Below are 1,059,767 nucleotides of genomic sequence, written 5' to 3' on the forward strand. Positions count from 1 at the left end.
AATTTCAGCTTTTATTTCTTACATCACATTCCCAGTGGGTCAGAAGTTTACATACACTCAATTAGTATTTGGTAGCATTGCCTTTAAATTGTTTCACTTGGGTCAAACGTTTCGGGTAGCCTTCCACACGCTTCCCACAATAAGTTGGGTGAATTTTGGCCCGTTCCTCTTGACAGAGCTGGTGTAACTGAGACAGGTTTGTAAGCCTCCTTGCTCGCACACGCTTTTTCAGTTCTGCAAACAAATTTTCTATAGGGTTGAGGTCAGGGCTTTGTGATGGCCACTCCAATACCTTGACTTTGTTGTGCTTAAGCCATTTTGCCACAACTTTGGAAGTATGCTTGAGGTCATTGTCCATTTGGAAGACCCATTTGCGACCAAGCTTTAACTTCCTGACTGATGTCTTGAGATGTTGCTTCAATATATCCACATAATTTTCCATCTTCATGATGCCATCTATTTTGTGAAGTGCACCAGTTCCCCCTGCAGCAAAGCACCCCCACAACATGATGCTGCCACCCCAGTGCTTCACGGTTGGGATGGTGTTCTTTGGCTTGCAAGCCTCACCCTTTTTCCTCCAAACACAACGATGGTCATCATGGCCAACAGTTCTATTTTTGTTTCATCAGACCAGAGGACATTTCTCCAAAAAGTACGACCTTTGTCCCCATGTGCAAACCATAGTCTGTTTTTTTTTATGGCGGTTTTGGAGCAGTGGCTCCTTTCTTGCTGAGCGGCCTTTCGGGTTATGTCAATATAGGACTCATTTGCTGTGGATATAGATACTTTTCTACCTGTTTCCTCCAGCATCTTCACAAGGTCCTTTGCTGTTGTTCTGGGATGGATTTGCACTTTTCGCACCAAAGTATGTTCATCTCTAGGAGACAGAACATGTCTCCTTCCTGAGCGGTATGACGGCTGCGTGGTCCCATGGTGTTTATACTTGCGCACTATTGTCTGTACAGATGAACGTGGTACCTTCAGGCATTTTGAAATTGCTCCCAAGGATGAACCAGACTTGTGGAGGTCTATCATTTTTTTCTGAGGTCTTGGCTGATTTCTTTTGATTTTCCCATGATGTCAAGCAAAGAGGCACTGAGTTTGAAGGTAGGCCTTGAAATACATCCACAGGTGCACCTCCAATTTACTCAAATGATGTCAATTAGTCTATCAGAAGCTTCTAAAGCCATGACATAATTTTCTGGAATTTTTAAGGCACAGTCAACTTAGTGTATATAAACTTCTGTCCCAGTAGAATTGTGATTCAGTGAATTATAAGTGAAATAATCTGTCTGTAAACAATTGTTGGAAAAATTACTTGCATCATGCATAAAGTAGATGTCCTAACTGACCTGCCAAAACTATAGTTTGTTAACAAGAAATTTGTGGAGTGGTTGAAAAACGAGTTTTAATAACTCCAACCAAAGTGTATGTAAACTTCCCACTTCAACTGTATGTGTATTAAAGTAGTAAAAAGTGAAGTATTTGTTACCATATTCATAGCAAGCAATGACTACATCAATCTTGTGACTTCAAATTTGTTGTATGCATTTGCTGTTTTTTGTTGCATTTGCTTTTTTTTTTGCAAAAAAATCTACAAAACTGTTTTTTCTTTATCATTATGGGGTATTGTAGGTAGATTGATGACTATTTAAAAGAAAATGTAATCCATTTTAGAATAAGACTGTAACGTAACAAAATGTGGAAAAAGTCAAGGAGTCTGAATACTTTCCGAATGCACTACATGGTGTACTACCATGCACTGTTTTGTTTCATAACTTCAAAGTTAAGACTGTGTTGTACAGAACTCACTTCTGACTATGATAGGCACAGTCTTATCCAGACTCTTAAGAACTCACTTATGTGATGTGATGCCATTCTTGTCATTACAACACTGGAACTCTGTACCATGAGAAAAAGGGACACTGCACCATGAGAAGTGAATGCCACAACTATTTTACCTACATACAAGGCCGGTTGAAATGTACAGAATCTTAAAAGCCTACACCTAACCCATAATATCAGACCATTTTATATTTTAAATTAGATTTACAGGTTTACCTTGTATGAACATTTTATTATCCAAAAATGGAGATGTTGCAAATGCCAATAGTATAACATTGGTTAACCATGCATACACACTGAGAATAGCCTATGTCTATTGGAGCCTGTTTGGTTTTATAGCCCCACAGTAAAAAAGAGGCCCACTTTGAGTAGGAGTAGGGTGGGAGGGGACTGTTTGCTCAAGCATGTCGCTCCTTCCCCAGTCTCCATTCCCTGGGCTGAAATGATTTTGATTCCATATAAAAAATAAGGTCTTGTTCAGTGCAAAAAGTGTAAAAAGAAAACACTCAAAACGGACAGTTTTATCTCCATCTTTTTATTCAAAGACTCCATCATGGACACTCTTACTGATGCTTGTGACTTCTTCACGTGATGTATTGTTGTCTCGACCTTCTGCCCTTTGTGCTGTTGTCTGCACCCAATCATGTTTGTACCATGTTTTTTGCTGCTACCATGTTGTGCTGCTGCCATGTTGTGTTGCTACTGTGTTGTTGTGATGTTGTGTTGCTACCATGCTGTGTTGTCATGTGTTGCTGCCATGCTGTGTGGTTGTCTTAGATCTCTCTTTATGTAGTGTTGTGGTGTCTCTCGTCGTGATGTGTGTTTTGTCCTACTTTTTTTTTTTATCCCAGCCCCCATCCCCGCAGGAGGCCTTTCGGTAGGCTGTCATTGTAAATAAGAATATGTTCTTAACTAACTTGCCTAGTTAAATAAAGGTTAAATAAAAATACATTTAAAAAGTTGGATCTGGCTTTAAACATTTTTCACCTGGTATTTTTGGTTGTCTTTCATTTAATGTGCTAGCAGGGTTAAGAGGTTTGTCTAATGGTCTACAAGGCATTTCGCTTTAACTGGCCAACACAGTAAAATGCGTTGAGGGACCTCTGTGTATTGGATAGGTATCATTTTGACAAGCCTCTATGGAAACTTCTGTTTTGTAGAACTTGCAGCTTCAAAACAATTCTGCTTGTTTTATGCAAAAAATAAATGGCAAATGGGACTATTGTAGGCTACTCATACACCTTGGCATGACAATTTACTTTGTGTAGTTCATCTTGCCTTGAGACAAATTTGGGATAGAAATTTGAAGGTAATTTCCAATTAAGCCGACATATGCAGAATTTACCTTAAATGCAGTCTCCGCTAATGCGGGAACATTGTCTTTACATTCATATCGCTCTGTAGTGCAGATCTCCACCGCTTCGGATTGAATCGAGCCCGTTTAGTCTTTGAAACAGTAGCATAACGTTATAATGTTCACTTACATTAATGGCCTGTGTAAATTAAGTCCCTGGACATTTATACCAGTTTCATTAGCTGTATCATTCTAAAACTCAAACATCAGCCACTGCAGCTCTGAGGACTCCATTACTGTTCTTATAGACTGGTTTCAGTAACAGCTTATTAGAATAATCTACCTTCACCAAAAAACTGCATGCAAACCAACATATGAGTTGTTAAGAGGCAGGAAAACATAGAGCTTCCTCCTCAGCTCTTAACACTTAAGACTCTTTGGACAACTCGTGCCTGATAAAGAACCGTTGAGTTAAGTGGGGGTTCTTGGCGTGACATCTACGGTTCTTCAGAATTCTCTTTCATAACACAGACCAAATTGGCAAGTGTTAACTAGTGTTGATTTTTCAGTGTAACACTTATAGTGTTGATTCAGGAGTGAAAAATAAACTGTAAAGAGTTAAATTAAAACTCAGTAGTGTAAAAGAACCCCAGTGTTGGTGTTAATAACCAGAGTTGAACCAAAACTATGCCCATTATTATCATATTTCCCAGCATGTTATATTGCAGGTTCATTTTACAATTGTTTGTTTCAATATCTATGTTTTGCATGGACATTGATTGTTAAATTAATCTTATGCTACTCAAAAATAAATAACGTACATTTTCTAAACTAATCTAATCTGTTACTTGGATTTATTGCACCCGTTACTGAAATGGTTGTTCCAGTTAATTTCAAATCAAATGTATTCAGTCACATACACAGTTTACATTAGGTATAAAAGGTGCAGCGAAATGCTTATGTGCTAGCTCCCTCAACAATGCAGTACATTAATCAACAATCAATTATAACAAAAACATAACAAGTCGTAGAAGTAATATAAGAAGTAGTATGCATAGTAATAGTAGACTGTATTTACACAGTATTTACAAATATAAAGCGGGTTGTGGAATCAATATTATATAATACAATACCAGTGTTGACTGTGTGTGTGTATGAGTTCTGAATGTGTCTGCCTGCTTGTGTGTGTGTGTGTGTTTATGGGTGTTTGTTTGTAAATGTGTGTGTAAGGGTTGGATGTGTGAATAGTCAGTGCAAATAGTCTCTAAGGTGCAGGTTTGTGCAGGGAGACAGCTAGGTTTAGCTTTTCAGCAGTCTGATGGCCTGGTGTTAAAAGCTGTCTTGGAGCCTGTTGGTCCGAGACCCGATATTGCTTGCCGGATGGTAACAGAGTAAACTGTGCTTGGCTCGGGTGACTGGAGTTGTTGATGTTCTTTCAGGCCTCCCTCAGACACCGCTTGGTGTAGAAGTCCTGGAGGGCAGGGAGCTCGCCCCAAGTGATGTATTAGGCTGTCTGCATCTGTCACGTTCACTGTCCTCAAACTCCCTGTCATAAATAAACCAAGGCGCAGCGTGCATGGAATTCCACATCTTTTTAATGGAAAGGAAACTCACCAAAACAACAAACAGGCGAAAACGGGACGTTCTGGGGCTGCTCAAAGGCAGCTACACAAAAACAAGATCCCACAACTCAAGGAGGGAAAAAGGGCTGCCTAAGTATGGTTCCCAATCAGAGACAACGATGGACAGCTGCCTCTGATTGGAAACCACACTCAGCCAAAACAAAGAAATAGAAAAACTAGATTGCCCACCCCACATCACACCCTGACCTAACCAAACTCGAGGAAAAGAAACGTTTCTAAGGTCGAGGCGTGACAGTACCCCCCCCAATGGTGCGGACTCCCGGCTGCAAACCTGAACCTATAGGGGAGGGTCCGGGTGGGCATCTATTCTTGGCGGCGGCTCTGGTTCGGGGCGTAGCCCCCACTCCGCCCGCTGATCCCCCCACTTCTGTGTCGCCGGAGGAACCAGACCGTGGATCATCGCCGGAGGCTCTGAACTGCCGACCGCCGCTGAAGACTCCGGACTGCCGACCACCGCTGAAGACTCCGGTCTGCAGGCCGTTGCTGAAGACTCCGGACTGCAGGCCGCCGCTGAAGACTCCGGACTGGGGGATGTCGCTGGAGGCTCCGGACTGGGGACGTCGCTGGAGGCTCCGGACTGGGGAACATCGCTGGAGGCTCCGGACCGGGGGACTTCGCTGGAGGCTCCGTGCCATGGATCATCACTACAGGTTCCGCACCATGGATCATCACTGGAGGCTTCTTGCGTCTGATACTTGAACTCTGTGAAGCATTTATTTGGGCTGCAATTTCTGAAGCTGGTAACTCTAATGAACTTATCTTCTGCAGTAGAGGTAAACGGGTCTTCCTTTCCTTTGGTGGTCTTCATGAGAACCAGTTTCATCATAGCACTTGATAGTTTTTGCAACTGAACTTGAAGAAACTTTCAAAGTTCTTGACTGACTGACCTTGATGTCTTAAAGTCATGATGGACTGTCGTTTTTCTTTGCTTATTTGAGCTGTTCTTGACATAATATGGACTTGGTTTTTTACCAAATAGGGAAATCTTCTGTATACTACCCCTACTTTGTCACAACACAACTGATTGGCTCAAATGCATTAAGAAGGAAAGAAATTCCACAAATGAACTTTTAACAAGGCACACCTGTTAATTGAAATACATTCCTGGTGACCTCATGAATCTGGTTGAGAGAATATAAGAGTGTGCAAAGTTGTCATCAAGGGAAAGGGTGGTTACTTTGAAGAATCTCAAATATAAAATATATTTTGATTTGTTTAACACTTTTGGTTTTGTGTTATTTTATAGTTTTTATGTCTTTACTATTATTCTACAATGTAGAAAATAGTAAAGCTAAATAAAAACCCTGGAATGAGTAGGTGTGTCCAAACGTTTGACCGGTACCCTATGTATTTTATTGTCTTGAAGAACTTTATTTTGATGATATCATATTCACTTAGGAGCTCACTTGAAGGCCACATGACTGAAAATGAATGAATGCAACAACTACTGTACCAGTCATGTACTGGTAACAAAAATTCACTCAAAAGGCCCCCTGGAAAATATGCAAATAAGGCTTAACCCTACAGTGTTAAAACAACACTCCAAAACCATCCAAAGAACCATAAACATATTTTTGTATAACCTTTTATGACGGTTCCCTGTGGAACCAATAATGGCTCTTTGAAGTTCTTGATTTTTGGCATGGTTCTTCAAAGAACCATCCCATTTAAGGATCTTCAGAGAACCTAAAATGGTTCCCCTATGGCATCGCTCTGAAGAACCTTATTTGGTTCCGACTGGAACCTTTTATTTTTAAGAGTGTACAGCTACCAGTGAAACTGCCAAATGCCCGTATGGATGTCACATTCTTGAGTGACAAACTCAGAACAGAACAGCTGCGGGAGAGTCCTGTGAAGATGGGCCATTGAGTTAATTTCATATACTGTAACTTCATGAAAACATGTAAACAACGTTGCATTTTGTTGTTGTTAAAGATGCAATATGACATGACATACATAAGAAACTATAACTAATTATGATGACAGTGATGTTAGTAATGGATGATCTGAGCTATAGTTCCATTGAATTAGTTTAATCTAACCATGTAAAGGCCATAGAACTGAAGGTGTCTTGTTGTGTATGGCCTTACATTCCACTAGACCTGAAGTTTATGTGTTTATGCTGAAAATATATACTGCTCAAAAAAATAAAGGGAACACTTAAACAACACAATGTAACTCCAAGTCAATCACACTTCTGTGAAATTAAACTGTCCACTTAGGAAGCAACACTGATTGACAATAAATGTCACATGCTGTTGTGCAAATGGAATAGACAACAGGTGGAAATTATAGGCAATTAGCAAGACACCCCCAATAAAGGAGTGGTTCTGCAGGTGCGGACCACAGACCACTTCTCAGTTCCTATGCTTCCTGGCTGATGTTTTGGTCACTTTTGAATGCTGGCGGTGCTTTCACTCTAGTGGTAGCATGAGACGGAGTCTACAACCCACACAAGTGGCTCAGGTAGTGCAGCTCATCCAGGATGGCACATCAATGCGAGCTGTGGCAAGAAGGTTTGCTGTGATTGTCAGCGTAGTGTCCAGAGCATGGAGGCGCTACCAGGAGACAGGCCAGTACATCAGGAGACGTGGAGGAGGCCGTAGGAGGGAAACAACCCAGCAGCAGGACCGCTACCTCCGCCTTTGTGCAAGGAGGAGCAGGAGGAGCACTGCCAGAGCCCTGCAAAATGACCTCCAGCAGGCCACAAATGTGCATGTGTCTGCTCAAACGGTTAGAAACAGACTCCATGAGGGTGGTATGAGGGCCCGACTTCCACAGGTGGGGGTTGTGCTTACAGCCCAACACCGTGCAGGACGTTTGGCAGTTGCCAGAGAACACCAAGATTGGCAAATTCGCCACTGGCGCCCTGTGCTCTTCACAGATGAAAGCAGGTTCACACTGAGCACATGTGACAGACGTGACAGAGTCTGGAGATGCCGTGGAGAACGTTCTGCTGCCTGCAACATCCTCCAGCATGACCGGTTTGGCGGTGGGTCAGTCATGGTGTGGGGTGGCATTTCTTTGGGGGGCCGCACAGCCCTCCATGTGCTCACCAGAGGTAGCCTGACTGCCATTAGGTACCGAGATGAGATCCTCAGACCCCTTGTGAGACCATATGCTGGTGCGGTTGGCCCTGGGTTCCTCCTAATGCAAGACAATGCTAGACCTCATGTGGCTGGAGTGTGTCAGCAGTTCCTGCAAGAGGAAGGCATTGATGCTATGGACTGGCCCGCCCGTTCCTCAGACCTGAATCCAATTGAGCGCATCTGGGACATCATGTCTCACTCCATCCACCAACGCCATGTTGCACCACAGACTGTCCAGGAGTTGGCGGATGCTTTAGTCCAGGTCTGGGAGGAGATCCCTCAGTAGACCATCCGCCACCTCATCAGGAGCATGCCCAGGCGTTGTAGGGAGGTCATACAGGCACGTGGAGGCCACACACACTACTGAGCCTCATTTTGACTTGTTTTAAGGACATTACATCAAAGTTGGATCAGCCCGTAGTGTGGTTTTCCACTTTAATTTTGAGTGTGACTCCAAATCCAGACCTCCATGGGTTGATAAATTGCATTTCCATTGATTATTTTTGTGTGATTTTGTTGTCAGCACATTCAACTATGTAAAGAAAAAAGTATTTAATAAGATTATTTCATTCATTCAGATCTAGGATGTGTTATTTTAGTGTTCCCTTTATTTTTTTGAGCAGTGTATGTTGTTACCCTGGCCTTTTCCAGGGTAATCCCTGACACTAAGGTAAGACAACCCATCAATCCTTCAATCCTTCATTTGGATGCATTTCATGCACCTTCAATGGGAAGCTCGCTGGCAGAGCCCAGTCAGAGGCTCCAGATGGGTAAATATAGAGAGTTCTGCCAAAAGAGTGCAAAAGTAACCTAAGAAAGTAAGCAGTGACAAGAATGTAAGAAGCCTATCATATTTCGTGCACCAGACACTAGCGCGCAATTAGCCTGGGAACCCTGATGCAACTGACTGAAAAGGTTTCACAAAATCTTTAATTTCCAATGGAATGCTATGCAATGGTAGAACAAAGTACTTGCCTAAATGTAAAGTATCAGACAACAACAGATGAGAATAGACTATAGCTGATAGATATGAGTTTGGAGATAGATATAAGAGAGACTAAATATAGATGGTTAGGAGTTGGCAAAGGTAGTGGCCAGAAATGTAGTTATTAAGCAATGGACAAAGTCGACTGACTCACGACCATGAATCAGTGTTGAATGAAGTTTAAATCATTTAAGGTCCCAAAGGTCACAACAAGCATGACGTGCACATGGCCTCTCAAAAGTCCAATCTATAGACAGCAGCAAATCAATCAAGCTGCTAATAGCTTATATACTTTATCTGGTAAAGTAAAGTCCTATAAGTGTGACATTGGTTTTCTCTACTGAAATAAGTATACTTGATGTGAGAGCTAACCTTGCCTTAACATCAATGAAAGGGTCATTTGTCCTTTCTTAAAATAGATAGCTATAGCTTTACATATTTCATCCCCCTACATTTATTTCAGTTGACATATTTTGGGGAAAGATATGGACCACCTGCCCACCTGCCCTTCTGTGTGGATGGTGACATTTGAGAGGGGAGCACTATTTTTGTCCATGACTGAGGATTGGTCCATGTGTTACTGACTGCAGCCATTCAATGCCCATGCTTTCTGGGCATGATCAACTTCAAATTGAGGTAGGAGAGAGGGACGGAGGGAGCAGGAGATGGTGGGAGACGAGGGAGGTGTAAAAACAGTCTTAAAGAGGAACACAGGGCTTGCAATTTAGAATGTTGTTATACAGGCTTTCAAATTACTGTACATGGAAAAGTTATGTCTACCTCAATTCTGTTGTCATTGTGGAAAAGGTACAGCTTGTTTTCCTTTCCATCAAGCATCAGGGGAAATGTGAGGACAGAGAAGAGTGGAATTTGGAGTAACCCTTCACAAAAAACAGAGGCCATGAGAGTCTCATCAAATCAAATCAAAGTTTATTTGTCACGTGCACTGAATACAACAGGTGTACATTTTACATTTTACATTTTAGTCATTTAGCAGACGCTCTTATCCAGAGCGACTTACATTTCATTTCATTTTCATTTCATACATTTTTTTCCCCGTACTGGCCCCCCAGTGCTTACTTACAGGCTCTAACCAATAGTGCAAAAAAAGGTATTAGGTGAACAATAGGTAGGTAAAGAAATAAAACAACAGTAAAAGACAGGCTATATAAGTAGCAAGGCTACATACAGACACCGGTTAGTCAGGCTGATTGAGGTAGTATGTACATGTAGATATGGTTAAAGTGACTATGCATATATGATGAACAGAGAGTAGCAGTATCATTGAAAGAGGGGTTGGCAGCTGGGACACAATGCAGATAGCCCGGTTAGCCAATGTGCGGGAGCACTGGTTGGTCGGCCCAGGTAGTACAGTGGGGGGAAAAAGTATTTGATCCCCTGCTGATTTTGTACGTTTGCCCACTTACAAAGAAATTATCAGTCTATAAATTTAATGGTAGGTTTATATGAACAGTGAGAGACAGAATAACAAAAACAAAATCCAGAAAAACGCATGTCAAAAATGATAAAAAATGATTTGCATTTTAATGAGGGAAATAAATATTTGACCCCTCTGTAAAACATGACTTAGTACTTGGTGGCAAAACCCTTGTTAGCAATCACAGAGGTCAGGCGTTTCTTGTAGTTGGCCACCAGGTTTGCACACATCTCAGGAGGGATTTTGTCCCACTCCTCTTTGCAGATCTTCTCCAAGTCATTAAGGTTTCAAGGCTGACATTTGGCAACTCGAACCTTCAGCTCCCTCCACAGATTTTCTATGGGATTAAGGTCTGGAGACTGGCTATGCCACTCCAGGACCTTAATGTGCTTCTTTTCGAGCCACTCCTTTGTTGCCTTGGCCGTGTGTTTTGGGTCATTGGCATGCTGGAATACCCATCCACGACCAATTTTCAATGCCCTGGCTGAGGAAAGGAGGTTCTCACCCAAGATTTGATGGTACATGGCCCCGTCCATCGTCCCTTTGATGCGGTGAAGTTGTCCTGTCCCCTTAGCAGAAAAACACCCCCAAAGCATAATGTTTCCATCTCCATGTTTGACGGTGGAGATGGTGTTCTTGGGGTCATAGGCAGCATTCCTCCTCCTCCAAACACGGCGAGTTGAGTTGATGCCAAAGAGCTCCATTTTGGTCTCATCTGACCACAACACTTTCACCCAGTTGTCCTCTGAATCATTCAGATGTTCATTGGCAAACTTCAGACGGCAAGTATATGTGCTTTCTTGAACAGGGGGACCTTGCGGGCGCTGCAGGATTTCAGTCCTTCATGGTGTAGTGTGTTACCAATTGTTTTCTTGGTGACTATGGTCCCAGCTGCCTTGAGATCATTGACAAGATCCTCCTGTGTAGTTCTGGGCTGATTCCTCACCGTTCTTATGATCATTGCAACTCCACGAGGTGAGATCTTGCATGGAGCCCCAGGCCAGTTCTTTTGTGTTTCTTCCATTTGCGAATAATCACACCAAATGTTGTCACCTTCTCACCAAGCTGCTTGGCGATGGTCTTGTAGCCCATTCCAGCCGTGTGTAGGTCTACAATGTTGTCCCTGACATCCTTGGAGAGCTCTTAGGTCTTGGCCATGGTGGAGAGTTTTTAATCTGATTGATTGATTGCTTCTGTGGACAGGTGTCTTTTATACAGGTATCAAGCTGCGGTTAGGAGCACTCCCTTTAAGAGTGTGCTCCTAATCTCAGCTCGTTACCTGTATAAAAGACCCCTGGGAGCCAGAAATCTTTCTGATTGAGAGGGGGTCAAATACTTATTTACCTCATTATAATGCAAATCAATTTATAACATTTTTGACTTGCGTTTTTCTCGATATTTTTGTTGATATTCTGTCTCTCACTGTTCAAATAAACCTAACATTAAAATTATAGACTGATCATTTCTTTGTCAGTGGGCAAACATACAAAATGTGGGGCACACAATGCAAATAGTCCGGGTAGCCATTTGATTACCTGTTCAGGAGTCTTATGGCTTGGGGGTAAAAACTGTTGAGAAACCTTTTTGTCCTAGACTTGGCACTCCGGTACCGCTTGCCATGCGGTAGTAGAGAGAACAGTCTATGACATTCTGTGACAACAAAGATGAGAGGGGCACACTCCTCACCCCAACCCGCCTTGAGTGGACAGCCGTTACCCCTCACTGGCTACATTCATCTAAATATGCACAACACAATCAGTGTTCAGAACTTGCTGACATAACAAACATTAATATATTGATACTGACCCTACTTCCACTCTTTTGTTTTCTGTCATATACACATGTTCACCTGTCCTCCAAGGGTCAAGATGCATTTAGAGCGTAAAATGTTGGACGGGTGTACAGCCCAAAAACAATCAACAATGTAATCTGTCTCTTAACACACATCCTCTGTACTCCAGTCCCCTATAGCAACTAGGACAGGCCTAATGTTCACATGGCCTGTTGAATGAGAGGAGGTTGAATGGACATGAAGAGCATGGCATTTTGGCTAAAGGGGAGAGTGGAAAGCCCTGCTCAGCCAGAACATGCAGTTGATCTGCCTGGTGCAACCTGACCACTCAGGGCTGTGCAATAGTAACGGGCAAGAGTCCAACATGGTGGGCTAAGGTGACCAACCCTTGGCTTTAATGATGAGGTGTACACTGTCACTTAAACAGGGGGCAACTGTAGATCCATATTGTCTTTATTCAACTTATAACCATGGAATTGGCTATCTAGTGTATTAAAATGTATATAGGCTGAATTGATGCATGCAGAATATTGATATAGTCTATTCAGTATAATTTTGTTCAGCAATGTCCAGCTAATTTTCAGCTCTCTAGCATGTAACCAGGCACCCCCGTTGATACCTAGCTAGCCATGCTTTGCAGGCTTACAGTGCCACTATAGTATAGCAGCTGTCTGTCAAAGACACAAGGCTGGAAAGGAGACCAACGGTGCCAACTGACATGGCAAATATATTCTCTCAATCCAACAGATACCACAGCCAACATTTTGGTACAGCATGCAAGCCAATATATAACAAGTTCCAGGTGATTTAATTTGTGTGGTTATATCAGGTGTTTGATAAAACATGGTCTGAATGGTTACCAGAGATGACACTGGGCACCTGTATGGCCGCATGAGTATGTTCAGGGCAGACTTAAATAATAAGTGGACAAAGACAGTGTTATATTGCAGTATGTGGTGACGATGTTTTGTAGGCTATAGATATTGCAGACAGGTCCTCTGTATTGTTGAGCTGCTTCATTTGGTATGTGTGCTGCCGCAGCTTGATCAGTGTGTCCCTCACAGGAAAGTATCAGGTATAAAAATAGCTTTCTGGGGTCATAATGACACTGAGCTTCATACTTTACAGTATGATATTCCAGCCTGGTTCTCATAGACTAGATTTAACATAGTAAAGTAAATCCAAGAACATCAAATAAGTATATGTTACAATTGGCATGGTTACATAAGACAGATGGTTACTGAAGGCAAGAACAAATGTTGGGTAATTGAGGGGGAATTGATCGTGGTGGATTTGGTGGTTGCAAGTTCAAATCTCATTCGAACTAGCATTTTAGCTAATTAGCATCTGTTCAAATACTTAGCAGGTTAGCTAACCATTCCCCTAACCCTAACCGTAACCCTTTTAGATAACCCTAACCCTAACCCATAGTGCTCGCTAACATTAGCTACTTAGGTTAAAGCCTTATGTATTAAATATAAAAAATTTAAATCAACACACAATGCCCCATAATAACAAAGCAAAATCAGGTTTTTAGAAATGTTTGCAAATGTATTAATGATAAAAACAGAAATACCTTATTTACATAGGTATTCAGGCCTTTTTTCAATTTGACTCAAAATTGACCTCAGGTGCATCCTGTTTCCATTCATCATCCTTGAGATGTTTCTACAACTTGATTGGAGTCCACCTGTGGTAAATTCAATTAATTGGACATGATTTGGAAAGACACACACCTGTCCATATAAAGTCCCACAGTTGACAGTGCATGTCAGAGCAGAAAACAAGCCATGAGGTCGAAGGAATTGTCTGTAGAGCTCCGTGACAGGATTGTGTCGAGGCACAGATCTGGGGAAGGGTACTAAAACATTTCTGGAGCATTGATGGTCCCCAAGAACACAGTGGCCTCTAACATTATTAAATGGAACAAGTTTGGAACCACCAAGATTCTTCCAAGAGCTGGCCGCCCAGCTAAACTGAGCAATCGGGTGAGAAGGGCCTTGGTCAGGGAGGTGACCAAGAACCCGGTGGTCACTATGACAGAGCTCCAGAATTCCTTGGTGGAGATGGGAAAACCTTCCAGAAGGATGCCCATCTCTGCAGCACTCCACCAATCAGGCCTTTATGGTAGAGTGGCCAGACGGAAGCCACTCCTCAGTAAAAGGCACTTAAAGGACACAGACCATGAGAAACAAGATTTTCTGATCTGGTGAAACCAAGAGTGAACTCTTTGGGTTGGAAATCAAGCATCACATCTGGAGGAAACTTGGCATCACTTATCACCTGGCCAATACCATCCCTACGGTGAAGCATGTTGGTGGCAGCATAATGCTGTGGGGATGTTTTTCAGCGGCAGGCACTGGGAGACTAGTCAGGATCAAGGGAAAGATGAGCGGAGTAAAGTACAAAGAGATCCTCGATGAAAACCTGCTCCAGAGCACTCAGAATCTCAGACTGGGGCAAAAGTTCACCTTCAAACAGGACAACGACCCTAAGCACACAGCCAAGACAAGGCAGCTGTGCAGCGACGCTCCTCATCCAACTTCACAGAGCTTGAGAGGATCTGCAGAGAAGAATGGGAGAAACTTTTACGTGCCTCCTAAGAGAGGTAGGTGCAAGAGTCAGGAGCAGGAGAGCAAGGATTTCCAGAAGCACAAACGTTTATTAGAACGTCCCAAACATGACAACAACAGGTGGGGAAACACACCCAACGAAGTCGCCACACACAGGGAAATAAACGTAACACACGGAGGAGAAACCTCTACTCCTAAATGAACTACAACGGTACAACACGACCGTGAGAAAAAAAACCCTGTGGCGCAAACACGCACCCCTATCGTAGCAACAACAGCAAATAATCCTGCACAAAGAATAGCAGGCAGCGGGGGTTAATAAACCCACCGAAATTAACTAATAGGACACAGGTGTAAAACAAAAACAGACAGATACAAACGAAAAGGAAAAATGGATCGGTGGCAGCTAGTAGGACGGCGACGACGACCGCCGAGCACCGCCCGAACAGGGAGAGGAGCCACCTTCGGTGGAAGTCGTGACAGAAACTCCCCAAATACTGGTGTGCCAAGCTTGTAGCGTCATACTCAAGGCTTTAATTGCTGCCAAAGGTGCTTTAGCAAAGTACTGAGTAAAGGGTCTGAATACTTACGTAAATGTGATATTTTTGTTCATTTTTTTAAAACCTATTTTTCCTTGTCATTGTGGGGTATTGTGTGTAGATTGATTGGGGGGGGGGGACAATTTAATCAATTTTAGAATAAGGCTGAAATGTACCAAATTGTTGAAAAAGTCAAGGTGTCTGAAACTCTGGGGTTTCTAGGGCAATGAACAGCATAGCAATGGAGCTTTGAGGTTGTCACTTCGTACTAATCATCAATCCTGTCTTGTATTTTGCATCAGAAGGGAATTTGGTATAATCTGAATCCCCTAGTCTGTATTATTCCTAATAAAATTAAGTAATCAGGAGACTGATTAAATGACAATGAACCTTTTTAACCCTTTACATCCGTTCCCATTACGGGTTGAAAATGTCAGATCTGGGCAGTGGAGTGTATTTATGGATGCCAAGGGAAACCAGGCTTCCCCAAGTATTTGACCAATAAAAACATATAACTTATAAAATGGCTCTTTCGTCTCTCTGTTTTCACAATTTTCCAAGTGGCTGAATCTCATGGGAGAAATCATCCGAGCGAGGGAAACCGCTCCCCTCTGTCTCAGTATGTGTAGCCAATATATCTTACACTGTCTGGAACAAAAGAGAATGACATGTTGCCGCTGTAATATTTGATTGATTGATGCCAGCAAGTGTTTGGCCACCCTTGATAATTTTTTAAATACAATTAACTGGGTCACTTGGCCAATCAGCGTTGAGTTGAGCTCAATTGTGGGTTGTCCTGGCACAGCAAAATGCCCCCCAATGGAGGTCAGTTTGGATTTGACTTCACATCAATCAAATCACATCCTAAACAAAACGTCATTGTTGTCCGAAAATGGTGTCTGTTTCTAGTCTGCTTGTGTTGATGTCCTGCAGTAGTTAGTTTTCTAAATCGTCCCTTTCCTACGCCATTGATAGAGATGGGGGATTTGAACTAGTTTTGACTTAATTATCTGTACAGGCCAATGATTATGACAGCGATTCTGATCTAAGCATAAATTCATATGTTGTGCCTCATATATTGAATTGAAGTTCAATATGTAGCCTCGTAGGCTCATGTTAACTAGCTAGCTAACTTAGCTGGTTCATTGTTACCCATGTGAGTAAGTTAGGCTAGCAAGCGTTTTAGCTAGGTAGCCTATGACAAATAAAACTAAAAGCGTACTGGATGACAAAGCCATAGACCGTTTTGCCAACATGAGGAAGTGAGGAGGATGGCATTGGCGTTCATCTAGTCTACAAGTAGGGTGAGTCAACCATGGTTGTTTTACTTACGCGCACACACACACACACACACACACACACACACACACACACACACACACACACACACACACACACACACACACACACACACACACACACACACACACACACACACACAGAAAACAGCATATATAGTTTTGTTGTTTAAGTGTAAATGGTGCTGGAATAGCGGAGCCAGTGCTCCTGTTGTCTTTGTGCTGACTTGCAGTAATTCCATGGTTCTAAATTTATAGTTGTTTAGTAAACTGTCAAACATTAACTTGCTTGACCATGATGCAGGTCATATAACTGTTTGTTACATGCAACATTTGCTTGGTGGACTTCACCAGACAGACGTTCCTCACTGGTTTTGTGATTGAATTTATTCCACCACTGTGTGACTTTTTGTTGTCACGGCCTTATTGTATATCATGGTGGTGTATGAAAGAGTGGGTAATAGAGCAAACAATGCAATTGTCACAATATTGCTTTTATTACTGGCTTGGCATTACCCACGCACCGCTACTGGATTGGGGTACTGATAAGCACTTATATTGGAACACAGTAGCTGTACAGTAACATGCTAATGACCTCAGAGCTCAGGCTCTGCACTTCACAGCGCTGTATGGTTTTATGGATTTTTGAGTGACAGCTGTTCTGAACTTCAGCACTGCACATGACAAGAAGTTGCCCCCATCCCTCCCGCTAATTGGAAAGTTTTTTATTTTTCTTGTCTGAGGGAATGAAATGCTGTCCAAATGTGCACTTGACATTTCCATATGATAAAACTCATGTCATATAAAGTGTCAACGTTTATGATCACTATGTTTGATGTACAGTTACAAGATGACATGGTGTCATACCTCGGGTTGTTATGAACAGATTGAGCCTATTTGTCTATTTTGAAGAAATGCACAATAGAACTACAATCTGCTTCTCTGAATTGCCCTGTGAAAGCCTAACACTGTAAGATCATATTTTATAACTTAGCTAGCTAGTCATGTTGGAAATAGAACAAGCTTGTAGATTATGCCCACCTGACCCAGATTGGGATTTTTAATGGGCTGTTTTCGGACTGCATAAAGAACAACAGTAATTGTGTGATGTGGGGATACAGGGTTGTGTTCCAAAGAAAACAACTACAAGTGTGCTTGCTCTAGTTCCTCAATGGTTCAGCTAGGAGAGCTAAAAAAAGCACATCATAGTTAAAAACTACTCGTTGAAGTTACTTAGGAACTGTGCACACTTTGGAGAGGTGCATGGCCACTTGAAGACACCAGTTAGTCCTCTCACTCAAACCCCTGTCATTTTTTTGTCTTATGTTGCACCTACCCCACATTTTCCAGGAATATTCTTATCATGTTACTGAATGTATCCAGAGTATTTTCAGATTTCGTTATCAACAAACGTCCAACAAATGCGGTGAAAAGTACAGTAAATGTAAAATTCACATAAAATCAACATTGTAATGTTTGGATTCAGTCTTGGGTCAGGTGAAACTTTAGTCTAATAATTTTCCCATGATCTCCAAACTGTTCCCTTTCAATTTCTAACATGCTTACGCATTTCATATTTATTCTGTAAGAAACATTTAAATTTAGCCCTAACCATATAGGGTGTAAAGGGTTAAAGGTCCTAGGCATATTCACAAGCATGACCTACCTACCAGTGATACAATTCATAAAAAAGCTCAGGTGAAACCTAATAATTTATCTTGCACACACTTTATTGACTTCATCATCCATGTGAACACACAGCAATGGTGGAGCATGTTTAATGCTCCTTATATAAGAGTTGTCCCTGCTTGACATTTTTTCACCAATCAAGTACATCACTGAAACACCCTTCCAACTGTGTGGCAAGATTTTTCATACCTACAAACAAAGCCAGCTTCATATTGCTGTGGTAGAAAGTGGTGATTGGGAACAGGAATTATGCTGGTTTAGTGTGTGTGTGTGTATGTTTGTGAGAGAGAGAGAGTGCGAGGGGGTAGAAGTCATGTTGAATACACTTGGTACAGACAAGGCAGGAAGAAGAAGGTCATGCTATAGCAAACTAATTGCTTTCCAGCAATGAATTGTGGGTACTGATTTGAGGTCAGATACTACACGATCACTACCGAGCAAAGGTTTTATAAACCATGCGCATGGCAAGGAGGAAATCATATTCCTGGGACTTAACTCTATGCTTTATCACAATAATGTGGGGTTAGACTGCATCATGTGAGAACAACCCATTTGGATGTAACAAAGTCACGTTAATAAGTAATTGTCTAGTTGTTCTATGATTATTGTGCATAGTGTGTGGTTATTTCAAAAGTTGTAATTTTTTTTAACAATGCACTTTAACATCTAAATGATTCATCCATGTTAGCACAGATGGTTACTTGCTGCTAGACTTAGGTCAGGCTGCAGGGACATACTCTTCTGCAGCAGCGTGTAAACTTTGTGTTGACCTACCCCCTTCCATCACTCTCTCCTATCGCTCTTCCTCTATATGACACTGGTTTACAAGCCACTAATCAACAGGCTTTACTTGTGTGTGTGTATGTATCTATATATCTTATCTGTATATATTATCTCCTATCTATCTATCTATCTATCTATCTATCTATAATTTTTTGCTTGGTTGTTAACTTTAGCTAGCGCAAGTCGGGTGTACCTGGGCCAAAATTCCAGTATTTATCATCCTATAGCTAGTTCTCCATCTCCATGTTTTAATGGTGAGTCAACATGTTTGTAATTTGTAACTCGTTTCAGGAAACTAGGCGTATGTTGTGCATCACTACTTCACAGGAGAGCCATTTGAACGTAAACTGTTTTTAAAACAGAAATGTCTTCTGGAACATATGAACTTTCATGTGCCTTACTAACAAACGTGTATGCCATTTGTAAATACAATTGTTAAATTATGAGACTAGCCTGTTTAGCCACAAAAAAAGAAAAGAACCTTCCCGCTAGCCATGATTCGCTGAGATAATGGGTGGGCTGGACATGCCAAGAGATGAGTTTGGATTGGTCTGCCATGTATCTTCTGTCTATAACATGAGCTGGTCAGTATCACATAGTAGAACTGCAAAAGTGTTGCTCTCCACTTTCTGGAGGACCGACTTTTGAAATCAGTGGAATGCCCGGTGGAATTAGAGTATGACAGCTAAGGAGATGGAAAGAATTCTGGCATTTGATTGCAAATAAGCAGAGGGAGTCGAAAAGAGAACACACAGAAGGGTTTAAAACCCATGTCTCCGAGTTACATCTTCAAACTAAGGGCAACCATGGCATCCGTGACAGAGAGGGAGAAGCGTCCATCCATGTATATGGGTAAGATAGTCTGGTTAGCTACATTTTCAGATATTACACGTTTCTAATTTTGTCAGAAGTCATTTTCATTTCAAGTTAAAGCATACTGCTAGCTAGCTAGCTAACGTTAGCTGGCTGTCTCGCTAGCAAACATTAGGTGTATGATCTATGTAGTAATATTATTTGTATCTCAGAGCCATTTGTATTGCTAGTTATATCCTAATGTTAGCTAGCTAACATTGAACCTGGCTGGTTAGTTACCTGCAGATTCAGGCAAAGTAGTAACATTATGAGTTGGGATTATAGTTCATTGTTTAGCTAGCTAGCTACATGTCTAAACAAAAGACTCCACTATGCAAGTAACCATTTCAATAAAATGTTCATGTCACTGTGACAACTATCGATAGACGTAGCTAATAAATTCACTCTGGCTATCTACTCCGATTTCAGAGCACTCTCATCCAAGTGTGCCAGAGCGCAGAATAACTGACACATTTATGAACGCTCAACACCCGTTGAATATGGCCGGTGTCAGTAAACATTGGCAAAAAATTGCCAGCAGCCAAGTTAGTCACCAATGCTCTGGATAACATAAAAACAGCCTAACCAGCTCTGCTAGGGAGAGTGAAATGGTCAGAGTGAGCTGTTCTCTCATTTGTGTCTGGAAGTAGCTAGCAAGCTAGCCAATGTTAGCCAATTGGCTTTGGTGCTTGACTGCTTTAGTTAGGTCTGAATGCTCGGATCAACCCTACTGCTCAGCCAGAGCATCCAGTGTATGCTCCGAGAGCAATCTGACAACACCCAGAGCACACTCTGTCACTCCAGACTGAATTTACGACACACCCATAGTATAAATTAGTCTTTAGTCTTGACATTTTTGGTTGTTTAGTTCATGGCCTCCCATGTGAATCCTTAAAGAGATGGGTTGGGCTAAGGCTTAAGAGGGTGTGAACGATGCTGAATGGGTGTAGACAAAGAGGTCTCCTGTAGCTTTACCAAAACATTCATGGGCCATTTTCTCAAAAGTGAGGTTACAAAGTTATCAACTTATCAACTTTCAAAGCAGAATTACTTTCCCATTGTTCTTCAACTGTAGTATATGATATACCCTTTTCTAGCTCTGTCTCTACTTTTATCCAACGTAAAAAACACAATTTCAAATTTTGCTACATAAGACCGAATAGAGCCGGTCAGTCACATTTTCTCATGGCTTTCTCCTGTCCCTCTGCAGCAGACATACAGTATATGAGCAATATGTTTGGAACATTGAATCTCAAAATCACAGTATTTAATTGCAATACATATAGAATCTTGATACATATAGAAAAATATAATCAAATGTTATTGGTTACATACACGTGTTTAGCAGATGTTATTGCAGGTGTAGCTAAATGCTTGTGTTTCTAGCCCCAACATTGCAGTAATATCTAACAAGTAATATCGAACAATTGTCACGGTAGTCGTAAGGATTAGACCAAGGCACAGCGGGTTGCGTGCTCATCATTATTTTATTTATAGGTGAACACGAAAAAACAATAAACAAAGAACGACAGTTTCACTGGCTATACACAGCAGTGCAAAAACAAGCTCCCACAAAGGGACAGGTGGAAAACAGGCTCCCTAAGTATGACTCTCAATCAGAAACAACGATGTACAGCTGTTCCTGATTGAGAGCCACACCAGGCCAACAAAGAAATACACAACATAGAAACCCTAGAATACAAAACAAGAACATAAACCAAAAACCCTGGAACACATAAATCCAACACCCCTCTACATACACACACACACCCCGAACCATATAAAACAAATACCCCTCTACCTAAATACATAGCCCAAACCACATGAAACAAACACCCCCTGCCACGTCCTGACCAAACTATAATAACAAATAACCCCTATTACTGGTCAGGACGTGACAACTATTTCCCAACAATACACACAATACACACAAATCTAAGTAAAGGAATGGAGTTAAGAATATATGAATAACAAAAAAAAGGTCTGCGCTAATAATAACGCATAAAAAAATGAAATACTGCAAAGTTGCCAAGAAGCCAGAAGCACGATATCTATCGCCGCCATTTTCATTGGCAATACATATCATATTGGCACCTAAGTATTGTGAAATTGTTTTGTGGCAATTCCCAGAACCTAGTACTACTGTGTCCTATGACCCTGGCAGTGGTCAGACTGCAGGACCTGACCCAGTAGTAAAAATGACAGCTTGTTCCTCTACCCGTCTCTCAGGGTGTCAAGTTCTTCTCCTGTTGAGGCAGGCCATTCTGACTGCTTAGATTATGGCTTGTGGGGCTATAGTTCAAACTCAGATATGGTTGTGTGAGGCTGAAATACAGATATGGGGTATTACTGTAAGTTAAAGTGTGCTTTCCCTGGATGGAGCCACAGCTGACACAAGTTTTGCAAAACAGACGCCTGATAACATGTACCTGTGAGTATCTTTGGCATATTCACTTTAGAGATTTTGCCAAACGGAATCGATCGTGGACATTTAACCTGGCCCTGCACTCGTTCAAATTCACAACAAAGATTTTCCATCAGACACAGAACTAAATTTGTGAGAGTAAATACCTCAAAAAGGAGAAGTTTATTGCTTCTGACAAGACAGTAATTCTCACAAATAAATAGAAACACAACATAACGTTATCAACAGTTACATTACACATCTGAACTGTAACCTGATGTCTCATCATAGACTTGCTCTACAGATCTACAGTATAGCTGTACATTCGGAATAGAGAACGCATTTTCAATAATTCATGTGACAGACTATGACATTGATTTACTGTATGATTAGTTAGTTTGTAAGACAAGAAAGTTATAGATTCACTTCTATTATCAGATTAGTATAGTATAACAAACACAAAAAATATATATACTGCTCAAAAAAATAAAGGGAACACTTAAACAACACATCCTAGATCTGAATGAATGAAATAATCTTATTAAATACTTTTTTCTTTACATAGTTGAATGTGCTGACAACAAAATCACACAAAAATAATCAATGGAAATCCAATTTATCAACCCATGGAGGTCTGGATTTGGAGTCACACTCAAAATTAAAGTGGAAAACCACACTACCGGCTGATCGAACTTTGATGTAATGTCCTTAAAACAAGTCAAAATTAGGCTCAGTAGTGTGTGTGGCCTCCACGTGCCTGTATGACCTCCCTACAACGCCTGGGCATGCTCCTGATGAGGTGGCGGATGGTCTCCTGAGGGATCTTCTCCCAGACCTGGACTAAAGCATCCGCCAACTCCTGGACAGTCTGTGGTGCAACGTGGCGTTGGTGGATGGAGCGAGACATGATGCCCCAGATGTGCTCAATTGGATTCAGGTCTGGGGAATGGGCGGGCCAGTCCATAGCATCAATGCCTTCCTCTTGCAGGAACTGCTGACACACTCCAGCCACATGAGGTCTAGCATTGTCTTGCATTAGGAGGAATCCAGGGCCAACCGCACCAGCATATGGTCTCACAAGGGGTCTGAGGATCTCATCTCGGTACCTAATGGCAGTCAGGCTACCTCTAGCGAGCACATGGAGGGCTGTGCGGCCCCCCAAAGAAATGCCACCCCACACCATGACTGACCCACCGCCAAACCGGTCATGCTGGAGGATGTTGCAGGCAGCAGAACGTTCTCCACGGTGTCTCCAGACTCTGTCACGTCTGTCACGTGCTCAGTGTGAACCTGCTTTCATCTGTGAAGAGCACAGGGCGCCAGTGACGAATTTGCCAATCTTGGTGTTCTCTGGCAAATGCCAAACGTCCTGCACAGTGTTGGGCTGTAAGCAGAGTCTGTTTCTGACCGTTTGAGCAGACACATGCACATTTGTGGCCTGCTGGAGGTCATTTTGCAGGGCTCTTGCAGTGCTCCTCCTGCTCCTCCTTGCACAAAAGGCGGAGGTAGCGGTCCTGCTGCTGGGTTGTTGCCCTCCTACGGCCTCCTCCACGTCTCCTGATGTACTGGCCTGTCTCCTGGTAGCGCCTCCATGCTCTGGACACTACGCTGACAGACACAGCAAACCTTCTTGCCGCAGCTCGCATTGATGTGCCATCCTGGATGAGCTGCACTACCTGAGCCACTTGTGTGGGTTGTAGACTCCGTCTCATGCTACCACTAGAGTGAAAGCACCGCCAGCATTCAAAAGTGACCAAAACATCAGCCAGGAAGCATAGGAACTGAGAAGTGGTTTGTGGTCCCCACCTGCAGAACCACTCCTTTATTGGGGGTGTCTTGCTAATTGCCTATAATTTCCACCTGTTGTCTATTCCATTTGCACAACAGCATCTGAAATGTATTGTCAATCAGTGTTGCTTCCTAAGTGGACAGTTTGATTTCACAGAAGTGTGATTGACTTGGAGTTACATTGTGTTGTTTAAGTGTTCCTTTTATTTTTTTGAGCAGTGTATATCGGTATGATAATTTCGAACCGACAGGTTGACGAGGACTGATACAGATGTAGGATCTTATTTCAGCCAGTTTGCTACAGCAGTAAATAGTCCTATAGCAAAAGGAAATGTGAATTAGTATGTGGATTATAATGAATGGACATTTTTGTAGGGGTTGATGCATTAAGTAAGGGAAAATCAAATCTGAAATTTCAAAATAGAAATTACAAACTTCAGAAGCTTTTTCAAACATCAATTACACTACAAGTTTTAAATGTTCTGCATTGCAGGAAAGTTCTCCTTCAACAGGGTGATCAAATTAAGATCCTAAGATCCTATATCTGTACTGTTTATCAGTCTTCGAATGAGATGCTTTTAGTCACAGGCTACTTCTATGATAAATGTGTCAAACATCTATTGTTAGCTTCCTGAAAATTGTTAAAGGCAGGATTGTGTCAAGTTACTGAATTACCCAACCAATCTGGGTTTGATTTACATTTAATACTGTTAGTTTAAACAATATGTATGTGGATTTACTTTTCAGGTTTATGTTGATAATGTTTTGTCTATCCAAAGATCCTACACAACGTTTCTGACCAAAGGTTTCTCTTTAAATCTACCAGGCAGGCAGAAATAAGGCCACAAAGCTATTTACCTTAATAGTCAGAGATAAAGATTCCAACATACAACCTGACAGTCATGGTCCCACTGCTACCATAGAAACAGGTGCTCAGATTTTCTATTATTACCAATCCAGTGAAAGAGCTATAATTCTGCTGTGCCTAGAAATAGACAGCAATGTTAAATATATATCCAAGACCTCACAAGACAATCTATATCTCATGACAAAAGTAACATTCTTTAACCAGCAAAGCCTTAGTTTTGAATACTTATGTAACAGTGTACTACAAATCAAGCAAAGAAAATACACATTGTGACCTCACAAAAATATATCTGAATCTATTGAAGCACATTTGAGAAGTTTGAGAAATCACCAACACTCATCTGTGAATCTCATAGCTGCAGACTAAGTCACTCTAAGCCAAAGCCCTCTGCGTTGGAGATGGTTAACTTCTGCTTCAGTTCCTTCCTACTTTTATAAGGTGGGAGGCAGATCTGGTTGAAGCAGGTGTGTGATATGGGTAACCTGAAAAAGACAAAGATAACATGTCAGCAATGAGCTCTCAAATTACTGTAAGGGCCCTTCTGTTGCCAAAGCATTAAGCAGCCTGCATTATAACAGATTAGAGAGTGACACCACTATTTGTCTACTCAAACTATACAATACTGTAGCAATACTGTATGATGCTCAACATACAGTGAGGGAAAAAAGTATTTGATCCCCTGCTGATTTTGTATGTTTCCCACTGACAAAGAAATGATCAGTCTATGATTTTTATGGTAGGTGTATTTGAACAGTGAGAGACAGAATAACAACAAAAAATCCAGAAAAACATATGTCAAAAATGTTATAAATTGATTTGCATTTTAATGAGGGAAATAAGTTTGGACCCCTCTCAATCAGAAAGACTTCTGTACTCAAGGGTGTCTTTTATACAGGTAACGAGCTGAGATTAGGAGCACACTCAAAGGGAGTGCTCCTAATCTCAGTTTGTTACCTGTATAAAAGACACCTGTCCACAGAAGCAATCAATCAGATTCCAAACTCTCCACCATGGCCAAGACCAAAGAGCTCTCCAAGGATGTCAGGGACAAGATTGTAGACCTACACAAGGCTGGAATGGGCTACAAGACCATCGCCAAGCAGCTTGGTGAGAAGAGGTGACAACAGTTGGTGCGATTATTTGCAAATGGAAGAAACACAAAAGAACTCTCCCTCGGCCTGGGGCTCCATGCAAGATCTCACCTCGTGGAGTTGCAATGATCATGAGAACGGTGAGGAATCAGCCCAGAACTACACGGGAGGATCTTGTCAATGATCTCAAGGCAGCTGGGACCATAGTCACCAAGAAAACAATTGGTAACACACTACGCCGTGAAGGACTGAAATCCTGCAGCGCCCGCAAGGTCCCCCTGCTCAAGAAAGCACATATACATGCCCGTCTGAAGTTTGCCAATGAACATCTGAATGATTCAGAGGATGTTACGCACGCCTCTAGAAAGAGGGAACGCAACACCCTGCTACAACTTAACTCTCCGTGTTGTGAAAAAGGTAGGGAAGTGTAGGTGTGAGCAAGGATGACAAATAGGCAGAGAATACCGTTAACAGGGAATTTATTCCTTCACGCGGTAAGGTTGGGGAAAAGGGGCTGGACGGAACCAAAGCAAAGAAACCAAATATCAAAGCCCCCTCTCCTACCTTACCTGCCTACCCACTACTTACCTAACTAGCACCACCTGGTGCACTAACCAAAATACAGGGGATGGTCCGCCCAGGTCTTTCCTAGTGTGCATAGACAAATTACTACGGGTATATGTATGCCCGCGGGCCTCTTGCCTAAGCACTGCCTAGGTGCCTTCCCCTTCCCCCTGGGAACCAAGGAAACAGAATAACAAACAATTTCACAACTAAACTGAGAAAAACTCAGGACATTAAAGAAGCTCTCTCTCTCTGAGCAACACACTAACACAGAACATAATAAGGTTTCTCAGCAACAACTAACTCAGTACATACCAAATTATCTTTCTGAGAAACAACCAACATATATCTATCTATCCCTCTGCCAACAACCTCCTCTCTCAGCAAATATCTCTCAGCAAATATCTCTCAGCAAATATCTCTCTGCAAATATCTCTCTGCAAATATCTCTCTGCAAATATCTCTCTGCAAATATCTCCCTGCAAATATCTCCCTGCAAATATCTCCCTGCAATCATCTCTGTGTGTGTCTCCTCTGAGCAACAGCACACTGGCTTATATAGCTTTAGGTGGGGTTGTTAATTGGAGACAGCTGCGTCCTGACGAGGGGGCGGGGTCAGCTCTCCAATCAGCAATGGGGCCGACCAATCAGCTGCTTGGAGAACTTCAGGAAGCCATTACCTGAAACACAAACTACAACAGAGAAACTGGGGAACGTAACAGAGAACAACTGGGTGAAAGTGTTGTGGTCAGATGAGACCAAAATGGAGCTCCTTGGCATCAACTAAACTCGCCGTGTTTGGAGGAGGAGGAATGCTGCCTATGACCCCAAGAACACCATCCCCACCGTCAAACATGGAGGTGGAAACATTATGCTTTGGGGGTGTTTTTCTCCTAAGGGGACAGGACAACTTCACCTCATCAAAGGGACGATGGACGGGGCCATGTACCGTCAATTCTTGGGTGAGAACCTCCTTCCCTCAGCCAGGGCATTGAAAATGGGTCGTGGATGGGTATTCCAGCATGCCAATGACCCAAAACACACGGCCAAGGCAACAAAGGAGTGGCTCAAGATGAAGCACATTAAGGTCTTGGAGTGGCCTAGCCAGTCTCCAGACCTTAATCCCATAGAAAATCTGTGGAGGGAGCTGAAGGTTCAAGTTGCCAAACGTCAGCCTCGAAACCTTAATGACTTGGAGAAGATCTACAAAGAGGAGTGGGACAAAATCCCCCCTGAGATGTGTGCAAACCTGGTGGCCAACTACAAGAAACGTCTGACCTCTGATTGCCAACAAGGGTTTTGCCACCAAGTACTAAGTCATGTTTTGCAGAGGGGTCAAATACTTATTTCCTTCATTAAAATGCAAATCATTTTATAACATTTTTGACATGCGTTTTTCTGGATTTTTTTGTTGTTATTCTGTCTCTCAATGTTCAAATAAACCTATCATTAAAGTTATAGACTGATAATTTCTTTGTCAGTGGGCAAACGTACAAAATCAGCAGGGGATCAAATACTTTTTTCCCTCACTGTATAGCATTTGCAGTCAACTAGTGAATTAAAATGACCTATGATAGCCATTCCCTTTCACTCAGTCAACTTTGGTAGAACATACTATTGTGAGTTGCACTCTCGTGACAGTTGAAGGATCTACGAGGCCAATGAAATCAGTGTCTTGCTGAAGCCCCGCCTTCCACTTGTGATAAGGTTGAGGCTCGGATTCATTCATTCAATTATTCCGCTATTCAGGGTGAAGAGGAACAATTTATGCTACTAAAAAAGAAATTGGAAAACAAGTGTCTTACGTTACGCCAACTAAACTGTCCCATAGTGGTAGACTGTGCTCACCCCATGGATGTTGTGTGCTGAAGGTTGTACTTGTTCTCATAAATTAATCTTATGAGATCACAAACAATTAGTTATTCTTCAATTTGCTGGTGCCATGACTAAGATGGCTAAGAAAACAACCGAGAAGATGATAGCTAAGCTGAGTTCGGGGATGAATCATGCCCCCAGTCATGTAGTTAAAGCGTTTCTCTTAAAGATAATCAATTCAAATGTTATTTGTCACATGTGCCGAATACAACAGGTATTCACCTAACAGTGAAATGCTTACTTGCAAGCCCTTAACCAACAATGCAGTTTTAAGAAAATACCTAAAAAAAGTAAGAGATAAGAATAACAAATAATTAAAGAGCAGCAATAAATAACAATAGCGGGGCTATATACAGAGGGTACCGGTACAGAGTCAATGTGCGGGGGCACTGGTGTCGAGGTAATTCAGGTAATATGTACATGTAGGTAGAGTTATTACGTCTTACATCTACACGTTCCGCTAGCGGAACGTCTGCTCCAATATCCAATGATGGGCGGGGCGCGAAACACAAACTCCTCTAAAATCCGAAAACTTCCACTTTTCAAACATATGACTATTTTACAGCTATTTAAAGACAAGACTCTCCTTTATCTAACCACACTGTCCGATTTCAAAAAGGCTTTACAGCGAAAGCAAAACATTAGATTATGTCAGCAGAGTACCCAGCCAGAAATAATCAGACACCCATTTTTCAAGCTAGCATATCATGTCACATAAACCCAAACCACAGCTAAATGCAGCACTAACCTTTTATGATCTTCATCAGATGACACACCTAGGACATTATGTTATACAATACATGCATGTTTTGTTCAATCAAGTTCATATTTATATCAAAAACCAGCTTTTTACATTAGCATGTGACGTTCAGAACTAGCATTCCCAGCGATCACTTCCGGTGATTTTACTAAATTACTCACGATAAACGTTCACAAAAAGCATAACAATTATTTTAAGAATTATAGACACAGAACTCCTCTATGCACTCGATATGTCCGATTTTAAAATAGCTTTTCGGATGAAGCACATTTTGCAATAATCTAAGTACTTCCATCAGCCATCAGGGGCTAGCTATTTAGACACCCAACCAGTTTAGCCTTCACCAAAATCACATTTCCTATAAGAAAAATTATTTTACCTTTCCTGTTCTTCGTCAGAATGCAGTCCCAGGACTTCTACTTCAATAACAAATGTAGGTTTGGTCCCAAATAATCCATCGTTATATCCAAACAGCGACGTTTTGTTCGTGAGTTCTAGACACTATCCCAACGCTAAATCTCGGCCACGAGCATGGCGCAGAATGTGACAAAAAATGTCTAAATATTCCATTACGTACTTCGAAGCATGTCAACCGCTGTTTAAAACCAATTTTTATGCAATTTATCTCGTAGAAAAGCGATAATATTCCGACCGGGAATCTGCCTGTCTGTATACTGAGGGAAAAACCGAAAGCCGGGGGCGGGGCGGGTCGCGAGCGTAAGGCTTAGTCCACTGAGTGACCACTTAGCTTTTGCTCTCCTTTGTTTCAGCCAGGGCTTTGAATTACGTCATTCCTGTTTTTCCCGGGCTCTGAGACTCCATTGGAGATGTGGGAAGTGTCACGTAACAGCAGAGATCCTTAGTTTTTGGAAGAGATGTCAAAGAAAGCAAATAAATGGTCATACAGGGTACTTCCTGAACAGAACCATCTCAGGTTTTTGCCTGCCATAGGAGTTCTGTTATACTCACAGACACCATTCAAACAGTTTTAGAAACTTTGGAGTGTTTTCTCTCCAAAGCTAATAATTATATGCATATTCTAGTTTCTGGGCAGGACTAATAATCAGATTAAATCGGGTACGTTTTTTATCCAGCCGTGAAAATACTGCCCCCTAGCCATAAGAGGTTAAAGTGACTATGCATAGATAATAACAGAGAGCAGCAGCAGCGTGGGGGGGGGGGGGGGGCAATGCAAATAGTCTGGGTAGCCATTTGATTTGCTGTTCAGGAGTCTTATCGCTTGGGGTTAGAAGCTGTTTAGAAGCCTCTTGGACCTAGACTTGGTGCTCCGGTACCGCTTGCCGTGCGATAGCAGAGAGAACAGTCTATGACTAGGGTGGCTGGAGTCTTTGACAATTTTTAAGGCCTTCCTCTGACACCGCCTTGTATAGAGGTCCTGGATGGCAGTAAGCTTGGCCCTGGTGATGTACTGGGCCGTATGCACAACCCTGTGTAGTGCCTTGCGGTCAGAGGCCGAGCAGTTGCCATACCATGCAGTGATGCAACCCGTCAGGATGCTCTCAATGGTGCAACTGTAAAACCTTTTGAGGATCTGAGGACCCATGCCAAATCTTTTGCCAAATCTGAGGACCCATGCCAAATCCCCCGAGGGGGAATAGGTTTCGTTGTGCCCTCTTCACGACTGTCTTGGTGTGCTTGGACCATGTTAGTTTGTTGGGGATGTGGACGCCAAGGAACTTGAAGCTCTCAACCTGCTCCACTACAGCCCCGTCGATGAGAATGGGAGAGTGCTCGGTCCTCCTTTTCCTGTAGTCCACAATCATCTCCATTGTCTTGATCACATTGAGAGAGAGGTTGTTGTCCTTGCACCACACGGTCAGGTCTCTGACCTCCTCCCTATAGGCTGTCTCATTGTTATCGGTGATCAGACCTACCACTGTTGTGTCATCGGCAAACCAATTGATGTGGTTGGCGTCGCGCATGGCATGACTGAACAGGGAGTAAAGGAGGGGACTGAGCATGCACCCCTGAGGGGCCCCCGTGTTGAGAATCAGCGTGGCAGATGTTTTGTTACCTACCCTTACCACCTGGGGGTGGCCCTTCAGGAAGTCCAGGATCCAGTTGCAGAGGGAGGTGTTTAGTTCAAGAGTCCTTAGCTTAGTGATGAGCATTGAGGGCACTATGGTATTGAACGCTGAGCTGTAGTCAATAAATAGCATTCTCACATAGGTGTTCCTTTTGTCCACGTGTGGAGTGCAATAGAGATTGCATCATCTGTGGATCTGTTGGGACGGTATGCAAATTGGAGTGGGTCTAGGGTTTCTGGGATAATGGTGTTGATGTGAGCCCTGACCAGCCTTTCAAAGCATATCATGGCTACAGACATGAGTGCTACGGGTCAGTAGTCATTTAGACAGGTTACCTTGGTGTTATTGGGCACAGGGACTATGGTGGTCTGCTTGAACCATGTTGGTATTACAGACTCAGACAGTGAAAATGTCAGTGAAGACACTTGCCAGTTGGTCAGTGCATGCTCGCAGTACACGTCCTGGTAATCCGTCTGACCCTGCGGCCTTGTGAATGTTGACCTGTTTAAAGGTCTTACATCGGCTGTGGAGAGAACGTGACCACACAGTTGTGTGATGCTCTCATGCATGTTTCAGTGTTACTTGCCTCAAAGCAAGAATATAAGTTATTTAGCTCATCTGGTAGGCTGGTGTCTCCGGGAAGCTCTCGGCTGTGCTTCTCTTTGTAGTCTGTAATAGTTTGCAAGACCTGCCACATCCGATGAGCGTCGGAGCCGCTGTACGATCTACAGAATGTGTAGTTTGTCTCATCTTGGAGCAAGCTCAGGGGGTCCGCGCTCAAAACAATCCGTTGCATTGCCACGTACTGCGTACAAACTCGTGTAGCATTCTTGAGGAAGCTTGTAATTACTGATGGTGACTTTCCTTTCCCAGATGCCAGTACCTCTACTGGGACCGAGGCGCAAAAAGCGGAGATGTATTGGACAAATGTTTTGTCTGCCGATCTGTAGCCGGTTAAGGGAGGCCCCCACTGCCTGTGTCTGCTTTGCTAAAGCACCGCTTGCCTCTCTTCCCAGACTTGTTGATGAAGGGTCCAGTCCCACCTCAGTGATCTGGCCCTAGGTGGACTTTCAATACCGGGCTAGCAAAACGAGCAAGGGATAGTGTGCTTGTCAGGTTGGCTAACTCGCCAAGGTGAGCTACCTACTACTAGCTATACCTCCCTCCCCACATGGAGTTGCTGGGTTAGTTATCTTTTTTAGTACACGTAGCGTTAAGTAAATTGGTTATTCTAAACGGACTGTGCTGCGGTCAAAGAGGCTATCTAGCCGAGCTTATGCTAAAAAATCCTCCTGGCTAATGTGGGCTAGCATGCTTAACTTGTGGCAAGTGAAACTTACTAGGTTTCCCCAAGCGTTATGGCAACCCCATTCCTATTTTCAGTTGCTGTAGATGGAGGGTGTGAAGGAAATGGGGTTTGCGTGCAGCCCCTTTGCCCGTAAAGGGGCTGGGCTTCATGCAGGCTATACAGTCTCATGGAAGCAAAACGTATGTTGGAAGTTTGTCTGTGTCAACCTGGCCAACATCCTGTGAAATTGCAGAGCGCGAAATTCAAACTACAGTATTATAAATATTTATCTTTCATAAAATCACAAGTGTAATACATCAAAATAAAGCTTAACTTCTTCTTAATCCAGCCGCGGTGTCAGATTTCAAAAAGGCTTTACGGCAAAAGCAAACCATGTGATTATCTGAGGTCAGCACCCCGCATACAAACACATGAAAAACATATTTCAACCAGGCAGGTGTGACACGAATGTCAGAAATAGCGATATAAAAAATGCCTTACCTTTGATGATCTTCTTCTGCTGGCACTCCAAAAGGTCCCAGTTACATCACAAATGGTCCTTTTGTTCGATAATGTCCTTCTTTATATCCATAAAAACTCAGTTTAGCTGGCGCGCTTCAGTCAATAATCCACCCAGTTTCCCACCATCAAAATGCATAAAAAATGTATCCCAAACGTTACTAATAAACTTTTCCAAACAAGTCAATCAACGTTTATAATCAAACCTTAGGTACCCTAATACGTAAATAAACTCTAAAATTTCAGACGAAGAATTGTTATTGTCTATACCGGAGAAAAATACCAAAGAACGCTTTCTCTTCCACACGCTTGGAAACACTACAGCCAAAATGGGAGCCACCTAGAAAAACTACAATTTCTGGCTCATTTTTCCAAAAACCAGCCTGAAACTCTTTCTAAAGACTGTTGACATCTAGTGGAAGCCCTAGGAACTGCAATCTGGGAGGACTTGGCCTTATAATTAAAGTGATAACCTTTGAAAATGGAGGTAGGCAGAATTCTTTTGGGGAGGGATGGTTTTTCCTCTGGGTTTCGCCTGCCATTTCAGTTTTGTTATACTCACAGACATAATTTTAACAGTTTTAGAGTGTTTTCTATCCAAATCTACCAATTATATGCATATCCTAGCTTCTGAGCCTGAGTAACAGGCAGTTTACCTTGGGCATGCTTTTCACCTGGACGTCAAAATACTGCCCCCTACCCAAGAGAGGTTAATGTTGCCCCCTCCGTTACCACGTGTTCCACATTGTTCACAGGGTTCAAGGAGTATATCAATCTCCCGAGGGTGAGTGTGACAAGTTTAGTCATTTTAGGCAAACCTTGGCACAAATCGTTTTTTCAACCGAGTTCCAGTATTCAGGGGTGTTAAGTGTTGTCTCCCGAACGTGAGTTCGATGAAGAGTGTGGTGGAAATGGAAGAACCAATCTCTCCCAATCCACATGGTGGCATCACGCCCATTGAGATGGCACTTCACGGGAGTCGCGCTGGCTGCGCCAACCAATGGCCCGCAAGTGGAGTGTCGCCCTGGATCATGCGAACAGTGACGTCAGGTTACAGGCTGAAATTTGTTATGCAACCCCCACCCTTCTGCAGCATCATCATGACGACTGTTGCAAGGCATCAGTGCCTGTTTTGAGGAAGGAAATATCTTCCGGTCTCCAGAAGCAGGCAATCCGAGTGGTTCCTGTGTCCAAAATACGGGACTGCTGGTACTGTCGGTATTCCTGGTTATGATGGGACGGAACAGTGCATCCCATTCTAGACCTATGTGATCTCAACAAGCACCTCAGAGTCTCGGAATGCTCAAGAGCCGCCGGCTATTACAGTGATTGGCTGGTGGCAATGGAGTCGAAGGGGCAAGCAGTGCTACACACATCCATGCTACTGTCCCGTATTCAGTCTCTAGGCTTCATAAGAAACCAGAAATATAGTTGTTTGACTCCATCTCAGCGCATTCCTTTTCTGGGTGTTGAGCTAGGCTCACTCGCGTTTCACGCTTTTTTATCCCCATGGAGGGTGTCCGGGTTCCAGCTCTGCTTAGCCAAATTTTGGCTGGGTCACACGTTTTTGCCAGTGCCTATGCCTACTGGGGATGATGGCTTCTATGATGGAAGTCGTTCCTGTGGGGTTAATATGGCCCTTCCAGTACTGAGTGCTAGCAACTCACCTGGACGCATCTCTCAGCCTAAGTCGATCACGTCGGAGGTCCCTGTCAGGCCTACAGGCCATGGCCCAGTGGTGGGACCCTCTACTATTGTCAGGGAGATCCCGTGGGCTGAATTGTATCCCACAAGTTGATCATGACAGATGCATTGCAGACGGACACTCCCTATTGCTGGGGAGCAGTGTGGACATGCTTTTGCTTTGGGATACGCATGTCCCCGGTTGCCTCAACTCAGGTGCAGATATTTTATCCAGGTGGTTACCTTCTGTTTCAGCAGTGGAGGCTCTCCAAGGTATGGGACATTTTTTGACAGGGCCAATATAAATATTTACACTTCACTAGAAAAAACAGTGTTTATTTTTCGTGATGAGGGACACTATCACACCAGTGGTCTCACACCCTCCTTTACGCATTTCCACCAGTGGTTCTGATTCAGCCCACGGTGGAGTGGGTGTGCTGGGAGAGGCTTACCATGGATTGTTGTGGCTCCTCGTTGACCCAAGCAGCTTTGGTTCATGGAGATCATTCGCCTTTTAGATGGGGACCCATGGAAACTTGCAAACTCCCAATCCCTGTTGTCCCAGGTGCATGTGCAGGTTTGGCAAGTGAGGCCAGAGACTTGGTTCCTATGGGCCTGGTCCCTAAGCGGGCCATTGTGATGGCTAGAGGTTTACCTCAGAATATTATTGCTACCATTCAGTCTGCAAGGGCGCCCTCCACGAGAGGGCTGTATGCGTATAAGTGGCAATCGTTTGCACTCTGGTGTCAAGATAAGGGCCTTGTTTTTTTTCAGTGCTCTGTGAGGGACATCCTTATGTTCCTACAGGAGCTTTTCAAGCATTCTCCACTTTAAAAGTGTACATGGTCGCTGTCTCGGCGTGTCATGTGGGAATTGACGGTACCTCACCGGGGGCTCACTGGTGGTGCGGTTCCTGAAAGGTGTATGTCGTCTCAGACCGGTCTCTTAACCAACTAATTGCGCCCGCTTGGGACTTGGCGCTGGTTTTGGAGACACGGTGTGTCACCCCTTTGAGCCTCTGGAGTCAGTGGATCTGAAGATCCTCTCCTGCAAACCTCCCTGCTCAGGGCTTTGGCCTCCACTAAATGTGTTGGGGTTGTCCATTATCTATACACCCTTCCTGTACTCAGTTCGCCCTGTGTGACTCTAAGTGGTCGTTGCATCCAAATGCGGCCTTTGCCCCAAAAGTAATGGCTATGTCCCTTTTCGCCTCCTACTTTTGCTTCCGGAGAGCAACATTGGTTACATGCCCTGTGTCCAATGCAAACTTTAAACAAACATGGGATATCCATAACTTTTTGTCTGTCTTGCTAATCCAGTTTATAAGAATATTTTGAAGATAAATACACAATGCAGAGGATGAGAGGACAAGAGTACTAAAAACTAAATAGAGTACTAATGGTCAATAGGGAATTGTCAGAGCTATAGTTGTTTCTCAGTTCAAATGCTGTTTAGAATCTGTGGAATGTCAGTCCTGAACTCAGAGCTATGTGTGCTACGTTCTGTACATTGAGTCTGGAGCAGGATATTTGTTATTTGGCCATTGGCCCAGTTGTACTGCAAGGACTTCTGATTGGTCAACCCCAGGCTAGGGTGGGGGGTTATAAATGACATCCTGTTTCTTTGTTCTGGGGAGAAAAGCTGAGGACAGGGATGACTGAAAATCTACCTCCCAGCATAACATCTATGATTTGTCCTTTTCAAATAAATACATTTTTCTCCCCTTGATTTGCTTTGGGGTTTGTGTTTAGGAAGAATAACATTAACTGCTAACACTTGGTGCCGTGACCTGGATGAATTGGTCTGAATAACAACAAGAAAAACTTATGAACTGTGTGGTGATCCGGAGGAAAGAGAGAAGGCTGTGCGCAACCCACTTTGGGGAGTCAACTCTTAATCTCCTGATTGATGGCATAGTTGCTGGGTGAGTCTAGACCAATATAATTTTAAATAACCAAATCAGGTTAAAATAGTGCATGCAATGAGTGGTACGTATCTGTGATGTATAAGGTTCAAGTCCTTTGTTCTCTATTAAAAGGTTCAAGTCCTTTGTTCTCTATTAAAAGGTTCAAGTCCTTTCTCTATTATAGGGGTTCGAGGCTTTTATTAAAAGGTTTGAGGCCTCTGTTTTTGTGAAACCTTGTTGTATGGAAGTGAGTTGCTAGTTGAGTAGCAATTGTTAAACATGTGGTAAATGTAAACCTTGTAAGCATTCAACAAGCCTTGAAGTGAACACAAGTTTTTATGGATAACCAGGCCCTACAGAAACAATTTGTTCTAGAAGAGGTTTGAGTCCTCAAAAGGGGTTTTATATATATACACATACATATATTTTGGGGTTAAATAAATATATGAACATAGAGATATATTATACAACTATTGACGTTAATGTAATGCCATTGTTAAGTGAGAAAACCACTCTGAAAAAGGGTGGATCAGATGTTAAATTCACTGTCTAGTGATATAAAGAACCATTTAAAAGTAGAGGAGGAGACATGGGTGAAAAAGTCAGAGGTGACCCCCACCTGTGGCCTCTCTGTTCCCTCTGTCTATCCTCACACTGAGTTGTGCAAGGCAGATCAGGTTTCAAGCATCTGGTCAGCATTGCCTGGCTTTGAGTCAACAGATTTTGACAGCAGGCGACGAACGATGTCTTAGGCCAACCAGAACACAGGCTGTAAAAGATAGTAAAGATAAACCTCTAGTGACAGTAATCACACATAAATCAGCACCCCCAAAACAGTTGCATGAATGGTCAAAAACGTTTAAGCATCCACGAGATGAGGGTATCAGAGTTGTGCAGATTCCGAGTGAAACCAACAACATTATTCGTTCAATAGATGAGAAACCTGGTGTATGTCATAATTTCGGGATTTCTGGTCACTGGCAACAAGACTGTTGGAAAATAAAATGTGATTTCATGAGAAGTGGCCAGGAGAAGCAGGGTCGGTCTAAAGGAAAATGGAATCAAGACAACAGCCCCAATGACACAATGCTGGTGCAGAAATTTAAGAAGCTCTCTCTGGCTCAGCAGCAGAGTTTGCTGGATGCTTTAGAGGTAAACTAACAGCCCCTCTCTTACATCCCATCTCAGCTGGTGTACATATGAAATCGGTTGGAATATTTGTGTACATGATGGTTAACAACTTTGCAGTATATTTTTTAGTAGATACGAGTGCTGAAGTCACTGTATTGCCCATATCTTATGCAAAACATATATAGTGGCAAGAACAAGTATGTGAACTCTTTGCAATTATCTGGGTTTCTGCATAAATTGGTCATCAAATTTGATCTGATCTTCATCTAAGTCACAACAATATACAACATAGTGTGCTTAAGCTAATAACACACAAATTATTGTATTTTTCTTGTCTATATTGAATACATCATTTAAACATTCACAGTGTAGGTTGGAAAAGGTATGTGAACCCCTAGGCTAATGATTTCTCCAAAAGCTAATTAGAGTCAGGAGTCAGCTAACCTGGAGTCCAATCAATGAGACGAGATTAGAGATGTTGGTTAGAGCTGCCTTGCCCTATAAAAAACACACACAAAATTTGAGTTTGCAATTCACTAGAAGCATTGCCTGATGTGAACCATTCCTCAAACAAAAGAGATCTCAGAAGACCTAAGATTAAGAATTGTTGACTTGCATAAAGCTGGAAAGGGTTACAAAAGTATCTCTAAAAGCCTTGATGTTCATCAGTCCACGGTAAGACAAATTGTCTATAAATGGAGAAAGTTCAGCACTGTTGCTACTCTCCCTAGGAGTGGCCGTCCTGCAAAGATGACTGCAAGGGCACATTGCAGAATGCTCAATGAGGTTAAGAAGAATCCTAGAGTATCAGCTAAAGACTTACAGAAATCTCTGGAACAGGCTAACATCTCTGTTGACGAGTTTACAATACGTAAAACACTAAACAAGAATAATGTTCATGGGAGGACACCATGGAAGAAGCCACTGCTGTCCCAAAAAACATTCCTGAATGTCTGAAGTTTGCAAAAGTGCACTTGGATGTTCCACAGTGCTACTGGTAAAATATTCTGTGGACAGATGAAACTATAGTTGAGTTGTTTGGAAGGAACACACAACACAATGTGTGGAGAAAAAAAGGCACAGCACACCAACATCAAAACCTCATCCCAACTGTAAAGTATGGTGGAGTGAGTATCATGGTTTGGGGCTGCTTTGCTGTCTCAGGGCCTGGACAGCTTGCTATCATTGATGGAAAAATCAATTCCCAAGTTCATCAAGACATTTTTCAGGAGAATGTTAGGCTATCTGTCCATCAATTGAAGCTCAGCAGAAGTTGGGTGATACAACAGGACAACGACCCAAAACACAGAAGTAAATCAACAACAGAATGGCTTCAACAGAAGAAAATATGCCTTCTGGAGTGGCCCAGTCAGAGTCCTGAACTCAACCCGATTGAGATGCTGTGGCATGACCTCAAGAGAGCAGTTCACACCAGACATCCCAAGAATATTGCAGAACTAAAACAGTTTTGTAAAGAGGAATGATCCAAAATTCCTGACCGTTGTGCAGGTGTGATCCGCAACTACAGAAAATGTTTGGTTGAGGTTATTACTGCCAATGGAGGGTCAACCAGTTAAATCCAAGGGTTCACATACTTTTTCCACCCTGCACTGTGTATGTTTACACAGTGTGTTCAATAAAGACATGACAACATATAAGTGTGTGTTATTAGTTTAAGCAGACTGTGTTTGTCTATTGCTGTGATCTAGATGAAGATCAGATCAGATCAGATTTTATGACCAATTAATGCAGAAATTCAGGTATTTCCAAATGGTTCACATACTTTTTCTTTCCACTGTATGTCCTCAGTACATGGGCAAAAAGATGAGAGCAACAGGAGTGGGCGGGGGGGGGGGGCTTCAGAACCATGCTATTTGGACTACGAAGAGAAATGAGTGAGGAACTTTGCATATGGAACCAGTGTGCTTGACAGGTGTTGCCCCACCTTGCACAAAACTACATCCCAGTAGAAAGGAAGCTATGGACGCTACTAAAGTAGTGATTAAAGATCTACGGGACATGGGTATAGTTGAAAAGACACCATGTAATCCAGCTACTCTGATGTATCCTCCAGATACCACATTACTTGAACACAACTGTTGTGAGTTGTTTTGGGTCAGCGCTCTGATGAGTTTATAGAGTAATTTGTTGGAAAACCCTGAGTTTATCTTATACACAGACGGTTCAAGCAGTGAGGAAGGTAGGCTGGGCAGTGACTACAATGGACAATGTCCCTACCAGGCATGTTAGATTTGAGAAAATCAGATATTCACTTTGAGCGAAACAGTACTTAACTATTGCATACAACTTTCTAATGGGGAATAACTCCAGAAGGGGGTCATGACGTGGTGCCAGGACAGTGGGTGATGGTAAAAAAAATATGTGACAGACACATTAGGGCCAAAATGGGAAGGTCCTTATGAAGTTTTGCTGATAACGAGGTCAGCAGTAAAGGTCCAGGGAAAATCACAATGGATACATGTCACTCATTGCAAGGTTGTCCATTTTGATGACAAAGCGGAGCCTGGAGAATAAAGAACTGATGGATTAGCAATTGGGGCTCAATCTCGGGTGAAGAAGCATAGTAAGATGATCAGAACCTGATAAACTTCTATGTTATATACTGCAGTCGTCAAGTTAGGGATATCTAGGTGAAATGTACAACTTTTTCTTGAAAATCGGGACATGCTTACTTAGGGAAATATATGTGAAATATCAATTTCTCTTAACTTTTTTGTTTCCTTCGTTACAAGTTATGAGAATCTATCATCTGAGGCTGCAGCAATATCCCTTGACTGTACCTGAAACAATACAAGATCACCGGTGGAGTGCAACCAGTGGAATGGAAGAAGAATTCCTCACACCGGCAGACTGTCAGAACATAATTTATAATAGTTATCTATGGGACTGATACCAGTGTGGAAGAGCTGGTCACTTTTAAAGGACTTTGTGAATGATTACCTTGACAATAGGACGATTGAATATTATTGTCTTGCAGACAAGTGAAAGATGTTAGAAATTATTTTCCTTTTGAGTTAATCCTAATACAGGATGTGGGTGGTGTTTCCATTTCTAACACAGAGATGCATCAGCAGGATGAGGGACACTCGAGCGTCAATACGTTTCTAGCTCTCTCTCTACACAATGCCACAGTAGTCAAAGTAGTTGTTGGGTTTGTATGTATGCACCATTCACATCAAGGGCAGGTATTCCATTAGAGCCTATTCCTTTTAACCAGAGTGAAATGTTGGGTGGTTATGTTTTAATAGGTCAGTCTCTCGGAACTTGTCTCAACTGCACCAGGACGGGTTTGTCAAAGGGTTGACTATAGGAGATATTTGTGCTACGGCGAGTTAGGCATCATCACACACTTTTGGATGTCACTGCTCCCAGTGTAGCACACAGTGTGCTTACGGTTGGGACAGGGGAAAGTCACTAAGCAGCACGCCATCTGCACAATACCCAGACTGCCTCATCTGGCAGGGTCAGGTCTGGCTGGTGTGCCAAGGGCCATTTCATTTAGCATCCGTTGGGGTCGGCTTGGGGCACGATTATATTTCCCCATAGTATTTTGTATCGAAGTTGATTGACATAACAGGAACGTAGCATTACGACTATACTGAATGGCCCCCTACCGCCCGTTCCTGGGCTCAGTGAAGAGCGGTATTAAATCAAAGGAATTAATCCGAGCCTCACGCTTGTCAGAGAGACATGGATTTCATTGGCCTTGTCAGGCGTGATTACAGATCCTTCAATCGAAGCCTTGAGAGTGTGATTCCCCATAGTATGCTGTACCTTGTTTCCCTCCTTGAACAGTATTGTTAGTCAATGTTACAGTCTATAATGTTTATTTGTGTTTGGATATTGTTCTAATTATATTGTTGGATATATCTGAGAGTAAGAGCCAATGAGTGATGAGATGACTACAGTACCAGTCAGTGGACACGTCGATCTTGGCTATCTTGAAGTTTAGGTCAACCAACCCTCCCACGGGGACACGGTCACATCCTGTGGCGAAGTGGAGCAGCTTCTTCTGCAGCTCCAAAGGGAAAGCCAGTACCACATCCCAGAAATGGCTAAACACACACACAAACAGGTGGTGTCAATAAAAAATTCCAGACAGGCAATGTAAAACACAGCCAACGTGACTATTCTGTTATGGCAGCATGTCAAGACCTAAATTTAGACGGCTGTTGTAACATCACTCACGATTGCATGAAATGGATAGTGAACTACACTCTGAGAAAAAAAGGGTTCCAAAAGGGTTCTACAGCTGTCCCCATAGAATAACCCTTTTTGGTTCCAGGTAGAACTCTTTTGGGATCCATGTAGAACCCTCTGTGGAAAGGGTTTTACCTGGGACCAAAAGGGTTCTACCTGGAACCAAAAAGGGTCCTTCAAATGGTTATCCTATGGGGACAGCCGAAGAACCCTTTGAGGTTCTCGATAGCTATTTTTTTTCTAAGAGTGTACAGCTCCTTGAGAAGTTATGTTGCATGACACTGCATTGACTCGTGTAATAGGAAAAGTCAATGCATAGACTTGTGTAATAGGAAAGGCCGAATGAAGAGCTATGTTATGGTTGACTTTCAAATTAAAGCAAGTGGTTGGTCCCCCAAGGGGAAAGGGGAGGGAGTGCAGCTAGAGTAAAACAGGCCTGAAAGGGACTGGAAACGCATGCAGCTGTAAAGTGGCACAGGTTGGCTGCAGGGATCCAGAGAGATGAGACAGTCAGCAGAGTGGAGGTGGTATAAAGAGTTCAGCTCTAGGTTCCTCCAACAGAGTGAAAGAGCATTGCATAATGGGTCTGTCATAATGGCTTGTTGCTAAAGGCTTTGTGGTACTCCACGGCAAGGTGAGGGGAGGATCTGGGGATCTGGGGATATTTGCCAGGTGAAAGATTGAAAAACAATGAACAGTTGTATAGATTGGGTGCACTGGGGTTTTTATGTGCATGACACTTACCGTACTGTGAGGTCAGATTTGCTGTAGCCCTCATACTGAGCTGCTTTCTGCAGGGCACTCATGCCCAGCTCTGGAGTCCCACATACCAGGATCTCTACCTCCTCAGGTCTCAGAAGCTGCATCTCCACAACACAAGATGTGTCTAGGGCTGTTACTGTGACCTTATTACCTCCACACTGGCAGTCCGGTGTCATGACCACAGACAAATTCCAGTGATGATTGAGTCACGGTAACTAGGCTTCTCCAAAATAGTTCTCTGATGCCTTTGATGGTCATTAGTAGCATACCAAACTTGCCAGTTGCTAATGGCCGGTACTCATGGCTCTATTGTCCCTCTAATCACTCTGACATCAATGCAAATAGTTTTGAAAATCAAATGAAACACTTAATGAGAGCTCTGGCATTGAGTTTGAGTGAAATCGGATAACCTGTTGCACAGCGACAGCCAGCTCCTCATAGCTAGTTGATGCATGGAATGAAATAAGTGTTCCAGTTGCTCAACATTTCTATGGGCTATGCAACCGTGTGAGAAAACAGAGTTTTGATGGCCTCTATTAAAAATCGGATGATCCCTTCAGCTTTCTTATCACTAGGCCTCCTATATTTATTTATCAACTTACCTAATATTAAGCACATTGCTTCGCTTTACAACTGGAGTAGCCTACCTTGCTGGCATGAAAATGAACCGCAGGAAAAGTGTCCTCCATTTGCTATTCAAGTGCATATGGTCTTTTTTTTTACCATGCCCCTGTTCCGACAGGTGCATGATAATGGCCCATTCTAAATGAAAACTAATTTCACACATATTATTTAGTATATGTCAATTTGTAAATCGGGAGGTACTGGAACAAAAAGTGAGCTGGAGTGGGGTGACCTGGTGAGCTCTGAGGTACAAGAACGCATGAGAAATAAAATCCCCTTAAAAGGCGCTGCATGGTCATTCCGACGTCTGCATTGGCCATGCGTGCAGCATTTACGGTGATGCGGCCTCTGCAGTAGTCAGTGCATTCAGCAGAGCTGTTGTGAAGGAATTGTCAAGGAAGTGAGTTTGTGTTTATACAGGACCTCCCGCCACCACCTACCATCAACCAATCTTGTCAATGCGGAGCTATACGGAGCCTTCCGCATTGTTACAAAATTTGGGAGGCACACAGTGATGCGGTATGGAGCTCAATTTGGCCTCTGCGTGCCTCCGGAGGATCTGTTATGTCACACCCTCCATAAATTGACTCTTCTAATAAAGCATCGCATGCATATCATTGCAGTAGGGTTGTGGAAAATGTTTTGTAGCCTAGGATCTGGGAAAAAGTGTACTTTTATAAACGCATGCAATTTTAAGTAATTTTACATGACTGGAGACTGGCAGAATATTTTTCTATATCACACAAATTATCGAAATGACAGGCTACTTTGACACTGACAAACTGAGAATCTGAGATCAATAAAAATGATCTTGTCTTGAATCCATCAACAGCCTAGGCCTAGCGTTGTGGAGACGCACATATTATAGGCTACAAAATGAGGAGGAAATTATAGTCCTAAACATGCTTTTCAGTTTCACTGACTCGACCAATGTTATGCTCACTTGCCGGAGATGGCCGAAGCATTTGTGCCAAAAGCCTATCTCGCTCAATATTTGCAAAGTTGATCATATATTTTGGTAGCCTACAGCATACAGATTAGAGTCTTCTCTTTCCAGCAGGAGCCATTTGCTTTCCAACCTTTGTTTTCAGCGATTGTATTTGAAATATTGCCAAAGGCCTGTATTGTCTACACGCTGTTCACTGACAGATTTGCCGCATGTTCCCGACTGTATGTATGTGTGAATATATATATATATACAATACCAGTCAAAAGTTTGGACACACCTACTCATTCAAGTTTTTTTTTATGTTTACCTTTTTCTACATTGTAGAATAATAGAGAAGACATCAAAATTATGAAATAATACATATGGAATCATGTACAGTATGAACCAAAAAAGTGTTAAACAAATCTAAATATATTTTATATTTTAGATGCCCCAAAGTAGCCACTCTTTGCCTTGATGACAGCTGTGCACACGCTTGGCATTCTTTCAACCAGCTTCACCTGGAATGTTTTTCCAACAGTCTTGAAGGAGTTCCCACATATGCTGAGCACTTGTTGGCTGCTTTTCCTTCAATCTGTGGTCCAATTCATCCCAAACCATCTCAGTTGGGTTGAGGTCGGGTGATTGTGGAGGCCAGGTCATCTGACGCAGCACTCCATCACTCTCCTTCTTGGTCAAATAGCCCTTACACAGCCTGGAGGTGTGTTGGGTCATTGTTCTGTTGAAAAACAAATGATAGTCCCACTAAGTGCAAACCAGATGGGATGGCGTATCTGCATAATGCCGTGGTAGTCATGCTGGTTTAGTGTGCCTTGAATTCTAAATAAATCACTGACAATGTTACCAGCAAAGCACCCCCACACGATAACACCTCTTCCTCCATGCTTCACTGTGGGAACTACACATGCAGAAATCATCCGTTCCCCTACTCTGCGTCTCACAAAGACACGGCGGTTGGAACCAATAATCTCAAATTTGAACTCATCAGACCAAGGACAGATTTCCCGTGGTCTAATGTCCATTGCTCATGTTTCTTGGCCCAAGCAAGTCTATTATTCTTATTGGTGTCCTTTAGTAGTGCTTTCTTTGCAGCAATTCAACCATGAAGGCCTGATTCATGCAGTCTCCTCTGAACAGAAGGAAAGAAATTCCACATATTAACTTTTAACAAGGCACAACTGTTAATTGAAATGCATTCCAGGTGACTACCTAATGAAGCTGGTTAAGATAATGCCAAGAGTGTGCAAAGCTGTTTAACACTTTTTTGGTTCCTACATGATTCCATATGTATTATTTCATAGTTTTGATGTCCTCTCTATTATTCTACGATGTAGAAAATAGTAAACATAAAGAAAAACCCTGGAATGAGTAAGTGTGTCCAAACTTTTGACTGGTACTGTATTTCATTGTGCCCTACAATGCATGATTCACAGTGATCAGAATATACAGTGAGCATACAAAATACTAGGAAAACCTTCCTAATATTGAGTTGCACCCCCTTTTGCCCTCAGAACAGATTCAATTCATTCTCAATCCGTCGGGGCATGGACTACAATGTGTCGAAAACGGTCAACAGGTATGATGGACCCATGTTGTCTCCAATGCTTCCCACAGTTGTGTCAAGTTGACTGGATGTTGTTTGGGTGGTGTGCCATTCTTGATCCACACAGGAAACTGTTGAGCTTGAAAAACCCAGCAACATTGCAGTTATTGACACACTCAAACCAGTGCGCCTGGTCTACAGATAGCCTGGAGACACAGAATTACACCCAGGCTCATGATACAGTATTTCTCTATGGCCTCTGTCAAAATGCAACAGCCCATGTGGGTCACCCCCACCCCAATATGAGACTACCCCACTGACGAAGTCTGGGTCGGGGTGAACCTAAGCTTTTCTGTGTCTCTGGCTGATCAGTATTCAACGGTAGCCAACAGTGTTAGATTTGTACTGCTGTAACTAGATGTTAACACATTTGTCCCAGGAGGCCTTGATCCCTATAGTCTGTCTTAATGACTAACTCATCACCTCTGTTCTTGACCCACTTAAAACTGCCCTTTTTTTGCAATTTAGGAGGGCTGTAGTATAATGTAAGCAATGTCAGTCAGTGCAACCTATACCCCAGGAGAGGGGGTCATGGGGAACAGGAGGGGGCACGTGGGTAGAAGTGTTGTATATTTACATTAACAGTCATAAGGGACTCACATAAATCACACAGCTGTGTGTGTCAGATACACACACTATGATATTAGCTTCTCTCCTACTTTTACTCAGAACTGCATGAGTTCTAAACCTGTATCAGAATGTTCAAGTTATAAACCTGGATCAGAATGTTCATCTGGAGGTTTTCTGACCACAGTGACGTGAATAACTCTTATTGTACTTTACAATCTGAAAGACCTCCAAGAGCCTGAGGAATTTTACCCCACCCCCCACTGAACGCAGAGAGAAGTCCTGACTCACCATCATAGCGTCTGATGCACACACACACTATGGAAGCCATGATAGAAGGCTGCAAACTGCTTGTAAATTGACTTCTTCAGTAGGAAATCAGTGTACAGCTGAACATATTCTGCAGAGAAAGAAAATAATTTAATAAACCACTCACGCCCACAAATAGAGGAGACATATACTCAAATACAAAGAGGAGCCTTGTGACATAACATGTGGAACAGAAAAAGACACACTAAGGGGAATTAGATTCAAGTGAATGGCATGTCTGTTTTTCAAACAGAAATGTAGTCCTGGAGGTTCAAAGCTTGATTTCATTGTAATGTGTTTAAATTGACAACCATGACCATTTGATTCGTTGAATAAGCTGTGTTAGAGATGGGATGGAACGAAACGAAGCACATCCTGTGGCCCCATGTATGTCTACCTCTCATATTTTAGCCCACAGTATAGGCCTACTCACCCTTTCTGTTCTGTTTGTTGACTAGGATCTTGTCACCTCCAGGTTATAGGACTTGACCACACCAAGCTCCTCTTGGAAAACCTAGATACAATGACACACTCATTATCTTTAAAAAAAGAGAGTGGATTTCCTGTGAAAGGCATAAGCTTATATTAGTTAATGGTCAACATTCACTTACAGTAAGCATGTGGGCTTAAAAAAATAGCCTACTGTAATCAGTAACCAGGGGTATAGATAATGTAGTTGCTCTGGTGTTTAACTCAGCTGGTGAGAGAAGGATATAGAAGCAGTTGTTTAGAGGGGTAATGGATGATGGTGGGTGTCAACTGTAACGAGGGTCGTACAAAGGGGACCAAGGTGCGGCGTGTGAAGTGCTCATATTAACTTTAATAAAACACTAAATAACAAAAGCAACCGACAACAGTCCCGTCAGGTGAAACATACACTAAACAACTACCCACAAACCACAGGAAAAAACACCCCTACTAAATATGACCTCCAATTAGAGGCAATGAGGAACAGCTGCCTCCAATTGAAGGTCATGCCCTGACCACTGCCATAAAAAATAACTTATATTAGTCAGGACGTGACAGTATCCCCCCCAAAGGTGCAGACTCCGAATGCAAACTAAACAACAAAAAAAAAACACAAAACCAACCCCAAAACAAAACACAAAGGGAGAGTAGGGTGGGTGAAAAAATGTCTATGGCGGCGGCTCTGGTTCCGGGCGTAGTACCCCCACCGCCCGCTGATCCCCCCGCTTCTGTTTGTCCGGAGGAACCAGACCATGGATCATCTTCGGAGGCTTCGGACCGCCAACGAAGGCTCTGGGCTGCAGACCACTGCCGAAGGCCCTGGGCTGCAGACCACTGCCGAAGGCCATGTGCTCACAGCAGGCACTGGCTGTACCAGGTTATGGATGCGCACTAGAGGGAGAGTGCGAGGAGCAGGAATCGGTCTCACCAGACTGGGAAGACGCACTAATGGCCAAGTGCTCACAGCAGGCACTGGCTGTACCGGGTTATGGAGGCGCACTGGAGGGCGAGTGCGGGGAGCAGGAACAGGATGTACTGGGCTGGGCAGGTGAACTGGAGGCCTGGGGCTGGCTTTGGAGGCGCCAGTCTAGAAACACGCACCTCAGGGCGAGTGCGGTGAGCAGGGACAAGACGTACTGGACTGGGCAAGCGCACTAGAGGCCTGATGCGTGGGGCTGGCTTTGGAGGTGCCAGACTAGTAACACGCACCTCAGGGCTAGTGCAGGGAGCAGGAACAGGATGTACTAATGGCCGAGTGCTCACAGCAGGCACTGGCTGTACCGGTTTATGGCTGCACACTGAAAGGAGAGTGCGAGGAGCAGGCATAGGACATACTGGACTATGAAGGGGCACTGGAGGCCTGGTGCGTGGGGCTGGCTTTGGAGGCGCCAGACTAGTAACACACCTCAGGGCTAGTGCGGGGAGCAGGAACAGGACATACTGGATTATGGAGGCATACCGGAGAGAGAGTGTGAGAAGCAGGCATATGCTCACCACAATAAGCACGGGGAGTTGGCTCAGGGCTCACCCCTGGCCCAGCCAACCTACCCGTGTGCCCCGCCTCTCGTTCTTCCCCGGTAGGCTCCTATATCTATCAATGACTTGGCCCCAAGACCAGTTTCTCCTCTCTATCCATTCCATATATAACCAAGTGTCCATCTCTGCCTGGGCACGCCACTTGATCCAGTCATTGTGGGTAGTTCTGTAACGAGGGTCGTACAAAGGGGACCAAGGCGTGGCGTGTGAAGTGCTCATATTAACTTTAATGAAACTAAATAACAAAAACAACAAACCGACCGACAACAGTCCCGTCAGGTGAAACATACACTAAACAGGAAACAACTACCCACAAACCACAGGGGAAAAAAAAAAACACCCCTACTAAATACAACCTCCAATTAGAGGCAACGAGGAACAGCTGCCTACAATTGAAGGTCAACCCAATGACCCCCAACCTAGAAATAGACAAACTAGAAATCCAACATAGAAATAGAAGACATAGAACAAACACAAAAACACCCCCTGTCACGCCCTGACCACTCTACCATAGAAAATAACAACTTATATTGGTCAGGACGTGACATCAACTGAATACGGTTCAGTGAGTACACTGTACCTCTGCCTCAGTAAGAGTGAAAGACACTAACCCAGTAAAATGGTGAAAGACAGTGAAACATTGGGCCTTGACTCATAGGCCGAAATGCACCTTACAAAGACCTTTATCTCAGTATCATAACTTAACTCATGATAAGTGGTGATAGAATGAAGATAGATTGATAAAAGTGTACTGACTGAATTTGACCTCATACGTTCTAACCTTACTAATGCAGACAAAGCATAGAAATGTAAATAAAGAATATGCCAGGCTGTCTAAAATCACAATAATGACATATTCACAGTCAGTTGATTAGTTATTGTTGCTCCAATATTGAGATTATGGTTCAAATCCAATGATGAAAATCAAGGCCTCGCCCAGGTAAGAGTTCAGAACTCTTAGACATTGCCTTCGGAAAGCATTCACACCCCTTGACTTTTTCCACATTTTGTTGTTACAAAGTGGGATTAAAATGGATTTAGTTGTAGTTATTTATTAATGGGAAATAAAGCACTAATATATTTTGATTAGATAGGTATTCAACCTAGTAAGAAATTCCAGTGAATATTTGGCCTTGAGTTTTAGGTTATTGTCCTGCTGAAAGGTGGATTTGTCTCCCAGTGTCTGTTGGAAAGCAGACTGAACCAGGTTTTCCTCTGGGACACTGCCTGTGCGTAGCTCTATTCATTTTTTTATCCTAAAAAACTCCCTAGTTCTTGCCAATGACAAGCATACCCATAACATGATGCAGCCACCAATATGCTTGAAAATATGAAGAGTGAAACTCAGAGGTGTTGTGTTGGATTTGCCCCAAACATACTGCTTTGTATTCAGGACATAAAGTACATTTCTTTGCCACATGTTTTGCAGTATTACTTTAGTGCCTTATTCCAAACAGGATGCATGTTTTGGAATATTTCTATTCTGTACAGGCTTCCTTCTTTTCACTGTCATTTAGGTCTGCATTGTGGAGTAACTACAATGGTGTTGATCCATCCTCAGCTTTCTTCTATCACAGCCATTTAACTCTGTAACTACCTTGAAATCTCCATATATTTGCAATTCCCTTATCCAAATGGATTATTAATTTACCTACTTCTTATTAATAGCTCTAATCAAGTTGTAAATTACAGTGCTTGGAGAATGGGGTTATTTCTAACTGAAAGTAGATGCTTTTTCCACTTGGAACCAGTATGTTCGCTAGACCTTATTCATGGTTTCCTCATGTATAAAGGTGGTGGAATTAGGGAATTAAGTCAAGGACAGAATACAGTGTATCTGTAGACACCTCTGCCACACCTTCATTTATTCGATCTACACCCCCAATGAATCGCTGGTGAATAGCATGCTATTCTCATGCTTAAATTCAAGGTCAGAATACGCATGGCGAGAAAAGTGCATAAAAAGGTAATTATGTTACATTTACGCATGCTTAATTCGGGTCGGAATCGACACCCTGGTGCACTGTTGCCCTTGCACAGGTAATAAATAGGAAAGGAGATCAAATCAAATCACATTTATTTGTCACATGCGCCGAATACAACTGGTGTAGATTTTACAGTGAAATGCTTACTTAAACTTCTTAGAGCTAGGGTCTATTTTCCTGAATTTCTGCCTGACTGACGTGCCCAAAGTAAACGGCCTGTTACCCAGGCCCAGAAGCCAGGATATGAATATAATTGGTAGCATTGGATAGTGTTATTCAGGCCCAGAAGCCAGGATATGTATATAATTGGTAGCATTGGATAGAAAACACATTGAAATTTCTAGAAATGTTAAAATAATGTCTGACTATAACACAATTGATATGGCAGGCGAAATTCCAAAGAAAAACAAAACATAATTTTTTTTGTTGATCCCAGGCTTTTATAATGGAAAGCTATGGGTTCTATGTAATTCCAGCTCCCAGATTGCAATTCCTATGGCTTCCACTAGATGTCAACAGTCTTTGTTCATTGTTTCAGGCTTGTTTCTTCAAAAACAAGCAAGAATTTTGAGTTTCTGTACAAAGACTTCCAGTTCAAAATCAGTCTGTTGGCACGCGCTTACTTACTAATTTTACATACTTCTTTCCGTATTAAATATTATAGTTTATTTAGATTTTAGGATACCTGAGGATTAGATAGAAATGTAGTTTGACTTGTTTGAACAAAGTTTAGCAGTAGCTTCTTGGACTCCTTTGTCTGCATGTTGAACGAGTGGATTACTGAAATCGATGGCGCCAACTAAACAGACTTTTTGGGATGTAAAGAAGGATTTTATCTAACAAAACGACCAATCATGTTGTAGCTGTGACCCTTGGGATTGCAAGCAGAGGAAGATTTTCAAAAGTAAGTGATTTATTTAATCTCTATTTGTGATTTTATGAAGCCTGTGCTTGTTGAAAAATATGTTGATGTGGGGCACGGTCTTCAAACAATCACATGGTATGCTTTCGCTATAAAGCCTATTATAAATCAGGCAGCGCAGTTAGATTAACCTGTTAGGGCTAGGGGGCACGGCCGGATAAAAAATTTACCCGATTTAATCTGGTTATTACAACTGCCCAGAAACTAGAATATGCATATAATTATTGGCTTTGGATAGAAAACACCCTAAAGTTTCTAAAACTTTTTGAATGGTGTCTGTGAGTATAACAGAACTCATATGGCAGGCAAAAACCTGAGAAGATTCTGTACAGGAAGTGCCCTCTCTGACCATTCCTTGAGCTTCTTGGCTCTGTTTATTGAAAACTTAGGATCTTTGCTGTAACGTGACACTTCCTACGGCTCCCATAGGCTCTCAGAACCCGGGAAAAAAGCTGAATGATGTAATTCCAGGCCCTGGCTGAAAAATACTAGCGCCTTTGGTAAGTGCTCTATCAGAGGACCATCAGACTGAGGCGCGTGCACGGGGCGACACCATGTTTTTATTTTCTCTCTCTTTGTACTAAAACACGATTTCCCGGTCAGAATATTATCGCTTTTTTACGAGAAAAATGGCATAAAAATTGATTTTAAACAGCGGTTGACATGCTTCGAAGTACGGTAATGGAATATTTAGATTTTTTTTTGTCACGAAACGCATCGGGCGCGTAACCCTTATTTACCCTTTCGGATAGTGTCTTGTAACCCTTATTTACCCTTTCGGATAGTGTCTTGAACGCACGAACAAAACGCCGCTATTTGGATATAACAATGGATTATTTGGGACCAAACCAACATTTGTTATTGAAGTAGAAGTCCTGGGAGTGCATTCTGATGAAGAACAGCAAAGGTAATAACATTTTTCTTATAGTAAATCTGACTTTGGTGAGGGCTAAACTTGGTGGGTGTGTAAATAGCTAGCCCTATGATGCCGGGCTATCTACTTAGAATATTGCAAAATGTGCTTTCACCGAAAAGCTATTTTTAAATCGGACATAGCGAGTGCATAGAGGAGTTCTGTATCTATAATTCTTAAAATAATTGTTATGTTTTTTGTGAACGTTTATCGTGAGTAATTTAGTAAATTCACCGGAAGTTTGCGGGGGGTATGCTAGTTCTGAACGTCACATGCTAATGTAAAAAGCTGGTTTTTGATATAAATATGAACTTGATTGAACAAAACATGCATGTATTGTATAACATAATGTCCTAGAAGTGTCATCTGATGAAGATTATCAAAGGTTAGTGCTGCATTTAGCTGTGGTTTGGGTTTATGTGACATTATATGCTAGCTTGAAAAATGGGTGTCTGATTATTTCTGGCTGGGTACTCTGCTGACATAATCTAATGTTTTGCTTTCGTTGTAAAGCCTTTTTGAAATCGGACAGTGTGGTTAGATTAACGAGAGTCTTGTCTTGAAAATGCTGTAAAATAGCCATATGTTTGAGAAATTGAAGTAATAGCATTTCTAAGGTATTTGAATAACGCGCCACAGGATTCCACTGGCTGTTACGTAGTTGGGACGATTTCGTCCCACCTACCCTAGAGAGGTTAACAAGAATTTACATTTTTAAATTATACAAGATACTTGTATGTTCATGATTGTTTAATATTATGATTATTTATTTGAATTGCGTGCCCTCCAATTTCACCTGATGTTGTCGACTGGTGTCCCGCTGGCGGGACGCCTATTAAACAACAATACAGTTCAAGAAATAGAGTTAAGAAAAAATGTACTAAATAAACTGAAGTAAAACAAATACCTGGAAGGTCAGATAGAAGTCTTCCTCCACATTGCCCTCATAGCTGAGCAGCTCTCCAAGCCCATGTGCCAGGTCCTGAAATGGAAAATAATGTATGTCACTTTTATTGCTTACTGTCAACGGACTGCACACGGGTGATATATTACTATGTGTGCCTGCATGAATGTGCACATTATGTTGCCAAGCTTCTATTTGAAAGCTAATCATCTGTGTCTGGAAAAATGTATATTCAGCAAACCATTCAACACAACAGAATTTTCAGATGGACTGTACTGCAAACAACTTTTAACCGTCTTCTTATTCAGCCCAACTGCAAATGAATTACATAAATTGAGGGCATGATTTCTGATCGGTTGTACAGTGTTATGGCTATGCCTGCCTGTCACACCCCAAGGGAGCCAGTGCTGAATTATTGTGGCAGTTAGACTATGCCAGGCCAGCCACCCTGCTTCATTGAAGCCACAGTGTTATTAAAAAAAGTTTTTTAGGAAGATAGGGGAGAGAAAAATGCTCCACTCTTATGTAACTGTGAACAAAGCCAAAATATAAATTAAAAAAAGAGGCAGGAATCTGGCACAGTTTAACAATTAAAACCAAACCAAAAAACACAATGTCAGCAATGGTGACCTGAGAGCTGTTTCACATTGGACAGATTAAATGAAAATGTTAATTTATTCAGAGGAGTTTCAGAGGTTGGATCCAGTCCAGAGGAAAACGTTTGGGAGTAAAGACAGAAAGCTGAACGGTTGGTCCCCCTGATGGTTAACTGGGGTTTTGTGATCCTCACTTTAACTCCCTAAAACCCACACTGGCCTGCAGGCTAATTTACCTATATTAATGAGGATGCCTATCCTCAGAGAAAGTGTACTACTCTAAATGGTGTGCTTGAGATGAAGCAATCGTAGGAGACGAACTGGCATACATGAGTATTCTGGTCACATGGCACGATGTGTGGAGTCAAGAGCTTGTTGTAGCAGTATGGAGGGAAGTGGATGTCCAGACAAATGCTGTTGTACACAGCGAGACCGATGAGCTGACACACAGAGTTAAGGACAATACACTGATTTACAGACAGTTTAGACCGTTTTAGGTGATCGGTTTTTACCAAAGCAGGACCAGTGTCTTTTGTCAAAAATCTATCCTGAGCCATCTAACAACGCCCAGACAATATGAAATCACTGCACATCACTCAGTGACAATGAATATATTAGTGCAACACAATAACACAGGAAATTTGAACATAACGTACGGTACCATACAACTGTGAATGTTTGGGCTAATGCCCAGTAACCACAGTGTTTCTGAACTACACCAGGACAGAGTAAATTACTATATTGTGTTACTGTGTGTGTTCGGTCTACGTCAGCCACCGCCCCTTTCCTACAAAACCCAGCAGGTGCATAGAACATTTAGTCCATTAATTCTCCATCACCTACACACACACACACACAAGCAAGCACACGCACACTCACGCATGCACACACACACACACACACACACACACACACACACACACACACACACACACACACACACAAGCAGTAACGCATGCAACCTTGCACGCACACACAGGCAGAACATTTCCCCAGCTGTCTAGTCTCCATATGGTCTCCGTATGAGGGAGCCACTTTGGCTATATTTCAGAGGAATAGCACACAGATCCCTTTATAATGTGTAACTGCAGGTAGAGTGGGTGCCTTGATTCAAGAGTACACACACACACACACGTTTGTGCACACTTACACACATTTAAAGACCATTGGAAATTAAACACAAATTAAAACCTACTACAAAACTCAATGTCATTGATTATTTCCATGGTTGATTCTTGGCCTTACATAAGAATCAGATTCTCACTTTACAATGTTAGGCCATACAAAGGGAAGGAGCTTCACACGTGTTTCTTTCGGGGAGTTTGAGGGCCAAGATATAATATTAGGCTATAGGGAACATACTGTATTACAAATAAATGTGCTGTACCATGTGCTTTGAGAGAGTGGTATAGTAGCGTGCCAAGCTATATCAGTACAGGAGCTGACAGACTGACTTCTTGACATTGAGTCTCTGACCCCAGGGCAATCAGAGAGGTAATGCCAGGGCAACCGGCTGCCTTCAACTGTCTCTATATTTCTCTCCCTCTCCCTCTGTGTCCGAATAGCTCTCCTCTGATTTTCTCGCTGTCCCTGTAGTCTCATTTTGCAACGTGTCTCTATCCATCTCATTGGAAGTGATTTAAAAAATATATATATATTTAACCTTTATTTAACTAGGCAAGTCAGTTAAGAACAAATTCTAATTTACAATGACGGCCTACACCGGCCAAACCCGGATGACGCTGGGCCAATTGTGCACTGCCCTATGGGACTCCCAATCATGGCCGGTTGTGATACAGCCTGGATTCGAACCAGGGTGTCTGTAGTGACGCCTCAAGCACTGAGAAGCAGTGCGTTAGAAAGCAGGCTCAATTCCAGCACAACACTATTGCAACGTGTACAAATTCCAAGCAACATGTACAAAGTAAGAACGGCATGCTGCGTGCACAGTCTCTGCACTGTGCAAAACGTAACTGTAACATAACACAGAGCTTTGACAAGCCCCAGCTGTAGGTAGGAATGAACTGGATATGCTCAACTTCCCAAGTAATACATCACTCCCTTGAAACACACATAAGGGAAAACTTATTCACTCTATTTATTTACCACTTTCTATTGCCATCTCTTGAAAACACACTCAACTAATTTACTTTAATTAAATGACACCCTATGGTGGTTCCTCTCTAGGTTTCTTCCTATGTTCCAGCCTTCCTAAGGAGTTTTTCCTAGCAACTGTGCTTCTGCATCTGCATTGCTTGTTGTTTGGGTTTTTAGGCTGGGCATCTACAAAGTAAAGCACTTTGTGAAAACTGCTGATTTTAAAAAGGGCTTTATAAAATACTCTTGATTGATTGATTGTGACATCCCACTAGAAGGCAGACACACACCGGGCCGACCAATCGCAGCACAGTGGTTTCTGTGTTGGCGCTACGGTCACTCGTGATCAGTCCTAACAGCACTAAATCCATACCCATGGATTACATTTTTTGTATCGACAGTAAGTCTTCTTCAGGCAGTACAACCATGTAGACAGGTAGATCAAGTCGAGAGGACAACCCTATAAATTAATGTATTGTTAGACGAGGTCAAAGTTTGTAAGTCATGAGTACTCCAGGAAAGGCTTTACAGACAAAGGACTATCTACAGGCTGTTTACAATGTAAGTATATGTTACCTAAATATGTTATGTTAACTAAAATACAAGAGTCAGCTGAATGGACTTAACCTAGATAGAATCTAGCTCGTAGATAAATAGGAAGGTACAGTGGGTCAAGTGAGGACAAAAGACTTGGTTGGTATACCGTGTACCGGGGAATTTGGAAATAGCCACAGGATGGTTTTTCAATACAGTCAATACCACTGAAACTATTTATTTTAAGTTTTGTAATAAATTTGAATATTTGTATCTACTTTTTAAGTAAATACCAGCAGTGAACTTGTGCAATACATTAGGAGATAAAGATCGTGTTTCATTTCACCTGTCACATCATTTTTCATTATGTAGATCACCAGTAGTCCCCAGTCATATGGTATGTGTTTACAAGCACACAACGAGGAAAGAACATAGCCTTGTGAGTCCCTCACTGTTGTGCAGCACGCGCCAGGTGATCTAGTTACATTATGTAATTCACAACAAAATGTTTGCCAGCAAGATACTTTTGATATTTTAGTGTATGTGGACAACCATTTAAATGAGTGGATTCAGCTATTTCAGCCACACCCCTTGTTGACAGGTGTATAAAATCTTCGATCACACAGCCATGCAATCTCCATAGACACACATTGGCAGTAGAATGGCCCTTACTGAAGAGCTCAGTGACTTTCAAGGTGGCACCGTCACAGGATGCCCCCTTTCCAACAAGTCAGTTGGTCAAATTTCTGTCCTGCTAGAGCTGCCCCGGTCACCTGTAAGTGCTGTTGTGAAGTGGAAACGTCTAGGAGCAACAACAGCTCAGCCACGAAGTGGTAGGCCACACAAGCTCACAAAACGGGACCGCTGAGTGCTGCAGCATGTAAAAATCGTCTGTCTTAGGTTGCAACGCTCACTACCAAGTTCCAAACTGCCCCTGGAAGCAACGTCAGCACAATAACTGTTTGTCGGGAGCTTCATGAAATAGGTTTCCATGGCCGAGTAGCCTCACACAAGCCTAACATCACCTTGCACGATGTGAAGCGTCGGCTGGTGTGGTGTAAAGCTCACTCTGGAGCAGTGGAAACACGTTCTCTGGAGTGATGAATCACGCTTCACCATCTGGCAGTCCGACAGGACAAATCTGGGTTTGGCAGATGCCAGGAGAACGCTACCTGCCCCAATGCATAGTGCCAATTGTAAAGTTTGGTGGAGGAGGAATAATGGTCTGGGGCTGTTTTTCATGGTTCAGGCTAGGCCCCTTAGTTTCAATGAACGGAAATATTAATGCTATAGCATACAATGACATTCTAGACAATACTGTGTTTCCAACTTTATGGAAACAGTTTGGGGGAAAGCCCATTCCTGTTTCAGCATGACAATGCCCCCATGCACAAAGCGAGGCCCATACAGAAATGGTTTGTCTAGATCGGTGTGGAAAAACTTCACTGGCCTGCACAGAGCCCTGACCTTAACCCCATCGAACACCTTTGGGATGAATTGGAACGCAGACTGCGAGCCAGGCCTAATCGGTCAACATCAGTGCCTGACCTCATTTATGCTCGGGGCTGAATAGAAGCATGTCCCCAGAGCAATGTTCCAACATCTAGTGGAAAGCCTTCCCAGAAGAGTGGAGGCTGTGATAGCAGCAAAGGGGGCAGCAACTCCATATTAATGCCTATGATTTTGGAATTAGATGTTCGACGAGCAGGTGTCCACATACTTTTGACCATGTAGTGTATCTTATAACTATTAAGTTAACTCTGTAAAAGTTGCTAAATGCTCTGTCATTGTGCATTTGGTTTGCTAATCACACAGTGACAATGGCAGCTTCATTAAATAGTACAGAACATCAGTCTCAATGTCAACAGTGAAGAGACGACTCCGGGATGCTGGCCTTCCAGGCAGAGTTCCTCTGTCCAGTGTCTGTGTTTCGCCCATCTTAATATTTTATTTTTATTGGCCAGTCTGAGTTATGGCTTTTTCTTTGCAACTCTACCTAGAAGGCCAGCATCCTGGAGTCGCCTCTTCAAGGTTGACGCTGAGACTGGTGTTTTGCGCATACTATTTAATGAAGCTGCCAGTTGAGGACTTGTGAGGCGTCTGTTTCTCTAACTAGACGCTCTAATGTACTTGTCCTCTTTCTCAGTTGTACACCAGGGCCTCCCACTTCTCTTTCTATTCTGGTTAGAGCCAGTTTGCTCTGTTCTGTGAAGGGAGTAGTACACAACGTTGTACCAGATGTTCAGTTTCTTGGCAATTTCTCGCATGGAATAGCCTTCATTTCTCAGAACAAGAATAGACTGACGAGTTTCAGAAGAAAGGTCTTTGTTTCTGGCTATTTTGAGCCTGTAATCGAACCCACAAATGCTGATGCACCAGACACTCAACTAGTCTAAAGAAGGCCAGTTGTATTGCTTCTTTAATCAGAACAACAGTTTTCAGCTGTGCTAACATAATTGCAAAAGGGTTTTCTAATGATCAATTAGACTTTTAAAATGATAAACTTGGATTAGCTAACACAACCTGCCATTGGAACACAGGAATGATGGTTGCTGATAATGGGCCTCTGTACGCCTATGTAGATATTCCATTAAAAAAAATCCCGTTTCCAGCTACAATAGTCATTTATAACGTTAACAATGTCTACACTGTATTTCTGATCAATTTGATGTTATTTTATTGGACAAAATGTTTTCTTTTCTTTCAAAAACAAGGACATTTCTAAGTGACCCCAAACGGTAGTGTATGTATGTATGTATGTATGTATGTATGTATGTATGTATGTGTGTGTGTGTGTGTGTGTGTGTGTGTGTGTGTGTGTGTGTGTGTGTGTGTGTGTGTGTGTGTGTGTGTGTGTGTGTGTGTGTGTGTGTGTGTGTGTGTGTATATTATTTTACTGCTCTAGGGATATAATTATTGTTTGGATAAACTTATTTACTATTATGTATTGATTTTTACCTTACATTTTTTCACTCTTTATGCAATGTGCACTGCAGATAACACCAGAAGAAGAATTATCACTGAATTACCACAGTGAATTATTGTATTGTTTGTTTGTGTCAATTAATCCCAAAAGTGATGGGTTGCCAATTGACGATTTGACACAAATAAATGTTCCATTCATTCATTGTAGGAAGGGGTAAAGTGACTATGCATAGATAATAAACAGCAAGTAGCAGCAGTGTAAAAACAAAGGGGGATTAATTGTTCAGCAGTCTTATGGCATGTGGGTAGAAGCTGTTAAGGTGCCTTTTGAACCTAGACTTGGCGCTCCGATACCGCTTACTGTGCGGTAGCAGAGAGACCAGTCTGACTTGGGTGACTGGAGTCTTTGATCATTTTGGGGGCCATCCTCTGACACCGTGTCATGTTGGTATGAATGATTCGGGAGACAGGCGCAGGAATGCATAATAGTTATTTTTATTACACCCAATTACGTCGTGCCGTGTAAAGGAACGGGGACGAAGACCAAACAAACACGTAACAAAACACACGGTTGAACCCCAAACAAAAGAGCAAGGAGTACACGCGCACAATGATTAACACACGCGCACAATGATTAACACACGGGACGAGACCTGTAATCATCTGCGCAATCCACAAGGGCAAGAAAGCCCAAAACACACAGCACAGGTACTCACACGCACCAACGGACATTATAACAATAATCGACCCCCAATGGAAACCAAAGGGCACATATATACAAATACTAATCAGTGGAAATAGGGGACAGGTGTGCGTGATGAAAGTTCCGGAGGAATCCGTGACACACCGCCTAGTATATAGGTCCTGGATGGCAGGAAGCTTGGCCCCAGTGATGTACTGGGCTGTACACACTACCCCCGGTAGCGCCTTACGGTTGGATGCTGAGCAGTTGCCATACTAGGCGGTGATGCAACCGGTCAGGATGCTCTCGATGGTGCAGCTGTAGAACATTTTGAGGATCTGGGGATCTGGGGACCTATGCTGTCTAATATTTGTTTTGTGTGTGAAGCAAACTGTGAGTAGCATTTTTGAGTTACTTGTATAACTTTACGAGCTTGGATGTTTGTCTTGCAAATAGTTTAGGTCAGAGACTATAAAATGTTCGCAATGCGCTCATTAGCATTTAGTTAGCATTCCCTATGGGATTTTAAATATACTTGTTTACATAATATTGCTAACCTTAGGATTACAAAGGCTCAGTAGGGTTTTAAAATAGTGCCCCTTGTGTTCAGTTCTGGTATTACCAAATATATCTTGGTATGGCACAAGGTTGGTATGAAGGTATGACAATCTGGATACCGCCCAAGCCTAGAGGACAACCCTAGGAAAGTTATGTCAGATAACGTTGGCTTACAATGACATTACATGTGAATGATTGGGTCAATATAATGATTATGTGGCCACTGCCATCCTAATATGCAGACAGACCAGCAGTCCAGATCAGCTTTATCTTCGGAGGGTTAGGGATGTTATGTTCAGTGGTTTGAAATGTAACTTTTTTGTATCTCTTACTTATTAATCGCAGGAAATATCATGCTTGACATTATATCATGAAGATTCTGTTATTGTTCATGTCTCGCAAAAGTGGTTTACATACGTCCTATGAAATATAGATAGATAATAAGCACATATTGGATGGTTAGACAGATTTATGGCATCAAAATTACATGAAATTATCTGTTTCTCCAGTGTGGTTTTCAAGCACTGCCTCATCTGTTGTCTGTGTGTGTGGTGCAGATTGCTGTATATCTGAAAACGTTGACACAGTAATTCCTAGGTTGGGAATGAAAGGATACAGTCCCGACCAATTGAAACTCAAGAGTAGTTGTCACACTTCCAGCTGCTGAACCAATGACAACAGGAATCCTTCAACTAAGTGAACATGCCTGAAAAAACAAACAATTTTGATATTTAATCCAGTGAAAGGGCATAAATGCGACTGCGAAAACCCCTCCATAGGCCTAATGTAACACAAACGTCTATTCGATGACTACTCTGATAATATTTATATAGTAGTTTTCTAAAAGTAGACTGAAAACATTCCCAGGAGCATTCAGCAACATTCCTTAACCAGATGAAAACACTGACCTTCAAACATGAAACATTATTGTGTCTTTCACAGCTCGGCTATGAAAAGCTGACATGAACTTTCTGGCACAAAAAAAGCAGTTTTAATGAGCGGGCCACAGTTTTCATTAAGTCTAGGCAAGCAGCCATCACTTCTGAAAATGTATCTATGAAAAGAATAACTCAGCTTGGAGGACTGTGAGTGAAGGAGAAAGAGCGACTCCGTGCCTCCGAAAGCAACAAGCACACTCACAGTTATTGTGTTTTTATTGGCAGTATGAGTGTGGCTTAATGGCTAGTATTCGAATTCTGTTGAGATTTCAATGAAAGCTGATTTACTTTCCATTGCATTGCATACATTATCTAAAATGAGAGAGAGAAACACTTGAAAAATCTTGCATGGGTTTTAAGAAATATATGGATTCTATGTAAATTTTGATTAGCCATGGCAAAATGTGTATAATTGCAAGAAATAAGAATTGAAACTGTAATTTGTCTCATCAGCCCCATGACAAACTTGTAGAACTGCAGGAAACTAGCTTTACAACTGTAAAATGTTCTCTCTGCCCCATGAATGACAAAATGTGGTAATTATCTTTAAAACAGCAAATGTGCGTCCAAGAGGGCCTCTTTACCACCCTGACTATGTCTCACCATAGTCAGTATGAATAATCTGTTGAAGCAGCAGCAGGAACCACTCCTTGGTGAGGCCTCCCATGTCGAGCCCTGCCTCTCCTATGAAGGTCACCTTGAGCTTTTTCTTTAGGTCCACTTTTTTCCTGCTCAGCTGGACAGGGCGACAGAGGGTTGGAGAGGAGGGGAGGAGGGGTGATACAAACCCTGCGTTTTACAGCCAGGCAGATTTTTCAAATTAAGCCATGGTGACAGAATACTTCCCAGAGCAAAAGACCAGATGGGCTTTAGGGGGGGAAGGAATGGGCCCACTAATGGCTCTGTGCTTTAGTGTTATGTATCACCATTAGAAGACAGAGTGCTGAATAAGCTGTCAGACAGTTATAGTGCTCATGGGACCAGACAACTTCATAAAGAAGAGCATACTGAGTGGGAAATATTTTTTTTTACAGAGGACAGCGTCTCAACAATGTCTCGACCATACCCAACGCTTGGGCCACCCAGGCTTGGTGTGTTAGGTCTTACCTCATCCAGTGAGTCGTTGAGTAGCTGGGCCCGTCGTACCTTGATGTTAAGGAACAGCAGGTTCATGTTCACTCTGCCTGCGGGAGACCTTGTTCACCAGGCTTTGCTGGAAAAACACATACTGAAAAAAAATAAAAATGAAAGCAGGTCATCTCAGTTTATGCACAGCTCAGAGTCAATGGTGTCGATGATAAAGGAAAGTTGACAGAAGACAACAGGCTGTGTGTCTCACTCTGGCCATGCTGATCATCTGCTGTTCTGAGTCCCTCTGGATGATGGCTCTCTTCACCATTGTTGACAGGATAAATGGGAACTGGCATAAAGAAAACTTGAGGATGAGAAGAGAGGAGGAAATAATGGACTTGGGAAAAATAACTGCAAATATGGAAGCAGGAAGATTTCCGTGAAGAGGAAGAGAGCAACCCACAGTCTCTGGTCTGATCCAGATCGATAATAATTTCCATCTTTAGAATGAGGAATGATTGTGCAATATCCTTCTCTCTCCATAACATGTGTCCCTTTACGGTCACACTTCATATGGAGGCGTGGTGCTCTGTTTTGAGTTTCGGCTCTGACTCACAGAGCTGTTCCACTGAGGGTAGTCACAGCGAGAGAAGAACTGGGGGAGGCTCACCTTCTGTAGCGCTGCATTAGCACTTTGAACTGTTCATATGAGGTATGGCACACAAGAGGGAGCTCTATCATCAAAAACGTGGAATGGACAAGCAGGGAGAGAGGAAAACGTGAAGCTTATGAGAAGTACAGAGCATTCGGAAAGTATTCAGACCCCTTCACTTTTTCCACATTTTGATACGTTACAGCCCTATTCTAAAATGTATTAAATTAATTGTTATCCTCATAAATCTACACACAATGTCCCATAACGACAAAACAAAAACATGTTTTAACATTTTTGCAAATGTATTAAAAATAAAAAAACAGATACCTTATTTACATAAGTATTCAGACCCTTTGCTATGAGATTCTAAATTGAGCTCAGATGCATCTTGTTTCCACTGATCATCCTTGTGATGTTTCTACAACTTGATTGGAGTCCACCTGTGGTAAATTCAATTAATTGGACATAATTTGGATAGGCACACACCTGTCTATTTAAGGTTCCACAGTTGACAGTGTATATCAGAGATAAAACCAAGCCATCAGGTCAAAGGAATTGGCCGTAGAGCTCCGAGACAGGATTGTGTTCACAGATCTGGGGAAGGTTCAGAAAACATTTCTGCAGCATTGAAGGTTCCCAAAAACACAGTGGCCTCGATCATTTTTACATGGTAGAAGTTTGGAACCACCAAGACTCTTCCTAGAGCTGACCGCCCAGTTTTCAGCGGCAGGGACTGGGAGAATAGTCAGGATCGAGGGAAAAGATGAATGGAGCAAAGTACAGAGAGATCCTTGATGAAAACCTTCTCCAGAGCGCTCAGGACTTCAGACTAGGGCAAAAGTTCACCTTCCAACAGGACAATGACCCTAAGCACGCAGCCAAGACAGCGCAGGAGTGGCTTCGGGACAAGTCTCTGAATGTCCTTGAGTGGCCCATCGAGAGCTTGGACTTGAACCCAATCGAACATCTCTGGAGAGACATGAAAATAGCTGTGCAGTGATACTCCCCATCCAATCAGACAGAGCTTGAGAGGAATGGGAGAGAAGAATGGGAGAAACTCCCCAAATACAGATGTGCCAAGCTTGTAGCATAATACCCAAGAAGACTCAAGGCTGTAATCGCTGCCAAAGGTGCTATTTTATTTTTTTTACTGTTTTTGCTTTGTCATAATCTGGTATTGTGTGTAGATTGATGAGGGAAATTGTTTAAAATCCATTTAAGAACAAGGCTGTAACAAAATGTGGAAAAAGTCAAGGGCTCTGAATACTTTCTGAATGTGCAGTGTACAGTCCAATTCTTTAGATTAACATTTAGCAAAAGAATAAGCCTAAACTTAAAGATAGGAAATTGAATACAAAACAGAATTGTGGTAGCCTATCTTTTTTACAATTGTCATACACTGTCGGTTACAGCAAGTACAGATTTATTCTGTGGAGTTAAATTATTAATGACCACCAGCATTTTCCTTAGGTGGAGTAGGGTTACTAGATTTTAGGTGAAGTGAAATCAACGACTCTAGTAACACAGCTAGCTCAGGACACAGAGAGTAACTGTTGCAGTACTGCTGTGCACTGACTGACTGAGATATGACTGGAGTCAATGGGCTGTATGGAAGGGGAAGAGGCCTAAGGATTCCAGCGTGTCTTGCTTGGCCTGGCCCATTGTAATGTAAAGCTAGGCATTAGACCAACAGACAGAACTACTGCTGCAATAAAACATACTCAGGTGTAAGAGGACAGAGACACGGTGTACTGTAGGGATTAAATGAACATCCACTGCCACAGTACACTGAAACGAAACATTCTGAACCAACAAGACTACCAGCTGATATAAGCACCTAGACATCTGTCTCACTATAAAAAACACAGACATTTAGACCACAAAATAAAGCAGAGACTCACTACACTACAGCCAGAACTATCTTCAGAACTGATGCGAGAGCATACAGTAGTCCTGCCAATGAATCTAGTGAGCAAGAATGGCTGCGTACTCTGTAACCCAGAGGCTAGAATACTACAGAGTATATGGGACCCTTCCAGTTTCTTTAGGCCTGTGGCAGTGGTGGTTTGGAAAGCACAAAATAACCCACTTGCCACAGGAAATGACAGGGATTAATGGACACCAAAAATCTGATGATCGGAGCAGTATAGCCATTTTATTTCTGTCCTGAAATTAACGGTTTAACAACATAGGGATTTACTGAGCATTTTTCAAACGGAAATTAGACACAAAAAACAAAGCATGAAATACAAAACATTATTTTATACTTATAAAATGACAGTATTACATAATTTTAAATACAAAACGTACTAGTGGATATTCAGTACTTAGTAAGATGTTCAGTTAAGGAGTAAATGTTACCTGAGCTAAAATGAAGTATGCCCTCAGGTCATCTTTCGTTCTGGGTCTGATAACACAACAAATCGTTTTCGGTGAAAGGAGGAAAATAAAATGTATACAGTCAGCCAAATGAGACATTATATTTCATTATTTAGACCACCCCAAACTGGCACAATGTGACAACGAAAAATGGCAAAAGCTTAACATTTTTTTATTTAATTAGATGCCTAAATATTACAAGGACGCGTACTCCGAGCATGCACTGTGCCCAAGAATGCCAAGGTAACCTTTCTAAATTACTACCACCCCACCGTTAAATGCTTTGAAAGGCTGGTCATGGCTCACATAAACATCATCATCCCAGTCCCCTGGACCCATACTAATTTGCATACCACATCAGAAAGACAAAGGAGTTGATCGTGAACTACAGGAATCAGAGGGTCGAGCACGCCCCCATTCACATCGACGGGGCTGTAGTGGAGTGGGTCGAGGGCTTCAGGTTTCACGCTGTCCACATCACTAAGGATCTATCATGGTCCAAACACACCAACACAGTCGTGATTAGGGCATGACAACACCTCTTCCCTCAGGAAGCAGAAAAGATTTGGCATGGACCCTCAGATCCTCAAAAAGTTACACAGCTACACTATTGAGAGCATCTCGACTGGCTGTATCGCTGCTTGGTATGGCAACTGCTTGGCATCCGACCGCAAGGCGCTACAGAGGGTAGTGCGCACTGTACAGTACATCACTGGGGCCAAGCTCCCTGCAATCCAGGACCTCTCTATCAGGCGCCAGGACCTCTCTATCAGGCGGTGTCAGAGGAAGGCCCTAAAAATTGTCAGACTCCAGCCAATCATAGACTGTTTTCTCTGCTATCGCATGCCAAGCAGTACCGATGCACCAAGTCTGGAACCAACAGGACCCGGAACAGCTTCTACCCCCAAGCCATAAGACTGCTAAATAGTCCGGGTAGCTATTTGGTTAACTATTTAACTATCTACTTTGACCCTTTTTGCACTAACTTTTTTAACTCATCACATACGCTGCTGCTACTGTTTACTGTCACTTTGTTCCTAAATATAAAAACATATCTACCTCATTTAGCTCGTACCCCTGCACATCGACTCAGTACTGGTACCCCTTGTGTATAACCAAGTTGTCGTTACTCATGTTTATCTATTAATACTTTTCTATTATTTCTCTATTTTCTTTCTCTCTGCATTGTTGGGAAGGGCAGTAAACATTTCACTGTTAGTCGACACCTGTTGCTTACGAAGCATGTGACGAATAACATTGGACTTCATTTAACCTCTACGGGCTAGGGGGCAGCATTGAGAATTTTGGAAAAAATATGTGCCCATTTTTAACTGCCTCCTACACCAACTCAGAAGCTAGAATATGCATATTATTGTTCAGGTTTGGATAGAAAACACCCTAAAGTTTCTAAAACTGTTTGAATGGTGTCTGTGAGTATAACAGAACTCCTATGGCAGGCAAAAACCTGAGAAGGTTTCATGCAGGAAGTGGCCTTTCTGACAAGGAGTCGTTCTTCTTGTCTCTGTTTATTGAAGAGTGGGGATCTTAGCTGTAACGTGACAATTCCTAGGGCTCCAATAGGCTCTCAGAACCCGGGAAAAACCTGAACGATGACGAGGCAGCCTCAGGCTGAAACACATTATCGCCTTTTCCAAGTGTCGCATCAGAGGACAATAGAATTAGGCGTGTGCGCGATTCGACCCCGTGGAGTATTTTCCTTCGGCTGTTTAGCTCATTGCAGATTCCCGGTCGGAATATTATCGCTTTTCTACGAGATAAATTGCATAAAAATTGATTTTAAACAGCGGTTGACATGCTTCGAAGTACGGTAATGGAATATTTAGAATTTTTTTGTCACGTTCTGCGCCATGCGCACGACCGTGATTTAGCATTCTGATAGTGTCTAGAACGCACGAACAAAACGCCGCTGTTTGGATATAACGATGGATTATTTGGGACCAAACCTACATTTGTTATTGAAGTAGAAGTCCTGGGAGTGCATTCTGATGAAGAACAGGAAAGGTAAGACCATTTTTCTTATAGGAAATATGATTTTGATGAAGGCTAAACTTGCCGGGTGTCTAAATAGCTAGCCCGTGATGGCTGGGCTATGTACTTAGAATATTGCAAAATGTGCTTCATCCGAAAAGCTATTTTAAAATCGGACATATCGAGTGCATAGAGGAGTAATGTATCTATAATTCTTAAAATAATTGTTATGCTTTTTGTGAATGTTTATCGTGAGTAATTTAGCAAATTGTTAGTAAATTCCCCGGAAGTTTGCGGGGGGTATGCTTTTTCTGAACGTCACATGCTAATGTAAAAAGCTGGTTTTTGATATAAATATGTACTTCATTGAACAGACATGCATGTATTGTATAACATAATGTCCTAGGTTTGTCATCTGATGAAGATCATAAAAGGTTAGTGCTGCATTTAGCTGTGGTTTGGGTTTTTGTGACATTATATGCTAGCTTGAAAAATGGGTGTCTGATTATTTCTGGCTGGGCACTCTCCTGACATAATCTAATGTTTTGCTTTCGTTGTAAAGCCTTTTTGAAATCGGACAGTGTGGTTAGATTAACGAGAGTCTTGTCTTTAAATAGCTGTAAAATAGTCATATGTTTGAGAAATTGAAGTAATAGTATTTCAAACGTTTTAAAAATCGCGCCACTGGATTCAACTGGCTGTTACGTAGGTGGGACGAATTCGTCCCGCCGGTCCCATAGAGGTTAATTTGTATGATTGTCCTTAAAACCTGTTGAGGACCCCTTCCCGCTCTGATCCCGGTATTGGGATTTATTGACAAGTGACCATGGCGGGAAATTCAAAACTGCAAGAATCTAATAATTTCAATTTCTCAAACAATCAACTATTTTTCACCATTTGAAAGATAAACGTCTCCTAAATCCAACCACATTGTCCGATTTCAAAGAGGCTTTACGGCGAAAGCATAAAGTTAGGTTATGTTAGGAGAGTACATTGAAAATAGCTGTGTGTAATGTTTTGTCAATTCAAAGACAGGCGTCACCAAAAGCAGATAACCAGCTAAAATGATGCACTAACCTTTGACAATCTTCATCAGATGACACTCCTAGGACATTATGTTATACAATACATGCATTTTTTGTTCCATCAAGTTCATATTTATATCCAAGAACAGCATTTTACAGTAGTGGTGAAATTCAGATTTTTTTTCCCTCAAATGCTTCCGGTGAATCAGCGTTACAATTTACAAAATGACTATTCGAAAACATTGGTAAATGATAATATTGTCATTCAAAGAATTATAGATTAACATCTCGTAAATGCTACCGCATTGCCAGATTTCAAAATAACTTTACTGGGAAATCACACTTTGCAATAAACAGGGTGCTATGCTAAGAACAATAGGCTAGGATATACAGGTTAGCACCATCTAATATCAATAATACTATTGTAAATAATCCCTTACCTTTGATTATCTTCATCAGAAGGCACTTCCAGGAATCCCAGGTCCAAACAAATGTGGTTTCTTTCAACAAAGTTCATAATTTATGTCCAAATAACTCCAAGTTGTTCCATGTTGTTAGGCGTTCAGTAGGCTCCTCAAAATGTAGGGCGGGGGGGGGAAAGTCAAGACGAAAAGTTAAAAAAAAAATCTATTTACATTCGTTCAAACATGTCAAACGTTGTTTAGCATCAATCTTTAGGGCCATTTTTAACGTGAAACATCAGTAATATTTCAACCCGACCTCTCCTGTCTTGAAAAACGTTTTAGAAAAATGTCTCGCCTCACATGCACGCGCAGGTGCGCACAATAATGAAGTGACGACATCCCAGGGACGTCAACTTCCCTGCATTATAATTCGGTCTCTGTTCATCATAGACGCTTCAAACAACTTTATAAAGATCGGTGACATCTAGTGGAAGCCGTAGGAAGTGCAAAATGAATCCTTTGTCACTGTGTGATCTATTAGCAATGACTCAAAAATAGTACAGCCACAAAATTCTCATTTCCTGGTTGTATTTTTCTCAGGTTTTTGCCTGCCATATGAGTTTTGTTATACTTACAGACACCATTCAAACTGTTTTAGAAAATTCAGAGTGTTTTCTATCCAAATCTGTTAATAATATGCATATCCTAGCTTCTGAGTTGGTGTAGGAGGCAGTTAAAACTGGGCACATATTTTTTTCAAAATTCTCAATACTGCCCCCTAGCCCGGAAAACTCCACCCAAAAATGATATTTTGGTATTTGTTTCATTGGTCCACAGGTGATATAGTCCCAAAATGTTTTGAATGTCAGCAATCAAGTTTTCAAGATACTTTCATATATCTTGAAAACTTGATTTGCTGACATGCAAAACATTTTGGGACTATATCAACAATGGACTAATAAAATAAATACCAAAATATAGTTTTTGGGTGGAATTTTCGGATTAGTGGGACGCTACCGTCCCATTTCGACAATTTCAGGTGAAATTGCAGAGCGCCAAATTCAATTTATATTACTATAAATATTAAACTTTCATGAAATCACAAGTGCAATGCATCAAAGTAAAGCTTAACTTGTTGTTAATCCAGCCAAGGTGTCAGATTTCAAAAAGGCTTTACGGCGAAAGCAAACCATGCGATTATCTGAGGACAGCGCCCAGCACACAAATGCATAACAAATCATTTTCAACCAGGGAGTTGCGACAGGAAAGTCAGAAATAGCGATATTAAAAATGCCTTACCTTTGAAGATCTTCTTCTGTTGGCACTCCAAAAGGTCTCAGTTACATTACAAATGGTCCTTTTGTTCGATAATGTCCTTCTTTATATCCATAAAAACTCAGTTTAGCTGGCGCGCTTCAGTCAATAATCCATTCGGTTTCCCTCCTTGAAAATGCAAACAAAATGAATCCCAAATGTTACCAATAAACTTATCCAAACAAGTCAATCAACGTTTATAATCAATCCTTAGGTACCCTAATACGCAAATAAACAATCAAATTTAAGACAGAGAATTGTTATTGTCTTTACCGGAGAAAAATACCAAAGATTGCGCTCTCAGTCACGCGCTTGGAAACACTACAGCCAAAATGGGAGCCACCTAGAAAAACTACAATTTCTGGCTAATTTTTCCAAAAACCAGCCTGAAACTCTTTCTAAAGACTGTTGACATCTAGTGGAAGCCCTAGGAACTGCAATCAGGCACGATTTTGCCCTATTATAAAAGTGCCAGCCATTGAAATCAGCGGTAGGATTAATTTGTTTTGGGGGGGAATGGTTTGTCCTCGGGGTTTCGCCTGCCATTTCAGTTCTTTTATACTCAGACATTGTTTTAACAGTTTTAGAAACATTTGAGTGTTTTCTATCCAAATCTACCAATTATATGCATATCCTAGCTTCTGGGCCTGAGCAGCAGGCAGTTTACTTTGGGCACGCTTTTCATCCGGACGTCAAAATACTGCCCCCTATCCCAAAGAAGTTAAGTACACATAAGCAATGCTCTATGTATGGTAAACAGTTTCTGCAGTGTAGCAACAGTTATCATAGTAACAGTAAATGGTAGTAGAGGTGTAAATTGAACGCAGCACTCACCCTTTCCATTCTCTCAATAAGCTGTTAATGATTCCCTTCAACACGGATTTCTGGATGTCTTGGGGCTAAAAGAACATAAACAAACATGAGTTAACCTTTAAATCGGGTAAATATGACCCAAATGCTGCTAGTTTCAGGAAGAACTTTCAGGGGAAAAAATCTGAATATGATTTAATTCGGGGTTTTTTGCCATACGATATCCTTTTCCCTAGAAATGTCATGTACTTACATGTACTTACAGTGCAGAGTAAAGCATCATAAACAGCATTCACACATTTTGAGTTGACTCCAGAATCCTCTATTGTGTTAAATTTTTTTAATTTTTTTTATTTCACCTTTATTTAACCAGGTAGGCAAGTTGAGAACAAGTTCTCATTTACAATTGCGACCTGGATGGGCCATTAGCTTCTAAGATAGGAGGAAAAGAGTGTTTCCCGCTGTTGTATGGTTTTATTTAAGGGCTTTTTAACGAGGGAGGGAGGACATATGTGTGTGTGTTGAACTATTCTCGCATGACGCCAACAAAACAAGGCTTGGACCGTTATGAGCAGTATGGATTACAGATTTTTTAACTCTTACATTATGCACTGTTGGTTTCCTCATTAATAACACTTTCCAGAACGAGTACATGCTGTTCTGTATGCTTTACATCTTAAGAGAATTCACAACAGAGAAACAGGTGCTGCAAATATCAATAATTTAAGAAATGGAACTAATGTAAACCAAAGGACTTAGAATATTATAAAATTAGTAAGGTATCTTTTGGAAAAGCCAAAACATAAAACAAAAAGCCAACATGAACCATTTGAAAATCCATTACCTTGAAGGCAGCATTGATCTCTAGAAAGGAGTCAAAAGTAGTCAGGTAGAAATCCCACACATCCCTCCAGTCCCCTGAGATTGGGGCTCGCTCTGTCTTCCCTCCAGCTATGAAGTGCTTTGAAAGGTTGGTAATGGCTCACATCAACACCATTATCCCAGAAACCCTAGACCCACTCCAATTTGCATACCGCCCAAACAGTTCCACAGATGATGCAATCTTTATTGCACTCCACACTGCCCTTTCCCACCTGGACAAAAGGAACACTTATGTGAGAATGCTATTCATTGACTACAGCTCAGCGTTCAACACCATAGTACCCTCAAAGCTCATCACTAAGCTAAGGATCCTGGGACTAAACACCTTCCTCTGCATCTGGATCCTGGACTTCCTGACGGGCCTCCCCAGGTGGTGAGGGTAGGTAGCAACACATCTGCCACGCTGATCCTTAACACTGGAGCTCCACAGGGGTGCGTGCTCAGTCCCCTCCTGTACTCCCTCTTCACCCATGACTGCATGGCCAGGCCAGGCACGACTCCAACACCATCATTAAGTTTGCAGATGACACAACAATGGTAGGCCTGTAGTGGAGCAGGTTGAGAGCTTCAAGTTTCTTGGTGTCCACATCAACAACAAAATAGAATGGTCCAAACACACCAAGACAGTTGTGAAGATGACAAAGCCTAATCCCCCTCAGGAATAAAAAAATATTTGGCATGGGTCCTGAGATCCTCAAAAGGTTCTACAGCTGCAACATCGAGCAAATCCTGACTGGTTGCATCACTGCCTGGTACAGCAATTGCTCGGCCTCTGACCACAAGGCACTACAGAGGGTAGTGCGTACGGCCCAGTACATCACTGGGGCTAAGCTGCCTGCCTGCCATCAAATCAAATCAAAATCAAATTTATTTATATAGCCCTTCGTATATCAGCTGAAATCTCAAAGTGCTGTACAGAAACCCAGCCTAAATCCCCAAACAGCAAGCAATGCATGTGAAAGAGGCACGGTGGCTAGAAAAAACTCTCTAGGAAAAACTCCCTAGAAAGGCCAAAAACCTAGGAAGAAACCTAGAGAGGAACCAGGCTATGAGGGGTGGCCAGTCCTCTTCTGGCTGTGCCGGGTGGATATTATAACAGAACATGGTCAAGATGTTAAAATGTTCATAAATGACCAGCATGGTCAAATAATAATAATCATTGTAGTTGTCGAGGGTGCAACAAGCACGTCCGGTGAACAGGTCAGGGTTCCGTAGCCGCAGGCAGAACAGTTGAAACTGGAGCAGCAGCATGGCCAGGTGGACTGGGGACAGCAAGGAGTCATCATGCCAGGTAGTCCCGAGGCATGGTCCTAGGGCTCAGGTCCTCCGAGAGAAAGAAAGAAAGAGAGAAAGAGAGAATTAGAGAGAGCATATTTAAATTCACACAGGACACCGGATAAGACAAGAGAATACTCCAGATGAAACAGACTGACCCTAGCCCCCCGGCACATAAACTACTGCAGCATAAATACTGGAGGCTGAGACAGGAGGGATCAGAAGACACTGTGGCCCCATCCGATGATACCCCCGGACACAGCCAAACAGGCAGGATATAACCCCACCCACTTTGCCAAAGCACAGCCCCCACACCATCCAGGACCTCTACACCAGGCGGTGTCAGAGGAAGGCCCTAAAAATTGTCAAAGACCCCAGCCACCCCAGTCATAGACTTTTCTCTCTACTACCGCATGGTAAGCGGTAGCGGAGTACCCAGTCTTGGACAAAAAGGCTTCTCAACAGTTTTTACCCCCAAGCCATAAGACCCCTGAACAGGTAATCAAATGGCTACCCAACCCCTCTTTTTACACTGCTGCTACTCTCTGTTTATCATACATGCATTTTCACATTAACTATACATTCCTGTTCATACTACCTCAAATGGGCCGACCAACCAGTGCTCCCGCACATTTGTTAACCAGACTATCTGCATTGTGTCCCGCCATCCACCACCCGCCAACCCCTCTTTACACTACTGCTACTCTCTGTTCATCATATATGCATAGTCACTTTAACCATATCTACATGTACATACTACCTGAATCAGCCTGACTAACCGGTGTCTGTATGTAGCCTCGCTACTTTTATAGCCTTGCTACTGTAAATAGCCTCTTTTTACTGTTGTTTTATTTCTTTACTCACCTATTGTTCACCTAACACCTTTTTTGCACTATTGGTTAGAGCCTGTAAGTAAGCATTTCACTGTGAGGTCTACAGCTGTTGTGTTCGGCGCACGTGACAAATAAACTTTGATTTCATTTGAACACCGTGGAAAGAATACATAAATCCTTGTCATAGCAAATCAAAGGTCATGGTGATCATAAGAGGGGAATAAGGTAGGCTACTCACTGTTACACAAGGTCAAAGGAAGGTCATAATGTAGGTAATTGGGAGAGGTGGTGTTACTCACTGGAACTCTTTGGTGGTTTTAGTGCGGAGAGGGATGACAGGGTCAGAGGGGAACGGGGCCTTCACCTCGTGGGGAATTGTGTCGATGGAGAACCTCTGTTTCTGCATCACATCACAGCAAATAGGAGGTAACTCCCTCCCTGGGAAATTACAAAAGACACACATAGTTCTCTCTACATAAAGTGTAATACACATGACTAATGTGTACTGTGGCAGATATGTAAATTGTTTTTTCACTGCTTGCAAAGACACAGATGGGATACATACAGTAGTTCCACAATGCATATGATTCAGAAGTCTTTGATAGCGAGATCCTCAGACATCGACTCGTTCAGATTAAGAAAACCAAGTCATTAACCACAACCCAATCAGTCAGTGTAATCATTTAGTACATTCACTGCATGACATTCAGTTGACCCGGCTGACCTTCCGTTAAGTGTGGACACACATTGTCTCTACCCATCTTTTTCACAATCTAACAGGCTCTACCCACAAAGAGAATCAATGCAACGGTTGGGATAAACATTTCTCCCCCACGCTACAGACGGCTATATCCGTCAGTTAATACAGGACTAGCAAAGACCCAGTGCACTAGTTTTTTTCGTTTTTTTTCTTCTAATATGTATTTTATTAATATATACAATATCAGTCAAAAGTTTGGACACACGTACTTAATCCGGGGTTTTTCTATATTTTTACTATTTTCTACATTGTAGAATAATAGTGAAGACATCAAAGCTATGAAAAAATACACATGAAATGAAGTTCTAAGCAAAAAAGTGTTAAACAAATCCAAATATATTTTATATTTGAAATTCTTCAAAGTAGCCATCCTTTGTCACCTCTTGAATGTCTCATCCCGTTAGCGGGATCATTTTCCAGCGAAAACTCCTAGCGACATTAGCATAACGAAATTCAATATTTTTTTTTTTTCAAATATAGGGCTGTCTCATATCGTTTTATAGATACACCTCTCTTGAATCGACCCTCGTTGTCCGATTTCAAAAAGGTTTTACAGGAAAAGCACAATATTAGATTATGTTAGAGGAGTACTTTGTAAAAATCGCATCATATGAATTTTCCAACCAAGCACACGCATCACATATAGGCAAAAAACAGCTAAATGCAGCACTAACCTTTTACAAACTTCATCAGATGACACACCTAGGACATCATGTTACACACAGCATGCAATCTTTTGTTCAATAAAGGTCATATTTCTATATAAAAACAGCATTTTACATCGGCACCTGAGGTTGACTAACTATTTTCCCATATAATGCGTCCCGGTAAACACTGCTACAATTTTATAAATTACTATTCGAAAACGATTTTTTTAATATATATTGTCAATCTAAGATTTATAGATGAATATCTCTTGAAAACACCAGTCAAAACAGATTTTAAATTAACTTTACAGGGTAATCACACTTTGAGATCAAATGGGATGCGATACCCAGAAATTGAGCTCGAAAACCTAACTCGGCGCCATCTTTGAACATTTGAACACGTAACATCTGATATTGTATAATATCGCCAATAATCCCTCACCTTTAGTTGTCTTCATCAGAAATCCCTTCCCGATGTCCCAGGTCCATGACAAATGTATTTTCGGTCGAAAAAGTCCATGCTTTATGTTCCATTAGCTTCCTCTTGTTAGCGCGTCCTAAGGCTGTAATCAAAAGTCGATCCGTGGGCGGCAGCTGTCTAACGCAAAATGACTGTTTACGGTAAGTTAGGGTCGTTCAAACATGTCAAACGTTGTATCAAGACATCGTCAGGGCCTGTTTCAACAAGAAAGCCAATCAGATTCAAGTGGGACGATTTCATTGTGTTTCAAAAAACTTCCAAAGGTGGGGGCAGACACGGCCGCCAACGTCACAATGCTCATGGCCCTCCGACTGTGACCAATTGCCACATCGTCTCTTTCACTGAGTTTCTACCGTAGAACCCTCAAAACACTTTGTAAAGACTGGGGACATCTAGTGGAAGCACTGGAAAGTGCTCAATTTTCATTTTTTTACGTTGTGATTTATAGGGAAGGCTGTGAAGTCGAGTCCACAATTCAGATTTCCACTTCCTGGTTCAATCGGTCTCGGGGTTTTGACTGCCATACGAGTTCTGCTATACTCACAGACACCATTCAAACAGTTTTAGAAAATTTAGGGTGTTTTCTATCCATATAAAATAAGTATATGCATGTCTTAGCTTCTGACTTTGATTAGTAGGCCGTTGAAAATGGGAACGATTTTTTTCCAAAATGCGCTGTGGCGCCCCCTATCCTAGGGGAACGGCAAGAAGATTTAATGACAGCTTTGCACAATCTTGTCATTCTCTCAGCCAGCTTCATGAGGTAGTCACCTGGAGTGCATTTCAATTAACAGGTGTGCCTTGTTAAACATAATAATTTGTGGAATTTCTTAACTTTTTAATATGTTTGGGCCAATCACTTGTGTTGTGACAAGGTAGGGGTGTACAGAAGATAGCCCTATTTGGTAAAAGACCAAGTCCATGTTATGGCAAGAACAGCTCATATAAGCAAAGAGAAATGGCAGTCCATCATTACTTTAAGATTAAGAAGTGAAGGTCAGTCAATACAGAACATTTCAAGAACTTTTAAAGTTTCTTCAAGTGCAGTTGCAAAAACCATCAAGTGCTATGATAAAACTGGCACTCATGAGGACCTCCACAGGAAAGGAAGACCCAGAGTTACCTCTGCTGCAGAGGATAAGTTCATTAGAGTTACCAGCCTAAGAAATTGCAGCCCAAATAAATGCTTCACAGAGTTCAAGTAACAGACACATCTCAACATAAACTGTTCAGAGGAGACTGTGTGAATCAGGCCTTCATGGTTGAATTGTTGCAAAGAAACCACTACTAAAGGACACCAATAAGAAGAAGAAACTTGCTTGGGGCAAGAAACATGAGCAATGGACATTAGCCTGGTGGAAATTTGTCCTTTGGTCTGGAGTCAAAATTTGAGATTTTTGGTTCTAACCTCTGTATCTTTGTGAGATGCGGTGTGGGTGATGGATGAATACCGCATGTGTGGTTCCCAACGTAAAGCATGAAGGAGGAGGTGTGATGGTGTGGGGGTGCTTTGCTGGTGACACTGTCTGTGATTTATTTAGAATTCACACTTAACCAGCATGGCTACCATAGCTTTCTGCAGCGATACACCATCCCATCTGGTTTGCGCCTAGTGGGACTATCATTTGTTTTTCAACATGACAAAGACCCAACACACCTCCAGGCTGTGTAAGGGCTATTTGACCAAGAAGGAGAGTGATGGAGTGCTGCAGCAGATGACCTGGCCTCCACAATCACCCGACCTCAACCCAATTGAGATGGTTTGGGATGAGTTGGACTGAAACTCCAAGACTGTTGGAAAAGCATTCCAGGTGAGGCTGGTTGAGAGAATGCCAAGAGTGTGCAAAGCTGTCATTAAGGCAAAGGGTGCCTATTTGAAGAATCTAAAATAATAAATGCATTTTCATTGGTTTAACACTTTTTTGTTTATTACATTATTCCATATGTGTTATTTAATAGTTTTGATATATTCACTATTATTCTACAATGTAGAAACATAGTAAAAAATAAACACCCTTGAATGAGTAGGTGTGTCCAAACTTTTGACTGGTACTGTAAGTATGTACACTTAATGGCCAGTTTATTAGGTACACCCATGTTGTACCGGGTCGGAACCCCCTTTGCCTCCAGAACCCCCTGAATTCTCCGGGGCGTTATTCAAGGTGTCAGAAACGTTCCACAGGGATGTTGGTCCATGTTGACGTGACGGCATCACGCAGTTGCTGCAGATTGAACGTTGCTACACTCGTGCTGCAAACAGGCTGTTTCATCTCATCCCAAAGATACTCTATTGGGTTGAGGTCTGGGGACTGCGCAGACCACTCAAGTAAACTGAACTCGCTGTCATGTTCCAGTCAATATTTTTCCACTGCCCAATTGTCCAGTGTTGGTGATTGCGTGCCCACTGGATCCGCCTCTTCTTGTTTTTAGCTGATAGGATTGGAACCCGGTGTGGTCGTTTGCTGCCATAGCCCATCCGTGACAAGGATCGATAAGTGGTGCATTCCGAGATGCTGTTCTACACACCACTATTGTACTGCAACATTATTTGTCTGTTTGTGACCGGCCTGTTAGCTTGCACTATTTTTGCTATTCACCTTTGACCTCTCAACGAGCTGTTTTCGCCCACTGGACTGCCACTGACTCAAGTTTTTTTGTTTCTCGCACCATTATTGGTAAACCATAGACACTGTCGTGTGTGAAAAGCCCTGGAGTGCGGGCGTTTCTGAGATACTGTATCCGGCTCGCCTGGCACCAACGAGCAAACCACGCTCAAAGTCACTTAGGTCATTTGTTTTTCCCATTCTAACGTTCAATCGAATAGTAACCGAATGCCTCAATGCCTATCTGCCTGCTTTCTATAGCAAGCCATGGCCACATGATTCGCTTTCTGTATGTGATCCATTTTCATGAACGCTGTGCTGTACCTAATAAACTGAAAGTGTATTATAATACATGAGTTTTCAGTATGGGTGTGTGTCTGCCCAGTGTTGTTAACTCACCATGTCTTCCTCATGGTAGACCCGGGTGTATGCCCAAGCTGCCGTTGCCTCCCGTCTCCCTCCTCTGGTTCAGGGAGGAGATAAATGTGCTGAGATAGGGAAAGGCCTGCTTGGCTCCATGCTTCAAACCCTGTCACAAGAAGATGACACCATCATGGGAGGAAAACTGAAAACAATGTACAGTGTAAACATGCAATCAGGGTGGATCCAATCAAACATGGCCAAGAGAGCTGATGTCACTAGAGACTTACAGCCATAGACTGTCTTGAATGTTGACTACAGTGACAGTTCAATGAAAGGCTATGAATTGAGTTAGACCTCTTAGTCTGTGAAAATGTTTTCAGGAGGTCAAGAGGCAAAGGATAAAGTGCTTCTTTTTTATTATTCACTAAATAATGGTAGTGGTAGTAGCAGTGGTTAGGATAAATAATGTTGGCAAAAATGGAGTTACAAAAATAAACAAATGATGAACAAAAATCTACTTCTAAGAAATTGAACTCAATCCAAAAATCAGGATTTGCCCTAAGGAAACAGGCTAGGGGTACTGTGAAGATAAAATGCAGCCTAACCACATGGACACTCCCCAACAGAGTTTACAGAACACATTTCTACAGAACCAGGTAGAAATTCCTAGTGCCACTTTGCTAAACCACAGCCACAATGAGCATGGGTGCACAACACTGTGGCTATATGTCTAAAAGCAGATTAGTCTATCATAGTATCACATTATTCATAGAAGTTCAATTGAACCGGTAGGCCTACACATTTCAATAGCAGAGCTCTCAACAAACAAAATAGTAAATTGACAAAATTAATGAAACCACAGGAAATGGGGTGCGTGCTTCTCAAGAGTCCACGTGTGTACACACACACATCCACATGCATGAGTACAGCTCTGAGAAGCGGCAACAAAAAAGAACAAACACACAGTAAGCACCCATAATAAATGCACAAGCTGGGGGAAAACAACTTCACTTCATTTACAAAAGATTAGGCTAATGACATGATTCAGACATTACATTCTCAAGAAAGTGTGGGCAAGTTATTGTTAAAGGCCCAGTGCACTAAAAATTATGTTTTTCTTGAGTTTTGTATCATATTGTACAACAGCTGGTGAAACTAACACTGTTAAAGTCTGACAACATTTTATCAGTGTTATTTGCTGACAGTTTCTGGTTTTGCATGGGTGGAGATTTGGCTTGCCTGGTGACATCACCAGGCAGTGTAAGGTAATAGACAATTATACAATGGGTGGGTCTAATTCTGAATGATGATTGGTTTAAACCGCATTCCAGCCTGTGTCTATTCCACAAGTTAGCACCAACTAAATCTATAAAGTTAAAATGCCTATTTACTCTGTTCCACCTTACTGTGTCATCAGCCCAGCCAGGCAATTTAGACATTTTTCTTTTAGACTAACATTTAGTTTTAAACAGCAGAGCTTTGTATAAACCTTGCTGTCTGTCTCTCCGTCATTTGCAACATTGTTTCAATATTCATATTCGATCTCCAACTGTCTCACAGTAATGAACATGTCGGGAGTCGGGACGAGACAGACAGGCAGGCAGTGTTTCTCAGCCAGTCGTAATCATACAACGAAATGTCAATTGAAAAAACTTACAACTGAACAAAGTGCAGCTACTTTGCAATCTTTCTAGCTTCAGTTTGAAGTGATTGTGTTAGCTGTGTTGTTGGCTAGCTCCTCTGAACAATAGTGTCCTGACGAGTGAGCACATTTTCTATGCCAGGCGAAATCGTGTTTCATTAGCTCATTGTTATGGATGTATCCAAATAAATGTCACAAGAAAACAGCTTAAACAAATATTATTCTGACTGCACTTTTAGACGTGACTGTAAGTTAGCCATAGTTGGCTAGCTAACAAGCAAGGGATAAGAAAGTTGCCAAACAGTATGGCAATGGAACACTTAGAATGAACGACTGAGTCACATCCATAGAAACAGAACAAAAAGACTAAATGACTGGGTCACATCTCTGACAACTGAACCGATAGAACGAGCGACCAGCCGGTCTATATTTGTGTGGTGACTATATCTTGTGGAAGGATGAAATAATATGAATGAATTCATCAAAATACTTTTTTTAATGAAAATATGTCAATCATTATTTTATTATGTTGGTAACCCATTGTATAAAAGTGATAATGCACTCAAAACCGGTGTTTGGAAGAGATATTGGCACGGTATTACTGTGCTAACTACACCCGTGCCAATACAGTGCACTCGGAAAGTATTCAGACCCCTTGACTTCTTTCACATATTGTTATGTTACAACCTTGTTTTAAAATAGATTAAATATTTTTTTCCCCTTCATCAATCTATACACAATGCCCCATAATGATCAAGCTGTCACGTCCTGACCATAGTAAGATGTTATTTTCTATGGTAGAGTAGGTCAGGGCGTGACAGGGGGTGTTTTGTGTTTTTCTATGTTTTCTATATCTATGTTATGTTCTAGTTTTCTATTTCTATGTTGTTGTTTTTTGGATGATCTCCAATTAGAGGCAGCTGGTCCTCGTTGTCTCTAATTGGAGATCATACTTAAGTAGGGTTTTTTCCACCTGTGTTTGTGGGTAGTTATTTTCTGTTTAGTTATCTGTTACCTGTCAGAACTGTTGGCCATTCGTTTGTTATTTTGTCTTTAGTGTTCTGAGTTTAATAAATATTCATCATGATTAATCAACACGCTGCGCTTTGGTCCCCTCTACGACAGCCGTTACACAAGCAAATACAGGTTTTTAGAAATGTTTGTAAATTTATAAAAATTAAATATAACATTTACATATAAGTATTCAGACCCTTTACTCAGTACTTTATTGAAGCACCTTTGACAGCAATTACAGCCTCGAGTCTGACGTTACAAGTATTTGGGGAGTTTCTCTCATTCTTCTCTGCAGATCCTCTCCAGCTCTGTCAGGTTGGATGGGGAGCGTCGCTGCACAGCTATTTTCATGTCTCTCCAGAGATGTTCCATTGGGTTAAAGTCCAGGCTTTGGCTGGGCCACTCAAGGACACTCAGAGACTTGTCCTGAAGCTACTCTTACGTTGTCTTGGCTGTGTGCTTAGGGTCATTGTCCTGTTTGAAGGTGAGCCTTTGCCCCAGTCTGAAGTCCTGAGCGCTCTGGATCAAGGATCTCTCTGTACTTTGCTCCGTTCATCTTTTGTAAAAACTGACTAGTCTCCCAGTCTCTGCTGCTGAAAAACATCCCCACAGCATAATACTGCCAGCACCATGCTTCACCGTGGGGATGGTGCCTAGTTTCCTCCAGACGTGACGATTGGCATTCAGGAAAAAGAGTTAAAACTTGGTTTCATCAGACCAGAGAATCTTGTTTATCATGGTCTGAGAATCCTTTAGGCACTTTTTACTGAGGAGTGGCTTCCGTCTGGTGGAGTCCTGAAGAGATGGTTTTCCTTCTGGAAGGTTCTCCCAACTCCACAGAGGAACTATGGAGCTATGTCAGAGTGACCATCAGGTTCTTGGTCACCTCCCTGACCAAGGCCCTTTTCCCTCGATGCTCAGATTTTTGCTCTGACATTCACTGTCAACTGTGGGACCTTAAATCGTCAGGTGTGTGTGCCTTTCCAAATCATGTCCAATCAATTGAATTTACCATAGGTGGACTCCAATCAAGTTGTAGAAATATATCAAGGATGATCAATAGAAACAGGATGCATCTGAGCTCAATTTCTATGTGAGCTGCTCTGGTAGCTGGTGCTTAAAGCCAAAGAGGGAAATATAAGACTCCAGCTTCAGTGATTTTTTTTGCAATTTGTTCCAGTCATTGGCAGCAGAGAACTGGAAGGAAAGGCAGTCAAAGGAAGTGTTGGCCTTGGGGATGACCAGTGAGCGCGTGCTACGGGTGGGTGTTGTTATGGTGACCAGTGAGCTGAGATAAGGCGGGGCTTTACCTAGCAAAGACTTATAGATGACCTGGAGCCAGCGGGTTTGGCGACTAATATGTAGTGAGGCCCAGCCAACTAGAGCATACAGGTTGCAGTAGTGGGTAGTATATGGGGCTTTGGTGATAAAACGGATGCCATTGTGATAGACTACATCCAGTTTGCTGAGTAGAGTGTTGAAGGCTATTTTGTAAATGACATTGCCAAAGTCAAGGATCGGTACGATAGTCCGTTTTACGAGTGCATGTTTGGCTAAATAGGAAGACAATTCTAGATTTGATTTTGGATTGTTGATGCTGAATGTGAGTCTGGAAGGAGAGTTTACAGTCTAACCAGACATCTAGGTATTTGTAGTTGTCCACATATTCTAAGTCAGAACGGTCCAGAGTAGTGATGCTAGTCGGGCAGGCGGGTGCGGGCAACAATCGTTTGATGAGCATGCATTTAGTTTTACTTGCATTTAAGAGCAGTTGGAGGCCACGGAAGGAGTGTTGTATGGCATTGAAGCTCGTTTGGAGGTTTGTTAACACAGTGTCCAAAGAAGGTCCAGATGTATACAGAATTGTGCCGTCTGCGTAGAGGTGGATCAGAGAATCACCAGCAGCAAGAGGAACATCATTGATATATACAGAGAAAAGAGTCAGCCTGAGAATTGAACCCTGTGGCACCGCCATAGAGACTGCCAGAGGTCTGGATTACAGGCCCTCCGATTTGACACACTGAACTTTATCAGAGAAGTAGTTGGTGAACCAGGCGAGGCAGTCATTTGAGAAACCAAGGATATTGAGTCTGCCGATTAGAATGCGATGATTGACAGAGTCGAAAGCCTTGGCCAGGTCGATGAAGACGGCTGCACAGTACTGTCTTTTATCGATGGCGGTTACGATATCATTTAGGAGCATGGCTGAGGTGCACCCATGACCAGTTCGGAAACCAGACTGCATAGTGGAGAAGGTACGGTGGGATTTGAAATGGTCGGTGATCTGTTTGTTATCTTGGCTTTTGAAGATTTTAGAAAGGCAGGGCAGGATGGATATAGGTCTAAAACAGTTTGGGTCTAGAGTGTCTCCCCCTTTGAAGAGGGGGATGACCGCGGCAGCTTTCCAATCTTTGGGATCTCAGACGATACGAAAGATAGGTTGAACTGGCTAGTAATAGGGGTTGCAACAATTGTGGCAGATCATTTTATAAAGAGTTGCTGCAGGGGGTGCTGAGCTGTTGCCCAGGGTAGGGGTAGCCAGGTGGAAAGCATGGCCAGCTGTAGAAAAATGATTATTGAAATAATCGATTATCGTAGATTTATCGGTGGTGCAGTGGGCAGCTGGGAGGAGGTGCTCTTATTCTCCATGGACTTTAGTGTCATAAAACTTTTTGGAATTAGTGGTGCAACTTTCTGTTTGAAAAAGCTAGGCTTAGCTTTCCTAACTGACTGAGTATATTGGTTCCTGACTTCCCTGTAGGGAAGCCAGGAAGTTATATCGCGGGGGCTATTCAATGCTAATGCAGAATGCCACAAGATGTTTTTGTGCTGTTCAAGGGCAGTCAAGTCTGGGGTGAACCAATGACTATATTTGTTCTTCGTTCTACATTTTATGAATGGGGCATCCTTATTTAAGATGGATTGAAAAGCACTTTTAAAGAACAACCAGGCATCCTCTACTGATGGAACGAGGTCAATATCCTTCCAGGTTTCCCGGGCCAGGTCGATTATAAAAGCTTGCTTGCTTTAAGGAGCATTTGACAGTGATGAGGGGTGGTTGTTTGACCGCGGACCCATCACACACGCAGGCAATGAGGCCGTGATCCCTGAGATCCTGGTTGAAGACAGCAGAGGTGCATTTAGAGGGCAAGTTGGTCAGGATGATATCTAAGAGGGTGCCCATGGTTACGGATTTAGAGTTGTACCTGGTAGGTTCCTTAATAATTTGTGTGAGTTTGAGGGCATCTAGCTTGGATTGTAGGATGGCCGGGGTGTTAAGCATATCCCAGTTTAGGTCACCTAACAGTACAAACTCTGAAGATAGATGGGGGGCAATCAAGGCACAGCTGGGGGCTGAAGGGGGTCTATAACAAGTGGCAATGGTGAGAGACTTGTTTCTGGAAAAGTGGATTTTTAAAAGTAGAAGCTCGAATTGTTTGGGTCAGCGGGGCTCGGTGTCGGAAGTAAGGGATCCAGGCCAATTGGCAAAAGAGGTATTGTAGCCCAAGAATTAGCTGGTGGACCTCTTTGGCTAGCTGGGAGATGGGCCTAGCTCGAGGATTCTTAATGTGTTTGAGCCAATCAGTTGTGCTGTGTTGTGACAAGGTAGGGGTGGTATATAGAAGATTTGGTAAAAGACCAAGTCGATATTACGGCTCAAATAAGCAAAGAAAAAATGACAGTCCATCATTACTTCAAGACATGAATGTCAGTAAATATGGAACATTTCAAGAACTTTCTTCAAGTGCAGTCACAAAACCATCAAATGCTATGATGAAACTGGATCTCATGAGGACTGCCACAGGAAAGGAAGACCCAGAGTTACCTCTGCTGCAGAGGTTAAGTTCATTAGTCAACTCCACCTCAGATTGCAGCCCAAATAAATGATTCACAGAGTAACAGACACATCTCAACATCAACTGTTCAGAGGAAACTGTGTGAATCAGGCCTTCATGGTCAAATTGCTGCAAAGAAACCACTACTAAAGGACACCAATAATAAGAAGAGACTTGCTTGGGCCAAGAAACAGGAGCAATGGACATTAGACTGGTGGAAATCTGTCCTTTGGTCTGATGAGTCCAATTTGAGATTTTTGGTTCCAACTACTGTGTCTTTGTGAGACGCAGAGTAGGTGAATGGATGATCTCCTCATGTGTGGTTCCCACCGTGAAGCATGGCGGAGGAGGTGTGATGGTGTGGGGTGCTTTGCTGGTGACAGACCTCCAGGATGTGTAAGGGCTATTTGACCAAGGAGAGTGGTGGAGTGATGGATCAGATGATCTGGCCTCCACAATCACCCGACCTTAACCCAATTGAGATGATTTGGGACGAGTTGGACCACAGAGAGAAGGAAAAGCAGCCAACAAGTGTTCAGCATATGTGGGAACTCCTTCAAGACTGTTGGAAAAGCATTCTTCATGAAGCTGGTTGAGAGAATGCCAAGAGTGTGCAAAGCTGTCATCAAGGCAAAGGATGGCTACTTTGAAGAATTTAAAATCTAAAATATATTTCAATTTGTTTAACCTGTTGGGGATAGGGGGCAGTATTTGCACGGCCGGATAAAAAACGTACCCGATTTAATCTGGTTACTACTCCTGCCCAGTAACTAGAATATGCATATAATTGTTTGATTTGGATAGAAAACACCCTAAAGTTTCTAAAACTGTTTGAATGGTGTCTGTGAGTATAACAGAACTCATTTGGCAGGCCAAAACCTGACTATTTCTTGGCCTTCTTGATCATCTCTATCCAAAACAGGGGATCTCTGGCATAACGTGACATTTTCTAATGCTCCCATAGGCTCTCAGAAGGCGCCAGAACGTTGAATGGTGACTTTGCAGGCCATGGCTGAAAAACAGTAGCGCATTTGGATAGTGGTCGATCTGAGAACAATGAGACTGGGGCGCGTGCACGAGCCGACACCATGTTTTAATTTTTTCGTCTTTGAACTAAAACAGGGTTTCCCGGTCGGAATTTTATCGCTTTTTTACGAGAAAAATCGCATAAAAATTGATTTTAAACAGCGTTTGACATGCTTCGAAGTACGGTAATGGAATATTTTGATTTTTTTTTGTCACGGAACACGCCGGGCGCGTCACCCTTTTTTACCCTTCGGATAGTGTCTTGAACGCACGAACAAAACACCGCTATTTGGATATAACTATGGATTATTTGGAACCAAACCAACATTTGTTATTGAAGTAGAAGTCCTGGGAGTGCATTCTGACAAAGAACAGCAAAGGTAATCCAATTTTTCTAATAGTAAATCTGAGTTTGGTGAGTACCACACTTGGTGGGTGTCAAAATAGGTAGCCTGTTATGGCCGGGCTATCTACTCAGAATATTGCAAAATGTGCTTTCACTGAAAAGCTATTTTAAAATCGGACACCGCGATTGCATAAAGGAGTTCTGTACCTATAATTCTTAAAATAATTGTTATGTTTTTTGTGAACGTTTATCGTGAGTCATTTAGTAAATTCACTGGAAGTGTTCGGTGGGAATGCTAGTCACATGCTCGTCACATGCTAATGTAAAAAGCTGGTTTTTTATATAAATATGAACTTGATTGAACAAAACATGCATGTATTGTATAACATAATGTCCTAGGAGTGTCATCTGATGAAGATCATCAAAGGTTAGTGCTGCATTTAGCTGTGGTTTGGGTTTATGTGACATTATATGCTAGCTTGAAAAATGGGTGTCTGATTATTTCTGGCTGGGTACTCTGCTGACATAATCTAATGTTTTGCTTTCGTTGTAAAGCCTTTTTGAAATCGGACAGTGTGGTTAGATTAACCTCTCTAGTGTATGTGGGACGAAATCGTCCCACCTAGTCAACAGCCAGTGGAATCGAGTGGCGCGATATTCAAATACCTTAGAAATGCTATTACTTCAATTTCTCAAACATATGACTATTTTACACCATTTTAAAGACAAGACTCTCGTTAATCTAACCACATTGTCCGATTTCAAAAAGGCTTCACAACGAAAGCAAAACATTAGATTATGTCAGGAGAGTACCCAGCCAGAAATAATCACACACCCATTTTTCAAGCTAGCATATAATGTCACAAAAACCAAAACCACAGCTAAATGCAGCACTAACCTTTGATGATCTTCATCAGATGACACTCCTAGGACATTATGTTATAGAATACATGCATGTTTTGTTCAATCAAGTTCATATTTATATCAAAAAACAGCTTTTTACATTAGCATGTGACGTTCAGAACTAGCAAACATACCGAAAACTTCCGGTGAATTTACTAAATGACTCACGATAAACGTTCACAAAAAACACAACAATTATTTTAAGAATTATAGATACAGAACTCCTTTATGCAATCGCGGTGTCAGATTTGAAAATAGCCTTTCGGCAAAAGCACATCGCCATCACGGGCTAGCTAATTTGACACCCACCAAGTTTGGCGTTCACTAAACTCAGAATTACTATAAGAAAAATTGGATTACCTTTGCTGTTCTTTGTCAGAATGCACTCCCAGGACTTCTACTTCATCCACAAATGTTGTTTTGGTTCAAAATAATCCATAGTTATGTTCAAATATCCTCTGTTTTGTTCTTGCGTTCAAGACACTATCCGAACGGTGACGCGCGGACGTGTATCGTGACAAAAAAAATTCAAAATATTCCATTACCGTACTTCGAAGCATGTCAAACGCTGTTTAAAATAAATTTTTATGCGATTTTTCTCGTAAAATAGCAATAATATTCTGACCGGGAGACGTTCAAAGACTGAAAATGTAATATGGCCTCTTCACGTGCATGCGCACTCCCCTCTCATTGTTCTCAGATCGACCACTATCCAAATGCGCTACTGTTTTTCAGCCAGGGGCTGCAAAGTCATCATTCAACGTTCTGGCGCCTTCTGAGAGCCTATGGGAGCATTAGAAAGTGTCACGTTACAGCAGACATCCTCTGTTTTTGATAAAGAGAGTGTAGAAGGCCAAGAAATGGTCAGAGAGGGCACTTCCTGTACAGAATCTTCTCAGGTTTTGGCCTGCCATATGAGTTCTGTTATACTCACAGACACCATTCAAACAGTTTTAGAAACTTTAGGGTGTTTTCTATCCAAATCAAACAATTATATGCATATTCTAGTTTCTGGGCAGTAGTAATAACCAGATTAAATCGGGTACGTTTTTTATCCGGATGTGAAAATACTGCCCCCTACCCTAGAGGTTAACAGTTTTTTGGTTACTACATGATTCCATGTGTTATTTCATAGTTGATGTCTTCACTATTATTCTAAAATGTAGAAAATAGTAAAAATAAATAAAAGCCCTTGAATGAGTAGGTGTATCCAAACTTTTGACTGTATAATATTTTGGAATGTTCATTCATATTGCCACAGGCTTTTTAATTCAGCTGTTTAGAAATATGAGTCAGAAACATAGGCTTCATCGAGTGGCGTGTATTCATGGATTCCAAGGGAATTTCTGTCTTGACCAAAATAGCATAACATGTTGCCACGTTAGCATTTGATGATTGATGCAAGCAAGCGTTTGGCCTACCTTTGATAAAACATTTTATCAAATCACTTCCTAAGCTAAATGTCATTTACAGAAAAAAGTGTCTGTTTCTGGTTTGCTTGTGTTGATTTACTAGCTAGTAAGAATTTTGTCATTATGACATAAGCGTTATTAAGTATGCTATTCTTAAGCGATCCGAGGGAAATGAAGAGGGCTGCAGCTTAACTTTTCATGGCTTGGGGGCAGTATTTCAACGTCTGGATGAGAAGCGTGCCCAAAGTAAACTGCCTGTTACTCAGGCCCAGAAGCTAGGATATGCATATAATTGGTAGATTTGGATAGAAAACACTCGAAACACTCTGTTGTCCCTCTAAACCCCACTCCTTGCCAAAGAGTCCAGTTGCATGGGTGCTATGATCTAGCTGCTTGGTGCTTGGCTGCATGCTGGAGTTTCCTCTTCACCAAGAAGCCAATACTTTGCCAACCCTTAATTAAGTTAGAGCAATAATAACATGACATGGTGAAAGTTCCCTTTACCTCTCAATACCTGCCATGTCTTCCTGAGTGCACGTGTGGTCAATTAGAAGGGATTGACAGCCTTATCCCCAATCCCCTCCGAGACGGGGCTTGATGGGGTTTGGTAGACTCATACACAGTGTTAGTGTGTTGGTTTATCGTTCCTTTCGGGGGAGAGGGAGAAAAAAGAGAGAGAGAGGGAAAAATAAATGGCTTGTGTTGAGGGTGAGCAGATTTGAATTTGTTGCTCAGCCTGGCTTTAGAAGCAAATTACTGTTTAATTTGCCCAGTGTTGTAGGTAATTGTTCTCATTCACTTGATTGGGGCTAATCTGAAAGTGACTGGAGGCTAATTGATCCATCTTAAACCAGGGTTGTGTGTGTGTGTGTGTGTGTGTGTGTGTGTGTGTGTGTGTGTGTGTGTGTGTGTGTGTGTGTGTGTGTGTGTGTGTGTGTGTGTGTGTGTGTGTGTGTGTGTGTTTCCATGCATGATTCAGAGGGAAATTTGAAAAAATAAAGCAAAATAGAAAGGGGTCAAGAGATATTTCACTTTAGGTAAAGAGAAGTTCAAGTCAAGGCACTGAGTCCTAGAGGATTGTGGTCAGTACGAGCGAATCGTCAGAAATAACCTTGGGGCAAAAGCTGGAGCATGTGGCGAAGAAAGAATGTAAATGTGAAGCAGCAGGACTGAACTTTCTGGACTCCTTAGAACTGCTGGGCTGTTGGCAGTGGTGCTCTGCTCTCCCTAGTGGTCAACTTCACCCAACTGGAAGCCCTTGCAGCATGAAGAAACCATATGCACACAGAGTGTGGAGCCGAGCGCTTGACATGCATTGAAATATTGATGAAGTTGCAGACGGTTCTCTAATAGCCTTCCTTTACTATTTGCTGACAGGCCATTATTGCATCTCTCCCGTAGCTGCAGGCAAAAAAATAGTTTAACAACCACACATATCCCCTCAGAGCTGACATCTTCATCTCCTTTGCCTGTCATTGGTCACATGATATCTCCCCTTTGGATTTAATTGCATTAACTTCTTATGGCTTGGGGACAGTATTTCGACATCTGGATGAGAAGCGTACCCAAAGTAAACTGCCTGTTACTCAGGTCCAGAAGCTCGGATATGCATATAATTGGTAGATTTGGATAGAAAACACTCTAGTTTGCAAAACTGTTAAAATAATGTCAGTGAGTATAACATAACTGATATAGTAGGTGAAAACCTGAGGAAAATCCATCCAGGAAGTTGGATTTGTTGGTATTTTCAATTGAATGCCTATAGAGTATCTAATGGGTTAGGACCCAGATTGCAGTTCCTATGGCTTCCACTAGATGTCAAGTCTTTAGACATTGTTTCAGGCTTGTTTTCTGAAAAATGAGTGGACTGTAGAATCATGCAGTGCTGGTTTGCGCGCGTTTCTATTAAATACGCTATTGTCCGGTTTAAATATTAACGATTATTTAGACAATTGACAACCTGAGGATTAATTATAAACATCGTTTGACATGTTTCAACGAACTTTACGGTACTATTAGGGTGTATTCGTCTGCATGTTTTGACCGCCTTTGAGCCAGTGGATTACTGAACAAAACACGCCAACAAAATGTAGTTTTTGGGATATAAAAAGGGACTTATCGAACAAAATGAACATTTATTGTGTAGCTGGGACTCTTGTGACTGCAACCATATTAAGATCTTCAAAGGTAAGTGATCAATTTTATCGCTCTTTCTGACTTTTGTAATTCCTTTACTTGGTTGTAAAATGTTTGTATGCTTTTGTAAGCGGGGCACTGTCCTCAGATAATCGCATGGTATGCTTTCGCCGTAAAGCCTTTTTGAAATCTGACAAAGCGGCTGGATTAACAAGAAGTTCATCTTTAAGCCAATGTATAACACTTTTTTTGGATGTTTATTATGACTATTTCTGTATTTTGAATTTGGCGCTCTGCAATTTCACTGTTGTCGATGTGGGTGTTCGCTAGCGGAACACCTGCGCCAGAAAGGTTAAAGACGAGAGAACACTGGGACAGAAATGCCCGGCAAGATCCTGGATCTCCAGCGTAGCGCTCCTGAGTTGGTAAGCATGGTTCTCAGCCATGCTGCTGCTCCAGTTTCAACTGTTCTGCCTGCGGCTACGGAACCCTGACCTGTTTACTGGACGTGCTTGTTGCACCCTCGACAACTACAATGATTATTATTATTTGACCATGCTGGTCATTTATGAACATTTTAACATCTTGACCATGTTCTGTTATAATATCCACCCGGCACAGCCAGAAGAGGACTGGCCACCCCTCATAGCCTGGTTCCTCTCTAGGTTTCTTCCTAGGTTTTTGGCCTTTCTAGGGAGTTTTTCCTAGGGAGTTTTTCCTAGCCACCGCGCCTCTTTCACATGCATTGCTTGCTGTTTGGGGTTTTAGGCTGGGTTTCTGTACAGCACTTTGAGATTTCAGCTGATATACGAAGGGCTATATAAATAAATTTGATTTGATTTGATTCTTGGGAAGCCGGAGTAGATTGGGGAGAAGTGTCGCTGGTAGTGGGGTAACTGACAGTCTGGGGGTGTTACTGTAGTGGCGGGCTGCCTAACAGACAATCTGCGGAATTGCTCAAGCAATGTATTGAAGGCACGGTCATGGCGTTCCCGCCAAGGTCTGGAATCCTTCCATAAGACCTTGGAGTAGCTCGTCGTGTCTTCCAGTGGTGACTCCTTGGGAGGAGACGACGTTGTGGAGCTGGTCGAGTTTGCTGGGTCAGTCATGGCCAGTTTGTGCTATCAGAACTCAGGCTAAGACCCAGATGCAGACACAGGAGGCAGATAGTATGAGTCTCAGAGTTTATTATAGTTCAAGGGGCAGGCAAAGAGCCTTAATCCAATTCAGAGTCAGGCAGGTACAGGACGGCAGACAATCTGTAGGTCAAGGTAGGCAAAGAGCTGCATGTCACGGGTGTCGTAGGGTGTAGACCAAAATGCAGCGGGAAAATGTATACTCATCTTCTTTTTATTGGTGAAGAAGGAAAAACACAAACAACGTATACAAAAAAGAAAAACGAACTAGACAGTCTCGTCAGGCATACTGCAAAACAAGAAACAATCTCCCACAAAATCCCATGACAAACACATACCTATTTATAGGACCTTCAATCAGAGGCAACAATAGACAGCTGCCTCCAACTGAAGGCCCCAACACCAATTAGCTAAACATAGAAATACAAATGACTAGACTGAACATAGAAATAAACTAACATAGAACAATAACCAAAACCCTGGACTAATAAATCAAATACCCCTCTACATACACAACCATCCCGAACAATATAAACCAAATACCCCCTCTACATGAACACATACACACCCTGAGCCACATAAAACAAATACCCCCTGCCACATCCTGACCAAACAATAAGAACAAATAACCCCCTTTATTGGTCAGGATGTGACAGTACACCCCCCCCCCCAAAGGTACACACCCCGGATGCACCTTACAAAAAAACTACAAAAATAAACCCCTAAACTAAAGGGAGGGAAGGGAGGATGGCTGCTGTCACTGACGGCTCCTGTGCTACACCCCCCCTCCCCAAACCTCCTACAGTGGAGGTGGCTTAGGCTCAGGCCTTAATCCCCTACCTGACCAAACCACCCCCACTGCATACCTCTGCCTGAGACTAGTCACTAAATACCATGGACTGTACTCTGAGAGCTCTAGACTGTAGGGCGACTCTAGGAGCTCCGGGCTGTAGGACGACTCTGGGAGCTCCGGGCCGTAGGACGACTCTGGGAGCTCCGGGCCGTAGGCCGTCTCTCTTGGTTCTGGACAGTGGGCCGTCTCTCTTGGTTCCGGACACTCTGGACGAGGCACTGTTACCGGACACTCTGGACGAGGCACTGTTACCGGACACTCTGGACGAGGCACTGTCGTCGGAAACTCTGGACTGGGCTGACGCACTGGAAGCCTGATGCGTGGGGCTGGTAGTGGAGGTACCAGACTGGGTACATGCACCTCAGGGCTAGTGCGGGGAGCAGGAACAGGACGAGTTGGACTGGGCTGATGCACTGGAAGCCTGGTGCTGGTTTAGGAGATGCCAGACTACGCACCTCAGGGTCAGCACGAGAAGCAGGAACTGGATACACCGGGACATGGGTAAGCACTGGAGGTCTGGAGCGCACCTCTTGCACAACTCGTCCTGGCTGGATGGAAATAGCAGCCCTGCACGAGCGGAGTGCTGGTACAGGGCGAACTGGGCTGTGCAGAGGCCTGATGGTTGCCGTGCATAGAGCAGGCGTAGGGTAGCCTGGGCCTAGGAGGCAAACTGGTGGCCAGATGCGCTGTGCAGGCATCCTCCTTCCAGGCTGGATGCCTACTCTAGCACGGCACTTGCGAGGGACTGGGATCGCTCGCACCGGACTGTGCGTGCGCATGGGCGAGATCATGCGCACTACCGCATACTCCGGCGCTCTCCACTCCAAATGCTTCCCATAATAAGCACGGGGAGCTGGCTTAGGGCTCACCCTTGGCCCAGCCAAACTACCCGTGTGCCCCCCCCAAACAATTATTGGGGGTGCCTCTTGTGCTTCCCCATCGGCGTGTACAAAGCTTCATACCGGTGCCGCTCCGCCTTGGCTGCCTCTATCTCCTCCGGTGGGCGACGATATTCCCCAGCCTGGTGCCATGGTCCAGCCCCGTCCAGAATTTCCATGTCCATGATTCCACTGGGCTCTTTTTCTGCTCCCTCCTCCGCTGCTTGGTCTGTGTTTGGTGGTAGATTCTGTCACAGATGTCGTAGGGTGTAGACCAAAACGCAGCGGGAAAATGTATACTCATCTTTTTATTGGTGAAGAAGGAAAAACACAAACAACGTATACAAAAAAATGAACTAGACAGTCTCGTCAGACATACTGCAAAACAAGAAACAATCTCCCACAAAATCCCATGACAAACACATACCTATATATAGGACCTTCAACCAGAGGCAACGATAGACAGCTGAAGGCCCCAACACAGCTGAAGGCCCCAAAACCAATTAGCTAAACATAGAAATACAAACGACTAGACTGAACATAGAAATAAACTAACATAGAACAATAACCAAAACCCTGGACTAATAAATCAAATACCCCTCTACATACACAACCACCCCGAACCATATAAACCAAATACCCCTCTACATGAACACATACACCTACACAAACACACCCTGAACCACATAAAACAAATACCCCCTGCCACGTCCTGACCAAACTATAAGAACAAATAACCCCCTTTACTGGTCAGGACGTGACACTGTAATCCAAATCAGAGTCAGGCAGGTACATGACGGCAAGCAGGATCAGGGTCAGGACAGGCAGGAAGGAAGATTAAGAAAAACAAAAACTAGAGCACTGGGAACACGGGAACACACTGATAGGACTTGACAGGACAAGGCGAACTGGCAACAGACAAACAGAAAACATAGGTATTCCAGACCTTGGCGGAACGCCATGACTGTGCCTTCAATACATTGCTGGAGCAATTCCGCATTTGCCTCAGTCTGGGGAGTTCATGGCGGAGGGTACGTAAAGTGTTCGATTCGCCGTTGTCCAGGAGAGAGGCAGCTCATAAGCTGCTCCAACTACGTCAGGACTCCCTTTGTGTGGCAGACTACATAGTGGATTTTCACACGTTGGCTGAGAGTGCCTGGAACCCGGAAGCCCTGTTCAACGCGTTCCTTCACGTTCCTTCATGATTGTCTGTAGACCCTGCCACATACGTCTCATCTCTGAGCCGTTGAATTGCGACTTCACTTTGTCTCTGTAATGACATTTTGCATGTTTGATTGCCTTACGGAGAGAATAATTACACTGTTTGTATTAGACCATATTCCCAGTCACCTAGCCATGGTTATATGCAGTGTTTCGCGCTTTCAGTTTTGCGCGAATGCTGCCATCTATCCACAGTTTTTGATTTGGGTAGGTTTTAATAGTCACAGTGGGAATATGAGAAACCAGCATGGCAGTGTTTGAGTTCCACCTGTTCCCTCGACTCTGCTACAACCAGCCAATCGTCCTGATAGGCAAATACTCTGAATCCCTGGTACCGCACCGGTGCCAAAGCCGCCTCCACCACCATAGAAAAGGTGCGGGGCAACAGGGAGAGCCTGAAGGCTGGACCAGGAACATGTAAGCCAGACCCTTGAAATGAAACCTCAGAAACCTTCTGTGGGGAGGATGTATAGCCACATGAAAAAAAACGCATCCTCAGATCGATGGATGTGAACCAATCGCTAGGATGCACCGACTTTATTAGCAGCTGAAGCGTGAGCATTTTGAACTTACACATTGAGGTGCTTGTCCAAACCACACAAGTCTCTGATGGGATGCAGTGTTTTATTGCTATTAGGCTGTACTAACCACTTGACCAAAACACATTCCCTTCGCTCCGCTAGGCTATTTGTGACAAAGTCAACCAGAGATGACAACGATCCACCGGAACCAGCCATGCTCTCTTCGGGAGCAAAGGACTAAAATTATTCTCTCTGTTAGCCTCCGAGACCAGGTGGCTAACTAGCTTCCCATTCTGGCGTGCAAGTTATCCGCGCCCCCTCTTAAATAGTTCCACATTCATGCAACTTGGCTGAAATAGTTATTCCAGGTCAAAAACCAACAACAAAAAACAGAACCAGTCAGAGACACCACGTCCTTTCCAAAATGAGGTTCCTGAATACCTTTTGGGAAGCATATATCCCAGCCAGCTAGCCATTGCTTGGCTGGGATGCCCATCAGGAATTGAACCCCTGTCCCCTACATGATCGGCGGGAAACGACTATGACGACAAACAGCCCTGAGGCCGCTGTACACAAAAAAAAAAATTCAGAGAGGGCCTTCTCTAGTAACTCTAATCTTCCAAAGAAGTCAGCATACGTGAGAGTCTGAACTCAGCTGGTGACACCGGTTACACAAACTGGTCCGGGCCAAGGCAGCCTGAGTGTATTTCCACCCCAGGCAAACAAGACAGCACTTGGGAGTATCTTACACGGTCGGAGTTTCAAATCTCTTACCACTGCCATCTTACTCAAGCAAGGAAGCACTGGCTACACAAGCAGAGCAGACAGTTGTTCGCTTTTAGCAAACACAAAAAACAATTCCAAGACCCAAAACTCTCAACATCTAGGAGAATGAGTACTCTCTCCCAACTAACAGACACCTACGTCGGAGCCAAATCTTGTAGCCTTCGTGAGCTTGAAATTTTTTTTTAATTGCGCTACACGTTCTCCTTCAGGTGAGCTGAAGAGCGAACAGTTAAGGAAATGAATGCAAGCCTATGTGTTATAGCCAGAAAGGCATGGCTTCCGAGGGTGGGCTCTGAATTCATTGGCCTGTTGGGCGTGTTTTTAGTTTTCTTCAGGTGAATATGATTGGTCGTTGTCTCCCCATAGTATGTTATACTGAATGACCGACTGAAAGGGAACAGTAAATGTATTTTCTAAATATAGTTGCCTTCTCAAAACATAAATACACTAATCAAAACTATATTATACCATTAAAATTGCTAATAAAGTAATCAAAAGAACACAACTGCCTGAAAAAAGATAATAAAGTTTTAAGAATTTTCTTTGCATTCACGAAATCATGATGATCAAAATTGGAAGTACAGATATCCAAAGGTGCAGAATTATGGGCAATTAGTCACATTTTATGCATATTTCACCAAACAATTTCATTCACTTTAAATCAAACATTATTCCTGATAATTTTTTTATAGAAAACAGGCACATTGTATGCAGGATTTTAATTCATTAGTATCATCACAATCCTATGTATTCAATAAAAAGATTGGTTTCTCAGGGTTGTGTAGACTTTCCATTGGCACACAAACAAACAATCCACAATAGAAATAAGGAAAGGTGAATACAATGGAGGAACACAACTGATCTGAATGTATAGGCCTAAGTCCACACCAATGACCTATAATGGAAGGTCACAATGTTGGAGATGATGACTTAGGAGTAACCAATTACATTTTCTGCATCTCTGCGTGTCCACAATATTGTAAAAAATCATCATAACAATTATAGAACCCCTATTGCTTAAATCTGTCCATAAATTGTAAATGGTATGACACTGATGGGGTGATTTTGAAATGTGTGCAGTAGTATTAACTGATTGCTGGAAACAGTGAAGACAATTGCACACATTTCTCTAACTGATGAAAACAATGTGTTAATAATCTGTGAACAAAACACTTAACAGTGAAATTTGTATTCAAAGATGACATTTGTATTTAACATTTTGCAAAAGGTGGTGTAAGATATTGTTGTGTCTCTACTATGGTTAAATGAGATGAAAAGCTATTTTCAAATCGATTACCTAATGTTTAATTGATTACTTGATTGAATTAAACCATGCAACAATTAAACCATTAATAACCTGGGGAACCGGGGAAGCATTAGTTTATATAGAGCGGCTATCTCCCGAATCCACTATTAAAGATCTGAAGATCTTTTATATCAATAGGTGTCAATCATTATTCTTTACCTTCTATCAGTCTCATCTGAATGTTGTAAAATTCTTGGTTATCTGCACGAACCCTAATTTCCATAATGAATCAGCAATATACAAATTGGCTTAATTATTTATTTACTAACTAACTAAATAATTACAGAAATGCATAACAAACAAACAGTAGATATTGGTTACTAACAATGATAGGAAAGTCCCTAGTGGGCTAAGCTGATATGACAGCTTGGCAGACAAAAGGAAAAAGGTGGGACTGAGAAAGAACGGGAAAAACAAATGGATTCATTACACACAGTCTATAATTATATTACTTGAAATGCTAATCATTTGCCCATGAATGGCCACTCATTCGAAAAGAAATTGCAATTCATATTTACGCCCGGATGTCGTTGTTGTCTTCTATGTTTGTGGTTAGATGGATACTTCAGAGTACCATTCAGAAATGTTCTCATAGAATAGATGCTTCGGCGGTTGTCTGTATTGTCGTCCTAGACTCACGTGATTTCTAGCTGCAGACTAGTAATTATACGTCTAAGATTTGCTCTTATTCTGTAGGGATCGAAAGTCTCAGAGTTTAACCATTTCCATCCGTGTAGCCAATGCTCCACGTGGTATAATCTTGTCCTTTGGTAGAGTTGTACTTGGGGGCGGAAATCCCGGGGGACACGGGGGGACACGACCCCCCCCATCCTGGGAAAAATATGATTTGTCCCCCCAATATATCACGCAATGAAAGCAATTGTGCTGATTATAGACACTTAATAGCGCGTTTTTAAGTTTCAAAAGATTGCGACCCCCCCCACACCCTTTGCCTCACAATGGCTTGATCCACTGCCAGTTCCTTAGTTGGCAAGGTAACAGAGGGGTCGTGTCTACTGTCTGAAAGGCACTCAATGCACGTAACTGACGTGAGGTTCATCCAGTCAATCGTGCCAATGCAATGTTTTGTTTTATGTTGGCAGGGTTCACACACACACTAGCTGAATATGCAGAGCTAGCGCGCAAATATTAACTATTAAGCTAGCTAGTACCTATTCCATTTATGTGGAGTCGTCAAAGATGGAATCTTTGCTATCGTCAATTTATTCCAAGATCAGCATGCAGATGATGTAAGTTAGTGCTTCAAAGTCCCTGTGATAAGGTTAGCGATAAAAAGTCCAAACTGAACAGAATTACACTCTCTTCTACCATTGTCTTAAATATATTTAATGGTCTCGTTGCAAAAGCTAAATTGTCGCAAGGGAACTTTTATTTATTTTATTTCACCTTTATTTAACCCGGGTAGCAAAGATTATAGCAAACACCACTGAAACGGAATTGGTGCTCGCTAGCTTTGCAAATTCAGCTATTGTTGGAAGCCAGCCAATATGAAACAAACTATTAAAATTACAAAAGGTTGCAGCATATGTTGTGTAAATGGTGAACTCATACAGCTGTCAACACTTGTCACTGCAATCCGTTTCACATGTGCTAGCTACCTTTTAGATCGAAGCCCAAATAGAATGATAGAAGATAAGATGATAGAAGCCCATCTCCTACTGTAAATAACCTACACACTGTGTGTATGTGTAGCCAGCCAGGTAGAAAAATGGCAGAAAAATAAAAGACGGACATCAGAGTATTTTTCAGTACACCAAAACGCAAAGTAAGAACCCTAGTAGCCTAATATCTCAAAGACTAGTTGATAAAATGTTCATAAGAAAGAAATTAAATTCTAATGGAAATGTTTCACAATGATGTCATTAGGCAGATGGCACACAGACAGCAGAGTTGGGGACAGATATGCAGGGACAGACTGGCAGAGACAGGGAGTCTCAGGTAAGTTTGCTGAGTCTTTGTTTGGCAACATTATGAAAGGTTCTCAATTTTGTAAAATAGGAACATAATTGGAAAATGCCATGGATACCCCCACTCTCAACTTAAACTGGTGACTGAACTAAGATTTGTTAAAGGCAATGATATTGCTGTTGTGATTAGTTGTGTAATTTTGGGTACCGGTAGTTAGGAGTACGGCAAACACCTTATTTCTTTGGTTCCTCAATATACATTTACCATATTACAATGTAGGCTATGTGTTACAGCACTACTTTTGGTGTCCCCCTCAGGAATTGCTCTTGAGAAAATTTCATGTAATTGTCCCCTCCAAAGTTGATATCAGATTTTCACCCCTGGTTGTACTTTAAACCACTTCACACACCAGCGTCACCCGGCATGTTTTGGTCTTAGAAATTCAACCATTTGCAACCTTAGCTAACACCTGGGTTTGCGTGGTCTGAACCATTTGCAACCATAGCTCACGTTGGGGTTTGCTTAGTCTGATGTGAATTTCATCAGCAGTGGGTTTTATATGTAACAGTAGAAAAGTGATGTCTGGGCTCATGGGGGTGTGGCCACTGACTAGTTCATCTTTATACGAAAATCCATACTCTCATTTAGAAGGTTAACATGACATTACATCTTTTCACAAATAATTCCATGTTTAATCACATACTTTTCACAATATTTAGACGTAAACCTGACAGCTGGGAAATGTACACTTAATAGATACCATTATGTGCGTTTCCTGTTCTTCATGCTATCACCAAATGAAACACACTCGTCATAACTGTCCCTTAAGTGTCCACGGACTATTCCCACATTCTCAAAAGTAGCAATATTGTTTAATTCTCCCATTTTGGGGATTAGGAGTTTAGCCAAGGCTCTGTTCTGGGAGACTCTCCATCATTACTGCATGGTAGTTTCTACCTGGTATTTACAACCGGAGGTAGAGAGTTTATTTTAAACATTTTATTTAACTAGGCAAGTCAGTTGAGAACAAATTCTTATTTACAATGATGGCCTAGGAACAAGTGGGTTAACTGCCTGGTTCAGTGGCAGAATGACAGATTTTTACCTTGTCAGCTCAGGGATTTGATATAGCAACCTTTTGGTTGCTGGCCCAGCACTCTAACCACTTGGCTACCCAGAAAGGGCCACATCCGGACAATATGCAAGTCAGGTAATGCAAGTCAAGGTAAGAAAATTCTCAGAAGTTCTGTAAATGTATTTGAGCATTTGATCATTGCTTTTCTGCTATAGATACGTTTTAACACAAATCCAAAAGTTGCTTGTACGCGATTGAGAAAAACTGTAATAAACTAGTTAAACATCTCCTTTCTCAAGCATACTCAGAGAGTCCAATAATGTTTTTGTTATTGAGGAAAAACAGGAATAATGTGTTCTGTATTGTGAGGCAAGACACATGGAGTCAGTTGCTGTGTTCAGCATTGCGTGTAAGGACACACAAACAGGGCCAGACCAGACAGGACTAACTGTGTGTGTGTGAGTGTAGAGCAAAATAATTGGGTAAACTGCCCTGTTTCAGCTGTTATGGGCAGCCTAGCAGGAGAAGGTGCTTTTTGTCCTTGCATCAACAACCTTTTAAATGTTTGAATCCTTTATGATATAATGTGATTAGTGGATTCAAATAAAATGTGTGTACTTCTGTATGCATGAGAGAGAAAAAAAGAATAACACAGATCATGGGCTAAGTGATTCTTGGTGTAACTCTGGATCAACACAGGGCTACATAACTATCCTCCTTCCTCCTCTCCTCCTCACCCCCTCCCTCCTCCTCTACTCCTCTCCTTCTATTCTGTTCTTCAGGGCCATTCCAAAATGCAGCACTTTATGAGAGAATAACCGTCTATGTCTGTGGAAAAGTCTGCTCCTAAATCTCTTCCCATGTTGCTCTTCCAGGACGTTTAGTATCTGCAGTTGAAGTCGGAAGTTTACATACACCTTAGCCAAATACATCTAACTCAGTTTTTCACAATTCCTGACATTTAATCCTAGTAAAAACTCCCTGTCTTAGGTCAGTTAGGATCACCACTTTATTTTAAGAATGTGAAATGTCAGAATAATAGGAGAGAGAATGATTTATTTCAGCTTTTATTTCTTTCATCACATTCCCATTGGGTCAGAAGTTTACATATGCTGAATTAGTATTTGGTAGCACTGCCTTGTTTAACTTGGGTCAAACGTTTCAGGGAGCCTTCCACAAGCTTCCCACAATAAGTTGGGTGAATTTTGGCACATTCCTCCAGACAGGGCTGGTGTAACTGAGTCAGCTTTGTAGGCCTCCTTGCTCGCACACGCTTTTTCAGTTCTGCCCACACATTTTCTATAGGATTGAGGTCAGGGCTTTGTGATGGCCTCTCCAATACCTTGACTTTGTTGTCCTTAAGCCATTTTGCCACAACTTTGGAAGTTGCTTGGTGTCATTGTCCATTTGGAAGACCCATTTGCGACAAAGCTTTAACTTCCTGATTGATGTCTTGAGATGAGGCTTCAATATATCCACATAATTGTCCTTCCTCATGATGACATATTTTGTGAAGTCCACCAGTCTCTCCTGCAGCAAAGCACCCCCACAACATGATGCTGCCACCCCTGTGCTTCACGGTTGGGATGGTGTTCTTCGGCTTGCAAGCCTCCCCCTTTTTCCTCCAAACATAACGATGGTCATTATGGCCAAAAAGTTCTATTTTTGTTTCATCAGACCAGAGGACATTTCTCCAAAAAAGTATGATCTTTGTCCCCATGTGCAGTTGCAAACCGTAGTCTGGCTTTTTTATGCCGGTTTTGGAGCAGTGTCTTCTTCCTTGCTGAGTGGCCTTTCAGGTTATGTCAATATAGCACTCATTTTACTATGGATATAGATACTTTTGTACCGGTTTCCTCCAGCATCTTCACAAGGTCCTTTGCTGTGGTTATAGGATTGATTTGCACTATTCGCACCAATGTACGTTCATCTCTAGGAGACAGAACGCATCTCCTTCCTGAGAGGTATGACGGCTGCGTGGTCCCATGGTGTTTATACTTGCGTACTGTTGTTTGTACAGATGAACGTGGTACGTTCAGGCATGAACCAGACTTGTGGTCTACATATTTTTTTCTGAGGTCCTGGATTTCTTTTGATTTTCCCATGATGTCAAGCAAAGAGGAACTTAGTTTGAAGGTAGGCCTTGAAATACATCCACAGGTACACCTCCAATTGACTCAAATTATGTCAATTAGCATATCAGAAGCTTCTAAAGCCATGACATCCTTTTCTGGAATTTCCTAGCAGGTTTAAAGGCACAGTCAACTTAGTGTATGTAAACTTCTGACCAACTTGAATTGTGATACAGTGAATTATAAGTGAAATAATCTGTCTGTAATCAATTGTTGGAAAAATTACTTGTGTCATGCACAAAGTAGATGTCCTAACCGACTTGCCAAAACTATAGTTTGTTAACAAGAAATTTGTGGAGTGGTTGAAAAACAAGTTTTAATGACTCCAACCTAAGTGTATGTAAACTTCCGACTTCAACTGTATATCAACGCAATGATTGTGTGTGTGTGTGTGTGTGTGTGACCAAGTGGAGAGGGAGGAAGAGAACATCTGCTGGAGGCCCCCTGAGCTCAATCATACAGGCAGACTACTGATAGAGAAATCCATACTCCACTGTCCTCATCCCATGCACTCTAGCTCCTCAAAACCTCTTTGTGCCATATTAGCTTCTTGCCACACCCAGAGACAGCAAGTGGATTTTTATTTTTTTTACCAGGCAAGAGAGATAAAACCTGTCTGGGCTAGGGGGCAGTATTGAGAATTTTGGAAAAAATATGTTCCCATTTTTAACTGCCTCCTACACCAACTCAGAAGCTAGAATATGCATATTATTGTTCAGGTTTGGATAGAAAACACTCTGAATTTTCTAAAACTGTTTGAATGGTGTCTGTGAGTATAACAGAACTCCTATGGCAGGCAAAAACCTGACAAGGTTTCAAGCAGGAAGTACCCTGTCTGACAAGGAGTCGTGCGTCTTGCATCTTTTTATTGAAAAGTAAGGATCTTAGCTGTAACGTGACAATTCCCAGGGCTCCAATAGGCTCTCAGAACCCGCGAAAAACCTGAAGGTTTATGAGGGAGCCTCAGGCTGAAACACATTATCACCTTTTGTAAGTGTCGACTCAGAGGACCTTTGAATGAGGCGCGTGCGCGAGTCGCTCCTGAGGAGAAATTTTATTCGGCTGTTTAGGCTCAATGCATACTCCCGGTCGGAATATTATCACTAATCTACGAGTTGAATGGCATAATAATTGGTTTTAAACAGTGGTTGACATGCTTCGAAGTACGGTAATGGAATATTTAGACATTTTTGACACGCCAAGCGCCATGCGCGAGACCGTGAAGAAGCATTCTAGAACTCACGAACAAAACGTCGCTGTTTGGATATAACGATGGATTATTTGGGACCAAACCAACATTTGTTATTGAAGTAGAAGTCCTGGCAGTGTATTCTGATGAAGAACAAGCAAGGTAAGAACATTTTTCTTATAGGAAATGTGATTTTGGTGGAGGCTGACCTGGGTGGGTATCTAAATAGCTAGCCCTGTAATGCCGGGCTATGTACTTAGATTATTGCAAAATGTGCTTCATCCGAAAAGCTATTTTAAAATCGGACATATCGAGTGCATAGAGGAGTAATGTATCTATAATTCTTAAAATAATTGTTATGCTTTTTGTGAACGTTTATCGTGAGTAATTTAGCAAACTGTTAGTAAATTCTCCGGAAGTTTGCGGGGGTTATGCTTTTTCTGAACGTCACATGCTAATGTAAAAAGCTGTTTTTTGATATAAATATGAACTTGATTGAACAGACATGCATGTATTGTATAACACAATGTCCTAGGTGTGTCATCTGATGAAGATCATCAAAGGTTAGTGCTGCATTTAGCTGTGGTTTGGGTTTATGTGACATGATATGCTAGCTTGAAAAATGGCTGTATGATTTTTTCTGTCTGGGCACTCTGCTGACATAATCTAATGTTTTGCTTTCGTTGTAAAGCCTTTTTGAAATCGGACAGTGGGGTTAGATTAACGAGATTCTTGTCTTTAAATAGCTGTAAAATAGTCATATGCTTGAGAAATTGAAGTAATAGTATTTCTAACGATTCAAAAATCGCGCCACTGGAATTTCAGTAGCTGTTACGTAGGTCGTCCCACATACCCGAGAGAGGTTAAGAACAAATTCTTATTTTACAATGACGGCCTACTCCGGCCAAATCCCCTCTAACCCAGACGACGCTGGGCCAATTGTGCGGCGCCTTATGGGACTCCCGATCACGGCCGGTTGTGATACAGTCAAACCAGGGTCTGTAGTATCACCTTTAATACCGAGATGCAGGTCGTTAGACCACTGCGCCACTCTGGAGCCCAAATGACCAACAAGAGCAATAACTTTGCTACCTGTGCTTTTCTCCCTATTTCATTATTGTCCTCTTTAATTTCTTACTGTAGTGTCCAGTTAATTGTTACTCCACATTGAGTATTATAATTTTTCCTATTATCTATCTGCGTCATCATTGATTTGATGTCTATTTTTGCTTTGGCAATGTATGTGGTAACACTTTCCATGCCAGTAAAGCCATTTGAATTTGAGAGAGAGAGAGTATGCAGGTAAGATAGGGGACATGTGCCCCTCAGATTTGCCCTGCTTTAAATGTATATACAATACCAGTCAAAAGTTTGTTTCACTATTTTCAACATTGTAGAATAATAGTGAAGACATCAAAACTATAAAATAACACATATGGAATCATGTAATAACCAAAAAAGTGTTAAACAAAAAGCTTTTTCAAAGTAGGCAGCTTTTGCCTTGATGACAGCTTTGCAAACTCTTGGTATTCTCTCAACCAGCTTCACGAGGAATGCTTTTCCAACAGTCTTGAAGGAGTTCCGAAGTATGTGACTCACCACCTGGATTCGGTCTTATGCCGTGAAATTGTGTTTTTTACATTGGATAAAAGTAGAGACTCAGAGCTACAAAATTGTACCATACACTGCATTCGAGGAACAATGGGAAAGTACTTCTGCTTTGAAAGTTGATCAACTTGTAAACTCACTTTTGAGAAAATTTATGTTTGAATGCCTTTGAATGTTTTGCTATCTAGTGAAGAGCTCTTCTTTGTCTACACCCGTTCAGCAACGTTCACACCCTCTTAAGCTTTAGTCCCACCCATCTTGTTTCGTTCTCAGAGCGTACACTTGACGCTCTGGCCGATGATTTGTTTACCGCTGGATAACATGAAAACAGCCTAACCAGCTCTGCTGGCAACAATTTCAATATGCTTTTTTTTGCAGACGTTTACTGACACCGGGCATATTCACCTGGTGTTGTACACACGTCACGTAACGTTAGCTAACAAGACAGCCAGCTAATGTTAGCTAGTTAAACAACAATAAACAAAGAACCAACCATGTCTAAAAAAAAAAATTAAATGAAGAAATATTTATTTAACCAGGTAAGCTAGTTGAGAACAAGTTCTCATTTACAACTGCGACCTGGCCAAGATAAAGCAAAGTAGTGCGACAGAAACAACACGGAGTTACACATGGAATAAACAAGCGTACAGTCAATAACACAATAGAAAAAAGAAAGTCTATATACAGTGTGTGCAAATGGCATGAGGAGGTAAGGCAATAAATAGGCCATAGTAGCAAAGTAATTGCAATTTAGCAGATTAACACTGGAGTGATAGATGAGCAGATGACGATGAGCAGATGATGGTGTGTAAGTAGTGATACTGGTGTGCAAAAGAGCAGCAAAGTAAATAAAAATGGGGATGAGGTAGGTAGATTGGGTGGGCTATATACAGATGGACTATGTACAGCTGCAGCGATCGGTTAGCTGCTCAGATAGCTGATGTTTAAAGTTAGTGAGGGAAATGTAAGTCTCCAGCTTCAGCGATTTTTGCAATTCGTTCCAGTCACTGGTAGCAGAGAACTGGAAGGAAAGGCGGCCAAAGGAGGTGTTGGCTTTGGTAAAAGTTCATTTGTGGAATTTCTTTCCTTTTTAATGCATTTGAGCCAATCAGTTGTGTTTTGACAAGGAAGGGGTGGTATACAGAAGATAGCCCGATTTGGTCATATTTGGCAGTGGCTTCTGATTAAATAAAATGTTCACAGAACCGCTTGTTGCAATTTCGATGGGTCTCTCTTGTTCAGATATCGGTAATTGGACTGGAGGCAGGACATGAAAGGGATAACGAATCCAGTTGTTCATTTCGGGAAAGTACCTGCATAATTGCGCACAAAGCTCACTCAGGTGCTTCACTATATCACATTTGACATTGTCCGTATGCTTGAGTTCATTTGCACACAAAAAATCATACAATGATGGAAAGACCTGTGTATTGTCCTTGTTAATGCAGACAGAAAAGAGCTCAAACTTCTTAATCATATCCTCAATTTTGTCCTGCACATTGAAAATAGTTGCGGAGAGTCCCTGTAATCCTAGATTCAGATCATTCAGGCGAGAAAAAAGATCAACCAGATAGGCCAGTCGTGTGAGAAACTCCTCATCATGCATGTGGTCAGACAAGTGAAAATGATGGTCATTAAGAACTTTAAGCTCGTCTCTCAATTTAAAAAAACATGTCAATACTTTGCCCCTTGATAACCACAGCACTTCTGTATGTTACATGGTCGCTGCCCATATCATTGCATAATGCAGAAAATACACGAGAGTTCAGGGGCCTTGCTTTAACAATGTTAACCATTTTCACTGTATTGTCCAAAATGTCTTTCAAGCTGTCAGGCATCCCCTTGGCAGCAAGAGCCTCTCGCTGGATGCTGCAGTGTACCCAAGTGCTTGCATGTGCGTTACCACTCCACTATGTTTCCCTGTCATGGCTTTTGTGCCATCAGTACAGATACCAACACATCTTGACCACCAAAGTCCATTTGATGTCACAAAGCAGTCTAGAACTTTAAAAATATCCTCTCATGTTGTCCTGGTTTCCAGAAGAGTATGTCTTCCTTAATTGACCCCCCATAAACACGTCTGTTGACTCATCCAGCTGTAACAAATATAATTCACTGGCTTGTATGCAAAGCAGTAATAGTTTCAAAACATCTCCTGCCATGTCACTGATGCGTCGTGAAACAGTGTTGTTTGATAAAGGCATTGTCTGCATAGTTTTTTTGGCCTTTTCCCCCAGCATTGTCCCAGCCATATCCGCGGCAGCAGGAAAAATTAAGTCCTCCACAGTAGTATGGAGCTTGCCTGTCCTAGCCACTCGGTAGCTCACCATATAAGATGCTTCTAGCCCATTCTTATTAATGGTATATGTTGCTTTTATACATGTCTTACTACTCGAAAGTAGTCTTTATTCTCGCTCAAAAAACTCCTGTGGCTTATTTTTCAAATTGTCATGGGCCGTTTCAAAATGTCTGCGCAAGAGTGAAGGTTTCTCACGAGAGAGTAACGGTTAACATGATTGGATGTTAATTACTTGACAAGGCTACCTGTATTTGACATTGTTGTTATTTCGCTGAACACTAGATGGTTTCATTTTATTTTTGGCAGTGAAATAAGGCTTCTCAGGTGAGAGAAAAAAAATCTCTGTTGGAAAATATAAATGTACTGTTTGAAAATGTGAAGATCTCATTTTTTTATTTTGTATAATATTTTTTCAAATGTAAAAAAAAATGTGAATCACATTTTTATTTGGCGTACCCCCGACAGCATTGCGCGTACCCCTGGAGGAAAAGCATTCCTCGTGAAGCTGGTTGAGAGAATGCCAAGTGTGTGTAAAGTTGTCATCAAGGCAAAGGGTGGCTACTTTGAAGAATATAAAATACCTTTTGGGTTACTACATGATTCCATGTGGGTTATTTCATAGATTTGATGTCTTCACTATTATTCTACAATGTAGAAAATAGTAAAAATATAGATCAACTCTTGAATGAGTAGCTGTGTCCAAACTTTTGACTGGTACTGTATACTGTATGCCTTGAAAAAGTATTCACCCCCTTGGCGTTTTACCTGTTTTGTTGCATTACAACCTGTATTTTTATTTGGAATTCATGTAATGGACATACACAAAATAGTCCAAATTGGTGAAGTGAAAAAAATAACTTGTTTCAAGTGGTGCATACTGTCACGTCCTGACCAGGGTAAGCTGTTATTTTCTATAGTAGAGTAGGTCAGGTGTGACAGGGGGGTTTATTCTATGTGTTCTATTTCTATGTTGTTAGGTTCTAGTTTTTGTATTTCTATGTTGTTTGTTTGGGATGACCTCCAATTAGAGGCAGCTGGTCCTCGTTGTCTCTAATTAGAGATCAGACTTAAGTAGGGGTTTTTCTACCTGGGTTTTGTGGGTGATTATTTTTGAGTAGTGTTTGTTTCTCCTCTGCGTCACGGTTTGTTGTTTTGTTTATTCAGTTTATTTATGTATTGCATAGTTTCACAGATTAAATAAAATGTGGAACGACACACACACTGCACTTTGGTCCTCTTCTCCTTATGACAACCGTGACACATACGTATTCAACCCCTTTGCTATGTAGCCCCTAAATAAGATCTGGTGCAACCAATTACCTTCAGAAGTCACATAATTAGTTAAATAAAATGCACCTGTGTGCAATCTAAGTGTCACATGATCTGTCACAGGATCTCAGTGTATAAATACACACCTGTTCTGAAAGGCCCCAGAGACTGCAACACCAAGGGGCACCACCAAGCAAGCGGTACTATGAAGACCAAGGAGCTCTCCAAACAGGTCAGAGACAAGGTTGTGGAGAAGTACAGATCAGGGTTGGGTTATAAAAAAATATCAGAAACTTTAAACATCCCATGGAGCACCATTAAATCCATAACAAAATGGAAAGAATAGGGCACCACAACAAACCTGCCAAGAGATGGCAGCCCACCAAAACTCACGGACCAGGCAAGGAGGGAATTAATAAGAGAGGCAAGTAAGAGACCAAAGATAACCCTGAAGGAGCTGCAAAGCTCCACAGCGGAAATTGGTGTATCTGTCCATAGGACCACTTTAAGCCGTACACTCCACAGAGCTGAGATTTACGACAGAGTGGCCAGAATAAAATAAGCAAATATGTTTGGTGCTCGCCAAAAGGCATGTGGGAGACTCCCCAAACATATGGAAGAAGATACTCTGGTCAGATGAGCCTAAAATGTAGCTTTTTGGCCATCAAGGAAAACATTATGTCTGGCGCAAACCCAACACCTCCCATCACCCCGAGAACACAATCCCCACAGTGAAGCATGCTGGTGGCAGCATCATGCTGTGGAGATGTTTTTCATTGGCAGGGACTTGGAATCTGGTCAGAATTTAAAGAATGATGGATGGCTTTAAATACAGGGAAATTCTTGAGGGAAACCTGTTTCAGTCTTCCAGAGTTTTGAGACTGGGACGGAGGTTCACCTGCCAGCAGGACAATGACCCTAAGCATACTGCTAAATCAACACTCGAGTTGTTTAAGGGGAAACATTTAAATGTCTTGGAATGGCCTAGTCAAAGCCCAGACCTCTATCCAATTGAGAATCTATGGTATGACTTAAAGATTGCTGTACACCAGCGGAACCCATCCAACTTGAAGGAGCTGGAGCAGTTTTGCCTTGAAGAATGGGCAAAAATCCCAGTGGCTAGATGTGCTAAGCTTATAGAGACATCCCCCAAGAGACTTGCAGCTGTAATTGCTGCAAAAGGTGGCTCAACAAAGTGTTCACTATGAATAGTTATGCACTCTCAATTTTTCAGTTTTTTTTGTCTTATTTCTTGTTTGTTTCACAATAAAAAAAATATTTTGCATCTTCAAAGTACTATTCATGTTGGGTAAATCAAATGATACAAACCTCCCAAATATCCATTTTAATTTCAGGTTGTAAGGCAACAAAATAGGAAAAATGCCAAGGGGGTGAATACTTTCGCAAGCTACCTACTCATTCAATAGCTTTTCTTTATTATTACTATTTTCTCCATTGTAGAATAATAGTGAAGACATCAAAACTATGAAATAACAGTGCATTTGGCACAATTAAGGTATAATCATGTAATAGATATAGACCGTCTTGAAAATAAATTAACACTTTTTTATATATATATATATATATATAACATACACTATGCATTCGTAAAGTATTTAGAACCCTTTATATTCCACATTTTGTTACAATATAGCCTTATTCTAAAATGAATTAAATGTTTTTTTCCATCAATCTACACAGAGTACCCCATAATGAAAAAGCAAAAACTGGTTTGTAGAAATGTTTGCAAATTCATTCAGACCCTTTACTCAGCACCTTTGGCAGTGATTACAACCTCAAGTCTTCTTGGGTATGACGCTATAAGCTTGGCACACCTGTATTTGGGGAGTTTCTACCATTCTTCTCTGAAGATCCTCTCAAGCTCTGTCAGGTTGGATGGGGAGTGTCGCTGCACAGCTATTTTCAGGTGTCTCCAGAGATGTTAGATCGGGTTCAAATCTGGGCTCTGGCTGGGCCACTCAAGGACATTCAGAGACTTGTCCTGAAGTCACTCCTGCGTCGGCTTGGCTATGTGCTTAGGGTTGTTGTCCTGTTCGAAGATTAACCTTCGCCCCAGACTGAGGTCCTAAGCGCTCTGAAGCAGGTTGTCATCAAGGATCTCTCTGTGCTTTGCTCCATTCATCTTTCCCTCGATCCTTACTAGTCTCCCAGTCCCTGCCGCTGAAAAACATACCCACAGCATGATGCTGCCACCACCATGTTTAACCTTAGGGATGGTGCCAGGTTTCCTCCAGACGTGATGCTTGGCATTCAGGCCAAAGAGTTCAGTCTTCATTTCATCAGACAAGAGAATCTTGTTTCTCATGGTCTGAGAGTTCTATAGGTGCATTTTGGCAAACTCCAAGCGGGCTGTCATCTGCCTTTTACTGAGGAGTGGCTTCCGTCTGGCCACTCTACCATAAAGGCCTGATTGGTGGAGTGCTGCAGAGATGGTTGTCCTTCTGGAAGGTTCTCCCATCTCCACAGAGGAACTCTGGAGCTCTGTCAGAGTCACCATCGGGTTCTTGGTCACCTCCCCAACCAAGGCCTTTCTCCCCCGATTGCTCAGTTTGGCCGGGCAGCCAGCTCTAGGAAGAGACTTGGTGGTTCCAAACTTCTTCCATTTAAGAATTATGGAGGTCACTGTGTTCTTGGAGATCTTCAATGCCTCGACACAATCCTGTCTCGAACCTCTACGGACAATTCCTTCGACCTCATGGGTTGGTTTTTGCTCTGACATGCACTGTCAACTGTGGGACCTTATATAGACAGGTGTGTGCACTTCCAAAGCATGTCCAATCAATTGAGTTTACCACAGGTGGACTCCAATGAAGTTGTAGAAACATCTCAAGGATGTTCAATGGAAACAGGATGTACCTGAGCTCAAATTTCGAGTCTGATAGCAAAGGGTCTTAATACTTATGTAAATAAGGTATTTCTGTTTTTTGCAAATGTTTCTAAAAACCTGTTTTTGCATTGTCATTATGGGGTATTGTGTGTAGATTGAGGATTTTTTTTTATTTAATCAATTTTAGAATAAGGCTGTAACATAACAAAATGTGGAAAAAGTCAAGGGGTCTGAATACTTTCCGAATGCACTGTACTTGTGCCCCTCAGATTTTTTGTGGTGCATGATGCCCATGTATGTATACAGTGCCTTGCAAAGGTATTCAGACTTTTTGGATTTCTTCAAATTATATTGTGTTACAAAGTGGTATTAAAATGGATTGAATTGTAATTTTCTGTCAACAATCTACAGAAAATACTCTGTAATTTAATAAATAAAAAATGCATTAACAAAATAGTGATTGCATATGTATTCAGCCCCTTTGTTTTGACAAGCCTAAATTCGTCCAGGAGTAAAATGGCTTGGCTTAAACAAATCACATAATATGTTACATGGACTGTGTAAAATAATCGAGTTGACATGATTTTTGAATGACTAATCCATCCATTGTCCCCAATACATACATCTGCAAGGTCCCTCAGTCAAGTATTGAATTTCAAGCACATATTCAACTACAAGAAGGCCAATGATTTGGTAAATGGCTAACAATAACTAATCAGACATTGAATATCTCTTTAAACATGGCCAAGTTAATAATTATGCTGTGGATTATATATTAAACCACTCCGATACATCAAAGATATAGCCGTCCTTCTGAACTGAGCTGTAGGACAGGAATGAAACTGCTCAGGGATGTTACCATTGGTGATTTTAAAACTGCTACAGAGCTCAATCTGGTAGAAAGCTAAGGATGGATCAACAACATTGTAGTGACTCCAGAATAATGACCCAAATGACAGTCAAATGAAGAATACAAATACACAACATGAAAATATTCAAAAAATTGCATCTTGTATGCAACAAGGTAATAAAGTAATACTGCAATCAAACACAGCAAAGGAATACATTTTTTGGCCTAAATGCAAAGCCTTATGTTTGGGTCAAATCCAACAAGACATCACTGAGTAATGGCTCCTTATTTCCAAGCATGGTGGTGGTGACATCATGGTATGAGTATGCTTGACATTGGCAAATAATTTGAAGTTTTTCAGGATAAAAAGAAACAGGATGGAGCTAAGCACAGGCAAAATCAACTTCAGTCTGCTTTACACCAGAGATTGGGAGAGGAATTCACCTTTCAGCAGGACAATAACCTAGAACACAAGGCCAAATCCTCACAATCCAGGTGTGCAAAGCTCTTACAGACTCACCTAAGAAGGCTCACAGATTTAATCAATGTCATTGGTGTTTCTAACATGTATTGACTCAGGGAGCTGAATACTTATGCAACGACTATTTTTTGTAACAGTTCATTTCTATTAATCTGTAAAAAAGTTAAATAATAATAGTAATCTTCCACTTTGACATTACAGATTATTTTGTGTAGATTGTTGACAAAAAATGGCAATTAAATCAATGTTAATCCCACTTGGTATCACAATAAAATGTTAAGAAATCCAAGGGGTCTGAATACTTTACGAATGCACTGTATCTCTTCTATGTCTTCTCACTTTTCATCAAGATTCTAATTCAGGCCTCTCTCTGACACATATGGACTTTTTATTATGCCCTAATAGACATATTTTCTCCCTTTATGCCTTGTATTGCATAACTGCAGATGTGCCCAGTCATGAGTTGAGCCTGTTGACTTGTGTGGGCATCGAGAGCAGGGAGGGGCCACTGAAAGGAGCTACCAAAACCACTGTTTCCAGATGGATGAGTCTGTGGCAGGGTTCCTACTCCATCCTTCCTCCCTCATTCATCCCTCCCTTTCCTCCCTCCCCTCCCAAAACCACTGAATCTCTGGCACATGACTTGGCCACTGTTTGCAGACCAGGTGTGAAAACAGTGCAGGCATGGAACCAATCAAAAGGAGCGGCAGCCCTGGCCATAACTACACATATGTGTTACTTAATTTTTCTCATACCTTTTTTTTCCTCCTCATTCAGATACTGCTAAATAAATGCAGTTCATCACTGAGTTGTCCAGATGGAAAATATAGGCTACAGTGTATTTTACACCTCAAATATATGGAAATGGCTTGAAAATAGATGAACTTCTGTGGAAATACTAAAGTTATCCCAAATGTGAGTAATACAAGATTTACATTTGGGGAGGAATGGACTTCCACCCACTGCAGATGGAAGAAGTACCTTCATAGTTCCAATTTAACCCCTGAACATAGGCACACATTTTATGGTAAATTCTATACCTTCACTTCACCTATACACCTATTGTTTGAGCACAAACCCTATTTTAATTTGAATACTGAGGGAAAGTTGATTTGTAGCTAACACCATAAGACATTGTCCAAGCATGACAGTGGCACAGATAAAAGCAAGGCCTAGGAATGTTATAGCCTAGGTTTAGTTTTGTGGTTACAAAGTGTTACAAATGCCTATCTGTATACTTTTCTGAAGTCCATGGTACTGCTGTGAGCGTTTGCCCTAGTCTCTGCACTCCACTCCTGGGTGGGTTGGTTGTTAGGAGTAATATTTAATTTCATTCATAGTAACCCAAAAAACATGGGAGTTTGGTCTCTTTACAGAGCCTCCAATTATATTTTCTTACAGCATGCTTCATTCATCGTGTTGTGCACACAAGCACAAGGTTACTCCAGTTCATAGCCTGGGTGTGGCTGTTTGTGTTTAAGTGAAATAGGCCGACATACAGTGCCTTCAGAAAGTATTCAAACCACTAGACTTTTTACACATTTTGTTGTGTCACAGCCTGAATTTGAAATGTATTAAATTGAGATTTTGTGTCACTGGCCTACAAACAATACCCCATAATCTTTTCAACAAATTAATTAAAAATGAAAAGCTGAAATGTCTTCAGTCAATAAGTATTCAACCCCTTTATTATGGCATACCTAAATAAGTTCAGGAGTAAAAATTTGCTTAACAAGTCACTTAATAAGTTGCAGTGATAGTGTTTAACATGATTTTTGAATGACTACCTCATCTCTGTACCCCACACATACAATTATCTTTAAGGTCCCTCAGTCGAGCAGTGAACTTCGAACATGGATTCAACCACAAACACCAATGCCTCGCAAAGAAGGGCACCTGTTGGTAGATGGTAAAATAAAAAAATGTTAAAGCAGTCATTGAATATCCCTTTGAGCATAGCGAAGTTATAAATTAATCGCTGTGATAGGAGAAAACTGAGGATGGGTCAACAACATTGTAGTTACTCCACAATACTACCCTCACCTATAAGTCTTCGCTAGGTAAAGCTCTGCCTTATCTCAGCTCACTGGTCACCATAGCAACACCCACCCGTAGCACGCACTCCAGCAGGTCTATTTCACTGGTCATCCTCAAAGCCAACATCTCCTTTGGCTGCCTTTCCTTACAGATCTCTGCTGCCAATGACTGGAACAAATTGCAAAAATCCCTGAAGTTGGATACTTACATTTCCTCACTAACTTAAAGCATCGGTTGTCAGAGCAGCTTACCGATCGCTACAGCTGTACACAGGCCATCTGTAAATAGCCCATCCAACCAACTACCTACCTCATCCCCATATTTGTTTTTTTTCTTGCTCTTTTGCACACCAGAATTTATATCAGTATTTATACTTGCACATCCTCATCTGCACATCTATCATTCCAGTGTTAATTGCTAAATTGTAATTACTTCACCACTATGGCCTATTTATTGCCTTACCTCCTTACTTCATTTGCACACACTGTATACAGATTTTCTATTGTGTTATTGACTGTACGTTTGTTTATCCCATGTGTAACTTTGTGGGGTTTTTTGTCGCCCTGCTTTGCTTTAACTTGGCCAGTTCGCAGTTGTAAATGAGAACTTGCTCTCAACTGGCCTACCTGGTTAAATAAAGGTGAAATAAAAATAAATAAATGACAGAGTGAAAAGAAGGAGGCTTGTACAGAATAAAAACATTCCAAAACATGCATCCTGTTTGCAATAAGGCGCTAAAGTAAAACTGTAAAAAACGTGGCAAAGAAATGTACTTTATGTCCTGAATACAAAACATTATGTTTGTGGCAAATCCAACACAACACACCACTGAGTGCCACACTTCCTATTTTCAAGCATGGTGGTGGCTGCATCATGTTATGGGTATGCTTGCCATTGGCAAGGACTTGGGAGTTTTTTGGGATAAAAAGAAATGGAATAGAGCATAGCGCAGGCAACATCCTAGAGGAAAACCTGGTTCTCTGCATTCCAACAAACAGTGGGAGACAAATTCACCTTTCAGCAGGGCAATAACCAACTGGAGTTGCCTACCAAGATGACAGTGAATGTTCCTGAGTGGCCTAGTTACAGTTTTGACTTAAATCAGCTTGAAAATCCTGTAGGCTACAGAAAAGGGCACATACTCTTTCTGCCATATGCTATATCTGCTACATGATCTGTATGTTAGGTGTTTTGGGGGTGACAGAACATTGGTGGAGGGCTACAGAGATGTGTCTCTCCAACAGCACCCTGGAGAGGCACGCTGGGAATGGACAAGCAAAATATGTTGTGCCCCTGCCTTTGACAAAGTGGGCATTGCTTACCAAAGGGCGACATCGACGCTCCCCTAAGAAGCACATATGCCACTGGTTGAGAGAGATTGTTTTTGGGCAGAATTATATGAGATTTTGTGTTTTTGTTGGAGGTGCGTCTTGGCCAGTTTAGCTCAGAAAATGCCGCCCTCGTCAATCTGCCGCCATAGTCGAGCAGTGAATTTCAAACAAGGATTCAACCACAAACACCAATGACTCGCAAAGAAGGGCACCTATTGGTAGATTGTAAAACTTTTTTTTTTAAATAGCAGACAATGAATATCCCTTTGAGCATGGTGAAGTTATTAATTAATCGCTGTGATAGGAAAAAGCTGCCTAATGAGCAGGCTGGCCATGTAAACAACCAATTTGACTGATCTTGAATATTTATTTATTTTTGTATTGACTCAGGAGTGTAAAATACTTATGTAAAGGAGATAATTCTGTATTTCATTGTCAATATGTTTGCAAATATTTCTAAAAACATGTTTCACTTTCTCATTATGGGGTATTGTGTGTAGATGGGAGAGACATTTTTTATTTAATCCATTTTGATTTCAAGCTGTAACACAAGAATGTGAAATAAATCAAGGGGTATGAATATTTCTGAACGAACTGTGTTATGTATTGAACGTGCTGGTTTTTATTCTCACAGCACAAAGGAGCTTGTTGGTCAAGAATAAGTAATGAAGAGTTGCTTTTAATTATGCAAATATAGAGAATATAGAGAAGTATTCTAATTAACCTAGATCATTTTAGTGACATTTCTGGGGGAAACAATAAAAGAGTCTACAATAGAATAAAGATGGCAGTTAATTTATTGTCCGTATTACCTGTCCTTTCTGTAGGAGAGTAATGCTTACTCAGACTTGCCCCATGCAAATCTAGTCCATGGGTCTTAGAAAGAGACAGAGCTGAGCCCAGAAGAGAGCCTGTGGTACCTCTTCATTCCTTTGTGAGTCACTATGGTCAACAACTCCTGTGATTCCCGGTCAACAAGCATCTGTAGATCGACTCATGTCAGACCGATCTTGTCTGTTCTCCAGCTAAACCTCAAAAAGTAATCCATGAGAATGAGATGACGGTGAGGTTTTCTAATGAATGCCAGCATTTATTAGATCACATCACCTTGGACTACTATAGATCCTGAACCTGACTCAGTCAAGTTCCATTATGCTATACATTGTCCTCAGTAAATCACATTTTTTGGAAAACAGCTACACCTGCTGAATTATTGCAGATATTACTGATATACTGTAGGCTTATGCAGACGCTAGTCTCAAGGGCCTTTCCAAAATGTTGAATGCGATTCATAAAGAGTGTGATGCCACAGCAAGACTTTTCTAATGCAACACATTTCTAATGTATTTTTTATGCAAAATATCTCACACTATTGTATGAATGCCTAATAAGGAACCACCACATGCTTGAGGCAGATCGCTAATAGTGATTTATTTTTCTATTCCCATCAGCCCATTCATTGTAGCAGAAGTGCAATTCATCAATAAGCATATCCTGGACACATTTGTAACCCCAGTCACACAAAGTTCATGCTCACAATGGTGTTGGAGACAAGAATATTATTCAATGGAGGGTCATAACTCTTTTCAAGGTCATGACTTTTCCATGGAACTGCAAGGGAATGTCAGGAGATCAACACAACAGCATATTCTCTCATGACCCCAAACTCACATTGGAATTTTATTCAACGTATCTGCTACTGTTTTGTATCCTCATGATTTCAGTGGAAGATAATTATAGTGGTCAGTAGATCATTTTGGCCAATCTTACTTAACTGTTTAAGAATCTTACACTTTAGTTGCAATTAGAGATTGCACATATTGCACTCAATCCTTCAAATAGTTAGTAAGTGCATAATAGTGCAGAATGATGTGTGGATAGTACAATGCCAGCAGATGGCAGCAAGCTCCAGATATGATGAGAAGTCATCATTTCATTATCAGCTGATAGTGTAGCCTAAACTATTAGATATATTGCAATATGTATCGTATATATACATTATATATGTGCCAATAGCCAATATGTCTGGCTGTGAGAAAGCTTAATGGAACTGACATGTCTTTTTTTTGCATGATACCCTTGCAAAGTGTGTGTGTGTGTGTGTGTGTGTGTGTGTGTGTGTGTGTGTGTGTGTGTGTGTGTGTGTGTGTGTGTGTGTGTGTGTGTGTGTGTGTGTGTGTGTGTGTGTGTGTGTGTGTGTGTGTGTGTCAATAACTGTATGTATGTGTCATGTGTATAGACCCTTGCAGTGTGTCTACAGCAGGACATCTACAGCACCCAGTGTCACAGGCAGGCAAAGAAGTTCATCAAGGAGCTCAACCACCTGAGCCACGGCCTATTCACCCCACTACCATCTAGAAGTCAGAGACAGTACAGGTGAATCAAAGCTGGGACAGAGAGACTGATAGAATATGTTTATCTCCAGGCCATCAGACTGTTAAACAGTCATCACTAGCCGGCCTTCACCCAGTACCCTGCCCTAAACCTTAGACACTGTCACTATCTGGCTACCAGCCGGTACTCTATCCTGCACCTTAGAGACTGCCCTATGTACACAGAGTCACTGAACACTGGTCACTTGAATAATGTTCACATACTGCTTTACCCACTTTATATGTATATATTGTATTTTAGTCATGGCTAATCCTATATACAGTGCATTCCGAGAGTATTCAGACCCCTTGACTTTATCCACATTTTGTTGCATTACAGCCTAATTCTAAAATGGATTGAATTAAATAGAATCCTCATCAATCTACACACAATACCCCATAATGACAAAGTGAAAACAGGTTTATGAAATGTTTGCAAATGTATTAAAAATAAAACAACTTATTTACATATGTATTCAGACCCTTTGCTATGCGACTCAAAATTGAGCTCAGGTGCATCCTGTTTCCATTGAACATACTTGAGATGTTTCTACAACTTGGAGTCCACCTGTGGTAAATTTCATTGATTGAACATGATTTGGAAAGGCACACACCTGTCTATATAAGGTCCCACAGTTTACAGTGCATGTCAGAGCAAAAACCAAGCCAAGAGATCAAAGGAATTGTCCGTAGAGCTCCGAGACAGGATTGTGTTGAGGCACAGATCTGGGGAAGGGACCAAAACATGTCCACAGCATTGAAGATCCCCAAGAACACAGTGGCCTCCATCATTCTTAATTGGAAGAAGTTTGGAACCACCAAGTCTCTTCCTAGAGCTGGCTGCCCGGCCAAACTGAGCAATCGGGGGAGAAAGGCCTTGGTCAGGGAGGTGACCAAGAACCTGATGGTCACTCTGACAGAGGTTCCGAGTTCCTCTGTGGAGATGGGAGAGCCTTCCAGAAGGACAACCATCGCTGGAGCACTCAACCAATCAGGCCTTTATGGTAGAGGGGCCAGACGGAAACCACTCCTCAGTAAAAGGCAGATGACAGTCCGCTTGGAGTTTGCCAAAAGACACCTATAGGACTCTCAGACCATGAGAAACAAGATTCTCTGGCCTGATGAAACCAAGATTGAAATCATTAGCCTGAATGCCAAGCGTCACGTCTGGAGTAGACCTGGCACCATCCCTGTGGTGAAGCAGGTGGGCTGTTTTTCGGTGGCAGGGACTGGGAGACTATTCAGGATCGAGGGAAAGATGAACGGAGCAAAGTACCCAGAGATCCCTGATGAAAACCCACTCCAGAGCGCTCAGGACTTCAGACTGGGGAGAAGGTTCACCTTCCAACGGGACAGCAACCCTAAGCACACAGCCAACGCAGGAGTGGCTTCAGGACAAGTCTCTGAATGTCCTTGAGCAGCCCAGCCAGAGCCCGGATTTGAACCCAATCAAACATCTCTGGAGAGACCTGAAATAGCTGTGAGCAATGCTCCCCATCCAACCTGACAGAGCTTGAGAGGATCTTCAGAGAAGAATGGGAGAATCTCCCCAAATACAGGTGTGCCAAGCGTGTAGCATCATACCCAAGAAGACTCGAGGCTGTAATTGCTGCCAAAGGTGCTTCAACAAAGTACTGAGTAAAGGGTCTGAATACTTATGTAAATGCGATATTTAGCAAAAATGTCTAAAAAACGTATTGCTTTGTCATTATGGGTTATTGTGTGTAGATTGATGAGGGGGGAAAAAACAATTTAATCGATTGTACAATAAGGCTGTAACATAACAAAATATGGATAAAATCAAGAGGTCGGACAACTTTCTGAATGTACTGTAAATACTGGTGTACATCCCTTTTCTATTCACATACTGTCTATACACACTATTATCATACATTTATACTCTGGACTCAGGAAGCTAATTTACTGCAATTCTATCCATTTTGTCATGGGGTTTTGTAAAGTACTGTGTATTTATATACTGGACATAGCTCACTAATATATCTACTGCTGTGCATATCATTCATTCCTCTCATCTGGTGTAGGCTATATACATACAGTTGAAGTCTGAAGTTTACAATCACCTTAGCCAAATACATTTGAACTCAGTTTTTCACAATTCCTGACATATAATCCTAGCAAAAATTCCCTGTCTTAGGTCAGTTAGGATCACCACTTTATTTTAAGAATGTGAAATGTCAGAATTAATAGTAGAATTATTTCAGCTTTTATTTCTTTCATCACATTCCCAGTGGGTCAGAAGTTTACATACACTCAATTAGTATTTGGTAGCATTGCCTTTAAATTGTTTAACTTGGGTCAAACATATCAGGTAGGCTTCCGCAAGCTTCCCACAATAAGTTTGGTGAATTTTGGCCCATTCCTCCTGACAGAGCTGGTGTAACAGTCAGGTTTGTAGGCCTCCTTGCTCGCACACGCTTTTTCAGTTCTGCCCACACATTTTCTATGGGATTGAGGTCAGGGCTTTGTGATGGCCACTCCAATACCTTGACTTTGGTGTCCTTAAGCCATTTTGCCACAACTTTGGAAGTATGCTTGAGATCATTGTTCATTTGGAAGACCCATTTGCGATCAAGCTTTAACATCCTGACTGATGTCTTGAGATGTTGCTTCAATATATTGACAATTTTCCTCCCTTATGATGCCATCTATTTTGAGTGCAACAGTCCCTCCTGCAGCAAAGCACCCACACAACATGATGCTGCCACCCCTGTGCTTCACGGTTTTGATGGTGTTCTTCAGCTTGCAAGCATCCCCCTTTTTCCTCCAAACATAATGGTCATTATGGCCAAAATGTTCTACTTTTGTTTCATCAGACCAAAGGACATTTCTCCAAAAAGTGATCTTTGTCCCCATGTGCAGTTGCAAACCGTAGTCTGGCTTTTTTATGGAGGTTTTGGAGCAGTGGCTGCTTCCTTGTGTAACCGATGTGAAATGGTTAGCGGGGTGCGCGCTTATAGTATTTCAGTCGGTGACGTCACTCGCTCTGAGAGCTTGAAGTAATTGTTCCCCTTGCTCTGCAAGGGCCATTGCTTTTGTGGAGCGATGGGTAACGATGCTTCATGGGAGGCAGTTGATGTGTGCAGAGGGTCCCTGGTTCGAGCCCAGGTAGGGGCGAGGAGAGGAAGCTATACTGTTACACTTGCTGAGCAGCCTTTCAGGTTTTATCGATGTAGGACTCGTTTTACTCTGGATATAGATACTTTTGTACTGCTTTCCTCCAGCATCTTCACACGGTCCTTTGTTGTTGTTCTGGGATTGGTTTGCACTTCCTCGCACCAAAGTACGTTCATCTCTAGGAGACAGAAAGCATCTCCTTCCTGAACGTTATGACATCTGCGTGGTCCTATGGTGTTTATACTTGCTTTGTACAGATGAACGTGGTACCTTCAGGCGTTTGGAAATTGCTTTCAAGAATGAACCTAAAAAAAATTCTGAGGTCTGGGCTGATTTCTTTTGATTTTCCCATGATCAAGCAAAGAGGCACTGAGTTTGAAGTTATGCCTTAAAATACATCTGTTACACACGCCTCTTGGAAGAGGGAATGCAACACCCTGCTACAACTCAACGTGGTGTGAAAGAGGTATGGGACTGTAGGTGTGAGTAAGGATGACAAAAGGCAGAGAATACCGTTTACAGGGAATTTATTCCGTCGCACAGTAAGTTTGGGGGAAAAGGGGCTGGACAGAACCAAAGAAAAGTAAATATCAAAGCCCCCTCTCCTACCTACCTATCTAGCACCACCTGGTGCACTAACCAAAATACAGAGGATGGTCCACCCAGGTCTTTCCTAGTGTGCGTAGACTAAACTACTACGGGTTATGTATGCCCGCGGGCCTCTTGCCTAAGCACTCCCTAGGTGCCTTCCCCTTCCCCCCTGGGAACAAATGAAACAGAATAACACAAACAATTTCAATAAATCAAAACACGGCATCCTATTGACACAAGACATAACCAATCAGCTCCTACACGATACTTAACCAAACTCTAAACACAGAATTTACCAATCAGCAACAATCAACACAGGACACACTCATGTCTGTTAGCAACCACCAACCGCAACCACCATCTACTTTCTGCAGCAACAGAACACTGGCTAATATAGCTGGATAAGGAGTCTGCAATGGGATACAGCTGTATCCTGACGAGGGGGCGTGGTCAGCTCGCCAATTAGCAATGGGGGCCGACCAATCAGCTGCTTGGGGAAATTCAGGAAGCCATCCTGAAACACACATACAAATACACAAACCACAACACAGAAACTGGGGAACGTAACACATCCACAGGTACACCTCCAATTGACTCAAATTATGTCAATTAGCCTATCAGCAGCTTGTAAAGACATGACATCATTTTCCAAACTGTTTAAAGGCACAGTCAATTTAGTGTATGTAAACTTCTGACCCACTGGAATTGTGATAGTGAATTATAAGTGAAATAATCTGTCTGTAAACAATTGTTGAGAAAATGACTTGTGTCATGCACAACGTAGATGTCCTAACCGACTTGCCAAAACTATAGTTTGTTAACAAGAAATTTGTGGAGTGGTTGAAAAACGAGTTTTAATGACTCCAACCTAAGTGTATGTAAACTTCCGACTTCAACTGTATAAATTGCATTTGGATTGCTGTGCTATTTGGCTTGTTAATTGGATTCGTTGAACATATCTTGATTTCAGTGTTATTTCTTTTAATAATTAAATTATTTTTCTACTTGTTTGACATTTTACTGCATTGTTAGGCGCTGGAAACATAACCATTACGCTGCACCCGCTGTAACATCTGCTAAACGGTGAAAGTGAAAAATAAACTATTTGATGTATCAGTGTCATTTATTGACCATATTAATTCGTGATGCTGAGTGTTTTTTTTATTTCCATAAAGTTGATTTGTTGAGTTTGCATAGCTAAGTGCTAGCTAAAGTTGATTTGTTGAGTTTGCATAGCTATGTTGCTAGCTAAGTGATAGCATTATAAACATGTAGCTGGATAAACAAATAACGTTATATTATTACTACCCAATCAAATATCAATTAAAGTTCTAACGTGTAACCTTTCGGTAACACGAAAACAAAAACGTATGAGGAAAATTGGGCGTGGCCTGCTGCCCTTACAGGAAGTGGAGTAAAAAGTCTGCAAAGAGTTTTCGAAACTCAATCAAGATATATTTTTGGACAACAGCGCTAAACAAAGCCGCGGTGAGTTGTTGATAATGGGAAAGTTGATAGGTAGCAACGAATAAAATAAATATAAAAACTTAGTTTTTGTAACGTAGCTACTTTATCTATATTGAACATGTGAAGTTTGCCGAATATTGCATTTTTTGAGCAAGATAGCTAGCTAGTTAAACGAACACTGTCTTAATCGCTACGCTAGCTAGCAACGAAGCTGACATTGAGTCCTAATCTTTGACTAACGTTAGCTAATTTCAGTAACTAGTGAATGGCTTCTGTTTACGAACATATATTTATTTTCCGGATAGCCACTATGGCTAGTACTTAGTTAAGTTAGCCGTGTTTCCATCTGTATCATAGTATCTAGTGATAGCCAGCTAGCTGTCTAGCCACCGTATAAATGAATTGTGTTGACCAACTAACGTTAGCTAGCGACATTCACGTTAACTCTGCTAATAGCTATTGTTATCTAGCTCTTGGTGTTCTGACAGTGTGCAGCAAATCGGATGATGGTTAGTTAGCTAGCTGTTAACTAGTTAGCTAACTAACGTTAACGTTAGTTTGGCCAGCTAGCTGGCTTTTTCTGGCCAACAACAGTCAGTTGTAGCTACCATTTCAGTCTTTGATTCAGTGTTTCAGATGAGCTAGCTAACGTTAGCTAGTGAGCGAACTATGTTGCTAGCTAAGTGATAGCCTTATGAACATGTATCTGGATAAACAAATAACGTTAGATAATTATCTAGCTAACGTTAGTAGGTCAACCTTTAGCACACAGATGGGACAAGATGTTAACTGTCATTGTCTCGCTCCTGTCTCTCAACACAGGGGAAAATATGCACTACTATCGTTATGAAAATGCAGAAGTCAGCTTCTGTTACAAGTACCTCATGTTCAGCTACAACATCATCTTTTGGGTAAGTAGCACAAGCAGTAGGTAGCCCTGTAAACCATGAGTAATGCAGACATGCTGTGACACCCCGTTTTCTCATTTGGTGCTATGCTATGAATGCAGTTATGCATATGCTGTATAGTTGGCCTGAGTTGGCCTAGCGGACTAAACTCCACTCGATGGTGGAGGAGGTTTATGAAGAAATTTACCAAGAGACTGGAGCAGAGACCAGACTTTGTGGAATCTAGCTCAGACTACATCGATTTGCCCAATACTTAAAAAAAGGTAAATCCTGAAATGCCTACATTGTACCAATGTTTGACCTCTAGTTGCGTGCCTTTCTTTTATTGCTGAAATTCATACCATTTCAATGAACAATCAAATGCAGCCACCGACTTTTTGCTTGTTTCTGTGTCTCGAAGATGGCAACTTCCATCAATTGAATCTCTGACATTTGTAAATTAAATCTAGGCTATTAAACAGGGGTCGCCAACCATTTCTAGCCTGAGAGCTACTTATAATAAATGAACATGTCTTGAGCTACTCATTCTTCTCATCTCGCCTGCAATTCTTCCCCAGGCCCTTAGTGTACAAGAGAAAGTAGTACACTACTTGTTTTGTTTTTTTACTCTAAAATGTAGAATTGTTCATAGATAAACAACAACATTGGATGTCCTGAGTCAATGTGAAGACCATTTTTTTAGGGGGGGGGGTGAACAAATATACATTTGAACAAATATACATTTTTTGTAATTCCCATTTTATTGCACCTGACCCTTTACTTGCACATCTAGCGAAGTGAGGAATGTGCCATCTAATGTGCTGGTCTAGCCGTGGTTCTGTACTGCTGCTGCTCATTTCATGGCAAAGTAAGCAAATAATAAATACAAATGTTATAATTAAGCTATACGGCCCGATGGGGTGTGGTATGTAGCCTATATACCACGGCTAAGGGCTGTTCTTAAGCACGACACAACCCCCGAGGTGCCTTATTCTATTATAAAGTGGTTACCAGCATAATTAGAGCAATAAAAATAAATGTTTTGTCATACCCATGGTATACGGTCTGATGAACCACGGCATTCAACCGATCATCATTCAGTGCTTGAACAACCCAGTTTATAATTACTCATAATATACTTCTGCCATGTACACCTACTTTGCAGTTAACATTTAATTGAGACGGTTTTGGGGAAAGTATTTCTTTCAACCCACAAGACCGTTACCACATCAACTGGCTAAACACAAAGTGATAAACAAATGTGCGCACCAGACAGACGGGCAATGTTGCTGGAAATTATTTGGCAGATATTGTTAGGTTTGGCTTTTTAAGCCAATAGTCGCTATCCAGGGTTGGGATAATTAAGCATTAAGGCCCGAGGAGGTGTGGTATATTGGCCATATACCACAAACCCCCGAGGTGCCTTATTGCTATTATAAACTGGTTACCAATGTAATTAGAGCAGTAAAAATACATGTTTTGTCATGCCCATGATATACGGTCTGATATACCACATCTGTCAGGCATTCAGGGTTTGACCCACCCAGTTTATAATGTTGTGTTGATTAGACAGTAGCAGGGAGCTTACAGTATCTGATACTTGTTAGATTGCAGTGGAACACTTGAAAATGTAATGTACTTTCAGAATTGTTTGCCGAGCTACTCATAGGTGGGCTGCGAACTACTGGTAGCTCGCGATTGACCTGTTGTAGACCCCTGCTGTAAAATGATTGTAATATGTAAAATAAAAGTATATTTTTATGATATCTCTCGTTATTTCTCAGTATCTCTGGATAGAAAATGCACCAAGTCAATAAAGTAATGTGCCAAATTTTGAGTTTACTGGCACCTGCAATGATCTGTGAAATTCGATTGGTCGGCACACCATCTGTAGATTGTGTGATTTTGATTGGACAATGAGTATTTGGAGCACTAGGTTTACGTCATCGGAGAATCAATTGACACATGCACATTCGTGCTAAATTGCCATCTTTTGAGAAACAGACATGAGCAAAACGTTGGTTGTATTTTATAAAAAAAAATTGAAAAAGTATGGATTTCAGCAAACAAGGCCCGCAACTACAGAGGACAAACATGGGTACAGGTTAGGCGTTTCATGATACAACATTTTTTTAAAGTTTTGCCCGTGAGTGAATTGACGTAGTCGGAGCTAGATTCCAAAAAGCCTGGTCTCTGCTCCACTCTGTTGGTGAAGTAAATCATAAACTTCATTCACCTTGGAGTTTGGTTTGCTAGAGTCAGCCATGAGCAGTAAATCAGATACTCAAGAATACTGCAACTTTAAAGCCAGGCGTACACTGCATGATTTTGACCCCGAATTAGCTGTCCCAGACAAGTTTTTGAGATTGGAGACAAAATCACCATGTTGTTGCCTACGTGGCTGTCACCGACGCAATCTGAGGGCTATCGATCCTGTCTTTGAGCCATCCCAGATGCTCCCATATTTTCAAACACATTTTATCAGCACAAATCAGCAGTGCTCTTGTAGTGAGATGTGCAATGGCACGTTTTGAGAACGCTGATCAGCAATGAGAGCTTGCCAGAGAAGAAGCCATTCAACTCTGTATGGCAAGCGTGAATTTCTGATTGAATGTGTTTGTGGCTGCTTTTAGCCACTGCTTGTTCCAGCTACGTTTACAATCTAATCAGTCATTATTTTCAGGAGACGGCGTGGTATCGAGAATCCTCACGACCAAGTGAAGAATCTTGTAGTGTGTGACCCCCAGTCTGTGCCTCATCGTTTAGTGTGTGCACCACTATGTTGGCAAGAAAAAAAAAAACTACAAGAAAGACGTTTGTTTAATGTGCGGCTCAGCGATGTTAGGATTTTGAAAGTCGTGTAGTTTACGCTCGGCATGAGGTGGGGCATATAGCAGTCCCTCCAGGATTCTGTAATCACAACATACTTAGCAAAATCAATAATTTCCTGATTTATTATGCGAGGGCTTGCAGATTTGACCAATCACTGCACTATTTCTGTCAGTCAAATCATCACAATATTATTGCATAAAACTGACCCATCACCCCTGTACAAAAATAGAGCTCGAAATTTCAACCAATCACTGCACATTTTTGCCTGCAAATATCACAAATTCCAGCAAAATCCTGGAGGGACTAATATGGTGATCTTTTAAGGCAAGAATGTCTGGGAAGCCCATGTAGAGAACACATTGATTTACTAAAACCATTTTCTACATCTGAGGGCAGATGGCAGCCCCTGTTGGCTGACCTGGTGCCCCCTGCCACCATCTTTCTACACAGAGCACTTTTTCAATAGCCATTCCCTCTGATAACATCCTCCACTGGTAACAGCCTCTATTTCTGTTTATCTCTAAATTAAAGAAGAGTGTGAGCATTTATTTTGTTGCTTTAGCCTACATCTCTAATGTCCTTCCAACATCCAGAGTTAAGAAATAACCTTTAGAGCCTACTTCCTGTTTTAGCGAGTGAACAGGAGACTCACTAAGATATTTGCTAGCTTCCTCTCTTGGTCTGTGTCAACAGGAAATGTAGAAACGCTTCTTTTTTGGATTTTGGTTAAGCTCGTTAATTCATCTCTTGATAGGGCACTTGTATTCTGAGTTCAAAGATACGCAATAACCACTTATGACCCATCTCTTCCTGTTTTTTTTTTTTTTTTTTTTTTGCAATTTCTTGAGAATTTTGGTGCCCTTTGAAATTCTAGACATTGTCAGTATTTTTGTTATTAGCAGGCTCCCTCTTTTTTATACCTAGTTATGCTTTAATATTATTTTGTGGCAGAGTTTTCCCTAATGCCTATGTGAAAATGTTAAATATAAAAGTAAACAACTGAACACACCAAGTAAAAAATGTAAACACGCCAGAAAAAGTCGGTCTGCTTCCTTCCTCAGCTGGCTGGAGCAGCATTCATCGCCATTGGGTTCTGGGCCTGGAGTGAGAAGGTGAGGGAGCAGCTTCTCCCATTGTCCTGTAAATGTTTCACCACCGTACAGACAGCTAATCTCTACTCATTGACTCTGTTTGTGTAATTGTGTTTGTGCCAGACCATCACATCTTTTAAAACATTCACAACCATCAAATTCACAGTTAATTTCCCCTATTGTTACACACAGCTTGAAGCTGAATACACATTTTAATCAATGTCTGTTCTGTAGGGTTGAACCGCTAGATTAGAGGTTATTCAAATGTGTATTGGAGATATTAATGTTACAGGATAACACGCCAGCTTTTAATCAGATACGCTATGTAATTTATTCAATGTATTAAATAATTGAATTCTTTATGTGGCATTCATTCTCGGAATGACTGTCTACTTGCATGTTGATGCTTTGCTTGAAATGGTATCAGCTTCTCATCCATGTCTGAAAGGTCATACAGTATTTTATGTAATTCACCTGTCGGCCTGTGTCGCCATGCACAATACCCTGGGGATCTGTTAGCTCAACGGTTAACTCAACTGTTCTCACTCCTGTAGGGAGTACTGTTGGACCTGACACAGGTGACACGGCTGCATGGCTTTGACCCCGTGTGGCTGGTGCTGTTGGTGGGAGTGATCACCTTCATCCTGGGCTTTGCAGGATGTGTAGGAGCACTCAGGGAGAACATATGCCTCCTCAAGTTTGTGAGTACTGCACCACCACAACAATACTCTTTCTATTTCTCTTGCTCTTTCTCTCTCTCTTGGGGGTCTCATAGCATACCGATAGAATACTGGTACACATTTTAGCTGCTCTTACAAGTGGGGCTGTGACGGTCATGGAATTTTGGGTGACGGTTATTGGTCAGCCAAATGACCGAGGTCACTAATAACCGTTTGAGTAGAAAAAAGTAATCATTCTCCTCTCCTCTTGACTGTATGTGCTGTCGTAGAAATATCATGAATAGAAGGGGCATCCCCATTCAAGCGTGCTGGTATATGGGGTGGACTGGTGGCCATTGCGAGTTCACCCATAGTAGCAAGGCAGGAAGTATACCCATCAACGTGTTGTGGTTTGTTGATTCAACTCAAGTGACTTTACAAAAAATGTATTCCATTGTATGAGCCAAATCAGTTATCATACATTCTACTTTACCATGGGAGTTATTGCATGAATATACCAGGCAACCATGTTTGAGTTCATGAAATTACCAGTCAAAAATGCCAGGGATAGAACTTCCAAGCACGTTTTATTCATTCTATTTTTCTGTGCTGCTGGTGCAGGGAGGGGGCATTACCTAGGCAACGCCTTGCTAGAAGCAAAAAAGTTTCATCATGTTAAGAGTCCATGTTACCACAGAAACGGCCTCAAACTGACTCTTCAGTCAGCTGTTCGTTTCACAAAAACATTTTTATATACACACACACACACACAGTATCAGTCAAAAGTTTGGACACACCTACTCATTCAAGGGTTTTTCTTTATTTTGAAGACATCAATTATGAAATAACACATGGAATCATGTAGTAACCAAAAAAGTGTTAAACAAATCTAAATATGTTATATTTGAGATTCTTCAAATAGCCACCCTTTGCCTCAATGACAGCTTTGCACTCTTGGCATTCTCTCATGAGGTAGTCACCTGGAAAGCATTAATTAACAGGTGTGCCTTAAGTTAATGTGTGGAATTTCTTTCCTCCTCAATGCGTTTGAGCCAATCAGTTGTGTTGTGACAAGGAAGGGGTGGTATACAGAAGAGATATATATATATATATATATATATATAGCTAGCAAGAACAGCTCAAAGAAGCAAAGAGAAATGACAGTCCATCATTACTTTGTAAGACATGAAGGTTAGTCAGTACGGAACATTTCAAGAACGTTGAAAGTTTCTTCAAGTGCAGTCACAAAAACCATCCAGCGCTATGATGAAACTGGCTCTCATGAGGACCGCCACAGGAAAGGAGGACCCAGAGTTACCTAAGCAGCACAGGGTAAGTTCATTAGTTACCAGCCTCAGAAATTGCAGCCCAAATAAATGCTTCAGAGTTCAAGTAACAGACACATCTCAACATCTGTTCAGAGGAGATTGTGTGAATCAAGCCTTCATGGTCGAATTGCTGCAAGGAAATCACTACTAAAGGACACCAATAATAAGAAGAGACTTGCTTGGGCCAAGAATCACGAGCAGTGGAACATTAGACGGGTGGAAATTTGGTCTGGAGTCCAAATTTGAGATTTTTGGTTCCAACTACCGCGATGATATCCGCATTTCCCATGCAAAGCATATTTTAGATTTTTCAAAGTAGCCACCCTTTCCCTTGATGACAGCTTTGCACACTCGTGGCGTTCTCTCAACCAGCTTCATGAGGAAGGCTTTTCCAACAGTCTTGAAGGAGTTCCCACATATGCTGAGCACTTGTTGGCTGCTTTTCCTTCACTCTGTTGTCCAACTCATCCCAAACCATCTCAAATGGGTTGAGGTTGGGTGATTGTGGAGGCCAGGTCATCTAATGCAACACTCCATAACTCTCCTTTGTCAAATAGCCCTTACACAGCCAGGAGGTGTGTGAAAAATAAATGATAGTCTGACTAAGCGCAAACTAGATGGGATGGAGAATGCTGTGGTAGCCATGCTGGTTAAGTGTGCCTTGAATTGAAAATAATCACAGACAGTGTCACCAGCAAAGCACCATCACACCCATCATGCTTCACGGTGGGAACCACACACGCAGCGATCGTCCGTTCAACTACTGTGCGTCTCACAAAGACACGGCGGTTGGAACCAAAAATCTCCAATTTGAACTCATCAGACCAAAGGACAGATTTCCACCAGTCTAATGTCCAGTGCTTGTGTTTCTTGGCCTAAGCAAGGCTCTTCTTTTTATCGGTGTCCTTTAGTAGTGGTTTCTTTGCAGCAATTCAATTATGAAGGCCTGATACACGCAGTCTCTTCTGAATAGTTGATGTTGAGGTTAACTCTGAAGCATTTATTTGGGCTGCAATCTGAGGTGCAGTTAGCGCTAATGAACTCTGGTTCTTCCTTTCTTGTGGCGGTCCTCATGAGAGCCAGTTTTCTTCATTCACCACATCCTTCATTGATTAGGGCATGCAATTGTTTTATCTTTAAGCAGTTTTTTCTACCCATGCAGAACACTACCAAGCCATACTACCAAGATTACTATATTCCTGTTTTTGAGTCTCTTGTCTCTGACTCTGATGCTTCTCTATCAGTCTCCCACCACGTATAGTTAACTTGTTTTTCTCTTCTAGTTCTCAGGGGTGATCGGGTTAATCTTCTTCCTGGAACTGACTGCGGCCGTGCTGGCGTTCGTCTTCCAGGACAACGTTAGAGAGTGGATCAACGACTTCTTCCTGGCCAACGTCAAGGCCTACAGAGAGGACATCGACCTGCAAAACCTCATTGACTCCCTGCAAAAGCTGGTGAGCGAGGCAGAGAACGAGAGCTATGCGGTGTGTTGCTGTTGGGGGTGGGTAATGGGATATAGAGGCAGGGAGAACGTGAGACACGAAGTTACTTAATAACCTTCTGTCCCTCACATCGGTTCCGTCATGTTGTTTCCTTCCTTTCCTCCTAACCCCTTCCCGAGATGGTTCATACATCCTAGTGTTGGTGTGTAATTGTGTGCTTGCTTTCACAAGCCTTGCTACGATGGCCTGTTCTCTAGGGACCTGATGATACTTGAACTGCTGTCCACTAAGTGACTGTGTGCTCAGTCCTACACTGTCAGATGTATGGTATGGAAACACACTTCAGGAGTTGGTGTGTGTTCGGGTTCGTTTAGAACCATCTGACTCAAACTTCCCTCTTGTCTGTCCTAGAACCACTGCTGCGGAGCAAAGGAGCCTGACGACTGGAACCTGAACGTCTACTTCAACTGCACCAACAACAACCCCAGCAGAGAGCGGTGCGGAGTGCCCTTCTCCTGCTGCCTTAGTGACCCTGCAGTGAGTAATCTGCCTGCCCTTATCTCCATGTCTCTCTTGGTGTCATTGCTCCTTCAGTATGTCTCTGAATAAGTCACTCTACTAGTTGTTATAACTGCCACTGTCATGCTCATTTTTAGGTTTGCCTCTTGTTAGTCCTTGACACTGACCGGACTAATTCGAGCCGTTTATTTCTCTCTCTCCACAGGACTCAGTTTTAAACACCCAGTGTGGCTATGATGTCCGTAAACATCTAAAGGTATGACCCTATCCAGTGCACACATCACATATACAGTTGATGTTGGAAGTTTACATACACCTTAGCCAAATACATTTAAACTCAGTTTTTCACAATTCCTGACATTTAGTCCTAGTAAAAATTCCCTGTCTTAGGTCAGTTAGGATCACCACTTTATTTTAAGAATGTGAAATGTCAGAACAATAGTAGAGATTTATTTCAGCTTTTATTTCTTTCATCACATTCCCAGTGTATCAGAAGTTTACATACACTCAATTAGTATTTGGTCGTATTGCCTTAAACAATTTAAACTTGGGTCAAACATTTCGGGTAGACTTCTACAAGTTTCCCACAATAAGTTGGGTGAATTTTGGCCCATTCCTCCTGACAGAGCTTGTGTTATTGAGTCAGGTTTGTAGGCCTCCTTGCTCGCACATGCTTTTTCAGTTCTGCCCACAACTTTTCTATGGGATTGAGGTCAGGGCTTTATTATGGCCACTCCAATACCTTGACTTTGGTGTCCTTAAGCCATTTTGCCACAACTTTGGAAGTGTGCTTGGAGTCATTGTCCATTTGGAAGACCCATTTGCGACCAAGCTTTAACTTCCTGACTGATGTCTTGATGTTGCTTCAATATATCCTCATAATTGTCCTCCATGATGCCATCTATTTTGTGAAGTGCACCAGTCCCTCCTGCAGCAAAGCACCCCCACAACATGATGCTGCCACCCCTGTGCTTCACGGTTGGGATGGTGTTCTTCAGCTTACAAGCCTCACCCTTTTCCTCCAAACATAATGATGGTCATTATGGCCAAACAGTTCTATTTTTGTTTCATCAGACCAGAAGACATTTCTCCAAAAAGTATTATATTTCTCCAAAAAGTATTATATTTTTCCCCATGTGCAGGTGCAAACCGTAGTCTGGCTTTTTTTATGGTGGTTTTGGAGTAGTGCCTCCTTCCTTACTGAGCGGCCATTCAGGTTATGGCGATATAGGACTCGTTTTACTTTGGATATAGATAGTTTTGTACCTGTTTCCTCCAGCATCTTCACAAGGTCCTTTGCTGTTGTTCTGGGATTGATTTGCCCTTTTCGCACCAAAGTAGGTTCATCTCTGTAGGAGACAGAACGCGTCTCCTTCCTGAGTGGTATGGCGGCTGCGTGGTCCTATGGTGTTTGTACTTGCATACTGTTTGTACGGATGAACGTGGTACCTTCAGGCGTTTGGAAATTGCTCCCAAGGATGAACCAGACTTGTGGAGGTCTACAAGTTTTTGGCTGATTTCTTTTGATTTTCCCATCATGTCAAGCAAAGAGGCACTGAGTTTGAAGGTAGGCCTTAAAATACATCCACAGGTACACCTCCAATTGACTCAAATTGATGTCAATTAGCCTATCAGAAGCTTCTAAAGCCATGACATCATTTTCTGAAATTTACAAGCTGTTTAAAGGCACAGTCAACTTAGTGTATGTAAACCTCTGACCCACTGGAATTGTGATACAGTGAAATAATCTGTCTGTAAACAATTGTTGGAAAAATGACTGGTGTCATGCACAAAGTAGATGTCCTAACCGACTTTCCAAAACTAGCTTGTTAACAAGAAATTTGTGAAGTGGTTGAAAAACAAGTTTTAATGACTCCAACCTAAGTGTATGTAAACTTCTGATTTCAAATGTATGTGTACATATAGTAATATATGCTATTTAGCAGACACTTTTAGCCAAAGCGACTTTTGATATCCACACATAATCTGGAGAAATCACTATTTGTCTTTACGATAGCCTACTGCATGTCCTAACTGTATGTTTATATGGCCTATATATGCATCCATGTCTATTGTTTGCAACAATCCACCTCTGTACTAGCTGTAGTAAGACTATTTCTGTGAAAGGGAAACATTGCAAAGTAATAGATTAGATTTCAGGGCAATTTCAGTGCAGAAAGTAAACTTCCATTTCTTCTTAAGGGTAGATAATACAGGCTTTAGTGTCAGGTCATTTAAGCTGTATCGACAGTGCCTTTTCTTCCCATTACCCAAATGGGAGAAACACAAATTTGGTGTTATCACTGCTGAACGAAAGGCAGGCTCCCTCCTGTCCCTGTTAATCTCTTGTCACTACGAAGAACGGCAGGCTGAAAATAAATTATCCTTTATCTATATTTTGGCCTAGTGTTCCAGTGGTCGCTCTCAAAGCTGGGGCTTAAATTTGTTTTTCTGCAAATCCACCCTGTTTTACATCGGTTCTGGTCCCTTGGCTCAGAATGAACTATTAATCTTCATTGTTATTCAAACTTATGAGGCAAACTGATTTGTCTTTTTTGTTTATCATGAAAAATGTCTTAGACACAGCAGATGCTTCTAGATAAATGGGAGTTTTTATGTTGAAATGGAAGAGCTGAGTTTCACTATTCATCATAGATGACTCATCAATTCTTCATATTATTTGTTTGTCACGTGCAGTGAAATGTGTTGTTTTGCAGGGTCAGCCATAGTAGTACAGCGCCCCTGGAGCAAATTAGGGTTAAGTGCCTTGCTCCAGGGCACAAACATATTTTTTGCCTTATTGGCTCGGGTATTCGAACCAGCGACCTTTCTGTTACTGCTGCCCATTAATTGCAGAAGAACTATCTATTTGCTAATTTTGACCTTTCCCCTCTGCCCCTTGTGATGGTCAATATTAATTTCACTGAGATATTGCCATAGGCTGTCATGGATAATAGCTACACAATAGCAGAATGCATCCTTTTGACTTAAAAAAAATATTTATTCTAATTCGGGAAACTTCTTGACAACAAACTCTTGGTGTCAAATCTACTTCGGTATTTGAAAAAACAATCAGTTTGGTCTATCCCTTCAAGATACACTAGGTACAAGTCTTGGTGCACTTAATGTAAGGTGATTTGAGTAAGCCGGTATATACAAAGGTAGGGGAAAGCATTCCATATAGCTCTCATTTCCTTTTGCAGGGGGACTGGATCAACTATATTTACATCAAGGGCTGCATCCCAGCCTTAGAGGAATGGCTTCCACGGAATCTCTACATAGTAGCTGGAGTATTCATCATTATATCTCTGCTTCAGGTAAATATATCTATATTGAAATGAGAGTACATGTTTATATGCTGATGGGATTCGTATCTATTGTTAGCTAATGCTGTGAATTCTTCCCCCTTTTCAGATGATGGGCATCTTCTTGGCTCGGACACTGATTGTCGACATTGAGAAGGTCAAGTTTAACTACTAGTGAGGGGTGTGGTGGAATGCATAGGCCTACAGGGTACTGTACTGAGAGAGAAACTATCCACCATCCATTCCGCCCTCTCTCTGATCTCCCTCTCTGAGGCCCGGCAAGGGATGAGAGAAGAGGGCAAAAATACTTCCATACCTATGGCTCGTTATCTTTGGACTGTTCTGTCAGTCTCTGGAGACTGATACCTCTGCAGAGCCTGCACAGTGGACATGAAGCTGCCTTATTCAACTAGACTCGTATGTGCCTTCTCTCACAGGATTGCAGTCAGACTTCAACGAACCACTTAAAAATAGCCTCTGGGTTTCCCTTTAAATATGTTTTTGAATTAGATACATTCTTGTATTGTTTGTCTCAGACACTGAACATCTTTCCCGGGAACAGTGTCTTAACCAATACACCCAGGTAGAATCCTGGGTGAATTCATCATACCTCAACAATGATCAAAAAACAACAATGAAGTCGTTGCAAGCGTTTAAACGGTGTGCTCTCTGGCCTGCAGCATTCCATGACTACAATTGTAGAATATCAGACTGTGCGAGCAGTAAGAGTTGTTTACCACAACAGTGAAGATGTAATTGCTCCAATATGAGACTTTGTCCTTTGTCCTAGAGCTCTTTCTGAATCAATAGGATCTCAGCACTGCATTGTGTGACGGCTAATCTCGTCCACCAGCCGGCTCAGTCGAACCATCTGGTTTCACGGCGCCTCAGAACTTGACTCGACTGGAGGTCTATGGCAGGAGTGGACTAAACAACCATTGTTTTAATTGGCTAATCTATCACCATCTAGCATAACCCTTAGAACCTCCCCCACCATTGAGCACTTTAAAGCTTGAGCAGCACAGGTGATTTAAACAAGTGAGTACAGAAAATCTGAAAGTACACTTCGAGAAATATTTTTTCAGATATAAACTTTAAATCCTGAACTCCGAATCAATTGAGCTCCTCAAAAATAATATGGCAATGTGATAGAACATTTATATTGATTGGCTATTTTTGCCATATTTCAGTCTCATCTGTTACAGCTGTATCAGGCGCTCTGTCTCCCACCTCGATTTTATCCACACCCCTTTCAAATCCCACTTTGTTGCTCAGTGTTACCAGGCTCTATGCAACAGCAATTTGACCCTGGGGACTAGGTTAGGACAGGCTTTCAACTGGAACCACCATTGTCTCTTACCTCTCAGCTAAGCAATGGGAAAATTCTGCTAGCTCTTAACCATTTGAATCAGTCTACAGCTGTTCAAACCCATATGTGCACTGCTGAACCTCTGACTTGTTGTCAGTCAAGCCATGTCTTTTCTATAAGTCCTGTCTCATAACTTGTCATACAAACTTGTCAGTCCACAACGTGCATCAAATGCTTCTGAGCAGAAGTTGGGTATTGATCATTCAGATACATACTACATTCCTTAAGGGAAAGTGAATTGTGGATGCAATGTGTATGTAGATAGTTGACATGTTTTATTTTGATCAGTGTTAGATGACCCGTAAGTGAAGTATTAGTTAGTTGTTAGCCCTCAGAGTAGCGGAGTTTGATTATTTTGCTGTTGTGTTGATGGGGCTGCCCGATGGAACTTTATGGAGAAGATATACAATTACAACTGTACTTGATGCCCAACCCACCAGCGTCTCTCCTCTCAGTCCAGACTATATACCTCAACAAGGCACCGAGCTATCATCCAAGTGACCCCTGGCTTAACATTATTCAAAGCGTTCTGAATGCATATTTGGCGGAGGTGTTTGCGTCATGCCAGTTAACTGCCAGTCCTTCCACACATTGAGTTTGCTTTACTGCCATCCTGTCCAAAGATACTCTGCTCCTTTCCCCTACTCTGCTGTCCTCGTACTAGAAAGGGGAGTTTTACAGAGTAATCTATGGAGGGTTATGGAATGTTGATTGAGGATGTATTTTATGGGGTTTTATATCTCATGAATGCTAGAGTTGAGCTATATAAGTTACAAGATAAAAAGAAGCAAATGAAAGCAATGGAGTTGACGGTCATTCATGCCTTCAACTGCAGATCTGCTGGTGAATGTCTGTCATGTAGTTTGACAATTTTTTTTTTGTGTTACTGATTGTTTCCATGTAATCATGAGTGTTTTTAACAAAAGGGATGTTATCTGTTTTATGTAATGACATTTTGTAAATGTGAATTTTCTTAATTCTGGATAGGTTTTTATAAACAATAAAGTATGTTTGTCCATTTTGTTAAACTTCCCAGTGTTATTAATCATCACAGATGACATAATTTAGTCACATTACCTTCACCAGGCATACACTTACAAGGTGGTCGTTGGATATTCTGAAAAGTGCAAAGGCTACTACTTGTTTTTGTGCCTCCTTGGTCGAAGGATTTGACATATTCTAAAGTAGTACTGATTTAGCTGTGTTTTAGAGCCCTCTTGTGTTCATTGTGGGAAGTAAATAGAAACCCTGAACAGCCTTCATGGCTAGCAATAGGTCTATTGCAACATTGAGACAGTCTTGCAACTTTGATGGGGGTGGGGGCCACAAAGAATCTGAACTCATCACGAGGGGCCGAAGTGGCTTCCGGGTCTGCATACACACATGCAGTCAGTGCTGGTCCTGAAGAGAAATGTTTGCAGTTTATAATATGAGGGACTAACAAAATCAATGGGGGGCCCCTGGGAGATAGCTGGCTAGACTAACTTACCAATTCGATTTTTTTTTTTTTTGACATTGGCTAATTGAGTGACTGACAACGAGATCAAAGCTGCTGATGAGTAAGTTAATAAGTTAAACAAATATGCCGCTCCATTCTTTAAAATCCTCATTTAACCATCTATTTCTGTGACTACCTGGATCTACCATTTGGTATTGAAATCAAACCATATGATTTGAATGTAAAGTATTTTTAATAAACAACATGAAAAGGTGACTGTAAAGGCGTTCTCATGCTTCCCAAAGTTTAGAGTTTGTGCTTATGTTATTTTGTGAAGTTTTGGACTTCGGCTGTTCTGGCACAATTGTTTCTGGAGGCTACACCCCTTCGTCAGTGATTGGTCAACAGTAGGGACTCTTCAATAAAGTCTTTCCTGTCATTCAACGAAGACGACTCGTTGTCAAGCAAATTTATTTTATACAAAAATACTGCACAAAACAGAAAAATGGCGCCTCTAAGATCTCTTCATTAAAAACGTCAAAATGAATGACAGATTTCTTGAGTAATCTTACATTCATTCTGAATATTTTGAGGAAGTGGCTATGGCATCTCAAAATGGACAAACAATACGATTGGTGCTTTTTTTTCTTGTTTTTAAAGCAAATGTCTTTTAAGGGAGAACGGGAGCACAATCATTCGGTTCGGCAAGGCGCCAGCCGAATTTAAGCACGCTGAGGTCTTTAGAAGCGCTCATTATTTCAAACAGGCTACATCTATTAACTGCCCCCTAGACTATATTGATGCACCCATGCATCAATCTAAGTAACATAATAAAAACTTATCCATCAAAATCTGTCAGTTTAAGATAGAGATATGTTATTTTGCATCCACTGCATTCGCCCATGCCAGCTATATGCGGTGGAAGGTAGACGAGCTACAGCAGTGTTTGTTAGACCATGAGTCATCCTGAAACTTGGTCTTCTCATGAAAAGGTCTGTCGCGTCCGAATGGTCTAATGTGACTTGTCTGAAATCGGTAACGCTGATGTGTCAATTCTGTCTGTAGCATCTGAACCGTTTGGGCTAAAAACTAATATGACCCCACTGTGAAAACGGGATACTCTCACGAACACAATGTCGTCCTTTTCTCCTGTCACAGGACTCGTCTGAAGGTAACCCATACAAATTAATGGAAGTATAGAGGTAGTTTTGTGCCAACAAAAATAAGGGGTTAAATATGTGCCCCCCAAAAATAAAACATTTCTGAAATGTATTTTTTTGACATTAATGAACTTGTCATTCAATGTGTTTCTGTTGGCTATAGTAGTAAATGCCAAATTCTATATTTTATCAAATACAGTGGGGGAAAAAAGTATTTGATCCACCGCTGATTTTGTACGTTTGCCCACTGATAAAGAAAGGATCAGTCTATAATTTTAATGGTAGGTTTATTTGAACAGTGAGAGACAGAATAACAACAAAAACATCCATAGAAACGCATGTCTAAAATGTTATAAATTGATTTACATTTTAATGAGGGAAATAAGTATTTGACCCCCTCTCAATCAGAAAGATTTCTGGCTCGCAGGTGTCTTTTATACAGGTACGAGCTGAGATTAGGAGCACACTCTTAAAGGGAGTGCTCCTAACCGCACCTTGTTAACTGTAAAAAAAGACATCCTTCCACAGAAGCAATCAATCAATCAGATTCCAAACTCTCCACCATGGCCAAGACCTAAGAGCTCTCCAAGGATGTCAGGGACAAGATTGTAGACCTACACAAGGCTGGAATGGGCTACAAGACCATCGCCAAGCAGCTTGGTGAGAAGGTGACAACATTTGGTGCGATTATTCGCAAATGGAAGAAACACAAAAGAACTGTAAATATCCCTCGGCCTGGGGCTCCATGCAAGATCTCACCTCGTGGGGTTGCAATGATCATGAGAATGGTGAGGAATCAGCCCAGAACTACACGGGAGGATCTTGTCAATGACCTCAAGGCAGCTGGGACCATAGTCACCAAGAAAACAATTGGTAACACACTACACTGTGAAGGACTGAAATCCTGCAGCGCCCGCAAGGTCCCCCTGCTCAAGAATACATATACATGCCCGTCTGAAGTTTGCCAATGAACATCTGAATGATTCAGAGGACAACTGGTGAAAGTGTTGTGGTCAGATGAGACCAAAATGGAGCTCTTTGGCATCAACTCAACTCGCCATGTTTGGAGGAGGAGAAATGCTGCCTATGACCCCAAGAACACCATCTCCACCGTCAAACATGGAGGTGGAAACATTATGCTTTGGGGGTGTTTTTCTGCTAAGGGGACAGGACAACTTCACTGCATCAAAGGGACGATGGAGGGGGCCATGTACCATCAAATCTTGGGTGAGAACATCCTTCACTCAGCCAGGCTCATTGAAAATGGGTCGTGGATGGGTATTCCAGCATGACAAATGACCCAAAACACATGGCCAAGGCAACAAAGGAGTGGCTCAAGAAGAAGCACATTAAGGTCCTGGCCACTCCAGACCTTAATCCCATAGAAAATCTGTGGAGGGAGCTGAAGGTTCGAGTTGCCAAACGTCAGCCTCGAAACCTTAATGACTTGGAGAAGATCTGCAAAGAGGAGTGGGACAAAATCCCTCCTGAGATGTGTGCAAACCTGCTGGCCAACTACAAGAAACGTCTGACCTCTGTGATTGCCAACAAGGGTTTTGCCACCAAGTACTAAGTCATGTTTTGCAGAGGGGTCAAATACTTATTTCCCTCATTAAAATGCAAATCATTTTCTAACATTTTTTACGTGTTTTTCTGGAATTTTTTGTTGTTATTCTGTCTCTCACTGTTCAAATAAACCTACCATTAAAATTATAGACTGATCATTTCTTTGTAAGTGGGCAAACGTACAAAATCAGCGGTGGATCAAATACTTTTTCCCCCCACTGTACATGTTTATAAAATATATATTTTTAATACCTAAAAGGGTCCTAAAATTCCAAATCAAATAGCTAAATGTATGTAAATTTTAAAACAATTCCATATGTTAGCTTAGTAGACCCCCCCTCCATACTTTTCTTTAAACACATTTGTTCAGCAAGATGCAATTTGAAGCGTGGTAAATTTACTGTTGAAGGAAAAAGCCCCTTTATAATAAAGCCATAATAACGTTTGCCATGTGGCATAAGCTACAGTTGAACAGAAACGTTTTCCGAAAAACAATTGACCATTTAAAAGCACATTTCATGCAATTCTTTGTTTACATGACAGAATACATTATCTGAATCTTTTTTAATACCACACAAATTATCTAAATGAGTGGCTACTCTAACACTGACAAACTGAGATCAATCTGGTCTTGATTTCAAACAAACAATAGCCCAGGCCAATGAAGCAACACACAGATTGTGCAATATTAGGGGCAATATACTATGTACTGTATACAGTATATATATCATAGGCTACAGTAGGCTACTAAATACAATTTCCAGTGGAACACTGACTCACCTAATGATGAAGATGAAGCTCTCGGCTACTCACGGTGATGGCCGATGTGCTCTTCGTGGCAATAACCTCAAGATCTCAAGATGAACAACTGCAAAAGTGCTGCTGTTAGCTACACATTGGGAGTTGTTGAAATTGTGTTTTTTTCCTGTGATTGTATTTTGAAATCTGCAAAAGGCAAACTGACAGCCGCAAGCAACCATAGAAAAATTATCCATAGATGGCAGTTCCCAGTCAAGTCAGGACTGGCATCCATTGCTAGTGTACCCATGAGGGCTTGTAAGTAAGTATTTCACTGGAAGGTCTACACCTATTGTATTTGGCTAATGTTACAAATAAAAGTTGATTTGATTTTGTTTAACAGTCAAATTGCCAGGGTAAACGGTTAAAACATCCTTCTATGGATTATATGGTTATGGCTTAAACACAACAAGCTGTAACCTATATTTGGCGCACATGCTGCCCAAACTGCAGCCTTCCCGACTGTAGGCATACCCCTTGAATATTTCCACATTTTGTTTACGTTACAGCCTTATTCTATAATGGGTTAAATATATACAAATCCTGAGAAATCTACACACAATACCCCATAATGACGAAGGGAAAACAGGTTTTTAGAAATGTTAGCACATGTATTAAAAATAAAAAACAGAAATACCTTATTTATACAAGTATTCAGGACCTTTGCTATGAGACTCAAAATTGATCTCAGGTGCGTCCTGTTTCCATTGCTTATCCTTGAGATGTTTCTACAACTTCATTGGAGTCCCCCTGTGGTAAATTCAATTGATTGGACATGATTTGGAAAGGCACACACCTGTCTATATACGGTCCCACAGTTGGCAGTGCACGTCAGAGAAAAATCCAAGCCATGAGGTCAAAGGAATTGTCCCTAGAGCTCCGAGACAGGATTGTATCGAGGAACACAGGTCTGGGCAAGGGGACCAACAAAATGTCTGCAGCATTGAAGATCCCCAAGAACACAGTGGGCTCCATTTCTTAAATGGAAAGAGTTTGGAACCACCAAGTCTCTTCCTAGAGTTGGCCACCCAGCCAAACTGAGCAATCGGGGGAGAAGGGCCTTGGTCAGGGAGTTGAGTTCCTCTGTGGAGATGGGAGAACCTTCCAGAAGGACAACCATCTCTACAGCACTCCACCAATCAGGCCTTTATAGTAGAGTGGCCAGATGGAAGCCACTCCTCAGTAAAAAGCACATAACAGCCTGCTTGGAGTTTTCCAAAAGGCACCTAAAGACTCTCAGACCATGAGAAACAAGATTCTCTGGTCTGATGAAACCAAGATTGAACTCTTTGGCCAGAATGCCAAGTGTCACATCTGGAGGAAACCTTGCACCATCCCTACGTTGAAGCATGGTGGCGCCGTTTTTCAGCGGCATGGACTGGGAGACTAGTCAGGATTGAGGCAAAGATGAACAGAGCAAAGTACAGAGAGATCCTTGATGAAAACCTGCTCCAGAGCACTCAGGACCTCAGTCTGGGATGAAGGTTTACTACCTTCCAACAGGACAACGGCCGTAAGCACACAGCCAAGTCAACGCAGGAGTGGCTTCGAGACAAGTCTCTGAATGTCCTTGAGCGTCTCAGCCAGAGTCCGGACTTGAACCTGATCAAACATCTCTAAAGAGACCTGAAAATAACTGTGAGCGACGCTCTCCATCTAACCTGACAGAGCTTGAGAGGATCTGCAGAGAAGAATGGGAGAAACTCCCCAAAAACAGGTGTGACAAATTTTTTGCGTCATACCCAAGAAGACTCAATGCTATAATCGCTGCCAAAGGTGCTTCAACAAAGTACTGAGTAAAGGGTCTGACTACTTCCGTAAATATGATATTTTAGCAAAACATTTTAAAAACCTGTTTTTGCTTTGTCATTATGGGGTGTATTTTGAACATTGATAGGAATTTCTGTGGTTGGATAAAAAATGTGAATAGTATAAAAAAAAAGAAAAAAGAAAAAAGAAATGCCTCTTGGGCCCCCTACGAGCTTGGGCCCCCTGTGGGCTTGGGCCCAGCCCCTGACTCACACAATTGACCAGTCACATTTATTTATTAGCAGTTTTTTGTATTAATCAGTTACCCAATCAAGTTACCCAATGTTGGCCCCCTACTTCCGCTCCTCCCCCTATCTGATGATTAGCAGAGCGGCAGCAACAGGTTGTCTACTGTACATTCATTGAGAGTGGACTCCTGAGTGTTCCTGTGGTTAGCGGATACAGTGGATTTTCTTTTTATATATACTACATACAGTATATAATATATACTGTATATATAATACATAAAGTATATATTTCCTGAATATAATTATTTTTCTGCCTCTTGGACCCCCCATGGGCCTGGGCCCAGGGGCTTCCAGCCCCAGTAATCCCCTGCATTAATCTGGCACTGCATGTGAGACAAGAAGGACAATCCAAACCATTGAGAGCAGAGACTGGCAGTAACTCTTAAGGTGGAAAATTACAAGATTATGTTTTAATACTGTTTATGCATCGAATAAGGTTTCTCATTACTCTCTTATCTGTGTCTGTGGTTCTGAGTTGGGCCTCTGGGGCTCGGTGCTGGCAATTGATTTATGATGGCTTGGTGATAACCTACAGCCTGCATTCCATTGAATGATTAGTGTCTGTGAAATGCTGGACTGTTTGCCAGGGACAGGTGAACCCTCCCTCCAGTTTCTCTCCCACATGCAGATGAACACTGGACTTCAGAAATTGTGACGACCCAGTGTCCCATGTTGCATTAGTATCTGTGTGTTAAGGAGTGTGAAACTGAGAAGATATACCTGTATAAACATACAGTAAATTACCTAGAAACAGAAACCTGACGCAATGTAAATCTTGCTGTCTGTTGTTTGATATCACAATGTACCTTTGTATAATTTTACACATCTGTTGTTTGTCAAGAACATTCAGGAGGATGTACTTTGCTATAAAGAGCTGTAACACAAATCTGCTCGTTGGGCTCTCAGCGAACACCTGGTCGTTGACCAGCTCCATTATTGCAATAATTAATAATAACGTTTGATTGTTTTGAAAGAAATCTAGAAGTCTCTCTCCTTTGAATCAGAAATATTCCACGTTAATTTGGCGATGAGGATAATGGGTGACTAACTCTATTTTGTTGCTGATAGATCCCGGGGAAATCCTGGAGGGAGTTTTGGCGAATGGATACGTCATTTCGAACAAATAGATTAAGGGTGAGACTGATTTATTTTAATAATTAAACTTGAAAGGTCACAGAACGAATAGTACTAATTGAACATTAATTGAATATTGTTATTGTTGAGTGGGTATTTTAGGTGAAAATGTTTAGTGGGCAAGAAAAACTTTCACATAGCTAATGATATATTTATTTCTTGAGAGAAATGTTACCCTTTTAAAATCCTAGATTGTGAGGTTGGAAAAGAGAATTTGGTCTCTTGTTTTTACCAAGGTAGGAAGTGGGCAGTTTGGTGAAAATGTTGTTCATTGTCTTTAAAGAATTCCTAAAAGAGGTTTGGAAAAGAGAAATAGGTATCTTATTATGAACCCGAGGAATAAGGAGAATAAGTGTCCTATGCAGTTACATGGTGTAACCTAGTGAGTAGTAGATTAAAGTTTTAGAACACCTCATTCAAGGGTTTTTCTTTATTTTTACTATTTTACATTGTAGAATAATAGTGAAGACATCAAAACTATGAAATAACACATATAGAATCATGTAGTAACCAAAGTAGTGTTAAACAAATCTAAATATATTTAATATTTGAGATTCTTCAAAGTAGTCACCTTTTGCCTTGATGACAGCTTTGCACACTTTTGGCATTCCCTCAACCAGCTTCACCTGGAATGCTTTTCCAACAGTCTTGAAGGAGTTCCCACATATTCCGCGACGCATATAAGGCCCTCCCCGGCCCTCCTTTAGAAAAAGCTGACCACGACTCCATTTTGTTGCTTCCAGCCTTTTGACAGAAACTAAAACAGGAAGCTCCTGCGCTTAGGTCTGTTCAACACTGGTCCGACCAATTGGATTCCACGCTTCAAGATTGCTTCGATCACATGGACTGGGATATGTTCCGCATTGCGGCGAACAACAACATTGACGAATACGCTGAGTCGGTGAGCGGGTTTATTAGCAAGTGCATCGGCGATGTCGTACCCACAGCGTCTATTAAAACATTCCCAAAACAGAAACCGTGGATTGATGGCAGCATTCGCGCAAAACTGAAAGCGCTAACCACCGCTTTTAATCAGGGCAAGGTGACCGGAAACATGACCGAAGACAAACAGTGTAGCTATTCCCTCCGCAAGGCAATCAAACAAGCTAAGCGTCAGTATAGAGACAAAGTAGAGTCGCAATTCAACGGCTCAGACATGAGAGGTATGTGGCAGGGTCTACAGTCAATCACAGACTATAAAAGGAAAACCAGCCCCGTCGTGGACCAGGATGTCTTGCTCCCAGACAGACTAAACAACTTCTTTGCTCGCTTTGAGGACAATACAGTGCCACTGACACGGCCTGCTAGCAAAACCTGCGGCCTCTCCTTCACTGCAGCCGACGTGAGCAAAACATTTAAACGTGTCAACCCTCGCAAGGCTGCAGGCCCAGACGGCATCCCCAGCCGCGTCCTCAGAGCATGCACAGAACAGCTGGCTGGTGTGTTTACGGACATATTCAATCAATCCTTATCCCAGTCTGCTGTCCCCACATGCTTCAAGAGGGCCACCATTGTTCCTGTTCCCAAGAAAGCTAAGGTAACTGAGCTAAATGACTACCGCCCGGTAGCACTCACTTCCGTCGTCATGAAGTGCTTTGAGAGACTAGTCAAGGACCATATCACCTCCACCCTACCTGACACCCTGGACCCAATCCAATTTGCTTACCGCCCCAATAGGTCCACAGATGACACAATCACAATCACACTGCCCTAACCCATCTGGACAAGAGGAATACCTATGTGAGAATGCTGTTCATCGACTACAGCTCAGCATTCAACACCATAGAACCCTCCAAACTCGTCATCAAGCTCGAGACCCTGCATTCTCAGCCCTCTCCTGTACTCCCTGTTCACCCATGACTGCGTGGCCATGCACGCCTCCAACTCAATCATCAAGTTTGCAGACGACACTACAGTGGTAGGCTTGATTACCAACAACAACGAGACGGCTTACAGGGAGGAGGTGAGGGCCCTCGGAGTGTGGTGTCAGGAAAATAACCTCACACTTAACGTCAACAAAACAAAGGAGATGATCGTGGACTTCAGGAAACAGCAGAGGGAGCACCCCCCTATCCACATCGATGGGACAGTAGTGGACAGGGTAGAAAGTTTTAAGTTCCTCGGCGTACACATCACGGACAAACAGAATTTTTATTTTTTTTATTTCACCTTTATTTAACCAGGTAGGCTAGTTGAACAAGTTCTCATTTGCAACTGCGACCTGGCCAAGATAAAGCGTAGCAATTTGACACATACAACAACACAGAGTTACACATGGAATAAACAAAACATAGAGTCAATAATACAGTAGAACAAAAGAAAACAAAAAAAGTCTATATACAGTGAGTGCAAATGAGGTAAGTTAAGGCAATAAATAGGCCATGGTGGTGAAGTAATTACAATATAGCAATTAAAACACTGGAATGGTAGACGTGCAGAAGATGAATGTGCAAGTAGAGATACTGGGGTGCAAAGGAGCAAGATAAATAAATAACTACAGTATGGGGAGGAGGTAGGTAGATAGATGGGCTGTTTACAGATGGGCTATGTACAGGTGCAGTGATCTGTGAGCTGCTCTGACAGCTGGTGCGCGAGATATGAGTCTCCAGCTTCAGAGATTTTTGCAGTTCGTTCCAGTCATTGGCAGCAGAGAACTGGAAGGAAAGACGACCAAAGGAGGCATTGGCTTTGGGGGTGACCAGTGAGATATACCTGCTGGAGGGCGTGCTACGAGTGGGTGCTGCTATGGTGACCAGTGAGCTGAGATAAGGTGGGGCTTTACCTAGCAGAGACTTGTAGACAACCTGTAGCCAGTGGGTTTTGCGACGAGTATGAAGCGAGGGCCAACCAACGAGAGCGTACAGGTCGCAATGGTGGGTAGTGTATGGGGCTTTGGTGACAAAACGGACGACACTGTGATAGACTGCATCCAGTTTGTTGAGTAGAGTGTTGGAGGCTATTTTATAGATGACATCACCGAAGTCGAGGATTGGTAGGATGGTCAGTTTCACGAGGGTGTGTTTGGCAGCATGAGTGAAGGATGCTTTGTTGCGATATAGGAAGCCGATTCTAGATTTAATTTTGGATTGGAGATTTTGGAAGGAGAGTTTACAGTCTAACCAGACACCCAGGTATTTGTAGTTGTCCACGTATTCTAAGTCAGAACCGTCCAGAGTAGTGATGCTGGACGGGCGAGCAGGTGCGGGCAGTGATTGGAAATGGTCCAGCCACACAGACAGCATGGTGAAGAAGGCGCAGCAGCGCCTCTTCAACCGCAGGAGGCTGAAGAAATTTGGCTTGTCACCAAAAACACTCACAAACTTTTACAGATGCACAATCGAGAGCATCCTGTCGGGCTGTATCACTGCCTGGTACGGCAACTGCTCTGCCCATAACCGTAAGGCTCTTCAGAGGGTAGTGAGGTCTGCACAACGCATCACCGGGGGCAAACTACCTGCCCTCCAGGACACCTACACCACCCGATGTCACAGGAAGGCCAAAAAGATCATCAAGGACAACAACCACGCGAGCCACTGCCTGTTCACCCCGCTATCATCCAGAAGGCGAGGTCAGTACAGGTGCATCAAAGCAGGGACCGAGAGACTGAAAAACAGCTTCTATCTCAAGGCCATCAGACTGTTAAACAGCCATCACTAACATTGAGTGGCTGCTGCCAACATACTGACTCAACTCCAGCCACTTTAATAATGGAAAAATGTATGTAATAAAATGTATCACTAGCCACTTTAAACAATGCCACTTCATATAATGTTTACATACCCAACATTACTCATCTCATATGTATATACTGTACTCTATACCATCCACTGCATCTTGCCTATTCCGTTCTATACCATCACTCATTCATATATTTTTTTTATGTACATATTCTTATTCATTCCTTTACACTTGTGTGTATAAGGTAATTGTTGTGAAATTGTTAGGTTAGATTACTCGTTGGATATTACTGCATTGTTGGAACTAGAAGCACAAGCATTTCGCTACACTCGCATTAACATCTGCTAACCATGTGTATGTGACAAATAAAATTTGATTTGATTTTCCAACTGTCTTGAAGGAGTTCCCACATATGCTGAGTACTTGTTGGCTGCTTTTCCTTCACTCTGCGGTCGATTCATCCCAAACCATCTCAATTTGGTTGAGGTTGGGGGATTGTGGAGGCCAGGTCATCTGATGCAGCACTCCATCATGCTCCGTCTTGGTCAAATAGTCCTTACACAGCTTGGAGGTGTGTTGGGTCATTGTCCTGTTGAAAACAAATGATAGCCATACTGAGTCAAAACCAGATGGGATGGCATATTGCTGCATAATGCTGTATTAGCCATGCTGGTTAAGTGCCCTGAATTCTAAATAAATCACAGACAGTGTCACCAGCAAAGCACCCCCACACCATTACACATCCTCCTCCATACTTTACGGTGGGAAATACACATGCAGAGATAATCTGTTCACCCACACCGCGTCTCACAAATACACGGCGATTGGACTCCAGACTAAAGGACAAATTTCTCGTGTCGCTCGTGTTTCTTTCCCCAGGCAAGATTATTCTTATTGGTGTCCTTTAGTAGTGCTTTCTTTGCAGAAATTCAACCATGAAGGCCTGATTCATGCAGTCTCCTCTGAACAGTTGATGTTGAGATGTGTCTGTTACTCTGTGAAGCATTTATTTGGGCTGCAACTTCTGAGGCTGGTAACTAATGAACTTATCCTCTGCAGTAGTGGTAACTCTGGGTCTTCCTTTCCTGTGGCGGTCCTCATGAGAGCCAATTTCATCATAGCACTTGATGATTTTTGCGAATGCACTTGAAGAAACTTTCAAAGTTCTTGACATTTTCCGTATTGACTGACCTTCATGTCTTAAAGTAATGATGGACTGTCGTTTCTCTTTGCTTATTTGAGCTGTTCTTGCCATAATATGGACTTGGTCTTTTACCAAATAGGGCTATCTTCTGTATACACCGCCCCCCCCCCCCCACCCACCCCTTTTCACAACACAACTGATTGGCTCAAGCGCATTAAGAAGAAGAAGAAATTGCACAAATTAATGTTTAACAAGGCAAGGCACACCTGTTAATTGAAATGCATTCCAGGTGACTACCTCATGAAGCTAGTTGAGAGAATGCCAAGAGTGTCCAAAGCTGTGATCAAGGCAAAGGGTGGCAACTTTGTTTAACAGTTTTTTGGTTACTACATGATTCCTTATGCGTTATTTTATAGTTTTGATGTCTTCACTATTATTCTACAATGTAGTAAATAGTAAAAATAAAGAAACCCTGGAATGAGTTCGTGTGTCAACCTTTGACTGGTAGTGTGTGTGTGTGTGTGTGTGTGTGTGTGTGTGTGTGTGTGTGTGTGTGTGTGTGTGTGTGTGTGTGTGTGTGTGTGTGTGTGTGTGTGTGTGTGTGTGTGTGTGTGTGTGTGTGTGTGTGTGTGTGTGTGTGTGTGTGTGTCTGTGTCTGTGTGTGTGTGTGTCTGTGTGTGTGTGTGTGTGTGTGTGTGTGTTTGCGTGCGTGCGTGCGTGCGTATCCGGAAAGTATTCAGAGCCCTTGACTTTATCGACTTTTTGTTGCGTTACAACCTTATTCTAAAATGGATTAAATAAATCACGTTTTTGGAACTGTGGTGTGAATGTGATATGAGAGTTGTGTGAATGTGGAAATAAGTTTTAATATAAAGGTTGGACAATAAGATATAGAATGTGTATAATAAGCTCAATTACATTTTTATAATAAGTTTCGATATGTAACGTTATCTTGGGATTCCGTCCACCACTGCCCATCATATTCCCAGACTACTAGTAATATCGCGGGATGTTATTTTAGAAGGTAGCGGTAAATATATAGGCTTTTCTGGGAGGCCAGGGAGTCCTTTAAGACCACCGGGGTCTTTGGATTCCGCTGGGAGTATGGTTGCACAGCTGAAACCTTTTAGCTGTTTATTTTTTTTTCAACTTTATTTAACCAGGTAGGCTAGTTGAGAACACGTTCTCATTTACAACTGCGACCTGGCTAAGATAAAGCAAAGTAGTGCGACACAAACAACAACACAGAGTTATTCATGGAATAAACAAGTGTACAGTCAATAATACAATAGAAAAAAAGAAAGTCTATATACAGTGTGAGCAAATGGCTTGAGGTAGGCAATAAATAGGCCATAGTAGCAAAGTTATTCACAAATTAGCATATTAACATTGGAGTGATAAATGAGCAGATGATGATGTGCAAGTAGAGATACTGGTGTGCAAAAGAGCAGAAAAGTAAATAAAAACAATATGGGGATGAAGTAGGTAGATTGGGTGGGCTATTTACAGATGGACTATGTAGAGCTGCAGCGATCGGTTAGCTGCTCAGATAGCTGATGTTTAAAGTTAGTGAGGGAAATGTAAGTCTCCAGCTTCAGCGATTTTTGCAATTTGTTCCAGTTACTGGCAGCAGAGAACTAGAAGGAAAGGAGGCCAAAGGAAGTGTTGGCTTTGGGGATGACCAATGAGATATACCTGCTGGAGTGTGTGCTACGGGTGGGTGTTGTTATCGTGACCAGTGAGCTGACATAAGGCAAAGCTTTACCTAGCATAGACTTATAGATGGCCTGGAGCCAGTGGGTCTGGCGACGAATATGTTGCGAGGGCCAGCCGACTAGAGCATACAGGTCGCAGGGGTGGGTGGTATAAGGGATTTTGGTAATAAAACGGATGGCACTGTGATAGACTGCATCCAGTTTGCTGAGTAGAGTATTGGAAGCTATTTTGTAGATGACATCGCCGAAGTCAAGAATCGGTAGGATAGTCAGTTTTAATAGGGTAAGTTTGGCGGCGTGAGTGAAGGAGGCTTTGTTGCGAAATAGAAAGCTGATTCTAGATTTGATTTTGGATTGGAGATGTTCAATATGAGTCTGGAAGGAGAGTTTACAGTCTAGCCAGACACCTAGGTATTTGTAGTTGTCCACATACTCTAGGTCAGAACCGTCCAGGGTAGTGATGCTAGTCACTAGACCCTAACTGTTTGGGTCTAGAGTGTTATCCCCTTTGAAGAGGGGGATGACCATGGCAGCTTTCCAATCTTTAGGGATCTCTGACGATACAATGATCGCTGAGATCCTGGTTGAAAACAGCAGATGTGTATTTGGAGAGCAAGTTGGTCAGTTTAATATCTATGAGGGTGCCCGTGTTTACGGATTTGGGGTTGTACCTGGTAGGTTCCTTGATGATTTTTGTGAGATTGAGGGCATCTAGCTTAGATTGTAGGACTGCCGGGGTGTTAAGCATATCCCAGTTTATGTCACCTAACAGAACGAACTCTGAAGATAGATGAGGGGCAGTCAATTCACATATGGTGTCCAGGGCACAGCTGGGAGCTGAGGGGGGTCTGTAACAGGTGGCAACAGTGAGAGACTTATTTCTGGAGAGAATAATTTTTTAAATTAGAAGCTCGAACTGTTTGGGCATAGTCCTGGAAAGTATGACAGAACTTTGCAAGCTCTCTCTGCAGTAGATTGTAACTCCTCCCACTTTGGCAGTTCTATCTTGACGGAAAATGTTGTAGTTGGGTATGGAGATCTCAGAATTTTTGGTGGCCTTCTCAAACCAGGATTCAGACACGGCAAGGACATCAGGGTTGGCGGAGTGTGCTAAAGCAGTGAGTAAAACAAACTTAGGGAGGAGGTTTCTGATGTTAACATGCATGAAAGCTAGGCTTTTTTTATTACAGTAGTCAACAAATGAGAGTGCCTGGGGACACGCAGGTCCTGGGCTAACCTCCACATCACCCGAGGAACAGAGGAGGAGTAGGATGAGGGTACGGCTAAAGGCTATCAAAACTGGTCGTCTGGTGCGTTGGGGACAGAGAATAAAATTCTCCTAAACTTGTTGATTTAGATTTCCTAACCTTTTACATAAATTATCCTAACCTTTGTCCTTAGTTCACCTAACCACCAACATAAACTCTCCCTATAATTATCCTTTGTTGTTATGAGCAGCAAGCAACCTGGTCTCAGAGAAAGACTTATAATACTATACATCCTCCAAGATGTATGATAAGGTAGACTACATGAGTGTGCGGCTTTCCTTTATTTTCTAGTGTTCTGCTCCGCTAGCCAGCACCTCGCCTTTATAGGTGTGCGTTTCTTTTTTCTAGAAGGTAGACTACATGACCAAAAGTGTGTGGACACCTGCTTGTCGAACATCTCATTCCTAAATCATGTGCATTAATATGGAGTTGGTGCCCCCTTTCCTGCTACAACAGCCTCCACTCTTCTGGGAAGGCTTTCCACTAGATGTTGAAACATTGCTGCAGGGACTTCCGTTCAGCCACAGAGCATTACTGAGGTTGGGCACTGATGTTGGGAAATTAGGCCTGGCTCGCAGTCAGCGTTCCAATTCTTTCCAAAGGTGTTCGATGGGGTTGAAGTCAGGGCTCTGTGCAGGCCAGTCAAGTTATTCCACGCCGATCTCAACAAAACATTTCTGTATGAACCATGTTTTGTACACTGGGATATTGTCATGCTGAAAAAGGAATAGGCCTTGCCCAAACTGTTGCCACAAAGTTGGAAATCATTTCTAGAATGTCATTGTCTGCTGTAGCATTGAGATTTCTCTTCACTGGAACTAAGGGGCCTAGCCCAAACCATGAAAAACAGCCCCAGACTATTATTCATCCTCCACCAAACCTTACAGTCAGCACAATGCATTGGGGCAGGTAGCGTTCTCCTGGCCTTCGCCAAACCCAGATTCGTCCATCAGACTGACAGATGGTGAAGTGTAATTCATCACTCCTGAGAACACATTTCTACTGCTCCAGAGTCCAATGGCGGTGAGCTTTACACCACTCCAACCGACGCTTGGCATTGTGCATGGCATTTTGTCCATGGCATTTTGTCCGGCTTCTCGGCCATGGAAAGCCATTTCATGAAGCTCCCGACTAACAATTATTGTGCTGACGTTGCTTCCAGAGGCAGTTTGGATCTCAGTAGTGAGTGTTGCAACCAAGGACAGATGATTTTTACGCACTTCAGCACTCGGCGGTCCTGTTTTGTGATCTTCTGCGATCTACCACTTCGCGGCTGAGCCGTTGTTGCTACTGGACATTTCACTTCACAATAACAGAACTTACAGTTGACCGGAGCAGCTCTAGCAGGGCATAAATTTGATGAACTGACTTGTTGGAAAGGTGGCATCCTATGACCGTGCCATGTCAGTAAGGGCATTCTACTGCCAATGTTTGTCTTTGGAAATTGCATGGCTGTGTGCTCGATTTTATACACCTGTCAGCAACGGGTGTGGCTGAAATAGCCAAATCCAATAATTCGAAGGGGTGTCCACATGCTTTTGTATATACAGTTGTTGTGGCGTGAACTAAGCATTAATCTGATGACTCATGTATCGAGTCAACTAACTAGGTTTAATTGTTACTCAATTAAATTAATCATGATTACAATTAATTCATTAGGATTTGGGGCAACACGGAAGAAGTTGTTTAACAAGTTACCATCTTCCAAATTAAACTCTAGATGATATATAAGATATATATTGATAACAGTCATTTATTAATCATTACCTCAGATCAGTCTCATAATTCTGAACATTGCATACTCCTCGCATCTGGACAAACCCCAGCTTTACTGATCATTCCATACCACAAAAATTGATTTAATTATTTATTTACTAACTAACTAAATAATAACACAGGATACACACACACACTGTATAGGTTATTGATTAGAAACTTAATACAATGGAAACAGGTCCCTAGCGGACTAAAGACAACATGACTGCATGTTTATCAAAAGAGGGAGGAGTAGAGAGGGGAAACGGGAGAAAGAAAAAGAGACAACACTTGTAACTATGCTCACAGTAATTCTAATACTTAGCCCCAGAACCGCCGACCATTTGGGGTAAGAAATAATGAATATATTTACGTGTTTAAATGTCTTCCTTCATCATTAATCTCTGTTGGACCCAGGCCTTCGTGAAAAGGGTTCAGTTGGGCCTTCTCCCAAGCTCTTAAGTGTAAGGCTCTGATTGTCCACAAGAAGTCACAATGTCCTTTTTCTTAGTTGGCCGTGGCTTCAATGCCTTGTCCTGTTGTCTGATGCAGGACTAACAGGGTGGTGTTTACTTTCACTCATTCTGGAAGAGTGGTCCTCTGAAGACAGCTAATCAGCTGTCGATGATCCCCAGTGGGGTGATGAGGGCAGTGTAGTCAACAATAGTTTGAAGAGAGTAACAGGATGGTCCTACTTAAATTCACTTTCTTAGATACGGTACTTAGAACAGATACTCAGCCATGACATTGATTGTTAGAAAGGCTACTTTGTCGTCTTCACCTCGTGTTGATTTTCAGGGTTGTAAACAATGGAGACCTAAGCTGCAGCTTGAGTCTCAACTCATCCTTTATACACTCTGGTAAAAAGGGGGCGTTTCCGTCATTCTGACACTCTGAGCTCCCTCGGGCCTGGCTACTTACTGGGGCAAAGTATCATCAAAACTATAGTTTCATTAGAAAACTAAAATCCCATTCCTTTCTTAACAAAAATACTCTCATTATCTTTGATATTTCCTACACAATGAAAAGGATGAACACCTGATATATACAATGTGTATACTGTTCAAGTTACAATATTTTCATTATAAAAATGTTATACAATTTTTTATGACATCACAAAATATACATTCGTTTTCCATAGACCATCTCTCATCATTCCCCACATTCGGATGTTAGGAATATTGTTCCAGTGTTCACTTTTGGACTTTAGAGTTTTTGGGCAGCAAAAAGTCTCTGTAACAAAGCTACATTCCAATCACCAATACTAAAGGGTAAAAAAGAGTCCTCTGCTGCATACAATTTACAACCGAGCGAGAGGTGTCACAAACCCCCCCCACATCAATCCCTCCTCCCCTCTACGGGTGAAAGGGGTCTGGTAGAAGTTGATCTATTTTAAACCTTATCTTTGGATCCTCAAAGGAGAGTCATGACACACTATAGTGTACCTCATCCAACTGGTATGCTATTGTATGTAGACGTATGATACTATACGTCCTATCATTTGTGTGATATTGTACGACTGCTATTCCATTCATAATGTAACCCAACATAAGCTATTATAACATATTAAATGGAGTTTCACAGTTTTACGTAGAGAATAATACTAATTGCCCTGAGACCACATAGATATTTTTGGCAAAGTAGTATAAAAAACTCCATCCATCTCTCCGATGACCTTTTGTTTCTGTTTTTGATGAGGTTGATGTTAAGAGTGATGCTTTAATGTAACTTAATGGCTGTGTGGCTGTGGCTGACTACTGGCTGCTCTAAACAGACTGACTGCCTGGCTCACTGACTCATGGTGGACCTGCTGCCAGTAAACTGATACCTAAAGCTGTACAAATCGAGCTGCCTGCCACACAACAATCTCTCATGCTGCTTACTACAGCAGCACATCTCTACTAGCCAGGAAAATGCATTCTTTACAGTGTTGTGGAAACCTGAGCATATGATTGAATGTGTGTCTGTGTGTGTTTTTGGGGTGCGTGGGGGTGTGTGCTGATGATGTTAACAAAACTATTGGCTGTCTTAACTGCTGAATGATACTGGCTGTTGGAAAAGAGGAGCTCTGGTTACCCGCTCGGGATCAGTGAGGCTATCACTTGCATGGAAAAAGCTGTCAGTGCTACTGCAGCAATAGTCTTATATCCTGAACACTTGCACCATTCATTCTAGAGATAGGTGGATCTCAGTGAATAATTGCACTGTTTGCATTATGATTAATTCCTTCTCATAGTAGCTGTAACCTATGGGAGGAGGATGTGCATTCATTCAATACACGTAGTTTGATTTCTTTGCAAATGTTCTCTTTCAACTGCAGTCTGGCCCAGGAACAAAGCCCTATCAGGATGACAACAGATTCCCTATAGGGATGAGTGCACAAAAACAAGTTCAAAGTTCTCTATGACTCTACGTTAAAGCTGTAGAACTCCCTGAGACTTTTGTTTTGTCTAATTGTGTTTAGCATCTTACCATACATTTGCTTAAGTACAAAGTCAGAATCTTAGCATTCAAAAATAAATTGTATCAGTTGGAGTATTTGACAGATGCTAGACACTTTTATCAATCCACCTCTGTTCCCTGTTGCCTCCGGTGTCTGGGTGTCTGTCTGCTTACCTGTGTACACAAGTCTGCTCTTTCCCTAAAAACTGGATCTTGTCCTGAATCGCACTGTTGCTAATCATTTGTGTAACTCCCTAAGGAGAAACGATATATATCTCAATGGCTCACTCATCTTTTGTGTTACACAGTCCTCACTGCTATACAGCTGGGGGTGAGGCATGTGAGATGCTACTGGGGGAATGGATGTCTATGGACAGTCCTGTGGTACGGTTGGAGTCTGAAGAGCTCTTGAGCTCCCTCTGTGTGAATCCAAGGGGGTGAGGTCAAAGTGACATCACAGGGAGCACAAAGGGGTTCATAGTGAACTGACAAGGTGTTGAGGGGGTCATTGGAAGAGTCCCCATAGCCCGTGGCTGAGTCTGTCCGTTTGCATGCCTCCTGCAGAAGCTCTCCTCCTGATGTGGTGATCATCTCTTCCTAAAGAAAGACAGACAGGTCATCAGTACATAGCCTACAGCTGCCTGGTCTTAGATATGCTTGTGCTCTACATTCTTATCAACAGCTGTTGTTTTGTCTGTTGTTGTATACTGCATGCATGTTATGTAGCTCTACAGTAATATGATGGTTTCATGTTACGATTTTCCAGATCCAATGTGGTGATCTGTGGTGAATTATATTCACACTGTTTATCAGCATCCTCCCCCCCAGCAGTCTCCCGATGCTTTTTATCTGTATTTGTACACTACACAATGTTATACTGTATGTGTAATGTCAAAGAGACATGTGAATTCTTGCAAACCAAGATGCATCCTCCTTTTCAAATTAGCATATAACTAATGTCACACATTCACACACACTTCAAACAGTCAGTTCTGTCAGCCTCCGCATATCATGTTTCCATGGTTACATCAGTATTATTGAAGATAACGCAGGTCAGCCGTGTATGTGATTTGTTGCTACATCAGTTGTGATATGAAAAGAACACTGATGTACTGTATATCCAGCCACACACACTAGCATGCCCGAACAGACTCACTTTTTTTCAATGCTCCTTTCCTGAGGAATACTTTTGAGTTAGATAGTTTGCCTGTGGTAAAAGTAGTGAAGAGAAGTAGTTTGGTGCAAGAGGGGAAGCTAGGAGGGATCCATGTTTGGTCAAGACAACATCCCAGTACTGACCGTGGAACCAGGAGGCAATGGTGGTGCTGTTGCACTCATAGCCAACCTGTTTGGGCATTTGCTCCTCTTTGAACCAAAGCAGAACACATTCTCTGGAGCTGGGCCGGGGGGCTCTCACCCAGGCGAGACTGGAGAAGATAGAGAAGTGAAGCATGCATAATCACATGATATTATAATAAGAAATAAATACATAATATATAAGATTGCCCAAAGCTTTTTAATGGTGCCGTGATAAAGGTGCATCATGCTTTAGATGAGTTCCAGGCACAAAAAAAAGCCTTGCGGGTCTATCGGGTCTGCTTCTGTGTATCTCTCAATATATATTATATACTTTTTTTACTTCACCATTCTATGCATCTTATCTGTATATGGATTGGGTGCTGCATAGTAATTTTGCTATATCTATCCATGTACATATTCATGAGTAGTAGGCCAATTCTGTATCTGTCCTGTACATCAGTGGCTGTGTAACAGTGAGGCTGTGTCTTCGAGCACTGTCCGCGGCGGTACAGTGGAGGAGCAGCAGGCTGGAGGCTGGGGCAGTGGGTACGCTCTGTGCTGTGGGTGGTGGAGGAGGATGACTCTAGCACGGTGCTGTGTCTCCTGAGGGAGGCTGCTGTTTGTCTGTTCCCCACCACAGGGCCCTGCCAGAACAGCCAACTGAGCACCGCCACACAGCCCTTCTCTATTGCCCACAGGGACTGCCGGGTTTTACTCGACACGTGTCTACAACTTATGAAGGCTTTATAAACAGTAGATACATGGGTCATAAATCATCTGTAACCGTATTTCCTTCTCTAGAATGATTCATAATGTGGCATAACTGTGTGACATAAGCATCTCATTTATTTGTTCACATGTTTTGATCCTTTATAGAGCATGAAATAAGGTTATAGATGATTTGCGAGCCATTTATGTAGTGGTTATAAAGCATATATGAATGCTTTATGAAGCCTTCATAAGATGTACTTCAAATAAAGCAGGACCGTGTTTTTTAAACAACTGCATACTTCAAGGAGTAGGGCTTTCAAATAGTTGGTTTGATGGGAAGTTGTGATGTCATCGGCCTCCCCCCTTGCTTGAAGAACAATAGAGAACAAACGAGGAAAGGCCCAGCTCCCCACTTGTGGTATGTCATGACTTATCTGAACCACCTATTGAGATGTGACTTTTGTTATGTAAATCAGGTTTAAATGAGGTAAAAAGGAGACTGGATTCACCAATTTTGAATGTTATATATTATTTGTGCATCTATGAGTGATGTTCTATCGATTGCCGGGGTCATTTCATGTTTTCAGGTGTAGGAAAGTTTGAGGATTAACAACAAAAGTTTTGGAGTTGACATTTAGGGAGAGACAGAAATGAATAAAAGAGGTTCATGTAAAAATGAGGGATGGAGAAGGAGGTGATCAATGGAAAGGAAAACAGGTGTAGAGAGAAAAGTCAGGGAAGACTTGACTTACGTTGCGCCTCCCATTCCTTCTCATCCTTCTCACTCCTTCTTTGTTCCTGCTCTAGGGAGATATACAGCTCCCTCGCTCTCTTCTCCTCTGCACGTTTTATCTCCTCCTCACCTTGATGTCTCTCCTCCTCCTCGCGTTTCTGTCAGAGGAGAAATATGTGAGGAATTGTGAACAAAAGACAGGTGGGCGTACACATTTGCATAACATTTCGTAACAAAACACAAAAATAATTGTCCAGGACTGTCGGCAGTAAATACAGGACCTGTATGTCCCTGACTGTCATGATTACTGCATCTTCTAATGTACCCTGGCCTGCTGAGAAATGTAGGCCTATTATAATATTTAGGGTTTGCTCCCTTCCACTTCCTTAGTCCAACTTGGCTACCTTCTAATTGACTTCATTAATGACCTAATTCTCCAGTATGATATTCCATACACACTGCTTGTGATGAACACAAGCATTCAGCTCATCATCTGTACTGAAGTGGAAATAATTTACTGAATAATTTATTTCTGGGGAAATAAATTGGCCTTGTAATTCATTGCATGGAGCAATTACCATTTAGTTGTAGAGTGAAAACAGGCATCTTTTCATCGGGACAATTGTTAGCTGTTATGTTTTGTTGTAGCTAAAATGCTTTTTTCCCTGCTGGAGACTGGTGAGTGACAGTTGTGACAGCAAGATAATTGGTGTTGTTTGATGCTGTAGAAAGAACATACAGTGTATAGAACCTCAGTGAACATATTCAGAGTTTCAGACGACACAGGGTTATTTTTTGCAAAGCAAGCATTCACCACATGTGAACAGCAATTGGGTTTCTCTAGGTCAAAGGCTACTCTTCTGTGAATGTAACCAATAGGGAATGTAACCCATCAAATTATTATTATTATTATAACTACTTTTTTTGTGGGCTCTATCAATGTATTTGTCTGCATCATTTCCAATCCCCCATATATTTTTTTTCTCATTTAAAAAAAAATATATTTTCCTTCTGTATTATTTTCCCCTAACCCTAACACCCCTCCCCTAATTGTAGTAAACCAACGGACAACAACACTTAGGCTTTTACGCCCATCTTTTACATATTATATACATTTTATGGACATTGTACACGGACAAGGTATATTTTACGTTATCTTTTTTAGTTTTTAGTTTTTTTGCTACCCTTTAACCCTCCCAACTATCTCTGAAAGCCATCCAGTTTTGAAAATCATCCATTTTTCTACTTGCCATATATTTTTCAATTGTGCTGTGATGTTTCACGAAGGTTCTGAACCTTTGTATTGTCATAGTTTCTACAGATTGTAAATTAGATCTGAAAATATTTACTAAGAGTATTATTATAATATTGATTGATTGACTATGGCTTTTCAAACCACCCAACAGTGCTATTTGCAGAGATAGCTTTAAGGAAATGTTGTGATCTTTAAGCCATACCTGCACATGCGACCAAAAACAAGCTACATTGCCTTCCAAAAGTATTCATACCCTTTGTCTTATTCCGCACTTTGTTGTGTTACAGCCTAAATTCAAAATCTACACACAATACCTCATAATGACAAAGATAAAACATGTTTTAGAAAAGGTTGTTAATTTATTGAAAATGAAATACAGAAATATCACATTTACATAAGTCTTTCTGGGTAAGTCTAAGAGACTTGCACACCTGGATTGTACAATATTTGCACATTGTTCTTAAAATAATTATTCAAGCTCTGTCAAGTTGGTTGTTGATCATTGCTAGACAGCCATTTTCAAGTCTTGACATAGATTTTCAAGCTGATTTAAGTCAAAACTGTAACTAGGCCACTGAGGAACATTCAACGTTGTCTTGGTCAGCAACTCCAGTGTATATTTGGCCTAGTGTTTTAGATTATTATCCTGCTGAAAGGTGAATTTGTCTCCCAGTGTCTGTTGGAAAGCAGACTGAACCAGGTTTTACTCTAGGAATTTGCCTGTGCTTAGCTCTATTCCATTTATTTTTATCCCAAAAAACGCCATAATCCTTGCCAATGACAAGCACACCTATAACATGATGCAGGCACCTCCAACTCAGTGTTGTGTTGGATTTGCCCCGAACATAATGCTTTGTATTCAGGACATACAGTTAATTTCTTTGACATTTTTTTTGCAGTTTTACTTTAGTGCATTATTGCAAACAGGATGCATGTTGGCACCACGTACATCTCTCTTCTTCCTGTCCTCTGGGAGATTGTCTCGGTGTGTCAGACAAGAAAAGCCACTCAGTTTACATCGAGTGTGGTGCTTTCTACATAAACACAGCTCTCTAGCATCAGTTTGATTAGGAGGAGGCTCCCAGAAGCCATTAAAAGTCCATTTCTCCCCTCTGTGTTTGTTTGAAGACACTCTGCCATTTAGGTTAGCATTGTGGAGTAACTACAATGTTGTTGATCCATCCTCAGTTTTCTCCAATCACAACCATAAAACTCTTTTAAAATCACCATTGACCTCATGGTGAAATCCCAGAGAGGTTTCCTTCCTCTCTGACAACTGCTTAGGAAGGCTCCTGTATCTTTGTAGTGACTGGGTGTATTGATACACCACCCAAAGGGTAATTAATAACTTCACCATGCTTAAACGGATATTCAATGTTTGTTTTTACATTTTTTTTTTACCCATCTAGCGATAGGTGCTCTTTACAAAGCATTGGAAAACCTCCCTAGTCTTTGTGGTTGAATCTGTGTTTGAAATTCACTGCTCGGCTGAGGGACCTTACAAATACATTTATGTTTGGGGTACAGAGATGAGGTAGTGATTCAAATCATGTTAAACATAAAAGTCATGTTAAACACTATTATTGCAACTTATATTGTGACTTGTTAAGCACAATTTTACTCCTGAACTTATTCAGGCTTGTCAAAATAAAGGGGTTGAATAGTTATTGACTGAAGACATTTCAGCTTTTCATTTTTAATTATATATATAGAAAACATCTAAAAACATAATTCCACATTGACATTATGGGTTATTGTGTGAAGGCCAATGACACAAAACCATTTAAAATTCAGGCTGTAACACAACAAAATGTGGATAAAGTCAAGGGGTGTGAATACTTCCTGAAGGCACTGCATATAGGCATTACCAAAACAAGTGATCTAATGATTCTCTTTCTTCGGAGGCAAAATCTGCAGACCCATCATATTAGTATTATTATTATAGACAGGACCCTTTATCACATTTGAAGGTAAGACCCAGGTGCAGACAATGTCGAAGTAACAAAAGTTTATTAATTCGAACAAGGGCAGGCAAAGGTACAGGACGGCAGGCATGATTAGGGTCAGGCCAGGCAGAGGTCGGTAATCCAGAGTTGTGGGGCAAAGGTAGCGGACGGCAGGCAGGCTCAGGGCAGGCAGAAAGGACAAAACCGGGAAAACTAGAAAATAACCAAGGCAGGAGCAAGGGGAAACCCGCTGGTTTGAGGAACAAAACGAACTCGCACAGACAGACAGAAAACACAGGTGTAAGTACCCAGTGGATAATGGGGAAGATGGGCGACAACTGGAGGGGGGTTGAGACAAGCACAAGGACAGGTGAAACAGATCAGGGCATGACACAGTTCAATTGTCACGAATCCCACCGAAGGTGGCTCCCCTCCGCTCGGCGGTCGTCGTCGCCGGCCTACTAGCCGCCGCTGATCCCTTTTTCCTTTTCGTTTGGTATGTCTTATTGTTTGCACCTGTTCCTTATTTGTGTCTCTTGATTTATGGTTATTTAAGCCTGTTTAGCCCGCCCAGGTTTGTGCGGGATTATTTTCGTCAGAGTGTTTTTGTTGTTGGATGTGCTGTCGATCTGCTTGTGTTGTTTTATATGCGTACTGTGGACCCGTTGTATTTGGGCACTTCGCTATTCACGCCGGTTGTTGGCGTTGACCGTTTTTTTGTAATTAAGGAATAAACACATTTTTCCTTACCTCTGCTCTCTGCGCCTGACTCCTACCACCACACCTAGCAATCGCTGACATAAATAGTATTTTTAGATTTTGTTGTAGAAGCCAGGGTTGTGAATTGACTGTATTGAAAACTGAATTGGTGGAAGACTAATGACCTCATTTTGATACAGATAGTCTAGTGATGCAACTTTGACCTCTTCCATTTTTCATATCTTTGTCTCAGTTTTTGTCTGTCTTCCTTTTTCCAGAGTTTCAGACAGGGAAACGTTTAATGACTAAGCCCTTTTCCTTCAGGTGAGCTCAACAGAGGAGGGCAATGATAAACGAGCTCTGCCGAGTTTCTTTAGTAGGTCTCATTCGTCCGGGTTCTACATCATCCAGGACTTTCGATGCTCCAACAGGGCTCTATGGTACAACAGTGATCTCACCCCCCAGAGATTCCCATCCAGCTCCCCTCAGACTCCCCATTCTACGTTGAAGGTATAAGATTATTACATTTCATAGAGAACAAATCCTTTTCCATAATCCATCCTCATATACATATATGCCATCTCTACACGCACGCACACACAAACACACAAACACACACACACACAGTGTTGGTCTGTGCAGTGCGCTCCCTGGCAAATACTTTGCCCCTGTCCCTCAATCCCTCTAATACGGATGATTCTCTCTCTGCTAGTGTGCTTCCCAGATTTAGTATTGATCGTCCAATCCTGCTCTCAAATTTCTCCCTCCTGTAGAGCAGGGGAGCTGGGATGCAGACTGAGGGGACGCCCTCTCTAACAGTAGTGTGGCGTTGCACCATGCAGCTTAAATACTTACATATTTAATGGGACTGATCTGGCAAGCAAGTCCAGCAAATAAATGTTTGGCCCTCAAGGTGGGCATCAACACAATCTCTGTAGAAGACATTGACCACTTGGATTGTATGGGGAAAGTAATCTGACTTTCCAAATCACACCACCAAAGATCCCCATCACTTTGCCCCACAGATCCCTCCCACACAAACAAACACACTGCCTTTGCCCTACTTTGAGCTTTTCCTGGATGCGTTCCACTTCCTGCTTGGTAGCCTTCCTGTCCTCTGTTTCTTCCTTCCACTTCCCTGCCACAAAATGGCCATTTTCCTTCGGCATAGCATCCCGGAACTTCTTCTCAATCTCAGCCTCTTTGGTTTGTCTGAGCAGGAGGGTTGTTGAAAGATACTTTGTCGTGAAGCGAAGGGGTGGGAAACCTACCCAAAGCACAAATTGACATGGGTCTTTTTGCATCAAGGTGCATGCTGTTATGTATAAGACATGTTTGGAGAGTTTCTGTCTAGTTATGGCTCTATAACACACAACAGATATCTCCTTATCTGCCCCTCTCATCCCTCTTACAATATAATCTCTCACTGGCACATTTTCCCTTCCTTCTATAACATTTAACACAATCATTTACCTTTGGCATTCAAATCCCTGCACTGGGTTATGTGGGCATCCTTTCTCCTCCCCAGTCACCAGAACTCCTTGGCCTCCTGCTGAGCCTGCCGTCTGGCTTTCTCCCCCCATCAGCTCCTTGATGATGTCATCATAAGGCTCATCTCCAGGGGCGTCGCCCATCACCCACACACACCCCCATCACTGCCCTGCAGCTACTGGATACTTCTCCTGCTGCATGAGCGGGTACAGTGAGGTAAGCATGTCAGCATCACATTTGACTGTCTATGACAACAACAAAAAACACGGCAAACACAACCTCTCCAGTTTCTTTTGGGAATATTGTATTTAACCATACTTACCAGTACCAATATCAAACATCCCTGTGAAATCATGATTTAGACACAGCTAAAATCATGTCTAAATCTACACTCCGCGATTTCAGTACAGTACACCCAGACTCACCCTACTTGGCCTGGTCCTGGTTCTGGTTCTCCCTCTCATCCCAGCGCCTTTCCTGCTCCTTATAGAACATGATATGCTTCTGCTCCTCGTTGAGCTCTGCCAGCAAGTCCGGATCGATGTACATGTCCCTCAAAATCTGCTGCATCATCTTGTCAACACACAGCTTCCAAACACCCAAGATATCTCAGGGTAAACCTGAGGTTAGAGTTTTGGGGCCATGAACCCCTTTTATCAGTTCGCTACATGTTTGGCAGATGTAGTTCTCATCTTCCTCTCTCCTTCTATTTTGTCCCGCCACCTAATATCAGATGAGTGTCAGAGTGATCCAGAATTGCACATTGGTATCTGAGTGAGTCTGACAGTCAGCTCTTCAGCCTCCCCCTTCTGTCATTCACTCCGCCGATACTCCTGTCACTGGGCTGTAGAGTTCAGATCCTTGTTCCTCTTCTATCACCATCATACTGGATCCAGCACCAGAACAAACACAGGGGCCGTCTTCCTTCCCTCTGCTCTATGTGCTTTGAAGTGAGGGGTTTTAACCAGATCTCTGGTACGTGTGTGTGTGTGTGTGTGTGTGTGTGTGTGTGTGTGTGTGTGTGTGTGTGTGTGTGTGTGTGTGTGTGTGAGCACAGATCCCTTTACCTGATGTGTAACATGATAAGTCTTTACTGCAGGAGAGGGAAAGAATGAAACTCATGCCCATCTTCCATGTACAATAAATTGACATTTTAACACATGCTTTTAGTATCAGATTAGTGTTGTTTTCTTTCCATTCTTCCTGATATCTTGTAATTAAGTTTCTGTATGCATGTTTTATTTATGTTCAGAGCTAGACAACAGGTTATTCTATATTATAATTACATTTTATAAACAGCCTAACGCCAGTCAAATGCCTTATTCATGATAGTTATTATACCATCCATATGTACTGTAATCTGCCTTGGATTTATAACAATCCCTTTGATTTAATTTAGCAACAACATCTCCTCCCACCAGCTAAATAAACCATCCACAGTACTGTAAATAGGGCAGACAAAGTTTACCTCTCCCCTAGTTCTGCTCTGTTTCACAGAGATGTAATTAGGAGAATGACTTCCTCTACCATTCCCTGTGCTGTTAGTCTTCCTGCCTGCTCCTAGTCATTTCAGACAACACTCACACACAAAGCGGATAGGGACCCTGTTCAGGGGTGAACAGGGCGGTTTTATCGTCATAGGCCAACACTAAAAATGGATACTGCAGCAAACACCAGGTGGCCATGGCTGTCAACTGTGTGCGTGTGTGTGTGTGTGTGCATCAGGGTCTTAGTATTCAGAAAACATACAGCCCAACATAATATGCTCTGCTGGGGACTGCCATCCACAAACTGCTATGAGGCGCATTTCTCTTTCTCTCGATCTCTCTCGAACACACAGAACATTAGGCAGCTTGATTTATGAAGGCATCGGGAGCTGTGAATATGGAGCCACCTCCCCAAGCGGCAAGCATCTGAAGCATAATTCCACAGCAGTATAGTGAATCAAACTTTGGATTTCACCTGCCATTTTAGTGGAGAAGACACTGCTGGTGTGCATCCTTAAACACGTGAAAGTGTAAAGACACACAGATATACAGTACATGGCTCATACAAGCATACATACTGTATAAATCATGGGTAGTAAAGCATGCACACATATGCACGCACACACACGATTTATTGTAAAATGTTTTCACAAATAAAAAAAATCACAGGCAGACAATAAAACTTCCTAGCACTTTGTTTCCATAAGGCTTTGCTTGCTGTTGTTGCCTGTATGTACAGAGTGGTTTTCAATCTGAATGGAAATGCATCCTTTGTGTAATTGCAGACATTGTAAACAATATAAAGCATGGAAACAATACCAGCATAGACTATAGGCCTTCTGGTTTCAGCTCCTGTGTTAGGAACACATTGAATGTGGATGTGATAACTGAAGAGTCTGTGTGTTGACTCTTTAGTAAGGGCATTGGTGATCAGGAATTGTTGTCAGCTGGTTATTGTCATGCAAAAGACTGCTGGTCTCATTAGCATTTCCAGGCCTCCACACACACACAAGCCGCAGATGCGTGCCTTTCAAACATCTACATTTAAAAAAGTCTAATAAATCAATTTAATATACACCATCACAATAGAGCCATTATTTATTTCAGGCAGGTCTAAAGAAACATTATGAAATGAAGAAAATGTATTTCAGAAGAACAGAATATGAGTTGACCTAATATATGTTATCTGGCTATGCGCCATGCCATAGGATGTAGACTTGTTCATTTAGCAGACAAGTTGTGTTTGTAAGTCCCATGCCATTATTTTAAATTATATGATTTTATAGTAAGAAGAATATAATTGAACTTAGCAAAGTGAAATAGAAAGGATATTATTCCCATTCCCTAGCCAGTGTGCATATGAAGTGGCTATGTTGAGCATTAAAGTGATCATTTGAAAAAGGTCATATACACTAGATTTACAGCTATTTGGCAACTTTAGTTGTGAATGATGAACCTTAAAATGTCTTAGAAATCAAAACGTATATGGGATGCATGACGCGACTATAGCTTTTGATGATTTGAGAAAGTAGTATAAAACGCTTGCACTCTATTCATGGCCTCTGGCTGCACAGCTGTTCTCTCATCACATGACCATATTTTCACCCATCAGACTATTCTCAATTTAAGCTTATCTTTAGTAATATGTAAACATTTGTTTAGGTCATGGCAAGGGAAAAAACGACGTCATCCATATGCACTCGAATAGCGAATGGAGGTCACTTTCCCGCTGGTGTGTTTTTCAATCATGTTGGCTACTCCGGTTTAATAGCAGAGCATGTGCTTCAAATGAACAGCTGGGAATTAAATACAGTAGCAGCTGGGATCCTCCTCTTTTTAGTGGCAACCATCAAAACTTTTCTTTCATGGATGAGTCTATTTTGCATATCACATACATGTGTACTTGTGACATAGTACATCACATATGATTGTTACACTACAATTATTTTACACTACACAATGAAACAGTGTGCACGCTACATGCAAAAGACTAGCATAGGCTACCTCTCCACTGTTACATCATGCACTGCAACTGTCACGGCAGGCTGATGTAAGTATAATTTCATCCTGAACTACAGTACTGTATCTGCCGTGGGCCACAATATAATATTTTGCTGGTCTATTCTATGGGGGAACATCAAAGCAGCTCTCTGTGTAAACCTGATTAATAAAGACGGTTGATTTTCTTTTATACACTATGGATGTGGACACCTGCTCGTCGAATATCTCATTCCAAAATCATAGGCATTAATATGGAGTTGGTCCCCCCTTTGCTGCTATAACAGCCTCCATTCTTCTGGCAAGGCTTTCCACTAGATGTTGGAACATTGGTGCAGGGACTTGCGTCCATTCAGCCAGAAGAGCATTAATGTGGTCAGGCACTGATGTTAGGCGATTAGGCCTGGCTCACAGTTATCGTTCCAATTCATCCCAAAGGTGTTCGATGGGGTTGAGGTCAGGGCTCTGTGTAGGCCAGTCAAGTTCGTCCACACCAATCTTGACAAACCATTTCTGTATGGACCTCGCTTTGTGTGGCCAACCACTTCGCGGCTGAGACATTGTTGATCCTAAATGTTTCCCCTTCACAGTAACAGCACTTACGATTGACTGGGGCAGTTCTAGCAAATTTGATGAATTGACTTGTTGGAACGGTGGCATCCTATGACGGTGCCACATTTTGTCCACTGGGAAGTCCTCACTAAACAACTCCTAATGCTGAGGAGAGAGATGATTCTGGCAGACGACACCACCCTGCCAACCCAGAATTAGGAAGAGACATGGCATAAGCCTCAAGAGCCTGATATACTGAGAAAACAAATTGTGCCATTGAAGAGAGAAACAAAGAGGGAGAGAGAACAGAGAGAACTAAGGGGTTAGAGAAAACTAAGAAGAGTGTGCAGAAAGAGAGGGAGAAAGAGAGAGAGATGGAACTGCTGGCTAGAGGAAAGAAACAAAAACACAAAGGAAGGAATACAAGATCAAAGGATGAGGAAAAATTAAGAAATGGAGTGGCAAGGTGGCAGAGATGAAAAGGGACTTTTGAATACGAGATAGATAGCGAGAGAGAGAGCTCTACGGCTGAACGAGTGAAAGGAGGGAACAGATAACAGGAGAGAGACTTTCATTTAGTGGGAGGACCTCTCTGTCTTTCTCTGGGCCAGATTTAAAAGAACCTTTGGTGTGCTACCACACACCCTGGCTGAATACGAGAATGGCGCCGGAGGGAATGGCGGACGTTTTACGGGTTCCTGGCCAATTGTGCTATTTTGTGTATTTTTTTTGCGTTGATCATAACTTTTTTTGTACATAATGTTTCCACCATCGTTTCCTATGAACAAAACATTAAAACAGCTATCACTAACCTTGATTTGGACGAGGAATTATACTTCAATGAGTCGGAGGCGAAAAACCTATTGATTATCTTGGACCGGGCCCTAATCCCAGACACTCATAAAAGGCGAAGTAGGTGCCCTCTGTTCTATTGACGAATGTGCAATCTCTGGAGAATAATCAAATCAAAGTTTATTTGTCACGTGCGCAGAATACAACCTTACAGTGAAATGCTTACTTACAGGCTCTAACCAATAGTGCAAAAAAGGTGTTAGGTGAACAATAGATAAGTAAAGAAATAAAACAACAGTAAAAGGACAGGCTGTATACAGTAGCGAGGCTATAAAAGTAGCGAGGCAACATACAGACACAGGTTAGTCAGGCTGATTGAGGTAGTATGTACATGTAGATATGGTTAAAGTGACTATGCATATATAATGAACAGAGAGTAGCAGTAGCGTAAAAGAGGGGTTGGCAGGTGGTGGGTGGCGGGACACAATGCAGATAGTCTGGTTAACAAATGTGCGGGAGCACTGGTTGGTCGGCCCAATTGAGGTAGTATGTACATGAATGTATAGTTAAAGTGACTATGCATATATGATAAACAGAGAGTAGCAGCAGCGTAAAAAGAGGGGTTGGGGGGGCACATAATGCAAATAGTCCGGGTAGCCATTTGATTACCTGTTCAGGAGTCTTATGGCTTGAGGGTAAAAACTTTTGAGAAACTTTTTTGTACACTTGCCATGTGGAAGAAGCGAGAACAGTCTATGACTGGGGTGGCTGGGGTCTTTGACAATTTTTAGGGCCTTCCTCTGACACCGCCTGGTGTAGAGGTCCTGGATGGCAGGCAGCTTAGCCCCAGTGATGTACTGGGCCGTACGCACTAGCCTCTGTAGTGCCTTGCAGTCAGAGGCCGAGCAATTGCCGTACCAGGCAGTGATGCAACCAGTCAGGATGCTCTCGATGTTCTGTAGAACCTTTTGAGGATCTCAGGATCCATGCCAAATCTTTTTAGTTTCCTGAGGAGGATTAGGCTTTGTCGTGCCCTGTTCACGACTGTCTTGGTGTGTTTGGACCATTCTAGTTTGTTCTTGATGTGGACACCAAGGAACTTGAAGCTCTCAACCTGCTCCAATACAGCCCCATTGATGAGAATGGGGGCGTGCTCAGTCCTCCTTTTCCTGTAGTCCACAATCATCTCCTTAGTCTTGGTTACGTTGAGGGATAGGTTGTTATTCTGGCACCACCTGGCCAGGTCTCTGACCTCCTCCCTATAGGCTGTCTCGTTGTTGTCGGTGATCAGGCCTACCACTGTTGTGTCATCTGCAAACTTAATGATGGTGTTGGAGTCGTGCCTGGCCATGCAGTTATGGGTGAACAGGGAGTACAGGAGGGGACTGAGCAAGCACCCCTGTGGAGCTCCAGTGTTGAGCATCAGCGTGGCAGATGTGTTGTTACCTACCCTCACCACCTGGGGGCGGACCGTCAGGAAGTCCAGGATCCGGTTGCAGAGGGAGGTGTTTAGTCCCAGGATCTTTAGCTTAGTGATGAGCTATGGTGTTGAACACTGAGCTGTAGTCAATGAATAGCATTCTCACATAAGTGTTCCTTTTGTCCAGGTGGGAAAGGGCAGTGTGGAGTGCAATAGAGATTGCATCATCTGTGGATCTGTTTGGGCGGTATGCAAATTGGAGTGGGTCTAGTGTTTCTGGGATAATGGTGTTGATGTGAGCCATTACCAACCTTTCAAAGCACTTGATGGCTACGGACGTGAGTGCTACTTGTCTGTAGTCATTTAGGCAGGTTGCCTTTGTGTTCTTGGGCACAGGGACTATGGTGGTCTGCTTGAAACATGTTGGTATTACAGACTCAATCAGGGACATGTTGAAAATGTCAGTGAAGACACCTGCCAGTTGGTCAGCACATGCCCGGAGCACACGTCCTGGTAATCCGTCTGGCCCCACAGCATTGTGTATGTTGACCTGTTTAAAGGTCTTACTCACGTCGGCTACGGAGAGCGTGATCACACAGTCATCCGGAACAGCTGATGCTCTCATGCATGCCTCAGTGTTGCTTGCCTCGAAGCGAGCATAGAAGTTTCTCTCATAAACTGGACAAGCTCCGTTTGAGACGATCCTATCAAGGGGACATTAACCTCTCTAGGGTAGGTGGCACCAAATCGTCCCACCTACGTAACAGCCAGTGGAATCCTGTGGCGCGTTATTCAAATACCTTAGAAATGCTATTACTTCAATTTCTCAAACATATGACTATTTTACAGCATTTTAAAGACAAGACTCTCGTTAATCTAACCATACTGTCCGATTTCAAAAAGGCTTTACAACGAAAGCAAAACATTAGATTATGTCAGCAGAGTACCCAGCCAGAAATAATCAGACACCCATTTTTCAAGCTAGCATATAATGTCACAAAAACCCAGAAGACAGCTAAATGCAGCACTAACCTTTGATGATCTTCATCAGATGACACACCTAGGACATTATGTTATACAATACATGCATGTTTTGTTCAATCAAGTTCATATTTATATCAAAAACCAGCTTTTTACATTAGCATGTGACGTTCAGAACTAGCATACCCCCCGCAAACTTCCGGTGAATTTACTAACAATTTACTAAGTTACTCACGATAAACGTTCACAAAAAGCATAACAATTATTTTAAGAATTATAGATACAGAACTCCTCTATGCACTCGATATGTCCGATTTTAAAATAGCTTTTTGGTGAAAGCACATTTTGCAATATTCTAAGTAGATAGCCCGGCATCACAGGGCTAGCTATTTACACACCCAGCAAGTTTAGCCTTCACCAAACTCCGATTTACTATTAGAAAAGTTTGATTACCTTTGGTGTTCTTCGTCAGAATGCACTCCCAGGACTTCTACTTCAATAACAAATGTTGGTTTGGTCCCAAATAATCCATTGTTATATCCAAACAGCGGCGTTTTGTTCGTGCGTTCAAGACACTATCCGAAAGGGTAAATAAGGGTTACGAGCACGGCGCATTTCGTGATAAAAAATGTCTAAATATTCCATTACCGTACTTCGAAGCATATCAACCGCTGTTTAAAATCAATTTTTATGCTATTTTTCTCGTAAAAAAGCGATAATATTCTGACCGGGAATCTGCGTTTAGGTAAATAAACGAAAGAAAATAAAGCACAGGGTCGACTCGTGCACGCGCCTAAGCCCATTATCCTCTGATCGGCCACTTGCCAAAAGCGCAAATGTGTTTCAGCCTGGGGCTGCCTCGATATCATTCAGCTTTTTCCCGGGCTCTGAGAGCCTATGGGAGCAGTAGGAAGTGTCACGTTACAGCAAAGATCCTAAGTCTTCAATAAACAGAGACAAGAAGAACAAGATCTTGTCAGAGAGGGCACTTCCTGTAAGGAATCTTCTCAGGTTTTTGCCTGCCATATGAGTTCTGTTATACTCACAGACACCATTCAAGCAGTTTTAGAAACTTTAGGGTGTTTTCTATCCAAAGCCAATTATATGCATATTCTAGTTACTGGGTAGGAGTAGTAACCAGATTAAATCGGGTACGTTTTTTATCCGGCCGTGTAAATACTGCCCCCTAGCCCTAACAGGTTAACCCCCTAGAGTCCAGGGCCAGCCTGATCATTAGGCAGAATTTGGTGGGAGATTGATGAGGGCTGCATTTTCTAAGTTACACTGACCAAGACGTACCTCCAACAATACATAAAACCTCACATAATTCTGCCCAACAACAGTGACAATTTCTCTCATCCAGTGGCATATGGGCTTTTTAGGTGAGTGCTGATGCCGCCTTATGATAAGTTGTGCCCACTTTGTCGACGGCAGAGAAGTAAAATATTTATCTTGTCCATTCCCAGCCAGTAGCGGCGTGTGGGTAAAATCACTGAGTAAGCCAAACCAAGCCAGTAAAAAAAGCGATATTATGTTGTGATAATTACGTTGTTTGCTCTATAACCCATTCGTTCATACGCCACCGTGACAACAAAAAGACAACAGTCACACAGTGGAGGAATAAATTCAACTACACAAAACAGAAAGCAACATCTGTCCAGTGAAGTCCACAAAGCAAATACTGCATACAAACAGTTATATCATCTGCAGAATGGTCAAGAAAGTTATTGTTTTCGATAGTTTACTGAACAACTACAGATTTAGAACCACAGAATTATCGCAAGTCAGCACAAAGACAACAGGAGCACTGCCTCCGCTATTCCAGCATTATTTTAAATTAAACATTTAAACATCATCAAATCAACATGACTATATATACTTGGTTTAATACACTGAAAACAAACTTCAAGATACCAAAAACAATTTAGTCCAATCAACGTTGCTAAATATCATGTGGGTGTCCATGGTCCCGATGTGTGTGTGTGTGCGCAAGCGCGCAAGTAAATCAAAATTTTTTGACAAACCCTACTTGTAGACAAGTTGAACATCAATGCCATCCTTCTCACTTTCATGTTGGCAAAACGGACTATGGCTCTGTCATACAGTAAGTACAATTTTACCTAGCTAAAATGCTTTCTAGCCTAACTTCCTTGCATGGGCAACAATGAACCAGCTAAGTTAGCTAGCTAGCTAGTTAATGTCAGCCTAAAAGGCTACATATTGAACTTCAGTCATCTCAGGCCAGTGGCACAACATACACTGGCTTGCGAAAGTATTTTTCCTATTTTGTTGCCTTACAACCTGGAATTAAAATGTACTTTTGGGGGGTTTGTATCATTTGATTTACACAACATGCCTACCACTTTGAAAATGCAAAATATTTTTTGTGAAACAAACAACAAATAAGATACCAAAAAAACAGAACTTGAGCGTGCATAACTATTCAACCCCCCATAGTCAATACTTTGCAGAGCCACCTTTTGCAGCAATTACAGCTGCAAATCTCTTGGGGGATGTCTCTATAAGCTTAGCACATATAGCCACTGGGATTTTCGCCCATTTTTCAAGGCAAAACTGCTCCAGCTCCTTCAAGTTGGATGGGTTCCGCTGGTGTACAGCAATCTTTAAGTCATACCACAGATTCTCAATTGGATTGAGGTCTGGGCTTTGACTAGGCCATTCCAAGACATTTAAATGTTTCCCCTTAAACCACTCGTGTTGCTTTAGCAGTATGCTTAGGGTCATTGTCCTGCTGGAAGGTGAACCTCCGTCCCAGTCTCAAAACTCTGGAAGACTGAAACAGGTTTCCCTCAAGAATTTCCCTGTAATTAGCGCCATCCATCATTCCTTCAATTCTGACCAGTTTCCCAGTCCCTGCTGATGAAAAACAACCCCACAGCATGATGATTCCACCACCATGCTTCACTGTGGGGATGGTGTTCTCGGGGTAATGAGAGGTGTTGGGTTAATGCCAGACATAGCGTTTTCCTTGGTGGCCAAAAAGCTCAATTTTAGTGTCATCTGACCAGAGTACCTTCTTCCATATGTTTGGGGAGTCTCCCACATGCCTTTGGCGAACAGTAAAAGTGTTTGCTTATTTTTTTCCGGCCACTCTGTCGTAAATCCCAGCTCTGTGGAGTGTACGGCTTAAAGTGGTCCTACGGACAGATACTCCAATCTCCGCTGTGGAGCTTTGCAGCTTCTTCAGGGTTATCTTTGGTCTCTTTGTTGACTCTCTTAATTCCCTCCTTGCCTTGTCCGTGAGTTTTGGTGGGCGGCCCTCTCTTGTCAGGTTTATTATTCTTTCCAGTTTTTTTTATAATGGATTTAATGGTGCTCCGTAAGAAGTTCAAAGTTTCAGATATTTTTTTATAACCCAACCCAATCTGTACTTCTCCACAACTTTGTCCCTGACCTGTTTGGAGAGCTCCTTGGTCTTCATCGCACCGCTTGCTTGGTGGTGCCCCTTGCTTAGTGGTGTTGCAGACTCTGGGGCCTTTCAGGACAGGTGTATATATACATGTGACACTTAGATTGCACACAGGTTGACTTTATTTAACTAATTATGTGACTTATGAAGGTAATTGGTTGCACCAGATCTTATTTAGGGGCTTCATAACAAAGGGGGTGAATACATATGCACGCACCACTTTTCCTTTTTTAAATTTATTTCACTTCACCAATTTGGACTATTTTGTGTGTGTCCATTACATGAAATCCAAATAAAAATCAATTTAAATTACGGGTTGTAATGCAACAAAATAGGAAAAACGCGAAGGGGTTGAATACTTTTTCAAGGCACTGTATTCATTTGTGGTTTGATCAGAATCGCTGTCATAATCATTGGCCTGTACAGAGAATTAAGTCAAAACCCCAAGTCCAAATCCCCATGTCCATCCATGGCTTAGGAAAAGGCCGATTTAGCAAGCTAGCTACCGCAGGACATCAACACAAGCAGACCAGAAACAGACATCTTTTTCTGAAAAGGACGTTTTGCAAAGGAAGTGATTTGATTGGTCTTAAGCCAAATCCAAACTGGCTTCCGTTGGGGGGAATTTTGCTGCACCAGGACAACCCACAGTTTAGCTCGGCTCAACGCTGATTGGCTATTTATTTTATACTTTTTTTTATCAAGAGAGGCCAAATTGTCACGGGTGTCGTAGGGTAGAGACCAAGACGCAGCGGGAAAATGTACACTCATATTTATTTGGTGAAGGAAAACACAAAACGTATACAAAACAAAACATGAACTTGACAGTCTCGTCAGGCAAAACAGCTAAACAAGAACAATCTCCCACAAAAACCCATGAAAAACAAACTCCTAATTATAGGACCCTCAATCAGAGGCAACCATAACCAGCTGCCTCCAATTGAAGGTCCAACCCCAATTAACTAAACATAGAAAATATACTAACATGGAACAATCTAACAAACCTGGGACTAATAAATCAAATACCCCTCTACCTAAACACATACACAAAACACACCCTGAACCACTTAAATCAAAAACCCCCTGCCACGTCCTGACCAAACTACAATAACAAATAACCCCTAAACTGGTCAGGACGTGACACAAATGCTTGCTGGCATCAATCAATCAAATGCTACGGCGGCAACATTTTATAATCTTTTGGTCCAGACAGCATCAGATACATGGGCTACATATACTTAGACAGGAGTTTCAGGTGAAATTCAACCACTTGCGAAATGACAGAAAATTATGAAAACACAGAGAGAAAGATGAAATATAAATGATTTATTTATTGGTAATGTTACGAACCGGCTCAGAGTTCGCAACAAAAGGGAGACAAGGAGTATCAAAAATATATATTTATTAGATACCATAACTAGCACAACCAAAAACAAAGTGTCTGCATGGAGAGAGTCTTCCCAATGACTGTGGAAGAGGTGTCTTTATCCTGGGACACACCCGAGCCCAGGTGTTTCCCATCTAGCTGACAACCCTTCCAACTCCGCCCACTGGCATCCTAATGAGGAACAAGAGCAAAGAGAGAAAATACAGCAGACAGAGTGGGAGGGTCGTCACACACCCCCCCATAAAACCGGGGACCAACAAGGGCCCCGGAACAACGTACCAGCCTCTGCGTCCCAAATTGACACAGGCCTCTGCGTCCCAAATTGACACAGGCCTCTGCGTCCCAAATTGACACAGGCCTCTGCGTCCCAAATTGACACAGGCCTCTGCGTCCCAAATTGATGAGAGGTTACATGTTCACCTTCCACTTGCCCCAGCCAACCTCCTTCTCCCCAGACCTCAGCAACCTTTGCGCACAGGAAGCAACGTTTAAGAGGAAAGGAGAACACAAGACCAGGAGGGAACAGACAGGAAAGTTAGAACATGACAAAACCAACCAATGGTCAGTCACATAACACTCAGGAACAGGGCACACAAGAGACCGTATCTCCCAACGGTTCATAGTCACTTCTCAACGGTTCAGTCATTTCCCAACGATTCATAGTCACTCCAACGATTCATAGTCACTCCAACGATTCATAGTCACTCCAACGATTCTGCTGAGCACACCAGATCACAACAAGAGAAAATACAATCACACCGGGCACCACAGAAAAGAGATGAGAAATGGAGCTTCCCCAAAACCTACAATAACTCAACCCTAGTCTTCATGCAGATTTGCGGTGGGTAATTATGCACTGTAGCCCGCTGGCGAGGAAGTAACCCCCCAGCACGCTGGTAGATTCCACCAAGCCACAGATGTGCTCCCGAGACAACTGCTCAGTCCACAGACACCACACAAAAATAACATTAACAATGCCCAACATATTCCAAAAATGAAACACGTCGCTAAGCCCATCAGGGGAAAAAGGCTATAGCTCCGGGTAGTAAGTTTCACGACCCTATCCAAATCTCCCACCAAGGTACACAGCTGATTGTACTCACCTCAGACCAATGTTCCAACAGCGAGTAGAACAAGCGTTTCCAGGGTGGGCAGGGCCTGGAAACTAACGAATGTACTCTCTCCAACACAGCACACAAACAAAGGCAACCAGTACTGAGCATCAAACTCAAACTAACAAAATATACAAACAAAGCACCTCAATTTAACATACCTCCACGTTTTCTCCCAAACACAAGTTCAAGATCCCAGATGAGCTCCCACTTGTTACGAACCGGCTCAGAGTTCGCAACAAAAGGGAGACAAGGAGTATCAAAAATATATATTTATTCGATACCATAACTAGCACAACCAAAAACAAAGTGTCTGCATGGAGAGAGTCTTCCCAATGACTGTGGAAGAGGTGTCTTTATCCTGGGACACACCCAAGCCCAGGTGTTTCCCATCTAGCTGACGACCCTTCCAACTCCGCCCACTGGCATCCTAATGAGGAACAAGAGCAAAGAGAGAAAATACAGCAGACAGAGTGGGAGGGTCGTCACAGTAAAATATTTGGGGAAGCCTGTCTTCCCTTGACATCCATGAATACGCACCACTGTCCCCAGCGCACCTCTCCAGGGTGCTGTTGGAGAGACGCATCGCTGTGGCACTTGTCAAAAAACGTGATCTAACATAAATCATGTAGCAGAGATAGCATATGGCAGAAAGAGTATGTGGCCTTTTCTGTAGCCTACAGGCTGGATATCAGATGTATGACAATGTAATGAAATGTAAACTTTTTACATCATGCAGGTTTCTCCAGACAAATAGCCTAACCTAAATGGCACCCAATCAAATAAAAAAGGCGCTGACATGTTATCAAACAACATATCCTAAAAACAGGACAGGTCGAAGTGAAATGGACAATATGGAATGGACAATCAGGCTTCTCACAACTGCTGTCAAGGAGTTTCATCCCAAGGTCTAAATTGTCATGATCAGTGGTTTTAAGTTTATATCCGTCAATTTTCCACGAGCTGATCATAGTTCTGTATTTACCGCTTTGTAAACACGTTGCAAATAGGCTCAGGATAACTCCTCCTATTAAAGTTGGGTAGCTGATATTCAGAGCTTAGATAGCCAAATTGATGAGTCACAGGAATCAGGAAACATAGATTGGCATTCCTAATATTACATTTCAGGGGACACTGTATGCCAGAGATGGGCAACTCCAGTCCTCTGGGGCCTGAGCTATCACATGACACCAATAATCAACTAATCATGATCTTCAGTTTAGAATGTAATTAGTTTCATCAGCTGTGTTGACTAGGAATGAGGAAAAGGTGTGACACCACTCCGGCCCCCGAGGACTGTAGTTGCCCATCCCTGCTGTAGGCTATACCTCAGTAAGCACTTTCATTCAGAACTGAAAATGAACCTGATTTCAACATTCGGAAAATACCTATTTTCAACTTTCATTCAGAACCGAAAAGCAACTTGATTTCAACGTCCGGAAGATACGTCTTTTCACTTTTCATTCAGAATCTAAATTGAACCTATCACCAACGTCTGGAAAAATACCTATTTTAGACATCTTTTCAAGGTAATTTTGCTTACTGGGACTATTCTTGTAGCGTGTCAATTTTTTGTCTCGCCTAGGGCGGTATAACGGCCAGGACTGGCCCTGCTAGAGTCGATTGATGCACCAGATGCATCTTAATCCGCCGCATCCGCCAGTGTCACATTTCTGCATCTGCGGTGAAAGATGGCAGAGCTAGAGCGGTGTTTGTCAGACTATGAGACATCCCGAAAATCAGTCTTAGACTAAAGAATTGAGAGCTGTACAGTGCATTCTGAAAGTATTTTGTTACGTTACAGCCTCATTCTAACATATATTTCCACCTTTCGTCAATCTACACACAATACCCCATAACGAGAAATCCAAAACAAGTTTTTAAATTTATTTTGATGAATTTATAAAAATAAAAAAAACTGAAATATTACATTTACATAAATATTCACACCATTTACTCAGTACTTTGTTGAAGCCCCTTTGGCAGGGATTACATCCTCTAATCTTCTTGGGTATGATGCTACAATCTTGGCACACCTGTATTTGGGGAGTTTCTCCCATTCTTCTTTGCAGATGTTTTCAAGCTCTGTCAGGTTAGATGGGGAGCGTCGCTGCACAGCTATTTTCAGGTCTTTCCAGAGATGTTCCATCGGGTTCAAGTCCCGTCTCTGGCTCCTCCACTCAAGGACATTCAGAGATTTGTCCTGAAGCCACTGCTGCATTGTCTTAGCTGTGTGCTTAGGGTCGTAGTCCTGTTGGAAGATGAACCTTCACCCGAGTCTTAGGTCCTGAGCACACTGGAGCAGGTTTTCATCAAGCATCTCTCTGTACTTTCTTTCGTTCATCTTTCCCTTGATCCTGACCACAGCATGATGCTGCCATCAACATGCTTCACCATAGGGATGGTGCCATGTTTCCTCCAGATGTGACGCTTGGCATCTTGGTTTCATCAGACCAGAGAATCTTGTTTTACATGGTCTGAGAGTCACTTTAGGTGCATTTAGAAACAGTCAAGGTGTTTGAATACTTTCCGAATGCGCTGTACTTTGCTTCTCGGAGTCATGGCTGAACATGGAAATGGATAATATACATCTCACTGGTTTTTCTATGCATCGGCAGGACAGAACGGCAGAGTTCGGTAAGATCAGGGGTGGTGGTGTGTCTTTAATATTAAGGAAGTCTTGAGGTTTTGCTCGCCTGAGTTAGAACACCTCATGATAAGGTGTAGACCATACTATTTAACAGTTTTCAACTGTATTTTTTGTAGCTGTCTATTTACCACCACAAACCGAGGCTGACACTAAGACCACACTCAACTAACTGTATAGGGCCATAAACAAACTAGAAAATGTTCATCCAGAGGTGGCGCTTCTAGTGGCCGGTGATTTTAATGCAGGAAAACTGGAATCCATTTTACCTCATTTCTACCAGCATGTCACCTGTGCACCTAGAGGGATAACAACTCGAGATCAGCTTTACTCCACACACATAAATGTATACCATTTTCTCCCCCGCCCTCTATTTGGCAAAAACGGACCATAACTCTGTCCTCTGGATTCTTTCTTACAAGTAAAAACTCAAACAGCAAGTACCAGTGATGCGCTCAAAACGGAAGTGGTCAGATGAAGCGGATGTTAAGGTACAGGACTGTTTCGCTAGCACAGACAGGAATATGAGGAGTTTACCACATCAGTCATCACAGGATTCCTTAATAAGTGCATCGAAAGGCCTCCCGAGTGGTCAAAGGGACTGCATCGCAGTGCATAAGGCATCACTACAGACCCGGGTTTGATCCCTGGCTTTGTGACAATCGGCCGTGCCGGGAGTCTCATAGGGCGGCGCACAATTGGCCCAGTGTCGCCCTGGTTAGGTGAGTGTCGCAGCGTTTTAAGGCGTCACTACAGACCCGGGTTCAATCCCTGGCTGTGTCACAACCAGCCGTGACTAGGAGTCCCATAGGGCAGCGCAAAATTGGCACAGCGTCGTCCGGGTTAGGGGAGGGTTTGGCCGTGGGGACTTTACTTGGCTCATCGCTCTAGCAACTCCTTGTTTAAGACACATTGTTGTGGCTGTCTTCTGGGTTAAGTGGGCGGGTGTTAAGAAGCGCGGTTTGGTGGGTCATGTTACGGAGGACGCATGACTCCTGAGCCCGTTGGGGAGTTGCAGAAATGAGACAAGATCGCAATTGGATATCACGAAAAATACAAAGAGGAGGATGTCAGAGACCTGGCAGTGTGATGCCACGACAACAATCTGTCCTTCAACATGAGCAAGATAACGGAGGGCCAAAAACGCCCCCATTCACATCGACAGGACTGTAGTAGAGCGGGTCGAGAGCTTCAAGTTCCTCGGTGTCCACATCACTAAGACCTACTGTAAGTCACACTTTATTCTTTTTTATCTTTGTTAGTTTTTTAAATGTAGGCCTATATATTTTTGTTTCAACATAGTGATGGAAGAACCTTTTATGTATTTTTAAACGCATGAAGGTGCGCGCACACACACAAACACACTGAGGTGATAAAAAAACACACACACACACACACACACACACACACACACACCTGTTGTGAGCTTAGTGAAGGAAAATGTTTATCTACACACGCCAACACACACAGAAGGAGAGTGTGACTAGGAGATTTCAATTAAGATTATGGCCGACACTCCAGCTGTGTCTGTATATCTTGTGGGGGCCTCCATCCTACATCTCAACCTCTCTCACCCCCAACACGCACACACGCACGCACGCACACACACACACACACACACACACACACACAATATCAATCATATCACTGCTTGTTAAGGTTCATTAAATATCTATCATAGCTTGGTCAGTGAATAAGTGGACATGCAATAGAAGTTTTAACCTACTGGAGTTGATTGACGCACCCTTTCATCAATCTAATTAACATAATAGAAAAACATTCTGTCTCTTTAAGCTAGATATATCAGTTTTTTTGCATGGGCTCAATCCACCGATGTCGGCCTTCCGCATCTGCAGTGGAAAGCGGCAGAGCTACAGCATTGTTTGTCAGACCAGGAGACCAAAAATTGGTCTTCTCATGAAAAAATCGTCTGATCACTTTATGGACCACTCTATTGAAAGAGGAGTCTTTCATGAACGTATGGTGCTCTCCGTTCTGTTCTACGACCCCCACAAGCCTCATCTAAAGTCAGTACCACTGATATGCCAACTTCTGCCAATAGCGTCCGAACCATTTGGGCTACAAACTAACCCACCATAGAAAGGGGAGCCTCTCATAAACACGATGGTGTTCTCAGTTTTGTTCTAGGACCCCCACAAGTCTCACAGGCCTTGTCTAATGGTAACCCTGTACTGGTTAAAATGAATGGAAGTATGGATATATATATTCCTGAGCTTTCTTATGTCTCCTAGATATAGGACAGACACTTCAAAAACGTATTCCTTATGATTTATTTTTTGACTGTTTTGACATTTATGAATGTGTTAGACTAACGACTTAGAGTTTTAGAGGAGGACATGCAATAGTTTAGAAGTTTTAGTGCTCATGACATCTCCTGAGAATTTCCCATCCCTAGATAGTCAATGTTGGCTGAAAGGGAATGCGGGGACACATTTGTTGGAGTACACCGTAAAAATATAATAGCACATTAAGTGCAGCTGTAGCATGAAAATATACTTTCTTCTCACTCCGACTGGCCTCATCTATCCCTCTTAGGGCATCCAATGCAATTCTGAGAAGTACAGGTATACAAGTATAATGAGCCATCATGAGGATTATAGTGTTTGGTTTAGGCTCAGAGCCTTTTTCCAGCTCATCTGCACACATCATCTTTCTTTATGCCCATTGGGTTATTTATATAGATAGACTGAGAGTGTCCGTCTCTTTCACAATATCAGGATTTCTTCCTCAGCCTTCCCTTAAGGCTTGTTGTTGTTATTTCCACTTGAGATGATTCACTTACACTAACTTCATTATTTATATCTTTCTCATGTTTATTTGACATACTGTATCATTACAAAAAGACTGGAGCGTGAATTTCATTTCGGTCATCTCCGTGACAGGCTCTCATTCACTGCATATTGCCATGGTGACTTTGGACATAGCTGTGAGAGGCTGACATACGGAGGGATCCCTGTGTAATTGCAGTTTTGGGTGCCTTTTACAGATATCAGTTGCAATTACTGTATAACTTCAAATTACCATCATTTCTCTGAGGCTAGCGGAGACTGTCTGAATGAGTGTAGCAGTGGCATCTCAAACAGTGTGGCTGCACTAAGGTAGTGTTTTAACACTGCTGGAAACCCAGGCATGGCTCACGTCAGTCAAGCCCTTCAGGAATAATGTTGATGCCACATGTTCTCTATGTGATTTCTAAAGCATGTACACAATGAAATCCCTTATTTGTGTCAGTAGATACAGAGGAAAAGTTCAGCACTCTGATTTATGCAATGAACATTTTGTCATGAGACAATATTTACTTGCAAAACTATATAGCTGCCCATCAACAAGGTGAGTACGCTAAAGGAGCTACCATCCACCTGTTGGCCTCTATGAAGACCGCTCTATAATTGAACATCAATGCACCTTACTATGCTCCTTTTAACACTTACTCCATGCATATAATTTACATAAACAGGAACCCCAGAGATCCTGTTCACTGTGATGTACGTATAGAGGTGAGGGCAGATTATTTCACTTATAATTCACTGTATCACAATTCCAGTGGGTCAGAAGTTTACACTAACTAAGTTGACTGTGCCATTAAACAGCTTGGAAAATTCCAGAAAATTATGCCATGGCTTTAGAAGCTTCTGATATGCTAATTGACATCAACTGAGTCAATTGGAGGTGTACCTGTGGATGTACTTCAAGGCTCAGTGCCTCTTTGCTTGACATCATGGGAAAATCCAAAGAAATCAGCCAAGACCTCAGAAAAAATATTGTAGACCTCCACAAGTCTGGTTCATCCTTGGGACCAATTTCCAAACACCTGAAGGTACCATGTACATCTGTAAAAACAAAAGTATGCAAGTATAAACACTATGGGACCACGCAGCCATCATACCGCTCAGGAAGGAGACTGTTTCCTGGCGTTGAACGTACTTTGGTCTGAAAAGTGCAAATCAATCCAAGAACATCAGCAAAGGACCTTGTGAAGATGCTGGAGGAAACAGGTACAAAAATATCTACATCCACAGTAAAACAAGTCCTATATCGACATAACCTGAAAGGCCACTCAGCAAGGAAGAAGCCCTGCATACTTCCAAAGTTGTGGCAAAATGGCTTAAGGATAACAAAGTCAAGGTATTGGAGTGGCCATCACAAGGCCCTGACCTCAATCCCGTAGAAAATTTGTGGGCAGAACTGAAAAAGTGTGTGCGAGCAAGGCCTACAAACCTGACTCAGTTACACCAGCTCTGTCAGAAGAAATGGGCCAAAATTCACCCAGTTTATTGTGGGAAGCGTGTGGAAGGCTACCCAAAACGTTAGACCCAAGTTAAACAATTTAAAGGCAATGCTACCAAATACTAATTGAGTGTATGTAAACTTCTGACCCACTGGGAATATGATGAAAGAAATGAAAGCTGAAATAAAACATTCTCTGTACTATTATTGTGACATTTCACATTCTTAAAATAAAGTGGTGATCCTAACTGACCTAAGACAGTGAATTGTTACTTGGATTAAATGTCAGGAATTGTGAAAAACTGAGTTTAAATGTATTTGGCTAAGGTGTATGTAAACTTTCAACTTCAACTGTATGTACACTACCGTTCAAAAGATTGGGGTCACTTAGAAATGTCCTTATTTGTGAAAGAAAAGCACATTTTTGTCCATTAAAATTACATCAAATTGTTCAGAAATACAGTGTAGAAACAGATGCCTCACAAGTCCTCAACTGGCAGCTTCATTAAATAGTACCCACAAAACACCAGTCTCAACGTCAACAGTGAAGAGGCGACTCCGGGATGCTGGCCTTCTATGCAGAGTTCCTCTGTCCAGTGTCTGTGTTCTTTTGCCCATCTTATTCTTCAATTTCTATTAGCCAGTCTGAGATATGAATTTTTTTTTGCAACTCTGCCTGGGAGGCAAACATCCCGGAGTCGCCTCTTCACTGTTGACATTGAGACTGGTGTTTTGCGCATACTATTTAATGAAGCTGCCAGTTCAGGACTTGTGAGGCGTCTGTTTCTCAAACTAGACACTCTAATGTCCTCTTGCTCAGTTGTGCACCGGGCCTCCCACTCCTCTTTCTATTCTGGTGAGAGACAGTTTTTGCTGTTCTGTGAAGGGATTAGTACACAAAGTTGTACGATATCTTCAGTTTCTTTTTTTTTGAGCCTGTAATCGAACACACAAAAGCTGATACTCCAGATACTCAATTAGTCTAGTTAAATAAAAGGTAAAATGAAAATTAATTTAAAAAAGTTGTATTACTTCTTTAATCAGAACAACAGTTTTCAGCTGTGCAATTGCAAATTGCAAATTGCAAAAGGGTTTTCTAATGATCAATTAGCCTTTAAAATTATAAACTTGGATTAGCTAACACAACGTGCCATTGGAACACAGGAATGATGGTTGCTGATAATGGGCCTCTGTACGGCTATGTAGATATTCCATTAAAAATCAGCAGTTTCCATCTACAATAGTCATTTACAACATTAACAATGTCTACACTGTATTTCTGATCAATTTGATGTTATTTTAATGGACAAAAAATGTGCTTTTCTTTTAAAAACAAGGAGATTTCTAAGTGACCCCAAACTTTTGAACGGTAGTGTATGTGTATATATACAGTGTATGTATGTATGTATATTATTTTACTGCTCTAGGGATATAGTTATTGTTTGGATAACCTTATTTACTATTATGTATTGATTTTTACCATACTTTTTTTTCACTCTTTATACAATGCGCAATGCAGAGAACACCTGAAGAAGAATGATCATTTTATTACCATAGTGAATAATTGTAATGTTTGTTTATTTATCAATTAATCCCATAAGGGATGGGTTGCCAATTAACGATTTGACACGAACATAACACTTCATTCATTCATTCATTCATTCATTCATTCATTCATTCATTCATTCATTCATTCATTCATGGTGTTGTTACTATTCATCCAGTTGAATTGTCAAAGATGTCAAAGACATGAATACTGTAGCAACACCAACGTGGAGTACTTAGAAATATTTGATTCCAGAAGAGGACTCTAAATCATCCAGACTGGTCCAACATCATGTCTCCCACCCTGCAGCTGTGTTCTCTAAACACTCTTCAGGGCCTCTATGTTTCCTGCTTTGGAAGTGGAAAATAGGGCCTGAGATACGCATGGAACAAATTGGTTCATCACACTGGACTGTGTGACTGTCATCATGGCTGCATCCCAAACAAGCTTGGCTCTTTATTGGAGGGTAGATGCTGTGTTGTTTCTGTGTGGCCAGACAGACCCTCTACACTCAGCCGGACTAAACATTCCCTCTTTTACACACATCTGGGGAAAACCAAAAGCTGCATGGAAACACGACATCACAACGCTCAATTAAAACCCACTGGCCATAATCCTGCCCAGATTAGTTTGTGACTATCGCAGCCTTATCTAAATAATGCTGTGCTTTGAGTAAATAAAGTTCTCTCAGTCTGGAGATGGGCTGTGGCTGCAGTGAGTGGTGTTGGCCACTGGGAGCTGCTGTTTTAAAGGCCATAAGTGCTGGTTCTGCAGTCAGTCCCTGCTCAAGGAGTGGTTGTAGAGACTGCGGTGAACTCTTTTTCTGCCATTGTGGGTATTCTCTCCCCCCTGTATTAAAAGGTTTGCTGGTCCTCATTAAAGTTCCGTAGATCACTTCATTACCTATTTACAAAGCTCTACTACACAAGCTTCTGACCTACCTCACTTCTTTGTTAAAATGTAAAATTACGAGACAACATTCCCGTTCATAGGGATGGTTAACGCTCGAGGTTACAGTACTATGTACCGATCTAGGTAAATAAATTTTTGGAGTAGCCTACAAAACTCTCTACATCTTGACTTTCCGGTGCCTCTAGGGTAGTTTAGGACTTTAATGTTGAATGAATTTAATGAGAATTGCAACTGTTTGGATTTAATGTAAATAGTTGTATTTGTGGTTTTGAAACTCTAGTGTTGATTTGTAGTTGATTTGATTTTTATTGATCATTTTGAATTTGTTGTTAAGTAAATAAAAAATCTCTCTCTCTCTCATAATAATTAACCAAGAAAACAGGGCAGTCTGTCACGTCCTGACCCTAGTAAGATGTAATTTTCTATAGTAGAGTAGGTCAGGGCGTGACAGGGGGTGTTTTGTGTTTTTCTATGTTTTGTATTTCTATGTTTATGTTCTAGGTTTCAATTTCTATGTTGTTGTTTTTTGGGTTGATCTCCAATTGGAGGCAGCTGGTCCTCGTTGTCTCTGATTGGAGATCATATTTAAGTAGGGGTTTTTCTTCCTGGGTTTTTGTGGGTTATTATATTTTGAGTAGTGTTTGTTCCTCTCTGCGTCACGGTTTGTTGTTTTGTCGATTCAGTTATTTATGTATTGCAAAGTTTCACGGATGTAATAAAATGTGGAACTACAACCACGCTGCACTTTGGTCTGCTCCTTTCGACAGCCGTGACACAGTCAGAAAACCCCTTGTTTATCAAGCTCGTATAGAAATATCACTGTGGCTCTGAACCACGAATGTGCTGAATGTTGTAAAATAAAACGGTGTGCAAGAAAATCTTTCAACACTTGGGAGAATAAGGAAGAACAGAGACACAGAAAACAGCTGAGACTGAGGAACTGGGAAGCTGGTGTTCCCTCTGCCTCTCCCCTTCTCTCTATTCCTCTTCCTTCTCACCCTCTGTATATCTCTCCATCAATGCATGTGGCCATGAATTATCTTAAATAACTAGAGAGGGAGACCTTGGCAATGTCACATAAGGACCATTGTTGTAAAATAATCTATACACCAGCAAGCTACTGATCTTACATCGCCAACCACCTACAGACCTGAAAAACTTGTCTGCTGGTTATGCCAAATATAATCCAATGAGAGTAAATTTGCATTGGTACTAAAGGACTAAAGCCAAGAGAAGAGAAGACAAGCGTACAACCAATGTATCAACTACAACTTCTTAATCCTCCCAAACCACAGTATTCCAATTGGTGCTTGCTTTGATAGAGCTGAAAGCAAGAAGCTATACAAATATAAAGCCTGTAGCCATTTAGATGAAGTAAGGGGTACTCTCCTAAAATCAAATCAAATGTATTTGTCACATACACATGGTTAGCAGGTGTTAATGCAAGTGTAGCGAAATGCTTGTGCTTCTAGTTCCGACAATGCAGTAATATCTAACAAGTAATATAACCTAACAATTCCACAATAACTACTTCATACAGACAAGTGCAAAGGAATGAATACGAATATGTACATACAAATATATAAATGAGTGATGGCCGAACGGCATAGGCAAGATGCAGTAGATGGTACAGGGCACAGTATACACATATGAGATGAGCAATGCAGGGTATGAAAACATATAAAGCGACATTGTTTAAAGTGGCTAGTGATACATTACATCAAGATGGCAAGATGCAGTAGATGGTATAGAGTACAGTATATACATGTGAGATGAGTAATGTAGGGTATGGAAACATTATATAAAGTGGCATTGTTTAAAGTGGCTAGTGATACATTACATCAAGATGGCAAGATGCAGTAGATGGTATAGAGTACAGTATATACATGTGAGATGAGTAATGTAGGGTATGGAAACATTATATAAAGTGGCATTGTTTAAAGTGGCTAGTGATACATTTAATTACATCAAGATGGCAAGATGCAGTAGATGGTATTGCGTACAGTATATACATATGAGATGAGTAATGTAGGGTAAGTAAACATTATATAATATAAAGTGGCTAGTGATAAATTGTTTACATAAATTTTTCCATTATAAAGTGGCTGGGGTTTAGTCAGTATGTTGGTAGCAGCCACTCAATTTTAGTGATGGCTGTTTAACAGTCTGATGGCCTTGAGATAGAAGCTGTTTTTCAGTCTCTCGGTCCCCGCTTTGATGCACTAAACACATCCCCTGCTGGGTTGCTTCTGTTGCCTCTCTGCTCCTCCAGCTCTCCTTGTATTTAATGGCTAAAAGCTAGCACCACAACCATAAGGATCTGTGGATATGATGAAGGCCACACAGGAGGGTAAGGGTACCTCTGAAGCCCTTATGTAAAGCCTTTTGGGGGCCCTAAATGAGATATGCTTGTGTCCGTAATGTGATGCATGTTTGAATTTTTGTAACACATTTACTTGTTTCAGCATATTAATTTTACTCCAAATATCTGAACTATTTGCTTTGATTGTATTGTTGTTGTGGGAACATAGAGACCTAGCATAGGCATATCTGAGAGGGAGAACAAGGGGTGAATGGAAATGTAGGGCTACTTGCGTAACCCCAGTTCTATGATAATATGAGTGAGATGTCTCACATTGGGATTCTCTTGGCGGATCTCTGGACTTGTGGCAAATGAGGTGAGCCCTTCTCCTCCTAATAAGGTGCCACTTGCCCACCCACTGGTCATTCTCAAACATGCCTCTCTTCCTTGAGCTCTCTCTTCCTTGAGCTCTTGTGAGCAGGGAAAAAAGGTGAGACATCTCAGTCATATAATCATTGAACTGGAGTTACCAAAGTAACCCTAAGTTATATTTCAAATACTTGTTTCAATGTCTCACATTGGATGTGGCCAACTGCCGTATCGCAGACATGCTCTCCGAAGCCAGGGTAGTGACAACAACATCACCCCTGAGACTGGGTAGAGGTTTTCTCAGATCCCAAAATTCAGATCTGAATTCCTACCTGACCTTAATAGGATCCTTTAATAAAAATAAAACATCTAAATCCAATCCAATTGAAATACGAGGTGGACCAGATCTGTTAGTTAGAGAACATTGAGGTTTTCAGAAATGTTTTCCTTATTTCTGTTAACTAAATATTTCAGTAGGAGGATTTTTTCATGTGATGATCATCGCGTGCTAGAGTGAGAGCAGCGAATAGTTCACTTTTGTCTGTAACCTAATACTCTGTAGGCCTATTCATCCAAGCAAATGTGAAAAACGCATATTGGACACAATCTGGGGCAAACTGTAGGCACGAACATTGGACTGACTGTTTGCAGCCCACTCACTCACTCACTTTGCAGGCTTAAGGGCAGATGGTAAAGCGATAAAGAAGGAGAAGTATATCTCCTCGCTTTCCAGCAGCTCAAGAGACTGCCGCGAGGAAGCCTCAAGCACAATAGACAGGTCCCAATGACAAGGCTTGGAGTGATGTGCACCCTTCATCAATGGCATAACAGAGGGTATTACCCTACTGAGTAACGGTCAATAATAGTGGCTAAATGGACCTTACAGTGGAGATCTTCCCCCTGTCCAAAAAGGTCCTGAAGTGAAGCATAGCAACCTCAGATACAGAGCATTTAAGGAATTATCTGTGTAGGTCACACCCCTTTTCGAAAATGCCTATTTTTCCAAACAGTGAGCATGTAGAAGGCTCACTGGCACTCTAGATTGTCAATGATCTTGAGTGGCAGGCTTGTCACATTCAGAGGGCCATTGTTACTGGGTGAGGGCAAATCTCCCGCTATGCTTGGGTCAGAAGATCCCTGTGTAACGGTGGCTACAAGGACTGGTTGTAAAGCAAATAAAATAGTATTTGTCACATGCTTCGTAAACAACAGGTGTAGACTAACAGTGAAATGCTTACTTCCCAACAATGCAGAGAGAAAGAAAATAGAAAAATAATAGAAAAGTAAAACGCGTAATAATAAATACACAATGAGTAACAATAACTTGGCTATACAGTATACACACAGTACCAGTACCTAGTCGAAGTGGAGGGGTACGAGGTAACTGAGGTAGATATGTACATGTAACTTGGAATGAAGTGACAGATAATAAACAGTAGCAGCAGTGTATGTGATGAGTAAAAGAAGTTAGTGCAAAAGGGTCAAGGCAGATAGTCCAGGTAGCTATTTGGTTAACTATTTAGCAGTATTATGGAATGGGGGTAGAAGCTGTTCAGGGTCCTGTTGGTTCCGAATTTGGTGCATCGTTACCGCTTTCCGTGCAGTAGCAGAGAGAACAGTCTATGACTTGGGTGACTGGAGTCTTTTACAGTTTTTAGGGACTTCCTCTGACACTTCCTGGTATAGAGGTCCTGGATGGCAGGGAACTCTGCCCCAGTGATGTACTTGGCCATACACACTACTCTCTGTAGCGCCTTACGATCGGATGCCAACCAGTCGCCATACCAAGCGGTAATGCAGCCAGTCAACATGCTCTCAATGGTGCAGCTGTAGAGCTTTTTGAGGATCTGAGGGCCCATGCCAAATCTTTTCAGCCTCCTCAAGGGGAAGAGGCGTTGTTGGGCCCGCTTCATGACTGTGTTGGTGTGTGTGAGCCATGATAGATCCTTAGTGATGTGGACACAGGAACTTGAAGCTCTTGACCTACTCCACCACAGCCCTGTAAGTTTGAATGTGTTCCAAGATCAGCTCCTTTGTCTTGCTGATGTTGAGGGAGAGGTTGTTTCCCTGGCACCACACCTCCATGTCTATGACATCCTCCCAATAGGCTGTCTCATCATCGTAGGTGATCAGGCCTACCACCATCGTGTCGTCGGCAAACTTAATGATGATGTTGGAGTCATGCGTGGCCTCGCAGTCGTCGGTGAACAGAGAGTGCAGGAAGGAACTAAGCACACCCCTGAGGGGCCCCCGTTTTGAGGGTCAGTGTGGCGGATGTGTTGTTGCCTACCCTCATCACCTGGGGGCGGCCCACCAGGAAGTCCAGAATCCAGGTGCAGAGGGAAGTGTTCAGTCCTGGGGTCCTTAGCTTATTGATGAGCTTGGAGGGCACTATAGTTTTGAATGCTGAGTTGTAGTCAATGAACAGCATTCTCATGTAAGTTTTCCTCTTGTCCAGGTGGGAAAGGGCAGTGTGGAGTGCAATAGAGATCTGTGGATCTGTTGGGGCGGTATGTGAATTGGTGTGGGTCCAGGATGTCTGGGATGATGGTAATGATATGAGCCATGGCCAGCCTTTCAAAGCATTTCATGGCTACATATGTGAGCGCTACAGGGCGATAGTCATTTAGATACTCTCTGTGCCCAAGAATGCGAAGGTAAGCTATGGCGGTCTGTTTGAAACATGTAGGTGTAACAGACGGGGTTGGGAGAGGTTGAAAATGTCAGTGAAGACACACGCCCTGGTAATCCGTCTGGCCCTGCAGCCTTGTGAATGTTAACCTGTTTAAAGGTCTTACATCAGCTACGGAGAGCACGATCACAGTCATCCAGAACAGCTGGTGCTCTCATGCATGGTTCAGTGTTGCTTGCCTCAAAACGAGCATAGGAGGCATTTAGTTCATCTGGTAGGTGCATGTCACTGGGCAGCCGGCGGCTGGGTTTAACTTTGTAATCCGCCGAGTGTCAGAGCCTTTGTAGTAGGATTCTTGCCTCTTTGATGGTTCGTCAGAGGGCGTAGCGGGATTTCTTATAAGCATCCAGATTTGTTTCCTGCTCCATGAAAGTGATAGCTCTAACCTTTTGATCAGTGCGGATGTTACCTGTAATCCATGGCTTCTGGTTGGGATATATACGTATGGTTACTCTCGGGACGATGTTGTTGATGCACTTATAAATGAAGCTGGTGACTGATGTAGTAAGCTCCTTAATGCCATCGGATGAATCCCGGAACATATTTCAGTCTTTTTCGAGCGAAACAGTCCTGTAGCTTAGCATCCGCTTCATCGGACCACTTCCGTATTGAGCACCTCACCGGTACTTTCTGTTTGAGTTTTTGCTTGTAAGCAGGAATCAGGAGGATAGAGTTGTCGTGTCTTTGGCATCATTAAAACTGAAGACATATTTTTCAAATAACTCTCTAATTATTATTACGCGATTAAACTGATTAATCGTGTAACTGTAATTAACTAGGAAGTCGGGGCACCAAGGAAAATATTCAGATTACAAAGTTATCATTTTCCTAATATAACTTTGATATTTTAATATCTGATCAATTTGTCTTCTGATTAATGACGTATTCTTTACCTCACGTCAGTCTCATTCCAAATGTCGTAAATTGTTGGTTATCTGCACGAACCCTGTCTTCACTATGAGTCAACCATACATCAATTGTCTTAAAATCATTTATTTACTAACTAAGTAATTCACAGAAATGCATAACAAACAGTAGATATGGTTACAAGGAAATCATAGGGGAATGTGCCCTAGTGGGCTAAACCGGCATGGGGGCTTGTTAGACAAAAGGGGAGTGGGGGTCAACTGAGAAGGCACTACAGAGTTGATAATTATAACAATTGAAATACTAATCCTTTGCACACTCATTCGGGAACAACTGCAATCAATATATATATTTATGCTCAGTGTGTCGTCGGGATCTCTGTTGAAAAGTTTGTTTCTGTTGGAGAGTCTGTCTGCCCTCTCTCTCTCTGTCATGGTTAGAATGGATAATTCAGAGTAACATTCATTCATGTCATTATAGGAGAGATGTTTCGGCGGTTGTCGGTCTTCGCGTTCAATGATACCAAATTCCTAGCTAAAGACTAGTAATTAATATCAAAGACTTGTTCTTATTCTGTCGGTATCGATAGTCTAAGAGTTTAACCACGTAGTATGGTTAAAAGTTCAGCAAGAGGAATGCATGGTCAAACCTTGGCCCTCTCGTTATCGAGGTAAGCTGGTCTCCAACCTTTAGCCATCTCGTAATTGAGGTAAGCTCGGTCTGGTGATAGAAAACCTAGGTGGGGGTTTTATTCGGAAGAGCAGAAAAGGGCCTGTCCCATGATGCCAGACCATAACTGTGCTCATGGGCGGTCCTCTGATTTAGTTAGACTCCAAAGGGAATTGGAGTTTCCTTCATTAACCTGTTAGGGTATAGGGGGCAGTATTGAGACTTTTTTGAAAAAAGATGTGCCCATTTTTAAATGCCTCCTACACCTACCCAGTAACTACAATATGCATATACTTATTATATATGGATAGAAAACACCCTAAAGTTTCAAAAACTGTTTGAATGGTGTCTGTGAGTATAACAGAACTCATTTGGCAGGCAAAACCCTGAGACAGATTCTGACAGGAAGTGGATACCTGATGTGTTGAATTGACTTTGAGCCTATGCCATTGAAAAACAAAGGGGGTGAAGTATATTCTGGCACTTCCTATTGCTTCCACAAGATGTCCCCAGCCTTTACAAAGTGTTTTGAGTGTTCTACAGTGAGATCTGACCGAATAAGAGCCATGGAACGTGATGGTCCATCATTCACCCTGGCGCGCGATTTGATGGTGGGTACTCTCATTCCGAAACGTTTTAAAAGAAAACCCAATGGTCCGCCTTGAATTTTATTCATGTTCTGGTTAAAAAAGGCCCTAATGATTTATGCGATACAACGTTTGACATGTTTGAACGAACGGAAATATATTTTTTCCGTTCTTGAAGTGAAGTGAAGTCCGGCTGGCTTAGATCATGCGCTACAACACGGAGGTTTTTCGACATAAATGATGAGCTTTTTTGAACAAAACTACATTCGTTATGGACCTGGGACTCTTTGGAAGTGACATCTGATGAAGAGAATCAAAGGTAATGGATTATTTATATAGTATTTTCGATTTTAGATTCCTCCAACATGGCGGTTAGTCTGTATCGCGATGCGTATTTTTCTGGCGCAGTGCTCAGATTATTGCAAAGTGTGATTTCCCAGTAAGGTTAATTTAAAATCTGACAAGTCCATTGCGTTCAAGAGATGTAAATCTATAATTCTTTGAATGACAATATAATATTTTAGCAATGTTTTCTAATATTAATTAATTATTTTGTCGTCATGACTTGACTGCCGGTATTGGAGGGAAACGATTTCCTGAACATCAACGCCATAGTAAAACACTGTTTTTAGATATAAATATGAACTTGATAGAACTAAAAATGCATGCATTGTCTAACAAAATGTCCTAGGAGTGTCATCTGATGGAGATTGTAAAAGGTTAGTGCATAATTTTAGCTGATTGTATGGTTTTGGTGACGCATGTCTTTGAATCGACAATGCATTGCACACAGCTATTGTCAATGTACTCTCCTAACATAACCTAACTTTATGCTTTCCCCGTAAAACCTTTTTGAAATCGGTAAACGTGGTTAGATTAAGAAGATGTTTATCTTTCAAAGGCTGTAAGTTAGTTGTATGTTTGAGAAATTTGAATTTGTACATTTATTTGGTTTCAAATTTGCCGCTCTTGAAATGCACCTGCTGTTGATAGGGTGCGCCACAGGTGGCACGGTAACGTCCCAGGTAGCCTCAAGAAGTTAAACAGTCCAAAATCACATTACTCAATTTCACAAACAGTTCCATCCTTATTCATTCATTTTATACAACCATTTAGATGTAAGTCTCATAGCTGAGGCTATTGTATAAACATGATTATGGTAATGTGGCGGTATTGTCTCTCATGAGTTTCACAAAATTGTACCAAACAGACCAGTTCGTAGCTGGATTCTTCACCGATCTTTTATACCTTCTCCAGAACATAAATGTTGTTCGGTTCTCCAGTTCTGTGAGGTGGAAGAACTCCTTTGTTCTCTCTATACTGTGGCCATGAGGAGAGGGTCTCCTTGTAGGAATTTAGGACCGCTCTTACAGAGCCTGGTGTCAGAAGTATAGAGGTCAGGGGATGGTGCATAGAAAAGGCCTGGTGCAGAGGGAGGGGGTCAACTGTGCTCGCTGTACCCAAAGAGGGCAACGTCATGACAGAGTTATGGTCAGATTTGACAAATGAAAGGGGAAGGTTAGCTTTGTATGCATTTTTGTGTGTTGAGTGAAGTTGATCTAGAGTTTTTTTGCCTCTAGTTGCACAGGTGACATGCTTGTTGAAATTAGATTAAACTGATTTTAGCTTTCCTGCATTATAATCCAATGGCCACTACAAGTGCCGTTTCTGGATGAGCATTTTGTTATTTAATTATGACCCTATACAGCTTGTTGAGTGAGGTCTTAGTGCAAACATTGATTTATGGTGGTAAATAGACAGCTACAAAAAATATAGATGAAAACTATTGCTAAATAGTACAGTCTACACAGCTTATCATGAGGTATTCTAACTCAGGTGAACAGAACCTCAAGACTTCCTTAATATTATATATCGCTCACCAGCTGTTGTTAAGAGACACACACCTCCCCCTTTGAGCTTACCCGACGCTGTCGCTCTGTCCTGCTGACGCATAGAAAAACCAGCTAGATGTATATTATCCATGTCCTTGTTCTGCCACGACTCCAAGAAACATAGAATATTACAGTCCTTCAGGTCCCGTTGATAGGATAGTCTCAAACAGAGCTCGTCCAGTTTGTTCTCCAGTGATTGTACGTTGGCCAATAGAATAGAGGGTAAAGGCGGTTTATGTACTCAACGACGTAGTTTTGTCAGGGTGCCCGCGCCTGGGCCTCTCTTACGCCACCTTTTTCTTTTTAGAATCTCTGGGTTTAGGGCCTGGTCCGGGGTGAGCAGTATGACTCGTTGAAGTAGAAATCATCATCCAAATCTTGCGTGTACCAGATAGCTGTCTGGGGCTTCAACTGACCAAAAAGTAATAGTAAAGAAATATTGTACTGACTGTCCTCTAGCTCAATAGAAAGGGTTTTCAAAGTTGCCATGAGATTACAAAAAAAAGCTGTTTCTCAGTTTATTGTTTATGAACGGGGAATTGTGTCAGGTCTTTTTCCTGCCTCGCTCACCTAGATAAGTGTTTCCCAACTCCAATCCTCGAGTATCCCAAACTGCACAAATTTTTGTTGTTGCCCTGGACAAGCACTGGAGTTAGGTAACACAGACCTAGGTTTATGGCCCCTCCTGGTGGTAGTTCCGAGGAGGCGCACTTGTGAGCCTGTTCTACTGACTTGCTTGCACATAAGACAGAGGCAATCGAAAGGGGCCATGAAGGAAGATGGCAAATGGCAATCTGTCATCCTGCTCCATATGCCATAAGAGACCGGAGGGAGAGCAGACATGCTGAGTTTCGTCCCTGGCTAGAAGATGAGAAGGTGCAGAGGGGAGAGTCCAAGGGAGGATGGCACTTGGGGGTAAGAGTGCATATCCTCCAATTTACCATGTGAGCAATGTCATGAAAGTGCGCTGCTATACAAGGAATATTTATTTCAAAAACGTAGACGTGCCTCCCCATTGAAGAGGGGATGGATGGCTGGCTCACGTTAAACCCGAAAAGAGGGTCGCTTAGGGCTGTGCCCTAGATTGGCCGACCCTTCTTGCCCCCCTTAGGGGGGTTAAGAGGGCAGAACCTTGCTGTGGCCACAGCAAAGGACTGTTTACCTTCAGGTTTGCTTTGGTTCAAGAGCTTAACATGGATATTGGCAGTCTAATGTGTTGCCGGGGGTTTTGGTCCTACAAGGCCAGCTTGTTTCCCCCTCCCTGCTGTGAGGCTGGGCAAGTTGCAGTGACCAATGGGCTGCCACGGGGCCCGGGTTTGGTGGGGACTTTTGTCGAGTCACTGTTGGTTATTGAAATAGAACCCAGTAGAAAATGGGTGATTTCATAGTGAACTGAAGCTTGCATCTCCTTGTAACAGTAGACAGCACTTATGCTGGGCGTACACCACACGACTTTCAAAATCCTAACTTTGCTGAGCCTCTCACATTAGACGACAGTCTTTCCTGTAGTTTTTTGTATTTTCAACGTAGTGATGCACACACTAAACGATGTGGCACAGACAAGATTCTTCACTTGGTCATTAGAACTCTTGATATCGCCTTGTGATTAGATTGTTAAAGTAGCTAGATCGAGCTGTGACTCAAAGCAGCTTTATAAACGTTTTCAGTCAGACATTCACTCTTGCCAGACAGAGTTCAAATATCTTGCCAACATTTTGAATTTAATAACACCGCTTGTGAACTTCAGAGCTGTAACAATCTGACAATTTTGGCTTTAGTTAAAGGCAAGTACAAACGCATACTAGTAGTAGTCATCGCTCCTGATCAAGTGTCTACACATTCTGGATGATGTGAAACAACGTCATCATCTCACTAGATTCTTCTCTTGTGATCTCTCATTGCCAAAAAATAAGATGGCGCAGCAGTGGATAGTAGCCATTTTATGGGCTCTTACCAATTCTGATATTTTGTGCGTTTTTTTAAGCTAATCTTAACTTTTTTTGTACAGTAATGTTTCCGCCATCATTTCCTACAACCAAAAACAGCTTCTGGACATCAGAACAGTAATCACTAACCTCGATTTGGATGAAAATGTATCGTTCAACTAGCTGGCAGCTCTGGACGTTCTGCTTACTCCTGACAATCGGGTCGTGAGCACGGCCCAGTACATCACTGCGGCCAAGCTCCCTGCCATCCACACAGCGCAAAATACCCCTTTATCAAGATCGGACAGGTCTTGACACACATCCAACACAGCATACACCGAGGTCACAAAAGTTGCAAAAGTTGAGTTGCACCCCCCCTTTTGCCCTCAGAACATCCTCAATTCGTCAGGGCATGGCCTCTACAAGGTGTTGAAAGCGTTTCATAGGGATGTTGGCCCATGTTAACTCCAATGCTTCCCACAGTTGTGTCAAGTTGGCTGGATGTCTTTGCGTGGTGGACCATTCTTGATACACACGGGAAACTGTTGAGCGCGGGAAACTGTTGAGCGTGAAAAACCCAGCAGCGTTGCAGTTCTTGACACAGTGTGTGAGCAGTTGAACGGTCAAAATTTCTGCTCACTGCACCAGTGCTCCACATCCTTTCCAACTGTTCTGCTAAAACCAGTCCTTGCTCACAGAAAACAAACTGCATAGGTCAGGTACCAGACAGGTAGAAATTCATTATTTAGGCTATATGATTAGCCTGTTATTTAAATTATTTAAAGGTTATAGCCTACAAAGAAATCAATTATGAAGCATTTTCAAGTGCGAGACATTAGGCTGGCAGGAACATTAATTAAGCGCTCAGCATTTGATAAACATTTCGTTGTATTAAATTATTATAGTCTATAAATTGCCCATATAGGCTGTGAGAATTTATTTATTTACAAAAAATGCCTTATTAGGCTCAGTCTACAGTGCCTTTGAATTCCCTTTTAGAAACACGAGTCTGTGCCTTCAGGGTCATGCGAATGTGCCTGGAGAGCAGGTCAGAAGTGGAGAATACCCTCTCAGCGCTTGGAGAGCCACTGGGGATGCTAAACACCCTTTGGGCCACTATTATCAGGCTACGCAGGGATGCAGATGTAACCGATGTGAAATGGCTAGCTAGCTAGCGGTGGTGCGCACTAATAGCGTTTCTATCGGTGACGTCACTCGCTCTGAGACCTTGAAGTAGTTCTTCCCCTTGCTCTGCAAGGGCCGTGGCTTTTAAATATCAGATTTTTTTGTTTTTAAATACTTTGCTACAATGACACACTTAGCTAGCTACCCATCTCATTCCTTTCTGTTAGCATGTGCATGTAGTACATCATCATGATTTCGGGATATGCGTCTTTTCAGATTCCATTGTGATTCTTTAGTTGTGGACATTACATCACTGCACTCTCTCTTTTGTTCTTGGTCCTCCTCATCTTTGTAAGTCACCTTGATTTTGCACCTGTGTGTTTTAACTGTTTCTTTATGAAAATATTTAGCCAATTCAACAACAGTAGCTAAAGCAAATGGCTATAGCAGCACACAAGTAGTCTACAAATGCATGCTGGGCCGGGCATGTCCTGAGCAGGTGAATCAAAGTAAGCGCTACTGGAGAGATTGCTGCCCATGAGAAGACCAATGCTCCAGCCTTTGGGAAACTTGTTCTGTACTCCAGTCAAATTGGGCATGCCTAGCTCCTCGCTCTGCTCCAGCTCCGCTCACATACTCTGCCTACTACCATACCCCATTCAAAGGCATTTCAATCCTTTGTCTTGCCCATTCACACTCAGAACGGCACACATACACAATTAAGGTCTCAATTGTCTCAAGGCTTAAAAATCCTTCTTTAGCCTGTCTCCTCCCCTTCATCTACACTGATTGAAATAGATTTAACATCAATAAGTGACATCAATAAGGAATCATAGCTTTAAACTTGATTCACCTGGTCAGTCTATGTCATGGAAAGAGCAGGTGTTCTTAATGTTTTGCACACTCAGTGTATGTCCATGAGTATCCAAATGGTCCGATACAGACCATATCAACATTTGGACACACCAATAAGCGGACAACCTTGTGTCAGACTCAATTAACACATTCTGACCCATCTAGGATACATGCTGTGTCAAATGCTTCGATCCACCTTGGTACAGCCCATCCCTGGCCACTTCATATTCATTGAAACATCATAACACCTCAAAAGTAAGCATTTGATCCCTTATTGACTGATTGTATTATATATGTACTGTATCTTTCAATTAAGGGTGCTCAGTGCTGTCACCATGAAAATAGTGTCTGTTCCACCCCCTATTAGAAATGTAATAGTGGGATACAGTAGAACCTAGACAAGGCGACCCCACAAAATTCACATAGAAATGTGAGTTATAGATCTCAAATGAAATTGTATTAGTCACATGCGCCGAACACAACAGGTGTAAACCTTACAGTGAAACGCTTACTTACAAGCCCCCAACCAACAACACAGTTTCAAAAATACAAATAAGAAATAAAAGTAACAAGTAATTAAAGAGCAGCAGTAAAATAACAATAGCGAGACTAAGTACAGGGGGTACCGGTACAGAGTCAATGTGTGGGGGCAACGGTTAGTCTAGGTAATTGAGGTAATGTACATGTAGGTAGAGTTATTAAAGTGACTATGCATAGACAATAACAGAGAGCAGCAGCGGCGTAAAAGTGGGGGTGGGGGTGTAGGCAATACAAATAGTCTGGGTAGCCATTTGATTAGATGTTCAGGAGTCTTATGGCTTGGGGGTAGAAGCTGTTTAGAAGCCCTTTGGACCTAGACTTGGCGCTCCAGTACCGCTTGTCGTGCGGTAGCAGAGAGAACAGGCTATGACTAGGGTGGCTGGAGTCTTTGACAATTTTTAGGGCTTTCCTCTGACACTGCCTGGTATAGAGGTCCTGGATAGCAGGAAGCTTGGCCCTAGTGATGTACTGGGCCGTATGCACTACCCTCTGTAGTGGCTTGTGGTCGGAGGCCGAGCAGTTGCCATACCAGGCAATGATGCAACCAGTCAGGATACTCTGGTGCAGCGGTAGAACCTTTTGAGGATCTGAGGAACCATGCCAAATATTTTCAGTCTCCTGAGGGGGAATAGGACATTCTCATTGAAAGCAAGTCTAAGAAGTGATAGATCTGTTCTATGTGTGCTATTTCTATGCATCCCGTTTTTTTGTTTTGTTTTTGCGTCTTTTGCTTTCGGTTTTGTATACCAGGTTCAAATAGCTGAAAATACAATATTTTTGATTATTGAAAAGATATTTCACAGCGGTTTAGATGGTACAATGATTCTTTACACTATTGTTGCTTGTTTTGTCACATAATCTGAAATTAGGCGAACTATTAGAATTTTAAGAACTAGGAAATGGCGGAGCGATTTCTGCATAGTGCATCTTTAATTAAACGTATAAACAGTTCTAAAAATAATCAATTAAATGTTCACATGTAGAGCAGTATCATATACGCCATGTGGATTCACAATGAGGTCTTTAAAAGGAGAAAATATTAAAGTTCATACCTCTTTCAATCAAATTACAACATTTAAGTCATAGGCATACTGTACTTGATGCATTGACACTACACAATCACATTTAAAGCCAACAATTGTATTATGTTGACTAATATTGCATTTGTTTACAATAACAAAAATGTTTTTCACAAATGAATCTATACCTCCAACAACCCAAATAAAGAAGGAAAAGGTGTTGCCTAAATAAAATCTAAATACATTTATTTACAGAACAAAATACTTAATTTGGTATTGAAGGAAAGGAAAGGGCAATACAGGAAAGGGCAATACAGTGTTAACGCTTAAATGGAAATGCATCAACTCTGGTCTAGCTCAAGCAGTCAAACAAAGTCATGTTTTTTTCCTAAGTAATGCCAAGACGTGGAGTCTTCCGGTCCAGGTTCATCTTCAGAGATCCTTTTCTCTTTCTCAGCTTCTGGTCATGAGCTGTGTCGTGGAATTATTCTAACCAAAAGACAGAGTTTTAGATTTCTTCAGAACCATCAAACTTAATTAATAATTATTGCAATAATGGAGCATTAACGGTCACCCAATGGTGATTGTTAAAAGCCCTACGTCTTCCTGAGTCTTCGTGACAAACAGATGTGTGGAATGGGTCTAGAGGTGAAGTTTTGTATGTAAGAAAGGAGTAACCGCCCAGCCAGATAACAGTCTTCACAGCAAATTCTCTTATTGTATAGAAACCAGGGTTTGGCCCCAAAGACAAGGTTCTTCTTATCAGCTGTCTATACCAGAGACATCTCCTCATAGTACACAAACACCAACTCATTCTATGGAATGCAGGCTGTAGGTTTTATTACAAAATCATAATAAATCAATTGCCAGTGCCAAGCCCCAGAGGCCCAAGTCCACGCAGACACAGATGAGAGAGTACTGAGAAACCTTATTCGATGCATATACAGTATTAAAACATAACCTTGTAATTTTCTACCATAGCTGTCAGATGTAAATTACAGAGTTAATAGTGTGTAGGCCAGGGGTATCCAACACTGATCTTGGAAAGCAACTCGGTGTAGGTTTTCTTTCCTGCCCCGCAGTAACACACTTGATTCAGCTTATCATAGACCAGACTTAAAAAGCCACTGAACACGCTGATTGGCACGTATGTTTTTCCGTTGCTCATTAGAAAAATGAGATTTCAGTCTTGGAGGTGTGTTTCCTGACCAATTCCTCGTTTGGTTAATAAAATTTGTCCCCCATGAGACACTGTAGACACTGAAACCCATTTAATTTCCTCAAAATCCCCAGAATGAATCTAAGATCAAATTAATTACAGATTTCTTGAGTTAACGTTTTTGTCGAAGATGTTTTAGTTATACAATTTTACATCTAACTAAGATGTTTGGTGCACTATTTCTCAAGTTCAAAAATATGCAACATATTGTCATATGTTAACAAAGTCGGAGCTGCTGGACAGGTCTGTCTCTATATCTATGCTATTGGATAGAGGGCAATCACTGCAGCTGTTCACCCCATGTTATTGGGCAAATGGACATCATCAAATCAAAACCTAACCTACATTTACCTGCTGTGATACACGGATGTTCCAAACTCTGTTTAAGACGAGACTGACTTTATGACCAAAATTATCCTATTTATACTTTGTAGTTCATTTTGACAGTAGAATAACTGTTTCTGACTCGAATCGATGCCACACAGGCTGTTTTCAAAGGGATTCATTGCTTTTTAAAGGCAGTTGCTCTTTAAGACCATGATTCTTTGAATGTGTGTTAGTGATGGGCTGGAGCAAAAGCCTGCACACATTATCTCTCTAGTACCAGAGTTAGTTTAAAACTTTGGTTTAGAATTTAACTTACAATATATTGCTGCAGGGTAAGTGTAGATAGGGAATAAAACAATATGGCAGAAAATAAATAGACTTCTTGATATGAAGCAGTAATGTGAAGAGAGGAAAAACTCACATGATTCTAATCCTTCCCTCCACTTCAAAGCCAGCAAAAGTATTTCCCCTCATGATGCATGGACATGTCTGAAGCACCTGATAAAAGCACATTTATAACACTGTATTAGTCATTGATCTAAATTTGACTATTTCCCCCCCGCAATTATTTTTTTTGTTTGTCAAAACATACCCAGTACGTTTGTGCTTAGTCAACACTATTCTCAGTTGAATAACTTACCTCACATTAGTTAGAAAAAAATGGAACATAAGACATGAGGAAACATGAGGAAGGGAATGAGAGACAAACCATGATTATGTAACTTATCCCACTGTGCCTCTTTCCTCCAATTCGTGTATCCATTTGCTGGTGTAACTGCCTAGTTCTTCCCTCTGAAGGAAACAGGACAGAAAGCACATGATGATGTAATGTGACCATCCTGGTCCTGTCCCTCATGTCAGTAAGTTGACACAGGGAGGAGCAACGGATGGATAGTTAATTTATTTCCAAAGCTGCAATGATGGGACACACACAGTATGGATGAATGGTCAGTAGTCGACGGGATATAAATAGCACTCCCACAGCAATTCTCCATAAATCTGCTGTATAATATACCTACAAAAAAACCAATTGAAATGTCTATCAAAGTCATTGCGATCTGATAATGGTTGCCGGAGGGGATGCCTGCCATTTTACGGGCTCCTAGCAAACTGTGCTATTTTCTTTTTTTTTGCATTGTTTGCGAGAAACAAAAAATGTTTGCGAACTGGATGAAAAAAAAATGTATGAGTCCCATGCGAAAGATATACTGCTTTGTAAAGACAAGGCCCAAAACCCCGTCATCAGCGTAGGAACGGAGGAGGAAAAGGGGGAGGAGGGCGGGTTGCCATGTAAGAATTTGCAGACGAGTAGGTAAATCACCAGTTCCCTCCATATTATTGGCCAACGTACGATCATTGGAAAACAAACTACACGATCTACGATTAAGACTATCCTACCAACGGGACGTTAAAAACTGTAATATTTTATGTTTCACCGAGACGTGGCTGAACAACAACACAGATAATATAGAGCTGGCTGGCTTCTCTGTGCGTCGGCAGGACAGAGAAGCCACATCTGGTAAGACGAGGTAGACAACCTCATGACAAACTGCAGACCACACTATCTTCAAAGATGGTTCTCATCTATTTTATTCGTAGCTGTCTATTTACCACCACAAACCGATGCTGGCACTAAGACCGCACTCAACGAGCTGTATAAGGCCATAAGCAAGCTAGAAAATGCTCATCCAGAAGCGGCGCTCCTAGTGGCCGGGAACTTAAATCCGTTTGACCAAATTTCTACCAGCACGTCACACGTACACCAAAACATTTTTTTTTTTTAACTCTAGACTACCTTTACTCCACACACAAAGCTCTCCCTCGCCATCAATTATGGCAAATCTGACCAAAATTCTATCCTCCCGATTCCTGCTTACAAGCAAAAACTAAAGCAGGAAGTACCAGTGACTCGCTCAATACGGAACTGGTCAGATTATGCGGATGCTACGCCAAAGGACTGTTTTGCTAGAACAGACTGGAATATGTTCCGGTATTCATCCGATGGCATTGAGGAGTATACCACCTCAGTCACCGGCTTCCTCAATAAGTACATTGACGACGTCATTCCCACAGTGACCGCATGTACATTTCCCAACCAGAAGCCATGGCTTACAGGCAACATCTACACTGAGCTAAAGGCTATACCTGCCACTTTCAAGGAGCAGGACACTAATCAGGACACCTATAAGAAATTCAGCTATGCCCTCAGACGAACCATCAAACAGGCAAAGTGTCAATATAGGACTAAGATTGAATCCTACAAAACCGTCCCTGACGCGCGTCAGATGTGGCAGGGCTTGAAAAATATTACGGACTACAAAGGGAAACCCAGCCGCGAGGTGCCCAGTGACACGAGTGTACCAGACGAGCTGAATGCCATTTATGCTCACTTTGAAGCAAGCAACACTGAAGCATGCATGAGAGCACTAGCTGTTTCGGATGACTGTGTGATCACGCTCTCTGTAGCCAATGTGAGCAAGACCTTTAAACAGGTCAACATTCAAAAAGCCGCAGGGTCAGACTGATTACCAGGACGTGTACTCAAAGCATGCGCGGACCAACTGTCAAGTGTCTTCGCTGACATGTTCAACCTCTCCTTGATCGAGTCTGTAATACCTACATGTTTCAAACAGACCACCATAGTCCCTGTGCCCAAGAAAGCGAAGGAAACTTGCCTAAATGATTACCACCCCCGCAGCACTCACGTCGGTAGCTATGAATTGCTTTGAAAGGCTGGTCATGGCTCACATCAACCCCATCGTGCCGCAAACCCTAGACCCACTCCAATTCGCATAGTAGGCGGTGTCAAAGGAAGGCCCTAAAAATTGTCCAAGACTCCAGTCTTCCAAGTCATGAACTGTTCTCTCTACTACCGCACAGCAAGCGGTACCGGAGTGCTAAGTCTAGGACCAAAAGGCTCCTTAACAGCTTCTACCCACAAGCCATAAGACTACTGAGCAATTAATCAAATGTCCACCCAGACTATTTACATTACCCCCCCCCCCCCTTTGTTTTTACACTGCTGCTACTCGCTGTTTATTATCTATGCCTAGTCACTTTACAAATTACCCCCCCACACATTGACTCGGTACCGGTACCCCACGTATATAGCATTGTTGTTGTTATGTAATATTGTTCTGTTACATTTTGATATAAATATTTTTCACTTTAGTTTATTTTGTAAATATTTTCTTAACTCTATTTCTTGAACTGCATTGTTGGTTAACCTCTACAGGATCGGTGGGTCCCCCGCTGGACGTTTGAGCTAATGTAGGCTAATGTGATTAGCATGAGGTTGTAAGTAACAAGAACATTTCCCTGGACATAGACATATCTGATATTGGCAGAAAGCTTATATTCTTGTTAATCTAACTGCACTGTCCAATTTACAGTAGCTATTACAGTGAAAGAATACCATGCTATAGTTTGAGGAGAGTACACAGTTATGAACTTGAAAATGTATTAATAAACCAATTAGGCACATTTTTGCAGTCTTGATACAACATTTTTAACAGAAATGCAATGGTTTATTGAATCAGTCTAAAACTTTACACATACACTGCTGTGGCCAAAATATAAATTGTGCCTGGGCTGGCATAATACATTATGGCCTTTCTCTTGCATTTAAAAAATGATGGTACAAAGGAAATAAATGTTTTTCTTTGTATTATCTTTTACCAGATCTAATGTGTTATATTCTCCTACATTAATTTATATTTTGCACAAACTTCAAAGTGTTTCCTTTCAAATGGGATGAAAAATATGCATATCCTTGCTTCAGGTCCTGAGGTACAGGCAGTTAGATTTGGGTATGTCATTTTAGGCGAAATTTGAAAAAAGGGGCGGATCCTTGTAGGTAAGCATTTCACGGTATTTGGCGCATTGACAAGTACACTTTTATTTTATTTGATTAGTGGATTTAACAATAAATAATAATTACTAATTTACTAAAATAAAAATAAAAACATTGTTTCCATGTGTAATCTCATATTTACAACATCAGAATAAACTATCATTCATTTTAATATTCAAAATATATGGCCAGACAGAAGCCACTCCTCAGTAAAAGGCACATGACAACCCGTTTGGAGTTTGCCAAAAGGCACCTAAAGGACTTTCAGACAATGAGAAAAAAGATTATTTGGTCTGATAAAACCAAGATTAAACTCTTTGGCCTGAATGCCAAGCGTCACATGTGGAGGAAACCTGGCACCATCACTACGGTGAAGCATGGTGGTGGCAGCATCATGCTGTGGGGATGTTTTTCAGAGGCAGTGACTGGGAGACTAATCAGGATCGTGTGAAAGAAGAATGGAACATTGTACAGAGATCCTTGATGAAAACCTGCTCCAGAGTGCTCAGGACCACAAACTCGGGCGAAGATTTACCTTCCAACAGGACAACGACCGTAAGCACACAGACAAGACAACACAGGAGTGGCTTTGGGACAAGTCTCTGAATGTCCTTGTGCGGCCCAGCCAGAGCCCAGACTTGAACTCGATCGAACAGCTCTGGAGAGACCTGAAAATAGCTGTGCAGCGACGCTCCCCATCCAACCTGAAAGAACTTGAGGAGATCAGCAGAGAAGAATGGGAGAAACTCCCCAAAGACAGGTGTGCCAAGCTTGTAGCGTTATACTTAAGAAGACTCGAGGTTGTAATTGCTGACAAAGGTGCTTCAACAAAGTACTGAGTCAAGGGTCTGAATAGTTATGTAAATGTGATTTTTCTAAAATGTCTAAACCTGATTTTGCCTTGTCATTATGGGGTATTGTGTGTAGATTGATGAAGGGGAAAAAAACGATTTAATCAATTTTAGAATAAGGCTGTAACGTAACAAAATGTGGAAAAATACATTCCGAATGCACTGTATGCTGCTGCTACTACTGTCTTATCTATGCTGTTCCCTAGTCACTTTACCCCTGCTTACAGTATATTTACAGTACATAGCTACCTCAATTACCTCGTACCCTTTCACATCGACTCGGCACTGACACTCCCTGCATATAGCCATGGTATTTTTACTCATTATTGTTATTTATTATTCAGTGTGTATTTATTTCTCAAGTCACTATTTCAATGTTTACATTTTTTATTTTTGTCTTTAACTCTGCTTTGTAAAAGGACCCATAAGTAAGCATTTCACTGTTAGTCAACAGCTGTTATTCTACACTAATTTGAATGATTTGATTTTGATTGCTGATCGCCGTTTTCAAAACTTGTCATTGTACAGTGCCTTGCAAAAGTATTCAACCCCTTGGCGTTTTTCCTATTTTGTTGCATTACAACCTGTAATTTAAATAGATTTTTATTTGAATTTCATGTAATGGACATACACAAATACACCAAAAAGTAAAAATCGGAAAAGTGGTGTGTGCATATGTATTCACCCCTTTTGCTATGAAGCCCCTAAATCAGATCTGGTGCAACCAATTACCTTCATAAGTCACATAATTAGTTAAATAAAGTCCACCTGTGTGCAATCTAAGTGTCACATGATCTGTCACATCATCTCAATATATACTGCTCAAAAAAATAAAGGGAACACTTAAACAACACAATGTAACTCCAAGTCAATCACACTTCTGTGAAATCAAACTGTCCACTTAGGAAGCAACACTGATTGACAATACATTTCACATGCTGTTGTGCAAATGGAATAGACAACAGGTGGAAAGTATAGGCAATTAGCAAGACACCCCCAATAAAGGAGTGGTTCTGCAGGTGGTAACCACAGACCACTTCTCAGTTCCTATGCTTCCTGGCTGATGTTTTGGTCACTTTTGAATGCTGGCAGTGCTTTCACTCTAGTGGTAGCATGAGACGGAGTCTACAACCCACACAAGTGGCTCAGGTAGTGCAGCTCATCCAGGATGGCACATCAATGCGAGCTGTGGCAAGAAGGTTTGCTGTGTCTGTCAGCGTAGTGTCCAGAGCATGGAGGCGCTACCAGGAGACAGGCCAGTACATCAGGAGACGTGGAGGAGGCCGTAGGAGGGCAACAACCCAGCAGTAGGACCGCTACCTCTGCCTTTGTGCAAGGAGGAGCAGGAGGAGCACTGCCAGAGCCCTGCAAAATGACCTCCAGCAGGCCACAAATGTGCATGTGTCTGCATGGGTTGATAAATTGGATTTCCATTGATTATTTTTGTGTGATTTTGTTGTCAGCACATTCAACTATGTAAAGAAAAAAGTATTTAATAAGATTATTTCATTCATTCAGATCTAGGATGTGTTATTTTAGTGTTCCCTTTATTTTTTTGAGCAGTGTATATATATATATACGCCTGTTCTGAAAGGCCCCAGAGTCTGCAACACCACTAAGCAAGGGGCACCACCAAGCAAGCGGTACAATGAAGACCAAGGAGCTCTCCAAACAGGTTAGGGACAAAGTTGTGGAGAAGTACAAATCAGGGTTGGGTTATAAAAAAATATCCGAAACGTTAAAACATCCCACGGAGCACCATTAAATCCATTATTAAAAAAATGGAAAGAATAGGGCACCACAACAAACCTGCCAAGAGAGGGCAGCCCACCAAAACTCATGGACCAGACAAGGAGGGCATTTATCAGAGAGGCAAGTAAGAGACCGAAGATAACCCCGAAGGAGCTGCAAAGCACCACAGCGGAGAAATTAGTATCTTTCCATAGGACCACTTTAAGCCGTAAACTCCACAGAGCTGGGCTTTATGGCAGAGTGGGCAGAAAAAAATAAGCAAACATGTTTGGTGTTAGCCAAAAGGCATGTGGGAGACTCCCCAAACATATGGAAGAAGGTACTCTGGTCAGATGAGACTAAAATTGAGCTTTTTGGCCATCAAGGAAAATGCTATGTCTGGTGCAAACCCAACACCTCTCATCACCCCGAGAATACCATCCCCGCAGTGAAGCATGGTGGTGGCAATATCATGCTGTGGGGATGTTTTTCATCGGCAGGGACTGGGAAACTGGTCAGAATTGAATGATGGATGGTGCTAAATACAGGGAAATTCTTGAGGGAAACCTTTCAGTCTTCCAGAGATTTGAGACTGGGACGGAGGTTCATCTTCCAGCAGAACAATGACTCTAAGCATACTGCTAAAGCAACACTTGAGTGGTTTAAGGGGAAACATTTAAATGTCTTGGAATGGCCTAGTCAAAGCCCAGACCTCAATCCAATTGAGAATCTTTGGTATGACTTAAAGATTGCTGTACACCAGCGGAACCCATCCAACTTGAAGGAGCTGAAGCAGTTTTGCCTTGAATAATGGGCAGAAATCCCAGTGGTTAGATGTGCCAGGCTTATAGAGACATACCCCAAGAGACTTGCAGCTGTAATTGCTGCAAAAGGTGGCTCTACAAAGTTTTGACTATGGGGGGGGGGGGGGGTGAATAGTTATGCACGCTCAAGTTCTGTTTTTGTCTTTTTTGTTTTTTGTTTCACTTTTCAAAGTGGTAGGCATGTTGTGTGAATCAAAAGTCTTCCCTGTGTCTCAGTTGGTAGAGCATGGTGTTTGCAACGCCAGCATGGTGTGTACAATGCCAGGGTTGTGGGTTCGATTCCCACGGGGGGCCAGTACAAAAAAATGCATGAAATGAAATGTATGAAAATGTATGCATTCACTACTGTAAGTTGCTCTGGATAAGAGTGTCTGCTAAATTACTAAAATGTAAATGATACAAACCCCCCAAAAATCCACTTTAATTCCATGTTGTAAGGGAACAAAATAGGAAAAATGCCAAGGGGGGTGAATACTTTCGCAAGCCACAGGTACATCCCACACTACAAGTGCATTGCAGATTTTGTGCCGATAAAATCAAAAAAATATCTGTAGCCAATCTCAAAAACTTGTCTTGGACAGCTCAATCGGGCCAGCTTTTATGAGTAACTGTATATGCGCATAAATTCTCTGTCATGAGAAAGAGCTATCCACAAGCCTCGGGCTCACCAGAGATAGTGTGGTGGCACTCTCTGGTGGCGTCAAAGAGAGCCACTTATATCAAAATAACACGGCCCTGTGCCCCTGCTTTTAAGGAGACAGAGAGTGATATATTTCTGAAGGCAAAGTGCCGTCAGGCACGGTGTGCCGTCAGTGCATGCTGGCAACTGACATTTACTTGTCCAGCCTCGGCTTGAACCTCAAAAGGTGCCAAAGTGAGAGTTTTAACTTGGAGGGCACTTGGGTAAGTGAGCGCAAAAGCGACTGAACGCTATGTGAACAATGCCAGAGAGCCAAGCTATCAGTGTGCTGGATGGCTTAAGCGTAGCACATGTGGTAAAACCTTACAACACTCGCCGGACTCGTTCGAGAAGTGCCTGAGCATGATTGTTTCCCATGGGGTACGGGTGCCCACAGAAGCTCCGGGGGGAAAGCATTGCTTAACTGGGTTATGAGTGTGCAAGTCAACGCTTAGCCATGAGGATTTTGGTGTTAGCTAGCTAGTGTTCACCTAGTTAAATAATAGTCTAGCTAGCTAGTACCACGTTAAACGAAGGCAACTGTGAATAGCATTGGTTCTTCGATCTTGAGAGTATCTTTTGACCATAGCACCATGAGGTGTAGCTGGTCAGTTTAGCCAATGATTAACAAGTGAACATTAGGTGTACAAGAGAAGCAAGCTGGCCAGTCGTAGCTGGCTTTTCAGCATTGCTGCAAATTAGCCTTGTGGGGCGTGAGCTAGCTCATTAGATGCCTCGCGGCTACACTATAGGTGTGAGGCTAGTGTAGGCATTAGCTAGCTAGCAACCACCTTGTGAGGCAAAGGTTAAGCTATAGCTACAACAGTACTAGCCGATGGGAAAAGCATTGGTGCGTTCTTCTAATTTTGGCTGAAAGTCTACCTTGACCCTAATGCCTTGAGGCTTAACTGGTTAGTCTAGTCAACACAAACGAGTAAACATAGGTTGTGCTAAACTAGAGAAGGGAGCTAGCAACACTACCATCTGGGCAGGTAGAGAACTTGTTTATGAGTTATATAGCTATGCTTATGCAACCGTATGTGCGGGTAGGAATGCTAGTGTGGTTAGCTTGCTTTCCAGCAAGCCATCCACCGTAAGCTAGCTAGTTAGAAAGCCTTGCGACTAATGCTAGCTAGGGTGTGCACAGTGAGAAAACTACAGCCGCAAGGCTAGTAATGTATTAGCTAGCTAGAAGCTACCTCGCTGTAGCTAGCACAGTGCTAGCCAAAGGGAACCACGTGGGAGCAGTTCGACTTTGTTTAGGTATTCTCCCACAACCGTAGAGCCGTGAGGCTAACCAGTCGGTCTAGTTAACAGACCGACTGGTTAAACTAGATGAGGGAAGGGAGCTAGCAATATTACCGTGGGCTAACCAAGTATTGATAGTTAGCCATGTGATGCTAGCTATCACCAGAGACAGGAGTAGAAACATTTTTTTACTCGAAGCAAAATGTTCCTTTCGGTCAGTACTCAACATTATCGACATGAGCTGAGGTCCTACATTCGGCCAAAAATAACTGAGGTTGCCAAAAAGAACTAACTGAAAGCCACACCCCTAATAAGCCACAAATATGACTGTATTGAGGCACTGTATTGCCAGTTTATTAGGTAGACCACCCCATTCACGAAAATGGTTCGCTCCTACAGACAGTGAGTCACGTGGCCGTGGCTTGCTATATAAACTAGGCAGACAGGCATCGAGGTATTCAGTTAGTTTTCGATTGAATGGGGAAAACAAGCGACTTTGAGTGTGGTATGAATATCGGTGCCAGGCACACCGGTTCCATTATCTCAGAAACAGCCGGCCTCCTGGGCTTTTCATGCAAGACAGCGTCTAGGGTTCAGTGGCATGGATGCCAAGGGAAGGCAGGCTTCAATTGTTTTACAAAAATACAAAATAAAAAATCCAGTTATTCATCTTTCATCTCTCTGTGTTTCATAATTTCCCTTCAATTCGCAAGAGGCTGAATGTATCGCACCGGAGAAACCATTAGAGCGAGGGAAACAGCGCCCTTCTGTCTGTATGTGTAGGCCTATCTATCTGATTCTGTCTGGTCAAAAAGAGTATGACATTGTTGCCCACCCGTAACATTGAATGCAAGGGAAGCCAGCGAGCTTTTAGTCCCCCTTGATAAAAAAGTATAAAATAATAGTCAATTAGCATTGAGCTAAACTGAGTGAGCTCCACTGTGAATGGTCATGCTAACATTCAAGGGAAGCCAAGGGAAGCCAGTTTGGATTTGGTTTCAATCTAATTTAATCACATCGACAGCAATACGTCATTGATAGAAACAACTTGAATTGTTGCTTCTCTTTGGGTTCTTGTCCTCCAGTGGCTAGCTAGCTAAAATTGTCCCTTTCCTAAATTAGCCATAGATGGAAATAAGGATTTGGACTTCTGGTTTTACTTAATTCTCTGTACTGGCCAATTAGTATAACGGCGATCCTGATCCAACTATACATTCATACATTGTGCCCCTGGCAAAACAGGATTGAAGTTCAATATGTAGCTAGACGTAGAGGGCTAATGTTAAGTAGCTAACGTTGCCCATGAAATTAAGTTAGGCTAGCGAGGAAGCATTTAAGCCAGGTAGCATAGGACAACACAAAATAAAAGCATACTGAATGACAGAGTCATAGACTGTTTCATTAACATGAAAGAGAGGAGCATGGCATTGGCGCTTCTCAAGAAGTAGGGTGACTCAACATGTTTTTTCCACTTGAACGAATGAATGCACACACACACAGAAATCAGAACCAGTGACAGCCACATCATATTTAGCTTACGTTTATTGGACTAAATTGTTTTTGGTATGTATTAGTTGTCACTGTATTAGAGTAAGCATTGGTGATTTGATGATGTTGAAATGGTGCTTTAGTTTAGTAGTCTAACCATGCTGCAGGTCATGTAACTGTTTGTTACATGACTGTGGAGTTCAATGGACAGAGGTTGCGCTCTGGTTTTGTGATGAAACAAAGATGTGGTTGAATTTCTTCTTCCACGGTTTTATTATTGTCTCGGCCTTAGACTTAAATATCACGATTGCAACTTACAGGTTATAGAGCAGAAACAACACAATTAACACACAGGTTGCAATGTAGCTTTTTTTCTGGCTTCGCCAGGGATTTTACCCACGCTAGGGTTTACCGAGAATGTTGCGACAAAGAAATAACATCCGCTCAGAGGCAGTCCTGTAGGTGAAAACAGCTTGTTGATGAGGAGTCAAAGGAGAGCGGTAAGAATTGTGCAAGCTAACAGACGGGCCACAAACAGGCAAGTAATGGCGCAGTATAACAGTGGTGTGCAGAATGGCTTCTTGGAACGCACAACCCGTCAGTCCTTGTCACGGATGAGCTATTGCAGGTGACGACCACACCAGGTTCCACTTCTATCAGCTAAAAACAAGAAGAAGTGGCTCCAGTGGGCACTCGAGTGTTGAGGAGTGGAAAATAAAATTGCCTGGTCTTACAAATCCTGGTTCCTATTGCATCATGCTGATGGAAGAGTCAGGATTTGGAGTAAGCAGCATGAGTCCATGGCCCCGTCCTGTCTGGGGGCAACGGTACAGGCTGGTGGCAGTGGTGTAATGGTGTGGGGAATGTTTCCCTTGCACATGTTAGGTCTATTCATAGCAATTGAGCAACGTCTCCATGACCCGAAGAATTCAGGCTGTTCTGGAGGCAAAGGGGGGCCTGACCCAATACTAGATGGGTGTACCTAATAAACTGGCCCCTGAGCGTATGCCACTGCTTCTAAGGCTATATGCACCATGCCACTGCCTATTTAATTTATTAATTTAGAAAACAAGACATCTCATAATCCAGTGCCTTTATCACAGTCAACACATATATACACTGCTCAAAAAAATAAAGGGAACACTAAAATAACACATCCTAGATCTGAATGAATGAAATAATCTTATTAAATACTTTTTCCTTTACATAGTTGAATGTGCTGACAACAAAATCACACAAAAAAAATCAATGGAAATCCAATTTATCAACCCATGGAGGTCTGGATTTGGAGTCACACTCAAAATTAAAGTGGAAAACCACACTACAGGCTGATCCAACTTTGATGTAATGTCCTTAAATCAAGTCAAAATGAGGCTCAGTAGTGTGTGTGGCCTCTACGTGCCTGTATGACCTCCCTACAACGCCTGGGCATGCTCCTGATGAGGTGGCGGATGGTCTCCTGAGGGATCTCCTCCCAGACCTGGACTAAAGCATCCGCCAACTCCTGGACAGTCTGTGGTGCAACGTGGCGTTGGTGGATGGAGCGAGACATGATGTCCCAGATGTGCTCAATTGGATTCAGGTCTGGGGAACGGGCGGACCAGACCATAGCATCAATGCCTTCCTCTTGCAGGAACTGCTGACACACTCCAACCACATGAGGTCTAGCATTGTCTTGCATTAGGAGGAACCCAGGGCCAACCGCACCAGCATATGGTCTCACAAGGGGTCTGAGGATCTCATCTCGGTACCTAATGGCAGTCAGGCTTTCTCTGGCGAGCACATGGAGGGCTGTGCGGCCCCCCAAAGAAATGCCACCCCACACCATGACTGACCCACTGCCAAACCGGTCATGCTGGAGGATTTCGCAGGCAGCAGAACATTCTCCACGGCGTCTCCAGACTCTGTCACGTCTGTCACATGTGCTCAGTGTGAACCTGCTTTCATCTGTGAAGAGCACAGGGCGCCAGTGGCGAATTTGCCAATCTTGGTGTTCTCTGGCAAATGCCAAACGTCCTGCATGGTGTTGGGCTGTACGCACAACCCCCATCTGTGGACGTCGGGCCCTCATACCACCCTCATGAGGTCTGTTTCTGACCGTTTGAGCAGACACATGCACATTTGTGGCCTGCTGGAGGTCATTTTGCAGGGCTCTGGCAGTGCTCCTCCTGCTCCTCCTTGCACAAAGGCAGAGGTAGCGGTCCTGCTGCTGGGTTGTTTCCCTCCTACGGCCTCCTCCACGTCTCCTGATGTACTGGCCTGTCTCCTGGTAGCGCCTCCATGCTCTGGACACTACGCTGACAGACACAGCAAACCTTCTTCCCACAGCTCGCATTGATGTGCCATCCTGGATGAGCTGCACTACCTGAGCCACTTGTGTGGGTTGTAGACTCCATCTCATGCTACCACTAGAGTGAAAGCACCGCCAGCATTCAAAAGTGACCAAAACATCAGCCAGGAAGCATAGGAACTGAGAAGTGGTCTGTGGTCACCACCTGCAGAACCACTCCTTTATTGGGGGTGTCTTGCTAATTGCCTATAATTTCCACCTGTTGTCTATTTCATTTGCACAACAGCATGTGAAATGTATTGTCAATCAGTGTTGCTTCCTAAGTGGACAGTTTGATTTCACAGAAGTGTGATTGACTTGGAGTTACATTGTGTTGTTTAAGTGTTCCTTTTATTTTTTGAGCAGTGTATTTGAGCTTTAATCAGCTTTAAAAATTCAGAATTTTCTTTCAGCCTCACGGCAAAATGTGTACAATAGCATGATGAGTTATAAAATTGCACGTTCCTATCTGCCCCATTGCAAAATGTGTAGAATTGCAGGAAATGTGCTTTAAAACAGTAACATTTTCTCTCAGCCTCATGGCAAAATTTGTGGAATAACATGAGCTTAGCTGTAAAACTGCAAATTGTTCTCTTTGCCCCTTGGCAAAATTGCAGGAAGTTAGCTGCTTCCCCCTCCAATTATTATTATTCTTTAAAAAAATTAAGCTCACCCAAAGTTCTGCATGCCCCCCACCAATGAATTTCTGGCTACGCCACTGCCTTTCTCCTTCCATTTCTCTTTCTCTTTGCTGTATGAGAGAGTCCGGTTAATCACATATCTCTCTGTTTTTCTCTCTGTGAATTGGGGACATCCCAGGTACCTCCATCTCTCTGAGGCCCAAAAGAGACAGATAAAGAGCTGGCCACCATGCATGGGATGGGATTTACAAATCCCTCTCGATCTGGATAGAGTGTCCGTTCACTGCCTCTCATATGGAAGATATAGGCTACAGGAGTCCTCATGTGTGTTAGGACACTGATAGATAATGTGTCAAAGAACAGTCACATGTAGCATAAAAGATGGTTAGCATTGTGAATTTAAATAACGTTTTTTTGAGGATCTCAAAGGCCCTTGCCTCCTGGGAAATACTATTCCATCTTAACCACAATTCTTGCAGGAATAGCTGTTGTTGCATGAGACCTGATTGCACCAGCTAGGGGTGAAGCCAAACAACATACAGCAGGGTATCTACATCTCTCATACTGAATGTCACCATGCCACACATCAACTGAAGGCTTCAAACAATAGAGCCATTGGTCAGCTCTGCCATGACCCTGAAACAGAGGCAAGGACTTCCCTGCAGGACACAGTGGGTATAAGTGCTAAGATAAATGTAGCCTATTACATCCATGTATGATTGTACACTACCATCCATCCTCATCTGTAATTTACATTACATTACATTACATTACATTTAAGTCATTTAGCAGACGCTCTTATCCAGAGCGACTTACAAATTGGTGCATTCACCTTATGATATCCAGTGGAACAACCACTTTACATTAGTGCATCTAAATCTTTTAAGGGGGGGGGGTTAGAAGGATTACTTTATCCTATCCCAGGTATTCCTTAAAGAGGTGGGGTTTCAGGTGTCTCCGGAAGGTGGTGATTGACTCCGCTGTCCTGGCGTCGTGAGGGAGCTTGTTCCACCATTGGGATGCCAGAGCAGCGGACAGTTTGGACTGGGCTGAGCGGGAACCGTATCTTTACGTATTACGTATCTGCCCCCTCCCCCCCTTCTTGGCCCCTTGCAGCATGTCATCTCTACAATTTGCCCCCCACCCCATGCCCCTGCCTGTGCACTTAAATACAGGACATAATCTGTCATGCCCCCTTCCACTGTAAATACCCCTTACTACAGCTCTGAGGTAATGTTGTCTGTCATTTATGAGATCATGTGAAACACACTCCATGTCTATAATCAGTGTCTACTCTGTTCCCTATCCCAATTTTTTTTATTTAACTAGGCAAGTCACTAAAGAACTCATTTTTATTTACAGTGATGGCCTATCAAAAGGCAAAAAGGCCTCCTGTGTGGACTGGGACTAAAAAAAACTAAAATAATAATAATATAGAACAAAACACACATCACGACAATGAAGACATCACAACACTACATAAAGATAGACCTAAGACAACAACATAGCAAGGCAGCAACACATGACAGCCCAGCATGGTAGCAACACAACATGACAACATGGTAGTAACACAACATGGTAGCAGCAAAAAACATGGTACAAATATTGTTGGGCACAGATAATCTCACAAACGGCAAGAAGGTAGAGACAACAATACATCATGCAAATCAGCCACAACTGTCAGTAAGAGTGTCCATGATTGAATCTTTGAATGAAGAGATGGAGATAAAACTGTCCAGTTTGAGTGTTTTTTTGCAGCTGGTTCCAGTCGCTAGCTGCAGTGAACTGAAAAGAGGAGCGACCCAGGGATGTGTGTGCTTTGGGGACCTTTAACAGAATGTGACTGGCAGAATGGGTGTTGTATGTGGAGGATGAGGGCTGCAGTAGACATCTTAAATAGGGGGGGGGTGAGGCCTTTTTCTTGCCCGAAAAAGGTTATAACAAGAAAGGTTAACATCAGTGTTCAAAACACCCTTTCTTAACCACGTCTCAGTAATAACCAACACATCTGGATTGGAGCTGTGAACTCACACTCTGCATTAGATGGCAATAAGATAATATTGTAAAGCAATTTCATCAGGTAACATGAATACAAGCCGGTGAGAGGTGGTTAGAATTGGAAAGGAGGCCAAGAGTCTGTGTAACCAATAGAGAGTCAGGGTCCCGAGTGTTGAAACAAACAGTCTGTCCCACGGTTGGGTAAACAAGCAAATTCTTAGTCAACAAAGCATGCAGGAGTCAACAGGCAAATAGAATAAAGCACAAGAAAAAATGATAACGACTTGGGGCTAGCCATTGTAAGTTCAGAGTCACTCGCCCCAACAGTGCGTGTGTGCTGGAGGTGTGGCGGGGGTACCTGTACCAGACAGGGGGATACAGGCCAGGGCAGACGGTGAACAGATTGCCAGGTGGAATCCAAGCAGAAGTAAAAAATCTAATCAAAGTTTATTTGTCACGTGCGTGAAATGCTAACATACAGGCCCTAACCAACAGTGCAATTTTTAAGTAAAAAATTGGTATTAGGTGAACAAAAGATAAGTAAGGAAATAAAAAACAACAGTAAAGAGACAGTGAATAATAACAGAAGCGAGGCTATATACAGATGCGAGCCTATAACAGTAGCGAAGCTACTGTATATACAGGCACCGGTTAGTCAGGCTGATTGAGGTAGTATGTACATGTAGACATGGTTAAAGTGACTATGCATATATGATAAACAGAGAGTAGCAGTAGCGTAAAAGAGGGGTTGGCGGGTGGTGTGTGGCGGGACACAATGCAGATAGTCCGGGTAGCCAATGTGCGGTGGCACCGGTTAGTCGGGCTAATTGAGGTAGTATGTACATGAATGTATAGTTAAAGTGACTATGCATATATTGTAAACAGAGAGTAGCAGCAGTGTAAAGAGGGGTTGGGGGGGGACACAATGCAAATAGTCCGGGTAGCCATTTGATTACCTGTTAAGGAGACTTATGGCTTGGTGGTAAAAACTGTTGAGAAGCCTTTTGGTCCTAGACTTGGCACTACGGTACCACTTGCCATGCGGTAGTAGAGAGAACAGTCTATGATGGGGTGGGTGGGGTCTTTGACAATTTTTAGGGCATTCCTCTGACACCGCCTGGTGTAGAAGTCCTGGATGGCAGGCAGCTTAGCCCCAGTGATGTACAGAGTCGTACGCACTACCCTCTGTAGTGCCTTGCGGTCGGAGGCCGAGCAATTGCCGTACCAGGCAGTGATGCAACCAGTCAGGATGGTCTCGATGTTGCAGCTGTAGAACCTTTTGAGGATCTGAGGACCCATGCCAAATCTTTTTAGTTTCCTGATGGGGAAATAGGCTTTGTTTGTATTAGGGATGTTTTACAGATTTTTCATTCAATGTTTTATTTTAAAATGATCTTATTTAAATATTTCATATATTCTACATGTGATAAGGCCACACAGAGGGCCAGAGATAATTACAGGCCCCTGTGATAATCTGAAGTACCCAAAATGGCCAATAGATGTCACATACAAATTTAAAAGAATTCTGTTAGTTTACTTGCAATCTTAGATCTTTTCCAGTAATATACCCCCCCTTTGCAACCCTAGTCAGTAATTACACAAGGACACAGTCCTGCCAAGATGTCATTTCATATCTATTTTGGTGGACACATTTACATTAAACTAACAAAGGTTCTACTTTTTAGTGCCGATTACACCTGCTGAGATCACAAGTGACAGGGAATCAGAATACGGAAGGAAATAGACTCTGTGGTCAGGTGTGAATCAGATCCCTTTGCATTAGCTGTCTTGTTAAACTGGCTCTCTTTTTATTTTGTATTGAAACATATGATTGATTGCTTCAAAAGGACATAATGTGTTATGTTTGTTAAAATGTGTAATAGGAAATATATGGTAAGCATATGGCAAGGGCATGAAATATGAACGCAATCTTCTGCTGTACACAACTCCCAAGATAGTTGCATCGAATACTTGATGTATTCATTTATTTAAATAATATTCTCCTTTTTGAATAACTTTTAAGTTTAACGTAAACACCATTGAGGTGTCCACCATGGCTGTCCTTGGTGTGCACAGCTCTAAAGGATACAGTAGGAACAAAAGAGTAGTTGATGATCCAAGGGAAAGAGGCTTACCATATAGGATATGTACAGTACCATTTTTATAGAGCTGCTGATGTAAGGTTATTTCATTCTAGGAAACTCTGTGTCTAGCTGCCCTCACATTAAAGGGATAAACAGCAGTAAAAACAATAGCAAAGCATCCTCTCAACCCGTTTCGGTAAAACGCTAAGAGATGGGGCTGGAGAAATGTAACAACTCTCAAATTCATAGACAGAATTATGGATGCAAGGACTCACCATTCATGATATACAAATGATAGATATCGTGTTTGTTTGTTTACATTTACTTTGTTTACAAACAAGCTGTATTTTGGGTTTTGATGGGGTGCGGCAGTTGAACTAAGCCCATGAGACATTTATTGAAAGTTTAATTCTTCAAGAAACAATGGGTACATATCTTTAGTTAATTGTCCAAAAATGGGATGTAGCAAATGCTAATTTCCCCTTTAAACAACTCTAGGCAGTCCCATAGGGTGACAAATGAGAGAACTTTACCACAGTGAAATCTCTAATGATCAACAAAACATAATTACAACTCAATTATTCTATTCTTTGTAATCTCCTTGATGGGCACAGTAGTTTGCCTGTTAACCTGCCCTTGCCTGTGCTGATGTAATACTCTGTAAATGTCAGTTAAGTTTGACTTGACATAGAGCTATTATTGAAAGTCAAAGGACAAGAAGTGCTTCACCTGTTGCAAAGCATCTCTTGCTGGTGTGTTGGCACTGGAGCCAGAACCCTTCAGTCAAGCCCTGCTCTCTGCACTCATCTCGTCAGCAAACTCTCTTCAACGGCCTTGGCTGATTATGTGTAATGGACTCCCATCCTGCTGCCTGATAACGTCCCCTCTTGCTGTTCTTAAATGTTGAGCTTGCTGCCACGGCAGGTTCCTCCCTGGTAGCAGAGACGCGTGACATCCCTAGACACTCTCCCTGTGTGGTTTCTGGGCACAGTGATTAGTTTGCTAACAGGATTATCCTTCTCTCTCTTCCTTCCCCCTCTCTTCATCCCCCCTCTCCTTCTCTCTTCATTTATTTTGCGGTGCTGGCATTAGGCCACCCTCCACAGGTGCTCAAGGTGATGCAAGGGCCTGTAAGATTAGGGAATTCAACAGGGAATTGAACAGCACGGGAAACAAAGGCATGAACGCGAGTGTGAAATGAAGGCTTCAGTAGGGATATGCTGCTTTAATGCCTCAACCACCGTGACCCAATCAGCATAGAAGATTCAGGTTCACATCTCTCTTTCATTCCACTTTTGTACCAAACTAAGCTGGGCCAACAAACAGGTAGTGATGTTTTTCCAATGTATTTTCTTTAAACATTGGAATAACATCACTACCTGTTTGTTGACCCAGCTTAGTTTGTTGCAAAAGTGGAATGAAAGAGAGCTGTGAACCAAAACCTCCTATGCTGATTGGGTCAGGGTGGTCGATATGCTGACTAGTTAGTATCAAACACAACCGCTTCCTGTAGCCCGGGGCAATTTGGTAGGCCAGGTTCCCAACTCAGCTGATGCCAGAGAGACTCTCTATGACTGTAGCCCAGAGTCAATAGGAACCCTTGTGGGTATTCTGGCAAAGGTTATGGTTGTTAAGCCTCTGCGTTATTAGCTTTCACTCAGATTTGATGTGAATTAGCCTGATGAAGTGGGACAAGTGGATCGGTGGTGGAGCGCAGAGTGGCTAACTAGAGACAGGCATCTGCGTGGCGTTGGTGCCGGGCACTGAGGTGGGCAGAGGCGGAGAGAAGAAGGTCATAAAGTCTTCTCTTCACCATGGAGGAGGAGGAGGAGATGCACATATGGCATTCTTATGTGCTAGCTGTTCTCATAGGGCTGAGACATTGGTGAAACATTGTTCCCATGCTCCTTCACGCCTTTAAAGTCACACAGGACAGTTATCATGCTGATTTATCATTATTTTGATGGAACACACCAACCAATACATTTTCTATATAGACACTGTTTCTCAAAATTACACGAGGCATTTCACCCAAGCAGACAGTGAAACAAACAGAAAATTACCCAGAGTTGTGGTATTGAGTAAAATATTTTTCCCATGTTGAGCATGTTGATGCTACATTACGTGTTGTTTAGCATACAGGTAAATACCAACATAATGGAAACACTTGAGTAAATGAAGGTTCTGGCAGCTCTGTTATGGTGTGGGGTGCATTTTCCTGGAAAGGTTTAGGTCCACTCAACCCGCCTTAGAGGGAAAGGTAAACGGCAATAAATACACAGCCATCCTGAGTGATCACCTTCAATCTATTGTGAATAATTTATATCCTGATGGGAGTGGATGACAATGCCCCCATCCACAGAACATGGGTGGTCACTGAATGGTCTGATGAACATGAAAACGATGTAAACCAGATGCCATGTCCATCTCAGTCACCAGATCGCAACCCAATTGAACACTTATGGGAGATTCTGGAATGGTGCTTGAGATGGCGTTTTCCACCACCATCAAAAAAACACAAAATTATAGAATTTCTCGTGGAAGAATTGTCGCATCCTTCCAATGAGTTCCAGACACTTGTATAATCTATGCCAAGGGGCATTCTAGCAGCTTGTGGTGGCCCAACACCCTATTAAGTCACTTTATGTTTGTGTTTCCAATATTTTGACAGTTACCCATGTCTCTGATAGTCAGAGAGCAGCCACTGGCTCTGCCTCAAGGGGCAGATTTGATCAGGACTCACAGTGGATCTGACAGCCATGTATGAGACGTCCTCTCGGCTTATAGATTCTCTCCCCTGCCTGCTGGTGGGTGTTAACTACAGCACGGTGGTGCCTGGTCAGCGTCTGTGTGTTCCCCAAGGGCCCCTAGCAAGCTGAATACATACCAACACAGTTAGGTTTCCTGATTCTTATGCAGAACTTCTTATTTCCTTTGGCTTGAGGTTCTCTCTGCAGTGCATGGTTCGCATTGCTTACAGTGCCAGCCCACAAGCAGTCCACAGGCACAAAAGTATTTGTCATTAATTGGAAAAACCCATGGTTTCTGTATGCTAATGCAAGGTAAAAATTATTGTTAAAACTCTTGAGAGAGTTGAAGAAGCAAGAAGTCATGCCATGCATTACAGTAGTAGCTCAGAGTCTTGCTGGTGTCTCCCAGATGCGTGGCTGGCTAATTTGAGGCATAAGCACCGAGGCAAACAAAGAGAGCCCAAATCCCTCCACAGTCCCGTGGGAGCAGAATGAGTCAGGCAAAAGACCCCCCCACCCCCCACCCCCACCCCCACCCCAAGCACTAACCCATTCTCCACATAAAGTAGACAGTATCTCCTGCTGGGGGTCCACTCCCACTCATGGCCGTAGAGACTATAACATTGTCACTTTAGATCAGTGCACTGACTTTCTCCACAGTAAAACAGCTCTAGGTTGTTTCACCCCCGAATGCCAACCATTCCTATCTCCTACCACTCCTGCTGTCAGCATGTCTCAAACTTGTCAGTTTGTGTTCCAGGATGCAGTCTAGACAGGATTTCTTGACCCCGAACAACCCCACATAAGGAGTTAAACTGAGGGAATTGGCGTTTCCCAGGGCTCTGTGTGATGTCCGCTGTGCTTTGCCTGTCCACAGTGAGTTGAGTTGGTAACCAAGACAGGAAGAATGACTGACAGCAGAAAACACAGCCTCATCTGACCTAATTAACAACACACTGGGGCAAGTCAAGTGCACATACAGTGCATTCGGAAAGTATTCAGACCCTTTTACTTTTTCCACATTTTGTTATGCTACAGTCTTATTTTAAAATGGATGAAATTAAATGTTTTCCTAATTAATCCACACACAATACCTCAATGACAAAGCAAAAACAGGTTTTTAGAAATACCTTATTTACATAAGTATTCAGACTCTTTGCTATGAGACTCGAAATTGAGCTCAGGTGCATCCTATTTCCATTGATAATCCTTGAGATGTTTCTACAACTTGATTGTCCACTTGTGGTAAATTCAATTGATTGGACATGACTTGGAAAGGCACACACCTGTCTATATAAGGTCCCACAGTTGACAGTGCACGTTGACAGTGCTTGTCAGAGCAAAAACCAAGCCATGAGGTTGAAGGAATTGTCCGTGGAGCTCCGAGACAGGATTGTGTTGAGGCACCGATCTGGGGAAGGGTACCAAAAAACTTCTGCAGCATTGAAGGTCCCAGAGAACACAGTGGCCTCCATCATTCTTAAATGGAAGAAGTTTGGAGCCACCAAGATTCTTCTTAGAGCTGGCTGCCTGGCCAAACTGAGCAAAAGGGGGAGAAGGGCCTTGGTCAGGGTGGTGACCAAGAACCTGATGGTCACTCTGACAGCGCTCTAGAGTTCCTCTGTGGAGATGGGAGAACCTTCCAGAGGGCAACAATCTCTGCAGCACTCCACCAATCAGGCCTTTAACAAAGTACTGAGTAAAGGGTCTGAATACTTATGTACATGTTAAATTAGTTTTTTATTTTTAATGTTTGCAAAAAAAATATTTAAAACCTGTTTTTTCTTTGTCATTAGGGGGTATTGTGTGTAGATTGATTAGAATGTTTTAATACATTTTAGATTAAGGCTGGACATTTTTGTGGAAAAGGTCAAAGGGTCTGAATACTAATCTGAATGCACTGTACTGTCAAGCTTTTTTTGAGGTGTTCAAATACATGTAAAAGAAGGGTGGGTTATTTTCATTAACATTTTACATTTTTGTCATTTAGCAGACACTCTTATCCGGAGCGACTTACATTAAGTGTATCAAAGGGGAAATATGAATTGTTTCAAAAGTACAGCCTTTGTTAAAATGTTGCTCTGTGGGAGACCAAAACAGCCCAGAGGCAGGTTCTGGAAGTGGCACTGGTGTAAGACATAAAACAGTTTTTATTTTGATTTGTATTCCCTCACCAAGCTTATTATTTTTACTACCTGATAAGGTAACACTTTACAATGATGTTCAGTAATAAACCATTTTTAAAGGCATGTATAAATAGTTTTCTCACCATAACTTGAAATTAAGATTTTTTTTATGTTGTTACAAGAAAAAGTAGCATTTGCACTTGATGATTTGTAAGTATTGTGTACCGTTTATGAATATTGTATCTTATTAAAAGTTATGATTTTGATAGTTTTAGGGACTTTCAAAATGAAAATGTAATGCAAATTAAAACCATTTTTCCTTGTCATCTTCAGATACAGAATAAATGTGTCTGCTGTACTCCACATGGGTTTGTCTTCCTGACTGATGGAAAATGTCCTTAACCATGAGGAAAAATAGAATTTAGACAATACATCCATTTTGCACATGTGTGGCTGTCCATGAATGTGTTGACATGTTACTGATATGTACTTTACATGGAAGCCACTGATTAACAAACCAAGATTACAAAAGGGGAAAAGGTGACTGCTGTTTATCTTTGCAGAGAACATTAATCTGATAGCAGGGTGTGTGATTAAAGTGTGTAATAATTAAAGAAGCCTGGAGAGCAAAAGACAGGCTGCTTTGATGTGAGGAGAGAGCCATAGAACTCTCTGAAACATTTGTACTTAACAAGGGACTCTCTTTCATGCTGCACTCTGCTTAGGTTACAGTCTTTCAAGGATGCCACATCTGTTGCCCTCAGATATAAGATAAACAAGCAATTAATAAATGGAATCACCCCCAAATAAGCGTATGCATGCACGCGCACACACACACACACACACACACACACACACACACACACACACACACACACACACACACACACACACACACACACACACACACACAGTAGTTGAGGTGGGTTACCCACCTTTGTCATATCAGTTTGACCTCTATCCCAGGGGTCAGCTATTGTCACGCCTTATCTGGTCTTGGTGACACCCTGATAAAGCTTTGGGCGCTGCAGTTCTGTGACCTTTGCATTTCAGTGAGTATGATAATGGATTGTATGCCGGGAGTGTTGTCACAAAGGCCCACTTTTAAAACACCTGCATACAGCAGGCTATTTGTAATTCGTTATAGAGACGGGACATATTATCTCTAGACACAGCCACACTGGTCACACTGTATTCTCTGACAGGACTTGATAATGTCACAAGATACAAACGTCTCCATTTGGCTAGCCCTGCATAGGGCCTGGCTAAGCCACATACAGTGAAATGCTGCTATAAAGCCTGTATGTTTTCATATACTGTACAGCAGTCACAATACACATGATTCATTTAAGTATGATTCTGTAACTGTTCTTCCAGGCAAGCCTTTTATAACAAACCATTGACAGGGCATGACATAATTGTATGTCTAATCCAGGCCCTGTCAATGGCTTGTACAGACCCAATATGTGGGGATAAAAAAAGTGATAACGTCATTACTTTAAGAACATTGTTATAATGTTCCACATGTTCTATACTGACATCCTAAAGACTAAGCCAACATTGGTGAAGGAAATGACCCAACAACAAAAGAGAACATGGCTGGTGTGTTTTTAACCTTAAAGGCCCAGTCCAGTCTAAAACCAGATTCCCTGTTTTTTATATATATTTCCACACTATGAGGTTGGAATAATACTGTGAAAAAGTGAAAATTAAGATCATGCCCTTTTAGTGTAAGAGCTGTTTGAAAAGACCACCTGAAATGTCTGCCTGTTTTGATGGGATGACATCACCAAGTGATAAGAAGCAATTTTTCTTTCTTTTTGACCATTTTAATTGAGAACAAACACAGTATGGTACTTAATTGTTAACCAGAAATAATTTGATATTGAGATAAAAATGCCTGCATTGGAACTTTAATGTATATAAATGGCTTTTCGCCGACTAATGGAACAGAGAACTGTACATTGAGGGTAATCAACTGCTTGGCTGATGTATCAGTAATGGAAAATAGGTTTAGCATCAGAGATGTGTCACCCTACAGGCAGCTGTACTGGAAATGTACACACTGAGGATGCAGCTATTGTAAAAATACTTGTGTTGCAAATGCAGCCACTGTAAGCCTATGTGCAGTGGTATAAATAGGTGTCCCGCTAGCAACTTCCGGCGAAACTGGAGGGTGCGCAATTCAAATAAATTATCATAAAAATTATGGATATTAAACATTTAGGTACATACAAGTGTATTATATCGGATAAGAGCTTCAATTCTTGTTAATCTAACTGCACTGCTCGATTTACAGTAGCTATTACAGCGAAAGCATGCCATGCGATTGTTTGAGGACGGTGCCCCACATCAAAATATTTTTCCACCGGTACAGGTTTCATAAATTCACAAATAGCGATTAAATATTCACTTACTTTTTGAAAATCTTCCTCTGATTTGGCATCCAAAAGGGTCCCAGCTATAACATGTAGTGTTGTTTTGTTAGATAAAATCCTTCTTTATATCCCAAAAAAGTCAGTTTAGTTGGTGACATCTATTTGAGTAATCCACTCGTTCAACATGCCAAGATAGGAACCCAACAATCTACCCCTAAACTTTATTTCAACAAGTCAAAATACGTTTCTAGTTAATCCTCAGATACCCAACAATGTAATCAAACTATAATATTTCATACGGAAATAAGTATGTTCAATAGGAAAACGATATTAGTATGTGCGTGTCCTCTTCATCGCACACACATACACGAATTTCCAAGTCTATGTCCTTGAAGTAAAACTCATATTTCTTACTCGTTTTGGAAGAAACAAGCCTGAAACCTTGAAGAAAGACTACTACCCAGTGGAATCCATAGGAATTGCATACTGGGAGCTATAGTTAATTATTTCCCTATACGTTCCATTGGAAGAGCATGGGCTCTCAAATTTTTTTTTATAATTCAGGTTGGTTTTTCTTGTGTTATAGTCTCCTTCATTATTTTAACATTTACAAACTTCAAAGTGTCTTCTTTCCAATGGTACCAATTATATGCATATCCTGGCTTTACATTTTACATTTACATTTTAGTCATTTAGCAGACGCTCTTATCCAGAGCGACTTACAGTAGTGAATGCATACATTTCATGCTTTTTTTCCCTTTTCTTTCCCGGACTTTACTTTGGGCACGTCAGTCAGGCGGAAATTGAGAAAAAAGGACCCTAGCCCTAACAAGTTTAAGTATTACTTAAGTCGTTTTTATGGCATCTGTACTTTACTATTTATATTTTTGACAGCTTTTTTTGATTACCCTTTACTCCACTACATTCATTAAGAAAATAATGTACTTTTCACTCCATACATTTTCCCTGACACAAAAAATATATTTTTTAAAATCCTTAGCAGGACAGGAAAATGGTTCAATTCACTCACTTATCAAGAGAGCATCACTGGTCATCCCTACTGACTCTGATCTGACAGACTCACTAAACACAAATGCTTAATTTGTACATTTTGTCTGAGTGTTGGAGAGTCTCCCTGGCAATCCGTAAATGCATTTGAAAAACTATCCAATTGTGCAGTCTTATTTGCTTAATATAAGGAATTTGAAATTATTTATAGTTTTCCTTTTACTTTACTGGGGGACTTTCACTTTTACTTAAGTAAATTTACATTAATGCATCTTTACTTTTATTCAAGTATGACAATTAGGTACTTTTCCACCACTGCTTTTGTGAATAAAAACTCCTGAAATTAAATGATGTATGTATCACATGGCTTTTAATATGAAAGGATGTTAGCCACCCAGAGTGGCTCATCTGGCTTCTCAACTTGGCCTAAAACCAGTGTTTTATGTTTTCATAATTTAGGTCTGGGAGAGAGGAAATACCATCTCTTCTGAGATTGCAGTATCAACTGTAGGGGTGAAAGATTTAATTTATTCCCAGTACAGGGATCTCCTATGTGTGCACACACACACGTGTGTGTATAGATTTGTTCTTCAGAAGATAAAGACAAATGCCCCTAGGCAAAATGGCAGACTGAACACAGCGGTGCAGATCGCCTCAAGATAAAAACGTAATATTCAAGATCTGTAAGTTTGACTAAATATTATCACTTCACATACTCGTGGGTAATAACCTTCAATCTGGATAACAACACAAAACAAATTATAAGACTAGAGAAATGTATCAAACAATATTACCAAAACAAACATCAACCAAACATGACGGAGAGTAAACATGAAAATCCAATCCCCAAAACAAAATGTGACTCCTCGACAGACACAGACGATTTATGCTTTTCACCACCCGGAATGGTAAGGGTGGAAACTGATCTGTTGAAGTTGATAAATGATAAACTGGGCTTTCTTGAATTAGTCAGTAAAGATATAAAGAAGTTGAAGGCAAGCCTCAAGATGAGTGACAAAAAAGCTACGACAATGGACAAGGAAACAAAAAAGCTAAAAGGGACAGTTAATAAGATGGAAATGGACGTTAATTAACTTAAAAAGCAGAACATGTTTCTGAGAGAAGTGTTACTTGACATACAGTCTAGATCTATAAGAAAAAATCTGGTACTTACTGATATCAAAGAAAAAAAAGAAAAAAATCCTGAAATCGTGGTGAAGTCCTTCTTACATAGTTACAGATCCCAGGCGATGTTGTCGACACAATCCAACTCGAACGTGTACACCGTTTAGGACAGAGAGGACAGAGATATGAACGTCCAATCGTTGCCAAATTTGCATTCTTTAAAGATAATATAATGGTTAAAAGCCTGGGTAAAAGACTCGCTGGCACGAAAATATGCATGAATGATTAGTTCCCAAAGGAAATTGCAGAACGGCACAAAGTTCTGTACCCACTCTTCAAGGAGAATAGATTAAAAGGGAAATGTGTAGCTTCTCGTAGTCGATAAACTGTATATTGATATCCAAATGTTGAGACACCAAGACTACTCCACGGCTATTCTAAATATTACAAAGTTCCCATAGAGGAGTCGAATAATGGAACACCCAAAACTATCCATGGTAGGGATAGTTATAAAAAAATATATATCTAGGAAAACAATAAAATACAACAATTGATAAAGAAATAAACTACTACTACACCATTCAAGATAGGGAATGTAGTAAATAATTAATATTTGACTTTAAGTTAGTTAAGAACAAATTCTTATTTACAATGCGGCCTACCAAAAGGCAAAATGCCTCCTGCGGGGATGGGAAATGGGAAATATATATAAAAAAATATAGGAAAAAACACACATTATGACAAGAGAGACAACACAACACTACATGAAAAGAGATCTAAGACAACAACATAGCAAGGCAGCAACACATGACAACAACATGGTAGCAGCACAAAACAAGGCACAGACATTATTGGGCACAGGCAACAGCACAAAAGGCACAAAGGTAGAGACAATAATACATCACAACTGCCACAACTGTCAGTAAAAGTGTCCATGATTGAGTCTTTGAAGAGATTGAGATAAAACTGTCCAGTTTGAGTGTTTGTTGCAGCTCATTCCAGTCACTAGCTGCAGTGAACTGAAAAGAGGAGCGACCCAGGGATGTGTGTGCTTTGGGGACCTTTAACAGAATGTGACTGGCAGAATGGGTGTTGTATGTGGAGGATGAGGGCTGCAGTAGATATCTCAGATAAGGGGGAGTTTTAAGAGGGTTTTTATAAATAAGCATTGGTGGCAAGTCTGATGGCCAAATGGTAAAGAAAATCTAGCCGCTCGAGAGCACCCTTACCTGCTGATCTATAAATTATGTCTCTAATCTAGCATGGGTATGATGGTCATCTGAATCTGGATTAGTTTGGCAGCTGGGGTGAAAGAGGGGCGATTATGATAGAGGAAACCAAGTCTAGATTAAACTTTAGCCTGTGCTGAGAGAAGGACAGTGTACCGTCTAGCCATACTCCCAAGTATGAAGTGAATACCTCAAGCTCTAAACACTCAGAGGTAGTAATCACACCTGTGGGGAGAGGGGCATTCTTCTTACCAAACCATATGACCTTTGTTTTGGAGGTGTTCAGAACAAGGTTAAGGGTAGAGAAAGCGTGTTGGACACTAAGAAAGCTTTGTTGAAGAGCATTTAACACAACATCCAGGGAGGGCCAGCTGAGTAGAAAACTGTATCATCTGCATATAAATGGATGAGATAGCTCAAGCAGTAGGAAACTATGTTGTTGATGTAAATTGAGAAGAGTGTGGGGCCTAGGATCGGGCCTTGGTGTACTCCCTTGGTGACAGGCAGTTGCTGAGACAGCAGATTTTCTGACTTTATAAACTGCACTCTTTGAGAGAGGTAGTTAGCAAACCAGGCCAAAGACCCCTCAGAGACACCAATACTCCTTAGCCAGCCCACAAGAATGGAATGGTTTACCGTATCAAAAGCTTTGGCCAAGTCAATAAAAATAGCAGCACAACATTGCTTAGAATCAAGGGCAATGGTTACATCATTGAGGACCTTTAAGGTTGCAGTGACACATCCATAACTTGAGCGGAAACCAGATTGCATACCAGAGAGAATACTATAGACATCAAGAAAGCCAGTCAGTTGATAAACAGGGCAAAATAGAAACATGCCTATACCAGACTGATACCTATCAGGATTATTTGTGAGGATAACATCGAAGAGAGTAGCCTTTTCCGGGTGTTTGGAGTCATACCTTGTGGGATTGGTAATAATCTGATAAAGATTTAGGGAGTCCCTTTGCTTTAGGACTTGGTCAGGTGGTTTAAGCATGTCCCAGTTTAGGTCACCTAGCAGGACAGATTCAGACTTAGTGTAAGGGGCCAGGAGAGAGCTTAGGGCATGTAGGGTACAGGCAGGTGCTGATGGAGGACGATAGCACCCAGCAACAGTCAACAAAAATCTATTTGAAAGTTTAATATTTAAAACCAGCAAATCAAATTGTTTGGGGACAGACTTGGTGGAGACAACCGAGCACTGAAGCTGATCCTTGGTAAAGATTGCCACTCCCCAAACTTTGGAAGCTCTGTCTTGCCCGAAAAAGGTTATAACCAGAAAGGTTAACATCAGTATTCAAAACACTCTTCCTTAACCACATCTCAGTAATGACCAACACATCTGGATTGGAGCTGTGAACCCACACTTTCAATTGATCCATTTTAAGTAATAAGCTTCTAGTGTTAATGTGCAGAAAACCCAGGCTTTTATGACAGCAGAAATCAGTTAATCAGATATCATAGCACACGTCAGAAATGGGGCTAGCAACAGTAGATGGGCCAGGGTGTACATGCACATTTCCAGATATCATCAACAGTAATACAATAAGGGCATGGCATAGGACAGGGAGACTCATAGGACAGGGAGAGCTCTTTGTTGATTTATGACATCTGAATGTGCATTAGATGGCAACAAGATCATATTGTACAGCAGTTTCATCAGGTAACATTTATAGTATTTCATAAATTGATAACGTTTTAGAAGAAAGGAAAGTTAGCTAAATAATACATCTTTAAATATAAGGAACTGGACCACAAATGTACTCACAATCGGGATAAAAACACAGAAAACCGAGGACATAGAAAGCACAGTATGTGGGTATTCACAGGTGTATTGTGATGGAAGGTGAGGTGTGCTTTTGTGTGTTTGGAAAGTGTGGAGTTTAGTGAGTGAAAAAGGAAAATGTTTGTTAACACCAGAGCCCATTTGTGTCTGCAAGCAGAGGTTGTGAGAGAGAGCTTTCAATTTTGTGCAGATATGGGATATACATTTTAAAATAAATGATAAATATAGTTTAGTTATTTATTGTCCTATCATGATGGAACAGTGCCCAAACCCTATACCCTAGACACCCACCTGAGAGACCCATATACTAAGGAGAAGTCCTTATCTGTCTTATGGGCCTACTGTAAGTAGCCTATACACAGCCAAAACAGAAAGATAAATGCAGCAACGCCCCCTCAAGATTCTGAGCCTGCCTGGCAGGGTTGGTTCTACAAAGCCAAAGCCCCCTGATGGGTGAGCGTGATATACAAGGAGTTCTTCAAAGCTGCTAATGAGAACCTTGACAACATTGTACCATTGTATCCCCACCCAGGTAGTGACAGTGCTGGCAACACTAGCTGCAGTAACCCATGAGGAGGGGGTCACACTCAGACAAATCAGAGAGGGGGCAAATTACTGTGGCCCTATTGGCACGGAATGATCAAAGGACTGCACAGAGTTGCTTAGAAAAATGGTCCGGGGACCAGCGTGTGTGTGTTTCAGGGGAAGGGGGTGTACCTGATCTCCAACAGCTAGGATTTGACATTGGTTAATAAAATTACCACATTTTTGCAAATTTTTTGCAAAATTCTCATGCCTTCTCAAACAACTGCAACTATATATACATTCACACATCAAGTCCTTTCTTGAGTTGGGTTCTGGGATGGAACAACTGTTGAACATCTGAGCTTGTGGTTGTTTGTGGGGGAAAGTGGTTGAGTGTGTATGAGTATGTGTACTGTATGTGTGTTTGTATCCCACATCTGTTGCTATGGGGTCATGATGTTAACCTCTCTGGGGTATGTGGGACGCACCTGCGGTACACACTCGCCAACAGCCAGTGAAATAGCAGGGCGCCAAATTCAAAACACCAAAAATCTCATAATTCAAATTTCTCAAACATACAACTATTATATCTCATTTTAAAGATACACTTCTCGTTAATCCAACCACACTGTCTGATTTCAAAAAGGCTTTATGGCGAAAGCATAACATTAGATTATGTTAGGACAGCGCCTAGACAACAAAAACCACACCTCCATTTTCCAAGCAAGGAGAGGCGTTACAAAAACCAGAAATACAGCTAAAATGAATCACTAACCTTTGATGATCTTCATCAGATGGCACTCATAGGACTTCATGTTACACAATACATTTGTATGTTTTGCTCGATAAAGTTCATATTTATATCCAAAAACCCCATTTTACATTTGCGTGTAATGTTCAGAAATGTTTTGCCTCCCAAAACTTCCAGTGAATGAGCACATCAATTTACAGAAATACTCATCATAAACGTTGATAAAATATACAACTGTTATTCAAAGAATTATAGATACACTTCTCCTTAATGCACCCGCTGTGTCAGATTTCAAAAAAGCTTTACAGCGAAAGCAAACTTTGCAATAATCTGTGTACAGGACTCAGAAGCCCTACAGATGCCCGCCATTTTGGAGTCAACAGAAGTCACAAATAACATTATAAATATTCCCTTACCTTTGATGATCTTCATTGGAATGCACTCCCAGTAATCCCAGTTCCAGAATAAATGTTTGTTTTGTTCGATAAAGTACATCTTTATGTCCAAATACCTCCATTTAGTTTGCACGTTCAGTGGAGTAATCCAAATGCACTGTGCTCGCGCAGTAACTTCAGATGAAAAGTCAAAAAAGTTATATTACAGTTCATAGAATCGTGTCAAACGATGTATAGAATCAATCTTTGGGATGTTTTTATCATAAATCTTACATAATATTCCAACCGGACGATTACTTTGTCATCATAAATGAAAAGGAACACACCTAACTGTCATGCGAGTGCGCGAGATTGAGCTCATGTCATTTTCTCAGTCATCTGACTCCATATGCCCTTATTCTCTCCCCATTTACAGTAGAAGCATGAAACAACGTTCTAAAGACTGTTGACATCTAGTGGAAGCCTTAGGAAGTGCAAATGACCCCACAGACACTGTGTATTAGATAGGCAATCACTTGAAAAACTACAAACCTCAGATTTCCACACTTCCTGGTTGGATTATTTTCTCAGGTTTTTGCCTGCCATATGAGTTTTGTTATACTCACAGACATAATTCAAACAGTTTTAGAAACTTCAGAGTGTTTTCTATCCAGATCTACTATATATAATATAATATAATATGCATATCCTACCTTCTGGGCCTGAGTAGCAGGCAGTTTACTACGGGTACGCTTTTCATCCGGACGTCAAAATACTGCCCCCTACCCCGATGAAGTTTTAAGGACAATATAGGATGAATCATAATATTTGTTTGCTAAAATAATAATTGCTTGCCAAACATGTAATCTTTGTAATGGCAATACTGGTTATAGGTAACAATCATTTGCATGAACTGCCTACATTATTAGGCATACTATTTGTGAATATTTTTTTATATATGTTTTGATAACTATATATAAAACTAATCAAGGTAAGGGTGTTGGAAATGCTTTTGATGGTTGATCTGCTTCTGTTCTGTAGGTGGCACTGTATGCTCTTTTCGAAGGATGGGTCCTGGTCTTTCGGGGGCCAAGGGATCCGGGCGAACAGAAGTGGTCTGTTGAAGCACCTTTGGCAGCAATTACAGCCTCAAGTCTTCTTGGGTATGACGCTACAAGATTGGCACACCTGTATTTGGATGAGTTTCTCCCATTCTTCTCTGCAGATCCTCTCAAGCTCTGTCAGGTTGGATGGGGAGCGTCGCTGCACAGCTATTTTCAGGTCTCTCCAGAGATGTTAGATCGGGTTCAAGTCTGGCTCTGGCTGGGCCACTGAAGGACTTTCAGAGACTTGCCCCAAAGCCACTCCTGTGTTGTATTGGCTGTGTGCTTAGGGTCGTTGTCCTGTTGGAAAATGAACCTTTGCCCCAGTCTGAGGTCCTGAGCGCTGTGGAGCAGGTTTTCATCAAGAATCTCTGTGTACTTTGCTCCATTCATTTTTGCCTCAATCTTGGCTAGTCTATCAGTCCCTGCCGCTGAAAAACACCCCCACAGCATGATGCTGCCACCCCCATGCTTCATCGTAGGGATGGTGCCATGTTTCTTCCAGATGTGATGCTTGGCATTCAGGCAAAAGAGCTCAATCTTGGTATCACCAGACCAGAGAATCTTGTTTCTCATAGTCTGAGAGTCTTTAGGTGCCTTTTGGCAAACTCCAAGTTGGCTGTCATGTGCCTTTTACTGAGGAGTGGCTTCCGTCTGGCCACTCTATGATAAAGGCCTGATTGGTGGAGTGCTGCAGAGATGGTTGTCCTTCTGGAAGATTGTCCCATGTCCACAGAGGAACTATCGGGTTCTTGGTCACCACCCTGACCAAGGCCTTTCTCCCTCGATTGCTCAGTTTGGCCGGGCGGCCAGCTCTAGGAAGAGTCTTGGTAGTTCCAAACTTCTTCCATTTAAGAATGATGGAGGCCACTGTGTTCTTGGGGACCTTCAATGCTGCAGAAATGTTTTGGTACCCCTCCCCAGATCTGTACCTCGACACAATCCTGTCTCGGAGCTCTACGGACAGTTCCTTCGACCTATTGGCTTGGTTTTTGCTCTGACATGCACTGTCAACTGTGGGAACTTATATAGACAGGTGTGTGCCTTTCCAAATCATGTCCACTCATTTAACTTTAGCACAGGTGGGCCTCAATCAAGTTGTAGAAACATCTCAAGGATGATCAATGGAGACAGGATGCACCTGAGCTCAATTTAGAGTGTCATAGCAAAGGGTCTGAATACTTATGCAAATAAGATATTTCTGTTTAAAAAAATAATAGAAATATGCAAAAATGTCTAAAATCCTCTTTTCACTTTGTCATTATGGGGTTGCGTGTAGATTGATGAGGAACAATTTTTATTTCATCCCGTTTAGAATAAGGCTTTAATGTGGAGAAAGGGAAGTGGTCTGAATACTTTCCGAATGTACTGTATGTGATGAGAGTGTGTGAGTGTGTGGTGTCAAAATCCATGTGTGAGCATGTTGTCTGTGTGGGCATATGCAGTGTGTGTGTACGTGTGTGTTGGGGTGTCAGTGTAAGTAGGTGTGAGTATGTGGGTGTGTGTCCAGTGTGTGTACACACAGTCAGTGCAAGAGAGTTGGTGCAAAAAAGGGTAATTGCAGGTAGTCTAGGTAGACATTTGATTAGCTATTTAGTAGTCTTGTTTAGCAGTCTTATGGCTTGGGGGTAGACGCTATTCAGTGTCCTGTTGGTTCCAGACTTTGTTATCTTTAATACATTTGCAAAAATGTCTAAAAACCTATTTTTGCTTTGTCATTATGGGGTATTGTGTGTAGATTGCTGAGGATTATTATTTTTCTAATCCCTATTCGAATAAGGCTGTAACGTAACAAAATGTGGAAAAAGTAAAGGGGTCTGAATACTTTCCGAAGGCACTGTATATGGACACTCAATTAAATTGGCACTTTTGAATGGTAAGTTTACAAACATATTATGATAAATAGAATTTAAACTTGTATCTCATTATGGTAAATGGTGAAATAAGTATAGACAGCTATAATTGTAATGATCTAGCGGATAATAAGAAAAAAACTATCAGTATTTAACTGGCTAAAAGACAAAGAATATAATAAAGGAAACTCATTCAACAATTTTAGATGAAGCTGTGTGGAAAGAGGACTGGGGGGGATCCGCAAGGTAGATGGATGATTTTAAGTACGTTATTGGACCTTAAACAGGAATGGCTCCTTAATCTATACGGTCCAAATAATGATGATCCATCATTCTTTGAAAATACATATAACAATTTATCAAACCTACAAGCAATACAAGACTATTATTATGGTGGGAGATTATAATATGGTTTTAAATACCTCAATGGACCGTAAAGGAAATCACACTACAAACTATCACCCTTATGCACTTATTAAGGAAATCACAAATGTCATGGATATATTGGAACTAGTAGATATACGGAGGCTTAAAAATCCTGACCCTCAGGGGTGCATACTCATTCCCCTCCTGTACTCCCTGTTCACTCATGACTGCACAGCCAGGCACGACTCCAACACCATCATTAAATTTGCCAAAGACACAACAATCTGGCCTGATCACCGACAACGACGAGATAGCCTATAGGGAGGAGGTCAGAGACCTGGCCATGTGGGGCCAGGACAACAACCTCTCCCTCAATGTGAACAAGACAAAGGAGATGATTGTGGACTACAGGAAAAACAGGACAGAGCATGCCCCCGTTCTCATCGACGGGGCTGCAGTGGAGCAGGTTGAGTGTCCACATCACCAACAAACTAACATGGTCCAAGCACACCATGGCAGTCGTGAAGCGGGCACGACAAAACCTATTCCCCCTCAGGAGACTGAAAAGATTTGGCATGGGTCCTCAGATCCTCAAAAGGTTCTACAGCTGCACCATTGAGAGCATCCTGACTTGTTGCATCATTTCCTGGTTTGGCAACTGCTCGGCCTCCGACCGCAAGGCACTACAGAGGGTAGTGCGAACGGCCCAGTACATCACTGGGGCCAAGCTTCCTGCCATCCAGGACCTCTATTCTAGGCGGTGTCAGAAGAAGGACATAAAAATTGTCAAAGACTCCAGCCACCCTAGTCATAGACTGTTCTCTCTGCTACCGCATGGCAAGTGGTACTAGGTCCAAGAGGCTTCTAAACAGCTTCTACCCCCAACCCATAAGACTCCTGAACATCTAGTTAAATGGCTACCCAGACTATTTACCTCTCACCTCCTCTTTACAACACTGCTACTCTCTGTTGTCATCTATGCATAGTCACTTTAATAACTCTATCTACTTGTACATACTACCTCAAATAACCGGTACCCCCCTGTATATAGTCTCGCTACTGTTATTTCACTGCTTCTCTTTAATGTTTAAAAAAAATAATTGAAATTTGCAAAAATGTCTTTTCACTTTGTCATTATGGGGTTGCGTGTAGATTGATGAGGAACAATTACCCTTTCTTATTCTTATCTGTTTTTTTTACCTCTCTGGGCCAGTGGGACGCCCACCTAATCAACAGCCAGTGTAATCCCGTGGCGCGATATTCAAATACCTTAGAAATGCTATTACTTCAATTTCTCAAACATATGACTATTTTACAGCATTTTAAAGACAAGACTCTCGTTAATCTAACCACACTGTCCGATTTCAAAAAGGCTTTACAACGAAAGCAAAACATTAGATTATGTCAGCAGAGTACCCAGCCAGAAATAATCAGACACCCATTTTTCAAGCTAGCATATAATGTCACATAAACCCGAACCACAGCTAAATGCAGCACTAACCTTTGATGATCTTCATCAGATGACAATCCTAGGACATTATGTTATACAATACATGCATGTTTTGTTCAATCAAGTTCATATTTATATCAAAAACCAGCTTTTTACATTAGCATGTGACTAGCATGTGACTAGCATTCCCACCGAACACTTCCGGTGAATTTACTAAATTACTCACGATAAACGTTCACAAAAAACACAACAATTATTTTAAGAATTATAGATACAGAACTCCTTTATGCACTCGCTATGTCCGATTTTAAAATAGCTTTTCGGTGAAAGCACATTTTGCAATATTCTGAGTAGATAGCCCGGCCATCACAGGCTAGCTATTTTGACACCCACCAAGTGTGGTAGTCACCAAACTCCGATTTACTATTAGAAAAGTTTGATTACCTTTGCTGTTCTTCATCAGAATGCACTCCCAGGACTTCTACTTCAATAACAAATGTTGGTTTGGTTCCAAATAATCCATAGTTATATCCAAATAGCGGCGTTTTGTTTGTGCGTTCAAGACACTATCCGAAGGGTAAAGAAGGGTGACGCGCCCTACGTGTTTCGTGACAAAGAATTTCAAAATATTCCATTACCGTACTTCGAAGCATGTCAAACGCTGTTTAAAATCAATTTTTATGCTATTTTTCTCGTAAAAAAGCGATAATATTCCGACCGGGAGTCGTTGTTTTCGTTCAAAGAGAGAGAAAGTAAACATGGTGTCGGCTCGTGCACGCGCCTCCAGTCTCATTGTCCTCTGATCGACCATTATCCAAATGCGCTAATGTTTTTCAGCCATGGCCTGCAAAGCCACCATTCATCGTTCTGGCGCCTTCTGAGAGCCTATGGGAGCGTTAGAAAATGTCACGTTATGCCAGAGATCTCCTGTTTTGGTTAGAGATGATCAAGAAGGCCAAGATATAGTCAGAGAGAGCGCTTCCTGTTTGGAATCTTCTCAGGTTTTGGCCTGCCAAATGAGTTCTGTTATACTCACAGACACCATTCAAACAGTTTTAGAAACTTTAGGGTGTTTTCTATCCAAATCAAACAATTATATGCATATTCTAGTTACTGGGCAGGAGTAGTAACCAGATTAAATCAGGTACGTTTTTTATCCGGCTGTGCAAATACTGCCCCCTATCCCCAACAGGTTTTAAACTGCATTGATGGTTAGGGATTAGTAAGTAAGCATTTCACTGTAAGGTCTACACCTGATGTATTCGGCGCATGTGACAAATAACATTTGATTTGATATACATGGAAGAGGCTCAATCAAGCTAGTCGTCTTGATTACTTTCTTATGTCATTCTCTCTTGCACCAAAAGTTTAAAAAAGTGGTGATAGGGGACAGAATGTGGTCAGAACCATCAAATAATTAGCATATATATTACTCTTACAGAATTTCCACATGGAAATTTAATCAAAGCCTATTGGATGATAACTTGTTTTTAACTAGGACAGAATAATTTATGATGGACTTTTTCCTGACATAACATAGGTACAGCATATCCCCTTGTGTATGGGAAACTTTAAAGTGTGCCTTTGGAGGCCATGCAATTCAGTACTCATCTCTAAAACAAAAGCAATTTAGGTCAAAATAGACCATATTAACAAAGGAAATGGAAGGACTAATAGTACAGATAGCAATAAAAACTGTACCATAGAGGCACAGAATAAGTTAGAGGAAAAAGTAAAATAAATGGAGGAATTTATTCAATAAAGATCACGTGTAATATATTATAATAATATAGCGAACTGGATGGAATATCTGGAAAAATGCACAAAATAATTTTTTCATCTTCAACATAGAAATGCAACCAAAAATAATTTACTGACACTTGTTACAAATGATGGAGTCCCCCATGATTCACCAAACAATATTTTGAAAGAGGAAGCAAAGTACTTTAAGTACATGTTTTCGTTTCAGTCTCCGCCATCTCCATTAACTGAAGATAATTGTATGGATTTTTTTCTATTAATAAATGTAAAGTTAACAGCTGTACAGAAAGACTAATCTGAAGGCCAAATTACAAAGGAGGTTTGGATCACATACCAGTGGAGGTACATCAAACCTTTTTTGATATACTCAGAGGACCGTTATTAGCATGTTTTAACCACTCCTACAAATATTTTTGTTTATCAGATACTCAACAAGAAGGTCTGATTTCATTATTACTGAAACAGGATCCAAGTGGTAAACATAAAGTTCCTGTCCATTTAAAAAAATGGAGGCCCCTTACACTTCAGTGTTGTGATGAAAACATTCTAGCAAAATGCATAGCGCATGGAATTAAAAAGGTATTGTCAGATATTATTCATCCTAATCAGACAGGTTTTTTTTACATGAATGATTCATTGGTGATAATATAAGACTTGAAACAATAATAGAACTATGAAAAATCTGGTAAACCAGGCCTGGTATGGATAGCTGACTTTGAAAATGCTTTTGATATAGTACGACTGGAATTTATTTATAAATGCCTGGAATATAAACATTTTGGAGAATCTCTTATAAAATGGGTTCAATTTATTTAAAATAGAAGTAAAATACTAAATAGTGGCTACTTCTCAGAAAGTATTAAACTGTCAATAAGTTTTCCACTATCGGCATATCTATTTATTATGGTCATCAAAATTATTATATTTTCACCAAAATGTTAGCTATTAAAATCAGTACCAACAAGAAATCAAGGGCTTAAAAAAAAATGAGTATGCTGATGATCCATGCTTTCTTTTAAATACACAATTTGGATCCCTCCACAGCCTCGGAGAATCTAGATACTTTTTCTAACCTCTCTGGATTATAACAAAATTATGATAAATTTACTATATTGCGCATTGGATCACAATTTTTTTTAAACTTTTACATTACCGTGTAGTTTACCAATAAAATGTGACCGACCGCCTCTATTCAGTCCTATGTAGCAACATTTTAAATTGTGTTTTTTACATTGGATAAAAGTAGAGGCTCATAGCTAGAAAATTGTATATTATACATTGCAGTGTCTCCGGACCCTCCCGTTCAGTAATTAAAGGTGGAAATTCAAACAATGCAGAATGTAAAATAAATGTTTGATGCAACAAAATACTAATTAGCTACCAATAGACTGCTTTTGAATATACAATTGTTCTGTATAGCCTACCTGAAACTGCATGACATGAGCCATCCTGTGGGGCGTAAAACCAGTCTATTAATATCAAATAATACAGTCAGTCCCTCTCAAAACATTAGCTTATTAGGAATTGTTTCATTATGCAGTGTAGCCTACTATCTATAGCTACAGTGTCTTCAGAAAGTATTAACTTTCTGAAGGCACTGTAGCTAAAATGTGTTGTGTTACAGCCTGAATTTAAAATGTATTACATTGAGATGTGTTATTGGCCTACACAGAATACGTCATAATGTTTTATGTTTTTAAAAATGTTTATAAATTAATAAAATATGAAAAGCTAAAATGTCTTGAGTCAATAAGTATTCAACCCATTTGTTATGGCATGCCTAAATAAGTTCAATAAGTAAAAATGCGCTTAACAAGTCACATGATAAGTTGCATGGACTATGTGTGCAATAATAGCGTATAACATGATTTTTGAATGACTACCTTCTCTGTACCCCACACATAAAGTTATCTGTAAAGGTCCCTCGGTCGAGCAGTGAATTTCAAACACAGATTTAACCACAAAGACCAGGGAGGTTTTCCAATGCATTGCAAAGAAGGGCACCTATTGGTAGATAGGTAAAAATACACCCAGTCACTAGAAAAATACAGGTGTCCTTCCTAACTCAGTTGCCGGAGAGGAAGGAAACCGCTCAGGGATTTCACCATGAGGCCAACGGTGACTTTTAAACAGTAACATAGTTTACAGGTTACAGGATGGACCAACAACATTGTAGTTACTCTATAATACTAACTTAAATGACAGAGTGAAAAGGAAGCCTGTACAGAATAAAAATATCCTAAAACGTGCATCCTGTTTGCAATAAGACACTAAAGTAAAACTACACAAAATGTGGCAAAGAAATTAACATTATGTCCTGAATACAAACTGTTATGTTTGCGGCAAATCCAACACAACACCTCACTGGGTGCCACTCACCATATTTTCAAGCATCAAGGTTGTTGCATTATGGTATGGGTATGCTTGTCATCAGCAAGGACTAGGGAGTTTTTTTTAGGATACAAATAAATAGAATAGAGCAAAGTACAGGCAAAATCCTAGAGGAAAACCTGGTTAAGTCTGCTTTCCAACAGACACTGGGAGACAAATTAACCTATTAGCAGGACAATAACCTAAAACGCAAGACCAAATATACATTGGAGTTGCTAACCAAGATGACATTGAATGTTCTTGAGTGGCCTGGTTACAGTTTTGATTTAAATTGGCTTGAAAATCTATGGCAAGACTTGAAAAAGGCTGTCTAGCAATGATCAGCAGTTTGAAGATTTAAAAAAAATAATAAATGTGCAAATATTGTACAATCCAGGTGTGCAAAGCTGTTAGATACTTACTTACCCAATAAGTCTCACAGCTGTAATGGCTGTCAAAGGTGATTCTAACATGTATTGACTCAGGGGTGTGAATACTTACAACAATTACAGAGGGCACTGTATACTGTAACAGTGAATCATTTTTACTTATTTTGGCTCTATACTGCAAAGGTTTGCATTTGAAATCAATAAATGACTGAGGTTGAAGTGCACTGACAACTTTAATTTGAGGGTATTGTCATCCACATCCAATAGAAATGAATGGAGAAAAAATTATTGTGTCACTTTGGAGGCACTTTTATTTATATTAAAGAACTTGGCAGTAGCTACTCTTCCTGGGTTCCAGCAACATTAAGGCAGTTATCTACAGTACCAGTCAAAAGTTTGGATACACCAACTCATTCCAGGTTTTTTTTATTTTTTTTCTGCTATTTTCTACATAGCAGAATTATAGTGAAGACGTCAAAACTATGAAATAACACATATGGAATCATGTAATAACCAAAACAGTGTTAAACAAATCAAAATCTATTTTAGATTTGAGAATCTTCTAAGCAGCCACCCTTTGCCTTGATGACAGCTTTGCACACTCTTGGAGTTCTCTCGACCAGCTTCATGAGGTAGTGACCTGGAATGCGTTCCAATGAATAGTTGTGCCTTGTTAAAAGTTAATTTGTGGAATTTATTTTCTTCTTAATACATTTTACAAATCAGTTGTGTTGTGACAAGGTAGGGGTGGTATACAGAAGATAGCCCTATTTGGTAAAAAACAGAGTCCATATTATGGCAAGAACAGCTCAAATAAGCAAAAATAAATGACAGTCCATAATTTCTTTATGACATGAAGGTCAGTCAAGCCGGAAAATTTCAAGAACTTTAAGTTTATTCAAGTGCAGTCACAAAAACCATGAAGCACTATGATGAAACTGTCTCTCATGAGGACCGCCACGGAAGGAAGTCCAAGAGTTACCTCTGCTGCAGAGGAGAAGTTCATAGTTAACTGCACCTCAGATTGCAGCCTAAATAAATCCTCCACAGAGTTCAAGTGACAGACACATCTAAACATCAACTGTTCAGAGGAGACCGCATGAATCAAGACTTTATGGTCGGATTGCTGCTCAGAAACCACTAATAAAGGACACCATTTTTGAATGTTAGGACACTATACTGTAGCCAAACATATTTTTTTCTATCTCATGATTGTTTACGTATTATCAGATGGATCAGTGCAGACAGCAGTCACACTACCTGATGTGAGACAATATTCTATTCTCCCAAAGATCATTCCTCTCCACTCCTAAAATAATTCAGGAAGATACATTGTTACAATGCCATACAACTCTCCTTCTGTGGCCTCCAACTGCTCCTAAATACAAGTAAAACTAAATGCATGCTCTTCAACCGATCGCTGCCTGCACCTGCCCGCCTGTCCTGCATCACTACTCTGGACGGTTCTGACTTAGAATATGTGGACAACTACAAATACCTAGGTGTCTGGTTAGACTGTAAACTCTCCTTCCAGACTCACATCAAACATCTCCAATCCAAAGTTAAATCAAGAATTGGCTTCCTATTTCGCAACAAAGCATCCTTCACTCATGCTGCCAAACATACCCTCGTAAAACTGACCATCCTACCGATCCTCGACTTTGGCGATGTCATTTACAAAATAGCCTCCAATACCCTACTCAACAAATTGGATGCAGTCTATCACAGTGCCATCCGTTTTGTCACCAAAGCCCCATATACTACCCACCACTGCGACCTGTACGCTCTCGTTGGCTGGCCTTCCCTGTAGCTCAGTTGGTAGAGCATGGTGTTTGCAACACCAGGGTTGTGGGTTCGATTCCCACGGGGGCCCAGCACAGAAAAAAAATGTATGATATGTATGAAATTGTATGAAATGTATGCATTCACTACTGTAAGTCGCTCTGGATAAGAGTGTCTGCTAAATGACTAAAATGTAAATGTAAATAATCGTTTCCAAACCCACTGGCTCCAGGTCATCTACAAGACCCTGCTAGGTAAAGTCCCCCCTTATCTCCGCTCACTGGTCACCATAGCAGCACCCACCTGTAGCATGCGCTCCAGCAGGTATATCTCTCTGGTCACTCCCAAAGCCAATTCCTCCTTTGGCCGTCTCTCTTTCCAGTTCTCTGCTGCCAATGACTGGAACGAACTACAAAAATCTGTGAAACTGGAAACACTTATCTCCCTCACCAGCTTTAAGCACCAGCTGTCAGAGCAGCTCACAGATCACTGCACCTGTACCTGTCACCCATCTATAATTTAGCCCAAACAACTACCTCTTCCCCTACTGTATTTATTTATTTTATTTTGCTCCTTTGCACTCCATTATCTCTATTTCTACTTTGCACTTTCTTCTACTACAGATCTACCATTCCAGTGTTTTACTTGCTATATTGTATTTACTTTGCCACCATGGACTTTTTTTGCCTTTACCTCCCTTATCTCACCTCATTTGCTCACATTGTACATAGACTTATTTTTCTACTGTATTATTGACTGTATATTTGTTTTACTCCATGTGTAACTCTGGTTGTTGTATGTTGTCGAACTGCTTTGCTTTATCTTGGCCAGGTCGCAATTGTAAATGAGAACTTGTTCTCAACGTGCCTACCTGGTTAAATAAAGGTGAAATAAATAAATAAAATAAAAATTACAATTCACCCAAGACTGTAAGGATTCATGTTTGATGAGGGTCTGTGTTGTGTTTGAGACCACTTAAAGCAAGACTGATCCAAGACCAAGACCCAGAGCAAATCAAGTCAGGATCACGACGGGAGGGGGACCGAGACCTGAAAAAGTCCAATTCATGATCATGACTGTAATTTTGTATTTCTATGTTCAAATATCTGAAAAACATACTGTATGGATTCTTTAGACATTCAGAATAGTGAAGAACTGCAGGCTGAGGGATAATAGAGCCACTCTACAAAGTATTACTAACCCAAACACAGTGGGGAACAATGTGCCTTCTAAGGGCTAAGGATTTCTAAAATTATATAATAATAATAATGATAACGGTATTATTATCTTCACTTATGTTCTGATTTAATTGCTTCAGTTTAACACTGAAGAGAAAAAACCTGAAATCAGGTTCTCTCTTTGCTGGTCTCTGGAGAGATAAATCCAGCTAGCTAAGTCAGCCATTGGCAAGGCCATCAGAAGCTAGATAAAGGCAACTGTATTAGGGCAAACATTATGGAGTGACAGTGTAATCAACCAATCACATTTTGATGTAATGGTTGGTACAGTTTTTACAAAAACATATAGAAACTTTAGAGAGCAGTAGTTTTCCCACGGTCTAGCTAGCTAGCTAGCTTTTGTTGTCGGCTTGTTTGCAGCGACTGCAGCAGGTGTTATCAAAGAGGATGTTGTTCATTAATTTCTTAGCTTGTCCCTTTTCAAGAATAACTTTCAACAAAAATGTACGTTTCAAATTATCATCATTTGGTGAGTGGAACTGTGTTTTTTATTGCACCGCATTTGCTGTGGTTAGCCATCTCTTTGAAAATAACTTGTATGTGAAACATTGTTGCATTTGAAGTGGAACTGAAACCAATGTAGCGACATAAAAATCACACAAACACCCAGGAAGAATGGCACTTTTCTTAAAAACATGTTCTAACAAGCAACCACTTAGATATATAGTCATTGTCATGTTTTCATAAATTCTTAGAATGATTCGGAATTACGCATGCTAAGGCATTTGTGAAAATTATAGAGTGCTCTGAAATTGGAGTAGATAGCCAGAGTGAATATGTGAACACAAGAAATATGCTAACTGGATAGCAGTCATTCAAGTTCTTGCTAGCTAACCAAATGACACCTGCATCTCTAGCTGTGTATAGCCGCCTAAAAACAATATGAGGGGAAAAAGTCAGTCACTCACCCACTCCTCCACTGGCATTACGTTAGGCTCAGTGTTAGGCTCCGTGTTTTTAGCTTGCTACATAAATAGATATGCTAGCCTATTAGCCACGTTATGACTGATTTGTGATCATTGCCTTTGCTAGTTTGAATATATTCACATTCACAGCCTTAGTTACAGTCGTCCGTTTTTGTCTAAAATATTGAGTCATTGAAACTGAAACAGTCCATCCCGAATGGAGGCAGCAAACAATGTACCAGGCCAGCTGTGATTTACAAGCTGATAGCAATATTTTTTGGACTACCAATATTATTATATTAATCATGCATTAAACTGCATCCATCTATTCTGCCAACAATGCCTTAGTGTGTGTCGTGGAAAGTTAAAGTCAAATAGAACCTATTTTTAAAAACTCTTATAAAGTTGGTTTTGTTGCATAAACTGGGATTTGCTATTTTTTACCGGGATTTGCTATTTTTTACTGATATTATGATTGTCTGTTTGTTTCATATCTGCCAAATAGTTAAACGTTGTCAGTTCCACTTTAAACTTCAGGTCACCGGTTACTTTGTGTGCTAAATGTGAAATGTTTTTTTGCAATGGGAAGTAATAGTTGTCAATTACAATTGGGAAATGCTTAATGGTTGTGTTTTTTTATTGGTATGATTGGGACCTACTGGTTTATAATGTCTGTGTTAATTGACTGCTTATCCCATAACATCACGCCGTGTGTGACTGCTGTCTTTCCATCAGCTCTATGCAGTGGTGTAGTGGTGCCTGGAGAAGAGGGTATACTCAAATGTTGCCAAAAAGTTCCCAATAGGCCCGCCTAGCGAAGGAAAGGCACCCTGTGGTTCTTTTATGAGTTTTCATATAGATTTTTCAGATTTTTACTCTCAAAATCACACTATTTTTTTATATAAAAAAATAATACAAAAATGTGATGTCTAAGTCTACAACAATGCTTAAGTCCTCACTGTCCGAGACCGAGTCAAGACCAAGTACAAATGTGTCACTCAATATGTGCTCTTGAGACCGAGAACAGTCTGGAGTACTACAACACTGATTGACAGCTGGCTAGCTATCCTGGCTAGTCCTTTTTCCCTTACCGTTTAGAGTTGTGTCAGAGAGGACTCTCTTGGCCGGTTGAATAGGTTTGCGACAGTTCCGTCTCAATCACGGACACGAATTCAGCTCATGACAATCTACATAACCATCCAATTCAATGCAGTAGGCTAATTACCAAAAAAGTCATGAGAATTAATAAAGAAGAAAATAAATAAGCATTTGCTATCCAGCTAATGTTACTGTGACCAACTTTTTGCTACCAGCTAACGGATTAAAAACACATGTTCCAGAACAAACAATTCACCAAAATTACTCTCTCTTGCGGCTTAGAACTTATAATTCACCAATACCTCGTGGCTAAAAATGGATAATTCAGCAATAATTCTTGCGGGTAATATTAACTATCAAAATAATACATTTAACAGCAAAAAGCAGAGACCAAGACTTTACAATAACATTTTTGATGAAGAAAACGAAGGAAAATCTGCATATAATTTGTAATATGCAGCATTAACACCAACACTTATATTGTATTCAAATATTGTACATTTGTTCATTCTTTGTAACATTTAAACTTCCTGTGAGGTCTGTCATCGAGCCAAACAGTGCCCTGTTGCCAGCTATTAGCAGTTTCGGGAAAGAACAAGGTCGAATAGTGAGAGGTCAGTAAATAAATTAGTTTTGGCATGTTTTTCAAGAAACATTACAGAGGAGCTATCCTTCTTAAGGTCTGCCTCATCTGTGCTTGCACAGATAGGGGAGGGGAGATAGAGGTAAACCTGCTGGAACCATAGAGGTCAAAGATCAGCGATGCAGCTTGCACTAACGTGTTCACCAGAATGACAATGGGGGACGAAGTTATTGTAATTATAATGTATCTCACTGCTATAATAAGACAATCAACTGTCTCTAGCACCAATATCACCATTATTATCTGAAAGCTATTACCTGCCAGTTTATAGCCTATCTCTGTGACCATCCATCTGTAGCATTAACCTCACTTATGACGCGCTGTGTTCCAGAAAGCAGCACAACTGACATTTTGCCCTCTGCCCTCACACAGGGCCTTGATAGCGCTCAACCACAGTAGCTAATGACAACTGGTGGTCTGCTGCTGAAAACTCACAGCCTCTCTCTCACCTTGGGCTCAGTGAATCATTTTGCTGGAAACAAAAGGAGCTGTTATCCTTGTGCTCAGTAAAGGAGAGACTGCCTTGTGTGAGTGTTGAACGGGTGGAGGTGGAAGAAGCAGTAGGAGGCCTAAGTTGATAAACAGAGCCTGCCCCTGTTGATGGATTGACATTGGGATTGAGAGACTGTCTCTAGGCTTGAATGTCTGTTACCTGTGAGGGTTGCAAGGGGGTTTGCACTTGGTTAGTCACCTCCATTCATATGAATTAGAGTCACTTATTAAAAAGGTAGCTATTTATATTCTCCCCTTAGCTGGGAGGAAAAAGAGAGAAAATGTGCCTTGGAAATAATTGATTTTGTGGAATGAATGGAGCCAATTTGGTGTAATATTTATCTCCACTTGATTAACGAGCCACTTGGTGGCAAGTAGGGGCTAGAACCGGTTCAGAAAACAGAACCGAAAACCAGAAAAATAATGACATTTTTCAAGGTACAGAATCAGAACTGGGAACGAAAGTGATATTTACTGTTCCGGAACAGAACCGTTATTTAAAGAGCATGGGAACCTGTTTATAACTTTTTTTTACATTCCAGGCATTTTCTTCCAATCCCACAAAAAAACGCACAACAAAGTGCCTATGCAAAGCCGTCCTTCTGTCATTCAGAAATGTCTTCCAGCATCTGCCTGCCAGCTGAAAATATTTGCCAGTGTGTGTGGGTGTAGTCTACATGCCCCTCCCCCTCCGAAGCATAGCTGTAGTCTACTGACATTGTAAGCGTTATTCAGAAGATAGGGAGAGAGATTTATAATTAGAGAAGAATGTATTCACATTTTCAATGATAGTTTGGGATACTATAGCTTTCACTTTTTACATTGGATTTATGAACTACAAAAAGGTAAAACCCTCTTAGGCCCTTTGAGATACCTACTGCAGCCCTCATACTCCACATATAAACACCCGTTCTGCCAGTCACATTCTGTTAAAGGTCAGCAAAGCACACACATCCCTGGGTCGCTCCTCTTTTCAATTCGCTAAAGCTAGAGACTGGAACGAGCTGAAAAAAAAAACACTCAAACTGGACAGTTTTAGCTCCATCTCTTCATTCAAAGACTTAATCATGGACACTCTTACTGACAGTTGTGGCTGCTTTGCGTGATGCATTGTTGTCTCTACCTTCATGCCCTTTGTGCTGTTGTCTGTGCCCAATACATATTGTACCATGTTTTGTGCTGCTACCATGTTGTGTTGCTACCATGTTCTTGTCATGTGGTGTTGCTACCATGCTGTCATGTGTTGCTGTCTTAGGTCTCTCTTTATGTAGTGTTGTGGTGTCTCTCTTGTTGTGATGTGTGTTTTGTCCTATATTTTTATTTTATTTTTAATCCCAGCCCTCGTCCCCGCAGGAGGCCTTTTGCCTTTTGATAGGCCGTCATTGTAAATAAGAATTGACTTGCTGTCACGACTTCCACCGAAGTCGGTCCCACTCCTTGTTCGGGCGGCGTTCGGCGGTCGACGTCACCGGCTTTCTAGCCACCTCCGATCCACTTTTCATTTTCCATTTGTTCTGTCTTTGACTTACACACCTGGCTTCACTCAAACAATTACTTGTTTATTGTTTAACCCTCTGTTCCCCATGTTGTGTTTGTGAGTGATTGTTTATTGTAATTCGGTCCATCTTTGTGGGCTCTTGATGTTACGTTGTAAATTTGTCTTTTTGAGTAAAGTACGTTGATTACTCATATCTGCTGTCCTGCGCCTGACTCTCTACACCAGCTACACACAGGACCCTTACAGACCTGGTGTTGTTCTACTCATATCTGCTGTCCTGCGCCTGACTCTCTATACCAGCTACACACAGGACCCTTACATTTGCCCAGTTAAATAAAGATTAAATAAAACATTTGTAAAAAAAAATAAAAAAAAATCTGATGTCGCTCTGCACACACAAGCTTGTTACCTCAATTACCTTGACACCGGTGCCCCCACACATTGACTCTGTACCGGTACCACCTGTATATAGCACCGCTTTTGTTATTTACTGCTGCTCTTTAATTATTTGTTATTCTTATCTATTACTTTTTTTAATGTTATTTTCTTAAAACGGTATTGTTGGTTAAGGGCTTGCAAGTAAGCATTTCACTGTCAGGTCTACACCTGTTGTATTCGGCGCATGTGACAAATAACATTTTATTTGATTTATCTAGCTTCTCTGGTCCAACGTTAAATAAATTCTGAAGTTCAAAGACATTCAAAGTTCCTCCATAGAAGCTTTTCTGCAGATATAATTCTGTTGGTCTAATTCAGATAAAGCATGTCATCACAAGATGCCCAGCGCTTCAAGCCAAGCCTCATCCTCCACCCTCTCTTGTTCTTTCGCCACCCATAAAATGTCAGTTACATCTCACGCCTGACAGTTGTCTTTCCATCATGCATGTAAACAACTCACTGAGCTACAAGCTTGCCCGCTCCAAAGCAAGCTGCTACTGAATGATTGGTGAAGTAATTTAAAGTTGAGCTAAATGTAAAGAAAAATATGATTTCAGAGGTTTGAAAAGGAATGATGTAAACCAGTACTTTTTGGAGGTTTGAACCGGTTCAGATCTTTATATTGCTTGTCTGAACAGTGGAACAGAAAAAAATAAATACAATTGTTCCAACCCCTGGTGGTGAGGGAAACTTAATTGAACATCTCCCACAACCCTCTTTCTCATTCTGTTGTTCGCTCGCTATGTGTCGCTTTCTTTCTATACCAGGACTCCCACCTAACAGATGATGCTGGTTCTCGGCTCTCAAAGATGAATGATGATCTCGCAGCAGCTTTGGCAGGTTTATTACAATTGGCATCATATTCTACAGATCTGCATGTTGAATGCTTACCCACTCACATGAAAAGTGACTTTAATGAGCCAGTCAAGCAGCCTCATAAGCCTGTGTGAAGTGCTGCAATGCTGTCTCATCCACTGCAATTCACACACTCCTCACAAAACAATGGCATTTGTCAAGCATATGTTTCTTCTGTCAACAACAGAATGTGTGATAGGTAATAAGGCAGACCCAACCGTGTTATTCTGACTATGCTTTCAAGGAAATATAAATAGTTGTTGGAATAGTTTGGTGCTATATCAAATGTGTTGACAAGTACAGGTTGAGGATTAGTACAGTGCTACATTTCTTAGTCATGACTTGAATACAGTATTTTTTGCCACAATCATGTTTGGTTATCAGATATACTATATATTTTTTTCCTATTGATCAGAATACTGCATCTATTGAATAGCTGCCATTGACTCTGACTAACAACATTATTGTGCAGCCATGCACGTGCGACACTGGTACCAGACTACCCTCCATTTGTCAGCTTAATGAGCAGGGAACCATGATACATTCTGTTTCAAAGCTGAACAATATGCACCTTCACAGGGAGGCTTATTAGGGAGCACACAGCTATTGCAGGACTGACTCAATGATGCTGGGAGAGGGACAGCAGGGGGTCTGAAATGTAGACCTGCCGTGTGGCTCCTCTTTTCCTTGATTATTAGTGTGAGTTAGAGACGCTGCTGGGTACTGGCCGTACACCACTGGCTCCCAGCACATAGAAAACAGCTTGGCCTAGCCCTTCAATAAAAGCAAGCAGGCAGGCCCCCTTTAGTGCTCTGAAAACACATTTCTGACGAGGTCACATTTCCACCACACAAAATGCAGTACAGCTACAGGGTACAGAACTTGTCAATACTAAAAAAAGAAATATAAGCCTACCTCAAATGCTGCACTGTTACTTAGGGTGTTTTCACATAGTCCTCTTTAAAATAACCAATCTCAGTAATCTTTAAAAAGTGAACTCCGGGGTTAAAAAAAGCCAAATAACTCAGTTCCCTTCGTATTCACACTAACCTTGCCTTTGGATGAGGACTCAACTCTTGTCAGTTCACTTCCCCTATTTGCATTCACATTGCTATGTCTAGCCTCTTATTAAAACATACAGTCGTGGCCAAAAGTTTTGAGAATGACACAAATATTAGTTTTCACAAAGTCTGCTGCCTCAGTTTGTATGATGGCAATTTGCAAATACTCCAGAATGTTATGAAGAGTGATCAGATGAATTGCAATTAATTGCAAAGTCACTCTTTGCCATGCAAATTAACTGAATCCCCCCAAAACATTTCCACTGCATTTCAACCCTGCCACAAAAGGACCAGCTGACATGTCAGTGATTCTCTCGTTAACACAGGTGTGAGTTGACGAGGACAAGGCTAGAGATCATGTTGATTGAGTTCGAATAACAAACTGGAAGCTTCAAAAGTAGGGCGGTGCTTGGAATCATTGTTCTTCCTCTGTCAATCATGGTTACCTGCAAGGAAACACGTGCTGTCATCATTGCTTTGCACATAAAAGGGCTTCACAGGCAAGGATATTGCTGCCAGTAAGATTGCACCTAAATCAACCATTTATCGGATCATCAAGAACTTCAAGGAGAGCGGTTCAATTGTTGTGAAGAAGGCTTCAGGGCACGCAAGGAAGTCCAGCAAGCGCCACGACCGTCTCCTAAAGTTGATTCAGCTGCGGGATCGGGGCACCACCAATACAGAGCTTGCTCAAAAATGTCAGCAGGCATGTGTGAGTGCATCTGCACGCACAGTGAGGTGAAGACTTTGAGGATGGCCTGGTGTCAGGAAGGGCAGGAAAGAAGCCACTTCTTTCCAGGAAAAACATCAGGGAGAGACTGATATTCTGCAAAAGGTACAGAGATTGGACTGCTGAGGACTGGGGTAAAGTCATTTTCTCTGATGAATCCCCTTTCCGATTGTTTGGGGCATCTGGAAAAAAGCTTGTCCGGAGAAGACAAGGTGAGCGCTACCATCAGTCCTGTGTCATGCCAACATTAAAGCATCCTGAGACCATTCATGTGTGGGGTTGCTTCTCAGCCAAGGGAGTGGGCTCACTCACAATTTTGCCTAAGAACACAGCCATGAATAAAGAATGGTACCAACACATCCTCCGAGAGCAACTTCTCCCAACCATCCAGGAATAGTTTGGTGACGAACAATGCCTTTTACAGCATGATGGAGCACCTTGCCATAAGGCAAAAGTGATAACTAAGTGGCTCGGGGAACAAAACATCAATATTTTGGGTCCATGGCAAGGAAACTACACAGACCTTAATCCCATTGAGAACTTGTGGTCAATCCTCAAGAGGCGGGTGGACAAACAATAACCCACAAATTCTGACAAACTCCAAGCAATGATTATGCAACAATGGGCTGCCATCCGTCAGGGTGTGGCCCAGAAGTTAATTGACAGCATGCCAGGGTGGATTGCAGAGGTCTTGAAAAAGAAGGGTCAACAATGAAAATATTGACTCTGCATCAACTTCATGTAATTGTCAATAAAAGCCTTTGACACTTATGAAATGCTTGTAATTATACTTCAGTATTCCATAGTAACATCTGACAAAAAATATCTAAAGACACTGAAGCAGCAAACTTTGTGGAAATTAATATTTGTGTCATTCTCCAAACTTTTGGCCACGACAGTAATGTCTAAATTTAGATTTCCGCCTAAATAGACATACCCAAAAGTAAGTGTCCCTAAACCACTCCAAACAGGGATATGTCTGTAAATCCAGTGCTATTACATATTTGCAATCCCTAAATGCTATTTGTTCAGTATAAACACAATTTCTACCATATCAACCTCACTCGTACATTGTGGTGGTGGTATGGGGTATCCAGGGTACATTCAAGTGTCCTTTGTATTGGCCCCACATACAAATGAACTGTCTACAAAAAAATATAAAAGAAACAGAAATACAGTACCAGTCAAAAGTTTGGACACACCCACTCATTCCAGTTCTTTTTAATGTATTTTTTTTTTTACTATTTTCTACATTGTAGAATAATAGTGAGGACGCCAAAACTATGAAATAACATATGGAATCATGTAGTAACCAAAAGAGTGTTAAACAAATCTAAATATATTTTATATTCTTGAAGGAGTTCCCACATATGCTGAGCACTTGTTGGAGGCGTTTCCTTCACTCTGTGGTCCAACTCATCCCAAATCATCTCAATTGGGTTGAGGTTGGGTGATTGTGGAGACCAGGTCATCTGAAGCAGCACTCCATTACTCTCTTTCTTTGTCAAATAGCCCTTACACAGCCTGGAGGTGTGTTGGGTCATTGTCCTGTTGAAAAACAAATGATAGTGGGACTAAGTGCAAACCAGATGGGATGGCGTATCACTGCAGAATGCTGTGGTAGCCATGCAGGTTAAGTGTGCCTTGAATTCTAAATAAATCACCGACAGTGTCACCAGAAAATCACTCCCATACATCACACCTCCTCCTCCATGCTTCACGGTGGGAACCAGACATGCGGAGATCATCCGTTCACCTACTCTGCATTTCACAAAGACACGGCAGTTGGAACCATCAGAGCAAAGTACAGATTTCCACGAGTCTAAGGTCCATTGCTCGTGTTTCTTGGCCCAAGCAAGTCTCCTTATTATTGGTGTCCTTTAGTAGTGGTTTCTTTGCAGCAATTCAAACATGAAGGACGGATTCACACAGTCTCCTCTGAACAGTTGATGTTGAGATGTGTCTGTTACTTGAACTCTGAAGCAATCTTATGTGCAGGTATTCTAATGAACTTTTCCTCTGCAGCAGAGGTAACTCTTGGTCTTCCTTTCCTGTGGTGGTCTTCATGAGAGCCAGTTTCATCATAACGCTTGATGGTTTTTGCAACTGCACTTGAAGAAACTTTCAAAGTTCTTGAAATGTTCCAGATTGACTGACCTTCATGTCTTAAAGTAATGATGGACTGTCCTTTCTCTTTGCATAGTTGAGCTGTTCTTGCCATAATATGGACTTGGTCTTTTACCAAATAGGGCTCTCTTCTGTATACCCCCCTACCTTGTCACAACACAACTGATTGGCTCAAACTAATTAAGAAGGAAAGACATTCCACAAATTAACTTAACAAGGCACACCTGTTAATTGAAATGCATTCCAGGTGACCTCATGAATCTGGTTGAGAGAATGCCAAGAGTGTGCAAAGTTGTCATCAAGGCAAAGGGAGGTTACATTGAAGAATCTCAAATATATTTTGATTTGTTTAACACTTTTTTGGTTGCTACAGGATTCCATATGTGTTATTTCATAGTTTTGATGTCTTCACTATTATTCTACAATGTGGAAAATAGTACAAATAAAGAATATCCCTGGAACGAGTAGGTGTCCATGTCATGCCCTGACCTGAGAGAGAGGGTTTGTTTATCTATGTGGTTAGGTCAGGGTGTGGCGTGGGCATTCTGTGTTATTTTCTATGTTTTGGCCGGGTATGGTTTCCAATCAGAGGCAGGTGTCTATCGTTGTCTCTGATTGGAAGCCATACTTAGGCAGCCTTTTTCCACCTGTGTTTGTGGGATCTTGATTTTGAACTGCTCATATTTAGCCTGCAAGACGTGACGGTCATTTGTATTTGTTTATTATTTTCTTTAAGTGTTCCGATTTAAAATAAAGATGAACACTCACCACGCTGCACCTTGGTCTAATCCTTTGGATGATCGTTACAGTCCAAACTTGACTGGTACTGAAATACATCTCTATCTATATATTTTACACACACACACACACACACACACACACACACACACACACACACACACACACACACACACACACACACACTACAAATAGAAGGACCATAGAAATTGCAAGCTAATAATACTGGCGACCAACAGCTAAAAAAAAGGAAGTAGTTAGACAGAAATAGATCACCATGCCCTTTATTACCAGGAAACACACCCTAACCCTGCCTCCATGTCAAAATATAACTTTTCTCTGCACTGAGTTTTGGTTAAATAAAAATATCTTCCAACTTAACTTTTTTTTAAAACATGGAGTCAAATTGAGATTAAAAATATTTTACAAGAGAGCCATGTATTCATTACAATAAAACATACTGTATATGTGTATAAAACAATATAATTCAGCACACTGACAAAATTAACATATTTAATAAAATAAATCACATTCAACTACATAGAGGTCCTCAATCAATAATTTAAACTGCCTGAGTGGCAACAGCACATATGACTGCAGTGTGTGGGGTTACCTATACCAGACAGGGGGAGACAGGCCAGGGCAGACTGTGAACAGATCATCAGGTGGAATCCAAGCAGCAGTGCAGCAGGCAAAGGACGTAGGTGTCACACCCACTTGGGTCAAGCTTTTTTAGGGAGGCAGATTCCTTGTAGAAAATCCCAGCTAGCTAGCAAGTCTATGTCCGTCTTTTCACATAGAATATTCCAGAAAATGACGTCATGGCTTTAGAAGCTTCTGATCGGCTAAATGACATAATGAGTAAATTGGAGGTGTACCTGTGGATGTATTTCAAGGCCTACCTTCAAACTCAGTGACTCTTTGCTAGACATCATGGGAAAATCAAAAGTAATCAGCCAAGACTTCAGAAAAAAAATTGTAGACCTCTACAGGTCTGGTTCATCCTTGGGAGCAATTTCCAAACACCTGAAGGCACCATGTTCATCAGTACCAACTTTAGTACGAAAGTATAAACACCATGGTCCCACGCAGCCATCATACCGCTCAGGAAGGAGACGTGTTCTGTCTCCTAGAGATGAACGTACTTTGTTGCGAAAAGTGCAAATCAGTCCCAGAACAACAGCAGAGGACCTTGTGAAGATGCTGGAGGAAACAGGTCCAAAGTATCTATATCCACAGTAAAACGAGTCCTATATCAACATACCCTGAAAGGCCACTCAGCAAGGAAAAAGCCACGGCTCCAAAACCGGCATAAAAAAGCAAGACTACGGTTTGCAACTGTACATGGGGACAAAGATCGTACTTTTTGGAGAAATGTCCTCTGGTCTGATGAAACAAAAATAGAACTGTTTGGCTGTAATTATCATCGTTATGTTTGGAGGAAAAAGGGGGAGGCTTGCAAGCCGAAAAACACCATCCCAACCGTGAAGCACGGGGGTGGCAGCATCATGTTGTTGTGGTGCTTTGCTGCAGGATGGACTGGTGCACTTCACAAAATAGATGGCATCATGAGGAAGGACAATTATGTCGATATATTGAAGCAACATCTCAAGACATCAGTCAGGAAGTTAACGCTTGGTTGCAAATGGGTCTTCCAAATGGACAATGAACCCAAGCACACTTCCAAAGTTCTGGCAAAATGGCTTAAGGACAACATTGTCAAGGTATTGGTGTGGCCATCACAAAGCCCTGACCTCAGTCCTACAGAAAATTTGTGGGCAGAACTGAAAAAGCATGTGTGAGCAAAGAGGCCTACAAACCTAACTCACTTACACCAGCTCTGTCAGGAAGAATGGGCCAAAATTCACCCAACTTATTGTGGAAAGCTTGTGGAAGGCTACCCGAAACGTTTGACCCAGGTTAAACATTTTAAAAGGCAATGCTACCAAATATACTGCTCAAAAAAATAAAGGGAACACTTAAACAACACATCCTAGATCTGAATGAAAGAAATAATCTTATTAAATACTTTTTTCTTTACATAGTTGAATGTGCTGACAACAAAATCACACAAAAAGAATCAATGGAAATCCAATTTATCAACCCATGGAGGTCTGGATTTGGAGTCACACTCAAAATTAAAGTGGAAAACCACACTACAGGCTGATCCAACTTTGATGTAATGTCCTTAAAACAAGTCAAAATGAGGCTCAGTAGTGTGTGTGGCCTCCACGTGCCTGTATGACCTCCCTACAACGCCTGGGCATGCTCCTGATGAGGTGGCGGATGGTCTCCTGAGGGATCTCCTCCCAGACCTGGACTAAAGCATCCGTCAACTCCTGGACAGTCTGTGGTGCAACGTGGCGTTGGTGGATGGAGCGAGACATGATGTCCCAGATGTGCTCAATTGGATTCAGGTCTGGGGAACGGGCGGGGCAGTCCATAGCATCAATGCCTTCCTCTTGCAGGAACTGCTGACACACTCCAGCCACATGAGGTGTAGCATTGTCTTGCATTAGGAGGAACCCAGGGCCAACCGCACCAGCATATGGTCTCACAAGGGGTCTGAGGATCTCATCTCGGTACCTAATGGCAGTCAGGCTACCTCTGGCGAGCACATGGAGGGCTGTGCGGCCCCCCAAAGAAATGCCACCCCACACCATGACTGACCCACCGCCAAACCGGTCATGCTGGAGGATGTTGCAGGCAGCAGAACGTTCTCCACGGCGTCTCCAGACTCTGTCACGTCTGTCACGTGCTCAGTGTGAACCTGCTTTCATCTGTGAAGAGCACAGGGCGCCAGTGGCAAATTTGCCAATCTTGGTGTTCTCTGGCAAATGCCAAACGTCCTGCACGGTGTTGGGCTGTAAGCACAACCCCCACCTGTGGACGTCGGGCCCTCATACCACCCTCATGGAGTCTGTTTCTGACCGTTTGAGCAGACACATGCACATTTGTGGCCTGCTGGAGGTCATTTTGCAGGGCTCTGGCAGTGCTTCTCCTGCTCCTCCTTGCACATAGGCGGAGGTAGCGGTCCTGCTGCTGGGTTGTTGCCCTCCTACGGCCTCCTCCATGTCTCCTGATGTACTGGCCTGTCTCCTGGTAGCGCCTCCATGCTCTGGACACTACGCTGACAGACACAGCAAACCTTCTTGCCACAGCTGGCATTGATGTGCCATCCTGGATGAGCTGCACTACCTGAGCCACTTGTGTGGGTTGTAGACTCCGTCTCATGCTACCACTAGAGTGAAAGCACCACCAGCATTCAAAAGTGACCAAAACATCAGCCAGGAAGCATAGGAACTGAGAAGTGGTCTATGGTCTCCACCTGCGAACCACTCCTTTATTGGGGGTGTCTTGCTAATTGCCTATAATTTCCACCTGTTGTCTATTCCATTAGCACAACAGCATGTGAAATTTATTGTCAATCAGTGTTGCTTCCTAAGTGGACAGTTTGATTTCACAGAAGTGTGATTGACTTGGAGTTACATTGTGTTGTTTAAGTGTTCCCTTTATTTTTTTGAGCAGTGTATTAATTCAGTGTATGTAAACTTCTGACCCACTGGGAATGTGATGAAAGAAATAAAAGCTGAAAGAAGTAAAACCTGAAATAAATCATTCTCTGTACTATTATTCTGACATGTCACATTCTTAAAATAAAGTGGTGATCCTAACTGACCTAAGACAGGGACATTTTACTAGGATTAAATGTCAGGAATTGTGAAAAACTGAGTTTAAATGTATTTGGCTAACGTGTATGTAAACCTCCGACTTCAACTGTATATGTTTTCAGTATCAGCGAATGGTCCTTAACGACATCCAAACAAAGTTGTCCTGTAGCTGTTTTATTTTGGGAATTCTGAGGAGGATATCTTCTCTGCACAGATGGAGGGGGCTTCAAAAGTCTCTGCATTTGGGCGGGAAGGGGCTGTGAAACTCTCCTGCAATTGTTATGCTCAAGAATTCACACCTCTCACTTCAAACTTCAGTGCTAATTTCAGTCAGATTCTTTCCTAGCAGCTTGGTAGCCTTATTTATTAATCTTTATATATCAAAATTACCTAGAGATTGTCTTTTACTTTTTGGCTTCAGAAAGTAGGTTCAGACTGAACATTACTCATTCAATTTTGTGTTGGATGGTATTTCCAGGTTCCGCTGTGTTTCTTCTGCAGGTTTTAGCTTGTTAGAAGTTTTTCTTCCCCTTGATAAAAGTCCATTCAGGTCATTTTGTCCAAAATGAAGGTTTTAGGTATGGAATTGTAATGAAGGTTTTGATGTCGAGGTTAGTATCCTGTAAAAAAAAAAAAAAAAAAAGTTTATCTACATTTATAATTCTTTAGTTTTGCATAAGAACTCTGGAGCCCATGCTCTGTGTCTATTCCAGGGCCTAGTTCTCTGTCACTGTTAAATAAATCATGTGGGCTACTGAGCCAACAATAAAGGGAGCTGCACGCTTAAGCAAACCAGGCTCCAAATGATCAGCCCCTGTGGATTTTTTTGTCTAATGTTAGCAAAGCATCCAGGAATTCTTTATCAGTGAATCCCCCCCACGAAAAAAAATAAAAATATTGACCAGCGGTTTCAGTATCATTCAGTAGAGTTTCACCATCAACATCCTAACTACTCTGGCTTGGAAATACATTGCCCGCAGAGATAAAATGGTGAAAAATGCATTAATGATATCACTTTTGTCAGTACTAAGGCCAGAACCTAAATTAATATATTAGGGGAGAGAAGAGGAGAGACAACCCTTCAGTAACGTAACAGCTTTCCAAAATGTAGCTGTGGTCCCTATACATTCAGATAGTGTATTACCATAATAATCTGATTTAGCTTTTTTAACTCGTTTTACACACATATTTCTCAATAATTTTAAAGACTGCCAGTCTGGACCAGAGTCTGCGAATCTAGCTTTGGCCCAGGCAGCATCTAGGTTGTGCACGACTTCAGATAGGTCTTGCCCTTGGTTCAGTCCAGAGCTATTTTTAACTCTCAGTTTTTTAAAGCGAGCATGTTCATCTACAATACAATTGAAAACATTTGAGAAGTTGTTCAGAGTCAACTCTGGGTCAGGTATAGATGCAATACAATCAAAGTCACCAAAATAAAAGGTAATTGAAATGTTTAAAATTCCTCTATAAAATGAGGTTTGGATCTAGACATCTGTATATCCCTGACACATACAATGAGACAGTGGTCACTAATATCCAAAGCAAATACCCCACTCCCAGCATATTTCTCTGGAGTATTTATAAATATGAGGTCAAAGTCGATTTTGTAGGGTCCTTTAAGTTTGGCCGAGCAGGCTTTGTAATCCCTTGAACAAATTTAGATTAGTACAAAAATCCTTTAAAAACAAACAGTCAGCATCCTGCGTTCCCTATGCAAGATAAAACATCTCCAGCGATCAACACCTCTGGGGTTGAAAAAATGGCTATTAAATCAGTGAGTTCGTTTAGTACACACTTCTTGGCGGAGGGTGGACGATAGATTCCTATAACTGTTATTTGAGTTTGAACCCAACTGAAGACTTAAAGCCAACAATTCAAATTGTTTAGGACTGGAGGTAGCATTTTAACAGAGACAAAGAAATAAGAGTATTTGTGTAAATAGCAACACCACCACCTTCGCCTTTCCTATCAGCCCTAAACAGACTGTAACCATCCATAGCAACCTGAGTCCAGAGTTTTATCAGTTAACCAAGTTTCAGATCAAATAACAGGGTCTGCCTGAGAGGCCCAGATCTTGACAAGATCCATTTTAGCTAATAAACTACGAATGTTATGTAAAAATGTCAAACCTTTTCTGCATTTAAAAATCAGAGTTTCAATACAAGTCAGATTACTTTGAGATTTTAGAACAGGAGACTCAAAGATACCTATCTGGAAAATAAAAAGTAGGAAGAGCAATTACATTTCTCTGGTTAGCACCATTAGGTATTTCACCACTTTCAGATACAACATGTGGAACTCTCCCATTTTCACCTAGGTGAATTCTGTTTTCCACAAAGTAGCCAGGCCTATTCCAGAAGGAGTCGACATTTTTGATGAAGCACATGCCCAAGTCCTTGGTCAGACGCATTAACTACTGGTGAAGAGACCAAAGACAGCTAACACACTCAGTTCCGCAATGGCAAAGATATTTGTATGTTCTGCTCATTTCTGAGCAATCTCCAAGAGCTATAAGAAATTGCCTTAGTTTTACAGATTTCACACAAATAATATCATTAGACCAAATATGCAAAAACTTTTCAGAGCAGGAATCTGTTTCTTGATGGTGGGCATGACTTCTGATAACTCCAATACCTTAGCTCCAGGAACACAAAGTGTACGGGTATTTTGGACTTCCACCAATCTAACCACGGAGATTCCCAATATAAAGGTTGACGGCTGTTGTCCATTTAGAGCCAGAGCCCTCAGCGCAACCATAGCACAACCAGGGGCTCCTCTAACTAGCCCCACACAAATGATAGGAATAGCAGAGCCCACCATAGACCCCGGTGAAGCAGAACCCACCTTATACCCGGGCGATGTCATCACAACGTTGGCCGATACGGATGGAACCTCTTGACTCTCCATGAGAAGATGACGCCGGGACATCAGGTTCCAGAGCAGCGAAGCTATTCCATGTCGGCTGTCCATTAATGAATCCCGTCACCGGAGGGGGCTCAGAAAGTGGAGGACGCCACCCTCAATTTCCACGATGAACAGCGACGTGTCTCCCTGTCTGGCCAGCCAGGTCCAAGAGAGGATCATCCCGTGATTCAGTAACGGAGATCTCGCCGACTCCATTCTCCGTCGATGAGCGATCACTTCCAAGCAGGACAAGAAATTAGTGAACATAAGTTTTGACCAAAGAAACTAAGATTGGATACAAACAACTAAATGCTTTGAAAATAATTTAATACATTTTATTTCAGATTTTTTTTATTTCAATGTGCATTATGTCACTTTCACTTACAATAAAACATTTAAGTTTATTTTGGGCCGTTTTTTAAAAACTCAAATTGGCTCCATTTGCTACTCATTAAAGGGAGGTCCTCTAGACAAGTTAACATAGGTCTGTCAAATAAACAACAGTTAATCAAAGTGCCAAGGTGTATTACATTCAAGAGCAATAAAATGCAATTCATACAATTAAATCACTGGTATCCCACAGATTAACGCACACTGGCTAGGACTATGGCTTTAGAGGGCACACAATGAATTCGTAGCAGGGTAAGAAATAGTATCTAAGACTAAGTATCTAAGACTAACTTTGCATGTAAAACACTTCTAGGAAAATATCATGCAAACTTTATCTAAAGTATATTCACACTTGTAAGATAGCAGATATGACTAGTATACTGTAGTATTTACTAGTGTTTTTGCGGATATGACTAGTCTATTGTAGTAACACCTGCCGATTAGGGTTTGCAACTACCACACTATGCCTACTGTTTAATGAGGGGAACACCATACCCAAAACATAAGATACAGGTTTGTGACATGCCACCTGTTGAGTTGGGTCAACAGTTCTGAGCAATGGAATGGACCATCTAAACATTAGACAGGTTCTAGGCCCATTAAAGGGAAACAGAACATAAGCAGCTATAAAGAATAAGCAAAGTTTAAAAAGTTTAGATTAGGTTTGCTTTTTTGACACAACACACATTAACAAGAGTACACCAAAATGACTTCTAGAGTGGTTTCTTCCACTAGATAGCTTTCTCAAATACAACAGTGCTTTCACAGAGATCCAACTGACAAAGCTCACAAGATTACCAAAACAGTGACAAACAATACTGTACTTATGGTGGAAAAGAATAGTTAACCACTACATTTACATAAACAATAGATATTTTAAAAATACAAATTACATTATTAAAGACCGTCACCTTATTGGAGGGCGCTGCCTATAAACTGTCTTGAACTCAAACCAGCAAAGCCTCTCCAACAAACTAATGTGCAAATAATAACAGCAATAATTAATCAGCTGTTATTGGCAATAATCAATGACAATTGCAATAAGCATATACTGTAAATTGGTAAAGCTATGCATAAATATAGCAGAAGTTAACAATGAATGGACAGAAAGGGGGTGCAATAGCATATGGCATGGTAGGCCGAAGCTATAGTAGGCTAGTGTATCAATGGCTACATCGCACGGCAAGCAAACAATAAAAGGTAACAAAAGTAGTAAGCAATCGCCATAAAGCAGGCATCGTTAGCATAACAACGGCAATGTAAAAAAAGTGCAACAATTATTAACATGTGTACCATTAGCACTACAAGTAACAAAGAAAACAGATCAATAGACTCAAAATGGCTGTTTGACTGAGCCGTTAGCATTTCGCAGCTATTAGCGGCCGATATAAACTATACAAAACAATTGTGAGGGAGTTCTCTTTTCCTAAGATGATAAGGTCCACATTTCAATTATGCATACTGGTTGTTGTTTGTGTTTGTTTGTCGTGCTCAACTGCTCAGCTCTGTCTGGGTGAAGGACCCCAATTTAAAGGAACCCCCCCTTCAACCTGCATGTATAAATACCTTGCCATAGAGTTATATAGAGGGCACACCTGCCACAAGTGCCCTCAGTCAGTCACACCTGCCACGAGTTACTTCTGTCCTTATGTGACCAGAGATGGGAAGAGTGCACATCTGCCACAAATGCACTTCCCCACATCCACATCACCGAGCAAGGAATTCTGTACAAAGATTAAAAACCAACTGGCAGTTCCTTTTGACTTTACCTGTATAAATCATCAACAATCATCAGACAACCAATAATACATACCCAGATACTGGCTTGCTCTAATCACACAATCATAAATATGGTAGTTATTTGAAATAATCCTCTTTTACTCTATTATTGGTTGTTGAAGATTTAAAATGGTATAGTATTTTTTAAATGTGGGTTACCTGTAAATGTGCAACATGTTTGATGGATCACATTAGAAACATATTTTAAACTTTGTTGTTTTACTCTCAACAAATGTTTATTATCGACAAATGTCCATATTTGTTGTTGTATTGTGTTTTTAAATAGTCAAATCAAATCATTGGATACTACAGTGTGGAGTATATATAGTATTCTACAGTATACTACAAAATTCTACAGTAAGCACTACACGATCATGGGAAACCACAGAGGAAATCTCTGGCATAAGCTCCCCAAGGACAGCAAGTTCAAATCAAAACAGCATCAAAGCTTGCAGCTAGCAGTAAAGCTAGCTAGCGGTCCAATCTATCAAAACATGTAAAAACACTGTTAAAAACAAATACTGCAGTGTACTACAGTCATGTCCGCTAAAAGACTACAGTAAATACTGCCAAAACACTACAGTGAATACTATAGTATAGTTCAGTCATGTCCGGAAAAACACTACAGTAGTTTTGTATTTATTATGAATCACCATTAATTGCTGCCAAGGCAGAAGCTACTCTTCCTGGGGTCCAGCAAAATTAAGGCAGTTATACAATTTTAAAAACATTACAATACATTCACAATAAATTTCACAACACATTAAGTGTGTGCCCTCCGACAACTACTTGACTACAACACAACATCCATGTTTGTCACGTGGCAGGGTTTTGTGTTATGTGTTAGTTAATTGGGGTTGGACTCCCAATTGAAGGCAGGTGTGTTGCGTTGGCTTTGATTGGGAGTCCTATATAGTAGTGTGTGTTTTTCCTTGGGGTTGTGGGTAATTGTTTCTTGTTTAGTGTGTTTGCACCTGACACGACTGTTGGCTGTTGGTTTTCTCAGTTTGTTTTGTATAGTGTTCTCTTTTGCTTTATTAAATATTTCAGTTGGTCCGTGATGTGTACACTGAGGAACTTAAAACTTTCCACCTTCTCCACTACTGTCCCGTCGATGTGGATAGGGGGCTGCTCCCTCTGCTGTTTCCTGAAGTCTACGATCATCTCCTTTGTTTTGTTGACATTGACATTGAGTATGAGGTTATTTTCCTGACACCACACTCTGAGAGCCCTCACCTCCTCCCTGTAGGCCGTCTCGTCGTTGTTGGTAATCAAGCCTACCACTGTAGTGTCGTCTGCAAAATTGATGATTGAGTTGGAGGCGTGCTTGGCCACGCAGTCATGGGTGAACAGGGAGTACAGGAGAGGGCTGAGAACGCACCCTTGTGGGGCCCCAGTGTTGAGGATCAGCGGGGTGGAGATGTTGTTACCTACCCTCACCACCTGGGGGCGGCCCGTCAGGAAGTCCAGGACCCAGTTGCACAGGGTGGGGTCGAGACCCAGGGTCTCGAGCTTAATGACGAGTTTGGAGGGTACTATGGTGTTAAATGCTGAGCTGTAGTCGATGAACAGTATTCTTACAAAGGTATTCCTCTTGTCCAGATGGGTTAGGGCAGTGTGCAGTGTGATTGTGATTGCATCGTCTGTGGACCTATTGAGGAGTTAAGCAAATTGGAGTGGGTCTAAGGTGTCAGGTAGGTTGGAGGAGATATGGTCCTTGACTAGTCTCTCAAAGCACTTCATGATGACGGAAGTGAGTGCTACGGGGCGATAGTCATTTAGCTCAGTTACCTTCGCTTTCTTGGGAACAGGAACAATGGTGGCCCTCTTGAAGCATGTGGGAACAGCAGACTGGGATAGGGATTGATTGAATGTCCGTAAACACACCAGCCAGCTGGTCTGCGCATGCTCTGAGGATGCAGCTGGGGATGCCGTCTAGGCCGGCAGCCTTGTGAGGGTTAACACGTTTAACCTCTTATGGCTAGGGGGCAGTATTTTCACGGCTGGATAAAAAACGTACCCGATTTAATCTGATTATTAGTCCTGCCCAGAAACTAGAATATGCATATAATTATTAGCTTTGGATAGAAAACACTCCAAAGTTTCTAAAACTGTTTGAATGGTGTCTGTCTGTGAGTATAACAGAACTCCTATGGCAGGCAAAAACCTGAGAAGGTTCTGTTCAGGAAGTACCCTGTCTGAACATTTCTTGCCCTTGTTGATTCTCTCTATCTATTACAAGGGATCTCTGCTGTTACGTGACACTTCCCACGTCTCCAATGGGGTCTCAGAGCCCGGGAAAAACAGGAATGACGTAATTCAAAGCCCTGGCTGAAACACACGAGAGCAAAAGCTAAGTGGGCTATCAGTGGAGAAATGCTTAGGCTCGTGACCTGCCCCGCCCCCGTCTTTCGGTTTTTCCCTCAGTTTACAGACATGCAGATTCCCGGTCGGAATATTATCGCTTTTCTACGAGATAAATTGCATAAAAATTGGTTTTAAACAGCGGTTGACATGCTTCGAAGTACGGTAATGGAATATTTAGAATTTTTTTGTCATGTTCTGCGCCATGCGCACGACCGTGATTTACCATTGGGATAGTGTCTAGAACGCACGAACAAAACGTTGTTGATGGAACATAACGATGGATTATTTGGGACCAAACCAACATTTGTTATTGAAGTAGAAGTCCTGGGAGTGCATTCTGACGAAGAACAGGAAAGGTAAGACCATTTTTCTTATAGGAAATGTGATTTTGGTGAAGGCTAAACTGGTTGGGTGTCTAAATAGCTAGCCCTGTGATGCCGGGCTATGTACTTAGAATATTGCAAAATGTGCTTCATCCGAAAAGCTATTTTAAAATCGGACATATCGAGTGCATAGAGGAGTTCTGTATCTATAATTCTTAAAATAATTGTTATGCTTTTTGTGAACGTTTATCGTGAGTAATTTAGTAAATTCACCGGAAGTGTTCGGTGGGAATGCTAGTTCTGAACGTCACATGCTAATGTAAAAAGCTGGTTTTTGATATAAATATGAACTTGATTGAACAGACATGCATGTATTGTATAACATAATGTCCTAGGTGTGTCATCTGATGAAGATACTCAAAGGTTAGTGCTGCATTTAGCTGTGGTTTTGTTTTTTGTGACATTATATGCTAGCTTGAAAAATGGGTGTCTGATTATTTCAGGCTGGGTACTCTGCTGACATAATCTAATGTTTTGCTTTCGTTGTAAAGCCTTTTTGAAATCGGACAGTGTGGTTAGATTAACAAGAGTCTTGTCTTTAAATAGCTGTAAAATAGTCATATGTTTGAAAAATTGAAGTTTTCGGATTTTAGAGGAGTTTGTATTTCGCGCCCCGCCCATCATTGGATATTGGAGCAGACGTTCCGCTAGCGGAACATCTAGATGTAAGAGTTAAATGTTTTACTCACGTTGGCTGCAGTGAAGGAGAGCCCGCAAGTAGCGGGCCGTGTCAGTGGCACAGTGTTGTCCTCAAAGCGAGCAAAGAAGTTGTTTAGTTTGTCTGGGAGCAAGACATCGTGGTCCACGACGGGGCTGGTTTTCCTTTTGTAGTCCGTGATTCACTGTAGATCCTGTCACATACCTCTCATGTCTGAGCCGTTGAATTGCGACTCTACTTTGTCTCTATACTGACGCTTAGCTTGTTTGATTGCCTTGCGGAGGGAATAGCTACACTGTTTGTATTCGGTCATGTTTCCGGTCACCTGGCCCTGAGTAAAAGCCGTGGTTCGCGCTTTCAGTTTTGCGCGAATGCTGCCATCAATCCACAGTTTCTGGTTGGGGAATGTTTTAATAGACGCTGTGGGTAAAACATCACCGATGCACTTGCTAATAAACTCGCTCACCGAATCAGCGTATTCATCAATGTTATTGTCCGACGCTATGCGGAACATATCCCAGTCCACGTGATCGAAGCAATCTTGACGTGTGGAATCCGATTGTTCGCACCAGCGTTGAACAGACTTGAGCACGGGAGCTTCCTGTTTTAGTTTCTGTCAAAAGGCTGGGAGCAACAAAATGGAGTCGTGGTCAGATTTTCCTAAAGGAGGGAGGGGGAGGGCTTTATATGCATCACAGAAGTTAGAAGAACAATGATCCAGGGTTTTGCCAGCCCGGGTCGTGCATTCGATATGCTGATAAAATTTAGGGAGCCTTGTTTTCATATTAGCCTTGTTAAAATCCCCAGCTACAATAAATGCAGCCTCAGGATGAGTGGTTTCCAGTTTACATAGAGTCAAATAAAGTTATTTCAGGGCCGTCGATGTGTCTGATTGGGGCGGGATATACACGACTGTGATTATGATCGAAGAGAATTCTCTTGGTAGATAATGCGGTCGTCATTTGATTGTAAGTAATTCTAGGTCAGGTGAATAAAAGGACTTGAGTTCCTCTATGTTGTTATGATCACACCACGTCTTGTTAATCATAAGGCATACACCCCCGCCCTTCTTCTTACCAGAGAGATGTTTTTTTCTGTCGGCGCAATGCATAAAGAGGCCGGGTGGCTGTACCGACTCTGATGACGTATCCCGAGTGAGCCATGTTTCCGTGAAAAAAAGAACGTTACAATCTCTGATGTCTCTCTGGAAGGCAACCCATGCTCATATTTTGTCTACCTTGTTGTCAAGAAACTGGACATTGGTGAGTAGTATGCTCGGGAGCGGTGCGCGAAGTGCCCGTCTACGTTGTCCTGTTACAAGGTGAAAGTTCACAACCGGGTTTATACCGCTCTGGAGCAGGTTATCATCAAGGATCTCTCTGTACTTTGCTCTGTTCCCCCCTACCCTCAATCCTGACAAGTATCCCAATCCCTGCCACTGAAAAACATACCCACAGCATGATGCTGCCACCACCATGCTTCACCGTAGGGATGGTGCCAGGTTTCCTCCAGACGTGGTGCTTGGCATTCAGACCAAAGAGTTCAAGCTTGGTTTCATCAGTCCAGAGAATCTTGTTTCTCATTGTCTGTGAGTTTTTAGGTGCCTTTTGGCAATCTCCAAGCGGGCTTTCATGTACCTTTACTAAGGAGAAGCTTCCGTCTGGCCACTCTAACATAAAGGCCTGATTGGTGGAGTGCTGCAGAGATGGTTGACCTTCTGGAAGGTTCTCCCATATCCACAGAGGAACTCTGGAGCTCTGTCAGAGTGACCATCAGGTTCTTGGTCACCTCCCAGACCAAGGCCTCTCTCCCTTCGATTGCTCAGTTTGGCTGGGCGGCCAGCTCTAGGAAGAGTCTTGGTGGGTCCAAACTTCTTCCATTTAAGAATGATGGAGGCCACTGTGTTCTTGGGGACCTTCAATGCTGCAGAACTTTTTAAGTACCCTTCCCCAGATCTGTGTCTCGACACAATCCTGTCTCAAAGCTCTAGGGACAATTCCTTCGACATCAAGGCTTGGTTTTTGCTCTGACATGCACTATCAACTGTGGGACCTTATACAGGCAGGTGTGTGCTTTTCCAAATCATGCCCAATCAATTGAATCTACCGCTGGTGGACTCCAATCAAGTTGTAGAAACATCTCAAGGATGATCAATGGAAACAGAATGCATCTGAGCTCAATTTCGAGTCGCATAGCAAAGGGTCTGAAGACTTATATTAATAAGGTATTTCTGTTTTTTATTCATTTGCAAACATTTCTTAAAACCTGTTTTCACTTTGCCATTATGGGGTAGTGTGTTTAGATTGATGAATTGTTTAAAATATTCAATCAATTTTAGAATAAGACTGTAATGTAACAGAATGTGGAAAAAGTCAAGGGGTCTGAATACTTTCCAAATAAATTGTAGATGAGCTGGAAAAAAAAACTCTGCTGGGGGTATCTGCCAGCCTGGAGAAGGATGCGGACAAATTTGCAGAGCAAGCAGAGTTCAAATCCGGCACCTTGATGGCTCAGCTCATCAGCAAGTCCAACACCCTCAGGAGAAGATATAAGGAGAAAATATTCAAATGAAACAAGTTGAGGCAGAGTTGGAGAGGAAGGCTACAGAACTAAGACCATTACCATGATAAAAGAGAGTGAGAGGAGAGCAAGTCAGAGAGGTTCTATTCTTTTTCCCTCCATTTTGAGCATCTGGTAGGTAGTGGAATGGCATTAGCAATGTTTTATATGTAGCTTACATTGCACTGTTGGTTACCATGAACGTAAAACTGTTGGTTACCATGAACGTTACCATTACGTGAAATGTTTCCATGTTAAAAAACACATTTGGACATAATGTCCCAACACATATGTATGTACAGCACCAGTCAAAAGTTTGGACACTTTCATTCAAGGGTTTTTCTTTATTTTTTACTATTTTCTACATTGTAGAATAATAGTGACGACATCAAAACTATAAAATATCACATATGGAATCATGTAGTAACCAAAAAAAGTGTTAGATCTAATAATATTTTAGATTCTTCAAAGTAGCCACCCTTTTCCTTGATGACAGCTTTGCACACTCTTGGTATTCTCTCAACCATGAGGAATGCTTTCCTAACAATCTTGAAGGAGTTTCCATATTTGGTTAGGACTTGTTGGCTGCTTTTCCCTCACTCAGAGGTCCAACTCATCCCAAAACATCTCAATTTGGTTGAGATCAGGTGATTGTGGAGGCCAGGTCATCTGATTCAGCACTCAATCACTCTCCTTGGTCAAATAGCCCTTACACAGCCTGAAGGTGTGTTGGGTCATTGTCCTGTTGAAAAACAAATGATAGTGCCACTAGGTGTAAATGAGACGGGAGGGCGTATCGCTGCAGAATGCTCTGGTATCCATGCTGGTTAAGCCTTGAATTCTAAATAAATCACAGACAGTCACTAGCAAAGCACCCCTACACCATTATACCTCCTCTCCCATGCTTCACAGTGGAAACTACACATGCGAAGATCATCTGATCACCTACACTGCATCTCACAAAGACACGGTGGTTGGAACTAAAAATCTCAAATTTGAACTATCTGACCAAAGGACAGATTTCCACCGGTCTAATGTCCATTGCTCGTGTTTCTTGGCCGAAGCAAGTCTCTTCTTCTTATTGGTGTCCTTTAGTAGTGGTTTCTTGCAGCAATTCGACCATGAAGGCCTGATTCACCCAGTCTCCTCTGAACAGTTGATGTTGAGATGTGTCTGTTAAATGAACTCTGCGAAGCATTTATTTGGCTGCAATTTCTGAGGATGGTAACTCTAATGAACTTATCCTCTGCAGCAAAGGTACCTCTGGGTCTTCCTTTCCTGTGGCGGTCCTCATGAGAGCCAGTTTCCTCATAGCGCTTGATGGTTGTTGCGACTACACATGAAGAAACTTTAAAAGTTCTTGGCATTTTCTGTATTGACTGAACTTCATGTCTTAAAGTAATGATGGACTGTTGTTTGAGCAGTTATTGCCATAATATGGACTTTGTCTTTTAGTAAATAGGGCTATCACCCCTACCTTGTCACAACACAACTGATTGGCTCAAATGCATTCAGAAGTTAAGAAATTTCACAAATTAACTTTTAACAAGGCACACTTGTTAATTGAAATGCATTCCAAGTGACTACCTCATGAAGCTTGTTGAGAGAATGCCAAGAGTGTGCAAAGCTGTCATCAAGGCAAAGGGTGGCTACTTTGAAGAATCTCAAATATAAAATATAATTTGATTATGGATAGGGGGAAGTATTTTCACGGCCGGATGAAAAAACATACCCGATTTAAACTGGTTACTACTCTTGCCCAGATACGAGAATATGCATATTATTAGTATATTTGGATAGAAAACACTCTGAAGTTTCTAAAACTGTTTGAATGGTGTCTGTGAGTATAACAGAACTCATATGGCAGGCAAAAACCTGAGAAAAAGTTGACCAGGAAGTGGAGGATCTGAGAATTGTAGTTCTTCTTTCTAGTCCCTTTCAAAACTACTGTATCTGTGCTGTTATGTTGCACTTTCTAAGGCTTCCATTGGCTGTCTAAAGCCTTCAGAAAGTGGTTTGAGCCTTCTCCTGTCTCTGGGCAGAGTATAGGAGCTCAGTTACTGAGTGGTCTGCCTGGCAACAAAGGGATTGGATATACGCGTTCCCGCGAGCACGCTGTTTTTCTTTTTCTCCTTGAATGAATACGCTATTGTCCGGTTGGAATATTATCGCAATTTTACATTAAAAAAACATTAATTGATTTTAAACAGCGTTTGACATGCTTCTAAGTACGGTAATGGAACATTTTGACTTTTTGTGTCTCGAATTGCGCTCACGCGTTACCCTTTGGATAGTGACCTGAACGCAGTATTTGGACATAACTATGGATTATTTCGAACAAAAACAACATTTGTTGTGGAAGTAGCAGTCCTGGGAGTGCATTCTGACGAAGATCAGCAAAGGTAAGAGCATATTTCTAATACTAATTCTGAGTTTAGGTTGCCCTGAACTTGGCGGGTGTCTGAATAGCTCACCGTGATGGCTGAGCTATGTACTCAGAATATAAAAAATTGTGCTTTCTGTAAAGCTATTTTAAAATCTGACACAGTGGTTGCATCCAGGGGTAGTCTATCTATCATTCTTTAAATAATTGTTAGATATTTTGTCAATGTTTATGATGAGTATTTTTGTAAATTGATGTGCACATTCACCGGTGGTTTTGGTGGGAATACATTTTCTGAAAATCACGGGCCAATTTAAAAAGCTGTTTTTGGTGATAATTATGAACTTGATTGAACAAAACATACATTGTGTAACAATGTCCTAGGAGTGTCATCTGATGAAGATCATCAAAGGTTAGTGCTTCATTTAGCTGTGTTTGGGGTTTTATTGACATATATGCTTGCTTGGAAAATGGCTGTGTGGTTATTTTGGTCTATGTACTCTCCTAACATCATCTAATGTTTTGCTTTCGCTGTAAAGCCTTTTTGAAATCGGACAATGTGGTTGGATTAAGGAGAAGTGTATCTTTAACCCTTTCACACGTACCATCACACGGGGTGTGATCGTTCTACAGTGGTCCCTGAAGCGTACGATCACACCCCGTGTGATTAGAACACTCATTTAGAATGCTCATTTAGAACGACCAGTTTCGAATGATGCAACAATCAGCATTTGAGCTGGCCACACTTTTTTTCAGAAACTATTTACACAAACACAGTCCTTACAGAGTTATGTCCAGAATGTGAGCAGTTTATTTTTGGATGCAATGTTCAGATATTCACAGAAGTGTGTATATATAGCATAACACAATCATCCTAACCGGAAAAATGTAGGCTACATTTGTCCTAGCGCTAACTGAAGAAAGATTGACCCAACACAAGCAGTCATATTTTCTAACTCTCGGCTGACATAAACTACAATGTGAATTAGCTAATAGCAATTACTATGTATAATTAATCACATCACGGGTGAGCTCACCATTGATCGAAATAATTAGGTAAAACGCTTTCTAGAAATCGACAGTAATCCGACGATTAGTTTCAGCGTGCAGCCATGCATTTTTTTCCTCACAGAAACCGAAGATAATAAAAGACAAGATGAGTTCGGTCTGTTTATAGTATGCATGTTGAAGGGGTGTGTCTACCGTCGTTCACATCCCACCATTCATTTCCAGAAGTCCTCAAAAAATGAGTGAACTCTTACTCACCTCATTTTGTTATAACATCTTTGGTCAAACAGACGATTACGTGAAACCCAGAATGCATTATATGTCAACAAACATCGCTACACAGCTGGAATTAGCTTAGCTCATCATAATCAGTATAACCTTCAAATAAGTATTTTACACACATAACATGTGCCCATTACAATCTATGCAAGAATCGGAATGCATGATTTGTCACCTAGAATTGAAAACATGTGAATAAAACAGTAAATACACAAATAATTACCACACAAAACATTTTCTGATGGTGATTTATTGATACAAGTGACGCATGCCGGCAGTCAATCACGTACCCTCTCACTCTGAGCCATTCAGTGTTGTTGTTTATGTATGTAGCTAGTGAGCTAAGCTGTAGCATTAGCAATGTCTTTCAAAAGGAGACAACTCACAAATGTGGAAATTCTGGATATTTCTTTTAATTCTGACAATGAGTCTAAGTATGAAAGTCAGGAATCAGATTCTGACAGTGACAGTGAGGAGCTGCCCCCCAACCTTGTAGCCATTGAGAACCCTGAATCTGAGGTTCCCTTGTCCACAGACTAAGTACCAGGTCCCTTTGAAGATGCTGGTGGTGATGGAGGCAGACCGACAGTGGATGAAGTACAAGAGTTCTGTGGTAGCTGGAAGGCCGCCAGTCATTTCACCCCTCCTGGCCCTGCTGTTTGCTTTGACGAGTCCCAGTCTGGAGTGCAACGCCCCTTGCCATTTCCAACTGAGGCAGAGTGCTTCAAGTTGTTTCTGACAGAGGAGCTCGTGGGAAACATTGTACATGAGACCAATCGCTATGCCTTGGAGCTACAGGAGAAGAGAGAGCCAGGAGTGAGGGGGAAACTCGCTAAATGGGTGACAACCACAATTAGTGAAATGTATACCTTCCTGGTGACAGTCCTCCTCATGGGGATAGTAAAGAAGAACTCCCTAAGAGAATACTGGAGCACAGATCCTATGTTTGCAACTCCCTTCTTTGCCACCCTCTTTTCCCAAGACCGCTTCCTAATTCTGCTGCGATGCCTGCATTTCGTCAACAATGCTACTGCCATCCTAAGTGACCCATTATACAAAATAAGAATTGTTCTTATCAGCCTGACATCAGCATTTGGTCGGGTCTTTGTGCCATACAAGGACCTATGCATTGATGAGTCCCTGATGTTATGGAAAGGTAGGCTGGCGTTCCGTCAATATATTCCCTCCAAAAGGCACAGGTTTGGAGTCAAGTTCTTTGTCATGTGCGACGTGAAGACAGGATTTGTCCAGGATATTATAGTTTACACAGGGTCCACCACTGACATCAAACATTATGAGGGGCTTGGGGTGTCTGGGTCCGTGGTGATGACCATGCTGGCTCCTCATCTCGGCAAGGGACACACTTTGTATGTGGACAATTGGTACAGCAGTCCCACACTCTTCCAGCATCTGCTCTCCAACAGCACAGGGGCCTGTGGCACAGTCAGGTCGAACAGGAAGGGGATGCCGGCATTCGGATGCAGGAAGATGCAGAGAGGGGAGGTGGAGTTCCAGGAGAACGGTCAACAGCTGGCAGTAAAGTGGCATGACAAACGAGACGTCCATGTCCTCTCCACTGTCCATACAGCAACCATGTCGGCCACAGGGAAGGTGGACCACCTGACGGGAGAGAGAAAGATCAAACCAGATTGTGTGCTAGACTATAACCTCAAAATGGGGGCCGTGGATAAGGCGGACATGATTAACAGCTTTGTGGAATGCACTCGGAAAACGACCAAGTGGTATAAGAAGATATTTTTCCAGCTGATCGACACTGCTGTCCTCAACGGCAGCATAGTTCACCGCCAACTAACAGGTGAGATGATTACTGAACAAGGTATTTTTGTAATTGGATGTACAGTTCACATACAAATCCATTATGCAATTACAGTGACAATATCTCACCAACCTACCCACTGCCTCATCATCCTCTAACTTTCCTCATCCTCCCCACTCCCTCATAGGTAAAGTAATTACCTACCAAAAATACAGAGAGAACCTCATGAGAGAGCTGTTGGAGGAGCACCACACCCCTCGGCGCCCCTCCACTGGGGGTCGCCCTGCTGTAAACAATCCCCTACGCCTCACTGCATGGCATTTTCCCTGCAAAGTCCCTCAAACTGCTGCTCAAGGTAGTCGCACACGGAGGCACTGCAAAGTCTGCCTGTCTGGCGCCAGGAGAAGTAAGCAGAGGAAGATGACAAAATACATGTGTTTAGCTTGTGATACACCTCTATGTATTTCACCATGCTTTGAGGAGTATCACATGCTCAAGCATTATTGAGCACATCTGCAGCAATAAGTGACTGACTGACCTGACAGGTGACTTGACAGGTGACCTGCCATGATACTATGCCTTTAGAGGTGGGGGTGGAAATGCAGTTGTTCAGTCACTGCATGAATATTAAATATGGGTTATGCATATTCAATTTTCTGTCCTCTAGTACAACAAGTTGTTGTTGAACCAACTACCAATACTTCAATAAAATAGACAACTATTACATATTGGCCTATGTGTTTTCTTGCTGTGTTTTCATCCAGTAAAACTGTTAAGGAGTGTACGTTAGTATACAAAAGCTGTCCTCAATCTTCAGCTCGAAAGATGTCCAGTTCCAGTTATGATATTGGCAAATACTGTTTGTGGTTTCTGAAAGTATAGAATAAAGAGGAATTATTAATTAGAATACAATATAAGGATATAGCAATAAAACAATATTACAAATAACATAATAAACACTGCTATAAAAATAGTTTATTGCATTGACAAAATCACAGATTTGAGTTATAACAGTAAGAAACTAACTTTTGAGCTCAACAAGGGGGCAAGGCAGGGCAGAACAGAGCTATGCTGAATAGACCAAATAAACAAACCATGGTCATATGTTTTATTTTATTTAACTAGGCAAGTCATTTAACAACAAATTATTATTTACCTATGATGGCCTACACCGGCCAAACTCGGACAATGCTGGGCCAATTGTGCGCTGCCTTATGGGACTCCCAATCACAGCCAGTTGTGATACAGCCTGGATTTGAACCAGGGTGTCTGTAGTGATGCCTCTAGCACTGAGATGCAGTGCCATTGACCGCTGCGCCACTAGGGAGTCATAAGGCCAGGGTAGCTTCAAAATACAACACAAGCTAATACTTCTCCGACGCAACTAGCATTGTTTTACAGAGCTAATAGAAGAATGTTGCTAGCTACCTAAGCACGATTGAATATAACACCATGAAGGTGGGCCTCCCTGTGGCTCAATTGGTAGAGCATGGTGTTTGCAATGCCAGGGTTGTGGGTTTGATTCCCACAGGGGGCCAGTATGGGAAAAAAAATGTATGAATTGAAATGTATGCATTCACTACTGTAAGTTGCTCTGGATAAGAGCGTCTGCTAAATGACTTAAATGTAAGGTTATAAAATGAGTAACGTCCCCTCGCTTATAAGAAAGATACATTATGCTCGCTACGGCATACGGAAACTATTATAACGTAATAAGGCACTTACTTAGAAACGCAGCCTGGATTTGAACCAGGGAGTCTGTAGTGACGTCTCTAGCACTGATGTGCAGTGCCTTTGACCGCTGCGCCACTAGGGAGTCATAAGGCCATGTAGCTTCAAAATACAACACAAGATAATACTTCTCTGACGCAATTAGCATTGTTTTACAGAGCTGATAGAAAAATGTAGCTAGCTACCTTAGCACGATTGAATATAACACCATAAAGGTTATAAAATGAGTAACGTTACTTCACGTGTCCGCGGTTATAAAGAATATACAAATTTATTATGCTCCATACATACAGTACGCTACAATAGAAACGACATACATAAGCTATTACAACGTAATAATGCACTTACTTTGATAGAAACGCACACATTTCCAAAGTTATTATTAGTAACGAAAACAATGAGGGCAACAGATGGAAAATGTGAACACGTGTGCAGATCCTGTTCTGACGGGAGATTAGCAAATGTCTGCAGACATGAACTGCACAAACAATTGGAAAGTGCTTGGGGAATTTTGTCCGGGTCAGAAATGTCCCAAAAATGAAATTGTCCGCAAAAGTAAAAATGACTATTTTTATGTGAATGAATGAGGAGGCAGAACACACCTAAATTCAAACTGTTCTTAGAAAAGAAAAACTTGTTAGAAAATCATTTGAAATTGAAGTTGAAACAGCCTATAAATAAAAACAGTCTGCGTGCTTTGGTTTGAGGGCAGCGCGGATTAAATGCACTGTTAGGTATCAATCACATTCTGGAATGGAGAGAACATTCTAATATCACGTGCATAAAAAAACTCACGCTGGGGCAACCGTTAGAGATATTTGGAACTCACACGTGAAAGGGTTAAAATGGTGTAAAATAGTCGTATGTTTGAGAAATTTAAATTATTGGATTTTTGAGGTTTTTTTATTTCGCGCCACGCTGTTCCATTGGATATTGGCTAGCGGAACGTCTGTCCTCAACAGGTTTTAACACTGTTTTGGTTATTGCATGATTCCATATGTGCTATTTCACAGTTTTAATGTCATCACTATTGTTCTACAATGTAGAAAATAGTAAAAATAAAGAAAAACCATGGAATGAGTAGCTGTGTCCAAACTTTTGACTGGTGCTGTAATTCGCATCCTTCAGTAGGTTTTTTGTATTTTTTTTGTAGTGAAATTGGTCTATTATTGCATTCCAAGTGGCATTAAAAAGGTCTTAAAACTTTTTAGGGCTAGTCGTCGGACAAGTTCCGGTGAAACTGGAGGGTGCGCAATTCAAATAAATAATCATAAAAATTATGGATATTAAACATTTAGGTAGATACAAGCATCTTATATCGGTTGAAAGCTTAAATTCTTGTTAATCTAACTGCACTGTCCGATTTACAGTAGCCATTACAGCAAAAGCATGCCATGCGATTGTTTGAGGACGGCGCCCCACATCAAAATATTTTTCCACCGGCACAGGTTTCATAAATTCACAAATAGCGATTCAATATTCACTTACTCTTTGAAAATCTTTCTCTGATTTGTCATCCAAAGGGTCCCAGCTATAACATGTAGTGTCATTTTGTTAGATAAAATCCTTCATTATATCCCAAAAAGTCAGTTTAGTTGGCGCCATCGATTTGAGTAATCCACTCGTTCAACATGCAGCGAAAGGAATCCAAAAATCTACCGCTAAACTTTGTTTCAACAAGTCAAAATACGTTTCTACTGACTCCTAAAATGTAATCAAACTATAATGTTTAATCCGGAAAGAAGTATGTTCAATAGGAAACCGATTTTAGCAGGTGCGTCTTGTCTTCATCGTGCACCCGAACACGAATTTCCAAGATTGTCCCATAACTAAAACTAATTTCTTACTCATTTTGGAAGAAACACGCCTGAAACCTTGAACATAGAGGGCTGACACCCTGTGTAAGCCATAGGAACTGCATACTGGGAGCTAGATTTCATTATTTCCCTATACTTTCCATTGTAAAACCATGGCTGAAAACAAAAATATCTGGTTGGTTTTTCTTTGGATTTTCTCCTGCCATATCTATTGTGTTATAGTCTCCTACATTATTTTAACATTTCTACAAACTTCAGTGTTTTATTTCCAATGGTACCAATTATAGTCATATCCTGGCGTCGGGGCCTGAGCAACAGGCAGTTTACTTTGGGCACGTCAGTCAGGCGGAATTTGAGAAAAACAGACCCTAGCCCTAACAACAAAAAGTCTTAAATATAACTTTCTGAAAGCTGCAGATACCCTGAGTATACAGTCATGAGTGCAGCTTACTTTTCTGTGCTCTGGAGAGATCGCAGGTAGTTGGTCAACAAGCTCTGGAGCTCCTTGGAATATTCTCTCTGTAGCACCTGTATAATTCTGCCTCTATTTCTGTTACTTATAAAAGTAATATATTGCTGTAAGTAACTATTACTGGCAACACTTCTCCCAAGTGATTCTCTTGCAATTTGTATATTTTTCCACCTTAAAACTTGGAGATGGAACTTATGCTGTGTATTGTTTTGGTATAACTGGCATCATCATTGCTTAAATGACAAATATGAGAAAGTACAGACATGCTACTGTAAATATACACATTTCTGATATTCTGAGAGTATGGCAACCATGTTCTGGGTGGGTTTCTATCAGAAGCAAAACTACCACCTGGACCATGTTTCGGCAACAAATTAGGAATGTTACAGATAGAAATGCAATGACAATAGCTGACGTGATTCCTTATCAGAGACACATTTGTTCTACGTGGTATATGTGAAGTAGATTTCAAAAAGATGATAGAGTGTTCTCTTGTAGATGCTCATCTATCTAGAATTCTACCGATTCCCATCTTTCAATGAGAAACACATTTTAATTAGATCAGATAGGTGTGTTGTAACTGTTGACAAATAATGACTTTAACATACATTGCTAAGAATGTGTGATTAGGGTGACTCCCTTAACAGGTCTCGAACACTGTCCACCATAACCAATGACTAACACCCTAACCACTGTCCCAATAAGGGATATTTCAGAAGCATGTGCTTATTGGGCCCTGTCCAGAAGAAGCGCTAACCTCCCTTGGCACTTGTGTAGATCTGAAACAACTTGATAGGTGTAAGCAATAGGGTGAATACACTTTAAGTAAATCTCAGCTCTGTTAAAAGTACACTCAAGAAAAACTTGTATTTCTTATAGTGATTTAGGAGTATCATTAAAACAGGTTAATGTGCCCCACCAACATTAGATAACTATACAGAAAGCCCTTAAATTGTTGAAATAAGTGAATCAAATCAGTGATGAGGGCATAGTCAAATTAACTTATAACTGGTGTACAGCAATCTAAGTTATACCACAGATTCTCAATTGGATTGAGGTCTGGGCTTTGACTAGGCCATTCCAAGACATTTAAATGTTTCCCCTTAAACCAGTCAAGTGTTGCTTTATCAGTATGCTTAGGGTCATTGTCCTGCTGGAAGGTGAACCTCCATCCCAGTCTCAAATCTCTTGAAGCAGGTTTCCCTGAAACAGGTTTCCCTCAAGAATTTCCCTGTAATTAGCGCCATCCATCATTCCTTCAATTCTGACCAGTTTCCCAGTCCCTGCCGATTAACAACATACCCACAGCATGCTGCCACCACCATGCTTCACTGTGGAGATGGTGTTCTCGGGGTGATGAAAGGTGTTGGTTTTGCGTCAGACATAGCATTTTCCTTGATGGCCAAAAAGCTCAATTTTAGTCTCATCTAACCAGAGGACCTTCTTCCATTTGCTTGGGGAGTATCCCACATTTTGGCTAACACCAAACGTGTTTGCTTATTTCTTTCTTTAAGCAATGGCTTTTTTTCTGGCCACTCTGCTGTAAAGCCCAGCTCTGTGGAGTGTACGGCTTAAAGTGGTCCTATGGACAGATACTCCAATCTCTGCTGTGGAGCTTTGCAGCTCCTTCAGGGTTATCTTTGGGCGCTTTGTTGCCTCTCTGATTAATGCCCTCCTTGACTGGTCTGTGAGTTTTGGTGGGTGGCCCTCTCTTGGCAGGTTTTTTGTGGTGCCATATTCTTTCCATTTTCAATTAATGGATTTAATGATGCTCTGTGGGATGTTCAAAGTTTCAGATTTTTTTTTAACCCAACCCTGATCTGTATTTCTTCACAACTTTGTCCCTGACCTGTTTGGTGAGCTCTTTGGTCTTCATGGTGTCGCTTGCTTGGTGTTAACCCTTGCTTAGTTGTGTTGCAAACTCTGGGGCCTTTCAGATGAGATGTATATATATACTGAGATCATGTGACAGATCACGTGACACTTAGATTGCACACAGGTGGACTTTATATAAGAAATTATGTGACATGTGAAGGTAATTGCTTAAACCAGATCTTATTTAGGGGCTTAATAGCAAAGGGGGTGAATACATATGCACATTTTGAAACAATATTTTTTTTTTCATTTCAATTCACCAATTTGGACTATTTTGTGTATGTTCATTACATGAAATCCAACTAAAAATCTATTTAAATTACAGGTTGTAACGCAACAAAATAGGAAAAATGCCAAGGGTGTTGCAATCTTTTGCAACAAGGATTCCACCTGGCGATCTGTTCACCGTCTGCCCTGGCCTGTCTCCCCCTGTCTGGTACAGGTACCTCCACCACACTCACCCCTCTGTCCCGAGCTTTCGCTCGCCTCCAGCACACACACACTGTTGGGGCGACTCTGAACTTAAAATGGCTAGCCCCAAGTCATTATATATTTTATTTTTTATTGTGCATTTTGCGATTTGCCTCATGACTCCTGCATACTTTGTTGACTACAAACTTTCTTTACCCAACCATGGGACAGACTGTGTTTGTTCCCACTCTCGGGATTCTGACTCTCTATTGGTTACACTGACTTTTGACCTCCCATCCTATTCTCACCACCTCTTGTCGGCTTTGAATTCATGTTACCTGATGAAATTGCTGTACAATATGTTCTTGCTTCTATCTGATGCACATTCAGATGTCATAAATCAGCACTGCAGAGCTCTCCCTGACCTATGCCGTGCCTTAATTGTATTACTGTTGATGATATATGGAAATATGCATGTACACCCTGGCCCACATACTGTTGCTAGCCCCAATTCTGACATGTGCTCTGATATCTGCTTCACTGATTTCTGCTCTCGTAAAAGCCTGGGTTTTCTGCACGTTAACACTAGAAGTGTATTACCTAAAATAGATCAATTGAAAGTTCACAGCTCCAATCCAGATGTGTTGGTTATTACTGAGACGTGGTTAAGGAAGAGTGTTTTGAATACTGATGTTAACCTTTCTGGTTATAACCTTTTTCGACAAGACAGAGCTTCCAAAGGTGGGGGAGTGGCAATCTTTACCAAGGATCACCTTTACTGCTCGGTTGTCTCCACCAAGTCTGTCCCCAAACAATTTGATTTGCTGGTTTTAAGAATTAAACTTTCAAAAAGCTCTTTTGTTGACTGTTGCTGGATGCTATCGTCCTCCATTAGCACCGGCCTGTACCCTACCTGCCCTAAGCTCTCTCCTGGCCCCTTACACTAAGTCTGAATTTGTCCTGCTAGGTGACCTAAACTGGGACATGCTTAAACCATCAGACCAGGTCCTAAAGCAATGGGACTCCCTAAATCTTTCTCAGATTATCACCAATCCAACAAAGTATGACTCTAAACACCCAGAAAAGGCTACTTTCCTCGACGTTATCCTCACAAATAATCCTGATCAATCTGGTGTTTTCTGTAATGACCTTAGTGATCACTGTTTCACTGTTTTACAGCCTGTGTTCGTAATGGCTGTTCAGTGAAAGGACATGTCTTGAGTTGTCATAGACGCTTGCTAAAAAACATGAACTGGCCTCTGTAAAATGGTATAGAATCAGCTTCATCCCCTCTGTCGAAAACACTTGGACCTTCTTTTTTATATTTTCAATGCTATTGTTAAAAAGCACGCTCCCATAAAGAAAATGATAATTAGAAACAGGTTCAGCCCCTGGTTCGACCGTGATCTTGCAGAGTTACTCCACCTCAAGAATTGCATTTGGCAAAAGGCTCGGCACACGCATACTCAGGCTGACTGGCTATCGTTCAGGCAAATGAGAAATAAGTGCACTCAGGTATATCCGGAAGGCCAAAGTTAATTACTTTAAGGAGCAGTTTTCTCTTTGTGGGTCTAACCCCAAGAAGTTCTGTAAAACGGTTAAAGACCTGGAGAATAAACCCTCTTCACAGCTGCCCATATCCCTTAATGTTGACGATGTGGTTGTTACTGACAAGAAGCACATGGCTGAGCTCTTTAATCACCACTTCATTAAGTCAGGATTCCTATTTGACTTAGCCATGTCTCCTTGCCCGTCCAATATTTCCTTATCTCCCACCCCTTGTAATGTGACTATGCTCGATGCTTCTCCCTCTTTTTCCCCTGTCTCCCTGCAGGCGGTCACTGAGTCTGAGGTGCTAAAGGAGCTCCTTAAACTTAACCCCAAAAAAACATCTGGGTCAGATGGTTTAGACCCTTTTTTCTTTAAGGTTGCTGCCCCTATCATCGCCAAGCCTATCTCCAACCTTTTAAACCTGTCTCTCTTTTCTGGGGAGCTTCCCATTGCTTGGAAGGCAGCCACAGTTCGTCCTTTATTTAAAGGAGGAGATCGAGCTGTTTTGCCCTGTTTATCAAAAGTGTTGGAAAAACTTGTCAATAATCAACTGACTTGGCTTTCTTGATGTCTATAGAATTCTCTCGGGTATGCAATCTGGTTTCTTCTCAGGTTACGGATGTGTCACTGCAACCTTAAAGGTCCTCAATGATGTCACCACCGTTTAGAGCTTGAGGTATTCACCTCATACAAGTACTTGGGAGTATGGCTAGACGGTGCACTGTCCTTCTCTCAGCACATATCAAAGCTGCAGGCTAAAGTTAAATCTAGACTTGGTTTCCTCTATCATAATCGCCCCTCTTTCACCCCAGTTGCCAAACTAACCCTGATTCAGATGACCATTCTTCCCATGCTAGATTACGGAGACATCATTTATAGATTGGCAGGTAAGGGTGCTCTCGAGCGACTAGATGTTCTTTACCATTCGGCCATCAGATTTGCCACCAATGCTCCTTATAGGACATATCTCTATACTCCTCTGTAAACTGGTCATCTCTGTATACCCGTCGCAAGACCCATTGGTTGATGCTTATTTATAAAACCCTCTTAGGCCTCACTCCCCCCTACCTGAGATATCTACTGGAGCCCTCATCCTCCACATACAACACACATTCTGCCAGTCACATTCTGTTAAAGGTCCCCAAAGCACACACATCCCTGGGTCACTCCTCTTTTCAGTTCGCTGCATCTAGCGACTGGAACGAGCTGAAAGAAACACTCAAACTGGACAGTTTTATCTCCATCTCTTCATTTAAAGACTCAATCATGGACACTCTTACTGTCAGTTGTGGCTGCTTTGTGTGATGTATTGTTGTCTCTACCTTCTTGCCCTTTGTGCTGTAGTACGTGCCCAATAATGTGTGTACCTTGTTTTGTGCTGCTACAATGTTGTGTTGCTACCCTGTTGTTGTTATGTTGAGTTGCTACAATGCTGTGTTGTTATGTTGTTGTCTTAGGTCTCTCTTTATGTAGTGTTGTGTTGTCTCTCTTGTTGTGATGTGTGTTTTGTCTTATATTTCTATTATATATATATTTTTTTTTATCCCAGGCCCCCGTCCCCGCAGGAGGCCTTTTGCTTTATGGTAGGCTGTCATTGTAAATACGAATTTGTTATTAACTGACTTGCCTAGTTAAATAAAGGTTAAATAAAATAAAAGAAACATATAAACATCGAAATGTTCTTGCAACGTTCCCATGAAACGTGTCTAGAACATTAATATTTCATATTCTGAGAACCCTGCATAATGGGCAGGGCAGTATCACTGTCTGGAGGGTCTGGCTGCTATGATTTGATAGAGCACGAGCAGCTGATTGAGCGCAATCAGCAAAGCTGCTTCTCTCTTGTTAGTGGACACTGGGCAAGTGGGCATGAATGTAATCCATACCCAACACTACATTAAGTCTTGACAAACTCACTTACAAAACTCAGTTTTGAACTAGAAAAATTATCCTATTTACACTTTGTAGTCAATTTTGACACTAATTAATGTTTCTGACTCATATCGATGCCACATAGGCCATTTAAAACCAGATAAGTTGGTTCTAAGGGGCAGTTGACTTTTAAAGTTGGTAAGCCATACTCTCTCCCGGCTTACACAACCAATAAAATGGTGTCAATGCTGCGTCTCGCAGACAGCGGTGATTAATTCTCAAAACAGCGTTGAACATGTCACTAAAACACAAATTATTGTTTTACATAGCTGTCATATACTTTAGCAAGCGGTAAAACATTCACAGAGGAAGAAGCAAAAGTTAGCTTAGCCAAAGTTCGCCAAACATTCACAAACACAGCCAACGCGTCAACAGGTAATGTGCACCGTTCCCTAACCTCCGGGGCGGAACAAATGTTCAAACCTTTACACCTGAGGTAAATATGCAAACTGCTCACCTCAGATCATAGCAGCCGCTAGGTGCCACTGGCTACAAAATAATGGAGGATCTTCTCTATTGATTGGAAGAAGGGGATGGGCTTGATGTCCCTCTTGAAGTTTTGATGTGGTCCAGAATGTCTGTCTGTTGATTTGTGGCTCACCTAGTAGAGTATAGTATAGGGGTTGTGGAAGGTGTCAGAGTGTGGAAGGTGTCAGAGTGTATTAGGAGTGTGATCTACAGGTAACAACTCTAGCTCTGTTTGTGCCTCTTTTAGAAACACACAATGCCGTGAGGATAAACCTTTCCTTACACTGCAAAGAGCTCTACCGTCCCTGGAACATCTAACCAAATGTTTCAGATTCTGAAAATGATCTTGTTAACAATGACAGTCTGTCTCGTGCTCGCTTTCCCCTTCACACTATGCTCACCTGAGGCCTTACTAGAGCAACAGGTAATATAGTTATCAGTAATCACACTCCTAATACACTCCGACATATTATACAACACCTCTAATATCCTCTACTGCGTGAGCCACAAATCAACAGATAGACTTTCCCTCCATTATCGCCTAGGTAAAAGGAGAAAATATATTGGGTTGATGGGATGTTGGAATACTATTGTATTTAGATTTTACCTGATTAGATTATTGTCAGTTTATGATTTTTGGCAGTATATTAATACCACTCTTAAATCACAGTTTATTCCAATCCTATCTAGTTGCTCAGGTGTGGTCAAATTACTATTTCCATTTGCGGCTTCCCCAGGCTTCCATTGAATGTGTTGATGAGGTGGAAACATCAGAGGGTGAGACAGGTTGACATGTTGTGAACAGAGCCCAGAGAAGAATGCAGACCACACAGTCTTTAATTGAGGGGAGTATCTTCTCTTCTATTGATTTGGAAAAGTAGATGGTCTTGACTGCACCTCCAATTCCATGTCCCTCTGGGAGTTTTGATGTGGTTCAGACTAGTATCCAAAATGGACAACAAAAATACAAAGAAAACTGCCGGTGTTACTTGAACGTGTGAAGAAAGAATAGATACACTACATGACCAAAAGTATGTGGATACCTGCTCGTCGAACCTCTTTCCAAAATCATGGGCACTAATATGAAGTTGGTCCCCGTCCTTTGCTGCTATAACAGCATACACTCTTCTGGGAAGGCTTTCCACTAGATGTTGGAACATTGCTGTGGAGACTTGCTTCCATTCCGCCACAAGAGCATTAGTGAGGTTGGGTGATTAGGCCTGGCAGTCGGTGTACCAATTCATTCCAAAGGTGGACGATGGGGTTGAGGTCAGGGGTCTGTGCAGGCTAGTCAAGTTGTTCCACACCAATCTCAACTAACCCTTTTTTTACACCCTTTTTCTTCCCAATTTCATGATATCCAATTGCAATCCAATTACAATCTTGTCTTATCATTGCAATTCCCCAACAGGCTCGGGAGAGGCGAAGGTCAAAACATGACCCGCCAAACTGCTTCTTAACACCCGCCTGCTTAAACCAGAAGCCAGCTGCATCAATATGTCGGAGGAAACATCGTCCATCTGACAACAGAAGTCAGCCTGCAGGCAACCGGCCCGCCACAAGGCGTCGCTAGAGTGTGAGGAGCCAAGTAAAGCTCCCCCAGCCAAACCCTCCCCTAACTCCGATGACACTGAGCCAATTTTGTGCTGCCCTATGGGACTCCTGGTCACGGCCGGTTGTGACACAACCTGGGATCGAACCCAGGTCTGTAGTGACACCTCAAGCACTGTGATGCAGTGCCTTAGACAGCTACGCCACTTGGGAGGCTCAACAAACCATTTCTGTATGGACCTTGCTTTGTGCGTGGGGGCATTGTCATGCTGAAACAGGAAAGGGCCTTTCTGAAACTGTTGCCACAAAGTTGGAAGAACAAGATTGTCTAGAATTTCATTGTATGCATTATAATTATGATTTCCTTTCACTGGAACAAAGGGGCCTATCCCAAACCATGAAAATAGCCCAAGACCATTATTCCTCCTTCACCAATCTTTGCAGTTAGCATTATGCATTGGGGTAGGTAGCGTTCACCTGGCATCCTTCAAACGGACTGCCAGATGGTGAAGAGTGATTCATCACTCCAGAGAATGCTCCAGTCACTCCTTTCCACTGCTCCAGAGTCAAATGGTGGTGAGCTTTACACCACTCTAGCCAATGCTTGGTATTACGCATGGTGATCTTAGGCTTGTGTGCGGCTGCTCAGCTATGGAAACCCATTTCATGTAGCTCCCAATGAACAGTTCTTGTTGCTTCAAGAGGCAGTTTGGAACCTGTTAGTGAGTGTTGCAACCTAGGACAGAAGATTTTTAAGCTCTACGCATTTCAGTACTCGGCGGTCCCGTTCTGTGAGCTTGTGTGGACTACCACTTGGCAGCTGAGCCGTTGTTGCTCCAAGACGTTTCCACTTCACAATAACAGCACTTACAGTTGACCGGGGCAGCTCTAGGAGGGCACACATTTTATGAACTGACTTGTTGGAAGATGGCATCCTATGACGGTGCCATGTTGAAAGTCACTGAGCTCTTAGGTAAGGCCATTCTACGGCCAATGTTTGTCAATTGAGATTGCATGGCTCTGTGCTCAATTTTATACACCTGTCAGCAACGGGTGTGGCTGAAACAGCCAAATTCACTTATTAGAAAGGGTGTCCACATACTTTTGTATATATAGTGTATATATTAGAGTGTGCCTGCGTGTGTGAGAAATATCAACTACAATGTATGGGCAAGGTAGTATGCTTGTACAATCCATTGTTTTTTTGTAAATACCTCTGCAGTTCCAGCAAATTTAGCAAGTTTGTGCTTGTGCATAAGCAACCCACTTCCTATGACACTACCAACTGTTTGACAGTGAGTCTCCCTCCGTTTTTTGGGAAGTAAAATAAATGTGGTGCATAGCCCAGTCTGACCTCTTAGCTTCCTCAGTAGCTCCAGGTATAAACAGTAGATAAAGCAGTGTCCACAGGGCCTGGCTGTACATCCTGTTTAACAGAGTTCCAGCAGCCTGCTCCAGCCCTGACCCGCAGTGTCGGTCTGTCTATCACCCGACACGGTGAGCTCCAGCTGGGGTCAGCAGTAATAGAGGACACTGGGAAGTCTACAAAGCGCCACAGGAAAGATGACGTAAACATGTCTGGGTCTGATACTTCTGCCACCTTACTAAGCCTGTTCTACCTGTGTGGACAAATGTGATAAACATAAGACTTAGACATAAAACATTTTAGTATCAGTATGGCCAGGAGCGGTGATATTGGAGAAGAGCTTACTATTTTCTTGCAAGAAATGTTGATACTCTGGGCAGTTTTAATCCTAGAAGATATCAATATATGTTTTGCTCTGTAGTTTCTCATTTATGATATAGACTAGAAGGCACACAATAATACAACCTTTGTCATGATTTAATTATGTTTAGAGAGGAGCATTCCTTGTAGCTATTTATGATTGCAAGTCAAGATGGTCATAACAGGGAAACTCGAAATTATAGTTTGGCCTTTCCCATCCTTTTCTCTTCACCAAGTGCAGTTGCCATGCAGATGTAGGATCTTCATTTGATCACCCTGTTGCAGGAGAACTTTCCTTGTACTGTATTTGAGGTTTAAAAAGGCTTCTGAAGTCAGTAATTTCCACTTTGATATGTCTGACTTGATTTCCCCTTATGGAAAATGTATCAACCCCTACAAAAATGCAGATTTAATTATAATGCACATAATAATTCACATTTCATGCTGCTGCAGGATAATTTTCTTTCTTTAGTAAACTGGCTCAAATTAAGGTCCTATACCTGTAGAAACCTTGTATTCTTCAACATAACTTGGTAACTGACACTATCAAATGGTCTCATTAATCATAAGCACCAACAGCAAAAAGAGGTTGACCAACCGGTGTGATTCAACAAAAACAAAAACAATTTGAAAGGGATTATAGGTTGTGTATTACAAGGACATTTGTGGTGTCAATTTGCTCGGACTTCTTGATGTGAAAACACTGTCTTGTGTCTTTTAAACTCAAGGCTCTACCCATCAATCCTCTCATTCTCACAAAGGTGAGACACAGAGACTCTCATGGTCGCAGTCGGCTTTGCCAAATGAGGCAGATACAATAGACTCTCAAGGTATATGTCATAAAATGCCAGGAAGAATGATGGCAGATAAACTGAGATGGAGCTACAGTGTTGACAACATTTCACAAGTATATTTTAATCGTCTATGCTTCTTGCAATTTTTTTTATGTACTCCTATCAGTAATGTAATCATTACAGTGGTGATCAGATCTGGACTGCCTTATTCATGACAATGTAAACGGCCACAGTCTTTCAGAAGGCCATTTTGATTCGTCCTTCCTATTGAGAAGCTGTAGAAGTGCTGGATCTGATGTGTACACAGGACACTTGGGTACGTTGAAGTCATGGAAGCACAACTTTTCATCCTTCAATTCAAACCATAGAAAGAATAAAAGTGTTATAATTCTGTGATTCAACCTGTCTCAGCCTACATTTCAACATTTCAGGGCTACTGTCTCAAAACCATTCTCAGCAGGTGAGGGATACTGAAAGTAACCCTTTTCTCAGTGTTCCTGTGTGCGTGCTTTCACTCATTCATCTGTGAACGACCCCCTACTGGTACAGGCCTGCTTTTAAGAGCTTCTGTGAAAGTCAGACAAATGTCAGGCAGTCAGAGTGGAGAAAAATGTGAGGCTACACTGAACTCATTTATGTAAATACAATAAATACACGTGTCACCATTAAGAAATCCATCCAGACATTCTACTGAACTCAATATGACAACCGATACAATTCCTTTAGAGAGCATTCACAACTCTTGACCTTTTCCACATTTTGTTGTTACAGCCTGAATTTTAAACAGATTAAAATTACATTTTTGGTCACTGGCCTGCACACAATACACCATAACGTCAAAGTGGAATTATGTTTTTCAAAATTTGTATTAATTTAAAATGAAAAGCTGAAATGTCTTGAGTCAGTAAGTATTCAACCCCTTTGTTATGGCAAACCTAAATCATTTCAGGAGTAAAAATGTACTTAATAAGTTGCATGGACTCACACTGTGTGCAATCATAGTGTTTCATTTCTAATATTTTTTTATGATTTTTTTCTCCCCAATTTCGTGATATCCAATTGGTAGTTACAGTCTTGTCCCATCGCTGTAACTCCCTGTGGACTCGGGAGAGGTGAAGGTCGAGAGCCGTGCGTTCTCCGAATCACGACCCCGCCAAGCCGCACTGCTTCTTAACACAATGCTCGCTTAACTTAGAAGCCAGCCGATCAATGTGTCGGAGGAAACACCATAAACCTGGCAACCGTGTCAGCGTGCACTGTGCCCAGCCCGCCACAGGAGTTGCTAGAGCGCGATGGGACAAGGACAACCCAGCCGTCCAACCCTCCCCTAACCCAGGTGATGCTTGGCCAATTGTGTGCCGCCTCATGGGTCTCCTGGTTGAGGCCGGCTGCAACACAGCCTGACATCGAGCCGGGATCTGTAGTGACGCAGCTAGCACTGCGATGCAGTGCCTTAGACTGCTGCACCCTTCTGGAGGCCACAATAATAGTGTTTAACATGATTTTTTATGACTACCTCATCTCTGTACCCACACATACAATTATCTTAACCCTTGTGTTGTCTTAAGGGTCAAAAATGACCCACCACTATGTTTAACAGCAGAGAAAACCCCCTAAATTATATTTTTTCAAAAATAAATTTGATGACTTTTCCTAGAGTGACCCCAACATTAGAAAAAGTGAAACATCGCCCATGTTCATATTTCCTTGAAAGCTGTACAAAACCAGGGTACAAAGATTGTCTTAGGGTCATTTTTGACCCGGCAGTTATAAAATAATGTACTCACCACACACACACACACACACAATGGGAAATTGAGATGCGTGCTACTGATTGAACTTTCTTGTGCATGTGCAGCATCTCCCCTCCATGACCCCACACAACTCAAGTTCACAGACAAAATAAAAACAATTTCTGACAAATTAAAAACAATTTCAGACAAAATAAACATTTCTTGAAAGAATTGTTTACTAATGGGGAATGCAGTCAGAGGCTATAAAGGTGCTGCAGATGACAGTCCCCCCAGTTCTCTCTTTGCTGAAGCCATGAGTGCACGTTTCAGTGCCCAACAGGTCGTAAATCAGATTTTTTTCAGATGTCCAGGAGGAACAAGAGAACAATGATTTAGAAGAGGAGGATGTATCTGAAGAAGATGGGGAAGCATACAACCTAGAGCACGATGCATCATCTTCAGATGAAGAAGCAATCCTCCAAGCTGAAAGAGGGACATTTTTGTCAAAGAACAACAAAATAACATGGTCCTTGTCACCATATGACAACCAGGGCAGGATAGCAGCACAAAATGTCATAAGGATGACCCCAGGGCCCACAAGACATGCAGTTGCCCATGTCCAGGACATCGCCTCATTCTACATGTTCACCACACCAGCCATCGAAAAAATCATCCCGGAGATGACAAATTTGGAGGGTTTCCGTAAATATGGAGACAACTGGAAAGGGATGGATGAGATTGACCTGCGGGCCTACATAGGGCTGCTAATCTTAGCGGGTGTGTATAGGTCCCGAGGCGAGGCTACATGTAGTCTCTGCAAATTATAGCTCTGGGTTTGACATCCTTGTTCCACGCTAGTCACTCACCTATTAAAAACTTCTTAAGGATCGGACCCTTTTTTTTCCTTCAATTTTCGCCTAAAATTACATAACCAAATCTAACTGCCTGTAGCTCAGGACCTGAAGCAAGGAAATGCATATTCTATAGCATCTGAAAGAAAACACTTAATCCATTCTTTATTTAGATTTATGTGTATTTTGGATATATCTTGTGAAACTGTTAGATATTACTTGTTAAGATATTACTGCACTGTCAGCGCTAGAAGCACAAGCATTTCGCTACACCCTCGCAGTAATATCTGCTAAACATGTGTACAGTTGAAGTCGGAAGTTTACATACACCTTAGCCAAATACATTTAAACTCAGTTTGTCACAATTCCTGACATTTAATCCTAGTAAAAATTCTCTGTCTTAGGTCAGTTAGGATCACCACTTTATGTTAAGAATGTGAAATGTTAGAATAATGGTAGAGACAATGATTTATTTCTTTCATCACATTCCAAGTGGGTCAGAAGTTTACATACACTCAATTAGTATTCAGTAGCATTGCCTTTAAATTGTTTAACTTGGGTCAAACGTTTCGGGAAGCCTTCCACAAGCTTCCCACAATACGTTGGGAGAATTGTAGCCCATTCCTCCTGACAGAGCTGGTGTAACTGAGTCAGGTTTGTAGGCCTCATTGCTCGCACACCTTTTTCAGTTCAGGCCACAAATGTCCTATAGGGTTGAGGTCAGGGCTTGTGATGGCCACTCAATTACCTTGACTTTGTTGTCTTTAGGTCATTTTACCACAACTTTGGAAGTATGCTTGGGGTTAATGTCCATTTGGAAGACCCATTTGCGACCAAGCTTTAACTTCCTGGCTGATGTCTTGAGATGTTGCTTCAATATATCAACATAATTTTCCACCCTAATGATGGCATCTATTTTGTGAAGTGCACCAGTCCCTCCTGCAGCAAAGCACCCCCACAACATGATGCTGCCACCCCCGTACTTCACAGTTGGATGGTGTTCTTCAGCTTGCAAGCCTCCCTCTTTTCCCTCCAAACATAACGATGGTGATGATGGCCAAACAGTTCTATTTATCGTTCATCAGACCAGAGGACATTTCTCCAAAAAGTACAATCTTTGTCCCCATGTGCAGTTGCAAACTGTAGTCTGGCTTTTTTATGGCGGTTTTGGAGCAGTGGCTTCTTCCTTGCTGAGCGGCCTATCAGGTTATGTCGATATAGGACTCGTTTTACTGTGGATATAGATACTTTTGTACCTGTTTCCTCCAGATTGATTTGCACTTTTCGCAACAAAGTACGTTCATCTCTAGGAGACAGAACACATCTCCTTCCTGAGCGGTATGACGCCTGCGTGGTCCCATGGTGTTTATACTTGCGTACTATTGTTTGTACAGATGAGCGTGGTACCTTCAGGCATTTGGAAATTGCTCCCAAGGATGAAGCAGACTTGTGGAGGTCTACAATTCTTTTTCTGAGGTCTTGGCTGATTTCTTTTGATTTTCCCATGATGTCAAGCAAAGAGGCACTGAGTTTGAAGGTAGGCCTTGAAATAAACCCACAGTTACACCTACAGTTGACTCAAATGATGTCAATTAGCTTATCAGCAGCTTCTAAAGACATGACATCATTTTCTGGAATTTTCCAAGCTGTTTAAAGGCACAGTCAACTTAGTGTAACTTCTGACCCACTGGAATTGTGATACAATGATACAAGTGAAATAATCTGTCTGTAAACAATTGTTGGAAAAATTACTAGTGTCATGCACAAAGTAGATGTCCTAACCAACTTGCCAAAACTATAGTTTGTTAATAAGAAATTTGTGGAGTGGTTGAAAAATGAGTTTTCATGACTCCAACCTGAGTGTATGTAAACTTCCGACTTCAACTGTATGTGACCAATAATTTAGATTTGATTTGACTTTGAAGTTTGTGGAATTGTGAAATTAATGTATGAGAATATAACACATTAGATCTGGTCAAAGATAATACAAAGAAAAAAATGTGTTTTATTATTATTTTTTTGTTCCATCATCTTTGAAATGCAAAAGAAAGGTCACAATGTACTATTCCAGGTTATGCGCAATTTAGATGTTGGCCACTAGATAGCAGCAGTGTATGCACTATGTTTTAGACTGATTCAATGAACCAATGCCTTTCTGTTCAAAATGTTGTATCAAGACCACCCAAATGGTCCTAATTGGTTTATTAATACATTTTCAAGTTCATAACCGTGCACTTTCCTCAATCAATAGCATGGTATTCTTTCCCTGTAATAGCTACTGTAAATTGGACAGCACGGTTAGATCAACAAGAACTTAAGCTTTCTGCCCATATCAGATATGTCCTGGGAAATGTTCTTGTTACTTACAACATGCTAATCACATTAGCCTATGTTAGCTCAACCATCCCTCAGGGTGGACACCGATCCTGTAGAGGTTAATTATAAGCTGTTTAAGACAAATGTGTGTTATAGTTTCAAGTTAGAGCGGTGTGTGTGCATGCGTTTAAATGTCAATACGCATGTGTTTTCCTTTTTATACCTGTGCTATGTACCTGTGTATGAATGTAAATGGGTGTGTTTAAGTGTGTATAGCTAGTGTGTGGCCACATGTCAGGGCAAGGCCCAGGGCTATGTCAAATAAACCAGTCGCCGACATATGGAGATTTGGTCAGTCTCTGTAATTGGTCCATGCTCCACCCGTGTGATTGGATGAGCTACCATTGGCCGAAATAAGCACATTTAACCATAGGTAATGGAGTCACAATTGACTGCAGGCCAAACACACTTGGGAATGTGTAAATAAACAGAGTGAGTTACAGTAAGTACCCTATGGAGAGTGTATTGTATCCCTTAGTACAGTGGTAGTTGCTTATCCACCTCTCCATTCTCCCTTCTGTCACCCCCATCATCATCATCATCATCATCATCCTAGCTTACAAATTACATCTCATTCCATAAACCCAGACTCTTCAGTGCTTTTGGTCAGAGTTTAATGGGAAATATGCTCATGCAGAACATGGGACTTAATCAAAGATCATTGGATTTAGAATATGAGGGATGAGAATGTCTGATGACATAAAAGAAGGTATGACCAAGTTTAAGAAAACAAGGTAATCCTACAATTCTGAACAATCGCTCTGTCATTCCAGACAATATTGGTCAGTTCTTCCAGCTTCTTTTACTGCTTTTTATTCCTGACTCTTTAGAAAAAGAAATACTTGAAGCATGAAATTAGTTTATGACATCTACAAGACAAAAAAGTCAATTCAGACTGGAGAGAATTACACTAGTAATTTTTATATTATTTAATTTAATTTAACCTTTATTTTGACAGGGAGTCAATGCTGAGACCAAGGTCTCTTTTCCGGATGAGCCCTGTATAGCACCACAATACATATCAAAATCCAATAAACACAATAAAGTACACATTCATATACACAGTAAGTTAGTCTAAGATGTGGGGGGGTGCTAAGATGACGTACGGAATTGTTTTAAGACGGTCATACTATGGATCATTTAGCCATTTGATTTTAAATTTTAGGACGCCTTTAGGTATATAAAAATATATATAGAGACTACCAGTCAAAAATGTAGACACACCTACTCATTCCAGGGTTTTTCTTTATTTTTACTATTAGCTATATCGTAGAATAATAGTGAAGACATTATAACTATGAAATAAAAGATATGGAATCATGTAGTACCCAAAAAAGTGTTAAACAATTGAAAATATATTTTGTATTTGAGATTATTTAAAGTAGCCACCCTTTTCCTTGATGACAGCGTTGCACACTGTTGGAATTATCTCAACCAGCTTCATGAGGTAGTCACCTGGTGTCACGCCCTGACCTTCGATTGCCATTTATTTTTCCTTTTTTGGGGTTAGGTCAGGGTGTGATGTGGGGTGGGCATTCTATGCCAGTCTATGTTTTCTATTTCTTTGTATTGAGCCGAGTATGGTTCCTAATCAGAGGCAGCTGTCTATTGTTGTCTCTGATTAGGAATCATACTTAGGCAGCCCTTTTCCCTCCTTCTGTGTGGGATCTTGTTGTTGTATTGCTCAGTGAAGCCTGCTGAACGTGACGTTCGTGTTTCCTTTGTTTATTGTTTTGTCTAGTGTTCTGAGTATAATAATAAATTATCATGAGCACTCACCACGCTGCACCTTGGTCTACTCCTTTTGACGAGCGTTACACCTGGAATGCATTTCAATTAACTGGTGTGCCTTGTTAAAAGTTAATTTGTGGAATTTCTTTCCTTCTTAGCCAATCAGTTTTGTGACAAGGTAGTGGTGGTATACAGAAGATAGCCTTTAGAGTTAACTGCACATCTGATTGCAGCCCAAATAATTGCAGCCCAAATAAACAGATTGCAGCCCAAATAAACAGAGTTCAAGTAACAGACACATGTCAACATCAACTGTTCAGAGGAAACTACGTGAATCACCTTCATGGTCGAATTGCAGAAAAGAAACCACTACTAAATGACACCAATAAGAAGACAAGACTTGCTTGGGCCAAGAAACACGAGCAATGAATATTAGACCAGTCCAAGTATGAGATTTTTGGTTAGGTGAGTAGGTGAAAGGATGATCTCTGCATGTGTGGTTCTCTCTGTGAAGCATGGAGGAGGAGGTGTGATGGTGTGCTTTGCTGGTGACAATATCTGTGATTCATTTAGAATTCAATGCACACTTAACCAACATGGCTACCACAGCATTCTGAAGCAATATGCCATCCCATCTGGTTTGCGCTTAGTAGGACTATCATTTGTCCAGAATGTCCCCAGACACCAAGTTTCAGTCAATACCAGAATGTCTGGATTCGTCTACATAGCCCAGATCTTTATATAATCTAGTTTCGGAAGTAAGCTCCTAATGTTCAGATGCATCAACCCAAGTCCTTTACGATTTGTAAAGTCACATGGTCTCCAACTCAAACAAGCTATGTTCAATAGGCGGTTGCAGGCCTTGTCTAATGGTTGATATTGATATAGTTAGTATAGCTATACGATTGCATAGAACTGCCCCATTTGGTTTATCCCTATTAGTAATAGAGGAAAGAGTATAAATTGGAATTACTTTTCCAAAGTTGGGAAAGGTCTATGTTGGGTGAATGGAAGTGTTCGTCGGGGTGAAGGAAAGGTTGAAAACAGCCAGACTCCACTCTTCCACTTAAGACCATGGCTAACATGTCTAAAAAGTGTACACACCAATTATTTACAGGAATGACTAATTGCATTATGTAGTTGATATATCGATTTGAATGAACAGGACATTTTGCCATAGAGAATCCCCTGGAGAAGGCCTTATTTCATTCCCTAGGATGTGTACAGAGATTGGATGTTATACAGCATGCCAATTGAATCCAAAAGTACAACAAATTACATTAAACTTGGGCTAGGATTCAATTAGATCAGCGGTAACCTGCGGTAACCGACAAACACATATCTTATCGTTGGTTTCGCTTAGGCGGTGTTTGAGGTGTAACTTCCTTGGAGCTGTCAAATCCACAAGAGGCTCCCGGCGTTATACTGTACCCATCATAGACATTGCCATTGGATGCCATTGGAGATGTATTAGTAGAAATCCCCTCCAGCCGTGTAAATAGAGCGAGATCATTTTTTGTTTGTTAATTGGCAGTTAAGCACTTATCGTCATGTCACTAGCATACAAATGTATATTTATTGTAAAGGAATATCAAGGTCATCACTTTCCCCACCCTGTAGCGGTAGCCTAAACTGTGCAACAATTGGATAATTCATTTTACAGACACAAAGAGATCCCACCATGTCGAACTAACACATTTGACATTTACAAAATTGTACCTACACTTCCTTTTTCCATCACACTTTTTTATATGCCATGACTTACTCGCATAAAAACTAAGGATGGAAAAGGGGCTAGGAACATAAATCTTTCCAGTCTCCACTCACCCTCTACAGTCATGTTTTCTGCCAGAGAAGTCTTAGGCTGTTGAGACAATCTGTCCACCCTAGGACATTAATGCAATGGAATCTGTGTGTGTCACCTCCAAAGTAGGCCTTTGGCTAGGACTGGGGAGCTATTGCTGACACTGCTGCCATTGCAGGGTCACTCAATACAGGGCAAACTTGCCATACCCTTTCTTTCTGGTAAGTCCACGCACTCCAGAATGGGCACAGATCTGGTCCCTCAGGCATTGGGGGCATGTCGCTATGTCACTTATTGATTTTGCACTTCATTCACATTCAAATGAGCACCTAGATCCATAATTGTTCCCCCTGCATCTCTTGGATCAATCCTTATTTTGTAATGGCTCACATGTTTATTGAAGAATAAGCATTGTAATGCCTTAGGATTGTAATCCAAAAGCCTTGAGTCAGAGCGGACCGCTGACAGTGGCAAAGCACGGTAACAGTGCCATGGAAAAATGTATAGATCCATTTTGATTTACTTGTTAGAACTTGGTGTGTTTCATTTCTCAAAAAAGCTTTTAGAAAACAATTTAACACTGCGCTTATAGTAATGTGCTAATGACAGATTATATTATGTTACTGAATCAGGTCTCCATATAAATAATAGAACCAAATGTGCAACTCAGCTCTTACTAAACTGGAGTGAGTGTGTAATGTTTTACTCCACTCATGTGGGTATTACATTTCATGTGAGCACTTAGATTTAACTAGATGCAATAAGCCGGTTGTCGAGTGTTTTCTGTTGGCCAAGGTAATTTCTGTTATGCTGTACAAATGGCTGTGTAGCGATAGAGACAACTGTGCTGATATCCCCAATTGCATTTGGGTTACCATCTGTAAGAGGAAATGGATCAGAGCCTTGGAATCGGAGGCTCATGCATGCCAAACATGAAAACAAGTCATGTGTAACATGCTCCAGTGAGTGATTTGATTGAAATTTCACATGCACAGGGGTCTCATGCCATGCAATGTAATAGATGTTTCACACGTAAATGAGAACTACCCTTGCACACTAACACACACACACACACAAACTAGCCAGGTCCCCGTGAACGGATGTCATGAGATAATGTGCAAACCGTCCACTAGGGGCAACAGTGAGCGCTGTGACTTTCAAATAGGTTTCTGTTTTGCAAGGGTGATGGGGATGGCAGATTGGCGTAAGCATCTGCCTCCGGTGCAAAAGATTTAATGTTTGAATCCAGCGATAAACTTTTGTTTTTGACATTTTTGTTTTAAGCCTATCCAAAACCTTAACCCTTACCTTAACCCTTTGGAGTTAATGCCTAAACTTAAACCTAACCTTAAAAATGTGGAGTTAATGCATAAACTTAACGTTAAACACTTAGAAATTTGACATTTGGAACAACTTAGAAATTTGATGTTTGAGAAACATGAATGAACGTCTAATTCTGACATGAGACTGTGAGAGCTTGTAGCACACACACACACACACACACACACACACACACACACACACACACAAAGACAAATCCCTTTCCCTCTCCTGAGGTGTGATAAAGGTAATCTGATGTTATCCCTAATGACTGTCTCTTAGCTCACGTGTGTCCCTTTCCTTCGCATAGAGGTACTGTATGTGGTGGCGATAGCTGACTGAAGCAGCATGTGTGGGGCCAAAGAGAGCAGAATTAAGTATTTTTTAAAGCCCTGTTTCTGAGATAAATGTCACTGTATCTGTGTCATGTGACCTTACTTGATCCTAGGCTCTCTCCTCACAGTGATGTTTGATAGGCTGTCCTAATTGTGTCTCTGAAGGAGAGTGCAGAACGCTGTCCTGTCACCAACTTGCCCTTTCCCACACGCAAACCCATCTCTCGCTGTCTGGCCATGACCAAAGTCCACAAAGCAGAAGGCATTTTCTTCTCCATGTCTGACAGAGCGCATCAAAGACAATACTGTTAATGCTTTTTGAGTTATTTCACATACAATTCATTTTGGGCTCTAAGAGGAATTTGTCAATGAAACAGGTCTAAAGAAATACCCAATTTCAAGTTATTATTATTCAGCTTTAATGCATTGTCTCCTTTTGTAGCTTCAGTGTGTGCCTTTCCCTTCATTTGTACCAGCTGCCATGCTCTCCAGAGGCTTACAGAATAACACTGTAGTATTGAGTATAGTGGTCAGTTCCATTCCCACGGCACACTTCAGACTGTTAGGAAGTGGCAGTTAGCCAGCTTCATCCTCTGATATTTCCCCCCAAATATGTGATGTCTTTCCAAAAGTATGGTGAGAATTACTTGTTGTCCTTACATTGAACATGTACTAACTTGCACTCTCTGACCTCATTATACACTGCGAAAAAGATCACGATAATATCCTCCACAGGGAAAAACAGGGTATTTCCCTCTAGTTTGGAATAGAGATATTTCAAGCAGTGTGGCATTGCCTTCTTCATTTGGATTGGAGATAAGATGGGATGTATCATAGCCTAAGGGAAGTATACGGCATCACATTGCCTAAGACTCTTATCATCAGCCTGCAGTCCCTCCTGCACTGCAAAATCGATAATAACCTGTTAGGAAGGAACCGGTTCATAAAAAGTGCTGAGTGTGAGTATGTTGCTCATGTGTATTCATGTGTTTGCCTGAATGAAGGCATACACGTTTTGTGTGTGTGCATAATTGGACATGTTTAAATATACTTGTGGGGAACAGAAGTCACCAACTGGGGACATTTTATTAGTCCCCACAAGGTCAAATGCTATTCTAGTGGGTTTAGGGGTAAGGTTAGGAGCTAGGGTTAAGTTAGGATTAGGGTTAAGGTTAGGTTTTGGGGTTAGTGTTACGGTAAGGGTTAGAGTTAGGGTTAGGGGTGTCACACCCTGATCTGTCTCACCTGTCTCTGTAATGGTCTCCACCCCCCTCTACCCCATTATCCCCTGTGTATTAAAATCAAATCAAATTTTATTGGTGACATACACATGGTTAGCAGATGGTAATGCGATTGTAGCGAAATGCTTGTGTTTCTAGTTCTGACCGTGCAGTATCCCCTGTGTATTTATACCTGTGTTCTCTGTTTTTCTGTTGCCCGTTCGTTTTGTTTCGTCAAGCCTACCAGCATTTTTCCTTCTGCTCCTGTCTCTCGTTTGTTCTTGTTTTCCCGGTGTTGAGCCTGCCTGCTGTCCTGTACCTTTTCCCCACCTCTCTGGATTACTGACCCCTGCCTGCCCTTGACTGACATTTTGCTTGCCCTTTTTGGATTAATAAACTGTTGTTACTTTGACGTTGTCTGCATTTGGGTCTTACCTGAAACGTTAGGGAAAATAGGATTTTGAACTGAACTTGTATGTATTAGCATCCGTGTGTGTGTGTTAGAGAACAGCTTGACGCTGAGCTGGCTGAACAGGAGTGCAGGACTAACATCTTGTTATTTACATGCAAATTAGATAAGGCTGGCTCTGAGTAGAGTGCACCTTTCATTTGTAATGCTGCAGCTGAACGCTGTTGCAGTTCAAACTTGAGTGATGGTTTTGGATCCGGTATCAGGTTTTACAAGTTTGGGGGGATACCCCCCCTAAAAAATGTGTCCGAAAATATAAAGTGACTCTGCACTTTGAAAATGTCTGTGTTCCTATTGGAATCGTATTTGAATTTGTGCACATTTAGAGCCAACATCAGGGCAAAATATCAGATTTGTTAAATGTATAATACTTTTGGAACAGTAATTGGTGACATATTTGATTTCAAACCTACTTTCAAAACCTTATGTATCCTATAGAGTTTCCATTTTCTATCGATAATAAATGATCAAATGGTTTAATGTGCTCTGGTGTATGAGTTTAAGCCTGAGTTAGTTTCCCCTAGGGAGGATACTATGTGAGAATGTGGGATCCTCTTGCATGAATGTGTCTTTAATGTAGCACTTTAGAGATAGCATTGTGTAAAGACCAATCTCCCCATGTCAAGTTGTGACTATTGGTGTGTGCATAGTGAGTAATGTGATATGAATTTCTAACTCAACTTCATACCGTCTTTACATTTTGCAGAGGTCTGCCATTGTGCTGGGTGATAAGAGCATAGTGTGTTCAGTGTTATGGAATAGACAGATTATTTATTCTGTGTCTAATATGTTTACCATGAAAATGAAATAAATTAACTACAGAATGCAATTTTTACAAAAGTATTTGAAACTAAACGTTGCTCAACAAGTGCTCGTTTTTCATTAAAGCTATTTGCTACACCCGTAAGAGATTAGCCTTAAATGGAGGGATGTGGATCCCATATGAAGAGCTGATATTCACATAAATGAGCCAACTGGGGAGTGAAAACGACACCCAATCCACACACAAACACCATCTGGAAGCCATCTTTTTAGAGCAAGATGGCTGAGTGGGAAGTATCATACTGTAGGACTAGAAATCAGTGTGGGAGGGGTTGGGCGAGTCTGTCTATGACAGTCTGTAAGAGTCATGAACCCATATATGGATCTCTGAAATGAGAATGAACAAAGGCAGCCCTTGAGAGAGAAAGGAGGGACATTCGTGACTTTTTTCCTGGAATCTGGTCTAAACGTTATCGTATACATTAGGTGGAAGTCCTTGAAGCTCTTCTTATTACCAGCTTTCATATGCTCTAGCCAGACAAACCCCTCACTTTCGCCCTCGCTCCTATTCTCCATCTTTGTATCTCTCTCCCTACACTCTCTCAAATGAAAATACATCTGTCACCAGTTTCAAAAGCCATCCAGAGATTAAATGTGACTCGGATGTCATGAGGAGGGAATGAAAATTCAATGGATTAAAGATAACCTTTTATATGGTGCAGCCATATTGTCCTTCTAACAACATATAAGAAAGGTCTATATCATATCTTAGACCAATTGCTTTCTTCCTGTCCCTGTCCTCATTGTCTCACTTTTATTGGAAACTCATTGTGTATCTTAATTCACATCACAATTAAGTTGTCTGCTGCAATCTCTGTTTATGTAGTGTATTTGCCTGTGATCGATATGGGGCATATGCCTCACCTGAAACAATGAGAAAAGTCATAAATGCCAAAGGCTGAGAGCGAAGAATGAGTGATCAAGAGGCTGGAGAACAGCCTGTCTGTATGAGATTGGCAACTTACCAATAACGTGGAAGGAAAGTATGCAGTGGACTCCTGCTGCAGGAGAAAGTCATATTCACATGTTCCAATTTTACACACATGTAATCCTTTTGAGATTTGTTTTAGGTTGTTAAATATTGTTATTGTTTTAGGTGAAAATTAAAAAAGGGGGCTTTTAAGGATAAGCCCCTTTTTCCCCCATTTTTGCCTAAAATGACATACCCAAGTCTAACTGCGTGTAGCTCAGGCCCTGAAGCAAGGATATGCATATTCATGGTACCATTTGAAAGGAAGAACTTTGATGTTTATGGACATGTGAAAGGAATGTAGGAGAATATAACACAATAGATCTGGTAAAAGATAATACAAAAAAAAACGTTCTTCTGCATTTGTTTTGTACCATCATCTTTGAAATGCAAGAGAAAGGCCATAATGTATTATTCTAGCCCAGGTGCAATTTAGATTTTGCCTACTAGATGGCATCAGGGTATGTGCAAAGTTTTAGACTGATTCAATGAACCATTGCATTTCTGTAAAAAAAAATTTATCAAGACCGCCCAAATTTGTTTATTAATACCTTTTCATGTTCAAAACTGTGCACTCTCCTCAAACAATAGCATGGTATTATTTCACTGTAATAGCTACTGTAAATTGGACAGTGCAGTTAGATTAACAAGAATTTAAGCTTTCTGCCAATATCAGATATGTCTATTTCCTGGGATATTTTCTTGTTACTTACAACCTCATGCTAATCGCATTAGCCTACGTTAGCTCAACCGTCGCGTGGAAGGGACACCAATCCCGAAGAATAGCTCTTTGATGGTTAAGACATTACATGTCACCATGACACTGTCAGATTCCACATTAGCATATATTCATTATTTAGACTGGATGGCAGTGTGGGGTAAGGCAATGCCAGAGTGTGTGGTTACACACATTTCTCCTTTGCCAAGATAATCTATCCACCTGACAGGTGTGGCATATCAAGCAGCTGATTAAACAGCATGATCATTACACAGGTGCACCTTGTGCTGGGGACAATAAAGGCCACTCTAAAATGTGCAGTTTTGAGGGAGCGTGGAATTGGCAGCTGACTGCAGGAATGTCCAACAAAGCTGTTACCATAGAATTTCATGGTAATTTCTCTACCATAAGCCACCTCCAATGTCGTTTTAGAGAATTAGACAGTACGTCCAACCGGCCTCACAACCGCAGAACACGTGTAACCACGCCAGACCAGGACCTCCACATCTAGCTTTCTTACCTGCAGGATCATCTGAGACCAGCCACCCGGACAGCTGATGAACCTGTGGGTTTGCACAACCAAAGAATTTCAGCACAACCTGTCAGAAACTGTCTCATGTTAGCTAAGTGGCTAAGTAATGAATATATGCTAATGTTGAATGTGACAGTGTCATGTCCCATGCATTAGTAGGCAAGTTGTATATGGTGACATGTCATGTCTTAACCATCAAAGAGATTTGCAAGCAGATGATTCGAACTATCATGTCCTCCAGCTTACAGAATGTTGAATGATGACTTCTTAAATTGCAGCGTATCTAATATATCTTCAGTGATTTGTCAAGTTGACAGATATCTGCTTAACATGTACCAAGGTAGCAACCTAGCTTCAGCTCTAGAAATCCATCTGCCTGTAGTGTTTGCCATACATATATGTTGTCCCTGGATACTGTGTCTCAGTGCCCAGCTCTCTATCCCAGTGCCAACTCTTCTAGCTGTGTACAGGATGATGCCACTGAATAATTCAATGTGGGCCTCTGTGAGTCTGCATTCAGACAGTAAAATAGCAGCCCACTGCAGTTCCATCAACATGTAAATAGCACGCCTTCCCATCACTTTTGACTCATTAATCTTAAGCGGGTTACGGCATTTGTGATCAATATCAGCTCCACTTGAGTGTTTAATCAACGTCGCCGCATTACCGGCTTGCATCATTCAGAAAGGCCCCTTGATAGCCCTCCACATTTTTAACCAGAGAGAAGAATCTGGATATTGATGACGTTCCCCTGGTGAATATTCTTCCATAAGAAAACAGACTAATAAATGACGTTAAATGAAAACACGTCCTAAGGTGATGTGTGGTGAGGAATTGGAAGCAGCCCCAGGGTGGGTCCCCTATAGGCAGGCCTTGGTAGGCTAAGCTAGCTGCACTTTATTGAGACTCAATGTAGTACGCTAATACTCAAGTAACAAAGCTATCTACATAACGTTTGACCACATCTAACTTTAATAGCTGTATACTGAAGGTGAAAATCACAACAACACTTCAGTGTGTCATGACATAGTATTAAGGGGGGAGAAAGAATTGGTGGGGGATTGACAGCTCACGCCCTATTGTAAATCAAGGACAGAACATTCAGCTATCTTCCTCTCCAAATTCACCAAAGGAATGTGCCTTTGTCTACACAGACATTTTCCCGCTGGAACTCTAACACGTTCTAAAGCCAATACTGGAACAACATTTCTAACATAGAACGTGTGGAATGGGCAGAGATGACCTAAAAAAAACAATGATGTCGGTTTGGTTGCTATTTTGTGATTTCATAAAAAAATGTAAGTGGAAGTACTGGAACTGAAAAGTATACACACTACATGTACGAATTCATCCTCTACGTTGTGTAAGAAATTATTTCTATAACTTTGTACAAGTAAGTAGTCACCTCCCCTTGAGTGAGGTCAGAGAGAGTGCCAGCCTCAAGCACTGCCCCTTTTTGAACAAACTGTATAAAACGATGGGTTAAGAATTAACATGTCAGACCAGAGAGACGTGGAGCTGCAACTCACGTCCAAAGTGGTTTGAACTCTGAATATCAACACGAGGAAGAGACAATAACGTCACCCGGCACGGCTGACTAGCTGTCCTAAGTAAAGTATCTAGAAAAGTGGGACCATTCTACTACTTTTCTCAAATCACCGTAGTACGCTACTCTCATCACCACAATGGGAACCATCGACACGGCTGGCTAGCCTATCTTCAAAGAGGCAACTTCAGGAGCGAAAGGAAGGGAAATCAACTCTACACGACAAGTCACAGGATACCGGATGATGGCAGACGAGAACAACAGTAGAAGATGGGTGGGGACCCCTTACGAGCAATCAGAACCTTAAATGCATGCCGGGGAAAGTCCCAACACCCTTTCCAAGAAGGCCTGGTTCAGACAGAAATACACGAAGAGCCAAGACATTTACACGTAAATACATTCATGATTTCTTACTCCAAACATGTGCAAAGTATATGATTACTGTGAGAGTAGTTTCTAAATTTACCAAAGTATTATGTCTCTGTCTGTTTATCTCTCGCCCTCTCCATCTCTTCTGTAACAAGCCACCATATTGTGTCAGTCCACTAGGGCCTTGTTTCTAATTTATTAAGTGTGTATGTTTATCCTGTGTTACCACTAGCTCTGTTTTTTGCAGATGCAGGAGGTTACGAATGTTCAGAATGATGATATGATATGAGGTTATTTGATTGATAAAACAGTACATTTATTAATCAAATTTATTCATAAAGCCCTTCTTACATCCACTGATGTCACAAAGTGCTGTACAGAAACCCAGTCTAAAACCCCAAACAGCAAGCAATGCAGGTGTAGAAGCACGGTGGCTAGAAAAACTCCCTAGAGAGGCCGGAAAGTGGATGTGGTAGGTAAAGACCTTAGATTTTAATTCGGGAGATGGTAACTCTTTAAAGAACCACTCTCGTGGTGCCCCAAATCCTAATGAGTTAATTGTTACATGATTAATTTAATTGGGTAACAATTAAACATAGTTAGTTGATTAGATAAATAACATTCATCAGATTAATTAAAGTCACGACAAGACATACCAACAATTAGAGCCACATTCAATAAGACTCATTCTAGAGTATCAGTGCAACCTAACATCAAGACCCAAAATCCTGGTTAACATAGATTTATGAATGCGCGAGGGACCATCGAGACATGGATTCTACAAAAGTCTTTACAGGGGTATGGTTGAGTATCTTTCTTTCAACATAAACTACAAAAAAGATGCCCAATATTTTCCTCACGTTTTAATTCTTAAATTGAAATTAAAAGTCCAATCTAATAACTGTGAACAGGTTAGAAAAATATTTTTGAAGTCAAGTCAATTGGAATTCTATCCAAAGAAGCCCACTACTGCCTTTTACTAAATCAATCAGGGATGGGCAACTCCAGTCTTTGGGGGCCTGATTGGTGAGACACTTTTGTCCCAGCCTCTGTTATCACACCTGATCCCAATCATCAACTAATCTTCAGTTTAGAATGCAATTGGTTTTATCAGGTATGTTGGCTACAGGGCTGGGGGGAAAGTGTAACACCAAACAGTCCCCTGAGGACTGGAGTTACCCATCACTGAAATAAATGATAATAATTAAGATCAACTCGTTTTTGGTATGTAATTCTCACTTGCTGAGTGTGGGTCTTCCCAGTCTGTTTGTGGCTGCTAGAAGAAGCACAACTACACACATTCAATGGAGCGTTGATGGAGCTGCCACTAACATCTTTTTTTCAGTTGGAATATTGATTTTCTTTTTCCTTTTTTCAAATTCCTTTTACTTCAATATTCAGTCACTGTTATAGCCTCAGGCCTTTTAAATAGCAGCTTTATGGCTGTGTTTTTGTTGAACATATTTTATTTAAACATAATCTATTAAATTTCACACAAATGCTGCTTTAGAAGCTCAGGGACATACTTATCAAGCGATGCATTTGAAGCTGCATTTGATGCCACTAATGAGTAAGAGCTTTGGTGATCATTGCGTGCATGTGACAATTCTTCCTTCTTCTCCACATTTGATGCACATGCATTGGTAATGACTGTCCCCACTGCAATTAATTTATTCTCCACCCACAATAAAACATTGTGTAGGTATAGGATCTCATTTTACTGTAAGTGGGGGAAGATACGTGATTGACATAATAATGACTCACTAAATTATATCCGCAATGTCGCTGTCTCAAAAATATGAATTCTACATCTCAGAGGTCACACACGCATGCGTGCACACAGAAAACATGTCCACACACACACACACACACACACACACACACACACACACACACACACACACACACACACACCTGTCAGAGATATTTTTGTCTGAGAACCCAGATGTGTCCCGGTTGGATATCTGTCAATGGAGAGGAAGCTGCAGGTGTCCTCCCTATCCCATCACTTCCATCGACGTGTCGTTCCTCCTGTCACCTGTTCAGAGACTTGCTCAGAGTCTTCCCTGCAGAAACCTGCTTTCTCCCCACTGTCCCCTGAGTGAAAAGATGCATAACAAAGAGTGTGGCGAAATGTATGATGCAGCCCAGCATTGCCCGAGGGCTTGGTGTCAATGACTTTCCCCTTCACTTGGAAGGCATTACCCTGACAGGCAAATATGCAGATGCTGAATTGCACACAAATAATAAATAAGTGAATAAAGGAGAAAAGCCCGGGTAATGTGACCCAGAAATAATAATAGCAAATGTATGACTGGCACCTACTTTCCAGAGACAAAAAATTATGAACCCCCAGCGTTTTTAAGAAGCTGTGGCGGTTTGGATTTCATCAGAAAAAGCAAATTCCCCTCATCTCCTCCGCTTAAGTCTTCACCACAGGGGATAGCTTCAGCGTTTATATCTGATTGAGATTTAGGGCTGGATCCAATCCGTATAGCAAAATTATTGCGGAAGAGCCGCATTATACCTCAATTGAAATTTAAAGACAACGTTCCCGCTGATACAGTACGCAGTGTTTACCTTGAACGCAGTATGTCTGCTCAATCAGAAATTACCTTTACATTTTAACGCTGAACTTCCGCGATACTTCCGCAATACGGATTGAATCCAGCCCTTTGTCACCGTGCTGGTTGAACTTTTCAGGGATGGACGCTTTCTTCTGCAGACTTTCTGTGTGATAGTCAAGGTTGGTGATGCTAAGATTCTCACTGAGAACAGTAAGTACAAATATTTCTTAAACCAATTTATTTACAGGCCTACATTTTCTGATTTAAGTAAAATATGATTGCTTGATTTAACTCAGAGTAAAGCCTGTGAATGACCCTGCTTCTCCAGTTGGTCTACTTACCAAGACAAATCCTAGTTGCCAATTAATTTCTTAAAACCTGAGAATCCCCCAAAAAACACCTAAGCATTAGCTCGTTGTGTTCTTAGATATCTCATTACCTTTTAACTTTTATTCTACCCCAAATCTCAATCAAATGTATATGTTCACTGTTCTCTGCACAATGAAATAGTGACCCTTCTGAAGACCAGCTTAAATCCCATTGGCAACACTCTTGGGTTTGTGGAATGATTGGATATCTGTTGACTGTGTTACTCCTGTAAAGACTTTTTCATCCTTAGTGGACCAGAGTCATTTTGAAGTGACAGCCAGGCCTGCAACACGCAAATCAAAAGGTCTACGTCTGGACATAACAGCAATAACAGGACAGTGAGAAAAGAAACAACAATGCAGAAGAAAAAAAAATCCCATCCTCAAGCTTATCTTTCTTGTTCTGTCAGTGAATTGAAGAGAATGGGGCTGACCTAGCCCATTCATAGACGCTAACTACCTTTAGCGTCTATTCATGAAGGTATCTTCAGACCAGGGGGAGTGTTGTTAAGAGCCCCGACACTCGTTCTGAATGTTAACATGCATTGGGTTTTTTTAAGGTTAAATTACTACACACTTTCATAGGGTTATAGTTCCCACACGGCCATATCTCCATGTTACAGCACTTGTTTACGGAAGACAGATGGAAGACATGCTCGAACACGTGTGTAAGCATAACTGCAGACGAAGTGTAGTTCGTTGGCTGGAGGCACACAGATCCATATGTTTCAAAAACCGTGTCGCAAGCGATGATTATTGACATTTCCAAACGTTAAAACAGTGTTGGGATTCTAGTTCACATGGTCCCAACAATAAGCAGTGATTATAGCTGAGAATCTTTGGGATAAGGCAGAATGTGTTGGTTTCTTGAGAGCAAGGGCTGACCAATAGCTCAACACAATCCTCATCAGGATGGAGGGAGAAATAGCGTGAGTGGACAGGTGGATATGTGGTTGAAATTACAGCTAGAAGAAAAGAGCATCAGTTGAAAAGGGTAAGCTGAGGGCTAAAGCTATAGTAGTCACTGATTTCACCAGACTAACAGACACGGAACAACAAATGCTCATGGCAGGCTGTCAGTCACGACAAGGCATTTCACCTAGAAGACCTGTGGTGATCTTGCCCTGGGCACACACGCATCATGCCAAGAGGGAACATGAATTATATTGCCCATGCTACAGGTTAACATGATTGTCCACACCTCACATTCTGCAAACCAATGATTCTACTCATGTGACGTCTCAAATGCATAAAACTCTCAATATTAGGTAAATTAAATATGTATTAATAAGGACTCATTTATAGCAGTCATTGAGTGAATACTGTAGCTAATAATTTAATCAGTTGGATTAAGTAGTTGGCCTACTTGAAATGCTGTTGTAGGTTAATTTACATTACTCAGACTCTGTCAGGTCTTAACAGCAAGTGGAGAGAACCTTTAACCTGTTGGGGCTAGGGGGCAGTATTTTCACGGCCGGAAAAAAAACGTACCCGATTTAAACTGGTTACTACTCTTGCCGAGAAACGAGAATATGCAAATAATTAGTAGATTTTGATAGAAAACACTCTAAAGTTTCTAAAACTGTTTGAATGGTGTCTGTGAGTATAACAGAACTTATATGGCAGGCCAAAACCTGAGAAGATTCCATACAGGAAGTGCCCTGTTTGACAATTTGTTGTCCTTCTGTTGCATCTCTATTGAAAATACAGCATCTGTGCTGTAACGTGACATTTTCTAAGGCTTCCATTGGCTCTCTAAAGCCTCCAGAAAGTGGAATGGGGTGTCTGCAGTCTCTGGGCGAAGTACAGCAGCTCTGTTTGTGAGTGGTCAGCCTGGGAACAGTGACACTGGAGATGCGCGTTCATGAGAATTCTCAATTTTTTTCTTTCAGCCTTTCAATGAATACAACGTCGCCCGGTTGGAATATTATCGCTATTTTACGAGAAAAATAGCATAAAAATGTATTTTAAACAGCGTTTGACATGCTTCGAAGTACGGTAATGTAATATTTTTTTATTTTTTGTCACAAAATGCGCTCGCGCGTCACCCTTCGGATAGTTACCTGAACACATGAACAAAACGGAGGTATTTGTACTTTATGCAATCTGACACCGCGATTGCATAAAGGAGTTCTGTATCTATAATTCTTAAAATAATTGTTATGTTTTTTGTGAACGTTTATCATGAGTAATTTAGTAAATTCACTGGAAGTTTTGGGTGGGTATGCTAGTTCTGAACATCACATGCTAATGTAAAAAGCTGGTTTTTGATATAAATATGAACTTGATTGAACAAAACATGCATGTATCAACATGTATCAAAAAACATGCATCAAAAATGCTATAACTTCAATTTCTCAAATTTATGACTATTTTACACCATTTGAAAGATAAGACTCTCGTTAATCCAACCACATTGTCCGATTTCAAAAAGGCTTTACAGTGAAAGCAAAACATTAGATTATGTCAGGAGAGTACCCAGCCAAAAATAATCACACAGCCATTTTCAAAGCAAGCATATATGTCACAAAAACCCAAACCACAGCTAAATGTAGCACTAACCTTTGATGATCTTCATCAGATGACACTCCTAGGACATTATATTATACAATACATGCATGTTTTGTTCAATCAAGTTCATATTTATATCAAAAAACAGCTTTTTACATTAGCATGTGATGTTCAGAACTAGCATTCCCACCCAAAACTTCCGGTGAATTTACTAAATTACTCATCATAAACGTTGACAAAATACATAACAATTATTTTAAGATTATAGATACAGAACTCCTTTATGCAACCGCTATGTCAGATTTTAAAATAGCTTTTTGGCGGAAGCACATTTTGCAATATTCTGAGAACATAGCTCAGCCATCACAGGCTAGCTATTCAGACACACGCCAACATCGGGGCAACCTAAACTCAGAATTACTATTAGAAAAATTGGATTACCTTCGCTGTTCTTCATCAGAATGCACTCCCAGGACTTCTACTTCAACAACAAATGTTGTTTTGTTTCCAAATAATCCATAGTTATATCCAAATACCTCTGTTTTGTTCGTGCGTTCAGGTCACTATCCAAAGGGTAACGCGCGAGCGCATTTCGTGACAAAAAATGTGTAAATACTCCATTACCGTACTTAGAAGCATGTCAAACGCTGTTTAAAATCAAATTGATGGTATTTTTCTCGTAAAATAGCGATAATATTCCAACCGGGCGACGTTGTATTCATTGAAATGCTGAGAATGAATTTGTAATTCATGTTGTTTAATGTTTTAGGTACTCCTGAGAAAACCAGCAAACCAGGCTGTCGTCTTGTGAAAGAGTGGATGTAAAGAATCTAGCTAGCTAAAGCATTTTCTGCAAATTGAATGTACAATTGTGTAAGCTTACCTTGCAATGCAGCTGTAGTAACATAGCTAACTATTTACTTGCTTATTGTGTAGTGGAGGATAAAAATAACTATGCCTGTGGATGTGTAGCTAGCTACAGTATATAGCCGATCTGTGTATGGACCCTAAAACGTTTGGTATGAATATTAGTTCTGAACCTAGCTATGAACCTCAGCTATCATAATTGTTTTATCAACTTCAAGCCTGAATGGCATTACTGAAGCCTATCTGTGTGATGATCGTTGTAAGAAGTAGACCAAGGTGCAGCGTGTTGAGTGCTCATGATAAATATTTATTATTATACTCAGAACACTATACAAAAACAACAAAGAAACACGAACGTCATGTTCTGCAGGCTTCACTGAGCAATACAAAAACAAGATCCCACAACACCAGGTGGAAAAAACCCTACTTAAGTATGATCTCCAATTAGAGACAATGAGGACCAGCTGCCTCTAATTGGAGATCATCCCAAACAAAACCAACATAGAAATACAAAACTAGAACATGAGCATAGAAATACAAAACATAGAAAAACACTCCCTGTCATGCCCTGACCTACTCTACCATAGAAAATAACATCTTACTATGGTCAGGACGTGACAGTACCCCCCCTAAACAAAAACAACAAACCCCCCCAAAAAACAAAAGGGAGGGTAGGGTGGGTAACTAATGTCTATGGCGGCTCTGGTGCAGTACACAACCTTATCCCGCTGATCCCTCTGCTTCTGTGCCACCGGACCGTGGATCATTGCCGGAGGTTCTGGGCTGCAGACCGCCGCTGGAGGTTCTGGGTTGCAGGCCGCCGCTGGAGGTTCTGGGCTGCAGGCCGCCGCTGGAGGTTCTGGGCTGCAGGCCACCGCTGGAGGCCGGGTGCGCAGAGCAGGCACAGGGGATACTGGGCCGTGGAGGCGCACTGGAGGTCTGGAGCTTACGGCTGGCACAACCCGTCCTGGCTGGATGCTTACTTTAGTCCGGCAAGGGCGGGTCGCTGGCACAGGACGAACTGGGCTGTGCAGGCGCACTGGCAACACAGTGCGTAGAACTGGCGCAGGATATACTGGGCCGTGAAGGCACACTGGAGGTCTGGAGCTATTGGCTGGCACAACCCGTCCTGGCTGGATACCCCCCGTAGCCCGGCAAGCACGGAGCGTTAGAACAGGTCGCACAGGTTTGTGCTGGCGAACTGTGGTTACCGTGCGTAGAGCTGGCGCAGGATAACCTGGGCCGAAGAGACGCACCGGAGACCAGGAACGCTGAGCCGGCACAATCCTTCCTGGCTGAATGCCAACTCTAGCACAGCAACTGTGGGAAGCTTGCACCGAGCGCACCGGCTGTAGCTGCGCACTGGCGACACAGTGCGCATCCCCGCATAACATGGTGCTTGCTCGATCACTTGCTCCCCACGGTAAGCACAGGGAGTTGGCTCAGGTTTCCAACCTGACTCTGCCAATCTCCCCGTGTGCCCCCCCAAAAAATGTTTTTGGGGCTGGCTCTCGCACTTGCCTCGTGGTTGGTATAGTGCCTCATAATAACGCCGCTCTGCTCTTGCTGACTCAATCTCCTCCCTCGGGCGGCGATACTCCCCAGCATGACTCCACGGTCCTTTCCCGTCCAGAATCTCCTCCCATGTCCAGTTGTCCTGACCACGCTGCTTGGTCCTTTTGTGGTGGGATCTTCTGTGACGATCGTCGTAAGAAGTGGACCAAGGTGCAGCGTGTTGAGTGCTCATGATAAATATTTATTATTATACTCAGAACACTATACAAAAACAATAAACAAAGAACCACGAACGTCATGTTCTGCAGGCTTCACTGAGCAATAAAAAAACAACATCCCACAACACCAGGTGGGAATATTTCTCAACGAGGACCAGATTCCTCTAATTGGAGATCATCCCAAACAAAACCAACATAGAAATACAAAACTAGAACATGAACATCGAAATACAAAACATAGAAAAACACCCCCTGTCACGCCCTGACCTACTCTACCATAGAAAATACCATCTTACTATGGTCAGGACGTGACAATGTGTAACCGGTGTGAAATGGCTAGCTAGTTAGCGGGGTGCGCGCTAATAGCGTTTCAACCGGTGACGTCATTCGCTCTGAGACCTTGAAGTAGTTGTTCCCCTTGCTCTGCAAAAGCCGCGGCTTTTGCGGAGCGATGGGTTACGATGCTTCAAGGGTGGCTGTTGTCAATGCGTGCAGAGGGTCCCTGGTTTGAGCCCAGGTTGGGGCGAGGAGAGGGACGGAAGCCATACCGTTACATATGGATAGAGTAGAATATAATAGCTTTATTGTGCCAGGGATGCAAGTCCTATATACATGTACTGTAGTTATTACCACGCATGAGATTCCCGCATTGTAGCCTGTACATTGAATATATTCACTGATCATGTACTCTTCCTTGGCAAATAAAGGTGCGGTTCAGGTATGAAACTCTGAGACATTCTTTTTCAGTTATATCAAACTCCATTATTTGAATGATGCTGTGTCTGCATGTATGTATTACAATTAAACGCTTCAACAGTGTTTACCACTCCTTCTCCTGGGACATCAATGATTACACATTGTAAATATGCAATAGACTAGAAACATGATTGATTTGTAATTCATATATACAGGGAAAAAAACTATGCATATCAAACTCCCTTGATCTGCATTAATCTGAAGACACGGGGTAGTATTTCAATAGGATACTTAATTTCAACCAGTGGAGAATGTGAAACGCTTTATTGAAAGAAGTTCAATATCCAGGTGTTATAAATACATAATACATGCATTATAATTATGATAATTATAAAATTATTAATATAAGTTGAATCTGTACTTCAATGCACATATGGTGTGCATTATAAAACGAGGAAGGAAGATGAGGTTGGGAGAGAGGTGTAGAAGACAGAAAGGGAAAGAGGTAAGAACAGCAGCAGACAGGATATGATTCATGAATTACAGTGCTACCCTAATATTCTCTCAGTTCATCACAATTCCGGTGTCTCCTAACCAGCCTTGGGCCCCCAGTTGGTCCGAAGGTTATCTTAAGAGTGGTTGAGGTGGCGATGATGGGACTGGCTTCCTCTCTCACATCTAAACATACCTGCAGACGAGTGACAGATGGATAGAGAGAGAGCATTATTAAGCCTTGTTTTTTTCTTATTTTAACACGGTCAGTCACTCTGGGACTACTACATCTCTGTCTGTATTTCAATGTAAAGTATCTCTTTAATAATACTTCCTGTTGACACTCTGTGTCAGCCAGTTCAGATGTGGGAGGGGTTCACCAAAACAGGTGATATAACCTAGAGGATTTAGGGAGAAGGTGGAGAGGAATGAAGTGAAGAAGAGAGACCGTTATTGTGTGTGTGGTCTCACCTGGTGTCCACACTAAGTGGCTACAGTGTACTTTATGCTGATAAACAGACACATGAGGAAAAACAATAGAAGATAATGTCAATAGAAGATACTGTATGAACAGTACAGAACAGTTTATTTACCTCTGGTTATGGACACTTTTTCCAGAAATAAAGCTCAATGTACTCAATGTAATAAAGTAATGACTTTTCAAACAAGTTACCTTACACATTATGTTGGCCGACAATTTGTTAGCTACACTGTCCTTACGAACCACATAGCATATCATTACAGCAGTATGTACCGGTATGTTATCTAGCTACCTAACCTTAGTATTTATACATCAAACTTGCCAGTATATTAACTATAGGCTAACTACCCAACATTTATTGACTTGATTATTCTAGTCATTCTTAGCTTAGCTAAATGGTATAGTTGTTGTGCTTTCTCAAAGGACATCCGGGTGCTTTTGTAAATTTGCTCTGGCTATCTATAGGCTGGACAATAGAACGAGTCAAAATTCACCCTAGGCTGAAAAACGGCTTAAGAGCATTGGCTAAACTGGAACACTAAAGCGAGCTCATAGAAATTTTATGGAATTGAACATTTGCAGAGCCTGTTTTGACTGGAGTGATGCTTAGAATTCCATTAAAATCTTTTTATTTGACCACTACAGTCTGTTCGTCAGACGAAACAGGAAAAAAACTACTTGTGTAGAAAGTAAACATCCGCACCTCGATGGTGTCAACAGTGCTTATGTCTGTGTAATGAAAAAGTATGAAAAAAATGTAAACTTGGACTATTTCTGGTCTAGTGATCGATAACAAACAAGCTCGCTGCCAAGACTTACATAATTACAAAGAGGAGATTCTCCTGATTAAAATGGTGCCCGTGTAACGGTTTTATTTCCGTGCATCTCCTTGCCTCGAACTAGGCACCCTCTGTACACATTGACAACAGCCGCCCTCGAAGCATCGTTACCCATCGCTCCACAAAAGCCACGGCCCTTCTAGAGCAAGGGGAACAACTACTTCAAGGTCTCAGAGCGAGTGACATCACCGATTTGAAATGCTATTAGTGTGCACCTCGCTAACTAGCTAGCCATTTCACACCGGTTACACCCGACTTGAAATAAGACAAAATATACACAGTGAGATATTTGACGAAATAGACCGGCATGCCTCTCCCTAGGAAAACAATGGGGGGAGCTCAGTGAAACATATTTTGGGGCTAGCATTTGATGACAACCGAACTAGCTGCCCAGGCTTACATAATTAGAAAAAGGAGATTCTCATGATTAAAATGGCGTCCGACCTGAAAAAAATCAAAATATTCACATTGCGAGATATTTGCCAAAATAGACAGACATGCCTATATTTCCCTGATAGGAAACAATGGGAAGACCGCGGTGTTCCAATATTTTTTGTTGTTTGCATTTTAACTATAAAACAACGTGAGCAGGTCTCATTGCCAACAATAGCGAAGCAGGCATTGTGACGTTGAATAATAAGCTGGGAATAGAACATTCGGAAGGCGAGTTGGTGGCACGGTGCTCAATAGAACTAATAGGAGCTGGCAGGGTGAAAAATGCACTAAAATAAGGCCTGTTTTTTCGCGATTACTTCAAAACGATGGCAAGCAGCTGGGAAATATGGTCATATCATGAAACTGGGCTCCACGGCGGATGCAATGAACTAGTTTTCATCAGATAAGAACGTTGTTAAAATGTCATGTTTCCAGATTGCTATCTACTTAGATTTCAGAGCACTCTCGTCTAAGTATACCAGAGCACAGAATACCAGAGAAAAGTAGCCTAATAAACAAATAACCACATTTCGTTAATAAAATAAAGATAAAGAAAATACTTTCAAATTTCAAAATGCAAGATGTTGATTTAGTTATGGATCCATCACGAATTACTATGGGATTAAATATCACTATTTTACATAAATATTGGGACAAAGTTGTCTAATGAAGGCAAACAATTTAGAATCCTCCAGTCCTGTAGCCTACTCCTGACAATCACGTTGTACAATGCCATATTTTTCATTCCATCCTAATGGAAACCCTTAGGCTTTCGTTTTTCTCTGAATGGAAACACCATAATATTAATCAAATTAATTAAGCCAAATTTCTTAAAATCATTTCCATATACTATGTTATTACAAAAAAGGTTTTAAATTGTCTGGTAACGCCAACACGGAATACTATAAATATCATTACACAAGGCGAGACCCAGATGTAGACACAGGAGGCAGATGGAGTAGGAGTAGGCAAGAGAATGGTCGTGGACAGGCAAAAGGTCAAAACCAGATCAGAGTCCAAGAGGTACAGAGTGGCAGACAGGCTCATGGTCAAGGCAGGCAGAATGGTCAGCCAGGCGGGTGCAAAGTCCAGAAATAGGCAAGGGTCAAAACCAGGAGGACTAGAAAAAGGAGAAATGCAGGCGAACGGGACAACCGCTGGTTGACTTGGAAACATACAAGACGAACTGGCACAGGGATAAATACACTGGGGAAAACAAGCAACACCTGGAGGGGGTGGAGACAATCACAGGGACAGGTGAAACAGATCAGGGCGTGACAATCAAATGCTTCTCAAAGATGCCCTCTGGTGATCAAACTAGCAGTAACAGAAGAAATGGCTTAGAATTAAATGACGTGCCACAGAATTCTGCAGCAGCACGCAGGGTGTGCCGCAGTATGACACAAGTTTTAAAGGAGGAACCACTGTATTACTTTTTAGCTACTTTGCAACTGCTTAGCATGTTAGCTAACACTAAGCCTAAACTTAACCCTTTTAGGTTACCCTTCCCATAACCCAAATCTTAATCTAACTGGTAAACTTAACCCAAACCTTAACCCTAGCCTAGCTAACGTGAACCAGCTAACTAACATTAGCCAACTAGCTCGAATTTTCAACATATTGTATGTTTTGAAAAATCGTAACATATAATACAAATTGTAATTTGTAACATATCATACAAAATGTGTGCTGGACATCTACAATATAATACATACACTATATATACACAAAAATATGTGGACACCCCTTCAAATTAGTGAATTCGGCTATTTCAGTAACACCCGCTGCTAACAGGTGTAGAAAATCAAGCACACAGCCATGCAATCTCCATCGACAAACATTGACAGTAGAATGAAGAGCTCAGTGACATTCAACGTGGCACAGTCAAATGATGCCACCATTCCAACAAGTCAGTTCATCAAATTTCTGCCCTGCTAGAGCTGCCCCGGTCAACTGTAAGTGCTGTTATTGTGAAGTGGAAACATCTAGGAGCAACAACGACTCAGACGCGAAGTGGTAGGCTAAACAAGCTCACAGAACGCGACTGCCGAGTGCTGAAATGTGTAGCGTCTGTCCTCGGTTGCAACACTCACTACTGAGTTCCAAACTGCCTCTGGAAGCAATGTCACTACAATAACTTTTCTTCATGGCCGAGCAGCTGCACACAAGCCCTAAGATCACTATGCGCAATGTCAAGCTCGGGCTGGAGTGGTGTAAAACTCAGACGGACAAATCTGGGTTTGGCGGATGCCAGGAGAACATTACCTGCCTCAATGCATAGTGCGAACTGTAAAGTTTGGTGGAGGAGGAATAATGGTCTGGGGCTGGATTTCATGGTTTGGGCTTGGCCCCTTAGTTCCAGTAAAGGGAAATCGTAACGCTGCAGCTGCGAGCCAGGCCTAATCGCCCAACATCAGTGCCCAACCTCACTAATGCTCTTGTGGATGAATGGAAGCAAGTCCCTGCAGCAATGTTCCAACATCTAGTGGAAAGCCTTCCCAGAAGAGTGGAGGCTGTTATAGCAGCAAAGGGGGGACCAACTCATACGAATACCCATGATTTTGGAATGAGATGTTCGACGAGCAGGTGTCCATATACTTTTGGTCATGTAGTGTTCCATACGAAATGTAAAATATACCAAATGGAGTGTCTCAGATTTACGAAGCCCCACCTTGAAGGATGAGACTGCACTTTTTTTAAGATTAGATGTGAACCCCCATGTAAGATGTTTTGCAAGTCAAGCTAAAGGTAATGAGAATACTTCCTGTGGTGTATATGATGAACAGACTCATTATTCATTTTAAGGCATGTGAGCAGTGGGAGTATTGGGATTTATCTCAGGGGTTGTCGTGGAATTATAATATACAAACTCCCATTTACCAGAGGAACATTTCAGCACTCCAACAGAGAGAGATCCATACAAAGTTGTTCACATGAGGCCAGAGGGATTGTGATGATTTAACTGTTTGAAGCCCAGATGAGAAATATATTCCTAAAATCTCAACGCTAAGTAAGCGTTGAGGCACCCTGACAAGAACTGTACACAGAGTTTGGTTGTCATCAATATTCTACCACCATTAGGGTTATAATTGAACATGCAGCTTACACTTGGCTGGATTACAACCCTAACCATTGATCCTCTAGCAGTTTGTTATTTAACAAGGATGTAGTGAATGTAGAGGCCTGAGTTTATTTTATTCGGTTTGAAACAGAATATTAAAAAATGTAATTATCCTGGATCCATAAAAGATTACCCCATTCTCTACAATTATACCATACTGATATATGAACTATGGAGCACTCTCCTGTGTGTGTGTGTGTGTGTACGTGTGTGTGTGTGTGTGTGTGTGTGTACGTATGTGTGTTTGTGTACACGCACATTAACACGTACTGAATTTACACTTGTCAAAGTTTGTCTCATTATCCATGGTCATCGAATGTGTCTGATAAAAAGCATCACAAAAAAAGATTGTGGGCAAAAAATACATGCTGATAACGACACGGCTTTGACCTAATCTATCCTTTTAAAATCCTGCTGGGTTGGTTAGACTTGGTTTTGTTTCTATTTCTTTAGTTTTACAGTTGATAAAATCCTGTTATGGGATTGGGTTGTGTTATCCACATTAGCACGATCATTAGCACGATCATGAATACATTGCAGATGTTAATGCCAGAGAAATGATGGTTTGGCCCTTAGTTCTCTTATTAGCTCTGAATAAGATCTTGGCGGCCTGTGACAGATCAAAAGTCTGGCCAAATCTGGCTTTAAAAAGGGATGTCCAGAAATTCCTCTATTCCTCATTTCAAATAAAATTATGCAACGCAATGGGCATGATGCCCCAAGCGAATCAACAAAAATGATGCCATCTGCATTGCTGAGTTACTTCCACCCACTCTGTGTTTTACATGATTAGCCAGACTAATCCCCGATTATGCTGGCTGCAGAGCTCTATCACCATAATGGAAGTTTTGCTGAACAAATGGCTGGAAGAGCCCAGAAGCAGAAGTGGACATATTTTAGGAAAAATGCATGGGTTTTTCTGGTTCACTTAATTCAAGCGTACAGTGTGTAGTCAAAAGTCATGAAAGCAGCTGGAAGATACATCTTTGAATTGTAAAATATAACATCATGGACCATTTATTAAAAGGGTGGCTATTAAATAAATAATACTTTAAATTGAGAGACATTTTGTTTTTTATACACAAAAACCCTGACATAACCATTAGTCTACACTGAGTATACAAAACATTAGGAACACCTGCTCTTTCCATTACATTGACTGACCAGGTGAAAGCTATGATCCCTTATTGATGACACTTGTTACATCCACTTCAATCAGTGTAGATGAAGGGAAAGGGGGATACTTAGTCAGTTGTCCAACTGAATATATTCAACTGAAATGTGTCTTCCACATTTAACCAAACCCCTCTGAATCAGAGAGGTGCAGGGGGCTGCCTTAATCGACATCCACGTCTTTGGCGCCCGGGGAACAGAGGGTTAACTCCTTTGCTTTACCTTGTCAGCTTGGGGATTCGATCCAGCAACCTTCTGGTTACTGACCCAATGCTCTAACCACTAGATGAAGGGGAGCAGACAGGCTAAATAATGATTTTTAAGCCTTGAGACATGGATTGTGCATGTGTGTATTCAGAGTGTAAATGGGCAAGATGTAAGTGTCGTTGAACGGGGTAGTAGGTGCCAGCCACACCGGTTTGTGTCAAGAACTGCAATGCTGCTAGGTTTTTCTGTAGCAAGAATGGTCCACCACCCAAAGGACATCCAGCCAACTTGAAACAACTGTGGGAAGCATTGGAGTCAACATGGGCTAGCATCCCTATGGAACGCTTTTGAAACCTTGTAGAGCAACTCAATATTAGGAAGGTGTTCCTAATGTTTGGTATACTCAGTGTAAAAAAGCCTGAATTCACTACCAGGAGGACAAAAGTGGGCTGTGGCTACACAACCATATTAATCATCAACATTTCTGTTCACTTGAATGAATGTCAATAGACAAGTAATTAACTGAGAGTGGAAAAAAAGGGTTGGGAATGAAATGAAGGAGGCCTAGTACCATTATTCATCAAAATGGATACTTCCGGTCCTGCCTAATTCAGAATTGCAGTTTGATGTCAGAATAGTAAACTGGGGAATGCAAGCAAACACAATGTGTCCACTCCCATCTGGGCATGTCTGTCCTCAGAGCTGCCTGACCTGCCTGCTAGTAAACATTTAATTACAGCTCTGTTGGCTTTTTACAAGCCTTAAAATGATCATTTGTGCATATACAGATGGCTTATGAGTATCAGTTTATATTTACATGTGGTTAAGAGATAGGATATAAGACTCTGGATGAAAATGGTGTGTGGGGGCACATGGTGCAGATACCATTGTTAGTATGAATGTGCCAGCTGGTTAGGTAAAAAAATCACATTCTATGATTCAAATATCTAAATCCACTGAAACGTATTAAAGTTCTCATAAATGGGCAGATTCCTTACTCCATTGAAAACTGGCAATTTCTTGGTTAAAACCTCTTACATCTACACGTTCCGCTAGCGGAACGTCTGCTCCAATATCCAATGATGGGCGGGGCGCGAAATGCAAACTCCTCTAAAATCCGAAAACTTCCATTTTTCAAACATATGACTATTTTACAGCTATTTAAAGACAAGACTTTCCTTTATCTAACCACACTGTCCGATTTCAAAAAGGCTTTACAGCGAAAGCAAAACATTAGATTATGTCAGCAGAGTACCCAGCCAGAAATAATCAGACACCCATTTTTCAAGCTAGCATATCATGTCACATAAACCCAAACCATAGCTAAATGCAGCACTAACCTTTTATGATCTTCATCAGATGACACACCTAGGACATTATGTTATACAATACATGCATGTCTGTTCAATCAAGTTCATATTTATATAAAAAACCAGCTTTTTACATTAGCATGTGACGTTCAGAACTAGCATTCCCACCGAACACTTCCGGTGATTTTACTAAATTACTCACGATAAACGTTCACAAAAAGCATAACAATTATTTTAAGAATTATAGATACAGAACTCCTCTATGCACTCAATATGTCCGATTTTAAAATAGCTTTTCGGATGAAGCACATTTTGCAATAATCTAAGTACATAGCCCAGCCATCACGGGCTAGCTATTTAGACACCCAACCAGTTTAGCCTTCACCAAAATCACATTTCCTATAAGAAAAATTTTCTTACCTTGCTTGTTCTTTGTCAGAATGCAGTCCCAGGACTTCTACTTCAATAACAAATGTAGGTTTGGTCCCAAATAATCCATCGTTATGTTCCATCAAGACGTTTTGTTCGTGCGTTCTAGACACTATCCCAACGCTAAATCTCGGCCACGAGCATGACGCAGAATGTGACAAAACATTTCTAAATATTCCATTACCGTACTTCGAAGCATGTCAACCGCTGTTTAAAACCAATTTTTATGCAATTTATCTCGTAGAAAAGCGATAATATTCCGACCGGGAATCTGCCTGTCTGTATACTGAGGGAAAAACCGAAAGCCGGGGGCGGGGCGGGTCGCGAGCGTAAGGCTTAGTCCACTGAGTGACCACTTAGCTTTTGCTCTCCTTTGTTTCAGCCAGGGCTTTGAATTACGTCATTCCTGTTTTTCCCGGGCTCTGAGACTCCATTGGAGACGTGGGAAGTGTCACGTAACAGCAAAGATCCTTAGTTTTTGGAAGAGATGTCAAACAAAGAAAATAAAAGGTCTGACAGGGTACTTCCTGAACAGAAGCATCTCAGGTTTTTGCCTGCCATAGGAGTTCTGTTATACTCACAGACACCATTCAAACAGTTTCAGAAACTGTGGAGTGTTTTCTCTCCAAAGCTAATAATTATATGCATATTCTAGTTTCTGGGCAGGACTAATAATCAGATTAAATCGGGTACGTTTTTTATCCAGCCGTGAAAATACTGCCCCCTAGCCATAAGAGGTTAAACTCGGTGTCCCGCCCTCGGGACGGTTGAGCTAATGTGCACTAATGTGATTATAATGACGTTGTAAGTAACAAGAACATTTGCCAGGACATAGACATATCTTATATGGACAGAAAGCTTAAATTCTTGTTAATCTAACTGCACTGTCCAATTTACAGCGGGTATTACAGTGAAAACATACCATGCTATTGTTTGAGGAGAGTGCACAGTTATGTACTTGAAAATGTATATATTGACCAATTAGGCACATTTGGGCAGACTTGATACAACATTTTGAACAGAATTGCAATGGTTCATTGAATCAGTCTAAAACTTTGCACATACACTGCTGCCATCTAGTGGACAAAATCTCAATTGTGCCTGAGCTGGGATAGTACATTATGGCCTTTCTCTTGCATCTCAAAGATGATGGAACATAAAAAAATACAAAAGAACGCATGTTTTTTTCTTTGTATTATCTTCTACCAGATCTAATGTGTTATATTCTCCAACATTAATTTCACATTTCCACAAAGTTCAAGGTGTTTCCTTTGAAATGGTTCAGGTCCTGAGCTACAGGCAGTTACATTTGGGTATGTCATTTTGGGTGGAAATTGAAGAAAAGTGTCCAATCCTTAAGAGGTATTAACATGAGACCTTTGCAGAGGATATACTCCGATGACAATGCTGTCAATTCATTAGTGTCTGAATGCCTCAGTCCCTCCTCTTTGTCCTGTTGGTGGGTGTCATGAATCATCCTTTAACCTCTGCCACTTTCTGTTTTAACCCATTGCGTGGGAACTGTACTATTTTCCTTTATAGATTTATAATTATTAAGCACTCCTCTGCAGAATGGTGCTGACAGGATTAGTCATTGGTTGATGCAATAACCTCCCGTTGTCTCCGATAATCTGACAAACACAGAGTTATGTTTAGTGGCGGAAGCTAGCGTCTCCGTGGCAACCTCATCACTTCTCATCTGGACTGACACCATGGTACAGCACCAGGATGAAATGTGAAATTTCCCTTTGCCAATGGCTCCCAGTCCTGTTATTCTACTGAAGGCCTCTACTAGTGATTTCCTCCAAAACATGTCTCCAACTGTTCCCATCTGTACTACTAGACTACAGTAGTCTACCGAGGTCTACAAAGTATCTACCCTGGCCTGTGAGGCATATCATTCCTCTGTATGCCTCCTCAGTACACTGTACTATACTATTAATGTCTTAGCCTTTTCATGAACCTATTGTGTAAGTGTAACTACAGTAGTGTCCCCTTATATATTTGTAAAAGTAAGTGTGGTGACAGGTCGAGGACACTAAGGTTATTATAGGAGCATAATATATAACTGTGTTCCTAGATCTGTTCAAAGTGCATTAGGAAAGTGGATTTGGGTGAGAAACCCTGTTTAAGGGTGCATTTAAAACTGTAGGCAGATGGTTTGAGTCTTGATATTTATTAAACAATCCAAAAGAGGTAGGCAAGAGAATTGTCGTGGGCAGGCAAAAGGTCAAAACCAGTTCAGAGTCCAGGAGGTACAGTGTGGCAGGCAGGCTCGAGGACAGGGAAGGCAGATGGGTACGAAGTCCAGAAAACAGGCAAGGGTCAAAAAAGTGAGGGAAGTGATCACCGACAACAACGAGACAGACTATAGGGAGGAGGTCAGAGACCTGGCCCTGTGGTGCCAGGACAACGACAACTCCCTCAACTTGATCAAGACAAAGGAGATGATTGTGGACTACAGAAAAAAGAGGACCGAACACGCTCCCATTCTCATCGACGGGGCTGCAGTGGAGCAGGTTGAGAGCTTCAAATTCCTTGGTGTCCACATCACCAACAAACTAACATGGTCCAAGCACACCATGACAGTCGTGAAGCGGGCACGACAAAACCTATTCCCCCTCAGGAGACTGAAAAGATTTGGCATGAGTCCTCAGATCCTCAAAAGGTTCTACAGCTGCACCATCGAGAGCATCATGACTGGTTACATCCCTGCCTGGTATGGCAACTGCTCGGCCTCCGACCGCAAGGCACTACAGAAGGGTTGTGCGAACGGCCCAGTACATCAGCGGGGTGAAGCTTCCTGCTATCCAGGACCAGTATATTCCAGGCAGTGTCAGAGGAAGGCCCTAAAAATTGTCAAAGACTCCAGCCACCCTAGTCATAGACTGTTCTCTCTGCTACCACACGGCAAGCGGTACCGGATCACCAAGTCTAGGTTCAAGAGGCTTCTAAACAGCTTCTACCCCCAAGCCATAAGACTCCTGAACATCTAGTCAAATGGCTACCCAGACTATTTGCATTGCCCCTCCCCTCTCCACACCACTGCCACTCTCTGTTGTCATCTATGCATAGTCACTTTAATTAACTCTACCTACATGTACATACTACCTCAACTAACTGGTGCCCCCGCACATTGACTCTGTACCGGGACCCCCTGTATATATTGTTATATTTTATTGCTGCTCTTTAAATACTTGTTACTTTTATCTCTTATACTTATCTGTATTTTTTTTAATTGCACTGTTGGTTAGGGGCTCATAAGTAAGCATTTCACTGTAAGGTCAACACCTGTTGTATTTGGTGCATGTGACTAATAACATTTGATTTGAATTTGATTTGATTTGAGTCCATGGCCCCATCCTTCCTGGTTTAAATGGTATAGGCTGATGGCGGTAGTGTAATGGTGTGGGGAATGTTTTCCTGGCACACGTTAGTTCCCTTGATACCAATTGAGCAATGTTTCCATGCTCCAGAGACTTCAGGATGTTCTGGAGGCAAAGAGGGGTTCGACCCACTCCTCGATGGGTGTACCTAATAAACTTGCCACTAAGTGTACAAAACACAGGGGAAATCAAGTGTTTGACTGCACTGGGCCTTTAAATAAAACCAATAATTCAGTTTTTACTCTCACTCCGTTCGAGCACTGTGGTCATGCCAGTTTCAGTTGAAAACTTTGTAGATCACAATCATGGAAAACACTTCCGCAAATGGTTTCAATATTTGAATGTATGTCCACTCCTGTCTTCTGTGAAATTGGAATGCAAACCCAAGGAATAATGAAAAAAGGGGGACCTTGAAATGTATCTCTACGTTACCTCATCTCAGAGACAATGGGACTATAGAGTTATTGGAAAAGTGAATTATCTTCAGAATATGAATTGGATTCAGCTTAAAAGGATCCTGAGTAAAGGCTCAGTCAGTCTGGAGTATAAAATGTGCTGGACATGATGGCTAGATACAGGGGCGGAATTAGTCATTTGGAGGCCCCAGGCAGAAGCCTGTCTGTATCTGATGCTGTCTGGCCAAAAATAGTGTGACTTGCCTTCTTGGCCAGTGTCGTGTCTTTGGCTATGTCGGATTAAGTGATATGACATGCTATTCTATAAAATCCTTTCTCTGTAATGAATATTACCTGATTAAGCTAATCATGTAAATGTAATTAACTAGAAAGTCTGGGGACCACGAAAGAGTGTTTATAGAGCTGTTATCTTCCGAATAAACTCTTAAAGAACTAGTAATATTTTACATCAATAGTAGTCAATACCTTATTTCAGTCTCATCTGAAAGTTGTAAATTATTGGTTATCTTCACGAACCCTTGCTAACAAGTTGAATCAGCAATACAAACTTTGGTTTAATTATTTATTTACTAAATACCTAAATAATCACACAGAATTACATATACACAGAATGCAAATTATGTCATACAGAAAACGTCCCTGGTGGACGGAGCCGAGATGACAGCTGGTTACACAAAGGAAAGGGGTTTGGGTTTGAGTAAAAGAGCGGGAAGACTGGGGAACAAAGGGAGAAGCTAGGTCTCTATCGGGCCGTAGGCAGCTATGCTATCGTAAATACAGAATCTTATGCATTCTAAATAACTGCCCATTTGGAAAAGGAAAATGCAATAAATATTTACTCTGAGCTGTGCTTCGGTAGGTTGGTCGTAGATGCTGGTCGTGTTGCCCAACAGAGATCTTCCTTGTCCTTTTAAGAGTGTTTCCTGTGGTAAACTGGATACTTGGCAGTGTTTGTTAGAAGAGATCCTTTGGCCGTCCTTTCCTAGCCCACATTTACAGCAGCCGCTGCTAACTCAACGACTAGGAGGTATCACTTCTGTAGTGAATAAGAGTGTAAAGTTCATACCATTCGCAACCAAAGCTCACGCTGAGGTTGGCTTGTTTCTGCAGTTGACATGTTAGTCCTTTAACGTGGAACCGTCGTCCTCACGTCCTCGGAACAGCTTATTATCTGAATCCTTCTGACATCGGACTGTCGCCCTAATGTACCCGGAACAGCAAGTTATTTGCCCTTTTAACGCAGGCCTCGCGTACTCAGAACAGGAGGTTACATTTTCGTCAAGGGCTTCTATAGTGGAGGGAGAGAAGGGTGTGTTTCATAGTTTATAACCAATGTCTCTTCACAGGGGCGGGCCACTGATTGAGCAGAGCTCTAACCTTATGAAAACCCAATTCTCTCACTTGGAAGCTAAGATTACATTTCATATTTTCACAAATAGTTTCATATTTAAACATTTAAATTGCACAACAATTCCATGTGAATCTGATAACTAGAAAGTGTAGACCTTCCCAGATACAGTTTATGTCGTCCTGTCATCAGTCATAATGTCTCAGATGACAACCGAACTGGCATCATATTCATTAAGTACCAACGCATATTCTCCACTGGTTGGATTACCGAAATATGGTTCCTTTCCCCCCCACCGTTTGATGTTCACAGACTCTCTATGTTTAACAAAGGCTATTTAAGAGTCCTTCAGTAGAGTCGAGAGAGAGGGAAGGGAGGGAGAAAGGTATTTATGGGGGGGTCATAAACCTTACCCACAGGCCAACGTCATGACACCAGACAGCATCACATACTGTATATGGGTTACGCTACACATACATGTCCTCTGCCTCTGCCCTGCCTTGACGACGATGGCAGTATTATCTAGTCTTTTTACTAAAGAAATGCTTATCGTATCCTTCTAGAGCAGGCCTGGGAAATTATTTTCCATGCAGGGCCACATTAGAATATAGTTTTACCATCGCGGGCTAGAATCATATTATAGGATTACACATCATGTATGACTGTGTTGACAGATATATCTACTGTAAATCACGTCCAGATATGCTAACTTACTTTACTTTTTTAACATACACAGAAATAAACCACATCCATGGTCTCCTTTTGGTAGGTATTTTCATTATTAAACATGCAATGAACTACACGGAGGGAAAAATACACTGTGCATTCAGCACCATGGACAGAACTCTTGTTAATGGGTATGCACAAAAACACAAGAACGAGAGAGAGCTCAACATTACATTTAAACTACTTAATCAGTGTGAGGAGTGAAGAATCTAATGGGCATTGACTAGAGCAGTGAAGTCAGGTATAATTTCTGACGTTGCTATGGGCAGGATTGCTGAGAGGTGAGAGTCAGTAAGAGATGCTCTATGCCGTGACCTGTTACATTTCATCACTGAAAATGTCTGTTCACATACATAAGTTGACCCAAAAAGTACAAACATCTTCTGAGCATGACTCCTAATCTTTGGAAAGTTTTGTTCATCGAGAGTTGCATCAGTGATACTGTTTTGAATAGTTCTCCAATCCCTGCATCAGACTGAAGATCGATAAACTCAAGTTGCAGGTCAATGGGAGCGTTATCTACATTGAAGGTGAAAGGAGAGGAAACCAACAGCATGTCATTTTCTAACACTTTGAAATCCTCAAAACGACGAGAAAACTCACTGTTCAAAGCATGCAGCAGGCGACGTATACTTCTCTCACTGGTCATCTGATAGGGAACAGACTAGTAGTGTCGGAAGGTGGGTGAGATTGTTGGCTTCTACTTGGCGGGTCAGGATTAGTAATTTTCCCTTGAAGGCTTTGACTAGGCTGTACATCTCAAGTGCAAAAAGGCCCTTCCCTTGTAGTTTGGAATTCAGTTCATTCATGAGGGCCATGATGTCCATGGTGAAGGAAAAATCAGCCAACCATTCTTTATATTGCAGTCGAGAGAAATCCACATATTTTCCTTTCATTTGCAAAAACTTAGCAATCTCCGACTTCAGGTCCCACACCCTTTTAACTTTTTCGGAATCAGAGTCCCTTCCACGGGTCGGTTGAGCTAACATAGGCTAATGTGATTAGCATGAGTTGTAAGTAACAAGAACATTTCCCAGGACATAGACATATCTGATATCAACAGAAAGCTTAAATTATTGTTAATCTAACTGCACTGTCCAAATTACAGTAGCTATTACAGTGAAAGAATAAACAAATTAGGCACATTTGGCAGTCTTGATACAACATTTTTAACAGAAATACAATGGTTCATTGGATCAGTCTAAAACTGCACATACACTGTTGCCATCTAGTGGCCAAAATGTATATTGCACCTGTGCTGAAATAATACATTATAGCCTTTCTCTTGCATTTCAAAGATGCATGACCCTACTCTGTCTCTTCAAACTGCCTGTGGTTTAAAGATTTTGCTCTTACGAAGTTTACCACTTTAGTGACTGTATCCACAACATGGCTCATTTTCAGAACACATTTATATAGCACCTCATGATGAATAATGCAATGCAGGAAAATAATTTTCTGATCTGGGTTCAACTCATCTACTTGATCTTGTATCCTATTCAAAAGGCCAATGTTTTTTCCTGTCAAGTTTGGGCACCCATCTCTGGCCACACTCAATAACTTTTCAAAACTCAGTCCCAGCTTTGCCACACACTTAGTAACCTCCTCCAATAAATCTTTCCCTGTTGTTGTTCTCTTCATTGACTGCACTGAAACAAGCTCCTCTGGAATTTCAAAGTCTAGGGTTATGCCAGTAAGAATATCAACAACTGTGCCGTGTCACGTGCATCACTGCTCTTATCCAGGGCCATGGAGAAATAGGTGAGATCCTTGACCTTGTTCCATATTCCATATTCTCTCCGATGTCCTCAACACGCAGTGTCACTGTTCGTCTTGACAGGGAAACATTTTCAAACAGCTCTTTCTTGTCTGGGCAAAGTATTGCTGCAGAGTCAATTAAACATTCTTTAATGAATTCGCCCTCAACGAATGGTTTGCTGTTTAGCAATTTTGTGGGACAGTACATAGCTACTCTCGCAATTCCATCGTTTGCTGAATGCAGTTTTGTGAAAAGTCTTTACTGCTTTTGCAACTGCGAAATCAACTCTTTTGATGCACTTGCCCTGTGCTCAGAATACACATTCCTATATTTCTCTGCATGCTTCGTCTGGAAGTGTCGGGCAAAGTTGTAGTCTTTGAGACAGCGATGCTCTATTTGCACACTAAGCACACAGCTTTCCCTGATACCTCAATAAATACATATTTCGATGTCCACTCTTGCTGGAACACCCTACATTCATTGTCTACTTTTTTTGAAATCTTTGAAAAACACATTTTTGAACATTTCTAGATAGATACTATTTGTAGCTGAGACGTGTGTCAGCCTGTCAGTCACTGTCTGTCCTCATGCAGTTGTTATTTATACGTGCCTTCAAAATAAATGCCCCACGAGCGATGGGAGTGAAATCATTACACAAAGCCGAGTATTCATTGGGCTTTTAATTTGAATAACAAATATGTTTTTCAAAACTTTATGTGATCTGAGCATGATTCAGCGGGCGGTATTGAATCAGGTTGCGGGGGCTGGGTTTATACTAAGTGAACATATGGAATTGTTTTAAGATGGTCACACCAAGGATAATTTAGCTATTTGATTTGTAATTTTTTGGACCCCCGTAAGTATAAAAAAATAAATATAAAAAAAGTATTTGATGAAACGTTGAATTTGGCCTTGTTGCTCTTAGCCCATCGAAACGTACTGAATAACAGATTCATACATGGAAAAACAGATCGATTAATTTGTCTTTTTCCTTCATTGATCTACACACATTAACTCCATAATGATGACGCAAAACTGTTTTTTTTTTAAATATTTGCACATTTATTATCAAGAAAAAACGGAAATATTACATTTACATAAGTATTTAGACCCTTTACTCACTACTTTGTGGAAGCATCTTTGGCAGCGATTACAGCCTCGAGTCTTCTTTGGTATGATGCTACAAGCTTGGCACACCTGTATTTGGGTCGCTTCTCCAATTCATCTCTGCAGATCCTCTCAAGCTCTGCCATGTCTCAGCGACGTTAGATCACATTCACGTCCGGGCTCTGGCTGGGCCACTCAAGGACATTCAGAGACTTGTCCCAAAGCTACTCCTGCATTGTCTTGGCTGTGTGCTTAGGGTTGTTGTCCTATTTGAGGTCCTGAGCACTCTGGAGCAGGTTTTCATCAAGGATCTCTCTGTACTTTGCTCTGTTCTTTAATCCTGACAAGACTCCCAATCCCTGCCACTTAAAAACATCCCCACAGCATGATGCTGCAACCACCATGCTTCACCGTAGGGATGGTGCCAGGTTTCCTCCAGACGTGACGCTTGGCAGTCAGGCCAAAGAGTTAAATCTTTGTTTCATCAGACCAAAGAATATTTTTTTCTCATGGTCTGAGAGTCCTTTAGGTACCTTTTGACAAATTCCAAGCGGGCTGTCATGTGCCTTTTACTGAGGAGCGGCTTCTGTCTGGCAACAAGACCTGATTGGTGGAGTGCTGCAGAGATGGTTGTCCTTCTGTAAGATTTTCTGATCTTCACAGAGGAACTGTGGAGCTCTGTCAGAGTGACCATCGGGTTCTTTGTCACCTCCCTGACCAAGGCCCTTCTCCCTCGATTGCTCAGTTTGGCCGGCTAGCCAGCTCTAGGAAGAATCTTGGTGGTTCCAAACTTCTTTCATTTAAGAATGATGGAGGCCACTGTTTTCTTGGGGACCTTTTTTTGATACACTTCCCCAGATCTGTGCCTCAACAAAATCCTGTTTTGGAGCTCTATGGACAAATCCTTCGACTTCATGGCTTGGTTTTTGTTCTGACATTCACTGCAAATTGTGGGACCTTACATAGACAGGTGTGTTTCTTTACAAATCATGTCCAATCAATTAAATTTACCACAGGTGGACTCCAATCAAGTTGTAGAAATATCTCAAGGATGATCAAAGGAAACAGGATGCAACTGATTTCAATTTCGAGTCTCATCTCAAATGTCTGAATACTTCTGTAAATTATTATGGGGTATTATGTGTAGATTGATGAGGAAAATGTTTTCTTTAATCCATTTTAGAATAAGGCTGTAATTTAACAAAATGTGGAAAAAGTGAAATGGTCTGAATACTTTCAGAATCCACTGTTTATACAGAAGTGTATGTGGACACCCCTTCAAAATGTGTGGATTTGGGCACACACCCGTTGCTGACAGGTGTATAAAATCGAGCACACAGCCATGCAATATCCATAGACAAACATAACCGTCATAGGATGCCACCTTTCCAACAAGTCAGTTTGTCAAATTCCTGCCCTGCTCGAGCTGCTTGGAGCAGTGGAAACGCGTTCTCTGGAGTGATGAATCCTGCTTCACCATCTTACAGTCTGACACATGGATCTGGGTTCGGCGGATGCCAGGAGAACGCTACTTGACCCAATACATAGTGCCAACTGTAAAGTTTGGTGAAGGAGGAATATCGGTGTGGGGCTGTTTTTCATGGTTCGGGCTAGCTCCCTTAGTTCCAGTGAAGAGAAACCTTACCGCTACAGCATACAATGACATTCTAGACAATTCTGTGCTTCCAACTTTGTGGCAACAGTTTGGGGAAGACCCTTTCCTGTTTCAGCATGACAATGCCCCCGTGCACAAAGTGAGGTCCATACATAAATGGTTTGTCGAGATCGTTGTGGAAGAACTTAACTGGCCTGCAGAGAGCCCTGACCTCAACTACTATATATCAAACACCTTTGGGATGAATTGGAACACCAACTGCGAACCAGGCATAATCGCCCAACTTCAGTGCCCGACATCACTACTGCTTGTGGTTGAATGGAAGCAAGTCCCTGCAGCAATGTTCCAACAATGTTCCAATTGGAAAGCCTTCCCAGAATAGTGGAGGCTGTTATAGCAGCAAAGGGGGGACCAACTCCATATTAATGCCCATGATTTTAGAATGAGATGTTCGATGAGCATGTGTCCACATACCTTTGGTCATGTAATCTCTAGCTTAAACAGACTGATTTTAATAGGGATTTTTTAAATGTATTATCCCTCGAGCAGCGCATGGAGGGGGGCTCAAGCGGAGAAAGTATTTCAATATTTAAAGAAAAAAAAAGAAAAAAATGATTATGTCCAGCTGACGAATACCCTTGATGATGTAAGGCCTGAGGCAATTCCTTATTCTGCCTAATGGGTAATTCGCCAGTGGCTGGATAACATCCATCCACATATTGGTGCTTCAGCTCAAGCCTTTGGCCCGATAAGGGTTACATTTTATCTCTATTTTGAGTTTCCTCTCTTCCTGTTCTTGTTGAATCTGGGGATTGAACATAATGTTCTTGATAAGGGTAGCACTTTCGAAGGGAAATGGTTGGAGCCCTGTAGGGCTAAGGGGAAGGAGAGCTGGGGTGGGGAGGGGGGGGTGTGAGTGTGCTTGTGAAAACTATATGGTTGAGATGGTAACATGCAGAGCCATAAATAGAGATATAATCTAATATACAGTGAGGGAAAAAAGTATTTGATCCCCTGCTGATTTTGTACGTTTGCCCACTGACAAAGAAATGATCAGTCTATAATTTTAATGACAGGTTTATTTGAACAGTGAGAGACAGAATAACAACAAAAAAATCCAGAAAAATGCATGTCAAAAATGTTATAAATTGATTTGCATTTTCTTTGCAGTGAGACAGTGTTAGTTTCTTGGCGGTGAGACAGTGTTAGTTTCTTGGCGGTGAGACAGTGTGCAGGATCAGCTGACTCTGTGTGTGCACAGATGTCTGCACACCTGACCCTGGTGCACTGGGAACCTCATAGGCTGTCGAATAACATCTTGTCATTAGCTGGCTGCTCCATGTGGTTTTTAACAAGCCAGGGTCTGCAATTATCAGTGGCAACCCTTGAGCAATTAAGGTTAAATGCCTTGCTCAAGGACATATCGACAGATTTTCATCTTGTCGGCTCCGGATTACTGGCTCAATGCTCTAACCACTAGGCTACTTGCTGCCATTTGTTTGCTGGCTGTGGTTGCTGGAATTAAATCAGTTGCATTATCATGAACACAGGTAGGCTACAAAGATTATGGAAAAAATACTTGGCAGCCAGATATAATGAAATACATTTCTATTAACCTTAGCTGACTGTTCTCTCTTATTGTGAAATTAATCCATTAAGAAATATAAGCCTGAGGCATTTCCATGGTTTTATGTCAGGGGGTGCAACAGGCAGACTGAGTTGTACATCTATCACCCTGACCTAAACCCTGTATTGACGTGCAACTGATGGAGGCTCAACTGCTGTTATATGTGACCGACCGCCTCAAATCGGTTTTATGTAGCAACATTTGAAATTGTGTTTTTTTTTACAATAAAAGTAGAGACTCATAGCTACAAATTGGTATATTCAACGGGTGTTGAGGGTTCGTAAATTCATCAGTTATTCTGCGCTCTGGCACACTCAGATGAGAGTGCTCTGAAATCGGAGTAGATAGCAAAACTAAATTTACGAAGACACCCGAAATGGTAACTTGCATAGTGGAGTCTTTTGTTAAGACATGTAGCTAGCTAGGTAAACAATGAACTATAATCCCAACTCATGACGTTACTACCCTGCATGCATCTGCAGGTTGCTAACCAACCAGGTTCAATGATAGCTAGCTAACATTAGGCTATAGCTAGCCAAGCAAATGGCTCTGAGATACGAATAATAAGATCATATATGTAACGTTAGCTAGTGAGCCAGCCAGCTAACGTTAGCTAGCTAACTAACAGTACACTTGAACTTGAAATGAAACCACTTTCTGTCAAAATTAGGAACGTGTATTATCTGAAAATGTAGCTAGCTAGACAATCTTACCCATATACATAATTCATGGATGACTGCATCTCCTGTCAGATACCATGGTTGCCCTTAGTTTGAAGATGTAATCCGGAGACAGGTGTTTTCTCCATCTCCTTAGCCATCATACTCAAATTCCACTGATTTCAAAACTTGGTTCTCCAGAAAGTGGAGAGCAACACTTATGCAGTTTTACTATACTATACATTTTTTAACGTTAGACAGGATATCCTAGACATACCAGCTCAAATAGACAGAAACGTGCTATATGGCAGTCCAGTCCAAACTCATCTCTCTGCATGTCCAGCCCACTCAATATCTCAGCCAATCCATGGCTAAAGCGACTAGGCACACTAGGCTCGTAATTTAACAATTTCATTCATATTTACAGATGGCATACAAGTTTGTTGTTAATTAAGGCACATGAAAGTTCACATGTTCAAGAAGGCATTTATGCCAAAAAACACGGCATACACCTAGTTTACTGAAAAGGGTCACATCTGTGCTTCCTTTAACGGAAGCAGTGCCTCCACTTGACAACTCTTCGCTCCAAAATATTCTTAGCTTTGTGGTCGTAGGCGTGAACCTTTTCAAGTAAGTATGTACAGTGGGGGAAAAAAGTATTTGATCCCCTGCTGATTTTGTACGTTTGCCCACTTACAAAGAAATGATCAGTCTATCATTTTAATGGTAGGTTTATTTGAACAGTGAGAGACAGAATAAAAACAAAAAAATCCAGAAAAACGCATGTCAAAAATGTTATAAAATGATTTGCATTTTAATGAGGGAAATAAGTATTTGACCCGTCTACAAAACATGGCTTAGTACTTGTTGGCAATCACAGAGGTCAGATGTTTCTTGTAGTTGGCCACCAGGTTTGCACACATCTCAGGAGGGATTTTGTCCCACTCCTCTTTGCAGATCTTCTCCAAGTCATTAAGGTTTCGAGGCTGACGTTTGGCAACTCGAACCTTCAGCTCCCTCCACAGATTTTCTATGGGATTAAGGTCTGGAGACTGGCTAGGCCACTCCAGGACCTTAATGTGCTTCTTCTTGAGACACTCCTTTGTTGCCTTGGCTGTGTGTTTTGATTCATTGTCATGCTGGAATACCCACCACGACCCATTTTCAATGCCCTGGTTGAGGGAAGGAGGTTCTCACCCAAGATTTGACGGTACATGGCCCCATCCATCGTCCCTTTGATGCGGTGAAGTTGTCCTGTCCCCTTAGCAGAAAAACACCCCCAAAGCATAATGTTTCCACCTCCATGTTTGACGGTGGAGATAGTGTTCTTGGGGTCATAGGCAGCATTCCTCCTCCTCCTAACACGGCGAGTTGAGTTGATGTGAAAGAGCTCCTTTTTGGTCTCATCTGACCACAACACTTTCACCAGTTGTCCTCTGAGTCATTCAGATGTTCATTGGCAAACTTCAGTCGGCCATGTATATGTATTCTTGAGCAGGGGGACCTTGCGGGCGCTGCAGGATTTCAGTCCTTCACGGCGTAGTGTGTTACCAATTGTTTTCTTGGTGACTATGGTCCCAGCTGCCTTGAGATCATTGACAAGATCCTCCCGTGTAGTTCTGGGCTGATTCCTCACCGTTCTCATGATCTTTGCAACTCCACGAGGTGAGATCTTGCACGGAGCCCCAGGCCAAGGGAGATTGACAGTTCTTTTGTGTTTCTTCCATTTGCGAATAATCGCACCAACTGTTGTCACCTTCTCACCAAGCTGCTTGGCGATGGTCTTGTAGCCCATTCCAGCCTTGTGTAGGTCTACAATCTTGTCCCTGACATCCTTGGAGAGCTCTTTGGTCTTGGCCATGGTGGAGAGTTTGGAATCTGATTGATTGATTGCTTCTGTGGACAGGTGTCTTTTTACAGGTAACAAGCTGCGGTTAGGAGCACTCCCTTTAAGAGTGTGCTCCTAATCTCAGCTCATTACCTGTATAAAAGACACCTGGGAGCCAGAAATCTTTCTGATTGAGAGGGGGTCAAATACTTATTTCCCTCATTAAAATGCAAATCAATTTATAACATTTCTGACATGTGTTTTTCTGGATATTTTTGTTGTTAGTCTGTCTCTCACTGTTCAAATAAACCTACCATTAAAATTATAGACTGATCCTTTCTTTGTCAGTGGGCAAATGTACAAAATCAGCAGGGGATCAAATACTTCTTCCCCCACTGTACATACATTTAAAAAATATATATTATTAGCTAGCTATCTAGTTACAGCAGGCCACTGTGTGTAGGCTAATGAGCTGCTTGTTAGCTAGTAGCTAGCTAGCCAACTTTACAAACTATAGATAAGTGATATCATCAGCTACAGTGGCTCGCAAAAATATTCACCCCCTTGGCATTTTTCCTATTTTGTTGCATTACAACCTGGAATTAAAATAGATTTTTGGGGGTTTGTATCATTTGATTTCCACAACATGCCTACCACTTTGAAGATGCAAAATATTTTTTATTGTGAAACAAACAAGAAATAAAACAAAATAACAGAAAACTTGAGCGTGCATAGCTATTCACACCCCCAAAGTCAATACTTTGTAGAGCCTCCTTTTGCAGCAATTACAGCTGCAAGTCTCTTGGGGTATGTCTCCATAAGCTTGGCACATCTAACCACTGGGATTTTTGCCCGTTCTTCAAGGCAAACTGCTCCAGCTCCTTCAAGTTGGATGGGTTCCGCTGGTGTACAGCAATCTTTAAGTCATACCACAGATTCTCAATTGGATTGAGGTCTGGGCTTTGACTAGGCCATTCCAAGACATTTAAATGTTTCCCCTTAAACCACTCGAGTGTTGCTTTATCAGTATGCTTAGTGTCATTGTCCTGCTGGAAGATGAACCTCCATCCCAGTCTCAAATCTCTGGAAGACTGAAACAGGTTTCCCTCAAGAATTTCCCTGTATTTAGCACCATCCGTCATTCCTTCAATTCTGACAAGTTTCCCAGTCCCTGCCGATGAAAACATCCCCACAGCATGATGCTGCCACCACCATGCTTCACTGTGGGGATGGTGTTCTCGGGGTGATGGGAGGTGTTGGGAGGCACCTGACAGAGTTTTGCTTGATGGTCAAAAAGCTCAATTTTAGTCTCATCTGACCAGAGTACCTTCTTCCATATGTTTGGGGAGTCTCCCACATGCCTTTTGGCGAACACCAAACATGTTTGCTTATTATTTTTTTTAAGTAATGCCTTTTTCTGGCCAGTCTTCCATAAAGTCCAGCTCTGTGGAGTGTATGGCTTAAAGTGGTCCTCTGGAAAGATACTCCAATCTCCCGTGTGGAACTTTGCAGCTCCTTCAGGGTTATCTTTGGTCTCTTTGTTGCCTCTCTGATTAATGCCCTCTTTGCCTGGTCCGTGAGATTTGGTGGGCGGCCCTCTCTTGGCAGGTTTGTTGTGGTGCCATGTTCTTTCTATTTTTTAATAATGGATTTAATGGTGCTCCGTGGGATGTTCAAAGTTTCTGATGTTTTTTATAACCCAACCCTGATCTGTACTTCTCCAACTTTGTCCCTGACCTGTTTTGAGTGCTCCTTGGTCTTCGTAGTGTCACTTGCTTAGTGGTGTTGCAGACTCTGTTCAGAACAGGTGTATATATACTGAGATCCTGTGACAGATCGTGTGACACTTAAATAAAGTCCATCGGTGTGAAATCTAACTAATTATGTGACTTCTGAAGGTAATTGGTTGCACCAGATCTTTTTAGAGGCTTCATAGCAAGGGGGTGAATACATATGCATGCCCCACTTTTCATTTTTTCTATTTTTTGAATTTTTTGAAACAAGTAATTTTTTTCATTTCACTTCACCAATATGGACTATTTTGTGTATGTCTATTGCATGAAATCCAACAAAAATCAATTTCAATTACGGTTTGTAATGAAACATAATAGGAAAAACGCCAAGGGGGTGAATACTTTCGCAAGGCACTGTATGAGGCTAAGCATTAGACAGATTTTCTACATTATTTTTCTGACATGAAATTGATTAGTGCAAATCCAACCCTTGTATTCTAGGATTGGTACTGTACCTGAAAATAAGGAGTTGGCAATTTGTAGACTAAAAGGAAAATAATCTGGCGTGGGGAGTGTTGTAATTATATCTTGTTTGTTTGCTGAGAACGATTTTAGAATACCGAGACAAAATCAGAAGGTCAATGGCATGGAGGTGGATTCCAGAGATGTTGATGTTGATTGTGGGTAAATAAATATTTGCACAACAATGTTTGCATGTCAAAGCCACAATTTCCTTTTTGTCAATGTACCAATTCATCTGCATGTATGTCTCGCCCTGGCCATAGAGAGGGTTTTATTCTCTATTTTGGTTAGGTCAGTGTGTGACTAGGGTGGGCATTCTATGTCCTTTTTTCTATGTTTTTGTATTTCTTTGTTTTGGCCTGGTATGGCTCTCAATCAGGGATAGCTGTACATCGTTGTTGCTGATTGGGAGCCATACTTAGGCAGCCTGTTTTCCTTTGGGGTTTTGTAGGTAGTTGTTTTCTGTCTTGTGTGTTCACCTGGCAGAACTGTTGGCTTTCGTTTTCTTGTTTTATTTAAAGTGTTTCATTATAATAAATTATGACCAGTTACCACGCTGCATCTTGGTCCCCTCTTTCAGATGATCGTTACAATATAGGCCCAGGTATTTTACAGGAAATGAGCTATAATCATCACTGTCATGACACAAGTATATTGAAAGAACCATAAGTTATAATATATGTCAATCATAATGTTAAGAGCCAATTGGTAGCATATTACATGGGAAATGAATCCTTAGTGTATAATTTACAATATTATAATATGTGTTACTTGTGATTTACATTTTTTGGTGGGTAAAATTAGCAATTTCATTTACTCAACATGTTCACAAACTATGTTTAATGAACGGAAGATTTTCAAGCAAACATCTGCTCACCACCTGATTGGTTAACGGCAACGGTGGCCGCATGCAATTGACATAAAGTAGAGCAGAGCTGAACTTTTTATATTCCTCCGCAAGCAGGGTACACAATGCTCACCTTCCCACAATCCCCTGCACATTTTTCTGCATGCTCCCAGTGAACATGAACGGGGGCAGAACTTTGTCTGGCGAATTCAGAAGTGGTTGAAACCCTATGTAAGGCAGAAAAGGAACCAGGTGCTACTAATGGAAAGTGATGACTTCTGTTGCCTGCTCCCTGTGGCAAGCTAAAGCTTTGCTAATTCCCTCCATCTTGATTCAGCTCCGTGCACTGCTCGCTGTCTTTAAGATATTTAAAATTGGGTATAGGCAGGTGTTAAGTAGAGAGCCAAGGCTTCAACAAAGCACTGGTGGTCGTTATACAGTACACAGGAGAGGGGCAGTTGGCAGAGTGACAGGGCCAGAAGGTGTCTGTCTTAATGATTCCTCCTCAACGTTAGTGCTGTCTTTGGACAATTCTTATCAGACATTTGTCACCTTTGTTTTCCTCTTTAAATCTTCTCCCTAAGTGGTTAATGTCAGCGTCAACATCGGTCTCTCTGGCTGCTTAGCTGGATTTTGCTGGTGATTTGGAGTGACACATTTAGCTGGTGCCTGTCACAGCAGCAAATAGACACACTCACACGAGTATCAACAGCCCATCCCCCATTCCTCCTCTGAACACCCATCTAAGTTCTCGTCAAGAATTACTGTACCTGATCCACCTTCCTGTGGAGATATTTACTCTAAATGTAGTGTGCTTTTCTTATGAGCTCAGTAAAATAGACTGGAAAAGTTGTGCTACTCTGAGTTAGTCATCATCTCTCTGCCCCTCAGCGCTTCTGGTCTTGGTCTCTGAACAATTATATAAAAAAGAACAAAGGGTCCACAGGGGGGATGGGGAGCTCATTTCAAACTAATCTATTCTGAGGAGCGCCCATGGTCAAATTCTAAGTTGACTTTGTTTGCCTATGAAAATGTATTAATTCAACAGAATTTATTTGTAATCAATAAAAGTAATTTGTATGTTACTAACATGCCTTTGTTGATATGTTCAGGTATATTTTATTTTTATCCAATTCAAAATCTTCAATTGTGTTTGTATTTGTCTGTTACGATTTAATACCCTCCATTTGGAAAGCAAAACATTTTTTTTTGAATTATTGCAAATGTATTTAAAATAAAAAACGTACATATTACATTTACATAAATATTCAGACCATTTACTCAGTACTTTGTTGAAGCACCTTTGGAAGCGATTACAGCCGTGAGTCTTCTTAGGTATGATGCTACAAGCTTGGTAAACCTATATTTGGGGAGTTTCTCCCATTCTTCTCTGCAGATCCTCTCAAGCTCTGTCAGGTTGGATGGGGAGCGTTGCTGCACCGTTATTTTCAGGTCTCTCCAGAGATGTTCAATCGGGTTCATGTCCGGGATCTGGCTGGGCCACTCAAGGACATTCAGAGACTTGTCCCAAAGCCTATCCTGCACTGTATTGGCTGTGTGCTTAGGGTTGTTGTCCTGTTGGAAGGTAAATATTTGTCCCAGTCTGAGGCCCTGAGCACTCTGGAGCAGGTTTTCATCAAGGATCTCTCTGTACTTTAATCATTTCATATTTCCCTCGATCCTGATTAGTCTCCCAGTCCTTTCCACTGAAAAACATCCCCACAGCATGATGCTGCCACCATCATGCTTCACCGTAGGGATGGGGCCAGGTTTCCTCCAGACGTGACACTTGGCATTCAGGCCAAAGAGTTCAATCTTGGTTTCATCTTACCAGATCATCTTTTTTCTCATGGTCTGAGAGTCCTTTAGGTGCCTTTTGGCAAACTCCATGCAGGCTGTCATGCCTTTTACTGAGGAGTGGCTTCTGTCTGGCCACTCTACCATAAAGGCCTGATTGGTGAAGTACTTCAGAGATGGTTGTCCTTCTGGAGGGTTCTCCCATCTCCACAGAGGAACTGTGGAGCTCTGTCAGAGTGACCATTGGGATCTTGGTCACCTCCCTGACCAAGGCCCTTTCCCGGCAATTGCTCAGTTTGGCCGGGCGGCCAACTCGAGGAAGAGTATTGGTGGTTCCAAACTTCTTCCATTTAAGAACGATGGAGGCCACTGTGCTCTTGGGGACCTTCAATGCTGCAGAATATTTTTTTGTACCTTTCCCCAGATCTGTGCCTCTACGGAGTTCCACAGACAATTCCGTTGACCTCATGTGAAACCTTATATAGACAGGTGTGTGCCTTTCAAAATCATGTCCAATCAATTGAATTTACCACAGGTTGACTACAATCAAGTTGTAGAAACATCTCAAGGATGATCAATGGAAACAGGATGCACCAGAGCTGAATTTCGAGTCTTATAGAAAAGGGACTGAATACTTATGTAAAGAAGGTATTTCAGTTTTTTATATTTAATACATTTGCAAAAACTTCTAAAAACCTGTTTTTGCTTTGTCATGGGGTATTGTGTGTAGATTTATGAGGAAAAAAATGTATTGTATTTAATCTATTTTAGAATAAGACTGTAGCATAACAAAATGTGGAAAAAGTCAAGGGGTCTGAATACTTTCCGAATGCACTGTATTGACAGCATCAAATTCAAGTTTAGGGCTTCACTGACAAGGTATCTCTATTATGAAATGTGTGCTGAGTTTATACCTGGTTTCCATCTTTAGTTGGAACAATGATTAGGAGTGTCACACCCTGATCTGTTTCACCTGTCTTGTGATTGTCTCCACCCCCTCCAGGTGTCACTTATTATCCCTGATGTATATATCCCTGTGTTTCCTGTCTCTCTGTGCCAGTTCATCTTCTTTGTTTTTCAAGTTAACCAGCGTTTTTCCCGTACTCCTGCTTCTATTCTCTTTTGCTAGTCCTCACGGTTTTTGACCCTTGCCTGTTTTGTGGACTCCGTACCTGCCTGCCTGACCATTCTGCCTGCCCTGACCTCGAGCCTGCCACTCTGTACCTCCTGGACTCTGAACTGGTTTTGACCTTTTGCCTGTCCACGACCATTCTCTTGCCTACCCCTTTTGGATTGTTTAATAAGTATCAAAACTCAAACTATCTGCCTTCCGTGTCTGCATCTGGGTCTCGCCTTGTGCCCTTATAAGGACCTTAGCTTATCCAAAACGTATCTTCATTGGCCTTCACAGCTTCATGCTCATTATGTAAAGCTCAGATATAACTCAATAATACTCTCAATAACCATTCCATTCAGAGTGAGACATCTATGAAAACAAATATTCTGTCATATCTCTGAAGCAATTCGCACAGTTACTTCTGTCTTTGGATGTTTTGGTCCAAAATGTGTTTTTCTTTTTGACTAGATATTCCTTGCCTAGGTTTTTTTTTACCTCTAGCTGGAGGATTGAAAGGTTGGAGTGGCCCCAGTCAAATAGATTTATGTTCTTGACTAGAATGTTTTATTGAGCTGTGTTTTTTACCTGCTGTGCTGTCAATAATCGGAACTTTTGAAGACTGCCCTTGATTTCCTCACTCCAGTGACATTGCTTTGACCTATTATTAAGAGGAGTGTGCGTGCGTGCGTGTGTGTGTGTGTGTGTGTGTGTGTGTGTGTGTGTGTGTGTGTGTGTGTGCTTGTTTACTTTCCAACTCTCTTTGTGACATGTACATTTCAGCTTTTGTCACATAAAAATGTCAGAGTGCAGTTTTAAATACTGTGTTTGATTGTACATGGAATGGTAATGATGAACTTATGAATCCCCATTGGTAATTACATAGTTGAAACCCCATTAATGACATTTGTAAAAGCAAATGTATTCCACTAGCAACATTTATGCAACATGTTTCATTTCTTTAATCAACTCTAGAAACATTTCTTTAAACTCCTTGTCTTATCATCTTTAACGTCTCTCTCTTTATATTTTACTTTCCCCACCGTTTAGACCCATAGATCCAATACATTCAAACAGCTCGCCATTTCAAGAGTTTGCTACTGATTAATTCAACATTTACAGTAAGTGCAGTAACAGTTTCATATCTACTGTAGTGTTATTGAAACGGACATTCTATACATGTTTTCTGACTTGCCTCTTCCTTCTGTCCCGCTCCTTAAGTGTGTCCATATGTACTCTCCAATCAGCATGCATACCATATCCTGGTTAGTGCCTCTTAATTCCAGCCAACATGGTGTCGAAAATGTAGCCGTTTGGCTAACCTATGTTACACTACATGTATCTGTTCATGCTTGAAACTGATGTTGAAACTTGAATGGGTTAGTCAGTAGAAGTGCATAACATTTTCCAAAACCTAAATGCACGTTGTTCTAATTGTGGCAGGTTGTATGAACACTTCCCTCGTAATTCATGGTCATTCAACGTCACATTTCCATTGGCCTTGTAAACAAAATAAAGACGTTTGTTTGATTCCATTCTGTAGCTGCAGCTTGCCTTCCCCCGCATAAGCCCCATCTATATCTAGTGCTAACATGCGTCCTTTGTCGTGATCTTGTCCACATTCTGATTGTGGCGTTTCTACAGAAATGTTTGTTGATCAACAAGGAATGCTATCAACCGGTTGGTCACCACTGCTATATCATATTTTCACGCAACTACAGCCATTTTGTTAATGGGTTTGGTATAGGAGAGCCGTTCTGGCACAAGTAAATCTTCTCACACCAGACTTTACTATATACATGTCCTCCATAGCTCTGGGTGGTAAAAGATAGAACAGGAGTGTCAGTGACAGTGACAACATGTCAATAGATCACCTGTAGGATGTTGTCCTCCACAGCCCTGGGTGGTAAAAGATAGAACAGGAGGGTCAGTGACAAAATGCCAATAGATCACCTGCAGGATCTTAACGTGCTTTGTAGAAGGAGGGGACAGGCTGTCGTTACTGAAACACCTGGGTCAATGGTGTCAGCAAAAGAAAGAGAGACAGACAGACAAAGGTGGTAGATACGTATTGTACAGTGAGGGAAAAAAGTATTTGATCCCCTGCTGATTTTGTACGTTTGCCCGCTGACAAAGAAATTATCAGTCAACAATTTTAATGGTAGGAGAATTTGAACAGTGAGAGACAGAATAACAACAAAAAAATCCAGAAAAACGCATGTCAAAAATGTTATAAATTGATTTGCATTTTAATCAGGAAAATAAGTATTTGACCCCCTCTCAATCAGAAAGATTTCTGGCTCCCAGGTGTCTTTTATACAGGTAATGAGCTGAGATTAGGAGCACACTCTTAAAGGGTGTGCTCCTAAACTCAGAAGCAATCAATCAATCAGATTCCAAACTCTCCACCATGGTCAAGACCAAAGTGTCACGATTCCCACCGACGGTGGCGCCCCCTCCTGCTCGGGTGGCGCTCGGCGGTCGTCGTCACCGGCCTATTAGCTGCCACTGATTCCCCTTTTTGGTTTTCCCTTTTTTTGGTTTTGTGCACCTGGTTTGAGTGTGGTTAATTAGCGGGGCTATTTATGTGAGCTGGTCCGCTTCCGTGTTGTGCGGGATTATTTCAATGTTAACGTTTCATGTTCGTGTCGGCGCTAGTCTACGCCGTGTGTACTTTCTCCCCTGTGTTTGGGAATATTTTGTTTCAGTAGTGAGTCTACATTAAATACGCCACTACCCTGTGCTCGCTGCTTCCTGTGCCTCATTCCTTCACCACGACTGCCAATCCGTTACAGAATCCCGCACCACCTAAAAAGGCATGGAATCAGCAGGAGCAGCGGCCACCCCTGTCCCCTCGATGGAGGAACGCGTCCTCCACCACACTACGGTCCTCCACCGCATAGGATCCGCGATGGACCAGATGATGGAGAGGATGGACAGATGGGAGAGAAGTGGTCTCCTCTCTCCACCTCCGGCTCCTCCGATGCAGCCACCTCCTCCTCCCACTACGTCTGGCTCAGGCGCGCTTCGTCTGGCGCTCCCGAGGGAGTACGATGGGGCGGCGGCTGGGTGCCAGGGATTTCTGCTCCAGCTCGAGCTGTACCTGGCCACCGTCAGACCTGCTCCCTCGGGAGAGGAGAGCGTGAGTGCCCTCGTTTCCTGCCTGACGGGCCGAGCTCTGGAGTGGGCTAATGCGGTCTGGAATGGCCCAGACTCGGCGAGGGACCATTATCCAGAGTTCACCCGCCGCTTTCGGGCCGTGTTCGATCACCCTCCGGAGGGAAGAGCGGCGGGTGAACGGCTGTTCCACCTCAGGCAGGAGACGAGGAGCGCTCAGGACTTCGCGTTGGAGTTCAGGACCTTGGCTGCTGGGGCGGGGTGGAACGACAGGGCCCTCATAGACCACTATAGATGCAGTCTCCGGGCGGACGTCCGTAGGGAGCTGGCCTGTCGAGATGCAGCTCTATCCCTGGACGAGCTCATCGACATGTCCATTCGTTTGGACAATCTGCTGGCTGCCCGCGGGCGTTCGGAGAGGGTCCTGCCCGTTCCACCTTCGTGCACCCCCGCCCCTACCCCTATGGAGGTGGGGGGGGCCGTGCCAAGGGACACCGGAGGAGCTGGCTCCTCCTGCCCCAGCTGTGGTCGGAGAGGACACACGGCCGACCGGTGCTGGAGGAGCCAGTCTGGGAGTCGAGAGGGCAGGCAGAACACTTCTCGGTCACCCCAGGTGAGTCGGCACCAGATTCACCCAGAACCCCCTGTTGGTCACGTGTTCTTACCTGTTTTGTTTTCTAATTTTTTTCCCTCTTCCCAGCATAGGGCGCTAGTCGATTCAGGCGCAGCTGGGAACTTTATGGATCGTGGACTTGCCATTAAGCTGGGCATTCCGCGGGTGCCGTTAGATTCCCCCTTCCCCGTGCACTCCCTAGATAGCCGACCATTAGGGTCAGGGCTAGTCAGGGAGTCTACGGTGCCACTGGACATGGTAACGCAGGGGAATCATAAGGAACGCATTAGTTTTTTCCTTATTGATTCGCCTGCGTTTCCGGTGGTGCTGGGGGTCCCCTGGCTGGCTGGTCACAATCCCCGTATTTCGTGGAAACAGGGGGTTCTCCAGGGGTGGTCAGAGGAGTGTTCAGGGAGGTGTCTAGGAGTTTCCATAGGTGCCACGTCGGTGGAGAGTCCAGACCAGGTGTCCCCCGTGCGCATTCCCCCTGAGTACGCCGATTTGGCGATCGCCTTCTGTAAAAAGAGGGCGACTAAATTACCACCCCATCGACAGGGGGATTGCGCGATAGACCTCCAGGTTAACGCTGCACTTCCCAGGAGTCACGTGTACCCCTTGTCACAGGAGGAGACAGCGGCTATGGAGACATATGTCACTGAATCCCTGGGACAGGGGTACATTCGGCCCTCCATCTCACCCGCCTCCTCGAGTTTCTTTTTTGTGAAGAAAAAGGAGGGAGGTCTGCGTCCGTGCATTGATTACAGAGGTCTAAACGCTATCACGGTGGGGTTTAGTTACCCACTACCTCTCATCGCTACGGCGGTGGAATCATTTCACGGAGCAAAGTTCTTCACAAAACTGGATCTTAGGAGCGCGTATAACCTGGTGCGTATCAAGAAGGGAGACGAGTGGAAAACAGCCTTTAGTACCACATCGGGCCATTATGAGTACCTCGTCATGCCGTATGGGTTGAAAAATGCTCCAGCCGTCTTTCAATCCTTTGTTGACGAGATTCTCAGGGACCTGCACGGGCAGGGCGTGATAGTCTATATCGATGACATTCTGATATATTCCGCCCCCCGCTCCGCGCATGTGTCCCTGGTGCGCAAGGTGCTTGGTAGACTGCTGGAGCATGACCTATACGTTAAGGCTGAGAAGTGTGTGTTTTCCAAACGAGCCGTTTCCTTTCTGGGTTATCGCATTTCCACCACGGGGGTGGTGATGGAGTGTGACCGCGTTAAGGCCGTGCGTAATTGGCCGACTCCAACCACGGTGAAGGAGGTGCAGCGGTTCTTAGGCTTTGCCAATTACTACCGGAGATTTATCCGGGGTTTTGGCCAGGTAGCGGCTCCCATTACCTCACTGCTGAAGGGGGGGCCGGTGCGTTTGCGATGGTCGACGGAGGCGGAGGGAGCCTTCAAGAAGTTGAAGACCCTGTTCACCGACGCACCCGTGTTGGCGCACCCGGACCCGTCTCTAGCATTCATAGTGGAGGTGGACGCATCCGAGGCTGGGGTGGGTGCCGTGCTATCACAGCGCTCGGGTACGCCATCGAAACTCCGCCCCTGCGCTTTCTTTTCGAGGAAGCTCAGTTCGGCGGAGCGTAACTATGATGTGGGGGACAGGGAGTTGCTAGCGGTGGTAAAAGCTTTGAGGGTGTGGCGGCACTGGCTTGAGGGGGCTAAACACCCCTTTCTCATCTGGACCGACCACCGAAACCTGGAGTACATCCGGGCAGCGAGGAGACTGAATCCGCGTCAGGCAAGGTGGGCCATGTTCTTCGCCCGGTTTAGGTTCACTATCTCCTATAGACCGGGTTCCCTTAACACTAGAGCCGACGCGCTGTCCCGTCTCTATGACACGGAGGACCGGTCCATCGATCCAACTCCCATCATTCCAGCGTCTAGGCTGGTGGCACCGGTGGTATGGGAGGTGGACGCGGACATCGAGCGGGCATTAGTGTTGGAACCTGCGCCTGCGCAGGTTCCCGTGGGTTGCATGTATGTGCCGCTCGGTGTTCGTGATCGTTTGATTCGATGGGCGCACACGCTACCTACGGCGGGTCATCCTGGTGTGGCGAGGACAGTGCGGAGTCTCAGGGGGAAGTACTGGTGGCCCACCTTGGCTAAGGACGTGAGGTCCTATGTCTCTTCCTGTTCGGTGTGCGCTCAGAGTAAGGCTCCTAGGCATCTACCGAGAGGGAAGTTACAGCCCCTCCCCGTTCCACAACGGCCATGGTCGCACCTGTCTATAGATTTCTTGACAGATCTTCCCCCCTCTCAGGGGAACACTGCGATTCTGGTGGTTGTGGATCGGTTCTCTAAGTCCTGCCGTCTCCTCCCATTGCCCGGTCTCCCTACGGCCCTGCAGACTGCGGAGGCCCTATTTACCCACGTCTTCCGGCACTACGGGGTGCCGGAGGACATTGTCTCTGATCGAGGTTCCCAGTTCACATCCAGGGTCTGGAGGGCGTTTATGGAGCGGCTGGGGGTCTCGGTCAGTTTGACCTCCGGTTTTCACCCCGAGAGCAATGGGCAGGCGGAGAGGGTGAACCAGGAGGTGGGCAGGTTTCTGAGGTCGTATTGCCAGGACCGGCCAGGGGAGTGGGCGAGGTACATTCCCTGGGCGGAGTTAGCCCAGAACTCACTTCGCCACTCCTCTACTAACATGTCACCCTTTCAGTGTGTTTTGGGTTACCAGCCGGTCCTGGCACCATGGCACCGGAGTCAGACCGAGGCTCCTGCGGTGGAGGACTGGGTACAGCACTCCAAGGAGACCTGGAGAGCCGTCCAGGACTCCCTAAAGGAGGCCAGTGGACGGCAGAAGAGGAGTGCTGACCGCCACCGCAGTGAGGCACCCGTGTTCGTACCGGGAGACAGGGTCTGGCTCTCGACCCGGAACCTGCCCCTCCGCGTGCCCTGCCGGAAGCTGGGGCCGCAGTGTGTGGGGCCATTTAAAGTCCTGAGGAGGATAAACGAGGTGTGTTATCGGTTACAACTCCCTTCCTATTACCGTATTAACCCCTCGTTTCATGTGTCTCTCCTCAGGCCGGTGGTAGCTGGTCCCCTGCAGGAAGGTGAGGTGCTGGAGGTCCCTCCACCCCCTCTGGACATCGGGGGGTCCCCGGCGTACAGCGTACGGGCCATTCTGGACTCGAGACGCCGGGCGAAGGGCCTGCAGTACCTCGTGGACTGGGAGGGGTACGGCCCGGAAGAGAGGTGCTGGGTGCCGGCGGAGGACGTCTTGGACCCATCCATGTTGAAGGATTTCCATCGCCTCCGTCCGGATTGCCCTGCGCCTCGCCCTCCGGGTCGTTCTCGAGGCCGGTGTCGGCGCGCTGCGGGAGCCGCGCGTCAGGAGGGGGGTACTGTCACGATTCCCACCGACGGTGGCGCCCCCTCCTGCTCGGGTGGCGCTCGGCGGTCGTCGTCACCGGCCTATTAGCTGCCACTGATTCCCCTTTTTGGTTTTCCCTTTTTTTGGTTTTGTGCACCTGGTTTGAGTGTGGTTAATTAGCGGGGCTATTTATGTGAGCTGGTCCGCTTCCGTGTTGTGCGGGATTATTTCAATGTTAACGTTTCATGTTCGTGTCGGCACTAGTCTACGCCGTGTGTACTTTCTCCCCTGTGTTTGGGAATATTTTGTTTCAGTAGTGAGTCTACATTAAATACGCCACTACCCTGTGCTCGCTGCTTCCTGTGCCTCATTCCTTCACCACGACTGCCAATCCGTTACACAAAGAGCTCTCCAAGGATGTCAGGGACAAGATTGTAGACCTACACAAGGCTGGAATGGGCTACAAGACCATCGCCAAGCAGCTTGGTGAGAAGGTGACAACAGTTGGTGCGATTATTCGCAAATGGAAGAAACACAAAAGAACTGTCAATCTCCCTCGGCCTGGGGCTCCATGCAAGATCTCACCTCGTGGAGTTGCAAAGATCATGAGAACGGTGAGGAATCAGCCCAGAACTACACGGGAGGATCTTGTCAATGATCTCAAGGCAGCTGGGACCATAGTCACCAAGAAAACAATTAGTAACACACTACGCCGTGAAGGACTGAAATCCTGCAGCGCCCGCAAGGTCCCCCTGCTCAAGAAAGCACATATACAAGCCCGTCTGAAGTTTGCCAATGAACATCTGAATGATTCAGAGGACAACTGGGTGAATATGTTGTGGTCAGATGAGACCAAAATTGAGCTCTTTGGCATCAACTCAACTCGCCGTGTTAGGAGGAGGAGGAATGCTGCCTATGACCCCAAGAACACCATACCCACCGTCAAATACGGAGGTGGAAACATTATGCTGTTGGGGTGTTTTTCTGCTAAGGGGACAGGACAACTTTACTGCATTAAAGGGACGATGGACGGGGCCATGTATCGTCAAATCTTGGGTGAGAACCTCCTTCCCTCAGCCAGGGCATTGAAAATGGGTCGTGGATGGGTATTCCAGCATGACAATGACCCAAAACACACGGCCAAGGTAACAAAGGAGTGGCTCAAGATGAAGCACATTAAGGTCCTGGATTGGCCTAGCCAGTCTCCAGACCTTAATCCCATAGAAAATCTGTGGAGGGAGCTGAAGGTTTGAGTTGGCAAACGTCAGCCTTAATGTGTGTCAACCTCAATGACTTGGAGAAGATCTGCAAAGAGGAGTGGGACAAAATCCCTCCTGAGATGTGTGCAAACCTGGTGGCCAACTACAAGAAACGTCTGACCTCTGTGATTGCCAACAAGGGTTTTGCCACCAAGTACTAAGTCATGTTTTGCAGAGGGGTCAAATACTTATTTCCCTCATTAAAATGCAAATCAATTTATAAAATTTTTGACATGTGTTTTTCTGGATGTTTTTGTTGTTATTCTGTCTCTCACTGTTCAAATAAACCTACCATAAACCTACCATTAAAATGATAGACTGATCATTTCTTTGTCAGTGGGCAAACGTACAAAATCAGCAGGGGATCAAATACTTTTTTCCCTCACTGTATGTCTCAAAAGTAATGTTTTTCTCAACAAATAGAATGAGCAGAGAGAGTAGATACTTATCTGCTAAGTGGCATCAAAGTATATTAGGTCTGTTTTTTTTGTGAACACTGAGGTGGACATGACATGAGACTGCATGTTTTCTTTCCATTTGGCGGTCTGGCAGATCAACAGATTCTGATTGAACAAAAACTCTAGTAGAGCTTCACGACTACGAGAGAAGAAACATCTAAAGTGTCTTCAAAGAAAATGAAGGTGGCATCAGAAGCAATGGCTAAAGTACCAGCCTATATTGGAGGAGGAGAGTGCCTTTGGGTTCACCTAATGTTTTTCCAGCTGAAAAAACAGCCAGTGCCTGAAACAAAAACAAATAAGTTTCAAACAGAGCTTTTCTACTGAGCCAGGTGGGCAACTCACTCTGAAATAGTTACAGCTATCCTCCTGAAGTTAGTGGAAACAACCAATGTGATGTCGGCCAGACTAAGACAAAGCTTGACTCTGGGTAATAGATTTTAGGTGGTAAGAAATCAAAAGCATTTGTCAACATCAACAGTTGTGATGGCAGTAAAACTAGGCTACCCACGACATGCAGTGTTGACTTAAGATGAGCTCTGCAACACACAGGCCTCTTTTAAATGTTGAGGCATATTTTACAAGTCCTTTTTGAATGCAGAGCAAATTTAGAGAGATTATACCTTACAAAAGCCAAATCGTGTTACGTTTCTGAAATATGGAGGCTGAGGGTGCTGTCCATGGTGCTGGACACTTGCGCTTGAGTGTTTTGAAACTCTGCATATAATAGATATTTTATGGACAGTTGATTTACCACAATTATCACAATTCACAACCTATGTCAAATAATACTAAACTGTGAATTGCTCGGTATGTAGTCATTCTTATTGAAACAATGGACATTTTTTCGAACCATAGCTTAACTTATATGATATTATACTGTATGTAAAGATTACCTCACTGAACAGAGTGTGGATATATTGTTGAGGGCTTATTAAGTTGCAGAAGCCATAAGAGTAGACCATTTGCCACAGCTTTAACCCACCCCAATTACCCACTAGAATATCAGACAGGTCTAGCATTGAACAAAAGTAACATCAATGTGATCCGATTAACAAGGGTTTGCTCAAACGATCTGAATCCTAATTAGGTTTTGTTAAACAAGGTAAAGCTTACATGAAGCTGAAGTGATCAAGATTAATCAAAGACTGATGCTGCCAAAGATGGTGGTGTTTGGGCCTTTTTAATCCAATGTTAAGTATTTTCAACACACTCAAGCATGTGGGAGAGCTAATAAGATAGTATGCTCAATGTGCTAGCTTTCTAATGTGTAAGATGCCCTAGGGAGTGGTGCAAGCTTTTACATAAATGTATTTATTAGAAAAACAGGTTTAGGGAAGCTTTTGAGGATTTTAGGGGGAGCTTTTCAGGCTTGTACGATGCCATTGCCTGATGCCTTCAAATAAATGTGTATTTGTCATATTAGCCGAATACCACAGGTGTAGACCGTACCGTGAAATACTTACAAGACCTTAACCAACAATGCAGTTTTAAGAAAATAGAGTGAAGAAAATATTTACTAAATTAACTAAAGTTAAAAAGACATTTTTAAAGTAACACAATAAAATAACAATAATGAGACTATCTACAGGGAGTACTGGTACCGAGTCAATATGCGGGGGTACAGGTTAGTCGAGGTAGTTTGTAGGATGGGGTAAAGTGACTATGCATAGATAGTAAACAGCGAGTAGCAGCAGTGTGAAAACAAAGGGGGAGGGGTTGTCAATGCAAATAGTCAGGGTGGCCATTTGATTAATTGTTCAACAATCTTATTGCTTGGGGGTAGAAGTTATTAAGGATCCTTTTGGACCTAGAGTTGGCACTCCGATACCGCTTACCGTACGGTAAGAGAGAACAGTCTACGACTTGGGTGACTGGGGTCTTTGACAATTTTATGGGCCTTCCTCTGACGCCTAGTATATACTTAGGTCCTGGATGGCAGGCAGCTTGGCCCCAGTGATATACTGGTGTGTACGCACTACCCTCTGTAGCGTCTTGTGGTCAAATGCAAAGCACTTGCCATACCAAGCGGTGATGTAACCGGTCAGGGTGCACTCAATGGTGCAGCTGTATACATTTTTGAGGATCTGGGGACCCATGCCAAATCTTTTCAGTCTCCTGAGGGGGAAAAGGCATTGTTGTGCCTCTTCACGACTTTCTTGCTGTGTTTGGACCATGATAGTTTGTTGGTGATGTGAACATCAAGGCAGTTGAAACTCTCAACCCGCTCCACTACAGCCTAGTAGATGTGATCACATTGAGGGAGAGGTTGTTGTCCTGGCACCACACTGCCAGGTCTCTAACCTCCTCCCTATTGGCTGTCTCATCGTTGTGATCAGGCCTACCGCCGTTGTGTCATCAGCAAACTTAATAATGGTGTTGGAGTCATGCTTGGCCACGCAGTCATGGGTGAACAGGGAGTAGAGGAGGGGACAAAGCACGCACCCCTGAGGGGCCCCCTGTGTTGAGGATCAGCGTGGCAGATGTGTTGTTGTCTACCCTTACCACCTGGGGCGGCCCATCAGGAAGTCCAGGATCCAGTTGCAGAGGGAGGTGTTTAGTCCCAAGGTCCTTAGATTAGTGATAAGCTTTGTCGGCACTATTGTGTTGAACGCTGAGCTGTAGTCAATGAACAGCATTCTCACATAGGTGTTCCTTTTGTCCAGGTGGGAAAGGGCAGTGTGGAGTGTGACTAAGATTGTGTGATCTGTGGATCTGTTAGGCCAGTATGAAAATTGGAGTGGGTCTAGGGTTTCCAGGATGATGATGTTGATGTGAGCCATGACCAGCCTTTCAAAGTACTTCATGGCTATCGACGTGAGTGCTATTAGGCGGTAGTCATTTAGGCAGGTTACCTTCGTTTTCTTGGGCACAGGGACTATTACAGACTCGGTCACACTCTCACGCTCTCTCTCTCTTGCTGTTTCTCTCTCTCTCACACACTCTCACACACACACATACACACACACACACACACACACACACACGCTCATATTGCACATAGCATGCTTGTACACTATTTCCACCTTCATGCTAAATAAATATTTTTTAAATTATAGATGTCCCTGTGCCTGGGCAATCATCCATTATCCTCTGCATTGTCAATACATTTGGAGGGATTATATATATCGCAGTCAGAAGATCTCTTTATTTTGGCAAAAATTGAGACCCGAGTTATGCATGTGTAAATGCAACATAATTCCCTTTTTATTCTCTCTATACGTATTCTGACCTTAAACTTAAGTATGAGAATATGCTATTCACCTGCTATTTGTTTGAGGTGGAGCTCGAATAAATTAAGTTGTGGCAGAGGTGTGTCTACAGATCCGCCATATTCTGTCATTTATTTCATTCCCTAATAATTCCACCACCTTTACACACGAGGAAACGATGAACAAGGTCTAGCAAACCTACCGGTTCCAAGTGGAAAGAGCATCTACTTAATTTTTTTCTGAAATAAATAACACAATTCTCCATGTACTGTAATTTACATCTTTGATAAGATCTATTGATAAGATCTCGGTAAATGACTAATCAATTTGAAGAAGGGGATTGTAAAGACACAGCAATTATTTTATATTATTTTTCCATATAATCCCTGGAGACAAAGGTGAAACCAGCCATATGGAAACAGGCTCTGTTCGCTGATGGCGACAATGTTGCAGTAGAGGGACAGCATCCTCATGGGGAGCCTCTACATTTTTTATTTTTTATTTAACCTTTATTTAATGAGGCAAGTCAGTTATGAACAAATTATTATTTACAATGACGGCCTAGGAACAGTGGGTTAACTGCCTTGTCCAGGGGCAGAATGACAGATTTTCATCTTGACAGCTCGGGAATTTGCTCTAGCAACCTTTCGGTTACTGGCCCAACGCTCTAACCACTAGGTTACCTTCCACCCCCATGTCCTCAATCTGCTGGACATGGCCTCAATCTGCTGGACTCCCCAGTCCTTCTCTTCACGCCAGTGTGTGGCCTGGTCTGAGGCATGACATGCGGCATGAACTGCATCCTTTCACTAGTGGTCATAGTCCAGGACAATTGCACCTATTCGGATCGAAGGACCATGAAAAAGAGCATCACCATGTTGTGGTCTCTGATAGAGGTGCCGGTTTAGATATATGTGCAACTGTCCCGGCGTCTCCCGGTAAGAGGATGGAAATGACCAGTAGGGAACAGGGATACAATTCACACTTTATTTCCATACATCAAACACACACACACACACACACACACACACACACACACACACACACACACACACACACACAGCAAAGAGAAGGAGGACTGATGGTAGTGAATAATGATAGTAATAGTGGTTTTATGTTCAGTGACGCGCTAACACATGGTTGGGGAAGTCCAGGGAAGGCCAGAGAGAAGGTTAAGGAGAGAGTTTTTTTTTTTGAACACATTTTCTAAAAAAAGTTTGTTCTACTTTTGATATTTTATTCCTCCTTGGAACTAACAGATCTGCAAAACAATTGTAAACCGTAAATACTTAAGCTGTCCCCAAGTATTAAATGATGTGAGAGCACATGTAGAATAACTTTACTGTAGTGCTAATAGAGAGTAGCATGTTAGCACTTTTGATGGGAGTAACCAAATACAATCATTTTTTAAATGAAAGTACTTGACGTTTTTTCATAATATTTTATAAATTAATGATAATCTAAATCCTTCGGAGTAGCTCTCTGCTTCAGCTCTAACCACATGCATGCAGTACTTGCTCAGTAAGGCCACAATCTCCAATCAGATTTTCCCCAAGCCTCATTCGTCTGAGTGTTCCTCAGTGCACAGTGTCCTTCTATTTCATTCCTCCCCCTAATTGTCAATCATCCTTATCGCTCCTGTGAGCACCGAGGCGAGCCGCTACTTCTTCCCCTCCTAGTTTCCTGTGTCTCATTATCCCTATTGCATCTGTGCTTTCATTTGGTTAGATGTGAGGAGGTCTGATTTGTTCTCTTGCTCACTATCTATCTCTCTCTTGCTCAGTCTTAAAGTGTGAGCATGTCTGTCTGTGTATTACTGCTTGCTTGATTCAGTCTAGCCTGAATTGTAGTATTTACGTAGTAGATTTAGGGAAAACTGTGGTCAAATAAAGCCACAAAATGGTTTGACTGTAATAACCTTTTCCTCTTTTCCGCCTCCTCCTCCTCTTCCTCCTCTACAACAAAGATTTCTTAGTGCCCTTAACCTTGTTCTGAACACCTCCAAAACAAAGGTAATGTGGTTTGGTAAGAAGAATGCCCCTCTCCCCACAGGTGTGATTACTACCTCTGAGGGTTTAGAACTTGAGGTAGTCACCTCATAGAAGTACTTGGCAGTATGACTAAACGGTACACTGTCCTTTTCTCAGCACATATCAAAGCTGCAGGCTAAGTTTAAATCTAGACTTGGTTTCCTCTATCGTGATCGCTCCTCTTTCACCCCAGCTGCCAAACTAACCCTGATTCAGATGACCATCCTACCCATGCTAGATTACGAAGACGTAATTTATAGATTGGCAAGTAAGGGTGCTCTCGAGCGACTAGATGTTCTTTACCATTCGGCCATCAGACTTGCCACCAATGCTCCTTATAGGACACATCACTGCACTCTTTATTCCTCTGTAAACTGGTCATCTCTGTATACCTGTCGCAAGACCCACTGGTTGATGCTTATTTATAAAACCCTCTTAGGCCTCACTCCCCCCTATTTGAGATACCTACTGCAGCCCTCATCCTTCACAAGCAACACCCATTCTGCCAATCACATTCTGTTAAAGGTCCCCAAAGCACACACATCCCTAGGTCGCTCCTCTTTTCAGTTTGCTGCAGCTTGCGACTGGAATGAGCTGCAAATAAACACTCAAACTGGACAGTTTTATCTCCATCTCTTGATTCAAAGACTCAATCATGGACACTCTTACTGACAGTTGTGGGTGTTTTGCGTGATGTATTGTTGTCTCTACCTTCTTGTCCTTAATGCTGTAGTCTGTGCCCAATAATGTGTGTACCATATTTTGTGCTGCTACCATGTTGTGCTGCTGCCATGTTGTGTTGCTACCATTCTGTGTTGTCATGTGTTGCTGCCATGCTATGTTGTTGTCTTAGGTCTCTCTTTATGCAGTGTTGTCTTGATGTGTGTTTTGTCCTATATTTGTATTACAATTTTTTTTTTATTCCCAGGAGGACTTTTGCCTTTTCGCAGGAGGCCTTTTATCTTTTGGTAGGCCGTCATTGTAAATAAAAATGTGTTGACTAGTTAAATAAAGGTCAAATAAAAAAATTATAAATACTCCTTCTACTAGCCTACTCATCCTGGTCGTCCTCCTCCTTCTACGACGACTACTACTACTACTACTACTACTACAACTACTTCTTTCAGGTTTCTAAATAAGTGAGTGTACAGTACAAGAGCAGTAGTTTGCAAACAAAGACACTTTGTAAACATTGCTATGATGTGTTCGATTGATTTTCCACCAGAGTGTAGCTGTTGTCCTCTCTCACATATTAAAGGCCATGTTGCAAGTTACATTTGTCAATATAAATATAATATATTGTGTATTTTTTTCCCTGGGGTGCTATGTGTGAAGCACGTGCACTTAAAAGAAACGGCCCTTCAAGTGCATGACGCAGCCTGTGATTTTGACTGTGATGTTCATACAGGTGAAGACTCAGGAGTGGACTGGAGACAACATCTGGTGATGACGCCGGTTCTACAAACAAGTAGCTATTACTCCTCGGTCTTTTATACGTGTACATGATTTTTGTTGGTAAAAGGCATGAACTTGGCATTGCTAGCTGGCTTCTAACTTATTAATCCTACTTTACTAGCACTGGCAAGCTGTATCAGGCAGCTTTAAATAAGAGGGAAACACTAATAGCTATATTTGCTAAGCTATCCATCTGATTGATAACTTTAATAAAAATGCCATTAGCTAGCTAGATAGCTTGAAACTCCTGGGAGAAAGTTAGCCAACTCCCACCATCAGTCTGAGTTCACCACCACTAGCTAAGTGGACTATAGCTTTGTTTCTAGAAAATAACAACTATGTATTTGATAGCTATAATATTGATTTTTGTGAAATGCTTTTTGTCAAACTACTTCGTTCCCCTACCCATTTATTGACGCACTGGTGACTGAAAAAGTTGGCAAGAGAAATGCCCCTCTTGATTTCACTGCAAATAGCTGTTGTTTTGGTGTAATTTGGCTGAATATGCTTGTGCACATTTACATGAGTGTTTCATTAGATAACTACATTACTGACTTACTAGTCTAATTCTTATTCATGTTTTTGGTGTTGTTGCATTTCAGATTAAGAGGAAGTTAGAGCTCTAGAAAGCAGCATGCAGACAGACCAGGGCCCGTATTCACAAAGCATTTCAGAGTAGGAGTACTGATTTTAGGATCAGTTTTGCCTTTTATATCACAATGAATGATTACATTGGCAAGGGGGAGCTTGTCCTAGATAACTATTCCCACTCTGAAGATGCTTTGTGAATATGGGCCCGAGAAGAAAGCTGTTGCCAAATACCTTGCACACCATTCTTTCATCACAGGACCCTAGAGTGGTTCCGGAAGCAAGGGCCTTACTTGAGAGTACAGCAACAGTCTCTGTCTCGCAACTATCCTGTCAAAATGTACTGTATGCAAACACTCAAATTCATACAAACTACTATGGACACAAGCACCGACTTATATTCACTTTGACCCATTGTTTAATCTTGTCTGAGACATACATTTTAGTTGAGACATCTGTATGATATACATTAATAAAAATGTATTCACTCTCAGACTTGCATTTATTTATTTGAAACATAGCTTTCAAGTATTCTATTCAATATGGCACACTCTCAAATCTCACAAATACAATGACTATAATTACTATTTATGATAACAATAATTGTCATTTTTCAACAGGTACAGTGAGGGAAAAAGGTATTTGATCCCCTGCTGATTTTGTACGTTTGCCCACTGACAAAGAAATGATCAGTCTATCATTTTAATGGTAGGTTTATTTGAACAGTGAGAGACAGAATAAGAACAACAAAAAATCCAGAAAAACGCATGTCAAAAATGTTATAAATTGATTTGCATTTTAATGAGGGAAATAAGTATTTGACCCCCTCTCAATCAGAAAGATTTCTGGCCCCCAGGTGTCTTTTATATAGGTAACGAGCTGAGATTAGGAAAACACTCTTAAAGGGAGTGCTCCTAATCTCAGTTTGTTACCTGTATAAAAGACACCTGTCCACAGAAGCAATCAATCAGATTCCAAACTCTCCACCATGGCCAAGACCAAAGAGCTCTCCAAGGATGTCAGGGACAAGATTGTAGACCTACACAAGGCTGGAATGGGCTACAAGACCATCGCCAAGCAGCTTGGTGAGAAAAGGTGACAACAGTTGGTGCGATTATTCGCAAATGGAAGAAACACAAAAGAGTTGTCAATCTCCCTCGGCCTGGGGCTCCATGCAAGATCTTACCTCGTGGAGTTGCAATGATCATGAGAACGGTGAGGAATCAGCCCAGAACTACACGGGAGGATCTTGTCAATGATCTCAAGGCAGCTGGGACCATAGTCACCAAGAAAACAATTGGTAACACACTGTGCCGTGAAGGACTGAAATCCTGCAGCGCCCGCAAGGTCCCCCTGCTCAAGAAAGCACATATACATGCCCGTCTGAAGTTTGCCAATGAACATCTGAATTTTTCAGAGGACAACTGGGTGAAAGTGTTGTGGTCAGATGAGACCAAAATGGAGCTCCTTGGCATCAACTCAACTCGCCGTGTTTGGAGGAGGAGGAATGCTGCCTATGACCCCAAGAACACCATCCCCACCATCAAACATGGAGGTGGAAACATTGTGCTTTGGGGGTGTTTTTCTGCTAAGGGGACAGGACTTCACCTCATCAAAGGGACGATGGATGGGGCCATGTACCATCAAATCTTGGGTGAGAACCTCCTTCCCTCAGCCAGGGCAATGAAAATGGGTCTTGGATGGGTATTCCAGCATGACAATGACCCAAAACACATGGCCAAGGCAACAAAGGAGTGTCTGAAGAAGAAGCACATTAAGGTCCTGGAGTGGCCTAGCCAGTTTCCAGACCTTAATCCCATAGAAAATCTGTGGAGGGAGCTGAAGGTTCGAGTTGCCAAACGTCAGCCTCGAAACCTTAATGACTTGGAGAAGATCTGCAAAGAGGAGTGAGACAAAATCCCTCCTGAGATGTGTGCAAACCTGGTGGCCAACTACAAGAAACGTCTGACCTCTGTGATTGCCAACAAGGGTTTTGCCACCAAGTACTAAGTCATGTTTTGCAGAGGGGTCAAATACTTATTTCCCTCATTAAAATGCAAATCAATTTATAACATTTTTGACATGTGTTTTTCTGGATTTTTTTGTTGTTATTCTATCTCTCACTGTTCAAATAAACCTACCATTAAAATGATAGACTGATCATTTCTTTGTCAGTGGGCAAACGTACAAAATCAGCAGGGGATCAAATACCTTTTTCCCTCACTGAATGTTTTCATTTCCATTATGTCATGCAGAGTTTTCATAGAAATCTGCTCATTTGTGTCTTGTCTCAGCTATTGCCTCGAAATGCAATGGCCAACAATTAATTGTTTAACAATGATCAAAGCTATTTTGTAACTGAATGTACATAGAACACATTTCCTTTGGGGAAGTCTCTTCCATCTACAGAATAAATGTTCACTGCATTCTCTCTTATTGTTTGAGTGTTTGTAACCATATACAGTACCAGTCAAAAGTCTGGAAACACCTACTCATTCAAGGTTTTTTATCTGTACTATTTTCTACAATGTGGAATAATAGTGAAGACATCAAAACTATGAAATAACACATATGGAATCATGTAGTAACCAAAAAAGTGTTAAACAAATCAAAATATATTTAATATTCTTCATAGTTGCCACCTTTTGCCTTGATGACAGCTTTGGACACTCTTGGCATTCTCTCAACCAGCTTCATGAGGAATGCTTGTCCAACAGTCTTGAAGGAGTTCCCACATATGCTGAGACTTGTTGGCTGCTTTTCCTTCACTCTGCGGTCCAACTCATCCCAAACCATCTCAATTGGGTTGAGGTCAGGTGAATGTGGAGGCCAGGTCAAGCAAGTCTCTATTTCTCATTGGTGCCTTTAATAGTGGTTTCTTTCCAGCAATTTTACCATGAAGGCCTGATTCACACAGTCTCTTCTGAACAGTTGATGTTGAGGTGTGTCTGTTACTTGAACTCTCAGAAGCATTTATTTGGGCAGCAATCTTCGGTGCAGTTACCTCTAATGAACTTATTATCTACAGCAGAGGTAATTATGGGTCTTCCTTTCCTGTGGCGGTCCTCATGAGAGCCAGTTTCATCATAGCGCTTGATGGTTTTTGCAACTGACATTCATGTTGTGAAGTAATGATGGACTGTAATTTTTCTTTGCTTATTTGTGCTGTTCTTGTCATAATATGGACTTGGTCTTTTACCAAATAGGGCTGTCTTCTGTATACCACCCCTAGCTTGTCACAACACAACTGATTGGATCAAACTGATAAGAGAATTATCTATTAAAGGTAAATGAATTAATAGACCATGATGAATTATTAGTCATACAGAATGGTTAATGAATAATCAATGTAATGATCAATGTAGGGATAGATAAGTTTGATTAGTTCTGGAAAGTTCAGGAACCATGTGATAGGGAAAGGAATGTGTATATGCAATTAGAGGGACACCAGGAGACACATGGTCCTGGGAGTGAAAGCTTCAAAGCATTTCTTATCTTGAGGGAAAGGAACAGGCGAGCTCGGGAGAGTGATAAAGAGGGTGAGAAGTTTGTGGGGGAGACAGGTCACCAACAGTTTGTGTAAATGCATGTGCGTAAGAAAGCAAGAACTATATAATGACTGTTTTGTTATCCTGACCTCAGAACGTTCTCTGAATAAAAGCTACAGATACCTTTTGCAGAAAGCTGAGTCCTTGCCTAATTATTTTAACCCATTGTCTTACAAACCTTGGGCATTAGTCAAGGCGAATTGATTCTTGATTATTATCATCAAAGATATAAAATTCCTTTTACACAAACGTATTGAGAAGGAAAGGAATTCCACAAATTCCCTTTTAACAAGGCACACCTGTTAATTGAAATGCATTCCAAGTGACTACCTCATGAAGCTGGTTGAGAGAATGCCAAGCATGACTACTTTGAATAATCTCAAATATAAAATATACACTGCTCAAAAAAATAAAGGGAACACTTAAACAACACAATGTAACTCCAAGTCAATCACACTTCTGTGAAATCAAACTGTCCACTTAGGAAGCAACACTGATTGACAATAAATTTCACATCCTGTTGTGCAAATGGAATAGACAACAGGTGGAAATTATAGGCAATTAGCAAGACACCCCCAATAAAGGAGTGGTTCAGCAGGTGGTGACCACAGACCACTTCTCAGTTCCTATGCTTCCTGGCTGATGTTTTGGTCACTTTTGAATGCTGGCGGTGCTTTCACTCTAGTGGTAGCATGAGATGGAGTCTACAACCCACACAAGTGGCTCAGGTAGTGCAGCTCATCCAGGATGGCACATCAATGCGAGCTGTGGCAAGAAGGTTTGCTGTGTCTGTCAGCGTAGTGTCCAGAGCATGGAGGCGCTACCAGGAGACAGGCCAGTACATCAGGAGACGTGGAGGAGGCCGTAGGAGGGCAACAACCCAGCAGCAGGACCGCTACCTCCGCCTTTGTGCAAGGAGGAGCAGGAGGAGCACTGCCAGAGCCCTGCAAAATGACCTCCAGCAGGCCACAAATGTGCATGTGTCTGCTCAAACGGTCAGAAACAGACTCCATGAGGGTGACATGAGGGCCCGACGTCCACATGTGGGGGTTGCGCTTACAGCCCAACACCGTGCAGGACGTTTGGCATTTGCCAGAGAACACCAAGATTGACAAATTCGCCACTGGCGCCCTGTGCTCTTCACAGATGAAAGCAGGTTCACACTGAGCACGTGACAGACGTGACAGAGTCTGGAGACGCCGTGGAGAACGTTCTGCTGCCTGCAACATCCTCCAGCATGACCGGTTTGGCGGTGGGTCAGTCATGGTGTTGGGTGGCATTTCTTTGGGGGGCCGCACAGCCCTCCATGTGCTCGCCAGAGGTAGCCTGACTGCCATTAGGTACCGAGATGAGATCCTCAGACCCCTTGTGAGACCATATGCTGGTGTGGTTGGCCCTGGGTTCCTCCTAATGCAAGACAATGCTAGACCTCATGTGGCTGGAGTGTGTCAGCAGTTCCTGCAAGAGGAAGGCATTGATGCTATGGACTGGCCCGCCCGTTCCCCAGACCTGAATCCAATTGAGCACATCTGGGACATCATGTCTCGCTCCATCCACCAATGCCACGTTGCACCACAGACTGTCCAGGAGTTGGCGGATGCTTTAGTCCAGGTCTGGGAGGAGATCCCTCAGGAGACCATCCGCCACCTCATCAGGAGCATGCCCAGGCGTTGTAGGGAGGTCATACAGGCACGTGGAGGCCACACACACTACTGAGCCTCATTTTGACTTGTTTTAAGGACATTACATCAAAGTTGGATCAGCCTGTAGTGCGGTTTTCCACTTTAATTTTGAGTGTGACTCCAAATCCAGACCTCCATGGGTTGATAAATTGGATTTTCATTGATTATTTTTGTGTGATTTTGTTGTCAGCACATTCAACTATGAAAAGAAAAAAGTATTTAATAAGATTATTTCATTCATTCAGATCTAGGATGTTTTATTTTAGTGTTCCCTTTATTTTTTTGAGCAGTATATTTTGATTTGTTTAATACTTTTTTTGCTTACTACATGATTCCATATGTGCTATTTCATAGTTTTGATGTCTTCACTATTATTCTACAATGTAGAAAATAGTAAAAATAAAGAAAACATTGAATGAGTAGTTGTGTCCAAACTTTTGACTGGTACTGTATGTTGCTGAGCTTTGATATTTGTACAAAAGCTAAATGGATTCAAACACATCAAAAAGGAAAACCTAAAGCATCCTAGTTATGCAACATTTAACACCCTATCAAAGATCATATCTATCATGACAGCATCCAACAATAATAAATCCTGATAACCTTTGAGAGCTGAGCTGTAATTAAAAAATATTTTATTGTGAGATTATCAAGCTTGTCTCTCCTAAAGCCTAAATGTCTATTCTGAACTTGGTTTCACTGCAAAATTGTTTCTTAAAAAGACCTGTGGCTTTATGGAGAGTTGGAAATGAAGTCAGTTGGGATTGTGCTGATCCTGATTACAAGATCCTGCCAAAGTTAAATAATTCAATCATACAACTCGTAATGGCTTTTTTAAGCTCTAAAGCAAACAATACCTTGTTCTTGATTGGTTTTCATGCAAATGGTAGCTAGAAATAGCTATTCTAACATTAATGCAAAACCGGGGCTACTGCTTAAAATGTTCTCCAAACAAGACATCAGCTTAGTATTTGTGTTCCAAATCAGCAAATTAATGAATTGTTCCACAGATTTTTGTCCAGCTTATACATTTTTTAAAGTGCTAATGCTGTCTTTAGACAAGCGAGGAAACAGGACATGGTACAGTGAGGGAGAAAAGTATTTCATCCCCTGCTGATTTTGTATGTTTGCCCACTGACAAAGAATGATCAGTCTATAATTTTAATGGTAGGAGAATTTGAACAGTGAGAGACAGAATAACAACAAAAAAATCCAGAAAAATGTATGTCAAAAATGTTATAAATTGATTTGCATTTTAATGAGGGAAATAAGTATTTGACCCCCTCTCAATCAGAAAGATTTGTGTACTCAGGGGTGTCTTTTATACAAGTAACGAGCTGAGATTAGGAGAACACTCTTAAAGGGAGTGCTCCTAATCTCAGTTTGTTACCTGTATAAAAGACACCTGTCCACAGAAGCAATCAATCAATCAGATTCCAAACTCTCCACCATGGCCAAGACCAAAGAGCTCTCCAAGGATGTCAGGGACAAGATTGCAGACCTACACAAGGCTGGAATGGGCTACAAGACCATCGCCAAACAGCTTGGTGAGAAAAGGTGACAACAGTTGGTGCGATTATTCGCACATGGAAGAAAGACAAAATCAAATCAAATGTATTTATATAGCCCTTTTTACATCAGCTGATATCACAAAGTGCTGTACAGAAACCCAGCCTAAAACCCCAAACAGCAAGCAATGCAAGTGTAGAAGCACGGTGGCTAGGAAAAACTCCCTAGAAAGGCCAAAACCTAGGAAGAAACCTAGAGAGGAACCAGGCTATGAGGGGTGGCCAGTCCTCTTCTGGCTGTGCCGGGTGGAGGTTATAACAGCACATGGCCTAGATGTTCAAATGTTCATAAATGACCAGCATTGTCAAATAATAATAATCATAGTAGTTGTCGAGGGTGCAACAAGTCAGTAACACAAGAGTAAGTGTCAGTTGGCTTTTTCATAGCCGATCTTTGAGAGTATCTCTACCGCTCCTGCTGTCTCTAGAGAGTTGAAAACAGCAGGTCTGGGACAGGTAGCACGTCCGGTGAATAGGTCAGGGTTCCAGCAGGTCTGGGACAACAGGTCTGGGACAGGTAGCACGTCCGGCGAACAGGTCAGGGTTCCATAGCTGCAGTCAGAACAGTTGGAACTGGAGCAGCAGCACGGCCAGGTGAACTGGGGACAGCAAGGAGTCATCAAGCCAGGTAGTCCTGAGGCATGGTCCTAGGGCTCAGGTCCTTCGATAGAGAGAAAGAAAGAAAGAGAAAAAGAGAATTAGAGAGAGCATATTTAAATTCACACAGGACACCGGAAAAGACAAGAGAAATACTCCAGATGTGACAGACTGACCCTAGCCCCCCGATACATAAACTAATGCAGCATAAATACTGGAGGCTGAGACAGGAGGGATCAGGAGACACTGTGGCCCCATCCGATGAAACCCCCGGACAGCGCCAAACAGGTAGGATATAACCCCACCCACTTTGCCAAAGCACAGCCTCCACACCACTGGAGGGATATCTCCAACCACCAACATGCCATCCCGGGACAAGGCCGAGTATAGCCCACAAAGATCTCCGACACGGCACAGCCCAAGGGGGGTCGCTAACCCAGACAGGAAGACCACGTCAGTGACTCAACCCACTCAAGTGACGCATGGAAGAACACCAGTAAGCCAGTGACTCAGCCCCCGTAATAGGGGTAGAGGCAGAGAATCCCAGTGGAAAGAGGGGAAACCGGCCAGGCAGAGACAGCATGGGCGGTTCGTTGCTCCAGCCTTTCCGTTCACCTTCACACCCCTGGGCCAGACTATACTTAATCATAGGACCTACTGAAGAGATATGTCTTCAGTAAAGACTTAAAGGTTGAGACTGAGTCTGCGTCTCTCACATGGGTAGGCAGACTATTCCATAAAAATGGAGCTCTATAGGAGAAAGCCCTGCCTCAAGCTGTTTGCTTAGAAATTCTAGGAACAATTAGGAGGCCCGCGTCTTGTGACTGTAGCGTACGTTTAGGTATGTACGGCAGGACCAAATCGGAAAGATAGGTAGGAGCAAGCCCATGTAATGCTTTGTAGGTTAGCAGTAAAACCTTGAAATCAGCCCTTGCCTTAACAGGAAGCCAGTGTAGGGAGGCTAGCACTGGAGTAATATGATCACATTTTTTGGTTCTAGTCAGGATTCTAGCAGCCGTATTTAGCACTAACTGAAGCTTATTTAGTGCTTTATCCGGGTAGCCGGAAAGTAGAGCATTGCAGTAGTCCAAGCTAGAAGTAACAAAGGCATGGATTAATTTTTCTGCGTCATTTTTGGACAGAAAGTTTCTGATTTTTGATATGTTACGTAGATGGAAAAAAGCTGTCCTTGAAACAGTCTTGATATGTTCTTCAAAAGAGAGATCAGGGTCCAGAGTAACGCCGAGGTCCTTCACAGTTTTATTTGAGACGAATGTACAACCATCCAGATTAATTGTCAGATTCAACAGAAGATCTCTTTGTTTCTTGGGACCTAGAACAAGCCTCTCTGTTTTGTCCGAGTTTAAGAGTAGAAAGTTTGCAGCCATCCACTTCCTTATGTCTGAGACACAGGCTTCTAGCGAGGGCAATTTTGGGGCTTCACCATGTTTCATTGAAATGTACAGCTGTGAGTCATCCGCATAGCAGTGAAATTTTACATTATGTTTTCGAATGACATCCCCAAGAGGTAAAATATATAGTGAAAACAATAGTGGTCCTAAAACGGAACATTGAAGAACACCGAAATTTACAGTTGATTTGTCAGATGACAAACCATTCACAGAGACGAACTGATATCTTTCCGACAGTCAAGACCTAAACCAGGCCAGAACTTGTCCATGTAGACCAATTTGGGTTTCCAATCTCTCCAAAAGAATGTGGTGATCGATGGTATCAAAAGCAGCACTAAGATCTAGGAGCACGAAGACAGATGCAGAACCTCGGTCTGACGTCATTAAAAGGTAATTTACCACCTTCACAAGTGCAGTCTCAGTGCTATGATGGGGTCTAAAACCAGACTGAAGCGTTTCGTGTCCATTGTTTGTCTTCAGGAAGGCAGTGAGTTGCTGCGCAACAGCTTTTTCAAACATTTTTGAGAGGAATGGAAAATTCGAAATAGGCCGATAGTTTTTTATAATTTCTGGGTCAAGATTTGGCTTTTTCAAAAGAGGCTTTATTACTGCCACTTTTAGTGAGTTTGGTACACATCCGGTGGATAGTGAGCCGTTTATTATGTTCAACATAGGAGGGCCAAGCACAGAAAGCAGCTCTTTCAGTAGTTTAGTTGGAATAGGGTCCAGTATGCAGCTTGAAGGTTTAGAGGCCATGATTATTTTCATCATTGTGTCAAGAGATATAGTACTAAAACACTTGAGTGTCTCCCTTGATCCTAGGTCCTGGCAGAGTTGTGCAGACTCAGGAAAACAGAGCTTTGGAGGAATACGCAGATTTAAAGAGGAGTCCGTAATTTGCTTTCTAATGATCATGATCTTTTCCTCAAAGAAGTTCATGAATTCATCACTGCTGAAGTGAGAGCCATCCTCTCCTGGGGAATGCTGCTTTTTAGTTAACTTTGCGACAGTATCAAAAATACATTTCGGATTGTTCTTATTTTCCTCAATTAAGTTAGAAAAATAGGATGATCGAGCAGCAGTGAGGGCTCTTCGATACTGCACGGTACTGTCTTTCCAAGCTAGTCGGAAGACTTCCAGTTTGGTGTGGCGCCATTTCCGTTCCAATTTTCTGGAAGCTTGCTTCAGAGCTCGTGTATTTTCTGTATACCAGGGAGCTAGTTTCTTATGACAAATGTTTTTAGTTTTTAGGGGTGCAACTGCATCTAGGGTATTGCTCAAGGTTAAATTGAGTTCCTCAATTTGACGTCCTTGGGTAGACAGAGGGAGTCTGGAAGGGCATCAAGGAATCTTGGGTTGTCTGAGAATTTAAAGCACGACTTTTAATGCTTCTTGGTTGGGCTCTGAGCAGATTATTTTTTGCGATTGCGAACGTAATAAAATGGTGGTCCGATAGTCCAGGATTATGAGGAAAAACATTATGATCCACAACATTTATTCCATGGGACAAAACTAGGACCTGAGTATGACTGTGGCAGTGAGTAGGTCCAGAGACATGTTGGACAAAACCCACTGAGTCGATGATGGCTCCAAAAGCCTTTTGGAGTGGGTCTGTGGACTTTTCCATGTGAATATTAAAGTCACCAAAAATTTGAATATTATCTGCGATGACTACAAGGTCCGATAGGATTTCAGGGAACTCAGTGAGGAGCGCTGCATATGGCCCAGGAGGCCTGTAAACAGTAGCTATAAAAAGTGATTGAGTAGGCTGCATAGATTTCATGACTAGAAGCTCAAAAGACGAAAACGTCGTTGTTGTTTTTTTGGGGGTAAATTTTAATTTGCTATCATAAATGTTAGCAACACCTCCACCTTTGCGGGATGCGTGGGGGATATGGTCACTAGTGTAACCAGGGGGTGAGGCCTCATTTAACACAGTAAATTCATCAGGCTTAAGCCATGTTTCAGTCAGGCCAATCACATTAAGATTATGATCAGTGATTAGTTCATTGACTATAACTGCCTTTGAAGTGAGGGATCTAACATTAAGTAGTCCTATTTTGAGATGTGAGGTATCATAATCTCTTTCAATAATGGCAGGAATGGAGGAGGTCTTTATACTAGTGAGATTGCTAATGCGAACACCGCCATCCTTCATTTTGCCCAACCTAGATCGAGGCACAGACACGGTCTCAATGGGGATAGCTGAGCTGACTACACTGACTGTGCTAGCAGACTCCACTAAGCTGGCAGGCTGGCTAACAGCCTGCTGCCTGGCCTGCACCCTATTTCATTGTGGAGCTAGAGGAGTTAGAGCCCTGTCTATGTTCGTAGACAAGACGAGAGCACCCCTCCAGCTAGGATGGAGTCCGTCACTCCTCAACAGGCCAGGCTTGGTCCTGTTTGTGGGTGAGTCCCAGAAAGAGGGCCAATTATCTACAAATTCTATCTTTTGGGAGGGGCAGAAAACAGTTTTCAACCAGCGATTGAGTTGTGAGACTGCTGTAGAACTCATCACTCCCCCTAACTGGGAGGGGGCCAGAGACAATTGATAGATGTCGACATATCTTTCTAGCTGATTTACACGCTGAAGCTATGTTGCTCTTGGTGACCTCTGACTGTTTCATCCTAACATCGTTGGTGCCGACGTGGATAACAATATCTCTATACTATCTACACTCGCCAGTTTTAGCTTTAGCCAGCACCGTCTTTAGATTAGCCTTAACGTCGGTAGCCCTGCCCCCTGGTAAAACAAAAGAACTGTCAATCTCCTTCGGTCTGGGGCTCCATGCAAGATCTCACCTCGTGGAGTTGCAATGATCATGAGAACGGTGAGGAATCAGCCCAGAACTGCACAGGAGGATCTTGTCAATGATCTCAAGGCAGCTGGGACCATAGTCACCAAGAAAATAATTGGTAACACACTACGCCGTGAAGGACTGAAATCCTGCAGTGCCCGCAAGGTCCCCTGCTCAAGAAAGCACATATACATGCCCGTCAGAAGTTTGCCAATGAACATCTGAATTTTTCAGAGGACAACTGGGTGAAAGTGTTGTGGTCAGATGAGACCAAAATGGAGCTCCTTGGCATCAACTCAACTCGTCGTGTTTGGAGGTGGAGGAATGCTGCCTATGACCCCAAGAACACCATCCCCACCGTCAAACATGGAGGTGGAAACATTATGCTTTGGGGGTGTTTTTCTGCTAAGGGGACAGGACAACTTCACCTCATCAAAGGGACGATGGATGGGGCCATGTATCGTCAAATCTTGGGTGAGAACCTCCTTCCCTTAGCCAGGGCATTGAAAATGAGTCGTGGATGGGTATTCCAGCATGACAATGACCCAAAACATACGGCCAAGGCAACAAAGGAGTGGCTCAAGATGAAGCACATTAAGGTCCTGGAGTGGCCTAGCCAGTCTCCAGACCTTAATTCCATAGAAAATATGTGGAGGGAGCTGAAGGTTCGAGTTGCCAAACGTCAGCCTCGAAACCTTAATGACTTGGAGAAGATCTACAAAGAGGAGTGGGACAAAATCCCTCCTGAGATGTGTGCAAACCTGGTGGCCAACTACAAGAAACGTCTGACCTCTGTGATTGCCAACAAGGGTTTTGCCACCAAGTACTAAGTCATGTTTTGCAAAGGGGTCAAATACTTATTTCCCTCATTAAAATGCAAATCATTTTATAACATTTTTGAAATGCGTTTTTCTTTGTCAGTGGGCAAACATACAAAATCAGCAGGGGATCAAATACTTCTTTCCCTCACTGTAAATAATATGTTTTTGTTCTCTAAAAAAGCTTGTCAAAATGTAACAAATTAAACTAAAGCCTCCTCATCAAACACAAGTGTTAATTACTGTCCTCTTCAGAAAATCACAAGGTAATTAAGAGCTAAAACATGATGGGAATGCAAAATCAAAATTGAATACATTTCAACTATATCTGACATGGTACAGGGGTCTTCTTTTTAAGCCCATAACCATGTGTATGAGGTGTATACTTTTGTTTCAAAGTAGATTTGTTTAAGACTACCAAGAAACACTCTGTGTGGCTCTGATTTAGCCCACTGCAGTAAAATGTTCATGTGGGAGGCTAACCATCTGCCTAGGGAGACTATTTGCTAAAGTTTACTTTAGCCTAGTATACAGACTGTCTTCATCACATATGTGCCTCTAGAACTGTATCCAGATTAGTGATGTGATTATTAGTGATATGTGAAAGGCATTGGGAAGCCCTTAGGCAGTGATTATGGTAAACAGACTAGTGGCCAGAGAGGGAGTATTGGGAAATGTTTTCCTAAGGCCTGTCATAAATTTCTAGATCGTCCTTCGAGTTAGCTCAGACATGGCCTTTGGGTTGCTCCTGTCGATAAATGGAGGGAAAACGTGTAGTGGGGAACAAGTATAGTGGGGAAACAGATGTATTAACATAGTGAAAAAGGACATAGCAAGGTGAACTAACAATTGAACTTGTGATAGGCCTGCCAGGACGGTAGGTAGTACTTTGTTTGTGTATGTCTGGTAATACCAATGACGCATCTAATTTTTCAATTGTCAAGTTCTGAGGGCAGCAGGTAGCCTAGTGGTTAAGAGCGTTGGGCCAGTAACCGAAAGGTTGCTGGTTTGAATCCTCGAGCTGACTTGGTGAAAAATCTGTAGATGTGCCCTTAAACAAAGCACTTAACACTAATTGCTCCTGTAAGAGCTTCTGATAAATGACTAAAATTTTGATTTGGCTACAAGGACTTTGTTGAGTAATCAATCAGTGTATCTGATTATTTGGCAACTTTTTCATTAGGTTTGGCAGTACGTTTTCCCACTGACGTTCTGAGAATATTGTAGGAACATTAAAACATGACGTTTGGTCGCAGTATAACTTTATAATAACACATTTTAATATCCATTAAGGAACCTTATGAAATGGTTCCTATTTGGTTCTGATAGGACGTTATCCATGGGACATTCAATGAACACAAGGGGACATTTTATGATGGTCAAGGGGATGTCACATGATGTCAAGGGGATGTCACATGATGGTCCCAAGGGAACGTTCTCTGGGGGACCTTTGTCTAGTTCCCTGTAAGTTACCAGAACGTCATTGAGGACCATGTTTGGAGATTTGTAAGATGTTCTTAAAACATTTGTTGTACCAGTCATCAGGACGTCACCTGGTCCCAGGTGTCCCAAACGATTATAAGTAAAGTAATGAAATGGTATGGGGGTTTTATTGAAAATGGTGCACTGTTCAGCTAAAATAGTGTAAACGTCTTTAAAACTTCTTAGGGATAGGGGGCAGTATTCGGAAGTTTGGATGACTGAAGTACCCAAAGTAAACTGCCTGTTACTCAGGCCCAGAAGCTAGGATATGCATGGTAGTATTGGATAGAAAACACTCTCTTAAAATAATGTCTGTGAGTATAACAGAACTGATTTGGCAGGCAAAACCCAGAGGACAATCCATGCAGGATATTTGTTGTTGTTGAGGTCATTGGATTTTCCAATACTTTTCTATGGGGAAGCCGAATTATTAGGATCCAGATTGCAGTTCCTATGGCTTCCACTAGATGTCAACAGTCTTTAGAAATTGTTCGATGTTTTTTTTCTAAGTGTCACTCAGGTGAACTCTAGTCTTTTGGTGCGTATGAATGAGAGCACACTCCGTGTTGTTTTTCTCTAGTATTGGAGAAGTTATTCCGTCTTAAATTTTTTATAAATTATTTACATTTTAGGATACCTGAGGTTGGATTAGAAACGTTGTTTGAAATGTTTGGACCAAGTTTACAGGTAACTTATTAGATCCTTTGTAGGCATGTTGAGTGAGTTGGAACTGGTGTATTTCTGAATCAAACGTGCAAAATAAACTGACATTTTTGGAATATAAAGAAGGACTTTGTTGAACAAAATGACCATTCATTGTGTAACTGAGACCTTTGCAAAAAGATGAAGATCTTCAAAGGTAAGCGATTTATTTTATTGCTATTTCTGACTTTTGTGATGCATCTGTTTGGTTGGAAAATGTTTTTCATGCTTTTGTATGTGGGGCGTTGTCCTCAGATAATTGCATGGTATGCTTTCGCTGTAAAGCCTTTTTGAAATCTGAAAAAGCGGCTGGATTAACAAGAAGATCATCTTTAACTTCTTTGGGATAGGGGGCAGTATTTTCACGGCCGGATAAAAAAAACGTACCCGATTTAATCTGGTTACTACTCCTGCCCAGAAACTAGAATATGCATAGATTTGGATAGAGAACACTCTAAAGTTTCTAAAACTGTTTGAATGGTGTCTGTGAGTATAACAGAACTCATATGGCAGGCCAAAACCTGAGAAGATTCCATACAGGAAGTGCCCTGTCTGACAATTTGTTGTCCTTCTGTTGCATCTCTATCGACATTACAGCATCTGTGCTGTAACGTGACACTTTCTAAGGCTTCCATTGGCTCTCTAAAGCCGCCAGAAAGTGGAATGGGGTGTCTGCTGTCTCTGGGTAAAGTACAGCAGCAGAGTTTGTAAGTGGTCACAAGACTCTCGTTAATCCAACCACATTGTCCGATTTCAAAAAGGATTTACAGCGAAAACAAAACATTAGATTATGTTAGGAGAGTACATAGACACAAATAATCACATAGCCATTTTCCAAGCAAGCATATATGTCACATAAACCCAAACCACAGCTAAATGCAGCACTAACCTTTGATGATCTTCATCAGATGACACTCCTAGGACATTGTTATACAATACATGCGTGTTTTGTTCAATAAAGTTCATATTTATATCAAAAACCAGCTTTTTACATTAGCATGTGATGTTCAGAACTAGCATTCCCACCAAAAACTTCCAGTGAATTTACTAAATTACTCATGATAAACTTTGACAAAATACATAACAATTATTTTAAGAATTATAGATACAGAACTCCTTTTTGCAATCGCTATGTCCGATTTTAAAATAGCTTTTCGGCGAAAGCACATTATGCAATATTCTGAGTACATAGCTCGGCATAGCTATCCAAATCTATTAATTATATGCATATTCTAGTTTCTGGGCAGGAGTAGTAACCAGATTAACCTGTTAGGGTATAGGGGGCAGTATTTTCACGGCTGGATAAAAAAATGTACCCGATTTAATCTGGTTACTAATCCTACCCAGTAACTAGAATATGCATATACTTATTATACATGGATAGAAAACACCCTAAAGTTTCAAAAACTGTTTGAATGGTGTCTGTGAGTATAACAGAACTCATTTGGCAGGCAAAACCCTGAGACAGATTCTGACAGGAAGTGGATACCTGATGTGTTGAATTGACTTTAAGCCTATGCCATTGAAAAACAAAGGGGCTGAGGAATTTTTTGGCACTTCCTATTGCTTCCACTAGATGTCACCAGCCTTTACAAAGTGTTTTGAGTCTTATACTGTGAGATCTGACCGAACAAGAGCCATGGAACGGTGATGGCCCATTAGACACCTGGCGTGCGAGTTCATGTTGGGTACTCTCGTTCCAATACGGTTTAAAAGAGAACGCAATCGTCCGCCTTGAATTTTATTCATGTTCTGGTTAAAAAAGGCACTAATAATTTATGCGATACAACGTTTGACATGTTTGAACGAATGTAAATATATTTTTTCCGTTCGTGAAGTGAAGTGAAGTCCGGCTGGCTTAGATCATGTGCTAACAACACGGAGCTTTTTGGACATAAATGATGAGCTTTTTTGAACAAAACTACATTCGTTATGGACCTGGGATTCCTGGAAGTGACATCTGATGAAGACAATCAAAAGGTAATGGATTATTTACATAGTATTTTCGATTTTAGATCTCTCCAACATGGCGGTTAGTCTGTATCGCAAAGCGTATTTTTCTGGGCGCAGTGCTCAGATTATTGCAAAGTGTGATTTCCCAGTAAGGTTATTTTTAAATCTGGCAAGTCGATTGCGTTCAAGAGATGTAAATCTATAATTCTTTGAATGACAATATAATATTTTACCAATGTTTTCTAATATTAATTAATTATTTTGTTGTCATGACTTGACTGCCGGTTATTGCCGGTTATTGTTTTTGGATATAAATATGAACTTGATAGAACTAAAAATGCATGCATTGTCTAACATAATGTCCTAGGAGTGTCATCTGATGGAGATTGTAAAAGGTTAGTGCATAATTTTAGCTGATTTTATGGTTTTGTTGACGCCTGTCTTTGAAATTACAATACATTACACACAGCTATTGTCAATGTACTCTCCTAACATAACCTAACTTTATGCTTTCGCCGTAAAACCTTTTTGAAATCGGACAACGTGGTTAGATTAAGGAGATGTTTATCTTTCAAAGGGTGTAAGTTAGTTGTATGTTTGAGAAATTTGAATTTTGACATTTATTTGGTTTCAAATTTGCCGCTCTTGAAATGCACCTGCTGTTGATAGGGTGCGCCACGGGTGGCACGCTAACGTCCCACATAGCCCCAAGAAGTTAAATCGGGTACGTTTTCTATCCTCTTGGGGCCCCCCCTTCCCGTTCTGATCCCTGTGACGGGATTGCTTGACAAGATACATGGCGCAAAATTCAAAACAGCAAAAATCTAATAATTAAAATTTCTCAAACAATCAACTATTTTACACCATTTGAATGATAAACATCTCCTTAATCCAACCACGTTGTCCGATTTCAAAGAGGCTTTACGGCGAAAGCATAAAGTTAGATTGTGTTAGGACAGTACATAGACAAAACATTACACACAGCCATTTTCAAAGCAGGCATATAAAGGCACAAAAACCAAAACCACAGCTAAATGCAGCACTAACCTTTGGTGATCTTCATCAGATGACAATCCTTGGACATTATGTTAGACAATACATGCATTTTTTGTTCAATAAAGTTCATATTTATATCCAAAAACAGCATTTTACATCGGCGCGTGACTTCGAGAAAATGTATCTCCCCCAAAACTGCCGGTGAATTTACAAAAATACTCATTATAAAACGTGGATAAAATATTAAACTGTTATTCAAAGAATTATAGATTAATATCTCCTGAATGCAACCGCATTGACAGATTTCAAAATAACTTTACTGGGAAAGCACACTTTGCAATAATCTGAGTACTCTGCTCAGAAAAATACACTACGCAATACAGATAGCCTCCATGTTGGAATCATCTAAAATCATAAATAACATTAGAAATATTCACTTACCTTTAATAATCTTCATCAGAAGGCACTTCCAGGAATCCCAGGTCCACAACAAATGTTGTTTTTTTCGATAAAGTTCATAATTTATGTGCAAATAACTCCATGTTGTTCCATGTTGTTAGCACGTTCAGTAGGCTACTCAAAATGTAGGGCGCGGGAGGGAAAAGTCACGACAAAAAGTTTAAAAAAAAATCAATTTACGTTCGTTCAAACATGTCAAACGTTGTTTAGCATCAATCTTTTGGGCCATTTTAACGTGAAACGTCAGTAATATTTCAACCGGCCCTTTCCTGTGTCTTGAAAAATGTTTGGAACACAAGGTCTCATCTCACATGAACGCGCATGAATGCGCAATAATGAAGTGACGTCATCCCAGGGACATCAACTTCCCTTCCTTCTCATCCGGTCTCTGTTCATCATAGACGCTTCAAACAACTTTATAAAGACTGTTGACATCTAGTGGAAGCCTTAGGAAGTGCAAAATGAATCCTTTGTCACTGTGTGTTCCATTGGCAATGACTCGAAAATAGTACAGCCACAAGATTTTCATTTCCTGCTTGTATTTTTCTCAGGTTTTTGCCTGCCATATGAGTTCTGTTATACTTATAGACACCATTCAAACAGTTTTAGAAACTTCAGAGTGTTTTCTATCCAAATCTACTAATAATAATAATAATAATATGCATATTCTAGTTTCTGGGCCAGAGCAATAACCTTTTCAAATTGGGTAAGTTTCTCATCTGGCCGTGAAAATACTGCCCCCTAGCCCCAACAGGATATTATCCGGCCATGAAAATACTGCCCTCTATCCCAAAGAAGTTAAAATGGTGTAAAATAGTTGATTGTTTGAGAAAATTGAATTGTGGTATTTTAGTTGGTTTTGTATTTCGCGCCGTGCGATGCCCTTGGCTGTTGGCTAGGGGTTCCGCCTTGTATTTTTTATGAATGTTTATTATGACTATTTCTGCATTTCGAATTTGGCGCTCTGCAATTTCACCGGATGTTGTCGAGGTGGGTCGCTAGCGGAACGCCTGCGCCAGAAAGGTTCATCGAGGACACACTCACTAATAATTATTGTATACATAAACATACACAATGTAATCATGTTTGTCAAAGTTTGTCAAATATGTAAGTTGAAAACACTATGTTAAAAGGACTGTGTGTGTGTGTCCTTAACAGAAAGAGCTGTGAATGGATCAGTGGTTTACCAATCAGGGCCTTGATGGCCTTGGCCGCAGTAACAAGGGGCTATGTGTAATAAAACTAAGGTGAGTGTGCCCTGGGACTGTGAACAAGACAAAAACCTCCAGAGGACCATGACAGAATGTTCTAAGAGCGTCCTGTAAACGTCCTTGGGGATGTCCCCGGAACAAATCAAAAACATCCAGTGGACCATGACACAACGTACTGAGAATGTCCTTAAATCGTCCTTGCGGACATCCCCGGGACAAACCAGGAATTAGACAAAACCTCCAGGGGACCATGACACAACGTTCTGACTACTTTAGGCTGCTGACAATTTTTTTTTTTGCAGGTTGGTCACTGTCAAATTCTACAATTTGGACATAAAGGATGGACTTTATCAAACAAAACAAACATTTATTCTGGAACTGGGATTCCTGGGAGTGCATTCAAAGGTAAGTGAATATTTATAATGCTATTTCTGAGTTTTGTTGACTCCACAAAATGGCGGGTTTGGTTTTGTGACTGAGCGTCATACTAAGATTATTGCAAAGTGTGCTTTCGCTGTAAAGCTTTTTTGAAATCTGACACAGCGGTTGCATTAAGGAGAAGTGTATCTATAATTCTTTGAATAGCAGTTGAATATTTTATCAACGTTTATGATGAGTATTTCTGTAAATTGATGTTGTCATTCACCGGAAGTTTTGGGAGGCAAAACATTTCTGAACATTACACGCCAATGTAAAATGGGGTTTTTGGAAATAAATATGAACTTTATCGAGCAAAACATACATGTATTGTGTAACATGAAGTCCTATGAGTGCCATCTGATGAAGATCATCAAAGGTTAGTGATTCATTTTAGCTGTATTTCTGTTTTTTGTGATGCCTCTCCTTGCTTGGAAAATGGCTGTGTGGTTTTTCTTGTCTAGGCGCTGTCCTAACATAATCTATGTTATGCTTTCGCCGTAAAGCCTTTTTGAAATCGGACAATGTAGTTGGATTAACGAGAAGTGTATCTTTAAAATGGGATATAATAGTTGTATGTTTGAGAAATTTGAATTATGAGATTTTTGTTGTTTTGAATTTGGCGCCCTGCTATTTCACTGGCTGTTGAATAGTGTGTCCCGCTAGCGTCCCACATACCACAGAGAGGTTAATCGCTATTTGTGAATTTATGAAACCTGTGCCGGTGGAAAAATATTTTAATGTGTGGCGCCGTCTTCAAACAATCGCATGGCATGCTTCGCCGTAAAGCCTACTGTAAATCGGACAGTGCAGTTAGATTAACAAGAATTTAATCTTTCAACTGATATAAGACACCTGTATGTAACTAAATGTTTAAAATCCATAGTTTTTATGATTATTCATTTGAATTGCGCGCCCTCCAGTTTCACCGGAAGTTGTCCGCTAGCAGGACGCCTAGCCTTGGTTCAAAACAGCAGAGGACAGAAATGACCCAAACCCACTAAAATTATAATGTCATCGTCACGATCGTTGTTGAAATAACTAGACCAAGGCGTGAGGAGAGTTCCACATCTTTTATTACTCGTGAGACTTAAAAAAAAAACATATCTAACGATCGTGCAAAACGTAGTGCACAAAGGCACTCACACAAAACAATATCCCACATCGCAGGTGGGAAAAAGAACATACTAAGTATGATCCCCATTTAGAGGTAACGATTATCAGCTGCCTCTAATTGGGAACCATACACATACACCAACATAGAAATAAACTCACTCGAAATCCCCCTAGTCATGCCCTGACCTAAAACACCATAGAGAACCCCGAGGGCTCTCTATGGTCAGGGCGTGACAGTACCCCCCCCCCCCCAAAGGCAAAGTTGCGGACTCCGACCGCGAAACCTGAAACTAGATGGGGAGGGTTAGGGTGGGCAACAAGCGTTGGTGGCAGCTCGGCTGGACGTAGCACCCGCTCAGACCGCGGATCCGGCCATGGAGCCGGGCTGAACGCCGTGCCCGGACTGGGCACCGGCGCAGAGGAAGGCTCCAGCCATGGAGCGGGACTGGATTCCGTGTCTGGACTGAGCACCGGCGCAGAGGAAGGCTCCGGCCATGGCACCTGCGCAGGAACCCCCGGGCTGTGGACCGTCACTGGAAGCGCCGGGCTGTGGATCGTCACTGGAGGCTCTGAACTGTGAACCGTCGCTGGAAGCTCTGGACTGTGAGCCGGCATGGGACGTACCGGGCTGGGAATACGCACTGGAGGCCTGGTACGTGGAGCTGGCACAGGTTGCACCGGACTGATGACACGCTTTTCAGGGCGAGTGCGGGGAGCCAGCACAGGACATACCGGGCTGGGGAGGCGCAATGTAGGCCTGGTGCATGGAGACGGCACAGGTTGAACCGGACTGATGACACGCTCCTCAGGGCGAGTGTGGGGAGCCGGCACAGGACGTACCGGGCTGGGAAGGTGCGCTGTAGGCCTGGTGCGTGGAGCCGGCACAGGTTGCACCAGACTGATGACACACTCCTCAGGGCGCCTGTGCTGCAGAGTACACCTAACCATCATCTCTCTCCGATATCCTTCCTCCAACTGCTCCATCGACTCCCAGACGGTCTCTGGCTCTCTCCTCGGCTCGGCCGACCGCCCCTTGTGCCCCTCCCTGAAACAATCTTGGGGTTGCCCTTGGGTTGTTTGAGGCCACGGACCCTGAAGAAGCTGGAGAAGTTTCCCAAGGCATTTTAAATTCATGACTACTTTGTGCAACACAATGCCACAAAATCTTCCAGAGATTTTTCTCATTTTCATAGCCTCCTTGCGGGTGCCTAATGTGCCTTAACCAAAGTGGCATTTGAAAACAGATATTTCTATTCACCTCAACCCAAGTCAATTGTATGAGCATGTAATGTTCTGGGACTTTTAAAAAATTTGTTTTTCAAGTTCCAGTATTCATACACTGCTTAATTATTGTATTGTTGCTTTGAAACCTCCCGTTTGGTATTCCAAGATTGAAAGTCTTCTGCGTCCTTTTATGAAATTGTCTTTTACATGATTTTATTAGCTAGCATGCGCTGTCCAATTACCAGCCTGCTCTGTCACTTGAGAGCGGGGATTCCAAATCAAAAAGGCAAAGGAGGCCATGTTGTTAAGCTGATGAATCCAACAAGAGCGAGGCCAATTTCCTAGCCTATCAGACTATCAGGAGAGGGGTAGACAAAGACCCGAAGAGAAAAGGGGGATTGGGGGTTAAATGTGGTTAGATGTGGGGGAAATATAGGCCTATGTACTCTATGATCACTTTCCAAATCTGCTGTTTTTACCCTATGTTTGGTTCAAGTAGCGGGAGTCTCACTGCAGGGAAATTCCCCTCTTAAATTCTGATTTGCCTTCTGGAATGTGCAAGAACAAAATGTGTTTCTTGGAGGACTTTACCGAAGGGTTTTGAAAATTATCCAGCCCTTCACCCCCTCCCTCTCACATGCTGGCAGTTTAGCACCAATCAAGGTTCTCTATCCTCTACCCCCCCACACTCCACCGAGTGTACAACTCAGTTCCCAGTAGCAGGGGGCGTGTGAGCTGCTTTGATGGGACCTCATCACACTCTCTCTGTGTCAAATCATATCCCTGACCTCATTACTCAGTTGCAGTGAGCACACGGAATAGAGGAGTAGGAGGAGGGTGGATTAGAGAGGAGGTGGGATGGAGAAAGATGAGAGAGAGGAGGATAAACCCTCTCTAAACCTAAAACACAGGCATGTCACAGATTCCAGACGAAAGGCTGCATCTCAGCCCATCATCACCCTCTCTTTGACCCAGTCTAGGAGGAGAGCAGACATGGGTGGCCTGGGTGATTATTCTACTCCCTCCTTTTACGGCTGTTTCTGTGACTGGGCTGATGTGGAATGAGAGGGATGCCACATCCAGAGCCAAGAGAGAAAGTGATGGAGGTTGTGATGGCGATGGATAAAGAGGGAACATTGAACAAGGAAGCAGGGAGTGATAGAGAGGCTCCCTATAGTGAGACTGAGTGTCATTATGGCCATTCCTGGGACCCTCGCCTGTAATTACAGCACTGTGGTGTGTGTGTGTGTGTGTGTGTGTGTGTGTGTGTGTGTGTGTGTGTGTGTGTGTGTGTGTGTGTGTGGGGGGGGGGGGGGGGGTATACATTCACAATGTGCCCAAAAAGCTGCCCAAATCATTGATTTCTGAAGATTGATATTTACATAGTCATTGATGTGAGCTATTTACAATTATATACAATGTCACCCTATCAACTGTTTTCATAAAACAGAGGACTAGAATCTTGTAAAATGCTATATGACTGCCAATATGTTTTAACCATTACACATAGTTAGTTTAAATTAAGATGTATTCTTACTATGGGGCCATAGCAGATTGGTATGTTACTAGAATACTAAAAGTATCAAGGGACACACATTATTTGGATAGTCTGAATAGTCCGTCTGTAGATGCTCTACAGATAGTTTGTTGATAGTATGACCATCTGTTGATATGCAACTGCTTGCTAAGGTCACGGTTAGGGTTAAGATTAGAATAAGGGTTAGGGTAAGGTTTAAGGTTAGGGTTAGTGCTAGGGTAAGGGTTAACTTTACGTTTAGGATAAGGTTGAAGGTTAGGGCTAGGGTTAGTAGATAGTTCGTTGAAGTGTTACTGATAGTCTGTAGAGCATCTAAAGATGACTATCCAAAGAAAGTGTTACAATTGGCCTCAACATGCACAACATCAGATTTTACTACATTGCAATGGAATGTAAGGGGCAGGTTTATAGTCCTCATAATGAAAACAGTTAATAGGATAACATTCTATATAATTTTAATCAGTCCATGTATAAATCTATTTTAAATGTTTGAAGATGAAATAGGATTGAAACATATTCAGAAATCAGCAATTCAGACAGTTGTTTGGGCACATTCTTACCACAATTCTGTAAATAATTTAACATCTTTATATATTTGGCACGCCTGTATTTGGAACACTCATTTGGTTGTGTATTCGACATCACTATGAATATACTACAATTATATTTCATACACATATGATCATGCGAAATTGATCCAATAAGATGCACTTGAGGGAGTATTTTTCTCCGCTCGTAATGGAGTAATAAAGGCCTAGTTCACAAATGTTTTTGTTGTTGTTTTTGTTGATATAGTATTACTATTTGATTTATCAGGGGGTGCTGCAGTTTCCCGCGGCTATAGTAGCGTGGAATGGTTTGGGCTACAAACTATGACCCTACTATCGAAAGCTGAGACTCACGAACACACGAACAGTTTTGCTCAATGACACCCCAGAAGCTTCACGGGACTCGTCTGAAGTTGGTACCACCGATGTGTCAACTTCTGTCTGTAGCGTGCAAACGGTTTGGGCTACAAATTAATATGACCCCACTGTTGAAAGCTGAGACTCTCACAAATGCCCATACGGTGCCCACTAACCTAACAAAACTCATTTGAAGGTAACCCAGTACACGTTTAAAACTTGAATGAAAGTTTGGGAAAAAATAGGTAAATATGGGTAAAGAAATACAGTATATAAATAATTTCCTGAGCTTTCTTATATCTCATAGATTTAGGACACACATTTCAAAACATACTTCCTTTTGATTTATTTTTTGATGATCTTTTTTGCCATTTCTATGGGCTAATAGCAGTAGCAGTCCAAATTCAATGTTAAATCAAATATGTATTTTTTTATTTTTTATTTTTATATCGGCAAGGGTCCTAAAATTCCAAATCAAATAGCTAAATGATCCTTGGTATGTCCATCTTAAAACAATTCCATATGTTAGCTTAGTAGAAACCCAGCCCCGGGCCCTTGGGCCCTTAGACTCTGTGCTGTGCTTGCTAATACCTAATTGCTGTAGGCTATGGCATGTTCTAGAATGTATGTCCCTTATTGACTAAGAAAAATGAAGCTACAGCAGCAACGGTGATAAATAAATACATTTTCAACACTAGGTGATACAATTTGCTGATTTCCCATGGCTACCAATGACTGGTTCTTCGTCCTCCATAGGCCACCCCATAAAACAAATCCTAGAATCGCACTGCCCTGCAGATGACAAGGAGCCCACAGGAGTGTTGATTAAGTGATTTTGCTGAACAGCAGCAAACAAAACAGCTCAGAAAGAGGAGCCTAGCAGGTGATAGGATTTTGCAGCCATTATAGCCTAAGCACTGGCAAAGAGAATATTATTATAGATTTTTATCTTGAGTTACAGGCTATTGAATGCCACTACTTGTTTTTCTATAGCTAACAACAGGACTGGGAGCTATCGCTCAGAAGTAATGACATCATTTGCAAGGAGCTTCTCTTTTGCATGGGCCATAAATGCCTTCTTGGGAGGAGATTATCCATCCAAATGATTTGCTACAATGAATGCTGTGTATCATGTTTGTGTATTATGTGATGTGTAAATTAAACACATTTTCCCATCTCTGTCACAATTTAAAAATAGCAACAAAAAAAGTGTCAAGTCTTAATTTATTAAAATACATGAGGATTATGAAAAACATTTGTTGGTGTTGGAGATGTTCTTTTAGATCTGCTTATGCAAGCCCTAACCTGTCCTTTCTTTTCACCTGGCGGATGCTCTTTTGTTTCCCCTCATTCTCTTCCTATTCCCAGAGAGATAATCATGTATCATGTACAATTTCTATTTCAGGAAATGCTTTTCTATTTCCAGAATGAACACATTTAGATTCAACAAACTCTAGGGAGTTTTTCCTAGCTACCGTGCTTCTACACCTGCATTGCTTGCCGTTTGGGGTTTTAGGCTGGGTTTCTGTACAGCACTTTGAGATATCAGCTGATGTAAGAAGGGCTTTATAAATACATTTGATTTGACATTGGAGGTTGTGTAAGCAACAAAAAAAGGATAAAAAAAAGACTGACAACTCACGTGAAATATTTTAGCCCTTATCCCCTGTAGTTGTGTTTCCTGATACCTGTACTATTTTATGTGAATCAGAATGCAGCTTAATAATGAATTCCATCCCTTGAAACACACACAATTCCTCAGAATCCACCTACAGTGCACTTATGAACTGTGTGTGTGTGTGCGCATGCGCATGCATGTTTAAGAATAGTAAACAAATTTTTTTTTACCAACTGGGGACATTTTGTTGGTCTCCACAAGGTCAAATGCTACTTCTAGGGGGGGGGGGGGGGTTAAGGTTAGAATTAGGTTTAGGGATAGGGTTAGGAGCTAGGGTTAAAGTTATGTTTTTGGGTTAAGGTTAGGGTTAGGGTAAGAGTGTGGGTTAGGGTTATGGCTTGTTAAAAAAATTACTATATTTGGGAGATTATTTCATTTTCAAATAACCAAAAGTGAGGGTTTGTAATTGGGATAAAAGGCATTCTTGAACATGGGGTGAGACATACTTACTAATTTGCTAGAGAACCAGTTCGGATTTAAGTATAACTTTTGCATGACTCCTTTAGTAAGAGCTTTAGTAAATGCTTTAATATTTAATCATTTCTGCCCTCCAATGTTTTATTTTCCTTTCCATGGTAGCAAGATTGTATCTATTTTTGCTAACTTTCTATTATAATGCATTGGAGTGAGATCATTTATTTTTTTCGGGATATGTATACCGAGTATGTCCACATCCCCGACAAACCATTTTATTGGTAAACTACTGTCACGGCCGTCGTTGAAGAGAGAAGGGGACCAAGGCGTAGCGGGTTGCGTGCTCAGAATTATATTTATTTTATAGAGAACATGGAAAAAACAATAAACAAAGAATGACAGCTAACAGATTTGCAGGCTAAACAAACAGCAGTGCAAATACAACTACCCACAAAGAGGCAGGTGAAAACAAGCTCCCTAAGTATGACTCCCAATCAGGAACAATGATGTAAAGGCTGTACCTGATTGAGTGCCACACCAGGCCAACAAAGAAATACAAAACCTAGAAACCCAAAACAAGAACATACACCAAAAACCCCGGAACACATAAATACAATACCCCTCTACATACACATAACCCCTGAACCATATAAAACAAATACCCTCTGCCACGTTCTGACCAAACTACCATAACCAATAAACCCTATACTGGTCAGGACGTGACAGTACCCCCCCCCCCAAAGGTGCAGACCCCGGATGCACCTCACAAAAAATAAAAAAAATAAACCCCTAACTAAAGGGAGGGAAGGGAGGGTGGCTGCCGTCACTGACGGCTCCTGTGCTACACCCCCCCCTCCCCAAACCTCCTACAATGGAGGTGGCTCCGGCTCAGGCCTCAGTCCCCTACCTGACCCATCCACCCCCACTGAAATCCTCTGCCTGAGGCCATTCACTGATGACCCTGGACTGTAGGGCGACTCTGGGAGCTCCGGGCTGTAGGACGACTCTGGGAGTTCCGGGCTGTAGGACGACTCACTCGGTGCCGGACTGTAGGCAGACTCACTCGGTGCCGGACTGTAGGCAGACTCACTCGGTGCCGGACTGTAGGCAGACTCACTCGGTGCCGGACTGTAGGCAGACTCACTCGGTGCCGGACTGGACACTGTTGCCGGATACTCTGGACTGGACACTGTTGCCGGACACTCTGGACTGGACACTGTTGCCAGACACTCTGGACTGGACACTGTTGCCAGACACTCTGGACTGGACACTGTTGCCAGACACTCTGGACTGGACACTGTTGCCGGACACTCTGGACTGAGCTGACGCACTGGAAGCTTAATGCGTAGGGCTGGTAGTGGAGCTACCAGACTGGAGACACAGACTTTAAGGCTAGTGCGAGGAGCGGGAACAGGCTGAGTTGGACAGGGCTGACGCACTGGAAGCCTAGTGCGTGGGGCTGGTAGTGGAGCTACCAGACTGGAGACACGGACTTTAAGGCTAGTGCGAGGAGCGGGAACAGGCTGAGTTGGACTGGGCTGACGCACTGGAGGCCTGGTGTATGGTGCTGGTACTGGATATACCAGGCCGTGGAGACGCACTGGCGGTCTCGATCGCATCTCCTGCACAACCCGTCCTGGCTGGAACTAGTAGCCCTGCACAAGCGAAGTGCTGGTACAGGGCGAACTGGGCTGTGCAGGGGCCTGATGGTCCCGTGCGTAGAGCGGGCGTAGGGTAGCCTGGACCTAGGAGGCGCACCGGTTGTCAGATGTGCTGCGCAGGCATCCTCCTACCAGGCTGGATGCTCACTCTAGCACGGCATTTGCGAGGGGCTGGGATCACTCGCACCGGACTGTAAAAAACATGGGGAGCTGGCTTAGGTCCACTACCTGGCCTAGCCAACCTACCCGTGTGCCCCCCAAAAAAAATATTTTTTTGGGGCTGCCTCTCCGGCTTCCTAGCCAGCCGTGTTCCCCGGTAGTGTTCCCGGTCCTCACCAGACTTCCTCCATGGGCCCTCTCCGGACAGAATCTCCTCCCAAGTCCATGACTCACGACAGTCCACCCGTTGCTCCTTCCTCCGCTGCTTGGTCCGTGTTTGGTGGATAGTTCTGTCACGGCCGACGTTGAAGAGAGAAGGGGACCAAGGCGCAGTGGGTTGCGTGCTCATAATTATATTTATTTTATAGCGAACACAGAAAAAACAATAACAAAGAACGACAGCTAACAGATTTGCAGGCTAAACAAACAGCAGTGCAAATATAACTACCCACAAAGAGACAGGTGAAAACAAGCTCCCTAAGTATAACTCCCAATCAGGAACAACGATGTACAGCTGTTCCTGATTGAGAGCCACACCAGGCCAACAAAGAAATACAAAACGTAGAAAACGTAGAAACCCAAAAAAAGAACATACACCAAAACCCCAGAACACATAAATACAATACCCATCTACATACACATAACCCCCGAACCATATAAATCAAATACCCTCTGCCACGTCCTGACCAAACTACCATAACCAATAACCCCTATACTGGTCAGGACGTGACACTACACAGTAATGTAAAAGTTGTATTTTTTTGTTATCCAATTTGTAATATACACACATTATCATTTGGTTTAATCCAGAGAGATTAGAAAAAAGCATCTAGATCCTCTATGAGGCTGTGGAGGGATTCCAATTATGGATTTAAAGAATGCATGAATCATCAGCCTACAATGACACCTTTGTTTTTAAACCCTGGATTTGTAATGCCTTAATATTATTGTTGGATCTGATTTTAACAGCTAACATTTCGATAGCAATAATAAATAGATATGCAGATAGTAGACAACCTTGTTTTACTCCTATTGACAGTTTAAAACTTTCTGAGATGTAGCCATTATTTACTATTTTACACCCAGGGTTACTATACATAACTTTAATCCATTTTATAAGAGATTATCCAAAATTGAAATATTCCAGACATTTATAAACTCCAGTCGTACTTTATCAAAGGCCTTTTCAAAGTCAGCTATAAATACCAGGCCTGGTTTCCCAGATATTTCATAGCATTCCATTGTTTCAAGTACTTGTCTCATGTTATCTCCAATGTATCACCCATGTAAAAGACCTGTCTGATTAGGATGAATAATATCCAACAATACCATTTTAATTCTATGCGCTAAGCATTTTGCTAGAATATTTGCATCACAACGTTGAAGTGTAAGGGGCCTCCAATTTTTTTTAATGGACTGGATCTTTATATTTACCACTTGGATCCTGTTTCAGAAATAATTACATCAGACCTTGTTGAGTGTCCAATAATATACCATTTATATAGGAGGGGTTAAAACATGCTAATAATGGTCCTCTGAGTATATCAAAAAAGGTTTTGTATACCTTCACTGGTATGCTATCCAGCCCTGGAGTTTTCCCGACTTATAGGCTTTAATTGCATCAAGAAGTTCCTCCTCTGCAATTTGGCCTTCACATAAGTCTTTCTGTACAGCTGTTAATTTTACATTATTTAGAGGGAAAAAATCCGTACAATTAGCTTCGGTTAGTGGAGATGGAGGAGACTGAAACAAAAACATATGCTTAATGTACTTGATTTCCTCTTTCAAAATATTGTTTGTTGAATCATGGGTGACTCCATTATTTGTAACACGTTTCAGTAAATGATTTATTATTAAAACATAATTTGGTGCATTTCCCCCATATTCCATCAAGTTCGCTTTATTTTTATAATATATTACACTGGATCTTTCTAGAATATGTTCCTCCATTTCGTTTTGTTTTTCTAACTTATTCTGAGCCTTTATGGGACAGTTTTTATTGCGATCTATCTTTACTGTTAGTCCTTCCATTTCCTTAGTTAATATGGACTCTTTTGACCTAAATTGCTTTTGTTTTAGAGATGAGTACTGAGTTGCATAGCCTCTAAAGGCACATTCAAAAGTGTCCCATACAATATGGGGATCTGCTGTACCTATGGTAGGTCGTAAAAAGTCAGTTAAAAATTACTCTGTCCTAGTTAAAAACAAGTTATCATCCAATAGGCTTTGATTAAATTTCCAATATTCTCGCCCACTTGGAAATTCTGTACGAGTAATATATATGCCAATTATGTGATGGTCCGACCGCATTCTGTCCCATATCAACACTTTTTAAAATGTTGGTGCCAGAGAGAATGACATAAGAGAGTAAGCAAGACGACTAGCTTGATTGAGCCTCAGTTTAACAATGAGGAGCAGGAGAACAGAAGGTTTTCAGGAAAATCAACAGTTTAGTTTGGCGGTTCCGAAAGCACAACGACACACACGGGGGAGAAATCTCGACTCCGCTAGCCACAAGCAAATATGTCCACGGTAAACACATACCGTACAAAACAACAAACAACGCCTGTGGTGCAGGCACGCACCCCTTACATGTAGCCTACAGCAAAATAATCCCGCACACAGCCTAACCTGCAGCGGGGAAATATAAACCCACCGAAATCAGAAAAACAAGACACAGGTGTGTAAAACCAGACAGAACTAAATGAAAAGGAAAATGGGATCGGTGGCAGCTAGTAGGCCGGCGACGACGACCGCCGAGCACCGCCCGAACAGGGAGAGGAGCCACCGTCGGTGGAAGTCGTGACACTCAGCCATGTATATCTCACTAGGTCAGGATATTTAAGCCACCATATATCCACTAATTCCAATATATCTGTCACGGTTGTCGTTGGTGAATGAGGACCAAAATGCAGCAGGTACGTGTATGCTCATTTTGACTTTTATTTAAATTATCCAAAAGAGCACTCCAAAACAACAAAACACGAAAACGAACGAACAACTAAACAGTCTTGCAAAGCCTAGGGCTGAACACAGAACAATCACCCACAAATCACAAACACAAACACACCCTCATATATGAGACTCTCAATCAAAGGCAGATAGACAACACCTGCCTTCAACTGAGAGCCCCAATCAACCAAACATAGAAACACACACTAGATTCCACATAGAACTACCTAGACATAAACCAAAACCCGGACATACTAAATCAAACACCCTTTACACAAACACACCACCCCGAACCACATAAAACAAATACCCTCTGTCACGCCCTGACCAAACTACAAAACAATTAACCTTATATACTGGCCAGGACGTGACAGTACCCCCCCCTTAAAGGTGCTACCCCAGAAGCACCTTAACACAAAAAAATATATAAATACCCCCAAACAATACCCAAAAGAAAAATTCCCCCTTTCTAAAGGGAGGGAAGGGAGGGTGGCTGCCGTCAACGACGGCACTGTGCTACACCCCCCCTCCCCAACCCACCTATATTGGAGGCGGCTCCGGCTCAGGCCGTTCCAGGCTGTCTGGGCAGTCTGGCAGCTCGGGACGGTCAGGGCAGTCTGGCAACTCGGGACGGTCAGGGCAGTCTGGCAACTCGGGCAGGTCAGGGCAGTCTGGCAACTCGGGCAGGTCAGGGCAGTCTGGCAACTCGGGCAGGTCAGGGCAGTCTGGCAACTCCGGCAGGTCAGGGCAGTCTGGCCACTCCGGCAGGTCAGGGCAGTCTGGCCACTCCGGCAGGTCAGGGCAGTCTGGCCACTCCGGCAGGTCAGGGCAGTCTGGCCACTCCGGCAGTTCAGGGCAGTCTGGCCACTCCGGCAGTTCAGGGCAGTCTGGCCACTCCGGCAGTTCAGGGCAGTCTGGCCACTCCGGCAGTTCAGGGCAGTCTGGCCACTCCGGCAGTTCAGGGCAGTCTGGCCACTCCGGCAGTTCAGGGCAGTCTGGCCACTCCGGCAGTTCAGCGCAGTCTGGCCACTCCGGCAGTTCAGCGCAGTCTGACCACTCCGGCGACTGTTGACTGGCGGGCAGCTCCGACGACTGTTGACTGGCGGGCAGCTCCGACGACTGTTGACTGGCGGGCAGCTCCGACGACTGTTGACTGGCGGGCAGCTCCGACGACTGTTGACTGGCGGGCAGCTCCGACGACTGTTGACTGGCGGGCAGCTCCGACGACTGTTGACTGGCGGGCAGCTCCGACGACTGTTGACTGGCGGGCAGCTCCGACGACTGTTGACTGGCGGGCAGCTCCGACGACTGTTGACTGGCGGGCAGCTCCGACGACTGTAGACTGGCGAGGCTGGGTTTACGCACTTGCCGTTTAGTGCGGGGAGCGGGAACAGGACGAGTCGGACTGGGTGGACGCACTTCCGGGTCCGCACGAGAGACAGGAGCTGGAAACCCAGGGCTATGGAGGCGCACAGCCGGTCTAGATCTTACCTCCTGCACAACCCGCCTTGGCTCGATGGAACTAGTAGCCCTGCACGAGCGGAGTGCTCGTACAGGGCAGACTGGGCTGTGCAGGGGCTTGATGGTAGCCGTGCGTAGAGCGGGAGTTGGGTAGCCTGGTCCTCGGAGGCGTACCGGCGACCAGATGCGCTGCGCAGGCATCCTCCTACCAGGCTGGATGCCCGCTCTAGCACGGCACCTGCGAGGGGCTGGAATAACTCGCACCGGACTGTGCGTGCGTATGGGTGAGATAGTGCGCTCCTCAACGAAACATAACGCTCTCCACCCCATACGCTCCTCCATATATCCACGGGTAGCTGGCTTCCGGCTCTTCTTACGCCTAGCCAAACTACCCGTGTGCCCCCCCCAAAAAAATTTTCTTGGGGGTGCCTCTCGTGCATCTCCTTCAGCGCGTCCACTCTGGCCTCGTACCACCGCCTCTCTGCCTTGGCTGCTTCTATTTCCCACTGCGGGCGGCGATACTCCCCAGCCTGATGCCAAGGTCCGGCCCCGTTCAGAACTTCCTCCCAAGTCCACTTCTCCCGCCAGTCCAACTCGAACGCCGTCTGCTCCTTCCTCTGCTGCTTGGTCCTTTTGAGGTGGGTGATTCTGTCACGGTTGTCGTTGGTGAATGAGGACCAAAATGCAGCAGGTACGTGTATGCTCATTTTGACTTTTATTTAAATTATCCAAAAGAGCACTCCAAAACAACAAAACACGAAAACGAACGAACAACTAAACAGTCTTGCAAAGCCTAGGGCTGAACACAGAACAATCACCCACAAATCACAAACACACCCTCATATATGAGACTCTCAATCAAAGGCAGATAGACAACACCTGCCTTCAACTGAGAGCCCCAATCAACCAAACATAGAAACACACACACTAGATTCCACATAGAACTACCTAGACATAAACCAAAACCCGGACATACTAAATCAAACACCCTTTACACAAACACACCACCCCGAACCACATAAAACAAATACCCTCTGTCACGCCCTGACCAAACTACAAAACAATTAACCTTATATACTGGCCAGGACGTGACAATATCCATGACATTCATGATTTCCTTAAGGGCATGAGGTGATAGTTTGGAGTGTGATTTCCTTTATTTAAAACCGTTTTATAATCTCCCACTATAATAATAGTCTTGCATTGCTTTTAGGTTTGATAAATTATTATATATATTTTCAAAGAAGCGTTAATCACCATTATTTGGACCGTATAGGTAAATGAGCCATATCGATTTATGGTCCAATAACATATTTAAAATCATCCATCTACCTTGAAGATCTCTTTGGACAATTTACATATTTGGATCAAAATTACTGTTTATTAATATCATCACCCTTTTGAATTTCTTTGCCCATTGGAGAAATATATTTCGCCCCCCTTAGTCCTTTCTCCACACAACTTCATCTAAAATTGTTTAATGAGTTTCCTGTAAAAAATAGATATTATATTCCTTCTCATTTTGCCAGGTAAATACTGACCTTCTTTTCTTCTCTGCTAAGCCATTACAATTATAACTGGCTATACTTATTTCACCATTTACCATAATAAAATAAAAGTTTAACATCCATTTATCGTAATATATGTTTGTAAACTCAACATTAAAAAGTACCATAGTGATATAGTTAGTGTCCATATAGCACTCTCATTTGTTGACTTCTCTCCTGTTATAGTTATAGACCCCCCTTAGCTCCTAGCTGTGCCCTGGACACCATACGTGAATTGAATGCCCCTCATCTATCTTCAGAGTTTGTTCTGTTAGGTGACCTAAACTGGCATATGCTTACCCCCCCAGGCAGTCCTACAATCTAAGCTAGATGCCCTCAATCTCACACAAATTATCAAGGAGCCCACCAGGTACAACCCTAAATCCGTAAACATGGGCACCCTCATAGACATTATCCTGACCAACTTGCCCTCCAAATACACCGCTGCTGTTTTCAATCAGGATCTCAGCGATCACTGCCTCATTGCCTGCATCCGCTATGGGTCCGCGGTCAAACGACTGTCCCTCATCACTGTCAAACGCTCCCTAAAACACTTCTGCAAGCAGGCCTTTCAAATCGACCTGGCCCGGATATCCTGGAAGGATATTGACCTCATCCCGTCAGTCGAGGATAACTGGTTGTTCTTAAAAGTAATTTCCTCACCATCTTAAATAAGCATGCCCCTTTCAAAAAATGTAGAATTAAGAATAGATATAGCCCTTTGTTCACTCCAGACGTGACTGCCCTTAACCAGCACAAAAACATCCTGTGGCGGACTGCAATAGCATCGAATAGTCCCCGCGATATGCAACTGTTCAGGGAAGTCAGGAACCAATACACGCAGTCAGTCAGGAAAGCAAAGGCTAGCTTTGCAAACAGAAATGTGCATCCTGTAGCTCTAACTCTAAAAAGTTTTGGGACACTGTAAAGTCCATGGAGAACAAGAGCACCTCCTCACAGCTGAGGCTAGGTAATACTGCACTGAGGCTAGGTAACACTGTCACCACCGATTAATCCACGATAATCGAGGATTTCAATAAGCGTTTCTCTACGGCTGGCCATGCTTTCCTCCTGGCTACCCCAACCCCGGCCAACAGCTCCACACCCCCCGCAGCTACTTGCCCAAATCCAGATAGCAGATGTTCTGAAAGAGCTGCAAATCATGGACCCGTACAAATCAGCTGGGCTAGACAATCTGGACCCTCTCTTTCTAAAGTTATCCGCCGCCATTGTTGCAACCTCTATTACAAGTCTGTTCAACCTCTCTTTCGTATCGTCCGAGATCCCTAAAGATTGGAAAGCTGCCACGGTCACCCCCCTTTTCAAAAGGGGTGACACTCTAGACCCAAACTGTTATAGATCTATATCCATCCTGCCCTGCCTTGCTAAAGTCTTCGAAAGCCAAGTTAATAAACAGATCACTGACCATTTCAAATCACACAGTGCCTTCTCAGCTGTGCAATCCGGTTTCCGAGCTGGTCATGGGTGCAACTCAGCCACGCTCAAGGTACGAAACAATATCATAACCGCCATCGATAAAAGATTGTACTGTGCAGCTGTCTTCATCGACCTGGCCAAGGCTTTCGACTCTGTCAATCACCATATTCCTATTGGCAGACTCAACATCTGTCACGATTTACCAGGAACAGTAGAGAGGCAGAGTCAATTGCAGGAGACAGAGGTCCGGTAGTGCGATAGCGTTTAATAACAACCCAAAAACAACACAAGAAGCCAAAAGGCATATGGCGCACACAATACCCAAAGAGGGAACACGTTCCCAAAACAAATGACGCACGGGCCGCAGCCCGGCCAATACTAGAATAGGGAGCAGCGCTTACTAATGTCTGTCCTGAATAGACATAAAACAATCCCGCACGAAATCCTGAACTGAAAAGACACACTAAATACCCCCCCCCCCCACTAATGACAGACAAGGAACAGGTGCGGATCAGACAGACAAAACCAAAAGACACAAAAATGCAATGGTGGCAGCTAGTAGGCCGGCGACGACGACCGCCGCCCGACCGAGGAGGGGCGCCACCTTCTGTGGATACTGTGATAACAGCCTTGGTTTCTCAAATGACTGCCTCACCTGGTTCACCAACTACTTCTCAGAAAGAGTTCAGTGTGTCAAATCGGAGGGCCTGTTGTCTGGACCTCTGGCAGTCTCTATGGGGGTACCACAGGGTTCAATTCTCGGGCTGACTCTTTTCTCTGTATATATCAATGATGTCGCTCTTCCTGCGGGTGATTCCCTGATCCACCTCTATGCAGACGACACCATTCTGTATACATCTGGCCTTTCTTTGGACACTGTGTTAACAAACCTCCAAACAACCTTCAATGCCATACAACACTTCTTCCGTGGCCTCTAACTGCTCTTAAACGCTAGTAAAACTAAACGCATGCTTTTCAATCGTTTGCTGCCCGCACCCGCCCGCCCGTCTAGCATCACTACTCTGGACGTTTCTGACTTAGAATATGTGGACAACTACAAATACCTAGGTGTCTGGCTAGACTGTAAAATCTCCTTCCAGACTCATATTAAACATCTCCAATCCAAAATCAAATCTAGAATCAACTTTCTATTCCACAACAAAGCCTCCTTCACTCACGCCGCCAAAAATACCCTAGTAAAACTGACTATCCTACCGATCCTCGACTTTGGCAATGTCATTTACAAAATAGCCTCCAACACTCTACTCAGCAAACTGGATGCAGTCTAACACAGTGCCATCCGTTTTGTCACCAAAGCCCCTTATTCCACCTACCACTGCGACCTGTATGCTCTAATCGGCTGGCCCTCGCTACATATTCGTCACCAGACCCACTGGATCCAGGTCATCTATAAGTCTTTGCTAGGTAAAGCTCCACCTTATCTCAGCTCACTGGTCATGATAACAACACCCACCCGTAGCACGCGCTCCAGCAGGTATATCTCACTGGTCATCCCCAAAGCCAACCCCTCCACTGCCAATGACTGAAACGAATAGCAAAAATTGCTGAAGCTGGAGACTTATATTTCCCTCACTAATTTTAAACATCAGCTATCCGAGCAGCTAACAGATCGCTGCAGCTGTACATAGTCCATCTGTAAATAGCCCATCCAATCTACCTACCTCATCCCCATATTGTTTTTGTTTACTTTTCTGCTCTTTTGCACACCATTATTTCTACTTGCACATCATCATCTCCACATCTATCACTCCAGTGTTAATTTTGCTAAATTGTAATTACTTGCTACTATGGCCTATTTATTGCCTTACCTCCTATTTGCACACACTGTATATTTACTTGTTTTCTATTGTGTTATTGACTGCTTGTTTATTCCATGAGTAACTCTGTGTTGTTGTTTGTGTCGCACTGCTTTGCTTTATCTTGGTCAGGTTTCAGTTGTAAATGAGAACTTTTTCTCAACTAGCCTACCTGGTTAAATAAAGGTGAAATGAAATAAAAGAAAAATAGCATGATATTTGCGTTGCTACTAAGTAATCTTCCAGTTGTTCCCCACTATTCCACCCGCTAAAACCCCTCCCCATCCCAAGTTTAGCGGTTATCCCAGTGACCGGCAGACCACCCCGTCCCCCCGGATCCCAGGGCCACCGAGAGACCGGGACCCATCCTTCAAAAAGAGCATACAGTGCCACCCACAGAACCGAAGCAGATGAACCACCAAAAGCATTTCCATCGCCCTCACCTCGATTTGTATTATATATAGCACCGGTTAAAAGTTTTACAACACCTACTCATTCAAGGGTTTTTTCTTTATTTTGACTATTTTCTACATTGTAGAATAATACTGAAGTCATCAAAACTATGAAATAACACATATGGAATCATGTAGTAACCAAAAAATGGTTAAAGAAATGAAAATATGATTTATATTTGAGATTCTTCAACGTAACCACCCTTTGCCTTGATGACAGCTTTGCACACTCTTGGCATTCCCTCAACCAGCTTCATGAGGTAGTCAACTGGAATGCATTTCAAATAACAGGTGTGCCTTGTTAAAAGTTAATTTGTGAAATTCCTTTCCTTAATGAGTTTGAGCCAATCAGTTGTGTTGTGACAAGGTGTGGGGGTAAACAGAAGATAGATCTATTTGGTAAAAGACCAAGACCATATTACGGCAAGAACAGCTCAAATAAGCAAAGAGAAATGACAGAACTTTGATATTTTCTTCAGTGCAGTTGCAAAAAAAACATCAAGCGCTATGATGAAACTGGCTCTAATGAGGGCTGCTACAGGAATGGAAGACCCAGAGTTACCTCTGCTGCAGAGGATAAATTCATTATCACTGTGTGAATCAGGCCTTCATGGTCGAATTTCCGCAAAGAAACCACTACTAAAGGGCATCAATAATAAGAAGAGACTTGCTTGGGCCAAGAAACATGAACAATGGACATTAGACCGGTGGAAATCTGTCCTTTGGTTTGATGAGTCCAAATTTGAGATTTTCGGTTCCAACCGCTGTGTCTTTGTGAGACGCGGTGTGAGTGAACGGATAATCTCCACATTTCCCACCGTAAAGCATGGAGGAGGAGGTGTTATGGTGTGGGGGTGCTTTGCTGGTGACACTGCCTGTGATTTATTTTGAATTCAAGGCACACTTAACCAGCATGGGTACCACAGCAACAATTGTGGGAAATGTACACACACACTCATACACTCATACACACTCAACCCCTTTCCCCCGCAAACAACCATGAACTTAGATGCTCAACAGTCATTCCATCCCAGAGCTTAACTCAAGAAAGGACTTGATTAACGGATGCATACAGTTGCAGCTGTATGAGAAAGCATGCAAAATTTAGCAAAAACGGGCAAACATGGGGAGATTTGATTAACCATTGTCAAGTACTAGGTGATGGAGATCAGATACACCACCTTCCCCTGAAACACCCACACACTGGTCACATGTTGTGACCATATACCCAAGCATCTATGAGCAGTCAGACCTTTGATGATTTTGTGCCACCAAGGCCACAATAATGTGTACCCTCTCTGAATGTGTGACCCCCTCCCCATGGGATACTGCAGCTAGTGTTGCCAGCACTGCCTGGATGGGGGCACCCTACCGGAATCCCCACCGGCTGGGTACAAGGTCGTCAAGGTTCGCATTAGCAGCTTTGAGAATTTACTTGTATATTATGCTCTCCCCTCAGGGGGCTTTGGTTTTGTAGAACCAACCCTGCCAGGCAGGCTCAGAATCTTGAGGGGGAGTTGCTGCTTTAGTAGGTCTCCGACCACATTCATCTTTCTGATTTGGCTGCGTATAGGCTACTTACAGTAATAAAACATATAAGGACTTCTCCTTAATGTATGGGTTGCTCAGGTGGGTGTCTAGGGTATAGGGTTGGGGACCATTCTATCATGATAGGACAGTAAATAAATAAACTATATTCATCATTTATTTTAAAATGAATATCCCATATCTGCACAAAATTGAAAGCTCTCTCTCACAACCCCTGCTCACAAACACACATGGGCTCTGGGATTTGCAACCCATATATTTTTTTCACTCACTTAACTTAACACTTTTCCAAACACAAAAACACACACCCGACCTTCCATCACAATACATTCACACATACCCACATACTGGGCCTTCTATGTCCTCTGTGTTTTATCTATACCATGTTGATTGAGTACTTTTGTGTTCCAGTTCCTTTTTTTGAAGATGTATTATTTTGCTTATTATCCTTTCTTCTAATGATGCCTTATCAATTTATGAAATACTATAAATGGAAAGTCTAAAACTAATTATTTTCCAACATTCCCTATCTAGAATGGTATAGTGTAATTGTAGTTTATTTCTTTAACAATTGTTGTATTTTATAGCTTTTCTCTATATATTTTTTTATTACAATCCCTACCATGGCTAGTATCGTGTGTTCCATTATTCGACTCCTCTATGGGAACTTTCTAATATTTAGAATAACCATGGAGTGGTCTTTGTGTCTTGGAAAATGTGGTTATCAATATACAGTTTATCAACTACGAGAGCTACACGTTTCACTGTTAATCTACTTTCCTTGAAAATTGGGAACAAAACGTTGCGTCGTTCTGCAATTTCCTTTGGGAACTGATCATTCATGCTTATTTTCATGCCAGCAAGTCTTTCACCCAGGCTTTTAACCATTATTGTATTTTTAAAGAAAGCAAATATGTCCAAAACGGTGCTCACGATCGAGTTGGATTTTGTCGACAACTTCGTGTGGGATCTGAAGCTCTGTAAGGAGGAACACTCTACACGCTCAGGAACTTCTCCTTCTTTCTCTTGGATACCAGTAAGTACCAGATTCTCTCTCATGGATCTAGTCTGTATGTCAAGTAAGGCTTCTCTCAGAAATATGTTCTCCTTTTTAAGTTCATTAACATCGGTTTCAATCTTATTGACTGTCCCTTTTAGCTTGTTTGTTTCTTTCTCCAATGTCGCAGCTTTTCGTCACTCATCTTGAGGCTTGCCTTCAACTCCTTTATAGGCTCACTGACTCATTTGAGTATGCCCAGTATTGTCATTTATCGATTTTAACAGATCGGTCTCCACCCTTACCATTCCGGGTGGTGAAAAGCTTAAATTGTCTGTGTCAGTCGAAGAGTCGTGTTTTCTTTTCGGGATTGGTTCTCCATTATGTTTGGGTGTTGCTTGTTTTCATAATATTTGTCGATACATTTCTCCAGCCTTAAGATTTGTTTTGTGTTGTTATCCAGATTTAAGGTTATTACCCACCAGTTTGTGAAGTGCTAATATTTAGTCTAACTTACTGATATTGAATATTACATGCTTATCTTGAGGTGCTCTACACTGCTGTGTTCAGTCCACCATCTTGCTGACCGGGACTATTGTGTCTTCGAAAAACCCATATTGCAGTGCTCTGTGGTTTTGGCAAAGGGAATTGATTGGTCAGGAGTAAAAGGTCCTACTCCCAGAGCTGCTCAAATCAAATGTTTTCATTGAAAATCTCTTTCTACAAATGTACAAAACTTTTTACAGGCTTACGAATATCTTGGTAATGTGACAACAGTGACAGATCACTGAGCATGCCTTAGATTTAAAATCTGCAAGTGTATTTTTGATTCACAGCAGAATAGTCATACCTTTAAATGGATTTGCAATAATTTTGAAAATAAATTATGCTAGCAAATCTTTTTGAATGGATACAAATGTAAAGTTACAAGTTTGCGACCATTGTTAAATCTTTCACACATCATGATACAAGCTTGCAAAATGCAATAACTAATTTACGAATCGTACTTGCAACCACGAATCTCAATGTGTGACCACGAAATTCAAAATACAAACTTGTGTAGTTCTGTCATCATTATAATCCCATCTAGGAGAGAGTGGTTTCGTCAATATAGCACATTCTGAGCTGGATTTAAAGCTAACTTTATGAAAGTAATCTAAAATAATTGATAGATTTTTTATAGATTTTAAACAAAAAACACTTTCTGTTTGTCAGGTATGGACATGATTAATATGTGCTGAAAAGTGAGTTACTAAAGAGTTCAGGAGTTCTGTTTGACGTTCACAGTGGTGGGGGCACATGTTTTGATCAAGAGAGACCTTTAGAAAATATGCATATTTTCTCTAACATTAAACATACAAATATGTATTTTCAAGTTATAAAGAATTTGAAATCTTATAGTTAGTAATTGTATACTTTTGATTGTACTATATTAATAAAGCATATAAGTCATTTAAATTCTTATTTGTACAGTTTTGTTAAATAGGAAATACTGTAGCTCTGGGCCATTACACCGGCTCATTGCAGCTAGCTAGCTACAACCGAGTGGCTACTGCTGGCTAATGCCTCTGTCCCGAAGCAAGCACCAGTTAGCCTTGAGCAAGCCTCCAGCTAGGCCCATCTCCCGGCTAGCTGAAGAGGTATACCCGCTAATTCGTGGGCTCAAATACCTCATTTGCCAATTGGCCTGGACCCTTTATTGCCGACACGGAGCCCCGCCGATCCATTACGACTGATCTGCCGACGTAATCGCCCATGTGGTTTCAACAGGCTTTTCCGTTGCGATGTCGCCGGAGACCCATCTGCTAGCCCCGTCAGCTAGCTTTCTGAACGTTGTGCCTCCCGCTCGCCTAGCATAGTAGCGACTACCGAATGGCTCCCTGACTCACCTATTGCTGCTCATTGGACCCTATGATCACTCGGCTACACATGCCTCTCTCTAATGTCAATATGCCTTGTCTTCTGCTGTTTCGGTTAGTTATTGTTTTATTTCACTGTAGAGCCCCTAGTCCAGCTAAGCATGCCTTAGATAGCTCTTTTGTCACACACCCCACACATGGGGAGACCTCACCTGGCTTAGCTGGTGTCTCCAGAGATCCAAGCTCTCTCATCATCACTCAATGCCTAGGTTTACCCTCACTGTACTCACATCCTACCATACTCTTGTCTGTACATTATGCCCTGAATCTATTCTACCACGCCCAGAAATCTGCCCCTTTTATTCTCTGTTCCCAATGCACTAGACGACCAGTTCTTATAGCCTTTAGCCGTAACCTTATCCTTCTCCTCCTCTGTTCCTCTGGTGATGTAGAGGTTAACCCAGGCCCTGTAGCCCCCAGCATCACACCTATTCCCCAGGCGCTCTCATTTGTTGACTTCTTTAACCGTAAAATCCTTGGTTTCATGCATGTTAACATCAGAAGCCTCCTCCTTAAATTTGTTTTATTCACTGATTTAGCACACTCCGCCAAACCTGATGTCCTAGCTGTGTCTGAATCCTGGCATAGGAAGGCCACCAAAAATTCTGAAATTTCCATCCCCAACCACAACATTTGCAATCTACTGCAGAGTTCTGTCATACTATCCAGGTCTGTGCCCAGTTCGAGCTTCAACTTTTAAAAATCCACCTTGCCAGAAATAAGTCTCTCACTGTTGCCACTTGTTATAGACACCCCTCAGCCCCCAGCCGTGCCCTGGACACCATATGTAAATTGATTGCCCCCCATTTATCTTCAGAGTTCGTACTGTTAGGTGACCTAAAATGGGCTATGTTTGGCACCCCGGCAGTCCTACAATCTAAGCTAGATGCCCTCAATCTCACACAAACTATCAAGGAACCTACCAGGTACAACCCTAAATCCGTAAACATGGGCACCCTCATAGATATCATCCTGACCAACTTGCCCTCTAAATACTTCTCTGCTGTCTTCAACCAGGATCTCAGCGATCATTGCCTCATTGCATGCGTCCGTAATAGCCCGCGGTCAAACGACCACCCCTCATCACTGTCAAACGCTCCCTAAAACACTTCTGCGAGCAGGCCTTTCTAATCGACCTGGCCCGGGTATCCTGGAAGGATATTGACCTCATCCCGTCAGTAGAGGATGCCTTTTTTGATGCCTTGTTCTTTAAAAGTGCTTTCCTCACCATCATAAATAAGCATGCCCCATTCAAAAAATGTAGAACTAAGAACAGATGTAGCCCTTTGTTCACTCCAGACTTGACTGCCCTTGACCAGAACAAAAACATCCTGTGGCATACTGCATTTGCATCGAATAGCCCCCGCGATATGCAACTTTTCAGGGAAGTCAGGAACCAATATACACATTCAGTTAGGAAAGCTAAGGCTAGCTTTTTCAAACAGAAATTTGCATCCTGTAGCACTAATTCCAAGAAGTTTTGGGACACTGTAAAGTCCATGGAGAATAAGAGCACCTCCTATCAGCTGCCCACTGCACTGAGGCTAGGAAACACTGTCACCACCAATAAATCCACGATAATCGATAATTTCAATAAGCATTTTTCTACGGATGGCCATGCTTTCTACCCCGGCCAACAGCTCTGCATCCTCCGCAGCAACTTACCACACAGTAGTAAATGAGAACTTGTTCTCAACTGGCCTACCTGGTTAAATAAAGGTGAAATAAAATAAAACTTTACTGAACAAAAACATAAACACTACATGTAAATTGTTGGTCTCATGTTTCATGAGCTGAAATAAAAGATCCCAGAAATTTTCCATTTGCACAAAACTATTATTTGAATACATCACTGTTAATTAGCATTTCTCCTTTGTCAAAATAATTTATCCACCTGACTGGTGTGGCATATCAAGAAGCTGATTAAATTATGATTATTACACAGGTGCATCTTGTGCTGGGGACAATAAAAGGAAACTCTGAAATGTGCACTTTTGTCACACAACACAATGGCACACATTTCTCAAGTTTTTAGGGAGCGTGCAATTGATATGCTGACTGCAGGAATGTCCACCAGAGCTGTTGCCAGAGAATTTTATGTTAATTTCTCTACCAAAAGCTGCCGACAACTTCATTTTAGAGAATTTGGCAGTATCCAAATGACCTCACAACCGCAGACCACGTGTAACCACGCCAGCCCAGGACCTCCACTTCCGGCTTCCTCACCTGCTGGATCGTCTGAGACCAGCCATCCGGTTAGCTGATGAGACTGTGGGTTTGCAGATTTTTGACACAAACTGTCAGAAACCGTCTACGGGAAGCAAGCTCATCTGCATGCTTGTTGTCCTCACCAGGGTCTCGACCTAACTGCAGTTTGACTTCACTGGGCAAATTCTCACCTTCGATGACCACTGGCACGCTGGAGAAATGTGAACTGTAACTCAGTAAAATATTTGAAATTGTTGCATGTTGTGTTAAAAAAAATGTTCAGTGTCATTTTTGTTTATGGCCCTTTCATGATAATTACCTTTGGACATTACGTGAATTACATTTTAGATTACATTTAGTTACATTTAACTGGTTTCAACCTTTGTGTGTTCATATTGTATTTAGATTGGGATCAACCGTATATCAGTGATCCACAAACAGTAATCAAATGATCACATAATCCAGTGATGATTTATCCGTGAGGCACGCATGCACACACATATAATGGCCATGTGTTTGGTCGTTTCATATCCTATTCAATCATGTCCACTAAATAGATTTGCTTTCATTAAACAGAAAATAGCATAGTATGAGTATGTTATTAACTTTTGTATGCAGACTATAGGTAAGCCTAGGTTTGGTTAGCCTGTAATGTACCTCTATGTCTGAGTAAATCCTTCTGCATCTCTCCCCGTCTCTCTCTCTCATAGCCATTAACTATTCTCCTGTGAGTTCCTGCATCCACCCACGTCCTCCCCCACACTCTCCCAACTCCAGGTTGACCTCACCAGGAATCTTCAGATATTATGACTATTCTTTATATTCTATGGATCCCTGAGCTGTGTTTTATTTAACTTTATTAGATTTCATGAATTCTCAAGCACATGCATGAAAACGATGATGAATGATGAGCTGTAAGACTTTCTGTAGCTGATCGTTATTTTGGATCAAGCCCAAAGCATGGCAGGTCGTTCTATAATTTGCTGAATTTTCCATACTCTCCAAAAGATACACATTATTTTCATTTTCTTTGGATGCACTGAAATAAATAAGGCGTGCAACACTGAAGACTCATTTTTATTGAAAAAAATAATAAAAGAAACACAAACGAGAAAAAAAATCCATTATATCATTTTTTTAGGGGTATCACTGAAATAAGGTTTTCCACTACCATGAATAAAAATAAGACTGTTTTTCATATCACAACTGTAATATGTTTTAAATTAGCCAGGATCTTGTTGGAAAGCTCTATAAGTTAACACACACACACTCGCATGGAACATCTCTCGAGTTAAAAATGTGGATTTCAAGACCCATTTTAGACCCATTCTTATTTCAAACATGAACATTTGCAGTGACATGATATGAAGCTAAAGGATAATGTATATATAGCCTAAACCATATAGTTGTCTGACCAGCCTGTCATAGAATGACTGGGTAATTCACACACATTGAGGCAACAGGGGGTCAAAAAACCTTAGTTCACACTTTATGTCCGGATGCTAAATCATCATGTAACTGCATGTCAATTGTATGTAATCATTGTGCAACAACCTCTTGTCACATACTTATAACAATGAAAAGGCTATCGGTTCAATTATCTATGATATTATTTTAGGGACACTTGGCTGAAACCAAGGTTATCATATCTGGTCTGACATTTTACATTAGAAATCCATCTAGCTATAATCCCATGCTTATCTCAAATCTAGCTCTGCCCTGATTATTTTCATTAGAATGTATGTAACAGTTTTGTTGATTGGTTATTGTAACACTTTTACCATTTGAACACCTCTAAACCTTCATATTTGCGTGCAACAGTCAATTCAATATGTGACCTAGTCATTTCTGAATGAATAACTGAGTAATCAGAACATCCTGTGACTGAAGATGAGTTCCAGCACCAATAATGCATACATTGGTACACTGAGCCTGGCGAACATTACTAATACATTTCACACTCACTCACACATGCACACACACTCGCACACAAACACACACATACAGTACACAGACTCAAGCACGCAAGCGTTATCAAATGAGATGCAAACACACACTCAATAGGTAAAAGTACAGCCATAGTGGATTGTTTCTTTCCTTGCTCCGTCACTCTATTTTTAAAGGCAGATCAGCTTTACACAAAGGTTTACCCATCCACTGGCTCAGAATCTTCACAAAGGATTCATTTTTCTATATGCCTCACAGCACTGAACAAACTTTAGAGTAAGAAACACAGGCCTTTTGAAATGGAAATGAGCAATGATCAATAATTTTCCTGCTGTGAGATTGCACCTTGGACCCCCCCTAACCTGGATTTGTCTCAGAAGAACAAACTTGATAAGGTATAATTTCACAAAAAACTCTCAGAAAAACTCAGATTACACCCCCACATTTATCAGGGTATGGGAAAAAAGGCTCTGCATCACTGGCGTTGGCTGTAAACTGCTCTAGCGATTTGTGGGGACAGTAGACAGTGTTTATGGCCTCCCAGTCTCTGATAGGCATGCAGTTCACACAGCCACGCTCTGATGGGGTTGCTATCCCTGGCAGTCAGAGGTCTTTGTGGATCAAGCTAGACTCTTATCTGTCTGGCCCGTATGGTCTTACCCTGCCATCAACATCTAACCTCTCTACTGCTGTCTGTCCACTACTTAAACATACACTATGAGCCCACGTATACACTGTATTAACTCATATAACCACATGCATGCAAGGAGTCATGCGCGCACACACACACACAGACACACACACACACAGACACACACACACGCACTCATATACCAATAAGCACTCTGGTTTGGAGAAGAAAAAAAACACACACACACAGAAATGCATAAGCATACACATAGATTCACAGACATACAAATGTCTAGAGAAACTTCAAAAGTGAGGAACTCTAATATAGAAAGCCTGATGTGTTCACCCTAGTCTTGAATCATTTGCAGAAAAGGGCAATGAGTTTTTTTTATAATTTCAAGACAGGCGGTTATATGGCTGGCCCTTTTTATTTAAAGTTAACGGAAATAAGTGGAGTGTAGCAGACAAGTGTTCAATTATTGGCACATGTAATGTAGTGTTCAGATGTTCAGAGTGGAAACGAGAGATGCCAGACTTAAAATTAGTTTTCATGATTGCAAAACCCATTCAGCAGGGTGGATGTACATTAGCGCATGTATGATTTCAATACCCACCATTGAAAATGGATTGCAAATGGTTGCAGGTAAAGTAATAAGCTTTTATTAGAGGTTTATAGATAATGGCACATTTCCACTTGATGTCTGATGACCAAAATGGGACTGTTGGTTGCCAATGCTTGAAGTACATCATGCAGCATGATTTACGCTCAGTTTGTTAAACATCAAATGGATATGCCCTACACATAAATCACTCGCTTTTATCTGTAAACCTCCAATGGTTATTATTACTGCTATGTCTCGCTTGACCTCATATCGGGAGATCCCTAGCAATAATATAACTTTAAAATAACATTTAAAAAACCTCTGTAAGGGTTGTTGGCTGTATGAAACCCTACCCCCTGCATCTACCAAAGCCCTGGACAACTATGGCCTGCTTAAAAACCTCTCTGATAAGGGAATATTTGATATGAATGTGAAATTCCAGGCATCGTGAGCTAGATCAGCAACTCACTACAGAATATTGGTGTTAATCTGAAAACAAATAGTATCTGCATGCACAATTTCATGGGTCGGGGAGGGTAGGGGGGTAGAACCATTGAAAACAATCAAACAATCAACAGCTACAGAATCTCCATCATTATTCTTTTTTTTAAACATTTGATTGTAAATGAAAAAAATTAATTGACGTCCGCAATCCATAGGTAGCACAGAAACGTTTTTCATTAACACCCCTCTCCACGCTTCCCTTACCCCAGAAAGCAGCTGATTGTTCATCACGAACAATATGAAAAGAAAACACAGAAACTCCTCCACTTCCTCTGGCGTGTTGTCCTTGGTCCCTCCATCGCTGTGTACCCCCAACACACTGGTACATGTTGTTATGTGGTGAGGGAATGTGTTTGTGTGTGTACTCAGGGTTGTGTGGGGTTAAACAGAGGAAATAACACCCATGCGAAACATACGACGTGGTCAGCAGAGACGGAAATCCACTCACATACAAAAAAGGAATAAGACACCAAACTATCCAACCGTGTTACTATCAGGTTTGTCTTATCAACACTGGGTACACCTGGAGTAGTTTATCTGCAAAAGTCTCTTTATATCAGTCTGTAATGGTTCCTCAACGTACTGCTGTGGTATATCCAAGGCAAAGGAGGACTGTTATAATCCTTAGCTGGGTAGACTCACAATAGTAGTTGAGAGTTTGTTTTAGAGTAGACACTGTTGCTCTGGCAGCCATGTTTATCAGCATCTTCGGTTCACAACAGGTAGCAAAATGGAGGGGTAAGGCTGCATGGGGTACATACAACCTTGCTCAAAGCCTGTAAAATGTGGAGGAATTCTTACAAAAAAAGGAAAAAGGTACATCATTCCTGTATTCCTCAACTGAACTTGGTCACCTTTTAAATTCCATATATTTATAACCATATATATATATATATATGTATATATACACTACCAGTCAGAAGTTTTAGAGCACCTACTCATTCCAGAGTTTTTCTTTATTTTGACTATTTTCTACATTGTAGAATAATAGTGAAGACATCAACACTATGAAATAACACATATGGAATCATGTAGTAACCAAAAAGGTGTTAAACAATATATTTTATACTTGAGATTTTTCAAAGTAGTCACCGTTTGCCTTGATGACAGCTTTGTACACTCTTGGCATTCCCTCAACCAGCTTCATGAGGTAGTCACCTGGAATGCATTTCAATTAACTGGTGTGCCTTGTTAAAAGTTAATTTGTGGAATTTCTTTCCTTCTTAATGAGTTTGAGCAAATCAGTTATGTTATGACAAGGTGGAGGTGGTATACAGACGATAGCCCTATTTGGTAAAAGACCAAGTCCATATTATGTCAACAGCTGAAATAAGCAAAGAGAAATGATAGTCCATCATTACTTTAAGAAGGTCAGTCAATGCAGAAATCTTCTTCAAGTGCAGTCACACAAACCATCAAGCGCTATGATGAAGCTGGCTCTCATGAGGATCGCCACAGGAAAGGAAGACCCAGAGTTACCTCTGCTGCAGAGGACAAGTTCCTTAGAGTTACCAGCCTCAGAAATTGCAGCCCAAATAAATGCTTCACAGACACATCTCAACATCAACTGTTCAGAGGAGACTGCGTGAATCAGACCTTCATGGTCGAATTGCTACAAAGAAACCTCTACTAAAGGACATCAATAATAAGAAGAGACTTGCTTAGGCCAAGAAACACAAACAATGGATATTAGACTGGTAGAAATCTGTTCTTTGGTCCAAATTTGAGATTTTTGGTTCAAACCGCCGTGTCTTTGTGAGACGCAGAGTAGGTGAACGGATGTCTCCACATGTGTGATTCCCACCGGGAAGCATGGAGAAGGAGGTGTGATGGTGTGGGGATGCTTTGCTGGTGACACTGTCTGTGATTTATTTAGAATTTAAGGCACACTTAACCAGCATGGCTACCACAGCATTCTGTAGCGATACGTCATCCCATCTGGTTTGCGCTTAGTGGGACTCATTTGTTTTTCAACAGTACAATGACCCAACAAACCTCCAGGCTGTGTACGGGCTTTTTGACCAAGAAGGAGAGTGACGGAGTGATGCATCAGATGACCTGGCCTCCACAATCACCCAACCTCAACCCAATTGAGATAGTTTGGGATGAGTTGAACTGCAGAGTGAAGGAAAAACAGGCAACAAGTGCTCCGCATATGTGGGTACTCCTTCAAGACTGTTAGAAAAGCATTCCAGGTGAAGGCGATTGAGAGAATGCAAAGAGTGTGCAAAGCTGTCATCAAGGCAAAGGGTGGCTACTTCGAAGAATCTCAAATATAAAATATATTTTATGGTTACTACATGATTTCATATGTGTTATTTCACAGTTTTGATGTCTTCAGTATTATTCTACAATGTAGAAAATTGTAAACATATAGAAAAACCCTTGACAGAAAATATAGAAAAACCCTTGTCCAAACTTTTGACTGGTACTGTATATATACAGTTGAAGTCGGAAGTTTACATACACTTAGGTTGGAGTCATTAAAACTCGTTTTTCAACCACTCCACAAATTTCTTGTTAACAAACTATAGTTTTGGCAAGTTGGTTAGGACATCTACTTTGTGCATGACACAAGTAATCTTTCCAACAATTTTTTTACAGACGGATTATTTCACTTATAATTCACTGTATCACAATTCCAGTGGGTCAGAAATTTACATTCATTAAGTTGACTGTGCCTGTAAACAGCTTGGACAATTCCAGAAAATTATGTCATGGCTTTAGAAGCTTCTGATAGGCTAGTTGACATCATTTGAGTCAATAGGAGGTATACCTGTGGATGTTTTTCAAGACCTACCTTCAAACTTCGTGCCTCCTTGCTTAACATCATGGGAAAATCAAAAGAAATCAGCCAAGACCTCAGAAAGAAACATTTTGACCTCCACAAGTCTGGTTCATCCTTGGGAGCAATTTCCAAACGCCTGAAGGTACCACGTTCATCTGTACAAACAACAGTACGCAAGTATATACACCATGGGACCAGACAGCCGTCATAGCACTCAGGAAGGAGATGCGTTCTGTCTCCTAGAGATGGATGTACTTTGGTGCGAAAAGTGAAAATCAATCCCAGAACAACAGCAAAGGACTTTGTGAAGATGCTGGAGGAAACAGGTAGAAAGGTATCTATATCCACAGTAAAACGAGTCCTATATCGACATAACCTGAAAGGCCGCTCAGCAAGGAAGATGCAACTGCTCCAAAACCTCCATAAAAAAGCCAGACTACGGTTTGCAACTGCACATGGGGACAAAGATCATACTTTTTGACGAAATGTCCTCTGGTCTGATGAAACAAAAATAGAACTGTTTGGCCATAATGACCATCGTTATGTTTGGAGGAAAAAGGGGGGGGGGGGCTTGCAAGCCGAAGAACACCATCCCAAAACCATCCCGAAACATTTGACCCAAGTTAAACCATTTAAAGGAAATGTTACCAAATACTAACTGAGTGTATGTAAACTTCTGACCCACTGGGAATGTGATGAAAAAAATAAAAGCTGAAATAAATCATTCTCTCCACTATTATTCTGACATTTCACATTCTTAAAATAAAGTGGTGAACCTAACTGACCTAAGACAGGGAATTTCTACTAGGATTAAATGTCAGGAATTGTCAGGAGTTTAAATGTATTTGGCTAAGGTGTATGTAAACTTCAGACTTCAACTATATATATATATTTTTTTTACAATTAAAAACACCATGGAGATGACAGACTATTTGGTTTATTTTGTCTAAGAAGAAGCATTAAATAAATGCATATACATAATTGCTCTCTTCATAACTTCATAGACCAACCATCCCTCTGTTCATTCTTCCATACAGTATGCACATAGTTTTTTTTCATTATATTTTTTCTCTATTGAGTTTCATCTCATCCCTTTGATGAAGAAGTCTCTGCAGTCTGGATTTCAAGACACCAGGGTGGTTTTACTGTAGATCCAGACAGGACGTTAGGGCTTAAACAGTCTCATTGGCAGGGCTGAGTTGAGTCTGTGTGGGGTTCTCTAGGGCTCAGTAACTGGGTCTCAATAGGTCCATTAGGGCTCAAACCCCTCACTCCTCCGCCATTGAGTGTCAGGAAGCACACAGTCTCTCTGGGTGTTGAAGGGGAAAAGCTGCCGCTTTCTTCCTGCTTCCTGTTGGCCAGAGTCAGAGCCCTGAGATGCTCCTGGGCCTCCTCCAGGATAAGGTCAATCTCATCCTGCTGCTGGCCCCCCGTAGAGGAGGAGCAGGAGGTGGAGGCGTGGTGCAGCGTGATGAGGGAGCATCCTCCTCCTACTTCCATACTGGGCGTGGCGCTGCAGGTGGCTGAGCCTGTGGTGGTCGTTTGCAAACAGGAGACCTCATCCTGGTTGCCCTGGACCGAGGGGATGATGGGGATGGAGCAGGTCTGAAATGGAGAAGGTGATGAGAGGCTGGGATGTCTGGGGCACCTGAGGGTCCTGGTAGAAGTGGAGATATCATGGTCCTGGCCCTGGTTCAGAAGACTGCAGCGCACCTCCACCCTGCTCTCCCATGACCGCTCAATCAACATGGGGGGTTGCATATGTAGAAAGGCATCCTGTTGCGGGTCGCTCCCAGCCCTCACAATCTGGTACCTGAAGGAGGGAAGAGTGGCAACACAGACAGACAGACAGACAGACAGACAGACAGACAGACAGACAGACAGACAGACAGACAGACAGACAGACAGACAGACAGACAGACAGACAGACAGACAGACAGACAGACAGACAGACAGACAGACAGACAGACAGACAGACAGACAGACAGACAGACAGAGAGAAGGAAATTACAATTGCTGTCAATTCCCACAAGTGTACTCATTTCACTTCAAGAAAAGGTCATTCCTTTGAGTTTCATTTTAACTCTAGCCTTTAAAGCAACTGCCCAAACAAAACAAGGATACTCAGGGAGACAAAATTCACCTTGCCATCTCAGAGGCATGAAGAGCACACAAAGGAAAAGATGAGCTTGACATTTCTCTTTCATGTCTTTATCTAGCCAAACTCTCACAAAGTATGAACTGGATTATTAGTTGGGAGAGGTAAGAGGGAGTTCAGACACTACATTATTCATTTGACACATGAAATGGGGATACTTTAATAAATGGAGCATCCATGAATATTTAATTCAGCAAGAATGTGTTTGACACATCTGAGTATCTAGGATTATTAATAAAGTAATCAATGTTCAATAATATCCCATTAATATCGCCATTTGTTCATGACTTCACAAAACACTTTCAAAGTGATTGTGTTGTGGATATCTAATATAGATTTTTTTTGCTCTCTCTTCTTTTTCTCTTTGTGACGTGGCATAAGCTACCTCACAATAGAGCAACACATCCTCTCTGTAATATCAGTCTCAATCGAGGAACAGTCTATGGCTCCCAGCTCATTATCTTTGTATACACTCTTAGAAGAAAAAGGTTCCATAAAGAACCAAAAAGAGTTCTATCACTTGCTTCGTATCTGAAAACCTTAAAAGTTCTATATAGAAGTCTTTCATAGGGTTCTTTGGTCAGAACCCTAGGGGTGCTTCTTCCCTGAACCAAAAATGGTTCAATATAGAAGCCTGTGTGGTGCAATTGATAAAGTATGGCTACTAGCAAATATAAATATTTCTATGAATATAATATATTAAACTATTAAATAATGGACAAAATAATGCCAGCATAGTTTTCAGAATGTATTGTCATTATATGCAAACATAGTTAGGAAATATGCACTGGTGGCCAGGGAGGAATCTTTGTTAGAATGCTGGACCTTTATGGAACAGTATAGTAGCCTATGGGTTGTTACCTGGCTGGTTCCTGAGAAGAACAAAAAAAGATCAAAAACATGAGTGAATCTTCAGAAATAAACATGAGTTAATCTGCCAAAATAAAGACAAAAATGCTATGCAGACATATAATTATTATCAAATCAAATGTTATTTTTCACATGTGCAGAATACAACAGGTGTAGACCTTACAGTGAAATGCTCACTTACAAGCAGTTTTAAGAAAAATAAGTGAAGTAAAAAAATCGAGAAGTAAAAAATAAAAGTAACAAATACTTAAAGAGCAGCAGTAAAATAACAAAAACGAGGCTGTATACAGGGGGTACTGGTACAGAGTCATTGTGTGGCGGAACCGGTTAGTCGATGTAATTGAGGTAATATGTACATGTAGGGACTATGCATAGATAATAAACAGAGAGTAGTAGCAGCAGTGTAAAAGGGGGGTGATGCAAATACTCTCCGTAGCCATTTGATTAGGTGTTTAGGAGTCTTATGACTTGGGGGTAGAAGCTGTTAGGAAGTCTTTTGGACCTAGACTTAACGCTCTGGTACCGCTTGCCGTGCGGTAGCAGAGAGAACAGTCTATGACTAGGGTGGCTGGAGTCTTTGACAATGTTTAGGGCCCTCCTCTGACACTGCCTGGTATAGAGGTCCTGGATGGCAGGAAGCTTGGCCCCAGTGATGTACTGGGCTGTATGCACTACCCTCTGTAGTGCCTTGCGGTCAGAGGCCGAGCAGTTGCCATACCAGGCAGTAATGTAACCAGTCTTGATGTTCTCGATGTTGCAGCTGTATAACTTTTTGAGGATCTGAGGACCCATGCCAAATCTTTTCAGTCTCCTATTGGGGAATAGGCTTTGTCGTGCCCTCTTCATGACTGTCTTGGTGTGTTTGGAACATGATAGTTTGTTGGTGATGTTGACACCAAGGAACTTGAAGCTCTCAACCTGCTCCACTACAGCCCCATCGATGAGAATGGGGGCATGCTTGGTCCTCCTTTTCCTGTAGTCCACAATAATCTCCTTTGTCTTGATCACGTTGAGGGAGAGGTTATGATGTACAAGAACAACTTACAAGCAGTTGTTGTCAGAGATCCCCAGTTGGGTTAATACCAAACTGAGCTAAATATAGAGTGTTTTAAAAGTAACATAATGATTCAATTGGCTATTGAATCACCAATACTTATTACAAATAATGTATTATAAATATTTTTGATAGCTACATACTGTTTCAGTCAGCCCACTTAACATCACATGCATTCAACAGAGGTCAGCAACAAAAGTCTTCTAATTTCTTCATGAAACATAGTCCCCTCATCTGACTCAATGAAATACAGAAATAAAGTGACAATTAGCTAATTTTGTCAGGCTGTAGTCTATAGCTTTATTTGCCATATTCAATCAGAAAAATGCACATTTATTTGTAAGCGTTAGCTACCTAGCAAGCTAGCTTGTAAAGTGGTTAATTAAACTAGCCTAACCTTTTTCCTGTCCAACGTTAGCTGATTCTGAAACAAACGTATCTAGCCTACACTCTCAGAAAAAAAGGGTTCCAAAAAGGTTCTTTGGCTTTCCCCATAGGATAACCATTTTTGGTTCCAGGTATCACTTTTTTGGGTTCCATGTAGAACCCTCTGTTTAAAAGGTTCTACATGGAACCAAAAGGGTTTTACCTGGAACCAAAAAGGGTTCTTCAAAGGGTTCTTCTATGTTGACAGCCAAATAACCCTTTTAGGTACTAGATAGCACCTTTTGTTCATTATGTGATTATGGCTTAATATGTTTGAATTAAATAATCAACTTTGCTTACCTTAATACATTGAAAAATAACATGCTTATTGGTAGAATATTTGCAAGCACAGTCCTCTTGCTTCTTCATGCAGGAATGGCAATTGATACCAGGTGGAACGATAGAATTTAAACATTTTAATTGACCAAAAAGGTTCTATGTAGAACTCCTTTTTTATCTAACAGTGTATGCTTTTATTGAACTCATTATTTCCTTGTTCTTCTAGCTAGCATTTAGTTTGCAACAGCAAACTAAATGCTAGTTTAGTTTGTTTGCCATTTCGACCTCGGCAACAGTGTTGCAAAATACGAATTTTATCTCACCCTAACAGTGTCGGACGAAACAGCTGGCCATTTTTCTGACCAAACAAAATCATGCAGCACCATAATTAATATGGATATAAATGTTAATGCAAAAAAGCTAAACCAAATAAAAAAGGTTCAAAAGGGGTGTGGCAAAATTTGTACGTATCTTTTTTAGGGCCTGGAGTTTTTCCAGATCTAATGACCTGGTCAGGTAAAACTCTGGGTCTTATTTGTAGTCAATGGTCAAATATTATTATTATTATAGATAGCTTCCCTTTTCATTCAACCTTGTTATTATTGATTCTGAATCTGAGACAACAACTTCAATAGACAACATACTTTGTAGTTTAATGAAGTACTATAGCATGGCTGAGCTTCATGCAAAGAACAGTGACAATGTCTTTAAATATTAATTTCACTCCATACACACACACACAGACAACATTAAGCAGTGGACTTTGAAAAATAAAAAAGACAGGTTTCAATGTAGAAAAGTATTTTAATTTTATTTCATAACTGTCTTCTGTGGCAGCTGGTGGGTGGAGCTATAGGAGGACAGGCTCATTGTAATGTCAAGAATGGAATAAATGGAACGGTATAAAACACATCAAACATATGGAAACCACGTTTGACTCTGTTCCAATTATCCCATTCCAGAGGAGCTCTGGCCCACCAGAGGTTGGTTCCCTGCCACTGAACTGTAGGAATGGATTTCCTTAAAAATTGATATATTGAATGATTACATCAACTACTTTTAAAAAGGGAATTGAAATTAATATCCCCTTTCCATGAAGTAGAATTATTTTAATGTCACTCATTCTATCGCACTGTATTCTAACTAAGCCTGAATTACAAGTTCATAACTGTAGGTTTTAATATGCACTAGCTAGTTGAAAAAGACAGACACCCTGATGGCTGCTTGTCTCTGTATTTGTGAAAGTTATGATGGTGCTAGAATCCATCAATTCTCTCTTTACAGTGAGGAGAAAAAGTATTTGATCCCCTGCTGATTTTGTATGTTTGCCCACTGACAAAGAAATGATCAGTCTATAATTTTAATGGTAGGAGACAGAATAACAACAAAAGAATCCAGAAAAACGCATGTCAAAAATGTTATAAATTGATTTGCATTTTAATTTGGGAAATAAGTATTTGACCCCCTCTCAATCAGAAAGATTTCTGGCTCCCAGGTGTCTTTTATACAGGTAACGAGCTGAGATTAGGAGCACACTCTTAAAGGGAGTGCGCTCCTAATCTCAGCTTGTTACCTGTATAAAAGACACCTGTCCACAGAAGCAATCAATCAATCAGATTCCAAACTCTCCACCATGGCCAAGACCAAAGAGCTCTCCAAGGATGTCAGGGACAAGATTGTAGACCTACACAAGGCTGGAATGGGCTACAAGACCATCGCCAAGCAGCTTGGTGAGAAGGTGACAACAGTTGGTGCGATTATTCGCAAATGGAAGAAACACAAAATAACTGTCAATCTCCCTCCCCAGGGGTTCCATGCAAGATCTCACCTCGTGGAGTTGCAATGATCATGAGAACGGTGAGGAATCAGCCCAGAACTACACGGGAGGATCTTGTCAATGATCTCAAGGCAGCTGGGACCATAGTCACCAAGAAAACAATTAGTAACACACTACGCCGTGAAGGACTGAAATCCTGCAGCACCCGCAAGGTCCCAAAGCTCAAGAAAGCACATATACAAGCCCGTCTGAAGTTTGCCGATGAACATCTGAATGATTCAGAGGACAACTGGGTGAAAGTGTTGTGGTCAGATGAGACCAAAATGGAGCTCTTTGGCATCAACTCAACTCGCCGTGTTTGGAGGAGGAGCAATGCTGCCTATGACCCCAGGAACACCATCCCCACCGTCAAACATGGAGGTGGAAACATTATGCTTTGGGGGTGTTTTTCTGCTAAGGGGACTGGACAACTTCACTGCATCAAAGGGACGATGTACGGGGCCATGTACCGTCAAATCTTGGGTGAGAACCTCCTTCCCTCATCCAGAGCATTGAAAATGGGTCGTGGATGAGTATTCCAGCATGACAATGACCCAAAACACACGGCCAAGGCAACAAAGGAGTGGCTCAAGAAGAAGCACATTACGGTCCTGGAGTGGCCTAGCCAGTCTCCAAACCTTAATCCCATAGAAAATCTGTGGCAGGAGCTGAAGGTTCGAGTTGCCAAACATCAGCCTCAAAACCTTAATGAGTTGGAGATCTGCAAAGAGGAGTGGGACAAAATCCCTCCTGAGATGTGTGCAAACCTGGTGGCCAACTACAAGAAACGTCTGACCTCTGTGATTTGTAAATGACTTGTAAATGTTGTACTTGTTCACGTAATTCGAATCCCTTTCTAGTGAACACATGAGTTCCAATACCAGTAACCATTAATGATAGAAGCATTGTTGAAAAATGGAAACCAAGCTCTCTCGCTAGATACAGTACCTACCAAAGTTTTCCGCTGCTGTCGGGAGGCACCGACTCGACACCGAAAAGTTCGGAACGCAAGATCTAGGATCCCTGTGTCAACACATGCTACCAGCTAGCCAGCTAGCTAGTTGCAATGGAGCCCGCTACGCTTGGAATAGCTAATGGACATTTCCAGCACAGTATAAGCTGTGTTTATTATGGGGGACTACAGGAATAAGATTGCTATGCTTAGCAAGCAAACCTGAATTTTGCACAAACTTATGGGGAAAATGCAAATTGGAACTTTCTTGTTCTCAACTCCTAGGAAGGACGCTGCTCGGGCCTAATGGATGTTTCCCCCCTTGTCATCTGTCCCTATCCGAATGGCTTGTGCTACCTGGAACTAGCCTGCAAAGGAAATCCTCTCCATCTGCTTCTCCTCCTCCATCCTGTAGTGAAGTAGACGGAGAACAGCAAGAAGAGTGTTCTAATCAGCGCTGGTCCCATGTCACAAGTCGTGGAAACCAAAAGGCAGCAACATGCTGCTAAGTGGATGGGGGTGACTGCGAGAGGTTTTAGAGGAGATTGGCAAAAGAAATAGCTTCGCTGCACTTGTGCCTAATCTACCTGCTCCATCATCGCTGGGACTGCTTGTGTCTTGCGATGACGGTGCTAACTCCAACTACGCTGACTCCAGCAGCGGCTTCGTCGTCGAGTTTGGTTCCTTTCCCTCTTTCTGGATCTGACAGGGCACTGCCTGTTGTGGGAGGGTCTGGACCTATCACCGGGAGCAGCGGGCGTACGCTATTCTGCTTCTTGTCGGTCCGTGAAAGGCTCAACGAATTGTGTGAGGGGTGGGAATGGGCGGATTTCTCAATTCCCTTCACTGGCCGTTGTATAGGGCAGTTCAATTGTAAAAAATGTCTCAGTCCCTGGAGCAAAAACTTTGTGCTATCCAGGAGCATGAGTACAGGACATCAATAAGCTGCTCCCAAACATTTTAAACCAGCATCAGGAAATTGAGTCTATCATAGTTCATGTGGGATTCAAATACATTATGAAGGGCAGCTCAGAACAGCTGAAGATGGATTTTAAAGAGCTGATTGGGTTACTACTTGACACCAACAAACGTCCCATAATATCTGGCCCCCTGTCCTCCCTAAATCATGGCATTGAATGGTTCAGCAGACATTGATCCCTCCATAACTGGCTACGAGACTTTTGCAGCTCTGTGGGTGTAACATTTATTGACAATTTTGATACCTTCTGGAAACAAAGATCTAATTAAGGAGGATTGGATCCACCCAAATCATTTGGGATCCTGGATCCTTTCACAGCATTATAAGGCTGCCTTGAAACAATGAGTTTGGACACACCTACTCATTCAAGCGTTTTTCTTTATTTTTACTATTTTCTAAATTGTAGAATAATGGTGAAGACATCAAAACTATGAAATAACACATATGGAATCATGTTGTAACCAAAAACGTGTTTAAAAAATCAAGATATATTTAATATTTTAGAATCTTAAAAGTAGACACCCTTTGCCTTGATGACGGCTTTGCACACTCTCTCAACCAGCTTCACCTGGAATGCTTTTCAAACAGTCTTGATTTCCCACATATTCTGAGCACTTGTTGGCTGCTTTTCCTTCACTTTGCCGTCCAACTCATCATCTCAATGATCATCTCAAACCATCTCAACTGGGTTGAGGTTGGGTGATTGTGGAGGCCAGGTCATCTGATCCAACACTCCATCACTCTCCTTCTTGGTCAAATAGCCCTTACACAGCCTGGAGGTGTGTTGGGTCATTGACCTGTTAAAAAACAAATGATAGTCACACTAAGCTAAAAAACCAGATGAGATGGCGTGTCTCTGCAGAATGCTGTGGTAGCCATGCTGAATAAGTGTGCCTTGAATTATAAATAAATCACTGACAGTCTCACCAGCAAAGCACCCCCACACCATCACACCTCCTCCTCCATGCTTCATGGTGTGAACCACACATGCAGAGATCATCTGATCACCTACTCTGCGTCTCACAAAGACACAGTGGTTGGAACCAAAATTCTCAAATTTGGACTCAGACTAAAGGACAGATTTCCACCAGTCTAATGTCCATTGCTCGTTTTTCTTGGCCCAAGCAAGTCTCTTCTTCTTATTGGTGTCCTTTAGTAGTGGTTTCTTTGCCACAATTTAACCATGAAGGCCTGATTCACACAGTCTCCTCTGAACAGTTGTTTTTTGAGATGTGTCTCTTACTTGAACTCTGTGAAGCATTTATTTAGGCTGCAATTTGTGAGGCTGGTAACACTTTTTTATTTATTTCACTTTTATTTAACCAGGTAGGCAAGTTGAGAACAAGTTATCATTTACAACGGCGACCTGGCCAAGATAAAGCAAAGCAGTGTGACACAGACAACAACACAGAGTTACACATGGAGTAAACAATAAAAAGTCAATGACACAGTAGAAAAAAAAGAAAGTCTATATACAGTGTGTGCTAAAGGCATGAGGAGGTAGGCAATAAATAGGCCATAGGAGCGAATAATTACAATTTAGCAGATTAACACTGGAGTGATAAATGAGCAGATCATGATGTGCAAATAGAAATACTGGTGTGCAAAAGAGCAGAAAAGTAAATAAAATAAAAACAGTATGGGGATGAGGTAGGTAGATTGGATGGGCAATTTACAGATGGACTATGTACAGCTGCAGCGATCGGTTAGCAGCTCAGGTAGCTGATGATTAAAGTTGGTGAGGGAAATAAAAATCTCCAACTTCAGCGATTTTTGCAATTCGTTCCAGTCACTGGCAGCAGAGAACTGGAAGGAAAGGCGGCCAAAAGAGATGTTGGCTTTGGGGATGATCAGTGAGATATACCTGCTGGAACGTGTGCTACGGGTGGGTGTTGTTAGCGTGACCAGTGAACTGAGATAAGGCGGAGCTTTACCTAGCATAGACTTATAGATGACCTGGAGCCAGTGGGTCTGGCGACGAATATGTAGCGAGGGCCAGCCGACTAGAGCATACAGGTCGCAGCGGTGGGTGGTATAAAGTGATTTGGTAACAAAACGGATGGCACTGTGATAGACTGCATCTAGTTTGCTGAGTAGAGTACTGGAAGCTATTTTGTAGATGACATCGCCAAAGTCGAGGATCGGTAGGATAGTCAGTTTTACTAGGGTAAGTTCGGCGGCGTGAGTGAAGGAGGCTTTGTTGCGAAATAGAAATCCAATTCTAGATTTGATTTTGGATTGGAGATGTTTAATATGAGTCTGGAAGGAGAGTTTACAATCTAACACCTAGGTATTTATAGTTGTCCACATTTTCTAGGTCGGAACCGTCCAGGGTGGTGATGCTAGCCAGGCGGGCAGGTGCGGGCAGCGAACTGTTGAAAAGCATGCATTTTGTTTTACTAGCGTTTAAGAGCAGTTGGAGGCCACGGAAGGAGTGTTGTATGGCATTGAAGTTTGTTTGGATGAACTTATACTCTGCAGCAGAGGTAACACTGGGTCTTCCTTTCCTGTGGTGGTCCTCATGAGAGCCGGTTTTTGCAATTGTACTTAAAGAAACTTTCAAAGTTCTTGACATTTTTCTCATTGACTGACCTTAATGTCTTAAAGTAATGATGCACTGTCATTCTCTTTGCTTATTTGAGCTGTTATTGTCATAATATGGACTTGGTCTTTTACCAAATAGGGCTATATTCTGTATACCACCCCTAACTTATCACAACCGATTTTCTCAAACACATTAAAAAGGAAAGGAATTCCACAAATTAACTTTTAACAAGGCACACCTGTTAATTGAAATACATTCCAGATGACTACCTCATGAAGCTGGTTGAGAGAATGCCAAGAGTGTGCAAAGCTGTCATCAAGGCAAAGGATGGGTACTTAGAAAAATCTCAAGTATAAAATCTATTTTCATTTGTTTAACACTTTGTGTGTTATTTCATAGTTGTATGTATTCACTGTTATTCTACAATGTAGAAAATAGTACAAAATTAACAAAAATTCTTGAATGAGTAGGTTTGGCCAAACTTTTGACTGGTACTGTGGAGCACCTTAAATGAAATTTTGGGGAAAAAAGCAAGCTCAGCTCCATCATTCATTGAATCAGATGGCTCCTTCATCACAAAACCCACTGATATTGCCAACTACTTTTATGATTTTGTCATTGGCAAGATTAGAAAACTTAGGCAAGTCATGTCAGCAACAAATGCTGACACTACACTCCAAGTATATCTGACCAAATGATGAAAGACAAATATTCAAATTTTGAATTCCGTAAAGTGAGTGTGGAAATGGTGAACAAATTATTATTGTCAATTAACAATGACAAGCCATACGTTTTCCCAGCAGCAGAGTATGATCGATAATGTCAAAAGACGCACTGAAGTCTAACAAAACAGTCCACACAATATTTTATATCATCAATTTCTTTCAGCCAATCATCAGTCATGTAAGTTCTGTGCTTGTTGAATGTTCTTCCCTAAAAGCGTGCTGAAAGTCTGTTGTCAATTTGTTTAATGTAAAATAGTATCTGGTCAAACACACTTTCTTCCAAAAGTGTATAAGGGTTGGTAACAGGCTGATTGGTAAGCTATTTGAGCCAGTAAAGGGAACTTTACTATTCTTAGGTAGGGGAATGACTTTTGCTTCCCTTCAGGCATGAGGGGACACACTTTCTAAACTCAGAAAAAAAATGTACTTCCCTTTTTCAGGACCCTGTCTTTCAAAGTTAATTCGTTAAAATCCAAATAACTTCACAGATCTTCATTGTGAAGGTTAAACACTGTTTCCCATGCTTGTTCAATGAACCATAAACAATTAATGAACATGCACCTGTGGTCACAGTTATGAAAACTTAGGACACTAAAGAGGCCTTTCTACTGACTCTGAAAAACAGCATCCTCGGTCTGAGCTTGTTGTCATTGCAGGCAATCTCAATGCTGTGCGTTACATGGAAGACATCCTCCTCCTTCATGTGGTACCCTTCCTGCAAGCTCATCCTGACATGACCCTCCAGCATGACAAAGCCACCAGCCATACTGCTCGTTCTGTGCGTGATTTCCTGCAAGACAGTAATATCAGTGTTCTGCCTTGGCCAGTGAAGAGCCCGGATGTCAATCCCATTGAGCACGTCTGGGACCTGTTGGATCGGAGGGTGAGGGCTAGGGCCATTCCCCCCAGAAATGTCTGGGAACTTGGTGGAAGAGTGGGGTAACATATCACAGCAAGAACTGGCAAATCTGGTGCAGTCCATGAGGAGGAGATGCACTGCAGTATTTAATGCAGCTGGTGGCCACACCAGATACTGACTGTTACTTTTGATTTTGACCCCCCCCCTTTGTTCAGGGACACATTATTCCATTTCTGTTAGTCACATGTTTGTGGAACTTGTTCAGTTTATGTCTCGGTTGTTGTATCTCCAATTTGTAAGTCGCTCTGGATAAGAGCGTCTGCTAAATGACTTAAATGTAATGTAAATGTATCTTGTTATGTTCATACAAATATTTACACATGTTAAGTTTACTGAAAATAAACGCAGCTGACAGTGAGAGGACGTTTCTTTTTTTGTTTATTTGGAACTCACATGTGAAAAGGTTAACAAAGAGCTGCAGTTTGTTTCAGAATGAGTGGCAAAGAATAAGTTAGTCCTAAATATTTCAAAAACTAAAAGCATTGTATTTGGGACAAATCATTCACTAAACCATACATCTCAACTAAATATTGTAATCAATAATGTGGAAATTGAGCAAGTTGAGGAGACTAAACTGATTGGAGTAACCCTGGATTGTAAAACTGTCATGGTCAAAACATATTGATACAACACTATCTAAGATAGGGAGAAGTCTTTCCATAATAAAGCCCTGCTCTTCCTTCTTAACAGCACTATCAACAAGACAGGTCCTACAGGCCCTAGTTTTGTCGCACATGGACAACTTTTCAGTCGTGTGGTCAGTTGCCACAAAGAGGAACTTAGGAAAACTGCAATTTTCTCAGAACAGGGCAGCATGGCTGGCCCTTAGATGCACACAGAGAGCTAACATTAATAATGTGCATGTCAATCACTCCTGGCTCAAAGTGGAGGAGAGATTGACTTCATCACTACTTGTATTTGTGAGAAGTATTGACATGTTGCATTCACTGAGCTGTCTGTTTGAACTACAGTACTGGCACACAGCTCAGACACCCATGCATACCCCACAAGACATGCCACCAGAGCTCTCTTCAAAGTCCCCAAATCCAGAACAGGCTATGGGAGACGCACATTACTACATAGAGCCATGACTACATGGAACTCTATTCAACATTAAGTAACTAATGCTAGCAGTAAAATTTTATTTAAAAAACAGATAGAAATACACCTTATGGAACAGCGGGGACTGTGAAGCAACACAAACAGGCACAGACACATGCTTACAAACACATGACAGCATACGCACTATACATGAACTGAGTTCAAATACCCATACAAACATACTGTATACTGCATACTTAATGAGTATATACTATATACTAATATGTCATTTTAGTATACTGTAAACTAACATTATCGTTTCAGTTGAGCATACTAGCGCTTCGCCTGTCTACCGGAAGTTGATGCTGTTTCCATGCAACCTCTTGCTAGATTGTGAGCATAACAAATGACTAGTTAGACATTTTACGATTTCGGGTGTGTTTGTAAATTCAGTCTGGAGTGCCAAAGCGTGCTCTGGGCGTTATAAATCCAGAGCATTGTCAGATTGTCCATTTGTAAATTCAGAGTGTTTCGCTCTCGGAGCGTTCAGAGTGCACACTAGACGCTCTGGCCGAGGAGTAGGGTTGATCCGATCATTCAACGGCAGTCAAGCACCCAAGCTAACTGGCTAACGTTGGCTAGCTACATCCAGACAAAAATGAGAGAACAACTCACTCTGAACTTTTTACTCACCCTTGCAGAGCTGGTTAGGCTGTTTTTATGTTATCCAGAGTGTTGGTGACTGTAACTGTGCTGCTGGCAACAATTTAATTACACTTTTTTGGCCAACGTTTACTGACACCGGCCATATTCAATGGGTGTTGAGCATTAGTAAATTCCTCAGTTTTTCTGCGCTCTGGCACACTCAGACGAGAGTGCTCTGAAATCAGAGTAGATAGCCAGAATTAACAATGTCCATTGAAACATACAATGACTTTACCACTTTTCTAAGAATTATGTGAATAATCAAGGCAATAAACGTTGGGTAGTTAGTTAGATAGCAGATAGTTAATATTTGCCTGGCAAGTTCGATGTATTAGTTGGTAACTAGCTAACATACCGGTACATACTGCTGTAATGCTATGCGGTTCGTAAGGATAACGTAGCTAACAAATTGTCAGCCAACGTAATGTAACTTATTTGAAAAGTCATGACTTTATTAAATTACTCAGCATTTTCTTACCATTTGTCATAATTAGTTAAAGCAATGAATTTGTGTCAGCTCTCGTTGGACTTATTTTCCGCCATTTTCTTCAAATCTGAACATTTTCTGATGAATTGCATTATGGCCCCTAAAAGCACGGAAATAGTCTACACTGCTTGTTTACTACGTATTTTGGCCAATTTAGTACGACATCCGAGAACTTTTGGCATATCTATACTGGGACCAATAAGCATACTATATACACAAATCACGTCACAAATAGTACGGTTAGTGTGGTTATTATGAGTATTCGAACACAGCTATGGATTTTGTGTTGTAGATATGTGGTAGTAGAATAGGGCCCTGAGGGCACACACTTAATGAGTTATGAAATCTGTTGTGAATGTATTGTAATGTTTTTAAAATTGTAAAACTGCCTTAATTTTGCTGGACCCCAAGAAGAGTAGCTGCTGCCTTGGCTAATGGGGATCCGTAATAAATACAAATGCTCATGTTGGGTTTTTGAGCTGGCGCCCACTTGACTCCCATTCACTCCTTGTCCCAGAATCGCCCAGAATGCACCACGCGGCCCATTGACGACACATGGGCAATGTACACAATGGGCTTTAATAAGATTCCAATTTAGTTTCCCATCTCCTCAAAATACTGTATATCTGACCTAGCAAGGCCAAGCTAAAGCTAACACTAGTAGTTTTGTTTACTATCTATAGAATGTATCATTTTAGATAGTTTTAAACTGCTTTTACTAACACATACCTTGCTTCCTATTAAAATGTGTGTTTGCTTTCTCATGAGGCAGGCAAACCAGGCAGGCAGGAGAGGAGGGTTCCGGCGGCTCTGGACGTGACTGTGTTAGCTGATGTTGGCTAAAATCCACAATACACTCTGGGGTAGGGCTAGAACCCTAAAGGTTCTTTGCATTCACTAAGTTAATATACAGTATACAACCTTTTTTTAGTAAAGGGTCTAAATAACCAAAATGTTATATATAGAATCCCAAATAACCCTTTATTCTAAGAGTGTAATAACTCATAATCCCTGACAAAGGTTAGCTGTTTTTGTCGCATCAATGTGTAACTTTGAGTCACTCTCCTGTAACAGCCTTCAGAGATTTAAGAGTCCTCAAAGCTGATGATTCTCTTTTTTACTGAGGTTTTGGAATGAGCCCCGAACAAGCCATATTTAACAGGGATGTGGAAAATGCAATCAGCCTGAAAACATCCATGCACCCAACAGAGTGCGAATATACAGTGAGCTCCAAAAGTATTTGAACAGTGACACATGTTTGTTGTTTTGGCTCTGTACTCCTGTACTTTGGATTTGACATGATAATGACTATGAGGTTAAAGTGCAGACTGTCAGCTTTAATTTGAGGGTACTCTCATCCATATCGGGTGAACCGTTTAGAAACTATAGCACTTTTTGTACATAGTCCCCCCATTTTAGGGGACCAAAACTATTCGGACAAATAGTGTATATGTGTTTTAAAGTAGTCAAATGATTAGTGTTTGGTCCCATATTCCTTGCACGCAAAGATTACATCAAGCTTGTTGGAGACCTTAACTGTTTGTTTTGGATGTGTTTCCAATGTTTTTGTAAATAAGAATAGAATATGTTTCTAAACCCTTCTACATTAAAGTGGATGCTACCATGACTATGGATAGTCCTGAAAGAATCCTGAATCATGATGAGTGAGAAAGTTATAGGTGCACAAATATCATACCTTGTCCCAAAAATGCTAACCTCCTCTGTTATTGTAATGGTGATAGGTTAGCATGTCTTGGGGGTATGATGCGCGTCTAACTTTCTCACTCATCTTTATTCATGATTCCTTCAGGACCATCCATAATCATGGTAGCATCCACATTAATGTAGAAGTGTTCAGAAACATTCTATTCTTATTTATAATAAAAGTTACTCAAATGACACAATATATTATTTACCATTAATTTCTACTGGGCACAAAATCTAAATTTAAAACACAATCAAAACAAACAGGAAATGCATCCATTAAGTTTGTAGTCACAAGCTTTATGTAATCATTGTGTGCTAGGAATATGGGACCAAATTCTAAACTTTTGACTACTTTATTACACATATAAGTGAATCTGTCCTGACACTTTTGGTCCCCTACAATGCAGGGACTGTGTACAAAAAGTGCTGTAATTCCATATCCCGATATGGATGAAAATACCCTCAAATTAAATCTGACAGTATGAAATGTAACATTATAGTCAGTGTATAACTTCAAATCCAAAGTCCTGGAGTTCAGAGCCAAAACAACAACAAAAGTGTCAATGTTCCAATACCTTTGGAGCTCAGTGAATGACCAGTGTGTAGGCTACAGAAATAAATATTCCTCTACAAAGTTGCTCTGTTCATAGATTTGAGGTTAGATTATAGAGGTGAGTTGTGTGTGCTGTACTGTACAAATGTATAACCCACCACCTGTATTTGGCCTATGTAGCAAATTTGAAAGTGTTTTTTACATTGGATAAAAGCAGAAACTCAGAGCTAGAAAATTGTATATCATACACTGCAGTTGAGGAACAATGGAAAAGTAATTCTGCTTTGAAAGTTGATAAACTTGTAAACTAATTTTTGAGAAAATGGTCCGTGAATGTTTTCGTGCACCCACCTGAGAGTTGTTCTTTGTCTACACCCATTCAGCATCATTCACACCCTATTAAGCCCTAACCCACCAATCTCTTTAAGAATTCACAAGTGAGGCCATGTGCAAAGCATAACGTCATAAACAACCAAATATTTCAAGACTAAAAGTGGTGAAATTAGTAGCAAAAATAGTAAAAATACACTTTATCTAGTCCTTGGCCTATATCCTAATATGACTTTGGCGCAGGTCATGTTGTTCTTCACCTTATCGTCTCTGGTAAACACACACAATATGAAATAAAATATACGTTTTTTGTCACATGCACAGGATACAGAAGACGTAAACGGTACAGTGAAATGGTTACTTGCATAGTGGAGTCTTTTGTTTACACATGTAGCTAGCTACCTTAACAATGAACCATAATCCCAACTCTAATGCCGCATTCAAAACAACTGGGAACTCGGCAATCTCTGACTTCATTGCAATCAAAACAACTGGGAATTCAGAAAAAAACAAGCTCCTACTGGTTAAAATCCATTTGAATGGTCATCCAACTTGGAATTCCAACTAGGGAACCATGCTAGAGTTCCAACTTTCCGACCTGAAGATCACTGACGTCATGATTTGACATCGTATTTTTCAGAGTTCTCAATTGTTTTGAACGCGGCAATACTAGCATGCACCATACATGAATATTAAGGTCGCTAAAGCTAACCAACTAGGTTCAATGTTAGCTAGCTAACATTAGGCTATAATTACGCAAATGGTTTTCTGAGATCCAAATAATATTATTACACAGATCATACAAGTAACATTAGCTAGCGAGCCAGCCAGCTAACATTAGCTAGCTAGCCAACAGAACTTTCTGACAAAAATTTGAAACTTATAATATCTGAAAATGTAGCTAGACTCTTACCCGTATACAGTATATGGATGAACTCTTCTCCCTCTCTGTCATGGATGCCATGATTGCCCTAAGTTTGAAGATGTAATCCGGGGGACAGGTGTTTTATACAACAGCCTTATGTGTTCTCTTTTCGACTCTTTCCACATTTGGCAATCTGCTCCCACCGGGCAATCCACTGATTTCAAATCTCCGTCAACTTCTTCTGTGACAACAACACTGTTGATCGCCGTTGCTTCCCCATCACTGTCATCAGAGGACTCAACAATATCTGGTTCAATTAAAATGTTTGTCAAGGTTGTGCGCTACTGGTATGAAGTCAGGTGCAGGAGAGCAGTGAGTTGTGATCAGGCGCACTTTATTTGGCAGAGGCAAAAAGACAGACGCAACCGCATCCAAAAACCTCCAGCCACAGGAAAAAGTAAACAAGCGCGAAAAAACACTCACAAATATACAAATGTATGACAAATACATACAACGGGTCAAAATACAATACCCATGGGAAAACCAGTATAGCGTATCACAGTAAACACGTAACAAAACAATTCCACACAATGACATGGGGGGGGAACAGAGGAACAAATACATGCTGTGTGATTAGGGAATGCAAACCAGGTGTGCAGGGAACAAGACAAAACAAATGGAACAATGAAAAAGTGGAGCGATGGCTAGAAAGCCGGTGACGTCGACCGCCGCCCGAACAAGGAGACGAGCCAACTTCGGCGGAAGTCGTGACAATGTCTTTACCTAAATTAGGGATTTCCTCATCGTCTGATTCATTTCAGAATCAAAGTCAGCAAGGAACAATCGTCCTCCAGAAAGTGGTCCATCACAACTTTTTCCTTTGTCGATAGCATTATTAACTCCAGGGCAGCAATGTTGAGAGCAGTAGCAAAACTTTTTCAGTTCTTCATGATATCTTTCAGAAGAAGCTGCGGTAGAAAGGATTATTCATACATACTGACCAGCTCATGTTATAGAAAGAATCATGCTACATGGCAGACCAATCCGAACTCATCTCTCGGCATATCCAGCCCATCCATTATCTCAGCCAATCATGATGACATACAAGTGTGTTACTACGGCACATGAAAGTCCACATGTTCCAGAAGGCATTTCTGCCAAAAAAAACAAATGTTCATAAAAAATACATTAAAATGCCTCTCCTGTGAAGTAGTGACGTGTTTTTTTTATAGTTTATTTTATATTTGGATTCCACTTTCTATTATGATCTATATAGATTTATAGAGATATCTATATGGGTGTTATGGATATTTAGATAATACTGTGGTGTTTAATTATGGTTTCTGAATGCAAATGACAAAGAGCTTGGGATAATAGAGCCTGAGATAGTAGTGATGATTTTCCAAATTGAACTGATGAATGAACAAGCTATTGCAGCAGTCAGACAGGAGCGTTGCAGAAAATTCTGGGACAGACTATTGGCCGGTTCATTCAGGGGTAATATCCTGAGTAAATGAATCCCTAAATAATTAGAAGACCATTAAAGATAGACAGAATAGTGTATTAGAATGCTATTGACCAGTGATGTGTAGGCCCGTGGAGGGTGAGGGACTTACGACCCAGTCTGACGGGGCCAGAACAGCCAAGGTCGATCATCAACGCTTCCTTATACTATATAATGTGACCTTGTCAGAGGAATCAATTACAGTGATAATGACCTTGTAGAAAGGAGCCAAGTTACAGCTAAGGCAGGTACTTTGATATCTGATTTATGCTGAAGTATCTCTACACTCTGTCTGCAACACTTTCACTGCAATGACAGACAGGTATTTGCATATTTCAACTTTGCCTCTGTGAATTCTTCACCTGGGGGATTCAGAGAAAGCCACTGAGAAACCTGACAGGTTTATCTAAAAATACTAGTAACAATAGAACACAAGTGCAGTTCTGTGTCCGTGTAAGTCATTTTGGAGAGATAACGACAGGTTTTCTGACAGGCATGGAAGAAGAGGGATAGCACTTCTTCCTGGTTTGTTTGACTATTGCATGCAAAACATGTAGTTTCTACATCCCTCCTCTCACTCTCTTTATCTCTCTCTATCTCTCCCTCTTCTCTCACACTATCATTGTGCTCTCACATGTCTCCCTTTACCGCAGAGTCTCCATGGCAACTCAAGCTTGCACTTGAACGGGGATTCTCTATCTCTCTACGCTCATTGTCTGTAATCTGGAAATAGGTCAGTCTTTCCACCTAATAATGTGCTTCTGCCTTCGGGCCAGCTGGAGCCCATGTCTAGCACCTGGTATGTCAGCAGAGTTAGGCAGTTCCCCTGTAATTGCTTATTCTACAAGCACTTGACAGTGGTCTGGTCACCAAGTTGTAGAGTACAAGACATACTTACAATATCAACCAATTAGTTGACTGGAAGAGTCCCTGTAACACGTGACCAACCTTATCCACATTTCTAAAGCATTGCCCTCTATTTAGAAGTTCCTGCTCAGATGGAACACCCCCAGAGCCTGTCTGTTTTAGTGAGTCATGCCTGGTGTCAAGGTCTCGCTGTTCAGCTGCCCACTGAATCCCTCTCCTCTGTAAGGCACTGACAAACTAAGAGAGAAGAATGGCAGCGCATGACCGTCATTAAAAAGACAATCCACAGCCGACAGGCCAAACACTCCCTTTGAGCTAATAACATTTTACTGCTGATCATAACATAACCTTATATGTATCTTTGCTCAGCACATTGAAAAACAAAGAGAAGGAGCAAAAAACTTGTGTGCAGAGGGTCCCCTCCTTTATTCAGTTCTTAAAACAAGCTGCCTCTGAAATTTCTCCCCTTGAAATGAAATCTAAAGCTTTGTCGGCGCCGAGGCAACAGCGTTCCACATTCTGGGGCTTTTTTTAGAATGACGCGGCGAGGAGAGAAAGAGAAACAAAGAGAGAAACAGAGAGAGAGAGAGTGAGAGATAATACGGGAGGAAGAGAGAGAGAGAGGGTGACTTGAAAAGGAGAGAATTAAATGGAGAGGGAAGGGACTTGAGAAGAGAGCTAGAAAGGAAACAGGATGGAGAGAGGGAGCGAGAGAGGCAGACAGAGAGAGAGAAAGAGTGACAAAAAGAGAGAGAGAGAGAGCGAGAGAGAGCTAGAGCAAGTGAAGGAGAGAAAGCAGCCGTCGCCCTGTGGGATTTGGAGAAAGGGACTCTTGTTAAAAGAGTACAGGTGGATCCATAAATCAGAGATGAAAGCTGTCGGAGGTGTGATGACGGAGGCAAACAGAAGGGCCGCACAGCCTGGGATAAGAGCCTGGGATAGGCTGGGCTCATTATGCACCATTCCTCCTCTCCAAAACAGCCACAGCAGTGCTTTCTTTCTGCTACAAAATAATGACTCCGACACCACTGCAGCGAACGGAAACAATCTGAATGTACAAGTACCTAAACTCTGGGAGTCTGAGGCTGTGTGTAATCCATTTTGCTGTTATATGTTGCTCTGTCAAAAAAAACATTGTTTTATATGTTTTGCTTGGCACACTTGTTGATAGACAAAATGTAGAAACACATGAATTCTGAGTTAAGTCATGGTTGCAGAAGTATTATTCAAGGTGAAGGACATGATGTACACGTTTCCACTATTACTGCTAAATTGAGTGACAATTGACATGTAGTCATTACTAAATATATCTGATAAACCAACAGTTTAACTTACCCTTTCAATAATTCAACCTCCCTCTCAGACGACTCCAATTCCTGGAGGTGTTGGTAGGCGGGGCCAGAATTTTTGGATCCTCCAATTGGATTTCGTCTTCCTCTGGGTATGGGCGGAGTTTTACGAGGTACTGACCAATGGGTGGCTTTACTTATCTGGTCTGGACTATGAGACAGGGAGCTGCTTCTAAAATCAAACACAGGGACAAGGATCAAAAGTGATTTTTGTCACTTAAAAGTATTCTTTATGATACATCACATTAACTGTAGCGTACCATGGTTATGTTACTATCTCTATTGTGAGCCATCACATGGCTGTGGATGAGAAGATTTAACACCAGGAGTTCCCTCGTCCAGAAAATGAACAACCGAAAATTCACATCAAAACTGCCACAAGGCAACACACAGCTAGAAGGCCCTCGCTATTCAGAGGAACAACATAAACTACTAAAGACAGATTATTGGACAAGTGTGGCTGATTGCCTCTCCATCTAGGGATAAAATGAATCATGCCATTTCTCCAGTCAATTAAACTAGAGTTTCCCTTGTCACACAACTTTTTTGTCCCTCTGATAACATTTCCTGTTTCCTGCTGCAGTGTGGGTTTCTGGGTTTCTGCTGTGTTTTGACATGATTGAGGTTTTGGGTGTGAAGTGATTGATTTATCATGTGCAGTGAAGACTTTGAAGACTTCTCTCTGTGTGCCAGATCATATCTTTATTGGTAGTTTATCTCTAGTGCACATAAAATGCTTATAGACAATTAAAGCCCATGTCATTTGATTTCAGATAAGCCTTGCAACTAACCAGCTGCCAAAGGAGTGAGGATAGAACAATGTGATGCACAAATAGTTCCTAGACACAAAATCCACTTAAGAGCTTGTCAAGTTTCAAGCTGTTTTGGAAACATATCTTCACTTCCATTTGCTGAAAACTGTATCTAAATCCCCCCTAAACCGACACAATTGCAATCATACAAACTGAGATGATCCTTTAAAGTCCACTTATGGCAAGGTCAAGGACTGTAAGCAAACAATATACAATCCAGCCACTGAAAAAAAAGGGGTATCAAATTGTTGTCGTAAAAAAGAGGCGGGTGTGGATTAAGCCAAACAAACATAAAAGGATTTGTTTATCTGTAATCCCAACAGACACGCATGGAAGGCAAGGCACACACACACACACACACACACACACACAAGGAAAGGTAGATCTCTAGAGCCACCATAATGACCTTGTAATTATGCAGGCAGGTTGGTGTGCTGGCGAAATTCACAATGCGATATGAGTGAGTGCGGTTTCCCTAGTCCTGAAGTCATGTAAAGTCAATAGCATTCCCTGGGTCCCGACTCGCATGCAGCTCACTGAATACAAATGGAATACGAAAGCAGAGGATAGCAGGAAATACCACTGAGCAGTTAATGATGGATATCGGGCCTTTGAGTGAGAGAGATCAGCTTGACTGTGATTGGACTTCATTGTAATGCTAAGGACTAGCTGTTCCCAGAGCTTTATATATGGCTAGCACTGACATTTGAATCATATGGGATTTTGAATAATGTAAGTCTACGCAGTTATACATCTATAGCCTACATGTGGTCTTCCAGTAAGCTAATGTCGTATAATAATTTAAGCCACAACAGATCATTCCATTAGCGCATTATTCCGCAATGTGGAAATTAACTCAATGTAATACAGCAGTTGGCTCATAAAGAACATTTAATGTAGTTGAAGTCAGATCTCTGACCCTTTGCTGGCATGTTCAGCCCGGTTACAGATATGCACATTAAAATGTTTATCAACAATTAGAATTACTATCATTCAATAAAAAATTCAATAAATCCACAATTATCTCCGGCTGCACTGTAATGTAGTTAATTTGATTTCTCTCTTCACTGCGTCTCTGTGAATTACTGTAAGGGGCACAGAACCAATCCTCATAGCACATTATTATGATAATCATTATGATTGTTGTCCTTGTAAGATGTTGTTCCACAGAGTATTCATCATTCAGACCACTGAATTCTATGTGTGAACATCATACCTGTAATGTTTTCCTGTGCCTGGACCTCTGGAGTAGTTGGTAGGGGTGGCGTTGCACTGCGAAAAGCTGGACTTACAAACAGCTCCCTCATGTGGTTGGGAGGACCTCTTACAATACTGCAAAATAAACAAAGACATTTAAATATATACTGCTCCAAAAAATAAAGGGAACATTTAAACAACACATCCTAGATCTGAATGAAAGAAATAATCTTATTAAATACTTTTTTCTTTACATAGTTGAATGTGCTGACAACAAAATCACACAAAAATAATCAATGGAAATCCAATTTATCAACCCATGGAGGTCTGGATTTGGAGTCACACTCAAAATTAAAGTGGAAAACCACACTACAGGCTGATCCAACTTTGATGTAATGTCCTTAAAACAAGTCAAAATGAGGCTCAGTAGTGTGTGTGGCCTCCACGTGCCTGTATGACCTCCCTACAACGCCTGGGCATGCTCCTGATGAGGTGGCGGATGGTCTTCTGAGGGATCTCCTCCCAGACCTGGACTAAAGCATCTGCCAACTCCCGGACAGTCTGTGGTGCAACGTGGCGTTGGTGGATGGAGCGAGACATGATGTCCCAGATGTGCTCAATTGGATTCAGGTCTGGGGAACGGGCGGGCCAGTCCATAGCATCAATGCCTTCCTCTTGCAGGAACTGCTGACACCCTCCAGCCACATGAGGTCTAGCATTGTCTTGCATTAGGAGGAACCCAGGGCCAACCGCACCAGCATATGGTCTCACAAGGGGTCTGAGGATCTCATCTTGGTACCTAATGGCAGTCAGGCTACCTCTGGCGAGCACATGGAGGGTTGTGCGGCCCCCAAAGAAATGCCACCCCACACCATGACTGACCCACCGCCAAACCGGTCATGCTGGAGGATATTGCAGGCAGCAGAACGTTCTCCACGGCGTCTCCATACTCTGTCACGTCTTTCACGTGCTCAGTGTGAACCTGCTTTCATCTGTGAAGAGCACGGGTGCCAGTGGCGAATTTGCCAATCTTGGTGTTCTCTGGCAAATGCCAAACGTCCTGCACGGTGTTGGGCTGTAAGCACAGCCCCCACCTGTGGACGTCGGGCCCTCATACCACCCTCATGGAGTCTGTTTCTGACCGTTTGAGCAGACACATGCACATTTGTGGCCTGCTGGAGGTCATTTTGCAGGGCTCTGGCAGTGCAAAATGCCAGAGCCCTGCAAAATGCACAAAGGCTGAGGTAGCGGTCCTGCTGCTGGGTTGTTGCCCTCCTACGACCTCCTACACGTCTCCTGATCAATTTGGCCTGTCTCCTGGTAGCGCCTCCATGCTCTAGACACTACGCTGACAGACACAGCAAACCTTCTTGCCACAGCTCGCATTGATGTGCCATCCTGGATGAGCTGCACTACCTGAGCCACTTGTGTGGGTTTTAGACTCCGTCTCATGCTACCACTAGAGTGAAAGCACCGCCAGCATTCAAAAGTGACCAAAACATCAGCCAGGAAGCATAGGAACTGAGAAGTGGTCTGTGGTCCCCACCTACAGAACCACTCCTTTATTGGGGGTGTCTTGCTAATTGCCTATAATTTCCACCTGTTGTCTATTCCATTTGCACAACAGCATGTGAAATTTATTGTCAATCAGTGTTGCTTCCTAAGTGGACAGTTTGATTTCACAGAAGTGTGATTGACTTGGAGTTACATTGTGTTGTTTAAGTGTTCTCTTTATTTTTTTGAGCAGTGTATATAACCTATTACTGTATTAGCATTAATCTATATTGATTAGACGGATCATAATGCTTGTTTATGCATACAATAAAAATACTTTGGACTATGCAAATTGTTAAGTACAGGTAAGCACAGATGTTTTATTTTTAGCACTCCATTTCCAGAGTCAGTATGGAATGGCCATGTTCTTTTGGAGGCATATCTAAAAATGTACATCACTTAAACATAACCCAATGTCCTCACACACAATCCCCCTTTGACTGCCACAGCGTGAGGTAGACCATTACTTGACTAGAGAAGAATGATTACAGGAATCTAAATGGCATTCCTGTGCTCTATCTATTCCACTCTCCTTCCGCTATTTTGCTGTGTCAATGAGGGAGAACGGAAGAGAAATTGAAATTGAAGTAGAACTATACATCTCAAGTGTAGCATAGGAATGTTGATAGTTGATAAAGGAGTGGTGTAGAGGAGGAGAGCCACTATAATTGGATATTACACCCGGACAGACAGCAGATTAACCCAAGGAGGTTCTTGGTACCACTATCCCTGATAGCAACCATGCATTAATCCAAAATAAGATTATATTAAATAATTTCTCAGATTTCTTTTATTATTGTCGCCCAGAGCCTAGAGCGTGAGCATGATTTAATAGGAATTCCTCACACTGAGAGCCATTACTGATAATGGAGCTCCAATAATGAATTCACTGACACAATAGAAATAATACTAGGTCAAATATAAATGGTGCCAATAAGGGTGTAAGAATCTGGGTTAAATAGATGGACTCATGCAGCAATTTGCCATCCAACCAGTTTAACTTGTTGGTGAGCTCATTTAACAGTACACGCAGACAATGATGATCTAGAATTACAGAAAAAGCTATTGGTGTAAGGACAGACGCTTGGAGACAAGAAGCAAGTACAGGAAGTGAACATTTAATAAATAACTGACAAGAAACAAACAAGGACAGCGTCTGAACAGGGGAAACATAATGACGATAATGCTGACACGGGGAACAAACTGAGGAACAGACAGATATGGAAGGGACAATTAACAGGTGAGTCCAATATTGCACTAATGCGCTTAATGATGGTGACAGATGTGCATAATGATAGGCAGCCTGGTGCCCTCGAGCGCCAGGGAGGGGAGCGGGAGCAGGCGAGCCTGACGGGCCGGTCGAGACATAGGAGTCGGACGAGCCGTCTGAGGCGTGGAAGCCAGATAAGCCGGCTAAGGCGTGGGAGCCCGACGAAACGGCTGAGACGTGGGAGCCCGACGAGCCGGCTGAGGCATGACGTGGGGGGGAGCCTGCCGAGCCAACCGAGGCAAGGAAACCTCTTGAGCCTGCTAAGGCGTGGGAGCCCGATGAGCCAGCTGATGCACCCCCGGTTCCTTTGGCAGAGGCACCCGACGTCACCAACAAAACAAAAAACTCCTTGATGCTTCAAATTGTGGTGTCAGCATTCTGTAAGTACAGACGCTTGGAGACGAGAAGCAAGTACAGGGAGTGAATATTTAATTAATAAAACATGAAACAAGACAGGACAGCTTCTGGACATGAAAAACATAATGACAATAATGCTGACACAGGGAACAAACTGAGGAACAGACAGATATAGGTCAACAAAGTGAAGGAGTCCAGGTGAGTCCAATTTTGCGCTGTTGCGTGCAATGATGGCTACATGTGTGCGTAATGATGGGCAGCCTGGCGCCCTCGAGCGCCATGGAGGGGGAGCGGGAGCAGGTGTGACAATTGGAGGTATTTCAACAGAGAACTGGATGACTCCTTGAACTTAAGACTAGACATGTCTCTGAGTCTGAACCACCTTTTAAAGTATCCAGTGTGCACATTGGCATGACCAAAATGAGAGATGTGTAACTTGTTTCTTAAAACCTCTCTGGGGTAGGGGGCAGTATTTTGACATTATCCAACAAAAGGACCATTTGTGATGTAACTGGGACCTTTTGGAGTGCCATCAAAGGTAAGGCATTTTTATATCGCTATTTCTGACTTTTGTGTCGCATCTGCCTGGTTGAAATATGATTTTCATGTGTTTGTATGCGGGGCGCTGTCCTCAGATAATCGCATGGCTTGCTTTCATCTTAAAGCCTTTTTGAAATCTGACACGGTGGCTGGATTAACAAGAAGTTAAGCTTTATTTTGATGTATAACCTGTTGGGCCTAGGGGGCAGTATTTGTACGGCCGGATAAAAAACATACCCAATTTAATCTGGTTACTACTCCTGCCCAGTAACTAGAATATGCATATAATTAGTAGATTTGGATAGAAAACACTCTGAAGTTTCTAAAACTGTTTGAATGGTGTCTGTGAGTATAACAGAACTCATATGGCAGGCAAAAACCTGAGAAGATTCCATGCAGGAAGTGGATTTGTGGAATCACCTTCAACACTTTGCCTATGAAACACACCATGATTTAGGATTCATTTAGCACTTCCTAAGGCTTCCACTAGATGTCAACAGTCTTTAAAAAGTGGTTTGAGTCTTCTCCGGTAAAAACTGACCGAACGAGAGGCCTGGAAAGTTGGTCATAGGGGGAGGGCCATTACTACTATGACGCGGGCGCCCATGGGTACCCTTTCGTTCCGAAACATTTAGTAAGACAATGCAATCGTCTGCCTTGAATATTATTGAATCTCTGATTGAAAAAGGCCCTAAAGATGTATGTTATACAACGTTTGACATGTTTGAACGAACGTAAATATATATTTTTTGCACATTCGTGACGACAAGTCTCGTACATTATGAGTAGCCTTCAGAACGCGCTAACAAGAAGGAGCTATTGGGACATAAATTATTAACTTTTTCGAACAAAACTACATTTGTTGTGGACCTGGGATTCCCGGAAGTGCCTTCTGATGAAGATAATCAAAGGTAAGGGAATATTTACAATAGCATATTTGATTTTAGATGGTTCCAAGATTGCGCTAACCTGTATCACCTAGCCTATTTTTCTGAGCATAGCACCTCATTTATTGCAAAGTGTGATTTCCCAGTAAAGTTATTTTTAAATCTGGCAATGTGGTTGCATTCACGAGATGTTAATCTATAATTCTTTGAATGACAATATTACATTTTAACAATGTTTTCGAATAGTAATTTTGTAAATTGTAGCGCTGATTCACCGGAAGCATTTGAGGGAAAATATTTTCTGAACGTCACGCGCCGATGTAAAATGCTGTTTTTATATACATATATATATGAACTTTATCGAACAAAAAATGCATATATTGTGTAACATGATGTCCTAGGAGTGTCATCTGATGAAGATTGTCAAAGGTTAGTGCTGCATTTAGCTGTGTTTTGGGTATTTGTGATGCATGCTAGTTGCTTTGAAAATGGCAGTGTGATTATTTTTGGCAGGGTACTCCCCTAACATAATCTAATGTTTTGCTTTTGCTGTAAAGCCTTTTTGAAATCGGACGACGTGGTTCGATTCAGGAGAGGTGTATCTATAAAATGGTGTAAAATAGTAATATGTTTGAGAAATTGAAGTTATAGCATTTATGAGGTATTTGTATTTCGCGCGACGCAATTCCACTGGCTGTTGACTAGGGTGGGACGCAAACGTCCCAGGTTCCCAGACAGGATAACACATACATTTTCAAGAATGTTAAATATTTGAATTTAGTATTTTTGAATTTCGCACTCTGCAATTTCACTGGATGTTGGCCAGGTGGGACGCTAGCATCCCACCTACCCTAGAGAGGTTTTAATAGCAAGAAGATGACCAAGGATTTCCTGCAGATCTTCTATGGCATTCTCATTATATTTACACCACATCTATGGTGCCTACTACTGTGCCCTGTCTACCCTCTTCCTGTCCACTGCTGCCAGGGCTGACTTTGTCATTTTGATGGGGAAACAGCATGAGCCCTGACTAAGTAAAGGAGATGTCATCATGACTTCTCAGCTGTATGACTAATAGCAGGATAGTGAGCTCATTAGGTAGACTCTTGCTATCTATTCCTTGTCCTAAGCTGACCATTTGGATACTTGGATCTTGGACAAATATAGATCCTTGACTTGTACCTGGTTCTTTCAGAACAATCAATACTGATACATTCATCACGACATTAATAAGGAGGCATGGATTTCAAATACACAACATTAAATTAATGCAGCAAGATTAAAAAGGTTACTATAATTCAAATGTGATTTTGAATTAATAAAGCCAAATTAAAGTATTATTCAGGGAAGCAACTTTGGTTTTAGAAGTGTGGGGGGGGCATAACCTGGCAGGGGGACTTCCCTCAGAATTTTTTTGGGGCATCTAAAGCTAATTTATTGCATGAGTAGTCTTTTCTTTCAACCAATCGATTGGTCAAAAATTTTAAACGTGTATTTTTCCATATATAGAAACACCCTATGTGTTTTAATAAAATCAACTGTAAGTACTGAACTTGTCTGATGCATTAAGCACGCCATTTGATTAAATAATGAAGACACACAAAAGAGATCAAGATAGCTGAACCAGAAGAAAAAAGCCTTTTCCCGACCTTCCTTCTCCCGCTGCTGCTAGCCTTCGTAGATTCTGCTCTCATGACTCTCTCTCCTGGGTGAGGATCAAAAGGGCCCATCAGCAAGGCCAATGGCTGACAGACTCTTTCTCCTGGGGGAGTTGGCCCGGTTTTATGACTTAAAAACCTCATCGTAAATACCTGGCAGAAACTCTCCCTTTGGCTCTGCAGTATTGAGAATTGAATGTCTGAGTGTTACAGAGAGACTCTTGCCAAAGAACTTAAACATCAAACATGGGACATTGAAACAATATAATTCAACATCCAAATGTTGGTAATGATGAGAAATGGAAAATGGAAAATGTATGTCTATTATGTGAGTCATAAAAAATATCAGAAAGACTGTATAACAACATAACTGTATCTCTGAGGGTGTACACATTCTAGTTAGGTTTGCATCTAAATGTTGTATAAAATAAATGATTAAATACAAGAATACTTTTGTGGAGATAACAATGTGATTTTAGCCATCTAAATGACAATTGTTTTTCATATCAACTTTTGCTCAGTCAGTAACCACGCCCCAGTGAGTATAGACATTGTGTCGGCGTGATGGAATGCCCCCTTTTTACCCAAGGAAAAAAGGAGTCGTAACCAAATGTACATTAGACCAGAGAATGTGAGGATGTGGTCCACACGTTGAAGTGGTTGAAATTTAAATACAGACCAGACAGCGTGGAGCGGTAGCTACACAGCTGACAAATGGTTTAAAACTAGAACACCAGAAAATGGTAAGACCCTCCGAAACTCTCGAGTGAAGAAGATAAAGACTACACCAGAACATTCAGTCTGCAGCTGTTTAAGTACAGGTAGTCTAGTAAACTCGACCAAAGACCACCGTGTGTGTAACAGCTGGATTATCCATTCTAACGAGCCCTCAGACAAAGAAGCCTACAACTGCAAAGAACAGTTTCCTCTCACCACCATTGGTACTCTGAAGGATACTTTCTAAGATCAATTTTAAAGGACACTCTAACACGGAACCCAAACCGGCTGAGCGTGTGCGCCATCGTGCGCTATCGTGCATACATTTATTTTGTCCCCCTACACCAAACACGATCACGACACGCAGGTTAAAATATCAAAACAAACTCTGAACCAATGACATTAATTTGGGGACAGGTCGAAAAGCATTAAACATGTTTGGCAATTTAGCTAGTTAGCTTGCACTTGCTAGCTAATTTGTCACATTTAGCTAGCTTGCTGTTGCTAGCTAATTTGTCCTGGGATATAAACATTGAGTTGTTATTTTACCTGAAATGCACAAGGTCCTCTACTCCGACAATTAATCCACACATAAAATGGTCAACCGAATCGTTTCTAGTCATCTCTCCTCCTTCCAGGCTTTTTCATCTTTGAACTTATATGGTGATTGGCATCTACGCTTTCATAGTATTACCACGACAACCGGCAAAACAGTTTGTCTTTCACCCACGTGGGTATAACCAATGAGGAGATGGCACGTGGGTACCAGCTTCTATAAACCAATGAGGAGATGGGAGAGGCAGGACTTGCAGCGCGATCTGCGTCAGAAATAGGAATGACTTCTATTTTAGCCCTTGGCAACGCAGACGCTCGTTGGCGCAATAATTGAATAACATATATTCCTAAATTTATTTTGCAACGCTCGTGCATGTGATGCGAGCGGTGTAGTCAGGGTATTACGATAAAGAAGCCTACTATAGCAAAGAAGAACATTGTGACCTCTGGTGGACAACCAGAGACTTACACAACCAGAGATACATCGATCCACTTCCCATAGATGGATTGAATTCAACAGAGAGACGACAAAGACATCCACACGTAAATATATACATTGCAATTATTTTCTGAATGAGCGGTCATTCATGTGCAAAGTATCCATTCCCATGAGCATAGCTTCTACATGTATGTACGATAAGTCACTCTTTGTCTCTCCCGCTCTTTCTTTCCCCACCCCCTTTCCATTGTGTAACAAGTTGTCATTTCATTGCATTATGTTAGTAATCAATATAACCTATACCGTGTTTGTTTATGTAATCCTGTATGATTATTAAAGTTAGTTAGTAAAATAATTAAGCCAATTTGTGTACCGCTGATTCATGACTTAGGCTAGGGTTCGTGCAGATTTCCGAGGTAGGTCAACGACGTTCAGAATGAGACTGATATGAGGAAATTATTAATTGATGACTGTTATGATGTCAATATATTCTGATATATTCTTGTGTTAATTTGGGAAATGTTAACTCATTAAACAAACTTTTCCTGTTGTGTCCCAGATTCCTAATGAGTTAATTGTTATATGATTAATTTAATCGGGTAATAACTAAACATAGGAGGTAATTATTTGATGAATAGCAGTTATCACATTAATGTAGTCACGTCACGACACTGCCATTATTCTCCTGACGTTGCCGGTAATAGGCTACACCAGCGGTCAGCAACCTTTTCCAGTTGGAGTGCCAATGTATCTTACAATTTATACCAATGTGGGTGACAGTGATGATTTTCATATGCACATCTTCGTGGAACAGTTTAATTTCATTTAGAATAGTCTTGTATCTCAAAATCATTGTCTGTGGTTAATATAAATCTAAATGAAAATTATACAAATCTAAAAGTAACTTTTATTGCCATTGCCAACTCTGTAATAATAATCTACATAAAGCCACCACATAAAAACATTGCAGCGTGCAGGTAGAAAATATCAGAATAAAAATAAATATCCTATAAATCACATTGGCTACTCATGGCCTGTCTGCAATGATCAACTGGGTCACCCCAAAACTCACGCTAGCAAACATGTAACATATTTTTCAGTGTTTTACACTTACAGCAGTGGAATTACATTTCTGAGTGCATGATATTCAGATTCACTGGCATATAGTACGTTCTATGGATGGTCTTAAACTGTAGTAATTTATGTCTGAGATTATATGAACATGACTGGGCATTCAAACAAATCTGTATCCATTCATCATCATCAATATTGTGCTGTGTACTGACTGTGCACCATGACAGTGTAGTCTGTAGAGCTGTTTATACTATGACTGTGTGAAAAGTAGGGAATTAGCTACAAGTAGTATCTAGCCAGTTAGCTTTATTGAATTACTATGGGTTTATGTCCTACGCACACTTCAGTTGGTATTGTAGGCAGGTAACCATGCCAAAATGAAGATAAAATATTGTAGACAGGCAACATATGTGAATAGGCAACATTTCATTCTGAAGTCAGAGTCTATTTTCTCTCGCTTCAGCTCAAGTAATGACCACCATTGATTAAGAACATTTGCATAATTGTACATGGTTGCATGCTGCATACATAATTGTGCATTCTTTGCATACTGTCTGTTGAAGCTTGCATCAATAAATGCTTCAAAATATGTAAAAATGGAGTACGCATTCGAGAAGTGCCCTCTGTGCTCCATTTCACATACTTCAATTTGGACTCATTTGCGTGCTCGTAGTACGGTAGTATGCATTTTGAGAAACACCCATTAGCTAACATTACACGTCAGTTACAATACTAGCTCAGCACTGGGAATAAATACTCAAACAGCAGTTGCCTTGCCAGCTAGATCAGTCAAATAAAGAGCATCCAGTTTCTGCTCTGCTTGTTTTTACAACTTTGAGAAAAAATGCAACACACATAGACAGCAGTAGCAAACAGCAGCACCGTGCTGGTCAGAAGCTTTGCCTTCATACAGCCTGTCCGCAAACTCGGTGGTGTCTGTGTGGTCCTAAATAATCCAGCCCGGTTGAAACCGCCAAACAGTCTACCTGACTGCTCTGAGGCCTCCACGTATTCCTAAAGCACACCGATGTCACTTTTTTTTATAACAGTGCAATGATAAAACTGGGGAGACAAATTCAATTTTAGAATGTTGCTGAATGCAATATTTATTTTCAAGTTGATGGAAATAAAGTGTTATGACATTTCAGAAATCTCTAGACTAGAGGGAGGGAGGAAGGAAATTAGGATGCATGAAAAAATGTGACACGCTCCCACACAATGGGACTATGAAATGTCTTATTTTCAAAATAGACAGCTTCAAGGGATAAATATTACACAAGGAAGAGTTGCACCATGTCTGCTTTGTAAAAAATAGAGAGAGAAGCTCATGGTTTTAAAGCTTTTAAAAGAGAGTTAGACATGGCTGCAGACAAGCATCACCTCACTGTTAAGGTTAAGGATTAACTCCACATTTTTAAGGTTAGGTTTAAGTTTCGGCATTAACCACTAGAGTCAATTGACACACCGGTGCATCAGTCTAAATTACATAACAAAAAAATCCCCATCAAAATCAGTCAGTTTAAGCTAGAGATATCTGTTGTTTTGCATTGGATGCGTCTCAATCAACCGCATCTGGCAGTTTCGCACTTCCACATCTGCGGTGAAAGGTGGCAGACCATGAGACATCCCTAAAATCGGTCTTCTCACGAAAACGGTCCACAAGTGTCACGGGACTCGTCTGAAGGTAACCGGTATTGGTTGTAAAAAATGTATGAAGGTAGTTTTATGCCTAACCCAATAAATGGTTGAAATACGTGTCAAATAAATAAATAAACATACATATATATATATATATATATATATATATATATATATATATATATATATATATATATACAGTATCAGTCAAAAGTTTGGACACACCAACTCATTAAAAGGTTTTTCCAACAGTCTTGAAGGAGTTCCCACATATGCTGAGCACTTGTTGGCTGCTTTTCCTTCACCCTGCGGTCCAACTCATCCCAAACCATCTCAATTGGGTTGAGGTCGAGTGATTGTGGAGGCCAGGTCATCTGATGTAGGACTCCATCACTCTGAGGTGTGTTTTGGGTCATTGTCCTGTTGAAAAACAAGTGATAGCTCACTAAGCGCAAACCAGATGGGATGGCATATAGCTTCAGAATGCTGTGGTAGCCATGCTGGTTAAGTGTGCCTTGATTTCTAAGTAAATCACTGACAGTGTCACCAGCAAAGCACCCCCACACCATCACACCTCCTCCTCCGTGCTTCACGGTGAAAACCACACATACCGAGATCATCCATTCACCTACTTTGCGTCTCACAAACATACGGTGGTTGGAACCAAAAATCAGGACAGATTACCACCGATCTAATGTCCATTGCTCTTGTTTCTTGGCCCAAGCAAGTCTCTCCTTATTATTGGTGTCCTTTTGTAATGGTTTCTTTGCAGCAATTTGACCATGAAGGCCTGATTCATGCAGTCTCCTCTGAACAGTTGATGTTGAGATGTGTCTGTTACTTGAACTCTGTGAAGCATTTATTTGGGCTGCAATCGGAGGCGCAGTTAACTCTAATGAACTTATCCTCTGCAGCAGAGGTAACTCTGGGTCTTCCTTTGCTGTGGCGATCCTCATGAGAGCCAGTTTCATCATAGCGCTTGATGGTTTTTGTGACTGCACTTGAAGAAACGTTCAAAGTTCTTGACTGACTGACCTTCATCTCTTAAAGTAACGATGGACTGTTGTTTTTCTTTGCTTATTTGAGCTGTTCTTGCCATAATATGGACTTGGTTTTTACCAAATAGGGCTATCTTCTGTATACCACCCCTACTTTGTCATAACACAACTGATTGGCTCAAATGCATCTTAGGGCAAGGCCCCTTTTTTTCTCAATTGCGACCTGAATGACGTGCCCAAAGTAAACTGCCTGTTGCTCAGGCCCTGAAGCCAGGATATGCTGTGCGTTTTGTTGCTAACCTTACTTAGCTGCCTGACAACATACGGTTTTTACTTTGTAGATAATTGGCCCTCTTTCTGGGACTCACCCACAAACAGGACCAAGCCTGGCCTGTTGAGGAGTGACGGACTCCATCCTAGCTGGAGGGGTGCTCTCATCTTATCTACGAACATAGACAGGGCTCTAACTCCCCTAGCTCCACAATGAAATAGGGTGCAGGCCAGGCAGCAGGCTGTTAGCCAGCCTGTCTGCTTAGTGGAGTTTGCCACTAGCACAGTCAGTGTAGTCAGCTCAGCTATCCCCATTGAGACCGTGTCTGTGCCTCGACCTAGGTTGGGCAAAACTAAACATGGCGGTGTTCGCCTTAGCAATCTCACTGGAATAAAGACCTCCATTCCTGCCATTATGGAAAGAGATTGTGATACCTCACATCTCAAAATAGGGCTACTTAATGTTAGATCCCTCACTTCCAAGGCAGTTATAGTCAATGAACTAATCACTGATCATAATCTTGATGTGATTGGCTTCACTGAAACATGACTTAAGCCTGATGAATTTACTGTGTTAAATGAGGCCTCACCTCCTGGCTACACTAGTGACCATATCCGCCGCTCATCCGCAAAGGCGGAGGTGTTGCTAACATTTACGATAGCAAATTTCAATTTACAATAAAAAAACAACGTTTTCGTCTTTTGAGCTTCTAGTCATGAAATCTATGCAGCCTACTCAATCACTTTTTATAGCTACTGTTTACAGGCCTCCTGGGCCATAAACAGCGTTCCTCACTGAGTTCCCTGAATTCCTATCGGACCTTGTAGTCATAGCTGTTACGAACCGGCTCAGAGTTCGCAACAAAGGGGAGACAACGTGGAGACAAGTAATATCAAAATATATATTTATTAAATAAAGTAAACTAAGAACAATGAACAATGGTGTGTGTAATCAGTAGTGTAAGTGAGTGTTTTGCATGCCTGAATGTAATAATGCAGGGTGTTGAAAGGTGCCCAAGCAAATAACCAAAAAGCCACAAAACTACCACAACAGAAATCAACCAAGGTGTCTGCATGGAGAGAGTCTCCCCAATCAATGTGGAATAGGTCTATTTGTCCTGGGAACCACCCGGGCTCAGGTGTTTCCCATGTAGCTGACGACCCTCCCAACTCCACCCACCAGCATTCTAATAAGGAAACAAGAGCAAAGAGAGAGAATACGGCAGACAGAGTGGGAGGGTCATCACATAGCAGATATTATTCACATTTTTGGTGACTTTAATATTCACATGGAAAAGTCCACAGACCCACCCCAAAAGGCTTTCGGAGCCATCATCGACTCAGTGGGGTTTGTCCAACACGTCTCTGGACCTACTCACTGCCACAGTCATACTCTGGACCTAGTTTTGTCCCGTGGAATAAATGTTGTGGATCTTAATGTATTTCCTCATAATCCTGGACTATTGGATCACCATTTTATTACGTTTGCAATCGCAACAAATAATCTGCTCAGACCCCAACCAAGGATAATCAAAAGTCGTGCTATAATTTCTCAGACAACCCAAAGATTCCTTGATGCCCTCCCAGACTCCCTCTGCCTACCCAAGGACGTCAGAGGCCAAAAATCAGTTAACCACCTAACTGAGGAACTCAATTTAACCTTGCGCAATACCCTAGCTGCAGTCGCACCCCTAAAAACTAAAAACATTTGTCATAAGAAACTAGCTCCCTGGTATACAGAAAATACCCAAGCTCTGAAGCAAGCTTCCAGAAAATTGGAACGGAAATGGCGCCACACCAAACTGGAAGTCTTCTGACTAGCTTGGAAAGACAGTACCGTGCAGTATCGAAGAGCCCTCACTGCTGCTCAATCATCCTATTTTTCCAACTTAATTGAGGAAAATAAGAACAATCCAAAATGTATTTTTGATACTGTCGCAAAGCTAACTAAAAAGCAGCATTCCCCAAGAGAGGATGGCTTTCAATTCAGCAGTAATAAATTCATGAACTTCTTTGAGGAAAAGATCATGATCATTAGAAAGCAAATTACAGACTCCTCTTTAAATCTGCGTATTCCTCCAAAGCTCAGTTGTCCTAAGTCTGCACAACTCTGCCAGGACCTAGGAGCAAGGGAGACACTCAAGTGTTTTAGTACTATATCTCTTGACACAATGATGAAAATAATCATGGCCTCTAAACCTTCATGCTGCATACTGGACCCTATTCCAACTAAACTACTGAAAGAGCTGCTTCCTGTGCTTGGCCCTCCTATGGTGAACATAATAAACGGCTCTCTATCCACTGGATGTGTACCAAACTCACTAAAAGTCCCAGTAAAAAAGCCTCTCTGGAAAAAGCCAAACCTTGACACAGAAAATATAAAAAAATATTGGCCTATATCGAATCTCCCATTCCTCTCAAAGATTTTAGAAAAAGCTGTTGCGCAGCAAATCACTGCCTTCCTGAAGACAAACAATGTATACAAAATGCTTCAGTCTAGTTTTAGACCCCATCATAGCACTGAGACTGCACTTGTGAAGGTGGTAAATGACCTTTAAATGGCGTCAGACCGAGGCTCTGCATCTGTCTTCGTGCTCCTAGACCTTAGCGCTGCTTTTGATACCATTGATCACCACATTCGTTTGGAGAGATTGGAAACCCAAATTGGTCTACACGGACAAGTTCTGGCCTGGTTTAGATCTTATCTGTCGGAAAGATATCAGTTTGTCTCTGTGGATGGTTTGTCCTCTGACAAATCAACTGTAGATTTCGGTGTTCCTCAAGGTTCCGTTTTAGGACCACTATTGTTTTCACTATATATTTTACCTCTTGGGGATGTAATTCGAAAACATAATGTTAACTTTCACTGCTATGCGGATGACACACAGCTGTACATTTCGATGAAACATGGTGAAGCCCCAAAATTGCCCCTGCTGGAAGCCTGCGTTTCAGACATAAGGAAGTAGATGGCTGCAAACGTTCTACTTTTAAACTCGGCCAAAACAGAGATGTTTGTTCTAGGTCCCAAGAAACAAAGAGATCCTCTGTTGAATCTGAAAATTGATCTTAATGGTTGTACAGTCGTCTCAAATAAAACTGTGAAGGACCTCGGCGTTACTCTGGACCCTGATCTCTCTTTTGACGAACATATCAAGACTCTTTCAAGGACAGCTTTTTTCCATCTACGTAACATTGCAAAAATTTGAAATTTTCTGTCCAAAAATGATGCAACAAAATGAATCCATGCTTTTGTCACTTCTTGGTTAGACTACTGCAATGCTCTACTTTCCAGCTACCCGGAAAAAGCACTAAATAAACTTCAGTTAGTGCTAAATACGGCTGCTAGAATCCTGACTAGAACCAAAACATTTTATCATATTACTCCAGTGCTAGCCTCCCTACACTGGCTTCCTGTTAACTTGTTGTGGATAGGGGGCAGTATTTTCACGGCCGGATAAAAAACATATCCGATATAATCTGGTTATTACTCCTGCCCAGAAACTAGAAAATGCATATAATTAGTAGCTTTGGATAGAAAACACTCCAAAGTTTCTAAAACTGTTTGAATGGTGTCTGTGAGTATAACAGAACTCAAATGCCAGGCCAAAACCTGAGAAGATTCTGTACAGGAAGTACCTTGTCAGACCATTTCTTGGCCTTCTTTGTCATCTCTATCCAAAACAAAGGATCTCTGCTGTAATGTGACACTATCTAAGGCTCCCATAGGCTCTCAGAAGGCGCCAGAACATTGAATGATGACTTTGCAGTTACTGGCTGAAAAACAGTAGCGCATTTGGTAAGTGGTCGATCTGAGAACAATGAGACGGGCGCGCGCATGCATGTGAAGAGTCCATTTTACTTTTTCAGTCTTTGAACGAAAACAACGACTCCCGGTCGGAATATTATCGCTATTTTACGAGATAAATCGCATAAAAATTGATTTTAAACAGCGTTTGACATACTTCGAAGTATGGTAATGGAATATTTTGAATTTTTTTGTCACGATACGAGTCCGCGCGTCACCCTTCGTTACCCTTCGGATAGTGTCTTGAACGCACAAACAAAACGCCGCTATTTGGATATAACTATGGATTATTTGGAACCAAACCAACATTTGTTATTGAAGTAGAAGTCCTGGGAGTGCATTCTGACGAAGAACAGCAAAGGTAATCCAATTTTTCTTATAGTAAATCTGAGTTTGGTGAGTACCAAACTTGGTGGGTGTCAAAATAGCTAGCCTGTGATGGCGAGCTATCTACTCAGAATATTGCAAAATGTGCTTTCACCGAAAAGCTATTTTAAAATCGGACACCGCGATTGCATAAAGGAGTTCTGTATCTATAACCACAGCTAAATGCAGCACTAACCTTTGATGATCTTCATCAGATGACAATCTTTGGACATTATGTTATACAATACATGCATGTCTGTTCAATCAAGTTCATATTTATATCAAAAACCAGCTTTTTACATTAGCAGGTGACTAGCAAGTGACTAGCATTCCCACCGAACACTTCCGGTGAATTTACTAAATTACTCACAATAAACGTTCACAAAAACCATAACAATTATTTAAAGAATTATAGATACAGAACTCCTCTATGCACTCGATATGTCCGATTTTAAAATAGCTTTTCGGTGAAAGCACATTTTGCAATATTCTAAGTAGATAGCCCGGCATCACAGGGCTAGCTATTTAGACACCCAGCGAGTTTAGCACTCACCAAAGTCAGATTTACTATAAGAAAAATGTTATTACCTTTGCTGTCTTCGTCAGAATGCACTCCCAGGACTTCTACTTCAATAATAAATGTTGGTTTGGTCCCAAATAATCCATTGTTATATCCAAATAGCGGTGTTTTGTTCGTGCGTTCAAGACACTATCCGAAAAGGTAAATAAGGGTTACGAGCACGACGCATTTCGTGACAAAAAATTCTAAATATTCCATTACCGTACTTCGAAGCATGTCAACCGCTGTTTAAAATCAATTTTTATGCAATTTTTCTCGTAAAAAAGCGATAAAATTCCGACCGGGAAATCGTTTTTTATTACAAAGAGAGTGAAAGTAAAAGCATGCTATCCCCTCATGCACGAGCCTCAGTCTGATGGCCCTCTGATAGAGCACTTGCCAAACGCGCTAGTGTGTTTCAGCCTGGGCCTTGAATTACGTCATTCAGCTTTTTCCCGGGTTCTGAGAGCCTATGGGAGCCGTAGGAAGTGTCACGTCATGCCAGAGATCCCCTGTTTTTGTTAGAGATGATCAAGGAGGGCAAGAAATGGTCAGACAGGCCACTTCCTGTAAGGAATCTTCTCAGGTTTTGGCCTGCCAAATGAGTTCTGTTATACTCACAGACACCATTCAAACAGTTTTAGAAACTTTAGGGTGTTTTCTATCCAAAGCCAATAATTATATGCATATTCTAGTTACTGGGCAGGAGTAGTAACCAGATTAAATCGGGTACGTTTTTTTTCCGGCCGTGCAAATACTGCCCCCTAGGGTCCCCCAACAGGTTAGACAAGGGCTGATTTCAAGGTTTACCTGCTAACCTACAAAGCATTACATGGGCTTGCTCCTACCTATCTTTCCGATTTGGTCCTGCCGTACATACCTACACGTACGCTATGGTCACAAAATGCAGGCCTCCTAATTGTCCCTAGAATTTCTAAGCAAACAGCTGGAGGCAGGGCTTTCTCCTATAGAGCTCCATTTTTATGGAATGGTCTGCCTACCCATGTGAGAGACGCAGACTCAGTCTCAACCTTTAAGTCTTTATTGAAGACTCATCTCTTCAGTAGGTCCTATGATTGAGTGTAGTCTGGCCCAGGAGTGTGAAGGTGAACGCAAAGGCACTGGAGCAACGAACCGCCCTTGCTGTCTCTGCCTGGCCGGTTCCCCTCTCTCCACTGAGATTCTCTGCCTCTAACCCTATTACAGGGGCTGAGTCACTGGCTTACTGGTGATCTTCCATGCCATCCCTAGGAGGGGTGCGTCACTTGAGTGGTCTTCCTGTCTGGGTTGGAGCCCCGTTGGGTTGTGCCGTGGCGGAGATCTTTGTGGGCTATACTCGGCCTTGTCTCAGGATGGTAAGTTGGTAGTTGAAGACATCCCTCTAGTGGTGTGGGGGCTGTGCTTTGGCAAAGTGGGTAGGGTTATATCCTGCCTGTTTGGCCTTGTCCGGGGGTAGCATCGGATGGGGCCACAGTGTCTCCTGACCCCTCCTGTCTCAGCCTCCAGTATTTAGGCTGCAGGAGTTTATGTTTCGGGGGCTAGGGTCAGTCTGTTATATCTGGAGTATTTCTCCTGTCTTATCCGGTGTCCTATGTGAATTTAAGTATTCTCTCTCTCTCTCTCTCTCTCTCTCTCTCTCTCTCTCTACCTAGGACCATCTGGCATGATGACTCCTTGTTGTCCCCAGTCCACCTGGCCGTGCTGCTGCACCAGTTCCAACTGTTCTGCCTGCGGCTATGGAACCCTTACCCGGACGTGCTACCTGTCACAGACCTGCTGTTTTCAACTCTCTAGAGACAGCAGGAGCGGTAGAGATACTTTCAATGATCCACTATGAAAATCCAACTGACAATACTCCTGAGGTGCTGACCTGATGCACCCTCGACAAGTACTGTGATTATTATTATTTGACCATGCTGGTCATTTATGAACATTTGAACATCTTGGCCATGTTCTGTTATAATCTCCACCCGGTACAGCCAGAAGAGGACTGGCCACCCCTCAAAGCCTGGTTCCTCTCTAGGTTTCTTCCTAGGTTTTGGCCTTTCTAGGGAGTTTTACCTTGCCACTGTGCTTCTACACCTGCATTGCTTGCTGTTTGGGGTTTTAGGCTGTGTTTCTGTACTGCATTTTGAGATATCAGCTGATGTAAGAAGGGCTATATAAATACATTTGATTTGCATATAATTGGTACCATTGGAAAGAAAACACTTTGAAGTTTGTAGAACGGTTAAAATAATGTAGGAGATTATAACACAATAGATATGGTAAGAGAAAATCCAATAAATAACCAACAAGATTTTTTTTTTTTTAGAAACCATGCTCTTATCAGAGGAAGATTTTCAAAAAGTAAGTAAATATTTAATCGCTATTTGTGAATTTATGAAACCTGTGCCGGTGGAAAAATATTTTGATGTGGGGCGCCATCCTCAAACAATCGCATGGCATGCTTTCGCTGTAATAGCTACTGTAAATCAGACAATGCAGTTAGATTAACAAGAATTTAGATTAACAAGAATTCAACCGATATAATACACTAAAATGTAACTAAATGTTTAATATCCATTATTTACTATTTATGATTATTATTTGTACTGCGTGCCCTCCAGTTTCACCGGAAGTTGTCCCTCATAGCGGGACGCCTAGCCCTAAGAAGGAAAGAAATTCCACAAATGTACTTTTAACAAGGCACACCTGTTAATTGAAATGCATTCCAGGTGACTACCTCCTGAAGCTGGTTGAGAGTATGCCAAAAGTGTGCAAAGTTGTCATCAAGGCAAAGGGTGGCGACTTTGAAGAATCTCAAAGATAAAATATATTTTGATTTGTTTAACACTTTTTTGGTTACTGCATGATTCCTTCCTTGTGTGTTATTTCATAGTTTTGATGTCTTCACTATTATTCTACAAATGTAGAAAATAGTAAAAATAAAGAAAAACCCTGGAATGAGTAGGTGTGGCCAAACTTTTGACTGGTACTGTATATACACTACTATCAAGAAATGTCCTTGTTTTTGAAAGAAAAGCACATTTTTTGTCCATTAAAATAACATCAAATTCATCAAAAATACAGTGTAGACATAGCAAATGCTGTAAATGACTATTGTAGCTGGAAACGGCTGATTTTTTTTAATGGAGTATCTACATAGGCGTACAGAGGCCCATTATCAGCAACCTTCACTCCTGTGTTTCATTGGCACGTTGTGTTAGCTAATCTAAGTTTATAATTTTAAAAGGCTAATTGATTATTAGAAAACCCTTTTTCAATTATGTTAGCACAGCTGAAAACTGTTAAAGAAGCAATACAACTGCCCTTCTTTAGACTAGTTGAGTATCAGGAACATCAGCATTTGTGGGTTCGATTACAGGCTCAAAATGGACAGAAACAAAGAACTTTCTTCTGAAACTCATCTGTCTATTCTTGTTCTGAGAAATGAAGGCTATTTCATGCGAGAAATTGCAAGAAACTGAAGATCTGGTACAACGCTGTGTACTACTCCCTTCACAGAACAGCGCAAACTGGCTCTAACCAGAATAGAAAGAGGAGTGGGAGGCCCCGGTTCATAACTGAGCATAAGGACAAGTACATTAGAGTGTCTAGTTTGAGAAACAGACAGCTCACAAGTCTTCAACTGACAGCTTCATGAAATCGTACTCGCAAAACAGCAGACTCATCATCAACATTGAAGAGGCGACTCTGGGATGCTGGCCTTCTACGCAGAGTTCCTCTGTTTACTATTTGTGTTCTTTTGCCCATCTTAATCTTGTCTTTTTATTGACCAGTCTGAGATATGTCTTTTTCTTTGCAACTCTGCCTAGAAGGCCAGCATCCCGGAGTCGCCTCTTCAATGTTGATGTTGAGACTGCTGTTTTGCGAGTACGATTTCATGAAGCTGCCAGTTGCCATCTGCCACTATTGACGTTGAGACTAGTGTTTTACATCTATGTAGATATTCCATAAAAAATCTGCCATTTCCAGCTACAATAGTGATTTACAACATTAACAATGTCTACACTGTATTTCTGATCAATTTGATGTTATTTTAACGGACCATTTTTAATTTTATTTTCAAAAACAAGTACATTTTTAAGTGACCCCAAACTTTTGAACGGTTGTGTATGTATAATATTTTTTTATTACAGCATTTCTTCAGTTAACAACAAATTTTTATTTACAATGACGGCCTACACCGGCCAAACCCGGACAACGCTAGACCAATTGTGCGCCACCCTATGGGACTGCCAATCATGGCCGGTTGTGATACAGCCTGGATTCAAACCAGGGTGTCTGTAGTGACGCCTCTAGCACTGAGATGCAGTGCCTTAGACCGCTGCGTCACTCTGGATTTTACAGAATTACCAATGTTATTTATATAGATTGTAAACAGTAGTGGCCTGAGTATCAAACCTTGGGGCACACCTTTATGTAACTAAAGGAACTCAGATTTGACCTGTTCTACCTTGAAACCATGAAACCATCGGCAAGCATCTGTACCCAACCCTATTGAGGACAGCTTATTCAATAGAATAACATGCTCTGCAATATCAAAAGCTTTTAAACAATTTATCATACATGCAGCACAATTCTGTCTATCATCTAAGGCAGTGGTTCCCAAACTTTTTATAGTCCCAATCCCCTTCAAACATTCAACCTCCAGCTGCGTACTCCCTCTAGCACCAAGTTCAACGCACTCTCAAATTATGTTTTTTGCCATCATTGTAAGCCTGCCACATTCATTGAACATAAGAATGAGTGTGCGTCTTTGTCACAACCCGGCTTGTGGGAAGTGACAAAGAGCTCTTATTGGACCAGGGCTCAAATAATAATATAATAATTTTGCTCTTTATTTAGCCAGCTGACATATAAAACTTTATTTGTTCATTGAAAATTGCATATAACACACTGTGGCTGAGGAAAGGCACTACTCCCAATATACGTGAACCCCAAATCAATGTAGTTCTAATCATATTTGCGCCTCTTTGATGGTCCAACGTTCCTGTCTGTTGTTCGGTGCTTTCCCGAGTAAGGGCGCAGTAGCTCTTCGGCTGCATCAGATTCACAACAGTCAGTGTCCATGCTAGCTGGGCTAACAACAAATGTAGAATTACTAATGCTAGCATTGGAAGTGCTCGTGGAAGCAGAAGAACTTGTGTCTTTGACAGGTGCAGGTGTAGTACTGCTGGTAGTAGCAGTACTACCAGTAGAGCTGGTATGTGTCTCTATGGACGCAGGCCTTCCGTTTTTTTTTTAACCATTTATCAATTTTTTCGAGCAAACGGAATGAGCATTAGCTACATTTGGCTACATACGGACCGTTAGTGGAATTCCCACGAGAGAGTAATGCTTAATGTGATTGGATGTTAATTATTTGACTAGACTACCTGTATTTGACATTGTGTTGTTATTTCACTGAACACTAGATTTTATTTTTGGCAGTGAAATGAGGTTACTCAGGTGAGAAAAAACCTCACCCAAATGTATAGCCCCGTTGGAAAATTTAAATGGCCTGTTTGAAAATGTGAATACATACATTTTGTAAATAATAATAATAATATATACCTTTAAAAAAAAAATGTGAATCACATTTTTATTTGGCGTACCCCAGACGGAAATACCTGATCTAAGGCATTTGCAATATATTTTACAACAAGCATGGTGTGACCGTAGTGGTGTTGTCACGGCACTCCGCGGAACTGCTGCTCATTCTGTTCACCAGTTCCAGAGGTCTACATCACCGGCTTTCTAGGCTTCACTGAACGGGATTCATTATCATCAACCCCGGACTGTCTTGTCTTATTACACCCCCCTGGTTCCAATTTCCCCTGATTAGTATGTTATATACAGTATGTTCCCTCTGTTGGTTATTGTTCCCATGTCCGTTGGTTGTGTGAGTACCTATGTGTTGGTGCAGCTGTTATGCTGCGTGCTTTATCTATTGTGTATTACAAGTATCGTCCTGTGTCGTTCAACGAGGTTCACCCTCGCTCTTTTGTTTGGGTACAGCCCAGTGTTTGTATACGTGTTTGTTTTGGGTGTATTAAAAAACCCATTGTATATTCCTGTGCCTGTCTCCAAATCCTTTATACCAGCATGACAGGTGCTATGTTTAGGTCTGAATCTGGATTGATTAACATTAAGAATACTATTTACAGATAGAAAATAACGTAGCTGTTTGTTGACCAATGATTCAAGTATTTTTGCAAGACAAGGGAGCCTAGAAATGGATAGATACAGTGCATTGGGAAAATATTTAGACCCCTTGACTTTTTCAACGATTTGTTACGTTGCAGCCTTATTCTAAAATGGATAAAAGTAGTTTATTTCCTCATCAATCTACAGACAATACCCCATAATGACAAAGCAAAAAAATACTTTTGGAACTCAGTACTTTGTTGAAGCACCTATGGCAGCGATTACAGCTTTGATTATTCTTGGGTATGACGCTACAAGCTTGGCAAACCTGCATTTGGGGAGTTTCTCCCGTTATTCTCTCTTCTTCTTCCTCTCAAGCTCTGTCAGGTTGGATGGGGAGCGTCGCTGCACAGCTATTTTCAGGTATATCCAGAGATGTTCGATTGGGTTCAAGTCCGGGGTCTGGCTGGGCCACTCAAGGACATTCAGAGACTTGTCCCGAAGCCACTACTGTGTTGTCTTGGCTGTGTGCTTAGGGTCATTGTCCCGTTGGAAGGTGAACCTTCACCCCAGTCTGAGGTCCTGAGAGCTCTGGAGCAGGTTTTCATCAAGGATCTCTCTGTACTTTGCTCTGTTCATCTTTCCCTTGATCCTGACTGGTCTCCTAGTCCCTGCCGCTGAAAAACATCCCCACAGCATGACACTGCCACCACCATGCTTCACCGTAGGGATGGTGCCAGGTTTCCTCCAGAGGGGATGCTTGGCATTCAGGCCAAAGAGTTCAATCTTGGTTTCATCAGACCAGAGAATCTTGTTTCTCATGGTTTGAGTCCTTTAGGTGCCTCCAAGCAGGCAGTCAACTACCTTTTCCTAAGGAGTGGCTTCCGTCTGGCCACTCTACCATAAAGGCCTGATTGGTGGAGTGCTGCAGAGATGGTTGTCCTTCTGGAAGGTTCTCCCAGCTCTGTCAGAATGATTATTGGGTTCTTGTTCACCTCCCTGACAAAGGCCCTTCTCCCCCGATTGCTCAGTTTGGCCTGGCGGCCAGCTCTAGGAATTATTTTGGTCGTTTCAAACTTCTTCCATTTAAGAATTTTCTTGGGGACCTTCAATGCTGCAGAATGTATTTGGTATCTTTCCCCAGATCTGTGTCTCGACACAATCCAGTCTTGGAGCTCTACGGACAATTCCTTCAACCTCATGGCTTGTTTTTACCTTATTTACACAGGTGTGTGCCTTTCCAAATCATGTCATATCATTTGAATTTACCACAGCTGGACTCCAATCAAGTTGTCAAAATATCTCAAAAATGATCAATTGAAACATGATGCACCTGAGCTCTGATTTTGAGTCTCAAAGAAAAGGGTCTGAATAGTTATATAAATCGCTATTTCAGTTACATTCTTTATAAATTTGCAAAAGAATGTAACTTTTTTCACCTTTTCATTATGGGGTATTGTCTGTAAATTGATGAGGAAATAAAATACTTTTATCCATTTTAGAATAAGGCTGTAACGTAACCAAATGTGGAAAAGGTCAAGGGGTCTGAATACTTTCCGAATGCACTGTGATTATCAAGATCACTACAATCCCCACACGTATGGAGTGGTAGTACAAAACCTGCTTTCCACACTTTTGGAATATTTCTTGATACTGAAGTTAAATACAAAATGTGTGTTACTGAGCCAGCATTGAGGGGTGCTGCATACTTAAGCAAAGACGGGCCAAATTGTCAGCCCCTAATGACTTCTTGCTGTCAATAGCTAATAAGGCAGCGAGAACAGCTGTTTCTGTGAGTTACCAAAAATTAAAAACCCTGACTTCTATTTCCCATGTCAAGTGAGGTTGATTGATCATTGATCGAGGCAACTGGAGGCTGTCTGTGGGAAGAACAGTCAACTGGCTGGCCAAGAACAGTATGACAACCATTTATTTTAAATAGGAAACCAGCTGAGATAAAATGATGATTAAAATAATCACAAATCTTGACTTTTTCAGTAATAATGCAGGAGTCTAAAACTACTTGCTTAGGCAAGGAAGTAGAGGAATTACCCCACTTCAACGAATTCATAGTTTTCCAGAATTTAGAGGGCTCACTAACATAATCTGTCATAGTGCTAAGGATGTAGTTTGATTTGGCCTATTTAAGCAAGGCAGTGCACCTATTTCTCAATTACCTAAATAGCTGCCAATAAGCTAACGAGCCAGTTTGTCTGACCTTGGCCCAGTCTAGATTTCTTGTCAAGAGGAGGCCTGAGAGTACAGGAGAGTACCATGGGATCGTTTGTTTTTTGGCTCTGAGTTGCTTGGAATGGGTATGCTTTTTTATTAAAGGGGTTCTTCAGGATTTTGGCTTTATCTACCTCCCCAGAGTCAGAATTTGTGGATACCATTTTTATGTCTCTGTGCAGTTCGGAGGAAGTTGCTAATTAGCATTAACTCAATTACTAACTAGCGTTAGTGCATTGTCTAGAAGTCTATGGGAACAGCTAGCATGCTATCTGTTCCTGTAGACTACCAGATATTGTGCTAACACTAGTTAGCATTGGCTTGCAAAACTACCTCTAACATCCTTCATACTGGACGCAGAGACATAAAAATGGTATCCACAAGTTCATCTGACTCATCTGGGGAAGTAGATAAAGGGCTTCTTTGCCAAAATCCCAAAGTATCGCTTTAAATTTACTGAGGGAAACCCCATGAATTCAGTACTCACAACAAATATACTGTTAATCCTTTGGACTTCAGACCAAAATGAGGACAGTCTATACACAAGACTGCTCATCTAATACCAATATGCTTTTCTCTAGAACTAATCTAATGGATAAAATAGTACAAGACACTGGTAGCAGATGTGTCCTGCAGTCAGTCCAGCAGTTTTGCTCTTTTTAAGAACCAATCAGAGACTTTGCACAGAGCCCAATACATCAGCACTGTTTCATGAAATCAAGCCAGGTATTCATCTCAATAAAGAGAGGAGTAATGCAACATGTAATAGATGTGGCGCGCGCGGCAGTGACTGTTATGGCACAGCGGGGAGCGTGTTAGTGTAATGGATGTTTTAATCTAGGGGAGATAGTGGCCGCCAGCAGGTTTCAGCTGCGACCACCCAGAGCAGAAACAGCTTTTATGATTTTGTGAAGACGTTGTCAGGAACATCTAATTGTTTTCTTTCACCCTAGCAGACTGCTGTAGCCGGAGGGGTTCTGGGGGAGAGAGTGAGCCATCATTTAGCCTAGTACCTCCACAGAGTGCTGCTGCAGGTAGGGAGAAAAGGGTGACCTTGTAATTGTTTTAAAATCAGACTGCGAGACGCTAGATCAATTGTATCATTTGACAGAAAGTAGGGGGTTGGGAGGGCGGGTCGAGGTGTGTGTGTCTGTCTGCGTGTGTGTTACTATCACTGACCCACCCCCAGCAGCGGGCAGACATGTTGTGAAATCCTGGTAACTGATAGCTTGCAGACACAAATCAATATGAATATTTGAATGAAACAAATAGCCTGCATTAGCATAAATTCCCAATAGATTCCATTGGAAAGAAAACAGTCTCAGAAGATGCATGGAAAGTGGAACAGCCATACTCTGTTATTAAAACAAATTACAATAGTATCGACTTGAATCCCAAGGTAATATAGCGATACCTAAATTCTGTGACGAGATACGTCATATGTGTACAAGTTACATGTGTGCAATGTTGAGTATTTATGTTTCCAACATCTTTGGTAATTTAGGTAATTAACAGAAAATCTATGGCAATCTATGGTAGTTTTGGTCATTTATTCTTGAATAACTTGAATAAAAATCTATATTCATATATTGTTGCCACGTCCTGACCATAGAGAGCTCTTATTTTCTATGGTAGAGTAGGTCAGGGCATGACTGGGGGGGTTTATTTAGTGTATTTAGTTCTATGTTGTTTAGTTCTAGTTTCTGTTTTTCTATGTTGGGGTTTTTGGATGATCCCCAATTAGAGGTCATCGTTGTCTCTAATTGGGGATCATATTTAAGTAGTTGTTTTTCCCACCTTTGTTTGTGGGAGATTATTTTGAGTTAGTGCATGTTGCACCGCTGTCGTCACGGTTTGCTGTTTTGTTTATTGTTTTGTTTATTGTTTCAAATATTAATAAAGATGTGGAACGATACGCACACTTCGCCTTGGTCTCCTTCCTACGACGAATGTGACATATTGTATTCATTTTCTATATCTGTGTCAATATTGTCCATGAGTTTCTAGTAGACACACCATATGGTTCAAGAGAAAATAGCCTAATTGATACCAAAAAATGCATCTAATCAACAATGGTATTATTTTCAATTAACTCTGCAACACGTCCAACTATTGACTTTTTTCACAACTGCCACCAGTTTGACGCGAAAACATTGACAATAAATACTTATTGACATAGTAAAATAAATAAGTGTGTTAAAAAATACAATAAAAAAATTGTTTCATACTGAAACCCTCATATCAAACACCAATGGTATTCACTAAGTTGATAGTTTATTAAGGATGATGTTTTACAGCTTTGTCATTACATTTTTCTATTTTAAAATCATCTTATTTAATGATTTCATATAATGTATTTTACATGTTATAAGGCCGCACAGAGGGACAGCAATAATTACAGACACCTGTGATAATCTGAAGTACCCAAAAAGGCCAAAAGATGTTTTCTTATAAAATTCCAAATAAATCTTGAAAGTTACACAAATTCTGGTAGTTTACTGGTAAACTTAGGTTTTCCGTAATATACCCTCCCTTTGCAACCCTACGCGTATCACATTAAAACAATGCCTTCACTAGTGGCTAGATCTATAAGAAACCTTGAGAGCCATATCCTCAGGACTTAGTTGATGGTGAGTCTGAATGGAGCAGATCTATGGAGTGGTGTGTGCTACCCAGACATCCCCATCTTTCTCCCGTGCACAGGCACTAACTTCGACAGATATTCAAATGAACGCGGTGTTTGCATGAAAACGGCTCAGATTGGAATATTGGACATAGATCTGTTGACAGAGGCTGATGCAGATGATAGCAGATGATGAATGACAACAATACACAGCCTAGGGTCCCAAATGACTGAGCAGTGTTCTCTGAAAGACTTCTCTGCTAACAGCGCTAACTCTGAACAGTTTGGGTTGGGTGGAAGGGGTGGAATAGGCAGTTGTTTAGCATGCCAAACTTCAAAGACTGCTTGCTGCTGCAGCCCTGAGCGAACAACATATCTCCAACAGTTCTGCAGGAAAAAGACACTCTGCATAACTGGGTTATGAGATGTAAGCCGACAGCATGATCAGTCACCCTAGATACATGAAGGATGCAGAGGAAAAGGAGAATCCCCTCAGCATACTCACATTCTGCAGCTGCAGGCCCGTGTCAGGCCTCAGGCTGGATTTGGACTCCAAAGCAGAGGCGTTGCCGCTGTAGTTTTTGAGGCTGCGACTCTCTTTCAAGTGGGCCTGGAGTTTTTCTCTGCGTCTCCTGAGGGGGCGGGGGAGTACATATACGTGGCATGTTAACTAAATCACGACATTGCCTTGACCTTTAACCCTCAGACCCCACTTTGTGCCTCTTCACCCCTAGTCGTTGCAGTGAAGAAGTGTAAATTGAGCGGCTCTGATGAAGCTGATAGGTTCCTGTGCTGTAACTCCATTATAGATTCCTTCCAAATGGCACTAGATCATGGTGTTATCCGATTATCTTGTTGTCAGGCTGCTCACTCACTCACATCATTATATTACAGACCCTATAAAATTACAATGCAATTTATCAGAGGGCTTTCTGCTCCATAACCATGAATGACAGTTTGCCATTAGAGGCTTGGATGTTTGGCCCAGCGTGCTGGATGAATATATAAAGGATATACATACTAGACAGGTGCTTTCAGGCGTAAACAGGATGTAAAACATACATAGACAAATATTGTGTGCAGGGCCCATACCAACACAATAAAAAAAATTGTCAAGAGCTTTCTTTCCTTATCGGTTCCTTAAAATGATGTACATGTATTAATGTTAATTGGAGGGATACAATTGTGAATCCAGACTCTTACAGTAGGCTCTTTGACATGGAGTGGCAGTTGAAGCTAGATCAATAGCCAATTGCCTGTGGTGTGTGCTATGGGTTTAGGTGTATGAACTGAAATCCGACCCTATGGGTGCTCCTGTCCACCCACTTGTTCCGACAGTAGAGAGCCATACAGAGAATGCCCAGAACACTGATCCCCACGGTGATGCAGGTGATTGACAGCACTTGTTTCTTGTACACCTCCTTGCTCTCTGTTGAAATGAAGAGAAGAGGAAGAGCTGACATTGACAGAGGAACAAAGAGCACAAAATAGGAAAAACTGGGAGAGAAGTTATGGAACACATGTCCATAAGGAGATGATCACAGAGAATAAAACATGGCTCTTAGCTCGCTGTAATAATAATGTCTTATTTTCAAATGCCACTTTACAAACCCAAACTACCCCCAGTTACTTTTAACGTCATATCATCAGCCCCATTGGATGCAAAGCCTTGTCATAGATGCTAGTTGTAATGTAGCCATGTCTGATTACAGAAGATAAGAGTTATAGCTGTAATGGGCCTCGAGGAACCCCCCCCCTTAAAGCTCATGAGCAGTCATTCTGATTGCAACATACTAACAGTGTAATTTCATATAAGCTATTGCAAAAATAATAATGTGGTTGTGTTTATGAAGGTCTTAGGTAATATTAGAATACGAAAAATATATATATTTCAAATAACATGAAGCATTTTCATTAGTTTATTTTACTGTAGGCTATATGTAAAAAACTAAATAACACAAAACACCACAATTCATGTGTTCAATAAATTATATTAGTGGAGTGCCTTTGTTACAACTATGAAACAGAAAGCATATGTGTTGGAACATGGTAACAGCTTTTTTTAATAAAGACAAAATATAAAAAAATACCCCAACCACCAAGACTCACGGTCAGCAAGACGATCGGACAAATGAACATCATTAGACTAAACATCATTATAAGAGCCAAGTGTCCTACATAAATTGTGAAAATCAGTACCAAAACAATAATGGCATTATAACGAATATACTGTACAGTAAGTGTCTATATGACAGCAGTAAAATATTTTTGATTATTGTCAGCTTCTGCTCACATGGTGTGGGTCTTCACAGAATGGCATCAGTTGGAGCATGTTCATGTCACATAAACAGCGAAAGCTGGTGAGTGCATTGCTGATGTTTTTTGCTTGAGATGTAGGGTCTGCTCTCTCAGTGATGACATTTTGTGCTGATAATCGGCCTGTAGCATTGTCACCGGCTTGCTCTATCCAAACAGTGCTGTCTCCTGTCTCACCGTTTCATTTGGTACCACGGGCACCTGCTCAGTGTGTGCTTTTCTGGATTTTATTTGCACTTAGGCCACAAAGGTTTAGGCTGAGGCTCAGAATAAGAAGAAAAATCATCAGAGATGTCATGATTCATTTCTTCCCCACCATCTGAGTTATTCATTCAGATTTTGTAGCAACGCTAACGCAGAATCTGCATCCATTTGTCTTGGACTGTGTCCATTCGTCTTTCACTATGTACTTCAAGTGGTCCAGAATAGACTGATAAGACTGCTTGGATTTGGTGGTCTGATATAGAGTACATACCACCTTGAGATTATAATTAGAATAGACAGTGTGAATTACACCGTAATTATAATAAATACATAATTTATAACACACTGGTTGTGTTAATGTGGCATTAAATAGACATCTCTTACAAAACACCAAAAAGTGTTCCTAATGACATTGGGCCATTGATTAGGACTACATTAATTGATGCGTCTTGCTGACAAAATGTACCTTTTTTGTAGCTTGAAAAGTCGGGACACCTGAAATGGAGCTGAAACTATCTCGTGAAAAATGGGATAGTCACCCTAACACACAAGGTCAATTTACTAGACTAGGCTTCAATGTGCAGGCCTATTACTATGAACTTCAAATAGGTCTACCGGTAGACAGTGATCTAGTAGCAAAAAATAATAATAATAGGTGTCACGTCCTGACCAGTAAAGGGGTCATTTGTAATTGTAGTATTGTCAGGGCGTGGCAGGGGGTGTTTGTTTTGAGTGTTTTTTGGGGTCTAGGGGATTTTGGTTCTAGTTTTCTATTTCTATGTTTCTTTTTCTATGTGTGGCCAGGTATGGCTTCCAATCAGAGGCAGGTGTCTTTCGTTGTCTCTGATTGGAAGCCATACTTAGGCAGCCTGTTTTTCCTGTGTTTTTATGGGTGGTTATTTTCTGTATAGCCTGTGTGCCTTATGGAACTGTTTTGTCATCTGTTTATTTTGTTTTGAGTGTTCTTTCTAATAAAGTAAGAAGATGAGCACTATAACCGCTGCGCCTTGGTCTGTCCCTTACGACGCTTGTGACAATAGGTTGGTAAACTCTGATTGGCGGTTGTGGTGAAAAAAGTAACACTGCCTATACTTTCAATGCATTTTTCTGAAAAAGGCCTACACCACTGCCGGTAGCCTACCCTCTCAGCCGAGGCAATTTTACACACAGATTAACACACGCAGAGCAGGAAGCCTACATTCAATAGAATACACAAGTTTAATCAAACTTGTTTACACCCTAGTTCATGAGTTGTCAATAATTCATGAGTTAAATAGTTTGAGTCTTCACAGATCGTGTTACATAAAACACTACCTTTATTTCCTTACATCAATGACAGTGTTCTTTGTCATTATTAAGCATATAACAATTTAATTAGAACATTGAATTTAAACCCTGTACTATTTCTGGATCTTGGAGATCTCAGAAAATGCACTGTAATTGTAACTATACCTATGTAACATTTCATTATGTTTTGCCACAAAAACAGTTCTCATGAGTACACAAATCCCAAATAATGTAGGCCTATGCCAACGCAAAATCAAATGCTTCTAACCGAAAGAGTCAACTATAGGCCTACTGTCATAAATATTGGATGGATTGGATGTGCATTGGTGTTACATTCTTCATTCTTCATCTGAAGATATCTCGAAATCACTTTCAGACAAATACGCAGTGGGTTGCGTGCTCCACATCATTTTATTTAAATATGATGTACACGAAAAAAAACTATAAACACGACAGATGACAGTTTCACAGGCTGAACAGACAGCAATGCAAAAGATAACTACCCACAAACTACAAACCAAACACACACCTACTTATAGGACTCTCAATCAGAGGCAACTAAAAACACCTGCCTCCAATTGAGAGTCCAGCACCCAAACCTACACATAGAAAAACTAACCTAGAACATACTAACCCAGAACATACACCCAAAACCCAGGAACACATAAATAAAACACCCCTCTACACCACACACAAAAAACCCCACCATACAAAACAAACATACCTCTGCCACGCCCTGACCAAATATAACACAAATAATACCTAAATACTGGTCAGGACGTGACAATTGGTGTCTAGCTGTAGGCAAGTAGTCTAGTGATATTGGCGACCATCATCAGCTAATCCAGGAAGGAAAACATATATTGCTAGAAAATAATAACGCCAAATAAATGGTCTATTTTTTCTGACCACGGACGGCACAGAGAACAACAATACCCGCGAGCACCTGAAAAAGAAAGCAATGAGTGCTCCGAACAGCTGACTGACAAAAGCAAACAATGATAAATCAACGGATAAATCTAATGCATTGGAATAAAGGCATAGGCTATTTTTATCAAGGGCGCATGGCAAGCAAATGGCGAAAACGAGAAAGTAGCCCTCAAAGGAAAATCTATGAGTTGAAAGGAGCTCAACTGAGGCCGAAATTCAGCACTACTGCGCTGTGGACAGGGAGGCGGTTTGTGCTGCCACACAGAACTAAATGGTTTAAACTATGATATGAGAGGTGGGGTTGTTCGTTTCATTTGGAAGCTTTAATTTTCATATTTACCACTGTAAAACATATATACCACTGCATTTCAAACAAATAGGATAATTACATTTTTTTTATTTTTTACTTTTGCTTCATTTAGGTGACTAATGTCTCATTCAGGGGAGCTGAGTACCCCCTGGCTCCCCCGTATTTCGTACCCTGAGAATAGATCAATACAATAGAATGGCACACCCTGTTCTTCATTCATAATTGGTGATAATATAATTATGCATAGTTTGCTTCCCCTCTCTCATCAACCCATTCTCCCCCTTTCCCTCCCATCATTTACTTCATTTATTAAATCTTATATGTGTGAAAGTAGTTTCGGTATAGTTTAGGTTCAGTTGTGAGGCAATTATCAGTGTGATTATCACCTGGGCACGGCATCTTCAACTATCAGGAGAAGGAGCAGAATAAGAAAAGGCAATGGGGGAAAACCATTCAAAATATGAAATGCCCTCCTAAACCTGGGTATAACTCCAGTTCTGTTTGTGATATTAAGATTCTAACAGTGACAGTGTGTTATATAGACTTATTTAGGAAAGGTCAGGGACAGATGGGGGCATGACTTTAAGAATGGCTGAGTAATATTTATTTATTTATTTATTCATTCATGAGCAGTCCAAATGACTGTGTTAGTGGTTCTACTGTTAAGGGTGAAAACTTGCAGCTGCCTCTTTTCATATGAAAAACTAAATCATAGTTGCCTTCAGAAGCATTTATAGGCAATCAATCAGATATTGGCCGCACATTCTGTAAGATGGATTGTCCTTTTGATCAATTTAAAAGTAAATGCTATGTCCTGCCTTGGTATAGAATCTGAAATTAGATAGGCTAGGCTATTACAGTCCTACACACAACAAAATGTGGGTTCTTCAAGGGTTCTTTGGGAAGGGTGATGGTTCTATGTGGAACCATACTGACCAAAAGAACCCTTTGAGCCCTTCAATGGTTCCTTGCAGTTCAATAAAGGGTTCTGTCCTCTTTTAGTAATAATGTAGGGGTGGCGGATCATTCAAATATTTTGGGGAGTGGTTTGCTGACAGCTCTTTTTGTGCAACCATGAGTGAGAGTGTCATTCCAGTTTATCTAATGTTGGGTGTTATGTTATTAAATATGATATATGAGTATAGTTACAGTGTATTGTGAAAGACTCACATATGGAATGTGTCAATTGAGAACAGTTGACTAAGTCAGTAGTTCTCAATTCTCTCCTCAGGGACGCCAGCTGTTCCAGAGCTAGCACACCAGATTAAACTTGTTAATAAACACAGTAATAAAACCTAGGGAATTTTAACAATATAATAAAGCTATTAAACCAGAATAAATAACCCGGAATGGTTCTACAACGAACCTTTTGAGATTGAGAAAGTTTCTTTATAGAGCCATTCTACATAAAGGTTCTATATGGAACCATAAACAAGTGTTTTATATTGCCCGCAAAATGGCTGTAACCATGGCGAAACCCTTTTTTGGTGCTTTATAAAACCTTTTTTTAATGGTTCTTTATAGAACCTTAGGAAAAGGTTCTTTAGAGCAGCATACAGGTTCCGTTTAGAATTGTATGAGCATGGTTCCTTATAGAACCTTAAAAAAAAGGTTCCATAGAAGCACCAAAAAGGGTTCTGCTATTGTTACAAGCCAAATAACCCTTATTTGGCACTATATACACTGTAGAACCATTTGTTTTTAGTGTGTATCAAACAGGAATAAGCCTACTGTAGCCAACCCATACTGTCAAGGCTCACTGCCTATTTACTTACGAGCATGCTTGGCTATCGAATGGATGATTGAAAAAATTGTAGTCTACTATTGTGTAGCCGGAATAATTTGAACCAGTTATGTCAGAAAAGGAGAGACATCCTGTAGATTATGATTTAGGTCTATAAACTAAAACTTATTTTTACTTTTTGTATTATAATTCCTGTGCATCAAACACCTCCCATTTTACCCAAACGAACAATAAGCCTATTTGCTTGCAATACAGTTGATCAACCGTTTACAAGTTGTGTGCACGCATGGTTTGAGATTTGTCTGGAGATACACATACTTTCCCATCCAGTTAAACATTTCTAAATACCAATCTTTGCGGGAAAACTGTTTAGAGGTTTAGAGTATTTTTTGTGCGAACGTACCTTTGATAAATAGAGCCTCGGGCTCCTATTGGCCTTTGCAGCCAACTGTAGAACACGCCACACATGAACCAGTAATACATTCATTTACTTTATCTTATCAAAATCAATATCGAAGCCAAAAGACGAGAGCTAGGCTAATTAACCACCCTCTCCCTCCCTCCCTCCCTCCCTCCTCCTACCCTCCTCCCTCCCCTCCCCTTCCTCCTCCCACCAGTAGTTTCCAGGGTCAGTATTGTTGTTTTGATGTCTCTCAACCGGAGTCATCACATCACCACATTTACTGTAATTAGAAGAGAAGAAGAGAGGAACACTGTTGTAGACATAGGTAAGTTGCATCTGTAATTCCATGACAGCTAACACTCCATGTCACTCACAATATTACCATGCTACCAAACAACCTCACTGATCGTGGACTATTTTATGTCCATAATTTCCCTGCATAGTATTATGATACACCAATGGGAAAAGGTTTTACGCTCTTCCTCTGATGCACGTCATAAATGCTGTGTATACAAGCCCTGCTTGGAGGTAATTAAATTGTGTTGTCAAGGTCAGCCGACATTACATGAAGATGTAGCCTACAGTACACAATCCCCCGTGCTCTGATTCACGGATTCAGAAAAATATTGTATTTATTTGCAGGCGTACAAGGTAATCATTTGTTTTCATTCCACTTTGAAGAACAAATGTGACTCGTTTCAGGAAACTACTTCACAGGAGAGTCATTTGAACGTAAAATGTTTTTAAATCAAAATGTGTTTTTTGGCAGAAAATGCCTTCTGGAACAAATTGTTAAATTACAAGCCTAGTTGGTTTAGCCACAGAAATATATCACGTAGTAGAACTGCATAAGTGTTGCTCTCCATTTTCTGGAGGACCAAGTTTTGAAATCAGTAGAATTAGAGTATGACAGCTAAGATGGAGAAAATTCTGGCGTTTGATTGCAAATATGCAGACGGAGTTAAAAAGAGAACACACAGAAGGCTGTGTTGTATAAAACACCTATCTCCGGATTACATCTTCAAACTAAGGGCAAACATGGCATCCGTGACAGAGGGAGAAGAGTCCATCTATGCATATGGGTAAGAGAGTCTAGCTAGCTACATTTTCAGATATTACACGATTCTAATTTTGTCAGAAAGCCATTTTCATTTCAAGTTAATGTGTACTGCTAGCTAGCTAGCTAACGTTAGCTGGCTGGCTAGCTGGCTGGCTTGCTAACGTTACATGTATGATCTCTGTAGTAATATTATTTTTACCTCAGAGACATTTGCATTGCTAGTTATAGCCTAATCTTAGCTACCTAACATTGAACCTGGCTGGTTAGTTACCTGCAGATTCATGCAGGGTAGTAATGTTATGAGTTGGGATTATGGTTAATTGTTTAGCTAGCTAGCTACATGTCTAAACAAAAGACTCCGCTTAGCAAAGTAACTATTTCAATGTCACTGAGACAACTGTCGATAGACATAGCTGGTAAATATGCTCTGGCTATCTACTCCGATTTCAGAGCACTCTCATCTGAGTGTGCCAGAGCGCAGAATAACTGAAGTATTTACGAACGCTCAACACCCGTTGAATATGGCTGGTGTCAGTAAACGTTGGCAAAAAAGCTAAATTAAATTGTTGCCAGCAGCACAGGTGCAGTCACCAACGCTCTGGATAACATAAAAACAGCCTAACCAGATCTGCTAGGGCGAGTAAAATGGTCAGAGTAAGCTGTTCTCTCATTTGTGTCTGAATGTAGGTAGCAAGCTAGCCAACATTATCAAGTTAGCTTGGGTGCTTGACTGCTGTTGTTAGGTCAGAACGCTCAGATCAACCCTACTTTTCGGCCAGAGTGTCCAGTGTGTGCTCTGAATGCTCCGAGATCGAAACACTGAATTTACGAATGGCCAATCTGATGCTCTGAGTTTACGAACACCCAGAGTACACTGGCACTCAGATTAAATGTATGAACAAACCCATAGTACAAGCTAGCATTTAGTCTTGAAATATTTGGTTGTTTAGTACATATCCTCACATGTGAATCATGTGAATCATTAAAGACATAGGTGAAGCTAAAGCTTAAAAGGGTGTGAATGATGCTAAATGGTTGTAGACAAAGAAGAGCTCTCCAGTATGCACTCAAACAATTCAAGGGCCATTTTCTCAAAAGTGAGGTTACACATGTATCAACTTTCAAAGCAGAATTACTTTCCCATATGTTCCTCAACTACGTATAGTGTATGAAATATATATTTCTAGCTCTGAGGCTGTACTTTTATCCAATGTAAAAAACACAGTTTCAAATTTTGATGCATAAGACCGAATCGAGCTGGTCGGTCACAAATTAGCAATGTGGTTTAACAGGGAAATGCCAAAACCATGCAGTAAGGATTACGTCAAGTAAGAGTGACAGTAAATATGCCAAAATAAAATAATTGCTTGAGTAAATGAGGTATACAAAGTATATTGAAAGCAGATGCTTCCACACAGATGTGGTTCCTGAGTTAATTATGCAATTAACATCCCATTATGCTTAGGGTCATGTAAAAAATGCCCAGTTGCCTGTTATTTTGGCTACCAAGGCTGGAAGAAGAGATCTCAGTGACTTTAAAAGAAGGGTCACAAATGAGCATAGGAGGATTAAAGGGTGTGTGTGTGTGTTTGTGTGTGTGTTTGTGTGTGTGTATGTGTCTGTGTGAGAGAGAGAGTCATTCAGTCACCAGATCTCATCCCAATTGAACACTTATGGGAGATTTTGGAGCGGCGCCTGAGACAGCGTTTTCCACCACCATCAACAAAACACCAAATGAGGGAATTTTTTGTGGAAGAATATTGTTGCATCCTTCAAATAGAGTTTAAGACAAATCTTTGCAAAGGTGTTTTGTAGCTGTTCTCGCGGCTCATGGAGGCCCAACGCAAGATTAAGACACTTTATGTTGGTGTTTCCTTTATTTTGGCAGTTAGCTGTATATATATATATATATATACATGTATTTTATTTATATACTGTACATAAATATAAAACGCAACACGTAAAGTGTCCCATTTTTCATGAGCTGAAATAAAAGAGCCCAGAAATTGACCATATGCACAAAAAGCTTATTTCTCACAAAATTTGTGAACAAATATTTTTACATCCTTGTTAGTGAGCATTTCTCCTTTGCCAAAATAATCCATCCACCTGACAGGTGTGGCATATCAAGAAGCTGATTAAACAGCATGATCATTACAGCATGCATCTTGTGATGGGGGCAATTAAAGGTAGCTCTAAAACTGGCATGCTCACTGCAGGAATGTCCAATAGAGCTGATGCCAGAGAAGTCAATGTTAATTTCTTTACCATAAGCCGCCTTCAATGTCGTTTAAGAACATTTTGGCAGAACATCCATCCGGCCTCACAACCACAGACCACGTGTAACCACGCCAGCCTAGGACCTCCATATTTGGCTTCTTCACCTGCGGGATCGCCTGAGGAGAGGATGGGGGTGGGGGGTTCTGAGGAATATTTCGGACTTTAATAAAGTGGGGAAAAACTAATTTATATTGGCTGGGCCTGGCTCCCCAGTGGGTGGGCCTATGAACTCCTAGTCCCACCCATGGCTGTGTCATGTGAGATTCATAGATTAGGGACAAACTAATTTATTTAAAATTAACTAATTTACTTTTAAGAACAGTTAACTAAGTAAAATCTCTTGAAATAGTAGTATTCATATTTTTGTTCAAACGTTTGGACACACCTACTCATACAAGGGTTTTTCTTAATTTTTTGTATTTTCTACATTGTAGAATAGTAGTGAACACATCAAAAATATGAAATGACTCACATGGAATCATGTAGTAACCAAAAAATTGTTAAACAAATCAAAATATATTTTATATTTGAGATTCTTCAAAGTAGCCACCCTTTGTGACACTTTCCCAACCAGCTTCATGAGGTAGTCACCTGGAATGCATTTCCATTTTTATTTAACTAGGCAAGTCAATGACGGTCTACTGGGGAACAGTGGGTTAACTGCCGTGTTCAGGGGCAGAACGACAGGTTTTTACCTTGTCAGTTTGGGATTCGATCCAGCAACCTTTTGGGTTACTGGCCCAATGCACTAACCCCTAGGTTGTTAAAAGTTAATTTGTGGACCGTCTTTCCTTCTTAATGCATTTGAGTCAATCAGTTGTATTGTGACAAGGTAGGCATAGCCCTATTTGGTAAAAGACTAAGTCCATATTATGGCAAGAACAGCTCAAATAAGCAAATGAAACGACAGTCCATCATTACTTTAAGACATGAAGGTCAGTCAATCAAGTTTCTTTAAGTACAGTCGCAAAAACCATCAAGAGCTATGATGAAACTGGCTCTCATGAGGACCAACACAGGAAAGGAAGCCCCAGAGGTACCTCTGCTGCCAAGGATACGTTCATTAGAGTTACCAGCCTCAGAAAATGCAGCCCAAATAAATGCTTCACAGAGTTCAAGTAACAGACACATCTCAACATCAACTGTTTAGAGGAGACTGTCTGAATCAGGGCTTCATGGTCGAATTGCTGCAAATAAATCACTACTTGAGGTCACCAATAAGAAGAAGAGACTTACTTGGGCCAAGAAACACGAGCAATGAACAATAGACCGGTGGAAATCTGTCCTTTGGTCTGATGAGTCCAAATTTGAGATTTTTGGTTCCAACCACTGTGTCTTTATGAGACGCAGAGTTGGTGAAACGAATTATCTCCACACGTGTTTCCCACAGTGAAGCTTGGAGGAGGAGGTGTGGGGTGCTTTTCTGATGACACCGTCAGTGATTTATTTAGAATTCAAGGCACACTTAAGCAGCATGGCTACCACAGCATTCTGCATAGATTCGCCATCCCATCTGGTTTGCGCTTAGTGGGACTATCATTTGTTTTTCAACAGGACAATGACCCAACTCACTTCCAGGCTGTGTAAGGGCTATTTGACCAAGACGGAGCATGATGGAGTGCTGCATCAGATGACCTGGCCTCCACAATCTCCTGACTTCAACACAATTGAGATGGTTTGGGATGAGTTGGACCACAGACTGAAGGAAAAGCAGCCAACAAGTGTTCAGCATATGATGGGAACTCCTTCAAAACTTTTGGAAAAGCATTCCAGGTGAAGCTGGTTGAGAAAATGCCAAGAGTGTGCAAAGCTGTCATCAAGGCAAAAGGTGGCTACTTTGAAAAATCTCAAATCTCAAATATATTTTGATTTGTTTAACACTCTTTAAGTTACTACATGATTCCATGTGTGTTATTTCAGTTTTGATGTCTTTCACAATTTTTCTACAATGTAGAAAATAGTAAAAAATAAAGAAAAACCCTTGAATGAGTTGGTGAATCCAAACTTGCCCATGACATGGCCATCTTAACCCCCCCCCCAGAGTAATATATGAATATATTACTCTTCCTCTGTAGCTTGTGCAGGAACTGTAATCACAAAGAAGGAGCCCCTTAATCACATACAGATGTAGGATCTTAATTTGATCACTCTTTTGTTGCTGAGAATTTTCGTGCAATGCAGGAAATGCAGATGAACTTTATGATTCACATAAATTAACAGAAAATCCACACTAACACACAATTATATTACCTGTATTGCACTTTTCATGTAGCCTACGTTTGGCCAGCTAATATCCTAACCACCAATCAAGCAACATTATGGAGTAAACATTTATTTAGCTGTGACAAAAGTCAAATTAAGATCCTACATCTGTAGCTTATGCCTATATGTTTGGAAACAAATCAAATCAATTTGAGAGAAACACATTACAATTTTGACATTATTATAGACCATTATTCTACTAATAAGATGCAATTACGTTGGAATAACTATGTAGCTAACAACTATATATACCTCCTGATGCATGGGAACGAATATGAATGGTAAAACTTGTATCTGTGTCGATTCCCTCCACTGTGTCTGACACCGTTCCCTATGACTGTGAAACAGACAGAAAACCCAAAACAACGTTTTTATCACAGAGCCCCTGCTGTTCCTAGTTTCAGCTGACAGACAGCAGCCTTCTCCACCTTGCCATTAAAGGACTTGAGTCACGGGAAGAACAGAAAGCTATATCCCTATATAGATGAAGATTTGAGCCAGATTGCTACAGCAGGAAAATAATCCTGGAGCAACAGGAAATTTGAATTATTATGTTGATTAATTGATATAAAAAAACATTATTTTTTTGGGGGGGGTTATAAATATTTTGTTAGGGCAAATCAAGTCTGACATTTTAAAGTGGAAATTAAAACTTTAGATGCCTTTTTAAACCTTAAATACTCTACAAGTTTGCATTTCCTGCAGTACATCAGTGCGAGTACATTGTTTATTTGACCTGCCATGCCTTGGAGTAGAGGCTTTGGGGGGGAAATAATAAAATAATGCTTGTGTGCACGTACAGGACTGTCCAAAAGTCAGTGCTATTTATGTTTTCCACTCAGTGAAGCTTCTGATGGTCATGTTATACAGGGCAGGGGACATTGGCCTTGGATGGTATCAACTCCTCTATCTTGCAGACAACTTTCTTTAACTGGATAATGACAGAGGAGACTGATATTTCACTCTCACTCCAGGAATCACATCAAAGAACATAACCCCCTCAATACATTCTCTCTCTCTCTCTCTCTCTCTCTCTCTCTCTCTCTCTCTCTCTCTCTCTCTCTCTCTCTCTCTCTCTCTCTCTCAGAATAATTCTGCTTTCTTTTTCTTCACAGGGTCTCTTTGCAGACAGCATTCGACTTGCAAATGCAGTGTGAGTGATTGTAATCAAAATTACAATACCAGAGCTGTAGGAGCCAGGCAGTCTCCTCATTCCTGTGTCCATTGTGAAGCTGTGCCTCAGAGAGCAACATGACATTCTCTTCCCAGTTATCACTTTGAGCCCCTTGCATATGCATGGCCAGGATCAAGCAAACAAACCAAGCAAACAGAAGAAAATGCACAATGAAGCAAACTGTCACTTCTTCAGTCCTGCCAGTTGGAATGCATGCCTCACAGTGGACGTAGGTAGCAGTCTGCTGAGGGAATGACGTGTGTTGACAAGCAAATACTTTTTATTGGCCAACAAAATCAAACATTATTACTCTCCCTACTGACGGAGGGCCTGGAGCAGCACACCTCTTTTATCTACTTGATATCTCTCTCCACCTTCAACTGTCACTGCCCCTCTCATTCTGTTTCTCACACCATTCCTCTGCATCCCTTTTTCTGTCCTCTCATCTGGAACTTCCCTCATTCTTTTTTCTCTCTCTTTCTGCAATTCCCTTCAAACAGAAAAACAATTAGATTTCCCCCCATTGTATCACAGAAGTATGTTAGCCAGCAATACACAGTATGGGTTTCAGTAGATACACTAAAGTTAGCTAGCTAGGTGGCTTGCAGGAAAAATAACCTAGGTAGGCACCATACTTGTCGTCTGCCCTCTTGGAACTGGCATCGGCTTAGCTACCTGAGTTTCTAACGTTAACTCTTTGTTTGGAATCCTCTTCGCTATATTCCGACTGAGACATGAATGGTTAAATGTCACCCCACCAATCATAGGGTGTATCATTCAGCGCCTGATGCCCAGACCTGCCTTCCTCTTGGGCAATTATGTGTGAAACACATCTCACTGTCCTAGAAATGTCTCGGACATGATGAAAACATCCCTAGATTCCCCCAGGGTGAAATTCCCCTTTAAGTAGAGTGCATTGCAGTGGACTAGATTGGAAAGGAGATGTTACAGAATCTCCCTGCCGAGGGCACTGTAGGACTATTTTCCAGTGTGTGTTGTTTATTTGTCCGGCCGGCGCCACAGAGTCTAGCTCTCACTCACCCTCACCCTTTCTCCCCATCACATGAGAGAATCAACATCACCTCCAGCTCGTGGCCCCAGCCAATCAGACTGTCCCCCATGCACCCCACACTCTGGCCATGCACTGGTCATACATCCTCTGATTGGCCAGATGCTAGCTAGCGTTGCACTGGCAGGACAGATCCATGGCGAGCTTTGGTATATGTACATGGGATGCATGACTACAAAGTAAGTTGATGTTGTTTAGCTTGGCTTTGTATATCTCTACCTAGCTATTACTTTGTTATATGCTGGAGTTGTTATTAGTATTGGCTATTGTTACCTCAAGTGTCATTTCTATGTGTAATACTTGCTATTTATGTTGCCCATTTGTACAGCCTCATTGTATGATATTAGGTAACATGTTTACACCAACTCTGTTGTTGTTATTATTGTTAGCAATCATGCTAGTAATTTTTCCTATATTACTATGTAATATCTGGTTATTAGATACAGTCCTTACTAGGGCTGTGGCGGTCATTACATTTTGTCAGCTGGTAATTGCCATGCAGATGACTGCCGGTCTCACGGTAATTGACCATCAATTAACAAACACGTTTAGCATCTCCAGGCCTGCACGCAAACACGCTGCTGATGTGCGCCTTTGGAACATCGACAATTAAAAAAGTGTAATAAATCAATATAATATACATCACAATAAATCCATTATTTATTTCAGGCAGATCTTAAGAAACATTATGATATGAAGATGTAATTCAGAAGAACAGAATTTGAGTCAGCCTACTGTATGTTATCTAACTACAGTTGAAGTCGGAAGTTTACATACACTGAGGTTGGAGTCATTAAAACTCGTTTTTCAACCACTCCACAAATTTCTTGTTAACAAACTATAGTTTTGGCAAGTTGGTTAGGACATCTACTTTGTGATTGACACAAGTAATTTTTCCAACAATTGTTTACAGACAGATTATTTCACTTATAATTCGCTGTATCACAATTCCAATGGGTCAGAAGTTTACATACACTAAGTTGACTGTGCCTTTAAACAGCTTGGAAAATTCTAGAAAATTATGTCATGGCTTTAGAAGCTTCTGATAGGCTAATTGACATCATTTGAGTCCTACTTTGGTGCGAAAAGTACTTTGGTGCGAAAAGTGCACATAAATCCCAGAACAACAGCAAAGGACCTTGTGAAGATGCTGGAGGAAACAGGTTCAGGCTGCATGATACGACTATAGGCTATCGATGATTCTGAAAAAGTAGCAAAAAAATTGTGCTGTTCCTTGCCTCTCATCAAGTAATCATATTTTCACCCGTCAAACTATTCTCAAATTAACTTTCTTTACTAATATGTAAAATTTGCTTCGATTTAGAATGGCCCATTATCACATGGGGAAGAACAGGAGCAGGGAAAAAAATACAGTGAATTGCAAATGGAGGGCTCTTTCCCGCAGTTAGTTTTTTTATTCATGCGGGTAGACTCCCGTTTTTATAGCAGAGCAATGCTTAATATTAGCAGCTGAGAAATAAATACACTGTAAGCCGTGGCATTTCTATAACACCATACAAACACAATCTTTGAAAGTAAGTTTGATATAATATATGCGACTTACAGTAATGTGTGCATACATTGTCGTGTTACCAAAGAGCTCTATTTTCATGTCATCCAACAAATGTAAATGTCTGGAGTTTTCTAAATGGCATTGGCACTTGGATTGGAACTAGTGCTTTGGCCATGCACACTAGCAGTAGGTTTGGCGTCGCAATGAGAATGCATGAGCAGAAAAGAACACCATACCTCCTGTAAATATGGTGGTGGATCTTTGATGTTATAGAGCTATTTTGCTACCACTGGTCCTGAAGCCCTTGTTAACGTCAATGGCATCATGAGCTTTACCCAGTACAACAATATTTTAGACAAAAACCTGGATGCCTCTGCCAGGAGGCTGAAACTTGGCCGCAAGTGGATCTTTAAGCAAGGCAATAACAGAAGGCACACATCTAAATCCACAAATAAATGGTTAATTGACCACAAAACATCTCCGGAATTGAACCCCATTGAAAACCTGTGGTTTGAATTGAAGAGTGCAGTACATAAGCACAGATGAAGGATTGTGTAATGAATACTCAGGGAGAAAAAGGTCTAGCGGGAGGTGTTTAATGTGCCTTCGCAGAAGGGAGGAATCGTGGTCACAGGCAGGCAATGGTCATACACAGGTAGGACTAAAGGCTATAACTGGTTCTCACAAACGAGCTATGAAAAGGCTTAGTAGAGTCAAAACGAACAATATCTCACAAAGGCACAAACAGAACGAACTGAACTAAATAAGGAGCTGATGAGACCAGGTGAGTAACCAACACAGGTGAAATCAATAAACAAAAATGAAAGACAGGGCTACGTCCAAGAACACAACGAAACAGAACACAAGGTTGACTTAGAAAATAAATACAGAACCTTACAGTACCCCCCCAAGGGAGGCTTCTGACAACCCAACGGTACCAAAGGGTGGATTGGGCGGGCGGGGGAGCATAGGCGGCCGCCTACATCAAGGGTGAGGTCCGGCAGGCTGGTTCGACAAGGTCGTGGACTGATCCGACGTTCTGCGTCGACGCTGATGTCCAGTGGGCCTTTTCGGGGGTCGACCCCGAGGTCAGGGAGCGGGACGATCCAGACGGTTATGGTGGAATGCCTGAATCATCTCCGGGTCGAGGATGTCCTTATCGGAGACCCAGGAATGGTCTTCAGGCCCATAACCTTCCCAGTCCACTAGATAGTGGATGCAACCTCTCAGGTGTTTGGAATCAAGGATGGCCTGAATGGCGTAGGCAGGTTCCCCTCTGACGTCCAACGGTGGGGCGCACTGCGGTTTGAGACTGGAGGATGAAGAGGACTGTAGGTGACTGATTTTAACAGAGACACATGGAAGGACGAGAAGATTTTATACTGACGCGGTAACTGGAGGTAGTACATGTCAGGGTTGATATGATGGGTTATCTTGAAAGGACCAATAAAGCGAGGATAGAACTTTTTGCAGGGGAGGCGGAGCCGGATGTCTCTGGTAGAGAGCCGCACGCTGTCCTGGGTGAAAGATTGGCGTAGGTCGGCGGCGTCTGTCGGCAAAGCATTTCTGGGTATTAGAGGCTTCCTGCAGATGCCGGTGAGCGGTCTCCCATACCGCTCACTACGCCGAAACCAGTCGTCGACAGCTGGAACGGTACCAGGCTCCGCCTTCCAGGGAAACATGGAGTGGTTGGTAACCAAGTACACACTGAGCGTATTCGGCCCAGGCCATATACCGACTCCAGTCGTGTGGAGAGGCAGAACATTGTTGGCGGAGGTACTTCCCTATTTCTTAGTTCAGGTGTTCCGTCTGCCCGTTGGTCTGGGGATGGTACCCGGAGGAGAGGCTGAGGGCGACCACCAGTCAGTCATAGAAGGCTCACCACACCCGGGAGACAAACTGGGGCCCGCGGTCAGAGACGATGTCCTCCAGAATCCCATACAGACGGAACACATGTTGCAACAAAGACTCAGCCAATTCCATGGCATTAGGTGGGGAAGAGGAACCAGACGACACATTTTTGAAAAACGTTCTACTAAGACAAGGATGGTGGTGTTACCAGAGGATTCAAGAAGGCCTGTGATGAAGTCAACAGCTATGTGGGACCAGGGTCTGTGAGGGATTGGCCAAGGTTGAAGCTTACCGGAAGGGAGATGATGAGGGCTTTTGGTTTGGGCGCAGACTGGACAGGAGACTACATAATCCCCTTACGTCGGATGCCAGTGAGGACCACCAGAACTTACGGGCTAGAAGTTCGGTGGTTCGTGTAATGTCCGGATGTCCTGACCCCAAGGACGTGTGACACCATTGCATCAGTTTGGGTCTAACAGCTATTGGTACATAATTCTTCCCAGCTGGTGTCTCAGGAGGAGCCGGGGCATGAGGTTAGGGCTGCTTGTATGGCAGAGTGAACCTCACACTGTACCAGTCCTACAATGGTAGAGGAAGGAAGAATGGGTGTATGGTCTGAGTTACTGTAACATGAAAATGGAAGCATGTGATGAAGACAGCCCAGCGGGCTTGTCTGGAGTTTAACCTCTTGGCTCCTCTGATATATTCCAGATTACAATGATCTGTTAGGACGAGAAAGCGATGTGCGCCCTCCAACCAGTGGCGCCACTCCTCGAGGGCCAGCTTGATGGCGAGGAGTTCTCTGTTCCCCACATCGCAATTCCTCTCAGTGGAGGATAACTTCCTGGAGAAGAAGGCATATGGATTTGATTTTGGAGGGGTTCACACCCATCCAGAGAGAGTATGGCTCCTACTCCTACTTCGGAGGCATCCACCTCCAGGGTGAAGGGAATGGTCGGATTAGGTTGGCGATGGACAGGAGCTGAGGTGAAGTGGCGTTTCAAGTTGTTGAAAGCAGTCAGGGCGGTTTCAGTCCATTGAAGGGTCCGGGTCTTTTGGCTGGTAAGGGCAGTGAGGGGAGTGGCAGTAGACCTGAAGTTCTGAATGAACTGGCGATAGTAGTTGGAGAACCCAATGAAACATTGGAGTTCCTTAACCGTAATTTGGGCCAGTTACTGACAGTGGTGACTTTGTTCTCATCCATGCTGACCCCTCCAGGTGTCAGTACGAAACCGAGGAAGTTTACCGAGGTTATATGGAAGGTGCACTTTCAGTCTTCACATAAAGGTTATGGTCAAGGAGCCATTGAAGAACCTTTTGCACATGCTGTATGTGTTCCTTCAGGGAGTGGGAGTAAATCAGGATGTCATCAATGTAGACGATGAGAAAGCAGTTGATCATATCCTGGAATACCTTGTTCATAAAGGATTGGAAGACGGCGGGGGCATTAGTAAGGCCGTAGGGCATGACCAGGTATTTGTAGTGCCCTCATGCGGAGATAAAGGCCGTCTTCCATTCGTCGCCTTTACGGATAAGGTTATATGCACTTCGCAGGTTGAGTTTTGTATAGATGTTGGCACGGCCCACTTGTTCAAGGTTCGCAAGGATCAGAGGAAGAGGGAAACGGTTCTTGACCATGACGTCATTCAGGGAACATTAATCAATACATGGACGGAGACCACCGTCCTTTTTTCCAACAAAGAAGAAGCTGGACGCAGCCTGGGAAGAAGAAGGACGAATGAAACCGTTTGTGTGTTTCATCAATGTCGTTCTCCATTGCCTCATTTTCCGGGATAGATGGGGGTAAACATGGCCCTTCGGTGGGGACACTCCAGGGAGTAAGTCAATAGCACAGTCCCCTGGGCGATGTGGTGGCAGAGTGGAGGCCTTGATTTTGCTAAAGACATTGCTGTACTGGGCGTATTCATATGGTATGGTGGGTGGCACTGGAGGCAGAGTCCTCAATGGTGGTTGCTCTGCAGGGTAGGCTGAGACAACCGGTGAAGCAGGTAGAAGACCAGGACAGAAGTTCACCTTGTTGCCACGAGATGGCAGTGTCGTGACGACAAAGCCAGGGGTGTCCAAGGATGAGTGGCTGTTTGGGGGATGAGAGTTCCATGAGTTTAATGGTTTCGGTGGGGAAGACTCCAATCTGGAGAGTGACGCTCTGTGTCAGGTGCGTAATGAAGCCTGTGCCCAATGGCTGCCCGTCCAGGGTGTTAATCCTTAAGGGAGGGGTGACAGGTGTTAGATCAATGTCAAGCTCTTGTACTAGCTGGTGATCAATAAAATTACCTGCTGCTCCCGAATCTATCAAACCCTCTACGTACTTAGTAACACCCTTCACGGTTATCAATACTGGGATGGAGGATTGCTTCTGGGAGATATTTAGAAATAAGGACACGCCTACCTGCATGGCAGAGGAGGGAGCCTTCTCATCTCTCCGTGGAGAACAGGGCAATGGCTGAGTAGATGATCTTTCCCTCCACAGTATTGGCAGAGCCCTTCTTGGATCCGCCTTTGTCGTTCGATACACGGGAGAGGAGCATGGCCCAACTGCATGGTCTCTGGAAGACTTGGACGGGATGACGGAATCATGGAAAGAGAAGGTTTCGGGTGGTCAATGAGTTCTTCGGCGGTGAGGTGGTCAATGGAGATGGACATACGAATGTATTGATTTAAATCCTGAAGAACACCTCTACAGGAGGTCTCCTATAGGACGACCAGAAGGAGAGGGATCGAATACCTCTTTGAAGAGGGTGGAAATGGGTCTCGGATCCGAGTTCTGTGCTAGTGGCAGTCCATATGGAGGTGGCCCAATCCAAGGCTTTGCCTGTGAGTAGAGACACAACAAAATCCACCCTGCTCTTGTCGGTGGCGAAGTTAGTGGGGTTGTGCTCAATGTATTTGCTGCATTGCATCAGAAGTCCCTGACATTTCCCAGGTGAACCGTCATATTTTCCAGGCATGTATATGAATGAAGGAGGGCTATGGGTTATGATACCTGGCACCGGAGGAGTAGGAATGGGCTGGTGGAGAAGATGGCAGATTTCCTCCATACGCTCCTCTTGCTGGGTTAGGCGCCGCTGTAGCTCTGCTGAATCCATTCTGTTTTTTGGGTGAGGTATTCTGTAGTGAATACTCAGGGAGAAAAATGTGTAGATTCACGCGCAGAGTGCGGCAGGTGTTTAATACACTTTTGCAGAAGGCAGGAATCGTGGTCACAGGCAGGCAATGGTCATACACAGGTAGGCAAACACAGGTAGGCAAAATAAGGAGCTGATGAGACCAGGTTAGTAACTAACACAGGCGAAATCAATGAACAAAAATGAAAGACAGGGCTACGTCCAAGAACACAACGAAACAAAACAGAAGGTTGACTTAGAAAATAAATACAGAACCTTACAGATATCAAGGATCTGGAAAGATTCTGTATGAAGGAATGGTCCAAGATCTCTCCCAGTGAGTTTTCCAATCTCATAAAACATTTTAGAAAAAGGCTCAGTGTAGTTATCCTCTCAAGGGGATAACAACACTGGGGATACAACACAGAGGGGATACAATATTTTTGTTAAACAAAATATATTTCTCTGAGTAATTATATTGGCAAAAAATAATAACATTTTCTTTTTTTTAAATGTACAATTATACAACATAGTATTTGTATTTTATTTAAATTTGTTGCTAATCTCTATCAGGGGATCCAATAATTCCGGACCCCACTGAATATAGGGTCTCCCGAGTGGCGCAGCTGTCTAAGGCACTGCATCTCAGTGCTTGAGGCGTCATTACAGACACCCTTGTTCGAATCCAGGCTTGGGAGTCCCGTAGGGTGGCGCACAATTGGCCCAGTGTCTGGCCAGTGTAGGCCGCCATTGTAAATAAGAACTTGTTCTTAGCTGACTTGCCTAGTTAAAATCAGGTTAAATTAAATATATGTATAATGATCCTGATGGTTGATAATTTGTGGGTAGATATGTCTATTTCCCAGGTATCTATGGTCATGTGTTTCTAAGGAGAGTCATTAACAATGTCTCGCAGTACATCGTCATTAACTACAGCTGATGTGCCAAACGGAGAGAGGCTGGCAGAATGGGGACACACTCTCCCTACAGACACACGTACAGGCAGTGTCAGTGTGCAAGGATGCTGGTAGTTACTGTGCCAACAGTAATAAATCTCCCTCACTGTCTCCTGCCTCTCTGTTCTCTGCTGTTTCCAAGGAGACGAGAGAGAGGAAGGGGAGTTGCCATATCCCTCTGTGTAAAGGAAATTGCCTCCCTGTCCTCTAAATTACATTACATACATTATGGGATAGTGAAAAGTTCCCATCAAAACTAACTAAAAAGGTAAGTTATGTATAAAATAGAAATGTGATTTATAATTAAAAAGGTGAAAAACAAACTAACAAACATGAAGGGTATGCACGTCATACCAATATGGATCATAAACATTATACACATCTCGTGGTTGCACAACCTGATTTCAGTAAACATGACTCATAGCAGTAAAAAAAAGAAGCTTTCTTACCCATAAACTCAATGCCCAAGTGATCTGCTGTTCCGGTGAAGAGAAGAGAGGAGGGGAGACAGGGACAATGGAGGGAGGGAGGAAGAGAGACAGAGATAAAGCTATTAGAAACAATGCACTTTAACATCCTGTCACAGCATATAGTAACAATGTCTGTGACTTGTTGTTGTTTCATGTAAGGAAGCTCCATAGCCTTCTGTATTCACGTCACATAACTTCAGTAGACACATGCTCTGGGCATAATCGGAGCTGACACTCAGCATGACTGCACCAAGAGACTCTGTGGCTCATTTTCCATGCTCGAAAAACACACCGTGCATGAGTTGAATTCTAGTCAATGACATGTATAAACCCTGGATGACTTACAATGTGCACTGTATTGAAGCCACGGCACAGCCATCTTGGTAATCCTCCTCCTCCTCCTCAAGACATCTTGGTTATCCACCTCCTCAAGATGTGTATTCTATTACAGATCTCACTCTCTCTCTCTCTCAGGACCTGAGCCCTAAGACCATGCATCAGGACTACCTGGCCTGATGACTCCTGGCTGTCCCCAGTCCACCTGGTCATGCTGCTGACCCAGTTTCGGCTGTTTTGCCTGTGACTATGGAACCCTGACCTGTTCACCGGACGTGCTACTTTGTCCCAGACCTGCTGTTTTTGACCCTCTCTCTCTCTCTCTCCCTCTGTCCCTCTCTCTCTCTACCACTCCTGCGATCTCGACCTCTGAATGCTCAGCTATGAAAACCCAACTGACATTTAGTCCTGAGGTGCTGACCTGTTAAACCCTCTACAACCACTGTGCTTTTTATTTGAACCTGCTGGTAATCTATGAACTTTTCAACATCTCGAAGAACGATCTGGCCTTAATGGCCATGGACTCTTATAATCTCCGCCCGGCACAGCCAGAAGAGGACAGGACACCCCTCCGAGCCTGGTTCCTCTCTAGCATGTCTTCCAAGGTTCCTGACTTTCTATGGAGTTTTTAGTAGCCACTGTGCTTCTACATCTGCATTACTTGCTGTTTTGGGTTTTAGGCTGGGTCTCTGTATAAGCACTTTGTGACATCTGCTGGTTTAAAAATGGCTTTATAAATACATTTGATTTGGATTTGAAAGTACTAATGTTACTGTCCCCACTACAACAAAACACATAATTTAATACATGTAATTTTGTCCTTGAATCAGTTAATTGAAATACTGTAGAACGCTATTCATTCTTATTGAGGACTGGTCGACAAGGGAGTGACCATATGGCCGAAGGGTGACTTCAAAGCCTCTCAATGGCCAATACATAGCATCAGCAATACAGGGTTTATATATGTCATTGGTTCTAGTGTGTTACAGTTTGGAAAATAAATCAGTGCGTAGTGAGATATCCTGGCATAAGACCTTTGCATACATCTTTGTTTACAGAAAGTGGAAGTTTCTTTACACAGTTTTGTTGCCATATATACAATTCTGTTTACATTCTTTATGTTCTACAGTGCATTCGAAAAGTATTCAGACCCCTTGATCATTCCCAAATTTTGTTAAGTTAGTCTTATTCTAAAATGGATTAAATCGTTTTTTTCCCTCATCAATCTACACACAATACCCCATAATGACGAACCAAAAACAGTTTTTTATAAATTTTAGCAAATGTATTAAAAATAAAACTTTATCACATTTCCATAAATATTCAGACCCTTTACTCAGTACTTGGTCGAAGCACCTTAACCAGTGATTACAACTTTGAGTCTTATTGGGAATGATGCTACAAGCTTGGTACACCTATATTTGTGGAGTTTCTCCTATTCTTCTCTGCATATCCTCTCAAGCTCTGACAGGTTGGTTGGAGAGTGTCGCTGCACAGTTATTTTCAGGTCTCTCCAGAGATGTTAGATCTGGTTCAAGTCCGGGCTCTGGCTGGGCCACTCAAGTACATTCAGATACTTGTCCCAGAAACCACTCCTGCATTGTCTTGGCTGTGTGCTGTCATGACTGGCCTGTGCGGGTCAGGTTACTGTGGACCATAAACCTACGGAGATATCTCTCACACCCACCAGCGGGTAAGAGATCGAGTGGTATGGAGATGGGGGGGGGGGGGGTTATGACACCTCCCACCCATTGTAAATCTTAAGGCAGTAGACAAAATCCCTTTGTCCTTTTAGTATGGAGGAATGGAATGTATGATGGGCCTATGGAGAACCTACCTCTGAACAGTAACATGCAATAAATGGACTTTGGGACAATATGTTTCGTCAGCCAAAATGGTAGTAATGACGATAGATGGAATATGAAAATTAAGGTTGTTTTTTGTTATGTTATTAAAAGTTAAATGACAACGTTATAATGAAACAATTGTAACTTGAAGAGTTTTCACAATATGTACTTGATGTTTGCCAACTGTACAGTGTGTGGAAAATGTCCAGATCAAAGAGAATGTTTTTGTGAAGATAAAATGTGAAATTAGTTGTCTAAATTGGATCTGAGTAAAATCCAGACCTTGCCTCGTAACTAGTTACGCCCAGAGAACTTGCCCTAAAGGCGGAAACGCCCATTTCTGACCAGAGGGTAAAACACATGTGAGTTAAGAATTAACATTATGACTAAGTGACCACGAGCTGCAGCCAAGGTCCAATTAGTTGTAACCCCAAAACACAACACGAGGTTGAAGAAGACAAAGGAACTTCTTATTCTATGCTATGGATGAGTAGCTGTGTCTAAGAGGGTGAATTCAAGCAGGACCACCCAGTTACCGCTCTTCAAGGAATCATGTGTCTACACTGTTTTCATTCCCACGCTGGAACCATCTACACAGCTGATTAGCCATCCTCAGAAGACCCCTCTTTCAGAACAAGGGCGAGTAAACAGACCACTAAGAGAAAGGACACTGACATTGTGAGGACAAACAGAGAGTTACACCCGGTAACCAAAGACGTGCCACTATCAGAGAAGAGTTCGGAACCCGGTCCATGAAGAGACACCCCATTGGAGACCTTCGACACGTAATTACATCATTATATTCTGACCCATAAGAGCAGCAGTTCGGGCCAAGGTTAGGGTTAAACTAAGCATAGTTTACAAATGTAGTGTGCTTTTCTCTTGTGTACTCTCTCTCTCTCTTTTGAAATCCCTATTTTGTTTAACACGTGTCATATTGTGTTGGCCCGGTAGGGACCTGTTTCAATGTACTAAGTTCTAATCAATAGCCTAGACTGTGTGTTTTTGTATGTGTATCTTATATTATCATTTTAGCTTGTTAGTAATTAAATAATCAACTCAATTGGTGTGGTACGGACTAATTTAGTGAGACTCAGGTTTGTGAAGATTCCCAGATTATGCAACGTTCTGAATGAGACTGTAGAGAAAATTAATTAATTAGCGACTGTTGTAAAATCGATATTCTGATATTCTTGAGTTCATTTGGGAAATCATTCGATGAACATCAGTCGTCACATTAACCAATACAGCGTTATGTCAGTGCTTAGGGTCATTATCCTATTGGAAGGTGAACCTTCACCCCAGTCTGAGGTCCTGAGCACTCTAGAGCAGATTTTCATCAAGGATCTCTCTGTACTTTGCTCCGTTCATCTTTCCCTCGATCCTGACTAGTCTCCCAGTCCCTGCCGCTGAAAAACATCCCCACAGCATGATGCTGCCACAACCATGTTTCTCTGTAGAGAGGGTGCCAGGTTACCTCCTGATGCGATGCTTGGCATTCAGGCCAAAGAGTTCAATCTTGGTTTCATCAGACTAGAGACACTTGTTTCTCATAGTCTGAGAGTCCTTTAGGTGCCTTTTGACAAACTCCAAGCAGCTGTCATTGACCTTTTACTGAGGAGTGGCTTTTGGTACCCTTCCCCAGATCTGTGCCTCGACACAGTCCTGTCTCTGAGCTCTACGAACAATTCCTTCAACCGCAGGACTTGGTTTTTGCTCTGACATGCATTGTCAACTTTGGGACCTTAGATAAACAGGTGTGTGCCTTTCCAAATCATGTCTAAACAATCACATTTACCACAGGTGGACTCCAATCAAGTTGTAGAAACATCTCAAGGATGATCAATGGATACCCTGTGCAGTCTCATAGCAAAAGGTTTGAATACTTATGTAAATAAAGTATTTTGTTCACTCTCTGAAAATGTGGTTGGTTATTGCTCTGAGTTTGGGAGATAATGAGAGGTAGACAGGGGAAATTAAAGGATGCAGTGGTGCGTCAGATCCATTGAACACTAATGAGGAGACCTCTCCATCTCTCCCTTCAATACACAGTGGACGGGAGAGGAACGCAACAGAATATGTATTCTATGAAAATACTGTCGATGTACTGTATTGTACCTGTGAATAGAGAGAAAGGGAACACTGTACTGCAGCCCTATCTGGATAAACTTTTCGTTTTTCATAAACTATGGTTATTCATGATCTGTCATTGCCTGTGATCTCGTGTTTAAGTTTGAAAATAACAAGTGTGTACAACAACATTTGTCTAAATCCAGAGGTGCGGCAGTAAGGCAACAGACAGCACAAACATATGGTACCATTCACCCAGTTTGAACTGAACTGAGAGCTGTAGAACATGTTGTACAAATCTAAACTAGGTGCGCTGTAACAGTGCGAGAAGCCAGTAGTATAAGAATGGTCATACATGGTAACCATAGCAGCCATAATCTATATTTTTCAAAAATCTTTATTATATCAACGTCATGTGTTCTACACCGTAGTGTCTGAGGCAGAAGAAAAGTTAACTTTGTTATTCGACTGGAGGTGACATTTGCGAATGCCATCTCCCCTGTACCAGTGTGGGCGGGACGACGCAGAGCCCCAGGTAGAACAATATGGCAGTGTTTACAACGGTGTATGTTTGATTGTGGCCAGACGGAGAGGCAGGTGCAGCCGGTGGGGTACCTGTGACGGCAGGTAATCCTGCTTCCCTTCCACCCTCCGTCTCCCTGAAGAACATTACTCACCATGCCAACATAGCCCGTCCACCTGTATGCAGGTTAATGTGTACTTAAAATAGCCCAGAAAACAGCATCAAAATACAGACTCCCTAAAGCGGATCTTCTTGGAAAAAGCCCCTCGGTGATGGGTTTGAGCCCTGGTTGGCTGACATGTTGTCCCATGGTGCAGTTGCATTTTCCTCATTTTTCTTCTTGTTACTGCTTCCCCCATCCACCAAGGTAGCCAGAGTAGCCTGTCAAGGCCAAGCCTTTGCAAGTATTCTTTAGCCTGTCAAGGTCAAGCCTTTGTGGTGAACCCTATCACGTGGTGAAAGAATGCTGAAGTACAAATGCAGGAAAAGTAAAGTATTAGTAGCAGTTTATTTTTTATTGGCAATTCATTGTAACTATTCACTATAATTGTCTTCTAATGGCAATAATATCTAGAGAAAGTCCCTATGTCTACTTGCAAAGGTGTTTAAAGTTCATTACCTGAACTGTAATTAAGAATAGCAAACACGAGGAACAAGCAAATACCGTCTCTTAGACTACATCAGTACCTGTGAATTGCCCTTCTGCCCATAGTGAAGAGACGCTATACAGTCATTATTTCAACAACAGTACTTAATAATTCCAGAGGCTGCCCCGCACTCTCAGTTGACGTTGGGTAGAGAGAAGTGATCTGCTAAAGTCACAACTTCTCTGCTTTAGATCTCAGGTCAGGCAAAGCCTCTGTTGCACCCTTGACCTTGAAACTTCAGATGTCATTGTCTACTGTAGCAGGATAAATGGATTCTGCTTCTTTCATAACTTTGGTATTTTGGATACCCCCCCCACCTTTGATATGGTACCATCAAATAAGTTACAACATATTCAGAGTGCAGTTCATGGGAAGTTTTGTTTTACCGTTTTACCTTTGAGAGGTGAATACTTCTTTGGTATGAGTTCTCGTCAGGTGAAAGCGAGACAACTGACTTTCTCCAAGTCAATAACCTTCCTCTATTGTCCGCAGACTGTGAATCTTCGAGTTTATAGAGTTGCTATCAGCAAGGGAAAACTCCAGCCCTGACTCTATTATTCTGTCTGACAAAATAAATTACTGTATCAACGTGGTGAGGGATTGCATCATGTTCAGATTTTCAGAATACAAATGGTACGAGTATATGGTTTTCGACATAAAACTGTTTTCAATTGAAGTGTTCTAATTTCTAGCAAAGAAGTCAATGTGTTGATAGACAGCCTCCTCTTATAAGCTGAAATTACTTGAATTGATAGGTGCTCCGGGGTAATACTCTAGTTTAAGACGTCACTCTGAGGTAAAAAAAATATCTTTGAGATTAAGGATGGATAGACTAGATAAAAGAAACACATTGGCTTTGACTATTTCTCTTTCACACACGCACATCCATTCTCTCTCTCTCTGTCAAGGTTTCTGACGCCATTGTGCGGGTCGTTGAGACTAGCTGTCCTTCAGTGTACTGATGCCTGGAGCGTAGCATGTCCTTGCCTATGTCTCTCTCTGTTTCCATCTCTTTCTCTGTTGTGTCTGGAGGTGTTGCTATGGGAACCTGGTCCGCCTGAGAGCCTGCACACACCTTGTTTTGCCAGAGTCTCTCTGACACCCATTCCCCACATCATAAATAAGTCAAACCCTAACTCAGGCTTTGAGACCTATGTATTTTACAGTGCGTCCACATCCTTTGAAACTTGTGTCACATTTTGTCCCAGGAGCATATGCAATTTAAAGTACTGAGTCTAGAGATTATTATTTTATATGTTTTAAAAAAAAAATGTTCTGGCCCAATTTGTCAGAGGACAAAAGTAACTTTGTTTTATATACAGTGCCTTCGGAAAGTATTCAGACCACTTGAGTTTTTTCTCATTTTGTTACGTTACAGCTTTGTTCTAAAATTGATTAAATGAATTGGTTTTCTTATCAATCTACACACAGTACCCAATAATGACTAAGTGAAAACAGGTTTTCAGATATTTTTGCAAATGTATTAAAAATAAAAAACTGAAATACCTTACATAAGTATTCAGACCTTTTGCTATGAGACTCGAAATTGAGCTCAGGTGCACAATGTATCCATTGATCATCCTTTCCACAGCTTGATTGGAGTCCCCCTGTGGTAAATTCAATTGATTGGACATAATTTGGAAAGGCACACACCTGTCTATTTAAGGTCCCACAGTTGACAGTGCATGTCAGAGCAAAAACCAAGCCATGAGGTAGAAGGAATTGTCCGTAGAGCTCCAAGACAGGATTTTGTAGAGGCACAGATCTGCGGAAGGGTACCAAAACATTTCTGCAGCATTGAAGGTCCCCAAGAACACAGTGGTCTCCATCATTCTTAAATAGAAGACGCTTGGAACCACCAAGACTCTTCATAGAGATGGCCCAACTGAGCAATCGGGGGAGAAGGGCTTTAGTCAGGGAGGTGACCAAGAACCCGATGGTCACTCTGACAGAGCTCCAGAGTTCCACTGTGGGGATCGGAGAAACTTCCAGAAGGACAACCATGTCTGCAGCACTCCACCAATCAGGCGTTTATGGTAGTGGCCAGATGGAAGGCACTCCTCAGTAAAAGGCAATCCCGCTTGGAGTTTGCCAAAAGGCACCTAAAGACTCTCAGACCATGAGAAAAGATTCTCTAGTCTGATGAAACCAAGATTGAACTCTTTAGCCTGAATGCCAAGCGTCAAACCTGGAGGAAACCAGGCACCATCCCTACGGTGAAGCATGGTTATGGCAGTAACCCGATTGAACATCTCTGGAGAGACCTGAAAATAGCTCTGCAGCGACGCTCCCCATCCAACCTGACAGAGCTTGAGAGGATCTGCAGAGAAGAATGGGAGAAAGTCCCTAAATACAGGTGTGCCAAGCTTGTAGCGTCATACCTAAGAAGACTCGGCTGCAATCGCTGCCAAAGGTGCTTCAACAATGTACTGAGTAAAGGGTCTAAATACTTATGGTTCACCTTTCAGCAGGACAATGACCCTACGCATACTGCTAAAGCAACACTCGAGTGGTTTAAGGGGAAACATTTAAATGTCTTGGAATGGCCTAGTCAAAGCCCAGACCTCAATCCAATTGAGAATCTGTGGTATGACTTAAAGATTGCTGTACACCAGCAGAACCCATCCGACTTGAAGGAGCTGGAGCCGTTTGCCTTGAAGAATGGGCAAAAAACCCAGTGGCTAGATGTGCCAAGCTCATAGAGACATACCCCAAGAGACTTGCAGCTGTAATTGCTGCAAAAGGTGGCTCTACAAAGTATTGACTATGGGGGGGGTGAATAGTTATGCACGCTCAAGTTTTCTGGTTTTTTTGTCTTATTTCTTGTTTGTTTCACAATAAATATTTTGCATCTTCAAAGTGTTAGGCATGTTGTGTAAATAAAATTATACAAACCACCAAAAAATCTATTTTAATTACAGGTCGTAAGGCAACAAAACAGGAAAAATGTCAAAGGGGGTGGATACTATCAAGCCAGTGTATATGTCTTTCTCTGAGACCAGGTTGCTTGTTGCACCATAAGAACAAAGGAAAATTACAGGCAGAATTTACGTTGGTGGTTAGGGGAACTAATAATTTATGTAAAAGGTTATGAGAACTAAAATGACAAAGGTTAAGAAAATGTACATAGCAGGTTAGGTGAAATAGGTTATTTTTAGAATAAGGGATAGCTAAAATCCTACAATTGTCCCCAACGTGACTTAAACACGCAACCTTCAGATTGCTAGACGGCCGCGGAACACAACTACCCATCTTCCCCGACCAATCTCCTTTCTTTTGTTCCTGTCTAAAGTAACTAGACCACTGTTTTTTACGACACGGAGGCAAGGCTGGCACATATTGTTAACTGTGGGTTGTTCACTGACAATTGGCTTGTGCTGACCACATGTGACACATCTGCCCTGTTACCTATGATAGACTATTGGTAGAGGGAATCAGAAGACTATTTTGTCTGAATGAGATACCTGTCACGACACCTACGGAAGGTGGCGCCCCTCCTCGCCCGGGCGGCGCTCGGCGGTCGTCGTCGCCGGCCTACTAGCTGCCACCGATCCTCTGTTTCACGTTCTGTTAGTAAGGTCGAGGATAGGCACGCACCTGTTTTGTATTAGTTGTTAGTGTGGGGGGGATTTAGGCTAGCTAGGTAGGTTTGTGTTTTGTGCGGGATTGTTTTTGTCAGGGCTCATGTTTGGAAGTGAGGGTCTGTGTTTTTCCTTTGCCAGCGTTTTACGCGGAGTTTATATTGGTCTGCGTCCCTGCGTTATGTTTGGAGAGGGTGGTGCGTTTTATTTATACGCCCTGCCCGACCATGCTTGTATTGTTTTCGTGTGGATATATTAAAGAAGTATTCACGGAATCATCTGTCTCCTGCGCTTGACTCTACCTCTCCTGCTTCCTTGAGCCACACCTTGTGACAGAATCCTGCACCATAAGAAAATGGAGTCAGCAGGAGCTTCAGCGCCAGCCCCGTCCATGGAAGAGAGGGTCGCTCAACACTCCGCCCTTCTCCACCGTCTGGGTACCGCCATGGACTAGGTGCTGGCGCGCCTGGAGAGATAGGACCAAAGCGCTTCCGGCCCCACTGACCAGGCGGTTCAACAGCCGGCACCCCAACCAGCACCCACAGCAACCAGTGCCAGCGGGGTTAAACTCGCCCCCCCAGGGAGTACGATGGCACGGCCGCTGGGTGTAAGGGGTTCCTACTCCGGCTGGAGTTATACCTGGCGACCGTCCGTCCTCCTCCCTCGGGGGAGGAGAGTGTCAGCATCCTCGTCTCGTGTCTCACGGGTAGAGCCCGGGTATGGGCCAACGCCGTTTGGGACAGTCCGGACCCAGCCAGGGACAACTACCCGGAGTTCACCTGCCTCTTCCGGGCAGTGTTCGATCATCCCCCGGAGGGGAGAGCGGCGGGGGAGCGGCTATTCCACCTGAGACAGGAGACGAGGAGCGCGCAGGATTTTGCTCTTGAGTTCTGGACCCTAGCCGCTGAAGCGGGGTGGAATGAGAGGGCCCTTATAGATCACTACCGGTGTAGTTTGAGGGAGGACGTCCGCCGGGAGTTAGCCTGTAGGGACACGACCATCACCCTGGACCAGCTGATTGACCTGTCTATCCGTTTGGACAATCTGCTGGCCGCCCGCAGGCGTCCGAACCGGGCCCTGCTCATTCCACCTCCCAGCCCTCCTGCTCCCATGCCTATGGAGATAGGGGGGGCTGCAGCCAGGAAGACCGGAGGGGGAGCCCTCTCCTGTACCGCCTATGGTCGCAGAGGACACACTGTGGACCGGTGCTGGAGGAGCTCACCCGGGAGTCTAGAGGACAGGCAGAGCGGTTCTTTGACACCTCAGGTGAGTCAGCACCAGCCTCACCCACACCCCCCTGTCAGTCACATGAATGCGTTAGTGTCCTTTCCCGCTTTTTCCCCTCACTCCCGGCTTAAGGCGCTAGTCGATTCAGGCGCGGCAGGGAGTTTTATGGTCCGCGGGGTCACCGCTAAGTTAGGGATTCCCTTGGTCCAGCTGGACCAACCCTTCCCCGTGCACTCCCTAGACAGTCGACCACTAGGGTCAGGGCTGGTCAGGGAGGTCACCCGTCTCCTCAAGCTTCTTTTTTGTGAAGAAGGAGGAGGGGGGTCTGCGCCCGTGCATTGACTAAAGAGGTCTAAATGCTATCACGGTGGGTTTCAGTTACCCGGTACCTCTCATCACCTCGGCGGTAGAGTCATTTCACGGGGCGCGCTTCTTCACGAAATTAGATCTCAGGAGTGCATACAATCTGGTGCGTATCCGAGGGGGGGACGAGTGGAAAAGTGCATTTAGTACCACATCTGGCCATTATGAGTACCTCGTCATGCCGTATGGGTTAAAGAATGCTCCCGCCGTCTTCCAATCCTTTGTGGATGAGATTCTCCGGGACCTGCCCGGTCAGGGTGTGGTGGTGTACATTGATGATATTCTGATCTACTCCGCTACACGCGCCGAGCATGTGTCTCTGGTGCGTAAAGTGCTTGGGTGACTGGTGGAGCATGACCTATACGTCAAGGCTGAGAAATACGAGTTCTCCAAGCCAGCCGTCTCTTTCCTGGGATATCGCATTTCCATATCCGGGGTGGTGATGGAATGTGACCACATTTCGGCCGTGCGTAATTGGCCGACTCCCACCGTGGTGAAGGAGGTGCAGCGGTTCTTGGGGTTTGCCAATTACTATCGGAGGTTTATCCGGGGCTTTGGGCAGGTGGCGGCTCCCATCACCTCACTGATGAAGGGGGCCTTTAGCCATCTGAAGGCTCTGTTCACCGATGCTCCGGTGCTGGCGCATCCGGATCCCTCTTTGCCATTCATAGTAGAGGTGGCCGCGTTCGAGGCTGGGGTAGGAGTTGTGCTTTCACAATGCTCGGGCATGCCACTGAAGCTTCGCCCCTGCGCTTTCTTCTCTAAGAAGTTTAGTCCGGCAGAGTGTAACTATGATGTGGGGGACAGGGAGATGCTGGCAGTGGTAAGAGCCCTGAAGGTGTGGAGACATTGGCTTGAGGGGGCGCGTAACCCTTTTCTCATCTGGACCGACCACCGTAACCTAGAGTACATCCAGGTGGCGAGGAGACTGAACCCTCATCAAGCCAGGTGGGCGATGTTCTTTGCGAGATTTCAGTTCACAATCTCGTACATCCCAGGTTCCCGGAACACTAAGGCCGACGCACTATCTCATCTCCATGACACTGTGGAACGGTCCACCGATCCCACCCCCATACTTCCAGCCTCCTGCCTGGTGGCATCGGTGGTCTGGGAGGTGGATGCGGATATCGAGCGGGCGTTACGGGCGGAAACTACTCCTCCTCAGTGTCCCGTGGGTCGTAAGTACGTCCCGCTCGGGGTCCGCGATCGGTTGATTCGGTGGGCGCACACGCTACCCTCCTCGGGTCACCCAGGGATTGAGCGTACGGTGCGTGGTCTTAGTGGGAAATACTGGTGGCCCACCTTGGGGAAGGACATGAGGCGCTATGTCTCCTCTTGTTCGGTGTGCGCCCAGAGTAAGGATCCTAGGCACTTGCCCAGAGGGAAATTACAGCCATTCCAGGTTCCGCAGCAACCATGGTCACACCTGGCGGTGGATTTCCTCACCGATCTCCCGCCGTCCCAGGGCAACACCGTGATCCTGGTCGTTGTGGACCGGTTCTCTAAGTCCTGCCGTCTGCTCCCTTTACCCGGTCTTCCTACAGCACTGCAGACCACGGAAGCTCTATTCACCCACGTCTTCCGGCACTACGGGGTGCCTGAGGACATCGTTTCGGATCGAGGTCCCCAGTTCATGTCCCGGGTGTGGCGTGCATTTATGGAGCGACTGGGGGTCTCGGTCAGTTTGACCTCAGGGTTCCACCCCGAAAGTAATGGGCAGGTAGAGAGGATAAACCAGGATGTGGGCAGGTTTCTGCAGTCCTACTGCTGGGACGGGCCAGGGGAGTGGGCGAGGTTCGTGCCTTGGGCCGAGTTAGCTCAGAACTCTCTTCGCCACTCCTCGACCAACCTGTCACCTTTCCAATGAGTGTTGGGTTATCAGCCGGTCCTGGGGCCCTGGCATCAGAGCCATATGGAGGCCCCTGCGGTGGAGGACTGGGTCCAGCGCTCGAGGGAGACCTGGAACGCCGTCCAGGAATCACTGGAAAGGGCCAGGGGACAACAAAAAAAGAGCGCGGACCGTCGCTGCAGTGAGGCCCCAGTGTTTGCCCCAGGGGAGAGAGTCTGGCTCTCAACCCGGAACCTGCCCCTCCGTCTGCCCTGCCGGAAACTGGGTCTGCAGTTTGTAGGGCCATTTAAAGTCCTGAGGAGAATAAACGAGGTGTGTTACAGGTTACAACTTCCTTCTTATTATCGTATTAACCCCTCGTTTCATGTGTTTCTCCTCAGGCCGGTGGTAGCTGGTCCGCTGCAGGACGATGAGGTGCTGGAGGTCCTGCCGCCCCCCCTGGACATCGAGGGGCCCCCGGCGTATACAGTCCGTTCCATCTTGGACTCCAGGCGCCGGGTGAGGGGTCTGCAGTACCTCGTGGACTGGGAGGGGTACGGCCCAGAGGAGAGGTGCTGGGTACCGATGGAGGACATATTGGGCCCAACGCTAATCCGGGAGTTCCACAGCCTCCATCCGGATCGCCCTGCGCCTCGCCCTCCGGGTCGTCCTCGAGGCCGGCATCGGCGTGCTGCGGGAGCCGCGCGTCAGGGGAGGGGTACTGTCACGACACCTAAGGAAGGTGGCGCCCCTCCTCACCCGGGCGGTGCTCGGCGGTCGTCGTCGCCGGCCTACTAGCTGCCACCGATCCTCTGTTTCACGTTCTGTTAGTTAGGTCTAGGATAGGCACGCACCTGTTTTGTATTAGTTGTTAGTGTGGGGGGGATTTAGGCTAGCTAGGTAGGTTTGTGTTTTGTGCGGGATTGTTTTTGTCAGGGCTCATGTTTGGAGGGTCTGTGTTTTTCCTTTGCCAGCGTTTTACGCGGAGTTTATATTGGTCTGCGTCCCTGCGTTATGTTTGGAGAGGGTGGTGCGTTTTATTTATACGCCCTGCCCGACCGTGCTTGTATTTTTTTCGTGTGGATATATTAAAGAAGTATTCACGGAATGATCTGTCTCCTGCGCTTGACTCTACCTCTCCTGCTTCCTTGAGCCACACCTTGTGACAATACCTTTACAACCCTAGGATGAAAATAGTACACTGCCAAATCAGTGTGCTAATGTGGCTATTGCTAATAGGCAATGGTAATAGTCACGGTATAAATTATTATAACAGAAGTGATGACACTAATGTTCATCATTTACTAGATTAAGTAGTGAAATTTCATTTAATAAATGACGATGTAATAAATGATGTGCTTTGTGCGCACGTGTACACACAGGCACGCACGCAGGCACGCACGCATGCACACACACGCATGCATGCCTCAGTGTCTTTATTCTCTCACATTACATTAGTCAGCTAGTTTCTCTAATGCTGAGGTCTCTCTTTGCCGGAAAGCACTGTACAAATATAGAGTTTGAAAAAAGGGTCCCAGTATAGTAGGAGGTATAGTAACACTGTCTCAGAGTGCACTGCCTGAACCCACCACAACCCCACTCTCCTGAGACGCAAATGGAAAAATGCATCTTTCATTCTCATCCATTTGCAATGTGGGAATAAACAGTGGAGCTGACCCAGCACTACGTACAATAGCAAGAGGCAGCTTTTGAGTTCAGCAAGTGCATGCTCCTTTGCTATAGAATCACAATCCCCTATAGTCTCCATCGGTTTCCCAGTCTCAGCTGCAGCAGATAAGGCTACAAGAGGCAACCATTTTGAAGGCTGTGATTCTTTGTGACTGGCTGAGGCAAGGAGGAGGAGTAAATGAAGCCCACTGAGACCGGTGTCTCTGCAATGGGGATCTACCCCAAGCTTCAACCATGCACTGAGCCCCTGCTACGACTTACACACACGGACAGTGTCAAGCCCACTGGCACAGCCAGATTGTCTCTATGTGCAGCACGTGTGTAACTGTGCTTGTTTGAAGTGGTAAGTTAATGGCAGTGCATTATCCTCAATACTCAGCAAGAGGCATTTATTTTCCATTGTCTTTACTTGCCCTCTGTGAATACCCATACAATCACATTTGTATTTGGTGTCTACAAAAGTCTGAATTAATTAGCATCCTGCTTTACCAATATGCTTATTCTGCAATTCAGAATACTGTCTATACACTGCATCACTATTGTACCACCATTTCAACCACAATTACCAAATTACAAGATGCATAGTAATATTTAACAGTAATAATACAGTGCACATGACCTTGGAGGCCCTTGAAGCGAGTATAGTGAAGCTGGTAGGTAAGGAGGTCCTGTCCTCTGGAGTAAGTGAGATGTACTATATTCTACACCTTTGTATCTGTACCCCCACAAATGTCATGTAAAGGGCGGTACATTTGGGGGGACTGCCAGTGGAGTCAGAGTAAATCACTCAGCCATAACAGCCATAAAGCAAAACACATGCGCACACGCTCATGCACACATACATCACTGGGGCCGAGCTCCCTGCCATCCAGGACCTTTCTACCAGGTGGTGTCAGAGGAAGGCCCAGAAAATTGTCAAAGAACACAGCCACCCAAGCCATAGACTGTTCACTCTGCTACCATATGGTAAAGATGGCGCCGAAAAACATGGCTGATGTTATACATTCTCTCAAACAATTGTACTTTTTAAAAAAATTTTTGGCTTTTTGTATAACTTACATCTAGACGTTCCGCTAACGGAACACCACTCCAATATCCAATGATAAAGGCGTGGCGCGAAATACAAACTCCTCGAAAATCCGAAAACTTCAATTTTTCAAACATATGACTATTTTACACCATTTTAAAGACAAGACTCTCCTTTATCTAACCACACTGTCCGATTTCAAAAAGGCTTTACAACGAAAGCAAAACATTAGATTATGTCAGCAGAGTACCCAGCCAGAAATAATCAGACACCCATTTTTCAAGCTAGCATATAATGTCACAAAAACCAAAACAACAGCTAAATGCAGCACTAACCTTTGTTGATCTTCATCAGATGACACTCCTAGGACATTATGTTATATAATAGATGCATGTTTTGTTCAGTCAAGTACGTATTTATGTCAAAAACCAGCTTTTTACATTAGCATGTGACGTTCAGCACTAGCATTCCCACCGAAAACTTCCGGTGAATTTACTAAATTACTCACGATAAATGTTCACAAAAAACATAACAATTATTTTAAAAATTATAGATACAGAACTCCTTTATGCAATCGCGGTATCCGATTTTAAAATAGCTTTTCGGTGAAAGCACATTTTGCAATATTCTGAGTAGATAGCTCGCCATCACGGGCTAGCTAATTTGACACCCACCAAGTTTGGTACTCACCAAACTCAGATTTACTATAAGAAAAATAGGATTACCTTTGCTGTTCTTTGTCAGAATGCACTCCCAGGACTTCTACTTCAACAACAAATGTTGGTATGGTTCCAAATAATCCATAATTATATCCAAATAGCGGCGTTTTGTTTGTGCGTTCAAGACACTATCCGAAGGGTAACGAAGTGTGACGCGCGGACGCGTATCGTGACAAAAAAATTCAAAATATTCCATTACCGTACTTCGAAGCATGTCAAACGCTGTTTAAAATCAATTTTTATGCAATTTTTCTCGCAAAAAAGCGATAATATTCCCGACCGGGAGACGTCCTTTCCGTTCAAAGACTCAAAATCTAAAATGGACTCTTCACGTGCATGCGCACGCCCGTCTCATTGTTCACAGATCGACCACTTACCAAATGCGCTACTGTTTTTCAGCCAGTAACTGCAGAGTCATCATTCAACGTTCTGGCGCCTTCTGAGAGCCTATGGGAGCCTTAGAAAGTGTCACGGTACAGCAGAGATCCTTTGTTTTGGATAGAGATGACAAAGAAGGCCAAGAAATGGTCAGACAGGGTACTTCCTCTTTGGAATCTTCTCAGGTTTTGGCCTGCCATTTGAGTTCTGTTATACTCACAGACACCATTCAAACAGTTTTAGAAACTTTGAAGTGTTTTCTATCCAAAGCTACTAATTATATGCATATTCTAGTTTTTGGGCAGTAGTAATAACCAGATTAAATCGGGTACGTTTTTTATCCGGCCGTGAAAATACTGCCCTCTATCCATAACAAGATAACTTATTTTTTGTATTATTGTGTACATAATGTTGCTGCTATCGTCTTTTATGACCGAAAATAACTTCTGGACATCAGAAAAGCGATTACTCACCGCGGACTGGAAGAAACTCTTCCCTTTAACTTCTTATGGCTTGAGGGCGCTACTTTCACGTCCGGATGAAAAGTGTGCCCAAAGTATACTGCCTGCTACTCAGGCCCAGAAGATAGGATATGCATATAATTGGTAGATTCGGATAGAAAACACTCTAAGGTTTCTAAAACTGTTTAAATGATGTCTGTGAGTATAACAGAACTTATTTGGCAGTCGAAACCCCGAGGACAAACCATCCAGGATTTCTTTTTTTTAGGTCACTCTCTTTTCAATGAGGTTTCATTGAGAATCCATAATTCTAAGGCAGTTGCTTGCAGTTCCTATCGCTTCCACTGGATGTCAACAGTCTTTAGAAATTGGTTGATGTTTTTCCTTTGTGTAATGAAGAAGTAGCCCTGTTCAGAATGAGGCTCGAGGGAAGTGTACTGTTTGATAGAGGCGCATGACCTGAAAAGCACTCTCCACTTTGTTTTCCTCCGGTATTGAATGCAGTTTATCCCGTCTTAAATTTTATCGATTATTTACGTAAAGAAATACCTAATGTTGTATTAGGAAAGTTGTTTGAAATGTTTGGACAAAGATTAAAGGTAACTTGAGATATTTTGTAGTCATGTTGCGCGAGTTGGAACCGGTGTTTTTCTGGATCAAACGTGCCAAATAAATGGACATTTTGAATATATAACGATGGAATTAATCAAACAAACGGACCATTTGTGATGTTTATGGGACACATTGGAAGGCCAACAGAAGAAGCTCGTCAAAGGTAAGGCATGAACTATATCATTATTTCTGAGTTTTGTGTCGCGCCTGGCGGGATGAAATATGATTGTCTGTGTTGTTTGATGGGGTGCTGTCCTCACATAATAGCATTGTTTGCTTTCGCCGTAAAGCCTTTTTGAAATCGGACACTGTGGCTAGATTAGCAAGAAGTTCAGCTTTAATTTGGTGTATTGCACTTGTGAATGTACGAAAGTTAAATATTTTATATAATTTGTTTTGAATTTGGCGCTCTGCCATTTCACCGGATGTTGTCAAATCGATCCCGTTAACGGGATTTGAGCTATAAGAAGTTTTAACGCGTCTAATGAGAAGGATATCCTGCTTTCACAGGAACAGGCCCAGATCCACGTCTTTTGCATAAAGTAAAGACACCGGAAAAGGGGCCGCAGTTCGGGCATCCTTCTGAGAATCCGGAGGCGAGCGAGTAAATTCCAACTGCCTTCCATGGTGCGCGATGGCTAATATTAAAGAAGACTCAAGGTATTGCTCGTCTGAGGTAGAGTATATTATGATAAGCTGTAGACTACATTGTCTACCAAGAGAGTTTTCATCTGTATTATTCGTAGCCGTCTATTTACCACCACAAAATGAAGCTGGCACTAAGACTGCTCTCAACCAACTCTATAATGCCATAAGCAAAGAAGAAAATGCTCACCCAGAAGCGGTGCTCCTAGTGGCCGGGGACTTTAATGCAGGCAAACTTAAATCAGTTTTACCACGTTTTTACCAGCATGTCACATGTGCAACCAGGGGGAAAAAATTCCTAGACCACCTTTACTCCACACACAGAGATGCATACAAAGCTCTCCCCCGCCCTCCATTTTGTAAATCTGACCATAATTCTATCCTCCTGATTCCTGCTTACAAGCAAAAACTAAAGCTGAAAGTACCTGTGACTCACTCAATATGGAAGTGGTCAGATGACGCGGATGCTACACTACAGGACTGTTTTGCTAGCACAGACTGGAATATGTTCCGGGATTCATCCAATGGCATTAAGGAATACACCACCTCAGTCATCGGCTTCATCAATTAGTGCATCGATGACGTCGTCCCCATGGAGACAGTACGTACATATCCCAACCAGAAGCCATGGATTACAGGCATCATCCTCATCGAGCTAAAGGCTAGAGCTACCGCTTTCAAGGAGCGGGAAACTAATCCGGACGCTTATAAGAATTCCCGCTATGCCCTCAGATGAACCATCAAACAAGCAAAGCGTCAATGCAGGATTAAGATTGAATCCTACTACACCGGCTCTGACGCTCGTCGGATGTGGCAGGGCTTGAAAACTATTACAGACTACAAAGGGAAACCCAGACACGAGCTGCCCAGTGACGCGAGCCTACCAAACGAGCGAAATGCCTTTTATGCTCGCTTCGAGGCAAGCAGCACTGAAGCTTGCACGAGAGTACCAGCGGTTCTGGATGACTGTGTGATAACGCTCTCGGTAGCCGATGTGAACAAAACCTTTAAACAGGTCAACATTCACAAAGCCGCTGGGCCAGATGGATTACCAGGACGTGTACTCAAAGCATGCGCGGACCAACTGTCAAGTGTCTTCACCGACATTTTCAAACTCTCCCTGACTGAGTCTGTAATACCTACATGTTTCAAGCAGACCACCACAGTCCCTGTGCCCAAGGAAGTGAAGGTAACCTGCCCAAATGATTACCGCCCCGTGGCACTCACATCGTTGGTCATGAAGTGCTTTGAAAGGCTGGTCATGGCTCACATCAACAGCATCCTCCCGGGACACTAGACTAACTCCAAGTTGCATACCGCCCCAACAGATCCACAGATGACACAATCTCAATCGCACTCCACACTTCCCTTTCTCACCTGGACATAAGGAACACCTATGTGAGAATGCTGTTCATTGACTACAGCTCAGCGATCAAACCAAAGAGCCCACGAAGCTAAAGCTAAGGACTCTGGGACTAAACACCTCCCTCTGCAACTGGATCCTGGACTTCCTGACGGGCCGCCCCCAGGTGGTAAGAGTAGGCAACAACACGTCGGCCTATAGGGAGAACTGGCACTGTGGTGCCAGGACAACAACCTCTCCCTCAATGTGAGCAAGACAAAGGAGCTGATCGTGGACTACAGGAAAAGGCGGGTCGGCGGGGCAGTAATTGAGCGGGTCGAGAGTTTCAAGTTCCGTGGTGTCCACATCACCAACTAACTGTCATGTTCCAAACATAGCAAGACAGTCGTGAAGAGGGCACGACAAAACCTTTTCCCCCTCAGAAGACCGAAAAGATTTGGCATGGGTCCCCAGATCCTCAAAAGGTTCTACAGCTGCACCATCGACAGCATCCTGACTGGTTGCATTACCGCCTGGTATGGCAACTGCTCGGCATCTGACCGTAAGGCGCTACAGAGGGTAGTGCGAACGGCCCAGTACATCACTGGGGCCAAGCTCCCTGCCATCCAGGACCTATATATTAGGAGGTGTCAGAGGAAAGGCCATAAAATTGTAAGAGACTCCAGTCACACAAATTAAAGACTGTTTTCTCTGCTACCACATGGCAAGTGGTACCGGAGCGTCATGTCCAGGACCAAAATACTCCTCAACAGCTTCTACCCCCAAGCCATAAGACTGCTGAACAATTAATTAAATCGCCCCCGGACAATTTACATTGACCCCCCATCCCTTTTGTACACTACTGCTACTTGCTGTTTACTATCTATGCATAGTCACTTCACCCCCACCTACATGTATAAATTACCTCAACTAACCTGTACACACTGACTCGGTACCGGTGTCCCCTGTATATAGCCTTGTTTTTGTTATTCTTATTGAGTTACTTTTTATTATTACCTTTTATTTTAGTCTACTTGGTAAATATTTTCTTAACTCTTCTTGAACTGCACTGTTGGTTAACCTCTTACATCTAGGGGGCAGTAATTTCACGGCTGGATAAAAAACGTACCCGATTTAATCTGATTATTAGTCCTGCCCAGAAACTGGAATATGCATATAATTATTAGCTTTGGAGAGAAAACACTCCAAAGTTTCTGAAACTGTTTGAATGGTGTCTGTGAGTATAACAGAACTCCTATGGCAGGCAAAAACCTGAGATGCTTCTGTTCAGGAAGTACCCTGTCTGAACATTTCTTGCCCTTCTTTATTATCTCTGTCGTTTACAAAGGATCTCTGCTCTTACGTGACACTTCTCACGTCAACAATGGAGTCTCACAGCCCGGGAAAAACAGGAATGACGTAATTCAAAGCCCTGGCTGAAGCACACGAGAGCAAAAGCTGAGTGGTCAGTCAATGGACTAAGCCTTAGGCGCGTGACACGCCCCGCCCCCGGCTTTCGGTTTTTTCCTCAGTTTACAGACAGGCAGATTCCCGGTCGGAATATTATCGCTTCTCTACGAGATAAATTGCATAAATATTGGTTTTAAACAGCGGTTGACATGCTTCGAAGTACGGTAATGGAATATTTAGAAATTTTTTGTCATATTTTGCGTCATGCTCGTGGCCGAGATTTAGCGTTGGGATAGTGTCTAGAACGCACGAACAAAACGTCGCTGTTTGGATATAACGATGGATTATTTGGGACCAAACCTACATTTGTTATTGAAGTAGAAGTCCTGGCAGTGTATTCTGATGAAGAACAAGCAAGGTAAGAACATTTTTCTTATAGGAAATGTGATTTTGGTGAAGGCTAAACTTGCAGGGTGTCTAAATAGCTAGCCCTGTAACGCCGGGCTATGTACTTACATTATTGCAAAATGTGCTTCATCCGAAAAGCTATTTTAAAATCGGACATATCGAGTGCATAGAGGAGTTCTGTATCTATAATTCTTAAAATAATTGTTATGCTTTTTGTGAACGTTTATCGTGAGTAATTTAGTAAAATCACCGGAAGTGTTCGGTGGGAATGCTAGTTCTGAACGTCACATGCTAATGTAAAAAGCTGGTTTTTGATATAAATATGAACTTGATTGAACAGACATGCATGTATTGTATAACACAATGTCCTAGGTGTGTCATCTGATGAAGATCATCAAAGGTTAGTGCTGCATTTAGATATGGTTTGGGTTTATGTGACATGATATGCTAGCTTGAAAAATGGCTGTGTGATTATTCCTGGCTGGGTACTCTGCTGACATAATCTAATGTTTTGCTTTCGCTGTAAAGCCTTTTTGAAATCGGACAGTTTGGTTAGATAAAGGAGAGTCTTGTCTTTAAATAGCTGTAAAATAGTCATATGTTTGAAAAGTGTAAGTTTTCGGATTTAGAGGAGTTTGAATTTCGCGCCCCGCCCATCATTGGATATTGGAGCAGACGTTCCGCTAGCGGAACGTGTAGATGTAAGAGGTTTTAAGGGCTTGTAAGTAAGCATTTCACGGTAAAGTCTACACTTGTTATATTTTGCGCATGTGACAAAGTTTGATTTGATTTGGTAAGCGATATCGGAGTGCCAATTCTGGGACCAAAAGGCTATGGAATAGCTTCTACCCCAAAGCCATAAAACTACAGAACAGTTAATGAAATGGCTACCCAGGCTTTCTTTGCTCTGACTCTATGCACACTCAATGGACTCTACCCACGTACTCTCATACTTACACTGACACACCAACACACACACACACACACACACACACACACACACACACACACACACACACACACACACACACACACACACACACACACACACACACACACACACACACACACACTTTTATACTCTTTACTTATGCTACTACTACTCTGTTTATTACACTGAACAAAAATATAAACGCAACATGTAAAGTGTTGGTCACATGTTTCATGAGCTGAAATAAAAGATCCCAGAAATTATCCATACCCACAAAAAACATATTTCTCTGAAACGTTTTGGACAAATGTGTTAACAGCACAGTTAGTGAGCATTTCTTCTTTGTCAAAATAATCCATCCACTTGACAAGTGTGGCATATCAAGAAGCTGATTAAACAGCATGATCATCACATAGGTGCACCTTGTGCTGAGGACAATAAAAGGACACTGTAAAATGTGAAGTTTTGTTACACAACACAATGCCAGAGATGTTTCAAGTTTTGAAGGAGTTTGTAATTGGCATGCTGGCTGCAGGAATGTCCACCAGAGCTGTTGCCAAATAATAGAATGTTCATTTCTCGACCATAAGCCGTTTTAGAGAATTGGGCAGTTCGTCCAACCAGCCTCACAACCGCAGACATTGTGAAGTCAACGTTGTGAACAGAGTGCCCTAAGGTGGCGTTGTGGTTATGGTATGGGCAGGCATAAGCAATACATACAGACAATGAACACAATTGTATTTTATTGATGGCAATTTGAATGCACAGAGATACCGTGACAAGATCCTGAGGCCCATTGTGAGACCCATTTTTTTTATGGTATCTGTGACTAACAGAGGCATATCTGTATTCCCAGTGTTTGGAAATGCATAGATTAGGGCCTAATTTATTTATTTAAATTGACTGATTTCCTTATATGAAATGTAGTTCAGTAAAACCTTAAAAAATGTTGCATGTTGCTGTTACATTTTTGTTCAGTATATCTATTCTGTTTGCCTAGTTACTTTTACCACTACTTACATGCTCGTTGGATGTGGCAGGGCTTGAAAACTATTATTGACTACAAAAGGAAACCCAGTCGCGAGCTGTCCAGTGACGCGAGCCTACCAGATGACCTAAATGCCTTTTATGCTCGCTTCAAGGCAAGCAACACTGAAGCATGCAAGAGAGTACAAGCTGTTCCGGATGACTGTGTGATCACACTCTCCGTAGCCCTCCCTTTATTTTTACAGTGCTGCTACTCGCTGTTTATTATCTATGCATAGTTACTTTACAAATTACCACAACTATCATGTACCCTGCACATTGACTTGGTATCGATACACCTGTTGTATTCGGCGCATGTGACAAATAAAATTGTATTTGATTTGATAATTTTTTTTGTCCACAGACCTGGAGGGATGAATGAGTTATGGCTTTACATGGTTCTTTTTCGAACGTAAAACATTTAAAGTGTGGTATTTCACAATGGGGCTGCCTTCGCCTTTCCCACTGGGCATAGACGTCAATTCAATGTCTATTCCACGATGCTTCAACGTCATTTCATTGAAATAATGTGGAAACAACATTGATTCAACCAGTGTGAGCCCAGTTGGTTTACTTTACTAATGATCTACCACTAACCTTAAATAAAGCTTGTATGTCTATGTACACAGATGATTCAACACTATACATACACCCACAGCTAGTGAAATCACTGCAACGCTAAACAAAGAGTTGTAATCAGTTGTAAAATGGGTTGCTATGAATAAACAGGTCCTGAACATAACTAAAACCAAAAGCATTGCATTTGATACAAATCATTCCTTAATTACTAGACCTCAGCTGAATCTGGTGATGAATGATGTGGCTGTTGAGCAAGTAGAGGAGACTAAGTGTATTGGTGTTACCTTAGATTGTAAACTTTCATAGTCAAGGCATATTGATTATATTGTTGTAAAGATGGGGAGAAGTCTGTCTGTGGTAAAGAGGTGCTCTGCATTTTTAACTGTAACGCCCTGGCCATAGAGAGGGGTTTTTTGTTCTTTATTTTGGTTAGGCCAGGGTGTTACATTGTTCTATGTTGTCTGTTTCATTGATTTTGGCTGTGTGGCATCCAATCAGGCACAGCTGTTGTTGGTTGTTGCTGATTGGGAGTCACACATAAGTGCCTGTTTTTCCGTTGGGGTTTTGTGGGTAATTGTTTCTGTTTAGATTATTTCCGAACAGGACTGTTTTGCTGTTGGTTATCTTGTTTTTGTATAGTGTTCTTACGTTAATTAAATACAATCATGATGAACACTAACTCCGCTGCGCCTTGGTCTACTCTCTCTCCCGACAGCCGTTACAGAATTACCCACCAAGAACGGACCAAGCAGCGGAGGAAGGAGAAGCGCCAGGAGAGGAGCATTCAGGATTCGTGGACTTGGGAGGAAATCCTGGATGGGAAAGGACCATGGGCTCAAGCTGGGGATTATCGCCGCCTCCATCTCCCACTGCGGGCGGCTGAGAGGCGCTGGTACGAAGCGAGGGCACGAGAGACAGCCCCCCCCCAAAAAATTGGGGGGGGGCACACGGGGAGTTTGGCGGAGTCAGGCGGTAGACCTGAGCCAACTCCCCATGCTTACAGGAGGGAGCGCAGTACTGGTCAGACACCGTGTTATGCGGTAAAGCGCACGGTGTCCCCAGTACGCGTGCATAGCCCGGTGCGCTATAGGCCAGCCCCCCGCAAGTGCCATGCGAGTGCAGGCATCGAGCCAGGGCGGATGGTGCCAGCTCAGCGCGTCTGGTCTCCAGTGCGCCTCCTCGGTCCAGGTTATCCTGCGCCGGCGCTGCGCACTGTGTCTCCGGAGCGCTGGGAGGGCCCAGTTCGCCCAATGCCTGCGCTCCGCCCGTGCCGGGCCAAAGTGGGCATTCAGCCTGGAGTGTGGGTAAGGAGCCTACGTACCAGAACTCCAGTGCTCTCCCACAGCCTGGTTTATCCTGTGCCTCCTCCTCGGACCAGGCCTCCAGTGGGTCTCCCCATCCTGGTTAAGCCTGTGCCTCCTCCACGGACCAGGCCTCCAGTGGGTCTCCCCATCCTGGTCTCTCCTGTGCCGCCTCCACGGACCAGGCCTCCAGTGGGTCTCCCCATCCTGGTCTCTCCTGTGCCGCCTCCACGGACCAGGCCTCCAGTGGGTCTCCCCATCCTGGTCCGTCCTGTGCTGCCTCCACGGACCAGGCCTCCAGTGGGTCTCCCCATCCTGGTCAGTCCTGTGCCTGCTCAACGGACCAGGCCTCCAGTGGGTCTCGCCAGTCCGGAGCCGCCAGAGCCGCCCACCTGTCCGGAGTCGCCAGAGCCGCCTGCCTGCCCGGAGCCGCCAGAGCCGCCCGCCTGCCCGGAGCCGCCAGAGCCGCCCGCCTGCCCGGCGCCGCCAGAGCCGCCCGCTCACCAGTCGCCCACCAGTCCTCCGACGCGGCCAGGGGCGCTACCTAAGTGGGCAACGCCGAGGGTGGAGCGGAGGCCTCGTCCCGCACCTGAGCCGCCGCCGTAAGAAGGCCCACCTGGACCCTCCCCTTCAGAGTCAGGTTTTGCCGTGTGGCTTCCAATCAGGCACAGCTGTTGTTGGTTGTTGCTGATTGGGAGTCAAACATAAGTGCCTGTTTTTCCGTTGGGGTTTTGTGGGTAATTGTTTCTGTTTAGATTATTACATTAACACAACATTCGACCAGACACGTCCTGCAGGCTCTAGTTTGATCACATCCTGACTATTGTCTGGTTATATAGTAAGGCACTGCAAAAAAATAGGACCTAGGAAAGCTAGCCCGGAACAGAGCAGCACATTCTGCTCCTCACTTTAATCAGAGGGCTAATATCAGCAAGATGCATGCCAGTCTCTCCTGGCTCAAAGTAGAGGAAAACTGCACCGCTTCTTGTTTTTATCAGAAATGTTACTGTGTAGAAAATCCCAAATTGTCTGTATAAGCTCTGACAGACATACTTACCCCACCAGACATGCCACCAGGGGCCTCTTCACAGTCCCCAAGTCCAAAATAAGGGTGTGAACGTTTAAATGTTCAAACAAAATTGGGAGCCTTAACAAAAAATCCCTAACGGAAAAACAATGACTTTTTATATATTTTTACAACAATATTTAAATCATGGTGCAGCTGGCTCACATGCTCTTTCTCTTTGCTAATGATGCGAGTGTGTTCAGTCTTCGGTCTGTTGCGTGTAGAATATCCTAGCCAATTCATTGATAGGCCCTGCTTTACAGAAATCAATAATTGGTTCTGATTTGGTTCAGCACTACACAGCTGAATCAAATAATCAAAGCTTGCTGATGAGTTGGTTATTTGAATCAGCTGTGTAGTGCTAGGGTAAAAACCAAAATGTTCACCCAGGGGGGCCAGGACCGAGTTTGGGAAACCCCCAGGGCTGTACATGCTCGTTTTCTTGCTCCCGGCTAGAGGCCACTCTCAGCCAGAACAAATCTCTGCCACCATGACACACAGCACTGATCACCCTTTGCCCAAAATAACATCTACTGCCTATCAGTTATCAGTTGTTGATGCTGCTTAACACACTAGTGTTTAATTAATAGGGTTGTTTTATTTAGGTGTTCCTTCCTGTCAGCTCGGATCTATCAGAATGGGCAGTGAACTGGGATTATCCAGATGCCTCGTTGACAAGGATGGGAGTGTAACTGCCAGAGTCGGTCTCTGCTTTACATTTAGAGGGGTGATGTAAGCCTGTTCACCGGTTCTTTTCTTTAAACCCTGCTCTTACTTTATCCGGCAGATTAAATCTGACTAGTGATGAGTATACAAGGCTTAATAGCCCCTGAGAGAATGTCCTTAATAAGGGCCTGCATTGTCCTTCTCTCCTTTTATTCTTCCCTCTCTTTCTTTCTCTTGCTCTCTCTTTCACAATTTCTCTCCCCCATCTCTCTCTCCCCCAGATCTCTCTCTCGCTCCCCCACATCTCTATCAATTCAATTCAAGGGGCTTTATTGGCATGGGAAACATATGCTAACATTGCCAAAGCAAGTGAAGTAGATAATATACAAAAGTGAAATAAACAATAAAAATGAACAGTAAACATTACACTCACAGAAGTTCCAAAAGAACAAAGACATTACAAATGTCATATTATGTATATATACAGTGTTGTAACAATGTGCAAATGGTTAAAGTACAAAAGGGAAAATAAATAAACATAAATATGGGTTGTATTTACAATGGTGTTTATTCTTCACTGGTTGCCCTTTTCTTGTGGCAACAGGTCCCAAATCTTGCTGCTGTGATGGCACACGGTGGTATTTCACACAGTAGATATGGGAGTTTATCAAAATCGGAATTGTTTTCGAATTCTTTGTGGATCTGTGTAATCTGAGGGAAATATGTGTCTCTAATATGGTCATACATCTCTCCCCCATCTCTCTCTCCCCATCTCTCTCTCTCTCCCCCATCTTTCTCTCTCTCTCCCCCATCTTTCTCTGTCTACCCCTCTCTCTCTCTCTTTTTGTCAGTAAGACTGGAAATTCTCCATAATCGTTCTGCCCTTGTTCTGTGGGCACAGCTGGACTTCAACAATGTTTTACTGCCACCACTTCTGTAAGTCAAATGGTTGGCACACAATGTACGTTTATATCCCGACTAATCAACCTCCCTATACACCTGCTTAATGCATAAATGGAAATGCCATCACTAACTGAAGATGCCTAAGTGTAAAGGACAGCCCAAAGCTTGGTAAGCGAGTACTGCTTCCTCTTGATTTGGCTCATACTGTGGCTAGAACCCAGGACCTCTCCCTCGCAAACACACGTCTTAGCCAGTCCCGCCCTCAAAAAGCTAGCTCTTCGGCAGTGCAAGTAGAGACACTTGAGGCTGAGGAGTGAGTTACACAGCTCCCCATCTGCTACACCAGCTCCAAGATGTCAGACGGGCAGACTTGACATCCTAAACATGGTAGAACCCACATTTTCACCTCACCTTTTACTTTCTCCATCCTTATTTTTCAAGTCAATTCAAACAAAATATTACTTTTTGAGGTAGAAATAATACATTTTCCCATAAATGGAGGAGCATGAGTTCTTCAGCTCCTTTTTCTCGACTTGTGACTCTATCTCACAGAGGCTTGAGGCAGTAGTCAATCATCATCAGAATAATTCCTCTACAGACAACCACTTCGACCCAAGCAACCCCGTAGGTCTTGTGCACACACCATAGGGTCATCAAAACACATTAGTAACAAAGACATGGCTAGAGACAGTACATGTGACTCAATAGTCCGACACCTATGGTCATCAACTGTCGTCTCTATTAATGCGGAGAGAAGATATTATTATGATGACACCTGACTGAGGTTAGTCCTACTCCCATTGAAGAGATCTGAAGACGGTTTGAACCCACATGGAAAAGTAATAGAATAATTTAGCAACATTCCTGCATGTTCTACCCGGAACTTGTAAGTAATACATATGGCAGCAAATACACATACATGGTTCATAGAAGATTCTTGTATCTAATTTATATGAGTGGGTAACATTTAGACCTAACAGAAATATTGCATCTATTGTATAAAATAACATACAAAATACATTCTCGCGATAGCACATTGGTAGTAATCAGTGACAAATATCAAAGCTGGGTTTGGTTAAAACGCTGGATGGGAGATCAAAGGCATATCTGTCAATAAATCAACTGTCCAATAGGAGGTACTGCCCAGCCTTAACCATAGAAACTCGAAAATGAAATATTGTATTTCTTAGTTGTTTTATCTGTTAAATTATGAAAACAGTGTGAAACCTACATGGAAATAATTTATTTTGTAGAAGTTATATTATCAGAACATACACTTTTCTTATAATATTCATAGATATATCATATAATGAATATATTTTCCTTCAAATATGTCATAGTATATCTATGTAGGAAATTCACCACAGTCATGTAGTGAATTGTGCATGTCATATAAGGCATATAAGCTAACATATACACAAATACACTACTGACATACAGTACCAGTCAAAAGTTTGGACAACCAACTCATTCCAGGATATTTCTATATTTTTACTATTTTCTACATTGTAGAATAAGTGAAGAACTATGCAACTATGAAATAACACATATGGAATCATGCAGTTACCAAAAAAGTGTTAAGCAAACCAACACATATTTTAATGTAGCCACCCCTCTTCAAAGTAGCCACCCTTTGCCATGATGACAGCTTTGCACACTCTTGGCATTCTCTCAACCAGCTTCATGAGGTAGTCATCTGGAATGCATAACAATTAACAAACTCTTAATGAGTCTGAGCCAATCAGTTGTGTTGTGACAAGTAGGGGTGGTATTCAGAAGATAGCCCTATTTGGTAAGTCCATATTATGGCAAGAACAGCTCAAATAAGCAAAGAGAAACGACAGCCTTTCATTACTTTAAGACATGAAGGTCAGTCAACCCGGAAAATTTCAAGAACTTTTAAAGTTTCTTCAAGTGCAGTCGCAAAAACCATCAAGCGCTATGATGAAACTGGCTCTCATGAGGACCACCACAGGAAAGGAAGACCCAGAGTTGCCTCTGTTGCAGAGTATACATTCATTAGAGTTAACTGCACCTCAGATTGCATCCCAAATAAATAATTCACAAAGTTCAAGTAACATACACATCTCAACATCAACTGTTCAGAGGAGACTGCGTGAATCAGGCCTTCATGGGTAAATTGCTGCAAATAAACCACTACTAAAGGACACCAATAACAATAAGAGACTTGCTTGGGGCAAGAAACACGAGCAATGGACATTAGACCGGTGGAAATACATGTCTTTATGAGACGCAGAGTAGGTGAACGGATGATCTCCACATGTGTGGTTCCCACCGTGTAGCATGGAGGAGGAGGTTTGATGGTGTGGGGGTGCTTTGCTGGTGACACTGTCTGTGATTTATTTAAAATTCAAGGCACACTTAACCTGTATGGCTACCACAGCATTCTGCAGCGATAAGCCATCCCATCTGATTTGTGCTTAGTGGAACTATAATTTGTTTTTAAACAGGACAATGACCCAACACACATCCAGGCTGTGTAAGGTCTTGACCAAGATAGAGAGTGATGGAGTGCTGCACCAGATGACCTGGTCTCCACAATCACCCAACCTCAACCCAATTGAGATGGTTTGGGATGAGTTGGATTGCAGAGTGAAGGAAAAGCAGCCAACAAGTGCTCAGCATATGTGGGAACTCTTTCAAGACTTTTTGAAAAGTATTCTCCATGAAGCTGGTTGAGAGAATACCAATTGTTTTCAAAGCTGTCATCAAGGCAAAGGGTGGCTACTTTGAAGAATCTAAGTTATTACATGTATCCTTGTGTTATTTCATAGTTTTGATGTAAAAAAAAGAAAATCTTTGAATGAGTAGGTGTGTCCAAACTTTTGACTGGTACTGTATATGGAAAAATATACAATATTTTATCAGATACTAATTAGAGGATTTTTTTTTAATGTAATCTTCTTCAGCCATACAAGAGTCTTATTTGTTTTTCATTCATCTTTTCCATATGGGAAGACCGTTTGAAGTATTTGAGCAATTTGAAAAGCATACGAAAAGGTGTGAAAAAAAATTATTAAGATAACTCTCTGGTGACTTGTTCAACTTACTTGCTTCAAATTCACTGAACAAAGACACTTGCTAATTGGAGTGTGTCTCATTTACAGTACAAATACACTGGTGTTTGCTTCAAGCAAATTGACTTCTGACATTAAACAAATATCGTCTCTCTCAGTGAGTGTAAAGTGCCATAAAAGGATCACGTGAATTATATTTTAATTGGCAAGGACAACTTCTACATGATGGGAGCTGCTTGAGGCATAATGTTCCATTTCAATCCAAAACAGTTGTCTCACGGCCCTTCAGCAGTCACTGACTCCCCTTTGAACAATCTGACAGCATTTGATAGGTGACAACAGTGAGAGTTATATTAAGGACCTTTGGTAGGCTAGAACTTACCCCTTTGTTTTAAATCCATGAACAAGAGTAAACAAGGACAGAAGAGAGGGGACAACTTTTTGGATTGGAATGCAGCCCCTGAGTCAACTTCTTACGTATTCCCTCATCCAAGTATGTTAGTTTGGCCCATGTGAGCGTGATAATGATAGACAGGCTGGCCGCTCCAGCAGCCCTGTGCAGGGTGAGAGGGAGGGAGGGTGATTGAACGGTGAGTTGGGCAGTGACTGCCCGCCAAGCCTGTGAGACTGTGTGCCTGTACCTGCAGGGCAGTGGGACCTGAAGAGAATCCAGGAAGACTATTAAATGAGCTTCCCTTAATTCAGTAAGACACCAGTCTGTCTGAGTGGAACCGTCTGCAAGGAGAGGTGGAGAATGCCGGATTCAGTCTGAGGTATTAGAGATTGAGGTAGAGGCCTTTCAAAGAGAGCTGCTCACTTCAAGTTGGTTTGAGGATCCATGTTAAGTCCCAGCTACTGTATGAGCAAGAAGAAACAAATGGGTGTGATGATGTAGCTATACTCATAACTATAACTTAAATTCTATACTCCGGATCATATTGGGTGACGGGGGGAGTAATGTGTTCTTACATATTGACATGACAGCTGATAATGTCACCAGCAGTGTTGGGGGTAACGCAAAGTTACAAAGTAATGCGTTACAACAATAATATAATTTTTTTGTGGTAATATAGCAGAGTAATATAACAGAGTACACTTAAAAGGGGTTATTCAGCTGTCCTTCCTCCCAAGGTCTTATCTGGAACCGGAAAAGGTTTTACCTGGACCAAAAGGGTTCTACCTGGAACAAAAAAGGGTTCTCTTGTGGGGACAGACAAATAACCCTTTTTTTTAAGTGTGCTCCGTTATATTACTCGTTACTGCAAAAAAATTATATTATTACTGTAACATTATTATTACTGAAAGAGTTCTACCTGGAACCAAAAAAGGTTCTTCATAGGGTTCTCCTACCTTTTTATCCATTTCAAGAAGTGAAATAGGCAAAGGCTGGCGTTTCAGATTAGAAAAAAAAGACTAACTAAGGTTATAATGTAATCAGTAAAACATAGTGCTCACGATCACCATCCCTGAGTGCCGAAAATACGTAACTCAACCTTCCCTCTCTAGTCTTATTTGTCTCAATGCCAAACAGCTGCCTCCTATTCTCCACTGATTCTCTTCCACTCTAAACTCTTACTTCAACTCCCACACTGCAGCCTCTGGGAGCAGCCTGCCTCCTGAAGCTATTGGCCAATAATGTAACAGTGAGTTGGCTTGGAGCAGCAGAGGAGGATAGAGAAACATATCTGACTCCAATCATTACCACAGAGCTGTGTGGGGCAACTCAGGACAAGAACAGAGGCCTGGATTTCTTTTTTACTCAAGTCCCTGAGGCTTTTTTTATCACTCATTCGGATAGCCATGTTCCCCCAAAGTACTGCAAAAGCAAGTGATTGCAGACAATTGCTAAATAGTTTAATTTAAAGGAGATAGTTTAATTATATTAAATAGCTTACTATGCTGCTCTTTGCTCAGCTGACATGTGTACTTACAACGGTACACTCTAATGATAATCACACCCCAGTCCTCTATAAGAAACTAACAATGGTACCACAGTGACAACTTGTAAAACTTCTAAAGAAAAGCATTAAAAGGCTATTTTGATCTATACTGAACAAAAATACAAACGTAACATGTAAAGAGTTGGTTCCATGTTTCATGAGCTGAAATAAAAGATCCCAGACATTTTCCATATGCATAAAAAGCTTAGTTCTCAAAAATGTTGTGCACAAATGTGTTTACATCCCTGTTAGTGAGCATTTCTCCTTTGCTAAGATAATCCATCCACCTGACAGGTGTGGCATATCAAGAAACTGATTAAACAGCATGGTCATTACACATTACACAGGGCCTTAATAAAGCCCTTTTGTGGGGAAAAACTCATTCTGATTGGCTGGGCCTGGCTCCCCAGTGGGTGGGCCTACGCCCTCCCAGACTCACCCATGGCTGCATCCCTGCCCAGTCATGTAAAATCATAGATTAGGGCCTAATGAATGTATTTCAATTGACTGATTTCCTTAAATGAACTGTAACTCAGTAAAATCGTTGAAATTGTTGCATGTTGCATTCATATTTTTGTTCAGTATAAAACGAAGCAATTCTCTGTAGCATTCCTAACCATTCACATATCCCAGCCATGCAAATCACAGAGCCAGACAATTATCACTGTTTTCACCAGTCGACCTGGCAGGCTGTCATTATTACTTTGCAGCTTCTGACTGCTGTGGTTTTTACTGGGGACACGCACAACAGTGGATAAGAGAGGAGACAGTTATAACACAGCCAGGGGTGAAAGTAAACTGATACTGTCTAGTACGGCATCCCGGCAAAATAAATAGTGGGCTATGCCATACCGGTAAAACATGAGCCTATCACAATAAATAAAACAAAATGTCAAGAAAACTGCAGGCTTTTACAACATTATTTACCATGGCTGCATGTCAGCTGCATGAAAAATGTGCGAATGGACTTGAAAACGGGTGGTAGAGACAACGCTCCAAAATGTGGTGTGGTTTGATGAGAACACTGACCTGGGCCGTAGAACACTGGGCCGTAGATCGATCCCCATCGAGGGAGGAGCAGATTTCTTGTATATGATAGTAAAACATTCTTATGATAACTATAACAATTGTTGGTACGTTCAATTCTAATCATGTTTTGGCATGATTATATGCCTCATTTCAAGTAACTAGCTGCAGGCTTAAAGCTGCAATATGTACCTTTTTGGGTGACCCGATCAACTCAATAGCAAGCAAGTCTAAGAAGCGGTAGATATGTTCTATGTGCACTATTTCTATGCTTCCCGTCTTTTACTTTCGGTTTTGAACACCTGCTTCAAACAGCTGAACATAAAATATTTTTGGTTATGGAAAAAAACACCATTTCACAGTGGTTTAGATGGTACAATGACTCTCTACACTATGCTTGCTTGTTTTGCCACATAAACTGAAATTAGGTGAACTATTAGAATATTAGCAACCAGAAAATGGTGGAGCGATATCTGCATAGTGCATTGCTAAAGAAACATTCAATCCTATACTTTGCATAAAACTCCCCAAAAAGCATTTAGATAGAAAGATATGTGTGTGTGTGTGTCATGTATGCTAGAATGGACGTTGAAAAATGACAATTGCATATACACATTAGCCAATACATATGACATAGCCTACACACATAGCATACCTTGCAATACAATATCCTCAACAACAAAAAAATTAAAATGTGCTCTGCAATAATATTTGTAAACCAGAGCCTGATAGCAATGGAACTTAGGCTTACAAGTGTTTTAACGGTGTATCTTTCCTACAATGGCCAAATATGTAACATGCATTTCCCAAAACACTACACAGCGAGAACGGTCTATAAGTGGGTCATTGGAGCATGTTTCGATACTGATAGGATTGAAAGAAAGGGCTCCTTGTTTTGGGGGCTTCAATTTTATGTTACTTTGTAACTACAACATTGATATGATTCCTACAAAATGATCTGCTTTTCATAGACAAGTATTCTTTGCGTGGTTCTTAATACATAAACATAATTTTTCCCCACGTAGGTATTTCATTTGGAACAATACAGATATTTGTTTAGAAACATGTCTTTATTTTTTAAGAACTGGTTTAATAATCATATCCTGCTGGTGAGTCAACTTTTTAATGCAGAAGGCTTGTTACTAAATTATTAGGAATGTTTATCTCATTACAATATCCCTTTTACACCTAGAGAGTTAGCCAGGTCTTTGATGCTACTCCATCTGGAACTCTCATATTGTTTAGAAGTGTAACCATACCTCACCTCGCTTTTTTAATTGAACCTTTATTTAGCTAGGCAAGTCAGTTAAGAACAAATTCTTATTTACAATGACAGCCTACCAGGAAACAGTGGGTTAACTGCCTTGTTCAGGTGCAGAATGACAGATTGTTACCTTATCAGCTCGGGGATTCGATCCAGCGACCTTTCAGTAATTGGCCCAACTCTCTAACCACTAGGCTACCTGCTGCCCCGCTTAAGCCTGTTGACTCTTCAATAGGAAAAATGTGTTTCTCCTTGCTCCCTCAGAACAACAGATCTATATGTGCTTTATTTCAATGGGATATTGTACCCATTCCTTATGTCACAACTTACTGGAATACATTTGTCAATAATATCTGTTAGAAAAAAGTCTGATTATTATCACACAAATACCTGCTTGTTAAAACCTGTTGAGGATCTTATCCCGATCTTATCCCGGTATTGGTATTGTCATGTGACCATGGCGGGGAATTCAAAACGGCAAGAGTCTAATCATTTCAAATACTAAAATAATCAACTATTTTCCTCCATTTGAAAGATACACATCTCCTAAATCTAACCACGTTGTCCGATTTTCAAAGAGGCTTTACGGAGAATGCATAAAGTTAGGTTATGTTAGGAGAGTACATTGACAATAGCTGTGTGTAATGTTTAGACAATATAAAGAAGGGCATCAACTAAGACAGAAAACCAGCTAGAATTATGCACTTACCTTTGACAATCTGCATCAGATGACACTCATAGGACATTATGTTATACAATACATGCATTTTTAGTTCCATCAAGTTCATATTTATATCCAAAAACAGCATTTACAGTCGCGGTGAAATTCAGAATTTTTTCCGGCTCGAATGCTCCCAGTGAATCCAGCGTTACAAATCACGGAATTACTATTCGAAAACATTGGTAAATTATAATATTGTCATTCAAAGAATAATATATTATCATCTCGTAATTGCTACCGAATGGCCAGATCTCAAAATAACTTTACTGGGAAATCACATTTTGCAATAAACGGGGTACTATGCTAACAACAAAATGCTAGGCTATACAGGTTAGAAGCATCTAATATCATAATAACATTGTAAATATCCCCTTACCTTTGATTATCTCCATCAGAAGGCACTGCCAGGAATCCCAGGTCCAGAACAAATGTGGTTTCTTTTGACAAAGTTCATAATTTATGTCCAAATAACACCTAGTAGTTTGCGTTCAGTAGGCTCCCACAACACGTGTGGGGGAGGGTGTAAAATCACGCCGAAAAGCTAAAAAAAACTAGTAAATAATCTATTTACGTTTGTTCAAACATGTCAAACGTTGTTTAGCATCAATCTTTTGGTCCATTTTTAACGTGAAACATCAGTAAACATCAGTAATATTTTCACACAACCTATCCTGTGTCTAGAAAAACGATTATGACAAATGCACTCTTCTCAGATTTATGCGCAGGCGTGAAAAAATGAAGTGACGACATGTCAACTTCCTTGCATTCTAATTTGCTCCCTGTTCATCACAGACGCTTCAAACAACTTTATAAAGATCGTTGACATCTAGTGGAAGCCGTAGGAGTTGCGAACTGAATCCTTTCTCACTATGGTATCTATAAAACAATGACACTAAATAGTACAGTCACAAAATTCACATTTTTTTTAAATCTATTTTTCACAGGTTTTTGCCTGCAATATGAGTTTTGTTATACTTACAGACACCATTCAAACTGTTTTAGAAAATTCAGTGTTTTCTATCCGAATGTGTTAATAATATGCATATCCTAGCTTCTGAGTTGGTGTAGGAGGCAGTTAAAAATGGGCACATATTTTTTTCAAAATTTCTCAATACTGCCCCCTAGCCCGTAGAGGTTTTAACAAGGTCAAAGAGGTCTCTTGCAGAATGATCCATAAGTATTACCCTGTAAATCATTACCTGACGAAACTTAAAAAATACATTAACATTAACTGTACTTTTTGTGTTGAGCATCCAGAAACAGTTTTGCATTCATTTTGGCATTGTCTACATGTAAAGAAATGATGGCAAGATATTCATAGTTTTATCATTGTTAATATTCTTGATGGCTTTTGTTTTTTTATGGGAGAATGTGCTGCTCAGTTTCCTTAACTATAATAAGGATAAAGAAAAACCATTATACCTAATAAATCTAAATGTGCCAATGGAGAGATTTCCTATTCATAAATGTAAATTCACAAAAAAAAACTCTTCTGTGTTTTCTGTAAGGATTTTGAGCAGTACATTAAGACCTTTCTACATTATTCTAATAAGAAAGCTGTTAAAACAATCAATACATGTGTATCTTTAAGGTCTTTGTATAATGTGTAATTTGTTGTACCCCCTAGCATATGTTATCATTGTCTGTTTGTATACCAATTTTTCTGCTAAAAAAAAATATTACAAAAAATAAGATTGACAGAAAGGGAGCGCTGCTATCGGATCAGCTTTATCCATTCAAATCTTACCTTAACATTAGAATTATTTCACAACACTGACGAAGGATCAGCTGCTGGAGAGATATTACCACCTACGGCTGCAAATATTGAGGTGGCTTATTCTAATGCTTAACCAAAAATAAATGGCTAAATCAGGAATTTGGCACATCATTGCGCGCATGTTAGGCTACACATCATGAAATATATTGAGACAAATCACAGACAGTAGCCTAGAAGTAGCCTAGAAGTCGCAAAATAGAACTCAATTGATTTAACATTAAATGTATTTCAATATGACTGAATAAATAGGCCTATAGCCAACTCTTTATATTTTAATGCAGTCATCTCGGTTTTCATTTTAAACATATTTTTAAACATCACTTGTTTGTATCAACTGCAAAGACATTGGCAACTTTGTATTTGTAGTCAACTTTGTTCTGAATTGATCGCTGGTCAGAGACGATGCTCCTATGAAGGTTCTAACGATAAACTTAGCCTTAAGGTGCTTTTGGGAAACTGGGCCCAGATGAGTCCTCAACCAGCAGCTGCCCAATACCATCATTTTTTACTCTATCTCAGGGAAGCAAAACCTTGAGACTTCCTTGATATTAGCACCAGCTGTTATTCAAAAATAAACACAGACAACCACCCATCGTCTTACCTGAAGTAGCTGTTCTGTCGTGCCAATGCACAGAAAACCCAGCCAACTTTATATTATCCATGTTGTCGTTCAACCATGACTCGATAAGACATAAGATATTACAGTTAATGTCCCGTTGGTAGGATAGTCTCCAAAGGAGCTCATCCCGTTTATTCTTGCACGTTGGCCAATAGAATTGATGGTAGCGGCGGGTTACCCACTCACTGACAAATTCTCACAAGGCAGTTCTGCGGCCCATGTATCGGCGTCTCCTCTTCATGTGAATAATGGGGATTTGGGTCTTGTCCAGGAGCAGCAATAAATCCTTTGCATCATTAAAGTAAAAATCTTCATTCAGTTCGAGGTGAGTAATCGCTGTTCTGATATCAAGAAGCTCTTTTCGGTCATAAGAGACGGTGGCAGAAACATTACGTAGAAAATAAGTTACACACAAAATAGCAACATTTCTTTGGAGCCTGTAAAACAGCAGGCATCCCCTCCGCCGCGTCAATCTAAGTAACCTAATAAAAAAGTCCCCATCAAAATCCGTAAATTTAAGCTAAAGATACACTATATATACAAAAGTATGTGGATTCGGGTATTTCAGTCACACCTGTTGCTGGCAGGTATATAAAATCAACTTTCCAACAAGTTAGTTTGTCAAATTTCTGCCCTGCTAGAGCTTCCCCAGTCAATTGTCAGTGCTGTTATTGTAAAGTGGAAATGTCTAGGAGCAACAACGGCTTAGCCGCAAGCTCAAAGAACGGGACCGCAGAGTGCTGAAGCATGTAGTACATAAAAATCGTCTGTCATCTCAATACCGAGTTCCAAACTGCCTCTGGAAGCAACATCAGCACAACAACTGTTTGTCGGGAGTTTCATGAAATGGGTTTCCATGGTCGAGCAGCTACACACAAGCCTAAGATTACCATACTCAATTCCAAGCGTCGACTGGAGTGGTGTAAATCTCACCACCATTGGACTCTGGAGCAGAGGAAACTCGTTCTCTGGATGATGAATCACCATCTGGCAGTCCGACAGACGAATCTGGGTTTGGTGGATGCCAGGAGAATGCTAAATGCCTGAATGCATAGTGCCAACTGTAAAGTTTGGTGGAGTAGGAATAATGATCTGGGGCTGTTTTTCATTAATCAGACTAGGCCCCTTAGTTCCAGTGAAGGGAAATCTTAACGCTACAGCAGACAATGAAATTCTAGACAATTCTGTACCTCTAATTTTGTGGCAAAAGTTTGTGGAAGACCCTTTCCTGTTTCAGCATGACAATGCCCAGTGCACAAAGCGAGGTACATACAGAAATGGTTTGTTGAGATCAGTGTGGAAGAACTTAACTGGCCTGCACAGAGCCCTGAACTCAACCCCATCGAACACCTTTGGGATGAATTGGAACGCCGACTGCGAGTCAGGCCTAATCACCCAATATCAGTGCCCAACGTCACTAATGCTCTTGTAACTGAATGGAAGCAAGTCCCCGCAGCTATGTTTCAACATCTAGTGGAACGCCTTCCCAGAAGAATGGAGGCTGTTATAGCAGCAAATGGGGGACAAACTCCATATTGATGCCCAGGATTTTGGAATGAAAAATTTGACGAGCAGGTGTCCACATACTGTTGGTCATGTAGTGTATCTGCAAATTTGTGACGTAGTAGTATGCAATTTTTGGGGACCACTTTTGGCTCGTGAGCACTACTTTCAGAACTACTGTCTAAAAAGTTTCTAAAAATACTGGATAATCTCGTTAAGACAATTAGGTGAGGTTATCACAGTCAGAGTAAGTACATTTTTCCTCAATAAAGAAGTTATCAGCAAAGTCAGTGCTATTATGAAAAGACAAGTACATTTACTCACATTTCTATTTATATAAGCTTGACAACACTGGATCTCCATAATACAGCATTCTCAGTGCATGGCACTTGATTTATGTGTGCTACAGTACAACAGCTTTGAGCTTTCAGATTCTCTGAATCACATCCATAGAAAGAAATATTCTATATTGAACCAAAAGGAACAGTCCACATAAAACGTACAAATACATTAATACACAGTAATAGACAATAACAACATAAGATACTACATTATATTCAAAATAATACATGAAATAACAGTTATATATAGAAAAGACAGCAAGAGACAACAAAAATACTATTTACACACTATTCATATATATATATATATTCATTTTATTGTATACCCTACAGTTACATTTGAATCCTACAGACGAAGAACCATATATGTGACAATTTTTCCATTTTAAGATAATCAGTTATTTTTATATTATTAATTGTGTGTACCACATTAGGTGTTTTATGGTTGACAAATAATTCACCATACTCATATCTTCCAACAACAATTGATATTTTTTTGTTATTTCAAAAAATACTTCTTTTATTGCTGTTTTAATTTTTAGAATGTGGAAGAACAGTATATCTCCAGCGATGATTTCAGTTTGTGGAAGAACAGTATATGTGACATTTTGCATGACACTTGTAAGATGTCCTTTTTTAACACCTGATATGATGTTTTAAGTACTTTCAAGTACAGATGCCCTTCATGTAAATAACTTAAATGCAATATATAGTTAATTAATTTGTATGGAGGTTCATTTAAAGGTGGTCTATCAACTTTAGCACTGATGACTTTTCTTAAAAGTTGAGTCATGAAATCTTAGTCTCATTTAAAATGAAGCCCTCAATGTGAACATACCATAGAATAACTACAAAAATAGAATACAATTAAATTAATTCAATCAAAAGAAGCACAACTTGTACATATCAAATATGGATCAATGTGATGTGCCAATATGCATGTCCATTATGCAGGTCCCTAAGGTCAATATTACAAAACGTTCAGAAAACCATTCTCTTTGCGTTTAACACTATGATCAGCAATTAAGTTTTGAATTGCGTTAAACCCATGCTAAAGGCAAGAAATGTCCTTCTGTACTGAGGTGACAGCAGTAAATAAGTTAACTGCTTAGAGTTAATGCTAAATGTGGTGACAGAGAGATGTACTGTATATTGTAATGAATAAAAAAAGGGAATCATTAGGATATTTTATTGTTAGAACAACATGTTGCATGTTGATGGGATGTTAGTAAACTATTTTCTGTGCAATACCTGTGACTTTTAACCACCTCACTGAGGTGATCTGTAGTCCAGCTGGTCACTTGAGGACAGAATCTGGAAGGTGCCTGAAGTCTTCACATTGCATCCTCATCACCTTGAATGGTTTCGCTGGTTGTGCTTCAAGTATCATCTTTGAAACATCATCAGGTGTATGAAGGACTGACTCCTTGCACCTCTTCTCGATGGTGGCAAAAGATCGATCACAAGGAAGAAAAGAATGACCAGAGACCATGAACTTCTGCTCAACTTGGGTAAAGTAACCCACAGAGACGAGCATCGACATCAGATTGAGCATCCGCCAGTTGTTATTCTGCCCACAGCATCTGTCACTGAAGATGATCAACTTGTGCACCTCTGGTTTGGTGAGTGGCGTGAATTTTGTCTTCACCCACTTCAATATGCAGCTTGCTACCTCAATGGACCCTCGGTGTGCAATCCCCTCATGCCAAACACACATGTATGCAGGATCTTCTTTTCCAAGTTCCTGGATGCAAAGGTTAAAATTTGACAGCTGCCGCTGATAGTAGACATTGGAGTGGGTCAGATTAGGGGTGTACATCACCCCCTATAGATCCACAGAAATGACATGGCAGTCAGCATTGGCTTTAGCCCACTCAGTGTCACTTTGAAGCTGTGTGTAGGCCTTTTCGGCTTTTCGATGGTGCAACTCACTTTCAACTGCAATCTTCCTCTTCTCCTCTTCAGATGTTGCTGCTGACATCTTAGTGAAGAATGTGTCACATTTGCCACAGGTGTCACTCCTGGGTTGGCCGAAATTGAGACTGCTGTTAGAAAATGTCCCTATAAACCCAGAATTTTGCAGTTGATGTGGTATTCTTCTCTTTGTAGAACATATACATTTATTGATAGTAAAACATATACTGTAGCACATTCAGGGTATTGCTTGATCAGGACCCCCATCTTTCACACACACTCCCAACCTATACACAGAATGAGTTTGTATTGCACCATTGTGTAACACTGCACTTTTAGAGTTAACGTTAATGTACGTATCATTACTGTCAAAGTTAAACTATGCAAGTGTTCAATATAGCTATTATAATAGGAGTTTTGTCCTATTTCTAACCTGTTCTAAGCCGGAGAGAATCAACGCTTGTTGTTTCTCGTATGGGACAGTGTAGAAACTGTTGAACAGATGCAGCTTGCGCTCATCAGTCAACTTTCCACAATCCTTTCTGCACGTCGTGGAACACGCTCTTCCCTGCAGGATACAGTGTAACGTTACATATAACTAGCTAGCTACTGTAGCCATGTCGAATCATCCGGTGGATGGACAAAAAGTAGCTAGCTATGTTTCTTCTATAATCTAGCAATAACATTTGTAACGATAGTGTATAAATTAGTAGCCAACGAACTTTAGCTAATATATTTTCTCTATAGTTACAAATTAGACAACCCAGAACATACATGTTAGTTACTGTACTCTATAGCTAGCTAGCTTGATTGTTTTGATATACGGTTCTTCCACATACCTCTTTTGGACAGCTTTTCACAGTTTTTTCTTGACCCTTACGATTTGTATAGGGTTTTCCCGCATTCCGTAAGATTTTCCTTTGCCTGTCTTTCCATTCTTTTAGTTTTGTTTTACGTTTCTTTCCCACATTTCGGCGATTTTCATCAGCAACAGAAAAGGTGTGCGCTTATCCGTCCATTCTGAGTGGTGCACATAAACGGTTATTCCACGAGAGCCTATCTTTAAATGTAAAAATATTGTTAATTAGCGCGTGGAAAGCTTGTGAAACCGGTTCACTATAGAAAAAGGGTGTCCAATAATGATTTTTCATGTATATCTCTTTTTTTTGAAAAATGTCACATATACGGTTCTTCGTCTGTAGGATTCATTTGATCTTTAGAAAGAGGAGAGGCACTGTGATACAGTAAGTTTTTAACCTTTTTTTTTAAGCTAAACTTGCTTTTTGCCTGAGTGACCTCTGGTGGCAGAGCATTCCATGACTACATGACACTATACATAACTGAGTGCAGGCTAAATGTTGAGCTAACCCATACATTATCTAAAACAGAAATTACTACTACTGTATTACTGGGTCCTGCAAAAATCACTGGTGGATTTCAAGACATTAGAACACTGTGAACATTGGCTTCAGTCTTCCTCTACTGGTTAGCTCTCCACCATCAGAGAGCGAGAAGGAGGGAGGGAACAACCTCCCATCCTCACTCATCCCAGCTTTAATGGCCCATCACTAGGGAGAGTGCAATCCCCATGCAGCAAGCCATTACAAAGCCCTAGTATCATCTGCATAGAACTCCCATATTCTTCATTACAGTCCAGATGACAATATCCATATGTCACTGTAAATGGCCCATCTAAAACCATTACCATGAACTTGTATAAATATTTTACAAGTATGAACAAGCAGAATCGCACAGAGCCTCGCCAGATGAATTGCCGCAATCAATATGAATTTACTTGTACGCCTGTGTTATTCTTTTCCCATGCAGAAAAGGTAAATTGGCTTCAGCAATTGCAATCCATTAAGCCTATTGCATCGACATTCTATATTTACCAATGGGGGAGGAATGTGATTTATAGGACATAGATGCCTGGCTTGTTTTGGTCTAATTCTATACAGGCATAATAGATTTCGTCATCGGAAGCACATAATTCACATATGGGGACATTAAGGTATTATCTAATACTTTGCTGACCTTGCTGGAAAGCATCTCCTGAGGAATGATTCATGTGAATAACTACTTATTTTGTATCCTCAGGAATCTTAAAACTGATCCAAGACTGTGCATAACACAAAAATGAATATGTTGCATAAGCTTTTCTCTAACATTGTAATTTGATTGACTTGAAGGATTACTGTACAGATGAAATGCTCTTTCGGAGGGATTATTCCTTTGTACAGCCTTAGCCCACCTTTGTTGTTTTTTATACACCACAGGCTTACCATTCATCAAGACACATTTTAATTGTGACAGCAATTTCTGGGAGTTTTGCTTTGTAGTCTGTTGAATTTCAATGGTCTTCTATTATGGGATCTGTCCTCACACCTTCCAATGTTCATAAATGTACTTGCTGCTAATGTATAGTGATAGGGTAGCATACAAGTAGAAAGTTACTCAGGTGCTTGTCTCTCTGAAAAGGTGGGAGTACATAATAGTAGGAAGGCAGGAATACAACGGGCGGGGGTTTTGACAGAACGGGTGCTGAGTGCTGCTAAACCACCTCTTTCCATTCTTGACAATTTGAACGCGGCATGGCGACGTCTCCAGAGATCAGCCTTTACACTTTTCACTCCTTTGTGGGAGAGGCGAGACTGTGCTTAAAGGAGTCTGCAGACATGCGGGGCCCCTTGCTCTATTTCAGGTGAATGAAAGGGGATAGAAGCGTTCTGCTGCAGATAGAGGACTGTTCAGTTTAGAACATGTGTTTGATATGAAACAGCACAGTGTCATAAAGTAATATGTGGCATTCACCTGTTACTGAATCCTCAGGTTCATCTGAAGTGGAGTATGTTGTAGAAATTGACTGAATATATAGTAGTTAAAAGACCACGAATACATACGTTAATTGTAACATAAATAATGTTAACATCTGGACTGAGACTGATAGGCTATGAGAGCACCTTGTGGTGGGGACAATAAAAGGCCACTTTAAAATGTGCAGTTTTGACACACAGCACCATGCCACAGATGTCTCAAGTTTTGAGGGAGCGTGCAATTGTCATGCTGACTGCAGGAATGTCCACCAGAGCTGTTGTCAGAGAATGTATTGTTAATTTCTCTACCATAAGCCACCTCCAATATTGTTTTAGAGAATTTGGCAGTATGTCCAACCGGCCTCACAACCGCAGACCACATGTAACCAAGCCAGCCCAGGACCTCCTCATCCGGCTTCTTCACCTGCGGGATCATCTGAGACCAGCCACCCGGACATGTAATGAAATTACGAATATTTCTGTCTGTAATAAAGCCCTTTTGTGGGGAAAAACAAATTCTGATTGGCTGGGCCTGGCTCCCCAGCGGGTGGGCCTATGCCCTCCCAGACCCATCCATGGCTGCGCCCCTGCCCAGTCATGCGAAATCCATAGATTAGGGCCTAATGAATTTAGTTCAGTTGACTGATTTCCTGTAAATCATTGAAATTGTTGCATGTTGCATTTATATTTTTGTTCAGTTTAGATATGGATTACAATGCGACTCAGGGCTCAAATGGCTGTGAGAGGTGGAGCCCCAATGTGGTAGGAGTGCAGTGGTGCACTAACGACTGACCACTAGGAGTTGAGACTCCATAGTGAGCTCACCCTTGAAGTCATCTGAAAGCCTATTCTCTACAACCTAATCGGCCCAGTTGATTTATACTTTGCCTTTTCCATTATGGGAACGTGGGAATTAAACACATGAAGGCCTTTCTGCATTCAGACATGACTTTAAGGACTTTTTATTCATTCGTAACCTGCAATCAAATATGCAAGTTGTATTCTTCGAAATGGGAATTGTGCTGTGCTACAGATTTACACTACATGGCCAAAAGTATGTGGACACCTGCTTGTCAAAAATCTCATTCCAAAATCATGGGCATTAATATGGAGTTGGTCCCCCATTTGCTGCTATAACAACCTAAATTCTTCTCGGAAGGCCTTCCACTAGATGTTGGAACATTGCTGCGGCGACGTGCTTCCATTCAGCCACAACAGCATTAGTGAGGTCAGGCGCTGATGTTGGGTGATTAGGCCTGGCTCGCAGTCGGTGTTCCAAATCATTCCAAAGGTGTCCGATGGGGTTGAGGTTAGGGTCAGGGCTCTGTGCAGGCCAGTCAAATTCTTCCACACTGATCTCAACAAATAATTTCTGTATGGACCCCACTTTGTGCACGGGGCATTGTGATGCTGAAACACGAAAGTGCCTTCCCCAAATTGTTTCCACAAAGTTCGTCTATAATGTCATTGTCTGCTGTAGCATTAAGATTTCCCTTCACTGGAACTAAGGGGCCTAGCCCGAACCATGAAAAACAGCCCCAGACCATTATTCCCCCTCCACCAAACTTTACAGTTGGCACTATGCATTCAGGCAGGTAGCGTTCTCCTGGCATCCGCCAAACCCAGATTCATCCGTTCAACTGCCAGATGGTGCAGCGTGATTCATCACTCTAAAGAACTTGATTCCACTGCTCCAGAGTCCAATGGCGGTGAGCTTCACACCACTCCAGTCGATGCTTGGCTTCTTAGGCTTCTGTGTGGCTCCTCGGCCATGAAACCCATTTCATGAAGCTCCTGACGAACAGTTCTTGTGCTGACATTTCTTCCAGAGGCAGTTTGAAAGTTGGTAGTGAGTAGGGCTGTTGCGGTGACCGTATTACCAACACACAGACAGTCACGAGTCATGAAGACAGTCAAATTCCACGTGACCGTTTAGTCACGTTAATTATGTTTCTCCAAGTCTGATGCTGCTGCTGGACATTAGGAGCCAACCAAACTTGCTATACTGTATGCCTGGTACTCTATTGTCCCTCTAATCACTCTGACATCAATGCAAATGTAATTGAAAATCTAATCAAACACTTCATGAGAGCCCATGAGCTCATGTTGAGAAACAAATGTTTATGCTATGCAATTGTGCGAGAAAACAGAGTGATGGCCTCTACTAAAAAGAGAAGGATCCCATCCGCTTTCTATACCCTAGACCTACTATTTATTTCTTAACTTTCCTAATAGTAAGCACATTGCTTATATTTACAACAGGGTTATAGCCTACCTAGCAGGCATGAAAATAAACCACGGGAAAAGCTTCCTCATTCGCTAATTAAGTGCATAGATAACATATATTTTTTCCCATTGCCTGTGTTTCGATACAGGTGCATGATAATGGTTCATTCCAAATCAAAACAAATTTCACACATATATTATTTATTATATTTAAAGACAAGATTAAATCAAGAATAGTCTGATGGGTGACAATATTAGCCTATCACTTGTGAATTATATCTTAGCAATTGTGAATGATGCCCAGCATAAGAAAAAAATACTTTTTTTGCGACATTTTATAATCATAGTTGCACACCTCATGTAGCTTAGCCCATAGGCCTCATAAGGTTTGTATCACAATTAAAGTGGCTAAATAACTTCTTAAAATTAAGCACATGAATCCGCTTTAGAATGGGTGTAGAGCCTAACTGGCATACAAAAGCATGGCATGAGTTTCAAGTTTGGGGAAGATAATTTTCACCATAAAAATGCACGTTTATAATAAAAGCATTACATGCACAATTGCATTTGCGGTCACTTTTGATAATGATGTTTTCTGATGATGGTGTTTCTGCTAATGGAACATTCACACTTATAGCTGACAACCATGTGTGCATTGCTGCACTTATTATGTGAAGAAATTGGCTAATAGTTTATCAACATTTGAAGCTAAACGTTCTGTTGCGTCAGCCACATTGCATAAAAGAATTTTTTGATGCTAGTGGTTGTATTAATTTGGGATCTATTGCATCCCACAACTGTCCAAGACTATGTTTGGAATATTTATTTCTCTCACAGAATAGGTCGACTTTTGTACTATGGGGGATAGTAGATTGATGTAGGCTAGTGCTTTTGCTGTTCATTAGGCCTACTCATCTTGTTGGCTGACGAAAAGTAAATGTGTACAGTTATTCCAATATCTTCAATGCGCACCTCGGAATAGGATAAGGACATGCGCAGTTGCATCCCTGATGTGTCTGTCTTCACTTGTAGCCTGTGAGAAAGACCCGATCACATGATGGAAAGCTATGTGTGCGAGAGGTGATTCTGGCCGCAAAAGGCATGGATTTTTTTAGGATGCATTAAGGCCACACAAAAGGGATGCCGCCATGAAATTGGCATTATCAAGTGCATGTCAAATTGTGAATGAGTGACTGATGTAGTGTGTGCAGCCTGCGCAAAAAAAAACAAAGCAGAGCTCATGCCTTTCAACCAACTTTTTTCAAATCATCATTAGTTATATCATGCAGCATTACAATGTATTAAAAATCAAAACATATAGCCCAACATTTGTAGAACAACCAAAGTTACATTAATAACTCTAAATTAGACATATAGCAGTACCTATTTCTTTGTTTACCACTAAACACAGAATAGCCGCATGTGCCCACTCCCTCAAATCGTTTGGAGAAAATATAATTTATATTTCATTCAGCTTTGTTCAATTGTATTCTTCATACTATTTTATAATGCCATGGAATTCTAAGCAAATCTTGTCTGCTAAATGAACTAGCGTAGCCCACAGTCATTTGGCATAGAGAGATCAGGACCTAACATAAGGACAACTCAGAGCATGCTATTTTGTTCTTCTGAAATAGATTACATTTTCTTCATATCTTGCTTCTTAAGACCTGTGTAAAATAAATAATAGATTTATTGTGGTGTATGCTATATTACATGGATTTATTAGACTTTTAAAATGTAGAAGTTCCAAAGGTCTGGATCAGTGGCTTGTAGACTGTGTGGAAGCCAGGAGATGCTAAATGTGTTTATGTTAATTAACGGTCAATTACCGTGAGACTGACAGTTATTTGCTTGACAATCACCGGCTGACTAAATTTCGTGACCGCCGTTGCAACCGAGGACAGATGACGTTTACGCGCTTCAGCACTCGGAGGTCCAGCGTTCTGTGAGTTTGTGTAACCTACCATTTTGCTGCTGAGCTGTTTTTGACCATTGCAGCTTTAGCAGGTCAGAAATTTGAAGAACTGAGTTGTTGGAAAGGTGGCATCCTATGATGGTGCCATGTCTTCAGTACGTGCCATTCTACTGCCATTGTTTGTTTTTGGAGATTGCATGGCTGTGTGCTCAAATTTTATATACATGTCAGCAACAGGTGTGGCTGAAACAGCCAAATCCACTAATTTGAAGCGATGTCCACATACTTTTATATACAGTATATTGTGTATCATAGGCCTGCAGTAGCTAAAGCTGAACAATATCCAAACCACACCAAACCTTCACAAATGTTTCTAAACATTATTAGGGTAATATCAAAAGTAAGTCAAGTCATTGTTTATACGGAAAATATGAGCAGAAGAGCAAACGTAAACCAGAGAAAAAACGCATTACCCTCCGCTGTGACCCTCCACCCCCAAAAAACGCAATCCTCCCCAAAGCAACCAAAAAAATTGGACAACCCTCCCCTATTTTGGACCACCCCTCCCCCCAAGTACATTTTGATATGTCCCTTAGAGCCATGCAAAGGAGTGTGTCTCAACAGCCCAGCCTAGAGTTTTCCTCAGCAATTTACCAGGTTGAAATGTTATTCTGTACCCAAGACACTGGGAGCGGAGGAGTGCTGGAGATGAAAGGAAGGGTGTTTAACATGGAAGGATAGAGAAACGGATGGTGATTACATTCCCTATTCAAACAGAATACATTTGGTTTCACTTGACTCCTGCATGGCACATTATACTGTGAATGTTCCTACAAATAGAGTGTGCCAAGCAGTGAGATATTCTGTTCACAAACAAATAAAATATATGTTAAAGCATATCTATTCTGTTCTCTTACTGGTAGAATTTTGGCTGAATATAAGACTGCACTGGGAACTAACCTGGGCCAATCTGTTATTATCACTTTTTGGCCAAATGACAGGAGAAACCCAATAACCCAAGAACTTAGATCTAGAGTAGCAGAGTAAAACTATCAGCAGTTTGAAGCCCTATTCCTGCAACAGATAATGGGTCTAATCAGTGAAAGGCTCCTTGAACTTGTAGTAAGATTTGTCTTGGCGGCAGAGTTATCCGAGGATCCCAACAAGCTAGTTCCAGAGGGAGACAGATGATCCCATCCTCTTCTAAACCATGACCAGCATCTCAGTGGAGCTTTTGAGGATGATGACAGTTCTTTTGAAAGGTTCCACCTCTCTCAGACCCACTGTGCCACTCATGACAGCCTTGGTGAGCCAAAGGCCTTGGCAGAATCAACCTGGCCTACCAGTGAGGCCCTGTATGTAGTATTAGTTTACCTGGGGCACAGTGTGTGGAGGAAAGGAAGGAGAAGAAGGGGAGAGGCTGGGACAGTTTGAGCTGTAGGGGGCTGTTGGGGCAATGGAAGCCCAGTTAATTTCTAATTGGGAGAAGGAGAATAGGGGTGAATAATATAACTGTTTAAACTGCATCGTCCAAATGCCATGGTTGACAATAAAACACACCCTGCGCTTTTGGCTGAATGGATTTGGACTTCTGCAGGCTACAGCAAGGATTGATGGTGCCAGTTTAATTTGGGCAATAACTTACACTCACTCTGTCAAATGACCACTCTTATGAATCTGTCACAGGTCTCAAACTAATCTTTTTTGCATTAAATGTATTTATGGTCGAAAAGCCAAACAAGATCAAATCAATTGAAATCACTTCTCGGTAGATGATGTCTTTAATTAACGTCTTTATTAAAAGCCGTGAGGAATAAAAGTTACACAACAATTCAAGATGAATCTGTGGCTAAAGGTATTAAAGCGATGAAAGAGACAATTGGAAAGGGATATAATGGAGAGGATGGTGAGATAATAGCCGAGCTCTATACTGTGCACAATCTGTCCCTCACTTTTGATCTCACAATGACAAAGTTCACAGAGATAGGAGGTGCCCCCCCCTCGATACCATGATCAATACGGAAAAAGACAATATATCAAATTACTTTTAAGAACATGACACCCATGGAGCTTCCTTGGACAAAATCTGTCGTTCTGCCCCTCAACAAGGCAGTTAACCCACTGTTCCTGGGCTGTCATTGAAAATAAGAATTTGTTCTTAACTGACTTGCCTAGTTAATGAAGGTAAAATATATTTTTTTAAATAACAGAATATGAGTCGGCCTACCGTATGTTATATGACTATGCGCCATGCCATAGGCTGTAGGCCTGTTCATTCAGTAGACAAGACAGGCCTATTGCTTACAAGTTCCGTGCCATTATTTTATATGATTTTATAGTAAGTAGAATGTAATTGAACTTAGCTGAATAAAATAGAAAGGAATTTTTCCCATTCCGGAGCAAGTGCGCATATGAAGTGACTATGTTGTGTGTAGAAGTGATCATCGAAACAGGTCACAAACACTAGATTTACAGTTATTTGGCAACTTTAGTTGTGGATGATACAAACCTTAGAATGTCTTATAAATCAAAACATATATGGCTGCATGGTGCAACTATAGGCTATTTGTAACGTCTGCTTCCAACCCACACTATCAAACACATAGATCCCCTGAACGCAGCTCACTCTCCAGATCCCAATCACCTGAATTCTGATCACATGTTCACACACCTGTATGTCATTATCACACACTATTTAGTTCAGTTCTGTGCACCCTATCATTGTGAGGTATTGTTTGTTTTGTGACACACTTCTATTCGGAGCTCTGTTTTTCCCGTAATTTACTCCTCCCGTGTATGATAGTTTTTGCCTGCCTCACTTACGAAGCCTTTTGCCTATTCCCTGCCTGTACTTTAGCCTATTGGATTTCCTGTTATCAACCTATTGCCTGATCTCCCGGACGATGTTACTAGCCTTTTCACTGCCTGTACTGTTGCCTTTTTGGACCCCCTGTGTATGACCTTCTGCCTGCCCCTGGACCCAGCTACCTGCCTCCTCCTGTGGTCCTTTACAATAAACTCCTACTCCGCACCCTGCGCTTGAAACCAGCTCTCTGTCACCCATCATGTTCATTACACTATTGATGATTTAAGAAAGTCGCAAAATAAGCTTGAGCTCTGTTCCTTGCCTCAGGCTGCACAGCTGTTCTCTCATCAAGTGATCATATTTTCACCCATCTGACTATTCTCAATTTAATATTGTCTTTACTAATACGTGACCCGTTTCAGGAAACTAGGCGTATGTCGCGGGTCACTACTTCACACAAGAGCCATTTGAACGTAATCTTTTTTTTTCTTTTTTTGGCAGAAATGTCTTCTGAAACATGTGAACTTTCATGTGCCTTAATAACAAAGACAATGAGTGGCATGGACATGCCGAGAGATGAGTTTGGATTGGTCTGCCGTATAGCCTGCTTCTGTCTGTTTGAGCTGGTTAGTATATGTAGGTAATCCTGTCTAACGCGGCTTTAAAAAATATATATTGCTTAGTAGAACTGCATAAGTGTTGCGCTCCACTTTCTGGAGAACGGGGTTTTGAAATCAGTAGAATTACAGTATGATAGGGCTAGGCCCCATTTTTGTCAATTTCCGCCTGAATGATGTGTCCAAAGTAAACTGTGTACAAAGTAAACTCCAAAGCCAGGATATGCATATAATTGGTACCATTGGAAAGAAAACACTTTGAAGTTTGTAGAAATGTTATAATGTAGGAGAATATGCACGTGACCATATTTTAGCACCCCAAAAATGAACACTTCCAGGTCAACTGTAATATGAATACCATTGTAAATCACAATTTCTCCGCTTTCCAGCTAAATCAATGACACGACCTTCATGCTGCTCTTCTCTGCACGACTGAAGAAGGCAATGGCGCTCCGCCTGATTTTTTTTTAAATTGAGGGGGAAGCGAAGGCTACTGAGTAATAGTGACATGGGGAGATATATCCAACTTAACAGCTATAAAATGTTAACAAAACACTATAAAGAGCTGATAATGTGTCATTACATACCTATTTGAAGGTTTGTGTTGAATTTGAATAGGGTTTTTAGGGTGACGCTAAAGTTATCTTCACAAGTATACCGCGGCTGTCGCGGCTTTTGAGAGTCATGATGGCTTAAAGTGATGACACAAAATATGTATGCATCAGTTGTACAATTGACTAGGTATCCCCCTTTCCCTGTCCCTTGGTGGAAAGCACTACCCCTGGTAGAAAGAAGCTGTATGGCACACAATGTGTTGAGTAATGAGTGCCGTACGTGACGTCGTTATTTGTCACAATGTATTGTACAGGGTCAGAGGGGTCAGTTTGTTCAACTTTTCTCGAATACTATTGGTCTGTTACCATGTCAATCAACGCTTGAATAGAAACGTAGTTTACACCCAACACAGTCGCTACAGTCCCATTAGTTTTCGTCGCAGCCTCGTTTGAATGCTGCGGGAACACAAAAACTGTACCGAACAGTGTTAGCTACCGTTACATCTTCAAACTAAGGGCAACCATGGCATCTGTGATGTATACGGGTAAGATAGTCTAGCAAGCTACATTTTTATATATTATACATTTCTAATTTTGACAAAGTTGTTTTGATTTCAAGTTAAAGTGTACTGTTAGCTAGCTAGCTAACATTAGCTGGCTGGCTCACTCTCTAACATTACGTGTGTGGTCTTATTATTCGTATCTCAGAGCCATTTGCTTGGCTAGTTTTAGCCTACTGTTAGATTGCTAATATTGAACCTGGCTGGTTAGCTCCCTGCAGATTCATGCAGGGTAGTAAAGTCATGAGTTGGGATTATGGTTCATTGTTTAGCTAGCTAGCTACATGTCTTAACAAAAGACTCCACTATGCAAGTATGCATTTCAATAGAATGTCACAACGACAACTGTTGATAGATGTAGCTGGTAAATTCGCTCTGGCTATCTACAATTTCAGACCACAGGTAAGATAGTCTAGCTAGCTACATTTTCAGATATTACACGTTTCTAATTTTGACATAAAGTCTTTTAATTTCAAGTTAAAGTGTACCGTTAGCTAGCTAACATTAGCTGGCTGGCACATTAGCTAACATTACATGTATGATCTTATTATTCGTATCTTTGAGCCATTTGTTTGGCAAGTTATAGCCTAATTTTAGCTAGCTAACATTGAATCTGGTTGGTTGGCTATCTGAAGATTCATGCAGGGTAGTAACGTCACGAGTTGGGATTATGGTTCTTTGTTTAGCTAGCTAGCTACATGTCTTAGCAAAATTCTCCACTTTCCAAGTATCCATTTCAATAGAATGTCACAAAGACAACTGTTGATAGATGTAGCTGGTAAATACGGTCTGGCTATCTACTCCGATTTCAGACCACGGGCAAGACAGTCTAACTAGCTACATTTTCAGATATTATACGTTTCTAATGTTGACATAGTCTTTCATTTCAAGTTAAAGTGTACTGTTAGCTAGCTAGCTAACATTAGCTGGCTGGCAAGCTAGCTAAAGTTACGTGTATGATCTTATTATCAGTACCTCAGATCCATTTGCTTTGCTTGTTATAGTCTAATGTTAGCTAACTGACATTGAACATGGTTGGTTAGCTACCTGCAGATTCATGCAGGGTAGCAATGCCATGAGTTGTGATTATGGTTAATTGTTTAGCTAGCTAGCTGCATGTCTTAACAAATGACCACTATGCAAGTGTCCATTTTAATAGAATGTCACTGTGATAACTGTTAGCCAGTTAGCTTGGGTGCTTGATTACTGTTGTAAGGACAGAACGCTCGGATCAACCCTTAAAGAGATTGGTGGAGTTAACGATGGTGTGAATGATGGGTGTGAACGATGCTGAATGGGTGTAGACAAAGATGAGCTCTCCAGCAGGTACCAAAACATTCAAATTTTCTCACAAGTGAAATTGATCAACTTTCAAAGCAGAAATACTTTCCCATTGCTCCTCATGATATAACTTTTTGTAGCTAGGTGTCTCTGCTTTTATACAATGTGAAAAACACAATTTCATATTGTGCTACAAAAGACCGAAACAAGGCGGTTGGTCACATATGTCAAATTAGTTTTGATTTAGAATGGCCTATTATCAAATGGGCAGGAACAGGGGCAGGGGAATAGCTCGAAAAGCTAATTGAGGCCACTTTGCCACCTGTTCGTTTTCCAATAATATGCTGGGTAGGCTTATTTCACTCAGCATCAACCACTGTTTGGTGAGCATGCATCCTCTTGCTGGACGACAGGTGATATTCCGCCCCAAACTCTGTATGCTATGGGCTCTCCAACCGTGTTCCTGTGAACATCGATAGGAACATGTTTTCACAACAAAATATATTTAAACAACTGTTGACAGCCCCTCTCTCTGCACGCTCAAGAAAGGAATGAAGGAGAGAGGGGAGGACATGGAAATGCACGGTGGTGAGATATTCTGTAGCTAAAGGTAATGTGATAGATCATCAATTATGCTAATATAAAAAATCCCATATTACTAGGCTATTCAAAATCAAATAGAAGGGAGGCTATCTTAAGCCTGCACATCAATGAACCAACAGCATCGGCAAGGCCTATACGTTCTCTCCCAGACTCATGGATACAAACTTTGGAGCGTAGTATAAGGTAACCAGTCCAGCCAGTATGCATTATAATACACTCCACACTCAAAGGTGATTACTAGAATTTGTAACATTTTGGAGTATAGGCTAAACCAATTATGTACCAAAGAGATCTTAATTCATTTTTTCATTTAAATATTTTTCTGCCATGTGTAATATGCGGTAGGCTATGTATTGTATATCGGCACCAGTGGTGACCCGTCATTCAGGGCAGGGAGCTTGGGGGCTTGGGCCCCACCTGTTTTGAGTCCCACCTTTTGGGTTGCCTGTTATGCATGTTATTTTTACATTAATATATGTCACATATCAGTTTGCAAACAATGTAATAAAAAATGTTAATAAAGCCGCATACAAACTTGGTCTCTTTTTTGCTTTCTTGAGTAAGGCACCTCCAAAATGCAGGTGTTTCAGCCTACCTCAGTGCTTTCTGTGGTGGTGGGGAAGTCAGTGGAAATACAAAGCGTGGGGGTTGGTAATGTTCTCTAGTTGCGCCGTGATTCGGTAATGTTCTCTAGTTGAGCCGTGATTGGCTCAGTGTTCTATCACTCATGGGGACACTACGTCACCGCCAAATGTAAGGGTAGAGCTTGAAAATTCAAGCTCCTTGGGTGCTGCCATAGAGTTACATTAGAAGTGCCCATCTAAGAAAGCTCAAGGTCATTGGCCACAGATAAAATTACGTCAAATCACGTCATATCTACAATAGCTTTGATTGGACTGATCATGTCAACATCAATCTTTCAAAATATTAGCTAGCAAGCTAGCAGACATCATCATGAATAAAGTCAACAATCGAATGTACTGGCAAATGCTTTTTAATCCATGTTATATGAAGAGAAATAATGAAGAGAAATTATAGATAAAACATACCAGTGCTCATCGACCATTGAACATAAACATTACACAAGTTGGAAATAGCAAATTCAACAATGAGTGGTTTAGAAGGAATTAGTGGTTAACTGCAAGCATTGCAAATTAATCACAAACCTGCTATTTAGTGGAGTGGGTGTGTGTCCACGGTCCGGAACTCCCTGCGACGGTCCACGGTCCAGAACCCTCTGCGACGGTGACCAGTCCAGGCACAGCGTCCAGTCCAGCTCCAATGCCAGAGGCTTCATCTGCGCCGGGGGCCCAGTCCAGGCACGGAGGCCAGTCACGCTCCATGGCAGGAGCCTTCCTCTGCGCCGGTGCCCAGCCCAGGCACGGCGGCCAGTCCCGCTCCATGGCGGGAGCCTTCCTCTGCGCCGGTGTCCAGTCCAAACATGGCGTCCAGTCCTGCTCCATGGCCGGAGTCTTCTTCTGCGCCGGTGCTCAGTCCAGGTACGGCATCCAGTCCCGCTCCATGGCAGGAGCCTTCATCGGCACCGATGTCCAGGCCAGGGCTGGTGTCCAGTCCCGCTCCATGGCGGGAGCCTTCCTCTGCGCCGGTGTCTAGTCCAAACATGGCGTCCAGTCCTGCGCCATTGCCGGAGTCTTCTTGTGCGCCGGTGCTCAGTCCAGGTACGGCGTCCAGTCCCGCTCCATGGCAGGAGCCTTCCTTGACAACAAGGTCCAGTTCAGACACAGTGTTCAGCCAGGGTCCATGGCTGGATCCGCGGGATGAGTGGGTTCTTCGGTCCGCACCAGAGCCGCCCCCAATGCTGGCGGATCTGCGGGATGATCGGTTTCTTCGTCCCGCACCAGAGCCGCCACAGATGCTGGCGGATCCGCGAGCTGAGTGGGTAATTCGCCCCGCACCGGAGACACTAGTCACCCCCCCACCCTCCCCATTTGGTTTCAGGTTTTGCGGCCAGAGTCCGCACCTTTGGGGGGGGGGGGTACTGTCACGCCCTGACCATAGAGAGCCATTGTTTCTCTATGGCGTAGTAGGTCAGGGCGTGACTAGGGGGTGATCTAGTATATCTATGTCTGTTGTGTTCTAGTTTCTTTTTCTATGTTGGTGTTTTGTATGATTCCCAATTAGAGGCAGCTTGTAATCGTTATCTCTTATTGGGGATCATATTTAAGTAGTTATTTTTCCCACCTGTGTTTGTGGGATCTTGTTTATGTGTAGTTGCCTGTGAGCACTCCATAGCTTCACGTGTTTGTTTATTCTTTATTGAGAGTTTCATTTAATAAATATGTGGAACCCAGATCACACTGCACCTGGGTCCGCTCATTACAACGATCGTGACACTTATCCGCTCGTTGTCCCCTTATGCCATAGTTTGTACATCGCAATTGTCATTAGAACCCACATTTGTTTAAGCAAGTCAGCCAGGTTTTTTTTAAAGGCTGTAAATTAGGCTGAATGAACTGTTTCGCTGCCAGACAAGGCTCCACTGATAACTAGGTGTGTTAGGTGTTAGGACAGCTTTATATAGGCACATTGTTTGTCACCGTTATAGAGCATTTAATGTATTGTTTATGGTTGAGTTGTGGCATTTTTTATTTATTTTTATTTTACTAGGCAAATCAGTTAAGAACTAATTCTTATTTTCAATAACGGCCTAGGAACAGTGGGCTAACTGCCTTGTTCAGGGGCAGAACGACAGGCTTTTACCTTGTCAGCTCAGGGATTCGATCTTACAACCTTTGCTGTTACTAGTCCAACACTCTAACCACTAGGCTACCTGCCACTTTGCTGACATGCATATTAAAAAAAAAATTTGCCGGGTTTGCACCACCAAGATTTACATGCTGAAATCGCCACTGAACGGCACAATCATTATTTGAATTCAGGTTCTTGTTTTTTGGACTTGGGCTCATATATAGGCCTATGCATATGCACTCTAATATGCCTATGGGGGTTTTGAATTAATCATCACCTTAGAAAGTGCTGTCCATTTCGTTGTTAGGCTTCGAAACAACATCCATAATGACAATGTTTTTCAATCAGGTTCAACCTTTTGTTGAATTTCTTTCTTCAAATTGATCAAGCACATTGAGGTGAGTTTAAAAGCAAGATACTGATTGTGATTTTCAATTGTATTTGCATTGATGTCAGAGTGGTTAGAGGGACAATAGAGCGATGAGTACCAGGCCATTAGTGACCTGATGGTTGTTAGTGAGTTGTGTACTACCAAAGCATGTCCAAAGTGCATAAAAGGAGATTACCGTGCCTTAACGGTCACGTGATATTTTACTGCGATCATGACTTGTGACCGCCAGTGTGGCGGTAATACGGTCACCATAACAGCCCTACTCATGACTACCGGCGTGGTGGTAATATTGTCAACGCAACAGCCCTACTCTAGCACACATACTCAAATGAAAGAAACAACTCTGTTCCTTTCAAACTGTTTTTTAACTTTTATTTTATCTCACTGTACACCCACCCACCCACACATTGTGCACTCACTAATGAAAGGAGATAGACAGCTATTGAGAATAAATGTGATATTTTTCAAGGACCATTTTCCTGTGCCTCTGTTATATTCCAGAGGGCATTTTATCACTTCATCATGAAGGCAGAACATATCTGTTTTGATAGGACTGTACTAGCTTAACTATTATGTTCTGTTGGGGGGAGTTTCAACCTGGTCTCAGAGCATTTCGTATTATTCTGAATGTAAATCGGTAACACTCCATTTAGAATGATAGATTACGTTTTGCATGGTATGTATTAATTTGTGGATGTCCATCCCCTATTACATGTTATGTTACAAATTTGCAAAACATACAATATGTTACAAATTTGCAAAAGATTTGACATTTTATGAATTCTAGCTAGGTGGTTAACTTTAGCTAGCTGGCTAACATTAGTGAGGTTTTAGGGTTAGGGGTCAGAGTTACATTGAGGAGTTAGTTTAAAGGATTAAGGTTAGGGGAAGGGTTAGCTAAAATAGTTAGGGTTAGGTGAAGGGTTAGCTAACATGCGAAGTAGTTGCAAAGTAGCTCAAAGTAGTAAGTAGCTGAAAGGTTGATATTTTGCTAAAATGCTAAAATTGTCCATGATAAGATTCAAATCCGCATCCTTTGGGTTGCTATACATTTGCATTATATGCCCCCCATCCCCCCAACCAACCACCCTACTTTCATTTTTGCCTTATGTCACAATATGTCTTATGTAACCATACCAAACGTAACATGTCACACTAATTTAAGTGTCCCAGATTTACATTTACAATGTTAAGTCTGTGTATAAAACCAGGCTGGGAGTTTAGGTGTGATGAATAGAGGGACCATCCACAGTTAGAGACAGATTGATTTCTTCAGAAACTGGCAATGAGATGGTTTTATTAATGTGTTTTTTCCCCCTAATCATGGCAAACATGAGCATAGTGTACATAGAGCATCAGTGGGGACCCACTGTCAAAGTGTTTCTATTACAACACGGTAATCAAACTGAGAAAGATTACTGATTAGAACCTTCCCTCTAAGTACAGCCTATGCACTTTTGATACTTGAGAAGAGACAATGCCGTTTAATGTTCATGTTTATCGTATCTAATATGAATGTAGACCTGAAACCATGAAAACAAATAGGTGCAATGACTATTTCCGGAGTTTGTGTTTAGTTCTCATTAGATGATTAAGGAAAGGTTCTTACTCGGATCAGATAAGATGGAGTCGGTCTTCGGCAGGAACTGGTCGCAGCGTATACCTTGGTAGCCTTCTTTACACCTGTAAATAAAAATACATGTCAGTCAACACATTGTGAACTTGGGGTGAAGCAGGGTTTGAGAAATTTGGTTAAAGGTTATAATAGATTGCTGGCAATTGAATATGCTGTTTCATGATACAAGTATCGTTCAAGCTCAACTCTATTATATCTGTGTCAGATGGCCAGGAGCAACAAAAAAAATATGCATTGAATCCATCTTCCTTTTCTATTTGCTCACTCTTTCCCTCTTGCTCTTCCACTTCTCAGAAGCTCTCAGCCCCAATCCCGGTGTCAGGCAGTAACTTACTATAGAAACATGTCCTCAGGACCAACCTCTGAAGCGCACACAGATTGCACATAATGCATGACCTTTCCACACAGAGCATAAAAACTGCATATATGCTAAGGAGCTTACACCAGGTCTAGGTTTGACATATCCAAGCTCGAGCAATCCTCCAAAGACTCAGAGCTTGTTTAAACTCAGCTTCTTTTGTCTCGATTTTTTTTTGGTGCTAAAGCTTCATTTTCAATCATTAAGCAGACATGCTATTTCACACATAGTCATGCATTAAACCTATGCATTGATAAGTATGAGCATTGCTGAAAAATGTGCCCACACCAAGACTGAGTAAAGCACGATTCATGAACATTTCTTTAAAGCTATATGTAAATGAAGTCAGGGTTGTGGCCCGATCACATATATTATATGAGTCACATTTGTTCAGCATTAGACATTTCCCATAGTCCAGGAGGCTCATTTTCTGAAGCCACATACCAATCAGAAAGTACAGTCCTACCAGGATCAGAGAACATAATATGAAACTTGCAAACCGGTGACTTTTAACGAAAATATATTTTTCATTCTCTGGAATCTCTGTCAATCAGCAGTTCCCCTGACAGCCATTAGGACCAACTGTGCAAGCGAGGGAGCAAGACGCTGTGATTAAACAGTCTAAAAAAACAGGGGGTGGTAAAGAGGAGAGACAGAGAGCTTAATACACACGCACGCACACACACACCACGGTGCATACGACTTCGACAGATTTAACATGTTACCATTCAGAAAAGTGTGTCCACTCCGATTCCTTGAGAGAGGTGCAACACAATAAAACAGCAGGGTGTTTCAAATGGGCACAGCAGGTTGCTTAGCAAGCAGGTGTATCTACGTAATTATTATCTCTCTCTATCTTTTCTAATGTCTGTCTGTTTTGGACCCAAGACCAAACAATGTAAATGTTTTCTCTGGTGAATGCATGAGAATGTTATAAGAATCGGTATCCTTTGAATGTATATTTGTGTATGGTCATTGTATTTATTTGTATAATGGGAAATGTATGTGCATATATTTTTGTGGATTATGTAAATGTGTTTTTCCTTGGCCATAATTACATTTTCGGTCCCACTATTCTCATGGCAGGCCCGTCTCCTGCCTGTGTCTTTGTCAAGTTGCCACACTCTCTCCCACTCCCACTTGGCACAGTTTCCTGCCACTGCGTTTCTCGCCTGAAAACCTGCACCAGAATATTCATTAGGCTCTGGGACAAGTAAATGGAAATGTGAATGTTTCTCTGAAGGAGGCAGAAGGTATTGAGAGCAGCTCTGGTTTTAATTAGTGTCACAGTCATTAATTAGCAGGAACAAATAGGGGAGGGGGTTTGTAGAACGAGGTGTAGATATCACTAACCAATGGAGCCTGATGCACAAAGCTCAGTAGACAGGAAATAAATATAAATACAAGGCCTCAAGCTGTCGGGTTTAGCCGAGGATGTGGAGAACACACACATCACAACATATGCAGGGCATCAACAGACTCAAGGAGCACCGCAAGTCACACTGAAATGGAAAAGTTCAGATGTTGACATATGGAAAACCATTTTGTGTAGTATGAAACAATATTCTTCAGTCTATTGTACTATCATATTGTATTACAGTGTATAATTTCTTGTTGATCAGATATTTTCATGACTTTAGAGACAAACATGAAAATGGTATGACAATATTGCATTTTATCATAGCATAGCCTACAATTATGATTTAGCCTATTAAAGCACAAAAGCACATTCATTGCATTGGTAGTATACTTGTATTTCATTTTCATTACGAAATGGTGGACACTGGGAAATGTCAGTTTAGTGCCTTAAGTTTGATCTGGTGAAAAGAACATTTAGCCTGGTTAGCATCTGAGAGCTTTGTGCTGCTTTAGGCAGTGGGCCTTTAATTAGGCTGAGGTGGTATAATCCCAGGGGGCTGAGAGGTGTTACCTTTGAACACTGACTAAAGGAGATAATCTTGTTACACAGAGGTAGCTACACATAGTAACAGATACAAGTTAGGAAGATCTGCTCCTAGCTGTCGGATTCAATCAAACCCGCCTTAGTAATGCTTACACTATAGCACACAAGTATACATGCCATATTTCCAAAACTGAAGCATCTGGAGGAGAGACCGCCTAGTGTATGAGTGTGTGTGAGACCGAGAGAGAGAGAGGGAGAATGTGCATGCGTGCAAGAGAGAGAGAGCAGCAAATCACTTTCTGGCTACTCGTGTACTTTATGCTCTGTATTTTGGTCAATAATTCTTCCTCTTTATTGTTTAAGTGCTATTCTGGGTTTGTGTGCCTTTAAAAGACAGTAGACATTCATCGTGCCCCATGATTTAACATCAGATGTTAAAAATCTCAGTGCCAAGCAACACAAAATAGATTATGGATCTAAACCATTTCCACTCATGTTACCGTCTGGACATTTTGTCTGCAGTCGGATGTACAGCAACTGCCCTGAGTCAAGAGTGAAGGTCTATATAAAGACGGGCACTACAATACATTTCTACAACGTTGACAGGACTTTTCAATGATGGTGTAACCTATCAGATTGCAGGCCAATTTTTGAGCATAACATTTCATTTTGGGCAAAGTGGGCAATGGATATATAGTATATTGTCTCGACTCTGTCCTCTTAGCCGCTTCACTTCACAAAACCTTATACTGCATGACCAAGTGGGCTTGAGCCAGCGCAAGGGTAGCAATAACTGTTAGCCACAAGCCTAGTGTTCATTCCCCCTCAGGTTAGGAGACCTACTAGAACAGTTGGTGCCGAAGAAGCACTCTCAGAGAGTCATTTTCTCAAGAGTGGACGAGCCATCATGCTCAACGGGGAAGCTTGACACCTACACAGGGATGACAAGAGTGAGGACAATGACCCCAGCATGAAAGCCGAAGGTCCCACGCCTAGCGGTGAGGAAGAAAAAGTGGCACACCAAGAGGATAAATTCTACGTTCCTATCAGAGACTTTTGCCTTTCCAACAGTGAGAGGAGACATTTAATGTTCTATAGACGGCTTGCAGTTGCATCACAAATCACCTAGCAACCGCACCAGGCGCCATGTTAGAATACCAAAGACTACTGTCTAGTGGAAGTCCTCCAATCGTCCACATGGCTGGCTGCGTTCCGCTTCCACCGGAAATATTGGGAAGAGGCAGTGTTTACTTACCTATTTAAGTAAGTAAACATATTTTGAAAATGATCAAAAACAATGTATTATTAGCTAGCCAGCTAGCAGCCATGGAAGAGGGTGAAAGGATTAGCTAGCAGTTCCAGCTATCCGAGAAGGGAGAGTAGGCTCCTCTGGATAGGGTTGGTACCTTTGTGGGAGGACATTAGGAAAATATTATCCAGTACCAGCCCTTGGCGAGAAAAACTACGAGGAAAGAGATATATAGCAAAATAATATTTAGTGCTGTCTAATTTTAGTATAATGCAGCCTCTTTCTTTGTGATGCTTTCTGTCCTCAGATACAGAGAGACGTGAAACCTTGAATGCAGATAAAAAGGTCCCAATGAATGTCCCAAGAGAATAAGGGCACAACCTTGTGTACCATGTATTATATGTGTACCTATGTTAGCAAAGTTTATAAACAAAAATGCAGTTTAAAAGTCACACACAATGTATAAACCTATTTCAACTGTAGCAGGCCAACCCTGCTGGTTGTGCAGGCTTCTGTTCCAGCCCAGCAAAAACACACAGATTCAATTTATCAAACCTAATTAGTTGTTAACCAAGTGTGCTATTGCTGCACTGGAATATAATTCTGCTCACCCAGTAGATCAGGGATCAGTGCAGTGATGTTGGCCACCTCTGGTATTTACTTTTTTTGTTCACCTAAAACTATGCTTCAGTAATAATAGCCTACTTGTTACTAAGACATCTAACCTTTACATATTAGTTAGCTTACTTGTACACTTTGAAATTATATGAAATAGTGTTGATTCTTTGAAATTACTAAGTGTTTAAACTTGTTTTCATTGTCAACTTAAAAGTATTATTCAAGCTGAATTAGTGTCGATATTGATTAATCACAGATCACAATCCTGCAATAATGAGGGGAAGGGAATCTGTCTAAAATTTTTCTGTGTTTCTGTGTTATATTCTCAAATGAACATTACCTTTTTGTTCAGTCATAAGCTCTCCAATTAGTTGTATTTGATTGTCACTCTTTTTTTAGGATATCAGCCATGTGAACCAATTTTGCTGTTGATAATGGAATGCAACGCCAATGCACCCATAGGCCTACAGCAATGGTTCAAAACTCCAGTCCTCGAGTACTCCAACAGCACACATTTGTGTCGTAGCCCCGGACAAAAATACCCGATTCATCTCATTGAGGGCCTGATGATTGGTTGACAAATTTAATCAGGTGTGCTTGTCTGGGGCTACAATAAAATGGTGTACTTTTATTTGTACCCGAGGACCGGAGTTGGGAACCGCTGGCCTACAGTATGATGGCATTAGCCTTATGGGCATTTGCAATGCACCCCTTGACATTGTGCATCTGTAGCAGATAATAGCTTAATTCACACAAATGATACCATTAGACAATGTACAGTGCATTCGAAAAGTATTCAGACTCCTTCCCTTTTTCCAGATTGTTACATTTTAGCCTTATTCTAAAATTAAATACATTTTTTTTCTCATCAATCTACACACAATACCCCATAATGACAAAGCAAAGACAGGATTTAAAAAAATATATACAAAATAAAAAACTGAAATACCTTATTTACATAAGTATTCAGACCCTTTGCTATTACACTCGAAATTGAGCTCTGGTGCATCTTGTTTCCATTGATCATCCTTGAGATGTTTCTGCATCTTGATTGGAGTCCACATGTGGTAAATTCAATTGATTGGACATGATTTGGAAAGGCACACACATGTCTATATAAGGTCCCACAGTTGACAGTATATGACAGAGCAAAAACCAAGCTATGAGGTTTAAGGAATTGTCCGTAGAGCTCCGAGTCACTCTGAAAGAGCTCCAGAGATCCTCTGGTACAGTTGCCAGACGGAAGCCACTCCTAAGTAAAAGGCACATAACAGCCCGCTTGGAGTTTGCCAAAAGGCATCTAAAGGACACTCTGTCCAGGAGAAACAAGATTCTCTGATCTGATGAAACCAACATTGAACTCTTTGGCCTGAATGCGAAGCGTCACGTCTGGAGGAAACCTGGCAGGGACTGGGAGACTAGTAAGGATCGAGGGAAAGATGAATGGAGCAAAGTACAGAGAGATCCTTTGAAAAAACACTCAAGACCTCAGACTGATGCGAAGGTTCACCTTCAAACAGGACAATGACCCTAAGCAGACAGCTAAGACAACGCAGGAGTGGCCCCAGGAGAAGTCTCTGAATGTCCTTGACTGGCCCAGTCAGAGCCCGGACTAAAACCTGATCGAACATCTCTGAAGAGATCTGAAAATAGCTGTGCAGCAACCATCCCCATCCAACCTGACATTGAGAAGATCTGCAGAGAAAAATGGCTGTAATCGTGCCAAGCTTGTAGCATCACACCCAAGAAGATTTGAGGCTGTATTCGCTGCCAAAGATGCTTCAACAAAGTACTGAGTAAAGGGTCTGAATAGTTATGTCAAATTTACAATGTGATGTTTCAGTTTTTATTTTTTATGAATTTGCAAAAATGTCTAAAAACGTGTTTTTGCTTTGTCATTATGGTGTGTTGTGTGTAGATTGATGAGGAAAATAAATAATTTAATCAATTTTAGAATACGGCTGTAACATGATGTGGAAAAATGCATTGTTTATGGGGCCAATCATCATACTAGATTTTGTACATGCCTTTTGTACCTGCTGAAATGAAATTGTTTAGCGCAAATCCAACCCTTGTAATCTAGGTGGTGAAATGTCTGGAAGCAGGAGGTAATGGGATCCTTAGCTTAAAACATACACACAACTACTCCTACCAAGTTCAATGCCAGATACCTTTCTCTCAGATTGTCTGAGTGGCACTTGGAGGTGCCATTGTGATAAGACTACCACAACAATGACATTGTCTATGCTAAATGTTTTTACATTTTAAAATAAATAAAGATTAGATAGGCGATACGAAATACATATTACTCAATGGGGCAAGGCAAAGCAGAGATGACACACAAAAATATTTTTCATTTCATATAACAATATAGCCTATTACTAAAGTACAGTATGTTTACAATATCATAAACAATAGTATTTTACATGTTGTTCCAAATTACATTTTATATATTCATATGGTTTAAGGGGGCACTTTTGTCATGGTGACAAGGTGAAGGTACTCTCTACTCCAATGGCACAACAGAATCAGATTGACCAAAGCACAGCATAATGACAACCATCTTGTATAACTGAGGGATGTCTCTTTTATACTGTATCTGGAAAAGGACAAAGTAGTAGAAGTAGAAACTGATGGTACTGCAGCATTGTTCATCTTTACAATGGGAATCCAGTCGACCTGGGTGTCTTCATAGAGGTCAGCTGGTGAACCTACAGTACATAAACAAAATGAAAAGCACACCTGATATTAGAATATGACTTCTTCAGGTCACCTATACCATCAGGGCACTGTAATTGTTTGGTTGTGATTAAAAATTAAATATATTGTTGGGCTGGAACAACCAATAGTCAACACAGCAGGTTGTCCTATCCCATTGAGGCCTTTGTCCTATGATGTAATGCCCATACATTTTCACTTCTCTTATGAATAAAGTTCACAGTAACACTTTACTTGACACCCAGCGTCATAACACATTCTAACACTGTCATAACCATGTATAACAGCTGACATAACTTGTCATAACCAGTCATAAAATGGTCATAACACTGTCATGACACTTATATTTAGACCTGTTGTGTCACATATTGCATTATTTTATTCACCTACATAAGAGTGTCAAAACCCACAAAACCTACCATGGTAGTTATTTTGTGGCTGATTATGATGCCTACATAAGAGTGTCAAAACCCACAAAACCTACCACACAAGGCAAACCGTTACATTACACCGTAGCCTACAGTACTTGTTAACAGTATGTTATGTTTAAAAACATTCTCTAAACTTGACCATTTTAAATTATTATTGTAATTGCGCACACATTGACGTTACTTTTATTTAATATTTTTTATTTATCTATTTTTTACTTAACACTTATTTTTCTTAAAACTGCTATGTTGGTTAAGGGCTTGTAACATGCAGCTACTCCAATGCTTTGTTTCTGATGACTGGGATGAATGCAGGAGCAGATTTCAGGAGCAGGACAAGACACCGTCTTTTTGACCTAAGAAACAAACTTTCAAACGAAAGGAAACTTCTTGGCAGGGAAAAAAACTATTAATAAATGTTGGTTTTGACACTCTTACAGTATGTAGGTGTCATAACCAGCCATAAAATAACACAATATATGTCACAACAGGTGTAAATATACAGGTCATGACAGTGTTATGAACATATTATGACAGACTATGACAAGTTATATCAGCTGTTAAGACATATTATGATATGGTTATGACCATGTCATAACATGTTATGATGCTTGATATCAAGTAAAGTGTTACCAAGTTCCCCAAAAAATATAATTGGGTCAGTACCACGGGAGTTCTTTGGGACAATAATGTCCTACAACTATATGGACGTCATATTGTAAAATTTGTATCTCCCCTTTTCGTGGCTAGAAGGGATCCAGCTTTTGTCAAATTAAAGTCATATTTGAATTTTCGCAGCATATTAGAAGAACTTATGCAGCAGGTTAGGAGGATTAACATAGCAGCTTAGGAGAATTAGGTTAAGGTTAGGAAAAGGGTTAGGGCTAGCTAAAATGCAAAAAACGTTGAAGTTAATTTGACAAAAGCTGGATCCCATCTAGCCATGAGCCCTTTTCATACACCTAGGTTGCATGGTTGTATTCAAGACAAGGTTGTTTTTAGTGATCTGTTGTCAGTGTTAGCAGAGTAGACCTAGGCTATCATCAACTCTGCTAATGTCTCCAGTCAAAAAGTGTAGTAAAATTGCATGAAGTGTTTATTATAGGCCACATTTTTCCCATGCAAAGGAAAGAAACGTCTCTGATATAGCCATTAGGCCTATGCCACTACGCTCTTAATTAATGGCCAAAATTATGACTATCCAATCTACTAATCACATTAGGAATAGTAGGCTTACATTAGTCTGTAAATGCGATGATAGATGCATGCAATCCTTTGTTATAAAGGTGCAATTTCATGGTGAACGAAATAGCTTTCCCAAAACTTGAAACTCACGCGACACATGCTAATAGCTAGACTACAAGCTATCTAGCTAGCTAATGTTGACTAACTTAGTCTTGTTGTTAACACCTGGTTAGAATAACAGCTAAACTAAACTTGAAATTGATCAGACTTACCAGTGATGAAATGATTGGAGCAGACCCTGTACTGATAGCCATCTGGGTTCAGGTCTTGACGGGCAAAAAGGTTTCTTACCTTTTCTGACAGTTCTTGAGTCTTAACTCCTTGGTGTTTCAGGTGATCTGTAAATACATTTGTTTCCAATTGTCTTTCCTGCCTTGTTAGAGCAGCCAAATACTTCAGAGAAATTGACCACAGTGACGAATCATCATGCAGCTTGGCGTAGCCACTCAGGTTTTATTGTCGAAAGAGTTGATACGGTGGTCTTTCAACATGGCTGCCATGAGGTGGCAACCCTCTATAGTTGCAGGAAGTCACCAACAAATGCCACTACTTGAGTTCATTATTAGAAGCTGTATGATTATATCCCATTGTGAGGTTAAAATGCCGTTAAAGTAGAGATAAATTATTTTAAATTCAGCCCTTATCTCTCCTTCATTCTCTCTCCCACTCTCCTGCCTATTAACACCTTATCAGTAGACCTCTTATCTTTGTGCTTAATATCACCCTCCTGCCTAACTTACTTTGATTCGATTTACCTTTTTTAAAATCTGTTCTATTAATCGAGTCGTTTATGGAAAGAGGGATATCTTTGGAGGCGACGTGCAACAAGCTAATAGTCTCTGTCTGAAGTGGTCTAGACCTTATCATGTTTCACCTATGCTGCTCCTAAACATTATCTAGTAGACCATTAGTATAGTGCAGTTGTCACAAAGGCGACAGTGGCTATTAAATACTATCCTAGGGAAGAAAAAACTTTCAGAGGAACCTGGCTCTACAGAGGAAGCCAGTCTTTTTAAGATACACCGCTTAAGAACATATTCTCTTCCTGGCACACAGTGGTTCTGAGTAAAACTCAGAAGGAGGTGTCAATAACCCAAAATATCTCCTCTGTCCATGAAGGCTCCAGCTGCAGTTTACAACTTCCCCAGGGGCAACTAGAAAAAGAACATACACATTCAGCCAAGAAGCAAAATAAATAAAATACATTTACATTCACCAAGACCCACCTCCTGAATTTACAAACAAGTGCAGGGGCAGCACTTTTCAGTTACAGGTTGCACTTTAAAGCATACTTCATATCATACCCTCAGCTCAGTCAGAAGTGTTTGATGCTAACCCACTGGGCATACATTGGTTGAATCAACGTTGTTTCCATGTCATTTCAATGAAATGATGTGGAACTAGGTGCGCAACTTTCACTGGGGATGGGGGATGGGGGGTTCATGTCCCCCCCACATTCTGAAATTTCATTTTTGTCCCCCCCAGTTTTATTATTGCAATGTGATACAAAAAGCATCAATGGTGTGCTTCAGGATCATGCGGACGCCTCAGAGTGGTCAGGTAGGCTGTTTGGAGTGTTCCGATGGCTGGATTTAGGACCGCCTGGACACCACAGAGCGGGCTAGCAGCCTGTGTGAAGCTTTGCCTTCACACAGGCTGCTAGCCCGCTCTGTGGTGTCCAGGCGGTCCTAAATCCAGCCATGATCCTGAAGCACACCATTGACGCTTTTTGTATCACATTGCAATAATAAAACTGGGGGGGACAAAAATGAAATTTCAGAATGTGGAAGGCTGGCTGAACCAGCACGGAGAGTGGAACATAGTCCAATGTGTATGTGTTGCGCAGAGCAGAAACTGGCTACTCTTCAGATGACTGATATAGCTGGCAAAGTAACTGCTGTTTAGCTGAAATTAGTGTTTATTTGCATTGCTGAGCTAGTATTGTAACTGACATGTAATGTTTAATCTCCTCTCAACTGAGGTGAATGAATTACCTACGCTAGCTAGTAGCTACCACAGCCATGGCAGCTCTAGCCACTAGCTATCTGTCAGATAGATAGTAGTTATAGCCACCTCATATTGCTAACAGCTGTTGTTTGTATGGACATATTTTGTAGCCTTTGTTTTGTCCCATTTCAACAGAAGTACATGAACTTGGCTAGCTTTCACCAGTTATTGTACAGTTAGAGAGTTGGCCAAAAGTTGGCAAACGTTATCAATTTATTTTGCCTCAATTACACTAGACCTGATTCAAACAATGAAACAATTGGCTAAACGATAAAATATTGTGACATTTTGTCAGTGAAATGTGAGTTTGTATTAGTCAAGTTTGGCAATGTAATGTAAGTTTCCCTAGCTAATTCCCCACTTTTTACACTGACTGTCACGGTTGTCGTCGGTGAAGGAGGACCAAAACGCAGCAGGTATGTGCAGGCTCTTCTTGATTTTTAATTACTCTCAAAATGAACATTCAAAAATAACAAAAAAACGAACGATCAACAAAAACAGTCTGGTAAGGCACAAGGCTAAACACAGAACAATCACCCACAAATACCAAACACAAACACACCCTACTATATGGGACTCTCAATCAAAGGCAGATAGACAACACCTGCCTTCAACTGAGAGTCCCAACCCCAATTAACCAAACATAGACATACACTCACTAGACTCCACATAGAAATACCTAAACATAAACCAACACCCGGAATTACTAAATCAAACACCCTTTTTACAAAACACACCACCCTGAACCACATAAAACAAATACCCTCTGCCACGTCCTGACCAAACTACAAAACAATTAACCTTATACTGGCCAGGACGTGACACTGACACAGTAATAAACAATTCTAATGTTACAGTCTTCACTGTCATGGTGCAGTGTAGAGGTTTGCGCCAGATTTATATCTTCATCCCGCTCCTGCGGCATCCGCAGCTTTTCATACTGCACCCTGCCCACACCTGCTGGCTTTCTGTCCGACTCCCACTATCTACCACAAGAACTGGTCCCAATCCCAACCGCAGTCCCGCAATGTTATTTTAGTCTTATGTGACGCAGCTCACTTGCCAGCCATGGTCCCAGCCATTTTGCGCTCTATAGGTAATATCAAATGCCAAAAATAACTTAAATAGGTTAAATTAACAGAGATTATCACATGGCCCTTATATTAGGCTGTCTGTATTATTGGGCTAGATCAGTCAATATGCTGAATGTAGTTTGAAGAGAGCAAAGTAGGAGAGACTTGCACTTTCTCTTGAGCTGTTTTTATAGCCTACCTTTTAGGAGTGGGAAGATTTTCACATGTTTAAATATGGGTGATCAATATTTAGGCCATAAAGTAAACTATAGCACTATAGCTATAAACTATAGCTAAGTAAACTTAGGCCTATTTAGGAAGTACATTTCCTTGGAAAGATAACTGCCCCATGCTTCTCCGGCCATGCATAGGCTATATCCTACTCTATTTAAATGAGACCAAACACGCACCTGATCACGCAGGTACGGCTACTGAACTTGAAGCAGCAAGAATAATGACAGCGACATTTGCTACATTTTGCATAGGCCTATAGGATATAGCCTACCTTTTAGGAGGACGATTTGCAGGCAGAGACACATAAATGGATAATCAATACTTATTGAAAATTAAAAGGTGCAACGCCCGCTCGCAACACCCGCTCGCCATAGCTAACACGTGCGCGTTGTGCCTTTTCCCTTTGAATGATCATTTGATTTTTTGATTGTACTTTGTCTCAAGTTGATTGAGCACCCTCCACTTCTTAATTCATAATCAATATTTATTTACAGACACTGTAGTAAAATACAGTCTAATCATATTTAAGTTACTTTCATATTTAAGTTAACTACCACGTCATTATCCACCCATGTCGGCAGCCTACTCTATTTCAATGAGACCACACATACTAGGCGCACTTGACCTCTCACGCCCAACTGGAAGAGGAAGGCTACAGAAGTTGAAGCAGCGAACTCTGAGTGTATGAATAATGTAAAAAATATGTGCTTTTAATACAATAGGTAGGCTAACGCATACAAAGCAGAAAGAGGTCAGTTTCCAAACAATCTGTGGGAGACAAATATACAATATTTTTATCCTAAAGTCATCTATCTGACCGCCAGCTCCCACCCGCAGACCATGCTGCAATGATCTTCGTCAGGATCCACAGGTCCCGCAAGACATCCGGCAGGAATTCAGCCCTCTAGTGCATAGTCAGTACACAACACTATACTCATCATGCCTTAGCAGGATCAGACGGTGATAGGGGTCTCAGCAGGGTCAGGCAGCCTGGAAAGACCAGTCAGTAATAGAGTTGAGGTGAATTTTTGCAGATACAACACTTTATTTTCTCTGTGCAGCAAACACTGGACAAGCCAGATGCTATTTTAAGGCAGTCTGAAAAACCTCCAAAGTTGATTTACAAACTGTATCAAGGGTTGATAGAGACTTTCCCCAATGACATAAAACATGTAAAACAAAAATGTGAGAAGCTATTGATGGTAGAAGCTATTGATGATGATGAATGGACATAGATATGTGTGAATGCCCAGTCATGTTCATATCATCGCCGATATAAATTACTGCAGTTTAAGACCATCCATATAACTTACTATATGCCAGTGAAACTGAATTACATGCACTCAGAAATGTAAAACAGAAAAGAGGACACACAGTTGAAGTCGGAAGTTTACATACTTAGGTTGGAGTCATTAAAACTTGTTTTTCAACCACTCCACAAATTTCTTGTTAACAAACTATAGTTTTGGCAAGTCGGTTAGGACATCTACTTTGTGCATGACACAAGTAGTTTTTCCAAAAATTGTTTACAGACAGATTATTTCACTTATAATTCACTGTATCACAATTCCAGTGGGTCAGAAGTTTACATACACTAAGTTGACTGTGCCTTTATCATCATTTGAGTCAATTGGAGGTGTACCTGTGGATGTATTTCAAAGCCTACCTTCAAACTCAGTCCCTCTTTGCTTGACATCATGGGAAAATCAAAAGAAATCAGCCAAGACCTCAGAAAAAAATTGTAGACCTCCACCAGTCTGGTTCATCCTTGGGAGCAATTTCCAAATGTCTGAAGGTACCACGTTCATCTGTACAAACAATAGTACACAAGTATAAACACCATGGGACCACTCTACCGTCATACCGCTCCGCAAGGAGACGCATTCTGTCTCCTAGAGATGAAGGTACTTTGGTGCGAAAATCTCAAATCAATCCCAGAACAACAGCAAAGGACCTTGTGAAGATGCTGGAGGAAACATGTACAAAAGTGTCTATATCCACAGTAAAAAGAGTCCTAAATGGACATAATGTAACGCGGGTCGTCTAATGGGGACCAAGACGCGGCGTGTGACGTGCTCATAATTACTTTTATTTAACTCTCAAACAACAAAACAGCAAAACGACCATAAACAGTCCTATCAGCTGCAACATACACAAAACAGGAAACAACCACCCACAAAACACAGGAAAAACACCCCTACTAAACAGGACCTTCAATTAGAGGCAACGAGGAACAGCTGCCTCCAATTGAAGGTCAACCCAAGAAACTAAACATAGAAAAAGAACAAACATGGAAATATACTAACATAGAACATAAACCAAAAACCCGAAACACATTTATTTATTTATTTTGCTCCTTTGCACCCCATTATTTCCACTTTGCACTTTCTTCTACTACAAATCTACCATTCCAGTGTTTTACCTGTTATATTGTATTTACTTTGCCACCATGGCCTTTTTGCCTTTACCTCCCTTATCTCACCTCATTTGCTCACATTGTACATAGACTTATTTTTCTACTGTATTATTGACTGTATGTTTGTTTTACTCCATGTGTAACTCTGTGTTGTTGTATGTTGTCGAACTGCTTTGCTTTATCTTGACCAGGTCGCAATTGTAAATGAGAACTTGTTCTCAACTTGCCTACCTGGTTAAATAAAGGTGAAATAAAAATAAAACAAACACCCCCTGCCATGCCCTGACCAAACTACAATAACAAATAACCCCCTTTACTGGTCAGGACGTGACACATAACCTGAAAGGCCGCTCAGCAAGGAAGAAGCCACTGCTCCAAAACCGGCATAAAAAAAGCCAGACTACGGTTTGCAACTGCACATGGGGACAAAGATCGTACTTTTTGGAGAAATGTCCTCTGGTCTGATGAAACAAAAATAGAACTGTTTGGCCATCATGACCATTGTTATGTTTGGAGGAAAAAGGGGGAGGCTTGCAAGCCGAAGAACACCATCCCAAACGTGAAGCACGGGGGTGGCAGTATCATATTGTGGGGGTGCATTGATGCAGGAGGGACTGAGGCACTTCACAAAATAGATAGCATCATGAGGAGGAAAATTATGTGGATATATTGAAGCAACATCTCAAGACATCAGTCAGGGAGTAAAAGCTTGGTCTCACATGGCTCTTCCAAATGGACAATGACCCCAAGCACACTTCCAAAGTTGTGGCAAAATGGCTTAAGGACAACAAAGTCAAGGTATTGGAGTGGCCATCACAAAGCCCTGACCTCAATCCTATAGAAAATGTGTGGGCAGAACTGAAAAAGCGTGTGTGAGCAAGAAGGCCTACAAACCTGACTCAGTTACACCAGCTCTGTCAGGAGAATGGTCCAAAATTCACCCAACTTATTGTGGGAAGCTTGTGGAAGGCTACCCGAAGCGTTTGACCCAAGTTAAACCATTTAAAGGCAATGCTACCAAATACTAACTGAGTGTATGTAAACTTGTGATGAAAGAAATAAAAGCTGAAATAAATCATTCTCTACTATTATTCTGAAATATCACATTCTTAACATAAAGTGGTGATCCTAACTGACCTAAGACAGGGAATTTTTACTAGGATTAAATGTCAGGAATTGTGAAAAACTGAGTTTTAAAGTATTTGGCTAAGGTGTATGTAAACTTCCAACTTCAACTGTATTTGCATAGGTTATGGTCTTCTGAAGGCTGTTTGAATTCTGGCAAAGAGTATGTTCTTTTATGTCAGCATGTCTACATATTCTCCCTTCTCCCTGTTTTTGTTTGCTTGGAATTGTTGATACTGGAGACTTATCTGAAGAAATTGTGTAACCAAGCATTTATAGCGACAAAGAAATGAATTGCCATTAATTGGAAGTTTGGTTATCCTCCCACAATGTCAAGTTATGTATCACCAGCATTGAATTACTATCAGATTAAAGGTATACTGAGCAACTTTCATAAGGTCTGGATGCCTTATATGGGAACATGGCCACATCAGGGGAGATACCTATTTAGCTGCTGGGCTGCTCAGTCCTGGCCCTGGGGGTCTGCCATTCTTTGGGTTGTCACTCTGGTCTTGGCCTAACACACTCAACACCAATAATTAATGTTTCACTAAGATCCTAAAGTTGAGTGGGGTGTGTTGGGGCACTGCAGGGTGGTATCCCCCTAGGGACAGGACGGGGCGACCCAGCTATATTGTGTGCAAGTAAAAAGAGCTCTAGAGTACTATTAAGCCTATGAGATTAATTATATGGAGGATTTGCTATTTCTGTGTGTTAATGTATATTTTAGGTTTATGTGTTTTTTGTGTGTGTTTTTTTTTTTGTTTCCAAACCTTTCCCTTGGGAACTAAACTGACTAGACTGGTTGGGGTCGACCGTGCAGGCGGCTCGGGCTAGCTGGTCGTTCTGGCTGAAATTTGATATAGAAGATGTCTTAATAAAGACAATCAAAATTATTTTTATTTTTTCAAGAGTTCATTTCTTAAGGTATTGGTTAAAGGTGCAACACAATTTTTACTGTTGCCTTTGATCTAGTTCCGTCTTTTTAATCACTTAAACATATTTAATAATGATCTCTTACCTAGCTTGATGACTGTGGGCATTTTTGCTTATTTCATGTTCTAAATGGAGACGGCATATTGGGTTGTGTAAAAATGCAGGAAATGAGCTTTAGATGTCCCAGAAAAGACCCTCGCTAAGTTATGTCCCCCTCACTTCTAAAACCAAAGTGGCACCCCTGCGTGGAACCAACATGTAGATGTTGAATTGAGATCTGTGCCCAGTGGGAAGCCACTAGAATATTTTACAACGCTCCCTCCCCCTGATGTGTATCAAGGTGATGCTTGTTAAAGCAAGTCAGATATGGTCTTCTATCACAATGCTATGCATGAATCAAAACGTGTTTTTGCCACACTTTTAAATAACTCTAATCAGCGGAGTGTGTAAATTGCACACTCCAAATTGCTTTTCATTGCACTGAAATTACATATTCTTCTCTCAAGAGATGTAATGAGTTATTGGACCTCAATGATTCAGATCAATAGCCACACAAGTTCATGCTTTACATTAGCTGTATGTTAGAACCAGCAGACAAGGGAAATGGAATTACTTTATTTATTTTTTATTTTTGGGGGAATTACTTTAATCTGAACTAATTATTTGTATTGAATAAGCATGTGTATGCGGATAATGTGAGGACACATATTAAATAATTTTTATTCGATTTTTTGTTTTGTTTACTTTAACCAATAATGGCCTTAGCTATCTGAGACTTGTGCTTTGGTGCAGAAATGGTCCATTAAAGCACATTTCGTTATCCATGTAGGCTACTTTTAATTTGTTGTAAATGAGGGATACAAAGTATATTGTAAGCAGGTGCTTCCGAACAGGTGTGGTTCCTGAGTTAATTGAGCAATTAAAACATCTCACCATGTTTAGGGTCATGTTTAAAAATGCACAGTTGCCTATTATTTTGGTTACCATGGCTAGAAGAAGACAACTCAGTGACTTTGAAGGAGGGATCTTAAAGGAGGTTTAAAGGGTGTGTGTGTGAGAGAGACAGAAATTGCTCTTTGCTAAAAAAGCTATTTTTGTTTATTTTTCACAATTTTAATTTAAAACAATCACCGTAAGGTACTTAATTGCTACCCAGAAATTATTTGACATTGAGATAAAAACGATTGCATTGGACCTTTAATTATACAGGTGAAATGACTCAACTCACTAGTGTCATTACTGTGTTAATTACACCAGTCTATTTTGCCAGGGAGCACCAAACGTGCATTTGTCACCATGATGAGGACAATGAGAAAAAGATAGCGTGTGAGAGAAAGAGAGCTAGGCAGAGATAGGGAGAGATATGGAAAGAGAGGGAGACAGTGAGAAGCTGTGGGAAAGTGAGAAATATTCACAAGAGAGAGGGGGGAGCTCTCACCTCATCTGGGACCTGTCTCTTGTCTCTGACAGTGCCAGGCTGCAGCAGCTCCATCTGGCCTGTTAGCACTTGGTGCTCAGGGGTTCTTCAACTAACAACGCAAGCCTTCAGGACAGGCTGAGAGCTGCTGCCCATGGCTTAGTGTCAAGACAGAGCCCTCATCATCTCACTGAGGATGTCCACACTACCAGGCAGGTACATCGGGAGCCACAATTTGGAGTGGAAGAGGTAGCCTAGTGGTTATAGCGTTGGGCCACTAACCGAAAGGTCGCTGGATTGAATCCCTGAGCTGACAAGGTAAAAATCTGTTGTTCTGCCCCTGAACAAGACAGTTAACCCACTGTTCCCTGGTAGACTGTCATTGTAAGTAAACATTCTTAACAGACATGCCTAGTTAAATAAAGGTTAAAAAAATACATTGAGTGTACAAAACTGCTCTTTCCATGACATAGACAGACCAGGTGAAAGGTATGATCCCTTATTGATGTCATTTGTTAAATCCACTTCAATCAGTGTATTTTTTTAACCTTTATTTAACTAGGCAAGTCAGTTAAGAATAAATTCTTATTTACAATGACGGCATACACTGGCCAAACCTGGACGACGCTGGTCCAATTGTGTGTCACCCTATGGGACTCGAACAGATGTGATACAGCCTGGGTGTATATGAGAATGAGAGAGGTTAAAAACTTCTTAGGCTAGGGGGCAGTATTCGGAAGTTCGGATGACTGACGTGCCCAAAGTAAACTGCCTGTTACTCAGGCCCAGAAGCTATACATATAATTGGTAGCATTGGATAGAAAACACTCTGAAGTTTCTAAAACTATTAAAATAATGTCTGTGAGTATAACAGAACTGATATGGCAGGCGAAAACCTGAGGAGAATCCATCCGGATTTTCTTTTGAGATCACAGTCCATTCAATTGCTTGTCTATGGGATATTCAAAGGAATTCCTCCCAGATTGCAGTTCCTGTGGCTTCCACTAGATGTAAACAGTCTTTAGAAAGGGTTTCAGGCTTTTTTATTTTTTTATTTTGTTAGTAGTTGTAGTTTTTCAAGGTGGCTCTCATTTTGTGTCTTGTGGCGCGCCTGGATGAGGGTGCGCACTTCATTATTTATCTCCGGTATTGAACATACTACATTCCATCTTAAATTGTATCATTTATTTACATATCAGGGTACCTGAGGATTGATTAGAAACGTTGTTTGACTTGTTTGGACAAAGTTTATTGGTAACTTTTGGGATTCCTTTGAATGCATGTTGAACGAGTGGAATGGGTGGATTACTGAATCAAACGCGCCAATTAAATGTATGGTAGTAGGTGCCAGGCGAACCGGTTTGAGTGTGTCAAGAACTGCAACATGCATGTGTATGCCTGAGTACACTGCCCATACTCAGCAGCACTAAAGCATCTGTCACATGGTCCTAGATCTAGAAAACGACGAGACCTTCCATAGCTTTACTGAACCATGCTCTTCATATATTGGTCTATAGGGGATAACAATGCCACTAATGATGGTGGCTCGGTCACACAATGAACTTCCTCTGTATTTTCTTATGGCAGTTGAATTTGCCAACAAAACATGAGGCATAGGGGACTGCTGTGGCCCGTGGCACTGTCAAACAATGTTTATGGTTAGGGATGTGTGGCGCTGTGTTTTGGGCTTTATTGCCATCCTCTTCCTTGATAACAGCCCTATAAACAGGCACAGAACAGATGGGGGCACACAACCCCAGAAGCCCAACACAACTTGTCTGCACAATTCTCTCCATTATTCCCATCCAAAGTCCAACAGTGGTGAAAGAGGGCATTGGAAGTGTAGGAATCTCCCATTCAGCTGATGCTGTTTTCTTTAAGGTGACTCTAAAAAGTACAACAAACATCTGGTAGGGGGAAAGCGGTGTCCGCTGATGAAGCTTCCCCAGGTTTGACAGCTGGTATGTCAGCACAACGTCAGGTTCATGACAATGGAGAAGTCCATTACCCCTGTCTCTATGAGATCAACCTACACACAATGAATTATCTGTTGTGTTTGACTTACAGGGGAATACTTTGGTCTGACATTAGCTTGTTAGTAGACGGATTAACTAATTACCCACACATATCCCCACTCTTCCGCTCTCGACCCTACCTGTATTTTCTAACATTTCTCAAACAGCAAGTTGCCTATGTTTAGCTTGCCTGTATTTTGATGTTGAGTGTCGCTCAAACTGACAACGTCAGACAGAGGGTGTCAAGGATAAGTGAAATTATAGAGCAGCAGTTCCCCCAGGGAGGTTTTGAATGGTTTGCGTTACATTTTTTATTTTTTTGGTGTTTGTTGAGTGCTGTAAAAAATATATATACTGTATATATAACAATAATATATACATTTTTTATTTATTTATTATTGATTAATATTTTTTTTAATTCTCCGGTCTGAACTTAAACGACTAAAACCAGGTAGAAAGTGTGTAGAAATGATAATGAACATGTATTTTTTTTTATTATTTAACCTCTGAACAATTTTTCTTCATCAAATCTAAATATTTGTATAGATACTGTAGAGATATTAGCAGCGCTATTTAGCAGATTTGGTTGATTTTGGGGTCTCAAACCAGTGAGCATAACATTCTTCATCAAGAATATGGGCAAAATTTTATTATTGACAATGAAAAAGGTGGGACTGTATATACTAACAATATAGCATTAAACAAACAGTAGTTTTTACATGTTGAATTTTGGCACACAAAAAAAAACACGACGCAAATATTGGGTCGCTGTCACGAAGCGTCGTTGTATGTGGACCAAAACGCAGCGAGTATATGAATCATCTTCAATTTATAAACAAAATAACAACGATAACAGTAAGGTGCTCAGACTATACAAGGAAATAACCACCCACAAACACAAGAGAAAATTAACCCACTTAAATATGGCCTCCCATTAGAGGCAACAACAACCAGCTGTCTCTAATTGGAGGTCATTCCAAAACCCCAACATAGAAATAGAAAACCCAGATAAACACATAGAAATAGACATTATAGAACATACACCAAAAAACTCTAAACACACAAAACAAACACACTCTGCCACGCCCTGACCACTCTACAATAACAAACAACCCCTTTTACTGGTCAGGACGTGACAGTCGCAACTGAGACAACCTGGTTCAATATGGCAAAACCAGTTGAGAACCACTGCTATAGAGTTCACAACCATACAGCATTCCAGTGCATTCAAAGCACGTGCACAACAACATTCCCACACTCCCAAAATCTATGTGAAAGAAAGGAAAATTATTAAAATCTATCCATTTAGAATCAAACCACACATTGCAGTTAATTCAATGTCAAGGGTTGTAATACAAAACGCATACATTTAAACAATGTATGTAATAATGTGAAGCTCAATAGATATGCACCAGTAGCTAAATGATTGAATGTTAAATATACAGCATCATTACATGCATATTTATGTGATTATTCTGGATATGCTGCAATCACATCCCATCTGTGCTTTGCTAAGCCTGTTTTGCTCTAGGCATTGTATCACTGGTTTACTTGAATATATTGATGTTAAGAAGACATATCTTTAAATAAAAATATATTCAATATAATCTGTGTCCTAAACACTTGTTTTTTCCACTCAATCCACTGCAATGATGATCTATGGATGATCTATGTTGTTTTTACATTGTTCCCAGGCTTTTGCTGCCCATTGAAAGCATGATACGGCTAATTTAAAGCAGAAGACCCTCACTTATTGGTTGTAAACGTATTGCTCTGACATGGATGAAGGGGCATTATAGTATTATGGGCTCAGTTTGGGAGTTGTGCCAGTAGGTATAATTGTGGTCTACAGTCAAGCAGCCTCTCAGACTCTCCTGAAAGGCCTCATATTTACTGCCAGTTTCATTATCTTTATGGATGTACTGTAGCACCGCAGTCATTAGAGAAGCATCAGATCTCAAATTCTAACTCTCTGAGCACCTGCAACATCAGGATGTCTGACCTCCAATATTATGTACTTGATAAAATAAGAGTCCTTTATAAACTAGTCATGTGTTCATCAAAGTGAAGTCAGTTTATTTCATGTTTTGCTCTCAATGTCAGATTTCTGAAGCTTTTTTTTTGCTATTTAGGGTACTGGATTTTTTGGCTGCCATTGGATCAATTGCAAACAAAATGTATGCGTCATAACATCGCAATGATATTTTCATTTTTGTTTTATTATGTTACACCCTAAAAAGGAACAGTATGGTAGTAGTAGTAAAGCCATGTGTTTAGGATTTGAACACATAACTAAACACATTTCTGTAACACTTTTTAAATGAGTCAAGGCATTTAGAACTTCAATGAAAATGCATCACAATGTTTAGAATGTAAACACCAAAACATTTTTATTCGCTGTAACACTTTTTAAAGACATTAAAACGTTTATTCAAGACAATGCGTTTAGGTTTTAAACACTGAACACTGGGGGTGTTGTTTTAACACTAAGATGTAAAGCTGTATTTGTATATTTCTCAGCATACATTTCGAGTGAATGTGAGACTGTGTTTGTTTGTGACAGAGATGTGGTTGTTCCTATCTGAATCCATCCAGAAGGAAAAAACAGCAATTGGAATATTTTATCACCCACAACCTGCACTTAGAATGACTGCTATAGTAAAGGACTAAACAAGAAATACTACCTAAATAATATAAACTGGACCAACCATGTCAGTAATGGGTGCAATAAGTCCAACCCCTTCCAGATTGGATTTGTTTAGACTGTACGTTATTTATCTTTGTAAAGTATAAGATCAATTAATCAATTTGCATGAGGAATCATACAGTAGATATTAAACCAAACTATTCTAAAAATCAACCTGCAACAAAGCATGCTGGGAAATATGATAAAGTGGCCCCTCCCATGTCTCTTTCACTCTGAGTTAAAGGAAATTAAATCAACACAGTCGAGTAACAACAACAATACCACGCGACTGAAAATAACCAAATGTCCTGTTTTAGGCTGAAATGTAGGTAAGTTGACACTGCTAACACTGATCTGAATGAAAGACATTGAAAGTCACATGAATGTCGATTGACTAAATGCGTTCTAAACAGGGCGATGAGAAAGTAAACACTAGTGTTTAAAATCTGAACACTTAGGAGATATACATTAGGTGTTCTCCTGGTTGGAAACTGAGTGGAAAAAGCTGACTATCATGTTTAATCTTGCATTCTAAACGCCTGTGTTGAAGATGAGAACACTTATTGTCAAATCTAAATGCCTAATGTTTAAGTTTTAAACACTAACATTTAGCTTATAAATGTGTCACATGTTTCATGGTTTTACAGTGTAGTAGAAGTAGTAGTAGTAGTAGTAGTAGTTGTAGTAGTATATAATTGGTCTTGGGAGGATAGCTCAGAGTATATCTGGAACACATCTGACAATCTGACATTGTTCCATGAAAAATCATTGCCCTATTACATTTTTTTCAGTAGGGCAAGAAGCTTAAATATGCATGTGATGAGAACTCCCACTGCCCCTCCCAAGTAGGTTTACAGTTTTTCTTCCAAGCTCATTAATGCTAGATGCAGAAATTGTTTCCATGGAAACCATTTAAAAACACTGCTTTTATACAGGTTCTAAATGATAAGAATAATATGTTCCATCTTATTATGTCTTTGTGAGGTTGAATTTTGTTACGCCTAAAGCCCCTGGACCCTGAGCTGTTTAGGAGACGTCGGCTTTAATCCGGTTTAGGTTAAAATTAAACATGATGTGAACATTGCATCACTTGTTGATAGACACAAGCTATTGCATCAAGGACAGCAACTTCCCATATGTATAATTATCATAGATATTCTCTTTCCTAAAGGGTTTGAGAAATGATTAAGAAAGAATATTGATGTTCTCTTCTAGTATTGTTCCACTATCTTCCTTACATTATGAGAGATATATCATGTATTTTATTTTTATTTCACCTTTATTTAACCAGGTAGGCTAGTTGAGAACAAGTTCTCATTTACAACTGCGACCTGGCCAAGATAAAGCAAAGCAGTCTGACACAGACAACAACACAGAGTTACACATGGAATAACATGGAATAAACAATAAACAAGCCAATAACACAATAAACAAGTCAATGACACAGTAGTGTGTGCAAAAGGCATGAGGAGGTAAGCAATAAATAGGCCATAGTAGCGAAGAACTACAATTTAACACTGGAGTGATAAATGAGCAGATGATGATGTGCAAGTAGAGATACTGGTGTGCAAAAGAGCAGAAAAGTAAATAAAAACAGTATGGGGATGAGGTAGGTAGATTGGGTGGGCTATTTACAGATGGACTATGTACAGCTGCAGCAATCAGTTAGCTGCTCAGATAGCTAATGTTTAAAGTTGGTGAGGGAAATATAAGTCTCTAGCTTCAGTGATTTTTGCAATTCTTTCCAGTCACTGGCAGCAGAGAACTCTAAGGAAAGGCGGCCAAATGAGGTGTTGGCTTTGGGGATGATCAGTGAGATATACCTGCTGGAACGTGTGCTACGGGTGGGTGTTGTTATCATGACCAGTGAACTGAGATAAGGTGGAGCTTTACCTAGCATAGACTAATAGATGACCTGGAGCCAGTGGGTCTGGCGACGAATATGTAGCGAGGGCCAGCCGACTAGAGCATACAGGTCGCAGTGGTGGGTGGTATAAGGTGATTTGGTAACAAACGGATGGCAATGTGATAGACTGCATCCAGTTTGCTGAGTAGAGTATTGGAAGCTATTTTGTAGATGACATCGCCGAAGTCGAGGATCGGTAGGATAGTCAGTTTTGCTATGGTAAGTTTGGCGGCATGAGTGAAGGAGGCTTTGTTGCGAAATAGAAAGCCGATTCTAGATTTGATTTTGGATTGGAGATGTTTAATATGAGTCTGGAAGGAGAGTTTACAGTCTAGCCAGACACCTAGGTATTTAAAGTTGTCCATATTTTCTAGGTCAGAACTGTCCAGGGTGGTGATGCTAGTCAGGCGGGCGGGTGCGGGCAGCGAACGGTTGAAAATCATGCATTTTGTTTTACTAGCGTTTAAGAGCAGTTGGAGGCCACAGAAGGAGTGTTGTATGGCATTGAAGCTCGTTTGGAGGTTAGTTAGCACAGTGTCCAAGGAAGGGCCAAGAGTATACAGAATGGTGTCGTCTGCGTAGAGGTGGATCAGGGAATCACCTGCAGCAAGAGCAACATCATTGATATATACAGAGAAAAGAGTCGGCCCGAGAATTGAACCCTGTGGTACCCCCATAGAGACTGCCAGAGGTCCGGACAACAGGTCCTCCGATTTGACACACTGAACTCTGTCTGCAAAGTAGTTGGTGAACCAGGCGAAGCAGTCATTATAGAAACCAAGGCTATTGAGGCTGCCGATAAGAATACAGTGATTGACAGAGTCGAAAGCCTTGGCCAGGTCGATGAAGACGGCTGCACAGTACTGTCTTTTATCGATGGCGGTTATGATATCGTTTTGTACCTTGAGCGTGGCTGAGGTGCACCCGTGACCGGCTCGGAAACCAAATTGCACAGCGGAGAAGGTACGGTGGGATTCGAAATGGACAGTGATCTGTATATTAACTTGGCATTTGAAGACTTTAGAGAGGCAGGGCAGGATAGATATAGGTCTATAGCAGTTTGGGTCTAGAGTGTCACCCCCTTTGAAGAGGGGGATGACCGCGGTAGCTTTCCAATCTTTAGGGATCTCGGGCAATACGAATGAGAGGTTGAACAAGCTGTAAATAAGGGTTGCAACAATGGCGGTGGACAGTTATAGAAAGAGAGGTTCCAGATTGTCTAGCTCAGCTGATTTGTATGGGTCCAGGTTTTGTAGCTCTATCAGAACATCTGCTATCTGTATTTGGGTGAAGGAGAAGCTGGGGAGGCTCAGGCGAGTAGCTGCGGGGTGGGGGCGGAGCTGTTGGCCGGGGTTGGAGTAGCCAGGAGGAAAGCATGGCCAGCCGTAGAGAAATGCTTATTGAAATTTTCGATTATCATCAATTTATCGGTGGTGACCGTGTTACCATGGACTTTACAGTGTCCCAAAATCTTTGGGAGTTAGAGCTACAGGATGCAAATTTCTGCTTGAAAAAGCTAGCCTTTGCTTTCCTGACTGACTGCGTGTATTGGTTCCTGACTTCCCTGAACAGTTGCATATCGCGGGGACTATTCGATGCTATTGTAGTCCGCCACAGGATGTTTTTGTGCTGGTCAAGGGCAGTCAGGTCTGGAGTGAATCAAGGGCTGTATCTGTTCTTAGTTCTGCATTTTTTGAAAGGGGCATGCTTATCTAAGATGGTGAGGAAATTACTTTTAAAGAACGACCAGGCATCCTCGACTGACGGGATGAGGTCAATATCCTTCCAGGATACCCAGGCTAGGTCGAATTGAAAGGCCTGCTCGCAGAAGTGTTTTAGGGAGCGTTTGACAGTAATGAGGGGTGGTTGTTTGAGGCAGTGATCGCTGAGATCATGATTGAAAACAGCAGAGGTGTATTTGGAGGGCAAGTTGGTCAGGATAATGTCTATGAGGGTGCCCATGTTTACGGATTTAGGGTTGTACCTGGTGGGTTCCTTGATGATTTGTGTGAGATTGAGGGCATCTAGCTTAGATTGTAGGACTGCCGGGGTGTTAAGCATATCCCAGTTTAGGTCACCTAACAGAACGAACTCTGAAGCTAGATGGGGGGCGATCAATTCACATATGGTGTCCAGGGCACAGCAGGGAGCGGAGGGGGGTCGATAACAGGCGGCAACAGTGAGAGACTTATTTCTGGAGAGATTAATTTTTTTAAATAAAAGTTCTAACTATTTGGGTATAGCTCTGGAAAGTATGACAGAACTTTGCAGGCTATCTCTGCAGTAGATTGCAACTCCTCCCACTTTGGCAGTTCTATCTTGACGGAAAATGTTGTAGTTGGGTATGGAAATCTCAGAATTTTTGGTGACCTTCCTAAGCCAGGATTCAGACACGGCAAGGACATCAGGGTTGGCGGAGTGTGCTAAAGCAGTGAGTAAAACAAACTTAGGGAGGAGGCTTCTGATGTTAACATGCATGAAACCAAGGCTTTTTTGATCACAGAAGTCAACAAATGAGGGTGCCTGGGGACACGCAGGGCCTGGGTTTACCTCCACATCACCCGAGGAACAGAGGAGGAGTAGGATGAGGGTACGGCTAAAGGTTATCAAAACCGGTCGTCTAGAGCGTTGGGGACAAAGAATAAAAGGAGCCGATTTCTGGGCATGGTAGAATAGATTCAGGGCATAATGTGCAGACAGGGGTATGGTGGGGTGCGGGTACAGCGGAGGTAAGCCCAGGCACTGAGTGATGATAAGAGAGGTAGCATCGCTGGACATGCTGGTTATAATGGGTGAGGTCACCACATGTGTGGGAGGTGGGACAAAGGAGGTATCAGAGTTATGAGTGGAACTAGGGGCTCCATTATAAACTAAACCAATGATAACTAACCTAAACAACAGTATACAAGGCATATTGACATTTGAGAGAGACATAAAGCGAGGCATAAAGCAATCACAGGTGTTGATTGGGAGACCTAGCTAAGACAACAACGGGTAAGACAACAACAGCTAATCAGCTAAAACAACAACAACAGGTAAAATGGCAATGAATGGGCAGAGAGGGTCGGTTAACTACACACGGGGCCGACAGATAAACAAAAATAAACAGAATGGAGCACCGTGATTAATGGACAGTCCAGCAGGCATCAGCTATGTAGCCAAGTGATCATAGGGTCCAGGGGACAGCAATAGATGAAACAGGGAAGCCGCGGAGTAGTCGCTACTACTCTAGCACGCGGGCGACACAGCGTTTAAAGTTAGCAGCTCGGGGCTAGTAGAAGCATCTGCTCCGACGTCCAACGGAGGCCGGTTGGAGGCACAGCGGATGGAGAATTCGTCGGCAGACTAGTCGTGGTGGTGCGGCGGGGCGCCGTGTCGACAAAGGATCCAAGCCAGATGGCGAAAGAGGTATTGTAGTTGTAGTAATTTAGTTTGCTAGCTGGGAGATGTGCCTGGCTCACGGCTAACTGGTGCTAGCTTCGGGGCAGGGGAATTTGCAACTATAGTAGCAGCGTTGATCCGGTGCCAAGGTCCAGAGCTTACGGCAAGGATCCGGTGGAGTAGTGGACTCTAGTCGTGTTTGGGTGGAGTCCGGGTGAACAACTGAGTAGGCCGGGAGGTGGGCCTGGCCTTGCTCAGGGATAGCTTCGGTACTGGGTTTACGGCAGGAATCCGGCGTCGTAGTAGAGAAACAGTCCGATACTGGTAGGCTGGCGAGTATTATCCAGGCTAAAAAAAGGGCTGGTATCTGTGCAGAAGGAAAAGGCAGCTAGCAGTGGCTAACAATGACTATATAGCTTGTAGCTAATTAGCTGGTTAGCTGCTGATGGCTAGGTGGTTCTGGCTGTAAGGTCTAAAAATAAAAAATAATAACGGTTCCGTATCACGTTGGGTGAGGCAGGTTACCGGAAAGGATAACTTAATTAAAATGGAAAAGATTGAAAATAAAGAGATTGAAAATAAAATAGAAATATATACAAAAAAGGACGAAAATACAAAAGTACACGAGAGGACGAACAAAATACGTCTGCACTGCTATGCCATCTTGGAGCTCGTAAAATAATAATTTTATTCATTTGTCAGGTTGTGAATTTTATTCTAGAGCAGTGGTAACAAACCGGTTGATCGGGATCTTCAAGGCATTCCTAGTCAATCACCAAACATTTCTGTAGAAAAGACAACGGTAAAGGCAAAAAGGCCTGCGCACTTGATTCAGAAGCCCTGCGCATCGGGTAGGCAAAGTGTTCCCATCTTGAACCATTTCATTTGTCTGAAAACTCCGCTTAAAACAAATCTGAGCGGTACTGTAGATCTCGGCTTGCTTTTTCACTGAGAAAGTGATCTTGACTCAGAAAAGGTTAGTGACCACTGTTCTAGAGGCACCGGAACAATCAAACTAACCAAGGTGTTTTTTCTTTCCACAGATTTAAGGTCTCCGTGTTTGGACTGTTTCGCTCGCTCCTCGATCTCTTTCTCGCCTTGTGAATTTCTCGCCTCTCTCGCAGGGCCTTTGAAACAACCTTCTGCCTAATGAGCCCACGTGACCTTGGCTGGCTTTAGTTGAATAATAAATTACCAGATCTTATCGAATGATACCCCTTTTGAGAAGCCTTGCTTTGGATAGGCATAGAAAGTGGACATGCAGGCAGACAGAAGAAGGTGAGGCAGGGCACCTTCTATGACTGCTTATTAGGAATGGAGGGTGACTAACTCTCAGAGAGCACCTAAACCGTGTATTAATGTCATTTAAAGTGTGAGTGTTGATATCTTTATTCATTATATTATATCATTATTATAATGCTGTGGTATAGGTAGTAGAAACAGTATATTATGCAGTAGTGTGAGGGGAAGCAGTATCTTATTTGTCGTGACGAGAAGAAAAAAGGCAGGAAAATGTAGACAATTCTTTCTTCTGCAGCAATGACAAAATGCATAGATTTTTGTGAGCAGTCACCCCCCACTGATTCAGCGACATACAGTACATACTGTAGATATGTTGTGCACATATCAAACATAGGCACCAGACATAATGGTCTGACTTAGCCAATCAGTGTTTGTCTTTCTCTCTTATCAAACCGACAACGGTGCAGATTTGTATTGTATGTAGGGCAAGTTACCGTAGATTTGGGAATGTCCAGTCCAAGCAGTTGGAGGGGATGAGTTTACATAGAGAGAATATTTGAAAATGGAGACTTGAGTGAGGATGGGAGGGTGAATGAGAGATGGCCAGTTAGCACTTAAAGGAGGGGAATTGGAGGGATCCAGTTATATTTGAGCAGCTCAGAGCATTATTACGGCCCCATAACTGGATTTCCAGTCCCAGCTCAACTAAATGGATGGATGGGGGCTTTCATCACTTCCCCACACATCTTTTAGTGCTGTAAGCTGACCGGGCACAACACATACACACTATTCAGGGACACAAACAAAACCTGATGCTGAGAGAAGTGTTGCAATTTTGAAAAGCGAGGGGGGACCAGACGGCTGAGAGTTTCAAGGAGGCTTGGCATTAACATCACTGATGCTACTCGCCATGGGGTGTCTAATTCCCTACAAAAACCAGACCCAAAATCCTAAGGCACACACTCAAGGACAACAGTGACTTCTTGTGACGCACTTCTGAGATGTTCCCTTATTAAAATTGGACAGTGCTGCTCCGATAGAGGGGGATATTCCCTTATAATGGCCGATGCCAGATGTGTAGCCCCCAGCATTGCAGTTTGCTTTCATAAAGTAGCATTTCATTTTTGCCCAAAACAACTCAAAGCAAAAAGCAGCATGGGACTGTCCAGGTCACATGTCCAGTTGCCAAGAACGATAACCTTTGACCCTCAGATGCACACACAGTGACCCAGTCATAGTAGCACAGCTTTGGACCAACTCCCTTAGGAAACATTACTGTTTTTTGAAGTAGTGCATCTTAAATTTGTACTGATGGTTAGGGGTCATACCCCATCTACCAACCATCAAGGTTATGTGCTGTACAAGGTACAAAGACGTAACATGGACCACCTAACTTTTCTTCCTTACCTCTGTAATCTAATGGCATTTCAATTCATTCCAATCTCAGAAGCAGCAGGCCTTGAAATCAATTAAATCCCCATTATTCACAGTAGCTTCATCATCAGCACTACATATTAAATGCATTCACTCTGAGTTCTGGAACAAAGTCTTTAGATAATCCCCCCTCCTCCCTTTGGAGCAGTGAATCTCCCACCTAGTTACCATAGCAACTAAATGTCAATGTGTCTGTAGGCGGATCGGCTACACCTAGTTCCTTCCCATCTTTTCTGAGAAGTGTCTGTTAATGTCCTGCGAATACAAACAGCAGTAGGAAACTGTGACAGCGATCAACTCTCAGTCAACTGATACTACTGAAGACTAAGGGCCCCAGTCCACTGTATCAGCCAGCACAGCTGGCACTGATCTCTGTAATTATGATCAGAGGCTTTAACCCATATCCTTGTCAGCATTCAGTAACGGAATCAAAAGCATTACGGATTGATTTGTATCTTCACACGCTGCATTTACAAACACAGGTAAAAAAAAAAAAAACACATAACACATAAATAGCTGAGATTTGCATTGGTAAAAGCATCTGACACACAACAGTGAAATGCATATACAGTATACAGTAATTAGTCAAAGACTCACAACATGCATTATGAAAACACACATATACACATGCGGACATTCTGGGCTGGTACAGGCTATATATTGGCCTAATTTTCCAAACGTTTGGCCTTATGGCATATTCACTAACAATGATAACACTATGCTGTCATTGTAATGATACATCTATTAAGATACCTAAATATGAGCTCTTGCATAGCATGACATGAATGTAGTATAGACATGCTATGGATATACACTGACTGTACAAAACATTAAGAACAACTTCCTAATATTGAGTTGCACCCCACCATATTGAGTTGCACCCCAAAAGCCTCAATTTGTCGGGGCATGGACTCAAGGTGTCGAAAGCATTCCATGTTGACTTCAATGCTTCCCATAGTTGTGTTAAGTTGGCTGGATGTCCTTTGGGTGGCAGACCATTCTTGATACACACAGGGAACTGTTGAGGATGAAAAACCCAGCAGCGTTGCAGTTCTTGAACCAAACTGGTGCGCCTGGCAGCTACTACCATACCCCATACAAAGGCACTTAATATTTTGTCTTGCCCATTCACCATCTAAACAGCACACATACACAATCCATGTCTCAATTGTCTCAATGCTTAAAAATCCTTCTTTAAATCTGTCTCCTCCCCTTCATCTACACTGATTGAAGTGAAATCAATAAGGGATCATAGCTTTCACCTGGATTAACCTGGTCAGTCTATGTCATGGAAAGGGCATGAAAAAGTGTTCTTAATGAAATACTCAGTGTATTTTATTAACCTTTAATAATGCGGTTGGGACCTGTTATAACATGTTTATGAAATGCTTATAGATGTGTAATACATGCATTATGAATATGTAGTCAAAGTAACTCATTACCGATGTAATGACAGTGCTTATCAACACTTTCTTTGCATCACGTTACCCAAACTACAAAGACGTCCTCTGGAAATAGCATGACACTCAAAATCCATTCTCTCCCTCAACAAAACAACAGAACAGTGTGCACTTAGCTCTCCACACGAACATAATCATTATCCTTCATCATTTTGGGAGCTTTTCATTTTTCATTCAGCCCCCAGGTTTTGAGGGGCTTAAAACCATTATTCCATCAACCAAAGTTATTGTAAGTAAATGTATAATATCAAAACACAATGCAAAAAACCCGAGACAAAAGTCCACTTGAGAAAGAAAAAAGTAAAGATGAGTCGGCTGGGGTTTGTGGCCAGAAGTCAGGTAAAGAGTTTAGTGCATTTAAAAGACTGGTACCAATACAGTGAGGTCAGATAAGTGGGGACACAGTGCAAGTACTGAAGGCCTGGACAGCTAGGTCTTGATGATTCTGAAGGTGGTTTTAGTGTGACAGCCCTCTACCACTTTGAAGAGGGGTCTGCTCACAACAAATTACCCTGGTGGTTGTTAGGTATTGTAGGGTAAGAAGTGAGAGATCGAATCAGGTTAGTGTACTGGCCACAGGCTCAGGAAGAAATATAGGAAAGATGGGTATTACATAACTGGTTTAATACAGGGTTGGGGTAGTCTACTTTGTGATTGAATTCTGTCAATTCAGGAAGTGAATACACCTCTTTAAGAATTACTTTTAATTGGCTGATTGATCCTAAACTGTATACTCTCTGTAACTGGTCCTATACCATCTCCCATACACTTTACATATGATGTATATAAGCTCCTTGGATCCACAATATGAACTTATCTGTAGAGCTCTCAATATAAATAATATTGGCAACAGCAAAGCTGTTTTAACGTGAAATGTCATGTGTAATTGTGTTATTTTAGTAAGGGTGACTTGTACATGAACACATATCACTGGTCCTATACCATCTCCCATTCATTTTACAACATTAAATAAGAGTACAGCATGCCCTATGAAGCCTATGATGTGCCAACACGGACATCATGTGACCCAGAAAGAAATCATGTTACCGATCATGCATACGAAAATCCTCTCTGCAGCAGGAGATTACTGCACGGCCAAGGTATCTATTAACATGCAAATGTCCAGGGAAAGGGCCCCCTCTCCTTATCTCTGTTTACTTGGTTTAGCTGTCACTACCGTGGGGCAGAGTGTAGAGCGCGCAGAGCTTGTCTTTTCACGGCTTATTCAAATTAGATGCATTTCCGCATGAGTTACAGTGAACAGATCCACTTGGGCAACAAAGGCCCGTTGAAGGAAGGAAGGCCTCTGGGGTTGGAATATCTAAGGAGAGTAATGGGCTTAGTTCATGACATCAATGGGTTCGTAGTGTGATGTAGGGCTTCACTGACTGGGTGGTTGGTGTTGACTTTTCATGGGTGACTGCAGTGAATGGTGGTCTGTCTGTCATCGTGTTATATTATAGTACAGTAGCCGGCGCTGCAGTGTTTGGATCACCATCATTTCTGGGCCAGTGGGCTAAAACAGTTCAAATGGTTTGGAAGATTGGTAAGGATAGGCAGGGTGAGGATAGAAAGATGTACCTCAATGGCACCTACTAGTGGGCTTGAGACTTTTACTTTTATCATCATGTTGTAGTCATGGAAACAAACTATTATCCAACTAATTATATAGCTAATATAGGCCTACTGTCTACTGATTATCATATGATGGGAGACAGGCCCTATGATTACACACAATTGAAGAGTGTGTATTTATCTTTGGCTGCAGGCCCTTCGTTAGCAATAAGTACATAGAGCCCAGGAACTACTAATTAGCGGATTCATTTTTATTCATTAGTAAACGGTGTATGTTCTCAACGTAGGTTTGACACACCAGGAACCATAGCATGAAAGTGGATTACTCTTGTTTAAGCAGCCATGCTAGTGTTAATCTGCTAACATTGTCAGATGTAATAGGAGTAACACTGGGTCTTAGGCAGCCCAAGATTAGGCCAAATTTTTTACCACAATTGCATGGAGAAAGCCATTATCCTCTTCATAATTGTGTGTGTGTGTGTGTGTGAGTGTGTGAGAGTGAGAGAGAGAGAATGTGCATGCGTGCAAGACAGCGTGAGCAGCAAATCACTTGCTGGTTACTCGTGTACTATATGCTCTGTATTTTGGTCAATGATTCTTCCTCTGTATTGTTTAAGTGCAATTCTGCGGTTGTGTGCCTTTAAAAGACAGTAAACCTTCAACATGCCCCTTGATTTAAAATGATGTCATTGTACAGTGTAGCTTACTTGAATAGCATACATCCTTATCATAGGCTAGCTTGTCATATACACAACGTGACTGCAAAAGAGACAGGTTCGAATGTAAATTCTCATTAAATTAATGGGAAGTCTAACTGAAATACGTGATAAATGAACCTTATTTTGTAAATTAGTGGTGTTTTAACTTGTTGATAAAATGCGGTACATGACTATTTGGTTGCGGGATGCGGGACAAAAGGCAAAAATGCGGAACTGTTCCGCACAACCCGGGACATGTGGTCACCATACTTTAAAAATCGAAATAAATATTAAAGCAACAATTAAAAATGGAGAATAGTGCATATTTTAGTGAGTTCCATGACAGGCAATTCTCCCGAAGGTCTAGGGAATACAATTTTGTAGGGCTGTGTCACAGTGATTTACTATCATACTACTCTCTTCAAAAGTTATGTGATGGTCACAGTCCTCTATAAGTTGTTCTTAGCCTGGAGTGCAATCCTTCTGATCAGTATAATACAAATCACCTGTCATATCGCTAACACAAATTTGACCATACTGGTGCATGTACTGTACGCTCATTATTTAACTTTCCTCCAACAGATGTTTCTCTCCAATCTTGATGTAACTGTAACTTAACAGCCCACGTCAGGAAATGAAAGTAAACATTCCTACATTGTAATCATCTCTTGAACATCTGTGGTGGCTTCACGGTTGGGCACCAACAAGCTGAGAAACACAGGGATGATCACACCCAAGCACTTCTCAGGAACACGGCAAAGGTAAACAAAGAACTAGAGATGGTCTATCTAAGAAACCATGTAACAGTCAAGTGGAGGAAGATGACTGATATTATGAGCATTGTTGCCATTCGCAATGGTGTTGATAGACACAATATATTAATGCAAAATAAATCATAGAGAAAAGCAGATACATGATGGAGAGCCAACATGCCAAGCCTGTTGCGCTCCTGGATGACAATGTCTCATTTAGCTGACGTAGTCCTTGTGGGCTGAAATGTTTTTCGTTCGATCTAAAGAAAATAAAAACATCATTGTGAGTGAGAGTATTGCCTATTTATCTTCTAAAATGTAAAACTCAACTTCAGCAGATCACTCGGATCAAGCTGCTACTCTTCTGTGATTCATTTCCAGGGGTCTCCTGTCAACCATAGGGTGTTTGTGTATGTTCATTTGTTTTCCCCCATCAGGGGCCACTGGAGAAGCATGGAGCATCCCTGACATGTCTCCTTTTAAGAAGTCGTGCCTATCACGTCTCTTTCTTTCTCTCCTCCTCCGCTCTCTCCTTTCATACAGCCAGAGAGGCCAAGTTCAATAATTCAGACCAAGGAGCATTCTCAAAGATCAGACCAAAAAAAGAGAGAAGAAAGAAGCAAAAAAAAAGTTGCTGAATTCTTGAAGCACGAATGAATATTTCAAGGAGGCGCTAACTTAGCTGTGCCCGGCCTCAATTTATTTATTTGATCTGCTCCAGCAAGCGCTGGCATCATGACGGAAATAACGGTGGCACTCTCATGCAAATTTTGCATTAACACTCTCTGCAGCCCTCCTCGTCCCGTCTGAATTCATTATAGCTTCTGTTGCCAGCAGTTCAAAGTCACCAGTCAAGCTTGACAATGTGGTCAGCACATTCAAAACACTGTGCTGGGGGATTCAATTTCCATCACAGAGCCAGCACTCATTGCAAATGCAGTTAAAGGAGTGTGGTGCAGCAATAGAACAGCACACTCATTCCCTCTCCACAAAGCCAATTATATGTTTAGCGTCAGGTGTGACACTACAGGTAAAATACAATAAAATCAAATGTTTATTTGTCACATAAGCTGAATACAACAGGTGTAGACCTTACAGTGAAATGCTTACTTATAAGCCCTTAACAAACAATGCAGTTAAGAAAATACCAACAACAACAAAAAATCATAGAGAAAAACAGAAAGTCTGTTGTAGAACATGTCACCTCTTTTTCTTAAACTGAATCAGCCCCAAAATAATTTGTAATTTATATTTTATTGAACCTTTAATTAACTAGGCAAGTTAGTTAAGAACAAATTCTTATTTACAATGACGGCCAAACCCGGATGACGCCAATTGTGCGCTGCCCTATGGGACTCCCAATCACGGCCGGTTGTGATTCAGCCCGGAATCAAACCAGGGTCTGTAGTGACGCCTCTAGCACTGAGATGCAGTGCCTTAGACCGCTATGCCACTCGGGAGCCCAATTAAACTGAGGCAAGCACTGCCTCAGAAGTGGGACAGAGAGGAGGGCCAATGAAGCACTACCTTAGTCCACGCTTAGCTGAGTCGATATTACTGCATGTGGGGTTCATCCCCCCTTACCCCCTCCCCAGCTCTCCCATTTTTAATTTTGAAAATGATAAAGTGCCCAGACAGCTCCACCAGGTCTAAGTGCTGGCCAGGGCCATATACGCCTGGATGAAACATTAAAATACATTTTAAAATCACTCCTATCTGATCAGGTTGGGAGAGCTCAGACCAGGGGATGAACTAAAAGTACCCACCTCAGCACCTTTAGGCTGGCAGATGACCCATAAACCATAATATAACTTAAGATTACTGGGAGTTTCATTTTTCCATTTGCAGTGATGAGGCTGCAGTTCTGATCAACAGCACCCCCCTTTGAAACAGTTCACACTTACACAGTTCAGATATCTAACTTGCATACCCTCATACTTTAGGCTACTCATGGCGAATAATTACTTCATACCAAATATTTCAGAATTCAATCAACTGCATTAACTGTATTATATCAATCCAATGGCTATTTTCATTCAGTCCAACCTTACCAACTTCTGTTGTCCATAAAATGTAGCCTACATTTTGCACTGCAGCACAAGGGAGTTTTGAATATCTGATCCATAGCCTGAGTCCCTAAATCTGAAAGAAATTGATTTGTAATTTCTCGCATTGGTTATACAAACGACTGAGGGCAGCTGATTAGTAAACAGGGTATTTGGGTGCTTGGCGTTGCAAAGCCTGGGGGAGTAGGTGGTGTGAGGCAACAGAGCGAGGCTTAGCCCAGCCTAAGCAATCACTCAGCCAGCAGGACCTTCATTACATGGCCCCTTAACAGCAACACACATCAAAACTGGAGCGTAACCAAGGCCGCTACGCACTCCCATAAACTCTTAAATCACACACCCCTGATGGGTGCTTATTTACAGTGCAACTATCACTTAGTTCTATGACTTGTCATCTATACTGGCTGTAGAGAGAGAAAATATTGGATAGAGGGTGTTATAAGTTGTTTATTACAGCATTATGTCAGCATTAAAAAGGACTTGTATTGTATAAGGTTTCCAGACCTTAAATTCATTATGAGTCTGGTGCTGACATCAAAAGCCTTCTCCTTTTGAGATGGAATTTTATGTGACGTGCAAATAATGCATTAGAGTTATTCACAAAGATAACTAGTACTAAATATTAGCATATTATGCAACATCTTTGGGGATGGGTTTGATCATTGTATCACAATATTTTGACAGTTTGAAGGAAAGCCTTGGGTTTAGCTTCAAAGCTGTTTTAATAATTATTTTGAAATGTAAAGAAAAAAGATCTGACATTATGTCACCAGTGTGAAATAAATGTATATGGAGTCCATTAAGTTGAGAAGTCATGCAGGGAGAAGATAGCAACATCAAATAGCAAACAACTCACCTATGTTGAAAACAAAATTGTATTTGATCCTTGTCAAAATTCTGCCTTTGGCAGAGCTACTTCTTCCAAAATCGGGCCAAGTTGGCCATGACGGACTGGAGATGCAAAAGGTCATGACGTCACATTGGAATACGGTGTGTGTGTGTGAATGCGCGTGTGTATGCGTGTGTGCATGTGTGTGCGTGCCGGGGGTGTCAATGAACCATGACCCCCAATGAACAGTCTCAACAGGACACTTACTTGAGATTTGATTTATTGACCCACAGAAACTATCAAACAGGCTTTGTTTTGTCCACAACACAGGGGTCAAATCAATTGGCATGGTTGGTGAGATAGAGCTTACTGTATGAGGCTACATGGAGGACGAGGTCATTGGGGACAGCTGACTGTGAGCTTGCAGATTAATTGACTGACACTAAAACCTGGCCAGGAAGGGTAACCCACTTAAACTTTTGTTCTTATGCTTGAAAATGACAGCATTTTTTTAGGGTGTTATATTTGAAAAAAAAATCCAAAACACTATATCCACCAATTTTTCACAATTGTGTTTTTTCCATCAGAAATGATTGGTTGTGCATCCCTTCATGTGTGTGTAAAAAATTACTGTTCTCAGATTTTGTATTAATATATTTTAGATGTGTATGAATATATATATACTGCTCAAAAAAATAAAGGGAACACTAAAACAACACATCCTAGATCTGAATGAAAGAAATAATCTTATTAAATACTTTTTTCTTTACATAGTTGAATGTGCTGACAACAAAATCACACAAAAATAATTAATGGAAATCCAATTTATCAACCCATGGAGGTCTGGATTTGGAGTCACAGTCAAAATTAAAGTGGAAAACCACACTACAGGCTGATCCAACTTTGATGTAATGTCCTTAAAACAAGTCAAAATGAGGCTCAGTAGTGTGTGTGGCCTCCACGTGCCTGTATGACCTCCCTACAACGCCTGGGCATGCTCCTGATGAGGTGGCGGATGGTCTCCTGAGGTATCTCCTCCCAGACCTGGACTAAAGCATCCGCCAACTCCTGGACAGTCTGTGGTGCAACGTGGCGTTGGTGGATGGAGCGAGACATGATGTCCCAGATGTGCTCAATTGGATTCAGGTCTGGGGAACGGGCGGGCCAGTCCATAGCATCAATGCCTTCCTCTTACAGGAACTGCTGACACACTCCAGCCACATGAGGTCTAGCATTGTCTTGCATTAGGAGGAACCCAGGGCCAACCGCACCAGCATATGGTCTCACAAGGGGTCTGAGGATCTCATCTCGGTACCTAATGGCAGTCAGGCTACCTCTGGCAAGCACATGGAGGGCTGTGCGGCCCCCCAAAGAAATGCCACCCCACACCATGATGTTGCAGGCAGAAGAACGTTCTCCACGGCGTCTCCAGACTCTGTCACGTCTGTCACGTGCTCAGTGTGAACCTGCTTTCATCTGTGAAGAGCACAGGGCGCCAGTGGCGAATTTGCCAATCTTGGTGTTTTCTGGCAAATACCAAACGTCCTGCACGGTGTTGGGCTGTAAGCACAACCCCCACCTGTGGACGTCGGGCCCTCATACCACCCTCATGGAGTCTGTTTCTGACCGTTTGAGCAGACACATGCACATTTGTGGCCAGCTGGAGGTCATTTTGCAGGGCTTTGGCAGTGCTTTTCCTGCTCCTCCTTGCACAAAGGCGGAGGTAGCGGTCCTGCTGCTGGGTTGTTGCCCTCCTACAGCCTCCTCCACGTCTCCTGATGTACTGGCCTGTCTCCTGGTAGCGCCTCCATGCTCTGGACACTACGCTGACAGACACAGCAAACCTTCTTGCCACAGCTCGCATTGATGTGCCATCCTCGATGAGCTGAACTACCTGAGTCACTTGTGTGGGTTGTAGACTCCGTCTCATGCTACCACTAGAGTGAAAGCACCGCCAGCATTCAAAAGTGACCAAAACATCAGCCAGGAAGCATAGGAACTGAGAAGTGGTCTGTGGTCCCCACCTGCAGAACCACTCCTTTATTGGGGGTGTCTTGCTAATTGCCTATAATTTTCTCCTGTTGTCTATTCCATTTGCACAAGAGCATGTGAAATTTATTGTCAATCACTGCTGCTTCCTAAGTGGACAGTTTGATTTCACAGAAGTGTGATTGACTTGGAGTTACATTGTGTTGTTTAAGTGTTCCCTTTATTTTTTTGAGCAGTGTATTTTTGTGAAAAACGCTATATATATATATATATAGTACATTGTTAAGCTGGAATTGAATGTTTGTGTCCTGTATATTTGACTGTGATATGTGGTTGTTTCACATAGATATCTTAAGATGAATGCACATTCTTTAAGTCGATCTGTACAAGATTATCTACAAAAATGTCAAATATAAATGTTTTACATACAGATCTCATATTACCGTATTGCATTATTATTTGTTTTATTTAATTTAAATATTGATGTTGAAAATGTATCATTTGTACATTTCTGTATTACAAAATACAGAACAATGACAGTATGAGTTTAGGTGAGAGCTGTTGAGAAATCAGTTTGCTGAGCTCATTCGATCAGTGGTATAACAGCTGTAGACTGAGCCAGACACATCAAATATTTTGCTTGTAAACCCCAACCCTACCCACACACATTGTTGGTTTTGATATACTCTCCTCCTCATTCCTAACACACACACACACTAACTCTCTCTTTTACACCCACATATGCATGCAGGCACGTACACAGGCACGCACTTAGCCAGGCAGGCAGGCACACTCACATACACACAGTAAGTCTATATACTGTATTAACGCCAGCTTCCACATTGCCACTGCTCATGATCTTTGGCCTCACCAAGTCCCATGAACATTGTATGTTGTCATGGTAACCCCCATTAGCGATGGTCCAGAGTAGGATAATGGGTCAGGCAAATCGCTCCGGTGCAACTATGTGCTACTACATAAAATTAGTTGAAACTCTGCTTTACTAAACAGCCTAGGATGGAGCGTTCACAGTTATGGTTTGCACACCGTGAAAAAACAAAACACTAGTAAAAAAATCACAGACAATTGGATTGGTTTGACTATCCCGAACTGGTCAGTAGTGAAAAACCGCTAAGGCATTTTGGCCTACGTCTTACATGCCCGGCTTACTGCTGTTTCAATCCTTCAGGTGGCAGAACACTGCTGGGGCTGCTTCCTTTTTTCCCTGCCTGATTTTAATTACAGAGTCACTGAGTCTGCAGAGAGCAGTAGTGTATAGCTCTGACCCCAACTCGCTATCGGTGGCTTGGGACTTGCATACTCTGTTGGGCTAACTTCCTCTAACTGCATATACCCAAGGCAGCACCCTGTGGCAATGGCATCAGGGGGGACTGCCAAGGGGACGACTCTGCCATGGCAAGATAATTGGGAGCAGGCAAATTAGAAGCTGTAATGAATAATCTAGTGGATTAAGTAATCTAGTGGAAGACAAAAGGAAGAGAGTACATACCTAGTGACAAATTGGACAGTATAGAGAGAGAGATAGGGAGGGATGTTCTGAAGAGAAGAATATAGAGAAACAGATATAAGGAAAACACAGTTTTGTTTACATGACAGGAGGGTGAGGAAAGAAGGAACAGCGGAGAGAGGAAAAAAAACAGCGGAGAGAGGAAGAATAGAATTGCTGATGGAGATAAAGTGTTTAATGGGGAAGGGGATTAAGAGAATATTAAATTAGCCCCAGCCTATCGATCGCTGGATTGTAGCTGTATTGGACGTGTTGCATATCAGAGGGATTCAATTACAGTCCAATAATCAGCTCTGATTCCCAGGACCCTGAACCAGAGATGGTTAGTTTGCTGGGCCAGGCTAGTGCTGAAACAGCCTCTGCTGCAGTGCATTCGGAAAGTATACAGACCCCTTGACTTTTTCATTACAGCCTTATTCTAAAATATATATTTTTTAATCTACACACAATACCTCATAATGACAGTGAAACAGGTTTTTAGATATAAAATGTATTAAAGATAAAGTACAGAAATATCTCATTTACATAAGAATTCAGACCTTTTGCTTAGTTGCATCCTGTTTCCATTGATCATCCTTAAGATGTTTCTACAATTTGATTGGAGTCCACCTGTGGTAAATTCAATTGATTGGACATGATTTGGAAAGGCACACACATGTCTATATAAGGTTCCACAGTTGACAGTGCATGTCAGAGCAAAAACCAAGCCATGAGGTACAAGGAATTGTCCGTAGAGCTCCGAGACAGGATTGTGTCGAGGCACAGATCTGGGGAAAGGTACCAAAAAATATCTGAGGCATTGAAGGTCCCCAAGAACACAGAACCACCAACACTATTCCTAGAGCTGGCCGCTCAGCCAAACTGAGCAATCGGGAGAGAAGGGCCTTGGTCAGGGAGGTGACAGGAACCAGAGTTCCTGTGTGGAGATGGGAGAACCTTCCAGAAGGACAACCATCTCTGCAATACTCCACCAATCAGGCCTTTATGGTAGAGTGGCAGATGGAAGCCACTCCTCAGTAAAAGGCACATAAATAGTTCACATGGAGTTTGCCAAAAGGCACAGAAAGGTTTCTCAGACCAGGATAAACAAGATTCTCTGGTCTGATGAAACCAACATTGAATTCTTTGGCCTGAATGCCAAGAGTCACATCTGGAGGAAGCCTAGCACCACCCCTATGATGAAGCATGGTGGTGGCAGCATCATGCTGTGGTTGTGTTTTCAGAAGAAGGGACTGGGAGACTAGTCAGGATTGAGGGAAAGATGAACGGAGCAAAGTACAGAGAGATCCTTGATGGAAACCTGCTCCAGAGCGCTCAGGACCTCAGACTGGGGCAAAGGTTCATCTTCCAACAGGACAACGACCCTAAGCACACAGCCAAGACAACGCAGAAAGTCCCCAAATAGAGGTGTGCCAAGCTTGTAGCGTCATGCCCAAGAAGACTCAAGGCTGTAATCGCTGCCAAAGGTGCTTCAACAAAGTACTGAGTAAAGGGTCTGAATACTTATGTAATTGTGATATTTCAGTTTTTGATTTTTAATAACATTAGGAAACATTTCTAAACCTGTTTTTTCTTTGTCATTATGGGGTATTATGTGTAGACTGATGAGGGAAAAAAACTATTTAACCCATTTTAGAATAAGGCTGTAACAAGAAAAAATGTGGAAAATATAAAGGGGTCTGAATACTTTCCGAATGGACTGTATATGGTGATCCATTCTGTTTTCTCTCCACAAAGCTATTCATCTCCCTCTCTCTCTCTATCCAGCTCCCTTACTCTCTTCCTTTTCATCTTTCTTTCTCTCTCCATCTCTAATGTCACAGTCAATCTCTCTAAATCTCTTTCAATTCTCTGTCCCCTCTCTTCTATTTATGTATTTATGTCTATTCCCTGCTGTTTTATTCTCTCCTGCAGACTGGAGTGGAGTATTATGGCATCTGGTTCTTATTCTTTCTATCCTGTTTTTCATCGACACAATACTCCTCTCACTCCAAAAGCAATGTGTGCATGTTATTTTCCATTGGTCACCCCTCTCAACGCTTCCTTGCAATCATTTCAGACTTTTTCCTTCCTCTTTTCTCTCTTTGCTGTTATCCACCAGTTACAGTCACTACTGAATACACCTAATTATGTTCTCTGTTAAGACAGATTGCTCTTTTTTGTCACCCTAAAGGGACACATTCATAGTCATAGGTTTAGCTCCAACATGAATAACTTTTAATTGACAGATGACTAAGTGTAGGCTACATCAGCGTGTATAATGCCATCCAATTAATCCCCTGCATGTGGTAGAATTAGCTTTGATACTACCCTTAACAAGATACAGTCTGCGATAGGATATATGCATATTGAATGGACCCACTCCAGTTTGCCTCCAAATTGAATAGGTCCAATGACACTACAGGACTGTTTTGCTAGCAGACTGGAATATGTTCCGGGATTCATCCAATGGCATTGAGGAGTACACCACCTCAGTCATCGGCTTCATCAATATGTGCATTGACAATGTCGTCCCCACAGTGACTGTACGTACATATCCCAACCAGAAGCCATAGATTACAGGCATTATCCACATCGAGCTAAAGGCTAAGGCTGCCACTTTCAAGGAGAGGGAGACTAATCCGGACACTTATAAGAAATCCCACTATGCCCTCAAATGAACCATCAAACAAGTAAAGCGTCAATACAGGATTAAGATTGAATCCTTCAACACCGGCTCTGACGCTCGTCGGATGTGGTAGGGCTTGCAAACTATTACGGATTACAAAGAGAAACCCAGACACGAGTTGCCCAGTGACGCGATCCTACCAGACGAGCTAAATGCCTTTTATGCTTGCTTCGAGGCAAGCAACACTGAGGCATGCACGAGAGCACCAGCTGTTCTGGATGACTGTGTGATAATGCTCTCGGTAGCCGATGTGAACTAAACCTTTAAACAGGTCAACATTCACAAAGCCGCTGGGCCAGAGGGATTACCAGGACGTGTACTCAAAGCATACGCGGATCAAATGTCAAGTGTCTTCACTGACATTTTCAACCTCTCCCTGACCGAGTCTGTAATACCTACATGTTTCAAGCAGACCACCATAGTCCCTGTGCCCAAGGAAGCGAAGGTAACCTGCCTAAATGATTACCACCCAGTGGCAGTCATGTCGGTAGACATGAAGCACCAAGTCTAGGACCAAAAGGCTCCTCAACAGCTTTTACCCCCAAGCCATAAGACTGCTGAATAATTCATTAAAACGCTACTGGACAATTTACATTGATGACCCCCCCCCCCTTTTTGTACACTGCTGCTACTCGCTGTTTACTATCTATGCATAGTCACTTCACCCCCACCTACATGTACAAATTACCTCAACTAACCTGTACCCCGCACACTGACTTGGTACCAGGGCCCCTGTGTATATGGCCTCATTTTTGTTATTGTTATTGTGTTACTTTTTATTATTACTTTTTATTTTAGTCTACTTGGTAAGTATTTTCTTAATTAACTCTTCTTGAACTGCACTGTTGGTTAAGGTATTTTTACTTTTACTCCAGCATGACATTTGAGTATTTTTTTCACCACTGCATCTCGGGAGACCTCAGTTATGGTTTTTAAATATGCTGACGACACCACCAGAATCAGCCTCATCATATACAATAATGAAACACAGTACCGCCATGAAGTGGCTCGGGCTCTGACGTTTGAAGCTCAACGCCTCAAAAACCACAGACATAGACTAACAGAAGAACCCCGACAGATTCTTTCAAATTCCTTGGCAATTACATCAGCGACTCATTGAAATGCGACATCAACACCAACCACATCATCAAGAAGGCCTAGCAGTGACTGTACTTTCTAAGGCAACTTAAAAGTACAGGGTCATACAACAGCTGCTGGTTCGTTCAGTTTTACACAGCCATCATCCAGAGCATTCTCACACCATGCATTACAGTTTGATATGGGAACACGGACAGTCACACTAAGATGAGACTAGAGAGGGTTGTGTTGAAATCCTAAATGATCACTGGCTGTGACCTTCCCACTGTGAGCTCTCTGAACACAAAGCACACCTTGCTTTGTGCACAGGCCATTGTCATGCTCAAACTGGAAAGGGCCTTCCCCAAATTGTTGCCACAAAGTTGGAACCACAGAATCGTCTAGAATGGCATTGTATGCTGTAGCGTTAAGATTTCCCTTCACTGGAACTAAGGAAAAACAGCCCCTGACCATTTTTCCTCGACCAAACTTTACAGTTGGCACTATGCATTCGGGAAGGTAGCGTTCTCTTGGCATCCACCATACCCAGATTTGTACGTCAAACTGCCAAATGGTGAAGGATAATTCATCACTCCAGAGTCAAATGGCGGCAAGCTTTACACCACTCCAGCCGACACTTGGCATTGGTGATCTTAGGCTTGTGTGCAGCTTCTCGGCCATGGAAACACCATTTCATGAAGCTCCCGACAGTTCTTGTGCTGATGTAGCTTCAAGAGGCAGTTTTGGAACTTGGTACTGAGTGTTGCAACCGAGGACAGACAAGTTTTATGCACTACGTGATTCAGCACTCAGTGGTCCCGTTCTGTGAGCTTGTGTGGCCTACCACTTCGCGGCTGAGCCGTTGTTTCTCCTAGACAATAACAGCACTTACAGTTGACCTGGGCAGCTCTAGCAGGGCAGACATTTGACAAACTGACTTGTTGGAATGATGGCATCCCATGATGCATCCTATGATGGTGCAATGTTGAAAGTCACTAAGCTCTTCAGTAAGGCCATTCTACTGCCAATGTTTGTCTATAGAGATTGCAAGGTTGTGTGCTCAATTATCTACACCTGTCAGCAAAGGGTGTGGCTGAAATAGCCAAATCCACTAATTTGAATGGCTGTCTTCAAACTTTTGTATATATAGTGTACGTACACTATATATATATATACAAAAGTATGTTGACACCCCACTCTTAAAACGGGACTGGAAGACATAATTCATGTATTTTTAGTGTCCCTGTATGTTAACTGGTGAATGGGTAACTGCTAAGATTCAAAGCTAAAGCACCGTTTTTGCCATGTCTTTCTGTTTCTCTCTCTTTTTCTTTCAGTCTTTTCTCCAAGCTGCGTACCGGGATTCAATTACTACCATATAATCACTTTTCATCCCCAAGGCTTGACGTGTCCCCTGGTCTGGAGAGAGAAAAAACGAATTATTCTCTGACCTTGACACTCTCTCGCTCTCACACACACGCACACGCACACGCACACGCACACGCACACACACACACACACACACACACACACACACACACACACACACACACACACACACACACACACACACACATATTTAAATTGTGTAAATATTCCATAATAAATAATACATTGCTAAATTAACAAATGTATTATGTTAAAATAAGTCATAGGAAACCTCAGAACACCGAATTTAAATTGTATCAGGCAGAAAATTTATTGATTGATCGAGATGCGCATAGATGAGCATGTAAATTCTAAAATATAATGATAGTGGATTTTCTGACTGTAAGACTACAGTTGCCTGTCCAGCTGGCTTGTCCAAACGAAATCTAAAGTATTTTTAAACTAATTTCACACATATAATAATAATGCTGTTTCCTGAAGTCCACAATCAGCTCCTTCATTTTGTTGACATTGAGAGAGAGGTTATTTTCTTGGCCCCACTCTGCCAGGGCCCTCGCCTCCTCCCTGTATGCTGTCTAGTCATTGTTGGTAATCAGGCCTACTACTGTTGTGTCGTCTGCAAACTTGATGATTGAGTTGGAGGCGTGCGTGGCCACGCAGTCATGGGTGAACAGGGAGTACAGGAGGGGGCTGAGTGCACACTCTTCTGGGGCCCCTGTGTTGAGAATCTGCAGAAGTGGAGGTGTTGTTTCCTACCTTCACCACCTGGGGGGCGGCCCGTCAGGAAGTCCAGGACTCAGTTACACAGGGTGGGGTTCAGACCCAGGGCTCTGAGCTTAATGATGAGCTTGGAGGGTACTATGGTGTTGAATGCTGAGCTATAGTCAATGAACAGCATTCTGACGTAAGTATTCCTCTTGTCCAGATGGGATAGGGCAGTGTGCAGTGCAATGGCAATTGCATCATCTGTGGATCTATTGTGGCAGTAAGCAAATTGGAGTGGGTCTAGGGTGTCTGGTAAGGTAGAGGTAATATGATCCTTAACTAGCCTCTCAAAGCACTTCATGATGACAGAAATGAGTACTACAGGAAGATAGTAATTTGGTTGTTATTTTTGCTTTCTTGGGTACAGGCACAATGGTGGACATCTTGAAGCAAGTGGGGACAGCAGACTGGGATAGGGAGAGTTTGAATATGTCCGAAACACTCCAGCAAGCTGGTCTGCGCATGCTCTGAGGATGCGGCTTGGGATACTCACGGAGAACGAGAGCCCACAGTCCTTGGGAGCGGGCCGCGTCGGTGACACTGTAGTATCCTCAAATCGGGCGAAGAAAGTGTTTAGCTTGGCTGGGAGTAAGACGTCGATGTCCGTGACGTGGCTGGTTTTCCCTTTGTAATCCGTGATGCATACGTCTCGTGTCTGAGCCGTTGAATTGCGACTCCACTTTGTCTTTGTATTGACGTTTTGCCTGTTTGATTGCCTTAGGGAGAGAATAGCTACACTGTTTGTATTCAACCATTTCCCAGTCAGCTTGGTGGATCGCGCATTCAGTTTTGCGTGAATGCTAACATCTATCAACGGTTTAGGGTTTGGGTCGATTTTAATAGTCACCGTTGGAACAAGATATACACTTCCTGATGAACTCAGTCACCCTGTCAATGTTATTCTCAGAGGCTACCTGGAACATATCCCAGTTTGCGTGATCAAAGCAGTCTTGAAGCATGGATTCCGATTGGTCAGGTACTTCCTGGTCAGGTACTTCCATGGGTACTTCCTGTTTGAATTTCTGCCTATAGAAAGGGAGGAGCAAAATGGAGTCGTGATCTGATTTGCCGAAGGGAGGGCGTGGGTAGGGCCTTGTAGGCATCTCGAAAAGGCGAGCAGCAATGATCTGGTGTTTTCCATAAACGAGTACTACAGTCAATGTGATTATAAAACTTCAGTAGCGTTTTCCTCAAATTTGCTTTGTTAAGATTCCCAGCTACAATAAATGCGGCCTCGGGATTTGTGGTTTCCAGTTTGCATAAAGTCCAGTGTAGTTCCTTGAGGGCCGTTGTGGTATTGACTTGAGGGGGAATATACACGGCAGTGACTATAACCGAAGAGAATTCTCTTGGGAGGTAATACGGTCTGCATTTTATTGGTATTCTAGGTCGGGTGAACAAAAGGACTTGAGTTTCTATATGTTATAACAATCACACCATGAGTTGTTAATCATGAAGCATACACCCTTGCCTTTCTTCTCCCCGAAGAGTTCTTTATTTATACCTCATCTCCGCCGCCGGCGATTTGGAGCAGACTCTGGGATAAGTTAAATTGCCCTGGGGGGTACGAACAAAGGATTCAATTCAGGAAAGTCGTATTCCTGGTCGTAATGCTGGTAATACTGGTGAGTTACCGCCGCTCTGATATCCAAGATGTTCTTTCCGGCTGTATGTAATAACCCCCCAAAAAACGTTCTGGGCTAATAATGTAAGAAATAATACATCAAAAAACAAAATACTGCAAAGTTACTTAGGAGCTAGAAGTAGAGTTGCCATGTCTGTCAACTGATTTTGATTCGTTGCGTAAAGTGTAGGCATACTGTCTTTATAAGCACATCAATATGATATTTACAGCTAAATATGTTTTGTCTTTGAAACATGAACACATCCATACATTTTAGTTGGTGATGTTTGTGCAATGTCCACATGTATTCTACATATGGAGCGATATTAGCTCTGGGATTTGTCTCCTGAGAAAGATCCTGAGAAAGACCCTAACCCTAACCCTAACCCTAACAGTGGACATAAGGAGAAACGACTGAACAACTGAAGACAACTGAAGACCACAGGCATTCAACTCACAGTAGTTGATATCTTTTCCATGGTAACATGTAAAACATTGAAACTTTCTTAGCAAGGCATTGTAGAATAAGTGTCTTGTTAAACACATTCCTGACATTTATACAGTAAGACAAACGAATATGGGTTCAAAAGGCACAGCCATGTTTACATTATATTCTCCTGAGAATATAATACTATGGTGTTCAAGAATGAGTGGATTATGCTCTTGCCATAAATGATTTCACAGAGAAATATCAGTAAGATTGGACAGCTAGCTACCAAGCTATGCTACTGTAGCTAGCTGCTGTCAGCGTGGCTAAACACAATGTCAGCACAGGCTTTAGGCTACACATAAAACTGAATTAACTGACCATCTTGAGATGGCAAGTCATTCAGGAGGGGAGAAGTCCTCAACTTCAAAATGTAACGTTATGACTATAACTACTGTTCCCTGAAGGAGGGAGACAAAGCGCAACATGCTATGGGGAGTCGGACTCATGGTACTTCGGTTGAAGGCTCTTCAATCACAACTGACAAGGCCAATCCGCGCATCACTGGAAGCCCCGCCTTCCACGGGTGATAAGCGTGAGGCTCGGGTTCATTCATTCAAGTGGAAAATGCACATTCATTGGCAATTTCGACCTGTTAAATCCAGCACTCTGCTATTTTCAAACTGTTGCGTAAGTATTGGTAATTTACCTGTCTTATATCAGCTCGCTTGTACTCATATTGGAGGGTTGGAAATATTTGAGGTGTGTCCTTATAAACATGATCCAAAGTCCTAATTTCAGGCAGCACTTGTAGGGATATTTAAGACCCATTAAAAGCTGGTTTTAACGGTAACGTGGTTGGTTATGGCATGAATTTTGACAGCGGAAACGCAGCCTATCCAGCCATGATGCACACTGCCCATATGAGCATGGAACAAGAGTAATGTGCTTTAGGTGCCTGCATACTTTGTATTTCCCATTAATTTTTATTTGAATAAAAACCAAACATAGTCTCCCCTCCTCTCAATGAAGTTTGTTTTCTTTCTGTCCTGCCCAATGCAATCAAGTAATCAATACCGTGGATAAAGCATTTGGCTCATCAGAACGCTTGGAAATAAATCTTAATCACCAAAGCTTTATTAAAACAACAATTCTGAGAGAAGCAAAATAGTAAACTGACATTGTCTTTTTATCTATGTATTGGTCAGGACATAGATTATTTTAGCCATGCAGCTCCCATTTTGAACATGTGTAAAACCCCTTCCATGATGCAGTCTACATATGTCCATGCCCATCATGAAACAAATGTTGTATTTAAGTTTTTTTTCCTGTAACAGTTGCTTGTTTTCTGTTTCATATGTTCAAAACCCAAGCGCTCTATATGCTACCCTTACCCTAGGCCTACTAAAACAAAGGATGGTTCAACAGCAATGCCTTGTGTCTTTTTTATCCTGAAGATTTTATGATATCTTCACATTTTACATTTCTTTATTGTTGTTGTTTTAAAAAAAAAATGATTGCTTGCTTTTTGTAGAATTTTATTAAAACCAAACTTATTTGAACATTTCACCGTCCCGGTTTTATGGTGAGAACGTCTGTGGTGAGCATGCAATGCAACTTCTGGAGAAGTGTGAATGCGACCTGTAAGATGTCTCCAATATCTTTATAAAACATTATATTTGGAAGCAGTATAACGGTGAGTGGACATTCTCCCTTTCTCTTGGTATTGGATCTTTGTCCAGTTACTAAGAAAAGTTTGGATGTGCATAAAACCCTCCATGGTCTGCATTTTGATATTATACTGTGTGCCCATGGGGAGCAATTATGGTGCCTGTAAATGTACTTCGACATAGCTTATTTCTATGTTGTTTTATTTTGTTTAGAATTTGATTAGAATTATTCACTCGCTCTTTTTAGGCCTAATCAATAATGAATTTAATCTTGCTTATTGACAATGTTTGGATGCAATTTCCAGTAGGCCTTAGCCCTTATATCAGTGTGAATTCTATGTATATACACTGCTCCAAAAAATAAAGGGAACACTTAAACAACACAATGTAACTCCAAGTCAATCACACTTCTGTGAAATCAAACAGTCCACTTAGGAAGCAACACTGATTGACAATACATTTCACATGCTGTTGTGCAAATGGAATAGACAACAGGTGGAAATTATAGGCAATTAGCAAGACACCCCCAATAAAGGAGTGGTTCTGCAGGTGGTGACCACAGACCACTTCTCAGTTCCTATGCTTCCTCGCTGATGTTTTGGTCACTTTGGAATGCTTGCGGTGCTTTCACTCTAGTGGTAGCATGAGATGGAGTCTACAACCCACACAAGTGGCTCAGGTAGTGCAGCTCATCCAGGATGGCATATCAATGCGAGCTGTGGCAAGGTTTGCTGTGTCTGTCAGCGTAGTGTCCAGAGCATGGAGGCGCTACCAGGAGACAGGCCAGTACATCAGGAGATGTGGAGAAGGTCGTAGGAGGGCAACAACCCAGCAGCAGGACCGCTACCTCCGCCTTTGTGCAAGGAAGAGCAGGAGGAGCACTGCCAGAGCCCTTCAAAATGACCTCCAGCAGGCCACAAATGTGCATGTGTCTGCTCAAACGGTCAGAAACAGACTCCATGAGGGTGGTATGAGGGCCCGACGTCCACAGGTGGGGGTTGTGCTTACAGCCCAACACCGTGCAGGATGTTTGGCATTTGCCAGAGAACACCAAGATTGGCAAATTTGCCACTGTGCTCTTCACAGATGAAAGCAGGTTCACACTGAGCACATGTGACAGACATGACAGAGTCTGGAGACGCCGTGGAGAAAGTTCTGCTGCCTGCAACATCCTCCAGCATGACCGGTTTAGCGGTGGGTCAGTCATGGTGTGGCATTTCTTTGGGGGGCCGCACAGCCCTCCATGTGCTCGCCAGAGGTAGCCTGACTGCCATTAGGTACCGAGATGAGATCCTCAGACCCCTTGTGAGACCATATGCTGGTGCGGTTGGCCCTGGGTTCCTCCTAATGCAAGACAATGCTAGACCTCATGTGGCTGGAGTGTGTCAGCAGTTCCTGCAAGAGGAAGGCATTGATGCTATGGACTGGCCCGCCCGTTCCCCAGACCTGAATCCAATTGAGCCCATCTGGGACATCATGTCTCGCTCCATCCACCAACGCCTCGTTGCACCACAGGCTGTCCAGGAGTTGGCGGATGCTTTAGTCCAGGTCTGGGAGGAGATCCCTCAGGAGACCATCCGCCACCTCATCAGGAGCATGCCCAGGCGTTGTAGGGAGGTCATACAGGCACGTGGAGGCCACACACACTACTGAGCCTCATTTTGACTTGTTTTAAGGACATTACATCAAAGTTGGATCAGCCTGTAGTGTGGTTTTCCACTTTAATTTTGACTGTGACTCCAAATCCGGACCTCCATGGGTTGATAAATTGGATTTCCATTGATTATTTTGGGGTGATTTTGTTGTCAGCACATTCAACTATGTAAAGAAAAAAGTATTTAATGAGATTATTTCATCCATTCAGATCTAGGATGTGTTATTTTAGTGTTCCCTTTATTTTTTGGAGCAGTGTATTTCCACATTGACGCCATGCAATTACTTAGAACAATGTGGACTGCGAACAGGAATAACTTAACATATTTATCAAACATAATGATAGGTAGGTCTACATTTTGTTATTTCGTTTCTGTAAGCTATTTAACAAACTATAATGGACAAATATTAGTATTGGATTTGATTCCAAGGCAATACATAAAAGACTGAATACAAAACTTGAAGCAACCACATACATGCATTTAGCCATAGAGCACATTCTGATTGGCCAGTGAGGGGCCAAGCCTCGACACACCCAAACGTGTTTATTCCTCCAACATCCAGCCCTTTCACACCACCGCCAGCACTGCACTCATCATTAATGGATGTGAAAATAGCACAAATATTTATGACACACCCCCGAAACCTAAAGCACTACCGCCAGTGCTTAGATTTACCATTGCGTTAGGTTTGTTAAAATAGAGCCCATAGTCTACTATCCATCGATTTTGTCAGCTAATTCCTTCATTCACCATGGACTTCTTAAATATCTCAGTGTCAGTGAATGGCTTGGTGTGTTAAGTTAATACCAGGGCTCGAATTGAGGGGGTATGTGATGGTATTGTGGCTTTTGTTACAGAAAAATGGTTAAACGGTTAGTTTAAGATTTTGAAAAGTAAATAGACCTGATTATTTAAAGCCGTCGATAATGACTCTTTAGTCCGCAATGCTTTATGGTGGAAACAAGCTGTAAAATGCTGGGGAAAGATGTGACTCTGACACATATGGAATATTGTTGGTTTGTCTCTGACCTTCAGAGGCTGCGCTACAACGGAGGAGCCAAAAAATTTACTTTGCTTGGGAAGTAATGTGTGATTACATCACTATCAATTCATTTCCAACATTTCAACAGGCTATTATTCAACATACTAACTCTAAATCAGTCAGGAGCAGGCCAGGTAGCCTAAGAAGGAATGAAAATGAATTATTTAGGCTATATTATTAATATTTCAAGGCTATAGCCTGCCATTTAGAGACAAATTGTGAAGCATTTGTGACACGGTACAAGTTGGCACGAGAGCTCAGCATTTCAACAACACATCAACAAAAGCACTTCAACAACATGCCTATACATTTTGCATTTAGGCTGTATAAAATGAAATGTAAAAACAATAGTTACTTATAACTAAATAGTAATTAAACAAAAAAATGCCTTATTAAGCTACACAGTGCCTTTACATGAACACGAGTTTGGCCTGTCTTTTTTGAGAATCATGTGGTAGGCTATACATGCCAAGTTTGTCAATTTAACCTTGTAGGAGTTGTTATATTCCCATGCCTTAATCACAGTCAATACAAATGTATGTTGTAACAACAATATCATTCAATAAAATAAATTAGAAAATTATAGCTTCCCAAATGAAAAAAGTTGCAAGTACATACAGTTGAAGTCGGAAGTTTACAAACACCATAGCCAAATACAATTCACAATTCCTGACATTTAATCCTAGCAAAAATTCCCTGTCTCAGGTCAGTTAGGATCACCACTTTATTTTAAGAATGTGAAATGTCAGAATAATAGTAGAAAGAATGATTTATTTCAGCTTTTATTTCTTTAATCACATTCCCCATGGGTCAGAAGTGTACATACACTCAATTAGTATTTGGTAGCATTGCCTTTAAATTGTTTAACTTGGGTCAACCATTTCAGGTAGCCTTCCTCAAGCTTCCACAATAAGTTGGGTGAATTTTGGCCCATTCCTCCTGACAGAGCTTGTGTAACTGAGTCAGGGTTGTAAGCCTCCTTATCGCACACACTTTTTCAGTTCTGCCCACACATTTTCTATGGGATTGAGGTCAGGGCTTTGTGATGGCCACTCCAGTACCTTGACTTTGATGTCCTTAAGCCATTTTGCCACAACATTGGAAGTATGCTTGGGGTCATTGTCCATTTGGAAGACCCATTTGCAACCAAGCTATCGCTTCCTGACTGATGTCTTGAGATGTTGCTTCAATATATCCACATCATTTTCCTCCCTCATGATGCCATCTATTTTGTGAAGTGCATCAGTCCCGCCTGCAGCAAAGCAAAACATTTCTCCAAAAAGTATGATCTTTGTCCCCATGTGCAGTTGCAAACCATAGTCTGGCTTTTTTATGGCGGTTTTGGAGCAGTGGCTTCTTCCTTGCTGAGCGGCCTTTCAGGTTTTGTCCATATAGGACTCGTTTTACTGTGGATATAGATACTTTTGTACCTATTTCCTCCAGCATCTTCACAAGGTCCTTTACTGTTGTTCTGGGATTGACTTGCACTTTTCACACCAAAGAACATTCATCTCTAGGAGACAGAACGTGTCTCTTTCCTGAGTGCTATGATGGCTGCGTGGTCCCATGGTGTTTATACTTGTGTACTATTGTTTGTACAGATGAACGTGGTACCTTCAGGCGTTTGGAAATTGCTCCCAAGGATGAACCAGACTTGTGGAGGTCTATAATTTTCTTTCTGAGGTCTTGGTTGATTTCTTTTGATTTCCCCATGATGTCATGCAAAGAGGCACTGAGTTTTAAGGTAGGCCTTGAAATACATCCACAGGTAAACCTCCAATTGACTCAAATGATGTCAACTGGCCTATCAGAAGCTTCTAAAGCATAGCATCATTTTCTGGAATTTTCCAAGTTGTTTAAAGGCACAGTCAACTTAGTGTATGTAAACTTCTGACCCACTGGAATTGTGATACAGTGAATTATAAGTGAAATAATCTGTCTGTAAACAATTGTTGGAAATTACTTATGTCATGCACAAAGTAGATGTCCTAACCAACTTGCCAAAACTATAGTTCGTTAAGAAGAAATTTGTGGTGGTTGAAAAACAAGTTTTAATGACTCCAACCTAAGTGTATGTAAACTTCCGACTTCAACTGTAACCAGGTGCCCTCCAATATCTACAGTCCTTCAGTCCCTAGCTGATTTACAATGCATCATCAAAGGCAATATGTTACTTCTGTTCCACCGGCGCAACATATCGATAAGCTCCTTATCTTCATAAGCCATGCTGCCATTCACTAATAGGCTGTTATAAAGTAACTTTGTGACCCTAATAAAACCTTCAGGTCTGGCTCTTTATATCCCTACCCTGCTTAATTCTGGCCCATTGGCACCTCCACACTTATGCAAACAAGCCTCTTTGTTCTTCATTGTCAGTCGTAAATACACAATTGACCCTGAAGAAGTGTGCCTGACCCTGGTCATGGTGTATGGTGCCTTCCATGTGACCTGGGTCGTCCAAATCACAGCCCAGCGCAATGACATAATTACAGCAGCATCACAGCAGCCAGCAACACAGGCTTTACCAGGCCACACAATTACCCCTAATTACCCTGCCTCTGTCTACTCAATTACTGTGACACAGGCTCGTCAGGCCCTAACAGCCCACTAACAACCAATGTCCTCTAGGTAACCTGTCGTGTGTGTGTGTGTGTGTGTGTGTGGGTGTGTGTGTGTGTGTGTGTGTGTGTGTGTGTGTGTGTGTGTGTGTGTGTGTGTGTGTGTGTGTGTGTGTGTGTGTGTGTGTGTGTGTGTGTGTGTGTGTGTTAGTACAAGGTAAGCAGAGCATGGTGTGTTTGTGCGCACGCATGTGTGTGTGAGAGTATGCTGCCATTATACTGAAGGGATGTGGTTAATTTTCATTTCTCTGGGAAGCCAAGTAATAGTTAAGGAGACATCCTAATAGCATGCAAGATCTTAACCACAATACTGATGTGGTTTCACTAGGAAACACAGCCTTGTCAGGTTAGCTAATAAATAATCAAGATGTACATTATTTTCTCCTGGCTATTTTTGGCAGACTGAAGGGCAAAATGCAATTAACATGTTTTTGGCCTTCTCATTTCCTCATTGATTCAAGTACAGTGAGGGAAAAAAGTATTTGATCCCCTGCTGATTTTGTACGTTTGCCCACTGACAAAGAAATGATCAGTCTATAATTTTAATGGTAGGTTTATTTGAACAGTGAGAGACAGAATAACAACAAAAAAATCCAGAAAAACACGTAAAAAATGTTATAAAATGATATGCATTTTAATGAGGGAAATAAGTATTTGACCCCTCTGCAAAACATGACTTAGTACTTGGTGGCAAAACCCTTGTTGGCAATCACAGAGGTCAGACGTTTCTTGTAGTTGGCCACCAGGTTTGCACACATCTCAGGAAGGATTTTGTCCCACTCCTCTTTGCAGATCTTCTCCAAGTCATTAAGGTTTCGAGGCTGACGTTTGGCAACTCGAACCTTCAGCTCCCTCCACAGATTTTCTATGGGATTAAGGTCTGGAGTGGCCAGGACCTTAATGTGCTTCTTCTTGAGCCACTCCTTTGTTGCCTTGGCCATGTGTTTTGGGTCATTTGTCATGCTGGAATACCCATCCACGACCCATTTTCAATGCCCTGGCTGAGAGAAGGAGGTTCTCACCCAAGATTAACGTTACATGGCCAAGTCCATCGTCCTTTTCATGCGGTGAAGTTGTCCTGTCCCCTTAGCAGAAAAACACCCCCAAAGCATAATGTTTCCACCTCCATGTTTGACGGTGAGGATGGTGTTCTTGGGGTCATAGGCAGCATTCCTCCTCCTCAAAACAAGGCGAGTTGAGTTGATGCCAAAGAGCTCCATTTTGGTCTCATCTGACCATAACACTTTCACCCAGTTGTCCTCTGAATCATTCAGATGTTCATTGGCAAACTTCAGACGGGCATGTATATGTGCTTTCTTGAGCAGAGGGATCTTGCGGGCGCTGCAGGATTTCAGTCCTTCACGGCGTAGTGTGTTACCAATTGTTTTCTTGGTGACTATGGTCCCAGCTGCCTTGAGATCATTGACAAGATCCTCCCGTGTAGTTCTGGGCTGATTCCTCACCGTTCTCATGATCATTGCAACTCCACGAGGTGAGATCTTGCATGGAGCCCCAGGCCGAGGGAGATTGATAGTTTTGTGTTTCTTCCATTTGTGAATAATCACACCAACTGTTGTCATCTTCTCACCAAGCTGCTTGGCGATGGTCTTGTAGCCCATTCCAGCCTTGTGTAGGTCTACAATCTTGTCCCTGACATCCTTGGAGAGCTCTTTGGTCTTGGCCATGGTGGAGAGTTTGGAATCGGATTGATTGATTGCTTCTGTGGACAGGTGTCTTTTTTACAGGTAACAAGCTGAGATTAGGAGCACTCCCTTTAAGAGTGTGCTCCTAATCTCAGCTCGTTACCTGTATAAAAGACACCTGGGAGCCAGATATATTTCTGATTGAGAGGGGGTCAAATACTTATTGCCCTCAATAAAATGCAAATCAATTTATAACATTTTTGACATGCGTTTTTCAGGATTTTTTTGTTGTTATTCTGGCTCACACTCTTCAAATAAATCTACCATTAAAATTGTTGACTGATCATTTCTTTGTCAGCGGGCAAACGTACAAAATCAGCAGGGGATCAAATACTTTTTACCCTCAGTGTAGCACAGCCAAAGAGGAAACGATTTCAGCCAAGGTGTCACGCCCTGACCATAGAGAGCCTTTCTATTTCTCTATTTGGTCAGGTCAGGGTGTGATTTGGTGGGCAATCTAGTTTTCTTATTTCTTTGTTTGTCCGGGTATGGTCCCCAATCAGAGGCTGTCTATCGTTGTCTCTGATTGGGGATCATACAGCCCTTTTCCCACCTGTGATTGTGGGATCTTGTTTTTGTGTAGCTGCCTGTGAGCAGGCAAGAACGTCACGTTTTGTTTTTCTTCTGTTTAGTTTTTTTGGTGAGTTTCATCTTCATTAAAAGATGTGGAATTCCATGCACGCTGCGCTTTGGCTTACTTACGACAGGGAGTTTGAAGACAGCAATCGTGACACAAGGGATATTGTTTCATGTCTCGTTCTCAAGAGCCCCTTTGATTCCACAGCCACCCTTCTGTCCCTCCCCTGGTTTAAAAAGGAAAATTGATTTCTTTGGGCCCTTCTATTCTCATTATCATCTGAGAATTAGAGCAAAAAACACAGCCTCACAAAAATAAGATAAACAAAGGAAAAACATACAATACTGTTCAAAAGTTTGGGGTCACTTAGAAATGTCCTTGTTTGTGAAAGAAAAGCACGTTTTTTTTGTCCATTAAAATAACATCAAATTGATCAGAAATACAGCACCGACATTGTTCATGTTGTAAATGACTATTGTAGCTGGAAACGGCAGATTTGTTATGGAATATCTGCATAGGCGTACAGAGGCCCATTGTCAGCAACCACCTCTCCTGTGTTCCAATGGCACGTTGTGTTAGCTAATCCAAGATTATAATTTGAAAAGGCTAATTGATCATTAGAAAACCATTTTGCAATTATGTTTGAAGCAATACAACTGGCCTTCTTTGGACTAGTTGAGTATCTGGAGTATCAGCATTTCTGGGTTTGATTATAGGCTCAAAATGGCCAGAAACAAAGAACTTTCTTCTGAAACTTGTCAGTCTATTCTTGTTCTGAGAAATGAAGGCTATTCCATGCGAGAAATTGCCAAGAAACTGAAGATCTCGTACTACTCCCTTCACAGGACAGTGCAAACTGGCTCTAACTAGAATAGAAAGAGGAGTGGGATGCTGCGATGCGCAACTGAGCAAGAAGACAAGTACATTAGAGTTTCTAGTTTGAGAAACAGATGCCTCACAAGTCCTCAATTGGCAGCTTCATGAAATAGTACACGCAAAACACCAGTATTGACGTCAACAGTGAAGAGGCGACTCCGGGATACTGGCCTTCTAGGCAGAGTTGCAAAGAAAAGCCATATCTCAGACTGGCCAATAAAAAGAAAATATTAAGATGGGCAAAAGAACACAGACAATGGACAGAGGAATTCTGTCTAGAAGGCCATCATCCCGGAGTCACCTCTTTACTGTTGACGTTGAGCCTGGTGTTTTGCAGAGGAACAAACTCCACCGGAGAACAAACTGGATGAGCTCTGTTTGAGACTCTCCTATCAATGGGTCCTGAAGAACTGTAGTATCCTGTGTCTCTCAGTAACTTGGCTGAACAAGGACATTGTTAATATTCTAGCTGTATTTCTATGCATTGGGTAAACTCAAGGGGGTGATGTGTCTCTTTGTTAACAACAGCTATTGCGCAATCTCTAATATTAAGGAAGTCTCGTGGTTCTGCTGGCCTGAATTAGACTACCTCAAGATAAGCTGTAGACCATACAATTTACAAAGAGAGTTTTCATATATATTTTTCTTAGCTGTCTAGTTACCACCACAAATCGATGATGGCACTAAGACCGCACTCAACAGGTTTTATAGGGCCATAATTAAACAAGAAAATGCTCATCCAGATGCGTTGCTCCGAATGGCCGGTGATTTTAATGCAGGAAAACTGAAATCAGTTTGACCTCATTTCTGACAGTATGTCACCTGTGCAACTAGAGGTGAAAAAACATTCACCTTTACTCCATACATAGATGCATACAAAGCTCTCATTCACCATCCATTTGGCAAATCTGACCATAACTCTATCCTCCTGCATACAAGCAAAGACTCAAACAGGAAATACCAGTGACGCGCTCAATACGGAAGTGGTCCGATGAAGCGGATACTAAGCCACAGTACTGTTTCACTAGCACAGACTGGAATATGCTCCGGAACTCATCCGATGGCATTAAGGAGTGTACCACATCAGTCACGGCTTCATTAATAAGTGCATCGACAATGTCATCCTCACAGTGACTGTATGTACATATCCCAACTAGAAGCAATGGATTACAGGTAACATCCGCACTGAGCTAAAGGCTAGAGCTGCTGCTTCCAAGGAGTGGGACACTAACATGGACATTAAAAAGAAATCCCACTACGCCCTCCGACAAATCATCAAAAAGCATAGCGTCAATACAGGACTAAGATCGAATCCACTGACGCTTGTTGGATGTGGCAGTTCTTGCTTGGAAACCCAGGCGTGAGCTGCCTAGTGACGTGAGCCATCCAGATGAGCTAAATGCCTTCTATGCTTGCTTCTTTTGAAGCAACACTGACCTATGTGTGACAGCACCAGCTGTTCTGGACGACTGTGTGATCACGCTCTCTCTGTAGCCGATGTGAGTAAGACCTTTAAACAAGTTAACATTTAAAAGGCCACAGGGTCAGACGGTTTACCAGGATGCGTACTCAGAGCATATACTGACCAGCTGGCAAGTATCTTCACTGACGTTTTCAATCTCTCCCTGACCCAGTCTGTAATACCTACATGTTTCAAGCAGACCACCATAGTCCCTGTGCCCAAGAAGGTCAAGGTAGCCTGTCTACATGACTATCACCCTGTAGTGCTCACATCTGTAGCCATGAAATGCTTTGAAAGGCTGGTCATGGCTCACATCAACACCATCATCCCAGACACCCTGGACCCACTCCAATTTACATACTGCCCCTACAGATCCACAGGTGAGGCAATCTCTATTGCAAGCCACACTGCCCTTTCCCACTTGGACAAATGGAACACCTTTGTGAGAATGCTATTCATTGACTACAGCTCAGCGTTCAACATCATTGTGCCCTCCAAGCTCATCACTTAGCTAAAGACCCTGGGACTGAACACCTCCCTCTGCAACTGGATCCTGGACTTCCTGACGGGACACCCCCAGGTGGTGAAGGTAGGCAACAACCCTCAACACGGGGCCCCTCGGGGGTACGTGCTTCTTCCCCTCCTGTACTCCATGTTCACTCATGACTGCGTGGCCTTGCATGACTCCAACATGATCATTAAGTTTGCCGATGACACAATGGTGGTAGGCCTGATCACCGACAACGATGAGACAGTCTTTTGGAGGAGGTTAGAGATCTGGCCATATGGTGCTAGGACAACAACCTCTCCCTCAACGTCAGCAAGAGAAAGGAGCTGATCGTGGACTACAGGAAACGGAGGGCTGAGCACGCCCCCATTTACATCGATGAGGTTGTAGTGGAGCAGGTCGAGAGCTTCCAAGTTCCTCTGTGTCCACATCACTCAGGTTCTACCATGGTCCAAATACACCAACACAGTCGTGACGAGGACACAACAATACCTCTTCCCCCTCATGGGGCTGAAAAGATTTGGCATGGGCCCTCAGATCCTCAAAAAGTTCTACAGATGCACCACTGAGAGCATCATGACTGGCTACTTCACTGCTATTTGACCAAGAAGGAGAGTGACAGAGTGCTGCATCAGATGACCTGGCCTCCACAATCACCCAACCTCAACTCAATTGAGATGGTTTGGTATGAATTGGACCGCATAGTGAAGGAAAAGGAGCAGACAAGTGCTCAGCATATGTGGGAATTCCTTTAAAACTGTTGGAAAAGCATTCCTCGTGAAGCTGCTTGAGAGAATGCCAAGAGTGTGCAAAGCTGTCATCAAGGCAAAATGTGATTACTTTGAAGAATCTCAAATATAAAATATGTTTAAAACACTTTTTGGTTACTAGATGATTCCATATGTGTTATTTCATAGTTTTGATGTTTTCACTATTATTCTACAAGATGTGTCCAAACGTCTGACTGGTACTTGTACCCCTGCACATCGACTTGGTAATTGTACCCCTTGTATATAGCCAAGTTATCATTACTCATTGTGTATCTATTATTACTTGTATTATTACATGTTTTACTTTTCTATTATTTCTCTATTTTCTTTCTCTCTGCATTGTTGGGAAAGGCCCATAAGAAAGCATTTCACTGTTAGTCAACACCTGTTGTTTACGAAGCTAATGACAAATATTTGATTTAATTCCAGAAATATAATTTATAGCAACTGGTCAGGGAATGTAACAGATCACCAGGTCAAACGGAATCAGATTAACAAAGATAATTCTCATTCAGGTTGTCATTGGTTCTCCAATTATGTCCATGAGCAACTTGTGGATCATAATATACTGTCTGACGTGTGGCTGCACAATACCATTAGCACCACTAATTGGTCATATCTCTCTCTCTCACACTCTCTCTCTCGTTAGCTGGAGAGAGTGATAGAGAACACAGAAAATTGTTAGCAGATTGATGCCGTCTCAACCATTTTGGCATTTATAGCTAGGTTTACATCCAATTGGTGACAGATTTTCAAGCGAAAATTCTAAAATCTTTATAAAACATGATGTGCGTGTTTCCATTAAATGGACTTGTTTTGGATAAAAGGTTGTGCGTGATGACACAGTGCACATAAAAATAACTTTTTCTGTTAAATTCCCATGTACCGAATAAAAAATACAAGTTAAATGGGTTTATCGCATTTTCAACTCTACTGATGGGTTTTGTAAAAAATGTTTTGCTTTATATAGCGAATGTGCCCACTCCAGTATTGGCACATGCACACTACGCAACAGCTTGCATAAACAGTGTGGGTATAGCCTGCATGTTGAGATTATTATAGACAAAAGAGCAAGAATATTTGTTTGTCAAATGGCAGCCAAGCACCGACCATCATGTCACCAGAATAAGACCCTCAATATTTATTGGAAAGGAGCATCAAGCTCATTGCCTTGCACTTTCCCCACCCTGTGAAGTTCATAACTTCTTTCATCAGTAGCCTAATAAACTACATAGTTTCCCAAGTTGTAATGGGAGAACCACACAACATGTCATCAAGTGACTCCAAGCTTACTTTAATATGATGGTTATTATATCAATATTTGTACAAAAAAGGCGTTTCAACCGTCATTTCTATAACATTTTTACAGACACATAAAGATCCCACCTTGTCTAACGTATTTCGTTTTTCAACATTTGGAAAGTTTACAGCCAAATCTGCTGTTTCTATCATGAAGGCCTGTCGTGACATTTTTTATCTAACATGTACTTTACTCACATAAAAAGGTTGGATGTGTTGGATTGTAGTTTGAAATACTTGATATGCTAGAAGTTAATGGTTACATGTATGAGGAATGTACAGTTGAAGTCGAAAGTTTACATATACACCTTAGCCAAATACATTTAAACTCAGTTTTTCCCAATTCCTGACATTTAATCCTAATAAAAATTCCCTGTCTCAGGTCAGTTAGGATCACCACTTTATTTTAAGAATGTGAAATGTCAGAATAATAGTGGAGAGAATGATTTATTTCAGCTTTTATTTATTTCATCACATTCCCAGTGGGTCAGAAGTTTACATACACTCAATTAGTATTTGGTAGCATTGCCTTTAAATTGTTTAACATGGGTCAAACGTTTCGGGTGGCCTTCCACAAGCTTCCCACAGTAAGTTGGGTGAATTTAGCCTAATCTTCCTGACAGAGCTGCTGTAACTGAGTCAGTTCTGTAGGCCTCCTTGCTCGTACACGCTTTTTCAGTTCTGCCCACAAATCTTCTATAGGATTGAGGTCAGGGCTTTGTGATGGCCACTCCAATACCTTGATTTTGTTGTCCTTAAGCCATTTTGCCTCAACTTTGGAAGTATGCTTGGGGTCATTGTCCATTTGGAATACCCATTTGACCCACCTGGCCAAGATAAAGCAAAGCAGTGCGACACAAACAACAACACAGAGTTACACATGGAATAAACAAACGTACAGTCAATAACACAATAGAAAAAGTCTATATAAAGTGTGTGCAAATGGCGTAAGGAGGTAAGGCAATAAACAGGCAATAGTAGCGAAGAAATTACAATTTAGCAAATTAACACTGGAGTGATAGATGTGCAGATGATGATGTGCAAATAGAAATATTGGTGTGCAAAAATGAAAAAAGAAATTAAAAACAATTTGGGGATGAGGTAGGTAGATTGGATGGGCAATTTACAGATGGGCTGTGTCATTGACGTGTGTGTAGGTGGCAGGGAAGTCAGGCGCAGGAGAAACCAACTTGGTGTAACTGGAGTAGTTTAATATACACTACTCAAAAAAATAAAGGGAACACTTAAACAACACAATGTAACTCCAAGTCAATCACACTTCTGTGAAATCAAACTGTCCACTTAGGAAGCAACACTGATTGACAATACATTTCACATGCTGTTGTGCAAATGGGATAGACAACAGGTGGAAATTATAGGCAATTAGCAAGACACCCCCAATAAAGGAGTGGTTCGGCAGGTGGTGACCACAGACCACTTCTCAGTTCTTATGCTTCCTGGCTGATGTTCTGGTCACTTTTGAATGCTGGCGGTGCTTTCACTCTAGTGGTAGCATGAGACGGAGTCTACAACCCACACAAGTGGCTCAGGTAGTGCAGCTCATCCAGGATGGCACATCAATGCGAGCTGTGGCAAGAAGGTTTGCTGTGTCTGTCAGCGTAGTGTCCAGAGCATGGAGGCGCTACCAGGAGACAGGCCAGTACATCAGGAGACGTGGAGGAGGCCGTAGGAGGGCAACAACCCAACAGCAGGACCGCTACCTCTGCCTTTGTGCAAGGAGGAGCAGAAGGAGCACTGCCAGAGCCCTGCAAAATGACCTCCAGCAGGCCACAAATGTGCATGTGTCTGCTCAAACGGTCAGAAACAGACTCCATGAGGGTGGTATGAGGGCCCGACATCCGCAGGTGGGGGTTGTACTTACAGCCCAACACCGTGCAGGATGTTTGGCATTTGCCAGAGAACACCAAGATTGGCAAAATCGCCACTTGCGCCCTGTGATCTTCATAGATGATTCAGGTTCACACTGAGCACATGTGACAGACGTGACAGAGTCTGGAGACGCCGTGGAGAACGTTCTGCTGCCTGCAACATCCTCCAGCATGACCGGTTTGGCGGTGGGTCAGTCATGGTGTGGGGTGGCATTTCTTTGGGGGGCCGCACAGCCCTCCATGTGCTCGCCAGAGGTAGCCTGACTGCCATTTGGTACCGAGATGAGATCCTCAGACCCTTTGTGAGACCATATGCTGGTGCAGTTGGCCCTGGGTTCCTCCTAATGCAAGACAATGCTAGACCTCATGTGGCTGGAGTGTGTCAGCAGTTCCTGCAAGAGGAAGGCATTGATGCTATGGACTGGCCCGCCCGTTCCCCAGACCTGAATCCAATTGAGCACATCTGGGACATCATGTCTCGCTCCATCCACCAACGCCACGTTGCACCACAGACTGTCCAGGAGTTGGCGGATTCTTTAGTCCAGGTCTGGGAGGAGATCCCTCAGGAGACCATCTGCCACCTCATCAGGAGCATGCCCAGGCGTTGTAGGGAGGTCATACAGGCACGTGGAGGCCACACACACTACTGAGCCTCATTTTGACTTGTTTTAAGGACATTACATAAAAGTTGGATCAGCCTGTAGTGTGGTTTTCCACTTTAATTTTGAGTGTGACTCCAAATCCAGACCTCCATGGGTTGATAAATTGGATTTCGATTGATTATTTTTGTCTGATTTTGTTGTCAGCACATTCAACTATGTAAAGAAAAAAGTATTTAATAAGATTATTTCATTCATTCAGATCTAGGATGTGTTAATTTAGTGTTCCCTTTATTTTTTTGAGCAGTATATATAAAACAAACTCCAAGAAACCAACGTACATAAAAATAAACATGGGTAAACATACCCGTCGCACACCTATACAAAATACACGAACATATAACCACAAACAATCTCCGACAAGGACAAGAGGGGAAACAGAGGGTTAAATACACAGCATGTAATTAATGGGATTGGAACCAGGTGTGTAGGAAGACAACACAAAACCAATGGAAAATGAAAAATGGATCAATGATGGCTAGAAGACCGATGACTTCGACCGTCGAGCACCACCCGAACAAGGAGGGGCATCGACTTCGGCAGAAGTCGTGACAGGCTGTGTACAGCTGCAGCGATCGGTAAGCTGCTCAGATAGCTGATGCTTAAAGTTAGTGAGGGAGATATCAGTCTCCAACTTCAGCGATTGGAAGGAAAAGGCGGCCAAATGATCTGTTGGCTTTGGGGATGATCAGTGAGATATACCTGCTGGAGCGCGTGCTACGGGTGATGCTGCCACCCCCATGCTTCACGGTTGGGATAGTGTTCTTCGGCTTGCAAGCCTCCCCCTTTTTCCTCCAAACATAACGATGGTCATGATAGCCAAACAGTTCTATTTTTGTTTCATCAGACCAGAGGACATTTCTCCAAAAAAGTACAATCTTTGTCACCATGTGCAGTTGCAAACCGTAGTCTGGCTTTTTTTATGGCGGTTTTGGAGCAGTGGCTTCTTCCTTGCTGAGCAGCCTTTCAGGTTATGTCGATATAGGACTCGTTTTACTGTGGATATTGATACTTTTGTACCCATTTCCTCCAGCATCTTCACAAGGTCCTTTGCTGTTGTTCTGGGATTGATTTGCACTTTTCACACCAAAGTACGTTCATCTCTAGGAGACAGAACTCGTGTCCTTCCTGAGCGGTATTACTGCTGTGTGGTCCCATGGTGTTTATAGTTGCGTTACTATTGTTTGTACAGATGAACGTGGTACCTTCAGGCGTTTGGAAATTGCTCCCAAGGATGAACCAGACTTGTGGAGGTCTACATTCTTTTCTGAGGTCTTGGCTGATTTCTTTTGATTTTCCCATGATGTCAAGCAAAGAGGCACTGAGTTTGAAGGTAGGCCTTGAAATACATCTACAGGTACACCTCCAATTGACTCAAAGGATGTCAATTAGTCTATCAGAAGCTTCTAAAGACATGACATCATTTTCTGTTTAACTTCTCTAGGGTAGGGGGCAGTATTTTGACGTCTGGATGAAAAGTGTGCCCGTAGTAAACTGCCTGCTACCCAGACCCAGAATGTAGGATATGCATATTATTAGTAGATTTGGATAGAAAACACTGACGTTTCTAAAACTGTTTGAATGATGTCTGTGAGTATAACAGATCTCATACAGCAGGCAAAAACCGGAGAAAAATCCAACCAGGAAGTGAGAAATCTGAGGCTGTAGTTTTTTCAAGTGATTGCCTATCTAACACAGTGACTTAGGGTTCATTTTGCACTTCCTAAGGCTCCCACTAGATGTCAACAGTCTTTAGAAAGTTGTTTGAGGCTTCTATGGTGAACAGAGAGCGAACAAAGGAAGTTGAAAGTTGTTGACTCAGGAAAGGACATGAGTTCATTGGCGTGCCTTCACGTGAGAGGTAGCTGTGTTCCATTACATTTTTCAAGACATTGGAATCGTACGGTTGGAATATTATGGAAGTTTTATGTTAAAAAGGCCCTAAAGATTGATGCTATACATCGTTTGACATGTTTCTACGAACGTAAATATAACTTTTTTTTACTTTTCATCGTGAAATGTTCCGCGTGCTTCCTACATTTGGAGTAGCTTACTGAACGCGCTAACAACAAGGAGGTATTTTTTATTTATTTTTTATATATATTTTTTTTTTTTTTTTTTTTTTTTTTAGTCATTTAGCAGACGCTCTTATCCAGAGCGACTTACAGTAGTGAATGCATACATTTCATACAATATTATTATTATTATTATTTTTTTTCCTGTGCTGGCCCCCCGTGGGAATCGAACCCACAACCCTGGTGTTGCAAACACCATGCTCTACCAACTGAGCTACAGGGAAGGCTTTGGACATAAATTATGGACTTTATCGAACAAAACAACACTTATTGTGGACCTGGGATTTCTGGGAGTGCATTCTGATGAAGATCAAAGGTAAGTGAATATTTATAATGCTATTTATGATTTTAGATGACTCGAAAATGGCGGGTATCTGTATTGCCTGCTGTTGTTTTCTGAGCGTCGTACTCAGATTATTGCAAAGTGTGCTTTCCCCGTGAAGCTTTTTTGAAATCTGTCACAGCGGTTGCATTAAGGAGATGTTTATCTATAATTCTTTGAATAACAGTTTAATATTTTATCAACGTTTATGATGAGTATTTCTATAAATTGATGTGCACATTCACCGGAAGTTTTTGAAGGAAAAACATTTCTGAACATTACGGGCCAATGTAAAAATGGGGTTTTTGGATATAAATATGAACTTTATCGAGCAAAACATACATGTATTGTGTAACATGAAGTCCTATGAGTGCCATCTGATGAAGATCATCAAAGGTTAGTGCTTAATTTTAGCTGTATTTCTGGTTTTTGTGACGCCTTTCCTTGGTTGGAAAATGGCTGTGTGGCTTTTATTTTTTAGGCGCTGTCCTAACATAATCTAATGTTTTGCTTTCGCCGTAAAGCCTTTTTGAAATCAGACAATGTGGTTGGATTAACGAGAGTCTTAGCTATAAAATGGTGTATAAAACTTGTATGTGTGAGAAATTTGAATTGAGAATTTTGTCGTTTTGAATTTGCCGCCCTGCTATTTCACAGGCTGTTGAATAGTGTGTCCCGCAGGTGGGACGGTCACGTCCCAGCTACCCCAGAGAGGTTAAAGGCACAGTCAACTTAGTGTATGTAAACTTCTGACCCACTGGAATAGTGATACAGTGAATTATAATTGAAATAATCTGTCTGAACAATTGTTGGAAAAATTACTTGAGTCATGGACAAAGTAGATGTCCTAACCGACTTGCCAAAACTATAGTTTGTCAACAATAAATTTGTAGATTGGTTGAAAAACAAGTTTAAATGACTCCAACCGAAGTGTATGTAAACTTCCCACTTCAACTGTATATGTTGGGGTCACTGATATTAGTGAGCAGTCCAGACCACAATACGCAAGCATCCTAACCATGGCATTTTATTAGCAGCAGATACAACTGGAAAAAGAGAAAAGTAAAGACCTGCGACGTGAAATGAGCAGGCAGTAGACAAGAACAAGTCGATGAATAAAGAACTAGGCATATCCGAAGGGCATATGCATAGATTAGCGGCAGCATTGGGATTGCCAAACCTAAAATGACCTTTTAAAATTTTAGTTCATGAACATGAGGGACAATGTAGTGCGTTGGTTACACAAAATCATGGGGGAAAAGAGAGACCAGTAATGTACTGGACTAAATCGTTAGAGAGGAATGCTACCGTGTCTGAGGGCGGTAGAAGCGACAGAGATGGTGTTGCATAACACTGCTTTAATTACAATGGGGCAAAAAGTGGATCTGTATGTTCCCCACCCTGATGGACAAAATGGGAGTTAACGTTAAATGGGGAAAATCTACAATTCCATAAAATTGGTCCTTTGAATCCTGCATCGTTAACCTGTTAGGGCTTAGGGGGCAGTATTTACACGGCCGGATAAAAAACGTACCCGATTTAATCTGGTTATTACTACTGCCCAGAAACTAGAATATGCATATAATTATTGGCTTTGGATAGAAAACACACTAAAGTTTCTAAAACTGTTTGAATGGTGTCTGTGAGTATAACAGAACTCATATGGCAGGCAAAAACCTGAGAAGATTCTGTACAGGAAGTGCCCTCTCTGACCATTCCTTGGGCTTCTTGGCTCTCTTTATTGAAAACTGAGGATCTTTGCTGTAACGTGACACTTCCTACGGCTCCCATAGGCTCTCAGAAACCGGGAAAAAGCTGAATGGTGGCTTTGCAGGCCCTGGCTGAAAAACATTAGCGCGTTTGGATAGTGGTCGGTCAGAGTACTATGAGACTGAGGCGTGTGCACGAGGCGACACCATGTTTTTATTTTCTCTCTCTTTGTACTAAAACACGGTTTCCGGTCGGAATATTATCGCTTTTTTTACGAGAAAAATGGCATAAAAATGTATTTTAAACAGCGGTTGACATGCTTCGAAGTACGGTAATGGAATATTTAGAAATGTTTTGTCACAAAACGCGTCGGGCGCATCACCCTTCTTTACCCTTTCGGATAGTGTCTTGAACGCACGAACAAAACGCCGCTATTTGGATATAACTATGGATTATTTTGAACCAAACCAACATTTGTTATTGAAGTAGAAGTCCTGGGAGTGCATTCTGACGAAGAACAACAAAGGTAATACAATTTTTCTTATAGTAAATCTGACTTTGGTGAGGGCTAAACTTGGTGGGTGTCTAAATAGCTAGCCCTGTGATGCCGGGCTATCTACTTAGAATATTGCAAAATGTGCTTTCACCGAAAAGATATTTTAAAATCGGACATATCGAGTGCATAGAGGAGTTCTGTATCTATAATTCTTAAAATAATTGTTATGTTTTTTGTGAACGTTTATCTTGAGTAATTTAGTAAATTCACCGGAAGTGTTCGGTGGGAATGCTAGTCACATGCTAGTCACCTGCTAATGTAAAAAGCTGGTTTTTGATATAAATATGAACTTGAAGCAAGCGTCCCACCTAGCCCAGAGAGGTTAAACACTTGCATTCTTTAGATAAAGAAATGTTCTGGGAACCTGGGATACAAAATGTAGGAAATGTTTGATGGTTTTTCATTAATTTGTCTAATATATTAAGAAACACCTCTTTGAAGGGGTGGTATGACTTTTGACCTTTGTCAGGGCTTTCCTTTGTGGTCTGATCAGCCTCATTGGAAAGCCATTTGGATAATGAATTTAAGGTCATTTGTTATACTGATTTCAAGGTAATTCGTGAAATTGATAATTATGATGGAGTTTATAGTTCTTAGACATATTTGTAATTTGGACCAATGTGAAGAAGGAGAGGGCATTGCCTTTAACTAAGGGTAGGCTGCTTTAAGTCTATTTTCCTATGAAAACGGGTACAACAATTTTTCTTTGTGGGGTTTTTCAGAGTAGGGATTTTAATTTGATTAAGTTATTTGAAATTTTGTTTCATCTTTTGACCAGTAGTAGTGTTGTTTTATACATTACTCCCATGGAGAGTTATGTGTTAAAAATGGGGGAGGATACAGTCCTTTGAGGTTTTGGATTCAGTTCTTTGAGGTTTTTGGATTGAAGTTTACACACCTTGAGTGATATGTGAAGGAGTGTATTGTTGTGTTGTTTGTTCTGTTCTATTCCCGATGGGTTATAGGTCTAACTTCCTGATCCTGTGGCTCTGCAATGGAGTTGACAGTGTGATGCGGAGTATAAGCCAATTTGAAAGAATAGTTTCAATAGAATGTGTTGTTATTCTCTTTGAAATATGTTTAGACATTTGTATTAAGAATAATTGGCAAAAGTAATAATTTATCATATAGTTAATGAACTGAACTAAACTGTTGTTCTGATCTGTTCTTTCGAGGTTATCATGTAAAGTGACATCAGACGGTATCTTAATGCCTGGAAGAGATAATTGGACCGAACAGTGTGTGTACCTCAAACCCCCTCTAACTGGCTGAAGAAAAGTGACAAATGCGTCCGCACCACTTCTACCGAGAGAAAGGAGCCGAGCCAGAAATCGGTGTACAGTATCAGATCTAAGCTATCAACTGCTTTTCTCTCATGTTTTTCTCGGTAGTGTGAGAGGAGTCCACGTGGAGTTAGCTTGGGGAAAGGTGCTGTTCTAAACTTCTCTTATGTTGCTGGTATACTGGTTGACGAATGGACAAGATATAAAGGTGATGGTGTCTGAGGTGAAACATTGAAATTGGGACATTATCATGGGCAATCCACTTTGAACTGTAAAGCTATCTGAAGAAGAACGAAAAGGACGCAAGAAGAATCAGTGCCTGAAGGAGGGGGTTGGTCAACTGTGCCCAAAAATAAAAATACATGTTTTAGACTTTTGGGGTATCAGGTTGATTGTAGAGGTCTACACCACGTAAAATTATAGTAATTTAGATTAAAAATGCATTGAGATACTGTGTTTTGCCAACAGTAAAGCATCTTGAGATCATTCATGTGTGGGGTTGCTTCTCAGCCAAGGGAGTGGGCTCACTCACAATTTTGCCTAAGAACACAGCCATGAATAAAGAATGGTACCAACACATCCTCCGAGAGCAACTTCTCCCAACCATACAGGAACAGTTTGGTGACGAACAGTGCCTTTTCCAGCATGATGGAGCACCTTGCCATAAGGCAAAAGTGATAACTAAGTGGCTCGGGGAACAAAACATCGATATTTTGGGTCCATGGCCAAGAAACTCCCCAGACCTTAATCCCATTGAGAACTTGTGGTCAATCCTCAAGAGGCGGGTGGACAAACAAAAACCCACAAATTCTGACAAACTCCAAGCATTGATTATGCAAGAATGGGCTGCCATCAGTCAGGATGTGGCTCAGAAGTTAATTGACAGCATGCCAGGGTGGATTGCAGAGGTCTTGAAAAAGTAGGGTCAAATATTGACTCTTTGCATCAACTTGTAAATAAAAGCCTTTGACACTTATGAAATGCTTGTGATTATACTTCAGTATTCCATAGTAACATCTGACAAAAATATCTAAAGACACTGAAGCAGCAAACTTTGTGGAAATTAATATTTGTGTCATTCTCAAAACTTTTGGCCACGACTGTATGTGTGCCATTCAAAGGGTGAATGGGCAACACAAAAGATTGAAGTGCCTTTGAACTGGGTATGGTAGTAGGTGCCAGGCACACCGGTTTAAACGTGTCAAGAACTGCAACGCTGCAGGGTTTTTCACACTCAACAGTTTCCTGTGTGTGTCAAGAATGGTCCATCACCCAAAGGATATCCAGCCAACTCGACACAACTGTGGGAAGCAATGGAGTCAACAAGGGCCAGCATCCTGTGGAATGCTTTCGACACCTTGTCCATGGCCCGACTAATTGAGGCTGTTCTGGGGGCAAAATGGGGTGCAATCCTACATTAGGAAGGTGTTCTTAATATTTTCTACACTCAGTGTACATACAGTACATTGTTTAGCTGGAATGGAATGTTTGTATACTGTATATTGGACTGTGAAATGTGGTTGTCTCACCTAGCTATCTTAAGATCAATGCACTAACTGTAAGGCGATCTGGATAAAAGCATCTGTTAAATGTAAACTGTAAATGTTTTACGTACAGTTCTCATAATACTGTATTGATTAATAAAAAAAATAGATACAATTAATATTGATGTCACAAATGTTTCATTTCTACAGTTCTTTATTAAAATTGAGTTATGTGTTACATTTAACTGTGTAAAACCAAACAGTACTACTTATTTCTGAGAGTGAGGTGGGTACAGTTGCAAGAAAAAGTAAGTGAACCCTTTGGAAACACCTGGATTCTGCATAAATTGATCACAACATTAAACAAACACAGTCTGCTTAAACTAATAAAACACAAACAATTGCACGTTTTGATATCTTTATTGAACACACCGTGTAAACATTCACAGTACAGGGGGGGAAAAGTATGTGGACCCTTGGATTTAATAAATGGTTGACCCTCCTTTGGCAGAAATAACCTCAACCAAATGTTTCCTGTAGTTGCTGATCAGACCAGCACAACAGTCAGGATGAATTTTGGTCCATTCCACTTTACAAAACTGTTTCAGTTCAGCAGTATTCTTGGGATGTCTGGTGTGAACTGCTCTCTTGAGGTCATGCCACAGCATCTCAATCGGGTTGAGGTCAGGCTATTTTCTTCTGTTGAAGCCATTCTGTTGATTTACTTCTTTGTTTTGGGTCATTGTCCTGTTGCATCACCCAACTTCTGTTGATCTTCAATTGGCAGACAGATAGCCTAACATTCTCCTGCAAAATGTCTTGATAAACTTGGGAATTCATTTTTCCGTCGATAATAGCAAGCTGTCCAGGCCTTGAGGCAGCAAAGCAGCCCCAAACAATGATGCTCCCTCCACCATACTTTGCAGTTGGGATGAGGTTTTGATGTTGGTGTGCTGTGCCTTTTTTTCTCCATACATAGTGTTGTGTGTTCCTTCCAAACAACTCAACTGTAGTTTCATCTGGCCACAGAATATTTTTCCAGTAGCGCTGTGGAACATCCAGGTGCGCTTTTGCAAATTTCAGACGTGCAGCAATATTTTTTTTGGGCAGCAGTGGCTTCTTCCGTGGTGTCCTCCCATGAACACCATTCTTGTTTAGTGTTTTACGTATCGTAGACTCATCAACAGAGATGTTAGCATGTTCCAGAAATTTCTGAAGTCTTTAGTTGACACTCTAGGATTCTTTTCAACCTCATTGAGCATTCTGCTCTGTGCTCTTGCAGTCATCTTTGCAGGACAGCCACTCCTAGGGAGAGTAGCAACAGTGTTGAACTTTCTCCATTTATAGACAATTTGTCTTACCGTGGAGTGATAAACATCAAGGCTTTTAGAGATACTTTTGTAAACCTTTCCAGCGTTGTGCAAGTAAACAATTCTTAATCTTAGGTCTTCTGAGATCACTTTTGTTCGTGACATGGTTCACATCAGGCAATGCTTCTTGTGAACAGAAAACTCACATTTTGTGAGTGTTTTTTATAGGGCAAGGCAGCTCTAATCAACATCTCCAATCTCGTCTCATTGATTGGACTCCAGGCTAGCTGACTCCTGACTCCAAATAGCTTTTGGAGAAGTCATTAGCCTAGGGGTTCACATACTTTTTCCAACTTACACTGTGAATGTTTAAATTATGTATTCAATATAGACAAGAAAAATACAGTAATTTGTGTGTTATTAGTTTAAGCACACTACGTTTGTCTACTGTTGTGACTTAGATGAAGATCAGATCAAATTTGATGACCAATTAATGCAGAAATCCAGGTAACTCCAAAGGATTCACATACTTTTTCTTGGCACTGTACATAGCTTTTTGCAAAAAGAAAGATTATTATTTGTCTCTCTGAAATGAAACCATCAAGTGATAGATTTCAAACAAATACATGTCTGTCATTGAACAATCCCATGACATTATTAGATAGTGAAAAAAACAGCACTCTCTCTTATAAATTCTTTAAACAATAAAAACAAAATTACCAACTTTCTGAAAATGGATATATATTGTTCTGGAATTCAACTCTTCATATGTTTTGGGGGGAAAAGAGCTGACTTCCTACAATTCTACACATTTTGCCATGGGGCAGATGTGCAGTTTTATATCTAACCTTATGCTATTGTACACATTTTGCCATGAGGCAGATATTTGTTTTTGCTGTTTTAACCTCCCTGGGCAAGGTGGGACGCTTGCGTATTCCAACCGGGTGACGTTGTATTCATTCAAAGACTGAAAGAAAAACATGGAGTCATCTCGTGGACGCGCATCTCCAGTGTCATTGTTCCCTGCCTGACCACTAACAAAAACTCCTGCTGTTTCTCGCCCAGAGACTGCAGAGACATCATTCCACTTTCTGGCGCCTTCTGAGAGCCAATGGAAGCCTTAGAAAATGTCAAGTTACAGCAGAGATGCTGTATTTTTGATAGAGATGCCGCAGAAGGAGAACAAATTGTCAGACAGGGCACTTCCTGTATGGAATCTTCTCAGGTTTTGGCCTGCCATATGAGTTCTGTTATACTCACAGACACCATTCAAACAGTTTCAGAAACTTTAGAGTGTTTTCTATCCAAATCTACTAATTATATGCATATTCTCGTTTCTGGGCAAGAGTAGTAACCAGTTTAAATTGGTGTACGTATTTTATCCGGCCGTGCAAATACTGCCCCCTAAGCCCCAACAGGTTAAAGCTAATTTCCTGCAATTCTACACAAACTGCCATAGGGCAGAGAGCAAAAGGTGCCATTTTATTGCTAGTCTCATGCTATTCTATACATTTTGCAATGAGGCTGAAAGACATTTCCTGTAATTCTATAAAAAGAAATCCATGGTTTATCATATGTTATCTGCGGAGGGGTGGGTTGCGACCTCAAGGTTAGAGAGGAGGGGGAGATGAAGACTCAGAAACACAGAGTAATGGATCTATTAATCAATGAAGCCCACACAATAGAAATAGGGATCTTGTGAGATGAGAAAATTAAATCCAAGAGCAAAACATATGCCTATATATACATTTTAAATCCCTGGAACAGATAGTCTCTTTTTCCCAGTCTTAATAGCCTGGGAAAAAGCCTGTCAAAATTTGATTTGATTTTGATATCCAAGGAGCTTGACTGGTGATTTTGCCCAGGATAAACCCTGCTTAGAGTGTATCTGTGAGAGTTTGGTCTAAACAACTTCTACAACTCTAACATCTGTAGCCGGCCAACATTACAACCCATAAATGAAAGGCACAAGACACTTTCAAATGACCTCCACAATGTGCATAATAAAACATTTAATGTGTCCACTGTTTGTCTGAGACTAATAATATAAATTAACTCTCCTCTCTGGTGCTCTTTTTCTTATTTTTATTTGTTGTGTTTGTGTATGCACAGTTGAAGTCGGAAGTTTACATACACTTCGGTTGGAGTTATTAAAACTCATTTTTCAACCACTCCACAACAAACTATAGTTTTGGCAAGTCGGTTAGGATCTACTTTGTGCATGACACAAGTCATTTTTCCAACAATTGTTTACAGACAGATTATTTCACTTACATTTCACTGTGTCACAATTCCAGTGGGTCAGAAGTTTACATACACTAAGTTGACTGTGCCTTTAAACAGCTTGTCAGCCTGTCATGAGGAATGGGCCAAAAGTCACCCAACTTATTGTGGGAAGCTTGCGGAAGGCTACCCGAAACTTTTGACCCAAGTTAAACAATTTAAAGGCAATGTTACCAAATACTAATTCAGTGTATGTAAACCTCTGACCCATGGGGAATGTGATGAAAGAAATAAAAACTGAAATTAATCACTCTCTCTACTATTATTCGGACATTTCACATTCTTAAAATAAAGTGGTAATCCTAACTGACCTAAGACAGGGAATTTCTACTAGGATTAAATGTCAGGAATTGTGAAAAACTGAGTTTTAATGTATTTGGCTACGGTGTATGTAAACTTCCGACTTCAACTGTAAGTATTCAGACCCTTTGCTATGAGACTCGAAATTGAGCTCAAGTGCATCCTGTTTCCATTGATCATCCTTGAGATGTTTCTGGTAAATTCATCTGATTATACATGATTTGGAAAGGCACACACCTGTCTGTATAAGGTTCAACATTTGACAGTGCATTTCAGAGCAAAAACCAAGCCATGAGGTCAAAGGAAGTGTCCGTAGACCTCCGAGACCGGATTGTGTTGAAGGAACAGATCTGGGGAAGGGCATCAAAATATTTCCACAGCATTGATGGTCCAAGAACACAGTGGCCTCCATCATTCTTAAATGGAAGAAGACTGAAACCATCAAGACTCTTCCTAGAACTGGCCGAAAGGCCAAACTGAGCAATCGGGGGAGAAGGATCTTGGTCAGGGAGGTGACCAAGAACCCGATGGTCACTCTGACAGAGGTAAATATTTCCTCTGTGGAGATGACAGAACCTTCCAGAAGGACAACCATCTATGCAGCACTCCACCAATCAGGCCTTTATGGTAGAGTGGCCAGACAGAAGCCACTCCTAAGTAAACGGCACATGACAGCCCGCTTGTAGGTTGCCAAAGGCACCTAAAGACTATCAAACCATGAGAAACAAAATTCTCTGGTCTGATGAAACCAAGATTGAACTCTTTGATTCAGATTCATGCCAAGCGTCACGTCTGGAGGAACGTGGGAAAGATTAACAGAGCAAAGTATAGAGAGATCCTTGATGAAACCTGCTCCAGAGCGCTCAGGACCTCAGGCTGGGGCAAAGATTCACCTTCCAACAGGACAACGATCCTAAGCACACAGCCAAGACAGTGCAGGAGTGGCTTCGTGACAAGTATCTGAATGTCCTTGAGTGGCCCAGCCAGAGTCCAGACTTGAAACAGATCGAACATCGCTGGAGCGAACTGAAAATAGCTGTGCAGCAACGCTCCCCGCATGAGAAGATCTGCAGAGAAGAATGGGAGAAACTCCCCAAATACTGTGGTGGAAATTACAACATCATGTAATTCACATTACTTTATATTAGAATGTATTCTTATATTAGTACCTTCACACCCTGTCTGTTCTTCTGAGAGGAGCCTCTGAGGCTTTACTCCGACAGTTGATTTACGATGCCTTGGTGATAAAACCCAAAGACTGCATTCCATTCCATGATTAGTGTCTGTGAAATGTTGGTCTGTCTGCCAGTGCCAGGCAAACCTTCCCTCCAGTTTATTTCTCCCACATTGCAGATGGACACTGGACTTCATAATTTGAGGGAAGGACCTAGTGTCCTATGTTACATTAGTATTTCTGTATAAACAATTAGTACATGACCTAGAGACATACATTTGGCACCATGTAAATGTTGCTGTCTGTTGCATGAGAGCACAATGTACCCTTGTATAATTTTACATATCTGTTTTAGTCACGGAGACTCAGGAGGACTATAAAGAGTTGTAACCTTACCCTACTTTTTTGGTCTATTGACAATCACCATTGGGTGACCATTAATGCTCCATTATTGCAATAATTATTTATAAAGTTTGATGGATTTAAGAAAATCTAAAAGTCTTTCTTTTGGTTAGAATAATTCCATGACAATACAGGTGTGTGAAGCTTGTAGCGTCATACCCAAGAAGACTAGAGGCTGTAATCGCTGCCAAAGGTCTTTCAACAAAGTACTGAGTAAACCTGTTTTTGTTTTGTCATTATGGGGTATTGTGTTTAGATTGATGAGGGGATTTTTTTAATCAATTTAAGAATATGGCTGTAACGTAACAAAATGTTGAAAAAGTCAAGGGGTCTGAATACTTTACGAATGCTTTAGAACCCTCTGAGGAAAGGGTTCTACTTGGAAACAAAAGGGTTAAACCTGGGACCAAAACGGGTTCCTCAAAGGGTTCTGCTATGGGGACAGCTGAAGAACCATTTTAGGTTCTAGATAACACCTTTTTTTTAAGAGTGTATAATGGAACAAGTCCACTCAGAGAATGGGCCCCAGTTGAGGTGTTAAAGGGAGAGTTTAGCGTTAGCACAATGACTGGCTTGTGAAACTACCTTTAACATCCTTTATACTTAGACGCAGATACATACAAATTGTAACCACGAGTTCATCTGACTCTGGGGAAGTAGATAAAGTCAGATGAACTCATGATTACAATTTTTATGTATCTGCGTCAAAGTATGAAGGAAGTTAAGTAGTTTCGCATGCCAATGTTAACTAGTCTTTGTACAATGACTATAAACTTCCAGTCATTGTGTTAACGCTAGATAGCAATTGCTCTAACGCTAGTCAGCAACTTACTTCATACTGTACGCAGATACATAAAAATGGTATCCACAAGTTCATCTGACTCATTGTCAAAATCACAAACTGTGCTTTTAAATTCAAATAAGCGCTGACAATAAAAATTATGAAAAAAAGGTATGACTCATCACACTGGAGTGTGTTGATCTAACCTTGTACAGAAGGCTGATTAAAATTGGCAAGTGAACACCAGGTCTTTAATTACCAATAATTGTGTTTAATTTAATCAGGTGCCTCTGATATTCAAGGCTATGAGCATATGCTACGCAAGCATTACCATACCTAAATCAAAACACAGAGAAAGCTGATCCTCCCCTCTATCTGTCTATTCCCATCCTGGGCATCTCTCCCTTTTCCATTTTGCTGGCATAGTGAATGTCCTTAATCACATCTGTGGGGGTTCATTAGCAGACTCTCTGCCTAGATACAATATTTGGACTCTTATCCTAATTTTCTCCAACCTCGAAAACATGCATCTGCATCAGAAGCACTCATTATTCACAGAGAGGGCTCGTGTGAACCCCACTGATACACAATCAATTTCACACGCTGATGGTATTCAATACAGGCAGGAAAAAGAGGGGAGATATTTAAATTTTTTACTAAAGCAGATGGGTTTTTTAGGCACCTGAGATACAGACAACAGGGAGCAGAATGGATCTGCTGTTTGTTTACTGTACATGGCGCGCACACACACACACACATTTGGGATCAATCTACACAACACAAACCTTTATCCCCAAGGCTTCACCCGTGAAGGCTGAGTATATGAAATCACAGGGTGTCAAAAACAATATACCAGATAATACAATTGTCCCCCTCCATATACAGTACCTGACGCACCTGTGCTCACGTGCATTGTGGGTACTCAGGAGCTGTGGAAATTCTCAGGTGAGAGAAAGAGAGGTTATATATTGAAAGGCAGCAGCTTCACTCAACGTCCTCTGGCCTGGCGTCAATTCCAGTGTTATGGCAAGTGGAAAGTAGAAATGTTGGGAGAAATGGAACTGAATCCCTTTTTGTGTCTACGACAACAGTTTTCTATGGTGTGCCACAGTCAGAAAACCATAAGGAAGGAAGATCTGAACACATATGCTTTCCTTGCCTCCCTCTTCCCCCTGTACTCTCTGATCTTTGGTGTTTTCTAGAACAGCAGTTTGCTGCATGAGTTACTCTGCTTTTTATCTAATGCAAATGTCAATCAAGATGAAGGGAAAAATGCAGTCGCACATGACTGAAAGGAGCCCAAACTGCCTCTGAAAAAAGTACTTCACCATCTGATAGAGAATGCAGGTTATACAAGGACATTTTGGGGCTTAAAGGGCCAATCTGCAGCTGAAACAATAAGTAAATGGCCACCCCACCTATTTTTTCGTTAAAAGCTGAGGGATGGGCCTGGATGAATGTAACCAATCTCAAATTCATAGACAGAGATATGGACTGACCATCCATGATATCAACCTTTTGTTTAAACCATGTTTTGAGGCTTTACAGTGTTTGTTTACATGTTCAATGTTTACAAACAATGGAGGAGAAAAGCTGTTTGTAAACTAACTCTAACACTTGACTCCGCCCCCCCTTACTAGCTCTGACCTCGCTGATAGCTACCTTATTGAGGAAAATGTACTTACTATCTGTGATATGTGGTTGTCCCACCTAGCTACAGTATCTTAAGGTGAATGCAGTAACTGTAAGTCACTTTGGATAAGAGCATCTGCTTGAGGCTACCTGGGACGTTAGCGTGCCACCTGTGGCGCACCCTATCAACAGCAGGTGCATTTCAAGAGCGGCAAATTTGAAACCAAATAAATGTACAAATTCAAATTTCTCAAACATACAACTAACTTACAGCCTTTGAAAGATAAACATCTTCTTAATCTAACCACGTTTACCGATTTCAAAAAGGTTTTACGGGGAAAGCATAAAGTTAGGTTATGTTAGGAGAGTACATTGACAATAGCTGTGTGCAATGCATTGTCGATTCAAAGACATGCGTCACCAAAACCATACAATCAGCTAAAATTATGCACTAACCTTTTACAATCTCCATCAGATGACACTCCTAGGACATTTTGTTAGACAATGCATGCATTTTTAGTTCTATCAAGTTCATATTTATATCTAAAAACAGTGTTTTACTATGGCGTTGATGTTCAGGAAATCGTTTCCCTCCAATACCGGCAGTCAAGTCATGACGACAAAATAATTAATTAATATTAGAAAACATTGCTAAAATATTATATTGTCATTCAAAGAATTATAGATTTACATCTCTTGAACGCAATGGACTTGTCAGATTTTAAATTAACCTTACTGGGAAATCACACTTTGCAATAATCTGAGCACTGCGCCAGAAAAATACGCATCGCGATACAGACTAACCGCCATGTTGGAGGAATCTAAAATCGAAAATACTATATAAATAATCCATTACCTTTGATTCTCTTCATCAGATGTCACTTCCAAAGAGTCCCAGGTCCATAACGAATGTATTTTTGTTCAAAAAAGCTCATCATTTATGTCGAAAAACCTCCGTGTTGTAGCGCATGATCTAAGCCAGCCGGACTTCACTTCACTTCAAGAACGGAAAAAATATATTTCCGTTCGTTCAAACATGTCAAACGTTGTATCGCATAAATCATTAGGGCCTTTTTTAACCAGAACATGAATAAAATTCAAGGCGGACCATTGGGTTTTCTTTTAAAACGTTTCGGAATGAGAGTACCCACCATCAAATCGCGCGCCAGGGTGAATGATGGACCATCACGTTCCATGGCTCTTATTCGGTCAGATCTCACTGTAGAACACTCAAAACACTTTGTAAAGGCTGGGGACATCTTGTGGAAGCAATAGGAAGTGCCAGAATATTCCTAACCCCCTTTGTTTTTCAATGGCATAGGCTCAAAGTCAATTCAACACATCAGGTATCCACTTCCTGTCAGAATCTGTCTCAGGGTTTTGCCTGCCAAATGAGTTCTGTTATACTCACAGACACCATTCAAACAGTTTTTGAAACTTTAGGGTGTTTTCTATCCATATATAATAAGTATATGCATATTGTAGTTACTGGGTAGGTGTAGGAGGCATTTAAAAATGGGCACATCTTTTTTCAAAAAAGTCTCAATACTGCCACCTATACCCTAACAGGTTTTAATGACTAAAATGTAAATGTAAAATGAGTAAAACAAACGCAGATTTTGGGTTCTGACGGGGTACGACAGTTGAACGAAGCTCATGAGGCATTTATAAGTTATATTCTTCAAGAATAAATGGTTATATATCATTAATTTATAAGTCCAAAAATGGATGCAGCAACTGCAAATTGCCACTTTAAGAGGCTGCACACAGTAAATTACCTTATAGGACCTCCTCAGGGCATAGGATATGTCTTGGATATTAACCTTCACAATGCACCAACTATTTGACTTAAATTAAACTAAGGCTTCAAATGCCTAGCTCTGGGAAATTGATATTTGCAGCCCTTTCATCATGGACACAAACTCCTCAACACCACCGCCATTCCAGTTCCCCACATCAGTCTAACATGAGCAATTAGAACTCTTAGTAGTAGGCCTAGTTACTTTGTCTAAGCCCAAGACACCAGACTACTGCCAGACTACTGCTATTCCTCAGTGCAACTGATCAATGAATAACAAATGGCATGATGAGGCAATATAATAGGCATTGATCTAAATTATTAGCCTGGCCCCAGATTTGTTTATGCTTTTGCGAATCTCATTGTCAAAGTCAGGCATGACAGTTCCATAAGGAGTTTCAGATTCATTTCAGATAACACCCTTATTCCACCAGGGAGAAGCAAACATCCCCAGCTGCGTGCACGGCGTCTCAGTCTCAATAATATTGACAGGGGCTTTGCATGGATCTCAGCTCTCGTTTCCAACCTGCACTTCCGCACAGTGACAGATGGGATTGCCTTTCTCCATTGCCACAACGGCGAGGAAAGGCTTAACGTCCCCTTGTTACTAACTAGATGGAGGCCCTTACAGTCGGTTGCAAAAAATAAATTGAATTCCTTCCCAACAGATAGAATAAATAAACGTGGTAGTGTGTCCAAGCCCTGTGTCTCTCTGGGAAGACCAAGCCTGGCCTGGTTGACACAATTAGGGATAGATTTGTATTCAAGTAACCACTAGAATACAGGGAGATGGAGAGAGAGAGGGGATGTAGAGAAAGAGAGAGAGAGTGATAGAGAGAGAAAAGGTAACAGAAAGAGAGAGTAAAACAGAAGCTATCTACGCAACCAGAAGCGATCTTCAAAACAAAACAGCATTAGCCTGCAAAAATGTTGTATTGAAAAAATGTATTATTTAAATATTGAAAAAATGTGGGCTACAGAAAGAAACAAAATAGTACAATTTGAAGCCATATGGCATGAAGTATTACAAGCAATAGAAATGTCCATAGGATGAACAAAACTTGATTTGTTTTTATTATGAGACAAACAAGATGGGTATGAATATGGTGTATGATGTCATCAAGGTTTGTTGAAATGTATGTAAGTCTGAGTGGGTGTTTTGTCTATACTCATCTTTTTTCTTCATGTTGAAGGTTGGGCATTAAGTCCCAGCCGACCTCATCTCTAGTTTAATGTATCTACGTTTGTGAAATGTTAAGTTGCCTATTGTCTTTGTATACAGTGTATGTTTGTATTGTCTAAAACCCAAATTAAAAATACATTTAAAAAAAATGAATTGCAAAAAAGAAATACAGTTGCAGTACTTAACTCAAATTAGAGGGGTAATTTGAAACAAAATCCTGTGCTATAATTACCATAATCAACGTAGACCACTGAACTCCAAATAGCCATGTGTAAGTGTATATTCTCCAGTGAGTGCCTAGGGGTTTTGTTATGCAGATTTCTTTTTATATAACAGTACTGACTAATTTAGTGGTTAGATGAACACAAATGTTTTTGATAGTATGTTGCCCAAATCAAGACGCTATTGTATGTTTCTGTTAGGGAGCACCCTCAGGTAAACAAACAACGTCATTGTTTACTAAGAGTAGTAAACAGTGATTTGATAAACTGAATTAATAGTTTGGGAGGCAGTTTTCAGCTACTTTGAGACTTGTAGGGAAAGGGAGTTGATTCATGATTTATGATTCTATGGAAAATCGTTGAGCAGAGGATCAAGATTCATCTGAACATAAAAATTATGCATTCTGAGACAAACTGCATCTGGAATAACATAAATTTGTCCCCGTTAATACAACGATTGATGATTAGTCTCAATTCTGTGTAAACTCAAATTGAATTAAACATGCATCGATCCAATGTTTCATGTGAGACTTGTCATTCTTTGTTGATTATTTGTATTTATTTTACCTCGAAGCATGCCAATAGAAAATACATTCTCATAATTCTTCCCTTTCAGATGCACTGCAGTGTTTTATCACTGATAGCCTCTCAGTCTGCTGAGGCTTTTGCCTGGAGATCATTGAATGATATGCCTTTACCCGTGCAGTTAGACGAGGCATCATTAACAACGTAGAGAGATGAAACTGAACCGGTATTATCATTTCCAAAAAGCTCTCACAGTCTCAAATCAGAATTAGATGTTAATCCATGTTTCTCAAAAGTCAAATTTCGAAGTTGTTCCAAACTTCAGATTTCTAAGTGTTTAAGGTTAAGTTTAGGCATTAACTCCGAAGTCTTAAGGTTAGGCATTAACTCCAAATGGTTAATGTAAGGGTTAAGGTTTGGGATAGGCTTAAAATAAAAATAGATATTATTTTTTTGCGCTGGATTCGAACATACAATTTTTTGCCCATCCACCATCCCAGTCCACAATGCCCTCACAAAACCGAAACCTAAAAGGCTCCTTAACAGCTTCTACACCCAAGCCATAAGACTGCTAAACAAACTATTTGCATTGACCCCCTTTTTACGCTGCTGCTACTCGCTGTTTATTATCTATGCATAGTAACTTTATCCCTACCTACATGTACATACAGTACCTCAATACCTCATACCTCGACTAACCTGTACCCCCACACATTGACTCGGTACCGGTACCCCCTGACCTGGCTGATTATTTCATAGTTTTTGACATTTTACTGGAAACCATGACTGATTGTTGGGGTGACAGGTAGCCTAGTGGTTAGAGCATTGGACTAGTAACCGGAAGGTTGCAAGATCAAATCCCTGAGCTGACAAGGTAAAATAAAATCTGTTCTTCTGCCCCTGAACAAGGCAGTTAACCCAGTGTTCCTAAGCTGTCATTAAAAATAAGAATTTGTTCTTAACTGACTTGCCTAGTTAAATCAAGGAAATATAAAATTATTGAGAGTGCTTTAATTTCTAAGGCTAATAACAACCAACCATTTTCTGCTATGTTCCCAACAATCAAATCAGCCCTCTCTCACTTATTGTGTCATATAAATCGTTCACACTCAATATTTCTAATCACTGCCCAGTATAATCCACAACACCGTCAAAAGAGCTGCATTTCTGTTTGAGGCAAGGGTTAAATCCCGAAGTATCCCGTTAATGCTGCGAAGAGTACTGCATACACACACAGTCATGCACACATCAAAGGGAATCTAAGAGAGCAGTGTATTTATTTAACCTTTATTTGGTCATACTGAGACCAAGGTCTCTTTTACAGATGAGCCCAGAATTACATAACTTACAGAAAATACACACATCAATATTAATACAAAATGCAAGCAGAAAGAACAACATGGTCATAAAAAACTAACACATTCATCAGTAAGGTCCTCAATCAGCCTTCTGAATTACACTACATTATTTTCAAGACCATTCAAGTGGTGGTTGTTCTTTGTTGCTGCCTGTTGCCATGGCAACGCAATCTGAAAGGACTGTTGGAGGCTAAGGTTGCGTTGCAGGCTGCTTGGCCTTGAACAAATTGATACAAGCGGAAAGAAAAGGCTGGAAAATACTAATTCTTCACACCAGATGTGTGTTAGGTTCCTCTGCGAAGCACCCGGATTGTCTTTGCGAGTTCGATGAGGCATATGGGATGAGGCAAATTTATCAAAGAAAGTTACTATTTGGCTTGCGGGGATGTCCCTTGGCCCTAAATGTATAAAATAACCACCACTTGAATGGTCTTGAAAATAATGTAGTTTAATTCAGAAGGCTGATTGAGGACCTTATTACTGATGAATGTGTTAGTTGTTTATGACCATGTTGCTCTTTCTGCTTGCATTTTGTATTAATATTGATGTGTGTATTTTCTGTAATTTATGTAATTCAGGGCTCATCTGTAAAAGAGACCTTGGTCTCAGCATGACCAAATAAAGGTTAAACAAATACACTGCTCTCTTAGATTCCCTTTGATGTGTGCATGACTGTGTGTGTATGCAGTACTCTTCACAGCATTAACGGGATACTTCGGGATTTTGGCAATGAAGCCCTTTATCTATTTCCCCATATTCAGATGAACTCATGGATACCATTTTTGTGTCGCTGTGTCCAGTTTGAAGGAAATTAGAGGTAGTTCCAGGAGACAATTCTAACTAGTGTTAGCTCAATGACTGGACGTCTATGGGTATCTACTGCAGATACCCATAGACATCCAGTCATTGCGCTAACGCTGGTTAGCAAATGTGCTAGCTCTAGATAGAAACTTCCTTCAAACTCTACGCATAGACATAAAAATGGTAACCCCGAGTTCATCTGACTCTGGGGAAGTAGATAAAGGGCCCCATTGCCAAAATACCAAAGTTTCCCTTTAATCCTGTGTGAAACACATGTAACAGAGTTAAAAATGTAGTCTTGGTTATATGCAAGTTTCACCAAAATGAAGTTGTCTACCAGTGTTGATGGAGCCTCCTAGAGGGTAAAGGTGTTACTGCAGATCTGGTACAACGTGTGTTGCTGATGTTCTCCAGCAGACAAAGCTTTTCCTATACTAGAGGTACATGTACATATCCTGAAACATGCTGTCTGCAATATTTCATACGTTTTACAAGAATTAATGTTTTCTAAGTTGAAAACGCTAATGCATTATAATTATTATCCATGTTGGGATGTGATGGTTGATGTCCAGTTCAGCTTGCTAGCAATAACTTTATGGACTTTTTGCTCTGCGCCACATTTTTGTAAGCTAGATAGCAAGCTAGCTAGTGAGTGTTTGAAATCGTCACATTTCTGATGCAAGCTGCATATGTATGATGATTGTGCATTAAGTGATATATGAAAAGTAAATGTTTTCTTTTATTTTACAAATTCAGATCCTGTCACGTTTGCAGTGACCCTTGGGCATGTGTGAAGACATTCACACATTGTGTCTGTCTTCCAGGTATGTTTTTAATATGTGTTGTGCATGCTTGTTGGTTCTCCTGCAGAGCTCACGGTTACTCTCTCACTCTCAATGCAAAGCAATGCAGTCGTTCTGATTTGGAATTCTGGTTGAATGTAATTGAATTGTTTATAAAATGTAGAAAATGCCTTTGACTTTAATTGGATAGAATTTAATTGGATTTATATTGTACTAAAAATATATGATCATTTGTTTAAATGTGTATTGTGGATGATGTATTAATGACCTGTTGAGGCCAGGGGGCAGGATCTTATCCCGGTATTGGGATTCATTGTCATGTGACCATGGCGGGGAATTCAAAACTGCAAGAGTAATCATTTCAAATAATCAAATAATCAACTATTTTCCTCCATTTGAAAGATATATCTCCTAAATCTAACCACGCTGTCCGATTTTCAGAGGCTTTACGGAGAATGCATAAAGTTAGGTTATGTGAGGAGAGTACATTGACAATAGCTGCGTGTAATGTTTAGCCAATTCAAAGAAGGGCATCAACAGACAGAAAACTAGCTAGAATTATGCACTTACCTTTGACAATCTGCATCAGATGACACTCATAGGACATTATGTTATACAATACATGCATTTTTAGTTCCATCAAGTTCATATTTATATCCAAAAACAGCATTTACAGTCGCGGTGAAATTCAGAATTTTTTTTCGGCTCGAATGCTCCCAGTGAATCTAGCATTACAAATCACGGAATTACTATTCGAAAACATTGGTAAATTATAATATTGTCATTCAAAGAATAATATATTATCATCTCGTAATTGCTACCGAATGGCCAGATCTCAAAATAACTTTACTGGGAAATCACATTTTGCAATAAACTTGGTACTATGCTAACAACAATAAGCTATAAGCTAAGCTAAGCTATACCGTTAGCATTAGCATCATCTAATATCGATAATAACATTCTAAATATCCCCTTACCTTTGATTATCTCCATCAGAAGGCGCTGCCAGAGATCCCAGGTCCAGAACAAATGTGGTTTCTTTTGACAAAGTTCATAATTTATGTCCAAATAGTTAGCGTTCAGTAGGCTCCCACAAAATGAGGTGGGCAGTGTAAAGTCACGCCGAAAAGCTAAAGAAAACCTAGTAAATAATCTATTTACGTTTCTTCAAACATGTCAAACGTTGTTTAGCATTAATCTTTTGGTCCATTTTTAACGTGAAACATCAGTAAACATCAGTAATATTTTCACACAACCTATCAAGTGTCTAGAATAAACGATTATGACAAAGACACTTTTCTCAGATTTATGCGCAGGCGCAAAAAATGAAGTGATGACGTGTCAACTTGTAAGCATTCTAATTCGGTCTGTATTCATCACAGATGCTTCAAACAACTTTCTAAAGATCGTTGACATCTAGTGGAAGCCTTAGGAGTTGCGAACTGAATCCTTTCTCACTGTGGTATCTATAAAACAATGACACTAAATAGTACAGTCACAAAATTATAATTTTTTTTAATCTATTTTTCACAGGTTTTTGCCTGCAATATGAGTTTTGTTATACTTACAGACACCATTCAAACTGTTTTAGAAAATTCAGAGTGTTTTCTATCCAAATCTGGTAATAATATGCATATCCTAGCTTCTGAGTTGGTGTAGGAGGCAGTTAAAAATGGGCACATATTTTTTTCAAAATTCTCAATACTGCCCCCGTGGCCCGTAGAGGTTAATATGTAAAGAACATTTTATTATGAGAATTGTGCTTTTAATTGTATAATAAAAATATACAAATCTAAAGCTATTCCTACGCTGGAGATCCTGTCATGTTTGCAGTGACCCTTGTGCATGTATGAAGACATTCATACATTGTGTCTGTCTTCCAGGAATAAATAAGACCCGAAAGCAAGTCCTGTGTCTGTCATCCATCTGACCAGCCAAACAGAGTTACACATACTTTCACAGAATTCCATGGCTGACACATTTACCACTACTCAGCATTAAAACATCAGGCCTTCAGTGACCTTGTCCTTCCAGTGTGAGGCTACATAACAGAAGTCTTTGAACAGCCAGCCAACTGAAGTCCTCAGATTATGATTTGGAAGGAGTTTGTTCTAGGACGCAATTAGAGAAGCTCAGTGTTTGAACAGGCTAAGTAGTCAAATAAGTAGGATGACAAACTACTTCACCAATTACCACCGTTCAAACGAAGACACTTGGTCTCATGTTTTCTTGGCTCATTGGTTAGGATTATTAACTTATTCATTCCTCTACTCCATTGTAACATGGTGTGGGTAACTTGTAAAGAACCTGTTGCATTAATCACTCAGAAATGGTCCCGTGTGGCTCAGTTGGTAGAGCATGGTGTTTGCAACGCCAGGGTTGTGGGTTCAATTCCCACAGAGGGCCAGTATGGGGAAGAAAAAAAAAATGTATGAAATGTACGCATTCACTACTGTAAATTGCTCTGGATAAGAGTGTCTGCTAAATGATTAAAGTAGAAATGTCTTCACTGAACTGCACAATAGGTCTAAGATGTCAACCTTTTAATCACAAGTGTTGCAAAAGATTACAGTAACTTTTACTAAGACCACCCTGTGGGGACAAACTTCTGTAAAACTGACACTTTAAATCCGACTAGTAGAGTCACCATCAAACTAACTATCTGACAGAATACTGTTACTATCTGTCAATAACAGTAGACTCTTTCAATCTTTCCTCTGTTAAAGATGCACTCTGGGATCTTAAGCAAAACAAATTCATAACATATTGCACGAATTGGATTCGTAACATATCACATGAAGTGCAAAATACGTATGATATCATACAAATTGCAAAATCATATCACACGAAATGGATGACGTAGTACACAATTGGCTGAAATAGTACACAACAAACAGGGACCATTTTTGGCTCGTGAGGACCATTTTCAAAACTAGTGGCTGAAGTTATACAAAAGTTTGAGAGTGCATCTTTAAGCCTCTTTCACATACATACACAGTCGTCTTACCTGCAATGTTTGTGTGGGCCACTCAGTGTCTCGATGACAAAGCATTCTCCATCATTCAAGCAGTAGGCCAGGTCCTTCACGTGACATTGCTTGAAATGCTCTGAGCGCATTTGAGGAATGGTGGGTGACGCTGCAGAGAAAATATCAAAATTACAGAAAAGGGAGACGGAGAAAGAGAGAAAAAAGAAAGAGATCTGAGTTAAAAAAATAACAAGGAACACATTTCATCAGTTCATATTCAAATCATAACGATAAGACATATATTTCTTTCGCCTATCTACGACTAAGTAGTAAGCAACATGTAAGGCTCAAAAAGGTACTCTAAGAACAGAAAAAATCTAAATCAAATAAAACTCCCAACAGATTCCCCAGAAATGCACAGTAAGACCACACCCTGCACTGCTGCAGCAGGAGTAGCCATGTGTGTTTTCCTATTAGTCTCCTTTGCAGGTTTCATTACTGTAAAAGTGACAGTGGACGTGCTGTAATACACTGTATGTAAAGTTAATACAAAGCCCAGTGTTTGCTTAGCTCCTGGTACATCACTGAGAGAAGATGAATGAGGGATGCTGATAATCTGTCCTGCTATGATTAATACTGGAAGGTCTGCAGTGTTCAGGAACTTGACTCCTCAAAATGATTAATATCACCAAGCCTGGTGTACACAGAGCCTACGGTGTGGTGAGAATATCAACATTGCCTAACTGATGACAGTCCTATTAAAACGCTAGACCATGCCTCAATGGTCCTTCATACATGGGGAGTTAGCCAGACTAAACCGGGGTTGAGCCATGCCTTTGTGTTTTTCATTTCACGTATGCTGACAGTACACATTCAGTACAGAGAACCGTTATCTTCCATCTTCATCTGTACTGTTACTTAGGGTTGCACTAGAAGCTAGATAGCTTGCTTTGGCTAACGTTAGCTAGCTAGCTATTGGCTGTGTACAAGGGGATTGTTTGAAAGAGAAACTCACATCGATTACTATGAGAGATGGTACTCCCTTATTTCTGCTTATCTTCACCTGTTATAAAAATCACAAAAATGCCTTGCTAGCTGACTTACTTTCCGCTGTCGAAGCACTGTTTCCTGAAGCATTCTGCCCTGTTCTGAAAGAGCTCCCTGGGTTTACTGTCATGCTGTGGATGTTTGGTCAGTTAATTTGTTCGTTTTGGGAGACTCATTACTAAGCACTTCCCTGCACAAAACACATTGTGGGCACTGTCTTGTTTTGCACGCTTTGTTCAAAATAATAAAATGCAGTACTACAGGATATTTCTTATCATAGCTCTTTATTAGCTAGCTACAACTGGCATGTTCACGTATCTCCAACCATGATCAACTGACCATGACCTAACCATCTGGGTGGTCTTAACCAATCATAGCACAGTATGATACGGCGGTAAAATGCATCCAATTATAATTCAGTATGTTTACACATATGAATATTACATCCCCCTTCTTTTAAAACAAAATAAAAATGTTTTACATATTCTAAGCGTTTCTTTTGAATACATGCTCTATAGTTTGAACTCAAGGTAAGTAATCATTTATATTGCATACTACTCCAACTGAATCAACATAGACTCTGAAACAATGATCCAACATACTGTTACTTTCCGAACAAGGGATTCTCAGCAACTCAGCTTTCACTGTAGAAATTACATCTTAACATTTCAAACAAATGCAATACCAAAGCATTTCAAGTGAACTTTCAATAACAAGTTTACAGTCTGGAACTCTTTTAGGGCAGCGATCCGCCTACACCCTTTGACATTTCACAGGTCTAGGACAGCTCTGGGCTTGACCTCTCTTCCTGACCTTGCGATATGATGCTGAGCATGCTTCTGTGTCAGTCAACAGTTCTTGTGGTGTTGCAGGTAAGTATGGTGTATGTTGTGCTGTGTGTGTGTTTAGTCCATCACGTTCTCTTTCAGGGGAACAGTTCATCTCATCAGTGTGTTGTTATTTTGTGTTCAGTAGGTGACGACGATTGCGGTGGTACACCGCTCCTTCTGCGGTGCGGACGTGATATGAACGTTCAGTGTCAGCTGGCTGGATGACGACTGCTGGCTTCCAGAGGCCATGCTCCTGGATTCTAACTGACTCTCCGTCGATCAGTGGTGGCAGTGGTTTAGCTGACCTGTCATAGTATCGCTTTTTTTGTTGTTGTCTGTGCACGTTTTTCATGCATTTCCTTTTAGCTGACGACCTCAGGTTGCAGCTGCTGGTTGGTGCTGGGAAGGATTGAGCGAAGTTGGCGGCTCATCAACAGCTGGGCTGGTGATTTGAAGTTGTCAACTGGAGTGTTGCGGTATTCAAGGAGACTGAGGTAGGGGTCTCGCTTGTCTGCTTTTGCTTTGTCCATGAGTGATTTAGCAATCTGCACAGATTTTTCAGCAAGGACATTACTTTGAGGGTAATGTGGGCTTGTGGTGACATGTGTAAACTCCCATGCTTTTGTGAAGGATTCAAACTCATTTGATTTGTAACAGGGCCCATTGTCAGATATTAAAGTCTCTACAATGCCATGCCTGGCAAAGGCTGCTTTCAGCTTGTGTATCACAGCTGCAGATGTGGTGCTGTGAAGCTTGTCGAGTTCGAAGTATCTGCTGTAGTAGTCCACTGTTATGATGTAGTCCTCGTTGTTCCAGGTGAACAGATCGGTTGCCACGACCTGCCAGGGTCTGTCTCGGATACAGTGAGGTAACATTGGCTCTTTGGTGTTTGAGGGGCGTCGTTCAAGACAGATGGCGCATTTACCAACAATGTCCTCTATTTGTTTGCACATTCCGGGCCAAAACAAAATGTCCCGTGCTCTCTGTTTGCACTTTTCCATACCCATGTGTCCAGCATGGATCTTTGTCAAAATCTCTTCTCTGAGACTGGTAGGAATAATGATTTTCTCTCCTTTGAAAATGATTCCGTTGATCTGTGATAGTTCATCACGATGGTTCCAGTATTCTGAGACGCCCTGAGACATTTTCTCCTCTCCTTAGGCCATCCATCCTGTATGACTTTCCTCAGCTGTGTGAGTTGTGAGTCCTTTTCTGTTTCTGCTTGGATCTCCTTCAGTTTTGTGTCACTAACTGGTAAGTTGCTGTACACAGTGTGCACTTGCATGTCCATGCCTTCACTGAGGCTGCTGTCCTTGTAGGTAAGAAACGTCCTGGAGAGTGTGTCTGCGACAGGGATGTCTTTGCCTGGACGGTGAGTGATTGTGAAGTCGTATTTTTGTAGTTGAAGGATCATTCTCTGTAGCCTTGGCGGGGCTGCGGCTAGTGGTCTCCCCATGATTGACTCAAGGGGCGTGTGGTCGGATCCACAATGACTTGTCGTCCATATATGTACTGATGGAAACGTTTACATCTGGACAGAATGGCATAGAGCTATTTTTGATTTGAACATAGTTGATTTCACAGTCTGTGAGAGATTTGGAGGCGTAGCTGATGGGCTTTCCTTCTTGCAGTAGCACTGCACCTAGTCCATACTTCGACGCGTCCACTTGGAGTCTGAGCTCTTTGTTGGGGTCGTAGTAGGCAAGGATTGGTCCTGGTTCTCTCGTGATCAAGTCTTTCACATTCTGGAAAGCAATGTCGTGTTGCTTGTCCCAGAGAAACTCACTGGACTGCTTTAGCAGTTGACGCAGGGGTGCATTAACATTGGAGAGGCTGGGTGTGAACTTGGCTAAGTAGTTGACCATGCCAAGCACTGTTTCCAGCTCTGCACGGTTCTTTGGTGGCTCCATTTCTTTTATGGCTGAGATCTTCTGTGGATCTGGCTTGATTCCATTCACAGTGAAAAGATATCCGAAGTAGCTGACCTCTTTAGCGCCGACTGTGCTCTTCTCGGAGTTGAGCCGGACTCCTCTCTCGCGGGACCTTTGCAGCATCGCGGAGGTTTCGGTCGTGGTCCTCTTTGGTTCAACCATAGACAAGGATGTTGCCCACAATTGCCACAACTCCGTCGAGGCCTTCGTACACTTCGTCGATCTTTCGCTGAAACTCGTCTTGGGCTGAGATAATCCCAAAAGGCAGGCGACGGAACCTGTAGCGTCCAAACGGTGTGTTGAATGTTGTGAGCTTAGATGACTCTTCTGTGAGCTTGATAGCCCAGTAGCCTGATCTAGCGTCCATGACACTGAAGTAGTGTGCTCCCGCTAGCTTGTGTGTGATGCCATCTAGCGTCGGTAAAGGGTAATGGGGGCGTTTGATAGCCTTGTTCAAGTCTCTTGGGTCGAGACATATTCGGAGCTTGCCTGTGCATGGTTTCTCCACCACCACTCACGCGTTTACCCAGTCAGTCGGTTCTGTAACCTTGGTGACTATGTCAGATTGCTCCATGCTCTCCAACTCTTTCTTCAGACGGGCACGGAGAGCAAGGGGAATCTTTCTCGGTGGGTAGACCACAGGGTTTGCGTTTGGTTCAATGTGAATGGTACATTCTCCTGGGAATAATCCTATTCCTGTAAAAACATCAGCAAACTCCTCCAGTACATTTTCTGTCTCTACTGGTGCTGTCACTGATAAAACTAGCTTGATGAGGTCCATGTCTAAACATGCTTTAAGACCTAGCACTGCAGGTGCTCTAGTGTCAACAACATAAAAGTCCAACACCATGTCACTTTCATTGTATTTGCATGTGCCTTTTACTGGGAGCTGTTCACCACCATAACCAGTCAGTCTGCGCATGGTGGGCTGTAGCTCACACTCAGATGTCAAGCTGCGGTACTTATTCAGAGGAATAATGTTTACTTGTGCACCAGTGTCTAGTTTGAACTTTAGCTCTGTGCCTTGTGTTCCTATCTCAATGTCATCAATGGCTTGCTGTCTCTGATATTTGACTTTTCTGTGTCACTGAATCAATAAACAGTTCATCAGCGTTTGACTCTTTGATTGACATTTCATCTTCACTCACTGTGTGTACTGTTTTTCCACGGTAAGCTCTGCACACTTTTGCAAAGTGATTCCATTTACCACATTTAGTACACTGTTTGCCTTTCGCTGGGCAATTTCCTTGTTCACCATGCACTTTGTAACCACAATATCCACGTGTTTTGGGGCGTTTTGAGTCTGTGTCACTCTGTTTTGGAGTTATGTCTCTCTCCGTTCTAAAACGCCCTCTCTGGGCACCGGAGGTGTGCTTTGATGTCAGCCTGCCTGTGTGTGCACGTGATGCGCTCGTGCTGCCGCGCGAAATGGTTTTCATCTGAGCCTGTGCTAGCTCGTGAGATCTGGCTATGTCGATAGCTTTGTCCAGTGTTAGCTCAGACCCAACATTCAAAAGTTTCTCTCTCACTCGCAGTCAGTGTATTCCAAATACAATACGGTCCCTGACCATCTTATCCTTGTTTGCATAATCACAGTCATTCACAAGCAGACGCAGCTCAGTCACAAACTGTTCAAAAGACTCGCTTGCTCCCTGTACTTTCTCATGGAATTTGTACCTAACGAAAATCGTATTGGTCTTTGGCACAACATATGCTTCAAAACGATCGTAGTATGTTTTCAGTACCTTTCATTCAGCCTCGGTAAGTGTCCATGTGTTGTAAATATCTCTCCCTTTTCACCGATCCAGAGGAGCAGGTAGCTGCACTTTTCCTCTTTCCTTCAGAGGACACGTGAACATTAGCTCCACATGCTGTTTGTACTTACGCCATGCATCGGGTAAGTTTGTAGACTCCCAGTCCATTCGAGGTGAAGGAACTCCAGAATAATCCACCTTAAGACCTTTTACTCTGACACCATGTCTTGTTTTGCACGCTTTGTACAAAATAATAAATGCAGTACTACAGGATATTTCTTAACATAGCTCTTTATTACTACTACTACTTCTACTATATATATATATATATATATATATATATATATATATATATATATATATATATATATATTATTATTATTATATTATTATATTATATATATATATTCTACTACTATATTACTATATTACTACTATATTTCTTAACATAGCTCTTTATTACTACTACTACTTCTACTACTTCTACTACTACCTCTTCCCCTACTGTATTTATTTATTTTATTTATTTTGCTCCTTTGCACCATATTATTTATATTTGAACTTTGAACTTTCTTCAAACTACAAATCTACCATTCCAGTGTTTTTCTTGCTATACTTTATTTACTTTGCCACCATGGCATTTTTTTTGCCTTTACCTCCCTTATCTCACATCATTTGCTCACATTGTATATAGTCTTATTTTTTTCTACTGTATTATTGACTGTATGTTGTTTACTCCATGTGTAACTCTGTGTTGTTGTATGTTGTCGAACTGCTTTGCTTTATCTTGGCCAGGTCGCAATTGTAAATGAGAACTTGTTCTCAACTTGCCTACCTGGTTAAATAAAGGTGAAATAAATAAATAAATAAAATAAAATTAGCTAGCTACCACTTGCATGTTCACTTATCTCCAGCCATGATCAACTGACCATGACCTAACCATCTGGGTGGTCTTAACCAATCATAGCACAGTATGATACGGCGGTAAAATGCATCCAATTGTAATTCAGTATGTTTACACATATGAATATTACAGGCACTCCTCATTATTTCTCAAAGTTTGTATTAAACCAAGAGAGAGAAACTCATCGCTGTATTTGGTTTCATGACAATTGAGCTCAGTCAGAACTTGTTGCTTTCTTCAGTCCATTTGATGACAGCAGTGAGTGATGGCGAGTGGGAGTTACAAGCCAGTGGCTGACAGCACATCATCTGCTGCTGAACAACAGCATTGCAGCGTGTGGGTCGCGTAGTAAAAAGATCCGTTAAACCATGAAGCACACGGGCATCTTCCACCCCCTCGCGCAACTGCCAAACTGAGCAGAGCCACTGCTGCTAAGCAGAAAGTGCACTGAACAGAGTGCACAGTTGCAGTAATTAATGCAATAAATGTACTCTGACACATCGCGACCCACCATTAACAGGTCTGTGACCCACTGCGACCCATACTTTAAGAAAGGCTGGTCTAGACCTGTTGTTTAGAAAGCATGTGATGGATCACATTTGATTATGTGGACCTCTGGTTGAGAGTCTCTCTGCATGCAGAGTGTATGCCATCCAGAGGAACTGGGGCTAATTTCACTGGGTGTGTTGTTACAGAGAGGGGAACATCTCCAGTAAGAGTGCCTCTCTATAGCTGGCACAAAAAGGGAAGTGCTCTTCACCCCCTATTAAATCTCTTTTTACGCCAGGGAATCCAAGTATAACACAACCAGAGCCAATGGAAAGGACTCTCAGGCAAGTTCCAGGGGACAGACGGTCACCATGATGTTGGAGCACCACCAAAGCATTGCTTTTAAAAGGACATGGATATGTATGCTGGCTGTCGTTATAAGCTTTATTCAGTGTTAATGACAGCCCTTTCTGAATCTACCCTGTTCTACTCCTTCTCCTATAGAACAACCGCAGTATTTGTGACCCCTCGGAAACTCATGCAAAATACAGGAACAGATTCTTTGACCACAGACCCTTATGTCTAATTACCACCATTGTTTGAGTCACTACTGCCTCCCCTACCAGACCTAATCCACACACGCACACACACACACACACACACACACACACACACACACACACACACACACACACACACACACACACACACACACACACAAACTCAACTCCTCCACTCCTTTCCTTTATCAACCAGACCTGAAGTGATGAGCTATAGCCTTTGGAGTTTTGTTTCAAATACTTTGAGTGTTTAAGGCTGCCTGAAGTGCAATATGGGTGGGTTTTGCACTTTTTGGACAAATTCATTGGTTATATTGCGCCACACAAGCTCAATCAAGTGCAGTGAAAGTAATTGAAAGAAAACAAATACTATTTGAACCTAGGTCTACTATCAACTGACAATGAATTGCCGGACTAAAGATATAAATTAGCTCCAGAGATACGTAACTCCAGTGCATTTACATGGATTTATAAGCTGAAGTGTTGGTTAAGAAACAAGTACAGAAACAGACTCGATGTTGAGCATGACCTCAGGGTTACACTGTCAGAAACTGAGGCCAGAATAGACCTGCTTGTTGAAAGCTTGAACCAGTCACACACCTATCATTAGGACTCTGTGTGTGTGTGTGTGTGTGTGTGTGTGTGTGTGTGTGTGTGTGTGTGTGTGTGTGTGTGTGTGTGTGTGTGTGTGTGTGTGTGTGTGTGTGTGTGTGTGTGTGTGTGTGTGTGTTTGTGTGTTAGGGTCTACATCTGTGTGAGGTGATCAATCAGTTTATTCCAGTTCAGAATAAAAAATATTTATTGCATTTTAATAGCAACAGTTCCAACCTAGACTTGTTTTCAACAATAATTTCTACAGTATGATGCACTGTAGGCCTGATAATTTTTCATCTTTACTGTTGCTATTTTATTTTTATTTTATTTACTTAACTAGGCAAGTCAGTGAAGAACAAATTCTTATTTACAGTGACGGACAACCAAAAGGCAAAAGGCCTGCGGGGAAAAGGGGCTGGGATTAAAAATAAAAATAAATTAATACCAATATAGGAGAAAACACACATCACGACAAGAGAGACAACTCAACAGTACATAAACACTCAACATCATATGTTTGGGGAGTCTTTGTTTGGTGTTTGCCTTTTGGCGAACACCAAACATGTTTGCTTGTTTTTTTCTGGCCTCTGTCGTAAAGCCCAGCTCTGTGGAGTGTACGGCTTAAAGTGGTCCTATGGACAGATACTCCAATCTCCGCTGTGGAGCTTTGCAGCTCCTTCAGGGTTATCTTTGGTCTCTTTGTTGCCTCTCTGTTAATGCCCTCCTTGCCTGGTCCGTGAGTTTTGGTGGGCGGCCCTCTCTTGGCAGGTTTGTTGTGGTGCCCTATTCTTTCCATTTTTATATAATGGATTTAATGGCGCTCCGTGGGATGTTCAAAGTTTTGGATATTATTTTATAACCCAACCCTGATCTGTACTTCTCTACAACTTTGTCCCTGACCTATTTGGAGAGCTCCTTGGTCTTCATAGTACCGCTTGCTTGGTGTTGCCCCTTGCTTAGTGGTGCTACGGACTCTGGGGCCTTTCAGAACAGGTGTATATATACTGAGATCATGTAACACTTAGATTGCACACACCTCTTTTCCGTATTTTATTTTTTAGAATATTTTGAAAAAAGTTATTTTTTCCCCTGACACACCGAGGAACTTGAAGCTCTGGAGCCGCTTCACTACAGCCCCACCGTTGTGAAGGGGGGCGTGCTCTGTGTTGAATGCTGAGTCGTAGTCATTGAACAACATTCTTAAGTTTGGGTTCCTCTTGTCCAGGTGGAAAAGGGCAGTGTGAAGTGCAATAGAGATTGCGTCATCTATGGATCTGTTGAGGCAGTATGCGAATTGGAGTGGGTCCAGGGTGTCTGGGATGATGGTGTTGATTTGAGCCATAACCAGCCTTTCAAAGTATTTCATGAATACATACGTGAGTGCTATGGAGCGGTAGTCATTTAGACAGGCTACATTGGCGTTCTTGGGCACAGGGACTATGGTGGTCTGCTTGAAACATATACAGTACCAGTCAAAAGTTTGGACACACCTACTCATTCAAGGGGTTTTCTTCATTTATACTATTTGACCAAGACTGAGAGTGATGGAATGCTGCATCAGATGACCTGGCCTCCACAATCACCCGACCTCAACCCAATTGAGATGGTTTGGGATGAGTTGGACCACAGAGTGAATGAAAAGCAGCCAACAAGTGCTCAGCATATGTGGGAACTCCTTCAAGACTGTTGGAAAAGTATTCCAAGTGAAGCTGGTTGAGAGAATGCCAAGAGTTTGCAATGCTGTCATCAAGGCAAAGTGTGGCTACTTTGAAGAATCTCAAGAAAAAATATTTTGATTTGTTTAACACTTTTTTGGTTACTACATGATTCGATATTTGTTATATCATAGTTTTGATCTATTCACTATTATTCTACAATGTAGAACATAGTAAAAATAAAGAAAACCCTGGAATGAGTAGGTGTGTCCAAACTTTTGACTGGTAATACAGATATTACAGACTGGGTCAGGAAGTGGTTGAAAATGTCAGTGAAGACACACCAGCTGGTCAGCGCATGCTCTCACTACACGTCCTGGTAATCCGTCTGGCTCTGCGGAGAGCGTGATCACACAGTTGTCAGAAACAGATGGTGCTCTCATGCATGGTTCAGTGTTGCTTGCATCAAAGCACGCATAGAAGACATTTAGCTAGTCTTGTAGGCTCACTTCAATAGGCAGATCGTAAGTGTCACTGTGGGGACACCTTCGTCAATGCACTTATTAATGAAGCTGGTAACTGATGTGATAAACTCCTCAATGCCATTAGAATAATCCCAGGACAGTCTGTGCGAAACAGTCCTGTAGCTTAGCATCCGCTTCATCAGACCACTTCGGTATTTAGCGCTTCACTGGTACTGTTTGAATTTTAAGCAGGAATCAGGAGGATAATGTTACGATTAGATTTTCCAAGGGTGAGCTTTGTATGCCTTTCTGTGTGTGGAGTAACACGTGACATGCTGGTAGAAATGAGGTAAGATTTCAGTTTTCCTGCATTAAAGTCACCGGCCATTAGGAGCGTCGCTTCTGGATGCGCATTTTCTTGTTTGCTTATGGCCCTGTACAGCTCATTGAGTGTGGTCTTAGTGCCAGCATCAGTTTGTGGTGGTAAATCGACAGCTACAAAAAATATAAATGAAATCTTTCTTGGTAAAAAGTGTGTTAAATAGTATGGTCTACAGTTTATCATTCGGTATTCTAACTCAGGCGAGCAGAACTTCGAGACATCCTTCATATTAGAGATTGAGCACCAGCTGTTGTTAAAGGGATACTTCGGCCTTTTGGCAATGATGCCCTTTATCTACTTTCCCAGAGTCGGTTGAACTCATGGATACCATGTTTATGTCTTTATGTCCAGTATGAAGGAAGTTAGAGGAAGTTTCACGAGCCAATGCTAACTACCATTAGCACAATGTCTAGAAGTCTATGGGTATCTTCATCCAAATCGAGGTTAGTGAATGCTGTTCTGATGTCCAGAAGATATTTTCCGTCATCTGAAACGATTGCGTAAACATTATGTAAAAAAATAGTTAACAACGGTGCAAGAAAAAAGACAATATAGTGGTCAGGAGCCCATAAAACAGCTGCTCTCCATTGCAGCGCCATTCTATTGCTTAACCTCTTATGGCAAGGGGGCAGTATTTTCACGGCTGGATAAAAAACGTACCCGATTTAATCTGATTATTAGTCCTGCCCAGAAACTAGAATATGCATATAATTATTAGCTTTGGAGAGAAAACACTCCACAGTTTCTGAAACTGTTTGAATGGTGTCTGTGAGTATAACAGAACTCCTATGGCAGGCAAAAACCTGAGATGCTTCTGTTCAGGAAGTACCCTGTCAGACCTTTTATTTTCTTTCTTTGACATCTCTTCCAAAAACTAAGGATCTCTGCTGTTACGTGACACTTCCCACGTCTCCAATGGAGTCTCAGAGCCCGGGAAAAACAGGAATGACGTAATTCAAAGCCCTGGCTGAAACAAAGGAGAGCAAAAGCTAAGTGGTCACTCAGTGGACTAAGCCTTACGCTCGCGACCCGCCCCGCCCCCGGCTTTCGGTTTTTCCCTCAGTATACAGACAGGCAGATTCCCGGTCGGAATATTATCACTTTTCTACGAGATAAATTGCATAAAAATTGGTTTTAAACAGCGGTTGACATGCTTCGAAGTACGGTAATGGAATATTTAGAAATTTTTTGTCACATTCTGCGCCATGCTCGTGGCCGAGATTTAGCGTTGGGATAGTGTCTAGAACGCACGAACAAAACGTCTTGATGGAACATAACGATGGATTATTTGGGACCAAACCTACATTTGTTATTGAAGTAGAAGTCCTGGGACTGCATTCTGACGAAGAACAAGCAAGGTAAGAACATTTTTCTTATAGGAAATGTGATTTTGGTGAAGGCTAAACTGGTTGGGTGTCTAAATAGCTAGCCCGTGATGGCTGGGCTATGTACTTAGATTATTGCAAAATGTGCTTCATCCGAAAAGCTATTTTAAAATCGGACATATCGAGTGCATAGAGGAGTTCTGTATCTATAATTCTTTAAATAATTGTTATGCTTTTTGTGAACGTTTATCGTGAGTAATTTAGTAAAATCACCGGAAGTGTTCGGTGGGAATGCTAGTTCTGAACGTCACATGCTAATGTAAAAAGCTGGTTTTTGATATAAATATGAACTTGATTGAACAGACATGCATGTATTGTATAACATAATGTCCTAGGTGTGTCATCTGATGAAGATCATAAAAGGTTAGTGCTGCATTTAGCTGTGGTTTGGGTTTATGTGACATGATATGCTAGCTTGAAAAATGGGTGTCTGATTATTTCTGGCTGGGTATTCTGCTGACATAATCTAATGTTTTACTTTCGCTGTACAGCCTTTTTGAAATTGGACAGTGTGGTTAGATAAAGGAGAGTCTTGTCTTTAAATAGCTGTAAAATAGTCATATGTTTGAAAAATGGAAGTTTTCGGATTTTAGAGGAGTTTGTATTTCGCGCCCCGCCCATCATTGGATATTGGAGCAGACGTTCCGCTAGCGGAACGTGTAGATGTAAGAGGTTTTAAGTAGCCAACATCCATGAAGCACACTTGAGAGCCTCTACTGTTTTAATCAAAATAGACCTTTTAATTTAATACTTGGCTTGTTGGGTATTCAGCATCTCAAACTGCCAAGCATGACGGCAGTTCTGGAGTTTTTTTCCATCTTTCTAATGAATTATGGAGATGTCACGACTCGTTGAAAGAAAGTTGGGCATTCAAGGACAGATGATTTCATAAGGAGACAGCTGCCTGTCAATCCCAGAGGAACCCAGGCATCATCTGGGAAATCTGAGGAGAGTCCCTCCCATCAGATCAATAGACCACTACTAGGTCATGGATAACACAGATTTCCACTCTTGCTTCCTATTTGTTTTCTCCTTTAGCGAAAGGCACAGCTCCTGCTCTAAAGTTACTCTACAGTATGTCACTGTGCTAATGATTGAGGCAGAGGGATGTCATGATGGCAGGGTGGGAAGGACAATTTAGGACATTGTGCTTTCTCAGGTGAGAAATTGACCTTATGCTCTCTGTCGCATCCTTCAGTCTCGATTTCTGTTTTTCTGGGAGTGTGTAAGTGTTGTGTGAGGATGTGTTGGAGGAGGTTAAGGGATGAGATCCTGTGGGCGCCATGGTAATAGTGTCCTTCAAAAGTAACGTTCCCCCAGAGTGCATTGCTTGGCAGGCTGACTGATAGAGAAGGTCGCTGAGTATTGATCGACCAAGGAACAGAGAGCAGAACAACAACACAGAAGGAACTAGGACAACAAACCAAACAGGATACAAGGTCTCCTGCAGTGAAATACTTTTTATAGCAGGAATAACCTGTACTATACTCTCAGAACGTTATCCTCTTCTCTGACACACCAGAGTCAGTGATGTATATGGAAGGTATTCTGTCTGATGATGCACATTGCCTCCATCTAAAGAGATTACAGTACATCCGTAGGTGATACCAGCACACAGAAACTCATGCAGCTTTCATTTAAAAAAGGGGATGTTAGATGGGTGTCCCCTGAGGGCACAGGAACAACCTATATTACATCTGTTTTAGGCTGTTTACTGTTTAGTTTTGTAACAGTAGAAAACCTTAATGGTTATGGCTTTGGTCTAAACCCCTTTCATGACCCATGAGTCTCATTGTATCAAATACTTTCACACCTCAAAGGACAACATTAGCTGAATAGTAGTCTCAAGACAATGACTCAAGTAAAAACTAATATTTCACTTTTTTTTTTACAAAAATGTTACATGATACACAATGTGGGTTTAGGGTTCTCACATGGCCATATCTCCATGTTACAGCGCATTTGCGGAAGACCGACGGAAGACAAAGGCACCACCTGTGCTAATTAGCTATCTAGCATGCTCTGAACACCAGAAATGTGTTGTCACTGAAAAATATTGTTTTTATGTGATATGAAGGTAATGGTCTTTATGTTTGTAGAACCGTATTGGAATTTAGAATTGATTCACGTTTAGATGGAGTATTTGGCTGTTTTGGCTGCCAGAGCCAGTCTACCTCTGAAGATATCATAAGGTCCTTGGACCTTACAGTTTTTCCCCAATTGTTTACGCACTAAAATTGGAACTTGAAACTCAATCACGAAACCTGAAACTCTTGTACTAAATCCCTAAACCAAGTCTGCAAAATTGCAAGCGCAATTCCTGCTTTACACTCAGTTTTCAATTCTATGTCACACTTTTTTGCAAAACACTACACACAGTTCTCTACATTAGGCACAACATTCAACATTAAAATCTCTTTAGTCCTTTTCGAAAGCAACGCCAATCACAATTCCAAGCTCTATAATTGGCAACACCCACAACTCACAGGTGTAAATACTAGTTGCTGAATTGTTCACTTACAAATCAGAGCTTTAGCACTATAAAGGCCACAGATGAGCTCTCCTGTTTTGGAGGAAAATGGAAGTCAATGGTGAAGCAAGAGCTAGAGGTGAAGGAGTCAGGGGAGTGGGAGGAGGAGGAAGAAGAAGGTGGAGGAGGAGGAGGAGGTTGTTGTCTCAGGTGAGATCAGGGCCACATTGGGTGACAATGTGCTCGGCCATGGATTGAGTATGAGGGAGGCTGGGCAGAGTTCAGCCCAACCTGAGCCGCTACACTGTTGCATCTATCATCTGTACATTCAGAAATGAGAACCAGTAAGTTACTTACCATCTACACTATGCTCTTTAAGTAAGTATACCGCAGTCTGACATATCAATAGGCCTATGTTACTCATTGATTGTAGGCCAATGTTTCAGTAATGTAATTTCATATTGAAAGAAATAGATGATTTTAGCTAACTGTAACCAATCATATCATATTTGTGGATCTTCTGCAGAACTGAGAGATGGCCAGGCCATGGTGGAAGACACCGGCTGTCACACCAGAACAGGAGACCGCTATTGTGAATATGTTCGTGGCAAATAATACCATTAGACAACAAGAAATCCAGAACCACATAATTGCAGACAACAAAATATTCAATAACATTCACCAGGTGGGCTTGTCTACATTGGACCATGTATTATAGTGCAACCGACTCCTGATGAAACAGGTCTACAGGGTGCCATTTCAGCGAAACTCAGAGGGTTAAGGAACAGCGCGATGAATATGTGCAGGTAAGTACTATACTGTGAATGTACTGTCATATCAGCACTGTATAGACACATTACAGTACTATAATCCAGTGTATTGTGCCTCACCATATTGACTGCTCTAGGTCTATGTCACATTGTCTTGTCTGTTTCAGCACGTTTATATTTACATTGAGGAGGCTGGCTTCAACCTAGCCAAAAGAAGGGGTCGGGAACCAAACATTATTGGCCATTGTGAATGTCCCTGGACAGCGTGGAGGAAATATCACCATGTGTGCAGCCGTTAGCCAGCAAGGCGTCCTCCATCACCATGCCAACCTTGGTCCCTACAACACCACCCTTCATCACATTCCTGGACACACTACATGGAATCCTCATTCCAGCCGAGCAGAGGGGTGGACCAGAGCAGCACAGGTATGTTGTCATCTGAGACAACGTGAGTTTCCACCGAGCTGCTCTGGTCCGTAACTGGTTCATCGACCACCAACAATTTATTGTTATATACCTCCCACCATATTCCCCTTTCCTAAACCCAATTTAATCGTTTTTTTGGCATGGCGGTGGAAGGTGTATGACCGCCATCCCCTCGCACGCATGCCTCTTCTCCAGGCAATGGAGGATGCATGTGGTGAAGTTGATGTGGGGCCTTTCGGCAGCTGTATCCGTTACTCCAGAAGATTATTTTCTTGTTTAGCCAAGGAGAACATCGCTTGTGATGTAGATGAGGTGCTGTGGCCAGACCAAAATAGGAGGCAGGATGTAGCCTAATGTCTTTCTTACATTATGCATGTGTTTTGTCTTTTTGTGTTTAGAGTTTTGAAAGAATGAGCCACTTTCATTTTTTATTTTTGTAAAGAAAACCCTATTTTAGTGAATGTTTTCTAATTTTGGGTATCGAAAGTGTTACATACCAAACACAAGTGTTCAAAAATACTGCATTTTGGAATTAAATGAGAATGTTTTTGTTACTGTATTGCATGTGTGTTTATTTATGTAAACTAAAGGTTTAGACACTGTTTGTTTCCCATGTTTGTTCAATGAACCATAAACAATTAATGAACATGCACCTGTGGAACGGTTGTTAAGACACTAACAGCTTACAGACAGTAGGCAATTAAGGTCACAGTTAGGAAAACCTACGATACCAAAGAGGCCTTTCTACTGACTCTGAAAAACACCAAAAGAAAGATGCCCAGGGTCCCTGCTCATCTGCGTGAATGTGCCTTAGGCATGCTGCAAGGAGGCATGAGGACTGCAAATGTGGCCAGGGCAAAAAATTGCAATGTCCGTACTGTGAGACGCCTAAGACAGTGCTACATGGAGACAGGACGGACAGCTGATTGTCCTCGCAGTGGCAGACCACGTGTAACAACACCTGCACAGGATCGGTACATCCGAACATCATGCCTGCGGGACAGGTACAGGATGGCTACAACTGCCCAAGTTACACCAGGAACACACAATCCCTCCATCGGTGCTCAGACTGTCAGCAATTGTCTGAGAGAGACTATACTGAGAGCTTGTAGGCCTGTTGTAAGGCAGGTCCTCACCAGACATCACCAGCAACAACGTCGCCTATGGGCACAAACCCACCGTTGCTGGACCAGACAGGACTGGCAAAAAAGTGCTCTTCACTGACAAGTTGTGGTTGTCTCACCAGGGGTGATGGTCGTTTTCACGTTTATCGTCGAAGGAATGAGCTTTCCACTGAGGCCTGTACTCTGGAGCAGGATCGATTTGGAGGTGGAGGGTCCATCATGGTCTGGGGCGGTGTGTCACAGCATCATCGGACTGAGCTTGTCATTGCAAGCAATCTCAATGATGTGCGTTACCAGGAAGACATCCTCCTCCCTCACGTGGTACCCTTCCTGCAGGCTCATCCTGACATGACCCTCCAGCATGACAATGCCACCAGCCGTACTGCTCATTCTGTGCGTGAATGTCCTGCAAGACAGGAATGTCAGTGTTTTTCCATGGCAAGCGAAGAGTCTGGATCTCAATCCCATTGAGCATGTCTGGGACCTGTTGGATCGGAGGGTGAGGGCTAGGGCCATTCCCCCCAGAAATGTCTGGGAACTAACAGGTGCCTTGGTGGAAGAGCGGGGTAACATCTCACAGCAAGAGCTGGCAAATCTGGTGCAGCCCATGAGGAGGAGATTGCACTGCAGTACTTAATGCAGCTGATGGCCACACCAGGTACTGACTCTTACTTTTGATTTTGACACCCCCTTTGCTCAGGGACACATGATTCATTTCTGTTAGTCACATGTCTGTGGAACTTGTTCAGTTTATGTCTCAGTTGTTGAATCTTGTTATGTTCATACAAATATTTACACGTTAAGTTTGCTGAAAATAAATGCAGTTGACAGTGAGAGGACGCTTCTTTATTTGCTGAGTTTATATTTGAGTAGGTATACATTACTGTAACAATATTTTAGAACCGGCTACAGTGTAACATTGAAAATGCAAAAGTCATAAACATACTGATTGTAACGGCCGTCGTCAGAATTAGACCAAGGTGCAGCGGAGGATGTGTTCATCATTAGAATTTTAATAGACTGAACGAACACAATACAAAAAACGAAACAAAAACAACCAGAAACAGTTCTGTCAGGAAAACACACTAACAGAATACAATAACCACAAAACCCAAAGGAAAAACAGGCTACTTATGTGTGAATCAGCAACAACGAACTACAGCTGTGCCTGATTGGAAGCCACACACGGCCAAACCAAAGAAACCAGCCAACATAGAAAATGAACATAGAACGCCCACCCAATGTTACACCCTGGCCTAACCAAAATAAAGAACAAAAAAACCCTCTCTATGGCCAGGGCGTTACACTGATGGGATATTCATAGTAGTGTTTTGTGTTGAGCACATCAAAGTGTTGTTGGTTGGTAGACAGATCTATTCATATGACGTGTGTGTGTCATTTTGGAACGAGAAAACAGTGTTGAATGCAGTGTTTGATTTTGTTTGAGATTTGTAGAGTTTTGCATTGTGTGTTTTTTATTTTGTGTTTAGAGTTTTGGGAAAATGGTCCAAAGATTCAGCAAACGTGTGTAAATAATTGTGGAAAACTGTAACGGTAGGCTCCTTAAGAGTACATCTTTGGCCTTCCCTGTAGCTTAGTTGGTAGAGCATGGTGTTTGCGACGCCAGGGTTGTGGGTTCGATTCCCACGGGGGGCCAGCACAGAAAAAAAAAAAATTAAATGTATGAAATGAAATGTATGCATTCACTACTGTAAGTCGCTCTGGATAAGAGCGTCTACTAAATGACTAAAATATGAAATATAAAAAATACTCCACAATGGACCTGCTGCTGCTAATGGAGTGACAAGCTAGCTAAGGTTGGAGGTGACATGTGAGTAAAAAGGAAAAAGTGATTGGATTGTTCAATTCAAGCTGATAAAGGGAGACATACAAAGCTAAGATTTTGGGATGTCTAGGACAAATGGACATCCATAGAGGATTGGGCTACATATATCGAGACTTGAGCAGTATTTCTTTGCAAACAAGATAGCTAGAAGATGAAAGGAAAGTGCCGGTACTTCTCAGTGTAATGGGAGCAAAAACATAAAACTTGCTACGTAGCCTTACAGCCCCGACAAAGCCAGCAGAGAAAATCTTCAAAGAGGTTGTAGATGTGTTAGACTCACCTAAATCCCTAGCCCCAGGTTATAGCCAAACATTTTCGAAATGTTTCCAAAAACGGAATCAGTTTAAGCTAGAGATTTCATTGCATTGGATGCATCTCAATCTACTGCATCCGCCGATGTCTCTTTTCCGAATCTGCTGTGGAAGGTGGCCGAGCTAAAGTGATGTCCTGAAACAGGTTTCCTGAAACAGGTTTCCCTCAAGGATTTCCCTGTATTTAGCTCCATCCATCATTCCTTCAATTCTGACCAGCTTCCCAGTGAAAAACATCCCCACAGCAGGATGCTGCCACCACCATGCTTCACTGGAATTATGTTCTTGGGGTGATGAGTGGTGTTGGGTTTGCGCCAGATATAGCATTTTCCTTTTTGGCCAAAAAACTAAATGTTTGTCTCATCTGACCAGAGTACCTTCTTCCATATGTTTTGGGAGTCTCCCACATGCCTTTTGGCAAATACCAAATGTGTTTCCTTATTTTTTCTTTAAGCAATGGATTTGTTTTGGCCACTCTTCCGTAAAGCCCAGCTCTGTGAAGTGTTCGACTTAAAGTGGTCCTATGGACAGGTACTCCAATCTCCCCTGTGGAGCTTTCCAGCTCCTTCAGGGTTATCTTTGGTCTCTTTGTTGCCTCTCTGATTAATGCCCTCCTTGCCTGAGTTTCGGTGGGTGGCCCTCTCTTGGCAGGTTTGTTGTGGTGCCATATTATTTCAATTTTTAATAATGGATTTAATGGTGCTCTGTGGGATGTTCAAAGTTTCTGATATTTTTTACAACCCAACCCTGATCTGTACTTCTCCAGAACTTTGTCCCTTACCTGTTTGGAGAGCTCCTTGGTCTCATGGTGCGACTTGCTTGGTGGTGCCCCTTGCTTAATGGTGTTGCAGACTCTGGGGCCTTTCAGAACAGGTATATCTATACTGAGATCATGTGACACTTAGATTGCACACAGGTGGACTTTATTTAAGACATTATTCTGAAGGTAATTGGTTGCATCAGATCTTATTTAGGGGCTTCATAGTACCACTTTTCCACTTTTTTCAATTTTTTTATTTTTTGAAAGAAGTCCTTTTTTCCATTTCACTTCACTAATGTGGACTATTTTGTATATGTCCATTGCATGAAATCCAAATAAAAATCCATGTAAATTACAGGTTGTAATATAACAACAAAAAAACACCAAGGGGGATGAAAACGCCAAGGGGGATGAATACTTTTGCAAGGCACTGTATGCTGGCGGTCCTCATCAGAGACAGTTTCATCATAGCACTTGATGGTTTTTGCGACTGCACTTGAAGAAACTTTCAGAGTTCTTGAATGTTCCAGATTTACTGACCTTCATGCCTTAAAGTAATGATGGACTGTCATTTCTCTTTGCTTATGTGAGCTATTCTTGCCATAATATGGACTTGGTCTTTTACCAAATAGGGCTATCTTCTGTATACCACCCCTACCTTGTCACAACACAACTGATTGGCTCAAACACATTAAGACGGGAAGACATTCCACAAATTCACTTTTAACAAGGCATACCTGTTAATTGAAATGCATTCCAGGTGACTACCTCATGAAGCTGGTTGAGAGAATGCCAAGAGTGTGCAAAGCTGTCTTCAAGGCAAAGGGTTGCTACTTTGAAGAATCTCAAATATAACATTTATTTTGATTTGTTTAACACTTTTTTGGTTTCTACATGATTCCCAATGTGTATTTTGTAGTTTTGATGTCTTCACTATTATTCTACAATGTAGAAAATAGTAATATTAAAGAAAACCTTTGAATGAGTAGATCTGTCCAAACTTTTGACTGGTACTGTATACATTTAAAAAAAATACCAATCACAAATGGGATGCTGCCCCTAATGCCCTTATCGGTGAGCCACCGCTGATGAGAATACTTCTCATTGGAGATTGCCATATCAATTGAAACTGCCGCAAAAGATGCACCTGACGTCAATAGAAATCACAGGCATGCTTTCGGTGTGACAAATAGTAACATGACCCTGCCGATTGCTGGTTTAAAGTCAAAGACTGTAGACCAGGGGTAGGCAACCCTGTTCCTGGAGTGCCGCAGGTACTGCAGGATTTTGCTCCAACTACACACCACACCTGACCAACTGAGCTAATTGATCAGTTCAATGATTGCCAAATCCAACACTTGGTCTTTCAGTCGGTTAAATCAACAACATGAAGTGCCAACGGCACTCCAGCACCAGGGTTGCCTACCCCTGCTGTAGACAATGTAATACAATTGGACAAATACAGAACATTTACAAATCATAGCAGAGTGATAAAAAGTCACACAAAACAGGAAAGAAAGACAGAAATGTCCATCAGATTACTGAAACTGATTCAAATGACTGTGACAAAGAAGACTTTTCTCTCTTAAAGAGACAGATCGCAAAATAATCTGGGTGACACCTGAGGTGGAGCTAAAACATTTACTAGACACAGGATCAGCTTTGTCTGTCATCTCAACCAAGGACTACAAGTGACACTTCCCAAATGTGAAACTGAAACCTACCTCAATGTTAAAAACATACACAGGTGCGAAAATCTTTCCAATGGGAAAACTCAAAGTGAATGTGTAACATGACAACAAAAGACACACTTTGGAATTATATGTGCTACAAAAAGGAGATTTAACTTTGCTTAGATGGAAATGGTTCAGGAGCGTTTAGCTTAACTGGCAGTTAATAAAGGCAATGCAAATCACTTCCAAAAAGAGCAGCTGCTCTACAGACGTAAGACTAACACAGCTACTGTCTCAGTCAGCACAGGAGTTCCAGGAAATATATCAAAACACACATCATACTCGAGGACGACGCAAAACCAAAGTTTTACAAGGCTCATTCTGTACTGTATGCCATCCGCTCCAAGGTAAAGCTCCAGGGTTTTGAAGACGAAATCATTCTCTCCAAAGTTAACTGGTCTGACTGGGCCACACATATTGTGCCCATAATCAAAAAGACTGGCACCTTTTGCGCATCTTTGGGGATTTCAAGGTCACAGTCAATCCTGTACTGCAGGCAGAACAGTACCCGCTGCCACAGATAGAGGAAATCTTTACATCACTGATGGGTAGCAAGCGTATCTCAAAGATTGATCTGGCTCAAGCGTACCTGCAGATGGAAATGGAGGAGTCATCACAAAATGATCTCACGATCAACACACAAGTGTCTTTACCAGTACAACCATCTAGTTTTTGGAGTCTCGAGTGCCCCAGCGATATGGCAACGAGCCATGGACCAAGTCCTCCAGGTCATTCCCAGCACACGAGTGCTATCTGGATGATATCATCGTGACAGTAGCTGCTGACGACGAACTTCTGGCGAACCTACACACTGTAAAAGCGCAAGAGTTAATTCAACTCCTATAGAGTCAAATAAAACACTATTTTGGGGTTTATATTGTCCCACCCCCATGTTGTGTCAAAACTACTCTGGTCAAGGTGTTGGTATTTTGGGAGTTAAAACGACACTAAATTGAGTAAATACGCAACTCACAAAAATTTGCGAAAATTTAACTCCAATTTACATTTTATAATTTCCAATGTAGTTTTTAATAAACACCCTTGCCATTTTACACTTTCTGTGTTGTTTTGAATTAACGATCAACTCCAGCAGAGTAGATTTCTCTTTAGGGTAACTTATAATTATAAGGGTGTTATATTGAATATTTCTTAATGTGTCACATTACAGTGGTTTGCAATTTGATATCCAATCTCTGTTAGATCCAACTTGCAGGAAGATATCCAGCACTTTCACATCACCCACAACCTGCATATAGAATTCCTGTCAGAGTAGGGGGGAAAATACAATACATGGAGACTACCTACACCATGTAAACTGGAACAACTATTTCATTAACAGTTTTATAAATCCAACCACTTACATTTTTGATTAGTTTAGAAAAATGTATGTTGCTTATATTTGTGTAGCAAAAGATAAAAAACAATCGATGTACATGCGAAAACACAGATATTGAAACAAACAATAAAAAAAATCTATCTACAGCAAAGCATTCTGGGAAATATTGACAATATTTCTCACATCTGTGGGTAACTCACATCTGTGGGTAACTCCATAGATATAACTCCCCATCTCTGGTTACTGTTAATGGAGTTAAAAGTACTCCTTCCAAATCAACTCCAGTTATCAACAGTAATTGAGGGTTAAGATAACTCCCAGTAGAGTCAATTTAACACTACTTTTTTAACACTGAGTTCAACTATCCTTGATTTAATGTGCAGGTGGTTTTCACACGACTGGCAGAGTATGGCTTGAGAGCAAACGAGCAAATTCGAGTTCTTCAAGGACTCGATCGAGTACTGCAGACATTCGATTGACAGACATGGCCTTCACAAATGTCAGGACAAGATCGACGCTGTTCAGAAAGCACCAAAGATGTAAAATGTGAGCCAGCACCGCACATTCCTGGGTTTTGTCAATTACTACCACAAATTCCTACACAACCTTTCCACTGTGTTGCACCCTCTGCACTGTTTGCTGCAACTGGAAAGCAGAACGGAAGTGGTCAAAAGACTGTGAACAAGCATTCAAGAACGCAAAACAGCTGATCACTTCAGATCAGATATTAACACATCCTACCTATCCTACCACTACGCCTAGCCTGCAACGCTTCTCTGCATGGCAGAGGGCTGTACTGTCCCACAAAATGAGTCTGGTATGGGGGGTGAAGAGGTTCAATCAGTAAACACTTAATTTTACAGTTCACCAACCCCTGGTCTCAATCTTGAACCCGCAGAAGTGTGTTCCAGTTATGGCAGCTGCACACTTACAGTGGTGTGCATTGTTCCTAGGCACTCAAGACTACACCATTGAGTCCAAGGGGACTGAACAACATGGAAATGCATATGGACTCTCAAGCCTTCCACTGGAGTTAATTCAAGCTGAGAGTGCTGCAGACCCAGCTGACTCAGATGGAGCCTATGCCTGTCACAAAAAGAGACTAACAGATACCCAACACTGGCTAAAGTCTACGAGGTGACTGTGAAAGGTTGGCCAGCACAAGGTGATATGTAGCTTCCTCAGTTCTCCACCCGACGTGACCAGTTGTCAGTGTGTCAAGGCTGTGTCGTGGGGTGCACATGTCATTGTGCCACCAAAGATACATTCAGGAGTGCTTGAAGCACTCTCAAGATGGACACTTGGGAGTGGTTAAGACGAAGAGCTTAGCCAGAAGCAATGTCTGGTGGCCTGGAATCAACCATCAAATAGATGACCTGGCCAAGACATGCAGTGGATGTCAACAGAAAGAGTGACAGTCACAGACAGCACCCCTCCACACATGGCAACATGTTCACATTGACTACGTGTGACCGTTCCTGGAGAGGATGCTCCTCATCATGGTCAACGCTCACTCAAAATGGCCTAAGGTCTTCACTGTTAAAACCTCTACAAGATCGGTGTCCCCCCCACGGGATGGTTGTGCTAACGTAGGCTAATGTTATTAGCATGAGTTTGTAAGTATCAAGAGAATTTCCCAGGGGATAGACATATCTGATATGGGCAGAAAGCTTAAATTCTTGTTAATCTAACTTCACTGTCCAATTTATAGTAGCTGTTACAGTGAAAGAATACCATGCTATTGTTTGAGGAGAGTGCCGTGTTATGAACTTGAAAATGTACCAATAAACCAATTAGGCACATTTGGGCAGACTTGAGACAACATTTTGAACATAAATGCAATGTTTCAGTCTAAAACTTTGCACATACACCACACATAACTCACTGAAATTGCGCATAACCTGCAATAATACATTGTGACCTTTCTCTTGCATTTCAAAGAAGATGAAAAAAATATTAAAATGTATTAGCTTTCACCAGATGTAATGTGTTATATTCTCCTACATTCATTTCAAATTTCCACAAACTTCAAAGTATTTACTTTCAAGAATATGCATATCCTTGCTTCTGGTCCTGAGCTACAGGCAGTTAGATTTGGGTATGTCATTTTAGGCAACAATTTTTAAAATGGGTCCGATCCTTAAAGGAAATGCAACATCAAGCAAGATGGTGAAAGTCCTTTGCACCCTGTTCACTCTCACAGGCCTGCCTGAGCAGTTGGTTAGCAAAAATGGGTGTCAGTTCACTTCGGTGTGAACTAAAACCCATTGTGTCAAAGACAGGACACCTGACATACACTGTGAATGTAGGCCCCAACATGATCTGGCACAGCCAATTATCGGATGAAACAGTTTGAGGAGTCACAGCACAGGACAAAGCTGCTGGTGGCTTTTATCTCATCACAGAACTCAGATGAGGTGTTACCTGTTACAAGCGACACTGAGCCTGAAGAGACTGTTAGACCCATAAGTTCTCAGAGTCCCACAACTACTGACTCTGGTTCTCAAGCTAAACAATACTCTAAGAGAAATCATAGAGCACCTCATAGAATGGACTTATAGTTGTCATGGTTGACAAGTGAAAAAGAAAACCTGAAGTACAGGTAAGTGTTGTTTTGATGAAGAATTGAACAGTGCCTTTTTTCTGTTATTGTTAGTTGTTGAATTGGCATGCATATATATCTCTTTTGATGTTGACAGAGTACAATATAGCTGGAAGGGAGGAGTTGTTATGTATGATATAAAGTGATACAAGTATACTGTACAGCATTTATCATAGGCACTACTTTGTTACCTAGAGCATTAACACTAATTGAGTACTGCATTTGCAAATTATTGTACTGTGCTTGAACGTGATTTTTAACAATAAAGTCATGTCAACATTCTCTGTTTCAAGTATAATTTTTTACAGTTTGCGTAGTAGTAAGAACACAACAGAATTGGTAACGAGTCTAATGAATCCCTACCATTCAATGGACACCAGAATCGGGCAGAAAATTGACTAAAATACCTTATTTGCTTGATATTGAGGAGTAGTAAGAACACAACCATAGCAATCAGTTACACTTACAGTATATTGAACTGTATGTTTCTCAAATTAATTGTTGATAATTCAAACTATGTCAATTGTTGAGAAAAAATAACCAAGATACCTATTGAACATGGCAAACTCCAAGTAAAATGTAGATCTAATAAATGAGGACTGTATCTGCCATCTCTCCTATGACCAATAGCCCCTTTGGCTCACTTCAATTAAAACTAATGTGCTAATGTGCTTAATGACATCATGATATTATACAGTTCTACTTTAGAGTGCAGCCCATAGAGATAATATTAAACTACTAGAGGGCCTATATCATTAACCCTCAAAGTTCAAGAATAAGGTGAAAATGGCAGCCGTATTGGTCAGGGACAAATCCAAACCAGTCTAATTGAAATTAATAGCAATAGAGACATAATCCTGATTTTACTAATGCAGGAAAATAAAAGTAGGGTATATCAGATTGTGTAATAGAATTATTGTCAACCTAAAATATTGTCATATAATTATAAATACAATTTATATGGGTTTTATACACATTTGCTGTATAAATAGCCTCTCAAATATACACTGAGTTTACAAGACATTAAGAACACCTTCCTACTATTGAGTTGCACAGCCTCAATTCTGGACATGGACTGTTCAAGATGTCGAAAGCATTCCACAGGGATGCTGGCCCATGTTAACTCCAATGCTTCCCACAGTTGTGTCAAGTTGACTAAATATCCTTTAGGTGGTGATACATACGGGAAACTGTTGAGCGTGAAAATCCCAGCAGCGATGAACCAAACCAGTGTGCCTGGCACCTACTACCATACCCTGTTCAAAGGGACTTCAATATTTTGTCTTGCCCATTCACCCTCTGAATGACACACATGCACAATCCAAGTCTCAATTGTCTCAAGGCTTAAAAATCCTTCTTTAATGTGTCTCCTCTCATTCATCTACACTGATTGAAGTGGATTTAACAAGTGACATCAATAAGGGATCATAGCTTTTGCCTGGATTCACTTGGTCAGTCTAAGTGATAATGCCAGAGAAGGAGGATGTATTGGCACCTGATTTGAGGGCATTTTTCACTTTTATACAATGGGTTACCAACATATTCAAATAATGATTGACATATTTTCATTAAAATCGTTATTTTTATGAAATTATTCATACTATTTCATCCTTCTACAATATATAGTCCGAAACAAACGACGGCTGTTCGTTCTACTGGTTCGGTTGCCAGAGATGCAAACCAGTCGTTCAGTCTTTTTGTTCTGTATCTATGGATGGGACCCAGTCGTTCGTTCTAAATGTTCCATTGCCATACTGGCTGTCAACGTTCTTATCCCTTGCTTGCTAGCTAGGCAACTACGGCTAACTTACAGTCACATTGTCACGACTTCCACCGAAGTCATTTCCTCTCCTTGTTCGGGCGGCGTTTGGCGGTCGGCGTCACCGGTCTTCTAGCCATCGTTGATACACTTTTCATTTTCCATTTGTTTTCCTACACACCTGGTTTCCATTTCCCTCATTATTTGTTGTGTATTTAACCCTCTGTTCCCCCCATGTCTTTGTGTGGGATTGTTTGTTGTAAGTGCTTGTGTACTTGTTTACTGCTGCACGTCGGGTTTTTGTACCCATATTCTGTTGTATTTTTATGCCGTTGGTTGTTGGATTAAACTGCTCCGGCTACTACCTAGTTCTGCTCTTCTGTGTCTGACTTCCCTGCCACCAGTTACGCACCCCTTTACACACGTCAAACAGTGCAGAAAGAATAATGACAGTAGCTGCATTTGTTTAAGCTGTTTTCCAGTGACATTTATTTGGATACATCCATAACAATGAGCTATTGAGGCACGCTTTGCCTGGCATTGAAAATGTGCTCTCTCATTAGGGCACTGTTGTTGAGAGGATCTAGCCAACAACACAGCTAACAAAATAACTTCAAACTGATGCTGAAAAGACTGAAAACTTTGTTTTGTTTACCTTTTTGCAATTTACATTTCTTTGTATACATCCATAAAAATGATGCCAGCTGATTCTTGATTTAGACTGGCTGAGAAAACGCTACCTGCCCCTCTCTCTCTCGTCCCAACTCCCGACCCCTACACCTTCGTTACTATGGGACAGTTGGTAACTTGTAACCAATCAGCATTCAGGATTAGATCCACACATTGTATAAAATGTTTTGTACACTCGGTGTATGTAAACAGACCATAAATGTGTCAATTTGTTGTCTTTGAAAGCTGTGAGTGCTATTACTGTAAATGATACAATATCAGTACTTGTTGCATTAACAACTTGTCTGTCCTAACATCAACTGATTTCAGGCAGTGTATGAATGGATTGATTGCGTTGTTTGAATGTAATGTTGGCATATTGGCAGTTAATTTGAAAAATTGATGGAATCATTCCTATATAACTGGCTGGCTAGGTTGCCAACAAACATACCGTGCAGATAAATTCTTCAAATTCACTATTTTACACAATATATAATCACAGCACTGGCAAACCATGGTTGACCAAAATGGTTTACCTTTATCCAATCATAGGAAGGTTCATGTCCATTCTAGTATTGCAATTCCTAATTCTATGGTGCAGCCTCTGTTTTACTGATGACAGTAGTCTGTCCTTGCCCACTCAGAGGTCATGCCAATCACTGATGTCACAAAGAGCCAAACGCTCAGGGAGCCAGAACATTACCAGCAAGCACTGGGGGAGACTTGTTTGTTGTGTGCGCTTTGGTGCTTCTTTTTTCACCCTCCACCCTTCCTGCCGTCATCCACCATTTCCCCCCTGCTATTCTGTTCACCTCACTCCAGCCTCCGATTTGAACTGAGGGGGTCACTGGCAATTTCCTGACACGAAAGAAAGGGCATCTCTCATCCCCTCTCTCCCCAGGCCACACGGAGCAGGTGGCCCACTCTCTCCAGATTGGCCCCCATCCTGTTTATGTAACTAATGATGTATAAAAGAACAGCAATCTCCCCAGCACAATGTTCTGGTCTATAGAATATCAACTTTGCCTAACTTATAACAAACGCTAGACCATGCCTCAATGGTCCTTCATACATGGGGAGTTAGCCTAACTAAACCGGGGTTGAGCCAAGCCTTTGTGTTTTTCATTTCACGTATGCTGACAGTACACATTAACCAACATTTCAACGTACAAATCCATATAAATGCGCTAGAATTTACGTATCTATAGAGCTAATTTATATCTTTAGTCCGGCAATTCGTTTAGTCCGGCACTTCAGACAGCCTTAAACACTCAAAGTATTTGAAACAAAACAACTCCAAAGGCTAGAGCTCATCACATCAGGTCTGGTAGATAAAGGGAAGGAGTGGGGGAGTTGAGTTGAGTTTGTGTGTGTGTGTGTGTGTGTGTGTGTGTGTGTGTGCGCATGCGTGTGTGTGTGCGTGCGTGCGTGCAGGATGTCTGGGAGAAAGCAGTGCATACAGCTTTTTGTTTGTTTGAAAGCAGAGCCAACGATAACGCAGTGGAAAGAAGGTTGCAGAAGGGGCAACTTCAGTAGAGACGTGAGTGCACTGGTGAGGGGGTTTGGTATAAGGACTTTATTACTGCACAGCATGATCCAATAAAGATAGCATCGCACCTTCCTTGCCTCCGCTCAGAACCTTATATATCTGGCCGATACATTTCCAGTGAATCACCTTCCCAGAAATTGGGTCTGCTCATTTAAGCTGACCAACCTGGCCTGTATCTCTCTCTATATACTGAACCTGGCTTTCAACTTACAGGCACGCAGAGGAGCACACTCATCAAGTCCATTTTATATTCAGATCAATGCGAGCCAGGCAGCGTGGTAAAACGGGTCGATAGAGTAGAGAGAGACTTTGAGAAAGGGGGAGATAGAGAGAGAGAGAGATCACATGGGGCTAGGGGAATGGGCTGAGAGGTGAAAGCCTGTGGTGTCACAGTGAAAACAGAAAGAACAACAGGACCTTGGTAGAGATGGACAGAAAACAGCAGGCAGAGAGAGAGAGAAAGACAGAGAGTGAAAGAGAGAAAGAAAAGGAGTATGTTGGCAGTAGGAGAACAAGCCTCTGTGCTGACTTAGGGTGCCCTGCCTGAAGACTGTCCAGAGGCTATGGGTGTGTGTGTGTGTGTGTGTGTGTGTGTGTGTGTGTGTGTGTGTGTGTGTGTGTGTGTGTGTGTGTGTGTGTGTGTGTGTGTGTGTGTGTGTGTGTGTGTGTGTGTGTGTGTGTGTGTGTGTGTGTGTGTGTGTGTGTGTGTGTGTGTGTGTGTGTGTGACACTGCTCTGGCGAGTAGGGGGAATTAAATTACAAAGAGGCAGTGAAAAGCCATGGCTTCTACTGCATTGCAGATGTTTGGCCAATTGCATGAGAGGGACCTTGAACAAATCAATACATATAAGGAGATACACATCTTCAACAAATACAGTATATACAATTACTGACTACACACACCCACAGAGACAGTCACATGCACACGCTTTTAGCGACTCGGTTCCAAGCTCGCTTTGAGAACATCTGGCAGGTAGCGATAGGCTGACTAACTGCTTAATCTGTCTGTCTGTCTGCCCAGTCTAGCCACAAAGCTGACCCATCTCCTCTCTCTCTCTCTCTCTCTCTCTCTCTCTCTCTCTCTCTCTAATCCACCCTACTGACTATATATCCACCTGCACAGCCACAGCTAAATGTCCTTTAGCATTGCTCTATCCTTGTTCTCATCACCAGTCTTCAAACATATCCCAAGCCTTTAGGCAAAGCACCTGTAAATATGCCAAATGCTCCATAATGCCACCATAAAGCCACATATGTTGTCAGAATCCACCTCTGGTCTCCTTTTATCTGACAGCTTAGTCCCACCTGGCTCATGCCATCAGGCCAAAGATTAGTGAGGGGAAAGGGGATAACTCTTTCCTTTTATCACGTCTGCCTCCCGTACGCCACTGTATAGAGGCCAACGTCCCAATAATATTGGCCTCGGCCTCAGAACCACTGTTTGGTTGTTCTGGAATAGTGGTCAGTTTGGGAGATGGGATTTACGAAATGGCTTTAATTTGGAGTGTTGTCCAAAGATCTTGTTTAGGTAGAGTGCAAAAGACCCTAAAGCTAGATACAGGGGTGTCAACACCAACAAAAATCCTTTGAAATTGATAAAACCAATTGAAGTTAAATCACATAAGTCAAGAGGCCAAGAGCTAGGAGGAGGTCAAACAATCTTAGGAAAGTTGTCTTCATGATGCAAGAGCACAGTTCCAACCCAGTTTGAGCAAACAGCCACTTGTCTAGTTAAATAAAGGTTACATTCTGAAAATGTGGAATTCTTATCTTAGAAATGTACTTTCTTAACATTTTCAATTCTTATCTTAGAAATGAAGGTAATGATTCTCAGAACTGTTCTAGGGAGTTCAGAACATCTGCTACCACATTTAATTTGTTTATAAGTCATCCATCTCCATTGTAACAGTACTGCAATGCTAACGTGTCAATTTGAAATGGGGTTCCTCTGTTATTATATAGCTCCAACATCTTGATAATGTCTTGATAGTGTCAGCATTTGTGATGTTGGCATTGCATTGGGGATACTGATTAAAGAAATATTCCACTGAGATTCTACAAGCAAAAGTTTTTATTAGCTTAATCATTGCTAGAGGAAGCTGTGTTAGTAGTCTGCCTGTCAGTTCCTCCTCCGTAGCTTCAACCAGAATCATTAGATCATCAGTTGAAGGTTCTTGTAAAGATACAATTCCTCCTGTTTTTACTCTATTCTATCCCGCTATCAATTAAATGGACTAAGTATACTGGACTAAGTATTTCAGACTGAAAGTCACCTTCCCCTGAGTGTTAGTGGAACTTATCTGTTTCTAATTGGCAAATGATCACCTGATATGCATCTGGGCAATATGTAGCCTTTACTGTAGCTGCATTACAAACCCAGAGAGACCTGGAGACCACTGATTTAATCAGACAGATTTAATTAGCGATGGGATGAGGATAAAGAGTGGACATTTCTACCCATCAACCTTCCTCGACTGTGTTTTCAAAGCAACAGATACAAATCTAACAGTCACTAGCTGTGTTTAAATACTCATACGAACCTCACTAACCATACTATTTGTGACTTAAGTTGAGTATATAGTATGCTTATTGGTCATAGTATGGATATAGTAGTTAGTATGCCAAAAGTTCCCGGACGTCGTACTACATTCGCAAAAATACAAAGTATACAAACAGTGGACACTATTTCCGTGCTTTAGTGGCCCATAATTCAATTCTTCAGAAAATGTGCGTGGCTTTACATCGTTTTCAGATTTGAAGAAAATTGTGAAAAATATGCAGCCGAAGTCCAGCGAGAGCGGATACAAATTCATTGCTTTAACTAATTATGACAAATGTTAAGAAAATGTTGACCAATGTAATAAAGTCATGACTTTCAAATAAGTTACCTTACGAGTTATGTTGGCTGACAATTTGTGAGCTAAGTTATCCTTCCGAACCACATAGCATATCATTACAGCAGTATGTACCGGTATGTTAGCTAGCTACCTAACGTTAGTTGGCTGCTAATACATCAAACTTGCCAGAATATTAACTATCTGCTATCTAACGTTTATTGACTTGATTATTCACATGATTCTTAGTTAAGTGTTATAGTCATTGTGCCTTCTCAATGGATATTTGGGTGCTTTCGTAAATTATCTCTGGCTATCTACTCCGATTTCAGAGCACTCTCGTCTGAGTGTACCAGAGCACAGAAAAACTGATGAATTTACGAATACTCAACTCCCGTTGAATTTAGTCAGTAAACGTCAACAAAAAATCTGAATTTAATTGTTGCCAGCAGCACAGTTACAGTCACCAATGCTCTGGATAACATGAAAACTGCCTAACCAGCTCTGCTAGGGAGAGTGAAATGGTCAGAGTGAGGTGTTCTCTCATATGGTCAGAGTGAGGTGTTCTCTCATTTGTATCTGGAAATAGCTTGCAACTTAGCCAGTTAGCTTGGGTGCTTGACTGCTGTTGTATGGTCAGAATGCTCGCATCAACCCATACTCCTCGGCCAGAGCGTCAAGTGTGCGCTCTGAGCCCTCCCAGAGTGAAACGCTCTGAATTTACAAACTGACAATCTGACAATGCTCTGAATTTATGACACCCAGTGTACTCTGAGCGCACTCTGGCACTCCAGATTGAATTCAAGAACACATCTGAAGTCGTAAAATTTCTAGCTAGTAATTTCTTATGCTAACAAGCTAGCAAGAGGTTGCATAGCAATAGCATCAACTTCCGGTAACAGGTGAAGCATTAGTACGCTCAACTGAAAGCATACTGTTCGTTTTACAGTATACTAAAATTAACTAACATTATGTAGTATATACTCATTAGGTATGTAGTGTACAGTATGTTAGTATGGGTGTTCGAATCACTAATCAGTGTTCTCAGATCTCAGACAGAAGTCATAGTATTAGGCTCCTGATAATACATGTGAATGTGCCCTGCTGGATAAGGTCTAGCAGTACTCCCCTAGATTATAGAAAACAGTGCTGGAGAGGAAAGATTAGTGGCCAATGTGATCAATAAGAGGATGTCTGAAGATTTACAAGAAATCTAATCATTGATCTTCATGGGATGAGTGAGTGTGTGAAGTTCTAAGAGAGTCTGGGAATAGGAGCCTAAGTCTCCATCAGTAATGCCATGGTAACTTGCATTATGTAAGAATAACTTGCAAGATCTATGACAGAGCTAACTTTGAACATCCAAGAGAATGAGACAACCACACCCTCCCTGGCTCCACACTTCACCCCACTCTGAATGCCCTGATCGATTTGTCAGCTTTCCCCCCAAATAATGAAACACATTGTGACTTTCTTAATTAAGCTGGAGAGGAACCTATTACTTCAGGGACAGGTTCAATTGTCCTCGCTCTGAAGCATCAGTGGCTCTGTGGGGCTTATAATCACATATCCAGAGAAAGAGAGAGAGAGAGAGATTATAATCACACTATCGAGAGAGAGAGAGAAAGATTATAATCACACTATCGAGAGAGAGAGATTATAATCACACTATCAAGAGAGAGAGAGAGAGAGAGATTATAGTCACACTATCGAGAGAGAGAGATTATAATCACACTATCAAGAGAGAGAGAGAGACATTATAATCACACTATCGATAGAGAGAGAGATTATAATCACACTATCAAGAGAGAGAGAGACATTATAATCACACTATCGAGAGAGAGAGATTATAATCACACCATCGAGAGAGAGAGAGAGTTTGTAATCAGACAATGAAGAGAGAGAGAGAGTTTATAATCACACTATCGAGAGAGAGATGGAAAGATTAAAATCACACTATCGAGAGAGAGAGATTATATCACACTATCGAGAAAGAGAGAGAGTTTATAATCACACTATCGAGAGAGAGATAGATAGCGAGAGAGAGTTTATAATTACACTGTCGAGAGAGCAAGAGAGAGAGAGCGAGAGAGAGTTTATAATCACACTGTCGAGAGAGAGAGAGAGAGAGAGAGAGTTTATAATCACACTATCGAGAGAGAGATTATAATCACACTATTGAGAGAGAGAGAGAGAGAGAGAGAGAGAGTTTATAATCACACTATCGAGAGAGAGAGATTATAATCACACTATCGAGAGAGAGAGAGATTATATCACACTATCGAGAGAGAGAGTTTGTAATCAGACAATGAAATGAGAGAGAGACAGAGAGTTCATAAACACACTATCTCGAGAGAGAGAGAGAGAGAGAGAGAGAGAGAGAGAGAGAGAGAGAGAGAGAGAGAGAGATTATAATCACACTATCGAGAGAGAGAGAGATTATATGACACTATCGAGAAAGGGAGAGAGTTTATAATCACACTATCGAGAGAGAGAGATAGAGAGCAAGAGAGAGTTTATAATTACACTATCGAGAGAGCGAGAGAGAGAGAGCGAAAGAGAGTTTATAATCACACTGTCGAGAGAGAGAGAGAGAGCGAGAGAGAGTTTATAATCACACTATCGAGAGAGAGATTATAATCATACTATCGAGAGAGAGAGAGAGAGAGAGAGAAAGAGAGTGAGAGAGAGTTTATAATCACACTATCGAGAGAGAGAGAGAGAGAGAGAGAGAGAGAGAGCGAGAGAGAGTTTATAATCACACTATCGAGAGAGAGCGAGAGAGAGAGAGAAAGAGACAAAGAGAGAGTTTATAATCACACTATTGAGAAAGAGAGAGAGAGAGAGAGAGAGAGAGAGAGATTATATCACACTATCGAGAGAGAAAGAGAGAGGTAGTTCATAATCACTATCAAGAGAGAGAGAGATTATATCACACTATCTAGAGAGAGAGAGAGAGAAAGAGAAAGAGAAAGAGAGAGAGTTTATAATCACACAATCGAGAGAGAGAGAGAGAGAGAGAGAGAGAGAAAGAGAAAGAGAGAGAGTTTATAATCACACTATTGAGAGAGAGAGAGAGAGAGAGCGAGAGAAAGATTATATCACACTATCGAGAGAGAGAGAGAGAGGTAGTTCATAATCACTATCGAGAGAGAGAGAGATTATATCACACTATCTAGAGAGAGAGAGAGAGAGAGAAAGAGAGAGAGATTATATCACACTATCGAGAGAGAGAGATATAGATATTATAATCACACTATCGTGAGAGAGAGAGAAAGCTTATAATCACACTATGAAGAGAGAGAAAGAAATAGAGAATGAGAGAAAGGGAGAGGACAGCAGGAGAAAGAGAGAAACAGACTTCTGCATAACTGCAATTAACCCCCTCTCCATCTTCTTACAAAACCCATTTTTCAAATCGGTCTAGAAACTAAGCTCTAGCAAGATCTACGCTTAGTTCTAAACAACCGGTGGCCAAATGCAAAAAGATAGCTAAGTAAAGCAAGGCATTTGGGGAATTAGGAACATATTGAGTACAAGTAATGAAATGTAGTGTGGTGAGGTCTGAGTCCGAGTAGGCACTTTCTATTGAGCCCCCCCCCCCATCTCTCACTCATGCACACACACATATATATACGCACACACACACACACTCATAAAGCCAATTTTTGCCATGGTGTTTATCGGTATGACACGATCACAAAGATAACCATCAAACAACCATCCAACAGCAGAAGGTAGGCAGCACATCCATTACACACACATTCACAGGCCCTAATAGCTTCTGCCCCACACAACTGCCCTGCACAAACAGGAGACTTTCAACACCACAGACAGCGACTCAAATGCCAGCGAGTGGGGCTACTTGTAGACAGCGCTATACACACAAAATGCCAAGTAGACATCGCTGCTGGTTGAGATATATACTCACACAATATATATTTTTTATTAACCTTTATTTAACTAGGCAAGTCAGTTAGGAACAAATTCTTATTTACATTGGCAGCCTAGGAACAGTGGGTTAACTGCCTTGTTCAGGGGCAGAATTACAGTTTTTTTACCTTGTCAGCTCAGGGATTTGATCAAGCAACCTTTCAGTTACTGGCCCAATGCTCTAACCAGTAGATTACCTGCTGTCCCGAAAGTAATGTAATAATTTATTACATGTAATGTAATAAAAGTAGACGGCACTACTGTAAATAAACAATTGCATTTACGTTTACTTGTCAACAAAGTCAATCCGTCTATCCTTCTGGGTATAGACATCAGTGACTGAACGGTAAAACTTCTCCCTGTTGGCCCCCAGTTATAAAAGTCTCTCTGTCTTGCTCTCGGTCTCGACTGAGATGATGGCAAGCAATAATGGGTGGCAAGAAATAAGTTAGTCCTAAATATATGTTTAACTAAAAACATTGTATTTGGGACAAATCATTCACTAAACCCTAAACTTCAGCTAAATCTTGTAATGAATAATGTGGAAATTTAGCAAGTTGACGAGACAAAACTGCTTGGAGTAACCCTGGATTGTAAACTGTCATGGTCAAAACATATTGATACAACAGTAGCTAAAATGGGGAGAAGTCTATCCTTAATGAAGCACTGCTTTGCCTTCTTAACAACGCTGTCAACAAGGCAGGTCCTACAGGCCTTAGTTTTGTTGCACCTGGACTACTGTCCAGTTGTGTGGTCATTACAATTGGCCTAGAACAGGGCAGCACGGCTGGCCCTTAAATGTACACGGAGAGCTAACATGAATAACATGCATGTCAATCTCTCCTGGCTCATAGTAGAGGAGCGATTGACCTTATCACTCCTTGTATTTGTAAGAGGTTGAATACACCGAGTCTGTTTAAACTACTAGCACACAGCTCAGACACCCATTCATACCCCACAAGACATGCCACCAGAGGTCTCTTCAGAGTCCCCAAGCCCAGAACAGACTATGGGAGATGCACAGTACTACATAGAGCCATGACTACATGGAACTCTATTCCACATCAAGTATCTCATGCAAGCAGTAAAATCTGATGGAAAAAACAAATGCAAATACACTTTATGGAACAGCAGGGACTGAAAAGACACACACACACAGGAAATGACACTCCCATACACACAAACGATAGCATACACACTATATACACACATGGATTTTTGCTCACATCAATACCATTATCCCAGAAACCCTAGACAACTCCAATTTGCATTCCGCCCCAACAGATCTACAGATGATGCAATCTCTATTGCACTCCACACTGCCCTTTCACACCTGGAAAAAAGGAACACCTATGTGAGAATGCTATTCATTGACTACAACTCAGCATTCAACATGATAGTGCCCTCAAAGCTCATCCCTAAGCTAAGGACCCTGGGACTAAACACTTCCCTCTGCAACTGGATCCTGGACTTCCTGACGGGACGCCCCCATCTGGTAAGGGTAGGTAACAACTCATACGCCACACTGATCCTCAACACGGGGGCCCCTCAGGGGTGCGTGCTCAGTCCCCTCCTGTACTCCCTGTTCACTCCTGACTGCACGGCCAGGCATGACTCCAACACCATCATTAAGTTTGCCGATGACACAACAGTGGTAGGCCTGATCACTGACAATGATGAGACAGCCTATAGGATAATTTTTTTTTAATGAAATGTATGCATTCACTACTGTAAGTCGCTCTGGATAAGAGCATCTGCTAAATGACTAAAATGTAAAAAATGGAAGAGGTCAGAGACCTGACCTTGTGGTGCAAGGACAACAACCTCTCCCTCAGTGTGATCAAGACAAAGGAGTAGACTACAGGAAAAGGAGGACCAAGCTCGCCCCCATTCTCATCAATGGGGCTGTAGTGGAGCAGGTTGAGAGCTTCAAGTTCCTTGGCGTCCACATCACCAACAAACTAACATGGTCCAAGCACACCAAGACAGTCATGAACAGGGCATAACAAAACCTATTCCCCAACAGGAGACTGAAAAGATTTGGCATGGGTCCTCAGATCCTCAAAAGGCTTTACAGCTGCACCGACGAGAGCATCCTGACAGGTTGCATCACTGCCTGGCATGGCATCTGCTCGGCCTCCGACCGCAAGGCACTACAAAGCTTAATGTGTATGGCCCAGTACATCACCCGGGGCTAAGGACCTCTATACCAGGCAGTGTCAGAGGAAGGCCCTAAAAATTGTCAAAGACTCTAGCCACCCTAGTCATAGGCTGTTGCACGGCAAGCGGTACCGGAGTGCCAAGTCTAGGTCCAAGAGGCTTCTAAACAGCTTCTACCCCCAAGCCATAAGACTCCTGAACATCTAATCAAATGGCTACCAAGGCTATTTGCATTGCCCCCCCCCCCCATTCTACGCTGATGCTACTCAATGTTATTATCTATGCATTGTCACTTTAATAACTCAACCTACATGTACATATTACCTCAATTATCTCAACACCGGTGCCCCTGCACATTGACTCCGTACCGTTACCGCCTTATATAGCCTCGCTATTGATATTTTACTGCTGCTCTTTAATTATTTGTTACTTTTATCTCATACTTTTGTTGGTTAAGGGCTTGTAAGTAAGCATTTCACTGTTGTATTCGGCGCATGTGACAAATACAATTTGATTTGATTTGATTTAGTGTTCATATCCAGAGTCCATGGCCAGGGTCTCACCGTCCCAGTCATCTGGAGTTTTCCTCATAATCTGGTACAGTGCACGTAGATCAGATTGGTAAAGGAGTTCCATCTGGTTGCCATGGCATCTGTTTCACCACCTCGTCTAGTAGATGGGTGCGTTTGGTTCATTTGTTAAAAAATGTGACCCTAAACTGTCTTCAAAAATCTTTACACTCGGGAATGAATTTGGCAGACAGAGAGCACCAAGTTCAACTTGTGGGCATAACAATGGGTGAATGAGGCTTCAGGTACTCTCTCTTTTATCGTTGCCTGGACCCCATTCTGCTCTGATGCTATCACAGAGGCTACATTATAGGTTTGAGCTACCAATTTTTCAATGCAGTTTTAATTGCCCCATATATCCAAACGTATCCTCCAAACGTTGCCGCTGTTGGAGAACTGCAGGCAGGGGAAGCAGTAGAGTCGGCCTGCTAGCAGCGCAGCCACAGAGCCAGTCTTTCCATTGATACCACTCAGATTGAAATTATTGTGTTATTTTCCATCCCTTCCTTTGATGTACGTCCCTAAGATCAACTTTGAAAACTGCTTCAGATGCAATATGTTAGCCACCTGATATTTTTTTGCTAGCAGTAAAACGAGCCGCCTTGGCAGATGACATGTGTGGTCCATAGGCAGGAGCGAGCTCAGCCTATACCATTACTTTTTTCACTCCAATACACAATTTGTGTGCGCATTAGCTGGCAGTTTCATGTACAAACACACATGCGCAAGTCATGTCAATGTCACGCATTGAGTTTGAAGGGCGAGAAAGGCACACGGCGGGGCTGCTTTTCTCCTGGCCTCCTTGCTCATGTTGTACCCCATCACCGCAAATTTGGAAATTAGTACTAGAAATCGATTTTATAATGCAGAAAAAACATGAAGATGACAAAATTGTTATTGATAAATTGTAGCCTATATTTATTTATTTGTCATCACAGTTGTTATCATACATTTTCACAGGGCACTGCCTATCCTGAGTGCACATCACTGACATGTAGTCTCCAACATCCTTAAAGTTGGTGGAGTTGGGGCCTTTAGGGCAATTTATGTGGATGTTAGATGTTTTTTTTACTGAAGAATGTGTTTGTTTCATATGATTGTATTTTGCTTTTCGTGCTTTTGTGTTTGTTTTTCATGTATTGTGTAATTTATGTGTATATACTGTAGATATACTGTATAGTGAAATTGTTTTCTGTGAAAGAGGCTGTGTTCTCCCTGCTTATATAAAGGTACAAATAAAATACAAATGCAGGCTGTCTATTTATTTGTCCTTCCTCATCTCTGTCACTATGTGATGTGTGGTGGGATGTCAATGAATGTCGACACATCATGTGTGTCACCCACTGATATAATTAATCTCCCTGTATGAGGTGGCCCAGACCCCCAAATCCAGAGCACAGAGGGCATAATCCTGCACACTATCTATAAACCTGTAGACAGGTAACAGGGAGAAGGCAGACAGAAAATCACATGAGAGCACAAATGCATAAGTACAGACGCTCATAGAGGTATAAATAAAACATCAACATTATGTGTACTACTATATAGAGTTGAAGTGGGAAGTATACATAAACTTAGGTTGGAGTCATTAAACTCGTTTTTCAACCACTCCACAAATTTCTTGTTAACAAACTATAGTTTTGGCAAGTCGGTTAGGACATCTACTTTGTAATTTTTCCAACAATTGTTTACAGACGGATTATTTCACTTATAATTCACTGTATCACAATTCCAGTGGGTCAGAAGTGTACATACACTAAGATGACATGGCTTTGAAGCTTCTGATAGGTTAATTGACATCATTTCAGTCAATTGGAGGTGTATCTGTGGATGTATTTCAAGGACTACCTTCAAACTCAGCGCCTCTTTGCTTGACATCATGGGAAAATCTAAAGAAATCAGCCAAGACCTCAGAAGAATTGGAGACCTCCACAAGTCTGGTTTATCCTTGGGAGCAATTTCCAAACACCTGAAGGTACCACGTTCATCTGTACAAACAATAGTACACAAGTATGAACACCATGGGACCACGCAGCTGCTTCATACTGCTCAGGAAGGAGACGCGTTCTGTCTCCTAGAGATGAACGTATTTTGGTGTGAAAAGTGCAAATCAATCCCAGAACAACAGCAAAGGACCTTGTGAAGATGCTGAAGGAAACAGGTACAGAAGTATCTATATCCACAGTAAAACGAGTCCTATATCGACATAACCTGAAAGGCCACACAGCAAGGAAGAAGCCACTGCTCCAAAACCGCCATAAAAAAGCCAGACTATGGTTTGCAACTCCACATGGGGACAAAGATCGTACTTTTTGGAGAAATGTCCTCTGGTCTGATGAAACAAAAATAGAACTGTTTGGCCATAATGACCATCCTTATGTTTGGAGGAGAAAGGGGGAGGCTTGCAAGCCGAAGAACACCATCCCAACCGTGAAGCACGGGGTGGCAGCATCATGTTGTGGGGGGTGCTTTGCTGCAGGAGGGGCTGGTGCACTTCACAAAATAGATGGCATCATGAGGGAGGAAAAGTATATGGATATATTGAATCAACATCTCAAGACATCAGTCAGGAAGTTAAAGCTTGGTCGCAAATGGGTCTTCCAAATGGACAATGACTCCAAGCACACTTCCAAATTGGTGGCAAAATGACTTTTTACATTTACAGTCATTTAGCAGACACTCTTATCTAGAGTGACTTACAGTAGCGAATGCATACATTTCATTTCACGCTTTATTTTTTTTGTACTGGCCCCCCGTGGGAATCAAACCCACAACCCTGGCATTGCACACACCGTGCTGGCGTTGCAAACACCATGCCCTACCAACTGAGCCACAGGGAAGGCCCTGACTTAAGGACAACAAGGTCAAGGTATTGGAGTGGCTATCACAAAGCCCTGACCTCAATCCTATAGAAAATTTGTGGGCAGAACTGAAAAAGCGTGTGTGAGCAAGGAGGCCTACAAACCTAACTCACTTACACCAGCTCTGTCAGGAGGAATGGGCCAACATTCACCCAACTTATTGTGGAAAGCTTGTGGAAGGCTACCCGAAATGTTTGACCCAAGTTAAACTATTTAATAGCAATGCTACCAAATACTAATTGAGTGTATGTAAACTTCTGACCCACTGGGAATGTGATTAAAGAAATAAAAGCTGAAATAAATCACTCTACTATTATTCTGACATTTCATGTTCTTAAAATAAAGTGGTGTTCCTAACTGACCTAAGACAGGGAATTTTTACTAGGATTAAATGTCAAGAATTGTGAAAAACTGAGTTTTAATGTATTTGGCTAAGGTGTATGTAGACTTCCTACTTCAACTGTACATGTTATCTTTGGTACAGTATCTTTATGTTTTGATTCTACACTTAGAAAAAAGGGTTCCAAAAGGGTTATTTGGCTGTCCCCATAGGAGAACCCTTTTGGTTCCAATTAGAGCCCCTACTGGTTCCAGATAGAACCCGTTTGGGTCTGTGGATAGGTTACTACCTGGAACCCAAAACGTTCTAGGTAAGGGGTTTACCATTCCTTAGCTGCTGAGAAGCACATCAAAACTAGCCAGTGTTGAAGGAAAATCCTCATTGACACCATGGTATCGTACATTTGATTTGATTTTTAACTTTAGTATATCATACACATCATGCATGAAATGGGATCCCGTGTCAATATTAGAAGGGTGTAGGACCGTACTATGTCTACATCGACTTTCAATGTATTTCCCCACACATATAGATATTCATCTACACTTACACAAGTCTCCAATAACACTTGATGAGATTTTCCCCTTCGTATTGTCTCCACTTATCATGAGATGCTATCATGCCTCATCTCTCACGCTCCTGGTGCCAACACACACACACACACACACACACACACACACACACACACACTGTTAAACAGGGAAACGTACTCAAGCTCTTTTTCACCTCCCCTCTTCCTGCCCCCCATTATTACATAGAAGGGCTGACTTGCTCAACCTTTCCAACAACCTCCACTTCCCATTCATATACTGCTGCAAGGATGCAAGAACACCATTGAGCTATTTTATCCCATCACACACACTTGCACATTTAGATTTGACATTTTAGTCATTTAGCAAACTCTCTTATCCAGAGCAACTTACAATAGCGAGTGGATACATTTTCATATTTATTTCAGGAATGGTCCCCCTGTGGGAATCGAACCCAACCCTGGCGTTTCAAGCGCAACGCTTTACCAACACATACAGACAGTCACTTGCCTGGGCGTGTACATAAGTGTATGAGTCATTATGTGTATGTAGTGTTTGAAATGTGCAAATCTTTCTGTCCGTGCACAGTATGTGTTTGAATGTACAGTAGCACGTGTATTTTTGTGTGCGGGAGAGACAGACGGAAAAGAAAGGAGAGGGATGTAAAGATTTTCTTCCATTTCTCTCATAATGGCTGTCCTCTGCAGAATCCCCGCGGAAGCACTGGCTCTGCTTCCCATCAGTCAGAGAACACACGCCACAATTTATTTTACAGCCTGGCTGTTTCAGGGAGAATACAGCACCACTATAAATATACCTTCCCATGAATATAGCAATATAGTCGACAGTCGCAACAAACAGAAAACTGTAAATGTAAGAAACACTGAACCCATCGCTATAACAGGTCCAGGAATATCATTATCTGAATCGCCTGGAAGGTGTTATATGGTATAGGAGGGTCTAAAGTACACTGTAAAAAGTAATTAGTTCTACATCTATTTTGTGGGAACCCGTTGCCTAGAACCCTTCGAGTAACCCAACTTAAAATATTTCAGTGTTCAATACTTAATAAAGTGATATCACCACGCATATGGTTATCTTTTTCAGTTGTAAATACTTAACCGTTTTGTGTTTAATTAACTTTTTAACATTAAATTGAGTGATGTATTCTGAACTATAATGATGGAAGTTACTTGAACATTAATGTTTGTGGTAATGAAAATAAAAATGTAGGGTCCCTTCTAGTTAAAATATACTTCATAACTCATTTTTTTCCAGTATAAGTAGTATGTTGTTCTGATTACTCATTTTTTGTGATTGTAACTTAATGACAATTTGGCATTTTAACCCACCTATGCAGGCGTTGTTCAGCACAATGCTCATTAATCTAGCAGTAACTGGAAGTAGAGCTGTAAGAATTACAGGATGCTGCATTAGCTTCTGTCATTAAGTTTGGTACACATTAGCTTTTTGATGGTGGGAATGACTATTGAATGTCAATTTGGCAAACAGTTTTGATATCCATTCATCATGACCAATTACACCTCATAGCACAACAAACTGCTGAATACTATTTTAGAAATATACTTTTCTTATTTCAAAAACGCTTACAACATTGTATAAAATAATTATAAAGTCTAAACATTTTGAATTATCCACAATCCTCTAAAAACAGAGCAACGTGGTGCTATTAAGTATTCATACCTTGCAAAATTGTAATAATTCTCTCAGCACAACACAGTTTTCACTCAAATATCAATGTGCCTAACTACATTTTATTATATTAAAGACTTAAAACATAATAAAATCACGTAAAAACAACTTAATTAAAATATAAAATAATCATAACTTGTAAAACTCTAACTTTAGATTAGCAGAACATAAATAAATAAAGTTATATTTACTCACTAACCTAATATTTGTTAACTGCACTCAAAATAATTAAGTGACAAGAAATCTTATTGACATATGAGTTAGCATGACTTTTATGATTTGAGTTCCACTGACCGTTGGAGATGTTTGAGTAGCCACTACTCAATTTCTTTAATGAGTTAGGCAGTTCCTTTTTACAGTGTACAGACCATATCTCACCACATGTAATAGAGATATCACAGATACATCACATGAGGAGGCTGATTTCCTCTATCATTTTCACAAACCATTCCCTCTGTTGACAATTCATCTAATAAACAAGTTATTTCCCTGGTAGAAATCAATAAAATTGTTTTCTTGTATTGGTCAAATCAAATCAAATTGTATTTATATGGTTAGCAGATGTTATTGTGAGTGTAGCGCAATGCTTGTGCTTCTAGTTCCGACAGTGCAGAAATATCTGGGGGGAGGGTGTGGCTTAGTTGGTAGAGCATGGTGTTTGCAACATGTTTGCAACGCCAGGGTTGTGGGTTCAATTCCCACGGGGGACCAGTATGTAAAAAAAAAATGTATGAAATGTATGCATTCACTACTGTAAGTTGCTCTGGATAAGAGTGTCTGCTAAATAACTAGAATGTGCAGAAATATTTAACATGTAATCTCACAATTCCACAACAACTACATAATACACACAAATCTAAGTAATGGAATAAATAAATATATGGATGAGCAATGGGCAAGATGCAATAGATGGTATAAAATACAGTATATACATGTGAGATGAGTAATGCAAGATATGTAAACATTATTAAAGTGACTAGTGATCCATTGTCACGACTTCTGCTGAAGTCAATTCCCCTCCTTGTTCGGGTGGTGGTTGACATCACCAGTCTTCTAGCCATCACTGATCCATTTTCCATTGGTTTTGTCTTGTTTTCCTACACACCTGGTTCCAATCCCATTCATTACATGTTGTGTATTTAACCCTCTGTTTTCCCTCATGTCCTTGTCTGAGATTGTTTTGTTTGTTATTGGTTTCGTGTATTTTGCATTGGTGAGCTACAGGTATTTTTTTACCCATGTTACTTTATGTACGTTGGATTTGGATTTCGTGTTTGTTTATTATTTATTAAACAACTCCAGTTATACCAAGTTGGTTTCTCCTGCGCCTGACTTCCTTGCCACCTACACACACGACGATGACATCCATTTATTAAAGTGGCCAATGATTTCAAGTCTGTATATAGGCAGCAGCCTCTCTGTGTCAATGGATCAGTGTCACAAAGATGGCTAATTGATGGTTGGAGACATGAAGCTGATGTCTGGATTCAGCTCTTAATCAATAGAGCAAGTAGGTAGTTACAAGACTTTAATCCAATAACGTATAGCAGTACATGCATGTGGTTAGCCTGCCAGCATTTATTATAGCGAAAAGTTCTTTGAGCGTATTCATATCCCTTCCTAGGTTACTTGATCTCTCCCAAACCCCCTCTGGCCCTCTTCTCCTTTTTCCCGTCAGTCAAGACACTTTTGTTTAATCAATCAAAACATCACAATGGCATTCTGCTGACAATCCATACCACTTACTTGAGTTGACAACAACAGATTTGTTATGATTTAATTTATTGATTCCTTTCTTTCTCTGCACCTGCAGCAGAATCCTTAAGGTATCTGCGGGCTCACAGGGAAAGAGGCATTCATCCATGGCTGACATGTGACAGGAAAAAGCAGGGTCCTCTTGACAGTCTGTCTGAGTCACACGTGTGTGATGAGCCTGACATGTGCAAGCATGCGGAAGACGGGATAGAATAGGTGTGAGGGGGCATCATACTGCGCTTTTCTCTGAAACCAACAGGCCTGTATTGGGCAGAGGTGAAGTCAATGGCATCAGCAGGAAAAATGGGTGAATTAATCGTGGATCAGAACTTTCTTACAGTATCTGTCTCCAAAAAGCTGTGTGTGCAACTGTGTCAAAAGCCAAGATCAATGAAAGCTGTGAGATTGTGTTTATAGTTTTTCCATCAGTTAGTCAGTCAGTCGTCCGTCTATCCTGGCCTGCATACACAGGAATTATGCATCACTATATAATTCACTTACCAGCCTCCATTATAATAATTGCATTAGATTGGAACATTTATATATGTTTGACATCTTTGTGAAATGTTGCTGGTGGGATTTTGAGCGTGATATGTTCAACACCAACCTGCTCTCTCTCACTCGGCTTCCTACGTTCTCAGTTAATTCAGTCCAATCAGCCATGTGGGCTCAGTGTTCCTGCCATCCCAGCAGCACAGCACAGTTAATGATACTCAGCCAAGCTCTTGTGGCTGAGGAGCCAGTGCTGATTCCATCATATTCACACATAATAATGATATCTTTGATTCAATATAAATGGGAGTGGGATTCATAGTCTGGAAGATATTCATGTTTTCAGATCAACCAAATTGAGAGTTAAACATTTTGCCAAAAAGTATCGCTGGATGCAGCTGTGCCATCTTAAGTAAGCTCATTGTTATTCTTATCACATACGGGCCGGCCCTAACCATCATCACTTTGTAAGTCAGTGGATCTGTCTCCTTACCTAGGCAAAACGCTGCTAATCTCCCAGTATAGATCTGAATCTAACCATCAATTCAATATTTACTCACTATTGTTGGGCTAGGTAGGAGCCTCAAAGCAAGCATAAACAATTTATATGAAACAAATATGTCTGTGTATGTGTGCACATGTGCTTTCAAGGTTTGCCACTGCTTGGTTAAGTGATGTTTACGCTGGAAGGTTCCTCACAGATCAACACTATTTCAAAACACTTTGTATGTTCGCAATACTTGCTTCCAGAAGCTCGTCATCTGTATTCTTCAGATGAATGATCCATGAAAGTATAAAAATATAGTTAAGTGCAGGATACTACATGTACATGTCATCATCAACACACAGTGACAACATACAGTACAACACAAAGATTAGAAGAATCTTTGAAACAAAAGGTGCACCAATGCACGAGAGGTCTGAGACTCCTCCACTCAGAGTCTGGAATGCCTGTTCAACACGATTAGGCTGGAGTATTTTTAAGGAGATAATGTTTAATGAGCTAAATCTTGACATAGTGGTGTGACTAATTTGGCCAGCAGATTAACTAATTCATTTTAGCAATCTCCATGACAAGGTTTTACACTGGCAGAAACTCAAACATACATATGATCATGTGGAAGCACATACAAAAGTGGGAAAAGTACTGGACAATTGTCAGGATGAAAACATATTGTCTTCTTTTAAGTCCTCCTACGTTTTTAGAAAGCTGGAGAGCTAATTTAGCCTTGATCGATTGGGAAAGAAATAAGACCAAAATTGCTCAGTTGGTAAAATGCAATGAACAAGAAAAAAAAGAAAAGGGAATGAGAGAAATATTGAAGATAAGAAAAATTTGGCCATAGAGAATGACAGAGAAAGACATATGAATGGAAAGAGAGGGATGCAATTACTGTAGGTATAAAATTGAGAGTAGTAAATTAGAATGTCTGTGTTATTGCTGAATGTCGGGCTCACTTCAAATGATCTAATTTACACTTGGTGGGATTACAGTGACTGAAATCCGATATGATGTTGGATAACTCCCCGTTCAGAGCTCTATTTTTAGAGGTTCTGGAATGACAGTGGCATTGAACGTTGGCATATGCAGCCACAACCATCTGTGGTTCTACTGATCCACGTTGGGGAGTCAACTGACCACAGACGCAAGGCCCTGGGCCTGTGTTAAGAAGTACTGCTTACTAAAACATTTGCATGCCCAGACCATCAATTCTACATCAGTCTTTGGGCAGCACTGTGTATGCAGATATCTGATTCAGGTTTACCACACTCACCCAGAACTCTGGGCAAGTAGAATAAGAATGAATAAAGTCGATCTATACTAGTCCACACTCTACACATGTGATTCACAATGCTTGGTAAAAGCCAAATGAAATGCTTGTCAAAGCAATTAATGGGGATTTTACAAGAGAGCAGAGAGTTCAAATGCTTGACCACAAGTCAAGAAAAGGGCTGAACCACCACACAAAGATCAAGAGAGTAGAGATGCGGAGAGAGGAGAGGGAGAAAGAGAGCCTTTTCCTATCTAGACTTTGTAAGCAGGTTTTGTTTGCTATGTTTTAGGAATGTGTCCCATTGAGAAATAAAAAAATATGGAATTTCAGTGACATCCACAGTTTGAGAGAAAAGAGAACCATCTGCTATTGAACAGACTCCCACAAAAGAAAAGGTGAAGGTAAGATACTACAGACCTAGGTACCTCATACCTCAACACTTTCCACATTTTTTTTTAGTATGACACACATCTTGCTCTGTGCTCCCACAGAGCTCAAAGAAATGAAACAAATTACAAAGACAAAAAGATGACAAGGAACAAAACCAGTAAGGCAAAAAAAACTAAAGAAACATCTTCATTGACAATCAACATCGACACACAGCAAGGAGAGACCTTGTTACTTGTTAAATATATTGCATTTATATAAGAAACAATGTATGAAATCCCAGTGTAAATGCCAAACATTGGTCTTGACACATCCCAGGGAATGAGTTCAGATGGCCCGGGCCGGATCTCCCAGAGGCAGGCAGCAGTCTAAGGTCACGTCCACTGGTCTCGTCACTGATCTTTTAAGACTTCAACCAGGAGTCCCCTGGCCATTTTTCTCAGGCCTGTCTATTCTCTTTAGCCCTCTGTGACCTGGACAGCCCCACATATCACAGCCTACTGTCACTGGAGAGCCCTGTTTGGCTGGGGGTCACATGGCCACTGTAGCCCTCACACATTCGACCAGACCACACACAATCACAGATACACACAAATGGATATGGCAAAAACACACAAAGAGAGTGTCTACGGTTGTGTGTCTCTACCACTTACAGTCTCTATCAACCCAATTGTCAACTTTACTATCTCTGTTACGCACATGTTACGCACATGCACAAGGCATGGACACACAAACATGCACACACACATGCACAGTCACATGCAGTCATGTCATGTATATTTTTTAGCAGGATTAGGTTTGATTCCTCTACTAATGGGGTCTAGTCTTGCCAGACGAATATATCTTAGTGTGGCGGGTTATGCGCGTGTGAGTGTGTTGGGGTGAGTGTGGGTGGTACTGGGCCACAGCACACAGATACACAGCACTTCCAGACTGCTCTATTAGCCCCTATTGTCACACTCTCCGCCGCAAAATCAGAAAGAATGGCCCCTGTTTTCTGTGCACTGGACCACAACACCATGGGGCTGGAATGAGTGGCTCTCTTTTCATCTCTACTCTTTCTTCTTTTCCCTTTCACCTTCATCACCCCCCCACCCCCTCTCTCTGTCTGCTGTGCTCTCTTTCTTTCCTTGTCTATCACCTATTCTCTCTCTCCCTCATTTTTCTGTTCTGTGAACCCAATATATTTCTCTGAGGTGGACAGCAGACCAGAGCTGTAGATTACAGATGAGCTAAGGTTAGATGGGAGGACACATTGCAGATCCTGGCCCATGGAGCTTTCATCAGACCAAGCTGGGAATTAGAGAAAAAACGACCGGGCTTAGCTTGACTGTTGGTGCACAGTTAAATTACTATGTTACCCTTTTTCTACCAGGTGTTGTGGTCAAGAGAGGGACACAAATACTATAACCATTTTCTTTTACTGCTCAGTAGTTTAATTTCCAAGTGCTGGCAGGCTTGAATTATAATGACAAGATAACTTGAAAGTCTGTGTGACAAACTTAAAATTCTGTCAGAATATGAGAAGAGTTTATTTCCAAAACTTTTGGACATTTGTGTTTTTTAATTAGAAATGATTGCTTAGGCACCTTCACGTATGTGTAAAATATTACTGTTCTCAGAATTTGTATTCATCGTTTTAGATGTGTATGAAAATGTGTATTTTTGCAAAACGCTATATATCCATTGTTTGCCGGAATGGAATGTTCGTAGCCTGTATATTTGTCTGTTATTTATGGTTGTCTCACCTAGCTATCTTAAGATGAGTGCACTTACTGTAAGTCGCTCTGGATAAGAGCATCTGCTATATTACAAAATGTCAAATTCAAATATTTTACATACAGATCCAATATTACTGTATTGATTTTTTTAATAATAATATTGATGTCACAAATGAATCATTTGAAGACTTCTTTATTAAAAAGTATGTTTTTTGTTACATTGGACTGTGTAAAACCTAGAAGTACAACTGATTAAGGTGGATATATAGCATTTTGCAAAAAAACATGATTATTTGTCTCTCTGAAATGAAACAATCAAGTTATAGATTTTAAACAAATACATGTCTGTCATTGAATAACTCCATGCTATGATTAGATAGTGAAAAAACACACTAATCTCTTTCATACTTTCTTTAAACAATAAAAGCCAATTTACCAACATTTCGGAAAATTGATATACAGTGCATTCGGAAAGTATTCAGAGCCCTTGACTTGTTCCACATTTTGATACGTTACAGCCTTATTCTAAAATGGAATCAATAAACAATTTTCCTCATCAATCTAAACACAATACCCCATAATGACAAAGCGAACAAAATGTTTTTAGAAATTGTTGCAAATTTCTTAAAAAGAAAAAACTGAAATACCTTATTTACATACTGTAAGTATTTAGACCCTTTGTTATGAGACTCGAAATTGAGGTCAGGTGCATCCTGTTTCCATTGATCATCATTGAGATATTTCTACAACTTGATTGGAGTACACCTGTGGTAAATTCAATTGATTGGACATGATTTGGAAATGCACATACCTGTCTATATGAAGTCCCACAGTTGACAGTGCATGTCAGAGCCAGGAGGTCGAAGGAATTGTCCGTAGAGCTCCAAGCCAGGACTGTGTTGAGGCACAGATCTGGGGAAGGGTACCAAAACATTTCTGCAGCATTGAAGGTCCCCAAAAACACAGTGGCCTCCATCATTATTAAATGGAAGGAGTTTGGAACCAGCAAGATTCTTCCTAGAGCTGGCCGCCAGGCCAAACTGAGCAATCGGTGGAGAAGGGTCATGGAAGTGACCGAGAACCCGATGGTCACTCTGACAGAGCTATAGAGTTCCTCTATGGAGATGGGAGAACCTTCAAGAAGGACAGACGATCTCTGCAGCACTCCACCAATCAGGCCTTTATGGTAGAGTGACCAGACGGAAGCCACTCCTTAGTAAAAGGCACATGACAGCCTGCTTGGAGTTTGCCAAAAGGCACCTGAAGACTCTCAGACCATGAGAAACAAGATTCTCTGGTCTGATGAAACCAAGATTGAACTCTTTGGCCTGAATGCCAAGTGGGGATCAAGCTGTGGGGAGGTTTTTCAGTGGCAGGGACTGGGAGACTAGTCAGGATCAAGGGAAGGATGAACGGAGCAAAGTACAGAGAGATCCTTGATAAAAAAAAGTGCTCAGGACCTCAGACTGGGGCAATGGTTCACCTTCCAACAATGCAGGAGTGGCTTCGGGACAAGTCTCTGAATGTCCTTGAGTGGCCCAGCCAGAGCCCCTGACTTGAACCCGATCGAACATCTCTGGAAAGACCTGAAAATAGCTGTGCAGCGACACTCCCCAATCAACTTGACAGAGTTTGAGAAGATCTGAGAATAATGGCAGAAACTTCCCAAATACAGGTGTGCCAAGCTTATAGCGTCATACCCAAGAATACTCAAGGCTGTAATCACTGTCAAAAGTGCTTTAAGAAAGTATTGAGTAAAGGGTCTTAATACCTATGTAAATGTCATATTTATGTTTTTTTGTTTTTATACATTTGCAACAATTTCTAACAACCTATTTTTGCTTTGTCATTTTGGGTTATTGTGCGTAGATTGATGAGTGGGAAAAAACGATTTAATTCATTTTAGAATAACGCTGTAACGTAACAAAATGTGGAAAAAGTCAAGTGCTCTGAGAACTTTCCGAATGCACTGTATAGCCTTTTGGAATGGAACTCTTGATGTACAAACAGAATCCTATAATGGGCAAAGCATTGATTTCTTCATAACATCAAAGCACATGGAGGGTATACAAATGGAATGCCACTGGACATATTTTGCTTGCAACACGTTGTTTAATATTTGTGCTGGAAAGACCGAGGAGGGGAATGGAGAGGCAAGACTGATGCAGGATTGGAGAGCAGTGTCTCACTTTCAGCCTGTGAGATGCCATCCTCCATTTCATCCAAAAATCCATGTCTGCTGGGCAGTCGAAATGACCATCAAACTATTTAGCAATGTCTTTGTTCCACAGACTTTGTCTTAGTGACCCATCATTTTTTTTTAGAGGGGCCTGTATGAGTAACATACTCTGACTCTCATTGTCCTCTGTAACTCAGTGCGGTCTTCTATAGCTCAGCTTGTAGAGCATGGCACTTGCAATGTGAGGATAGTGGTTTCGATTCCCACGACCACCCATATGTAAAATGTATGCACGAATGTCTGTAAAAGTGTCTGCTAAATGGCATATAAAAGAAAAATGTTCTAAAGAGCTGCACTGTTCCATTGTCTTGCGTAATAAGTCAAAATGCAATTAGTGTCATGTCTTTACAGTTGAATGGTGTGGCAATGTCCTCTTTTATTTGTGACAAAATGGAGGAGCCAAAGTGGAGCAACAGGGGCCCTTCCCTGCAAATATCAGCCTTTGCAGGGGAGGGGAGCAAGAGACAGAGGTTAGACAGACACACATCTGCAATCGGCTCACTTATTGTCACTGGAGAGTGAGATCACGGCAGCAGTAAAGTTCAAGTGCTGTATCTAATTTATTAGTGTTGCATGTGTAATGTACATATTATCAGGGGCACTATGAGATTAAATCTAAAATAACTAATAAGCTCTCTCTATCTCTTTTCATATATATTTTCTTTGAGTTTTCATTCCCTCTTTTCCTTGGCACTCCAAATCTCAGTGCAAACCCTCTTCCTACATTCTGTTTTGTATTCTGCTTTCATACAGATATGATGACGGACTATATCTCTGATTGTCCATGAGCCTATATCAGGAAAAAAAAGGCAATTCTAAGGCAGGGCTCACCACACAGAGGTTTAGTCAAATGGATTCCCCTCTTTTCCTTACTGATTCATTTTTTACATTTATTGCATCCATGCTTATTTATTACCAGACCCCCAATCCCCTCTCTCATATATATCGCTTTCAGCTACATCATTTACCTGTTAAGATTGGCAAGCCTGTAAGCTATCATGTCCAAATTCACGCTAGGCAGAGGAGGAGAGATGAAAACATGTGTTGGTCAATCAGGGAGTTACGTAAAAAAAAAAGACACCGCCAGGGCCTTTCATAGCTGTCGCCTTCCAATCAACCACAACCAAACTCCACTTCCACTTTCCACCCCCATACCATACCCATCTTCATCCTCTACACCATGGGATACCCTTTTTCATGAAAAATTACTGGCATTAAGCAGAGCTGCGGAAGTATAGGCAATGATGCACCTCAGCCACGTTCAAGGTCCTAAACGATATCATAACTGGCATCGACAAAAGACAATACTGTGCAGCCGTATTCATTGACGTGGCCAAGGCTTTCGACTCTTTCAATCATCGCATTCTTATCGGCAGACTCAACAGCTTTGGTTTCTCAAATGACTCCCTCGCTTGTTCACCAACTACTTCTCAGACAGAGTTCAGTGTTTCATATCGGAGGGCCTGTTGTCCGGACCTCTGGTAGTCTCTATGGGGGTGCCACAGGGTTCAATTCTCAGGCCGACTCTTTTCTCTGTATACATCAATGATGTAGCTATTACGGATGGTGATTCTCTGATCCACCTCTATGCAGACTACACCATTCTGTTTACTTCTGGCCCTTTTTTAGACACTGTGTTAACTAACCTCCAGACGAGCTTCAATGTCATACAACTTTCCTTCCGTGGCCTCCAACTGCTCTTAAATGCAAGTAAAACTAAATGCGTGCTCTTCAACCGATCACTGCCCGCACCTATCCGCCTGCCTAGCATCACTACTCTGGACGGTTCTGACACATATGAATATGTGGACAACTACAAGTACCTAGGTGTCTGGTTAGAGTGTAAACTCTCCTTCCAGACTCATATTAAGCATCTCCAATCCAAAAATAAATCTAGAATCGGCTTCCTATTTTGCAACAAAGCATCCTTCACTCATGCTTCCAAACATACCCTCGTAAAACTGACTATCCTTCCGATCCTTGACTTCGGGGATGTCATTTACAAAATAGCCTCCAATACTCTACTCAGCAAATTGGATGCAGTCTATCACAGTGCCATCCGTTTCGTCACCAAAACCCCATATACTACCCACCACTGCGACCTGTACTCTCTCTTTGGCTGGACCTCACTTCATATTCATCGCCAAACCCACTGGCTCCAGGTCATCTATAAGTCTTTGCTAGGTAAAGCCCCGCCTTAGCTCAGCTCTCTGGTCCCCATAGCAGCACACACCCATAGGACGCGCTCCAGCAGGTATATTTCACTGGTCACCCCCAAAGCCAATTCCTATTTTGGCTGCCTTTCCTTCCAGTTCTCTGCTGCCAATGACTGGAAATAATTGCAAAAATCACTGAAGCTGGAGACTCATATCTCCCTCAATAACTTTAAGCATCAGCTATCAGAGCAGCTCACAGATCATTGCACATGTACATAGCCCATCTGTAAAAAGCCCATCCAACTACCTCATCCCCATATTGTTATTATTATATTTTTTCCCCTCTTGCACCCCAGTATCTCTACTTGAACATTCATCTTCTGCACATCTATCACTCTAGTGTTTATTTGCTAAATTGTAATTATTTCGCCACTACGGCCTATTTATTGCCTTACCTCCCTAATCTTACTTCATTTGCACACACTGTATATAGACTTTTCTATTGTGTTATTGACTGAACGTTTGTTTATTCCATGTGTAACTCTGTGTTGTTGTTTGTGTCACACTGCTTTACTTTATCTTGGCCAGGTCGCAGTTGTAAATGAGAACTTGTTCTCAACTAGCCTACCTGGTTAAATAAAGGTGATTAAATAAAAATAAATAAAAAATGATGGTTGTGTGCAATAGCCAGGTCTATTGCCTTTGCTAATCAAATCTGGTCCTAAAAACAACAATTATGCATGAGGTTTTAATAATTTTGTTAGCTATCTCCACAGAGGAAAAATCTATGTATGCTGTGGATGAGGGGACCAGGCGATCACATTGGATATGAAGCCCTGCTTCACTTGTTACTGCTAGTTTTAGAGTATTCGCTGGCATTATATCAAAATAATTTTCTTAGCATTGTGTTTGGCATTGTCTAGCTGCAATGTACATCAGCAGAAAAAGTGTCTGACTCTACTCTGCCAACCATTGCCTTAGGCTGCAAAAACACAGCCTTCAAGAATGAAACCTTCAGGGTGTCAAGATAGATACTGAAGCTAGTGGACAAAGACCGATGTCGCTACATAGTTCTGTTTCTTGGAGAGGCACAATGAGCAACCACTAAACCCACCAACATCATAGCCCTTAAATCTAATAGTGTGAGAAAGGGCTGTGAGTGACACACAGGAAGACGGATGACTTGATTAGAGGAAGTTGCTTGATTTACTGAGTTGATACGCTGACATTTATATGACATTTATATCTCCAATCGATCCTTTCATGATAACTGAATTCCACCACTTTGTAATGTAGCAGAGGAGTGGACGATACCATAAGGAAAAGTACAACAGAAGCTTATTATTCCCCTTATCATCCTCATCATAATACTTGTTATCGTTATGGTAACCTTTGGGGGCGGTTGGGGAAAATAGTGGTTTGTGTTTTTAATTGCATCTGCTGGGACTTAGGGGCTGGTACCGTTGCAGAATTCCCTTAATAGTCACGCTCCCTAAAGCTCCACTGTCTCACAAGTAATGGACCGTGAAAACCCGCTAACACACATACACAGTCTTATCTTCCATGTCTCCAACTCTTTGTGTTATCTTGGTCCCCCCTCCAATTTCTATACATATATTTCCATAGGTGTGTTGATTAAGGTGGTTAATCTATGGTTTATTTAAAGTGATGTACCACCCACTGGTTTACAGGTGCATACACTCATTCTTCAGTCCTGCTTTAAATGAGGTTCAGCTCATAAAGGCTTCATAAAGCCTTCATAATGCCCTCATAAGCACTACATAAATGTGTTAAAGCGTTTATAACTGTATGTCATGCTTTATAAAGGGTTCATAAATGTGGCAGAACTGTGTGACATAACCCACTATGTCAAATATGACATAAATATGTGCTCTATATAAAGGGTGACATGTTGTGCTGAAGGATGGCTTATGCTCTAAAGTGATGTCATGTTAGTCACATTACACCTAATCCCAGACAACTCTGCCCAAATGCGCGGAAGGTCTGGTGGACCAACGCATCAAACTTGGCCTTCATTAGTTAGGGTTAGGTTTAAAATCTAATTTTAAGAAGATCAATTGTGTGAATGGGTATGGTTTAGCAATAATTATGACTTTTTGACTGTGTTAAGTAGTGACGATGACCAATACTTTACTTGGTAAGGTCACCCCTATAGAAGTCTATGGTCACTCCCACTAAGGTCAACTTTGAATGGTTGATATCCCAGGCTTACAGTGAGGGAAAAAAGATCCCTTGCAGATTTTGTACGTTTGCCCACTGACAAAGAAATGATCAGTCTATAATTTTAATGGTAGGTTTATTTGAACAGTGAGAGACAGAATAACAACAAAAAAATCCAGAAAAACACATGTCAAAAATGTTATAAATTGATTTGCATTTTAATGAGGGAAATAAGTATTTGACCCCCTCTCAATCAGAAAGATTTCTGGCTCCCAGGTGTCTTTTATACAGGTAACGAGCTGAGATTAGGAGCACACTCTTAATAAAGGGAGTGCTCCTAATCTCAGCTTGTTACTTGTATAAAAGACACCTGCCCACAGAAGCAATCAATCAATCAGATTCCAAACTCTCCACCATGGCCAAGACCAAAGAGCTCTCCAAGGATGTCAGGGACAAGATTGAAGACTACCACAAGGCTGGAATGGGCTACAAGACCATCGCCAAGCAGCTTGGTGAGAAGGTGACAACAGTTGGTGCGATTATTCACAAATGGAAGAAACACAAAAGAACTGTCAATCTCCCTCGGCATGAGGCTCCATGCAAGATCTCACCTCGTGGAGTTGCAATGATCATGAGAACGGTGAGGAATCAGCCCAGAACTACACGGGAGGATCTTGTCAATGATCTCAAGGCAGCTGAGACCATAGTCACAAAGAAAACAATTGGTAACACACTACGCCGTGAAGGACTGAAATCCTGCAGCGCCCTCAAGGTCCCTCTGCTCAAGAAGCACATATACATGCCCGTCTGCAGTTTGTCAATGAACATTTGAATGATTCAGAGGACAACTGGGTGAAAGTGTTGTGGTCAGATGAGACCAAAATGGAGCTCTTTGGCATCAACTCAACTTGCCGTGTTTGGAGGAGGAGGAATGCTGCCTATGACCCCAGGAACACCATCCCCACCGTCAAACATGGAGGTGGAAACATTATGCTTTGGGGGTGTTTTTCTGCTAAGGGGACAGGACAACTTCACCGCATCAAAGGGACGTTCACAAAAAGCATAACAATTATTTTAAGAATTATAGATACAGAACTTATCTATGCACTCGATATGTCCGATTTTAAAATAGCTTTTTGGTGAAAGCACATTTTGCAATATTCTAAGTACATAGCCCAGCCATCACGGGCTAGCTATTTAGACACCCGGCAAGTTTAGCCTTCACCAAAATCAGATTTACTATAAGAAAAATTTTATTACCTTTCCTGTTCTTCATCAGAATGCACTCCCAGGACTTCTACTTCAATAACAAATGTTGGTTTGGTCGCAAATAATCCATCGTTATATCCAAACAGCGGCGTTTTGTTCGTGCGTTCTAGACACTATCCGAAATGGTAAATCAGGGTCGTGCGCATGGCGCATTTTGTGACAAAAAAAATCTAAATATTCCTTTACCGTACTTCGAAGCATGTCAACCGCTGTTTAAAATCAATTTTTATGCAATTTCTCTCGTAGAAAAGCGATAATATTCCGACCGGGAATCTGCATTTCGGTAAATAGAGGGAAAAACAGAAAGGCGGGGGCGGCCAGTGCACGCGAGCCTAAGCCCTTTGTCCTCTGATAGACCACTTAGCAAAAGCGCTCGTGTGTTTCAGCCAGGGCTTTGAATTACGTCATTCAGGTTTTTCCCGGGCTCTGAGAGCCCATTGGAGCCGTAGGAAGTGTCACGTAACAGCAGAGATCCTTTGTAATAGATAGAGATGACAAAGAAAGCCAATAAATGGTCAGACAGGCCACTTCCTGTAAAGGAATCTCTCAGGTTTTTGCCTGCCATATGAGTTCTGTTATACTCACAGACATCATTCAAACAGTTTTAGAAACTTTAGGGTGTTTTCTATCCATATCTAATAAGTATATGCATATTCTAGTTACTGGGTAGGAGTGGTAACCAGATTAAATCGGGTACGTTTTTTATCCGGCGGTGTAAGTACTGCCCCCTAGCCCTAACAGGTTAACATCTTGACCATGTTCTGTTATAATATCCACCCGGCACAGCCAGAAGAGGACTGGCCACCCCTCATAGCCTGGTTCCTCTCTAGGTTTCTTCCTAGGTTTTTTTCCTTTCTAGGGAGTTTTTCCTAGGGAGTTTTTCCTAGCCACCGTGCTTGTTTCACATGCATTGCTTGCTGTTTGGGGTTTTAGGCTGGGTTTCTGTACAGCACTTTGAGATTTCAGCTGATGTACGAAGGGCTATATAAATAAATTTTATTTTATTTGATTTGATCTTGTCTTCTCTTATTATCTTTGGTTTCTGTGAGGAAAAAAAGCATGGCTGCGCGCTGAAACTAATCGACGGATTACTTTCAATTTCTAGATAGTGTTTTACCTAATTATTTCAATCAATGGTGAGCTCACTTGTGATGTGATTAATTATACATAGTAATTGTTATTAGCTAATTCATGGTATAGTTTACGTAAGGACTGTTTGTGTAAATAGTTTCTGAAAAAAGTGTGGCCAGCTCAAATGCTGATTGTTGCGTCATTCGAAACTGGGCGTTCTAAATGAGCGTTCTAAATGAGTGTTCTAATCACACGGGGTGTGATCGTACGCTTCAGGGACCACTGTAGAACGATCACACCCCGTGTGATGCTACGTGTGAAAGGGTTAAAATTATAGACTGATCATTTCTTTGTCAGTGGGCAAATGTACAAAATCAGCAGGGGATCAAATACTTTTTTCCCTCACTGTATGTGTGCTATGTTTGCAATAGCTTGGGGACGACATTACATTGTCTATCTGAAACACTACTTACTTTGATGAAAGCCCCCAACCAAAAGGAATGTAATGTTTCTTTATAATGGAACCAAGTTACATGTTCCTCAGTACATGAACATGCACACAACAAAAGCGAGCTATACCGTGCAATGCTGGACCCAGTCGGGTCTTTGACACATTCACCCACTCCCCCGGTGAAAGATCAGCCACAAAATGTTGGCACCATTGTAACAGGTTGTAATCAAGAAGAACATATCAAGACTGCTTCAAGGACAGCTTTTTTCCATCTACGTAACATTGCAAAAATCAGAAACTTTCTGTCCAAAAATGACGCAGAAAAATTAATCCATGCTTTTGTTACTTCTAGGCTCGACTACTGCAATGCTCTACTTTCCGGCTACCCGGATAAAGCACTAAACAAACTTCAGTTAGTGCTAAATACGGCTGCTAGAATCCTGACTAGAACCAAAAAAATTGATCATATTACTCCAGTGCTAGCCTCCCTACACTGGCTTCCTGTTAAGGCAAGGGCTGATTTCAAGGTTTTACTGCTAACCTACAAAGCATTACATGGGCTTGCTCCTACCTATCTTTCCGATTTGGTCCTGCCGTACATACCTACACGTACGCTACGGTCACAAGACGCAGGCCTCCTAATTGTCCCTAGAATTTCTAAGCAAACGGCTGGAGGTAGGGCTTTCTCCTATAGAGCTCCATTTTTATGGAATGGTCTGCCTACCCATGTGAGAGACGCAGACTCAGTCTCAACCTTTAAGTCTTTACTGAAGACTTATCTCTTCAGTAGGTCCTATGATTAAGTATAGTCTGGCCCAGGAGTGTGAAGGTGAACGGAAAGGCTGGAGCAACGAACCGCCCTTGCTGTCTCTGCCTTGTCGGTTCCCCTCTTCCCACTGGGATTCTCTGCCTCTAACCCTTTTACAGGGGCTGAGTCACTGACTTACTGGTGTTCTTCCATGCCGTCCATGGGAGGGGTGAGTCACTTGAGTAGGTTGAGCCACTGACGTGGTCTTCCTGTCTGGGTTGGCGCCCCCCCTTGGGTTGTGCCGTGGCGGACATCTTTGTGGGCTATACTCGGCCTTGTCTTCGGACGGTAAGTTGGTGGTTGTAGATATCCCTCTAGTGGTGTGGGGGCTGTGCTTTGGCAAAGTGGGTGGGGTTATATCCTGCCTGTTTGGCCCTGTCCGGGGGTATCATCGGATGGGGCCACAGTGTCTTCTGATCCCTCCTGTCTCAGCCTCCAGTATTTATGCTGCAGTAGTTTATGTGTCGGGGGGCTAGGGTCAGTCTGTTACATCTGGAGTATTCTCTTGTCTTATCCGGTGTCCTGTGTGAATGTAAATATGCTCTCTCTAATTCTCTCTTTCTCTCTTTCTTTCTTTCTCTCGGAGGACCTGAGCCCTAGGACCATGCCTCAGGACTACCTGGCATGATGACTCCTTGCTGTCCCCAGTCCACCTGGCCATGCTGCTGCTCCAGTTTCAACTGTTCTGCCTGCGGCTACGGAACCCTGACCTGTTCACCGGACGTGCTTGTTGCACCCTCGACAATTACTATGATTATTATTATTTGACCATGCTGGTCATTTACGAACATTTTAACATCTTGACCATGTTCTGTTATAATATCCACCCGGCACAGCCAGAAGAGGACTGGCCACCCCTCATAGCCTGGTTCCTCTCTAGGTTTCTTCCTAGGTTTTTGGCCTTTCTCAGGAGTTTTTCCTAGGGAGTTTTTCCCAGCCACCGTGCTTCTTTCACATGCATTGCTTGCTGTTTGGGGTTTTAGGCTGGGTTTCTGTACAGCACTTTGAGATTTCAGCTGATGTACGAAGGGCTATATAAATAAATTTGATTTGATTTGATTTTGGTCTCCAGCATCGGAACAGAAGAGGAATATCTGGTGCAGTGGTCTCAGGTTGGACTATTCCAAATCATCTTGGTTCTGACACACACACACACACACACACACACACACACACACACTAAAATGCAAGCTTTGCAGTCCATCAACCCATTTAAATACATCTCACAGCGGATCATGAGAGAACCATAAATCAGCAGAACGTTAATAACCTATTTATTGACACTTTATGTAGTGTCCTGTAATACTTAGTTTGAAGTGAAACACCTTCGGTCATTCGTAACACATCCATAAAGACTGTTGCATGACTCTGTACTTAATTTAAAGTCAGACCCCTTTGGTCATTTATAACACATACATAAATGCCTTGTATCATATGAGGCTGACCCTACTATAAAGTCAACCCCCTTTGGTCATTCATAACACATACATAAATGCCTTATATCATGAGACGCTGTACATTATATAGAGTAAGATACCTTTGGTCATTCATAACACATGCAAAAAGGCTTATTAATCAGGTAAACACAAATGTATTAATACTTAGTGATAATTCCCTAACAGCTAAAACAAATAAACATTAAAGACATGTTTAAACCATACATTCCTTAGATTTGTACATTTTAAAACAATACATGACGTTTCAAAAAGTCCAGTAATGCAATTACATTGAGCATTACATAGGGCTGCGAATAGTGTAGATTGTCCCTGAACTTGCGGACAAATAGTTATTGCCTCTCTTCTTGCTGGAGGTACTGCATGTTGGTTACAACCTTAAAAGTTACAACAAAGAAAGTTAGCAGGACTGTTAGGAAATGCCTTTGTCACACAATCTGCGCCAGATACTCTAAATGGGGAAATGGGAAACTCCATTAAATTCATATTATTATATTCCTCTTTCGTTTACAAATTTCATGACGTGATTATGAGACACGGCTGTATCTAGCGGGATTTGGATTTAGCTGAGCCTGCTAGCTTGCAAAATGTTGGCTAGCTAGCAATTGCTGTGAAGTCACCGAAATTATTTTAAATAACAATTGAGGTAGCTACATTATGTAATCTAACTCAACACTTAACTGCTAAAAACTCTTTTTATTTAAATTACAATAAATAAAGGTAACTTACTTGTTTTTCATTCTCCAGTGGCAGCACCAGTGGGGCATTTTGTTTGAGAACTCATCACATGATCAGCGTCTCGTCAGCAACACTAAAAAAGTAATTCTGTGTCACGGAATTTCGGAAATGTTCAAAATAAAAGTCCCCCACATAATATTATAAAAGTGTCAATAACCATTCAAAATCATTGTCTTAACATTAACAATGATTATTGTTTGTTCATGTTAAACTGACATTTGTATTATTTGTGTTTTAAAACATGTTCCAAGGTCAAATGAATGCCCCCAATGTGAATCATTGTATATGGAATACATGCAGTGGCAAGAAAAAGTATGTTAACCCTTTAGAAAATACCTGGATTTCTGCATGAATTGGTCATCAAATATGATATGTTCTTCATCTAGGTCACAACAATAGACAAACACAGTCTGCTTAAACTAATAACACACAAACAATTGCACGTTTTGATGTCTTTATTGAACATACCGTGTAATTATTCACAGTGCAGGTTGGAAAAAGTATGTGAACCCTTGGATTTAATAAATGGTTGACCCTCCTTTGGCAGCAATAACCTCAACCAAACATTTTCTGTAGTTGCGGATCAGACCTGCGCAACAGTCAGGAGGAATTTTGGACCATTCCTCTTTACAACACTGTTTCAGTTCAGCAGTATTCTTGGGATGTCTGGTGTGAACTGCTCTCTTGAGGTCATGCCACATCGTCTCAATCGGGTTGAAGTCAGGACTCTGACTGGGCCACTCCAGAGGGCGTATTTTCTACTGTTGAAACCATTCTGTTGTTGATTTACTTTGTTTTGGGTCATTGTCCTGTTGCATCACCCAACTTCTGTTGAACTTCAATTGGCAGACAGATAGCCTAACATTCTCCTGCAAAATGTCTTGATAAACTTGGGAATTCATTTTTCCGTCGATGATAGCAAGCTGTCCAGGCCCTGAGGCAGCAAAGCAGCCCCAAACAATGATGCTCCCTCCATGATACTTTACATTTGGGATGAGGTTTTGATGTTGGTGTGCTGTGCCTTTTTCTCTCCACACATAGTGTTGTGTGTTCCTTCCAAACAACTCAACTGTAGTTTCATCTGTCCACAGAATATTTTGCCAGTAGCTCTTTGGAACATCCAGGTGCACTGTTGCAAACTTCAGATGTGCAGCAATGTTTTTTTTGGACAGCATTGGCTTCTTCCGTGGTGTCCTCCCATGAGCACCATTCTTGTTTAGTGTTTTACGTATCATAGACTCGTCAACAGAGATGTTAGCATGTTCCAGAGGTTTCTGTAAGTCTTTAGCTGACACTCTAGGATTCTTCTTAACCTCACTGAGCATTCTGCGCTGTACCATTGCAGTCATCTTTGCAGGACGGCCACTCGTAGGGAGAGTAGCAACTGTGCTGAACTTTCTCCATTTACAGACAATTTGTTTTAACGTGGATTGATGCACATCAATCCTTTTAGAGATACTTTTTGTAACCCTTTCCAGCTTTATGCAAGTCAACAATTCTTATTCATAGGTCTTCTGAGATCTCTTTTGTTAGAGGCATGGTTCACATCAGGCAATGCTTCTTGTGAATATCAAACTCAAATTTTTGGTGTGTTATTTATAGGGCAAGGTAGCTCTAACCAACATCTCCAATCTCGTCTCATTGATTGGACTCCAGGTTAGCTGACTCCTCGCTCCAATTAGCCTAGGGTTTCACATACTTTTCCAACTTACACTGTGAATTTTTAAATTATGTATTCATATAGACAAGAAAAATACAATTTGTGTGTCATTAGTTTAAGCACACTATGTTTGTTTATTGTTTTGACTTAGATGAAGATCAGATCAAATTTGATGACAAATTTATGCAGAAATCTAGGTAATTCCAAAGGGTTCACGTACTGTATTGGCAAAGAGCAAGAATTATTCTGGGTGCTGTGGTAAACGTATTGTAGGGAATACTCAGTAGAGTCTGTAGAATGTATATATGGTGTCGTTTCATGGGGCTCTGAATAATGTTGCTGGCATTTCACTCCACCCATTCCATTGGCGGCCAAATCACATCACATCACATCACATGTCTCCACTTACTGCACTACCGAAAACCCGCTAACCAAATAACAGTACAGGGCATGCTCACTGAATTAAAGGGCAACTACACTTCCCCAGACCTCAAAATTCATCCCCTGTTGTGGTTTAAGCATTGTTGTGAACACAGAAAATCACATTTAGTTGTTTTTATATGTAAAAATGGGGGAAATCCGAAACCTGGAAAAACAAAACCCAGAAAAAAACAAATAGGCAAATAATTTAAACAGATTTTAAAAGGCCCTACTTTTTCTGTGCATGACTGCACTTTAGAGTTTGTCATCCTGCATGGAAGTTTTGGGGGAAGTTGAGGTCAGGTTCGATATTGACTATGCACCCAAAAGTGAAATATGTTGGGACATCCGAGAAATGTTTTAGTGAAATATAATATATACAATTTAGCAGATACTTTTATCCAAAATGACTTACAGTCATGCGTGAATACATTTTTACGTATGGGTGGTCCCAATATCCTGCCATTGAAATGCTCTACCAAGACGCATGACAGGGTTATAAAAGCTTTTGTGAAGCCTCAATTTAACATGATTTATATCGCCTTTACTAAGCAGTGCTTATGCCACTCTTTCTAAAGCACAGGTTTATGTCATATTTGACATTGGTGATTATGTCACACAGTTATGCCACATTTATGAAGCCTTTATAAGCTGCACGTCATTTAAAGCGAGACCCACGCTTCCATTCATTCACTTCCTCGATTCCTTCTTTATCATATTGAGGAAGCTACTCAATATCAAAAGTGTACTTCAGCTTGTGAAGTAAAATTTTAAAAAAGTCAAATTATTTTTACTGTGAAAGTAATGAATGGTATCAAAAAGAAAATTAGATGTTTCAGCATCATGGATAGCGTCACTAATATAATGCAGCATTTCAGCTTCATGGACCGCTTCCCCTAACACAGTGCTGCGTTTTAGCACCATGGATAGAGTACCTAACAAAGTGCATTATTTCAGCACTATGGACCCTGCCTCTGTGTGAACAAGCCGATTCAGCACTTGAGAATTAGGATATTTGGAATGGAAGGCAACACAGAAGTTTCATGGTTAGATATATACAGTGCTCTACTTAGAGTACAACACGTCTGTCATGTAACCACATCACTGGCTATTCAATCATCAGTAATACCTTTTGCATAGAATTGCTCTGTAAAGAAATCAACATGGACAACATCCTTCCGTTTGACTGCACTATCAAAACCGTTACATTCTGTCAGTCCATGTACAGAGCTGATTAGCGTGGAAGGGCATTGATGCTTACAACCATATGTTTATATATAGACACAGCCTAATGTAAACACATCACAACATATTCCTTACCACCATCCAAGCATGAAAGTAGACTGACCTAGACACTGCTGAGAATTACACATGACCACCAGAGAGCCATTTAAGAATAGGCGCAGAAATCTCACAGCTCAAGTGACTAGCATCAATGACAACTATCCCTCCTAGGTAAATGGACCTCAACACTCAACGTGCTAGTGAGGAGCTAATAGTTTCAACGGGCATGATTGAGCCACTGTTCAGCCAGGCAGATTGTTTTTATGCACATGAACAACAACCCGTTGAAATCGATTCAGATTACCACAGTTCATTCATCATCATTATTACCGCGACCTTAGCAAGGTTGGTTTTAGCAGCGTGGTCATTTGAAATGACTGAAAGTATATAAGGCATTGTTAGCATGGTCTATCTTAGTAATGGTGCCATTAAGAATGAATGAATGGCGCTAACGCACTGATAGCATGTTGTATTATATGATGATGATTTTGCCATGTGGAGAGATCATTCATAAATGTATTACATAGCCTCATTGCTGACGTGAATCGAGTCTGCACATTTTATATTCTGCCTGTCAATTCAATATCCTGTCCCTGAACAACATACTAAAAATAAAAGCAGTTCTAGTACAAATGTGTGTTGGAGACATCAAGGCCTCTAGCGAAGCTTGCCACATAAAAACAAATTACCAGTTGTATACCCAATTAAGCTGGACGCTAAGTTGGGGTTTAGAAATACTCATACAGCGTTTTCCATTCTGACAGTGAGAGGAAACATGATCTGTTAGCTGAGGTTGCACATCCTCAGACTGTGTTGAAATTCTATTTAGTTAAAACCGTTTACATTTATCCAATCGTGCTGTATTCTTTGGTTCAATAGCCAGAAATTGTATTGTAGTCTTATTTTTTTACCTTGTCTTCTTTTATTGCAGAGCTTTATAATAATATACTGCTCAAAAAAATAAAGGGAACACTTAAACAACACAATGTAACTCCAAGTCAATCACACTTCTGTGAAATCAAACTGTCCACTTAGGAAGCAGCACTGATTGACAATAAATTCCACATGCTGTTGTGCAAATGGAATAGACAACAGGTGGAAATTATAGGCAATTAGCAAGACACCCCAAAATAAAGGAGTGGTTCTGCAGGTGGTGACCACAGACCACTTCTCAGTTCCTATGCTTCCTGGCTGATGGTCTGGTCACTTTTGAATGCTGGCGGTGCTTTCACTCTAGTGGTAGCATGAGACGGAGTCTACAACCCACACAAGTGGCTCAGGTAGTGCAGCTCATCCAGGATGGTACATCAATGCGAGCTGTGGCAAGAAGGTTTGCTGTGTCTGTCAGCGTAGTGTCCAGAGCATGGAGGCGCTACCAGGAGACAGGCCAGTACATCAGGAGACGTGGAGGAGGCCGTAGGAGGGCAACAACCCAGCAGCAGGACCGCTACCTCCGCCTTTGTGCAAGGAGGAGCAGGAGGAGCACTGCCAGAGCCCTGCAAAATGACCTCCAGCAGGCCACAAATGTGCATGTGTCTGCTCAAACGGTCAGAAACAGACTCAATGAGGGTGGTATGAGGGCCCGACGTCCACAGGTGGGGGTTGTGCTTACAGCCCAACACCGTGCAGGACGTTTGGCATTTGCCAGAGAACACCAAGATTGGCAAATTCGCCACTGGCGCCATGCGCTCTTTACAGATGAAAGCAGGTTCACACTGAGCACATGTGACAGACGTGACAGAGTCTGGAGATGCCATGGAAAACGTTCTGCTGCCTGCAACATCCTCCAGCATGACCGGTTTGGCGATGGGTCAGTCATGCTCGCCAGAGGTAGCCTGACTGCCATTAGGTACCGAGATGAGATCCTCAGACCCCTTGTGAGACCATATGCTGGTGCGGTTGGCCCTGGGTTCCTCCTAATGCAAGACAATGCTAGACCTCATGTGGCTGGAGTGTGTCAGCAGTTCCTGCAAGAGGAAGGCTATGGTGCTATGGACTGGCCCGCCCGTTCCTCAGACCTGAATCCAATTGAGCACATCTGGGACATCATGTCTCGATCCATCCACCAACGCCACGTTGCACCACAGACTGTCCAGGAGTTGGCGGATGCTTTAGTCCAGGTCTGGGAGGAGATCCCTCAGGAGACCATCCGCCACCTCATCAGGAGCATGCCCAGGCGTTGTAGGGAGGTCATACAGGCACGTGGAGGCCACACACACTACTGAGCCTCATTTTGACTTGTTTTAAGGACATTACATCAAAGTTGGATCAGCCTGTAGTGTGGTTTTCCACTTTCATTTTGAGTGATTCCAAATCCAGACCTCCATGGGTTGATAAATTGGATTTCCATTGATTAATTTTCCAAAATAGTATTTAATAAGATTATTTCATTCATTCAGATCTAGGATGTGTTATTTTAGTGTTCCCTTTATTTTTTTGAGCAGTGTATATTGTATTAATGTATAAACAATGCCATATACAGTTCTGCAGTGATGAATCACCTGTTTTCAGAATTTAACTGTTAACATTTCAAAATCCATGTGGAACAAATCAATTTAACAACAATGGTCCCTTTGGATGGGAGCGACATGGCTTTTATTTCTAATTGATGCTTAAATTCCCCATAGTTGTGGAGCATTGTTGTCTTGAACATGTGTGAGAGTGTATACTTTGGAGGCCAGGATGAAAACAAATATTTAATCTATCCAGTGTATTTATTCTGTGTCCCAGATTAGTGGATTTAGAAGTGGTGTAACACAGAATCTCCCTGGACCCCATTCTACAAGCAGAAACTGTCAAGCAAAAATTGTCCATCAACTAATACACTAATACTGGGGGGGGGGGGGGACTGAGTCACTCACTGACTCACTGAACACATAGACAGCTTTATTACAGAGAGCAGAAGACTGACAGGAAAAATATAGAACTATTAACTCCAAGAAAATAAACTACATGGGTAGAACCACTGCGATAATATCACTGGGCCTCTGTTCATCCCTCCATGGATCAGTGACACTAACACCAGCCGGAACCCCCCGGACTGAAACGGGTAGGAGAAGATGAGAGGGAAGATGAGCTGAAAAACATGGGTAGTTGGAGAGTGTCGTGAGAGATTTTGTCACTCACGACGACTGGAGTCAAAGCGTAGGTGGATGCTTCCTGTCAGCCTCATAGGACAGAACAGACTAAGAGCAGCCAAGTGTGTTGAGACTGCTGGTCCTCACAAGGCTGTCAGGGATCCTCAGAGGTCGATAGCTCACATTCGACTAATGCTACATTAAAACCTGTTTGGGCTAGAGGGCAGTATTGGGAATTTTGGAAAAAATATGTGCCCATTTTTAACTGCCTCCTACACCAACTCAGAAGCTAGAATATGCATATTATTGTTCAGGTTTGGATAGAAAACACCCTAAAGTTTCTAAAACTGTTTGAATGGTGTCTGTGAGTAAAACAGAACTATGGCAGGCAAAAACCTGACAAGGTTTCATGCAGGAAGTGGTCTGTCTGACAAGGAGTCGTGCGTCTTGCATCTGTTTATTGAAAAGTAAGGATCTTAGCTGTAACGTGACAATTCCTAGGGCTCCAATAGGCTCTCAGAAACCGCAAAATACCTGAAGGTTGACGAGGCGGGCTCTGGCTGAAACAAATTATCGCCTTTGGTAAGTGGCCGATCAGAGGACCATTGAATGAGGCGTGTGCACGATTCGCCCCCGTGGAGAAATTTAATTCGGCTGTTTAGGCTCATTGCAGATTCCCGGTCGCAATATTATCGCTTTTCTACGAGATAAATGGCATAAAAATTGGTTTTAAACAGCGGTTGACATGCTTCAAAGTACGGTAATGGAATATTTAGACATTTTTTGTCACGCCATGCGCCATGCACAAGACCGTGATGTAGCATTCTGATAGTGTCTAGAACTCACGAACAAAACGTTGCTGTTTTGATGCCGGGCTATGTACTTAGATTATTGCAAAATGTGCTTCATCCGAAAAGCTATTTTACAATCGGACATATCGAGTGCATAGAGGAGTAATGTATCTATAATTCTTAAAATAATTGTTATGCTTTTTGTGAACTTTTATCGTGAGTAATTTAGCAAACTGTTAGTAAATTCCCCGGAAGTTTGCGGGGGGTATGCTTTTTCTGAACGTCACATGCTAATGTTAAAAGCTGTTTTTTGATATAAATATGAACTTGATTGAACAGACATGCATGTATTGTATAACATAATGTCCTAGGTGTGTCATCTGATGAAGATCATAAAAGGTTAGTGCTGCATTTAGCTGTGGTTTGGGTTTATGTGACATGATATGCTAGCTTGAAAAATGGGTGTCTGATTATTTCTGGCTGGGCACTCTCCTGACATAATCTAATGTTTTGCTTTCGTTGTAAAGCCTTTTTGAAATCGGACAGTGTGGTTAGATTAACGAGATTCTTGTCTTTAAATAGCTGTAAAATAGTCATATGTTTGAGAAATTGAATAGTATTTCAAACGATTCAAAAATCGCGCCACTGGATTGAAGTGGCTGTTACGTAGGTGGGACGAATTCGTCCCACATGCGCCAGAGAGGTTAAGCACTAATGGTACATTACCATGTGGATTCTATGTGATATCCGCCATGTAGTCTGGGCAGGAAAGGAATTGTGACTGTATGTATTGGAGATGATGATCTGAAATGTAACGTTATGACTATTACTACTGTTCCTTGAGAAAGGGAAACGAGATACAAATCAACTATGGGGAGTTTCACTCTCGCAACTTCAATTGAAGAACTGGAATCACACCTGACAAGGCCAATGAAGTCCACACCTCACTGGGATCCCTGCCTTGCACCTGAGGCTCGAATTCATTCCTTTACCGAGCCCAAAACCTGGAGGCACAGGGTTAAACAGGTCTTGAACCTAATTTCTCTCCTTCAGGGATAGGTAGTTATAGTCATAATGTTACATTCCGTTTCAGTCATTACTCTCAGTACAACACAACTATGGGGAATTGGAATCCTGCCCCAAGCCAACCCCAATGGATACTAAATTAAATGGCCCATGGCAGACCACCCAGACCTCCACCCAATAAGATGCAATTGTCTGGGTATTGCGCACACTGCATGCTGCAGTGTCTCGGCACTGGGAGCAGTGACATCCAAGTAATAAAACCTCACAAAAATATGTGGCGATGCCAAACTCGCAGCAGCACAAATATCCCCTACAGTCAACCATTTAAAAATTGTCCAAGATACTTCCAGTCCCCTGCTGGAGTGGGCATGTACATCACTAGGTAACCCTTGCCCCCTTGCCACTATATGCCAGGGAGATAGCCTCCACAATCCAGTGGGAGAGATGCTGCTTAGAGAGGGCCCTGCCGCAAGCCGGATTAGCATAACAGACAAAAAGCTGGTCACACGACCGGATATCCCAGGTCCGTTCAATGTATGTGCGTAAAACTTATACAGGACAGAGGGCATGCAATCGCAGTTGCTTCTCAGAGGCAAATGGAGGAGGTGAAAATGGAAATAGCTCAAAGTTAGAATACAGTAATTACTTTTGGAGCAAAGGCCGCAGTAGGACACAACTTCATCTTAGAGTTGTCAGGGGCGAATTGAGTAAAGGAATGCTGTAAGGCATGGAGATCCCCAATGTGTTTAGCTGAGATCAAAGCCACACGCGAGAAGGTTTTGTAGGAGACAATCATCAGATCCACAGACTCCAGGGGTTCAAAAGGGAGCCTCACACAGAGGATCCAAAACCAATCCTTTAAAATCAAGTACATTTTTATTTGTCACAAGCTCCACATACAACAGGTGAAGACACTACAGTGAAATGCTCACTTACAAGCCCTTAACCAACAATTCAGTTTTAAGAAAAAAAAGTGTTAAAAAGTATTTTCTAAAATAAAGTGAAGTAACAAATAAATAAATAAAAATAGAAAAAGAGTGATATGGAGCGGTTGTCATTTAGGCAGGTTACCTTGGTATTCTTGGGAAAAAATTAAATATGGAACTATGGTAGTCTGCTTGAAACATGTTGGTATTACAGACTCGGTCTGATTGAAAATGTCAGTGAAGACACACTTGCCAGCGCATGCTTGGAGTACACATCCTGGTAATCCGTCTAGCTGGGAATGTTGACCTGTTTAAAGGTCTTACTCACATCGGCTACGGAGAGCGAGATCACACAGTCGTTGGGAACAGCTGATGCTCTCATGCATGCTTCACTGTTGCTTGCCTCGAAGTGAGCATAGAAGTTATTTAGCTCATCTGGTAGGCTCGTGTCACTGGGCAGCTCGCGGCTGTGCTTCCTTTTGTAGTCCGTAATAGTTTGAAAACCCTGCCACATCTGATGAGCGTCAGAGCCGGTGTAGTACGATTCAATCTTAGTCCTGCATTGATGCTTTCCCTGTTTGATGGTTCATCAGAGGGCATAGCGGGATTTAAAATAAGCGTCCGGGTTAGAAAAAATAAAAAAGCTCCTTGAAAGCGGCAGCTCTACCCTTTAGCTCAGTGTGGATGTTGCCTGTAATCCATAGCTTCTAGTTGGGGTATGTACGTATAGTCACTGTCGGGACGACGTCATCGATGGACTTATTGATGACGCCAGTGACTGTACTCCTCAATGCCATCGGAAGAATCCCGGAACATATTCCAGTCTGTGCTAGCAAAACAGTCCTTTAGTTTAGCATCTGCACCATCTGAACACTTCCTTATTAGGTGAGTTGCTGGTACTTCCTGCTTTTGTTTTGCTGATAAGCAGGAATTATGAGGATAGAGTTATGGTTAGATTTGCCAAATGAAGGGCGAGGGATTTGTGGAATTCCCAACTGGCTGGGTCTACAGGCAATCACGGACTACAAAAGGAAAACCAGGCACGTCACGGACACAGACGTCTTGCTCCCGGAAAAGCTAAACACGTTCTTTGCCCACTTGAGGATAACACAGTGCCAGCAACGCAACCAGCTAACAAGGACTGTGGGCTCTCCTCCGTGGTCGGAGTGAGTAACACATTTAAACGTGTTAACCCTCGCAAGGCTGTTGGCACAGACGGCATCCACTGACCATGCGCAGACCAGCTGGACATATTCAATCTCTCCCTATCCCAGTCTGCTGTCCCCACATGCTTCAAGATGGCCACCATTATTCCTGTACCCAAGAACGCAAAGGTAACTGAACTAAATGACTATCGTCCCGTTGCACTCACTTCTGTGATCATGAAGTGCTTTGAGAGACTAGTCAAGGATCATATCACCTCCACCTTACCTGACACCCTAGACTCACTTCAATTTGCTTACTGTCCCAATAGGTCCACAGACGATGCAATCACCATCACACTGCACACTGCCCTATCCCATCTGGACAAGAGGAATACGTATTTATGAATGCTGTTTATTGCCTATAGCTCAGCATTCAACACCATAGTACCCTCCAAGCTCGAGGCCCTGGGTCTGAACCCAGCCCTGAGCAATTGGGTCCTGGACTTCCTGACGGTCCGCACCCAGGTGGTGAAGGTAAGGAACAACATCTCCCCTTCGCTGATCCTCATCATTGGGGCCCCACAATGGTGCATGCTCAGCCCCTCCTGTACTCCCTGTTCACCCATGACTGCGTGGCTATGTATGCATGCATCCAACTCAATCATCAAGTTTGCAGACGACACAACAGTAGTAGGCTTGATTACCAACAATGACGAGACAGCCTACAGGGAGGAGGTTACGGCTCTAGGAGTGTGGTGTCAGGAAAATAACATCTCACTCAACGTCAACAAAACAAAGGAGATGATCGTGGACTTTAGGAAAGAGCAGAGGGAGCCCCCACCTATCCACATCGACGGGACAGCAGTGGAGAAGGTTGAAAGTTTTAAGTTCCTCGGCGTACGTATCATTGACAAACTGAAATGGTCCACCCACACAGACGGTGTGGCGAAGAAGCCGCAACAGCGCCTCTTCAACCGCAGGAGGCTGAAGAAATTTGGCTTGACACCTAAAACCCTCACAAAGTTTTACAGATGCACAATTGAGAGCGTCCTGTCGGGCTGTATCACCGCCTGGTACTGCAACTGCACCGCCCACAAGCGCAGGCCTCTCCAGAGGGTGGTGCGGTCTGCATAACTATCACTGGTGGCAAACTATCTACCTGTTACGGCTTGGTAGTCGTGGAGGAGGAATGAGGCGCAGGAAGCAGCGAACACAGGGTAGTGGTGTTTTTAATATACACTCACACAAAAACAAATGTTCCCACACACAGGGGAGATAGTACATACGGATTCAAAACATCGTCGACACGAACATAAGCCGTCTGTCAAATAAACAATCATTAATCCCGCACGAACAAGAGCGGGCCAGCTAAACTAAATAGCCCCTCTAATGGCTAATTGACCACAGGTGTCACAAAATAAAAAAAGGCCTCGAGGTCGACCCGGAGGGCGAGGCGCAGGGCGATCCGGACGGAGGTGGTGGAACTCCCTCAACATAGATGGGTCCAGGACGTCCGCCGCCGGCACCCAGCACCTCTCCTCCGGGCCGTACCCCTCCCAGTCAACGAGGTACTGTAGGCCCCTCGCCCGGCGTCTCGAGTCCAGTATGGCCCGTATGCTGTACGCCGGGGACCCCCCGATGTCCAGAGGGGGCGGAGGGACCTCCGGCACCTCATCTTCGTGAAGGGGACCAGCTACCACCGGCCTGAGGAGAGACACATGAAACGAGGGGTTAATACGGTAATAGGAAGGGAGTTGCAACCGATAACACACCTCGTTTATCCTCCTCAGGACTTTGAAGGGCCCCACACACTGCGGCCCCAGCTTCCGGCAGGGCACGCGGAGGGGCAGGTTCCGGGTCGAGAGCCAGACCCTGTCTCCCGGCGCGAACACGGGCGCCTCACTGCGGTGGCGGTCAGCACTCCTCTTCTGCCGCGCACTGGCCTCCTTTAGTGAGTCCTGGACGGCTCTCCAGGTCTCCTTGGAGTGCTGGACCCAGTCCTCCACCGCAGGAGCCTCGGTCTGACTCCGGTGCCATGGTGCCAGGACCGGCTGGTAACCTAACACACACTGAAAGGGTGATATGTTAGTAGAGGAGTGGCGAAGTGAGTTCTGGGCTAACTCAGCCCAGGGAATATACCTCGCCCACTCCCCTGGCCGGTCCTGGCAATACGACCTCAGGAACCTGCCCACCTCCTGGTTCACCCTCTCTGCCTGCCCATTGCTCTCGGGGTGATAACCGGAGGTCAAACTGACCGAGACCCCCAGCCGCTCCATAAACGCTTTCCAGACCCTGGATGTGAACTGGGAACCTCGATCAGAGACAATGTCCTCCGGCACCCCGTAGTGCCGGAAGACGTGGGTAAATAGGGCCTCCGCAGTCTGCAGGGCCGTAGGGAGACCGGGCAATGGGAGGAGACGGCAGGACTTAGAGAACCGATCCACAACCACCAGAATCGCCGTGTTCCCCTGAGAGGGGGGAAGATCTGTCAGGAAGTCGATGGACAGGTGCGACCATGGTCGTTGTGGAACGGGGGGGGGCTGTAACTTCCCTCTTGGTAGATGCCTAGGAGCCTTACTCTGGGCACACACCAAACAGGAAGAGACATAGGACCTCACGTCCTTAGCTAAGGTGGGCCACCAGTACTTCCCCCTTAGACTCCGCACTGTCCTCGCCTCACCAGGATGACCCGCAGTGGGTAGCGTGTGCGCCCACCGAATCAAACGATCACGAACACCGAGCGGCACATACATGCGCCCCAAGGGCACCTGCGCAGGCGCAGGTTCTAACACCAATGCCCGCTCGATGTCCGCGTCCACCTCCCATACCACAGGGGCCACCAGCCTAGACGCTGGAATGATGGGAGTTGGATCGATGGGCCGGTCCTCCGTGTCATAGAGACGGGACAGCGCGTCGGCCCTAGTATTCAGGGAACCCGGTCTATAGGAGATGGTAAACCTAAACCGGGCGAAGAACATGGCCCACCTCGCCTGACGTGGATTCAGTCTCCTCGCTGCCCGGATGTACTCCAGGTTTCGGTGGTCGTTCCAGATGAGAAAGGGGTGTTTAGCCCCCTCAAGCCAGTGCCACCACACCCTCAGAGCCTTAACCACTGCTAGCAACTCCCTGTCCCCCACATCGTAGTTACGCTCCGCCGAACTGAGCTTCTTCGAAAAGAAAGCGCAGGGACCCCCAGCACCACCGGAAACGCAGGCGAATCAATAAGGAAAAAACTAATGCGTTCCTTATGATTCCCCTGCGTTACCATGTCCAGTGGCACCGTAGACTCCCTGACTAACCCTGACCCTAATGGCCGGCTATCTAGGGAGTGCACAGGGAAAGGGGAATCTATCGGCACCCGCGGAATGCCCAGCTTAATGGCAAGTCCACGGTCCATAAAATTCCCAGCTGCGCCTGAATCGACTAGCGCCCTATGCTGGGAAGAGGGAAAAAATTTAGTAAACAAAACAGGTAAAAACACGTGACCAACAGGGGGTTCTGGGTGAATCTGGTGCTGACTCACCTGAGGTGACCGAGAAGTGTTCTGCCTGCCATCTCGACTCCCAGACTGGCTCCTCCTGCACCGGTCGGCCGTGTGTCCTCTCCGACCACAGCTGGTGCAGGAGGAGCCACCTCCTCCGGTGCCCCTTTGCACGGCCCCCCCTACCTCTATAGGGGTAGGGGCGGGGGTGCACAGGGGTGGAACGGGCAGGACCCTCTCCGAACGCCCGCGGGCAGCCAGCAAATTGTCCAGTCGTATGGACATATCTATGAGCTCGTCCAGGGACAGAGCTGTGTCCCGACAGGCCAGCTCCCTGCGGACGTCCGCCCGGAGACTGCAGCGGTAGTGGTCTATGAGGGCCCTGTCGTTCCACCCCGCCCCAGCAGCCAAGGTCCTGAACTCCAGCGCGAAGTCCTGGGCACTCCTCGTCTCCTGCCTGAGGTGGAACAGCCGTTCACCCGCCGCTCTTCCTTCCGGAGGGTGGTCGAACACGGCCCGAAAGCGGCGGGTGAACTCTGGGTAGTGGTCCCTCGCCGAGTCTGGACCGTTCCAGACCGCATTAGCTCACTCCAGAGCTCGGCCCGTCAGGCAGGAAACGAGGGCACTCACGCTCTCCTCCCCCGTGGGAGCAGGTCTGACGGTGGCCAGGTACAGCTCAAGCTGGAGCAAAAATCCCTGGCACCCAGCCGCCGCCCCATCGTACTCCCTCGGGAGTGCCAAACGAAGAGCGCCAGAGCCAGACGTCATGGGGGGCGAAGATGGCTGTATCGGGGGAAGTGGAGGTGGAGAGAGGACACCACTTCTCTCCCATCGGTCCATCCTCTCCATCATCTGGTCCATTGCCGATCCGATGGAGGACTGTCGTGTGGTGGAGTACGCGTTCCTCCATCGAGGGCAGAGGAGTGGCCGCTGCTCCCGCTGATTCCATGCCTTTTATCTTGGTGCGGGATTCTGTTACGGCTTGGTAGTCGTGGAGGAGGAATGAGGCGCAGGAAGCAGCGAACACAGGGTAGTGGTGTTTTTAATATACACTCACACAAAAACAAATGTTCCCACACACAGGGGAGAAAGTACATACGGCGTCACAACAACGTCGACACGAACATAAGCCGTCTGTCAAATAAACAATCATTAATCCCGCACGAACAGGAGCGGGCCAGCTAAACTAAATAGCCCCTCTAATGGCTAATTGACCACAGGTGTCACAAAATAAAAAAAGGGAAAAGCAAAAGGGAATCGGTGGCAGCTAATAGGCCGGTGACGACGACCGCCGAGCGCCACCCGAGCAGGAGGGGGCGCCACCGTCGGTGGGAATCGTGACACTACCCTCCAGGACACCTACAGCACCCGATGTCACAGGAAGGACAAACATATCATCAAGGACAACAACCACTTGAACCACTGCCTGTTACCCCACTATCATCCAGAAGGCGAGGTCAGTACAGGTGCATCAACGCTGGGACCGAGAGACTAAAAAACAACTACAATGCAAAACACTACAGTGCAATAATACAGTAAATTCCGCAAAAACACTACAGTGAATAGTATAGTATACTAAAGTCATGTCCGCAAGAACACTACACTAAATACTACAGTATGTATACTACAGTAAAATCCACAAAAGCATTACAGTAGATACTGCAGTATACTACAGTAAAGTCTGCAAAAACACTACAGTGAATACTATAGTATATAAATACAATAATACTACAGTATTTAGACCATAGTATACTATAGTATTTTTTTCATGTGGGTTAGCTGTAACGTCTTTGATGTTTGATCTAGGACCACAATGGATTTTGTACTTTATTTTTATTCTTGAAAAATGTCTAAATGCACTGTATTCACATAAATAGCAATATAACATTAATCAATCATGTGATACTACAGTGTGGAGTATAGTATTCTACAGTATACTACAAAAGTAAATACAGTACTACACAACCAAGGGGGAACCTCAGAGGAAATCCCTGGCATGAGCTCCCCAAGGACAGCACATTCAAATCAAAAGAGCATCGACAAAGTTAGCAGTCAGCAGTTAAGCTAGCTAGCAGTCCAATCGATCTAAAAATTCTAAACTAAGCACAACTTGATCAAGGGATACCACAGTGTGTAGCATAGTATTCTACGGTATACTACAAAATGCAAAAGTAAGTATTACACATGATCAAGGGATAGTACAGTGTGTAGTTTTCTACAGTATAATACAAATGTCTATAGTAAGCACTACACTATCGAGGGATACTACAGCATGGAGTATTGGATTCAACAGTATACTACAGTTTACTACAGAATTAAACTATAGTATTTTTTTATGTGGGCATGTACAGTACAGTAATGAGCCTTCACACAAGACAGGGTCTATGAGGCTTGCTATCTAACTAGTAAACACTGAAGAATGTTGATTAGACCAAATGTACTGTTTCCTTTGTTATGCCTACTGTTTGCCTTACAGTTCTCCCTCCATCATTAGATAGATGACAGTAATGGTCAAGTTTGAATGAAGCTCAAGACAACTGTCAAGTCAGGACGTGTCAGAGCTAGACAGTCATATATACTGAATCATGGTGTAGGAGTGTGTATGTGTCTTTGTAAACCACATTGTCTGAGTAAGTGATGTCACCACTTCCATACAAACCCACTATTGTCTCTTGTCACTGTCACTCATCCAGGCAGTAAAATGAGCTGATCACTAAGTGTTCATGGTCAGCAGCCAGTAATAATACACACACCCATCTCTCAGAGACAAGCCAGCAACTCACATACTTACTCACTACATACACACCTGTCAATCCCTCACTAGCTAATTACAGATAGGCCTTCTCTCCCTCTACTTTAAGCAGGTATTCATTCACTGACCGTCTGGTCACCAACATATCTCCCTTATGAATATCACAGAGATTTAAGAATAGTTATGGCTCTCATTGCATCTGAGAGACTAGCCTTACATCAGTGTTGAACCACTGTGCCAATCCTCGCCGGCTCATCTCTATCTATTCCTCAGAGCTAAACATCCTAGAAGCAGGTGTGGGAATAGAATACAGTTCACCACAGAAAGCTCATTCTACAAATGTCATTTTCAGCGGGTGGATGGATGGCTGGTCATCAGCATCATGACGGTTTAAGCTTGCTGTTGCATGTGCCTCCAGCATGTACATATGTGCTGGCCTCAGCTGGCCTGTGTTTCAGTGGTTGGTGCAGGGGTTATAATGAGATGTGTGCAGTGGTCATGCTCTATTGCCGCTTCCCCCATTCAGTTAGTCTCTCATCAGATTCATTTAAGTGAACAGAGTAGCGAGGAAGGGAGGGATGGAGGGGGTTCCGCTTGGCAATCCCAGTCACCCAAGGGTAAAAGTGACTTCCTTAACTATTTTAATAAAGTGGGACATTTTAATCAGGTACTGTAGCTTGTTCTGCTGCAGAAGCAGCAAGTGTTGGCTAATTAAATCCTTTTCCATCTCTGGGAGCTCTAACCACGTCGACATTGTGGCTGCAGTGGAAGGAGAGGGATGCTGGGTGGACTGAGGAATATCAAAATATCCCAAAATACTACAAAGTTACCTTTATATTATCCTCCTGGGTTACAGATACTGTAATACAATAAGGGGTATATGAGCAGGAAAATGGAACTCCATATATTATCCAGAGCTTGAAAGAGACATGGTGGGAATATTAGATAGCATACTGCTATTCAGTCCAAGAAGGAAACTGAAAAGAAGGAATCATTTGTATCACTTGATTCATTATCAACCACTTTTTGGACAGAGAGAGTTGTTGTGGTTGTCTATTCTGTGTGTCTTGGTGAGGCAGAGATTTATCTGATGAACTAAGGATAAATACAGTGTTTACAGATTTATGTGCAATGTATTTCCAAATAAACATCTCTCATAACACTGGCTATACAATATCACAATTCTTTCATAACAAGTATTTTTTATGAATCAATTGATTGCAGGATATATCTCCACAAAACAAGGCTGGAGAACAGTTAAACCAGATGAGAAAAGAGGACCTTTTTTTTTCTTCGATGAGATGGATATAGCTGACTGCAACTTTCAAAATCAGGGAGACTTTCTCGGTGATCTGACCAGTTCTAAGAAAAGATAGCTTTCAACTTCTCTCACCGGCCTGAGCACAGACCTCGCACCAACATCCCCACTTCACCACCCCAACACAAACAGACATGAATGCAAGCACACACACAGTGGAGGTCACCTGCAGATTGCGCTATCAGGAGTGGAGGAAGGGGGAGTTGGTATATTTATAGAGCTAAAGAAAGAGATGGAGCACACTGTAAACCTCAAGGCATTTTTAACTCGAATACTTAAAGTAAGTTGTGCACTAAATCAATTAAAAGTCCTTATTACTTCAAATGTTTATGTGGTACTGACTCAAAACTAAATGAGAAGTCACACCAACAATATTTTTTAAAGCTAAGATAAAAAATTGAATTATGTTTGTTTTTTGCATGTAGATTGAGTGATTGATTGACTACATGTTATGCTACACAAAGATATGTTTTTTTTCTAAACTAATCCAATCATTGAATGTTTGCACCTGTCACTGAAATGGTTGTTCCATTTTAAATGGCTTAGAGTCCCACTGATCTTAACACTGGCAGGCATTATGAATGCATGTTGTGGGTGAATACAAATGTCAACTGTTGGATAGCCTAACGCTGGCTAGATTGCAATAGGATTTACACATCACTTTGCAAGCCAGTATAATGTGATTAACAGGTAGGGTTGCAAAATTCTGGTCAATTTCCCAGGTTTCACTGTTTGGAAAATTACTGGGGATTTTTGGGGGGAATTCTAGAATTTTGCAACCTACAAGTGCAGCCTCGATGTGGCCTGTGTACTATGAGTTTCAGGCCACTGTAAAAGGCCTTATGATATATGTAATGCTTCAATTTTAATGATAATATTCACCTTGGAACTCACTTGGTGAAGGCCACAGGACTGATAATGAATGAATTCAACAACCATGTCTCTGTCACTAACAAATAAAAATCTTGGGTGGTAACTCCACAATTCAGTTGAAAAGGCAGGGCACACTGGGAAATTATTGGAGGCATGGCTTAGTGAAAATGTAAGTATACCTTATAAAAAAAACGACATTTGTATACTCATATGAAGGTAGTACTGCTCACTTCAGCTATTTAAGTTTCTTAACTTTTTGGGGGGTATTCGGTTTCCTCAAAATGTTTGAGTAGCCAGAACTATCCAGTTTTACAGTGCAAGAGGGAGAGAGAGGGGAGACTTTCATCTGAAAGAGTGAAGATTAATGTTGCCTTCAGAGTGGAGTGGGACTGGGAGTGCCAGCATTTCAATCCATCTTTGGCGGTGACTGCTCCATTTGGCCCCAGCCTGCTCTACCGAGAGGGAGAGGGGGAATGGGAAATGGAGGAGGACAGCCCAAAGAAGCAGCTCAGAGAGAGGCTAGTCACATACAGTTTTTTCCACATTTTGTTACCTTACAGTCATCAGTATTCTAAAATGGATTAAATCATTTTTTCCCTCATCAATCTGCACACAATACCTCATAATGACAAAGCAAAAACAGGTTTTTATAAATTTTTGCAAATGTATAAAAAAAATATAAAACTAAAATATAAAATTTACATAAGTATTTAGACCTTTTACTGAGTACTTTTTTGAAGCACCTTTGGCAGCGATTACAGCCTCGAGTCTTCTTGGGTATGACGCTACAAGCTTGGCAAACCTGTATATGGGGAGTTGCTCCCATTCATCTCTGCAGATCCTCTCAAGCTCTGCCAGGTTGGATGGGAAGCTTTGCTGCACAGCTATTTTCAGGTCTCTCCAGAGATGTTCGATCAGGTTCAAGTCTGGGCTCTGGCTGAGCCACTCAAGGACATTCATAGACTTATCCCGAAGCCACTTCTGTGTTGTCTTGGCTGTGGGCTTAGGGTTGTTGTTATGTTGGAAGGTGAACCTTTGTCCCAGTCTGAGGTCCTGAGTGCTCTGGAGCATGTTTTCATCAAGGACCTCTCTGTACTTTGCGCCGTTCATCTTTGCTTTGATCATGACTAGTCATGTGCCTTTTACTGATGATTGGCTTCTGTCTGGCCACTCTATCATAAAGGCCTGCTTGGTGGAGTGCTGGAGAGATAGTTGTCCTTCTGGAAGTTTCTCCCATCTCCACAAAGGAACTCTGGAGCTCTGCCAGAGTGACCATCTGGTTTTTGGTCACCTCCTTGACCAAGGCTCTTCTCCCCCCATTTCTCAGTTTGGCCTGGGTGGCCAGCTCTAAGAAGAGTCTTGGTTGTTCCAAACTTATTCCATTTAAGAAAGAAGTTCATTGTGTTCTGCAGAAATGTTTTGGTACCCTTCCCCAGATCTGTGCCTCAACACATTCCTTTCTTGGAGCTCTACAGACAATTCCTTTGACCTCATTGCTTGGTCAACTGTGGGACCGTATATAGACAGGTGTGTGCCTTTCCAAATTATATCCAATTAATTGAATTCACCACAGGTGGCCTCCAATCAAGTTGTAGAAACATCTCAAGGATGATCAATGGAAACAGGATGCACCTGAGCTCAATTTTCAAGTCTCATAGCAAAGGGTCTGAATAGTTATGTAAATAAGGTATTTCTGTTTTTCTTTTTAATAATTTGCTAAGATTTCTAAAAACCTGTTTTCGCTTTGTCATTATGTGGTATTGTGTGTTGATTGATAAGGACAAAAATGTATTTAATACATTTTAGAATGAGGCTGTAACATAAAATGTAGAATAAGGAAAGGTGTCTGAATACATTACAAATGCACTGTAGACCTGATCACAATGTCTCTGCTGAGGGAGACCTTATCCGGGCTCTTATCGCTCCCCCTCTGGCCTCCCTTGGCCCGTACCAGCCCCTACTGGGCCCTGTGCAGATTAAAAGTCACAGCATTAGTGTTTCTTCTCCTCTCCTCCCTCTTATCCCTCTACTGTCTTTCCATTTGTATTTCCCCTACTCTCTCTTCTTCCCTCACTCTTATCCCTCTATACTGTTTCTGCATCTCCTTTCCTATTTCTTAGCCATTTCCCGCTCACATTTACATTTACTTCCTCTGAACTAGTCTCTCTCTTCTCATGTTAGCATGTCACAGTGAATATTCCCATTCCAGACTGGGGGCCTGAGGGAGAGAAAGACAACTAAATATAAGACAGTTCCTCTCACTAATTATATTCCTGGTCTGAGGAAAACAACTGGGATCAGTACAAAACTGTCGATTCGGCTTTAATAATATAAAGGCTTGAATAATAAAATAAAAGAAATGCTTCCCTTGATATTAGATCGAATTCCCTGTGCTGTTGGTCAGTTGAGAAACTTTCTGGGTCCCCTTTGTCAGGGTTCTGAAGACAACTCCACTGTATAGGTTAGGCATTACAGGTGGGGAAAATAGGTCTGTTTTTCTTTTGATCCCAGTTGAGCCCCCTTTTGGCACTGACAGTGGGTATTCCCCCTCTCACGCTCTTACCTGAGTGTCATAGATCATGTGATGCACTGGCATATGAACCATTGTGAGTGCAATCTGTGAGACATGAGAACCTGCATGACTGACCTTACTCTGAATGACAGCAACTAGCACATGGGTGGGGTGTACATTAACGTGTTATCAGCTCTTTAACCTCTCCCTGTCTCATTTATATTACCAAGCCGTGTGCGCATGGCTCACTAACCCATTATTGTTGTGGATTAATTTGGGAGCCACTGATGATTCCCCCATGGATGCCACAAGGAAGGAGGCTCCAAATTAATTTCACAACAGAGTTCAAATGGAGAGAGAGAGAGAGAGAGAGAGAGAGAGAGAGAGAGAGACAGCGAGAGAGAGAGTGAGAGAGACAGAGAGAGACAGAGAGAGAGAGAGAGAGAGAGAGACAGGAGAGAGAGAGAGAGAGAGAGAGAGAGAGAGAGAGAGACAGCGAGAGAGAGTGAGAGAGAGACAGAGAGAGACAGAGAGAGAGAGAGAGAGAGAGAGAGAGAGAGAGAGAGAGAGAGAGAGAGAGAGAGAGAGAGAGAGAGAGACAGCGAGAGAGAGAGTGAGAGAGAGAGAGACAGAGAGAGACAGAGAGAGAGAGAGAGAGAGAGAGAGACAGCGAGAGAGAGAGAGAGACAGCGAGAGAGAGAGTGAGAGAGAGAGACAGCGAGAGAGAGAGTGAGAGAGAGACAGAGAGAGACAGAGAGAGAGAGAGAGAGAGAGAGAGAGAGAGAGAGAGAGAGAGAGAGAGAGAGAGAGAGAGAGAGAGAGAGAGAGAGAGAGAGAGAGAGAGAGAGAGAGAGACACTACTACCTGTGTCTGGCGAGCACAAACAAGGTCAGATGGATATTTTTTATCAATCCATATCTCTTTGTTTATTTACATCCCTAAATCTATATCTGTCCCAATTGTTCCATTTTTCCTTTGCGTGTCTTTCCATCCCTCTTTCACTTCCCTGAGTGTGGAGGAGGAGATCGAGTTTAGGTCCAAATCGACTTCATCAATAAGGTGTCACCCAGTAAGAGATGTGATAAAAGGCCATTGGGTTAGCTAGTCTTCGTGTCCTCCTACCAGGGTGAACTTTTAAATTCATCTCAATGGATTACACATACACATGCACAAACCCACACACAGACACACTTGCACACACAGACACACATGCGTGCATACATACTGTATGCACACAGGCACTTACACAAAGACAGACATGAATACTTCTGTTCCTTGTTGAGAAAGATCCATGTGAATTGAGACTGGTGGGAGAGGGAGACAAGATCAGCTTGCACTTCAAGAGGACTTCAGCGACGTATATAAACATATCAAAGTGAATCTCAAGGTTGAATTTAGTTGTGTTTTTTTAATAAATCAAGCTGATGAAAAGAGATAAAGAAATAGAGAACAACACATGAGGGTAAACCCCATCTATTCTCAAATATCTCTGACTAGCTGAATGTTAAATGGTGTTTAAAACCCAGTGCAATTACTGACAAGACAGTGCTATGTTAGAGCGGGGTAACCTCCTACCTTATCATACTCCAGCAGTTGGCACACACCATGAGATAGACTCCTGTAAAGAGGCTTGTCTATTTTTTGTCTACACTGTTTACTTAATCTTGACATTCACACCGCAAAACAAGTTCTCAATATTGTATGGCAGTTGTGTTGCTGTTATGGATTCTCTTTATCTCTGACAACTTTGAAGAACTTGTGTGTGTATTCACGAAACAATTTGAAAATAAAATGAAACAACATTCACATAGTCTTGTTGACAGTATTTCTAGTATCTCTAGACAATGTTCTAGTTTAGTTTCAGAGAAGCTTTGTAAAGTGTGATAGATTTGCCAGGCCAGCATGTCAACACGATGTAATGGTTATGTCCTCGATGGCGAAATGTCAGTTTCCTCCCTATGAGAAGTGTGAGAAATGTCAGATCTCAATCAAAGTCTTAGCAGTGGCCTAGCAACACTCTGTATGGGTGCAGTGGAATGACGACACCTGTCGTTTGCATATGGACCAAACTCCTTAAAAGTATATCAAAACGTATCTTGCGTAACCAACCGCACATAATAAAACATGCAACATCCCGTAAAACACAATCTACTACAAATTAAAATAGTACATTACAGAATGATCGCTTGACAAATGTACACTTTTCTCAATGTTGCTAGTGGCCAGGACCCTCTGCTTTTCCCCCACATAACATCCTCTGCCCACATGGGATGGTGAGGTGACAACCTGCCTGGCCCTGCCTCTAAGTTAGTCAACAGCTAAAACTAACTGTATCCAACAGTCTCCTGAACCTCATACTGTCCAGATGCGTGACTGAATAATAACACACAAGGCAGGCCGATTTTAATTGAGTCTATAAATAATGATTCTATAAAAATGAGTGCAATGTGCACACACTTACCTGCAGAATGCCACGGAAAAGGTTGAATTGACATCACAATGCAAGCCACCGCCCAAGAAAACAGTCCCAGAAAACAAAAGAGAAAGAGAGAAAAAAGAAAGAGAAAAAAACGGTTAGGCAGGGTTAAGACCTGAGGAATGAATAATTGAAAGGTTTTACATAAGACACACAAAGATGGTTCTTAAAATGGCATTTCATGAAAGAATCACCTCCAGGTGAATAATTGAGGGAGCTGAGGTTGTTGAGCAGTGCAGCGAGGTGGGTGAGGGTCTTGGTCTGCAGTGCCATGACTGTGTAGACTGCTTTAACTGACAGGGGTCAGGAGCAGGGGAGAGGTTTATGCGGTGTTCAAAAGCTCTGTTGTCTTAGCACATGCAAATTCCAAATATCACACAGACACGACCCCAGCAGAGAAGAAGATTATGGGATGCTAAACACTGTCTACCAGCTGCCAATACACATGTCTGACTGCCTGCTTCCCAAGAAAATAACAGAAAACAGATTTCTCTTGCTCTTTATTCAAGGCTAATAGCTTTTGCCAGTCTTGTCCTGGGTGCTAGCATAGCACAGCAAAGCATAGTACTGCATTACAACCAGGATCAGCTGTAGGTATGTAAAACAGAGAATAGTACTGTACATTGTGTTGTGAGGATGATGATGGGTGAGTGTTTGGAAATGTTTTACATCCCGAAGGAGTATCAAACAAGACAGAGTAGCCTTGCACTATCATATAGTTCACAAAGAGTAATGAGCTACTGTATGCCACACCAGATATGTTTAACCTAATCTGAAATGACACTAGGCAGGTTTCCAGGTTTTTTATTTTGTCTAACTTTATCTATTTTGTGACAAATTATGGAAACTTTGTTTTGCTAAAAAATAATGATTGCTGTATAATTTTGAAGGTACACGGGGCACTGGATGTCATCACATTACTATAATGCTCCACTCCACATTTAATTCTAAATGCCTACTTCTTGCAAAGTAAATATTTTAAACTCTAAAATGTATGTTTCTTTGCAGGTCAAGGATTGTCCTGACTTTCAAGAATGCCTGAAGTGCTTTGCCTTGATTTTTTGGTTGGCTAGAATGTTTGCAAAAACTCTACATACCCAGTTGAAGTCCACTTTTTGGAAGTGAACCACTCTATTTCATCCCGTCACTATATATCAATTGAACACGTCACACTGCCTAGGAGAGGGGGTGTGACCTTTACAATTTATTGTTAAAATGAGATGCTGCCTGGATCTTTAAATTAAAGACCCTTGCTCCCTTCAGTCTCAACGTAGACTTTGATCTGAAGCCATTCTTGTGATTATTGTGATTTTGCGATACATTGTAAATGTTTGTAGGCCTTTTTAGCCAAATTGTATCTATGATCATATGTTATCCATTCATGCTTTTTATATGTTGTATTTATATCTGTAAATCAAACAATGACATCAAGCCACACCCGGCCATGACTACAGAAACCCGTGTGGCCTTCCAAACTATATCAATTAACATCCCGCATTGTTTGTCATTATACCCTGATTAAGACAGCTTGTCTGTCGAAACGTTGGTTATAAAATTATTGAGTATGAGGCTCTCCTTTTCTTTTTCAAGTGTTATACTCTGCTAGCCAGCACCTCACCTATAGGTGTGCGTTTCTTTCGCCTCCAGATTGGCTGGCAAGTTTCACCATCCAATTATTTCAGATATACAGGAGAGCAAGTTTCACGGATCGTGGCAATACGTAAGGAAACTCTTAAAACAACTTTTAAGCTGTTTTTAACGACACAAGATACAAGATAGTTAAATGGCAATGCAGAGTAGCATTCAATTGTCACAACTATTTTATATGCAAACGCTCTAAATGTTGACAAATTAATGTAAACATAACTAATGTTGCAAAGCATTAATATCCCAAACCTGACACATATTTGGTTGAAAACAAGTCTCATCATAAAACAGATACAGTCCCTTGCCCAGTAAAAACTGGTGGAGGAATCAAGGGCAGAAGTATTTCTAGCCCAGCCCTGCCTCAGGATCCTGCATTTGCTAAATTTTAGCAGACAATGTGCTGGGCAGCTATCCAGGGGCCTGATCAATGAATAAGTAGGCCCAGTCTGGCGGCTCCAGGAAAATACAGACTAATTGAGGAGCTGGAGCGGAGCCAGACCCAGAAATGTGCAGAGTGATGAGATATTCTCTGTCATGATTATAAAATTGCTGTTGGCGGCTGGGCAGCAAGATTGAATGATATAGCGTAATGAACACGGCACCTTTTGTGTATTATCCAGTAACGTCTTCTTTTTATATACCAGCTGTTTTTCTCCTATTCACTTATTTGATGTTGCATGGACCAATATATTGTTCCTGTGACTAAAGCTACTTAATTTAGTAAAATGATTACTTTCAGGTATAAAAGTCAGAGAGAAAGAGAGAGAGATAGACAACAAGAAGAAGAGCGAAGGTGGTGAGAGTGGTGTAGATGAAATCAAAGTCTGAATGCCGGCAAATAAATAACTCACAGAATGAACAGATTACAGATGAACTTGATGCACAGATATACAGTATCTACTCTCCAGCAAATGTTTATCCCTGTTAAATACAATACATTGGCAGCCCGCTGAGATCATAATAACTTACTTTCCATCTATTGGAATCTTGAAAGAAAGAAAGATTCCAGTGGGGTAAAAACACATTTTAAATAAGGTTCCAATTTCATACATATGTTCATCCTTAGCACGCAGATGCAGAGAGCCATATAGAGACAAAAATAGAAAAAGTGAAATAGAAAGACTACAAAAAGATAAAGGGAAGAAGGGAGGAGGAAGGAAGAGATTTCCTCTCATATTCTGGACAGTGTGTCCTAGTTCCTCATCTTACCACCGTAATTGCCTATAAACCATTAATTTCATTATTCCAGCAATATGGTTGTGAGCAACCCATCTGAGGGGGGTGAGATTGAAAGCAAGATAGATCATTCTACCGGACAAAATCAAATACACGCACACACACAAATATGCATAAACGCACACACGCATGCACATACGCACGCACACACACACACACACACACACACACACACACACACACACACACACACACACACACACACACACACAATTATGACTGGCAGAAAATGGCATCTTGAAAAACTTCTCTTTCAGATCTGAGATCATAAACAAATACAAGCTATCATTGGCAACCATGTACTGTATGCCTTTACAAACATGGCAACTGTCTTTTGCTAACTTAATTTCACAATTTCACAAATTTGTTTCCCCTGGAGGAAAAGATGGTGCAGAGTCAGAGGGAAAGGAGGAGGGTGAATGAAAAGAGGAGAACAAGAGGTGATAAGAAGGACATATAGTATATGGAAACTCCCAGCTCCTCTCTTAGTAAAGCCTTGTGAATCAGCCTTCCATTCAGTGGTCTCAGCTGAGTTGTTGTTTTGGGAGTAATTGTGTATTTCGGAGGCGCATCCCAGAATCCTAATTATGTTAATGTTTTAATTAGCGTTGGTTAGATAAGCCCCAGCTCTGCTGCACTGAAGAACTACACACTTAAACAAAGGCTTCACCATATGAGCATGGTGTGTTGTGTGACCAAAGTAAGTAATCCCAGTCTACACATGTCTACAAGATACCAATATATATTTTTTTAAGTATTTCAACACCACATGGCATCAACAAAGTCACAAATCTTGGTTGTCAGCAGACATTGCTGATGCATTTCAGTCCTATAGATGTAGGATCTTATTTTGACCAGTTTCTCACAGCAGGAAAGTAATCCTGCAGCATCAGGAAATTATTTTGTGACTTTAATTCAGGACAATTTTGTAGTGATTGATACATTTTTAGTTAGCGCAAATCAAGTCTGACATTTTAAAGTGGAAATTACAAACTTTAGAAGCATTTTTAAACCTTGAATACACTACAAGTTTGCATTTCCTGATCAAATTGATCAAATTAAGATCCTACAACCTCTTGGATATGTTGACCCAAGAGGATTTTTGGCTAATGATGAGTGGGCAATTATTCAGTTAACTCTAGGTCTCTTGTACACAGGCAGCCAAATGTAGATCTTTTTTTCACTAATTGGTTTTCTGACCAATAAGATCAGCTCTGAAAAAGATCTGATGTAAAACAATCTAATGTGATTGATCAAAATAGCAATTAGTGGAAAAAATATCAGAATTGGGCTGCCTGTGTAAAAGGAGCCTTGGTCAGCAGGGAAGTTCCTCCTTATTCCATATTGTGGATTGTCTGGAATATTCTTGTAACGTCTGATTCCAACTCACACACTCAAACACGTAGATCCCCTGAACGCAGCTTACTTTCCAGCCCACTTTCCAGCTCACACTCTCAAACACATAGATCTCCTGAACGCAGCTCACTCTCCAGATCCCAATCACCTGAATTCTAGCCACATGTTCACACACCGGAATATCATTATCACACACTATTAAGTTCAGTTCTTTGCACCCCATCGCTGTGAGGTATTGTTTGTTTTGTGACACACGGCTTTCAGAGTGCTGGGTTTCCCTGTGATACACTCGTCCTGTGATAGACATCTAGATCACTTTGTTGAAAACTGTATCCAAAGAATCTAGGCAGACTATTTAAGGTATAATAGTGAAGGAGCTCGAAGAGTTAATGATTACATGTCCCTTATATAGTGGGAGCTGATAATACATTCATATTGTTTACACAACAGTTCTTTATACAAGCAACAGTGCCAGAACACAATTGCCTTGTGTTAGGGTGCAGACATAACCAGAGTCTATGAAATGCATAACATCACAGTTAAAACACAAATCAGAGCATAAACCTTGAAGTTACAACAGCTCACCCCAATCCTGCTACCACAGCTTCAACTGATATTTAACAGAGTCCTGTGGAGTGCATTACAATGGAAATACATCAGACCCGTCTCTGTGTTTAACTCTACCTTTAACCCGAACTGTGAGAGTACATTACATCAGACGGAGGGGTGGAGAGCTGAGGGAGCTCTTGGTAGCATGCACAGTGGATGCAGTTTATGCAGATTGGGGATTAACATTAGAACTGTGAAGATCGGTGTGGAAGAACTTGACTGGCCTGCACAGAGCCCTGACCTCAACCCCATCAAACACCTTTGGGATTAATTGGAATGCTGCCTGTGAGCCAGGCCTAATCGCCCAACATCAGTGCCCAATGTCACTAATGCTCTTGTGGCTGAATGGAAGCAATGTTCCAACATCTAGTGGAAGCCTTTCCAGAGGTTGTTATAGCAGCAAAGGGGAGACAAACTCTGTATTAATGCCCATGATTTTGGAATGAGATGTTCGACAAGCAGGTGTCATTGGTAATGTAGTGTACATGATTACATTGTGCATGTTCAATTAATCAGTAATTACTATTCACCATGTCCTCACCTGGGATATGAACTCACAATTTATTGGTTCATAGTACAGTGAAATAATCTGTCTGTAAACAATTGTTGGAAAAATTACTTGTGTCATGCACAAAGTAGATGTCCTAACCGACTTACCAAAACTATAGTTTGTTAACAAGAAATTTGTGGAGTGGTTGAAAAATGAGTTTTAATGACTCCAATCTAAGTGTAAACTTCCGACTTCAACTGTAGGAAGTACTTTGGTCTGAATGGATAGTTCAGAGCTTCTGATATCTTCTATAACCTGTAGAGAACACAACATGGTATATACTTGGCATGTAGGTTTCTTATTTATGGATGGCACAAATTGTGATATGGGGGACTTAAAAAAGTGTAGTGTTTTTATGGACTGTAGAGTTTATGTGGACATTACTGTAGTATTTACTACAGTGCTTTTTGGTGAATGCTGAAGTATTTACTGTAGTATTCTACAGTATACTACAACATTCTATAGTAAGTACAACACATGATTGAGGGATACTACAGTGTGCATTTGTCACGTCCTGACCAGTAGAGGGGGTAGTGGGGTCAGGACGTGACAGTTTTTGTGTAGGTGAATGTTTGATTGTTGATTTGGGACTTCCAATTGAAGGCAGGTGTGTTGAGTTGCCTTTGATTGGAAGTCCTATATAGGTGTGTGTGTTTTTCTTTGGGGTTGTGGGTGGTTGTTTTTTGCACTGCTTTTATAGCCTGCAGAACTGTCACTGGTGTCACCCGTTTGTGTTGTTCCTGTGGATGCTCTACTCCTTTTGTTTTGGTAATAAAAAGATGAGTATTCACATACCTGCTGCGCCTTGGTTCATTTCAGAAGACAGCCGTTACAGCATTATAGTATTCTACAGTATAGTACAGTTTACTATAGAATTACATAGTATGTACTGTAATTTTTTTCATTTGTTGTGTCTAGAACATTAATGTTGTACAGTATATTCTGAAAACATTGTAACCACATTCTAGATATGTTCTGTTTGACGTTAAGGGAAGGTTCTCCTAACTTTAATACCAACACATTCTAAAAGGATTCTCAGAAGGTTTTTGCTAACATAGATTGTTCCCCTAACTATCAGAAAACTGGATTCTCAAACATTAGGGGGAACATTAGAAAAACCTTCTCTCTCCCTAGAATTGTTAGCTGGGAGCCCACCCTCTTTTCCCGATGTCAATCATGTCTTTAGGAGGCACTGTAACTAGCTAGCTTGAGTATGTTGATAAATAAATAAATAAGCTAAATACAAAAAAAATCAATAGAAATCGCTACAGAGGCAGTTTGTATGTTATGAATTTGGAGATATGAATACTGAAAGTATTTTTTAAGCTGGGGAGGGGGGTGCCCTTTTTTCAGTTTGAGTACCTGCCCACTGAATGGTCTGTGCACTGCCATGTATGTGTAGGATGGAGAAAGAGTATGTTTTGATGTGGTGGAGCTGGATGGGCAGGACATACACATATTCAATTAGTCTACTGTGGTGTCCTTGTTGGATTTACCCTAGGATAGGGGGCGCCACAGCGCATTTTGGAAAAAAATCGTTCCCATTTTCAACGGCCTACTAATCAAAGTCAGAAGCTAAGACATGCATATACTTATTTTATATGGATAGGAAACACCCTAAATTTTCTAAAACTGTTTGAATGGTGTCTGTGAGTATAACAGAACTCGTATGGCAGTCAAAACCCCGAGACCGATTGAACCAGGAAGTGGAAATCTGAATTGTGGACTCGACTTCACAGCCTTACCTATAAATCACAACGTAAAAAAATGAAAATTGAGCACTTTCCAGTGCTTCCACTAGATGTCCCCAGTCTTTACAAAGTGTTTTGAGGGTTCTGCGGTAGAAACTCAGTGAAAGAGACGATGTGGCAATTGGTCAGAGTAGTAGGGCCATGAGCATTGTGACGTCGGCGGCCGTGTCTGCCCCCACCTTTGGAAGCCTTTTGAAACACAATGACATCGTCCCACTCGAATCTGATTGGCTCTCTTGTTGAAACAGGCCCTGACGATTATTTTATACAACGTTTGACATGTTTGAACGAACCTAACTAACCGTAAACAGTCATTTTGCGTTAGACAGGTGCCGCGCACAGAACAACATTTGATTACAGCCTTAGGACGCGCTAACGACAGGAAGCTAATGGAACATAAAGCATGGACTTTTTCGACCGAAAATACATTTGTCATGGACCTGGGACATCGGGAAGTGTTTTCTGATGAAGACAACTAAAGGTGAGGGATTATTGGCGATATTATACAATATCAGATGTTACTTGCTCAAATGTTCAAAGATGGCGCCGAGCTAGGTTTTCGAGCTCAATTTCTGGGTATCGCATCCCATTTGATCTCAAAGTGTGATTACCCTGTAAAGTTAATTTAAAATCTGTTTTGACAGGTGTTTTCAAGAGATATTCATCTATAAATCTTAGATTGACAATATATATTAAAAAAATCGTTTTCGAATAGTAATTTATAAAATTGTAGCACTGTTTCCCGGGACGCATTATATGGGAAAATAGTTAGTCAACCTCAGGTGCCGATGTAAAATGCTGTTTTTATATAGAAATATGACCTTTATTGAACAAAAGATTGCATGCTGTGTGTAACATGATGTCCTAGGTGTGTCATCTGATGAAGTTTGTAAAAGGTTAGTGCTGCATTTAGCTGTTTTTTGGTTATATGTGATGGGTGTGCTTGCTCGGAAAATTCATATGATGCGACTTTTACAATGTACTCCTCTAACATAATCTAATATTGTGCTTTTCCTGTAAAACCTTTTTGAAATCGGACAACGAGGGTCGATTCAAGAGAGGTGTATCTATAAAACGATATGAGACAGCCCTATATTTGAAAAAAAAAAAATATTGAATTTCGTTATGCTAATGTCGCTAGGAGTTTTCGCTGGAAAATGATCCCGCTAACGGGATGGTAGGCTGAAGAAGTTAATTCTCTCAATACATTTATAGCCAATTTGTCTCTTTTATACAAAGGCAAATGTAGCCACTAGGTAAGAGCTGTGACTCACTCAAGAAGTGACTATTTGAACACCAGTCTACTAGTTAAGGCCCTGATATCCACGAGTTGCTCTGTCTTGCCCTTGTTGAAATGTGACTGGAGACTCTGTAATGTAGCTTCCAACTCTTATGTTGAACATCACACATGAAAATATGTGATACTCTTACATGCAGGTAAATCCAGTGCCTACATTTTATTTTATCGTTAGATCAAAAAGAATATTTAGAAAGTGATTATCTATGCGTGCTTCTCTGGAGCTCAATGCCGGATTGGGAAAGTGGAGTCATTACCCTGTAGAGCAGATGGAAGAGGTGTCAGTTCAGACACAGGAGAATACATAGATGCTGATGGGTGGATGGATGAGTTGATCAATTAGAATGTGGCAATGAGGCAGCAAGTAGGCCTATACTGTATTTGCACCAATATTTCCCCTCTTGTAAGGCCTTCCTTAGAGAGGGCAGCACTCATAAAGCCCAGGCCCAGGAATGAGTCACCAAAGCGCCCTGAAACATTGGCCATCACTGCTGACGACCTTGTACCTAATGAGATTATTTGCAACACTTAACAAGTGTGTTTTATTAAGATTACATCTGACACCAGTGCAGCAGGATATGACGCGCTGCATGCTGCACAGGGTCTCACTGGGAGAGAGGGGCAGAGAGAGGTAAAGAGAGGGAGAGAGACAAGGAGGGGGACGGATGGAAGGAGAGGTCAGAAGTCCCGGGAAAAAGGTCTGTCTCAAACTGAGCCAGTCATCTGGTCCCTGTGCCGCCACCTGCCCCCCTCTGTTGCTCAGTGAAGGGATGTGGAGAACCTGAAAGGTTAATTAGCCTCCATGGGGCAGGGCTCCCAGGGGTTCATCCCTCTTCTCCTCTTGCTCTTCCTCTCTCTCCCTCCCTGCATCTCTGTCTCTCTCTTCCTTTCTGGTCCTGTGAGCTCTGTGAATAAAGTTCGAGGGGAAGCCAATTTGTAATCTAAATTATTATAATAATTGTTTAATTTTCATTGTTGGGACATACAAAAATTTAAAAATACCAGGAAATCAGCTCCAATCTGTTCCCAAGTATTTCCACGCATAATAGAGAGACACATGATCATATACAATGTTTGAAATTATTCTGTTTTTGTCAATCCGCACAAGAAAGAAATTGGTCCGTGGCTGAATATAGTTGATGAACCCTACCGAGTGTGTTTTTTAATGAAATTACCCACGCATGCATTGGAGGCACACACACGCATACACACACACGCAAACACATGCATGCAAACTTGCACGCACATACGCACACTCCCTCACAGACATTCAAAAACACTGTTAATGAGAGATGTTACTGTCTATAAGCCATGCAGAGGAGACAGCAGCCAGTGCTCTCCTTTCATCCCAGACATGTCTCATCCAGACACCTGTCGTCTGTCACTGCTGGATCTCCATGCTGTAGGTCCCTCAAGCTGGCTGCTCTCTCCTCACTCCCACCTGACAGCATGACACCACTCTCAGTTTACCATCTAGACAGCCTATCTCAGAGAAATCACTCCACTTCTGTCTTTGCCACCTACTTCAGAAACATAGAAAGATGGTTTGACTCCCAGATAGTTCAACTACATTGTTTTAATTACTTATTCATCCAAAACACGGTGCATGAAGGATAACATCTTAGCCTAATCATGCTGTTTGCTTGAGTCGTCAATCAGTTGCCTCACTAAGGAATGGTCAGACATTCAGGCCCAGGGATTGTAGGCGTTTTAACAAGGACACATTGAAAGTATACTCTATAAATCAAATCAAATTGTATATGTCACATACAAATGGTTAGCAGATGTTAATACGAGTGTAGCGAAATGCTTGTGCTTCTAGTTCCGACCATGCAGTAATATCGAACAAGTAATCTAACAATTTCACAACAACTACCTTATACACACAAGTGTAAAGGAATGAATAAGAATATGTACATAAAAATATATGGATGAGCGAAGGCCGAATGGCATAGGCAAGATGCAGTAGATGGTATAGAGTACAGTATATACATATGAGATGAGTAATGTAGGGTATGTAAACATTATATAAAGTGGCATTGTTTAAAGTGACCAGTGATACATTTAATACATCAAATTTTTTATTATTAAAGTGGCTAGAGATTTGAGTCAGTATGTTGGCAGCAGCCACTCAATGTTAGTGATGTCTGATGGCCTTAAGATAGAAGCTGTTTTCAGTCTCTCGGTCCCAGCTTTGATGCACCTGTACTGACCTCGCCTTCTGGATGATAGCGGGGTGAACAGGCAGTGGCTCGGGTGGTTGTTGTCCTTGATGATCTTTTTGGCCTTCCTGTGACATCGGGTGGTGTAGGTGTCCTGGAGGGCAGGTAGTTTGCCCCCGGTGATGCGTTGTGCAGACCTCACTACCCTCTGGAGAGCCTTATGGTTGTGGGCGGAGCAGTTGCCGTACCAGGTGGGGATACAGCCCGACAGGATGCTCTCGATTGTGCACCTGTAAAAGTTTGTGAGTGTTTTTGGTGACAAGCCAAATTTCTTCAGCCTCCTGAGGTTGAAGAGGCACTGCTGCGCCTTCTTCACCACGCTGTCTGTGTGGGTGGACCATTTCAGTTTGTCCTTGATGTGTACGCGGAGGAACTTAAAACTTTCCACCTTCTCCACTACTGTCCCGTCGTTGTGGATAGGGGGCTGCTCCCTCTGCTGTTTCCTGAAGTCCACGATCATCTCCTTTGTTTTGTTGACATTGAGTGTGAGGTTATTTTCCTGACACCACACTCCGAGGGCCCTCACCTCCTCCCTGTAGGCCGTCTCGTCGTTGTTGGTAATCAAGCCTACCACTGTAGTGTCATCTGCAAACTTGATGATTGAGTTAGAGGCGTGCATGGCCACGCAGTCATGGGTGAACAGGGAGTACAGGAGAGGGCTGAGAACGCACCCTTGTGGGGCCCCTATACTGCACCACACTTAGTGGATTCACCTCAGCAACTTAAGTATTCTTAATTGTACAATTTTTATGTAATTCATTCTTAGGGGGAAAATGATGTGTTTATTTACTAACTTTGGGAAATGTTAATCCTTTTGATGTGTATTGTCTCTTCCAACTGCATAAGTCTCCTGACTCTTCTATCAGAACACAACGGTAGAGTATGCCCTCCTGACTTGTTTTCCCTTATTGACTCTTCTACCAACATTTACATTCATTTGCCTAGACAGTTCTCTCTATTTACTGTATGCTTTCCTTAAATGATCAACATTGTACGTTTTGGTATAGAAGGAAGTAAATCAACCAAATCCATGTCATCTAAAAAAAAAGTTACTTTTCCCAGACACATAAGACCGTCTCTGTGGTCTGTCATCCCTTATAGGAATGGACACATGGAGACATGGCAGGGGAATCTCATTATAAAAAGGAGTCTCTATCAGGCTCTTACAGGAGGGCTATTAATCTCTTCCCAGACTGTTTCGGGGATGAGAGAATCTCCAGAACTGACCCACTGCTTTATGTTCTGCCTCCATTGCGTGGCCCACTGGTGGGCTTTAACTATGGAAACACAGGCATTAATTCCAAGGCCAGAGAAAACTTCTCTGTGACTGAGCTCAGGTTGAAAGATGATACAGTTGATGGGATAATAGGGTCTAAAGTATAACTTTTTTAAAGTCTCAGCAATGTGGTCCAGAAATTTGGTGGAATAAAAGGAGGTTTAGAGATGTATTGAATAAATTAACCCATGCAGCACCGAAACTAAGAGAGCTAGCACATATAAATATACGTACACATACTCTCACACAAACAGACGCACACACACTCACTCAAACATGCGCACACACAAACACTCACACACACTCACAAAAGTGTTTTTCTGAATGTGTTTGGAAGCAGAAAACAAATTCCAAAGGCAGAGACCTTCTCAGCTTGTCATTTGATGGATTAAATGACATAAAATGGAAGACAAAAAAATGACACTGCATGTGTTGAAGATATGTGTTTCGGTTACATTTTTGCATTCCAATGGCTTAAAATTGTTTCTCCCTTCGACGGATCCACTCTTTCACACATTCCTCCTATGTGTTGTTGTGTGTTAGCGATTCACATTATTTTTGTTTCAGTATTGTTCCTAGGGGAGGCTCTGGTGAGAGGGCAAGAAAAGCCACTAGATAAGCAGATCGGTCCTCTGTGACCAAACAACCTGAACAATCTCTCCCTCCAAGTATCCAGACAGAACAGGAAGATGTTCAGAACCATGTTAACATGCACACTTCTAGAATAGACACAGTATAGCAGCTTCAGTAACATGGAAGATAACGGCCTGTAAAACTGCCCTGTTCACATACAGAGCAAATACTAAGAATTGTTTTACAGTTTTTTTTACAATCGCTAGGACCTTTCTCAATACTTCATTACTTCATTAAGGTCATTATTTCAAAACTCTTCACACAGTTCTCCTAACCAACTTTGAGCTTGGCACAGCAGTTAATTTCACATCCAAAATGCACTATAACTGCCAAAACACTTCATACATGTCTCAAATCAACTTATTCTTCCATAACACTAGCAAAGGTTGTCACCCAACAAGCACACTTTGTCACTCATAAAACAATGGCCTAAACAACACTAACAACAGGTAGCATTACACAATGTTTCCTTTTGTAACATTTCTTTACAAAACAAGAACGACACCTCTCTACTGTTTAGAATTCACTACAGTATATATTTTTTATTTTACTAGGCAAGTCAGTTAAGAACATATTCTTATTTTCAATGACAGCCTAGGAACAGTGGGTTAACTGCCTTGTTCAGGAGCAGAACGACAGATTTTTACCTTAACAGCTCGGGGATTCGATCTTGCAACCTTTCGGTCACTCGTCCAGCACTCTAACCACAAGGCTACCTAGTGAAAAGAGTATGTAAACATGTGCAAATTGGCCTGTAGGTACATAGGGTTTTGGTGGTGAGTGAGGAAATAATTCATGAAATTTGAAAGATGTAGTCATTGAATGCATTTTGTGCCAAAGCAATGAAAAATGATCCACAGTTTAGCACACACAGACTGCTGTTGTGCTCACCATGTGAAGAATTTTGAAAAAGTGACCAAAGTAGCGATTGTAAAAAAAACTGTAAAACATACTGGATGATTTCATGTTTTTCTATGATGGAAATCCTTAATGAGGATGTCTACCATAGTCTTAAGTTAGCCTACAACCTGTATTGATATCTGTGATTCCTTTACTGAGATGGTCTTGGTTGGGAACACTTGTCTCACTCTCCCTCTTTTCTCTGACTGTCCCCTTCACTGACTACTTTTCCTACTCCCGACTTTGTCCCCTAGCATCTCTGTGTTCCTACTCTGTTTTCAGTGCCACCTCTCTCTGAACAGGCTAGATTTGAGAAAGGCTCCATCGGTATGACATGTCATGTCCTTCTCTGCAGCCTCTGGACACCTCAGCTGGAGCCTCAGGGTCAAAGCAATTACAGAGTACAGCGCACAGGGAGGGAGGGGGAGGAGGACAGGGAGGAGGGGAATGAGGGGGAAGGAATCTGTCCTTATTCTGAACTGTCTGTGACCCGCTCTATCACTCCTATTGAGGTGATTTTTAAATGCTATTTTCGCCTGTCCCCCTTATTGGATATATCCGTAGTTCACACACAGTCTAGTCCTGGGGGGTGTTGGAAATATTCCCACTTATTATAATTCATGAAATCAATCTTTTACTGCATTGAAAATGTCACTATGCGAATATGACCAGATTATCCTATTGCCTCCAGAAATATGACTGAGATGATGATGCTGACAAAATGGTTACATTCTCAGGTAAATAACTAGCTACTTATTTGCAAAACAAAAAATGCATTGCATGGAAAGAGATTGAGCTGATAGTTCTGAATACGAGTGATTGTGCTATCTGTAGCTATATTCTGCCTTTGGTCTTGTTGACTGTATGTACTCCGTTCTGTCTTGGTGGCCTCCTTCAGTTTACAGCTGCATAGCTGGAACAAAAGGGCAGACGGGCGGCCTGAGCATTAACACAACTGATTACCATCCCACACACACACCCTGGCACCTAATCCATAAAGCAAAGTGTCTTCATCGAGAGAGAGAGATTCTTCCCACCTACCTCCTGCTGTCTGATATCTTACTCTGTCACACTCACTCTCTCTAATGCTGTACACAACCACACATATAATATTCATATCAGTTAATACTCTAATTGGAATGCCTGCGGATCTGTCCATATCGCAAACCCTGTATCTCTCGATCTCTCAAACCCTATGTGTCTGTCTGTCCATCCGTCTGTCCATTCATCTCTACACTGTCCTCTCCCACATGGACAAGAGGAACACCTACGTGACAATGTAGTTCATTGACTATAGCTCAGTGTTCAACACAATAGTGCCCTACAAGCTCATCACTAAACTGACACTCGACATGTGGGCCCCTCATGGATGAGTGCTTAGTCCCCTCCTGTTCTCCCACGACTGCATGGCTGCGCACAACTCCAACACCATCGTTAAGTTTTCTGATGACACGTCAGTGGTTGGCCTTATTACCGATGATGAGACAGTCTATAGGGAGGAAGTCAGTGACCTGGCAGTGTGGTGCCAGGACAATAACCTCTCCCTCAACGTCAGCAAGACAAAGGAGTGCCAAGCACGCCCCTATCCACATCGACAGGGCTGTAGTGGAGTGGGTCGAGAGCTTAAAGTTCTTTGGTGTCCACATTACTAAGGAATTATCATAGTCCTCACACACCAACACAGTCGTGAAGAAGGCACGACAAGACCTCTTCCCCCTCACAAGGCTGAAAAGATTTGGCATGGGCCTTCAGATCCTCAAAAGGTTATATAGCTGCACCACTGAGAGCATCTTGACTGGCTGCATCCACACTTGGTATGACAATTTCTTGGCATCCGACCTCAAGGTGCTATAAAGGGTAGTGCTTCCGGCCCAGTACATCACTGGGGCCGAGCTCCCTGCCATCCGGGACCTCCATACCACACGGTGTCAGAGGAAGGCCCTAAAAATTGTCAAAGACTTTAGTCACCCAAGTCATAGATTGTTCTCTCTGCTACAGCATAGCAAGTGGTACCAATTCACCAAGTCTGGAACCAACAGGACCCTGAACAGCTTTTACTCCCGAAGTCATAACACTGCTAAATAGTTAGTTTAATAGTTTGGGAAGCTATTGGCTAACTATCTGCATTGACCCTTTTTGCACAAACTATTTTGACTCATCACATACGCTGTTGCTAATATCTATCCTGTTGTCTAGTCACTTTATACCTTCCTATATGTACATATCTACCTCAATTACCTCGTACCCCTGCACATTGACTTGGTACTGGTACAAAGCCACAGCTGCATTTGAGATAGATCTAAATTTAGCTCACGCTGCAGTGCAGGTGACATGCGACAGGCTTCCCATACTCAAGCATACCACCAGTGAGGGAGACTCAGCTGTTTTTCTTTTGGCTGTGGAGCTGCAGCAAAGTGAAATGCTACCTCAATCCTGAATGCCCTGCTAGGCATCTCAGTTCATTATTCACCACCAGATGGAACGGTTAGGGGCAATGGTTTGGCTTTATTGAGCATAATTTAATCTCCAATCTCCCCTATTCACAATCTGTTTACTCATTTGTCTGGTTCACATGTCGCTATGTCACATACAGACATGTATGAAAAAAGCTCTGTTTGTGGGTCAATGATAAAATAAAGGAAAATAATGAAGACATTTTCATCCTCGAGAGTCTTCAATATGCCATACCTTTACCCTGCATCTCAAAAGGTAACAACGCCACTGTCTTCTCTCTAGATTCTTCTGATTGAAAAATATTGTGTGGTTACAAAGAGCTGGTAAGATGATTTGATGAATGCCTATTTATTTATATATTCATGACTATTTCCTGGACTCCATTAAAAATAAATGATTTATTTAAGTGAAGTTGTGATGAAGTTCGCTGCAGGCGTCTGTTTTTAAAAATATTTTTTAAACCATTCCAATTTGAGAGGATATGACAGATTATGTCCATCTGTGAGTGCAGCTTCATATGGAGGCTTTCATAGTGAACTCATATGAAATCTGGTTCAAATGTGACAATCATACAATATTGAGAGAGAGAGAATGTGTGAGAGTAAGAAAACCCATCACCTACAGAATGCATACGGCAGAGTAAACGTGGTACCTCTGCAAATACCTGAAAGTCCATCTTTACACGGAGTCTGTTGGGATTCATGGAGAATGCAGGAAACAGATGGTTCTCTAATGGCTAGATGGGCTTGAACTCTGGAGCATCTTTTGCACTCGTGTTTGTTTTTGTTACATACCTTTGTCACTTCCCTCCAGCTCTCATTTAGTCTGAGTGCTATTTTCATCTCGTTACTGAATGAAAGGAGGAGAAAAAAGAGAGGCAGAAAATGCTACTTAGCCAGTGTACAAGTTGTTGATTGTGGGCATACAACTGTTTGACTCAGCACACAGCTCAATGGCACTGAGTCATGGAGAGTTGTTTTTTGTTTACACAGCTGTGTAACATGGGATATCCTCTTACGTCTGTATGCTGAGCACCTAAAGCCCTTCTGGAATCGACAGTACATCCCCCTCTCTGGAATCGTCCCAAGCTCACAACTACCCAACAGCATCCGCAGGCTGACATACATACGTCTACAGAGCCCTTAGCTTGACAGCGCAAATATTTCCATTCAAAGCCTGCTGTGAGTGTGAAGCCTCAAGAGCTGATGTAGCAAGCTATACTGTTTGTTGTTTTGTTTTTCTACTAGTCCAGACATTATACAAAAGCTCAGCCTAAAGAACACACCCTCAATACTGTGCTTGCAGGTCCATATCCCATATATGAGCCCAGCATGAATAACTCTGTAACACTGATCTTTATTACCTTCACTGCAACAAAAGCTAATGATTTAAACATACGCAATATCTTCAGAGAAATTATTAAACACCAAAGAAACTGACCCATACCTTCTGGTCTACTCCGAAAATCTGATCATTCACATTGTCCCTTATATTAGCAACAGTCATCAACATTGTTAAAAGGTTTTAAAAACAACATTCACTGGACAGTTTTGGTACACCCATCTAGTACTGGGATGGAACCGCCTTTGCCTCCATAACAGCCTGAATTCTTTGGGGTATTCTATAAGGTGTCGGAAACATTCCACAGGGATGCTGGTCCATGCTGACGTGATGGCATCACACAGTTGCTGCAGATTGGATAGCGGTACATTCATGCTGGGAACACCCCGTTCCATCTCTATTTGGTTGACGTCTTGGGACTGTACAGTCCACTCAAGTAAACTGAGCTCGCTGTTATATTCCAGGCGATGTTTTCCACTCCTCAATTATTCATTGTTGGTGACCACGTGCCAACTGGAGCTGCTTCTTCTTGTTTTTAGCTGATAGGAGTGGAACCCGGTGTGGTCGTCTGCTACAAGTGCCCATCCATGACAAGAACCGATGAGTTCTGCGTTCCGAGATGCCGTTCTGCACCGTTATTTGTCTATTTTTTGGCCTGCCTGTAAGCTTGCACAATTCCTGCCATTTTCCTTTGACCTCTCTCATCAATTAACTGTTTTTGCCCACAGGACTGCCACTGACTGGATGTTTTTTGATCGTCACATCATTCTCTGTAAACCCTAGACACTGCCGTGTGTGAAATGCCCAGGAGGACGTTTGTTTCTGAGATACTAGATCCGGCGCGTCTGGTACTGACAATCATGACACGCTCAAAGTTGCTAAAGTCCCTCATTTTGCCCATTCTAACGTTCAATCGAACAGTAACTGAATGCAATGATGCCTGTCGGCCTGCTTTATATAACAAGCCACAGCCACGTGACTCACTGTCTGTAGGAGCAATCTATATTCGTGAATGGGGTGGTATACTGAATAAAATAGATTTTTGGGGGGGTTTGTATCTTTTGATTTACATAACATGCCTACCACTTTGAAAATACAAAATATTTTTTCTTGTGAAACAAACAAGAAATAAGACAAACTGAAAACTTGAGTGTGCATAACTATTAACCCCCCCAACGTCAATACTTTGTAGAGCCACCTTTTGCAGCAATTACAGCTGCAAGTCTCTTGGGGTATATTTCTATAAGCTTGGCACATCTAGCTACTGGGATTTTAGCCCATTCTTCAAGGCAAAACTGCTCCAGCTCCTTCAAGATGGATGGGTTCTGCTGGTGTACAGCAATCTGTAAGGGCCGACGCCGAACAGGAGAAGCAGGTACGGAGAGTCAGACAAGGAAACAAGACAGGAACAGCGTTGGAACACAGGTAACACAGACATGAGACAATTAATCCCGAAGCAGGGAACAGACAGATATAGGGAAGGTAATGACACAATTAATTGAGTCTATGTGAGTCCAATGATCGCTTATACGCTTGACGGGGGAAGGCAGGTGTGCGTACTGATGGTGGCTTGAGTGCGTAATGCTGGGGATCCTGGCGCCCTCAAACGCCAGGAGGAGAAAGAGCGGGAGCAGGCGTGGCACAATCTTTAAGTCATACCACAGATACTCAGTTGGATTGAGGCCTGGGCTTTGACTAGGCCATTCCAAGACATTTAAATGTTTCCCCTTAACCTCTTATGGCTAGGGGGCAGTATTTTCACGGCTGGATAAAAAACGTACCCGATTTAATCTGATTATTAGTCCTGCCCAGAAACTAGAATATGCATATAATTATTAGCTTTGGAGAGAAAACACTCCAAAGTTTCTAAAACTGTTTGAATGGTGTCTGTGAGTATAACAGAACTCCTATGGCAGGCAAAAACCTGAGACGGTTCTGTTCAGGAAGTACCCTGTCTGACCATTTATTTGCTTTCTTTGACATCTCTTCCAAAAACTAAGGATCTCTGCTGTTACGTGACAATACTCACGTCTCCAATGGGCTCTCAGAGTCCGGGAAAAACAGGAATGACGTAATTCAAAGCCCTGGCTGAAATAAAGGAGAGCAAAAGCTAAGTGGTCAATCAGTGGAGTAAGCCTTACGCTCGCGACCTGCCCCGCCCCCGGCTTTCGGTTTTTCCCCCAGTTTACAGACAGGCAGATTCCCGGTCGGAATATTATCGCTTTTCTACGAGATAAATTGCATAAAAATTGGTTTTAAACAGCGGTTGACATGCTTCGAAGTACGGTTATGGAATATTTAGAAATTTTTTGTCACTTTCTGCGCCATGCTCGTGACCGTGATTTAGTATTCTGATAGTGTCTAGAACGCACGAACAAAACGTCGTTGATGGAACATAACGATGGATTATTTGGGACCAAACCAACATTTGTTATTGAAGTAGAAGTCCTGGGAGTGCATTCTGACGAAGAACAGGAAAGGTAATAACATTTTTCTAATAGGAAATGTGATTTTGGTGAAGGCTAAACTGGTTGGGTGTCTAAATAGCTAGCCCTGTGATGCCGAGCTATGTACTTAGAATATTGCAAAATGTGCTTCATCCGAAAAGCTATTTTAAAATCGGACATATCGAGTGCATAGAGGAGTTCTGTATCTATAATTCTTAAAACACAATTGTTATGGTTTTGTGAACGTTTATCGTGAGTAATTTAGTAAATTCACCGGAAGTGTTCGGTGGGAATGCTAGTTCTGAACGTCACATGCTAATGTAAAAAGCTGGTTTTTGATATAAATATGAACTTGATTGAACAGACATGCATGTATTGTATAACATAATGTCCTAGGTGTGTCATCTGATGAAGATCATAAAAGGTTAGTGCTGCATTTAGCTGTGGTTTTGTTTTTTGTGACATTATATGCTAGCTTGAAAAATGGGTGTCTGATTATTTCTGGCTGGGTACTCTGCTGACATAATCTAATGTTTTGCTTTCGCTGTAAATCCTTTTTGAAATCGGACAGTGTGGTTAGATTAACGAGAGTCTTGTCTTTAAATAACTGTAAAATAGTCATATGTTTGAAACGTGGAAGTTTTCGGATTTTAGAGGAGTTTGTATTTCGCGCCCCGCCCATCATTGGATATTGGAGCAGACGTTCCGCTAGCGGAACATCTAGATGTAAGAGGTTATTAAACCACTCGACTGTTGCTTTAGCAGTATGCTTAGAGTCATTGTCCTGCTGGAAGGTGAACTTCCGTCCCAGTCTCAAATCTCTGGAAGAGTGAAACAGGTTTCCCTCAAGGATTTTCCAGTCTTTAGCTCCATCCATCATTTCTTCAATTCTGACCAGCTTCCCAGTCCCTGCTGATGAAAAACATCCCCACACCATGATGCTTCCACCACCATGCTTCACTGTGGGGATGGTGTTCTCGGGGTGAAGCGTGGTGTTGGGTTTGCACCAGACATAGCGTTTTCCTTGTTGGCCAAAAAGCTCAATTTTAGTCTCATCTGACCAGAGTACCTTCTTCAATATGTTTGGGTGTCTCCCACATGCCTTTTGGCGAACACCAAACTTGTTCGTTTATTTTTTTATTTAAGCAATGGCTTTTTTTCTGGCCACTCTTCTGTAAAGTCCAGCTCTGTGGAGTGTGCGGCTTAGTGTGGTCCTATGGACAGATATCCAATCTCCGCTGTGGAGCTTTGCAGCTCTTTCAGGGTTATCTTTGGTCTCTTTGTTGCCTCTCTGATTATTGCCCTCCTTGCCTGGTCTGTGAGTTTTGGTGGGTGGCCCTCTCTTGGCAGGATTGTTGTGGTGCCATATTTTATCAATTTTTTAATAACGGATTTAACCTCTCTGGGGTATGTGGGACGTGACCGTCCCACCTGCGGGACACACTATTCAACAGCCAGTGAAATAGCAGGGAACCAAATTCAAAATGACAAAAATCTCATAATTCAAATTTCTCAAACATACAACTATTATATCCCATTTTATTGATAAGATTCTCGTTAATCCAACCACATTGTCCGATTTCAAAAAGGCTTTACGGCGAAAGCATAGCATTAGATTATGTTAGCACATGACCTTGACAAGAAAAACCACACAGCCATTTTCCAAGCAAGGAGAGGTGTCACAAAAACCAGAAAAACCAGAAAAAATAATCACTAACCTTTGATGATCTTTATCAGATGGCACTCATAGGACTTCATGTTACACAATACATGTATGTTTTGCTCGATAAAGTTCATATTTATATCCAAAAACCCCATTTTACATTGGCGCATGATGTTCAGAAAATGTATTCCCTCCAAAACTTTCGGTGAATGAGCACATAAATTTACAAAAATACTCATCATAAACGTTGATAAACTTTACAACAGTTATTGAAAGAATTATAGATACACTTCTCCTTAACCCGTTAGGGTATAGGGGGCAGTATTGAGACTTTTTTGAAAAAAGATGTGCCCATTTTTAAATGCCTCCTACACCTACCCAGTAACTACAATATGCATATACTTATTATATATGGATAGAAAACACCCTAAAGTTTCAAAAACTGTTTGAATGGTGTCTGTGAGTATAACAGAACTCATTTGGCAGGCAAAACCCTGAGACAGATTCTGACAGGAAGTGGATACCTGATGTGTTGAATTGACTTTGAGCCTATGCCATTGAAAAACAAAGGGGGTGAGGTATATTCTGGCACTTCCTATTGCTTCCACAAGATGTCCCCAGCCTTTACAAAGTGTTTTGAGTGTTCTACAGTGAGATCTGACCGAATAAGAGCCATGGAACGTGATGGTCCATCATTCACCCTGGCGCGCGATTTGATGGTGGGTACTCTCATTCCGAAACGTTTTAAAAGAAAACCCAATGGTCCGCCTTGAATTTTATTCATGTTCTGGTTAAAAAAGGCCCTAATGATTTATGCGATACAACGTTTGACATGTTTGAACGAACGGAAATATATTTTTTCCGTTCTTGAAGTGAAGTGAAGTCCGGCTGGCTTAGATCATGCGCTACAACACGGAGGATTTTCGACATAAATGATGAGCTTTTTTGAACAAAACTACATTCGTTATGGACCTGGGACTCTTTGGAAGTGACATCTGATGAAGAGAATCAAAGGTAATGGATTATTTATATAGTATTTTCGATTTTAGATTCCTCCAACATGGCGGTTAGTCTGTATCGCGATGCGTATTTTTCTGGCGCAGTGCTCAGATTATTGCAAAGTGTGATTTCCCAGTAAGGTTAATTTAAAATCTGACAAGTCCATTGCGTTCAAGAGATGTAAATCTATAATTCTTTGAATGACAATATAATATTTTAGCAATGTTTTCTAATATTAATTAATTATTTTGTCGTCATGACTTGACTGCCGGTATTGGAGGGAAACGATTTCCTGAACATCAACGCCATAGTAAAACACTGTTTTTAGATATAAATATGAACTTGATAGAACTAAAAATGCATGCATTGTCTAACATAATGTCCTAGGAGTGTCATCTGATGGAGATTGTAAAAGGTTAGTGCATAATTTTAGCTGATTGTATGGTTTTGGTGAAGCCTGTCTTTGAATCGACAATGCATTGCACACCGCTATTGTCAATGTACTCTCCTAACATAACCTAACTTTATGCTTTCCCCGTAAAACCTTTTTGAAATCGGTAAACGTGGTTAGATTAAGAAGATGTTTATCTTTCAAAGGCTGTAAGTTAGTTGTATGTTTGAGAAATTTGAATTTGTACATTTATTTGGTTTCAAATTTGCCGCTCTTGAAATGCACCTGCAGTTGATAGGGTGCGCCACGGGGGGAACGCTAACGTCCCAGGTAGCCTCAAGAAGTTAATGCAACCGCTGTGTCAGATTTCAAAATAGCTTTACTGCGAAAGCACATTTTTCAATATTCTGAGTACAGAGCTCAGCCATCAAAGCAAGCTATACAGTTACCCGCCAAGTTCTGAAGTCAAAAAAGTCAGAAATAGTATTATAAATCTTCACTTACCTTTGCTGATCTTTGTCGGAATGCACTCCCAGGACTCCCACTTCCACAAGAAATGTCAGTTTTGTTTGCGCGTTCAGTCGAGTTATCCAAAAGCGCCATGCTCGCGCATTTTGTTGAGACGAAAGTCCAAAAAGTTATACTACAGTTTGTATAAACATGTCAAACGATGTATAGCATCAATATTTAAGATGTTTTTATCATACATCTTCAATAATATTCCAACCGGACAAATCCTTTGTCTTCAGAAAGGAAAATGAAATCACCTCCCGCTGATGGCCACTCGCATGAATGATCTAATGGCACTCAGCCAGACACCTGGTTGAAATTACTGTCATTCCCTTCCAGGTCACAGTAGAAGCCTGTAACAACATTCTAAAGACTGTTGACATCTAGTGGAAGCCTTAGGTACTGAAAAATGACCCCTAAGTCACTATAGTTTGAATAGAGAATCAATTGAAAAAACTACAAGCCTCAGATTTTCAACTTCCTGGTTGGATTTTTCTCAGGGTTTTGCCTGCCATATGAGTTCTGTTATACTCACAGACATCAGTGTTTTCTATCCAAATCTACTAATACTATGCATATCCTACCTTCTGAGTCTGAGTAGCAGGCAGTTTAATTTGGGCACGCCTTTCATCCGAACGTCAAAATACTGCCCCCTACCCTAGAGAAGTTTAATGGTGCTCCGTGGGATGTTCAAAGTTTCTGATATTTTTTTTATAACCCAACCCCGATCTGTACTTCTCCAAAACTTTGTCTGTGACCTGTTGGAAGAGCTCCTTGGTCTTCATGGTTCCGCTTGCTTGGTGGTGCCCCTTGCTTAGTGGTGTTGCAGACTCTGGGGCCTTTCAGAACAGGTATATATATATAGTGAGATCATGTGACACTTAGATTGCACACAGGTGGACTTTATTTAACAAATTATGTGAATTATGAAGGTAATTGGTTGCACCATATCTTATTTAGGGGCTTCATAGCAAAGGGGGTGAGTAGTGGACCCCTTTTTCCTTTTTTATTGTTTAGAATTTTTTGAAACAAGTAATTTTTTTTATTTCACTTCACCAATTTGGACTATTTTGCGTATGTCCTTTGCATGAAATCCAAATAAAAATCTATTTAAATGACAGGTTGTAATGCAACAAAATAGGAAAAACGCCAATGGGGATGAATACTTTTGCAAGGCACTATAATATCACTATAATCCGAGTGTTCATTTTCGGAAGTTACTTTCATTTCAGCGCATCTACACTGAGTGTACACACATTAGGAACAGCTTCCGAATAGTGAGTTGCACCCCCTTTTGCCCTCAGAACATCCTCAATTTGTTGGGGCATGGACTCTACAAGGTGTCAAAAGCCTTCCACTGGGATGCTGGCCCATGTTGACGACAATGCTTTGCACAGTCGTCCTTTGGGTGGTGGACCATTCTTGATATATATTATTGATATTCATCTTACTCCAAGATGGCATAGCAGTCAGACATCCTTTGTCCTCGTCTTGTCGTGTCCCGTGTATATATATATTTACATCTTTTCTTCGCATATCTTTTTATTTATTTTTTTCTAAAAACTCAACTTCAAAACACTCTACTGCAAACCGCCTCATCAATTTAAAAAAAGTATTATTTACCTCAAATCTGAAATCCACAACTGAAGCTAGCCAGAAGTTAGCCAGAAATTAGCCAGTTCACTAGCTAACTTTAGAACTCAGCTAACCACGGTTGGCAGTCATCAGCTATCCCTTTGCTCGAAAAGCTATCGGCAGTTTGTACAACGCAACTCAGACCAGAGCATACCGGACCTATTTTCTCTCCATATCCCCGGATTTCTACCGCAAGCTCTGGACATTTACACCTGGATCTTGCAGCTAGCTAGCTGCTATCCGAGTGACTATTGGCTAACGTCGGTCCAGGAGCTAACGTCAATTATTCCAGAGCTAGCCAGCTGAAGAGTTCCATCAGCCACTCCTAGGCTACATTCACCTATCCGGACCCATTTTACTGCCAATGCGGAGCCCCATTGGGCCTTCATGACTGGACTACCGTCGTTATCTGCCCGAGGGATTTATCCAACTGGCCCCACCGTCGCGACGTAACCTGAACGCCCATCTGCAGCCATCTAATTGTTAGTTGTCTTATTGGCTGCTATCTGAATAGGTGTATCGGCTAATTTTCTTGGGCCACTATAACTATAACTATTTTGTCAATTGGATTGGTCCCCTCTACCACACGGAACCCCACTAATCTACCGACGGAAACGCACGAGGTGGCTAAAAACAGACCATCTTCTGCCAACTTGCTACCCATGGCCCGGCTAGCTGTCTGAATCGCCGTGACCGCAACTGACCTCACTACTCACTGAACCCTTTTGATCACTTGGCTAAGCATGCCTCTCCTTAATGTCAATATGTCTTGTCCATTGCTGTTCTGGTTAGTGTTGTGGCTGTAGAGCCTTTAGCCCTTCTCATTATACCTTATCCAACCTCTCAGTTCCACCACCCACACAAGCGATGACATCACCTGGTTTCAATGATGTTTCTAGCCTCTCTGGCGCATGTGGGACGAACTCGTCCCACCTACGTAACAGCCACTGAAATCCAGTGGCGCGATTTTTGAATCGTTAGAAATACTATTACTTCAATTTCTCAAACATATGACTATTTTACAGCTATTTAAAGACAAGAATCTCGTTAATCTAACCACACTGTCCGATTTCAAAAAGGCTTTACAACGAAAGCAAAACATTAGATTATGTCAGCAGAGTGCCCAGCCAGAAATAATCAGACACCCATTTTTCAAGCTAGCATATCATGTCACATAAACCCAAACCACAGCTAAATGCAGCACTAACCTTTTATGATCTTCATCAGATGACACACCTAGGACATTGTGTTATACAATACATGCATGTCTGTTCAGTCAAGTTCATATTTATATCAAAAAACAGCTTTTTACATTAGCATGTGACGTTCAGAAAAAGCATAACCCCCGCAAACTTCCGGGGAATTTACTAACAGTTTGCTAAATTACTCACGATAAACGTTCACAAAAAGCATAACAATTATTTTAAGAATTATAGATACATTACTCCTCTATGCACTCGATATGTCCGATTTTAAAATAGCTTTTCGGATGAAGCACATTTTGCAATAATCTAAGTACATAGCCCGGCATCACAGGGCTAGCTATTTAGACACCCACCCAGGTCAGCCTCCACCAAAATCACATTTCCTATAAGAAATATGTTCTTACCTTGCTTGTTCTTCGTCAGAATACACTGCCAGGACTTCTACTTCAATAACAAATGTTGGTTTGGTCCCAAATAATCCATCGTTATATCCAAACAGCGACGTTTTGTTCGTGAGTTCTAGACACTATCAGAATGCTACATCACGGTCTCGCGCATGGCGCATTGGCGTGACAAAAATGTCTAAATATTCCATTACCGTACTTCGAAGCATGTCAACCGCTGTTTAAAACCAATTTTCATGCCATTTATCTCGTAGAAAAGTGATAATATTCCGACCAGGAATATGCATTGAGCCTAAACAGCCGAATAAAATTTCTCCTCAGGAGCGAATCGTGCACGCGCCTCATTCAAAGGTCCTCTGAGCCGCTACTTACCAAAGGCGATAACTTTTCAATAAACAGATGCAAGACGCACGACTCCTTGTCAGACAAGGTACTTCCTGCTTGAAACCTTGTCAGGTTTTTGCCTGCCATAGGAGTTCTGTTATACTCACAGACACCATTCAAACAGTTTTAGAAAATTCAGAGTGTTTTCTATCCAAACCTGAACAATAATATGCATATTCTAGCTTCTGAGTTGGTGTAGGAGGCAGTTAAAAATGGGCACTTATTTTTTCCAAAATTCTCAATACTGCCCCCTAGCCCAAACAGGCTAGAGACAATATCTCTCTCATCATCACTCAATGCCTAGGTTTACCTCCACTGTATTCACATCCTACCATACCTTTGTCTGTACATTATACCTTGTAGCTATTTTATCGCCCTCAGAAACCTGCTCCTTTTACTCTCTGTTCCGGACGTCCTAGATGACCAATTATCATAATTTTTTGCCGTACCCTTATCCTACTCCTCCTCTGTTCCTCTGGCGATGTAGAGGTGAATCCAGGCCCTGCAGTGCCTAGCTCCACTCCTATTCCCCAGGCGCTCTCTTTTGATGACTTCTGTAACCGTAATAGCCTTGGTTTCATGTATGTTAACCTGTTTGGGATAGGGGGCAGTATTGAGAATTTTGGAAAAAATATGTGCCCATTTTTAACTGCCTCCTACACCAACTCAGAAGCTAGAATATGCATATTATTGTTCAGGTTTGGATAGAAAACACTCTGAATTTTCTAAAACTGTTTGAATGGTGTCTGTGAGTATAACAGAACTCCTATGGCAGGCAAAAACCTGACAAGGTTTCAAGCAGGAAGTACCCTGTCTGACAAGGAGTCGTGCGTCTTGCATCTGTTTATTGAAAAGTAAGGAGCTTAGCTGTAACGTGACAATTCCCAGGGCTCCGATAGGCTCTCAGAACCCGGGAAATAACTGAAGGTTGACGAGGCAGCCTCAGGCTGAAACACATTATCGGCTTTAGTAAGTGGCGGCTCAGAGGACCTTTGAATGAGGCGCGTGCACGATTCGCTCCTGAGGAGAAATTTAATTCGGCTGTTTAGGCTCAATGCATATTCCCGGTCGGAATATTATCACTTTTCTACGAGATAAATGGCATAAAAATTGGTTTTAAACAGCGGTTGACATGCTTCGAAGTACGGTAATGGAATATTTAGACATTTTTTGTCACGCCAATGCGCCATGCGCGAGACCGTGATGAAGCATTCTGATAGTGTCTAGAACTCACGAACAAAACGTCGCTGTTTGGATATAACGATGGATTATTTGGGACCAAACCAACATTTGTTATTGAAGTAGAAGTCCTGGCAGTGTATTCTGACGAAGAACAAGCAAGGTAAGAACATTTTTCTTATAGGAAATGTGATTTTGGTGGAGGCTGACCTGGGTGGGTGTCTAAATAGCTAGCCCTGTGATGCCGGGCTATGTACTTAGATTATTGCAAATGTGCTTCATCCGAAAAGCTATTTTAAAATCGGACATATCGAGTGCATAGAGGAGTAATGTATCTATAATTCTTAAAATAATTGTTATGCTTTTTGTGAACGTTTATCGTGAGTAATTTAGCAAACTGTTAGTAAATTCCCCGGAAGTTTGCGGGGGTTATGCTTTTTCTGAACGTCACATGCTAATGTAAAAAGCTGTTTTTTGATATAAATATGAACTTGATTGAACAGACATGCATGTATTGTATAACACAATGTCCTAGGTGTGTCATCTGATGAAGATCATAAAAGGTTAGTGCTGCATTTAGCTGTGGTTTGGGTTTATGTGACATGATATGTTAGCTTGAAAAACGGGTGTCTGATTATTTCTGGCTGGGCACTCTGCTGACATAATCTAATGTTTTGCTTTCGTTGTAAAGCCTTTTTGAAATCGGACAGTGGGGTTAGATTAACGAGATTCTTGTCTTTAAATAGCTGTAAAATAGTCATATGTTTGAGAAATTGAAGTAATAGTATTTCTAACGATTCAAAAATCGCGCCACTGGATTTCAGTGGCTGTTACGTAGGTGGGACGAGTTCGTCCCACATGCGCCAGAGAGGTTAACATTAGAAGACTCCTCCCTAAGTTTGTTTTATTCACTGCTTTAGCACACTCTGCCAACCTGGATATCCTAGCCGTGTCTGAATCCTAGCTTAGGAAGACCACCAAAAACTCTGAAATCTCCATCCCTAACTACAACATTTTCAGACAAGATAGAACGGCCAAAGGGGGCGGTGTTGCAATCTACTGCAGAGATAGCCTGCAGAGATCTGTCCTACTGTCCAGGTCGTACCCAAACAATTTGAACTTCTACTTTTCAAAATCCACCTCTCTAAAAACAAGTCTCTCACCGTTGCCACCTGCTATAGACCACCCTCTGCCCCCAGCTGTGCTCTGGACACCATATGTGAACTGATTGCCCCCCATCTATCTTCAGAGCTCGTGCTGCTAGGTGACCTAAACTGGGACATGGTTAACACCCCAGCCATCCTACAATCTAAGCTTGATGCCCTCAATCTCACACAAATTATCAATGAACCTACCAGGTACCACCCCAAAGCCGTAAACACAGGCACCCTCATAGATATCATCCTAACCAACTTGCCCTCTAAATACACCTCTCCTGTTTTCAACCAAGATCTCAGCGATCACTGCCTCATTGCCTGTATCCGTAATGGGTCAGCGGTCAAACGACCTCCACTCATCACTGTCAAACACTTCAGCGAGCAGGCCTTTCTAATCGACCTGGCCCTGGTATCCTGGAAGGATATCCCTTCAGTAGAGGATGCCTGGTTATTTAAAAAAAAGCCTTCCTCACCATCTTAAATAAGCATGCCCCAGTCAAGAAATTTAGAACCAGGAACAGATATAGCCCTTGGTTCTCTCCAGGCCTGACTGCCCTTAACCAACACAAAAACATCCTGTGGCGTTCTGCATTAGCATCGAACAGCCCCCGTGATATGCAACTTTTCAGGGATGTTAGAAACCAATATACACAGGCAGTTAGAAAAGCCAAGGCTAGCTTTTTCAAGCAAAAATTTGCTTCCTGCAACGCAAACTCAAAAATGTTCTGGGACACTGTAAAGCCCTTGGAGAATAATAGCACCTCCTCACAGCTGCCCACTGCACTGAGGATAGGAAACTCTGTCACCATCGATAAATCCATAATAATTGAGAATTTCAATAAGCATTTTTCTACATCTGGCCATGCTTTCCACCTGGCTACCCCTACTCCGGTCAACAGCACTGCAGCCCCCACAGCAACTCGCCCAAGCCTTCCCCATTTCTCCTTCTCCTAAATCCAGTCAGCTGATCTGAAAGAGCTGCAAAATCTGGACCTCTACAAATCAGCCAGGCTAGACAATCTGGACCCTTTCTTTCTAAAATTATCTGCCGAAATTGTTGCAACCCCTATTACTAGCCGGTTCAACCTCTCTTTCGTGTCGTCTGAGATTCCCAAAGATTGGAAAGCAGCTGCGGTCATCCTTCTCTTCAAAGGGGGGGACACTCTTGACCCAAACTGCTACAGACCTATATCTATCCTGCCCTGCCTTTCTAAAGTCTTCGAAAGCAAAGTCAACAAACAGATTACCGACCATTCCGAATCCCACCACACCTTCTCCGCTATGCAATCTGATTTCAGAGCTGGTCATGGGTGCACCTCAGCCACGCTTAAGGTCCTAAACAATATCATAACCGCCATCGATAAGAAACAATACTGTGCTGCCATATTCATTGACCTGGCCAAGGCTTTCGACTCTGTCAATCACCACATCCTCATCGGCAGACTCAATAGCCTTGGTTTCTCAAATGATTGCCTCGCCTGGTTCACCAACTACTTCTCCGATAGAGTTCAGTGTGTCAAATCGGAGGGCCTGTTGTCTGGGCCTCTGGCAGTCTCTATGGGGGTGCCACAGGGTTCAATTCTTGGGCCGACTCTTTTCTCTGTATACATCAATGATGTCGCTCTTGCTGCTGGTGAGTCTCTGATCCACCTCTACGCAGACGACATCATTCTGTATAATTCTGGCCCTTCTTTGGACACTGTGTTAACTAGCCTCCAGACGATCTTCAATGCCATACAACTCTCCTTCCGTGGCCTCCAACTGCTCTTAAATACAAGTAAAACTAAATGCATGCTCTTCAACAGATCACTGCCTGCACCTGCCCGCCCGTCCAGCATCACTACTCTGGACGGTTCTGGCTGTAACCGGTTAGACTGTAAACTCTCCTTCCAGACTCACATCAAACATCTCCAATCCAAAGTTAAATCTAGAATTGGCTTCCTATTTCGCAACAAAGCATCTTTCACTCATGTTGCCAAACATACCCTTGTAAAACTGACCATCCTACCGATCCTCGACTTCGGCGATGTCATTTACAAAATAGCCTCCAATACCCTACTCAATAAATTGGATGCAGTCTATCACAGTGCCATCCGTTTTGTCACCAAAGCTCCATATACTACCCACCACTGCGACCTGTATGCTCTCGTTGGCTGGCCCTCACTTCATACACGTTGCCAAACCCACTGGCTCCAGCAGGTATATCTCTTTGGTCACCTCCAAAGCCAATTCCTCCTTCGGCCGCCTCTCCTTCCAGTTCTCTGCTGCCAATGATTGGAACGAACTACAAAACTCTCTAAAACTGGAAACACTTATCTCCCTCACTAGCTTTAAGCACCAGCTGTCAGAGCAGCTCACAGATTACTGCACCTGTACATAGCCCATCTATAATTTAGCCCAAACAACTACCGCTTCCCCTACTGTATTTATTTATTTATTTTGCTCCTTTGCACTCCATTATTTCTATTTCTATTTTGCACTTTCTTCCACTACAAATCTATCATTCCAGTGTTTTACTTGCTATATTGGATTTACTTCGCCACCATGGCCTTTTTTGCCTTTTCCTCCCTTATCTCACCTCATTTGCTCACTTTGTATATAGACTTATTTTTCTACTATATTATTGACTGTATGTTTGTTTTACTCCATGTGTAACTCTGTGTTGTTGTATGTGTCAAACTGCTTTGCTTTATCTTGGCCAGGTCGCAATTGTAAATGAGAACTTGTTCTCAACTTGCTTACCTGGTTAAATAAAGGTGAAATAAATAACAAAATAAAAAAATATACACGGGAAACTGTTTAGCATGAAAAAGACAGAAGTGTTGCAGTTCTTGACACAAACCAGGGCGCTTTGGACCTAAAACCATTCTCCATTGAAAGGCACTTCAATCTTCTGTCTTTCCCATTCACCCTCTGAATGGCACACATGCACAATCCATGTTTCAGTTGTCTCAAGGCTTAAAAATCCTTCTTTAACCTGTCTCCTACTATTCATCTACTTTGATTGAAGTGGATTTAAAGTGACATCAATAAGGGATTATAGCTTTTACCTGGATTCACCTGGTCAGTCTATGTCATGGAAAGAGCAGGTGTTCCTAATGTTTTGTACACTCACTGTAATTTGTAAACATTTTAACTGTATTAAATTATTACTTTTTTCAACTCCTAAAGAATTAACACCAATCAACATAAAGTTAGCTTTCTTCTCTTTCTTGTGATGTAAGTGTCACGTATACTCCCTCTCCGGCCTAGGTCATCAGGCTGCTGATTATCCCGCACACCTGTCACCATTGTCAAGCGCACTTGCGCCTCATGAAACTCACCTGGATTCCATCACCTCCTTGATTATCTGTCACTCCCCTTGGTTCTTTCCTCAGGTGTTATTGACTATGTTTCGTGTCGGTGCGTTGTTTGTGTTTCGGGGTTATTGTTTTGTTTATTTATTTGTTAAAATACTCACTCCCTGTACTTGCTTCCCGACTCTCAGCCCACTCGTTACAGTAAGTGTCAAGACAATGTGTTAAATCCCTGACACAGTTTAAGTTCTCTTATAGATACAACGGAAAGACAATGTATTCCAACGAGACCATTTAAGCCAATACCGGGGTGTGTTTGACAGGCTATCATGAACATTTACACGGTCGTAACATTAACGAGAAAAAGCGACAGGCACAAGCTAGAGTATGAAAGAGTCAGAGTAAAATGAAAGCAATCAATCCAGCTATATTTAAGTGACAAGTGGATTTTGCCCCCCTCAAACACAGGAAGTAGATGGCTGAAAAAGACAGATCCTCAGGTGGGCGGGGCATGCACGTTGCTACATATGTCTAGACACAACCACACTACTTGCACACCCAGACAGACAATCTTGATCCTGTGAAGGTACAGGGAATTACACAAAGAGGTCGATGAAAACTGCATCAATGTTGTAGTCTCTCTCTCTCTCTCTCGTGAGAAGAAAGAACACACAGGGTGGTTAACACATCGGTGGAGGGGTGGATCGATGGTCTGTGATGGAGGGAGGGTGTGTCCACCTGGGGAGGCAGGAGAACAAGCGGAAAACACGCCTAAAACGCTGTGCCTCTCCTTCTCCCAGTGAGAGTGTCAGTAGTGGGAAATGGTGTAGAACAAACCTGTGATTACCATAGCAACAGGAGGCCTGTTCTCTATAGTCACAATTAATCTACAGTACATGCTGAGAATATGGTAGCGAATCTATAGGTTGCCATTGTTACTATGACACTTACAGTGAGTAGTAATGCATCCATTCAACCCACAACCAACAAGGGGTAGCAAATAGCCTAGTGGTTAGTGTTGGGCCTGTAACAGAAAGGTTGCTAGATCGAATCCCTGAGCTGATAAGGTAATAATCTGTTGTTCTGCCCCTGAACAAGGTAGTTAAACCCTCTGTTTCTAGAATGTCATTGTAAATAAGAATTTGTTCTTTATTGACTTGCCTAGTTAAATAAAGGTCAAATTTTAAAAAAAGTGCATCTATAGGAGTTACCTACAGTATGAAAGCTTCTCAGACATAGTTCCGTACTTCACAAAACTGACCAATGCACACACCATATAGCCCAGGGGCATAATACATGCAATGCCGAGAGCTCAATATTAGAGCCAATGTCTGTTTTAAATCTGCAACCCCATATTGTCATTGTGGTATTATTGTTTTGTATACACTGAATGTACAAAACATTAAGAACACCTTCCTAATATTGCATTTCCCTCAGACAAGCTTCAATTCATTGAGGCATGGACTCTACAAGGTGTCGCAAGCGTTCCAGAGGGATGCTGGCCCATGTTGACTCCAATGCTTCCCAGAGTTGTGTCAAGTTGGCTGGATATCCTTTGGGTGGTGGACCATTCTTGATACACACGGGAATCTGTTGAGCGTGAAAAACCCAGCAGCATTACATATCCTTGACACAAACCAGTGCGCCTGGCACCTACTACCATACACTGTTCAAAGGCACTTAAATCTTTTGTCTTGCCCATTCACCCTCTGAATGCACAGATACACAATCCATGTCTCAATTGTGTCAAGGCTTAAAAATCATTCTTTATCCTGTCTCCTCCTCTTCATCTACATTGATTCAAGTGAATTTAACAAGTGTCATCAATAAGGAATCATAGCTTTCACCTGGATTAACCTGGTCAGTCTATGTAATGGAAAGAGAAAGTTTTTAATGTTTTGTATATTCAGTGTATATTGGATATTTTAACATTGATCATATTGAAATGATTGTGCAAATTTAGAATTGTATTATTTTATGATAATCTGTGATTGTAAATTGGTGTACAATTCAATCCATGGGAAAAGGGGGATACCTAGTCAGTTGTACAACTGAACACATTCAACTGAAATGTGTCTTCTGCATTTAACCCAACCCCTCTGAATCAGAGAGATGTGGTGGGCTGTCTTAATCGACATCCATGTCTTCAGTGCCCGAGAAACCAATTAAATCTACTACTTCTACTGTTTGAGTGACATTACAGATAATGTGACACCTTTGTCAAACCACGTCACATATTGCATGTGGTGTAACATAAGTCTATACAGAAGTAAATAATATGAGATGGAGCATAACCTCTGGGCAAATAACAGTAGTGTTGCCCTGTGACTTGTCACACTCCCCTCAGTTTACAGGGTTGTTACAGCACCCAAATATTCCCCTGATGAAATACTACCCTGGCTTACTAGGTAGAAGGAGGAAAAAAGGTCAAATCACTGATATGAAAATTCAAATTTCTAAGAATAGTATTGGGAACGGTGGGATAAGGGAAGTTAGATATTTGTTCAGTGTCACACCGTAAGCAGATTTGGGAGTGACATTATTTATGGATGTATTCCTCTGTCCTTACAGAGGGACAAAAGATTAGGCTATTAATATGAATGGGAACATTGTTGGATTGAGAGACAAATATGACTGCCAGAGACAATGTAAACAATCTTAGACAAGCACTCACTCCCAAAACAAACTTTACTGACCCCTCTTCTCATTTTTTGACGCTTGTGCCATTAAGCTATCCTCTGCAGTGGAAGGAAATCCAATAGCTACAGTACGACATGATTCATAGAGGCAATTTCATTTCAAGCCAAATGGTTGGGAGGAATTCAATGGACCAGCACGCTACAATAGAACAGGGCTGTTCCAGTGTCCCAGACATTCTCAGATCAGTACCTATTCTTATTCCACAATGGGAGAGTTGTGAATCCAGCCAGCGATACTTTACATTTAGATGGTCCTATATAACGGCATTCTTATGTCCATCCCAGTATTAGACATATGGACGTTAAGAGCCACAGCTTAGAAGCACTGGCTGGCACATACCATATGTGATGTTCATGACCTTTCTGTACAGATGCACATGTGAACAACTTGGATGAGATCCAGCGATTTGATTGGCTTTAACAAAAACATCAGAAGCCTTGGGTTATTACACCACATGACTGCCTCAGCCTGACTGTCATCTCAGGTCAGCTTGGAAGTTACTGGTCTCACAATGTTAAACGTCATACATGACAACACCGGTAGTCATGTCAACACCAGGTACACTGTTTGACGAACCTGACAAATCACAAGTTTACACCAGGTTGAAACCACATGTCACTCGAATGTGGGGAAATATGGATGTGAGGAACACAATTGAGGACAAGATACTGGTAGAATCACAGTTTAGCCTCAGGGCTCAACATGGCACATACGACACAGATTCAATGGGGTGAAGTAAACAAATGTACAGATGCAAATGTACAGAAGTAAACAAATGTTCAGACAAGGCTTTATCCCCTGTCTGAACATTGAAAGGCTCTAACATTATGACTTTTTGTGCATCTCCATATTGTGAACAACTCCACAGTTCAATCTTTCGAATGGAGAACTCGGTGAAGACTGTATATTCCTATAGGGGAAGTACTCAGGCCTCAGATTCCAACCAATGGGGACATACAGTACTATAGCCTAATTACTGTATGTCCACAGGGGAAACAGTAAATCTGGTCTCCACCTCCTCTTACAGGGAACAAAGTAAAGTCCATTTCTATATGTTCCTGCAGGCTACACAGCAAAGCCAGTCGCTGTCTCTACCCATGGGTGACACAGTAATCCTTGAGCTCTTCACACATAGGGGGATATTGCAGTGTCTCTCTTATTACACTGTCTCAGGGGATAGGGGATACAGTTCAGTATATGGGAGCTCTCTATGACTTCCATAACTCCCAGTTGTGGTTTCAGAGGTAGGGGGCAGCAATATGATGCTTTCATATGGAGATGAGCATCAGCAGGGGGTCCCTGTTCCTCACACTGACTCTGTTTCCTCTACCCTCTCTTCCTCGCCCTCTCCCTCTCTCACCCCAACAAGCATATACGGTAGCCTCAGTGCATAATGAAGCCCCAGTCAGAATAGTAGTACATGCAGCAAATTAATTATGTGGAAGACAGCAGGATGTCGATGCATCAGATTCATTTGGATAATTTGAAACCATGTTCTGTGGCATTCACTAACACTGCTTATTCTGACACACTGCTTGGTTTATGAGGATATATGCAGTATAAACTGTGACAAGGCAAAACGGCAGGCGAAACAGATAAGTAGACAAATACAACACATGCATTGACACAGATACACAGATACACACACACTACTGAACGCACACACACACATATACACACACACACACACACACACACACACACACACACACACACACACACACACACACACACAGGCACACAACTTGTGGGGGGTACAGGGGGGTCATGACACCCTCCCCCCTATATTAGAGACAGGCCAATTTGACCCCCTCAATAATATACTATGATGAATTTAATGGTTTAAAAATAATTATCCCACCATAGCTACTGGTAGAATTGTTGGATGTTCCCCCATGATGAAAGGGGGCCATGACTGAAAAAGTTTGGGAAGCACAATACATATGTTGTAAAGAAGAATCACAGGGGTTTCTATGGCTGAGCATAATGACTTACACAGTGCATTCCACTCTGCTTCCTACATCAGACATTTCTCTACATCATACATCTTTCAGACGTATGAAAGATGTATGCACTATAAGCAGTCAGCACGGCATCCATGCCAGACTCCAGGTTAAGAAGGTCAATTCCTCTAGGCCTCCTAATGTTCAATAATCTCCTAACCCATACCACAAGCCACACTTTTCAGCGACTCAGCAATCTCACTTTTACCATATATGACCTACCTTCTTTCGCCTGAACTCTACTGGGAGGCCCCTATCCTTAAAGCAATTTTGTATACCCATTTTTCAGAGTGAGGGGGACTTTAGCTGATGCCATGCAATCCAAGATAGCCCACGGTGTAGGATTGAACAGATTGGAGTGCAACAGCTTCTCTATGTGTCGTGTCACTCAACATTTACTCAGGGCTGACTGGCTGTTCTGTCCTAGAAGCATTAATGACGCCCACACTATAGAGTACTGGGCCATGTCATCGCCATGGTGATGGATTGGCACAGACAGCGCGTGGGGAGCATTCTGGGAAGACTGCCCCTCTCTTCCTGGTGTGATGTGGATGGCCCTTACTTCCTGTGTATTGTTATGTATTGTTACTCTGCTGGGATCCCACCATACTGGCTGCCTGACAAGCTGTAAGTACACACACACACACACACACACACAAACTCACAAAATACAGTGTAAAGAAATTAAGAAAGATAGAAAGGATTTTCTTTTCAAAGTCTTAGAATAAAAACCCATGGATAGGAACTTTAATTAGTGCATTCTGGGCTCTGCAACTGCTGTCCTCAGACACTCCTGACTCCTACACATTGCCTCAGTAGCCTCTATATCACCCAACTCACTCTCAACATGCAGTCGTGGCCATACGTTTTGAGAATGACACAAATATTAATTTCCACAAAGTTTGCTGCTTCAGTGTCTTTAGATATTTTTGTCAGATGTTACTATGGAATACTGACATATAATTACAAGTGTCAAAGGCTTTTATTGACAATTACATGAAGTTGATGGAAAGAGTCAATATTTGCAGTGTTGACCCTTCTTTTTCAAGACCTCTGCAATCCGCCCTGGCATGCTGTCAATTAACTTCTGGGCCACATCCTGACTGATGGCAGCCTATTCTTGCATAATCAATGCTTGAAGTTTGTCAGAATTTGTGGGTTTTTGTTTGTCCACCCGCCTCTTGAGGATTGACCACAAGTTCTCAATGGGATTAAGGTCTGGGGACTTTCCTGTCCATGGACCCAAAATATCAATGTTTTGTTCCCCGAGCCACTTAGTTATCACTTTTGCCTTATGGCAAGGTGCTCCATCATGCTGGAAAAGGCATTGTTCGTCACCAAACTGTTCCTGTATGGTTGGGAGAAGTTGCTCTCGGAGGATGTGTTGGTACCATTCTTTATTCATGGCTGTGTTCTTATGCAAAATTGTAAGTGAGCCCAGTCCCTTGGCTGAGATGCAACCCCACACATGAATGGTCTCAGGATGCTTTACTGTTGGCATGACACAGGACTGATGGTAGCGCTCACCTTGTCTTCTCCGGACAAGCTTTTTTCCGGATGCTCCAAACAATCGGAAAGGGGATTCATCAGAGAAAATGACTTTACCCCAGTCCTCAGCAGTCCAATCCCTATACCTTTTGCAGAATATCAGTCTGTCCCTGATGTTTTTCCTGGTGAGAAGTGGCTTCTTTGCTGCCCTTCCTGACACCAGGCCATCCTCAAAGTCTTCACCTCACTGTGCGTGCAGATGCACTCACAGCTGCCTGCTGCCATTCCTGAGCAAGGTCTGTACCGGTGGTGACCCGATCCCTCAGCTGAATCAACCTTAGGAGACGGTCCTGGCGCTTGCTGGACTTTCTTGGTTGCCCTGAAGCCTTCTTCACAACAATTGAACCGCTGTCCTTGAAGTTCTTGATGATCCGATAAATGGCTGATTTAGGTGCAATCTTACTGGCAGCAATATTCTTTGCCTGTGAAGACCTTTTTGTGCAAAGCAATGATGACGGCACGTGTTTCCTTGCAGGTAACCGTGGCTGACAGAGGAAGAACAATGATTCCAAGACCATCCTCCTTTTGAAGCTTCCAGTCTGTTATTCGAACTCAATCAGCATGACAGAGTGACCTCCAGCCTTGTCCTCGTCAACACTCACACCTGTGTTAACGAGAGAATCACTGACATGATGTCAGCGGGTCCTTTTGTGGCAGGGCTGAAATGCAGTGGAAATGTTTTTTGGGGATTCAGTTCATTTGCATGGCAAAGAGGGACTTTGCAATTAGTTGCAATTCATCTGATCACTCTTCATAACATTCTGGAGTATATGCAAATTACCATCATACAAACTCAGGCAGCAGACTTTGTGAAAATTAATATTTGTGACATTCTCAAAACTTTTGGCCACGACTGTACACGTGCTACTCTACCTTCCTATACAGTAGCAGAAGCGGGAGAACAATAAGTATGAATCAATCACTCATCCTACCCATGACACCATCTGGCAGTACAGTACAGTAGAAGCCATCCACTCTCGCTCATTACCTCTCCTCAATGATAAAGAGGAGGTGTGCTGTCTGTTCAAGACAGAAAATACAGTAGCTCTCCATAGGTCGAGTGTTCATCAGCTCCAGGGCACAAACTAACAACATCTTGTTTTAATCATCTAGACATTGAATTACATACATCAGATCTTGGATATAACATCAATATCCTTAGCATAAGACAGCTGTAGCTCCACTTACAGTACAACTGTCAGTCCTATACAGTAGATTTCCCAATAGTATTGTGAGAATAGGTGTTTGATTCTGGACAATAAAACTGGTGATAATGAGCCTTTCCTCACCCCAAGCTAGGCCTTTAGTCAGCCTGGGCCTAGATTTGCATTGCCACCCACTCCCCCATGCAGATAATGCTGAGTGTTGGAGGGAGATGAACAGGGAATCGAGGATCTGGCATCCCACAGTGGGAAATTCCCCAGAATCAATTTCCCAGCAGAGTGGGTGTGTGTGGCTGAGCTGAGTGCCTATTACTGCAGGACAGGGAATATATCCAGGCCCATGCCCTGCATCCACCGGGTGTGCAGAGCTCTTGTTGAAACCACTTTCACGGCCATGGATGGGCCCAGAGGCTAAATTAGTTCTGTAAGGATGGTATTGAGACAGTAGAATGCTCCAGGAGTCTTCCCTTCACTGACTTGGAGCCAAGGAGCAGTGCTGCTGGGTCCCAATTTCAACAGCAAGGAGGCCGTGACAGACTGTAGCCCCCCAACCTGGGTCACAGGTTGTAGAAACACTCTAGTCTAGACTCCTGATACGATGTGGGGCCCAAGATTTACAGTCCCTTAAATTCTATTCAATTATATCTCCCCATCTGAGGACCTAGCGATGCTTAAGAAAGTATTTATTTTTCTAACTCAGCATAAAGGCCTTAGAGTTACCTTTACCCACTTTTCCCTACGATTATACAAAGTCAACACTGAAGAGCTTGATCTACAAAACACACCAATAGCTGGGGTCCAGGAGATGCAAAGACACTGTTTTCATCAGGTTGCACAGACACAGCTTCAGCGAATGGGGACATAAATAAATTGTATAGGGTTGTAAAAACACTATGAATACTCTTTTAACTCTTCAGAACCCATAGTGAATGGCCTTGTTTTTCTAACAATATTATCTGTGTCAGTATTGAAAAATGAACTTGCGAAGAACCTGTTGTCGTATTCTCGTGGCTGAGGCCACAGAAGGAGTGTTGTATGGTGTTGAAGCTTGTTTGGAGGTCTGTTAGCACAGTCTCCAAAGAAGGGCCAGATGTATACAGAATGGTGTCGTCTGCGTAGAGGTGGATCAGAGAATCACCAGCAGCAAGAGCGATATCATTGATATATACAGAGAAAAGAGTCAGCCTGAGAATTGAACCCTGTGGCACCCCCATAGAGACTGCCAGAGGTCCGGAAAAACAGGTCCTCCGATTTGACACACTGAACTCTGTCTGAGAAGTAGTTGGTGAACAAGGCGAGGCAGTCATTTGCAAAGCCAAGGCTATTGAGTCTGCCGATAAGAATGCGGGGATTGACAGAGTCGAAAGCCTTGGCCAGGTCGATGAATACGGCTGCACAGTACTGTCTTTTATCGATGGCGGTTATGATATCGTTTAGGAACTTGAGCGTGGCTGAGGTGCACCCATGACCAGCTCGGAAACCAGATTGCATAGCGGAGAAGGTACGGTGGGATTCAAAATGGTCGGTGATCTGTTTATTAATTTGGCTTTCAAAGATTTTAGAAAGGCAGGGCAGGATGGATATAGGTCTATAACAGTTTGGGTCGAGAGTGTCTCCCCTTTGAAGAGGGGGATGACCGCGGCAGCTTTCCAATCTTTGGGGATCTCAGACGATATGAAAAACGTTGAATAGGCTAGTAATAGGGGTTGCAACAATTTCGGCGGATGATTTTAGAAAGAGAGGGTCCAGATTGTCGAGCCCAACTGATTTGTAGGGATCCAGATTTTGCAGTTCTTTCAGAACAAGTTGCTGCAGGGAGTGCTGAGATGTTGGACAGAGTAGGGGTAGCCAGGTGGAAAGCATTGCCAGCCGTGAAAAAATGCTTATTGAAATTATTGGTTATCGTAGATTTATCGGTGGCGACAGTGTTTCCTATCCTCAGTGCAGTGGGCAGCTGGGAGGAGGTGCTCTTATTCTCCATGGACTTTACATTGTCCCAACACTTTTGGGAATTATTGGTACAAGAAGCAAATTTCTGTTTGAAAAAGCTAGCCTTAGCTTTCCTAACTGACTGAGTATATTGGTTCCTGACTTCCCTGAAAAGTTGCATATAGCGGGGGCTGTTCGATGCTAATGCAGAATGCCACAAGATGTTTTTGTGCTGGTCAAGGGCAGTCAAGTCTGGGGTGAACCAAGGGCTATATCTGTTCTTAGTTCTACATTTTTTGAATGGGGCATGCTTATTTAAGATGGAGAGGAAAGCACTTTTGAAGAGCAACCAGGCATCCTCTACTGACGGGATGAGCTCTATATCCTTCCTGCCAGGTCGATTAGAAAGGCCTGCTTGCTGAAGTGTTTCAGGGAGCAGTTGACAGTGATGAGGGGTGGTCGTTTGACCACGGACCCAGTACGCATGCAGGCAATGAGGCAGTGATCTCTGAGATCCTGGTTTAAGACAGCAGAGGTGTATTTAGAGTACGGTTGGTCAGGATGATATCTAAGAGGGTGCTCATGGTTATGGATTTAGGGTTGTACCTGCTAGGTTCCTTGATGATTTGTCTGAGATTGAGGGCATCTAGCTTAGATTGTAGGACGGCGGAGGTGTTAAGCATGTCCCAGTGTAGATCACCTAACAGTACGAACACTGAAGATAGACGGGGGTGATCAATTCACATATGGTGTCCAGGGCACAGCTGGGGGCCGAGGAGGGTCTATAACAAGCAGCAACGGTGAGAGACTTGTTTCTGGAAAGGTGGATTTTTAAAAGTAGAAGCTTGAATTGTTTGTGCACATATCTGGATAGTAAGACAGAACTCTGCAGGCTCTCTCTGCAGTAGATTGCAACTCCGCCCCCTTTGGCAGTTCTATTAGTCATAGTGATGGAATTGTCAGGATTTTTGGTGGCCTTCCTAAGCAAGCATTCAGACATGGCTAGGACATCCGGGTTGGCGGAGTGTGCTAAAGCAGTGAATAAAACAAACTTAGGGAGGAGGCTTCTAATGTTAACATGTATGAAACCAATGCTTTTACGGTTACAGAAGTCAACAAATGAGAGTGCCTGGGGAATGGGAGTGATGGTGGGGGCTGCAGCCTGGGTTAACCTCTACATCACCAGAGGAACAAAGGAGGAGTAGGATAAGAATATGGCTAAAGGCTTAACCTGTTTAGGATAGGGGGCAGTATTTTCACGGCCGGAAAAAAACCTACCTGATTTAATCTGGTTATTACTCCTGCCCAGAAACTAGAATATGCATATAATTGTTTGATTTGGATAGGAAACACCCTAACGTTTCTAAAACTGTTTGAATGGTGTCTGTGAGCATAACAGAACTCATATGGCAGGCCAAAACCTGAGAAGATTCCATACAGGAAGTGCCCTCTCTGACCATTTCTTGGCCTTCTATAGCCTCTTTATCGAAAATAGAGGATCTCTGCTGTAATGTGACATTTTCTAAGGCTCCCATAGGCTCTCAGAAGGCGCCAGAATGGGGAATGATGACTCTGCAGTCCCTGGGCGAAAAACAGTAGGGCTTTTGGAAAGTGGTCGTTCTGAGAACAATGACACGGGTGCGCGCGTGCATGTGAAGACTCCATTTTCTATTTTCAGTGTTTGAACGAAAACAAGGTCTCCCGGTCGGAATATTATCGCTATTTTACAAGAAAAATTGCATAAAAATAGATTTTAAACAGCGTTTGACATGCTTCGAAGTACGGTAATGGAATATTTGGATTTTTTTGGTCACGATTTGCGCCGGCGCGTCACCCTTCAGATAGTGTCTTGAACGCAAGAACAAAACTGAGCTATTTGGATATAACTATGGATTATTTGGAACCAAAACAACATTGGGTGTTGAAGTAGAAGTCCTGGGACTGCATTCTAATGAAGAACAGCAAAGGTAATCCAATTTTTCTTATAGTAAATCTGAGTTTGGTGAGTGCCAAACTTGGTGGGTGTCAAAATAGCTAGCCATGATGGCCGGGCTATCTACTCAGAATGTTGCAAAATGTGCTTTCACCGAAAAGCTATTTTAAAATCGGACACTGCGATTGCATAAAGGAGTTCTGTATCTATAATTCTTAAAATAATTGTTATGTTTTTTGTGAACGTTTATCGTGAGTAATTTAGTAAATTCACCGGAAGTTTTTGGGGGGTATGCTAGTTCTGAATTTCACATGCTAATGTAAAAAGCTGAGTTTTTATATAAATATGAACTTGATTGAACAAAACATGTATGTATTGTATAACATAATGTCCTAGGAGTGTCACCTGATGAAGATCATCAAAGGTTAGTGCTGCATTTAGCTGTGGTTTTGGTTTTTGTGACATTATATGCTAGCTTGAAAAATGGGTGTGTGATTATTTCTGGCTGGTACTCTCCTGACATAACCTAATGTTTTGTTTTCGTTGTAAAGCCTTTTTGAAATTGGACAATGTGGTTAGATAAAGGAGAGTCTTGTCTTTAAAATGGTGTAAAATAGTCATATGTTTGAAAAATTGAAGTTTTGGGATTTTTGAGGAGTTTGTAATTCGCACCACGCTCTATCATTGGATATTGGCGAGGCGTTCCGCTAGCGACACATCTAAATGTAAGAGGTTAAAGAACTGGTCATCTAGGGTGTTCGGAACAGAGAGTAAAATAGAGTCAGGGCTGTGGAAAGTCAGGGCTCAACAGCAAAAGGCAGAGAGGAAGAAGAGTTAGAGATGATTGGAGTGATAGAGATGTGGAGTGAGGAATGGAGTGAGAGGAGAGTGGAGGGAGAGAGGAAGATGAGAATGAAGGCGAGTGGAGGGAGAGAGGAAGAGGAGAGTGAAGAGGAGGGAGAGGAGAGTGGAGGGAGAGTAACATGGAGCGGGAGAGGAGGAGGAAGAGGGAGGGGGAGAGGGAGAGCATACCCGAGAGGGGAGCCTACGTTTCCATGAGTGTGTCTGCCCTATCCCACCATTCTCCCTTGTACCACACAGCCTGGGCCTAAAGTGACAGTGGCAGGGGGTTTGGAGTTGTTTTTAAAAGTATTAGGAACTTATATCTGTTCCAGAGTTTGAAATGGATTACAAAAAGAAATAAGCAGGGTTGACCATCTTGACCACCTGAGGGGCTAGTAGAATGTAGGATGCACAGGCAGAAAATAGTGGAAGTATGTGTTTTGGGGATGCTCACCATTGCCATCATAAATGTGTACATTGTTTGGGGGACCCTGCAGCTTGTGCATTCACTTTGTGATATGGATAGAGTGGCAGAAAGAGGGAAGCCAAGAGTGTGGCACCAGGGCATGCAGACCAAGTTGTAACTTATTTGAAAGCAGGTGAAGTTTGAAGGGCACAAGAGACGGTGTGTGGTGTGCATCCGGAGTGGAAGCAGTGCAAAGAGTGGGAGACCTCCTTTGGGTGAGCTACGTGTTCTGTGCCACTTTGCAAGATGGGGCCATGTTTCCAGAAGTTCCATGACATGTTGGAGGCTCCTCAGATGAGTAAGGGAGGACTATCTTCCTCAGTGAATTTCATAAAAATAAAAATAGTGAAATATTAAAAAGGTTATCCTTTTTAGATAAAACTCTACAAAATATACTCACAACACCAAATCATTTATTAAAACACACTGTTTTGCAATGAAGGTCTACGTGTAGACGGAGGACAGCTAGCTTCTGTCCTCCTCTGAGTACATTGACTTCAATACAAAACCCAGGAGGCTCATGGTTCTCACCCATTTCCACAGACAGTAATTATGATAACTTCCCAGAGGACGTCCTCATACATATTAGAGCTTTTGTAGCATGAACTGACTTGTTGTCCACCCAATCAAAGGATCAGAATAGAATCTAGTACTGAGAGCATTAACTACAGCTAGCTAGCACTGCAGTGCATTAAATGTGTAGAGTAGTTGAATCAAAGAAAGAGAAAGACATTAGTTGAACAGTTTCAAACAAATTAATTTCTTCCAAAATGGACTATATATATATATATATATACACATACATACAGTGGGGAGAACAAGTATTTGATACACTGCCAGAAAATCACATTGTATGATTTTTAAGTAATTAATTAGCATTTTATTGCATGACATAAGTATTCAATCACCTACCAACCAGTAAGAATTCCGGCTCTCACAGACCTGTTAGTTTTTCTTTAAGAAGCCCTCCTGTTCTCCACTCATTACCTGTATTAACTGCACCTGTTTGAACTCGTTACCTGTATAAAAGACACCTGTCCACACACTCAAGCAAACAGACTCCAACCTCTCCACAATGGCCAAGACCAGAGAGCTGTGTAAGGACATCAGGGATAAAATTGTAGACCTGCACAAGGCTGGGCTGGGCTACAGGACAATAGGAAAGCAGCATGGTGAGAAGGCAACAACTGTTGACGCAATTATTAGAAAATGGAAGAAGTTCAAGATGATGGTCAATCACACTCGGTCTGGGGCTCCATGCAAGATCTCACCTCGTCTGGCATCAATGATCATGAGGAATGTGAGGGATCAGCCCAGAACTACACGGCAGGACCTGGTCAATGACCAGAAGAGAGGTGGGACCACAGTCTCAAAGAAAACCATTAGTAACACACTACGTCGTCATGGATTAAAATCCTGCAGCGTACGCAAGGTCCCCCTGCTCAAGCCAGCGCATGTCCAAGCCCGTCTGAAGTTTGCCAATGACCATCTGGATGATCCAGAGGAGGAATGGAAGAAGGTCATGTGGTCTGATGTTTGGAGGAAGAAGAAGGATGAGTACAACCCCAAGAACACCACCCCAACCGCGAAGCATGGAGGTGGAAACATCATTCTTTGGGGATGCTTTTCTGCAAAGGGGACTGGACGACTGCACCGTATTGAGGGGAGGATGGATGGGGCCATGTATCGCAAGATCTTGGCCAACAGCCTCTTTCCCTCAGTAAGAGCATTGAAGATGGGTCGTGGCTGGGTCTTCCAGCATGACAACGACCTGAAACACACAGCCAGGGCAACTAAGGAGTGGCTCCGTAAGAAGCATCTCAAGGTGCTGGAGTGGCCTAGCCAGTCTCCAGACCTGAACCCAATAGAAAATCTTTGGAGGGAGCTGAAAGTCTGTATTGCCCAGCGACAGCCCCGAAACCTGAAGGATCTGGAGAAGGTCTGTATGGAGGTGTGGGCCAAAATCCCTGCTGCAGTGTGTGCAAACCTGGTCAAGAACAACAGGAAACGTATGATCTCTGTAATTGCAAACAAAGGTTTCGGTACCAAATATTAAGTTCTGCTTTTCTGATGTATCAAATACTTATGTCATGCAATAAAATGCAAATTACTTACTTAAAAATCATACAATGTGATTTTCTCGATTTTTGTTTTAGATTCCGTCTCTCACAGTTGAAGTGTACCTATGATAAAAATTACAGACCTCTACATGCTTTCTATGTAGGAAAACCTGCAAAATTGGCAGTGTATCAAATACTTGTTCTCCCCACTGTATATACAGTTGAAGTCGGAAGTTTACATACACCTTAGCCAAATACATTTAAACTCAGTTTTTCACAATTCCTGACATTTAATCCTAGTAAAACTTCCCTGTCTTGGGTCAGTTAGGATCACCACTTTATTTTAAGAATGTGAAATGTCAGAATAATAGGAGAGTGATTTATTTCAACTTTAATTTCTTTCATCACATTCCCAGTGTGTCAGAAGTTTACATACACTCAATTAGTACTTGGTAGCATTGCCTAACTTCGGTTAAACATTTCAGGTAGCCTTCCACAAGCTTCCCACAATAAGTTGGGTGAATTTTGGCCCATTCCTCCTAACAGAGCTGGTGTAACTAAATCAGGTTTGAAGGCCTCCTTGCTCATACATGCTTTTTCAGTTCTGCCTACAGATTTTCTATAGGTTTGAGGTCAGGGCTTCATGATGGCCACTCTAATATCTTGAAATTGTTGTCCTTAAGCCATTTTGCCACAACTTTGGAAGTATGCTTGGAGTCATTGTCCATTTGGAAGACCCATTTGCGACCAAGCATTAACTTCCTGACTGATGTCTTGAGATATTGCTTTAATATATCCACATAATTTTCCCTCCTCATGATGCCATCTATTTTGTGAAGGGCACCAGTTCCTCCTGCAGCAAAGCACCCCCACAACATCATGCTGCCACCCCCGTGCTTCATGGTTGGGATGGTGTTCTTCAGCTTGCAAGCATCCCCCCTCTTCCTCTAATCATAATGATGGTCATTATAGCCAAACAGTTCTATTTTTGTTTCATCAGACCAGAGGACATTTCTCCAAAAACTATGATCTTTGTCCCCATGTGCAGTTGCAAACCGTAGTCTGTCTTTTTTATGGCAGTTTTGGAATCAGTGGCTTCTTCCTTGCTGAGCGGCCATTCAGGTTTTGTCGATATAGGACTCATGTTACTGTGGATATAGATACTTTTGTACCTGTTTCCTCCAGCATCTTCACAAGGTCCTTTGATGTTGTTCTGCGATTAATTTGCACTTTTTGCACCAAAGTACGTTCATCTCTAGGAGACAGAACGCGTCTCCTTACTGAGTGGTATGGCAGCTTCGTGGTCCCATGGTGTTTATGCTTGCGCACTATTGTTTGTAAAGATGAATGTGGTCCCTTCAGGCATTTGGAAATTGCTCCCAAAGATGAACCAGACTGGTGGTGGTCTACATTTTTTTCTGAGGTCTTGGCTGATTTCTTTAGATTTTCTCATGATTTCAAGCAAAGAGACAGAGTTTGAAGGTCGGCCTTGAAATACATCCACAGGGCACCTCCAATTGACTCAAAGTACGTCAATTAGCCTATCAGAAGCTTCTAAAGCAATGACATAATTTTCGGGATTTTTCCAGGTTTTTTAAAGGCACAGTCAACTTAGTGTATGTAAACTTCTGACCCACTGGAATTGTGATACAGTGAATTATAAGTGAAATAATCTGTCTGTAAACGATTGTTGGAAAAATTACTTGTGTCATGCACAAAGTAAATGTCCTAACCGACATGCCAAAACTATAGTTAGTTAACAAGAAATGTCATTCATCTTCCTCTGTCCTCTGACTAATCTTTGTTGTTTATTGGATGCTGTTATGGAATTGGATGTACAGCCAGGTGAACAGAGGGTGTGATCTGAATTGGAAGCTGTAGCAGCATCCAAATCACTCCCCTGATCCAGAAAACTTGTGTTCTTTACATTGCTATTTATATTTTTTACTTCACTACATTCCTGAAGAAAATAATGTACTTTTTACTCCATACATATTCTCTGTCACCCAAAAGTACTCGTTACATTTTGAATGCTTAGCAGGACAGGAAAATAGTCAAATTCATGCGCTTATCAACCAAACCTGGTTATCCCTTCTGCCTCTGATCTGGCAGACTCACTAAACACACATGCTTTGTTTGTAAATGATGTCTGAATGTTGGAGTGTGCCCGTGGCTTTCGGTAAATAAAAAAAAGAAAATGGTGCCATCAGGTTTACTTAATATAAGGAATTTGAAAATATTGATACTTTTTCTTTTGATACTTACGTATATTTTAAACCAAATAGTTTTACTCAAGTAGAATTTCACTGGGTGACTTTTACTTTTACTTGAGTCATTTTCTATGAAGGTATCTTTACTTTTACTCAAGTATGACAGTTGGGTACTTTTTCCACCACTGGTGATGGTGAGTAAAATACAAATACAAATTCTGTAAGGGCACACAAGCATGGGAACATGAGTTGGATGATTTAGTCTTCTCTCAATTTCCTCTGACCTCTGACTAATCTTTGTTGTTTATCAGATGCTGTTATGAAATGGGATGTACAGCCAGGTTAACAGAGGGTGTGATCTGAATTGGAAGCTGCAGCAACTGTAGCATCCAAGTTACTCCCCTGATCCAGAAAACCTGTGTGAGGGCTTGCCTGTCTCTCGTCTCTGGGTATGGGGTGGTAGCTGGGGGAAGGGGGTGGGTGCCTAAAATGGATTTGGAAGTGCTTTGATGCAAACATATCATTAAGACTCTAATTCAAGGCAAGGTCAGAGATGCACCTTCTGATTCTGTAATCATCTGCCTCGCTTCTCAACTCTACTTGGCACCTTTGATAATCTCACTGGCACAGCGGTCGCTCTGCCTGTGAAGTATCAGACTGCAGAGTGTCATCAGGGCAATGATTTACTAGACATTTGGGGGAGGGGTGGTGCTCTTTTTTGAGTAAGCCAAGACACAGAAAGGAGAAAGGTGCGAGGAGTGAGCGGAACTGTTGTATCGTGACTGACAAACCCTCTGTGTGCTTGTTGCGCTGAATTCATATCTGTGTGTGTGTGTGTGTGTGTGTGTGTGTGTGTGTGTGTGTGTGTGTGTGTGTGTGTGTGTGTGTGTGTGTGTGTGTGTGTGTGTGTGTGTGTGTGTGTGTGAAAAAGACAACAAGTGAGAAATTGAGGGTTAGAGAATGTCTGTGGTTATCAATTAAATGACTTATTGTTGGTGTAGATCTGATTAGAAATATTGTATTTTTAGCTGTTTGAAGCTGGTGAACAAAATCGAAAGTACAAAACGCAAAACAAAACGTATGTATGGGAAGCATATAAATAAGCACATGGAACAGACTTACCGCTTCTTAGACTTGCTTTCAATGAGAATGACAGATCTATTACTCACATTTATATGTTAATTTGGTCAGGTTGCCCAAAAAGTTACATGGTGCAGTTTTAATGTTGCCCACACACAATATTGTATAGTTCATCTCCCTTCACCCCTGATTCCCTCCTCATAAGAAAAACATCACAATTCCCTTAGAAACTCTTAGAAAGAAGGAGGAGGGAAGACTTGGGGAGATTCTTGGGATGACAAGATACAGAACACAGTGAGAGCTTGAAAAACAGAGGTTTAGAGCTATAACACACACCCGAACACACACACACACACACACACACACACACATCTATGAATTCAGCACTAACAAGCACAAGGAGTGGGGTCAGTCACGATGCAACAGTTATGCTCACACCTCACACCTCTTTCCTTTCTCGGCTTCTTGGCATACTCAAAAAAGAACACCACCCCTCCCCCAAATGTCTAGTAAATCATTGCCCTGATGACACTCTGCAGGCTGACATTTCAAAGGCAGAGCGACCACGGTGCCAGTGAGATTACCAAAGCTGCCTGTGGAGTTGAGAAGCGAGGCAGATGATTACAGAATCAGAAGGTGCATCTCTGACCTTGCCTTGAATTAGAGTCTTATCAATGTTTGCAACAAAACACTTCCAAATCCATTTTAGGCTCTTTGCCCGCCTCCCCCAGCTACCACCCCTTACCCAGAGACGAGAGACAGACAAGCAGTGGTGGAAAAAGTACCCAATCGCCATACTTGAGTAAAAGTAAAGATACCTTAATAGACAATGACTCAAGTAAAAGTAAAAGTATTTGGTCTTAACAATTACGGTTGAAGTTGGAAGTTTACATACACTTAGGTTGGAGTCATTTAAACTAGTTTTTCAACCACTCCACAAGATTCATGTTAACAAACTGTAGTTTTGGCAAGTCGGTTAGAACATCTACTTTGTGCATGACACAAGACATTTTTCCAACAATTGTTTACAAACAGATTATTTCACTTATAATTCGCTGTATCACTATTCCAGTGGGTCAGAAGTTTACATACACTAAGTTGACTGTGCCTTCAAACAGCTTGGACAATTACAGAAAATGCTGTCATTGCTTTAGAAGCTTCTGATAGGCTAATTTACATAATTTGAGTCAATTGGAGGTGTACCTGTGGATGTATTTCAAGGCCTGCCTTCAAACTCAGTGCTTCTTTGCTTGACATCATGAGAAAATCAAAAGAAATCAGCCAAGAACTCAGAAAAATATTTTTAGACCTCCTCAAGTCTGGTTCATCCTTGGGAGCAAGTTCCAAATGCCTGAAGATACCACATTCATCTGTACAAATAATAGTATGCAAGTATAAACACCATGGGACCACACAGCCGCCATACCGCTCAGGAAGGAGACGCATTCTGTCTCCTAGAGATGAATGTACTTTGGTGTGAAAAGTGCAAATCAATCCCAGAACAGCAGCAAAGGACCTTGTGAAGATGCTGGTGGAAACAGATACAAAAGTATCTATATCCACAGTAACACGAGTCCTATATCGACATAACCTGAAAAGCCACTCCTCCAAAACTGCCATAAAAAAGCCTGACTACGGTTTGCAACTGCACATGGGGACAAAGATCATAGTTTTTGGAGAAATGTCCTCTGGTCTGATGAAACAAAAATAGAACTGTTTGGCCATAATGACAATAGTTATGTTTGGAGGAAAAAGGGGGAGGCTTGCAAGCCGAAGAACACCATCCCAACCATGAAGCACGGGGGTGGCAGCATGATGTTGTGGGGGTGCTTTGCTGCAGCAGGGACTGGTGCACTTCACAAAATAGATGGTATCATGAGGAGGGAAAATGATGTGGATATATTGAAGCAGCATCTCAAGACATCAGTCAGGAAGTTAATGCTTGGTCGCAAATGGTTCTTCCAAATGGACAATGACCCCAAGCATACTTCCAAAGTTGGGGCAAAATGACCTAAAGACAACAAAGTCAAGGTAATTGAGTGGCCATCACAAAGCCCTGACCTCAATCCTATAGAACATTTGGGGCAGAACTGAAAAAAATGTGTGCGAGCAATGAGGCCTACAAACCTGACTCAGTTACACCAGCTCTGTCAGGAGGAATGGGCTAAGATTCACCCAACTTATTGTGGGAAGCTTGTGGAAGGCTACCCAAAACGTTTTACTCAAGTTAAACAATTTAAAAGCAATGCTACCAAATACTAATTGAGTGTATGTAAACTTATGACACACTGGGAATGTGATGAAAGAAACAAAAACTGAAATAAATCATTCTCTCTACTATTATTCTGACATTTCACATTATTAAAATAATGTTGATCCTAACTGACCTAAGACAGGGAATTTTTACTCTGATTAAATGTCAGGAATTGTGAATAACTGAGTTTACTGTATTTGGCTAAGGTGTATGTAAACTTCTGACTTCAACTGTGCTTAAGTATTAAAAGTAAAAATAATTGCAAAAATATTCTTAAGTATCAAATTTTTTAAAATATCATTTCAAATTGCTTATATTAAGCAAACCAGATGGCACAGTTTTCCAGTTTTTAAAATTTACTGATTGCCAGGGGCACAATACAGCATGCAGACATAATTTATAAACAAAGTATGTGTTTTGTGAGTCTGCCAGATCAGAGGCAGTAGGGATGACCAGGTATGTTCTCTTGATAAGTGCGTGAATTTGACATTTTTCCTGACCAGCTAAGCATTCAAAATGTAACTTTGGGTGTCAGGGAAAGTGTATGGAGTAAAAAGTGCGTTATTTTCTTAAGGAATTTAGTGAAGTAAAAGTAGTCAAAAAAACCTACTTAAGTAGTACTTTAAAGTATTTTTACAACACTGACAATCACAATTTTAATTGTATCTCTGCCATTGTTTTGGCTTGGTGGCCCGAAAAAAGATCTTCATTGATCAATACGTAAAGAGTAATTTAAGAATCCGAAGTCGGAACCACTTTGGCCTCCCTGTAGACTAGATGTCATAGCCATGCATTTCTGGAATATTGTCAGCAAAGATGCAACTGTACAGTATGTGTGGTCAGGTGCAACATAGAGGGACTTTTGAAATTGGCTCAGAACAGGGCAGCACGACTGGCCCTTAGATGTACACAGAGAGCAAATATTAATAATATGCATGTCAACCTCTCCTGGCTCAAGGTGGAGGAGAGATTGACTACAACACTATTAGTATTTGTGTGAGGTATTGACATGTTGAAAGCACCGAGCTGTCTGTTTAAACAACTAGCATACAGCTCAGACACCCATGCATACCCCACAAGACATGCCACCAGAGGTCTCTTCACGGTCTCCAAGTCCAGAACAGGCTATGGGAGGTGCACAGAACTACATAGAGCCATGACTGTCATCGTTCCACCTGTCACCAGAGGGCAGCAGAGACCATCCTAGAGACATTAAAAACACTCAGGTGTGTCCTACTACTCATTATGAGTTCCCTGTTAAAAGAGTTGTGTTTTCTGGTTTCCTTTGCAGAAGCTTGAATTGTTTACTGTATGTGTTTGACTGAGGTTTTGAGACTTAGTGGTGTTTTTCCAGTGTTACTGTGATCCTTCGGCTACCATTTCTCAGTAAAGTATTTATGTTTATCCTTAACCAATGATTCCTTGTCTGGTATCTTCTCTGCACCTGGGTCCAACCTCCCCACGTCACAATGACTACATGGAACTCTATTCCACATCAGCTAACTGATGCAAGCAGTAGAATCAGATTTGTTTTAATATAAACCTTATGGAACAGCGGGGACTGTGAAGCAACACAAACATAGGCGCAGACACAGATAACTTATGCACTATACACACACATACACATGGATTTTGTGTCATAGATATGTGGTATTGGAATAGGGGCCTGAGGGTCAACACCTAGTGTGTTGTGAAATCTGTTATGAATGTATTGTAATGTTTTTAAAATGGTATAACTGCCTTAATTTTACCAGACCCCAGGAGGAGTTGAATGGGTTTCATAATAAATACAAATATCTGGAATTTATTTCAAATACACTCAAATACACTGAGTGGACAACAAATTAAACACCTTCCTAATATTGAGTTGCACCCCCTTTTGCCCTCCAAACAGCCTCAATTAATCAGGGCATGGACTCGTTCCACAGGGACGGTGGCCCATTTGGATTCCATTGCTTCCCACAGTTGTGTCAAGTTGGCTGGATGTCCTTTGGGTGGTGGATCATTCTTGACACGCACAGGAAACTGTTGAGCCTGAAAAACTTCAGCAGTGTTGCAGTTCTTGACACACTCAAACCGGTGTGCTTGGCATCTACTACCATTCCCTGTTAAAAGACACTTAACTTGTCTTGCCTATTCATCCTCTGAATGGAACACTCACATAATCCATGTCTCAATTGCCTCAAGGTTTAAAAATCCTTTAACCTCTTGCGTATATCCTACCACTGGGGGCGCCACAGCGCATTTTGGAAAAAATTCGTTCCCATTTTCAACGGCCTACTAATCAAACTCAGAAGCCAGGACATGCATATACTTATTTTATATGGATAGGAAACACCCTAAAGTTTTTAAAACTGTTTGAATGGTGTCTGTGAGTATAACAGAACTCGTATGGCAGTCAAAACCCCGAGACCGATTGAACCAGGAAGTGGGATTCTGAATTGTGGACTCGACTTCACAGCCTTCCCTGTAATTCACAACGTGAAAAAATTATAATTGAGCACTTTCCAGTGCTTCCACTAGATGTCCCCAGTCTTTACAAAGTGTTTTGAAGTTTCTGCTATCGAAACTCAGTGCAGGAGACGATGTGGCAATTGGTCACAGTAGGAGGGCCATCAGCATTGTGACGTCGGCGGCCGTGTCTGCCCCCACCTTTGGAAACGTTTTGAAACACAATGAAATCGTCCCACTCGAATCTGATTGGCTCTCTTGTTGAAACAGGCCCTGAAGATTAATGTTATACAACGTTTGACATGTTTGAACGAACCTACAGCAGGGAAAAAAGTCATTTTTCGTTAGCCAAGTCCCGCGCCCGTATCAACATTTGGATACAGCCTTCTGACGCGCTAACAACAGCAAGCTAATGGAACATAAAGGATGGACTTTTTCGACCGAAAATACATTTGTCGTGGACCTGGGAATTCCTGAAAGTGCTTTCTGATGAAGACAACTAAAGGTGAGGGATTATTGGCAATATTATACAAGATCAGATGTGATGTGCGATTGTTCCAAGATGGCGACGAGCTAGGCTTTCTAGCTCATTTTCTGAGTATCGCATCCCCTTTTATCTCAAAGTGTGATTACCCTGTAAAGTTAATTTAAAATCTGTTATGACGGGTGTTTTCAAGAGATATTCATCTATAAATCTTAGATTGACAATATAAAAAAAAATCGTTTTCGAATAGTAATTTATAAAATTGTAGCACTGTTTCCCGGGACGCATTTTATGGGAAAATAGTTAGTCAACGTCAGGTGCCGATGTAAAATGCTGTTTTTATATAGAAATATGACCTTTATTGAACAAAAGATTGCATGCTGTGTGTAACATGATGTCCTAGGTGTGTCATCTGAGGAAGTTTGTAAAAGGTTAGTGCTGCATTTAGCTGTTTTTTGGTTATATGTGATGCATGTGCTTGGTCGGAAAATTCATATGATGCTACTTTTACCATGTACTTCTCTAACATAATCTAATATTGTGCTTTTCCTGTAAAACCTTTTTGAAATCGGACAACGAGGGTCGATTCAAGAGAGGTGTATCTATAAAACGATATGAGACAGTCCTATATTTGAAAAAAAAAAATATTGCATTTCGTTATGCTAAATGTCGCTAGGAGTTTTTCGCTGGAAAATGATCCCGCTAACGGGATGAGAGTCTCAAGAGGTTTTAACCTATCTGCCCTTCATCTACACTGATTGAAGTGGATTTAACAAGTAACATCCATAAGGGATCATAGCTTTCACCTGGTCCGTCTATGTCATGGAAAGAGCAGGTGTCACTAATATTTTGTACACTCAGTGTATATGGACATTTTTCTTTTTCCGTATGGGTGCTATGTGTGTATGTTCATGGTGTGTGTGCTTGTCTTAACAAATGTAATATCTTTGGTCACCCTGTTGCAGGAAAACCTGAGGTTTTAAAAGGCTTCTGAAATTTGTAGTTTCCGCTATGAAATTTCAGACTTGATTTTCCCTTACAGGTAATGTATCACCCCTATAAAAATATCCATTAATTGTAATTGATATTTCCTGTTGCTGCAGGAGTATTTTCCTGCTCTAGCAAACTGTCTCAAATGAAGATCCTACATATTTATTTGTGTTGAATTGAATGTTTGTACATCACCCACATTTGTAAACATTTTAGCAAGGGAATATACCAATTTATGGAATGTTTGTATCTCTGTGTGTCACTCCCTGACCTTAGAGTCTTTTTTATTCTCTATTTTGTTAGGTCAGGGTGTGACTTGGGTAGGCTTATTATCTATGTTTCTATTTCTTTGTTGGCCTAGTATGGTTCCCAATCAGAGGCAGCTGTTTATCGTTGTCTCTGATTGGAGATCATACTTAGGCAGCCCTTTTTCCCACCTGTGATTGTGGGATCTTGTTTGTGTGTAGTTGCTTTCTGCACTGCATGTAGCTTTACGTTTGTGTTCGTATTTTGTTGTTTTTCCTGGTGTCATTGTAAATAAAAGAAAATGTACGCCTACCACGCTGCACCTTGGTCCATTTATAACAACGAGTGGAACAGAAGATCCCACCACCAAATGACCAAGCAGCATGCCCAGGAGTGGAGGACATCCTGGACCTGGGAGGAGGTAATGGCAGGGGACAAGACCCTGCCATGGAAGCAGGCGGAGGCAGCAAGAGAGGAACGGCGATGAGACCAGGAATCAAGGAGACGACGGAAACCCGAGAGGCAGCCTCAAAACAATATTTGGGGGGGGGGGGCACACAAGGTGGCGAGCGGAGCAAAGGTGGGAACAAGAACCAACTCCCTATAATTACGATGAGGAGTTGGTCACGTTTCAGATACCATGCTTTGCGGAGATACGCAATGTGTCTCCAGTGTGCATCCACAGCCCGGTGCGTTCTGTGCCAGCTCCTCGCACTTGCAGTGCGAAAGTGAGCATCCAGCCAGGACGGGTTGAGCCGGCTCAGCGCTCCTGGTCTTCAGTATGCCTCCTCGGTCCAGGATATCCTGCACCGGCTCTACGCACTGTGTTGCCAGTGCGGCTTCACAGCCCAGTGCGTCCTGTGCCAGCGCCCCGCACTTGCCGGGCTAAAGTGAGCATCTAGCCAGGACAGGTTGTGCCAGCTCTATGCTCCAGACCTCCAGTGCGCCTCCACAGCCCGGTACGCCCTGTGCCTGCTCCACGCACCCAGCCTCCAGTGTGTCTCCCCAGCCAGGTACACCCTGTGCCAGTTCCACGCACGAAGCCTCCAGTGAGGAGCCAAGAACCCGGAGTCTCCAGCAACGGTCTGCAGTCCAGAGCCTCCAGCGACGGTCGGCAGTCCAGAGCCTCCAGCGACGGTCGGCAGTCCAGAGCCTCCAGCGACGGTCGGCAGTCCAGAGCCTCCAGCGATGGATGGCAGTCCAGAGCCTCCAGCGACGGTCGGCAGTTCAGAGCCTCCAGCGGGGGTTCCCAGTCCAGAGCCTCCGGCGACGGTCCATGGTCTGGTTCCACGGAAGTGGGGGGAGACTCAAGCGGAGCGGGGTCTGCGTCCCGCACTGGAGCCTCCACCGAGAGGAGATGCCCACCCGGACCCTCCCCTATAGGTTCAAGTTTGCGGCTGGAGTCTGCACCTTTGGGGGGGGGGGGGGGGGTACTGTCACCCCTGACCTTAGAGAGTCTTTTTTATTCTCTATTTTGTTAGGTCAGGGTGTAACTTGGGTGGGCATATCTATGTTTCTATTTCTTTGTTGGCCTAGTATGGTTCCCAATCAGAGGCAGCTGTTTGGGGATCATACTTAGGCAGCCCCTTTTCCCATCTGTGATTGTGGGATCTTGTTTGTGTGTAGTTGCTTTCTGCACTGCATGTAGCTTTACGTTTGTTTTCGTATTTTGTTGTTTTTCCCGGTGTCATTGTATATAAAAGAAAATGTACGCCTACCACGCTGCACCTTGGTCCATTTCTAACAACGAGCGTAACACTGTGTGTCTGTCTGAAAGAGCAACATTTTGCAAAATCTGTGTTTGTGGTTTAATCCATATCCCATCAACTTTCTGGAAAAAATACAGTAATATCCTAATTGATTTCCAGACCCTCTTCCAAAGCTCCACTCTCAGACATGCAAACTGTAAATAGGTGTGTGTGTGTGTGCATGCGTCCTAATCTTCCTGTAATCCTCTGAGAAGTGGAGATTACAGGTCCCGAATGCCTTATTCACTCACACACACACACACACACACACACACAAACAAATAATAACATACACACACATTGACCCCTGTCCCGAATCTATGAGATTTATCCTCACAGCTGTTTGTCTCTGTCTGTTGTGGTGGCTCTCTTCTCACCGTAGACAGCCAGTGGTTGACTCAATCATAACAGACATGTAGCTAGAATACAGTGGTATGGATTAAATAAGTAAAAATTAACTGTTTATGGTTGCCTTAAATTACAGTACCAGTCAAAAGTTTGGACACAACTACTCATTCAAGGGTTTTTCTTTATTTTTACTATTTTTTACATTGTAGAATAATAGGGAAGACATCAAAACTATGAAATGACACATCAAATCATGTAGTAACCAAAAAATTGTTAAACAAATCTAAATATATTTTAGTTTTTAGATTCTTCAAATTAGCCACAATTTGCCTTGAAAGCTTTGCACACACTTGGCATTCTCGCAACCAGCTTCACCTGGAAAGATTTTCCAACAGTCTTGAAGGAGTTCCCACATATGCTAAGCACTTGTTGGCTGCTTTTCCATCACTCTGACATCCAACTCATCCCAAACTATCTCAATTGGGTTGAGGTTGGGTGATTGTGGAGGCCAGGTCATCTGATTTAGCACTTCATCACTCTACTTGGTCAAATAGCCCTTACACAGCCTAGTGGTGTTTTGTTGAAAAATAATGATGGTCTCACTAAGCACAAATCAGATGGGATGGCGTATCGCTGCAAAATGCTGTGGAAGCCATGCTGGTTAAGTGCATCTTGAATTCTAAATAAATCACTGACAGTGTCACCAGCAGAGCACCATCACACCTCCTCCTCGCTTCACATATGCGGAGATCATCCGTTCACCTACTTTGCGTCTCACAAAGACAGGGCGTTTGGAACCAAAAATCTCAAATTTGGACTCATCAGACCAAAGGACAGATTTCCACCGGTCTAATGTCCATTCCTCGTGTATCTTGGCCCAAGCATTTCTCTTATTATTATTGGTGTCCTTTAGTAGTGGTTTCTTTGCAGCAATTCAACCATGAAGGCCTGACTCACGCAGTCTCCTCTGAACAGTTGATGTTATTAAGATGTGTCTGTTACTTGAACTCTGAAGCATTTTTTTTGGGCTGCAATTTCTGAGGCTGGTAACTCTAATGAACTTGGGTCGTCCTTTCCTGTGGTGGTCCTCATGAGAGCCAGTTTCATCAAAGCGCTTGATGGTTTTTGCGACTGCACTTGAATAAACTTTCAAAGTTCTTGAAATGTTCAGTATTGACTGATCTTCATGTCTTAACCTTACCACATGTGAGTTCCAAATATCTCTAACGGTCGCCCCGGCATAAGTTTTTTATGCACGTGATGTCAGAATGCGCTCACTGTTCCAAAATTGCGCAACAGGACAGTTAATCCGCGCTGCCCTCAAACAGCTTATATTTATAGGCTGTTTCAATTTATCAATTTGAAATGATTTTCTAACAAGTTTTATTTTCTAACAGTTTGAATTGAGGTGTGTTCCGCCTCCGGATTAATTCACATAAAAGTAGGCCATTTTACTTTGCTGACAATGTCACGAGTGTTATCTTCGAATTCCCTGTCATAAATCAGCCAAGGCGCAGCGTGCCGGTAGTTCCACATATTTTATTGGTGAACCCGAACAAAACAAGAAACAAGTGAAACAAACAAACGTGACGTTCTGGGGCTGCTCAAACACAGCTGCACAAAAACAAGATCCCACGAAAACACAGGGAAAAACAGGCTGCCTAAGTATGGCTTCCAATCAGAGACAACGAATGACAGCTGCCTCTGATTGGAAACCATACCCGGCCAAAACATAGAACACAAAACAGAATGCCCACCCACCTATCACACCCTGACCTAACAAAACAGAGAAAACACAGCTCTCCTAGGTCAGAGCGTGACAGACAATTTATTTTTCAGGCTTTACTGAGCCGGACAAACTTCCCGAGCACTTCCTCATTGTTTCTGCAGATCAAGTACGCAGACATTTGCGCATCTCCAGTCGGAACAGGACGTTTTGGTGCCTGCTTTGCCTTCAGTGTTGTTTTCATTACTACATGACAGCAACTTTGGACATGTGTGCATTTCTATCAAAGTGCCTTATTACGCTAAAATAGTTTATCTATGTCACGTTATGTCATTTCTACTGTAGCTCACTATGTATGGAGCATAATATATTTGTTTCTATTCCTTATAAATGTGGACACGCAAGGTTACGTTTCAAATTTCGTAACCTTTATGGTGTTATACTCAATCTTGCTCATGTAGCTAGCTACATTCTTCTTTTAGCTATTTATTTATTTCTCCTCCCTCCTGAATCCTCCTCCCCCTCCCCCCCACTCCTCCCTCTCTGCGGATGACTTCGTCAACCATTTTGAAAAGAAGGTTGACGATATCCGATCCTCGTTTGCTAAGTCAAACGACACAGCTGGTCCTGCTCACACTGCCGTACCCTGTGCTTTGACCTCTTTCTCCCCTCTCTCTCCAGATGAAATCTCGCGTCTTGTGACGGCCGGCCGCCCAACAACCGGCCCACGCTTGGATTGCATCCTACCTGACAGGTCGCTCCTACTAGGTGGCGTGGCAAGAATCTGTCTCCGCACCACGCGCTCTCACCACTGGTGTCCCCCAGGGCTCTGTTTTAGGCCCTCTCCTATTCTCGCTATACACCAAGTCACTTGGCTCTGTCATATCCTCACATGGTCTCTCCTATCATTGCTATGCAGACGACACACAATTAATATTCTCCTTTCCCCCTTCTGATAACCAGGCGGCGAATCGCATCTCTGCATGTCTGGCAGACATATCAGTGTGGATGACGGATCACCACCTCAAACTGAACCTCGGCAAGACGGAGCTGCTCTTCTTCCCGGGGAAGGACTGCCCGTTCCATGATCTCGCCATCACGGTTGACAACTCCCTTGTGTCCTCCTCCCAGAGTGCTAAGAACCTTGGCGTGATCCTGGACAACACCCTGTCGTTCTCCACTAACATCAAGGCGGTGACCCGATCCTGTAGGTTCATGCTCTACAACATTCGCAGAGTACGACCCTGCCTCACACAGGAAGCGACGCAGGTCCTAATCCAGGCACTTGTCATCTCCCGTCTGGATTACTGCAACTCGCTGTTGGCTGGGCTCCCTGCCTGTGCCATTAAACCCCTACAACTCATCCAGAATGCCGCAGCCCGTCTGGTGTTCAACCTTCCCAAGTTCTCTCACGTCACCCCGCTCCTCCGCTCTCTCCACTGGCTTCCAGTTGAAGCTTGCATCCGCTACAAGACCATGGTGCTTGCCTACGGAGCTGTGAGGGGAACGGCACCTCCATACCTTCAGGCTCTGATCAGGCCCTACACCCAAACAAGGGCACTGCGTTCATCCACCTCTGGCCTGCTGGCCCCCCTACCTCTGAGGAAGCACGGTTCCCGCTCAGCCCAGTCCAAACTGTTCGCTGCTCTGGCACCCCAACGGTGGAACAAGCTCCCTCACGACGCCAGGACAGCGGAGTCAATCACCACCTTCCGGAGACACCTGAAACCCCACCTCTTTAAGGAATACCTGGGATAGGATAAAGTAATCCTTCTAACCCCCCCCCCCCCTTAAAAGATTTAGATGCACTATTGTAAAGTGGTTGTTCCACTGTATATCATAAGGTGAATGCACCAATTTGTAAGTCGCTCTGGATAAGAGCGTCTGCTAAATGACTTAAATGAAATGTAAATGTAGCTCTGTAAAACAACGCTAATTGCATCAGAGAAGTATAAGCTTGTGTTGTCTTTTGAAGCTACCCTGGTCTTATGACCATGATTTGTTTTTATTTGGCCTGTTTAGCATAACTCTGTTCTGCCCTGCCCTGCCCCCTTGTGAAGCTCAACAGTTATTGTTTGTTACTGTTATATAACTCATGTGATTTTTGTCAATGCAATATACTATTTTTATAGCAGTGTTATGTTACTTCTTTGTAATATTATTTTATTGGAATATCCTGATATTGTATTCTAATTACTAATACTTCCTCTTTATTGTGTACTTTCAGAAACTACACACACAAACAGTATTGAACATTATTTGCCAATATCATAACTGGACATCTTTCAAGCTGAATATTGAGGCCAGCTTTTGTATGTTAGCGTACACTCCTTAACAGTTTTACTGGATGAAAACACAGAAAGAAAACACACAGGCCAATATGAAATAGTCATCTGTTTTATTGAAGTATTGGTGGTGGTTGAACAACAACAACAAAAACTTGTTTTACTAGAGGGAAAAAGACTGACAGCTTATGAATATGCATAACCCATATTTCATATTCATGCAGTGATTGAACAATAACTGCATTTCCACCCCCTACCTCTAAAGGTATAGAATCATGGTAGATCACAGGTCAAGTCAGTCAGTAGTTGCTGCAGATTTGCTCAATAGTGCTTGAGCACATGGTACTCCCCAAAGCATGGTGTGCGATAACCGTGAGCAGCAGCTTGACGGACTTCGCAGGGAAAATGCCATGCAGTGAGGCGTAGGGGACTGTCTGCAGCAGGACGTCCCCCAGTGGATGGGCGCCGAGGGGTATGGTACTCCTCCAGCAGCTCTCTCAGGTTTTCTCTGTACTTTTGGTAGGTAATTACTTTACCTATGAGGGAGTGGGGAGGATGAGGGAAGGGAGAGGATGATGAGGCAGTGGGTAGGTAGTTGAGATATTGTCACTATAATTTCATTATGGAACTGTATATGATTTGTATGTGAAATGTACGTCCAATTACAAAAAAATACCTTATTCAGTAATCATCTTACCTGTTAGTTGGCGGTGAACTGTGTGGCCATTGAGGGCAGCAGTGTCGATTAGATGGAAAAATATCTTCTTATACCACTTGGTGGTTTCCGAGCGCATTCCACAAAGCTGTTGATCATGTCCACCTTATCCACTGCCCCCATTTTGGCATAATTGTCAAGCACGCAGCCTAGTTTGATCTTTCTCTCTCCCGTCCGGTGGTCCACCTTCCCTTTGGCCGACATGGTTGCTGTATGGACAGTGGAGAAGACATGGATGTTTCATTTGTCATGCCACTTTACTGCCAGCTGTTGACCATTCTCCTTGAACTCCACTTCCCACTCTTTATCCGAATGCCGGCATCCCCTTCCTGTTTGACCTGACTGTGTCACAGCCCCCTGTGCTGTTGGAGAGCAGATACTGGAAGAGTGGGTGATTGCTGTACCAATTTGTGCACATACAAATTGTGTCCCTTGCCGAGATGAGGAGCCAGCATGGTCATCACCATGGACCCAGACACCCAAAGCCCCTCATAATGTTGGATGTCAGTGGTGGACCCTGTGTAGACTATAATGTCCTGGAAAAATCCTGTCTTCACGTCGCACATATCAAAGAACTTGACCCCAAACCTGTGCCTTTTGGAGGGAATATATAGACGGAACGCCAGCCAACTTCAGTGCATAGGTCCTTGTGAAGTGTGAAGTGAAGTGAAGTGAAGTCCGGCTGGCTTAGATCATGTGCTAACAACATGGAGGTTTTTGGACATAAATGATGAGCTTTTTTGAACAAAACTACATTCGTTATGGACCTGGGACTCTTTGGAAGTGACATCTGATGAAGAGAATCAAAGGTAATGGATTATTTACATAGTATTTTCGATTTTAGATCTCTCCAACATGGCGGTTAGTCTGTATCGCAATGCGTATTTTTCTGGGCGCAGTGCTCAGATTATTGCAAAGTGTGATTTCCCAGTAAGGTTCATTTTAAATCTGGCAAGTCCATTGCGTTCAAGAGATGTAAATCTATAATTCTTTGAATGACAATATAATATTTTACCAATGTTTTCTAATATTAATTAATTATTTTGTTGTCATGACTTGACTGCCGGTATTGGAGGGAAACGATTTCCTGAACATCAACGCCATAGTAAAACGCTGTTTTTAGATATAAATATGAACTTGATAGAACTAAAAATGCATGCATTGTCTAACATAATGTCCTAGGAGTGTCATCTGATGGAGATTGTAAAAGGTTAGTGCATAATTTTAGCTGATTTTATGGTTTTGGTGACGCCTGTCTTTGAATCGACAATGCATTACACACAGCTATTATCAATGTACTCTCCTAACATAACCTAACTTTATGCTTTCCCCGTAAAACCTTTTTGAAATCGGAAAACATGGTTAGATTAAGGAGATGTTTATCTTTCAAAGGCTGTAAGTTAGTTGTATGTTTGAGAAATTTAAATTTTGACATTTATTTGGTTTCAAATTTGCCGCTCTTGAAATGCACCTGCTGTTGATAGGGTGCGCCACGGGTGGCACGCTAACGTCCCACATAGCCCCAAGAAGTTAACCTGTTTGGGATAGGGGGCAGTATTGAGAATTTTGGAAAAAATATGTGCCCATTTTTAACTGCCTCCTACACCAACTCAGAAGCTAGAATATGCATATTATTGTTCAGGTTTGGATAGAAAACACTCTGAATTTTCTAAAACTGTTTGAATGGTGTCTGTGAGTATAACAGAACTCCTATGGCAGGCAAAAACCTGACAAGGTTTCAAGCAGGAAGTACCCTGTCTGACAAGGAGTCGTGCGTCTTGCATCTGTTTATTGAAAAGTAAGGATCTTAGCTGTAACGTGACAATTCCCAGGGCTCCGATAGGCTCTCAGAACCCGGGAAATAACTGAAGGTTGACGAGGGAGCCTCAGGCTGAAACACATTATCGGCTTTGGCAAGTGGCGGCTCAGAGGACCTTTGAATGAGGCGCGTGCACGATTCGCTCCTGAGGAGAAATTTAATTCGGCTGTTTAGGCTCAATGCATATTCCCGGTCGGAATATTATCACTTATCTACGAGATAAATGGCATAAAAATTGGTTTTAAACAGCGGTTGACATGCTTCGAAGTACGGTAATGGAATATTTAGACATTTTTGTCACGCCAATGCGCCATGCTCGAGACCGTGATGAAGCATTCTGATAGTGTCTAGAACTCACGAACAAAACGTCGCTGTTTGGATATAACGATGGATTATTTGGGACCAAACCAATATTTGTTATTGAAGTAGAAGTCCTGGCAGTGTATTCTGACGAAGAACAAGCAAGGTAAGAACATTTTTCTTATAGGAAATGTGATTTTGGTGGAGGCTGACCTGGGTGGGTATCTAAATAGCTAGCCCTGTGATGCCGGGCTATGTACTTAGATTATTGCAAAATGTGCTTCATCCGAAAAGCCATTTTAAAATCGGACATATCGAGTGCATAGAGGAGTAATGTATCTATAATTCTTAAAATAATTGTTATGCTTTTTGTGAACGTTTATCGTGAGTAATTTAGCAAACTGTTAGTAAATTCCCCGGAAGTTTGCGGGGGTTATGCTTTTTCTGAACGTCACATAATAATGTAAAAAGCTGTTTTTTGATATAAATATGAACTTGATTGAACAGACATGCATGTATTGTATAACACAATGTCCTAGGTTTGTCATCTGATGAAGATCATAAAAGGTTAGTGCTGCATTTAGCTGTGGTTTGGGTTTATGTGACATGATATGCTAGCTTGAAAAATGGGTGTCTGATTATTTCTGGCTGGGCACTCTGCTGACATAATCTAATGTTTTGCTTTCGTTGTAAAGCCTTTTTGAAATCAGACAGTGGGGTTAGATTAACGAGATTCTTGTCTTTAAATAGCTGTAAAATAGTCATATGTTTGAGAAATTGAAGTAATAGTATTTCTAACGATTCAAAAATCGCGCCACTGGATTTCAGTGGCTGTTACGTAGGTGGGACGAGTTCGTCCCACATGCGCCAGAGAGGTTAAAAGCTTACCTTCTTGTTAATCCAGCCATGTTGTCAGATTTCAAAAAGGCTTTACGGCAAAAGCACACCATGTGATTATCTGAGGACCCCGCCCCGCACACAAAAGCATTACATACATTTTCCATCCAAGCAGAAATAGCGATAAAATAAATCACCTACCTTTTGAAGATCTTCATCTGGTTGCAATCAGAAGGGTCCCAGCTACATAACAAATGGTCCTTTTGTTCGATAAAGTCCTTCTTTATATCCCAAAAAAGTAAGTTTCAATGACGCGCCTGACTAGGTAATCCACTGGTTTCCCTCATTCAAAATGCATACAAAATGAATCACATAAGTTACCAATAAACTCCTTCTAAATAAGTCAAACAACATTCCTAATCAATCCTCAGGTACCCTAATATGTAAATAAATGATAATATTTAAGATGGAGAATACCAGAGACCATTACTGGAGATAAATAACGAAGTACACGCACTCACCGTAACGCGCTACAAACACTACAGCCAAAATAGGAGCCACTTAGAAAAACTACAATTTCTAGCTAATTTTCTCAAAAACAAGCCTGAAACTCTTTCTAAAGACTGTTGACATCTAGTGGAAGCCCTTGGAACTGCAATCTGAGATGACTTTCTTTTATATTCACATTCCCAGACATTGTAATCAGAGGTGAGCAGAAAAACAATTATTCTGGATGGATTGTCCTGTAGTTTTCACCTGCCATATCAGTTATGTTATACTCACAGACATTATTTTAACAGTTTTGAAAACTTTAGAGTGTTTTCTATCCAATACGACCAATTATATCCTAGCTTCGGGTCTGAGTAACAGGCAGTTTACTTTGGGCACCTCATTCATCCAAACTTCCGAATACTGCCCCCTAGCCCGAAGAAGGAAAGAAATTCCACAAACTAACTTTTACCAAGGCACACCTGTTAATTGAAATGTATTCCAGGTGACTACCTCACAAAGCTGGTTGAGAGAATGCCAAGAGTGTGCAAAGCTGTCCTCAAGGCAAAGGGTGGCTACTTTGAAGAATCTCAAAAAATATATATTTTGATTTGTTTAACACATTTTTGCTTACTACATGATTCCATATGTATTAATTCATAGTTTTTGTTTTCACTGTTTTTCTACAATGTAGAAAGAGAGTCTTGTCTTGTCTTTAAAATGGTGTAAAATAGTCATATGTTTGAGAAATTGAAGTAATAGCATTTCTAAGGTATTTGAATATCGCGCCACGGGATTACACTGGCTGTTGAGTAGGTGGGATGCAAGCATCCCACTGGCCCAGAGAGGTTAATCCAGCCGCTGTGTCCGATTTAAAAAAGTCTTTATGGCTAAAGCACAAGATGCGATTATGTTAGGTCAGCACCTAGCCACAAAAACCATTCAGCCATTTTCCAACCAAGGAGAGGTGTCACAAAAGTCAGGAATAGCATTCAAATTAATCACTTACCTTTGATGATCTTCATCTGATGGCACTCCCAGGTCTCCATGTTAGACAATAAATGTTTGTTTTGTTCAATAAAGTTCATCTTAAAGTCCAAATACCTCCTTTTTGTTAGCGCGTTTAGTCCAGTAATCCAAATGCACAAATCGCAGGCACAAAGTCTAGACAAAAAGTTCCATTTGAGTTCGTAGAAACATGTCAAACGATGTTTCTAATCAATCCTTAGGGTGTTTTTATCATAAATATTCAATGTTTCAACTGGACAATACTGTTTTTATTAGAAAGGTAAGGGAACAACTCCCTGAAATGGACATAAATGAATGGATTCTTATTGGCACCGTACGAAACATATACATGATGTACAATACCACTCAAATGGACGTTGTTTCATTCAAAACTGATTGCAAAGGCCATATGGCAAATGCCAAGTGTCACACAGCAAAAATCCAATAGATGGCGAGCGCGCTCCAACGTAAATTTTCTTATTGCAAATGTAACACAAGTCAAGACCCAAGAGTAAAATTTTGAAAATGTAAAAAAAAAATCTAAAACTTATCACTCCCTTAACCATGAATGCGTGGCCATGCACACCTCCAACTCAATCATCAAATTTGCAGATGACAACAGTAGTAGGCCTGATTACCAACAATGATGAGACTTCAGGAAACAGCAGAGGGAGCACCCCCCTTTCCACATCAACAGGACCTCATTGGAGAATCTGAAAGCTTCAAGTTCCTAAGGCTTACACATCACTGACAATCTGAAATGGTCCACCCACACAGATAGTGTGGTGTGCCTCTTCAAGCTCAGGAGGCTGAAGAAATTTGGCTTGGCCCCTAAAACCCTCAAACTTTTACAGATGCACAACTGAGAGCATCCTGTCATGTGTATCACCGCCGAATGGTAGCCGCAGGGCTCTCCAGACGGTGGTGCAGTCTGCCCAACGCATCACTGGGGGCACACTACCTGCCCTCCAGGACACCTACAGCACCCGATGTCACAGGAAGGCCAAAAAGATCATCAAGGACATCAACCACCCGAGCCACGGCCTGTTCACCCTGCTATCATCCAGAAGGCGAGGTCAGTACAGATGCGTCAAAGCTGGGACCGAGAGACTGAAAACAGCTTCTATCTCAAGGCCATCAGACTGTTAAATAGCCATTACTAGCCTTCTACCACCTGGTTACTGAACCCTGCAACTTAGAGGCTGCTGCCCTACATACATAGACGTGGAATCATGGAACACTAGTCACTTTAATAATGTTTACATACTGCTTTACTCATCTCATATGTATATACTGTATTCTACTGTGTTTTAGTCAATGCCACTCCGACATTGCTCGTCCAAATATTTATTTTACTTTAAGATTTGTGCGTATTGTTGTGAATTTGTTAGATACTAGTGCACTGTTGAATGCACAAGCATTTCGCTACACCCGCAATAACATCTGCTAAATATGTGTATGTGACCAATTCAATTTGACTTAATGCAGTACAATCACTCTTTGACCCTCCCTTCACGTTCCTGCTCCTCAAACATGTACCCACACACAAATATTATATACATCTGCATGCACAAATACACCCTGATCCCTCACACACACATGTGCAAAGTAACTCATTAACCAGACAAATGTATCAATATGATGGATAAATGCAGAAATCATTCAGTCTCCACCCTTTCACTGACCATCTCTCTCTCACTCACTCACCGACCATCTCTCTCACTCACTCACTATGTGGCTGACGTTGCCCAACTGCTCATCCACATCCAGCATCCTTTATCGCCTCAGGCTCCGCAATCCAGCCCTGTTCTAGTTATGAGCTCCCTTTTTAGGAGAGAACGAGATCAAGAGAGAGAAAGAATGAGAGAAAGAGAGAACGAGTGAGAGAGAGAGAGAAAATGTGTACCCCTTTGGGTCCCCGGGACCAGGAGTTGAGAAGTATTTCCTTCTAACAATGTAAAAATGTCCATGTTCTTGACCCATCTAAATATATCTGACTGTATGAAGTAATCTGATATTGTAAACCATTAAATATTTGTGAAATATTAAAGATGAAAAAAACAGAATAAATATACACTGCTCAAATAAATAAAGGGAACACTAAAATAACACATCCTAGATCTCAATGAATGAAATAATCTTATTAAATATTTTTTCATTACATAGTTGAATGTGCTGACAACAAAATCACACAAAAATAATCAATGGAAATCCAATTTATCAACCCATGGAGGTCTGGATTTGGAGTCACACTCAAAATTAAAGTGGAAAACCACACTACAGGCTGATCCAACTTTGATGTAATGTCCTTAAAACAAGTCAAAATGAGGCTCAGTAGTGTGTGTGGCCTCCACGTGCCTGTATGACCTCCCTACAACGCCTGGGCATGCTCCTGATGAGGTGGCGGATGGTCTCCTGAGGGATCTCCTCCCAGACCTGGACTAAAGCATCCGCCAACTACTGGACAGTCTGTGGTGCAACGTGGCGTTGGTGGATGGAGCGAGACATGATGTCGCAGATGTGCTCAATTAGATTCAGGTCTGGGGAACGGGTGGGCCAGTCCATAACATCCAACCGCACCAGCATATGGCCAACCGCACCAGCATATGGTCTCACAAGGGGTCTGAGGATCTCATCTCGGTACCTAATGGCAGTCAGGCAACCTCTGGCGAGCACATGGAGGGCTGTGCGGCCCCCCAAAGAAATGCCACCCCACACCATGACTGACCCACCGCCAAACCGATCATGCTGGAGGATGTTGCAGGCAGCAGAACGTTCTCCACGGCGTCTCCAGACTCTGTCACGTCTGTCACATGTGCTCAGTGTGAACCTGCTTTCATCTGTGAAGAGCACAGGGCGCCAGTGGCGAATTTGCCAATCTTGGTGTTCTCTGGCAAATGCCAAACGTCCTGCACGGTGTTGGGCTGTAAGCACAACCCCCACCTGTGGACGTCGGGCCCTCATACCACCCTCATGGAGTCTGTTTCTGACCATTTGAGCAGACACATGCACATTTGTGGCCTGCTGGAGGTCATTTTGCAGGGCTCTGGCAGTGCTCCTCCTGCTCCTCCTTGCACAAACGCGGAGGTAGCGGTCCTGCTGCTGGGTTATTGCCCTCCTCTGGCCTCCTCCACGTCTCCTGATGTACTGGCCTGTCTCCTGGTAGCGCCTCCATGCTCTGGACACTACGCTGACAGACACAGCAAACCTTCTTGCCACAGCTCGCAATGATGTGCCATCCTGGATGAGCTGCACTACCTGAGCCACTTGTGTGGGTTGCAGACTCCGTCTCATGCTACCACTAGAGTGAAAGCACCGCCAGCATTCAAAAGTGACCAAAACATCAGCCAGGAAGCATAGGAACTGAGAAGTGGTCTGTGGTCACCACCTGCAGAACCACTCCTTTATTGGGGGTGTCTTGCTAATTGCCTATAATTTCCACCTGTTGTCTATTCCATTTGCACAACAGCATGTGAAATTTATTGTCAATCAGTGTTGCTTCCTAAGTGGACAGTTTGATTTCACAGAAGTGTGATTGACTTGGAGTTACATTGTGTTGTTTAAGTGTTCCCTTTATTTTTATGAGCAGTGTATATATATATAAAGAAGAAACAATGATACATATACATTTACTGTATATTCCGGACTCTGACATTGCTTGTTCTGATATTTCTTAATTCCTTCTTTGCATTTTGGGGATTTGTGTGTATTGTTTGGTGTTGTTAGGTATTACTGCACTGTTGGAGCTAGAAACATAAGCATTTCGCTGCACCTGCGATAACTGCAAAATATGTGTAAGCGACTTGATAGAATGTTGTAGTCCACATATCTATCAGACTAATCTCCAACATGTTTGTATTCGTTCTTTGTACTGGCATAGTATATGTCTGCCATCTATTTTTAGCTGTGCTGCTGTCTTTTGAGAACACTGCAGCCAGCAGAGATACGTGGCACTGAGGCAGTATGTCACTATGGAAGAATACCAATGAGTAGGGAGCATCTCATAGGACCCCACAGAGACACACTGGAGTACACTTAAACCTAATACAAACATGCTGCTGTCTTTTGTGGCTTCATATCACATTAATGTAATTCTGTTTCATGACTCTGAATCATGGGAATATTGTTTGATGGTGAGCTCACAGGGTTGGTGGATCAGCTCCCTCTACAGTTGAGCTGATCCAGTTTGTATAGCTGGGGGGTGCGCTGGGAAGATCGGTCTCTCCCTGCACATTTCCTTCAAGGAGCTGGGCCCAAAAGACAAGAAACCATGACAGAGCTAACAAAATCACCTGACGGGTGGCGAACTCCCTCAACCCCCCCAACCTTCCCATGTAGGGATGCCACCCTTGATTCTCAGCCCTCTATTCTCCAAACCAGATCACATCAGACTGCATAGTATTTTATTTTGGTCTTAATTCCCTCATTATCTGACACAAATCAATTATGAATGAAAAACGCTCAGAAGATGCATAGGCACTCATGCCTGCTTGATAATCAAAAAAAGAGAGGTGGGAGAGAAGACAGAGGAGACTGTAGGGTTTGTGTTTTTCTCTCTCTCCTCCATCCTTCCTCTCATCCCATCCTCATTCCCTCCCCTCCCTTTTTCCATTGGACCCTCTCTATCTCCTAGCACTGGAGATCTGATTGCGGGCAAGCATGGTGAGCTCCACGGGGAGGGGCGGGGGGCGGGGCAGACAGGCAGGTGGGCGGGCAGACATTCATGCATCCCATCTCGCATTGGCTGCACTCTAGAGTAACACCATTCTCACATTAACACACTGACTGCACAGTACAGTAATAGAATAGCATAATGTTTTCTGGAGGTTTCCTCATAGGTCTATATACAGTCATGTTCTCAGAACATTCAGAGAACATTAAGAAACAACGTTCTTCTTGGGGAATTTCAGTACTCAGACACCAGCTGGCAAGAGCCCCTGTTTGAATAGAAACAATGTTTTTCTGTAGGAATTTCCGTACTTCAGCAGGTTTTCCTCATGTTTCTATTTAAAGTCATGTTCTCAGAACGTTCAGAACAGGCTACATTTTCACTTCCGTTCTCATAACATTTAAAAAACTTTCAGTTTTACCAGTCAGGAAACAGGTGGCTTCAATCCCAGAACCAATGGGAAACCAAAAACGCAGGTTCCCACAACTTCCAAGGAACCAAATGTGCGAGCTGAGACTGTAGATGTGTTGACTGGTGTACACATGGGGTAGGAAACCCTAATCACGGAGAACCAAATAATGTACAGGCTTTCTTTCCAGCCAAGCTAAAAACAGCCGATTCAGTTTATCAACTAATGATGGTATTCACATACTGTAACGACTGTAATTACAATGGGTAAATCAGAGGTTTTAGTGTTATTCTGTATAGATTCTGATTTGATTACAAAATGTCTGCACAGGATCATAGAGAGGGAGGTTAACATCCACTGGTCCTTTCATACTAAAAGCCCTCTCTCCTTCCACTTCAAACACAACAGAGCCAGTCTCTTCCCCGGCTACACAGTAGCCACCAGATGGCCAGAGCCCCTGTTTCAATAGAAACCTGTGTAGCCCATAGAACACTGGTGTGACTGATGGTGTAGCAACAGAAGGGGTAGATAGGGAGGGGTAAAGGCCAGGCCTCGTGACAGCCACACAGCACTGCCAGTGATGGTGATCAGTGACATACACACTTCAGGGTCACATGTAGCAGCTGCATTCAACCAGTGGGATCTTCCCATGATGCTCGTGTTGTAACAGAATACTGACTCATTTGAAGTGAGGAACAACACATTCATTGATGCCTTTTAAAACAGCTACTGGTCTACCAGACTTAAAATAACAGTAGAATAATAATAGTGGAACTTACCTGCAGGACAAAACCCAAGGGAGAGAGTGAATCAACACAGGACCGGAAAGAGAGAGAGAAAGAGAAATTAGAATGATCACCTGGCACAGTAGCAATGCAGTTAATATATTGCATATGATGCAATGTCAGTGAGTTTAATCATATTCAAACGAATACTCAGAATGAGTCACTGTTGTATTTACATACAGCACTCTTGTATTTACTGTACATAGACAGGAAGAACAGGTATATAGTTGTAAAAATACATGGTAATAAATAACTTTAAATATTGTAAATAAATGTAATAAAGCATATAGATTTTTAAATCAAAGACCCCTTCTCTATTCCTTTGTGATTTATTTTTAAAAGTTTGTGGTTTGTTGTTAAAAAGTCTCCATTCAGCAAACTGTTAAAAAGCGAAACAATGATGTGGTAGAATATAACATATTTCTTGGGAAAACAAATAACATTGTTCATTTCTAGGGGTCGAACCTCATATTGAGTAAATGCATCATGGTCCATTCTTTTTTCAATTATATTCACAGTCACAGTGGATCATTGAGTAGAATGCATCTGCAGGATCAGCACATTGTGACAATGTCTGAACAAACAAATGGATGCTTAGAAGAAATTACTCTCCAAAATTCCAACTAACTTCACGTTGTCACGTCCTGATCCTAGTAAGATGTCTTTTTCTATAGTAGAGTAGGTCAGGGCGTGACAGGGGGTGTTTTGGGTTGTTCTATGTTTTCTATTTCTATGTTTAAGTTCTAGTTTTTCTATTTCTATGTTGCGATTGTTTGGGTTGATCTCTAATTGGAGGCAGCTGATCCTCGTTGCCTCTGATTAGAGATCATATTTAAGTAGGGGTTTTTCTTCCTGGGTTTTGTGGGTAGTTGTTTTCTGTTTAGTGTTTGTCACCTGATGGAACTGGTGACGGTCGTTTTGTTAAAGTCTTTATTAAAAAGAAATATGAGCACTCTACACGTTGCGCCTTGGTCCCCTTTAGATGACCCACGTTACACACGTAATGCAACAGAACCTGCCTTTATGTTCTGTATGACTCAAACATGCATCAGCACGCAGACGCACACATACAAAACGCTCACACCCTTAATAGAGGACACTGTCTTGTGGCATATTTTCTAAGTGACGTGTTAGATTGGAAAGAGAAGCAGACAACAAAACCAAGGCTATTTTCAAGGAGAACGAATTACTAACTACCATTGAACTACTGATGCTACCAAACCATACAGACACTGGAGGAAGAAGCAGTGGTTACTAAGTAATTACAGTTGGACAGCCAGATAACCCTTTTGGAACACTTTTTTCTAAGTGTAGCATCAAAACATAAAGATACTGTACCAAAGATAACATGTACAGTTGAAGTGAGAAGTCTACATGCACCTTAGCCAAATACATTTAAACTCAGTTTTTCACAATTCCTGACATTTAATCCTAGTAAAAAGTCCCTGTCTTGGGTCAGTTAGGATCACCACTTTATTTTAAGAATGTGAAATGTCAGAATAATAGTAGAGAATTATTTATTTCAGCTTTTATATCATTCATCATATTCCCAGTGGGTGAGAAGTTTACATACACTCAATTAGTATTTAGTAGCATTGCATTTAAATTGTTTAACTCCACAAGCTTCCCACAATAAGTTGGGTGAATTTTGGCCCATACCTCCTGACAGAGCTGGTGTAACTGAGTCAGGTTTGTAGGCCTCCTTGCTTGCACACACTTTTTCAGTTCTGCCCTCAAATTTTCTATAGGATTGAGGTCAGGGCTTTGTGATGGCCACTCAAATACCTTGACTTTGTTGTCCTTACATTTTGCCACAACTTTGGAAGTATGCTTGGGGTCATTGTCCATTTGGAAGACCCATTTGCATCCAAACTTTAACTTCCTGACTGATGTCTTGAGATGTTGCTTCAATATATCCACATAATTGTACTACCTCATGATGAAATCTATTTTGTGAAGTGCACTAGTCCCTCCTGCAGCAAAGCACCCCCACAACATGATGCTGCCAGCCCCGTGCTTCACAGTTGGGATGGTGTTCTTCGGCTTGCAAGCATCCCCCTTTTCCTCCAAACATAACAATGGTCATTATGGCCAAACAGTTCTATTTTTGTTTCATCAGACCAGAGGATATTTCTCCAAAAAGTACGATCTTTGTCCCCAAGTGCAGTTGCAAACCGTAGTCTGGCTTTTTTATGACAGTTTTGGAGCAGTGACTTCTTCGTTGCTGAGTGGCCTTTCAGGTTATGTCGATATGGGACTTGTTTTACTGTGGATATAGATACTTTTGTACCTGTTTCCTCCAGCATCTTCACAAGGTCCTTTGCTGTCATTCTGGGATTTATTTGCAGTTTTCGCGCAAAGTACGCTCATATCTAGGAGACAAAACGCATTTAATTCCTGAGCGGTATGACAGCTGCGTGGTCCCATGGTGTTTATACTTGCGTACTATTGTTTTTACAGAGGAACGTGGTACCTTCAGGCATTTGGAAATTGCTCCCAAAGATTAACAAGACTTGTGGAGGTCTAGAATTTTTTTTCTGAGCTCTTGGCTGATTTCTTTTGATTTTCTCACGTGAAGCAAAGAGGCACTGCACTGAGGTTGAAGGTTGGACAGGTATACCTCCAATTGACTCAAATGATGTCAATTAGCCTATCAGAAGCTTCTAAAGCCATGACATAATTTTCTGGAATTTTCCAAGCTGTTTAAGGTTCAGTTAACTTTGTGTATGTAAGCCTGATCCACTGAAATTGTGATACAGTGAATTATAAATGAAATAATCTGCCTGTAAACAATTGTTAGAGAAATTACTTGTTATGCACAAAGAAGCTGTCCTAACCGACTTGCCAAAACTAGTTTGTTATCAAGAAATTTTGAAACACGAGTTTTAATGACTCCAACCTAGGTGTTTGTAAACTTCCGACTTCAACTGTACATTTAATAAAATACTCACATTTACATTTTTCTAATGTTAAGGTTGGCAGAGGAAAGAAAATGGAGTTAGGGAGTTACACAATATCCCTTGCCCTTGACCATGCCACCCTGCAATAAAATACCATAATTTCCCTCTCTAGAACCAATACAAGGATAGACAGACAGACATGGAATATTAGGTTTAGCTGTGGTCCAAGACGAACAACAAACCTCAGAGACAAACACATACATCAACACTCACGTCCCCCGTGGAGCATCAGCAGGGAGGCAGGCACCATGTTGTGAACAGGGAGCAGTATGGAGGGAAGATTAAACCTGCATTGAGATATGCATTGCCATGGCATGCCAATGAAAGAGGGAAAAGAAGTTCCCTCCTTGCCGCTGCTCATTTGCACAGACAAATCTGAGAATCACACATCCCCATATCCAGAAAATAAAGAAATCTGATTATTTCCTCCTTTAACGCTAGTCAAACATGCATCTATCAGCCCCTCGGGAACACATACACACACACACACAAACACAGAGAGATAAACTTTGGGGAGGAGACGTTTGCATAAGCTGTGTCCTCGAAGGAGAGTCTGGGGGAGAAATAGAAAGCTGTGGAGAGCTCAGCAGCAGGCAGCCAGACGTGACGTACGGTACAGTAGAAGCGTTTTTCAGTGTGTTTGTAGATGCATCCTAGGAGTGTTATATTCTGTTCTTTATTCTTCTACACATGCAGGACCCTATTATTGTGCCTGTATTTGCCATGATCTATCAATAAATCAATCAATTTTATTTTATAAAGCCCTTTTTACATCAGCAGTTGTCACGAAGCGCTTTACAGATACCCAGCCTAAAACCCCAAAGAGCAAGCAATGCAGATGTAGAAGCACAGTGGCTAGGAAAAACTCCCTAGGAAGACATGAACCTAGGAATAAACCTAGAGGAACCAGCCTCAGAGGAGTGGCCAGTCCTCTTCTGGCTGTGCCGGGTAGAGATTATAAGAGTACATTGCCATTTAGGCCAGATTGTTCTTCCAGACGTTCAAACGTCTACCGTACTGTATAGCTTGATCACAGAAGACCAGAGGGATGCAGATATAGGCCCACATTGACAGTTAACGGTCAGAGTTCAATGCCTATAATAATGCTACATAGTAAAGAACAGGACAATGTATTGCTTTGATTGATTTTCTACAGGTTTTCTACAGCTGAGTATATGTATGCATGTCATATGTAATATACTGTACGTATGAAATGTGAATAACATGAGCAATAAGGTATTTCTAAATGTGGCGATTGACTATCCAATCATCGCTTCAAGTATAATATGTTTATTTTACGGGTGGGTTGTGGCTAGTCCAACTTCAAAGCTTCCTCCCGTCTTCACAAGATGGCAGTCAATAGCAGCCGTCTGAAGTGGTCAAGGCAGGATAACGGTGGTAATTCCCGCTGTGATAGATGTGTGTCTGGCTCCTCAGCGGGACTGCTCTTGTGATGGACAGTGACAATTACAGCATTCATATTCTCTCTGATAACTTTTTAATCTGGCAACCTAATCGTCCAACATAATTGTGACTGCATGGGAACCAGTGGGATTGTAATTTCCCCTCCTGCAGTTGGAATGTTTTTATGATGATGAAGTCTGGCCTGGTTTCGTACTGCACTCACTCCATTTCTATATTTTCAGATATTTTACCCCCTCAAGCTTCCATGCCTGCGTGGATGCTGCAATCCTTTGAAATCCCTCAGAGAGGAGGATGGGATGTCATTGGTGCATACGAGTGGGGAGCCTATCCTGTTTTCATTTGGAGATAGACAACTCCCTGTGCTCATCCTATAATGTTAGAAGACCACACACACACACACACACACACACACACACACACACACAAAGTCGAGGTGCCAGCATTGGAATTTCTGTCCCACTTGATCAGATTAGCAGGGGGATGTATCTGTTATGTCTACCAAGATGACTAGACTGGGGATCTTGTACCAGATTCCTGATAAGAGCTTTGATATTAGGCATAAGGCTTATCACAGTAACAGGCCTATAGCTTGCTGGCAGGGGGACACAGTATTCTGTGTCTGTGTGAGTCTCCCCGGTCATGAGCTTTAGTCTCACTGTGGTAAAGTGAGTGTAACAATGTGTCTCATTTGCTAGAAGGATTAGTGTGGAGGTCCTGAGATGGGGTCCCAGCAAGATCTTTCTGGGCTGATGTAATTGGCCAGGGCTCCCATGTTTAAGCACTAATACCTCACAGGGATGGCCCTGCCCGGTGATAAATAACGATAGCCCTGAACACACTCACCGGTGCTCTATCAAACACACAACGTCAGTCACTCGGCTGCAAGTCCGCAGAGGACAACACCTTAGAGCAGATATTAGAGAACGTGGGTGTGTTTGTGCGTGTGTGTTTGTGTGTGTTTGTGTGTCCTTGTCTATGTGTGTTTTGTGCCAGCTCGTGAGAGCTTGTGCAAGAGCGTGTGTTCGTGTTCCAGTGTGTATGCGTGCATGTGTGTGTGTTTAAGCAATTGTGTATCTCTTTCAGCATACTGTACTTTCAACAGTGTGTTTTATATAAGTGAGTTACTCTCCCTCTCTTTTTCTCTACCCAGGTCTTCCAGAACATTGAATCTGGCCATGGATCAGTGGCTCTGAGATAAGGCAGCCGGAGGATGCAGGCATAAGCAGGATCGGCCCGGATTCCCTAAATCTCAAACACACCGGGTCACGCCTCAGTCCACAGCATGCCAAATACACTTCTGCTCATTTTATCCATGTCCCTGAGGACCACTGTGCTAAAGCCCTATCTATGACTTTAGCACTATTTTAACTAAAGGACATCTCTGTCATTCTTCCACACCACTGGCTATGTTTAGCATACAACGTCTTATACTGTATTTTGGGACGACTGTTGATGCCACTGGGATGGATGACTATGACCAAGACAAGCTCATGTATAGTATGACAATGAACAAAATAAGTATGCAGGTAAGTGAGTGCTTGTGAGAGTGCATCAGTCCTTATGGGTGTCTGTGTTCAAGTGACAGAGACTGTGGGTACACATGGCCTAATATACACAAGGTATCATGTAGGCATTTTATGAGTTTTAAATAGATGCATCCCACTGGGCACACACTGGTTGAACCAATGTGGAATAGATGTCTGTGCCCAGTGGAATATGACCATATGTGAAAGTTCAATTTTCCCATATCTCTCAGCAAGGTAAGTGCCTCTATACCTCCTTTGATTAATTAATGTATATGTGTGTGCTGCCTTTGGTGGAGCAGGGGTAGTGTCTGTGTGTGTGTGTGTGTGTGTGTGTGTGTGTGTGTGTGTGTGTGTGTGTGTGTGTGTGTGTGTGTGTGTGTGTGTGTGGATTCGAGACACATGTCAGAGACAGTGAAAGTAAATGGACCATATGCAGATATGGGACTGTGCTTGTTCTGGAATAAAAATGCTTGTCACGGCATGGGAAGCACCTCAGCTTGTGTTCACACACATATACTCTAACAAATTGTCCAAGACACAGAGAACTTACAGTACTGCACAGACAAACACATAGGACAGAAACAAAACAGGACACAGACACACACACTCACACAGAGACTTTCACCGACACCCACACCAATGGCTTCCATGATGACAATGTCCTGGTTGATGTGTATTGCTTTTAATGCAAGTGCCAATGGCCTGTATAACTGCCCGTGTGCACATCTGGGACTGGAAGGCTCTGGCTCCAGAGTAATAGGGCTGATCCATGGGTCAAGGATTTAGTAGTCATTGACTCCTCTCTCTGTTCGCTCTCTCTCTCTCTCTTTTGCTCTCTCATTCTCTCCCCCCTCACACCAATCCCTTCCCCTCCATCCCATTTCCCTTACCTCTCAGCCATACATACAGACATAAAACCCTCTCATCCATAAAACCATTCACTATCTCCCCTTGACTCTCATCGAACCTTCCCTCTCTGCCCCTTTCCTTCTCATGTATTGTTCATGTGCTCCTGCAGGTTTCAAGATACTCTGGGGACAGGCAGTCAGATAGGTGTCTGGTCTAGCGCTGATTCCAGGTGGAGTGTGTTCCTTTGATCAGGCATCAAACAGATAGCAGAGGCGGTGATAGAGCACACACACACTTTCCTGCACATACATTACCCTGCTCCAAAGGCAGCCAAGGAACATGTGTGTGATTGGAAATAAAGGCCTTGTCAGGAAATGATGGCCCAAAAAAGGAAGAAATTGCACACTTCTCCTAGGAACAGATAAAACAATGCACAATACAATGGATTGTGCTGTGGATAAGGGATAGGACATCCTTTTCCTATCAGCCACTAGACAAAAGTAGGCAGATGTTGGTGTCTAAAGTTTTTGTTTGTATTTCAGTCTATATTTGCTGTGCATCAGTCTCTTCATTCACAATTGATATTGTCACCCATCAGATAATTCTTAATTTAATCTTGTTTTTAGGCTACATCTATTATTATATGTGTGAAACTAGTTTCTAGTTTAGGTGTAGTTTCTATGGGCCATTATCAGCTGGGCAGGCAACTGTAAGAAGGAGCAGGGGAGGGATAACATGTCCTCTTAACTGCGTATGACACAATGTCTGTTTGTGATATAAAAATTCTAACAACGTGAGTGTGTTAAATAGACTTATTTAGGAAACATCAAAGCTGGAATGGGGACTTCAAAAATGGCTGAGATATTAACATTTTAAAGCTGCAAATGTATCTTTTTGGGTGACCTGACCAAATTCACATAGATATGTGAGTTATAGATCTGTCACTCATTAAAAGCTAGTCTAAGTATATCTGTTCTCAGCGCGTTCTCTGTGCTTCCCATTCTTAATTTGAGTTTTTGCGTCTTTTACTTTATGTTATGTACACCAACATGAAACAGCTGAAAATACAATATTTTTGTTTAAAATATATTTCACAGTGGTTTAGATGATACAGTGATTCTCTACACTATACTTGCTTGGCCACATAAACCAAAATTTACAAACTATTCGAATTTTAGCAACCAGGAAATGCGATTCACATCTTTAAATTCACATGACATTAAAAAGACATACTTGACGGTTACTTATTTTCTGAGTCACACAGCTCCATTGAAAAGTGATATTGAGAGCTAAACATATACTGAACAAAAATATAAACACAACATGCAACAATTGAGGATTTTACTGAGTTACAGTTCATATAAGGAAATCAATACATTTAAATAAATAAATTAAGCCATATTCTATGGATTTCACATGACTGGGCAGGGGTGCAGCCATGAGTGGGCCTGGGAGGGGATAGGCCCACCCACTTGGCAGCCAGGCCCACCCACTGAGGAGCCAGGCACAGACAATCAGAATTAGTTCCCCCCCCCACCCCCCCGTAGGTGAAGAAGCCGAATGTAGAAGTCCTGCGATGGCGTGGTTACACGTGGTCTGCGGTTGTAAGCCGGGTTGGATGTACTGTCAAATTCTCTAAAATGACATTGTAGGCAGCTTATGGGAGAGACATGAACATTCAATTCTCTGGATACAGGTCTGGTGGACATTCCTGCAGTTAGCATGCAAATCCCATGCTCCCTCAAAACCTGAGAATCTGTAGCATTGTGCTGTGTGTCATAACTTCACATTTTAAAGTGGCCTTTTATTGTTCCCAGCACATGGTGAACCTGTGTAATGATCATGCTGTATAATCAGCTTCTTGATATGCCACACTTGTCAGGTGGATGGATTATCTTGGCAAAGGACAAATGCTCACTAACAGGGATGTAACAAATTTGTGCATATGGAACATTTCAGGGATTTTTTTTTTGAGCACATGAAATATGGGACCAACACTTTACATGTTGCGTTGTATTTTTGTTCAGTGTACATCCAGTTTAATTTCTTCACAGCCTCAACCAGGACACAAAGCACAACAGTCTTCTGTTAATACTGTCAAAGCCTGCTCTTTCAGAATGATGTGTCAAAGGGGCCAAAATGATCCTTGTTGTGATTTCAAAGTAAAGTGAAATGGTCAGTTTTGTATGAATATTGACAGACATCAACATGGTGGATAAGACAGTGATTAATAATTTGTGTGTGTGTATGCATTGTGTCGACCTTCCCCACCAAACTTCTTGTGTCTTATTGGGTCCCTGGAAACAGGCTTGTGCGTGTTTCAACTAGTAAGCTGCTCTCTTATCTGCCTGTAGGGAGACATAAAACACCCTCCCTCACTCTGTTTCAGTGTGAATGAGGAGGACCATGCTAATTCCTGCACTGTCTGGTGGTTTACAAATGGACACTGGAGCGTTCCTTTCTCACAAATCAATACAAGCTGAAAGTCACGCTCTTTCACAGCTTCTCCCTTCCATCTCCTCCATGGGAGTCTGAATGGAGGGAATATCAGTACAAGGCCACAATGTGTTCACACAGACACTACGGCCTTCTTGGCTGGATTGGGCATTTACTGTCACTGCTAGCACAACGCCAAGTCACTGTTATCACAACAGGAGAACAACAGTGGAAAATATAGAGGAGGATCTGCCATCTGGGTAGCAGTGTTAAGCTCTTGCTTTGGTTTGTTTCAGATGAGATAGACTCAGTCATGTGTCCGTGAGAGAGATATGGAGCACAAATGTGCACTGCACTTTGGGTGTGTATGATTGCACTTGTCACAACTCCTACCGAGGGTAGCTCCTCTCCCTGTTCGGGTGGCGCTCGGCGGTCGTCGTCACCGGCCTACTAGCTGCCACCGATCCCTTTTTCCTTTTCTGTTTGTTTTGACTAATTAGTTTCACCTGTTTTCGTTTAGGCTAATTAGTTTGGCTATTTAAGCCAGTAGGCCCGCCTGCTCTGTGTGCAGGCGTAATTATTTCCTTCCACTGTGTTGTGTGTGTTGGATACGTGTACTTTGGGCATTTTGGCGTATACGTTTGTGCGTAATAAAATGCTGTATTGAACTTTTCTGCCTCCTGCGCTTGAGTCCGCACCCCCTACGCCCAAAGTGTGACAGCACTGTACAGTATAGGCCTTTGTAATCAAGTGTGTGTGTGTGTGCATGCTAGGTGCCATAAAAAAGCAGTCCATTCTTCCATCACCCATGAATATCTAAGCATTCAATTTTTTCAAAAATTGATGATTGACCATTTGCCGCTAACTCGCAGTTGTCCATTTAATGTTGAGGTTTTGAATGTAGCTTGCTCTTGTGATCAATTATTTGTGACTACAGACCTTCAAGGTAGATGAAGTCTGGCAGCTTCAATCTGAGGTGCTAGCATATGAGTTCAGTTCTTTCCTTTTGTTGTTCTTCTCAAGGGAGGAAGAAACCATGTTTTCTATTAGACCTGAAGGCATCTGTATTCATCAGCTGCTGCCAAGATGGGTATTGAGACAGACTTGATCTGGAAGAAAGAAATGCTTACACCACTCTCCCCCCCCCCTGTGAAAAGCAGGTGGGTGGTATATCATTACAAATGGAGATCATAATTTGCTCTCACGATTATTTGCCTCAAGGGAGTGAACAAAACTAAATGTATAAAGTTAAGCTTAAAATAGAAACAACAAGGAACAACTGTAATATACTGTATAAACTTTTGAGTGATAACTTAATACAACCCATGGCAGGGCCACAATACATGGCTTATGCAATGCCTACTGATTTTTAATTCATCATGAAAAGCTGGCACTGTAGCTCTATTCATGTCATTGTTTGGTCCTGGCGCTGCCTACACAGTGTTCAGAGCGAGCGTTCATTCAGCCCCACTGCAGTCCTGCATTAAGAGAACACTTCTGTGGAGTAAAATCAGTCGGCTGTCTATGCCACATTGGAGCTTTCAAGAGAAAGAAACAAAGTTTTGTTTTTCTTTCCTCTAAAAGTGTGACGTAATCAATTCCCTAACTTTAGGCCTTTAAATATTAACAGGCTTACGTCACAACTGCTCTTTGTGTTCCTCTAAACCCTTTTTCTTTTTACATCATTTCAGTTATTTTCCCTCTATTTCATTATGTTTTATTTAATAAGAGAAGATATATTGCTTAGTCCGGCCGGCGTGGAACAATAAGGTGTTTTTGCTGAGTCAGATAGGAGGGCTGCAGTGCATGGGATGGGCTAGGCCAGTCTAGCGTGACTCACCCAGGAGAGAGCACTATTACATGGCTATTTTTGTAACTTAACATGGATTTCTCTTTTTATATAAATACTGTATAGCAGCTCTCCCCTTTTATCGTATTTGTTCAAATTCAGACAACTTTGGGTCTGTAAGAACAGTACTGATGTCAGATTACATACATATAATATTGCTACCCTGAGGGCCAGGATTAAAACGTAGTACACTACATGGAGAAAAGTATGTGGACAACCCTTCAAATTAGTGGATTCGGCTATTTCAGTCACACACCGTTGCTGACAAGTGTATAAAATTGAGAACACAGCCATGCAATCTCCTTAGACAAACATTGGCAGTAGAATGGCCCATACTGAAGAGCTCAGTGACTTAACGTGGCACCGTCATAGGATGCCACCTTTCCAAAAAGTCAGTACAGTTCGTAAATTTTCTGCCCTCTTAGAGCAACCCGGCCAAATGTAAGTCCTTTTATTGTGAAGGAGCAACAAAGGCTCAGCTACGAAGTGATAGGCCACACAAGCTCACAGAATGGAACTGCCGTGTGCTGAAGCGCATAGCACGTAAAAAAAGTGTCTGTCCTTGGTTGCAAGATCACAGAGTTCCAAATTGCCTCTGGAAGCAATGTCAGCACAATAACTGTTCATCGGGAGCTTCATGAAATTGGTGTCCATGGCCGAGTAGCCGCACACAAGCCTAAGATCACCATGCGCAATGCCAAGTGTCGGCTGGAGTGGTGTAAAGCGGAGCAGTGGAAACACGTTCTCTGGAATGATGAATCGCGCTTCATCATCCGTCCGATGGTTGAATCTTATGAAAATATATTTCAGTAGTTGTCTTTCTAAAATAAAAAAGTTTCAGTGAAGGGAAATTTTAATGCTACAGCAAACATTCTAGGCAATTCTGGCCAATGTGTTCTTGGTGATCTTCAATGCTGCAGAAATGTTTTGGTACCCCATTCCTTCGACCTCTTGGCTTGCTCTGACATGCACTGTCAACTGTGGGACCTTATATAGACAGCTGTGTGCATTTCCAAATCATGTCAAATCAATTGAATTTACCACAGGTGGACTCCAATCAAGGTGAAGAAACATCTCAAGGAGGATCAATTGAAACAGGATGCACCTGAGCTCAATTTCAAGTCTCATAGCAAAGGGTCTGAATGCTTATGTAAATAAGGTCTTTCTGTTTTTTCTATTTAATAATTTGCAAACATTTCTAAAAACCTGTTTTCACTTTGTCATTATGGGGTATTGTGTGTAGATTGATGTGGGAAAAACTAATTAAATCAGTTTTAGAATAAGGCTGTAACGTACTAAAAGTGAAGGTGTTTGAATACTTTCCGAAGGCACTGTATATCTGAGCCTCTATTTAACCGTGCTTCTTTTCAAAATAAACATGGTAAAAGGATATGTGGGACTGAACCTGCAATCTTCTGACCTGCAGCCAGATCATAAACCCTCTGCACAACCTTGTGTTTTTTTTCCAGTCTGGTCAATCAACACACAGAACACAATTTTGGAGTTAAAATGTTCCCATCCTTTTTATATGCTGTGGACTTGTAACACTGAATTGTATGTGTCTGTCCTATATCTAGGAGATATAAAAAACACAGGAAATATTTTTGTTGTTTGGAGACATATTTAACCCAATTTCTTTGCTGGCACAAATCTACCTCCATACTTCCATATTAGTTAGTAGGCCAAACCGTTCAGACGCTAGACATTTTTGTGAGAAAACCGATTTTCAGGATGTCTCCTGGTCTGACAAATAACTCTGTAGCTCTGCCACTTTTCACTGCAGATGAAAACATAGGCGGACGAGGTGGATTGAGACGCAGCCCGTGCAATAAAATGTACATCTCTGATTTGTTTTATTATGTTAATTAAATTAACACATGGGTCACATCAATAGACTTATTATTTTCATCCGATATGAATAAAAATCCCCTCAAATTAAAGCTGACAGTCTGCGCTTTAACCTCATAGTCGTTGTATCATCCAAAGTGCTGGAGTACAGAGCCTAAACAACAAACCATGTACTTTTGGAGCTCACTGTGTCTCTCTCTCTCTCTCTCTCTCCCCCCTCCATCACTCACTCTATCAGTGTCTCTCTGTGACAAGGCTGATCTTAATACCCTGACTACACCGCTCACATTGCGTGCGCGAGCGTTACAAAATACATTTTGAAATCTATATTATTCAATTATTGCACCCACACTGCTCGGGCGCCAATAAAGCGTCTGTGTTGCCAAGCGCTAAAATAGAAGTCAGTTCTATTTGTGATGCTGAACGCGGTGCAAGGCCTGCCTCTCCCATGTCCTCATTGGTTTATAGAAGCAGATACCCACGTACCATCTCCTCATTGGTTATACCCACGTGGGTGACTGAAAGACGAACGAGGTTGGTGCTGGTAATGCACCTAATTTATGAAAGTTGCCAATCGCAATATAAAGTCCAGAGAAGAAAAAACCTGGAAGGAGGAGAGATGACTTGAAACGATTTGGTTGATTGTTTTATGTGTTGATTAATTGTCGGAGTAGAGGACCTTGTGCATTTCAGGTAAAATAACAACTCAGTGTTTATATCGCAGGACAAATTAGCTAGCAACAGCAAGCTAGCTAAATAGGACAAATTAGCTAGCAAGTGCAAGCTAGTCTTTGCAGACGTGTCAACAAGCAGCATGACAGATACACATCCTGTAGAGCATGCCAGCACAACCATGCCAATGGGTAGACAAGAAGTGGGACTTTTAATAATGGTACTTATCAAAATACACAAGTTGAACCGGGATAAGGGAAGAGTGTGTGTGTGTGAGGTAAACCCCTATGGCAGATGAAGCGACCATAAACACACAAAAAATGAAAGAGGACTGCATGAAAGATTCAGACAGAAAAACAATTTTCAATACACAGACTGTTTAAAAAAATGTACAAAACGTTGTTTGAGCAAATGGAGTGTGATAATGGTCCGTCTGCTCGGAGCAAGGATTAAAAAATGAATGCAACGCCTCCACGTGCTCAGGGTCGACATCTGCCATGGCTTATGTAAAGCACAAACAGAGAGAAACACAGACCTGGTTATGGTGAACTCAACAGTCCTCCTCTCTGCCCATGAGAGTCATGGATGTGCATGGATTACTGACATGTTAATGGAAGTGTCACTCTTTTATCAAGAAAGTAATAATTGATCCATGCAGATGTCAACAAGAGAAGCTCTTTTCAGGTGAGAAAATGCAAGGAATGATGCTGCATTTACAGTATATAATGTGTACAGTGAATAGGCCTAGTTGCAGGGACTAAGAAACATTCTCGGATTAATGGTCTGTACAGGAAAGTCTGAAATATGCTGAAGCCCGGCACTAAGGGCGTTGATAAAGGGCTACTTTCTTAAAGCCAAAAGAGAATGTGTGACCAAGATCTAATTTGCCAGTTTTTGGTACCAAGTTATCACCCTTATCAATTACACACTTAAGAGGGAAAGACACAAAAAAAGACACACTTGCTGACACATATGGACAGACACACACATACACACACACACACAAATTACATTTGAATAAACAGTTTAAGGTTAGGAAAGTAAACAATCACAAGCTGCTGAGTGCAGTGTTTTTTTATATTATGTATTCACAGGGTTTTGCTTCCTCTATGATAAATGTCACAAAAATATGTGCCTGACTGTGTGATGATAGTAGTTTTAGTGGGTGAAGGAAGTGGGCATGACGTGGAACTTCACATAAATACATCTCTGAACGAGGCGAGAGAAAGGGTGCACTTTGCCTGACTGCTGCTATGACTACACCTGTCAGGTGACTGGAGAGCAGATTGCGAGGTCCAAATACAGAACCAATATGTGGCACCTGAGAGAGAGTGAGCGCACCACAACCTGGGCCAGGAGCCCGGCGGTGAGGCAGCTGGCCATTGGTTCTCTCCCAAAGTCAAGCTCCTCTGTGTGTCTGTGTACACAGAAGGCTCTGGTATACTGGAACAGTCAGCACATTTGAGGGAGTGGGGAAATGGAATGGGCATGAGCTGGGTTCGGTATGATTGGCAGTGTGGGAGTGAGACTGTTGCAGGATGTGGGGAGACTAATGCCCATTTTCCATTGGCACTTTGAAGTAAACCCGGGTTGGGTTGGGCTGGAGGTGTAAAAAAAAGTCCCCAAAAAAATCACATCACCCTCCCCTATACTGTAAAACATTTTTGCACACCCTCCCCATCATAAAATTAACCAAAAAAATAATGATTACCACCACAAATAACAATAAAAGTAGCAACCATCTGTTTATAAACGTGGATATTGACTTGGACCCCTTCAACATAGTTTTGTGGCACAGTCGATGCCATGCCAACCACCACGGACGAGCTCACTCTCCCTGCCTGTCTCATTACACTACGATCAGAGCCGGATGCAGACAAATCAGATTTTTAACATGTTAATGCTATATTTTTAATTATACTGAACAAAAATATGAATGCAACATGTAAATTGTTGGTCCCATGTTGCATGAGCTGAAATACAATATCCCAGACATTATGTGTGTACAAATATGTTCAGATCCATGTTAGTGAGTATTTCTTCTTTGCCAAAATAATCCATTCACCTGACAGGTGTGGCATATCAAGAAGCTGATTAAACAGCATGATCATTACACAAACCTTGTGCTGTGGACAATACCAGAGGACTCTAAAATTAACATTGAATGTTCATTTCTCTACTATAAGCCGCATCCAACGTCGTGTTAGAGAAATTGGAAGTACATCCAAAGGGACTCACAACCGCAGATCAAGTGTTACCACTCCAGCCCAGTACCACCACGTCTGGCTTCTTCACCTGTGGGATCATCTGAGACCAGCCACCCGGACAGCTGATGAAACTGTGGGTTTGCACAACTGCGTAATTTCTGCACAAACTGTCAGAAACTGTCTCAGGGAAGCTCATCTGCGTGCTCATTGTCCTCACCAGGATCTTGACCAGACTGCAGTTCAGCATCGTAACAGACTTCAGCGGTCAAATGCTCACCTTCACTAGCCACTGGCATGCTGGAGAGGTATGCTATTCACAGATGAATCCCTGTTTCAACTGTACCTGGCAGATGGCAGACAGCGTGTATGGGGTTGTGTGGGCAAGCGGTTTGCTGAAGTCAACGTTGTGAACAGAGATTCCCATTGTGGCGGTGGGGTTATGATATGGGCAGGCATAAGCTACAGGCAACGAAAATCAATTGCATTTTATAGATGGCTATTTCAATGCACAGAGATACTGTGACGAGATCTTGAGGCCCACTGTTGTGCAATTCATCCACCTCCATCACCTTATGTTTCAGCATGATAATGCACGGCCCATGTCTCAAGGATCTGTACAAAATTCCTGGAAGCTGAAAATGTCTCAGTTCTTCCATGGCCTTCATAATCACCAGACAAGTCATCCATTGAGCATGTTAGGGATGCACTGAATTGACATCTACGACAGTGTGTTCCAGGTCCCTCCAATATACAGCAACTTCACACAGCTAATGAATAGGAGTGGGACAACATTCCACAGGCCACAATCAAGAGCCTGATCAACTCTACGTGTTGAACTGCATGAAGCAAATTTTGGTCACATCAGACACTGACACTGTTTTCTGATCCACGTCCCTACCTTTTTATTAACCTGTTTAGGATAGGGGGCAGTATTTTCACGGCCGGATAAAAAACGTACCCGATTTAATCTGGTTATTACTCCTGCCCAGAAACTAGAATATGCATATAATTGTTTGATTTGGATAGAAAACACCCTAAAGTTTCTAAAACTGTTTGAATGGTGTCTATGAGTATAACAGAACTCATATGGCAGGTCAAAACCTGAGAAGATTCCATACAGGAAGTGCCCTCTCTGACCATTTCTTGGCCTTCTATAGCCTCTTTATCGAAAACAGAGGATCTCTGCTGTAACGTGACATTTTCTAAGACTCCCATAGGCTCTCAGAAGGCGCCAGAATGTTGAATGATGACTCTGGCTGAAAAACAGTAGCGCATTTGGATAGTGGTCGATCTGAGAACAATGAAACGGGTGCGCGCGTGCACATGAAGATCACATTTTACATTTTCAGTCTTTGAACGAAAACAACGTCGCCCGGTTGGAATATTATCACTATTATACGATAAAAATTGCATAAAAATTGATTTTAAACAGCGTTTGACATGCTTCGAAGTACGGTAATGGAATATTTTGAAATGTTTTGTCAAGATATGCGCCGGCGCGTCACCCTTCGGATAGTGTCTTGAACGCAAGAACAAACGCAGCTATTTGGATATAACTATGGATTATTTGGAACCAAACCAACATTTGTTGTTGAAGTAGAAGTCCTGGGAGTGCATTCTGACGAAGAACAGCAATGGTAATCCAATTTTTTTTTATAGTAAATCTGAGTTTGGTGAGTGCCAAACTTGGTGGGTGTCAAAATAGCTAGCCATGATGGCCGGGCTATCTACTCAGAATATTGCAAAATGTGCTTTCACCGAAAAGCTATTTTAAAATCGGACATAGCGATTGTATAAAGGAGTTCTGTATCTATAATTCTTAAAATAATTGTTATGTTTTTTGTGAACGTTTATCGTGAGTAATTTAGTAAATTCAACGGAAGTGTTCGGTGGGAATGCTAGTTCTGAACGTCACATGCTAATGTAAAAAGCTGTTTTTTGATATAAAAATGAACTTGATTGAACAAAACATGCATGTATTGTATAACATAATGCCCTAGGAGTGTCATCTGATGAAGATCATCAAAGGTTAGGGCTGCATTTAGCTGTTTTTGGTTTTTGTGACATTATATGCTAGCTTTAAAAATGGGTGTCTGATTATTTCTGGCTGGGTACTCTCCTGACATAATCTAATGTTTTGCTTACGTTGTAAAGCCTTTTTGAAATCGGACCGTGTGGTTAGATAAAGGAGAGTCTTGTCTTTAAAATGGTGTAAAATAGTCATATGTTTGAAAAATGGAAGTTTTCGGATTTTCGAGGAGTTTGTAATTCGCGCCACGCCCTATCATTGGATATTGGAGCGGTGTTCCGCTAGCGGAACATCTAGATGTAAGAGGATATACAGTTAAAGTCGGAAGTTTACATACACCTTAGCCAAATACATTTGAACTCAGTTTTTCACAATTCCTGACATTTAACCTTGTAAAAATTCCCTGTCTTAGCTCAGTTAGGATCACCACTTTATTTTAAGAATGTGAAATGTCAGAATAATAGTAGAGAGAATTATTTATTTCAGCTTTTATTTCTTTCATCACATTCCCAGTGGGTTAGAAGTTTACATACACTCAATTAGTATTTCGTAGCATTGCCTTTAAATTGTTTAACTTGGATCAAACATTTCGGGTAGCCTTCCACAAGTGTCCGAAAATAAGTTGGGTGAATTTTGGTTGGGTCCATTCCTCCTGACGAAGCTGGTGTAACTGAGTCAGGTTTGTAGGCCTCCTTGCTTGCACAAGCTTTTTCAGTTCTGCCCACAAATTTTCTATAGGATTGAGGTCAGGGCTTTGTAATGGCCACTCCAATACTTTGACTTTGTTGTCTTTAAGCCATTTTGCTACAACTTTGGAAGTATGCTTGGAGCCATTGTCCATTTGGAAGACCAATTTGCGACCAAGCTTTAACTTCCTGTCCTGAGATGTTGCTTCAAAATATCCACATAATTTTCCTACCTCATGATGCCATCTATTTTGTGAAGTGCACCAGTCTCTCCTGCAGCAAAGCACCCCCACAACATGATGCCTCGACCCAAGTGCTTCACGGTTGGGATGGTGTTCTTCGGCTTGCAAGCCTCCCCCTTTTTCCTCCAAACATAATGATGGTCATTATGGCCAAACAGTTATATTTTTGTTTCATCAGACCAGAGGACATTTCTCCAAAAACTATGATTTTTGTCCCCATGTGCAGTTGCAAACCATAGTGTGGGTTTTTTTATGGCAGTTTTGGAGCAGTGGCTTTTTCCTTGCTGAGCAGCCTTTCAGGTTATGTCAATATAGGTCTCGTTTTACTGTGGATATAGATACTTTTGTACCTGTTTCCTCCAGCATCTTCACAAGGTCCTTTGCTGTTGTTCTGGGATTGATTTGCACTTTTTGCAGCAAAGTACGTTCATCTCTAGGAGAACGCATCTCCTTCCTGAGTGGTATGACGGCTGCGTGGTACCATGGTGTTTTTACTTGCTTACTATTGTTTGTGCAGATGAACATGGTACCTTCAGGCATTTGGAAATTGCTCCCAAGGATGAACCAGACTGGTGGAGGTTGACAATTTTTTTCTGAGGTCTGGATGATTCCTTTTGATTTACCCATGATGTCAAGCAAAGAGGCACTGAGTTTGAAGGTAGGCCTTGAAATACATCCACAGGTACACCTCCAATTGACTCAAATTATGTCAATTAGCCTATCAGAATCTTCTAAAGCCATTATTTTCTGGAATTTTCCAAGCTGTTTAAAGGCACATTCAACTTAGTGTATGTAAACTTCTGACCCACTGGAATTGTAATATATTGAATTATAAGTGAAATAATCTGTCTAAACAATTGTTGGAAAAATAATTTGTGTCATGCACAAAGTAGATGTCCTAACCAACTTGCCAAAACTATAGTTTGTTTAACAAGAAATGTGTGGAGTGGTTGAAAAACGGGTTTTAATGACTCCAACCTAAGTGTATGCAATGTGGTAAACCGTGGGGTGTTGAGTTGAGCGGGCAGAGATTGACACAGACAGGGAGGCTTTAGTCCGCAAAAACAACTTTACTAAGACAGAAAATAAACATAACAAAGAAAATCACTTAGGTTTGGCTTGGTCCTTCTCTCCTTTTGCTTTGTGTCGATCTCTCCCCATTCTCCCTCGCGGTGTGCTACCGTGCGTCTTTTATTTGGCCCCCATGGCTGGTTGACACGTTCCTCTAATTACCTCCAATTAGAGCTGTCCGTGTCAGGGTGCCCAGCTCCCATATTCCCAGCAAATGGAGCCAACGTTGCCTCGCGTACCTCCCCTCTATTACCATCCCCTGGGGTAGACCTCCTGGGATACCACAGTAAACTTCTGACTTCAACTGTAAATACATTGTTAGATTATTTTTTCCCTACACAGAAGATCTCCGCTAAACACAAAATCAAGTTGTTAATCTGTCTTTCTGTGACTGCTGGTAACTTCAGAACGAATGTGACAGTGACTATTAACACAAAGTTGCCCATTTCTTTGCATAACAAGTGAAGGATATGGAGATGCTTCAAATTAAAACAAAGGATGACTGTATTAAATAAAAAATACAGTATAGGCTACATAGATCCAAATATTTGAATGACATTGAAATAAATATCATGTTAATTAAATTGAGTTTTAGCAAATCGTAAGCTACTGTCACCATTTTGACTCAATATATTTCATGATGTGTAACATGTGCGCAATGATCATGATTTAGTGCATTATTATAGGGTAAGCATGAGAATAAGCTGCCTCAATATCTATAGCCATAGGTGATACTATCTGATAATATCTCTTTAGGAGCTGATCTTACATTAGTATTGTGGAATCATTCTAATGTTAAGGTAAGATTGGAAAGGGAGCTGCCTTCCTTTTGAGCCTATCAGTATCGACACATGGCTCAATGATGCGCTAGCGAACATTCTCTCTGTGTGGTGTTTTGAGAAATGCATGTTACATCTTCTGTCGTTGCAGGAAAGATTTATCATTAAAACATTCGTAAGCCTATGTTCCCATTGTTATCGGGAAACCGGGCCTTGGTCAGCATAAACTTCCTACTGTCTCACGTTAGCTAGCTAGCTAGCTATTTAGTTTCAACTCTGATTTGCAAGCTAGTGTTAGGTAACGTTAGCTAGCTAGCGTTCAAGGGCTGATTACAAGTTTATTGTGTAGCGCAAAAATAAATTAATGATCCAGCCATGTCTGGCTACTGCAGAACTGCTTGTCTATGTGCTAGGTAACAGCAACAGGCCAAAATTCGAATCGGGGTGGCACCAGTTGTGAAATTGGGCTGCGCTGGTTTCCCTCGCCCCAACTCGAATTTGAGAATTCCATTCGAGCCAGCTCCAATTTGGGCCTAATTTGTCCTTAATTAAAAATGCCAGTTGAAATGGGGCTTAAAAGCATTGCAGTCTGTGCCTTTGGTCAGATCTGGACCCAGATAATGCGTGGTCCATTTATCAGACTTTCTCTCAATAGGACTCTGAAGAACTGTATGAAAAAAACTGGGGGCAGAGAGGGGACAGAGGAAGACAGGCAGGACAGAACAGAAAAGCAACACAGAAGTGAGCTGTAGAGTTGCCTATCAGCTATTTCCTCAAAACATTGTAAAAATTAATTAAATTATACTAAACTCATAAAATACTTACCAGTTCCCCTGACAGCAGCCAAACCTTTAATTACACGGATACCCTACAAATACATTATAAATGTTTTCGAATTCAATTGAAATTGCACAGTGGTCATATGGTGGCTTCTATCCCCATCCCAAGGCCAGTGACACCAGCTCTGGTTCCATCTGCAGAGCAGGATGTGTCTCATTACGGGAACCATCATTGAGACTGCTCGGCAGTGCCCGCTCCGTCAACCCACCTCACAAAGTTCACTTCTAACGACGGCCCAGATATCATACAGGGCATTTCTGACTTAATTACTTTATGCTAATGGAGCAACTGTTGCTAGGCAGCAAGCAGATATGATTTGACCAGATATGGTTCTGTCTTTGTAGCAGTTGCAGTATGCCATTTCTGGGGGGTTTCAAAATCTACCGAAGAAAGTTGACATACAGATGCACAAACAATTCCCATGTCTGGGACTGTGCTTTTACTAAACATTTTGCCAGCCTATTTATCAAACACTCTCCCAACTTCACTCCAACAAAGGAGACACCAGAAGGCTAAGGAGTCTGTGAGTTGGTAATACATTTGCTCAAACGAGAGCTATTACCACTCCCGCCAGGAGTGTTTATTTTTATTCAAACTGCTTCCTCGATAGGCTTCTGCCCATTTGGTTTCTCCCTCCTTGGCACAAATGACTCACCAATCGGTATAAAAAATGTGATATAAACAGCATCTATTGTACAATAATGAGCAAAGGAATCTCAGGCATACATCTCATGTATAATAACTGTCTATCACTTCTCAATGTGATAACTGTAATTACTCTGCAGATTTCCATCCTCGATAAGATCACTTTGTCTTGCTATGCAACACTAATTGCACTATCATCATAAAGAGCCACCTTTTGTAACAACTGTACAGTAAAGGTACGGATTTGGATATGAAAATGTACCAGGTTGGAAGGTGTAGATCTTCAGTTCAGGATTCAGTTTGCAGTCCGCTCATGGAATCTACTCTAGGGCAGAGAACAAAACCAGCATTGCCATTATAATCCAAGACAAATGAGTGATACCCAGGATTCAATCTTTCTATGGAATGCATAACGATCCCTCTGCCAGAGTCTGGATCAATGTAATCTTGGAAACCCAGAACTAAAATCTTGCATAATTGCATCAGATGAATAACAATAGTCCACGCAAAAACTATCGTTTGGTATTGTTTTCATTAGTCCATGGTTGATACAGTCCCAAAATGTTTTGCATGTTAGCCACCAAGTGTTCAAGATATAGGGCTTTCAAAAAGCCAATTGTCATGATTATGATGATGAATTTTGCATCATATGATGTATTTTGCATCATCATGATATGCGGGCAAGTGACAATTAGCTTTTTGAAAGTCCTATATCTTGAAAACAGAATTGCTGACATGCAAAAAAAATTTAACAGTATCAAGAGTGGACTAAGGACAAAATACCAAAATCAAGTTTTGGAGGGGATTATTTCTTTATGACAAAGATAACTTTTTTTAATTTGAGTAGATTTGTATTTGTATTTATTAAGGATCCCCATTAGCTGCTGTCAAGGCAGCAGCTACTCTTTATGGGGTCCAGCAAAATTAAGGCAGTTTATACCATTTAAAAACAAAACATTACTGATTTCACAACACACTGTATGCCCTCAGGCCCCTACTCCACTACTGCCACATATGCACAGTACAAAATACATGTGTACGTGTGTGTATAGTGTGTATGTTATCGTGTGTATGCATGTGTCTGTGCCTATGTTTGTGTTGCTTCTGTCACGACTTCTGCCAAAGTCGGTTCCTCTGCTTGTTCGGGCGGTGTTCAGCGGTCGATGTCACCGGTCTTCTAGCCATCGCCGATCCATTTTTCATGTTTCATTTGTTTTGTCTTGTTTTCACACACACCTGGTTTCAATTCCCTAATTACATGTTGTATATTTTCCCTCTGTTTCCTGCATGTCTTTGTCGGGAATTGTTTATTTTGTAAGTACTTGTGCTATGTGTTCCTGGTGCGCTACAGGTTTTGTACCCATGTGTTTGTTGTTTTGTATGCCCTTAGTTTTATATATTAAACTGCTCCGGCTATTCACCAAGTTCTGCTCTCCTGCGTTTGACTTCCCTGCCACCGGTTACGCACCCCTTACAGCTTCACAGTCCCTGCTGTTCCATAAGGTGTATTTTTAGAACTTTTTAAAATCAAATTTTACTGCTTCCATCAGTTACTTCACGTGAAATAGAGTTCCATGTAGTCATGGCTCTAAGTAGTACTGTGCGCCCCCCATATTCTGTTCTGGACTTGGGGACTGTGAAGAGACCTTTTGTGGCATGTCTTATTGGGTATGCATGGGTGTCCGAGCTGTGCGCCAGTAGTTCAAACAGACAAGTAGTGATGAAGTCAATCTCTCCTCCATTTTGAGCCAGGAGAGATTGACATGCATATTATTAATATTAGCTCTCTGTGTACATCCAATGGCCAGCCGTGCTGCCCTGTTCTGAGCCAATTGCAATTTTCCTATGTCCCTTCTTGTGGCACCTGACCACACAACTGAACAGTAGTCCAGGTGCGACAAAACTAGGGCCTGTAGGACCTTCCTTGTTGATAGTGCTGTTAAGAAGGTAGAGCGACGCTTTATTATTGACATATGTACTTCTCCCCATATCAGCCACTGTTGTATCAATATGTTTTGACCATGACTGTTAGCAATCCAGGGTTACTCCAAGCAGTTTAGTCACCACAACTTGCTCAATTTCCACATTACATATTACAAGATTTAGTTGAGGTTTAGGGTTTCGTGAATGATTTGTCCCAAATACAATGCTTTTAGTTAAACAAATACTTAGGGCTAACTTATTCAATGCCACACACTCTGACACTAACTGCAACTCTTTGTTAAGTGTTGCGGTCATTTCAGTCACTGTAGTAGCTGACATGTATAGTGTTGAGTTATCCGCTTTACCCAAAGCCAGTGGCATGTAATTAGTAAAGATTTTAAAAAGTAATGGCAGCTACCCTGGGGAATTCCTGATTGTACCTGGATTATGTTGGAGAGGCTTCCATTAAAGAACACCCTTTATGTTCTGTTAGACAGGTAGCTCTTTATCCACAATATAGCAGGGGGTGTAAAGCCCTAACACATACGTTTTTCCAGCAGCAGACTATGATCGATAATGTCAAAAGCTGCACTGAAGTCTTAACAAGACATCCCACACAATCTTTTTATTATCAATTTCTCTTAGCCAATCATCAGTCATTTGTGTAAGTGCTGTGCTTGTTGAATGTCCTTCCCTATAAGCATGCTGAAAGTTTGTTGTCAATTTGTTTACTGTAAAATAGCATTGCATCTTTTCAAACACATTTTTTTCCATACGTTTACTAAGGGTTGGTAACAGGCTGATTGGTCGGCTATTTGAGCCAGTAAAAGGGGCTTTACTATTCTTACGTAGCATAATGACTTTTGCTTCCCTCCAAGCCTGGGGGCACACACTTTCTAGTAGGCTTAAATTGAAAATATGGCAAATAGGAGTGGCAATATTACCCGCTACTATCCTCAGTAATTTTCCATACAGGTTGTCAGACCCTGGTGGCTTGACATTGTTGATAGACAACAGTACTTTTTTTTTTACCTCTACCACACTCACTTTACGGAATTCAAAATTACATTGCTTGTCTTTCATAATTTGGTCAGATATGCTTTGTTGCTGGCATGTCACGCCTAAATTTGCTAATCTTGCCAATGAAAGTTGACAATATCAGTGGGTTTTGTGATGAATGAGCCATCTGATTCAATGAATGATGGAGCTGAGTTTGCCTTTTTGCCTAAAATTTCATTTAAGGTGCTCCAAAGCTTTTTACTTTCATTCTTTAGGTCATTTATCTTTGTTTCATAGTGTAGTTTCTTCTTATTTTTTATTCAGTTTAGTCACATGATTTCCCAAATTGCAATACGTCTGCCAATCGGTTGTGCAGCCAGCCTTATTTGCCATATCCCTCTCAACCATACTATTTTTCAATTCATCATCAATTCACAGGGATTTAACAATTTTTACAGACATGATGCTCTTATCCAGGGGAATAATTAGGGTTAAGTGCCTTACTCAAGGGCACGTCAACCAATTGTTCATCTAGTTGGCTCAGGGATTTGAACCAGTTACCTTTCAGTTACGGGCCCAACACTTTTAACAGCTAGGCTACCTGCCGCCCCGATACTTGCGAAGTCTCCACCCCACCTACACTACATTCTCCTTCCGAAATTTGAAAGATGCAAGCACCTGCAAAATCATGACTTGACCTCGTTCATCGTCACATCCCACAGAAAGTACAGTGTAAAATTTAGTGACAACTCTCCTTCAACAGAGAGGGAGAGTTCAAATGCACAGCATCAAACACTAAGATGAAAGGTCTCTCAAAGGCTGAGAATCAAAAGATTGATTGTTCTGGCAATTCATTCTTATTTCTTTGCAGTGCAGAAAGATTGCAGAATATACCGTGCACTCTGTTGTATCATTATCTCATGCCTCAGTTTTTGATTTAAATGCACACAGTCATCCCACTCCCTCCTCTCTCATTCTGACTTCTCCCCCTTCCAAAACTCAACTAAGCTACAACTGGAAGGTACATTAATGGACTGATGTCATCCATTCATAGATTATATCATTATACCTCTTCAGCACATTGATTCAAATTCCAACAAAGTCATAGTCATGGACACTAGTGTGAAATACACTTCATTCAATTGGGTCTCAGAGCTGGGACAAGAGCATAGTGTTCCTAGTAACTGACGCTATTCCTGGACGCTATTCCTGGCCAATGTCAGACACCCGTCTCCTATTGTTGGCAGGTGTGGAGGCATGGTTAAAAGAAACATAATGTACAATTCCCCTAATCCCAACTGTACTTCTGTTTCCACTGGCCTAATTGACCCATAGGGATAAGACTGGCTAACTCTATTGCTGCAGTGAATCCAAAACACAGCACAACTTCTGCCAAGGAGAAAAAATGCCATAGACTCTAGAGTAATTGGACTGGATTAGAGTGGACATACATGCTGTGCCTTCCTCTCTCCACAGAGCTGACACAATGTGGCAGCTACAGTGCTTGGCCTCACACTACCCTCTTGCTTTCGTAAAGTGTAACCTTATTAGTCCAGCAGATAGGTGAAATAATTGCTCCATTTTATGATCAAACTTAGTACACTATGGGAAGCATGTCAGTCAACCAGGGTGGCCATATACATTTCCTGTTATAAGAAATAGGGTAAAATCATTCCAAACAATATAGAAATAACTTTGTAATGTTATCTAACCAGTAAATAAACCCACATATAATACACTACCGTTCAAAACTTTGGTGTCACTTAGAAATGTCCTTGTTATTCAAAGAAAAGCCATTTTTTTGTCCATTAAAATAATATCAAATTGATCAGAAATACATTGTAGACATTGTTAATGTTGTAAATGACTATTGTAGATGGAAATGGTTTATGGAATATCTAAATAGGCGTACAGAGGCCCATTATCAGCAACCATCACTCCTGTGTTCCAATGACATGTTGTGTTAGCTAATCCAAGTTTATCATTTTAAGAGCACTCAACATGCACTTCACTTACACAGGACTGATGATTGGTTGAAAGAAATTGATAATAAGAAGATTGTGGGACCTGTACTGTTAGTTTCATTGAAGCCTTTGATATTATTGACCATAACCTGTTGTTGAAAAAACATATTTTCTACAGTATGGCTTTTCTACCTCTGCCATTTCGTGGATTCAGAGCTATCTATCTAATAGAACATAGAGGGTTTTCGTTAATGGCAGCTTCTCTAATGTTAAACATGTAAAGTGTGGCGTAACGCAGGGCAGCTCTGTTGGACCTCTAATCTTTTCTATTTTTAACAGTGACCTGCCAGTGGCATTAAACAACACTTGTGTGTCCATGTATGCTGATGATTCTACCCTATATGTGTCAGCAACCACAGCTAGTGAAAACACTGCCACCATAAAGAAAGAGTTACAGTCAGTTTTAGAATCGGTGGCCAGTAATAGACTAAGAGCATTGTACAAATCATTCCCTAAGTTCAAGACCTCAGCTGAATCTAGTAATGAATGGTGTGACTGTTGAGCAAGTTGAGGAGACTAAATAACTTGGTGCTACCTTACATTGCAAACTGTCATGGTCAAAACATGGATGTAAATGGATGTAAAGATGGGGAGAGGTCTGTCCATGATAAAGAGATGCTCTGCTTTTTTGACACCACAATCCACAAAGCAAGTGCTAAAGGCTCTAGTTGGATCTTATCTTGATCATTGTCCAGTCATATGGTCAAGTGCTGCAAATAATTACTTAGTTAAGCTGCAACTAACCCAGAAAAGAGCAGCACGTTTTGCTCTTCATTGTAATCAGAGGGCTAATATCAATGCTATGCATGCATGTTCTCTCTTGACTAAGAGTTGAGGAAACACTGATTGCATCGCTTCTTGTTATTACAAGAAACTTTAATGAGTTGGAAATTCCAAATGATTTGCATAGTCAACTTACACACACACTTACCCACCAGACATGCCACTACAGGTATTTTCACAGTCCACAGGTCGAGAACAAATTCAAGGAAACGCACAGTATTATATTGTACATCTCATATAGCACAAGTGAACAGCAAACCTGGTTTTAAAAAATGAATAAAGCAACAACTCACGGCACAATGCCTCTCCCACACACACACACACACACACACACGCACACTACATGATAATGTTTCTAAATTGTAAAGTGTTTTTCGTTATGTGTTGGACCCCAGTAAGACTATCTTTCACCATTGGCGTTGGCTAAAGGGGATCCTAATCAAATCAAAATTTGTCGATAAGTTAATAGGCTATTAAATATTGCAAAAGTGATATTGAATTGTGTTTGGTTGTCAACGCAACCAAATATCAACATTTGAAGGAGATGTATCTTTTGTGCCACGGACTACTAAATCAAAAACTTCATTTAAAGCACATTTACATTTGAAATTGATTTAGTACTATTCTTTAACTTATATTTTTGTTTGAAATAGAGATGTGAATCCAACATATCAATTACTAATTTGTAGAGAAACTGGAATGAAAACCAGACTAAGTCAGTGGCACTGATGGAAGTATACAAGCAGAAGATATATCTCCTTCAAATGTTTATATTTGGTTGCGTTGACAACCAAACACAATTCAATATCCAGTCTGTCAACAAATTAACCAATTGATATGTTTGATTCAGGTCTCCACATCAACCAAAACTCTAAGTGAAAGAATAGGACTAACTCAAATTCAACTTTAAATGCACTTTAAATAGGGCGGCAGGTAGCCTAGTGGTTAGAGGGTTAGACTAGTAACCGAAAGGTTGCAAGATCCCTGAGCTGACAAGGTAAAAATCTGTCGTCCTGCCCCTGTTCCTAGGTCATCATTGAAAATAAGAATTGGTTCTTAATAACTGACTTGCCTAGTTATATAAAGATACAAACATAAAGTTGTATTATTGTTTTTGGTTGAGATGGAGACCTGAATCTAACATATTAATCATTACATGATTCCATATGTGTTATTTCTTAGTTTTGATGTCTTCACTATTATTCAACCATGTAGAAAATAGTAAAAAATAAATGAATGAGTAGGTGTGAAAACTTTGGACTGGTACTGTAGATCAACTCTCCAGTAGGAGTTGCTGCCCAGCCTATTCTTTTTTTCTGATAGTGGAAATAACGTTGAAGATCTGACGTTCTTTCAAGTGTACAAATTCAACATCTTTAATACAATGTTTGTCTGTTGAAAATTGGTTACCATGATGACATAATCCTGTGGTTGAAATTTCACCATCAGAACAGCAGTTTACGTTGATTACTTTTTGCATTTTCTACATAGATTCCACATCACAATACGTTGACAAATTACATTGAAACAATATTGATTCGACCAGTTTGTGCCCAGTGGGTAGTATGTGTCACAATGAGCAGCAGGGTCTCACAGGGAACACGTTAATGGCAGCCACATTAAAACAAGATAATGCTATTAGGAACACAAATACAGTATATGTTCTCTATATCTACCCAGGCAGCCAGAATGAGTTGTCTTGTAGTTTATAGCCAGGCAGTCTACAGTACGCTTCAGGGATAGTTGTTGTGAGAGTGTTGCCGTGTTTCTATTGCCTGCAAAAGAATCTGAAATGTTTTCACATGGCTGAGCTGAATCAGTCTGAGACAGTTACAGTGATATACTGTAGACATAAACGATAGCAAACCAAGTAATGTTGCCACTATCCCGGCTGCTTTTTCACAGTCTTTTCCTTCTTATCCAAACTCTGCAGTCAGGACTCTAATTGCTGCTGTATTCTGTGAGAAGGGAAAGTGTTTGATGGCTGTAGTTTAGTATTTAGGATCAGCAACCTTTTACCTTTAGGTCTATTCATGGTGGAATGGCAGGAGCTTGCGATTGAAGTCACTTAAATCGGACAAATCGGATTCATCCTCTTTGTTGGGCTCAGTTGCCAAAAGCTGTGTTCATTATCAGACTCCATCTTTTCCTCTCAGATGGCTAAAATTAATTTAACATACTGGCCACTTCAAATCAGCGTGTCTGTTGAGTGCCTTTCAGTCTAACCACAAACCAGACACAGGACTGTTTCTGAGACTGATACTGCTGTCTAATTCCGGGACATTTCTCTTATTCTCCCTTACTCCCTCCCTCTCCCTCCCTTAAAAAAGTAAATCCTGCATTTATGACTGCGATCTACTGTATATAGTCCAGTGGATAAGAACCAAATATACCTGAGATCGTTTCACTTTATTCTACATATATGACACTTTGTACACTAACACTGGATACCTTAAGGAACATTGTAAAGATTGGAGGCAGTCTGGGAAGCATGTCAGTCAACCAGGGTTGCCTTTTTAATGGCTGAAATTCGGATTTCCTCTTAGAAGAAAATAGGATCATTCCAAACAACCTAAAAATTACTTTTTAAAGTTATAAACATAATAAATAAACTCCACAGATCATTTAGACAATACTTATGATCATAAAACACTCTTGAGACCTTAATGGGGACAGATTTAGGTCATTTTGACTGAAGTCCAGGCGTTACGGGCAAAAATTTGACTTTGTGATAGAGACACCAAATTTCACACACAGCTGTCTAAAGGGGTATTTTGTCTGTAGCACCATCACAGATTGTATCCATAGAGAGAAATAGTAATGGTATCTTTTTGTAGACACTAACTCCGCAATGGTTCATTGAACAAAGCCTATTGAAAAATGAATGGAGTCTTGTAGGGTTTTTGGTTAAAATACGAAAATACGGTCTGTGTAAACAATGGCTCAGTAGATATTATACATTTTGTTATATGAGATAGTCTTCATCAGCTAAAGTATCTTTTAGTATTCATCTTTTAGTATTCTTTTTTTTTAATAAATGTTTTTCCTCATCACAATACCCCATAATGACAAAGCAAAAACAGGTTTTTACAAATTTTTGCAAATGTATTACAAATATAAACAGAAATTCCTTATTTACACAAGTGTTCAGACACTCAGGTATATGCTGTTTTCATTGATGATCTTTGAAATGTTATGTTTCTACAACTTGATTGGAGTCCACCTGTGGTAAATTCAATTGATTGGACATGATTTGGAAAGGCACACTTGTCTATATAAGGTCCCACAGTTGACAGTGCATGTCAGAGAAAAAAACAAGTCATGAGGTCAAAGGAATTGAACGTAGAGCTCTGAGACACGACTGTTTCGAGGCACAGATCCGGGAAAGGGTAATAAAACATTTCTGCAACACTGATGGTTCTCAAGAACACAGTTTCCGCCATCATTCTTAAATGAAAGAAGTTTGGAACCTCCAACACTGGCCGCTGGACCAAACTGAGTAATCGGGGGAGAATGGTCTTGGTCAGGGAAGTGACCAAGAACCCAATGGTCACTCTGACAGAGCTCCAGAGTTCCTCTGTGGAGATTGGAGAACCTTCCAGACAGAGAACCATCTCTGCAGCACTCCTCCAAACAGACCTTTGGTGAAGCATTGCGGTGGCAGCGTCATGCTGTGGGGATGTTTTTTAGCGGCAGGGACTGGAAGACTAGTCAGGATCGAGAGAAAGATTAACAGAGCAAAGTAGAGAGAGATCCTTGAGGAAAACCTGCTCCAGAGCACTCAGTAACTCAGACTGGGGCAAAGGTTCACCGTCCAACAGGACAACGACCCTAAGAACACAGCCAAGACAAGGCAGGATTGGCTTGGGGACAAGTCTCTGAATGGCCTTGCGTGGCCTAGCCAGAGTCTGGACTTGAACCCAATTGAATATCTCTGGAGAGACCTGAAAATTGCTGTGCAGCAATGCTCCCCATCCAACCTGACAGAGCTTGAAAGGATCTGGAGAGAAGAATGGGAGAAACTCCCCAAATACAGATGGGCCAAACATGTAGCCAAGAAGAGTCGAGGATGTAATCGCTGCCAAAGTTGCTTCAGCCAAGTACTGAGTAAAGGGTTTGAATACTTATGTAAATGTGATATTTCAGGTTTTTGTTTTATATAAATGTGCCAAAATGTTGAAAAAGCTGTTTTTGCTTTGATATTAAGGGGTATTGTGTGTTAATTGATGAGGGGTAAAATCTATTTAATCCATTTTAGAATAAGGCTGTAACGTAGCAATATGTGGAAAAAGTCAAAGTGGCTGAATACTCTTAGAATGCACTGTATACATATCCTTTACACTTTTAGTACAAAAAATGTGAAAGCATTTGCCAAATTATATATATATTTTTTTTATGGCTAGTTCCACTCTAAAATGTAATATGGGAGTTCTCTGAAGTTTACTGATTGCAATGATATAGAGTATATTAGGAAAGTATTCAGACCCCTTGACTTTTTCCACATTTTGTTACATTACAGACTTATTCTAAAATGGATGAAAAAATTGATAAACAATGTAAAACATCCAAATCAAATCAAATGTTTATTTGTCACATACACATGGTTAGCAGATGTTAATGCGAGTGTAGCGAAATGCTTATGCTTCTAGTTCCGACAATGCAGTAATAACCAACGAGTAATCTAACCTAACAATTTCACAACAACTACCTTATACACACAAGTGTAAAGGAATGAAGAATATGTACATAAAAATATATGAATGAGTAATGGTACAGACGGTATAGGCAAGATGAGTAATGTAGGGTATGTAAACATATAAAAGTGGCATTGTTTAAAGTGGCTGGTGAAACATGTATTACATCAAGATGGCAAGATGCAGTAGATGGTATAGAGTACAGTATATACATATGAGATGAGTAATGTAGGGTATGTAAACATTATATGAAGTGGCATTGTTTAAAGTGGCTAGTGATACATTTTTCATACATTTTTATATTATTAAAGCGGCTGGATTTGAGTCAGTATGTTGGCAGCAGCCACTCAGTGTTAGTGGTGGCTGTTTAACAGTCTGATGACCTTGAGATAGAAGCTGTTTTTCAGTCTCTCGGTCCCTGCTTTGATGCACCTGTACTGACCACGCCTTCTGGATGATAGTGGGGTTAACATGCAGTGGCTCGGGTGGTTGTTGTCCTTGATGATCTCTATGGCCTTACTGTGACATCGGGTGGTGTAGGTGTCCTGGAGGGCAGGTAGTTTGTCCCCGGTGATGCGTTGTGCAGACCTCACTACCCTCTGGAGAGCCTTACGGTTGTGGGCGGAGCAGTTGCCGTAGCAGGCGGTGATACAGCCCGACAGGATGCTCTCAATTGTGCATCTGTAAAAGTTTGTGAGTGCTTTAGGTGACAAGCCAAATTTCTTCAGCTTCCTGAGGTTGAAGAGGCGCTGCTGCGCCTTCTTCACCACGCTGTCTGTGTGGGTGGACCAATTCAGTTTGTCCGTGATGTGTACGCCGAGGAACTTAAAACGTACTACCCTCTCCACTACTGTCCCGACGATGTGGATAGGGGGGTGCTCCCTCTGCTGTTTCCTGAAGTCCACAATCATCTCCTTTGTTTTGTTGACGTTGAGTGTGAGGTTATTTTCCTGACACCACACTCCGAGGGCCCTCACCTCCTCCCTGTAGGCCGTGTCATTGTTGCTGGTAATCGAGCCTACCACTGTAGTGTCGTCTGCAAACTTGATGATTTACTTGGAGGCGTGCATGGCCACGCAGTCGTGGGTGAACAGGGAGTACAGGAGAGGGCTCAGAACGCACCCTTGTGGGGCCCCAGTGTTGAGGATTAGCAGGGTAGAGATGTTGTTACCTACCCTCACCACCTGGGGGCGGCCCGTCATGATGTCCAGTACCCAGTTGCACAGGGCAGGGTCGAGACCCAGGGTCTTGAGCTTGATGACGAGTTTGGAGGGTACTATGGTGTTAAATGCTGAGCTGTAGTCGATGAACAGCATTCTCACATAGGTATTCCTCTTGTCCAGATGGGTTAGGGCAGTGTGCAGTGTGGTTGCGATTGCATTGTCTGTGGACCTATTGGGGCGGTAAGCAAATTGGAGTGGGTCTAGTGTGTCAGGTAGGGTGGAGGTGATATGGTCCTTGACTAATCTCTCAAAGCACTTCATGATGACGGAAGTGAGTGCTACAGGGCGGTAGTCGTTTAGCTCAGTTATCTTAGCTTTCTTGGGAACAGGAACAATGGTGGCCCTATTGAAGCATGTGGGAACAGCAGACTGGGATAAGGATTGATTGAATATGTCCGTAAACACACCAGCCAGCTGGTTTGCGCATGCTCTGAAGACGCGGCTGGGGATGCCATCTGGGCCTGCAGCCTTGCGAGGGTTAACACGTTTAAATGTTTTACTCACGTCGGCTGCAGTGAAGGAGAGTCCGCAGGTTTTGGTAGCGGGCCGTGTCAGTGGCACTGTGTTGTCCTCAAAGCGAGCAAAGAAGTTGTTTAGTCTGTATGGGAGAAAGACATCCTGGTCCGTGATAGGGCTGGTTTTCTTTTTGTAATCCGTGATTGACTGTAGATCCTGCCACATACCTCTTATGTCTGAGCTGTTGAATTGTGACTCTACTTTGTCATCTATCCTGACGCTTAGCTTGTTTGATTGCCTTGCGCAGGGAATAGCTACACTGTTTGTATTCGGTCATGTTTCCGGTCACCTTGCCCTGATTAAAAGCAATGGTTTGCACATTCAGTTTCGCACAAATGCTGCCATCAATCCACGGTTTCTGGTTTGGAAATGTTTTAATAGTTGCTGTGGGTACGACATCGCCGATGCACTTACTAATAAACTTGCTCACCGAATCAGTGTATTCGTCAATGTTGTTATTTGACGCAATGCGTAACATATCCCAGTCCACGTGTTCGAAGCAATCTTGAAGTGTGGAATCAGATTGGTCGGACCAGCGTTGAACAGACCTGAGCGCGGGAGCTTCCTGTTTTAGTTTCTGTCTATAGCCTGGGAGCAACAAAATGGAGTTGTGGTCAGCTTTTCCGAAAGGAGGGTGGGGGAGGGCCTTATATGCGTCACGGAAGTTATAATAGCAATGATCCAGGGTTTTACCAGCCCTGGGGTCACAATCGTTATGCTGATATGATTTAGGGAGTCTTGTTTTCAGATTAGCCTTGTTAAAATCCCCAGCTACAATGAATGCAGCCTCAAGATATGTGGTTTCCAGTTTACATAGAGCCAAATGAAGTTCGTTCAGGGCCATTGATGTGTCTGCTTGGGGGGGAATATATGCGGCTGTGATTATAATCGAAGATAATTTTCTTGGTAGATAATGCGGTCGACATTTGATTGTGAGGAATTCTATAGCGTGTCTTGAGTGAGCCATATTTCCGTGAAGCAAAGAACGTTACAGTTTCTTATGTCTCTCTGGAATGATACCCTTGCTCGGATTTCATCTACCTTGTTGTCAAGAGACTGGACATTGGCAAGTAGTATGCTCGGGTGTGGTGCGCGATGTGCCCGTCTCCGGAGCCTGACCAGAAGACCGCTTCGTCTGCCCCTTTTAAGACGTTGTTGTTTTGGTTCGCCGGCCATTGTCCTGGGTGGTGGGCAAAACAGAGGATCCGCTTCGGGAACGTCGTATTCCTGGTCGTAATGATGGTGAGTTGACGTAGCTCTTATATCCAGTAGTTCCTCCCGACTGTATGTAATAAAACCTAAGATTCCCTGGGGTACCAATGTAAGAAATAACACGTAAAAAAAAAAAAAATACTGCATAGTTTCCTAGGAACGCGAAGCGAGGCGGCCATCTCTGTCGGTGCCGGAAGTATCATGATGCTGCCACCACCACGCTTCAACTTGAACATAGAGTTCATTCGTGGTTTCATCAGACCAGAGAATCTTGTTTCTCATTGTCAGAGTCCTTTAGCTGCCTTTTGGTAAACTCCAAGCATGATGTCATGTGCCTTTTACTGAGGAGTGGCTTCTGTTTGGCAACTGTAACGTTTTCCCATCTCCACACGGGAACTCTGGAGCACTGTCAGTGTGACCATCGGGTTCTTGGTCACGTCCCATGGTTCTGATTTCTGTTGTTTGTGTGTGTGTGTGTGTGTGTGTGTGTGTGTGTGTGTGTGTGTACATTGAAAAAGATGAAATATATATTATTTAATGTTTATTCATTTTTGGGGGGGGCCTGGTTTCCCTTGACATTCATGAATACACACCACTGATCTACACAGAATACCCCATAACGACAAAGTGAAAACATGTTTTCAGAAAACTTGCAAAAGTATTGAAAATTAAATACAGATACACTGAACAAAAATAAAAACAAAATGTAAAGTGTTGGTTCCATGTTTCATGAGCTGAAATAAATTATCCCATACATTTTCCATACACACAGAAAATGTTATTTCTCTCAAATTTTGTGGACAAAACTGTTTACATGCCAGTTAGTGAGCATTTCTCACTTGCCAAGATAACCCATTCTTCTGAAAGGTGTGGCATACAGTATCATGAAGCTGATTAAATCATAATCATTACACAGGTGCACCTTGTGCTGCGGGAAATAATGGCTAGGTGTGACAACCACATATCCCAAGCATGGAAAGTACATTCTTCCTCAATAACGTAGCTATAAGTAGAGTCAGAGCTAGAAGGGAGTGGAGTGGGTGAGGGGGGGTCAAGTGCAAGTGGTGTTTTTTTGGCATGCTAACTACAGGAACACCCACCAGAGCTAATACCAAACAATTTAATGTTAATTTCTCTACCTTATACCACCTCAAATGTTGTTTTCAAGAATTTGACAGTACGTCCAATCTGCGTAACAACCGCAGACCACGTGTATGGCGTCCTGTGAGTGAGTGGTGTGCTGATGTCAACGTTGTGAACAGAGGGCCCCATGGTGACGGTGGAGTTATGGTATGGGCAGGCATAAGCTATGGACAACGAACACAATTACATTTTATCTATGGCAATTTGAATGTCGTTACGAAATCGTGAGGTCCAATGGATATCTGTTTTCCCAGTCATGTGAAATCCATAGAATAGGGCCTAATGAATGTATTTACATTTTGAATGATTTCCTTGTTAGAGCTGTATCTCAGTAAAATGTTGGAAATTGTTGCATGTTGCGTTTATATTTTTGTTCATAATATATATCAAATATCTCCAAATTGAGCTCAGGTGCATCCACTTTCCTTTGATCATCCTTGATATGTCTCTACAACTTGTTTGGAGTCCACCTGTGGCCAATTCAATTGTTTGGACATGATTTAGAAAGAAACACACCTGTCTATATATAAGGTCCCACAGCTGACATGAAGTCCAAGGGACTGTCCGTAGATCTCCGAGATAGAATTGTGATGAGGCATACACTACCAGTCAAATGTGTTAGAACACCTACTCATTCAAGGGTATTTTCTTTATTTTTTTACAATGTTCTACATTGTAGAGTAATAGTGAAGACATCAAAACTATGAAATAACACACATGGAATCATGCAGTAACCAAAAAAGTGTTCAACAAATCAAAATATATTTGAGATTCTTCAAATAGCCACCCTTTGCCTTGATGACAGCTTTGCACACTCTTGTAATTCTCTCTACCAGCTTCATGAGGTAGTCACCTGGAATGCATTTCAATTAACAGGTGTGCCTTCTTAAAAGTTAATTTGTGGAATTTCTTTCCTTCTTTTAATGCATTTGAACCAATCAGTTGTTTTGTGACAAGGTAGTGGGGGTTATACAGAAGATAGCCCTATTTGGTAAAAGACCAAGTCCATATTATGGCAAGAACAGCTCAAACCAAAGAAACGGCAGTCCATCATTACTTTAAGACATGAAGGTCAGTCAATACGGAGCATTTCAAGAACTTTGAACATTTCTTCAAGTGCAGTCGCAAAAACCATCAAGCTCTATGATGAAACTGGCTCTCATAAGGACCGCCACAGGAATGGAAGACCCAGAGTTACCTCTGCAGTAGAGGATAAGTTCATTAGAGTTACCAGCCTCAGAAATTGCAGGGCAAATAAATGCTTCACAGAGTTCAATTAACAAACACATCTCAACATCAACTATTTCGAGGAGACTTTGTGAATCAGGCCTTCATGGTCGAATTGCTGCAAAGAAACCACTACTAAATGACACCAATGTGAAGAGGAGATTTGCTTGGGCTAAGAAACACGAGCAATGGATATTAGACTGGTGGAAATGTGTATTTTGGTCTGGAGTTAAAATTGTAGATTTTTAGTTCCATCTGCCGTGTCTTTGTGAGATGCGGTGTGGGTGAACGGATGATCTCCACATGTGTATTTCCCACCATAAAGCATGGAGGAGGAGGTGTTATGGTGTGGGGGTGCTTTGCTGGTGACACTGTCTGTGATTTATTTAGAATTCAAGGCACACTTAAACAGCATGGCTACCACAGCATTCTGCAGCGATACGCCATCCCATCTGGTTTCGGCTTAGTGGAACTATAATTTATTTTTCAACAGGACAATGACCCAACACACCTCCAGGCTGTGTAAGGACTATTGGACTAAGAAGGAGAGTGATGGAGTGCTGCATCAGATGACCTGGCCTCCGCAATCCCCCGACCTCAACCAAATTGAGATGGTTTGGGATGAGTCAGACCTCAGAGTGAAGGAAAAGTAGCCAAAAAGTGGGTCCTCAGATCCTCAAAAGGTGTACCATCAACAGCCTCCTGACGGGTTGCATCACTGCCTAGTATGGCAACTGCTCGGCCTCCGACCGCAAGGCACAACAGAGGGCAGTGCGTACGGCCCAGTACATCACCGGAGCGCGAAGTCTAGGTCCAAGAGGCTCCTAAATAGCTACAACCCCCAAGCCATAAGACTCCTGAACAGTTAATCAAATGGCTACCCAGACTATTTGCATTGCCCCCACCCTATTTTATGCTGCTGCTACTCTCTGTTTATTATCTATGCATAGTGACTTTAACTCTACGTACATGTATATATTACCTCAATTACCTCGACACCGGTGCCCCCGCACATTGACATCGACTCCATACCGGTACCCCCTGTATATAGCCCCGCTATTGCTACATGCTGCTGCCCAGTTATATGCATTCCTGTCTCTTCTGCAGATGTTATATCCTTGTTTTGCTTGCTACTGCTGTATCATTAAAGGAATTATCTAACTGAGTCTCAGAAATGGCTAATATATTAATGTTATCTGATGTTAGCATGTTAATGATTTCATTAAGTCTACATATTTTAACATGGACTATCTTCAACCCTTTCCTGGGTAGTTTATCAGAGATAGACATAATACGGAAAATAACAAACAAAGCAAGAGAAAAACAACATTATTCAGCAATCCATCAATCAGTTGGTGTGTGTAAGTGTGTGTGTGTGCTGCGGAACTGCAGCTATATGATGGATTCACCTCTCCAACTAAACCAATAATAAAAGTTAAAGAGTAGGACTAAGCCAGTGCCTCTGATTAAAGAATCCAAGCATTGGATAGGCCTACATGTCCTTTAAATGTTGATATTTGGTTAACTTGTCATCCAAACACACTTCAATATTTTTTTTTTTACTATACAGTAAAAAGCTTAAGGCTATCTTACAAACTAATGTAACAGTATTTATTCAACCTTAACCCTTTCATGTGTGAGTTCCAAATATCTCTAACGGTCACCCCAGCGTGAGTTTTTTTTATGCACGTGATGTTAGAACGTTCTCTCCATTCCAGAATGTGATTGTTAAATAAACAACAACACTGAATGGCTCAGAGTGGGAGTAAGAGGTTACTGTGATTGACTGCCTGCACCGCCATTTGTATCAATAAATCACTATCAGAAAATGTTTTGTGTGGTAATTATTTGTGTATTTACTGTTTTATTCACATGTTTTCAATTCTAGGTGACAAATCATGCATTCCGATTCTTGAATAGATTGTAATGGGCACATATTATGTGTGTAAAATACTTTGTTGAAGGTTGTACTGATTATGATGAGCTAAGCTAATTCCAGCTGTGTAGCGATGTTTGTTGACATACAATGCATGCTGGGTTTCACGTAATCGTCTGTTTGACCAAAGATGTTATAACAAAATGAGGTGAGTAAGAGTTCACTAATTTTTTGAGGACTTCTGGAAATGAATGGTGGGATGTGAATGACGATAGATGACACACCCCTTCAACATGCATACTATAAACAGACCAAACTCATCTTGTCTTCTCTTATTATCTTCGGTTTCTGTGAGGAAAAATGCATGGCTGCGCCCTGAAACTAACTGTCGGATTACTTTCGATTTCTAGAAAGTGTTTTACCTAATTATTTCAATCAATGGTGAGCTCACCTGTGATGTGATAAATTATACATAGTAATTTCTATTAGCTAATTCATATTGTAGTTTATGTCAGCCGAGAGTTAGAAAATATGACTGCTTGTGTTGGGTCAATCTTTCCTCAGTTAGCGCTAGGACAAATGTAGCCCACATTTTTCCAGTTAGGATGATTGTGTTGTGCTATATATACACTTCTGTGAATATCTAAACATTGCATACAAAAATAAACTGCTCACATTCTGGACATAACTTTGTAAGGACTGTGTTTGTGTATATAGTTTCTGAAAAAAAGTGTTGCCAGCTCAAATGCTGATTGTTGCGTCATTCAAAACTGGCCATTAAAAACGAGCATTCTAAATGAGTGTTCTAATCACACGGGGTGTGATCGTACGCTTCAGGGACCACTGTAGAACGATCATACACCGTGTGATGGTACGTGTGAAAGGGTTAAAATGAGTAACACAACCATGGTCACATTTTGAGGTTACTGTAACTATGAATGTTTTCTTATGTAATCATAGAAAGCATGCATGTTCAAGATAACATGCAAATGTTGCAGGTCTGTGGAGATCTTCACAATTGCTATAATAATATGTGCAAAATCTCGACTAACATTGATCACTTTCACTCTATATACTGTTAACCTGTTGGGGATAGGGGGCAGTATTTGCACGGCCGGATAAAAAACGTACCCGATTTAATCTGGTTACTACTCCTGCCCAGTAACTAGAATATGCATATAATTGTTTGATTTGGATAGAAAACACCCTGACGTTTCTAAAACTGTTAGAATGGTGTCTGTGAGTATAACAGAACTCATTTGGCAGGCCAAAACCTGAGAAGATTCCAAACAGGAAGGAATCATTGAGTTGTAATTTTAATTTTTTTATACAAAAAGCATTACAAGAATGTTACCGTCTTGATTTTGTCCAAAGTAACGATTACAAAAATCAAGTAAATTGATAAACACACATTCTTTATCCTCAAAGTCAACTTGTTTTGACATTGCATTTTTGTTTTTAGCTGTTTAGATTATGTATTTTGGAAGAGCTCATTTTAAAATTCTAAGAAGAATCCATAAGGAGACACGGAGCACTACTTTCTCTGTTCTTTTCACTGGGATTATTCTAACGGTCATTGACCAACCTACGAAGAAGAGGTGTGTGCCTGCAGTATTAACAAGCCGAATGGATGACTCAGAAATGATAAATCATTATTTTTAACACACTTTAATTATTATACTCAGGTAGGCTGAGTTACCTTTTTATGGAATAGCATTCTAGAATTTGACATTGCTACTGCAATATGTTAACACCATCTTTTCACATGTGAAGAGAAGAACACTATTTCGCCACCAATTCACATTTGAATGTTTCTTACATGTGAAACTGACAATTAGATGTTCACGTGTTAATTCATATGTGAATTTGCATAATTCATGTAATTCACATAATTCATGTTAATTCATATGTGAATTTGCAATTCCACATATGAAAGTGAGACTTTCATGTGGTTTGAACTCTAAATTTCATACATTTGAAAATAAGGTTTCACGTTAAATTTAATCTGAACATGTGAAAACAGCTTTTTCACCTGTGAAAATACGATTTTCACACATTAAACCCGCATATTTGACATGTTTTTTTTTTGTAAGGGAAGCCAAACTTTTTATACACCTGCATAAATAACCCTGGTGTTCTAAACAGCGACTGTAATCCACATTCTGCAGTTCATTACAACCTACAGGCCAACACTGTGAAAATGGGTTTCGACTCTGTAGGGAGAGACAGGGATCAGAGTGATGAAATAGAGCTGTACCACACTGCACCCTGGGCTCCCATACTGCAAAGCCCTGGCGTCCACGCAGGTCCTCCCAGACCCATCCACAGTGAGTTACAAATGGGCATACAGGGGAACAAAGTCGAGGCAATCATATAGAGTGGAGGTTACAGACGGGTCAGTAGGTTGGACAGAATAGTACAGACACATTTTTGACAATGCTTCCTTTTGACAACAGAGCTCCATTTTTTTATGGAATGATCTGCATATCCATGTGAGAGACGCAGACGCAGACTCGGTCTCAAACTTTTAAGTCTTTATTGAAGACTCATCTCTTCAGTAGGTTCTATGATTGAGTGTAGTCTGGCCCAGGAGTGTGAAGGTGAACGGAAAGGCACTGGAGCAACAAACCGTCCTTGCTGTCTCTGCCTGGCTGGTTCCCCTGACTCAAACCCTATTACAGGGGCTGAGTCACTGGCTTACTGGTGCTCTTCCATGCCATCCCTAGGAGGGGTGCGTCACTTGAGTGGGTTGAGTCACTGATGTGGTCTTGCTGTCCGGGTTGGTGCCCCCCTTGGGTTGTGCCGTGGGGCAGATATTCGTGGGCTATACTCGGCCTTGTCTCAGGATGGTAAATTGGTGGTTGAAGATATCCCTCTAGTCGTGTGGGGGCTTGGCAAAGTGGGTGGGGTTGTATCCTGCCTGTTTGGCTCTGTCCGGGGGTATCGTCGGATGGGGCCACAGTGTCTCCCGACTCCTCCTGTCTCAGCCCCCAGTATTTAAGCTGCAATAGTTTGTGTCGGGGGGCTAGGGTCAGTCTGTTATATCTGGTGTCCTGTGTGAATTTAAGTATGCTCTCTCTCTTTCTCTCTTTCTTTTTCTCTCTCAGAGGACCTGAGCCCTAGGACCATGCCTCAGGACTACCTGGCCTGATGACTCCTTGCTGTCCTCAGTCTACCTGGTCATGCTGCTGCTCCAGTTTCAACTGTTCTGCCTGCGGCTATGGAACCCTGACCTGTTCACCAGACGTGCTTTATGTCCCAGACCTGCTGTTTTCAACTCTCTAGAGACAGCAGGAGCGGTAGAGATACTCTGAATGATCGACTATGAAAAGCCAACTGACATTTACTTCTGAGGTGCTGACTTGTTGCACCCTCGACAACCACTGTGATTATTATTATTTGACCCTGCTGGTCATCTATGAACATTTGAACATCGTGGCCATGTTCTGTTATAATCTCCACCTGGCACAGCCAGAAGAGGACTGGCCGCTCCTCTCTAGGTTTCTTCCAAGGTTCTGGCCTTTCTAGGGAGTTTTTCCTAGCCACTATGCTTCTACACCTGCATTGCTCGCTGTTTGGGGTTTTAGGCTGGGTTTCTGTACAGCATTTGTGACATCAGCTGATGTAAGAAGGGCTTTATAAATACATTTGATTGATTGATTGATTGATTGATTGATTGACAATGCTTGACATTCACCACTATGCCATATCCAGGACCCGTTAACCCATTTCACGTCATTGCTATGGGTGTGACTTGACGGTCCAATTAAAATCAACTGTCAGGGCATACAAAATTGTGGTGATCCTCATTCTACACTAAAAGTTTGTGCCCCTCTGTCCTTCTGTCATTGCCATCAACTACCACCCCTCCCCATTCACACACACACACACACACACACACACACACGTCATTGCCTAAGAAGACCTTTGCGGGCGGCAGCACAATCCCACTTTAATGATCAGTTGTTGAGATTCAATTACAAGTCCTGTCAGAGGGGTTGGCGGGCCACGGACAGCGTGGCTACTGGCCCTCTCTCTTCCTCCTCTTTCTTATATTTTCTTTCCTCCTCTGCCTCCTGAGGTGTAATTATCAAAGTGTCTGCCAAGGGAGCCAGGGCTTAAGAGCATCAGGGACAGGTGGCAAGGACTCACAGTGCGTCACACTAACAGTTACTGCTCTTTTAAAGGGGAACACGCAGGAGAACATGTGTAGCCAGGGGTAGGTATCCATATGGAGAAGATACAGCAGGAGACTTGTTCTACTGTTCTACATGGTAGTGTCTGGGAGTCTGGGACTGGGAGTGTCATTACTTTACAGCCACTGTCAGCATGGAGGTGGAATGGGGATTGAGAGTATAGTTTACATACACCTTAGCCAAATACATTTAAACTCAGTTTTTCACAATTTCTGACACTTAATCCAAGTAAAAATTCCCTGTCTTAGGTCAGTTCACCACTTTATTTTAAGAATGCGAAATGTCAGAATAACAGTAGAGAGAATTATTTATTTCAGCTTTTATTTCTTTCATCACATTCCCAGTGCGTCAGAAGTTTACATACTCTCAATTAGTATTTGGCAGCATTGCCTTTAAATTGTTTAACTTCGGTCAAATATTTCGGTTAGCCTTCCACAAGCTTCCCACAATAAGTTGGGTGAATTTGGCCCATTCCTCCCAACAGAGCTGGTGTAACTGAATCAGGTTTGTTGGCCTCCTTGCTCGCACACGCTTTTTTCAGTTCTTTCCACAAATTTTCTACAGGGTTGAGATCAGGGCTTTGTAATGGCCACTCCAATACTTCCTTAAGCCATTTTGCTACAACTTTGGAAGTATGCTTGGGTCATTGTCACTTTGGAAGACCCATTTGTGACCAACTTTAACTTCCTGTCTTGAGATGTTGCTTCAATATATCAACATAATTTTCATTTCTCATGATGCCATCTATTTTGGGAAGTGCACCAGTCCCTCCTGCAGCAAAGCACCCCCACAAGATGATGCTGCCACCCCCGTGCTTCACAGCTAGGATGGTGTTCTTCGGCTTGCAAGCCTCCCCCTTTTTCCTCCAAACATAACGGTGGTCATTATGGCAAAACAGTTCTATTTTTGTTTCATCAGACCAGAGGACATTTCTCCAAAAAGTATGATCTTTGTCCCCATGTGCAGTTGCAAACCGTAGTCTGTCTTTCTTATTGTGGTTTTGGAGAAGTGGCTTCTTCCTTGCTGAGCGGCCTTTCAGGTTATCTGGACATATCGGATTCTTTTTACATGTGGATATAGATACTTTTGTACCTGCTTCCTCCATCATCTTCACAAGGTCCTTTGCTGTTGTTCTGGGAAAGATTTGCACTTTTCGCACCAAAGTACATTCATCTCTAGGAGACAGAACGCGTCTCCTTTCTGAGCGGTATGATGGCTGCTTGGTCCCATGGTGTTTATACTTGCTTACTATTATTTGTACAGATGACCATGGTACCTTCAGGCGTTTGGAAATTGCTCCCAAGGATGAACCAGACTTGTGGAGGTCTACCATTTTTTTCGGAGGTCTTGGCTGATTTCTTTTGATTTTCCCATGATGTCAAGCAAAGGGGCACTGAGTTTGAAGGTAGGCCTTGAAATACATCCACCGGTACACCTCCAATTGACTCAAATTATGTCAGTTAGCCTATCAGAAGCCATGACATAATTTTCTGGAATTTTCCAAGCTGTTTAAAGGCACAGTCAACTTAGTGTATGTAAACTTCTGACCCACTGGAATTGTGATAGAGTGAATTATAAGTGAAATAATCTGTCTAAACAATTGTTTGAAAAATTGCTTGTGTCATGCACAAAGTACATGTCCTAACCGATTTGCCAATACTATAGTTTGTTATCAAGAAATTTGTGGAGTGTTTGAAAAACGAGTTTTAATGACTCCAACCTAAGTGTATGTAAACTTCTGACTTCAACTGTACATGTTATTCAATCATTGCACCCATACTGCTCGCGAGCATCTGAGTAGCCAGGCGCAATAATAGAACTTGGTTCTATTTGTGACGTTTGATGCGTTGCAAGTCCCGCCTCTCCCATCTCCTCATTTGTTTTTAGAAGCATATATCCACGTGCCATCTTCTCATTGTTTTTTTTAGGTGCATATTCTCATGTGGGTGATTGAAAGAATAACTGAGGTCCACATTCCAGTCCAGTTGGTAGTGGTAATGAACCTTAAAGTTGGTTGCCAACTGCCATATAATGTCCAAAGAAGAAGAAGCCTGAAGGAGGAGAGATTACTAGAAACAAACTTTAACTCTTTTATCTGTGGATTAATTGTCAGAGTAGAGGACCTTATGCATTTCAGGTAAAATAACAAGCCAATGTTTATATCCCAGGACAAATTAGCTACCAACAGCAAGCTAGCTAGCTAAATTGCCATAAATGTTTAATGTTTTTTGACCTGTCCCCAAATTAATATAGTTGGTTCAGAGTTAGTTTTGATATTTCAAACTGCTTGTCCTGATTGTATCTGGTGTGAGTGAACAAAATCAAAACGTGCGCGAGTGGTCTGGTCATCATGTAAGCTACCAGGTTGTATTCGCTGACATTTAACTAAATAATTCTCAAGCATAATTGTTCACAATTTCCTCTTGTATCACTTAGATTATGATCTGTACTTATATATTTGATAATTATTATGTTTATTGATCTGATATTCTAATTGTAATAAATGTAATTTGTCTCATTACCATAACACATAACCTTTTTTAGGATAAGGGGGCAGTATTTTCACGGCCGGATGAAAAAACGTACCTGATTTAAACTGGTTACTACTCTTGCCCAGAAACTAGAATATGCATATTATTAGTAGAGTTGGATAGAAAACACTCTGAAGTTTCTAAAACTGTTTGAATGGTGTCTGTGAGTATAACAGAACTCATATGGCAGGCAAAAACCTGACAGAATTCCAAGCAGGAAGTGGCCTGTCTGAGAATTTGTAGTTCTTCTTTTGATTCTCTATCAAAACGACAGTATCTGTGGGGTTACGTAGCACTTTCTAAGGCTTCCAATGGCTCTCTAAAGCCTTCAGAAAGCGGATTGAGGCGTCTCCTGTCTCTGGGCAGAGTATAGTAGCACAGTTTCTCAGTGGTCTGCCTGGTGACAAATAGATTGGATATGCGCATTCACGAGACCATGCTGTTTTTTCTTTTCCTCTTTGAATGAATACACTATTGTCCGGTTGGAATATTATCGCTATTTTACGAGAACAATACCATAGAAATTGATTTTAAACAGCGTTTGACATGCTTCTAAGTACAGTAATGGAACATTTAGATTTTTTTTGTCTCGAAATGCACTCGCGCGTTACCCTTTGGATAGTGACCTGAACGCACAAACAAAACGGAGGTATTTAGACATAACTATGGATTATTTGGAACAAAAACAACATTTCTTGTGGAAGTAGCAGTCCTGGGAGTGCATTCTGACGAAGATCAGCAAAGGTAATACCATTTTTCTAATACTAATACTAATTTAGTGTGCTTCGAACTTGGCGGGTGTCAAAATAGCTAGCCCTGATGGCTGAGCTATGTACTCAGAATACTGCAAAATGTGCTTTCGCCGAAAAGCTATTTTAAAATCTGACATAGCGATTGCATAAAGGAGTTCTGTATCTATAATTCTTAAAATAATTGTTATGTTTTTTGTCAACGTTTATGATGAGTAATTTAGTAAATTCACCGGAAGTTTTCGGTGGGAATACAATTTCTGAACATCACACGCCAATGTAAAAAGCTGTTTTTTTATATAAATATGAACTTGATTGAACAAAACATGCATGTATTGTATAACATAATGTCCTAGGAGTGTCATCTGATGAAGATCATCAAAGGTTAGTGCTTCATTTAGCTGTGTTTTGTTTTTTTGTGACATATATGCTTGCTTGGAAAATGGCTGTGTGATTATTTTTGGCTGTGTACTCTCCTAACATAATCTAATGTTTTGCTTTTGCTGTAAAGCCTTTTTGAAATCGGACAATGTGGTTAGATTAACGAGAGTAGATCTTTAAAATGGTGTAAAATAGTCGTATGTTTGAAAAATTGAAATTATAGCATTTTTGAGGTTTTTGTATTTTGCGCCACACTCTTCCATTGGATATTGGCGAGGCGTTCCGCTTGCGGAATGTCTAGATGCAACAGGTTAACATAAAATGTTGTTGTTATAATCACTTGTGTATACATATACATACACTACCATTCAAAAGTTTGGGGTCACTTAGAAATGTCCATGTATTTAAAAGAAAGCACATTTTTTGTCCATTAAAATAACATCAAATTGATCAGAAATACAGTGTAGACATTGTTGATGTTGTAAGTGACCATGGTTTTTGGAAAAGGCAGATTTTGTATGGAATATCTACATAGGCATACAGAGGCACATTATCAGTAAACATCACTCCTATGTTCCAATGGCACGTTGTGTTAGCTAATCCAAGTTTATCATTTTAAAAGGCTAATTGATCATTAGAAAATAATTTTGCAATTACGTTAGCACAGCTGAAAACTGTTGTTCTGATTAAAGAAACAATAAAACTGTCCTTCTTTAAACTAGTTTAGTATCTAGTGCATCAGTATTTGTGGGTTCGATTACAGACTCAAAATGGCCAGAAACAAAGCACTTTCTTCTTAAACTCGTCAGTCTATTCTTGTTCTGAGAAACGAAGGCTATTCCATGTGAGAAATTTCCAAGAAACTGATGATCTCGTACAATGCTTTGTACTACTCCCTTCACAGAACAACACAAACTGGCTCTAACCAGAATAGAAAGAGGAGTGGGAGGCTCTGGTGCACAACTAAGCAAGAGGACAAGTACGTTAGAGTGTCTAGTTTGAGACTCACAAGTCCTCAACTGGCAGCTTCATTAAATAGTACCCGCAACACACCAGTCTCAACATTAACAGTGAAGAGGCGACTCTGGGATGCTGGCGTTCTAGCCTGAAACAGTTTTGTAAAGAGGAATGGTTCAAAATTTCTCCGGACCGTTGTGTAGGTCTGATCCACAACTACAGAAAATGTTTGGTTTAGGTTATTGCTGCCAAAAGGAGGGTCAACCAGTTATTAAATCCAAGGGTTCACATACTTTTCCCACCCTGCACTGTGAATGTTTACACTGTGTGTTCAATAAAGACATGAAAACATAATTGTTTGTGTGTTATTCATTTTAAGCAGTCTGTGTTTGTCTATTGTTGTGATCTAGATGAAGATCAGATCAAATTTGATGAACAATTTATGCAGAAATCCAGGTAATTCCAAATGGTTCACATACTTTTTCTTGCAACTAAGTGTGAAAACAGGTGCACATGTCAAAATGGGGGATATCCATTTTTAAATGGCGGAGTTGCTCTTTGCTCAAAAACAAACTTAAAGTAGGTTAAATGGGGTTTATACACACCATTTCTTGACAAATCCTACTTAATCAAATAACTGTTTTACAAACATCGATACAATAGGTGTTAGAAGTATTCTTAATAAATAATTACAGTTACCAGCACTCCCATTGACTATACATTAGAATTAGCTTATTACCATTACTGAAACGGGCCTGAAAATTGTGTGGTAATGAGAAATGTGTGTTTTGGTAATGAAAGGCCCTTAGCTAAATGTGCAAATAATTAGAGACACCCATTATGAGTCAGCAAACAATTTAACAACATCACTAAAGCCCATGCATGCCTCCATGTTGGTAAGGTAATGGTTCTCTTAGTATTTCCCAATTTCATTCTGAAGGCATATTATCAAATACATGTAAATTGTGCTCACCTAAGGACTGCTCCTCTATATGATGCATCATGGGTGAATAAAGCTTTATTCAAAAACTGATTGGAGTTTTTACTGGAAATTTAAAAGGTATTATGGTAATGAGACACGATCGTCAAAAGGAGTAGTCAAAAGGAGTAGACCAAGGTGCAGCGTGGTGAGTGTTCATCTTTGTATTTATTTTAAATCAGAACACTACAAACAAAAGCATAAACACTGATAACGACCATAATGTCTTGCAGGCTTTAACAAGCAGTACAAAAGTAAGATCCCACAACTACAGGTGGGGAAAGGCTGCCTAAGTATGATTCCTAATCAGAGACAACGATAGACAGCTGCCTCTGATTAGGAACAATACTCGGCTGAACACAAAGAAATAGACTCCATAGAATGCCCACCCCACACCCTGACCTAACCACATTGAGAAACAAACCGTCTCTCTCAGGTCAGGGCGTGACACACGTCCCGGGGCAAAGTGTTTTTACGGAATAAATATTAACGTCTAAAGTAAACTTTAATGTAAATGTTTTATGATTTATGGACAAACTACAGCAACATATGTTGTGTTTAAGTTAAATGGTATGAAATGACCCGAGAATTTAAACCAGACGTATTTCGGGATTGAGCATTTTGAGAGAAAATGTACAAAATTCGAGCCAAAATTGTATGTATTATTGTATTAAAAATAAGACACTTTGCCAAAAACGAGGCATCTTACTCTTCAGAATGATAGTTGATTTTAACTCAAAGCTAAATACATGGTTAAAACTTGTTTCATAAGAATAACCCATATCAGCACTTCACAAGAGGCCATCCCCACACTGCAGATTAGTGTGCTGTCAGCTAAATGTAAATGAGAGCTGAGCTCCAGATTAGAGATGCATTCTCTTGGGTTAGATTAGACTCAGGGAGCAGAGCCCAGACAATAAGGTAGAATGCATAACAAGCAGCTCTCCACCACCACACCATGGGGGGCAATATAGTGTACACCTGAACTTTGGTTGGAAATTAAGACTTCAATATTGCATCGGTCAATATAGAGCTACCAGTGAATATCAAAGTAGAAAGGTCAATAGGCGGCTTGGTTGTTTATCAACAAAACCGAAGCGTATACAACTATGGGGCAAAACAGATGGGGTTGGCTTAGATTGTTGACAACATATTATTTAGTCTCCAATGTTTATTGAAAACATAAATACATTTACACAATGAGCAAATGTAGATCGTTATAGTTGTTGGTTAGCACGCACATTTTTGCCATATTAGCATAGACGTGGTATCAGTTAAAACACCTCAAATGACAAGAAACTGCCATGTGGGGAATCGTGACTGTTTCAGCTAGTTTCATCTCGTTCTTGATAACATGGCTTGTTTTGAGATGTTTGGACGGATTTAAACAACTGTAACAATTTATCTGAGAGAGAACAAGTGCTCATTGTGCAAATGTATTTATGTTTTCAATAAACATTGGAGACGAAATATATACTGCTCAAAAAAATAAAGGGAACACTTAAACAACACAATGTAACTCCAAGTCAATCACACGTCTATGAAATCAAACTGTCCACTTAGGAAGCAACACTGATTGACAATACATTTCACATGCTGTTGTGCAAATGGAATAGACACCAGGTGGAAATTATAGGCAATAAGCAAGACACCCCCAATAAAGGAGTGGTTCAGCAGGTGGAGACCACTTCTCAGTTCCTATGCTTCCTGGCTGATGTTTTGGTCACTTTTGAATGCTGGCGGTGCTTTCACTCTAGTGGTAGCATGAGACGGAGTCTACAACCCACACAAGTGGCTCAGGTAGTGCAGCTCATCCAGGATGGCACATCAATGCGAGCTGTGGCAAGAAGGTTTGCTGTGTCTGTCAGCGTAGTGTCCAGAGCATGGAGGCGCTACCAGGAGACAGGCCAGTACATCAGGAGACGTGGAGGAGGCCGTAGGAGGGCAATAACCCAGCAGCAGGACCGCTACCTCCACCTTTGTGCAAGGAGGAGCACTGCCAGAGCCCTGCAAAATGACCTCCAGTAGGCCACAAATGTGCATGTGTCTGCTCAAACGGTCAGAAACAGACTCCATGAGGGTGGTATGAGGGCCAAACGTGCACAGGTGGGGGTTGTGCTTACAGCCCAACACCGTGCAGGACGTTTGGCATTTGCCAGAGAACACCAAGATTGGCAAATTCGCCACTGGCGCCCTGTGCTCTTCACAGACGAAAGCAGGTTCACACTGAGCACGTGACAGACGTGACAGAGTCTGGAGACGCCGTGGAGAACATTCTGCTGCCTGCAACATCCTCCAGCATGACCGGTTTGGCGGTGGGTCAGTCATGGTGTGGGGTGGCATTTCTTTGGGGGGCCGCACAGCCCTCCATGTGCTCGCCAGAGGTAGCCTGACTGCCATTAGTTACCGAGATGAGATCCTCAGACCCCTTGTGAGACCATATGCTGGTGCGGTTGGCCCTGGGTTCCTCCTAATGCAAGACAATGCTAGACCTCATGTGGCTGGAGTGTGTCAGCAGTTCCTGCAAGATGAAGGCATTGATGCTATGGACTGGCCCGCCCGTTCCCCAGACCTGAATCCAATTGAGCACATCTGGGACATCATGTCTCACTCCATCCACCAACGCCACGTTGCACCACAGACTGTCCAGGAGTTGGCGGGTGCTTTAGTCCAGGTCTGGGAAGAGATCCCTCAGGAGACCATCCGCCACCTCATCAGGAGCATGCACACTACTGAGCCTCATTTTGACTTGTTTTAAGGACATTACATCAAAGTTGGATCAGCCTGTAGTGTGATTTTCGACTTTAATTTTGAGTGTGACTCCAAATCCAGACCTCCATGGGTTGATAAATTGGATTTACATTGATTATTTTTGTGTGATTTTGTTGTCAGCACATTCAACTATGTAAAGAAAAAAGTACTTAAGATGATTTCTTTCATTCAGATCTAGGATGTGTTGTTTAATTAAGTGTTCCCTTTATTTTTTTGAGCAGTGTAGTTTACATGTTGTCAACAATCTAAGCCAACCCCGTCTGTTTTGACCCATGGTTGTGCACATGTTGGTTTTGTTGCTAAACAACCAACCCATCTATAGAGACTTGTTAAAAAGACTTTAAAATATTCCCTGTATTGCTCTCTTGTACAGTACGTATTGGTCTGCCTCTGCAAATATGTATGTCTCACTGTGTTGTATTTTTCTCTTTTGAGTATAGGTCTACATGATGTGTTATTGTGTCCTTCTTTAGTAACGTGGTGTGCTCAGGCTGGAATTTCTATTACATGTCTCCAGCAACACTCATTGCTTTATCTGATAAGACCAAAGCATTGTTTCTGCAGAAATGCATCAGGTTGTTTTTTTTACCGTGAGAAAATTGTTTACTATATTCTATAGCTCCCATGATGTAATTATTTAACAGGGAGAAGTATTTAAAGTTGCCTGCTACACAACACACATACACCTTTTGCATACTGTAACGGCCCTGAAATTTTCTGAAACGTCTCAGTGCTTCTCCTTCCAATAGGGCGCTTTCCCTTTAATTCCCAATTAAATAGTGCTTCTCCTTCCAATAGGGCGCTTCCCCTTTAATTCCCAATTAAATAGCCAGCATCAGCTGCACAAAAGTGGGGTTGTGATGGAGACGTGAATGAGGATGTGGTCAACCCTCAGTTCTGAAGCTTTTCTCTTCCGTTTGTTTTGTTGCATTTAAAAGTGTGCTTTGTGTAGCCTAATAGCAAGTTTACCCAGGATCGGATCCACTCTTTGCGTCCGTGGACTACACCTCTCCGTTGAACTTCGTGGCCTTTCTCTGCTGGAGATCTGTCGTCTGATTGGCTTGTCTTACTGACCGACTGACTACAACCTTTTTGTATACAGTATTTCATTTGTTTTGGTGTGATGTGTTCCGTGATGATTGATGTAGTTAGTTGTGAGGACGTATTAAGATGTGATACGCTGTATAGTTGTGTGGTAAAATATTTGTTATTTTGATTGATACTGGGTTTACACTGCACTTGTATGAAAGGACAAACATTGCGTGACTATGGTCACTTGAGTTCCCTGAACTTCTTTACCGGGCTGGACTCTTTTTAGGCCCGAGGTACAGGACATTTCTGGAGGAACCAGTGCTCATTATTTGTTATATTGTTATGTGTGTGTGTGTGTGTGTGAACATTTATGTTGGTAATACAACCCACGCAAAAGAATACAGTTGTTTTTGAAGTTCTTTCCAATGTTTTAAGGGTTTATGAAAAGTGTATTTCCATCCTGACTTTTACATGAGTCCTTTGTATTGGTGTAGACTTGACGGACCAGATGGGATTCATTCCCTCTCAAACCAAAAGGAGAAACCATCATTATTTTCTCTGGTAGGCACAACCTACCTGGCACCCCTATAAACGATAACCTCAAGTTAAAACTGTTACAATACGCACAAACATATGCCAGTAAATCCCTACATTTATCCTTGAACAACAATAATTTTCTTGAACAGAACAACTATTACTTTGACATGGTTGTGCATAATCAACAACCCAATTCAGAGTCAATACTGCTGTTACCACAAACATGTTGCACTGTATTGTACATTAACACAAAATGGATGCATCATTATTTTAACAAGTTATTTTTCTGTGTAGCTACAGTACACTAAAGTATGACAGCTGTGTTTTTGTCCCACCTTGCCTATGACACACTGCCATATTCCAATGCCACGCCCAAACCCAGGGAAGAGAACGACAATATGAAAAGGAGATGAGAGTAAAATGTGACAAAAGAGCATGAAGACGAGAGTAGGAGAGTGAGTGACGCTCATCAGGGTGAAAAATGATGGGTGCAGTGATTGAGTCGTTCTCTGTGAGACAGACAGCAACATAAACAGATAAGTGGCAAGGAGAACAACAAAACATTGTTGCACTGGGGGAGAAAGAGAGAGAGAGAGACAGGTGGAGGGCATGGCATTAAGACTGAGGACTGAGGATCTGTCAGGGACCATTGAAGTGAAGGAGACATTCATCAGCTGCATCATCCCCAATTTTTTCGCACCCACAAATAACATGCAGCATAAAGCATAGCGTGCTACAGCAAGCCAGCAATTCAAACAAAGTGATCAAAAATACTGTATGTTCTTGCCAGAATACCAAGTATGCAATGTATCTTTGGGTGATTATGAGTACACTTTGAGAAGTGAACACCTCAATGTGAGCTTGGCCTGCCAAGCATTAAAGTCAGGAGGCCACACTAAAGAACAAATAACACTCAACTACTGTGGACAGGGGATGTGTGTTTGCAGAACTGAATCAATGTTTTTCTTATGAGATGGCTGTCCTATTGGTGGCCACACACTACAGATCCACCATAAAACTATTAACTAATGCAATCAACTCAATTAATTAAGCACAAAGAAGCACTTAAAAGACATGAAGCCCTACATCGTCACAGTCAAATTGTTATGCATCATTAAACACTTGATCATTTAAATAGCAACCATAGTCTTTACACAATGCAAAAAATTATTCTACTTTTTAAGCTTGCACAAGATTTCTGTCAACATATCCAAAATAATGTAACTCTTACTTGTTGTCACTGACTTTGCAAGATAAAACATGTTTTTTTTACGACATTTTAGATCTGTTTGGCTCACATTAATGCATTTGGGATATAGTTAAGAGAGCAGAGTAAACTACAGAAACATTAATGGGTTTCAAAACATTTGAAGAGCATGGTAGGAGAGCATTAGCATTCAAATAGCTGTAATCCAGTCATTATGGGAACACATGCAGCTATTCAAACTAAGATTAAGAAAAGTATGGGAATGTTGAGTCCCAGTTGAATTTGGCACAGGACTTTAATTCTAATTTTGTTTTAAATTCCTTTTAAAAGTGTCAGTGTGAACTTTAGAATTTTTGATTTCTGAACAGTCCTTCGAATTACTGGTTGATCTACAATACATTTGCTATCCAGTAATCCATTACTACAGGTGGGACTGGCTCTGTGGGCTTTCACTGTCTGGTGTGGTTGTCAACGCTCTAACATGGGAAAATCTAGAGTAGGAACTTTGTTCCCTGTATTTTTACCTTGTCCATATAGGCTCTGGAACACAGGCATGGTCACAGTGAGCGGGTAGACAGCGTCTGGCTCCCACTGACTGACACACACAAACATACAAACACACTGCTCGCTGTAGAAACATGGCAGATGGACGCTCCGTGCTGAATCGGAGGCATACCGTGCCCATGTGACCCCAGCAGCCTGGGTTCCGGAATATGACTGAGTGGATCCAGAGGTAACACATACCACCTGGCTGCTTGGACCACTATTCTGGGCTGAACACAGACACCTGTCTTATCATACTCCTACGTTAACACTAGTGATGTAATCAGAACCTACAGAAAGGGAAAGAGGCCATGTTTGAATGAGCCACTCTCTTACTTTTCAGTGTGTTGGTGTGTGTATGAACGAGAGTGATTGCGCGAGAGTGTTTGTGTGTGTATGAGAGAGAGTCTGTTTGCCCCGTGTTTAAAATTAGATGTGGCATGATAGTGACATTTGCGAGCCCATTTGTTATTGATCTCGCCTTTGCCTAGGGCTGGGCGATATATCAAATGAATTTGATTAATTAAAATGCAAGTTTTAGTGCGATGTTCCCAATACCTGTATCACAAGAATCTAGGTTTTATTTTTTGTTTGTTTTGTGAGCGTTCTGTCTTTTTGTTCCTTTGTTTGGCGGATTTGACAACATTAAGATTTGGCTACTTGCTCCCATCATTCTTCCATTTTCAATACCGAAAGCATACATCCTACCGTAATAAGATCAAACAGGGTATTCTCAAAATCTACAGTACATAGAAACCTATATTTGACTGACTGGCTCTCCCATAAACACTTTCAATTTCTTTTCATAAATATTGTAATTGGGAAGTCGGACAAAACATCTAGTTTCTTCCTCCATTTGGCAGAGGGATAAGGTCAAAACAGGCTCTTTTCATCCATCAGGTCATTCATAGAAAGGCCTTGACATGTAGTTAGTCACCATGAGCATGAAAGGTTAGGTCCTTGGTTATTCAATGCCAAGGAGAGAGAGAAAAGGGAGAGAGAGAGGCAGGGTGAGCTAGAGAGAGGTGGGGAGATACATACAGAGACAAGGATAGGGACAGAAGGGGAGTGAGAAAGAGGGGGACCGAGCAAGAGAGAAGTGTGAGAGGCCCAGCTAAGAACAAACATTCCTACACCTTTAGAGGATGTTCCCTTAATAAGAGTCTCATTAGGTCATTACCTAACATCTTCATAGGAATATTCCAGTGATGTGCAAGGACTGTTTCAGTCCCTTAACGTCAACCAGAACGTGGTTACCATGTCTTCCGAATATTCAATATTAATGTTCTATGGACACAGGAATATTATTTTAACCTGCCAATGAAGCGTGTCCAGAACATGAATATTGGCTGCCCTGAGTACATGTAACAAATTGACATTAAGGGAATGTTCTCTTAACTTTAAATGCTAAAACATGCTAAATAGGTTCTCAGGGGATTTTTGATAACATACTGTGCATAGAATATTCCCCTAACTAATGGAAAACTGGACAGAAACATCAGGGGGACATTACAGGTAACAAACTCTCTCCCTAGAATTGTTAGCTGGGGAGAGAGTGAGCTATCCAGATACTATACATACATGAGCTCAGTAAACCTGTGTAAAAGCCAAATACCGCGCAAACCAATCTCCCGGGGGGCCCTCAGCTCCTGCCACCTTGGCTTGAGGAAATGCCATTGCAAATTGAGATCGCTAACAGTTTTTACGCTGCTGACATTTCCCAACCTCCTTCACAAAGGTCAAGCTCATAGCTGAAGGCTAGAGTTGGGGATAGGGACGGCCAGTTGGAGATTAAAACCTCTTAAATGTAACAAAAGGTCATCTAAAATGTAGAGCCATGAGAGCTATAAACATAACTAGTAATGCTGCATACTAAAAGAAGATCCCCACCTTTCTGGTAAAAATTATTATAAATTGCTTAGGTGTAGTTACTTTTGAGGACACAAGCTCAAGTACACTGTATACATATGATACAAATATGAAAATGTGAAATATTTTATATGATGTATTTCCTATTCAACAAAACTATGAATAAGGCTTGTAATGAGTTATGTGCTTTCTAAATATAGCATGATACAACAACTAACTATAAGATTTCATCTTTCTTATAACTGTAAAATAGATATTTGTATGTTTAGTGTTAGAGAAAATGTGCATATTTTCTAAAGGTCGAATCTTGATCAAAATGTCTGGTCCCACCGCTGTGAACTTCATGCAGAGCTTTAGCTTGGCTTCCTGAACTCGTTAGGAACTTGCCTTTCATCTCATATTACTCTTGTCTGTCTAAAACAAACATAAAGGGTTTTTTGTATAAAATCAAATTAATTATTTAAGATTACTTTGATTAATGTAGCTATAAATCAATCTCTGAATGTGCTAGAGCGACAAAACCACTCTCTCCTGCTGCGCTACAATGTAAGGATTCCAGGCATGTGCTGTGGCATAGGGTTCAGCCAGGAGTTGATGGACAGTCGGAAGGGCAAATTAAATGGTAGTAGGGACATCCAAGCTTTAAGTTTTGTCAGATTACACATCCTATGTCACACATGCGGAAGAGATACAGCACACTCCTGAATCTATGAGAACCAGGGCTACCGTTCAATGCAAGCCATTTTAATCTGTGGTGTACAACAGATTGATTTACAAGTGGAAATGTAAAGCAGAACCAGTACCAGAACCCCACAGATCCTCTATACAGGGGACTTTACATCTACGAGGTTGCGCTATGCGGGTACAGGGTTAGTACAGTAGGTTCCATTGAGGGTACAAATCAAATGGAATATAAGAAGTTTGATGCATAGTTCCTTCTTCACAAGCAGCAAGTAGGCAAACTGTTGTTAACTGATCGTAGCTCTCATTTTAGGTTCGCATCAGTGATCAAAGAAACTAGAACTTCTCCAAAGGCATCTTTTATGCACTCCTGCCTGATAAAACTTACCCACAGTAAACACACAGCTAATACACAATACAGTAGCGTCACATAGCAAATAAAAACCAGTGGATGACACCCAGGGCATTTGACTGAAACAGTATTAGATGCAGTATGCCTTAAATTTGTTTTGTTTTCTCCTACCGATCTACACAACCTTCTTCACATTTTCAAAGTAAAAAAAAATATAGAGAAAATGTTCCAAATTATTTACAACTTAAACATGAAGATGTATTGTTTGTGTATGTCTTAAAACCCCAGAGTTAATACTTGGCGAAAGCCCCTTTTGCAGCCATTACAGCTGTGAATAATTTTGAATAAGATTCTATCACTCTCTTAGGGCAACATATATTCATGGCTCAGTACATTTTGTTGGGAGTCTTTGATGGACAGTAATATTCAAACCTTTTCTCTATTTTCCAGCAGATTTACGTCTGGACAGTTCAGGAACACTCACCGCCTCTTGGAAAGCCATTGTGGTGTGTCTTCGGTATTATAATTTGTTTAATTGTCCTGCTGAAAATAAAACTATGCCAGGCTTAGGTTAACCTGGGCTCCTTTTATATTTATTTTGGCCCTGACAAGCATACCCACAACATGATGCTACCAGCACAATACTTAAAAATACAGAGGATCAACAACAACATTGACTTCACTCCACATTACAGGCCTGTATGACAAAGTAAAAATAACAAGCCTGTGTCATAAAAATCCCCTCCAAATCATAATTTCTGTTTGCAACAAGGCTGTTAAGTAATACCGCAAGATAACATGGCAAATAAATTCACTTTCTGGCCTAATTTAAAAACTACAGGTTTGTATGAAATCCAATTCAACGCAACAGAGTGAAACCTTATATATTTTAAACTATTGTGGTCAGCATAATGCTATGGATATGCTTTTCACTGACAGGGACTGGGGAGTTTATCAGGAGCAAAAGAAACATGAAAGGAGCCAAGCCCAGTTAAAAAGTTAGAGGAAAACATGCCTCTGTTTTCTGAAAGTTGGAGTTGTATTTTTCAGCTGGGAAATTATGCAAATATTAATGCCAAAGACACAACAGAAAGACTTTCCAATAGGTCCAGTTTCAGTCCTGACTTTAATTTGTTTGAAAATCAGAGACAAGGTTTGAATATTGCTGTCCATCAATGATTCCCAACCAAATTTACTGAGCTTGAGGAATTTTGACAAAAACAATGGATATATGTTGCCCTAAGAGTTGTGCAACGTTGGTAGAAGCTATTCAAAATTATTCACAGCTGTAATGGCTCCCAAAGGTGCTTCCACCAAGTATTAACTCTGGGGTGTGAAAACATACACAATCAAGACATTTTTGGTATTTTTATTTCATTTGAAAAGTTTCTATAATTTTCTTTTACTTTGAAAATGTGGAGTAGGTTGTGTAGATCTGTAGGAAAAAAAATCTATTTCATCAGTTTTTAGACTTAATTAGAAGTCAACGAAATGTGAAGACTGTGCAAGGGGAGTGTAGCTCTTTGGCACTGTACATACACACACGTAAGAAAACACACATGCATGCGAGACACAGACATTACAACCACACACACACACACAAACACGCACACAAACACAATGTTATAAGAATGAAAAGGGCAAAGATGTACACATAAGCAGGCACCCAACCACAAAGATGGACAATTTGTACTTTTTGTTAAACAACAAGTTGATAGGATGCTGTTTCAATGGTATTTTCTGATTCTGAAGAATGGGCTGTTAGCCATCAGGTATATCACAGAGGGTAGTGTAATTTGTCCCGCTCCAACAAAACCATCAGCAAAGTAATAGAGGCAAGGAGTTTCAATGTAAAACAGAGCCTACTAGGAGTACAGGAATCTATTAAAAGAAAGAGGGGAGAAATAGGGGGAGAGTGCTAAGTGGAATAAAGGAGGAACAAGAGAGGAGATAAAAAGAGAGAGAGTGAGAGCAAGAGAAAAATATAAAAACAAGTGTGTGAAATTGTGTGGGGGCGAGAGCAACGGAGAGAGACTGGGTGAGAATTAAAGTAGCTCTTTATCGGAATTCAATCAAGTAGAGTGGTCAAATGTGTGTTTAACGGTATTTTCAAACAAAGTGAACTGGATCCTTCACACCATGCAGATACCTATCAAAAGATGTCTTGCAACTTGACACAAGGCTCAGGTATCAATCCTGATTGACCTTGCTGATATTCTGTAGCCACGACTGATAGAGCTGCTGTGCAGGGCATGACAAAGTCCCTCTCTCCTCCCTCTGCTGTGAGTTGTGACAGGACCCCAGGCAGGCCTATGAGGTGGCTGACAGAATTCCCGTGCTCTGCAAATGACTAAACAACAGGGATATAATGTCATGCCCTTACAGCTAAATACATTGAAATTAATGGGCAGCGCTGTACAGAATTCTGCATCCTGCATTTGTCTAAACACCAGATGATTCCTCATAGCCCTGGGGAGCCACAGGGCGACATCATTTCCTTCAATATGGATGAAACATACATAGGCTGAGATAGCCTGCAACATGTGTTGAGGGTGGATTTATGTAAGCTTTTAGGCTGTTGTTGATAGTGCTGCGAGAGTGGACGGGGACGTTGTTGAGATACCAGTCGTTCTAAATTAATATTACACATATTTCCATCTATTAACTTGTCTGATTTGAATAAACCCAGTGACTCTGCCCTGCACCAGATACAACATGCATATTTGCCATATTAGTAAATGTCAGTGTACTGTAATGATGATGACATGATGCTAGGCTTAACTCATCTGATCTGTTCACATCTGATCTGCTCAAAGTTAATAAACACTTCTCCCCAAACTCCACTCAGCTGTATATAACAGATGTCTGCTGAAAGAATGGAGTGTCAGCTATGATACGGCACCTTGAGTTTGAAAAAATCTCTTTTGGTTACTGAACAACAGTAAGTGAAGTTGGTTTACAACCGGTAATGGAATTATGGTCATGGGTTTACATCATGGGTCTCTGATCTGTACTATACAGAAATGCATAATTATGGATATGAATGTAATTTCCTCATGTTTCACAAGTTTGGACATCACAGCGCAGCACAGCAGATCACGGTAGAGTACAGTGCAGTACAATACAATACAGAACAGTAGAGTATGGTAGACTAGATTAGAGTTCAGTAGAGTAGGGTATAGTAGATTAGAGTTCAGTAGAGTAGAGCAGAGTAGAGTGAGGTAGAGTAGATTAGAGTTCAGAAGAATAGAGCAGAGTACAGTACAATACAGCAGAGTGGAGTAGGGCAGAGTAGAGTAGAGCAGAGTAGGGTAGAGTTCAGCAGAGTAGAGCAGGGTTCAGTAGAGCAGAGTAGGGTAGAGTACAGTAGAGTGTGTTAGAGTAGGGTAGAGCAGAGAAGAGTACAGTACAGTAGAGTGGAGTAGAGTAGAGTTCAGTAGAGTAGGGAAGAGTAGGGTCGAGTACAGTAGACAACAGTAGAGTAGGGTAGAGTAGAGTTCAGTAGAGTAAGGTGGAGTACAGTAGAGTACAGTACAGTAGAGTAGGGTAGAGTAGAGTACAGTAGAGTGCAGTACAGTGCAGTACAGTAGAGTACAATAGAGTAGGGTAGAGTAGGGTTGAGTGCAGTAGAGTAAAGTAGAGTACAGTAGAGAAGGGTAAAGTAGAGTACAGTAGAGTGCAGTAGAGTGCAGTACAGTAGAGGTCAGTACAGTAGGGTACAGTAGAATAGGGTATAGTAGAGTAGGGTAGAGTAGAGTAGGGTAAAGTACAGTAGAGAAGGGTAAAGTACAGTGGAGTAGAGTAGGGTAGAATAGAGTTCAGGAGAGTAGTGGCTAGGAGTTTTTCCTAACCACCATGCTTCTACATCTGCATTGCTTTCTGTTTGGGGTTTAAGGCTGGGTTTCTGTGTAGCACTTTGTGACATCGGCTGATGTAAAAAGGGCTTTATAAATACATTTGATTGATTTATTGATTGATTGATAACAGTACATCAGGACCAATGTGAGGAGTATTATGACAATTAAACTAACATTACGGGGGACACCTTTCCCAATGCGTAAACTCCATCAAGGGGAAAGCTTTAGTCTCACACAGAGTTGTCACATCAGCAGCAACAGCAACAGTATCTCGACCAAGCCAGGGACGTCGGATCACTGGTCTCTCTGTTGCTTGGGACAAAGTGTTCACAGGATCATGTCCCCAAACATCAACAAATGAAATAAATGTCTGAAATACTACTACAAATTGTTTGCTTATGTCACACAGAATGGAAATGTGATTCAGTGGCTAGTGTGTGTTTGTGTGTTCGCTGGGGGGAAGTGGTATTTTGGACAAAGGCAACCCCCTACTATCCAGATGGCAGTCAAATCAAAATCAATCAAATCAAATCACAATTTATTTTTTAGATGCTTCATAAACAACAGGTGTAGACTAACAGTGAAATGCTTACTTAATGCCCTCCTGACAATACACAGAAAAAAATCAAATTAATAATAGAAAGAGAACACAAGGAATGAATATACAAAAACTAACGATAACTTGGCTGTACAGGGTACCAGTACCAGGTACGAGGTAATTGAGGTAGGTAGGGGTAAAGTAAATAGGCAACAGGATAAATGATAAGCAGTAGCAGCAGCATATTTGTATTTTTGGTATTTATTAAGGATCCCCATTAGCTGTTGCCAAGGCAGCAGCTACTCTTCCTGGGTTCCAGAACTGGCAGTTATATACAATTCAAAATATTACATGTCATAACAATTTTCATAATATATTAAGTGTGTGCACTCAGGCCACTACTCTACTACCACATATCTACAATACAAAATCCATGTGTACGTGTGTGTAGAGTGCGTGTGTTATCATGTGTATGTGACCAGCTCCTTTATCTTGCTGATGTTGAGGGAAAGGTTGTTGTCTTGGCACCAAACTGCCAGGTCACTGACCTCTTCCCTCTAAGCGATCTCATCGTCGATCAGGCCTACCACCGACGGGTCGTCAGTAAATTTAAGGATTCTGTTGGAGTCGTGCACGCCCATGCAGTCGTGGGTGAACGGGGAGTACAAGAGGGGACTAAGTACGCACCCCTGAGGTGCCCCCGTGTTGAGGGTCAGCGTCGCGGACGTGTTGTTGCCTACCCTCACCACCTGGGGGTGGCCGTCAGGAAGTCCAGGATCCATTTGCAGAGGGAGGTGTTAAGTCTCAAGGTCCTGAGCTTAGTGATGAGCTTGGAGAACAATATGGTGTTGAACGCTGAGCTGTAGTCAATAAACAACATTCTCACACAGGTATTCTTCTTATCCAGGTGGGAGAGGGCAGTGTGCAGTGCAATAGAGATTGCGTAATCTGTGGCTCTGTTGGGGCGGTACGAGAATTGGAGTAGGTCCAAGGGTTCTGGGTTGATGTGAGCCATGATCAGCCTTTCTAAGCATTTAATGGCTACAGATGTGAGTGCTTCAGGGCGATAGTGACATCTGAAGCAGCAGATCTGGTACCTGCTCTGGCCTTATATAAGAGGGCAGTGACGCAAGAGGGAAGAGCAGAGACAAAGGGATATGTGACAGGGGCTTTATCAGCCAAGGAGGAGGGAGTACAGTGAAGAGTATCCAGGATAATCTATACTCCCCCTCCTCCCTCCCCCTCTTCCTATACCTCTGTTTACCTCTAATAGCAACCTCATCATCCTATACCGTTAGCAGCAAGGGAAAAGCTATGGTGCTCCACAGAGATACCAAGTACTTATATAGGATTGAATCAACACAGTCAACATTGTTTACTTTCAATTCATTTTCAAAAACGGTGTACTCATCTATTTGAGAGCCTCTCTGTTTCAATAAATGCTGAAGTGGGAAACCAATACTCCGGCTGCAAAGAAAAACAATTTCCTTTTAATACTTATATTTAGTTATGAATGTGGCCAACTGTTCTCCAAGGAGAAGAAGGCTATATTGAAAAATGCATTTGCATTTGAGTCTGTGTAAACAAATATTTTAGTGCTGCTCACTTGCCTGCTATTTATTCAGTTATAAACAATAAGAGGGGCTCTACATTTGCACCAAGGGCCAAAAGAGGAGAACAGAGGAGGGGATTTGACAACAACAGCAATTGTGCTTGATTAGACATGAGTGAGAGGGAATACCATATTTGATGGAAACCTTAAAACCTGTTGGGGATAGGGGGCAGTATTTGCACGGCCGGATAAAAAACGTACCCGATTTAATCTAGTTACTACTCCTGCCCAGTAACTAGAATATGCATATAATGTTTGATTTGGATAGAAAACACCCTAAAGTTTCTAAAACTGTTTGAATGGTGTCTGTGAGTATAACAGAACTCATTTGGCAGGCCAAAACCTGAGAAGATTCCAAACAGGAAGCGCTCTCTCTGACTTTTTCTTGGCCTTCTTGATCATCTCTAACCAAAACAGGGGATCTCTGGCATAACGTGACATTTTCTAACGCTCCCATAGGCTCTCAGAAGGCGCCAGAACGATGAATGGTGGCTTTGCAGGCCATAGCTGAAAAACATTAGCGCATTTAGTAAGTGGTCGATCTGAGGACAATGAGACTGGAGGCGCGGGTGCACGAGCCGACACCATGTTTACTTTCTCTCTCTTTGAACGAAAACAACGACTCCCGGTCGGAATATTATCGCTTTTTTACGAGGAAAATAGCATAAAAATTGATTTTAAACAGCGTTTGACATGCTTCGAAGTGCGGTAATGGAATATTTTGAATTTTTTTGTCACGAAACGCGTCGGGCGCGCGTCACCCTTCGTCACCCTTCGGATAGTGTCTTGAACGCACGAACAAGACGCCGCTATTTGGATATAACTATGGATTATTTGGAACCAAACCAACATTTGTTATTGAAGTAGAAGTCATGGGAGTGCATTCTGACGAAGAACAGCAAAGGTAATCAAACTTTTCTAATAGTAAATCGGAGTTTGGTGAGTACCACACTTGGTGGGTGTCAAAATAGCTAGCCTGTGATGGCCGGGCTATCTACTCAGAATATTGCAAAATGTGCTTTCCCCCGAAAAGCTATTTTAAAATCGGACATAGCGAGTGCATAAAGGAGTTCTGTATCTATAATTCTTAAAATAATTGTTATGTTTTTTGTGAACGTTTATCGTGAGTAATTTAGTAAATTCACCGGAAGTGTTCGGTGGGAATGCTAGTCACATGCTAATGTAAATGCTGGTTTTTGATATAAATATGAACTTGATTGAACAAAACATGCATGTATTTTATAACATAATGTCCTAGGATTGTCATCTGATGAAGATCATCAAAGGTTAGTGCTGCATTTAGCTGTGGTTTGGGTTTATGTGACATTATATGCTAGCTTGAAAAATGGGTATCTGATTATTTCTGGCTGGGTACTCTGCTGACATAATCTAATGTTTTGCTTTCGTTGCAAAGCCTTTTTGAAATCGGACAGTGTGGTTAGATTAACGAGAGTCTTGTCTTTAAAATGGTGTAAAATAGTCATATGTTTGAGAAATTGAAGTAATAGCATTTCTAAGGTATTTGAATATCGCGCCACGGGATTACACTGGCCCAGAGAGGTTAACAAATTCTTATTTACAATGACAGTCTTCCGGGGAACAGTGGGTTAACTGCCTTGTTCAGGGGCAAAATGACAGATGTTTACCTTGTCAGCTCGGGGATCCGATCCAGCAACCTTTCAGTTACTGGCCCAACACTCTAACCACTATCTTATCTAGGAGTAGCACAGTCTATGATACTCTTTAGTGCCATCTCCATCTTCTCTCCCCAGGATTGAGAAGTGCTTTTGTGGCCTGCCCAAGTGGGTTACCCTTACGACAGTGAATGTGTGTGGGTATTTGTGTGTGTGCATAGCCTATGTGTAATACAGAACCATGTTCTCTATCCCCACTCTGTTAGTGAAGCTTCATGGCTTCTCCATGGCACAGCTATGGGCTTGGCAAGCCATCTGAAGGGGATCAAAAAGAGGGGTCGGCACGGGTCAGTTGTGACAGCGCCGATCGGATGCCCATGGCTCTGTCAGAACCAACTCAGCCATTACCACGAGCTGGCTACACTGGGCTGAGGGGACTGACACCACAGCCAACGGAAACATCATTAGCGACCATAAATGTTCCACACAGAAGACACGACCACCTCAGGCAGAAGCAGTGTTAGAGTACCACTGGTACCAGCCAGCCGGCTCTCCAGGGTAGACAGACTTTAGACTGACACGGGAATTATCTGATTTGGAAGATTGTTGTTTTACCTTTCTAATATAAAAAAGTGTGTTGGGAAAGTAGGACAGAGAGACCTTGAAATCAATAGCAGATTTTCCCATAATTTGCTCGGTAACTCCTGTAGCAGACTGAAGTCAGTGTCAATATGGCAGAGCGTATGACAAGTTGCTCCGAGGTTAGTCTCAAGTTGCCATACCTCCAAAATCACGTCGTTGTCACGCCTCCCATGGAGGTCTGGAGAAGTTTGTATTGCACAAATGGTTTGAATGGTCCACTGGGAGCTCCTAGCGGCAACATTTTGATTGGATGGTACGTGTAATGTACCTCACTGTTTTCCAATATTTTGTAGAAAGTTGTTCCGTACACTAGCTAGTTTGCAACATTTCAGAAAAGTGGAAGAATATGGAAGAAAAATGTTATTCTGTTTTGCCAGAAGTGTGCTTTATACACAAAATAGAGTCGATGAAGGCAATACAACTCCTATGCTTGAACATAAGTTTTTGCGTGTCTACTCTGACTATGGTAAAAGTTTAGTGTATCAAGTGTGGCCGACAGTCTGCGATTTATTGAAATTAAAGTGGAGAAATCAATGGTGATACTAGTTTCTCCTCTGATATCAATAATCGAGGATAAGGTTCTCAAAGAATCGCTGGATCATCCGCGGGTCAAAATTAAATGCTGGATGAGAAAATTGCCAAGGGTTAAAACACGATTATCTTCGGGACTGAAACTTTTGTTGGATTAGAGAAATGGCGATGCCTGCATCAAACGTCATTGTTCCGCAAGCGTCTCATTGAAATGACTGTCAATGAGGTCCACACCGTGGTTCAATGGTGAGTTATTTGTGTTTAACTAAAATGTGTTTTGAGCATCTTTTTGGCTAAGTTGACTAAAACTGTCAGAGATAGAGGGAGAGAGAGGGGGTACGGCTATGTGGGGGGGAGAGAGAGAGAAGGTGGTTCCAGAGAGAAGGGGTGAGGGGCATGCCATGTGTTTTTATTGCCATGTGTATACATTAACATTTTTGTCATTCAGCAAACGCTAAAGCGATTAACAGGAGCAATAAAGGTTAAATGTCTTGCTCAAGGGCACATAAGCAGATTTTTTCACCTTGTCGGCTCGGGATTCAAAACAGCAACCTTCCGTTTACTGACCCAACGCTGTAACTGCTAGGCTACCTGCAGCACAGCACATGTTAATAGCCCTTATATGATTTGATATGCCCTGGTATTTTTGACTTGTAAAACGAGTGTCTGATGCGTGAAATCTGCTAATTCTTTGATCAGTTGTGTTCCTGTGCATTTTAGTATTACTTTTTTTTTTTATTATGTTGACTCTACTTTCAAAATGACACTCCTTTAAATTAACACAAAGGCCACGCTCTACCTTCAACATTTTTTTATTTTTATTTTATTTCACCTTTATTTAACCAGGTTGGCTAGTTGAGAACAAGTTCTCATTTGCAACTGCGACCTGGCCAAGATAAAGCATAGCAATTCGACACATATAACAATACAGAGTTACACATGGAATAAACAAAACATAGTCAATAATACAGTAGAACAAAAGAAAACAAAAAGTCTATATACAGAGAGTGCAAATTAGGTAAGATAAGGGAGTTAAGGCAATAAATAGGCCATGGTGGTGAAGTAATTACAATATAGCAATTAAACACTGGAATGGTAGATGTGCAGAAGATGAATGTGCAAGTAGGGATACTGGGGTGCAAAGGAGCAAGATAAATAAATAAATACAGTATGGGGATGAGGTAGGTAGATAGATGGGCTGTTTACGGATGGGCTATGTACAGGTGCAGTGATCTGTGAGCTGCTCTGACAGCTGGTGCTTAAAGCTAGTGAGGGAGATATGAGTCTCCAGCTTGTGAGTCTGGAAGAAGAGTTGACAGTCTAACCAGACACCTAGGTATTTGTAGTTGTCCAACATGACAATGTTGTCTTTGAACCAGTATTGTTTAATGCATAATTAATGCTTATTTTCTTGTTTTTAGCCCATTTACTCTAAAGGGGTAAGGCACAGGGGAAGGAGGCTGCTTTGTCGATAGTGGTTGGGAATTGTTGGTTGGGAATTGTTGGTGAGCTGCGGTCACTCCTACCAGTTCTAGTTCCTGTATTGGCTATCACAACTACAGCTTCCAAGGCTACAAAGAAGAGCATAATGAAGCACCTGAGCATGCAACAATGTGAGGTGATGAAAAGTCCTGACAGGGAGAATGTCAGACTAGTGGTAAAGAAGTTGTCTTCCAACTCTGTAGAGACTTTGTCATGGTTGCTCAAAGAGTTGGAGTCAAAGGGGCCTGAGACCCCAAGGACAGTCATATACTGTAAGAGAACTGAATACTGTTCTTTGCTGTACAACAAGGTTTTTCAGCATTTCCTTGGGGAGAAATCTGTGCAGCCAGCAGGAGCAGAGGACAGACTGGAAAACAGGCTTTACGACATGTACAGAAACACCGGAGCAAATAAAGCTGCACATCATCGCAGCCATGAAAGATGAGTAATCTAATTTCAGATTTGTGATGGCTACTTCAGCACTGGGAATGGGGCTAGACTTTAATCCTTCAGAGTCTATTGACACACCTGTGCGCCAATCTAAGTAACATAAAAAAATCCACATCAAGATCTGTCAGTTTAAGCTAGAGATATACAGTTGAAGTCAGAAGTTTACATACACGTAGGTTGGAGTCATTAAAACTCATTTTTCAACCACTCCACAAATTTCTTGTTAATAATTAACAAACTATAGTTTTGGCAAGTCGGTTAGAACATCTACTTTTTGCATGACACAAGTCATTTTTCCAACAATTGTTTACAGACAGATTATTTCACTTATAATTCACTGTATCACAATTCCAGCGGGTCAGAAGTTTACATACACTAAATTGACTGTGTCTTCAAGCTGCTTGGAACATTCCAGAAAATTATGTGATATCTTTTTGAAGCTACTGATAGGCTAATTGAGATCATTTGAGTAAATTGGAGATGTACCTGTGGATGTATTTCAAGGCCTACCTTCAAACTCAGTGACACTTTGCTTGACATCATGGGAAAATGAAAAGAAATCAGCCAAGACCTCAAAAAAAATTGTAGACCTCCACAAGTCTGGTTCATCCTTGGGATCAATTTCCAAACACCTGAGATACCACGTTCATCTGTACAAAACAATACTACGCAAGTATAAACACCATGGGACCATGCAGCCGTCATACCGATCAGGAAGGAGACGCGTGGAGTGGTTTTAATGACTCCAACCTAAGTGTATGTAAACTTCCAACTTCAACTGTACATACTACCTCAACTAACCGGTGCCCCCGCACATTGACTCTGTATCCATACCCCCCTGTCCGTACCCTTACTAGTCTCGCTAATGTTATTTTACTGCTGCTCTTTAGTTACTTTCATCTCTTATTCTTATCCGTATTTTTTGAAACTGCATTGTTGGTTAGGGGCTCGTAAGTAAGCATTTCACCTGTTGTATTCGGCGCATGTGACAAATAAAATTCTAATTGTTACATTTTGAGCCTCGTTGGTTTAGCCACAGAAAACGTCAAGCAACCTTCCCGCTAGCCATGATTGGCTGAGATACTGAGTGGGCTGGACATGCCGAGAGATGAGTTTGGATTGGTCTGCCACATAGCATGCTTTTGTCTATTAGAGCTGATCAGTATGTCTAGGTAATCCTGTCGAACGTGGCTTTTTTTATGTATCACGTAGTAAAACTGCATAAGCCTAACTTCAAGTTAAAGTATACTGTTAGCTAGCTAACGTTAGCTGGCTGGCTCACTAGCTAACTTTACGTGTATGCTCTCCACTTTCTGGAAGACCAAGTTTTGAAATCAGTGGAATTTGAGTGTGATAGCTAAATTGATGGAGAAAACACCGGTCTCCAGATTACATCTTCAAACTAAGGGCAACCACGGCATTCGACAGGAGACGTGTCTATCGATGACACTAAATACTTTTTCAGACATTACAAATTTTTAATTTTGACAGAAAGTGTTTTCATTTCAAGTTAAAGTGTACTGTTAGCTAGCTAACGTTAGCTGGCTGGTTCGCTAGCTAACATTACATGTATCAAATTATTTGTATCTCGGACCCATTTGCTTCATTTAGTTATAGCCTAATGTTAGCTTGCTAACATTGAACCTGGTTGGTTAGCTACCTGCAGATCATGCAGGGTAGTTACGTCATGAGTTGGGATTATGGTTCATTGTTTACCTAGCTAGCTGGCTACATGTCTTAACAAAAAATCTAATCTGAATGTGCCAGAGCGCAGAATAACTAATGAATTTACGAATGGCCATATTGGGGTTGAAAGGTGTCAGTAAATGTCGGCAAAAAAACATAATTAAATTGTTGCCAGCAGCACAGTTACCGTCACCAACGCCAACGGATAACATGAAAACAGCCTAACCAGCTCTGCTAGGGCAAGTAAAATGGTCAGTGGAGTGTTTTCTCATTATGTGTCTGGAAGTAGCTAGCAAGCTAGCCAATGTTAGCCAGTTATCTTGGGTGCTTGACTGCTGTTGTGAGGCCAGAATGCTCGGATCAACCCTATTCCTTGGCCAGAGCGTCCAGTGTGCGCTCTGAATGTTCCGGGAGCGAAAAGATCTGAATTTACGAACGGACAATCTGACAGCACAGTTGCAGTCACCAACACTCTGGATAACATAACAGCCTAACCAGCACTGCTAGGATGAGTAATGTTCAGTGACCTGTTCACTCATTTGTTTCGGGAAATAGCTAGCAAATTATCTTGAGTGCCTGACTGCCTTTTAAAAATATTTGTTATTATTTTTATGAACAAAACAATATAAAAATCTGAAATATACAAACAAGAGTACATTAACCTAACAGACAGGGGTATTACATATCTAGATACATATTACATTTTATGGTACATATTGTTTTTTAGTTTTTTCACTTAATGATAATTTCAAAACAGTATTTCAATTCTATTTCAAACAATGTGAAGAGGGGGTTGTTTACGCCCACTTCATTTCATGGATGAAAAAACTCAGAAAAAGAAACAATTGAAAAATGAAGTTTAAATCAGGGTCCATATAATTTGGATCAAAATAAAACATTATATCAGAGTCTTTTAAGTTAACATTAATAGTAGTTTCTTTTAAAATAAAATCTTCTAACTCGCTTTAAAATCTTCTGACATAAGAACAGTCCGAAAATAAATGGTCAAGAGTCTCTGGGTCACAACCAAAAAATACACATTTGTTATCAATAGCTATTTTGAATCTGTGTATAATAAAGGCCTTTACAGGAGTGCTTGACTGATGTTGTTAGTACAGAACGCTCGCATCAACCCTTAAAGAGATAGGTGGGGCAAAAGCTTAAGAGGGTGTGAACGATATTGAATGGGTCTAGACCAAGAAGGGTTCTCCAGTAGTATTACCAAAACATTCAAAAGCCATTTTCTAAAAAGTGAGTTTACAAGTTTATCAACTTTCAAAGCAAAATTACTTTCCCATTGGTCCTCAAACGTAATGTATGATATACCATTTGTAGCCCTGAGTCTCTACTTTTATCAAATGTAAAAAACACAATTTCAAATTTTGCTACATAAGACCGATTTGAGCCGGTCGATCACATTTGACCATTGTTCAGTTTAGAGGGTCTCTCCTAGGATCCAGGGAATAGGCTGTCAGGAAGAGCTTTGATCCCTGACATTAAGACTTGGCCACTGTTAAGCTGGCCCTGATGATTGTGAACTGTGGCAAAGACATCAAAAACCGTTATCAGATTAAATGAATGCAGCAAATATACATACTGTAGACACATAATGCATTTTATAAAGGACAGCTACTGGGAGTTGCCATGTATAACACCACACTGTGTGCATACTATTCCAGGACTGCTGAGATGAAAGGTCTCTCTTCAGATCCAGGGGATGGGCTATCAGGAAGAGCTCTTCCTGATAGCCTTTTATCTGGATCTGTTTGCTCTCAAGCATTGGATTATAGATAGTGACATAGATAGAGAAAAGAGGTCATAACAGGTTTTATATAAACGCAGCAATGCTGACGTCGTGGTTTAGCGGTAACGCGCCAGACATTAATTAAGACATATGCAATTAGCGCAACCCAAGGTCCCTCTGTCGAGCAGTGAATTTCCAAAGCAGATGAAACCACAAAGACCAGGAACGTTTTCCAATGCCTCGCAAAGAAGGGCACCTGTTGGTAGATGGGTAAAAGATGAGAAAAAAGCAGACTTTTGAATATTCCTTTGAGCATGGTGAAGTTATTAATTACACTTTGGATGGTGTTCCATAGAGAACAGTCTATGACTTGGGTGGCTAGAGTCTTTGACAATGGTTGTCTAGCAATGATCACCAACCAACTTGATAGAGCTTGAAGAATTTTGAAAACAATAAAAAATGAGCAAATGTTGCGCAATCCAGGTACAGTATGGAAAGACTTACCCAGAAAGACTCACAGCTGTAATTGCAGTTAAAGTTAATTCTAACATGTATTGAATACTTATCTAATCAAGATATATTAGTGTTTCATTTTTCATTATTATTTTACAATGTTAGAATTGTTATTCTGCTTTGACATTAGAGTATTTTGTGTAGATCATTGTCAAAGAAAGACCATTAAATCATTTTTAATCCCACATCCCAAAATGTGGAAAAATACTTTCTGAAGGCACTATACATACCATTAGATCATCGTTGTGTTGGTTGTGTTGTCAGGACAAGCTACACCCCCTACAGTCTGGACCTGAACACTCTCCATATCCTTCTTCCACTGGAGGCATTTCTCATCCCATGACTCGCCAATCTGTTTAAATATTGTCATTGTACTGTTCCTGGACACACAGACACCGAGCCTGGATTGTCAGTCAAAAGATCATATTTTGGGTCAACCATGATGCATGAAATCTCTTTCAGTGCTGAAGGACTGGTGTTTCGCAGTATTGAGTCCACGTTTTTACTGGCCAATCCTCTACACTCCTCAGAAACAATATTATGTGCGTGCTTGATAACAACTTGTGACAAACCATGAACTTGCATCAAATACTTTGGTTTTTCACTGGGCCGATTAACTTGGAGACATATACCTACTCTTTCCAAAGGACCTCTAAGTATCTGTGACTTTGTACTAGAAGGAGTTGTAACCATACTTTAACCTGTTTTGGATAGGGGGCAGTATTTTCACGGCCGGATAAAAAACGTACCCGATTTAATCTGGTTACTACTCCTGCCCAGAAACTAGAATATGCATATAATTAGTAGATTTGGATTGAAAACACTCTAAAGTTTCTAAAACTGTTTGAATGGTGTCTGTGAGTATAACAGAACTCATATGGCAGGCCAAAACCTGAGAAGATTCCATACAGGAAGTGCCCTGTCTGACAATTTGTTGTCCTTCTGTAGCATCTCTATCAAAAATACAGCATCTGTGCTGTAACGTGACATTTTAAAAGGCTTCTATTGGCTCTCAGAAGGCGCCAGAAAGTGTAATGGGGTGTCTGCTGTCTCTGTGCGAACAGTGAGACTGAGAGGCATATTCACGAGAATTCAAAAAAAAATATTTCAGCCTTTGAATGAATACAACGTCGCCCGGTTGGAATATTATCGCTATTTTACGAGAAAAATAGCATAAACATTGATTTTAAACAGCCTTTGACATGCTTCGAAGTACGGTAATGGAATATTCTGAAATTTTTTGTCACGAAATGCGCTCGCGCGTCACCCTTCGGATAGTGACCTGAACGCACGAACAAAACAGAGGTATTTGCATATAACTATGGATTATTTGGACCCAAAACAACATTTGTTGTTGAAGTAGAAGTCCTTGGAGTGCATTCTGATGAAGAACAACAAAGGTAATTACATTTTTCTAATAGTAATTCTGAGTTTGGTGAGCCCCAAACTTGGTGGGTGTCAAATTAGCTAGCCTGTGATGGCCGGGCTATGTACTCAGAATATGTAACAGCTGTCTTCAAGAATGGACCAAGGCGCAGCGGGAATGTGGATACTCATAGTTTTTTAATAAACACAAGTAAAGCATCCACAGGGAAAAACAATAAACGATACTCACGACGACAGGAACAGTTTTGCAGGCACACAACACGCAGTGCAAAAACAACTACCCACAACCCCAAAGAAAAACAAACACTACTATATAGGACTCCCAATCAAAGGCAAATCAACACACCTGCCTTCAATTGGGAGTCCAATCACCAACACAACACTTAACACAAAAAACCCTGCCACATCCTGACCAAAACTAATCCAATTGCTCCCTCTGCTGGTCAGGACGTGACAGAATATTGCAAAATGTGCTTTCGCCAAAAAGCTATTTTAACCTCTATGGGACCGGCGGGACGAATTAGTCCCACCTACGTAACAGCCAGTTGAATCCTGTGGCGCGATTTTTAAAACGTTTGAATTGCTATTACTTCAATTTCTCAAACATATGACTATTTTACAGCTATTTAAAGACAAGACTCTCGTTAATCTAACCCCACTGTCCGATTTCAAAAAGGCTTTACAACGAAAGCAAAAAATTAGATTATGTCAGCAGAGTGCCCAGCCAGAAATAATCAGACACCCATTTTTCAAGCTAGCATATAATGTCACAAATACCCAAACCACAGCTAAATGCAGCACTAACCTTTTATGATCTTCATCAGATGACACACCTAGGACATTCTGTTATACAATACATGCATGTCTGTTCAATCAAGTTCATATTTATATCAAAAAACAGCTTTTTACATTAGCATGTGACGTTCAGAAAAAGCATACCCCCCGCAAACTTCCGGGGAATTTACTAACAATTTACTAAATTACTCACGATAAACGTTCACAAAAAGCATAACAATTATTTTAAGAATTATAGATACATTACTCCTCTATGCACTCGATATGTCCGATTTTAAAATAGCTTTTCGGATGAAGCACATTTTGCAATATTCTAAGTACATAGCCCAGCCATCACGGGCTAGCTATTTAGACACCCACCCAGTTTAGCCTTCACCAAAATCACATTTCCTATAAGAAAAATGGTCTTACCTTTCCTGTTCTTCGTCAGAATGCACTCCCAGGACTTCTACTTCAATAACAAATGTAGGTTTGGTCCCAAATAATCCATCGTTATGTTCCATCAGCGACGTTTTGTTCGTGCGTTCTAGACACTATCAGAATGGTAAATCACGGTCGTGTGCATGGCGCAAACGTGACATAAAAAATCTAAATATTCCATTACCGTACTTCGAAGCATGTCAACCGCTGTTTAAAATCAATTTTCATGCAATTTATCTCGTAGAAAAGCGATAATATTCCGACCGGGAATCTGCAATTAGCTAAACAGCCGAAGGAAAATACTGCATGGGGTCGTATCGGGCACGCGCCTAATTCCATTGTCCTCTGATGGGCCACTTGGAAAAGGGGATAATGTGTTTCAGCCTGAGGCTGCCTCGTCATCGTTCAGGTTTTTCCCGGGTTCTGAGAGCCTATTGGAGCCCTAGGAATTGTCACGTTACAGCTAAGATCCTGACTCTTCAATAAACAGAAGCAAGAACAACAACACCTTGTCAGACAGGGTACTTCCTGCATGAAACCTTCTCAGGTTTTTGCCTGCCATAGGAGTTCTGTTATACTCACAGACACCATTCAAACAGTTTTAGAAACTTTAGTGTGTTTTCTATCCAAACCTGAACAATAATATGCATATTCTAGCTTCTGAGTTGGTGTAGGAGGCAGTTAAAAATGGGCACATATTTTTTCCAAAATTCTCAATACTGCCCCCTAGCCCGTAGAGGTTAAAATCTGACACCGCGATTGCACAAAGGAGTTCTTTGTGAACGTTTATCATGAGTAATTTAGTAAATTCACGGGAAGTTTGCGGTGGGTATGCTAGTTCTGAACATCACATGCTAATGTAAAAAGCTGTTTTTTGATATAAATATGAACTTGATTGAACAAAACATGCATGTATTGTATAACATAATGTCCTAGTAGTGTCATCTGATGAAGATCATCAAAGGTTAGTGCTGCATTTAGCTGTGGTTTTGTTTTTTGTGACATATATGCTTGCTTTGAAAATGGCTGTGTGATTATTTTTGGCAGGGTACTCTCCTGACATAATCTAATGTTTTGCTTTCGCTGTAAAGCCTTTTTGAAATCGGACAATGTGGTTAGATTAACGAGAGTGTTGTCTTTAAAATGGTGTAAAATAGGGAACCCAGCCCCAGAAATTGAAGTTATAGCATTTTTGAGGTATTTGTATTTCGCGCCACACTCTACCATTGGATATTGGTGAGGCGTTCCGCTAGAGGAACGTCTGTCCTTATTAAGAGACTGTCATCTGAGACTGTCATCATGCAACACATTTACAATGATAAACTTTGTGTACAGTATGTGCACATAAAATGGGCTTCATCAGTTTCTTCATTGTCAAGGAAAAAAACAAACTATGTATAAATGATCAAGGCTACAGTTGTCACTATGATCAACTGAAAATATTATTAAATATTTCCTACACATGTGTGCCTGTAGGACTTGTGCAACACTGTTTTCAACCTATATGATAAGGCTTTGGAGACTGTAATGATTAATACTGGGATAGTAAACAAACAAACAATCAAGAAAAATGTAACCTGTAGCTGCATGGCCTATTGCATTGACAAAAGTTAGCTGTAGATAGCTATGTTGTTCGAAGGTAGAGCGCTTACTTTAACTATGTGGTGATAACTTTCGTTGTTGTCACCTACAGCCGATGATGCAGCAAAAATCGGTGCTTGTAGCAGTTGAATTCCTATATGTGGCAGCTGGTCAACTGCCTCTGGAGCTGGGGCTCGGTTCCTGAATAAGCCTTGTCTCGCCGGACTCTCTGTGCCTTCCTGAACAGACACTCTTTTGGTGGTTCAAGACAGCCACCACACATCTTTTCAATCTAACTCTAGAATTTGTTCTTTCTCTCACAAATCAGCCGGTTCTTTCCACGTCACTGGTACTTCTTTTATATTTCAGCAGAAGATTGAGATAGGAGCCACATACTGCTTTTGAAAACCCATCACTCAGCGTGACAGATCCCTTTATCTCTTCTAATGCCAGCGTGTAGTCAGGTCACAATAAAGACAGTTTGCCTTGCAAAAGGTTATGTTTGCTCCTGTTACAGTCTTATGGTTCACCACAAACAACATACCCTAACAGCATACCCTTAGTGAGCACCTTTGGTGCTCTGCCCAAGCAAGGTATTTGATTGGATTTGACGTATTGCGAGGCATCACTGATTTACACCGGGTTCCCACCACATTTTAGCAGATTTTGTGCCATGGATTTTGCCAGGCTTCCTGTTTTAGGGAAGCCTGGTTCTCGACTCCAAGGTTAACATCACTGCCACATACTGTAGTTGTAAACATGTCAAACTCTCACAATATTTCACCTCGGTACAAATGTTAGCTTTTCCAACAACATCAGACTCCTTTCCCTCAAGGCACCTGGAGCACACACAGAGACTAGGGTGTCCAATCAAAAACAAATATTTTGACTAATGGGTCAAATAATATGTTAATTGTGTAAATACTCCTCTAAGAAAACCAAAGGTCTAAACCTCATGTCTCTATCATAATCAGTTCAAAGGTTATTTAAGTTTTTACCATTGTAGAATGGCAAAAATTAGGGTAACTAAATCAATGGAGGCCAGAGAAAAAATGAAAAATAGCATTGCATCAGCTACCTTTAGGCTGGATTATGTGTGTGACACACCCTGATCTGTTTCACCTGTCTTTGTGCTTGTCTCCATCCCCTTCCAGGTGTCGACCATCTTCCCCATTATCCCTTGTGTATTTATACCTGTGTTCTCTGTTTGTCTGTTGCCAGTTCGGCTTGTCATGTCAGTTGTTACCAGCAGTCTTTCCCGCCTCACTGTTGATCTAGTTCTGTTTCCTAGTTTTTCTCAGTTCTGACCATTCTTGTACCTGCCTGACTCTGACCTGATCACAAACCTCTAACCTGCCCTCAACCTGCCCCGTGTTTATAATAAATCGTCTGAGAGCTGTACTAACCGCCTCCCGTGTCTGCATTTGTGTCATATCCTGAGTCGTGAAAGTGTGAGAAATAAGACTTACAGGGTCACCGTTGAACTCGTCATCTTTCTTCTCGAATCCAGACGACGTAATATAGATATCGATTGAGACATGACAGTATATTCATATTTTAGTATAAACTTTTCACATTAATGCAAATTTCCAGTTCTTTTTTTGAAGATTTCTCACAAAAACAAGCATATCTCTGAAATGTCAACAAAGCAGAGAGCGTACCATAAGCTTTTTTTTTCAAAGCCTTTTACATTGAATTCAACTCGTGTCATGTGACCCACCACAGAAACAACTTTGCAGACGACCACCACAACCGTAGGTAAGAGTTGATGTGAGAAAAATGGGCATGGGGGATGGGCATGTGGGTGGGATAGTGAGGGCTCGGGCAATCAAAGGGATTTGTGTATTCGGAATTGCATTAATTTGTGTTTTAAAGATGCACTATGCAGATGTCGCTCCACCATTTCCTGGTTGCTAAAATTCGAATAGTTTGCCAAATTTCAGTTTGACAAAACAAGCAAGTATATTGTAGAGAAACATTGTACAATCTAAACCACTGTGAAATATATTTTCCATAACCAAAAATATATTTTCAGCTGTTTGAAGCTGGTGTTCAAATTTCAAAGAGGCAAAACAAAACTTATGAACGGGAAGCATAGAAATAGCGCACATAGAACAGATCTACTGCTTCTTAGACTTGCTTTCAATGAGAATGACAGCTCTAACACACATTTCTATTTGAATTTGGTCAGGTCACCCAAAAATGTAGGTATTGCAGCTTTAAATTGTATAAAGCACTGAGCCACGTCTGGAAGTATATCACACTTTTGTCTCACAAAGGTAATGGAGTTTTCCCCTGACCTTGGACAGGGGTAAATCCTTGCAGTTCAACGTAGCTACATACAGTATGAGATCAAGCCTCCAATTGTCACGTTGGCATAAATGGTCGGGAGACAGGCGCAGGAATGCGTAAAAGTTTTTTTTAATTACACCCAAATTACGGTGTGCTGTGTAAAGGCACGGGGACGAAGACCAAACAAACACTATACAAAACAAAGGGTAGAAATCCAAGCAAAAGAGCGAGGAGTACCTTGAATAAATAACACAAGCGCACGATGATTAACACATGGGACGAGACCCGTAATCATCTGCGCAATCCACAATGGCACGAAAGCCAAAACACACATAGAACAGGTACTCACACAAACCAACGGACATTGTAACAATAATCGACAGGACAGTGGTTAACCAAGGACACACTTCTGTAATTATTAATCACTGGGAATAGGGGCCAGGTCTGTGCAATGAAAGTGCCGGAGGGATCCGTGACACCAATAAAACATCAATATAACAAAAATCGAATTGATATTTTCAAAAACTGACACCACCAGTAGTTCCAATGACCACTACCATAGAGCATACATAATGTCTCATTTGACTGCTTACAGTCTTCTTGTTTGGTAGAAAATACACACAGCTTTGGTTTAGTGTTTTTACCCACAACTTCAGTTTTTTCAAATGCTGTTGCATCAATATGCATGAGATGCATAAAACGCCTCTAAAAATGTTGCATGCATTAATAAGAAAATGCTTGAGAACAGCTGTATATGCGTTTGTGCCTTGGTGGGCTCCCAAAATACATTTGCATAGCAAAATATATTTTTCACACAGTTTGTTCTGATACTGTTTAATTTCAGCAGCATGTCATGTCTGTATTCTAGTCTAAGTAACATGTGTCCTTAGAGTGACATGCTGGCTAACAACAATTCCCATCTAAAAGCTGCTTTCAGGCTGCTCAGAATTTGCTGTGTCTGCCTCCTTCTGTTCTTTGTGGCTATGACAGATCATGGTGCTTGGAAACACTCAGTGGGAGGTGGTTAAATGTTGAATTAACCCATCAGGTGTTTCTGGCCAATATATTGTAGATCAACTAGCTAGGCCATCTGGAAGGACCACCTGTTTGTTGGGTGTGGAGATCAGTTACCTAAGACCAGGAAAAAGCCTTATGGAAAAGGACAAACTGGCAAGTGGGAGAAGTTTCTGGTCCCTCAGTAAGGAACACAGGCGGAGTCCTAACTCTATCAGAAACACACTCGGTTGAGTACAAGTGAAATACGAATGGAAAGTAGCAATTGAAATACTATTAGTAATCATGGGACTCTGTCTGCATCTTGTGAAAGTAACAGAAGTTAAGAAAACATCTTGACAACAATGCCATTTTGACAACAATGCCATTTTGAGAGCACCTAGCACATTTACCACCGTTAAACAAGTACATTATGCCCAGACTCGTAATAATTGCTTTTTGTTGAGGACAAACGTGAAGGAGCTGTAGATCTGGAAAGAAAGATAAGTGTGAGAGGAGTGGCAAGAATGCTAGTCTGCCTCTGGACTACTGCTTTCCAGGATAAGGGGCTGAACCTTTGTGCCCTGGTCCCACTGTCTACGGGCACCATGCAGACCACTCCACATTACATTAGGATGGACAGTGACAATCATAACAAAACGATATGTAGCTAGGTACTGCAATCTCTACCAGTAGGCCCTACAATTTCCATATGTAGTGGTGATATCAAGTGCTAATGTAAGTAGAAAGAGAGCATACTGAGCTAAATAGTGAAAAAATGAATTAATATCCCATTGACATTTGGATGGTGCATCATTATCAGGCCAGGCTATAGCCAGGGCTATCTATAATAAAATGGGTGCATTGTAGTTCAGTACCCTCAAGCTACCCTGTTAAAAAAAGTGGGTGCACTGTATATAGTATGGTGCACTCAATTCCTGTCGCTGTGAGACCACAAGGATACAGCTCTCCTGTTCCCACCTCATTGGCTTCGCACATCGAGAGGACTACTCCTATTGGTGGGCATGGCCTTGTGTCAAACACGCTGGAAGTACAAAACCGTTGTATATTATTTACGACATTGGCAAATAATGGAGGAGTAATGGTCTGTTGCAGGGAGACAAGCATCGCTCGTCTTTTATTCACAGAGGTGAACACAAAAATACACCACCATTTAGTGCTCATAAAATGGCTTTCGCCTGGTGGCACAGGCAAAGAGTCAAGACCAAAATAGAGATGGGGATTTCATAAAATCTCTGGTCATCAAATACATTTCAGTTTTCAGAGTTTGTCCATAGGTCTTTCTTCCCTTTTAGTAGCTAGTCTCGGATATCCTAGACCTTGGAGCAACAGTACAAGGTCTGGGAGGATGTTGGATTCTCCTGGACATCTGGAAAGGGGGAAAAATGTGCTCCGTGGAGGGTCCTCTTCAGACAGACAAGGGCTTAAAATGCGTCTGGGAATTGTGCTCATGTTTATCTAGGGCAACAAGCGGACACAACAGTGACATCACCGGCACCAACTGACACCGGAACTTTTACAGACATGTTGCTGGAGCATTGGTACATTGTGGGAGGCAACCCGTCTGACTCGAGAGACTGTCTAGTAGCTGGTGTTAAAATGGCCTTTACATTTGTATGAGTGAACCAGCATTGATTTAACATTTCTCATTTTCTTATTAGAGAAAATTGTTAATGGAATCAGGATCATTAGTATTCAAATGGAGGAAGATGTATTCTCATCTTGGTCTAGTTCTCCCAGCTCTGCAGTTTGAATGATTTGTTACTCATCACCTGCAGAGGAACTGAATAGGGAGGAAAACACTGTACTAACAGTTTTTACTAAGTCATTGGTAAGGTGCATAGATTCGCCTCTTCCACGCATTGAGACTAGTGTGTTTTTCATACAAACTGTCTTTTTCAATTTACAATGTAAATGTAAAGGATGCAGAACAGAAAGAAACGTCAAGGACATATGTATTCTGTACGTCTTTTCAACATACATAATAATTGTTTTCAATTGTATATGAGATTGGTGGGTAGAAGAAACGTGACTCAAAACTGCAGTCCCCTTGGTCCCAATGTAGACTACTGTAGTTTTCTAAATGGTTACTCCCTTGTCCAAAACTGTATTTTCATGATTATAATAAAGGGTTTCTCAAATATTTATTCTATTTCATAAATGTTTTACAACTAACCAATACATTGATGTTTCTTCAAGACAGCACTAACTTTTATTTTTTTTACCTTTATTTAACTAAGCAAGTCAGTTAAGAACAAATTCTTATTTTAAATGACAGCCTAGGAACAATGGGTTAACTGCCTTGTTCAGGGGTAGAATGACAGATCTTTACCTTGTCAGCTCGGGGATTCGGTCTTGCAACCTTTTGGTTACTAATCCAATGCTATAACCACTAGGCTACCTGCTCTACCCTATCTATCATGCTCAGAATGCGCAACAAGTCTCTTAGCCACTTTACATTTATAAACTTAGCTAAAAAGGAATTTCCCTTTTTCATGACCCTGTCTTTCAAAGATAATTTGTAAAAATCCAAATCACTTTCTTAGATCTACATTGTAAATGGTTTAAACACTGCTTGTTCAATGAACCATAAACAATTAATGAACATGCACCTGTGGAACGGTCGTTAAGACACTAACAGCTTGAAAACTTAGGACACTAAAGAGACCTTTCTACTGACTCTGAAAAAAACTAAATAGAAATACCAAGGGTCCTTGCTCATCTGCGTGAACGTGCCTTAGGCATGCTGCAAGGAGGCATGAGGACTGCAGATCTGGCCAGGGCAATAAATTGCATTGTCCATACTATGAGACGCCTAAGACAGAGCTACAGGGAGACAGGACGGACAGCTGATCATCCTCACAGTGGCAGACCACGTATAACAACACCTGCACAGGATCGGTACATCCGAACATCACAACTGTGGGACAGGTACAGGATGGCAACAACAACTGCCTGAGTTACACCAGGAATGCACAATCCCTCCATCAGTGCTCAGACTGTCCGCCATAGGCTGAGAGAGACTGAACTGAGGGCTTGTAGGCCTGTTGTAAGGCAGGTCCTCACCAGACATCACCGGCAACAACGTCGCCTATGGGCACAAACCCACCGTCGCTGGACCAGACAGGACTGGCAAAAAGTGCTCTTCACTGACGAATCACGGTTTTGTCTCACCAGGGGTGATGGTCGGATTCGCGTTTATCACCGAAGGAATGAGCGTTACACCGAGGCCTGTACTCTGGAGCGGGATCGATTTGGAGGTGGAAGGTCCGTCATGGTCTGTCGCGGTGTGTCACAACATCATCGGACTGAGCTTGTTGTCATTGCAGGCAAACTCAACGCTATGCATTACAAGGAAGACGTCCTCCTCCCTCACGTGGTACCCTTCCTGCAGGCTCATCCTGACATGACCCTCTAGCATGACAATGCCACCAGCCATACTGCTCGTTCTGTGTGTGATTTCCTGCAAGACAGGAATGTCAGTGTTCTGCCATAGCCAGCGAAGAGCCCAGCTCTCAATCCCATTGAGCATGTCTGGGACCTGTTGGATCGGAGGGTGAGGGCTAGGGCCATTCCCCCCAGAAATGTCTGGGAACTTGCAGGTGCTTTGTTGGAAGAGTGAGGTAACATCTCACAGCAAGAACTGGCAAATCTGAAGCAGTCCATGAGGAGGAGATGCACTGCAGTACTTAATGCAGCTGGTGGCCACACCAGATACTGACTGTTACTTTTGATTTTGACCCCCCTTTGTTCAGGGACACATTATTCCATTTCTGTTAGTCACATGTCTGTGGAACTTGTTCAGTTTATGTCTGTTGTTGAATCTTGTTATGTTCATACAAATATTTACACATGTTAAATTTGCTGAAAATAAACGCAGTTGACAGTGAGGAGGTAAAATTTTTTGCTGAGTTTATTCATATTCTTGGACATCTGTTTTCACTATCTTCTCCTCTGGGTACTTATAATTTTATCATTACTCAACATGCTTTTTATTACTTTTGGTGCTGTGTAGTTGTGATTATGTTGTATGTTCTTGTATGTTGTTTTTACATATCTGTATTCCTGTCTACAGAATTGCCATTTGTGGGATAAATAAAGTATTTTGAATTGAATTGATAGGGAGGAAACCACTGCCAATGCCAAACTTTTCCAGCTCACCGCTCTGAAACACAAGCCAACACTACAATTAAGATTCCTTAAGAGATTCTTAAAACAGTGAAGGTCCCAACTTTATCTCTTGATTTGGTAAGGTCAATAGAATAAGATCTTTTCCCAATTTGAGACTAGTGTTTTTATATTTAAACTGTCAACTCTGATTTAACTCTGTTTTCTCATATGTGAAAGGATGTCGGCACTATGTTTGCGTCAAATGAATTTGAGTCTAAAGCAGTACAGTGAGGAACAGAAGGTCAAGGACTTAGGTACAAAAGCATAGAGAAATCTAGTTATGGGTCTTTCTATAAACTAGGGTAACAGTGAAGATTTCCACTGCTGGACAACTTGTTACAGTTGTTGATAAGTCATTGACAATAATCTGGCAGTTTTTTTAATGTCATTACATTAAAACCTGTTAGGGCTAGGGGGCAGTATTTACACGGCCGGATAAAAAATGTACCCGATTTAATCTGGTTACTACTCCTGCCCAGTAACTAGAATATGCATAATTATTGGCTTTGGATAGAAAACACCCTAAAGTTTCTAAAACTGTTTGAATGGTGTCTGTGAGTATAACAGAACTCATATGGCAGGCAAAAACCTGAGAAGATTCTGAACAGGAAGTGGCCTGTCTGACAAGTTCTTGTTAATCTTGGCTCTTTTTATTGAAGACTGAGGATCTTTGCTGTAACATGACACTTCCTATGGCTCCCATAGGCTCTCAGAACCCGGGAAAAAGCTGAACGTTATCGAGGCAGCCCCAGGCTGAAACACACTAGCGCGTTTGGCAAGTGCTCTATCAGAGGGCTTTTAGACTGAGGCTCGTGCATGAGGGGATAGCATGCTTTTACTTTCTCTCTCGTTGAATGTAAACAGGCTTTGCTGGTCGGAATATTATCGCTTTTTTACGAGAAAAGTGGCATAAAAATTGATTTTAAACAGCGGTTGACATGCTTCGAAGTACGGTAATGGAATATTTAGAATTTTTTTGTCACGAAATGCGCCATGCTCGTAACCCTTATTTACCCTTTCGGGTAGTGTCTTGAACGCACGAACAAAACGCCGCTATTTGGATATAACAATGGATTATTTGGGACCAAACCAACATTTGTTATTGAAGTAGAAGTCCTGGGAGTGCATTCTGACGAAGACAGCAAAGGTAATACATTTTTTTTTATAGTAAATCTGACTTTGGTGAATGCTAAACTTGCTGGGTGTCTAAATAGCTAGCCCTGTGATGCCGGGCTATCTACTTAGAATATTGCAAAATGTGCTTTCACCGAAAAGCTATTTTAAAATCGGACATATCGAGTGCATAGAGGAGTTCTGTATCTATAATTCTTAAAATAATTGTTATGTTTTTTGTGAACGTTTATCGTGAGTAATTTAGTCAATTCACCGGAAGTGTTCGGTGGGAATGCTAGTCACATGCTAGTCACCTGCTAATGTAAAAAGCTGTTTTTTGATATAAATATGAACTTGATTGAACAGACATGCGTGTATTGTATAACATAATGTCCTAAGATTGTCATCTGATGAAGATCATCAAAGGTTAGTGCTGCATTTAGCTGTGGTTTGGGTTTATGTGACATTATATGCTAGCTTGAAAAATGGGTGTCTGATTATTTCTGGCTGGAATACTCTGCTGACATAATCTAATGTTTTGCTTTCGTTGTAAAGCCTTTTTGAAATCGGACAGTGTGGTTAGATTAACGAGAGTCTTGTCTTTAAAATGGTGTAAAATAGTCATATGTTTGAGAAATTGAAGTAATAGCATTTCTAAGGTATTTGAATATTGCGTCCCACCTAGCCCAGAGAGGTTAACATATAAAGGGGATCATAGCTATATTCAATAAAATTAACAAATTGATTTAAAACCCTTTATCATGTTTGGTGTCTTGAAAGATTTGTCCAAAATTGTGTGACATAAAACATAACTTTTCTGTCCTAGCATTTATGAAAGTGGAAATTGTCGTTATATCATATTTTAAGCCTGAATCAGTTCAATTTAACATTGAACTTAAACCCTGCAAGAATCCTGGATCTAACTGTTGGATGCTTTTTTTATAGAGTTCTCAGAAACATTTTGTGTCTCCTTACAGTATGTTAGAGGTTGAAAACAGTTTTCATGTGCACACAAATCCCAAATTATGTATGCGATTGCAAAATGGAATGCTTCTAACCTAAAGTCACCTTACCTTGATATATTAAAACCTAAAATGATACTGTCATTAATGTGGTTGTTCAATAATTATGCAATACTTGTTGGATGCGCATCTGGTGCCCAGCTGATTAGTTATGCTGTGATATTTTCACACATCATCATCTGATCGAGGAAGGAATTCTCCGAATGACAGTCAGGTGACGAACAGCTGTTGTGATAGTGCATGTGATGCAACAAGAGCCCACGAGCTGGAAAAAAAGGTGTTCGCGAGGCATGTCCACAATATTTTGGTGTTTCATTCGTTACACCGGTGAAGACAGTTGTCTGCTTGATTTACAGCAGGGTCTCAATAGATTTTTACAGTATCAAGATAATGAGTTCATGTTTTCATATGTTTTTGTGCTTCGGATTTGACACCGAATCTACTGTGCGCAGTTGTATACGATAGACTATTGCGCAACCCAAAATGCTTTTGATTATTCTGGAAATAATGACAAATTACATAACCTAGTGGGCTTATTCACAATATGATCTGGTTATTAAATAATGACAAATACATTTTGCTTTCCATGTTACACCTGCAATTTTAAAGAATACAAGGTGCTTGAAGTAGCCTATTTGAATTTGGAACTCATAAATTAAAGTACGTGAATAGGTCTACCTTGTAAATTAGCCATTTTCTCAATTTGGTGCTTGAAAAGTCCTTGTAATTATTGTAGCCAATTTATAAGTTAGCCTGCTCACCTAATATTTCTCTGTGATTACATTTTTTTATCTGTTTTTGTGAGAGAGAACTTATATACTTTTTGTGAGTGGACACTTTTGTTTGTTTCCCGCCACTTCCAAGAAGGGTGTTGCTCTACTATGTTATGAGGTCGGTAACATCTAACGCTGTCTTCAACTTTCCATACAAATCCTTCCATAAAAAAATTAACCTGGCATGTGGAACTGCATGACAATCCTTTTATTTTTGTTTCAAACCATTTTTACATATTTATTTCTAGAAATACCCTTATGTATTGTGGGTGTTTTTTTGTGATATTGGTTGCGCTTGGGTAGGTGGGGGTGTTCACAAGTGTAGATGTAACTGCTAAAACAATGAATGTTTCGACATTGCTAACTTAGGAGCATCTTATTCTCCATCTCTACATGACACTAGAAGTATCTTACTTTTTGAAAGTGACTGGATGTACGTACATTGCCTTGGACTGACAGTGTACCATGTAGGCACAGAACGTATCCTTGTCAGCTCAAGTGGACGGCACATTATTTTTAATTTGCTGCAATTAACCAGAATTCTGAAAATAACTTCACGTTGTGAGGACAGCTGTGAAGGCCAAACAGTTGCCAACAACACCTTCTTAATGGAGGAAGACGAGTGTCTTTGCTGAATTACCATGGCAACTGCAGAATCAATCGCAAAAAGCACTGACACGACTGTCAGTATGACATTTGGAGCTATGTTGTTAGCTTGCAGATCCCCCGGTTCTGATCATCTCCTACCTGATGTTCTAATATAGGGCTGGCTGTCCTTACCGCAGCAGTACCTACAGCTCATATTCCTTCACAGGTGTGGATTCATTACTTAAATTTGAATATTGTTCTTAAGCTAGTTAGCTTATTTGATTAAATTCATCACATTGAGTTACATTGAGTGGGTGTTACAGATGTGTCTCTCTTTCCCTTTCTCTGTTGTTTTCGCTCTCTCTCAGTAGAGAAAATAATTGACTATAAACGGTTGAGGGCTCAGTTTGTGAAGCAAAATAAACTGACAGGGTTTCATTGCTGTGAGAGAGAATAAAATAAAATAGATGGCACGCGCCAAACGTTTGATTTATGACCCGGACCTAGCAACTTCAAAGGAATAGATGTAATATATGCATAAATTAACACACACTCTAACACGTAACAACAGGAACATGATGCCCTTATATGGGCATTACCATGTGATAACTTCCCGCTAGGATGTCCATATTTGGGCACGCCCTAGAGCACGTGATAACTTCCCGCCAGGATGTCCTGACCGGATGCCCATATTTGGACATGCACACGGCATCCGGACATCCGGGTCAAAAATCAAACATTTGACGAGTGCCGTCTACTTTATTCTCTCTCTGCTGTGTAATTTGTTCAAGTGAAGACACGCTCTAGCTTCAACTGGGTAAGATTAAACACACACTCCAGCGGGATGACAGAATGGTCAGCATATCAGCTCTTGACATACGGGTTGAGGTTGAAAGGCCCTTTATTGGCCTGCCAGAGGCGGATGCCCTAGGCTAACTGCAAACGGGCAATCTTGGAGCGGGCAAGATCGATGTATAAACATATTATTGATTTAATCTCTAATGGAGAGCCATTGGTTTTGCCTCATCTTGTGGTGTGAACCATTAGGATCAGGCCTGGATGACTCCTTCCTCATCCGGGAGTAATGGTCTATAATCAGCTGTATCTCTTCAAGTGATGGCTCCTTCTCGAAGGCTGTGGGCCTTGACAGTTCTATCTCTCTCACTTTCTCTCTCCTTCCTCTCCATCTAGGATTTAAGAACTTATAGAACTGTCTGCGGGGAAAAAAGTTAAATTCTGTCTTTATCTGTGCTAATGAAAACTCTCTCTCATTAACATATCACACCAGCCACTCCTGGTGACTCTCTACTCAACTTCATCTTCCCGATTCCTTTACAGTATCCCTTTCTTTCTCAACATTCCCTCTCCCTTATATGACTGGGCACATCTTTTTAAGCTCTGTTGCATACGTAAAACACACAAACACACTTATGAATATATAGTAAGCAATTTAAGTACATACAGTTAGGGCACACATATGCATGCCAATATTCATAAAGAAGCAGAGTCAGCATAACTTTGTTTGACAGAAAAGTAATTAAAATCAACCAAGCACACGTTGCATACCAAACCACCAGGAACAGCAGCACAACACACGCTCCAACCCCTAACAAAATGTATTAAAAGTTAATTTGTTTTGAGAATGGTGCTCTCAGACAGGCCCTTCATGCACAATGAATTTTGTGGCACTGGATGCATATACAATTTGTATAGGGATGCACACACACAAACATATACATACCTCCCACGAACCGAGATGAGCACAATTCAGTAAAGCAGGCATTAGCAAAGCCACCCACTCTGGAGTCAGGTTTTTCCCACACAGGCTGTGGCTGTCAAGCCAAACTGTACTGCTAGCGCAGTTAGTGTATTGCACTACAGCACCCAGAAGAAGTGGTGTGTGAAGGGGTGAATTATGCGGATTATCACCCAGTAGAGTGGGTCCCTGTGCTGTGGTATAACCAACTACATATTCGTGTTAGGCATCAGTCAACTCACATCTTTCTATTTTCTATTCACCTATGCCATGGGAACCAACCCTCACCAATAGATTTTGTTCTGAATGTATGAATCAAATACATACATGGCTGGAAACAGGGACCAATAAAAGGTAGTTACTCACACTACCCCAATCACTCTCTGTTTCTCAGTGTGTAGAGACACTCTCACTCTCTCGCTCTCTTTTCCTCCTTCCACCCTCACTCACTCTCTTGTGGGATGGAGGGAGCAGATATGACGTGCATAGCACATCTGGGTTACTCATGTGGCACAGCGATTGTCTTGCCGTGGGGCCTTGGTTGCCGAACCACCCCCTCAGTATTGTCTAAAAGCTGCTTAACCTGCAGCTCTCAAAAGCTTATTGTTGCGTTAACGCTCTCAACAGTGTTGCCTTGGTGATAAGTGGACACACACGCAGGAGGGAAAAGATTGGTGCTTTACCCCTTATTGGCAGACATACAGTCAGAGACTAGTACAAGTCTATCATATTTACCTGTGTGTGTGTGTGTGTGTGTGTGTGTGTGTGTGTGTGTGTGTGTGTGTGTGTGTGTGTGTGTGTGTGTGTGTGTGTGGACGAGTTTAACTATACTTGTTGGGCCAGAAGTCCGAACTGGGGACATTTTGTTAGTCCCCACAAGGTCAAATGCTTTTTCTAGGGGGTTTAGGGTTAAGGTTAGAATTAGTGTTATGGTTTGAATTAAGTTTAGGATTAGTTGTAGGGTTAGGGTTAGGATCTAGGGTTAGAGTTTTAAGGTTAGGTTCTGGAGTTTTACTGAGCCTGCCTATCGAGAGACTGTACGGTATTTCAGCTTTGTTTGAGCTTTTAAAACAATAATAGTCCCACAATTAAAATAGCAGAGACATATACATTCACCAGGAGCTGTTTAAGAAAATGGGTAGTTTTTATTCAGCTGCAAACAAAAGTCGGTAACACTATACTTGACATCTAGAGTCATAACATGTTATGACACGGTCATAACCATGTAATAATATGTAACAACAGCTGATATTACTTGTCATAACCTGTCATAAAATGGTCATAATATTATCATGACACATACATTACCAGTCAAACACTTTGAAACACCTACTCATTCAAGTTTTTTTCTTTATTTTTACTATTTTCAACATTGTAGAATAATATTGATAACATCAAAACAGTCTGTGGTGCAACGTGGTGTTGGTGGATGGAGCGAGACATGATGTCCCAGATGTGCTCAATTGGATTCAGGTCTGGGGAACGGGCGGGCCAGTCCATAGCATCAATGCCTTCTTCTTGCAGGAACTGCTGACACACTCCAGCCACATGAGGTCTAGCATTGTCTTGCATTAGGAGGAACCCAGGGCCAACCGCACCAGCATATGGTCTCACAAGGGGTCTGAGGATCTCATCTCGGTACCTAATGGCAGTCAGGCTACCTCTGGCGAGCACATGGAGGGCTGTGCGGCCCCCTAAAGAAATGCCACCCCACACCATGACTGACCCACCGCCAAACCGGTCATGCTGGAGGATGTTGCAGGCAGCAGAATGTTCTCCACGGTGTCTCCAGACTCTGTCACGTCTGTCACATTTGTTCAGTGTGAACCTGCTTTCATTTGTGAAGAGCACAGGGCACCAGTGGCGAATTTGCCAATCTTGGTGTTCTCTGGCAAATGTCAAACGTCCTGCACGGTGTTGGGCTGTAAGCACAACCCCCACCTGTGGATGTCGGGCCCTCATACCACCCTCATGGAGTCTGTTTCTGACCGTTTGAGCAGACACATGCACATTTGTGGCCTGCTGGAGGTCATTTTGCAGGGCTCTGGCAGTGCTTCTCCTGCTCCTCCTTGCACAAAGGTGGAGGTAGCGGTCCTGCTGCTGGGTTGTTGCCCTCCTACGGCCTCCTCCACGTCTCCTGATGTACTGGCTTGTCTCCTGGTAGCGCCTCCATGCTCTGGACACTACGCTGACAGACACAGCAAACCTTCTTGCCACAGCTCGCATTGATGTGCCATCCTGGATGAGCAGCACTACCTGAGCCACTTGTGTGGGTTGTAGACTCCGTCTCATGCTACCACTAGAGTGAAAGCACCGCCAGCATTCAAAGTGACCAAAACATCAGCCAGGAAGCATAGAACCTGAGAAGTGGTCTGTGGTCCCCACGTGCAGAACCACTCCTTTATTGGGGGTGTCTTGCTAATTGCCTATCATTTCCACCTGTTGTCTATTCCATTTGTACAACAGCATGTGAAATGTTTTGTCAATCAGTGTTGCTTCCTAAGTGGACAGTTTGATTTCACAGAAGTGTGATTGACTTGGAGTTACATTGTGTTGTTTAAGTGTTCCCTAGATTTTTCAAAGTAGACACACTTTGCCTTGATGACAGCACAAACTTGGCATTCTCTCAACCAGCTTCATGAGGAATGCTTTTCCAACAGTCTTGAAGGAGTTCCCACATATGCTGAGCACTTGTTGGCTGCTTTTCCTTCACTCTGTGGTCCAACTCATCCCAAACCATCTCAATTTGGTTGAGGTCAGGTGATTTTTGAGGCCAGGTCATCTGATGCAGCACTCCATCACTCTCCTTCTTGGTCAAATAGCCCTTACAGCTAGTTTGCAGTTTTTTCCAGCTTCAGTTTGAAGTGATTATGTTCGCTGTGTTGTTGGCTAGCTCCTCTGAACAACAATGTCCACATTGGCTCATATTTATGTCACTAGAAAACAGATTAAACAAATGCAAATGCAGCTACTGTGCTGTTATTCTGGCTGCACTTTTTGACATGACTGTAAGTTAGCCGTAGTTGGCTGGCCAGCAAGCAAGGGATAAGAACGTTGCCAGCCAGTATGACACGAACAACTGGGTCGCGTCCATAAATACAGAACAAAAAGACTGAATGACTGTGCCGATAGAATAAATTACAAGCCGACTTGGGTAGCAACCCCAAAAGACTGAACGACTGGGCAGATAGAATAAATGACCAGACAATTTGGGTAGCAACCCTAGATTTGGATTATATCTTGTGGAAGGATGAAATAGTATGAATAAATTCAAGAAAATACAATATTTAATGAAAATATGTCAATCATTGTTTGAATATGTTGGTTAACCGTTGTATTAAAGTGATAATGGCCTCGAAGCCGGTGTTTGGAGGATATATTGGCCGACTTCGTCTCAGGCCTAACAAAACCCATGTCAATATTCCCTCAAAAACACCGGCTTCGAGGGCATTATCACTTAATTATGACAAGGTTGTGACCGTGTCATAACGTGTCATGACGCTAGGTGTCAAGAAAATTGTTACCCAAAAGTCCAGAGAGTTCCTCAAATGTATTTATGTTTTCTTTCCTCTAGTTCAGGTATTCCCAAACGGGGATTGCGCATGAATCACATTTAAAATATATATCTTTACACTACCGTTCAAAATGTTGTGGTTACTTAGAAATGTCCTTGTTTTCGAAAGAAAAGCACATTTTTTGTCCATTAAAATAACATCAAATAGATCAGAAATACAATGTAGACATTGTTAATGCTGGAAATGACTATTTTAGCTGGAAATGGCAGATTTCCTATGGAATATCTACATAGGCGTACAGAGGCCCATTATCAGCAACCACCATTCCTGTGTTCCATTGGCACGTTGTGTTAGCTAATCCAAGTTTATAATTTTAAAAGGCTAATTGATCATTAGAAAACCATTTTGCAATCATGTTAGCACAGCTGAAAACTGTTGTCCTGATTAAAGAAACTATAAAACTGGCCTTCTTTGGACTAGTTGAGTATCTGGTGCATCAGTATTTGTGGCCAGAAACAAATACCTTTCTTCTGAAACTTGCCAGTCTATTCTTGTTCTGAGAAATTACCAAGAAACTGAAGATCTCGTACAACGCTGTTTACTACTCCCTTCACAGAACAGCGCAAACTGGCTCTAACCAGAAAAGAAAGAGGGGTGGGAGGCCCCGGTGCACAACAGAGCAAGAGGACAAGTACATTAGAGTGTCTAGTTTTAGAAACAGACGCCTCCCAAGTCCTTAACTGTGATCACAAAACACCAGTCTCAACGTCAATAGTGAAGAGGCGACTCCGGGATACTGGCCTTCTAGGCAGAGTTGCAAAGAAAAAGCCATATCTCAGACTGGCCAATAAAAATAATAGATTAAGATGGGCAAAAGAACACAGACACTGGACAGCGGAACTCTGCCTAGAAAGCCAGCATCCCGGAGTGACGGTTCTCACAGTTCTGATGCAGCCGTAGAGCTACTGTCCTATTACCCGGGAAAGCACTGAACAACAGACAGGGCATTGGACAATTGAATAGGCGCAAATATGATAAGAACTACATTGATTTGGGGTTCATTTATATTGGGAGTAGTGCCTTTCCTCAGCCACAGTGTGTTATATGTACAAAAGTACTATCTCACAACTCGATGAAACCTTCACTCATTAGCAGACATTTAGACACAAAACATCCCAATATAAAAACTAAACCAAAGGAGTTTTTGGAGCGAGAATTAAGACGACTTTTGAGTAGTAAGACATGATATAGTCCCAAAAATGTGTGAATGTCAGCAAGATATATAACTTTCAAGATACAGAAATACCATATGATGCAAAACGCAACATGATATGATAGAAAATGCAACATACCTGCTATATTTCTGTATTTTGAAAGTTATATACCATAGCTTGAAAACTTGATTACTGACATGCAAAAATGTTGGGACTATATCAACAACAGAATAATGAAACGAATACCAAAATATAGTTTTGGGGTGGAATTCTCCTTTAAGTCTTCCACTCACAAGGACATACATTTCCTCAAAACCATTTCATGAAAGGCGTATACTTACACTCATTATAATATGTCCTCTTTATGACTTGCAATCTGGATAACTCTAATAAACACCAGCCAGTTTCACTGTTAATATACTGTATCTTACACTGTGCTGCTGAGTGTCTGGTTCTTTGCCTGTAGTCAGAGCAGTGACTAATTTGGGAGCTTGTTAGCACTATGCCCAGTTAGTACCGGAGGGGTTAGCATGGCATGCTGGAATGATGTGAGATGATGGTTTAGTTAGCTAAGCTGTGCCTGGTGCTTTGCTGGGAGTTGGTAGTTGGTATAGGAAGTGAAGCAGAGAGATTCCCTAGTGTGTCCGCAGGACGGCCTGTGTATCTGGTGTGTCCACTGCTACTGCCTCCCCCCGGGCAGTGCCAAAAGAGAGGACTAAGAGAGAGGACAGGCTGTGTCCAATAATGACTGAGTACAGAGTACTCTGTAAAGGATTGATGACAGAGAAACATGCACACAGAGAATGAACATGTGCAGATGAGCAAAAGCACACACTAACACACACATACACACAAACACCACCCCCCTGTCCATACCCACCAACAGCTGGCCTGGCCTTCAACCCCCTCCTCCCTGTCCTCCTTCCTGCTTTAGTAAACCCAGGTGGCCTGACACAGCACCCTGTCTGAGTAATGGCCCCAGAGGAGCAGCAGCACAGTGCATTCATCATAGTCTTGACTCTCCACACACACACACGCACACACACACACACACACACACACACACACACACACACACACACACACATACAATGTAGCCATGTGCCAAAATCAAGCTGTTAAAAATAGTAACAATTATCACGTCTAAATGTGATGATCTCTCAACTGGTATATAAATGATTCTTGCATTGGTGTCAAATAGTGTGTTGATGAGCTCCAACATCCCTACAAGTTTATCATGTTGTTGATTCATTAACAATGCCAAACATAATGTGAAGTAAACTACTTTTCCATTGTAGATTTAGCGACACACAAAAACACCATAACTGTCAAACAACGTGACTAAACCTCTAAAGGTATAAAATATGTGCATGATCATTGTCTGGTCCTTTCCTGTAGGCAGCTTGGCTGGGTGCCGGGCGGGTGTATATCTGTGGATGACGTGCTGTCCGACTCCTGCTCTGTCTGTGTTTATCTGTTTGAGCGGTGTATTTATGGCCCTTTGCTCGTTCATTAGATGGCGCCGAGGCCATTTATTACATTGCATTGTCAGTCAAATCCCAAACCCCTGCCATCTATTTCCTTCCCAATGACAGTGGATCCTTCTCTCCCTGCATTGCTGTATGTTTAGCATACCAATCAGCACGGAGATGAGAGTCCCCCTACTCTGTATTCAGCACACCCAGCTACAAGGCATTCTAATATATCTGTTACTGTTTATACACATTGCGTATTTCTATACTGGATTCTTGACATAGCTCACTGTAATATATACGTAGTATCTACTACTGTACATATCGTTCTTAGTATATCTTTTAGGTGTATATACACATAGATTGCATTTGGATTACTGACACAGTGTTGTTTGGGTTGTTAATTGAATTCGTTCTGATAACCTTGATTTTTGTTTCTAGTTTTTAATTATTAATTATTTGTGTACTTATTTAACATGCACTATTAGGAGATAGTAACAAACATTTCACTTCACCCGCTATAACATTTGCTACTGTGTGCGGGACCAATAAACATTTATTTGATTTGATTTGATTTGTGAGGGGAGAGAGAGTGTGTGAGAGTCTGTGAGAGAGAGTGGGTAAGAGAGGAAGAGAGAGAGGAGGTGAGACTGGCAAGGAGAGGAGAAAGGGAGGGAGAGAGACTGATAGAGAGAGAAGAAAGACAGAGGGAGAGAGGAATGAGGAGAGAGAAAGTGGGGAGGGAGGGGTGAATTGGGTTATATAATTTTTTTCCATCCCAAAAACAGATGGTAAATAGAAGGAGCAACAGGAACTACTTGTTTTGGATCTAGCTCTGACACTGTCTGTTAGGGTGAGAGAGAAATATTAAGCTTTTTAGAGGATACAAAAGAGCAAAGTAAGCAGACATCAGAAAAGCACAAACACTGTGAGACAGAATCAATGGTGCATAATCTGAGTTTTCTGGAGTCAAACACTCAAACAACCCCTTCAATAGTAAGGGTATTTTTATGTTTCTGCTACAAAACTGAGAAGTCAAAACCTTAGGCTATAGTGTCCCAATAGAAATAAAAGAAAAACAGTGCTCAGTGCAGTCATAAAGAGAGCACGCCAGACTCCTCTGTCCCAGAAAGGCTTGACATAGGCCTATTGTATGAAGACACCAGACATAGAGGCACCTCAGACATCTTGCTGGACATTACCAGGGGGTTATGGGCTAGCAAATCCTCCAACCATAGTCTACATTGGCCAGAAGCTTCGAGGAGGGGAAGAGAGGAGGGAGGCATTGGGTTCATCTTCCTTTTCTTAGCAGAATTTGTTGTCTTCTCTGCTCAAACACAGATTCATCACCGCATTTCATTACATTAACCAAGCTGCAAAAACAAAGGTCCTTTAATTTGTATGTCATCAGCTGGGCCAATTCAGGTCATCAGCACAAAGAACACTGAGGCCCCGTCAAACACAAATGCGCACACACACTTAGGTGAATAGGCACACACACACATTTCCCCAAGAACATACAGTCCTATAATGCCTTCTTATAGCTTTCGAAATGGCCATATTTTCTGCAAACCTTGGAAAACTATGGAGTATCTGCTGAGAAGTCATTATTAAATGATTGAACCAGTCAAGGTATTTAAAGTTTCAAGACCAGCCATTAGCATCTTAGACTGCAGACCCTGTACACTGGCTTGGGGGGTCTGCAGAAGAAGCCCAACATCGCACCACACCACTCCGACTTCAACTGAACTGCCCAGGAGAAGCAAAATCAAGGCCACTGGGTATTCTGAAAATAAAATGTCAGCCTAGGAGCACGTTAGCCACAACAGTTCCCACATGCCTGCCAGATTCACATACAACAGCAGGGCCAATAGAATGGACCATATATGTAGTGAGGGGTGTTGATAATGAATGTATGCATGTGCATGTATAGGGACAGTGGCGGACAGTGGAGCTATTTCCATCTTTAATGTGTTGAGGTCTGGATGCCTTCTCCAGGCTGCGACCTCACTCATGGATGCCTTCTCCAGGCTGTGACCTCACCTGCCCTCATGCTCCCCAATGTTTCAGCACTTAAAACTTCTTAGGGATAGGGGGCCTGTTACTCAGGCCCAGAAGCTAGGATATGGATATAATCGGTAGTATTGGATAGAACACAATCTAATGTTTCCAGAACTGTTACAATAATGTCTGTGAGTATAACAGAACTGATATGGCAGGCAAAAATCCGAGGAGAATCCATCCGGATTTTTGTTGTTGTTGTTGAGCTCACTACTCATTGCAATGGCTGTCTATGGGAAAATCAATAGAATACCTCCCAGATTGCAGTTCCCATGGCTTCCAGTAGATGTCAACAGTCTTTAGAAAGAGTTTCAGGCTTGTTTTTTTTAAATTAGCTAGAATTTATAGTTTTTATAGGTGGCTCCCATTTTGGCCGTAGTATTGTGGCACGTGTTGATGAGGGCGCACACTTCGTTATTTATCTCCTGTAATGAACATACTATTCTCCGTCTTAAATTTTATAGTTTATTTACATATTAGGGAACCTGAGGATTGATTAGAAACGTTGTTTGACTTGTTTGGTCGAAGTTTAATGGTAACTTTTGGGATTAATTTGTATGCATTTTGAACGAGGGAAACCGGTGGATTACTGAATCAAGTGCTCCAACTAAACTGACTTTTTTGGTATATAAAGAAGGACTTTATCGAACAAAAGGACCATTTGTTATGTAGTTGGGACCCTTGGGATTGCAAACAGAGGAAGATCTTCAAAGGTATGCGATTTATTGTATCGCTATTTCTGACTTGCGTGACGCTTGTTTGGAAAATGTTTAATGCTTTTGTATGCAAGGTGCTGTCCTCAGATAATCACATGGTGTGCTTTTGCCGTAAAGCCTTTTTGAAATCTGACAAAGTGGCTGGATTAACAAGAAGTTAAGCTTTTAAACAATGTAAGACACTTGTATTTTCATGAATGTTTAATATTACAAATTTTGTATTTTGAATTCCGCGCTCTGCAATTTCACCAGATGTTGTCAAGGTGGGGAGGTAGCGGCACGCCTAGCCCAAAGAGGTTTTAATAATGGGCTCTGCCTCACGCTCTCTCTCTCTCTGCAGGAGAAGTTTCACAGTTTCAAATTGTGCTCTGAAACTTATACAGGTCCCATTCCAGAGGGCTCTCAGATGGTCACTGTGGTTATGTTCCCTTAACCTTTGACACAATCTCCCTTCAGCCCGTCTCTCTGCAATGGTATGCAATACTCTGACTTGGCCAATGTTAGACTAATCAATCGTGTGAGCCCACATTGGTCCAACCTTTGACCCTTACACTTTGATGATTTGTAAGGTTTCCTATACAACAATACATGACAAACGGCTGTACCATACCGAAAGCACCTCTTACTAAAGCAATCAGGGTTATTTGTCTTTTCAGAATATTTTCCCGATCAAATTTTCTTTCGGTTTTGACAACAATTTTTGCTCAGAGGAATAACGTTAGGGTTTAACGTTTCTGGCGCAGGCGTTCCTGACAACATCCGGTGAAATTGCAGAGCGCCAAATTCAAAATACAGAAATAGTCATAATAAACATTCATAAAAAATACAAGATTATTCATCGGCTTAAAGATTTTTTTCTTGTTAATCCAGCCGCATTGTCAGATTTCAAAAAGGCTTTACGGAGAAAGCATACCATGCAATTATCTGAGGACAGTCCCCGCTTACAAAAGCATGCAAACATTTTACAACCAAGTAAAGGAATTACAAAAGTCAGAAATAGCGATAAAATTAATCACTTGCCTTTGAAGATCTTCATATGGTTGCAGTGAGTCCCAGCTACACAATAAATGTTTGTTTTGTTCAACAAAGTCCCTCTTTATATCCCAAAAACTCAGTTTTGTTGGCGCGTTTTGTTCAGTAATCCACTGGCTCAAAAGGCGGTCAAAACATGCAGACAAATACATCCTAATAGTACCGGTAAAGTTTGTCAAAACATGTCAAATTATGTTTATAATTAATCCTCAGGTTTTCAATAGAAAGAAAAACAACGAAGGGTGCGCACTCGGTCACGCGCGCAAACCAGCACTGCATGATTCTACAGTCCACTGAGAGAAAGGTCTCATTCTTCTTCATTTTTCAGAAATCAAGCCTGAAACAATGTATAAAGACTGTTGACATCTAGTGGAAGCCATAGAAACTGCAATCTGGGTCCTAACCCATTAGATACTCTATAAGCATTCAATTGAAAATACCCACATCAATTAGGTTTTCGCCTGCCATATCAGTTCTGTTATACTCACAGACATTATTTTAACAGTTTTGCAAACTTTAGAGTGTTTTCTATCCAAATCTACAAATTATATGCATATCCGAGCTTCTGGACCTGAGTAAAAGGCAGTTTACTTTGGGCACGCTTCTCATCCAGATGTCGAAATACTGCCCCCAAGCCATAAGAAGTTAATGCAATTAAATCCACAGGGGAGATATCATGTGACCAATGACAGGCAAAGGAGATGAAGATGTCAGCTCTGAGGGGAAATGTGTGGTTCTTAAACTATTTTTTTGCCTGCAGCTACAGGAGAGATGCAATAATGGCCTGTCAGCAAATAGTAAAGGAAGGCTATTAGAGAACCGTCTGCAACTTCATCAATATTTCAATGCATGTCAAGCACTCGGCTCCACACTCTGTGTGCATATGGTTTCTTCATGCTGTAAGGGCTGCCAGGTGGGTGAAGTTGACCACTAGGGAGAGCAGAGCACCACTGCCAACAGCCCAGCAGTTCTAAGGAGTCCAGAAAGTTCAGTCCTGCTGCTTCACATTCTTTCTTCGCCACATGCTCCAGCGTTTGCCCCAAGGTTATTTCTGACGATGCGCTCGTACTGACCACAATCCTCTAGGACTCAGTGCCTTGACTTGAACTTCTCTTTACCTAAAGTTAAATATCTCTTGACCCCTTTCTATTTTGCTTTAGTTTTTCAAATTTCCCTCTGAATCATGCATGGAAACACACACACACGCACACAAAAATACACACACACACACACACACACGCGCACACAAAAAATACATTCACACGCACGCACGCACACACACACACACACACACACACACACACACACACACACAACCCTGACTTGTTGTAGGGTCTCTTGGTTTAAGATGGATCAATTAGCCTCCAGTCACTTTCAGATTAGCCCCAATCCAGTGAATGAGAACAATTACCTACAACACTGGGCAAATGAAACAGTAATTTGCTTCTAAAGCAAGGCTGAGCAACAAATTCAAATCTGCTCACCCTCAACACAAGCCATTTATTTTTTCCCCCTCTCTCTCTTTTTCTCCCTCTCCCCCGAAAGGAAAGATAAACACCTACACTAACACTGTGTAGTGGTGTGTGGGCTGTGCTTTGGCAAAATGGGTGGGGTTATATCCTGCCTGTTTGGCCCTGTCCGGGGGTATCATCGGATGGGGCCACAGTGTCTTCTGATCCCTCCTGTCTCAGCCTCCAGTATTTATGCTGCAGTAGTTTATGTGTCGGGGGGCTAGGGTCAGTCTGTTACATCTGGAGTATTCTCTTTTCTTATCCGGTGTCCTGTGTGAATTTAAATATGCTGTCTCTAATTCTCTCTTTCTCTCTTTCTTTCTTTCTCTCGGAGGACCTGAGCCCTAGGACCATGCCTCGGGACTACCTGGCATGATGACTCCTTGCTGTCCCCAGTCCACCTGGCCATGCTGCTGCTCCAGTTTCAACTGTTCTGCCTGCGGCTACGGAACCCTGACCTGTTCACCGGACGTGCTTGTTGCACCCTCGACAACTGCTATGATTATTATTGTTTGACCATGCTCGTCATTTATGAACATTTTAACATCTTGACCATGTTCTGTTATAATATCCACCCGGCACAGCCAGAAGAGGACTGGTCACCCCTCATAGCCTGGTTCCTCTCTAGGTTTATTCCTAGGTTTTTGGCCTTTCTAGGGAGTTTTTCCTAAGGAGTTTTTCCTAGGCACCGTGCTTCTTTCACATGCATTGCTTGCTGTTTGGGGTTTTAGGCTGGGTTTCTGTACAGCACTTTGAGATTTCAGCTGATATACGAAGGGCTATATAAATAAATTTGATTTGATTTGTATGAGTCTACCAAGCCCCGTCTCGCAGGGGATTGGGGATAAGGCTGTCAATCCCTTCTAATTGACCACACATGCACTCAGGAAGACATGGCAGGTATTGAGAGGTAAAGGGAACTTTCACCATGTCATGTAATTATTGCTCTAACTTAATTAAGGGTTGGCAAAGTATTGGCTTCTTGGTGAAGAGGAAACTCCAGCATGCAGCCAAGCACCAAGCAGCTAGATCATAGCACCCATGCAACTGGACTCTTTGGCAAGTAGTGGGGTTTAGAGGGACAACAGCCACTCATGGCTGATACAACTGAGAGGAGAGTCGATGTTGATACTAGGTCAAAGCCTCTTAACATGCAGTTGGAATTGATACCATGAATGGATTTTGAGTTTGACATACCAGCCATGAATTGTCCCCAACTGAACAGAAAGCTAATAACAAATAGCAATCAGTCCTTGCAGTCCCAGTTTTGTAAGTTCAAATATATGGTTGTAAAACAATAGTTCTCAGTAGTCCACAAAATAGCCAATCAAAATGTGTTTGGGCACACAGTCAGCTGCAAAAATTAATTAATTTACTACACAGACAACAGTTCAGCACCACCCTCAATGGACAGCTCCAATAGAGGCAGGACAGACCTGTGTGTTCCTGTTACCGACTACATCGGACAGCTCCCTGTGACTCTCATCTCACATTCAGCATCACTCTATTCTCTGCAAAGACACTAAAACTAACTCAAGCCAACATACAAACACACAAGAAAACAAGCACATGAAAACTAGCTAACACACAAATTAGAGACTCACCCAAAAAACGAATTGGTTGCGCTGCACAGTTTCATGGGCCTTGTTTATTGTCTCATAATGTCTCTGAAGCAGTTAAATGGTATGGTCTCTCTGAAAAAGTCCACCTCATACCTATCAGACCAATATGTCTCTTTCTGCCATTTGCCCTCATGGACATACAAAAGTGCAATAAATGCTTTGAGTTCATCCATAGACAAGTCTCACATACCGTTTCCTTTTCTGTGCGCATGATCAACAGTACAATCTCTCATGTGCTGCAACATCTGCATGTCACATAACTCATCACTCTTTTCTACCCAAACTAAGCCGTCCCTCCCAGACTCCTGTCTCACTGTGGCAGTTGGGATCACCATCTCAGTTGGCTCTGTTCTGGTTTTTCTGTGGTGAGGCTCAGGCATCGGAGGCAGAGGCTCGAACTCAACATCAGAATCAGATTAAGACTCCTCATCAGCGACGTTGATTTCAAGCTCAATATCCGATCCTCCATCCAACTTCAACTTATCTAAATTCTGCAGCATTTGCAATGCTGTCAGTCTGTCCATTTGTTTGGTTTGGCTTGCCATTGTGAATTACACACATTGTATGTTGTACTCTGTGTCTGATTTGACTCTCAGAGGGGAAATGATATACCATTTCCAGCCTTTCATAATAAAATAAGTAGACTGCCCACATTTCTTCATCATTACGCTATTGTTCTAAATTCAATCACCCTCTTCACCCTCCTCATCATCCTCATCATTCAGGTCATTGAAGTCACATGCACCATTATCAGTTTCTATCTGGCTTTTAGCGCCCATTCATCCATTTACAACAGAATAGCATATTTTAATTGTAAGTTTATTATGTTACTAGTTTTTGCTTAGTAGCCAGAGCAATGCTGCCACGCGAGTGGTCATGTGCTGAATGCATGGACAGCACAGATATTCTTGGAAAAAGTTACATTTGGAAATTGCGCTGCACCTCCTGAATTTTGAGAGTTATTTGACAAAGGTAAGTGTCATAGAAACCGCAGATTATACTCTTTCAGATACTATATAGAAATCACAATGTTTAACCTGCATGTGACTCTGAAGGAGGATTTGATTAAGTGATGCTTATTTCCCTGCATCTGTCAATTATAAGATGTGCCTATTTCTTCACGTACAATTTCACAGGCCTAATATTGCCACTCATTAGATTATTGTCAATTTAATCTTCTCTATAGACTCTTATTATGTGTGAAATTAGTTTTGGTAGTGACGTTTGGGTGTTTTGATGGGCCAGCTGTGCAGGCTGACAGTTTTCAATTGTTTCCCACTCATCAACTTGAATAGAGTGAAGGATATGTTTTGCATTATACTGCTACACGTAGCATGTTTACATTTCCCTTACAATACATTTGATTAGTAATAGAATTACAGTAAATTAAACAGTCCCATAACAACTTATTTTTACAAAGTAAAATGGAAAAGAGAATGGTATCAACCTGCAGGGTGCGGGTTCATTAATGTGAGCGCCAATGCTGATCAATAGACAAAACACAAACTCATCATTGCACTATTGTTGTTATAAATTAAACCAACCTCTTTACCCTCATCATTCAGTTAGGCCTAATTTAAATTTGATTGTGAAGTAACTTGCACAATTATCACCCACTTGGATAGAGTCAAGGAGACATTTGCATTATTTTTAAGGCCTCCTGCAACACGTTGCATGTTTTCATTTCATTTTAATTTCCCATTTCCCAATAAAATTGATTAATAATAGTTATTGTAAATAAAACAGTCCCATAACAGCTATTTTTTACAAAGTAAAATGTAAAAGAGAATGGTATCAACCCGCAAGGCATGCGGAAAAATTATTTGCTGCTGATCAATAGGCATAACACAACCTCATCATTACACTATTGTCTTTCTAAATTAAATCAACCTCTTCACCCTCCCTATCATTCAGTTAGGCCTAATTTATATTCCATTGTGAAGTAATGTGCACAATTATCTCTCATTCATCCATTTGTCATTTATTCAGTGAAGGGAGAGAGATTCATTAGCACCTGGCTGGGTACTAACGTCCTACAGCACAATGTCTTGGCTGGTTAGGTGGGAATAGGTGTGAAAAAAATAGGTTAAAAGGCTCTAAATCATTTTTTGTTTGTGATAAAAAAAATCTAGTAAAATAAAAAAAAAATGTACAACTCGGCGAAGAAGCATGACATCGCTTTTTTGGGGGCATATTTTTTTGGGTTATTTACAAAATCAAACGTCATTGGCTGTTGGCCTATGGCAGTTCTAATGTTAAGAAAAATAAATCACACACTCTTACACTTAAAAATACACACACGCAAACAGACATACATGCACAGAGTGTTTTGACTGGGCCAGGGGCTAACAAACACAGCACATAAGACCTGAAAGCAGCAGCATCATTAAGGAGCGCAACAATTAAGGAGAACATTTTTTAGAGAATAGAGGAAAGAGGAAAGAACTAGGGATCTGACAAATGTAAAAACAATCATTTAAACTGCTTTTTTTTATAATTGAATGGTTTAAAAAAATACATTAAATGACGTGAATTCACAATTCAGATATGGTTCTGCTAGGGGGCAATGCGGTTCAATCTACTGCAATCCTGGCTACCTACCTACGTCACTAGTTACCATAACCTCAAAGTCATAAAGCACGCCTATTTCAACAATTTCTCTTCTTAAAAGGGGATTTTCAACCTAACCCTAACCTCAACCAAACCTTACGCCTAACCCTTATCTTAAATGAAAAAATATATAATTTTTGTTTCCATCAAAAAAATCTGAGTGATAGATTTCGGCTTGCATTTTGACTCAGAAAGTAATCTTAATCAGAAAAGGTTGGTGACCACTGTTCTAGATTTTTCCCTGTTAACACTATCAACATTTCCCTTTACTGTGGTAATTGTGATCAAATCAACGCAATATTAGACACTTTCAATACAACATACGGAAACAAAACTAACTATGCAAGAGATTTTGTTGGAGTAGGATTATATTGCATATATGGATCTGTGTCATTTACCTTGAACTGGACTGTGTTTACAGCATGAGCGGTTGTGAGTAGATGTGCTTGTTTTGAGATCAAGGCGTGAGCTGCATTTAGCCACGTGTGCACATTTTTCATATCCTTTGCTAGTTAGTGAGTTATTAGCCCAGTTATAGATATTTTGTAGTCAGCAATAGGGGAATGATTGCTTCCTACAAGAGCACAAAATGTGTGTATTTCTAGACATCTTTGAAAAGCGAGTCAGGTAAATAGCTTTTTTTGTCTTAAAGGGGCAGTGTTGTATTTTGAGACAGGCTTGAACAAGCTAAGTAGCCAATCGGCAGAGGGTTTGCATAATTTGTCTGATTCTCTATAATAATGGTATTAGAATAATAATGCATTTTTTTTGTAAAGTGGTTTTCTTGCATTAAACACAGCATTTTCAGTCACCTCCTTGTCTGAAGGACAATTGGATAAACAAGTTAACGTCAAGCCCTGCATGTTTTTTTTTCAAAAGTAGGACTATATTAAACACCACACATTGGCTGCTACTGTATGCTAGAACAGCTATTTCCATTTTAAAATGTTAAGGGATGCTTTTTCTCCAATGTTTTTGATGGTTGGCCACTCTGGTAGGCCTACATTATGATCAAATAGCCACAGTAACCTACATGGCCACTGTTAAAACTGTAACTTAAAGCAGGTTTAGCCTCAGTAAATGCACGCTGGAATTCGCACCAAATTTTCATAAGGTTAAAGTTTACGCTCAGCAGACCTGACATTTGCTCAGTGCTGGAACACATTGGATGGAACATTGGTTGCATGCTGTCAGACGTATTTAACAAAATACGCTGAGCCTTTATCATTATATAGAGAACATGCAAGACAAGATAGATGAAGAGAGACCAAGCAGGTTGAGCGAGATGGAGAGAGGATAGAGAACAGCAGAAAGATATATTTCCACTGGGAGCGAGGGAAAGTCAGAGATAGAGAGAAAGAGAGTGGCACATAGAGCAGAGACTTGACCTTGAGAACATGGTAAATGGAGTAGGGAGCACAGGAGATGAGATGGGAGGCTATTTAATCTGCGATTGAAACAAGGGCTTCTCACCCTCTTGGCACCATCTCCCACAGCTAAGTACTCAGAGAGAATCCACCAAGCCCAAAGGCCTGTTTCTCTCTTACCTATACACAGTATTCCCCTCCCTTTCTCGCTATACACTACATGACCAAAAGTATGTGGACACGTGCTCACCAAACATCTAATTCCAAAATCATGGGCATTAATATGGAGTTGGTCCCCCCGTTTGCCGTCATAACAGCCTCCACTCTTCTGGGAAGACTTTCCTCTAGATGTTGGAACATTGCATCGGGGACTTGGCGTTACAATTCATTTGGCGTTACAATTCATCCCAAAGGTGTCCGATGGAGTTGAAGTCACGGCTCTGTATAGGCCAGTCAAGTTCTTCCACAACAATCTTGACAAACCATTTCTGTATGGACCTCGCTTTGTGCATGGGCGCACTGTCATGCTGAAACATTTAAGGGCCTTCCCCAAATTGTTTCCACAAAGTTGGAAGCACAGAATTGTCTAGAATGTAACTGTATGCTGTAGTGTTAGGATTTCCCTTCACTGAAACTAAGGGACCTAGCCCGAACCATGAAAAACAGCCACAGACACTACTCCTCCTCCACCAAACTTTACAGTTGGCACCATGCATTTGGACAGGTAGCGTTTTCGTGGCATCCGCCAAACCCAGATTACTCCGTCAGACTGCCAGATGGTGAAGCATGAATCTTCACTCAAGAGAACGTGTTTCCACTGCTCAAGAGTCCAATGGTGGCGAGCTTTACACCTCTCCAGCCGACGCATGGCATTGTGCATGGTGATCTTAGGCTTGTGTGTGTCTGCTCGTCCATGGAAACCCATTTCATGAAACTCCCGATGGACAGTTCCTGTACTGACGTTGCTTCCGGAGGCAGTTTGTAACTTTTTAGTGAGTGTTGCAACCGAGGATTTGTACGTGCTTCAGCAGTCGGCAGTCCTGTTCTGTGAGCTTATGTGGCTTACCGCTACGCGGCTGAGCAGTTGTTGCTCCTAGAGTTTTCCATTTCACAATGAAAGCACTTATTGTTGACCAGGACAGCTCTAACAGGGCAGGAATTTGATGAACTGACATGTTGGAAAGGTGGCATCCTATGACTGTGTCACATCGAAAGTCTCTGAGCTCTTCAGTAAAGTCAATCTACTGCCAGTGTTTGTCTGTGGAGATTTCATGGCTGTGTGCTCGATTTTATACACATGTCAGCAACAGCTTTGTTGAAATAGCCGAATCCACTAATTTGAAGGGGTGTCCACATACTTTTGTATATATAGTATATATTTCTTGTACTCTCTCTCAAAGCCTTTTACCAGCTTCCAATCTTGATTGATAGAGCAGCAGTCATTGACAGAGCAGCTGTCAACACAGAGCAGAACAGATTAGATTAGACCATTAAATTCTAAGCATTTGTTCCTGTCATTGCAAAGTCAATAGATTCAAGATACCATTATCAGATTCATTAAAATAAGTATTCGCTATCGACAGCCAACAGGCACAGATGCACAGGTAAATGTGAAGTCAAATGTGAACCATCACATACTGTATGATGCAAAATACAGGAGATATTATTCAATTTGTACTAACATCCAGTGAATTATTGCACCAAAATACATAGTATGAAATAAAAATTGTCTTAGAGCCTTTCTATCACACAAATATGACAACAATAGAACACGTTTGCTTCAATAGTGGGTGGCACATTGCCGAACTCACATAGCAAGGTGTTGCTGAATCATCCCCTCATTAACAAACGATTAACCTTGCCACACATACCATTTACTTGTGTGCTATATTTCTTCGGCACTGTGTGCTGTTTGCTGCCTACTGTATAGATGTACCAGTTTCTTCTTATTTCCGAGAGAACGACTAATAACTTTTTTCAGCTGGGAGTTAATGCTTGAAGCAGAGGGAGTGAAGAGGGATCCCATCTCCTCAGTATCACCCCGTCACCCACATCTCCTATGCCTATGAGATGACATTGTACATGCTGGGTACCACACTGCTTCACTCTTCACACCATGTAATCCCGAGCTCTGAGCAACACTGCCACTCAATATTCTGTCACTCTGCTTTCTTCTTCAACTGGTGGTTGTAGCTGTAGTCGAGGGAAGGACTTTGAAAGGTTTGCAAACGACAGTTGGTCTATAAAAATCATCTTCTATTCTATTTTGCTGTTGCCTGTGTAATACGTTGTATTCTCTTCCATCCCTCTGGCAAGGTTGCCATGACACATAAACAAACTAACAAATCAATAACAGTAAACAAAATATGGATTCTTAGCACCAGTACCTAGTGACCTAATAATGCTTATACAAATACAGATTTAAATGCACATTAATAAATTATGGAATGAAAGACATCAAGCTGAGCTACAGTAAATATAGCTCTATCTATGCTCCCCGTCCTGCTTCTCCTGCTGTCAGTGTGGGAAACACACACCAGGAGCCCTTAACTTAATGCCTCCACAAATAGGACAACAACACGCTTCTTAACACCCGGCTTGTTTCTAGGGCTAACACTCAGTCATTGGAAACACGGCATTGCTATAGTGCCACATTTATACAAAATCCCCCATTGTCAAAAAGGTATTTCATTTTTATTGACTTCAACACCCAGAAATGCTGTTTTTTATTCTATGTTCTGGCAGCACAACAGCAGTCTAAAGTGCAATAACATTGTCCCTCAGTTTCAGACCCCATACCTGCTAATGAAAATGTGTTATGCACTAGTGGATCTCTCTCAAGTTGCAACTTCCATATGCACTGCAATATGCACTAATATTGGATGAATCACATTTCATATGATTTAAATTATGTCACAGTACTTACAGTTGAAGTCGGTAGTTCACATACACCTTAGCCAAATACATTTTAAACTCAGTTTTTCACAATTCCTGACATTTAAAGATCAGGTAGGATCACCACTTTATTTTAAGAATGTGAAATGTCAGAATAATAGTAGAGAGAATGATTTATTTCAGCTTTTATTTCTTTCATCACATTCTCAGTGGGTCAAAAGTTTACATACACTCAATTAGTATTTGGTAGCATTGACTTTACATTATTTAACTTGGGTCAAACATTTCGGGTAGCCTTCCACAAGCTTCCCACAATAAATTGGGTGAATTTTGGCCCATTCCTCCTGACAGAGCTGATGTAACTGAGACAGGTTGTAGGCCTCCTTGCTCGCACACGCTTTTTCAGATCTGCCCACACATTTTCTATGGGTTTGAGGTCAGGGCTTTGTGATGGCCACTCCAATGCCTTGACTTTGTTGTCCTTCAGCCATTTTGCCACAACTTTGGAAGTATGCTTGGGTTCATTGTCCATTTGGAAGACCCATTTGCAACCAAGCTTTAACTTCCTGACTGATGTCTTGAGATGTTGCTTCAATATATCCACATCATTTTCCATCCTCATGATGCCATCTATTTTGTGAAGTGCACCAGTCCCTCCTCCAGCAAAGCACCCCCACAACATGATGCTGCCACCCCTGTGCTTCACGGTTGGGATGGTGTTCTTCAGCTTGCAAGCCTCCCCCTTTTCCTCCAAACATAATGATGGTCATTATGGCCAAACAGTTCTATTTTTGTTTCATCAGACCAGAGGACATTTCTCCAAAAAGTACGATCTTTGTCCCCATGTGCAGTTGCAAATCGTAGTCTGGCTTTTTTGTGGCGGTTTTGGAGCAGTGGCTTCTTCCTTGCTGAGTGGCCTTTCAGGTTATGTAGATATAGGACTCGTTTTACTGTGGATATAGATACTTTTGTACCTGTTTCCTCCAGCATCTTCGCAAGGTCCTTTGCTGTTGTTCTGGGATTGATTTGCACTTTTTGCACCATAGTCCGTTCATCTCTGGGAGACAGAACGCGTCTCCTTCCTGAGCGGTATGATGGCTGCGTGGTCCCATGGTGTTTATACTTGCGTGCTATTGTTTGTACAGATAAGTGTGGTACTGTCAGGAGTTTGGAAATTGCTCCCAAGGATGAACCAGACTTGTGAGTCAACCATAATGTGAGTCATTGCTGTCACCTCCAATTGACTCACATTATGTCAATCAGAAGCTTCTAAAGCCAAGACATCATTTTCAGGAATTTTCCATGCTGTTTAAAGGCACAGTCAACTTAGTGTATGTGAACTTCTGACCCACTGGAATTATGATACAGTGAATAATAAGTGAAATAATCTGTCTCTAAACAATTGTTGGAAAAATGACTTGTGTCATGCACAAAGTAGATGTCCTAACCGACTTGCCAAAACTATAGTTTGTTAACAAGACATTTGCGGAGTGGTTGAAAAACTAGTTTTAATGACTCCAACCTAAGTGTATGTAAACTTCCGACTTCAACTGTAGCTATAAAGTACCATCCTGAAAACGTTAACATTAATTATTTTGGTAATTTGCATGCATACACACCTTTTCATATACAATCCCCCTCATCCGGCGTGAAAACTACAAGCACTGCTACCCTGTTACCTATGGGGGACAATTTCTGAAGCAGAGCCATGAATATGAGGGCACCATGTGTGTGTGACTAAAACCATTGCATCCCTGTTCAAAGAGCACATCGACCCAGAGACAGAGAGGAGCAGCGCCTTTTGCTCAATACACCTTTCTGATTCTAAATATGAGAACACCTAGTATGGTGAGGTGGGTATTATCAATATGGTAACTACAAGGCATGGTAGGCTACACAGGGCTTAAACAAAGGACATGGTAGACCAAACCATTTAAAGACCACATAACAGGACGAGATTACTTTGAAATGTCCATGTCCCATTGAACATAATTATGTTCCTATATGTGCCGATATGTTCAAAATTCACATTCATACCTACCCCCAAACACACACACACACACACACACACACACATACACACAAAGCATAGGGTAGGTGTACCTATTAAGCCCTCCAAAATCTAATTTTAGACATTTCTAATTCATACAGCCCTGATTTCGTTAAAACTAAAATTAGATAACATGAAAGATTCATCTGTCATGTGAAGTTTTATGACTTTACTTACACAATTTTTTATGTGAGATAAATATTTGTACAGCACCATTATGGCTATTAGCAGGACTGTTAGCACGACAATAGACTTTCCTAGAAGGAAGGTAGCGGGAGAATTCTTTCGTCAAATGTATTTCTTAGTTAAGTTGGCTGTATCACAACTGTCTGTGAATGGTAGCAATATCATTATAATCCACCAGAATAGACAGAACAAATAATACAACAAATAGTGTGGTTAAACTCAAATACACTAATTGATAAAAAAAAAACTTTATCAATTGGAACCTTTAACATGTGGGGGAAAAAGTATTATTATTATTAACCCTGTTTTTCCCAAGTGTAGCAGGCTGTGAATTCTTACAACAATGTTTCTAGGATGGGCTTTTATTTGGACAATATATTGGTCATGGCTCCTGAGTGGCGCAGTGGTCTACGGCACTGCATCTCAGTGCAAGAGGCATCACTATAGCCTCTGGTACGAATCCAGGCTGTATCACATCTGTCCGTGATTGGGTATCCCATAGGTCGGAGCACAATTGGCCCAGCGTCATCCGGGTTAAGGGAGGGTTTGGCTGGCTGGGATGTCCTTGTCCAAAAAATAGTCAAGGTGTGCTAATAGTTTTCTCTCCCTCTAAAAACAGAAATAAATATGTTAACCTTTATTCAGATTACAATCACTCACTTTCATTTTTTGAAAACAATATAATTATATATAACCTGATACTTTGTTTAAGGCAATTGAGACCCACTGGGAGACCCATGAGGTGGCTTTTGGTTCAAAAACATAAAAAAATAACAAAATGTATTTATTTACAAATGAGTGAGAATGTCTCACCCCATGTTCAAGAATGGCCTTTTTCTCACTCACTCTAGGTTAAATGAGGTTAAATCGCCAAAATATCGTTATTTTTAAACAAAGCGATTATTATTATTATTATTTAGAATTATACAATTTAGAATTATATAAAAGCCCCTTACATATTCTCACAGATCAGATTTGCCCTAACAAAAAATATCTCCTTAGATATTAATTTGGAATCCTCCAATCCTCTAAATGTAATTATTGGAGGAGAGTCACATCATTGAAAAAAATATTTTTCGATATACTGTAGACCTACCATAGGTGACATGAGTCTCACTAGTGTTGAGTAATGTGCTGTTAAAAGTGGTGTAGGTCTTATTTATTTAAAAAGCATATTGAAGTTAGTACTGCTCTTAGCACTGTTTCCTACTCCCGACCGTCACGTTGTTCCATCCTAACGGAAACTCTGAGGGTTTCGTTTTTCATTTTTCTTGGAATAGAAACACCATAATATGAATCAAATAAATGAAGCAACATTTCTTAAAATCAATCCCATATACTATGTTCTTACAAAAAAAGGTTTTAATTCTCTAGTACAGCCACTATTGAAGGTTATCAAATATTTCACAAAGATGCCCTCTGGTGGTCAAACTAGCACTAACTAGCATTAATGGGAACAATGGCTGACAATTAAATAACTTGCCATAGAATTCTGCGGCAGCCCGCAAGGTGTGCTGCAGTATGATGCAACTTTTAAAGGAGGAACCACAGTATGTGAAAAGTTGTCACTGGGCATAATGGTTACCGAATGAATCCTTTAAGACTATGGGTGTTCCAAATAAGCCCACCTCTTAAATAATACATTTATTTCCAAATCTTGAAAACTTACAAACTGACATTCATATGTAAGTTTCAATTATAATCATCTCCCTAAAGTTATTAAATGATCATTACTATTCATCAAGTAGCATTCATAACAGGGGGTGTACAGTATAATCTTATCTGCAGAGATCAATTTGGCCCCAGCTTTTCTTCTTGCCAACCAGTACACATCTGATTCAATTAATCAACTAATCATAGACTTCAATCAATACTTGATTAGTTGAATCAGGTGTGTTGCTGCTTGGTTAGAGCAAAAACATGAATCTACACCAGCCCTCTTTGTATAAGAAGCCATGCACAAAGACCATATCCCAAACAACATTTAATGAATTATCTGAAAGCTGGTTCACGTTTGCTGTACTTGTATTATTTTTAATTAGTTCAATGTGTTTCCCTAAAGCCTGCCTGAAGACAGTTTCAAATCCCCCTCTCTACACTCTTATAAAAAAGGGTTCCAAAAGGGTTCTTTGGATGTCCCCATAGGATCCCTTTTTAGTTCAAGGAAGAACCCTTTTTGTTTACAGGTAGAACTCTTTTGGGTTCTATGAAGAACCATCCATGGAAAGGGTTCTACATGGAACCCAAAAGGCTTCCACCTGCAACCAAAAGGGTTCCACCTACAACCATAAAGGGTTCTTCAAAGGGTTCTCCTATGGGGACACCTGGATGAATGACGTTTCCCCAGCCCTAACTGCATGAGTAGTTGTCCAATATTCATCTTCTTGTCCCTCATTTGTTTCCATTTTTGTCCATTACTTGTATTTCTGCTATCCCTGATATCCTTCAACCCTGATTGCATTCTTCTCTCTCTGCATCAATGACTATCAGTCCACCCCAAACCAGTGGAATGTATTCATGGATGTGAAGGGAAGCTGGGCTTCCCCAAATATTTGACCAACAAAAAAATTTAAATGATGAAATAATTGATCTTTTGTCTCTATGTTTTCATAATTTTCGTCAATTCACAAGTGTGTGAATCTCACGGAAGAAATCATCCAAGTGAGGGAAATAGCGCCCCTCTGTCTCAGTATGTGTAGCCCATGTATCTGATGCTGTCTGGACCAAAAGGAGTATGGCATGTTGCCGCTGTTGCATTTGATTGAAATAATTATGAAATAATTATCCAATTAGCGTTGAACTGAGCTCATCTGTGGGTTGTTCTAGTGAAGCAAAACGCCCCCCAAGGGAGACCAGTTTGGATTTGGCATCACACCAATGGTCTGCTTACATTGATGAAAAGGGGACCATCGCGCTCTCCCAGAAGCTTGGCTGGTGCATAAAACCTGTGAATTCAGACAAACAAAAGATGTGATGGGTTCGCACTCAAAAAGATGTTGCATAAAGCTTACATCATATTTTCAATTATATATTTTTTCGCTAAGTCAGGGATAGAGTACATAGACATTTCAGCTTTGCAGCCTTCTTCAGTGTGTAGTCAAACAGCTTTAAAATTCAAAACAGCATTTGTAGGGAACACAGGTGAGCAACCAATGAGCAGCAGTTGCTTCTAATCAGGGTTGCCACTAATCTGCCAATCAGGGATGTGGTTTCTCTGGTCTACCTGTATACAAGTTAGTCACAAAGAAATACAGAATTATAGGGTATGGGAGCAGGCATGAAGGGCAATTGAGTGCGTCAAGCGTGAACCACTCATGAATAAATTGCTTTAGGTGTCTGCTCACTTGGATACATTATATCAATTCATGAGATAACTTACCTTAAAGGACATTAATACATAAATATGTGGTGCTAACTCATAAACAATATGCAAAATCTGCTTGTGTTTATGTCCTGCAGTAGCTAGCTAGCTAAATTAGCCCTTTCCTAAGCCATGGATGGTGATGGAGATTTGGAGTTGTGGTTTTGACTTAATTCTCTGTACACTGTTAGAAAAAAAGTGCTCTCTAGAACCTTAAAGAGTTCTTCGGCTGTCCCCATAGGAGAACCATGTGAAGGACCCCTTTTGGTTGCAGGTAGAACGCTTTTGGGTTCCATGTAGAATCCAAAAGAGTTCTACCTATGGGGACAGTCAAATAACTATTTTGGAACCCGTTTTTCGAATATGAAGGCATTTCTGATCTAACCATAAATTAACATGTTTTGCCACTGGCCTGTGATGATTGAAGTTCAATATGTAGCCTAGTCCTTTCAAGCTCACATAAACTAGCTAGCTATCTTAGCTGGTTCATTGTTGCCCATGCGAGGAAGTTAGGCTAGCAAGCATTTTAACTAGGTAGCCTAATGACAATAAAAATGAAAACATACTGTATGACACTCATAGACCATTTTGCCAACATGAAAGAGCAGAGGATGGCATTGGCATGCAACTAGTCTACAAGGAGGTTGAGTCCCCCAAAATGTTGTTCACGCGTGCACACACACACACAGAAATCATTACCATGGACAGCCACATGATATTGAGCAACATTGATTGGACTAAATTGTTTTTAGTATCTTTAAGTTTGTTTTCAGTGTGTTAAACACTGATTTAATCATGTTGAAATATTTAAGTTTAAATGGTGCTAAAATAGCGGAGGTAGTGCTCCTGTTATCTCTGTGCAGTGGATGTTTAGTAAACTGCCATTAACTTGCTTGACTATGTTCCTGGTCATATAACTGTTTGTTACAAGCAATATATTTTCTGTGTGGACTTCACCGGACAGATGTTGCTCTCTGGTTTTGTGCTGAAACAAACTTATGTGAAGTAGAATTTATTCTGCCACTGTGTGACTGTTGTCTTTTTTTCATGGACTTATTTTATATCACGCTGGTATATGAATTAATGGATTATAGAGCAAACAATGCAATTTTCACAACACATGTTGTAATATGGATTTTTTTACTGGCTTGGCTTCCTCAGTGATTTTACCCACGCACCGCTACTGCTACAAACGTCTTTTGGAGAAAGTACAGAGTCTTTTAATTCCTCTTAATTGTTTTAAAGGCAGGATGAATATACATAACTGTAGTTTGAGTATTTTAATCCAAAAATAAATGTATTGAATATTAGGGATACCAACACACAATCTCTATGTGTTGCAATGAAAACTGGGCTTAGTATGAGCATAATGGCAAAAATTGGAAAAGTAATGATTTATGGTAAAATAGAGAGACTAGCACAGTTTGGAAACCAATAGTGTGGGGTAAGAATATACACCATATACTACAATATTATAAAAAGTAAGTATTCATCATATTGAGCAATATTTATTTATTTCCATTTAGATTCTGTAAGAGGGGGTGCTTTGTGTGCTACTGTACCCTTCAAGCCCACTCTGAGATAAATGTTGATTTGCATTCTGAAAGTATTCAGACCCCTTGACTTTTTCCACATTTTGTTTTACGTTACAGACTTGTTCTAAAATTGAATAAATTGTTTATTTTCCTCAATCTACATACAATACCCAATAATGACAAAGCAAAACAGGTTAAGACATTTTTGCAAATGAATGCATTTTTAAAAACTGAAATATCACATTTACATAACTATTCAAACCCTTTACTCAGTATTTTGTTGAAACACCTTTGGCAGCGATTACAGCCTCGGGTCTCATGGGTATGACGCTACAAGCTTGGTGCCCCTATATTTGGGGAGTTGCTCCAATTCTTCTCTGCAGACCCTCTTAAAGCTCTTTCAGGTTGGATGGCGAGCATCGCTGAACAGCTATTTTCAGGACTCTCCAGAAATGTTCGATCGGATTCAAGTCCAGGCTCTGGCTGGGCCATTCAAGGACATTCAGAGACTTGTCCAGAAGCAACTCCTGGATTGTCTTGGCTGTGTGCTTGGGGTCTTTGTCCTGTTGGAAGGTGTACCTTCGCCCCAGTCTGAGGTCCTGCACGCTCTGGAGCAGGTTTTCATCAAGGATCTCTCTATACTTTGTCCCGTTCATCCTACCCTCAACCTTGACTAGTCTCCTAGTCCCTGCTGCTGAAAAACATCCCCACAGGATGATACTTTCACCACAATGCTTCACCGTATGGATGGTGGTAGGTTTCCTTCAGACGTGACACTTAGCATTCAGGCCAAAGAGCTCAACCTTGGTTTCATAAGAACACAGAATCTTGTTTCTCAAGGTCTGAGAGTCCTTTAGGTGCCTTTTGGCAAACTCCAAGCGGGCTGTCATGTTCCTTTCACTGAAGAGTGGCTTGCGTCTGGCCACTCTACCATGAAGGCCTGATTGGTAGAGTACTGCAGAGATGATTGTCCTTCTGGAAGGTTATCCCATCTCAACTAAGGAACTCTGGTGCTCTGTCAGAGTGACCATTGGGTTTTTGGTCACCTCGTTGACCTAGGCCCTTCTCCCCCGATTGCTTTGTTTGGCCAGGTGGCCAGCTTTTGGAAGCGTCTTGGTCATTCCAAACTTCTTCCATTTAAGAATGATGTAGGCCACTCTGTTCTCAGGGACCTTCAATGCTGCAGACCCTTCCCTAGATCTGTGCCTCGACACAATCCTGTCTCGCTTAGTTTTTGCTCCGACATGCACTGTCAACTGTGGGACCTTATATAGACAGGTGTGTGCCTTTCCAAATGTCCAATCAATTGAATTTACCACAGGTGGACTTCAATCAAGTTGTAGAAATATCTCAAGGATGATCAATGGAAACAGGATGCACCTGAGCTCAATTTAGAGTTTCATAGCAAAGGGTTTACAAAAAAATGTCAGAAAATCTGTTTTCGCTTTGCCATTATGTGGTATTGTGTGTAGATAGTTGCGATTTTTTAATTAATTTAATCCATTTTAGAATAAGGCTGTAACGTAACAAAATGTGGAAAAAGGGAAGGAGTCTGAAAACTTCCCAAATGCACTATATGTATACTGTAGCAATGCAAGGTTAAATTAACAGTTAAATAAGACAAAATGCACTTAAAAAAAATAGTTATGAGTGCTTGAGATCTACTATATTGTTGTGGTTCACCATGTCGTGTTGCTACTTTATTGACTGTGACATGTGGTACGAATGCTAGCATGAAAACCCCATATTTTTAAGAAAGAGTGATTAACACCCATGTAGAATGACTTTGACTTTTTCCACATCTAGTTGTGTTACAAAGTGGGGTTAAAATGCATTTGTCATTTTCTGTCAATGATCTACACAAAATACTCTGTAATTTCAGCTTTTCATTAATTAGAAAAAATTACAAAACATACAGTACCAGTCAAAAAGTTGACAAATGTACACATTCAAGGGTTTTTCTTTATTTTTACTATTTTCTACATTGTAGAATAATAGTGAAGACATCACAACAATTAAATAACACATGCGGAATCATGTCGTAACCAAAAAAGTGTTAAACAAATCAAAATATATTTATATTTGAGATTCTTCAAAGTAGCCACACTTTGCCTTTGACAGCTTTGCACATTCTTGGCATTCTCTCAACCAGCTTCATGAGGACTGCTTTTCCAACAGTCTTGAAGGAGTTACCACATATATGCTGAGCAATTGTTGGATGCTTTTCCTTCACTCTGTGGTCCAACTCATCCCAATCCATCTCAATTGGGTTGAGGTCAGCTGATTGTTGAGGCCAGGTCATGTGATGCAGCACTCCATCACACTCCTTGGTCAAATATCCCTGACACAGCCTGGAGGTGTGTTTTGGGTCATTGTACTGTTGAAAAATAGATTATAGTACCACTAAGCACAAACCAAATGGGATGGTGAATCACTGCAGAATGCCTTGCATTTGAAATAAATCACTGACAGTGTCACCAGCAAAGCACCTCTACACCATCACACCTCCTCCATGCTTCACGGTGGGAACCACACATACAGAGATCCTCTGTTCACCTGCTCTGCATCTCACAAAGACATTGCGGTTGGAACCAAAAATCTCAAATATGGACTCATCAGACCGAAGGACAGATTTAAACCGGTCTAATGTCCATCGTGTTTCTTGGCCCAAGCAAGTCTATTTTTCTTATTGTTGTCTTTTAGTAGTTGTTTCTTTGTAGCAATATCGACCATGAAGGCCTGATTCACGCCGTCTCAACTGAACAGTTGATGTTGAGATGTTTCTGTTATTTGAACACTGTGAATCCTTTATTTGGGCTGCAATTTCTGAGGCTTGTATCTCTAATGAACTTATCCCCTGCAGCAGAGGTAACTCTGGGTCTTCCTTTGCTGTGGCGGTTCTCATGAGAGCAGGTTTCATTATAGCGCTTGATGGTTTTAGCGACTGCACTTGAAGAAACTTTCAAAGACCTTGACATTTTCCGGATTGACTGACATTAATTTCTTAAAGTAATGATGAACTTATTTGAGCTGTTCTTGACGTCATATGGATTTACCAAATAGGGTTATCTTCTGCATACCAACCCTACATTTTCACCACACATCTGATTGGCTCAAACGCATTAACAAGGAAAGAAAATCCACAAATTAACGTTTAACAAGGCACACCTTTTAATTGAAATGCATTCCAGGTGACTTCTCATGAAGCTGGTTGAGAGAATGCCAAGACTGTGCAAAGCTGTCATCAAGGCAAAGGGTGGCTACTTTGAAGAATTTCAAATATAAAATATATTTAGATTTGTTTAACGCTTTTTTGGTTACTACATGATTCCATATGTGTTATCTCATAGTTTTTATGTCTTCACTATTATTCTACAATGTAGAAAATAGTAAAAATAAAGAAAAACCCTTGAATGAGTAGGTGTTTCCAAACTGTACTGTAATTCCACTGCGACATTATGGGGTATTGTGATTAGGCCAGTGATGAAATATCTAAATTGAATCAATTTTCAATTATTTCTGTAACACAACAACTTTTTTAAAAGTCAATGGGTGTGAATACTTGCTGAAGGCACTATATATCAACAAATCAATTTCTTCATTTTGCATTAAGTATGATCACTTATTTAAGATTGTATAAAAAATATCTCAAAAATGTGTTTATCAGAGAGTCGCCTCCACACGAACAAATTATTGCAGCTTTGAAATTGGAGACGAGTAGGAGCTTACACATAACTGTCAATAACTTATTAAAAAACATCTAATTGGCTTAGAATAAAAACTCGTATGGATACAACAACCACATGAACTGGTATTTTTGGCGGCAGGTAGTCTAGCGGTTAGAGTGTTGCGCTAGTAAACAAAAGGTCACTAATTCGAATCCTAGAGCTGACAAGATCATCATATGTGCCCTTGAGCAAAGCAATTAACCCTAATTTCCTAACCCTAATTTCTCCATGTTCGCAGTTGATAATGTCAGACCCTGGTCGTGACCCTACTCTCTGAGGGTGTTCAGAAAGGGCTGGGATTTTGAAAAGAAACATTTCCAGTTCAAACAACAACAACAAAAAAATTCCAATTCAAACACTTGAACATGTGTGAAGTAGGACAAACATAAACACCCACCAAATTATTATTACATAAAAACCTTTCTTTTTTAAAAATGTTTTTAAATCCAACGATGGACGTGGGCTAATGGGTTCACTTACCCTACACACACTCACCTACAAGAGATAGAAGATCTCTGCAGGAAGGTGAAACAATTAAACACAAAGTGGAAATTAAACATTATGTCTGGCACAGCTGAAAGGCACTTTCTGCAATTGATTAAATCAATCTGCATATTCATGCAACACTGCTAGCATTACACAACTCATCAGAACTGGCAGGTAAAAATAAACCAGGCTTGTACAGTAGATACAGTATGAGTTGATTCCAATCCCACTAAAAATCTTTGCAGATTAGATCTAAACTCTCAACACCGACGCAGGGAGGAGAGAGACATATGCTACTGTTATTCAAAATGGTGCTGCATCATCCTTCATGTACAGTTGTAGTCGGAAGTTTACTTAGGTTGGAGTCATTAAAACTCGTTTTTCATGTTGACAAACTATACTTTTAGCAAATCGGTTAGGTCATGTACTTTGTGCATGACACAAGTCATTTTTCCAACATTTGTTGACAGACAGATTACTTCACTTATAATTTACTGTATCACTAATCCAGTTGGTCAGACGTTTACAGACACTAAATTGACTGTGCCTTTAATAAACAGCTTGGAAAATTACGTCACAGCTTTAGAAGCTTCTGATAGGCTAATTGACATAATTTGAGTAAATTGGAGGTGTACCTGTGGATGTATTTCAAGGCCTACCTTCAAAGTCAGTTCCTCTTTGCTTGACATCATGGGAAAATCAAAATCAATCAGCCAAGACATCAGAAAAAGAATTGTAGACCTCAACAAGTCTGATTCATCCTTGGGAGCAATTTCCAAACACCTGAAGGTACATTGTTCATCTGTACAAACAATAGCACGCACGTATAAACACCATGGGACCACGCAGCCATCATACCGCTCAGGAAGGAGACGCGTTCTGTCTCCTAGAGATGAACGTACTTTTGTGCGAAAAGTGCAAATCAATCCCAGAACAACAGCAAAGGACCTTGTGAAGCTGCTGGAGGAAACAGTTACAAAAGTATCTATATCCACAGTAAAACGAGTCCTATATCGACATAACCTGAAAGGCCGCTCAGCAAGGAAGAAGACACTGCTCCAAAACGGCCATAAAAAGCCAGACTACGGTTTGCAACTGCACATGGGGACAAATACTGTGCTTTTTGGAGAAACTTCCTCTGGTCTGATGAAACAAAAATAGAACTGTTTGGCCATAATGACCATTGTTATGTTTGGAGGAGAAAGGGGGGAGGCTTGCAAGCCGAAGAACACCACAGCATCATGTTGTGGGGGTGCTTTGCTGCAGGAGAGACTGGTACACCTCACAAAATAGATGGCATCATGAGGATGGAAAATGATGTGGATATTTTGAAGCAACATCTCAAGACATCAGTCAGGAAGTTAAAGCTTGGTCTCAAATGGGTCTTCCAAATGGACAATGAACCCAAGCATACTTCCAAAGTTGTGGCAAAATGGCTTAAGAACAACAAAGTCAAGGTATTGGAGTTGCCATCACAAAGCCCTGACCTCAATCCCATAGAAAATTTGTGGGCAGATCTGAAAAAGCGTGTGCGAGCAAGGAGGCCTACAATCCTGACTCAGTTACACCAGCTCTATCAGGAGGAATGGGCCAAAATTCACCCAACTTATTGTGGGAAGCTTGTGGAAGGCTACCTGAAACCTTTGACCCAAGTTAAACAATTTAAAGGCAATGCTGCCAAATACTAATTGAGTGTATGTAAACTTTTGACCCAGAGGGAATGTGATGAAAGAAATAAAAGCTGAAATAAACCATTCTCTCTACTATTATTCTGACATTCTTAAAATAAAGTGGTGATCCTGACTGACCTAAGACAGGGAATTTGTACTAGGATTAAATGTCAGGAATTTAAAAAAACTGAGTTTAAATGTATTTGGCTAAGGTGTATGTAAACTTCCGACTTCAACTGTCCATGTACTCTGAAAATACTATGTCTACATTTAAAAAAAATAAAAAACAAACTGTGGCAACCAGGGTGCCAGCAGGGATCTACATCGGAAGGACTAGGACCTTGGTCAGCTCCAGAGGGCTCGATAGTTTCCAAGTTGAGTCAGCACCATGGACAGCTCTACAGGCACCAAATGTGGCTGCTGATTCAACACCAATACTACCCAGTCCAGGTGCTGCAACTAATTGGCACCTGGAATTGGTCCCACCTTTCCCTCGTTACCCAAATGGGTATAAGTAGAGGTGCAGTAACTCAGTTGCTTGGGCAGATGGTACTCCTAGACCAGAGTATGAGAAGCACCTTGCTCAAATGCCAAAGAAGAGACTAGGCAATGTTTGATTCACCTGTTCTGTTTCTTGCCACCCAAAGGAAGAGGACCCATTCCCGGACAGTACGCCACCCAGCGCAAGCTAAGAGCAAGTATTGAAACCCCAGACTCATCTCTCTTTTGTTCATTAACGCAGGCGGTCTGAGGAGCCGCCACGCCGGACACAGAGTGACCCACCCGTTACCTGAGAGGCCGTTCAGTTGTATTTCTCCCCTCCCCCATTCCTCCCAACCTTTTATTAAATAACTTTTGTTTGAGCACTGCATAACGGTCTCCCGCTGTATTTTATTGTGAGGTGCACCTCTGACTCCCATGTGCTGACACAAAACTAGGAAGTTGTTGTTCTCTGACATGTTCCATTTATATAGAGCCATAACTATTCACCAGGCTTTTAGTGCTAATATATATATTTTTAAATCATGTTTTTTTAGGGGTATCTTGTTTAAAATGAACCATATTTGACATGTCATTCCACCTCACCTCTATTTTTATCCCTGATTAGAACACCGAAATAAAAATGGCTGAGAGCTCTACTCTGAAATGTCATTGTGAGGCCTGATGCAATATGGGATTTGACTTACAGGTTTGGAGCAGAGTGATAGGATTTGTTACAGACATGGCTTTACATGCACGTACACCAGTAGAGCGAGAACTACTGCTATCAGATGTCACATAAGCTACATATTCAACGTAGTTCCAGGGCAAAGATTCATTTTCACATGAAAGCCAATAGTCCAAATGTGAAGAGTACCTGCTCCTGGTGAAAATGTGCAAGTGATTTTACTGACCTGGGTTTCTCTGGGGATTGTCTAATCTCTGAATGAGTTGTGTAAACAACATTTACCACCCTTGCACGCAACAAGCGATATTCTGGATTTTGTTGATATATTCATCGTCATCAATTTTCACCACTATATACCTCATCTTTGTTTATTTTGGTTGTGTGGAGTTCTCAGTAAACTGAAGGCCTCTGCATGGGTGTATGTCAATCATTCCCTTCATCATAGTAATTTCAGCACTCGATAGCTCTATCAAAATAGTTTTATCTACAGACCATCAGTAACTTTTGAACTATCTTCTAACCTTTATCCTAAACCTAACCCTTATTCTAAACCTAACCTGACAGTCACCTTAGCAAGCAGTTGCTTATCAACAGATAGTATGTTTATCTGTAAAGTTGAATGGAAAATCCAGACTATCTAAATAACTTGTAACCCAGCAATCTTCTCTCAAACAACATTCAATTCTAAAGCTGAACTTGGCAGGTGAGTTTTTTTCTAAGTTATTTAAAAACAATCACAACCAGAGGAAGTAAAGATGAGACAATATGTAATCGTTCTAATAAAAGAGTGAGTGAGAGAGACTAAAATATGATAACATAAGGGAAACTAGAAAGGGGATAGATAGCTAGACCAGGAGTGTGTATGGAAAACCAGCAGGAACAATCTGCAGTCTGTAGACGTTCTAATCAAAATTCACTGTAAATCGCTTGATTTTTTTTTTATTATGCCGCTGTGCCAAGGCTGTAATGGAGTGAACGCTGTATGCATATTGATTACTTCTTCCTACATGCCAGTCCGGCTATAACTCTCACAGCAGGGGCCCACTGACAAGCACCAAACTATGGGACACTGCAGCCGCAGCAGGAACCGCTCCACCCCCAACACATGCACAAGCGCACAGATGCCTGCAAACACACACATAGACACACACAACCAGGGGTTTTGGATGTACGCCCCTTGGTCACAATTCCATTAAGAAAAGCATTACCAATGCAACAGAGGGGTATTATCCCATGCACACTGCCTATATGACAACAGCTCCAGCAATATTTCACCCATGCTGTGAACAGATAACACCCTGTTAACACCGTAAGGCATTCAGGCTTGAATGGTTGATGATGCTAGTTGGAGGTATCCTAAGAGGGGCCTACAGCTCCCATCAAGCCCTGACAATGTCAAAACAGAGGTGTTAGTGTGGGGATGGAGGCCTGTGTAGTAAATTATTACCATCAGTCACATATACCCAATATTTAAGTGCAATGGAGTTATAGGCCAACCCATCCATTATCGGTTATCACAGAGTCAACTATTTGATGTGTGGGAAGAAACAGTCAGATCTCTCTCTCTCTCTCTCTCTCTCTAACGTTCATTTGCTTTCCTTCCCTGAGTGATAATTTGTGCCACATTCATAGAAGGATGAGATGTGCAATGATGATGTGCCTAGCGGTGGTAACTGTGACTGTTAAACATGCACTCCTAATGCACTACTGCCGCCCACGCTTCACCAAACACTGCAAGCATCCTTGCAAAGACACATACAGTCACACAAAGACATACACACATGCTCATGGTCCAAATTACTTTACTGACCAGTGGTTTGGTACCTCAATAGAAATACAGTACAATGAATAGAAAGGGATTGGAAGCTCTAACCCTGGCAATTTCTCTGGTAAACTCAAGGGTACACTTGCAATGGCTGCCTGGTATGGTGATGCCAAAATGTCGATGGTATTTTGTAATGTTTACTCAACAAATCACAGCACAGATTGAAGGGTACACTTCCTGCTTTTACTTGCTGGCATTAATATCTGCTAAATATGTGTATGCGATTTTGATTTGAACATGGGAAGGTTAATACAATGGCATCACAATAACGCAGAGTTTCTACCGCTCTGAATCAACCATGGGACCAGCTCAATCGTTGTAGCTACACTGCCTAGGAAGAAGGCAGGAGGTCTGATGCAGATCATAAGATTAGTGATAAAAATATAATTTTAAGCTTATGCCAGAAAAAAGACAACCATCTAGCCAGCTTGCTAACATCTAGATTGAAGTTTACAAGGTTAACACAACAGGGTTCTAATATCACATAACACTTTTCAATTCATGGGACCAGCATTGCTAGTTAACAGTGGCACAAGTAGTTATCAATGGCGCTGGTCCGATGAATTTGTTTATTTTCTCACTCTTCCACATGGAACTATTTTGTCTTAAACTTGTATTTTTTAACCTACAGTGGCTTGCGAAAGTATTCACCCATTTGGCATTTTTCCTATTTTGTTGCCTTACAACCTGGAATTAAAATGGATTTTGGGGGGGGTTGTAATCATTAGATTTACACAAGCCTACCACTTTGAAGATGCAAAATATTTTTTATTGTGAAACAAACAAGAAATAAGACAAAAAAACTGAAATCTTGAGTGTGCATAACTATTCACCCCCCATAGTCAATACTTTGTAGAGCCACCCCCCATAGTCAATACTTTGTAGAGCCACCTTTTGCAGCAATTACAGCTACACGTCTCTTGGGTTATGTCTCTATAGGCTTGGGATTTTTGCCATTTTTTTAAGGCAAAACTGCTCCAGCTCCTTCAAGTTGGATGGGTTCTGTTGGTGTACAGCAATCTTTAAGTCATACCACAGATTCTCAATTGGATTGAGGTCTGGGATTTGACTAGGCCATTCCATGACTAGGCCATTCCAAGACATTTAAATGTTTCCTCTTAAACCACTTGAGTCTTGCTTTAGCAGTATGTCCTGCTGGCAGGTGAACCTCCGTCCCAGTCTCAAATCTCTGGAAGACTGAAACAGGTTTCCCTCAAGGATTTCCCTGTATTTAGCGCCATCCATCATCCCTTCAATTCTGACCAGTTTCCCATGCCACCAGCATGCTTCACTGTGGGGATGGTATTCTCGGGGTGATGAGAAGTGTTGGGTTTGCACCAGACATAGCATTTTCCTTGATGGCCAAAAAGCTCAATTTTAGTCTCATCTGACCAGAGTACCTTCTTCCATATGTTTAGGGAGTCTCCCACATGCCTTTTGGCGAACACCAAACATGTTTGCTTATTTTTTCTGGCCACTCTTCCGTAAAGCCCAGCTCTGTGGAGTGTACAGGTTAAAGTGGTCCTATGGACAGATACCCCAATCTCTGCTTTGAAGCTCCTTCAGTGTTATCTTTGGTCTCTTTGTTGCCTCTATGATTAATTCCCTACTTGCCTGGTCTGTGAGTTTTGGTGGGCAGCCCTCTCTTGGCAGGTTTGTTGTGGTGCCATATTCTTTCCATGTTTTAATAATGGATTTAATGATGCTCCGTGGATGTTCAAAATTTCAGATTTTGTTTATAACCCAACCCTTATCTGTACTTCTCCACAACTTTGTCCCTGACCTGTTTGGAGAGCTCCTTGGTCTTCATAGTACCGCTTGCTTGATGGTGCCCCTTGCTTAGTGGAGATGCAGACTCTGGGGCCTTTCAGAACAGGTTGCAGACAGGTTGCAGACTCTATACTGACATCATGTGACAGATCATGTGACACAAATAAAGTCCACCTGTATGCAATTTAACTAGTTATGTGACTTCTGAACGTAATTGGTTGCACCAGATCTTATTTAGGGGCTTCATAGCAAAGGGGGTGAATAGAAATGCACGCACCACTTTTCCGTTTTTTATTATTTCGTAATTTTTTTCATTTTGCTTCACCAATTTGGACATGAAATACAAATAAAAATCCATTTAAATTACAGGTTGTAATGCAACAAAATAGGAATAAAGCCAAGGGGGTGAATAATTTTTCAAGGCACTGTAGGCATGGGTACACTCAAAATGGCTGCCAGTCTACCCATTATGCCATCATTGACTTAATTGGAGACACCCTTTCTATTTGTTCTATTTCAATGGGTACAGTAGTATAGTCCCAGTCGGTATTAAATAGAATGGTTGCGGCCCTGACCGGCTATGGGGAAAATCAACGCACGGTCATCCCATTGGTTCACAGCAAAAACAACCTTTTTCAAATGCAATTTGTCTTGTTTTCTGCTTGTTTAAGTCAATTACAAAACTACATTTAAGAAAAGTACAACATGTCTAGAGATTACTTTTCAACATCCCCTGCTCCCGAGCATTCTTACTACTTAAAAAAATAAGTAATATTGTAGGGCTACCCTCATGCTACTTTTCATGATGGTGCTAGTAGTGATTATAAAGATGCAAGTAGTGAGTGGAGTTAAAAACGGACTACACAAAACAAGTGATGAAATGTTTTGCACATACATAGCTACTTGTCACCACAATTTTCAATGTTGAATAGCCTGAAGCCACAGGGCTCTTCTCACAGGATCTATTTCCCTAAGTGGGAGCATTGCGAACCATAGGTGGAGATTTTAGACCTGGTTACATGAACATTGAACAACACAGCAGGTTTTCAGCATGTTTTGCTATTTATGTAAAATTAAAAATTGCCAACAATGTTGGCTCTATTACACTGGGGGTTATTGGGAAAGTGGGCGTGGTTGAGGGGAATTCATTATTACGTGAATATCGACCAGGAATATTGAACAATAAGTAGTTGCAGTGGTCAGATCTAGCCAATCATAGTCAAGGGCAGCCTTCATTGCTTGCAGTTGACTTGAGAGTACAAATATTCAAATATTTCTGGATGTTTTTATTGGAAGTTTTATAGTTCAGTGTAAGAGACTCAATGTACGCTACACAGTTGAAGTCAGAAGTTTACATGCACTTAGGTTAGAGTCTTTAAAACTTGTTTTTCAACCACTCCACAAATTCCTTGTTAACAAACTATAGTTTTGGCAAGTCGGTTAGGACATCTACTTTGTGCACACAAGTCATTTTTCCAACAATTGTTTACAGACAGATTATTTCACTTATAATTCACTGTACCAATTGCTAAAGGCTATGCTGCCAAATACCAATTGAGTGTATGTAAACGTCTGACCCACTGGGAATGTGATGAAAGAAATAAAAGCTGAAATAAATCATTGTTTATGCTTTTATTCTTACATTTCACATTCTTAGAATAAAATGGTGATCCTAACTGACCTAAGACAGGGAATTCTAACTAGGATTACATTTGGAAAGGCACACACCTGTCTAAATAAGTTCCCACAGTTGACAGTGCATGACAGAGCAAAAACCAAGCCATGAGGTCAAAGAAATTGTCTGTAGAGCTTCGAGACAGGATTGTTTCGAGGCACAGATCTGAGGAAGGGTACCAAAAAATGTCTACAGCATTGAAGGTCTCCGAGAACACAGTGGCCTCCATCATTCTTAAACGGAAGAAGTTTGGAACAACCAAGACTCTTCCTAGAGCTGGCCGCCGAGCCAAACACCGCAATTGGGTGAGAAGGGCCTTGGTCAGGGAGGTGATCCGATCATCGCTCTAGCAAAGCTCCAGAGTTCCTCTGTGGAGATGGGATAACCTTCCAGAAGGACAACCATCTCTGCAGCACTCCACCAATCAGGTCTTTATGGTAGAGTGGCCAGACGGAAGCCACTCTACTGTAAAAGGCACATTGCAGCCCACTTGGAGTTTCCCAAAGGGCATCTAAAAGACTCTAAGACCATGACAAACTAGATTCTCTGGTCTGATGAAACCTGGCTCTCTTTGGCCTGATTGCCAAGCGTCATATCTGGATTAAACCTGGCACCATCCCTGCGATGAAGCATAGTGGTGGCAGCATTATGCTGTGGGGGATGTTTTTCAGTGGCAGGTACTGGAAGACTAGTCAGGGTCTAGAGAAAGATGAACGGAACAAAGTACAGAGAGATCCTTGATAAAAACCTGCTCCAGAGCGCTCAGGACCTCAGACTGGGGCGAAGACAACAACCCTAAGCATACAACCAAGAAAACGCAGGAGTGGCTTTGGGACAAGTTTCTGAATGTCCTTGAGTGGCCCAGCTAGAGCTTGCACTTGAACCCGATCAAACATCTCTGGAGATACCTGAAAATAGCTGTGCAGCGATGCTCCCCATCCAACCTGACTGACCTTGAGCATTTGCAGAGCAGAATGGAAGAAACTCCCCAAATACAGGTGTGCCAAGCTTGAGCATACCCAAAAATACTCAAGGCTGTAATCGCTGCCAAAGGTGCTTTGTCGTTATGGGGTATTGTGTGTAGATTCATAAGGGGGACAATTAAAAAAATAAATAATAATACAATAAAGCTGTAACGTAACAACATGTGGAAAACGTCAAGGGGTCTGACTACTTTCCGAATGCACTGTATATGGAATTGTTTTCAAAAGGTCATACCAAGGATCTGTAACGTCTGCTTCCAACTCACATCCTCAAACATGTAGATCCCCTGAATGCAGCCCACTTTCCAGATCATGTTTCTAGCTTTTTCCCTGCCTGTACTGTTGCCCTTTTGGACCCCCTGTGTATGACCTTCTGCTTGCCCCTGGACCCAGCTACCTGCCTCCTCCTGTGGTCCTTTGTAATTAACCCCTGCTGCGCCCTGCGCTTGAAACCAGCTCTCTGTCTCCCCTTGTGTTCATTACAGGAATTTTTTTTTATTTGATTTTGAATTTCAAGACCCCTTGAAGAATCCCTAAAATATCAGAAAAAAATATCTGATGAAAAAATATTTTGGGCGTTATTATTATTATTAGCCAATTCAAATGCATTGAATGACAGATTCACTACATGGAACAACAGATAGTCCCCAAAACAAAATCTAAAGGAAGTAAGTGTCTGTCCTACATCTGAAAGATAAGGAAACATTATTATTATTATTATACATACAATCGTGGCCAAACGTTTTGAGAATGACACAAATATTAACTTCTACAAAGTTTGCTGCTTCAGTGTCTTTAGATATTTTTGTCAGATGTTACTATGGAATACTGAAGTATACTTACAAGCAAGTGTCAAAGGCTTTTATTGACAATTACATGAAGTTGATGCAAAGAGTCAATATTTGCAGTGTTGACCCTTCTTTTTCAAGACCTTTGCAATCCGCCCTGGCATGCTGTCAATTAACTTCTGGGCCACATCCTGACTCATGGCAGCCCATTCTTGCATAATCAATGCTTGGAGTTTGTCAGAATTTGTGGGTTTTTGTTTGTCCACCCGCCTCTGGAGGATTGACCACAAGTTCTCAATGGGATTAACTTCTGTGGAGTTTCCTTGCCATGGACCCAAAATATCGATGTTTTGTTCCCCGAGCCACATAGTTATCGCTTTTGCCTTATGGCAAGGTGCTCCATCATGCTGTAAAAGGCATTGTTCATCACCAAACTGTTCCTGGGTGGTTGGGAGAAGTTGCTCTCGGAGGATGTGTTGGAACCGTTCTTTATTCATGGCTGTGTTCTTAGGCAAAATTGTGAGTGAGCCCACTCCCTTGGCTGAGAAGCAACCCCACACATGAATGGTCTCAGGATGCTTTACTGTTGGCATGACACAGGACTGATGGTAGCACTCACCTTGTCTTCTCCATACAAGCTTTTTTCCGGATGCCCCAAACAATCGGAAAGGGGATTCATCAGAGAAAATGACTTTACCCCAGTCCTCAGCAGTCCAATCCCTGTACCTTTTGCATAATATCAGTCTGTCCCAGATGTTTTTCCTGGAGAGTAGTGGCTTTTTTGCTGCCCTTCTTGACACCAGTCCATCCTCCAAAAGTCTTCGCCTCACTGTGTGTGCAGATGCACTCACACCTGCCTGCTGCCATTCCTGAGCAGGGTCTGTACTGGTGGTGCCCCGATCCCGCAGCTGAATCAACTTTAGGAGACAGTCTTGGCGCTTGCTGGACTTTCTTGGGCGCCCTGAAGCCTTCTTCACAATTGAACCGCTATCCTTGAAGTTCTTGATGATCCGATAAATGGTTGATTTAGGTGCAATCTTACTGGCAGCAATATTATCCTTGCCTGTGAAGCCCTTTTTGTGCAAAGCAATGATGACGGCATGTGTTTCCTTGCAGGTAACCATGATTGACAGAGGAAGAACAATGATTCCATGCACTACCCTCCTTTTGAAGCTTCCAGTCTGTTATTCGAACTCAATCCGCATGACATAGTGATCTCCAGCCTTGTCCTCATCAACACTCACAGCTGTGTTAACGAGAGAATCACTGAGATGTCAGCTGGTCCTTTTGTGGCAGGGCTGAAATGCAGTGGAAATGTTTTTGGGGGATTCAGTTCATTTGCATGGCAAAGAGGGACTTTGCAATTAATTGCAATTCATCTGATCACTCTTCATAACATTCTGGAGTACATGCAAATTGCCATCACAAACTGAGGCAGCAGACTTTGTGAAAATTAATATTTGTGTCATTCTCAAAACCTTTGGCCACGACTGTATATATTTTATACATATATTTAACCCCTTGTTTTTGGAACTAAACAGTGTCCATATATACTTCCATACATTTTTTCAACTGGTACCGAGGGACCTTCAGACGAGTCTTGTGAGGCCTGTGGGCATCCTAAGGCAAATAGTGTCACCTTTCCACATAGGGGTCATTTTAGTGTGTAGCCGAAACTGTTCGGACGCTACAGACAGAAGTTGTCAGATCAGCTGTGCCGACTTCAGACATGTCTCAAGACCCTTGTGGGGGCCGTAGAGCAAAATGGAGAACACCATCGTGTTCGTGAGAGTCTCATTGGTCCAAGCGATTTTGTGGGAATACCGCTTTTCAGGATGTCTCATGGTTTGACAAACTCTGCTTTAGCTCTGTCACCTTTCACCACAGATGCGGAAGTGTGACATAGGCAGATGCGGTAGATTGAGACGCATCCAATCAAAAACAAAACAGATATCTCTAGCTTAAACTGACAGAATTTTATGGGGATTTTTGTATTTTGCTAATTTGATTTCCGCAGGGGCGAGAACATCGACCATAGGGGGTTAAAACCTAAAACACAAAGACTCAGACATTCAAACAAAATGGTAAGTCTTATCTGAAGGCAAACATAATAATACATATGAGAACACCACACATGTAAACATAACAATTTTATTTCAATCGGAAAACAGAGGGTGTTCTCACTGAGGGTCAATTCCAGTTCAATTCAGTCAACTCCCATTCAAGAATTACTTAATTCCATTATTTCTGATGAGGATCATACAACTCAATTCAACTACCACCTCAATCATCTCAAATGCATTAACTGAGGCTAATTAGAACCACTGTTTCATTGCAAGTCATCATCAGTAACTCACGGTTCATTGAAGTGCACTATATGGCATTTACCTTGTCTCCTCTCTTCTCTGAGTGGTTTCTTTGTGTCTAGCAGAGAACTCATGTGCCCCAATTTTCAACAGGAACAAACATGTCAGATATTACACTATGTGAAAAATAGAAACTTTCAAGGCCATGTCTCTCAGTGTTTCTTTTAGTGAATGAAATTAAAGAATACACAAGTAACCAGTCTATTCGCCAGGTTACATTTCCTGGCACAAAACATCATGAATAGCTTGCCCAATGGAGACGAGTAGTGCACCCAAGATGTTTTACACCCCATATATCCTGGCATTTGGACGTGGGCCCCTGCCGTCAGAGCCACTTCCTGGGGAAAGGGAAGAGATTTGTGTGTTCTGCTTCCCTGCCGAGGGTGCGAGAAGAAGTGATGAATTGGCCTGCAACACCAAACTGTGTCCAAATACATAAAAATCCCTGGTTTACTAAGAAGGTGGAATTACTTCCATCCAGAAAATGGGCAATGCCCTGAAAAGTCAAATGCATGCACATACACCCATACCATATACACGCACACATGCAAGCAGAAAAATGTAAAAGCTTTGCCTGCAAAGTTCCCTGCAAACCTAAAATTGCTTGCCGACCAGGGCTAGCCTAAAGCAAGTGCGTGGTGACATTTAAAACAGAATGGCTGATGAGCAGGAGAATTGTGAAAAACATCTCTAATGGAAAGAAACAGATCCTAGCGTTTCAGCTGCAGGAGGCTGCTGAGGGAGGACGGCTCATAATAATATCTGGAATGGAGTGAATGGAATGGTATCAAACACATGGAAACCAAACCACGTGTTTGATACCATTCCATTAATTCTGTTCCAGCCATTACTATGAACCCGTCCTCCCCAATTATGGTGCCATGGCCCGCCTGTGGTTTCAGCGGAAGGTAGAGCATTTCATTAACCTCATCTCTGACCCTCTCAGAGCTAGTCTTGGTCTAATGTAGCAGACAGAGCAGGAGATTGCACAGAGAGACAGAGGGTAAGGCTGGAGATGTAATGTACTGGGACCCAAGAGGGTCCACCTCCACTGCTCTCTGTGAAATAACTCAGCTTCCTGATGCTTTTAGTTAATCTCAGAGAGAATGGCGGAAAACAAGTGTGTTGATAGACTGGAAAATGCTGGAGAATGGGGTATTTCCTTGTCTGGATCGTTAGTATTGGTAATCCCTTGGCCATCCACGCCACATACTTAGATTGAATGTACTCACATGCGCTGACACACACACAAACATTTTGTGCAGTCAACATCCAAGGGAGTGTGTGAGTTACGTGTTTGCACAAGATTATATTCCCCCACCCCCAAGCTCTCTCCAGAATAGTGAGTGTGTTCTTTGATGTGCGATTGGAGGCGTTGTAATGAGACTACTGCTCTGCTACAGTAGCTTTGCCTCCTGGTCCCTGGAATCAGTTGGTCATAGATGCCTTCACTGGATTATCCCATGTCCTCAACAACCCCCATGAGTATGTTTGTGTGTTTGTGATAGTGCATACACACCACGTGTGTACAGGGGAGGGACCACACGGGAACATCTGTGTTGGGGGTGGGGTCTTTCATAAGGGAAGCTAAAGTGAAGGCAAGTGGCCACGTATACTAAGCTGCTTAACCTTGGATTTACATGATACTAGAGCAAAGCCCTGACATGCGTCATGTGTGTCTCAGCCACCACTGCTGAGTGATTCCTGACTGATCTGCCCATGTAGAGTAAGCCTTAATAGGGAGCCATGATACACCATACATCCTGACTACATCCCCCAACATCCATAACCACAGCTAAAATAACCACAACTGCTGCAGGAGCATCAGGGAATATGGCTCAATATGGATCCTATCACGGTCATCTCACTATGAACAAGAGGGAGAGGAAGGGATTGTGTGTCCTGCTCTGTTAGGTTAAAGCATGCAGGCTATGTTGGATGAGACTTCTCCATTGTCTCTAATGAATGGTAAATCTCTAATGATCATTGATCAACCTTTAGAGCTTTTATTCTAGTCCTGACTGCAGAGCTGATACAGTTGTCCTAGCTAATGGAGGGAAGGTTTTGCCGACCTGTGTTTGAGTGCCTGTCAAGAGAGCCGAACATTGTTCCTGATTCAGTAGCTTCTTAAGACGGTCTTTAACAAAAAATGTTTTATTAAAACAGAATGAGTCAACAGCAGAGAGATGATTCAGGCACACAATGCCTGTCTGCTCAAAATTGTAATGATTGGATAATTTGAGAAAATACAGATTGGTCTTTCCAGATAGAGGGACTAGAAAATGGGAGAAACATGACAATCAACACTTAAGATAACAGAAAACGTTGACAGAGGGAGTCTTTCTGATAGGGAATAATCATGGTGGAAATTGAGTTTGAGTTTATTTTAACAGGGACAGTGCACATTAATCAATGTTTCAGTTAAAGTTTTAGCCAGACGGCAAATTTTCAACTGCAGTCCCTGGGCAGGTTATTAAAAACAATTACAATAACAAAACAGACAAACACTGAGCAGAGAGCACATGCAGAACAACAGGACCAGCAACATGTAGCATGCAGACAGAGGAACATATAAAAAGCAACACGTAGCACGCAGACAGAGCAACATAGAACAAGCAACATGTAGTGCGCAGACAGAGGAACATAGAATAAGCAAGATGTAGCATGCAGACAGAGAAACATAGAACAAGCAACATGTAGTGCGCAGACAGAGGAACATAGAATAAACAAGATGTAGCATGCAGACAGAGAAACATAGAACAAGCAACACGTAGCACACAGACAGAGAAATAGCACAAAAAGCATAAATAGCACCAAAGTTTCCACACCTCACAAGCTACAGACAACATGGAAAGTGACAATACACATCACAAGTCTGATTGGCCTTTAGCCTTGTCTTTATGTTTTTTGTGAAGGTGCGACAGGTGGTGCAGTTATGTGTGTCTGATGGCAGTGTGTTCCATACATGGGAAGCTCTCACAGAGAAAGCAGATTGAGTAAAGGTGATTTTCCTTAAGAACTATACAGTAACTTCTCATGGCAGACCTTATGGATCTGCTGCCATAGGTTTGGGTTTTCTTTTTAACAAAAGTACTAAGCGGAGGGGGAGCCAGGCCATTTAGGATCTTGAATACGGGACATGCGTTGGTGTATTGCATAAGATTTTCCCAACTCTGGAGGTCATGCTTCTGAGGATGTAACAGTGATGATGGATATTGGGCTTTCTATCAAGAACTTTGAGAGCATGTTTGTAGACAGACTGAATGGGTTTTACTACTGCACAGCACAATAGCTTGTTTGTTGCCATGCTGCTTCCATTTTCCTATTTTCCTTCCCTAAAATTAGTCTAATTGTGGGCTCTGAGCCAGACAAGTAGATAAACCAGCTACCTGTCTTCCAGTCCACTGCAACAACAAGAACTTTCATGCATTCACCTCATTGAAAATACATAATGGCACATTCAAAAAGACATCGGTGTCCATGATGGTCACAGTGATTTAGGGTTAGAGATAGCCATCGTGGATATGATATGTACACAGTGTAGAAAACATCAGAAACACTATCTTAATATTGACTTGCACCCTCTTTTGCCCTCAGAACAGCCTCAATTCGTTGGGGCATGGACTCTACAAGACGTCGAAAGCGTTCCAGAGTGATGCTGACTCATGTTGACTCCAATGCTTCCCACAGTTGTGTCAAGTTGGCTGGATGTCCTTTGGGTGGTGGACCATTCTTGATACACGCGGGAAACTGTTGAGCGTGAAAAACCCAGCAGTGTTGCATATCTTGACACACTCAAACTGGCGCACCTGGCACCTACAACCATGCCTCGTTCAAAGGCACTATAATCTTTTGTCTTGCCCATTCCCCCTCTGAATGGCACACATACACAATCCATGTCTCAATTGTATCAAGGCTTAAAAATCAGCCTTTAATCTGTCTAAACCCTTCATCTACGCTGATTGAATTGGATTTAACAAGTCACATCAATAAGGGATCATAGCTTTCACCTGAATTCACCTGGTCAGTCAATGTCAATGTTCCTAATGTTTCCAACAACAATATGAGATTATAAAATGCTGAACAAGGGTCTTTCATCCAGCCTGCTGGTGTCAAATTGGATAGACCAAATCAGCTACTGTGCAAACACACACAAACGCACACAAAGCTCATGCAAACACAAACACATGCACAGTCATCTCCAGTGACACACAGGAACAATATGAGAACCCACAGTGAGGCACTGATACACAGTGAGATGCTAATCAGTCTCCAGTTCACTCCACTTGTTAGCCAATCTCCAACCGAGCCTCTTCAGCTCAGTGTTTGTATACTCACGCAGCACTCCTATTAAGTTTTTTACTCACTTTGCTGTCGTGTTCTAGTAGCATAATACTGTGTGAATGTATATATATATATAATATATACAGTTGAAGTCGGAAGTTTACATTAAGACCTTAGCCAAATACATTTAAACTCAGTTTTTCACAATTCCTGACATTTAATCCTAGTTAAAATGACCTGTCTTAGGTCAGTTAGGATCACCACTTTATTTTAAGAATGTGAAATGTCAGAATAATAGTAGAGAGAAGGATTTATTTCAGCTTTTATTTCTTTCATCACATTCCCAGTGGGTCAGAAGTTTACATACACTCAATTAGTATTTGGTAGCATTGCTTTAAAATTGTTTAACTTGGGTCAAACGTTTTGGGTAGCCTTCCACAAGCTCCAACAATAAGTTGGGTGAATTTTGGCCCATTCCTCCTGATAGAGCTGGTGAAACTGAGTCAGGTTTGTAGACCTCCTTGCTCGCATACGCTTTTCAGTTCTGCCCACAGATTTTCTATGGAATTGAGGTCAGGGCTTTGTGATGACCACTCCAATACCTTGACTTTGTTGTCCTTCAGCCATTTCGCCACAGCTTTGGAAGTATACTTGGGGTCATTGTCCATTTGGAAGACCCATTTGCGACCAAGCTTTAACTTCCTGACTGATGTCTTGACATGTTGCTTCAATATATATACATAATTGTCTGTTCTCATGATGCCATCATAATAACGATGGTCATAATTACCAAACAGTTGAGTTTTTGTTTCATCAGACCGGACGATTTTTGTCCCCATGTGCAGTTGCAAACCATAGTCTGGCTTTTTTATGGCGGTTATGGAGCAGTGGCATCTTCCTTGCTGAGCGGCCTTTCAGGTTATGTCGATATAGGACTTATTTTACTGTGGATGTAGATACTTTTGTAACTGTTTCCTCCAGCAGCTTCACAAGGTCCTTTGCTGTTGTTCTGGGATTGATTTGCACTTTTCGCACCAAAGTATGTTCATCTCTAGGAGACAGAAAGTGTCTCCTTCCTGAGCGGTATGATGGCTGCTTGGTTCCATGGTGTTTATACTTGCGTACTATTGTTTGTACAGATGAGTGTGGTAGCTTCAGGCGTTTGGAAATTGTTCCCAAGGACGAACCAGATTTGTGGAGGTCTGCAATTTTTTTTCTGAGGTCTTGGCTGATTTCTTTTGATTTTCCCATGATGTCAAGCAAAGAGGCACTGAGTTTGAAGGTAGGCCTTGAAATACATCCACAGGTACACCTCCAATTGACTCAAATTATGTCAATTAGCCTATCAGAAGCTTCTAAAGCAATGACATCATTTTCCGGAATTTTCCAAGCTGTTTAAAGGCACAGTCAACTTAGTGTATGTAAACTTCTGACCCACTGGAATTGTGATACAGTGAGTTATAATTTGTAAGTCGCTCTGGATAAGAGCGTCTGCTAAATGACTTAAATGTAAATGTAAATGTTATAAGAGAAATAATATGTCTGTAAACAATTGTTGGAAAAATGACTTGTGCCATGCATGACTTCAACTGTATATATATATATATATATACATATATATCCACACACATATACACATATACAGTGCATTCTAAAAGTATTCAGACCCCTTGACTTTTTCCACATTTTGTTACGTTACAGCCTTATTCTAAAATTGGTAAAATTCCTTTTTTTCCTTCATCAATTGAAAGAAAATACCCTATAATAACAAAATGAAAACAGGTTTTTAGAAATTTTAGCATTCAGACACTTTAATATGAGACTTAAAAATTGAGCTCAGCTGCATCCTGTTTCCATTGATCATCCTTGAGATGTTTCAACAACTTGATTGGAGTCCACATGTGGTAAATTCAATTGATTGGACATGATTTGGAAAGGCACACACCTGTCTATATAAGGTCCCACAGTTGACAGTGCATTTAAGAGCAAAAACATTTCTGCAGCATTGAAGGGCCCCAAGAACACTGAAAGGATTGAAGCAGGAGATGAGAAGCAGGTACAGGGAGTGAAGGTTTAATAACTGACGGACATGAAACAAACCAAGAACAGCGTCTGGGCAGGAACACATAACAACAATTAATGCAGACACAGGGAACACTACAGAGGAACAGACAGATATACAGGGGCAGTCAACCACGTGAAGGAGTCCAGATCCAATGAGCTCTGCTGTACATGTTGATGGTGACAGGTGAGTGTAAAGGAAACCTCTCGAGCCAGCTAGGGCATGACAGCCCGACGAGCCAGTTTAGGCACCCTCGGTTCCATTGGCTGCGGCCCCCGGGTCCGACAACACCAACAAAACAAAACCCTAAAAAACTTCCTGATGCTTCTTCAAATCAAACTTTACTTGTCACATGCGCTGAATACAACTGTAGACTACCATGAAATGCTTACTTACAAGCCCTTAACCTGTTGGGGATAGGGGGCAGTATTTGCACGGCTGGATAAAAACGTACCCGATTTAATCTGGTTACTACTCCTGCCCAGAAACTAGAATATGCATATAATTGTTTGATTTGGATAGAAAACACCCTAAAGTTTCTAAAACTGTTTGAATGGTGTCTGTGAGTATAACAGAACTCATATGGCAGGCAAAAACCTGAGAAGATTCCAAACAGGAAGTACCCTCTCTGACCATTCCTTGGGCTTCTTGGCTCTGTTTATTGAACATTTAGGATCTTTGCTGTAACGTGACACTTCCTACGGCTCCCATAGGCTCTCAGAACCCGGGAAAAAGCTGAATGATGTAATTCCAGCCGCTGGCTGAAAAACTTTAGCGCGTTTGGATGGTGGTCGATCAGAGGGCCATGAGACTGAGGCTCGTGCACGAGGGATCCCATGATTTTACTTTCCCTCTCTTTGTACTAAAAAACGATTTCCCGGTCGGAATATTATCGCTTTTTTACGAGAAAAATGTCATAAAAATTGATTTTAAACAGGGGTTGACATGCTTCGAAGTACGGTAATGGAATATTTAGACATTTTTTGTCACGAAATGCGTCGTGCTCGTCACCCTTATTTACCCTTTCGGATAGTGTCTTGAACGCACGAACAAAACGCCGCTATTTGGATATAACAATGGATTATTTGGGACCAAACCAACATTTGTTATTGAAGTAGAAGTCCTGGGAGTGCATTCTGACGAAGAACAGCAAAGGTAATAACATTTTTCTTATAGTAAATCTGACTTTGGTGAGTGCTAAACTTGCTGGGTGTCTAAAAAGCTAGCCCTGTGATGCCGGGCTATCTACTTAGAATATTGCAAAATGTGCTTTCACCGAAAAGCTATTTTAAAATCGGACATAGCGAGTGCATATAGGAGTTCTGTATCTATAATTCTTAAAATAATTGTTATGTTTTTTGTGAACGTTTATCGTGAGTAATTTAATAAATTCACCGGAAGTGTTCGGTGGGAATGCTAGTCACATGCTAGTCACCTGCTAATGTAAAAAGCTGGTTTTTGATAGAAATATGAACTTGATTGAACAGACATGCATGTATTGTATAACATAATGTCTTAAGATTGTCATCTCATGAAGATTATCAAAGGTTAGTGCTGCATTTAGCTGTGGTTTGGGTTTATGTGACATTATATGCTAGCTTGAAAAATGGGTGTCTGATTATTTATGGCTGGGTACTCTGCTGACATAATCTAATGTTTTGCTTTCGTTGTAAAGCCTTTTTGAAATCAGACAGTGTGGTTAGATTAACGAGAGTCTTTAAAATGGTGTAAAATAGTCATATGTTTGAGAAATTGAAGTAATAGCATTTCTAAGGTATTTGAATAACGCGCCACGGGATTCAACTGGCTGTTGAGTAGGTGGGACGCAAGCGTCCCACTGGCCCAGAGAGGTTAAAAAAACTCAATGTGCAACCGGAGTCATTCTCGTGTTGGGTGGTTGGGAAAATGTAAGTGTAGCCTACAAGCCCAGAGAGGTTAACCAAGAGCGCAGTTCAAGAAGAAGAAAATATTTACCAAGTAGACAAAAAAAAGTAACACAATAAGAATAACAATAACGGGGCTATATACAGGAGGCACCAGTACCGAGTCAGTGTGTGGGGGTACAGGCTAGTTGAGGTAATCTGTATATGTAGGTGGGGGCGAAGTGACTATGCAGTCACTATGAAGTGACTGTGTGGCACGCCTTTTCCTGTAGTCCACGATCAGCTTCTTTGTCTTGCTCACATTGAGGGAGAGGTTGTTGTCCTGGCACCACTCCGCCAGTTCTCTGACCTCCTCCCTACAGGACATATCATCGTTGTTGTTGATCAGGCCTACCACTGTTGTGTCGGCAGCAAACTTAACCTGTTTGGGATAGGGGGCAGTATTGAGAATTTTGGAAAAAATATGTGCCCATTTTTAACTGCCTCCTACACCAACTCAGAAGCTAGAATATGCATATTATTGTTCAGGTTTGGATAGAAAACACCCTAAAGTTTCTAAAACTGTTTGAATGGTGTCTGTGAGTATAACAGAACTCCTATGGCAGGCAAAAACCTGACAAGGTTTCATGCAGGAAGTGGCCTGTCTGACAAAGAGTCGTGCGTCTTGCATCTGTTTATTGAAGAGTAAGGATCTTAGCTGTAACGTGACAATTCCTAGGGCTCCAATAGGCTCTCAGAACCCGGGAAAAACCTGAACGATGACGAGGCGGCCTCTGGCTGAAACAGATTATCGCCTTTGGTAAGTGGCGGATCAGAGGACCTTTGAATGAGGCGCGTGCACAATTCGCTCCTGAGGAGAAATTTAATTTGGCTGTTTAGGCTCATTGCATATTCCCGGTCGGAATATTATCGCTTTTCTACGAGATAAATGGCATAAAAATTGGTTTTAAACAGCGGTTGACATGCTTCGAAGTACGGTAATGGAATATTTAGACATTTTTTGTCACGCCAATGCGCCATGCGCAGTGTGGAGTGCGCAGTGTGGAGTGCGCAGTGTGGAGACATTTTTTGTCACGCCAATGCGCCATGCGCAGTGTGGAGTGTGATTGAGTTTGCGTCATCTGCGGATCTGTTGGGGCGGTATGCGAACTGGAGTGGGTCTAGGGGGCCCAGGAGGATGCTGTGGATGTGAGCCATGGGCGGTAATCATTTAGGCAGGTTACCTTCGCTTCCTTGGGCACAGGGACTATGGTGGTCTGCTTGAAACATGTAGGTATTACAGACTCGGTCAGGGAGAGGTTGAAAATGTCAGTGACGACACTTGACAGTTGGTCCGCGAATGCTTTGAGCACTCATCCTGGTAATTCGTCTGGCCCAGCGGCTTTGTGAATGTTGACCTGTTTAAAGGTTTTGTTCACATTGGCTACTGAGAGCATTATCACACAGTCATCCAGAACAGCTGGTGCCCTGGTGCATGCTTCAGTGTTGCTTGCCTCGAAGAGATCAAAAAAGGCATTTAGCTCGTCTGGTAGGCTAGCATCACTGTGCAGCTCGCGTCTGGGTTTCCCTTTGTAGTCCATAATAGTTTTCAAGCCCTGCCACATCTGACGAGCGTCAGAGCCGGTGTAGTAGGATTCAATCTTAATCCTGTATTGACGCGTTGCTTGTTTGATGGTTCATCTGAGGGCATAATAGGATTTTTTATAAGCATCCGTATTAGTCTCCCCTTCCTTGAAAGCGGCAGCTCTAGCCTTTAGCTCGAAGCGGATGTTGACTGTAATCCATGGCTTCTGGTTGGGATATATACATACAGTCACTGTGGGGACGACGTCATCGATACACTTATTGATGAAGCCGATGACTGAGGTTGTGTATTCCTCAATGCCATTGGATGAATCCCGGAACATGCGCGTAATGATGGTGACAGGTGCGTGTAAAGACACGTAGCCTGGTAAAAATTCTAAATATTCCATTACCGTACTTCGAAGCATGTCAACCGCTGTTTAAAATCAATTTTTATGCCATTTTTCTCGTAAAAAAGCGATAATATTCCGACCGGGAGTGGTTGTTTTCGTTCAAAGAGAGAGAAAGTAAACATGGTGTCAGCTCGGGCACGCGCGCCCCAGTCTCATTGTCCTCAGAGCGACCACTTACAAAATGCGCTAATGTTTTTCAGCCAGGGCCTGCAAAGCCACCATTCAGCTTTCTGGCGCCTTCTGAGAGCCTATGGGAGCGTTAGAAAATGTCACGTCATGCCAGAGATCCCCTGTTTTGGTTAGAGATGATCAAGAAGGCCATGAAATGGTCAGAGAGAGCGCTTCTTGTTTGGAATCTTCTCAGGTTTTGGCCTGCCAAATGAGTTCTGTTATACTCACAGACACCATTCAAACAGTTTTAGAAACTTTAGGGTGTTTTCCATCCAAATCAATCATATTCTAGTTACTGGGCAGGAGTAGTAACCAGATTAAATCGGGTACGTTTTTTATCCGGCCGTGCAAATACTGCCCCCTATCCCCAACAGGTTAAACATCTCTGTAGAGACCTGAAAATAGCTGTGCAGCGACGCACCCTATCCAACGTGACAGAGCTTTGAGAGGATCTGCAGAGGAGAATGGGAGAACTCCCCAAATACAGGTGTGCCAGCTTGTAGCATCATATCCAAGAAGACTCGAGGCTGTAATCGCTGCCAAAGGTGCTTCAAGAATGTACTGAGTAAAGGGTCTGAATACTTATGTAAATGTATAATTTCAGTTTTTAACTTTTAATAGATTTGCAAAAATGTATAAAAAACTGTATTTGCTTTGTCATTATGGGGGATTGTGTTTAGCTTGATGAGAAAAAAGAACAATTGAATCAGTTTTAGAATAATGCTTTCACGTAACAAAATGTGAATAAAGTCAAGGGGTCTAAATACATTCCGAACGCACTGTACTGTATATACAGTACCTGTCAAACATTTTAGAGTGTGCAAAGGGTGGCTACTTTGAAGAATCTCAAACACAACTTTTTGGGTTACTGCATGATTCCATTTGTGTAATTTCATAGTTTTGATGTCTTCACTATTGTTCTAAACCCTTGAATGAGTAGGTGCGTCTAAACTTTGGACTGGTACTGTACAAACAATTTATGCCATTTAGCAGACGCTTTAATCGAAAGCCATTTATAGGCATCATGCATACATTTTTTACCACAGCATCCTTAGGCTTAAAAATACCGTTTAGTTCCTCCCATATCCCTAACCTGTACCCATAGGGATGGATAACAGGGAAGAACACTAAAGGGGCGGTTTGAATGAAGCAGTAAAATTCCTACAACCAATAATAGGAAGGGTTGATAATTCAACAGAAATGCATTGTTTCCATGCTAAGCAGTCCATGACATTTGTTATTCTACTCATTACGCAATAAAACTGTCAAACACAGTCTAATGTAAATCTGCAGTGTTCTCGGTCCATTAATTTTAATGCGCTAATCACAAAATACAAAGGGGTCTGAGGATGTTCTAGCTCATGGAACAATACATTTAGCTGAGAATTGATGGCTGCTTTGCACTGTGATACTGTGAAAGCAAGTATGTGTGTCTTTGTGCAAACAAAAGAAGAAAGAAAAAACACACTAGGTTCCTGGAAATGATCCAGGATTTGTTTCCCCTCACTGCGAAATTGTAAATCACCTTCACATTTGAGAAAACCTCTGTGCTTTATTCTGTCAGATTTGGGCTTTGGCGGAATAACCTGGGCCTCCTTTTTTACTGAGTTTCCTCAGGTTATACTGATATCATGTTGCAACCCATTACCGGTAAAGCTGAGCCCAGGGGTGGGGAATGGGCATCCGTCCTGCCATCCATCTCACCATGGCCCCTGGCCCCCCCACTGCCACGCAGAAAAACACTCACAAATAAGGATTGTATAGAGGCATGGCCACGCCCGAGGTAGGGTCAGTATAACCTGACACAGGAGAGGAGTTGGGGGGGCTCTCCTCTGGAGGATTTTAGTCCATTACTGTCCAGTATGAGAGTTCCATCTCCACAGTCCAGCCCAGAAGACAGTGATCAAGACAGCTTAGATAGAGCCGTTTAACTACAACTCAGGAATGTAACACTGGGAGCGGAATATCGGCGACAAATGCACTGCATCAAAAATACCTTGAAGTCCTTAATATCTGTTGTTAAAAAACATGACAATTTACAGTGAGAACAACAAGCTGGTTAATTAGCCTCTAGTGCCTCCAGGCGTTAGATAAATTACTGTTGTAAAACATGGTTGTAGCAGTTTAAACAGTGTCCTTTGCTAAAGTGTTCCCAATATATCTTGAATGGATTTAAGGCAGGTTCCTAATTTCTTCTACTCAATCAGGACTAAGTTGGAATAATGCCAGTGTAAAAAATTACTCTGGTTTTAAACCTCATTTATCTCCTTGCAGAAAACCCAGGAGGGGAGCTGGTTCACACTGCACCAGTAGTAATCCTTCATATTCAGGACCAAACATCCTCACTAATCAGAACTTGGGACTTCTCACCTAGATCCATACTATAACCTTATATCTACTGAAACTAGTTTCTTTCTAAGCTGCCTAGACAGGTTGCATAAATTCCTAAGAGCAACATCTACATCTACTACTCTCGTCTTTGACTAAAAGCTCTCTTCATCTTATTGCCTGTAAATGTTGTTGATCTACAGGTAACTGCCAAAATAAAGGAAACACCGACATAAAGTGTCTCAATAGGGAATTGGGCCACCATGAACCAGAACATCTTCAATGCACCTTGGCGTAGATTCTACAAGTGTCTGGAACTCTATCGGAGTGATGCGAGACCATTCTTCCATGAGAAATTCCATAATTTGGTGATTTGTTGATGGTGGTGGAAAACCCTGTCTCAGGCACCTCTCCAGAATCACCCATAATTGTTTCATTGGGTTGAGATCTAGTGACTGAGATGGCCATGGCATATGGTTAACATCATTTTCACACCATTCAGTGACCATTCGTGCCCTGTGGATTGGGGCATTGTCATCTTATGGGGCATAGACATGGTAGCCAAAATAACTCGAAGCATGATGGGATGTTAATCACGTCCATCTGTGTGGAAGCAACTGTTTTCAATATACTTTGTATCCCTCGTTAACGCAAGGGTTTCCATTATTTGGACAGTTGCCTGTAGCTAGGACCCCACCATAATTGCCTATAGGGTGTTCTATGTAACAAAGACACATAACCAGAGACAATCAGCACTTAAGAAAATATCTAAATGATGAGAGAGTTGCCTAGTTGGAGCAAGCCAATTAGAATGGGTGATGCACACCATACACGAGACTGCAAGATGTCCTGCTGGGATCAACGGCAAGTATTAGCTTTCTGTGTGAACAGATCCAGCCACAAGGCACACAAGGCACACAATCTGCTCCTCAAAATGGAGGATGGAGAGGCAGATAGGCCCACTGTTCTCAAATCAGTTAGAAAGGATGGACAAGGAAAAATAATATGTATAAGCAATTTGGATGGTACAACCAGTGTAGTGTACAATAACAAAAAGAAATGTAAAGTCTTCATAGCATTTAAATAGCAATTAGAATGGTTTATGTACTCTAACCCACATCCTAAACCCAATGAGAGCCTTACAATTATGCACACCTCTATGCCCATATACCATTGTCAACTCATTATTTATAAATGTGTTGGTCCTGAGATATGGGCACACTCTGAGCTGTTTTTTCCCCACTCTGTCAAAAAGGAGCAATAACTGCCACGGCTCGGCCTGTATGCAGGGCCATACATCACGCACCCTGAAATCCCAAAATAATTATATCTGTCACCGAATGGATGTGGAAAAACGCAGCAAATTAGAAGCTTGGAAGAAAGCATTTCGCTAAAGGTTAATATGTTTTTGGATCTGGACGCCTGAGGGTCCGGCCGCATTAATGAGGTTGAGAAGGTTCCAGAAGCGGATGGCATTTGCCATGAATTCTAATGGCAGATGAAAACAGTCCAGTACTGAGAGGGAGAGGGACGAGAAGTCCATTACAAAGCCCACTGCACATTGATAGTTTAGGATAGAACAGTCAGTCCACTCAGATGAAGTAAGGGAGGCAAGTCTATTCAATGATAGAGAGACTGTGGGAGCCCATCTTACTTACTGACAGCGTGGTAGAGGAAAGAGTTCTGTGACATAGTGACAGATGTTATAGGGGAGAGTCTAGAGACTGAGAAACTCCCCAAACTATTCTGTGGGTTCAGCTTTGAGAGAATGAGTTGACTGAAAGAGAGAGAGAGAGATCTGCCTGTCTCTTCCCACACATCAAATAGTTCCCTCTGTGATAACGGATAATGGTTAGAGAGAGGGCAAAATAGTCTAAATGACATTAATCCCATAGAGACCCAAGCCTGCGGGTTAATGGCCTTTCTCTCTAGTAAGAGGGTTGCGTCATCCCAGACAAAAGTCATGTCCAGTAGAAGGGAGAGGCCACGACAACAAGGTCGCTTTCCTCTATTGCTGCTCCTATTAACACTTCCCTTCCTCGTTAGTCATGACACAAAATATACTGCATGTCTCTCTGAAACCCCAGTCTATTCCTTCTCTAACAATGGCCCTTTTTATATCTATCAAGCAGAGAGAGAGAGAGAGAGAGAGAGAGCTGTACACCACCCTCTTAAAAGAACATCCAACAACTTACACACATACAATAGGGCACGCACACACACACACACACACACACACACACAAATGCATGAACGCACACACGGTATAACACACACTCGCACGCAGACACGCACACACATAGCACACAAAATAAATAGACCTAAGATGCTGTCCATCTCTCTCAGAAGTACTTTATCAGCACAGCTACCGTTTTGAAGAGAACAGCAGTGTGTAGTATGTAACCTTTGTGTGCGCTCTGATGCACGTCACAGAAGTCCACTTCATCTTACAAGGGCATGATTTCCTAATAGCACATAATAGCAGAGTGCCAGGGTTGTAATTCACATCTGTCGTGACATGATTGCTATCGCTCCATCACTTGCCTGCAATACGTTCATTGATATTGTTGCATACCATCTACATTATAAGATCTTTCTCATGTATTATATTCTAAGACATGCAGTTCACCTCTACAATACCACACTTCACAGGTGTAATATAATTTATTAACAAAGCGTTATCAAATGTGAAAAAAGGTATTTGTCTAAGCTGTGCCCAGAACATTTTCCATATAATTCAGATTGGGGTGCTACAGGCAGTGAGTCAAGAATCGGTCTCTCAGGTATCTGTGAGCTTTCTCCTACAGTAGATGGGATGGGAGCAATGCTGATATTATAGGCTAGGTATGGCAGGTTCTCCTTTAGCTCAGTCAAAAAGCTAGAGATTTACTTCACCTTGGGCAGAGCTGTCTTCACACCTGCTTCAACAGCTGAGATCACACCACAATTAGCCCACAGCTACCTTGACCTGACTCTAGAACTGGGTCAGCAATATCTTGCTTGTGATTATGCATGAAAAAATATAGTGGGAAACATGAGACAACAGCAAAGCACAGTCCTAAGTGAGGTACTGTATATCCTTGAGTTGAGACACATCCCAACATATGCTTTTGGTAAAAGATTGAGGTACTTCAGACTAAACTGGGGCCTTGACTCCTATTCTCAGTGTCCTCCACTAAGTGTGCCTGTATGCAGAGCTGTCAAAGCGGATGTCAATGTTTACAACTTCAATGAGAGGATGAAGTGGAACTATCCTTCTGGTCACAAAAAGAGAGAAAAAAAACACCATGAGAGTGAGTTGCGAGAACAGCAATCAGGTAAACTTGTGTTCTCTCTTCTCCAAGTTTGATGTCAGCAAATAACAGTAACGTTAAGATGATGTGCTAACTTGCAGTGCATCTCTCTCTAGTCTGTCTGTCTTGCTAACCTAGCTGGGCAGTGCATCTATGGGTCTGTCTATGTTTTGCTTGCTTGCCAGCCACTTCCAGGGCTGTGTTCTGTGACTTTGTGCCTGACAAAAGTGAGAGTGAAATACAACTATTTATGAAGTTTGATAAACGCTAACGGGCAACGGTGTTTATAAACTGCAGCTCGGGAAAGATAACTGCGTTGCGCGTGAACATGCGTTCATATGCGCATGCATGAAATGATTCACGCACTTTCCAGCAGCAACCTCTATGGGGACCTGTCCAGACAATATATGGGCGTGATGGCACTCCTCATAGACGCACATCATTTTAAAACAAGACAAAAATTATCTAGCATCAGATACAAGCAGCTCAGACCCTAATAGAACAGTTGCTGCTCCACAAAATGACCCAGCAGACTGGCCCCCAGTCTAAACAGACTTTATGAGGACTGAGTAGGTGCGCAGAGGTCCATTCAAACCAGGACTGGATTTTTCTTACCCTAAAGACAAGTCTAGAAGAGTTTTTCATTCAGGCTTATTACAGAGACAGCTGTCAAATGGGGAAAATATTAACAGGAGCTGGCTTTCATACTCAACAAAAACAACACAGTGTATTGTTTTTGCTGTAAGCTCTTTTCTACAAAAGACTACAAAATAATAAAGGAAGGCGTGAATGACTGGTCAAATATGAACGCCATTCTGAAACACCATGAGGGTAGTCCTGAACATACAAACAATATGATTAAGTGGAGAGAACTTGATCTGCACCTAAGTTGGGGACAGACTCTTGACCAGATACAAATTACAATTTTGGAGGCTGAAAGAAAGAGATGGCGGGATGTCCTTACACGTTTAGTAAGTATCTCTAGCTGAAAGAAACCTAGCATTCAGGGGTCCATCAGACAAACTCTTCCAAACAGATAATGGAAACTTCCTAAAAAAAGGTGAAATTACTGGCAAAATTTGACCCCGTTATGGAAAATCATCTCAGAAAAATTAAAGATGGAGAGACACATGCTCATTACTTTAGGAAGTGCACACAGAATGAACTGATACAGATTGTGAGTGACAAGATTCTGGAAGCAAAGTGACTCAAGTAAGAGACTCAAAGTAATTCTCCATTATCTTGGACTGTACACCTGACATTAGTCACCAGGAGCAAATGTCCATTATTCTGAGAAGCGTGGATTTAAAGGGAAAGCCAGAGATCAAGGAGCACTTCCTCGGCTTTGTGAATGTTGAGGTTACAACAGGCTTGAATCTGTCCACTGTCATTTTAGATAAGCTGAACGAGCTGAAGATTCCATTTGAAGATGGCAGAGGGCAAGCTTATGATAATGGGCCAACATGAAGGGCAAGCACCAAGGAGTACAAGCCAGACTGCTAAAAAAAAATCCCAGAGTCGTGTTCGTCCCATGTGGCGCACATACTGTCTTGTCATTGCAGATGCTGCCAAATCTTTAAAAAATGCAGTTGGGTTTTTTGGGCATGTGCAAAAGCTCTTCACCTTCTTTTCAGCTGGCACACAATGATGGAGTGTTTTGAAGAAACACATGAACATTACTGTGAAGTCATGGAGTGACACAAGATGGGAGAGTAGGCTCCAAAGTGTTCATTCAATCAGGTATCAGGCTTCTGAGGTTCAGGAGGCATTACTGGAAGCCAGACAGACGATCAACGATCCTGTGACCAAAGTGGAGGCACAAGCACTTGCAGAGGAAGTTGGGTCCTACCGCTTCTTGATTTGCTGTGTCGTATGGTGTGAGATACTGACAATGACAAACAAGGTGAACAAGCTCCTCCAATCTGCCTCAATGCAGTTGGATATTGCAGTGAATTTAATGCAAAGGAGCTTGGATTCTGGAAACTGGATTCTCTGAGGCCCAGACAAAAACCAAAAGCATTTGTGAAGAAATTAATGTGGAGGCTGATCTGAAAGTGAAGAGACTGAGGAACAGCAATAGGGACTTCAGCTATGAGGCTCCTGATGAACCAGTGACTGATGCACTGAAAAACCTTGAAGTCAACTACTTCAACATTGTGGTCGACTCTGCTGTTACATCCATGGATGAGAGATTTGAAACACTCAACCAGGTAAAAACCAAATATAGAACGCTGCTGAACGTCATCACTGCCTCTCAGATGTCCAGTGAATCTTTAAAGGCTCACTGCATGGAAGTTGAAAACACTCTAACCTTCAGAGATGACTGTGATTTCAGTGGAATGGATCTGTCACACAAGATTCAGAATTTACCTGATCTGGCATCAGATAGGATGACTGCCTTTGAGCTGCTTTCCTTTCTCTGTGAGAAAAACCTGGAGGAACTCTACCCTAAGCTTTGGATAGCCCTAAGAATTGCAGTCACCCTACCAGTAACAGTAGCATCGGCAGAAAGGAGCTTTTCAAAATGAAAGGTCATCAAAATCTACCTGAGGTCTTCCTTGTCACATGAACGTTTGAGTAGTCTGGCCATCATGAGCATTAATCATGACGTGGGGAAACACATGTCCTATGATGACATCATTGACGATTTTGCCTCAAGAAAGTGCAGAAGACTAATATTTTGATGGTAAGAATTTAATTCAAACATTCTAATGTTTACACACTTAGTAACATTTAAGATTGCATGGCAGAAGTGCATTTGTGTAAATGACTGCTTAACTATGTGACATACTTTCTCAATTTCTTCCAGACATTCCAGAAAGACTGGTGCCCATGTTGATGCTGAAAATGCCCGGGCTGTAGAGAGAACCAAAGTTAATCACACAGCTGTATATGTTTCATTTGACTATTTTGAGACATACTGTATAGCTGCAGCCATAGCCTATAGGCTTATGTTTACATTGTATAGCCAAAGTTAGTCACATAGCTGTATAGGTTTTATTTTACTATTTTAAGACATATAGCTGCAGCCATAGCTTATAGGCTTATGTTTACACTGTATAGACAAAGCTAATTGTATAATATGGTGATGACTGGACTAATTACCAGGCAGCAGAGCCAAAGCTCAGTGTTATATTTCATTTATTTTCTACATTTTATATTTTCTACAATGTCTTATATGTTAATGTTAATATTCACTTATCTTAAGATTCTATAGAAAATATTATATTCAATAAATATTGTTTGTTTATACCTCATTCTGTTCTGTATAGGTCTACTTATTGTTAGACCGACAGACGGAGCAAACTGTTTTAAAGGAGGGAGGATTGTAGTGGGAGCACTGGGGTGTCAATGGCAAATGGTTTACATGGCTCACGGGTCAGGTAGGACGGACCCTTAGCAGAATTTTGCTTAGGGCCCTAGGGAGGTCAGGACTGGCTCTGCCTGTATGTCCGTTCCTAGGCTAGAGAAATAGAGAGGCATCAGTCACGCTTGACAGGTGGCGGACAGGCCTATGACAGCTTCATCACTGACATGTTCATCTCAGCGTAAACCAAACACATCGGAGCGGAAGCTGCCACCTTTGGCTTATAAAGGGGGCTTCCTTCCGCAGTGGCCAGCCCCGCGTTTCTCACTGCACTAGCCACCAAACAGCTGAGCATGCTTCTTCCTATCCTATCCTACAACAACAAACATCCACTATTCATCACCCTCAATCTAAACACCTTCTGGTGGGTCTCCCGAAGCAGGGACAATGTAAATGTATTGAGTCGGCTGTGGCAAAGATGATGAAGGGATGGTGTACAGTCTAGATGGATGACTCGGCCTCGCCTCTCAGTGGCTGTGTGGAGTCACTCTCCCATAACCCCCGTCTAAGCTCTGCCATGGAGCAGAGACCCACAGGGCTGAGGCCTGTCACAACCAGACAGTGGTGTAAAGTACTTAAGTAAAAATACTTTAAAGTACTACTTACGTAGTTTTTTGGGGGGTACTCATTACATTTTGAATGCTTAACTGGACGGGGAAATGGTCCAATTCACACACTTCAAGAGAACATCCCTGGTCATCCCTACTGCCTCTGATCTGACGGACTCACTAAACACAAATGCTTCGTTTGTAAATTATGTCTCAGTGTTGGAGTGTGCCCCTGGCTATCCTAAAAGTAATAAATGGTTTGCTTAATATAAGGAATGTGAAATGATTTTTACTTTTACTTTTGATACTGAAGTATATTTTAGCAATTCAGTTTACTTTTGACACTTAGGTATATTTAAAACCAACTACTTTTTGACTTTTACTCAAGTAGTATTTTACTGGGTGACTTGTACTTTTAATTGAGTCATATTCTATTGAGGTATCTTTACTTTTACTCAAGTATGACAATTGGGTACCTTTTCCACCACTGCACACAGTGTCTCTCTGAGACATTTGCCACCGTATATAAGCATGGAGGGTACAGAAAGGGAGAGAGTATGGGGTAAGAATGACGAAAAGAGAGAGATGGGAGTGAAAGGTGAAGAGGTAGACAGAGAAAGAAAGAAACAGAGAGAGAGGTTGAAAGAGTGCTGACCGAGGATGGGAAGCGTTGATAGCCTGAAGTTGCACTCTGTAAGAGTACCCTGGCAAGCACACTGAGCGGGTTGTTCCATGTCATGACAGGAGAGAAAAGCAGTGTAACAGACTGCCCCAAAGGCAGGGCCCTCAGTCAGTCCAACTGTGTAGCAGAGCACTGCACTTATTAAGCATTTGGTGAGTTTGTGTCTCTTTGTGATACTGTGGGGGTTCCATTAAGGTTGCATTGCCCTTCTGTGAAATTTTACAACAGCCATTTCAATGACAACACCAAGAGAGTAGGATGCGTGTGTCTATGGGGCCCAGACTGATCGCTGACATACCAACCGTTTAACCTACTTTTGAATCAGCTCAACACACAGATATCAAAATGTCTTACAGTAATAACCATTGAGAAATAATACGCACTTATCAACCCAGTTTGCTCATCAGGACAGTCTTAATGGGTTTTGGCTGACAGAGACAGCTCTCTATGCCAATAAGAAAGGGTGATGTGGGGTAGAGAGAAAGGAAAGGAGCCCTGTGCGAGAAAACCAGGCCCCCACCGCATGCACAGCTCAAATGGATCTTAAATGCTAAAAATAACAGCAGCAAAACGCTCTGCACTCATAATCAGAGCCTACGCATGAACACAGGGCTTTGCTAAACTGCTGAGAGGCAAAAGGCCAAAGACACAAGACGGCCCTTCACTTCCTCAGGTGACTCACATAATGTATATGAACACACACCCAAATGTGTGTATGCACCTACAAGCACTGGCTCACACACACACAAGTATGCTTACACACTGGCACACACAGATTCAATTAATAGAATATATTTATCTTCAAGAAAACAGCAATTTAATCTGCATGATTAGTTAGTGTAAATTAGTTAGTGTAAATAATTGGCAGCAAACACATTTAACACATTTAACGATGACTCTCAATAGCTCAAGGTATGTTATTGCACATTGAAAACATGTGGTGTCCAGGGAAGATTATGATGATAGGGAAACAAGGAGGATGGGAATACAGAATTAAAATATGAGACAACACAGCGTGAAATGGGGAAACAGAAGGGTGAGAGAGCCATCCTCCAGAAGACTGCCACGTCAGCACAAATACGCTGCTACTGTGGCAAGAAAAAGTTTGTGAACCCTTGGGAATTACCTGGATTTCTGCATAAATTGCTCATCAAATTTGATCTGATCTTCATCTAAGTCACAACAATAGACAAATATGGTGTGCTTAAACTAATAACACGTACATTATTGTATATTTTTGGTCTATATTGAATACATGATTTAAACATTCACAGTGTAGGTTGGAAAAGGTATGTGAACCCCTTGGCTAATGAACCCCTAGAAGTCAGGAGTCAGCTAACCTTGAGTCCAACCAATGAGACGAGATTGGAGATGTTGGTTAGAGCTGACTTGCTATATAAAAAACACTCACAAAATTTGAGTTTGCTATTCACAAGATGCATTGCCTGATGTGAACCATGCCCCGAACAAAAGAGATCTCAGAAGACCTAAGATTAAGAATTGTTGACTTGCATAAAGCTGCAAAGGGTTACAAAAGTATCTCTAAAAGCCTTGATGTTCATCAGTCCACGGAAAGACAAATTGTCTATAAATGAGCACAGCGCAGAATGCTCAATGAGGTTCTGTGGACATAAGAAACTACAGTTGAGTTGTTTGGAAGGAACTCACAACACAATGTGTGGAGAAAAAAAGGCACAGCACACCAACATCAAAATCTCATCCCAACTGTAAAGTATGGTGGAGGGAGCATCATGGTTATGGGGCTGCTTTGCTGCCTCAGGGCCTGGACAGGTTACCATCATCGACAGAGAAATGAATTCCCAAGTTTATCAAGACATTTTGCAGGAGAATGTAAGGCTATCTGTTCACCAATTGAAGCTCAACAGAAGTTGGGTGATGCAACAGGACAACAACACAATACACAGAAGTAAATCAACAATAGAAGAAAATCCGCCTTCTGGATTGGCCCAGTCAGAGTCCTGACCTCAACTCGATTGAGATGCTGTGGCATGACCTCAAGACAGCAGTTCACACCAGACATCCCAAGAATATTGCTGAACTGAAACATTTTTGTAAAGAGGAATGGTCCAAAATTCCTCCTGACCGTTGTGCAGGTCTGATCCACAACTACAGAAAACATTTGGTTGAGGTTATTGCTGCCAAAGGAGGGTCAACCAGTTATTAAATCCAAGGGTTCACATACTTTTTCCACTCTGCACTGTGAATGTTTACACGGTGTGTTCATTAAAGACATGAACACATATCATTGTTTGTGTGTTATTAGTTTAAGCAGACTGTGTTTGTCTATTGTTGTGACCTAGATGAAGAGCAGATCAAATTTTATGACCAATTTAAGCAGAAATCCAGGTATTTCCAAAGGGTTCACATACTTTTTCTTGCCATTGTAATTAGTGATCATTCAAATGTGCACACTTACTCTCTCGTGCACCATGCCAAAACATTCCATGCACACTCCTAGACACGCACACCAACACTCTATGGGAAATTGAAAACAAAGTAGAGCAAGCTCAGCACTAAAGCAATTACTCCAGTCAGGTAATATTTTACTCAGTGGTGGAATCAAATGAAACAGAATTGAATCATAAATGGACCTTTTAGGGACATACTGAATCAATGCAGAGCATAGATGAACTTGCCTTTGACTTGAATCAATGAAATAATGTTTTAAGATAAATAATGATGGCTGCAGCCCTATTCTTTATTGAGCCGCATAGTTATCAGCCAGGATGGACAGAACATTCTACTGTGCCATGTTTTGCCTTGATGAGCTCTACCGAGATTTGTGTATTCCTGTTGGGGTGTATTTTGGGGTAAAGTCTGGTCGCCCCCCAAGAGGATCTTCCTCCTCCTCAGTAGGCTATTTCTCTGGTCTGAGCTTGGCCAGTGTCCCATGACAGACAGGCCAGGCTGCTAGTTGTTTAAGGCCCACATTTATAACGCTGCCTGCTTGGATTCTCAAAGCCGTTACAGAGTAATAGGCTACAAACCACAGCACCAGCTACTGACCGTGGCTAGAATCAAAACACTTTGACATTTGTTTGCTCACTGATGTTAAATAGTTTGCAGCCAACTTAGAAGAGGATATAGAAAGGTGTAGGAATTGTAAAAGTGAAGGTGAGGTATAGTTTAAATCAATTTGCATGAATGCATATTGAACATATTCGAGAACATACAGTATTTAAGTCATGTATATGCTACATTTCTAGGAATATTGATAGGCCTAGTAGAACATCTGTACATTAAGTTCCCTGGATGTCTTGTTCATTCATAAGAATGATTGAATTGCAGGACGAGGAAAACGTCAGATAACAAAATATCTGCAAAATAACACATAACGGATATGTTATACTGCCAATAATGATCCAGTGCAAGGGATATTTTTGAGTGCAGCTTTGACATTTACTGATATTGAAGACACAGTTCCTAAGGAAAGCCTCCATTCTCCACATTCTGATGAACCTATACAATCTCTTTAAGAGCCTGATAGAGGTATTTAAGCTAGGAAGATGGGCTGCTCAAACAAATCACAATAAGTACTGCACCAGAAAAAGCAGCATTTTATTAGTCATAATGCCTACGATAGATAATAGGGCACTACCTCATAATTATCACCCTCACTTCTGTGTAGGCAATGGGACATGTTTTAATGGCGATCAGCATTTGAGTTCAAACAGTGCTTCTGATGTCCAAGAAAAATACAAGGTAGACTACAGTATGGTTGCTCCAGAAATTAACATTCCAGGAATGTTAGACAAATCACGAGGCTGGGGCATTGCATCATTTCTGCAATGTCTGTATACTGTCATCAGTAAGGACTAACACTTCTTTGTTGTCCCTGTTCGGAGTAAAGTGGCAATCCATCTCTGGAGGACAAGTGGAGCTGGGGTCTGCAATCCAAAACATATTAACTGATCTCACATCTCGTAGCCATAGACATGCGGGGAACCTCATCTAATCAGGCCTGCTTAAAACGGAATTCATTATCAAAAGCCCCTCTGATAAAAAGGATACATCTCTAGCATTCAGCCGCTTTGTAGTCCATCATCTTTGGGAGCAATGGGATTACTAGACGTGTTACTGGGCAGAGGAAGGTCGTTTCTCTGTTCAGTTAAGGCTACCCTGGGTTGCCCTGCTTTAAAGAAGCAATGGAGCATCTCCTGGTGAAACATCTTTAGAAAACACCTTGTCAACTCTCAGACAATTGAAATGTTACACTGTGTCATATTGTCTTGCTTATATCCATATCTCTTCTATCCGATTTATAAACCATAAGCCATTTTTCAGTCTTTATTTTGTTGTTGTCATAGGGCCTCGTCAATTATTCAAATTTTCCTCTACTTATTGAACATGTTTCCTTTTCTGCACATTCATATTTAAAGGCTCTTCCCTCCTTAGGACATTTCAGCAGGATAAATCAATGTGACATGAAGCTTTATTGAGACAGCTTCAGAGAGGAATTTAATCTAATGGCACTGCATGAGAGTGTATTTCAGCATGCTGTTAGAGATGCAGGGTGAGAAGTATTCAAATTGATTGAAATGCAAATTCAAATCAGCTTAATGAGAACCCCTGCTTGACTATTCATGATAAATCATTTGATTTGGCCATTGTTACTGTTACAGGGGAACCATTTTCAAGACTTGGTGATTGAGCAAACCTTAACACAATATTTTAATGGAAGCACTCCTTGAGCTAGGCCTATAACCAACTATCAATAACTGATGAAGATCAAATTGTATTTGTCACATGCTTCAACAGCTGTAGACGAACAGTGAAATGCCTACTTATGGGTTATTTTCCAACAATGCAGAGTTTAAGATAAAGATAAAAAATAGAAATAGTGACATGAGCAAAAAATACAAAGTGAATAACGAATAACAATAACAAGTGAAAATAATATGGCTATATACAGGAAGTACCAGTACTGCATCGATGTGCAGGGGTACGAGTTACTTGAGGTACTGTAGCAATGTACATATTGGTAGGGATAAAGTGACTAGGCAACAGGATAGATAATGGACAGTAGCAGCAGCATGTGTGTGTGTGTGTGTGTGTGTGTGTGTGTGTGTGTGTGTGTGTGTGTGTGTGTGTGTGTGTGTGTGTGTGTGTGTGTGTGTGTGTGTGTGTGTGTGTGTGTGTGTGCGTGTTATTTGTGTGTGGGCATATGCAATGTGTGTGCATGTGTGTGTTGGGATGTCAATGTAAGTATGTGTGAGTGTGTGGGAGAGTGCAAAAAGGGAGACAAGTTAAGAATCACATCTTGTTAGTCTAACTAACTGATGAACGAGCTCAATGATAGATGAGACTGCAGCCATGTCTGATCACCCAGCTTTGATTCAGCATGTACTTTGATCTAATTCCCAAATCTCTTAGCATGTTAAAATTCACAGCATGTCATATATTGGAAAGCAGTCTGGGAAGAATCTCAGCATTCTGACTTTGGCAATGACTTTAACCATGCAATACTTCTTTCAACATCTCCATCTTAACATTGCAATACAAGCAATTGCATTGATATTTAATACCAAGGACTAAAATAGTTTAGGTTAAGATTCTAGGAATATACTGAACAATATGATGATTTGACCACCAATCTCCAAAAAAGGGACATGTCCAGGAGATGCCTATAAATCCTCTTTGAGATGGGGGGGCAATCTGATTTTAAGGATGAGCCATTCATCTCAGATTTCACGAGTCTGCGGATCACAACTGAGTCACAACTAGATCACCCCATCCCCACCTTGTCGACACACATTCAAGCCGGCACGCATACACAAGGTACAGTTGAAGTCGGAAGTCTACATACACCTCAGCCAAATACATTTAAACTCAGTTTTTCACAATTCCTGACATTTAATCCTAGTTAAAACTACCTGTCTTAGGTCAGTTAGGATAACCACTTTATTTTAAGAATGTGAAATGTCATAATAATAGTAGAGAGAATGATTTATTTCAGCTTTTATTTCTTTCATCACATTCCCAGTGGGTCAGAAGTTTACATACACTCAATTAGTATTTGGTAGCATTGCCTTTAAATTATTTAACTTGAGTCAAACGTTTTGGGTAGCCTTCCACAAGCTTCCCACAACAAGTTGGGTGAATTTTGGCCCATTCCTCCTGACAAAGCTGGTGTAACTGAGTCAGGTTTGTAGGCCACCTTGCTCGAACATGCTTTTTCAGTTCTGCCCACAAATTTTCAGGGCTTTGTGATGGCCACTCAAAAACCTTGACTTTGTTGTCCTTAAGCCATTTTGCAACAACTTTGGAAGTATGCTTGGGGTCATTGTCCATTTGGAAGAACCATTTGCGACCAAGCTTTAACTTCCTGGCTGATGTCTTGAGATGTTGCTTCAATATATCCACATAATTTTCCTACCTCATGATGCCATCTATTTTGTGAAGTACACCAATCCCTGCTGTAGCAAAGCACCACCACAACATGATGCTGCATCAGACCAGAGGACATTCATCCAAAAAGTACAATCTTTGTCCCAATGTGCAGTTGCAAACCATAGTCTGGCTTTTTTTGTGCCGGTTTTGGAGCAGTGGCTTCTTCCTTGCTGAGCGGCCTTTCAGGTTATGTCGATATAGGACTAGTTTTACTGTGGATATAGATACTTCTGTACCCATTTCCTCCAGCATCTTCACAAGGTCCTTTGCTGTTGTTCTGGGATTGATTTGCACTTTTCGCACCAAAGTACGTTCATCTCTAGGAGACAGAACGTGTCTGCTTCCTGAGCGTTTTCACGGCTGCGTGGTCCCATGGTGTTTATACTTGCGTACTGATGTTTGTACAGATGAACATGGTACCTTCAGGTGTTTGGAAATTGCTCCAAAGGATGAACCAGACTTGTGGAGGTCTACAATTCTTTTTCTGAGGTCATGGCTGATTTCTTTTGACTTTCCCATGATGTCAAGCAAAGAGGCAGTGCGTTTGAAGGTAGGCCTTGAAATACATCCACAGGTACACCTCCAATTGACTCAAATGATGTCAATTAGCCTATCAGCAGCTTCTAAAGCCACAACATACATTTCTGGAATTTTCCAAGCTGTTTAAAGGCACAGTCAAATTAGTGTATGTACATTTCTGACCCACTGGAATCGTGATACAGTGAATTATAAGTGAACTAATCTGTCTGTAAACAATTGTTGGAAAAATTACTTGTGTCATGCACAAAGTAGATGTCCTAACCGACTTGCCAAAACTATAGTTTGTTTACAAGAAATTTGTGGAGTGGTTGCAAAACAAGTTTTAATGACTCCAACCTAAGTGTATGTAAACTTCCGACTTCAACTGTATACTGTTATACACCATTATTAAATCTGACCTAAAATCAAACAGACAACACATCAGTTAATGTCAGTTGATGATAAGGTTAATGTTCACTCTTCCGGTACTGTAGCTGGATCTGTGGTTCAGTATATTGAATTGCCTGAGGCCTCATGAGGAGGAATATGCCCACCAAAAATGGGAATGGGCTCCCCTTCCTCTTAGACTAGAGGCGCGAGAGGATTGAAGAGATCCTAATAAATCTTGTTTATAGCACCCATCAGATCATAAAGGGCTCTGATTCCACTTTGGACTGTCAAATCAATAGAATAAAGAAGCAGTAAATTACATCTGTGAAACATAGGCTAATATGTTTGTGTTTTACTTGAAAAACAACACACACGTTTGATGGTAGTCCTATTGTATACTGCTCAAAAAAATAAAGGGAACACTTAAACAACACATCCTAGATCTGAATGAAAGAAATAATCTTATTAAATACTTTTTTCTTTACACAGTTGAATGTGCTGACAACAAAATTACACAAAAATAATCAATGGAAATCCAATTTATCAACCCATGGAGGTCTGGATTTGGAGTCACAGTCAAAATTAAAGTGGAAAACCACACTACAGGATGATCCAACTTTGATGTAATGTCCTTAAAACAAGTCAAAATGAGGCTCAGTAGTGTGTGTGGCCTCCACGTGCCTGTATGACCTCCCTACAACACCTGGGCATGCTCCTGATGAGGTGGCGGATGGTCTCCTGAGGGATCTCCTCCCAGACCTGGACTAAAGCATCCGCCAACTTCTGGACAGTCTGTGGTGCAACGTGGCATTGGTGGATGGAGCGAGACATGATGTCCCAGATGTGCTCAATTGGATTCAGGTCTGGGGAACGGGCGGGCCAGTCCATAGCATCAATGCCTTCCTCTTGTAGGAACTGCTGACACACTCCAGCCACATGAGGTCTAGCATTGTCTTGCATTAGGAGGAACCCAGGGCCAACCGCACCAGCATATGGTCTCACAAGGGGTCTGAGGATCTCATCTCGGTACCTAATGGCAGTCAGGCTACCTCTGGCGAGCACATGGAGGGCTGTGCGGCCCCCCAAAGAAATGCCACCCCACACCATGACTGACCCACTGCCAAACCGGTCATGCTGGAGGATGTTGCAGGCAGCAGAACGTTCTCCACGGCGTCTCCAGACTCTGTCACGTCTGTCACATGTGCTCAGTGTGAACCTGCTTTCATCTGTGAAGAGCACACGGCGCCAGTGGCGAATTTGCCAATCTTGGTGTTCTCTGGCAAATGCCAAACGTCCTGCACGGTGTTGGGCTGTAAGCACAACCCCCACCTGTGGACGTCGGGCCCTCATACCACCCTCATGGAGTCTGTTTCTGACCATTTGAGCAGACACATGCACATTTGTAGCCTGCTGGAGGTCATTTTGCAGGGCTCTGGCAGTGCTTCTCCTGCTCCTCCTTGCACAAAGGCGGAGGTAGCGGTCCTGCTGCTGGGTTGTTGCCCTCCTACGGCCTCCTCCACGTCTCTTGATGTACTGGCCTGTCTCCTGGTAGCGCTTCCATGCTCTGGACACTACGCTGACAGACACAGCAAACCTTCTTGCCACAACTTGCATTGATGTGCCATCCTGGATGAGCTGCACTACCTGAGCCACTTATGTGGGTTGTAGACTCCGTCTCATGCTACCACTAGAGTGAAAGCACTGCCAGCATTCAAAAGTGACCAAAACATCAGCCAGGAAGCATAGGAACTGAGAAGTGGTCTGTGGTCCCCACCTGCAGAACCACTCCTTTATTGGGGGTGTCTTGCTAATTGCCTATAATTTCCACCTGTTGTCTATTCCATTTGCACAACAGCATGTGAAATGTATTGTCAATCAGTGTTGCTTCCTAAGTGGACAGTTTGATTTCACAGAAGTGTGATTGACTTGGAGTTACATTGTGTTGTTTAAGTGTTCCCTTTATTTTTTTGAGCAGTGTATATTATTGAATCTAATAAGTGACAACGTCTCAATGACGTCTCAATGAACACAGTCTTATACAGTACTAAACACTGTATATCAATATAATCCCAACTACAGGGATGCTTGCAACCGCATCACGGGTGTGACTGATAGGTGTGCAATTCTGTTGAGCTGCTCCTCCAGAGTGATAAGAAATTCATCTGAATTAAAGTTGGCTTGGGTGAAATGCAATCTAGCAGAGTGCAGGCGAATATTGCCAAAGCAGGTCTGCTTGACACCCTGATCCAATATTCAATGCCTAGGACAAAGTAACATCCCTTTCAAACTGCATTACTGCTGAAAGGCCAGCTGAAAATACGCTCTCTCCATGGCAGAGGTCATCCGGCCGACAAGTGGACAAGTAATCCTTAGCAAATATACACTTACACACCTTCTAGTCGAGTCATTAGAAACATGTGTTGTCTTTTTGGGGGTAGAACATCCTTCTAGTACTGGAAAATAACCAGATAAAGACTTGTGTAGGAACTGCACTGACTTTTTTGTTGATAGTATTGATAGTTTTATGTACATTTGCGTTCAGAATGTATTATCTAAAAGTATAAAAGTATTGCGTGGAGTGGAAGTTCTCAGTGTAAGCGCCTTCCGTTTAAATTAATGAATATGTGATAAGATAGGCATTACATTAATTAGGATAATTCAGTATATACAAAAAGCATATCTAAATATTAAGGAAAATATGCACTTTTGAAATTGCGAACAATGTGTGGGAGGATGGAAGATTGGATATAGGACGAAGGGCAAGTGAGATTACAGTTGGCTGCTGCAGCATACTGCAGAAGTTACATTTTCCTTGGGAAAATGACTGGGGCATAACGGTTTTTGGGAGCACTTGCTCGCAAAATGGTATTCTTAAAATGGTTAATTAATAAATTCATGTTTAATAATACAACACCAGCAGTAGACAGGCAAGGGAATTGACCGTTTATTTATTGATAACTTGATGCAGGCTCAGCTTTGTGTAGTTCAAGGATCAAAATAGACAACATGATGGGGAAATTATATCTATCAATGGACTAATGCTTATGATTGCCTTTGAGCACAATGGAATCAATGTAATAAATACCATAACAACTGTGTCTCAATAACATTGGTCAACACTAAGATATACTGGATGACATCTGCTGTCGAATTCTCATCGTACCGCTATATCTACAGCTGTAGCTATGCTGTCTGGGTAATTACTAGGAGTGTATATGTTTGTATGGCAGAAGGAAGAGTGCACATCAGAGAATGAAATTCAACACAAACTCAACACTTTTTGCAAAATGATTTACTCTTGCAGCCGACACTTTGAGATGCTCCAGCATTAACATAAGGCCTGCAGTCATAGGTACAAAGTTGATTGATCACTGCAAGAAAATCCCTCTTGCACAAATCAATAGGCTATGGTGATCCAACGACCGGAGTCAAGGACAGCAGGGTGGATAGAACTTGGAGAGCATATCATTGTTGTTTACCGATTGATCCAGTCTTATTACAGTAAATAGGCTAATCAACTGTGTTATACTGAACATGCATACTGGAGGCCTTGCTCATTGAAAGCTTGGCAAAGGTAAGTCAATCCAGTCCAGCCTTAGTAATTCAACAAAATGTGAATTTATAGTCTTCAAATAGCAATCCCTTTAAATTCAGCTTGTCTACACAACTAAAAACACTTCTCCCTTTTTATTCCTTCAAAACTCATTTGGGTTTGCTCTACTGGAAGCCATTACCAATAAATACTGGCAATCAGACACATGAAAACATACTTCCTGCTTAGAGGCAAAGTTGCAGAATATTACGCCATTCTAGTGCATTCATCATTACACTTGGAATGGTTCTTTGTTTCTCCTGTATTCATTTAGCAGTGGCGCACCGCTGCTGCTAAATTGTTGCCGCCACACGCGGGGGACATTTTGGGAAGGAAAACGCTTTCAGTGTAAACTTAAACGACTAAAATCACACAAAGTTTGTAGAAAAGATAATTGACCACTCTTTTATGCCTGCTACGTTAGGTTAGCTTAATGGCATCATGTGTAGAATTGCAGAAAATGTGCTTAAAAATTGCAGCATTTTCTCTACGCTCCATGAAAAGAAAACGTGCTTATTGCTAATAGCACATCTGCCCTGTTCCTTGAGTGCCGCAGGTACAGCAGGATTTTGTTCCAACTTGGCAACTCGGCAACCAACTGAGCTAATTGACCAGTTCAATGCCTAAATTGAACACCTGGTTTTCTAAGTCGGTTGAATCAAAAACATGGACCAGGTTTGCCTACCCCTGGGCTATGGTCAAATATTTTTTAAATGTTTATGCATTTTAAAAAGTCACTGGAGAGGACCTTCTCAACGTCCTTCTACAAACAATCCCGGGGGGGGGGGGGGCATGCCTCCGTGACCCCCCCTTCCTCTGCGACCTTTTCCACCGCAGCAAAAAGATTATCTAGAGGAAAGACAGCTTTTAAAAGAGAATATGGAATCTGGCGAGAATGCTTAAAGTAAACTTCCCTGAAAACCAAACGATACAGATGCCCCTCAATAGATCAATCCATTACACTGGATCATTAATTCCTGCAGCTTCTACCCTTCCATAGGGGGAGTTACCAGCCACAACCACAACAGCAGTATATCCGTCTTTTATCCAAAAAGAATGTTTCCCTTTGTGAATTTCACGTCGTAAAAACTGCTATAGAACACATTACCACACTATACAACAATTCTTCTCAGGATTAAGCTTCTATTACACAGGTTTTTTGTGTCTTGATTAAAAAAGATACAGATAAACCGATGTTAATCACCCAACGAAGGCACATTTTACCTTTATGCTACATTTGAAACACAAAAACAGCCAATGTCTGTGAGTAATCACACATTAAACTAAATAGTGATCAGTCACTAGCTTTTTCCAAAACCAAGCAGGAATTAGTGATTGCTGTGACTTACATGTTTTTCGGTTCACATGGGTCCGTGTGGGGGTGGTGGCAGGCCTCTCCGTGGAGTGCTTGTGTGTCCACATTTCTGTGGAGTCATGCAGCACGGTGGGGTTAAAAGGAGTGGGGCTGGAGGTGGTAAAAATGACAACTGGCGCAGCGGTGGTTGTGGTAATAACGGGGCCTTGTGGTCCTCCGCCCCCGGAGTTGCCTTGGCGTTGTGTGGTGCTGCGAGGTGTAACTTGGCTGCCTGATGCACCACCCACCTTAGCGGTAGTAGTGGTGCCACTTGGGTGGTGTGCGACAACAGTTCGAGTTCTGCCCCTCACCGCTGTGACGGTGGTTGAGGTGGGGTTTGCCATGGTAGTAGTGGTTGTAGTGGTAGTGTCTGAGTTCTTGGGGAAGGTGCTGGGCTTGGAGAGATGGGGGGGAAACATGGGGTCCTGTCCTATACCCTTAGCGTCCACCAGGTCTGTAGGCACGTAGTCCCTAACAGAGCCCACCACAATCCATTTGAGCAGCATCAGGCTTAGTCCCAAGCCAATGAAGCCTATGAGCAGAGGGACCACACATAGCCATGTCTGCTGGCGGGGCCACACGGTGCAGCCTCCACAGCGCAGGGGCCCTGGCTCTTGGCCTTGGTCCTGCTCTCGCTCCCTACTCCCCTCTGGACACTCCTCCAGGATCACCGCCCCGGATGTGACTGCTCCGGAGCTCTCGCTCATCCTGCGCACGGCTTAGCAAGGGTTAATCTTGGGGCCAGGCGCATGACAGGCATGGGAAGCACGAGCCAGAATGGCAGCCGGCAATGCCGGACATCGAGAAAGAAACACACACAATGAGATGGTCACAAACACATACATACACAGAAATGTACAGACAAAGACTCAGACAAACTCAGAGACGCACAACAGAGGTGGAACAATCTGATATAGATGCGGAATGATCTTTTGTCCAGTTTGAGTCCTGTCCAAAAGCAATCCAGACGTCCAACTCCAAGGACAATCCAAAAATAATTGATGAAGAGGAGAATAGAAAGGAGACAGTGAGGGACAAACAGCTGTAAATCCGTCTGAAGACACCTTGTCGCAGCACCTGCACACTCATCTGTTGGCACTGATCAAACCCAGACCTCTCTATTTCGCACCCTTTCTCTTTTCCACCGTCAATATTCCAAGATGGGGCGTTTTGGTTATGGATGCTGTTGAGGAAAAACTTGCAGGGTGGTTCTGATTCCCACCTCTCAGCAGGCAAGGCAGATAGGATCCTGGGTTTCTCTCACCTTAGCTGAGTCAGCTAGCCAGCCCCAGAAACATGTCCCTCCCATCAGAGAGAAGAGAGATCAGCCCTGGGTGTGTCGTTGCTCCCTCTCCAGACCCCCGCTGTCTACAACATCCCCCCTCACAAGGGATTCTCCTTTTATGTTTTGGAGAAAAACCAAGCCCACTCCCAGCACTCAGTTGCTTGCTATTCTCCAGTAGGGAAAAATACAAAATCCATTGATGGCAACAAGAAGAAAAAATAACCCTGGAGCTTAGAGATACAGAGAGAAAAGGAGGGGTGGGTGGTGGAGGTAGAAGGGTGGATAAATCTGTCGTTTGCAATGCTTTATCCCGTTCCTCAGGTTCCCCAAGCTGTCCGCTCAGCGCCCTGCTGTCTCTGTGCGCTGCCTGTTAATGTAGCCGAGACCTAGAAACGTTCCCTTATCCGCCAGCTACATTCCCGTACAGAGAGAAAGAAGAAGAGAGAGAAAGGATAAGGATCCTCTCAGAAAAAGACAGTAAAGATAGAGGGAGCACTTGAAAATCACCCTGTACAGCTCTTCTCCCGGCTCCTCTACCTCAGGTTCCTCTATGAGGAATTGCAGCCCTCCAGTCAATGGTGTGATTTTTTGCAGTTTTGGCTGGTTTCTGTCCCATCAGGGACTGCTACCGGATGATTAGAGATCTCCACCGCAGACGCTGCAGCTTTACAGCCTGACACTCTTGTGGTTTTAGACAATGATGCTGATCTAGCAGACCAGTGGCTTTGGTATTCTAGTCAGGTAGACAGCTGCTATCCTGTGCTGCTGCTGCCGGTGCTGAGAGAGAGCGAATGCAAACGAGAGAGAGAGAAAAAAAGCATAGACGGAGCACAGTGCACACTGGAAGAGGGAGAGAGAGACAGAGAGGGAAGGGGAGTGAGAGAGAGAGACGAGGTTGCACCTGCTAGCTCCGCCAGCATTGGGAACATTCTCTCTGTGTGTTAGGAGAGAGAGACAGAGAGAGAGAGAGAGAGAGAGATGAAAGAGAGAGAGAGTGGGAGAGCGCAATGAAGAATGCATGCACAAAATAGGGAGTGGAAGAGTGCAGAGAGAATGAGAGATTGAGAGAGAGCCTGATCCTAGGCAAATCTCTGCACTATTAGCAGAGGCAGTTACAGAACAGGCTGCATCTTAGCATTAGCAACACAGGCAGAGCAGAGTCACAAGGAACTGCCACTCACTCACATGGTGCCTCCCAGTTATGTATCTGGAACAGAGAGAGAGGAGGGAAGGATGAGGCTGAGAGGGTAAGAGAAGGAGGACAAGATAAAAGGAAGGAGGGTAAATCTAGCTCAAGAGAAAAACATTGAAGTGAGGGGCTGTGACATGAATGAAAAAATATAACATTCATCAGTGTTTAACAGGGAAATGGTGGTTTGGGGAATAGACCAGAAACTGACAGTTAGGCCCATATTGTCAAGCTGTAAACCCTGTCTGTCCTGCTATCCCCATCATCATGCCTCCTGTTTCACAGGGCAAAGATAAAAATCCGCCAAAGATAACAGGGCATGGGAGGGTTAGTTGAAAAGCCCGCCTACAGTATTGGTCCCCAGGGGAAAGTAGAGCTAAGTTTTACACCCCTCAGAAATGCAGATACATCACCACGTTGTCTAACAAAGGCTGTTAAACGCCACTGCAGAGACAAATTAATTAAAAATATATATATTTTAAGTGAAATAATTAGCTTTTCTCTGAAAAATACAGGAAGCTATTTTGACCTATGCACTAACAAAGTTTTTCAGCATTTGCAGCTTTGACACCTGCTACAGTACTGTAGCTGTATTTATCTACTGTTCTTTAACAACAGACATACTCACAAGCCTGATAGTCAAGGTTCCAGCGAGGTCAGAAAGACACAGAGCAATGCTCACCTGCATATCCCCTTTTCCAGTAGCATTTTGGTTTGCATCCACATCACCCACACCATGTTGACTGTAAAGGGTAAGTTTACACGCACGGTGAGACAAACACAGAACCAAACGGGGAGGGACCTACCTACACGCCTGGTCACAAGAGGAATCACAGACATACATCAATACATGGATGCATTAACACATTTCTCAAAACTGCATCTGTGTGAGATTGTATCTATGAGAAAAGACATTCCTTTCCCCAGAGTGCCTGGCTCCTCTACACCCTCCCAGAGTTCCAATAGGAGCCACCTGCTGTCTAATAGGCTGCTGCTCTGCTTTCTTTGCCGACCACAAACACTTAGATATGAAAGTATTAAATGGTTTTTAAGAAGTTTGAGAGATGCTACAGTTTGAAAACACTTTTTATATTTTTCAGGTGACCATGGTGACAGTCTATCACAGGGATGGGCAACTCCAGTCCTTTGGGCTTGATTGTGACACACTTTTGCTTTTAACACACTTGTTTCATCAGGTGTGTTAGCTATAGGGCTGTGGAAAAAGTGGGACCCCAATCAGGCCCCTGAGGGCTGGAGTTGCCCATCCCTGGTCTACCACGATGAGGATGACCCAATCCAGTCAACAGGCTCCAACTCAATGCAAGACCCAGCTTAATTCTAACAATCTGTTCCCTATAGCCCTCTCTGTTGCATGTGAGTTGCTGTTGTGCATTACTCAATTACTCAATTACAATCATGTTGTTAAGGTTGACTTGAGTGAAAGATTGTTATGTTTTGGTATCATAATACTTTATGTAACTGGTCTCATCACCTGCCTATTACATTTCAATAAGTTGTTTATGACACATAATTGCCAGAGTGTGAGGATAAGTCAGGCTAAGGACCTCACTGTTGTTAAATGCAAAATGTGTCAACAGCCATGTCGTGCAGAAAAACATTGCCTGGACACTTGCCTATGTCGTTTTTTGTGATGAGAATCTGTGATGAGAATGTTGGCGATATGACCAAGCAGTTAGAGCACCTAGTACCAATGATGAAGGTAAGTATAGATGTAGCTATAATGTTCTAATTGTGTTTACTAAAACAGTCACAACATTATGCTATTGTATGTAACTTTAGACAAGCATATACACTGCTCAAAACTTAAACAACACATCCTAGATCTGAATGAAAGAAATAATCTTATTAAATACTTTTTTCTTTACATAGTTGAATGTGCTGACAACAAAATCACACAAAAATAATCAATGGAAATTCAATTTATCAACCCATGGAGGTCTGGATTTGGAGTCACACTCAAAATTAAAGTGGAAAACCACACTACAGGATGATCCAACTTTGATGTAATGTCCTTAAAACAAGTCAAAATGAGGCTCAGAAGTGTGTGTGGCCTCCATGTGCCTGTATGACCTCCCTACAACGCCTGGGCATGCTCCTGATGAGGTGGCGGATGGTCTCCTGAGGGATCTCCTCACAGACCTGGACTAAAGCATCCGCCAACTCCTGGACAGTCTGTGGTGCAACGTGGCGTTGGTGGATGGAGCGAGACATGATGTCACAGATGTGCTCAATTGGATTCAGGTCTGGGGAACGGGCGGGCAAGTCCATAGCATCAATGCCTTCCTCTTGCAATAACTGCTGACACACTCCAGCCACATGAGGTCTAGCATTGTCTTGCATTAGGAGGAACCCAGGGCCAACTGCACCAGCATATGGTCTCACAAGGGGTCTGAGGATCTCATCTTGGTACCTAATGGCAGTCAGGCTACCTCTGGCGAGCACATGGAGGGCTGTGCGGCCCCCCAAAGAAATGCCACCCCACACCATGCCTGACCCAGCGCCAAACCGGTCATGCTGGAGGATGTTGCAGGCAGCAGAACGTTCTCCACGGCGTCTCCAGACTCTGTCATGTCTGTCACATGTGCTCAGTGTGAACCTGCTTTCATCTGTGAAGAGCACAGGGCGCCAGTGGCGAATTTGCCAATCTTGGTGTTCTCTGGAAAATGCCAAACGTCCTTCACGGTGTTGGGCTGTAAGCACAACCCCCACCTGTGGACGTCGGGCCCTCATACCACCCTCATGGAGTCTGTTTCTGACCATTTGAGCAGACACATGCACATTTGTGGCCTGCTGGAGGTCATTTTGCAGGGCTCTGGCAGTGCTTCTCCTGCTCCTCCTTGCACAAAGGCGGAGGTAGCGGTCCTGCTGCTGAGTTGTTGCCCTCCTACGGCCTCCTCCACGTCTGCTGATGTACTGGCCTGTCTCCTGGTAGCGCCTCCATGCTCTGGACACTACGCTGACAGACACAGCAAACCTTCTTGCCACAGCTCGCATTGATGTGCCATCCTGGATGAGCTGCACTACCTGAGCCACTTGTGTGGGTTGTAGACTCCGTCTCATGCTACCACTACAGTGAAAGCACCGCCAGCATTCAAAAGTGACCAAAACATCAGCCAGGAAGCATAGGAACTGAGAAGTGGTCTGTGGTCACCACCTGCTGAACCACTCCTTTATTGGGGGTGTCTTGCTTATTGACTATAATTTCCACCTGTTGTCTATTCCATTTGCACAACAGCATGAGAAATTTATTGTCAATCAGTGTTGCTTCCTAAGTGGACAGTTTGATTTCACAGAAGTGTGATTGACTTGGAGTTACATTGTGTTGTTTAAGTGTTCCCTTTTTTTGAGCAGTGTATTTGATTAGCAGCTAAAGTAAAGTAGAGAGGTCGGGTTGATACAATTTCCATTTGTAGCACCTTGAATGTTTGGAGCTGATCTGCTCATGCCTGTGTCATAGTTCATCTGCATTGCATTGAGTTGTGAATATGACTGAGATCATTAAACAAAATAACTATGTTGAGAGTCAATGTTGTCAACTTATTGCTAGCTAGCCAACTTCTGCCATGGCTGTTCCTTAGTTTTTTTTTTCAACATCCTCTCTTTGGTGAGAGGTCGGGCTGCTTAGATGGGACGTGAACCCTGGAGCTTGGCTAGCAACTACAACATCAACTAATAATGCAGGCTATCTGACTTGAAATCATTTTTGAAATTGTCTGATATATGGCAAAGAACAAAAATACATTGACCGTTAATGTTGTCAGGATATAACTTTAGCTAGCTAGCTAAAAACTTGTGTTACTAGCTAACTAGCTACTGCCAACAAGTAGCTACTAAAGACGAGAGAGTTGTGGCTAGGTTTGATTTTGGATACGTCACAGCTTGGAATAAAGAACAGATAGATATCAAGACCCGCTTCATTCTCACTTTCAATGAGACTCTATGACCTGTATTACTAATTCTGTCTGTCTTTTTCTGTTCTCCTTCAACAACGACAAATTATTAGCCTGTATTGTGCCTTTCCCCATGTAATGAGCTAGCTTTCCTTCATGTTCAATGTAAAAATCTAAACTAGAAGATTGGTTTTACTTAGATCATCAACCACTTTCTTGAATATTTAAACGGAAGTTGAATTCATCTTTCTCTGTGATTTGAGCATCACTGTTGACAACTTTGTGGAATTTCTGGAAGGTTTTCTGAAAAGTCATCTATGGAAAATGCTAATATTTCATCCCCTCTTGCTGCAAGAAAACTAGCAAAAGGATTGAGGCGGTATCTGGTGACCATTTTATCCGCTGGTATGCACATTTTCATTAGGGAATATGAAGAATTGACCGAGAAATTAGGAGAGGAAAAAGTAAATTTAACATGCATTGGTCGATCAATATGTGACCGACCGGCTTGATCTTATGAAGTAAAATTTGAAATTATTTTTTTGACATTGGATAATGACATAATGACAAACTAAAAACAGGTTTTCAGAAATGTTTTCAAATGTATTACAAATAAAAAATGAATTATTACATTTACCTACAGTAAGTATTCAGACCCTTTACTCAGTACTTTGTTGAATAACCTTTGATAGCGATTACAGCCTCAAGTCTTTTTGGCTATGACACTACAAGTTTGGCACACCTGTATTTGTGGAGTTTCTCCCATTCTTCTCTGCAGATCTTCTCAAGCTCTGTCAGGTTGGATAGGGAGCGTCGCTGCACAGGTATTTTCAGGCCTCTCCAGATGTGTTTGATTTGGCTCAAGTCCGGGCTTTGGCTGTGCAACTCAAGGACATTGGCTGTGTGCTTAGTGTCGTTGTTCTGTTGGAAGGTGAACCTTCACCCCAGTCTGAAGCAGGTTTTCATCAAGGATCTCTCTGTACTTTGCTCCGTTCATCCTTCCCTCGAGCCTGACAAGTCTCCAAGTCTCCCAGCATTCAGGCCAAAGAGTTCAATCTTGGTTTCATCAGACCAGAGAATCTTGTTTCTCACGGTCAAAGTTCTTTAGGTGCCTTTTGGCAAACTCCAAGAGGGCTGTCATGTGCCTTTTACTGAGGAGTGGCTTCTGTCTGGCCACTACCATAAAGACCTGATTGGTGGAGTGCTGAAGAGATCATTGTCCTTCTGGAATGTTCTCCCATAGTGACCATCGGGTTGTTGGTCACCTCCCTGACCAAGGCCCTTCTACCCCAATAAGCCCAGTTTGGCTGAGCGGCCAGCTCTAGGAAGAGTATTGGTGGTTCCAAACATCCTCATGAAGATGTTTGAGAGAACGCCAATACTGTGCAAAGCTGTCATCAAGGCAAAGGGTGACTGCATTGAAGAATCTCAAAGATACTTTGATTTGTTTAACACTTTTTTGGTTACTACATTATTTAATGTGTTATTTCATAGTTTTGATGTCGTCTTTATTATTCTAAAATGTAGAAAATAGTAAAAATAAATAAAAACCCTGGAATAAGTGGGTGTGTCCAAACCTTTGACTGGTACTGTAGCTGACAACGTCTTAACTTTAGCTCACTTATATTCATTATTACAGGAAAATAAACTCACAGCAAGATCATTATTTACAAGTTAATGACGAGCTAATTACATAAAATAGCTTATGGTTGTGAGAGTGACGAAATAAAAGTAGGGCATTCTACCAGGTAATTTTAGAACTTGAACACTATCATTGGTCTAACGTTATATCCTAATTTGACTTTGGTGCAGGTCATGTTGTTCTTCACATTACCGTCCCTGGTAGACACACACTATATCAAATAAAATGAACGTTTATTTGTCACATGCACAGGATACAAATAGGTGTAAATGGTACAATGAAATGCTTACTTGCGTAGTGGAGTCTTTTGTTTAGACATGTAGCTAGCTTGGTAAACAATGAACTATAATCCCAACTCATAATATTACTACCCTACATTGATCTGTAGGTTGCTAAAACTAACCAACTAGGTTCAATGTTAGCTATCTATCTCTCTTACCCATATACATGGATGAATGCTTCTCCCTCTCTGTCACGGATGCCATGGTTGCCCTTAGTTTGAAGATGTAATCCGCAGACAGGTGTTTTATACAACTGCCTTCTGTGTGTTCTCTTTCGACTAACTCTGCATATTTGCAATCAAACGACAGAATTTTATCCATCTCCTTAGCTATAATATTCTGCTTCCACCAGACATTCCTCTGATTTAAAAAAATCAGTCCTCCAGAAAGTTGAGAGCATTAGCAACACTTTTGCAGTTCTTCATAATACATAAAAAAATCTGTGTTAGAAAGGATTACCTACACATACTGAGCAGCTCATGTTATAGACAGAAGCGCGCTACATGGCAGACAAATCTGAACTCATCTTTCGGCATGTCCAACCTATACATTATCTCAGCCAATCATGGCTAGCGGGAAGGTTCCTGTCTTTTTTCGTGGCTAAACCAACTAGGCTCGTAATTTAACATTTATTTCGTATTTACAGATGGCATACAAGTTTGTTATTAAGGCACATGAAAGTTCACATGTTCCAGAAGGCATTTCTGCCCAAAAACGTATTGATAGAAAAATACATGCTTACGTTCAAATGCCTGTCCTGTGAAGTAGTGACATGCGACATATGCCTAGTTTCCTGAAACGAGTCACAGATAGATGTGACTATCGTTGCATCTAAAATGTCAATACTGACAGTGTCATACATAAAACGGACACAGCACTGCACAATACAAGCCCATAAAATAGGGGGTAATTCAACTCTTAAATAAATATAAGCACATTTCAAAGCTGTCAACCCTAGCGAAAATACTTGAAAGCCTTGTTAGTGAACAGGTAAAATAATTTGTATATACTAACTATTTTATCAATGTACCAATCGGGCTTCAGGAAGAAGCATAGCACAATTACAGTAGCCATGAAGGTATTAATTGATATCACTGAAGCCCTTGACAAAAAACAGCACTGTGTCTCACTTTTTATAGATCTCTCTAAGACTTTTGATATTGTTGATCATGCTATACTGAGGCAGAGATTGTCGAGCGTAGGTCTTTCGGAGCATGCAGTTGCATGGTTTGCTAACTATCTGTCTGATAGAACCCAATGCACTCAATTTGATGGTCTTATGTCTGTTAAATTGTCTGTCTGTAATGGTGTGCCCCAGGGCTCTGTACTTGGTCCCCTTTTATTCACTATTTATATAAATAATTTAGACAAAATTTGCAAAATGCGCAACTTCACCTATATGCTGATGATACTGTTATTTATTGTTGTGCCTCATCTCTCACAAAAGCTTTCCAGAACTTGCAAACTGCTTTTTATACTGTTCAACATATCTTGTGTCAATTGAAGCTTATTCTCAATGCTGACAAAACTAAACTAATGGTGTTTTCTAAATCAAGAAATAGACCTCTGAACCTTTCACCTATTACTACCTGTCAGGGCAATGAGATTGAGGCTGTAACCTCATATAAATATCTTGGAATTTTAATCGATGACAGCCTCTCTTTTAAATTGCATATTCAACAACTTACAAAAACATTGAAGCTGAAGTTGGGATTTTATTTCAGGAATAAGGCTTGTTTTCTTTTAAAGCCAGAAGGTGGCTAGTATGAGTTACATTTATGCCTATACAAGACAATGGTGATTTTTATATATGAATGCTTCTGCTCAGTGTTTGAGATCAATGTACACCCTTTACCATGGAGCATTGAGATTTATTTTCAACTGCAAAACCCTTACGCACCACTGCACTTTATATACCAAGGTTGGCTGGCCTTCTCTAGTTAATCCTAGGCTCAGTCAATGGTATACTTTAAATTTACAAAGCCATTTTGGGTTTACTACCATTTTATTTGGGCATCTTTATTGTTCAGAAATGTGGTGGGTACTCTCTTCGTTCGCAGGACTTTATCCTGCTAACTGTTCCATATGTCCAAACTGAATTTGGTAAAAGGGCTTTTATGTACTCTGTGCCATCGGCTTGGAACGCCTTACAAACTGCTTTTAAACTGTAAGAAGTTGTCCCGTTTGGTGTTTTTAAATCATTGATGAAGGATTGAGGCTGATTCCTTGGCCTGTCAATGTTTTTAATTTTGTGTTTTATGATATACTCCTGTGAATTCTGTTTTTTTTACTAGATTACCTGTAGTTTTTCATGTCTGTAATTGTGTAATGATGTAACGTGTGCGCTGAGAGTCAGGAAGCAAGTTCAGGGAGTGAGTGATTTAATAAATAAACACAACTTAATGCAAAACAAGAAACACGAACAGACATGACATTGGAACAGAAACAGGAATGACGACGACTGGGGAAGAAACCAAAAGGAGTGACATAAAGGGCAGGTAATCAAGGAGGTGATGGAGTCCAGGTGAGTGTCATTATGCACCTTACGCTGGTGACAGGTGTGCGCCATAATGAGCATCCTGGTGACCTAGAGACCGGAGAGGGAGCACACATGACAGTACCCCATCCCCGACACGAGACTCCAGCCACAGGACGCCGACCAAGATTACAATCCCGGGGATCAGGAGTGGACCGGTCACCTTTGCTAAGGTGCGGGAACCTGTCGATCCGGCTGAGGCGCGGGAGCATGATGACCTAGAGTGCCGGAGAGAGAGCATACGTGACAGTACCCCCTCCCTGGCACATTAGGCTCCAGCCGCAGGACGCCAACCACAGGGATGGTCCTGGGGATCCGGAGCAGACCGGTCCGGCTGAGGCGTGAGAGCCTGATGAGCCGGCTGAGACCTCCCCGGTTGCCTCGGTCAAGGCCCGGAAACCTGTTCACCAGCTGAGGCATGGGAGCCTATCGAGCCAGCTGAGGCATGGAAGCCTGTCGAGCCAGCTGAGGCATGGAAGCCTGTCGAGCCAGCTGAGGCATGGAAGCCTGTCGAGCCAGCTGAGGCATGGAAGCCTGTCGAGCCAGCTGAGGCATGGAAGCCTGTCGAGCCAGCTGAGGCATGGAAGCCTGTTGAGCCAGCTGAGGCATGTAAGGGAAAACCCCCCTGATTTGGACAAAATAACATGGGAACATATTGGCATAGCACGAATCATACACACGATTGTAAATACCACCGAAAGCGGCCCATCTCCGGGCCAATCATATGGCAATTTCCGATGGCAATTGCCAATTGTAACACCCCAAATTTCCTTTAGATGGCGAGCGCGCTCCACCGTGGATTTTCATACAGCAAATGATACCCAAGTCTACACCCAAGGGTCAGATTTTGATAAAATGAATAAAAAAAAAAAAAACTTATCACCTCTTAAAAAAGTGGTTTCTGGACCGTTTTCCGATTTTTTTCCGATTGTTATGTCAATTACACATGTATAAGAGCTGTATGAACATGCTTATGACGTTTTTTATTGACGTCGTTTTTTGGGTTGCTTTTGCTTGTGCACAAGGCATATGTTTTGTGCATTTTGAATATGATTTCATAGGAAAAAAGTGACTTTTTTTTCTTTTTTTTTGCAAAATGACATGTCCAATGATTTTTTTTGTCAATTGTGAAAGTATTGCATGTGCAAAATCACAGCAAATATCCAATAGATAGCTAGAGCTCTCCGCAGTGAATTTTCATATTGCAAATGTAACACAATTCAAGACCCAAGAGTAAAATTTTTTAAAAATGACATATTTTTGGAAAACTTTTCAACCCCTTAAAAAGTGGTTTCTGGACCGTTTTTCGATTTTTTTCGATTTTTATGTCAATTACACATGTATAAGAGCTGTATGGACATACTTTTGACATATTTTATTGACATACTTTTTTGGGTTGTTTTTGCTTGTGCATAAGGCATATGTTTTGTGCATTTGGAATATGATTTCATAGGAAGTCAAAAGTGACATATTTGCTTGTGCATAAGGCATATGATTTGTGCATTTGGAATATGATTTCATAGGAAGTCAAAAGTGACGTATTTTTTTCTTTTTTTGCCAAATGCCATTAGAAATGTGCAAATGAAATGTCCAATTCTTTTCTTGTCATTTATACATGTATGAAAGTATTGAATGTGCCAAATCAGGATGTTTGTCCGTTTGCCATGTACGATCATAGGAAGTCGGTTTCCAAACCCAAAAGTCAGTGAACCATGGTCCAAATGATATATAGCCCTATGTTAAGCCATTAATCAACGCAGACGGTCTACTTGTCATGTATGATGAGAGAGAAGTGGGACTCTGTTGCTTTTAACATTTTTAACGAATTTGACATGCTCAGAATGCATAATTGACTGTCCCGATGAACTGGGGATGGCCGTGCAGTGACTGTGGTTCCTCTCCATCGCTCGTTGTGTTGATTTCATCATGTCAACTTTGGTGATATTTTTTGCTGTTGAATCATATTGCAAATGTGCGTTACATTTGCAATATTGCGTGTTACGTTTGCAATATGATTCAATGGGCATTTAGCATCACGAATTTAGGCATGCTCAAAAATACTGCAGAAATGCATAATTGACTGGCTCGATGAACTCGGGATGGCCAGGCAGTGACTGTGGTTCCTCTCCATTGCTCGTCACCCAGCAGTCAGCGTCCATCAGTCAATTAGATGTCATTCTGACACCAAACTGATACCATCTGACACCAAATCGACTTTTTCCAACTCGTATAGAAACCAACTATCACATATGTCAGAGAAGGCCCATAATTCACAGTGCTTTCAATTTTAACCATACAAAAACATAAAACACATAGTTACGTTATAGCTGCGGGTCCAGCTCTGACATTATGTGTAGGCCTATGTGAGGCGCCCCCGAATCCCAAGTTTCGGCTCGATAGGTCATTCGGTGCCCGAGCAATGGCCTTAATTGGTGCTGAAAATCTACTTTTTCAGGGCGTTACTACGGGGTCCCTGAATGACAGAGACAGAGACATTGGGGTCCGTCTCTATGGGCCGAGGCGGTTTCAATGCACCTAGTCTTGTGACTCTGGGACATTGCTACATGTCGCCATGTCCGTGATATTCAAAATGAATTGAACATATTGCAAATGCACGAGAGGGTTTCTCGGTCTGAGAACCTTCTAGAGCCACATAAATCACCGTGCACTATCGACTTGAGCTCTAGAACAGGTTTCTAAAATTTCGGAGCTCTAGGTCTGACGGTTCTTGAATCGTTTGATCGAAAGTAATTATTGAAGGCACTATAAGCCTCTAAGCCCCACACTATGTCCCTATGGCCAAATTGTGTGTGTGTGTTTTAGTTTTTTTTCTCCAAAAAGAATAGACACACATTGTCTTTGGGGTAGGCATATACAGAATCCTGAATATGAAGTCTCTACCTTAAGAATTGACTGAATGACACATGGTTGAGTTGCGTGATTTTCACTATGTGCAGGTTATATGACAATAGCTCTAGGGTGTTTTTAACCACTTCTGGTTGTCACAGGAAGCTCTTGCTTCACACACGTTGTCTTTGGGGTAGACATAAACAGAATCCTGAATATGAAGTCTCTACCTTAAGAATTGACTGAATGACAGATGGTTGAGTTGCGTGATTTTCACTATGTGCAGGTAATATGACAATAGCTCTAGGCTGTTTTTAACAACTTCCGGTTGTCACAGGAAGTTCTTACTCAACACACGTTGTCTTTGGGGTAGACATAAACAGAATCCTGAATAAGAAGTCTCTACCTTAGGAATTGACTGAATGACACATGGTTGAGTTGCGTGATTTTCACAATCTGCAGGTGGCCATATGACAATAGCTCTTGGGTGTTTTTAACAACTTCCGGTTGTCACAGGAAGTTCTTACTCAACACACGTTGTCTTTGGGGTAGACAAACAGAATCCTGAATAAGAAGTCTCTACCTTAAGAATTGACTGAATGACACATGGTTGAGTTGCGTGATTTTCACTATATGCAGGTTGACCATATGACAATAGCTCTAGGCTGTTTTAAACCACTTCCGTTTTTCACAGGAAGCTCTTGCTTCACACACGTTGTCTTTGGGGTAAACATAAACAGAATCCTGAATATGAAGTCTCTACCTTAAGAATTGACTGAATGAGAGATGGTTGAGTTGCGTGAATTTCACTATGTGCAGGTTATATGACAATAGCTCTAGGCTGTTTTTAACTACTTCCGGTTGTCACAGGAAGCTCTTGCTTCACACACGTTGTCTTTGGGGTAGACATAAACAGAATCCTGAATATGAAGCTTCTACCTTAAGAATTGACTGAATGACACATGGTTGAGTTGCGTGATTTTCACTATATGCAGGTTGACCATATGACAATTGCTCTAGGCTGTTTTTAACCACTTCCGTTTATCACAGGAAGCTCTTGCTTCACACACGTTGTCTTTGGGGTAGACATAAACAGAATCCTGAATAAGAAGTCTCTACCGTAAGAATTGACTGAATGACACATGGTTGAGTTGCGTGATTTTCACAATCTGCAGGTGGCCATATGACAATAGCTCTTGGGTGTTTTTAACAACTTCCGGTTGTCACAGGAAGTTCTTACTCAACACACGTTGTCTTTGGGGTAGACATAAACAGAATCCTGAATAAGAAGTCTCTACCTTAAGAATTGACTGAATGACACATGGTTGAGTTGCGTGATTTTCATTATCAGTAGGTGGCCATATGACAATAGCTCTTGGGTGTTTTTAACAACTTCCGGTTGTCACAGGAAGCTCTTGCTCAACACATGTTGTCTTTGGGTTAGACATAAACAGAATCCTGAATATGAAGCCTCTACCTTAAGAATTGACTGAATGACAGATGGTTGAGTTGCGTGATTTTCACTATCTGCAGGTGGCCATATGACAATAGCTCAAGGCTGTTTTTAACCACTTCCGGTTGTCACAGGAAGATCTTGCTCCACACACGTTGTCTTTGGGGTAGACATAAACAGAATCCTGAATATGAAGCCTCTACCTTAAGAATTGACTGAATGACACATGGTTGAGTTGCGTGATTTTCACTATATGCAGGTTGACCATATGGCAATTGCTCTAGGCTGTTTTTAACCACTTCCGTTTATCACAGGAAGCTCTTGCTTCACACACGTTGTCTTTGGGGTAGACATAAACAGAATCCTGAATAAGAAGTCTCTACCTTAAGAATTGACTGAATGACACATGGTTGAGTTGCGTGATTTTCACTATCTGCAGGTGGCCATATGACAATAGCTCTTGGGTGTTTTTAACAACTTCCGGTTGTCACAGGAAGTTCTTACTCAACACACGTTGTCTTTGGGGTAGTCATAAACAGAATCCTGAAGATGAAGCCTCTACCTTAAGAATTGACTGAATGACACATGGTTGAGTTGCGTGATTTTCACTATGTGCAGGTTATATAACAATAGCTCTAGGCTGTTTTTAACCACTTCCGGTTGTCACAGGAAGCTCTTGCTCCACACACGTTGTCTTTGGGGTACACATAAACAGAATCCTGAATATGAAGTCTCTACCTTAAGAATTGACTGAATGACAGATGGTTGAGTTGCGTGATTTTCACTATGTGCAGGTTATATGACAATAGCTCTAGGCTGTTTTTAACAACTTCCGGTTGTCACAGGAAGCTCTTGCTCCACACACGTTGTCTTTGGGGTAGACATAAACAGAATCCTGAATATGAAGTCTCTACCTTAAGAATTGACTGAATGACAGATGGTTGAGTTGCGTGATTTTCACTATGTGCAGGTTATATGACAATAGCTCTAGGCTGTTTTTAACAACTTCCGGTTGTCACAGGAAGCTCTTGCTCCACACACGTTGTCTTTGGGGTAGACATAAACAGAATCCTGAATATGAAGCCTCTACCTTAAGAATTGACTGAATGACACATGGTTGAGTTGCGTGATTTTCACTATGTGCAGGTTATATAATACAATTGCTCTAGGGTGATTTTAACAACTTCCGGTTGCTCCAGGAACCTTAGAATCGACACAGGTAGACCTCACAGTAGCCTGATGGATTTTTAAAGAAGACAGGTTCATAAGGCATTCATAACCCACATAGACTTCAGGTTGAATTTAGCAGAATAGTCAATGTATTCCTATGGGGAGAGAAGTCATTGCACACTTTTTGATCTAAACACCTTCTTTTCACTGTGAAGGGTTAATGTCACAGGGTCAAGGTTAGGCTTGCACAGATCGGGAGGACCTCAGGAACGCTCCTGAGGTTGAATTGTGCTTCTAACCCTAACGGTTCTCTCACTGTCACCCAAAAGCACTTAACATATTGGTGCAGGCATCATTTTGGGCCTAGTTTTCTCACGGTCGCTGCGCTCAGACCGAACGAGCTACGGTCAAGCGGGGCATCTCGTTGAACTCGTCTCAGCCTAGAGATAATGGTCCACACAGCGTCCTTGCTGTGTGTGTGTGTGAGAGAGCTTTTCTTTGACATCTGATAGGATAAATGACTGATTTACAGTTCATGAGGGTTGCCTAGTCACACATATGAAGTTGTGGAAAGATCTGACCTTTTTAACCCTTAAAAACAGCCCCTATGACACCATTTAAATGCACTTCTGGTTGACACAGGAATCTGAACGTTAGGCTCTTATAGAATATTGAGTTTTAAGTCTTTCTGTTAAGAACTGACTTATTTACATAGGGTTGAACAAGTGTGTGTTGTTTCAGAATATCACAGAAAATCACAGAAATCTCGCAGAGCTCCGAAACCCGCCTTAACGGACTCATCTGAACACGCTGCAACTGGATATGTAACTTTTTTGAAAAAAAAACCCCTGCTATTGTTGAATATCACCAATGTGTCATTGTACAATTTCTCTGAAATGAACATTGGTAAATGCATGGTTCCTTTTCTCCTGACACCGTAGGCTCATGTAGTTTGATGTGAAGCGGTCAAATCAGCACTCTATTTTCCTGTTTGACTTTCAATCCCAGAAAAATAGCCTTAACTCGAAAAGCGTCGAGGCCTCGACTCCATCCTGTTCGGGGCCAACTGCCCATTATACCAAACCCATGCAGACCGAGTTTCGTCTTCAAATTATTTTCCGTTTAGGAGAAAAAGCCGTGTCGTGATTGGTGATATATGTTACATTTGCAATATGATTCCATTCGCCCTCTCGTGGAATAATCCGGGACTGCAAAGAAATGACAAATTTGAACATTTTATTAAACAGAAACGGAAGGTCCGAGAGACTCCGTTCGATGACTTCCTGGAAGATCCGGCCCCTGTGAGCGGCCCGACGCCGTCTGCGGATTTACGTAGTCGGACGTCTAGTAAGGGAGCGTACATTTGCAATATGGACTTTCTCACTAACCATACGGCTTGCGCACGTGAGGTCCCTTCATGTATGGAAGCCTGTCGAGCCAGCTGAGGCACGGGAACACAACAAACCAGCTGAGGCCTACCAGGTAGCTCCGGTCGGACGCCAGGACCCGACATCACCTCCAACACCAAAATAAACAAAAGAAAACACTCCCTGATGCTTCCCTTTGGTGAGTCGTCATTCTGTAATGATGGGGTGGTGAGTCGGAAGCAGGGGCAGGTGAAACGTTTTAATAAAACAACAAAACCATGAACACGACACTAACATAAGGCAGAACACCGATACACAAGAACAATACCAACTGGTGAGTGAACCTGGGAGAGTGACATATAAAGGGGAGGAAATGATGAAGGTCATGGAGTCCAGGTGTGAATCATAATGATTGATTGTGAATCATAATGATTCACAGGTGCGCGTAATGATGAACCCCAGGACCGGTGGTTAGTATTCTGGCGACGTCGTACGCTGGAGGGGAGGAGCAGGAGCAGATGTGACAAATGACTTGGTGCGGCTCATCTTGGCCAGGACGCTCTTGAAAAAGAGATTTCAAATCTCAATGAGCCCTTCCTGGTTAAATAAAGGTGAAATAAATAAATAAATAAATAAAAACACTTTCAGGTGATAAAGAATACTGAATTATTCATGAAACTATATGACTACGACGTAAAATGTAGGTTGACGTAGGTAAGGTAAAGTTGATCGATTATATAGTGCCCTGGGTGTTGATAAAAAAAAGTCTGCATTCTTTCTTTTATTTCTGTCTTAAGTTGATGAGTCATTCTAACAGTACATTTTATCCTCCACATAGTGTCCGTCTATTGTTTTAAATTCAGGATATATTTTCAACTGTATATCTGAATTTTATAATTTTAATGTCCAGTAATAACAACAGTAATCTTGAATTAACAAAACAACCTAACAATGCCGTAAGTGTCCTGCATTCTGTACTGTTAGGGTAATTTAACATCATGGGAGAGAAATATGTGAACGTGTTGGTTACATTTGTTGAAGCGTGTTTTGTTGCATTACAATTAGATATGCTGATCTGGGTAAGATGAAATACCACGTGAGTGGACAATAAAGGCATCTTATCACATTTTATCGTATGACATTGCAGCTAATGTCCAATTAAGTCTCTTTAGGGTTTGACTTTCCACAAAAATAATTTGGACACAAAAAAAAGATTTATCTATCCAGTATAGGCTAATGGGCCTGTCAAATAAAGTACATGGTGGCACTGCACAGCTTTAATGTATCAATAATTTGCAAAAATTGTTCTAGAAAGATATTTAACAGGTTAAGAAGGTTGGTCCCTAAACCCAATCCGCCTCTGTGTCCATTGTGAAAGCAGACATCCAATGGGAGAAGCCAGGGGTTAAATTGAGCTCATTTCTCATTCTAAACATGAGTTTGTGCAAACCCTCCCAGCGTCTGTTTATTCATTACTCATGTATATAACCTAATGCTGCTCATTAATGGCTGACAGTACACTGCATATTTGTACCTGCCTGATTTAGGACCCATCAAGCTGCCAGTTTACATCAACTCTATAATTAACCAGCCCTGCCCGGTCTTCTGTAACCCTCTTACCACACACATGCTAGTGTGTTCACACGCACACACAAAACACATCCTATACACACACACACACACACACACACACACACACACACACACACATACTTTTTCTACCCACACTCTGACACATGCACCAACCCTGTCACCCCTCACCCGATGTTCTTGAACCCTCAATTCAAATCCAATTTTATTTGTCACATGCGCCCAATACAATGATATAGAAGTTACTATGACATGCTTGCTTACAAGCCCTTCCCAACGATGCAGTTAAAAAAATAATAAATACAAGTAAAAATAGTACACACAAGAGGAATAAAATACACAAGAATTAAGCTATGTACAGGGAGTACCAGTACCAGAGCTCCAATACGAGGTATTTGAGGTAGACACAGTACTGTACATTCTGAAAGTATTCAGACCCCTTCACTTTTTCCATATTTTGTTACAGCATTATTATAAAATGTACACACAATACCCCCATAATGACAAATAAAAAATAGGTTTGTAGAAATTTTTGCTTATTTTCTAAAGGTAAAAAACAGAAATACCTTATTTACATAAGTATTCAGACCCTTTGATATGAGACTTGACATTGAGCTCAGGTGCATCCTGTTTACATTGATCAGCCTTGAGATGCTTATACATCTTGATTAGAGTCCACCTGTGGTAGGTTCAATTGATTGGATTTGGAAAGGCACACAACTGTCAATATAATGTCCAACAGTTGACAGTGCATGCCAGAGCAAAAACCAAGCCATGAGGTTGAGAGAATTGTCCGTAGAGCTCCGAGACAGGATTGTGTCGAGGCACAGATCTGGGGAAGGGTTCCAAAACATTTCAGCAGCATTGAAGTTTCTCAAGAACACAGTGGCATCCATCATTCTTAAATGGAAGAAGTTTGGAACCACCAAAACTCTTCCTAGAGCTGGCCGCCCGGCCAAACTGGGCAATCGGGGGAGAAGAGCCTTGGTCAGGGAGGTGACCAAGAACCCTATGGTCATTCTGACGGAGCTCCAGAGTTCCTCTGTAAAGATGGGAGAACATTCCAGAAGGACAACCATCTCTGCAGCACTCCACCAATCAGACCTTTCTGGTAGAGGGGCCAGACCGAATCCATTTATCAGTAAAAGGCACATGACAGCCCACTTGGAGTTTGCCAAAAGGCATCTAAATGACTATCAGACCATGAGAAAAAAGATTCTCTGCTCTGATGAAACCAGGATGGAACTCTTTGGCCTGAATACCAAGCGACACATCTGGAAGAAGCCTGGCACAATCCCTACAGTGAAGCATGGTAGTTGCAGCATCATGCTGTGGGGGATGTTTTTCAGTGGTAGGGACTGGGAGACTAGTCAGGGATGAGGGAAAGAGCAAAGTACAGAGAGATCCTTGTTGGAAACTTTCTCCAGAGCACTCAGGACCTCAGACTGGGGCGAAGGTTCACCTTCCAACAGGACAACGACCCTAAGCACACAGCCAAGACAACTCAGGAGGGGCTTTGGGACAAGTCTCTGAATGTCCTTGAGTGGCCCAGCCAGAGCCCGGACTTGAACCCGATTTAACATTTCTATAGAGACCTGAAAATAGCTGTGCAGCGACGCTCCCCATAGAAACTGACAGAGCAGGAGAGGATCTGCAGAAATGAATGGGAGAAACTCCCCAAATACAGGTGTGCCAAGCTTGAAGAGTCATACCCAAGAAGAATCGAGGCTGTAATCGCCGCCAAAGGTGCTTCAACAAAGTACTGAGTAAAGAGTCTGAATACTCGGGTGAATATGATAGATATCTTTTTGTTATTAATTTGTAAACATTTCTAAAAACCTGTTTTTGTTTTGTCATTATGGGCTAGTGTTTAGATTGATAAGGGGGAAAAACAATTGAATCAATTTTAGAATAAGGCTGTAACGTAACAAAATGTAGAAAAAGTCAAGGAGTCTGAACACTTTCCGAATGCACTGTACATACATGAAGGCAGGGTAAAGTGATTTGTCATCAGGATAGATAATACTAAGAATAAAATTAATGAACAGAGTAGCAGTAGCATATGATGAGTGAGATGTGTGTGTTGTGTCAGTATGTGTGTATGTACTGTAGTGTATATGAATGTGTGTGGGGTTTGTGTTAGTGTCAGTGTAATGTGTGTGAGTGTGTACATATAGTCTTGTAAGTGTGCATTGAGTGAGTGCAACATACATGTAGGCTATCAGCTGAGGTAGGCTATGAGGCTGTATTTTCAGCACCAGCCACTATTCACCTCCGATTGATTGCGCTGCGGTTCAATTGAACCTTTATTTAACTAGGCAAGTCAGGTAAGAACAAGTTATTATTTACAATGAAGGCCTACCCCGGCAAACCCGGATGACACTGGGCCAATTGTGCACCGCCCTATGGGACTCCCAATCCCGCTCCCAATGTGATACAATCTCAATTCAAACCAGGGACTGTAATAAAGCCTCTTGCACCGAGATGCAGTGCCTTAGACCTCTGCGCCACTCGGGAGCCATGACCAATATATATAAAAATATATACAAAATAAATAAATATATATATATATATATATATTTTTTTTTCGTTTTATGTATTTTTTAATATATTTTTTTCCAGAACATTAACCGCGTGTAGGTAGGTACGTGTGTGGGTAGATGTGGAAAGATGGATACAAATGATTTGTTGCAAGTTTGGGGGTTGGGTGGGTTCACACCTAGCTCAAGTTGGTGAGGGGTGGGGTTCACACCTAGCTCGGCTATTAGACAAATTTTTAGTAAAGTTTGAATAGTCTATTGTTCAGCTAATAGCCCACCCTGCTACTCTTGTGAAAAACAAATAATACTTTTTACCCTTTCCACATGCTAAAGATTCCAATTGATAAAGTGTTTTTAGCCACAATCGGCCCCAACCCCAATTAATACATTTGGGCACAGTCGATAGCGTGCTGGACTTCGGGCTAGAATGTTGAGGGTTCGAAAACCTGCTCCCTGCTTGATTCATTACATTATTATGCCGGTCTCAGAGCAAATAGCCTGGATTGTTAATCCCATCTCGTTCCTCGCTCTCTTCCACACATCATTAGCACACTTGTGGGCGTGCTAGCAGAATGTACTGTTTTTTATTCTGTATATGAATTACAAATCAGCCTTTACTTGAATCATGTTTATAGTCTATTGCATAGTTACAATGTGTAAACATTGATGTCCCAGGATCAGGAGTGTAAACACTGGTAAAGTGTATCATTGTAATACATACATGCAGACACAGCATCATTAAAGAATGGAGTTTGATACACCTGGTATTGGATATGACTGAAAAAAAACTTGCTAAATAGCGATTTTCGTAAATTAACTTAACTATGACAGAAAAATATGCACAATCGTTTGTCTCTACATTAACTACCATATTCCTCTCAATTGTAATTTTTTTGCTTGACTCGTTATGACGTTATAATCAAACATTTGCTTCCCCTGTAATGTCTTGTCAGCCATCTTTGCTTAAGAAAGTCACCAGGGACGGGTGGCTCGCGTCAAATTCATCATTGGAACCACTCGACATGATTGGTCATATAAAAACCTTGGGACCCAAATGCATAATGAGTGCTCTAACTCCCCCTTGTGGTGGTCTGGAACAATGACGACGTGACGCTGGGTACCTCTAAGTCCCGCAGTTTAAGCTCGCAACTTTTAACCCCAGCATAACAATATGTAATAATTTTTTTTTTCAAATTATATTGTTTTATAGATACACCTCTCCTGAATCGAACCACGTTGTCCGATTTCAAAAAAGCTTTACAGCAAAAGCAAAACATTAGATTATGTTAGAGGAGTATATCGTAAAAGTAGCCACATAGCCATTTTCCGACCAACCACATGCATCACAAATAACCAAAAAACAGCTAAACTAACCTTTTACAAACTTCATCAGATGACACACCTAGGACATCATGTTACACAATGCATGCATTCTTTTGTTCGATAAAGTTCATATATATATATAAAAACAGCATTTTACATCGGCACGTAACGTTGACTAACTATTTTCCCTCAAATGCATCCGGTGAAACAGTGCTACAATTTACTAAATTACTATTCGAAAACATTTTTAAAATGTAATATTCTCATTCTAAGATTTATAGATGAATATCTCTTGAAAGCACCTGTAATGCCAGATTTAAAAATAACTTTACTGGGTAATCACACTTTGCGATAAAAGGGGATGCGATACTCAGAAAATTACCTAGTAAATATAGGTCTGCGCCATCTTGGAACAATCGCATATCACATCTAGTCTTGTATACTATTGTCAATAATCCCTTACCTTTGGTTGTCTTCATCAGAAAGCACTTCCAGGTATCCCAGATCCACAACAAATGTATTTTCGTTCAAAGAAATTACTCCTTTATGTTCCAAGAGCTTGTTCTTGTTAGCGCGTCTGAAGGCTGATCCAAATGCCCCGTCGGCCGCGGGACAGCTATTTCGAGAAAATGCATTTTTTTTCCCATTTAGGTTCGTTCAGGTTCGTTCAAACATGTCAAACGTTGTATAACATAAATCTTCAGGTCCTTTTTCAACAAGAGAGCCAAATAGATTCGAGGGGGACGATTGCATTGTGTTTCAAAACGTTTCGAAAGGGGAGGGAAGCCAGGGCCGCCGGCGTCATAATGTTGATGGCCCTCCTCATGTGACCAATTTCAACAGCGTCTCATTCATTCAGTTTTAACAGTAGGAGACTCAAACCACTTTGTAAAGACTGGGGACATCTAGTGGAAGCAATAGGAAGTGCTCAATGAACCATTGCTCACTGTGTGAATTACAGGCAAAGATGTGAAGTTGAGTCCACAATTCAGAATTCCACATCCTGTTACGATCGGTCTCGGGGTTTTGACTGCCATATGAGTTCTGTTATACTCATACTGTTTTCTATCCACAAGTATTAATTATATGCATATCCTAACTTCTGAGTTTGAGTAGGAGGCCGTTTAAAATGGGCACAAATTTTTTTCAAAAATCACCGTAGCGCCCCCTATCCTAGGGGAACGCCAAGAGGTTAACCTGTTAGGGTATAGGGGGCAGTATTGAGAATTTTTGAAAAAATATGTGCCCATTTTTAACTGCCTATTACACCAACTCAGAAGCTAGAATATGCATATTATTGTTCAGGTTTGGATAGAAAACACCCTAAAGTTTCAAAAACTGTTTGAATGGTGTCTGTGAGTATAACAGAACTCATTTGGCAGGCAAAACCCTGAGACAGATTCTGACAGGAAGTGGATACCTGATGTGTTGAATTGACTTTGAGCCTATGCCATTGAAAAACAAAGGGGGTTAGGAATATTCTGGCACTTCCTATTGCTTCCACAAGATGTCCCCAGCCTTTACAAAGTGTTTTGAGTCTTCTACTCTGAGATCTGACCGAATAAGAGTCATGGAACGTGATGGCCCATTACTCACCTGGCGCGCGAGTTGATGGTGGGTACTCTCATTCCGAAACGTTTTAAAAGAGAACCCAATGGTCCGCCTTGAATTTTATTCATGTTCTGGTTAAAAAAGGCCCTAATGATTTATGCGATACAACGTTTACCATGTTTGAAATAACGGAAATATATTTTTTCCGTTCTTGAAGTGAAGTGAAGTCCGGCTGGCTTAGATCATGTGCTACAACACGGAGGTTTTTGGACATAAATGATGAGCTTTTTTGAACAAAACTACATTCGTTATGGACCTGGGACTCTTTGGAAGTGACATCTGATGAAGAGAATCAAAGGTAATGGATTATTTACATAGTATTTTCGATTTTAGATCTCTCCAACATGGCGGTTAGTCTGTATCGCAATGCGTATTTTTCTGGCGCAGTGCTCAGATTATTGCAAAGTGTGATTTCCCAGTAAGGTTAATTTTAAATCTGGCAAGTCCATTGCGTTCAAGAGATGCAAATCTATAATTCTTTGAATGACAATATAATATTTTACCAATGTTTTCTAATATTAATTAATTATTTTGTTGTCATGACTTGACTGCCGGTATTGGAGGGAAACGATTTCCTGAACATCAACGCCATAGTAAAACGCTGTTTTTAGATATAAATATGAACTTGATAGAACTAAAAATGCATGCATTGTCTAACATAATGTCCTAGGAGTGTCATCTGATGGAGATTGTAAAAGGTTAGTGCATAATTTTAGCTGATTTTATGGTTTTGGTGACGCCTGTCTTTGAATCGACAATGCATTACACACAGCTATTTTCAATGTACTCTCCTAACATAACCTAACTTTATGCTTTCCCCGTAAAACCTTTTTGAAATCGGAAAACGTGGTTAGATTAAGGAGATGTTTATCTTTCAAAGGCTGTAAGTTAGTTGTATGTTTGAGAAATCTGAATTTTGACATTTATTTGGTTTCAAATTTGCCGCTCTTGAAATGCACCTGCTGTTGATAGGGTGCGCCACGGGGGGCACGCTAACGTCCCACATAGCCCCAAGAAGTTAAAGGACGACCCACTGTAGGGTCAATGCAGATGCAGATAGGTAACCATTTAATTAACTATTTAGCATTCTTATGGCTATTTAGTGGTCTTATGACTTGGGGGTAGAAGCTGTCTCGGAGCCTGTTGGTCTGAGAGCCGATGATCCAGTACCATTTGCCGGATGGTAGCAGAGTGATTAATCTATGACTTGGGTGGTTGAAGTCTTTGGCAATTTTTCTGGCATTCCTCAGATACAGCCTGATACAGAGGTCCTGAATGGCAGGGAGCTAGGCTGCAGTGATGAACTGGGCCATCTGCACCACCCTCTGTAGCGCTTTGCGGTCGAGGTTGGTGCATTTTCCATACCAAGCGGTGACGCAGCCAGTCAAGATGCTCTCGATGGTGCAGCTTTAGAACTTTTTGAAGATCCGAGGGCCCATGGCAAATCTTTTCAGCCTCCTCTGGAGGAAAACACACTGTCGTGCCCTCTTTGCGGGTGTGTTGCGGACCCTGTTAAGTCCTTATTGATGTGGACGCCAAGGAACTTGATGCTCTCGACCCTTTCTACTACAGCCCATCAGACTTGCAGTCCAGCAGCAGACACACACACAGCCCACTGGGCACACCACATCCTTTCAAAATGGATAATTGGGTAATATTTGTGTTTATAGTTACAGTAACTTTAAAATGTGGCCATGGATGTTACTCATTTTAAGGTTGAATGATACATTAGTTTGTAAGATAGCCTTAATTGTGTTTGGTTGACAATGCAACCAATTATCAACATTTGAAGGAGACTGCTTGGATAGTACCATCTGAGTGTAACGATCGTCTAGAAGACGGGACCAAGATGCAGCGTGGTAAGTGGTCATAATTATTTTTAATGAAACACTTTAAAACAAACAGGAAAACGAAAGCCAACAGTTCTGCCAGGTGAACACACACAAGACAGAAAACAACTACCCACAAAACCCCAAAGGAAAACAAGCTGCCTAAGTATGACTCCCAATCAGCGACAACGATGTACAGCTATCCCTGATTGAGAGCCATACCAGGCCAAAACAAAGAAATACAAAAACATAGAAAAAAGGACATAGAATGCCCAAAACCCCAAAACACACAGAAAATCACCCCCTGCCACGCCCTGACCAAACTACCCAATAACCCCTTTTACTGGTCAGGACGTGACACTGAGCCACTGACTTAATCCTATTTTTTTTTCTTTTATTCTTTGTTGAGTTAGAAACTTGAATCCAACATATAATTTGGTAACTTGCTGACAAGTTAATACATTATGTTTTGTATTTAAAAAGTGATATTGATTTGTGTTTGGTTGTTACCGCAACCAAATATCAACCTTTGAAGATGGTATCTGTGCCACTGACTTAGTCTCCATCTCATCCAAAAATCTAAGTCAAAGAATAGTTATCAAACTTTATTTAAAGTGCATTTAGTCTTATTTTTCAGCTTAGATTTTTGGTTGAGATGGAGACCTGAATCCAATATATCACTTATTAATATATAGACACACTGGAATTAAAGCTAGACTAAGTCAGTGGCACATATTAATTATGAGCCACTCCTTCAAATACTGATAGTTGGTTGTGTTGACAGCCATACACAATTCAAAATCACAATATCAATACTTTTTAAATCCGGGGTTGAAAACCTAGGCCTATTTTATTGTCTATTTTTAGTTGAATCCTGGGTTGAATTGAAACAATAGCTGTTGATGACTTTGCAAATGCTATATAGGCAATAGCATCATTGATATGAGTGATAAAGTACAGTCACATCTCATTTGCTCTATTAAAGCTACACTTTGAAATGACTTCCATAGCAACAATGAATCTATTGAGTTTGTAAGTCGTGATCTCTCAACAATAATTTTCAATTTAGCACATTAGTAATAGTCAGTGACAAATATCATAGCTAAACAGGGCTGGGCTTGGTTAAAACTCTGGATGGGAGCTGTAGATAAATCAATACTCCAGTAGGAGGTGCTGCTTATAGTGGATTTAACATCAAAAATCTGACGTTGTTTTAAATGTACAAATTTAATATATTTAATACAAGGTTTTCTATGTTCAGATTTGGTTACCATGATGACATAGTTCTGTGGTTGAAATTTCACCCTCAAAATAGTAGTTTACGTTGATTACTTTTTTCAAATCCAAAGTTTTCTCCTACATAGATTCAATGTCACAATACGTTGACAAATTACGATGAAACAATAATTCAACCAGTATGTGCCCAGTGGGAGGTATTTTACACAAGGTCCTGAGTCCGCTGATGCCTGGATGTCCTTTGGCAATTCACATAAACACATAAACACATTGCTAGTGCTCTCAAGTGGAAACATGCCCCAAATCAAAAGCCGACAAGGAACATCTTCCCCCAAGCAGAGATCTCAAGCAACCTTCAGCTCTCCAAAGTTATTTGTCAGAACATACAGTATACTGAACAAAAATATAAACGCAACATGCAACAATTTCAAAGATTTTACTGAGTTAACCTGTTAGGGTATAGGGGGCAGTATTGAGACTTTTTTGAAAAAAGATGTGCCCATTTTTAAATGCCTCCTACACCTACCCAGTAACTACAATATGCATATACTTATTATATATGGATAGAAAACACCCTAAAGTTTCAAAAACTGTTTCAATGGTGTCTGTGAGTATAACAGAACTCATTTGGCAGGCAAAACCCTGAGACAGATTCTGACAGGAAGTGGATACCTGATGTGTTGAATTGACTTTGAGCCTATGCCATTGAAAAACAAAGGGGGTGAGGTATATTCTGGCACTTCCTATTGCTTCCACAAGATGTCCCCAGCCTTTACAAAGTGTTTTGAGTGTTCTACAGTGAGATCTGACCGAATAAGAGCCATGGAACGTGATGGTCCATCATTCACCCTGGCGCGCGATTTGATGGTGGGTACTCTCATTCCGAAACGTTTTAAAAGAAAACCCAATGGTCCGCCTTGAATTTTATTCATGTTCTGGTTAAAAAAGGCCCTAATGATTTATGCGATACAACGTTTGACATGTTTGAACGAACGGAAATATATTTTTTCCGTTCTTGAAGTGAAGTGAAGTCCGGCTGGCTTAGATCATGCGCTACAACACGGAGGTTTTTCGACATAAATGATGAGCTTTTTTGAACAAAACTACATTCGTTATGGACCTGGGACTCTTTGGAAGTGACATCTGATGAAGAGAATCAAAGGTAATGGATTATTTATATAGTATTTTCGATTTTAGATTCCTCCAACATGGCGGTTAGTCTGTATCGCGATGCGTATTTTTCTGGCGCAGTGCTCAGATTATTGCAAAGTGTGATTTCCCAGTAAGGTTAATTTAAAATCTGACAAGTCCATTGCGTTCAAGAGATGTAAATCTATAATTCTTTGAATGACAATATAATATTTTAGCAATGTTTTCTAATATTAATTAATTATTTTGTCGTCATGACTTGACTGCCGGTATTGGAGGGAAACGATTTCCTGAACATCAACGCCATAGTAAAACACTGTTTTTAGATATAAATATGAACTTGATAGAACTAAAAATGCATGCATTGTCTAACAAAATGTCCTAGGAGTGTCATCTGATGGAGATTGTAAAAGGTTAGTGCATAATTTTAGCTGATTGTATGGTTTTGGTGACGCATGTCTTTGAATCGACAATGCATTGCACACAGCTATTGTCAATGTACTCTCCTAACATAACCTAACTTTATGCTTTCCCCGTAAAACCTTTTTGAAATCGGTAAACGTGGTTAGATTAAGAAGATGTTTATCTTTCAAAGGCTGTAAGTTAGTTGTATGTTTGAGAAATTTGAATTTGTACATTTATTTGGTTTCAAATTTGCCGCTCTTGAAATGCACCTGCTGTTGATAGGGTGCGCCACAGGTGGCACGCTAACGTCCCAGGTAGCCTCAAGAAGTTAAAGTTCATGTGAGGAAATCAGTCAATTGAAATCAATTCATTAAGCCGTAATCTATTTCACATGACTGGGAATACATAGTGTATTCGGAAAGTATTCAGACCCCTTGACTTACTCCACATTTTGTTTGGTTACAGCCTTATTCTCAAATGTATTAAGTACTTTTTTCCCTCATCTACACACAATACCCCATAATGACAAAGCAAAAACAGTTTTGTAGAAATGTTTTAAAATAAAAACTGAAATATCACATTTATATAAGTTTTTAGACCCTTTACTCAGTACTTTGTTGAATCACCTTTGGTAGCGATTACAGTTTCGAGTCTTCTTGGCTATGACGCTACAAGCTTGGCACACCTGTATTTGTGGAGTTTCTCCCATTCTTCTCTGCACTCCTACGTTGTCTTGGCGGTGTGCTTAGGGTTGTTGTCATGTGGGAAGGTGAACCTTCGAACCCAGTCTGAGGTCCTGAGCACTCTGGAGCAGGTTTTAATCAAGGATCTTTCTGTACTTTGCTCCGTTCATCTTTCCCTCGATCCTGACTAGTTCCCCAGTCCCTGCCACTGAAAAACATTTATATTTATTTATTTTACCTTTATTTAACCAGGTAGGCAAGTTGAGAACAAGTTCTCATTTACAATTGCGACCTGGCCAAGATAAAGCAAAGCAGTTCGACATATACAACAACACAGAGTTACACATGGAGCAAAACAATTATACAGTCAATAATACAGTAGAAAAATACATCTATATACAATGTGAGCAAAAGAGGTGAGGTAAGGGAGGTAAAGGCAAAAAAAGGCCATGGTGGCAAAGTAAATACAATATAGCAAGTAAAACACTGGAATGGTACATTTGTAGTGGAAAAAAGTGCAAAGTAGAAATATAAATAATAGGGTGCAAAGGAGCTAAATAAATAAATAAATAAATACAGTAGGGGAAGTGTAACGGCCGTCGAAAGGAGTAGACCAAGACGCAGCGTGGTGAGTGCTCATAATTAACTTTTAATAGAACACTTTCAACAAAACAAGAAAACGAACAACAGCTAAACAGTTCTGTCAGGAACATGAACTAAACAGAAAGTAACCACCCACAAAACCCAAAGGAAAACAGGCTGCCTAAGTATGGCTCCCAATCAGAGACAACGATATACAGCTGTCCCTGATTGAGAACCATACCCGGCCAAAACAAAGAAATACAAAACATAGAAAAAAGGACATAGAATGCCCACCCTAGTCACACCCTGGCCTAACCAAAATAGAGAATAAAACCCTCTATGGCCAGGGCATGACAGTACCCCCCCCCCCCCCCAAAGGTGCAGACTCTGGCCGCAAAACCTGACTCTAAAGGGGAGGGTCCAGGTGGGCCTTCCTTATGGTGGTGGCTCTGGTACGGGTCGTGGCCCCCGCTCCTCCTTCAGCTTGGCCCACTTAGGTGGCGCCTCTGGAGTGGGGACCCTCGCCGCCGACCCCGGACTGGGGACCCTCGCAGCGGGCCCCGGACAGGCGGGCGACTCTGGCAGCTCCTGACTGGAGGGCAACTCTGGCAGCTCCTGACTGGAGGGCAACTCTGGCAGCTCCTGACTGGAGGGCAACTCTGGCAGCTCCTGACTGGAGGGCAACTCTGGCAGCTCCTGACTGGAGGGCAACTCTGGCAGCTCCGGACTGGGGTCAGGCACAGGATTCACCAGGCTGGGGAGACATGCAGGAGGCCTGGCTCTGGGAGCAGGCACAGTACTCACCAGGCTGGGGAGACATGCATGAAGCCTGGCTCTGGGAGCAGGCACAGGATTCACCAGGCTGGAGAGACATGCAGGAGGCCTGGCTCTGGGAGCAGGCACAGGATTCACCAGGCTGGGGAGACCTACTGAAGGCCTGGTCCGTGGAGGAGGCACAGGATAGACCGGGCTGTGGGGGAGCACTGGAGATCTGGTGCGTAGGCTTGACACCACTCTTCCAGGCTGAATGGCCACTTTCGCCCAGCTGAGCTGGCACAATCTGCCCTGCTCGATGCCCACTCTCGCATGGCACTTGCAGGGGGCTGGTCTATAGCGCACCAGGCTATGAGCGCGTACTGGAGACACCGTGCGCTTCACCGCATAACACGGTGCCTGACCAGTACCATGCTGCTTCCGGTAAGCACGGGGAGTTGGCTCAGGTATATCGCCTGACTCCACCAATCTCCCCATGTGCCCCGCCCCCCCCCCCAAAAAAAAAAAATTGGGGGCTGCCTCTCAGCCTCCTGTAGCTCCCTTAACTTATCCTCCCAGAGTTGACGTTCCACCTTCCACGTCCATCCTTCTCCCCGGTGCTCCAATCCACGCTGCTTGGTCTTCTTTTGGTGGGTAGTTCTAAACGTTCGTCTGTGGAAGAATGAGTAGACCAAAGCGCAGCGTGGTACGTGTTCATGACGTTTATTATCACTTGAACACTGAAACAACAAAAACAAAGTGGAATTAAACGCAACAGCTCTGTCAGGTGAACACACCAAACAGAAAACAACTACCCACACCAACCCTGTGGGAAAAGGCTACCTAAGTATGGTTCCCAATCAGAGACAACGATAGACAGCTGTCCCTGATTGAGAACCATACCCGGCCAAAACAAAGAAATACCAAAACATAGAAAAAAGGACATATAATTCCCACTTTAGTCACACCCTGGCCTAACCAAAATCGAGAACAAAAACCCCTCTATGGCCAGGGCGTGACAATCATGGCCAAACAGTTTTATTTTTGTTTCATCAGACCAGAGGACATTTCTCCAAAAAGTACAATCTTTGTCCCCATGTGCAGTTGCAAATGTAGTCTGGCTTTTTTTGGTGGCTTTGGAGCCGTGGCTTCTTCCTTGCTGAGTGGCCTAACAGTTTATGTCAATATAGGACTTTTTTTACTGTGGAAAAATATATTTTTGTACCGGTTTCCTCCAGCATCTTCACAAGGTCCTTTGCTGTTGTTCTGGGATTGATTTGCACTTTTCGTATCCAAGTACGTTCATCTCTAGGAGACAGAACGCGTCTCCTTCCTGTGCGGTATGACGGCTGCGTGGTCCCATGGTGTTTATACTTGTGTACTATTGTTTGTACAGATGAACGCGGTACCTTCAGGCATTTGAAAATTGCTCGCAAGGATGAACCAGACTTGTGTGGGTCTACAATTTTTTTTCTTAGGTCTTGGCTGATTTCTTTTGATTTACCCATGATGTCAAGCAAAGAGGCACTGAGTTTGAAGGTAGGCCTTGAAATACATCCACAGGTACACCTCCAATTGACTACAATGATGACAATTAGCCTATCAGAAGCTTTTAAAACCATGACATCATTTTCTGGAATTTTACAAGCTGTTTAAAGGCACAGTCAACTTAGTGTATGTTACCTTCTGACCCACTGGAATTGTGATACAGTGAATTATAAGTGAAATAATCTGTCTGTAAACTTTTGCTGGAAAAATTACTTGTGTCATGCACAAAGTAGATTTTCTAACCGATCTGCCAAAACTATAGTTGTTAACAAGATATTTGTGGAGTGGTTGAAAAACGAGTTTTAACGACTCCAACCTAAGTGTATATAAACTTCCGACTTCAACTGTATGTACTGTCCCACAAAGTTACTCAACATAGCAAGCCATTCACTGAGGGCGAATTCATCAAAGAATGTTTAATTGACTCTGCAGCAATAATTTGCCCTGAAAAGATAAAGCTGTTTCAAAATATTTCCCTGTCAAGATGAACTGTGACATGGCGTGTTGAGGACATCGCAGAGAATATGGAACAACAGTTGAAAGACAAGGTAAAGGATTTCACCTATTTCTCCTTGCCCCTGGATGAGAGCAGTGATGCAGGTGACATAGCGCAGTTGTTGATATTCTTTCAAGGCATAACCCCAGACTTTGAAATTACAGAGGAGCTTGCTTCAGTGCAGTCAATGAAGAGCACAACCACAGCAAAATATTTATTGGAGGAAGTTAATATGTGTGTGGCAAGGCTTGGACTGAGTTTTGAAAAGTTATCCAGTGTGACCACTGATGGGTGCCCAAACTTGAAAGGAAAAAACGTTGGCCTTTTGAAAAGGATACAAGACCAAGTAGCTGAGCTGAACCCAGATCAGAAAATTATTTTCCTGCATTGCATTATTCATAAGGAGGTGCTATATAAATGTGTTCTGAAAATGAGCCATGTTGTGGATACAGTCACTAAAGTGGTAAACTTCATAACCTCTCTAGGGTAGGTGGCACCAAATCGTCCCACCTACGTAACAGCCAGGGGAATCCTGTGGCGCGTTATTCAAATACCTTAGAAATGTTATTACTTCAATTTCTCAAACATATGACTATTTTACACCATTTTAAAGACAAGACTCTCGTTAATCTAACCACACTGTCCGATTTCAAAAAGGCTTTACAACGAAAGCAAAACATTAGATTATGTCAGCAGAGTACCCAGCCAGAAATAATCAGACACCCATTTTTCAAGCTAGCATATAATGTCACAAAAACCCAGAAGACAGCTAAATGCAGCACTAACCTTTGATGATCTTCATCAGATGACACACCTAGGACATTATGTTATACAATACATGCATGTTTTGTTCAATCAAGTTCATATTTATATCAAAAACCAGCTTTTTACATTAGCATGTGACGTTCAGAACTAGCATACCCCCCGCAAACTTCCGGTGAATTTACTAACAATTTACTAAATTACTCACGACAAACGTTCACAAAAAGCATAACAATTATTTTAAGAATTATAGATACAGAACTCCTCTATGCACTCGATATGTCCGATTTTAAAATAGCTTTTTGGTGAAAGCACATTTTGCAATATTCTAAGTAGATAGCCCGGCATCACAGGGCTAGCTATTTAGACACCCAGCAAGTTTAGCCTTCACCAAACTCCGATTTACTATTAGAAAAGTTTGATTACCTTTGGTGTTCTTCGTTAGAATGCACTCCCAGGGCTTCTACTTCAATAACAAATGTTGGTTTGGTCCCAAATAATCCATAGTTATGTTCAAACAGCGGCGTTTTGTTCGTGCATTCAAGACACTATCCGAATGGTAAATAAGGGTTACGAGCACGGCGCATTTCGTGACAAAAAAATTCTAAATATTCCATTACCGTACTTCGAAACATGTCAACCGCTGTTTAAAATCAATTTTATGCAATTTTTCTCGTAAAAAAGCGATAATATTCCGACCGGGAATCTGCGTTTAGGTAAATAGACGACAGAAAATAAAGCACGGGATCGACTCGTGCACGCGCCTAAGCCCATTATCCTCTGATCGGCCACTTGTCATAAGCGCAAATGTGTTTCAGCCTGGGGCTAGAATGACATCATTCAGCTTTTTCCTGGGCTCTGAGAGCCTATGGGAGCCGTAGGAAGTGTCACGTTACAGCAAAGATCCTCAGTCTTCAATAAACAGAGACAAGAAGTACAAGATCTTGTCAGACAGGCCACTTCCTGTTCAGAATCTTCTCAGGTTTTGGCCTGCCATATGAGTTCTGTTATACTCACAGACACCATTCAAACAGTTTTAGAAACTTTAGGGTGTTTTCTATCCAAAGCCAATAATTGTAGTTACTGGGTAGGAGTAGTAACCAGATTAAATCGGGTACGTTTTTTATCCGGCCGTGTAAATACTGCCCCCTAGCCCTAACAGGATAAGAGCAAAATCTTCAAACCACAGGCAGATTGTCTCACTGTTGGAAGAGAAAACGTTGGGTCATGCAGATCTCTCCTACCACAGAAACGTGAGATGGCTTAGTTTGGAGAAGGTGCTTAAAAGGGTGTGGGACCTGAAGTCAGAGATTGCTGAGTTTTTGCAAATGCAAGATAAAGAATGTTTGTCTGATTTTGAATTCACCATGGACATCATGGTCCTCATGAATGAACTGAATTCCAAACTACAAGGGAAGGGCCTTTTTGCACTTCAGATGTACAACCTTGTCAAAGCCTTCAAGGGAAGATTACTCCTCCTGACTCAAGTAGAAGCCAACAATCTCACCCACCTTCTGACACAACTAGTCTGTTCCCTATCAGATGAACAGCGGGAGAAGTATACATTGCTGCTGTGTGCTTTGAACGGTGAGTTTTCTCGTCGTTTTGAGGATTTCAAGGTGTTGTAAAATGACATGCTGTTGGATTCCTCTCCTTTCACCGTCAATGTGGGTAACGCTCCCACTGACCTGCAACTTGAGTTTATCGATCTTCAATCTAATGCAGTGATTGGAGAACTATTCAAAACAGTATCACTGACAAGGTTCTATGCATCGCTCAATTAACAAAACTTTCCAAAAATTAGGAGTCATGCTCAGAAGATGTTTGTACTGTTTGGGTCAACCTATGTATGTGAACAGACATTTCCAGTGATGAAATATAACAAGTCAAGGCACAGATCATCTCTTACTGACTCACCTCTCAGCAATCCTTCACATAGCAACGTCAGAAACTATACCTGACTTCACTGCTCTAGTCAATTCCCATCAGAGACTTCACTCCTCACACTGATTGAGTAGTTTAAATGTAATGTTGAGCTTTTTCTTTTTTGTGTTTTTGTGCAAACCCGTTAACAAGAGTTCTGTCCGTGGTGCTGAATGCACAGTGTACTTTTCCCTCCATGTTGTTCATTGCATTTTTAATAATGAAAATACCTAACAAAGGAGAACATGGATGTGGTTTATTTCTATAAATGTTAAAAAAGTAAAATAAGTAGCATATCTGGACATGATTTACAGTAGATATCTGTCAACAGTCATACACATGATGTGTAATCCTGTAATATGATTCTGGCCCTCTGTCACAGGCTCGTTGAATGGAGACCAAGGCGCAGCGTATATAGCGCTCATTCTTAGATTTTAATGAAAACACTTCAACAACAAAACAACAAAACGACCAACAACAGTCCCGTCAGGTACACTAGACTAAACGGAAACAACCACCCACAAAACCCCATGAAAAACAGGCTGCCTAAGTATGGCTTCCAATCAGAGACAACGATAGACAGCTGCCTCTGATTGGAAACCATACCTGGCCACAACATAGAAAATGACAACATTGAATGAAACTCTAGACAACCCACATAGAAAACCCAAAACACATAGACGAAACACCCCACTGTCACGCCCTGACCAATCTACTAGAGAAAAATGACCTCATACCAGGGTCAGGACGTGACACCCACAATGTCAAAAAAAATTCTAATGTGGCCCTCCATGGAAAATAATTGCCCAGACCTGCTCTAGTTCCTCAACGGAAAATCTTGGAGAGCTCGAAAAAGCACCTTGTAGTTGAAGACTCTTCTTTGAGTAATAACAGTGGATTGGAAAAACTTAGAAACTATGCACACTTTGGAGAGGTGTGGCCACTTGTAGACACCAGTTTGACTTCTCACTCAAACCCTTGTACTTTTTTTCAGTTTATGTTGCACCTACTCCAAATTATCCAAGAATATTCTTATCATCTTACTGAATGTATCCAGAGTATCTTTTGATTTGGTTATCAACCAATTAATGGAAAAAATAACATAAAATCAACAGTGTAATGTTTGGATTCTGTTTTGTGTCAGGTGAACTGTTGTGTCCTCACCTTTAGTCTAATCATTTCCCCATAATCTCCAATCTCCAAATTGGATGGTTATGCATAGGCTTTCCATATTTCTTATGTAAGATACCTTTCAATTTAGCCCTATCCATATTTGATTTGATTTATTAGGATCCCCATTAGCCAACGGCAATGACGACAGCTAGTCTTACTGGGGTCTGACACGTAATGAAAAAAATGACATTACAGACAAAATACTTTACAATTTACATACAGTACATTTAAAAACATTAACATAGGTGTGTTCATCTATCAATTACACATGTTAGTACATACGCACAATAAGTAGGTCACATGGGGTAGCAGCATTGTGCCGTTAGGAGTTGCTTTATTTTCTTTTTTATACCAGATTTGCTGTTCACTTGCGCTATATGAGATGGAAGGGAGTTCCTTGCAATCATGGCTCTGTATAATACTATATGTTTCCTTGATTTTGTTCTGGACCTGGGGACTGTGAAAATACCCCTGGTTGCATGTCTGTTGGGGTAAGTGTGTGTGTCAGTGCTGTGTGTAAATTCACAATGCAAACATATGGAATTTCCAACACATTAATGTTTCTTATAAAAACAAGAAGTAATGCAGTCAGTCTTTCCTCAACTCTTAGGCAAGAGAGACTGGAATGCATAGTATTAAAGACATGCCTCTCTGTTACGGGCCAGCTGTAGCTTAACTAGGTCTTTCTTTGCAGCACTTGGCCATATGACTGGAAAATAATCAAGATAAGATCAAACTAGAGCCTGCGGGACTTGCTTTTTGGAGTGTGGTGTCAAAAAAGCAGAGCATCTCTTTATGACGGACAGATCTCTCCCCATCTTTACAACTATTGGATCTATATGTTTTCACCATGACAGTTTACAATCCAAGGTAACACCAAGTAATTTAGTCTTCTCAACTTGTTCAACACCCACACCATACATTACCAGATTCAGCTGAGGTCTAGAACTTAGGGAATTATATGTATCAAATACAATTATCTTAGTTTTAGAGATGTTCAGGACCAGTTTATTACTGGCCACCCATTCCAAAACTGACTACAACTCTTTATTAAGGGTTTCAGTGACTTCATTAGCTGTGGTTGCCGATGTGTATATGGTTGTATTATCAACATACATGGACACACATGCTTTGTTTAATGCCAGTGGCAGTTCATGTAGGCCAATTCCCAAGAGTTTTATGGGTTGCCTGCCCCTAATTAAACCATTTTTTGCTAAAACCTCTGAGTCCGTTGGAGAGGATCAGTTTGAGCTAAGGCATTCCCTGCCTTTGTGTAATTAAGATTAAGATTCATAGAACTACACATCCCCTGGCTTAGAAGATCCCGCCACCAAAAACACAAATGCACAACCAGACATTTATTGGAGACAGTTTGTGTCAATGAAATAATATTTCCTAGGATTTTCTAGCTGCAGCAAACCTAGTGGATCATTGTAGAAATACTAGTAAAAGCAAAGTGCCTCAAAAATAGCCCCAACAGCGTGGCCCTAGTCACCATAGATCTATCTCTCCCTCTCACACACACAGTGTCAAGAACTGACCACAGTATTTCTTCTGCAATCAAAAACTATTTGTCATAGTGGCTTTAAGGCCAAAACCCTGGAGCGTGTTTGTGTGCGTGATGTCTTTGCAGATGTGTGTGGGTACAACCTGAGGCCTTATTGGGCATTTAATATTGTAGAGCTACAGTTTCCCTGACCTACAGTTGCGCTTGTCAATATGTAGTTATGATGCTGAAATACCATTCAGTCAAAGGTTTACTTTAAGGTGACAAGCTTTTTGAAAGCAGACACGACGCAGGGGTCTCCTCCTCCACACTTACTGACGTATTTCTTTACAGACAAACAGCATAAGGAGCAAATGGAAGGCATATGGTAGAAAGAAGAGAGAGAAGTTGAGGTGATAAGGAGTATAGTAAGAGCAGAGAAATACAGCCAGGTACTGATGTTTTGCTAACAGCTATGAGTGGGAAAAAAACCTACAATGACCCACAGGGACATTTGGACCATATAATTTAAAATCTAATTATATGATATGGACCGTATCCAATAAATGGGTAATATGAGAGAGAAGTATATAAATACAGGCATGTTTCTCTATAGCTTCCATGTGCTCTGAATCCAAACACCTAAGTCACAGTTTATGTAAAGGAGTTTAGTAAATGTATCAGACATAGAAGGCTGGTTAGCCTAGTCTTTCCACAGGAAAAATACAATTGAATTGCACATTGAGGATATCTTTCCAGGAACTGTAGGTTTTCAAGGCGTAACAGAATTGAAGGCCATTACCAGTTTCTAGAGCACTGAAATGGACAGTATAAAGTAGAAACCCTGCTCAGTCACCAGCAGGTTATTCTAACAGCAGTCTCACATTCCTGCCTACTAGAGACACATACCAGCAACAGCTTAGACAAATGCAATGGTACTGCAATAACAACAGGGGTCAGGCTTTTTCACCCAGCCTCTGTTGAATATCAATTATCTTTTTTTAACACTCCAACATCTTTGTGGTGAAGAATAATTACTTTAGACTTATGTGTTAATCATTCATTGTTGATGTAGGGCAACCTATCTTGAAGAATTTGTGACCATTGAGTAACCACACACCAGATTTAAAGCACAGTTCTCTAGCTAAGGAAATGGATATGAATATTATTTAACATAATGTCATATCTGTTCCATGCTGCGTAGGAAGTCTAGCGGTTAAGAGCGTTGGGCCAGTAACCAAATGATTGCTGGTTCGAATTCCCAAACACGCAAGGTGGAAAAATCTGCCAATCTGCAAGGCAGTTCACTCCCAACAACTGCTCTCCGGCGCTGATGATGTGGACGTCAATTTAGGCAGCCCCCCGCACCTCTCTGATTCAGAGGTTGGGTTAAATGTGGAAGACACATTTCAGTTGAATGTATTCAATTGCGCAACTGACTAGGTATCCCCTTTCCCTTTCCCCTATATATATATATATATATCTCCTTTGTGCTAAACAAATATCAATGAAGTTTCACCACCATGTACTGCAAACCTCAGCATTGATATTATATACCACACTGCTCTATGCAATGGCTCAAGAAACATACATCTGACCAATAACTATACTGGGTAGGCAGTAGAGACAGTGACATGAGGACAAGGTTGGAATGTAGTAATGAGGGTTGATGGCTGGACTACCACAGTAGTAGTTTAATTAACATCACAGAGACTCCTGGCATTTGGTGATGACTGATTGCTGCTATTGATCAGTGGAAGAATCCTCATAGGTAGTCAATGAACTATTTCCTATCTCTCTTTGGTCCTCTCCCTCTCTCTCATGCGACACACACTCTGATGTGCTGCTGTGGTTGCCATAGCACCCTCAGTTTCAACATGTGGATAATGAGAGGCTTGAAATGGCTTGGCTGTTTTCATTGACACTGATAGCCTGCCCATCTCTTTAATCAATGTCAGAAATGTTTTTCATTCAGATTTAGGACAGCCTAAACTGCAAGTCACACCAGCGGGGTATATACAAAAACAATGTTTTAAGTGAAATATACAGTTGAAGTCAGAAGTTTACATACACCTTAGCCAAATACATTTAAACTCAGATTTTCACAATTCCTGACAATTGATCCTAGTAAAAATTCCCTGTTTTACCACTTAATTTTAAGAATGTGAAATGTCAGAATAATAGTAGAGAGAAATATTTCTTTCAGCTTTTATTTCTTTCATCACATTCCCAGTTGGTCAGAAGTTTACATACACTCAACGACTATTTGATAGCATTGCCTTTAAATTGTTATACTTGGGTCAAACGTTTCTGGGTAGCCTTCCACAAGCTTCCCACAATAAGTTGGGTGAATTTTGGCCCATTGCTCCTAACAGAGCTGGTGTAACTGAGTCAGGTTTGTAGGCCTCCTTGCTCGCACATGCTTTTTCAGTTCTGCCCACACATTTTCTATAGGATTGAGGTCAGGGCTTTGCGATGGCCACTACAATACATTGACTTTGTTAGCCATTTTGCCACAACTCTGGAAGTATGCTTGGGGTCATTGTCCATTTGGAAGATCCATTTGCGACCAAGATTTAACTTCCTGACTGATGTCTTGAAATGTTGCTTCAATATATCCACATAATTTTCCTGCCTCATGATGCCATCCATTTTGTGAAGTGCACCAGTCCCTCTTGCAGCAAAGCACCCGCACAACATGATGCTGCCACCCCCGTGCTTCACGTTGGGGTGGTGTTCTTCGGCTTGCAGCCTCCCCCTTTTTCCTCCAAACATAACAATGGTCATCATGGCCAAACAGTTATATTTTTGTTTCATCAGACCAGAGGACATTTCTCCAAAAAGTATGATCTTCATCCCCATGTGCGGTTGTAAACCATAGTCTGGCTTTTTTATGGCGGGTTTGGAGCAGTGGCTTCTTCCTTGCTGAGCGGCCTTTCAGGTTATGTCGATATAGGACTAGTTTTACTGTGGATATAGATACTTCTGTACCCATTTCCTCCAGCATCTTCACAAGGTCCTTTGCTGTTGTTCTGGGATTGATTTGCACTTTTCGCACCAAAGTACGTTCATCTCTAGGAGACAGAACGCGTCTGCTTCCTGAGCGTTTTCACGGCTGCGTGGTCCCATGGTGTTTATACTTGCGTACTGATGTTTGTACAGATGAACGTGGTACCTTCAGACGTTTGGAAATTGCTCCAAAGGATGAACCAGACTTGTGGAGGTCTACAATTTTTTTTCTGAGGTCTTGGCTGATTTCTTTTAACTTTCCCATGATGTCAAGCAAAGAGGCACTGACTTTGAAGGTAGGCCTTGAAATACATCCACAGGTACACCTCCTATTGACTCAAATGATGTCAATTAGCCTATTAGAAGCTTCTAAAGCCATAAAATAATTTTCTGGAATTTTCCAAGCTGTTTAAAGGCACAGTCAACTTAGTGTATGTAAACTTCTGACCCATTGGAATCGTGATACAGTGAATTATAAGTTGTTGGAAACATTACTTGTGTCATGCACAAAGTAGATGTCCTAACCGACTTGCCAAAACTATAGTTTGTTAACAAGACATTTGTGAAGTGGTTGAAAAACAAGTTTTAATGACTCCAACCTAAGTGTATGTAAACTTCCGACTTCAACTGTATATAGCCTTTTTCTGAAGCCGAAAAAGACAGTACATTTGAAAGCTAATGTCACATATATATTAACAAGGCTTTTCTGCATAACTGCATGACTACTGCTAAAGTACTGTATATTTATTGATCTATTGTCCTTCAACAACATATGTACTCACATTGTATGGGTTAGAGTAGGTTTACCCCATTAATATACTTGGTATGTAAACATGTTTTTTCATGTAAAACACACATGCAATCTGGGAATCTGTTCAATGTTTCTAATCTTGATATATACCCATTGGTTCTTAAAAGGGGGGCAATCTGCAGTTTAAACAACAAAAATTACATAACTGAACAACCATTTTCAGGTCTTGCCACTGACTTTCAAGAAGATTAAAGAAAAAACTGTAAGTCGGCCACTCAGGAATATTCACTGTCTTCTTGGTCAGCAACTCCAGTGTAGATTTGGCCTTGGTTTTTAGGTTATTGACTGTGCTTAGCTCCATTTGGTTTCTTTTTTATCCTGAAAAACTCCAGTCCTTAACGATTACAAGCATACCCATAACATGATGCAGCCACCACTATGCTTGAAAATATGAGGAGTTGTACTCAGTAATGTGTTGTTTTGGATTCACCCCAATTATAACACTTTGTTTTCAGGACCAAATGTTAATTGCTTTGCCACATTGTTTGCAGTATTATTTTAGTGCCCTGTTGCAAACAGGATGCATGTTTTGTAATATTTTTATTCTGTACAGGCTTCCTTCTTTTTGATGTGTAAATAAGGTTAGTATTGTGGAGTAACTACAATGTTGTTGATCCAGACTCAGTTTTCCCCTATCACAGCCATTAAGCTCTGTAACTGTTTTAAAATCACCATTGGCCTCAGAGGTTTCCTTCCTTTCCGGCAACTGAGTTAGGAAGGACGCCTGTATCTTTGTAATGACTGGGTGTAATTAATAACCTCAACATGCTCAAAGGGATATTCAATGTCTGCTTTTTCTGTTTTACCCATCTACCAATTGGTTGCTCTTCTTTGCGAGGCATTGAAAAATCTCCCTGGTCTTTGTAGTTGAATCTATGTTGGAAACACACTGCCCTGCTAAGGTAGCTTACAGATAATTGTATGTGTGGGGCACAAAGATGAGGTACAGTAGTCATTCAAAAATCATTTTAAACCCTATTATTGCACACAGAGTGAGTCCATGCAACTAATTATGTGTATTGGTAAGCACATTTTTACTCCTGAACTTTAGTCTTTCCATAACCAGGGGTTGAATACTTGTCACGTCCTGACCAGTATAAGGGGTTATTGTTTATTGTAGTTTGGTCAGGACGTGGCAGGGGGTATTTGTTTTATGTGGTTCGGGGTTTAATGGTATATGTATTTATATAAGAGGGGTATGTGTTCCGGGGTTTTTGGGTAATGTTCTTGTTTTGTATTTCTATGTTTTTCTATGTTGTGTATTTCTTTGTTGGCCTGGTATGGCTCTCAATCAGGAACAGCTGTACATCGTTGTTGCTGATTGAGAGTCATACTGAAGTAGCCCTGTTTTCACCTGTGCCTATGTGGGAAGTTGTTGTTGTACTGCTGTGTGTTAGCCTGCAACACTGTTCGTTCGATCGTTTTCTTGTTTTTTTTCCCTTTGTGTTCAATAAAAGTCATTATGAGCACTAAACCCGCTGCGCCTTGGTCCACTACGTACGACGACCGTTACAATACTTGTTGACTCAAGACATTTCAGCTATTCTAATTTTTAATAATTATTTTAAACTAGAGGTTTTCCCCCTTGGTTAACCTCTCTAGGGTAGGTGGCACCAAATCCTCCCACCTACGTAACAGCCAGTGGAATCCTGTGGCGCGTTATTCAAATACCTTAGAAATGCTATTACTTCAATTTCTCAAACATATGACTATTTTACACCATTTTAAAGACAAGACTCTCGTTAATCTAACCACACTGTCCGATTTCAAAAAGGCTTTACAGCGAAAGCAAAACATTAGATTATGTCAGCAGAGTACCCAGCCAGAAATAATCAGACACCCATTTTTCAAGCTAGCATATAATGTCACAAAAACCCAAACCACAGCTAAATGCAGCACTAACCTTTGATGATCTTCATCAGATGACACACCTAGGACATTATGTTATACAATACATGCATGTTCTGTTCAATCAAGTTCATATTTATATCAAAAACCAGCTTTTTACATTAGCATGTGACGTTCAGAACTAGCATACCCCGCAAACTTCCGGTGAATTTACTAACAATTTACTAAATTACTCACGATAAACGTTCACAAAAAGCATAACAATTATTTTAAGAATTATAGATACATTACTCCTCTATGCACTCGATATGTCCGATTTTAAAATAGCTTTTTGGTGAAAGCACATTTTGCAATATTCTAAGTAGATAGCCCGGCATCACAGGGCTAGCTATTTAGACACCCAGCAAGTTTAGCCTTCACCAAACTCCGATTTACTATTAGAAAAGTTTGATTACCTTTGGTGTTCTTTGTCAGAATGCACTCCCAGGACTTCTACTTCAATAACAAATGTTGGTTTGGTCCCAAATAATGTTTGTGCGTTCAAGAAACTATCCGAAAGGGTAAATAAGGGTTACGAGCACGGCGCATTTCATTACAAAAAATTTCTAAATATTCCATTACCATACTTCGAAGCATGTCAACCGCTGTTTAAAATCAATTTTTATGCAATTTTTCTCGTAAAAAAAGCGATAATATTCCGACCGGGAATCTGTGTTTAGGTAAATAGACAAAAGAAAATAAAGCACGGGGTCGACTCGTGCACGCGCCTAAGCCCATTATCCTCTGATCGGCCACTTGCCAAAAGCGCAAATGTGTTTCATCCTGGGGCTGCCTCGATATCATTCAGCTTTTTACCGGGCTCTGAGAGCCTATGGGAGCCGTAGGAAGTGTCACGTTACAGCAAAGATCCTCAGTCTTCAATAAACAGATACAAGAAGAACAAGATCTTGTCAGAGAGGGCACTTCCTGTAAGGAATCTTCTCAGGTTTTTGCCTGCCATATGAGTTCTGTTATACTCACAGACACCATTCAAACAGTTTTAGAAACTTTAGGGTGTTTTCTATCCCAAGCCAATAAGTATATGCATATTCTAGTTACTGGGTAGGAGTAGTAACCAGATTAAATCGGGTAAAAAAAATTATCCGGCCTTGTAAATACTGCCCCTAGCCCTAACAGGTTAACACTTTCAGCGTTTCCCTTTACTGTTGAAAATGTGATCGAACCCACACAATATAAGCAACTTTCAATGTAACATACTGAAACAAAATTAACTATTCAAGACAGGAGCTGAGAAACAAACCACAGGTTGACATGAAAAACTGGCAACAGACAAACAGAGAACACAGGTATTTAATACACAGGGGAAGATGGGCGACACTTGGAGGGGGGTAGAGACAATCACAAGGACAGGTGAAACAGATTTGCAACTGAAAATGTGTTTAGCGCTCTGGGGTCAGGACCTTTCACTTCTGACCAATCAGTTGCCTCTGCCAAAACCACAACCGCCTAACCATTGGCTGGATTGTTCCATCAATCAAATATCAGGAAGTAGCTCCCCACATGAGCAAGAGAGGATAAGGTAAATTAAACGAAATCTACTTGAAAGTATTCGGCTCTTTTATTTGTGTTCATTGTTTTTTTGGGGGGCGGGGGGCGTTTGGGTGAAAAGGCATGACAGTAGTTGTATCCTTCCTCAGGGAACTGTCGATGGCAGACATGTTTTTTGATGTTCTGTTCTAGAGTTCCATGTCCATCCCTCTATTCCCAGGTGAGTCTGCTGGGCCATGGAACTCTAGAGCAGAACATTAAAAAACCTGTCACAATGTTGTCTGCTATCGACAGTTTGCTGAGGAAGGATGCTTAAAACCTCTTTGGGCTAGGGGGCAGTATTTTCACTTCCGGATGAAAAGCATGCCCAAAGTAAACTGCCTGCTACTCAGGCCCAGAAGCTAGGATATTCTTATTTGATTTGGATAGAAAACACTCTGAAGTTTCTAAAACTGTTTGAATAATGTCTGTGAGTATAACAGAACTGATTTGGCAGGTGAAACCCCGAGCACAATCCATCCAGGGAAAAAATATTTTGAGCTCAATCTGTTTTTCATTAGTTTCTATGGCAATCCCTTTTTAATAGAAATATGCTTGCAGTTCCTTTGGCTTCCACTAGATGTCAACAGTCTTTAGAAATTGGTTGATGTTTTTCCTTTGAGAAATGAAGAAGTAGACCTTTCCTTTCTGAGAGTCAAGCCAAGTGTACGTTTTTGTTTGGTGCGCACGACCTGGAACTCACTCCACTTTCATTTTATCCTCTATTGAACACAATATATTGTGTCTTAAATTTGATATATTATTTACATTTTAAAATACCTAAAGTTGGATTAGGAAGGTTTGAAATGTTTGGACAAACTTTACAGGTAACTTATTAGATACTTTGTAGGCATGTTGGGCGAGTTTGAACCGGTGTATTTTCTGAATCAAACGCGCCAAATAAATTGACATTTTGAGGATATAAAAGAACAATTTATCAAACAAAAGGACCATTTGTGATGTTTATGGGACATTTTGGAGTGCCAACAAAAGATCTTCAAAGGTAAGGCATGAATTATATCGTTATTTCTGACTTTTGTGTAGCACCTGCCTGGTTGAAATCTGATTTTTCATGTGTTGGTATGCTGGTCGCTGTCCTCAGATAATCGCATGGTCTGCTTTCGCCGTAAAGTCTTTTTGAAATCTGACACTGCGGCTGGATTAACAAGAAGTTAATCTTTAAACCGATATATAACACTTGTATGTTTCATGAATTCTTATTATGAGTATTTTTGAATTTGGTGCGCTGCAATTTCACTGGGTGTTGTCAAATCAATCCCGCTAAAGGGATTCATAAGAAGGTTTAAATGGTCAAATTTGGGGGATGACCATCAAATGCAATAAAGTTTTGTATAAACTACTCATACATTTTTTTTATAGGTTACAAAACAATAACTGTTTCTTAGCAAAAATGAGAACAGGCTCACTACCATGGTAACTTAAACATCTGACAACATGCAGACTTTCTCCATCAAGACAACTCTTTCAGCTTATGATTCAAACAGGTCTAAAATCAATGCAGTCTCATATCCAGGGTGAATACATTTTTATTCATGTATAAAAGGACATCACACAGGTGTGCTAACTAAATATATATCCCAGATAAGACTGAAGAATAGGACAAATAGGCTGCGTTTAGATATCAGACTTGGGCTTTCTCTTTTTTTCACAAATTGGTATTTTGACCAATCAGATCAGCTCTGAAAAAGAGCTGATGTGAAAAGATCTGATGTGATTGGTCAAAAGACAAATTAGTGGGGAAAATAATAATAATTGGGCTGCTTGATTAATTGGCAGCCAGGGACAAGTGAATATAAGTCATTTCTTGTGTTCATAGCAGTTCTGAATTTCAGTGGTTACATACAGTACATGTTAAATGGCTGTGAGATAGAGATAAGGAGACTCTTGCTGTAATCAAAGGGAAGGTACCACTGTATGCCCCAGTATTCAGGCAGGCAGCTGGAAGCAGATGTGTGTCACCATCCAGGCCCTTGTCACAGCATGCAGTGGCCTGATAGGGAGATGACAATAAATACATTATGAAAATTTCACAACCCAAGCCGTGTTATCATTTAATGCACGTTGTGTCATTGATATAAATGGGCAATTCAAATACAATACCCAGTTCATAAGCATTGACTGTAATACTTCCAGGGTCCTTTGGTGGTCTGACAGCATTATGCTTTCTAGTGATCTTCCTCTCTCCACCAGAAATGCAATAACAACAAAAACATGAGTAACAATAATCCTAGTCAGTCAGTAACTTGGCTAACTAGTCTAATTAAACACTCATGTAAATGTGCACACTCGTGTAAATGTGCACATCAGCCACATGATACCCAACCAGCCTAATAGTCTAATTGCAGTGAAATTGAGGGGCATTTTTCTTGCCAATGTTTTTGAGTCACCAATTAATCAGTAGTCTTTAAAATATAGCTTGAAATACACTAACGTTATAAAGTTTGGTGTCACTTAGAAATGTCCTTGTTTTTGAAAGAAAAGCAAAAAAATGTGTCCATTTAAAATAACATTCAATTGATCAGAAATACTGCGTAGACAATGTTAATGTTGTAAATGACTATTGTAGCTGGAAACGGCTGATTTTTAATGGAATATCTACACAGGCGTACGGGGGCCCATTATCAGCAAACGTCACTCCTGTGTTCCGATGGCACGTTGTGTTAGCTAATCCAAGTTTATAATTTGAAAGGCTAATTGATCATTAGAAAACCATTTTGCAATTATGTTAGCATAGCTGAAAACTGTTGTCCTGATTAAAGAAGCAATAAAACTAGCCTTCTTTAGCCTTGTTGAGTATATGGAGCGTCAACATTTGTGGGAGGCCCCGGTGAACAACTGAGCAAGAGGACAAGTACATTAGAGTGTCTAGTTTGAGAAACAGACGCCTCACAAGTCCTCAACTGGCAGCTTCATTAAATAGTACCCGCAAAACACCAGTCTCAACGTCAACAGTGAAGAGGCAACTCTGGGATGCTGGCCTTCTAGGCAGAGTTCCTCTGTCCAGTGTCTGTGTTCTTTTGCCAATCTTAATCTTTTCTTTTTAATGATCAGTCTGACATATGGCTTTTACTTTGCAACTCTGCAAAGTGTGTTTAAAGCCAAGGTTGGCAATTTACTGTCACCTGTAGTTATGGAATGTTTGCTCATGAGTTAAATTCATTGGCTGATCCTTCCTGATCACCTGGATGGAATTATGGGATCCTTCTCTAACCCATAGGAAGTTCCACCCAGTGGTGAAAGTTCTCCATCCATGGGATACGCACCGCTCCTTAATTGGTTTCTCCCTTTTAAGGGGTGTTTATCAGAAATGCTAATGTTCATGCAAATGATGTCTTTGCTTTCATTAACATGTTAAATATAAACCATTGTAATGTTAAGATGCATTAGTGGGCCTATTGCCTGTAAAGTGTATTGCAACTGTTAATTGAAAATTAAAGTACATGATGTGAATGGTTTATTCCAGGTTAGGGCAGGTTCTGTTTAGGATGCCCTCTCTCTAGACTACTTTTCCTCGCATGATTTGAAAATAGAGTTGCGAGTGAAAATGTTGTGCTTGGTTATGTCAGTAACCTTCGGTAGCTGCAAGATGCGGTTGAAAAATACAGAGCGGTTTCTGTTTTCTTCCTACAATTGTGGCTCTTTCTTTCTATGGTTTAAGCAACAAAATATTATGACCCTATCACTGAAAGATACGACTTTGAGGAACACCTACGTGTCTTATCTTTCCCTCTGCAATGCCCACAAGGAATCATTAGAACAAAATGGAGACCAGGCAGACCAGGCACTAATTCAGACTGGGGGAAAAATATGTATATTTTTTTCTACACAGAAGATCAAAAACTCAGCAAAAAAAGAAATGTCCCTTTTCAGGACCCTGTCTTTCAAAGATAATTAGTAAAAATCCAAATAACTCCACAAATCTTCATTGTAAAGGGTTTAAACACCGTTTCCCATGCTTGTTCAATGAACCATGAACAATTAATGAACATGCACCTGTGGAACGGTCTTTAAGACACTAACATCTTACAAACGGTAGGCAATTAAGGTCACAGTTATGAAAACCTAGGACACTAAAGAGGCCTTTCTACTGACTCTGAAAAACACCAAAAGAAAGATGCCCAGGGTCCTTGCTCATCTGCGTGAACGTGCCTTAGGAATGCTGCAAGGAGGCATGAGGACTGCAGATGTGGCCAGGGCAATAAATTGCAATGTCTGTACTGTGAGACACCTAAGACAGCACTACAGGGAGACAGGACGGACAGATGATCGTCCTCGCAGTGGCAGACCACGTGTAACAACACCTGCACAGGATCGGTACATCCGAACATCACACCTGCGGAACAGGTACAAGATGGCAACAACAACCGCCCGAGTTACACCAGGAACGCACAATCCCTCCATCATTGCTCAGACTGTCCGCAATCGGCTGAGAGAGGCTGGACTGTCTTGTAGGCCTGTTGTACGACAGGTCCTCACCAGACATCACTGGCAACAACGTCGCCTATGGGCTCAAACCCACCATCGCTGGACCAGACAGGACTGACAAAAAGTGCTCTTTACTGACGAGTTGGGGTTTTGTCTCACCAGGGGTGATGGTCGGATTTGCGTTTATCATCGAAGGAATGAGCGTTACACCGAGGCCTGTACTCTGGAGCGGGATCGATTTGGAGGTAGACTGTCCGTCATTGTCTGGGGTGGTGTGTCACAGCATCATCGGACTGAGCTTGTTGTCATTGCAGGCAATCTCAAAGCTGTGCGTTACCCTCCAGCATGACAATGCCACCAGCCATACTGCTCGTTCTGTGCGTGATTTCCTGTAATACAGGAATGTCAGTGTTCTGTCATGGCCAGCAAAGAGCCCGGATCTCAATCCCATTGAGCACGTCTGGGACCTGTTGGATTGGAGGGTGAGGGCTAGGGCCATTCCCCCCAGAAATGCCCGGGATCTTGCAGGTGCCTTGGTGGAAGAGTGGGGTAACATCTCACAGCAAGAACTGGCAAATCTGGTGCAGTCCACGAGGAGGGGATGCACTGCAGTACTTACTGACTGTTACTTTTGATTTTGACCCTCCCTTTGTTCAGGGACACATTATTCCATTTCTGTTAGTCACATGTCTGTGGAACTTGTTCAGATTATGTCTCAGTTGTTGAATCTTGTTATGTTCATACAAATATTTACACATGTTAAGTTTGCTGAAAATAAACAGTTCACAGTGAGAGGACGTTTCTTTTTTGGCTGAGTTTACATAATTATTGCCTGATGATCTTCTGAACTTCCCAATACCTTTCTTGTGCATTTCAGTCACTTCAACCCATACTTCCTTCAGATTGAAATATTGTCAATAAATATTGTCAGACTGATTTGTAACAGACTGTCATTGTCACATTCGTTATAATAATGATCGGACCAAGGCGCAGCGTGAGTAGCGTTCCACAATTATTAGAAAGTGAAACTTTAGAAAAATACAAAACAAAAAGAATAAACTAATCGTGACTACAATGAATCTACACATAAACAATATCCCATAACCCACAAGTGAAAAACAAGCTACTTAACCTCTACGGGCCACGGGGGCAGTATTGAGAATTTTGAAAAAAATATGTGCCCATTTTTAACTGCCTCCTACACCAACTCAGAAGCTAGGATATGCATATTATTAACACATTCGGATAGAAAACACTCTGAATTTTCTAAAACAGTTTGAATGGTGTCTGTAAGTATAACAAAACTCATATTGCAGGCAAAAACCTGTGAAAAATAGATAAAAAAAATGAGAATTTTGTGACTGTACTATTTAGTGTCATTGTTTTAAAGATACCACAGTGAGAAAGGATTCAGTTCGCAACTCCTACTGCTTCCACTAGATGTCAACGATCTTTAGAAAGTTGTTGGAAGCATCTGTGATGAATACAGACCGAATTAGAAAGCTTACAAGTTGACACGTCATCACTTCATTTTTTGCGCCTGCGCATGAATCTGAGAAGAGTGTCTTTGTCATAATCGTTTATTATAGACACTTGATAGGTTGTGTGAAAATATTACTGATGTTTACTGATGTTTCACGTTAAAAATGGACCAAAAGATTAATGCTAAACAACGTTTGACATGTTTGAACAAACATAAATAGATTATTTACTAGGTTTTTTTTAGCTTTTCGGCGTGACTTTACACTGCCCACCTCATTTTGTGGGAGCCTACTGAACGCTAACTATTTGGACATAAATTCTGAACTTTGTCAAAAGAAACCACATTTGTTCTGGACCTGGGATCGCTGGCAGCGCCTTCTGATGGAGATAATCAAAGGTAAGGGGATATTTAGAATGTTATTATCGATATTAGATGATGCTAATGCTACGGTTTAGCTTAGCTTAGCTTATAGCTTAGCTTATGTTGTTAGCATAGTACCCAGTTTATAGCAAAATGTGATTTCCCAGTAAAGTTATTTTGAGATCTGGCCATTCGGTAGCAATTACGAGATGATAATATATTATTCTTTGAATGACAATATTATAATTTACCAATGTTTTCGAATAGTAATTCCGTGATTTGTAATGCTGGATTCACTGGGAGCATTCGAGCCGAAAAAAATTCTGAATTTCACCGCGACTGTAAATGCTGTTTTTGGATATAAATATGAACTTGATGGAACTAAAAATGCATGTATTGTCTAACATAATGTCCTATGAGTGTCATCTGATGCAGATTGTCAAAGGTAAGTGCATAATTCTAGCTAGTTTTCTGTCTGTTGATGCCCTTCTTTGAAATGGCTAAACATTACACGCAGCTATTGTCAATGTACTCTCCTCACATAACCTAACTTTATGCATTCTCCGTAAAGCCTATGAAAATCGGACAGCGTGGTTAGATTTAGGAGATATATCTTTCAAATGGAGGAAAATAGTTGATTATTTGATTATTTGAAATGATTACTCTTGCAGTTTTGAATTCCCCGCCATGGTCACATGACAATGAATCCCAATACCGGGATAAGATCCTGCCCCCTGGCCTCAACAGGTTTTAAGTATGATCCCCAATTAGAGACAACGATTACCAGCGATGGTCTCTATTTGGGAATCATACAAATCACCCAAACATAGAAAAACTAAACTAGAACCCCACATAGAAAATAATAACTAGATAAACCCCCAGTCATGCCCTGACATACTCTATCATAGAAAATAAGAGCTTTCTATGGTCAGGATGTGACAGTACCCCCCCCCCCAAAGAAAACCTGAAACAAAAAAGGGAGGGTTATGGGGGGGGTGTCTAGTGTCGGTGGCTCCTATCTAATCCATTCTAGCAAAGAGTCATGTAGGGTCAGGGACGTCTCTACCCCAAATACAAATGCACCCAAGCAAGCACCCACATAGGCACATGCGTAGACACACTCACACACACATATTATTCCTTTCTAAAGATTTACTATCCTGGAGTTTATTTCAATGAAAGCCCTTTCAAGTCACACAAAGTATATAAACAAAGAACATAGTGTGCCATCAAAAACATTTATCCAGTTTGATCTATGAAACCTCTGGGTAATGCAAGAAAATCGTTCTGCACAGTCTCCATTTCAGTGTACAGAAATAGAGCCACTTTAAAACTTCCCAAACCTAAAAAAGGAGGACACATCATTTTACCCTACACCTTCCATTTCCCCTGCCACATTGACCGATTCCTGAAAACAGTGTTAATATTTAATGTCAATGCAGCTCCCTTTCTGGCGCCCTCTGTAGAGATGCTGGCAATAATGCAAGGGGACAGTCTAGACAGGCTGAAATGGGAGAGCAGCCATTTCCAAGGTCTACTCTCTGAACCCGTCCTTCAGGTGTTCACTGAGTCCTAATGAACGCCCCAAAAGGCCCCATAATTGTGACTCTCAAATCGTTCATGCTATACAATTATGTAATGTATTTCAATAAGGCATTTGAAGTCAATACTGAGATTTTGACTAACTCCAGCTCTACTTCACGGTCTTACCATTATGAGGGGCTGTCTCTTTAGATCTAAAGTTCTTCAGTTACATGTTATGCTCTGTTTATCTTAGAAAGGTTTTTTGAAACCTTTCTAAAGTCTATTTAAACCCCTTTACAGATGCTTCACAAATCAATGACAGAATAAGACAATAACAAAATGTAGGCATTTCTGCTGGTCATGTACTGTATGTACAGTATTGTCAAGCTAGAGTGTAGTGGCAGAAAAAGCAGACAATCTTATCCACCGCGATTTACAGTAGTGTGTGCAAACATTTTAACATACTGGTCCGCCATGGGAATTAAACCCACAACCTTGGTGTTGCAAGTGCTATGCTCTTCCACCTGAGCCACCCAGGATAAACAGGCAGCTTTATGCCCAGTGAAAACAGCAGGGTTCTCTGGCTCCATAGCCCTGATTGGCAGATCGTCCGGGGGCGAGACAGGGCCTATATGCCACTCTCACATTGGCCTGTCAATCAAGCAGGCACAGGGCAGCACAGCAATATGAGGACTGAAAATTGACTCTCCTCTACAGAGCCCTTGTTGGTACATTCAGGTACAGAGGAGTGGGGCCAAGTTCCCAAAAGCAAAGAAAGAAAAGGTAAGAAATAAAGCTGATCATGCTACTGTTAGGAACTGTACTCTTCTATGATTGCTGCACTGTTATTCTGTAGACATGCCTACATACAGTGAGGGAAAAAAGTATTTGATCCCCTGCTGATTTTGTACGTTTGCCCACTGACAAAGAAATTATCAGTCTATAATTTTAATGGTAGGTTTATGTGAACAGTGAGAGACAGAATAACAACAAAAAAATCCAGAAAAACGCATGTGAAAAATGTTATAAAATGATTTGCATTTTAATGAGGGAAATAAGTATTTGACCCCTCTGCAAAACATGACTTAGTACTTGGTGGCAAAACCCCTGTTGGCAATCAGAGGTCAGACATTTCTTGTAGTTGGCCACCTCTTTGCAGATCTTCTCCAAGTCATTAAGGTTTCGAGGCTGACGTTTGGCAACTCGAACCTTCAGCTCCCACCACAGATTTTCTATGGGATTAATGTTAGGGACAGACGTTCCGCTAGCGCCACGCTATCCAATGGTAGAGCGTGGCGCGAAATACAAATACCTCAAAAATGCTATAACTTCAATTTCTCAAACATATGACTATTTTACACCATTTTAAAGACAAGACTCTCGTTAATCTAACCACATTGTCCAATTTCAAAAAGGCTTTACAACGAAAGCAAAACATTAGATTATGTCAGGAGAGTACCCTGCCAAAAATAATCACACGGCCATTTTCAAAGCAAGCATATATGTCACAAAAACCAAAACCACAGCTAAATGCAGCACTAACCTATGATGATCTTCATCAGATGACACTCCTAGGACATGATGTTATACAATACATGCATGTTTTGTTCAATCAAGTTCATATTTATATCAAAAAACAGCTTTTTACATTAGCATGTGATGTTCAGAACTAGCATACCCACCGAAAACTTCCGGTGAATTTACTAAATTACTCACGATAAACGTTCACAAAAAACATAACAATTATTTTAAGAATTATAGATACAGAACTCTTTTATGCAATCGCGGTGTCAGATTTTAAAATAGCTTTTCGGCGAAAGCATATTTTGCAATATTCTGAGTAGATAGCCCGGCCATCATGGCTAGCTAATTTGACACCCACCAAGTTTGGCCCTCACCAAACTCAGATTGACTATAAGAAAAATTGGATTACCTTTGCTGTTCTTCATTAGAATGCACTCCCAGGACTTCTACTTCAACAACAAATGTTCTTTTGGTTCCAAAAAATCCATACTTATATTCAAATACCTCCGTTTTGTTTGTGCGTTCAGGTCACAATCCGAAAGGTGACGCGCGAGCGCATTTCGTGAGAAAAAAGTCAAAATATTCCATTACCGTACTTAGAAGCATGTCAAACGCTGTTTAAAATCAATTTTTATGCTATTTTTGTCATAAAATAGCGATAATATTCAAACCGGGCGACATTGTATTCATTCAAAGGCTGAAAGAAAAAAATGGAGTCGTCTCGTGGATGCGCATCTCAAGTGTCACTGTTCCCAGCCTGACCACTCACAAATACTCCTGCTGTTTTTCGCCCAGAGACTGCAGACACCCCATTACACTTTCTGGCGCCTTCTGAGAGCCAATGGAAGCCTTAGAAAATGTCAATTTACAGCACAGATGCTGTATTTTTGATAGAGATGCCACAGAAGGAGAACAAATTGTCAGACCGGGCACTTCCTGTATGGAATCTTCTCAGGTTTTGGCCTGCCATATGAGTTCTGTTATACTCACAGACACCATTCAAACAGTTTTAGAAACTATAGAGTGTTTTCTATCCACATCTACTAATTGTATGCATATTCTAGTTTCTGGGCAGGAGTAGTAACCAGATTAAATCGGGTATGTTTTTTATCCGGCCGTGAAAATACTGCCCCCTATCCCAAACAGGTTAAGGTCTGGAGACTGGCGAGGCCACTCCAGGACCTTAATGTGTATCTTCTTGAGCCACTCCTTTGTTGCCTTGGCCGTGTGTTTTGGGTCATTGTCATGCTGGAATACCCATCCACGACCGATTTTCAATGCCCTGGCTGAGGAAAGGAGGTTCTCACCCAAGATTTGACGGTACATGGTCCCGCCCATCGTCCCTTTGATGCGGTGAAGTTGTCCTGTCCCCTTAGCAGAAAAACACCCCCAAAGCATAATGTTTCCACCTCCATGTTTGACGGTGGGGGTGGTGTTCTTGGGGTCATAGGCAGCATTCCTCCTCCTCCAAACATGGCGAGTTGAGTTGATGCCAAAGAGCTCCATTTTGGTCTCATCTGACCACAACACATTCACCCAGTTGTCCTCTGAATCATTCAGATGTTCATTGGAAAACTTCAGACTGGCATGTATATGTGCTTTCTTGAGCAGGGGGACCTTTGCGGGCGCTGCACAATTTCAGTCCTTCACGGCGTAGTGTGTTACCAATTGTTGTCTTGGTGACTATGGTCCCAGGTGCCTTGTGATCATTGACAAGATCCTCCCGTGTAGTTCTGGGCTGATTCCTCACCGTTCTCATGATCATTACAACTCCACGAGGTGAGGTCTTGCATGGAGCCCCAGGCCGAGGGAGATTGACAGTTTTGTGTTTCTTCCATTTGCGAACAATCGCACCAACTGTTGTCACCTTCTCACGAAGCTGCTTGGCGATGGTCTTGTAGTTCATTCCAGCCTTGTGTAGGTCTACAATCTTGTCCCTGACATCCTTGGAGAGCTCTTTGGTCTTGGCTATGGTGGAGAGTTCGGAATCTGATTGATTGCTTCTGTGGACAGGTGTCTTTTATACAGGTAACAAACTGAGATTAGGAGCACTCCCTTTAAGAGTGTGCTCCTAATCTCTGCTCGTTAGCTGTATAAAAGACACCTGGGAGCCAGAAATCTTTCTGATTGAGAGGGGGTCAAATACTTATTTCCCTCATTAAAATGCAAATCAATTTATAACATTTTTGACATGCATTTGTCTTAATTTTTTTGTTGTTATTCTGTCTCTCACTGTTCAAATAAACCTTCCATTAAAATTATAGATTGATAATTTCTTTGTCAGCGGGCAAACGTACAAAATCAGCAGGGGATCAAATACTTTTTTCCCTCACTGTATATGCTGTCTTGACAACCTGAGAGCAATACAGACCAAAAAGGACCTCCTCAATGTCCATTGTCTAGTACAAAGTCTTCTTTCGTCTGAGCATTTGGAATATCCTCTCAATAATGATTCCTGGTGCATATCAGCAACCCAGGGGTGTCTATACTACAGTTCTGAACTCGCCATGATCCTCTCTCTTAGCCTGTGATCATTCAGACAGTGTATGCATGTACAATTATGCTCATTTACATTTGTTTACTATACAGTGCAGCACTTTATTGCTCTTCTAGCCAACAATAACAGGCAATAAAACACAAAGCAAGGATCTTGAACGTTGTGTCAAAATGTGTATTTCCGCCTAAACAGACATAACCAAAAGTAATTATTTTTCATGAGATGTCACTAAAAAATTACTAGTAATGCTGCATAGTTCTAGAAAGGTTTGGAATTCAATATCCAGGTAAAAATCATTATAAATTGCTGAGGTGTACTCACTTATGAGGACACAAGCTCAAGTACATAGTAAATATATAATTAAAATATAAAAAAACAGGGTTTGAAATTACTTTAATGCTTTCTAAATATAGTAAGAATCAAATTATAAACAACTTACTTGAAGATTTCCCCTTTTCTTATAACTGTAAAATAAATATGATCATATTTAGTGACGGTACAAATCTGGCCTCATTTCATATAACTGACAGAGCATTGTATGCCAAGCCTCCTTTGAGTGATGCAGACAATTCGAATGTCTGCAGACTCGTTTCAACTTCGGCTTGTATTTTTCATGTTGAGCTCTAAATCCAGCTGAGAATATCTCAGCGAGATGAGACCACGATTGCTGAAATCGCTAGAATGTCACTTTTCATATGCCGTCTCCCTGTTTGGGCTCCGTCAATCAGAGGGGGAGCAAATCGATTATTTGTCTCTATAGGACATAAAATGTGACATGTCAGTCCCTATGCAAATGTTTGGTGTGAAACCTGACACTTCAAGTTAGTTTCATTTACAGAGTGGTGGCGGTAGGTAGGCGGTAGGTAGATTTGGCTTTCTGGGACTATAAGGAACTGGACCCTGTGACGTTCACAGAGTGCTTTGTATACCAACATGTAAATATTCCACTTTATATACAGTGCATTTAAAAAAAATGTTTTGCTTTGTCATTATGGGGAATTGTGTGCAGATTGATGAATTCTATATATTTTTTTATCCATTTTAGAATAAGACTGTAACATAACAAAATGTGAAAAAGGTGAAGGGGTCTGAATACTTTCTGAATGCACTGTACATCACAGAAGACTGAAATATAACAAAACATAGAAAAACTGGATTTTCAACGGGTTTTTCAGCCCCCTCCTGTACTCTCTGTTCACCCATGACTGGCCACGCACGCCTCCAACTCAATCATTACGTTTTCAGATTGCACAACAGTAGTAAGCCTGATTACCAACAATGATGAGACAGCCCACAGGGAGGAGGTGAGGGCCCTGGTGGAGTGGTGCCAGGAAAATAACCTCTCCCTCAACGTCAACAAAAACGAAGGAGCTCATCGTGGACTTCAGGAATCAGCAGAGGGAGCACCCCCCAATCCACATCAACGGGAATGCAGTAGAGAAGGTGTAAAGCTTCAAATTCTTCTGCATACACATCACTGACGATCTGAAATGGTCCACCCACACAGACAGTGTGGTAAAGGTGCAACAGTGCCTCTTCAACCTCAAGAGGCTGAACAAATTTGGCTTGGCCCCTAAGACCCTCAGAAACTTTTACAGACTTACAATTGAGAGCATCCTGTCAGGCTGTATCACCGCCTGGTACGATAACTGCACCGACCTTAACCCCAGGGCTCTCCAGAGGTGGTACGGTCTGCCCAACGCATCACCGGGGGCACACTGCCAGCCTTCCAGGACACCTACAGCACCCGATGTCACAGGAAGGCCAAAAAGATCATCAAGGACATCAACCACCCGAGCCACGGCCTGTTCACTCCGTTATCATCCAGAAGGTGAGGTCAGTACAGGTGCGTCAAAGCTGGGACCGAGATACTGAAAAACAGTTTATATCTCAAAGCCATCAGACTGTTAATAAATAGCCATCACTAGCCGGCTACCACCCAGCTACTCAACCCTGCACCTTAGAGGCTGCTGCCCTATATAGACATGGAATCACTGGCCAGTTTAATAATGGAACACTAGTCACTTTAATAATGTTTACATACTGCTTTACTCACCTCATATATATATACTGTATTCTATTCTACTATATTTTACTCAATGCCACTCCGACATTGCTCGTCCTAATATGTATATATTTCTTTATTCCATTATTTTATTTTTAGATTTGTGTATTGTTAGATACTACTGCACTGTTGGAGCTAGGATCACAAGCATTTCGGTACACCCGCAATAACATCTGCTAAATATGTGTATGTGACCAATACAATTAGATTTTGATTTAAATAATCTTTATTCATATTGAAATTATGAAACATATTAATTACATTGCACCAATGAGGCCACTGGGTCAACTGATTGCAGGAAAGGGCTACATTATACATTCTGAAAGCTTTCCGTGCGAAAAGCAAGCAATTTTGAAAGCCATAGTCAATCAATCAACAATCTGATAATAGGAAAAAGTCATCATTAACTTCCAATCTGTTGATACTATATGATTAGAAGGGTCCAAAATTCAGCACAGTTAAAAAATACACTACATATACAAACGTATGTGGATTTGACTATTTCAGCCACACCCGTTGCTAATAGGTGTATAAAATTGAGAGCACAGCCATACAATCTCCATAGGAAAACATTGGCAGTAGAATGGCCTTACTGAAGAGCTCAGTGACTTTCAATGTGCCACCGTCATAGCATACCACCTTTCCTAATTCTGCCCTGCTAGAGCTGTTATTGTGATGTAGAAACATCTTGCAGGAAGAACGGCTCAGCCGCGAAGTGGTTGGCCACACAAGCTTGGGACCGCCGAGTTCTGAAATCATCTGTCCTTGATTGCAACACTCACGACCGAGTTCCAAACTGCCTCTGGAGGTAACGTCAGCACAAGAACTGTTCGTCGGGAGCTTCATGAAATGGGTTTTCACGGCCGAGCTGCTGCACACCAGCCTAAGATCACCATGTGCAATGCTAAGCGTTGGCTGGAGTAAAGCCCATCACCATTGGACTCTGTAGAAGTGGAAACGCGTTCCCTAGAGTGGTGAATCACACTTCACCACTTGCCTCAATGCAATAATAATGATCTGGGGCTGTTTTTCATGGTTCGGGCTAGGCCCCTTAGTTCCAGTGAGAGGAAATGTTAACTCTACAGCATACAGTGACATTCTAGATGATTCTGTGCTTCCAACTTTGTGGCAACAGTTTGGGGAAGGCCCTTTTCTGTTTCAGCATGACAATGCCCCGTGGACAAAGCGAGGCCCATACAGAAATAGTTTGTCGAGATCGGGGTGGAAGAACTTGACTGGCCTGCACAGAGCCCTAAACTCAACCCCATCGACCACCTTTGGGATGAATTGGAAGGCCGATTGCGAGCCAGGCCTACTCACCCAAGATCAGTGCTTGACTTCACTAATACTCTAGTGGCTGAATGGAAGCAAGGCCCCGCAGCAATGTTCCAACACTTAGAGGAAAGCCTTCCTAGGAGAGTAGAGGTTGTTATAGCAGCAAAGGGGGGACCATATTAATGCCCATGATTTTGGAATCAGATGTTTGACAAGCAGGTGTCCACATACCTTTGGTCATGTATTGTATAAGGCAGGGGGTATTCAAAAGAAGATTGTAGCATGTAAATCTTGGTGGGGCAAACAAAACAAACAAATTGGGGATGCATGCCAGCAAAGCCACTACAGAACACAACACTAAACAATACATGAATTGCACTATAAAGGTGGCAAACAGTGCCCACAAACTGTTAGGGCCTACCTAAAGCTGTTCCAACAACAGTCCCAACACCTTACCACTGCTACACCTGGTTATCAGCGGAGCCTTGTCTGGCAGCGAAACAGTTCATTCAGCATCAAACATAGCTGATATGGCTGAATTGCTTAAAAAATGTGGATGTACAAACTATGTCATAAGTGGACAATGAGCGGATACCAGGCAATCCGAAATTTCAATTAAGACATTAATGAGTGAGCTAAGACGGACGTAGTCAAAATAAATATTTGTTCAGCACTTTTGAAATGTACAGCGACAGAATTCCATTCTTGCAGTGTTCTCCCTGTACACCAAGTCAAAACCGTAGGATAAATAAAGGGGGCATATAAGCAGCAATGAAAGCTCTTATAATATTCAATGATTACATTTCTCTAAAACAGGTTATAGGCTACATGTGCACCACCAAGTCATAACTGTAGGCAATATTAAGAGGGGGGAAATAGACCAAATGAATAGGGTGACGCACATGGGTAACTAACAGCTTACTACACAACATACACTTAGTATTACTTTCTTAGCTACAGTATAGATATCTCCTTGGCATATTACATCATTTATGCAGCAGCATACAATACATTTTTGGACCTTGTTGTGCTGTGCTCACTTGAACAGGAAGGTGGTGCAGTGGTCCGTCGTGGTCAAATTTTGTCATCAAACTTTGTCATCAAAGTCTGGCATTCTTTAGATTTATGGTGCTTTGAAGACAACTGGGAATTCAGAAAAAAGGCTTGAATCATGATGACGTCAGTGATCTTCAGGCCATAGCTCAAGAAAAAGACCAGAGTTCCCAACTTACAATTCCGAGTTGGATGACTGTTCAAAACTTATTTTCCCAGTCGGAGATCGTTTTTTCCTGAGTTGTCTTGAACTCACTGAAGTCAGATTTCCCAGTTCTGAGTTTCCAGTTGTTTTGAGCACGGCAAAAATCATGCTGGATTGACGTCATAGCCAATGTTGAATGTTTATAATTTTATACCTTAAACCTTAAACCGAGAATTGGGACCACACATCAACTCCACTGAATAGCAGGCTAGTGATTGCTTTGCAATGCTTGCAGTTAGCCACTGATTCCTTCCAAACCACTCATTGTTGAATTTGCGATTTCCAGCGATTTCAGCATGGTGATTTCTATGTTAATCCTAGTGACAAGGATTAAAAATGATTTGCCGGGCCTCCCGGGTGGAGCAGTAGTCTAAGGCACTGCATCGCAGTGCTAGCAGTGCCACCAGAGACTCTGGGTTCGAGCCCAGGCTCTGTCGCAGCCGGAAGCGATCGGGAGGCCCATGGGGCGGCGCACAATTGGCCTAGCGTCGTCTGGATTAGGGAGAGTTTGGCCCGGCAGGGATATCCTTGTCTCATCGCGCACTAGCAACTCCTTTGGCAGGCCTTTCGCAGTGCACGCTGATCAGGTCGCTAGGTGTACGGTGTTTCCTCCGACACATTGGTGTGGCTGGCTTCCGGGTTAGATGTGCGCTGTGTTAAGAAGCAGTGCAGCTTGGTTGGGTTGTATTTCGAAGGACGCATGGCTCTTGACCTTCGCCTCTCCCGAGTCCATGCAGGAGTTGTAGCGATGAGACGAGACAGTAACTACTAACAATTGGATACCACAAAATTGGGGAGAAAAAGGGGGTCTAAAAAAAGATTTGCCAGTAGATTGTCAACTTGATTCATGATGACTGCTAGCTAAGACTTTGATAGTATGATGTTGACATGATCAGTCCAATCAAAGCTACTGTAGATATAACGTGATTTGACGTCATTTTCCCTAAGGCCAATTACCTTGAGCATTCTTGGATGGGTACTTCTAATGTATATGGCTAATATGGCAGCACCCAAGGGGCTTGAATTTCGAGCTCTACCCTTAGATTTGGCAGTGATGTAGCATCCCCATGAGTGACAGAACACTGAGTCAATCGCGGCACAACTAGAGAACACTACCAACCCCTACACTCTGTATTTTTCGCTGGCTGCCGCACCACCACAGAAAGCAATAAGTTAGGCTGAAACACCTGCATTTTGAATTTGCCTTACTCAAGAAAGCAAAAAAGAGACCATGTTTGTATGGAGGCTTTATTAACGCAATGATTCATTTATTTTTTACATTGTTTGCAAACTGATATGTGACACGTATTAATGCCAAAATAACATACCAAACAGGCAACCCCCCAAATATTATTATTATTATTTATTTTTTGCAAAGAATCTGGGGATCAAAACAGGCTCTGCCCCTCCTGCAATGAATGACAGGTCGTCACTGCGTCTACGGAGATACTGTAGGTGGGATGGGCTGAGAGTAGCAGAGGGGTGGGATTAAAAAGTTAATGATCGGTAATAGTTATTACTGAAAACACTATGTTGATGTCTGAGTACTATCTACCCAAAATGTAATGTGATGGGCCACTAAAAATATTACATCTGTACAGATGACAAATCTATACAGATGTGTCTGGAGATGGTTTGGTTTGCATCACTTTCTACTACCCTGCAATACACTTTTTACCTGCATTTGTTTGTTTCTCGATTCTGAATATATTTTCAGATGTTCTCGGTCTTGGCTAAGTCATGGCAAATGATTTCCTCCTCCGCGAGGTGCCATTCACCTCTGATAAATGTCCTTGGAAGGCCATTCACTCAGCGTTTTGCATATGAAGAAATAGAAAATGTTTTCTATCCTTCCATTTCACCTGCATTGATCCTCTTTTCTTATCTTCTAGCTAGTGGAGCTTAGCCTATACACCTGAGTGCTACTGCAAAACCGCAACTAAGAATCTCCTTTTGGAACACAAAAGAACAGAGAATGTGCTCTGTTGATGGCTTTGCTAGAGCTCTGCTTCCCATTCAAATCAACAGAGCATTACAAATATATGTTATTCTTTGCCGACATTGTCTTTGCAGTTCTTGTTGTCAAGCTAAGACTTTATGCCAACACTTTGTTTTTGTCTTTTTGGATCTTTACTTTAGGATAGCAACAAAAAGGACAAACGCTCAGAATGTTCCCCAACTGCTTTTCAAATATTTTTTACACATTCATATTTTTACTGGGCTCACCTCTCTTTAGCTCTTTCTATCATCATTATCTTGCTAATCTCTATCTCTTGCTTATCAATTCTTAGATGAAAATCAAATCAAAAATATTATTCCAGATAAGGCTGGTATGAACTATGAACACATCTCTATAATCATTAACACTGACAAACAATGGATATGCTGTACATTAACAATTGCCATGGAAGAAAAATCCATGCACACGTCCAAAATGACAGTGATGGAAGTAACGAATTACAAATACTCTTGTTACTGTAACTGAGTAGCTTTTCTGAGTATTTTTACTTTTACTTAAGTATGTTTTCAATTAAGTTTTATACTTTGCTACCTTTTTAAAACATTCAGCTACAGAGTGTAATGTTGTAGGCTATCCTCATAGTGTCACGCTCTGACCTATGAGAACTGTTTTTTCTCTGTGTAGTTAGGTCAAGGGTGTGATATGGGTGGGCAGTCTATATGTTGTTTCTATGTTTAGTTCTTGTTTTTCTATTTCTATGTTGAGTTTTGGGATGATCTCCAATTAGAGGCAGCTGGAGATCATATTTAAGTTGGGGTTTTTCTATGGTGTTTTGTGGGTAGTTGTTTTCCGTTTTGTGGTTGTTGCCTGACAGAAATGTTTGCTGTCATTTTTGTTCCTTTGTAAAGTGTTTCATTTTTTCATTAAATAATAATCATGAGCACTCAACATGCCATGCATTGTTCCCCTCTATACGAATGCCATTACACATAGTAGATCATGATGGCACGGAAACTTTACAGGAGCCAGAAAAATCTGTTCATTGTTGTTTAGTCAGTGACCAATAAAATCTAATTTCTCACATTACGCACACAACAGGCCAATCAAATCTAGCTGTGCACACAAACGGAATGATGATGGTCATAAGATTTCCAAAACTGCAAATAGAACGTAGTTAGGGAGACGATTTATGAAAGCGAGGAAAGGCTTTTTATCAAAGCGGTGTGTGAATAACAATGGAGAGTCAGGAGACAATCCAGACACAGACCCAGTGTCTGTGTCTTCTAAAGAAGAGGAAAATCCCATGCCCCTTTTCAGTCACCAGTTCTCCTTTTAAGAACAAGAGAGGTGACAATGCAATCATGCAATTCAAGCTGCTTAGCCAGGATGGTGGAGGTGGCTTCCTACAAAACTCTGCCTCAAACTTGAGGAAACATGTACAGGTAAGATAAACAGCTATAAATTATAAAAATGTAGCTATTGATGGCTTTAACAGCTAGTAGCCTAGTTGTCTAGTGCCTGCTAGCATGTCAATGTTAGCTAGCTATCCTTGCAGCTAAGTTAGCAAGCTGGCTAACCACCGCCCAATGATAATAGCATTATTGTGGCTAGCACGTCATTGTCATTATATGATGGTGGGTAGCTAGCCATTTAAGTTATCTGGGCTAGCTAACAACATTACCTAGGCTAACTTCAGCAAGTGAACTAGCTAGCTTTTTTGCTATGTACTTTGTCTGTGTAAATTAGGAAAACATTCATCTAAAAGCCAGACTCAGTAAGTCAAAGATAGAATTGGTGAAATTGTATTCTTCTTTTAGATAATTATACACTGCTCAAAAAAATAAAGAACACTTAAACAACACATCCTAGATCTGAATGAAAGAAATAATCTTATTAAATACTTTTTTCTTTACATAGTTGAATGTGCTGACAACAAAATCACACAAAAATAATCAATGGAAATCCAATTTATCAACCCATGGAGGTCTGGATTTGGAGTCACACTCAAAATTAAAGTGGAAAACCACACTACAGGCTGATCCAACTTTGATGTAATGTCCTTAAAACAAGTCAAAATGAGGCTCAGTAGTGTGTGTGGCCTCCACGTGCCTGTATGACCTCCCTACAACGCCTGGGCATGCTCCTGATGAGGTGGTGGATGGTCTCCTGAGGGATCTCCTCACAGACCTGGACTAAAGCATCCGCCAACTCCTGGACAGTCTGTGGTGCAATGTGGCATTGGTGGATGGAGCAAGACATGATGTCCCAGATGTGCTCAATTGGATTCAGGTCTGGGGAACGGGCGGGCCAGTCCATAGCATCAATGCCTTCCTCTTGCAGGAACTGCTGACACACTCCAGCCACATGAGGTCTAGCATTGTCTTGCATTAGGAGGAACACAGGGCCAACCGCACCAGCATATGGTCTCACAAGGGGTCTGAGGATCTCATCTCGGAACCTAATGGCAGTCAGGCTACCTCTGGCGAGCACATGGAGGTCTGTGCGGCCCCCCAAATAAATGCCACCTCACACCATGACTGACCCACCGCCAAACCGGTCATGCTGGAGGATGTTGCAGGCAGCAGAACGTTCTCCACGGCGTCTCCAGACTGTCACATCTGTCACATGTGCTCAGTGTGAACCTGCTTTCATCTGTGAAGAGCACAGGGCGCCAGTTGCGAATTTGCCAATCTTGGTGTTCTCTGGCAAATGCCAAACGTCCTGCACGGTGTTGGGCTGTAAGCACAACCCCCACCTGTGGACGTCGGGCCCTCATACCACCCTCATGGAGTCTGTTTCTGACCGTTTGAGCAGACACATGCACATTTGTGGCCTGCTGGAGGTCATTTTGCAGGGCTCTGGCAGTGCTCCTCCTGCTCCTCCTTGCACAAAGGCGGAGGTAGCGGTCCTGCTGCTGGGTTGTTGCCCTCCTACGGCCTCCTCCACGTCTCCTGATGTACTGGCCTGTCTCCTGGTAGCGCCTCCATGCTCTGGACACTACGCTGACAGACACAGCAAACCTTCTTGCCACAGCTCGCATTGATGTGCCATACTGGATGAGCTGCACTACCTGAGCCACTTGTGTGGGTTGTAGACTCCGTCTCATGCTACCACTAGAGTGAAAGCACCGCCAGCATTTAAAAGTGACTAAAACATCAGCCAGGAAGCATAGGAACTGAGAAGTGGTCTGTGGTCACCACCTGCTCAACCACTCCTTTATTGGGGGTGTCTTGCTTATTGCCTATAATTTCCACCTGTTGTCTATTCCATTTGCACAACAGCATGTGAAATTTATTGTCAATCAGTGTTGCTTCCTAAGTGGACAGTTTGATTTCACAGAAGTGTGATTGACTTGGAGTTACATTGTTTTGTTTAAGTGTTCCCTTTATTTTTTGAGCAGTGTATTTGGTTAGATCACTCAGATGATGTAGTCTATGAATGCATAGAATAGTCAAATATCACATAATTCAATCATCTTTCCATAGAGGGGTCATAAAAGTTTGTAGACTAAACCGTTCGGATGCTACAGATGTTTTTGGGAAGTCTCATGGCCTGACAAACACCGCTCTAGCACTACCACCTTTCACTGCAAATGCGGAAGGGCGACATCAGCAGAAGAGGTGGATTGAGACGCAGACAATGCAAAAAACATATCTAGATTAAACTGATGGATTTTAATGGGTTTTATTTGTTTTATTATGCTAATTTGATTTCCGCTAGCGCACGGACATCGACTCTAGGGGGTTTAACCTGTTAGGGCTAGGGGGCAGTATTTACACGGCCGGATAAAAAACGTACCCAATTTAATCTGGTTACTACTCCTGCCCAGTAACTAGAATTTACTAAATTACTCACGATAAACGTTCACAAAAAACAACAATTATTTTAAGAATTATAGATACAGAACTCCGTTATGTACTCGCTATGTCCGATTTTAAAATAGCTTTTCGGTGAAAGCACATTTTGCAATATTCTGAGTAGATAGCACGCCATCACAGGCTAGCTATTTTGACACCCACCAAGTTTGATCCTCACCAAACTCCGATTTACTATTAGAAAAGTTTGATTACCTTTCCTGTTCTTCATCAGAATGCACTCCCAGGACTTCTACTTCAATAACAAATGTTGGTTTGGTTCCAAATAATCCATAGTTTTATCCAAATAGCGGCGTTTTGTTCGTGCGTTCAAGACACTATCCAAGGGTGACGAAGGGTTACGCGCCCGACGCGTTTCGTGACAAAAAAATTCTAAATATTACATTACCATACTTCGAAGCATGTCAACCGCTGTTTAAAATCAATTTTTATGCCATTTTTCTCGTAAAAAAGCGATAATATTCCGACCGGGAGTGGTTGATTTCGTTCAAAGAGAGAGAAAGTAAACATGGAGTCGACTTGTGCACGCGCCTCAGTCTCATTGTACTCTGATCGACCACTATCAAAATGCGCTAATGTTTTTCAGCCAGGGCCTGCAAAGCCACCATTCAGCTTTTTGCCGCCTTCTGTGAGCCTATGGGAGCGTTAGAAAATGTCACGTCATGCCAGAGATCCCCTGTTTTGGTTAGAGATGATCAAGAAGGCCAAGAAATGGTCAGACAGGGAACTTCCTGTACAGAATCTTCTCAGGTTTTGGCCTGCCAAATGAGTTCTGTTATACTCACAGACACCATTCAAACAGTTTTAGAAACTTTGGAGTGTTTTCTATCCAAAGCTAATAATTATATGCATATTGTAGTTTCTGGGCAGGAGTAATAATCAGATGAACCCGGGTACGTTTTTTATCCGGCCGTGAAAATACTGCCCCCTATCCATAACAGGTTACCAAACTATAGTTTTGGCAAGTCGGTTAGGACATCTACTTTGTGCATGACACAAGTCATTTTTACAACAGTTGTTTACAGACAGATTATTTCACTTATTCACTGTATCACAATTCCAGTGGGTCAGAAGATTACATACACTAAGCTGACTGTGCCTTCAAACATGTCATGGCTTTAGAAGCTTCTGATAGGCTAATTGACATAATTTGAGTCAATTGGAGGTGTACCTGTGGATGTATTTCAAGGCCTACCTTCAAAAAGAAATCAGCCAAGACCTCAACAATTGTAGACCTCCACAAGTCTGGTTCATCCTTGGGAGCAATTTCAAAATGCCTTGAAGGTACCACGTTCATCTGTACAAACAAATGTACGCAAGTATAAACACCATGGGACCACGCAGCCGTCATACCGCTCAGGAAGGAGACGCCTTCTGTCTCCTAGAGATGAACGTGCTTTGGTGTAAAAAGTGCAAATCAATCCCAGAACAACAGCAAAGGACCTTGTGAAGATGAAGGAGGAAACAGGTACAAAAGTATCTATATCCAGAGTAAAACGTGTCCTATATCGGCATAACCTGAAAGGCTGCTCAGCAAGGAAGAAGCCACTGCTCCAAAACCACCATAAAAAAGCCAGATTACGGTTTGCAACTGCACATGGGGACAAAGATCATACTTTTTGGAGAACTGTCCTATGGTCTGATGAAACAAAAATATAACTGTTTGGCCATAATGACCATCGTTATGTTTGGAGGAAAAAGGGGGAGGCTTGCAAGCCGAAGAACACCATCCCAACCGTGAAGCATGGGGGTGGCAGTATCATGTTGTGCAGGTGCTTTGCTGCAGGAGGGACTGGTGCACTTCACAAAATAGGTGGCATCAAGAGGATGGAAAATGAGGTGGATATATTGAAGCAACATCTCAAGACATCAGTCAGGAAGTTAAATCTTGGTCGCAAATGGATCTTCCAAATGGACAATGACCCCAAGCATACTTCCAGAGTTGTGGCAAAATGGCTTAAGGACAACAAAGTCAAGGTATTGGAGTGGCCATCACAAAGCCCTGACCTAAAATCCTATAGAGAATTTGTGGGCAGAACTGAAAAAGCGTGTGCGAGCAAGGAGGCCCACAAACCTGACTCAGTTACACCAGCTCTGTCAGGAGGAATGGCCCAAAATTCACCCAACTTATTGTGGGAAGCTTGTGGAAGGCTATCTGAAACCTTTTACCCAAGTTAAACAATTTAAAGGCAATGCTACCAAATACTAATTGAGTGTATGTCAACTTCTGACCCACTGGGAATGTGATGAAAGAAATTAAAGCTGAAGTAAATCATTCTCTCGACTATTATTCTGACATTTCACATTCTTAAAATAAAGTGGTGATCCTAACTGACCTTTGACAGGGTATTCTTACGAGGATTAAATGTCAGGAATTGTGAAAAACTGAGTTTAAATATATTTGGCTAAGGTGTATGTAACTTCCGACTTCAACTCCATATCCTACCAACAGGACATTAAAAACTGTAAGAAGTTATGTTTCACCGAGTCGTGGCTGAACGAAGACATGATTAACATACAGCTGGCAGGTTGTAAGCTTTTTCGGCAGTATAGAACAGCGGCCTCTGGGAAGACAAGGGGTGGCTGCCTATGTATATTTGTAAACAAGAGTTAGTGTGCGATATCTAAGGAAGTCTCAAGGTTTTGCTCGCCTGAGGTAGAGTATCATGTGTCGTAGCGCTGACTATCATTAAATGTGAAGACTGTATTTTATCAATTCTCTATCTGTAATTATTCCGTCATTCAACGAATCATAGAATAGTAATTAACTAGGAAGTCTGGACACCACGGAAAATGTTGTTTATAGAGTGTCAATTTCCCGAATGTAACTCTTCAGATATTTTCATATCTTATTGATTACAATCTTCTATTAATGTTTTATTACCTCATCAGTCATGTTCTGAATGTCGAAAACCCTTGGATATCTGCATGAACCTGCAGATCATGAATCAGCGATATAGAAATTGGTTTAATTATTTATTTACTGACTAACTCAATCACAGAATTACATAAACACACCCCCAATAGGTCATATATTAGTTACTGACATGATAGAATAATCCGTAGTGGGCTAAGCCGATATGAAGGCTTGGTAGACAAAGGAAAGGGGAGGGGACAGTTCAAGAGCGGATTCAGTGGATTCATTACATACTACAGAAGGTTGAATATTTCAACGTAAATATGGACATTTAGCACTCTAACAACCGCTCATTTTGATTTTAGAAATGCAATTTACATGTGTCAGGAAAATAACCTCACACTCAATGTCAACAAAACAAAGGAGATGATTGTGGACTTCAGGAAACAGCAACTGATAACTCGACTCCTAGGATGTATCACTTCCTTAGTGAATAAGAGTTCAAAGTTCATACCAAGTTGCCATACTCAGATCGTGCTGTATTCTGTCTGGTCTTGTCGAAATTCATCCTTCCAGCGTGGCGATCATCACCTCCACGTTGAAATTAGCCCTTTAAAACGTATAGACACCAGTCCCAACTGAGTTTGACTTCCATCAACGGGCTTTTGTAGTGGGGGAGAGAAGGGCGTGCTTCATAGTTCTCAACCAATGTCTGTTCACTTGGGCGTGGCCACTGAGTGAGCATAGTTTACTTATGAAAACAATTCTCTCATTTAGAAGCTAAAATTACATTTAATCTTTTCACAAATAGTTTCATATTTAAACATTTAAATTGCACAACAATTCCATGTGAATCTGATAACTGGAATGTGACTTTCCAAGATACAATTTATGGGATCCTATCATCAGATATAATGTCTCAGACACCACTGATCTGACATAATATTCTTTGAAGTACCAACAGATACTTTCAACTGGTTGGATTACAGGAATATTGTTCCAATCCCCAACCTTTTGATGTTACCATACTCTCTCTATGTTAACAACGGGCTTTCCAAGAGTCCATTCTGTAGAGTGGAGAGAAAAGGGGAAAGGTATTTATGGGGGCCATAAACCACACCCAACAATGCAACGTCATGACACTACTACAATAAACAAGTTACATAATCTTATTTTGACTTACAACTGTGATAGAGATTGTGTGTGCAGCCCTTTTTTGATTATTGCCTTCCACCAGTATGCCTGTGGGGGTGCCATACCTTCTCTGAGGAGATGTGGGCGCTGTGCTTTTCTTCTCCTCCTCTGACCCTCCTGCGGCAGCACCTCTGGGATCTCCATGGATGAGCGCTCTAATTCTTAAACCTTTTGATGTATGAAGAGAAATTAATTACAGCACTCTCTCGATGGAAAGTGGAGAGAAAGAAGAAAGAGAGACAGGAGGGAGAAGTAAAGTGGCAATGTGACAAAATGTCTATAAAAGGGAGAGGGAAGCTGGAAACTATGAAAGTGTGATCATGAGGAGGAATGGAACCTACAGTATATGTACAGTGCCTTCAGAAAGTTTTTTTTTTCACCTTTATTTAACCAGGTAGGCTAGTTGAGAACAAGTTCTCATTTGCAACTGCGACCTGGCCAAGATAAAGCAAAGCAGTTTGACACATACAACAACACAGAGTTACACATGGAATAAACAAACATACAATCAATAATACAGTAGAATAATCTATATACAGCATGTGCAAATGAGGTAGGACAAGAGAGGTAAGGCAATAAAGAGGCCATGGTGGCAAAGTAATTACAATATAGCAATTAAACACTGGAATGGTAGGATGTGCAGAAGATGAATGTGCAAGTTGAGATACTGGGGTGCAAAGGAGGAAGATTACTAAATACAGTATGGGGATGAGGTAGATTGGATGGGCTATTTACAGATGAGCTATGTACAGATGCAGAGATCTGTGAGCTGCTCTGACAGCTGGTGCTTAAAGCTAGTGAGGGAGGTAAGAGTCTCCAGCTTCAGAGATTTTTGCAGTTCGTTCCAGTCATTGGCAGCAGAGAACTGGAAGGAAAGGCGGCCAAAAGAAAAATTGGCTTTGGGGGTGACCAGTGAGATATACCTGCTGGAGCGCATGCTACGGATGGGTGCCGGTATGGTGACCAGTGAGCTGAGATAAGGCGGGGTTTTACCTAGCAGAGACTTGTAGATGGCCTGGAGCCAGTGGGTTTGGCGACGAGTGTGACGCGAGGGCCAGCCAACGAGATCATACAGGTCGCAGTGGTGGGTAGTATATGGGGCTTTGGTGACAAAACAGATGGCACTGTGATAGAATGCATCCAATTTGTTGAGTAGAGTGTTGGAGGCTATTTTGTAAATGACATCGCCGAAGTCGAGGATCGGTTGGATGGTCAGTTTTACGAGGGTATGTTTGGCAGCATGAGTGATGGCTGCTTTGTTGTGAAATAGGAAGCCGATTCTATATTTAATTTTGGATTGGAGATGTTTAATGTGAGTCTGGAAGGAGAGTTAACAGTCTAACCAGACACCTAGGTATTTGTAGTTGTCCACATATTCTAAGTCAGAACCGTCCAGAGTAGTGATGCTGGACGGGCGGGCAGGTGCGGGCAGCGATCGGTTGAAGAGCATGCGTTTAGATTTACTTGCATTTAAGAGCAGTTGGAGGCCAGGGAAGGAGAGTTGTATGGCATTGAAGCTCATCTGGAGGTTAGTTAGCACAGTCCAACGAAGGGCCAGAGGTATGCAGAATGGTGTCGTCTGCGTAGAGGTTGATCAAAGAATCACCAGCAGCGAGAGCGACGACATTGATGTATACAGAGACGAGAGTCGGCCCGAGAATTGAACCCTGTGGCACCCCCATAGAGACTGCCAGAGGTCCGGACAACAGGCCCTCCAATTTGACATACTGAACTCTATCGGAGAAGTAGTTGGTGAACCAAGCGAGGCAATAATTTGAGAAACCAAGGCTGTTGAGTCTGCCAATAAGAATGTTGTGATTGACAGAGTTGAAAGCCTTAGCCAGGTCGATGAAGACGGCTGCACAGTAATGTCTCTTATCGATGGCGGTTATGATATAATTTAGGAACTTGAGCGTGGCTGAGGTGCACCCATGACCAGCTCTGAAACCAGATTGCATAGCGGAGAAGGTACAGTGAGTTTCGAAATGGTTGGTAATCTGTTTGTTAACTTGGCTTTCAAAGACCTTAGGAAGGCAGGGTAGAATAGATATAGGTCTGTAGCAGTTTGGGTCTAGAGTGTCTCCTCCTTTGAAGAGGGGGATGACCGTGGCAGCTTTCCAATCTATGGGAATCTCAGACGATACGAAAGAGAGGTTGAACAGGCTAGTAATAGGGGTTGCAATAATTTCGGCAAATAATTTTAGAAAGAGAGGGTCCGGATTGTCTAGTCCGGCTGATTTGTAGGGGTCCAGATTTTGCGCTCTTTCAGAACATCAGCTATCTGGATTTGGGTGAAGGAGAAGTGGGGGAGGTTTGGGTGAGTTGCTGTGGGGAGCGCAGAGCTGTTGACCGGGGTACGGGTATCCAGGTGGAAAGCATGGCCAGCTGAAGAAAAATGCTTCTTGAAATTCTCAATTATAGTGGATTTATCGGTAGCGACAGTGTTTCCTAGCCTCAATGCAGTGGGCAGCTGGGAGGAGGTGCTCTTTTTCTCCATGAACTTTACAGTGTCCAATAACTTTTTTGAGTTTGTACTACAGGATGCAAATTTCTGTTAGAAAAAGTATTCCTAACTTCCCTAAAAAGTTGCATATCAAGGGAGCTATTCGATGCTAATGCAGAACACCACAGGATGTTTTTGTGCTGGTCAAGGGCAGACAGCTCTGGAGTGAACCAATTCCTAGTTCTAAATTTTTTGAACGGAGCATGCTTATTTAAGACGGTGAGGATAGCACTTTTAAAGAATAACCAGGCATCCTCTACTGACGGGATGAGGTCAATGTCATTCCAGGATACCCCGGCCAGGTCAATTAGAAAGACCTGGTCGCAGAAGTGTTTTAGGAAGCGTTTGACAGTGATGGGGGTGGTCGTTTGACTGCAGACCCATTACGGATGCAGGCAATGATCGCTGAGATCTTGGTTGAAAACAGCAGAGGTGTATTTGGAGGGCGAGTTAGTTAGGATGATATCTATGAGGGTGCCCGTGTTTACAGATTTGGGGTTGTACCTGGTAGGTTCATTGATAATTTGTGTGAGATTGAGGGCATCAAGCTTAGATTGTAGGATGGCCGGCAGCACGAGCTCAGAAGATAGATGGGGGCAATCAATACACATATGGTGTCCAGACCACAGCTGGGGGCAGAGGGTGGTCTATAGCAAGCGGCAACGGTGAGAGACTTGTTTCTATAAAGGTTAATTTTTAGAAGTAGAAGCTCGAATTGTTTTGGTACAGACCTGGATAGTAAGATAGAACTCTGCAGGCTATCTCTGCAATAGATTGCAACACCGCCCCCTTTGGCAGTTCTATCTTGGCGGAAAATGTTATAGTTCGGGATGGAAATTTCAGGGTGTTTGGTGGTTTTCCTAAACCAGGATTCAGACACGGCTAAGACATCCGGGTTGGCAGAATGTGCAAAGGCAGTGAATAAAGCAAACTTAGGGAGTAGGCTTCTAATGTTAACATGCATGAAACCAAGGGTTTTACGGTTACAAAAGTCAACAAATGAGAGCACCTGGGGAGTAGGAGTGCTAGGCACTGCAGGTCCAGAGGAACAGATGAGAAGTAGGATAAGGGTCAGGCTAAAGGCTATATAAGAACTGGCCGTCTAGCACATTCGGAACAGAGAGTAAAGGGAGCAGGTTTCTGGGCACGATAGCAAAGATTCAAGGCATAATGTACAGACAAAGGTATGGTAGGAAGAGAGTACATTCGAGGTAAACCTAGGCATAGAGTAATGAAGAGAGAGATGTAGTCTTTAGAGACGTTTAAACCAGGTGATGTCATCGCATATGTCGGAGGTGGAACAACATGGTTGGTTAAGGCATATTGAGCAGGGCTATAGGCTCTACAGTGAAATAAGACCGTAATCACTAACCAGGACAGTAATGGACAAAGCATATCGATATTAGGGAGAGGCATGCGTAGCCAAGTGATCGTATGGGTCCAGTGAGGGGTTGGGCTGGCTGGGGACACGGCGATTCAGACAGTTAGCAGGCCGGCACTAGCAAACTAGCAGTTAGCAGGCCGGGGCTAGCAAGCTAGCATAAGGGTCTTAGAGGGACGTCGCGATGGGGGACCCCTTGACATATTCCACATTTTGTTGTATTAAAGCCTATATTCAAAATGGATTAAATATATTTTTTTCTTATTTCAGAAATGTAATCTTTTCATTCATAAAGCTATTATGGCAAGACTAAATACTACACGTTCAGGACTACCTCATCTCTGTACCCCACACATACTATTCTCTGTAAGGTCCCTCAGTTGAGCAGTGAATTTCAAACACAGATTCAACGACAAAGACCAGGGAGGTGAAGTTATTAAGTGCACTTTGGATGCTGTAGCAGTACACCAAGTCACTACAAAGATACAGGCGTCCTTCCTAACTCAGTAGGAAGGAGCAGGAAGGAAACCACTCAGAGATTTCACCATGAGGCCAATGGTGATTTTAAAACAGTTAGTTACTCCACAATGCTAACCTAATTGACAGAGTGAAAAGAAGGAAGCCTGTATATAAAAAAAACATGCATCCTGTTATTTCCTGAATACAAAGTGTTAGGTTTTGGAACACATTACTGAGTACCACTCTCCATATTTTCAAGCAGTGGTGGCTGCATCATGTTATGGGTGTGCTTGTAATAGTTAAGGACTTAGCGTAAAATCCTAGAGGAAAACCTTCGTTCAGTCTGCTTTCCACCAGACACTGGAGGAGGAGTACACCTTTTAGCAGGACAATAACCCAAGGTCAAGTCTACACTGACCTAACAAGAAGACAGTGAATTATCCGGAGTGGGCGAGTTACAGTTTTGTCTTGAATCTGCTTGATTATCTATGAGAAGACTCAAAAATGGTTAGCAATGATCTACAACCTATTTGACAGAGCTTTGAGAATTTTGAAAAAAAGTATGGGCAAATATTGTACAATCCAGATGTGCAAAGCTCTTACAGACTTACCCAGAAAGACTCACAGCTATAATTGATGCCAAAGGTGAGTCTAACATTTACTGACTCAGAGGTGTGAATACTTATGTAACTCGGATAATTCTGTATTTCATTTTCAATACATTTGCAAACATTTCTAAAAACATTTTCACTTCGCATTATGGGGTATAGTGTGTAGATGGGTGAATATATACATTACCAGTCAAAAGTTTGAACACACCTACTCATTCAAGGCTTTTTCTTTATTTTTACTGTTTTCTACATTGTAGAATAGTTGTGAAGATATCAAAACTATTAAATAACACATATAGAATAATGTAGTAACCAAAAAAGCGTTAAAAAAAACTGGAGAAAAAAAATTATATTTCAGATTCTTTAAAGTTTCCTTGATGACAGCTTTGCACACTCTTGGCATTCTCTCAACCAGCTTCACTTGGAATGCTTAACCAATAGTCTTGAAGGAGTTCCAACATGCTGAGCACTTGTTTGTTGCTTTTCCTTCACTCTGTGGTCCAACTCATCCCAAACCATCTCAATTGGTTTGAGGTCGGGTGATTGTGGAGGCCAGGTCATCTGATGCAGCACTCCATCACTCGCCTTCTTGGTCAAATAGCCCTTACACAGCCTGGGGGTGTGTTGGGTCATTGTCCTGTTGAAAAACAAATGATGCTCCCACTAGGCACAAACCAGATGGGATGGCGTGTTGCTGCAGAATGCTATGGTAGCCGTGCTGGTAAAGTGTGCTTTGAATTCTAAATAAATCACAGACAGTGTCAACAACAAAGCACCCTTACACCATCACACTTCCTCCTCCATGCTTCACGGTGGGAAACACACATGCGGAGAACATCCGTTCACCTACTCTGCGCCTCACAAAGACATGGCGGTTGGAACCAAAAATCTCACATTTGGACTCATCAGACCAAAGGATAGATTTCCACCAGATGTCCATTGCTCGTGTTTCTTGGCCCAAGCAAATCTCTTCTTCTTTGAACGTCATCATGCAACATACGTCATCAGAGCGCGCAACAGAACCTTGTACTGTCTACACTCTGTTTGTTGTTTATATTAAACATTTTTCATTAAATCGATTTTATTCAAAACTAAAGTTTTTGTTGCTAAGGATTCCACGACACGGTTAGTCTTTACGGCTGAGACTGCAAATTTGTGTTCCAGTTTTTGCGTGGATTCCATGAGTTCTAGCTGGCTGTCGTCGTGGGAAAGACTCATTATCTTTTCATAAAACAACTGGAAGCAGTAAAGAGCCAACCTGGATACTAAGGAGATCCTGAGGGAAATAGCTTTACGCTATGGACGAACAACATACTCCATCATGGAAAGATCCAACTACCTCACAAAATAACTTTAACTCGACAAAAAAAGAGAAACAGATTAATCTACAGACACGGACGATTTACTTACCGTTGAAGTAGAGGCTAATGCTCTGGCTGGAATCCATGTAACACTGGAAACGTTGTGTAAGGAGGTAGCAGAGGGGGCGATTGGAGTTTAGCCAGAGGGAAATTCTCACACTCCAAGGAGAGAACAAGGCACTCACAACCAAGGTAAAAATCCATGATTCCAACATGGATTGCCTACTCAGGGAAAACAGGGTGATGAAGGAGTCGCTACTAGACATACAAAGTCGTTGCATGCATGAAAATCTATTTTTTTCTGGGATTCCTGAGGACGCATCCAATAATCCAGAGGGCGCGATCAGAGAATTCATGCAATCCGTCTTGAAACTTTGTATAGAGACTGTAAGGTGGCTTTCCACTGAGTACACAGACTTGGAGCTCGGAGCAACAAGACCAAGGGTCCCCGACCGATCATCGTAAAATTTGAACACTACCAACAAAAGGAGATGATCAAAAGCAGGGGAAGGGAGGGAGCTTAACATAACAAAATGTAATAATTTTTTTTTCAATTTTTTTTCCAAATTATATCGTTTTATAGATACACCTCTCCTGAATCGAACCACGTTGTCCGATTTCAAAAAGGCTTTACAGCAAAAGCAAAACATTAGATTATGTTAGAGGAGTATATCGTAAAAGTAGCCACATAGCCATTTTCTGACCAACCACATGCATCACAAATAACCAAAAAACAGCTAAATGCAGCACTAACCTTTTACAAACTTCATCAGATGACACACCTAGGACATCATGTTACACAATGCATGCATTCTTTTGTTCGATAAAGTTCATATTTATATATAAAAACAGCATTTTACATCGACACGTAACGTTGACTAACTATTTTCCCTCAAATGCATCCGGTGAAACAGTGCTACAATTTACTAAATTACTATTCGAAAACATTTTTAAAATGTAATATTGTCATTCTAAGATTTATAGATGAATATCTCTTGAAAGCACCTGTAATGCCAGATTTAAAAATAACTTTACTGGGTAATCACACTTTGCGATAAAAGGGGATTGCGATACTCAGAAAATTTATTTACTAGGTCTGCGCCATCTTGGAACAATCGCATATCACATCTAGTCTTGTATACTATTGTCAATAATCCCTTACCTTTGGTTGTCTTCATCAGAAAGCACTTCCAGGAATCCCAGGTCCACAGCAAATGTATTTTCGTTCGAAAAAATTACTCCTTTATGTTCCAAGAGCTTGTTCTTGTTAGCGCGTCTGAAGGCTGATCCAAATGCTCCGTCGGCCGCGGGACAGCTATTTCGAGAAAATGCATTTTTTTCCATTTAGGTTCGTTCAAACATGTCAAACGTTGTATAACATAAATCTTCAGGGCCTTTTTCAACAAGAGAGCCAAATAGATTCGAGGGGGACGATTGCATTGTGTTTCAAAACGTTTCGAAAGGGGAGGGAAGCCAGGGCCGCCGGCGTCATAATGGTGATGGCCCTCCTCATGTGACCAATTTCAACAGCGTCTCATTCATTCAGTTTTAACAGTAGGAGACTCAAACCACTTTGTAAAGACTGGGGACATCTAGTGGAAGCAATAGGAAGTGCTCAATGAACCATTGCTCACTGTGTGAATTACAGGGAAAAATGTGAAGTTGAGTCCACAATTCAGAATTCCACATCCATGATTTCTGTTATACTCACAGACACCATTCAAACAGTTTTAGAAACTTTAGGGTGTTTTCTATCCACAAGTATTAATTATATGCATATCCTAGCTTCTGAGTTTGAGTAGGAGGCCGTTTAAAATGGGCACAAGAGGTTAATGACTCCAACCTAAGTGTATGTACGCTTCCGATTTCAACTGTACATGGAGGAGACTTAGTCAATCTAATCGTCTTGACTTCTTTCTTGTCTCTTTCTCTTGCGTCACAGGTTAAAAAAGTTTCAATAGGAGACAGAATGCGATTGGATCATCATCTAATTTGCATTCACATAACTCCACGTGGACGGAGATATTGGAAATTTAATCAAAGTTTACTGGAGGACAACTTATTTTTAACTAAGACAAAATCATTTTTAACTGAATTTGTCCAGTTTAATATAGGTTTAGCAAATCCTCTTATTGTTTGGGATACCTTTAAATGTACCTTCAGAGGTCATTTGAATTAAGATTCATCAATAATAAAAAAAGCAGTTTCTGGCTGAAGAGACTAACAAGGGAAATCCATGAACTAATAGATAGATAGCAATAAAAACAATACTACAGAGATACAAAATAAGTTAAAGAACAATAAGTTAAATAACAAAAAGAACTTGAGTAACTTATTCAAGAACGATCTTATATACAAAAATAAAGCAAACTGGATGGAATATTGAAAAAAATGCACATAATTCTTCCTGAAGGAACAATAATTTGCCGAAACTCTGTCTTCAGTAATGAGTTATCTGTGATTCTCAGGATGATATTTTAAGAGGAAGCTAATTATTTTAGGCAGATGTTCTCTTTTCCATCCCATCCTCTCACACTGAATGAAGATTACGGTAAGGAATTCTTTACGAATAATATAAAAAAATGAAAATTAACAAATGTACAGAAAGATCAGTGCTAACGCCAAATTACAGAGGAAGACTTTTGAGGCTATTAAATCCTTTCAGTCTGGAAAAATCCCAGGTGTAATAAAGTCTATGTGAGCTGGTGTGGAGGAGTCAGGCGCAGGACAGCAGATATGAGTAAAAAACATATTTACTCAAAATGCAAACAAATACAATGCAATAATGCGAGCCCACAATAACGGACCGTATTACATACAAACAATTACTCACAAGCAAACATTGGGGAACAGAGGTTTAAATAATGAACAAGTAATTGGGGAATTGAAACCAGGTGTGTAAGACCAAGACAAAACAAATGGAAAATGAAAAGTGGATCGGCGATGGCTAGAAGGCCGGTGACGTCGACCACCAAACGCCGCCCGAACAAGGAGAGGGACCGACTTCGGTGGAAGTCGTGACACCAGGGCTTGATGGCATACAGGTAGAGGTAAATCAAGCCTTTTTTGATATACTAAAAGCGCCATTGTTAGATTGTTTTAACTACTCCTATAGAAATGGTAGTCTGTCAGGTACTCAGCAGGAAGGTCTGATTTCTATATTATTAAAACAAGACCGAGATGGAAAATATAAAGACCCAGTCTCTCTAAAAAACTGGAGGCCCCTTACACTTCAATGTCGTGATGCAAAAATACTAGCGAAATGCATAGCACTCAGAATTAAAAGGTTTTACCAGATATTGTTTAACCTGATCAGACATTTTTTTTTACATGGACGATACATTGGATATAATATACAACAACTACTAGAAATAATAGAACATCATATAAAACATCGTATAAAATATAAAATAATGGCTACTTCTCAGAGAGTTTTGAATTGTCAAGAGGAGTAAAACAAGGGTGTCCGCTGCCACCATATCTATTTGTCATGGTCATCAAAATGCTACCTATTAAAACTTCTTGGGGCTATGTGGGACGTTAGCGTGCCACCCGTGGCGCACCCTATCAACAGCAGGTGCATTTCAAGAGCGGCAAATTTGAAACCAAATAAATGTCAAAATTCAAATTTCTCAAAGATACAACTAACTTACAGCCTTTGAAAGATAAACATCTTCTTAATCTAACCACGTTTACCGATTTCAAAAAGGTTTTACGGGGAAAGCATAAAGTTAGGTTATGTTAGGAGAGTACATTGACAATAGCTGTGTGTAGTGTATTGTCGATTCAAAGACAGGCGTCACCAAAACCATAAAATCAGCTAAAATTATGCACTAACCTTTTACAATCTCCATCAGATGACACTCCTAGGACATTATGTTAGACAATGCATGCATTTTTAGTTCTATCAAGTTCATATTTATATCTAAAAACAGCGTTTTACTATGGCGTTGATGTTCAGGAAATCGTTTCCCTCCAATACCGGCAGTCAAGTCATGACAACAAAATAATTAATTAATATTAGAAAACATTGGTAAAATATTATATTGTCATTCAAAGAATTATAGATTTACATCTCTTGAACGCAATGGACTTGCCAGATTTAAAATGAACCTTACTGGGAAATCACACTGCAATAATCTGAGCACTGCGCCAGAAAAATACGCATTGCGATACAGACTAACCGCCATGTTGGAGAGATCTAAAATCGAAAATACTATGTAAATAATCCATTACCTTTGATTGTCTTCATCAGATGTCACTTCCAAAGAATCCCAGGTCCATAACGAATGTAGTTTTGTTCAAAAAAGCTCATCATTTATGTCCAAAAACCTCCGTGTTGTAGCACATGATCTAAGCCAGCCGGACTTCACTTCACTTCAAGAACGGAAAAAATATATTTTCGTTCGTTCAAACATGTCAAATGTTGTATCGCATAAATCATTAGGGCCTTTTTTAACCAGAACATGAATAAAATTCAAGGGGGACCATTGGGTTCTCTTTTAAAACGTTTCGGAATGAGAGTACCCACCATCAAATCGCGCGCCAGGTGTCTAATGGGCCATCGCCGTTCCAACGCTCTTCTTCAGTCAGATCTCACTGTAGAAGACTCAAAACACTTTGTAAAGGCTGGGGACATCTTGTGGAAGCAATAGGAAGTGCCAAAATATTCCTCCTTCCCTTTGTTTTTCAATGGTATAGGCTTAAAGTCAATTCAACACATCAGGTATCCACTTCCTGTCAGAATCTGTCTCAGGGTTTTGCCTGCCAAATGAGTTCTGTTATACTCACAGACACCATTCAAACAGTTTTTGAAACTTTAGGGTGTTTTCTATCCATATATAATAAGTATATGCATATTGTAGTTACTGGGTAGGATTAGTAACCAGATTAAATCGGGTACATTTTTTTATCCAGCCGTGAAAATACTGCCCCCTATACCCTAACAGGTTAAAATCAGATTAAATAACAACATTAGAGGATTAGAAACCCAAGGCTTAAAAACAAAGGTGTCCATGTTTGCCGATGACTCAAGTTTTATATTAAGTCCGCAAGCTAGATCCCTGCAATGTCTCATTGAAGATCTAGATCATTTTTCTGTACTCTCTGGACTAAAACCTAATTATGATAAGTGTACAATATTACATATTGGATCTTTAAAAAAATAAAACGTTTACATTGCCCTGCGGTTTACCTATAAAATGGGCTGATTGTGAAGTAGACATACTTGGTATTCATATCACAAAATATATAAATAAGCACTCCACAATAAATTTCAATAGAAAATGTGTAAAAATAGACAAGATCCTGCAACCATGGAGAGGTAAATGCCTGTCTATTTATGGAACATTTTCCCTGATTAACTCACTTAGTGATGGCACTGCCTACTCCTGATGAATCGTTTTTCAAATCATATGAGCAAAAAATATTTTGCTTTATCTTGGATGCTAAACCAGACAAAATAAAGCATTCCTATCTATATAATGAATATGATTTGGGTGGGTTGAGATGATTAAATATAAAAGCACTAAACCTCTCTCTAAAGCTTCACTTATTCAAAAGTTTTACTTGAACCCTAAATGGTTCTCAAGTAGATTACTAAGAAAAGCTCATCCATTGTTTAAAAATGTCCCTTTTGGCAGATTGCCATGTTTAATTTTCGATTAATTGAAAATAATACTTTTTTCAAAGTATCTCTTTTTCAAACAAGCATTGCAGAGCTGGCTACAATTTCAATGTCATCCCCCTGAAAAGATAGAACAAATATTACAACAAATATTATGGCTGAACTCAAATGTGCTGGTTGATAAAATACCTGTATTTATGGGAAAGATGTTTGAAAAGGGTATTTTGTTCTTAAATGATATTGTAAATTGGAATGGTAGAGTTATGTCCTTCATGGAATTATCAGAATTGTACAGGAAGGTCTGCTCAATCAAAGAGTACAACCAATTGATTACAGCATTACCCCAAAAATGGAGGAGGCAAAAGGCAGCGGGAGGAGGGAGGGAACTGGTCTGTCTGCCAAATATAAAGGATAAAAATTTGCGGAGGAATAAAACTAGCATAAATAGGAAAGTATACCAGTTTCATTTGAGGACCAGGATATTGACAACTGTGCCATACAGATTGCAAAATAGTTGGGAAGATATTTTTGATGTACCGATTCCATGGTACAGGGTGTATGAGTTGATATATAAAACAATGCAAGATTCAAGACTTTGTGCATTTAAGGTAAAATTATTTTATAGAATTCTTGCCTCCAACAAAATGTTGAATATTTGGGGTATAAAATCATTGAAGCTCTGAAGATTTTGTTGTGAGGATACAGAATCAATAGACCATTTATTTTGGTATTGCCCTCAGGTAGCCTGTTTCTGGCTTCAGGTTCAGGAATGGCTGAAAAGGCATAACATTGATCTAAAATTGACCCTAGAAATAGTACTGTTAGGAGATCGGGAGGGACCGGGTAAGTCAATGACTAATATACTAATACTCTTAGTAAAAGTGTTTATCTTCAACTTGCAATATGTGGATTCTATTTGATTAGATAGATTGAAATTGTACGTTAAACATCACAGCATAGTTGAAATATATATGTTGCGTAGAAATCCGAAGAGGGTGGCCAGCAGAGATAGGTGGGATGGGCTGAGGGAAGCTGAGGGTTGGGATGTGGAATTGGAGATAAGTGGGAGTGGAGTTGCTGTGCGGAAGATAGAACGATGGTCAAAGATAAAAGTAAAAAATAAAGTCAAAATAATTAAAAGTATGTTTGAATGACACTGAAGGGTAGTGTTTTTACAGCTAATGCCGGTTTGCCTGAGGCTGATGCCTTGCAGGTGTACACGTGCATATACACACACTCTCATTCAAATAAACACATACAAGAACACACACATGCAATAGTGCCAGACATGCACACAAACATATACAGTTGGCATTGCTGTTATGATTTTAGTTGTCCTTCACGTCCTTCGTTTATTTGTATTTTTTTTATATATTTTTTGCATTGTTGTTTTCTTCTGTCTTTTTTTCTCTTTAGTTCATTCTCTTGGTTGTTGGTGCATAGGGGGTTCTTGGGGTTGGGGAATGGAATTAATAGTATTTTTTTATTCTTATTTTTCTTCTTGGGGGCGGCAGTGGGAGGGGTCTCGAATGGTTGAGGGACAGCTATTGGGAAACTGTCGGTGGATCTTGGAGCGTTCGGGTTCACGGTTTTTAGCCTGGTGGGAGATCTGTCAACATGTCCTTGAGCAGGGCATTAACTGTGGATGCTTCTGTGTGTCGCTCTGAATGGGAGTCTGTTGAATGACTGGTATGGTGTAGTTGTTGAGCGGCTTCACTGCAAATATATTGCATGTTTCAGATATTCAATAAAAACATGTTTTTAAAGTATCGTCTTCTTATTGATGTCCTTTAGTAGTGGTTAATTTGCAGCAATTCAACCATGAAGGCCTGATTCACACAGTCTCCTCTGAACAGTTGGTGTTTAGATGTGTCTGTTACTTGAGCTCTGTGAGGCATTTATTTGGGCTGCAATTTCTGAGGCTGGTAACTCTAATGAACGTATCATCTGCAGCAGAGGTAACTCTGGGTCTTCCTTCCCTGTGGTGGTCCTCATGAAAGCCAGTTTCATCATAGTGCTTGATGGTTTTTGCGACTGCACTTCAAGAAATGTTCAAAATTCTTGACATTTTCCGTACTGACTGATCTTCATGTCTTAACCTCTCTAGGGTAGGTCGCACCAAATCGTCCCACCTACGTAACAGCCAGTGGAATCCTGTGGCGCGTTATTCAACTACCTTAGAAATGCTATCACTTCAATTTCTCAAACATATGACTATTTTACAGCATTTTAAATACAAGACTCTCGTTAACCTCTTATGGCTAGGGGGCAGTATTTTCACGGCTGGATAAAAAACGTACCCGATTTAATCTGATTATTAGTCCTGCCCAGAAACTAGAATATGCATATAATTATTAGCTTTGGATAGAAAACACTCCAAAGTTTCTAAAACTGTTTGAATGGTGTCTGTGAGTATAACAGAACTCCTATGGCAGGCAAAAACCTGAGAAGGTTCTGTTCAGGAAGTACCCTGTCTGAACATTTCTTGCCCTTGTTGATTCTCTCTATCTATTACAAAGGATCTCTGCTGTTACGTGACACTTCCCACGTCTCCAATGGGGTCTCAGAGCCCGGGAAAAACAGGAATGACGTAATTCAAAGCCCTGGCTGAAACAAACGAGAGCAAAAGCTAAGTGGGCTATCAGTGGAGAAATGCTTACGCTCGTGACCTGCCCCGCCCCCGTCTTTCGGTTTTTCCCTCAGTTTACAGACATGCAGATTCCCGGTCGGAATATTATCGCTTTTCTACGAGGTAAATTGCATAAAAATTGGTTTTAAACAGCGGTTGACATGCTTCGAAGTACGGTAATGGAATATTTAGAATGTTTTGGTCACGTTCTGCACCATGCGCCCGACCGTGATTTACCATTGGGATAGTGTCTAGAACGCATGAACAAAACGTCGTTGATGGAACATAACGATGGATTATTTGGGACCAAACCAACATTTGTTATTGAAGTATAAGTCCTGGGAGTGCATTCTGACGAAGAACAGGAAAGGTAAGACCATTTTTCTTATAGGAAATGTGATTTTGGTGAAGGCTAAACTGGTTGGGTGTCTAAATAGCTAGCCCTGTGATGCCGGGCTATGTACTTAGAATATTGCAAAATGTGCTTCATCCGAAAAGCTATTTTAAAATTGGACATATCGAGTGCATAGAGGAGTTCTGTATCTATAATTCTTAAAATAATTGTTATGCTTTTTGTGAACGTTTATCGTGAGTAATTTAGTAAATTCACCGGAAGTGTTCGGTGGGAATGCTAGTTCTGAACGTCACATGCTAATGTAAAAAGCTGGTTTTTGATATAAATATGAACTTGATTGAACAGACATGCATGTATTGTATAACATAATGTCCTAGGTGTGTCATCTGATGAAGATAATCAAAGGTTAGTGCTGCATTTAGCTGTGGTTTTGTTTTTTGTGACATTATATGCTAGCTTGAAAAATGGGTGTCTGATTATTTCTGGCTGGGTACTCTGCTGACATAATCTAATGTTTTGCTTTCGCTGTAAAGCCTTTTTGAAATCGGACAGTGAATGTGTTATTCAGTGCGGTTCTATGGGCTATAGTAGTAAAGACCAAATTCAATATTTAATCAAATCATTTTTACATACTTAAAAAAATACCTACGGGGGGTCCTACAATTCCAAATCAAATAGCTATATGATCCATTGTATGACCATCTTAAAACAATTCCTTATGTTAGCTTAGTATAACCTCTCAAAAGGCTTAGACTTTTAGAAGGCACATAATGTGCGAACTGGGAAAAACAAAATTACACACACCTATAAAATTTCAATTTTCTGTGTATTTCCCTCACTGTTAGCTCTCTATTCAGCCCTGACTAATGTATATAGAGAGAGAAAACGTATCGCTTCAAGTCTCGTAATGGTGTGTTGTACACATGCTCAAAACATTATTGTAAGAATCAAACCCCTGAATAAACATACTGTCTGTACAACACATTTCCCAACATTAACAAATAGGGAGGCTCATTGCTTGAGGTTTAATGAAGTCACACCTTGGGTTGGAACCTGAGCAGATGCCACATGCAGCAGAGCCTTGGCCAGCAGGAGCAGAGAAGAGCAGGGAGATGGAAATCACTTCTACACGCCTGCTGTTACCCATGGTCCTGTGGGGTGGAACAGCAACCTGCAGCTCCAGAGTTAATGGGACAGCACCAGGGCTGCTGATCAAGCACAGCCCCACCCTCTGCAGAAGAGTGAGACCAAGCCAACCAAAACAATCCGTAAAATAGTCTACCACAGCCTCAAACAAATACACATTAGTTTGTGCTTCTGGAGATGAAAATCAGTGTTTGTTTAATGGATGTTTTAGGACACTGAGTTGAGTAGCTCATCACATATTGAGAGATACACTATACTGTAAATACAAAAGTATGTGGACACAGCTTCAAATGAGTGGATTCGGCTATTTCAGCCACACCCGTTGCAGACAGATGTATAAAATCGAGCACACACCCATGAAATCTCCATAGACAAACATTGGAAATAGATTGGCCTTACTGAAGAGCTCAGTGACTTTCTACGTGGCACCGTCATGGGATGCCACCTTTCCAACAAGTCAGTTCGTCAAATATCTGCCTAGCTAGTGCTGCCCCTGTCAACTGTAAGTGCTGTTATTTTGAAGTGGAAATGTCTAGGAGCAACAACGGCTCAGATGCCAAGTGGTAGGCCTCACAAGCTCACAGAACAGGACCGCAGAGTGCTGAAGAGCATAGCGCGTAAAAATCGTCTGCCCTCGGTTGCAACACTTACTACAAACTAACTGTCTCTGGAAGCAACGTCAGCACAAGAACTGTTTTTGTCTGGAGCTTCATGAAATGTGTTTCCATGGCAGAGCAGCCGCACACAAGCCTAAGATGATCATGTGCAATGCAAATGTCGGCTGGAGTGGTGTAAATCTTGCCACCATTAGATGGACGAATCTGGGTTGGGCGGATACCAGGAGAACGCAACCTGCCTGAATGCATAGTGCTAACTGTAATGTTTGGTAGAGGAGGAATAATGGTCTGGGGCTGTTTTTTATGGTTCAGGCAAGGACCTTTACTGTAGTTCCAGTGAAGGGAAATCTTAACACAACAGCATACAATGACATTCTAGATTATTCCAACTTTGTGGCAACAGTTTGGGGAAGGCCCTTTCCTGTTTCAGCATTACAGTGCCCCTGTGCACAAAGCGAGGTCCATACAGAAAAGTTTTTTCAAGATCGGTGTGGAAGAACTTGACTGGCCTGCACAGAGACCTGACTTCAACCTCATCAAACACCTTTTGGATGAATTGGAACGCTGACTGGGGGTCAGGCCTAATCGCCCAACATCAGTGCCTGACCTCCCTAATGCTCTTGTGGATGGAATCAAGTCCTTGCAGCAATGTTCCAATATCTAGTGGAAAGCCTTCCCAGAAGAGTGGAGGCTGTTATAGCAGCAAAGGAGGGAGCAATTCCATATTCATGCCCAAGATTTTGGAAGCAGATTTTCAATGAGCAGGTGTCCACATACTTTTGGTCCTGTATTGTACTTTGACGTAGTATAAAGATTGTCATCGTAGTCATATTTCACTGTATCATGTCCTATACTGGCCATGTAATTTATTTCAAATTGAATTAGGAAGGCATCGTTTCTTGACTGAATAATGCATCATCTGTCTGCATTATTACATCATAAACCTGCAGCAATTATTGTTGCCCTGCATGGATGTCACAGAATTGGCATTTTAAGAAATTCCACTACAACCACAAGCCACGCCCTCAGAGCATATGCAGACCAGCTAGCGGGAGTGTTAATGGACATTTCCAATCTCTCCATGTCTAAGTCTGTTGTCCCCACTTGCTTCAATATGTCCACCACTGTTCCTGTAATCAAGAAAACGAAGGTAACTGAACTAAATAACTATCACTCACTTCTGTCCATAGCAGTCAATTCTGTCAACATTAAGTGCTTTGAGAGGCTATTTAAGGACCATATCACCTCCACCTTACCCGATACCCTAGACTCACTACAATTCACATATCGTCCCAACAGATCCAAGGACAACGCAATAGCCATTGCACTGCCCTATCCCATGTGGACGAGAGAAATACCTATGTAAGAATGCTGTTCCTCGACCACAGCTCAGCCTTCAACACCATAGTGCCCTCTAAGCTCATCACTAAGCTCAGGGCCCTGGGTCTGAACACCCAAGTGGGTCAGCCCGTCAGGAACAACACCTCTGCCATGAGGGCCCCACAGGGGTGCCTGCTCAGCCCCCTCCTGTACTCCCTGTTCACCCATGACTGTGTGGTCATGCACGTCTCCTACTCAATCATTAAGTTTGCTGACGACACAGCATTGGTAGGCCTGATTACCAAC

The 1,059,767-nt window shown here is 41.8% G+C and overlaps 3 protein-coding genes, 1 long non-coding RNA gene and 2 pseudogenes across 6 annotated transcripts; 1 reads left to right on the forward strand and 5 right to left on the reverse strand.

Annotated features, from left to right (window-relative positions):
• Window positions 1–25,247: 25,247 nt before the first annotated feature.
• On the reverse strand, window positions 25,248–74,881 carry LOC115152676 (probable E3 ubiquitin-protein ligase HECTD2; annotated as a pseudogene).
• A 49,997-nt stretch (window positions 74,882–124,878) lies between these two features.
• Window positions 124,879–139,414, forward strand: LOC115153295 (tetraspanin-14). The gene is made up of 9 exons (XM_029698587.1): window positions 124,879–124,979; window positions 125,781–125,869; window positions 129,739–129,789; window positions 130,323–130,469; window positions 133,039–133,209; window positions 133,609–133,734; window positions 133,922–133,972; window positions 136,920–137,033; window positions 137,131–139,414. The coding sequence occupies exons 2-9, from the start codon at window positions 125,789–125,791 to the stop codon at window positions 137,194–137,196; spliced, it is 807 nt and encodes a 268-aa protein (XP_029554447.1). The 5' UTR covers window positions 124,879–124,979; window positions 125,781–125,788; the 3' UTR covers window positions 137,197–139,414.
• A 21,734-nt stretch (window positions 139,415–161,148) lies between these two features.
• LOC115152677 (SH2 domain-containing protein 4B-like) lies at window positions 161,149–167,252 on the reverse strand (annotated as a pseudogene).
• Window positions 167,253–279,852: 112,600 nt separating this feature from the next.
• LOC115153297 (uncharacterized) lies at window positions 279,853–281,065 on the reverse strand. Its single transcript, XR_003867678.1, has 2 exons — window positions 280,619–281,065; window positions 279,853–280,257 (listed from the first exon to the last, which is right to left on the reverse strand). It is a non-coding gene; the product is annotated as an uncharacterized LOC115153297 (long non-coding RNA).
• A 136,317-nt stretch (window positions 281,066–417,382) lies between these two features.
• LOC115153298 (pro-neuregulin-3, membrane-bound isoform) lies at window positions 417,383–971,163 on the reverse strand. 3 transcript variants are annotated; one of them, XM_029698590.1, is made up of 10 exons: window positions 969,106–971,163; window positions 642,047–642,176; window positions 551,046–551,119; window positions 491,210–491,236; window positions 469,603–469,705; window positions 468,782–468,908; window positions 440,625–440,740; window positions 438,583–438,768; window positions 418,179–418,278; window positions 417,383–418,070 (listed from the first exon to the last, which is right to left on the reverse strand). In XM_029698590.1, the coding sequence occupies exons 1-10, from the start codon at window positions 969,815–969,817 to the stop codon at window positions 417,648–417,650; spliced, it is 1,998 nt and encodes a 665-aa protein (XP_029554450.1). In that variant the 5' UTR covers window positions 969,818–971,163; the 3' UTR covers window positions 417,383–417,647. The 3 variants fall into 3 exon arrangements, with proteins under 3 accessions (XP_029554450.1, XP_029554449.1, XP_029554448.1); XM_029698589.1 differs by having other exon boundaries at window positions 417,383–418,278; window positions 491,210–491,233; XM_029698588.1 differs by having other exon boundaries at window positions 417,383–418,278.
• LOC115153299 (piggyBac transposable element-derived protein 4-like) lies at window positions 791,647–792,445 on the reverse strand. Its single transcript, XM_029698592.1, has 2 exons — window positions 792,242–792,445; window positions 791,647–792,080 (listed from the first exon to the last, which is right to left on the reverse strand). Exons 1-2 carry the CDS (start codon window positions 792,336–792,338, stop codon window positions 791,866–791,868), a joined length of 312 nt encoding a protein of 103 aa, XP_029554452.1. The 5' UTR covers window positions 792,339–792,445; the 3' UTR covers window positions 791,647–791,865.
• Window positions 971,164–1,059,767: the final 88,604 nt, after the last annotated feature.

The sequence above is a fragment of the Salmo trutta genome, chromosome 18 (assembly GCF_901001165.1).
Source record: "Salmo trutta chromosome 18, fSalTru1.1, whole genome shotgun sequence".
NCBI classification, from domain to species: Eukaryota; Metazoa; Chordata; class Actinopteri; order Salmoniformes; family Salmonidae; genus Salmo; species Salmo trutta.

Coding starts and splice junctions, on each gene's coding strand:
- LOC115153295 (XM_029698587.1), top strand. CDS start 125,789: ATGCACTACTATCGTTATGAAAATGCAGAAGTCAGCTTCTGTTACAAG. Junction 130,470..133,038: donor ACATATGCCTCCTCAAGTTT/GTGAGTACTGCA, acceptor TTTCTCTTCTAG/TTCTCAGGGGTGATCGGGTT. Junction 133,735..133,921: donor GCTGCCTTAGTGACCCTGCA/GTGAGTAATCTG, acceptor CTCTCTCCACAG/GACTCAGTTTTAAACACCCA.
- LOC115153299 (XM_029698592.1), bottom strand. CDS start 792,338: ATGCGCTCGGAAACCACCAAGTGGTATAAGAAGATATTTTTCCATCTA. Junction 792,081..792,241: donor AGTTCACCGCCAACTAACAG/GTAAGATGATTA, acceptor ACTCCCTCATAG/GTAAAGTAATTACCTACCAA.
- LOC115153298 (XM_029698588.1), bottom strand. CDS start 969,817: ATGAGCGAGAGCTCCGGAGCAGTCACATCCGGGGCGGTGATCCTGGAG. Junction 438,769..440,624: donor GGCACAGGAAAACATTACAG/GTATGATGTTCA, acceptor GTTTGATTTTAG/AAGCAGCTCCCTGTCTCATA. Junction 418,279..438,582: donor GAGGTTGAATTATTGAAAGG/GTAAGTTAAACT, acceptor TCCCTCCTTCAG/GTACCAGATTGTGAGGGCTG.